The 944,749-nt window shown below is 44.1% G+C and overlaps 7 protein-coding genes, 5 long non-coding RNA genes and 1 other non-coding gene across 49 annotated transcripts in view; 6 read left to right on the top strand and 7 right to left on the bottom strand.

The window, feature by feature from the left end:
* Positions 1–5,534: 5,534 nt before the first annotated feature.
* On the bottom strand, positions 5,535–29,632 carry FRRS1L (ferric chelate reductase 1 like). The gene is made up of 5 exons (XM_027035528.2): positions 29,345–29,632; positions 19,033–19,117; positions 16,828–16,966; positions 14,258–14,504; positions 5,535–10,807 (listed from the first exon to the last, which is right to left on the bottom strand). Exons 1-5 carry the CDS (start codon positions 29,580–29,582, stop codon positions 10,635–10,637), a joined length of 882 nt encoding a protein of 293 aa, XP_026891329.2. The 5' UTR covers positions 29,583–29,632; the 3' UTR covers positions 5,535–10,634.
* Positions 29,633–36,846: 7,214 nt separating this feature from the next.
* EPB41L4B (erythrocyte membrane protein band 4.1 like 4B) lies at positions 36,847–164,744 on the bottom strand. 15 transcript variants are annotated; one of them, XM_027034788.2, is made up of 26 exons: positions 164,269–164,744; positions 126,376–126,480; positions 115,003–115,045; positions 114,079–114,157; positions 112,099–112,143; positions 110,228–110,280; positions 105,471–105,591; positions 104,305–104,392; positions 104,049–104,137; positions 103,688–103,757; positions 103,421–103,590; positions 101,529–101,638; positions 98,796–98,826; positions 95,410–95,443; positions 91,606–91,670; positions 69,275–69,489; positions 67,100–67,218; positions 60,651–60,806; positions 59,770–59,840; positions 57,035–57,133; positions 51,754–51,940; positions 49,460–49,537; positions 43,120–43,236; positions 40,427–40,495; positions 37,992–38,137; positions 36,847–37,052 (listed from the first exon to the last, which is right to left on the bottom strand). In XM_027034788.2, exons 1-26 carry the CDS (start codon positions 164,575–164,577, stop codon positions 36,983–36,985), a joined length of 2,739 nt encoding a protein of 912 aa, XP_026890589.1. In that variant the 5' UTR covers positions 164,578–164,744; the 3' UTR covers positions 36,847–36,982. The 15 variants fall into 15 exon arrangements, with proteins under 15 accessions (XP_026890589.1, XP_053060802.1, XP_053060801.1 ...); XM_053204827.1 differs by having other exon boundaries at positions 51,754–51,931; XM_053204826.1 differs by having other exon boundaries at positions 59,770–59,837.
* A 37,609-nt stretch (positions 164,745–202,353) lies between these two features.
* Positions 202,354–350,645, bottom strand: PTPN3 (protein tyrosine phosphatase non-receptor type 3). Of its 8 annotated transcripts, none has more exons than XM_027034793.2 (26): positions 350,428–350,645; positions 282,424–282,578; positions 277,192–277,299; positions 277,072–277,114; positions 274,429–274,507; positions 269,798–269,842; positions 266,103–266,155; positions 259,562–259,682; positions 258,343–258,430; positions 254,290–254,378; positions 253,114–253,177; positions 251,421–251,593; positions 247,661–247,795; positions 244,672–244,848; positions 235,402–235,588; positions 235,169–235,246; positions 234,033–234,089; positions 232,621–232,777; positions 229,570–229,730; positions 217,244–217,334; positions 216,894–216,955; positions 214,868–215,014; positions 209,576–209,704; positions 208,537–208,682; positions 207,886–208,021; positions 202,354–206,203 (listed from the first exon to the last, which is right to left on the bottom strand). In XM_027034793.2, exons 1-26 carry the CDS (start codon positions 350,474–350,476, stop codon positions 206,126–206,128), a joined length of 2,808 nt encoding a protein of 935 aa, XP_026890594.1. In that variant the 5' UTR covers positions 350,477–350,645; the 3' UTR covers positions 202,354–206,125. The 8 variants fall into 8 exon arrangements, with proteins under 8 accessions (XP_026890594.1, XP_026890595.1, XP_053060794.1 ...); XM_027034794.2 differs by lacking the exon at positions 350,428–350,645 and adding an exon at positions 314,935–315,091; XM_053204819.1 differs by lacking the exons at positions 277,072–277,114; positions 277,192–277,299; positions 282,424–282,578; positions 350,428–350,645 and adding an exon at positions 276,948–276,972.
* Positions 314,813–339,660, top strand: LOC106976737 (uncharacterized). Of its 2 annotated transcripts, XR_008291043.1 has the most exons (5): positions 314,813–315,401; positions 316,175–316,252; positions 321,582–321,665; positions 334,639–335,073; positions 338,261–339,660. It is a non-coding gene; the product is annotated as an uncharacterized LOC106976737 (long non-coding RNA). The 2 variants fall into 2 exon arrangements; XR_001430522.3 differs by lacking the exons at positions 334,639–335,073; positions 338,261–339,660 and adding an exon at positions 330,347–334,632 and having other exon boundaries at positions 314,868–315,401.
* Positions 350,646–370,096: 19,451 nt separating the features above from the next.
* On the top strand, positions 370,097–875,051 carry PALM2AKAP2 (PALM2 and AKAP2 fusion). Of its 13 annotated transcripts, XM_053204813.1 has the most exons (14): positions 370,097–370,630; positions 393,267–393,430; positions 547,630–547,675; positions 614,343–614,423; positions 626,890–627,020; positions 666,218–666,332; positions 667,186–667,207; positions 672,782–672,883; positions 683,118–683,813; positions 744,966–745,051; positions 839,884–842,287; positions 860,050–860,228; positions 865,362–865,400; positions 871,062–875,051. In XM_053204813.1, exons 3-14 carry the CDS (start codon positions 547,631–547,633, stop codon positions 871,158–871,160), a joined length of 3,999 nt encoding a protein of 1,332 aa, XP_053060788.1. In that variant the 5' UTR covers positions 370,097–370,630; positions 393,267–393,430; position 547,630; the 3' UTR covers positions 871,161–875,051. The 13 variants fall into 13 exon arrangements, with proteins under 13 accessions (XP_053060788.1, XP_026890601.2, XP_053060790.1 ...); XM_027034800.2 differs by lacking the exons at positions 370,097–370,630; positions 393,267–393,430 and adding an exon at positions 431,790–431,984; XM_053204814.1 differs by lacking the exons at positions 370,097–370,630; positions 393,267–393,430 and adding an exon at positions 547,134–547,152.
* On the bottom strand, positions 431,944–456,086 carry LOC113592837 (uncharacterized). Its single transcript, XR_003412793.2, has 3 exons — positions 455,731–456,086; positions 450,260–450,404; positions 431,944–433,452 (listed from the first exon to the last, which is right to left on the bottom strand). It is a non-coding gene; the product is annotated as an uncharacterized LOC113592837 (long non-coding RNA).
* Positions 448,321–456,089, top strand: LOC128312139 (uncharacterized). The gene is made up of 2 exons (XR_008291045.1): positions 448,321–450,548; positions 454,802–456,089. It is a non-coding gene; the product is annotated as an uncharacterized LOC128312139 (long non-coding RNA).
* On the bottom strand, positions 498,539–501,386 carry LOC128312138 (uncharacterized). Its single transcript, XR_008291044.1, has 3 exons — positions 501,259–501,386; positions 499,825–499,898; positions 498,539–498,846 (listed from the first exon to the last, which is right to left on the bottom strand). It is a non-coding gene; the product is annotated as an uncharacterized LOC128312138 (long non-coding RNA).
* LOC113592918 (U6 spliceosomal RNA) lies at positions 632,060–632,162 on the top strand. Its single transcript, XR_003412921.1, has one exon. It is a non-coding gene; the product is annotated as a U6 spliceosomal RNA (small nuclear RNA).
* Positions 875,052–883,195: 8,144 nt separating the features above from the next.
* Positions 883,196–892,168, top strand: LOC113592839 (uncharacterized). Of its 3 annotated transcripts, XR_008291041.1 has the most exons (3): positions 883,196–883,997; positions 885,186–886,234; positions 891,542–892,163. XR_008291041.1 is itself a non-coding variant. In XM_053204823.1 (2 exons), the coding sequence occupies exons 1-2, from the start codon at positions 883,776–883,778 to the stop codon at positions 885,637–885,639; spliced, it is 609 nt and encodes a 202-aa protein (XP_053060798.1). In that variant the 5' UTR covers positions 883,196–883,775; the 3' UTR covers positions 885,640–887,151. The 3 variants fall into 3 exon arrangements, 1 of the variants encoding a protein (XP_053060798.1); XR_003412796.2 differs by lacking the exon at positions 885,186–886,234 and having other exon boundaries at positions 891,542–892,168; XM_053204823.1 differs by lacking the exon at positions 891,542–892,163 and having other exon boundaries at positions 885,253–887,151.
* Positions 892,169–892,176: 8 nt separating this feature from the next.
* On the bottom strand, positions 892,177–897,346 carry CD4H9orf152 (chromosome D4 C9orf152 homolog). Its single transcript, XM_015068633.3, has 2 exons — positions 896,275–897,346; positions 892,177–894,046 (listed from the first exon to the last, which is right to left on the bottom strand). The coding sequence occupies exons 1-2, from the start codon at positions 896,465–896,467 to the stop codon at positions 893,520–893,522; spliced, it is 720 nt and encodes a 239-aa protein (XP_014924119.2). The 5' UTR covers positions 896,468–897,346; the 3' UTR covers positions 892,177–893,519.
* Positions 897,347–944,326: 46,980 nt separating this feature from the next.
* TXN (thioredoxin) overlaps positions 944,327–944,749 on the bottom strand; it is a 13,785-nt gene continuing 13,362 nt past the window's right edge. Inside the window, exon 5 of the mRNA XM_027034809.2 lies at positions 944,327–944,542. Coding sequence (XP_026890610.1) covers positions 944,480–944,542 — 63 coding nt within the window. The 3' untranslated portion in view covers positions 944,327–944,479. The remainder of the gene's footprint in view (positions 944,543–944,749) is intronic.
* The window catches only part of LOC128312137 (uncharacterized), a 10,737-nt gene continuing 10,525 nt past the window's right edge, over positions 944,538–944,749 (top strand). The window contains exon 1 of the long non-coding RNA XR_008291042.1: positions 944,538–944,749. This exon is cut by the window's right edge and continues 5,840 nt beyond it. This is a non-coding gene — a long non-coding RNA (uncharacterized LOC128312137).

Raw genomic sequence — 944,749 nt, 5'->3', positions numbered from 1 at the left:
AATCATGGCCACATTTGCTTTCAGTGCCTGTTTTACACTGACCCCAAGCTCTTATTTATATTGCAATAAAGCCTTAGCCTCCCTCCCAAAAAGTCCTCGGTAATGAGTAGGGAATCCCAAAGAGGGTACCTTACAAATGGCCAGAGCCATGAGTCCACCACCAACCACCCTATATCCACCCTGCTGCCCACACGCGCTGCCTGACTCCAGTTCCTATCATAGAATTGCCAGTGCCTATGTCACTATTCCCAGATCCTGGATACTCCCAAACTTCTAATCCTCAGAGTGCCAAAGAGCTGGGTTCCACTCAGAGATGGGGAGGAAGTCCTTCTCCCTGACTTGCCCACCCTGTGCCCTTTTGTGACCCAAACCCTAAACCAGGCAACTTGTACTCAGTGTATTGTATCTCTTTCCATGAAGAGTTCCTTCCATGTCTGGCCTTCTGTCCTCTAGCCACAGGGGCTCAGAACCTACCCAAAAAAGTAGGTGAGGTAACAAAGACCAAGTATCCTCTGTCCTCCTCCAACCAAAGACTCAGCTCTCTTCCTCTTGTTAGGAAAAAAAAAAAAAAAATTTCCATTTTACCAAAGTAAGGTTGCCTAAACTGTTTGGGGCCCCAGCTCAGCAAATCAAAAATCAAAAATCCCCTGTCATGGTGTTCTGCTTCCAAGTCACAGCAAAAGGCAAAATGCTGACTATTTCAAAACTGTTCTAATAGCCAAAGTAATAGAACTGACAAGTGTCCAATAGAATTTCTAGTCAAGAATGGAATTCTGACAGAAATGATGGCCGCAGCACTGGAAACGAACTAGACTAACATTTATATGGTCTAATGTAAGTCTGGGTTCCCACAGAATTTTGCTTACCATGCTATGGCTGTACTTACCACACTATGGTCAAAGTTAAGCGGTTTACATGGGTTTGCTTCATCTCTGTGCCCCCAGCACCAGACACAGCGTATGACATTCATAGTACAAAGCAGAAGCTCAGGGTTTGCTGAGCAAGTGCATGAGCAGTAGCCTTTCAAAAAGCCTGTTTGTGCTTCCTCCAGGAAATGCTACTGAAACGCTGAGAAAGTTTCTGGTAGGCATTCTTGTGGTTGAGAGCAGAGACAAATTAAAATACTGAGGTGTAGGACCCACAAACTAAATTTGAGAAGGGTACGCACAGTCCACCCAATCCTCTAGCTCATAGGATGTATGCTTTTAGGCCTCTCCTCCAAATCACAAGGCCACTTGAGTTTTCTTTGTTGGCCCCATTCCAACCGCCTCAGGCAAGAACAGCCTCCATGGTCATCTAGGATACAGCGGAGGTAAAATGGACTCGGGAGTGGATCAAGCTGCCTTTGGCCTTCCTGTTGCAGAACCCATCAATTCCCTGATCATTTAAACCAGTTTTAGTCAGGTTTTACATTTCTTGCAACAGAAAGCTTTCTGGCAGAGAAAATAATACCTATATCATTGGCTGTTGTGGGGATTTGCAAAATAAGAGTGTGTCTAAAGCAGCAGCATAGTGCTTGGGATATGGTGAGAATCTGACAGTGGTCCTCAGGGTGACAAAGCGGCTCTCTTGAAGCCAAAGAGGTAGCTCTTAAACAACAGTTAATGTCCACAGACTCCCATCCCCCCCCCCCCCCCCCCCCCCCGCCCCTTCCCCAAGGTATGGAGATAAAAGCCCCAGAGATAAAGCAAACACAGGCGGGAGAGGATTCTCCAGAGCATTGTATCTTGGAGTTCTCCAAGTGTCTCTACAAACATTTGCTGAATTGTGCTGAGCCCTTGTTGTGCACAAAATCCAGTGCCTACAATGGAGTGTGTATGAACAAACAAAGGAAACAAAAGAGACAAACCAATAGACTCTTTAACTGTAGAGAACAGATGGTTACCAAAGGGGGGGGAGGGAGAGGGGAACTAGGTGAAGGGGATTAAGAGTACACTTATCTTAATGAACACCCAGTAATATAGAGAATTGTTGAATCACTATATGGTACACCTGAAACTAATTTAACACTGTGTTAACTCTACTGGAATTAAAAAATAAGCAAAACAAAAAACCATGCAGTGTGTAAGTCACGTATCAAGTGGTATGTATGCACGGTGGAGGAGGAGAGATCATGTGAAAAAGTAATCAAACAGACATGCATTCAAATTCCAAATAGGAATTACCACTTTCCTTTGCTAAGTCCAAGGCAGACATTGCTAATCAGCCACTGATCTCTTTCTCCCTGAGCCTAACATAGCCTCAAGATCCTTGGGGCACCCAGGCAACTCAGTCGGTTGAGTGTCTGACTTCGGCTCAGGTCGTGATCTCGCAGTTTGCAAGTTCGAGCCCCACACCGGGCTCTGTTGTCAGCACACAGCCCACCTTGGATCCTCTGTCTCCCTCTCTCTGTCTTGTGCTCTCTCTCAAAAAATAAGTAAACTTTACAAATAAATATATTTGAAAACTCCTCAGCAGAACATTGTAGGGAACCACTATCAACTAAACAAAGTAGGCACAAAAGATGAAATTTACTTGCCTTCCCTACCATGGATGTCTGATACTAGATAAAACTGGCAGGCTAAAAAGGTAGATAACTGTTTTAGGAAGCTTAGGAAGGGGGTGCCTGAGTGGTTCGGTCGGTTAAGTGTCCGACTCTGGCTCAGGTCATGATCTCACCAGTTTGTGAGTTTGAGCCCCGCACAGGGCTCTTGGCTGTCAGCACGGAGTCTGCTTCAGATCCTCTGTCCCCCTCTCTCTCTACCCCTCCCCTGTTTGCCTGTGCACTCTCTCTCAAACATAAAATAAACATTGTTTAGGAAGTTAATCAGTGCATATGTGAGAAATTACTAAGAGATTAAAAAAAATCTCAGTGGCTGAAGAACAAATATTGCCAACAAGTCCGATACCATCCCTAACTACACCCCCCCCTTCCCAATCTGGAACACATGACCCCACTTACTGCATGGGTCCTGCCAGTTCCCTGAGTAAAGTGTAGCCTTTCCTGCCTCTAGGCTCCCATCCTTCAGGTCTGTGCCTTCCAGCTTCAGCCAATCTTCCATGCCACGTCAACAAAGATAATCTTACTAGTTAATGAAAGGATTAGTGAAGAGATTATCAAATTGATTCAGCGAACTCAACTGAGGCCCATGTACCCAGGAGAGAACCAGGTGATTAAGAAGCTTGGGCAGTTCTTTTGGGAAACACCCTCCCACCCCAACACACACACCCCCTCTAAAAAAATTTTTAAGTCTGCAACCAAGATAGCGTACTCTTCTAGGGTGGGAGGAAGGTGGGTTGGGAAGATGGGTGAATTTCGTGATTAACAATTCTGTGCTGAAAGCCAGAGTGCCTATCCTGAAAGTGGTTGGTCTTAGGTGTCCTCAGTTGTGGCTCTGTGTCTTTACGGGTCAGACTTACATTTTTTCTGGAATGGTCGAGTTTGAGAATCACAGATCAGGATTTGGAATGCTTAGCCTGCCCCTTCCTTGGCTCTACTCCTAACAATACACTCAAACGAAGGCGGAGGCCACCCAGGGTATAAACGCCCACCCTTCTGGGTAAATCAGAGTAAGAATGAAAACCAGAAGATGCTGGATGCATTTCAAATTGGCCAAACTAATCCTTCTTTATTTATAAGTAAACTATTGGCATTTGAGAATCAAGTGTCACTTGTTTGTATGTTCTTGGCAACACATGGTGATGTCACTGAAGCCTCTGGGCGGTCTCTCTCTGCCCTCCTGCTCCACTCAATTCTCTACATTGAAGCCAGAGTGACCTTTCTCAAATACAATCTGATCCCTTCAAAGCCTCCTTAACCCTGGGAAGAGTCCAGCCTCTTTACTATGCCTCCCAAGGTCCTCTGTGATGGGGCCACACTCACCTTTACTCCCCACTCCCTGCCTCGTCCTTTATCCCTCAGCACTGTGGTGGAATGCATAATGGCCACGTCCTAACCCCTACAACCTGTTAGGTGTGCTGCCTTCCATGGTAAGAGGAACTTTGCACATGTGATTAAAGATTTTGAGAAGGGAGATTATCCTGGGTTATACGGGTAGAGTCTAAGTGTAATCTCAAATATCTTTATCAGAGTGAGGGAGAGAGAGGAGGCTACCTAAGAGGAGAAGCAATCTGACCTAGGATGCAGAGAAATTGGAGTGCTGGGGCCACAGGCCAAGGAATGCCCACAGCTACCAGAAGCTGGAAGAGGCAAGGAAGGATCCTCTCCCCTGGATTTCCCAGAAGAAATCAGCCCTGCCATCATCTTGATTTTAGCTCCATAAGATTCAGTTCAGACTTCTGGCCTCCGGACTTGCAAGAGAACACATTTCAGTCATTTTAAGACTAAATATATGGTAATTTGTTACAGAAGCAATGGGAAACTCATACAAACCTTGTCCAATGGCAGTGGTTCCCGAACACATCCTGCTGGTCTTTCTTCTGGAGTTGCTCTCCTTTTTCCTGGGGGTCTCTCCCATACCTTTTGTCTGCTTTATTCCTACCCCTTCCTTAAGATTCAGCTTTAGGCCCAGTGCCTACTCTCCTGGTTGCCCCAGGCTGGGTGAGGGTCTCTACTCCAGGTTTGCACCACACCTGAGTACATCCTTCCCACCTCAGTCACCAATAGGTATTATCATGGTATTTATGTGTCTGTCTCCCCACTAAGCTGTGCACCTCTTTAGGGGCAGAAATCAAAAGCTGTTCTTCCTGCAGTCCCCTCTGTTTCATGTCTAGCACAGGACCTGGCACATAAGAATCCCCAATAAGTGTTGAAGGAACGAATGAACAAGTGGTCAAAGCTTCTTGACCTCCCAGATTCAGGTGACTTTGACACCCACTCCACTTCTGCTGTCTGTTCTTGCAGCTTATCCCCTGGCCCTTGCCCCTGGCACTGAGCCCTAAGGAAATCCCAAGTCAAACATCAGCCAGGAGCAGGTCTGACAGATGAACTACCCACTGAGTATCCTGCAAAATAAATACCACAGGGAACACTTAGAATACCAAGAAATAACGAAATACTGTACTGTATTTGTTTTCTTGGGGGGTGAAGATCAGCCTATAGTGCAGAATGTGGTAATGCCTAATTCTTTCTTAAAGTGACATTCCTTGAGCTTCTCAATCGAGCCCCCATAGCACTGACCACTCAGCTACTACTTTCTGCAATTCCCATACCTCCATAATGATTCAGGAGACTCTACTACTAAACTCTAACTATTCCTAACATATAATACGATTTAGCTCCCAGTAACCCCGTAACTGAAATTCTGAGAGCTAGTTTTGTGCTACAACGGATGAATACTGTATACCTGAAATGGGGTCATAGGTCTCCATTTACTATTTGATAAAGGTATTAAGCTGAAGCTATGAACACAATTTTGTTCTGCACACTGTTTCTCTAGAAGGGCTTTTACCTGACTACTGCCACATGACTTTACTCTTTGTCAGACAAGACAGGCTGCCAATCTTCTCCAAGGTCTACGAACTCAGGAAGACTTTACTAATGGGAAGCATGTAAAACAAACCACAGAAAACCAAAACAGACCACAGCAAAGCAATACGGAATTACAAACTAACTTTAATTACATCAACAGGAAGAATTTCAAACCATGTTGAGAATTTATAGTTTAAAGTTTAAATCTGGCTAATGTATCCTAACTGTGACATAATTCTCAAAGGTGAAAGTATTTGAGATGGAAAATGGACAGAATAATCATTTAGGTAGCATCTAGGAATATTGCTACAATTACTTTACATAAATAGAAATCCATGTCTTTATTAGTAAGGTTTCACGTCTTGGAGTAAAAATTCACATAGGACAGGCTTACAAATATACATAAATCTCAAAATCAATAACAATTGAACATTAGGTACACAATTATTATAAAACAAATATAACCCATCGGTGTCTATTTAAAGGCATAGTTTTTTACAAAATAGTATTTGTAGACAGTCTCAAAAAAGTATATGAATACTCCTGGAGCCAGACTATTCCAGCATGTCAGCATGTCTGTGGCAATAAGGCAAGTGGGGAAGCTGCACTCACTCTTCCAGATGGCAGGACATCGTATGTGATGAAAAGGTAACTACTCCAGTGACCCGGGTGAATGCCACAACACCCGCCACACCCCATGACCCTAGGGAATTGCTTACCCTCCAGAAGAACGGACCTTAACAGCTATTTGCCTAATGGCAAATATCCTGGGGGGGGGGGGGTGGGGGGGGGGAACTGAAAACAATCCAGCATCAGTGTATTTTACGTGAAAAATCTCAAAGAGCCTGAGGAATCACTTCAATTTTCAGTCTCCAGACATACTTAAAATCACATTAGCATAGCCTCTACTTTGTGACAAGGAACTTCTACTCAAGTCGTTTGTTAAGTATAAAAACAAAGAAGTCCAACTTGAAACTAAATACCTGAATAGGGAATCTAAATACAAGTCAGGTACAGGCTGTATCAACATGCCATGTACTCTGTTAACATTAGCTTTAGTTTCTTAACTAAACGTATAGAAAAGTCAAACTCAACAATGATACGTTATATATTTTTAACAATTCATAGAATGTTGAGTGGTGGAGGCAAGGCTTAAAAAAAGGAATCCTTTCTACAAACTAAATTCCTATAAACTAAAGGGTAGTTTTGCCTGCAATCTGCACAATGTTTTTTATCTCTTGGGTTTTACAGTGTTCAAGAGATCAGAAATAGGAACAATCCTGACAAAGACCTTCACATGGGTATGGCATGTAAATATAGAGATTTATGTATATCTTATCATGTATGTACAAATATATATACAAACACACTGAGATTAATCCAGCTGTTCACTAAACATAACCAATTCTGTTTAGAGAACAAGGATATACACTTATATACAATTATATACAACAAAGTATACACATCTCAGCATCTGGCCTAGTGCAGGGGCTCCTGAACATTTTTCCATTAGGATACACAAAGGAGAGGCTATAGTCATGTGTGTAAAACTCTCCCCTGGGTGTAACAGATTTAGATAACCCTTGAAAAGAAATCTACAGGGAAATAAATTATTCTTAAACACTGTAATCCCCACCATGAAGAGCAATTCGACAGTCAAAGTCATTCATGATTTCCACAGCTCAGAGTATTTAAAACTGCTGCTCACTCGGTTCTGAATTTACTGCAACAGAGCTGAGGAGCGGAAACGGAGACTGCAAAGCCTAAAATCTTTACCATCTGGCCCTTTACAGAAAAAGTATGCAGACCCCAGGCTGGAGCCAAGAAGGACACACAACCTCAGGGGTAACATCTTGGAAACACAAAATCCAGAATATAGGTGGTAAACTTAATTACAGAAGTTGTAGGAAAAACTATCTGGGATGAAAAATCTATCCTGAGTGGTCCCAACTTTCCGATTTCCTTAACAACAAAAGCCAGCTTAAGATCATTAAATATGGCTCCTGCATTTTGTTTTTGAAATCATGGTTATAAATTCAGCTTTGAGACTACAGTGGCACAATAAAAGGGCACTGGGTTCCAAACAAGAAGACCTGAGGTTTTAGGTAAATCACTTCTAAAAATTAACTAAGACAAATACATTCTTCCAGTATTGTCCAATCTATACATTAAAAAAAAAAACTATTAAAAGCACTAAAATGACTGATAAAACAAAGACTAAATGTTTTTAAGAAGGAAGTTGAAATAAACCGTACCCCTTTCCCCAAATAGAACTATAAAAGTCCTCCTGTTTATTGTGAATCAGTAAAGAGAGGAAAAAGCACCTACCTAATTTGAGTGTGGAGAGTGGGTTCCATTTAATAAATGTGTAGGATAATGTGGGGTAATCCACATTAAGTGCTTAGAACAGCACTAAATACATTTAGCTGTTATTATTCTCTTCAGGAATTTTATAAAAAAAACTGGTTAGGCATCTCCCCTGTGACAAGTAGTATGCTGGAAAATGGGAATATAGAGATAAAATAGAAATTTATTTTTGTAACAGGTAAGAATAAATGAAATTGAAGTCTACAGAATTTTAATTTCAGTGTGCCTATAATGATTCTGTGAAATGACAGTGCAATGCCGTTCCGCATCCCTGGTCTGTGAATTCTTATTTGTGAACAACCATTATTGTTAAAAATATCCACTAAGTTTCACTGTAGGATAAAATAGCATGGCTAGTAACCATCTTCCTATTTGTGTTTCAGAAGTTCAGTGTTCACTAAAGAAATGGTTTATGGTTTGATCACAAGTGGGAGCATACAAAAATGTTGGCTGGCCAGTTTGGCACTATATACGAAATATAAGCCTCTGAACCAACCAAACTTGGCACAGAAGTACAGTCATTTACTTATTCTGTTGAACAATGTTTGCTGAATGCCTACTGTGTAGCAGTGCCTGTTACAATGATGAGGAACAAGAAGTGGTCCCTGCATCAGGGAGCTAGCAAGGGAGGGTGAGCAAGAGTTTGAAGTGCAATGAGTAATACGATGGGGAAGCCCAGTGTGCTGTGGGAGCACACAGCGGGGACCAAAACCTATCTAGTCCAGGGGAGTGGAGGAAGAACAATTGAAGCCGTGACCTGAAACATAAGTAGGAGTTCAGCAAGCACAGAAGTGTAAGATGTCTGGGCACAGGCAACACCATGAGAGGTGAGTGAGAGCAAAAGATGATTTTGGAGGTAATCAAAATGGTTTGCAAAAAAAAAAAAAAAAGAAAAAGAAAAAAATGGTTTGCATTGTACCCTGGTGGCAGTAAGAAGTCAGAGAACGTTCTAAGCACAAATATGCAAAACTGGTCATCAAAGTAAAATAATTTGTGGAAAAATTAGCTTGACTTGAAATGTAAGCAGAAGGAAAATCCGTTAATTTATTCATTCCCTGCCTGCTACAGAGGCTAGCCTGTCTCTCTTTAGTCTCAATCTATTTATAGCTGAAATACTATATACATGAGCATGAAGTATAAAAATATTTGCCTTCTTATATACAAGGTGGGTGCCTGCCTACTCCGTATCCTTACTACTAAACAACAGCTACAACTTAAAAGGTGTGCACAGGCCATCCTCAGCTGGAAGCAAGCAGAGGGCTTAGTTCTGTCCGAGGCAATCACAGTGAGGTGGAGCCACAGACTTGAACGAGATGACCTGAGTTTGAAGCCTACACCCAACTCTTTCGCTCACTAAATGTCATTTAATCTCTCTACATCTGCAAGAGGATTATTTCTCTTACATTCCTCGGATGCACCTGGTAAACCATGTCACAGAATCTCGATGTTTTCCTTTTTTTTTGTACAGTTCCAGAATTCGAAAGCTCTCTCCCCAGGTGGACTTTCACCCTGATGTGAATTCCAAGGATGGCATTAGAAATCACAGTCTCCAGTCTTGTTTAATCACAAAATCCACAAAGTTGGAGCCAGCTCTAAAGCAACAAGGGGCGGGGATGCAAACCAGAGGACTCCAAAATTCTACAATGCAAATCCATCAGCAATTAACTATATCCATAGACTCTTTTCCTCTGAATGGGCTGTTAGCAGAGACGTTTGGAACAAAGGAACATTTGGGTTCCTCTGAAAAAACAGAATGCATTAAGTCTAGGAATTATTATAAATTATGCTGACTGCTGGTCCAATTTACAAGTCTGAATACTTTGAATGGATAACTCCAGATGAATTCACTTTAGGGGTTATTTCCCATTTTCTAAAGAAAAATGTCATCTTAAAAAGTTTCTACTCCAAATCTCCACAATCTTCAAAAATGTGGATTTATTTTCAAAAGGCCTTACATTTTTATTAAGATGCTTTGCCTATTATAATACATATTTAATCATACACCCAGTGGATGTCAACTCTTGACAATACAATTAGCTGTAACCACGGATGAATACCTTAATTTATAAAATACAGTGATAGAAGAGTCCAAATTCTAATCACTAAGAATGCCCATATTTTTTTTTATCATTAATATAGTTGTACATCTTCAGGTACACTCACAGTTCCTTTTCTAACCTTTCCAAACAGCAATAAAAATATTTTCTTGTAACTACTCCCTGATTGAGAAGAAATTGCAAGTAAATACGAACCATTTTCTTATCATTGTAACCTTTCCCTTTCTCCCCATCAGCTGTATAAATATCCAAACACATTTATGGAAATTTGAAACTTCTTCTGCCCAAAAGGCTGGTCGTGAACCAGGACCATCCAGTGAAGTTCTCTTTAGTAATGCTTCAGGTAACTCTATTGAGCTGTAGTCGGAAGAGTAAAGGTTGTTTAGAGACCCTGTGCCTAGCTCTTTCTTTACCTTGTTATGTGTTATCTGACCAAGTAGCCAAGGCCACATGGCATGGGTGTCACCAAAAAGGCAGCTTTCTTCAACTTCAAATATCATTCAATACGCTGGCACTAATAAGTTTCATCAAGCCAACTCAGAGATGGTATGAAAGCTGAAATAAGAAAACACATTTGAAAGTGCTTAGAAAAATTTTAAGTAACTACTTTCCAAAAGTATGGGATCAATATTAAACAATCTTCTTTGATTAGAAAAGAAGCTTGCTCTTTCCTCCAAAAAGCTGAAATCATAGAAGTCTTTTTTTAAATAATAAAAACTAAAATTATACTGCATACTCTTTAGAAATATATTATACTAAGACTTTCTAATCCATTTAATATGTTGGCTTTGCAGCTGTGGTTAAGGAGTTCCCATCAACAGGTAGAAGGTCAGGGCAACAATGAGAAGCAAACAAAATGGAGAAGAGAAGGTTTGATAGGCAGCCGATGGCATAAAAATGTCTTCATACTTGTAAATACTGACAACACGCTCTGAAGTCGGTGGTGAGTCTATATCATGTCGGGTGATAGAGCCTTTAGGAAAGAAAGCAAAAGGAAGGGGGTAGTCAAAAAAAGCGCACAGATTTAAAATGATGTATGCAAACAACAGAAAAACTAGACAAGTCTTTCGCATTGAATACATAAGCGGGGATTATAAAGATCTGGAATCAGGTATTAGAATTAACATCAGAATTCTCCATAATGTTTGTACATACACAGAAATAGAAAGAACATAAAAAGTAGCTAAATTTACCCCAAAAGGCTGGCTTTCATGAATCCACACCCCCCTACCAGAACAATACCATTGATCTATTGCACCCCACTTTGTTGCTTCTTAGCACTGTATGAATGCCTACTTACAAGGTGTCTGATGAGTTTTATCTTACTAATACCAAATGAAAAACCGTATTTTGATTTTAAGCAGCAAGAGCTACTATTTGTTCCCTCAAACAGATCTTTTATATAATGGATCATCAACAACTCCTGATCATGTCATACTTGCTTACAGATGGAAGTCTCTTACATTGTCTGTGGTACAGGAAGTGGTGGCCTGCCCGGGCCAGACCAGAGAGTGTGCGGTGTGCTATGTGTGCATCTGTATGTCTGACAAGCAAAGTGAGGTGGAATAGCAGAGAAAGTAGGAGGATTCAGATACCAAACAAGTGTTTGGACTGGAGACTTTTTTTTTTTAATCTGGTGAGACATGTAAAGAGAGGAAGGCTGTGTGTATGGGATGCTTAATAAGCTGAAATTGATTCAAAGTGCCTGACCTCCTGAATAAGTTACATGGACCTCGGGTTAAGGAGACTACAGGCATGTGAGTTCAATACAAAGGTCTCCTTAGAAATAGGGCTCAGAGGGGCACCTGGGTGGTTCAGTCGGTTAAGTGTCCAACTTCAGCTCAGGTCACGATCTCACGGTCCGTCAGTTTGAGCCCCGCGTCGGGCTGTGGGCTGATGGCTTAGATCCTGGAGCCTGCTTCCGATTCTGTGCCTCCCTCTCTCTCTGCCCCTCCCCCATTCATGCTCTGTCTCTCTCTGTCTCAAAAATAAATAAAAACACTAAAAAAAAAAAGAAATAGGGCTCAGAGTGTTTTTTATTTTTTATTTTTTTTAACGTTTATTTATTTTTGAGACAGAGAGAGACAGAGCATGAATGGGGGAGGGTCAGAGAGAGAGGGAGACACAGAATCGGAAACAGGCTCCAGGCTCTGAGCGGTCAGCACAGAGCCCGACGCGGGGCTCAAACTCACGGACCACGAGATCATGACCTGAGCTGAAGTTGGAGGCTTAACCGACTGAGCCACCCAGGCGCCCCAGAGTGAGTGTTTTTCAAAGTCCCATCTGGCAGGGAAGCCCAACAAATTTGACACATTAATTGCCTGCTCCAGGGTCCGTGCTGACTCCTGTCAACACAAATTCAAACTCCTCAGATTGGCATGGAGATTTTTCATTTTTTCTTAATAAAAAAAATTTTTTAATGTTTATTTTTGAGAGAGTGTGGGTGGGGGAGGGGACAGGGAGAGAGGTAGACAGAGAACCCAAAGCTGGCTCCTCGCTGTCAGCACAAAGCCCGATGTGGGGCTCGAACCTACTCACCATAAGATCACGACCTGAGCTGGAATTGGACACTTAACTGACAGAGCCACCCAGGCACCCTGGGAAATTTTTCTTTCAGCAGATCCCATCACCTCTCCCACCTAACCTACCTCCCTCATTGGTCACATATGATGGGCTCCAAGGTTTAACCATGCACCTCCACATCAGGCTTCCCTTGAGGGAAACCTAATCCTATATCCCCTTCAAGCCTTAGCTTAAAGTGTATCCCCTCTGAGAGACTTTAAGAGAGTGTATAAGATATGATCAATAGAGAGTAATTTAATCCACAGAAGGTGCTCCAGAAACAGGAAAAGCACAAGCCCATATATGGGGTAGGAATATGTCTGTTCTGTTTGAGGACAGAGACAAGAACAATTGTCCTGAGAGGGCTAATCAGGCAACGTGGGATCAGACTTGAGGAGGGCTTAGAATGTTAGGCTATTATTCCATTTACGCCAGATGATGACTTTCCAAAGTACAGCACTTTCCAACTTGTAAAGGAGTTTCAAATACTTGTTTTCACTTAATGCTTACAATGATCCTATGAGGTTGGTATTATCATCATCCCCATTTAGATACAAAGAAATTGGAGTTCAGAATTTAGATAAAGGCTGAGTACAGCTACCAAGAGGGAGAATTCACACTCAAATCTAAAGTTTTAGTTTTCAAATGCTATCATTTTAAATGAGTTCATTTCTCCAGGCTAAGATATAATTTATTTCCGTGAGTACTGTAAGTTCTCAAAGATATAACTGCAGACCCATTGTTGGTATCCTGGGAAATAAGCAAACGGGGAAGGTGTCACAAATCTGCAGGCATCCAAATGATTTCCCAATTAGAAACAGGCAAAAAAAAGGTATAAACTCTCCAGACTAATCAATGGAAACAACTCGAAGAAGAAGATTAGGCAACAGAGAGTTGACGAGCACACAGTACAGAAAGATGCAATTAATTGCTAGGAGCCAGAATGAGTTCTCCTACAAGCACCATGAACAACTAACTCACTTTTGTTTTTTAGGCCGTTAGGCTTGATCAGCCAGGAGGAAGGCTGAAGACACCATGCGACGTGATTTTGGCAGCCTCCGAAAGGTCTCATGATATCCTTGGGTCTTTGTGGGGGATCTGTTGAAGAGCCTTGCCACCCAGAGTGAGGTCATCAATGGACCAGCATCCACTGAGAAGTTTGTTAGAAACACAAAATCTTGGGTCCCACCCCAGACCTACTGAAACTGCATTTTAATGATAGAGCCAGGCAATTCCTGTACATATTAAAATCTGAGGAGCAATGGGCTAAATTGTAGGATAATTTGGTGGGTTTGTGACCACCAGAACAGTCATAAAGTGAACACTAATGAGACGCTTGGTGTCAATCTCTAGGAAAGTCTCAAGATGTCCTTTCCTGTTCAGTATTTTTTACATTTAGAACATAGGAGCTAAGAGTACTCACTGACTTTGGAGTCAGACAGACCTAGGACTGAATTTTAGTTCCTCCATTAATTAGTTGTATAGCCTTGAGCAAGTTCCTTAATCTCTCCAAAATGAGGATGATAATATCTATACCTTTCAAGGATGTGGTGAGGAGTAAATGAGAATGTTGTGAGAATTTAATACAGCACATACCCCCACATATAGCAGATATATGATCTGTTCCATTAAGCACACAGCTCATCATAAATTACCTTGTACTGTGCTAGCTACGTATGTGTATTAGTTGTCCATTTGTATGTCTGTGTATTTAAGTCCATTACAACTTCCTGAAGGCAGGATCATATCTCCTTTTTCTGTTGTATCATCCAAAGGGCTTATCACTCTCTTGCCCAAAAAATAATGAACACAAGCAAAGCAGTGTCTGGTGTTTAAACAGGATGCCGAAGTGTGAGCTTACCCTGAATGGCTGGACCCCAAGCAAACAGATAATACCAACTCAAATGCAGATCGACAATTGTTTCATCTCTGGGGACGTTCACAGGGCGTTTAAATCTGCAGGTGACCCGATTGTTTTCAAAGACTCCTTCTTCATCTCTGGCAGGGTTTCTCTGAATCTCTTTTGCCCACTGGCCTACATTATAGAAGTGCTGTATGCGGACCCTGCCATTGTCATCATGGACACAGGCCATGACGTCATCACCACCCTAACATGAAAAACAATGGGGGAAGAAGTCAAAGGTGTGTCTTTCACAAACTTTTCTGCTAGAAGGAAATTTCACTCAGATATATCCATTTCATTACCTCTGTAATTTGAAATCCCGCCCAAAGAAACCTATTTTTTTTATTAAAAAAGCTTTAACCAAGTGAGTGAAGTTAGCATTACAATAACTGACATCAAATGCCTCCTTATGTGATGTTCAAAGAATACATCTCCAGCTATTTAGTATTCCTGCTGACAACACAAAAGTAACCTAATCATGAGGAAACAATCAAACAAATCCAAACTGAGACTTCTACAAAAAATGATTACAAAAACTATTACAAAAATACTTATAATCTTCACAAGGACCGATGTCATGAAAGACGAAAAAAAGAAAAAAAAAGGCTACGAATTGATTTCAAAATAAAGAAATGCATGACAACTAATAGTGTTCATAGACAGAATCCTAAGTCATAAAATAAAACTTTCTATAAAGGATAGTATTGTGACAATGGACAACACTGGAAAATGGGCTGTATATTTGATAATACTATCATATTAGTGTTTAACTTCCTGAATTTAATAAATAGATTTAATCTCCAAAGTTTCCAGAAAATAATAAAAATAATAGCAAGTACCAGCAGCAACAGCAGGGCAGTGAGATAAAGCACGTGTGGAAAAGTGACATCATTTGTAAAAAAAAAAAAAAAGAAAGAAAGAAAGAAAAAAGTTTTGGAAGTAGACAGTGGTGATGGGTGATGGTTGTATACTGTGAATATAATTGATGCCACTGAAGTGTACATTTTACAATGTCTAAAAATGGCAGACTTTATGTTATGTACATTTCACCACAATAAAAAAGTTATTGGGTGAATCTGGGTGAAGCAAATGTGTTGCACTATCCTTACAGATTGTCTGTACATTTAAAGTTTTAAAAAACAGGTCCAAAAAATGTGGCTCAGTCAGTAGAGCATGAGACTATTGATCTCAGTGTTGTGAGTCTGAGCCCCATATAGGATGTAGAAATTACTTAAAAATAAAATCTTTAGCGGCACCTGGGTGGCTCAGTTGGTTGAGCATCCGACTCTTAATTTTGGCTCAGGTCGTGATCCCAGGGTTGTGGGACTGAGCCCCATGTTGGTCTCTGCGTTGACCATGCAGCCTGCTTAGGATTCTCTCTTTCTCTTGTTCTGTCCCTCCCCCGGTCTCTCCCTTTCTCCCTCTCTTAAACAAACATTAAAACACACACACACACACACGCGCACACACGCAAACACCAAATCTGAGCACTTCTCACCACTCCCACTGCTCTAACCCTGTCTGAGCTGGCCTTCTCTCATTGCAGGAGCCTCACAACAGGTCAGGTGAAGAGAATAAGGCGGCTCCTATTGATAGAAAAGCAGCATGTGCAGAGGTACAGAGGCCCAAGAAAGTCTGGCTGTTGGAAAGCACCCTGGCACAGTGAAATGGCAAATGACAGTGCTACAGAGGAAGGAGGGGAAAAACACAGCAGAGGCACAGAGAGAAGCACAGGTAAGAGACAGACAGCTGCCTAGGATCCTGATGCCCTGCCTGTTCCTGGTCCTGGCTTCTGGTCTTTCTCAGGTCCAGATGTGTTCTTGCCCATGTGTACTATGGAGGAATGAATTGTTAGACTCAATTATTCAATCCCCAGTACTAGTATTACATACCCACACTTTCAAGGGGCCTCTTGGTAAGAGAAGTGAACTCCCCTGTCCCTTCATTCTGGGCTTCACAGTGTGACTTACTCTGGGCATTGAAATGTTAGCAGATGTGATGTAAGCAGAGGTTGGAAATAAGTTTGGATGGATCATGCCTTTCTGCCTCTGCCAAGAAAACAACATGCCTTGGTAGCTGCTGGCTCCAGAATGATTAGAGAAAACCTGAATCCAACCCATGGACAGGAGCCAAGCCCAGCTGAGCCCTAGCCAAATCACACACATGATTATAAACGGTGTAGTTTTGGAGACGCTTCTTGCAATATTATTGCCGTAACAACTAATAAATGTGGGTACCACAAGATACCCTGTATTCTCATAACCAACCCTTTCTTTTGTTTGAGCCAGCTTGAAATTTTTTTTAACTTTCAATCAGAGAGCCATAACTAATACAGTCATTATTATGCTTTGATCGATTTATTTGCTTTGCTTTGAAAAAGGAAATCAAATGCTAGAAATTCACTTCTCACATTTAACAATGGCATGGGAACCTAGAGAAACAAAACCATGCCCATTCTCTAAAATCTAAAGTAGCACAGCAAACTGAAGGAAAAAAAAAATCACCTTTTATCATGATTTGCGTCTTACCATTTTCTTGTCTGAAGAGAATCCAACTGCTACCCAACCATCTGTGTCAGCGCTCAGTTCAAATTCCACATCAGCCCCTATCATCCGGTAGCTAAGGAAGTAGTCACAAGTCTCTGCATTACAGCCCGGTTTGCCATATCTATAGGACATATCAAAACATATCACTACTTCTTCAGCTACTTATTCATAAATACATTAAGAAGTCATCAATGTATCGGGCACACCTCAGCAAGATTAGCAGATAAATTAGATCTTTGCTACCAGGGATCTCAAAACCAGTTTCACTCAGGAGAGAACACAGAGAGGATCTAACTGCTCCTTTTTATCCACATACATCTTGAGGGACCAGAGATGGGAAGGGGCTTCCACAGTGAGTCAGTAGGGCCTCCACTCCCAGCCAGTATTCTCGACATTATATTAGAGCTTCTCAGAGACTAGTTATTACTGAATTATTTCTGAATCCCTTCCAGAGGAAAAAAAATCTGAGTTAATAAACTGTCTTTGTTAATTAAATGTATACCAGTTCTTCTTTACTTACAAACTCTCATACAACTAAACTAACAAAAATTTACAAATGAAATATAAGTTAAACTACAGAACCAGGAACATTCAAATTCCCAGCATCCGTGTGATAGATAATGCAGTGTTACTGAAGGTGGATTTTGCTTACCTGCATAGGGGTATATTTGACTATACTGTGCAGGGTCTCTTGGTTGAACACGCTCTTACCACTACCACTAAACACAATTCCACTAAACACAATTCCACATTCCTCCACTTTTATCCGTTTGAACTGCTGCAAAACCCTTATACGTACAATACACCAAATGGATACCTCATCTGGTATTCACTGAGCACAAATGCATCAATATTTATAAAATCTGCGCTCTGTCAGGCTACCTGATGCTAACACAATTACAAATTTAGACACCAGAGTATAGGGCAGTATAAACTGGTTATCCAGATAGTCAGATTATGCAGACATTAATCTTTTTAAGGAGCACTATTGAAATGGAAACGCAAATTTAAACTTTCTTACAGAAGACGTGTGGACCCTTTAAGAATCTGAAAGCCCTAGTTGAGGAACATCATTTTTACACCATTTTCACAATAGCAGAAAACTAGCAACGGGTGAGACCACAGAAGCTCAGGTGGGAGGCATGTGAAGAAACAGGGCACAAGACTGTCAAGTGCTGACTGAGGAGGCAGGGAACACGCCACAAGGCTGGCAGGTACCCTGAGTAGGTGGGAAGAGATGTAAGTTTCAAGACAACATGGAATGGGCTGAAAATGCTGAACGGGGGTAAGGAAAGCTAAAGGAGAAATGAATGTGCCAGAAAACAAGTCACCCTGAAGCCAGCAGGTACTGAAATTCCTTCCCTCCTCAAAAATGTCACCCATCACTAGGCTTAATATTGCTGGCCATGTTCCTCAATAATAGTATTATTTGGATTCTTAAAAATTCCTTAGAAATACCTTTGTATTCCAAAGAAAACTCAAAACCCCTTTATTCAATTTTTTCTCCTTGAGCACTGAAGAAAAGAAAAGAAAAAAAAAATTCAGAACTTCCAGTGCAGTGGCCATCACAACCTTTACTCAAGGACAATTTATCCTAGGAAATAACAAATTCAAAGAGGAGGAGGCTTTTCCAACAACGTGGAGCTGTCTGGATGGGAGGTTCACTGTCTGTATTGGTGTTTGCCAGCTCCCATCATGTCTTGATAGAACACTACTAATAATCACAGAGGGACTCACTAAACCTAAGATAACCAGCTATAATAATCAGTGTTTAATGACTCTTTAGTATCATCCAGATATTCCTAAGTCATGAGTCTTTACTTGAAAAGGAATTGGAGGTCTTAGATGTCTATCATTGTCTGTTCCGCTCACAGACTAATAAGACATAGCCTGTGCCATGATTCTTTTTCATATAGCCAGCTGGTTAGGAGTCGATACCTGGGCCAATGGCAGTATGGTCATAAGTGAAAAGCCAGGTCAGAGCATTCCAGTGCCAAGTAGCATTCTAGAGTTTACGGCGTCTAAGACCGAAAACTGGGGTGCCCACCAGAAACAGGCCACATCCCTGCTGAAGCTGTGAGGGGGTGCAGGCCCTGATTAGAATAAACTGTATGCAATTTAAATACTACCTTGAGAAGTAAATCAGTGTCTTAGCCTTAAAGATATCCAACTCGCAGATCTACCAACCTAAAGCATCCCTTAGTTTTTCCACAGTCATCCACTTTGATTTTGGCAAATGGATCCACGGGAGGAGCAGTAGGGAAAGGGTAACCTAGACGGTGAGAATAAACAATGGTTAGAAAATCCAGTGACAGCTTTTCCAAGGAGACGTTTTTCTTTTTAATATATTGACTATTTTCTATCGCACGTGTCTAGAAAGGCTTCAGGTCTCAGAAAAAGGCTTTGTTTAGGCCTAATCACCCTCTTCATGATGGTAGGGTGCACAGTACACATCTTTGAGACAGTCCTGCATGTTAACTGAGAATATGTGGCCTTTCCCTCATTTTACAGGCAAGGAACCTGAGTCAGGGGGTGGCATAATTCCATATAACCACTGGCTCATCACAGTCTCTGGGAGTGTGAAAATCAGTTTTCACGCAGCACATGTGCTCGAAGAGAAAAAAAAAATCAACAATGAAATATATATTTGATGGTACAGGTTTTCCTTTCCATTAATATATATACACAATAGTAGGATTTTCCCCTTTCTCTGAACTTCCATTTCTCATTAAGCTGTATAGGACATTTTCATATCTCACTAAATTCTTCAAACAACATCATTTCTAACAGCTGAGTATCTTTCTTGCAAGATGATTTAACATCATAATGCATTCAACCACACACTGAAGGGCAGCCCTACATTACGCTTCCAGTCTGTGACAGCAAGATTTTTCTCCTCGGCTGTTAACTCCAGGCACACAGGAACCATGTGTGATTCATCTTGTGTTCTCTGTCCAGCATAGTGCTTGGCATTGGATGGTGACCACATGATTGTCAAATGAATAAATAAAATCACCCACAGACATTAAGAAATGTAAATAAATATAAACTTGAGGCTTTGTTTACTTTGTTCCATCAGGTTATGCCTTATTAAAAAAGCCACCAGGACGCCTGGGTGGCTCAGTTGGTTAAGCATACGACTTTGGCACAGGTCATGATCTCATGGTTTGCGAGTTCAAGCCCCCTGTCGGGCTCTGTGCTGACAGCTCAGAGCCTGGATCCTGCTTCAGATTCTGTGTCTCCCTCTCTCTCTGCCCCTTGCCTGCTCACACTGTCTCTCTCTCTCTCTCTCTCAAAAATAAACATTAAAAAATAAATAAATAAAAATAAAATTAAAAAGCCACCAGGCCACACTTTCTTGGCACACATCTGTACACCATGGACAGTTCATTTCTACTACCCTAGATCTTGACCACATGCTAAAATACAGCTCTAGCTTTTTGCCATCTTTAAGCATTTGAGCCAAATGCAGCAGTTTTTCCACTTTTATGCTTATTTTATGCTCAGTCCTAAATCTATTTTGGTACTATAGACTGAGACCTGCCTCAGATGGTATTTTTTTTTTCTCTTAACATTTTATTGAGCAACCGCTTAATGCTACAAATTATGTTAAGCATCTGCATATATGTTCTTCTTATTTCTCACTACAATGCTGAGGTTATTTTTTTCTCAGAATACAACACAATGACTACTTACATTTTAAAAATTCTATAGGTAACCGGGACGCCTGGGTGCTCAGTCAGTTAAGCAACTGACTCTTGATTTTGGTTCAGGTCACGATCTCACGTTTGTGAGACAGCACTCTCTGCTGGGCATGGAAGCTGCTAAGGATTCTCTTTCTCCCTCTCTTTCTGCCCCTTCCCTGCTTGCACACACGCTCTCCTTCTCTCTCAAAAAAAGTTACTAATAAAAAATAAAAATTCTATAAGTAACTGAAAAAGACAATCTCTTATAATGCTGCTTCTCAGTTTCTCCATATTTTTTTCCTACTCCTAGCATCTAGAATAATACACTGGCATTATTTCCAGCTCAATAAATGCCAATTATTATTACTATTGGATTATTAAGTTTTGTAAAATACACAGAACCAATACTATTGGGTAAGATCATCTCTAGAAGAATGGGTTTCTTAGTTCTAAATAAGAGCAAGTTTTGAAACAAAACTCACTTATAAATGTACCAAACTACTTTATCACTGTTGGCAAAATGGCTTCTCAGGGCTTTTCTAGCACTAATTTCCTATTATCTTATATGCTTCTAAAACTTGAAATGAGAACTTCTTTTGTCAAATGCATTTGGGCACATTTTTCTCTTGTTTTGTAAGATGTTGTATAATAATTTGTTTTTTGCCCCTGGTCCCTGGGAAGAGAGGGCTCTAAATCTTTGGGATTCCCTAGCAGGACTGTCTTTGCTATTCATGAGCCCCTTGGGATCACATGATTGGGGTTGGTTACCAGAGGGACCAATCAGGTGATTCGAGGTTTGGGGCTGTAAGACAGCCCCATCCCCAGGGAGGGGTGGGAGGTTGGAGACTGTGTTCAATTATGTAGCCAGTGACTAAATAAATCATGCCTATGTAATAAGACCCCAGTAGAAACCATGGACACTGAAACTCAGTGCCACTTCCTGGTGGGTGAACAAACTAATATTCAGGAGAGTGACAAGGCCTGATTTCATAAGAGGGCACAGAAACTGCATTTGGGAGACTCCCAGACTTCACCAGCTGTTCCTGAACTGTACCCTTCAGTGTAAGTATAGCACTTTCCTGAACTCTGTGAAACATTCCAGTGAGTTACAGAACCTGAGGGGGTTTGTGGGTAGCCAGCTGATCTAACGTGAGAGCAGTCTTGTTATGGAGCACCCCATTTAAACTGTGTACTCACGCTGGGTTATCTGCACCAGAAATTAATTTCACTAGATTAGTTGGGGTTGGCAGAGCAATATTAAGCACAGCAATATTACAATTTTTTCCTTGAATTTAAATAATCTATTTGGCATAAAATAAGTTTGGACTGTGTGCCAGTATTTAAGCTTTGGTCTCTGAGCTACAACCCAGCCTTCTATAGCCAACTCTATGATGGGCTGAGTACTCTGCAAACCACATTTCTCCTTTGCCAGCTGGCTAGACTCTGTCAAAAGGAAACACTGGAGGGAGGCTGGGAGGTAGGAGGAAGGAAAGAAGACCATTCCTTCCAGTTGACTTGTTGTCCACTACACAAGTCCTCAGTGATTTCTACTTCGTCATTGTGGTGACAGATGGTTTCACCTTTTCCAGCTTCTTTCTAGATTCCCACAACCAGCCCCATCATGCCTTCAAAGGAACCATCAGCAGCTGTGCAGAGAGCCCCATTCTCAGAGGCTGGGCTGCATTTCTGGGGGTGGTCTCTTGTCTGAGCTTCTAGGTTCTTACAGTCTCAAGCCTTTCTCTTTGCCCCCACCCCTCCCACCACCCCAGGCCCAGGGCTGGTGGCTGCTTCCTGCAGTTACTGTCTCTGTGCTCCTTTTTGTTTCTCCAGTCCCCCAATACCTACTTAGATAATTCCCAGGCTGGGCATCCTGTTAAAAAAAAAAAAAGGCTTAAATATGGTTTCTGTCTTTCTTTCTGATTGGATCCTGATAGAGACTAAATGGATTAATCCTTGAATACCAACTCAATGTACCTTATTAGCTGTTATCATCTTGATAACTAGCTAGATAATAGTGTTGTTCAATAGGACATTTTACATGCACTGTACAATTTTACTGGAAAATCATTTTGATTGTAGAATTTTAAGCACATAAGTACACCAAATTAAACTGGTGGTATTTCTTTGTTTATGGAACATTCTTATCAGTCTATGCAAAGCCCATCTTAATATTTTCCCTAATCCATTCCTAACACCATTTTCCTCCCCATCTTAGACACTTAGTGTAGTGTATTTCATGTATATCCTTCAGCAAAGGCTGGAGGTTTTCACAAAATGAGAACTCTGACATACATATCTTTAAAAAGCATTATTTTACTTGATAAATTGAAAGCACACATTAGTAATAATGGGTACCCGCCAACATGGAGTTGGGGGGTAAGCTTCTCATCTCTTCATAGGGGATGGGCATGCCTGCCCAGGGTAAGGTCCTGCCTTGTTGCAAAAATTCTTTCATATTCCCAACGACACCATCCTGAAAGTCTTGCATGATTACATTATAAATTAATCTCTAAAGTGCCTTCAGCTGAACCTGGATCTAAAGTTGAGGTCCCAGGGCCAATTTTTCACTATGCCAACAGCGCTGTCCTGCCATGCTGTCCACAGCTGCACTGCACTGACCATTCCATGGCCATGCACAAGGTCTGGAAGCCCCCAAGCAGAGCAGACTATCAAGGGCCCACCCAACCTACCAACCACTGTCCACATGTTTATTTTTACATTATGTGTGCTCTGGAAAAATAGATAGCTTGTGTATGCTTTTAACCCGCATAAATGACACTGTGTTAAATCTCATTCTGTTTATTATTTCCCTTTGGAAGTCCATCCCTATATGTCAATGTGAGACTTGTTATCACTCCTGACTGAGTAGCATTCCATGATGTACATATAATGGCATTTTCTGAAATAACCTCCGAAGTTTAGACACTGAAATTGCCTTCAGTGTTTGCTTTGTCAAATAATGAAGGAGACAAACTTTCTTACGTTGTGTTTCTTGTAGACATACGCAAGAGGTTTTTGTTTTGTTTTAATAAACCATGGAGAGCAATGATTGGGTCCCACTTGTAATTCCACAAAGCTCAATGAGATGAGTATTCGGACGGGGAGCACCAGTTTACAATCCCATCCATAATGCACAAGGTCCCTGTTTCCTCACACCTTTGCCTGTACCTGATGCCATCCAACATTCTCAGGATTTTAATCTGTATTTTCCTAAGTACTAATGGGGTTAAATGTTTCCTCATATCTGTATCAGCTACTTGGGTTTCCTCCTCTATGATGTGTATATGTGAAAATATCTTTGCCTTTTTTTTTTTAACCTTGGTTTTCAGTCTTTCTTGTGGACTTTGTGTGTATTCCAGATTACAAGTTTGCTGTTTTCACATGCATTTCTTTCCTTCTCGTCTGTCACCAATCTTACTTTTTTTCTCTGACAGTCTTCCTTGGGCCAAAATCTTTAAATTTGATGTAGTTGAGGAAATAATTTTTCTTCTTTTGATTTGTGCTTTTAGAGTCTTGTCTAAGACATTAGCCTCCATTCTAAGGATAGGAAGAGATTTATTTCCCTACACAGGACCAGGGCATTCTTTGTTAGGCAAAATTTGACATTATACAGATTTTTGTTGCTATTTTAAATAATATCTTGTTTTCTTTGACACTGTCTAGCTTATTGTTGCTAAAGAAGAGAGCCTTTGGTTTACATAGGCTGATCTTGTTTATGGTGACCTCATTGCATTCTCTTGATTTATAGATGTTTGTCCTTTCTGATTTTCTATGTAAATACTCATATCAAGAGAGAGAAAACATATATTCACACAAAAACCTGTACACAGATGTTCATGGCAGCATGATTCATAATAGCCAAAAATGGGAAATAACCCAGATATGTATCAACTGATGAATATTTGTGGTTTCCATTCTTGTCTAATTCACAGACACTGTCTGTTTCTTTTCTGCAATCCCTTGAGCCTGTTTTGCCATACTCCACTGGGTGGTTAATGGCTTCTGGTTTGCTATTTATTGCTTCTAATTGACTGCTTGGCTCACAGCCTCAGGTATTAATTTAGTACTTGATTCCTTGAAGTTTTAACCAGAAGCTGTCTGTTCAAGTCTGAGAACTACTGCACCAGCCTCTTTCTCTTTCTGAACTGCCTGAATCATCATTTCTGCTTACCAGAGTCATAATGAAGTACAAACGTCAAGGGACTTTATATAATGTAAAATATGTAAAGCTCCACACACATGAGAACACCCATTTAGCAAAGCCTTCATCGTGGCACTCCACCATGCAGGAACCTTCAGTTCCCAACTATTCCATCGATCCCGAGCCCCTTTCCTCAGGTTTGCCCACAAAAATACTTCATTCAGCCTGTCCCACTCTATTTCATAGTGCAGGTCAAAAGGGACCCTCTGCTTCACCAACAGGCTGTGGACACCCTGCACCACCTTATCCATAAAGTCAATCAAGAAACCTACCTAGTTCTCTGCTACTTTCTAGCTGTGTGAGTTAACTAACATATTTAAATTTTCTGTGGGTCGCTTTCCTTAACTCTGAAGTGAGGCTAATAGTAGCGTCTAAGTCAGAGGGTTGCTGTAAGATTTAAAGTTAACATGGAGGGTCACCTGGGTGGCTCAGTCGGTTCAGCGTCCGACTTCAGCTCAGGTCATGATCTCACGGTTCATGAGTTCAAGCCCTGCATCGGGCTCTGTGCTGACGGCTCAGAGCCTGGAGCCTGCTTCCGATTCTGTGTCTCCCTCTCTCTGTCCCTCTCCCCCTCACGCTCTGTCTCTTTCTCTCAAAAATAAATAAACGTTAAAAAAATTTTTTTTAAGTTAATATGGACAAGGGACTTAAGGCAATACCTGGCACACAGTAAGCACTTATTAAAAGTTAGCTCCAATTAGTGTTATTACCAGACTACATTAATGGAGGATATGTAGTTAGATCAGATGTAGATTATTCACCTTTGAAGAACTTCCAGATTGGTAGGGTGATGAGCAAAGGATCCACACACAATACATGGTACAGGTAGGAAGAATATAGGCAGATGAAGGAATTTGTGCCCTTTTCCCCGATCTCTGTCCTCTCTACTGTCTTACTAGCTCTTACCAAGTAGGAAAAACTGTGGTCAGAACTCAATGGTCAGAAGCTCATTGATTGGGCCACATTTTACAAGTGGTCACATCACTATGCCTTAAAGATAAGCAACCATGCATATGTTTCCTCTTTTCCTTCCAAGGCAGGGAATGGCCCCAAGGGCAAGCCAGCTACCACTATTCATATGGCTGGCAGTAAGACTTCAGGACCTGCAGATCTTTCTGGCAACGAGACAAGAGCAGGAGGCTTTACTTGGGACTTAACGCTAAGCTAACAACACCCAACTAAGTTTTTTCAGAGAACACTCAGAATAGGATTTTTGTCCATAATCATGAGGTGACCTGTTTTACATTCTGTTGTTCTGCACATATAGATTCTGCCTTAAGAACCTCAAGAGGAAAGGGTATGAGTGGTAGAATTCAAGCACCAAGGCCCTATCGAAACTCCTGATCACAGAGAATAAAAAGGGTCAATGGTAGGGTTAGATTCTATGATACGAGAGAATATCCTCACTCGGTGGCAGAGGGTGGGAGAAGGAGAAAATCATGGAAGGCTCCCTGAAAGAGGTGGCAGTGGAGGAGTTAGGAATGTAAGGATTAGTTGTATAGGCTAAGACCATGGGAATCCCTACGAATTCTGAGAACTAGCATAATAAAACCAAAACAAATTAAATTTAAAAAATGAACAGTTAGGAGGCAATTAAAGATCCCAAATCAGCCAGTTTTCAGCCTTTGGCTTTGGGGGTCTTGGACTATCTGGACACTGGAGAAATGGTTTCTAGACAAGGTTTCAGTGACTCCTCCATCCCCATTATTCTAATTGTCTTTTTCTGATTTCACACTACCAGGTCATGTTTTCATTGAAAACTCAGTTAGTTGGCTACTTTGAACCAGAGAAGAGAGTACCCTGCAGAGAGGAAACAGGAAGCCCTATCACTAGATTTGTACTGATAGGAAGAGTAGTTTAAAGGCACTATTTCTAGCTCTTCACTTGTCACTTCCTTCAAAATCAATCAGCAACCCCCCAGCCCCCCACTTCCTTCTCCACTGAATTCATCCCAGGAAAATTCACCTCTCATTTCCTGAATCCATCAACTATTTTGCACCTTCATGCTATGGGGCCCCACGACAGCATGGGACACTGCTTCCTGACATCTTCTTTCCCTTCGCTTTCTGGGTTAGGACATCCACCTGGGACATTTCCTGCTTCTGCTTCTCCCTCTCAGGCAGTCCCCAAAGGCAATGTCGCTGGTTATTTCGAGGGATCTTGAGAAAGCCTGTATTCAGGACCCATAGGGCTAAAACCGAGGCCCAGAGATTTCTGGTGGAGGTGCTGCCCCTGAGAGGCTCAGCCCACAAATGTCCCCACTAGCACCCACCAGATGGCTGTAGGACTGCATCTGAAGATGCGCGAGACTACTGGAGCGAGAAGAAGACAGTGAAAGCCCAGGGTGAGCAAAGGGGAGGAGTAAGAGATGGCTGTAAAATGAAACTGGGCCAAACAGAAAACTCCAGATAAAGGAGTTGAAGCTTCATCTAATGAGCAGGTTGGAACCGTCACGGGTTTCTGGGGGTTAGAGCCAAGCTTCAGGCTGTATGTGCAGAATGGGTGACAAAGGGAAGCAGACAAAGTGGGGATGTCTACACACATCGCATGCCCTGCTGCCCCTGCGGGGTCACCTCACCTAAAAGCCCTTCCTTTTCTGTCTCACCAAAGTCTTTCGTGCTTCCTAGCTCAACTCTAGAAAATCTTCCTTGTGGCCTTAGCTGCCTGATGTCCATGTTCATAAACCGTCTGGACTCTTCAGTTTCATTCCCTCTGCATATACAAACTGACATACAGCGTCTGCCCCTGCTCTCCTCCGTTTGTGCCCAGTGAGAATATGAGCTCTCGTGTGCCATGTGTGAGTCACCTGGCAGTGTGCTGGGCTGACTACCAACAGAATAAATATGTATTAGATGCTTTCAGAAACAGATGGGCTTTGAAATGTTTATTCTTTTCCAGAGTGATAGATGCTGCTTCCGCCTGCCATCCTCCCACTGCCCCTCTCTCTCCTTCCCTGCCCCCCTCCCTCGGCCATACGGCTGCCCAGGTAGAAGACTACATTTCCCAGCCTCTCTTGCAGCTAGGTCATGTAATTACGTTCTTGCCGAAGGACCGTGAGCAGCAGTCATCTGTGCAAGCAGCCTGAAAGGTAACTGCTTGTCCCGAACCTCCTCTCTTTCTCCTTTCCTCAAGCTTGAACGAGGACATGCAAGAAACCCAACGTCCACCACACCGATGAGGACAAAGCTTTGCTGGAAGGTGGAACAAGATGGAAGGGGCGTAGGTTGCTGAATGTCCTTATGGAACAGAGCTGTCCCACCTGCCCAGACCAGTCAGACTCATGTGAGGAAAAAACCAAAGTATCTTACTTTAAGCCACTATATGTAGGTGTCTCTGTTTTAGCACCTGAACCTCTACCCAACTATTTCCCCAAATCCATTCTTTCCATTTTGATACAATAATTCCACTTTTTTAACTGGGCATCTTACTTCTCAGCTAAAAGGCCACCTTTCCCAGCCTCCTTTGAATTTGCATGTGACCACATGACTAAACTGTGGCCAATGAAGGTAATCAGTGACCTTCTTCCCACTTCTTCCCACTGCCTAGAAAGTGAATGTAATGGCTGGAGATCAAGCAGCCATTTGGGACCATGAAGTTACATGCTAAGAATCGTGAAGAAACAGAAGACCAGGATCCAGTGTCTGTGATGAGCACAGAGCTTCCGATATCAGCCCAGACCGCCTACTTCTAGATTTCTTCACATGACAGAGAAACTTCTATCTTATTGAAGCTATTAGTGAGTGCTTGTTGTATGCAGCTGAACCGAATCCTACACAGCAAACATACCCAGCATCATATCAGTTGCAGGGACATTTCAACCCCAATTTTATTCTTGCATATCCCTCTTAGCAGAAGAAAAGGAAAATCACTACTTTCTAAATTGCAGCAGTTAAGAGGCCAGTTTCTATTTCTTCTGCACAGAATCAGCTTGGCTTTTGTTTTCACTGAAGCAACACCACAGGGAGGTCTCTGGCTGACAAACCCCCTAGTCTCTGGGCCCAGCAGCCCCCAACAATGGTGGCTCACACTAGGGGACCCTAAGGTGTGTGGTAACAGAAAATAACTGGGACGAAAGTGGGGAAGGAGCTATGCCCCAGCTCTGATGGCAGGGCAGTGAGCAGGAACAGAACGCCGGTAGGTTGGGGCCCTAGTCACCGCAAATTTAGGTCAATACAAATAGGGAGAAAATAAGGCATCACTTTAAACTGTGATTTCTGCTCCCCACCAGCTTCCCTGCTCTCACACACCCCAGGCCAGATGGCGGCCTCCTCCCCTACCACCCGTTACCCCAACCTCGGACAGAGAAAGTGGAGGCCACCCGTTGAGAACTGGGGAGCCTAGGCTCAGCCCCACCGGTCCGCAGCCTCGCAGACCTCTGCTGACCACCTCCCTCTCCTGGCCTGTAAAGCAGGAGGCGGGTGGAAGGGGCTGACGGCTCTTCGTGTGCCTCCTGCAGGCCGGCGGGGGTCTGAGTAGTGCACTCCCCACCCCGGTCCCCGCGGTCCCAGAGCTGCCTCCATTCGCATCCTTACCAAATCGCCCCTCCGGTCCCGTTCCTGCCGCCCCCTCGGCCCCCACCCCCACCCCGCGTCTCCCAGCCGCAGCCCCTCACCCTCCTCGGACAGGTAGCGCAGGTCGTAGAACTCCCCGGCGAAGGTGCCGTAGGAGGAGTCGTGGCGCGGCACCGCCTCGTCTGCACCGGCGTCCCCCCGTGCTCGGCCCCGGGGTCCCCGGCCCCCAGGGCCCGCGCCGTCGTCCGCGGGGCTGGCGGCGCAGGTGGCGGGCCCGGCCAGCAGCAGCAAGACCAGCGGCACCCAGGCCCCCGGGCGCTGCCGGGGCGGCTGTGCCATCGCTGCGCACGGATCCCGAAGCCAGGCCGCTCCGGCCGCAGCGGGGGCGCCGCGGGCGCCGGGCCGGGACTGCGCAGCCGCTGCCGCCGCCAGCAGGCGCCCGCCCCCGCCCGCATCCCGCGCAGCAGCGCGGCCACGCTCCCCAGGCTCCTCGCGCCCGGCTCCTCGCTCTGCGCATCCTCCAGCGGGCGCGAAGCCTTGGTCCTGCCTCCTAGCATCTCCTCCCGGCTCGGACCGTCTCCTAGCAGCTTGTCTTCCTCCGCCCTTTATGCCAGTCTCCCCATCTCCCCTTCCTCCCTCCACGAATCCCCAAACCCCGCCACACACACAGATTTGGCCCTTCTAGACCCTTGCTTCTGTGCGGTCCGCGGGTTTGCAGCATGGGCATCCCAGAAAGCTCGCTAGCATCACCAATCCCAAGCCTCACCGCAGAATCATGAGTCAGGATGTGCGTTTTACCAAGATCCCCAGAGAGCTCAGTGCACATCCAAATTTTAGAAGTGCTCCCCGGAGAGTGTACCTTGGACATACCTTGCCAGAATTCCTGCCCTCCCCCATCATCTTGTTCCAGCACTTTTTGTTTTATATGAAGCACTTACTATGCCCATTATTTCTTGGGATCATATCAGAAGGAAGTTAAAACAGCAGGATCCCCACTATCTAGATAGGTAAACTAAGATACTTAGAGCCAGAGCTGAAACCAGAGCCCAGCTTTCGGGCCGAATTCACGGCTTATTCTCCAGAATTTTGAATGTGTCGACAGTGGAGACGACTGGTGCCCTCGCATAACCTAACCCCTTCAAAAGGAGGCAACTGTCAGAGTGGCTAAAATTAACTCAGGGAACAACAGATGTTGGTGAGGATGTGGAGAAACGGGAACCCTCTTGCACTGTTGGTGGGAATGCAAGCTGGTGCAGCTGCTCAGGAAAACCGTGTGGAGGTCTTTCAGAAAATTAAAAATAGAATTACCCTATGACCCAGCAATAGCACAACTAGGAATTTATCCAAAGGATATAGGAGTGCTGGTACATAGGGGCGCATGTACCCCAATTTTATAGCAGTGCTATTAGCAATAGCCAAATTATGGGAAAAGCCCAAATGTCCATCAACTGACGAATAGATAAAGAAGATGTGGTTTATATACACAATGGAATACTATTTGGCAATGAAAAAGAGCGAAATCTTGCCATTTGCAACAACATGGATGGAACTGGAGGGTATTATGCTAAGTGAAATAAGTCACAGAAAGACAGATATCATATGTTTTCACTCATATGTGGAATTTGAGAAGCTTAACAGAAGACCATGGAGGAAGGGAAGGAAAATAAAATAGTTACAAACTGAGAGGGAGTTAAACCGTAAGAGACTCTTAAATACAGAGAACAAACTGAGAGTTGATGGGCGGGGAGAGTGATGGGCATTGAGGAGGGCACTTGTTGGGATGAGCACTGGGTGTTGTATGTAAGTGATGAATCATGGGAATCTACTCCCAACGCCAAGAGCACACTGTAACTCTATATGTTAGCTAACTTGACAATAAATTATATTTAAAAAACAAAACAGGCAACTGGTTTAGCCTCAGCAGGCAGCGCAGATCCTGGCAGGACTCCACCATGTGTGACGACCATACTAAATTCTCTACTTTCTCAAATCCATTCCTGCAGCTTGCAATTCCCTTTGCTTGTATACTTAGCCATTTACCCACAACTCGCACTTACAACATGCCAGATCCTAGAATTTTGTGTGTGTTTTATTTTAAGTAATCGCTATACCCCACATGAAGCTCAAACGCACTACACTCAGGTCAAGAGTCATATGCTCCATCAACTGAGCCAGCCAGATACAACTAGGTCCTGGAGATCTTTTGATGGTTTTGAAGTGATAACTGCTCAACTGTTTTTGGTTAGAAAACATGGATACAATTCCTTTCATGCTGGTATTGCAGAGCCAGCATTTTTAGCCTGCTTTTTCTATTTCTTTTTATTTCATTGCATACACAAAGAAAATAATTATGGTGGCAGAAAAGCACAGAGGTTCCAAATGCAGGCCCAGAAGTCAGACTGTTGTGCAATAGTATATCAGTAAACTCCGTGAAGGCAAGGAAGCTTAGGTAAGATGACAGAGGTAATGCTCAGTAGGGTTTGGTGCTAGAGATAACATGAATGTATATGCAGAAGATTATGAAATACAAATATTCAAAAGAAACTAGTGATCTCAACCTTTTTTGGCCCAGGGTAGATGGGAGATGGGGCTCACAAAAGTACTGTGTGAACCAGAGGGCAGGTGTTTGCTATTGTGTAGCAGCTGGCACGGATGGTGAGTTGTCCAACTGAAATTTAACACGTTTAGCCTGACAAGTGAATCAGGTGTAATTCATGAAAAGCTTGGGCTTTGTTAGGTCTCCCAATACACCAGTTGTTACAAGAAATAGATCAGATTTATTGCTCTGAAAAAAGATGAGGGGTGCCTGAGTGGCTCAGTTAAGTTGGTTAAGCGTCTGACTCTTGGTTTCCGCTCAGGTCATGCTCTCACGGTTCGTGGGTGCGAGCCCCACTAATAGCACAGAGCCTGCTTGGGATTCTCTCTCTCCCTGTCTCTCTACACCTCCCCTGCCTGGCCCCCCGCCTCAAAATAAATAAACATTAAATAAATAAATAAATAAATAAATAAATAAATAAATAAATAAATAAATAAATAAATAAATAAATTTAAAAGATAAGATGGGAGCATCTGGGTGGCTCAGTCCGTTAAGCGTCCGACTTGGGCTCAGGTCATGATCTCACAGCTCATGAGTTCGAGTCCCGTGTTGGGCCCTGTGCTGACCACTCAGCCTGGAGCCTGCTTCGGATTCTGTGTCTCCCTCTCTTTCTGCCCCTCCCCCACCAAAAAATAAACAAACATTTCTGGTTTTGGAATCCAAGCTGTTATCTTTCACTTTCGTTTTTATTCCCTTCATTTTAATAACTACAATTAACAGTGAGGGTGCCAGATAGAAAGCAAATGAAAACCAGGTCATTCTTTCAGTAAATTGGTCTGATAAAACCATGTGGGCTTTTTGTTGTTGCTGTTGATGGGGGTGGTGGTGTTGGAGGTGGGTTTGCAACCATAGCTTAAAATGAGGCTTGCAGGTAATCTGGATCAAGGGACCTGGAGTCCACGGACTCAACAGGGGCCACAGATAGGTTCCAGGGGTGGTGTAAGGACCTTATGATAGTGCTGGAGCATGTGATGCATGGATTTGTTTTTTTCCTAGGGAGAATACTCCTAGGTATCACTGGTCACTCAAAGTCTGCATGCGTCACCAGCACCTTGGAACCTACTCCAGCCCTCAATTCCCTACTGACTTGGCTGCTTCTTTTCATGGAGTTCTCCCCCAATCACTTAAATTACCTTTGGGATTTTCTTTTTATAAGATTTGAGCCCTGGTGGGAGACCTGTTCCCCTCTTTGTTACATCCCAGGTTTTCCAGAGACCTTCTGCTCCCCGGTGATGTGAATTCGCTGAGCAGCCAAGAAATACTGTGGTTTTCTCAATAGTGTACATTTTCTGGGGGAGGCACGTTTCCTGAACATTTTGAGACTACTGGCTAACCAAGAGCCAGAAATTCAAATAAGAACTTACAGATGCACCTGAGTTTAATTTCATTTTCATTTTTAAAAGACAGATAGCACTTTTATTTTCTCTTCTCATCAAAACCATTTCTCTAAAACAACTTTTTTCTTTATAAAAACTCCCTCTCTGCATTACAGTGTCTGACCAGTAACAGATATGCCCATTCTTCTGACCGCCTAGTATATGTGATTTTTTTTCCCCACTTTTGGTTGTTTATGAAATACAAGTTATGATCTTGGTAGTTCCTCCAAAAGTGAAACACAGAATTGTCATATGACCCAGCTGTATTCCAATCTCAGTTATATACCCAGGAGAATGAAAACATATGTTCATACAGAACTTGCATATGAATGTTAACATTATTCATAATAGCCAAAAAGGAAAAGCAACTCAAATGTCTATCAACTGATGAATAGATAAATAAAATGTGGTACAGCCATACAATGGTATATTATTCACCCATAAAAAGGAATGAAGATTGATACATGCTACCACACGGATGAACCTTGAGAACATCGTGTTAGGTGAGAGAAGCCAGGCACGAAGGACCACATATTGTAGGATTGTATTTATATGAGATGTTCAGAATAGGCAAATCCATAGGCAGAAATCCAGAGACAGAGAGTAAATTAGTGGTTGCTAAGGAGATAGGGAGGTGGGGGGAATTGGTGGTCACTGTAGATAGGCGGTTTCTTTTTGTAACGATGGAGATGTTCTGGAATTAGTGGTGATGTTTGCACAACATTGGGAACATACAAAAAAAAATTTCAAGTTTCAAAAAAACTGAAAAAAATTTGGGGTGCATTCAGATGGAATCTTCTGAATGCTTTAGGACCTAGTTTCTCAATATTCTATGCCGTCTGCAATCCACAAACTCTGTGAACTGCAGGATTCCCAGGCCTCTTGTATTACCCCCACCCATGCCCACCAGGAGTCTGTGGCCCACAGTTTGGAGCCCGTATTCTGACATGATTCTGTCAGTAAGCTGAGCCCCACCCCCGGACATAAGGTATGTGTTGTGTGACCGTATGGTGCTGTCGTTTGTTTTAAGTATATAAAAAAGGTGAAGCAATTATAGCAATTCATTTTTGTCCCTAGGAATTCACCCAACACGATGTCATCTCCTCAGGTCACCATGCCAGGCACCTGCCATTACATTTAAGTAGGCAAATAACCAGGACAACTGCTGAAACAGTGGAATCTTCTTGATTTTACTGGTTAGAGCTGAGCTGCCAAAGGTACTGGGTTTTCATATACAGTAACAGCCAACTTGTTGCGATCAGACTTCCAGTGACATCGACTTCTGAAGCATCTGTGAACCCAGGGGGATGTGGGGAGAAAAGCAGGAGACTCAGAGCCTCCTGAAAACAGCGTCCAAAAAAGCCCATGCATCCCTCCTCAGTAGCAAAGCACACCTGACACATAGGTCATACTTGGTCTCCTGGCTTCCCCAAGAACACTTCCATTCTGCCCTGGAGGTTTCCATCAGAGAGCAGGAAGTGAAGAGCAGAAGACTCAGAAAGCAGGTTAGAAGAGGAGGAGGGTGCTGGATTGGCAAGAGGTTATAACCCTAGAAACAGATAGCTTCCCAGTCTTGTACAGGAACACATTTGTATCATGTGCACAAGATAAAGAACAGGTAAAGCTGTTTCAAAGTATAGCCAGGGGTCATGCAGTATGGGAGTAAAAAGTCCCAAACACCACAAATGCCCCAGATGGCTTCACCAATAGAGCAGAAAGCAGTAAAATTCATCAGTGAAAACAGCACAATAATCCGTGAAAGGCAAAGCCAAGCCCTATGTATTTTGATAGCTCCTGATGACATCACTGCACCACACCAAGGTACAAAAGGGGCTGATTTTTACAACGATGACCATGACTCATCAAGAAAAGGTTAAATACTCTCCAGTATACTCTGTTTACTAAGGCAGGGAAGTACGTAATGCATTTTAGAAAGATTTCCCTCAAAAAAAAAAATATTAAAATTTTAAGGTTCAGCACTTAAAGGGTTAATCCTCTGTTATCTGAATATTTGCTTACATACCTCATTTTACAACAATGCTAGTAAATGAGGCATTACTTTTTTTTTATAATCATTAGTATCAAATTATTGGCACCAGTTTTAAGGATAGGGACAGGAGAGCAAACTATACAACATAAAAATACAGTTCTGATACAAATATATGAGATCAACTCCACTTAACAAGTGGTCATAAGAAATGGATGGACATTCTACACACAAGGAAATACAGCTAGTAAATCATCACGTGGAAAAGTGCTCAGCCTTGCTAGCAATTAATGAAATAAAACAACCTTTCAAGAACAACTATACACATCTATTAAACAAGCAAAAATAAATTAAAATGGCAAAACCCAATACTGGCAGAACTACTGGTAAGTAGAAATGCTTATACATTGCTGGTGGCATTATAAATCGTAGACGGATTCAAGCATTCAGAGGGAATAGGGGAGTTGAACTAATGACCTTTAAGGTCCTTCCAACCCAGAGATTGGATCTTTCTAGAAAGCAATCTGGCAATATGAAACAAGAGCTATAAAGTATTTCATGCTCTTTGACCTTGTAAGCCCTCTTTGGAGATATTCCCAAGGGAAGAATCCAAAGTAAGGAGCATCTTTTACAAAGGCATTCATAGCAGCAGTATTTATAAGAGTGAAAAATTGGATAGAACTCAAATATCTGATAATGGGGATAAGTGAGGTTAACCATGTTATGTGGATATAGAGACATTTAAATTGGTGAGAGCAGGATCTGTGTTAAAAAGGGAAGATATGTGTTAGGTGGGGAAATACAACCAAAGAGTATATACACACTGATCACAACGATGAAAAAACGTGTGCATATTCATTGGGAGCTTGGGCAACAATTTAGAGGGCTAGTTTGTGGTTAGGGGGTGCCTTTATTCCTGCAAAGTTGTTCAAGTGCATAATAAAAATTTAAAAACACATTTCTTGAAACTATATAAAAAGACAGCAAAGTGTCATCTGGTCAAGGTTCTATCAACAGGACAAGAGTTGATCAACTTTAGAAATAATTTTCCTTTATGGAACACCCAAATGGATCTTGGTATTGAATCACCTTATCTTTGTAAAGGATTTTTAGACAATTTAAGCTATAATTTCCTACTTTGGGCTTAGTGAAAAGTTCTGTTTATCCCAAATAATATCGTATCCAACAAACCCACAATTTAAATTATATTTCAGATTTCGCTGACAGTGCTTCAGTCCTGGTGGTCACAACTTTTTTTTTTTTTTTTTAGTTCATCGATTCATGTCTGAATAAAAATGAGTGTTAAGGACTTCATAGTATCTGTATAATTACCAGTGTAAATGAAAAACCAGCAGTAAAGAATTATTCTCTCATTAAAAATGACTCTTTAACAAACAGTCAAAGCTTGGTCCAAGTTTCAATCATACAAAATCATGGTTGGGACTGATAGCAAAGGATTCCATGCCATATTAACCCCCTGTGGTTATCAATATATACACACAGGTAGTACTAAAAAGGAATCCCATTTTCCCCATCTTTCTTCTCCTAGGCTTACCAAATCCCGTCCCAACTATACTGAGTAGCAGAAAAACTCTAATACTCAGAAGACAGAAAATAACTTCTCCAATAAAGTCAAGCCGGAAGTTGGCTTCAACCAGCCATGGAGACCTGGTGAACAGAGCACACATCTGTGTGTTGTGCTGGAGTGAGCACACAAAGCCCGAAGAAAGAAAACGGACAGAAGGCACCATGCCATCCTCCAGGCAACAAGGGGAGAATTTCACAGTTCGGTCATCAATAGTCTTTTCATCATTTTCTCTCTTTCCAGTTCCTGCCGGAGCGTCTCTGCACTGAAGAAGAGCAGGTGACAAAATCATGAGATTACGCTAAAAAATGACAAAAACGGGTTCAGCTGAAATGCATCTCCCCCATCTTCTTTCCTGACCTTGGTTCTCGACTCTCAGGCCCCTTAAGGACCCCTGACAGCTGCTAGGGTTACAATGACCTGAAATTGTCTGGCTGCCTCCTGGTTTCCCCCACCAGACTGAGAGTTCTTCAGGACACTGCTCACCAGCAGACTGACCATACATGTCATTTATCTCTGAATCCCCAGAGCCTAGCCCCAAAGCCCAGCTCGAGGACTTCGTACATAGCAGTCTCTCAGGAAAGGTCTTCTGAATGAATGGGAAGATGTCCAGGGTCCTGTCATTCATTCTTCTCTGGCTGCACTACCCCCTCACTCTTCCTTAACCGTTCTGGGCATATTCCATTTTAGAAGCCTTAGCATTGGCTGTTCTCTGTGATGACTATTACTCTTTCCCCAAATATCTGAAGACTGCTCCCTTCCCACCTTCAGGTCTCTGCTTAAAAACCACCTCAATGAGGCCATCCCAGAATGCCCCATTGCCCTTGTTGGTTTCATTTTCCTCCCTAGCTTGTTGTCTCTCTCTCTCTCTCTCTCTCTCTCTCTCTCTCTCTCTCTTTCTCACATGAGCGCATGCACACACACACACACACACACACACACATTTATTTAACCTCTGTCTCACCTCCCCCAACACTAATTTTTGAACTCCATAAAGGTGGGACTTTTATCTGTTTTGCTCACTATACATCCCTAGGGTCTAGAATACTATCTAGCCTTTGTAGACGGTTCAATAAATACTCACAGAATAAATGAATGAAAGAATAAATAAGAGGCTTGTTGATGTCAAAAACACAATGAAACTGGAGCCTGTGCCTGCTCTCCCTGTCACCAGGGACTTGCCGGTTACTTGCCGGTGACTCACCTGGCTGCCAGAGAAACAGGCTTCCGCGTGGTATAGATGGTCTGCACGGTGGAGACGGTCTCTGTCAAAGGCCTCAGGGTCACTGATGGAATCAGTGGGGAAGACTGGCCAGGACAGCACTGTAACTTACTGTCTCTAAAGTCTGCCTGTTAAGGAAACAGAAAAGAGGAAATCAATCTCAACTTGGGTTCCATTTTTATACTGTCAGCTACTCCCTAAGTCTTACCACACAGTTGCTGATATATTTTTTAATAATAGCTAAAATCAATTACCACTTATTTAATGATTTTATTTTGGGCCAGTCATTTTACATATATGACCTCTTGGCAACTCTTAAAGCAGAGGTCAATTTCATCACATTAGACTCCATCAATTGTAAGAACTCCCATTTTTGCACGTGCCACAGAGGACGAAAAATATGGCCAAACTTACCACGCCCACTAATGTAATGAATTTTCTGACTTCAGAGATTTAAAAGGTGAAAAAACGCATACCTTAAAACTGATTTTATGGACAAGAAAAGTAAGTCTCAGAGATTTTCCCAAGGTCACACAGTAAGCGTTAAGAACCAGGATTAGCTGGCTGCATAATTGGTGTTTTTCACCACTATAGCAGTGCTTCCCAAAGTATGGTTCCCCAGACTAGCCGCACCAGTATTATCTTGAAACTTGGTAAAATTGCTGTCCTCGAGCCACTCTTAAAAGTCCCGGTGTGATTTCTGGCATTGGCTTCCTGCTGCATCTTGGCCCCTGGCTTTTCAGGAAGGGCTTCCCTGGGTGTCTCACAGCACTGCCAAGGCTGGGCAGGAGGCCAGAGGGCCCCGCACGGGGCCAGCTGAGGGGAGTGGAGGCGGAGCTTCCGGCTGGGGAGCGGTGCCCAGTGAAACTGCAGGGGCCGGATGAACGTAGGGGTAGTAGCATTTAACAGCCTGGCCCAGCCCGTGTCTCAGGCCCTCTGGTTCTTACAAGGCAGGTGCTGGAAGCTGTTCATGATTTTAGAAATGCATTATTCTAGGAACCTGTTTTTGCCTCTGCCTGGACTGCTGGACGCCTTCTTACCTCTGTTCAACTTCTGAAAGCTACACCAGCCACTTCCTCCCTCTCCATGTGGCTAAAGCCACCTCTGGTTGTGACCATCACCTAGCTCACGAGACTGCACTTTTGGCTACCCCTAGGCCACCCCACAGATCCTCCGGGCTGGCCAGAAAGCCTCTGGAAGGAGCCTTAGGGATCACTCAGTTCTAGGAATTACAAACGCTGATCCCTGGAAGGAGGAGACGGTGAGGGGAAACAGGAGGTGATCTTAGACTCCCCACTTCTGCTCCATGCAGCCACTTGTTACAGAGTGAGTTCTGCAGAAGCTTTCATTTAAAGAAAAGACTTGCAGCTGAAAAGAACCCTGAAACTCATCAAACTCATTCACTTCGCCAGTGAGGAAACTACAACGCTTAAATGCTTCAGAGTATTTCGACAACTTTCAGAGCTTAAAGAAGCTGATGATGCAAAGGGCAGTGGGGGGCCTGAAGCCAGTTGTCAAGGATGACCTGCTCTCATTAACGATACCCCTGCCTCTCCACCCTTGGGAAACAACCTGTGGGACATTCTGTGGCTGGGAACGTTCTGCCAGGTTCTTGATCGCTTTTGATCCTTCCTGAAGCAGACACAAGGAGGATGTTCGTATTACTATTTCTGCTCAGAATAAGAGGAGATTGGTGCTGAGAGTGGCGAAGTGACTTACCTAAGATCACACCATTATCAAGATGTAGATCCAACCCGGAAGAATGGGAAACAGGAACTCAAACAAATCCATGTACACACATGTTCACAGCGGCACTGTTCACAACAGCCACACACCCATCAGTGAATGAAGGAAGCAACACACTGGGGTATATACACAGAATGGAACATTACTCTGCCATAAAAAGAAATGAAGTGCTGATACACCCTACAATGTGCATGAGCCTCAAAAACACGATGCTCAGTGAAAGAAGCACAAAAGGCCACATATTACATGATTCCATTTATGTGAAATATCCACCCTAGGGAAATGCATAGAGACAGAAGGCAGATTGGTGATGGCCAGGGGCTGTGGGGGGTGGGGGGAAACGGGAGTGATCGTGTCACGGGAATGAGGTTTCCTCCGGGGGTGATAAAAATGTTTTGGAACTAGAAGTCGTAGTTGCGTGACCCTAAATGTACTCGATGTACTACATGTCACTTTGGAATGGTCAGTTTTACTTATGTGATGCTCATAAGCAAGCATCGAATAACTTAAGACAATGAAAAGATGTAGACCCCAAATCCCACTCCTTCCCAACCTGACAGAGTTCATAGGATTAGATGAAGCTGTCGACATCATTGTCTGGCATTCCACAGAAAAGCATGCCACGCGGGAAAACATTTTAAAACACACACCTGTTTTCTGAATCTACTTACGGCGAACTGTGGCCCTGTAATGAAAGCATCAGGAAACGGGGTCACTGGATCAGCCGGGAACGTTTTTATCTTCAAAAAAGAGAAAGACAAGAGGGTTACTTACCGATTAGCAAAGAGAGTTCTGAAATCTTTGGGGGTGCACTTTTAACACCAAACTGAAGGATTCAGGGGGAACATACGCAGAGCCCGCACGGCTTGTCTAAGGAAACACACAGGAGGTCCCGGAGGCCTTTTGGCCAGTGGTTGTATCTGTACTGGGCCATTGCACTGTTGGGGCCGGGACCCAGCAGGGATGCCCTCTCATGTTTGTAGGACTCCCCACGCTTACCTTGCCCTGGAACTCCTTTCCCTGGAGGCTGTGTGGGCCTCCCAGGCATGCTGAGCCCTATGTATGGCCTGATCCATAAAAGGCCATGACCAGGGTCTATAATGAGGCAGGCAGAGCTGCCTGGTTGCTGATTGTCCCCCCCCGCCGCCCCCCAGCTGTGGGCCATGGACTAGGAGCTGCTACAGGCCACATCCTGGGACACAGTCTATGAGAGCAGACAGGGTACCAGGAGGCTCGCACTAATTAGGCCAGAAGGTATTCCCTGTAGTTGTTGGACTCCCTATAAGTTTTGGCCACAGAGGAAAACTGTGGAGAAACCCCTGGAAGAATGTGCGAATCCTGCCACCGTGGCCTTTGGGGATTAAAAGGCACTGTGCTCAGAAGTGCCCAGTGCGGGGGGAAGGCTGCAGCACAGAGCTGGTCTGAGACAGAGTGGAGGCACCAGCCTGAACAGGCGGCAGTGCGTGGCCAAAAAGAGCCTTTGCTCCCATTCCTTCCCCTTTGGTCATTTTGTCTTTGACCTCCTGGGGGCCCTGGGGGATGTGGAGTGTGCTTATTTCTTTCTACTGGCCTAGAGGACTGCCAGCAGGCCCAGGGGCCTGACGACTCTGGTATTGGCTCTGCCTGCAGCCCCCAGGGCACAGAAACTGCCTGCCTCCCTGCTGGTGAATGCTCACTGTGCCACCTGCCACCAGAGAGCTGCAGTCAGGACACCGAGGCCACCACTACCCCTGGGCAGGTGCTTTTACGTCTCTCCCAGGAGCTGGTCCGTGGACCCTGGCGTAGCTACCTGATGGCCTTGAGTCACTCTGACGGGGGTTAAAGTAGGGCTGAGCAAGAGCACATCAGAACACGCTCAGATCTGTGGAGGGGTTCTGAATGAGTGGAGTACTTCTCAACCAATCTGCGAATGACCATGTCTCTGCTGTGTGCACGGAGATGTCCAGTCCACGCCGGCTCCCCTTCCCTAAACTCTCTCTGGCCTCTTTAAACATCTCAAAATTCCCAGGATGGGTCCCAAGCTGCCTTAAGACTCAGGAGTCAGAGAGTCTGAGCGGCTCAGTTGGTTAATCAGGAGTCAGAGAGCCTGAGCGGCTCAGTTGGTTAAGCGTCTGACTGGACTTCAGCTCAGGTCATGATCTCGCGGTTTGTGAGTTCGAGCCCCCACATTGGGTTCTGCGCTGACAGCACGGAGCCTGCTTGGGATTCTCTCTCTCTCCCTCTCTCTCTGCCCCTCCCCTGCTCGTGTTCTCTCTCAAGAATAAATACATAAACATTAAAAAAAAAAAAAAAGAAAAGAAAAGACTTAGGTGTCGATTCAAATTGTCAGTAGCGGCTGCCAGCAGCATGGCGAGAGGATCCAGGGGAAGCCCCATGGTGCATTCTCCTCCCAGGCCTAATGGTGCAGCATGTGTTCTGAGACCACTAGCAAAGTGAAAAGCTGCATACAGATAAGACTCTCAGACCATCATGAAGTAAAACGGAGAAGAGGCATATTACTGCTATTAAAGAAACGTGAACATTGGCAGCTTTAGAGAATTATCTTACATCTTCTCTAAGAAAAAAAAAATCTATCCCAACAGTTACACTCTGTGTTGCTCAGCTGTGGCAAAGTATATTCCCTCTTCTGGTGGTGCTGTCTCTTGGTAGAATCACTTTAGAAAGGGAGCAAAGCCAAGGTCACAGTATTGAACCCAGCAGGGTCCAGCCTGATGCAACAGCTTTTTGCGTTCCCTCGAACAGCAACAAACTGGAAACAAAGCACAGTCCTGCAGTAAGAATGTATTAGGTGAATGGTAGGCCAGTCCCTGGATGGAATATACACAGTCATATACAATGTGGCAACAAGAACAAGGAGAAACAATCCAACATTAATAGAAAAGGGAAAAACAGGAGATGATATGGATACTATGACTTAACATTCTAAAATTGTGGATGGACATGAATAAATACTAGAAGGACACATGTAAGAATGAAAAAAAATGTGCTAGGTTGGGGATATGGGTGTTTCCTTTCAGGTTGGTATGTGACATCCTGTTATCTTGAAAAATAGCAGGAAAAGACAAGTTTAAAAAAAAGTTTTTATTTTCAATAGAAATGCAACTAAGGTTTTTCTCATCTAGGCTGATCAAAGCTTTATGAAAATGAACTCTTCCTGGTTCTTGAGACCTAGAGACACAGGGCAGGCCAGCAGCCACGTGTCCTAATTTGGTCAAACTATGTATCCATCCTGGAGTCAGAGCACCTGTCAGCTGGGCCCTTCCGGAAGGTCTAGTGCTCATGCAGTCCCGTGGGGTGGCCGCCTGGTGGCTCCTGCCCGCCTCACCTCTCCTGGCCAGGCCCCTCTCCCTGGCAGGGTACCTACCAGCCTCGTTTTGATTGGAGGGTGCATGCAAACTCCAGTGGTCTCTTCCTTCATGGGGGGAGAGAGTGGAGGAGAACAGCGAGAGTGGGCACAGTGGGGGGCGCTGGCGGGCTCTGCCTGCTCGCGAGGAGGGGAAAGAAGGGGAGGAGGAGGTGGTGAGAGAAGGGGAGGAGGCAGAGAAGATAAGGGAGGGGAAGGAGAGAAAGACAGCACAGTGCAAGAAGGATCTGTCAACTCCAGACTGCTCTGGAGCCAGCCTCGCCCGAGCCTGCTTCTAGCCCCTGGCCAGCTGGCTTTTAGGCCCCCCTCCTCCCTCGTCTCCCCACCTTCTCTCCTCCTCCCTGGCTCTCATCTGTTTTCTCCACTATCCAAGCAGAACAACCCATCAAAACCCCATTCCCGGGGTTGGCAGGCAGGGGCCATCTCCTGTGCCAACTGCGCGGGTCTGGCAGTGGCTCCCTGCAGCACTGGCCAGGCCAAGCCAGAAAGAGAGCCGCGATGAATTTGTGATGCTGGCCGTGCAAGCAGTATGAGGAATGGCCACACACTTGAGCGTGCTGGCCTTCCATGCCTGGTGGCCTCCTGCACCCTGCTAAGTAAGGGCCCACCTTATGGTGTGATTAGCAGGTGTCCAACAGAGTGTTTCTGGGAAAGACATACATCAGCAAGGAGGAACATGGACTTTGGGATTTACTCTGTCATGGCTTTTTGTTATCTATGTTCAGAAAACATAATGGCCCTGGCCACCCCCACTCCCACACCCATGGCCCAGGCCATGACACCTTGTATCACCACCGAGGCACCTTGTCGCTGTAGCCAAGATACCAAGCATCGTGAGAAAATGCCACATCGCTTGGGGTACTGGGTTCCCCACCCCAGCCCTAAGTAGTGCCATGCACCAGCAGAGGTCCAACAGCTTGTACCGGTGAGGATGAGGACGGTGAAGAGACGATGTTCTGATGCTAGGAGAGGGGGCCGCTGACCGGGTTAGTGTGTGTTGCAGGGAGGGACCATTTAATCCAGAGCATAAATACACACGCCTTTTAGTTCAAGAGAGCTTCCTTAAATAGTTGTAAATCCTGCCATAACCAACGAAGTACAGTCTCTGATAAGTTTCACTGAAACACGGTCAAGAAAATTGCAGGCACCTTTTTCTGTCTCCAAATCGATCTGATTCCGACCTCTTTACATTTGCCCGGTCCTGGGCAATTTCCAAAGGGGCCTTTACAACCATTACCTCGCAACAGCCTTGTTTACTATTCAAATTTGGAGATGCAGAAAAATTGCACCTGCAAAGTCTGAAGCCATGCTTCTAGACCCTCTTGTTGATTGTTTCCGTATCCATTCTTCAGAAACAAGTGAGTCCATAGTAGCCATTTACAGTCAAGTTTCAGCAGCCTGCTGAGAATCCCTCCACTGCTCTCTCCTGTCCTCAGCATGAACCCTCCCCTCCACAAGATGGCATTTGAGACTTGAGTGGGGTGGGCTCCAGCCCATCCCCCAGCCTCAGTACTCAACACTGTCCCAAGCAGAACCAACTTCCAGGGACCCCAGGCCACAGGGCTTTTGCCTCTGCAGATAAGCAGGCACTCAGGTGTGCTTTTTGAAGAAAATAAAAGCTGGCATAAATGATCAACAAACATGGATATGTTGCCAAATGCCAAAATGTGTACCAGCCACTAGTGTCTCAGCTGAAGGTGGTGATGAATGACAAGGCTTTGCCTGACATTGGACTTTTATAGTAAAGGAATGTTGAGCCATCCCACAAACATTTCTGACCTTTCTACGTAAGCATCTGTTAGTAAATGAGCAGGAAATAAGAGAACATGTGTAATAGGATACTATTTTGAAATAACATTTTATTTTTTTTTTCCTCCCAGCATTTCCTCTCCTCCTTGGGTTTCTTCCACATTCAAGCAGCTAGGTTCTTCTAAGCTACTTGGCTTTTGAGTCTTAAAATCTGACTCTTTGGGGAACAGAAAGATTTTTGGCATAGACAAATGAAGATGAAAATGTGGAAGGCTTCTTCATCATCCAGATAAGAAAAGAGGTTGCCAGTTTGAGGACTGGAGAGAAAAGTCAGAGGCAAAGTGACGAGCGGTAGACATTAGGAAGTCTGACCAGAGAGGCCTGAGCTCCACAGGTGGAGGCCAGGGAACAGGGATTAAAGAGCAGAGGGGGACAAGTGTTCCTCTGCCCAGGTAGAGCTGGGGCAGAATGGCTGTGTGGTATGTCCAACAGGTAGAGATTCTCATGCCAGCAGGACCACGACTCCCACCCACCAAAAGGGGCATGAGGGAAGCAGGGAGTGCCCCAGATGTATCAGCAAACAGATGACATCACAACCTAAATAGACTTCCCTCCGTCTCCCTGTGCCCTGGAGAAGACAGATGAATCCCCAGGAACATGGAACAGGCACCCTGATTTGACTTCAGATCAAGCTTCAGCCCTCCTGATAGAACGAGGTTCAAAATACAAATGAGGCTGTTCAGACTGATGGAAAGTTAGTTCTTCTGACACCCAACACAGGCCTTTTTTTTTTTTTTTTTTTGGTCCTACAGAACGTTCCTTTGACCAGGCCAGTCTCCTGCCTGGCACATGAACTCTTGACTAATATTCTCTGGCCCAGAACAGACCTGGGTTGTGACTGTCGCTGCTTTGCAGCTGGGTGAGTGGTTCATGAAGTACAGGGATCGGGGAGGGACAAGCCCCAAAGAGAAAGCATTGGGAACACAGAAGGCATAGATGCTCATGGTGTGTGTCACCAGAGGAAAGAAGCCAGCATGCTAGACCTGGGGTGGGGGACACGATTGATATGTAAATGCCCCGTCCTTCCACTCTGCTAACACCTGTACCCTGTGGATGTGCCCACACTCACCTCCCAAAGGAGGGTACCAAATGGACAGGGGTGTTGCCTTCACTCGCTTGCCTTCGTCCCTCCCCCACCCCTCTTGCCCCACCCACCTCTTCTGTCCCAGGCAGAAACCCCAACCTGACTGCCAGATCTGGGATGCAGATTCCGGCAATGGGCAGGCAACAGCTGCACAGGTTGTAGGGCTGATGTTGCTAAACTGAACTACATAATAAAAGAGTGGGCACTGGAGCAGAAAAGATATGGGAAAAGAGTGTTGCAGGAGTGATGCTGGAAAGAATGTGGTTTTTTTTTTTTTTTTTTGGAGAGTATGGGGATGAAAATCCTTGGAGTCGCACAGGGTGCAAGAGAATTAAGAAGGAAGCAAGTTGTGATTCGAGAAGTGTTACCAGGGAGGTGATAATTTAATCTTGGATCTTGAGAGATGCCAGTTAAAGACTGAAACTTGTTATTATTCTCAGCTGTTTGGACTATGCTTCTTTGGAAATCACGCCACACAGAGACTGGATCATCAGGGTTGGAGCCATAAGGGTTAAACTAGCGCTGATAACGTCTAGGTGGGACCACGCTGGATGAAGGCAAGAGACTCTGGTCCCAGCTCTCTCTCTCTCTTGTTCTTCTAGCTCCGGCCCACGGAACCAGGGTAGTAATGTAACTTTAGGAGTCTCATCTGGCCCCAGACCCTAAATCCAGGCTCTCCTCCACTATCCTCTGGGGCAGATACACCTCCACAAGGACAGAAGGGACTACTGCTTCTATTTCTATGATCCTGGGAGGAGCAGAGGGAGGAGGTGGAGGGGAAAGGTCCACACAGGAGGAGCAGGCTGTCAGAGTCCCCCTTCCTCTCTAGGACGCTTCGGCACTGGTGGAGACTCTGAAGTGAAGTAAAATCAAAGCCAGTAGTGCCAAGGAAAGCCCCAAATGAAGCAGGCTCTTGACATCAAAATACCAGCCCTCCGCACCCCTTCTGTGGGAATGTGCCCTGTGGACATGCACGCACACCTCAAGTCCACACAAGCAACACAAAGGACACTTCATCCTGGGAACGCATATCCACTGCAAACTTTAGCTGTGACGCGGGCAGCCGTGTCTCAGTGCAGCGAAAGGACGTCAGCTGCCCCGTGCCAGGGCAGTGCAGCACCCCACACTCTGTTTCGGAGCTCAGAGCAGCCCAGAGATGGAAGCAAGGTGTGCTCAGAGAAGGACTGAGCTCCCTTTTGCCAGAAGGGTACAAGCAGAGGTTGGACACTCACTTGGTAGGCATTAGCGCCTCAGATCAGAGGAACTCTGGGTCCCTGGCAGATGCTGCTTCTTTTCTAATCTCAGACCATTATGGTCAAAGAAAGGATACAGATGAGGCAAGCAGATCTACCAGCTGGATCTGCAACAGAGTGGTTTTTAAGGGAATCTCATCACTCCTGTCCGAGCCACAATATGTTTTTTTGTAACATACCTCAACTTCTTAGATATGCCAGAATGTTTAATAAATACTCAGTATTTGCTTATGCTGTACCCTCCGCATAGATTGTTTTGCTCCATTACTTCCATCTGGCAAACTCCTACTCATACTTCAAAACCCTAGCACTATGAAGCCTTCTTTTTCTCAGTGGCCCCAGACAGGGTTAGGCACTGGGTTTCACAGCAGTAGCCGTTTCTATAGACTCTCTTATGACATTAATTGCAGCATGCTCCAGCAGTCTGGAAGTTGCTTAAGAGGTTAACTCACAGAGAGATCTTCCCCCACTGTCCTCTACTCCTGCCTGGCATGTTTTCTTCAATGTGGGTCTAGGAACTCAGCTTTCTCCCCATTCTGCCTTCATAGGCCCTCAGGTCGTGCCCCAGGGGTTGTCGGGTCCTTCCGGGGTTTGCTGCCCTCCAGCTGAGGGTTTGCAGTCTCAGTCTGAGGAGCGCTTTAGACACAGCCCTTCTTCCAGGCATTGTTCTTTTCCAAAGTGGCAAGTCCCTGAAATCCAGATGCCAGACTTAGCCCAATCTGATGATGCACAGGGCACCAGAGAAGGAGCTGGAACAGCTGGGCTCAAGCTCGGTCCCTGTGTGATTACCCTACTCTGGGACTCAATTTCCCCATCTGTGCAAAGGGAGGACAAGGTGAGGGAAGGCCCTGCTTCTGGGTTACCCTATCATGACAATCTGTTTAACAAGAAGGCCATCAGTAAGTCAGCTGCGTTTTCTCCAACATGGGAAGGAAGGAACTCTGAAGGTTCCCAGACCCCAGGGTGTCTTGCCCACTGTCGGTTCTCGGCTGTTTATCCAAACATGCTGACTCGAAGCTCTCAGACTGTACCAACTCTCCAGATGACAAGGACAACTGTTTAAATCACAAATGATTTCCTTGTGCCAGCTGAGGCAGATACGGCGATCATTCCTCAGGCCTGGGCAGCATTTTGCCTCATTTGCCTCCTCTTGAAAGCCTTCTGGAAAGCCTTCCTCTCCACCATATTCTCCTCCAGTGAGCCAGTCCTGAATGACTCTCACTTCTGGCTTCTCCCCCTGGCATGTCCTACGTGGCTCTCCTGTTGATCCTGGCCCTTTATCAACCCGACTCCCCTCCAGCCTCTAGCTGCCCTGTCCACTCCCAGAGCCTCACACAAGCCAGGTGTGCAGTGAGCTTTCAGGAGGTATTTTGACTCACGTTCCACACGTGTGGACCACAATTTATGCTCAAGTACACTTGAGTATCAGGCTGAGCCCAGCCGAGGGTACCTCCACGTTTGCCTGTGTCATCTAACACTACTAACAACATGTCACACACATTTATGGTGCTGTTACAGTCATCAAGGGCTCTCTCTCACGTGATCATTAGAACATTCTTAGGCAGACACGAGAAACAATGGCATCCTCTATCCCATGACGAGGCTCCTAAGGAAGGGAACAGAGACCGGAGCCAGATCAGGCCTGCATGACTCCCAGTCCAGTGCTCTCTCCCCCGACAGGGTTTCTCACCTGCAGGAGTTCCATGAGGACCATCCCTAAGGGGAGACATGTATGCAGGGGATAGAGGACGGCAGGGAGGCACGAGGGGCTTGGAAAGCTGAGAGGAGGCCTGGAGCCCGTGCTTCAGACTGGAGCACGTTGTTAGAAGCGGCAGTGAAAGATACCCCTTGGTGGGCATGCAGGGAGCAGCCCCGGAAAAGCCAAGAAGCCAAGACCCAAGCACCGAGGAGCCCTACATGCTATGGGAGCAGCAGACAGGCCGGGCGGGACCCCTGTGGCCTCCCTCAGGAGAAAGGGAGCGCCACCTCCCTGGAGGGCTCTGGGAGGTAGAGGGAACCATGCGCCCGAACCCTGAACCCCTGAACGAAGGCTGATCCCCGAGGCTCCGGGCTGTGAGCAGGACAAGAGGAAGAGCCTTCCCAGTGGCAATGCCCACCTCCGTGCATTCGCCCTACTATCAAGATGTTTCTAAAGCCTGGGGCTTTTCTGGTTTTAGCACACTGGGAGGTTTACCAGAGGAGTAGCTTCTGTGAAGTCCATCAGGAGATCGCCTGGCTCCAACGTAAAGGCACCTCCTCGGTCAGAGGGACTCTAGGAAGGCGCACAAAACATCGCTGGTTAGTGCCGGCTCCAGACGGACAAGGGAATTTCACCAGAAAACACAGTTTCCTCTCCCTCCTCTCCCTCCCTCCCATCACGGAGCCCATGACTCTGCCAGTCCTCTATACCATTCCCTTGCCCAGCAGCGTGCAAGTGGGAGAGACCAAACCCCACATGTTTTCTGAAACCTTAATGGGCAGAAACAGTATGTAGCTAGAGAACTGCCTTCTTTTAAAAGGTGCCAACAACCTCTCTTTAAGTGCTTTTGGTGCTCTTTGACTGGTCTTTTGGAGGGGGAGATGCTTCAAACAGTCCTTTGAGTATAGAGAGAGCAAAGACCCATCCTGGATCAAGAGGGCCAAGGCCTCAAGGAGCTAAACTCATGGGCGCAGGGGGTACATGGTTGGCTCAGTCAGTAGAGCATGGGACTCCTGAACTCAGGGTTGCAGGGTTGTGAGCTCAAGCCCCATGTGTGGCACAGGGTTCGCTTTAAAAAAGAATTTAAATGGGGCACCTGGGTGGCTCAGTCCATTGGGCATCCCACTTCGGCTCAGGTCATGATCTCGTGGTTCATGGATTGAAGCCCTGCATGGGGATCTGTGCTGAGGGCTCAGAGCCTGCTTCGGATTCTGTGTCTCCCTCTCTCTCTGCTCTTCCCCTGCTCACACAGGGTGTGTGTGTGTGTGTGTGTGTTTCTCTGTCTCTCTCCCAAAAAATGAACAAACGTTAAAAAAATAAAAGAAAAAAGAAGTTAAAGAAAACCCTCATCTGCGTAATAATTAGGAAGATCTTTATGGTGGGAGGGAGGTATTCTCCGAAAACCATGTTCAGTTTTTGGGAAAACATTTTTTTCCTCCTGTCCTAGGGTCTCAGCAGCATGGGAGGCCTGGAGGCCCTTTGTGGGAAAAAAAAAAAATAAACCCCATCAACTTGGCACAAGCAGGGCCCTAAGGAGAGAGATGGCCAGGAGAGGGAGCCCTGTGGCCTCTGGTACGATGCCACCCACATCCCCACTGAATTCTCCTTTGTTTCATAAATATTTTCGCTTGGTTTTAACCATGGTGAAGAATCTGTGATAGGAACCTGTGTCTACACTTGGGACAAAGCAATATCAGGGATTCTGCACAAGACAGGGGAACCCAGGAGCTGATCTGCAGGAAAGCAGGGAGCCTCACTCGGGCCAGCCGCTGGCTGCGGAGTCCCTGGCCTGAGCAGCCTGTCCTATTGAGGACCACAAAGTATCCCAAAGACCCTGGGAAGGGAGCTGAGAAATGACTGGCCCTGGTCAAGGAGGATGTGGCCTGGCCCACTGTTACTTAGAGGCTATCAGGAATCGTGACCTGTTTGCCCAGATGTCACCTCCACTGGACTGGACACTGGTCCATAAGCTGGGCAGGGAAGCAGATCTTATTCTCATTTTTAGGAGGAGGAAGCTGAGGCTTGGAGAAACAAGGGCTGTGGAGTGACAGCTCATTGCAAGCAGCCAGAAGGCATGAGAACAGAGCAGCTGGAAGCACAGTCTGGGGTCTGGTCTTGCCTTCAGGGCCCCCACCCCACGCACCCACCATTACTCGGTGGGGTCCACAGACCAAGCAGCCTTTGACTTGGCATCTACTTGTAGAGCAATAGGCTTGAATGTATTTGGACCACTTGCCATAGAGTGACCGCAGCAAGGGGCACTCAGAGCAAACCAAGAGAAATGTCTTGAGCAAGGCCTTGTCACAGCCCATTCACGTTTCTGGCAACTTCCCGAAATTTCAAACTGACGAAGAAAATAATATTTCCCATTTTTAAACTATTTGTATCGGCCATCTGATATAAGGAATGAGATGGGGACGCTCCTATGTTTTCACTCCTCCAGATTTTCCATTATGGGGCAAAAAACATTTCTTGTTTTCTACCTCTATGGTGCAGTAATGGATTATATAGGGATGATATTCTAAAATCAAAATCACCCTCAAAAATCTCTCCCATTTCTCTTAAAGTACAATGTACAAGGTCTTTCTTACGCCATTTGTGTCTCATAAACTGTTAGGTCATCTTTTGGGGACAGTTCTGTAAAAACCCTGCCCCGGTGGTTGCTACCCTTGTTTTACGAGCACACAGTTGATTGTGCCAAGTTTAAATGCTCGAGGGATGCCCTGCACTACATTTATACTGAATTCCTAGCAAATGCAGCTACTCCTCTCGGGGCTTTCCCCCCATACCTTGGCCCCTGGGGACAGCGGGCCCTTGCCTTCTGAATTCTGAGGCGAGCTGACTTTGTGGCCCTTGGGGGACACCAGTGGCGCTGAGACTTGCGTGGTGGCCGTGGTGGTGTGTGTGGTTGCGGCTGTGGACGCTCCTACTGCCTCGGCCAGGTCGGGAGGGAGGTCATCTTCATCACTGCGGTTACTAAAAGCACATGAAGCTCTGCTCATTACAACAATAAACAGGCTGTGGGGAGTGCAGGGAGGGCCGGGAGGGGGCGGGGGAGCTCCCCAAACAGATGTCTGCCAGATGTCCAGCTTACAGGATCCGATACAGTGACATTTTCGCCAAAGCCAATTTGGGCTGGATTTTCTGTCATTTGCCAAGAGGTTCGAATTGTTTTCTTTATTATGGAGAGACATATATGATACTTATCATTTTATCCATTGGTAAGCATATGATTGATTCAGTGACATTCAAAACATCCACAATGTTGTGTACCCATCACCACTGTCTACACCCAAAACTTTCTCATCACCCTTGACAGCAACTCTGTATCCATTGAACAATAATGCCCTATGCCCTCTCCCTGCAGCCCCCAGGTAACAGCTGTTCTGCTTTCCGGCTGGATGAATTTGACTATTCTAGTTCCTCATACGAGTGGAATCATGCAATATATGTCCTTCTGTATCTGGTTTATTTCACTTACCATAATGTTTTCAAGGTCCATCCACGCTGTAGCCTATGTCAACATTTCATTTCTTTTTATGTCTGAATAATATTCCATTGCAGTGACAGGTTGTATTTTGTTTATCCATTCACCTGCTGAGGTACTAACATCTGTTTGAAACCCTGCTCTCAATTCTTTGGGATTGGAATCCCACTTGAGGTCATACTGCCGGGTCATATGGTAGTCCTATGCTTAATTTTTTGAGGAGCCACCAAGCCAAGGGAGTGGCCTCCTTTAGGAGGGTAAATACAAGCCATTAAAGAACCCACTGCTGTGGGGTGCCTGGGTAGCTCAGTCAGTTAAGCATCCGACTTCGGCTCAAGCCATGATCTCATGGTTTGTGGGTTTAAGCCCCGCGTTGGGTTCTGTGCTGACAGCTCAGAACCTGGGGCCTGCTTTGAATTCTGTGTCTCCCTCTCTCTCTGCCCCTCCCCTCCTCAAGCTCTGTCTCTCTCTCTCTCTCTCTCTCTCTCTCCCCAAAATAAATAAACATTAAAAATAAATACATACATAAAATGTTTAAAAGAGAACCCACTGCCATGAGTGAAAAGGATAATGGCCCCTTTTGTGGCCTAACAGCAACCATTCCTTTGGGGTCATAAAGTAGTTACAGGGGAGGAGTTGGGCACATTTATTTGGGGGCCCAGCAGCTCTGGTCTTAGAAGCTCTCTGATGGAATGGGATGATCCAGGCAGAAAAGTACACTAGACAGGAAGTCACCATGAGGGAGGACAAGTCTGGGTTGGCATTCTGGGTTTGTCTCCAGGGTGTGGATTTGTGGGGAAGGTTGGATCTCCCACAAGGTATGGCAAGGCAGGAAGCCCTTTTAATCTGGTCATACTGGCACAGGACAGAGCAGCACCATCAATCGCCCCCTCTCAGTATAGACAGTATTTTCTCAAACTTCTAGAAATTAAGACAAGCCCTCTCTCCCCTAATGCCAACCACGTTGCTGCCTGTGCAGAAAAGAGCTAATTCTGCAGGCCTGGGGTGCTCCAGCTCTGCATATTCCAAAGGAACCTCTGGCCACTGGGAGCTCCTGGGAGAACCTCTGGGCCCTTGGAATATCCTGCCTGATAAGGGTGTCACTGCATACCTGAAACCTTGGGCCATGCCACGTAGTCTATGCTATCATCACACTTGAGGGGAGTCTCGGGGACCCTGACACACTTTCCCTAAGGGGCTTCCGTGTGGAATTTCTAGAACTACACTGGCACAGTGGTTATGTTTTAGAAATGATGGCTGAGCAAGGGTGTAGCTAAAAGGCCCATGGCCAGTGGGCACCAGTGTGGCCTGAGCAGGGTGCCTGACGGGGGCCTCACCATGGCAATGACCTCCTGGGAAATGTGGCCATGGTATACAATTGCTGTGGATAGGACTCACTGAGGGAGGGGTCCTGGGGGGTTTCAGATCATTCTGCGTATGTAGAAGCCTCAAGAGGAGGATTTAGAGTTTATTATTAATAAGGGAACAGGTGAGGTTGGAATAAGTAAGTAGGAACATTAATAGGATGCCACATGTTTGGATCCATGCTGATGAAGTAAGTCAGATCAGTAACACATGCATTATTAGCCCATTTGAATTTCACAACAGCCCTGCATTATGGTCTCCACTCTTCAGAGAAGTAGATGATATCCAGTGGCTGACTGTAACATGACTTCCTCAAGGTCTCATAGCAGTTAAGTGGAAAAGTGGGGCTAAAATTATTTTCTGCCATTAAAAAACAAAAACAAAAACAAAAAAACAAAGCTCATCTTTCACAATAGGAAGTCAACCGACGCCGCCTAAAATTGAAAAAGACTCCAAATTCTTGATGGTTTTTATAACCTTTGTCCTAATTTAGATCTTGTAGCAAAGAGACATCTACCTAACTTCATCACATCTTTCAATTCAACCTCCGTTTCTAAGGTAAATTCATGTTAAATTCATGAAATATCATTTAATCGGTACAATTTTATGTGTAGTTAGAGTCTTTTCTTTGGAACTATTTCTTTCCATTTTAACCACACGTGGGAAATGTCTAAAATAATAGTCATCAAATATGAACATCAGTCATTTCTGGTGGCATGATGCTAGGGGATCGGTTACCTTTTCTCTTTAGGCTTGGAATATTATGCTCTTCAGAGTATTTTTAGGCTTTTACACTCTGTTTAAATGTATAATAAAGTTATATTTCTTGAAAAACATAAAGCAGTTCATCATTTTCTAAATATACTGGCTGGTATCCATAGAAAGATGACGTTTTTCCTGCCTCAAACTCTACAGAGTTCTGCTTTTCTCTTTTCTCTGCACATAACAGCCACACTTTTCCTCCCTCTGTCATTATTTCCAGGAAAGAACACGGCTGGGGGTTTTGTTTACATCCTTCAAAGCAGCAATTTGAAAAGTTGTTCAGAGCACTTGAACATTGTGATGCTCTTGTGGGAAAGCCTAAAATCCAAACACACATCCTGCTGTCCTAGAACTAGATATACTATGACAGCTAAAAGGGCTGTGTATGTGTGTGTGTGTGCATTTCAATAATAGTGAGGTAGAAATATTTTTTAAACTGAAAATCTGAGTTTTTCCCATCTGTATTCCTTGACATTGTGCTTATTTACTTTGTCAATATCTGTGATGAGAAGAGATGAGCAAATAAGTGGTGACCAGTGTCAACGATTTAAGAACCATTAATGGGGCACAAGCTTAAATCCCATCCATTAATTTTGCTGCTATTACTAATGGGGAAAATCCTGCTAGTCTTTGATTTTTGAAACAGAACACTTTGTGGGGGGTGGGGGTGGCTTAAGAAATATACATGTGAAGTTAGAGGTTTACTTAAACAAGCCAATGTAGTGAGTTAAATTTTCTTCCCTTCCAGGCCATGTATTAGTCATTGTTTCCAACATGGTTACATGTCCCAAATAGGTGATAATAACCTTTGGAGTTTCAAAATGTAAAAGGAAAGGTTAATCCCGACAGCTTTATCCTCAGGGGAGCAGATTTTTTTCATGGCTTGATTTGTCCCCCAGAAACCGTTAGGACTGTTAATTATTTGAATTACCCATTTTGGCTTTCCCAGGAAATACAGCCGCTGTAACTGTCCAGAGTTCTATTAAGGCTAATGAGGTGGGAGGTGGCTGCCTCTTTTCCTTTTCACAAGGTGCAGGTGGCAGGCCTGAGACGGCCGTTTGAGCATTGCATCTGGAGTTACCCTTACTGGCCTACACTTTGCACTCAGGGTACCCTCTAAACTTGACTTTTTCTCAGAGGCTTTCAGGTCCTTGAAAAGAAAGGAAAGGGAACCAATTCATCCCATGGCCAGGTCCTTTGCTATGGGCTTTACCCACATTATCTCAGGTTAACCCTCAAAAAATTCCTCAGGGGTAGGTATCACCTCACCCATCTTACAGAAAAAGAGAGGCTGAAATAGTAATTTCCCCCCAGAGTTTATAGAGGTAACCTAGCCAGGGCTCTAACAGAAAGAAGCCTTTCTGACTCCAGGCCCACATGCTTTCAATGGCACCCAAAGATCCTCTTGCAGTCCTCTGACCAATTAAACACCCAGGAATAGTGCCACGGTCAAGGTCAAGAAATGGGAACCACCACTGTGATTAGCACTGCTGCTATTACTAAACTACTACTCCTCTTATTACAGCCCTTACCTGTCTCCTTTGGATTGTAATTATTGGCAATCAGTTTCTCCCTCCAATAAATTGTGACTCCTGAGATGGGAACTGGCAAAGTCATTTTGCTCTGCCTAGAACAACTTTGTGCACATGGTAGCCAAGAAATTTTCATTAAGAGAAACAAAACTGGACAGGCCCCGGTGGTTCTGGATTATTCTGGGCATGACTCCCCTCCTAGGTCTCATACAGCTCAATGATTAGCTTTGGCTCTGTTGACAAACCAGGCTACCATCTCACGATTATGCTGTAGAGGCAGCTTTTGATATGGCTCCCGATGATTCCTCCTCCTGGTATTCATGCCCGTGTGTAATCCCTGACCCTGGAGAGTGGGCTAGCTCTGGCGACCTGCTTCTGATGAACAGAATACGGCAAAAGAGACGGGATGTCATTTGTGATTAGGTTACAAAAGGCTGTGAGAGTTCTTGCCTTGTGAGAGTTCTCTCTGGCTCTTCTTGTGTGCTTTCTCCAGTGGAGAAAGCGAGGGAGGCCTACATGACTAGGAACTGAGGGCAACCTCCAGACAATGGCCAGCCAGAACCAAATCCTGCCCCAAACTGCAGGAATGAGCCTGCAGGAGACCACAGCCCTTGCCAACCCTTGAATGCAGCTTTGTAAGAGACCCTGACGCAGAAGACGCAACTAAGCCATGCCTGTACTTCCAACCCACATAAACTGTAGTATTTTGGAGTAATTTGTTACATAACAATCAATAACACATATGCCAACCGTGTAAGGTCTTCAACGAGAAAAGTCTAGTCCCATTATGACTTAAATTGGAATCAAACTGTATTTTTAGGACGGCTCTTGGGAGAGGGTGTGAGAGGCTAAAAAGCATTTATAACTGAACACTTAGCATCAATTTTGTGGTTATAATTGAAAGACTTGCAGTACAAAACTCACAAACTGTATTGTCTTGTTAACTTCCTCACTCGGGGAGGCTTGATTTCCGGCTTTTCCACAGCTGGTTGGGTAGTTTCCACACGTATAGGAATAGGACTTCTAGAGGCATACCAAAAAACAGAATATTACCAACAGAAAAGTTTTATGGTCTTGTTTTGGCGGTAGGGACTGCTTTCTCAGTTAATTTATACCCTTAATAACATTGATAACCAATGTACCCTTTTTTCCTCCTTTCCACTCTATTAAATATATTTACTAAATACATTAATCATATTTATTTTTAATATTAATATTAATCAATTAATATAAAATTTTAATATTTGTTTATATTTATTAAATATATTTATTAAGTACAACTTTAAAAAATCATAGAAAGTCCAAAAATAAAAACTAAAATCATAGGGAAGAAAATATAGCAGGTAGGAATTGAATATAATTGGGGTTCCATGTAAAGCTTCCCTACCCAAAACATCTACCTCCAGGGTTTGCTTCATTACCAGATTTTGCCTATAAAATGAGCAAAGAGAAACCTGTGGATAGCCCGTTTTCACTTCCAAGTAATCTGGAAGCTGTGTTATTTTAAATATAGCATGGAATATATTTTTTAAAAGATAAACAGAGTATTTAATATGAAAAATGCATAATCAAAAGGCCTTTAAGTCTTGTTCTAAAACATTTTAATATCGTGTATAGGTGAACATGTTAGAAACTGTTTCACTTCTATATTTCCTCAAGAAAATATGCCAGATAACCAGTGGGCCCTACTCAAAACAGTGATTTTAAGGAAAACCTTTCATACATTGTTGTAGTAGTTATGACTAATTTCATTTTACAAAACCAGAAATTATCTTCTGGGACTAAAGGATATCAAAACAAATTGAGGTCCTCAGCAAGGAACTTCTGGCAAGGCAATGAACAATTCTGCATCCCCATTTTCTCCTCTAGTGTCTAATATGGTAATAGGCACATGGCCAGGGTCTAGTCAATGTTTACTGAATAAACATGTGAATGAGCAAAATGAATTGGAGTCTGCGTAGTCCAGGTTCATGATTTCCTCAAGCTGGGACCCTAGAGTCACCTGAACATAGTCCCTGGAAGAGCTTATATTCAACCAGGAGAGCACGAAACTTCACTTGGGTAGAGTGACTGGCATCTGGAAAGCTCCATGGAGGAATTTCACTTAACCAGACGGAGGGAAGACTTCCAAGGTGGAAAACAGAGTGGAGGGCTATGGGATGCAAGGCGCTGGTGCTGCTGATGGGTGAGGTCCCAAGGGAGGAGCAGGGGATTTCCCCTCCATCGGGGGAAGAAACGGGGCGGAAACCTTGTGAAGGGCCTCAGGCTCCAGGGTTTACAATGAAAGCCAAGGCGTCACTAGAGGTTTTAGGCAAGGGAATGGCTTAGTCAGAGTTGCATTTTAGTTTTTTTTGTTTTTTTTTTTTTTTTTTTTTTTTCTCCCCCACCCCCAGATTTGCATTTTAGAAAGGCCTTTAGAACAAGGAGGAGGATACTGGTGAAAACAGGCTGCCGGGAGCACTTTCGAAGACTGGGGATAGGTATCCAGGCAGAGGGATAGTGAGGACTTGAGGTAGACCAGGATTAGGGTCATGAAGGGGAGAGGATAGATGTAGGGGAAAATGTGAACACTGAATTAGCAGGACTTGGTGACCAATTATATGAAGGGATGAAGGAAGAGAAAGGCAAGGACTCCTAGGCCTCAGATCTGGATAACAGGTAGATAATAATGCCATTAACCAAGACTGAAAAACAGGTGAAGGGTTAGTGGGATAGGGTGGGAGGAGATGAATAAGATTTTGAAAAGTTCAGGAGGCAGCCGGGTATATGCCCTGGGGTATGCCTGAGTTATACCAAAACTATGGATTAGGAATCAAAGGTGACATAGAAAAGTATTAGTTTTATTTTTAACATCGAGAATTGTCCACAGCAGTGGTTCCTGGGGTAATTGCTGAAATTCCGGTTCCTGTCCACCCCACCCCAAAGGATCTGAAAGGTCTGGAGTAGGACCCAAGAGTCTGCATTTTTAGCAAGAGACTGATGCAGTGACCCTTGGACGCACTTTAGGAAACGCACCCTAGGGAGACCTCCCCAGTATTAGCAGACCACCAAGCTGGCAATGGAGTTGCCATGATCTCCAAGTAAGGTTGTTCCTTACTTGGGCTGAGAGGGGAAAGTGTGTCTGCTCTCTGTGAGATCAGAAGAGGAAGGTTTTCCTCTGGGGTTAAAGTGGTGGCAGCCTGGAAGCTTTAAAGAACATGTGTGGTTCTAGCACCACAGAGTAGCTCAGTATGAAGAGCATATCAATGGCCAAGGGAAGAGTGATAAGCTGAGCTGGGACAGAGGACAGAAGCCAGGTCCTAAAGGGTCTCCTGTGCTCTGTTGAGAAGTCTGGACTCCACCTTGAGAGCAATGCAGAGCCTTTAAATGACATCAAGCAGGGGAATGACAGGGTCTTATCTATATACTTGAAAAGCAACTCAAAGTGATTTCTTTGTTAGCACAGCAGGTAGAAATAATAAAACTGAGAATAAGAAGCATTTCTGAGACTTAAGCCAGTCTTTGTTTTAAACCAGTCTTTTTCTCTCTCTTTGTGCTCGCATTTTTTCCAGTTTTTTTTTCCCCTCTGATTTTATCAGCAAATGCCCTTGTGAGTAATGTCTCAAGGATAACATTGATGATACAGAGTAGTTTCCCCATTCAAACAGGAAGCAACAGACCTTACTTTAGCATCCTGCAGACTGGATTTCTTATTGATATTTACAAACGTCGATTCCTCTTTTCCAACCTGCTAAAGGAAACAGGCAGGTTAGTCAAAACTGAGTATCTTAGTGAGCAAAGTGCTTTCAAGTCTCCAACGTTTGAAGGATTACAGAGATGTGAAGGCAACTCAAAGCACCAAGTGCTCAGTCAATAAGAAATTTTCTCTGGTGTTTATATAAGTTAACAAAAAAAAAAATGTTTTCGTGAGTCATCCCCCATCATTGGGATTAACACTTAATCATTCAAATGCAATCAATGCTTGCATTCATACTTTTATTGAGCCCCTGCTATGTGCCACCTCACGCTTGAATGAGAAAGGGATGGTGTGGGAAAAGTCAAACCCACACTTTAATCCCCCACCTCACATTTTAGATCAGGAATAATAATCAGCTCTATGCTCACATATCACAGCTTACAAAGGAATTCAGAATCTGTCTTTTCATATCAGTGTAATAAGCCTGGGAGGAATTATGTCATATGATTTTGAAAGAAGCCTGTTCTTCCTGCCTCTGGTGAGTCCCGCAAAGAATGGTGGGGGAGGAAAGGACGCCCACTCAGCCAGTGAGGCCAGCAGACTGGATGCTGGAGGTCACTGCCGCAGCCTGTGGCCTTCATACCCATCACAACCTACAGAGCCGGCCCCTTCGCTTACACAGTTAACAGGTGTATGCCAGTTAATAACTCTTGGTATTCAAACTGTTCACACAAAAGGTGTGGTTCCTGTCTCCTGACTGGACCCTGACTGACAGTATCTCAGGCCTAGAGTGCCTCTTTCTTCTATATGGCGGGAAGAAAATCCTGTGACACGAAATCAAAGGAATGCATGTGCTTCGGGTACCTGAGCACTCACTCGGGATGCGTTCTCCAGCTGGGCTTTCAAAATGTTACACTTCACGTGATCAGCTACAGGGGAAGGCAAAAGTGGGGTCTGAAGAGTCTTCTCAGAAACCTTTTTTTCTTCAGCCTGTGACAAACCCAGAACACACGCCACAGACTATATAAGCAAAGAGGAAAGACAACACTTACATCAACCTTTCCGTTCAACCGTAACTGCAAATAGCACAGTCTTAAACACATGCCCAAGTATGTCACCAACTCCTTATATCTGTGCCACTGCTCGTACTGTTTGCAAAGGATTCACAAGCACATCGTCCCCCTCTCTGGTGAAGTGGGGAGAGGAGGTACTAGGGAACTTATGAGGACGGGGTGAAGGTTAAAGAGTAGAGGCTCTTCCAGAGTTATGCAGTGAGAGCCTGGGGCAGCTCCAGGACTCCAACTTCGAGTTTCCCACAGCCTAGTGCAGTGCTGTTTCCCCCATAACTGCCACCTCTTACATAGAAAGATTCAATTCCGTGACTTGTTGGAGAAAGAGTGCAAAATAGTCACCAGTATTTTTACAATAAATCTGGCTGAAAATTGCGTAGCTCAAGAAACCTGTGTCTGGGCTACCTCACTGTAGAGCGTAATTTGGTACCAACTTCACTATTTTTCCCATTTCCTAGGTACTAACTAAACATGTGCCTATAATTTATTTTATTTTTAAGGATTTTATTTTATTTTAAAGTTTTTTAGAGAGAAAGAGAGAGAGGACAAGCGGGGGAGAGGGGCAGAGGGAGAGAGAGCAAGAGAATCTTACGGAAGCTCCACGCTCGGCGCAGAGCCCGACATGGACCTCCATCCCACAACCCTGGAAACGTGACCTGAGCCGAAATTAAGAGTCGGGAGCTCAAGTGACTGAGCCCCCCCAGGCACCCCTTAAAGATTTTATTTTTAAGTAATCTTTACACCCAATGTGGGGCTCGAACCCACAACCCCAAGCCCAAGAGTCACATACTCTACTAACTGAGCCAGCCAGGCACCCCAACAGGTACCTATAGTTTATATGATCCAATTACGGTGGATTACCCCGGCACTACCTATTTTAAGTACATAAACAATAATATCTTTGAAATCACAGGCTTGGTGACTATTATGTTTATTATAATAGACATTATTGGGGCGCCTGGGTGGCGCAGTCGGTTAAGCGTCCGACTTCAGCCAGGTCACGATCTCGCGGTCCGTGAGTTCGAGCCCCGCGTCGGGCTCTGGGCTGATGGCTCAGAGCCTGGAGCCTGTTTCCGATTCTGTGTCTCCCTCTCTCTCTGCCCCTTGCCCGTTCATGCTCTGTCTCTCTCTGTCCCAAAAATAAATAAACGTTGAAAAAAAAATTTATTATAATAGACATTATGATAATTACATAACTATTAAAAAAAATACTCATTTAGGTGTACAACCTGAAATCACACTGGAATTAATGTCTTAATGTTAACCATGCTTATTGCGGTCACTGCATATTCCAGTGCTAACATGGTGCTTGGCACACGGCAGGTGTTCAATAGATACCTACTAAGGAAGATTATAATGATATAGAGTTATTATTAAAAGAGATGTGCTTACTAAGAAAGCTATAAGACCATATGATTGCTGAAAGTCAATTAAGTGATATCAGGACTTCATGTGGCATGTTAGCAAGAACAAAATGTTGCAAAGGCCTCAAGTTCTGCAAGTTCCAAAAGTAATCTCATTTACTAATTTGAAAGTCTGATTGAGCACCTTGGTACACATAGCAGGAGTGTTATGAAAGCCCCAGAGGAAGTATAGGGCAACTGGCTGGTTGACATCATTTAATAAAGAAAAGAGAGCTCTTCAAACGCATAGAGGAGCATTTGGTAGAACACGTAGAATGAAGCAATTTCACGTAACAGCAAGATAAGCAGAGACAGAAGACCTGGATTTTAATCTCTGCTCTTTCCCTTTCTGGCACCATAGAAAGAAGATGATGCTGATAATGATCACGATTATGATCATGATGATAAAAAGAAAAATAATGCCAGTAGCTCATGTTTACTGAGAGCTTATTGTAGGCCAGGCACTCACTAAGCACATTTCATTGGGTCATCTCACTTGACCATCCCATTTGAAGGTAGACAGGATCATTATCCTCATTTTATAGATGAGAAAAACAAAGCAGGGAGATGGTAAGTCACTTGCCCAAGTCACACAGAAAGGATGCAAAAGAGCCACGATTCACACTCAGGATCAGGTGACTGCAAAGCTACAGTTCTTGACCACTCGGCAACACTGGATCCCCTTAACCTCCCTGGGTCTCAGTTTCTTTCTTCATAAGATTATTGTGATGAGAAAATGAGAAAAAAAAATAGATTTGAATGGCACTTTCACGTTAGATTCTTTGGCTAGAAAATACAACCACACAAGAGCATCAGATATGAGGACACTAATAATCCTAAGCCATCAAGTTGGGTATGAAGAGAACAGACTCTTTTGAGTGGAGTCATTATCCCCAAAGACTTAGCATTCCCCAAAAGGCAAATAAGTAACTTATTTATTCTGAAAGATGAGCTTGACAGGATTGCTCTAGGATAACTTATCTTGTGCTTATAAATCCTGCCACATGAAGATAATTGTTTAACACCAGCACCTGTGTTTTCACTGGTGTGTGAAGAGTTAACTTTTTAATTAGATGTAATTTTTGGGAATGAGATGCTGGAATACAAGAATTAAATTGGTTCTAAAGCCCACTTGAGGTTTTTGACAATTGCTTAAGGGGGTAGAGTTATACTGGCAGTAATGACCGAAGATGTATTTTAAAACAATGAATGCTGCTAAAATAAAAAAGAATGGGAATTCAGCATTGATTTTTCCTTTGAATTTAGTCATATTAAACTCCTTTTTTGGATGTAAAACCCAAGCTGGCTCATTACTGTTCTATCTGGCAAAGCAGGAGCTACTGGCCAGCTCTACAAATTGACCCAGGTGAAAACCAATATAAATTTTGGAAAAGTTGACTATCATTCTACGAATACGTTTGCATCAAAGATATCTCTATGAGATAAACATCTGGGCTATGAGTCCATAATTCCAGCCTGAAGGATGATTCCAAGAATGTTGTGCTTCCTCTCTTCTGCATGACCATGTGTCGTGTTTTGCATTCAGTTTGAATTGTGAAAAGATGCTTTACCATTCAATATTGAAATACAGATTTTAAAACATACAAATAAATGACAATTGGGCTTTGATATGATTATAGTTGGAAACAGTCCATCTGTTTGGAGAAGTCGTTTGGGGATAAAGAAATGATCAGATGCATTTTATAATTGTTTATAAAATTGTTTACACATCTGAAATCTGGTGAGATCTAAATTCCTGTGATAATTTTGGGTACCACTTTGGAACTGGGCGATGAAAATGTCTTCTCAACACTAAATCAAGAACAGGAACTTATCCAAATCTTAGAAAAATCAGAGGATTCTTAATCCTTGAAAGCCACTGAAGCCACTGGTCACCAATTGTGGTATCAGGGAGAGTTGTGAGGTCTGTTGCATGGAATGTTTGATTAATAATAAAGAGTCACAGTGTGAAGTAACATACTTTGCCTATATGTTAAGACAAACTCAAGGTTATCTGACATCACTTTATCCCACTTGCTTACTAATGTATTTCCTCAAGTGGAAGTAGAAAAAGGGGGCTCCAGGGGCACCTGGGTGGCTCAGTTGGTTAAGCGTCCGACTTCGGCTCAGGTCATGATCTCACAGTCTGTGAGTTCGAGCCCCGTGTCGGGCTTGGTGCCTACAGTTCAGAGCCTGGAGCCTGTTTCGGGTTCTGTGTCTCCCTCACTCTCTGCCCTTCCCCCACACACTCTCTGTCTCTCTCTCTCAAAAATAAACATTAAAAAAAAAACTTGACACAAATGCTTAGAGCAGCATTGCTCATAGTAGCAAAAAATAAAAAGAGAAAAGGAAAAAAGGGGCTCCAGGGAAATGCGCAGTAACTCACAGTTGTCTCAGCTACACTTTAACCCAGAGCAAGCCACTATTGTTGATGGCCCACCAATACTCATGGCAACCACAAATTACGTAGAGCTTGGGAGCGGTCTGCTGCTATCTGCTGTATTTCCTCGCAAAATATTTTTGGGTTCTGTCACACTCTAGGTAAGCCTCTGTTAAAACCATTTATTGTGTGGACTGCAGGAAAAAAAGTTTGAAAACGAAGAGACTAAGAGAAAGAAGACCAATCCGGGGGCCACATGATATATTAGCGCATGATATTATTGAGCACAGTAGAGGCTGCTCAGTAAGGATTCGTTGATTGAGTGAATGTAAGTGCCACCCTGAAGGAGGGATTCTTTCCAGCTGGCCATCAGGGAGGGTGGTATAGAAGAAAAAGTGGGTGAGTGGGCCCTTGGCGTTGTCAAAGGGACTTTAGGCTGCCATTTGGGGGAAGTAGGCATGTAGGGAAATGAGTGTCTTCTAAGAAATCTTGGAAGTCTAGTACAGGCTAGAGGGTTGGCTGTGGTGGAGGAAGAGCCCTTGAAGGAGGTGTAACCTTCCCATGCTCACCAGAGCAGGTAAGGAGGGAGAGCTTCCCAGGCCAGATCTTCCAAATTCTTCTTATTCCCTCTAATAAAGGGGCAGAGCTGGGGCACCTGGGTGGCTCAGCTGGTTAAGCTTCAGACTCCTGATTTCAGCTCAGGTCATGATCTCATGGTTCATGGGCTCAAGCCCCACGCTGGGCTCTGTGCTGACAGTGTGGAGACTGCTTGGGATTCTCTCTCTCTTTCTCTCTCTCTCTGCCCCTCTCCACTTGTGTGTGCTCTCTCGCTCTCTCACTCTCTCTCTCTCTCTCTATTTTAAGATAAATACATTTTAAAAAAGAAAGGAAGGGAACTTCCTCAACTTGGTAAAGAACAGCTACAATAACATACAGCTAACATCATTACTTAATGGTGAGCTTTCACCATTTTAAGATAAAATTTGGCTTTCATAAGGCTGTTCATTTGGATATATGAACAGGCCTAGCCAAGGGCGCCTGGTGGCTCAGTTAAGCATCAGACTCTTGATTTCGGCTCAAGTCATGATCTCACAGTTCATGGGTTCGAGCCCCATGTTGGGCTCCGTGCTGACAGCATGGAGCCTGCTTGGGATTTCTCTCTCCCTCTCTCTACCCCTCCTCTGCTCTCTCTCACCCTCTCTGTCTCTCTTAAAATTAAAAAAAAAAAAAAAAATAAACATTAAAAAAAAAAAGTAGGTCTAGCCAAAAGAGAGTTTTGCTTTCACCCTGTTCCTCTCTTCCTCCTTCCTTAAATCCCTCCCTTCTTTCCATCAGCAAACAGTTACTGAGCATCCACTACGTGCCAGGCACTGTCAGAGTAAGAGATAGAGAGTGCTATGGAGTGAACTGTGACACCCCCCCCCCCATTCATAGGTTGAAGCCCTACCCCACAATATGATGGGATTTGGAGATGGGGCCTTTGGGAAGTAAACAGATTTAGAGGAGGTCATGAGATGGGGCCCTCATGATAGGATTAGTGGCTTTATAAGAAGCAGAAGAGAGAGGGGCACCTGGCTAGCTCAGTCAGTAGAGTGTGCAACTCTTGATCTCATGGTTGTGGGTTGGGGCCCCACGTTGGGTCTAGAGATTACGTAAAAATAAAATATTAAAAGAAAGGAAAAGAAAAGAAAAGAGAAAAGAAAAGAAAAGAAAAGAAAAGAAAAGAAAAGAAAAGAAAAGAAAAGAAAAGAAAAAAAGTCGCCTGGGTGGCTCAGTTGGTTGAGTGTCCAACTCTTGATTTCAGTTCAGGTCATTATCCCAGGGTTGTGGGATCGAGCCCTGTGTTGGGCTCAGTCCTAAGCATGGAGTCTGCTTAAGATTCTCTCTCTCCTTCTGCCCCTCTCCCCTGCTTACACACATTCTCTCTCTAAAATTAAAAATTTAAAAAAAAAAAAAAAAGAGGAGGAAAGAAAGAGTGAGCTCTCTTTGCAGGTAAGGATACAGTTACAAGGCAACCATTTGCAAGTCAGGAAGAGAGTCCTTCCTAGTGAATCAAACTGACTGACACCTTGATCTTTGCCCTACCAGCCTCCAGAAGAATGAGAAATATCTGTTGTTTAAGCCACCCTATCTATGGTAATTTGTTATAGCAGCCTGAGCAGAGCAATATAGAGAGGTAAAAATGGAAGGTGGTAAATGTGGGTGCCTCCTCATTGGGCTTTAGTTCTAGAAGGAGGGAGAGATCACTAACAGATCCGTCCAGCCCATTAGCCTCAGCACTGAGCACAATTCCTCGTGCTGTAATTCACCCAAAGAGACTGAACAGAAATGTCAGGAAATATTAGATAGAAATCCCTCCAAGACAAAGGCACATAAACTAGGAGCTGGGCCAGGGTAATAATCAGATGTTTGACGTGAGCCCCAGTTCCATGGTCATCACCCACCCCTGGTCCTTTTCACCTTATTTATGTTGATGTGCAGAGCAGGCCAGGGTCCCGCCGCCTTTACAGTTTCCAATTCTAGCTTCTTTAGATGGGCAGCAGCTTCGCTGAACAGGGCAGGTCCTCCTGGACTCAGTTCTACAAGTGGCCAGGGGAATGAATAAAGAGAGGTTGAAATATATATGTGATAGAGATATGTGTGATAAAACATGCTCACCAGAGCCTGATCCCCAGTACCCTTTCTATCTGCCTTCTCCCCCAGCTCTGAGAACACCTAAAATCAAAGGTTCAAAGCCTAACTCTGTCAATATGAGCTGGGTGGCCTTGGGCAAGTCACTTTACCACTGTGAGCCCCTGAGCCATTTTAAAATGAAAATAAAATTACCCTGCAGAGTTGCTGTGAATATTAAGTGAGGTCATTTGTGTACAAATGCTTTATTAATGGAAAAACACTATGCAAATTAGAAAGATGAGCGTTGAGGCTCACAGGCATATGAATGTTCCTTGAAAACCATGTTACGTTTCTAAAACCAAATTCATGGATTTTGATTTCTGTACTATTTTGGACTAGTTTGCCACTGCTCCTTCCACTGGCTACTATTTATCCATTAATACAGTGAAATATACATTAATTATTAAACATTCATTACATACGAAAACTTGTACCAAGTATTATTTGCAATTGGGATCTGGGCAGCTGGAATAAAAAGATAAATGAGGCACATTTCTAGTTTAGTGAGGAAGACAGAGACATGTGCAGATAATCCACATAAGAGTGATAAAGTTATCTAATTGCTACAGCGGCAGAAGGGAAGGCACTCCAAAGCTAGGAATCAGAAAGGCGTGTTAAAGAAGGTTCCACTGACAACATTTGAGCTTGTTCCGGAAGAAATGTGTAGGAGGTCACTAAGGTGGAGAAAAGCATTCCAGGCACAGGGAGTAGCAGGTGCAAAAGGACAGAGCTGGGAGCACAGCACAGTATTTGGTGAGAGGAGAGGAGTTTTGTGTGGCTGGGGTGTAGTGAGGAGTCGGGGAAGGCTGGGGTCCTTGGCAGGGGCTGGGCTGGGAAGGTCTGTGTATGGCCACATGGCCTTTGTCTCAGGACAGTGACACGCCATTGAAAGGTCTTTGGTCAGAGCTGTCTGTGATGAGAGCTCTCAGGTCGGCAGCTACAAGATGGAGGTTGCATTGGAGGAGGTACCCCTTAGGGGGGCTGTTATGGTCATCTGGCTACAAAAAGATGAGGCATGGCCTAGAAAGGCAATGTGGATAGTGATGAGGGGATCAAGTTCTGATTCCTCAACCCCAAGTGAATGATGAACTTCCATTTCCGGCTCAGCCAACCTAGAATTATCCCCTGTGGTCTACAGGTGAAGGCCCCTTAGCTCATCCGTTTCACCAGCTCACAGACTCATGAAATGTCAGAGCTGGAAGATTCCTTGGTCATAAACTAGACATCCTCTATCCCATTTCATAGATGAGAAAACTGAGGGTCCAAGAGGCAACTTGGTTCAATAGTGAAAACCAGAATTGAAGCCTCTTGTCTCTACCTCAGTGCTTTTGCCCATCGTGTGTGATAAAGAACCAGCTCTTCCCCCCTCAGTCTGTTGCAGAACAGTTCTTTGGTAAAGGATAATAAAAGGGATTTTCTAGAAAACCAAAATAACAGATGTATGAAATCCAAGCCCACTGTTATTAGTTGTAACAGATACAAAATGACCCTAGCCTATTGCTAAAAATGCTGTGAACTGCTTACTCTCCATCTCCCAACTTCTCTCACTGGGACCCGAAACACTGGGCCTCCCTGACATCACTTTGCTCTTGGAAGGTGAAGTCAGAAATGGGACAGAAGGGGTTTTCCTGTAATTAGGAAAGTACAGATTCTAGCCACCTGGCTTCTGTCCTCTTTCTATTACTTGAGCCTGTGGAAATAGAAACAGCTAAGGAAGGAGGTGGAGAGAGCATCGCCACATTGGATTAAATCAGAGTTTACTGGTAACCCGTAATCCTTCAGCTGCTCCTGCTTAAATGCACAAGGCTCTTGCCTGCTCTTGCCCAGACCCGGCGACCCAGAACTGATGTTACTGTCTTTTCATGCTGCGCTGAAAGGGCCTGTCTTGAGGATCCAGGAAAGCCGCCCGTGCCCTGCAGCATCCCTCCCCTCACCCTGCCCTCTGCACTCCTACTCACTTACTTGTAAGGGATTTACTGCTGGAGTTTGGGGATCTCAGAGGCCCCTCCTTGTTCTCCAGAGTCAGCGAGAGGCCATAGTTTGGGTGGTGCTGGTGCTGGTGGTGGTGGTGGTGGTGCCTTCCTGAAGCTTTGGTAGTGAAAGGCGTGCCCCCGTTCTCCTCGATGCCAAAAGGCAGCCGGTCCGCGCTGCTGAGCCCTGGGGAAGGGAGCGGGTAGCTGTGGAAGGTGTCAGAGTCAGGATTTAGAAGAGTAAAGTGGCTTGATGTTCCCGTGTGTACTTTAAAAGATGTTCTCTGGCCATTAAAAGCCAAGAGAAATAGGTTCAGCAAACAGACCCACATGGTTACTGTAAAACAGGACACGATGGCAACAGTGCGTTCAAAGAAAAAGCAGAAAGTGGAAATTTGTGTATATCAGAGATCTTAAACCTTAACAAATTCTTAATTTGAAGTTATATAGCTTCTGTTTAAAAAAAAAAAAAGACATTCCTTAAATAGAAGGAGGAAATAAAAAGCAATAGCAACACATAATTTTGTAGCCATCCCCTGACAAGATCATGACACAAACAGAAGTCTTGGAGTCACTTCCTCTTCCTCTTGATCACCCCACCATGCAGAAACACCTGCTGGGGCAATGCCATGACATCTTTCATTCTAACTGCTCTCTCCTTTTTTACCAAAATTGCCCTATTGATAGGGAAGCCTATGTCATCTCCCATTGAGACTCCCGGAACAGATTTCTTTTCTTTTTTTTTTTAATTTTTAATGTTTATTTATTTTTGAGAGAGACGGAGACAGAATGCAAGTGGGTTAGGGGCAGAGAGAGAGGGAGACACAGAATCCGAAGCAGGCTCCAGGCTCCGAGCCGTCAGCCCAGAGCCCGACGCGGGGCTCTAACTCACAAGCTGTGAGATCATGACCTGAGCCGAAGTCGGGCACTCAACCGACTGAGCCACCCAGGTGCCCCTTGAAACAGATTTCTAACTGTTCTCCCTGCATCTACTCTCTCCTTCAGCCCACTGCCTACAGAGCTGGAGCCAGGGTGCTGTTCTTGTCCACACTGGCTGCCTCCTGGAGACTTTGCTCAGGACAGTCTTACATGGTGCATGCGTGTGTAAGGACATGAATAAGGTGTGACTGGCTTCTGGGGGTCACAGCCCAGCCTCATTTCTCCAACGTGAAACATAACCAAAGGTATCCAGCTTCTCTGCACAGCCAGTAATGGGGGCAACAAAAAGTAGAAATGCCTAGGTTCTAGTCTTAGTTCTGCCCTAACCTTGTGCAGGAACCCTGGACAGTTGCCCTGGGCTTGTTTTCTCCTCTGTGACATGAGGTGGGTCAGCTGATTCTGGCTGCATTTCCAGGTCTGAAAATCATCCTTTCTTCCAGCTATCTATGTCGTACTTGCTGTGTCCTAGGTGCTGTGCTAGCTATTTTACATAAAATATCCATTTCATAGATGTAGAGACCTTTGCCTGGTACACAGTAGGTGTTCCATACTTTTTTGATGAAAGGAGAGAAGGGAGGAAGGGAGGGAAGAAAGGAAGGAAGAAAGGAAGGAGGATTAATGAAGCTGTGGGTCTGGGATTTGACAACAGCTGTGTGGACTCCAAAGCCTGTTGGCATTATTTTCCTGTCTCTCACGTATGTTGAAAATAATGTCTGTCCTAAGGAGGCACAGAGACTGGGAGCTCAGAACACAAAAAACTCCCTTTAGCCTAGGAGGATGGAGGGCTTCCCAATTTAGGGCTCATCTTGGATTACCCTGAATAGGAGAATGAACACCCAAGGGGAAAGATGTCCTATAGCAGAGATCTGCTGTACATTCAGGGCTGGAGGTGGAGTTGGAAAGCTTTGAGTAAGACCTTCTGAGGAATGGCAAATAGACACCATCTCCTGTGCCAGCTCTAAGTGATTCTCACCCTCTGCTTGGAATGCAAGATCAAGAAGGAGTCTGAGGTTGTGCCCAGCTCAGGAGGAAAGAGTGCTGTGATTGATTAGTGATGTCTGCCATGGACTTAGAATAGAGCATTGGTATCATGTACTTGTCTTTCCAAGGTAAAAGTGTGTGATTTTTTATTTCAAGGAAACCCAGAGTGAAAAGTTAAACAGGAAAATAAATATATATGCAGGGAATGATAAATTGCATTTAATAACATGTCAAATAAAATATGCATGTGTGATTTTCCTTTCACAGCTACTTACGGAGAAGACTGAGCAAGACAAATGGGAAGAGAAATAGATGAGGGTCAGAGAAGCTGCCTGAATCTTGTCAGGGCAAGGGTCTCCAGAAGAGCAAAGGTTTCTAAGCAGGACCAGAATGACCTGGGAGCTCTCTCAGCTCATACACATGAGGGACCACCATCCTGGAGATGCTAATTCACGGAGTTTTATAGACTTGTGTGTCTGTTAAGGAAACCGCTGCTCATGGTCTCATGGATTGTTCCCTGCAGAACTCTAGGGGGTGCCCTACACATTGACTACGATGTAAATGGCGTCCACTAGAGTTTTGCCTCTGCCCTGTTCACAGGGACCTCAGAGAAGGTCAGGCCCACCCAGAGGGTCCAGCAGGACTCAGCAGCCCCAGAACTGTGGGTCCCACTGGTTAAAGTTCAGGAAATGAGACCAGCTCTGTGCTCATTGTCAACAGAGAGTGAAGCTCATGAGGCTTCTGGCGTTCTGGAAAGAAGGTCTCAAGTCCTGGTTTTGAGAGGGTGATGGAGGAGGGGTATATAGGCTTCAGTCTCCGTTTCCACGAGCTGAGAGTTGAGAAGAAATCTGGTGTGGAAGAACAGGGCTGCCTGTGTGTCCAGCACTGTCCTAGGTACTTCAGCGTTTAACTTTTGGAGTTATCCCGCAAGGAAGCTGCTGATGCCTTGTGTTACACTGGGGCTTAGGGGAGGTGAGCAACGTGCCCTGTTAGTAAAGGTGAGTGAGAAGTCGAATCAGATCTAATTTCTTCTCTTCCTTTCTTTCAGAGGAAGCCCCCATTCCCATTCTACTTCCAACTCCAGAGAAGCCAATGCTCTATTGCGGGGGGTGGGGGCGGTGTCATACAGGACTTTCTTGACTCTATTAGGGGTGCCCATAGCTCTGCAGGCCCAGGAGGGTGGGATGCTCTTACAGCCCTGCCTGATCCCACAAGAGCCTCTTCCCTCCTTGGCCCTGGGATCCCAGCATGCTCAATCAAAACGTGTCGCATACTGGATAATGGGGTAATTATTTGAAATGTTACAATTAAAATACTATAGTTATATTTAGTTATAATTAAAGCATTATAATAATTAGTATATTAGTATTACTATACCATTACATACTAAATATTATAATTAGTATAATAATGGTATTATTCACAATAATCCTCCAGAATCCATGCCAGAACTGTGAGGAGGGCAGGGCAGAAATTGGGGAAGGTCTTGAGCTGGAAAACAGAACCCACAAGGCTTTCTCTCAAAGAGGCCAGAATGATCAGGTGCTCTCAGAAGCCAACCGCACCTCACACTCTACAGCTCAGCCAAGTTCTGGGTGACATGGGCTCCTGGAGGCAGCCCTGGGCATCTAATCCTAGATAAGAAACCACAGAATTATAGAAATGGAGACCCTCCGTTTGGTGGTTTTAAACCCTAGATGTGAATATTAAAATCACCAGGGGAACCCCCATACGCCACTGGTGGGAATACAAAATGGTCCAGCTGCTTTCGGGAAACACCTGGCAGTTCTCAAAGAAGTTAAACACACAGTGACCATATGACCCAGCAATCCCACTCCCAGGTATATACCCAAGAGGAATGAACACATATCCATGCAAAAACCTGTCCATGGATATTCGTAGCAGCATTAAACATGACGGCCAAAAGGCAGAAACAACCCAAATGTCCATCAACTGACGAATGGATAAATAAAATGTAGTATAGTCACACAATGAAATATTATTTGGCCATAAAATGGAATGAAATATTGATCCATGCTATGACATAACAGAACCCTGAAAACATTATGCTGAGTGAAAGAAGCCAGACACAAAAGGCCAGGTGTCGTGTTATTCCATTTACACGAAGTGTTCAGAATAGGCAAAGCCATAGAGACAGAAAGTAGATTAGTGGTTACCTAGGACTGGGGAGGATTGTGTGTGGGGGGGAACAGGGAGTAACTGCTAATGATACAGGGTCTCTTTAGGGGAGGTGAAAATGTTCTAAAATTAGATCGTAGTGATGGTTGTACAACTTAGCGAAAATGCTAAAAACCACTGAGCGGTATAATTTAAACTGGTGAATTGTATGATTATTAATTTAGATCTTTATAAAATTGATTTTTAAAAATTGCCAGGGAAGATTTTGAAAAATATCAGGGTCTAGCCCCTACCCCAGACCAATTACGTCATCATCTATCTCTAAATCCGAATGTGCAGCCAGGACCGAGAACCACTGTCCTGGTCCAACGTCTTCATTTTGCATATGGGGCATCGGGGTTCACTGGGGGAACGAGGTGACCGGGTCACACCGTGGGTAAGTAGCTGAGCCTGGGACACAATCCAGGACTACTGCCTCTCTGCTTGCTGCCCATCTGCTACATCTTCCCATCTGTCTTGGCTTCTATTTAAGGCAGCAAATGCACTCATCGGGAAAATCCTAAGACCTCCTTAGAACCTCACTGCCTGAGACAACCTTATGTATACATCTTGCCTTCCCAACGACACAGTAAGGTCTGGAGGAACAGAGACTGTCATGTCACATGTCTTCATATCCTCCACTGTGCTAAGCACACAGCAGGCGTTCAATGAATACTGGTTAGATAAAAATTAAGTATCCACGCATTCGATAACTATTTGAGTGCTAAGTCTTGTGCCTAGCACTGTGGTAGACATGGGGGGTTGTCCTTGCCCTCAAGGAGCTCGCTGCTGAGTAACAAGTCCAAGGCAGTATGACAGGTGCTTTGATAAGTGTTAGGTGAGGAGGGCCACCTGAGGTAGCCTAGGGAAGAGCCAATAGGGAGGAAGAGTTTATGTGCATATTGTAAGGAAAAGTTCTCACTTTTTTTCTGAAGCGAACAACCAGTTGTCCCAACATCACCAAAGGCATAATTCATCCTTGTCCCACTAACTTGAAATGCCACCTTCTGCATGTGGCAGTCACTTTCCTGAGTGCTCTCAGATCCCCACTCTGCTCTGCCCTCACCCACCTGCTCTGTTTCCAAGGAAATACACTTCTCAGGCTCCCTGCCCTCTGGCTTTTAGGTAGGCTTGGCCAGTGGTAGGCACGAGTGAAAGAGACTGGGAAAAGAAGACAAGTCAAGGTATTTCTTCCCCATCTCTTCCTGCCTCAGGTGATGTTTCCAGCAGTAGCTGCAGGGTCCCTGTGGCCCCAGCTCCTGGGCTCTGGAACACTGCCACCTCCCTTTGTCCCTGTGTCCCTCCAGCTCTAGTTCTAGTGTTACTAATTTCTGGGTTGCCTTGCTGTCCAAGTTAGCTTCCTCATTCTTCATCCCTTGTGGAACCAATTCCCTGTAAGAAATGCCTAGAGGGGCTTCAGTTTTCCTGATTGCCCATGACTGATACACAACATCCACCACAGGTTCTAGGTAGTTTTCCTGTCAACATCTTTGCCATAGACATCTCTGCCCCAAGCATTTTCTCACTCCAAACATTTTCACTGCATATCTAATTGGCTGTGAGAGAATTCTGCTGTAAAATATAAAATAGCTGGCTGACAGTTTGGTTTCATTTCTCCATTGGCAAAGTTTCCATTTTTATATCATATAAATCTTAGCTAGCCCTCATAATGGTCTACACGGTGATGCATAGATGTGGTGGTCTTAAATTAGTGGATGATAACTATGTATATCAACTTGATAGAAAATATGGTGATAAAACTGACTGGAAGTGTGAAATAAGAGAGTGCAAAGCCAGACTGCCCACTATACTATTCTAGAAAATAATACATCAGTTACAATGTTAACAAAGGTCAGTCACAAATGCATTACAGCCTTAGCATTTCTTCCACTTTTCCCATAGACCTTTGGAACAGCTAGCAACAGATATGTGACCATATGCCAAGAACAAACAACACTGTAGAAGGCTTCTAGAAAACAACACTAAGCCCAGCTGTAAAAATGCATCCTAGCACTTGGATGGTTACCTCGGTTAATGAAGGAAGAAATTTTAGTGACAAAGGTAAAAGTGTAATGCCAAATGAGACAGATCAACAAGCCAAAAAAATACATATATATATATAATACTATAAACAGAAGACTTTAAAGACAAGCGCTGAGGTCCAACCTACAAAATGAAATCACTTGTTTTTGCAGTATTGTCATGAATCTACACTATACATTTTTGATGTATTCAAATATTTTGTATTTTGCAATAAAGTCTTTCCAGTTTTGTTACTCATTTTCATGTCTCATTGTACCTTTTTTTAATGGATGTGGCCCTCTTTTATTTTTCATGATTTTATCTTTCAAGGCAAAACTGCCTTACAGCCAAGTAGTTATGCAGAGAAAATGTTTGCAGCAAAAATGCTCGTGGCAGAGATGCTTATGGTGAAAATACACATATTTGTGTCTGTTTTTGGATTTTTCCTATTCTTACCAATCTATTTATCTATTGCTAAACTAGCACCAGATTGTCTTAATGACTTTTGTTTTAACATATGTTTTTAAAGATCTGATGCGATAAATCCTGCTCCCTTTCCCCCATCATTTTTCTTCTTTTCTTTTTTCTTGACTATTACTATGCACTTACTCTTCCAGATTACTTCACAACTCAAGCTACTACCAAAACAATCCCATTGGAATTCTGATTCGGAGCATTAAATATTACAGATTAATTTGAGAGAAGGTATTCATAAGAAATATGATATTTTTCACCATTTATTCAGATCTTTTAAAATGTCCTTCAGTCAGAATTTTTGAACTCTTCCCTGAAGGAAAGCAACATATATTATTAATTGAATCCCTAGGTATATTCCAGTTTTGTCACAATTGAAAATGAGATTTCATTTATTATTACATTTCCTCTAATTTTATTCTACTAGATACACACAATTACTGACTTTAGGATATTTGGGATATTTCTGCCTCTGGCTACTTTGCTAAACTCTCTTATTAAATGTAATTCATTTGTATTTTAAGAAGATAATTTTGTTTCTTCCTTTCTGGCATTTATTGCCTATTTTGTTTTCTTGGCTTATTGCATTGGTAAGGCCTACAGCATCATACTGAATATCAGCAGTCACCCTTATTTCTGAAGTGTGTAAATTATCTAGTGTTTCAACATTAAAGTTTGGTTTCTGATACATTCTACTTAACCAGGTTCAAGATAGTCCTTTTTCTTAGCTTACTAAGAATCTTGAAAGATTAGCATCGCTTATGCGGAGTGAATCCATGCTATATTCCTAAGTGAACATGACTCCCTTCCCTAAGTGCTTCAAGAAGAATTCATTCTTTTTCTATATCACCATCAAGCAAGCCTGTCAGTCTGGTTTTCATAATTCATTTTTCAGGAAACTCTATGACATTTCCCTGTCTATTCTGGCATTTCCCCAAGACTCCATAGTTTTTCAAAGCACAGCGATGCTGACTCAGCAATGACATATTAATTTTCTCCTTATTCTTCATGGCCATTTTTCTCAGCCTGAAGGCCTGAACTAATTGCAAAACGGCAAAGTATTTCCTGACTACTCTCTCATCTTGTACTTCAATTTCCTTCACCTTGTTCTTTTCACCCTTGAGAGTTAGCATATTGACTGGTTTCCTTGTTGAAAAGAAAAATTCTGTCCTATGAATCCCATACAACATCCTCAAGAATGGCTATCATAGATTACTTCAAAATAAAATCTTAAGACAACAAGACTAGCTGTCATTAAGTCGTTCATCTTTTTGCTACAACTAAACCATGTATCTGTAAAACTTTAAAAGTCCTTTAAGGGGCTCCTGGGTGGCTCAGTTGGTTAAGCATCAGACTTTTGCTAGGGTCACAATCTCACAGTTCATGGGATCGAGCCTTGCATCAGTGTACTGTCAGTGTGGAGCCTGCTTGGGATTCTCTCTCTCCCTCTCTCTCTCAAAATAAACAAACATATATATAAAAAAAAGGTCTATACCTCTTTGGTTTTTATATGTTGTACCTTCCTTCTCTTTAAATACTGTTTTTTTTATTTAATTTTTTTAACATTTATTCATTTTTGAAAGACAGAGACAGAGCATGAGTGGGGGTGGGACAGAGAGAGAGGGAGAGACAGAATCCAAAGCAGGCTCCAGGCTCCGAGCTGTCAGCACAGAGCCTGATGCGGGACTTGAACCCACTGACCGTGAGATCATGACCTGAGCCTAAGTCAAACCCTCAACCCACTGAGCCACCCAGGTGCCCCTTCAAATACTATTTAAAATTTTGGCCCCTAAAAGCCTTTCTCTTTCAGATGATCTATGATACATAGTCCATATGAAAAATATTCCCTTTTTGGCCTATCTTCTCTTTGATGTGAAGGATTAAACCCTGAGTTCTACTCATTTCACATGAACAATTTCAAGACGTAAGAGTCATTTTTTCCCAAGGATCTTGCCACTCATACATTTCCAACCTAGTTAGTCTTCCTTGCTGTCCACAATTAATAACAGTAACACTGCCAGTGTTTCTTCTACCTTCCAAGCAACAAAGTAATCAGGCAGGAAAGCCAAGAAATCAACAGATGTTCTGCTTTTAATGAAATGCCAATGTCTCGATGGCCAAGAAATCCCCCATAGATATTGTGCCAGCTTGAAGTCTCTCCTAGGAAAACACAATGAGTATCCTCTATCCAAAGTCCTCTGGCATCGTGTCTAGATTGCTCACTGCACTTATTGTGTGCTGCCTGGACCGAATAACCCTTTTATCTGTTCATGGAACCTGTCTTAACTCCACAGCAGGATTCCTGGAGGCAGGAACAGCTTCTAGGTAGCCCACACAGCACACAGCCTCTCTAAACACCTTCTAGAGGAGCCTGGTGGGGGCAACCCGGCTCCTGTGTCCCTTTTAGCCAAAGTGGGGACAATTTCACATTCCTAGTCAGAGCTAAAGCATCAGGGAGATACTGACAAATATCTCAATAGAGCTGCCCAACTGCTGGACCTTGGATGGGCTGCTGCTCAAGCAGCCTGGTCTGCTTACCCCAGTGTGCTATACAAATATGTCACTTTCTATGTGTGACAATGACAAGGAGAAGCTTCTGCCCGCCCATGTCCTGTCCATTAGGCTGAACTGTGGCTCTCCACTTGGGGCTCTTAGCAGAATCTCAGCTACCATGTTTTTACAGCAGATGGTGTCAGCCAGAATCATACTTCCTGGCTGAACACGAGTGCACGAATCATGCTCTCTAAATACTCACAGAGGAAAAAACTAAAAAGCTAACATTTTTGGTTGCCCAGCACTGTGCCATCTATCACCTTATTTGATCCTCTAACCACCATTTGAAGAAGGGACAATTATTATTTCCTTATTTTACAGGTAAGGAAATGGGAACAGAGAGACTAATTCACTTTCTCCAAGTCACACAGTCAGTACATGGCAAAGCTGGGATTTGAACCCAGGCAACCTGACTCCAGAGCCCAGGGCTCTCTGAAGGGCTAAGAGACTTCCTTGCCTGGGATGAAAGGAGCATTACAATGACATTAAAAGAATACTGGGGGGGGGGGGGGGGAGGGGGGTGCGGGGCGCCTGGGTGGCTCAGTCAGTTTAGCGTCTGACTCTTGGTTTCAGCTCAGGTCATGATCTCACAGTTTCGTGAGTTCAAGCCCCAGATCAGGCTCCGTGCTGACAGTGTGGGGCCTACTTGGGATTCTCTGTCTCCCTCTCTCTCTGTCCCGCCCCCACTCACACTGTCTCCATCTCTCTCAAAATAAGTAAACTTAGAAAAAAACACAACTCTGGTGGGCACTTAGCTTTGGTTTTGCTACTGCTTAGCTATGTGACCTCAGGTAACTCATTCACTTATCTGGGCCCCAGATACTGCAGTTTTGGACAAACATCTAGTAAGTATTTATATGCCAGGAACTACAGCTCAGTGAAATAATTTGATTTGTGCCATGTCCGACTGAGAGATGAGAGAAGGTGCATTTGCTCATCATGGTTTCCAGGATACCTGTCACTCATTTCAATTTTAATTTAGTAGAGGCTGAGCAGAATAGGTCATTAGACTAACATACTGCTACAAGTTCTTATTAAATTCAGTGCAAGCATACTATTTGTAAGCAGAGAATATGTTTGAAAAACTGTAGCTTTTTAAAAATGGGTTTGAGGAGAAATTTTCTATCAATAATCTTAGGAACGTGACACGTTTTGAGGGTTAGGTCTGTTAATTAGGGTTGATTTCTTACAGTAACTTAGTGGTTTCATTTTTTTTTTTTAAAGTGACTAGAGGGGCACCTGGGTGGCTCAAGTTGGTTAAGAATCTGACTTCAGGGGGCACCTGGGTGGCTCGGTCAGTTGAGCATCCGACTTCGGCTCAGGTCACAATCTTACGGTTCATAGGTTTGAGCCCTGCATCGGGCGCTGTGCTAACAGCTCTGAGCCTGGAGCCTGCTTCAGATGCTGTGTCTCCCTCTCTTTCTCTCTGTTCCTCTCCTGTTCCTGCTCTGTCTCTCAAAATAAATAAAAATGTTAAATTAAAAAAAAAAAAAGAATCTGACTTCACCTCAGGTCATGATCTTGCAGTTTGTGAGTTCAAGTCTCACACAGGGCTCTGTGCTGACAGCTCAGAGCCTGGAGCCTGGTTCAGATTCTGTGTCTCCTTCTCTCTTCCCCTCCCCTGCTTGTGCTCTCTCTCTCTCTCTCGAAAATAAATAAACATTTTTAAAAAAGTGACGAGAAAGAAAAGATGAAATGACCTCATTATCCCCTTGTCTGAAAAGGTCAAAATAATATTTTTTTTGGCATGGTTTAGATTCCTTTCTATAGACTACTAACTGGCAGATGGAAATTTTTTTCAAATTTGTATTTCTTTCAAGACACCTTCCAAGCGATCAGCCTGGAGCTAATTCTAGTGTTAGCACAGGTAATGGTTGAATCCATAAAGCATGGAAGCTGTTTTGATTAGTTTATTAACTGGCTGTAGCCAAAGGCTGTGTGTCTTCTTCAACATCAATTCCCGGTGCCTATTTTAGTACTTGGCATAGGATAGAAACACAGTCAATATTTGTCGAATAAATGTTGTCGTGCATTAAATTTTAATTTTCCTTTGGTAATTTATCATGTGTCTATTCATAAAAGCTTCACTTTGGTCACGAGTTCCCAGTTGTTCCTAACATTAAACGGCCTCTGTAAAACTGTAAAATCTTCTGTACCCGAAGCAGTCAGGAGAGCCTTTTTGGGCTCGGGGGCAGCTGGGTCTCTGTCCTGTGTGAGACAGGGTAGGATAGGTGCCCCCCTTTGAGTCTGGAATTATCCTTTGATGAAACTGCTCATCAGATGGTTTCAGTGAATGGCTGGAAGAGGGTCAGCAGGCCTCGACGGTTTTCTGCCAGAAAATCGTTTTAACCTAATGTTACTCTTAATAAGTTTATAACCTCTCTCTGATTGATTGAGGCACGATGCGGTGGGGAAGAGCTTTAGAACTTTGTGGGGAGATCCTAGGATTTTAGCAATTCCGGATCAATTTCAGGATCTGAGCCCAGAGAATAAATATTCCATGAGTTCATTTTTGCACAGAGGCTCATGACTAAGAGTTTATTCAATCTCTTTCCTGCCTTAAAAAAAAAAAAATACTGACACAAATATAGTTGTTTTCCTTTACAACATTCACTTGTAATAAATTTAACAGTGCTTTCCCTTCTTGGTTTCTCATGGATTTTTTTGGCCTCTCATTTCTGCATTCCAGTGCCCACTTTCTGCTTTAAAATGAAGATTTTTTTCCCCCAGGTGGGTAACAGCGTGAACAGACTCACCCCCAGCCACTGCTTCAAATGCATCCCCAAACAGCATCACACAGGAGCCCTCAAGGAGCGGCACGACGAAACGACTGTTGCCATGAAAGTGCAGCTACTACTTGTGAAGAATAACGTCTCGAGGAGCCAGTCTTTACACTTCGCAAGAGCCATGGCAGACTTGGGCGTGCGCTGACAAGAGTTATTTTTCCACTCTGCAGACACCAGCCGACTCACCGGAATGAATGAAATGAAACTATCATCCATTCCAGAATGAAGTTCAGGTTAGATGAATAAAAGGCACGCTCTGTTAAGGGCAGGTTTTAGACCTTTTAATTGCATAAGACACCAGCGTGAACAGGCGCTGGAGCTGAACGCTGGGCGTGTGTGTCTGAGGTGCTACCGATGAGGATTCATCTATTTTGGCTTTTGTTAGTGTCTTAAAATCTCTTCAAATGAGCCTTTCTCTGTTCCTCAGTTCTTGTAGGTTTTCCAGAAGCTTCTAGCATAAACATCCTGAGTTAGCCTCTGAAGCTATACACTGGGCCCAATTTTAAGGGCTTGTTTAATTGCCTTGACTATAGATAGAGCATCTATTATTCAGCCACGGAATGAAGCCCGTGGAGCCGTTAGCATAGCAACACCTCTTGCTTTTGAGGTTTCAGCTGCAGAAAGTGATGTTGAAGCCATTCACAATTCAGTAGGGGATGATTAGGTAGGTTCTGCGGGTTTCTTACGACATGAGCCTACGGGGATGTTCCTCTAATTATTCTAACCCTATTTAGTGGATTGCCCAGACTACGGCAGTTTTGGTGTTTTAAATTCTGCAGCCTTTCCTCCAATAAAACCACTGGCATATCTTGGGATAAAGTGGGATTTTATATCTGATAAGTCAGAACTTTAATTGTAACTAAAAGTAAATCCCTCCTTCCCTGGCCAATGCACCAGGGAAATTCACGATGTTGGAGTGGGTATTTAAGCAGTTGGAGTAGAAAGTTCTCAACAAATTCCCAAACAGGAAAGGAAATATGGATGTTAGAAATCAAGTCTTTCACCCTGGCTGTTTTTACGCTGTCCGTATTCCTTTTTCTGATCTCCAGGGCATCATATCATATTGATTGTTACCTAAGCTTTTGGAAATCTGCTTTCAAAAAATGCCTGGTAAATATCAACTCTTTCTATCCTTTTCTCCACTATTAAAAAGGCTATGATGATATGATTAATTTTACTTCATCAGTCTGATCTTTATTAAAGAGCACGACAAAAGAGCAGAGGTTCCAGATGGTTCAGAGAAAATAAGTAACAAATGGGGATGTTCAGAAAGATGGAAAGGTATGCAACCTTGCTTACAGAGAAATACAGTTAAGATGGAAATTCTGATTTTTACCCATCAGACTAACAAAGGTTGAAAAGAATTAGCTAAGGCTAGGAGCTCCTCTTGTAGCTTCCTCTTTGTAGAATCACAGAGGCCCTTCAAATTGCTGGTGGGGTGGGGTGAGGGAGCAGGGAGAGGAGGCGTAATTAGGTAGAATATCTTTAGGGTGAAATTTAGTTAGGCAATGTCCAAATTAAACACGCACATCTCTTTTTACCCAGCACCCCTACTTTCAGGGAGCTTACCTACAGACAGATTTGCTCAAGTACATAAACGAATATATAAGCACAGCGGAAAAACTGTAATTTTAGAGATTCGAGGCAGCCTAAATGACCATCAATACTGATTGGTTAAGTACATGTGCTTGTTTATACGCGGAATAGCTCTAGATTAAGAGGAAGAAACGCTAACGTTTGCCTCTGGGAAAAACTAGGAAACTAGGGAATCGGAAGGTGGAAAGGAAAAGTAACTTTTAGATATTTTTGTCTGAATTTTTGCCAATGCATTACCTCCTAAAATAAGTGAAAAAGCACAGTGGTTCTCTTGATTACTGACTTTCTACTTAGTCACCTAATTGTTAAAAGCCTCCTCTGCTTTGTGTAAAATGAAATACTAAGCTAGACAAGTTGGGGACCGAGCGGATGCTGTTTTAATTCTCCCAACTTTTGGCTCCCAATTGTACCAGCAGAATGGATCCTCAGTGGTCTCCCCAACTCCTTCCTCTGCCAGTTCTGCCGCGTGCAGATGGGAAAGCATTGTCCACATTCTGCCTGGCCAGTTATTTCCTAGTATTCTCAGCCAGAAATATCACTTTTCTTTTTATTTCCTCTCAAAAGATCACCACGGTGTTTCTGCTCTTAGCTTGTTAGAGTTTCAGAGACGTGTCTTTATGTATTGTGTTAACCCTCTTCCTTCTGATCTTTCTCTTGGAACCAAGCACCCCTTTCCATTGCTAAACTTAGACCATACGTCTCAAGCCATCAACCTTTAACACAGGCCGTTCCTTGAGCAAGACTTTGAATTTCCTCCACCTGTTTCTCACCACATGGACCGCTAAGGCCTTAAACCTCAAAAGCCACCAAAACTGGCCACCAGCTAGCATCAAACATTGTGCAGAGCACCTTACATACACCTACTGTCATTTACTTCCGTTTGGGGATGAGGAGAATGAGGCACAGAGAAGAAACCGGACAAAGGTCACATGGCTGGTGAGTGGCAACGTTGGGATTCAAACCTTGTGGGGCTCCAGAGCATTCACATTTCACCTCGTCAGAAAACCGTGGGGCACATGTCCCAACAAAGTCACCTCTCCACACTGGACCTGCAGTCTGTCTCTCAGCAGCGTGCAGCATCCTGCCAATTTGCTTCTGCAAACTTCTGTCTCTTCCCCACGCTGGGTTCTGAGCCTGGCATGGGTCCCTACGCTGGTGTGTCCATGCCATCTTCAGCTCCAGTGGATGCAATTCTCTAGCCCCTTGCTTCCAGAGTGAGGAGCGCAGGACGACGTCGGATTAGGTTTGACAGACTTGGGAGAGGGAGGTTATGATGAAAGGAAGGCCATAGAAAGAAACACTAGAATTTTCACATTCTTCTGCTTCACTGTGAACCTACTAAATAAGTGAAAGCATAGCTAGCTACTTATTATGATGTATTCATTTACTTTTTGATTCATGCCTACTTTAAAGAAAACAGTTGGCCTTTCTAATGAGAGTTAAAGTTGAACCAAAAAAAAAACAAAAAAAAAGAAGGCGGCAAACCAGATAGGAAGCTGTGCTTTTCCAAAGTGAGGTCCTGTACTTGCCTGTCTCAGACTCTTCTGGTGACTTAAAATGAAGGTTCCTTAGGTCTTACCACCAATCACTTAAGTAGAGCCTAGAAATCTCCTAAGTTTCTTTATTTTGAGAGAGAGAGAGAGAGAGAGAGAGAGAGAGAGAGAGCAAGCAGGGGAGGGGCAGACAGAGAGGGAGAGAGAGAGAATTCCAAGCAGTCCACAATGTCAGCACAGAGCCAGACAGAGGGCTCGAACCCACAAACCATGAGATCATGACCTGAGCCGATAGCAAGAGTTGGATGCTTAACTGACTGAGCCACCCAGGCACCTCTCCATTTTTAATAAGCTGTCCAAGTAATTCTTTGGTTCCCTAATTTGGGGAAGTTTGCCAATTTGCAGAATTATTTAAGATTTCCTTTGCTGAGTCTCTGCTGAATGTCAACTTCACATTAGTTTCACCTTTTAGATGCCTCATGGGCCTTCTTAAAAATGTGCTACTTTTCATGTGCACAGGGACTCTTTCCTGAACAGTAGTTTGAGGTTTCTCTCTCCCTGCCCCCTTATGCCTTGCCTTGGCACTTGTCAGTTGCCTCCTGGAGGGAAATGGCAAAGGCAAATCATCCTAAGCCTATTTAAGGTATTTACCTGGTACTTATGGAAGATTTGGTCAGTCAGGGAATTGACTTAGAGCCAAGTTTGGGAAATATTGACTCAAAGGATCAATATGGCTGCTCAGGGAGTTCTTTGATGAGCTCAGATCTTAAAGGACTAGTTAAAACTTGGAAAGTCAAGGGCAACGAAAAGGATCTATTATTGTGTTCAGACCAGGACCCAGGAGGCTGGAGTCACTGACCTGGAAGGATGGTACCATATTAACAGGCACGGGGCAGGGCGGGGGGGGGGGGGGGGTGGTGGTGCAGGGGGGAAGCATTCCTGCACTGTCCTTATTCCTTCATCTTTGCTGTTAAGGGGAACCATTTTCAGTGGAAATGGTAGACCAAGAAATGAAACAGGCGAGAGAGTTTTGAAGGCCAAGATAATTACCTGTCATGATTTCAAGCCTTTCAGTCCATATGAATTGTATCAATCTGACAACAATGCCAATTCACTGTTAAGATATTCTGAGGGATCACAGAAAAATAGGAAATGATACAAGACCAGTAAGTCCTCAGTTTCAAAAATACAAAAAGCTAATTCCACTGGTTATAGAATCCTGAGGTTGGTTGTGCAGGCAGGTAATACTCCAGAAGAAATGACGAGTTTGTGAGCTCCAGGAAAGGAAGCAGTGAATCATGTCAAATAAGGAGTGTTTTGTAAGAAGAAAGTAATGTTCAATCTCTGCTCCTTAGCAAAGGGGGCTGTTGAATGAATGCAGGTTCTAGACTGCTAGAGGGGGGATGGTAAAGTGTTAGGGGTTACTAGACCCCTGGGAGAGGAGCGGGGAGAGGAGTAACAGGGTTATTAGCTAATGAGAGATGGTGATGGACGAGGTTACTTACTGGACCACAGGTGTGCAGCATATGGACAATCACTTGATGCTGGTGGTGGTAAGTGGCTCCTAGTTAGTAACCGGATTCCAGAGTAGTGAGCTCGTCAACATAATCTAGTAATAGTCTCATGGAGATGTAGATCGACAGGGTCCCAAATCGCGAGATGATTATTGGCGGGAAGCATTAGAGCACAGGGACCAAGAACATGGGCTGGAGTCAGAACTGCACATGCATGACAATGTGCAAGCTGCTTGGTTAAACCCTAAGCCTGAGCTCCCCCATGTGAGAAAGGAGGGCAAGATCCACCTCACAGAGTGGCCAGGAAGGTCAAGTGAAGCAACACATGGAGCACAGGAAGCACGCATCTGGTGTCCCTGTATATTACTGTGGATCCATGTCAACCTACCGGGGTTTCCAGGATCTTGTGGCTGGACTGTCCTCTGCCCTGTAGCAGCAAGGCTATCATCATACCAATGCTTCAAATGAGAACACCGCAGACACACTGGGTAACGTTCAGATGATGAAGCTGAAGCCAGAACACAGGTGACGGTCAATGTCCTACTCAAAATGTGACGCCCTCGACTGGGTACAGTTGTTCAGATACTTTTGGGACCAGCTCAGAGATGATGTGCTGCCTGTTATCTGGCTAGACACTTCTGTTAGAATGAAGGTGGAATAATTCATTTGTTGAACAGACATTCACGAGCACCTGCTATATACCAGGCACTGGGGAGCAAAGGCAAATATGATACAAAGCTCATACTTAAGCGTACAGGCTCCAGGATAAGATGAACCAAAGAGGCAGTTTTAACATAAAGCAGTGAATGCAATGTTGCCATAGGAGGGCGGAGGGAAAGTTACAGAGCAGAGCACAGAAACCAACCCAATTTGCAGAGGTGGGGTGGTCAGACTCCCTGGGAGAAGACGCACCTGAGTGGAGGTTTAAGGGGTGAGTGGCAGTTGGGCAAAGGGGATGTTCTTCTTGGCAGAAGAAACAGGATTTGCAAAGCACAGGTCGGGGCAACAGCAGGATATGGTGAATGCCAGGAACCACAAGCAGCGTGGTGGTGCAGACGTTTAAACAGGAGGGTGAGAAATGGGGCAAAATAGGCTTGAGTAATAGGATGGAAGCAGATAGCAAAGGAATTCCATAAAGAAGGCCTTGGACTTCACCCTCTGGGTGGTGGTGAACCCTGGCAGATGTGGAGCGTTGGAATGATACAACCAGAGTGTTTCCTTAGAAAGATTCCTCTAGAGACTGTGAGCAGGAGGAGCCTGTCAGGAGCCTGGAATCAGGGAGACCAGGAAGAGCATCTCTCAAGGTAAAGGTTGGCAAGGAAACTGAGTAGACCCAGGGACTGCCTGGGTGCAGGTGGCAAAAGGGAAAAGAGCTACGGATGGTGTAGCGGGTAGAAGAGAGAAAATCGGGCAGACGTCTTTTTTTTCTCCAGCAAAAGATGATGAATTTGATTTCTGACATGAGTTTGAGCTGTATATATGGGGTACACAGGTTGAAATGTCAGTCTAAAATCTTGTAGGAGTAGTCTGGGTAAGAGACCAGGGTTCCAGGGCCAACAGCCATAAAGCTGTGCCAGCATGAAAAGTCCCAGGCAGACTGTGATGGAGATAAAAGAGGTGGGCAGAGGAAGGACCCCTGGAAAACACCGATATTTAAGAGGACGACAGAGGAAGAGGCTGTTACAAAGACAGAAGCAAAAGTCAAAGAGCTGGAGAAGCAGATGTTGAAAAAGCCAAGGGAACAGAACTTCGAGAAGCTGTGAGTGAGTGACCATCACCATCACATGCAGTAGAGGAAGGTCCACAGAGTTGCGGGATGAAAAGCGTGCACCTCATTTAACAATTAGGAGGTCGTAAGTATGTATCCTGGTTAGACTTCGTGGTTGCAGACAACTGAATCCACTCAAGTTATTTTAAGCAGAAAGGTATTTATTAGAGGGGATCTGTATACACTGTCTCCAGGAGGCCACAGACACAGGTTTGGATGTCTTTCCACCGGAAACAGTGAGTCGCCAGGACAAACACCCATCCTCATCACAGGACCGTTATGGGGGAAACCCACTCTGCCACCGCTTCACTCAGTCCAGAGCCTGTGACCAGTTACTAGAACCTTCACCACAGATGAACCAGATGAAGAAATGCTTCAGCCACTGTGCCTACCAGAGCTGCTCTTCCCAAGGGCAGCTTCATCCTCGGACGAACTTCCTCCATGTCACCTAACGGAATGCTCACCTCCAGACTTCGGAGAGCTCACCATCCCACTACCTACGTCATCCACAAACGATACTTCTGCGCAATGTAAAATGAAGATGGAGTCCAAAAAAGCAAGAATAATCTTTATTCCTTGGAAACACATTTGTAAAAATGGATCACTAAGATTAAAAGATTCAGAACACATTTATTTGTATGCGGCACAAACACTGAGGATCAAAACATCTGCTACAACAGAATACACCTGTAAACAGATTATCTTAGGAAGAGTTTGTCGGTGAAGGACTCCGCCGTGCAAGGCCTGCAGCGGAGCCCCTCCTGCTGGACAGATTTTTGTGGTAACCAAAAATAGATCAGATTTTAGCAATAAAGTGTCTTAAGAGATGTCAACACATTTTTTTAAAAAAGGCTTACAGTGGGCCAAATTACAATTACATATACTTAAATGGCGTAAGAATCGTTTTTCACAAAAAGACTAATGAAAAATTATCTCAGGTTTACCAAGGAAAAAAAAAAGTTTGATTTGTGGCTTCAAATGGGGGGGGGGTGGGGAAATAAATATTTTGGTACAAGTTCTACCCTAAAAGACAGCCCATTGATAGCTGGTACTACAAAATGTACAACACCCATCCCATCCTATTCTACAGAATGCTTTGGCACAGCTTCATTAAAATCTTACACACTTTAATTTGAGCCATAAATGTTATCTTGGATTTCATGTTGCTTTTTAAAAGAGTTAAGTCCAGGGTAAAAACCAAGCCTCAAATTCTATAAATTCTGACAGTGTGTGTTCACAATTGAGTCTTCTGAAATCATGCAAGTTAGCAGCACCGATCAACAATTGAAAAAAAAATTATTCTTGTACTTGAGCAACAAATTCTATCAAAAAGGGATGCTATGCAATTTATGATTAGTAAAACTGCTAAGATTCAATGTGCCTGAACTGCTTTAAGATCAGAAATTCAAAGCCTCCCCGCATTTATGTAACAAGTTATATACGTTCTTGCGCTTCCGAAAGCGGTAGCCCTCTGTTAGAGAAGGGAAATTTGCAGTTTTCCTACGAGAAATTTAGTTTTAATGTTACATCCTCTGACTAAAAATATTAACTTTTAATACGATCACAGAATTTTAGAGCTGGAAGGAGCCTGGCAATCACTTAGTCCTACCCACTCTTTCCAGATGGGGGAAAAGGAGGCCAGCAAAGGAGAAAGGCTTGTCCACAATCTCACAACGGCCAGGACTGGGCCCCAGTGGTCTCAACCCCACCCCAGGGCTGTATGGTACTCTACAAAGAGCTCTCTTCCTAAGTTCTTCTGGTTTTATTTGGTCCCATTCATTAAATAACAGAGAAATACCAAATACACAGCAATATGATAAACATAGACTTTTACTCCAATTTTTAAATCAGAATATTAAAACGATTCCTGAGCCTTTCACTACCTTCATTTTATTGAGAACGCAGTCAACAGTAAATTGTGACTACTGATTGTGGAGATTTCCAAATATGTACACGGACTCCAGAAACACCTTTCAGAACTATTCCTTAAGGACACTTTTGAGGACGCGTCTGTGTGATGGCAAGACATGTTTCATGGAATGTAATGAAACCATGCTGGTGAACAGAGGTGAGATGTGTCAGTCTTTCAAAGTGCAGTCATGAGTTTGTCTCGGTACATCATACTTTGCACTCCTCCTAAGTTCTTCTGGTTCTGGTCGTGGACATAATCGAAACGGCCACCACTTCCACTGGCCGACGTTTCCCAGTGTGGCCTGTCATCCTGAAAGCATGGCCTGTTTTGTCGGCAGAGTGAATGGTTAGCGGGAGGGATGGAAGAAAATTCAGAAATGTGAGTGAAACAACACAAGCACGAGGCAAGCGGGCGGGAAAAACCATGAACCGTGTGAATGGGGATGGCTTCCAAGCTGAAATGAGTGGATTTGCTCAGGTGTGTTTAAAATTCAGATGCGGGTGATCTACCAACTTCCAAGTGGAGAAAAGCTCGGTCGCGGCCACACCACATTTCTCAAAGGGCACCTTGAGGACCCCTCAGTCTGGGGGAAGTCAGGTGAAAAAGGTTCCTTTCCCAGGCACTTCTCGGGGCTGTGACCATGCTACGGTGCCCTGTGAGTGCCTCAGGCAGCGTTTACCAGAGCCTAGGACCAATGAACTCTGTATCTCAGGCAGTGCTTCTCCAACTCTGGAGAGCCTGGTAAAACACGGACTGCGGGGCCCCACCCCCAGAGATCCTGACCCAGTAGGGCCCGGGTCGGGCAAAGAATGCATCAGCAAGCTCCCAGGTGAGGCGCACTGTTCCAGCCTTCCTCGGAATCCCCACTGCTAAGTGCTGGGCAAGGTCATGCCTCAGAAGGAAAACTAATGTGACAAAACAGGCCAAAAGAAGTGTAAAATTCTGTAAAAACAAGGTTAATAAAAATAGCACTTCTAGAAATCTCTTCTGTTTCTTCTGTCTGGAAAATAAACTGCCTTCGCAATACACAGAAACATTTAGAATTATTACTCCACTAGGCTGACTAGCTTTAAAAAGCTACCCAAATATCAAGTGTTTACGATCAAACAGCACTGCTCTCCTCCAAGGTCCCCCCAACAAAAGTGGCAAGAATTCTCAAGAACTAATTGCTCTCATTTGCCTTACTCCAAATGGATTTATTTCCATCATTCCATTCTCCGTACTTTCTCAAGCAGCAAGGCTAGCAACCTTACCAAGAAATAACTTTATGCAAAGTGAATTCACCAACAGAAAGAGCTTCACACATAAACACCAATTAAGACTGATCTAAAATTCAAATCTTAAAAGGAACGTTTGCCTTTACAAAGCTAGCGTTAAAACACTCTCAAGCCTAACTAGAAACCCAGCAAGGCAGGTGCCAGTTTACTTGGAAAGGACTGTGGTAGGGTTAGGGCAGAGGTGAGTAAAACAGAGCCCTCAGGCTAAATCCCACTCACCATCTGCTTTGGTAAATAAGTTTATTGGAATGCAGCCCTGCCCATTCACTTCTGTCTGAGGCTGCTTTGAAGCTACAAGAGCAGAGCTGAGTAGTTGCGATGGAGAGCACAAAGCTGAAAATATTGATTATGTGGCTCTTAACAGAGAAAGTTTACTGACCCCTAGGTTCAGAAAAAAGATCCACAATCACAAAAAGCAAACCCCCACTCCATCCCTGAAAAAAGTCCTTTCAAAAAACCCACAACAAAAATCCCCAAGCTCAAAGCATATTTTTAGTAACCGAATTCTTGGGACAGGAAAATGTTACTTAGAAATTTTAAGCAACATTTCTAACACAAAACCAAACCAAAAATATCTAAGGTTAGAACGACTAAAAAAAACAAAAAATAAAACCCAATTCATTTTCATTTCATAAAGCAGAACTCTGGTAAATCCAGACTCATCACTGGCTTCTTTTGCTCTGCAAATTATTCATCTCTGCCATGACACAGCAGCTCTTAACCGTTGTTTCCGATGCAGACTTTCGATTCACAACGAGGCAGAATTTGAGCCTTTCCGGAGAAAGGGAGAACTTTCAAGTAAGTACAGCTCCGTGAGCTCAAGCACTTACCTTACATTTGGAGAGTGAGGGTGCCACCGAGGCTGGCTGGGGTGGATATTGGGATGGTATTGAGGCTAGAAATGAAATACCAAACTTGATTATTCAATGACCTTTTGATTTCAATGGTCTTCATTTAGTTTCTCTTTTACTGGCATCCAGCTGAGGGGCCCAGGGCTGTGACTGGAAAGGCTATAACCAAACCCTGGATGGGCGGTGGCTTCCCAGGACGATCACGTTTCCCCTATGACAAAGGCAGGGGGGCTGGAAGGCTGCCCTCGGAAGAAAGGGGAAAGCATCTGTCTGGGAAGGGTCCCCCAGAGCGCCCAGGACAGGCAGTATTCATCTCTCCCAAGGGAACAGACGGAGGACACCCAAGATATGGGGTGAATGGTAGGCAATTTCTTTCTTCAGAAACAATTTTTGTCATTGCTGAAGAGGACGACAACCATGTGTAACAGAGACATCTGCAAACACAAGACAACTGGACGGGGACATTAAGTCAGCAGGATTGTGGGCGAACACCTTCTCCCTTGTTTAAGCAATAAGAATAATTTTCTAAAATGTGATCCAAAACCTAGTACCAAACCTCGCCGCCCACCTGGCCGTCACCAAAAACAAACAAAACCCCAAACCATTCAGAGCACTGATTATTCTGATACAACAGAAGGAAAGAAGGAAGGAATTTGTCCATTCAAAAAAATGGATCCAGACTGATGACTCACAGAACGAGCAGGAGTGAAGACAAGGCAGGCCTGGCTGGGTGACGGGACTGTCCACCGCCTCTGGCCTGTAGAGGGTGGTGGCTCCAGGCAAGGCCAGAAGCCACAGGGCTTCTCGAGGCTAAACTTTCTGTGGAGCACATGAAACCCTCCTGACGTTTAAGTCACTACCGTCTTGCCACCATTATTCTTTTAATTATTTCTTCCCCTTCTGCTCCTTCCCCTGCTGTTTTGGTTAATAAGCAGAGGCCTGTTCTGTATTATGGAAAATTCTCAGTAATTCTGTTCATTCAGTTTTCAGGAAACTGAGATGCCCTCCCTGCCTATTCTGTATTCTAGTGAGCTCTCTCCTTCAGATCTGCCTGTCAGCAAGCTAAGTGTGCAGCCCCCTGCACAGGCTACAGGGAAAGGGAATCTGGAGAAAAGATCTCAGGAGCAGACGCTGAAAGCTGACCTCTCTTAGGGAGACAAACACCTAGAGTTTAGAAGATGTGCCCATAGCTGAAATGCTTCCAGTGTTTTGGTCACACAGCCAGGCCCCAAATGAGGCTCCACTGGCTGCATCTTCAACAAAAGGGAATAATGTAGAATAGAAATGGACCTTCTGTTCCACTCCCTGTCTTCAAACACAAGCAAATCAGATTCATTAGGGAGAGGTGGGTACCTCATCCATAAAGACCTGGAAGGATATTCCCAAACCTTCCTTGATCTCCTTCGGTAATTTATTCACACTCTAAAGCTGTCAAGCAGCATTTTTAAATGTTAACCCAGTTGGTCATTGGGGCAGTTTTTTCCCCCGGGGATAATTGGAAATATATATGTGCATTTTTGCTTGCCACAATGACTGCAAAATTACCTTTTAACTACTGGGCAGAGAAGAGGAAAGCTAAGCATCTGTAACTCTTGGGACAGTCCCAACAATGAAGAACTGTTCCTCCCCAAACGCCAAGAGATGTCCTTATCAAAACCACAGAAATCTATCCTTTGCAGTTGGCTAGTCTCACTGAGCTCACAATAAGACAGATGTTCCATACTCCCATTCTCCCGAAAACCCTTCTCAGCACTCAAGCCTTTATCAATCAGGCCACTTCTCAGGACGTTCTCTTCCCGCTCAATTCATTCCCAAACCTTGACAGAGCAACACGTGACCTCCAAGATGGCTAAGGTGGGGGGGACCAGTGATTGCCAAAGATGTTACAAGAACAGTTTTCGTGCATGTGAGTTCCGTGAACAACTTCCTCCGTATTCACTCTGAGCAGGGAATAATGGGCTTTGTTTTCATTTTTTTTCTTGCCTTCAAGCAGGGACCGCCTGTCCACAACTCTTCCCTTCCCCCACAGCTAGCCAGTCACACCCGAAAATCTCTCAAACCAAAAAGCTGATCTGTGACTGAGAAGATTCAAGAACCTAAAAAAGACAAGATCGGGAAACCTAGCTTTTCCCCTACCAGGTTCAAAGCACTTTTTACATGTTATTCCCCCCAAACTCGGAAGTCGTGTCCAGAATCTGCACATTGGGAATACGATTTCATGTATGGAAGATGCTATGGCAAAATTCTTCTGAAACATAATTTGGAGACCTCGTAAAAGTCACGTACATTAGGATCCCACCCCCATCGAAAAATTAGTATCTACAGTAACAAAAGATCAGGAAAGACACTAAACCAGAACAAACGCTCCCAGGTGACCTCATGGAGAGCTTCTTGTGACATCCGAAACCAGACTGTGATGGAGGAAACCTGAGCGTAATGTCCTTGGACAGAACCCGCCCAGGAAAAGAGAAATGGCCCCAAGTGAGGAGGCCATCAGACACGACTGCTGCCTCTAGGCACAAACCTACTAAGTGAGGGACACGCTGTCAGCACAGCTCATCAGAACCCCCTTAGCAGCTCTGAAGCTCTCTGATGCCCAGAACTATCTATCCCTAGAGCATCTGATTGTTCAGCCCAGGGTGAGGCCCAAGCACCGGCCATGTTTTTAAAGCCTGCCAGATGGTTTTAACATGCAGTGGGGTTGAAGACCACTGGTGTTGGTGATTTCCAGTTATGAGGATCAGAGAAGGCTCTGTGGAGGAGGTGGCTTCTGAGGGGACTCTGGAGGGGATTTTAATGCACAGACAAGTGAGGGGATTTCAGGCAGACAAGCATGGAAACGGGAACAGTGGGAAGAAATTCTGGGGGCACCGATTATGTGATTCTTTGAGAGTTGAACATATGATGTGTGATAAGGAGCAGAGAGGAGGAAGGCAATAAATGTAGAAAAGCAAGTTGGAGCCAGGTTGTAGAAGGCTGTGAATGGCCAGCAAGAGCCACCCCCAGGTAACTGTGAGTGGGTAGGCATACAGGCGGTGAGGGCCCTGGTTGGCCACCCTGTAAAAGAGCATATCACGAGCCACAGAAACCTATCTGTGCTCCTTCTGCAGGAAACAGGCCTGGCACAATGCTTTACAAAGTAGGTTCTGGAAACCAATGCTCCACTGATAACAGATACACTATCAAAAACAGGCGGGTAGGTGAGAAGCTAGCTTTTTTTGATTGGGGGAGGGGGTGTTGAATATCAAATGATTTGGGGAGACAATGGATTAAAAAAAATAAAACGTTATCTTTTTTGCAGGATTTCTCAGTACTTTTGAAACCCCAGCGGAGACTGTAAGATCCAAGAAGGGGAATGAAGGACACATCTCCCAAACGTGTGACTGAGACATCCTTTCCTGGAGGCACATCTCAAGGGACTCATGTTCCCTAGGCCTAGAACATGCTGACAAAACACAGCCTCACTTGAGCGCTCCTAAGAGGTTGTGTTTGACCACCCAGAAACTTAAACATATGTCTCTGTGGTTTGCCAGTTGATAAGGTTAAGAAAAAAATAGGCAGCTGAAATGACCAAGAGGGGCCAGGAGTCACAGAGGAAGGTTCTCCTCTCACTGTTTTCTCAAAAAAAAAAAAACAAAAACACCAAGCCCCCCCACCCCACAACCAACAAAAAGCATGTTTTTATTTCTTCAAAATCTGACTATAAGCATAATAACTACTTGATGTAGAAAATTTTGAAATTTTAAGAAGTATTCAAGAAAATCTTTAAAAGCAGTATCTCACCTGGTAATTATGGACTTCAGGATTTGTTTTAGAGCTATAGAAAAGAAGGGAAAAATTGTAATGTAACAGGTTGTAAAGCGGCACTGTTAGTGATTTTTTAACGATCATAAATCTTAAACACCACCTACACTGTTAGGAACTTTCACGAACACCGCTTCTTTTTGGTTATTAGCTGTTTACATGAACATATAACCAAGGAAACCAAACACCAACTTCCACTCGTCACTTTCGAGCTCACAAACTGAAACACAAAGGTAATATTCCAGAATCCTGCTTGCCACGCTTTGGTGACAAAAAGGAGGTCCTTTCAGTTGGGACACACCAAGTACTTTTAGCTCCCATTCCAGGTCTGTGCTGGCACTGCTGGGTGGCACCAGACGGCTCCAGTGACGCCCAGAGCTTTTTCCAACTGAAGGGAGAGCTGAACATCTACCGGCCGTTTCTGAACATCTACCGCTATGGGTCCCACTGCTACGAACAATGCCACGAACCGGCCACCACCGTGGAACGCTCATTCCATATAAGGCTCTGTACTGGGAGCTCCACATCTGTTACTATTTAATCCGCACCACAAGGCTATGAGGTCAATAACTGGTACCACCTCGTTTTACAGATAAAGGAAAGGTTGCCTAACAGAGAAGTTGGGAAACCTGCTCAGGGTCAGTCAGCGACACAGTCAGTGGCAGAGCTGGGACTGGAGTGGGTATCTGCTCCATCTCAGAGCCCACCTTCTTTCCACAGAGTCCAGCTGGCTCCCTGACGGTCCGAGCAAAGGTACCACGCTCCTCATGCACAATCCTATTTTGGTGGACTCACAAGTAAAACTACTCTGGTTAAAAAACTATACGTACTCACATATATGGGCAGAGAATCCCAGGCTGGCTTTGCACTTAAAACACATGTGTTTCCTACGTAAGGCTGGCATCTGCCAGGAGAAACACAAACAAACACGGCACCATTGTTGGGCTACGTGGCTAGGGTGGTGCTCGAAATCAAGGTTTATTGCTTCAACGAGAGAAACATTTTACTGTTACGAGTCTTGCTTGGGGTCTAAATGGCTCTGTCTTCCAGAAAGGCCAGTGCACCGAGCCAGGCTCTGGGCCAGATTCACCTCCAGCTGGATTTTATCTGGAAGGTTAAGTGTTCTGCAAGGTGCAATTTTTCTGGTATCACCTTTGCAGCCCAGAGCGCAATGTCATCCCTGGCTCCCACAGCAATCCTACTCACCCCGGGATCCCACAGGCTGCGAAGAGCAATTGAACAGCTGCGAACAGTGGTTATTAGCTCATTTGTTCCTAAAGGGTATATTTACTGGGTTTTTTTTGTTCCTGGTGGACACTTTTTTTAAGTTTGTTTTGGTTCCCAATATATATAATAATCTCCACTAGATGCTCAATATATATATAATCTCCACTAGATGCTAAAAGGAAAATATAATTTTATTAGGGAAAAACAAACAAAACAATCGCTTCCTTAGCAAAGGAAAGAAATGTTGTAACTCACAGGCCCCTGAGAATTAAAAGCAAGATACACTGACAGGTGGAGAAAGGTGCAAATGCTTTTAGCATACTACCCGCAGCGGGGATCCTAGAGAAGGGCGAGCCCACAGGCCTACAATGAACCCATGTGGGAGCCCCTCCCTCGGGGGGCCAGGGTATGCTCCATGGCAGTTCAACAGGACTCTGCAGCCCTTCTTCAGGTGCTGAGAACTGAACCCAGACACAAGAGTCGGCCGCCTGCCTCCTTACAGAATGGCACTGCAGGCAGAGCCTGGAACCAGAGACACAGGGCTGAGCTCCAGCTGTGTGATACAAGGGGCTGGTTATGTTCCCTAGCGTGCTTCGGGGCCCTTGCGGGTGTCTTGTGGCTGTCTGGGGGACAGGGGTCAGATGTCAGAGGAACAGGCAGGCACCAGCCCTTTCCTCCCTGCCTGGCTCCACCCAGGACAGCTCCACTTTTGTCTGTTCTCTATATTGGACTTCCAGGTCAGGTTTCTTCCGGGGGGCGAAAATCAGAGACTAAAAAAGTTTGGGCAAACACTGATCTAGCCCAAACTCCTTGTTTTCAGTGAGAAAAAGGAAGCCCAGCAGGAAGACCTAAGGCCCCAGCGCTGGGTTACAGCAAGGCTGGGATGAGGCGGGAGGCCTTCTGGTCCCTTGGCCTGCACCCTCATCACCAACCAAGGCCTCCGGCTTATCCGCTCCTCCACATGCCGGGCTCTGCCCGAGTACAGGTGCAGGGCACATGGCACAGTCAACTTGTGTTCATCTCTAAGACCTCCCCAGCAGTCTGAGACCCGTGTGCCTGGGAAGACCAAGGGGCTGACTAAACTGGGCTGCCAGTGCCTGGAGCTTGGACACCAGGGCGGAAGGAATGACAGCCTGTAATTCTCCAGCATGAGAGAGCAGCTGTCCACCTAGGGCAAAACTCACATAAGCAGTTGTTTCAGAGAGAGAAAAAGAGGCAAGTGCAAGATGGGATGGTGGTTCCCACACACTAGAATCACCTGGGACTTAAAAAAAAAAAAAAAAAAAAAAAGGCAAAAAACCCTAGGTGCGTGAGTCCCCTGCCCAGAGACTGATTCAATGAGCCTGGAGTATGGCTGGGCTGAGGGGGACGTTTCAAGGCTCACCAGGAGATTCCATGTACAGGAAAGATCAAGAACACCTGTGCTGGGGGAGGGGCTGGCAAATCACACCCATGGGCCAAATGTAGCCCACCTGCATTTATGAGTAAAGTTTTACTGGAACGCAGCAGCCTTGGCCTTTCATTTACGGACTGTCTATGGCTGCTTTTGTGCGCCAACCACAGAGCTGAGCAGTCATGAAAGAGACAGCATCGCCTACAAAGTCCAAAGTATTTACTACCTGGCACTTCACAGGAAAAGTTTGTTCACTTCTGTGCTGGAGTTTCAGTCTTGTGACATGTTCTTTTTTCTGCACGAAATTCAATAAACGTGTTTCGTAAAGGTTTTCTACACTGTATGACTGTAAAATCTGCACATCACTGAGCGAATCCAGCATTTGCTCTCACGGAGCTTTTGCTCAAGAGCATGGCCTTTCTTTCCCATCACTGCCTGCAATGCCATCAGCACAGTGCGCTGCACACATTCCTCTCACCTTCATCACCCACTGTTGTAATAAACAAAGCACAAACCTACACAAACAGAGCAGCTGTGTTTTAAAAAAGAAAAAAAAAACAGTCTTGGAACATTCCATTGTGCACTTATTGAGAACCAGGAGGATGGTATAGTCAGGCAGCAGAAAAAGCAGGGGAAAATCATCAGGTGACTCACTCTGTGGTTTAATTGTATTAAAGAAAAAGTCAACATTGCAAATAAAGACGATAATTAGAAGAGCTGTACCCCAGAGTCTGGGGGCACTTACCAGAACTGAGCCGCTATCACTGGGTTGCTTGCTTTAAAGGAAAAACAGAAAGGTATGCCATCTTAGAGAGCTGTATCACTTTTTTTTAACCACGTGATGACAATGACTAGGGTGGAGATTTCTGTGGTTGCAGCGGGGTCCCAACCCCAGGAGGCAGAACTTCCACATTACCTCCTTCTTTCTGGAGGAAAAGTCTCTTTTCCACTGTGCCAAGCCCTCCAATTCACTCAGCGAATGCCGAGCATGTTCCCAGAGCCAGGTGCTCTCAGATACAGAAATGAGAGGCAATTCTGGCTCTCAAGGGGTTCACAGTCTTGACACAGAGACAAGAGAGGTGTGTGAAATCAAAGACCGCAGAAGGGGATGATAGAGGCTGAAATATAAGCCTGACAGTACTAGGAAGCTCAGGGCAGACTTTTGTAGCTGGGGCAGGATGTGAATCTGTGGAAGGGACCATGGACAGAGCTAAAGCTTGTTTATCTAGACTCCCATTTCATTTAGGTGGCTCAGTCGGTTGAGCATCTGACTTCCGCTCAGGTCATGATCTCGCGGTTCCTGGGTTTGAGCCCAGCGTTGGGCTCTGTGCTGACAGCTCAGAGCCTGCAGCCTGCTTCGGATTCTGTGTCTCCCTCTCTCTCTGCCCCTCCCTCCCTCACACGCTCTCTCTCTCAAAAATAAACAAACATTTAAAAAAATTTAAAAAGATGTAGCACAGAAAATCATTAAAAGCTTCACAGAGATGCCAGAACTCTGGCTGGGAAAAAATGCCAGTAACACAAAAGAAAAAAAGAGGATGGAGACTGGGAAAGAAAGTAGAGGAGAATCAGGGAACCTGTGGTCTAGAAGAGGTCCAAAGCCACCCATGGGTCAAGACATAGGACACACCCTCCCCTCTGCAGTGGCCACACCAAGGGGCCTTTCCCTTTGTGCCTGCACAGGCCTCCAGGGACTGGGAGCCCAGTACAGTCTTGAGATGGCTCTATCTTTGACAGCACTATTAGGAACTTCTTCCTTACTTGGAGTGTTTCTGGATAACACTGATCCTATGGACTGCAGGCAGAAAGAAGGCTTGACAGGGGAGCAAGGCCTTCCCTCTCTCCCCCACTGCATCACTTGTCGCTCCCAGTTCCTGCAGTCAATCACCTTCATCCACCATCACCCTTCTCTGGGCACACCCCCAATCCTCTCACCCTCTGGTCTTTCTTGAAGGTGAGGCCATATTTCCTGGGCACTGGCCATTTTTTTCTCTATTAAAGCAGCCAAGAATGACTTTAGAGAGCTTCTGGCTGCTGTGCTATTAAACCATTGGTTCAAAAACGGGGGTACCTGGGTGGCTCGGTTGGTTTAGTTTCCAACTTTGGCTCAAGTCATGATCTCACTGTTTGTATGTTCGAAACCTGATGTCAGGCTCTGTACTGACAGCTCGGAGCCTGGATGGAGCCTGCTTCAGATTCTGTGTCTCCCTCTCTCTCTCTGCCCCTCCCCAGCTTGTGCTCTGTCTCTTTCTCTCGCTCTCTCAAAAATAAACAAACATTACAAGTTTGGTTTAGGGGGACGCCTGGGTGGCTCAGTTGGTTGAGCGTCCAACTTCAGCTCAGGTTATGATCTCTCAGTCTGAGAGTTCGAGCCCTGCATCGAGCTCTGTGCTGACAGCTCAGAGTCTGGAGCCTGCTTTGGATTCTGTGTCTCCCTCTCTTTCTGCCCCACCCCCCGCTTGTGCTCTTTCTCTGTCTCTCAAAAATAAACGTTAAAAAAAAATGTTTTTAATTTGGTTTAGGGAATAGCTACTACACTCAAAAAAAGAAGAGTCAGGCACTTAACCAAATGAGCCACCCAGGTGCCCCACAAGGTTAAAGATTCTAGAAGGGAGTGAAGTATAGGTACAGTTCTGACAAAGGCCCACTAAGTCCTGAGTGATACAAGAAAAACCTATGAGTAAGTGATATGTAGGAGGGGGCCCCAGGGGTTGAGAGTTCAGAGGCCATGCCATGAAAAAGCCCACAATTCAGTGCTAAACTAGGTGTCCCGAAGGGAGAAACAATCAAGTGTAGGCAGAGAAGAGCTAGGAGGTAGGATGTGGAGGCCAAGTTTAAACAAGCCCAGCTTGCTCATTTGCCAACTGGTCCTGTATTGGGTACCAGCCTTCAGAAAGGCATGAAGCCATAGTAGTAAATGACAGACTAAGGCTCAGGGAGTTCTGAAAAGGGGGGAGGGGAAGGCATCCTAAGTCCAGGCTAAATTCAAGGGCAGGACGTGCATGGACTGACTGCAGGTACGGAGTCCAGGACTTAAAATTTCTGGATCTGCTCTTAGTGGCCAGAATTCTGGTTAGCATGAGACTGGTGTCCCATTTGAAACTGTAAGATAGAGGAGAGAAGAACTGTTTTTCCCTCTAAGACACAGCATCATTCATCTGGGCAAAAAAACATGGTAACCTATGATATTCCTGAGGTCCCAGGAACAACGGAAGTGAAGAGGCACAAGAAAAGAAGGATGAAAAAGAGGGAGAAGATGAACACGTCCAATGGTCAAAACTAAAGACAGCGGACGGCAAAGGTGGCCTGGTTCCCATTAAGAGAATCCCTCCCACTGGGGTTTTGTTAAAAGCTTCAGAATGACAAGAGTAGAAGAGTAGAATGTTCCTTTAAGAACTGCTTTAGCAAGCTAAGTTCCTTGGGGCTTAACCAACTACATCCTAACATAAAATGCCAAGCAGAATGAAAAGCACACCACCTTTGAACGTCGAATGTCTCCGGGATGGATAGCGTTTACTAGGCTTCCGCTCAAAGGTGCTGGTTCTCCGTAACCTGGCCCCATGTGTGGCTTGATACTCTGTCCGCCCACTGGAAAGTAAATATTTTATTGCATGTTACCAGTGTCAGAATATCAGCACATTATACATATTTGGAAGCGCACTTCTGTTTTCAAAAGCTCCAATGTAAATTTCAACTTATCGTGAACTCGTTTGGTAAAGACACACACCAAATTTAGCCTTCCATTTAGCAATAAAATCACCTCTGCCAAATCCAAGCTGTATGACAGGGGCAGATATTTCCACCAAGAGACAAAGTCCGCAATTTAGGTACCAGTCACTTGGCTGCACAAACCAGGCAGGTCCAAGTACTTGCCACATCTGACTGAGAGCACAATGATTCACAAATCAAATAACCTTTCATAACACACATTACGTAGACATTTAAGTCTTTTAAAATGCTGTTATTGGTGACCACTTAACTAAACCCTGGCTTTCCTTACTATGCCAGGGGAATCATTACTTCTTTCACCAAGGCTTTCTGGGTTTCAAGCAACGTAGCTTCCGGGAAGTATGCTGTTTTTATTTGATTGATCACTGCTTCATTCCGGCCCTACTCTCGGTTGATGATTTATCACATGGAAGGGGACACTTGCCACCTGCTCTAAGTGCCTCCAAGGGGCAACCTTGTCTCCAAACTCCCCTTCCTTCTTCTGGAGGGTGCCTGGTCTGGACCAAATCCTGGGGGAGTTTCCTCCAAGGATGGAAAAGTCTGCCTTGGCAACCACCCCAACAGCCATTTCCTTGCACGGTAGATAAATCTGAAAAGAACACATCTTTTGGCATATGAAAGGGCATTCAAGGACATGCCATGTGTGGGCAGAGGTTATGAAACCATGTGAAATCTTAGAGCTTATAACAGTGATTCTCAGATCTGTAAACAGGCCTCAGAAATCAACCCTGGGAGGGCACTTAAAATGCACATTCCCAGGCCTTATTCATGAATGCACATGGGTGCACCCATTGATTCTGATTACAAGGGTCTCAGATGAGGTCATAAATCCCCGTTTTTAATAAAACCCCAAGGAGGTTTCACGTATCTTGAAAGACATGGCCTTACAATCGTTAAGTAAAAATATGTGAACAATTAAATTCTCCATGTTTTCAAGGTCTCTGCAGATTCCAATATCTACCGAGCCTATCCGGGATCCCCTGCACACACATGGGGGGACATCTGCTCTCATTCTTAATCATCGACACATTTCTTGATGCCGGCACACGAAAGGCAAGAGAGGAGGGGTTGGAACAGAAGCCCCAGACCGTCTGGGGTTGACTCGCAGCTCTGCCACTTACTGTGACGCTGGGCAGATTGTGTAACCCCTCAGCCCTGGCTTCCTCATCTGTACGGTGGAGATAGTCAGAGGACCTAGCTCATTAAGTCTGCAGGGAGGATTATACATGGGTTCATGAAAAGCTCTAGCACAGCTTGTGTTCTACGTCTGCCCCACCCACTACGGCAGCCACCCACCTCACGTGCACTGAGCACTTGATGTGTGGTGAGTGAGACAGAGGAACCACATTTTAAAATTTACTTAATATTAATTAATCTCAATGGCCACATTATCTACTGTTTGAGATGGCACAGGTCCAGCTACATGTCAGCTATTAACAATTTTGTTATTAGCCCCATTTTATCAATGAGGGCACGGAGGCTAAAACAGCTCCGGGGACTCAACCAAAGGTCAGATCTTACAAAAGAAGCACGAACAGGACACCCGACTCAAGCCTCCGGACACACAGATCCATTCACAAAAAGCATCACTGCTGCCCTCCTTCGAAACACGGCATCCACGTTGTAAAAACCAGTGCCCACCTGAATCTGAAGCGAGACCCCAGCCGGATGAAGTCTGATCTGTTCGATTTGCTATTTCCCGGCGTCCGCAGGCGGAAGAAGGCGTGATGCTCGACCGCACATTTCCAGAGGTGCTTACAGGTCCTGGCGCTGTCCAGCCGGAAGACAAATGTGTGCTCTTGCTCCCGTCCCTTTGAGGTGAAGCACAAGGTTCGCGTCTCAGTGGGGGCCAGGAACATCAGTGAAGGATTATTTGCAGCAAGGAGGATAGCCAGGAGCGAGGCTTACCTGATCATCATCCTCCACTACCACCAATGTCAATTTGCTCTTTTTAAAATCCATCTTGGTAATTTTTGGCCTGGTCAGAGAGAAAACATTTTAAAAGTACAATCCGCAGGAAAGCTATCTACACAAACAGCAGTTTTCCTTTCTACTTTTTAAGCTTAGATTTGCTACAGAAATCATTCATTCATTCAAGCGTGATTATCCAGAAGTCAGTGCTACTGCCAAACACCCGCAAGTACGGGAGCATGGTGTGTTTTTAAAGCAAATCTCGGGGTTGCAAATATCCCTCAATAATCATCCATCACATAGAATTCCACCACAAAATAGGAAAAGACATTTTTAATATTAGACAAAACTAAATTACCAAAAGAATAAGCCTATTTTGTTAGCTCCTTCAAAGATTAATATGCCTGTCGGGGTCAGTCCAAGAGAATATTCACAGCCATCTCTTCCCTACAAATAAACGAAGTGACAATCGGTAGAGGGTTCTAACAGGTCGTCACAGAGCAGAATGCAAAACAGTTTCCTCACCACGTTACTTTGTTTGCACATAGTTTACGCATGGCTCAGTCACAGCGAAACCCAAGAAACCCCGTTACTTAAACGCACATGGTTCTTACCCTGACAACGTGCATGTCTACCCCATACATTTCCAGCCACTTCGCTTTATTCAGATAGGACAGTTCCGCCTGGGCAGGGCTCTTTCCCCTTAGAAAAACCAATGGAAATACATGTAAACTGCAGCTCGTACACCCACAGAATTCTGAAGGGCACAGCCACATTCAGGGATCCTCTGTAGCAATTAAAAGAATGAGGGACACCAATTTATGTGAAAAGGAAAAGACCTCCATGGACAGACTGTTCATTGAATAGAAAGAGGACAGCAGTGCTTACAACGTGGACACTTACAGAAACCATTTTTGTGCATGGACGCGGGTATGTGCTGTATATGCAAAGCAGGAAAGCTGGAAAGATGCACCAATGACTGCCAACAACGATGGCCCGCAGCGAGGACAGTGGGTGTGTGTGCACAGGGTGTGGGCCCTGTGACTCTACACCCACATATTCCTCTACTGTTTGGATGTGGCACAAGACTGGGCTAACATCACTTTCCAGTTTCAAAAAAGTCATTATGTCCCTCAGAAGGGCCAAGGGACAAGAGGAAACCACGCTAAGTTTCTGCGTCCAAGACGGACTTGGATCGGGCAGAGTTTGGGAAGGTGGGCTGGGAGGGAGGAAAGGCAGCACTGGTAATCGAGGCAGAAACCTGTCAGCCTAGGGTGACCCTGGGGAGGAGGAGGGAAGAGCCAGCATATAACGGACAAGGCTCGATTTAGCTCTGGTGACCACATGTCCGGGAACAGAACCTCTACAACACATGGTCTCAAATACGAGTGTCCCTGTAAGGGACAACAGGGCATATTTCCAAAGGGTCCACTCTAGAAGATTCAGGCACAGGGAATGTACCAAGGTGGAGCCTCCTCACTCTCTCCAGGAGGCCAGGAGAGCAGCGGTGTCCTTGACAGTAATGAGCAAATCAGGACCAGGCTCTGCCATTCAGAGGGAAACGGGACTAGGCTTTGGTCCTTACTGTACATCTTGGGAAAGACAGACGTCGTGTGGGCCTTTGGAAAACCAGGACTGAGGCACAGGCGAGAGGTGAAGAGTTGGAGCTACAGTTTTACGGTCTTCGACAGAGCGATTCTACTGGCACATCTGAGTCCGAGAGACGCTGACACATCACAAAATAAATATATCAGAACGCTAGACGGTAGCATCAAGGTACCTGCACTCTTTCCATCTCTGGAAGATATCAAATTCCATCGCTTCTGTCTGATTTGGAATGAACCGAAACTCAGACACAAGCTCTGGCGTGTGTTCTGGAAGCTCACACTCCCCCAGCTCCGCTGCGAGTTTCATAAAAGGGAGGAAAACAGGAGACATTGAATGCTTTCAGTTATTGCTGCAACCAGGTCCAAAGGCAGTTGGCACGATTACAGAGCACAGGTACCCCCACATGCAGAACTCCCTGCTTTCAGGAGGGCTCAACTCCCACCTGGTGCCCCCATGTGTACGTTCAGAACCCCCAAGAATCATCCCAATGCCCTCCCTATCGGGCAAAACACCATTATCTTAGTTATTACCGTCTTTCTCTCCACTATTCCCCCATACCCAAGGAGGCCCAGATTATATTTCCCCCACGAAGTGGTCGAGCCCAGATCTACAATAAAAGGCAATTGCAGGGAAGGAGGACCTGCCCAGAAACATCTAACAGGGCTCTCGCTACGGGTGGGTCGGAGCAGCACTCCGAGTCTGCAGTGCTAGAGAGGACCAATCAAGAATTCAGTGCATGTAGAATCTAGGGGAAAATATGCCAGGAGGGAGAGGGAAGGAGGGAGGGGGGAGGGAGGGAGGGAAGGAAGGAGGGGGTGGGGGAGGGGGGGGACAAGGCTGCAGGAGCAGCTGCGGCAACTCAGCCAGAACAGGGAGGAAGACGAAGACGGCTGTGCAGAGAGGAGCAGCCACGTGGGCAGTCTCCGCAAAAAGGCCCCAAGTGTCCCACACGCTAGTTGCTCTCTGGCCGAGGACCCCACAGAATGAAGGGCCCAGGACAGAGGGGGCCCTGTGCCTCCAAGGCACAGATGAGAAAATCCACTCTCCCCACCCGGGACCCCCACCCCTGCAGCTCCAGGGAACAGACCCCAGAACAGAAAGGAACCCTCCAGAGGTTTCTCTAATACCCTGCCACACAAAGCCTGGTCCAGCATCAGCACCATCTGGGAGCCTGCTCGTAACGCAGACTTTGAGGCTCCACTGCAGACCTCCTGAAGCAAAACCTGCCTTCTCACCAGATGCCCAGCTGACTGGCGCACAGGCTGCTTTGAAAAGCACGGATCTACAACACTGGTTTTCCAACTTATGTTGGAAATGTAAGGCTCGCTAAAACACACACTGTGGCACCCCACCCTCCAAGATTCTGATCCCACAGGTCTGGAATAAGGCCTGAGAATCTGCATTTCTAACAAGCTCCCAGATGCTGCTGCTATAGCTGACCCAGGAACACACTTTGAGAAACACTGCTTAACACAAGAAATCCTACAACTGATTGGCCAGCGTGTGTTGCTAATAGCAACTCACTAAGTACCCAGCAGTCTTTTCTAATCCCAGAGCCCAGCTTCCAGGAGCGACTCCAAGTAGCTTGCAGAAGCGGATGCAACTTTTCTGTCCATACAGACAAAGCAACTACCCAACTCAGCGGGGGGTGGGAGGGCTGTAAGAGGCAATGCCTGACACAGGGTGGGGACCTGCTGAGTGCTTCCTCACCTGACCCAAGCCCTCCATTTGCAGCTCTCAAGTGGACGGCCCCCCGAAGACCACCAGGGTGGCCTGGGTCAGGGCGTGCAGCTACTTAGTACCTTGGGCAAAGTCACAGATGAAGATTCTGCCTAGAAATATTCACCCAGAGAAGGTAAAAGGGCTAGGCTCCCAAGGCCGCCACTGGCCAATAACAAAGAGCTCACCCTGAAACCAGAGACCTGGCGAGGCTAGAGGGGCAGTCTGGGGAGAGATCTCCTTCACATGAACCACCCTTCTGCTGCACCCGTGGGCCAAAGTGAGGCAACAAATCCCTGGGGTGAGCAGTGTGTCTGGCGAGACCACTAACATCATCAAGCACAGGAAGGAGAAGCCAGACAGTGATAAGGTTTCCCCGAGACCGGGAAAGGGGGCCAGTATCCTCCTCACTGTTCCTGGATTACAACAGGCCCAAGCGATGCCTGTACATAGATTCTGAGATAGCACGCCTGCCTTCCAAGAGGCAGAACGACACTTCTCTGCCTGAGTTCTGGCCGTGGAGGGTGCAGAGGGTGGCGGTCACAGCTCAGACACAGGAGGGCCGGAATCCGCACTCTGCTGTACACTGTCTGTGCGACCTGGGCAAGTCACTTAACCACTCTCCGTCTCTGATGCCCCATCGGTAAAATGAGAGCTGCTGCAAGGACGAAAGAAGATTGTGTCCCGTTCTCCTCACTCTCATTCTTTTTGCCTGGATTCACCTTCAAATCTATCATAAAACTAGTCCCCAAAAGGGCACCGCCTTCACTCGGGGCCGCAACTCTGGAACTCTGGAGGGGCACCATTAATTTAAGGACGATCACAGCAAGAACATGTCTTCAAGGCTCAAGCAAGGGAGGAAACACACCCTCCATTTTACTGAAACCTGAGATGCTCCAGTGATCTCGATGTTCTGACGAAGCTGGCTCCACTGTGATTCAACTAGAAAGTAGGCTGTGGCACTTTCCGATGGGATGTGGGGAGAAGGGGCCACGGAGGGACAATGTAACAAGAACTTCCCCACTTGTTCCCCACTTCAGACTTTTCATTTGTACTTGAGATAATGACTGCATCTTAAATTACACGATGTTGTAGTTCCAACTCAAAGGGGTAATTTCCCCAAGAAAGGCTCACAGATAGCTGATCTCATTCACATCTGCCTTGGCCCTGGAGCAAGGCAAATGGTTCTACCAGAGCTGGACTTTGTGAGTGTGGTGATGCCTTCATCACACGGCGGGAAGTGGAGCAGGGGATGGGAGTGGGGAAAGATGGTGATATATGTGCCTTATGCTCTAGTCGTTCAGGACCAGTGATCGATGGCCCCAGGTCTGACAGGGATGTGACTTCATCCCATTTAACCACAACCTGATGTCTACTGCTGGGCCACCAAGCCAAAGGGTATAACCTCCTGGAGCCTCAGAAACTCTAGAGCGGATGCTGCTTGGCCAGCTGGTGAGATCTGTACCTGGCCAAAATGGAGAGCAGACTTCCACGTTCCCCAAGCCATTACAGATCCCTATAGCACTTACCACAAGGACTGTTGAATCAGGAAAGTGTAGATGTGAAGCACTTAGCATTGTATTTGGCACAGGTATTTAGAGATGACAAGACTGTCACCTCTACCACCTATGGTTTCAGACCTCATGGGCAGGCTCCCCCTTCAACCAAAGTCTTTGAAGGGCCTCTCCAACTCTAATGGATTCATTCTATACTTACTGAGCACCTACTATATGCAAGCCCCCATTAAAGAATAAGAATTAAAAAGTGACTAAGGAACAGAAGTGTCTTGCTGTCATCAAAAACCATCTTCATGACAAAATACAAGAACTAAAAATACGAAGTAGAAAATCATATTAAAAATTGTACATGACTGATCAGAATTACATTTTAAAAACTGCATCCAACTCATAGAAACCCTGATTGCGGATGGCAGGATGATGGGTTCCTTCCTTCCTTCTACTTGACTTGACTATTGTGCTGCTCTCCTGATACTCTATAATAAATGTGTGCTGATTTCAGAATTTGAAGACTTAGATCAACTTTTAAAAATTGGGAAATACAAAAGTTGGAAGCCAAATCTTGTGGTGTTCAAAATTAATTAGTAATTATGAATGAATACATCATAATTCATTATCCCAGAGAAACTGATGAACACACTGGTAAAATGAATCCACAACATATGCCTATGTGATGTACTGATAACATTCCTTATGTGCAGCTACACGTTAGTGTCTTCTTAATTAATGCTGAAGACTTCAGCAAGTGTTTCTTATGCATTTTAAACTCAAATCCACCAGTGCATAATATGGAACAGTCAACACTGACAATCATGTAGGCAAACCTCCTACCATCTAACTCCTACCTATAAGCAGATGACTCCTTGTCAATGCTCGTGGCCTGACCTCTCTGACGGAGCCAGATCTGCACGCTCAAGAAGCTACCAGAGGTCCCACTGGCACCTCTCAGCCAAGAGGTCCTACGTAGATGATCTCCTCCCTTGCAGCCAATTCTTCTAACCATTTGTGGCTCCTGTCACTCACTCTTGGGAGCTATCTATGACTCTTGCCTGACTCCTCTCTCAACACCGATGTGTAATGACCAGGTCCTTCTCTTGTACCACTAATGTTGTTCTTTTGGGGTGTGTGTGTGTGTGTACCCCCTGCCCTAGAGAGTTTCCTTTTATTACTGCAACACCTTCTTACTGCACCCCCAGCCCCGGTCCTGGTCCAGTCCTACCTCCCCATCACACCCAGTGGGGCCTTTCTAAATGCACACCTGACCAGGTCTGCCTCCCTCTTGAGAGCCTTCAAAGTCCTACTGCTGACAGCATGGTCATGCTCTTTAAATAGGGTTCAAGGTTGTCCACTTATCCAGGTTCTTGAACTTCCACCCTCCAACACCATTTGACTACCAGTACCCCTCTGCACTTCTCTACCTTTTGTCTTGATTCCTTCATTTGTTTTCATCCACTCCTCCCCCGAAGGGCCTTAGTCTTCCAAGCCTCCTGCAAGTCTTCCTGAGGGAACTGCACTGTACCCTGGATGTGGTTTTGCCACATCCTCATGGAACCCGAAGCTACTTGGGGACGGAGGCCATACTGTATTTATTTATACCCCCAAAGTAGGGTACTGTGCCTGGTACACAGGATAATCAATTGCTAAAACGAGAGCATAACATTAAAATGCTAATTACCACTAAAGAATAATGTACCTTGTAGACAGAGAGCAGCTAATTCCACAGCCGTTTCATATGGGCATTTCAGTCTTGAAAAAAAGAGAGGAAATGAATTCCATATATGAACTTTTAATACTCATAAGCATACAAAATATCATTAGAGTCATTTTTCAAAAGGTAGTGCTATTTAGATAATGATTTTTCTCGGTGGTTTCTATTTCTGCTGTCCACATTAAAGAATGCAAACAAGCTGATTTCCACTCCCTATTTCCCAAAGTCAATTCTCACCATAGAGCAAAACGATACAATCTAAGTATAGTTTCTATCAACTCTGTGGGCAATTTTACTGAATTTGGCAAGAATGGGGAAGTTTGGGAAATAGAATGAAAAGCCTTCCCTCTGCCTTAGGATTTTGAAACTTACTTGATAGAGTACATGCGCCTTTTCAAGCTGTCTGAACTCTTTCTTGAAACCAGGTCATAATGTTAAAAATAAACAGACAGACACAATATCTAATACTGCCAGGACAGCTGGATACACTCAAGCGTTCTAATAAGTATAACTGAGGCGTAGCCACAGAGGCATATCACCACGCCTCCAATCACTGATCTCATTCATACTTGATATTACAAATTCAGTTAGAAAAATAATAATGACATACATTGGTACAGCACTTCATAGTTTTTAAAGCCTTTTCAAATATACTATCAAATTTGGTCAATGCATGGACTTTATGAACCGCTAAGGTAAGTGCTCCCCCATCCCCCATTTCTGAGACGAGGAACTCAGTGACCAAGTGTCTTGCTCAAGGTCACCCAGCTGGGAGCAGGCAGTGCTGGACCAGCAGGCCATTACGCCTGGAAGTACCGTCAATCTGGCCGAAGTGCGTGTAAACTGCAAAGTACTGTATAAATGTAAGACGTCGCCATTAATATTTTTCCAAACTGAAGACAATTACGGGAATTAAGAGGCCTTTAGTACGAGGAGCACAGTATGCAGAGAGAAAGATAAAAATACACACACACTCATAATACACACACTGAGATTTGTATTGCATGGCTGAATAAGGCAAATGTATACACTGTACAATCTACTTGTGCTGTCATATAGATTCCACTAAGGTTTTGAAAGCCTACGTGCGATTCAGAGTTTGCAAATTCGGAAATCACTTTTCAAATTTCTTTCAGGTTGTATTCAAAATCAAAATGTGTTCTCATCAACGTCAGGTATCGCTTTTTAGACTTGGCAGAGTCTTCATTTTTCACGTAATAGAAAATAGTCGATACGTATGCTGAGAAATGACACAACTGTGAAGGCTATGACCACTGAAATTTTGTTATCTTTAAAATAAATACTGCACGCGAGACCAACCACGTCAATGCCAATGCTTCTTGGGCTCAACAATCACTGTCGCCAGAGGTCTGGTATTGAAAAACCATTTTTAAGAAGGGGAAAAGGAAATGAGATGAGATGTCTAAACCTCCTATCAGAATCAAAACGTAACCTCTTTACATTGCTTAAATGCAGATGGTGATGAATGAGACTTCTGACTCTCCAAATACTTGTAAGTGTATACATACTAATAACGTATCTTGCTTGCAAATACGACAAAAGCCATTATGAATGGGGCAGTGATGTGATCAGGGAGAGAAGTATTCCCAAATGCACATCACTTAAGATATTAAATGCTCTTGGAAATGCTTCAAGCCATATAGTAATCATTTAAAATAAGATGATGATGACAGCGATACAAGGATTAGACTCACTTTACAATGCCTGGTGTACTTTTTTTGAATTTTGAAAAGGGAACAAGGGTAAAAGAGTTAAAACAACAACAACAACAACAGTGATTTAGAAATACACTATGATCTATCCCGGGTTAAGAGTTAGAACAAAAATATACTTACTTTCCTGAAAGAATGTCATGCCTGAGTTGTAAAACAAACAGGTACCTGACAAACATACAGAAAAGTCAACAGAGGCATACTCTTTTCCAACCGCTTCCAATCCCCAACTTCCCATCACAAATCCCGCCCCGCACACAGCCCAGAATTCTGCATTGTAACAAGGAGTCCGAATCAAATGAGGACGTTGGTGGAAGCATCTCCTCCTGAGTCTCCAGGAAGACATCCCAGAACCTAGCTAGGCAGGTGAGTGCATGTACAGGGTTCGCAAGATACTTGGGGGATGGAACATGAAACACACTCTACAGTCCAATGATGGCCTCGGCAGCACCCTTGGAGCTTGAGAAGAGAGCTCAAACGCAGGCATGCAATGTGTCCAATCAGACAGACAGGGAGGAGCCACTGGACTTGGCCCTCAGCCAGTCCCACCAGCAGATTCCGGGAAGAGTGCAGCTGCTGGTATCAGAAAGTTTACAGCTGACCGTAGTTAGCAACTGCTTGAGGCTTTTTTCTGCTGCAGGTTAACTGCAGACTCTGTCTTTTAAAAAAAAACAAGCGTACATGCACTCATGCGTGCACACACACACGCATGCAAAACAAAAATCCTGGAACTGGGCTGCAGCGTGTTATGGGGTAATGAGAAATGGGGAGAGGAGGTAGCAAATAACACAAGTGGAGTTCACCTAAGTAAAAAAAAAAAATTAAGTGTTTTTGCTTAACTGTTTTTTTTTCTTTTTTACCAGGAGGACGTGGGCAACAGAGCCACTTATAGTGCTTTGTAAAAGCCAAAGCTACCCACGCTCTGCTCCATACCTATGGAATCAGTCTTACATGCAAGAGTGGTCCCCAGGAATGTGATTTGCTCAAAAGCTTCCTAGGTGTTTCTGATTCACACAACCCTGGTTAAGAATCAATAGCTTGGATGATGGCTAGAAGGAGCACGTTTCATAAAGGACTCTGAAGAGGAACTCTAGAATAATCTACTTGAACTTTGAAAACAATGCAGATAGTCACTCTCTGTTGGAATGGATACAGGAGAATGTGAGTGACCCAGAGATCAAAGGATCCGGGAGCTGAAGGTTCTAGTATATACTAGACTGTTCCTGCTTCTGACAGCTGCTTAACCACCACTGAACTGAGTACTCGCATCAAGGAGAGAACACACGGTGCTGAATACCGCGCAGAATACAGCCAGAACTTGCAATTCCTATAGGAAAACCTAACCGTGGAAGCCCAGTAGGCCTGTCCAGGGCAGGGAATGGTGATAAGCAGTCTTTAAAGTGTTAGTCAGGTGGTCATCTCCAGGTGAGTGGCCACCACCAGGGGCTGACATGTCGTCACTACTGCCGGTCACACAAATGACAAGGGGGTTCTGGGGACATTCAAAGCAGCCGAAGGTTGGGTAGAGGATCTTGCTGACAGAGGAGTGGCTGGAGAGAAATGCCATACTTAAAATGTTTTTAAAGCCTCTTTTGCTTCAACACTGTTTCTGAAGTTGGAGGGGCAGACACTCGTGGGCACACCTTAAAAGAAAGTCAACGGGGCTGAAAGATGACATGAAGGGATTCCAACAACTTTGATATTGTAGCAATCAAGGGAACATTGCGCAGCCCCTTAAAAAAAATAAGATGGCGTTTTGGGACTGAGAAATGCTCTTCTAATACCTGCCTTCCCTTTTTGTACCTGAGACAAAAATAAAGTGCCTTGGAACGAGTAACCAGTTTATCCCACAGCCCCACAAAACAGAAATGTGATCGGAAAATAAATCTTTTAATTTTGATTCACTGGGAAAAAGGTCAAACTAAGCCAAGGGTAGATTTTCAACAGAATACAGGGATAAGCACAAGGGAAATACGAATAGCTCTTGCTCAGCATATAAAGTCAGCAGAGAGAAGAGCAGGCAGACCCCAAATTTAGAGGACCCATAAGTTATAAGGTAAGTACTACAGTGGAGAGGGGGTCATGTTCTGCATCTGGTCCTACCTTGTAAACTCTTCACGAAGGTTGTTCGGTTCCGAAGAATAATATTTAACTCGAAAGTGCAAAGCATAAGCAGGTCCAACTAAACATAGGGAGATGGAACATTGAAGATGTTTTTCCCCAGTTTTGAAGATCACAGAATGGACAAAAGGAAACACATGTTACATCTAGTAATACATTCACTGCTACCGGGAGGGCACAAAGGGACATACACAGCTAGAGAGTTCTTTTCAATCCTTTCATTTGGAAGACTAAAATGTACTTTTGCATTGACAAAGACGGCTTAGCTAGTAACTTATTCTGGAATAAAACCCTAACCATGTAGATGAATTACTAAGAGCTGACATTTTACTTTCACCCAATTGCCAAGATATTCCAAACAGATACTAACTTTTTACAAAATACTAAGTGGGCTAAAGGAAAGTGACATATAAACAGCAAGGGTTCCGTAATCCAAAAATACAGTAAGAACACTTTAAAGTATTACACTTTTTAAAAATTACCCATGCATAAATAACACTGAAGAAATGCGGTTACTGCACCCGTAAAACCAGAGAGCTGGACCAGACTGTCAAAAACTCCTGCTTTCCCATTCTCTGAGTCTACTTTTACAACTCATTAGAAAATGAATATAATAGGCGTAAAGTCATGCTTGTGAAGAGCATATTAATCAGTTCTCATTGGCAGGGGTGCCTGATTTCAAATGAGAGCATAGTCTGTTTTTAATATCTACCGAAAACTCTTATCCAAATTTTAAACTCTAACATTTGGCCAGCCTTAAGAAATGAAAAATCATTCATTTAAAACTGAATCTATTTTAAAACGCTCCCAAGTTCTGATGAAAACATAATACCTCAAAACACTGGCAAAGGAGTTTTACTCTCTGATAAAAGAAATAAGTGAGTAGGCTAAGTTCTGCTTACTTACTTTTCATCTGCTTTTTTATGGGTTTGGAATGGTCCAGCCAGTGCTGAAAGAAAGAAAAAGTTTCTTTAGGAATAGTTCATCAGCAAGACCATATAGAGCCCACATTTACCCTCCTCTATAAACCTTAGTAATTCTCCCCATAAAACCAGGCAATGGACCAGATCAGGGTTCTGAGGTTGGGGATCTGCAAACTGCTTGGGATGGTATTTAAAAAAAAAAATCTGTGCTTATGCACATTAAGTACATTTTTTTCTTGGGAAAGTTAGCTTTTCAAAGAGGTGTCTCTTTTTCAAAGAGCTGTAACTAACTGATCTTTGAAGGCTCTTCTAGTCTGAAGAGCTGAATTTCTCAAATCACGCTCAAACTTCGGCAACTATCCCAAGTCACCATCAGTATAGTAAAGACCACGAGCCACACTGCCAGGAATCTCTGATCATGCATGGGTCTTGTAGCTTTGTCGTTTTCAATGCTAAAATTGTAAAGCCAAAATTCACGACCCCCAAGGAAGATGGGAAGGCAGGCAGGGATTTGCCAGAGATAACTGTGCTCTGGTCAATGAGGACATTCCAACTTCCTCTCATTTTCATCAGAAAAACACTTGGGTCCTATCTACCACCCCCAGGAAATTGCAAAACCATTTCTCTCATACGCAAGTTTCTCTATAATGTCTCTGTTGTTGATACTACAGTTCTGACGAGACTCAGCAGCTTGACTTCCATGGAAAACAGCATTTAGGACCATTATGCTTCTGGCCTCTGCCCTTGGAGGGCAGGGATGGTGCACTTCAATCACTTCCGTTTCCCATGCCAGGCTCCGAGCATGGAACCCAGCAGTCCCATATTAGATTCTTAAGAAATAAATACATGCTTGATGTAACTTTTTTTAAGTACGTGCCACGCCTAGCTCAGAGCCCAACACAAGGCTTGAACTCATGTCCTGGAGATCAAGATTTGAGCTGAGAACAAGGGTCAGACTTGTAACCAACTAACTAACCAGGGGCCCCTCGGTATAATTTTTTTTAATTTTTTTAATGTTTTTTTAATTTTTGAGAGAGAGAGAGGAAGAGACAGAGAGAGAGAGAGAGAGAGAGAGAGAGAAAACGTGAGTGGGGGAGGGGCAGATAGGGAGACACAGAATCTGAAGCAGTCCCCAGGCTCTGAGCTGTCAGCACAGAACCCAACATGGGGCTTGAACCAACAAACTGTGAGATCATGACCTAAACCGAGGTCGATGCGTAACAGACTAAGCCACCTAGGCATCCCTAAGGTTTATTTATTTTTGAGGGTGGGGGGAGGGGCAAAGAGAGAGAGGAGCTCAGAGGATCCAAAGCAGGCTCTGTGCTGACAGCAGCGAGCCCAATGCGGGGCTTGAACCCATGAACTAGGAGATCATGACCTGGGCCGAAGTCGGATGCTTAACCGCCTGACCACCTAGGTGTTCCTCAACATAATTTTTTTAAAAGAAGGCAAAGAGGAATTTTTCCCACCACTTCACGTCAACCCAATACACACTGAAACCTCACCATTATGGTAACATTTGGAATGACACAGCCAGAGTGGGTTTCTCATTAGCTGCTCAGAATCAGGGGCCCTTCTGCTGACTGCCAATATACTTTCAGAAGCAACTTCAACTCTGCACATTCTAATAATGAGAAAGGGTGGGGCTAAATTAGTACAGTGCACTCTACCCCTCACCAAAGAGCCCATTATGACTGTGTAGGAGGAGGGGAATAAGGAAACACAAAAGCAAATAACAGGTAAATTATAACACAATAAGCTGTGAGCAGTGCAGTGGGAGAACATGGGCTTTTGTCATTTCCACCCTCCGGCTAAGCAACCACCTAAGAAAGGAAGATCAGCACAGCAGGATGCAGATCTCAAAGGCACTCGTACAAGGTGCTTTATCTCACTGTTTACAGCTTTGAATTGGAAATGACCTAAATGTCCATCAACAAAGAAGGATTAAAAAAATGGCTCATCCACATGATGAAATACTATTCAGCCTTTAAAACTGATGGAGGCCTATTTACTGATGTGGCAAGAGACCCACAGCTCAACATTTGAAGAAAAAGAAGCCAAACAAACCAGGATCCTGTTTATATAAAATTATTATTTTCTATTATGGTATGTCCAGAAGGATTTATAGACATTATTTTTTGGATGTGGGGCTGTAAATGCCGTTTACTTTTTTCACTTTTCTGCACAATTTTTTACTTTTAATGACAATATTATTTTCATGGGGGTGGGTCATGTGGTCACTTCCATTAATTAATTCATTGCTTGCCCATCAGGCAGTTTGGGATGATCGGTTTGCCCTAGCAGAATTCCATATCACTGCTGCCCTCAGTCAAGCAGAAAACCTCGGACCTCAGCCCCTGGGAGGATTACAGATACAGACGTGATAAAAGTATATTTACTTTCCTGCCAGTAAGTATCACACTAATGGCTATGACTAAACTCTTTCTTCCCCTCACTATTACCCTGCAAAGAAAGTTCTCTGCAACCAGCCTTCTAATCTCATTAGCCTCAGAGGCTCACAGCTTAAAGGGGCTTGTCCCACTTCTTTCCCTCATGCCCCCTTGTATCTGGAATAGAACACGTCAAGCCCACTGTTTCCCTCCCTCCGCTGTCAAACTATGATCTTGATCTGAGTCCGACTATGTTGTTTCCTTGGCGGTGGTTTTCAACCCTGGTTGCGCACTGCGGTCACGACGCAGGTCCCACCCAAGAGCCATTAAAGAGAATCTCAGAGCATTAGTGTTTGTTAAAGGCTCCCAGCGTGCCCATGAAATATTCAGTGCCGAAGTTTTCCCCTTACCCAGCAATATGTCCCTACTGATCTCGGGGATCGTGACACACCCATGACCCCTTCTGAAAATCACCGTCAGGGCTTTGTAAAATCTCAAGCAATTTACTGGCCAGTGGTCTATGGTTGGTGTTAACCGACAGTTCATGGCTAGTGTTCCTGCTGGACAGCAGACTGCTTTTCCCTCTGGCCATGCTGCTGAAGGAGCTCCCTTATCCATGCAGGCTGGCCCCCGTCCTTCCTGCACAGCCACGGGGCCCTGCCAGGATGGACGCTTGTGAAAAGTCTGGGGCTCACGCATCTGGGAAAGTAATCAGAAACAGTTTCCTTTTAAAAGCTCCTTGCCCTACAAGGTTCAGATCAGGTTGCTTGCCTGCATCGGAGGTGATAAGAAACCCAGCCAGAATCCTAAAACAAGACATGATAAAACCTATCTGGTATCCAGGCAGTTCAAAATGACCTTTCTTTCCTAGCTGCAGGAGGGGACCAGACTCTGATTACTCCTATTTTATCCCACAAGACTACCTCGTGATGAATACCCAGGCACTATGGCCCCAAATAGCATTTAGTAAATCATATCCTACCCTTGGCTTGGAGGCCTAAATTCAACATCAGCGAGACCTGTCTTAGATGTTCACCTGCATCCTGACCAAATATAGCCACACCGCCTGTCGGCAAAGGCCAAGGCAAATGGCTCCAGACCTCTTAACATACCATTAAACCAGTCACTGGAGACAGGCAGGTGCATTTCTAAGTTCAGAGGGCATGATATTTAACTCAAACATTCTAACAGGTGTTAGAAAGGTGGTTTCTGATCTGAATTTCTCATCCAAGTCCATCTGGCAAAACCCTTTCCATAAATCAAGATGGGAGATGATTTGGCAAAGCCCATCTGTTCTGACAGTATATCAGTTCTGGAACTCTGACATGTAAAAGGCTGGTTGTAGCACTGAGTTGTCTACAATCTATACAGAAGCACTTGAACCACAATGGCCAAGAGAAGCTCAGGGGTTGAAAAGGGCCTAAAACCTGCCTCAATGACCCCTGAGCCCTCACCATCGAGTCTGAATGGTCAGAACTCATAGCTGGCATCCTAGTACCTGTAGATTTCTCAGCTTACAAAGAGTGTCTAGTTTGCATTTAAATTAGAGCTGGAAGGAATTTGAAGAGATAATCATATCCAAAGGATGAGAAGAGAAAGAAGGGAAAGGACACTTTTGGAGCTTACTGTGTGTGCTATGATTTATAATAAGAAATATATATTTGGTCTTAGTTTCTGGCACAGAGCTCCTAAAACCCTTGGAATTTTCTAAGCCATAAGAGCAAGAAAGGTGTTCTGACATTCATAACAAACTCCTTCCTACCATACCAGAGTTTATGTCAATGAGGTGACTTATTTTTTAAATTTTTTAACATTATTTATTTTTGAGAGAGAGAGAGAGAGAGAGAGAGAGAGAGAGAGAGAGTGAGTGGGGGAGAGGCAGAGCAAGAGGGAGACACAGAATCTAATGCAGGCTCCAGGCTCTGAGCTGTCAGCACAGAGCCCGACATGGGACTCGAACTCACGAACTCAGATCATGACCTGTGCAGAAGCCGGATGCTCAACCCACTGAGCCACCCAGGCACCCCAATGAAGTGACTTTTGAAGAGCACCTAAGGATGGGGGCTGGTTGTCAGGGGAACCACCCACATGATTGGAGGGTTGAGACTTACAGTCTCACCGTGCTGACCTCTGGGGAGGGGGCAGGGGCCTGGAGGTTGAATCAATCACCAATGGCCAATATTTAATCAATCGTGCCCTTGTAATAAAGCCTCCATGAAAACTCAACTTGGAGAGCTTCCAGGCTGGTACACACAGAGAGACCTGGAGAGGGACAGATGCCCAGGGAAGGCGCGGAAGCTTTGCACAGCCCTCCTCACCCTATACTTGCTCTATTCATCTCTTCTGTCTGGCTGTTCCTGAGTTACCTCTTTTATAACAGACTGGTGATCTAGTCAGTAAAATGCTTCTGAGTTCTGCCATCTGTCCTAGAAAATTAACTGAACCAAGTGGGGTCATGGGGACCTCCCATCGACACTGCAAAAGCACAGGTTACAATCTGGACATGTGATTGGCATCTGAATTATGGGGTGGGAAACAGTGTTGGAGGACTGAGCCCTCAGCCTGTGGGATCTGAGGCTATCTGCAGGTAGAGAGCGTCAGAATTAATTGCTCGGTGGTGTTGGAAGAAACACACGTTGGACTGTGTCATGTCCATCACTCGCTCAGGCCTCAGAGCCGATGAAGGTGACTGTGCACAGGGCAAGGTGTCCGGGATCACGGTGTAGGTGAGGCAGAGGCAGGATCAGAAATCAGGCTGTGGCAGCATCCATGGTTCTGGGTCCATACCACACACCAGCTTGAAGTGCCTCCTCCGCCTAAGGAGGGATCTCCCCTTCTCATCCAGGATGGAGCCCTGTAACCTCGCTTACACCAGCTACTTGAGGTTTCCTTGGGAATTAATCTAAATCAACTGCAGAGACCCCTTTATCAATAGCTTTCCATTCAGCATCAATATGCATGTGGGCAGGAAAACCCTCCCCCTGCCAGCTTTCAGAGACAGGCTGCGGAGAGACCTGTGGCATTTCTTGAGGTGTTCCACACTTTCTTGTACTAAAATAGGAGGAGGCAGAAGATCAGAGCTTGAGTGCCAGCTCTGCCAGTCACCTGGTGTGTGGCCATAAGCAAGACCCCTGAGACTGTTTCCTCATCTGTGCACTGAGCTGTCCCCTTGACACACTGAAGGATCCACTGAGTGGCTGTGGAACCATTGAAATGGAAGGGTTTCCTGTCTCTTATAGTAACATACCCCACTATTAGTGTTTCCTGAGAGTACTTCCCTCCAGGTACATCTGAAACGGTAGGAAAGCTCAGTGGCGTCCCCACAGAAGGCACATGTGACGCCAGAGTGAAGCCGCAACAGTCCCATTAGCACCCAATGATCCTCTCGGCAGCCACCATATCCGTGTCAACCTCACCTTGCAGCCCTGGGCCTCTTATTACCCATCCACACGATTCTAGGCTGCAAAGACCAGAGGAAAAACATCTCACAAGTCTGGAGACAAAGGCCAAAAATCACCTTTTTGGGATTCCTTGCTGCAAAGCTTACCACCATAAAATGCTCCCTTTTCATGTTGGGAGGGGCTCTGGAAGGGACTTGAACTGGCCGCATCCCCCAGAACACCACCCCTATGGCCACACACCTGCCCCCAGGGTCGGGAGGGAGGCTCCTGATTGGTGGGGCTGGTATGACCCCTGCCCCAGATCCCTGCCATACCTCTCCCCTCTGACTCCTCATTGGGCTCCTCACTGATACTCAGGCACTCCCTCTCCAGGCTCCCAGAGTGAGGACAGACCCCAATGTATTCCATGGGACCAACAAGATGGTCCGTCTCCCTCAGGAGAATGCAGCAGGCAGGGACAGTGTCCTGCCTACTTCTGCACCACAGGGACTACCGATGAATAAGCTCCAAGGCAAAGTCAGCTGAATAGCTACTGACTAAATGGGTTCCTCCGGCGGGCACATGCACGTGGATGTGTGTGTGGATGAGATGCTACCTCGTGTAAAGGAACCAGCGTAGCCTGGTGGAAAGTGCTGGCCTGTGGAATGAGACCAGGTTCTGAATCCTGGCTCTGTCCCTCACTTTAACCTTTACAAGGTTTCTAATGAACCTCAGCTTCATCATCTGTAAAATGGGTCTGCTTTATGGCTAGTTTCACAGATGATGAATGTTAAATAAGAGTTATGTAAAGTTTTTAGGTGGATGCCTGAGCAGGAACTCAGTAAACAGCAGCAATGTGACCAGTCTGGTCCGTAAGAAAGCTGGGTGGGTGTAAGCCAGAGCCTCCTCTCTCAGAAGAAAGCTTTCATATGTAAAAATAGAACCCCTGCCCCTGCTTTGAGCTGTGCAAAAGTGAGATCTACAGAACAAGCTCCTGGGTGGCCTTCCTGCCTTGATATGGAAAAGGGAAACAGGAGGCCCCAGCCCCAACTGCTAAAAATAGACGAGCCGATAGACTCTGACCTTGCTTCAGGGCTGGGCAGCGCACTATGGTAACCAGGCTTGGCTCTTCGCAGGGAGCTGGGGACATAAGCTGGGTCTGCAGAGAGCTGTGCCAGGAGCCCCACCACTGCCAGCCTTCTGATTTGCATGCAGGGGCAGGGTGGGGATGTCATTTCTTGCAGGAGACGCACACGGCAATAAACCAATGGCCAAGGGGACTGTTCGCATCCCAGCCTCCATCTTGTACACCTGCCACCAACTGCTTCATCCCAGGCACCCAGAAAATTGACTCAGGGAACATCCCCAAAGGGATCACCTAAACTGCTAAATTTTCTCCCACAGGCAAGGCAGCCTTGCAGGTTCCCGCTAGCCTAAGTGCATCACCTCTGGGAGCTGTGATGACTTCTGGTCTCCCCTCAGCATGCTCAGGTAGGAAGAGGAGACCCACACTGGGGTTAGATTACAAGACTCCTTCTCCTCCATTAACTCGCTGAGCCTCTCAACCTCCCAGATGTCACCACCTCCACTCTACAGTTAGGAAAACAGGCTTGCAAGTACAGTGCATTGAATACAGCACTTACCCCTCAAGTTGTAAAACCTGACTTTGAGTCTGAGGGGTACCACTCACTGAGTGCTTTCATTTCACCATCCACAAGACAGAAACGTTTGAAAAATAATTTCTAAGGTAACTTCTGGGGCTGAAGACTGATGTTAAAAAAAAATTTTTTTTTTAATGTTTATTTGGTTTTGAGCAAACAGAGACAGAGCATGAGCGGGGGATGGGAGGAGAGAGAGAGGGAGACACAGAATCCAAAGCAGGCTCCAGGCTCTGAGCTGCCACCACAGAGCCTGACATGGGGCACGAACTCACGAATGGTGAGATCATGACCTGAGCCAAAGCCAGACGCTCAACCAACTGAGCCACCCAAGCGCCCCTGAAGACTGAGGTTTTAGGTTGCATGCCTTGTCAACAAAAGTCCCCAAGAAGCAGCAGTCTTAAGTCTCAGGATCTAATCAGAAAGGTCTATTTATAAGCACAGATAAAGAACCCACAGCCAGATGAGCAAACTGCCACAGAAGGCAAAGAAGCTCAAAGGTTTCCAGAGAGGAGGAGAAATGGTGCAAGTTCAGGACATGCTGCATGAAGGAAGGGCTGCCATCTGAGACAGTCCTGAAGGACAGCCAGAAGTTTAAATGGGGTGAGGAAGGGCATGCTGGGAGGGGAACCCATAAGCAAAAGCATGCACAGAAGTGCAGGCATCTCCAGAGCCCGGTCTGTGAGGAGCCCAGCCTAGAAACTGGACTAATGGGAAGGCTCCTGGGAGCAACTGCTGCACAGCCTCGGATCCTCCAGGTCAGGTAGATGAGGACCCTGCACCTGCTTTGTGGGGGAAGAACAGCACGTCACGTTCAGGGCTAGGAGCTGGAAAGATGGCAGGGCCTGTAGAGGCTGAGCATCCAGGTGTCTGGCCTTGGAAGGGCGCCTGGACCCCGCTGAGGCTGTGCCAGGACACCGGCAGATGGGAACGCCTGGCAGCCCGGCGCGCAGGGGTACATAACCAGGTCCTTCCTAATGGAGTCACATCCTTGGCTTTCTGGGAATCCAAGTGGCTGGAGAGGGGTCACCTGGGGATGAGGACATGGCAGCAGGGAAACAGGCACGTGGCTCTAATGGCAGAAATGATGGTATCTTTTCCCTTCTGACAGGAGAAGAATGTGGGGCAGACGTGCCTGCCTTCCCTTTAGAACATTAGACCTGAAAGAGCTCTTGGAAACTGGCCCAAGAACCCCATTTTACAGATGAGAAAACATTTTACAGGTAAGGACAAGGGAGAAAAGGGGGCTTACTGAAAGCCCCCAAATAAGTCAGGGGCAGAGCCAGGAACAAGGTCCAGGTCAGACTCATAATCCAGGGCTGTAGACATTTTGAAGCCAAAAATACCATATGTGTTAAGGCACACAGAAGGCAGAATGGAGAAGCATTTCTGGGAAGAGAAGGGCCGATGAGTGTCAGATGATTGGGACAACTGGAGGACACTGGAAACAGACAAACTAAATCTGGCACTCAGGAAGCAACCGGAAATGGAACAGTGATGCAAGTATAGGGAGGGAGTAAATGCTAGAGAAACAGAATGTTTTCGTCAAACCAAACAGTGAAAAAAGGATGGACAGAGAGAAAGAAAAACTCTGAGGTTCAGGGGAAGAAAATTCAAGGCGTTTTAGCTAAATGACCTCAGTCTTCTCAGCAGGAGGTGAGGCCAAATGCAGGCCCCAAGTCTCTGTGGGGAGACTGGACTAGAGGGCTGTGGTCAAGATTCACAAGGGGAACCGAGTCCACGGCTCCAAGAGAAGCTCAGGGGCTTGGACTTTGCTGCATCTGTGATCTGTGACCCGAGCCCGTGACAATGCCCGCCAGCCTGGAAGACGCAGCAGAGGAAACAGATGGACCTGCGTGTTGAGGGGAGACCAGGGGACAGTCATGGGGGAGAGAGCATCAAAGGGCAAGTGAGGACACAGGCGAGATGGCTGAGGCTTCACCAGGCCTCGAGAGGGGAGAACGAGGCAGGAGGGGATCCTTAAGGGACAAGGCCAGACACAGAGGGACCAGAAAGATGGAATTAAGGGAAGTGATCATGGAATGGGAGCAACAGAATTCCAGCTCTTGGAGTGATCAGGTGGTGACAGGACCCAAGTGAATCTGCGTGAGGTCTACCCAAGTGAATTTGCAATGCAAGGAAACAGCGTCCAGGACATTTACAAAGGAAGGCAACTTGAATTGCCAGGTTGCCCAAGGAAAGAGAAAAGCTGAGATACCAGGGCGAGGTCAGAAGGCAGGGCACCGGGTGGCTCAACCTCAAAGACAGCAGGACTGGACAGGGAGGAGAGAGAAAAGCTGGTCCACCCCTTGTCCAGGGTCCTGGCGGGTGGAATCTCTGGCTGGGAAATGGAGAAGGAATTGGGTCTACTAACTCCAGGCGGCAGCTGGAGTGTTCATGGCAACAGTCAAGGAGGTGAGGGGATGGGCTATCAGTAATCAGGCAGTACTGAAGGGCGGAGGGGCATCCGCCCAGGAAGACACCGCAGCTGGGATATAACTGCATCATCTTGGACTCGGCAGCCTCATACACACATTCTCAGGTGCACCCAATCCCTAGGCACTGATTCTGAGCATCTTAGCCTCAATTGTCACATATGGCCCCCAAGGAGTATCTTAACAGGTGTCTTTAGGTAGAAAAGGTTAGCCATGTACACTCAAACATCTCCTGTCAGGGAACTCACCCTTTTATATGCTGTCTAAAACAGCACCGTCTCTTATTCGGTCTATCCGCTTACTCTATTTTCTTTTTCTTAACACTCATTACCATCTGTCATCTATGTGTTCATACTTTATCTACAGTGCTTAAAACAGGGCCCAGTGCATAACTGATGCCTGATGAATATATATGTTTTTTACTCAATTATAATTAATATCCAGTGATATAATAGTTTTGGGAACACAATGATTCAACAATTCTGTACTTTTTTTTAATGTTTCTTTGAGAGTGAGACAGCGAGAGCTGAGAAGGGAAAGAGAGAGGGAGAGAGGGAGAGAGAGAATCCCAAGCAGACTCCACACTGTCAGCGCAGAGCCCGATGCAGGGTTCGAACTCACAAACTGTGAGATCATGGCCTGCGCCGAGATCAAGGGTTGGACACTTAACCAACTGAGCCACCCAGGTGCCCCAACAACTCTATACATTTCTCAGTGCTCATCGAGATACCTGTGCTCTCAATCCCCTTCATTTCACCCGCCCCCCCACCCACCTCAATAAATATTTTTAGATTACCGAATAATTTATCTTTGAAACCCAAAGCCAGATTTTGTTGGGGAAGGAGACTGAAGTCATTCCTGCTTTTGAAAAGAGTGGTTCTGAGCTACATCAGATTCACTCCCTCTAGCACCCCCACTGTGGACAGGTCTGTCTCAGGCAAAGCAAGGGAAGTCTTTGCTGACCTAATACAACCTCCTGGAGCCTGCAAGATGGTTGTCTAGCAGTGCCAAGATCTGCTCCGACCGGCCCCCTGCACCCACTAAGCCTGGCTGGGATTCAGTGTGTTCACAGCACCCGCTCCCTCCACCCAGCAAGAGTCCACAAGAAGATGCTGCTGCAGTCTCTCTGCCAGTTAAAAATGAAAGCATCATTAAAAGAATTTCTAGAATGGTATTTCTTCTGCTTTCTACCTACTTGAGAAATGTGCCCATATTGCATCCCTAGGCTTGGAAATGTTTCCCGAATGCATTCCCCTGCACAACAGGGACGGTTCTTTCTCTTCCTCTCCCGGTTATTGGCCCCCTCAAGGGGGGGCTGGAGGGGGGGCATATGGATGAATTTCACACGGGTGCCATCACCACCACCCCAACAATCGTGACTGCAACAACACTGCAGCCTAACTCCTATTTTTCTCTACCAACCTCTAGCAACTGTGAATCTGCAATGAGCATGAAAACCAGCGTGTCCCGAAACAAATCAAAGAAATACATACCGCAACCTGGGAAGAGTCGAGGAACTGGAGGCCAAAGTAATCTGTTTCCACGAGGTCCAAGTGGTACACGATCTGATCAAACAAATCCTGGCCTTTGGCATGTTTCTGGAAGGCAATTGGGTAGATGAAGATTTAGGATGTGACAGCCGGATAAGAACAAAATGTTTTAGAAAAAAACCAAAATCACTTTTCTCTCTATGCTGCATACATGTATATGTCACAGTATATAAATTTTTAAAAATTTAATTATTTTCATTGCAATGGAAACCCATTACTAAATCTCATTACTCATAATGGAAACAAAACAAAATACCAACTAACAACTTTGTAGGATGAATAGGGAACCAAAGCCTTATTATGAAAACTGGTAAGTGAAGGGAAAAAAGTCAAGCATTGATCTGGCCTTTAGCTACAGCCCTCGGTAACCAAAGAGTAGATGATGGGATATACAAACATTAACTCAAAATATCAGATCAAAGACCTAAATGCAAGAGCTAAAACTATAAAACTCTCAAAACAGAGGCACAAATCTTCATGACCTTGGATTAGGCAATGATTTCATAGATATGACACCACAAGCACAAGCAATAAAAATAAATAATATAATAAAATAAAATAAACCAGAGGTGCCTAGCTGGCTCAGTCAGTAGACCATGTGAATCTTGATCTCGGGGTTGTGTGTTTGAGCCCCATGTTGGGCATGGAATCTACTTAAATTAAAAAACAAAACAAAGGAAACAAACACAAAAAACCCACAATAAACCAGGCAGGCATCATCAGCAGAACGTAAAACTTTTGGGGCACCCAGGTGGCTCAGTCAGTTGAGTGTCCAACTTCAGCTCAGATTATGATCTCACAGTTTATGAGTTCGAGCCCCACACTGGGCTCGTTTCTGTCAGCACAGAACAGGATTCGGAGCCTCTGTCTTCCCCGCCTCCTCCACTTGCACTCTCTCTCTCAAAAATAAACATTTTTTTTTTTTAATGTAAAACTTTTGTGCTTCAAAGGACCAAGACATCAATAAAGCACAAAGACAACCCAAAGTGGGAGAAAATTTTTACAAATCACATATCTGGTAAGAGACTTCTATCTAGAATATATAAAGAACTATTACATCTCAATAATAAAAAATATATTCAATTAAAAATGAACACGGGATATATAACGGGATATATACACAGTTCTCCAAAGACTTACAAAAATACCTGATAAGCACATGAAAAGATGCTCAATATCATTAGTCATTAGGGAAATGTAAATCAAAAGCACAATCCAGCACCATTTCATACCCACTAGGATGGCTGTAATAAAAAAGACAGATAATAACAAATCTTGGAGAAAGTGGAACCCTCATATACTGCTGACGGGAATGCAAAACTGTATAGCCATTTTGGGAAACAGTCTGGCATGTTCTCAAATAGTTAAACACAGAGCCACCATCTGACCCACCAATTCCACCCCTAAGTATATATATCCCAGAGAAATGAAAACATTGCATTCATACGGAAATCTGTACCAAAATGTTCATAGCAGCATTAACCATAATAGCCCCAAAGTGGAAGCAACCCAAGTGTCTTTCAACTAACGCACAGATAAACATAATGTGGAAGAATCGTATCCACACAATGGAGTATTATTTGACCATGAAAAGGAGTAAAGCCCGGATACATACTACAACATGGGTGGACTTTGAAAACATTATAGTAAGTGAAAGAAGCCAGTTACAAAGGACCACATATTACACGAAATGTCCAGAACAGGGAAAGGTGGAGACTGAAATCAGATTAGTGGTTTGCTTAGGGCTGCAGTATTTGTGGTGTGACAGCCAAGGTGAGCACGGTTTTTGGGGGGTAAATGAAATGTTCTAAAATGGATCACGGTGACAGACGCACAACTCTATGAATATACTAAGAGCCACTGAATTGTACCCTTGGGGTAAGTGAATTATATGGCACGTGCATCTTAATAAAGGTATTAAAAATAGCAAATGGGCAGAATTTCTCTTTTTAGTAGTATACCAACAACAAAATGAAGAAGGGGTAACAGACTTGCAATATCACAATTTTTCAACTTCTAGAATGGTAGGCACTAGCATTGGGCACCGGGGCTACCAACATCACAGGAGGAGACGACCAGCCACTGTGTACCCCCCGATGAAGAACACCCCACCACCCAAGACATAATTTTGCTCCCCAGGCTTCTCTCTCTGCAGGGAAAAACTATCAAGACTGGGACTAATACAACCACTAGATCCAACTGCCAACTTGGAGGAAATGCGGAGGAATGTTCTCAACTACATGGGACTGCAATCATCAAGATCCAGCCAGTGGGAAATTCTGGAAACTCCTCAGGACAAACAACACAGTTTCTTCAACAAACAGAATACAGGGAAGTGGAGAGATCGAGGGGCACCTGGAGATGAAAAAAAGATTTAAAAGACCCTTTTACAAAAAGGCAAAACTAAAAGCATGCAGTGTGTACGATACATATTTGGGGGATAAAACATGAAAAGAGGGTGGGTGGGGCACCTGAGTGGCTCAGGTGGTTAAGCGTCCGACTTCACTCAGGTCATGATCTCAGGGCTCGTGGGTTCAAGCCCCGTGTTGGGCTCTGTGCTGACGGCTTGGAGCCTGGAGCCTGCTTCGGATTCTGTGTCTCCCTCGCTCTCTGCCCCTCCCTGGCTCACGCTCTGTCTCTCTCTCTCAAAAATGAATAAACATTAAAAAAGAAATTAAGAAAAAACATGAAAAGAGGGTAAAGAAGTGGTTACGATAAGCAATAAAGTCAGGGTAATTGCTGGTCTCGGGGTGTAGAGAATTTGTGCGTGGGAGAGGGCACACCACGGACTTCCAGCGGGCTGGCAAGGTCCCAGCTCTTGACTTGGGGGGTGGTCCAGGGGTGTCTGCCTTCCCATAATTCATTAGACTACACCTCTGTTTCACTGATTTGCCTGTGTCTGTGCTATAGGAAACAGCGGTAACAGAAAGTAAAAACAAAAACTCAAAACTACAGCACTGGCTTCCAACCGTCAGACTCTTCGCTTCCTGGAAATACTCCTTGAAGGCAACGACCCAAGAGCAGCAGAAGGCTCCATGTGCAGAGATGTTCTCTATAGCATTATTTAACTGGAGAAATAAAGCTGGGTGTGGGGAGGCAAAAACAAGAAATAACCCAAACTCCAGCCACAGGGCTGGACACATCCATGGAGCCGAACCTAACAACACTCCAGAATACTGCTGGGCTTTCAGGACAGACAATTATAAACATGAGACAGAAATAAGGAAAATTCTTACATCAACATTAACTAAACAGACCACAAAGGAATAAGAAGCTGTGATTCTACGTTAAAAATATGTACGTGCTGTATGGCCTGCTTGATAAAAAAAGGCTTGCAGAAACTTATAGAATAGCTGTGCTAGGCTGGATGGACAAACGGATGATTTTCTTCCCAAGTATTCTTTAACACTGATCTTTTGGCAGTCGTTAGACAACAAATACAACTTTTTTTTCTGCAAAAAAAAAAAAAAAAAATCACCATTCTGGCACTTTTCCTCTGGACGTATTCTTTCCTATTACTATCCAGCACTACTGGACTATGCAACGCCTATTATTACGGAGCCAATCCCTCATTAGTGGGTTTCCTAGTGGGACAGAACTAGTTAGTGTAGAGCTTTAGCAGCAGGATGTGGCAGACAGAATTGGGCTGGCAGGAAGCGAGAGCTCTATGCGCTAGTCCTAGATGCACTAGCTGTGACCTTAAGCAATTCATAATTTCCCAAAATCCATAGGACCATCCTGGACCGCTCCTGCAGCTACAAATCAGTCATGGTACCCTGAATGGACAGGGTCACCCAAACTCAGCTGACCCCAAATCCCACCTGCTTCCCACCTGGCTCTCTCTATTTTGGTTCAACGGCTTACCATCCAGGTATGTCATTTTAATACTCACAGAGTATGAACTGAAAAAACACAGTTCCACACACATAAAATAAGGGCGTTAGTCCAAGTTTCTCTCTAAGTCATTCCAAGTCTTACTTTCCTGATGTCTTTCTAAAACAGCTCTTAATTTAGAAGGAGCTCAAGGCGAGGGGCATCTGGGTGGCTCAGTTGGTTAAGCATCTGACTCGTGATTTCTACTCAGGTCATGATCTCACAGTTCGTGAGTTCGCACCCCGAGTGGGCCTCCATGCTGAGAGTGTGGAGGCTTCTTGGGATTCTCTCTCTCTCCCTCTCTCTCTGCCTCTCCCGGGCTCACGCTTCCCCCCCCTCTCAAAAATAAATAAATAAACTTAAAACAACAACAACAGCTAGAAGGAGTTCAAGGTGGAGGTTGGAAAAAAGAACCTTTCTAGGGCCAGCCAGTCCCTTCTGCCATGTCAGACTGGCTCCTGTATCAGCCAACCCTCCCTCACCTGGACTTGGAGGTAGGTGGCAGACACAGCAGCGTCTGGCGGATAGGAAATACCATGTTTACTCACCTGTAAACACCTTCCCCCACTCACCTCCCCAACCCCTTATGCTCTTTAGTCCCTAGTGGCCCTTTCCAGCTCTAAGAAGAATCTGGTGAAATTATGAGGGCTGGAATAGAGGGGTCCTCCAACCAGAGGTCCCAGTGAGTGAAAGGTCAGACAAAGACAGAGAGTCTAGGCCACAGCACCCGAACCCACCACCTCTTGCTCCTCCCAGCCCGGGGACACAAAGCGTCCACTCACAGCTGAGAAGACTCCAGGTAACTCACCTGTCCTGCCAGCCAGGACAATGCACCTTGGGCAGCCCCCAGAAGCCCATGAACTGTCATCTCAGGCTTAGCCCAAACAGCCTTTCTTTCCTCAGCCTCTTCAGCCCTAGCTCACCGCCCCCCCCCCCCAACCCAGGGCAGTAAGTGCCCCCTCCTCTGTTCCCGCAAGCAAGCACGTGCCTTTATTACACACACACACACTTATCACCCTGCACCGAGGCTGCCTTTATTCCTGTCTTACTCCTACATCAGGCTGTGGGCAGGGACCAGCTGTGTTCATCTGAGTACCACCTCTCCTTCTCACCATCCCCCAAGCACATCCCTGGCCGGCACAGAGCAGGTGCTCCGTAAACATCTGTTTGCTGCATAGCTGGCTGGCTGGCTCGGCCGGCTGGGGGATGCGTGGGGTTCCGGAGCCAAGAAACACATCTTCTGGATGGACCGTGCTAAAACACGAACAACAGACAGATACTTCACGAGCAGCAGGCCTAAATAGAACACACTCATTAAAATCTTTTCAAATTAAGTATTCCATGAACAAGGGCCTAGGGAGCCGTGCTGCACTTCCAAGGCCATTTACCCAAACACGATTTTGTGGCTATTATGTGAAGTGCTGTCTAGTGGTTACAACAGGAGATCCATTAATGTGACGAGACAGGAAGCTGCTCTTGGTTGCCTCCGAACTAGGTCTCCCCCTCTGTGATGAATCCATTCATTCATTCAACAAATATTTACCAACTGCTCATCAAGTGCCAGCCACTATTCTAGGTGCTGGGGTACACCAGGGTCACAAAGTCTGGAAGCAAATAGCTACAGAAAGTACTCAGCGAGTAAGCCATTCTTGGGGAGCAAAGTCATCCAAATCAGCTTGATGCCTCCTCTCTCCCAGCCTTCTTAAGCAGAATACACTGAGTGTAAAACCTTACTCAGTCCAGATCACTATTCTGGAATTTGGCGACGCTCCTACTTCAAGACACGTATGGCAGGCTGTCCCCAAACACAGGTAGAAGCTCTACCCCTGAGTTCTTGCCACCAGGTCATGTAGCCCTCTCTCCACCCATCTCAACACATCACTTCTCACCAGGACCAGCAACCAGTGGTTTTGAGTCAGTATGTCTCTCTCTGGAGCAGCAACTTCTGATCAGACAGGAGCTAAAAATAACCAAGCTCATTAACATCATGTGTAAAGTAAGAGTACACAGTTCTCAGCTAAACACTGGGTCAGGCAGGCAGCCAGCAGGGAAAGGTATGAACATCATGAGATCTTTGCTGGCCAGTCAGAGGTTCTTATTTTGTTTATTTACTGGTTGCCAGCTGTACTCCTGATAAGGAAGACTCCTGGACAGCTGATGTCTTAACTGTCTCCCCAAATAAATTAACCATCCTGACCCTCTTAGATAAGATGCAACCGACAATATCTTACTGCAACCTGACCCAAGTGCAATGTAACAGGTCGACTGTGGCCCTGAAAGAACAAAGATAGAAGACAATCCAACTGGGGGTGGCTGAGAGGCTCCGTCAGTTAAGTGTCTGACTTCAGCTCAGATCATGATCTCATGGCTCGTGAGTTCGAGCCCCACATCGGGCTCTGTGCACACAGCTCAGAGCCTGCAGCCTGCTTCGGATTCTGTGTCTCCCTCTCTCTCTGCCCCTTTCACACACTCTCTCTCTATTAAAAAAAAATAAAAAATAAAAATAAAAAAAGGCAACCCATCCAAATCTCATTAGTCTCAACAGCATAAGAAGATGCCAGGTGTCCCAGGTAGGTTAAAAGGAGGAGATGAGCTGCGTGCCCGTCAAGTGTATACACGTTGGCTGTGAACTAAAATGGAAAAGCAGGACACCTGGGCAGTGTAAGGATTTTAGGAGCCTTCTCTTTGCTGGCACATGAGGCTCCCCTCTGTCCACCTGCTCCACCTCTGTTAGACAGCAGGCCCCTCTGCATCCGTCTTCAGAAGGGCTCTGTCTTTCCTCTCCATCACGGCTCAGGCTACACCGCCTGGTATCTGGACCACAGCAAGCGCCCCTGTGAAAGCCCATCTTTCTCGTGTTTGCCAGAATGCATTGCACACAACACAGCCCTCATCTCAGTCGCTATTCTGTACAAAAACATGTGCCAGAGGATGAAATGCAGGCTCTTCGGCCTGGTGTCAGAGACTCTGCACAATCAATACTGCCCAACACCACCCGTCTTATCTCCCTGGGCCCCACATGCCTCCTGGGCTCCAATCAAACATATTCTCCTAACACAACGCCCACCCGACGTATGCAGCAGGCCTCACCCCTATGGCTTTTCCCAGGTGCCCTCCTCCTACATCCCTGCTTCTATCCCTACTGGCAGCAAGCCTATCCCCACAGCTATGCTGAAGTCACAATGGTCATTACTAAGCTTCTTGTTGGCGACACCCCATCCAGTTCATTTTGCTTCTCCATCACCGGACATTCTGAAGCTCAAGAAACAAATGCTGATGCAGATGGATTAAGGAGAATCCTTAGTTCCCACAACAGTCTTCAAATGACCGACTTTTCGGAAGCCTGATCTTCCTGGTCCATTTCCGCTGGCAATTCTCTCCAGCCGGCTGGGATGTGGGTCTGCAGAGCCCTGGTACTACCATCTCTCCTTCCAGACACCCTGTCTGCTCTAATGCGCTGGTGTTTTGGAAACCATACCACACTGTGCTATGCCTTACGTAAACAAAATACTATCAAGGTCTGCATTTTTATATATGGGCTAAAAAATAAACCAAAATGATTGTGGTGATAGTTTCTTTTTTTTTTTTTAATTTTTTTTAATGTTTATTTATTTCTGAGACAGAGAGAGACAGAGCATGAGTAGGGGAGGGGCAGAAAGAGAGGGAGACACAGAATCAGAAGCAGGCTCCAGGCTCTGAGCTGTCAGCACAGAGCCCGACGTGGGGCTCGAACTCACAGACTGCGAGATCATGACCCAGGCTGAAGTCGGACGCGTAACCGACTGAGCCACTCAGGCGCCCCAGATAGTTTCTAAACCTGAGTGCAAACTTTTACATTCATTCATATAAATGTCATCTTATTTAAACTGGCCCATGACATATCCCGTCAAGAACATTAGAAGTCCTGGGCTATTATCCCATGCATCAGTTCCCGATATCAGTTTTACAACATGTGGGAAGTGCAATGCAGGCAGAGGGTGAGGGGTGCACGTGGCCAGTGGGGGTGGTGTCTTTCATTAGTTGTATGTTATGAAAGGTTCCCCTCTGATGGTGGCCTCAACCCAGTTATGAACATACAGTGTGACCATGCCCTCAGACTCTTAGAGACAAACATGTTGGATTAGAACCCAGCTCTATCTCTTTTCTAGCAATATGACCATGACCTTAGCAACCGCACTGAGTCTCAGTTTCATCTGAAAAATAGGGTACTCTTACCTGCACTGTCAACCTTGCTAAGTCATTGTATTAATAAAAAAGCAAGAGAGGCACCTGGCTGGCTCAGTTTGTAGACTGTGCATCTCTTGATCTTCAACATGGGTTGAAGCTCCATGTTGGGTGTGGAGCTTAAACAAACAAACAAACAAAATAAAGTGAAATAAAAAAATAAGAGAGCAAGAAAACAAATGGTATCCTCTACACACAAAGGAATTATTATTTTCACCCAAACCTCCTTCCTCTCACTTGTCCACAGGAATGACACAATGTGTTTTTTGCCAAATAACAAAAATCAAAGTTCAGGGAGTCCATGATCTATAGCAGTTTAGTAATCCCCTTTAAAGAAAAGCTGAGACAGGGACACCTGGGTGGTTCAGTCGGTTAAGCGTCTGACTTCGGCTCAGGTCATGATCTCACGGCTCGTGAGTTCGAGCCCCGCGTCATGCTCTGTGCTGACAGCTCAGAGCCTGGAGCCCATTTCATGTTCTAGGTCTCCCTCTCTCTCTGCCCCTCCCCTGCTGATGCTGTCTCTCTCTGTCTCTCAAAAATAAATAAACATTAAAAAAAATTTTTTTTTTTTTTTTTTTTTTAAAGAAAAGCTGAGACAAGAGGCGCCTGGGTAGTTCAGTCCACTGAGCATCCATCCCTTGATTTTGGCTCAGGTCATGATTCCAGGGCCCTGGGATCAAGCCCAGCATCGGGCTTGCGGTGGCAGTGCAAGAATCTGCTTGGGATTCTGTCTGTCTGTCTCTCCCCCACTCCCCCACCGCTTGTGCTCTCATAATAAATAAGTAAACTTTAAAAAAAAAAAAAAGGAAAGAAAGAAAAGCTGAGACTAGTCTGGTTTGGAGGATTTCTGTAAACCCATGTCAGTCCCTAGAAATCAATTCCTTCCTTTCCAAGTTCTTAAATACCCCAAGTCTGAGTAGCTCTCAGAACTCCACCTGGTCTCCACAGTGCTTCCTGGCCAGCAGTTCCCAGAAGGCACCTGCCTCAAGGTCTGTTTCAACTGTTTCCAGGAAGTACTAATTTCATGGTTAGTTACCAGCTCTGGTCCCCCTTCCTCACAACTTGATAACTCACTAATTTTCTATATTCTTAGTGAGAAACTAGCTCTCTATTTTACACACTTACACACACACAGCCCAGGAGTCTCTATCCCCGTTGCCAACACCGCTAAGCCATTAAGAACAAATAGAAATTGGTTTACTCCAGGATATCTGAAATTACTATGAGAATTTACCAAATAAATATCTGAAATTTTCACTGGTGAGTGAGAAATACCATCTCAGCCATCAGCAGGATTTGGGGACTGATGACAGTATCCATAATCTGGAGGATTTAAGGCCAGGCTGTCCAGCTTATAAATTCTACCTCCCAGTTGAAGAGCATTTCAATGTTTACCAAGGTTCCATGACCCCATTTTGCACAGAAAGAAACTGAGCCTCAGAGAAATTATGTGACCAAGTTCACACTGCTCCCAAGTGGCTGAACTAGAATCAGGATCCAGCCTTCCTGATTCTTAGGATAGAGTTCTTTCTACCTTACTCTGTTACTTCTCTACCCATTGGTCCCTGTGGGTCCAAACACATGGAACATGTCTGGCAAATAAGAAATATTTCTTAAACCCAATTCACCACACAGACACGGAGAGCCTACTTCATGCATGGCCTGGGCTAGACTGGGGTTCAAAGCCAATGCAAACAGACCTCATGGTAGGGAGGTGATTCCTAATTTGTTTGGAGGGCAGGCAAGTTGTGGCAGGATGCAAAGTACATTATTTGCTCACAAACTAACACAGAAGCCAAGACGTTCTATGGAGGGGGACATCAACAGTCTGGGCAGCTCCTGGAAATTCAATTCTGGTAAAACAGAGCACAATGATATTAATTTCCCGACTCGCCTGGCTAACAATCTCTTGGAAATCAGAGGAAGCAACAAAACCAACCGCCGTTAATTTTGATCAACAAGGAAGGAAGAACAGTCTTAGAAGAAAGTGCCCTCTTGGTTTGTGAGGCACTGAACCAAGGCACTACTGATCAGCTGCATCGAGAACCAGGGTTCTCCTTCAACCTTGCGCAAGGGGCTCTCGGTGTGCAGCCTGAGGACTGGGCAGGCAGATTACCGGTCTTACCATCTCACCACAGAACACAGCCACAGCCACACTGACTGCATGTAATGGACAGACCAATTTAAAACAGACTGTGGGGGCACCTGGGTTGAGCCTCTGACTCGTGATTTCGGCTCAGGTCATGATCCCAGGGCTGTGGGATCGAGCCCCATATCAGGCTCAGTGCTGAGCATGGAGCCTGCTTTGGATTCTCTCTCTCTCTCTCTCTCTCTCTCTCTCTCTCTCTCTCTCTCTGTCTCTCTCTCTCCCCCCCACACACTCTCACACTCTTTAAAATTAAAAACAAAAATGCACAAACTGTGTGTTGCATTATTGATTTAACTATTGATCAGCCTCTGCTTCTGGTTGAGAACCATCTTCGGGCCAAGCAGCAGAGTTTCAAAGCATTCATTTGTTCCTTTAAAACCACCTCTCTCACACGGCTGCCATGAAAATGACCCCACGGGCCACGATCCAATGAACCTTCTTTCAATCAGTGTAGAAGAACTAACACCTAGTGACATCAATTTTTCTCCCTATGGCTCCTTCCAAGCATTGCCTAACACATGGGATTCAACAGTTAGTTTAAGGGATGGTTTCCCATTTATTCCTTAAGATGCTGAATGAAGTCAAAACACCTAAAGCTACTTGATCCTGACTGCTGAAAACTGGTTTCGACCAACACTTCAAATGCTATGTTTCCAACTCTCAGTAAGAAACATCAGAGACAGCACATGTTGAATACTCGTTGATTTTCAGTGATATTGCTACCCAGCAAATTGTAGTATGCTATTCCTGCTGGCAGGGACACTAACAGAGCATCAGACAACCTCCCTCACACAAAGATCCACTGGAAAAATTGCTCTTAAAAGTTTTATGGGTGCCTGGGTGGCTCAGTCGGTTAAGTGTCCAACTTCGGCTCAGGTCATGATCTTACCGTTCATGGGTTCGAGCCCCATATTGGGCTCTGTGCTGACAGCTCAGAGCCTGAAGCCTGCTTCAGATTCTATGTCTTCCTCTCTCTCTGCCCCTCCCCCACTGGTGCTCTGCCTTGTCTCTCAAAAATTAATAATAAACATTAAAAAAAAAAGTTTTTAGGTTGGGAGGGCCTCTCCATGTCACCTTCATTATTAGGCCAGGTGAGTCATATACCCTATTATGGTGCTCTCTGCCCAACTTGAGTCCACTCTAATCCTGAGTGAATGGGAACAGGGGACAGGAGACTGACTTGGATGACCTGAATGGGCGGGTACCTTCCACTCCAGTGGTCTCTCTCTTCCATCAAAAGACAAGCAAATACACAGGAGACCCAAAAGGTCTCAGGTGCCAAGTACCTATGGTGTTAGTTTTAGTGGGGTTTTTAGTTTGTTTGGGGTTTGTTTTTGTTTTTGTTTGTTTGTTTGTTTGTTTGGTTTTTAACTGTGGTGCTTACAAAAATGGTGGCAAGGTCTTTGTCCTCTTTCTTCAGTCTGGAAGAACCTGGCACTGCTTCAGCCAACAGAATATGGTGTTAATAACATTTTGTGATTTCCAAGGTGAGGTGACCATTGCCTTGGGATGCTTCTCTATGGGTACAGTAAAAAGTCCAACTACCCTGAGACTGCCAGACTGAGGAAGCAGCAGGCAGATGTTCTAGTCAACTGTCCCAGCTGAGCCCAGCCAAAGTGCCAGACATGTAAGCACAGTCGTCTTGGACCCGCCACACCAGCCCATCTTCCAACAGAGTACTCCTGGTGACCCTGGTTGATACCATGAGCAGCAGAATAATCTCCCAGGTAAGCCCCCCTCAAATTCTTGACCAAGAGAATCCTGCTCGTCATTGTTAGCCACTAAGCATAAGTGGAAGAGTCTGTTATGCAACAATAGTTAACCGGAGTGAAAATCATACACATATACAGATACAGCAGGTGTTCATGGCATATGTATGTGCATATAAAAGCTTTTTGCAACTTTAAAAAATGTTTCTTAGGAAATCTCCACATTGTGATGCTAACTTAAGGTATCACCTGCTTAGAGATAAGGAAGTAGTATAATAAATATATTCATTCTAAAAAAAAAGAATAAACAAATCAAAAAACTATTCTTTGCACTCACTCTGCTTGGCAGAAAGATTAAAACTGGGCGTTGGAATACCTAAGGCTGCCTTACTCTACACTGACCAACTACATATTAAGAACTCAATAAATTGCACCAAAAAGAAGGGAGAGGACTGTTATGGATTAGAAGAGACTTAAGAGACATTATTTACTAAATGCAGGAATCGCCATTAAACAATCACCATTCAGTTTGCGGAGTATGATAATGGTATCATGGATACACACATACACACGCACATGTGTGTATTTTACATAAGAGATATACTCACTTAAGTAGAACAGGCTATATGTTCAGTTGTCTGGGAGTTGCTCTAAAATACTCCAGAAAAAGAATAATAAATGGGTGTTGTGTACAGGAGTTTTCATCATACTGTTCTACTTCACGTATTCAAAAATTCCCATAAAAACTTGAAGCTCACAAACTGCAAAGGAGTGAGGAGATGGAGGGTGTCAACACAGCCTGGCCTGAGCCCTGCCTTTGAGAATCCAAGTCTACATGCTCAGGGTGAAGACAGTGTGGGATGCAAAAGAGAAAAACTGCTCCAAGACGATAGCAACTAATTTTCTCCTATGACAGTAAAACAAAATATAGTATACAGGTTTCTGTCAGGATCCAACTCCGTACCTATCTATGGACCTTAAGTCCCATTTCATCCCTGCCCCCAGTCCTCAGTGCAGCTTTTAAAGGGGGTGCTCTGGGGAGCCTGGGTGGCTCAGTGGGTTAAGCTTCTGACTTTGGCTCAGGTCATGATCTTTTGGTTTGTGAATTCGAGCCCCGTGTCGGGCTCTGTGCTGACAGCTCAGAGCTTCGAGCCTCCTACAGGTTCTGTGTCTCCCTCTCTCTCTGCCCCCCCCACCTGCTCTCTCAAAATTAAATAAACATTAAACAATTTTTTTAAAAAGGGGGGATGCACTACTATAAGCTGGGTGTAGCTTCACAGACACAAATAACATCGTTTCATAGAAAGTAAGTATGTGTGACAACAAAAGCTAAATCATTTATGCTTTGGACACCACAGTTAACATTCTACCTTATGTAACTTTGTGGAATCAATGATTTTATCCCTTAGAACGTTTCTGAGGGATACAGGATTGATTTCTAACCTTGAACTAAAAAAAATGCCATCATCTGTGACCAAGCAGAGTAAAAGTATTTGATATAGAACAGACTACTCTCCCTGGTGGGCATCTGTAGATAGCCATAGTGAGCAGGTCTTGGTAAGGAGCCCTACTCAACATCCAAGTTACCAAGCAAGAACGTAGGAATGTTCTAGAAATCAGTGCATTCAAGTCCCTCATTTTACAGGTGGGAAAAATGAGGCAAGAGGCAGGTCATGTTGCCAGGCAGCCAATGCAAAGCCAGGAATAGAATGTGAACCTTCTGACCCTGGGACCGATACAATTGTCTTGGGACAACCTTGACATGACTGCATTATGGATGTCTATCTGAACAGGAAAGGAACAACAGGCAAGCCTAGCATTTCTGAAAGGTTAAGAACCAAATACGCAATACCGAAAAACCAGAAATCTCAGTGTTAAAAACTCCTCGACTATAAAAAGTGCTTGGTTTGGGGAAATATTTTTGGCTTTTTTAAATGGTGGTTCAGGAAAAAATAAAAAGACCCACAGGAGAAAGGAAAAAGAAAATGAAACAAATTTGTGCCTGACTAAACAGTAACATACAATTAAAATGATGGATGCCTTTGTGCCAGAGGTTGAGTTTGAAACAAGCTGCTGGAAGAAGGGCAGCCCTGAAAATAAATTGCCAAATTACTTTTTGCAGCCAGATTGCAGATTCCCCCGCCATGCAATTCTGAAAGCAAATAACTCCACATAAATAAATATGCAACAAATTCCCAGGGAAACCAGCCAAGAAACATGAAGAGAACTACCTTTGGGTGGACAACTGCCCCCATCCATCCTGTGATTTATGACCGCAACTCAATTTACAAAATAAATCGACACATGAAGCCGCCCTGAACTCCCTAGTCCCCTGGTGATCATTTCCCTCTTCTCTGTGGAGCCCTTCACGGCTCTGAACGCAAACTTCCAGATGTCACAACACACCCCGTGATGCAGTGGCTGAAGGCACAGGCTCTGGGGTCAGCACGGGGGTCTGTCCCAGCTCAGGCTGAGTATGGTGTCAGGGAATTTCTTACCTGGTAAGGATGTTTAAGGATGAAATGAAATGGGGCTCCTGGGTGGCTCGGCTGGTTAAGCTTCTGACTCCAGCTCAGGTCATGAATTCGAGGTTTGTGAGTTTGAGCCCCACACTGGGCTCTCCCCTGTCAGCATGGAGCCTGCTTCGGATCCTCTGTCTCCCTCTCTCTCTGTCCCTCGCCTACTCGTTCTCTCTCTTTCTCTCAAAAATAAATAAACATCAAAAAAAAATGAATGAAATGAAATGAAGATTAACAGGGCTTGCCCCACGGTTAGCCGATGATATGTGGAGTGTGTCACGGGCTGAACTGTGTCCTCTCAAATGTCATAAACCCCCAATCCTGCAGAATGTGGTCGTATTGGAAGAGAGAGTCATCAAACAGGTAATTAAGTTCAAATGAGTTCATTAGGGTGGACCCTGCTCTTATCTGACTGGTATCTGACCAGTATCCTCATAAAGAGAGAGATGAGGGCCCCTGGGGGCTCAGTCAATAGAGCATCCCCTGGCTCTTGGTTTCGGCTCAGATTATGATCTCACGGTTTGTGCGTTCAGGCCCCGCATTGGGCTCTGTGCTGATAGCACAGAGCCTGCTTGGGATTCTCAGTCTCCCTCTCTCTCTCTGCCCCTTCCCCACTCATGCTGTGTCTGTCTCTATCAAAATAAATAAATGAATAAAACTTTAAAAAGAGAGAGAGAGAGAGATGAGGTCGCACACAGAGACATCAGGGATGCCCGCGCACACAGGGAAAAGACCACACGAAGACGGGGAGAAGAAAGGCAGCAAGAGGACGGCCGTCTATAAGCCCAGATCTCAGACTTCCAGAACCGGAGAAAATAAATGCGTCTGTTTAAGCCACTCAGTCTGTGGCACTTTGTTATGGCAGCCTGAGCAATCTAATACAGGGAGGCAACCGGTTTCCAGTCAGAATCAGGTTTGAATCTGGGCTCCACCATTCAACTACCGGCATGACCCCAACTAAGCCTTTTGGAGTCTGTTTCCTGTCTGTCAAACGGAGATGCCACAGCCCCGAGTGACGTGAGGAGAAGATGAAAACACACAGCCGGCCTCAGGCAGAGCCAGGGCTATGCCCAGGACCTCAGCCTCTAAGCCCTGGGACTCAGAGCCATGGCACGGTCTTGGAGCCCAACTTCCTTGGGCCCCACACCCATAGCTGGTATTCTGTAAGTATGGACGATGAGCCCAACTAGCAAATTTGCCTACATTTTGAAACTTTAAGTGATCCCGCCAACTGCTAAGGCCTAGAACTTTGGGGCTCTTTACTTGGCCCTGTGTAAATGTACAATTTTCAAAAAAGTTAATGAGTGGAAAAGCACATAAGACTTTCAACCTTGTCTATGGTAAGCTTGGCAGTTAGAGACATAAAACTGTAACTGAGGCACCACATCCATTCATGTGATGGAGGAGTATACAAATAAAGTTGCCTTTTTATAGTTGGCCTTCGATTTTTCTTCTCAATCTCTCTCTCTTTTTTTTTTTTTTTTTTTTGGTGACTCAGTAGTCTTAAAAAAAAAATCTCCTGCAAGAAGAAGAAGGCAGAGAATGACACATTCAAATGGAGGAAAGGAGGGTGTGATGCTTACAGCCTGCAGCTTTGGATTTGTAAGGATGGCATTAACAAGATTATTTCCCTGAGGTATGTGGTTTGTGGTTAGTATGAACTCTCATAAGAATCTCGACTGTAAATTCGCCACCCAAAAAGTTAACCTTTCATATCCATTAACTAAGAAAAATTTTTTTCCAATCCTTTATGTATTTTTAAAAGCAACAACAGAATACCCAGCCAGGTACAGGCATTAACTAGTATCACTGTGGAATGTTAATTTAAAATAGAGTATGCAAATAGGAAATTATTTACAGAACTTAACACCTAGGTACAAATATAGTAACTTCTTTAACTGCTATGGATTGGTCATAAGCTAACCCCAATTTTGCCCAGTTCAAGCAGAACTAATTCACCTGGAATGTCTTAACACACGAGATCCTAGTGCCTCAGGACTTCAAATCTACGTTGGAAGGTATTCCCATGAGACTGCCATTAAGCCAGGCATTGACACCCCGACCCACCACAACCCTCGGACCTTCTGAGAGACCAACAGAACGTTAAACCAGGAGGGAAATCTGCATGGGGTTACTTATGCAGGTACCACCCACACACAAGGCACTCTGAAGGATTCCTGCTGGAGGTGCACAGAATGAGGAACGGGAACAGAGCACAGATGTGGACATCCACAAGAGTGAGGTGGGCCATGAGCAATAGGGTGTGGATGGGGCAGTGACACACAGACCTAGCCAACTGCCACTCTATGCAAATTCAGATCTTCCCATATTTATTTTTATAAAAGCCTACAGATTTGAATTTTTAAATGTGAAATGTGGTGATTTTTAAAAGCCTTACATAGACACCTAGTTTACTTCTTTTTTTTGAGGGAGAGAGACAGAGACAGAACCCACGTGAGAGGAAGAGAGAATCTCAAGCAGGCTCTGTGCCCATGGCGAAGCCCGATACAGGGCTCGATCCCACGACCCTGGGATCATGACCTGAGACAAAATCAAGACTCAGACATCCAACCAACTGAGCCACCCAGGTGCCTCTGGTCTACTTTTTAATTGAAGGGTGACATACATAGACAAAAGTGCACAGGTCAAACGTGTACAACTCAAGGAATTATCAGAAGTGAATGTACCTGTGCAACCACCATCCAGGTCAACAAACTGAATATTACCAGACTCTGAGAAGGCCCCATGTGCCTCTTTCCGAGTTCTACCCCTTCCTTCCATTCCACAGGTGGCACAGGTTTGTTTTGCCTGTTCTGAAGTTCATAGTAGTTGAATCACACAGCATGTACTGGTTTACAGCTGCAGAGGAGTGTGGAGATGGTAACCCTCCAATTCACAGACCTTGTATCTCTGAACAAAGACACACAGGTGGCACTTTACGACCCTAAGCGGAAGAGAAAGGAGACTGAAGTGGATTTACAGCAGAGAATGACTTGGAATCATGGAACCCTCAAGGAGTCAGAGTCTGAGATAAGAAGGAGCCAGGCATGGGTGGAGTGGGATGGTCAAAGTCCCATAGGAGGGGAGGTTGTTCCTGGATCAAAGGGACGGCAAAAAGACAGGGACAAAAAAATAGGGGTGGTGGCAGGTGCCAGTGGGAGAAAGCCAGAGTTCAAGATTCATGGCCACCAGCAAGGCAGAAAGTAAGCAAACTGGGAGAGGCCACAGCCAGTGCCGGCTGGGACCAGTGCCAGTGCCCAGAGATCCTGCATTTTCCCTAGGAGACCAGACTTCTCTGGAAAGAGAATTCACTGGATTCCTGAAAGGAGGAATCAACAATTTTAATCTACTCTTTCTTAAAAACAAACAAAAAAACACTTAAAAAAAACCCTGTAAAAAAAGGTGGGGGGGAGGGGGGGACAGAGCATGGAGCCTGCTTCAGATTCTGTGTCTCCCTCGCTCTTTGCCCCTCCCCCATTTGCACTCTGTCTCTCAAAAATAAAAATCAACATTTTTCTAAAAAAAAATAAAATAATAGGGGCGTCTGGGTGGCTCAGTTGGTTGGACGGCCGACTTCGGCTCAGGTCATGATCTTGAGGTCTGTGAGTTCAAGACCCGCATCGGGTTCCATGCTGACAGCTTGGAGCCTGGAGCCTGCTTCAGATTCTGTGTCTCCCTCTCTCTCTGCCCCTTCCCCATTTGCACTCTGTCTCTGTCTTTCAAAAATGAATAAATGTTAAAAAACATTTTTTAATAAAATAAATGTTTTATTACAGACCATTTCAAACAGACACAAAACAGAACAGTGTAGTAAACACCTGTCACTTAGCTTTAAAATTATCAACATTCTGTATCCTTTTTATTCGTTCCTCCCCCCGCCCTCCATTAATTTTTTACGCGCCCTCCGTTAATTTTTTACACATCGTTTGTGGGGATCATGGTAAAAAATTTACTGACACTGAAATGCACAAATCTGCGCTGTTTCATTCTGACAGGTGGAAACGTGTGCAACACACCCCCTGGTACCATCAGCATATTCCCGTCTCCCAATAAAGTGCCCAGGTGCCCCTTCCCCGTCGATCCCAGTGGCCCTCTCCAGCACAAACCCTCCCCCCCGCCCCCGGAAGCCCCAGCTATTCCTATTTGTTTTCTCCACAGACTAGTTTTGCCAGTTCTAGAACTGCATATACATGGAATCATATGCAGGGGGTATTTTTCTGTGGAAGGTTTGCTTCACCCCACGTGATGCATGGGAATACGAAAAGAGCAGTTTTAAAATTCAGTTTGGGCCAAACCATACAGACACATCCTCATCACCTTCTCACACCATCTTATGTGGATAGCTAGAAGATAAACAACTGAGACTAAAAATAACCAATGCTGGGATTCGGAGCCATGAATTTCAATGGATTACTCAAGTCCTGCTTTCTTCCTTGGGTCTCATGTTCTAGATACCAGTTGCTGCATATTTTAGCAGTGACTCTCTCAGAGCTCTGACCGACAAGAGCTGACTTGCAATATACTCCATGAAGCAAGGTGTTTATCGCTATTTTTTTTCCTGTCTCCTGCCCTGGTTCTTCCTCCTTAAGCAAGAAAACAGGAGTAAAGCATGGAAAAACTGTGGAGTTTTCTGTGAACACAAAAGACACATCTTCTCACTAAACTGGCAGCTGCTTAAGGGAAAAGATGCATCTTTGACTCAGTCTTCTATCCACCCAGCCCCCTGCCTTGGCTCTGTGTATACAGCAGGCACTCAACAAATGCCTATCTCTTCATTATTTGTTCTTCTTGAAAATGTCAACCCTGCCCAGATTTGGAAGGTGAAAGAGCAGAATGGCCAAGGCCAAGAATTTATGGTGCTTTCCTTTTCCCATTTGTAAAAATACTGGCAGGAGAACAGGCACCTATGCTCAGAGACTCTGTGTGAGCTGAGAAATTCACGTAATACAATCGGCCCAGTGCCTGGTAGAGGACAAGTATCTGCAGATATACAGACATCAGCTCCTGTTCTCTGTCCCGGCCTCCCAGCTGGCCCTGTCAGACATGAATTGCATTCAAACCCTTTCCAGACTCTTCCCAAGGTGTCTGATCTGGCCCCTCACACTGGCCTCATCTAAAACACAATCAGTAGTGGGGGTGCCTGGGTGGCTCAGTTGGTTGAGTGTCCAACTTTGGCTCAGGTCATGATCTCACGGTTTGTGAGTTCGAGCCCCGTGTTAGGCTCTGGGCTGACAGCTCAGAGCCTGGAGCCTGCTTTGGATTCTGTGTCTCTCTCTCTCTGCCCCTCCCATGCTCATGCTCTGTTTCTCAATAATAAACGTTAAAACAAAAATTAAAAACACAATCAGCAGTGAATCCAGGTTTTGCGGCACCTGAAAACTTATACCATTTGGGGGCACCTGGGTGGCTCTGTCGGTTGAGCATCTGACTTCAGCTCAGGTCATGGTCTCATGTTCGTGAGTTCGAGCCCCACATCGGGCTCGCTGCTGTCAGCACAGAGCCCGCTTTGGATCCTCTGTCCCCCTGTCTCTCTGCCCCTCCACCGCTCTCACTTGCTCTCTCTCTCTCAAAACTTACACCATTTGGAGGTACTTTTTTTTAAGAAAGAAAACACAAAAAAATCTTACATTTGCAAACTATACAAAAAACCAAAGACCAAACCAACACAGTACTAGGACCCTCTCTATTGCTGCTCTGCCCCCAGGATTCTCAACCTCACCAACCTGCCACGCACAGAACACGGGGGCCCTATCTCAGCTTCTCCGTCAATACTACTCCTCAACCCAGCCACCAAACCCACTGGATTCCAGGTCCTCAAACTCCACGGCACATGCCTCTCCTGCCCATGCCTAGCATCACCCGAAGTTAGACACACAGTGCAGGTAACAGCCTCTTAGCCTCACCGTCCACCTTTCATCACCCCCACAGAGCCAAACTCCGCAAGTCCAATGGGGTCAGTCTCCCTTCCCATCCCCCCTGCTTCTGTGCTTCAGACACATCCTCCTCCTGCCCTCCTTGGTGAGGCGGCCTTTCACGCTGCTCTTCCACCTGGACTGCCAATCCTCCACCATTCAATGTCAAAATCGACCCAACAGTCCCCTCCCCGGAAGCGCCCCCCCCCAAAGAAAATCCACCTCTACACAACTTCCCCTGTCCAGCTACGATCGTGCCTGGTCTTTCTGCCTGGTACTATGGTTATCTGGGAAGCATAAGGAGGCAGCACAGAGCTCCAAAGAGTCAAAAGAACAAACATTCCTTTCTGGGTTTGGCTACCCCCTCAGCCAAATGGGAATGAGAACATACATGAAGATCCAACATTCTAAGCAGGGCTCAGAATCTGTGGGCAACCTCGGCCCTATCATGAGCCTTAAGTTCCCTTCTCAGGGAACCTAATGTGCCTTCTCGGGGCCACTGTGGATCCTTCTATACCAAAGCGCAGCTGCTCTCGTGGCTGCAATGATAAAATTTCTCCCTCCCATGACAAGGACCATATCTCTCCACAGCTTTCTTCACATATAAGAGGTAATACAGCGTAAAGATTAAGAACCTGTTTGGGGCGCCTGGGTGGCTCAGCTGGTTGAGCGTCCGACTTTAGGTCAGGTTGTGATCTCATAGTGTGTGGGTTCGAGCCCCGCATCGGGCTCTGTGCTGACAGCTCAGAGCCTGGAGCCTGCTTCAGATTCTGTGTGTGTCTCTCTCTGCCTCTCCCCTGCTCGTGCTCTCCCTCTCTCTCAAAAATATACTAATCAATCCTAAGACATTTGAGAGAAATCTATAACAAAACTGACCCACTCTGATTAAATCAGGAACTTGAACTGCAGAATCCATCCTGGTTCTTCTGCTCTGCGGTTTCCTGAGGGGTACCTCTCAACATTTCTGCTCCTGGAGCTGTAGCATATGTTGTTCTGATGTTGTAGATTAATTCTCTCTTCAAGTTGCCCTTCAATTTCCACTTCACATGTTAAATTTATACTTCTAATCTCTAAAGGTCAAGGTCAACAGCAGTCAGAGCAGACACCAGTGGGACAATGAAGAGGCCAAGAGCACTTATGTGCTGTGTGGGCTCTAGTATGTTGCTTGACTTCTCTGTGCCTTAATCTCCTCAAATGTATCATGAGGATGCTAACAGAGGATATCTAACTAATACGGTTGTGAGCAGTCAATGAGTCAAGCCATGTAAAGTGCTTATGTTAAAGTTAATGGTCAATATACTCTGGAAACACTATGCTAAGTGAAAGAAACCAGACACAAAGAGGAATTTGGTACGATTCTGTTTATACGAAATATCCACAGTTGGCAAATCCACAGAGACAGAAAATAGATTCGTGGTCGCCAGGGGCTGGGAGGAGGGGAGAATGGAGAATGGCTGTTTAATGGGTATATCGTTTCCTTCTGAGATCGTGGCAATGGTCTGGAGCTAGGTAGTGATGATGGTGATGTAGCACTGTGAGTGCACCAAATGTCACTAATGATAACTTTTTTTTAAGAGACAGAGAGGCAGAGACAGAGAGAGAGAGAGAGAATCCCATGAAGGGCAGAGAGAAAGAAAGAGAAAGAAGCGGGGCTCACCTGATGCGGGGCTCGAGCCCACAAGCCATGAGATCATGACCTGAGCCAAAGTCAGATGCTTAACCAAATGAGCCATCAGAAGCCCCTAATGATAAATTTTTTATGTGTGTTTTACCAAAAGAAAATCATTTGCAAAAAAGAAAAAAAAAGTCAATAGTGTTTCCTATTAGTCAAATTACTACGTAGACAACTCCTATGACAGGAAATGTACCGGTTCCCATGCAAGGCAGAAGTGCCCCACAGGGTCTTGACAGGAAGAGGAATTGCTCTGTAGGAGCAGGATGGGTGCTGGGGACAAGCCTCATGCATGTGGTAGCATCTGAGATGTGCCCTGCAAGATGGTTAGACCCTTCTGAGGTAAGAACCGGCCAGTAAGAAGGGGAAGAACACAGCAAAAGTACGCAGGTGAGACGGAAAGTGTGGGGGCTGCCAGAGACGCCGCAAGATGGGAGCCCTGGGGAAGACCCGTGTGGAATATGGAGAGCCTGGAAAGGATTTTAGGTCTGGTTCTGACATCTACTAGCTGTGGGATGGGCAAAAATCTCCCTGCTGAGCTTTCTATAAAACCGGAATGCCCAGAACTCTCTCAAAAAGGTGCTATGAGAATTAAATATTTCACCATGGAAGGTGAAAGCTCGATCCAAACCTAGAACACTACACAAATGGAAGGGGTGTGACGCTGCGGAACGCTGGTTCTCAAACTTGGCTGCACAATGGAATCACCTTGGGAGTCTTCAAACATCGTGATCACCGGGTCCCTGGAGGTAGCAGCCTGGAGTGTGCCCGGGCGAGGCCAGGGAGTGAAGACAGCAGCGATGTGCGGAAGGCTGGAACGCGGTACCAAGCGGACCCCCAGGACCCAGATGACATACAAGCCTGACACCACGGGGCGTCCTTAAACCGTGACTGTTCGCGCGCTGACCCTAGGTGACCACAGCAAGGTTCAAGTCATTCACTTTCCTTTTTAAGAGGGACACGAGATGTGCAATGCAATGCAAGAATAATTCCATACCCGACCCCAACTAAGCTCTTTGTGAGCAGGCCCCACCTTTTTAACCACTTCAGAGTTCCCACGCCGGGCCTCAAGCGTAGTGGATGAGGTCTATTTTTTTGTAGCTGTTGTTAACCAGTGAAATAGCTGAAATAAAACAGGCCTTGTCAGGAAACAAACTGTAGCTCTCTGGACAACTCATCTATGTGAAGAGCTCCTTCCCCGAAGTGAGTTAATAAGATGAATGGCACGTTCCAGTAATTCAAGTACACACGATTCTGTTTCTTTCAGAAGACGGCACGTAATTTTTGCATTTTTTTTCTTCAGGGGTCTCAGAGGAACTATCCACCACGGCTTTTAGAACAAAGCTAAATACTTTTGGACTTCAAAGCAAAATAAACCCTCTATAGAATACTGACACATCCTGAATAAATACTTCCGACCTTGGACTCCCCGCTCTCCCATTAAAATATCCCACCATCCGGACGGACCTCCTGGTTTCAGCATTCATCCTCGAGAATCCCATGGGTTGTGCCGCTGCCAGCTCGTATGCATGGACCGGGGCCAGTTCCGGGTGAGTCTGAGCCCCTCCCTGGACTCCGACCGGCCACTCTCAGGGCCATCCATGCAGCACTCGTGCCACTCGATACAGGCTGCAACCGACCGAGTACACGGCTCAGACCTCGAGTCTCTGGCCCCGGCAAACAGGAGCAATAAAAGGAGTCCGGTAAGCAAGATGCCGTGTGACGGGCTGTCAGAGTGCACCGCGGGTTAATAACTAACCTTCATAAGCCTTTTACAGTTTACCTGGTCTTCCCTGGATGAAGCCCGTGTCCATTTCTAGGCCAGGCGACAGGGCAGGCAATGCTTCTTCTGGGCCAGGGGGAGAATCACAGCCGGCTTTCAGAAGAGGTAGGGGAGTCTGAGAGGCAAAGAGCTTGCTGACCGTCAGCTGACTACAGACATCGGGAGCAGCCAGGAGGGCTGTGTGCAGGAAACCGCTCTTCTTACACGCTAATTACTGCTCATTTGCCACAGGTGAGCAGCAGCGAGGGTTCCAAGGCAGACAGGAAAGACCTGCCATCCCAGAATGAGGCTCTGGACCATGTGATCTCCCAGGGCTCCTTTCGGGGCACAACCCAGTGGGTCCCACTGCCCTGCCATCTGCCCCATCTCCCTTCTCTCTGAAGAGTTCATTGATTCTGTTCCCTAAAATGTCTGCTGGCACCTGCAGCCGGGACAGATGGAAAGGGCTCACCGGGGGCCTCCCAGAAAACGTAAAGGAACCCAAACAGGAGTGCACTAGAGAAAAAACGAGTCCAAGGTCAAGGAGGCATTCAAAACTTCAGTCAAGGGGCGCCTGGGTGGCGCAGTCGGTTAAGCGTCCGACTTCAGCCAGGTCACGATCTCGCAGTCCGTGAGTTCGAGCCCCGCGTCGGGCTCTGGGCTGATGGCTCAGAGCCTGGAGCCTGTTTCCGATTCTGTGTCTCCCTCTCTCTCTGCCCCTCCCCCGTTCATGCTCTGTCTCTCTCTGTCCCAAATAAATAAATAAACGTTGAAAAAAAAAAAAAACAAACCTTCAGTCAAGGAGCTGATGAAGAAACAGGAATTAGACACAGGAGAAAAAGAAAAGACAGGCACTCTTTCATCAAATCTACTGAAAACTCCACAGATAAAAACTTTGGACCTTTTCAAAGAAGCAATATCCAGTGAAAAACAGAGGATGCTTGGATGCACTGGCAGGGCCTGAGCAAGGAGCAGGAATCTTGGATGTAGTACTTCAAGCCTCCGTGCCTTTGCATATGCTGATCTGGCCACCAGGAAGGCTGTTCTCCCATTTTCAGTTCAGAGCCCAACTTTCTCTCTGAAATTCTCTGGCTGCCCATTTTGCCCACTCAGTCCCACCATTAGACCTTTCTTTGAGCTTGAAGTTCTCTATGGCACTCTTCACACCAGGTGTAATAACTTGTCTCCACACAACCTTCTTGAGGGCAAAAAACCTGTCTTATTGTTCTCTGTATGCCCTGAGTCAGACGCTTTAAACAATGCCAGCTCTCTATACCAAGTGCATCTCAGGGTAACTAAATGTTGAGGATGCCATCGATAAAATCCAGAAAGTGGGAAACTATTATAGGACAAATCAACAAATTAGTGTTAAAAAAAAAAAAAAGGTGGGGGGAGGGGAAAACTCTAGATTAAGTGCTTTAAATTGTTGGGTGGGGAAAATGGAGATGTTGGTCAAAGGGTACAAACTTTCAGTTATAAGATGAACAAGTTCTGGGGGTCTAATATACAGCAATGGGACTACAGTTAATTAAAATGTTGAAACTGAAATTTGCTAAGACAGTGGATCTCGGGGTGCCTGGGTGGCTCAGTCGGTTAACTGTCAGATTTTGGCTCTGGTCATGATCTCACAGTTTGTGGGTTCGAGCCTGGCATCGGGCTCTGCATTGACAGTGAGGAACCTTCTTGGGATTCTCTCTCTCCCACTCTCTCTACCCCTCCCCAACTCATGCTTCCTCTCTCTCCCTCTCTCTCTCTCTCTCTGTCTCTCAGAAAAAAAAAAAAAAAGACAGTGGATCTTAGAAATTTACTAGGATACACACAAAAACTGTAACTGGTGAGGCAGTGGATAGGTATGTTCATTAGTTGGTGCACAATAACTGTTTTTGCAATTTATACCTATATCAAATCACCAAGCTTCATATCTCAAATGTATATGATTTTTATTTGTCAATTATACCTCAGTAAGCTAGGGAAAAATATTTAAAAAAATTTTTAAAAAGACCTTTACATAGAATATCAACCAAATGCAATGAAAGGGCCTTTCTGACAACCAAACAGGAAGATTTGAACACTGACTAAATATCTGATACCAAAAAACTGTTATGGGTTTTTGTTTTTTTTTTTACTAGTATAGTGGATATATTTATAAAAACAGCCCTTATGTTTTTTGCAATGTGTACTGAAATACAACTTTGAAATTACAGGTTTGGAATTGGCTTTAAAATAATCAGGAAGGGACGGCAGTGAGGATACAGATGGAACAAGAGTGGTCAGACATGGGAGATGAAACTCGATAATGGGTACTTGGGGTTCATTACATTCATTATGTGGTGGGTACATGGGGTTCTCTCTACTTTTGAATGTGCTTAGAAATTTCAATAATAAAAATTGAGGAAAAAAAAAGTAGGCAGAATTGAAGTGAAATCCATTTAGATCCTACAATTGCTCGCCAACAGCCACCAGCAGCAAGTACTTCAGTTCACGCACAGCAAAACTGAAGTCAAAACACGAATCCCCACGTAGTGAGGAAAGGCCTGCATGGGGACTCGGACACAGGTGTTCTCGCTTGTTCCACGGACGTTACCTGAGAACAAGGGGCCTGGGAGACAATCTCAGAAAGACGAGCTGGGAAAACCCTGAACACAGTAAGAAAAATAGGACAACTGAAAACCAGGCAAAAATCACAGAACAAAGCATTCCAGGAGGAAATATGGTTATGGTAAAATAAAACAAAAAAAGCTGCATGATGCCAAGTGTGGAAGAGTGGATTCACAGATGCTTTTGCATATGGCTGGGACTCTGGGAAAACTATTTTGCAGGATCTTGAAAGGCCGTGCCCACGGCCCTCTTGGCCACCGCGTGCCCAGGAGAGACGTTTGCTTGCATATATGCACCAGGAGACCAATTCCAGGAGGTTCAAAGCAGCATTTTTTCCTAACAGCCCCAAACTGGAAACATTCCAAATGTCCACCAGCAAAGGATAAATTTCAGTAGATTCGTGCAATGGAATACTACCAAGCAGTAACAACTACAGTTAGCTCATCGATATGGACGAATCTCATGAGCACAACATACTGAAAAAATCCACTTATAGAAAGTTCACAGACATACAAAACTAACAATATATCATTTAAAGAAACATACACATGCAGTAAACCTAGAATATAGAAAAGGAAAGGATGAGAGACGAATTTCAGGAGAGCAGTAGGGCAGGGAGTGTGGCTGGGAGGAGGTGGGGGGGCTTTCACAGCATTGGTGATGTCTTTGTTTTTAAGCTGGGGGTGGTGGGTACATGGATGTTCACTGTATTATTTTTCTTTAAACTACTCATGTACACTCTTTTGTATTTATATTTTCATCACTAAAAAATTTAAAGACGGAGGACCTGACAACACCAAAAAATTCGGACAAAAACGTAAGGGGGAAACTATCAGATAACCAGAGAGGATACCAGCATTGTGCAGAAGAGTCAATAAAACCACGAGGGGAAGGCTGGGGACATCCAAGTCTCTGATGGCAGAGCCACTAATGAACAGGCAGGATGGAGTTAGGAAGGCCCGGACCTGCACAAAACTCCATCACCTGGATGAATGGATAAACAAAATGTGCTTATACACGCCCTGGAATACTACTCAGTCTTAAAAAGGAGTAACATTCTGACACGTGCTGCATGGACAGACCTCAAAGCCATCACTACATGAAAGGAGTCAGACACAAACGGATAAATATACCATTCCACTTACATAAGTTATCTGGAGTAGTCAAATTCACAGAGACAGAAAGTAGAAGGGTGGTTGCCAGGGGCTGGGGGGAGGGGCCTGGAGAATTCTTGTTTAATGGGTACAGAGTTGCAGTTTGGAAAGACGACAACAATCCGGAGACAGATGGTGGTGAGGGTTGCACAACAATGTGAATGTGCTTCACACCACTGAACTGTGTATCTAAAAGCGGTTACTTACATTCTGCCACACACACACACACACACACACACACACACACACACACACAAATCTATAGTTCAAAGTGGTTGCAGCCTAGCAAGCAAGCAGGTAGAAGCATTGTGACCCTCAGCCTGCCCGAACAGAGGTCAGATACAGTAAGGACGACAACATTCACAAGAAAAGAAACAGGCATAGGGGAGACAGGACGGGGCCGAGGGATGCCAGCTCCGCAGCCACCTGCTGAACCAGGCAGTCCACATCCTCCCAGCTGGGCTGGCTACATGGACAATCCTACTTTTGGGACCACGCTCAGTGCTGGGAAACCGGGAAGCTCCGGATGATCCCAGAAGTAGCACAGGACCCTTGGGATACCATCTTCTAGTTCTGTACTCCAACAAGGAAGTGCTGGGCACTCAGTCAGCTAGGACTTTAGGGAAAAGAGCCTGAGAATGATAGAACCCAAGTGCCAAAGAGGCTGAAAGGCAAAGAAGTACAGGAATGACCAAGGGGCGGAGGGGCGGGGGAGGGGGGCGGTTATGGCATGAAATTCTGAAGGGTCAAATCGAAAAGGAGTTCCAAGGAGCACACATTTCAAACAGGGAGGTTGAGTGTGCATAGCATGGACTGGGGGAAGAGCACTGGAAAAGGAGTCAGGAAACCCAGATTCAATTCTGGCTCTACCACACTTATTACCTGAGTGGCCCAAGGCCACATGCGCCCTGAGATCATGTGTGAACGGGATAATGATACCTTCCCACATGGTGGCTATTAAGGGAAGTGACACCGATTCTGCAAGCCTAGGGGGCACGGTTGCCTAACAGAGAAGATACCAGGTGCTCTGCCTATCAGCCGCCAGTCCCAAGACAGGTAGAGACAGGTGTTACTCACGTCAAGCACATGCACACACACATACAGAGATTGAGGGGCATATTTAATCTCGAGTAATCACAAAAGAGGGCACCCAATTAGTGAGGGGTTTGTCAGGAAGGCTTGGATGGGAGAAAATAAAACTGATACCATGTTTATACACATGTATAGGAAAGCTCAAAGACTGAAGGGAAGCAGTTGCTATGCAGCAGGCTGGGAATGGGAAAATGCAAAATGCTGTTCTGTGTGCTAAGTTTAATGTTGTTCGATTAAGCACTTCTTAATAATGTAAGCCTACTTCTGACCTCAGTGTTGAAAACTTATGGCCATCAAACCAGAATGCACTCTGAGTGAAATTGTGTTCGATGAGTATGACCAAAGATATAAATCTGATCTCTGGAAATCCCAACTGGCCTGCAAAGAAAGGACACCCTTCTGAGGCTCAGAGGTCCTCATCCACCTCAGGACCCCTGGGACAGGCTCAGAATCCACCCACCATCCACCCCACCAATGCCCGGTCCTGCTGTGAGAGGGCCATTCCAGACCACAAATGTCCTATGGCCAGACAGTCTGAGCTTAAAGCTGGAGTCTACCTTTATTAGCTACGTGACATGGGCAAGTTTTTTAACCTGTCTTCCGAGCCCCGATTTCTCCCCTCTACACATCAGGGATAACAGCAATAACACCATCAAAGTTTTTACAAAAATTCAACAAGCCAATCCCTTACGCACTTAGCACAGCACCAGGCATACAGAAAATGCTCAGTTAAGCCTCAGCTCTTATTAGCTCAAGATACACATCTGCACTTTAAAGGTTCCTCACTTGTTCTCTGAAGATTCAGGGACACAGCCAGAGCTCATAATCCTCTCCTACTTGAGTGCAGAGTCCAGGAAATGGGGTTTTCTGGCTCCTAACCTCCATGCAATTTGCACCTGCTGGGTCCTCTGCCCCGACACCTTCTGACCAAATCTACAGCTGAATTCCTGTGCATCATTTGGGACGACGTGATGCCACTTTGGGCGTCAAACCATCTCCAACTCCACCCCACAGTTCAGCTGCTCACCCCTGCGCTGACACTGTTTCCCCTTCGAGATTCGAACTACCTCATCCCTCCTGGATCCCTCCCCAATGCTTAATGCACTGTAAGTGCTCAGTAAGTCCTTGCTGACTAAAGAAAATACACTACAGGTAAACAAAAACATGTTTTGGAAAAAATTAAAAATAAACAAGACATTCAAATCAAGTGGGACTAGTGAGATAAATCCAGGTCTAGAGAGAAGCCAAAGAGGCTGCAGAAGGGGCCCTGGGGGGGCAGAGAGGGTGCATCTGCGATGCTGCAAGGCTCCCACCCATCTCTGCCAGACCGGCTCTGGCTGGTAGCAGAGCATGCACAGCCCTGGCAGGGGAGAGAACCATGATTACCCCAAAGCAGGTGTTCAGAACCCAAGCCCTCAGGCTCGACAGAATTCTATGGCCACATCAGCAGGCCCTTTAACCTTCCAGAAAGCAGAGATGATGGTGAGGAGAGGCTCCAAGGATGGGGAACTAGCTTCTCACTCAGGCAGGAGCAGTGATGGAGGCTCCCACTTTCACTCAGATCCCAGGGAATGCAAGGCGGAGGGGGGGGGGTGAGGGCCTCCACCCCAAAGAGACACAAACTCAGGGTCTGTGATCCCTATTCAACTATGCTGAAGGGATGGAGAGACATTCATCAACCCATACATGTTTATCATTTTGAGTACATCTTTATATCTAAATACAAAAAGAAAAAACTACAGATGAATACACACAATTTTTTTTTTTTTTTTTTAGAGAGAGCGTATGCACAAGCTGGAGAGAGGGGCAGGGGAAGACAGAGGATCCCAAGCAGGCTCTGCACTTAGCACAGAACCAGATATGGGGCTCGATTCCACCACGCCAGCTGGGATCATGACCTGAGCCGAAATCAAGATTCGGATGCTTAACCAACTGAGCCACCCAGGCACCCCATACACCCCAATTTTAACTGTGGTTATCTCTGATGAAATTTTAGATGTTTTCACTTCACTGGCTTCTCTACATTTTCTAATCTTTCTGCTTTAAGCATGTTCTGATGTGAAATGAAAGTGGGGGACAAAGGCACACACCCACCTGAAAAAAAAAACCCAGCAAGATGAATCGGCAGCTGACCCTGCCCACAGGCAGTTGCCATGGGCCAGAGGAGGAAACCGGAGTGCCCACAGGCCCAGGTTCCTGCAGAGGGAAACCTCCAGGCAGAGCGGAGAAGGCTGGGCACAGGGACTCAGGCAGTAGAGAAGGATGAACATGTGTTTTGAGGACAAATTGTGGGTGAAGGATTTCTGTGGTTACTGAGTGGCTTTTTTTCCTAAGTCCCTATGCAAAAATTTAAGGGAAAGTACCCCCCCACACATACACTGACCTTTTGCTATTTCAAAATTAAACAGACCTGTGCCTTCATCTACAGCAGTGCACTAGGGATGGAATTCAATGAGATTATGCACGTGAAAGTGCTTAGCAAGTTAATATTTGTTCGGTCCTGGACCAGTGTAGGGTCATGTTACTGGCATGGGAAAGGCTAACAGACACCTCCTTCCCCCAATTAACACTGACGATCCAGCAAGTGCGAAACCACAGTTTGATTGAGGTCATGCTTGTATCCCATTTGGGAAGGAAAGGATGTTTACCATTCACCTCTCTTCCTCCCTGCACCAGCCCCGCCCCCCCCACCGCCGCCACCAACTATCCCTCCTTTAAAAGAAAGGTATTTTTATTTTATTTTTTTTAAATTTTTTTTAACGTTTATTTATTTTTGAGACAGGGAGAGACACAGCATGAACAGGGGAGGGTCAGAGAGAGGGAGACAGAATCTGAAGCAGGCTCCAGGCTCTGAGCTGTCAGCACAGAGCCCGATGCGGGGCTAGAACTCATGGACTGCGAGAGCGTGACCTGAGCCGAAGTCGGCCGCTTAACCGACTGAGCCACCCAGGTACCCCAAAACAAAGGTATTTTTAAAAATACACAAATACATGACCCAGGTAGGGGTCCAAGGTTCCTCATGGTCTCAATCCCGGGCTGGGATGGGGTGGAGGTGCGGTTAGCACTGAAAGACCACCCTGAGCCAATACTTTCCCTCCAGGGCAGGAAAAGGCAGGCCCCCCAGAGGCCCAGGATGAGGCAAGGTGTCCAGGGAAGCCAGAACCTCAAGAGAGGGTGGAAATGAGGAGCTGCCTGCCCCTATCTCTTGGGGTATCCCATATGGCCTCCCCCATTTCTTCCCACAACTGAGGTGAAGACCTCCCTGCCTCCAAGCTAGACCCCGCTAGGCCTCCACCTCCCCATCCCCACACCCTCAACGGACTCCCCCGGCCAACAGCTGTGGCACTCTGCCCACTTCTCTAGGCCAGGCCCTCGACACCCCTCACCTGCCCCAGCCTCCACTCTGTGTGGCAAGAGTGGGCTCCCTAAAGCTCAGGAGCGATACTGTCAACCCCCAGCTCAGAGATGGTCATTGCCCTCTCCCTGCCTACAGCAGTTTTTAATGCACAGCGTGGCCACCCTCAGCTCTCAGTCCTACACCCAGAGTTTTTCAAAGGATACAAAGGGACCATGTTCATCAGAATCACCCAGGGTACTTGTTAGAAGTCCAATTTCCTGAACCTCTCAATCTGAAATTCTGGGCTTGGGGGCGCCTGGGCGGCTCAGTCGGTGAAGCATCCAACTCTTGACTTTGGCTCAGGTCACGATCTCATGGTTCGTGAGTTGGAGCACAGAACCTGCTTGGAATTGTGTCTCCCTCGCTCTCTGCACCACTCCCGCCCCTCACTGTGCACGCAGCAAGCGTGCACTCTCTCTCTCTCTCTCAAAAACAAAATAAACATAAAAAAAAAAAGTCTGGGGGTGGACCCTGGGATATTAACTGAAGGAAAAGAAAGTCTCAGATGCACTCTGGAGTACACAGAAGTCAGAGAACCATTTTGCTGGAGTTTCTCATTGTTCAGGAAAATATGTCCTACTTCCAACTGCCAGAAACATATCTCATCCCCCCTCCGTGGTCCTGTGTCAGGACTAGGGGTCAGTCTTCCTTCTTACCACTGATCCTATACTCACCTCAAACTCACCCGTTCCAACTCTTCCCTGAATGACTAATGGGAAGTCACTCTATCCACAGGCCTCAGTTTCCCATATACACAAAGGGCGGAATATGTGCTGTCTAGGGTTCCTTTCAACTCCAAAATAAGGTATATGCTCTTTGTGTTCCATCACATACATTCAGCTGGATCAGAGATTCCACTTCCAGAATTCTAAGAACTTGCAATTGGGTGTCAGGGGAGGCATTCTCTTCTCAGCTAAAGTGAAACTTTCAGGGGTGCCTGGGTGGCTCAGTGGCTTAAGCGTCCAACTTCAGTTCAGGTCATGAGCTCATAGGTTGTGAGTCTGAGCTCCGTATCAGACTCTCTGATGTCAGCACAGAGCCCACTTCTGATCCTCCGTTTCCTCTCTCTCTCGGCCCCTCCCCTGCTCACGTTCTCTCTCCCTCCCTCTCTCAAAAATAAACATTTTTAAAAAAATTAAAAAATAAAAACTGAGGGGCGCCTGGGTGGCTCAGTCGGTTGAGCGTCCGACTTCGGCTCGGGTCACGATCTCGCGGTCCGTGAGTTCGAGCCCCGCTTCGGGCTCTGGGCTGATGGCTCGGAGCCTGGAGCCTGCTTCCGATTCTGTGTCTCCCTCTCTCTCTGCCCCTCCCCCGTTCATGCTCTGTCTCTGTCTCAAAAATAAATAAAACGTTAAAAAAAAAATTAAAACTGAAAGTTTCAAAAAGCATCTCTCATACTACATATAACTTCTGATTTCCAGTAAAAAAGATGTTTAGGGGCGCCTGCGTGGCTCAGTGGGTTAAGTGTCCGACTCTTGGTTTCAGCTCATGTCACAATCTGACAGTTCATCACATCAAGCCCCACATCAGGCTCCCACATTGACAGCATAGAGCCTGCTTGGGATTCTCTGTCTTCTCTCACCTCTCTCTCTCTCTCTCTCTCTCTCACTCAAAAATAAACATTAAAAAAAAAAAAAAGATGTTTAGGCTTCCTACCACAGCTCTTTTTGGTTTGTTTTTAGCATCTGTTACTAGACCTGCTTCCCAACTGGTTCCACAGGTCAAAGAGGCAGTATGAGAAGTGTGTAAGATTACAACCTCTGAGCAACCCTTCAGTACCCTGCTGTGTACTGAAGCCTTTATATCACCCTTGTGGCGTTATGCTCCCAACGTCCCCATTTGAAAGACCAAGAAGTCGATGCTCCCAGAATTCGAGCTGCCCAGGGCTACACAGCCAGCCTGAAAGGCTCCAGCACGGATCTTCCAAGTCTGAAGTTCTCCCCACTAGCACTGAACCACAATGAGCCAACGCTGAGTCCCAGATTCGGTGAAAGCAAACGTGCCAATGGCACCACCACTGGCCAAGAAGCCGTGCCCTCCGAGGCATGGCGGGAGCACTAACCAGTCAGTCACACACACCTCCCGACAGCTTTCCACACAGAGCTGCCGGGAGACTGTGCACGCAGGGGAGGGGGAGACGGGGCTGAGCAACAGCCTCACGAGCAAAAGCGATGCCAGGGATTTAGTCAACAGAGAGCTAATATGAGTCAACAGCGGGTGCCGCTGCCAAGCACACTAATGGGATCTTCAGCTGCATTAATAGAAGGCAAGTGTCTAGGGTAGGACTGAGGGAGTCCTGCCCTGCTCAGACCAGACCACACCTGAGGGCTGGGCAGGGCAGGGCTGGTCTAAGGAGAGGGAGGCAGCACCTTCCAAGGACAGGTTTTCTGAAGAGGGGTGGCTCATGGCACCACTCTGGCTTGTAGGGTGAGCCAGGGACTCCCCTGGAAGCTGGGTTTGTCAAGCCCATTTTACTTTAAGTTTATTTATTTATTTTGAGAGAGAGAGTAAGCACAAGCATGGGAAAAGAAGGGACTGAGAGAGAGAGAGAGAGAGAGAGAGAGAGAGAATCCCAAGTAGGCTCTGTGCTGTCAGTGCAGGAGCCCGATGTGGGGCTTGGTCTCACAAACTGTTGAGATTGCGACCTGAGCTGAGATCAAGAGTCAAAGGCTTTAACCGACTGAGCCACCCAGGCGTCCCAGCAAGTTACAGATGGATTTTTTTTTTTTTTAAGATCCTTTTGTTCACATTTTACCAAAGACTGAGAAACCACAGCAAAGGTTAAAAACGGGGCGGCATGCTAGGGGATGCAGCCTACCACCGGACAAGGAGACTACAGACCCCGTCTGAGGATGGCTGAAGACAATTACAGTTGCTTCTTCCTTTACTAAATATAACCACTGGCCACGAGTTAGCCAAGGAGTAGACCTGACACAATAGGTATTCTAAAAAATGCACAGGGGACACTGGATTTGAGATCCTATGACCCCAAGAGTCAAAATCTCCAGGAAGCCCTCTTAACCTGCCCATTCCCCCAGGACGCTGTCAGGGTGAGCCTGTCACATCACTTAGCATCACTTAGAATAAAAAGGCATGTTTTTACCTATTTATTAAAGGCATGTGTTTCCCAAGAGCCTCCAGGCCACCTCTCCTTCACCTGTGTCCACAGCACAATGCTTGGCACACTGAACATGCTCAAGAAAAGGTGCCCTGGCATGGTCACACTGAAAGTGCTGTTGTGTTCAAGTCAATTTCAGAACCTAAAGTGTCCAAATTAGGGCCAATAAAATGGCTATGACAACACATAACCACTGTTAGTATGCTGAGCAAAGGAATTCTTGAAGCTAACACCACCAGAGGGTTTTAATTACAAAGGGCCATAGTTAGCCCAGCAAGTGCACTGAGTGCCTGGGGAAGTGACAGGAGACAGAAAATCCAGCTTAGGGGTATGGCGGCCAAAGGTAAATCCTATCTGTGTGACAGGCAGCAATGCAACACCAGAGCCCAGGAAGCAGTAAAAATCCAGGAAAGCAGAAGAGGAAAATAATGATAAGCAGGGCTAAATGCCAAACAGGATAGCATAAAAAGTGAGCCCAGTGAAATGGGTCTTAGGAAGGAGCATGCGTGCTACAAATTCATCTACAAACTCACTGGGTTCTGGCCACCGGGTGCTAACCTCGTACTCAGAGAATTAATTACAGGAACTCACACTCTGATCTGAGAAGACGAGCACAGGAGACTGTGTGATGCAGTTCTGATATCTAATAAATCTTTAAATCGATGAGCCGTGCTCACTGGTAATTTTTCTTCATCATTCCTCCGGGAGGGCTCACATGACAAAAGCCCGCATTTTGTCTTTGGATGGGGTGTGTCCATATAAATAAAATTTCGGGTTCAGGACATCACATCCTAAAGCATGGAGAAATCCGCCATCATAAGAAAACCTGGGGAAATCTTTTGTCCAGCAACCTTTTGTAAAGTGGAGAAACCTTTCAATGTAAGCATCCCCCTCCCCCACGCGGAGCTGGGCTTGCTGGTCCAATCCCAACCAGATCATTGGTGTACCTGTCTGGGTCTATCCACCACACATGCACCTGACTCAGTTTGCATTTTTCATCTGAGAAACACCACTTAACGCCTGTCGCACAAACCTGACAGAAGCAATACATTTTATAAAATGAACCATCCCTGGGGAACCGACAAGAAAATCCTCAAGGAGCACGGTCAAAGTTCCCATGGAGAGCTTTCCTCTCCCTGATCCGAGATGCAAAATACGCCACATCCTCTCCTCACAGAAGCTGCCCACCTCTCCACTCCTCCAAGCTCTTCAGGCCTCCTCTCCCAGCTCAATACAAGCTGGAAAGCCTCAATCCTGGGGAGGAGTAACATTTTCATGCTATTTTAAAGACAACAGCTCTAAGCACAGGAACGCTGGCTCCTTTTCCATGAATAAAAAGGCCCCAAAAGGGTATTATCATAACAAAATGATATTCTATGGAGAGCACTAGGAACCACAAAAATAAAATTGCCATAAATTGAAACTGTCTCAAAATTAAACCTAAGGCAGCATTAAACTCCAAGGCCGAGCAGGTTCTGATTTTCCCATCTAAAACCCTTACAGGTCCCTAGTTCTCTCCCGAAATCTAAAGAATTTCCCCCACCAGGTAAGGCCTAAGTGTTTCCTTTGCAAGTCTGGGTATGTTATTTTTTCCGCATGAAACCCTCGGAATAACCTGTAACATTCACCTAAAAGCTCAATCAGCGCTGTGTCCTCAGTCACACCCAAAGATTCCCAAAGGCACCGTCTGACGCAGCGCCAGGTGCCCAGTAGGCGCCCCATTAATGTGCGGATTTGATTTGATCACATCTGGCCCCTTCGGGCTAGAAAGCCGGACGCCCTGGCGGGGACAGCAGCGCCAACCTAGCTATCTGCTGCAGGGGGGCGGGGTGCAACCACCTGTGGGCGGGTGGCCCGGGACCCGGCGCCGCCGCCCGGGGGTGCCTTGGCCGCCCCACGCACGTTGCCCGGGGCGCAAAGTCCGGCGCGCCAGGCCCCGTGGGGGCCCCAAGGCCAACTCCCGGCGCCCCAGCAAAGGGCTCTGCAGGTGCAAAGTTGGCCAGGTCCAAGAGAGTCGATTTTAGAGTTAGCTCCCAAGTCGCCCACCTGCCTCCCCCCCCCCCCCCCCGCGACACTAAGGGCTGTAGGGACTCTTTGGGATGGGGCGGGGGCGGGCATCGAGAAAGGGAGAGAAATGGTCCCTACATTGCCTCCCAAACTTGGGGCACCTGCTGGGCAGCTGGGGACGAGGCTTCTCCTTCCTGCCGTCTCCACAAGGCCTGATGGCGACTTTGTGGGGGCAAGCAGGCCACCTCGAGGCAGCCCCGCATTGCTTTGAGATTTTTCTAAGCAATAACCCAGCACCAAGAAGGCCCCCGCTGGAACCCAGGGGGCGGAAGGGGAACGCCGGTCACCCGCGCCAGGGGGCGGGGACTCGGGAAGAGGGGACTGGGTGAGCTGGGGAGGGAGTGAGGCCCAAAGGACTAGGTGGGAACCGGAGACGGCGCAATCCAGCAGCGCAGTGTCCCAACGAGGGGGCACAAGCCACGGATGGGGTTCCAGAAGAGACCGGGACGGGGTGGCCCGAGAGGGAAGCAGGGGTAGGAAGTGATCGCAGGAGAAGGGGGAAGGGATCCTTGGATCTCCCAGAGGGGAGCAGCGGGGGAGGGGAGCTGCCCCAAGGGGTGTCAGTACCCCGGGTCGGCCCCGTCACTCACCGGCAGGTCCACGCTCACTTCAGTCCCGTCGAGCAGGAAGACACGGCAGTACAGGGTGGCCTTGGCAGCGCCGGCGGCGGAGATGTGCACCGCCGCACCGCCGGTGAGCAGGGGCCCGCCGCCGGCCGGGAACACGCTGCCCCCCGGAGCCGCGGGCAGCGTCGAGGAGGCGGCGGCGGCGGCGGCCGGGCCCCCCCGGGGTCCCCCGTCGCGCTCGTCCCCCAGCCCGGCGGCCCCGCGCCCCGCCGCGCCCCGCGCGTAGCGCTGCATGGAGCGGCGGCCAAAGGTCCGGCGCAGGAACCGCAGCATCCTGGCTGGGGGCGCCCCCTGCCTCCGCCCCCTGCGCCGCCGCCGCTGCGCCGCCGCCCGGGAGCGCCCCGCGACGCCGTCAGTGCCCGCGGCCGCCCGCGCCGCCTCCCAACGCCTGCAGCCCGGGGCTCGCTCCCGCCGAGGCCGAGGCCGCGCTCCGGCTGCCTGCGGGGCGCGCCGGCCCGGCCAGCGCCGGCCGCGAGTGGCCGCGGGCGGGAGGGCGCGCTCGGGGCGGCCCCGGGGCCGTCCCGCCGCCGCTGCCGCCGCGCGCTCTCCCGGGCCGGCGGCCCGAGCTTGCCGCTGAGGGGCCGCTCCCGACGGCCGGCCGCGGGCGGCCCGGGAGCTGCGGGGGGCGCGGGGCGCGGGCTGCGGGCTGCTCCCGCGCCGCACGCCGGCCGAGGGCCAGCCGAGCAGGGCGCCTGCGTGCTCCCGGCGCGCTCGCTCCCACTCGCCGCGCCGCGCCCGGGGCCCGAGGAGGCCCCGCCGAGCGCCGGCTCCCGAGGCGCCTTTTCCTGCGCCCGCAGCCCCCGCCTCCCACCTGGGAGGTTGCACCTCCAGCCGCCGCCACCGCCGCCGGGACTGCAGCACGCCCTCCTCCCTCGGGGCTGCGCCGGGTAATTGCAAACCGGGGCTGTGCTGCCCCCTGCCGGCCCGAGCGCCCCCTGCTGCTGTAGGTGTGCTCACGTGTGTACACGTAGGTGAGCACACACGTGTTTCCGGCGTCCCGAGCCCGGAGCCCTGGAGCCGCCAGAGTCTCCCCCAGCCTAGCAAGGAAAACGGGGCTCATGCCCTACAGGAGCCTTGTTCTGGAGGCCAGAGAAAGACAGAGAGAGAGAGAGAGAGAATAGCGTTCAGTGAAGGCCCTAGTGGGCCCTCAGTTGCCCCTTCTGGAAAAGGAGAGGGGAGCACTAGATGATCTACAATGTCCCTAGTAAGTTAAGTTCTGTCCGTTTAAAATCTCAGAGCTGGAAGGGCCCTTGTAGCCATTCCAGTCCAATGGACTCGATCCAAATAAGGAAATTGAGGCCGGACAAGGAGGAAGCGTACTTTTCCAACCTATGCCTCAGAAAAAACACCTTTCCTCAAGAAGCTTGTGTGCAGTATTGAGGCAGAGGCCCGCGTAAATAAACAACCATAACTGAAAAGGCTGGTAAAGGTCCGAGGCAGAGACCAGTGTTTATAAACCGTACCCCTCCGGTATACACATTCAAGGCCTGCTTCCGGGAGAAGTGGGTCGTCCCGTGTTGCTGAAAGGAATATTGAGGAAGAGGAGGTTGAAAGGAGGGCAGGCCTCTCCAGAACAGGAACACTGCTGTTTTTTGTGCCTGGCACTGTGCTAAGTAAGCCCTTTCCATTCATCATCTCACTTAATCCTCAGAATAACTTGGTTCTATAGCCGGTGTTATCCCCCTTGTACAGACTTGAAGTTTAGGGCGCTTAAGAGACCCGCTCCAGATTTCACCGTTAATAGGGGCTCGTTCACAGAGCTTCAAGGCTGTTGCTCCTAACCACTGCCAGGCTGAGGCACCTGGCATGATAAACAGTGGAGGTTTCTGAGAGGCATGGAAGGTGGCAGTGGTCGCAGCAAAAGGGACAGAGAAAAAGGGAGGGACAGATTCAGGAGGCATTCCAAAATAGGCATTTTTTGAGGATCAGGCACAGTCTTAGGTGATTTCATGGATGATATTTTCATTAATCCTCACTCCAACCCTTCCAGGTAGTTCTGTTTATCCCCATTGACTTACGTGGAATTTGGGGCTTAGAGGAGTAATATCCTTGCCTGAGGTCTCCGAGCTCCTGCATGGCAGCCGTAAGCACGTTCACTTGTTGTATAGTGTTCTCTGTGTGACTCTCCAGGGCTCTACTATGTGACATTGTATTGTGAAGGGGAATCTGCAGTCAGCCTTCGGATACCCATTCTGCTTGCCCTAATACAAGACCAGCAGCAAGTTGGTGTTCAGAGGTAGCCCAATCTACTTGCTGGTTCCTAAGGACAGCTCATTTCCTACTGGATAGCACAAAAGTAATGTGGTCGACTGAATAATGTCCTCCCAGAGATGTCCACATCACAATCCCCTTTGCAGAGATGACTAAATTAAGGAGTTTGAGGTGGAGAGATTATCCTGGATGATCCAGTTGGGTCCAGTATAATCCCAATGGTCCTTATAAGAAGGAGGCAGGAGGGTCAGAGTCAGAGACAGTGAGGTGCCATTGGCAGCAGAAGCCAGAGTGATGGGTCCAGGAGCCAAGGCATACAACTGCCAGAATCTGGAGAAGTTAAGGAACAGATGATCTCTCCTAGATATTCCAGAAGGAATGCAGCCTTTGATTTTAGCTTGTAAAATCCATCTCAGACTCTCAGCTTCTAAATTGTACAATAATACATTTGTGTTGTTTTAAGCCACTGAGTTCGTGGTAATTTATTTCAGCAGCAATAGGAAATGAATACAAGTGCAGTATCGTTATATTAGTTTGGTGCATTACGGTTTTCTTTTTTCTTTTTTAATGTTTATTTGTCTTTCAGAGGGGGAGGGAGGGGCAGAGAGCGAGGGAGACACAGGATCCGAAGCAGGCTCCAGGCTCTGAGCCCAACGCGGGGCTCGAACCCACGAGCCATGAGATCAGGACCTGAGCCAAAGTCTGGTGCTTAACTGACTGAGCCACCCAGGTGCCCCACATTATGGTTTTCAAAACCAGCCCTCCACCGTGAGCCTCATTCAGCTGGTGATTTATTCACTGTCATTGTCTCCCACTAGACGCCAACTTCTGTGAGGACAGGGCTTTTTCTTATTCATCGTTGTATCGTCATCTAGTACCTAGATTGCTGTCTGGTGAGTAGTAGATGTTCAAGAGAACCACTTCCTGAATGAATGCAGGATCTTATTTCATTGTCATGTGGCCCTATGGGTGTACCTACCTATGGTAGGTATGGCTGTTGCCTTTTAGGGATGGGGAAGATGGACATCAGAGCGCAGCCTAAGCCCACACTCCTGTCCCCTGACTGTAGATTCCCTATGCTACCGACAGCACCGCATCATCTAGAATCCCAGGGGGACTCCATGTGGCTTTAGGTTCACCTCCACTTCCTCTGCATCAGGCACCGTACCCTACTTGATCTCACGCAGTCCTCATCACTAGAGTAATTTAAGCACTATTTTCTCTACCACGCAGAGCAGAAACAGAAGCTCCCGCCTTCCTTTGATTAAATTTCATGTCACTCAGGTTTCAACCTCAGAATTTCAACATTTGATGAGCCAGCTTGCATTTTGTCCGTTCACAGTGCTATTATTTCAATGATTGCTCTGTCTTAATCTTTGCCTTTTGGACCTAAAAGTCTCTATCCCTGTTAACTGAGGTCTATAAAATTCAAAAATTTTAATTGCCGTTTCTCAGACTGCCTCTGGCTCAATGTGAACGGGCCAGAACTGCACAGGTATCCTGTCTGTCAATACATCACTCTTTCATGAGACTTTCAGCCCTCAAACCGTTATTCAGAAGCCCCAGTATGTTCCCCTGCATTTCTGTCTAGAACCATCTTGAGCTGAAGTTCCCAAGAAACTGCGCTAAATCCCAGGTCCTTTTCTCGGTCATTAGTAGTAGCTTGACTTCCTGAGTTTCACGGGCCGAGTTTAGAACTTCATCTCTAGAATCACCCTCTTGCCTTGTCCTGGTTAAAGCTCAGCTCCCACTTTTTCACCCACTTCCTCAGGTTCATGAGAGCTTCCCATCGGGCTTGTCATCACTGCTCCAAGAGCTTCGTATCATCAGCAAACCTTGGAGAGTTTCTTATGCACTCCCTTCCTCTGGAGTAGTTTTACATGTTAATTAAACAGCCCTTAGCCCTGTCTCTAAGGAACTCCTTTCAGAAATGCGCCATTTATCCCTATCCTTTGTTTCCTGGCTCATTTCCTAGACTCAATAAAATTGTGCCCTCATTCCATCAGACTCATTTTTTCATAGAACAAGATTGCACTTTAGTATATGTTCCTATTTACTCCCTTGTAAAGTTTTCTTTCCATAGACGTTTACTGAGACCTTACTAGGTACCACAAAGCCTTCCCTACCCTTTTTAGTATTTAATTAATGGCTGCCTAATCTTTCTGGTATTGTTTCACAATAATAGCTATCATTAATTAAAGACTGTGTAGTGGGAAGCTGTGGTTTCTGCTAGCCTATATTTCGGGTTACAAAGTTTGGGTTACTTTGCAAACTCCTTCACCTGCACTGAGAGGCCTAATGATCTAGGCGAAGCTGACCCCATCCCCTGCCTCAGGTTTGGCACACGATCAGTCCTGGCTAATCAGACCATTGCATTTCCACAGACCTGTTACTGGCTCAAGAATGGGTAGTAACCCACGTTGGGCCAATGGAGGTCAGCCCGGGACCTCTTGTTGAAATTACCGGGAACCAGCAGTGTTAAGTCTACGTTGCTGTGTGGGCCCATATTGACGCCACATGCAGAAAGCCTGAGATGATAACAACACAAAGAGAAGCGGGCCAAGAGACGGAGAGACATCAATTTCATATGACAATTCAATTTTTGCCTGCCTGGATCCAGCTGTGCCTGAAGCTACCCCCTGGAATTTACAATTTAAGGAATGAATCAGATTAGAATGATGATTTTTCCAGGTCCCAGATCTTTCCTCTCCTTCATTTGCTCTATTTTCCAAACACAAAGCATAAGCATTGTTTTAAGTAGACACTTACTTTGTTCATTCTTAACCGACTGAGCTACCCAGGTGCCCCACTCTGTTCATTCTTTAAAGGACTTGTCTTCAAGCAAACCATTAGCAAAGCAATACTCATCACTGAATGGTCCAGAAATAAATGGAGAGTTAACAAACCATCATCCAAATTTTTAGATACAGAAGTGGCAGTGACAAAAGGACTTCTGAGTGACTACAACTGATTCCCAAATTTGTATTTTTAGCCAACCCTTCCCCCTGCTCCAGATCGTATTTCTGACTTCTTCCTCAGCATCTCATTCCTAGATCTCCATTTCAAACATCTACTATCCAGCCCTCTGTCTAGACTCAAAAGATCAACATCTGGAGAAAATTGGGTGTCCCCCCCACTCCCCTGATGCCAGCCCTAGCATGGGTTTCCTATCTGAGGACCCATTTTGTCCCTAGCGGGTGTGCATCCTGCTTTAGGAAAACACCTGTGGCTCTGGTGTGATAGTCCTAACATTCACACTGGAGAGGCACTCAAAGAGTAGAAAGGGGGCATTTTCCTAGTGCCTACTCACCCTGCCACCTCCCTGCCTACATCTCCAACGTTACCCCTCATATTGGACATTCCTGATGAGCTTGCCTTTCTCTTACTCTCTTAGCCAGCTGCTTACCTTTTCTTCTTTTCTATCCGGTGCTCTAAAATCAGTGTCGTCCTATAGAACTTCTACAACGAACATTCTGTAACTGTGCTGTCTAATATGACAGCCACTAGGCACATGTGACTATTGAGCACTTGCAAGATAGTGTAACTAAGGAACCAAACATTTAATGTTGTTGCACTTAAATTTAAATTTAAATAGCTATGAATGATTCATGGTGGCCATATCAGACAATGCGGGACTAGACATCAATCACCCCTACACCATCACTTACAGCTGGGTTCATCTGCCTAGTCCCTGCTCCAGTCTTGCTGGGAGAGTCTAATTCCAAGTAGTGACCCCTTTTGCTCTGTCCAAGACTACTGGCATCAACCTTCCCATGCCCAGCCGAGTCATAAGATGACAGCTCTGGTCCTCTTTGCCATCAAGTAAAAAGCCCATCTTCTGTCAAGTTGGTCAAAACCAAGGCAAATTGCTCTTTTGTGGCAAGGCCCTTGGCAGCTGGGCTGGTGGCTGAGGAGAATCTGCTTTTGAAATCCTGCTACAGCTCAGAGCACACCGGGGAAGCCGTATTCCAATAAGCGAGGCTTCCATGACTCACTGGGGTTAATTAACCCTGTGCAACCGAGGTACAGGAGCCACAGACACAAAAGGAACCCTCCCCATCACCTCCTTTTCTGTTGCAGACTTCAAGTCCTAGTTCAAGCCACGGAAAGATAATTTGAAGAAAGAGAAGGTAGTAGGTAGGGTCAGATGCATGGCAGTGAAGGTTTAAGGGGAGTGAGGTCCGTGACGGGCCTCTGAAGTAGGCTAGTGGAGAAGAGCTGTGGCCCACATGGTGGGAGCAGCCAGTGGATTACACAATTGAAGAGAAAATGAGAGCAGGGTAATGGAGTTGGTAGAGCCAGACCACTCGCTTTGAAAGCTTAGCATCAAAGGAAAGCGGTGAAGTATCAAAGAAACAACACGGGAGTTCTGTTGGACTCTAGTCCAAGACTCACTTTTCTCATCTGTAAAACGGGCAAGTACTGCCGATACTTCCAACCTCAAAGTTTTATTATGATACTAATGCTATGGCAAAGCAGTCGATGCAAGGAAAAAAAAAACTTTATAAACTGCAAAACTCCTGTAAACAAATAAGACTGGGAGGAAGAGGGAACAGGGCAGTAACTAGAAGCGGGCAGGAGGACCAAGCAAAAGTTTTGAGACTATGGTTCTTATTTTAATATTGGGGAGGCCAATACATATTAGGAGAAAACAAGGACAAAGCCTACCGAGGAGGAGAGACTAAGGGGAAGTGGGAATATCAGAGAACAAACACATAGAGAGGGTTTGGGGGAGAAGAGTAAATGGCATTTTGTGAAACTGAGCAGAGAGCTGGGTGGAGCTGAGAATTCTCAGAGGCACCCCGCTTTTCGTTCCCAAGGGAATCCTAAAAAGGATAATATTTCTCTGTGTTGCTCAGAGGTTTATGGTTTATTAAGTGCTGTCACAGACATGACCGCATTTAATTATTCTGCATGACAACTCTGGCTGTGAGGTGTTCTTATCCCCAGTTTACAGCTGAGGAACCTGGGGCACGGACAAGTTGTGGGACCTGCCTGAGGCCACATAGCTGGTAAGCAGCAGCTCGCTGGCATTGGAACCCCCGGATCCCACAGCTATCTGGCTGGGACTCCTTCCCTCCCTCCTGGCCCTCTCCAAACTGCAACCCAGCCCTTCCCCGAAGCCACACCAACTCCCGCCCTCACTGACTCACTGGGAGGGGGCCCTGTTCTTCTGTACTCCCTAGAGCCAGTTTCTGACCTCCAAGACTCCACCCTCTTTTTTATCCCTTCATCCCCTCCCCTCCCCGCCTCCCCCAACCCTCCCCACCGGCTCCCCCCCCACCCCCTCACCCCCCCCACCCCGCCATTTTCTCCCTTTCGATTCAGCTGTGAGAAATAAAGGCAGGGGTGTTGATGATACTAAGATGGAAGTCACTGCAGGCCTGTCCTGCCCTGCCACTCCCCCGAGCCTGGGAGATTCCCAGGGGAAACAGACAGGCAGCAAGGGCACTGGCCACGGATACAAGCTGTGCTTTGTTTTGGTTTTGCTGGGCCAGCCCAGCACCCCGGGTCCTCTTCTAAAGCTGAGTTGGAGCCCAGCTTTCCAGCCTCAAGGCCTAAGAGGGTCTCTTTCTCTCTGCCTCTCTAAGTCTCTGTTTCTCTGTCTCTCCCTAAACCCTCCTTTGTTTGGGGGATATTTCCTCCTAGCCACTAACTGACTCCAGATGCAAAGGCAGTGCACTAGGTGTGGGCGTAAGGAAGAGAGGAGCACATTCTTGTGTGTCATTTTTTTTATGCTCAGTGACCCCTGCACACAAGCAAACTTGACCTAACCGTTGCCCTGGAATCTGACCAATCAGATTAGTATTCCATCTACTTACGGCATAGAGCAGAGAAGGGTCAAGGAGACTTTCCTGGTGTGGGCAGCTGAGCCGGGCCTTTCTCTGCCAACCTCACTTTTCCACAGTCACTACCTGATCCCCTGGACCGCTATGTCTCTCCCTCTCCGATCCAAACTTTACCCCGCTCCCAAGACACCCACCTTTCGGAAAAGGAAATAGGCCAAGTCGTTCCCCTATTTATGATCTCTCAGCAAGGCTGATGACAAGGGACACTGGTAAAAATGACAGTCCTAGGAGTGTGAAAGGGGGCCTGGGGCCATCTATGTTTCCTATCTGGACAAATTCACGTGCAAATGGTTAGCCAGCCTATATCAATTTCCTGGGGAGACTGAATGCATTTTAAACCAGACTCACCCTCCCTTTCAGAGGCCTTATCTTTCAGTGGCTCTGCATTACCTACAGGTAATGCAAAGCCTACAAGGCTTTCTTTAGTCTGGCCCTGCCTGCTACTTCAGCCCCGCTGTCACTGCACCCCACCCGCCATTCTGAATTCTAAACTATTGCCATTTGTCAGACACCCTAAAGCACCTTTCAAGCCTTTATATGCAAATCCATCCCTCTCAAATACGTTCTCCCTTCTCACCGGCAAACTCTTATTCGCCCTTCAGAACCCAGATGGGCCCTCTTGGTAAGGTCTTTTTGACCCTCTGTTGATACACCTGGTTGTTTCCCTCTCTGTCATCTTACAGCACCATATGCACATGCATCACCCTCTGCCACATAAAAGGGGCTGCCTCTCTGTGCTAAGACAACATCAGTCCTCAGCAGTTACAGATGATGGCAGCGCGGGCCAGCGTGCAGAAAGAACGAATTGAGAGATTACCAAGAGGCGAGGGATGGGCTGTGGGGGTGAGGGAGGCAGGTGTCAGGCAGCTCCTAGGTTTGGGGCTGGTGAGTCCTCTTCCCTCCCGGATTAAGATCTCTCTCTCTCTCTCTCTCTCTCTCTCTCTCTCTCACACACACACACACACACACACACACACAATGGCTGGCACACACAAATATTCAGTAACTGACCATGGTCACAAAGTAGTCCAATCCAGAAGCGTGGTTCAGAGGTGGCATTTGAATCTTTGTTGTGTGACTTTGGGCACAGAATTCAAGCCCTCACCCCTTAGTTTCTCATCTGTTAACAGGGCATTAATAATAGTATCGACCTCACAGGTCTGGTGTGAAGAATAAAGGACATGAAGTATGTCTGGTAAGGACCCAATAAATGTGACTTGTTATTGTTAGCATTTCTGTTCATGTAATTATCGATAATTTTATATCCATTAAAAAAAAACAGAAACCTTCTGGGTCAGAGCCTGGCTGGCCTGGCAGGCGGCCCAAGGGAGGAGAGGGGCCCCAAGTCTCGGGCATGGGCGTGGAAATGAAGTCTGTGGCTCAGGGCCTTTGGCCTGGGGGTTGGCAGGGACTGTGCATGGACTAGGAAAGAAGAGAAAAGAGAGAGAGGAAGAGAGGGAATTTAAGAAGAAATAGAGGCAGAAAAAGAGAGGGTGGCGGGGGAGAGAGAGAAAGCCACCACGGTGGCCAGGGAACCAGCTCCCAGGGAACAGAAACCCTGCAAACCGGTCTGGGCAGTCCCCGAGCCAGGCCCGGTCAGCTGGTGTGGCCACATCCAGAGGGAGCAGACTGACTTCGGCAGGGCTGCCCTTGGGCAATGCCTGAGGCCTACTCGCCCCGCCTGGGAGGCATGTCTGGGGCTCTCCCGGCCTGGCCCATGACAGCCTTTCCAGGTCTGGGAGAGAAGCACTGCTTTAAAGAAAACTGGGGCACACACTCTACTACAAAAAAGCCATACCACTTGAAGTCTGACAGAGCTAGATTTCAGACTCTGGTGCCAAGACCATTCAAGTAGGAAAGACAGTGTTTTCAATAACGGTGCTGGGAAAAATGGATATCTACGTGCAAAAGAATGAAGTGGGACCCTAATGTACACCATATACAAAAATTAACTCAAAATGGACCAAAGGCCTCAACCTAAAACCCGAATTATAAAACCCTGATAAAGCTACGTTTCAAGCCTTTATATGCAAATCTACTTCCTCAAACATATTCTCCCACCTTCCCGCTGGTGAACTCTTATTCACCCTTCAGAACCCCAGATCACATTCCCTGGTAAAACCTTTCTGACCCTCTAGAGATAGACTGGTTGTTTCCCTCTCTGTCATCTTACAGCACCATATTCATTGTGAAGACATTACTCTCTGGCAATATCTAATAGAGGGAGTTAGTTCAATAATAGCATGAATTTAATAATAAGTTTTCAAAAGTTCGATAGTTTAATAATAACCTCATCATGAAGTAAACAGCATTCTGTAGGTAAAGCAAAAGTATAACATAATTTTTTTTAAACATTTATTTATTTTTGAGAGAGAGAGGCAGACAGAGCATGAGCGGGAGAGGGGCAGAGAGAACAGGTGACACAGAATCTGAAGCGGGCTCCAGGCTCTGAGCTGTCAGCACAGAGCCCGACACGGGGCTCAAATTCACGAGCCACAAGATCATGACCTGAGCTGAAGTTGGCCGCTTAATTAACCGACTGAACCACCCAAGCACCCCCATAAACACATTTTAAAACAAAATATAGGGGTGCCTGGGTGACTCGGTCGGTTAAGCATCTGACCTCAGTTCAGGTCGTGATCTCATGGCTCTCAAGTTCGAGCCCCACATGTGGCTATCTGCTGTCAGCACAGTACCCGCTTCATATGCTCTGTCTCCTCTCTCTCTGCCCCTCTCCCATTCACACACCCTCTATTTCTCTCAATAATAATAAAATAAAACATTAATATTATAAAATAAAATAGAAAACATAACATGACGGTGCAATCAACAAACAAGATAGTCTATCAATATAAACATATCCTAAAATTTTAAGCAAATTTAGAATGGTCTGTATGATTTGACATTCTTGCTGAGGGAAGCATCCCAGGTGATGGTAAGGGCTGGAGGTGACGAACAATTGGCAAGATAAACATTTTTTTCTAAACAGAAACAGGATCCTTTTCTACATGCCATGTTGTCACTTTCCTTTTTGCACCACAAATTATCTTTCCAAAATTCGCACTGACTTTTCAAATATATTATTTAAAATATTTCTTAAGATATGTCTGTGTTTCATCACTGTATTGGTGGCTGCAGTGGAGAGACTGAGGGAAGCCATGGTTTTGCCCCTGCTTCAGTCAACATACCGACCTTAGTGTGGGCATGATCTCTAGGCCAGGCAAAGCTTCTCAAAGCACCTCCTCCAGGACTCCATTCTTTCAGCATGCCTCAGCACACAAGGATTCAATGGCAGGCAAGATAGATGTGGAAAAGGTGCCTTGTACATTCTTCTCTTGGAAGTTCACCGAGCATTTGTTAAAGGAGTGTTCTGTTAAAGAAGGTTCTGAGAAGTCCTGCAGTTAAGAAATTGGTTTAACTTTGGGGCACCTGGGTGGCTCAGCCGGTTAAGCATCCTACTCTTGATTTCAGCTCAGGTCATGATCTCACTGACTGTGAGGTCAAGCCTCGAGTCGGGGCCCCTCACTGACGGTGTGGAGCCTGCTTGGGATTCACTGTCTCCCTCTCTCTCTGCCCCCGACCCACTTGCTCTCTCTCAAATAAAGATAAACTTAAACAAAGAAGAAAGAAAGAAAGAAAGAAAGAAAGAAAGAAAGAAAGAAAGAAAGAGGCTTAACTGTGTTTAATCTGGTTGTCTTGTCTTTATAGAGACATGGTTACTGGACAAGTATGTGTGTCACCTACTGTGTGCAAAAGACCACTGGAAAACACGATAGAGGCTTCACTACAATGGAAAAAGACTACTTTTCTAATGGTGCTTGAGGATGCTGTCACTGGAAATGTTTAAGTTGGTTTGTGCTTTTGAAAATAGAGAGAGAAAGGTTTAATTGTAGGAGAAGGGGCGTCTAGATGACATTACTTTTGGAAACTCAGGGAGAAAACAGTAAATGCACCAATGGGAAACATTATCTTAATGATTATCTTAACTGTAATCAAAGGCAATGCAAATTAAAGCAAATTTCAGGTACTTTCAGACATTTCCTAAAGAAATATAGGGAATTGGGAGGGAAATGTAAAATAATGCAAGGCTGGCAAGGTTGTGGTGAAATCAATGAAGCTGTGAAGTTACACAACCCATTGGGAAGATAATCTGTAGGGAGAACCACAAAGATAAGTATCTCTTTGACTATAAACCCTATTACTAGCAATCTATCCCAAGGAAATGTTAAATTGAAAGCCTTACACTGAATTACTACCAACAATAGCAAAATACTGACTGTGTCTTATGCGAAAGTTCCAAATGGGAGGTGCGAGGTTAGGTAGACGTGTCCTATTGGAGGTGACTAAGCACCTATGGAATTAAAACAAACTGGATATCAGCATGTTTGAATCTCTTGAGGAATTTTGAAAACACAGTTTCCAAGGCTCTATCCCACTTGTGCAAAATCAGTCTCTGGCTGAGAGCTCCCTCCCTGAGTCACTATATTTGGCTCCTCTCACACCCCCAACCCCCACCTGCCATTTCTTTCTTTCTTTCTTTCTTTCTTTCTTTCTTTCTTTCTTTCTTTCTTCTTTCTTTCTTTCTTTCTTTCTTTCTTTCGTTTATTTTATTTATTTTTGAAAGAGAGAGTGCCAGCCGGGGAGGGACAGAGAGAGAGGGGGACAGATGATCCGAAGCAGGCTCTGTGCTGACAGCAGCAGGCCTGATGCGGGTCTCGAACTCACGAACTGTGAGATCATGAGCTGAGCTGCAAGTCGTTTGCTCAACCGACTGAGCCACCCAGGCGCTCCCGCCACCTGCCATTTCTGCCATTACTGTCCGATTCTCTCTGCTTCCAGTTTAGATTACAGAGAGAGGGAATCTGCGTGGAGGACATTCTTTTGCGCCAGGTCATAGGTCACTGGTCAGCCTATGAAGTTGGCTGCTCTGGGGGTCAATGCCCAGCCCTGATCCAACCAACTGTAGGTGGTTGACCAGAATAGTACAAAACACAGGCCCCTATGCCTACCTGCCTCTCTCTTCTTCTCAGAAGGGCCTATGTATGGGACGGTTTGCCTGGGTTGCAAAGGCAATCATTAAAACATCTGTGGCTCTTTGGGGCGGGGGAGGGGGAAGCTGATTATGTAATTCCAAATTTCCAGTTGATAAGAAATCAGGCTGAATCTTTTGGATTGGGTCACGGCAGAACATTTCAGCAAGTGAGACTGCTTTTCTGGGCCAAGTGCTCTGACAGAGAGAAATAAATATGCGATAGCCATTTAATAAACAACCACTGAGATAATTAGCAAACATAACCTCCAGTAGCATGGACACTTTTGCCTCCTGTAAATTTAGAAAGGTTGCTTTCACTCATGTCAGGGTTTGAGAGTAGCACTCTCCCAAATTATTTTAGCAAATTAGCAGTTTGGAGTATCACGCTCAGTTTCAGCGGTCCTTGCCAACCTCATCGCGCTCAGAGAAAGCCATACTCAGTCTTTTCAAAGAAGATAGTGTAATGTTGCTTCTTCCTGAAGTTTGGCCAGAGGGGCAGGGTTAACCGAGGAGAGGCCTCGGCAGTGGGGCTGCTGGGGACTGATGAACAAGGAGAAGCTGAATGTCGAGGGAAGCAAGAGAAAGGGGGAGACCAGGAGGAATTGAAGCTGCCCTCTCTCCCTTAGCATCTCGAGGTCAGAGAACTTCATGCTGCGTGAACATGAGAGCCACTAGCCAGTTATGGCTATTTCGATTTAAGAGAATTTCAATGAAACGAAAGGAAAACTTCAGTTCCTCAGTGGTACTGGTGACACCCGAGTGCTCAATAGCCGTGTGGGTCCTGCGGCTGCAGGGTTAGTGCAGATGTGGACCATTTCCATTACTGCAGAAAGGTCTGTTGGACAGAGCTGTAGAGTAAGCACATTCTCTTCCTGCTCCCCCATTGCCAAATGTTGGTCACGCTATGCCCACCGTGTGGGTACAGATGTCACAAAGCCAGTTTGGAAATCTCCTAATGGTTTAGCATTTGTGCTTGGAAATCGAAAGAAGCAAAACCAGGGGCGCCTGGGGGGCTCAGTCGGTTAGGAGTCCGATTTCGGATCAGGTCATGATCTCACAGTTTGTGAGTTTGAGCCCCGCATGGGGCTCTGTGTCGACAACTCAGAGCTTGGAGCTCTGCTCCTGCCCTGCTCTCTCTCTCTCTCTCAAAAATAAACATTAAAAAAAAATTAAAGAGCCAAAACCATTTGATAAAGGTCCTCTGAGGAGGATTGCTCAGCTCTGTGAAGTCACCACTCACAGGTTTCTTGGATGGAGAGCTCCTGAGGTCTTCTCTCACTTTGCCGAGAGGGGTGGTCAATTGGTACCTCTGTTTCCTTCTCTCCTAGCAACTAGCAACATGCCCATAGTTGTCATTTCAATGACATGGTGATTTGTTTTTGTGTCCCTACAGGGGAGATGAGCCTTAAATGGGAGAGATCAGGGTCGCTTGGGTGGCTCAGGTGGTTGAGCGTCTGACTCTTGATTTAGGTTCAGGTCGTGATCTCACAGGTTCGTGGGTTCGAGCCCCGCATCAGGCTCTGCACTGACAGTGCAGAGCATGCTTGGGATTCTGTCTCTCTCCCTCTCTCTCTGCTCCTCTCTTGCTCATTCTCTCTCACTCTCTCTCTTTAAATACATTTGTTAAAAAGGTGGGGGGATAAGTCTGGGGTTCAAGTGTTCTTAAGGTATGGGAAAAATGTGGAAGGTTGTAGCTTACAAATAAACCAAACCAGAGTTCCCACTCCCAGTGCCAGTTGGCCCTGGGAGGTCTTATGGGGGGATCATGTTAACCCCCTTCCCGTGAGTGGCCATGCCCATCAGGAGAAGCTGCACCCACTCAGCAGAGCTGAGCCCCCCACCCTGGAAGGTTATGAGGCACATGCCACGGAGATGCCTAAGGCCTCACTTCAGCCCCATCTTCCCTTAATTTGGTCCCAGTTCTGCAGATACAGCCCCAGTGGTTCCCCTGCAGCGGTATGGGGCCTGGGCCATTGGTCGGCTGGAAACCGCAGGCTCCTTCCGCTTACCAGCCCCAAATGGAACCGCCCCCTCCTCGGCATCCCCAGCCTGTCACTCCCAGCCCGCGAGAACCTCAGAATGTGCAGGGCAGAGGCCGTCTGATTTGTCTGGAGCAATCCAGCCAGCCCTGTTGCAAAACACACTGATGATATCGACCCAGGTTTCTCATTTGAAAGGTTTGACTTTTTTCCAACAGAAGCCTTAATAGATTAATTAGATCTTTGCCTCTCAGGGATTTGGCAAATAAACAATGATGCATTTATACCAATAATAGGTATAAAGAGCTAGTGTTTTATCATCAAAATTGGCCAGCGTGGATTTAATATGAGGGGCAGCCGGGAGTTAAAGTATACACGGGGTGGTGGTGGGGGCAGGATAGGCATGGAGGTGAATTGACTGCATTCCTAACCTCCCAGCGCTTCAGATAAAATGTAGCAGAGTACAAATTTAAAGGCTTTTCATACTTTGCCTCCAAGTGAGCCCATATTTCTTGATCTTAAGGAAGCATGATGTACCCCGGATGGCCAAATAGATCTCGCTTCTGAGAGGTACACCCCTCTCTTGCATTGAATACATTGAAAATAGTTGCAAAATTACTTTGTTTTTGACATCTTAAGTCTCCAGGAATGTTTTTTCATAGTGCTTTTTCAGATGTATGTTTCCTAGAACTAAGTGGGGCACCAAAATTATCAGATGAATTTTCCTATGATTGAAAAATAAATGTTCTTTGCTTCTTAATAAATTTGTATTTCTGGTTATTTAAAAGGTAGGTAGGTAGGTAGATAGATAGATAATAGATTCAAAATTCAACCAGCAAGATATATGGGTTAAACATTCCTTAACATGTGGAAACCAGTATGGAAAATCTCCTAAAGTTTATAGGAAATGAGAGTTTTCTAATGAGAAGGAAATCGTATTATAGTCTTAAGTGCATTTTCCTCTGTGATCCATGAAGCAACAGAAGAACACTTGGAGGCCGTTTCAATGTGGCCCGATTACCTTCCCATCCTCCTGTTTCCACCCTACTCCCCAGCACTCATCTACTGTCTCGTTCACTGTCCTTTGACACGTTACCTCTTCTATGCCTCCAGCTCTGTGCCTATGGTGTCCAGCCCTATTTTCTGACGGCTTAGCATACTCTCAACTTGCTGTTTGCAATGGAGACAGTAAGTGGGTACTTTCAAAATACGAAGTAGATCCACTGCAGCAAATATGAGATGCTTAGCAGAGTGAACCTGTTCTGCTTGTTCCAACTTACCCAGGAAGTCTGGCTTCTCTGAGTCCTCCATGGGCCAGCTGCCCTCCCCCTTCTCCCCCCTCGCTGGCCCTTGAGGAAGCACTGCTAGGTTTCCAGGCACCTTTCCTGAGCTCAGGCCACTGCACCTCTGCAGACAGCTCTCTGAGTGCCCGAACTGGCTGCTTTACCCTCCCTGCTTCCCACCCCAGAAATCTCTCACCATGGGTCTTGCCAGATCCCTGGACACACACAGAAGGCCTGGGTTCCTGGAGCCCTGCCTGCCCCAAGGCTGCCTCGCCCCAGAGCCACTTCAGAAGGGGGCCACAGACTTCCTGGTTGGCATAAGAGCCATTTTTTTGGCCACAGTTAAGTGAGAGATCTAGGCTTAATTCCAAATTTTGATCAGCCTCTCAGTGGAAAGGCCTGAAGGCACATTAGTTAGTCCAGCATGAGCTGCATTCTAACCAGAAAGGAGGAAGCTGGTGGCCTACCTGGAGGAGGATTCTTTTCTGCAACTTCATGTTTTGAGTGACAGTGATGAGCAGGAAGGAAAAGCGTATAATCCTTACTGAGCACCTGCTCTGTACCCATACGATTTTTTTTTTTTTTTTTTTTTTTTGCATTGAATCCTAATAACCACCTAAATGATAGTATTGTTTTCCCCAGGCCCAGGGTAAGAAGAGCACAAATGGAGGTCCACTTACCATATACCCTACGATTCAATGTTTTAAAGTTAAAAATCAAGCTAAGAAGTTGTTAAAGTAAGTGCTCATCTCCTAAATTGACAAATATTTTCATAATGATCTGGGAGGCCAAGTTCCAATTTAGAATGCATTGGCTCATCAGAGTTCTGAGCTGAAGTGTGATCCGGGGAACTGCCTCTTCTCTTCTCAACCTTGACTCTGTCCTAAGCCAGCAGGAGGACACAGCTGTGTGGAAACCTGAGGTCTCTGTTCAGTCCACCTTCACCCCCATCTCTTGCTCCCCAACAGCTGACCTTGGCTTCCATCAGGCCTCAGGCAGCATAGTACATCCTCATGAGTATAGATCTGGGGAGCAGCCCATATAGACCCTAGAAGAAGGTACAGGCCCATTTGAACAGAGGATTTTAGGGACCTGGCCCCTGCAATGTGGCCTAGATGGGGAGCTGGAGTTCTAAGGGGCAGGCCCCTTTGGCTCCATTAACCCCTCACCCAGCAGGGAAGAGTATAGGCAAAGGAACACCGGGACAGGACCCTATAGACTGGAGGGACCAGAGCAGGGGCCCCTCTTGCCGGAGCCTAAAGATTTTTCTGGCTTTATTATCTCCTGCACAAATGAACAAGTCAGCTAAGGCTGGCCAGGAGGGGCCAATCCCCAGAAGGATGAGCCTAGGTGGAAGAGGCAAATTCCTTAATTCCAAGGGGAACAAAAGATCACATGCTAATTCACGGGCCATGCAGGGTTGACAAAGCAGCACTCTGTACTCTCGGATCACCCACTGTGTCCATAGAGGAGGAACGGAACCCTGAAGGGTTAAACACTTCATGGCTGTCCCACAGGGAGTGAGTGACAGGCTGGCTGTGAAACCACACTGGTCTGACCCCAGGAGCCCCGCTCTTGCCGTGCCCTGCACTGCAAAGAGCTGGGTGGCTGGGCTTGAAGAGAGAAGAGAATGCAGAAAATACAGGGCTGCTTTTGAGGCTGTGTGTGGGAAGTGATGAATCTGGGCTTCCCTGCCTGCAAGGCAAAGCAAAGTCCAGCCCCAGGGGCACCTGAGTGTTGGTATGCCACCCAGAGAGCTCCTGATCTTGCCTCTCAGGCATCCTACTGCACCTAAAATCCACAATCTTCCCCCTGGGTGCATATCTGATGTTGTCCCAGCTTCTAAAGCTGCTATCTTTAAGGTTTTGCTTGGATGAACTGTGACCTTTTCTCGCATTCTTCTCTAAGCCATCTGCCTGCTCAGTGAAAAATGATGGCCTTGGCCGTGCCAGCCAGCAGAGCCTTTCTCAGACAGGGGTAGCTCACAGAGCACAGTGACACAAGGTAGTTTATCCTCGTTAAATTTAACTATTAAAATTATAGCTTGTTTATAGGTCTCTAATTGGCTTTGTCAGTGAAGGCCAGAGTGCATTATAAAGCACGATTTAAAGAAATAAAACACCTAAGTACAGACTGGAACAATGCATTAAAGCCGAGGCTTTCTTTCATCACCCTTTAAGGGCCAGTGGTTCTCAACCTGGGCTACACACTGGAATCACCTTAGGAGCTCTGAGCACCACTGATGGATGGGTCCCACCTATAGGCATTTTGATGTGATTGTTCTGGGAGTGGGAATTTCAAAACCTTCTTTTAATTAATACTTTTTCCCAGGTGATTTTATGCAGTTAAGATTGAGAACCACAGATTTTATTTTTTTTTTTTTTTAAGGGAAATTCTTACCTGAGCCCTACTGTGTTGCGTTTAGCATTTAAAAGTACAGTTCCTTGAGCCTGGCTAGATCCACCTTTCCCAAATCTTCCTGTTTATGTCCGGCTACTCTAAACATCCATGCCTTCCTACCTACCCACCCGTGAGTACTCTAACACATGGTCAAAACTTCTTACGCTTATCGCTTTAAGGAAAGAAGGCCTTAGTTTATCTCTTGCACAAGTGAGAAAGTCAAATCTGGTGACCCAGGAGGGGCCAATCATTGGGAAGGTGGAACAGGGGAGAGAAGAGGCAAAGTCCTTGGTCCCAGGGCAACAGACTTAAGGGGCATAAGGTCAACACAGAGGTATTCCACATTCCCAAGGCACTTTCTTTCTTTTCTCGGCTGCATTTGCCCAGCCACTGTTGCTGCATCGGTGCTGGCAGGCTCTCCTTGCGTCAGCTCTAGTGTTGTAAGAATCATCTAGAAAAGGGGGGACGAGCTGCAGAGGAGGATCTAAAGCCTGGGGAGCTCAGGTCCCTGCTTCCACCCCCTCCAAGTTGGTTCAGGAGTCCTAGTCACATGGTTTGCCACCCACTTTTTGGCCGGTGACCCTGAGCGTTGGGTAAGCAGGTTACCCACGATAGTCTCTCAAGTGCAGCCACTACCACTGCAGGGAACTAGTACAGCGAGTTCCACAGGGTCTGGCCTGGGGCTCTGGGAGCTCATGGGGACTGTGGCTCCCTGCCGCTGGGGTGGGGCCTGCTCTCAGAACCCCCTGCGTGGCTTTTCTTCACAGACCGAGTGTGGCCTTTGCGGTCACCCAATGGGCATCTACAGATCTAACTAAGGATTCATGACCACACTTGTCATCGGCCAGAATCACCAACGGAGCTCTGCTCCTGCCCCAAGATGGGACGAGGCCTGGGGAGAAAATGCCCACATTGTTTCATCGTGAGATCAGTCATAGCTTTGCCAGTGGTGAGGGGGAACCCTCAGATGCCTTTAATATTTCTGCCAGTCTTGGCAAGTTATTTTCATTCTTCACCAGGGCACAGAAAACTGTTGTTTCTGAGAACTCTCAAGCTCCCTCTAGTGTATACAATACATTGGGCATTACCTGAGTGTAAAAACTTTGAAGGACAGAAGCTAAATAGGGAAGTGGAGAAAAAATCATGTTACGTTATGGGCTACAACTTTGAAATATGATGCTTAAGAAAGACTTGAATGACACAGGGAAATGGTCATGATACAGAGGTCATGATACATCGCCCCAAAGAGTCATTCACTTCCCTCCTCTGATCTCCTGCTGGGGATCCCCGCTAGACAGAACCTTCTGGAGGCCAGGGCATGGGGAGGGGTGGGGTGCTATCCTGCAGTGCATCCTGGTTGGCATTATGAAGCTCAGGACAGAAGGGGAAAGAGTGATTATATATACATTATATACACATCGAGATTATATATACATTGAGATGGAAATACTAAAAAACATGTAAGATGGGGGGGATGTTTAGGGGGAACACAGAGGAATTCTAGGAACGTGAAAAATACTCTGTATGATATTATATTTATGGGTATAGGTCATTATACATTTGTCCAAATCCACAGAATGTCCAACACTAAGAGTGAACCCTCATGTCAACTCTGAATTTAGGTGATTATGATTGTCAGTGTGGGTTCATTAAATGTTAACAAATGTACCTGTCGGGTGGGGAACGTTGACAATGGGGGAGGCTGTGCATATGGTGGGGGGTGGGGTGCAGATAGGGAGTACATGGGAGATCTTTGTACCTTTCTCACAATTTTGTTGTGAACCTAAAACTGCTCTAAAAAAAAAGAGTGTCTTGGGGTACCTGACTGGTTCAGTCAGTAGAGCATGTGACTCTCGGTCTCAGGGTTGTGAGTTCAAGCCCTATGTTGGGTATAGAGATTACTTAAAAATAAAATCATTGAGAAAAAAAAATCTTTAAAAGAAAGTTCTGGAGGCACCTGGGTGGTGGCTCAGCCGGTTAAGTGTCTGACTCTTGGTTTTGGCTCAGGTCATGATCTCACGGTTCACTGGATGGAACCCCAAGCTGGGCTCTGCACTGCCCTGGCAGCATGGAGTCTGCTTGGGATTCTCTCTCCCTCTCTCTCTGCCCCTGCCCCGTTTGCAAACAAATCTCAAACAAATAAATGAAGAAACTTAAGAAAGTGATTTGTCTTTAAAAAAAGAAAGTTCTGGAAATAGATTGCAGTGATGATTACACAGCACTGTGAATGTATTTAGTGCCACTGAAATGTATACTTAAAAGTGGTTAAAATGTAAACTTTATGTTGTTTATATTTTACCATGCTCACAAAAAACAACAAAATAGCCTATGTAATGTGTGCTCAGAAAAATCTTGGACAGAAATACTCCAAAATGTTAGATATCTTCAGGAATGAGATTACCGATTACCTTTCTTTTCTTCTTCAGTCTATATCTGAAAGGCCCACACTGGGCATGTGAAAAATGTAACCAGGATATACAATCTATAATCTGGAAGAAGAAGTTATTCTATCAGTCAGAGTCTCAATAAGAAACAGATGACACACTCAAATCGGAATAGTTTGAGGAAGGTTCACTGACAAAAGGATTAACTACAAAGGTCTGAGGGTGTGAGAGACCCCAAGGGATGCTGTAGGAGCTGAGGTATAGAAACAGCAGAGCTGGTACCATCCTTAGGCTGAAGAGAAGAGGCAAGGAAGGAGTTAGCAGACCCGAGAAGGGGCAGGAGTTCTGCAAAGCAGGCCACGTTGAGAGGAGCAGTGACCTTCAGTTGGGGCAACATCGCCCCAAAGAGTCATTCACTTCCCTCCTCTGATCTCCTGCTGGGGATCCCTACTAGACAGAACCTTCTGGAGGCCAGGGCACGGGGTGTTTTTTTGGGGGGGGGGACTATCCTACAGTGCATCCTGGTTGGCATTATGAAGCTCAGGGCAGAAGGGGAGAGAGAGACCTGGAAGGGCACGTAGAAGATAGCCAGCCGTAGCGTATTTAACAGGAAGGTTGAAATTTTGGAAAAGACAGATGCTCCTCTGTCCCCTAGGAGGCTCCTAACTCGTGTTGTTTTCAGAGTTTCATGACCAGAGCAACAGAGACAGTCAATGTTTAAAGAAGTCTTTCTCCTCTGCTGCGCATAAATTCTTGGGCCCTTTCCCAGAAATGACTTTCCAGAATAATTGTCCTAGAAAGCTGCACATAGACTGCCTGTCTGCTGAATTGCCACACATTGGAGTTAATTCACAGTTGCCATCACCTTCCCGCAATGATGACGGCTAGCCACAAAAAGGCCTTGGCTTGGAGTTAGAAGATTCTAGGCTCAATTACCAGCTCTAGAAGTTTCTCTTTGATTACCAGTAAGTGTTCTCTTGAGGTGTTAAAACATCAAGTGGAGTGATTCATTCCCTCGTAATTTACCCAACACATATTTAACACACTTGTCCTGGGCCCTTCAGGGGCTGGTGCTGGCATTATACAATGAACACCTGCTACTGACCTCAAATGGATCATATTCCAATGAAAGAGATCAGTACCATACAGCTATAATTGAATGGATGTAATGGTGTAATTAATGGTAGCTGTTGCATCAAACTCCCCAAGAATAGTGGCTTATCATGAAAAAAAAGCGTGGTGTTTTTGTGTGTGTTTTTTTTTCTCATGCAAAGTCCAATGCAGGTTAGGAAGCCCTCTTCCTCTCTCTAGATAACACATTGGACACATTGCTGTCACAGTCGGGTAAAGAGAGATGGAGAGGTACTCTGGCTCTTAACCTCCTTGGCCCAGAAGTAACACACATCACTCCTGTTCATAGTTCATTGATTAGAACTGGGTCACATGATCACCCCAAAGCTAACACTGCAGAAACTGGGAGATTCAGGGGAGCTCACAGATACCTGGTGAATGCTAACAGCCTCTGCCCCCGTAGGTAATGCTATGATACCAATGAGAAAGGAATCATGTATTATGACTTTTTGCATTCAAGTGACAGAAACCAGCTAGAATTAGCATAACAAAAAAGGAAGTTTATTACAAGAATTTTAAGGATATCAGGGTGTCTTTAAGAATCAAATGGCAGAAATGCAACTGACCATCAGGCAGGGATTAGAATCGGGACATGCAGAGCCATTCAACAATCTCTTTTGACTTCGACTTGGTACCACTTGTAAAGAGAAAAGGAAGTGGCTGGCTTTTAGTTTCATGGACAGTCCATTATGTACGATTTGCAGGAGTTCAGGGATTCCTGATGACGGATATTTAATCCACCTTAGGGACAGAAAGAGGGAGAAAAGACATTCCAAAGGAGATGATGTCTGTCCAGTTTTTTTGTTTTTTGTCTTTTTCATATATATTTTTATTGTAGTAAAATTGTCCTGAGTTTTTTTTTAAGTTTATTCATTTTGAGAGAGAGAGAGAGACAGTGAGGAGGAGAAGAGAGAGAAAAGGAAAGAGAGAGAGAGAATCCCAAGCAGGTTCCGTGCCGATAGTGCCTGATATGGGGCTTGAACTGTGAGATCATGACCTGAGCCAAAGACAGATGCTTAACCAACGAAGCCACCAGGTGCCCCAACCGTCCTGAATTTTGAAGGCTAAGAAGGAGTTTATTGGGTGAGGACAAAGAGCAAAGTCTTTCCAGGCAGCAGATGCAAAGAAATGGCTGCACAAAAGAGCTTGGAAGATTTTGGGAAATAAACGTATTCTTTATGGCTAGAGTTCAGGGTGAAGTGACAGACACTGTAAGTTGACTACCCAATATATGGCCACCCTTCTTCCTTGCTAATAGATCTTTGATTTTAGATCTTGAGGCTTCTGCAGTACCATTTCCAAGGTGATCATGGCAAGGAGACCTAAACCAATTATGACAATTTTGTTCCTTACTTCTCAGATTCCCCTGAAGCAAGTTATAGCCATGTGCCTTTTCCCCTGGCCACTGAGAACTAAGCAGAAATCAACTAAAGGGTGCTTCCGGAAAAATCTCTTGCTGTTATGATAAAAGAAGAGAGATGCATCAGATATAACTCCTTGCCTTTTTTCCCTTTTTCCTTTTTTATGTGATGATGTGATGCCTGGAATTGTGGCAGCCATGATGAGCCATGAGGCAAGAAACATGAGGATGAAGACATCATGCCAAAAATAGCACAGAGAAAAGAGAAGGAGTCAGTGTCTATGATAGCGTCACTGAGCAGCCAAACAATTGCCATAAATTTTTCACCTCTAGACTTCTGGTTATGTGAGAAAAATAGACCTCCATTTGTTTAAGCTCTATGTATGAGGTACTTATGTACCACATCACATCTCTAAACCTCTGATTCCAGTCATACATATATTTTGCAAATATTTTCTCCCAGTCTGTGGCTTGTCTTTGGTTTTCTTAACAATATCCTCCAAAGAGCAAAGGTTTAAACTCTGATGAAGTCCATTTTATTAATGTTTTTAAAGTTTGTGGTTTTTGGTGTTCTTTGCCTAATCCAAGGTCACAAGGGCTTTTCTCCTTTTTTTTCCTACACAATTTATACTTTTATCTTTATACTTAGGCCTATGAATGCTTTTGAGTCAATTTTTTAATGTGGTTTGATATACGAGTCAAAGTTAATTTTTCTTCCATATAGATATCCAGTTGTTCCAGTACCATTTGTTGAAAAGTCTTTCCTTTCCACATTTAAAATACCTTGGCATCTTTGTCAAATTAATTGACCATGTTAGAATGGGGCTATTTCTAAAATCTCTATTTTGTTCTGTTGATTTTTGTGTCTACCTTTATGCTAGGATCTCACTGACTTGGTTATAGTGCGTTATAGCGTATGTAAATGGAGTTGATTTTTAACTTTTCTTTTTTTAATTTATTTTTTATTTTTTAGAGAGGGAGGGAGGGAGAGAGAGAGAGAGAGAGAGAGAGAGAGAGAGAGAGAGAACAAGCAGGGGAGGGGTAGAGGGAGAAGGAGAGAGAGAATCTTAATCAGGCTCTACTCCCAGCTTGGAGCCCGACTCAGGGCCCAGTCATGACCTGAGCTGAAGTCAAGAGTCAGACGTTCAACTGACTGAACCACCCAGGTGCCCCTAAATTTAATTTTCTAAATTGTTCATATCGGTATAGAGAAATGCAATTCATTTTTGTATGTTGGCTTTGAATCCTTCAACCTTGATGGATTCACTTATTGTTCTATAGCTTTTTCTTTCTCTTTTTTTTTCTTTTTGTATATTCCTAAGGATGTTCTGTGCACACAATCATGATGTCTGCAAACAGTTCTTCCTGTATGTAACCTGTTGTTATCCTTCTGCCACTGTCAGATTTATTCCTTCTCTTTGGCTTTAAGTGGTTGACTATACTGCATCTCAGCATAGCCTTTTTCGTGCTTCTCCTGCTTGATATTCACTGAGCATCTTGAATCTTGAAGTTTATATTTTTAATCAAATTTGGAGAAATTTCATCCATTATTTTTTCCAATTTTTTTTTTCTATTCCATTCTTCTTCTCTCCGGTTCCTCTGGAACTCCAATTATACCTATGTCAGACCACTTGATAGTATCTAACAGGCCCTGAATCTCTTTAAAAAGCAACAACAGCTTTTTTCCCTCTGTGTTCTTCATATAATTTTTATTGCTCTATGTTCAAGTTCACTTAATTTTCTCTCTGTTATTTTCATTTGGCTCTTAAATCCATCCATTAAATTTTTTAAAAATTAAAATGCTGTTTTTAATTTCTACAGTTTCCATTTATTAAAAAAATCATTTTGTTTTCTCTTTCCCTGTTGAGATATTCTACATTTTCATTCATCGAAAGTATATTTTGTTTTATTTCATGGTGAATAGTTATAACAGCCATTGAAAACTCCTTGTCTTCTACTTTTAATCCAAGAGGCATCATGTGTGCCCCTCAGGGAGGCCCTGGGAAGAATGAGGCCCAATAGCCCCAGTAGTGACTAACAAAACATACTCTTTGTCTTCTCTTCTTTCCCTCTTTCACTTTCTCTTGTACCTCACACTACTGGGGTCGACTCCCAAATAAGCCATCTGCACTCAAGTTCCTGTTTCAGTCTCCATTTCTGGAAGGGTCCCAGGTTAATGCTCAGTTGTCAATCACACTTCTCCTTTAGCTGGGATCAATACTATCTGATATGGATTCATGTTGGGAGAAGATAAAGTAGAAGAACTAGGCTGGGGTCCTGTTTTATTTATTTTTTTATTTTATTAGAAAATATTTTTTATGTTTACTTATTCATTTTGAGAGAGAGAAAAAGCATGAGTGGGGGAGGGGCAGAGAGAGAGGAGAGAGAGAGAGCAAGAGAGAGAATCCCAAGCAGGCTCTGCACTGTCAGCGAGGAGCCCAACGTGGGGCTTGAACTCATGAACCGTGAGATCATGACCTGAGCCGAAGTCGGACGCTTAACCGACTGAGCCACCCAGGTGCCCCTGGGCTCCTGTTTAAAGGCCTTCAGTGTCATCTAAGAAGTTTGGATTCCATTTTGTACAGAAGAAAGAACTGAAAGATACCTGCTATGAAATGGACATGATCGAACTGTTTATGGTCTTTCATTGTCCCAAGATCTGAAGATTCTCTGACTTGGTATCTCTGAATTTCAGTTTCTCTAATTAATAAATGGGGAAGAATAGCATTTCCCTGTCTATTTCGCACAGTTGTTACAAAGACCAAATTAGATAATGCACATTCCACAGGAGCTAAATAAAAGTAGGGTGTTACTACTATTACTGCAATCTGCTGTTGTATGTTAGTGTGGGAACTAAACATTCTAGTACGTAAAAAAAAAAACACTTATTTGCTTAATAGAATTTCCAACTGTGGCAAAAGTATATTTGCATCATGCGGTTTCATGGACCATGGAATCCAAGTGCAGTTTTGGGTTGTATCTACAAGATAAAAGAATAATAAACTCTAACATATTTTTAAGGAATTGTGGAATCTAAACTAAGAAGGGGCTTCAACAGATAGAGGTGGGCCTTCGAAGACTGGCATGGAAACTCTGTGATATCTCAGACTTTTTCTATCTTTCTGCTCTGCCAGCGTTAGAGTGTGGTTTCTATCTTCCAAGTCCTAAGATAGTTGCTGCACCTTCAGACCGCATGTCAACTTTTCGTCAGGAGGAAGAGAGTGGGAAGGGAAAAGGGTGAGTCTTCCAGTTGAGTCAATGCGTCTGCTCCAAAAACTTTCTGGAAGTCTCAGCTAATGATTTCTATTTGTGTCTCACTGGCCACCCTTTAAAAAACATAAGGAATGCTGGGAAATGTAGCCTTTTGGCAGATAACAAGTTGTCCTCAAATAAAATCAGGGCTCCATCATTAAGAAAAAAGAAGATAATGGGTACTGGGTAGGCAATTAGCTGTCTTGGCCATAAGCGGTGTCTTGGAAAGAGCCCTGGATCCAATCCTGTATTCAAATTCTATTTTTGTCCTCATTTGTTGGCTGACTGAGGAGGTTACTTTCTGAGCTTCAGTTTCTGCTTCTGCAAAATGGTGCTAACAATATGTACTTTACAAAGGTTTGCACTTTACAGAATCATTTTGAGAATTTTATGAGATAATCCATGTAAATGTGCCTAGCACAAGGCCCGGCACGGGATAGGTGCTCAATGTATTGGTTGAATCTGTGCCAGGTGCTAGGCTAGAAGTGAAAAACAAAACAGGACGTAATCTCTGCCTTCAAGGAACTGTGTGTGTGTGTGTGTGTGTGTGTGTGTGTGTGGTATCATACTGCTCCCCCCCAGCTCCCTTCTTCGGTGCCCTTGCACCTGTATCCCAGATGCTGGGAAGAGTGGCTGCTGACTGCGTCCAGCCATGCACTTGAATGGACTCTGCCTTCAGCTGCAGGGACCTGCCTGCCTCCGGGTTACACACTCTCCTAGGGGTGGTCCGTGGCCAAGGCAAGGCTAATGCACGGATAAAGAAGCCCAGCCCCTTTGCCTCAATTTGGGGACAGCTCCAAAGGACCATCATGGCTCCAGAACTCCCTGAAGGATCAGCTGAGGCTCAGCTGCATTTCACCTTTTTTTTCTCAGTCCAGTTCTTCTTCCCTCACCTTCTCACCAGTGTATCTCTCGAAGCATTCCCCAACACCTCTCCTGCATGCAGTTCCCGTCAGAGCCCGTTTCCAAGAAACCCGATCTGTGACACAGGACAAGGTACCCACAAGAGACTTCTCAGGTGTCTTCGGTTACAGGGGCTGGGACTCGAGCTAGAGTGTCATCAGGCCAGCTGCTCTCGTCTTATTACTCCTCTGCATCTTCTCTGCACAATGGCATCCCGACAAGCCAGGCTGTCCATGACCTCTGGTAGTCCTGATGCCATCTCAAAACTTCTTTTCAACCTAATCTCCCACTGCTGACTCCCTCATTCTCTGGGCATTTCTGTACAAGTCCCTGCAAGAAAGCATCTGATAGGCTCAGCTCATCTTTTCAAGTCAAGCCACACCGTAAGCTGTGGGCAAACCTGCAGATTGGCTGATTTTGGGGTACTGGACTTACCTCAGGCCCAATCAGCTGTGGTTGTGGGGAGTAGGGGATACGGAAGGGCTCGTGGCCCACGGGCTTCCCCTTCAGCAGGGCTAGTGGGGGAAGGTAGGTGTTTAAGAAAGGGGTCCAGCACGTGAAAAGATGCTCAACGTCACTCATCATCAGGGAAATACAAATCAAAGCCACACTGAGATACCACCTCCCACAGGTCAGAGTGGCTAAAGTGAATAAATCAGGAAACTATAGATGCTGGAGAGGATGTGGAGAAATGGGAACCCTCTTGCACTGTTGGTGGGAATGCAAACTGTGCAGCTGCTCTGGAAAACAGTGTGGAGGTTCCTCAAAACATTAAAAATAGATCTACCCTATGACCCAGCAATAGCACTGCTAGGAATTTACCCGAGGGATACAGGAATGCTGATGCATAGGGGCACTTGTACCCCAATGTTTATAGCAGAAAATTTCAACAGTAGCCACATTATGGAAAGAGCCTAAATGGATGAATGGATAAAGAAGACTTGGTTTATACAATAGAATACTACTTGCAATGAGAAAGAATGAAATCTTGTCATTTGCAGGAACGTGGATGGAACTGGAAGGTATTATTCTAAGTGAAATAAGTCGGCCAGAGAAAGACAGATATCACAGGTTTTCACTCATGTGTGGATCTTGAGAAACTTAACAGGAAACCATGGCGGAGGAAGGGGGAAAAAGTTACAAACAGAGAGGGAGGGAGGCAAACCATAAGAAGCTCTTGAATACTGAGAACAAACTGAGGGTTGATTGTGGGGGGGGGGAGAGGGGAAAGTGGGTGATGGGCATTGAGGGGGGCACTTGTTGGGATGAGCACTGGGTGTTGTATGGAAACCAATTTGACAATAAATTATGTTTAAAAAATTAAAAAAAGGGGTCCAGTATGTTATAGAGGGTGCTTTCAGAGTGAACGAGGAGGCTGAAAACCCAGGAAAAGGTTACTGAAACACCGTGCAAGGCTGTTGCTACCCTTGTGTTCTTGGCTAAGGAGAAAGCCGGCTTAACTTGGAACGGAGGGTTCAGGGTGGCAGAGGGAAGAGTGGGTATGTGGGGAACAAAGCCTCGTGGGTTGGCATTGCCCTTTTCAAGGGAAGTTGAACTCCAGATGAGGGACCATGGGGAAGAAAACAGTGGAAGGACCCTAGGGCCAACTGCGGGAGAGAGATGGGAGGCAGCAAGCAGTCAGATGTCACGGGGACAGATTTGGTTACCTGTTGTTCTCTACAGTACATGCTGTGCGCCCCAGGGAGACCTCAGCTTGCCCGTGGAGCAGGTGATCCCAGACCACGTGCCTGCCATGTGGAGTGTTCTCTTCTACCTCCCATGCTCATAACAGCAGCCCCTGCTCTTAAAAGTCCCCGCAGCAGAGTTTCCTCCTGCAGCTTGCTTTGTCTGAGGAAGGCATGATACATCCTCCCCTCCGAGGATGCCCGCAGCTCGTTTTTACATTGCTTTGGCCTCTCACAAACTATGAGACAGGGCAAAAGGCATTATCTGCTCTTTATGGCACAATCACATGCGACAGCCACTAGCCACATATGGGTTTTCACATTTATTTTTTTTTCTTTTTAATTTTTTAAGTTTATTTATTTATTTTGAGAGAGAGCGTGAGCAAGAGACAGAGCAAGTGGAGGAGGGGCAGAGAGAGAGAGGGGGAGAGAGAATCCCAAGCAGGCTCCGTCCTCAGTGTGGAGCGTGATGTGGGGCTCAAATGCACAAACGCTGAGATCATGACTTGAGCCGAAATCAAGAGTCTTGACTGACCCTTAACAGACTGAGCCACCAGGCGTCCCTGGGTATTAACATTTAATTACATTTAATTACACTTGAATAAAAAGGTCTCTCCCTCAGAAGCACTCACATGTCAAGTGTTCAGTAGCCCCATGTGTCTAGTGGCTACCATATTGGATAGTGGAGACACAGAACATTTCCATCATCCTTTGTTGGATGTTGCTCTATTGGACAGTGCTGCCTCAGGACATGAACTTCAAGTGTGAATCTGTCTGGTTCTTTGTGGCAGCCCCAGTCCCAGCCCCAGCCCAGCAACAGTGACAAGGACATAGAATGTGATCAATAAACCATTGTAGGATGAATTGATCGACAAATCCCCCATTTACAAGGAGGAAAAGGAGATTTAGAGAGATGCTATTCCACGGGTGGTCTAGCAAATATGTGACAGAGCTGGGACTCCAACCCAGTCCTCTACCTCCAGGCACAGGCCTGTTCGTTCCTCCCTGCAGCTGCCTTATTTGTCTCCCAGCTCTGTCAGGAGAAAATGATCCTCTGTTGTCACCTCAGGAACCTCCCGCTAGCTGACTGGAAGACCACTTTTTAAAATGGCTTATAGAGACACCCGGGTGGCTCAGTTGGTTGCGAGTCCCACTTTGGCTCAGGTCATGATCTCACAGTGGAGGTCAGATGCTTGACCGACTGAGCCACCCAAGTACCAACCTCCCCTTAAAAAAATTTTTTTTTCATGTTTACTTATTTTGAGAGAGAGAGAGAGCACAAGTAGGGGAGGAGTAGAGAGAGAGGGAGAGAGAGAATCCCAAGCAGGCTCTGTGGTGTCAGCGTAGAGCCCAACACAGGACTCAATCTTGAGAACTATGAAATCACGACCTGGGCTGAGATCAAGAACCAGCCGGTTAACTGACTGAGCAACCCGGGTGCCCCTGTGGTTTTCTTTTTAACAGTACAGAGGCATTTGAGGTTTTCCACAGGGTTGTGTTATTGCTATGTCACTCACAGCTTTTGAGAACTGATTTTCCAAAAAGTTTGTTGGGCCAGGCGCTCACTGCTTTTTTCTCCCCAGCCTCATCTTGAAGCTCCTGGGCCTATTTCTCTCTTCCGATATCAGTATAGTCCTGGATTCATGGATATTTTCCCTGTCCATAAAGTCTGCCCCAACCATTACATGGTGGAGCTCAAGGCACAGATAGGATATCAAAGTGGGTGTCTGACACTGGAGATTTCATACCTGCCTGCAAGGGGAGTCCAGTCTCAGGCTCTGTGCTTACGGGGAGATGAAAATGAGTTGCCTGCCTGAAAAAAGCCAAGAGTCACAGAGGCTGCCTTGCTATGGAAGCAGGACTGGAAAAAATCCACCTCATGCGCTGGCTCATGGGAACATGAGGTTCCTCTCACTTCTAGGGTCTGGGGACTCCAAGTGGAGAGATGAATACAAAAACTTGTCCAGAACTGGAGGGGGACCTGAAGGCCCATGAAACCATGGGATAGGGAAACTTCTGGAATCAGGGGTGCTCACAAGAACCCCAATAAAGATGGGCTTGGAACACATTTATCCAACTGAGGAAATTAGCCACACGCAGTCAGCAGTTGCAACAAATAGAAGGCTTTGCAACCCAAGAACTAAAGATAATAAAGCAACCTGAAAGAAACCCCTAAAATAAGCAGGTTTACAATTTTTTGAAGTGGTAAAGGAACAGATCCTTTGAGCCTTAAAGTCGGAACAAAACAGTATGAGAAAATTATAGGCAGGTTTGAAAAGGGTCTATATAGAAATTCTAGGAAAGACCCAATTATTGAAATACAGGGAGCCCATGAGTTCAGAGATGTGAGGGAAGAACGAGAATGGCCTTTGAAGGGATGTTTCTGTTCATAACAATTATTAACCTTTCCTATGAGCCAGGCATTATTTCAGGGATTTCAAATGTATTAATTCATTTGATCTGCACAGTCTTATGAAGTGGGTGATACAGTTCCATAGCGGGGAAACAGGGAGTAGTCCAATGGCCCTGTGATCCAGCCATCCCCAGGACAGTTAGGGAATAATAATCGTATGTGATGTATTGTATGTATACAATAAAGCACTTTACATGGATTATCTCATTTAATCCTCATTTAATAATTTCATTAATCCTTCTAACAATCCCTCAAGGCAGGTGTTACGGTCAGTGCCATCTTGTGACAGAGAAGACTGAGTTTACAGCCATTAAAAAAATTCCCTAATGTTTACACAGTCACCAAGCCCTGTAGCTGGGATTTAAAATGAGACCAGTTGAATCCACAGTCCAAGCCCTGAACAACCATGCAAAGGAAGCAGTAGCTGTTTGTTTGGGCTTTAATTTTGTGCATTTCTTACTACTGAATAGGCAATACAGTTGCTGATCCAATACTAATTACGGTGGAATTAAAAAAATTAAAAAAAAAAAGGCTACCAAAGGGTCCAGAGTAAAACATCTTTGTTTTCTAGAAGTCAGTGTTCCAAGTTTCCTGTGTGAACTTCCAGTTATTTTATGCCTATAGAAGCAAGTGTTGGGACACCCGTGTCCCACTCTTGATTTCGGCTCAGCTCATGATCTCATGGTTCATGAGACGGAGCCCTGAATCTGGCTCTGTGCTGATGGCACCGAGCCTGCTTGGGATTCTCTCTCTCCTTCTCTCTCTGCCCCTCGTCTGCTTGTGCACACTCTCTCAAAATAAATAAACATTCTTTTTAAAAGCAAGCATCTACAGGTGTAGTTATATACAAGTCTATCTATCTAGAGATGGCTTTTCCTTCCTCCTTTTTTTACACAGTCAGAAGTTTCCTCTATACCTTGTTCTTATCTTGCTATTTTCATTTAACACTCTATCTTGGAAGCATTCTATATTAGCATAGAATAATAATAATAAAATAATAATATAGAATATTTACTATTACTAGTAATGTAAAAGTATGGAATTACAACAATAAAGGGCTTCCTCATTCTTATTTGTGACTGCTGAATATTCCATTGTAAGTCTATATTATTTTTTTTTAAGTTTATTTACTTTGAGAGTGAGAGCTAGAGAGAGAAAGCAAGTGACAGAGGCAGAGAGAGAGAGAATCCCAAGCAGGTTCTGGCATGGTCAGCACAAAGCCCGATGCGGGGCTTGAACTCATGAACCATGAGATCATGACTTGAGCCAAAGTCAGACACTTTACTGACTGAGCCACCCAGGTGCCCAGTAATGCTTATTTATTATAAACAATTGGAAGAGGGGAAAATTTAACAAAAAGTCCCCTCCTGCTAATCCCACAATTTTCGTCTAATCACTACTAAAATGTTGACTTTCTTTCCAGGCTTTTCTCAGTTCAAATATTTTCCCTAAAATTGTCATTAAATATGCTTAAAAACATGACTTTTCGTTTTGCCAAGTTAAGCTACAAATGGCATCTCTTATCTGAAAATTTTGTCGTATTTGTTACAAATATTTTTATCAGTTTATTGATTGCCTTTTTCTTGTGTTTATGGTGTCCTGATTTTTTTTTTAATTTATTTATTTGTTTTGAGAGAATGAGAGAGAGAGAGAGAGAGAGAGACAGCACGTACACAAGCAGGAGAGGAGCAGAGAGAGAAGGAGAGAGAGAATTTCAAGTAGGCTCCACACTGTGGAGTGCAAAACCTGACGTGGGTCTTGAACCCACAAACTGTGAGCTCGTGACCTGAGCCAAAATCAAAAGCTGGACACCTAATCGACTGAGCCACCCAGATGCCCCCATGGGATCCTGAATTTTTATGTAGTCAGATCTAGAAATCTCTTTCATCTCTCCCTGTCCCCAGCTCCCTTAAAAACTTCTTGCCATGGGGATGAGGGTGTAGGGGTGTTAAGAAACACGAAAAAGGCCGAGTGTTGGGGAGAGCAGGATCCCACCTGAGATCAGCAACGTAAGGGAAAGAGGACTGGCGGGTATTCATTCAACAGGCATTTATGACACCTACTTATCACTGTGTGCTGGGAGGGTCTCCAGCAGGGAGGTAAGGCAAGCATAACCAGGGACTAACCCACCAGCGAGGGGTGTATTCCCAGCCATCAGAGGGCCACACTAAAGGTACCCCACATTCATTAGTTGCCTCTCCCCGTCCTCCTTCCTCCCAGCCCCCGGCTGGGATTTACTTCGGAGCTCCTTTCTGTCTTTGTGAATTCTCCTTTTCTGGACGACTCCGGTAAACAGAATCATACGTTATGTGACTTTTCGCGTCTGGCTTCACTCACTTAGCATGTTTTCAAAGTTCTCCCACAGTGGAGCGTGTATCAGCACTTCATTCCTATTCGTGCCCAGATAATATTCCGCCGTGTGGACAGACCACGTTCTGTTTCTCCACTCGTCGGCTCACCAACATTTGGCTGGTTTCCACGCTCTGTCCATTGTGAAGAATCCTGCTACGAACATCTATTTCAGTCTTGATGGTATGAAGGAAAGACAGGAGAGCTTTACCTGGGATGAGGGAGGCAGAAAGATGATGATAAAGCTTTTGTGGGAGAGGGCTTGCCTGAGGCCAGTTTACTTAAGGAGCGTAAGACACGGAGGAGGTTGGGGGCAGGGCTGGTCCGCAGGGAAGGGGGCGGCTCTCGGGCCTCCTGGGCTCCTGTGCTTCTGGACAGTGCCTACAAAAGGCAAACAGAATCCCTACAAGCTCTGCCTTATTGAGGACAACCCAGATTTGCGATAAGAAATGAGAGACCGCCGCATGATTCTGACTTGAACATTTATCTTAGAATGTTTCTAAGCATTTCTCAGTTGTTTCTGTTTCAATTTTCTGAGTTTTTATGGTTGGTTTATAAATAGCACGTCTTCTGTTTAGAAACTTGACTTACAGGCCTTGATTACTATCAGGACTGTTCTCACTTACACACCTCTGGCCTTTGCCAGGTAGGTCTCTCACCACAATCGAAGCCGTGCGCCTGGGCTCTGTGAAATCTGAGAGCCAAGTTCCTTGCTGGAGCCCAGAGACCTAGGTCACAGTGACCTCACACTCTGGACAGAGTCCTCTCCTGGGCAATGCCCCTTCATGCCACATAGTTCTGTTGTACTTTTCCTTGCTGTATGGCGAATATTTGTAAGTATTTTACCTAAATTTTCTTCTCCCTTCTCTTTTTTTTCCTTTACTTGTTTATACTGCATTTTGTGATTGCAGCCTGACAAGTCTATGACAAGTGCATATTCACCCCAGATAGGCTATTTTAATAACTGGGTTTCATTACAGAGAGGATTTGAATGGATTAACAATTAAATAAGAGTAGCACAAAAGAAAAGGCATCTCCTGTGGCTGATTGGGGTGCTCGGAACCCAGCAGTGCCTACATCATTTTTAAGAATAAACTTGCGCATTTATTTAAAAAAATTTTTTTTAATGTTTATTATTTTTGAGAGAGAGAGAGAGAGAGAGAGAGAGAGAGAGACCAAGCAGGGAAGGGGCAGAGAGAGAGGGAGGCACAGAATCGGAAGCAGGCTCCAGTCTCTGAGCTGTCAGCACAGAGCCCGACACGGGGCTCAAACTCACAGACCGCGAGATCATGACCTGAGCCATAGTCGGCCGCCCAACCGACTGAGCCACCCAGGCGTCCCTAAAAAAATTTTAGGGGTAATTTGGGTAATTTGGGGGTGGGGAATGAGTAGGGTTCTGGGGTTTCTAGAAAAGAGGTTAAATTTGTGTTACCAGTCTACTGTTATTCAAATAATTTGTATATGTAACAGATAGGTGCTGACCTTGTCAGCAAGTGAGTGCTGTACTTCCCGATGGTGGATCGGTCTTGCTTAAATGACATCATTGCATTTGTTCCTGTGTGCTGGGTCTTGAGCAGGGTAACTCCTCATAAATCAGTCCTTCAGTGGCTCTAGAGTCAAGGAATTGCAGGGGAGGCTGCTAATTGTGCCCTAACAATCCTCAATAATACCACTCTGAATTTTGGCTGGGTAGGGTGCCAGCCAGAAGAAAGACTACATTTCCTAACCTCACTTGCAGCTAGGTGTACCCATATAATTAAGTTCTGGCCAACCGTTTTTAAGTCAGAGTAGTCTATGCAACTTTTATGAATTATCCTCAAGGGCAAAAGGCATTTTTCCCCACCATCTTCCTCTTTCTTTCCAGCTGAAATGTGGATGCGATGGCTGTAGCTGGAGCAGCCATCTTGGACCGTGAGGTGGAAGGTATACGTTGACGCTAGTGGAGCAACCAGATTGGAAGGGCACAGATCACGATAACCATGCAGCCACACCATGAGTTCTGGACTCCTGTGTTTACCTGGAAGCGAAACAAACTTCCATCTTTCCCCAGCCAACTTTCCTTTGGTTTTTGGATTCAGAATTTGATCCTTAAAAGTGGGATGCTGCAAATAACATCCAAAGTGTGGCACTGGCTTAGTGGAATTGGCAGGCCAGCAGAGGGCAAGGACAGATAATTGCCTTTTAGATAGTGACTAACGTGTCACTTTGATGAGTGTCGTCTGCAGTACTTTGGAGGAGGGACCACGTGCTGACCAAGGCCACAATGGAGAAAATGGCGGGAGGGGACCAAAAGGGTGACTGTTGCTCCTTGTTGCTTTTCACAAAGGCCCATAGAAGTGAGATGCACTGGGGCTGGAGCCAGGGCACCGTAGCAGAGATGGAAGGGAGCCTTGCTTTGCTAAGGAAGGCAGTCTGTAGCCTGAGCTCAAAATTGATTAAGGTCTTGGAGTAGAGAAAATGCTAACTGCTTCTGTTCTTCAAACTGCAGCTATTCAGTGGCCTTAGGCGATAAGGCTGGGGGCAGCAAGCCATCTTCAAGACTTCTTTGCCAGAAAATGTGCACGAGGCAGCTCCAAAGGTCAGATGAACCGTCTCGTCTTCCCATCCAAGCTTCCCTTTCTGGTGGCTTCAAGGTAGCCACCTTTAAGTTAAGAGGCATGAGCAAAACACAGAACATCATTCTAGACCAGACCTTCAGCTGTGGGTACTTGCTAGAATTCTACTGGCAAAGAAACCACAAGCCTGGGGACCTCCCTCAAAACTGCCCCAGGAGTAAGCAGGCTACAAAAGCAGTGCTGTCCTCAAGAAGGCTGCCCGTGTAGTCCCACCTTGGATGTGGCCATGGAGGTCCACAGACAAGGAAGTCAGGCAGCTATCCAAGGGACTTACTGGCCTGCCAGAAGCATCTTCACTTCTCTGTGTTTCCTATTCTTCCCTCTTATGAATGAGTTTTCAAAGGCTGTTTTCCTGTTTCTACTTTACTGTTGACAGGGGGCGTTGGGAGATCACTTGTCTTGAGTTTACGGGTGATTAGACAGGAAGCCACCCAGAGATGATGGGGAAGCCCACAGATCACCCAAAGGTGATCTTAGGTTGAACTTCATGCCACAAGTGGCTGGGGCTTGGGTTGTCTACCTTGGAGAGAGGAGGAACGGGCTCTATGTGAGGGGTAAGAAAGGTGAGCAAAGGGTTGAGCGATGGCAGGGATCATTAATTATCCCACAAACCCATTCTTTCCTTCTCAGAAACAGAACTCCTGAATTTTTAGGCACATGGTTTCTTGGAATAAAAACCTTTCCTAGACTCCCTTGCAGTAGGTGTAGCCCTGCCCCTAAGTTCTGTTCAATGGGATGCACAACAACCAGATGGCACACCCTGAGGGAAGGGGTTTTGCTTTCTCCTTTCCCTCTCCTCTATCCTGTTGGCTGGAGCCATCTTCATGGACCTCAGCGTTAAAGCTGCATACTGGGGTTGGCAGAGAACCAAGCTGGAAGGAACCTGGGTTCTGGGGATCACGGAGCCACCCTGGCAGCCCTGGGTGATAGAAAGTACTGAAACTTCTTTGCGTAAGCTGCTGTTGTCATGACAGCCGAACCCAATTCAAATTTAGAATCAGCCACACAAGGTCAAGACAGAAGCAGGTACTCTGCACGGCCCTGCTCCTGACCAGAGGGAAGGTAGGGATGGGCAGAGAGCACGCTCCTCCAAGAGAGTTAATATTTACTAAAAAGCAAACAAACAAACAGAACGCAAGCATAATAAAACCCTTTCAGAAATCAAGACGATGATTAGAATAAAAAAAATCTCGACACACAGTGTTGCATAGCTTGAATGTTTTTATATTGATCAAACTTTTTCAGTAGCGTTGCTGACAGGTCAGAATGAAAAACATCCCGAATTTACAGAAAAAAAAAAAATTGCTCATTAAGATACTTTTCAAAACTACATAACACCGATCTTTTCATTGCTGCAAACAGAATGTGGGTTACAAAGATGGCGGACAGTCAGCCATCAGACTCCTCAGAGGCAGGCTGAGGTCAGTCTTTGCCATCTTTACGATTCTGATCTCAGCGCAGAAGGGCAAGAACTGGACAGTGGCAATCCTTGTCTTGGCATTCAACCCCGCCAAGGTTAGGGACAATCTCTTGGGGACAAGTCATGGAAATGTGACACATTTCTCTCCAGGAGTTATATGGCTTTGATTTAGGGCTAATTTCCATTCTCTGCAATACAGACTCCCAGAATGGTAAACGTTGAAAGAACCAAAGAACTCATTTAGTGCAGCCCAAATTCCTCTTTTTTACACATAAGGAAATTGAGGCCCGAGTCACCCAAGTCACCCAAGTCTAGGTCTAGATGCGAATGAGCCTTCCCTATTGAGGCCACCTCTTTGTTGCCTCTGAAGGATGAAAAGGGCTGTTGATTTCACTCAAATGATAATTTCTTTTTCTTTCTTTCTTTCTTTCTTTCTTTCTTTCTTTCTTTCTTTCTTTCGCACTCAAATGGTAATTTCTGAGGAACAACAACAACAAAAATATCAGGTAGCAACACAAAAGAAACAGCATCTACACTAATCTAAATAAAAGTATTTTTAGTGTTAACTATCTGGAATTAAAATTAAAAACTTAATCAAAAACATTTTTAAATATAAATTACTGTGGTAGGAATTATGGACCAGCACATGTTGGTGATATAACACCCCCCATCCTGACCTCCCCTAGCCAAATCAAGTTCAATCTCCCCCCCCCCCCCCCCCCGCCCCACTCCCGCCGGAAGTCAAAACACCAAGTGTAGGTGCTATAGAGTGACACGGGAGGGATGTCCCATCCTAAGTCAGCACATGAGTGGATCTGATCAGATCTTCCAGAGAACAAAACACAAATGTAAAATGTCCTCTCTGTTCACATCCAGCCAAATTTCCTAGGCAAAATATTTCCCATGATTTTGATGCTTCCCACTTAGGACCAAAAAAGGCTTCAGTGTAATTGTTTAAATATGTAAAGTATTGCAGCAGGAATGCTGAGGTACAGAATTTAATTGGTTGTATCTATAGTACTTTTTACTCGTATATTTTGCCCCTTTAGATAATTCTCTTGTCCTGTTCTTCCCCAGTATTTCATAAATTCTGTTCCGAGTAACATCTGCTGGGTCTGAACTTCTGGCCTGCACGGTGGCAGAAAAAGACTAGTTGCAACCTCTGGTAAACTTTTTTGAAATTTATGTACAGTAATGACAGCCTTCCTGCAACTATATTAAATAATTTGCTTAAAAGAAGTAAAACACAACTCTCCAAACACATTTAGACTCCTCAAGCTTCTTGCACACAGGGGGATGATGCATTTGTATCAAATGGCAATGATTTGCTAAACATCCTGATGGCATTTAAATTTAGCTCAGCTTTCCACCTTCCTCTCTTTTTTGGGACTTAACTGGTAGAATTTTTTCTGAGTCCAGATTGAAAGAAGGCACTGGTATGAGGATATTCCTTTGTGCTTTTGTTCTCAGCCCAAGAAACGTTCTCTTAGAAAAATCCATACAATTCCACTTCTATTTCATGGGTTTTTCGGGCTAATCACTGGTAAGTTAACTCTTCCAAGTAATGCATCTGCAGCAGTGTCAGATGGATTCCAGCTGATGAAAACTCACGCTGATAGCGTTTTATTCAATCCTCATATTCAACCCATAGCCTCAGCATTATTTCTCCTATTTTACAGGACGCTGTAATTACAGGAAATAGAGGAAAGGGAGGTAGCACTCGTAAGTGAGCAGGCCAAGAGCTAGTTGTTGATGAGTGGGACCGGGAACCAAATCTCCAACTGCATAATTCCAACCTCTCCTGATTCATTCTGCTGGCTTAGCATGAATCTGACAAGGATCGGGCTTAGGTGGTCTCCTGTTTCACAGTAGCGGGTGATGGCACCGTGTGACGCCTCCCTCCCACCCCTGCCGTTCGGCAGTAAAATATTGGTGGGGGAAAGAGGGAAGTATGCAATTAAATATGCTAAGTCTGGAGATAAAGAACCTTTAGAAACCCGGCTCCCATCATATGGGTCTTTATCCCTCTCGCATCCAGGAAACTACTCAATTGGTCCAGAGTTTGTTAAACATCAAAATGGCTTCACTTCTGTGCACTATGATATGAAAGCATCCTTTTTCTGTAAATCCCATTAAGAAACTGGCTTAGCTTCCTTGTCCTTCAGGGTACATAAAAACTGCTATTTAAAAATACCACATTAAAATTTTTACGTAATTTATTTTCCTTAAATAATAATTTGCTACAATCCTGTCACAAATTTTTTAAAAATTTAACACAGTATGAACAAAGGCAGAATTCTTTAGGACAATCAAAATCAGGGTGAACTTAGAATAAATTAACATCAAATTGTGTTTATATTCAGATAGCCTGATCCTCTCCTTTGAAATGAAATGGAGACCATTGTAACTGAGGGTGAATGCACACATTTGTTCTTCTATACAGAGACTCATTCTTTATATAAACTCAACTGTAATTTGAATCAAGTTAGGAGTCCTGAGAAACACTTACCATGGGCGCGCACACACACACATCCACACACATCCACGGACAACCCTCTAGAAGCTGGGTTTCCCATGGTTCCATGACTAGATCTTTCCTCAGCAGGGCCAACGATTCTGAACATTTAGATGATATCCCATCTCCCCTCAGGAAAATCGTAATGTTTCAAGTGTAACATAGCTTGAAGTAGCAGCAATCCATGTAGTAGATTCAGTAGTCGATAATTCCAGTCTCGGGTTCTGCATGTACAGCAAGAGGCAAGCAGAGGCGAAGAGCACTTCCTCCTAAAACTAACGCACGGACGACAGGATGCAGCGGGAGTCCTCATGCTCAGAGTCTCCACTGAAAACTCAACCGAAGCTGCATGACTAATCCGGTCCAGGCACCGCGTGAGCACCTGAATAGGGTCAGTAATGCAGGGAGGAAGCGGGGCATCTTAGACAGGATTCTCAGAAACATGAATATGGGACGTGGCAGGGAGATGGGACAGAGGAAGGGAGGCCAGAAAAGGTACTGCCCGCTCCTTCAGCCTGAAATCCCACCACCCTGCCATTTAGTACATTCATCAGGGTTTCCTTAGCAGGGGGCAGGTGAATGCTAACGGTTCCAGCTCCGTCTAGAAGGACAGAAAGCTCAGCCCTTAGAGTCCGATAAACATATACACACAAAACATCCAAGCAACTCTAAATAGCCACACCATCTTGTTTCTGGGCGGTCAAGAGCATTGCTGGCGTCCCCTCTCAATTGCCCAAGGATGGTTTACAGGAACACAGTGATGTCTAGGGAGGAAGGCAATAGGACAGGCCCCAAACTGAGATCCGCATTTGCTTACTTCTCTCTGAGGAATAACGGGCCTAACTGACGCTGCAACCGCATGCATATCTACACGGTTCCTATGTACACGATACCTCTTCTATAGAACTTTAAAGTGCCTGGGTTCAAATGTGCTCATTCCTTCCCCACAGCCTACAAATTCCTCTTGCTGCTTCCAAAGAGAAGGTCTGTCCTTAAGGAGGATGCCCCTGGGAAAGAGGAATGAACATTTCACAGTTGTCTTAACTGGGATCCAGCATTTGGACTAAGCCTTCTTCATAAACACGAAGAATCGCTTCACATACAAACTTGTACTGGCTCTGGAAGAGAAAAGAAAGGTGTCAGTCCAGCCACGGTTCCATAAACTCTGCCTCCTACCACATCTCTGCGTACTCTTTTACGTTGCTCATAAATACTCTCTGACCTCCAGCTCCGGGCCAGGCCAGACCCTGTGCTACGTGCCAGGGAAACACCGTGAAGGCACACCCGTGAAGCCATGATTCCTACGTGAGGGCTGGGGGCTGCTCCCAGAGAGCGGTGGGGAGAGTGTCATGGAAACCACAGCAGAGGGAGGGGCCGGTGGTCTGGAGGAGCCAGGGAAGGGGTGAAGTCACTGCGGGGTGGCCATTCTACAGTACACTCAAGTGTGGAGACTCTGATGGCCCATTCTGAGTGGCACTGTCGGGCTCGGAGCCCCTGCCTGGAACACCTGGGCACGGACGGAGAGGCTGCACTGGTGGCTGGGACCTGGTTGTGCAGGGTAAGGTAAAGGAGTCTGGATTTTGTCTTAAAAAAAAAAAGGAGAGCCACTAAAGCTGCTCTGTGGGATACAGTCCTTTATATTAAGAAACGCCCGAGAAACTCATTTAGTGAAGTGTGCAGGGTGAAAGAAAGCATTGAGACTGTGCTTCTTCACCAGCTAGGCAAATCTACCAAGAAGATGCACTGTCAAAATTTTTAACCGGCAATGAGGTCTTCCATACCACGCAGCGGGGCAAAGAATAATATTCTTAATAACCCGGTTTTCTCCCTCTTAATTGTATTTCCTGAGTCTAATATAAAACAAGAGGTCCCGATCATTAGAGAAATCTCATAAACTCTGTCCCTGAGCCTTTGGGGACACGGAGCTGGCTGCATGGTAGACTTCCCACTCTTTTCTTTGCTTACGCCGCCTCATACATCTGGGGGGGTTTTGCCTTAGAGGCCACTCCTCCAGAAAGCCTTCCTTGACTTTTCAAAGTCAGCTTTGATGGTCTTCCAGCGAGTTCTTACCCTTGGACTTCCCCCATTACTGCTGAGATTTATAACTAATTCAGTCTTCCTACTACATACAAGTTTGGGTCTCTTCGGTGTGTGCAATTATCTAAATGAATGTGGGATGGTCCCCATTTTGCAGATGGGGAAATGGAGGCTTGGAGAGAAGCTAAGTGATTATCTAAGGTCACCCAATATGTGGAGGGGCCTGAATCATGCTCATTTTTCTACATCACCCGCCCGGCCCCTCTTGTGGTTCTAGGGAAAAACCACAGGATTCCTCTTGAGGACACTTGCAGTGCCACTTACCCAGACGTGGCAGACATGGGAGATAGCCCAAGAGGAGAGAGTAGGGCCATGTGAAACGTCCACTGAGCCAAAAGGCTCACCTGTACACGGACAGGTGGAGTAAAACCCTCAGGTGACTCTGTTTGCTTCTGAGGGACAAATGATGGGCCAGCGGCTTGACCATGTAGAATGCAACCTGGGCTGCTCCCTGGCCACGTGCCTGGCTGGAAACACAGCACAGACGCAGTGAAAGGGATGGACAGTGAGAGACAGAGGTCAGATGGGGTGGGCTTTGGAGTCGCTCAGCCCCTGACAAGTTTTGTGACCTTGGGCAAGCACTGCAGTGCCCTTGAGCCTTGGTCTCTTAACCTGCAAAGCCCTTCACACAGGCCTGGCCCAGGGCAAGTGCTCAGAAAGCGTGGGCCATCATTATGACTTTTATCAATGGATTTCTACTCACTGATGTCTGCACCATCATGGCACGCTGGTCTCGCATTTTCCGGACGATGTCCAGTGGGTAAACGGGCAGGTTTCTCTCAGTTAGGCACATGGCTGTTTCCATGGTGACCAACACGCCAGTACGACCTATGCCAGCACTGGGGGGACAGAAGCAGAGACCTGGGATTTGCTCAGGCAGTATTTCTGCACGGCCCAGCTTAATGCCTAGCCAGTTCCCACGTTTACTCAGACAGAGCTCTCCTCCCCTGACCTTCGGGAATACAAAACACACATTCAGGCTGTGCTCTCCAACAGGCTGAAAAGGCCTCTCCTCATATATTCTGAGGCCGGGGCTTAAACACCGATGAAAAGAAACCCACCTTTAAGGGCTGCACCCTCCTCTTGTTCACATCTATTGTGAAGGTCAGCAACTCAAGGACACAGGGAGAGCGGAGGGGGGGAGTGGGCTTCTTCAGTTCTACAATCAGAGGTTTATGCTTTCATAAAATTCCCAATCTTTTGAAACAGCAAAGAAGAAATGAGCAAAGCCTTCTCGTAAAAGCATAGAGTCTCATGGGATTTAGGGTGATCTCTGCCAAGTTTCCTCAGGTCTTTCCCTACGGAATATGTGTATTTAAAAACCAAACCAAAGTAAACCTGGAAGCCACAGTACCTGCAGTGAACTAACACCGGTTCACCATCCACTCTCAGGGACCTCACGTAGTTTACAAATTCCAGAAAGTCCGAGGAGTCATCAGGAACGCCGTGGTCAGGCCACGCGACATACTGGAGATGTGTCACAGTGTGCTCTTCCCCGGTCTGTGGAAGATGCAGGGTGGCCTCAGTGAGCCAAGCCAGCAAGTGGGCAGCTTGAGTCTGGCCCCAGCCTCAGCTCAGCGGTCCTGTCTCCTGATGCCCTTTCGCCCGCTGCGCGCAGCCCTGCGGTGGCCCCTGGAAACTCCTGCTCCCCCCTCCAGGACACAGCTCGGGCCACCCTGTCAGGACTGCTTCCTTCTGTCCACTGAGATTTCTTCCCACTCGCTCCTATGGTACTTGCCATCAGGGCCACACTCACTGGCTTTTTCTTTTTTCAAGAGGGTAAAATACATGTAACACGAAGTTTACCATTTTAACCATTAAGTGTATATAGTTCAGTGGCATTAAGTACATTCCCAGGGTTGTGCAACGATCACTGCTATTACCCAGATTTTTTCATCTTCCCAAGTGGAAACTCTGTACCCATGAAGCACTAACTCTTCATTCCCTCCGCCCCCAGCCAATCACCCCACCTCTTTCTGTCTGATTGTGACTAGCCCAGGGACTCTATACAGCCACATAATACTTTCCTCTTGTGACTGGCTTACTTGACCTAGTATAAGGTCTTTCAAGGTTCAGCACTGCTATAACATGCATCAGAATTTCCCTCCTTTTAAAAGCTGAATAGCGCTCCACTCTGTAAATATACCACATCTTGTCTATCCATTTATCCGTCCCGGGGCACTTGGGCGTTCTCACTGCTGTCTAGTGTGAACAGTGGTGCTGTGAACAAGGGCGCTGGTTCTTTCACAAGCGTTTACCCAAATGCTCACCGGGAGTGAACGGAGAACAGAGCTGGAAGCACTGCCCTGTGCAGGCCCCCAGCGGATCTGGTCTAGCACCTGCCTTGAAGCTGCACCCTCCCCCGGACCACTCACTGAAGGGACACCGCTCACCTCGGTGTTGGTGACCAGCATTTCTCGGAACACATAAGCGATGGTGCAGTCCTCTGACTGACAGCGGATGTGAAAGTTGCCGTGTTCCATGACGTCGGGAGGATCAGGCCAGTACTGGTGACATTTGGTCTGCAAGAAAACCCCTGGGTGTGAGCTAACCTCCGCTGTGGGGGTGGTGCACATGAGCCGTTACCTGGATGGACAGGTGGGCATCTGACCGGAGCCCTCTCACTCACACCAGGTACTCTGAGAGCTGCAAAGCCAATGTGCTCTGGGTCTGTTCCCTGTTCCCAGAGGAGCGTCCCCTCCTCTCCTGGAGAATAGGGTGGAGGTCAGCCTGCAAGGGCCGAGGCCACAGCTCTCAAGCCAGCCTGGAGCTGGAGCCTGGAGGAGGAGTACAGAGCTCACCCTCTTCGTCACCAGGGTCCACTTGCTGGAAGAACAGGAGAGGCCTCAGACACAGTGCCTTGACCTAGGAGCGGCCTCTCCCTCTCATCCTTTCCCATTCCCCATCAAGCCCACTCCAGGCGCTCAGGCCCCTTCTCTGCTCTTCACACCACTCCCCTTCCACCTCACCCTCCTTTCACCATCCCTCACCTACCCACATGAGTAGAAGGAAGGCCTCATGGCACAGAGGTTAAGAGCACACAGGTGGAAGTCAGAACTCCACTGGACTCATTTTATCTTCTGTTAGCCACATGACTTTGAACCTGCTACCCAACCTCTCGGATTTGCAGTCTTTGCCTGACAGACAGGGACAGCACCTGCCTCCCAGACGGTGACAGAGGTCGGAGGGAATGGTGGGCAGTGCCAGGCTCACCATGGGGGCTCAGGTTACCATTGTGGTTATGGGGGCCCCACATCAACATGAAGAAGGGTGATCAGAGATTCCACAAAAATCCCAGGGAAAGAAGTTCCCAAACCGAGATGAACATCCCTTTACATTTGAGCAGTGTCCCCTAAGCCCTCAGATGACTCATGGAGCTGACATGACACACTCCTGGATGGCAGATGAGGAACCCTGGCCCCCGTGGGGTAAGCGACCTGCCCAAGGTCTCAGGGCTGCTGCAGCTTCCCTACAGGCTCAACGTCTCCCTTTTAATCCTCCCTTCCAAACCCTGAAGCCGTCTTAGCTCTTGCCTCTGGCTTCAAAGCAAAATTCAGGGCCATGCTATCCATCCCATCATAGTTCCATCAAATTCTGACTCACTCAATTTTTTTTTTTCCTCCAAGCCTAGAGTTGCAACATCTTACATAAAAATTATATTTGTGTACAGCTAAAAGGGGCTATAAACCAACAGATGCACGTAATTTGTCTGGAACAGCTTTTCTATTCTTATTTTCAAACGTCACATGGAGTATTTGAAATTAAAGTATGCTGTTGGGAAGCTGGAGTTAAGAATTTACTTGTAAACCTTAAATGTGGGTATTTTGGCTAGTGGCCATTTCCCAACTTCCATAGACATGAAGGGGCCCCTGTCCCCAGAAGCCGAGGCAGAGTCGATACCCACTGGCCTATACCTGCCTCATCCTCACCAGGTGTTGGGGAACATCATCAAAAAGACGTGACCACACTGGCCGGTGAGCTGGACCTGGGCACTCAGAGGCTCCACACGCCCTCCCCTGTCCTTGGAATGTGGGGTCTGCTTGCCTTTCCTGCTCCCAGGGGCTGCTCCAAGGACACAGCCTTACGATAGTAACATGGGGTTGAAAACACCTACATTGTATACATAACTGAGCCCACTTAGGGTCTCTTTATAAACTTTTTTTTAAGTTTATTTATTTTGAGAGAGACAGAGAGAACGAGTGGGGGGAGGGACAGAGAGAGAGGGAGGGAGAATCCCACGCAGGCTCTGTACTGTCAGCACAGAGCCCGATGTGGGCTTGAACCCACTAACTATGAGATCATGGCCTGAGCCGAAACCAAGAATTGGACGCTTAATTGACTGAGCCACCCAGGTGCCCCTCTTTATAAACTGTTAAGATTTAGTGGAAAGGTGCAGGGAACCATTTGTTTTGTGGTTATGACAAGCCTCGTAAGTTCCCTTTGCTTATTTTAAATGCCACCTATGGGGCACCTGGGTGGCTCAGTTGGTTGAGCATCCGACTTCGGCTCAGGTCATGATCTCATGGTCTGTGAGTTCGAGCCCCGCATCGGGCTCTGTGCTGTCAGTTCAGAGCCTGGAGCCTGCTTCAGATTCTGTGTCTCCCTCTCTCTCTGCCCCTCCCCTGCTCATGCTCTGTCTCTCTCTCTGTCAAAAATAAATAAACATTAAAAAAATTAAAATAAAATAAAATGCCACCTAATCTCAGTTGGTTAAGCGTCCGACTCTTGGTTTCAGCTCAGGTCATGATCTCATGGTTCATGAGTTTGAGCCTGCTTGGGATTCTCTCTTCCCCTCTCTTTCTGCCCCTCCCCTGCTATGTTCTCTCTCTCAAAATCAATAAACTTAACAACAACAACAACAACAAAAAGCCACCCCGAACTGCCACCTACCAACCTAGAGTAGCCTGTGTCTTCCTTTAGTCTCTCCCGGTCCCCTGCATATGGGGGCCGGCTTCATATTATACCTGGGTAGCCTGCCTGGGCAGGCTGCAGACCCACACAGGGTGTCAATTTCTGCTACAGACTCTCAAGCATCCTACTCACAGGACAACGGATGGGAAATGTCTCTGAAGTGATCAGCCCATATAAGGCAGAGCTACAAACACCTGTTTCCAGAGATTCCCAGCGAATTCACCAGAACTGGACATTCTACTTCTTGATCAAATTTGGATTTTAGGTCTATTTGGATCTCAAAGCACTAAGGGTGTAGTAGAAAGAGCAAGGGGTCTGTGGAAACCCTGAGTTTCAATCCTGGTTAATAATGCGCTCCACTAACCAAGTGTGTGATCCTGGGCAAGTTACTAGACTTCCTTCAGTCTCTGTTTCCACATTGATGCTGGCTATGGGGGGGAGGATGCTAACGCCTACTATCTACTGAACAGTGTGTGCCTAGTTCTCAATGGTACTTTTTATGGACATTAGCTTGACCTCAAAAAACCCTATGAGGTAGATACTATTAGTGTCTCTGTTTCGCATACGAGTAAACTGAGGCTTTGGGGGTGAATCAACTGGTATGAGATCATCCATATCAGAAGTGGCACATACACAGGGAGAAGCTGTGGGTGGTGGTGAGGACCAGATAAGGATCCTCAAGATAAAGGGCTCAGGTCAGCTGAGAGTTTGTAACAGGAGAGGGAGGAAACATGTAGCCTGGATTTCAGAAGAACAGGTTTCTAACAATTGATAAACAAGAGGGGTAAGTCCCCAGGGCCAGAGATAGTGAAGGGACTGCTGACTCAGGACAAGGGGCCTGCTGGGCTGGGCTTAGTCAGGAAGACAGGCTGGGAAACAGAGAAGCCCCCTGGGCCACAGGGAGACCTCAGAGGAGCTCAGGTGCAGAGTAGATGAATAAGAGGGGGGTGGGTGGAACGCAATCAGGACAGAGCAGGAGGGGCAGGACCTGTAAGAACAGCCAGAGGAAGTAAGGCCTATCGGAAGGAAGAAAGGGCCCTTCTTTCCGAGCTGGAACAAATAGGACAAGGGAAGAAGGGGCTCCTGTCCAGAGCAGATCATCTGTCGCTAACCATGCCTGTTGCGGCTCACTAATGACCTCAGAGCGGGAAAGGGCAGAGTCAACTTTACAGCAGAAAGAGAAGCCCAATCCAGGTGAGGAGACCACGCCCCATGGCCCTGAAAGACCTTACGACCCAGCAGAATGGCACCTCCACGAATATTTTGAGAGAACCTGGAGCATTCAAGCACCCAGAAGTCACAGAATAGGCAGACAAACATAGCTCAGTTTTCAAATGGGGGGACTGGCAGATTGTGGAGACGGGGAGGCAATAAAGTTGACATTAGTCATCTACAAAATAGCAGAAATGGCCCAGAACAGGGCCTACAGTGTGGAGTGTGGTGGTGGAATCAGAGGATTAAATAACAGAACTGCATGGCGGTAAAGCAAACTTTGCCACGGATGGTCTCAACTTGGGTTGAGGATGGCTTCAACATCACTCCCCTAATACTTTAACTCTCTTTTTATGAGAGAGAGAGAAAGAGTGTGTGTGTGCACATATTTGCAAGTGCCAGCTTTGGGTTCTGAGCCTAGAAGGCAAGAGTATTTACTTAGAACTTAATAACACAAGTCTGACATTATTTTTAGATCCCTAAAGAGCCAAGTGCATAGAGGAGAGGGGTAACTTATTCTGTGTCTTCCAGGTGGGAGAAACAGGTGGGGTGGAGGTTCAAGGCCATGTGGATTTCAGCTAGTTGTAAGGAGTAATTTTTTAAAAATCAGGGCTGAACACTAACAAGATGGACCTTGGAGGTGCTTTTGCAGAAGTGGGGAGCCCTCTGCCTGGGAGACACACACACAAGTCCTTTGCAATCCCTGGGGCTGTCTCTGCAGAATTAGTAGGAATTCTTATTTTGCTGTTTCAGGTTGAGTGTAGACTGTTCTCAAACATACTATTCATTCCAATCCTGTGTATTCTGATTTTCGGTGTGGATCAATTTGGTATTCTGAACCATGTACCAAGGAGAGAGGCCTGGGAGGAAGCAGCACACAGATCATTCAAAGCAGGTGGCTCAAAGTTAATTTATATCTGATTTTGGAATGGGTTTCTGAATAAATGTTTCATAATGAAGATATCTCAATGTATGCACAAGTTAGAGAATGTATAATACAGGTACCCCTTGCACAGTGACTACTGTTATATAACCAGTGATCTGTTCCTATGGAAAATGCATGCCCTGCTAAAGCACAGTGTGGTGCCCATCACTCTCCTAATCAAGCCCTTCTTTCTTCTTTTTGCATCGGCTTTTGCTGCAACGCAAACAGAGGCTGACAGAAGTTGTAATGCCTCCCACTTGTTATGGCCACTGTGAGCCTAGCACCCACACTGCTCTTTGCAGGACCAGCCCTTGTCCTGGGTGGGTGAGGCTGCAGTCAACACACGGGTTCTGGGGCAGGGGAGGTGAGGCAAAGGAGACTGCCTTCTGGCTAATTATAATGGATCTGAGCCAGGAGTGGGAGGGGCTGTGTGAGCTCAGAGAAAGGCCAGGGAATGGACAGGAGTGCTGAGCTCCCCGACACTGGAGGTGACTATCAGTAAGTCTCTAAAGGAGATTTATGGGTCATGTAGGGGCTGGACCAAGTGATATTTAAGACCCTTTCCAGGTCTGAGACTCATGTTGCATAGAGCACGGCGTGACACGCCCACGTTTGAATCAGAAATCAAGCCACTTACCCGCCCTCGCTCTGTGAGAGTCGTCAACATGACAATGAGTGATAACTTCTGATCCCAGACGACTTGCCAAAATTGTGCACAGGTATGTGGCAGGGGCCCCTGAGCGGCGATGTACTTGTTCACAAGGTTAGCAGCAGGAATTTCCATCTGGCAAGAGATTGTTAAGACATTAGAATCTGTCACTGCCACAAGGTGGCCACGGAACTGGATCTTACACTCTTCTAGTTGGTAACGGACATCACACCAGAATATTCTGTCAATGTACAGCCAATAAGAAAAATCAAAGAAAAAGCCATTTTTAAAAATCCTTGAAAGATACTTGACAATAATACTAGCATTAACTACTTAAGATAAAGCTATGTGACACTCAGTAGGCAATAATCAGAAATGTACCTACAAGATAGCAGAAGAGTTTGGATGATCTTTACTGCTATATCGAAATTGGCCATCTGCATTTTCAGCCATTCATACCAGTCTTCATGCCCAAATCTTTCCCCACACAGGGCTTTCTATCAAAATCTACTTGCTTTTCTTTGAAGCATAGACCATACAGCCTTATACCACCACTATGCTGCACTTTGCTTTCTGTAGGGTTCCAATGCCCGTGTCATCGAGTTGATCAATCCTTCCCCCCACCCAGCTTTATTGAAGTGTAACTGACAAATAAAAATTGCATATTATTTAAGGTATACAACATGATGGTTTGATGTATGCATATATTGTGAAATGATCACCACAATCAAGTTAATGATCACATCCATCACCTCACACAGTTATTTGAGTTGATTAATGTTAAACATCAAAATGTTTTCAACTGTCCTCAGTATCCCTCCTCCCATCCTGCTCTGCTTTTACTTCTTCCCTCTGAACAGAGTCATTTCTATGAAAAAAGTCAGAACCTGCTGAACTTTCAAGTGACACTGTGATTCATTCATTCTTAGGTGGGGTACACAGAGGCACTCAATTCATGGTTTGGTTGATGTTTGGGTTAATGGCTTCTTCAACCCTGGTCTCAGTTCCCCAATTTCCCTGTAAAGACACCAGATTACGTGATCCTGCTGACCTCACCAAATCTGATGCTCTGCTTTCAAGGCGTCAGGAATGTTGAAGTGAGGGTCAATGAATTCCACAGGTGTTTTGGGATAAATGGAATCACTGATAACACCCATCTTTATTAGGGTAGTTCTTGATATTTTGCTATAACGTGAGAACTTGAGAAATCATCTGTTCATGTAGGTCAAGGGTTGGCAAACTTTGGCCTGAGGGCCAAATCTGACTGTCACTTTGCAAGCTAAGAGTGTTTTAAAAATATTTTTACGTGGTTGCATTTTAAATGGTTATATAACTACTTAAGTAATAGCCTCCATTTTCCCTCAGCTTGCAAAGACTGAAATATTATCTGGTCCTCTACAGAAAAAGTGTGCTGACCCCTGGTTTAAATGAAGAAAATGAGGTTCAGAGAGGCCAAGTAAGTTGCCCAAGATTCATTTTCAGGGTCGAATGAATGCTTTTCCCACAACATGTGAAATTTTTTATGTTTTCTTTTTGGGTTACACGCACAAGTGGTTTTTTTCTCCCTTATTTTTAGGTGGGATGTACAGTAATAACATGGCGGGGGGTAGGGAAACACAGAAAGTTACAAGCGCACCACCGGCAAACAAAAAAGCCCCCAAAACCAAAAAAAAAAACCCCACAAAAAAACCTCAAACAACAACAACAACAAAAAACCCCACAAAAATGTCAGCAGTTCAAGACAGAAGGCATGTGGACGATGGGAGTCAGAGACACAGAATCTGAGTTTTGGTCTCACCTCTGTTAGCTTTGTGACTTTTCAAATTATTTAATCTCTCTGAACCTTAGTTTTGTCCTCTGTAAAAAGACTATTCTGCCTTCCCTCAATGGCTGCTGGGGTGCTGAAATGAGGGGGTGAACAGGAGAGCACTTGGTCAACTGCAAAGCACCACCCATACCATTCATGCTTGTTACAGTGATCAGTGGGCTCTTATTATCCAGATTCTTGACTTACGTTCACATAACTCGCATTAATATAATCTTCATTTCCCTGCAATAATACCCGGGTGGTGTCATCTGTGGGGGAGAAACAAATTTACCAATTATCCTGAGCATTATTTTTATCGGACCAAGGAAACAAGAGTTCAGTCCCCAACCCCATCCACAGCTTTGCCTCATTAGCATAAACACTATTCCCCAACTGTTCAGAGTCGAAATGGCGGCAGTAAAAATGGTGGTGTTTACAGACACACTGAAAATCGTTCCAGAATACCAGACAATCTGTGTTAAAAAGGGAAACATTATCTCAGCGTGTTGGGGGTGGGGGGTGGGGGAGAGAAGGAAGCATTCACACCGGGTACTCACAAGGCAGCACATCTTTATATCGGTTTTTGTCCAAATTTTGAGGCAGCTTTGCAAACGTGATGGCCAGACCGGGCTTCTTTCTGTAGAGTTGCTACATAACAAATACAGAAGTGGGGGAGAAAAAAACAAACAAAAAAACCAACCTTGCAGAAAACAGCTATGGAGGGAGCATGGAAACATACTTTTAACAATAAAGTCTACCACTTGTGGCACTAAATCTTAACATTTAAAAGTGATTAGGTGCTATGTTTTAAAAGAAAACTCTTCCCAATAAGAAATTCTACAATCCCATGAGAAACTGACTAAACTCACTAATTTTTTTTTTTAACATGAGGATCTTTGGGGGGAAAAAAAAGTCACAGGAAGGGGTCTGAGTCATAGATAATGGATCATGGTAAGTAAAATCTTGTCTTTTTGACAGTTATTTGACAAATGATAAAAGCAAGTCGAGAAAGAAAAGAATTCTGACTCAAAGTTCAATGGAAACCATTTATATTAGTCTAAAAACATTGCTCTCCAGTTCAATGGAGTGAACCGGGTTCTTAGCTGAAGAACAAGAGCATTTCATTCATCTTCTCAGAAGTATGTTTGCACAGTAAAAACATTTCTTCCAATACGTAGTAAACTTCATTTAAGAGGTATCTTTGCTGTACAATATAATAACTAGCAAAAAATCCAATTAAGCCATCTTTGCACACCTATAAGCCCCTATTACATGTTTGTGCAGTGCCTGATGTGATTCTGACAACAGTTGTGTGAGAGGTACTAAGAGGACCCTTCTTTTGCAAGCAAGGAGGAGAGATTAAATACCTTGGCTCACAATCACCAACGGGAGGCTGAATTCAGATCTGACTCAATGCTAGAGTTTTCTCTTCCTTTGAGAACACTCCACTGAGGTATGACTGTCATGTAAAAAGTGGTACATATTTAATGTACACAACTTGATGAGTCCGGGGATAAGTATACACCGGGGAAACCCCACGAAGACCACAGGCACATCCATTCCTTCCCAGTTTCCTCCTGTCCTAGAGTTTTTTCATACAACTGTTTCTCACACTTTGAGCTAGAGAGTGAAATACTAGTCACTGTGGTTTTATGAAAGTTTACAAACAATACAACTTTTTCTCAATGTTGGAAGCAACCTTTTCTTCCCTTAGAATATCTGGGAAATTCAGACTAGTATAAAGAAAAAAAATTATCAGTAATTTCACAAACCCAAGGGAACCCTTTTCACATTTTTTTCTCCAGTTTTCTATGTATACAAATAAACATAAGTACACATATAAACAGAGAAGACACAGATGTACATTTTTAAAAACAAAAAATAAGACTGAATTACAAATTAGCATTTCCTATATTATGTTCTATGGAACCCCAGTGTTTTGAAAGATACTAATAGGTATTCCTTAGACTGTTTCAAGGTCAGGGGCACGTGGGTGCCTCAGTCACTTAAGCATCTGACTTCAGCTCAAGTCATGATCTCATAGTTCGCGAGTTCAAGCCCCGTGTCAGGCTCTGAGCTCAGAGCCTGGAGCCTACTTCGGATTCTGTGTCTCCCTCTCTCTCTGCCCTTCCCCTCGTGCTCTCTCTCTCTCTCTCCCTCTCAAAAATAAGTAAACATTAAAAAGTTTCAAGGTCAGAGAAATTTGGAAAATATAAGCCATCGTATGTTCTATGAATCTCCAAGAAGCTCAACCCTGCAGTACTTAAGCTTATTTAATTCTGATTAGCTAAGCATTTCTCAAGCTAATTTGGCCATGGAGGACCTCACATCCCATAAGAAGTATTCTGGGAAATACTACCATAATTTTGAAGCCTGAAGCCTGTTTTTTCCTACTTATCATAGAGTGTCTAGGTCCTTGTGCCATTAAATATTCTAAATATTCTTTACATAAAATGATTTTTACTGGATCATAGTTTCTCATAACTTAACTTTTACTCTACTTTTGATTAGGGGGTTTTCAATGTTTTTACTCATAAACTTTTAGAAGAATTAGTATATCAAAACATATTTTTATGGATTTTGATACATACAATCAAGTTGCCCTACAGGTGTGTATGAGAATTGCTAATCCACTAAATTGCGGCCAAATCATCAACTAAAAGGTGTTTGCAATTTGAATAAGAAGGCTGGACAGTAGTTTCCCCCCAATATTTTTGCAACTTGTATTTTTTGTTGTGTAAATTGGCCTCTGTGAATCTGTTTTCCTCTTATTGGTTCTTTTTTTTTTTTTTTTTTAAGTCTATTTATTTATTTTGGGGGAGAGAGAGAGAGAGTGCAAGTGGGAGAGGGGTGGAGAGAGAAAGACTGAGACATCAGCCCAGACTTTGATATGGGGCTCGAACCTATGAACTGTGAAATCATGACCTGAGCCAAAGTTGGATGTTTAACTGATAGGGCTAACCAGGCACCCCTCTTTTTTTCTTTTTAATTAAATAAACAAACTGCATAGCAATCATTAGGAGAAAATTAGCATCAAGATTTTTGGCAACAACAATTGTGTCATGTCTTATATGTTTACCAAATGTTTAGAATTTGCAATCTCTCCTCCAGCTCAGCTACTGATCTTCACAATTTCAGTTTGTAACAAAAAGACCCTGAATTTTTTTTTTTTTTTTTTTTTTTGAGAGAGCCTGAGAGTTCACCCATGGGCTTGAGCGAAGGAGGGGCAGAAGAACAGAAGGGGTGAGGGAGAAGGAGAGGAAGAGAAAGAGAGAATATCTTAAGCAGGCTCCACGCAGTACTTGATCTCAGGACTGTGGCATCATGACCTGTGCCAAAGTCAAGAGTCAGCCACTCAGCCCACTGAGCCACCCAGGTGCCCTACCAGTGAACAACTTCTTAAAGGTCTGACAGCTTTAATGGACAGAGAGCATTTTAGAAATAAATTCAGGATTTACTGGAAGGTTTGGTTTGATACTGTAAGGAAAATATCTGAGTCAAATTTCCCCAAATGACATTTTGGTTCTGACTAACTGCATAGAGGTAAAATCCAATTAAGTGAATATAATCAGTAAAGCTAAGCCGGAGGTTCAAGAATTTTTTTTTTTTTCCCAAATAAAAGCATAAATGTAATCAACTTGAGATGCTCTAACAGAAAAGCACAGATCCAGCAAAAGGCTTTAATTACAATAAGTATATAAATGTATCTCAGCAGTAATGATCTGTTGATAAGATTGTCAAGGTACTAAAATAAAAAATAAAATAGCAGTGTTTAAACATTTTTAAATGTGCACTCCCCAGGCTTTATCTGACAGAAATGCATAAAGATACATATCAAAGAAATTTATCTACAGCAAAGCATTTTTTTTTTATTAGAAAACTGGAAACAGTCTGAACATTTACCAACACGGAGAGGTATTGACTTAAATTATGGTACAGTCATACCACAAAATTATGTGCAATAAAAAGATTAAACTACAGGTTTGGGAAGATATTCATTCATCTGTTCTGAAGAATGCAAGTTATAAGGGCACCTGGCTAGCTTAGTTAGTAGAGCAAGAGACTCTTGGTCTCAGGGTTGTGAGTTCAACCCCCATGTTGGGTGTAGAGAGCACTTTAAAATAAAATCTTGGGGCACCTAGGTGGCTCAGTCAGTTAAGTGTCCAGCTTTCACTCAGGTCATGATCTCGTGGTTCTTGAGTTTGAGCCCCACGTTGGGCTCTGTGCTGACAATTCACAGCCTGGAGCCTGTGTCAGATCCCGTGTCTTCCTCTCTCTCTGCCCCTTCCCCATTCGCATGCTCTCTCTCTCAAAAATAAACATTAAGAAAAATCTGTTTAAATCTTAAAAAAAAGTAATGCAAGTTACAGAATACAGTGGTGATCCCTTTTATATACAACAGCACACACACATGTGTATAATGTATATGTGTGTGCACTTGTGTATATAACATATCTCGGCATGAGCACTGGAACAAGTATGGAAGGACAGGCATCAGATTGTTATTTGTAAATAGTAACAAAGAGGAAGAAGCTAAAGAATATGGGAGTCAGGAGATAATTCTACTTTGGCTATTTCTAAATTACTTGAATTATTACAATGCAAATTATTTCTTAAATTCAAATGACTGAGAAAAAAACCAGAAGAAATGTACACATAAAATTAAATTCTACACAAAAAGCTGGGTGAACAGGGATATGATTTTTGGGGCCATTAGAAAGTACAACACACTCATATTCATGTCTGCCTTGCAAGGTGAGCACTGAGCCCTAATTCTGCTAAACTGCTTCAGTTCTAGTTTCTGAAGGTGTTAAGAGTTGGGTTTTTGGTTTCCTTTACTTTATTGACTTTTTCTCCAGATCTTGTGAGCTACTCAGCAGGCTATGAGAACACTACTTGGAGAAGGGTGGTTCAGAGTAGAAAGTGAGATGCTGGAAACCCATGTAGATCTTTCTGGAAGGCTCATGGATGGAGGGAAAGGAATTAAAGACCATCAGCCGTAATTAAGACAAGGCTCTTTCAAGAACTACTCATTGTAAAAATATGCTTGGCTTTGGTTATTCCCAGGCTAAAGGTGTGTGAGGTGGGCAAGAGCTCCCAGTTACAGACCCTGGCAATTCTGCCCTAGAATGAGAGGGGCGGGGAGGCTGGAGAAAGAGTCCCAGGGACAGATGGTTAGAAGATCACTTAGTTTTATTAAAAACTATTGATTTTTAAGTCCTAAAGTGCTTTGGTCTCATCAGAGTGTAGTTCTAAAAAGCTGTGAAACTTAGGGCTAAAAATTATAAAAAATCAGCTGAGAAAGAGTTGTTCTGGAACAACCGTATTTAAATTAGTGCCTACATCACTGGCTCTAGCTTCCAAAGACAGAAAGTGGCACAGCAGAGGCTGGACCTCTCTAGTGCCGTACCGCTGGGGTGGGTAAGATGACACAGTTTTCTCATTTAAACATTTCTTCTTCGAAAAAGTCTTCTAATATTAGAAAGAGGGTATCAGGAGAGGACTCTGATCTCTTCAGACTTCTGGCCCAACCACAGATGTGAAATCTGGTCACAATCCTCAGATGAAGTGTTTGGACACTTAATGGGCTCCGACCCTGGTGGATGCTGGCAAGGCCCCACACAGGGGAAGCAAGCATTCTATCACCCAGAGAAAGGGAGAATTCCTGGAGGCTGAGAACCCAAGGGAGGCAGAAGAAAAAGGAAAAGACAGGGAAAAAAAAAAGGAGGGGGAGCTGAAGGGGCAATAGGTAAGGAGATATCAAACAGTAGAAAGACTCCCTTTCAGGGAGCCTGGGTGGCTCAGTGAATTAAGCATTTGACTTGGGTTCAGGTCATGATCTCACAGTTTGTGAGTCTGACCCCTGCATCAGACTCTGCTGTCAGCATGGAGCCCGCTTCGGATCCTCTGTCCCCCCTCTTCCTTTCCCCCTCCCCCACGTGCACTCGCTGTATCTCTCTCACAATAAATACACTTTAAAAAAACAAGAAAGGGGCGCCTGGGTGGCTCAGTCAGTTGGGCGTCCGACTTCGGGTCAGGTTGTGATCTCACAGCTCGTGGGTTTGAGCCCTGCGTCTGGCTCCGTGCTGACAGCTCAGAGCCTGGAGTCTGCTTTGGATTCTGTGTGTGTCTCTATCTCTGTCCCTCCCCAACTTGCATTTTGTCTCTCTCTCTCTCTCAAAAATAAATAAACATTAAAACAAAATTAAAAAAAAAAAAAAAGACTCCCTTTCATGGCTTCAGCAATGACCGGGATCTACTGGAAGGCAAGGACTTTCCAAACAGCTGCTTACAGCCTACTTCCTGCATCAAGCACCCAACTGTGGTCTTCATGAAGGCAGGCGTCTTGTTTGCTGAGTTCATCACCATAAACCCTAGGCCAGCACCGCACCTGGCACAAAGTGCGTGTTCAATCACCATTTGTAGAGTGAAGGAACAACGGATCTGCAGCTTTGAACAAAGGGTGCAAGCCACCGAGGAAAGCCTGACAAGGGGTGTCAGGGAGCCATACAATTAAGATAAGAGCAACTCATTTTCCACGAGGGCCTTGAGAGGCTGTTTCCCCAGTAGCACTTTGTAGACCTAATTTACTACTCAGGGGCAGTCCGTCTACACCGGGGACTTTCCCTTTCCCTTGTACCTGACCCAGTCAGAGGGCAAGGGATGCTGGAGGGGACCTGGAACCTCCTTCTACATTCCTATGAGGGTTTGCTGAAATAAACTAACACGACTGCTAGTGATTTGACAACCTTCAATAGTGCCACTTTATTTTTTTTAACTTTATTTAATTAGAGAGAGAGACAACACACGTGGGTGAGCAAGTGTGGGAGGGGCAGAGAGAGAGGCGGGGACAGAGGATCCAAAGTGGTCTCTGGGCCGAGAGATAGCAGAGAGCCCAATGTGGGGCTCAAACTCACTATGAGATCATGACCTGATCATAACCAACTAGGCCACCCAGGTGCCCCAATAGTGCTACTTAAAAAAAATTTTTTTTAGTATTTATTTTTGAGACAGAGAGATAGAGTACGAGTGGGGGAGGGGACAGAGAGAGACAGAGACAGAGACAGAGACAGAGAGAGAGAGAGAGAGAGAGAGAGAGAGAGAGAGAGAGAGAAAGACACAGAATCCTTATCAGGCTCCAAGCTCTGAGCTGTCAGCACAGAGCCCAAGGTGGGGCTCAAACTCACGAACTGTGAAATCATGACCTGAGCCAAAGTCAGACGCTTAACCGACTGAGCCACACAGGTGTCCCTTAGCAAAAAAATTTTTTTAATGTTTATTTTTGAGAGAGAGAGAGAGAGAGAGAGAGACAGCGTGAGTGGGGGAGGGGCAGAGAGAGAGGGAGACACAGAATCTGAGCTGTCAGCAAAGAGCCCAACGTAGGGCTTGAACTCACAAACCGTGAGATCATGACCTGAGCAGATAGTCGGACGCCCTACTGACTGAGCCACCCAGGCGCCCCCCAATAGTGCTACTTTAAATACACAGTCCCAGATGCAGATCCCACCCTTTGGGATCAGGTATTCTTTCATACATAAATACATGATAATAAACTGGGGTGCCCCTTCCTTTAAATGGGCATCTGGCATTTGAAATGTGAAGCCCTCACACCTGCTCCTGCTATTTCACACATCACAGAATACTTTCCTTAAAGAAAAAAAAAAAAAAAAACTATCCGGAAAAATTCTTACATGCTTTTTTCTAAGGTATGAATTCTAATCTTGAAGGTATAATTGCCTTCACTAATTTCTACGTGTGTCAATTTAAACCTCTCATTAAGTCTTCAGCTACCTTGGTCCTTCCAAATCAACTTTTATAGTAATCACAGGAGCCAGTGAGTCACTTGTTTTGACACCACTGGATGTTTCCTCTAAGGGCGATGTAGGAGGGAGTTCAGGAAAAAAGGGTTAGGAGAGAGAAGAAGACGGGTTCCGGCTTTGGTAAAGGAGGAAAGCGAGGTGGGGTGGGTGGGGTATCTGAGCCGGACATGGTCTCTGGTGGAGTGTTGTAGATGCTGCCCTTACCAGCGTGGAGAGGGCCGGAGGACAGATGTTCATTTCCAATCAACCCCACCCCAAAAGCCTCTGAATAAGTCTTAACTGGACAAGGAGGCAGGGAAGTTGCAGGTCACCTGGTCACTGGATGAGGATGGGCACAACTGTCCTTAGCTGGGAAGCTGGTTCTCAAAGGACACCCCTTCCCTTGCTTACACAGAAAGGCCAACTCAGGGAAAGCATGAAATGAGCCACAAATTTTATTCAGGAAGGAATGAACCTGGGGCAGACTTAATGAGTTCCTTAATGAAAGACATCCTGGAGGTGGTGAAAGACTGGGGGCCTTGCGAACCCCAAATCTTCTCCTTTACATGAGACAGAGTGACACCCTACCTTGGCTGAACCAGGTAGAGTATTCAGGCAGTTTGATGCCAATCGGTCACACAGAGTAGCTCAGGCGGTGTAGCTCCCAGAGGGAAGGGCTCAGACTGGGGGCTGGGTGAGCAGCTGGCTGGCACCCGGCAGTGGTGAGTTCTGACACTAACTAGGCTTTAACACAGATTCTAATCTGACCTCTATCCAACAACCAGCTATTTGACACAAGGCAAGTCCCCAACCCCCAAGTCTCATTTTCTCCGTCTACAAAGGCGTGATCCTAAAGTTGTGAGAATCAACAGAGACAACATATGTGAAATACACTTGGCAGATTCCAAAGTGCTACAGAAATGCTAATTATCATTAAGCGTGATTTTATTACAGCTGGGACCACATGCTCTCTGGAACACATTAGCAATTGTTTACCAAAAGCCATGGGAGGGATGGGGAATCCCCTAATGAAAAAATTCTTCAAAACGAGCTTTGCTGAAAACCAGCTAGCCATCACAGGAGGGGTTCCATCTATGGTCCAGCTCCCCCAGGGCAGGCCCTTGGCAACATGGACTGGGGGGCATGGGCACCTGCTAGGGACCAGCCTCTTCTTTCTGCTTCCGTCCAGAGCACAGCCCCCATTAGACATGCTGATGGTACCGAAGGAACAGGTGGAAAAACCAGAACAGACAAGACTCTGGAGTTAGACACCCCAGCCTTCCAAGCCCAGCCGACACCACCACTTCCTGTACGGAGACTGAGTATGTTTTTTTAGAAATAATAATAGTTGTTACTTTTTATTGCATCCTTAGCATGTGCTAAACAACGCAATGAGCATTTATCTCATCGAACCCTTACAACCAACCCATGAGCTACCCAATTTAGAGCTGGGGAAGTAGAGGGCACAGAGAGGTGAAGGGACGTACCACCTGAGGTCACAAAGGAAGTGAGTGACAGACCCAGGATTTAAAGTCTGCCTCTGTGTGGCTAGATTGCTTCTCAGATCTCTCCTAGCTCTGATGCCGTACTATACGGAAAACAAGCCCCACACATAGACAGCATTTTTTCCAAATGCTGTACAGCTGTTCAGAGAACAAGCTCCTGAGTGAGCCTGTTGGATTCCAATCAGGCTGAACCATTTACTGTGCACTAAGCTCTCTGAGATCTGATCCTTCATCTACACAGTGGGGATAACAGTTCTGTGAGGTGGGGCACATAAAGCATGTGCCACATACTAAGTGCTCAATTAAAGGTTTCCCTTTGTAGTGGTTTCCTGTCTGATCTGGCTTCCTTGAGCATCCCTCCACTCTAGCAGCTGTGGGAGACATCTCCTCCCCACCCCACCCCCCCCCCATAACCTGGACTGTTACATTACTTTCCACACTCTAGGGCTCCTTGGGGGGCAGTGTGGGGAGACTGAAGAGGCAGGGCTCCATGTACCCCACCAGCTCCATCACAGAGCAGCTCTGGTGTTCTCTCCTCTGCAAAAGATATTAGTTACAAAGATGGTTTCCTTACTCAATTTCTAGAAAATATATAAATGAAGTGTGTAGATACTAAACTTTAACCCTAAGATTTCTGTGTTCTCCATTCCTCATGCTACAGTCCAACTCTACACCCTATATACCCACTTCGGGTGGGTAACAGTGGTACAGGGGTTCTGGTACAATCTCTTCTCTGTCGTCCCTTAGGTCACCTTGTGCACTAAATCCTCCTGCGGATCTTGTGCAGAGCAGCAGCACCTAGTAGGGCTGACCCAGCAGCTGTGGGCGGGGCCCCACTTAACATGTTCCTCAGGCCACATGCAGGTGGTGAGGGTATCACCCTTGGAGAGACACTCCTCAGAATGACAGGATAGTGGGTACTTCTCACTCAAGTATTTATAAACTTCTTAGTGAAGTTCAGTGAACAGCATGTAAGGAAGATCTTCTGTGGGATTCCCATATGAATAATGAAAGTGGAGGCAGCTGAGTGGAGGGGGTTTTCTGGAGCACGGTTTCAGAACCACAGTCAAGCTCTTGTTCCCTCTTTGGGAGCCCACAGTGCCTCCTTGTGGACAATCTGATCAGGAACAAATGGTGCGCACTGGAAGGACTTCCATCGCCTGGAGACTCTCCCAGGACTCTGTTGCATTGCTCAACTCGGGGAGGCCTGTTTCCCTGTGCTACCTGACACCTTAGGAACTTAGTCTGCACTCAGGCTGTGACCTTCTTGGAACGACCTTCCCTCCACACTTAATCCCACCCATTCTCTATCAATATATCTCACCCCAGAGGACCTCCCGGAACCCCCTTACCTCTAGTTCCTACAGAGCATACATCCTACATAAGGAAAGCTTGTCCTACCTTGGTCTTTAGTGGTTTCTGGGACTCATGATACATCCCCCAAATATTAGACTGTAAGCTCCTTGGGACCAGAAACCCTCCCTTCCCCTCATTGTGCTCCTGATCTAGTGGTTTCGGCACATGGTAAATACCTAATATACGCTTGCTGAAATGAACGAAATACCTAATATACACTTGCTGAATGAATCAATGCCTCCACGGTGCCCCCCCTCCAATCCCCAATACAAATAAAACCCATATTCTGTAACTGGCTTTTACCTTCTCCTTGTTTCAATTATTTTGGAGAGGGTTTTAAAATGTTGAGTTTCACAGTGTTTAAAATGTATATTTCAATTTTGAACTTAAGCCAATAGAGCCTCTTGCAGGACACTGGAAAAAAGGGCTATTTCTCTTTGTAGATACTCAGTATATATCTATCACTTCTACCCAAGTAATTAGATTATTCCTACTCTCTTACCCAGCTTTCATTTCCACACAATAGGGAGCTATATTTTGTTTTCCAGGGTGGGGTCAATTATCATCACCTTTCACTTGTGGGTTTTTATTTTCTACTGTTGTTCAGATACACACTGCTCTAATAATCTATTTTATTTACATTCTATTCCTTATACCATCATAAACTTTTCTTTTGCTTAAGTCTCTTCACTTTGCATTCTTTCCTGTTTCGTGTTCACATTACTCAAGCTTTCCTGAGTCAATATGCGATCACATGCATTTGACAAACAAACTTCTTAGTTTTGCTTCTGTGACTTTTCCCTTGCTATGGCTGACTTGTGCTTTTGAATCTGATCTGGGACTCTTTCCTGATTTGTGAATCCAGACTGTGTATGTTGTCGTTAATCATGACCTATTTTCTTTTCTTTTTTTTAAGATTTTAATTTTAAAGTTTATTTATTTTGAGAGGGAAGAGTGGGGGAGGGGCAGAGAGCGAGAGGGAGACAGAGAATTCCAAGTGGGCTCCGCACTGTCAGAGGGGAGCCCACTCAGGGCTTGATCTCATGAACCATGAGATCATGACCTGAGCCAAAATCAAGAGTCAGACGCTTAACCGACTGAGCCACCCAGGCACTTCTTAAAGATTTTAATTTTTCTAATATTTATTTATTTTTGAGAGAGAGAGAGAGAGAGAGAGAGAGAGAGAGAGAGAGAGAGAGTTTGTGTGTATGTGTGAGCGGGGAAGGGGCAGAGAGAGAGGAAGGCACAAAATCTGAAGCAGGCTCCACGCTCTGAGCTGTCTGCATAGAGCCTGACGTGGGGCTTGAACCCAAGAACCATGAGATCATGACCTGAGCCAAAGTTGGATACTCAACTCACTGAGTCACCCAGGCACCCCTTAAAGATTTTATTTTTAAATAATATCCACACCTGACATGGGACTTGAACTCACAACCCCAAGATCAAGAGTTGTATGCTCTACTGACTGAGCTGGCCAGGCACCCCTTATTTTCTCATAACGGTCTACTTTAGGCTTCTTTGTGCTCTTCTGTTTTATTGCATGAACTCCTCTTCTTCTACTTCTAACAAATGTGGAAGATAAACACATTCCATTTTCACTCTGTTAGTGATCAATACAATGGACTTAAAAGCCAAATCTCCTTTGTTTCTGCCCTGTTCTGTGGGGGCCCTGCATGTGTCTTTGTCAATGGTCTCAATTCTGTGATTCGAGGCCCCTCCTGGGGAAGGACGACAGGGTCTGACTCTGTTCCTACTCCTGTTCACACAGGTCCAGAGGACTTGGGCAGGCCAGCCACTCTGCCTTCCTGGGATGACACGACCTGCTCCGAACTACGGAGGGGGGTCTGCTGGGGTCAGGGATGGCCTTCTCCACCACCCCTCCGGGGCTCACTCACGCTGCCTCTCCAGCACCTTCTCCTGCTGTGTGTTTCAAGCTTTTGTGTTGGCAGCTAAATACGCTCAGAGTCCCTCCTCCTCGATTCCTGACATGATTCTCCATGACTACCGAGTGTTACTAGATAAGAGGGTGAGGTAGAGTTCAGCAATAGCTGTGGTCCTATCCCCTGCCTTCCAGGCCTGCTCTGCCACCCTACCCTCGGAGCTCCGCCTGTGTTCCCACCATGAGCTCAGGCCACCTGGTGACTCAGATGACTCAGCAGCCACTGAGCAGCCCATCCAGGCACTGAGGCCCGGGCCCAGGCCTCAGCCCTCATGGTCTCTTACCTCAAACTGGATCAGCACTGTCCCGCTTTCAAGGCCCTTCTTTAGCTGTTCCATGGATCCCTCCAAGGTGTCCCCACCCTCTGGACAAGTGGGGAAAATGGCCTCTGGGAAAAGCTGGTTCAGTTCATCTTCAGATCTGATGTCAGCGAATGAGTGGACAGCTGTAATGGACAAGAAAGAGGGTATCTGGCAGGGGCAGAACACTCTCGCTGATCCGTTTCCTCAAAAAAAATTATACTTATGACACCTGAATGCAGATAGTTTAAAACAGCTAATTAAGTGATTAAGCACATGGTAATCATTTTCACCAACGACACCACTTCTTGAGTGATTCAATAAGTGCTAATTATACAAAATGACATACTAATCTTTCTGGCTAGTTTTAAATGATGGCGTTTTGTACTCAGAGCCTTTTGACAAAGGTAGGAGAAAGGGAAAGAATGTTCTCTCTGACCTGGTTATTCTTCCCCCAATCTCTTCTCTCCCCCACTTCTTTCTCAGGTCCCTTTCATTTACTCCCTTAAAACATGCATTTTTCCTGGATACACTATGACAGCACTGTCCCACGGAGTCCGGCAACCTCTACCTCAAGGACATTTTTAGGTAGGAGGCTCCTAAATACATTTATTACTAAATGTATCTAGTCCTAACACCTCCCACGGGTTTGGTCCTCCCTCTTCAGTACAAATTCTCCCTTCACATCAGACTTGTATGGGTAAAGACAAACCAAGTCCCCTCCCAACCCTACCCCCCACACTAACTTCCTGTCCACTCTCACATGCCTCCTTCTGTCCGTCGTCACTTTCTTCTCTGATCTCCCAAAATGGAAACTTTGGGATCATCTCTGAATTTTCCCTTTCCACCCAAGGAAGTCACTCCCTTACTCAAAAGCCTTCAGTGGCTCCCCACTGCCTTCAGGACAATAAGAAAGGAGAAGGAAAACAACATCTGCATTTGCCCACATAGTCGAACCGAATGCTGAACCGGCTGCCACAGTCCCCATTTTACAGATGAGGAAATCGACCATCAGGCTAAAGAAGTTGTCCAAAGTGTCCAAAGTGTCAGACTCTTCAGGGCAGGCGGAGGCGGGAGGACACAAAGGAATCCAGTCAGTCCACATCTCTCTGATCCGAAAGACCACATTCTTTTCACAGACCAGGGAAGCGTAGCTCTTCTGCTGTTTTGTGAGGATGTGATTTGTTTGATCTACTCCCTGTGCTGTTTATTTTTCATTCATCAATTCATTTTTACTTCTATGTTTACTTTTATTTGAGAGAGAGCAAGAAAGAGACAGGGAGAGAGAGAGAGACAGACCACGAGCAGGGGAGGGGCAGAGAGAGAGAGGGAGAGACAGAGAATTCCAAGCAGGCTCTGCACGGTCAGCGTGGAGCCTGATGTGGGGCTTGAACTCACGAACCTCGAGATCATGGCCTGAGCTGAAATCAAGAGTGCCAACAGTGGCACTGCCCTTTTATCTCTAAGAGTCTACAAACATCCATCTTCTGCCTCTCAAACCAGTGCCAGCTTCTCAAACCGGGCTGGTGGAGGATTCCCCTCCCCGGCTGGCCAGAGTACTGAAGTGCTGCCCCCTGTGGTGGCCAGCATGCCCCGGGGCACCGTGTGAGAAGGCCTACCCCCAATCACTGGATACCTTGGTTTCCCGCTATGCAGCCTTCACAGTCATGGGCCGAGGGGCAACTTAACCTCTCCGGAAGAGGTTTCCTCATTCCCTCACTTGGAGATGTCATACAGACCCTACAAAAGTGTTATGTAAAGCAGTTTACACAGTGCAAGGCCCTTTGCTGGTGTGGCACAGACATCAGCTACTATCACTCCTGAACACCTGCTGCGGCTAGGCGTGGCATCGGGATTCAGTGGGGATGGGCCAGTTGTGGGGGGGGGCGGTGGGGAGGGATCTGGAGTGATCCGGTAAGGCCTCCCAGAGGAGGAGGGATGAGAGCTGGCAGGGCACAGCTCTGGGCTTGGAGATGTAAGGGAACAGAGGGAAAGCAGGTATGCGGGGGTCTAGGGCTGTGCCTACACCTGTGCTGCCGGAACATAGATGTGCGGCCGGGGCTTTGAGTCACACATTCCATTCACCTTCAGTATTTTAGAACTGGGCAGAAGGATTCAAGGACTCGGCTTAGTGTTTAACAACAACAACAACATCAACAACAACAACAACAGTAATGGTATTCAACAGAGGCCATCCTTCAAGCGCCTACCAGGCATCAGGAAGCATCCTATTGCTTTCCAAGGATAAGCATTTCATCTTCAAAAGAACCCCGTGATGGAGTGATTTATTATCACCCTTATTTTACATCAGAGGGAACGGAGGCACAGACTGGGTAAGAAGGTCCCTCAACCCAGGAGAGGTGGAGGTAGGATCACTCTGAGACAGCCAGGCTCCTGCCTGACTCTACTTTACTGACTTAAACAGAACCTGACCCTTTGCTCCCTGACCCCAAATGCAAACATCTGGCGGGCGGGGGGGGGGGGGGGGGGGGGAGGGGAGGGCGCAGGCAGCAAAGAGAGGTGCAGGATGTGGGGGAGCCAGCCTGGAAGAAATCAGGGCTCAGGTCCTGCACCGAGGGGGTGGGTAGGTCCCACCTACCTCCAGAGGACTGGCCAGGAGGGGCTGGGCCCCGCGTAGGCAGAGCTTCACATTTCTCAAGTGAGAAGTCCCACATCCTGGTTCTTGATTTTCCCATGTTGGCTACAAGGCTCAACATTTTCTTTTTTTTAAAAAAAAATTTTTTTTAACGTTTATTTTTGAGACAGAGAGAGACAGAGCATGAACAGGGGAGGGTCAGAGAGACAGAGGGAGACACAGAATCTGAAACAGGCTCCAGGATCTGAGCTGTCAGCACAGAGCCCGACGCGGGGCTTGAACTCACGAACCGCGAGATCATGACCTGAGCCAAAGTTGGACGCTTAACTGACTGAGCCACCCAGGCGCCCTAGGCTCAACATTTTCAAAACCACAAAATGGGTTGGAGAGGGCCCTGCTTTGCGAAGGCCCCGCGGTTCCTCTCCTGTGGTGGCAGTTACCTTTCCTCCTGATCACCAGGGCCAGCTCCCGTGTGTGGGACTCCCGGCTGGCTTTGATGAACATCACCACTTGGTCATGGGTGTGTTCTGAGATGTCCCGGCCATTGATTAACACAATTTGATCCCCTTCGTTCAGCTTAGGAATGCAGGTGTCCGCCTGTGTGGAGAGGAAAAGCGAGTTTCTTCAGTTATCATAACACAATCCTCAAGGGTAGAACGCGGATGCTCTCGGAGCCCAAACACTTAAGACCACGTTCAAGTTCTTTTCTCCCTCGGGGACGACTGCTACTATGTTTATATCCACTACTAGGCTGACATGGTCGCTGGTTGTGGGATTCGAAAAAGATGCTGGTCACAACGTAAGCTATTGCAGCATTTTCAGAATAAGGCTACGGCAATTACTGAAGCCCTTTCTCTCTGGTAGCCAACCTTCACTTAAGTACTGTAACGTACTGTGAGGCTCCTGATCTTTTGTTTTCTTGATGTGCTGTTAGAAAATGATCTGTCAGTTGAAAGTATTGGTCTATCTTGCATCGGAGAAACAATGTAACACCAAAGGCAGAAACTAGCACGCAGAGAAGCAGCACACTGACTAGTATAGGAATGGAGACCCTCTAAATTCAAAGAGGCCGTAACAGTAAGAAAAAGTAAACTACAGGCTTAAGGACCACTTAAGAGTAAAACTTCCAAACCGGTACTTTCTTAGGAGACACAGCGACTCTTTGGTGCACCCTGTTCTAGAAAAAAAGCAAATGCTCTCCCGAGGAAGCCGAGACAGAAGGCAGAGGGCAGAGTGGTGGTGGTGGGATGGTGGGTCCATGTGCCCAGAGTGAGCAGAACAGCAAACTCTGTGCCTCAGTTTCCTTTTCTTGAGAGTACTGCTACATTTTAACGAGCACACCGATCACCCAGAGACCTCGGTAAAAATGCAGATTCTGGTTTAGGAGGTCTGGGGTAGGGCCTGAGATCCTGCATTTCTTTTTTTTTTTTTTACGTTTATTTATTTTTGAGACCGAGAGAGACAGAGCATGAACGGGGGAGAGGCAGAGAGAGAGAAGGAGACACAGAATCGGAAGCAAGCTCCAGGCTCTGAGCCATCAGCCCAGAGCCCAACGTGGGGCTCGAACTCACGGACCGTGAGATCGTGACCTGAGCTGAAGTCGGACGCTTAGCCGACTGAGCCACCCAGGCGCCCCAGATCCTGCATTTCTAATGAGCTCCCAGGTAATGCTGGTGCTACACTGACCAGCAAAGTTCTGGGAAAAAAAACATGGATTCCATTCTTTCTTTCCATCTCTATGCATGCATTTACACACACTCTTTGTTGCTGGCAAAGAAGCAGGACACAGAAACAGAAATGTTAGATTCAACGGAAAAAAACATGTAGGAAATAATGAAATGTGTTAACTTACAGGTGACTCTGGGTTTATCCTTGATACCACAAGAGGCATCTTTTGATCCACTCCTCCCTATAAACGTGTTAAATTAAAAACAACAACAACAACAACACTTGAATAGCTCATAGCAACAAAGACTTGCAGACACAAGAGGGGCTCATACTTCACTTTAACCTATTCTAATCCCAGGGCTTGGCAGTCTTTCAGCACACAAGGTTCCTGACCCCTCGGGGTCTAGTGGGGTAACCAGAAGCCTGCTCAGAAGCCTCTCACTGCCATCACGAACTAAAGGTGCGCTCAGGTGTGCTTCCTTTTACAAAATGCAAACGTCCCCAGAGGGCTCTGCACGCACAGCCTTGAAGTGCTGTTGGAAAGGGAGCTTTCCGTGTAGCAGAGAAAAGCTGTAGAGACAGTCACAGGCTGTGAGGGCAGGGCCTCAGCAGGGTGCTGGGGTACAGGAAGGGGAGTGCCTGGTGGCAGCTGGGGCTTGGGCAGCAGGGACCACCTGCCCTCATTCTGCTCTAGAGCAGGGGTTAGTCAGCTTTGCCAAGGGCCAGAGGGGACATATTTTAGGTCTGGGAGAGAGGCCTCTGTCGCAAGTGTTCAGCTCTGCCCGAGTGCCAAAGTAGCTGTAAACCGTTCGTAAATGAATGGGTATGTCCGTGTTCCAATGATACTTTATTTGCAAAAACAGATGGGATGTGGCTCGTGGGCCACAGTTTGCAGACCCGGCCTAAAAGCAGGCAGAGATGGGGAAAGGCCCTGTAAATGTCCCTCCAACTTGAACTGTTATTCTCTCTCACTGGCTTTAGTGATGCTGACAGGCTCCCCGAAAAACCCCTCTTCTGGAGGCAGGTCTGCTTGCTGACTGTGTGTCATCTCCGAGCTTCGGTATACGCATTTATAAGATGGGTTCAAAAATACCAATTTCCTCGATTATAAGAACACTATAAGGTGATATAAAGAAGTGCACAGCAAACACCAAGAACACAGTAGGTCCTTGGTGTCAGGCAGCTCTGGGGCCATATTAGAAAACTCCCCAGTTTCCTTAGATTAGACTGAGGCACGCAGCACACCCCTGGGGGAAGTTTAAAAGCCACCTAAAGACTGCTCCAGAGCATACAACTTCCTTATAAAGACACACAACATACCTTAAGATTAAATCCAAATTTTCCATCTTCGTCTGGCGTGATGCGGATCAAAACTAAGTAGCCATCACCATTATCATTCTGGAAAACGTTGCAAAAATGATCAACTATGTTACTTCTCTCTCCAGCTGGTGGTGAGGAGATATCTTCTTTTAGTTCTAACTACTTAAACTGCCCGTGACGTGCCTTACGGCACAGGGAATCCTGGTTGGGTCACAGGACCCAAGCTCACCCACCTTGTCACAGTAGTACTGGCTGGAGTCCTCGGTGGAGCCCCCTTTGGTCACCCTGTGGAAGGCCTCTATGAACTGCTGATCGACGCCATCTGTTGAGCAGGAGCCTGGAGCGTTTGAAGATGGAGATACAGAACTGGATGACTTCTGGGTCAGGCAGCTTTGTGCTGGATTGTTCTCGGATAGACTCCTTCATCATGGGGAAGGAGGAGATATCTTAATAACTGGATTAACATTGTAGCAGAGCAAGCATTACTGGCTGTGGGGGCCTGGCATCCCAGGGCTGTCATGAGTTCCTGCATGCTCAGAAGAGCTCCAGAGGTCAACCCCAGGGCTCTGGCCCACCTGGGGTCCACTGGCTGCCCTTGCCCTCATCTGGCCTAAATATCATCACCTTTAGTTTTGGGGATAAGGGGCAGGAGGGGAGGGAGGATCCAGGAGCTGCTGAAAACTCAGCTCCCTTCCCAGCTGCGTTAGAAGGTGACAGGGAAACACGCCTGGCTACCCTGGTGGTTTAATTACCGGAGCTAACTCAGACGCATGTCTCCATTCCTTCTGAAAGCTTTCTCCTTACATCTCATTCCTGCTGTTAGCTCTGCTTCAGTAGGACTCTTGGCTACCCCCCAAAAATGGGACTAACACTGCACATTCAAGACCATTTATATTAATCCTAGTTTGCATTATTTGCCTGTGACCTCCATTAATTGTCTCCAATGATATTATCCTCCTTTTTTTTTTCTCCAATCAACGTCCTCCCTCATCTTAGAGCTACACGGCCCAATATGGTAGCCACTAGTCACCTGCAGCTATTCAAATTTCAATGAAGATCTGGAAGTTCCTTGGTTGTATCAGTCACATCTCAAAAATGCTCAAGAGCCACATGTGGCTGGTGGCTCCCGTTTTGGACAACACAGTTACAGAACATTTCTATCATCACAGGAAGATCTGGAAGTGATGTCTTAGAGAATTATAGACTGCTAGAATCAAACAGACCTCTGCAGTCCTCTGGTCCAACTCCCATTTCACGGATGAAGAAACTGGTCTAGACAGCTGACTGACTTGCCCACGGACACACAGCTTTCCCCTCACTTAACATACAGAAGCTGGTGGACCTGGGTGCCCGAGCATCTCTTTCTTCTCCAGGCCATGCCACGTCTGCTCTTAAGACTCCTTCCTCCCCACCCTCACCTCTCTAAGCTCACAGGGCCACAGGGAGAAACCATCTCAGCCATCACCATGTAGGACACTTGACTTCTCTGCATCACGCATACCCACACCATCCCCCTGCAGAGCCACATGCCTAGCGAGTGATGCCTTAAAATGCCTACAGAACGTAGGGTTTTCCTTACCTTCTACAGACTCTGCCACATTCTAACCTCATACAGATTTAAGTCATGAGAGAGGTGAGGAGACAAGGCATTGAGTGACACATAGTACACAAAAGACAGTTCCTGCTGTCTCTCACTAAAATTTTCTCTTAAACCCTTATCTGTGGATTTTTCATTTAATCAGGGCTCCTCTGTTCCCTAGCAAGTTCAAATGATCTTACTTTAAATTTAAAATCTGTGTCATAGTCACACAATACTTCACCATCTCAACTTATGTGAATATAAAAATTCAGTGACAGAAATAACAGCTATATGCAAGCGAAGAGTTTGGCCTTACGGCTTTCGAGTTGCTGGGTGAGGGAAGGGTGCTATGGATGGCAAGGCATCTCAGACATAGGATATTTTGGAAGTGAAGCTGTATACCAGTGGTAGATTTTCAGACTGAAATGAAAGAGACTTTAATTAAAACTTAAAAAAAAAAAAAAAGTTCCCCCCAAGTAGGGTAACTCAGCCAGTTTAACATTTACAAGAGCACCCCCTAGTGGCAAGAAGCGCAGCTGCTTGGCAGCTGCTAGACAAAAATCGAGCCAAACCCGGTTTAGGAAACACTATTTCCAGTTCTAGGGGTGGAGCTGAACCCTTAATATGAAGTTGCAAATAGCATACACTCTTCAAATGTTTGGAAGGCTCTAGAGGGTGACAGTGACAGAAAGGGTGAAGGGCATATAAACAAAAAACCAGAAGAGCCAGGTGACAGAGCAGAAGAGAACAGACTAATTTCAGTAAAATTCTAATTTTATATTCATTATATTTAATTTCTACATTTTGAATGTGTGGCTTGCATCATATAAAGTTTTAAAGTATTTTTCTTTTTCAGTATAAAATGTAACCGTCTACCTAACACAGCCCACAGTGCTAAAAATAATATATTCAAAGTCATTATGTGCCCAATCCTATTTTCTAAGTAGGGATGGAGGTTACTTTTAGAGAGCAATTTATTAAACATATGACAATTTTTTTTTGGCTGATCAACTATGTACAGACGTTCCCTGTAGGCTGCTGTAATGTTCTGCTCAGCGTGGAGGATGGACAGACAGATGGTGAGGAGGACATCAAACGAGAAGTAATGAGAAGGTGGCAGCTGGATACAGCACACGGAAGCCACGAGCGAAGATGCCAAACCAAGCGGGCTTTCTCCCTCCTTGGGGCAGGATGTGAGGTGCTACTGAGGGAGAGCCCAGTGGATGAGGAGGGATGAGGGGAGCTGCAGGGGGTGGGGGCGGGAAGGACCTGGGTTCCAGGGAAAGGAGTGAAGAAAGGGGTAGGATGAGCCAAAGCAAGAAGACAGTGTGGGCTGACGAGGCCACTAACTGGGGAGGGAGGGAACAGAAGAGGTCTGTCCCTGAGGCAGGAAGGGGGCACTTGTCAGAGGAAGGGGGGACACAGAGGAGACTGCCACTGTTGTCTGGAAGCCAGAGCAGCCTGGGAGGGACGGACCACCTTCGGCTCCCTGGGGAGAGAGGGGACAGGGACAGACTGGCTGACAGGCAGACCAAAGGGTATTCACCCTCAGGAACCAGAAGCTTCAAAACTGTAAATGCCAACGACAGGTATCAGAAACAAAAGCCATGCCAGAATTCATTTGTGAGAAGAGAAGAGATATTAAAAAAATTAAAACTGCCCACGAAAGACTCCCGTGTGACGCTTGTATACCGCTCTTCCCTAAACCCTACAAAAGGACAAGGACGTCCACCCTAAGCCTGTTAAGGCAAGCAAAGCAGTGTTCCATGGAGGGTTTCCCAGCTCTAACTGAGCTACCAGTGAGGTGGTGTCTCTACGGGGGTGGGACAGAACAGGGGCCATTTGGTGTCGTGTTTCTCTCTGGAGTCTAGGAGCTTCTTGAGGTTGGGAGAGACCTTCATCCTCTTTCTCTTCTGCTCCTAGTGCACGTAACACTCGGCCGGGCATGCGAGTGCTCAGGTAAGAACGCTGAGTGAACAAAGAAGAAAACCACCTTACTCAAGTACCCGGGACTGACTGAATTACTCTAGAAGAGCACAGATTTCATCCAGTCACCTGGGAGCAGAGGTGAAGAGATGGGCTACACAGTTCTCAGCTTCTGCGAGCTCAGAGCTGCTGAGAATATCACATTCACAGGAGTCCCTGAGGATCTTGTTAAAATGCAGACTCTGATTCACCAGGCCTGGGGTGGGCCTGAGGTCCGCATTTCCGGGAAGCTCTCAGGAGATGCTGATGTTCCTGAGCTGTGGCCAAAAGGGGAGTTATGAAGGGCTAGAAGAATGCAATGTGTCCTTTGAATAAAATTCCTGGAGAAACTGTCCACATGGATTTTATCTTTACATCAGATTCACCGAATAACAAATGGAGTCCTCTTTTCAAGTGTGGGTTTTTACGATATAGAGACGTTCTTCACACGATACTCTTATCTCTGTAATAAAAGCCAAGGGCCCAAGATCAAAACTAAACAAGAAATTGCTGAAGTGGCTCAGGGACTCTGGTACAGACGTGTTCCCTTCTGGGCTCTGCATTTCTTCACTAATGAAATCATGGGTCATGCGTCTGTCCCCCACCTCAGGCTGCCCCCTCAGATACTAAGACATCTCAAAGGCCAGAAAGCACTTGTTAAAATTCAGCTAATTCATGCTTGAGTTCTCTGATGAGAGTTTCCTGCCAGAGGCCCTGGCCCTGCAGTAGCCCCAACCACACGGCTGTGCTCACGGATGACAGTTAACCCAAACTCGGCCAAGTCAATCCGTTTGATTTCTTCGTTGACACAGACGCCATGTGATGCTGTTCAGAGGATATGGGCACCTCACGTGGAGGTGGCAGAGGGGGCATCCCGCTGTGACAACGTTGGGGCTTGCATGTAACCGTCTGTCCAACCTCGCGAACAGTCACGGAATAGGTACTAAGTCTCAAGCACTGTGCCAGATCTGCGGGGGAAGGAGAGGTCAGCAGGGCACTATCCCTCTACCCTCAAAGAGCTCACTGTCTAGTCAAGGAGAAGACATAAAAATAATCAAGTAATATCATTGTGTTGCAATGGCGACGCTCAGGCGTCTGGGGTATGGTGGGAGGCCAGAAGAGCCTTCACAGAGGAGAGGGAACTGTGCCTGGAGTTCGAAAGATGAATTAGGAAGGGTAGTCAGGAGGGGAAGCAGAAGGGGGTCTAGGCCAAACACTACTAACGACAAAAGAGACAGGACAGCAGCACATGCAGAGGCATGAGATTCTGAAAAAGCACAGGGGAGTGACGTGCTGGGGCACAGATTTCATAAAAATAAGGCTCTCAGCCTTGTGAAAGATGGTTTGGAAGGAGGAGAGACCAAAGCCAGGAGGACACTTAGGGCGGTTTCGCAACAGTCTCTGTGACAGACGACGGTGGCTGACACAGGCAGTGCAGTGGGATGGCGGAGGGATCCGATTCAAGAGATGTTCGGGAGGAAGACCAACAAGGTGAGAGCCTAGCTGAGGAAGGTGGAAGAGAAGGAGTCCGGATGGTGGAAGTTTCTAATGGGTGCAAACAGGGTGCAAATGTGGCCGCTTTCACCAAGACACAGGAGGAGCCACAGGTTGGACAGGGAGACGATGAGTGGAGATTGGGGTCCCTTGGGGCTTCAAGTATCAGTCATACGTCTACATGCATGTGGACAGACGCCCGGTGAAGGACAGGCAACGTGCAGAGAAAACAGACACAAAACTGCTGATGCAGTCCTGTCGCTGGCTGGCCTCCTCTGACAGAGACCCTCAGACGTACACAGATCTGTGTGCCACTGGCCAGTGTAGGACTGATGTGCTCAGGGAACAGTGACTAGCAGGCCGAGGGGTGGAGAGTGGCTGACAGAACTGGAGTCGTTTCGTGTAAAGGAGAGTAGATGGGGTTATCGGGTAGAATCAGAAATGGAGCTCCAGGCAGGGATCTGTGGACGGCCCTGCTCATGCTGGGTCAGCATCAAGGACACTTCCCACACAGTCTGGACAACTGGGCTGTCCAACACCAGAACAGGCTGCCACACTGCAGGAGGGCTCCCCATCCCCAACGGGGCGACTGGGTGCCAGGGCGGACGGCATTCTGCACTGCCGATGTGGTTGCAGAGAGGCATTTCTGAAGTCCCACTCAGGGCACAGAAGTTGTCGTTGTCTTTGTGGTTTTAAATGCTTATTGATTTTTTTAATGTTTGTTTGTTTATTTATTTTTTGAGAGAGAGACAGAGTGTGAGCAGAGAAGGGGGGAAGAGAGAGGGAAACAGAATCTGATGCAGGCTCCAGGCTCTGAGCTGTTGGCACAGAGCCCGATGTAGGGCTCGAACTCACTGACCATGAGATTATGACCTGAGCCGAAGTTGGACACTCAAATGACTGAGCCACCCAGGTGCCTCAAATGTTTATTTTTTTTTGGGGGGGGAAGTACAGAGATAGAGGGGGACAGATTATCTGAAGCAGACTCCTCACTGTCTGCACAGAGCCCAATGTGGGACTCGAACTCGTGAACCCTGAGACCATGACCTGGGCCGAAGTGGTATGCTCAACCAACTGAGCCCCCCAGGCACCCCCGAAAGTTGTTTTTTTTTAAATTTTTAAATGCTTTTTATTTATCTTTTGGGGGGAGGGGCAGAGAGAGAGGGACACAGGATCTGAAACACGCTCCAGGCTCTGAGCTGTCGGCACAGAGCCCGACGCGGGGCTCAGACTCATGAACCTTGAGATCATGACCTGAGCCAAAGGTGGGCGCTTCACTGACTGGGCCACCCAAGCGCCCCTGCAGAAGTTGTTTTTAATCTCTGCTTTGCAAAGTCACTTTTCCTTTAGGGAGATTCCCCTCCCACGTTTTCTGGGTGTTAGGGAATGGTAAGTTGTTTTTTTGTTTTTTGTTTTTGCCATGAAGGAAACTTCCTTTGCTGCAGATTTCGGCCTTCACTCTGAAGCAAGCAAAGGGACACGGAATGGCCGAGAGAAACCTGGGAGTTAACAAAAGACTACAGCCGACTCGGGCACAAAGCAAACTGCCAAGGATTCATAACTATAATCATCAACTTTGCTGTGCTGCTATAAATACGGAACAACCCGGAGAGTGACTCACCCGCTAAGATAACGTGTGGAGAGCCTGAGCCGCGCCACCCTGGGTTTAGAGCCAAAGTCTATCTGCTCTTTTTCTTCCCTTCTCTTTCTTCTTCTTGTTTACATGGGTACAGAATGTTACGCTTACTTCTCCTTTCCATAAGGAACCCTCCGTACTTACCGCCTGTGATGTTATTCATCCGATTTCTCTGACGGAACACTCCTTTTTGCCTCTTAACACAAACGGGCTGTATAAAACATGCCACACGTTTCCTCGAAACCTTGCAGAAACTCAACTACAACAGGTTCCCCCCCCCCAACCAAGTACAGACCAACTTTTCCTGCTTGCCTTGGGCAGTGGGGGGACCCCAGACTCCTGGGGAGGGTGCAGCTGGCTCTGCCAGCAGGAAGTGGTCCGGTAGGGGCTGCCATTTTTCAACTGCTTACCCCACTCACAACGCCCGGCTGCTAACCTGACTCTGGGAGACGTCTGTTGGCTCAAAGCCGCGACAAGGAAGGCTGCCTTGGAGTCGCTATCCACTACGTTCAACATTCAGCTGCAGCGAAAAAGTGCCCCAGGATGACCCACCTTACAAGGTCTCATGCAAGAGTTTCAGAATTGATGTGCAGTCTTTAGGGGTGTGCAGGGCCCAAAATTACTTGAGTCAAACGGGACTCAAGGAAGTGAATTTTGAATCTAACTTAAAAAAACATAAATTTAAATGGCCCTACGTGGACTGTGGCTCCCGTGTTGGACTGTGAGGGTCTAGCTGCTGCATGATTCCATGATGTGGTGGCAGACCACAGGAGGAAAGCCTGACATGGGACCTCAGACCGTTCCCCAAACTCTTTCCTTTTACAAAAGTGGCAGAAGATGCAAGGAGGAAGGCTGACTGTGTGCTATCTGCCCAACTGGACTGGAGGCCCCTTAACGCAAAGACTTGTCTACTTCCCCTTGATGTCCCCTCAATGAGCAGCAAAAGGCACAGAAGTTACGCTGCTGCACTCAGCCATGCACGTAACCCTTTAAAATACCCACACCCCACCAGACACAATCTGTCTCCTTCTAGCCCGCACTGGTAAGTACTGTCAATAGCACTGTCTGTGATGATGGAAATGCTCTATCTGCGCTGTCCAGCATGGCAGTCATTACCTACATGGGGCTCTTCAGCACTTGAAATGAGGCTTGGATGACTGAAGAGGGCATTTAAATGTTAAGTAATTTGAATCTGAATAGGCACACGTGACTAGAGGCTACTGCACTGGCCAGGGGAAGTCGAGATACTGCCCAACGCCATGATGGGACTACATACCACAAGAGGAAGGGCTGACATGGGGAGTGTGACTGAGCTTTCCGGAGCCCTCGGTGCATTTCCTAAACGCTCTTTCACCTTCCCCAAAGCCACAGAAGCCCATCGCAGAATCAAACTGGCTCAATTCATGCACGCCTGCATTCCTGCCTTGTATATCTAGGTTTGCAAAACCATGGGGTCCCACGAAGGAACTCACACCCTTCCACACTGTCACTTCAAAGGAGCTGCAAGTTGGGGCAAGAGATACTGATCATTTCTGCAAAAGCATCATCCAAGCCCAGGTCACAAGGAAATAGCGACCGGAGGATTATTTAACCAGAGGTGTTAAGAACACAGATAAGCTGGCAACCATGTCTGCTGCGGTCAGAGACAACAGAGAGGTGACAACCTCACACATAAATGGGAAGTGAGATTTGCAATTCACCTGCCGATGTCTAGAATACAATCAGGATGCGTTTAATGCTTTAAGCCTAGCAGCTAGAGTGGTAAAAATTTACAGATTAACTGAAGTGGCTTCTTGCTAATCCTGGGCTGTTCAGGGAGGCATTATGTTTCTATAGTTCGGGTACAGTATGGGACTTAACAGAATGAGCACCCAGTGCCTGTGGGTGACTTCCTAATGGTTGCCCCAGTTCTCTCATAGTTCAGCTTAAAATGTCACTTTTTGATCATGTCTACTTTAAAAAATTTGAGGTAGCTAACTCTAAAATGTATAGATATGGGAGAACTGTGAATTCATTGGGAGAAAAAAGTAAGACCCATGAATAAGGCAAGGAGGAAAAGAAACGGGCTGTGTCGGAAACCTGGGCTAAGGGAAGCCAGTGCAATTGAACCTAACATGGAGTTCTGAGTTCCCTGGTAAGCAAGACGAAAAGAGAACTAGTGAATTAGATATACCTTATTGAATAATAAAAGAACTCAAGCCAGTACTTTCAGAGAGACATTTTTCCCTGGCCTTGAGATGTGAAGGGAGTTTGTCACATTTATAAAAAGGAAGATGGGGGCATAAAAGGAACTTAATGCAAACTGTTGACAAAAAGTTAACAAAGTTTCAGAGATGTTCTATACGTGTTTTTGCTTTATACTCGCAATTCATCTAAAGCAAACCTTGAGGGCATACTGTGGGTCTGAGAAGGCTTTCTGTGGACAGGTAGAAGTAAGCGTATTTCCAGTGATCTAGGAGTCCTGTAGTGGTAAAACTTTGGCAATCTAGAGAAATACTCCAGCAGTTAACGCATCTATACCCCTGGAATGTGAACTCATTTAACCTGGGCTTTGCTCATGAACTAGAGACTATTCAAGGGAGCAACACATATGTGGAGAGTAGGTCTCTGTCACAGACAAAAATGAGTGCAAGCTCTGGACCTCAGGCACACAGCTTGTCGTCCTGTGGTGGAACGGACAGTCTGACTTATGCCGTCATCCTGGCAGAGAGCACCGTAGGGTGTTGGCTGCAGGCTCTAGCCCTTGACCTAAATGGCCATCTGGGCTTGAGCAAATTCCTCAACAGCCAAAACAAGCAGATACAAAGAAGAGAACAACACATTTCTTACTCTCGGTGAGGGCTCCGGTTCTGAGAAACCTCGGAATCGCTGTCTTTCGGGGACAGGGAGGCCTTGTACGTGTAAAACACATCTTCAGTTTCGGTAATGTACGTCATCTCGTTCGCAAGGTTATCTGCGGAAGAGTGCCGTGGCTTCCGGATTTCGTGCCGGAGCCGAGGACTTCGCCTGCGTGGGAGAGAGGTCGAGCGTGAAGGTCCCGAAAGCAAATTGCACTTAAAAACTTCGTTAGACATCGGCGATCTGGCTTTGTGCCCTGACCTTTCCAAGGATGCCTTGGCTAACGCTATTGGAAATTAAGAACCAGTTAACCCATTACTACACCAGAATCCACCAAGGGCCATGTGGGTCCTCAAGACTCTCAGCCCCGTGGTATAGCCCCCAAGACGGTAGCGTTGACTGTATACGTAGGCAGATGAGAGCAGTTTATGCCCTTCGGGAAGTGGTGAGTGTTGACTTAGGGAGCTATTCTTCCAGTAGGACTCAAGCTCTCAACGCACAGATAACACACCATACTGACTACTGATCAATTCTTCAGAGTCATTTGAGCACCAGTATAAATAAAGGGTTTAGAAGCCAAAGTACAGTTTTTGGCAAAACTGAAACCGTATTTCAACTACATCCCTTCATGTGAATTTCACTTGATCCAAGAAGCAGTGTTTGCTTTTAAAAATATATCCTGTATGCCCTGTTAGGTGGGCATAGCAGCAGTAGCTAGCTATGTGGCTGCAGGCAAGTCACAACACCTCTCTGGGCCTCAGCTGTACCTACCTGCTCCTGAGAATGAACCAAATGAAGCAATGATCTCCGGACGCCTGGGGAAGCACCTGGGCATCGGCTCCTGCAGTGGGTGATCCCAGGCTGCTGAGCCTTCTAAGTTTTATTTTCTCTCAGTTTTTCCACCTTCTTCTTTGTGAGCCATTTCTCTTTGAGACTGTCAGGGCCTCCTTCACTATTCCCATTCCCCCTGGGCTCTGCTAATCAATAATACTGTGTCCAGAATAGGGTAGAAAGGCTCGTGACTCCTCAGGAGGGGACCTATAAATAGCAGTAAGAGCTCCAGGCCACGGGTGTGGCAACATCAAACCCCGCTGTTCTCCTGGATGCTGTCCTGGGCCTCTGCTCTGGGGCCCTGGCATCAGTGCCTAAGAGGCTTGCAGACAAAGCTGCTACTTTACAGCATAAACCTACCACTTTAGGATGAAGTGCCTAAATCGTGGGAAACCAAGAAACGAATCTACTCAGTCATACTGTGATTTCTAACACTAAATACCATCAGTATCTCTGGCTAGAGCACTGGGCCCCCGGGGGAGGGTCCTCACCCAGCCACCCTGCACAGCACCTCCGTTTTGTGTGGGTTAGAATCTCCCCTAGTCCTAGAAGATCCGTCCTTGGTAACTTATAGGCCCACCTTGTCTTTTGTGAAATGAACAGAAAGCCATACTCTTAATTCCAGCGTGGAGCTGGGGCAGTGCCTCTGGCTGGGTTTCCCTCTCCCTGATGATACCTGGTCATTTTGGAGGCATTCACAAAAATGGGCTGATGTCTCTCAGGAACATTATAATAAAATAATGATACTAATTCCATCTCATTTCTTTTAATTGCTTACAAAGCACCCGCACACTGTTACATCATTTGTGGTGATTTTTACAACCTTTTTACACATGGGGAGACTGAGACCAGAGAGGTAAAGAAACTTGATAATTTAACAGAAGAGCCAAAATCTGAATCTGGGTGATACAGTTATATAATCAGTGCCCTTCCCACTTGGCCAAATTGCCACTTCCTTCCTTTCAAGCCATCATATTAAAAAGTCGGTGGGCTACTTCCCCAAGCGCATTAGCTGCTGTTTTTCAGAATCCTGCATCCTACATTGCATACCTTTACTAGGCTTTCCCAAAGTTTATTTTGTGCGATGCCAACGGAAAACAGATTAGATAAAGCTCAGCATGCTTCCTTATCACAGGACTTCCCAGAACATCAGTATGCCAGCGTGTACTGTACTCCCCAAAGGGGCATTTCAGGAGGCTGTAGTTCTCAAATTCAGACCAAATAAAAAAATTTTTTTAAATTTTTATTCATTTAATAAATGTTTATCCATTTATTAAATGAATAAATGGGGGAAGGGCAGAGAGACAGGGAGACACAGCGTCCAAAGCAGGCCCCAGGCTCTGAGCTGTCAGCACAGAGCCTGATGCAGGGGCTCGAACCCATGAAAGGTGAGATAATGATCTGAGTTAAAGTTGGAGACTCAACTGGCTGAGCCACCCAGGCACCCCCAGACCAAATAAGATTAAAAAAAATTTTTTTGGGGGGGCGCCTGAGTGGCTCGGTCGGTTAAGCGTCCGACTTCGGCTCAGGTCATTATCTTCATGGTCCGTGAGTTTGAGCCCCGCGTCGGGCTCTGTGCTGACAGCTCAGAGCCTGGAGCCTGCTTCAGATTCTGTGTCTCCCTCTCTCTCTGCCCCTCCTCTCTTCATGCTCTGTCTCTCTCTGTCTGAAAAACAAATAAACGTTAAAAAAAAAAATTAAAAAAAAATTTTTTTTAATGTTTATTTATTTTTGAGAGACAGAGACTGGAAGGGGAGGGGCAGGGAGAGAGAGGGAGACACAGAATCCGAAGCAGGCTCCAGGCTCTGAGCTGTCAGCACAGAGCCCGACACAGAGCCCGATGTGGGGCTCAAACTCAGGAGCTGTGAGATCATGATCTGAGCTGAAGTCAGACGCCTAACTGACTGAGCCACCCAGGTGCCCCCCCCACCCCAAATAAGTTTTTAAAAGAGAACATGCCAGAATTATACACTAAGGAAAATGTTTAGTAAGGCTTGCGTATTTCACAACAACAGTAAACTGTTAATTTTGCACCAAGCAAGCACACAAACATAAACTCTGATTGCAGGATGCCTATATTGGGAAACTGTATGAAGTTGAATTTTTAAGAGAGAGAAAGTGGGTAGTACAAAAAAAACCCAGCACGTACCAGTTAGGAGTGATAGGAGGGGACCGAGAAGGCAGGCTCTTGGTTTCTAAGTGCTCCACTGATAACGATCTCCGCATGGCTGGGTTCCACACCATCCCTCCAATCACCTTTTTGCAATACTGGTTATTTACAGACCTGAAAAACCAGAAGCAAGGTTCACTTTCCACACAGACGCGTTCAACAAGAAATCATGGCATAAATGAAGCAAACAGTCTAACCATGCTCCCCCTCCCTGGTGGGCGGCTGGTGAGCACTGGGATGACAACAGCCAAGGTTACAAGGGGTCAGAGGTACGCAGGTCAAACGCGGTTCCGTTCTGTCCTGGCTCTTCCTGGTTATCTCTTCTCTTCTGGTGAAACTATTTTCTTGAGCTTTACTACTGCAAGCAACAAAGCTGGTCCCAAAATATAACCAAATCATGCCACTATGGAACTATCAGGATAACACAGAAATGCAGTTCAAGTTAAAGGAAATCTCACTTTATTCACAATGGCATGAATACAAACATCAATCATCCTTCCAGGAAGGTTTCTTCGTCATGCAAGCTGGCAGAAGCCATTAGCTGTAAATCACAGATAACTCTTTGAGAGAAGGCCTGAGAAAATGCTTTCACAGCGGCAGGTTCTAAGAACATGCCATGCTACGTTCTAAGAAAGGGCCTCCCCAAAGCTAACTTTTGTGTTTACTTATACCTAGAGAATTTAAATCTTAGCTACCTAGACCCCTCAGAGAATGAATTATTTGAAAGGATGGGGTTTGAAGTCAGCTAGGAAACTCAGTTCTGCTATTCCTAACTTTCAGTGGTGTTTTAATGCCTTATTAAAACATTCCAGGGGCACCTGCATGGCTCAGTTGGTTAAGCATCCAACTCTTCATTCTGGCTCAGGTCATGAACTCATGGTCATGGGATCTCATGGATCTCATGGGATCAAGCCCCGTGTCAAGCTCTGTGTTGGGTGTAGAGCCTGCTTAAGATTCTTTCCCCCCACCCCTCCCTCCACCCCCCCTCTGCCCCTCTCCCACTCATGTTCCTTTTCTCAAAAAAAAAAAAAAAAACACCAAAAAAAAAAATTGCACACATTTCCTTGCAGCCTAAAACTCACAAGCCAAACAAACAAACAATAATAACAAAAAACAGGCAGGACAAAAAACCCAAAAGAACACGAAACATGCCCTAGAATGCCAATGTACTAATTTACAGTAAGAAATACTGGTGTTACCCCGATCAAAACACTCACAGCAACATCACTGGGAGAATCTATATCAGAGAGCAAATTAGCACTGATTGAGAATGCTGCCTCAGAACAAGAGGACAAGCTAGAAGATTCAAAGGTTTGATGTTGTAGTTCCCCAAAGTATGTGTCACAGGTTATTAATAGATACCCTTTGGGGAAAAAAATGTTCCATTGTCCCTTAAGCTTGCAAAATACTGAACAAGTTTCTTCTATGTGGAACTTCTATCAGGGAGCCCAACACGCAAGTATGTAGATGTATCCCTAGGGTTGGGCAAATCATGTAACTTTATGCCTCAGTTTCCTCATTTATAAAATGGAGATGGTGAGGGCTGAAATCTGCAGTGCACTGAAGCTGGTCTTAGCAGCAATGAACTGATGACCTGTGCCATGAACCACCAATATCCCAAATGACCCCCAGTGGCAGATTAAAAATGGCTATAGCTCTTCTTTGACTCGTCTCTTGAATATGGGCTGGCCTGTGACTGCTTTGACCAAGAGTAGCAGTGCAGTTCTGGACCTGGCCTTTAAGATGGCTGGCTGCTTCTGCCTTAGGTGGCCGGAGCCCTGAACTTCTGCATGAGACATCTACTACCCTGCTGGAGAGCACACATGACGAGGCCCAGAGGACACAGAACGAAGTGAAGGGTCCAGCTGAGTCCAGCCTTCCCATCATGCCATCAAGCATGGGAGCAAAGTCATCCTGGATCCATAGCCCAGCCCAGCCACCAGTTGCCTGTCACTGAGAAATCCCAGTCTACTACACGGTCTTTCCTAAATTCTTTATCCACAAAATCTTGACAGATGACAGAAAGATTGTGGTTTTCTGTTTGTTTTGTTTTTAAGTAGGCTCCACACCAGCATGGAGCCCAACGTGGGGCTTGAACTCATGACCCTGAGATCATAACCTGAGCTGAGATCAAGAGTTGGACACTGGACTGAGCCATCCAAGCGCCCCAAGCTTGTTTCAAGGGACCAAAATAGGGGTAGGTTATTCTGCCACAATGGGTAACCAGAACCTGCCCCACCTCACCCCCAACTCCATGTTGGCTACATTTTTCAGAAACAAAGACATCTGAATTGAAGTGACAGTGGTAGAATTTGAACTCAGTTTTCTTAGCAATGGTCCATGCTTTCAACTGCTCACTATCTAATCCTATCATCTGGGTCAAAGGATTAGGTTCATCTAATGTAAAAACTATATTCCAGTAAGTTATGTCTGTGGCATCTTCAGTAATAGCTACTGAATGTATAAAATACTAGAAACAATATTATAGGAGCTGCAAACTTTGAAAATATATTTGCTCTGGGTTTATCAGAAGCTGAGAGAGAGCACTTAGCATCACAGATACTACCACTGCTACTAACATTAATTCGCTACTTAATTGAATCTATAAAAAGCTACCTAATGATTATCAACATAATTGGAAAGTCACTGGAATTGTGTGATACAGTCCCACATACCAGATAATGGCTCAGACAGGGGCATTATTTCATTAGTAATAGCCACTTCAACAACAATGCAAAATTATGAGAGCAGTTTTTCAAACCAATAGTTTACAATAACTTGATAAATGATTTCTGCTGTATCTGGTCCTGAGAAGGCAGTCTTAGAATAAATACACAATATAAACTGCATGATTAGTTTAGGGAATACATTGTAATCTAAAGTTACAATTTTATAAGAGTAATTTCTTCCACTGTACTACTCATTAAACATTTTTAATATGATTTTTTAATATGATTCCTGTAGATACTAATTATACTTAAATATAATTAAGTATGCGCATGGTACCAAGTAAACACTCAACTGGCAGTTCTCATTATTACTGTTATTTTGTGGTTGTTACTAGGTAGCATATCCCAAAGTCACTTGACTCTGGGAAGCTTTCTTTTTTTAAAAATTTTTTTTAATGTTTATTTATTTTTGAGAGAGACAGAGCGTGAGTGGGGGAGGGGAAGAGAGAGATGGAGACAGAATCGGAAGCAGGCTCTAGGCTCCGAGCTGTCAGCACAGAGCCAGACATGGGGCCTGAACTCATGGACCGTGGGATCACGACTTGAGCCGAAGTCAGATGCTTAACCAACTGAGCCACCCAGGCACGCCCCTGGGAAGCATTATTTCTGTTCACTCGTTATTAGGGATGTCCGCATTAGCGGTCATCAGGGAAGATGTAACAGATGGTGGGAGGGGTTGTCTTGGTACCATGACGACCCTCAGAGTCATTGCCACCTGCTTCTCTTAGTATGACACGGTACAGGAGCAGCTGCATTTCTGGCTGCTTGGGTGTTCCAGGGGCAGCAAAGTTGAGGAGACAGAAAGGAAGCAGAGGAATAGAAGTATCTGAGTTTGCATGGAAAGAGACACTGCTGCCCCTGGGGAGACTCTGAACTGCGCAGCTCCAGCTCTGCGCCTGGGGTCCCTGGATGATGGCGTCCCTTCCCCCGAGGATGTCCTCTACTCAGCAGTGGCCAGGACACATTCACGTCTCACTCTAGTGTGGATACTGTCCCTCAAGAATACTCACTTTTTGGGGTTCCTAGAGCCCATAGTCCAGTACTGAGACAGAACATTCTTTTCCTGAGGTAGTAGCTTCTTAGCCTGAAAGAATGTATGGTGTTCCACACAGGATTTCCACAAGTTTTTGCAAGATCGGTAATTTAACATGTTGAAGGCCACGATATGTTCCCTGGATTCAGTCTGGGAGGAAAAAGCACAGTAGAGATTTCATCCACACAGATGAAAGGGCAAAGGTGCATAGATGTTCTATGTCCGCATCAGTGGTCATCAGGGAAGATGTAACAGAATGTGGAAAACCAGCTTCAAAATGCCTTAGGTCAGACACCAGTGTCATAGAACTATTCAGGAGCAGGATCAGTTAAGCATCTTATTCCTGTGGAAAAGATGACCTGGCTCTCCCCTTTATCATCACTTGTGATTCTCCATGAACACTCTGATTTGGAATGTGCTTACATTCCTAGGTTGGATATATTTGGACCAATCAGATAAAGGCTGTGTGATACATTTCTTTTAAAACTTAGCTCTGGGAAAATCTCTCCTGAAGAATGTCTTCCACTTACCTGAAACTTGAGATTTTATAAGCCTTTGGATTTCTTTATTTGCTTTCCCCTGAGCATGGAGTTAATTTAATCATTTCCTTGACCCTCATCCTACCTGAGTTTAAGTTTTCTGTTTTCATGTTATATTACCATGTTGTGCATTTTGGGGCCACCTTCAATCTTGCAATGGTGGGGAAGGTCAGGAGACCCAGATTCTAGTCCTAGTTTGCTCTGAGCTCTGGTCTCCTCATTTCCAAGTGATCACTGCTATGTGGAGCCATTTTAAGTACATATTATCTTTGAAACCCTGGGAAATGAACATAGTGACAATAAGTGAAAAATACATGGGGCACCTGGGTGGTTCACTCAAATTTGAGTATCCAACTTTGGCTCAGGTCATGATCTCACAGTCTATGAGTTCGAGCCCCGCATCAGGCTCTGTGCTGACAGCTCAGAGCCTGGAGCCTGCTTCAGATTCTGTGTCTCCCTCTCTCTCCCTGCCCCTCCCCTGCTTGCACTCTGTCTGTCTGTCTGTCTCTCTCTCTTAAAAATAAACATTAAAAAAATAAAAAAAATACAGGACATAACAGGATAGAGCATGGTATCTCTGATTCAAATTCCAGCACCTCCACTTGGTAGCACTTTCGAGCCTTCTTCTCCATACTGATAACGAGAGTCATCTGGAGAGTGGTGGTCCCTCTTAGGAGACACATGCAAAGGTTACTGTGCATGTTTAAATACATCAAGGGGAGGAACTGATCTCGCTGATATGTATTGCTACGCTGCATGGGCTCATGCCAGGTGCTCTGACCAATGCTTTTATTTAATCTTCTTGATTCCCGGAGAGGTGGGTACTACTACATTTCTGGAAACAAGCTAACTTGGGCTAGGGGAGGTTATGTAACCAGCCCAGCTGGTAAGTAGAAGAGTGAGGATCCAAACTCATCGTTACTAACTCCAAAGCAAGTTACGTCTGCTATCAGATAAACACAGTGAATTCTACAGGCAACTCTGGACTCCAACTTCCATTTTCTCCCCCCCGCATGCCATGCTCTTTCTCCCCCCAGTCACACGGACGGCCAGCTGCCTTCACCTGCTGAAGAACTAAGAGCTGAAGTGGCTAAAAACACAAGAAACAAAGCAAGTGTAGACATAACTCACCTGTTTTTGTCGTTGATGTATGAAGAACTTTTTCCTTTTGAAAGAAATCTTTAGAATGTTCACCCTGCAAAAAAATGAAACATATAAAATGCACATAGGGATCAGCTGGCTGGCAGCTGATGCCTCACAACGTGTATCCTCTACTCCATGACCATGAGGAGCACGGGCTCTCCGCTTCCTAGAGTTTACCCCGCGGTAGGAATGACAACAGGCCTGTAGCCTTAGCTGCATACCAAGGAGCTCACTGAAGCTGAGTATCACATAAGGACTACTGAATCACGATGTAGCTTTTAAATAATGAGAACCATGGGCAATGTGCGCTGTTTGTGGTCATTTGCTTTTGTGACAGTGTAGCTCTGCTTGAGCTGGTGTGTGCCTGGGGAGACCAGCTGAGGGCAGTGTGGAGCAGCAGAGGGAGGACAGACAGCAAGCAACCAGACAGACTTGGGCCCACATCTCCACTCTGGTAGTTACTGGCCATGTGTCAAGTTTGCATAAGAACACGATTATAGCCCCCATGTGCAGCATTTTTATATACCGGTTCCCTACTAAAAGCTTTACATTAGTCCTTCAACTAAGCCTTGCAATAGTCCTGCAACATATTATTATTCCCAGTTCTCAGATGATGAAACTGAGGCTCAGACACCTCCCCTAAGTGCTCAAGATCATTCAATAAGGGATGCACAGATCTGAGCCTCTGCTAACAAGTCCTGCATGACGTAGTTGGAAGGCACTGCCTTTTTCAGAGTGGTCTTGTGAGGATTAAGTCTGTTTGGTCCCCTGAGTTTGTAGACCAGAACAGAATACTTAGTAAAAGTCCAACTAATAACTAAGGAACCACAGTGACAATACAGTTCCTGCCCAAAGGAAGTTCTCTGAGTTCTGGCCAATGTACCGCCCAGGACTCTGTAACTCCAAAACCTGCCTTGAGCCACTTCATCCCTGTTTCCACAGAGTATCCCAAACCACAGGGTGACCGGAGGAAGGGGCTGCCAGTGGAAACCAAACTCCTTTTCCCAAGTACCGAATCTGGATGAACCTCAGAGGTCAGAGGTAAAAACCTGGTCTCCACCCCTCCTTTAGAAATATCAGTTTAAAATTAGAGATAACATTTCTTTTGTTCAGCATATTTTTAAAGCATGATTCAGAAAATAATTAGAAGTGGTTTGCACTTACCAAGGATAGAAACTTGTGCAAATGTATTTTCGGTACACGGCAATGCCCGCAGAAGCAATCCCAATCATTAGATCTAAATTGTGCAGATCCTGTAAAAAGGAAGAACCGAGATTCACAGTGTGTTACAGTCATGCTTATGCCCTCTGGTAACTCAAGCACCCATGCTGTTATAAATAGCAGTATGTATAAGCTCCAAAGGAAGAATGTTATGGAAAACAGGCAACCGATACTTAAGATCCAAATGCTTAGTACCAGACTCTTCTAAAATGCACACGCGCTGCCTGAGAGCAATATCTGGGTCCCTCTGGGTTAGAGAGTTACCAGCAAGGCCTACTCATCATTCCACGGAATCTTGAAACGAATATCCAATTGTACATTTCCTACAATTAGTATTAGATATCATGTGAACATCAGAAAGACCTCACCCTCTGCACAGCTTTATACCAATCTCAACTTTCATCACTGAAAAGGCTTTAGCTACTGTCATGAAGTGTAGAACTGCTGACTTTAAATCCAATTGAGAAAGAAATACAGCCTACAAATCCAATACACTCAACATTTATTAAGAGCCTGTGCGCTAGGCATTGCCGTAGACAATGAAAACATGGGGAGGGGCAGAGACAGGGAGACAGAGGATCCAAAGGGGGCTCTGTGCTGAGAGCAACAAGCCCAACGTGGGGCTCGAACTCACAAACTGTAAGATCATGATCTGAGCCAACGTCGGATGTTCAACTGATTGAGCCACCCAGGTTCCCTGAGTAAAATAAAATTTTAAAATAAAACATTTCCTTCCCTTGAGTCACTTATGCCCCAATTTACCCTATCATATACTCCAAATTATATTCAATAGGAGCGGGGGCAGAGTCTGACTTAGTTACGACTGAGTGTGAAGTTTAGGTTTGTCACCTATTAGCTGTGTTATTTTAGGCTACTGAGTCTTAATTTTTCCTTTTGTATAATAAGGATTATCAAACCCACCTCTCCAAAGGCTAAAATTAGAGAACATGTGGCAAGTATAATTATATTTTCATTTCCTTTTGCCTTTCAAGATGTGGTGGGACAAATCATTTGTGGACAGTGATATGAACAAGGGGAATTAGAGAAATTGGCCAAACAAAACACTGCTGACTGATACAGTCGAAAGTCCAGAGTATTCACTCCTGGGTACCCAGCTGGGATCACATGCAACTCAACCCAGGATAGTAACTATCCACTAAATTCCCACGCCTGTCCCCACACTTCCCAGCTACACTTGTACTGGAGAAGGCAGGGTCACGTGACTAGTCATGGTCAATGTTCTAGGAGCAGTGATGGATCTCTTCTGGGCTGAATCATTTCAGAGCTGCTGTGAAGCCAACCCTCCAACTTCCTCTTCCCTTGCCACACACACGAGGCCATGTTAGGTGAAGCCTCAAGATGGAGGCAGCCTGGCTGCCAAGTCACTGCACCTGGAGGGTTGCTGGGACCCATCGGAGCCTTTGAACTACCAGGAAGTGAGCTCTGTGGCGTCAGGTCGTTGGTGTGTAGGGGGTTCTGCCTGACACAAGATAGTCAAAGGTAACCCAGCTCCCTCTGATACCCTGGGAGGTGTGAGCCAGGCAGGTAATCATCTGGCTCGAGGTCACTCATGGGACACAGGGGGTAGGGAGAGTGCAGGTCAACTCAGATACAGATAAAGTCCACTTCACTGCTGAAGAAAGTTCTCCACAACATTCCACGGCAAGTGAGTATTTGCAACGGAATAAAAATTAACCATCAAGTCCCAAAGTTGATATTTTATAAGACCCCATATCTTCTTCCTCCTTTATTACTGAGGCTGTAACTTGCCTATCACACGGTTATGGGATTGGAATGGCACAAAAGAAATGAAAGTGTTTCTATGAATCGCAAAACTCTCAGATGTAGAGTCTGATTATTTACTCAACTTCCCTGAGCCTACATTTTCTCACTGTAAAATGGGATGATTCGAATACTGATTTCTCAAGGTTGCTATAATCTTTAAATGAGACATTGTGGTCTCATGAAAGCATCTGGAACAATGTCTAGTACCTACTAGGTATTCAATATTTGCTTTCTTTTGTATATGATGTGGACCAATTACTGGCAGAAAATAGAAAGGTCAGAGGCCAACTAGACAGTGCTGGGGTCATGTACTAAAGCTGTTACTTCTGTGCTGTGTGACCTTCCAAAAGTCCCTGAGTATCAGTTTCTCCATCTGTAAAATGGGGGTAATGATAATACCTCACAGCATTACTGGGGGAAATAAGCAAGCCACTGTATCCGGCAGATAGAAATTACTCAGTAGATGATGGATATTAGTCAATTTTATTTAAAACTTTTTTTTTAACGCTTATTTATTTTTTTGAGACAAAGAGAGACAGAGCATGAATGGGGGAGGGTCAGAGAGGGAGGGAGACACAGAATCCGAAACGGGCTCCGAGCTGTCGGCACAGAGCCTGACGCGGGGCTCGAACTCGCAGACTGTGAGATCGTGACCTGAGCCGAAGTCGACGCTTAACCGACTAAGCCACCCAGGCGCCCCTACTCAATTTTATTTAAAAAGTCACAACAAGAGGCTCCTGGGTGGCTCAGTCAGTTAAGCGTCTGACTCTTGATTTTGGCTCAGGTCATGATCTCACGGTTTACGAGTTAGAGCCCCAAACTGGGCTCTGTGCTGACAGTGAGGGCCCTGCTTGGGATTCTCTGTCTCCCTCTCTCTCTGCTCTTCCCCCACTCTCTCTCTCAAAAATAAACATTAAAAAAAATTAAAAGTCACAATCAATTAAAATATTTATTGGTTTTCATGACTGTACCATTATAATTAAAAAAAATTTTTTTAATGTTTATTTTTGAGAGAGAGAGAGACAGAGCATGAGCAGGGAAGGGGCAGAAAGACGAGGGGACAGAGGATCGAAAGTAGGCTCTGCACCGACACCAGTGAGCCTGATGTGGGGCTCGAACTCACGAACTGTGAGATCATGACCTGAGCCAAAGTCAAACGCTTAACCGACTGAGCCACCCAATATTGGTGCCCCAATAACATTACAATTTTTAAAAGCATCCAACTGTTAATATTGGCTCAGGTTACAATCTCAGTCATGGCATTGAGCCCCATGTAGGGCTCTGTGCTGAGGGTGGAGCCTGCTTGGGATTCTCTCTCTACCTACCCCCTCCCCAATGTGTGCACACGTGCCCTCTCTCTCTCAAAATAAATAAATAAACTTTAGAAGAAAAAGCTGTCATATTTGGGTAATTTGAACAGCAATGAGATGAAATAGTAAACACCTTGGCTCATTAAAGTATCACTTGGAAAATGGACACATTTTTTGCTTCTTTAATCATCATATGAAATCATCTTTACAAACTACTTGTTTCTGGGGCACCTGGGTGGCTCGGTCATTTAAGTGTCCGACTTTGGCTCAGGTCATGATCTCACAGTTCGTGGCATCGAGCCCTGCGTCAGGCTCCGTGCTGACAGCTCAGGGCCTCGAGCCTACGTTGATTCCGAGTCTCCCTCTCTCTGACCCTCCCCCTCTCATGCTCTGTCTCTCTCTCTCTCTCTCTCCACGTCTCTCTCAAAAATAAACATTAAAAATTTTTAAAAACTACTTGTTTCTGGGGTGCCTGGGTGGCTCTGTCAGTTAAGCATCCGACTTCAGCTCAGGTCATATTCTCACAGCTTGTGAGTTCAAGCCCTGTGTCAGGCTCTGTGCTAACCACTCTGAGCCTGGAGCCTGCTTCAGGTTCTGTCTGTCTCTCTCTGCCCCTCCCCCATTCGTGCACCCTCTTTCAAAAAGTGAATAAACATTTTTTAAAAAATAAAAATAAAATAAAAATAAAAACTACTTGTTTCTAATCCCCATGACCACCCCGCCCCCCGACCCCATGGATGCATGAAACATGAAAAAACAACTGGATAACCAACTTTATAAACTTTCTGAATATTGTTACACAAAGCTCTTTTTTTATTATACTGGAAAAGACATAGTCTCAAAGAAGTTTTCAAACCTTCGGACATTAATTTCTGAACCCGGAAATGCTGAGGGTACCTACCCTACCGCTGTGTAGCTCCACTCCATAGAAGTCGAGGGTCCGTGCTATGTTGATAAAGCAAGATTCAGCTTCTGACTGCTTTAGTCCACTACAGAAGACAAGAGACAACGCAGAGCTCTTGAATCAACAGAGTACACAACTCCAATTTTTAACATAAAAATCCCCTCCAAATTGGTAACATTTCTGTAAGGTTATTAAATGCCTTATGTTATTAATCTTCAACAATCTCACCCTAAATTCTACTAAACCAGGTCTTTTCTCTTGCCCACCGAATAGGACTTCATCGTCTGCTCAAGTCCTTTACTGAATAATACTTCCCATTATTAGGCTCTCAATACTCAGATACGGAAGGAAGTCACCTTTTGGAATTCCCACCCTCTTTGTTCCAAGTTGCTTACTTGATAGGTGCTCTTCAGGTCTTTCCACCTTTATCTATTCTGCTGGCAGCCTCAAACTCCCAAACGTCACTGTGCTATTTTAGGATGCTGGCTTCTGCCTGGGAAACAATTCTGGGAGGGAGGATTGGCCGTGCCTTTTAGAAGGGACGCCAATTGCTTGGCCTTTGTTTTTGCAGCCTTCCCAACAATGTCAGGTCCCTTGAGACCTGGCCTTCCTGGTCAGGATGGCCCTGATCTGACCTGGACTATAGAGTTGCCTCTCTGTAGCTTTGAATAAAATAAGGCAAAGGACAAGGAGCCCAGAATCGGGCATATCTGCTGGAATGGAAGCTGGGCCTGCGGCAGCTACGGAAGAGTGGGCCTCCCTTCTGGAATGAAGGCGGTTTCACGACCCGAAGCCAGGGAGGATGTGGGATTCACAGGGCCTCCTGGCATTCGTCCACCTGCCTGTCTATTCAATGATGTTTGATGGAGCCACCCATTTTATCAAATGTGGTCAACTGTTAAAAGTTGCCTGGTAGGTCAATTTGTGGGGCATATTTAAAAAGGGCATTTCCACTAGGAATTAACAGATTTCAATGACACCCTAAAAAAGAATGCTGTAAATCCCCTTAAACTCTTACCGGATTTTGCACTTTACAGAAATGCTAGTTATGCCAAATATATCTGCCATCGTAACATCTCAAAGGTTCACAAACCTCCGACAGCTTAAAAGAGGATTCATGAACAAAAAGAAGAGAACACATCAGACACAAGGGAACATAAGGTCTGAAATGTGCGACCTGGGTTCCCAAAGTAGGCCACCCCACCCCTCTTCTCACCTGTGCTGTTCGTGGAGCGATTCCACCTTCGTTAAAAAGTCATCGTTCTGATCTGGTATAAACTGACTATCAGAAAGATAGCCTGGATGATGAATGGAAGAATCATAGTCTCCAAAATGCGCTATCGAGACAGAATGAGGAGGAAATCGCCTTTTCAATATGGTCTGCATTCACAAGCATCTATAGCATCACAAGAAAAGCATTGGAAGTATTCTTCCAAGAGGTTCTACCACTGCATGAACTTGAGCTTCTCCTTAGCTCCAGATTCTACATTTCTATCTGAACCCTATGTGGTACCACCACACATGCGTCAGCTGAATGTTCTCTCCCCGCGGCCAGACATTTGGACAGTCTAACCTAGGCCCTATTCTAAACCCATGCTCTGTGGTGAGCCCTGCAGTTTGCACCGTACCCCTGGATAAAGAGAAGTAAGAGAAGCCACTCAAAAATGCCATGCCCTGTATGCCACGTCCTGTGCAGAAGACGGACTCTCTAGTAGCCCAAGGTGATCACAACACTGGACCATCCTGCTCTAAAAAATGCGTGTGGGCAGAAGGCAGGTTATGCTGACTTGACCACGGTCTGCACCTTGACCAGGTCCCCGGAATTTGGAAAAGTGGTGGAAGAAATGGAACCAGGATGTGTTCGGAGGCACAGTGGGGGGTGGCATGAGGGCTGGGAGTGGGTGGGGCTGACGGGCCCTGGCAAGGTGAGGGCAGAATTCTGGGGCAGAAGGCACATTCTTGGGGGAGTCAGGGAAACACTGGAGACCTGCAATTGCAGAGGGTGTAGGAAGAGGGCCTTACAGAGGGGTTCCCAGATCCATCCCTGGTCTAAGCGGCGCCTCTCCCTCAAGATCCTTGACTGCCATTCTACAAACGTGACTCACTGACATCTACTGTGTAATAGATATTCCTGAGAGTTGTACATGGCTGCCCTGGGGATTCAAACCATTTGGGTGTCTGGACTGTTGAGGAGACTGGGAAAAAGACCCTGGGTGGGGCACCTAAGGATCTTGCCTGTGGGACACAGGGACACCTGCCTCCCTTCACGAAGATTCAGTTTTTCCATCTTTATAAAAACAGCAGAAAAACAAGTTCTAGTTCTGATGGGCAATTACTCTAGTATTTCATTTTCTCTTTTTTTTTATTGAAAAAAAATTTTGTGTTTATTTATTTTTGAAACAGAGACAGAGTGTGAGCAGGGGAGGGGTAGAGAGAAAGAGGGAAACCCAGAATCTGAAGCAGGCTCCAGGCTTTGAGTGGTTAGCACAGCACCCGACGCGGGGCCCAAACCCACAAACTGTTGAGATCATGACCTGAGCCGAAGTCCGGCGCTGAACCCCTTAACCGACTGAGCCACCCAGGCGTTCTAGTAGTATTTCATTTTGTTAATGGGACACTTTCATCTTTTTCTTAAAAATATTAACCTTGATCTTTCCAAAGGTTTCAATGAATTCTTCTCACAGTTGGCTTCAACGCTAGGCGGCTTCGGAGGGCTAGCGTTGCACAGCGCCCACTCAACACAGAGTTCTAAATCAAACAGCTCCTTCTGTGACACGAGGATGGGGACCAGGAGAAGCTGCTGTGATGCTTCATGGCCAATCTCAGAAGGAAAGGAGATGAGCTGGGGAGCTGCTTAGGGGAATTCATCACAAAGAGGAGAGGCTAGATGCAAGCACATATTTCTTTATGTCCGTTTGGCCCTGCTCACCCTCAACTGCCACCACACCCAAGAGCTGCTCTTTGAGATCCACACCATAATGAAGGGATCTCTTTCCTCCTTACAATCTTCTCTGAGGGCTGGGAGTGAGGCAGACTCATCCCTGGGGCCTAGCACCTATGCATGGCACCCAGTAGGTGCTCAGGGACGCAGTGCTCAGAACTAACTGAAACAAAGGCTACTACAAAGTTCAGTTTTGGAAGGGGAAGAGGGCCTAAAAAGCCAAGTGATCTATGCACACAGACTTGGTCAAGGGTAGACCATAGGCTGTTAAGGCCAGCCAAATGCAGCTAAGCTATGGACTGCAATGTCAAGGCTGGATTATGTAAGCACAAGTGTGGTGTATAGGTGAGTTGGTACATTGTGAAGTATAGAACCGTGTGTTCATAGGAAATAATTTAGATGCCCTGACACAGAGCCCCCAATGAGGACAGCATGAGAAAGTCTTAAAATTATCTTGTATAAATTCGTTTTAAAAGGGAAGAAACTAAAAAAAGAAAGAAAAAAAAAAAAGAGAGAAGAAACTATGATCCAGAGATAAGGGACTTCCCATATCACAGAAGCCACTTCCAGCAGTTAAGACCAGAACCCAGGTGATCCATGCCCCCCAGCTTATGCTCCTACCATTCCCACCAGCCTGCCTGCCAGGTCCAAGCTGCTGCTCGCCATTTGCTGAGGACAGGGGTTATGTCCCCAGAGGGCAGTCAAATGCTGCAAAGGGATTTTCCTAAGCCTCAAGGCAGAGTCCGATTAAATTTTACTCTATTGGTTTCATTTGCTCATGGTGAGCCTCTTGGACCTTGACTTGGTCATCTGTTTTAGCTGATAAATCCCAACCCCTGGGCCCTTCTGCAAACATGAACAGCAAGGTCATCTTTAGTCAAGTCACTGACAAATGTCTGAACTTAACAAAAGGCCTAGAGGGAATCTCCCTGTAGGGTGGTTTTCCCTTGGAATCTTAGTTGGCTACTCCGTGCAAAGTTTTGTGCTCACCACTAGAGGGAAACAAAGTTAAATAGTCATCTGCAAACACTTGGCCAAGCACAGAGAGGTTCCCCTGTTGATTTCAAAGCGCTCATGACAACCCAGCGACAGACCTTGCTTTTGTCCCTATGAAACAGTTAAGGGAAGGGCGACTCAAGGAAGGGACCTGCCCACACTGCTCAGCTGGTAACTTGGAGCCTAGACTTTGACCAGTCCATAACCTTCATCTACTTACTATACCACACACCCTAACCTCCAGAGCAATACACTTTCCTATTCGTGGGGAAGCAACACATGCACAAGCTAATTATAGCAGGAAGATAAGGAAATGAGTGTTTATGTGGGAAGTACATTGTCTTAAGTTCCATGCATTCTTCTGGCTAAAATTTTATATTGTGCAGGAAACAGAGAGTATATTCCAGACACTCAAATGTGCGGCATTTCCAGCTGTCAAACTATTCTGTTGGGAAAGTCCTTTATGTAATATAAACAAGCCCCTTACATGTTATTCATCCAACACCAGCTTAATCTTGGAGGCTCTTCTCAGGGGTCATCACTAAGAAGCTTTTCTGGACTCGCTTCCTTCTCCCCCATGCAAGAATGGAGTGCATCCTCTGTGCTCACCCTCACTGTCACCATCAGCCAGCCCACCTGTGCCTCCCCAGCAGGCAGGGGACTCCAGAGAGAGGCCATGCTCTGTCTGTGCACCCTAAGACTGGTACAGAACCTGCACATGACAGAGGTCAAGGGACATTATGGAATGAATACGTATTTCTAAGAACTTTATTCTTTGAGCCTCCTAAATACTTGAGGCCACCAGCAACCTATAAAATCTTTTCAGGTATTGGGGGCGCCTGGGTGGCTCGGTCAGTTAAGCGTCCGACTTTGGCTCAGGTCATGATCTCACAGTCTTCACAGTCCATCTTGAGTTCAAGCCCTGCATCGGGCTCTGTGCTGATAGCTGGGAGCCTGGAGCCTGCTTCAGATTCTGTGTCTCCTTCTCTTTCTGCCCCTCCCCCACTCATGCTGTGTGTGTGTGTATGTGTGTGTGTCTCTCTCTCTCTCAAAAATAAACATTAAAAGAAATATTTTCCAGTATTTACCTACATTACTTTTTATCTAGTAAGAAAATGTGATTTTGGTTTGCTTGTCACTAGTGGGGCTTATCTTCATATGACACACCCCTGCCAGGACAATTTAGTGAAATGTAGTAGATAAAAATTAGACATCCAGCAGTACCCTATCCAAGAATTAACCTTAGAGAAATGCATGCACAGAAGTATCAGGAAGAACATATATGTACTTCCTGAGAGTGAAGGAATAAAGAGCTTATACTTAAAACTGCTTGTCTGACAACGCATGATTTCATTAAGCATGAGAGTCATGGTAATATTTCCATGGAAACTAGTTTCTGCTTTCTCGATGCTAATAACTTCCTTTAGCCCAGTTCTATCACTTGTTTGCAGAGGGGAGAACCTGACTTAGAATAGGATTTTCGTATTTGGTTCTTAAATTTTGCTCTAAATAGAGTTTATTGTTTACAAAAGGCAGTTCTTCAGAAAGTTTTCTTCTGGGCAGACATGAAAACAGAGCGCAAGTGAGCACTTGCCACGCGGCGGGCGCTATCCTGAGAGCTTTCCGTATAATAACTCATTCCATCCTCACTACAACCCTAGGAAGTAAACACAGTTATCACCACTTCACAGATGAAGACACGAAGGCCTGGAGAGGCTCAGGGTCATGATGTATTAGTGGAAGAGCCCAAGCCCAGGCAACATGGCTCCAGGAACGTGCTCATTGACTCAGTTACGAGCAAGGGTCCGGCTGTAAAGTTTCTAGTTATACATTTCCTTACATGTATGATTTGACTCAAACAGTCAATTTTGAGTTATAATCACCACCATCACCTCTGTTTTACAGAAAAAAAACCCCGGGAATTCAGGGAGGTAATACCACATTAGTGGCAAGTGGAGAAGCCAGGATCTAAATTTAGTTTGACTATGTCCTTCCTAGTGTTCCTGCCCCTCAAAGCTCCAGCTGCGAACACCAAACTCACTCCGGGATGTAGCAAAGCTGGTCTCTTCAGCTGATCAGCCTGGCAGAGATGGAGTCCATGAGGTCTAGAGACCAGTAAGGACACAGGCTGACTGGTGGCCATGCCATTTCCCATCTGGATACAACACGGCCGGGTCTGTTCCAGCTGTGTTGTAGGGAGAGGGGAAATTTCAAATCTACCCAGGCCTGTCACTGTGCAGCCTCTTCTTGGTTTCCCATTGGAGAAGGAGATGCCGGCTATCTGGGGAGACTGAGACTGGATCTGACCTTACTAGTGAGTAGGGTCATTGTTAAAGGTCTGTCTTCCACTTCCTGGTATCCCGCAGGTGGGCAGATAAGCTGTGGGCTCAGCCACCTTGCTCTCCCCCTCTCCTATTTCTGTTCCTTGCAGCCAGGGGAGTGGACAGACTTAAGGCCACCTCAGGAGTCCCTGTCAGCCTTCTCTTGCTATTTTGCCTCTGAGACCAAAGTAGAGCGAGTAGTTCAGCCAGCACCTGCTCAGAGACCTGACCATCTTGCTCTCTTAACTCCCTACCGTACAGTCAGCTTAAGAGGGTTATAGGCCAAGATGCTGTGGGGCTTATAGAAAGGTAGAGGAGCCTTCTTACATACCATGCACCTCTGTCTGACCTCTACATTAGCGTACTGCTCTGGCACCACACGGCTAACTATGAAGTGATACCTCGCCTTCCATCTGGCTAGGCCCCCTTTTCACCATGCATACCCCGTGTCTACCACAGGGCCTGATGTGGAATATATGCGCAACAAAGTTTCACTGAATAAATGAATTCTTAAACAGGCCTTGACAGAAAATTCCATATGGACTTTCTATCCAATGTGGCAGCCACTAGCAACATGTGGTTACTGAACACTTGAAATTGAGATGTGCTTAAAGTATAAAATCTGGACTGGTTTTTGAAGACTCCATATTAAAAAAATGTAAAATATCTTGTTAATTTTTTTCATTGATTATATATTAAAATGATAGTATTTGGGATATGCTGGATTAATTAAAATATTAAAACTATACTCATCTGTTTCATTTTCCTTTTTTAATAATGGGTACTAGAAAAGTGAAAATTACATATGTGGCTCACATTATATTTCTATTGGACACTGCTGCTATAGGGCAATAAAAAACCCATTAGCTCTACTGAAACTCTAAAAATATGGGGCGCCTGGGTGGCTCAGTCGGTTGAGCATCCGACTTCGGCTCAGGTCATGATCTCGTAGTCTGTGAATTCAGGGCCTGCGTTGGGTTCTGTGCTTCGGATTCTGTGTCTCCCTCTCTCTCTGCCCCTCCCCTGCTCATGCTCTGTCTCTGTCAAGAATGAATAGACATTAAAAAAAAAAATTAAAAATAAGTTCCTTAGATCCCAAGCAAGTAGCAGGAGTGGTCTCCAGGAAATTTCTTAACCGTGGGATTTGGTTTCCATGTCTATAAGCGGTGACTGGTAGAAATATTTGCCCCACTGGGGTTTGTTATGAGACACAATATGTGAGGGTCTGGTTGATACAATGTGTGATAGGTGACTTCTGTTGTATGGGCTCATCTACTCTTTCCCCCTTCACCACTCTCCTTGACCAACATCCCTGTGTGGGTGGACAGTGTCAGTCAGGATGACAGTGGGACTCTCCAGACAACCAGAGAGAAGCTTGCCCAACAGGATTCCTGGGAAGAGGGTAAGAGACCTGGTCAAACAGGAAAGGGCAGTGACTTTCTTAAGACATCAGTCAGAACAGTCTTGTCCAGCTGTGAAATGCTCCCTCGGTGACTTACATTGCACTGCATAGGATGCTAGAACCACCGCTGAGTTAAGAGGGCAGGTTAACCTGTCAGGAGAAAAACACATTAGTGAGGTCACGAGGGCCAACAACAGCCTGAAACGTCCATCATGGGTAACACCTATCTTCTTTCTTGCATTAACCATTACAAAACATCTTGAATCACAACAAAGACAATTTTAGGATGCAACTCAAATAGTAAAGATAAATGTAACACTAAAGATTTAAAATTAAAGGAGAACTTTGTTGTGTTTAAAATAATACACAGTAATACAAATACCATGAAGCTAAAGGCCTAATGGTGGCCAAGGTTCTGGCTGATCAAGAAAGATCAGGCTCATATTACGAAGAGGAAAAGTGAGAAAATCATACTCTTAGATCATTGGGCAGCCTTCATATCTTTCTAGTAAAGACGTGAGACTTTCTGTAGGGCTTTCTAACTAAATCTGACTTCTGTTGACTCCATGATTCTTGATTACCCGCTCTCTAGAAAGGTGACATCCTCTTACGTGGGAAAAATAGAAAAGGATCTTAAAATTTTAAAACTCCTGTGAGTTCTAAATTACTTAACAGTTAGTTAAGATTCCTAAATCTATTTACCCTCCTGAAGCTTCCGATCTATACGGAATGTTCTGTCCACCTCCCAGTTTGCCTGCCACTCGCTAGAAACCCATGGACTGGCTGCTAGACTTGGTCTCCCTTCCTCTCAGGCTCACTACCCTCCAAACACCCCATTTCTGTCAATAACATCATCTCTGGCTTAGTCATCCTTTGAATCCTCTGGTTGCTCCCTTTTCTCCGTTCAACCATGAACTATACCATCTGCCTAGGAGCTCGGCCAGCAGACCTGGGCCAGGGATCTCTGCCAGGTGGAGAAATGCACTGAGGAGGGGCTGAGTAGAAGCAGCAGAAATGAAGGCTTACAGGGTGGGGAGGTACAGATTTTAAGAGCATTCTTCCCGCAGCCCCAGGGGAAGTGGAGAAAAAGTACTGTTTCCATGGCAGCTCATGAGATTCCCAAGATGTGAGTCACCCCCGTCTCTCTGACTAATCAGGTTGACAGCCCAGGGTTCCCCTTCCCATCTGCTGTGCTATGTGCTAGTCCTGAAGCTGCACAAGAAGGTAGCCTTCCCAACTGGAGGGGTCCCCAACTTTCCTCAAGTTACCACGTGTTCCCTGCTAGAACTTCTAAGTAATCTCTCCAAGTATGGAGATACGCCCAGGCATATTCACCATCTGTTTGTTCATCTGGAGACCCAGATAGCCCGTGGGGAGCACAAACACCAGTCACTCGCTCTCCTACCAAGATGGGCTTCAATGAAACCTAAGTCAGTGTCCCTGCTAGCGGCAGAGCAGGGTGAATGGGACGTGGGGTACAACTGAAGAGACGGGCTAAGGAGGTTCAATTTAGATGGAAGGAACAATCCTATGAATAAGTCAGAAAAGAACATTTCCAAAGAACAGTATAAATACAAACTAAAGAATACCAAAAGCCTTCAAGGTCACTCAAGGTGGCCACTAACATGCGACGTGCCCTTAGACAGACTCCTTTCTTTCCCTCCAGGTTTTAGGGTCTCTATCTGATGGACAAGGTCATTTATCTCAGCTGGAAAGAGAGAATGTCTTGGGAACTGCCAACCACACAGTTCAAACAAATCAGGGCACCCAGGAGTCAGGGCTAATTAGATCCATCAAGTCCGTCACAAGATCCATGGCTACAAATGGCCACGCCCACCCTGACACACCCAGGAAGTGTTTGGTAGCAGGAGGCCCTCTCCTCAGAGAGGTGGTAGAGGCCACCAAGAGGCCTGACAAGGAATGCCAGGGATTGAAGACAATGTGGCCCCCAACAGGTTTCACACAAAACTAACGAGGGGTATTGTGTTTGGAGAAGAAAAAATGAAGACTGCCAATTTTACTATGTGGAGGGCTCATCTGAGAGCTCCTGAGGGGGCAGGGCCTTGCCTTATTTGACCAGCACAGTAGAGAGCCCATCACACAACAGGTGGTTGGTGAAATAGTTGTGGAGAAAAGAAATGAGTGCACAGAAGAGAGAGACAAGTTGTTACTGCTGTAGAGGGCGGCCAGGACCCAAGAGAGGAGTGGGTGATTTCAACCTGGAGTCATCCTGACATGGAAGAAGGCTGTCCCATGAAAGGGGAAGCTCATTTCTGGGGGTGCTTAAGCAGAGGCCCCAAGGACTGCAGTTGTGCTAGGGAAGGGATTCTTCCCTCCTCTGAGTGGGAGAATGAGCTAAATTACAAAAAATTTTCTAATTGTAGGAGCTCTGGAGAGTCATCAGGTTCTGGCAATCCAGAATTCAACATGTATCTTGTTTCTAAATGTTCCTCCCCCAACCCCACCCCCCAGATCTTCAGGGCCATGCCTGAAAATCTCCCTTCCATCTAGATGAAGCCCCCCAGCCTCTTCCAGCCTTCTCTTACGTGTCCCGGCACTATCTTTGTCGATGCTGCTCTGGCCACAGACCTCCTGCTTAAAAACCTCCAACAGCTCTTTGCCTGCTGGACACAAGATGCCTGTCTAGGTTTGACAAGAAGGACCTCCTTTCTCTACTCTCCTGTAAGTCCCCAACATGTGGCTTTCTTTTTTTTTTTTTTTTTTTTCATTTTTTTGATGTTTTATTTATTTTTGAGAGAGACAGAGAATGAGAATGAGAATGGGCGGGGGAGGAGCGGAGAGAGAAGGAGACAGAATCCAAAGCAGGCTGCAGGCTCTGAGCTGTCTGCACAGAGCCTGACACAGGGCTCAAACCCAAGAACTGTAAGATCATGACCTGAGCTGAGGTCGGATGCCCAAGAAACTGAGCCACCCAGGCGCCCCGCCCCCTCCTCTCCCCAAATGTGGTTTTCAGCTGGGACAATGGGCTTGTGGCAGGGCAAAGACTCCCAGCCCGTACTGCTCCCCGTTAAACCTCATGGCTACTGTGGTCTCCAGAGCCCATACTGGTCCTAATCGCCTCCTGGGCTCCTGCCTCACTGCCCCTAACCACACAGTGGGCTCCCTCCAGGGGCTTCTGATGACCTCAGTTGAACTGGCAGGGGGAAAGACAGAATGAGGAGGATGGGAATAAGCTGTGACTCTTTCCACCAGTTCATCGGCTACAGTTTCTCCCTTAAGTCAAGGAAAAGTCAGCATTCGGAGAAGGCAGCTAGGGACCACTGGCTTGGCCTTTCTTTCCCCTTCTTGGACCATTTCACACACTTCTGGCCACGGAGATGGTCCTGACACACAAGACGTGCTGAATCATAGCCAGATGCTCACGCCTTCGAGCACAAAGTCTCCCAGTGAGAAAATGAGTCATGATAGGTACTAAGGAGCTTGCAAGTAGACCTAAATGAGGCCTGATCTGCCTTCCTCAATGAAGCCCATCTCACATTCTGGGTCTCTCCCTCCCTTTAAAATTTCTCAGGTCTTTACCAGAAAGATAACTGTACCTTTTCTAATAAAATCGACACATGAAATGATGTTTATCCATCCTCCACTTCTCCAAATCGAGACCGGGTTAAAACCAGACGTCCAGGCCATAAAGTCATGCCGGATGCTGCTGTCAACATCCATCCTTTGTCTACATTTAATACTGTTACCAGAAATGCACGCTCATTAGACTGAAACCAGGAATTTTAGTGTCTGGCAACTGACAGGAAAAGAAGAATGTGAAATTCTCATTACCTTCCTTCACAAATATCCATCTTCAGTTGTAAGAAATACAAATGCCTACGAAACAATTTTTTTATTATTAATTCAGAACACTCAAACTGAAGCAAGCGCACACACAAAAAAGGCGACAAGTCAAGGACAAGATCTGTACATTCGGAAAACAAAATACATAAAAACGCATTTAAAAAAAAAAAATTTTTTTTTTTAAGCAGGTTTCATGCCCGGTACAGGGCTTGTACTCATGACTCTGAGATCAAGATCGGAGTTGAGATCAAGTGTCAGATGCTTAACTGAGCCACCCAGGTGCCCCAAAACACGGTTCTGTCTGAAGTATCGGGGGCTAGGTTGTCCACCGCAAAGCTGCCCCTTCAGGAACAACGGCTCCTCTGGCTGTCTGACTTCCAGCCAGCCTCATGCCAGCACATGCTGTCCCAGGGATGGCTGAGCAGGGATGGAAAGGCTGGAGGCAGTCATCAGCCAGGACTGTTGCCAGCAGACACCCCCACCCCCGTAAACTCGGGGCATCCGAGAGCACCAGGACCCACGAGCATTCTGCACAGGCAGCCCCCATGCACTGGGGAACCGCGTTTCACAACACACCCACGTTCCCTCTGCATGAAGCGGCAGAGAGGAGGTGGGTCTGTGAGGACACCTCCTTGGCTGGGGTGCAAACACCCAGCTGAGTTTTTTCCTGTGTCCCGGGAACCGTGGGTGCTCGAGCAAAAGCATAAGCATCAATCAGCTACCCGCTGCCAGGACCTCCGAGCTGAATTCGGCACTGGTCTGTGAGCCACCAGGAACGGCACTTCAGAACCCAACACGTGACTTGTGGGCAGAGCTCGGTTACCCAGGACAGGCCCCTCACCCTGCAAGTCTGCCCACCATCCAGGGAGTGGGGAGCAGACACCAGTGAGAGCGCTGCTCGGGCCACGAAGGGATACGGAAAACTTTATATTTAGGGATGCGGCATACATGTGACACTCGGCTGCTAGCTCCCACTCTTTTTTAAAGCCCGGGTTCAAATGGGATAGACATTCCAGTGTCTGGCTAAGAGGACAAAAGGGAAACTTCTTGAAATATAATACAGATACAGCAGAAGTGTCCCGGGGCAGGGGAGTGATGATTTGGGCAATTTAAAACACATCGGGTCTCATGATGCCTTCAAATTTATATGTTCAAAAGGTCAAGGCGCTGGTGTTCTGGGACATGAATATGTCATGTGGCATTACACCCCCCTCTCTGCACAGTTCTGGGCCGGATGCAGGGAACTTCATAATGGCTTGCCTTATTTCAGCCTCGTACAGCTCAGAAGGAGGCACTGCCACCTCCTATTTTTGAGGAAACAGACATTCAGATAGGTTATGTGGGGTCAGTTAGATCTGATTTTAATCTGGACCGTCATACTATGAAAAACCTGAGTATGCTACAAATTTCTTATGCATCTAGTGACTACAGGCTTAGGGTCAGTTTCCTAGCTCTGATATATATTATTATGTTGCCTATAGTTATCAACTACCCTTCCTGTGTTGAAGACCAGCACTGAGAAACGGGGTAGCATACGTGTGCTGATTCATGCTTATTTTGTATTGGAGACCATCTTTTTCACCTACGAGAACATCATCAGTCCTTTCTAGTTTGTTCCTATGTTTATCTAAGCTGACATTCAACCAGAATTAAGTGTTCTCTCCTACAGTGCTACTGAGAGAAAGCAGAGAAGGGAGAGAATGCTGGATAATCCTGTGGTAAATCTGGCCCTCCAGGGGCAAGCCCAGCTGATCGGTGATTCTTCCTAGGGAGGGAAATGAACATGAACCTGGAGATCACCATTCATCAAGTGCTACGTTATCACATAGTCGGCAAAGTGTCTGAGTCAATTTCATGACATTGTACAAAGAGGCTGTAATAGTGGAAGGAGGACCAAAGTTTGGGGGGTCTCCTGGGAATCCTGAAGGAGCCTCATTTCAAAGCTACCAGTAAATGAAATTCTGTGTAGGGTGACCTAAATTTATCAGGAACAGCAGCTGTGGAGGCTCACGATCAAGGAGATGTTTAACAAGTAGAATAAAAGAAAACCACACAGTTGGCACGCCTGACTTCAGAAATGTAAAGGTCACTCCTAGAGTGACCATGACCTCAACTTCACAAAAAGGGCAACAGATGCCTCCCAGCCCAGAATTTTAGGAAAAAAACCCCCCAGAAAACAACAAATACCACTTTCTCCGATGCTTGAAGGCTATATGTCTTTAAGAAGGATTTATTTTTGGATAGGCTACAGAGCTGAGGCTTAGTAGAATACTGTGTGTCAGGAATATAGGCGAAACTCTAAGTTAAAAAAAAGACATGTGAATTAATGGTGGACGTCTGGCTCAGCATAAGGAAAAGATCTGGCAGTCCTGGCTGCCCACCAGCTCTATAGGCGCCATGTGGGTGGCTGCTACCGTGGCTCCTGTTACATTGAAATCTGGTGCCCCAAATCCCAGGAGGTGACAGCTACACTCCATTCCACACTGGGGATACCACTCATCTTCAGATGGGAGGTGGGGTGCATACAGTCAGGTGTCGGTCCTAAAGCAGTGAACTGTATGAGGGACACAAACAAATCAAATTGTATCCTGGGCTCAGGTAAGAATGAAAATTAGTCTATTACTCATTTTGTGCCAAAATCTGCCTCTCTGGATGCTCTGCCCGCTGGCCATTATGCTACCACCAAGCATGTCTAATTCCCCTCATCCCTTACAGATCTCAAGGCAACCTGTCTCTCCCCAAGTCCTCCTTCCATCCCGTCAAATGTCAGGTTCAGCAGGAAGATTCTGTTGGCACCCAGAGGGAGTGGCCTCTCTCCTGTGGGGTATGGAAGTAGACGCCCAATCCCCAAGAGGGGCACTGGAGAAAGAGACTCTTGGGTTAGGCCAGCCCTAGTCATCCCTTCACTCAAGGTCTTTGGAGAACGCTACCATGCCCGCGGCCACCACACCCCCGTAGCTCTAGCATCACATGGGGGCAGGTAGGACAATGAGTGACAATTACTAGGTTAGGTAGTGCAGTTCTCACTTGGGTTTAGAGGCTATCAGTTGGTCATAAATTTAACAGGTCACAATGGGCATTTTAAAAAGAAGGAAATAGAGAATAGAAAACTATCTGCACTTGGTATTGTTTTATTAAACACTTGCTTCGGTAATATATATCTGTACTGCATTGCGAAGCAAAATACATTTTTGCTGTGTGGTTGTGATTTAAAAACCAACTGGTTAAAAAACCACACACATGTATGCATATACATATATAATCCATCGTAACATTTTTAAAGCATCCTTTGAACAGAACTTGATATTTAGTAACGGTCGGCGAGGGGGGGGGGGACCTTGGTAGGGTCATTTCAAACTCATTTTCCTGTAGATTATGTCACCCCTCTGTGTCCGCCAGCTCATGAACCGATCTGCTACACCCCCCTTAGTCCACCAGCATTAGGAGCCATTATGGGGAAAACTCAGAGCACCATGTGAACTTCCCATGGTTATCCAATGACCAGTGCTGGGCATCTCTTACTCTGGCGTAAAATTTAATTTAACAGTAAACATAGTCAAATCTCCAATGGCTGCTACCTAGAGGGAAGAGGTGCACAAAGAAAGCAAAACAGAATAACAGACTAATATTTACCCTTTAAACACATTAAAAGTTAAAATGTCATCATGTGGTTACCTTCAAAAGCAAAACAAAACAAAACAAAACATAGTACTCAATGCCTGAGTTGATGTCACCTTGTTGGTGTTGGTCTCATGGGAACAATGAACACAGAATAGGAGTCAATATTCCTAATATCCACTTTTATTTTATTTTTTCTGGTAGAGGAAACACTCTGGAAATTTCCCTCCCTATGAAAAATAAACAGATCGATAATAAAAGGGCTCAACGTTGCCATGGGGGAGGGGAAGTAGAGGCAGGGTCACTGTTCAAACAGCAACAACCTTCCTGTGTCCACCCCCTCCATTCCAAACACTGTTCCCCACCCAGAAACCCCACGTGCCAGTACAAAACAAGAGCCAGGCCCTACGCCAAGCCCTGAGGGGTAAACAATCCTATCTGGGCTCTCTTTCCCTTATCTGGTTCACATTTTGCCTGTGCACCCTGATTCACTCAGGAGAGAAGCTGGTCCAGCTTGCATAGCTTTCTGTCTCTTACCAACTAGGGATGTGGCAGAGAATGCTTAGTTTAGACACCTCTTTATCCTAAAGGGCCTCGGTTCTAGTCTAGCAGAGACCCGGGGCTATTTGATCTGGGGATGACCGTTTCACACAATGGTCTTCCAAACCCTGCCTGTGTTAGAGAACGGATGACTTTGCTTGCTTTGGGCACTTCACTCTCAACAGGCAGGAGAGGCTGGGGCAGCGGGGGAGGCGGGAGGAGGTGGAAGGGAGTGTATTGGGAATTGCACCAAGTAAGGACGTAAGTAGGTCCAAGACAGAGAACTAATCAGCTGATGAAAAGTTCAGTATGTACCCCTCCGATTTTTACCTGGATGGGAACCACTGGTGTGGTTCTACCCAAATGAAGTGTATGGCCACAGTGATAAAATAACGCGTACATTCTTAGTGGTTACTCATTTTTATACACTAAAAAGGAAACTTAAAAAAAAAAGTGATTACCTGGTTTGTTCTTGCTGCAGTGTGTTGGGATCAGGTATAAAAAATCTTACTCGAAAATGCAGAGTACAGGGGAAACCTCCTACAACATTTTTCAAAAACAAATTTAAGTTTTCCCTTTAAAAAAGTCAATGCAGGTAAGCTGCTACTCTCCCATTAAGTGATGCATTTTTTTTTTCACTAGACCACTGCTTTTTTCCATCGATACAAGGACTAATTTCGAACAAGGAGTGCACAGGTTAAGTGACTATTTAGAAATCTCCAAGTCTGCAAAAAGTAGAATAATCTGCAATATGAGCACAGAATGAGGTATTACCACCTAATACAGGTTTAACTTAGAGCTGTGTTCAAACAATGCACTCCATTATCTAGATCAGGAATTTTAAAAATTCCTGACATCAACAGATTATACAAGATTCACAAAGAAATAACCTCACATATATAGCGACTTTATACTTTTCCCAAACATTTTCAGGTATATTCTTGAATTGAAACACCGCCTTAACTCTGAGTAGGCTCGGCTGGTGTTGATGGCACTGTTTTTGCAGACGGGCCAACAGGCACAGAGACTTGCCTTGGGTCACACAGCTGATGACAGTACCAGAACGGTAGCACTGAGGTTTTTGATTCTGCTATGCCACCTCTCAGTCACGTTTATATTGGACAACAGTTCATGCTTTTTAACGCAAAGTAAATTCCCAAAGTGACGAACATACTAGCAAACATTATTATGCAATTAATTACCATACTCAAATACGGCTTTATGCAACAATACCAAGAATCGATTTGCTTGCAGAGATAAAATTAGCCCATTTCTTTTGCTAGATATGGCAACGGGAGAAGAGGAGATTGTGTTGCTAAGCTCCATGCTCTCCTTCAGGTCGGCTGCACCCCTCTCCGTTACTCAGTAAATGTTCGCTGGCCCTATCTATGTGCTCGGCACTTTCCTGCTTCAGAAACTCAAGCCTTCTCTACCCTGCTCCTCTTACAGACTTGTCGACCTCAGTTCATCCGGGGTTCTACCTCCCGTCTCTTTAGTGCTTTCTGTCAGTCTCTCTCCTGTGTCAAAGACTCAAGCAGTGTGTGTGCACCTACGAATGTACCTTTGCATGTGTGCCCAGGGACCAGCGGGTGACGCTGTAACTTGGTACAGGCTGACCACCTGCACATCAGGGGGACAGCTAAGTGTTCCCATGCCTTGGGACATCCTCTCAGCTCCTTCCCACCAGACCTTGTCAATGTGTGTCTCAGGATGCCTTTGTGCACCCAGAGTGTCCTATCACGTGCTCAGAACTGTCCTAGAACCCTCACTCTCCTGGTGTCCATATCCCCATGCTTGGCTGTGAGCTCCTTGAGGGCAGGTCCAAATCTGATTTGGACCGGATTCTCAGAGCTTAGCCCAGTGCCTTGCCAAAATCTGAGCTCAGGATACACTTCCCGAATGAATGAGTTAGTGAGGGAATGAACGACGAGGGAATGTATTCATGCCTGTGTGGACTCACTGCTCTGAGACTTCAAATGGGGGCAGGCATGTATCTGCACAACGGCTCTGTGGCTCCCTGTGGGCAGTTCTGAATGCTGAGGGAGGTCAGGACTTGGAGGCCCACGCTCCAGGGGACAGCAGCAGTGGGATCCTGGCCACGGTTCCTTGTCTCTACTCCTTCCCGTGTGGGTGCTTGGGCGAGTGGGGGGAGGTGGCATACGTGTGTGCACACTTATGTGTAAAAATCCACCTGCCGTTCACCCCTCAGCCATTCACTGGCCACCTCCTGGGGAGGGGGTGCATTGTGAGGAATGCAGAGAAGGTATGGCAGGGACCCTGACCTGAAGGAGCTGGCAGTTTCCAAGGAAGATTAAGGCAGGCGACTGGGAGATGAAGGACAGTGCTCCGAGGAGCAAAGCAGATAATGACACATGAAGGGAGGGTGGGGGGGGGAGGCGTCATGGCTTCTAGTAGAAGTAGGGATAGAGTCTGAGTGGCTTTGAAGAACAGCAAGATTTGGATATAGAGAAGAGGGAAAAGCAATCCCAACAGAGGGAACAGACTGAGGGAAGGTACAGAGGAATGTGTGCAGCCTGGGAGGTCAGCCAGGTTTGTCTGGGGCATAAAGTGCATAAAGGGGAACAGAGAGTGCGATGCTAGAAACCAGGCTGAGGACGGATCCGGGCAGAGGGTGGGGTGGGGCATGGTGTGAAACCCCGTCTAAATGGGAGTTAATGTACAACACTGGGCTTAGGAGCAGTACGTTATATGTTATATTGACTACCTGTCTCAGACTCCAGTAGGAGGGGTGTGTATGTGTGTGTGTGTGCGTGCATGTGCTTGCATGCACACGTGCCTTTCCCACCCTGGCTCTCACACTGGGCTAAGAAAAGCCATCTCCCTTCCCTTGTAAGAAGAAAGTAGGTTCCTGGGCTCTTGGCTGCCTTCTTTCACCTTTCCTGCTCACTGCTGGTGAGGACTGATCTGAAAGCATCTCTGCTCACTCAGAAGTCAAACAGGGAGAAGACAGTTTACTCACATCACCTGGACCACCTGGAAGCCGGGTCCCAGATGTTAACAGGCACACGGATAATTGGAAGAGAGAAACGGGCCGTGATACACGAATACCCAGTGTTCAACTGAAATGAGAAGGTCAGCCTCACCTTTTAACTGCTTCCTGATGGGCTTGCTTGATTCCAGCCATCTCTGTTGGGTAAGAAAACATAAGATATAAAACCAAACCATACAGAAATCCAGCGACGTCTTAAAGGGATGATACTTACAAGAGAGTCTACTGAATCATTGCCATGCTGCAAACCAAAATATTCCTTTTCGGTCACACCCAAGTGGTTGTATGCCATATCCAGAAGAACTTGACCGGTATCTTGTTTCTAAGAAAAAAAAAAAAAAACAAAAGGTCTAGTGGGCATATTTTTAAAATGAATGAAAAACCAATGGTTAAATATCTTTATTGTAGGCAAAAAGGAGTTAAAATATTTAGAGATTTTATGCACACTCGTATCTTGTAGTAAGAAATGCTTTAATAAATGTCACGTTAAGAAGTCACATGGTACGCATGGGAAGTAGGGCTCGAAGAAAAACCACATAAATATGATTTAAGACAGTAAATTGTCTGAGACTTCTTCCTTCCCCTTAGCAGAGATTCCCAAGTGATGTGTGAATTGGGAAACACAGATATCACGATGAGAGTAAACTCTCCATGACCTACCCATGGATTATCCACGGCAAAACGCTAATCCCACATCAGTTTTGTTGACCCCTCGGGAGCCACGGAAGCGTGTACAGGGAAGAAAACTACTAACAGCATGAGGAAGGTGGCTAAGAATAAGCAAATGCCATCCTAAACGCCCTCAAAGTGACTTGGCGTGTGTCACCCTGGGGGATCATCTGCCACTCTGCTCTCTGCCATCTGAAGTGAGAAGTCAGTGGGGACATTCAACTGCACTTTGCATCTATGGCAGGACTCAGCCACTGTCACCACTTGGTGTTTATGAAGCAGGCACAGTGCTGAGCATGGGGACCTAGCCAGTTAGTGTCCCAGAGAGGCCAGGCATAGAAGCAGTGACCGTAACATGGCGAGCCAAATGCTGTCGAGTGCCGTGACACCCTCAGGGCACAGAAAACACACAGAGGACGATACGAATGGTTAATTCAACCTGGGGCCAAGTGGAAGCTACTCCTGACCTGGGTCTGGGAGGGTGACAGGGCTGAGTACATTAAAAAAATTTTTTTTATTAACTTTTTTAATGTTTTATTTATTTGGGGGGGGGAGGGGCAGAGAGAGGGGGATGGAGGACCTGAAGCGGGCTCTGCGCTGACAGCAGTGAGCCTGATGTGGGGCTTGAACTCATGAACCGTGAGATTATGACCTGAGCCGAAGTTGGACGCTCAACAGACTGAGCCACCCAGGCGTCCTAAAGAGAAGGCATCTTAAACAGTGTGCCTGGCACAAAGGCACGGGGGTGGGAGACAGCATGGTGCCTCTGGGAAATCGCAAATTCTCCTTCAACAGGCAGACTTCTCAGGAATCCTTTGAACCAAACCATTCGACTTAAGGACACTGAGACTCAGAAATAGACTATAAAGAACAAGCAAAAAGACAGCTCCTTTTTTGAGTGCTAGAGAGAAGATCATGCACCTGGAAATTGACCACAGTGACCAGGAAGAGGAGAATTAGGTAGTCATCAGGCCCCCTCCTGCAGCCTCCTCTTTGGTGTGGTCTTATATTGTTTGGCCATAGTGTGGGAACATGAGACACACCCATTTCCTGCACACATTCCCCCCTTCCTGCCTGAGGGCCCTGCACCTGCTGCCTCTTTTACCCGGGACCGCTTCCATCACAAGGGAATCCTGACAGTGTGGAAAAGATGGCCCACCCAGTCCACATATTCCAAAATATGAGATACTGTCCCCCTCAATTAGGAGATACTCTCCTGGTGCATCAAAGACCTTGGTTTCCCTTAATTAAAAAAATTTTTTTTTAAATCTTTATTTGTTTTAGAGAGACAGAGCGCGAGCAGGGGAAGAACAGAGAGAGAGGGAGACACAGAATCTGAAGTAGGCTCCAGGCTCTGAGCTGTCAGCACAGAGCCTGACATAGGGCTCCAACTCACAAACCGTGAGATCATGACCTGAGCCGAAGTCGGACGCTTAACCGACTGAGCCACCCAGGCGCCCCGCCTTGTTAAAATTTTTATATAATTTTATATTATACTTAATAGATAAGTAACTATCAAATATCCACAATGAGCCAGATATGACATGACATGCACTGTTTATATATGATCTCGAATCTTTGTGGCTGTTCACAAAGTCATCACCAGCATCCCCTTTGCCGTGAGCAAACAGAGGTGCTGGGAGGCTCCAGGCTGTCAGCTGATGGACGGTCTGCCTGCCTGAGTATGGTGTGCTGGCTGCCAAAGGCTACATGTCCCCACAATGTTGCATCTCCCGTCTAGAGTGCAAAACTCACCCATTCTGGTATATTTTTCCCAACTTTCCCAGTTCCCAAAAGGAACTGAAACATAATAAAGGGCACATTTATAAAGAACAAGACTCCCAGCCCAGTCCCCTACTCCATCAGAGGCCATCTTTGCTATGCCAGGTCACTGTCCGTGACCAGCTTGCTCCCTGGGATGGGCTAAGAACAAGTGATGTATAGGCCAGCTTCCTGATGATGCCTGCTCCTGCCCATAAGGGGGTCTGGGCTCAAGAGTTGGTGCCAACGCTCCCTACAAGTAGAAGATCTAAAGTGACAGGGATTCTAAGCTGCCACCAGGCCCTCAGACTCAAGTTCAATGTGAGTCAGCTTTGACCGGACTGCTGGAAGCTTGAGGAAGCAACAATGGCAGCAGCATGATAAGGACAATGGTGTTCGTGTTCATAAGAACATGTTCTAGGATCATCGCTCTGGGCAGGCGCTTTCCTTATCCCTGTTTACAGGGCTCCTCACTCCCCCTTTAAAAAGTTCTGGCCTGGGATTCTCAGACACTGGCTCTTGCTCTCCTTCTCCCTCCTGGGACAGTCTGTCCCTGTCTCCTGTAGTGCCTATTTCTTGTCTCTCAAACCTTTCAACACGGACCCTTGTTCGTACCTTCTGTGTCCTTACTTCCCAGCTGACCTCACCCCGTTTTGTAGCCCCACATCTGCATCCCAGCCTTAATGCTTCCCTTAACCTTCTCACTTGTATATCTGACACCATCTCGATGTAGACGAGTACCAGGCACCTCAAACTCAACACGTCCTTGACAGAACTGGTTATCTCCACCCCCAAGCCTACCCTTCTTACAGCCTTTCCCATCTCTATCGACCCCAACTCCATCTTGCTAGTTTCCCAGGCCGACAACCCTGAGAGTCACCTTGAGGGCCTCTTTCCCATCCCAAATTCCATCTATTAGCAAATCCCACTGGCTCTGCCTTGAAAATAGTTTCACACTTGGTTTATTCTTAGCCACCTCCATACTACCAGCCTGTCCAACTCTCCTCCTCCTCCTCTCCCCTGGACTGTTATAATATCCTCTTAGTCCTTGCCTCCCCCCCTCCCCCCCCCCCCCCCCACCCAACAGTCTACTATTGACAGGGCATCCAGAGTCACACTTGAGTCACATCATGTAAGGTCTCTGCCCAGACCTACCAATGGTTTCTGCCTCCCTCAGAATAAAACCAGCACCCTCAGGATGACCTATAAGGCTCTACGCAGCACCCACCCCCCCCCAACCCAACACCTATCACCTCTGACCTCTCTTGCTACTCTCTCCCTTGTTCATTCCACTCCAGACACACTAGCTTCCATACTGCTCTGCAACTACACTGAGTGGGATCCTGCCTCAGGACCTTTGCACTGCTACTTCTTTTACCTCGAATGTGCATTCCCTCCAGAGAACAACATAGTTCTTTCCTTCATTTCTTTTAGATGAGGTCTTCTCTGGTCACTTCTATAGAATGATAACCCCAGAACTGCCCTGCTCTGGCACTACCTTCCTCATCCCGCTTTATTTTTCTTCTAAATACATACCACCTGACACAGTATACATTTATTTATGGTCCATTTCTTCACACTAGACGTAAGCTTTAAAAGGCCACATACTTGGCTGTTCTGTTCACTGCTGTATTCTTTATAACCAGCATGAAGCCTGACACATAGTAGGTGCCCAGTAAACATTTGATGAATAAACACTCACGTTCTTGTCAGAAAGAAGATAAACAGCAAAGGAATAGCTCCCAAACCAACAACAAAGGAGCCAGGCATGTACTGTCAATTTAGAGCATCTGGAAGAGGCATACGTGACCCTTTTAGAGAAACTGCCATGCTGTGACTTCCTGCAAACTGCCCTCCCCTCTTGTCTGCTCAGCCATCAAGGTCCATAGTGACCTGGGGTCAGCGGGAGGCAAACTTAGGGGTGGGGTGGAAGACCCAGGGGCCAGTTTTTGTTACCCTTTCAATTTCTGTGGCCTTCTATTACCCCTGGTTGTTCTCTTGTACCCAATCTTCCCTTTCCAACCCCTCTCCTTACACACTGGACTTTCCAGGTTGGGGCAGATGCTGGCAGCCAGTCCAGGACTGGGGTTGACCCCCTTAGGACCAGCCAGAGTATGGGAGAGACAGGCAGAGGTCATGGGCCTAAACGGTGACTGGGGGAGGGTGGGACGACAGCATGACTGCTACAGTTCAAGGATCTCACTGGTGGCCTGATACTGGAGGCCTCGTTTCCAGTCCTGCGTCTGTCATGAGCTTGAGGTGGGAGAAGCCAGGCTCTCCCTGAGCCCTGCCATTTATGAGGCACACATCTTACTACCGTCCAGATTGGACCCATGAACTCATACCATAATAAGCACCTGCTATGTGCCTGGTCCTGGACCGGGCCCAGGGGAGATGACACCATGCCTGTCCCCAGGAGCTCACAATTTAAAGAACATACAGCCTAGTAATTATAACGACTATTAACAAAATGTGACATGGGCTCTAATAAAGCAGACAGGGCACCATTATGGGAGAATGAGCTCAAGAAGCTGATGAAGATGGCACAGAACAGGTAACATTGAAGTGTCACTCAGTTCGTGTCACCAAGAAGTGGGGGCAAGGCACTCCAGGTGAACAAGAATGTGAGCAAAGTTTTTAGGGTTATTTCCAGGCCAATCTCAACATACAAGATCTGAGACCTCAAGCTTTCATTTAAAAACAGTTTTGAGGGGCGTCTGGGTGGCTCAGTCGGTTGAGCGTCCGACTTCGGCTCAGGTCATGATCTCGCCATCCGTGAGTTCGAGCCCCGTGTCGGGCTCTGTGCTGACAGCTCAGAGCCTGGAGCCTGTTTCAGATTCTGTGTCTCCCTCTCTCTGACCCTCCCCCATTCATGCTCTGTCTCTCTCTGTCTCAAAAATAAACGTTAAAAAAAATTTTTTTTAAATAAAAAATTTTGATATCTTGGCTTATAAAATGAAGAAACATTATGACTTAACAGCATTAATTCAGAAAAGATTAAATTTGGAGACCTTACATTGACTTTAAAAGTCTGTACCAAGCCATCTAAAAAGCGGATGCTGCAGACGACTTCAGATCGAGTTTTCTCTTTGGGTAATTCTGAGGTGCGTATGTTATTAATTCTTCCACCCAATGCACGTAACCGGGAGGTCATAACTGTCGTTGAATAACCTGTAACAAAAAGTACACTTGTTAGCTCTCTGACATGAAAATTACCTGCTACGTGTGGATGCACCTCACAGTCCACCTATCCCGTGTCTGCTTTGATCCTCATAAAACTGAAGACCTCAGACAAATGAGAACCAGATAACAGTGTTTCCATTCGACTTCTAAGCGGCTCTAAGCAAAATGTATTGCTCCGTTATAACATGTTAACAGAATTATATGGCTTATTTGTGTGTTTTATCTCCCTGGTCTAAACCTAATTTATATTTCCCAGGCTTTTAATTTTTTATGTTTAACTTTTTGTATATATTTGTGAACTCTACTATTTTTTTAAGGAACTAAATGTCATGTAAAAATGATTTAAAATATTAAGATACTTATTGGTCAATTAAACTACATTAAGTAACTTACAGTCATTAAAAGACACCATTTAGGGGCACCTGGGTGGCTCAGTTGGTTGGGTGTCCGACTTTGGCTCAGGTCATGATCTCAGGGCTCGTGAATTCAAGCCCCACGTCGGGCTCTGTGCTGACAGCTCAGAGCCTGGAGCCTGCTTTGGATTCTGTGTCTCCCTCTCTCTCTCTGCCCCCTCCCCCGCTCATGCTATTTCTCTCCCTCAAAAATAAATAAACATTTTTTTAGAGCTCTTGTAAATCAGTAAGAGAAAAAAACAAGCAATCTGGCAGGAAATGGGAACCACGTTCATTATCAAAGAAATGCGAATTAAAACCACAAAGTAATGGTACCACATACCCACCAGAATGGCTACAATGAAATCTAACAAAACCAAGTGCTAGCCAGGGTATGTGGCAACTGGAACTTTCAGGCACTGCTGGTAAGAATGAAAATTAGCGCAACTCTTTTGGAAAACGGTTTGGCAGAAGCTACTAGCACTGAACATATGCATATTCTGTGACATAATTCCACTCCTAGGCATATTCCCAACAGAAAAATGTAGATTTACCCACTAAAAGACATGCATGAGAATTTTTATAATAGCCCCAAACTGGAAAAGACTCAAATGCCCATCAACAGAGGGAAATTGTGGTATAGTCATACCATGCTTAACTGTACAGCAAAGGAAATAAGTGAACCACTGTGATGTGAAACACAAGTGAATTCCTCCGTTATGTTGAGCAAAAGCAGCCAGATACAACAGATTACCAACAACATGAATCCATTTGCATAAAGTTCAGAAACAGGCAAAACTGATCAACGCTAACAGAGCACAGAAGCGTAGTCACCCCTGTGGGAAGTGACCAGTGTCCAGAAGTGGACAGGAGACTTCTGGGATGCTTATAATAGTCTGTTGATCTGGGTACTGACCCTGGTGTGCACGCTTTGTGAGGCTTCATCAAGCTCTACACTTATTTGTGTACTTGTCTGTATGCTGCAATATCAAGTTCACTTAAAATAATACAGGGAGGAAGAGGGAGTTAGTTTAAAATCTGACTCTCTATTCAGGGAACGACAAGGAAAGAGGTCTTTCTAGTGAATGCAACTGTAGGGCAGTAGACTAAAAAAAGACTGAGGAAGTGTGCAGTGAGCACACGGTCACATCACGCAGGCAGGAAAGACAAGGGTCTAGGCCAGCTCCTCAGCTTAGGGAATGGCAGAGGTGTAAATCTGACAAGGTTGGAGGGAAGAACAGATAAAGGTGAAGGACTTAAGGGCAATTTAATGTTCTTTTTTGTTAATTCTCTGCAAACTTTCCAAGATGAGCTGGGCCTTTGCATGAGCTATTCCCTCTGCCTAGAAAGTTCTTTCTGTTCCTCTTCAGTCCTCAGTGCCCAGCACAAGCATCACTTCCTCAGCAAAGCCTTCCCTGGTGTCCATAACTACTATTTGTGTTAGAGGCTCTCCTGTGTGGTGCTCAGGACAATGCCACAGTTACAGCTGGTGACGTATTTAACACTGGCCTCTGCCACCAGAAGCTAAGCTTCACAAGGGTAGGGACCAGGTCTGGTTTTACTCACCGCATCTCCCAACACCTACCCAGCTCTGGGAGGCAGCCAAGAAATAGCTGAACAACAACTCAATGAGTAAAAGGAAAAATGAAATGAAAAATGAAGCCAAGACTAGCACCTGGAAAAACAGTGCTATCTGATAAGACAAACTTGGGTTGTGGGAGCAGGAAGGAGGATGGAACGAAGGTGGGGACATCCCCTAAACCAGGGTTCCCCACACTGTAAGCTGCACACAACAAGGGCAACCTAGAATGCAAGGAGGGCTGAGGGGGGCCCGGGAGTCTGCAATTCTCAGTCTCCCAGGTGACAGAGCCGCTGATCCGGGGTTCACACTGTGAGGAACAAGTCACGGATAACTGGAAAAGCAGCACTAAATGTCAGGCAGGGTCAGAAAGCAAGACTGGGGAATCAGCAGCAAGGAAGGGATGAGCACAAAGCAGACCGGCGCCTGAGAATCAAGCCTCAGGGGACCACTGGAGGCACAGCTTAGCGGCAGGAAGCAGAAACACAAAGTAGGTGAAGGCTCCAGGAGAGAAGGGTGCACTTGGTCCCTCTTCCTACAGCGGGAGCTCCAGACAAACCTCCATTCTTCTGTAGATAGGGACAGGCAATCTCAAATATTAATAAAACAAATTCCGGGGACCGGCAGTGGGAGAAAAAGTACTGTCACTTATAAAATTCCACCCACCCCACCACCTCCACCTTGCCCTTTCCAACAAAAATGTCATCAGAAGCAGGGATGCATTTTCTGAGTAATACCAAGAGTTATCAAAAGACAACAAACGTGTTCCATAATACTTTAACCACTTTGAATTTAAAATGTCAAATTTATTGTTTAGTCCTCGTCTAAGAATTTCAGGTGGGCTAGAATTTTTTTTTTTTTTTTTTTTTAAGATACAATAGAATCATTACAAGCATGATTCTAGTGGGAGGTGCACATCAGTATTACCTGGGGAGCTTTAAACAAAAAAACCAGGCCTGTCCTGGCCACACCCACAGACGGTGATTCAGCAACCTGGGGTGTGACAGAGTGACTTTCCCTTTGGGAAGCCCTCACAGGAAGGAGGCAGTCAATGGCCAGAGGAGAGAGTTTGCAGGGAACCTCAGGATGTGCTCCAGATGGTGTCAAACTTAAGAATACAGGTTCCTTGGAATCTGAGCCATTCACTGAGGGCGTCACACGGGAAACAGTGGGGTAGTTCCTCAGGGCAGCTAACACTAAGAGCTCATCACACCATGACTCTGGATGGAAAAAACCAAAAGTGATTTCACACAAGAGCCTCCAAATGAAAGTCAGATGGACAGACGTGCTAAGAGCAGGCACTAATTTTCAAACTGCTCCCGGCCCTCGCAGCTCCGTGCAGCTGGCACAAGGGTGGGTACCGGTGGGACTTATTAACTTGACCATGGTTAACAACGTTCCCCAGCATAGTCATGTAGCCAGCGACCCAGAAGAGATACTTCTTTCCTCTGCACATTGATCTCTGCTATATAAAAGGCCTTGAAACCTAACAATGTCACGAACAGGAATTTCATGAAAGTCGCAGATATATTCTCCCCACAATTGTTCCTAAAGCGTACCTTGAGAAGAGCAAGCCTCATGTTGAATAACCACATAATCGAGCCAGGCAGGGTTTTCAGAGTGTCTTGAAATTCTCTTAAACAATCCGGTCAAGACAATGGATGCTGACTGACTGCCCAGTTTCCGGAACCACAGCAATTGGGGAACCCGGGGTTTCTACGGCTTCCTTTATAAGCCTCTTCATTCTAAACAAAGCCACAACCTCACCAGGAACACACTGGCCTCCCTAACCACAAGTGGCTACAGCTGCAGCTGATGTATTCTATAATATGGAAGCCTTATTTGCTCTATTTTCAAAATCAAAACCAATCAGTTGTGGCTTCAGTATCTGTTCTGCACAACAGAGGTTCCACTGTGACTATAGATTTTATCAGACTGTACCTGCAAGACATACAGGAAGACTCAACATCTCCCTTAGTGTACAGCGGGGGCCCAGTGCACACCATGAGTGTGAGTTAACACCTGGAGGGACATAGACTAGGTACTCAATAAAAGGCATTGTATTAACACTGCTAAACTTCTTTTGTTTAATGTATTTTTTAAATATTTATTTTTGAGAGAGAGAGTGTGTGTGTGTGAGCAGGGGAGGGGAAGAGAGAGAGAGGGAGACACAAAATCCAAAGCAGGCTCCAGGCTCTGAGCTGTCAGTGGGGCTCCAACTCACGACCCTCGACATCATGACCTGGGCCAGAGTTGGACGCTTAACTGAGTCACCCAGATGCCCAACAATACTGTGCTTCTAATGCCATCAGGTGCTGCCTAGAATCTGGATTTTGTAGCCAACCCTGATTTCAAATGCCTTCTATAAATGTTCTGTTTCTTAAAATTTTATTTCAACAGAGACAGCCTGTGAGGTTAAGAGATAGATAGGTGACATACCTTTGAGCTGCTCTATAAACACAGGTCCCAGAATCAGGGGGCATATTGCGTGGGATGCGGCAATTTGTGGCATGTGGGACACCAGAGCCCTTGTGGGTGGGGTTGGGTGACAAGTCTTCAACCACTATCCTTTCTGGGCTCCCTGTCTGCCCTGGAGCTGGGGACAGGGAAGAGGTGATGCTTTATTTCCTAAGGGTCTACATGCTGACCCAGGGAACTCTGTTCTTTTACAAGCACATGAACCACAGACAGAAGGGAGAGGACTATACTTTTCTCCATTAGAGAAAGTCAGAAAGAACTCCATTTTGGTCATTTTATTTTTTTACGTTTATTTATTTTGAGAGAGAGAGCAAGACAGGGGCAGAGAGAGAGGGAGAGAGAGAGAGAATCCCAACTAGGCTCCACACTGTCAGCACACAGCCTGACACGGGGTTCGAGCCCATGAACCGTGAGCTCATGACCTGAGCCGAAATCAAGAGTCCCACCTTTAAATGACTGAGCCACCCAGGTACCCCCATTTTAGTCATTTTAAAAGAAAATGTTGAGGTTATTTCATACCCTTGTTTCCCAAAATGAGAACTTAGACCTCTAACTCAAGAGTGCAAGTTTCAGTTAAAAGAAAAAAAAGCAGTTCTGATTTATTAACACCTAATTTGTGAGTAAACACTACAAATGAACCACAGGTGGCTCAATAAAGGAATCAGCCTGGCTAATCATCACGCCGACCTAGGCCAATGCTACCACCTAGTGGCCATCAGAGGAAAACACGGCACCTCCTACCCTATGACTTTCTACTTCCTGGAGAGAAACAGGCACAGCCTTGCTCCCTTTTCTTACCACAGTTCAACTCAAAAAATCTCTCACAGTACAGAAGGCCTTCTTTGTAGCCCAATTCCCTCCTTTTCCCTAATTCTTCTTCCCCAGTGAAGTCAGGAGAGGTTTTTGTGGGGGTGGGAGGTAGGGGTGGGGAGGATATTGATGAGCCCCAACAGATGCCTCATCGGCTAGAGAGGGACGTCTCTAACATGGAAAATAAACACTCATGTAAAATCAGCCATGCTAGAGAGATGACTCATCAAATACCAATATTGCTTTCTCCACCTTTCCATTGTAAATACACGGCACTCGGGCTTCATTACGGGTTAACCAAGTCTTCAGGGGGCAAATGCCCATCACACATGACTTTATTGCATATGGACAGGAAAACACAAACACAGGATAGCTTCTGGCTCTAGGCTGTTTTATGGCCAGGTTTACGTGTTCCTTAAACTTCTCTGAAGTGGGGTATTCCCTTCTAAAGATTTATAAACATCTGGATGGGGATTTATTTATTAAGCTCTAGATTAAGATCGGATCAAACTGTAAGAATGTATGCTTAGTAATTAAGCTGCGAACAAAAAAACAATGATTAAAATGAGACTTTTAAACCAAAGACTTAAATAAAACTTTAATGTGCTTGATTTAATCATCTAGGGAGCTTGTTAAAATAGATTCCTGGCACCACCTACAGAATCTATGGTTTAGTAGGGACGGAAGAAACTGCATTTTAAAAGTTAATTTTTTCCAACTTATAGAAAAGTTGCAAGAAAAACAGAACTCCCATATACCCCCATTGGCCAGGATTTAATTAACTTTCTGTCATATATGCTTTCTCTCCTACACACCCCCACACCTTATGCTTTTTACTGAACACTTGGAAGGTGTAGATATTATGCCCCTTTACCTCTGAATATTTAGCATGTCTCTCAATGACAAGGACATTTCAAGCCACAGTACAATTATTGTACTGGGCAATTTAACACTGATAAAAGCACTTATATAATATACAGCCCATATTAAAGTTTTGCACACTGTTCCAATGATGTCCTTTATTTCTTTCCTCCTGATCCAGGATCCAAACCAGGACCTTGCCATTGCTTTAATTGTCAGACTGAAGTTGCATGTTTAATAAGCATCCCCAGGGGACTCAGACACAGCAGGTCTGAGCACCATGCAGTGGAAAATACTCAACCAGATGATCCCAGGGTTCGTTTCGGTTTTGACTGTATGTGACTACAGCCAAGGGCTTGGTTAGGTCAGCACTCTACATCAGTTTTCCTACATTACAAATCACTTTGCAGAGCTAAAAGGAGTTTCTCTGTAGCTTAGCAGCTGTCCCCTTACTTAGTCTGGGGAAGCACTTCCTAAGACATTGTTAAAGTAGCACAGACTTTCCAGTCTATATGTCAGTGCTGGGATTAGCACTGTTGTCATAACAGAGGAAGAAAGCAACACAAAAATAATGTTAGTTCAAAAAGGGTTCTATCACTTGATATTATGTAACCAGATGTCTTGGCTTGTTCACCCAAATTAGTTCACATCTTTCACAGACAGTGATTCCTAATGATTCGTAATATCCAAGTTATAAAAAAGACAGCAGGGTCTTCTGTAATGTACTTTTGCAGAAATGAGGGGCAGTCAACTACAATCGTGGTAAGGAAGGAAACAGACAAAAGGAAGAGAGACATGTACATTTTGTGATTAGGCTTTTCAAAAGTTATTAATGAAACTCAGCCCAACCAGATAGTGATTTTAGTTCTCATTTGTAAGATATTCACATATTTAAAAAAAACACTTCTTAAAAATTTTTTTTTAGTGTTTATTATTTTTGAGAGAGAGAGAGAGAGAGACAGAGTGCAAGCAAGGGAGGGGCAGAGAGAGAGAGAGGGAGACACAGAATCTGAAGCAGGCTCCAGGCTCTGAGCTGCCAGCACAGAGACGGATGTGGGGCTTGAACCCACAGACTGTTGAGATCACGACCTGAGCCGAAGTCGGATGCTTAACCACCCAGGAGCCCCCCCAAAAACACTACTGTATGTACTATTTTACTTTATTAATTCTAAATTATGTGCATCTGATAAAATTGCAATGGGGCACTTGGGTGGTTCAGGTGGTTAAGTGTCCGACTCTTAGTTTTGGCCCAGGTCATGGGTTCATCTCATGGTTCATGAGTTTGAGCCCCTGCATCAGGCTCTGCACTGTCAGCAAGGAGCCTGCTTGGGATTCTCCCTCTCCCTCTCTCTCCCTCTCTCTCTCTCTCTCTCTCTCTCCCTCTCCCTCCCTCCCTCCCTCCCCCTCTCTCTCTGCCCTTCCCCCACTCACTCTGTCTCTCTCTCTCAAAAAAAAATTACCATACAACTGATACATGAAACTGAATTTTCCTCATGACTATTTTCCGTACATTTATCAATACCGCTTTCTGGCAATTACTCCTCCCCCCCTTCGTACTTGCCTTTTTAATATCCAAAGTACTACACTGCCTAAATACAAAGATAAATATATGGGCTTCTTTTAAAAACTAGTTTATAATGTAAACAATCACTATACACATTTCTAAATTAGAAAGAAATCTATTAAGGATGGCATTTTTATATTGCTAATTCAGTGTTACAGCCAATGCCCTGATTTTTCAGCACAGAGGCTCAGGACAAATTAATTTTTAAACAGCATTTTTAAAGCTTAACGGCTGTCAATGAAAATAATAATTGCAGCTGACAATGGAAGTATTAGTACACAAGACTGGTTTTTAATTTGGGCATGCAGATATAAAAGTATTTAATATCTTATTTAGAAGAAAAGATGCTTCTGTGAGCACATTTATGAAAGTTTCTAACTCTCGCATTTCACATTATTTGCCACCACATGGGAGAAAAGGCTCATACAAGTCCCTTCAATAGCACAGCTCACTACTCAAATTATCCTGCAATTATTAATCTGAACACTCCAGACGTACAGTCTTGGGATCAAATCATTTGTTCCAAAGCTCCTGTAATTTGTTCAGGGAGTGGATCACCAACTAGGGCCCCCAGGAAGCAGGGTGGGGTAATTTGTAGGATTCGTTCTCAGACAGAGACCCGTAATTAGCGCCCTCCTTCTCCTACAACTTCAAAATGCCAAATAGTTTTCTTATTATGGAGTCAGGGTTTATTTATAGGCTCAACACCATGACACTGGCAAAACTAACAAAATAAGAAAGTTACACTTGATACTGGGAGATAACAAGAAGTAGATTCAGGCTATCTGAAGGGCAAGATGAAGAACTCTGTGGGGGCTGTGGACGGTTTCGGGAAAGAGGTAATGTTGCTATAAAGAGAAGCCAACCTCTTAACGTTCCATGAGCGAAGTTTTCAGGGTGGCGATGAGAAGCTAAGGAACTGAACGCACCAGCTGCCCCTAAGCGATGAGAACACTCACGTTACACTCATTACCCTTGTTGGGTCTATTACATGAAGTCACTGCCCAAACCCCACCTTTTTCTTGAAGCCTCACAAATCGTAAGTGCACAGCTCTCAAGAGAAGCCTGGCAGGAGCCCCCTCGTGCCCCCATCCAAACAGGACTTCCCCCAGAGGGGACTACTCTTCTAACTTTTAACACCAACTTCATGAGATTTTTTTTTTAAAGTCAACTCTACTCCCAACATGGGGTTCAAACTTACAACCCTAAGATCAAGATCTATGAGCTCTATTGACCGAGCCAGACAGGTTCCCCTCTTCCTGTGATTTTTTAAATTTATTTTTGAGAGAGAGAGAGAGGGAGTGTGAGCAGGGGGAGTGGCAGAGACAGACAGGGAGACACCAAATCTGAAGCAGGCCCCAGGTTCTGAGCTGTTGGCACAGAGCCTGATGTGGGGCTCGAACTCATGGACCATGAGATCATGACCTGAGCTGAAGTCAGACGCTTACCCGACTGAGCCACCCAGGCACCCCATCATGAGATTTTTTTTAAGTGAGTTTTTTTTTTTTTTAATGTTTAGGAAAGGTTATCACAGTGCAGTGCTAAACTGCACCCCTGCCCCAAATTTCCCAGGACTCTGCTCTCCCAGGGCTGTGAGTAGCACACATGTGGATGCTTCTGGTATCTGTGCAGTACGGGCTGCAGAGAAATGAGAAGCATGGGATGTGGTCTCCCCCCAGGTGAGGCTCTGAACAGTGTCTAGTGAACCTCTCCCATTAAGATGCCACCTCAGTGGACCCAGAACCTTCAGAGGTCAGCAAGCCTGCCTCCTGGGAAGGAACTCCAGGCCTTGGAATGATGGAACCAAACCATGCGGAGGAAAAGGACTCCAGGACTTCCTACAGACAAGCTGTCCCTATATCCTCCCTACAACTGGCCAAAGTCCCACACTGGACTAGGACTACATTGCACAGACCCTTAATCGTGCTTATAATTACTCTTAACCTTTAGTACTACTTTGGCAAAGGAGTTCTGGACCATTTACTCAATACTCATTTACTGGGCACCTGCTCTATGTCAGGCCGGATGCATATAAGTACCTGGCGTTTCAAGATCTAAGGGAGATGAACACCCAGGGTGCCAGAGAAACAGGAGGAGGGGTCCCGACCTGACTGGGGTGGGCAGTGGGACCAGGTCACAAAGGTGTCACAGGGGAACCTTGCAGGATAAAAGGAAGTCAACTAGGTAGAAGGGGCTTCCAACATGGCAGTGCATATACAAAAGTCAGGAGGGGAAACACATTTTAGGAAATGCAAGGAGAGAGATTTGGCAGGAGTGTCTCAAGCATAACTGGTATCCTAGAGATATCTCAGGGAGAAGATTTGGTGCTTCAAAAATCCAAGCAGCTGTCACACATGATATGGCGTGAGGCTGTAGGAAGGTCAGCAGCAATGGAATCAATCGCATGTGGGTTGGAACTCCAGCTTAACCACTTAGTTGCTGCGTGAACTTAGCAATCACTCACCTTTTTCCTTACCTACAAAAGGGGGATTTTCTATGCCTTTCAAGGTTTTAAGCACCGAGTATGTCTGAAACTAACTGGCACCTAGCAGGGTCCAATCAATGGTACTTATGACTACTGTCTTTAGGCTGGTCTGTTTAGACCCCAAGGGTTCAAATGGGTGAAGGACAAAAGAAACAGATTTCTCTTTAACAGAGGGAAGAGCTTTTGAATAGTCAAGGCTGCACAAATATGAGAGGGACTGTGTCAGGAGAGAGGGAGTTCCCTGTCACTAGAGGTGATCAAGCAGAGAAGGCGGATAAGACCTTTGGTGAGAAGGTCACAGAGGGCAGACCAGCCCTGGAGGAGGTGGGATGGGTGTACCCTGAGCACCCATGACCACCAAGACTCTATTATGACTTGTTTCAATAGTGCCAAGCTTAAGTCTCTGTACATGTAAGTCCACTCAAAGCAAGCACTGTTCAAAATGAGATTCCTTATACACAGACTTCTCACGGGAAAGAATTCTTTTCTTTTTTTTTTTTTTAAATTTTTTTTAACATTTATTTATTATTGAGAGAGAGAGAAGAGAGAGAGAGAGAGAGAGAGAGAGAGAGAGAGAGAGAGAGACAGAGCGTGAGCAAGGGAGGGGCAGAGAGAGGGGGAGACACAGAACCTGCAGCAGGCTCCAGGCTCTGAGCCGTCAGCACAGAGCCTGACACGGGGCTTGAACCCACAAATTGAGAGATCATGACCTGAGCCGAAGTCAGTCGCCCAACCAACTGAGCCACCCAGGCGCCCCTCACGGGAAAGAATTCTAAACGGGTACTTCAGTCTTGAAAAAAACTAGAATGACCCCATCACTGAAACAGGGGATAAAAGAATACGAATGGACCAAAAGCAATACATAAAAGCTCAAAGAAAGTATAGATAGTAGAGTATGTTTTATATTGAGCTATTTCCACCTAAAATTAAGCTACCAGTCTCTTTCCATTCTCCCTCTGGATAGTTCCATGAGGCCCCAAACAGACTGGAAAACAGGATGGAATAAATCTACTCTACAGGGCCATGAATCAAGTTGCATAAACTTTACAAAAATACTGTGCTAATATTTGCCCTCGGGGCACAGACACGCCCATTTGGGTGTAAGTCCATGGTATTTCTATGTTGGGTTCCAGCCCCCACCCCTTTACAGCCAAAAGCAGCAGAAGCCTTCAGAAAAGAAAACAGCTAAAGTCACTTTGAAAGGTTTGAGATGTGCTAATCGCAACTCATCCCAGCCAAGAAGCTGGGATCTCACAACAGGACCATCCTGCCAGCTTTGTTCCTGCCAAGGAGTCTGAAGCCAGTGGCAGCCTGGCCAGAGAAACCCAATCCTCACCACCAGCAGCCCTCGCCATGATTTTATCTCAAGGAAACACAGAAAAATATCCTCCAACCCTGAAACCTTGACCCCCCGCTGAAAGCATCACCCTATTTGTCACCAATCAGCCAAGGAACCTGGGAAGCCACTGCTCTATTTTTTTCTTTACTTTTCACTGGTTTTCTTTCATCGATTTCCTAGTATAGAGACTTTGGAAGGCTCCTTCCAGCTTTAAAATCCCCTTCCCGGGGCACCTGGGTGGCTCAGTTGGTTGAGCGTCCTACTTTGGCTCAGGTCATGATCTCACAGTTTGTGGGTTCGAGCCCTGCATCAGGCTCTGTGTTGACTGCTTGCTCAGATCCTGGAGCCTGCTTCAGATTCTGTGTCTCCTTCTCTTTCTGCCCCTCCCCCACTCACACTCTGTCTCACCCTGTTTCTCAAAAATAAATAAATGTAAAAAAAAAAAAAAAAATTTAAAACCCCCTGCCTGTAAGGTTTTAACCTGAGGGGCCATCTCCGGATATATTAGGTATGGCAACCCAGCCTCTCTAGAAAACAAGATAAAATGTATTCTCATGTACGCTAGTCAGACTTCCAGGACTTTCTGACTTGGTGAGGTGGAGTCAGAAGATTTATGAGAGGGAACTGCTCCGACTCTAAAAAGACTTAGAAAGGCATGCCAAAATGCTAGTCAGCAAATAATGTATCTTGTTGCTGCCATTGTTACATTTGCTTGTAGTGAGGTCTTCCACATGCTAGGAGCCGGGAATACAGAAATACAATCCATTCTCTGCTTTTAAGGAGTGCAGGGAACTGCCTGGGGGCTCCTGGTGGCTGGGCCCATTGGAAGCCTGAAGGAACGTCAGGTCTGAGTTCCAGTCTCTGCCCTACCACTCCCAACACCACAGGACATTGGTCAAATGAACTCTGTAAATCTGGTTTCTGCACACGTAAATACTTCTGAGGAGCAGGGCCCTCCTGCCCGGCTCACAGCAAACACTCACCAGCAGCTGTTAGGAGCTCTGATGCGCCCATTCTCCCACCTTACTCCTAGTCCCTGGGCCACTGCCTCCCCCGGGCTTCCTGTCCTGGGGAACAGCCAAGGGTCCTCAGGGGCTTCAGAGGTTTCTAAATACTCTTGCACCCATTGCTTCTGACTCCATTCACTCTGACTGAGGCTGGCAGGCAGCATTCCTGTTCCAATTTACAGGCTGGTAGATTAGACTCCAAGAGCCATGCTGGAGTCACACAGTTGGCCTCCAAATGGGGCGATGACCCCCAGCTCACTGCGGGGCATCACATACCTCCTGCCCGCTGAGTCCACTGGCCCACATGACTGGGAAGGAAGATGAATTACAGGTGATTCACTGGAGGGAAAAAGGCCCCACTTAATCACTACTGTCTCTGTAATTTCCTGACTAAAGGTATGTTCTTACCTTTTGAGATAATCTTTGTAAACACTCCCCACAGCTCACATGTTGGTAGATTTCCTCTCAAGGAGGAAATGGTCCAGAAAACCTACCCCCCCCACCCCCCGCCACCCCCACACCATTTAATTCTGCAATATCAGAAACCTGAGTAATGACTTGGGTATTTATTACCGTATTCCCTCCGTTCTAAGATGACACAATTGAATTAACAGGTGTTTTGAAAAAAACGTAAAGAAAAATTTAAAGTGCCCTCGGACGGCCCAGGTCGTGCCGATTAGAGGAAAGTTAAAATGTGGCACACATCTCTCAGAGTTGAGGACGCGTAGTAAATGACTTCCTCTCGTTTTTGGCAAAAGGTGTGGGCTGGAGTGCATGCGCATGACATCTGAAGGCACCTCCAGGTCTACAGGCAGTCACCCCGGGTTAATTATTAGCAGTGGGAGAACAGGAGTACGTCACCTCATTTCTTGAGGCCAGGCCCTCAGTTTGGCCTGGGGCTTCTCTGACCCTGTGACCACTGGCTCTCCTTCCAGGGGGATCCTGAGAGTGGCACACCAGCCCCAGAGCTGGCCAGTCCCCCCCTCCACTGCACCTGCCTTCAGGAATCCCAGGAGTTGGAGGACTCATGATGGAGGCCCAGGTTCACTGCAGCCCTCAGAAGGCTGGGCTTCTCTAGTTGAGCTCAACTAGACCTTTTGTCCCTCACCCTGGTGGGGCGGGGGCGGGGTGGGACTCTAAGCCAAGGATCTCTGGGACACCCATGGGGTGGGGCACCTGAGGTGTGGCAGGGGATAGCCACGCGGCATCTAAACCTTGTTGTTCTTGCAGTGAGCTGTGGGAGGTACACGGGCAGTGCAGAATCTAACTCCACGGCTGCGAGAGACACATTGGCTCCAATCACCCGAAGGGAGCTAGCCCTGGAGGGGAAGGAGAGGGCAGGAAGGCAGAGGAGCAGCCACGCAGGGTGCGCTCTGATCCACGCACATCAGATACAACGTGCCGACCGGCAGTGTCGTCTTGATTGGGAGCATTTATTTTTTTTCCAAGTTGTACTCATTCCTCCTATCCCACCGTGAGACATTTGTCCACGTAGCTCAAACAATTCACCGGCAGTTTTTGTTGTTATAGTTTACAATATTTCACCTGGTGAAATCATAACCGTGTGGCCGGGTGTCCGGATGATTTCTAGTGAGTAGGGGCTCCAACTTCCGAAAGAACCCATTGTGAACGTGAAAAGGGAAGAAGGAGCAAGGGACCAAGGGCTTTCACAAACGTCAGGGAAATGGGGGCCCAGGGGAGCCTTGCTTTAGAGCCAAAGCACCAGAGGTGTGTGGCCACAAGGGGCCCGGAAGTGGCTAGGACCCCCCACCCCACGCCTCCTGGAGGAAAATGGCCAAACAGATGAGCAGGTAATTGATGAGAATTGGGGCAAAATCACCAGATTTTCTCTTTTCGGTCCTTTCTACCAGACAATCTTGTTTTTATTTTTATTTAAAAAATATATTTTTTTAAACGTTTATTTATTTTTGAGACAGAGAGAGACAGAGCATGAATGGGGGAGGGGCAGAGAGAGAGGGAGACACAGAATCGGAAGCAGGCTCCAGGCTCTGAGCTGTCAGCACAGAGCCCAACCCCGGGCTCGAACTCACGGACCGCGAGATCGTGACCTGAGCCAAAGTCGGCCGCTTAACCGACTGAGCCACCCAGGCGCCCCTACCAGACAATCTTTTTATACTTGGGAACGATAGAATTAAAGGAGACGGGATGCATCTCCTATGACCTGCACTCCACACCTGTCACCTCATTTGACTTTGACATCAAAAGAGATCGAGGCTAAAGGGGGCAAGGATGGTGCCTGAGTGACCCGGGGAGAAGGGAAATCAAACCCAGTGGCTCCTGGCAGTCATGCTCTTCCCAAATCTCACACTGTTTCTCTAGGTCTTTCTTGTGGTAAAACAAATAGAACATAAAACTTGCCATTTTAACCATTTTAAAGCATACAGTTCAGTGGCGTTAGATTCACAATGTTGTGCAACCATCACCCCTCTTTCCAAAACTTTTTTGTCACTCCAAACAGAAACTCTGTACCCATTAAGCAATAACTCGTTATTCCTTTCCTCCCCCCAATCTTTGGCAACCTCGACTTTGTCTCTGTGAATTCACCTATCCTAGGTATTTCATATAAGTGGAATCAGACAACATTTGTCCTTTTGTGTCTGGCTTATTCACTTAGCATAACGGCTTCAAGGGTCATCCATATTGTACTGTGTCAGAATGCCATTCTTTTTTTATTATTAAAAAATTTTTTTAAGGTTTATTCATTTTTTCAGAGACAGAGAGAGACAGAGTGTGAGTAGGGAAGGGGCAGAGAGAGAGAGGGAGACGCAGAATCGGAAGCAGGCTGCAGGCTCTGAGCTGTCAGCACAGAGCCCGACGCGGGGCTCGAACTCATGAACCACGAGACCATGACCTAAGCTGAAGCCGGACTCTTAACCCACTGAGTCACCCAGGGGCCCCAGAATGCCATTCCTTTTTAAGGCTGAATAACATGCCGTTGCACAGAGACACCACATTTTGTCCATCTATTTGTCTGTTGGATGCTTGGGCTGTTTCCCATTTGGCTATTGTGAATAGTGCCACAATTAACATCTCTGTACTAGCATTTGTTTGAGCCTGTTTTCAATTCTTTTGGGTATATACCTAGGAGTGGAATTGCTGGGACATGGCAATTCTATGTTTAGCTTTTTGAGAATACGAGACTTTTCTACGGAGGCTGCACCATTTTACATTACCATCGACAATGGAAGGGGTTCCAATTTCTCTACAACTGCACCCATACTTTTTATCCTTTTTTGATTATAGCCATCTCAGCAGGTGTGAAGTGACAGCTCACTGCGGTTTTGATTCGCAATTCCCTGATGACTAACGATGTCGAGCATCTTTTCATGTGCTTATTAGCCGCTTGTAGATCTTCAGAGACATGTCTATTCAAGTCCTCTGCCCATATTTTTAATTGGGTTATCTTAATTTGGGTTGTTGAGTTATAGTTCTTCTTCCTGAATAAACCCTTACCAGATACAGGATTTGCAAGTATTTTCTCCTAATCTGTAGGTTGTCTTTCTCTTTCTTGATAATGTCCTTTGATGTACAAAAGTTATTAATTAATTTTGAGAGAGAGAGAGAGAGAGAACAAGCGGGGGAGGGCGGCGAGAGAGAGGCACGGAGCCCCATGAGGGGTTTGAACTCACAAACAGGGAGATAATGACCTGAGCTGAAACCAAGAGACGCTTAACCAACTGAGCCACCCAGGTGCCCCCAAAATTTTTAATTTTGATGAAGTACAATTTATTTACTTTTCTTTTGCTCGTGCTTTCTTATCATAACCAAGAACCCATTGGTAAACCCAAGGTCATGAAGATTTACTCTTCCTTCCACCCACCCACACCCACCCACCCCCCCCCCCCCGTGAATTTTATGACTTTGGCTCTTATATTTAGGTCACTGATCCATTTTGAGTTAATTTTTGTATATGGTGTGAGTCAGGGGTTGCCCTGGCCTTTTTTTTTTTTTTCTTAATTTATTTTGAAAGAGAGTGACAGAGTGGGAGTGAGAGAGAGAGAGAGAGAGGTTCCATGCAAGCACAGGAGAGGAACGGGGGAGGGGGGGGGCGGAGAGAGAGAATCCCAAGCAGGCTCCATGCTGCACAGAGCGTGACCTGGGGCTCGATACCACAAACTGTGAGATTGTGACCCCGAGCTAAAATCAAGAGCCGGATGCTTAACCAACTGGGCCACCCAGGCATCCCTGCCCTGGCTTTTCTGACCAGAGTCCCTCCCCACCATGATCCTCTGGCAGAGCTAGCTGCACTGGTGCACTAGACCATGAACTTCATGAAGCAGAACTAGGTCTCCTAAAAATCACCACTGTGGTGCAGGCAGCCTCGTGCCTGGTACTCACTGGGTGCTCGAAAACTGCATGATGGACAGATGGATGATTGAATGGGTAAGGTATGGGGGGCCGGCTCCACCCCACCTGCTTACCACTGCTGCAAGCACCCACAGCTGGCTGAGCAACTTGCTTGTAACAAATACATGACAGGCCAAACTTATTAAGAGCTAGCTATCTATCAACAATTTCACTTACACACTCCAATCAGTTAACTGAAAATGACCCAAGATCTAACTAGTGCGCTTAACTGAGTCCCAGTCCCGGAAAGTTCATCATTTCCTCGCCAATCTCCTAGCTCAAGTCCCTCATTACACACACGAGAAGACCCAAGAGCCACCCAAGGCCGTGACTTCCCAAAGCCTGGGTTTCAACTCCCAGAGTTTTCCCCCACCGAACACAGGCCTCAGTGATCACCCACTGTAGATAAGCAACAAAAAGGTAGGAGGGGAGTCTGAATTGCTTCAAATGGCAGCAACGGCCCCTGTGAACGGGGCCTCCCAAGGAAAAAATAAACCCTGAGGCCCAGATGTCCTGATGCTCTGAGGACCATCTCCTGCCCTCCTCGCACAGCACCTCACTGCTCTCACTCCGCCCCCCTGCCCGTTCCCAGGTTATGTCAAGCCCGTTCCCGCTGCTGAGGGTTTGCTCCCTCAGACATCCTCCACCCAGCTCTCCCCACGCGTCTGCTCAAACGGTACCTATCAGCAAAGTCTTCCTGTCACTCTTTATCTCCCTTACTCTGTATTTCTCCCTACCATTTATTACCGTCGGACTTAATACATATTAGTTGTCTCTTCCCAATTCCCACATCCCTGACTCCTAGTGGAACGGTAGTTCCTTAAAAGGCAGGGACGTTTGGGGCGCCTGGGTGGCGCAGTCGGTTAAGCGTCCGACTTCAGCCAGGTCACGATCTCCCGGTGCGTGAGTTCGAGCCCCGCGTCAGGCTCTGGGCTGATGGCTCAGAGCCTGGAGCCTGTTTCCGATTCTGTGTCTCCCTCTCTCTCTACCCCTCCCCCATTCATGCTCTGTCTCTCTCTGTCCCAAAAATAAATAAACGTTGAAAAAAAAAATTAAAAAAAAAAAAAGGCAGGGACGTTTACACCGGAATAGTGCCTCCCCACGTGAGGTACTCAATAGATATCTGTGGAATGCACGAGGAGAGGGGAAGATGCGGAACACCATTCTCAGCGTTTACCACACCGCCAAACAGTACAGAGGGAAAGCGCAAACTCACGGTTAGCATGACTGGACCCTGCAGCCACAGAGGCCCGCAAGTTTACTTCTGGACCCACGGGCTGTCCCTGCTTACTGGGGCAGGCAGGGCTGGGACGCTGTGTGATCAAACACTCCCACACATCCCAGTCAAGCCAGAGATGCTGGCAGCTGTTCCTCTGCTGACCTGGCCACGGAAAATGGAGTCTTTCCCCACAGGCGCTTAATAAATGCTTGTGAACTGCACGCAGGAACGAATGAACAAACAACTAATGTAAACAGGGCTTACACCTGCACTTTCAGAAGGCTGTGTCAGCGATAAGAACAGATCATCCCAACAATGCTGGGAGGCGGTCTAATTCCTTTTCTAGGAACCCACTGTCAAGATGCAACTAGGCACAAAACAAAGTCATTTGCAGAGATTGTCCTCCAAGCAATACTTCACACTGAGAATTGCAACCAAAAAAACCTAATTTCCGACCGTAGAGGGCCCGGTTAAATAAATCCCTAAATCAGAATAGTAAGTAAAAAAGGCTGGTTATGAAACTGTATCTACAGTGAACACAACTATTTAAGGTAATTAATTATAAAGGAACTCAAGACCACAAATACAATTGGTAGTTTCTTCCTATCCTTTCAACCTTTCTGTATTTCCTAAAATATAATGAGCAATAATGAATTTGAAGAAAATCAAACTGATAAAACTTAAAAAAAAAGTGCTGTCACCTCATATTTTATTGGCCCCCAGGGTGTGTAACTACTTAAACCTCTGGCCACCTCCTCTCCAGTTTCCGCGTTCACCTCATCCTGCTTCTTCCTCTTCCTCTGGCCACAACCCCACTGCGGCGGGGGGGGGGGGGGGGGGGGGGGCACCAAGCCCTTGGGCCTTGGGAGCCACACCTGCAACCACTGCCCCCCATCCTGCTCCAGGGCTGAGCTGCCCCACCCAACATCCTCCAGGCCCACAGGCCCCAGGCTCGCTCCTTCACTTCCCATCTCTGCGGCTCTGAGCAAGTTACTGAACCTCTCTCACGGAGATGCCATTTCCAAATCAGGGAGCTGAGGCTGACCTCAACTCATGGGAGCCTCTGAAGGCCCAGGGAGCTAATGGACCCCCACCTTACAGGGCACAGGGAGCCAGCGTGCTAACGGGCTGTGTGCTGTGGCCCTGCCTTGTGTTGAGTCTCAATCTGTTGGCTCTACTCAGGCTCATGAAGCTGCAATTCTTTATCCTCTACCTGCCTAAGTCTGGGCACCTGTGCTCTCCTGAAGGAAAAACAAGCAGGTGTGCTCTTGGCTCTCAGATCAACACAATGGTTGCTTGGCTGAAATTCCTATCCCCTGGTCGAATCTTCCGCTCCTTTGGAGACACACAGTCCAACTCTCCCTGAGAGCTGGTGCCCAAATCCCCAGCAGCTGCCCTCCGGAGGCCACACGCTGTCTTCAAAAGACATTCCCGGCATTTTACTTAAGATCCTGATGCCTCCTTAAACCATCTTCCCTCCTCCACACCAACAATCTCCCACCACCCCAGCTCAGTGCTTGCTTCTCCTGCTCTTTCAGTCACAGGGATTTACATGTTTTTGTTTTTCCTTCGTGAACATTCTGCATTCATCCCTAATGCCCGAGGCATCTCATGAGCCCCACCTGCGGCCAGGCTCTAAGGCCGGTGCTGCGGCTCAGGTGAGTAAGAGGCTGTCTCAGGTTCGTGCTCTCTGGAACTCATCAGCTGCTCAGAGAGAGAAATGCATGAATAATCAAATAATCGCCTTTCAGTGTGGTTCATGCTAGAAGACAGCTGTGTGCTGCTGGGTGGGGCCTTGTCTAGGCTGTCACCACAGCTCAGCCTGGGACGAAAAATGCTTCTAAGGGGATTCTTGCGGCAAAGCCAGACCTTGAAGGATGAAGTATCAAACAACAAAATCAAATCACTCAATACTTATCTCAAAGCCCTCAGGGTCCCCTACTGCCCCTCCTCCATCATCACCCTCATCTGACTCCAATCTGGCTGCCATGCTGCAGACACCTGGGTGCACCTGCCACTCCGAGGTATCCCCCACGGAGCTGGGTAGAAAAGGGTGCCACTGTGCTTCTTTTGCTTTTTCTGTACGCTCTTCTCCACGAGCATCTTCCCTACCGTGGTCATGCTCCGCACCAATGCCTCAAGGCGTGGCTTCTAGACGAGAGGCATCAGCATCACCTGGGTGCTTGTTAGAAATGCAGAATCTCTCAGGCCCTGCGCCTCAGACCTCTGGGGTCCGCATCTTCTCGTATGCACGTTAAAGTCTGAGGGACACTGCTCCCCACTCTAATCCAGCTTCCCCCAGGTCTTCAGCTTCCCCCTTTTCACTGTTGCCAGCTGCCATCTTTGGGTGCCTTCAACATGCCCAGCCTCCAGAGCGTCCGCCTCCTCGCCTCCACGGACCTTCACATCCACCCCAGCGTGGCACTGCCTCAGCCTGACCCTGCCCATCACAGCTCCCTCCAGCTGAGACCTCTGGCTCCACCTGTGGACAAATGTCACCATGGTCCTTCTGTCAAGCTTACTGAGAGGGACAGATGGCAGGCAGCAACTGACAACCAGCAGCATCTAAGTAATTAAGTGCTGCTGGGAGAAGCACTTGTCATCACGGAATCTTCCCTAGACCTTGTGAGTCGGAGATATTTGTCATTCCCCGTGCAGAGATAAGAAAATTGAGACATCAGGAGCTCAAGTAGGGTCACACAGTTAGTGGGAGTGGGGCGCAGAGGCGACCCCAAGCTTACTACCTGTACTGAGAGATAACGAGTCTCGCAGAGAAAACTGGGGAAGGGGGCTTGCAGCCAAGGCAGCCCATCTGCACTGGGCTGGGACCTAAAAAGGAGGGGAAAGTAGGAGAATAAGTGGGAGAGGAAGGCACAGGCTGGGTCACATAACTCTTCACTGACAGACTACAGAGCTTAGAGTTACCAGGGGACAGGAAGGTAACATTTTGGAGCAGGCTGGTCAAAAATGGCCATGTCGTTCCCTGACTTCTGTCTCACAGACCCCCACAAACCTGATTCTTTGCCTCGTGAGACTTGCTTCCCCGACCCTTCGGGTGTGGTGAACAGTCAGACTCTCCCCGGTACTCGGTCTGTACCTCCCTGCCTGCTTGCCCTCAGCCCTCCTCTGGAGTTGAAAGCACCTTCCCCAGAAGGGCTTGGAGGCAGGGGCTCCCCTTCCAACCCAGGTGTGCACATAGCACATCAAACCATCAGCTTCTACGATCAGCAACTCTTAGAGGAAGACCTGAGACTCCTCCCCTCTGCCAACATTCTGAGGGTGCAGCTGAATAAGAGACAGTCTCTGCCTTTGCAGAAGCTCGTAAGCGGGAGCCTTGACCCTGAGCATGTACCTCTTTAAGGGGAAAACATTTTTGTGACGCCTGCACATTCACACACCTGGACCTATTTGGTAATTCCTAAAAACTGAAGCCTTTCTTAGTCTTTGAAAATGTCTTTAAGTGGCAAGTAATCACAGCAACAGTGAATCAGTCATTATGACTGAAAAAAGATTAACTAATTAAAAAAAAACCATTAAAACCGTAACACAATGTTTAAAAATTCTTGCATTATAGGTTGAAAATATGTTGGTAGAACTTTATTTATGAAACACAGATCTATTCCAGAGTCTTCTCCACGTACGGCCTGTGGGTCAGTCTCAACACGACCCGGGAGCTTGTAACAAATGGAGACTGTAGGGTTCACCTTGGGCATCCTAGAAGCAGAATCTACATCTTAACACTAAAGCTTGGGAAGCCCTGGCTTAGAGCATATGGTGTGCGGGGCTGGGGCTTGGACACAGGGGAAAGCAAGGCCAGACGGAACCCACGCAGAATGGGGTGACCTTAAGTGCTTTCGCAGATTTTCTGGCAGCAGTATGAAGGAGGTAGAAGTGTGAGGGGCCTACCAGGGAGAGGGGGAGGAAGCAAAAGTAGAGGCAAAGGGGAGAAGCACAGGGACTAACCGAGTTTTAGCAGGGGTGGAGAGGGAGGGCAGGTTGGAGGAGGTACTTCTGAGGTGTGACGGGCAGAATCTGTCCAGTGCAGGTGTTGCGGGATAAAGGATGACTCTGGGGTTTTTAAGCTGGAAGATGAATCACTTACAGCGAGGGCATTTTTAAGGAAGAAGGTGCAGAGGAGGGGCCTGGGGACACTCAAAGAAGAGGTGTTCAGATGTGATCTACGTAGGAACAAAACCGCCCCGACCAGGACTGGAGACACAGGCCCGTGAGCTCCTGATGATGGGATCAGGTGAGTCTACCCAGGAAAGCCTGTAGAACGATTAAGAACAGAGGATCAAGGAAACAGAGGATGAGCCACCGAACGGAAAGGGGGGTGGGAGCACATCACAGAAGCCCAGGTAACAAGGAGGGGCAATGAGCCAGCTGCACGGAGACCCAGGGGGCTGAGACATGAGAACTAGCCCCTGGTCTTCATAGCAGAGCATCATGGTGAGGGGATGCTGGAGTACATAAAGCTGAGACTGCTATCCAAAGCTTAACCCGCCTCAGGGTGCAAGGCCCAATCAATCAAAATTATGTCTTTTTCATAGCAGCATTATCTGCAATGGTCAAAAGGTGGAAGCAATTAACTGTCCGCTGACAGATGAATGACCAAATGTGGTATATGCATTCAACAGAATATTATTCATCCCTAAAGAGGAAAAAATTCTAACACATGCTACAACACAGATGAACCTTGGGGACATTATGCTAAGGGAGAGAAACCAGTCACAAGATGACAGATACTATAGGATGCCACGCATGTTGGGGAACTAGTCATCTAATACCCAGAGACAGAAAGTAGAAGGGTGGTTGCTGGGGGCTGAGGAGTTAGCATTTAATGGCTATGGGGTTTCAGCTTTGCAAGATGATGACGTCTGTGGTGTGCAGGGGTCGTGGTAGCCCAGCAGTGTGACTCCACCTAATGCCAATGAGCCGTAGACTTCTGTGCATTTTACCGCAATTTAGAACAATTATGTCTTTCATCATCAGCATGGAAGGTCAGAACTCCCAGAACGGAAGAGTATGTCTGTGTTGAGAAGTGAGGGCAAATCTTTTTCAGCTGCCACAGACGACTCCTCCAGCAGGCCTGGCAGCGGAAGAGAAGAGAGTAACTGAGTGCTGACCTAAAGGTGAGGCAGGGCTCCGGGAAGGCTTTCTTCCCCCGGAGGGTGGGACGACAGCCTTCAGCTGGAAGTGGAGGCAAGCCTGAGCCAAAGCAAAGGACACTCATTTTCTCAGACTGAGGACAGGAAGAGAGGAGCCAGAAAGGTGAAGGAGAGGGTGGTAAAGGTGAGGGGGTTCCCACCAGATGGAACTTGAGCATCTCAGGACCACAGGCCTGAGGTCAAGACTCACACCCTCTGGAGAGGCAAGGTGAGGACGACAGGTAGGAGACCTGGAGGGAGTGGGATGGTGAGGGCGGCTGGTGTGGGAGTAACATGGGAGAAGGACTGGAGGGCAGGGGCGGTAGGGGAGGGTAGGGGGAGACAAGCGGGCTGCAGAGCCCAGAGCACGTGTCTGAAACTATCATTAGGTCCGAGGTAGTGGTCCCCAAAGGAGGGTTCCTGGTCTCTGGAGCAGCAGCAGCACCTGGGAGCTTGTTAGAAATGCAAGTTTGCAGGCTGTACCTGAGTCTGATTCAGACTCACTGAACCAGAAGCTCTGGGAGTGTGGCCTAGCAGCCCAGGTCTTAACAGGTGACTCTGATGTGATAAAATGTGAGAAACACTATACTATAAAAATTCAGTGGAAGATGCATGTCGCTTTTGATATGCAAGTGAAAAAAAAATCAGCCTAGCAACTTCCACATAAAAGAGCCAGAAATGCATAACTGCTTCATGCCAATGCAACTTATTTCTATAGTTAACAAAACTTCTGTTAACAAAACCATAGAAATATGCAGTCCATCTCATAAACATCCTTAGATGAGATCTAGAAAACACACCTAAGATCTGGGGTTGGAAATGTTGGTACCAGTCCTGCTCTCCGACTACCTGTGTGCCATGTAGCATGCCGTATCCCTTTCAGGGCCTGTTTTCCCATCCATAAAAAGAGGGAGCTAGAAACAGTTCTTTCGTGGTCTCTTCCGGATCTGACATTGTGTGATTCTGTCCTATAAACAGTGACCTCCGACTAAGTGCTTTTACATAGCTCTTGCCTCGTCAGAGAAAGAATGGCTTTAACAGGTAAAGCATCATATCACAGTTAACCAGAAAACCTTTCCAAAATTCAGTTAAGTGCTAATATCTTGCATTCTAAGAACTAGAACACTCCCTCACTGGCTTTGCCATTAAAGCCACCAATGCCTAGTCATAAAAATACCGTACTGCACTGGCCTGTGTTCATGAAGTCCACGTGACTGGGATGCCCCAGAAAATATCCCCAATACTTCACATTTTTATCTTACAAGACTTTTTAATCCAGGAAGGCAGGGTTTGTATTTTTTGCTCGGCAGAAAATGAGTTAAAGAACTGTACTATACAGATCCCAGGGCCTGCCCCCTCTGACCCAAGTATCTAGGGACACAGTATTACATGTCTAGGCTTCCTGATAAATGGCCCCGTATTGACCTTGTTACCGGAATCCCTAGACACTGGTTTCCTGCCTGGTTTCTCTGCATCCAAGTCCCTGTCTACACCTACTGGTCATCTAATGCTCATCCTCCCGTGCCTGGGTCCCCAGTGCCACCTGCTTCCCTGCCTCTGCCAAAGGCCATAACTTGGTTCTGATCTCAGGACTGGGTCTGGGAGAGGGATGTGGGTGTTTGTGCAGGAAGGACGGTGGAAGTGTGGGTGCCAGGGGGAAAAAAGATAAGGTCTAGGGAGATTCTGGTCTCCTGCCCCACCTCACTTACACACCCTGGCTCTTAAATTCCATTAGAATTTATCAGTGTGAAACACAGCTGGTTTGTTTGTCCTCCTTGTGCATCTATCACAGACTCCATCCCTGGGTATGTAAATGACATTCCAGGCTCTCCATAGTCCCCATGGCAGGAAGGTGCAGAAGAGGGGAGGGCCAAAACAAAACAGGAGCAGGAGCAAAGTTGGGGAGGGGCAAAGGAGGTATGACCACCACAGGCACTGGAGCCAGGAACATGGGCTAGGCAGGCAATGTCAAGGAGATTAGTTATGTCTTTATGCAGGCAGAGGATTCCTAGTGCTAGACGGTTTTCCAGGCTGATCTTCAACCTCAAAGTCACACTTGGGTAGGGTGACCACACCCCCTGATTTGCCTAGGGCAGTCCCAGTTGAAGCTAGTTCATGAGATGCAATTATTAATAGCCTCACTCTTATTCTCAAAATGTTCTGGTTTAGATGATGAATTCTCATTGTTTTACTCGTGGGCCCCTAAGCCTGCAAAGCTAGAGTCGCAGACACAGAAGGCTGCTGAGCACTAGGAGACACCTCCGGGCTGAGTCTCACCCCTCCTTAAATGCTCCGTTCTTCTCTCCAGCACCCCGATGTCTGCTTGTACATCTTCGGGGATAGCAGGCTCGCTAAACCCTAATGAAGCCTCTCTTTTTGGGGGAAAGCTGTGTTATAAAAATAGCAAGATTCAAGCCTGTAGAATCCTCTTTCTGTCTTATGTGCTCCTCTTTCAATAAATATTTAGTGAGTGCATTTGATGTTCCAGGGCTACTGGGGACACAAGGGTGAGTTAAAATAGACCCAAACTGAAGGGCATTCTATAAAATAATGGGCCTGTACTTTCCAAAAATGTCAAGGTCATAAAGGGCAAAGAAAGGCTGAGTAACCGTCCCAGTTTAAAGGAGATTAAAAAGGATGACCTTGTGAAATGCATGCTCTGGGGGTTTCTTTGCTACAAAAGACACTATCAAGACAAGTGGCAAAAACCTGAGTAAGATCTATAGATTACAGTATTGTTTCAATAATGATTTCTCGATTCTAGAAATTGTGCTATAGTTATATAGAAGAATGCTATTGTTTTTAGGAAATACACTGAAGTATTTTGGGGGAAAGGAAGACTCTATAAATGACCCTCAAGTGATTGAAGAAAAAAATATATATACATAGAGAACAGAATAAAATAATTGTGATAAAATGGTAACATTCGGGGAATCTGGGTGAAGGGTATAGGAGAGTTCTTTGTTCTATTCTGAGAATTTTGCTTTATGTCTGAATGAGGTCAAAATAAAAAGTTAAAAGAAAAAAACAAGTCTAAGAGACAGTTTTTTTTTTTTCTTTTTTTTGAAAAGAAAGCAATGGACCCTGACCTCAGTCAGGTCACCATGTGGCTGGGGAGACAGGTACTAATACAAATAATTACACTAATTAACTGCAAGATTGCAACTGTGTAAAAGGAGAGAGATCCGGGGGCATGAGCCGTTTAACAGCAGGCAGTTTTACCCAAATCAGATGCAATCATGGGCTAACACCCAAGGCAGGAGTGAACTGGGGGGGAGGAGCACGGTTCCGGGCTCTCACAGACCCTGCGGCGGGTGAGGCAAGAGGGACCATTACCACCAGGGCCTGAGGGAGACACCAACATTAATCTCATCTTTTATTCCTTTTTAAAAAATATTTATTTATTTGAGAGAGAGAGAGAGAGAGGGGAGAAAGAGGAGAGAGAGAGGGGAGAGAGACAGAATCCCAAGCAGGTTCTGCACTGTCAGCATGGAGCTCGACGCAGGGCTGGAACCCACGATCCATGCAATCATAACCCGAGCTGAAATCAAGAATCGGATGCTTAACCGACTGAGCCACCCAGGGGCCCCTCGTCTTTTATTGTAAGAGGGAAGTGTTTTTGAAAGGCCCGGGTGACTGCAGCCTCCAGGTGGGGCATTGCAGATTTTTCCCTGTCCCCTGACACTTCAATTTTCTTTTTTTTTTTTTAATTTTTTTTTTTAACATTTATTTATTTTTGAGAGACAGAGAGAGACAGAGCACAAGCAGGGGAGGAGCAGAGAGAGAGGGAGACACAGAACCCAAAGCAGGCTCCAGGCTCCAAGCTGCCGGCACAGAGCCTGACACGGGCTCAAACTCACAAACTGCGGGATCATGACCTGAGCCGAAGTTGGCCACTCAACCAACTGAGCCACGCAGGCACCCCTGACACTTCAATCTTCTACAGCAACCATATATGTATTGATAACCAGACCAGGGGAGGGTGCTGGCGGGAGCAAGGCGGGCTCAGACTGTCACGTCCTCTCTGCAGGCCTGCCAGTGGTTAGGGTGAAGGGATGGTTGATGGAGATGGTCGCTGCTTCTCTCACAAGCACCCCAGGGCCTACACTGAGGCTGACTCACCGCAAGGTGGGGGGTGTCAGGTCTTCATACCCTACTCCCAAAGTCAGCCCAGTGCCTCTCATCCTACAGCATCCAGCTGGCCATGGCCCCTTTCTGGTCCTCGATCCTGCCCCTTGGAATGTCCCTTGAGCTCTGAGAGCTAGGAGCTGTAGCCCTGCCCTAGGGGTTGGCCATTTCTCACCCACAGTGACTCTTGGCACTGAATACCCCAACAAAGCATTTGTCTGGAGGGTCAGGGGCCGCCCACAGAGGGAAGGGACCCTGTTCTGTGTGCCAAATTCTGCCCTAGTGGGTTTTCATTTATTAGCTCCTTTAAAACAGTCCATTTAAAGGAAATGTTCCATTATCATCCACATTTTATAATTAACTGATTTGTCTAGGGACAGACTTGGGTTCACATCTTGGCTATCCTACTTAGGAGCAATGTATCCTTCGGGTGATCACTGCATGTCTCTGAGCCTCAGTTTTTTTCACCCTACTAGTAAGGGGCTGGTAGGAATTAACATGATTCTGGGGCTAGGAGGTACTATTTATTCCCTTTTGAGGCACCAAGAGGCTCAGTACAGAAAATCCACTCCAAACTACACATTGCTTAAACATTTACTAAAAGCTTCTGTATCCTGACAATAAATCATGGGACCTGAATTTTCCAGGACTATCCCAATTTCAAATCCTCTGTCCTAACTTTCCAAATAAAGCATCAAATGTCTCAAAAATTCCACTCTCTCAGTATCCAAACAACACCTCCTAGGCCTCCGCTTACACAAAGAAGCAGCACATTCTTTTTCAGACTACAGATCCTAGCCTTTGGTTCAGAAAATGTAGTCAGCAGAGCCCTGCTGGCCCTCTGATGGAAACAGGGTCATGGCAGCCAGTACTCCATCACGACCCAGACTTGGTTGTTTCCCGGCACATTGGTGTGAACTACAGCCAGAAGAAGCCGAACCATGATGAGGGCATCACCCACAGAGGGCCACAGACTGGTTAGATGAGCTCTCCCCCCACCTCCCTACCAAGATGCTGGTACCCAGGTGGGTACGAAGCACAGCCAGAGGGTTGCTCCAAGGTTTAAATGAATATTTAGAAACCACTCAGAACAGTGCCTGGCATCTGGTAAGTGCCATAACAGTGTTTAATAACTAAACGCAAAGGCATACCTGGCAGAAGGCGCTCATGCCTCCAAGACAACCCACAAGCATCACTGCTATGTGGGGAGAACAAGAGGGGACACTTACCCCTGTGTTGAGTGAGGCTGGGCCTCCTCACAGACGTGGGGGAGCACCCTGACTACAGGAGGTAGGTCCTGTATTAGCCAAGGTCAGGAGGCTAGACCTGGGGAAGAGTCACCACTCCTGAAATACACAAGGTCTCTTTGTGCCTCTGAGCCTTTGCATCTGCTGTTCTGTCTGCCCCCCAAATACCATCTTTTTCTACCCTCAAGGCTGAATTCAAATGCCAACTACTCCTTATGGTGTTCCTTGATGCCCATCAGAATGAATGGCTGTTTCCACTGGTCTCCCTTGCATCTGGCTTTATCATCTTTTAAAGCAATTGTGAAACAGATGGGTAAGATACAGAGTATCTGTGCACAGGTGCGTGCACACACACACACACACACACACACACACACACATCATTGTCTTCCCAAATCCACCATACATCCTTCCAAGATAAGGGTTCAGCTTTCATCTCTGTAACCCTAGGGCCTGACACACAGCTCAGTAAGTGTCTAAATTTTCTGTGAAATCTGTGCTCTCAGCTGGTCTTCACCTGCAGGCAGAGAGTGGTTTCAGGTGCACACATAACCAGAAGCTATGTAGACCCAAGATCTGTGGGCCTTGGAACCCATGACCAGATCAGATTTTAGCCAGGGACCTACCAAAGCATTTGCTTTCATCCTCTTCAGGTGGATGAAAGGAGACACCTGTGATACCAGGGTAGTGTAGACACTGACCGGGTCCTGGCCTGTCTGTAATAGAACTAGTAAGAGGAGCCCAAGCTTGGGAAGCAACACCAGCAGGCTGCCCTGCCTCCACCAGTCTGTCAAGGCCAGGGCAAGTGCAGAGTGCCTTAGGCATTCCAGCCCCTGCAACACACCTGGGAAAAGAAGAGAGATTGGCCCCGCTTTCCAGGAACCACTACTATCTGGTGGTAGGAAGTAGAGCTCTGGGGTTAGGGTCAAAGTCGCAGATCCCCTCCCCACCTACCACAAACCCTGAGGGGAGGGAGGGGGCCAAGTCTTATAGTTCCTTCCAAAACCCAAAGCTGAGCCCTGTGGGGATGGGGGGTGGGGTATGTGCATTCTGGAAAATGGAATACCTGATGTGCCTGGACCCATGGTTCAGAAGGTCACCCTTCGTCCCTCTTGCTCCTGGCCCCAGACTACCTTTGCTAGCTCAGTTTCCTCAACTGCCAAGCGTGGAACAGAACAACACTAAAATTAAACAATGTATGTGAAACCTCCCAGTTCACAGTCAATAATCAAGGGGTTGGTCCCAATCCCAAGACCAATTACCAGCTGGGAACCTCAACTTCTTTCGGGGGTAGGATTGGTCTCTGACCAGGTTCCTGACACTTGAATGAGGTTTAAAAGCTACCAGAATTCTTCTCTATGAAAAATGTGAAAGGTGGGCTCTGAAACAGGAGTGATCAAGCAGTGATGTATCCAAATTTGACTCTGTGAACTTAGGTTCTTGTTCGTTTCCCAACTGTCCCTGAAGACCTGCTTTCTCCCCGAAGGGAAGTTCCCCCAGGCATCCTGGGTTTGCTGGGGTCGACAGGCTTGCTCAGCATCCCCACCCAGCACTGCATCAGATATACAGAAGTGGCTTAATAAATGCTTGCTGAACGGAATGCCACTCCACTCGGAAATGCCTTCGGTAACTTGACCTTTTCACATTCCTTTGCTAATGTCTAATTTACATATAAGAGTCCGCTTTAGGAGATGGCAAATCACCAGACACAACTTGGGATCAATAGGGTATTAGGCACGTTTTATTCTAAGCCAATTCTCTGCAAATTGGTATTCCATTAACTGTACGTGGGATTTATGGGAACTCACTATGAACCAGAATATTTAACTAGAACGGCCTACTCTCTGTCAGATAATAGCTTACCATTGTTAATTTTCAACTAGTCAATCTCGGAAAGGTTTCCAGCTTCCAATCTACGTGTTGATTTAATCATCAATAAAGTCATCTATTTGAAAGTCTCCGTACAATAAAGGACAGCCTGGTGCAGAAGAAAAAGATCTGCCTTTGGAAGCAGAAGACCTGATATGCCACCCAGGCCACATACTGTGTCATCATCGGCTGCTCAATTTCCTTATTTGCAAAATGGGACTAACACTAGCCTCATGAGAGAGTTGTAAAAATTGAGTCCATGCGTGTGGATGCACTCTGTACAGTTCTAGGAGACTATACAAAGGTTAAGATGAAATTCTTGAACAACTCAAGGAGGCTAATGATAGAGCGCAGGGTGGTTCTGAAGGGGGAGAGGCGATATTTTGGTCCCCAGGGACACTTGGTCATGGCTGGAGACATTTCTGGTTGGCACAATTGAGGGAGAAGGATTGCTACTGGAATCTACTGGGTAAGGCCAGGGATGCTACTACACATGCTGCAATGCACTGGGCAGGCCCCACCACAAACAAATTATCCAACCTCAAATGTTAACAGTGGTGAGGTTAAGAAACCTTGAGCTAAATAAATAATCGGGAAAGTTGGGTATGGAGCTTTTCAGAACAGAAATCCTCCTGAGCAGCCTGTACTTCTTCGTATCTATCATCCCTTTAAACATTTGAAGATCCATCTTGCAACACAGCTCTTTTGTAAGTAAAGCTCAACTGCCAACTTCTGGAGTTTCTGAATGTATAAAACTGCTTTTAAACACGATGCTCTCCGATTACAATGCAGCTAAATTGTTTCTCCAAAGCCCTTGACTTCTGCAGTTCTCCAAGGCACAAAGACAGGGGTCTGTCACTCTGCCACTAGGCCCTGAAGATGCTCTCATAATTCTAATTTCCTGGTGAAATGGGAGCCACGAGGGTCTCTAAACGAATTAAATTCACATCACGCCAACTGCTCCCTTGCTTTGTGCCGGGCACGGTGCCAAACACCTCCACATAATTTATCCCACTTAATCCACCCAACAACCAGCTGTTTGCAGGGGAGGAAATTGAGGATCAGAGAGGTTAAACAACTTGCCCAAGGTCACCAGCTGGCCAGGGTGAGCCCCACATGAACGGAGGTCTCCAGTTTCCAAGTCACAAGCTCTTTCCACCAGCTCGGAAAACCCAGGTGTCAAGTTGTCTCAACTTCCCATGAATTTTTAAGGCACCCGCAACTTCTCAGTAAGTTTAGGTTGCTGAAAATGGGAATTTCCGGGGGGCTGGGCGTTCTCACATACACTCCCCCACTGCAGCTGTCTCACCGCAGGTACCTGATAAATGATTCCATATCGCCCGCGAACGGGGAGGATTTATTGGCGCTGGAGTTCGTGCCAGGCCCAGGAAATGCCATTTTGAAAGCCGAGAGGCGGATTCGCCCTGAGAGCCGAGAAGATCTGGCCGCCGCGCTTGGCTGGCCCCACGCGCGGGCTGTGCGCCCCCCGGGCGCCCGGGACTGGGGTCGCCGCGGCGCTGGGCCCTCCGAGGTCGCCAGCCGCGTCCACCCCTGCCCAGGTCGGAGCGCACGCCCACGCCCCGCTGCCGCAGCCGCCGCGTCCCGGCCGCCCGCCCGGGACCGAGCCCCACCCCGCCCCGCTCGCTCCTTCCCGCCGCGGCGCCGCCAGGTGAGCGCGGCCCGGGCGCCCCCTCCCTGCCCCGACGTAGCGCGGAGACCCCGGGGCCGCAGCGTCCACCAGCCCGCCCGCGCGCTCGGGGACGGGTGGGGGCGGGGCGGCGCCGAGCCAGCCCCCAGTCCCCGGGAGCCCCGCGCCCTGCCCCGGCCCGCTGGGGTCGTGCCCGCCCGTACCTGCAGCATCCGGGGGCGCGGGGCGCCCAGGTAGGTCGCGCTTGCGGGCGGCGCGGAAGCTCGCTCGCGGCGCGACCTGGCCGCCGTCTGAGCATGCCCAGTGCCGCCCGCGGGCGGCTCCCGCCGGCCGGGCTGGCCGCGACGGGCCCGCGCGCCGGGCGGGGGGCGGGCGCCCGGGCCGCCCTGCGGGGCGCCCCTGCTCCGCCCCGGGCTGGCGCGCTCGGACGCGCCGCCCAGGGCCACCGGGGCTCTCCTGCGGAGCTCTGGGCGGCCCTCAGCCCCCTGGCGCACGCACGCAGGCATTCGTCCCCTAACCATTTATTGGGTACCTACTGTGTGCCGAGCCCTCAGTGATTTTCTGCCTAGGAATGTCAAACACGGCGTTCAACAAATCTTTGAAATGAGGAACAGTCTTGCCCAGCTGAGGTCCTGCTGACTTCAAGTTCAGTGTTCATCTCGTTCCACTAGTAAGCTTCCCGGCTTAAACTTTATTACCAAAATTTATTGTTCTTTCCATATACCCCGCCCCACCCCCAAATCTGTGCTCTTGCTTTCCTCTTCCACCTTATCTGACACGGGCCTACCTGCAGTCTCATGAGCACCTTTCTGTCCACCAAACTCTCAGAACTTGGGCAGCCTCCAGACATTTGCACATGCCGTCCCACCTCCCCTCTGTGTGCATGGGACTTCCTTACCCAGTTTTTCACGTGGCTGGCACCTTCTCATTGTATCTATGTTCTCCCTCTCTGAGAGGCCTTGCCTGATCACCTTACTAAATTAACACCTTGTTCCTGGACACCCTCCATGCCCTCATTTTATTTCTTTCACGTTTATCACTATCCATTAATTAATTCAACAAATAATTATTGATCACCTACTTAGGTTCTTCATGCGTGGTGTTGAACAAATGGGCAAAAATCCTGTCCCCTGGCGGAGTTTGGGGAAAGAGAGGCAGGCAACAGACAATAAACATGCAAATAAGCCATGTGGTATATTAGAAGGTTATAAGTCCTATAAGGGAAAGAGAACAGGGTAAGGAAAGGAAGGTATAGGGAGTGCAGTTTTCAATGAGGTGGTCTGATCAGCCCGTGAGAGGTGACATTGAGAAGGTGACCGCCAGCCCCGCAGAGGGAACAGCCAGTAAAGACACTAAAGAGCAGCACAAGGAAGACAGTAGAACAAGATGAGGTCGGCAACTGACTTTTCCTCTCATTTGCTTACTTATTGTGTATTCACCTAGGGAATTTCAGCTCTGGAGCTGTATAGCCCTGTCTTCTCTGCCGTGTCCCAGCTCGGGTACAGCAGCACGTGGCTCACGGTAAGTGCTCAGAAACGACTTGTTGAATGAATATGTGAATGGAGGGATGGACTGATGTCTGGAACCGTCCGGACCAGACTAAGGTCGGCCCAGGGCTAGTCAGTGGCCGCCGGCAGCGCCTGGTACCTCATTTTGGTCCTTGTCCCCGAGTTGCATGTCCCTGGGTATCGCCACAGCAGCGGGCGCCGCCTGAGCGTCGCGTCGGGGGGGAATTCCGACCGAGTCAAGGAGCATCAGGAACCGGACCCGCCCCACGCCCCGCCCCGCCCTTTGGTCGCTAGCAAAACCTGGAACCGCGGCGCCAGCCCAGCCCCACTGAGGCGCTTGCGTAGCTCACTGGGCATGCTCCGAGCTGGGCTGAGCGCCAGTGCCCCAGAGGAGTCTCCCAGTGGGGTCCGCAACGCGCCAGCGGAGCCCTGCCTGACGCTCAGCCCTACTTTGTTCTCCAAGCTTTCTTGAGGGTCTGGGGCATTTTTTTTTTTTTTTTCCAAAGCTCAAAGGGAAAGCTGGGAATTTAGAATCGGCCAAAGGCGTTCTCAGGCCCCTTCGCTGTGTGATCTGGGGCAAGCATCTTACTCTCTCTGTGCTTCCAGTAACACAAATATCCGTCAGTCTGATCTGGGCAGAATTTGGGGATTGAATGAAACAAAAAACGTGAACACGTTTAATCCACTTTAAAGATCCATTTCGTGAGGGCCCGCCTCAGCTATCTGCCATCTGCATACCAGTTTGCCAAGTGCTAACATAAGGAAACGGAGGTTAAGGGGCATGTGGATTCTTGGAGTTGTCTCAATTTGCCTTTTATGAGAAACTAGGCTGAAACTACCTTTTCTTTCCCCACATTCAACGGTCACTAGTTTAAACAGTGTTCTTAAATTCGAGCTAAAATTCATCTATACACCTAAGGAAAAAAGACCTAAATCTTTTCAAAATCATGCCTTTCAATCACCATAACAGAAATAGGAACAAAAGAATATTCCCCAAACCGGAAGCAAATGAATGTCCACAAATAGTGGAATGATCAATTAGGTTATGGTGTGTTTTTTGAAATAATAACTAGTTTATACTAAGCTAGACCAAATTGCAACTGGGGAAACCATAGCACAGTACAATGTTAAGCGGAAAAAAAGCTGAAAACACAAATATATTGCATAAAGAATATGTCTACACAGTCACCCAGACTAGAAGGAAATATGGAAAAATGTCAATGGTTTAATTTTGGGGGTTGTGGGTTGGTATCTCTTTGTAAATTTATCTATTATTGTCACAATGCTGTGTTTGCAATACTAAACATTAGAGGACCAAATTAAAAATTCGCAAAGTTTTGTGTAAGTCTAATAATAATAATAATAATAATAATAACAACAACAACAACTGTTATCAAGTGTGCTTGATATTTTAAATATACTCTGTCTTTAATCCTTACAGTAACTTTGCAGAATGGGTGTATCTAGCTCAGTTTTACAGAAGAGGAAACAACCTAGGAGCCATTTACAACTAGTAAGAGACAGGGTCAGGACTGAACACAGTTGGTCTGACCTCAAAGCCAGGGTGTTAGGTTTTATAATACTGCCTCTCTGTGTAGTAGCTTACCATGTATTGGTCGTAAAAGAAGCTATATATCATTTCATCTTGCGCCTTTTTTTGCCTTATTTTCTCTACCCTTTGATGTGTTTGTAGGCTACAGATTGCCTTTAAATGTTCTGGTCTCCTGTTACTATTTTATTTTTTAAAATGTTTCTTTTTGAAAGAGAGAGGGGCACCTGGGTGGCTCAGTCGGTTGAGCGTCTGACTTTGGCTCAGGTCATGATCTCGCGGTTCATGAGTTTGAGCCCTGCGTCGGGCTCTGAGCTGTCAGCACAGAGCCTGGAGCTTGCTTTGGATTCTGTGTCTCCTTCTCTCTCTGTCCCTCCCCCGCTTGCACTCTGTCTCTCTGTCTCTCTGTCTCTCTCTCAAAAATAAATAAACATTGGACAAAATTAAAAGAAAAAAAGAGAGAGTCCATGCAAGTACATGTGAGTGGAGGAGGGGCAGAGAAAGAGGGAGATAGAGAATCCCAAGCAGGCTTCATGCTGTTACCACAGAGCCCAACACAGGGCTTGAACCCACAGAACTATGAGATCATGACCTGAGCCAAAATCAAGAGTCTGACACTTGACTAACTGAGCTACTCAGGCACCCTACTATTTTATTGTTGGATCAAATTGTTAAAGTCCATCCTTTTCAGCCATTGCACCTGGAGTGACATGATGTTATTATCAACAGTGACAGTTGATCTTATATCATAAGGTCCCAAACTGTATAGAAAGGAAGCTTTTGGATGGAGACATAATCATCTTAGTCTATGTGGTTGAACCTAGCCAAATCAAGAGCAAATAGAGGCCTCATTGGGAGTAGGGCTATCCCAAATCTCAACAAGGCCAGTCCAGACAGGACCCACATAGATTATTCTTCCTGGGTAATCATTTTGGAGTCAGAGTCACAACATAGTGGAACCACATGGTCCACAGACTCTTAGAACTTTGCTGTGATGAAAAGATACAGAGCCGATAGTGCTGATGATGTTTGCCAAGCGAAGGCCAGGGCCCTAAGAGCAGACCTCCTACTGCTGATAAGCAAAAAAAAAAAAAAATCTTTTAGTAATGCCCTGGCCCAGCAGTCACTAAACAAGAAACACGAGAAGCCAAAAAAGGTCATTTCCTTGGACAGGAAGGTATGCCACAAACCCATTATGTATCACTGGTAATGGACCAGATTGGTACAAGAGGAATATGAGATTTGCAACTGGACACAATTATTAGCATATTCCCAGAAGCTGCCATTTGGACAGAAAATCTGGTGCCAAACAGTGCACATAGGCAATTGGCTGGGGGCATTTATAGGAAAAGTTTCCTGGAAGAATCACGGAGGATTGTCATTCACTTCAAGACTCAGGAAGTCTGGGCACCACGTGGACTGTTTCAATGATTTACAGAGCAGGACTCCCAGCTGAGATGCTAATGCTCATCAATTATTTGTGCTGTTAATGCAAACTTATGAAGGACCTAAGCATCAGCAAATACATGGGCAAGCGGTGCTGTTATAATGACAAATGAAAAGAATACGATGTAAAATTATATGCGTAGTATGGTTTCCACTGTGCAGAGAGGGAGACACAGAATTACTAAGTTAAACCATACAAAACTGCCATTTCATAGGTCAATAATGGTTGAATGTTGGCAACTTTCTGTATTTCAGCTTAATACATACACACAGAAAAAAACTAGAAAGAACTGAACCCAAATATGAAGGGCGACTCTGTCTAAGCATTGCTTTTGCAGGCAGAGAAACAAGATACAGAAGGTATCTTTTGTAAATCAGGAGAATCTTGTCTTTGGGCATCTATTTCTTTGTTATGTCTTTATAGTTTCCTAAAGCTTATTTTATCTTTCATTATCAGGAAAAATGAAACAAACATTAAAAGTTGACAAGCCAAACAAAATGATGTAAAGAGAGGGAAACAGCTACTCTGGAATTGAATAAAAACGTGAAAGGTTTCTTTCACAGAGGGTGAAGCCCACCCTGCCCTCTCCAGCAGTGGCAGATGATGACAGAATGTCTGTTCCTGGCCCAAGAGGGAGGGAGAGGAAGAAGTGATCAGTGGTCAAGTTAGGAGGCTTGGAGACGTGGTAGTCTGACTTGGGACCCAGCTCATCCCCTCAGCCTGTGTTCTTGGGACTTCTGGACTTCACAGATCTCACTTTGAGAAACACAAATTGTCAGCCTAAAGTTTTATCCATTGAAAAATGCCTTTTCCTTGCAAATTATCACTGCCAAAGGAGCTTTGTCTGTTAAACGGATGAACAAACTTAGCATGGGTACAAGAGCAGTGCTGTGGATTCGTTCATTCATTCATCACATATTTATTAAGCACTTTCTGTATGCCAGGCACTGCTCTAAGTTCTGGGGAGACATAAATGAACAAAAGAAACAATAATCTCTGCTCTCCTGGGCATGCCTTCTACCAGGGCAAGCCAGACAATGAGCAGCAAGCATGATAAACAAGTGAATTATATTGTATGTTAAGAGACCAGGGGTAAGGCTGATAGGGAGGGTGCTAGAGAGGGAGGTGGGGAGTTGCAATTTTAAATAGGATTGAGAAATTTAGACACTTAAGCAATTTAGTCTCTGAAGAAGATGAGGGAGTGACTCATGTAGATATCTGGGGGAAGAATCTGGGTAGAGGGAACAGCCAGTACAAAGGCCCTTAAGGAAGCATATCCAGAATCAGAAGGCTGGTGAGAAAAGGGCCAAAGCTGCAGATCTGATGCCAAAGAGTTACCAGGGGCAAGAACTTGAGGGCCCTCCCCTGTGAGCTGCAGGAAGAACTCAGCCTCTCTGTGTGAGCTAGAGAGAAGCCAAGCCAATGTCATGGTTGCCAAATGTGCTTCTCAACACAATCAGATGTTGAATGCTGTCCCTGTAGATGGTTACTAGATGATGGTAAACATAGATTTGAATAAGGGAACTGAAATCACGTAGCAGGCCTCTGTTGTAAGAGAGTCAGCCGTATGATCTGGAGTATGCATGTATTTTTAATATTATCACATAAGTGCGAAGATAACATAGACAATTATTCAGATGGTTCTCAGACCTTCAAGAACACTTGAGTGAACCCTTAGGAATACACAGACCTGAATTAGAAAACACCGTAGATATGCCAGAGGACCAGAAGGACTATAATAGGCCCACAGACCACCACATGGATTTGCTGCTACACAAGAAATGGAAAAGTAAGTCTAGGGACTTTGAGATCCTGCTCCGGAAACTCAGCAGAAGGAGGTGGCTTCAGAAACAAAGAGAAATGATGAGAAATGCAGGCAATGAGAGTTGGTATCCTGAACTGTCGCTGCTGGTACTTAAGGAATGGGCAGTGTCTTCTTACAAACCAGGGAGAATGGGTGTTGTCAAGTCTCTCAGCCACACCTTCAAGGTTCATGTGTCCAACAACAATAGGAGACAGAGAAAAATACCCAGGCAATGTAGACTAGTCATACAGAGGTCATGGCTTTGAAAAATCAGCAATGATAACAGAAACACTCAAGGATTACCCTAAGAGAAGATTCTAGGGAGAAGAGTCAGGGAAAATACTGAAAGCAGCATTTAAAAAATTTTGATCCAGGAACCATATATCAAGATCATCTTGAGAAAAGGAGTCTTCATGTAAAAGCAGACTTCGGGTCTCTGCTCAGACCTTCTGATTCTGCTTGTGGACCCCCAAGAACCTGCATTTTATAATTAACCATAAGAATCTTCTGTACACTGAAGTTTTATAACTTCTGTCCTGCAGCCTCCGAAGTACGTACACTAAGAACCCCGTGTGAGTGATAAACTAAGAGGATGGAAAATTTTACCAAGAGATAATCATGGTCTTGTAAGTATCGCGGATGCTTGGATGGATAGGACAAAGGACCAGAGCGTCAGCTTCTTAAACATTTAAAGGGGTAGAAGAGGAGGGGACAGGGAGGTAGAGAGGGCATCCCCTGTAGGCAAATGGGGACCCCCTAGTAGAGAGCTATCAGGCTTTCTACTTTCTGCTCTTGACCTTGGATCTCAGACTCCATCCACCTGACTGTGCTCTCCTGAGGCCAGGAGGAAGCTAACAGTGTGACTGGAGAGGAGGTGTTAGTGGTGGCAGTCACAGTGGTGGTGATGTTTGCCAAGAGGGGTGGACGTTAAAATAAACACATTGGAGTGTGTAGAGCACACACAAAACTGAAACTGAGAAGGTCATTACCTCCTGAAGAGGAATTGGGCAAGTGGGGGCAGGGGAGGTATGCGTGCTTACCTTTTGCCATAAACCCTTTTGTACATTCTGAATCATGTACCAGGTGATGGATATAACCTATTTATTTAAAAAAAAATTTTTTTTTATTTTAAGTTCATTTATTTTTGAGACAGAGAGAGACAGAGCGTGAACGAGGGAGGGTCAGAGAGAGAGGGAGACACAGAATCGGAAGCAGGCTCCAGGCTCTGAGCCATCAGCCCAGAGCCCGACGCGGGGCTCAAACTGACGGACCGCGAGATCGTGGCCTGAGCCAAAGACGGACACTCAACTGACTGAGCCACCCAGGCGCCCCAGGATATAACCTATTTAAAATCCACTTTTTTCCTCTGGAAAAAAAAAATAATGACGTATGCATAATATTTAAAAAAATTATTTTGTTTTACATTTTGGCTCCCCCTAAATTTTACTAACCAAGTACAAAGCCCAGGTTACTTGACAAGTAGAGGCCGTAACTATGACCAGGGCACAACACAGTATAGCTTGCTCAAAGGAAAAAGCCATAGGTCAAGGGCTGTTACTCCTGCTGGAAATGCATGTGGCTAAGGAATTAAATAGAAAAAGAGCTTTGGATGAGGATAAAGGAGTAAGAAAAATCACTTCAGTGATCTCGAGATCAAGAATGATGCTTTCCTGACATAGCTGGTCAGAAAATGGCTGGGGAAGTCAGATGGAAAAGTTCAGCTACCCAGGCCTTGACTGGAAGTCGCAACTGTGAAAAGATGATCGTCTGAGATCTGTTCTAGCTTGGCTGACCATCCTATCCCAAGACGCTGGAAACCTGATCTGGGCCCAAAAGAAAACTGTGCCTCCAATCCCTGGTGACATTTCAAGAACAGGGGGCACTGTTCAGCCTGCCCAGTGCTCTGGTGACCTTCTAGTATTGCATGGATGACATACCACAGGATTTCCTCAACTGCGCCCTGGCGTCCTGCTAGGATGTTGCTCTCATTTTTTCCACGGTACACACAGTCACTGCGTTGAAGTCCAAACAGACTATCCAGTGACGCCTCTATAAACATGAGTCACATGTGAAGTTTAAGGAATCCCTGTTTGGGCAGGGACGTCAGAGTTCCTATGGCATGCCATCTTCACATACAGGGTACAGGTAGATGAGAGTCGTATGATTTTCTGCCAAGATGCCTGACTTCACGCGGTAGCCACCGAGGCCTCTACCCAGATACTGCTCTCCTTCATCCCAAACCCCCTGTTTCAGTGTGAAGTTCTCCAGCTATCCTATCAGTAAACATTACCCTCTGTCCATTTCTTTGTCTTCTTGGGCTTCTTTCATTTTGGTCTTGGATGCCACCACCTTGCCCAGCCTCAGTCACCCCAACCTAACCACCAACACCAATCTCTTTCTTGCTTCCCCTTGAGGAATGAAGGCGACCCATGTCAACCTAAAACAAATCATTTGACCATCGCTGACTACTCAGATCCTCCCCATCCTTTAAGGTCCATCTAATAAGCTATGTCTTCCTAGATTACCCCAACTGGTTATGAGCAGTCTGATCCCTGTACCCCTGGGTATTTGGTCTGTTTTTTATGCTTCTCATCTCATGCTGACTCCCATTCAGTTGTTAATGTACATGCCCCTTTTGGAAGGCTCTTAAAAAATCCCAAGTGGGGTTTTTGAGGGAAAGAGAGAGCTCAAGCCAGGGATGGGCAGAGAAAGAGAGAGACACAGAATCCAAAGCAGGCTCTAGGCTCTGAGCTGTCAGCACAGAGCCCGACATGGGACTCAAACACATGAATAGTGAGATCATGACCTGAGCTGAAGTTGGACACTTAACCAACTGAGCCACCCAGGCGCCCCAATTATTTCTGAGCAGGGTATGCAAGAGGCTGTGAGCTTCTTCTGAAAAATTGCCCACCTTTCTGCAGTTAGCAAGAAGTTATGTTGTATCTAAAGTCCTTCTTGAGTTCTTTCTGGAATTCTGCTTGCAAGCTTAATAATTAATTGACCAATAGACAGAAAAGAGCTACAGATACCTAGGAAGTATAAGGAGATATAGGACATAAGTTAAGGGAGAAATATGAGCAGTGGTGTCCTAAATAAGATATAATTAATCTATGATTAGATATAACTATGCACTTTCAATTTCTGTGTGAAACAATTAAAGGAATTAGGACATTGCCCCTGCCTTTCCACACTTGGGAGTCACCTCGTTGTGCTGGCAGAAGGTCTACAGGTCTAGGACACACCCCTTTGTTGTCTACCTGTATTGCTGAGTGAGCTAATTCCAAACCAGCTCTGGGGCCCGTGACCTTCATCTTTAGGCAGTAGGACCAGGAACAACAGGGTGGATAAAATCCATCACAGAAATTACCAGGGAATAGACGGCCGCTAAAACCTTGGTGTCTGTGGTTTCAATTTCATTGCAGTCTAGAATTGTGTATAGTCTTAACCATGGGAAGCTTCCCTAATTTTGTCAGTACCCATGACAATATTTTATTTGTATACTGTAGGGTCAATGCATTGAGAGGAGTCTTCATTTCTCTCTCAATCTTATACTATCAGAGTAACCAGCTTTCTTCGATTGCATAGGCAGACTCAGAAGCCCCTCCTTCTGCATTTAGATTCCACTAGATTTATGCTTAACACATTATATACAACTGAGCAAGCCAGCTGCCCCAAGTGTGAACTCACATCATTTCTTTTTATGCTGGGAGCCTAGATAGAATCTGGCACCTAATAAGAGTGTGATGAGTGAGAAAATTACTTGATATTAGATTGCCTTATTGATATGTTTGAGTCAGGCCAAGTCCCTTGACTTACTAAGGCCAGCATATTATTTTCCATTACACTTGGATCATTGGCCTAAAAAATGTACACAATGCTAATACATATTTCAAATGCCAATTCACATGAGAGAACAATTTCCCAACAGTGCTATTTAGTTTTTTCTCAAGTTCCCTGGGTTGAGGTCAGTCTTTGTAGTTAATGTTGGGTTCCTGACCCAAACACAGACTGTGCCAGTTATGAAAAAAAAAAATCAACTTTCCATGGTTTGAATACAGAGGTGACCGTGGGAACGTGTACAGCTCTGTCTCTGGTTCTGGTGAAGTCATTCAAAAACCAGTGCAGCCTGGCTATCCTGTGCACCCGCACGGAAATGAGGATAGACAAGGTCCAGCAAGAGGAAACGCACCCATTCTGCAAAGCCAGCCTTGGCATGTAGAGTGGAGGAAAGGATCCATCCCATTCATGAGGAAAGAGAGCTCTCTTGCTATTTATTAAGAAACACTGAAGTAGGGGTGCCTGGGTGGGGTGGTTCAGTCAGTTGAGTGTCTGACTTCGGCTCAGGTCATCATCTCTTGGCTCATGGGTTCCAGCCCTGTGTCAGGCTCTCTGCTGTCAGGTCTCCTCAGATCCTGTCTCCCTTTCTCTCTGCCCCTCCCCGGCACTTTTGGCTCTCTCTCTCTCTCTCAAAAATATTAAATAAACATTAAAAAAAGAAACACTGAAGTAATCTTGACAACTGTGCTGTATAAGGAAAAAATATGGACCCAATAGATTCAAAGGAAAAATCCAAATGCAGATAAAGACTTATGAGCAGAAATGGATTATTTTAGCACTGTTGATAATTGCTGAAAATATGAAAAGAGGGAATGAATATATAACCATATGTCCCACTGATTATCATATAAATCTTAAAATTATTTTACAAAGAGTTTGTAATGACCTGGGCAAATGCTAGTGGTATAGTTTAGATAAGGACAAAAACTATATTCATAGCATCACTTTGTAAAGAAAAACACATTTATGGGGTGCCTAGGTGGCTTGGTTAGTTGAGTATCCGACTTTGGCTCAGGTCATGATCTCACAGTTCGTGAGTTTGAGCCCTGTTTCGGGCTCTGTGGTGACAGCTTAGAGCCTGGAGCCTGCTTTGGATTCTGGACTCCCTCTCTCTCTGCCCCTCCCCCACTCATGCTCTGTCTCTCTCTCTCTCTCTCTCTCTCAAAAATAAATAAAACATTAAAAAATTAGAAAAACACATTTATGAACATAAAAAATCCTGAAAGTACAGTAGGATGTGAAGAGTATTTCTAGATAATGATATGACTGGTGTCTTAGTTTATTCAGGCTGCTATAACAAAATACCATAGACTGGGTGGCCTATAAACAACAAACATTTATTTCTTACTGTTCTGGAGGCTGGGAATTCCAAGATCAAGGCGTTGGTAGGTTGAATGTCAGGTGAGGATGTGCTTCCAAGGTTTATAGACAGCTCTCTTCTCACTGTGTTCTCACATGGAATGGGGTGAGGGAACTCTTTGGGGTCTCTTTTATAAGGGCACTGATCCCATTCATGAGGGCTCCACACTCATAAGCTAATCATGTCCCAAAGGCCCCACCTCCAAATACCATCCCATTGGGGATTAGGTTTCAACATACACATTTTGGGGGGACACATCCAGTTAATAGCAACTGGTGATTTCATATTTTTTTGATATTCTACAACATACGTATAGCACTTCAAAAATAAAAAGGAAATATTTTTAAAAACCTGTGTAACCAATAGCAAACACAAAACTTTTGCTCCCGGAGAATTGTATGGGAGGATATTTTTATATCAGAGTGACTGTAGCACTGACCACAGGAATCTCATGACTCTTCTGTGGGAGGTTTAACTATGGTAACTACGATACCCATGGTCTCCTCATCTCCTTTACACCAGCCCTGCTGGCAGTCCTTCTGAGTCCTAGAATCCCCATTAGTTGGGAAGCCCATGAGCCATGGAAGTGTTTAGCAAGATCAATTGGATTTCCTCATGTAGGAATTTAAACTGGAGAACACAGTGGAAAAAGTGTGAAAACACACACAGAGAGCCCAAGATCAAGGGACAGTCAGAGTAACTGTGGTTGAATGTTACACTAATGATGTGATTTCCTGGGGTCCACACCCCTGTGTAGTCCCCTCCCACACTGAGGCTCAGCCAAAGTGACTTGATTTGGCCAACAGGACATCAGTGGACATGACACAATGGATATTTAATAGGCACTCGCACATGAGGACTGGCCCTCTTGGAACCCTGAGACCGCCATGCTGTAAAGAAGCCCGCGATGAAGGACTCCATGGAGAGAGGCATAGCCATGCCAGGTTTTTCTCAGCTGAACCCAGAGAAGACCAGTAAAAGAACTACTCAGCCAACACACTGAATCATGAGATAAAAAAAAAAAAAAAATCGTCAGGGCACCTGGGTGGCTCAGTCGGTTAAGTGTCCGACTTCGGCTCAGGTCATGATCTCGCAGTTCGTGAGTTAGAGCCCCGCGTGGGGCTCTGTGCTGACAGCTCAGAGCCTGCTTTAGATTCTGTGTTTCCCTCTCCCACTCATACTCTGTCTCTCTCTCTCTCTCTTTCTCCCTCTCTCAAAAATAAATAAAACATTAAAAAAAATTGCCATTTTCAGCCACTGCCTTCCAAGTGGTTTGTGACCAGCAAGGGGTAACTGGGACAGCCACAGCAGGGAGTCCTGTTACTGAGGCCTCCACCTTGCATCTTTCCATTCCAAGCTCCTTTTTTTCCTGGCTTGCCTGGACCCAGTGGAGTGTCTGTTCTGGGGTTCTTTGAGATTACCATCTTCTATATTTATCTTTATAGTCTTTCAGCAAGCCTGTGTTATTTTAAGGCAGGTGTTATTGTCAGACCCCAGCATTCAATGAGCTGAGCCAAAATGTGAGTATCTTTAAGGAGAGGGATACTGTGGGTCTTGTTTACCATTACCCGCCCCCCCCCCCCCCACATAGAATGGTGTCTATCACATAGCAAGACTTTAAAAGATATTTGTAAGTAAATGAACAAGCAGATCTTGAGGGCTTGTTTAAAATGCAGATTCTAGGGGCGCCTGGGTGGCTCAGTCGGTTAAGTGTCCGACTTTGGCTCAGGTCAAGATCTCTCGGTCTGTGAGTTCGAGCCCCGTGTCGGGCTCTGTGCTGCCAGCTCAGAGCCTGGAGCCTGTTTCAGATTCTGTCTCCCTCTCTCTGACCCTCCCCCATTCATGCTCTGTCTCTCTCTGTCTCAAAAATAAATAAACGTTAAAAAAAAAATTTTAAATGTAGATTCTAGGGCCCCCCCCCCCACCTCTGGAGACTCTGATTTGGTGGGTCTGGGTTGGATCCAGGAAACTACATTGTTATTAAGCCATGTGAGTGAAGCCAAGGCAGGTGGCCTATGGACACATTTTCACCTTTCGGGCCTCAAGTTATTCTTGCAACTGAAAGAAGCCAATTTATCAATTTTCCAACTGTCTCTGCGTCAGAATCACCTGGGTTGCTTATTCGTCATGTTAGCTCCTAGCCTTCCCTCCTGACCTACCAAATCTGAAAATCACTGAAAGTGGAAACTTATAATGTGTATTATCAAGAAACTCCTGGGAGAATCTGATGCACCTGATCTGCAAGTTTAAGGGCATTTGCAACCGCTGACCTAGCAAACACAATTCTCTGAAAGTCATTTGGCCATCAAACATACTTTTCTCATTCCCAAGAACAGAGAACACACCCCTCCTCTGTTAGACAGTCTCACACTAATCTTTAGGGCTTAAAAAAAAAAAAAAAAAGGTTTTCATGATTACTGTGAGAGGTATTTCTTAGGAACTCTTTCTAAGTTTAAATGCCTCATCTGTCAGTCAGACTTTGGTAACACCTGCCTCTCATGTGCTGTGAGGACTACAATGAGGAAAGGTGCATGACAGCACTTTGAAACTGAACACACGAGGCACATGATTTGTAAGCCTTGGATCATAAACATGTCATGCCAAGGATTAAAATATTTATATCTGTTTTTAGACAAACAATCATTCATTATGAGTTACCTTGCTCTTCTAAGGACGGGATCCCGATGTAAAATGTTTCAGGGACAGGAAACCATGGCTACATTTCTGATTCCTTCACACGGTGTTTAAAGCTGTGTAATCTGAGCCCTGCATCACCTTGGTCTCTCCTGATCCCTCTCCTCCACACCCTCCTGCCCCGTGCGTGCCAGCCCTTCCAAATGCTGCATGCTGGCTCACCTTTGTCACAAACCCCGCTCCAACTGGGCACTGTCTCTGGAATGTCCTTTATTATTGTCCATCCCCATCCATCGGGACCTTTCCTGAACCTTTGGTGTCTGTTACTATCTTCCACCCTTTAGGCAGAATTGACCAGCTTCTATCTGGAATCCCCACTGAACATTTGTCCAAGATCCTGTATCACTTGGTTACACTTCACCTTCTTCCTCCACCTTGAAGGCAGGAACTTTTCCTTATTCGTCCCTGTGTTTCTGGCCCTGAGTACAGTGCCTGGTACAGAGAAGGGACTGATAAATGATAGCATGAAAGTCAGGGGCTGTCTTTGGTGGGGCCTTAACTTCTAGGGAAAGAGAAAAGTGCTCCCACCTGGCAGTGGCCCCTTGTTTCTCTCTGACTCTGATTTCCTGCTGCTGTCCCTCTTCCCTCCATGAAGCGACTTACGAAAACCAGACAACTTGCGACAAGCTGCTTGCCTGAGCTTTAGCTGGTGGGGGTATCCAGTAGGTTTAGAAGAGTTCGCCCAAGTGGGTATTATATCTACACGTAATATTTGATACAAATGAGAAATCAACGTATTAATGAGAAATCTCTTGTGAAGGCCAGTTCTGAATTGTTGGTGCCTACTAGCTATCTCCAGCTGGATGTCCCAGAAGCACTTCAAACCCAAGGACTCCCAAACTAATGAATCAGCTGCAGCCCACATACTTGTTCCTTGTCCATTGACTGTCTGCCTAGTCGCCTGGTTGCCAAGCTCCAAGCCCCCCATCTCTCTTGCCATCTAAGAGAATGACCTCTTCTCTCTGTTCCAGCCCCACAGTATTTCTCACATCCTTCCCAAGCTCTGTTTTCTGCTTTAGGACCTCCTTATCTCTCACCAGTGCTCTTGCAAATAAGCTCCCAATTGGTCTCCCAGCCTCCTCTCACTTTTTTGTTGGAATATGGATAATAAGTTGACCTTGCTAAATATAGATTTGGTTTTTTTTAATTAAAAAAATCTCTATTTATTTTTTTAGAGAGAGAGAGAGAGAGATACAGAGTGTGAGCAGGGAAGGGGCAGAGAGAAAGGGAGACACAGAATCCAAAGCAGGCCCCAGGCTCTGAGCTGTCAGCACAGAGCCCAATGCGGGATTTGAACTCTGGACCATGAGATCATGACCTAAGCTGAAGTTGAATGCCTAACCGACTGAGCCACCCAGGTGACCCAATAAAGTGTAGATTTGAACAAATTCTTCCTCTGCTTGAATGTTTCTCCAGGGCCTACCTACTGAAAAAGTCTGCATGGTATTTGATGGTAACAAATCTATCTGATTGGATGGCATCTCCTGGGAAGTGAGAACATAAGAAGGAGGCACCAAGAGGCATTCATTTGTTCACCAGATATTGATTAACACCAGCTAAATGCCCTGCTCTGTTCTAGGTTCTGGGGATAGAGTGAAGTCTTTTGATTTTATGGAGCTTATACGTGAAGAGACAAAAAAATGGAGTCACTTTAAGATGACCTCTGATCTGAAAAACAAGGACTGTGGTAGACTGTGTAGATTGCATTGGCTTCAATTCTTCCCTCCTCTCTGCATCCATGCTCTTTGCCATGTAACCTTGAAGTTCCTTACATTAGAAGTAGATGGACTTCTCCCTGCTGGACTTTGGGCTTGGCCATGTGACTTGCTTTAGCCAATGGGATGTTAGCAGATGTTATGCAATTAGAGGCTTGAAATATGTTTGCGTGGTTAAGCTTGTCCTTCTTGTACTTCTGCTTCTGCCATAAAAAGGCTGCCTCGGGTGGACTGCTGGTCCCAGAAGAATGAGCAAAATGGGAAGTAGAACCAAACTGAAGGAAAGGTTTTTGTCTTAAGATGCTGGGTTTTAGAGGTAGTTTGTTATATAGCATTTTGGAGCAACAGCTCATTGATTCTATCCTCCATGAGACCTTCTTGAAACCCCTGCTTTGGAAGTGCTATTCCCGAGGAACTGGCTGCTACTATAGAGGCCCTCATACTTCCTTAGTTCTGTACAAGAAACCTTTCCATGTAAGAAATATTTTAACCTAGTCATTTACATCAGCACCTAAGAAACCCGAGTATGTCTTTTCCTTGCAACCTGAATGAGCCTAAGACACGATCTCCCCTCCTATCACAGGTCCTAGAGGGAAGAGATTACTCTTGTTTGCAAAACTGGCACAGAACCTGGTGTACTGACTGCATGCTGTACTCCACTACTTGTGGAACCAGATAAGACTCTGGCCAAAATTAGTGAATTTGATGAAGCAGTCTTCCCTAGATCCTCTCTTAGAAGATCTTTTTCTATGCAAGAGACTATTGTTAATTCACTTTATCTACCCCCACACCCTCCCATCCGCCCCCTCCCCCCCACTATTGGTGAAAGGAAGGTACTCTGTCAGGCACTGAGATATACAGGCAAATTAGGCATGGCTGATCTTATGTTTGTAGAGATTACAGATTAATAGAAGAGATAGGCTGTTCCAAGATGGCGAGATAAAATCTATCTGGGAAATGAGGACAAGATACTGACGGAGTGGAGACTAATCCAGCTTGGCGGCTCAGAGAAGACTTCAAGGATAAGATGATACTTGAGTTTTGATTGGCAAGGAGGGATTGACTAGATAGAAAAGGGGGAGAATGTTCTGGGAAGAAGGTGAACAAGTGCATGAACTTAAAATCTATGATGAGTGTGTAAGGGTGTGTGGGGTGAAGAGGGCATGAGAAGTGGTGTGAAATGAGGTAGAAACTCAAGCTTGGCCAGGTGTGAAGAGGATTGTGTGCTACAGTGAGGAGTCTGGACTAGGTCCTGAGGACACCAGGAAGCACTGAAGATTTTAAGCAGGGGAGTGAAATGTTCAGATTTTGCATACTTAAAAGATCTTTCTGGCATTAATGGCTTGGGAAGGAGCAAGGACACTTGTTAGGTCATTGCAGTAATTGGGGGGGGGGGCAATTTAGATGACCTGAAGTGTTGCTAGAAACCTAGAGAAGTGAGGGAATAGGAGAGTTAGGAACTTTGAGTGGATAGACCAGGTGCCTGGTGTCTGGTCCCTGGTCCCTGGAGGGAGGATTGTTGAGACAGCTCCCAAGTTTCTGCTTAAACACAGGTTGGATGATGATATCACTCATGGAGATTGGTGGGGTGAGGGGGTCTAGGGAAGACTGCCTCGTTAAATTCACTTGGAAGGGAGAGAGGAGGATAGAAGATGAGTTCCCTTAGGGTCATGTGGATGTGGGTGGGTCTGGGGAGCCTCTAAGTGCATGTCTCATAGGCAGCTGAACACCCACACTCAGAAGAAATAAGTATTTGAGTGTCACACGTGTGTGATGGTGGTTGAAACCATGGGTTTGGTTTGTTATATTGCCTGCCCAGAACTGGTGCTTGCAGAGGCACTGAAGAGTCATCTGCACGTGGTAGAAATGACTTTTAAAGCCCTAGAAGAATCTCTACGTGGTATTTAAGAGGTTTTACTAGGATATTCACGTGGGGACCATCCTTTTTCACCTTTGTGCTGCCAGAACTCTCCAGAGGGCCCACATGCTTAGTAATGTTGGATGAATGGATGAGTGAAGTCCCCTGGTCCATTGGAAGTTGTAGATGGAGAACCAGCATCACCAGACCCATACCCCTGATTCTGTAGGTTCAAGTTGGGAATTAATGACGTTCAGAATTCTCACAATTCCAAACCTTCCAGAGATTCTCAGGTGATTTCTACAATCACCTTGAGGAATTTTCTCATAAAACAGATCCTCAGGCCCCATGTAAAGATATTTTGATTTAGTAGGTCTGAGCTGGAGCCTGGGAATCTGCTTTCAAAACAAGCTCCTGAAGGGTCTCTGATGCGGATGCAATGTGGGCCACATTTGGGGAAAAGCCACTTGTGCTGTATATTCCCCGTATCTCCATCCAGACCTGCTCTTTGTTTTTACTTACTCTAGTCTGTGCCCGATAAGGCTGCCTTCTGTAGCCCGCACCAGCCAGGCTCCTTTGGTCTCTGGCTTCCACTGGGTTCAGTCAATGGAAAGGAAGCAAGAGCAGGAGATGGGTGGGAGAAACGAGGGTGGGCACTTATTTACCAGGCCCCCTTCCCAGCCGTGGTTTGGCAGTGGCTACATCCACAGTTCCTGATGGGTAGCCCTCTCTGCTGGCTAAAGCTTTCCCCAAGTCCTGTATCAGCTCCTTTCCTTTACCCCTGCAGGCCTGGGGTAGTAACGGCCATCCATCACAGCTAGTCTCTGGGTGCTTTGCTATCTTTATTTCCCCTAACTCTATCCAGATGTCTAAATAATTTGTTGATTACATGCTCTCCAATTACCGCCTTGAGTGTGCCCTCTGCTTCCTGCCAAGACAGGAAAACAAAAACATTGACTGGAAAGGGTCAGGAATTCTGGTCCCAGTTCAGTTCAGTTTAATTCAATTCAGCAAACATTTACTGAGCGAGGTCCTCTGAGCCAGGCTCTGTGCCAGAAGCTGGGGATACAGAAAGTGACTTAGACACTGTACCAGCCTGTAGAGGGTTCACAGCCTAACGGGAGGCAGAGCCCCAGAATACAGGGTGATGGTGTGGTAGCTCAGGGTAACATTGGAAGTGCAGGGGAGACATCTATGCTAGGACGGGCAGGCAACAAAGGCTTCCCAGAAAAAGGGGACATGTAGAATTCGGGTGGGCAGGAAAAGAATGAGAGAGGACACTTCAGGCAGAGACAGAATCATGACATGAATGGCTGCCTGGAGGGAGCTTTGTGCCCACTCTGCTGGAAGCTGTGCAAGAGGGTTGCCTCAGAGGCTTGAGATGTGGGATGCTCCCCTTGGAACAGGTGCTAGTTAGGGTACCCCTGCCTCCAGGTGTTCTCTGTGGACTGGGGACCTCCTATTCTTTCCCAACTGCCATGAGTTGGGCTCCTCTCCTTTTTTTTTTTTTTAAACAATTTAACTTTTTTTAATTTTTATTTTTGAGACAGGGAGAGACAGAGCATGAACAGGGGAGGGTCAGAGAGAGGGAGACACAGAATCTGAAACAGGCTCCAGGCTCTGAGCTGTCAGCACAGAGCCTGACGCGGGGCTCGAACTCACAGACCACAAGATCATGACCTGAGTCGAAGTCAGCCGCTCAACCGACTGAGCCACCCAGGCGCCCCATGGGCTCCTCTCCTTCTTAAGCAGGTTACCTCACAGCCTACCCTCAGAGGGTTGTCTAGGAGAAAAGAGGGAGATTGCACGGAGTAAGGGGTGGGGGGTCAATGAGGTTAAGTCAAAAGAAAAACTCTGGCTGTTATATACAACAGACCTCCCATTTGGGACTCCTGATTCCACAAACTATCTCCATTGACTTTAAAGGAAGGTGAGTCTGGCAAACTCTTATTCAGCCTTCAAAAGCCAACCGAGATTTACTTTCTGCAGGAAGACGTCCTGGAACTCCCTAACCAATGCTTCTTCTTTGTCTTCATCCTAGTCTGGTAATTTGCATGATCACCAGTCTGTCTAGCCCACTTGAGTACTAGATCCTCAGGCCTGTGGCTTTGACCTATTTGTCTCTTTCTCTCCAGGACTCAGCACTGGGCCTAGAGCATAATAGAGCACGAGAAAATATTTGCTGAACAGAAGCAACAGGAATTCTTGCTGCATTAGCAGAAGTAGTAATGATAATGGTGATATTATCAGCCCTATTTGAGGAATGAAGAACCTGTGGCCCAGGGCAGTGAAGGGGCTTGCTCATCATGTTGGCACGGCCCATAAATGACAGGACAGAACTGGGACTTGAACCCGAATAAGCCTGTTGATTCCATGGGCTAGAGTATACATGGCCAGGCTCTTCACCTGCACAGGCACAGCGTGTGGTGGCTGACCAATGCTACTCAAGCAGCAGATTGAAAATAAGAGCCATGTTGATGGAGTGATTGCTCCTGACCAGGAATTGTCAGAACACCTCATTTCTGTCAACTCACTTAACCCTGACAACTCACTTAACCCGGCTTCTGGAGGTATGTGTGTGATCGTTGCCTGATTAGAAAGATTAGGATCCAGAGAGGCGGTTAAGCAATGCATCCAGCTCATACGGGGAAGAGGCAGAACTTGCATTCAAACTCAGACTTATTCCAGAGCCTGTGCTCTGAACCACTGCACTTTCCCCAGGGAAAGCAACACCAACTGCAGATTTAGGAAGAAAGGGAAAGCACTTGTATATACTGTATTTGTAAGAGGTTTATAAACAGAATTATGCTTCTACATTACAGCAAAAAAAAAAAAAAAAAAAAGGAAAAGGAAAAAGGAAAAAGAAAAAGAAAAAGAATACTGTTTCTAGAAGCATCCTAAATTATACAAATTGAGAGTTTTAGAAAATTTAGAGCATTGCAGAGTAAATTGCGTGGGCCTGGTGGAATGTGCTTGTTCTGCTACTGAGCAGCTGTGTTATCCTGGGCACATCTCTTCCCCTCTCTGGGTTTCATCTATTTCCTCATCTGCCTTAAGCCTTCCTGAAAAGGCTTTCCTTTCAAATTGCCAAGTACTGGGCAGTTTGCATCAAGTGCAGTCTTTTTGCGCCCTCTCCTGTCCAATTGCAATACTGCTGGTGGTGTGGTTTGAAAGGAGAGGCAGCCCCAATCTAAACAAGGGGTGAGCAGCCAAGGGCACTAAAAGTCCATAACAGGAAGCAAGGGCCAGCCCTGTTCCATCCCTTCAAAGACTTAGAAGTCCTGCCCATGCAATTTCAATTGTTTCCCGAAGCCTCCGTACCCACACACGGTGCCACCTGTATTATTACCTGCCTCACGTTGTGTGGTAGTTGTTTGTTGACATGTTGATCTTTTTTTTTAATTTTTAAAATGTTTTATTTATTTTTGAGAGAGAAACAGAGTGCAAGCAGGGGAGGGGCAGAAAGAGAAGGAGACACAGAGTCTGAAGCAGGCTCCAGGCTCTGAGCTGTCAGCACAGAGCCTGATGCAGGGCTCATGAACAGTGAGATTGTGACCTGAGCAGAAGTTGGATGCCCAACCTACTGAGCCACCCAGGTGCCTGACATGTTGGTATTTTTAAGCACAATGCCTGGTGTTACTCGCTTTTATATTCTCTTCCTGCCCCTTTGGGAAAGCATGTGGCACAAAGGCCCTCAGCTCAGTCATACTGAAGGGAAGACAAATGGAGAGAAGAATGAATGAACTGACAAGAGGCAGCCCCCTGCAGAAAGGTTGAGCATGAGTGGGGGAAGTTCTGAGTTTGGAACCAGTGAACCCCAGGACTTTGCCACGCCTTCCTCTCTGCCTGGAACACAATCACTTCCCTTGTGCAGCTTCTTCTGGATCATACCTCTGTCCTTCCAGTAATGATTTCCTTTGGGAACTCTCCTGATTCTCAGTGATCTGCGTGAGATCTGCTTTCTATTTGTTCCCACGGCATCCCGAGCTTTTCCTACCAAAACACCTACCAAACCATTTCCAACTCTAATTTGCTTGTTTTCCCCACTGGACTTGTGCTCCCATGAAAGCAGGGACTGTATCTTGTTCATCCTTACATCGCTAGTATTTAAAAACGTGCCTGTCTGTGCTCATCCTTGGAGCTTAAATATTGTTTTTTGAGTAAATACTACGTGAAAATAACATGAATGGGCTGAAGAAATCTAAGAAAGAAATGGAAATCCTAGAAGGGACTCAGCGAGTGTCTAATCTCATCCTTCTATTGTACAGATGGGGAAATGGAGGCTCGGAGAGGTCCTACAGGCTGTCAGAGGCAGAGCTGGAGTTACAGCGTTCTGATTTGGATTGTCTGGGCTTTCTTTGCTGTCTGGTTTATCTAAGGAATAAAGGAGGCTAAGTTCTTAGGACCGGCAGTGTTAACATCACCTGGGATTTGTTGGGCTCTCAGGCCCTGCCCAAAATGCACTGAGTCAGAATCTTCACTGTAACAAGATCTCAGGTGTTTTGTAGACACGTGAAGTCTGAGAAGTGCCGATTTCAGTGAGCAAGGGGACAGCTAGCCTGGCCTAAACGTCATCCCAGTTTGTGCAGGAAAGCCAGCTTGTGAAATGGAAAAGAAAACCTATCCAGGGGCGCTTGGGTGGCTCATTCTCTTAAGCGTTGGAATCTTGGTTTCTGCTCAGGTCATGATCTCGTGTTTCGTGGGTCCAAGCCCCCCATTGGGCTCCATGCTGTCAGCGTGGAGCCTGCTTGAGCTTCTCTCTCTCCCCTCTCTCTGCCCCTCCCCAGCACATGGGCATGTGCTCTCTTTCTCTCTCTCTCTTAAAATAAATTTTAAAATTAAAAAAAAAAAGACAACCTAGCCAAAATATTGTGGCATTCAGTGTATGCAGTAGATGAACGACCTAAGTGCACGTACCCTCACCTTCCAAAGTTCCAGACAGTTTGGAAGTCCAGGACTGGCCTGTTGGAGGACAATGGTTCAAGGTCAGGTGAGGTGACTAAAGGGAAACTCCCAGAAGTGCAGCTGACTAACAAGCCTCTGCTGCAGATTTCCAGCTTTTGTAGTTCTTGAATTAAAAAAAAAAAAATTCCAAATGCATATTCATTTACACAAAGAATTCTAACCATGCTGCGTGAAGTGGTGGTGAAAGTCCTCACACCCTGCCAGTGACACTGTCGACTGGTGCAGCCTGTTTGGTAAACACTGCAACCATATGTAGCAACAACTATAATATAGTTTATCCCTTTGGACCAAGTAATGCCATTCACAGGAAGTAATCCTGGGAGATAGTTCAACAGAAGTGAAAAGCTATATGCATGAAGATTTTACTACAGCTGAAAGTGGAAAGTATGAAATGAGAAGGGGATAGTTGAGCAAATTATGATATGGTATCTTCCCCAAAACAATTTAAAATTCATTATAGTATAATTAATGTCCCACCTCATCGGCTTGGGGTACACTGCTAATTAAGAGCATGGTCTCTGGGTTTTCGGTTCTGACTCTACCCCTTCCTGTATGACCTTGGGCAAGCTTACGTAATGCTCTATGCCTCAGTTTCCTCAACTGTAAAACGGGGATAATAACAGTACTTTCTTCATGGGATTGTTGTGAGGAGTAAATGATTAATTAAGTTAATTAAAATGCCTGGAATAGTCTTCTCTGTAGATTTATATTATTATTAGTTTTAACAAATTAAATGGCCTGGTGCTCCCACCCCACCCACCTGACATGAGAATGCTTTTCTTCCCTTCTCAGGGCCTGCTCTCCTTTGATAAGTCCGAGACTCCCAGGGATGTTTCCTCCATCCTCCTTGGAGTCAGTCTGGTTTTCCAGCCTCAAGGAGAGAAAACAAGAGAATTTGCTCAAATGGCTTGTACATTCCATTCTTTATGGCTCTTGTTGATGTCTGATGCTGCCATTGAGACAAGTGATCCAGGGGCCCTCTTGAATTCTCCCTGTCCTAGAATTATGCTCAACCATGGTAACTCAATCCTATGTAGGCCTGGGATCCCAGCTCTTTATACACGTACACACACACACACACACACACACACACACACACACAGCCACTGCCACAACTCATTCTCCATGGTGCCTGAGTCATTGTTGCTGAGGGTGAATGAGATCCCTTCCTTTATCTCCCAAGCCCTTGGTCTATTCACATTTATCTCCCTAGAATATCATTCCACTCAGTGGGTAACTTCAGTTGTTCCAATGGTAATAACAGCTGCCATTAATTGAAAGCCAAGTGTTCTGCTATTGTATCTTCACAAACATCAATCCTCAGAATGAACCTATGAGGCAGGTACTGTTATTCTTACTTCCCAGCTGGAGTCTATGAGGTTCAAGTATGTTAAGGGGTTTGCTGGAGATCCACAGCTTGCAAGTAAAACAATCTTAGATTTTAACCCAGTTTTGTCTAACTCCAAAACCCACACTCAGAACCGCTACCCTACACGGCCTCTCTAGGAAGGGATATAAACAAGAAGTTCATAATAAATGGTAAATAAAGAAGTAAAATCGTAATGAATAGAATTGTGCAAAAATGTCTGCATGTCAAGAGTATTTGCTGTGCAAGACAGGGCTGTGTATGTTTTTTCTCCTCTTAGATAATTTCCTCTAGTGACAGTTATACGGTTTTTACAGTTAAAAGAAGCTGTCCTCCACCTGCAAAGATGACTGCCTTCAGCCTCATAGTTCTTAGCCTTGGTTGCACATGAGAATCCCCTCGAGGGTCTATTTGAAAAGATACACAGTGTCTGGAGTCCATTGCAGATGAAGCATGTCAGGCTCTCTGGGGGCTGAGTCCAGGCGGCAGTATTCTAAGAGCTGATTTTAGTGTGCAAGCAGGATTCAGGAACAACTTTATGGAGAAGCTTCACCTCCCACTGTTCTTCTTCTGGAGAATCTAGCTTCCTTGTGTCCTGTAACTCCATGCTACTGGACGCAAGCTTTTCTTTCTTTGCCCAGGAAGGGGCTAGTAATATGACTTATTTCCCAATCTTCTGTTCAGAGAGGCACTGAGAAGACTTTTTGGCTGATAGAAATATTCTACATCTTGATTGTGGTTATATGACTGTATACATTTGCCAAAACTCACTGAAAAAAGGTGAATTTTATTTTATGTAAACTATACTTTATTAAGCCATTAAAATTTTTTTAATGCGTATTTATTTTTGAGAGAGAGAGAGACATAGTGTGAGTGGGGGAGGGGCAGAAAGAGAGAGAGACACAGAATCCGAAGCAGGCTCCAGGCTCCTAGCTGTCGTCAGCACAGAGCCCGATGTGGGGCTTGAACCCATGAACCATGAGATCATGACCTGAGCCGAAGTCGGATGGTAAACCAATTGAGCCACCCAGGTGCCCCTTTATTAAGCCATTTTTTAAAAAGTATCAATTTTGGAAAGAAAGAAATAAAACATTCACAGATTGTATGTTTAAATATAAGGAAATCTAATATAATCTATAAGGATTAAATAAGTAAATTGGCAAGGGAGCTGAATACAAGGACAATTACAAAACACATTGGTACTTCTATTTACTAGCAACACAACTAGGAAATAAAAAGTTTTAAAAATAATTTATAATAACAGAACACAAATGAATGAATCTAATGAAAGATTTTGAATACCAGTACACTGCCGACCGTAAAACATTCCTGAGAGAAATTAAAGAAGAATGAAATAAATTGAGGGATAAACCATGTTCATGAATTGGAAGACACAATATGGACAAGATATTAATTTCCCTTAAATGGACCTACAGACTTAATGCAAACTCAATAAAATGTCAGGAAATTTTTTTAAAGTGGCTATTAGCAAGTTTGTTGTAGAATTTATATGGAAGGACCTAGAACAGCCAAGGCAATATTGAAGAATAACAAAGCCGAGGACTCCACTACCAGCTGTAAGATTGTTATAAAGCTACGGAAATTAAGACAGTGTGATACATAGATAAACAAATAGGCCAATGAAATAAAACAGAGTCCACTAACACTCCCATCCATACATGGTCACTTGATTTATGACAGATGTTTTACAGGAAGCCAATGGAGAAAGCATCAACTTTTCAGTAAAGAGAAAAAGAAGAAACTGGATTCTTCACACCATACACAAACATTAATGATGGACCACAGATATAAATATGAAAGATAATAAAACTTCTAAAAGGAAGCATTGCAAAATATCTTAATGGTCTTGGGGTATGCAAAGATTATTAAAATAGGATACAGAAAGTATAAACCATAAGAGAAAAGCTTGATAAATTGGATGTTATTATTATGAATGACTTCTGTTCATCAAAAGCACCATTAACAGAGAAGGCAAACCACAGACTAGTAGAGAATATTAGCAATACACATATATCTGACAAAAGACTCATACCCAGCATATATAAAGAGCTTTTACAAATCAATAAGAAAAAGCCATACAATCTAATTTTAAAAATAGACTGCAATGATTGTTGCCCAAAAGAGGATATCTGAATATCAATTGCTTATGAATAGATGCTCAATATCATTATTCATTTGGCTAATGCAAATTAAAACTTCATGATCCTCTGAAGGGGTATATAGGAACTCTGTAACTATAACTGCTCAGGAAAAAGTCTATTAATCAAAAAAATTATTAACAAGGAAAAACAATAACAGCAAACTCATAGAAAAGAAGATCAGACCTGTTACCAGAGGTGGAGGGTGGGGGGAGGGAGAACTGGAAGAAGGGGGTCAAAAGATACAAATTTCGGTAGTAAAATAAATAAATACTAGGGATGCAGTAGACAACATGAGGACTGTAGCAGATTCTGCTGTAGGATGTATAGGAAAGATGTTAAGAGAGTAGATCCTAAGTGTTCTCGTCACAAGGAGAAACATTTTCTGTCCTTTTTTCTTTCCTTCCTTTTTTTCAAAAATTGAATCTGTCAATTATTTCTCAGTAAAACTGGGAAAGAGCCCCCCACGTGATGGTCTATCCTCCCCCCATCACTTGATGTAATTAAAAGTATTAACCTAGCATTAACAAGGATATAGAGCAACTGGAATTCTCGTTGTTATAAGCATTTTGGAAAGCTGACAGTATTTACTAACGTTGAATGTAAGTAGATCTTATACCCAAACATGCCACTTTGTGAATACCAAAGACCAGCACATTCCTATGTTCATCAAAGGACATGTATGTGAAGATTCTTCGCAGTTGAACTGAAAACAACTCAAATATCCAGTAACTGTAGAATAAAAAATAACTTGTGATGTATTTATGCAATGGAAAACTATCTATGAAAAAGAACAAACTACTGCCACACACAGTAAGGAGGATGAATCTCATAGACATAAAGTCGAATTAAAGAAGCCGGATGCAATTGAGGACATGGACGTGATCTCTGATTCCATTTGTATGAGGTTCAAAAGAAGGCAAAACAAATCTGTGGTGATGAAGGGCAGAATGGTGATTGTCTCTGGCAACAGGGAGTCTTCTGGAAGGCTGGATGTTTATTTTCACTATATATACATATATATGTATATATATATGTATATATGTATTTATATATATAAATATATATGTATTTATATATATAAACATATATATATAAATACATATATATATATACATATATGTGTATGTGTATAACAGACTCTTCTTCCCTTCCTTCTTTATCTTCTCCCTTCATCCTTGTGTGTCTCTAGAATCTGACAGTTTATTAATTTTACATATTTTAGTGTCTGTTTGATTAATTCTACTTCCTTGTGTATTAATACTCTTCCTTGACATTGTTGCTCTTCTCCCAGTGTTGGCTTTCCTCAAATGTTCTTGGCTGCCTACTCTTCTTTGACGTTGGAAGTCCCTGGTAGGCTAATGGTTCAAGTTGCTTCCCATCACTGTGGGGGGGATGGATTATGTGCTCATGGTTGTCCTCCAGCGTGGAGGTTCTTGGACCCACCCCTTGAGTTTTCTATGAATTTGGGGCTTCAGAATCTGCACTCAGTGCTTCCACCTGGGAGAGATGCTGCTGTCTGTCACTCATTACAGTGAAGGAGGAGGAAGTGCTGACAGGTCTAACTGCTTCTCAAAGTGGTTCTCAAATCTCCGTCTCTAAACCAGCAGTATTAGCATCACCTGGGAACTTACTGGAATTGCAAATTGTCAGGTCTCACCCCAGACAAACTCTGGGGACGAGGTGCAGCAATCTATACTTGGACCCATGCTCCTGGTGACAGTGATGCCCCGTTGAGTTTGAGGACTGCTGTCTTGCAGAGAACCTCAGTTCATTTCCTGGACGATCCCTCTCTTCCTTCACCTTCACTGTTTCCACTGCAGGATGCTTGCAAGCATTTCAAGCTAAGATTTCTTCCTTCCTCTTTCTCAGTCCAATCCCAACTACTTTCTCTCATTCAGAAATTCCTGATAGTTTCTGGTGGGTTGTAGCCCCCATTCTTGATTTCCTGTGTTCTAATAGATTTTTATTTTTAATCGTGGTAAAATTTATATGACATAAAAGTTACTATCTTAACTATTTTTTTTTAGTTTTTTAAACGTTTGTGTATTTTTTAGAGAGAGTGTGAGTGGGGGAGGGGCAGAGAGAGAGGGAGACACAGAATCCCAAGCAGGCACCAGGCTCCGAGCTGTCAACACAGAGCCCGATGTGGGGTTCGAACCCACAAACCTTGAGGTCGTGACCTGAGCCAAAGTTGGGTGCTCAACCGGCTTGAGTTACCCAGGGTCTCTGCTATCTTAACTATTTTTTTTTCAAAATGTTTATTTTTGAGAGAGAGAGAGAGAGAGAGACAAATTGCGAATGGGGGAGGGGCAGAGAGAGAGGGAGACACAGAATCTGACGCAGGCTCCAGGCTCTGAGCTGTCAGCACAGAGCCTGACCCACCGCTTGAACTCACTGACTGTAGATCATTACCTGAGCCTAAGTCAGATGCTTAACCGACTGAGCCACCCAGGTGCCCCTATCTTAACTATTTTTAAGTGTAGAGTTGAGTAGTGTTGAGTACATTCACATTGTTGGGCAACCCTCACCACCATCCATCCCTAGAATTTTTTGTCTTGCAAAACTGAAACTTAACACCCTTTAAACAACAACTCCCCTTCTAATGAATTCTTTAAACATTTTTTCCCCCTGTCATTGAATAGAATTTTGGGTGGAATTTGAGTCAGTAGATGCATGTCCCTTGAATGGCATCTTTTGTGTGTGTGTGTGTGTGTGTGTGTGTGTGTGTGTGTGTGTGTGTGTGGTTAAATATACATTACATAAAACTTACTATTTTAACCATTTTTAGGTGTATAGTTCAGTGGCATGAAACAGATTATGTTGTGCAACCATCACCACCATCCATCTCTAGAACTTTTTCTTCTTCCTAAACTGAAAGCTCGTACCCATTGAACACTAACTCCTGGGGTGCCTGGGTGGCTCAGTTGGTTAAGCTTTGGACTCTTGATCTCAGCTCAGTTCTTGATCTCACAGTTTGTGAGTTTGAGCCCCATGTTAAGCTCTGTGCTGACAGTGTGGAGCCTGTTTGGGATTCTCTCTTTCTCTCTCTCTCTCTCTCTCTCTGCCCCTTCCCACTCACATAGCACATGCACTCGCTCTCTCAAAATAAATAAATAAACTTAAAAAAATACACTAAAAAAAAACTTAAAAAAAAAAACTCCCATTCCTTCCTCTCTACCAGCCCCTGGCAACCACCCTTATACTTTCTGTCTCTCTGAATTTTACTACCCTAACCACCTCATAGAAGTGTAATTATACAGTATTTGTCCCTTTTGTAATCATTTTTTAAATGTTTATTTATTTTTGAAAGAGAGAGACAAAACGTGAGTGTGGGAGGGGCAGAGAGAGAGGGAGACACAGAATCTGAAGCAGGCTCCAGGCTCTAAGCTGTCAGCACAGAGCCTGATGCAGGGCTCAAACCCATGAACTGTGAGATCCTGACCTGAGTCGAAGTCGGTTGTTTAACAGACTGAGAAACCCAGGTGCCCCTGTATTTGTCTTTTTGGTGATTGGTTTATTTCACTTAGCATAATGTCTTCAAGTTTTATGTTGGAATTTCCTTTCAAATTTATGTTGGAATAGATTGAATAATACTCTGTTGTATGTATATACCACATTTTGTTTTTCCATTCATCCATCAAGGATGCCTGGGTTTCTTCCACTTTTTGTCTATTGTAAATAATCCTGCTGTGAACATGGGTGCACAAATATCTCTTCATGTCCCTGCTTTTAATTCTTTCGGGTATATAGCCAGATGTGGAATAGCTGGATCATGTAGTAATTCTATTTTTGATTTTCTGAGCGACCACCATACTGTTTTCCACAGCAGCTGTACCAGTTTACATTACAACTATGCACAAGGGTTCAAATTCCTCCACATCCTTGCCAACACTTGTTATTTTCTTAGTTGTGTTTTGTTTTGTTTTTGATAATAGCCATCCTAACAGATATGAAGTGGTATCCCATCAAAGTTCTGATTTTCATTTCCCTAATGATTAGTGATGTCGAGCCTTTTTTTCATGTGCTTATTAGTCATTTGTATATCTTCCTGGGAGAAATGTCTATTCTAGGACTTTACCTGAATCTGGTTGTTTGCGTTTTTGTTGTTCTTGATATATTCTGGATATCAGTGCCCTAGCAGATGTAATTTACAAATATTTCCTCTCATTCTATCAGCTACCTTATCGCTCTGTTGATAGTGTCCTTTGATGCATAAAAGTTTTTCATTTTGATGAAGTCCAGTTTGCCTGTTTATTCTTTTGTTGCTTGTGACTTTGGTGTCTTATCCAAGCAAATCAGTGCCAATTCCAATGACGTTGAGGCATTGTGTTTTCCTCTCTGAATGCCATCTGGATCCAACCTCTAATAGCAATTTCCAGTTGTCTGCTAGTTGAACATAAATATCGAACTTTTTCCTACCTCTACTCTGCCTCTGCCATTAGTATGGATATTTTTAAAAAATATTTATTTATTTTGAGAGAGAGAGAGAGAGAGCACAAAGAGAGGAGGGGCAGAGAGAGAGGGAGAGAGAGAATCCCAAGCAGCTTCTGCATTGTCAGCACAGAGCCCAATGTGGGGCTCAACCCCATGACCCATGAGATCACGAACTGAGCTGAAATCAAGAACTAGATGCTTAACCACCTGAGCCATCCAGGCTCCCTTAGCCATCCAGCTATCCAGCAATTTCTCTATCAGTTCAAAGTGTAGATACAGCTTCTCTCTGATGAAAGGCTTAGGCAGGCTGGAGTAAGGTCAGAAATCGGAATGACCTTGATCTTAACCCTGGTCACACTGAAAGGGGCCTGAGAATAGTAGAATGGGCAGAGCTTTGGGAATAAAGGGAACCTTGCTCAAAATCTGGGGTTACAGCCTGCCTCTGCCCCACACCTAGTGGGGTGACCCTGAGCAAGTTCCACCAATTTGAGTTTCAGTTTTTATCTTTTATCTTTAAAATGGGGATAGTATTACCTACCCTGAGGTGTACTTGTGAGAATGACAGATAATATAAATGTCTCGCTCTTAGAAGCTGGGAACTCTGATGACTGATTCCTTGGTTGTCACCCGGTTCACCCCCCTCTACTTGGCCTCTAGCCTGTGAGCATCTCCGGAGGCCAACCTAACACATCTTCCTCTCCAGATCCCAACACCTGATCCCAAGCCTGGTCATTTTAAGGACCTCAGTAGGCATTTGCTCAGTGAATGATTTAGAAGATGAAAAAACATTTCCTTGCAACCTGCCTGAAAGTCACATCATGGTCATGGCAAGCAGGTGTGAAGTCTGAGTCTGAGGGATCACGTTGAATGCATTGCACCTTGCACCCTGCTGACTTCCTGCATTTTTCCTCTTTGAGTACATTACTTTCCACATTCTGGATGCTGCATGATGCCCACCTCTTCCTCTCTCTTCTTTCCTGCTGCTGTTTTTTTTTTTTCCAAGTGGAAATGATCCAGCACCAAAGATAGAATTTTGGAAGAGGTTTTGGTGGACGTGAAAGCCAGTCCCAAATGTTCTGATTTCAGCACTGCAAGTCTGGGGTCTGGGAAACTCTCGATCCTAGGGCTTCCTGAGAACAGTTGGTCACTCTAAACAGACAAGGGGAAGCTGACTGGTGGATACACCGACTACAAGATTGAGATCTTTTGAATTCCCTCTAAAGTTTGGTTAGATAGGTTCTGTAGGGTTCTCACAGGTGACATTGAACTTAGTACTTAGATGAGCATGGTGTAGATAAGATTTTCATTCTGTTTTCATTCAAAGTTTTATTCTCTGTACAAAGCAATCCCACTGGCCACTTAAATTATAGCATGTAATATTTCTTAGCACAGTCAAGTGGCTGAAATTGAGACTGGGCCAAAAAATGTATTAATTTTGGATCCTACCTCCTTTTCTAAACCTATTTTCAGACTGCAATTTGCTCTCATCAAAACGAACCATTCTTTGGTGAGGTATTTGCTCAAAGACAGGTCTTTATGAGTAATCTTTAGAGAAAGAGGAAGCAGGTTAATTTTACGCTAAAATCTGTTGGATGCCAAAGGCGGTAGGATATGCAAAAATAGGAGCTTAAGGTGTTTAAAAAAAGACCCACAACTTTTCTTCCCGGTTACTATTTCTGAGTTCAAATTTAGTGGAAGATCATTGCAATCACTTAGCTGGAACATGATCAGGCAGGGAGTTTACATCCTGGTACATTCATTATGATCTCTCACTGGGCCAGTGGCCTCCACATGCTGTTTCCTGGGGTCCAGACCCTCCCTTCTGGTATTAGCCACCCACTCAAAATGTCCAGCTTATTTGTTTTGAATTTTTTAAGTTATTATTATTATTTTTTTTTTGAGAGAGAGATGGGGAGAAAGAGAGAGCAAGAGAGCTTGGGAGGGGCAGAAAGAGAGGGAGGGAGAGAATCCCAAGCAGGCTTCATGCTATCAGCGCACAGCCTGGTGTGGGGCTCACAGCTACCAACCGTGAGATCATGACCTTAGCCGACACTTAATTGACAGAGCCACCCGGGTGCCCCCAAATGGACCCGGGTATCCATTTCACTGGCTATTCCACTTCTCCCAGGGTGAATTCCAAAGGCATCCCAGGCTTGCCAGAGACTATCCTCAATGGGTCCTATCAGCTTGCTTCCTGGCTCCCTCCCGGCTTCTTCAGAGCCCTCCCCTTATTCACATAATATAAACTTAAATTGAACAATTTTAAACTGAACAATTCATTAGCACTAGTACATTTACAATGTTGTGCAACCATCCCTACTGTCTAGTTTTGGAACATTTTCATCACCTTAAGCAGGTTGCTCTCCATTGTCCTCCCCCCCCCCCCCCCACAGTCCCTAGCCACCATCGTTCTGCTTTCTGCCTCCATAGATGGGTCTACTTTGAATATTTCATATAAATGGAATCATACAATATGTGACCTTTGTGTCTAGCTTCTTTTCTGTAATACAGTATTTTTTAAGTATTTATTTTGAGAGAGAGAGAGAGAGAGAGAACATAAGTGTGTGAGGGTGGAGGGGCAGAGATCGAGAGGGAGAGAGAGAATCCCAAGCAGGCTCTGCTTGATCCCTTGAACAGTGACATCATGACCTGAGCTGAAATCAAGAGCTTAACTGACTGAGCCACCTAGGTGCGCCTGTAAGAGGTTCATCTCTGTGGTGGCAGCATTAGAAATCCATGCCTTTTTAGTGGCTGAATAATATTCCATTGAATGAATATACCACATTCTGTTTATTCATTCATCTGTTGATGGACATTTGGACTGTTCCCATCTTTTGGCTCTTGTAAATAGTGCACCCATATACGTGTATTTGTCTGAGGGCCCGTTTTCAATTCTTCTGGGCGTATCCCTGAAAGTGGAATTGCTGGGCCGTATAATAATAATTCTGCATTTAATGTTTTGAGAAACTGCCAGACTGTTTTCCTCTTCTCTCTCGTGTTTCAATGCTACAATATATTCAAGAGAATTTCTGTCATAGTATCATTAGAAGACGCCTTTAATTGTAACAGGCTGTATACGTATCTGAGGGTAGAGATGATGTCTTATTCTTCTGTGACTCGCAGGTGGGCTGGTATAGGGCTTCCCAGAGAAGGTGCTTAATAAAATGTTTGTGGAATTGGATTGACTACAGAGGGATGAGACACAGTTTTATCCTTGAGGAAAAGGTGGTGTAGGTGGGGAAGCTTTGAATACAAGTAATGAGCTAAGTGGAGGTGGAAGGTGGGTGAGGCACAGAGGAGCTTACCAGCTCATTTGGACAAAGGGAGAGAAACACCAGCGTCATAGAACTAGTAATCCGTATGCCTGGCTTCTGTGGCTGCTTTGCCTTTATCTAACTCATTACGCTTCTCTGGGAAGTTAAATTCCCCTATCAAATGAAAAGATTGCATATTTTAGTGATATTCAATTTTTTGGTTTCCTTTAAAGCAGTGGAAACTTTGTTTTTCCTATGAACTCACAGGGGAAAGCCCCGTGGGGCCGGGGTATGCAGCTTGGGGTATGTGTTTGAGGACAGAGAGCTGAGGCGGAGGCCAGAATGCAGGGCACCCTTTATCCCTGCAGCCCCGAGGATCTTGGCAGAACCCCAGGATTCCAAGATTCCAGCACATTCTGAGCCTCCCTCAGTGGCTGTGAGAGACCTCTGTTCTGCAAAGATTAAGAAAGCATGAGTGCACGAAGTACATATTATTTTGTAAAAAATATTTTTTTCAAGCCATAAAGGAGAGCTTAAAGGTTGAGGTAACCACAGAAGCAAGAAAAGAACAAAAGTTCTTTCTTTATGAAAAATTATAGTGAGTAGTATACTTGGTTAAAAAGGGAGTGCCCAATCTCCTTCTCACCTCCTCATCCTTAAAAAGAAAAGATATTGTGGGTTGACTTCATGACAGAATTGTCAAATGTTTTTGCTTTCCTAACCAAACGGATTCCTGCACCATGAGAGCATTTCCTCTGAAAACGTCCCGTTCTGAACCCATGCCGAACATGTCAATGGGCAGGCTTAGTCTTGTTCTTACTCTCTGGGTTTCCTTTTCTTTCTGTCTCTCTCTTTCCCCGGGAAGTGTTTTGAAAGTGTAACATTTACACTGTACCCTCATGTTGTCTTTTCTCTCTAGTTCTTTGCTTTTGACTTAGCCTGCAAAATTGGGGGTTAGCCGAGTCCCCCAGCCATTTCCTGACACGCCTGTTGCGTTGACAGGCCGTAACCTGTCCCTCAGCAATGGTCACTGCTGACGCTTGCCTTGCTTTGGTCTTACCGAGTTCTTTCTTTCTGTGAAGCTCATTTGTAGGCCACGCTTCTGCAAATATACTGCCTGAACCTCAAAATCTCTTCTCTTTGTTCAGGTTGAGGCACAGAAGTTATTCAGGCACTGAGGATGAAGATGGTTTACACAGATGTCTGAATTTGCCGGAAAACATGTTGTTCTTAAGGTGAACATTAAGTGAACATTCCTACTTGCTGTCATAGAAACATAGTTTAAGCAGTGTGACCACAAACATTATTCACATTCTACTATTAACCCTCTCGTTCATATATGTGTGTGTGTTTGTATGTTTGTATATATATATATATATATATGTATATATACACACACACATATATATGTGTATATATATACATACACACACATATATATGTGTATATATATACACACACACACATATATATATATATATATATATATATATATATATATATATTTGGTGGGGAAGGGAGGCTCTTCTTGAAATTCTAGAACTTTTCAAACTGTGTTTCTAAACAATGAGCACCCCTTTGGTGGCATAGTGCTATTATAAAAATAGCAAGGATATTCAGCTTTATTATCCCTCCGATTTTTCCTGCTTAACCTTTGCTTTCATTTCAAAATGGGCATGAATATACACACTGCAATATTTCCACCATCCCTTTAAGTGCTTTGTTAATTTTAAGGGAACTTACGGTTTTCCGGAGTCTGTCCGCCTGACAATAATCCCTCTTGCTCCACCATGATGCCGCCCGACTGATGGAGAATTGAATGCTATAATCCTTTAAAGAGCACTTCAAAAGTGATTTTGGAAAAGCTGAAGTCTGTCTTGTAAACCCCAGAACTTGTCTCCGAAATCTCGCCTCGATCGGCTTCCAAAGTATAATGCAGCATGATTATTTTCCTCTGGGGAAAACCTGTGAAACAGGTCTCCAAGCTCCTTTGGATGTGTCAGAGTTTTAATTGATTCTTTACCATGTCGGTCCACCCCATAATAGCAGTGCTACGCACAGGACGTGTTTTACGGGAATAGTCACCCCGAGCTTAATTTGTTGTTGCACGGCAGGCAGACTATTTCACAATGAAAATAAATCTGTTTTGTGCCCTGAGAATTTCTTTCTGGTGAACTGTACTCTCTTATATAGAGAGCAGAATCCTTTATAGCATCCAGTTAGCTCTGCTGCGGCCACAGGGAAGACATAGTCACTGTTCCTTATCAGTTCTAGAAAAGCATTTTGGTTGAGAAGATGGTTACCCCAGAGCTCTGATCCTTGCGTTCATTTACTTTCTTCTTGCTTCTGGAATCACAAGACAGAGGCGATCCACAGGCCCTTATTATAATCTGTGTAAAGCAACCTCCTATACATTATCTCATTTTGTTCTCATGGTCACATTATAAGGAAGGCAGGGCAGGCATCATTATGCCCATTTTACGGAAATGAGTCCTAAAGGAACTTGCGACCTACTCAGGGAGCCACAGATAATAAGCACCGGGCAAGAACTAGAAAGCAGATACTCTTTTTAGTAATTACTCTTTTCCCTGGAGGACAGCCAACACTGTTCTACCAGGAACTGGCTGCAGCAGAATTTCTTTCCCCAGTACAATTTGTTTATTCATTCAGTCAACAAACATTCGCAGTGAGTATGAATTTGGGAGCTCAAAATTCAAGTCTGCTGAACAAAGGTAGCTTTCTTCTTTTATGACTGCAATTAAATTTTCTCCTGGGTCCTCATTCGTTCCGGTGGTAGAAACGATTGAATTCTAGGCTTTCTCAACTGGCTCAGGGAACTCCTGTCCCTTTTTTTCCATGATTGTATATATAAGTTCAAGCCACTGAAAGTTGTGTGTGTGTGTGTGTGAGAGAGAGAGAGAGAGAGAGAGAGAGAAAGAGAGAGGACACGTATGGCCTTCATGGGTCTTTCCATCCTGACTGCTATTGAAACGTGTAGCCCATCTGGTTTTCAGACATTTGGAAAGTGCTGGCATTCGTTGTCATGTGGTGTTTATGTCTGTTTAAACTCGATCTTGAGGCATCTGTAGAACCGTTGGCTGTCTCTCTTCCAGCTAGCTTCTGTGTCCTCCTTGTAAGTGCGGGAGGTGTTTTGTGGCTCTCCTGAGCTACTGGGAGGCTCTGGGGGGACGCCATAGGGCTATCTGAAGCCCGCTTGGCCTAGCCTTGTCATATGTCATTTTTATTCTGAAGCTGCTTCCTCCTATCCTACTGTGCATGGGGGTGGGGAGAGGAGACTGTCTCCCCATCTCCTCAGGTACCACCTAGTGTGAGGCACAGGTCCCTTTGCTTCTAGGATGCACCGAACCAACCTGGGCTGTATGTGATATCCCTAAGCACAAGCATACCCCTCATCCCTGGTCTTAGCGTGTGGGGAAGGAGGGCAGTGCACTGTGCTGGCTGACTGGAAGCATGTGTAAGGTGCCACCTGTATGTTTCTCAAAGACATAAGCAAACACTCTACAATTCTACAATTTCCTTGCTATCCAAGCTGTTTGGTGCTCACAACTTTGGACAACTGATCTGCACTAAGATCCAAGTGGAAAACCAAAGGAAACATAATGATAAAACAATTACAATTTTGTATCTGTGATCTCATTGGCCTTCTCCACCTCAGCGAAAGCTAGTAGGGTTGTCTCCATGTGGCCCCTATAAAACCCGGGTGACTCCGTAGCCTCTTCTAGGCACCGTTGCATGCTAAGAAACACCCATCTGGCATCCTGAAATAATCTGAATTTTTACCTCTGCTTCTCAAAGAAGCCCTGAAAGAGAGTAAGTTCATTACATAAAGCAATTTCCCTCCTTCTTCCGTCTTCTCCTTTATCATTTTCTCTCCCCCTTCCTTCCTATTTATCCTATTATCTATCGATCGATCGATCGATCGATCTATCTATCCATCTATCATCCATCAATCTATTCATCCGTCCACCCATTTATCTATCTATTAATCATCTAGATAGATAGGATCTATCTATTAATCATCTATATCTATCTAGCAGGAGCCATAGTGGGAAGACCATGGGATTTGCAGTTAGATCAGGTGAGTTCAGGTGACTCCACCACTTATGAGTGTGTGGCCATGGTCATAACCTCCCTAATTCCAGCTTCTTCATTGGTATAGTGGGGATAATAATAGTATATGCCTCATGGAGCTGCTATGAGGCTTAAGTGAGATAATGCTAGTAAAGCACTTTGCACAGTGTCTGGTACATAGTAGGGTCTTAATAAATGGCAGCTATAGTGGGTATGATGATGGTCATAATTACTGTTGTTCTATAGGTAACAAGGCAAAGTCATCACACTTGTGAGTCAGGTGTGCTGAAGGCTTTGGGGAGATGTTGTCAGCTGCTCAGCCATAGTGCACACTCTAAGCCACATCGAAAGCTGCTTTTTATCCTGGAACATGCATTGAATCAGTGAGATGGATTTGAGTTTGCGGGATCAGGAAATGTGACCGGGAAACGGAGAATGTTGTAGATAACACACTCACATCTCGCTTAACGTTAGTAGGCAAAGGAAATGAAGAATCCTACATTTTCTAAGATGGTATTTTTCAAAGTTGGAACAGAATCATCTAGTACACTTGTGAAGATGCAGATGCTTGGGCCCCATCCCTGATCTAAGAAATTTGAACTGTGAGCAGGGCCTGGGAAACTGCATTTAGCTGGCTCCCCGGGCAATTCTTCCGTTCACCAAAATTTGTGAAACACTTCTCTAGAAAGAAAAGGAAGAAGGTGGGTGTGGGGATGGGAGGGGGAAACAAAAGGAGAGCAGGAGGCAAAACAGGAGAAGAAAGAGAGGAGAGGGGCTACTATTGTGACTTAGAGTATTAATAGCTTCCCTTTGTAAATCTTCACTGGCCCGCCATTACCCACCATGATAAAATAAAACCTGGATTTCGCTTCTTACAGATCCTTCAAAAAGTCCATTTAGTCAACCAAAAGTCTTTGAGCCTGGCTGTGGACAAGAACCCTGGAGAGAAACAGAGGACAGAGACACATCCAATGGTGGAGAAAGACATGTACACACACATCCCGTAATTCAGTATAAAGGCGCTGTGACAGAGATATGCATCAAGCATAAATGGAAGGCTGACGTAGGGACACTAAACCCAGATCGGGGAGATCAAGAAATGACTTTTGGGAAGAGAGGTCCCTGGACTGAGTCTTGTAGAGGGTAATCATTCATTACAAAGAGGGGAAAAGAATTAGTAGGGAAAGTGGGAGCCAAAGACTCGCCCAGACAACCGGCAGGGTGTGTCCAGATGTGCTGGCTCAGGGTTGCCAGAGGAGGCAGTGCAAGGTGGGAAGCTATTCTGTTAGAACAGCGGTCAGGAGCCACTGTTCCCATGTACCAGCCACATCGCGAAAGGTCCTGTGGGTTGTGTCAAGGAGCTTGATCAGTGAGGAACTAACTACCCAAGAGTGGAAGCAAAAGATGAATTGGCAAGATTCTCATTTGCGTTTTGTAATGTGATTTTTTTCCCCCAGAATGGATAGTTTTATTGATTTTTCTGATTTATACATATGACGCATGCCAGCTGTGAAAATAAAGATAATTCAGAAGGACATAAGGAAGAAAGTAAAACTCACTTGGAATTCCAACACCCAGAGAAACTCTGCAATTAACATATGTGCTTATCCTTCTAGACTTTCCTCTAGGTGTGTGTACCTCCACCAACACACATACACACAACATATTTTTATTTTTATTTTACTTATTTGTTTGTTTATGAGAGAGAGAGCAGAGATAGAGGGAAAGAGTGAAAATCCCAAGCAAGCTCTGCACCAACAGCACAGAGCCCGATGCAGGGCTCAAACTCACAAACTGTGAGATCATGACCTGAGCTGAAATCAAGAGTTGGGCGCTTAACCGACTGAGCCATCTAGGTGCCACTCAACATATTTTTAAATGAGATCATTTCACACACATTGTGAAATACTGCCTTTTAATCCTTTTATCTTGACAATATTGAGTTGACATCTTTCTCTGTCTATAAATACTAATATATACCTTAATCATAATTTCTAATAGCTCCATTACTCACTTCTGACCTCTTTTTCCCACTCTCTCCATGTTTCATGGTCCTCTTCCCACTTGGCCTCGCTCTAAGTATCAATTCGGGGTCTCAGCACTCAATTCCATCAGGCGGCTGGAGATGCTCCATTGTGTGACCTTGATTCTGGTAGGGCTTCTGTGATGGTTAATTTTATGTGTCACATAATTTATTTGCTTGGGCCATGGGGTGCCAAGATATTTGGTTAAACATTATCCTTCGTGTGTCTGTGAGGATGTTTTGGAATGAGATTAACATTTGAATCAGTAGACTGTGTGAAACAAATTGCCTTCCCCAAAATGGTGGGTCTCAGCTGATCTATTGAAGGTCTGAAATAGAACAAAAGGAGGAGGAAGGGAGATTTTGCTCTGTCTGCCTGACTGTCTTCAAGCTGGGACATCAGTTTTCTCTTGCCTTTGGGCTGTAACTCACATTGGAATTTATACTGTTGGTTCTCCAGTTTCTTAGGCCTTCAGACTTGGGCTAGAACTGTGCCATTGGCTCTCTCCTTGGTCTCTAGCTTGTCAACTGCAGATCTTGGGATTTTTCAACCTCTATGATAAATCTCTTATAATAAGTTCATATACGTATGTATATATGCTTTTAAGTATTTATATGTTGTTTTTTAAAAAATTATTTTTAATGTTTGTTTATTTTTAAGAGAGACAGAGCACGAGTGGGGGAAGGGCAGAGAGAGAGAGGGAGACACAATATCCAAAGCAGGCTCCAGGCTCTGAGCTGTCAGCACAGAGCCTGACATTGGGCTCGAACTCACAGACTGTGAGATCATGACCTGAGCCAAAGTTGGACGCTTAACCAACTGAGTCACACAGGCGCCCCTATATGTTCTCTTTCTCTGGAGAACTCTGCATAATGCAACTTCCTGCCTTGTTCCTCTGTGTCTTCCTGGCCCACCATCTCCTCTATCCCCAAATCCCTTGCTTTGTCCCCTCGGTCATAGCAACATGGATCTTAGTAATGTTCTTCCCGTCCTAACGCTCACCTGCTTAATGTTTCTGTGGCTCCCCATGGCCTTCAGGATGAAGTCCCAGTTTTCCTAGGCTGGACCAGGAAGCTTTCTGGTCCACTGTTCCAGTCTCATCCCCCGCCCTTCTCATCATCCATCACCTGCAGCCACTCCTCCTTAGACCTGCCTGTGTTTCCTGCTTCTTGTTTCCCTGCTGTTGCTCACACTGTTCCTGCTGCCTGGAATGCCCTCACCCTTGAAATGTATCTGGTTCACCTGGCTGACTCCAATTCATCCTTTAGAACTCCACTCAGTCATCACATCCTCCAGAATTGTCTGACATTAACTTAGCCTGGATTAGCTATCCACTTCTCTTGTTGTTCCGAGAATACTCTGTGTTTCCTTCTGTTGTTTCTTTTGTCAGGTTGTGTTAGCAGGATCTCATGTGTCGGTCTTCCTCATTGGATTATAAGCTCCTTCACTCATGTGACTTTGTATTTCTCGACCCTTAAATGTCATTGACACTGAATATATGTTTGCTGAATGAACAAACCCACATTTTTGTAGAGGGGGCTCTTCAAGAGCCATCCCACTCTTCCCATACCACCTACCCTGGTGGCTCAGATCTCTGCCCTGTGGGTCTATGCCGATTGCTGCTTTCTGCTGCCTAGATGGGCACCTGGACCTTGTACTTAGTTTGGACCTTGGCTTGTGACGCTTACTTCTGCCTCTGCCTTCCCTCTCTTACTGATCTTCTGGTCTGGACTCCTATGTCTACCCTTGCCAATGAGCCAATAATGCCCCATCATCTGGGTCTGTTTGAACTCCAAGGCCCAGCCCTCTCCATCCAGTCCATCTTATCACCTTAACAAAACAAACAAACAAAAAAAACAAATAAAAAAAACCCCAAAACAAAAAAACCACCTCAGCCATTTCCATATTCCCTGTTTAACTTCATAGACATTGAACATTATCATTAATGTTATTCGACTCTAATAACACCTTGACAGAAAATGTCCTTCAGGGCAGAACAACAAATCTGTGCATTCGTGTGGGTATGTGAAGTTTACAAGGTGCATTCACCCGATTGGATTCATTCAATCCTCCTAACAACCTTGCACAGTGGGTTATTATCCCCATTTTACAGATGGGGAGACTGAGGCTCAATGTATGTAAGTGAGCTGCTTGAGGGCTCACAACCAGGAAGTAACAGAGCATGAACTTTGGTTGAGATCATTGGATTCCAAAGCTTTGAACTCTTTGGAGTTCACCATGGTATTAAAACATTAGATATATCTGATTGTAAGCTTAAAAATATGCCCTCTCCAAATCTATCCTCTATACTACTATTAACATAACTTTTTAAAAACTTAGATTTAGATCAGATTTCTTCCCTGATTATAATTATATAGTGGACGCTGGTCCCTCATCTAGTTGCACGGGGTTCTGTTGGATCTCTGACCTCAGTCTTACCCCACATTGTAGCAATCTCCACCAGGTACCTTGTTCTAAAGGCCGGTGGTGTTCCAGCCTTGGTGCTCTTTGACTTAATCTTCCACTTCCACTGCATCTCCGCTTTGCCTGGCCAGTACTTCCTTCCTATCTAGCTCAGGTGTCACTTCTGCTCTGGACCCATGTTTAACACACCCCATCCTCACTCTCCCTATTACCTGCTTCGGAGAGCCATTGAGTGAGTCACGCATTTTTGTCCCAGCACCTCTAACCATTTGTGGTTTTGTTTTGATTATCTGTCTGCCTCTCCCTGAAGACCTCTATATTCCTTCTGGTTAAAAATGAGGCCCAGGTCCTCCTGTGTTTATAGACACAGCCCTTAGCACAAGCCTGGTGCAGAGTAAAAGTGGGAAGTGGGAAGGCAAAGGCGGGAACATTAGGATGTGTCCTGCTGTGGTCTGTGCAAATCCTGGCAGGGATTTGGGGAAGGAAGCCTTCAGTCCATCAGTCGTGCTGCTGCCTGAGGCATCTTCCACAAAATTGACCACATCAGATCCAGGATACGATCTCGTGGTTTCCTGTAAGCTGACCTCCCAAGCATGGTATGCAAGGCATTCTGTATCTGTCCCGGTCCACCTCCCTGGCTATCCCAACCTGCCCCTCTCCCACACTTCAGCCACACCCAGCTCCTTGACCTTTCTAAACTCACTCAGGCGCTCAGGTGGGTTGAGTTGCCCTTCCTCTTGGCATGCAGTGCCTGGCACCTGCAAGGCACCTTCCTCCCCTCCCTGCAGGAACACCCCCAAACACCCCCCTGGTCCATCATTGCTTCCTTTGTGATTGCTCAAAGACTTCCTCAGATGTCTTACACTGTCTTTTTCTGTTTCTTTTCCTCATCATTGCCATCTGCCTATTTAGAACAGCAACCCTCATTTCTCTGTAGCCACTTACCCGGCTTTATTTTTCTTCATAGCTCTTAACACGACCCGACATTTTCTGAGGTATTCATTTTTTGCATGTTATTGTGTGTCTCCTCCCACTAGAAAGCAATGCATCCAAATTCCCAGTAGATATTTATCTTAGGGATTAAAGAACAGCAACAACAAAATGGCAGTTTCTTGGAATTCTTGGGGATTCTTCAACTCATGTTATTCTTTTTGAAAATCTGAAAAGTAATTTTTCATAACCTTATTTGTTTTAAAATGATGAGTGACCATAATAGTAAACAAGGAATCATTTTTCTGTGATAGGGTTATACCCAAAATTTCAGAGATTTTCTGTTTAAAAAACCTGACATACTAAAAAATACAAAGCTTGTTAATTATAAATCAATGTGTTGTGATAAGATTATATATTTCAGTAACATACAAAAATGATTTTCATCTGATATTTTATTTTTTATTAAAAAAATTTTTTTTAACGTGTATTTTTGAGACAGGGAGAGACAGATCATGAACAGGGGAGGGTCAGAGAGAGGGAGACACAGAATCTGAAACAGGCTCCAGGCTCTGTGCTGTCAGCACAGAGCCTGACGCAGGGCTCGAACTCACGGACCGCGAGATCACGACTTGAGCCGAAGTCGGCTGCTTAACCGACTGAGCCACCCAAGGGCCCCTGTTCTGTTTCTTTAAAGAACAAAGATCGGGGCGCCTCAGTGGCTCAGTCAGTTAAGCGTCTGACTTCAGGCTCAAGTCATGATCTCACAGCTCATGAGTTTGAGCCCCGCGTCGGGCTCTGTGCTGACAGCTCAGAGCCTGGAGCCTACTTCTGCTTCTGTGTCTCCCTCTCTTTCTGCCCCTAATCCACTCGCATTCTGTCTCTGTCTCTCTCAAAAATAAACATTAAAAAAATTAAAAATAAAATAAAAGGTTAAAGGAGAACATTAACACAAATTACTTTTTTATTCATCCTATGATGCATATTCCAGAGGTAAAATATTTTTTCGTGTTTCATTGATTTGGTTAAGAGTGAATCCAGAAGTATCTTCAAGTTGGGTACATATTGTTTCATACAAGCTCATTGTCTTTTTTTTTTTTTTCCGACGTTTATTTATTTTTGGGACAGAGAGAGACAAAGCATGAACGGGGGAGGGGCAGAGAGAGAGGGAGACACAGAATCGGAAACAGGCTCCAGGCTCTGAGCTGTCAGCACAGAGCCCGACGCGGGGCTCGAACTCACAGACCGTGAGATCATGACCTGGCTGAAGTCGGACGCTTAACCAACTGCGCCACCCAGGCGCCCCACAAGCTCATTTTCTTAATAAGCTTTGTCTGTCTACTTCTTTCACCTCAAATATCACCTCCTCAGAGAAGGCTGTGTCGACTGCATGGTTCAAAATAGCAGTGCCTCACTACTGGCTTTGCCTTGCTCCCCCTTCTTCCCTGCCAACGAGAGACAGCTAAGTGCTAAGAGAAGAGAAGCAACAATCTTTCAAGTTTTAACCGGGCAGGCCCTCAGAATTCTACAAATTCCGTATGAGTCAACCCTGTGAGAGGGCTGCTGACCCTTCTGCAAGTAGCCAGAGCAATAGTAATAAATAGTAACAGTCATAGCAAAAATAAAAGCTATTTTTTAAAGGATATTTGGTTTGGTTCTGTGTGGGTTTTATTTTTTTTAAGTTTATTTATTTATTTTGAGAGAGAGAGAGAGAGAGAGAGAGAGAGAGAGAATCCCAAGCAGGCTCTGCTGTCAGCGAGCCCGCCTGACGCGGAGCTTGATCTCATGAATCCCGAGATCGTGACCTGAGCTGTAATCAAGAGTAGGAAGCTTAACTGACTGAGCTACCCAGGTGCCTCCTGTGTGGGGTTTTTTTTTTAATTTACTTTTATTTTTTACTTTTTTAATTTAAATAATTAACAGACAGTGTTGTCTTCGTTTCAGGTGTACAATAATCGTGCTTCAACAATTCTCTGTATTACTCAGGGCTCATCCTGATAACCGTGCTCTTAATCCCCTTCACCTATCTCACCCATCCCCCCACTCCCCTCCCCTCTGGTGACCATCAGTTTGTTCTCTATAGTTAAGAATCTGTCTCCTGGTTTGTCTCTTTTTTTTTTCTTTGTTAATTTGTTTTGTTTCTTAAATTTCACATATGAGTTAAATCATATGATATTTGTCTTTCTCTGATTGACTTGTTTCGCTTAGCTTTGTACTCTCTGGATCCTTCCATGTCGTTGCATGTGGCAAAATTTCATTCTTTTTTATGGCTGAATAATATTCCATTATATATATATACCACATCTTCATTATCCATTCATCTATCGGTGGACACGGGGCTGCTTCCATAATTTGGCTATTGTAAATAATGCTGCAATAAACAGAGGGGTGCGTATATCCTTTCTAGTTAGTGTTTTTGTTTTCTTCAGGTAAATACCCAGAAGTAGAATTACTGGATTATATGGTAGTTCTATTTTAAATTTTTTTAGGAACTTCATACTGTTTTCCACAGTGGCTGCACCAGTTTGCATTCCCACCAACAGTGCACAAGGGTTCCTTTTTCTCCACATCTTTGCCAATGCTTGTTTCTTGTGTCTTTTAGTCATTCTGATAGGTGTGCGGTGGTATCTTAGGGTGATTTTGATTTGCATTTCTCTGATGATGAGTGATGTTGAGTGTCTTTTCATGAGTCTGTTGGCCATCTGTATGTCTTCTTTGGAGAAATGTCCGTTTACATCTTCTGTCCATTTTTAATTGGATTATTTGTGTGTGTGTGTGTGTGTGTGTGTGTTGAGTTGTATAAATTCTTTATATATTTTGGATATTAATTCCTTATTGGATGTATCTTTTGCAAATATATTCTCTCAGTGGGTTGTCTTTTAGTTTTGTTGGTTTTTTCCTTTGCTGTACAGGGCTTTTCATTTTGATGTAGTACTAATTGTTTATGTTTTGCTTTTGTTTCCCTTGCCTCAGGAGACATATCTAGAAAAATATGGCTATGGCCAATGTCATAGAAATTGCTGCCTGTGCTCTCTTCGAAGACTTTTATGGTTTCACGTCTCACATTTAGGTCTTTCATCGATCTTGAGTTTATTTTTGTGTAGCCTATAAGAAAGTGGTCCAGTTTCATTTTTTTGCATGCAGCTGTCTAGTTTTCCCAACACCACTTGTTGAAGAGATTTTTTTCCTATTGCATTTTCTTGCAAAAGCTTTTTTTTTTTTTTTTCGCTCTTATTATGGACCAGGCACTTGGGCGGTTGAGCGTCTGACATCGGCTCAGGACATGATTTCATAGTCCATGAGTTTGAGCCCCATGTCGGGCTCCATGCTGACAGCTCAGAGCCTGGAGCCTGTTTTGGATTCTGGGTCTCCCTCCTCTCTGCCCCTCCCCCGCTTGAGCTCTGTCTCTCTCTCTCAAAAATAAATAAAACATTGAAAAAATGTTTTAGCTTACTAACTCTATGGGAGTAGGTAGAATTATTGTCTCCCATCTTATCAATAAGTTTACAGAGGTTAAATACCTTGCCCAAGGCCATGCAGCTAGGAAGTGGGAGAGCCAGGATTTGAATCCAGAATGCTTGATTCTGCATTGCATACTTTCCACTATGACATCTTACTGCCTCCGAAACAATTTCATTCTATGCATACTATACGGTGCATACCATGGTGTATGTTTCTAGGAGGAAGGTAGGTATGGACTCACCGCCCCCACCCCATGCTAACTACGTGGCACAGAAGAGGGCTGTGTCTGGTTTTCGGACCTTCTGACTTGAGTCTTCTAAGACAGGGTCCAGAAATAAACCATGAAGGTGGGACAGTCAGGGACCGGGGAACAAGCCCCAAGTGAAAAATGTTATGCACCTGGGGTACTTCCTGTTGGCTGTTCTTGCTGAATTGCTTCTCTTACAGAGCAGAACCAGGATGTGGCCCAATGGACAAGCCAGACTTAAAACCAATAGCTGCAGGGGCGCCTGGGTGGCTCAGTCCGTTGAGCCTCCAACCTCAGCTCAGGTCATGATCTCAGGGTTTGTGAGTTTAAGCTCCACATCGGCCTCACTGCTGACAGCGCAGAGCCTGCTTTGGATCCTCTGTGCCCCTCTCTCTCTGCCCCTCTCCTGCTCATTCTCTCTCTCTCTCTCTCTCTCTCAAAAATAAATAAACCTTTAAAAAAAAAACATAAAAAACTCCAATAGCTGCAGCCATACCTGGTGGATGTGCAAAAATGAACAGAGGCTCCACAAACCTGAAAAACAGCCTCCTGAACAATGAGCTGCCTGAGCTGCTTGCCAATATCCACCAACCACGACGAGGCACTTTTCTGTCCCTTATTAACATAATGGACCTCAGTAGAACCTGAGTGGGAACTGTCCGTGGGAACTTTCTCTACATAAGCGGGGCCTCCCGGTTGTTAGGGAGGCCAACCTAACCACTCACTCTCTGTTGGTGCTGTGTCTCCCTTCAGTAGGTGCTGTTGACCCAATAAAGCCCTGCCTGTGCCTTTGACCTATGGGTCAGCCTCATTTCTATCCTTGTCAGGTCCAAGAACCCGGCTATGGTAACAAAAGGAGAGGCTGAGAGCCTGTTGATACTTGCTGGGGGTCGGGGTGGGGAGGGTGGGGTGGATGAGAAAGGATGTGATTGCTTCCCAGCTTTGTTCAGGTCTCTGCTCAGACGAGAGCCCTTCCCGGATCACCCTGTTTTAAACAGCAGTCCAGTTGCTCTGGTCCTTGTTTGAGTTTTGATCTTAGCACTTATTGCCACCTGACATTTTCTGATACACTGATTTCTCGCCATAAGCCACTGTTTCCCCCGTAGAGAATAAAAACTCCATGAGCTCAAGGGTATTGTCCAGCACTATCTCTCCAGGGATGAGAAGAGTGCCTAGCAGAGTACAGTTTCAATATATTTGTTGAGTGAATAAATAAATCTGAGTCCCCCATATTCTCATGTGTTGATATCTTATTCTAGTCCTTGCTTATGAACAGATCCAATTTGTATATACTCACAGCAATACCATGGAGTGAATTTTACATCCAAAATTTTCCATTGGTATTGGGCCATGCCTATTTCTGTTTTGCTGTATTTAAACCTTACCGTCCTCTTTCCTTTCCCATCTCCACTCTCCCAAAGGCAATTCCTATTAAAAGTCTACCCCCCCTCCCCCCCCCGCCAGGGGCACCTGGGTGGCTCGGTTAAGTATCCAACTTTGGCTCGGGTCATGATCTCATGGTTTGTGAGTTTAAGCCCACATGGGGCTCTCTGCTGTCAGCACAGAGCCTGCTTCAGATCCTCTGTACCCCCCTCTCTCTCCCCTCCCTGGCTTGCACTCTCTGTGTCTCTTAAAAATAAATAAACAGTAAAAAAAAAGGTCTATTCCTCCACATCTTTCTCCTTGGTTAAATAATCATGTACACATACCAAATATGTACATGTTGGTTTTTTCATTGTTTTACAAAATGGATATTTTGTATATCTCTTGCATCTACCTTTGTCACTTAACTATATAATGGAAATTCTTCCAGGTTAAGATATAGAATAACCATTTAAAAAAAACGGTAATATTTCATGGTATAACTGTTTCAGCACTTTATACTGTATTTCTTACTGATGGGCATTTTGATTGTTTTCCATTTGTTACCATTTCTATCAATCCCACAATTTGTATTCTTACATGTGTATTCTTTCAACTTGGAGCTTCGTTTCTATTTGTTACATTACGTAAGTGGGATTTCTAGAGTATGAAGGTGTGGGGTCAGAGTAGATTTGCTAGATTACTTCCCTAAAGAGCTATCGCAATTCACATTCTATCAGCAAAGCCCAAGAATGCTCTTTTCTCTCTCCAACCCTTTGTGGGGACATAAACCTTCTCTGGACTTCTCAGCATTCCTGTAAAAAGCTCTAGCTTCCTGAGACAGAGGAATGTGTGCGGTATAAAGGCAGGGAATGTTTGACGTCACTTCTCGTAGGCACATTTTGCTTTTCACACACTGTGAGAATTACATCTGTAGCCTTTTGTTAATTTCTCTAGTTTAAAGGGGTAATAAAACTTCTCTTATCTCCCCAAGAGAGACAAATGATTATAGCCTGGACTAGATTTCTGTTAAGCTTCCAAAGTGTCAGGAATACTGGACTGCTCTCTCCCAGGTATTTACATTTCAAAAGGAATGAAGCCCAGACCTTGGTGACATCTTTTGGTTGTAAAAGCTTGAGACACTGGGTTTAGCTGGCCCTTGGAGAGATGTTTTTATGTTCCAAAGGTTAGAGCGAGAATCTAGGACCCTTCCCATCCCTTTCCAAAAAGCAAAGGGTTTTTTTTTTCTCCCACCTTTGTAGAGAGGAGGGGATGGTTGCCTCTCTCCTATGTGCAAATAGAGGAAATCCTTTTTCCCATCCCTTGTCTATGGAGTGAAACCTGCCACTCATGAGAGAATTGCTGTGGCTGTCATAGCATCACCGATGGGTCTAGTGTCAGGGACTGATCCTGCAGTTTACTCTGACCATTCTTCTGCTTGCATCAGTAAAGAATGCTTTCCCCCATCCAAGTGCCTTGTGTTTCTATGGTATTCATACATATAAAGTGCAAAAACTATGCAAGTGGGATAACATTCCAGACCCGTTGCAGTTCTTGACAAAACATCTTGCCAGCACTGGGAATGATCATTATTTTTAATTTTTTGCCAATCTAATGGGTGAGAATTGGCTTCTCATACTTACTTGCATTTTATTTCACCAGCAGTCAGTGAAATTGGACACATTCCATTTTAGATACTTCACTTATCTTGTGGGTGCATCTCTGTATGAGTGTGAGCATTGCCTTTTCATAAATTCTGCCCATTTTTCAAGGTTTTCATTGAGAATTTTCTTATCAGCTTGTGTGGGCTGTTTTTATGGCAGCAGAACAGACGGACGGTGGCTCACGAGCAAATGTTTTGCAAATACTTTTACTTACAGTCAACCTTTCTTCATGGCATTGTCCTCATCCTACTTATCTTCCTTCAAGCCTTTGTCTGCTTTCTATGTGTTATCAGATAGGAAAAGGGTCCTTACTGCCTGCTATTTGCACGTCTAAAGGGTAACCCAAGTCCAGCCTCCTAGATGCGAGAGGGACCAGAGTCACATGGACAGAAGCCCTACCTGAGGGGCTGACGATAGGGAAGGTGTTCCCATTGGAAATGTCCTGTCATACTACGTCTGATATGGAGAAGCAAACCCAGAGGAAGGGACATAGTCAGTTTCTCTGCTGGAGACAATACCCAAGGAAAAGAGACAATCATCGTCGGGGTCACAGCAGCTTGGGGCTTGGAATGTACATACAATACAATACTGGCTTAGGCCACCAAGAACTGGCTTAGGAAGAGCTTTGACATCTTGACTTCTACTTCGTCATGGGGCAACTGGCATGGGTCAGAGGTCATGATGGTGACCTCTCCTCACCCCCCCGGAGTATGGCGTTGGGGGGTGGAGGTCACAGAAAAATAAGCTAAGCAGGACCTGTAGCCAGCAGGAAAAGACTACTGTCAGGAGGCTATGTTTGGACCAGAGATGGACAGTTTGCAACATGGAGCTGGCTGCTGAGGCTGAGATAGGGAAAGCAGGGGGTAGCCTCCATGCTGGGTCCTGAGAGTGGGGGATTCACAGGAAAGGAACTGGATATCCTGGGGGAGTGTGGCTCTGATGGTATAGGAGGCCCAGCCTAGATGCTGCTGGGGGTGAGGAAGGGGGACAACAGGCCGTGTGCTCAGAACATTCCTTCAGCAAAGTTTATTTGTAGAAAGAAACCACATGGTAGCTGACCAGAGAATGAGGTTGCTTTTCCAGATGTAAGCTCCAAGTGTAGAGAAGCCAAGAGGAATCCAGAGCTTAAGGAAAACCCTAAACCCCCAGAAGCCAGCAAAGGCCTTGTTTCCAAGGACAGTTGGCTATCACATAACAGGCTTGGGGGCTGAGAGCACACTCTGATTCCGGTGAAATATCAGTGATGTCCAGGCTGCCCCTTTGCCTAGGGCCACAGCTGGGGACCTCGTTCACTGCAGGTTTCCTGCTGGGCAGCCAGTGTGTGTACGGGGAGGCCGGGACATGCATTCTTAGTGCTCAAATCTCATTCTTGTGACTCTGTGATGAGCCTTCATGCTGCACTCCTGGAGACTGAAGAGAGATGGCAGAAAGCAAAGAAACACAGGTTGGGGTCATGCTTCCCTAAAGAAGCATTTGGGGCTACTTTAGTGAATGGACTGGGTAGCGGTGAGGAAAGTGAGGCAAGGCAGTGACTTTGCATCACGCCTGGGTGTCTAAGTGACAGGCATCACATTGCAGGCCGTCCCGGAGGACTTGCACAAGGATGGAGATGTTCCATATTTGCACTCTCTGACATGGTAACCACTAGCCGCATGTGGCTATTGGGCACTTGGAATGTGACTGTTATCACCGAGGAAGTGGATTTTTTTTTTTAATTTTTTTTAATGTTTATTTATTTTTGAGACAGAGAGAGACAGAGAGAGACAGAGCATGAACGGGGGAGGGTCAGAGAGAGAGGGAGACACAGAATTGGAAGCAGGCTCCAGGCTCCGAGCCATCAGCCCAGAGCCCGACGCGGGGCTTGAACTCACGGACTGCGAGATCGTGACCTGAGCTGAACTCGGATGCTTAACCGACTGAGCCACCCAGGCGCCCCTTTTCTTTTTTCTTTCTTTTTTTTAAATTTTAAAACGTTTTTTTTTTAATGTTTATTTTTAACAGAGACAGAGAGAGACAGAGAATGCATTAGTGGAGGAGGGGCAGAGAGAGAGAGGGAGACACAGAATCCGAAACAGGCTCCAGGCTCTGAGCTGTCAGCACAGAGCCCAACGCAGGGCACGAACTCACAGACCGCAGGATCATGACCTGAGCTGAAGCCGGACGCTTAACCGACTGAGCCACCCAGGTGCCCCTAGTGGATTTTTAATTTTACTCGATTTTAATTTTAATTTATTATTTTATTTATTTAATTTTTTAATTTTATTATTATTATTATTTTTTTCGAGAGAGTGAGCACAAGAGTGGTAGAGGGAGAGAGAAGGAGAGAATCCCAAGCAGGCTCCACACTGGCATGATCTGATTACTGTGACATCATGACCTGAGCCAAAATCAAGAGTCAGATGCTTAATCTACTGAGCCACCCAGGTGCCCCTCCATTAATTTAAATTTAAATGTAAATAGCTACTGTAAAGGCTAGTGTATTCCACATTGGGTAGCCCTGTACTCAACAGAGGTGTCTGGAGTTTGGGCTTCAGAGTAAGGCAGACAATCTTGCCTCCCTCAATTCCTCATTTCCAGTGAACCTAAAGGAAGCTTCCAGCTGTTTTATCAAGGAAAGGGGCAGGGTGGGGACACGATTTTACAGATCAGTGTTTTACATCATGCAAATCAACTGCAACCCATTGTCTGCAGGTGACCTTTGCTGTGTCTCTAAGGAGCTTTGTTAGATTGTGTTAGGCCTAGGTGACAAGGTGACACAATGATGGCACTTGTCTCCTGTGATATTGTGAGGTATCATAAATATATATTTGAACTTCATTCTCATTTCTTGCACAGAGCTCCTAAAACTCTAGGAATTTCCTAGGTGCTGAGAGCCAGTGATATGTCTTTTGTTATGTTAATGAGGTGACCTTTGGAAAACATCTAAGGACAGGGGCTGGTTGGCAGCAGAACCAAGAACCATCCTTGTGATCCCATGGTTGGAACTTTCAGTCCCACCCTCTGACCTCAGGGAGGGGAGAGGGACTGGAGGTTGGAGCAGTTGTCAGTGGCCCATGATTTAGTCAGTCTTAAATGAAACCTTTGTCAAAACCCAAAAAGATGGGGTTTGGAGAACTTCCAGCATGGCAAACGGGTGGAAGTTTGGGTGCCTGGAGAGGTCATGGAAGCCCCAAGCCCTTTCTTCACGCCTTGCCCTCTACACCTCATCCGTCTGGCTGTTCTTGAGTTGTATACTTTTGTAATAAACTGGTGATCTAGTAAGTAAAATGAGTTGTGTGAGTTGCTCTAGCAAATTAATCGAACCTGAGGAGGGGGTTGCTGGAACCTCCGATCCATACCCAGTGGGTGAGAAGCTCAGGCATCTGAAGGGGGGGCGGTCTTGTAGGACTGCATCCTTTGTCTGTGGGATCTGATGGTATCTCCAGGTAGATGGTCTCAGAACTGAATTGAACTGACACCTAGTTGCTTCCAGCCTTTCTGTCTCTTCTGTCCAGCAACTCCTTCGAGTTTGGTCGTCCTCAGAAATCACTGCCCTGGCGTCACAGCCCTGTTTCCTGCTGCCTCCTCTCATTCATTCCAGACGCACTCTGCCTGGATGCTCAGGCTCCCACGGGGTCCTTGGCTACAGTGCATGCCTCCAGCCTCTCCCTTTGGTTCTCATCCAGCATAAGCTTTCATCCATTTTCTGCCAGGAACATCCTTCTTATCGGGATCCTTTCCCTTTGCTTACAGCTCTCTGCTTCTGAAGCCTTTTCCACTGCCCTAGCTCACATCACCTCTCCTGTGGACTTCCTCAACACCTAGATTTTGAGCCTACGCCATTTAGGAGGACTAGGATATCTGGTTCTTAATAGGAAAGCACATCATTAGTCTTGCTGTAATAAAATCCTGCTTCTCCACTACCCACTCCCTGCTCCCTTTGGAGGGACACTGGGAACTTGCAGATTGAGAGCCAGCTCTCCTCAGGAAAGAGCTTAAGACTTTTCTCCCACGGACGCTACAGGTACCCCAGAGAAGCCCCCAAGGTTTACAGCAGGGAGCAGGGGAATCAGAGCATAGTCAGGAAAGTTGAGACAAGTGACCCTGGGAGCCCTGCTCTGCCCCACCAGACCCTCAATGTGGCTCTCCAGGGCACTGAACCCAGGTGGTTCCATCTGGGTCAAAGCCCAGCCAATTGCCACACCTAGCAAACAGAATCATTACCATCATGCATCAGGATACCAAAGATACGGATGAAAAATGGCACTGTATTTCATCTGAATGACTAGTTTCCTTTTCTCTCTGGCAGTAACTACCAGGTTAAATTGCTGCTTGAGACCCTTCTTGGACCTGAAGGGTAGGGCCACATTGTCAACACAGAGGACACTTATCTGTGTATCAATAGGAAATCATGTGTCTTGATCACCAAATAACCGTCTGTACACCACAGGGGCTAAGAGAAAAGGTTCTCCACTGCTTTAGAACCAGTGATGACAGAATGGTGACAGGAATAATAATTAGAACAGACCTGGGTTCAAATACCTCCTCTATTATTTACTAGTTGGGCAAGTCACTCAAAGTCTCAGAGCCTCAGTTTCCTTTCTGTGTAGTGATAATAATGGTAACTACCTCATACAATGTTGTAGGGATTACGTGAAATTGTGTGTCTCATACTTAGCACACTTTTTTGGACATAGCAGTGCTCAGTAAGGCTTGGCCATTGTTGATGTTATTTGAAGATTGATATTATTTGAAGAATAGAATCAATCATAAGATAAATCTATAGTATCAGAATACAGACATTTATATACAGACATGAAATGTGTTTGTTTGGATAGAAAGCTGTGAAGCTTGGACTTTCTTGTGACCACAGAAGGGAAGTGAGCCAAGGACACTTGTGGAATATGACCTGGGGTCTTGGCTAAGGACACATGGTGTGAGTCTCTTTTCTGGCTTCCTAAGTTTTGAGTTACCTCTTTATGCTAATAACATTGTGATGTGCAAAACCCCTAGAGATGAAGTAATCAGCAATAGTAATCTGTGGCTTATGAGCGCCACCTAGAGGAAGGAGGTGAATGGCATTTGAAGAGGTTGGAAGGGGCCAGTTACTGAAGTTACACGAAGAGTGTGAGGTTCAGATAAAGAGGTGCCTTGGGCTGGAGTTTGAAAGCGCCTTGCAAGTGTATCTGCCTGTTATTTCTCTTCCAGGCACAGCCAAGACCTGTGAGAATAAACTTCATCCCCTCATCTGTCCTGCCTGCCCAGGCCATGGTGGGAGAACGCTCTGGACGGGGAGACAGGGGCAGTCGCGGCTCTAGTGACTTCTGTGCGTGCGCTTAGGTTGCCAGAGGCTGTGGCAATCTGTTGCATTGCCCGCCCTTTGCTACTTCTAAAGAGGGCAGAACCTGTCTGCGTAGGTGGGATTGGATGTCAACAATGTTACTACTGTGTCAGTTGGTGTTCTTGCCACCACCACCTTCGCCCTTAGTTATAAAGCTGGTGAAGAGTATTGGTTGCACCAGAAAACTACCATTGAGCACTCAGTTTCTTCTACTTAGACGAAGAAGAACAGAAAAAAGGAGGAAGAAAAGATACTGAGCAATAAGTAACCAAAACAACATTGCAGTTCATTTAATTCAGGAGCAGAGGCCAGAGAAGGCAATGAAATATGTCCGGGACAACGATCTGCCCCGCAAGATACAGCACATTCCCTCCTACCCCCAAGATGATTTCTGATGGTCTGCGATGTAGACAGCCTGCAGGTACAGTGCACACACGGTCTTGTGTTATCCTTGGGACAATCCCATGATGCAGGGGTCGTTATACCCATTTTACAGTTAAGACGAAGGAGGCTCAAAGTCCTTAAGGGTTTGTCGGGTTTGATCCAGCTAGTAAATGGGAGACTGGAATTTGAACTGAGATCTGTTTGGATCTAAAGTTCTCTAATTCAAAATTTGGATGTCACCCCCTAAGTCATTACTTTCCTTCTCAGAATATGGGGGAGTGCCCTGATTTTTTTTTTTACACATTTTTCATCTCTGAACCCAGAGATAAATAAAAACTTTATTTTATTACTTTTTTAAAGTTTTATTTATTTATTTTTGAGAGAGAGATAGCAAGCAAGGGAAGGGCAGAGAAAGAAGGAGACAGAGAATTCCAGGCAGACTCCACGCTGGGCGTCTGATGGCTGGTCTTGAACTCACAAACTGAAATCAAGAGTTGGACGCTTAACTGACTGGGCCATCTAGGTGCCTCCCTCCCTCTCTCTCTCTCTCTCTCTGTCTCTGTCTCTCTGTCTAAGTAGGCTACACACCTAATGTGGAGCTTGAATTCATAACTCTAGGATCCAGAGTCACACACTGTGCAGACTGAGCCAGCCAGACACCCCCCAAGTACAAAATTGTAAGTCAAATCCCCCATTTGAGACCTTCACATTTTCACTGAGCTGGCACATCAGCAGCACTGTCTGTATGTACTGTGCTGAGATGCCTGTTGGGATTTAAACTGTCACCAGAACCCCAGCAGACAGGCTTCTCTGACCTCACCAGTGATGCCAGAGATTCCGTGGTCCAGCTCAAACTCATCCCTACCATCTGCAAGACCAATGAAAACCGCCCCCCCCCATGGATGTGCTTTTGTAAAAAAAAAAAAAAAAAAAAGAAATCAGTTTTATTGAGGTATGCTTTATATATGAAGCTGTACCCATTTTAGGTGTATATTTGGTGACTTTTGACATATTTATACCCTTGTGTAATCAGTATCACAGTCAAGATTTACACATTTCCATCATCCTACACTGCCCTTCCTAGTCAATTTTCCATCCATCCCTGGTCCTGGGCTTCCAGTGACTCCCTTTCTGCCATGAGAGATTTGCCTTTTTTATAGTTTCATACAAATATACTCTTTTATGTTAGGCTCCTGTCACTCAGCATAAGAATGTGGAGATTCATCCATGCTTTTGCATGTATCATAAGTCATTTTTATTATTGCTGAGTAGTTTTCCACCGTATGGATACTTGTGCGTCCATTCTGCTGTGAATACGCGTTTGGATTGTTGCCAGTTTTGGATCAGTACCACGAAAGCTGCTGTGAACATTTGCATGCTAGCGTTTGTGTAGACATATGTTTTAACTTCCCCTAGGGTACTTCCTTATGAGTAGAATTGCAGAATCTGTGGTATGCGTGTCCTTAACTTTATAAAACTGTTTCATCAAATGCTTTTCCTGCATCTACTGAGCAAATTGTATGGGTTTTCCCCTTTGATCTGCTAACACTTGGTTTTCCTTTTAATATGTTTCCTGTTTTTCTTTGCTAAAATTTTACTATGGATTTTTGTGTTTGTATTACGAAGGATATCGGTCTCAGTTTGTCGTTTCTTGCAAAGTGTTTGCCTGGTTTAGGGCACAAGGTAATGCTGGTCTCATAAAGTGAGTTGGGAAGTGCTCTGTTTTCCTTGATTCCCTGGAAGAGTTTTTGTAGAATTGATGTTATCTCTTCCTTAAATGCTTGATGGAATTTATCAGTGAAGATACCTGGGTCTGAAGGTTTCTTTGTCAGAAGTTTTTAATTACAAGTTTATTTTCTTTAACAGATATTGGGATACTCAGATTTCCTAATTTTTTCTCCAGTGAGTTTTGTTAATTTGTATCTTTCAAGATATTTGTCTACTTCATCTAAGTCATTGAATTTATGGGCAAAAGTCTTTTGTAGTATTTTCTTATTGCCGCTTTAATGACTATGAACAGTGTCCCTCTTTCACTTCTTTTCTTAAAATTGAGATTTAACTGACATTATATTAGTTTCAGGTGTACAACATAATGATTTGATATTTGTGTATATTGTGAAATAATCACCACCGTGAGTCTGGTTACCATCTGTCATAATACATAGTTACAGTTTTGTTTTTTTTTCTTGTGATGAGGACTTTCAAGATCTACTCAGCAACTCTCGAATGTGCAATATGGTATTAAGTATAGTCACCATGCTGTACATCATTACACCCCCCTCTTTCATTTATGATATTGGTAATTGTGTTTTCTCTCCTTTGAACTTGGCAGTTTGGCTAAGGATTTGTCAGTTTCATTGATTTTCTTCATGGAATTTGCTTTTAGTTTAATTGATTTTTTTTTTTTTTTTGTTTCACCATATTCTATTTCATTGATTTCTGCTCTTATTTAAAAAAATTTTTTTTCTTAATGTTTATTTATTATTGAGAGACAGAGAGAGACAGAGCATGAGCATGGGAGGGGCAGAGAGAGGAGGAGACACAAAATCTAAAACAGTCTCCAGGCTCTGAGCTGTCAGCACGGAGCCCGACGCAGGGCTCGAACTCACAAACCGCGAGATCATGACCTGAGCCCGAAGTCGGAAGCTCAATCGACTGAGCCACCCAGGCGCCCCTGCTGTTATTTTTATTATTTCCTTACTTCTACCTATTTTTCTTTTCATTTGCTTTCCCTTTTTTTTTGGAGAAAGAAATTTTTAATATTCCAGTGGGGGAGGGGCAGAGAGAGAGGGAAACACAGAATCTAAAGCAGGCTCCAGGCTCAGAGCTGTCAGCAGTGTGAGCCTGACATGGGGCTAGAACTCGTGAACTGAGAGATTGTGATCTGAGCTGAAGTCAGGTGCTTAACCATGCGCCCTTTTTCTTTCCTTTTTCTATGTTAAGATGGAAGTTTAGATCGTTAATTTTAGACATTTATTGTTCTCATTTTGTTGTTAACTTTTCAAATTTACAGAAATGTATATTTTGGAAAAAGCAAGAATTTCCAATAATTCAGTCCCCTGGAGGTAATTGCCTTTTAACCAACACTGTGCCCACCGAAGACTAACCAAAGGATTTGACATGTGACACTTTACACACCTTTGAATGTATGTCCTTTTCCTCATGGCATCCCTTCAGACTGGAATGCTCTGCCCAACGTTCTCCACCTGGTAAATTTCTGCCTACTAAGATCCATTCAGATGCAACCTCCTCCTTCAACCTTCCTTCTGTTCTTCGAATCAGAGTTAGTTGTTCTCATCTTTGTGTACCATTGCATTTTATACATGATTCTACTATAACGTTCATTGGATGGGAAGGGCAAAATTTAATATGATGCATCTTTTTTAGTGTGTGTTTATTTTTGAGAGAGAGAGAGAGAGAAACAGAGTGGGAGCAGGGGAGGGGCAGAGAGAGAGAGAAAGAGACAGAGAATCTGAAGCAGGCTCCAGGCTCTGAGCTGTCAGCACAGAACCACCCCCCCCACCCCGCCCGGCGCTTAACTGACTAAGCCATCCAGGTGCCCCTTAATATGATGTATCTGTTTCCAAAGTCCATACTCTTGTGTGCTGTGCTTCTTCCTTGGAACTTTTCTATTGGAATTTAGAGCAGTGATCTATGATTCTTGATTTGCCATACTTTTTTTTTTTTTAATTTGAGATATAATTTGCAAACCATAAAATTTACTTTAAGGTACACAATTCTAATCGTTACAAGTTTTTAATCACAAATTTCTTTATGGAAAAATATATTTATCTTGCTATTTCCAGTTCCTGTACAGTATTTAACATTTGACAGTAAGATACTCAATGAATGTTTCCTGAATAAAAAAAATAATCGTTTACTATATGCTCTAAGCCAGTACTTCTCAAACTTAATGTGTGTAAAAATCATCCGGGGAGAATGTTAATACGGAAATTCTAAACGGGGGGTGGAATTTGGAATCCAATATCTACATTAACAGCAAACTCTCAATTGATACCCATGCTGCTGATCTGAGGACCCTTTGAATTGCCAGGCTCAAAGCTACCTACTTTCTAGAATAAAGGTAGTTCCCCTAAACTCTCACAAGGGGGCGCAATGGGCAAATATTTCTACTGCTATTTATAACAATCTATTAAACGAATTCATGCGACATGCTTTCAGCAGCTGTTTTGCTAATTATTATTTATTTCATGGAACAAGTACAGTGCATATCTGAGTATACTAAAAATAGATTTTTCCTTCAAGCCATATCGTTTAAAGAATTTGCCAAGATTGCGCTCATGGAACTTGGAACCATTCAATATGTCTGTTATTGGAAGTGTCCTATAAAATAGTACTAAAAAAATTATGAGATATGAAAGATCTGAAAGATGTGAAAATAATAATTGTAATAATACAAGTAATAATAATAGTAGCAGTCATTTATTACACGGTGTCGTATGGTACTATCTTATGTAGTTTCGTTTAATCCTTACAGCCAGCCCATGAAATAGGTAATAATGCCATCATTTTACAGGAAGGGAAACTGATGCTTAGAGAAATTAAATAAAATGCCCAAGTTCTGGTGGTCATATTGGAAGGGCAGAACTTGAATACACTCCCTCTTTTTCCAAAGTCCATGGTCTTGTGTGCTGTGCTGCTTCCAGGGAATTTTCTATTGGGATTTAGAGCAGTGATCCATGATCCCTGATTTGCCCTCCTCTTTTTAAAAATTGAGTTTTGATTCATATGCCATAAAACACACCCTTCTAAAACGCACAGTTTACTGGGTTTTAGTATAAGCACAAGGTGTACAACCATTGTCACTAATTCCAGATTTTTTTGTTACCCCAAAGAGAAATCCATACTCATTAGCTGTCACTCCTCACTTCCCCCTGCCCTCCAGCCCCTGAAAGCCATGAATTTACTTTCCATCCCTATGGATTTGCCTATTCTAGGCATTTCATATAAATGCATAACATTACGTGGCCTTTGTGTCAGGCTTCTTTCACTGAGCATCATGTTTTCAAGATTCATCCATGTTGCAGCATATATCAGTTCTTCATTCCTTTTTATGTCTGAACAATATTCTGTTGTATGGATATGCCACATTTTGTCTATCCATTCATCAGTCAATGGACATTTGGGTTATTTCCAAATTTTAGCAGTTATGAATAATGCTGCTGTGAACATTTATGTGTAAGTTTTTTGTGTGAACATATGTTTTCAGTTCTCTTGGGTATGCATATAGCTAGGAGTGGAATTGCTGGGTCATATGTGAACTCTCTGTTGAGCTTTTTGACTAACTGCCAGACTGTTTTCCACAATAATGGCACCCTCTTACATTCCCACCTACATTTTTCTCCATATACTTGCCATAGCTTGTTATTGATTTACTGCATTCTTGCAATCCTAAATTAATTGAAGGGGAAATCACCAGATTCTCAAACATGATTCCAAATAAGATGTCCTTTAATTTTCGAAAGAAATGAGCGGGCTTCTGTATGCTGCTGTGAAAAGGACACCAGACTGGGCTTTTCTGTCATTACCTATCATTCTCTATTATTAACTGTGTGACCCTGTGGTATGATCCAGTCCTTCAGATTCTCAGCTGGAGATTTGAGATAATAAGTCCTGACGTGGACCCTCTCCTATCCTCCCCAGTCAGTCAATCAGTCAGTCAATCCTGACTCACTTCCCTGGTGGTCCTGGCATGAAGCTAAAACCAAATAGCTATGTCATGAGGAAGAACTTTCACAGATGAAACAGTTGCCACTGAGTTAATGAAGCTGAAGGACAAGCACCCTCTCTTACATGGGCCCTGGCTTCTGTCCACTCTGTAACCCTTCTCCTGTAGTGGAGTGGCACTGGAGTGGCCAAGGGCATGTTGAGTCAGAGCTAAAGTTTAGTTGAGCTGCGTTCTAAATGACTTGTTTCTAATGAGATGAGTTCCAGATATCAAGAAGGTCATGGCAGTATCTTCACTTATTCAACTACAAACTGTACTGTATCCAGTACCTGTACTAAATGCTGGGGTGCAAGCCACCAACTTCAACACGACCCTATTGGAAGACAATATTAAGTCGTGGAAGACACTACATCTTTAGTTATTTGTCTATTCTACAAACAAGTTTAATTGGAATCTAAAAACAGCAAGGGATGAAAGCCCGGTTCATTAGGGACCCACTAACTGTAAAGGGCAGATAAAAACCTTTTAATTTTGTATAAGGTCATTAGAAATTTTAAAACATCCCTGACAGAGCTGACTTAAAATATGTAAAGACACAGAAGAACCAACATAACTAATAAGCCTGAAGAAATAGATACATACCACATTTCGTCTCCAACACATAGAATATGTATATGTTGATCATACATTGTATGTTTATTAAAATTGGCCATGTTCTAGGCCATAGAAAAAGGTCTAATTTATTCCAAAGAGTCAATATCATGCAAACTATGTTCTGTGATCATGTAACAAAATTAAAAATTGCTAATAATAAAAGTTAAACATTTTCCATTTCCTGGAAACCAACAAACAATAAACAACCAAAACCAAAGAGAGGCCCCCAAATCTTTGGGTTAAAGGGATCAATATATGTCAAAATTCATGAGGCACAGCCAAAGCAGCATTTAGAGGGAAACTTATAGTTTTAAATACACATATCAGGAAACGGGAACATTTGAAGGCAAATAAACAAAGCACTGGGTTACAATAGTTTGAAGAAGATAATAGAGTGAACTCTACGAGTGGGGGATATAGAAATTATAGTGTAATTCACACTGTGACTTATTCATGCACAGGATGGCAAGGGAACCCACCGGAGAGGCAGCTAACCTGGAGAGATGACTATTTGAGTTTGATGGATTATGAGGAATTAGATAAGGAAGTTGTGGGAAAACAGAGAGCACGTGCACTGAGGTGAGGAGGTGAGTTGCTTGTGCCCAGCTGCAGTGAGGGGCTCCTGTGAAGAAGTGGCCAGAGAGAAGTCGGGGTCATGTCAGACCATGAAAACTTTGTTATGAAATCAATAGGGAGGCCTAACACATTTTTTTTTTTTGAATGAGAGGATGATGATGATCAGTATAGGGAAGAGGCTAAGGGTATGAGCGCCATAGTATATAGACTTACAGAATCACTATATTGTATGCCTGAAACTAATATAACAGTGTGTCAAGTAGGCTTCAATTAAAAAAATAAAAAATAAGGGTGTCTGGGTGGCTCAGTTGGTTATCCAACTCTTGATTTCAGCTCAGATCATGATCTCACAGTTCTTGGGTTCAAGCCCAGAATGGGGTTCCTCTGCACTGACAGTGTGGAGCCTGCTTGGGATTCTCTCTCTCTGCCTCTCCCCCGCTCATGCTCTCTGTTTCTCTCAAAATAAATAAATAAACAAAAAAAAAAAAAAGAAAAAAAAAGGAGTATGAGCTCTAGAGTCAGCTGGTGCTGAGTTTGAATCTCACGCATTCAAACTGTGGGATTCAAGCTGTGTGTTCATGAACAAACCACTTACCCTCTGTAAGCCTTAATTTCCTCATCTTAAGTGGATAGGAATAGTAGTTACCTGATAAGTGTTTTGGGTATATAGAACACTTAGTGCAGTACCTGGCAGAGAGTTAGGGTTTATTTGCTGTGTTAGTACAATTGTTCATAGCATACCTATTACTATCCAAAGTGTCTGTTTGGCTGATAAATTATGTGGTCACAAATAGTTGGCAATCGTGGGTCAACTCTATGTGTGTGTGACTGTTTTAGAAAGATCATCCAGGATACACATTGGACACACATCCTGGATACACATAGTGGAAAGACACTAGTCTAGAGACAGAGAGGTCAGCTAGGAGGGGCTTGAATGAAGCAGGTGAGAACTGACTGGAGAGTTCAGAACACAGGTATATTTTTTCTTTTTAAAGGAAAGCAGGATTTATACAGCTGGTGACTCGTGATGCTCGTAGGCTTGTACTAATGTTTCTGAGTTAGATAACTTAGCGGATGGTGGTAGGGGATTCACCAAGGCGGGTTCTGCAGAAGGAGCACAAATTCGGGATGAAGGCCCACGGGTTGGTGAATTTGGGGTATGTTGACTTCGAGATGCCTGAGGACTGCAATGCGGAGGAATTCATTAGAGTCAGAAAACAGAATCAGAAGTTCAGAGAGAGGCCAGGTCTGGAGATGGAGATATGGGTCTTATCTGTATGTGAGAGCAAACGAGATCACTCAGGGAGAGAAATGAAAAGTGAGAAGAGATGAGGCCTGGAGGCCAAGCCCACGGCACACTGCCAGTTCTGAGGTGTCCACGAAGGATGTTGTTGCCTGGGAGCTGGGGAAAGCCAGGAGAAATGAGGGTCACAGGAGCCGAGGAGGACAGAGTCTCAAGAATCGGGAAGTCGCCAGTGATGTCAGTGCTGTGGAAAGGTCAGGTACAATGAGGGCAGGGACGTGCCACTCGGTTCAGCCATGTGAAGGCCACGGCGTCTATGGGAAGAAAGGTTCTGTGGGGTGGCTGGCTGGAAGCGAATTGCGGAAAGCGTGGTTTGAGTGGCAGTCCAAGGAGGCATGAAGTCAGGCTGTATTTATAAAATTTCTCAGAATCGTAGATTCAAGTCAAATCCATAATTCTGGTAATTAAAATAACATGTCAGAAAGTTCTGAGAGAATTCTCATGCCTGATGAATGAGCATCAATGGCTGTTATTTATTGTGCACTCTATGCCCACACACTGCCCACATTGTCTTGTGTGACACAGTGAAGGTGTGAGGAAGGTGCCCCTTGGACAAATGCAGAAAGTCATGTGCAGGGGCCCCAAGTGACCTGCTCAACATCACACGACTGCTGCGTGATAGAGTTGCAAGTTGCACTCATCTCTGAACCACCCCAGAGGCCATGTTCATCCCTCTGAACCTCAACTCCAACTCAGAAGTGGAGGAGGGGCAGAGAGAGAGGGAGGGAGAGAGAGGATACCAAGCAGCCCCACACTGTTAGCGCGGAGCCTGACGTGGGGCTGGATTCCATGAACCGCAAGATCATGACCTGAGCCAAAGTCAAGAGTTGGATGCCCAACCGACTGAGCCACCAAGTCGCCCCCATCCCCACATTTTTAATTGTCTGAAAACAATTAATAACTACTTACATAGTAATCGCCTTTTCAAGCTAAAAATGCTGAAATTTCACATTATTGCCAAAAAAGGCAATCACTTGTTTTGTCACAGTATAACCTGGGGACAACAGTGACGTTAAAGACATTAAAAAAATTCATTGTTCTGTCTTGTGCTGAGAGCAAACAGTGGACAACGACCAGTCTTTCCAACCTGAGTCCTGCTTTAGGGGAACAAGGAAACTTTGTGTATCTTTCAGTCCCGGAAAAGGAGGGTCCTTGTCCCCGAGTAAAATAGCAAGTTTCATCTTAGCCTTCAAGAATGATGTCTTTTCATGTCTTCATGGGGTACCTGAAGCCTTGCCAAACTCTGGGGTGAGAAACCAAACCTGACTCACCCTGGCCAGTCTGCTCGAGTCCCAGCCAAATAGGAGGCTCCTTCATCGGGATGATAACACCCTTGTCCTTGGGCCTCCTTTCGTGTATTATTCTTTACATCACATGCATGTTATATACAGCTTTTCATGTATCCCAAGATACAATTCAAAATGCACTGCTTAAAATGTAAACAAAATAAGACTAATCTTCCCAGAAGAAAAAGAAAAACTTTCAAATAGAGGGATGGATAAATAAAACAGAGGAATGGATAAAATAATACACTTTGTGGAATTCCGTACCGTTAAGACTTGACTAGATCTCTTTGAATCAATTTGGGCGAAGCTCAAAAATACACTATTGCCCGAAAACAGCACACCGCAAAATGACATGCGGAGCATGATATTTATCCAAATGTAAAAATAACAACAGCAGCAAAAACCCGTATAGATTTTCCATGGTTATGGTCCATACAGTAAAAGTGTGTATTAAGGGTACATACCAGTCCTATAACCGGCTATTTCAGTGTCTGGGAGGTGGTGGTTGTGCTGGAGGAGTTGGGGTTGGTGGCCAATGAGGCAGAGACTCCTGCTTGATCCATAGCAGCTGTTCAAAAGTATGGTCTGGGGATCCCTAAAAGTTCCCATGATTCTTCCAGGGGGTCCTCAGAATCAAGACTATTTTCATAACAACATTACGATGTTCTTTGCCTTTTTCACGGTATCAACATTTGCGCTGATGGCGTTAACCAGTGGTGCATAAAGCTGCTGGACTGTCAGTGTCATTGCGCCCTGCCCTGCCCGCTCATTTGAAGTGGAAAAATAAATGCCAGTTTCACTTAGGAGTGACTTAAGGAAATGATAAAAGTGATTAATTTTATTAGATCTTGGCCCTTACGTACACATATTTAAAATATATCCTGAGTAGGGGGCGCCTGGCTGGCTCAGTCGGTGGAACACGTGACTCTTGATCTCAGGGTTATGCGTTTGAGCCCCACATTGGGTATCGAGGTTACTTAAAAATAAGAAACATCTTTGCAGCGCCTGGGTGGCTCAGCCAGTTGAGTGTCGGACTTGATATCGGCTCAGGTCATGATCTCACAGTTTGTGAGATCCAGCCCACGTCTGGCTGTGTGCTGATAGTGTGGAGCCTGCTTGGGATTCTCTCTCCCTCTCTCTCTGCCCCTCCCCCACTTGTGCATGCTCTCTCTTTCCCTCGAAATAAATAAACCTAAAAAAAATTGAAAAACATCTTAAAAAAATACATATCCTAAGGAATGAAGTGTGTATAAAGTACTTTGCTACATTCTGAGATGCCATGGTTGTCTTTTTTAAAAGCACTTGTGTGTTAAGATCTCATTTAATCCCCCCCACACCCCTTTTTATGGAAAAGAAAGATTAGTAGACAAGCCGGGGTTATTCAGACTAGGGTGTCTGGGGAATATTTTCCTGGAAATGAATAAAATGAGCCTGTCTCTTTACGGAGGACAACTGACAGTATTTGTTAGCAGTGATAAAAATACACATTTTCAGCCAAAAATTTGAATTTTGGAAAACTTGTTTCTGGCCGCTGTGAGCTTGACAGCTTCTCAGTCCTTCAAGAATTTTCCGATGAGATTTGTGGTAATATTAACAAATGAGATTTTTTGATATTGTATAATGAAAAGAGCCAACATTTGGAAAATCTGCATAAGCTAGTGAACCAATATTTTCCAAAAGACTGCTGTGTTTCATTACCAAATCATTTAATTCTCTGCTTTTCTGCATCTTCAACTTGAAAAAAATATTTATTTGCTGCAAGGCGCTTATCTTGTAAGAAAGCTAGATCATTAGAGATAAAGTTATTTCGGGTCAGGGCAACAATTCCCAGCATGTGTAGCTCTGTAGAACTTTTACTTGCCTTTTGCTCCCAAATCTTATAGTGCATCTGCCTTTCCCCCCACTTCCCTTTTTTCCCCATTTCCTGCTTCCTGCCTGTGCCCCAACCAAAATGACAGGTGCATCTGAGGGTTGTTATTGTTGCTTGTGCGTGTGCACTCATACATGCACACGTGTGTGTGGGGGGGATGTAGCAGTTGGGAGGTAAAAAAAATAATGGTGTTTTGTCTTTCCCCCATTTGTTGGCATTAATACAACTCCTCTCCTCTGTTCTATTAAGAGAGAAACTTGGAGGGGCGCCGGGGTGGCTCGGTTGGTTAAACGTCCGACTTCAGCTCAGGTCATGATCTCGCGGTCCGTGAGTTCGAGCCCTGCATTGGGCTCTGTGCTGACTGCTCAGAGCCTGGAGCCTGTTTTGGATTCTGTGTCTCCCTCTCTCTCTGACCCTCCCCCATTCATGCTCTGTCTCTCTCTGTCTCAAAAATAAATAAACGTTAAAAAAAAAAAAAGAGAGAGAACCTTGGAGGTCAGAGAAGAAATGTGATCATGGAGCCTTTCCCCAAATGTCTTAGGCAGAGGTATTTGGGATATCATAGAGACCTTTTAGAATAAGGAAGAAAAGAGGCAGCTATACCTCTAGAAATACAAAGCCGAGGTTGTTATTTTTCAAGGAGTGGGCTGGTGTCAAAGTCGCAGGAGAACACACATTCTTCCCATAGCTTGACTGGGAGACCTTGGAAGGGCAATAAATTCTTGTGGTTCCAAGTCATGTTCACCTTCTAGGAATTTAGGGAGAAAAACTGGTCACAGCATGGTAGGTGGGAAGAATTTGAACTGAAGCTGAAGCACCCACTATTTCTTGCCTCCTCCTGAGTCAGAATTAACGTTCACCTCCCCTCCTTCCCACAAGGGGAGTCAGCAGAAATGTGAGCTTGAGTTCATCACCGTGAGCCTGTCATGGGTGGTGTTTAGGCCCAGGCAAGACAAAAATCAACACCCCTGGTCCAGGACCCATGTCTGACGCAGCATCCTCAGCAACTTCTCAGAGACCTGTTGAGTTGCCCTTGTGGGTGTTAATAACCGCAACACGTAATAGCTATTGAACACTCACTGTGCACCTGGAATGCTTATTTTATTAATCTCACAATAATCCTGTAAGGTTGTCATCCTGTGGCAGGGACTGGCTGGCTTCTCCTTGTGGGCACACAGCTAACCTCTATTTCCCAGACTCATTTGCAGTTAAGGATGGTGATATGACTGAGTTTTGAGTGTTGGTCAAAGGCTTGTTAGTGAAGGTGTTATTTGTTACTTCTAGGCCTGGCCTACACACTCCTCCCTCAACTCTGACCCTCCGTGTTCTTTTCTCCTTCTCTGTCTTGTGAAGGCAAGCATGGAACTATACGCTAGAAGGAGTCTGACTTTTAAAAAAATTTCTTAAATGTTTATTTATTTTTGAGAGAGAGACAGAGCATGAGCAGGGGAGGGGCCGAGAGAGAGGGAGACACAGAATCCGAAGCAGGCTCCAGGCTCTGAGCTGTCAGCACAGAGCCCGACGCGGGGCTCAAACTCACAAACCGTGAGACCATGACCTGGGCCAAAGTCAGATGCTTAACCCACTGAGCCACCCAGGCGCCCCAGAGGAGTCTGACTTTTGAATCACATCCTGGAGGACAACCACCACTCCGTGCTACCCATTTTGAACTTCAAACAAGCAACAAATACATGTTTACTATGTGAAGCCAGTGAGAGTTTTGGTACTTATTATAGCAACTTTTGGTACTCACATTAATACTCACCCCCATTTTAGAGGTGAAAAAACTGAGCCTCAGAACATTTTATTTGTCCAAGGTCTTGCAAGCAATGCGAAATCTACATAAGCTTGAATTGTGTGTGTTTTCTTGGGAATGAAGTGGCAAGAATGTCAGGTAGTGGTGGGAAGTTGTGTGTGTGTGTGTGTGTGTGTGTGTGTGTGTGTGTGTGTAGTATAGTTCTACCAGTGTGCGTGGGCTCTGGGGTCCCCAAAGTCCCTCTCAATCTCTAGCAGGAGTGAGAAACGTGAGTTTCAGAGACCACACTGTGCCCTAGGCAAGGGGTTCAGGCTGCACCAGGTACTTCTGCTTCTGGGCATGGCTGAGCGAGAAGCGGTGACCCCAAAAGCAACTGAAACTTCATCCCCCATGTGGCTGCTGCTGTGTGGCTGACTGACAGGATCCCAGCCCTTATCTGAGATGTAGGGGGCCTGGTCAAGAACCACCCCGACCTGCAGGAGAATGTAACACTGTTAAGATGTCTGCCTTTCCCAGGAGTATCAGTTTCAGGAGGCTGGCAGGATGTGGAAGGAAACAATCTCGGCACTTACCTGGCCCTGCCCTCACCCTGCTGTGTGGAATTTCCACCGGAGCAGGCAGAAAACCAGCACCCCACTGCCTTCCCGCCCCACCGTCCACGTTTTAGCCAAGTTACCAAGGCTGTCCTGCCTTTTTTCTCATAACTGTGTCAGCATGCAACCGTGAGTTTGTGAGGAGAGAAGTAACTTGAGGGGGTCACATAGCTTGCTAGTGGCATATTTGAGCTGCTACCGTATGCTCAGCGTTGTCTCATTGTTGCAGGATCGTGTTCCCAAGGAGACACTGAGACTCTGAGGCCTTCCTGAGAAAAATTTATTGGATAGTCCCTTGGGAACATACCCGTAAGGGAGCGAAAGAGGCATGGCTGGGCAGAAGGAGAAGTTGAACGGTGATTTAGTTGCAATGGAGACCCCAGCTGATCCCACAGGGAGCGCTGAAACTGAGGGGGCCCTCCAGAGATGTTCCACATTGAGGCAAGAGGGCTGAGGCTTTGTATCCCCACGTGGCCTGGGAGTTGTAAGCCGGCTGCTCCTGGTGGGGGTGTGGGTAGGGGTAGGTCATATCCGGGGGGTGAGGCAGCTCCCTTTGGCATGGGGCTGGCTCCAGGGAGGGGCTGTACTGTGAACTGGGGGAACAGGTGCCCCATTCCTAGATCATGGAGGGGATCTGGACGGAAGACTGCAGCATTTGCTACACTCATTTATACACACAGAAATTCTGAGATTGTGGATGGTGGAAATTAGAGCTTAGGGAAATTATGTCACTTGGGGTCACATAGCCACTAAGTGAACTAGAGAAATGTACGTCTCTAGTCTCAGCCTTTTATCTCCAAGTCTCAAAGTGGTTGGGAACCACAACAGAGAGGGCAGACAAGGTTGATCTTGAGACTGATGGTCTTCCCAGTTTAGGGAAGTGGCCCGAGTGAATGCCTGGCCAGGGCTGAGTTGACCCCTGGAGTGTATGCTGGAAAAGGAGAGAAAAATTAGTGGGGCCAAGGGCAGGCAACGAAGGACTTGGTAGTGAGGGCAAAGGATGGGACAGGAAAGCTTGGTGCTGATTTCGAGAGAGCCTGGTCTCCCAGGAGGAGCTGAGGAAGCCCTGTGACCACTGAGAAATTCAGTTCTCTGTGGTCAGGGTCTTGGGAGCAACCGTGGGTGAGGTGGAGAGGAGGGGCCATCCTAAAAGTTCCCAAAGAACACTTCCTTCCCCCCAGTAGACCCTCCCTCCACTGCCCTCATGGATATAAATGCCTTAAATGATGGATGACATATAAGCAGGTGGCCCTAGCACCTAGGAGGCATATATACTGCCAGGAAAAAAAAATGTGAAAGAATTAGAAATGGGCAAAAAAGATGACTGGGTGTCTTGTCTGGCACCCTTTCTGGTTATCTGCATCTTTCATTGCTTTGAAGCTTTTTTGTCCCTTTGTAGAAAAGTGATAGTAATGCAAATGATCCTTGCCCATAGAGATGCAAATGAAGTTTGTCCAGTGGAGATGCAGTTGGTTATTGCACTGTGGATGTTGGCTACATTTGCATTTATTTGTAAATTCATCTGAGCATTCCAACTGCCTTGCTGTGTGTGCTCTTTGAATGCTCTTGATCTGGTTGTTAACACCTTACGGTTCTCGCTCGTATTAGTGATGAAATAAATTTTTGACACGTGCTCATTAAAACAACAAAACAAAAAAGGGAAAACCCTTCCAGCTCCCCTTCCTCTGAGTTGCCCTAAAACTGGGGAAAGTTAAGCTACACCCTACAGAGACCTCTGGAGACTACTGGATGGGGGCGGTGCTGAGGGGGTGGTGGGAACTCAGCACCCTCATGTCAATTAGAGAAGGTGTGTGTGTGTCTCCGTTTGTCTTGTTTCCCACAGAGGGCATCCTCATGAGATTTTATTGGAACCAAAGTGGCATGGGTTGAATGGTGTCCGTCTAAAAGATGTTGAAGTCCTAATGCCCAGTACCTGTTGAATGTACCTTTGTTGGAAATAGGGTCTTTGAAGATGTTCAAGTTAGGATGAGTCATTAGGGTGGGCTTTAATCCAATATGATTGTACCCTTGTAAAAGGGACATTTGAACACAGAGATAGACACACATATAGGGAGAATGCCATATGAAACAGGCAGAGATTGGGCTGATGGCATCTACGAGCTGAGGAATGTCAGAGATTGCCAGCAAACTACCATGAGCTAGATGAGAGGCATGGAGAAGATTCTCCCTCACAGCCCTTAGAAAGAACCAAGTACCAACACCTTGACCTTGGACTTCCAAGCCTTCGGAACAGTGAGGCAATACATTTCTGTTGTTTAAACCACCCAATTGTTGTACTTTGTTATGGCAACTCTGGGAAACTAACACACAAGTCTTCTATCGCTACATGCGGTGTGAACCACCAGATTTTGGCTTGCTACCCCGTCTTCGCCGTGAGAAGTGGAATTAGGACTGTAGAGTGTTATAGGATCACAAGTACCTTAAATACAGCCACCGTTCAAGTGGGGAGGCACTTCATCTTTTTGGTTGTAAAATTCTTCAGGAAAATATGAAATCTAAAATAGCACGCTCAGCTGCAGTTTGACATTGTGTAATTACAGCCCTCCTGTTTGTTGTAGGCAAAAGAAGAGACCCTCCCTGTGTCTTAACAAAAGGAACAGATTGTTGCCTGAATGGCACCCTCTTGCTGTGTCCTCAATTTCCCAATCAGAACTGTCAGATGTTGCACTTAATTAAGCTGTCTTCCCAGCCTCCTGGCATCCGACAGGTTCCCATAGTAATTACTGAGGTTTCCAAGTAGGGCTGGCTTTCCTGTGTTTCTGCACACTCTCATGGCAGGCAGGGGTGGCTTGGGCTTGAAGTGGGAACGTCCCATGCGGCTTGCAAGGGGTGTCTGGCTGTTCTCTAGGAGCTGGGGGCTGTGGGAGGAGGGTAAGTGGGTAGTGAACCTGGGGAATCAGTCTCGTGGTTTTCTTAGGCTGAAGAGCTGCCAGCTGGTCAGTTCTCCTCTCTGCTTAATAATCCATGTGATGCCTATCAGAAGCCCATGCGTTGCCCGCATTCCCTAGATTGATTAAACATTTCGCTCTGATGGAGATCTGATCACTTGTTTTCCTGCAAGAGCTCAAGTCAGTGCCCAAAGCTGGATGATGGGGAGGACAGAGGTAAGGCAGGAAAAGGGAATTATGATTCTGTTTTGCATCTTCCTTGCTTGCTGCAGAAACCTTGGCTGAAGGGGCTTCAGCTTCCCTAGGATGATCATACCTCATTCCCTAGGCCCCTCTCTTTTTTCCTCCCATAGTCTCCTTAGGCTTAGAGTTCCCATTTCATTTTGAGGACCTAGCACACCCTGCCCACAGGGCAAAAAACCACCCAGACCCCGCTTGTGTCCTATAAGTCCTGACACTCTGGCCTTCCGCTGGAGCTTGATGGGGCCTCCTCTGGGTGTCCCAGGGTATGTCTCCTGTGATTTCTTTGAACTGTCAGTTCTTTTGTCACTTCTAATCTTCTGTCCATGCACTTCTCTCTTGCCTACAGAGGACTCTCTGATGCCTTTGCCCTTGAGACTTCATAAAGTGGCTCTTCACCCCTGCTGTGGCTGTGAGCGCCCACAGAGTGATGCTGGTGTCCATGGCGAGGCCCCAGGGGTGCGTCTGGTGCCATCACTGCACCGCCTGATGTTGTCACTTCTGGCAAAGATTAGCGAGGAGGATTTCTCCCCACTGTGTACCGTACTTTGTCTTTTGTCTAAGTTTTAGTTCGTGTTAACACTACAAAGAAAATATGTGCCGGGCTTGCTCAGCCCCGAGCTCACCCCGAGGCCAGTGCCAGTGCCAGCACACTGGGGACAGGCCGGGAACACATTCATGTTGGGGCCTGGAGCCTTGGCTGTGGAGTCCTGTGACCACAGGGATAAATGGGCTGAGAGGACAGAGAGTGATGGTTTCATTGTAGACCTATCTCCATCAGGTGTCTGCACTTCTCATCACAAAAGAGATGATATAGGAGGTTTTGGCTTTTCCTAGCACAAAGCGCAAAGTATTCCCCAAGTCCTTCTGACATGCAGACTTGGTAGCTGCTTAGTAAATGTGTATCCAAACACCTGCAGGGCCAAATATTTCCAGTCACTTGTGTTCTCTGAGCCAAACCTTTCACTGTCTTTCTCCTGCTGAGAAGATGCTTCCAGAACAGACAAGCCTATCTATCTCTAAGTGAATGTAGCAGAAGCAGTAGGTTAGATTGGCAAAGCCAAAATCGCAGTTAAAAAATCCACCCAACAGGAACTCATGCATTGTTTTGGGAGCTAGAGTGCTACTCTGAATGATATTTTCTCCTGTGTTAAAAACGATTTTTGACCCTCGACTTAGCCAGTCCTTATGTTTCGGTTGTAAGTAAAGGTTATCTAAGAATGTGGAAGTTGCCCAGATCTGAAGATTTCTCAGTCTCTGAGGAAATCCAGCCTGCATGAAATATGGGACTTGGTGTTCATTCACTTGGCCTTGCCCTTGGAACTGTCAATGAGACCTCACTCAAAGGGGATACTCAGAGTTTCTTATAATGGCATCGATAATGCATAGCAGTCAAGGTCCTATCAGGAGACAGAAACCACATCTCATTTTTATCTTTATCTTTATCTTTATCTTTATCTTTATCTTTATCTTTATTTTATTTTACTTCTATTCTATTCTATTCTATTCTATTCTATTCTTTCTTTTAAATACCATGGGTGATGCTCATGGTCCAGGGCCTAGTCCTGGTGGGTGGAGTGTGGAGTTTTCCGGGAAGGGAAGCTGGACATGGCTGGAGGCCTCAGGGCGTGCTTGTGGCGTTGGGTGTGTGTGGGAGTAAGTCTGAGTCTAGATAGAGGGGCAGGATGAGAGTGCCCTGGGATGTGGAACAGACAGGCATCATGGTGCTGATGTCTCCTTCCCTTTCTCCAGGTTAGTGTGTGGCATTTTCTGGCCTCCATCTGACGCCCCAGGTAACCCTTTACAACTCAGGGCATGGTGTATGGGGTCCATTCTGTCTTCTCTTTTTGCAAGAAGGTGAGGCTTTGCCCCTTGTCCCCGAGCCTCCCGACCACTAGAGGCCAGGTCAAGTTACCTTTCTGTGAACCACTTGGCTTTAGGGTTGGCCCCTGGGTCAAGCCGAGTGCTGGATATCTCTCCTTCATTGCATCAGTGAATTTTCTTTCTTGCTTTCTAATTCATATATGTTTTGAAAAAAGTTCTCATTTTGAGAGACTTGTGCATTTTATCTTGGGTATCTACATGCTTGTAGCTGAGATGAGAGATGCTTCTACAACAGGTCAGTGTTTTATGGTGACCCAGAGTGTCCAGAAGAGTTCTGCCAGCAGCTGGAGAGACGGAGAATGGGAGACGTATGCAAAGGGAATGTTAGGGTATTTAGATGGGGACTAAGAGTGTGGTCTTCGGCCTGCCACTGATAATGATTTGAATTGTTTTTAATTACCTTTGTTTATCAAACTATAGTTTATTTGATTACAACTTCATGCACCAAACGGAGTCTCACCGAGCTCTAGTTATATTTGAGATAGGACTTTAGGTCTCTAATGATGGCGATTGTGAGTTCATTTATCTCAATATTTGCCGCATGGTAGATCCTCAATACGTATTTGCAGAAGAAATGCATGCATGCGTGAATGAAAGAGTGTCAGTTTGCTAGGACAAAAATCTTACAATTGGGGTCTCCCATCCTTTTTTTCTTGTAATGTTTTATTTATTTTTGAGACAGAGAGAGACAGAGCATGAATGGGGGAGGGTCAGAGAGAGAGGGAGACACAGAATCCGAAGCAGGCTCCAGGCTCTGAGTTGTCAGCACAGAGCCCAACGCGGGGCTCGAACCCACGGACCGCGAGATCATGACCTGAGCCGAAGTCGGATGCTCAACCGACTGAGCCACCCAGGCGCCCCTGGGGTCTCCTATCCTTAGTAATTTGACAACTCTGATGACTTGAGGAGGTGCTGTGACATTGACCAGCAGCCCCAAATTAAGTTAATGATAAACAAAGGCAATTCTTGACAGAGGGGGACACCTGCAAACTGAGAACAGTAAAACTAGAAAGCAGGAGATTGAAAAAACGTTTCTCCAAGAAAGTGACACATTGAAGGCAACTTAAAAAAAAGAAAGGCATTGATGACCTTATGGTAGAAATTGCTTTATTGTCCCTCTGAAGAAAAATCAATGAGAATTTTAGAGTGAAAAGAGAGGAATCATGAGTTTCTCAGCCTACATTGTCTGCCAGGTGTAATGACAGCTTTGCCTCAGGGGAGGCTTTCACAGTGACAGGAAAAAGGTGGCTTCACTGGGTAAGTGGCAGGCCAGCTGGGGACTAGTCCTGATGGACTGAATGGCAGGTTTTCAGAACAGGAAGCTGACTCAGAAAAAATGTATGCTTAGATGTTGTGGGGAAAGGAAAGTGAACCCAGTAAAAGAGATCTTTGATTCAAGAAAGGAGGAAGAACCTGATAATCACATTAAGTTGATGAGAACAAGTAGCAGGGAGACAGGTGTGAGAAGAGAAACTAAATCAAGGGTAGTTATCAGTGAAATGGGATCAGAGAGGACGCCCTGGACAATGGACCACACTTGGGAAGAGAGTGGGGACAGGAAGCTTGGGAGGAAGGGTTCCCATTAGGGAAAAAAGGAGAAAGTGACATGGTCATAGGTTAGCCCCAGGCTGCTGACAAAGAAGGGAGAATGATTCCAATCTGTTGTTCCATTCTCTCCCTCAAGGATATGGTCTTCAAACTGGAAAGGGTAGAACAAAGTGTGTGAAAAGGGAACTGCAAATAAATATGGTTTAGGAAATAGTGAGAGCTAGGCCCAGATAAGCATATTCTGGAGATTAAAGGACTAGAACCGTATGAAGTTGTTGTCAACAGTCTATGAGAGATCATACTGAAAATTGGTGCTGTCCAGTAGATTGGAGGGGAGTTGTCTTAGTCCGTATGGACTGCTGTAACAAAATACCATAGACTAGGTGGTTTATAAACAGAAAACATGGAGGCTGGGAATCCAAGATTAAGGTGCAGACAGAATTTGGTGTCTGGTGAGGAACTGCTTCCTACTTCATATGTGGCTGTCTTCTCCCTATGTCCTCACGTAGCAGAAGGGGCAAGGGAACTCTCTGGGGTCTCCTCTATAAGGGCACTATTCCCATTTATGAGGACCCCACCCTCGTGAAACAGTCACCTCCCGAAGACCCTCCACACCAAATACCCTCACACTGGGGATTAGGTTTTAACATAGAATTTTGGGGGGACCCAAACATTCAGTTATAGTGTGAGTTAATGTAATTTTCAGCAAAGCCACCACTGGCTCATATGAAGCCTTTGTGTGACATAGCAAAAGTAACCTCTTTCTTTCTTTAAAAAAAAAATGTGTATTCATTTATTTCAGAGAGAGAGAGAGAGAGAGAGAGAGAGAGCGCGCTCAGCGTGGAACCTGACACAGGGGCTTGATTTCACGACTGTGAGGTCATGACCTGAGCCAGAATCAAGAGTTAGATGCTTAACCAACTGAGCCATCCAGATGCCCCCAAAAGGCACCTCTTTCTCAACATACTTGCTTCCATCTTTTGAAAAATTATCATAATGTGATTTTTAGAGAATAGGATGCTTCATGGCCTTCTACCATGTGAGAAATAATCCCACTGACCCAATCAAAAGAGGGACATGGAGACTCAGCACAGTGAAGCAAGGCTTTAATTAACGTTCTTGCAAGAGCAGGTGTTTGAGGGACAAGCACAGTTGGGGCACTTACAGCAGGCAATTTATCTGCTAGTGTGAAGTCCCTCCCCTGACTCCTCATTGGCTGAGCACTACAGAGGTTACAGCCTTACCGAGAAGTCACTTATGCCCATATGGGGCAAAAAGTAGTCTGATTGGAACAAATGTGCATTCCCTGAGGTGATACAGAGACTTCAGTTCTTTGGTGCATGCTCATTGCAAAGCCCATGAAAAATAAGCCCCTGAAATGGAGAGGAGAAAAAGAACCAGGAAGTGAAGTGTCTAAGGGTTTGGGACTCCATTGTTGGAGGGGGTTTGCACATATCCCCAACAGGCTGTAAACCTATTCAAATCTACAATATCTACAGGGATGTGGTCTTTCTATATATATGTCACTCTTAAGTAATATATTGCCTGCACACTTTGCATATAATCTCTGATTTTCAGGACAGGAAAAGGGTGGATTACAGAATTATAGAACAGGAATATGATGTGATCCTTGGAAAAACTGAAGAACATTCAACTATCCTACTTGGGAACAGTTAGAAAATAATGTGGTGGTCAATAGAACTCATCAGGAATTTAGATTAATGGAGAAAAGTTAACTTGGAGAGAGGTGTCTAGGGCAGGCGACAGTGCTGTGCCCTCAGTTCTGCCTTATTTAGCAATTTCTAGATGGCACATGCCTCATATTTTCAGATGTGATGTTAAAAGGAGTTAGAAATATAGAAATGTGCTGGGTAGTAGAATTGGGGTGTACAAAATGTTGACAGAGCAATATGATAGACTAATCTGTTAAAATATATTTAATTGGGAGAACTTGTAGATGTCAACCCTTCCGTGTGAAAACAATGTCACAAGTATAGGATGGAGGAAAGATGTGGTTTAAGAGAAGCATGTGTGAAAGAGAATTTCTGTTGCCAGGAATCTCAACATAAGTAACTGGTGAAAAGTGATCCCTCTAAGAGTTTTAGGGGTATGAAGCCACATCAGGGGAAGTAGAATTATTAGAATGGCAGAGATTAGGGTCCTTTCCTGCTCGATAAAATCTCAGACCATGATTTTACATGTCGTTCTGTGTTCTACGCATGAAGATAGATATAACTAAACTGCAATGAATTCAAGTGTTTGTCTAGGAAAGGGAGAAAATTTGAAATTTTCAATTTCAAAACCCTGACTGGGTTTGACCAAGTAGTATCCCCCTTACCTAGGGTTTTGCTTTCCATTGTTTCAGTTACCGTGTCAACGGCCTTGGGGAAGCGGATGCTCCTCCTTCTGTTGAATCTTCAGAGCGTCAATAGCAACGTTGTGTCACGTGATGTCACAATGCTTGCATCATCCACCTCGTTTGTCTCATCATGGGGGCATCTTGTCATCTCATATCATCTAAGAAGAAGGGTGAGTACAGCACAATATATCTTGAGAGAGACGTATTCACATAACTTCTATTACAGTGTATTGTTACATTTGTTCTATTTTATTATTAGTTATTGTTGTGCCTAATTTATGCACTCAGCTTCATCACAGATATGGAACTATAGGAAGAAACATTAGTGTGTGTAGGGTGGAGTACCATCTGTGGTTTCAGGCCTCCACTGGGGGTCTTGGAACGTATCCTCCTCAGGTAAAAGGGGATGATTGTATGTTGTTTGCGTAGTAGTCTAAGGAATTGGACACATTAGCTTGTGTGACAGGAAAAATTATAAAAGAAAAAAATTACTTGTAATTCATAGTTTTCCCATTGAATGGTTGTGGTTGAACACTGCTTTGTTTGCTGAAATCAAAGCCGTCCTGGGATATTAACTTTCAGCATTCTGGGATTCTAGGAGAAACTGATTACAGGGCAGCCAGGAGGAAGGTTGGAAGAAGGCGTGTGTTGCATGGGGATTAGTGGGGTGGGAGATCCTCCCTCCACCATATCAACGAAATCTGGGAGAGTTTATATTGCTTATTCTGGATTCTGAAGAATATTTGGTGCTGCAGGCTGAGAAGAAATGTTGAGTTGAGTCCTGCTTCAAGGTGGGCTAGGTCACCTTGGAAAAGAATTCTTTGTAGGGAAAGTAATGGTTACAAAAGGCCATACATTGGAAAAATTAGTAGCAGTTGCTTCCTGAAATCTTTTTTGATCTGTAACAATCCCCCTCCCCCTCTCAGCACCTCTGCCATGCTATTCATCTGTGGAAGAAATATGGTCATTTCTCCTGCAGAAATTCCTACATTTCAGATTTGATTAGTTGCTTCTTGTGTGTTGGTATCCTAATGAGTTGAAATCCTAGCAACCTCCAAAAGTGATCAATGTGTATTTTATTACCATTATTTTAATGACCATGTAACCTGGGCAGCACCCTCAGATGGTTTTCTTGTTTCCTTAATGCTTGGCAGACATTCCCTGGAGAGACTCAGTCTTTACTCACCAGGTTTCCACTGTTTATTCCTCCATAAAGCAGTTACAGGTGGGACCGCTAATGGTGGTAGCTATCTATCAGAGTCGCTAAGTGGACTGGCCTTGGGCTCTTGTAGATCTAGGTCCAACTCCTGACTCCATCACTTAGTGGGAGTGTGACTGTGTGACCTTAGTCACATCACCAGACTTCTCCGAGCCTCAGTTTCTCTTCCGTAAAAACATGAGAAAATAATGTTCACTTCAAGTCTTGTGTTAAATGAGATAATGTGTGTGAGGCACTTATCACAGGGCCTGGCAAGTCGTTTGGGTTGGAAAAATGGGAACCGTTATTATGAGAAGCCTCTTAAAACAGACTTTCACCTCATCGATCCATCCAGACACACAGGAGTCCCTGCCAAATGTCAGTCCTTCCGCCCTGCCTGTCCCACGGTGGTTTGGCTTGCTCAGTCCTGCATCAGAATTCACTTGTAGCTTTATTCGTCAGCAGATCAGGCAGCTGGGTCCTTTACACCTGTCCTGAAGAGAACCCCCCTCCCTTACTGTGCTCATCAATAGTATTTCTTCATATTGAAGTTATTTGTTATACACTTACCTTTCTTTAAATGTGTACGTTGTGGTGGACTTTATGCATGAAAATAAAAAATTATTTCTCGCAGTCATGGAACATTTGCCTTTCCTGACTCCCTCTCCATCCTTTATACTGCTCCGTGTTGGGAGGCTGACCCTACATCCGCCTCCTCTGTGACTACCTTGGAGGGCTTTCTTGCCCTCTGGCTTCTGGTTGGGTTTGACTAATGAGAGGCACAGGCTGGGGACCTGATTTTATTCCTCTCACTCCCTCCCTGCTGGGTCACTGTGGCTTGGCCGTGTCTCCCTAATGCAGGCTACAGCTCCTGTCTAGTGGCTCTCTCCATACGCTGTCTCTAGTTTCTGGTGTGTATTCACTCTCCATCAGGCCTGGGGAGGGTTAAAGTGTGTCTAAGTGTGTGAGCACATAGAAGACTAGAAGTTCCTGTAAGTTCTTTATAGGATTGTAGTTGATTTTGACTTAATTTATGATTTTATGTTCCCAAATTAAAAACATAAAAACAGGTGGAGTTTGCAAGAATAAAAGGAACACATTTCATTATTTTTGTGTCATTTAAATGCGTTTTCTACTTGATATCATGAATGTCTATTACAACAATACCAAAAGAGTTACTTTGGGCAGGTGATCTTTTCTATTTGTACATTGATATGATGTCTGTAATTTGCTTTAAATGACTTCAGCATGGGTGTGTGTGTGTGTGTGTGTGTGTGTGTGTGTGAGAGAGAGAGAGAGAGAGACAGAGACAGAGACAGAGAGAGAGAAAAAATCTGAACTACTTTCTAAGGTCCTCATCAGTGATCCATTCTCCAGGGGTGATCAACTGCATTTCATTTTCAAGTCCATACCCCACAGGCACCTGCTATGGCACTTAAGTTGTCTATATCTCAATCACCACCAGAGACTTTATTAATTAACATAATGAATGTCAAAAATGGGTTTTCATGGATGAACTTTATGTCTTGTTAATCTGCATAACAGATGTTAGAAATAAGCTTTTCTTAGTAAAATTCAATGTTCTCCAGGGGCACCTGGGTGACTCAGTCAATTAAGCGTCTGACTTCGGCTCGGGTCATGATCTTGTGGTTTGTGAGTTTCTGCCCCATGTTGGGCTCTGTGTTCACGGCTCAGAGCCTGGAGCCTACTTCAGATTCTGTGTGTGTCTCTCTCTGCCCATCTCCCACTCATGCTCTGTCTCTCAAAAATAAATAAACACTAAAAATTTTTTAAAAAAATGAATATTTTCCAGATATGGCGATTGGCTGTAATATTTTAGAGATAATTGCTACCTTAGCAAGTCTGATAGCCTGTTCTTTTGGGGATGGCCCTTGAGGTTTGGTCCCTAAGTGGTCCTGTGTTGAACCAGAGTGGGATGATTTTGATTGCTTTCTGTGGACAATAGGATGGCAGAATCCTGCCTCTGGAATATTGTGGTATCTGCTTCTGGTTAATGTTCCTTGCAAGGTGGGGTCAGAGTACCTATAAACCGAAAGGGGTTGTATGATGTTTTATGCCTACTTACTAATAAAGGTTTGTTTAATCAATATCTGTACATGGGGCAGAATTTAGTCTGAGACTTGCTTTCATAAAAACCTGGGTGAGTAGCTGATTCCTACTCCCTGAACTTTTTGGTTTGGACAAGACAATGAACTAGAGAGTCTTGGATGACCAATGCTGCTTAAGTTCATTTACAACATAGAGCATTTGGATTCTTAACACACAGATATTCTCTACCAAGGTATTTGAAAACTATAATTGCCAAAGAACTACTTGAGGATTGAATCAGGATGGAAAGTACTCTTTGACCAGTTGAAAATAAAATAACTAAAGGGTATGCAACAGAATGAGATATTCACTAAAAGCCAGAAAATTTGTTTATTATTGTCCACCGCACCCTATGCCTTTGTAGAGTTCCCAACACACACCTGCTCCTAAGTCTAGGGTGTTGCAGATAGGGAAGAGATCAGAACCCCAGTTAGGCAGGAGCTTCCCAGAAGGTGGTCGTGACTGGAGGAGAATGGTGGACCCTCCCAGGTCAGAAGAGGAGGAGAGTGGTTATGAAAGTAATCTCAGGACTGAAAGGTAAATAGGGTTCCCTTCCAAATATCCTTGGGTATCTCCAAGAAACAGCACATAGACATAAATCGCCCAAGGCCTCAATACCTCCTCAGGTTAAGAAATAAAGCATCAGTAATTGTGGGCATGTCAAATGTGAAATCCTAAGCTCATTTGCTTAGAATTTCTGAGTCGTCTTCAGTGTCTATCCTTGTAAAAGGCATCAATTATGAAGTCACATAGAAGCAATATCTTTATTACAATTTTTAAAACTTAAACTCTTGAGGCAGCTGAATAATATTGCCTATATAACTAAATGAGGTTAATTCATTCAGCATTTGATGATATATCTTATGGGCTAGCTTAATCTGATAAACCTTTTAGATGCAGTTTTGTTTTAAGAGGCATCAGGCGACCAGCTTAGGAATAAGCAGAACTTTACTTTTTCTCTAAACCTTTCCATTGACTTGTCTTTCTCTGACCTGGATGAAACTTTGGGCAGTTCCCACAGCTTTTCCAATAACTTTCAGGTGTTGGACATTGTCTAATTTTCCAGGCATCAGTTAAGTCCAGTCCTGTTGAATAGCAAACTTCAATCTTTCATCTAATTTAAAGCCTCTCCTCCTCCACAGTGTGGATCCCTGTCAGGCAGGAGGCTAGCAGTGGGGAGAAAGTGGGTGTGGTTGGATTCTTCACTGTCCTTCACTCTTATGCTATTTGTCCTCTGTTCTGTTGCTCTGGCTTCTCCAGGGTTCGGGCCAGAAAGAGAGAGAGAAGAGGCAGAAAATGCTTACTTTGACTGCTGTAGTTTATTTTATTTTATTTTTTTATTAAAAAAATTTTTTTAATGTTTATTTATTTTTAACAGACAGAGAGAGACAGAGCATGAGTGGGGGAGGGGCAGAGAGAGAGACACAGAATCCGAAGCAGATTCCAGGCTCTGAGCCGTCAGCACAGAGCCCGATGCAGGGCTTGAACTCAGTGACCGCGAGATCATGACCCGAGCCGAGGTCGGACGCTCAACTGACTGAGTCACCCAGGCTCCCCTTGACTGCTGTAGTTGTAATTCACATTGGTGCCCTTGGGTGGGGCCAGTGGATAACTGCCCACCTCTACACAGGTGTTCTCTTGGGTTCCTCAGAGATCTCCTTCCTGGAGCCCACCTGTTTCATTTCCTTGATATGGCACTTTCCTTGGAAAGTTCCTGACTCTCAGTGGCTCGCTCTACACCCTTTCTGGTGGGGTTGTCCCTCCAGATGACTTATCCCTTGTCCTGCCAGATGACTGAGGCTTCTTCCCTTCTGAGGGATCCATATCTAATATGTGGGAAACATATGTGCATCTCTGGCCCCTCCACACTTTTCAAGTGCAAGCCAATTTCAGTGCAGCCTTCTTTATCCCCAGTGGTTCCTCCAGCCAGCCTTTCACATGTTGACAATTTCAGGTATGGGACAGCTCCAAACTCTAGGACTTCAGACTGTAGCTCTAGTCTCATCACTAGGGTATTTGTATCAAGCTCTCAGAAACCTGAAAGTAGCTTCAGGTTGGTAGCCTTATGTGGCTTAAAGTGAAAACCACTTCCCCCTTCCTTCCTACTCCCTATTTGGAAGGGAGGAGAAATGCCACAGCACAACAAGCCTTTTTCTAAAAACAAAAACAAAAGCAAAAAACCCAAAACACAACTGCCCCTTCCTGACTTCTGTGACAAATCTGCAAGCCTGTCCCAATGTGAAGAGTGAAGGACTGAAAACCCCCTCATGTTTCCTAGCACATCCTACGAGAGTGATCTTGTCCTGACACCCTCTAACTTAAACTGTGCTTGCCCAGAGGCTGTTCTGTTCAACAGGAAACATTCCAGAGGAATCAGGATAATTAAGACTCTACCGCAGTAGAAGTGGGCGGGTAATGCCTGCTCTCAAAATCTATGGGGCCAACATCATCACATTCCCTGTGTGCGGCTGTGAAGAATTTCGAAACGTAAACACATCAAATGCTCAGGGCTACTTACCTTTTGGGAAGTCTTTAGACACCTTCCTTTTGCATTGACTGCTAAATGGTTTCTGTCAATATCCTGGGCAAAGTTGGAGCTCCACCAGCCATCTCAGACTCTCCCTCTCTTTGAGACCCAAATCAGGCCAGAATAGGCAGTTCACTGAAAAGTCTTTATGGGACTATGATCTGCTTCCATGGCTTTCATTGAAGGCCTGTGTAATGAACAACTGTATATAATTTCTTTTTAGCTATACTAGAAATATCAGGAGAAAAGCAAGTTTAATGGAGACATAACGAACTACCTTTAATCTTCCTGTAAAATATCAAGGTTGTGAGATAAAGCTGGACATTCCGGGGGGGAAAAAAAGGCAGAGTCCAGAAACATCAACATTGCCTTACAATGCCTGTGACAAGAGACTACATCACAGGGAGACAGTGCAGGTGACTGCTGTGTCACATTTGGGGACAAATCCTATTGTAAATAGATAGAACAAACTTTGTAAAAGTTGTAATAATAGCCTCTGGGCCAGAATGGAAGAAGAAACAATTGGGAATATTGAGTTTAAATGGCAAGAACAAGAAGAACAAGGTTAGCAACTGTAGAAAGTAGCCTTTGACCAAACATCTTCCTCCTCCAGCCTCCCTCTCAATCCTTGCAGCCTAGAGCAAGGTTTCTTACCCTTTAGTCATTATGACCCATCAAGGAGCTTCTTCAGATGTTTTTTCCCCTAATTTCCTCCTCCCATGAAAATTTAATATCACATATCTGTTCATGTTACTGTATATAGGCCTGTGTTTTATACATGAAAAGGGTAAGACTTTTTTTTTTACCTATATTACCTATATTAATATCCTAGGAGTGCCATAACAAAATAGCATATACTTGGTGACTTAAAACAACACAAAGTTATTCTCTTATGGATCTGGAGACTAGAAGTCCAAAATCAAACTGTTGATAGGGCTGTGTTCCTCAGAAACATTCTAGAGTACGCTTCCCTGCTGCTTCTAGCTCTGGTGGCCTCAACCATTCCTTGGCTTGTGACTGCATCACTCCAGTGACTGTCTTCACATGGCCTTCTTCTCTCTGGGTTTCTGTTCTTTCTGGCCTCTTATAAGGACAGTCTCATTGGACAGTGATCCCATCCGGCATGATCTCATGCCTTATGTTAATTATATCCAGCATGATCTCATGCCTTACCTTCATTATATCTGCAAAGACTCTATGTCCAGACGTGGACATATTCTGAAGTTCCAGGTGGGCATGAATTTTGGGGACACTATTCAACCTAGTACAGATCCCAAGAACCAGTTTTTGCCCCTGTGGGGATGATATCATCCTTACTGAGAACACAGAGCCTAGAGAATAAATGAACCTAAATCCAGCTTACGCAGAGAAGTGAGTATCAACTCTCTGAAGAGCTTCTCTAACAAATCCTCGACTGGAGACTTTTGTAGCTTTCCACTGAGAGACATGCTCCCCAGGGGGACATCGCTCTCAGCCCGTCTGCCTTCCTGTACCCCTCATCCAGCCGTCAAAAGAATTCCTTAATCTCTTTCATCCTCAGCTGAATCCTAGGTAAAGTGGAGAGAATAAGAGTATCTACTTCCAGAGTTAATTTTGGAATTGATTGAGGTCATGCGTGAAGAGGAGTTAGCTCAGTGTCCACGATAGAAAACATGCTCAATAAATTATGAGTAGTTGTTTTTACTATTACTCTTTCCCCCTCATTATGTCTTTCCTGAGAGATGGTGCTCTCTGTTTTTCCCCAGATCAGGTTCATGATCTGATTCCTCTCTCTGGCAATGAGTTTTGAGGCTTCCCTTTTGACTCTCTCTCCCACGATCCCCATTTAATGACAGCTGATCTGACCTTTACAAGCTTCAGCTTTACTTCCCATCAGGAAATTATGAAAATGCCTGCCCTTGGCCCAGAGAGCTTGCCTTGATATAAGCAGGGAGCCCTGTGGAAGGGAGGGCCAGCCCATCAAGGAGGGGAGCCAACCCTGTCATGAGAAAACTGGGTGCATTATTCTTTTACATTCCCTTGAGAGGCCTCTGTTTGACTCCTCTTTTGGAAGGTGAATTTTCTCTTTTCTGAGAAAATATTTTACTATGTCATATGCTTATACATAATCTGCTTTCAGCACAAATTATCTTAACATATTCTTAATGTTGGGCTTTTTATCTTTGTCTTTATCCTGTGGATAAAACTCCATGGCAGAAATGAAGGTGGAATAGATAGGTGCCCTTAACTCCATCAGCCTCAGATGGACTTCTGTCAAGTGGTCCCTCTCACATGACAGGAAACTCTGTCTTGTGGTTTTGATTTTATCTCTGATAAGCAAGTTGAGATTTGTCTTCATGATTCCATCTTGTTCTCTTAAGTTGCACCAAAAGCTCTTGGTCATATGGTATTGTGTTTAGTATCATTTATCATTATTTGTTCTACATACGCTTTGGCCGAGCTGAGCATTAGTGGGGACTTGAAGGCTGCTTGGGGACCGCCATTTAAGGGACATGCTGATTATTCTTTCCTCCAGAGAATCTTACATATACCTTTGAGTCACATTGGATCAAAGAGACACAGGAAGGTGGATTGCACTGTCCTGGTGGGTATGCACTTTGCTTTACTGAAATGCTTCTTGATTTGATGTCTTCAACCTATATTAGTGTCCTGAGGGACTGAGCTCCTAGGAAGCTACTTATTCTGTCTGTGGAAAAGCAATGCTGAGGATGTCATCCTTTCCTTCCACTGTGTCCTCTTGGGAAAATTCTTATCTTCGCTACCAAAAAGATCAGTACTTCTCTTGAATATTGTGTCTGTTTTTGCCTCATGGATGTTGGAACTGTATGTATGATGATGTTTCTTGTCTTGTGTTGAAGGCAAGGCTTGGAACCAGCTGGTGGTTCCCTATAGCCAGGGTGAGGGCCCCTCCTCTTCCAAGCTCATTCTTGTCTCTTTCCGTGTATTGTTCTTACTTCTACACCATTTAAATTTTGTGCTGTTTTGTTGTGTTTTAGTCATCCTTGTAAGCTCCCTTATATCCTTTCCTGGAATAAAGTAGGAAACACGTTTTTAAGCAAATATATATTTATCTGGAGAGGAATTAGACTAATTCTGTATGATCTAAATGGGCAAAATGAGGATTCTTACCTCCCTTCCTCCCACCCTCCCTCCATCCATCCTTCTTTCCTTCTTTCTCTTCCTCCCTCCCTCCCTTCCTTTCTTCCTTCTTCTCTTCCTTCCTTCCCTTCCTCCCACCCTTCCTCCCTTCCCTCTCTCCCACCCTGCCTACCTACCTTCCTTCCTTCCTTCCTCCCACCCTCCCTACATCCACCCTTCCTTTCTTCTCTCCCTCCCTCCCTCCCTTCCTTCCTTCCTCCCTTCCTCCTTTCCTCCCTCCCTCACTTCCTCCCTTCCTTCTTCCCTTCCTCCCTCCTTCTTCTTTTTCTCCCTTCCCTTCCTCCCACCCTTCCTTCTTTCTTTCCTTCCTCGCTTCCTTCCAACATATGTCAACTGTCAGGAAATAAACCAGGAGACTTAATGAGATAGAGGAGGTAGCTTTAAGCTACCTAAGGAAGAATTTTGTAATGCTCAGACCTGCCCAAGAATAAGCAATTACCACTTGTACCAGAACTTCATAATTTACACAGCACTTCTGCACACATATGATTTTGTTTTACCTTCATGTCAATGATCACTCGCAGCTATTATTTATTATTTTCATTGACCAAGAATCTGAGCTTTAACAAGAATCTTTGCCAAGACAACTCAGCTGCTAAATGTGAGAGGCAGGGATTACCTTCGGGTGAGTTTGCCCTTTCCATGACCTGATATGCCCCATCACCTCTCCCTTGCGTACTCCCTGTGTGGTGGGCATACCCCATCAGTCTGAATGTGCTACATTTCACCCTGACATCCTTTTTGCCCAAAGTGTAAATAACATTTCGCGTAGTGCTGTTTCTATTTTTACTCTCTGTGATTTAAAAGACAACAGAAATATGTGAAATATGTTTCTGCTTTCATGCTTCAGAAGCTTTGCTTCGGGAGACAGTCTTTCAAGCAGGGGCCATGTGAACGCTGGCTAGAAAACAGGTGGGTCAGTGTGCCCATCACTCAACACTCCATCAGATTCAGCACATAGTTTTTGAGTCACTGCACACTACCACCTCCACGTGGGAGGTGAGCTCTAGCTTGTATGTGTATATTGTGTGTTATCTTAGGGAGAGCGGAGACACATGTTCCGGAACAAAGTAAGTGCTTGTCACAGCATGCCCCACCAACAACTATTAAGACACTTCTTTCTCCAAAACCACTATAAACTTGGAGAGCATTAGTGTGTGTGTGTGTGTGTACGTGAAGACTCTTCACCATGTCCTTATTTAGCTTGAAAAAGAAAAATTTCTAAGATACTAATTTGTTTAAAGAAGGAATATTGGGTCATCCCTTGTCATCCTTCCTTCAACTCATTTTATCTTGCTGAAATTCCTCAAATCTTACGGCTTAGGGATGGTCCTCTTTGTTAGCTCCTAGAGAGATGTGATTTCCCCCTATTTTTAATGGTTCTTTGGTCATTTCAGTGGGGCCCTTGAATGTAAGCCCATGTGTGCAATGTAGCAAGCACGGTATGTCAGGTTGTGCTGTGGTAACAATATACCTCAATAAAACAGAAATTTATTGCTTGCCTGGGTTTATTGTGGGTCAGCTGAAGGCTCTGTTCCTCATCATCTTTACTCTGGAGCCCAGGCTGATGGAACTGCCACTACTTAAGTGGTGCTGGTTGCTTATAGCAGAGGGAAGAAGTGTCATAACTTATGCACTGGATCCTAAAACTTCAGCCTTTCAAAGCAAGTCACTTGGCCACACCTTACTTCAAGGGGCACAGAAGTGCAAACCCGCCATGTGCCTATGTAGAGAACCCAAAATAGTTTTTTTTTTCCATGCAAAGCCTAAAATATTCATTGTCTGGCTCCTTATAGGAAAAAGTGTCCTGATACCTGATCTAGAGACTAAAATATGCATCTTTGACTTACTGTCTCACTTAAATTGCCATTTTCCAAACAACGCAAAATCTAACAAGAGTTTAAATCCATTTCCTGCTCCTGCTCTTTGGGCCATTTTTGTCACATATTCACTTCTTTTTTTCTTTTTTTTTTTTTGGAACAGAATTTAGGGATTTACATGTAACACCCAGTGCTCCTCCCAACCAGTGCCATCCTTATGCCCCTCACCCCTTCAACCCTTCTCCCCACCCGACACCCCACCAGCAACCCTCAGTTTGTTCTCTGTATTTAGGAGTCTCTCATGGTTTATCTCTCTCTCTGTTTTTATATTATTTTTGCTTCCCTTCCTTTACATTCATCTGTTTTGTATCTTAAATTCCACATACGAGCAAGATCATATGATATTTGTATAATACACATCATATGATGTGTATAATATGATAATGTGATCATATGATAAGTGTATAATACACTCTAGTTCCATCCACGTTGTTGCAAATGGCAAGATTTCATTCTTTTCGTCACTGAGTAATATTCCATTGAATATATATACCACATCTTCTTTATCCACTCATCAGTTGATGGACATTTGGGCCCTTTCCATACTTTGAGAACCCAAAATAGTTGGTGCAGTGAGTTAGATCGCTGTGCTATACTTTAATCTTATCTGGAAACATCACCATTTATATTTTAGGCAAAACCAGGTAAAACTTTATTAAGGTTTTGAACCTTGTACTTTTGGTCACTTACCCTTCTTCTGGGTCCAGTTCCTTTATCTTAACATTGTAGTCATAGCCCCTGATCTGGCTACCTTTGTAGGATTATTGGTGAGTTTATCAGTGAGATACTATGTATGAAAATATTCTGAAATATAAAAAAAGCTTTATAGATAAAGATTTTTCCTATTATTACCATATGCCTCTTTTGGGTAGTATAATAATTATTAAAAAAATTTTTTTTAACATTTATTCATTTTTGAAAGGCAGGGAGAGACAGACCATGAATGGGGGAGGGGCAGAGAGAGGGAGACACAGAAACAGAAGCAGGCTCCAGGCTCTGAGCTATCAGCACAGAGCCCGATGTGCTGAAGTCGGCCACTTAACCGACTGAGCCACCCAGGTGCCCCAATAATTATTTTTTTAATGTTTATTTATTTTGAGAGAGGGGGAAAGAGCCTGTGCATGAGTGGAGGAGGGCAGAGAGGGAGAGGGAGAATCCCAAGCAGGCTCCACACTATCAACACAGAGCCCAACCTGGGGCTCGATCCCATGACTGTGAAATCATGACCTGAACCAAAATCAAGAGTCAGATGCTTAACCAATTGAGCCGCCCAAGTGCCCCTAAAATACAAATTCTAACTCATATCATTTAGGTTAAGAGGAAACACCTATTTTGAAGATAGGTACTCTTTTCTGCAAATGATTCTATCAATTCTACCCAAATGTCAAGAACCATTCAAGAGTAATGCATGACAACAAGAGTAATACAAAATTAATGCACAACACACTGGAGAAGAGGCCATGGCCAAGGTAGCACCTGGCAGGACCTCCCAATAGTTACTTCCATGGGAATCTGAACTCATGGGTCACTTGGTCTTTAGACACTTGTGGGAATGTTTTTAATTAGACAAAGACGGATTGTTTCTGCCCTTGCTGGCTCTTTGAAAGTTGACAGGTAGAAGGACTGATCACTAGAAAAGAGTACACAGAACTCTGACACCATAGATTGTGAATGAATAAGATTTCCTGGGGAGTCTGAGGAATTCATTCCACATCATTCCCATTTTTCACAGCAGTTCATGATGATCCTCCTTTGGGCTTCCTAGAGGGGAGCATTGACCATGTGTGCTCTTCTCAGGTTAGCAAGACAGTTTCCATTTATCCCACATTTCACAGGATACCATGGAAGGTATGACCTTTAGGTCTCCAAGACCCTACACTGGGCATATATCTCCAAGTAGGTAGCACATGTGTATGTAAAATCTGGTCCTTTGTGCTTGGCTTTTTCATTCACTAAACACTAATTAAACAACTATAAGGTGTCAGGCACTGGGTTAGTGACCAGCTGGTTTGGATGCAAGATTAAAAAGACCCAGTCTGCCTTTGGGCAGTTCACTATCAAGTGAAGGAGATAATTATACAAGTGATGGTTACTTACAACTTGTTAGAGATGTCCAGGAAGTGAATACGAACATCTTGACTGCTTAGAACAGGGGAACATAACTGTCTGTAGAGGTCAGGGGAAGTTCCCAAGGGAAGATAGAATGCAACTCAAGTCTTAAATGGCTGTCAACACAGAAGAATAGAAATGGGGACAGAGGGATGGTGTATGTAAAGACCTAGAGGCTGAGAAGACTTCATGCTGTGAAATTTGTGTAACTGGAGGTCATGATGCCCTGCAGAGCTAAGAAGGCATGCAGGACCAACTCTGTTCTGGGAGAACTGTCCCTCTCAGAACAAATTACCATCATCCCAGGGGGTGAACCAAAGTGTACTATATATACATTATACTCTGGGTTGGTGCCCAGAGAGCCCTTCTCAGGTTTCCCCCACTTCCTGCTTCTCAGCCCCTCTGCCTTCTCTCTGGCCTCCCACTGTATCTCCCAGGGTTTTGGTTCCATCCAACTGCTACCCTGTTTGGCCAAACCTGGGGCACTGTGTGTTCTTTTCGGTCTGAAACTGCTGCATCTTGGGTTATCTAACAGCGGATCTAACATCTGTTATCTAACAGCGAATCTTTGCATTCCTCAGAACGGGGCACTTACCAGACAAACCCACCTCTCTCTTGCCAATACCTGTTACCCAAAAGGCTTAATTTTGATGCATGATTGTGTTAAAAGGCTTTTTTCCTATAAGGGAAGGGATAGGAAGGAACAAAGAAAATGAACAGCACAGACACCCGTGTCTGTTCACTTCACATTCTGAGGAGGAGATGAAAAATCTCAGGGAGCAGCTGTGTTTCTGCATTTGCATTGTTTGCTGCCTTCCCTGCCATCCTCCTGTTTTCATGGTAAAATAATAATAATAATAATAATAATAATAATAATAATAAGCCCTGCCCCTGTGAGAGGGTAATACAAATTCAAGAGCTTACTTAGCCATTAACCAGCTCACCCTCAACAACCACCTGATGGACTCCATTAGTTTTTTTTCCAGGTTGTATAAGCCAATGGCCATGAACTCTTAACTTGAGGTAGGCAGAATACACCGAAGAAAAAACCAGTAAGGATGTTTGGGTGAGGTATTTGGTCTTAAAAAAAATGTAGTTGTTCTTAGTAATGTAGACAAAGGCTACAGAGTTATTACCTTGGCAAGGGTTCTATTCTTTTGCTTAGTTCCAGTTCTAAGTAACAGCCTATATAGACTGGAATGATCCTAAATCATTCTCTATATTTCCAGCGAGGTCCCAGCTGGTCATTTTCTGTCATTGTGCCTACTGAAAATGAAAAAAAAAAAATTGCAGCTGACCCATAACACAAAGACTACTGTATTCTTAGAGATTTGTTGTCTTGATTTTAAAATCCCAGAAGCTAGCACTGCATTTCAAAATGGCACATTGCTTGACATGGGGTTTAAATTCATCTTGGATCCAATGCCTCACCTCCACCCCAGTTTCTTATTGATATGTCCTCAAAGCATTCTTAAGAGCAGAATGCTCTTCTCCCATTTCCCCCCACAAACCATTACATTCTCTTTCAGTTTGTCACTTTCTATGATAGTCAAATTATGTAGTGACCATAATTGAATAATATCTGTTTTCAAAATTCTCCCAACTATGGCAGCACTTATGGCAGGTATTGTCAATATTTTGCTGCCACTAGGTTCCTAATTCCACCACTATGCTGGGCAGATAGCAGGTGTTCAATGAATATTGAGCGAATCTTATGTAATATCCCTGCTTAAACATTTTCAAGTATTTCTGTAGCATTTTGATTTCCTCCTGACTTATGTATTTAATGAAGAATCATTCCATGTAGTTTGGGGCTGAGGTATTCAAAGAATATCCTTGGGTCTGTGACCCAAGGCTTTCTTTATTACCCCTAAATACTTATAGTATCTACTAAGATCAGAAAGGCTACCCCACTTTTTTCCCTCATGGCTCTTGGGTTCTTATTTGGTTTCCTTGCCTTCTGACTTCCCTTTACCTTAATCACTCATTACCATCATATCCTAAGTTCAGGACCAGCCACATAATTTGAAGGTCACAGGCAAAATGGAAATGCATGGGCATGTATTCAAAATTACTCAAGCTTTCAACACAACAGCAGTGCCTTACACAAAGCTTGGGCCCCTTCTATTCTTGGGGCCCTATATGACTGTGTAGTTTGCATAGCCATGAAGCTGATCCTGCCTGAATTCAATTCTTTTAAAGTACAGTTCTGGTCATGGTAAGTCCTTGCTCAAAAACTTTCAACAGCTTCACATTATTTAGAGTTGTAATTTTAAGGACCTCATAGTCTAACTTGCAGTTGGTGACAGAGGTGAAGATAATCTTGTGGATCCCTGAAATTTGTAATAGGGGTGTACAGATTTCACAAAGAGAAGCCTGGGTTACCCAGGCCTTATACTCCATTGACAGCTGAGTCTAGCAAGGCCTGAGGAGTAAAAAGAGAAGAAAGAATTTTGTTGTCTCTTGACAAGTTTTTCAGGGAAGAGCTCCATACAGGTGTGACCTGGAAAGACAGCAAAGAAAGGCATTGATGCCTTTAGTCATTGCACGTTATGAAATCTTTGGAAATAAAGAGAACACTTTGATATGCCAACCACAAATATGGTTACCATCTAATTGAATCCATTCATCACTATACTAAAAAAAAGCTGATGCAATTGAGAAGTTAAAATGAATACATCCTCTCACAAAAACAGCCGTGTGTGTGTGTGTGTGTGTGTGTGTGTGTGTGTGTGTATGTGCGTGCGTGCATGTGTATGTGTGTTGATGTAGATATCATTAAAAAAAAATTCTGGCTTCGAGAAAATGAAGGCTTAATTCATATGGCAGCCTCATTGCAGAGAGATGATGGTTCCAGCACATGGAATTACTTATAACTAAAGCCTCTGACTGAAAATGAGGATGTGGCACTCAATTTATCATCCTCTTTTCTGAGATTTAAAGGGCTCTTTAGAAAATAAACCAATGCCAGTTCCTATTTTAACAAATCAGTAAGTATCTTTATGGGCTTAATCTTCTCCCATTTGGCACATCTTGGAGTCCTCCTGTGGTTGCAAAGTTGTCATATATGTGCTGGATACAGCCAGCTTGGAAGAGTATGTCTTATTTCACAGACTCTAGAAAAGGCAGGGGCAGCAGTTGTTCAGAACTGTGAGACCCAGGCATTCTTCCTTCAATATCGCAGCTCAGAACAGGGTTGCGTTAGTTATCTATTGCTGTGTAACAAGTTACTGCAAGTGTAGTGACCTAAAATGATACACATTTATTAACTCACAGTTTCTGTGGGTAAAGAATCTGGGTTTAGCTGATTCCTCTGTTTTAGGGTTCCTCACAAGGGTGCAATCAAGTTGCCAGCTGGGGCTGTGGTCTCGTGAAAGCTTACATGGGGAAGGAGACACTTCTAATTTCATTCAGTTTGTTGGCAAAGTTCAGTTCTTGAAGGACTGTTTGACAGAATGCCTCATATTCCTCATAGCTGCTGGCTGGAGGGTCCCCTGGGTTTTTTTGCCGTGTGGACCTCTCCAACATGGCCACTTATTTCATCAAAGTTTACAAGTTGAAAAAGCAACAAGAATCTATGAGCAAGACAGATATTATAATAATCATATAGGCGACATCCCATCACCTCCACTGTACTCTATTGGCCATCCCATTCTCAAGAGAGAGAGGGGATTACAGAGGAGGTGTGAATAGCCTGAGGTGGAGATCATTGGAAACCATCTTGGAATCAGCCCACCACAAGGATGTGGCCCCTGATCGAAGGAATCACAGTATTATCTTCTTATAAGGAATGTGCTGCATGTTCCAGATTTTAAAAGTTTTTGTAGATAGATCCAGCAGGGAAATTATATACTTGTAGAAACTCTCATGTCCCAGTGGCAGAATTAACGTTTATATTTCAGCTAATTTTCTCAACTTTCCCATAGAACATTGTTTTCCATTCTCTCGAAAGAATCTGTTTTATTTCATACCCTCTTTTATCATAATCTCATAGAGGAAATGTATGGTCAAATTAGAATCTGGAAAGAGCTCAGATTCCTTGAGGTTAGGCAGAATAGCCTAGAATTAGCCAATGGACAGTATTGTCTCTGCAGGGCAGCCTTCTGGCCTTGGCTTTTCTCAGTTTTACTGTTTCTCTTTCACATTTGTGAGGTTCTGAATCAGACTCCCACACATTTCCAGAGCTCTTTCCTAGTGGAATCGTCATGACAGAGCATTTCCATGTTTATCCTCTGGAGTCTTAAAACTGATTGAATCTGTTCCCACCAGTTTTCCTTGTAGACATTACTGAAAGTTGCAGATGACGTTCTGCAACTTATATTTATAATTCTGAAATTTATATTTGTCATTTTCATGGCAAATATAAAGCACCTATATGTCTTTTTCAAGTGGCCATTAATCTCAGCAATTAGAAAATTGTTGTGGCTGCTCTTTTTGGTGACCAAAATGTACTAAACTAATTAATCCAATCACTCATTCCACAGTAGCATCTACTCATTCAAGAAGGGTCATGGCTGCTGGTGTTGAGAGTGACAAGTGTCCTTATTGGCCCTTGCTCTCCCCACTCTTCACTGCATTTCTTCTTAACTATATACTTCTTAGCATGTACTGCTCTGGTCTTTCTAGAGATAGAAAGTATTTTATCTCTAGTGCCTCCTAGGGTCTTAGCTGACTCAGAACTAATATTTCTTAATGCGCCTGGGTGGCTCAGTCCATTGAGCATCCAACTCTTGATTTTGGCTGGGGTCATGATCTCATGGTTATGGGATTAAGCCCTGCATCAGGCTCCCTGCTGAATGTGGAGCCTGCTTGAGATTCTCTCTCTCTCTCTCTCTCTCTCTCTCTCTCTCTCTCTCTCTCTCCCTTTCTCTCTGCCCCTCTCCTCCCTTATACACACTGTCTCTCAAAAAAACCCTAATATTTCTATTTTTAAAGTTTATTTATTCTGAGAGAAAGAGAGAGAGAGAGAGAGAAACACAAGCAGGGGGAGGCAGAGAGAGAGGGAGGCAGAGAATCCCAAGCAGGCTCTGAGTTTTCAGTGCAGAGCCTGACATGGGTTTGATCTCATGAATCATGAGATCATGACCTGAGCTGAAATCAAGAGTTGGATGCTCAACTGACTGAACCATCCAGGTGCCCTGAGAACTAATATTTCTTGTGTCTGAACATAGAGCCAAGGGCAGTTCTTAGGCTGAGTCAAATCCTCAGCTTCTTCATGTTCTTCTGGGGACCCAGGTGCTATCTAGACCTGCCTGCACTGGGTCATGCCCAAGAGTATGTAAGGTTCCTCCTTTCATGACCTACTTATGGGTAGCAGATAGAGAGGGGGAGGAGATAGGAGAAATAGCAGGAATCTGAAGCCTAGAGAAGGTGGTTAGAATCTATTTAAAAGATAAGAAGGTGAATTTCTGAGCCTGTGAGAAGGCCTAAAAGTAGCTCTCAAACAGGTTAGTGTACATTAGAATCACCTGGGGAAAGTTTTCTTGATGCAAATAATTTGTCTCCTTCCACAGATATTTTGTTTGAGGTTGGGAGGTCTAAATATGGCCTAGGAATCTTCATTTGCACTTAGCATTCCTCACAATTATGATGCTGAAGGTCTACAAAACACAATTTAGAAGCAGTAGGACCTTTGCAAAATAGATCACATATAAAACTGTAAGAAAAAAAATCCAAGGAATGAATTTACTATCTGTTTTCTCCTCCATTGATTTCAGATATATAATCACAAACACAATGCAATCTACTTATTATATTTGACCAGAGGGGGAATGATTGCAATGCTTATTAGCTGAGGGAAGCCTAAAAGCTGAAATTAAACCAACTGGCTGCTTAATGTGATCCTTTACCTCCTCCATCTAAGGGGCATTCATTCATTTCCTCTTTTCTTTCATTCAAGAACATACCACCTATGCTTTATGAATGAAAGTCAGCAGCCTTTCACAGTTAGGCAAATAATGCCAGCTTTGGAAAACCAAACAATGTCTCCTTTATATCTGTGTCTCTAAATCACACCCTGAGTACCCACTGCTGGTGTTCTCTCTTGTGCTCAAAGTTTTGGAATTACAAACACTCAAAGGGAGAAGTCTATATGATGTGCTGAAAAAAGAGAGCAATGTACAAGATGATGAATGCTATAACATAACATAACATAACATAACATAACATAACATAACATAACATAACATCACATCTATCTGTATATATTTGCAATTTTTTTATGATGAAAAATTTTGATTTTTATGAAATATTGTCATGAAATATTTTTAGGCAGACTCCATCCTACTAATATTGTTTCTTTCTGTCTTTGCGGGACTGAAAATTAGATTGGTGTGGGAAATTGTTAACTTTTACTTTTTATATCTTTGTAGTATTCTTCTTGTTAACAGTGAATCTAAATATATTCTGTATCAAAAAAAAATAGAACATTACAGTGTGTATTAGGTGCAGGGAAATTCTGGCTTTTGGGTCCCAGGTCCTGGGCGTGTTAAAATTAGAGGAAGAACAACACAAGTATTAAGGTCGATGTACTTCCTGTCAGATGCCTCCGCTCAGTGTCTTGTTAGATCAGATTTACCAGAGTTGCGATGACCAATCATCTGCTTTCTTCTTTCCTCAGTATGTGTGTGCTACAAAGGGTATCACTGTCACCAAGAGGCCCTGTAGGGTGCTCTGCCAACCACAAAGCACCCCCAGAATGAATGACAGGATTTCTGGTAACAGTTCAAGTGTACCCTGGTCTTGGAATTACGATTTTTGCTTGCTACTGAAAGTGACCAACTGTTTATTCCTTAAGAGCAACTGGCAAAAGTCCTGGGGCCTGCCCAAGTTTTGAGGCGGGGGTGGGGTACCATTTGTTTACTCACTGAATGAATTTTTCAGGTGGGTGGAAGGCCAACAAGAAAAAGTTGCATACTGCTCCTGTTCTGCTAGTGATGCTCAGTCAACAGCTGGTTATTTTAGCTATTACAATTGTAAACCAGTAAAATTCAATTTATATAGGCTTTAATAAATTCTTGAAAACAGAAAAGGACAACTATTTTATGATTCGACTTATACGAAGTACTTAGAGCAGTCAATTCATAGAGACAGAAAGTAGAACGTGGTTGCCAAGGGCTGGGGGAGGAGAGACTGGAGAGTTAGTATTTCATGGGTACGCAGTTTTGTGGGGAAGATGGAAAGGTTCTGGAGACGGATGCTTGCACGGTAATGTGAATGTACTTAATGCCACAGAACTATATACTTAAAATGGTTAAAGTGGTATATTTTGTGTTATGTATATTTTACCACAGTATGAGAATCATTGAAAACACTTGATGGGAAATGCAGAATGCGTCCAGAAACCTCTTCAAGGTGTAGCATTCCTGGATATTTTTACCCTTGCAGCGCGGACTTAATTATGGTAGTCCAGGGGGAAAATACTGGAGGGGGGGTCCAACTGTCCCACTGTGCCTGAGACCGAGGGGTTTCTTTGGAGATGGGACTTTCGGTGCCCCAAACCGGAAAGCCTCAGGAAAGCAGGAACAAGTTGGTCACCTTAACAGTAACTGGCAAAGGCACATCTTGAAGAAAGATAAGAGGATGATGGCAACACCGCTAACCGTGGAGAACAAGGTGAGGTAGTGGGTGGGAAGTCTGTGGAAAAGCAGCCCATCAAGGCTTCCTACACCTACAGCAATGGAGATGCATTTTTGATTTCTGCAATTTCATTTGAAATCTGGATTGCCTTGACTACTCCTAAGTTACCTTTTTGATGATCAGTGAGTAATTCAAATAAGGAAATGGTGCAGACTCAGCCTAAGTTGAACTGGACATGTGGACAGAGGGTCCACTGAAGGATGTGATGCAGGATGTAGAGACTGCCTGTTCTGTAACAGTCCAAGTTAAACTCCTCAGGTCTTCTGGAGAATAAACAAACAGCTGAAATGGCTTCCTTTGATGAGCCATTTGGCCGCACGGGGGCGGGGGGAGACTCCCCTGCCTGGCCTTTTTGCTGGCTGCCGGCTGATCAGCATTGCACTCTAAGTATGAAAATCAAAGTCTGTGTTCCCAAATGACTTTTTTTTTTTTTTTGCCTTCCCTGCTTCTCTTTCTCATATTTAAGTCCTGTTTGATTGTTTGTTTGTTTTTAGAGGAAATCAGCCTATTATTATTTCCCTTTGTGTAAAAATAAATAACATGTTAATAATTGTACTGTATGTCTTTGACCATTATTTTGGAGGCTCCACTGTGATACGGCATACCACAGAAACCTGTAGATGAAAGTGCACCTGGTCTGTATCTTGTCTGTACCTGGACCCCCTTGGGTCACCTTGGCTCATTGTCTTGGCTCCTATAATAAGTCCCGTGTGGCAGTTGTGTTCTCTGGCTCTCACATGCTAAATCTGATTCTTGGTCACATCTGTTTCTGCTTCTGGTTCTTGCTCTGCATGAACAGGGTCGGTGGCCCCTACTTTGGTGGCAGCCATGGTGCCGTCTGGGTTTTAATTTTATGGCCTGACCATTAAGTAATTTCTGTCAAGGGGTAGCTGATAGGGAATCTGCAATCTGGTTTCTAGGACCTTTGTAGGTTGTTTGCCTGAGGATTCCGATTGTGACTGGCACTAGAGAATGCAAGGTTGAAGAGTTTTGGGTATTTTTCTTTCTGTTTATGTAGTTTGGTTTGTATCAATTGGGCTCTTTTGACTCCAAAGATCAGAGCCCTTTTCTCTTTCTTTTCTTTCTTTCTTTCTTTCCTTCTTCCTTTCACTTTTATTTTTTATTTTTAATTTACATCCAAGTTAGTTAGCATATAGTGCAATAATGATTTCAGGAGTAGAATCCAGTGCTTCATCCCCTACGTATAACACCCACTACTCATCCCAACAAGTGTCTTTCTTAATGCTCCTTGCCCATTTAGCCCACCCCCCACCCTCAACTCCTCCAGCAACCCTCAGTTTGTTCTCTATATTTAAGAGTTTCTTATGTTTTGTCCCCCTCCCTGTTTTTATATTATTTTTGCTTCCCTTCCCTATGTTCATCTGTTTTGTATCTTAAATTTCACATATGAATGAAGTCATATGATATTTGTCTTTCTCTGACTAATTTCATTTAGCATGATACCCTCCAATTCCATCCATGTAGTTGCAAATGGCACGATTTCATTCTTTTTGATTGCCAAGTAATACTCCATTGTATATATATACCACATCTTCTTTATCTAGTCATCTGTTGATGGACATTTACAGAGCCCTTTTCCTTCTTTCAAAACTCTGGTCATTTTTCATGTGCGTTAATTCTGGACCCAATCGTGCCAAAATCTGTAAAGTTAAAATTGCTGCACCGAAATTAAAAGGAAGCTGAATCCCTAGCATTCAGTGGTCAGATTTCATTTCTTTTAATGAATGAATAATTCCAGAATTACTTTCTTCAGGGCTTATAAAATAAGGCCAAAGAAAGATTGTCACTATTGTGGAAAAAAAGGCACTAGATAAAAAGAGGCTATTTTGGTACATGTAGAAGGAAAATCACAAAATTACACACATTTATCAACACTGATTGTTCCCAGAAGAAACAAATGGTCATCAATGATGTGTCTTTATTCTTTAATTGATCATATTATAAATATGAATTAATTTCTTAAAAACATTTTTAGTGTTTGTTTTTGAGAGAGAGAGACAGAGCACGAGCAAGGGAGGGGCAGAGAGAGAGGGAGACACAGAATCTGAAGCAGGCTCCGGGCCCTGAGCTGTCAGCACGGAGTCTGATGTGGGGCTCGAACCCATGAACAGGGAGATCGTGGCCTGAGCCGAAGTCAGACACTTAACCGACTGAGCCACCCAGGTGCCCCAATATGAATTAATTTCTGAGCAAATAAATAGATGTATTCTGTCTACCTATGGAGAGAGTCAGTAAGTTGGTAATAAGGGCTCCTAAAATCTATTGGGGCAAGTACCTTTTCCACCTAGCTTTTATAATTTCCAAACATTAAGTGCTTATATAAATGTAAAGTAAGAGAAATTAAAATTTATAAGTATGATTTAAATGAGTTGAATGTAATAAGTTTTTCTTGCTAAAGCTGTAGCTCAGAGAAAAGTTTAGCTGTAAGTTTCATTAAGAGCCTTGGTTACTAGGTTTGAAAATCAAATGGGAAAATTTAGTGTTTTTAATAATTTTTAAAAAATGTTTATTTTTGAGAGAGAGAGAGGGTTTGAGGTGGGGGAGGGACAGAGAGAGGGAGACAGAGGATCTGAAGTGGACTTCATGCTGACAGCTGAGAGCCTGATGTGGGGCTTGAACTCATGAACGAGGAGGTCATGATCTGGACCGAAGTCGGATGCTTAACTGACTGAGCCACCCAGGCTCCCCTTGGTATTGCTTTTTTCTTTTAAGTTTTATTTATTTATTTTGAGGGGGGGGTGGGGAGGAGAGAGAGAGAGAGAGAGAGAGAGAGAGAGAGAATCCCAAGCAGGCTCCGCCCTGTCAGTGCAGAGCCCGACCTGGGGCTCGAGCTCACAAACCTCAAGATCATGACCTGAGCCATCAGCCCAGAGCCTGACGCGGGGCTCGAACTCACGCACCGCGAGATCGTGACCTGGCTGAAGTCGGACGCTTAACCGACTCCGCCACCCAGGCGCCCCTCTTTTAATATTTATAATCAAACTGCCTCTGAAAATGTGACTTAATAAATTTGTTTACAAACAACATTATCTCTTCCCTCTATGCCAGTCTTGGACATTTTTTTTCATGAAAAGCCTAATTAATTCAAATTTCCTAAATTCTTTCTATTGTTGTAGCTGGTTAGGTAAATATCCCTTTATTTAAGATGATAAAATTACAGAAGCATGTATTCAACTAAATTAAATTTTAAAAGGTAATTTCTTTATAGAAAGAGATATCATGTTACTAGTAGACAAAAGTAGATAGTTCTTGCTTTCCTGCTTCAGGTTTTCTGTATCTGGAGAAAAAAGTTGGTTGCTTTGCTTAAAGGTAGCCATTAAATAGAAAAAGCTGACATTATATGGTATAACATATTAAAAAATAAATATGTAGATACAAGATAATGGATGTTTCACCTGTTTATCAAGGGAATTGTTATAGTTTATCAAGATGGAAAACTTTATTTATTGTGCATGTTTATATTTTATATGTAGTCATACATTTTACAGATGAAACAATCAGAGATGCACAGAGAATCTGGAAATACTACAAAGACCTTTTATTTCCTAAGCCATTTGAGAGTAATTTGCCAGCCCAGTGCCCTATCACTCTGTCTGATATGTACAATATTTTCTATGAACAAAGCCATTTTCCCATAAAACCACAATACATCCATTGGAATTGGGGGATTAACCTCAATATATTATTACTGTACAATCCTCAGACCACATTCAGACTTTCTAAAAATATCCTTTGTAGGAAAAGGACCTAGTTCATGACTTGCATTCAGCTGTCATGTCTCTGTATTGTCTCCTCTAGTCTGGAGCACTCCCTCAGTCTTTCCTTAACTTTCATGACCTTGACACCTTTGAAGATGATAGGTCAGTTATTTTGTAGAGTGTCCCTCAATTTGAATTTATCTGACGTGTCCTCTAACTAACTAACTGTGACTAACACAGGTGAAACATCTTTGGCAAGAATGTCACAGAAGAGATGCTTGTTCTTCTCAAGCATCCTGTCAGGTGGTACAGGGGGTCACTTTGGCCCATTACTGGTGATGTTCACTTTGATCACTTGGTTAAGGTGGTGTCTTCCAGGCTTTTCCACTGCAAAATTCTCTTCTCAAGAGTTCATTTGTCATTCAACTAAGCTGCCTTCTTTCTCTCTTTTTCCCTCCCTCTGTCCCTCTGTCCCTTCCTTCTGTTACTGTTGACTCATGGATTTCTATTTTATTTGATGGGTTATAGTCTGTTTCCATCATTATTTCTATTGCCCCTCCTTGGTCCACTGATTTGAGACCAAATCAGTGCAAGTTGGTTCCTGTTTCTTTCTGATGTGTTCTTCATCCTTCAAGTACTTCTTTGCTTTCTGGCATGAGTTGTTTCAGGCTCATCTTGTACTTTTTTAGTCCCAGTTCTGAAATGGGTAATTTCTCCAAGGGGCTTTGGTGCCTTTAGTGGAGAATATTATCCAGAAACCCAGATCTGGGAACAAGGTGTCCTCACCTCACTTTTATTGGGGTGCCCTTTTTCCCAGGCCCTCTCTTTGTGGATGGAACTACAGAGAATATATGTTTGCATGTGTACATTCCATAGACACATTATGCATGTACACATTTGTATCTATATTTCTGTATCTACCGATCTGTGTATTAAAAACAATGAGTTAATGCCAATACCTCTAATTCTAGTTCAACACTACAGGATTCGTTCTGATTTTTGCTCTTTGTGTATTTATTGCTCCTTTCTCAGACACTGAGAAACCTGGCTCCCAGTACCCATATGCATTTTATTTTTATTATTATTATTATTTGCTCTTCCTGACAACTCTCCAATCTGTGGGACCATCCTTACTTTGACTTGACTGTTATTCAACCCTGATGGTAATTCTAATATGGTATTGTTGGATGATATCTCATATATTAAAAATAACCAAGATATCCCTTGTTCCGATATACCATATAGTATAACATACATGTTATACTATATAGTAAAACATACGTATACTATATAGTTTAACATATATATGATTTTTATATGATACACACACACACACACACACACCTATGGCTTATTCTCTTCAGAAAGTCACCTTGCTGGAGGTTCAAGAGTTAACATCTCTACCGACAGTGGATATGTCTTCAGGGTTGGTTGTGATTTGGCATGGTATAAAAATAAAAGTAAAAAAGTTAATGACTTCTTTTTTTTTAAAGTTTATTTATTTTTGAGAGAGACAGAGAGAGTGAGGGGGGAGGGGCAGAAAGAGAAGGAGAGAGAGAATCCTAAGCAGGTTCTGCGCTTTCAGCTTGGAGCCTGATATGGGACTTGAACTCAAGAGCTGTGAGATCATGACATGACCTGAAATCAAGAATTGAACACTTAACCGACTGAGTCACCCAGGTGCCCCAAAAAGGTAATGACTTCTTAGAGGCACTTCAGGAGTTGAAGAAAATCTCAGTTATTAAATTAAAGCCAAACAAAATGTCCCAAATGATCAATAAGCCAACAAATAACCATTGTGCATATGGGTTCCAGGATTCTGTGAAGGTAGAATGAATGGGCTATGATGTGTTAAAATCAAAATGGTCTAGACTTTCAGAAGAGCTTACTCTTTATATTTACCTCTAATAATAACACCACACTCCACACCCAAAACTCCTCTGTGCTCTTACTGCATGGAATGGCTGCAGGAGGACCCAGGGGATTTGCTTGACTCTTTATGTAGCAAACTACTTTCTTGTACTCTGGCCCAGTCGTTGGTGAGATTGCACATTTTTCTTGGGTTTCTTGGTATTCTCACCTTGCCCTTCCTCACATTTGCTAGTTCTGACCTCAGATTGTCTCTGAGTCTGGTGTCCTCCCCTCACCTCTGTAGACTTGGCAGTCTGCACTTGCTTTGGTTATTGACCTGGCTCCTACAGTGCCAGTCGGGGCAAAGGCCTCTTTGATTTTTACAAGGAAATTGAAAGGCACACTTCATAGAGGCCAAACATGTTCTAGAATATTTTTGCCTTGTAGCAAAGAAAGTCAAAGCCCAGAGCTATTCTAAAAAACCTTGGCTGGTAGCATTTTATTTGGATGAGAGAATCCTACAATTTGTACAATGTTATATTTGGTCTGGTCAATCTGCAACTTTATCCTTAAAGTTTAATATGCATTTTAAAAATTGGTATTATTTCAAAGACTAACTGGTACCCTAATATGTTTCTCAAAACCAGTCACAGTGTCTAGTCTGAAATTCAGAGGTTCACCTGAGGATGAAGGGAGCTTGAAAATAGTTTTGGTCCTTAAGTGCCCTCCATGAAAATATGAATCTCCACTGGAGGATTGCAAGGCTGAGGGCCTGGGGTTCTTGAGATCAGTTTCATTCTTTACAGCCAGCCTCTCCTGGCCTTACTATTTTTGTTTAAACTTCTCAAACACTTCCTAATGTTTTGGTTTTGAAGTGTTGTGCAAATGATGCTTATGAATACGGAAAAATAAAAGGGAAGAAGTTATTTGTATTGTTGGAGACAAACACAGCTCAAGTTCATCTTTGTAAGCTGCTAAAGAGCTCAAGTTAAAAAGGGGCACCTGGGTGACTCACTTGGTTGAGTGTCCGACTTTTGATTTCAGCTCAGGTCATGGTCCCAGGGTCATGGGATCAAGCCCTGTATCCGGTTTCAAAGTGGAGCCTGCTTGGGATTCTCTCTCTCTCCCTCTGCTCCTTTCCCACACTCATACTTCCTGTCTCTTAAAAAACAAACAAACAAACAAACAAACACAAACAAACAAACAAACAAAAACCCAACTCAAACTAAAGAGCTTGCCCAGGTGAAGAGTTATCTGTAGTGTTAAAATGAACCATTGGTCAAGGCAGGGGGTCCAGAGGGTGGCAGAGTAAGTTTGGAAGGCTTCTAGGACAGCTCGGGTGGCAGAAAGGCCATGCTCTGCAGAGGGTCTGATAGTGGGACAACTGTGCTTTGGGTCACCATCTTGTACATGACACCTGTGGTCAACATCTCTGTTGACTGGATGTTGAGCATAGTCATCTCCAGTAGGAGAAGCTTCAGGGACTACTGCACCTCTGTGTTCTGTACCCCTGCTCCCCTCCTGTCACTCATCTGCTTACAGGCCCATTGAATGGTTTGTTCTGACTTGTCCTGAAACACATAACTTCCCTAAGAAAACTCGTATGTGCCCTGACCTCTCTCTATACCTAACAACCAACATTCTTTTAAAAAGTCCGGAGCACTCCCCACCCCCACTCCATCACTAAATAGCCATGCAGTAAATTGTGTGACTCTGTAAGGAAACTCTGAGACATCCGTGTAGTTGGCGAAATTCAAACCCATCACTGCTGATCCCTTAAAACAGAGTTTGTAAAGGGCCAACATGGTCCTCAATCCACAGGGTTTAGAAATTTTTGGTAGTTACTCACCATTTTCTTGGGGGAGATTTTGTACAAATAAGTTTGTTTTTCCTTCAGAAAATTCAGAAGCTCTGGACGTACCAGACCTATATTTCTACATGGGGGTAGTTGGCTGGGGCTGAGTAGAGGTTATTACCTCTAGATGGTATATAGATTTGTCAGAGTCCCCACAGTTCTCTATTATCTTTCTACCCAGCCCACTTTATCATGTAAAATACCTGCCTCGTCTCTGTATGCTGAGTTTGCAAAGCTCACCTAAAGCTATGCTTAGCTAACGTCTTCGTTAGGTGGGAATAAGTTCAGAGACAATGGTACAGAGAGGATAGGAAAGCAGTAGGGAGATAGACTTGTCTCTACAGACAAAATTACCCTCTTTCAAAGTGTTGAACCAGACACTCACAACCTTAGCCTGATCCTGACTTGGACCTTCTCACTGATTCAGATTTCCTGTCCAGGTCTGCATTTGTGTCAGCCTCATTGGGTATGCATTGGAGATGTGGGAGAGAACATTCACTCTCCCTCCCTGGAAAGAGACCAGGGTATACTTACATTTTCTGTAAGCACTCTGAGCATTCCAAGACCAAGAATATTAGCTCTGGGAGGCAAGGAGAGAACCTGCTTTTGCCTCATACCTTCTTTCAGCTTCTGTTCCCTAAACCTACACCCCCTGTGAAAGAGAACCAAGAACAGTATGGAGATGTCACTGTACTATCTCATTCCCAAGATTTGGACCTCAGCCCACGGGAACCACCCCCCCCCAACCCCCGCTATTTTCATGTTCAGTAAGTTTGTAGGAGTAGAAGGAAGAAAAGTGGATATGGAAAAACATGGATTCTAGAAATCTGAGAAAGTAAAATAAGACTCATCTTTCCTTTAAAAATAGGTCATGTTCATATTTGGCATTTCAGTGTGAAATCTGATGGGTGTAGTTGGCTTGAGCAGAATGGAAGTTAAGTTGCTGGGTTGAGAAGGTCAAGAAACTATGAAGAAAAGGTTTGCATAAGACATTCATACAAGCATTTAAGCCAGTGATATGATGATGGTATCTGGCCGACAGACGAATTCTGGGGGTGTCAATGAATGTGAGTAACTGACAAAGGTAATGGGAAGGAATGGTTGGTATGGTTTACTTAGTTCAAAGGAAGAGATTTAAAACTTTTATCTGAGAATGGAGGTTTAATGGGGAGAAGTGGCAACTGGTAGCTAAGAGAAAGCCTGGCCTCATTTACTGATCTTTTTAATGATGGAAAGTTTGCTGCCTGGAAATTTCTTATTGGGAGACACTTACCTAGTTCTTCAGATTGACACATAACCAAATAATACAACATTTGAATCATTGGTTACTTCACTTATTTTCCCTGAGCCCTCTGATACTATAGTTTTGTAGCTCTCTGAAACAGTATGTTGTAGAAAAATTAATTCTATTTTCCTCAAATGTTGCTCCTCCTCTCCTGATTTCTCTGCACAGCCCTACTGTGGGCAGCTTAGTGTGTTTCATAGGCCATACGACAAAATACAGGGTGGTCTCGGTGCAGAGGGAAATGAAAATGATGATTAGCTGCTTGTGTGCTGAGGTCAGAATTCTCTGGCGGTCCCTGCAGGCTCCTCTTGAAAGCTCTGGCTCAGTTAGTCTTATCACCTTCCGTGAGTCATTTGCACTGTGAGAATCAGGTATGATGCCTTTCTCTTACCCACACATTTCTGAGCCCTGACATATTTCTTGACCCTCTTTCCTTTCCATGTCAACTCTGATCGCCCTAATTTAAGTACTTATTGTCTCGTCTAAACGATTGCAGCAGATTTTAAACTAGCTTTCTATCCTCTGGCCTTGTCCACCCTAAAATCCATCTGCCATGCTGTCACGGAATGCTAGTACCTTGCCAACATGACACGGAAGCAAAGCCATCAGGCATAAGGTTGAGGTATCATGATGCCCAACTTCCAGGTAACACTTTCCTCCACATCACAATATATCATCTGCATATCTCAGAGGGGAGGAATCCTAAACTATTTGCAATGTGGTAAGCACCAAGTTTGATTGTAGATGAAATCAGCTGCATCAATCATGAAACATGATTCTCTTTGTTCTGTATGCATCCCCAAAATTTTAAGGAAATAGTTATAAATTAAGAGAGACCATGAATGTCTCTAACCTTGATGTTCTGCTGTGATTTGGAAGTAAGGAAGGGTATTTGTCAGTGTCATCCTGTCTCTTAGTTCAGCTTCTGAAGTCAGTACCCTCTAGTGACCTTCTTTAGTCTCCCCTTTACCCACTTCCTTCAGGACCACTGCATTGCTTAACAACCGTGGGCACCATTACGCTGGATTGTATGTAAATAGTGCCTCTGGAGTTGAGGTATACTCTACTGTGGTCCTTCTCTTTGCTTCACACTCCAGCAAATGCCAGAAATATGTAGACCTCACCCTGCTGAGTCTTGTTTCTTTGTATTTTATTTTTCTGGTTTCTCCTGGAAAGTCTTTTCACTTTTTTCCTCCTTGAAAACACAGAGACACACACAGACATGTACACACACATATACATACACTGCTGGTTAAATGTTATTCATCCTTAAAGACATAGCTTAGGCATCAAACTCCTCCAGCAAGCTTCTCCTATTTCCCTACTCATCTTCACGTTTGTGAGCCCACTCATGACGTTATGTATCAATTTTGATTAGATACACATCTTTCTTCCACTAAACTGTAAGATCCCTAGGAGCAGACACCATGTCTCAAGCACCATTGTGGTCCCAGTTCCTACCACAGTAACCGATGCCATCTTTCCTTTAACCACTTGCTAACACCCCTCTATGCACCCCTCTCAGATGTCCTATCCCAAGGTTGACCCGGTCCCAGGATGATGAGAATGGGACTATATACTTCCTTCACTGGAAACCCTGCCCTACCTACTGGGGCATGATTTTTTTTCCTACCCCTGAGTGGCATTAAACACAATACTGGGTCCCACACATAGTCCCAAGGTCTAGGTTTATTATTAATTCCAAATGCCAATACCAATTGAGTATTAATACTAATAACAATAGGTGAAACGTTGACAATCTAGACCAAGTTGTACTGTCTCAGAATTATCTAGTTCCTTTTCAGAATTTTCTGCAGCACCAAAAAGAAGCAGATCTGCACACTTTCTTGCCTATCTTTGTGTGTGTGTGTATGTGTGTGTGTGTGTGTGTGTGTGTGTGTTTAGGTCATGTTCCTGATCCCTGAGAGAGCAACATATGCACATGAACAAACAATATTATACAGGGCAGTCAATGTATACTTAGAGGAGTGTTTGTTATTAATGCTTATTTGTTTTTGAGAGAGAGAGAGAGAGAGAGCGAGCGAGCACATGTGTGGGGGAGGGTCAGAGAGAGAGGGAGACCCAGAATCGGAAGCAGGCTCATGATCTGGGCCGAAGTCGGTTGCTTAACTGACTGAGCCACCCAGGCACCCCAGAAAAAGGAACATTTCTATGAGAAAGACTTGAATTTGATAAAAGGTACATCCAAGAAAGTACAATTCCTTGGGGTCTCTCATAAGATGATCTTTTTCATGATTTTGTTCAACAGTTATTTATGCAGAGCCTAGTATGTGCTAGGCATTGTTCTAGGGGACATACAAGTGAACGAAATCGAAAAAGAAATCTCTGTCCCATAGGGCTTACTTTCTAATAGGTACTTAATTGCATTTGCATAAGTACAATGTTACATTACTTCTTCCTAGAGCAGAAGAATATTCTAGCTCAAGAATAAAACCAAGTTTCCAATTCTCATAAGGGAAAAATGTTTTTCAGCTCTCTAATGATCCTCCTCAAAACAGGTTCCAAAAAAATCTTGAGGCTCATCTTAGGTAGTAGGTACTTTTAATATTGACATTTAATATTTATGTCAGGAGATGAAAGTATTTAATGAATACATATAAAGAGCCAACCTTAACCAAATAGCTTTTCCAGCTTCATTCAGTACCATGAATGATACAGCTGATAAGATTATACTAAATTAAGTACTAATGGCCTTATATCAAACATCACCAAGGTCTTCTGGCTCCCAGCTTAACCAATATGCAGTGTAGCTGGGTGACATTGAACTGGTTTCTCTCCAATGTGTGGTAAAGGGGCAGCTTTTCCTTGGCAAAGTCCCCTTGATGAGTCCATGGTGTCACTGGCGTTATCTCTGAGAGGTCATTGTTCATCTTCCATCATAGGTCAGACTTGGCAGTGGTGAAATAAATGTTCTTGCTACATCTGTACATACATAATCATGGGCTGTTCTGAACACATACGTCATTTTGTGGGTGGGTGAGAGGATTCTAAAAACAAAAAACAAATAGGCCTTTTCAGCTTTTGGAACTAAAAGAACACAATAAATGTGTTTCAACAAGGAGGATGATCCCAGGTCAGTTGTAGAAGTTTGTGTTGGCTAATGGACTAGGTAACCCCAGAATCCTTCCCATTGCCAGTAGACTGTGATTCCAAGAATCATCCATGAGTCAGAAGTCAATGCTATTAGTGTCTTGTGGGAGCATACTCATACGTATATAGAGAAGTCAATAGAAAGACTCTGAAGAAGAGAGAGAAACTATGCCTGTGTTTAACCAAAGAAAAGAACTTCTTGCATTTTGCCAATATCCTTCCTGGCACAATCTAGGGGCTAATTTTATGCAGCGTCAGAATTACAAGAAGCCATTTGAGGTGACATATTTTTAGAGAGGACTTATTAATGGTGGAATAAGAGTGAGACATGAAGTCCAATAGTGCCTCCATATTAACTCCAGCTCCATAAGTCAAGTGGGAAATCTATAGATTAATGAAACTCAGTAAATTGTTTAATTATACTCCCGCCAACCCCCGCTCCCCCATGCACAGCTCTAGATGAACAAATACCCAGTTTCTGTTAGAGATATTTCTTTCCCACATATCTCTCATAGTAACATTATTTACATGGAAGTAAAAAGGTAAAGTGGTATGTTATAAAATGTAAAAACTACATAAAGCTGCACAGGACATATTACTCCTAGGAGTAGAGTTGGAACCCAGTAATGCCAGGTAAGTGAGAAAACCGTCTGTTTTTATATTTTAATGATCAATCTAATGATTTGCTTTGGGTTTGTTAATGTCTTTGAACGGTGCCTTGAGCTTAACAAGGTGACTGTGTCTGCTTTTATTCCCTTCCTCTCCAGTTAGACACTTAGAATTATATTAGATAGTAATATCTCCATTAACCAAATGTTGTTGAGAAATGGGACTGAACATGAACACCAATACACTTTCCAAACAACTGCGTTTTAGCCTAGCTGAGGTAGAAACAATGACAACCTAACGTAAGTGGGAACATTTGAAAACCTGTTTAGCCTTAAACACAGGTGCCGAGCATGATTATCCTGTGATGTTCTCAGGAGCTACTTTGATGTATAGGACCGTTCGTTCTTAGGCTGAATGATTCCTCGGTGTTTTGTTTTGTTTTACTGGGCCCATTTTCATAGTTTTCTTCCTCACTTTTTAGCTGTTACTGCCCAAGGTCACACTTTTCCAGATTCTCTCCAACCTCTTCTAGTTGTCTGTTTCTAATATTAGTGAACCAGACACCATTTAACCAAACATACTAAGATTTACATCCAAAGTAGTCACGTTCAGAGTTTTGTTTGGTCTGAATCAGAGAACACCGAGGTAACACAGTGAAAGGCACGGGCCTATTCTCTATACGTCATACACCACTCCAGACCGGATTCTGTGTGTGGTCTGAGGCAGGTCCCCAAAGCCCATCCATGGTCCTTAGTTTAAACAGTTCTAAAGCTTATGCATTATGCCTATATAGAAATTATGTCACATTTTCTCTCAAAGCTAGCTTATTCTCCTTTTAGACCAGGAGGTTGAAGACTTTGGTTTTGTTTATAAACTTGACTCTTGTTGACATATAGCCTGAGTAAGTATTTAACTACTCTAAGCTTCAGTTTCTTCATCTACAAAATGACAGTAATAATAACTGTCCTAGAAGACAATTGCAGGATAAAAATAAAACAACGTACATGCAAGCAAGGTGCAAACTCCAGACAAGTACAACTTAGCCGGAAGTCCATGGACAATGGGTGGGCTTCAGAGGATCTGTGCTCCTACTGATATTATAAGAACAATGTGGGTTTTTGCCCCTGTATGTTTTTCTTGGCATAAGTGTCCATAGTTTTCATCTATGGAGTTTATGACCCTAAGGAGATTAAGAATAATTGCTTATAGCCTGCACTTTATGATATCACTTTTATTTCCTGGTTCTAGACTAAATTTCAGGTGGGTACAGTTGTTTAACGTATTGACTTCCAACACAGAGAAGTGTTAATGTGTATTTGGAGTACTAATAGTATCTACTGAGCTCAACTTAAATGAATAAACTATTAGAGAATATGTATCGATAAATACACATAGCCATATCCTGCTACTTAGTATGCTACTTTACTATGTTATATTATCGATATATCTATATCATTTCAATGAATAATTAGTATATCATCTAGTCTAACATTCTTATTTCATCAAAGAGAATAAACAAGCTGATCTTCATAGTGTCTATATCTGTATCGGTTTCACTTCTTCAAAGGGATGCTGTGAAGATAAAGATATAGCTGTTACAATGTTGGAGATTTCAGAGGAAAGTTACAATGTAATAATAATGATATGGTGGCAATAATAGTTATGAAATAGCTTGTTATAACTACTGTTAATTGAGTATCTGCTAAGTACCAGGCACTGTGTTAGGCATTTTGTACAAAATGTATCTAATTTTCAAATCAACCTTTAAAGATAGACATTATTGTCCTCATTTTTAGATGAAGAAACCTATGAATTAGGTTAAGAAATATGTCCCAATCACAAAGCTAATAAATGACCAACCTGGAATTTTAACCCAAATCTGTTTGGCTCTAAAGTCTGTTATTTTTTTCCTATAGTTAAATGTAGCAGATGATATATTTGTGATTTGTGACTCTTAATAAGGTATAAGCCAGCCCTACAAGATAAGAGTTAATTCTTATTTTTCTACTGAATTTGAATATTATAATAGTCAATGTACTAACTTCAAAAAACTTAGGACGCACCTGCAATGCAATCTAACCTTTATCTTAAAGGTAAGAGATGCCCATTGAAAGGTATTAGGCAAGGAGATGATATAATTAGATCTTGTGTCTTTGGAAGACACAGTACAGTTGAATGAGTTGGAACTCATTCAGATGTGACTAGAGGCAAGGAGGCCAGAAGGGAGGCTGTTTTAGCAGCAGCAGTAAGGATGGGCAGAAGTGAGTGGGCTCTGTGACTCTCTAGGAGGTAGCCTAGATAAGTCTTGATGACTAGATGTGGGAGGTCAGGATGGTGAGGAATCAAACAAGGTGCCCAGATTTCTGTGTGGACATCTCCTTCCCTGTTTTTAGGACAGGCAGACAGGTTATCAGGAGGAGATTTACAGGTGAAAATGCTAAGTGCTTTTTGGACATATTGGGTTTGTGGTGTTTGTGAAGATGTTAAGATGGCCTTTGGATATTCTGTTTTGAAGTTTAGAAGAGTGATGGATGGGCTGGAGATTCAGTTTCAGAAGTAAGCACCATAAAAATGGCTAAGGAAAGCCTTGGAAGTAGATAAAATTGCTCAGGGAGGGTATGTATGGTCAGAAGGGAAGAGAGTTTAGACCAGACCCTGAAGAAAAGTAACATTTAAAAGACAAGTACGAGAGAAAGGGTAGCTAGAGCTGTGGCAGTGTAGCATCATAGATTGGACACTATTTCAAGATGGAAGAAGTGACTCTAGGCATTTACCCAAAAGAAGTGAAAACATATGTTCATACAAAGCCCTGTACTTCAATGTTTATAGAAGTTTATTAGTAATTGCCACAAACAGGAAGCAATCTAAATATCCATCAACGGGTGAATGAATAAATAAATTGTACATCTGTACAATGTACTCAACGATGAAAAGGAACTGCCTCTACACACAGCATTGGTGACTCTCAGAAGAATTTGCTAAGTGAAAGAAGCCAAGTACAAAAGTCTACAGACTGTTTATATGACAGTCTGGAAAGCAAAACCATGGAGACAGAAATCAGGTCAGTGGTTGCCAGGAGCTGGAGGTGGGAGAAGGGGATTGACCATCGAGGGACTCAGAGGAACTGTTTGGGGGTGATGGTAATGTTGCTTATCTTGATTATGGTGGAGGTCACCTGAGCATATGAGGTACCCAAACTGCTAGACATGTACCTAAAAAGGATGAGTTCTACATTATATAAATCATGTGTCAATAAAACCAACGTAAAGCAAAACACAAATACAAAAGGGAGTTGTCAAAATGTCAGACGCTGCTCACAAATCCTACAAGAAGAGGCCTGAGACATGCCCGTTGTGTTCGGCATCGGTGACTTTATGGGGGGCAGTGTCAGTGGCACGGGGGAGGCAGAGCTAGATTGTTAAGGGTTGAGGAGTAAGAAAAGACTGATGCCCCCAATACCCATTTTCTTCTTCTTTTGTGGGAATGGAGCCCTGAATTTAGACTCATGACTATGCAGAATGAAGACTGTTTTGCCCAGTCTCCCTGGAAACTGAATGTGGCCATGTGACTGAATGCTGGCCAAAGAGATGTAAGTGAAAACGTCCTGAGGCAGCTTCTGGGAGCCTTCCAGAAGAGGTAGCTGGCATGCTTCCATTGCCCTTTCTTCTTTGCTCCTTCTACCTTTGTGCTGGTTGAAATGCAGACATGATGGCTGGCATTGGAGCAGCCAACTTGGACCATGAAATGACTTCAGAAAGGGAGACCACAAATGACGAGAACATTTTGGAGAAGCCTGGGTCTCTTAGCTCTTTGAGAGATGCTAACCTGGTCCAGGACTACTCATCTCTGTACTTTTAAGATACGTCAAACGAATCTCTTTCCTGGTTGAGCTTAATCCTATAAGCTACCGGGAACAAATCTGAGGATGGAGAGGTGGTGAGTGCAGGCAATGCTTTCAAGAAGCTTGGCTATGAAGGGGACCAGTAAAAGGTGGGTGGGATGGTACCTGGAGAGGGACATAGGTTGAGGGAGGGTTTTGTGATCTTCAAATTCATACTCGATTCTCTGTGAATGGAAACCTGTAAATGACCCAGAATCTCTTTCCACCAAAAGCCCTGTGAATTGTCACTGGGTTTGACTTTGTGGCTCACTTTCCAGAAGGAAAGGAGAAGCAATGCATTCCCCTCTGAACATTTTGTACCCGTCTCCTTCCAGCCCCTTGCTTGTGTAGAGCTTATAACATCTAAGGGTTATAGATGGGGCTGCATTTTGGAGCCCCCTCCCCTTTTGGGCCAGTCTCTTCAGGGCTCCTTTCCTGAGGCCTTAACTTAGCGGGTCTACTTCTCTCTTACTCTCCATTGGAGTGTGTGTGTGTGTGTGTGTGTGTATTACAAAACTGCATTATTAAGGTATAATTCATATGCCATAAAATTCAGCCAGAATGTACAATTCAGTGCTTTTTAGTATACTCACAAATTTGTGCAATCATCATCATAACTTAATTTTAAAACATTCGTCTTGATGTCTTATTACTTATTTTTATAGCAATATTTTCGATCTCTGTTGATGTTGACTTCTCTCTCTCTGTGCTTTGTCTTTCTGCTTTACCGGGGGAGCTCCACTAGGGCAGGGACTGTGATGACTATGGATAGGGCTGCATCCTCAGCACCTGGCAGACACGGACTGGCAGAGAGACCGGGCAGAACTACACAATGAAAGCCTAAAGCTTGTCCCATCCATTCTTTATTGCAGCAGGTGCAGGGCACCTGAGTGGGAGCCAGGTCCCCACCTGGGAAACCATTAAGAGTAGGCAATTCTCTGAGGGGTTACAGGGAGGGCATATATGCCCGGGGGAGGCTTATAACTCTGGGGTGGGGCTGTGGTGATTTGGGAAACCACTGTTCAATGTATCTATTGTTTTCAAAGAAGGCGCTAAGGAAAGTGACACTGGACAATATCTTTCTAGTGGGCAGGAATACGCAGAATATGGAGGGGTAAGAAGGGCGTGGGGTCGCCAAAGGGTTCAAACACCGCATTGAGGCGCCGCAACGCAGCTGGAGTTTTCCTTGGGAAACTCAGACGTTTGCCCGCTGGGCTGGCACAATGGCGTTTCCGAACCCATGCCCGACCCACTGGGGGCAGTACTTGTTATTTGCTAGACGCTTCTTTCTTTTGCAACTTCAAATCTGCAAGAGCTGCAACCTTGCCGATGACTCAATCGTTTCCTCGAACCCTCTGGGCTGTGTCACCGCCGCAGCCGCCCCTCTGCCCTCCCACTCGTCCCCGGCGTCTCCGTGCAGCGCCGCCCGTCCCAGGGGAACCGCGGGCGCACCTGGCGCCTCGGGCGCCCCAGCACTGCGCGCTGGTGGCCACACCGCCCGGCGCGCAGCTGCCAGAGCGCTCCCTCCCGAAACATTTAAGTGGAGTGGCTTGTCTAGCGCCCAGCGAACAACATTATCCAATTGCTTCCCGTTTTATTCGCAGGCTGGGAGCTGAGAGAGCCGGAGCGTTCACTTTCAACCCTCAAGGGGGGGAGGGGGTGCGGGCGGGGAGGGGAGAAGCTTGCGGCTCCACCTCGCGCGCGGCGCGGCCAGAGCGCCCGGCTCCGGCAGAGGCGAGCAGCGCCGGTGAGCCCCGCAGCAGCGCGCCCGGCCGCCCAGAGCCCCGCGATGGAGTGAGTATCCCCGCGCGCGGCTCGCTGCCCTCCTCTCGGCATGTTGCCATGGCGACCGCGGCAGCAGGCAGATGCGGGCTCGGGTCCCAGTCCCGGATGGGTGTTTAATTTCAGCCCAGTGTGTACGCCTGGTGTTTCTATAGCAGCAGTGGCAGGGGCTGGAGCCAAGGGGCAGGAGCCCCGGGATGAGTGGTTTTGTGCGGCTGCCTCTTGGCCAGCAGGGCCTCCGGAGGGGACGCTGCTGCTAAGGAGGGAAGCACGTCCTAGGGTTCCCCATCCCTGCCCCAAGCTTCCGATTCTCAGGGAGTTGGCTGAGAATAGCCATTACTTCCGATTCCTAACCATGTCAGCATTATTGGACTGCAGTTAAAAAAGGGGGGGGGGTGTCACTGCGGATCGGAAGCAAATGTGGTTCGGTGTGAATTGTGTAATGGAAGGATGATGAGTTAGTGGGTAATATGAGACAGAGCTGCAATGCCCTGGCTACTAGAAACCAGCAGACGACCCAAAATTATTGATTTGTTCCTGGGGTAATTGAGAAATGAGACAGAAAGGTAGGAGCAGCAGCCGGGGGGTTGACTTACAACGTTTGGCACCGTGGGCACATAATGGGAGGGTTGGGGAAGAGAGGGCAGGGAGGCAGGAGGGGCGTTAACCAGAAAAGACACAATAAAGGGCTTCGGTCTTGGGTTCGAACTGGGGTTTCTCTCCCCTCAGCCTTTGCATCCCGGCGTTGCCTTTTGGTCACTCTCTCAGGCTCCTGCCGCAGCAGGGCCACTTTGACGGGCGACAGGCTCCAAGAAAGGGTGAATTCTGGAGCCAGCTATTAGATACTGCTCACTTGGTCAGCTTCTCCGCCTCCTGTTCTCTTCCCACGGATACTTCCTGACATTGGGGCTGTATGAAATCATATTTCAGCCTAGAGATAACGACCAGTTTTCAGGTATTGGGATCTTCATGCCAAACCCAATAAACCGTAGATGCAGCTGTCATCCCTCTGCATATCTGATTGTGTAAATGTAATTTAATCCTCACCAACAAGGCTGCTAAAGCAGAAGTCAGAGGTGGTGCAGCATTTTAGGAGTGAGGAGTTGTAGTTTTCAGCCCCTGACTTGGCTGGCACTAGTGTTACTGATTTTCTGTACCAGTAATTTAATATCTCCGAGCCTCAGTTTCCCTATGTGTACCGTGGAGACAAAGATGTTCCTGACTTAATTCTAAGCATTGTTGAGAGGATCAGATAATATTTCTGTATCTTCTAGAGGACTCTGTAGATTGTAAGGTATATATGAATTTAAGGAGTTAATGATCAAGTCTCTGGAATCGGTTTTCTGGGCTTGAGTCCTTGTGCATTTTGCTGAATGACGTCAGTCTCTCTGGGCCTCGTTTCTGGAAACAGGAATGATAACTATTTCATGAGATTTTTCTGAAGATCAAACAAATTGGTACATATTGATGGTCTTCGAACCTGGAACAAAGAAAGCTCAATAAATATCATCTATTATCTATAAATATTATCTATTATCTAGTATTATTATTGTGGTCTCCAGGAGTCCTCGTTGACATTTTGTGGGGTCTCAGGTTGGTGCCAGGGTGTTTTATTTTCCCCCAGACAATTTATAAAGAAACTTAATGCCCCAAGGGCAACTGAGAGTAACACAATTCTCAAGATACCATTGTAGATGTTCAGAAGCAACCAGGAGACATAGCAGGCTTGAGTACACAGGGTAGAAGCTGGACGACTTGGCTTCTGGCATGTTCTGTTCTTATTGCCCAATGCCATTTTTTTTTTTGGACATGGAAACTGCCCTTTATAAGAGGATGAATGTAGGTCTAGTGGTCCCACGGTGGAAGGTTAAAGGGTACCCTGGCTGTTTGCCAGGACAGTAATTCTCATCTTTACCATCTCACATGAATACTCTAATGTATAACATACCTTCCAGACTTACAACTTGAGCATTCAGTAACTGAGGAACGGCACACAGGATTTGTAAGCTTCCTTCCCCAGACCTTTCCCTCATCTTCTCTCCATCCTCCAGCTAAGTTTTTGTTCCAGGTGTGCCTACCTCCCGCGTGGAATTCCTGGTGAACACAGGCTTTCCGTATCATGCTCTTCCCTGTCCTTCTGCAGGGTTCAGATTGGTGTCCCAGCCAGCCCCCTTCTCTCCTGATCAGCCTGGCCCTGGCTTTCCTGTCCCCCTGTGACATTTCAAGGTCCTCCTCACCTTCCAGTTAACCTCCTGCCTTTCCAGCTGTCTAATCTGTTCACTCTCCCACTTCCATTGCTTTATTAATATAATTCACTTTTTAACTCTTTTTTTCTTCTTTCAGAATACTACCTTTTCCTGTCTTGGGTGTAACCAAATTTCTCAAATCCTGTTCTTCCCCTCTATCTAAACCCTCTCAAAAATCTCATCTAAGATATAACTCCATTCTCCTTCCTTATCATTTTCAACTTATGTTTATGGAAAAGAATTGAAAGGGGGGGATAAAATTCTCTTCCTTCTTTAATTTTTTCAACTAGCTAACAAATACTTGTTGAGATTAGCACTGGTCAACAGAGCAGGCATGATTGTCATCTGAAGTTCATAGTTTAATGAAAAGATAGATGTTAAAGCGGTAAATGAATATACAAATACAAATGAATCATTTGTATGAATGAATGAATATACAAATGAATATACAAATACAAAGTGCAATAAATGCCATGAGGGAAATGATGCAGAGGAAATAACAGGAAGGGAATATAGGTTAGATTAGGAGGTCAACAAAGCCCCTCTGAGGAGATGATATCTAATGTGAGATCTGAAGGATGAGTAGGAGTTGGCTTGGTGAGGAGTAGAGGGAGGAAGCACTCTGGGCTGAGAAAATGGCACATGCTAAGGCCCTGGGGCAGCAGAGATCCTTGGCAGGTTAGAAGAACTGAAAGAAGGGGAGTATGGCTGGGGTTTTGGCAGTGAGGAAAAGATGGTTTAGAGATGCTGCTAAGTGCAACGGGGTGCCACAAGGAGCTTTACGAATGGGTGTGATGGTAATTATTTGTGTTTTGTATCTTCAAAGCTTCAAAGTACAAAAAGCTAAAATTGCCTTTCCTTCTGAAGGTATGTAAAATGGATGACATAGAAAATGTGTCATAGGCAAGCATCAGAATACTGCAAACGTTTGCAACAGGAGAAGGGGGATTATCAGTTTTAAAAACCAGCCAGCTTGTGGTGTGCCAGTACCTGATAGTTTTGAATAAGCCGAGGTCACCAATTTTATTATTATTTTTAATTTTTAATTTTTTAATGTTTATTCATTTTTGAGAGAGACAGACATGAGCTGGGGAGGGTCAGAGAGAGAGGAAGACACAGAATCCGAAGCAGGCTCCAGGCTCTGAGCTGTCAGCACAGAGCCCAACGCGGGGCTTGAACTCATGTGAAGTCATGACCTGAGCCAAAGTCGGACGCTTAATCAGCTGACCACCCAGGCGCCCCTCGAGGTCACTAATTTTAAATGAAATGGAGTGAAAATAAGAATACGATCATTTATTCACGAGCCTTACTGGTTTTCAAAAAACAAGAGCATCTTAGTTGAAATAGGAGAAAACATGCGTAACAAGCAAAGACGGTCCTGACTGTACTTGGCTGCCCTCCTTGTTGGGTTGAGTGTGAGAACAATGTGTATGTGGGAACAAACTTCAGCATATGCGGTTACTAATTTGGTACCACACCTATAGGTTTTGCTGGACGCTTCTCTAGAACACAGTCTCCAAAACAGTATGAGAGCTGAAAGGCACAGAGGACATAGCACGGGAACTCTTTCAATTGCCGCCATCTCTGCCAGCACTGGGGCTCTGACTTGATGGGACTCAGAAAAATGACATTTCCCATTGCCTGTCAGGGGCCTGCTTTCACAGACACTTAGCCACAGGACAAGTTTCAAGCATCCAGAAGAGATCCCGAAGCATCTAAGCTAAAGTTTGCTTTTTCACAGAAACAAATCTAGGCTCATGAGGGGATAAGCGTGGAAGGGGTACTGAGTCACAGCTGACTTCTGGTTCTTAGCATATGCCTTCATTCATGCGTTCACCCTTATGCAGCAAACATATTGAATATTTTATATGTGCCAAGCACTGCGATAGGTCCTGGGGATAAATGGTGACCTGATCCTGTCTTCAAGGAACTTTCTGTTTAGTCTCAATGTGACTATGGGTGCCATATGACCTTGAACCATTTTCCTTGGCTATGTCTGTCCTGTTACACAAAGTGTGCCATTTTATGTGTTCGGCATGTTGTAGGCATTGAGTAACTATGTTTGAGAATGTGTAAGGCCTTTAAAAATTAATTTTTGTGACGAAAGTAATGTATGCTTTTTACAACAATTCAAGTGGCTTGGGGTTCAGTTTATGAAATAAACCTATCCCTTTCACTACTCTTTCCCCCAAGTCTTAGTCCCTAGAGCATTACCATGAACAGTTTGGAGGTATCCTTCCTATTTTCCATGCAACAAAACAGAGTTGGGAACACATACTTATAGAAGTTTAAATACTTCCTTTTAAATAAATTAAGTCCTACCACACTTGTTATTCTGTAGCTTGCTTTTTCCTCTTCATATATTGTGCATACTTTTATATATCGATATATACACACCTATCACATAGGCTTTTATTAGCTGCTTAGCAGTTACTTTTGGAATATAGTTCATCAGTCCCTTTGATGAAGATTTAGGTTTGTTGCCATTTTTTTTTGCTATTATATGCAATGTTGCAATGAACATCTTTGTACATCCTGCAAGTGAATCCATATACTACTTTCCAGAAATGGAATCGCTTAATAAGTGAGTATGCATTTTATGATTTTTTCTATATATTGTCAGAGCACATTGCCACAAGGAATATTTGAGTCCCTGTTTCCTCAATCCTTGACAACCTTAGCTACGTTATAGATTTATATCTGAGTAATACACTTATACTTGGTGCCTCTAACTTTATGTGACCACTCTATCAGTGGTCAGTCTGTGCTTTTGCCCTTCCTGGACTGAGGGCCTCTGGGCTACTGGTCATTTTTTTCAGACAGCAATAGGGAGTCATAAAATACAAACAGCAAGCTTAAATCCAGAAGAGAATGAAAATTATTTGCAAAGGCAAAACTTAAAATACCTAATTAACTTTAAAAAGCGATCAAGGAGGTTTTTGTAGAGTTTGTCCAATTTTGACTTTATTGACTGATTCCTTACAACTGAGGAAACGAGACTCTACCACTCAGCCCTCCTTTTACCATTTGTTGCAGTTATACTGTTAGTTTTACATTTTCAAAGTTTTAACATTTGCAGTTTTGAATTGTCAACATAATCCTCCCAGTTCATTCAGTCAACTGAATGCACTTGATTGCACTAGGTACTGTTCCTTTAAACATTTTTTTAATGATTATTTATTTTTGAGAGAGAGGGAGAGACAGAGTGCAAGTGGGGGAGGGCAGAGAGAGAGGGAGGCACAGAATCTGAAGCAGGCTCCAGGCTCTGAGCTGTCAGCACAGAGCCCGACATGGGGCTTGAACTCACGGACCGCGAGATCATGACCTGAGCCGAAGTCGGCCGCTCAACCAACTGAGCCACCCAGGCGCCCCAAGGGAAGGTTATTTTTGATAGAGTAGTCAGGAGACAGGTTTCTGAGCGGGAGAGTTTGAACAGAGACTTGAACAAAGTGAGGAGATGAGTCATGCAGAAGGAAGAGCAGTTGCAAAGGTCCTGAGGCAGCACCATGCTTTGTGGGCTCAGTGTTAGTCTGCGATCTGGATAAAGTCAAGATCCCCACCAGCCCCTTCCTCATAGGCATCCTCTTTCCTGAGCATTTTGTGTTGACTTAGTGTTTAATAGTAAGGTGCTGTTTTCAAACAGGGCCCAAGGGTGTTATATTCTGAATGCCTTTCTGTTGCTTCTATGAACAAACAAATTGGATGTTTGTAAAATTATAGATTCATGTATTTTCCTCCCTCATAATTCTATAAGGCATTGTTCCATTGTGTTCTGGCATGGACTGTTGCTCTGGAAAAGTGTGAGGCTAGCCTGATTATTTCCTCTTTGTACCTGGCTTACCTCCTCTCTCCCCTCCCACTCTGGCAATTTTTTTTTTTTTTTTTTGCATTGGTGCTGATAGAATTATATTTGAACATGAAACTTTAATAACTTTGCTGTGATATTTCTTACTGCAAGTCACTGTGTCAGTTTCTCCTGGAAAATATGTACATCCCTTGGATCTGAAGACTTATATTTTCCTTTATTTTTTGTAAAGACATTTTCTTTATGGCTTTCAATTAAACAGCCTCCTTGTCCTCTTTATCTACTATAGGTGCATCTATTAGTTAGTACCCTCCGTAACTATCTTCAATTGCTTACATTTTTTCCTGTAAGTTTTCATTACAGTTTAAAGTCTATCCTCTAGGCAACTGACTTTTGTTTTTAGCAATATTTGTTTAGTTCTTACTTATTTTATGTAGATTTCATTTCTGTAATGGTTTTATTGTCATCTTCTATTTGTTTTCTGACTCCTCCAGCTCATTTGGCACATTTTTATTTCACTTTATTTTTTTAAGTTTTTTTCTTAAAAAAATTTTTAATGTCTATTTATTTTTGAGAGAGAGAGAGAGAGAGAGACAGAGCGTGAGCTGAGAAGGGGCAGAGAGAGAGGGAGACACAGAATCTGAAGAAGGGTCCAGGCTCTGAGCTGTCAGCACAGAGCCTGATGTGGGGCTTGAACCCACAGACCCTGAGATCATGACCTGAGCTGACATCCAGTGCTTAACCAACTGAGCCACTCAGGCGCCACTCATTTTGCACATTTTTTCTTTTTTTTAAATTTATTTTTATTTTTATTTATTTTTTATTTTATTTTTTATTTTTTAAAATTTACATCCAAATTAGTTAGCATATAGTGAAACAATTTCAGGAGTAGATTCCTTAATGCCCCTTACCCATTTAGCCCACCCCCCCTCCCACAACCCCTCCAGCCCCCCTCAGTTTGTTCTCCATATTTATGAGTCTCATTTTGCACATTTTTTAAAAGAGTTGTTTTTCTTTAATTTCTTTGAGTGCATGGAGGATTGATCTGAAAATTTTATTTATTTCTTGTGTTATTTTTCTGAATACGCTTACCTGCCTTTTGCTTGTAAATCTTTCCTCTCTTTTTAAAAAATAATAATCAAACATAAAGGGTCTATGCATGTTGACAGCATTTATTACTCATTTCTGAATGGAGGTAATTTATCCAAACCTTCTATTTGCCCAAGAATAAGTGGGAGACAGTGTTTGGGGAAGACAGTGACTTTAGATGAGATATTTTGTCCCATAAATGTTTCTTAAAACTGTACCGTGTCTTTTGCTCTAGAAGTGCCTTGTAGTATGTAAGCAGGTCACTAAGATAGATCACACACTGTGTGTGTGTGTGTGTGTGTGTGTGTGTGTGTGTGTATGTGTGCACATGTGTATGTTGAAGTGGGGGGAGCAGACGGATATTTGGTGCTTATTTGTCACTATGTGGTTGACTCTGTTGAGCATCTGCGAACAGAGGGGAAAGGTCAAGTCATCTACAAAGGTAATTGTTAACTTTCCTTCTTGTTTCACTACATCTCTTACCTCCAGACTATGGCTAGACTGTGGTAGACTATGACAACCCTCTATGTGTCCAGACTAGTCCTCTATATTAAGTTTTTAATTTTTCAAAAAGTTTATTTTGAGAGACAGAGTGAGCGGGAGAGGGGCAGAGAGAGAGAGAGGAAGAGAGAGAATCCCAATCTCTTATCAGCACAGAGCCGGACTTGGGGCTCGAACCCATGAACTGTGAGATCATGACCTGAGCTGAAATCAAGAGTTGGACGCTCAGTTGATTGAGCCACCCAGGCGCCCCTCTATATTAAGTTTTTAAATGTCAGACTTTCACTGATAATAGATAGTTCACACAGTAGTACCTCCATCAGTGACACTTCCTTTTTGCACTGTCTGATATGGACCCAGCCCCTCCACACAGCTGTTTCCCATGTCTCTTGTGACTTGGTGGTACCACTCGTCACCATTCCAATGTTGGGCCTCTGTGGGTTCTCTCTTTACTTAGCAATTTTTGAAAGCCAATTGACATCTCTAGAGGTATAGATTCACCTTTTTGCGCTGTCCACTGCTTTAATAAAATTTTTACTCTTTTTGGCAGATAATTCTTATAGTCTGTGGTTTGGGAATCTTAATTCTGCTACTTTCATAGTCAGTAAATTCCCCCCCCCCCCGGTTTTTCATTCTTTTCATTCATTTTTGGCAGGTTTCAGGGAGATATAGAGAAAACCTGCCTTTACCATGTCTCCGAGTGAAAGAATCGGTGAATCTTACATTCCCATGAAAATACGAGGAACTAGCAAATGTCATTGTTCCTGGAAAATTTATTATTATAGATCTTTTTTTTTCCCAATCGATTGTTAGCAACGTATATGGCAGAATAAGTTTGCAAATGATGTTATAAATACTTCAGAGCAGAAGAATTTTGGAGGAGGTGTGCATAGTGGGTATTCTCTGTCTCACCCTTCAAATCCATTCTGTACCTTCCTCCCCTGCTTAACGTCCTTTGAGGCTGACCTGTGTGGACTACAGCAGTGAGGCTTTCTCGCCCTTTGGGTTGGGTCAGTGCAAAGCACCAGCAGAAGAGCCCAGGGCAGAAGAAGAGTGACATCAGTGGACTTACTCTATGGTCTCCCTTCCTACAGGGCAGGGAGTTGGCATTGTCTGCTTTCCTCATCTGAAGGCCACAGCTCCTGCCTGCAGCCCACACCTACACTCTACTTCTAGTTCCCTCCTGGTTCTGGTGACCTCTCCCTCCCCTTGCCCCTTCAGGAGTAGGTGAGGCTATGACTGGTCTCCCCACTTGGTTAGCCCCTGGTGTTTCGCCATCCCTGTTGGTTTCCCATAACTCTGCCCATGCCTTTGTAAAGCAGTCCCTTTATTAAGCTCCTCTAATTCTCCAGTGTAAGCATGCCATCTACTTCCGGCTGGGATCCCAACTCACAGAGTGTGCAAAGGATAAAAGTGTTTGAAGTTTAAGAAAAAATACACTTCAGGTTTCCAGGATGGAACTTGGCAACTTTGTGTCTGTTTACACATTCTGGTCATTGAAGCTCAAGGCTCCAAAATTAGAAGAAGCTGTTTGATAATTGTTATGAGTTTATTCAAGAAGGAGAATCTCCATTGCCACAGGCTACCGAAGTGTCAGTCTGCTTCCCATTGAAAATGTCATCTTTCTTGTAACTTAGAATAAAAATTGCCCAAATTTGACTCCTCAGAGGGAGCACCAATCTCAGTGATGAGGTGGCTCGATTAGAATTTTATTTAAGGAAATGAAATTTTATTTCTTCTCCTAATAGGAAGGAACTGTACTAGCAAAAATTCTGTTTTTGTGAATAGAACTTCATTGTATTTGACCTACTGTTTAAATATAAGTGGTGATTTAACTTATCAATAGCATCTAAAAGAATCCTTCCTAAATTGCTGTCAAATCAATAAAATCTATCCCATCATGTTTAATCTTTTTCACAGATAGCACAAAAGCATAAAATATGGTCTAATCAAAAGGTGTGTTACAAGTTCTGAATAGATGGGCTTTAAAGATATTTTACTCCATTTTATATAGTATTTTATACCTAATGAGTTATTTAGACTGCTTGTCCTACTTTAAGTGCTTCCATATCTCTGTCAGTTATGTTCATTTATTCATTCACTTCACTCATAATTATTAAGTACCCACTATGTGCACTGGTACACTGTTCTAGGTACCTGTGATACAAAAAGGAATACGACAGTCCCTGCCTTCATGGAGTCCATAGTCTAATGAGGAACAAACATAATTGGCCAAGTTATTATATAATAAAGTGTGCTATGCTGGCGGAAGTTTTGACGGGATACTGTCTGAAGCACATAGCAAGTGACAGGAGCCTAAATGAATCTAAGAGCTCAGGCATTCTATATGAGGTTAAAATTCAAGCCTAATTCTTAGCCCCTGAAATTAATTTAGCACATAAGCACTTTGTTTTTAATGTCTGGACTAGTCATCTTACAACTTTTTAAAAAATGTTTTATTTATTTTTTGAGAGAGAGAGAGAGAGAGCACAAGCAGGGGAGGGGCACAGAGAGATGGGTACAGAGGATCTGAAACAGGCTCTGTGCTGATCGGCTGACAACAGTGCACCTGATGTGGGGCTTGAGCTCATGAACTGAACCATGAGATCTTGATTTTGACTGGAGCAGAAGTCAAGACGCTCAACCGACCGAGCCACCCAGGCGCCCCCATCTTAACAACTTCTTAAGTCACTTTCTAAAACACTTGCCAAGCCAACTCCAATGTTAAAACTAGTTTGAATAATTGACAGTCATGTTTTTGTTTGCAATGATGAACCTATGGCTAATGCTACCTCCACGACCATGCATGTTACCATCAGTATCGTGGTGATTGGCTGCCCCCTTGAGGAATCAGAGACTCAGTTTTCCAGATGACTTTGCAAAGTGGGATCACTAATAAGGTCAGACAAAACAAAGGAAAAAAGCAAACAGAACAAACAAACACAAACACTTAAGATTTACAGGTCACTGCTAGGCTTTTTTTCGACACAGTATTTGATTTGTTTTAGCCATCTTTGTTGAAATACTATCAAAGCCCTCTAACTTTTGAAAGGCATTAAGATCTGCCAGACTGTACAGATTAGCCATTTAGAGAAACAGTAAAGCTGATCTAGAAACAATCAGGAGTTCTCCATCCTTCCAATGCTTTCCTTAACTTCTTATCTTCCAAGAGGGAAGTGCCCAGCATTTAAAGTTAATGACACCAGCAACAAGGTCTCATTTCCTCAGAGATTCACGCTGTGAAGTGCATAGCTATCACCTGGAAATAGTGTTAAAACGCAGATCCTGATTCTGTAAATGTGGGGTGGGATTGGAGAGTCTGTGTTCCCAGCAAGCTTCCCGGGAGAGGATGCTGCTGCTGGTGGTCTACAGACCCCACTTTGAGTAACAGCTTCACAGTGCAAAGACACAGTGTAGGGCTGAACATAATGCCAGAAGTGAGGGCCTCATTCTTTTACACGTCCTCCTTCAAAACAGAACTGGAGCTCAGCAAACTGTGTGTGAAACAGGCCAATCTACAGAGCAAAACCAGACTTTTCATTTTAGTTGGCATAACTTGGCAGTTCCATGTGAATAGATAAAGTCTTTATATTTTTGGAAAATCAGAACAGGATCAGAGGTTGTCAAAAAGTGTTTATAAGGCAGATAAATGTAGTCTTATCTTTTAAAATATGAATTTGAAAATTTTTGTGGTCATACATAATTTAAAATCCAAAAATATTTTTCTTTAGCCAGTTCCTTAATATTTAAAAAAATAGCTAGTGAATCTAATTATCTGTGGTCTCAAGAGTCTGCAAATCAGTAATATCTTGATATAAATGTCAAGGAATGATTCTATAAATCTGATACTCATGTGAGTTTGAACATGATATGTTAGGACCAAATAGCTTGTAGTATTACATTTTTTTCTTTGTCTGTTTGTTTGTTTCTTTCTTTCCCTTTCTTTCTTTTCCTTCCTTCCTTCCTTCCTTCCTTCCTTCCTTCCTTCCTTCCTTCCTTCTTCCTCCTTTCTCTCTTCCTTCCTTCCTTCTTCCTTCTTTTTTTTCTTTTCTTTTCTTTTCTTTTCTTTTCTTTTCTTTTCTTTTCTTTTCTTTTCTCTTTTCCTTTCTCTTCTCTTCTCTTCTCTTCTCTTCTCTTCTCTTCTCTTCTCTTCTCTTCTCTTTCAGTAGGCTCCACACTAGGCATGGAGTCCAATGTGGGACTTGAACTCACAACCCTGAGATCAACACCTGAGCTGAAATCAAGAGTTGGATGCTTAACTGACTGATCCACCCAGGTGCCCCAGTATTATGTTGTGTGAATGAGATTGACAAACTTAAGCATCTTTACTCTTGGAAGCCAGGGAAGAGTGACCTACTTCATAAAGGATAATTCAAACATATTATTAAGTTGTGTTTTCATTTATGTGAGGTGTAAAATAGCTCCCAAACTCCTTGTTATGGGAGCTAAGTATTATAAAGACAATACATATTTGAGAACTAAACTGTACAGAACAAGGTTCTGTTGTGGATTCTTGGTTGCTTAATAAAATGATGGCTCTTTAAATTTAGTTACATTTTCAGGAATTAAAGCACAGTTATTGAGGGCTCTCAGTATGTCTGTCCTCCCCCCGCCCCCCCACCCCAGCCTGTGTCAGCCACACAATGTACCTTCCTGTTAGTTCCACTCTCCAGGTCTTGCAATTAGAAACATTTCATTATATCATGGTGGTGTGCATATGACTTTAGTGCAAGAAGAGTAGGAATGTCATGTCCTGGAGAAACAAATATGAGGAGTGTGTGTGTGTGTGTGTGTGTGTGTGTGTGTGTGTGTGTGTGAGTGTGTGTATGAAACTCTATTTTTCAAGACCTCCTTCTAAAATGCCACTCTTCTTATATATCTGTGTCTTATTTTGGTACTTTCAGCTTTCCTCCCCTTCATCCTTACCTTGGGAATTTTAAAAGGATTCCTAAGACCAAAATCCCCAGGTTGATAGAAAAGCTTTGGCCCTTGTCACCCACTCCCCAGATTTGCCTGCGTCAGGAGATTGGTCATTCTTGGGGTGTAGGCTGGCATCTTGCACTCTATAGCCACAGAAACCAGGGCTGACTGCTGGTGCAGACCCTAGGCTCTGATGGTAGTGGAGGAGTGGGGAGGGTGGGGGAAGAAGGGTGGGAGAGGGCGGGAAGGGACTTAGGCAGCTGTGAACACAAACCAAGGGGGCAAAAGCTGGTGAAATCTGCATGGGATCCTTGGTGGCTATCAGTTTCTTCAGTAGAGAAAGCTGCAGAGCGGGTCGCTGGGAATGTGATCATCCCACGGCGTGGTTGATATTGGTAGCTCCTGTTTTTTTCCCTTGTTCCTAGCTGTCTCTATACCTCTCAGCTTTGCCTGTTTCTAGATGAGGTGAAACCCAAGCGGATCCTGCATGTAGTGTCCCAAAAGGCTGGGGAAGTTAGTTGTTCAGTTTGCTCTTTCTCAGCGAAGGGCACTCTTTCTAGCTGGAGAGTTCCCTCTTGGCAATGAGCAGTGCCATCCTGGGGGACAGGATGCTCCAGGTAAAATGAAGCTGTTCTTCCTTCCCTGTTTGTGTGGTTATTTTTGTTTTACTATGTTACTGAGGTTTCTTAAGTAGACTTCTGATCTCTCTCAGAGCTATTTTTGTTCATGGATAGCTGTCTCCAGCTTTGGTTTTCTTTTTCAGCATCATCATCATGGATAGCTGTCTAATAATTGATGATCTTTGTTGGGGGACAGAGGCTGGGGTCTCCTATACCGCCACCTTTGCAACATCACCCTGGAAGCTAATAGGGACTGTGTTCCACATCCAGTATGCATGCCCGTCTGTCATCATGTCTAACCACATCCTTACATGTTTACTTTCTAGGTGGTACTAAGATGCAGGTTCCATGTGTGCACTGACAGCTGGGAGCCTATCTTGATACTCTCAAAGCTTTAGTCACTGCTGTTTTGATTCATAGAACAAGAGATATGTAGGGTGGAAAAGCACAAACCAGAGATCAGAGGTAATATTATGGCCTAAAGTCTGCCTAGTACTGGAGTGGAGGCTTAGGCTTGCAGCTGATGAAGAAAACTCACCTACATGTGGGTGATGAGCTTATAAATAGGTCTACATTTGGGGAGGGTAAAAGATTTGGTCTTTCCACCATTAAGACAATTACAGGATTTTAATAGATGATCTTTATCAAACTCAGAATGTTCCTTTCTTCTCCTGGTGTGCTGACAGTGTTTTTGTTTTGTTTTTTATTTTTTTATTTTTTATTTTTTTATTTTTTAAATTTTTTTTCAATATATGAACTTTATTGTCAAATTGGTTTCCATACAACACCCAGTGCTCATCCCAAAAGGTGCCCTCCTCAATACCCATCACCCACCCTCCCCTCCCTCCCACCCCCCATCAACCTTGTTTTGTTTTTTAAATGAACAGCTGTTACATTTGTCAGATACTTTTTTCCTAGGTCTAATGAGTAATCATGTGGATTCCCTTTGCTAATATTTTGTGGAGGATTTTGCATCTATGTTCATGAAATGTATTGCCTGTAATTTTCTTTCTTGTGGTGCCCTTGTCAGGTTTTGGTATCAGTGTTATGCTGACATCATAAAACTAGTAGGGAAGAGTGTTTTCTTCCCATATTTTCTGGATGAGTACAGATAGAAGTAGTATTATTTCTTCCTTAAATATTTGGTAGAACTTACCAGTGAAACTTACTAGGCTGATTTTTTTCTTCATTGGAAGGTGTTTGATTACAAATTCCATTTCTTTAATGGATATAAGAACACAGATTTAAAATTTTGTGTGTGTGTGTTATTTTCAGTAAGTTGTACTTCCAAGGAGTTTGTTCATGTCAACTAAGTTGTTATATACGTTGATACGTTGATAAAATCTTTCATAGTATTCTCTTATTATCTTTTTAATATGCCCAGGAATCTATAGTGATGTCCCTGATATCATTCCTGATATTTGTTATTCCTGTTTTCTCTCCTTTTTCTTCATGAGTTTTAATAGAGATGTGGCAATTTTGCTCATCTTTTCAAAATATCAACTTTTGGTTTAATGCATTCTCTATAGTTTACTTTCCATTTCATTGATTTCCATTCCTTTCCTTTTTTATTTCTTGTATTCTATGGACTTGGCGTTTATTTTGTTATTTTTCTAGCATCTTCAAAGGAAAACTTAGGTGATTAAAAAGATCTCCTTTTCTAATATGAATATTTCAAGTTATAAATTTCCATCTAAGTACTTTAGCTGCTTGTAACATATTTTGATTTCTTGTATTTTCTTTAAACATTTTTTTTATTTTAAGGAATCTCTATGCCTGACGTGGGGCTTAAATTCATGACCCCCCAGATCAAGAGTTGTATGCTCCACTGACTGAGCCAGCCAGGTGCCTGTTGCATTTTCATTAACATTTAGTTTGAAATTATTTTCTTATTTCTCTATAATTTCTTTTTTGACTCACAAGCTAACATCTAGTATCATTTTCCTTCAGCTTGTAGAAATTCTTTCCACTTGTTTTTATGTAACATGTTTATGATGGGGACAAATTATCCTGGTTTTTATCTGAGACATTCTTCAGTTTTGAAGAATATTTTTCCTGAATATAGAATTCTAGGCTGACAGGTTTTTTTTTTTCCTTTTAGTACTTTAAAGACGTCATTCTGTTGTCTTTCACCTTCAATATTTCTAAGTAAGTCATAATTTTTATTGTTGCTCCCCTATATGTAATATGCCTTTTTCCTTTGGTTGCTTTTAGGATTTTCTCATTTTCTTTGGTCTCCAGCAGTTTGACTGATAATGTCCCGAGATGTAGTTGTCTTGTAATATTTCCTGCTTGGGGTTCTTCAGGATTCTCAGCATATATTTTTTCAAATGCTTTTCCCATTCCATTCTCTATCCTTTCCTTTTGAAACTCCAGTTCTTTACATAGTAGAGTGTTTGGTACTATCCCACAAGTCATTGAGGCTTTGCTCATGTTTTTGCTTTTTAAATTTAAATACATTTTTTATTGTAAAATAGTTTTAGATTTATAGAAATGTTGCAAAGACAGTTCAGAGTTCATATACGCTCCTTACCTTGTTTCTTATGTTGTTTACCTGTTACATTACTAGTGTTCATTTGTCACAACTAAGAAACCAATACTGGTATATTATCTAAACCCCACACATGATAAAGATTTCAGTAGTTGTTCCCTGATGTCCTTTTTTCTGTGCCAGGATCTCATCTAGAATACCACAGTACAGTCATGCTTCCTTAGCTTCCCCTGATCTGTCACAGTTTCTTGGACTTTTTAAAATTAACTTGACAGTTTTGAGGAGTGCTGGTCAATTTTATAGAGTTTCCCTCAATTTGGGTTTGTCTGATGCCTTTCTCATAGTAGAGCAGGGTTATGGTTATTTGGAGGGAGACCACAAAGATGGGGTGCCAGTCTCATCACATCATTACAGGGGTGCACATATTCAACATGACTTATCACTGATGCTGTTAACTTGATCACCTGACCAAGGTCGTGTTTGCCAAGTTTCTTCTTTGTAACGTTACTTTTCCCCCTTTTTCAGGGATGAGGAGTTAAACTTCACCTCCTTGAGAGGGGACTATCAGGGTAATTTATTTGGAATTACTCTGTATGGGCACTTATTTTTTCTCAACCATTTATTTATTTAGTAATTCGTATATATACGTATATGTATCCACAGGGATTCATGGGCATTTATTTTATACTTAGGTTATTATTTTCCAGTACTACATTATTTATTTTGTTCAAAAGTTTATATGCATAGTCCTACAGGGTTTTTGGATCTCAACATATAAACATTTTTCACCCCATTCTTTATCCTCTCCTTGTGGGATCCCAATTATTCATATATTAGAGTACTTGATATTGTCCCATATGTCACTGAGGCATACTCATTTCTTTCTAAATCTTTTTATTTTTATCATGCTTTTATTTTAATTTCTCTTGACCCATCTTTACAGTCAATGGTTTTTTGCTTCTGCATTGTGGAGTCTGCTGTTAATCTTATCCAGCAAATTTTTTATTTCAGATATTTTAGTGTTCAGTTCCAGGATTTCTTTTTGATTCTTTCTTAGCTCTATGAATTTTCTTATCTTTTCACCTGTTATATCCATATTTTCCTGTAGGTTTTTTGGACATACCACAGTTATTTTAAAGTCTTTATGTGCTAATTCCAATATCTGAGTCTTCTGTGGGTCTGTTTCAGTGAACTGTTTTTCTCTTCTGACTATGGGTCACATTTTTTGTCTTCATCTGTCTAGGAATTTTAAATTATATAATGTGCATTAAAGATAATATATTGTAGAGATTCTGGATTCAGTTATACTCTTATAAATAATGTTTTACTACCAGGTAATTAAATTACTGGTGTACTCCCTTAACTTCGTGGGGTCTTGTTTTCTTTAATTTATTTTTTATTTTTAAAAAATGTTTATTTTGAATGAGTGAGAGTGAGAGAGAGAGAGAGAGAGAGAGAGAGAGGGACAGAGCAGGGGAGAGGCAGAGAGAAGGAGAGAGAGAATCCCAAGCAGGCTCTGCCCTATCAGCACAGAGCCCAGTGTGGGGCTCGATTTGACGAACCATGAGATCATGACCTGAACAGAAATTAAAAGTTAGATGCTCAACTGACTGAGCCACCCAGGTGCCTCTGATTTTATGTTTTAATAGAGAGTCTTAGTCCAGTGTTCTCTTTAGGCTTAGGGTGCCCTTATTTCTAACATGTGGCCCTCCTGGGGTTTTAGTAGGAAGTTTAAGGTATTTAACAAATTTCTTTATATAGACAATTGGTGAGAACATATTTCAGTAGATTGAAGGGATATCTTATGGGAAAATCTTTCCATATAGACAACCTCCTTCTCCCTGTAGGCTTTGGGCCTGACTTGCTTCTTTGTTTTAATCATATATTTTAAAGAATTACTTATGAAAATATGTATAAAGGAAAATTTTCCTGAATTCCTAGAGGAATCCCTGCATCTTAAAGATCAACTATATTTTACCCAAAAAAGAAGAATTAACATGTTTAAATTTAGTGGATGAATGTAAGCCCAAAGTGCTTTTAAGTCCTTTATATTTTATTTGTAATCTTTCTAAACATCTCAGGCTTATTGTATGTAAAAGACACCAAGAGAAAAAAAAGACACTCAGATACTTCAACTTTCTTTTGAAAAATGTGTGTCTATCTTTGTAATAGTCATCATCAAATTAATTACCAATTTTGGTGACTATGTATTGGTAGGCTCAAGGCTCATCTAATTATCTAATCATGGCAAAAGCTTGAAATAAGTGAAGAGTTCCCATACTTTGCTTGGCCATTATTGACTTATGTGTTTGCCATTGTTTTTTAATCTCTCCTTTTTACTACATATCTCATCATTTTGTTAGCTGAATTCCATCTATAATTAGAGTCATGGAGTTGTTTACTGTTAACATCTCAGTCATCCCAAGGATAGTTCAACTTTCACATTCCAATCATTGTTCTAATTCTAAAATATAAGAACAAAGGTTTTCACACCTCTTTGATGGGAATATTTTGCCATCACTTTGCTTAGTCAGTGCTTCTTCCTTTTCAGTCTTATCTGGACACAAGTTGATAGTTTGCATGCCTCTTCTCCAGTTGTACTTTTCCATTCTTACCTGTGTCTTGTCTCCCTAAGGTGATGTTCTTCATGTTTACCATGCTTATAGAAATTTTTGGAATGATGATGAAGGACTCCCACATCAAGTCAGCTTGTAAGGCAGTTTGCCATGCAAAATTTCTTACTAAAATATCCAGAAGATACTAAAAAGACAAAAAAAATGTTCAATCCTCCAAATTGAGGCAAATGATCTAGTGTCATGCTCTGGAAGGAATTTCCACTAATTATAGAGTCAACAGAATTGGGAAGAGGACAGAAGTCAGTGTCCTATCCATGCTTTGCCTCAGGTAAGGGAGTAGCCTCACATCCCCAAAAGAAGGTTGAGAGAGCACACCCACCACCATCTTGGGTGATCAACTGTACTAGTCAGAAAATCAGGCAGCTTTACCTCTATTTATTTCAAGACATATATTCTGTGAACAGTGTGCCAAGAAAACAAAGAAGGAGGGGTACCTGGGGGCTCAGTCAGTTAAGCACTGGGCTCTTGCTTTTGGCTCAGGTCATGCTCTCACAGTTGTGAGATTAGGCTCTGTGCTGGGTGTAGAGTATGCTTAAGATTCTCTCTCTCTCTCTCTCTCTCTCTCTCTCTCTCTCTCTCTCTCTCATTCTGTCCTTCCGCTTTTCCTCTGCTTGTGTGCTCTCTCTAAAAATAAATAAATAAACTTAAAAAAAAAAGAAAACAGAGGAGGTAACTGAGAGAAATTATTGTTTGTCCACTGTAATTTTGGAATGTAGCTAATGAGAAAACTACTTCAGGATGAGGAAATGATAATTGGATGGATGTCCGTATCTTCATTAAGGTAAGAAATACAGGAGGGAAGAACAGATTTAGATGAAAGATGATGAGTTTAGTTGTGTGCATGCTGAGTTTGAGACTCCTGTGGTGTTTTATTGTAGTCATTAAGATTTGAGGCACTTTTAGATTTTGTTTATAATCATTAAGACTTTTCAAATAGATTCAAGGGAATAACTGGTAGGAACTTGGCCATGCAATCAGGGTTTAAATCAGAAGTGATATGGATTTGGACAACACATAGTTGAAGTCAGGGATATGGATGAGAGAAGAGACAAGGGCCCTGGATAAATTCTGAAGGGGCACCAACATTTTAAGTATAGGCAAAGGCAAAGGAATGAGCAAAGTTAGGGAGATACAGAAGCAGAGATGGAAAGATGTCAAAGAGAGGGTGGTGTCTCAGAATCTAAGGGATCAAAGTGCTTCAAGAAAGAGAAAATGGTTCACAATGTCAAGTGCTTCAGTATTATTAAGTAAGTAAGTAAGTAAGTCAGATGAATGTATGTATCAAGTAAAATTAAGTAAGATAAATGCTGAGAAGTGATGCTAGAATTGGGTACCAGTTATCCATTGGTTATCATTGACAAAGATGTTTCACAGGAGTGATGGGGTAGAAGTGAGATTCCCATGTGTTGAGTGAATGACAGGGCAAGTGAGGGCCACAGAAGTTTTATAGAGGGATGCCTGGCTGGCTCAGTCAGAAGAATGTGCTACTCTCAATATCTGGGTCATGAGTTTGAGCCCCATGTTGGATGTGGAGATTGCTTGAATAAATAAAACTTAAAAAAAAGTCTTGCAGAAATTTGAATTGGAAAGTAATGACATTGGGCAATAGCTAGAAGGTTATGTAGGATCAAGGGAAGATTCTTTTGTACATAAGAAAGACTTGAATACATTTATATTCTTAAGGAAAGGAAGCAACTGAGATAGATTTGGGAGAGAATGATGAGCTAGTTCCTAGTGGATGAAGGAACAAGTAAATTTATTGGCCAACCACCTACTCTATGCTTCACAGGACCCAACTTAGAGGTTTCTGGATCCTGTAGTTCTTAAGTGAAATTATGTTGCTGCAGAGTTCATAGAGATCTTTGCTACTTTCTGAAGCCCTCTAACTATAGCAAGTAATTATGAACACTAATAACATTAACAGAAAAACCTAGTAGAAAAACTGTTTCATCCTAAAAAGGCTTTGAGATGGCTTATTTTAATAAATATTATTTCCTTATTGTTTGTTATTTTAATAATACAATTGGATAAAAAGAAATGGGTGATAAAATCGAGACAGAAGGTAGATGAATTTTGGGACTACAGAATAAAGCTGGGCAAGATTAGTCCACAGCAAATGTATGTCACATTGCTCTGTTCAGTTGCGAGAGGCGGGCTGCAAATTTGGCTGTATGCTTGTTGGTGCCCAAAACGAAGAGGGAACAGCAATTGGTTACAAGATTCAAAACACCCAAATGAAAGAAACACATATTTTTTAAGAAGAAAGCAGTGTTTCCTAGCTCTGAGGCTTGAGAGAGATTTCTCTCATGGATGCTGTCTGTTGCCATGATGAATACACAAGAAGATTTTGTAGGGATTTCTTTGCAATGCCAGTGAGTGGAAGTGGAGGACAAAACGATTGTGTGCATCACTTTTATACAATACAGCATTAGCAAGAGGCATTTAATAGGCACTAAACATTTAAAAGATTCTGACTACTTTCTTAGCTCCTGTTCCTTACATTTCAGTAGTTCCTCAAATAACATCTGCCCAGCGTTGCACCCTTAATTTTCATTCCCCTAAAAACCTCTGAAATGAACGGGGCCTACATTTCATTTCAGAGTGATGAAAAATTATCTGTTTCAGTGACCTTTTCCATTGTTTACCATGCTTTGCACTCAATCTAAGAGAAGCAAAGCACTTGGTACTGGAAGCTGACAACACTGGGTTTCATTTATAATCATTAAGATTTTCAAATAGACGCCATATCTCAGGGCACATACTTATCTAGGAGAGATCATCTATGGGCCTTGCTGGTGTCCAGCAGTGACAAGGTATAGACAGAGGAAATTAAAGTTCTAGGAAGAGGAAATCATTGTTGGCCCAAATGTTATAGTGGCTTTTTGTTCTGGCTAGAGGCAAGCCAAAATTTAATTACTGCCGATGGTTTGGTTTGATAAGTGTAACAGATGCTAAGTCATAGGTGGCTGGGAATCAATACTTTTTTTTTTCAATGAGTAATAACATGTTTGCTTTGAAATATTTTATCTAAGTGTAAGATTCAATGTGTACAGCTTTCTGAAGTGAGAGCTCTGAGAAATGCAATATGGCAAAGGCAGATTTGAGTTTCGGGTTTAGAACTGCCCTGGGAACTCTGATTACAGAAGTCCCTCTTCACTTCTGGAGCATCAGTTTAGAAATCTCCATGCACCAAAAAGCTCTCCAAGTGCTGGGTCTGTGTTACTGAAAGAGGGCGTTCTGTGCCTGAAACCACATCAGCTCTCTCTGGTGCTTCTCTCTGTGAGTATTCCAGATTACATATCGCCAAACTGTGTCTGTGAAGGGCTTGCTGTGAAAAGCACTAGCTTAAGTGAAACCACTTTCATTTTCCAGAAAAGTGCCAGAGTAGAGGGAGACTGCTGTTCCAGGAAAGAGAAGGGCAAAGTACTACATTAAGAGACTAATGGTATGGGGATGGGAACGGAGTATAGAACAAGAAGCTACATGAAGAGGTTGGGTCAGGTTCCTTAACCAGCCAGATTACCTGCTCTCTTCTGTTTCATGGATATAGACCTTGTCCTTCACCAGGCAGAAGTTAATTACCACTTACCTCTTGGGAAAGGAACCCATGTTCCCTGTCACTGAGTTTGGCTTTTGGAAACTCTGACTTATTGTATGATCTTTGAAAAGCAATTGAACTTCTGGGCTTCAGGTGCCACTTGGGTATGATCCAAACTAATTATATTTGGACATTTTCATACCCCACTGAGAGATGTGGAGAAACCCCAAAGCACAGAACTCTAAAATTCAAACGTTATCTGGCTTAGCCTGGTCTCCAGGTGTGTGAGTTCAGAGGTGAGTGTTCTCCATCACAACTGGACCTATGTTAAAAAAAAATGTACCCCCCAAAGGGTAAAGAAACTCCTTTGGTTGATTGTTAGAGTGTTTCTTTGGTCTTAGGCAATGAGATGCACTTTGTTGTAAGAATATCGTTACTGGAAGTGGCAATACTATATTATGGATACAATCTTAGTGTCATTAGGTTTGAGAGGATGCTTCATTTACTATCTGTGTGACTTGGTAAAGTCACCTTGGTCATTCTGAATCATTCCTCTGTAAGATGGAATAATAATCCTATCTCTCTAGATTCATGCAAGAAGAGAGTTTTTTTTTCTTCTAATTCTTACATGCTATTGTTATATTTCATGTTTGCTCTCGGAACTAACTAGTTTTCATTGATGACTCACATTTGCCTTATGGTCCATCAAGATTCCCAGGTGCTTCTGGCTACACCTGGTCCTGTGAGTCTCTTTCCTCCTGTCTGGGATGTGTATGGTTTGATTTTCATCCAAACGGAAGATTATGTTTAAACTCCCTTCTCTGTTGTTTTTTTTTTTTTTTTTGAGTTTAAACTATTATTTTATTGTCATTAGCAAAGGTAGAGATCACATCGGTAAAATTACTCCCTTCTCTATTAATGAAGTCCAGACACACACGCACAGAGGCTCAGACTCATTGCGGATATGTCCACTTTCTCTCCAGGGTGATCCAAGCAGGACAGCCGCACGGGAGAACACAGACGTGTGCTGCCTCACCTGCTGCCAACACATGGCTAGAAACACTGTCCCACAGCAAGTGGATGGATCAGTGAAACTAAGTCTCAAAGCTCAGCCCTTGGCTTTGGACATTGTCTCAGAGGAGGAACTCAGGGAATAGATCATGAGTCCTTAAACTTTCTTGTGTGCTATGGATCTCTTTGGCAGTTTGGTGAAGCCTCTGGATTCCCTAAAAGATCCTATGAAGTATATTGAAATACAGTCATTAAAATATTTTGAAAAACAGGGGCGCCTGGGTGACTCAGTCGGTTAAGCGTCCGACTTCGGCTCAGGTCATGGTCTCACGGTTCGTGAGTTCAAGCCCCACGTCGGGCTCTGTGCTGACAGCTCAGAGCTTGGAGCCTGCTTCACATTCTGTGTCTCCCTCTCTCTCTGCCCCTTCCCTGTTCATGCTCTGTCTCTCTCTGTCTCAAAAATAAATAAACATTAAAAAAATAAAAAAAATATTTTGAAAAACAAATCTGTGGTATATAAGACACGTACTTTTTATTCATGCATTAGATACTAAGCCTAAGAGCAAATCAAAGAAATAATTTGTTATGATTCAAGTTATGATGAATGTAATAGTAGTTTCAACATATCTATAACAACTGGAATATAACGTGAAAATACCTGTGATTTCTATTGGTGACAAAGTCACATAAACTGCTAATCCGACTGTGGTTTGTCACCTACATTCATAATTGAAAGAAATACTAAATTTCAGTTAGAGAAATTTAGTGAAAATACATATATAATTTTTTTTCCTGTGCAAGTTTATGGATCCCCTGAGTTCTATCCCAGGTGAAGGACCCTAGGTTTAAACAATAATGAAAACAGAAGAAAAGATAAGTATAAGAAGAATGGAAAGCTTACCTTTTCAGTGTAGTTACATGAATGTTCGTTACATTTCAAACCACTAACAGTAAATGTTGTAGTTTGGTGGTTAGCACTTCTTTTTGTATACCGTCTTCTCCCAACAAATGTTTGTTAAAGAACTAACAAAAACAGTGCATTTGTCAGGGGCGCCTGGGTGGTGCAGTCGGTTAAGCGTCCGACTTCAGCCAGGTCACGATCTCGTGGTCCGTGAGTTCGAGCCCCGCGTCAGGCTCTGGGCTGATGGCTCGGAGCCTGGAGCCTGTTTCTGATTCTGTGTCTCCCTCTCTCTCTGCCCCTCCCCCGTTCATGCTCTGTCTCTCTCTGTCCCAAAAATAAATAAAAACGTTGAAAAAAAAAAACAGTGCATTTGTCTATCTACTTGTCTTTATATAGATAATATAAATATATTTTTATATATTCATAAATATATAAATAAATATATTATTTAATTAATTATTAATAAATTATTAAAATTAAGAAATAAATTAATTAATAAATTATTTAATTAATTATTAAATAAATATAATATATAAACATAATATATATTATATATATATTAGAGATTTTTTTAAGAGAGAGAAAGAGAGTACATGAGCAGGGGAGGGGGGCAGAGTGAGAGAGAGAGAATCTTAATCTTGAGCACGGAGCCCAACATGGGGCTCGATCCCACAACATTGGGATCATGACCTGAGCTGAAATCAAGAGTCAGATGCTCAACTGACTGAGACACTCAGGCACCCCTACTTGTCTTTTTTCTCCAGTGGAATATGAACACTTTGAGTTTGTTGAATGGAAAAAACTGATATGATGTAATATGATATGCTATGATATATGATATGATATAACATAATACAATATGTTATGTCAGATTAAGTAAGAACACCTTTAAAATACTCTGTATGTAGCTTTGTGATATCCCATCAGATAGGAAAGAGATAACTCTTACTAATTTCTGGCAGAATTCGATTCAACATCCCCCATTTATTGCGTGTGTATGACCTGTCAGAAACATAATGTCAGTTAATACAACAAGCTTGCAGGTACACATCACCCACGTTCAGCAGTGTAATTCAAAGATCGTTGAGAGTCCGTGTGTAGTAAACCATGGCGGGCACTGCACTAAGAGTGATGGTAGCATGGGGATGTAGAGATGGTTCCTGCCTACAGAGAGCTTACAGTCCAGAAGAAGGGTGGAAGGATATGTATAAGCCTAATCATGAGGCAAGGTAAACCAAAGCAGACTGAGGGACCACCCTGGCAAGAAGCACTGGGGTAGGATGGGCTTTTTTTCTGGGAATGGTGGACTTTTCAGAGGAACTGAAGTTTGAGGAGAGAAGGAAAGGAAGCAGCAGAAGTAAAGGCTGGAAAGGTAGGCTGAGATTTAAATTTCAGGGCTGGGTGTGTCGACTGACTGTAGAGTGCAGAAATACCACGGCTGCCCTCAAATTACACGTCAATTCTCTGTCTTATTCCATGCCACTGGACACTTATCATAATGATTTTGTAAGAACCTCTCAGAATGCACAACGAACCTCGAGGTTTTCAGATTACGTTTGACTAACAGTCCCCTCTTCATCCGCAGTAGAAGCATTGCTCAAAGAATTCAGGTGACTCTGGCTTTTTGACAGGAACAGAGCATCTACATGCCATCTGTTACCAACCTAACAATGCTAATCTGAGGCACTGCTCTGCTATCAGACTCTGGTTAAGTGTCGTTGTAGCGGTTCATAGTAGTTTTCCCAAATCAAAAATTTCAGAGGATTAATAACACATAGTAATTTGATCTGATTTTATTTTCTTGGACTAGGCAAGGCAATTAGGGAGCCATCACCCATGCCATGCCTCTGTTTATCCTAATGAGAAGCACCCTGATTTATAATAAAAGCTGGCAGTTTAATGTAGCTCAAAACATAATTTGTAAACTCTAATGACCAGAATGTTAGCTATCAGAATGCTACAAATGGAACCATTTCTCAGAATATGCGCCGTTTTGATGTTTCTGGATCACGTTGCTTTGCTCACTGCAGGAAAAATATTGCTTTGTACACAGTTCACTAGATAATCAAACGGTTGCATCTTCTACTGAAAATATGTTTCTCATATAATCATCTGTTTAAGTACATCTTTGGCCTTTGAATGTGCAGAATCATGGAATAATTGAATAGAAGAGGTTTAAAACGCTGTAGTCCAATTACCTTATTTTGTAAATACAGACTTCTAGGCCCAGAGAAAGAGGAAAGACTTGCCTAAGATCATTTGACTGCCTAGTAGTAGACCTCGGGTAGGATCCAGCCAATACATTTGCCCCCGCCTTGAGGCTGCTCCCCTGTGTGGGTAGTTTTTAGGGCACTTGATCCTTAATTTGTTTGGCGTGCTTTGTGCTGCATGAGAACAAGTTTTCTCTGCCAGTTTTCTGAGGCCTCTTGACCGAGCACCGTTGTGCATTTTACACTGAATGGATGAATGTTGTCATTGGTGAAGCATCCTCCTTTCTTCTCTGCTTCTTGACTTTATTTATGAACTTTCGTCCTGCAGTAGTTTGAATGATGGCCCTCCAAAATATTCACCCATGTTCTAACCCCCAGAACCTATGTTTGTGACCTTGTTTGGAAAAAAAAAAGTCTTTGCAGATGTAATTAAGTTAAGGATATCAAGATGGAATCATCCTGAACTTAAGGTGGGCCCCAAGTGCAATGTCAGGTGTCCTTCTCAGAGAAGGGCAGAGGGAGATTTGAGCCACAGAGACACAGGGGAGAAAGCCTTCCAATCTCAGGCTACACTGCACCCTGCCATGGGGACAGAGCCCGTCCCCAGAGTTGCTAAGCAAACCCATATGCTCCCTATAGACTGGCCCACTTCTAAGAGAAAGAGGCAGCGTTTTGCATGTCACATTCCTGCCACCACGTTCACTACTCAACTGAGTGACTCCCATGGGGAGAGTGAGTAAGAGGTGAAATGAGGCCAGGGGTGTCGTGGAAATAGAGCTTCTTTTACATGGGCACGAGCATCAGGAATGGGGAGCGGCTTTCTGTTTTCTTAACCTGCTAAGTCTGTGCTCAGCCATGGAGTGGCCTTCCCCCTGAGGGAGTGGCATCCATGAGTCCTCACAAGGCTCCCATTCTCATCCTTATGGGACTGCCCTCCCTACCTACCAGCCTCTGCTCACCAGCATGTGATTCTGCTTTGGCTTATGTCCAGGATTATATCTTCAACGTAGTTCATAATCTAGAAATATGTACTGTAAAAATATATAGTATTTGGCAAAAGTTCTTGAAAGAAAACAGCTGTAGATAAACTGTATCTTGATTAATTATGAAGTTAGGAGAATAAATCTTTTTCTTTTCCGGAAGCTCGTCTGAAATTCTCTCTCTCGCATATTCCTCCAAAAGCCTATCTGATCTCTGTTCTAAATTTATGTCTCTCAATCTCAAAGAATCCAGTTGACTTTAAAGCTCTTCATAATTTTGAGATGGTCTTCTATTTTCTTACTGCATGATCAGGAAGAATATATCACCGTTCACAATTTGTAACAGATACGCAATTAAATTGTTCTCACATATGCATTCAGAGTTTTTTCCCCCACACCAAATTCAAAGATAAAATTAACAGAGTACATAGAGACCCTGGATACAATGTTCTAAATGATTAAATACATATTTGCTCAGTAACTATAATTTACAAATGTGTAAATTACAAAGATCTTCCTTCTCTTCCTTCCAGTGCACCCAACACACATAGGAACTGGTTACAAAGTTACAATCATGCCCTGTACAATTGTGAGATAAAACAAGGTAGTTGTATGTGTTGTATGTTCCCAATAGCAGTTCTGCCTGTCTGTGATAGTTCTCCTGACTTCGGCATGGGTGCACTGGCCACTTCTAAGAATCAAGAATGAATGTGCATGTTTCAAAACAAAAGCTGTAAAAATGGCTTTTGAGTACCTTCAGGAGGGGCCTGGAAAGTCTTGAAAGTGGAAGGGGGGAATTTAAGGGATAGTGGAAGAATTTGCTATTGGCCTAAAATTGGAGGAGGTTAAAATATGACCACAATATAAAATATACAAATGTTCTCCCAAGCACTCAGATCTCTCAGATGCACGAATGCTGCCTTACTTTGAATTTACACACACACACACGGCTTCATATATTTCACAGCTAACTCTAATCTGTCAGACTGAAAGCTGAGATAGTGAGGGAAAATGAGATTGGACAATGGAGTAGAAATTCCTCCCCATCTTTCCTTGATTTTCTCTCCTCTGAATAATTTATATTTTATGTAAATTTTATATATATAAATAGTTTATATATTTACTATATAGCTTCATGGATCCTGGGAGATGGAAGTAACCTCACTTACAAAGGATCTAGTCTAATATCCCACCAAAGTTTGGAATTTTCTTCCTATCATTCCAAATTCTGGTCTGCCTACTTCTACTTGAAGAGGCCTAGGGATGCCTCTGAAAGTAAGAGGGACTCATATTCTTTGCAGATAGTGCTAGCCATTAGAAAACTCTTGTATCTGAGTTGACCTTTGTCTCCCTGTAATATCCATCCTTTGATTTTCATTCAGTGTTTTGGAACTAAAGTGAATAAATTTAGTCCCTTGCCTCCCTCCCATGGCACTCTTTCAGATGTTGGAAGAAACATCTCAGACGCAATCGACCTTTTTTTCTAATTTATATCCAGGTATTGCCCATCTAAAGAAATGACATTTTCAGAAGAATTAATATCTCAACAATATTGAATCTTCCAGTCCTTAAAGATGGTATATCTCTCCATTTATCTTGATAGTCTTTCATTTTTCTTGGCAATACTTCATAATTTTCTCATGTTTTGCATATACTTGTTAAATTTATCTCTATGTCATAGGGCTTTAAGATTGAGATTATAATTCACATAAAATGTGTCCCCTTAAGCTGTATAATTTGATGGCTTTTCACATATTCACTAAGTTGTGCAAAACTACCACTTTATAGTTTTTAAATGGCATTTTAAATTTCAATTCCCAATCGTTTATACGTAGTATATATAGTTCCTACTATGTAGATATACAATTGATTTTTGATTTTTGACTTTGTGTCTTGAGACCTCGCTAAACTCATTTTAATTGTAATTTTTTTAAATGTTTACTTATTTTTGAGAGAGAGATAGAGAGTGTGAGCAGGGGAGGGGGAGAGAGAGAGAGGAAGACACAGAATCCGAAGCAAGCTCCAGGCTCTGGGCTGTCAGCACAGAGCTCGAGGCAGGGCTCGAACCCATGAACCGTGAGATCATGACCTGAGCTCAAGTCGGAGGCTTAACTGACTGAGCCACCCAGGCAACCCTAGTTCAATTGTTTTTTTAATCCTATAGGATTTTCTACATATACAATCATGGCTGGCTGGCTGGCTGGCTGGCTGGCTTGCTTTCTTTATCTATCTATCTATCTATCTATCTATCTATCTATCTATCTATCTATTAATTTACATCCAAGTTAGTTAGCATATAGTACAATAATAATTTCAGGAGTAGATTCCAGTGATTCATCCTCTACATAAAACCTCAGGTGCTCATCCCGACAAGTGTTCTTAATGCCCGTTGCCCATTTGGCTCATAGCCCCACCCACAGCCCCTCCAGCAACCCTCAGTTTCTTCTCTGTATTTAAGAGTCTCTTATGTTTTGCACCCTCTCTGTTTTTATTATTTTTGCTTCCTTCCCTTATGTTCATCTGTTGTGTATCTTAAATTCCTCATAATAGTGAAGTCATATGATATTTGTCTTTCTCTGACTGACTAATTCCACTTAGTCAATACCTTCTAGTTCCATCCACGTAGTTGCAAATGGCAAGATTTCATTCTTTTTGATTGCCGAGTAATACTCCATTGTATATATATACCACATCTTCTTTATCCATTCATCCGTTGATGGACATCTGGGCTCTTTCCATACTTTGGCTATTGTCAATAATGCTGCTATCAACATTGGGGTGCATGTGTAATCATGGCATCTTTTAGAAGGCAGTTTTAATTCTTCTTTTCTTATTTCTATTCTTTACTTTTTTACTTTGCATTATTACTAAACTTCCAATAAACTGGTGAATAGCAGTGATGAGAGCAAATATCCTTGCCTTGTTCCTCATTTTAGAAGGAAGCATTCTTCATCATTAGGTTTGATACAGCTATAGATTTTTCATAGATGCCCTTTATTAAATTGTAGACTTCCTTGAACATTCAGTTTACTGAGAGTTATCTAATGCATCTAATAGGATTATCATATGGTTTTCTGTTTAGACTATGTTTTATGATTAACTACATTGATTTATTTTAAAATGTTGAGCTTTATCTTTCTGGGATGACTCTATTTGGTCATGGTGTATTATCCTTTTTTCTGTATTAGTTAATTTAATTTGGTAAACATTTTTAAAGGCATTTCACATCCATATGCACAAGGGATGTTGGTCTGTGTTTCTTTTTTAAAAGAGAAAGACATTGTTTTTTAAAACAATGTCTTAGCATCATTTTGTTAACAGTAATGTCAGCCTCATAAAATGAGCTTGAGAGGTTCCCTGTTTTTCTGTTTTCTGGAAAATTTGTATATAATTGGCCTTGTATTACCTTAAATGTTTAGTGGAATTTACCCAGAGAAGCCAGTGGGGCCTATTATTTTCTTTGTGGGAATGTTTCCACTTATTAACCTAAATTATTTACTAGCTATAGGGCTTTGCAGGTTAGTTATTTTTTTTCCTTGGGTGAGCTTTGATGTTTTATGTCTTTCAGATAATTTGTTCATTTCATCTGATTTGTCAAATTTATTGCCATAAACTTTTCTTAATATATCCTATTCTGTTTATAAGGCCTGAAAAATTTCCTTGTTTATTACTAATATTGGTGATTTGTGTCTATATTTTGCGATCTAGCAATTTAATAACATTTATAAATTTAACAAAATTTATCAATTTTACTATTTCAAAGACTGTTATTGATCTACTTTATTGTTTTCCTAGTTTTTATTTCACTGATTTCTGACCTTTATTATTTCCTTTCTTCTACTTACTTTAGGTTCCATTAGTTTTTTTCTAGTCTTTAAGGTAGAAGTTTAACATTGATTTTAAACTTATCCTCTCTAATATTTTGTTCTATAAATTCCTTGTAGCCATTACTTTAGCTACCTCCTGCTAATTTTGATATGTTATGTTTTCATTTTCATTCAATTTTAAATATTTTCTAATTTGTGATTACTTTTTGGACTCATGGGTTATTTAGAAATGTGTTGCTCAATTTCCAAGTACTTGGGAACTTCTTGAGACATTCTTCTAATACTGATTTCTAATTTAATTCCATTATGGTCAAATTTCAGTCCTTAAATTTACATGGACCAGAATGTGGTGTTTTGGTGAATGTTTCATGTGATTTTGAAAAGAATATGTATCTTAATCCATTCAGGCTGTTATCACAAAACACCACAGACTGGGTGGCTTATGAATAAGAGAAATTTATTTCTCATAGTTCTGGGGGCTGGAAGTCCAAGATCAGGGTCTTGTTCGGTGAGACCTGTCGAGTTCGGTGAGAGCTGTCTTCCAGGTTGCAGACTTCTAGCTTCTTGCTGTGTCCTCACATGTTAGAAGGGGCAGGGGAGCTCTCAGACCTCTTTTAAGAGGTCATTAATATCATTCATAAGGGCTCTGCCCTCTTGACCTAATCACCTCCCAAAGGTTAGGTTTTCAACATATGAATTTGGGAGGGGACACATTTATTTTATAGCAGTCACTATTAGGTAGTGTGTTCTATCAATATTATTTAGGTCAAGGTGATAGTACATTCGGGTATTCTATATTTTTATTGATTCCCTTTAGTTATTCTATCAACTATTGAAAGGGAAACATTGAAATCACCAATTTCAATGTTTGTCTCAATTTCAATTTGTCTCTCTCTTTTTTTTATTCCTCGAAGTTTTGGGTTCATGCATTTTGAAGCTCTATTATTTGGTGTAAACACATTTGGTATTACTAAGTTTTGTGTTGAATTTGCCTCCTTTATCCTTGTGAAATGTCCCTTTTTTTCTCCCTGATTATAGTCCTTGTTGTGAAGTCTACTTTGTTTGATACTAATATAGCCATTCCTGCTTTCTTTATATTGTTTTCAGATTACATCTTTTCCATTATTTTTCTCTTAACCTGTGTCTGTAAACTAGTATTTTTTCCCTTGAATAGGCAGCATAACATTGGTCATTAACCTTTTTTTTCCCTTAATTATGAGACAGACTCTGCCTTTTAATTGGAGTATTTAGATTATTAGTGTTTAATGTAATTATCAATATAATTTAGTGTCAGTCTACTGTCTTGATACTTGTTTTTTATTTGATCCATATGTTTTCCTTCATTTTTCCTGTTTTCCTGCTTTCTTTTGGATTAACTACTACTTTTAGAATTCTATTTTTTCTTCTGTATTGGCTATACATTTTGCTTTAGTGTGTGTGTGTGGTTGGTGGTTACTCTAGTGTTTGCAACATATATTTTTAACTTATCACATTCTACTTTCAAATGTTATAACACTCTGCAAATTACATAACACTTTTGGACACTATACTACCATTTTTACTTCCTAATCCTTGCACTATTGTCATTCATTTTACTTCTGTATGTGGAATGAATCTGTAATACATTGTTATTATTTTTCTAAATAGGCAATTATTTAAAAAATTTTTTTAAACATTTATTAATTTTTGAGGCAGAGAGAGACAGAGCATGAGCAGGGGAAGGGCAGAGAAAGAGGGAGACACAGAATCTGAAGCAGGTTTCAGGCTCTGAGCTGTCAGCACAGAGCCTGACTCAGGGCTTGAACTCACAAACCATGAGATCATGACCTAAGGTGAAGTCATACACTTAACTGATGGAGCCACTCAGGTACCCCTAAATAGGCAATTTTTTAAAAGAGATTATTAAAATGAGAAAATATTTATGTTTGTCCGTATTTCCCATTTTTGGCATTCTTCATTTCTGTGTACGAATCCAAATATCTTTCTAATATATATTCCTTCCACCCTAAGAACTTCCTTTTTAGCATTTCTTGTAGTGTAGGTCTGCTGGGAATGAATTCTCTTGGCTTTTGTCTGAAAGCATTTCACTTTCATATTTGAAAGATTTTCAACATTAAAGAATTCTAGATTGAATTTTTTAGTACTTTATTATTATTATTATTATTTTTAATGTTTATTTATTTATTATGAGATAGTGTGGGCTCCCATGCACATGAGAGAGAGCAGGAAAGGGGCAGAGAGAAGGAGAGAGAGAGAATCCCAAGCAGGCTCTGGGCTGTTGCCAGGGCCCGAGGTGGGGCTCAATCCCATGAACTGTGAAATCGTGACCTGAACCGAAATCAAGAATCAAGACTTGGATGCTTAACTGATTGAGCCACCCACGTGCCCCTCTTTTAGTACTTTAAAGATTGATGTCATTGTCTTCTTCCATCATAGTTTCTGATGAAATGTCAGTCATATCTTTGACATACATATTACTAAATCTCTATATAATATATCTTCTTTCTATGGCTACTTTTAAGATTTTCTCTTGATTACTGGTTTTTAGCAACTTAATTATGATATACTGTGGTCTGGTTTTCTTTATCTTTTTTCTGCTTGGGGTTCATTGAGCTTTGCAACTCTGCAGGATTGAAGTTTTCATCAAGTTTGATAAAAGTTTGGCCTTTATTCCTCAAATAAAGTTTCTTCCTGTGTTTCCTCTCCTCTGCTTTTGGGATTCCAATTACATAGTATTATCTCACATATCACTGAGGCTCTGTTCATTTTTTCCCCAGTCTTTTTCTTTCTGAGCTTTAGTTTGGATAGTTTTTATTACTATACCTTCAAGTTCACTATTTTTTTTTCTAGAGTATCTAATCTACTCTTCAACCAATCCAGTTAATTTTTTCATTTTAAATATTATATGTTTTATCTCTAGAAATTCCATTTGGGTCTTTTGTATATTATCCATTCTCTCTCCAGCATAGTCAAGTTATCCTCTACCTTCTTGAAAGTATAGAGCATATTTATAATAGTATTTTAACTTGGTCTACTGATTGCATTATCTATGACATTTCTAGTTTGGGTCTTATTGGTTGATATTTTTCCTGGTTGTGGGTTTATATTCCTATATTTTTGCATACCCAGTAATTTTTTATTGGATACCAGACATTGCATATTTTTTATTGTGGGTTCCAGGATTTTGTTATATTCCTTTAAATAGTGTTGACAGTGAAATGATATGGAATCAGTTGGTATTTTATTCCAAGCCTTGGATGGAGCCTTGATTTTAAGATTTTTTTAGGGTATGTCTAGAACAACATTTTGTATAGGGCCAATTTGGTCTCAAAGTGAGGCAAACTTTTCTGAATATCTTGCCCAGTAGCCCTTGTATGTAAGGCTGTTCTACTCTCTCAAATGGGAATAGACTATTCAACAATCTCATGTAATTTCCAGGAATTATTCTTCATATTCCTTTCTGGTGATTCTTTTCCTCATTTTGGGTAATTTTCTCTTTAGAATGCCATAAAGTATTCAGCCACGGAGTCAAGGTGACCCCTATGCAGATCCCTGGTGCTCACTATTTATGCAGCTCCCTTTTTCTGGTACTCTATTCAACCAATTATACCTATTTTGTTCTTCTGGGCCCCTGAACTCAGTGAGGCCTCCAATGTCTGGGTTATGTCTTAACCTTATTTGTTATCCTTCTTTAAGAGAGCATAGTCCTGCTTATTGTCTAATATGTGGAAACCATTGTTTGATATGTATTGTCTGATTTCCTAGTTGTTTAAGGTAGAAGGGCAAGTCTGGTCTCTATCAGTCCATCTTGGATAGAAGCAAAATTTACTCTTCAATTTTTAAACTTGAATGTTTGGCACCTGGGTGTCTCAGTGGGTTAAGCATCCGACTCTTGATTTGAACTCAGGTCATGATCTCACGGTTGGTGGGATAGAGCCCCCGCATTGGGCTCTGCACTGACAGTGAGAAGCCTGCTTGGGATTCTCTCTTTCCCTCTCTTCCTGATCCTCCCCCCCGTTAATAAATAAACTTAAAAAATAGACTAATGTTTTATCATTACAGAAAACTTTCTCCCTATTTCTTATCCTAATTCAGTTTTGGCTGCTGTCTACTTCGTCCTACAAGGACGTGCTGTTTTGGGGGTAAAAAACCCCATTTTATCAATCTCAAATTCACAAGCTCCATTTTAGTCACACATAAGTGTCCCCAAAGCAATTTTTAATTCTTAAGATGAGAAATATAACTATAACATCTCAATGATGATTAGACATTTTTCCTGAATATTTTCTTTTTCTTGGCACCATTTTTATCCATGGGCAAGTAGATTGGACTTCTTCCAGCTCCTTGTATCACTCCAGTTTTCTTTCCTCCACTAACTCCAGCTGCAGTGGCCTTTCTGTCATTCAGACTCACCAACCTTTTTCATGAGTTAGGAACTTTGCACATGCTGTTTCCCCTACCTGGATGCTCTGTCCTGAGATATTTGATACCTTCATAATATTTAAGCTTCAAGACAAATATCACTTATTCCAAGAGTCTTCCTTTACCTTATTATCTAAAGTATCTCATTTCCCTCTCCATTCCACTTTTTGTCACAACTTCCTTTATTGTTTGCATGACATTTACCTGTATAGGATATTTTGTTGTAGATTTATTTGTTTACCTTGCTTATTTTCTAGTCCCTCACTCTTCCCAGCCACCCCACACCTGGAATGTGTGTTCTGTGAGAGCAGGAGTTAGACTGTCTTGTTCAGTCCAGTATTCCTGGCTCCGGACACATGGCAGGCACTCAGTTATTAGTTGAATGAATGAGTAAACGAACAAATACATGAATTCTTATAACTTTCTTCAAATCCTCAAGAGAATTTATATATTAGAAGTTTTACACAGGCTAGAGAGCATGGTGCTTGGATAAATACTTTAAAACATTTTCTTTTTGAATGAAATCTTGCATTTGCAACTACGTGGTTGGAACTAGAGGGTATTATGTTAAGCAAAATTAGTCAGTCAGAGAAAGACAAATATCATATGACTTCACTCATATGAGGACTTTAAGACACAGAACGGATGAACATAAGGGAAGGGAGGCAAAAATAATATAAAAACAGGGAGGAGGACAAAACAGAAGAGACTCTTAAATATGGAGTACAAACAGAGGGTTACTGGAGGGGTTGTGGGAGGGGGGATGGGCTAAATGGGTAAGGGGCACTAAGGAATCTACTCCTGAAATCATTGTTGCACTATATGCTAACTAACTTGGATGTAAATTAAAACAATAAAATTAAAAAACAATTCTTTTTGGTTAGAATAAAGAATGTAAAAACTTGTCATGTACATATTGTCCTGAAAAAAACCAGCCTCAAAGAAAAATAATTTTTATGTGTCATACACAATGTATTTTTAAATTACTTTTAAATGATGTTCTTATGTGTCATACACAATTACTTCTTAAATTCAGAATTCAGGAAAATGCCAGTCTACTTTATTTATAGAAATTTACTTATAGAATTAAAGAGGAGAAACACAGACAACAACCAGATAGAAAACAAACTGGAAAAAGATCCCATCTGCAACAGCACCATGAAAAATAAAAATCTAGTAATAAACTTAACAAAAATGTTTAAGATATATATGAAGAAATCTTCAAAACGTGATTAAGAGATGCAGAAGTTCAAGTTAATAAATGCCTGCTCTTGGAGAAGAATTCTCAATGTTATTAGATGCCCACTCTCCCTAAATTAATCTATAAATTTGAAGTAATGCCAAAAGAATCACTAAAGATTTCTTAAGTGTATAAGGAAAACTAAATCTGCCAGAGTAGAGAGGAAGATTCTGAAAACTGGATACCAGTAACCAGCAGCTCTTTCTCTACATATTAAAATATATTATAAAGCTACCTTAGTTAAAAATGTATAGTGCCAGTGGGGCACCTGGGTGGCTCAGCTGGTTGGGTATCTGACTTCCGCTCAGGTCATGATCTCGTGGTTGGTGAGTTCAAGCCTGGCATCAGGCTCTGTGCTGACAGCTCACAGCCTGGAGCCTACTTCAGATTCTGTGTCTCCCTCTTCCTCTACCCCTCCCCTGCTTGCACAGGGGAGGGGTCTCTATCTCTATCTCTATCTCTATCTCTATCTCTATCTCTCTATCTCTCTCAAAAATAAATAAACATTAAAAAAATGTATAGTGCCTAGAATATCCATTTTCCTCGGCCAGAACTAGCCATGTAGGTGTTGGCTGTCAATAGCTTACGGCTGCACCCTTCTCCAGAGACTTATCCTCAATTGAAAAGGATCCTTCTCACTTGGAAATGGCTGGAAGTTTACCCCTGGATGTATCCAAAACCAATGTCTAGAAAAAAGCTCAACACCCTTTCCTGGTGGTCATGCATGCTCCAGAGCTCTTCCTGGGATCAGGCTGAGGTTAGATGTGACTAAAGCCACATCTTTCCTTAGCTTCCTCCCCAGCCCTATCTTTTCTTCCTGGCTTTTGTATAGGTTTCTTTTGAAATCACTTCTCAAAAATCACTGTGCAAGAAGATCCATCTTGGGCTCTGCTTCTGGAGAATCTGATCTAAGAGATCTATTAACAGGGGACTGATTAAGTAAATCATAGTATTCCATATAATGGAGTACTACCTAGATATTAAAAAAGGGGAGGCAACAGGGGCGCCTGGGTAGCTCAGTCAGTTGAGTGTCCGACTTTGGCTCAGGTCATGATTTTGCAGTTCGTGAGTTTGAGCCCCACGTTGGGTTCTGCGCTGATAGCTCAGAGTCTGGAGCCTGCTTGAATTCTGTGTCTCCCTCTCTCTCTCCCCTTCCCTCACTCATACTCTGTGCCTCTCTCTCTCTCTAAAAAAAAAATGAACAAAACATTAAAAAACTTTTTAAAAAAGGGGAGGTGACAGCTTTCTTTCTACATACTGATATGTAATGATCTCCAAAGCAGAATGCAAAAGCAAGTTGCAAATAAATATGTAAAATATAGTATTATTTATATTAGAATAGGCAATTTACAAATATGCTTGAATATGCATAGAATATCCTTGTAAGTATAGCCAAGAAATGATAAAAGTGTTTGCTTGATGCCAAGGAGAGCCTTGGGAGGGATGGAATGAGAGGGAAAAAGAGTGCACTTGGTACTACACCCTCTTTTCTACTTTGTAAATATCATGCCACATAAATAAATGACCTATTAAGTTATATAATGTCAACAATGTTAAAGCAAAAACCATTAGTACTGTAAAAAAAACCTTAGGGTAATGTTAGTTAGTTATCTGAAGTCTTTTCCCTTGCCCTCAGGAATAGATCACATTAAAAAAATAAGCAAGTCAGTACTCTAAATGGAAACATATGTTTTTGAAGTCCTTGGAGAGCGCTTAAAAAATCATCTAATTATCTGTAACTTAAGGATTCTTTCTGTAATTTTCTTAATTTACATAGTAAACACTTTCCTTGTAGGTAATGCCATGGCAACTTCCAACTGGCCCTTTCCAAATTATCACAAAGTGAACTTGAACTTAATTACCATTCATTTTGCTGCATTAATTATGATAGATTTCCTGCCTCCTTTATGCTTGTAGCCACACAGACATCACACCATTATTAGTTATACTTGGCCTTTGGTTACAAATTAGATACACATATCTGCTGTGAATTGTCCATTATGTTAAAGATCAAACATACTGGACTTTGGGCTTAAACACAGGAAGTAATGTCAATACCAGTTCTGAAATTTGAGACTGCACATCATCTCTGCCTCATAAAACAGAGGTCATGACTATATTCATAACATTTCTACAAGTGAAATGTGATAGAAGATATCTCGTACCTCTCTCCCTGTCCATCCCTGAGACCAAGGTGTGTAACAACCAAAAACCTCGTCTTCATTCTTCAACTGCATGGGTGCTGTTTTTGGAGGCAGGCAAAGTAATCTTCCAAAGTGTTTCCCCTACCAACTCCCCTCCCTACCTCTCACCCCTGTCACATTTGTGTAACCCCTCAGAGATGGCACAGGAGACACAGGGCAGGAAGGCTGGTGTGAATGCATCTTGTGGGGTGACCATTTGCTCTTCCATTCACTTAATAAACATTTAATGAATACTTATTAAATTCATTAATTTAATAAGTGCTAGGCTCTGTGCTAAAGGTCTGGGCACACAGTGGTAAATATGGTACCTAGCCTCATGGAGTTTAGATTTACTTTGAAGCAAGACAGTAAGCAAATGAGAGTAAGACAGTAAACAAAAGTCATCTTAGTGTACACAAAGGAAAGGGAGAAACTGTGTGTGTGTGTGTGTGTGTGTGTGTAAATTTTAATACCCTATGTATATATTATCTATCTATTTATCTTTTTGTGTGTGTGTATTTATATGACTACCGTAAAACTTTACAGTTCTGTGCACTAGAAACAGCACAAGCAAAATTGAAAGGTTAAAGATGACAGCTTGATTGTGGCATATAGGACAGAAAAAAGAGTGGGTTGCTCTTTACAATCAATAACAGATTGATTGCCCAATAGAAAAATGGGCAAAAGACATGAACAGACAATTCACAAGAAATGATCCCATTAAATCAACAGGATGTCATTTTCACCCATTAAACTAGCAAAATGTTTTAGCTGTAGGACCTCATGAGGTAAGAATATGGTTGGAAAGACTCTCACACATAGCTGTTAGTGGTGCAAATTGCTACCTCCTTTTGGGTACCTCTCTGCTGGACAACTAGTCTGTATAAATCAAAAGCCTGGAACCCATTTATGCCACTTGACTCTGTAACATCACTTTTCAAAATTTTATCTTGAGAGAAAAGTCAGAGATGTAAATAAAGATTTTTATACAAGGATGTTTATTGTAGCATTGTTTGTAATCATGAAAAATTATAAATAATCTATCCCAAAATTAGATGTTTAAATTTATTAAAGAAATTATAGGGTGGAATATTATTTCACCACTAAAATTTATATTTTCACGGAATAAAATATGAGAAAATACTTCAGATCTATTACTAAGTGAAGAAAGCAGGAAAGCACAGTAAGAACTTAAGTGGGTTAATAATATACACATAGAAAGGAATAAGTTGTTTCTAGGTAATGGAATAAGGAGTGATTTTTATTTCTATTTAAAATTTTCTTTTATTATCTAATTTCAACTGTGAACATGGATTAGTTTTATAATATATTAAAAGATTATATCAAATGGGAAGGAAGAGATATGAATATCACCCAACTCGTTCTGCACCCAACCCAGATATTTATAGCCAAATGAGATTTATTTTTATTTTTTATTTTTTTAAATTTATTTTTGAGACAGACAGAGACAGAGTATGAGCAGGGGAGGGGCAGAGAGAGAGGAGACACAGAATCCAAAGCAGGCTCCAGGCTCTGAGCTGTCAGCACAGAGCCCGACGTGGGGCTCGAACCCATGGACCGTGAGATCATGACCTGAGCTGAAGTCGGACGCTTAACCGACTGAGCCACCCGGGCGCCCCTAGCCAAATGAGATTTAAATGACTGTTCAAACCCTTTAACGATTCCTGATGCCCTTTGACATACAACTGTCTTACACACTCTCAGAATTCCTCTAGGATGTAACTTCATGTTCACAATTATGCCTCCAGTGTCTCATTAGAAAGTCTGAACTATTTCTCATAACTTACTCTATAAGTTCTCATCCTCCTCAAATATGTATTTGAACACTTTTCCTGGATGTGTCTATAACACCTAGAGTTCTTTAGAGGTGAAGAGGAAAGGAAATCCAAGAAAGCAGATGTATTATTTCCCTATTCCTTTTTTGTTCCCCATCCCCTCTTATGTTTCCAAACTGTGCAATTTAACACCAAATAAAATGATCCTTTCACTGGAAAGTCAAAACATGAACATGGCTGGCAAAAATGTATTAGGTCAATAATACGACTGGAATTGTAACAAGGACGCAGTATGGGGTATCACATATGGCAGCCATGGAAATTCAGGTTGAAATGCAACTTTTTATAGCTGGGATAGAGGGAATGCTTAAAAGAAGACTTTACATTAAGTATTAAGTTTTATGAGATTCTATAAGATTGGAATATAAAAGTTATATTTGGAGACAACAGAACTGCCTACAACATTTTATGGCTATAAAATAAATTCTTAGGCATACTAATGGCACTTTAAAAATCATTTCTTAAGAACATTCTTCATTTGGTTGAAATTAGAAATTTACATGTACATATATTTATAACTTTTAGTTCCCTTTTGCAGTGTTACAGGTATTCAGGTCAATATGCCCAGAAAAATATCACAAAAATGTTTTTCAGACTTCATCTGGCAGGAGTAGTTTCAGTTTGGGGTGTGTTTGTGTTGTGACTAAAGGGAGGAATTTTATTAGTCAAGTTTTCAATATATAAGATTATAGAATATTCTCATTAATTGAAAAAAATTGTATTGCTTACCCAATGTATTTTGGCAATGTGTTTTTCTCATAATTCTGTTATGCCCTGAAAACGTCTTCAAAATGGTATCTTGTGGGGCAGTTAAGCATCTGACTTTGGCTCAGGTCATGATCTCATGGTTCCATGAATTTGAGCAATGTGTCAGGCTCTGTGCTGACAGCTCAGAGCCTGGAGCCTGCTTCATATTCTGTGTCTCCCTCTCTCCCCCCTCTCCCCCTCTCAAAAATAAATAAAAGTATTAAAAAAAACCAAAGTGGTATCTGGTAATGGCAAAATTTTTGGAAAAGTTCACAGGTATGCCCTTTTTTCAAAATAGATCCTTGTTCTGTATCAAAAAAGTAGAAATAGGACAATTCCTCTTTTGGTTTATTATTAATTAAGAATCCTTGGGAATAATTTGCTTATTTACTCAAAGAAGAACTAAAACATTATCTAAAAAAAAAAAAAAAGAAGAAGGAGGAGGGGAGCCTGGGTGGCTCAGTTGGTTAAGTCTCTGACTTCAGCTCAGGTCATGATCTCACAGGTTGTAAGTTCAAGCCCTGCGTCTGTGCTGACAGCTCAGAGCCTGGAGCCTGCTTCAGATTCTGTGTCTCCCTCTCTCTCTGCCCACGTTCTCTCTCTCTCTCTCTCTCTCTCTCTCTCTCTCTCTCTCTCAAAAATAAACATTAAAAAAATTTTTTTAAAAAGAGGATAGTGTTTGTTTGAAAGACTGCAGTGTGGTTGTGTTTCATGGAACAGAAACCTTAGATATAAAAATTTAATATTCATACATGATTGAGAGTGACAGGCAGTAGAGATCTTTCCTAGCAGTTGAAGAGGTGAAAATATTCTTTACTTGGGTGATAGCTTGAACATCTATGGAGGATGCTAATTTTACTACACAACCCTTGCATACCAGACCAATCATATTCTTTTATTTCCTAAAATTTTATTCATTTGCTCTGAGTCTCTACACCCATGTCTGGGGGCAAATCAATCTCAGTGTGTTTTGTGGGTACTCTTCACTCCCCCTGACTGAGGGTCATACAAAAATTCAAGGGTCTTATGTAGTCCAGACCACTGGGGAAGGAACTGCTTGTCTTTAGTTCAGACTGGTCACTTCTGAAAAGCTTCTTGGGCTGCCCTTGTGTCTTGGGGAGCCTCTCAGTCTCGGAATAGTGGTAAGGGGCCATCTCTGAGAGAATAGATAGATGATTTCCTGGCACTCAGAGACTGAGATGGAGCACAGGGCAGAAGAAGCAAGTGCCCAGGGGCTGAAAGGAAGAATAGATGTCCTCACCGGAGAAGAGTCTTAGGGAAAGAATTACCATTTGGATAAGAAGGCTGGTGCTCAGATGTGGCAGGTTCTAGACCATGACCGTGAAGCCCTCAGATCCATACTTCTTCCAAGTTTCCCCACTTTTTAGCCCATAAAGCAACAGCTAAGCCAGCTTCTGGCTCAGAATGTCATCCCTGTGCGTGGTGTGGAAATGATTGAAATCAGATGACCCATGACTGTGAATTCACTCATATAAATGTGTAAATTATTGACCCATTCCAATTGAATGGAGAAAGGTAGCAAAATGGTAATTCAATGCAGGAAGAAAAAATTTCAGAGAGAAGATACTGCAGAATTGGGATTCTAATGGAAAACATCTCTGGTCTCAGAGAACGTAAAAGCATGGGGATCCAGTGGTCACTGTTTCAGAGCTGCCCTTTCGCTCACTCAGGACCTTCATCTGTGGGTCTCCTTTTACACTTGTAACAATCTCCAAACCCACCCCTGACACATTCTACAGTCCCCATTTGTGCCCCCCTGCCCCCAGAGGATCTAAGACAACATATAACCATGAAGACCTGGTTCCCCATGAGCTGCCATTCACATCAGCTTGCCTCTTACCAGTGCTTGACAAGTCTTCTCTTCATTTTTCCTTGGCACATCTCCAAAAAGGCTCTTTTAAACTATTCCTCCATCCTTAGCTCCCCAGTTGTACCTGCTGAGAGTCAAATAGTACAGTGAGTGTGTGACTATGTGGCTGTGGACACCAACCGCTCTGCACTCACCAGCTGGAAGACCTTCATCAAATTTCTTAACTGTGCCTAGAAAATGAAGACAATAGTAAATAGAGCTTAACCTCTGAGCATTTGTGATTCTGAAAAGATAATACCTGGAAAGCACTAAGTGCCCAAGGACCGAGTTCTGTGAATGTCATCTGTGATTATGGGTAATCTGTCCTCAAATGAGTGAGCAACCTTTTTCTTCCATTACTTGGAAAATAAAGCATACTCTGCATATTCTCCTTCAGCTATTTGATCTTATTTTCTGTGTATTACTCTGTATTTCCACACAATCATCTTTTCCCAAAATGTACCTGCAGACCTGCATTCTTGGATGCCATTGTTTAGGGCCCAGGTTCCTCACTCCCACAATTACCCCTACCTTCTCTGTGATCTCCTTTCGTCTGAAATGCTGCCTTCCCTTGGATTACCTTGTACCATCCACTAGAGTGTTGGTGATCTTCTCTTCTTTTTTAAAAGAAGATTTTTTAAAAAGAAGATTCATTTCTCATTATTATTATTATTATTATTATTATTATTATTATTTTGAGAGAGAGAGCATGTGTGAGTGGCAGAGAGGAACAGAGGTGGGAAGAGAGAGAGAGAGAGAGAGAGAGAGAGAGAGAGAGAGAGAGAGAATCCTAAGCAGGCTGCAGGGCTTGATCTGACCATCCTGGGATCATGACCTGAACTGATATCGAGAGTTGGATGCTCAACCCACTGAACCACCCAGGCACCCCTTCTTCCTGTGTTATATTTCATGGTTCAGTTCTTAAGATTTTCATTTTCACTTTTTAAAACTTTTTTTTTAATGTTTATTTTTGAGAGACAGAGAGAGAGAGACAGAGCACAAGCAGGGGAGGGACAGAGAGGGAGACACAGAATCCAAAGCAGGTTCCAGGCTCTGAGGTGCGATCCCAGAGCCTGACACAGGGCTCAAACTCATGAACTGGGAGACCATGACCCAAGCTGAAGTTGGATGCTTTACCAACTGAGCCACCCAGGCACCCCATTCACTCTGAGAGCTTCCACAGGATGTGGAGTGACAAATCACTGCTAAATGTCCCACATTCTGAGAAGAACCAACAACAGTTGGAGGCAGATACTTCCCCATGACTTGCTGTGGGGAGGCATAACTGCCCAGTGAACTAAGGTGATACTTGTCCTTTTCTGAATATAGCATAGTGGTCAAGAGCACTAAGAGATTTTTGGAACTAGACTACCTAGATTTGAACCCTGGTTCTGCCACTGACAAACTTTATATGCCTTTTGTTGAGTTATTTAACCTCTCTGTGCTTCTGGTTTTTTATCTGTAAAATAGGGATAATAATAGTACCTACTCCTACTCCATGGGTCCATTAATTGAGTCCATTAAGAACAGTGGCAGTATATTTACAATTCCCTATTCTTTCTGCCTCATTCTCAGTGGGGGAGGAGTGGAGGAATGAAGGACTAAACCATGTTTCTTTTCTGCACTTCAAAGCTCTCCAGAGAGGGGTCAAACCTGTGCTGGAGGCAAGGGAAGGGAGGAGAGGAGATTTAAATCACATTTGAGAATGAAACATTTGACTAGATTGAGCTCTCAATAACTTTTCAGAAAATGTCTGGAAAGCTGTGGAATCTGTCCAAGAAACAATTAATAATCAGGAAAAGTTTTATTGCAATTTTGGAGAAACATGACACTGATTTCATTTTTTTACTCCTCTTTATTCTTCAGTGATGATGACGATGGTGGCTAACAGCATCAGGATGGGTTTTCTTGGATATCTATGGCAAACTATCAAGCTTGAAAATACTTGATGCCCACTAGGATAGCTAGAATCAGAAATATAGACCATAACAAATATTGGCAGGGATGTGAAGAATCTGGAATGCTTATGCTTGTGGGAATGTAAAATGGTGCAGCCACTTGGGAAAACAGCCTGGCAGTTACACATGGAGTTACCATCTGACCCAGCAATTCTATTCCCAGCTATCTACCCAAGAGAAATGCAAACATATGTCCCCACAGAAACGTGTCCACTTAGCTATTCACAATTGCCAAGATGCAGAAATAACCCAAATGTCCATTAACTGATGAATGGATAAACAAAATATGATATCCATATAACAGAATATTATCCAGTCATAAGAATGATGTACTGATACATGTTATCATATGACGAACCTCAAAGATGTGATGCTAAGTGAAAGGAGCAAGTCATATAAGCCTATATATAATATGGTCCAACTTATATAAAATATCCAGAATATGTCAAACTGGAGAGACAGAAAGCAGTGGTTTCCTAGAGCTAATAGTAGGGTGGAGTGGAGAGTGACTGCTAATGAGTATGACGTTTCCTTTTGGAGTGGCAAAAATATTCTAAATTTAGATTATGGTGATGGTTGCACAACTCTGTATAGATGATACAAACCATTGGATTGTACGCTTTAAGTGGGCAAACTTTATGACATGTGAATTATATCTTAATAAAGCTTTACAAAGATCAGTTTATTTTTCCTGGCTGCTGAAAACAGAACCACACTTGCCTTTGCCTTGGTCTTCATACTCTAGGTTAAGCAACCTTTACCCTCTCTCTCCACATAGCCTCACTTGCCAGTCAGTGATACTAACAGACATTTGCCATTTTTCTGGTGTCCCGTTATTTGAATCCATTTCCAACTTTGGGGAAAACTTGGCAGGTGCTTTTGCCACGTCTCATTATAGAAATGGAAAACAACAAATAGTTGCTTGCTAAAGGTCAGAGCCACCCAACGTAGGCTTGGCCAACCTGCCCTGACTTAGAGTTAGATATTAGGAATAGATTCAAAGAAGCAGGGAGAGTAGAGAGTCCATTCTCATGGGGGTGAGAGCAGTGATAACAACCTAACATCCCTTTCCAGGGATGGTATCTGTGTCCAGTGCCAGCCAGTGGGGGCAATGCAAGCTATGGCCGCCATGCTTAGCAACAGGGGTGATCCCACTGAATGGATTTTTGGCTTGAGTTTGGTTGGGATTGAATGTTGCTTTCTCTTCTGGTCCTGCCTGTTTTCCAAGTCTGGTTCCTCCAGTCTTCCTAGCAATCGTGTGAACGGATTAATATCCTTCCGATCAATTCTTTTTCTTCCATGATCAGTTTCTCTGGTTGCAACTAAGAACACTGTTTGAATCTGTTATGGTCAGCAAGGCAGGATCATTTTCATCCCAGAGGGTCTCCAGGATTCATGCTTCTATTTATTCAGTGATTACTTTGTGTTGTCCATTATCTCATTTATTCCTCATAATAACTTCGTGGTATAGATACGATTAGCCTCCCTTGTACAAATGAGGAAACAAACTCATTGGAATGAATAACTTGTGGATGCAAATCCAGGCCAAGCCCAGTGACTTTCCCTTTACATCTTTGTGGCCCATTCTTCATTTTCACTGTTGCCACATCTTGTCTGCCATCTATTGAACAAAAGGCTCCACTACTCTTCCACCTTCTTTAAATTGTTATGGGCATCACTGCTAGATTTCTTTATGAAAGTATTGTTAATTCCTCTGTACAAGAGTCTATACCTACTCCCTATTGTCTGGATGCCCAGACCTCAGAAAGGCATTTATTGCTGAGATCTGACACCTCCTTCCTCTCTGGTTGTATCTCTCAGCAATTCTAAACAAGCCCATCACATGCCACAAGGGAAGGCCCTATTTTTCCTTAGTTTGGCTCAACTTACTGCAGACAGTAGGCCCTCAATAAATCTCCTTAATCTGGAGACAGACTAAAGACAAAATATTGAGTTTACTCCTCCGTCATAAGCCCCAAATTCCAAGGCAATGATGATTTGGAGAACAATAAAATAAGCATCACGTATCATATGACAAAATTTATTGGAATGTGAAATAGTTGGCAGGAAATCATGTCAGAGTGGAAAATGATCGCTAAATATAAACACTGTAAAGACATGTGTACCATCAAGACTTTATTATTAGGTTCTCAGAGATTTTTATTTAGCAGCTCAAGAACTTGTAAGGCTATACAATTCCTGGAATGGAATTTAGGTTTGCTTTCTGAAATCAATCCAGTCAAGCCTTTTCACACACGAACATTCTTAGAAAGTCTTTGAACGTCTATTCTTACTCATTTATCCTGGTGGCAAGAAGTCCAAAAATAAAATCATCATGAGGTTCTGGCTGCTTCCTGCTTTAGTTGCACTGGAAATCTTCCAAGGAAAGCTCACGCACCACGTGAGTTCTCCTTTGCCTCTCCCATAGCCAGCATTGAGTAGTTGAAGCCTAGACTCAGGGCAAGGTCTGGGGTGGTATTTGGGGTTCTGCACCAAGTGCAATGTATTTGTGTATGTGTGTGGTGCGAGGGTTCCTCCACACCAGTAAGCAATTCTTGGACACCTCATTGAGGTGTCACCAGTGTCATTGTCACCAATGAGGTATCCAAGAATTCAACTCATTCTAATACAGTCTACCCTGAGACAGTGTCTGGTTCCACAGGTTAAGGGCTCAGTCCTACAAGTCTGCCCCCTCCTCCCGACACTAGCCACAAGCCCACATTATCACCTGGGCTTCTGCCCGACCAGCTATAGATTGGAGATTCTAAGAACCCTTGTTTGTACTTTAGATTCTAGATGTAAGTCCAGGTTGTTATCTGTACTTAAAAAAATTTTTTTTATTTATTTGTTTTGAGAGAAAGCGAGCAGGGGACGGGCAGAGAGAGAAGGAGAGAGAGGATTCCAAGCAGGCTCTGCACTGTCAGCAGGGCTCCAACTCACAAACTGTGAGATCATGACCTGAGCCGAAACCAAGGGTCAGATGCTCAACCAACTGAGTTGCTCAGGTGCCCCTCTTACCTGTACTCCTGATTGACTGGCTATAAATCAGAGGTTCACAAGAGCCCCTCCCTGGGTTTGATTAACTTGCTAAAGCAGCTCACGGTTCTCAGAAACATTTTAGTTACTAGATGACTTGTTTATTACATAAGGATTTAATTTAGGAATAGCCAGAAGAATAGAAACTTCCTTGCCCTCTACAGGTGCACCACCCTCCCCAAATCTCTGTGTTCCCCAAATCAGACACTCTCTGAACCCTATCCTTTTGGGTTTTTATGGAGGCTTCATTACATGGGCATGGTTGATTAAATCATTGGCTTTTGCAGTTGAACTCAATGTCCTGCCCCTCTCCCCAGGTTGGGTGGGACTGAAAGTTCCAATCTTTTAATCCCTTGGTTGGTTCTCCGACAAACAGCCCTCATTAGGTTACCTAAGGGCTTTCCAAATGCTACCTCATTCACATAACAAAGACACATTTATTGTGTATCTTAGGAAATTCCAAAGGTTTTAGGAGCTCTGTACCAGAAATGGGAACAAAAACTAAATATATATTTCTTATTATACATTACAATATCACAGATGCTATGAACCAAAGAGGCTAGCAACAGAATGCAAAGGAGCGCATCTCACCTGCCAAGGATGGACCTGGAAAGCAAGGGCAATAGGAGAATGCTGGTCAGGAGGAAAGGGCCATTCCTAGTGGACATTGAGCCTGGCTCCAGTCTTACACTACTCCTCTCCCTCTGTCCGATGAGGCTACTGGGGCTCCAAACAGATCTTGACCTAAGATGGATTGAAGGGTCTACAGCACACATTCTGGGGTGCTACAGTGTCACCTTTTTATTGTTGTGTCTGTCCCCAACTTTGGGCCCTGAATGTAATACTCTGTGAAAGTATCTGGCCAGATTTCCTTGTAAGGCCCAGCCTAGCATCTGGAGGACTGATGGCTGCCCCTTGTCTCCTCCTGCCTCCTATTTGCCCCTCCCAAGATGGCTATCACTCCATTCTTGCTGCTAGGAGCTTTTGGCCTACTGAGTAGTTCTCCTAGATGCCACTTGCTCACCGGCATCGCTGCCTGTTGCTAAGACCGTAGCTTTCCATCTGTGCCATCCTTCACAGCCTCTCGCCAGGTAGGACCTGTGCCCTCAGCCTGTGTTCCTGTGAGACCCTGTAGGCAGACCTAATTCCAGACCTGACCACATGCTGACTTTATCAGGCTCTCTTCGTCAGAGAGGTAGCATGAGCCGAGTAGGCTGTCAGGGGCCTAGCCATGGATTAGAGACTGATAACCTTACAGAGGAAGAATGGGTTAAAATCCTAGACTGATGGACAGCAGGAATCAGGGAACACAATGAGGGGACCAGGGTGTCCGTTTGCCCACAGATGTCTTTGTGCTAAATAGAAAAACACACCACCTGTAGATGGAACTGTTAGAAAAAGTTGCTCTTTTTCCAGGTGGTTACAACCTGAAGTAGGTTGATGTGGCTCCCAAAAAGATGCACCCAAGTCCTAACCCCTGATACCTGTGAATGCAACCTTAATTGGATTGAGGGTTAACCAGGAATTAACTTAATTCCAATGACACATGTCCTTATAAGAAGAGGAGAAATACAGGGGTGACCCAAGGAGAAGGCCATATGATGATGAAGTCAGAGATTGGAGCTATGTAGCTACAAGCCTAGGGATGCCAAAGATTGCTGGCAGCCTCTAGAAGCCAGGAGAGAGGCATGAAGGGATTCTCCCCTAGAGCCTCCAGAAGGAACCAACCTTGCCGATACCCTGATTTCAGACTTCTGGGCTCCAGAACAACGAGAAAATAAATTTCTGTCATGTTCAGTCTCTTGGTTTGCAGTCGTTTGTTTCAGCAGCCCTAGAAAACGAGTGCACAACTTCAGGTAGGGGACACAGCTTTCTGGGAAGAAAGCAGGCTGGCTTTGAGCCCCTTCCTGCCCCTCAGCCTGATTTCTCTGAGCATGGCACAAGCACGAACTATGCAGCCATTTGCCAAAGCTCGGATGAAGACTGAGGAACCAGAGCCCGAATCCACAAAAAGAATTCAAGGGAGTTAGCACATGGCAGTGATAAAAGAATGAGTTCTGGAAGCAGCTAGAAGCCTGGGATTCTAACAGTGTCACAAGTTAGTATGACTTTGAGCTTCATCTTCTTACCTGCAAATGGGGATGGGGAGGGAAACAGCATTTCCTGGTCCCTTGCTGGGAATCATTATTCTTCTGGTTTCACTGAATGGCTGTTGGGATTGGATGACAAAGTGCAGTACTTGGTGTCCCGTCTTTTCTCAATATTTATTTCCTTTCCTCTTCCCACCTTGGGTGACTGGTGTTAGCACTGCAGGGAAAAAAGGCTGCTTGGATCTGTGTTCCAAATTTGCTTCAGCTCAGGAAGGTTTGGGGCCTCTTGAGATGGCAGCCAGTGACATCTGCCCTTGGCTCCTTGGGCCTGTTGGAGAGGAGAGGGAGGGGAGCAACCAAGAACCACAGTTTCCCCGACGTGGCCACAATTTGAAATCTACTCTTCACCTTCATCGTGTGTGTAACACCATGTACATGCAAAAGTGATTGAAGACAAGCTCCTCGAGGAACACAATCACTTTATTTATTTGCTTATTTATTTATATTTTTATTTATTTATTTATTTATTCAAATAATTATTTTAATTTTCTTTATTTTTAAAATATGAAATGTATTGTCAAATTGGTTTCCATACAACACCCAGTGCTCATCCCAACAGGTGCCCTCCTCAATACCCATCACCCACCTTCCCCTCCCTCCCACCCCCCATCAACCCTCAGTTTGTTCTCAGTTTTTAAGAGTCTCTTATGCTTTGGCTCTCCCTCTCTAACCTCTTTTTTTTTTTTTTTCTTCCCCTCCCCCATAGACTTCTGTTAAGTTTCTCAGGATCCACTTTAATGGCCTTTTTGATCTCGATCAAGTATTCAAGTGAGGAATGGGTTCTTTATTCCAGCGTGCCCACAATCGGATGTTGCCTTTGTCAAGCAAATGAATGACTTCATTTTCATTTAAAAAAGAAAACAAAGAACGATGGTCAATGTTAGCCTTGGGTTAGAGGAGAATAGATTGACACTTTTCTATCAAGGGGAGTCTGCCTGGCTATTCTGAGGCATAGGGACATTCCATATCTTCTAAATCTGAACAGAAGAGTTTGTTGCAATACAATTTTAATATGCACTACTAAGAGGATTTCGATGGTTTATAAGGCCGCTGAGAATCATGTGTGAGCAAGAGGCACTGAAAAGTCTAATCAGGGTCCTTAGTGAGATGGCATTAGGTTACCCAGTGGCTGGGGTCTTGCTCTTCAGAGCAGGAGATTCCAACATCATGGCTTTTCTTATCTTTAGGTCAATATTTATTAATAAAGACATTGCAAATGAGTGGGATTTACTGAGCTGTCCCTGTGGTATGTGCCTGTCCTTGCGTGTGTGAGCAATTCACATAGAAAGCGGTCTCTGGAGGGCTCAGTTCTGCCCTCTGAACTGACAGAGGCATATACGTTGGAACTATGGACTTGTGCGTCTAACGAAGCAGGGGTAATATAGCACTTTCTATGTTTTTATGCCCCCTCTCAGCATTCCCAGGGACTCTTAGGCAGAAATTCATTGCTTGCAGGGTAGTTAAATAAAGATGCTAAAGGATTAGGTAAAACATTATCCATGTGTTGCCCCACAGTCGGTGCCAATATCTACCAACAGAAGAGAAGATTAATCTCAGAGCCTTTTGCTAAACAGCAAACTGATGCCCAGGTCACGTCTCAGCATACTCCATGCAAGGGGGCTGTTTTATCTCCATCCAAGGTGGTATTGATAGACTTGTGGAATACATTTTCCTGGGCTCCAGAAGCTTATCAGCCTTCCAGTGACATGGGTTGTTTTTTTTTTTTTTTTTTTTTTTTCAAATAATTCAGCTAGTCAGGTCCATCTGGAAACAGTTGTTTTGATGCTTTATGTCTTTCATGTGACCCCTAATAAAGGCTACAGAAAGAACATGGCTTACAGAAAGATTGAGGTGTCCCAAAGTAGTATTTAATGCCCTGCTGACATTCAAACAAATCAGCACCTTCTTTGGAAGTTTATGTTAGCACAAGGAGCCACAGAGGCTTGGAGTTATGGAATGTTTGCCCCAGAGGGTCTTAAAGCTCCTGAGCCAACCTTCAATTCGGGGAGACATATCCTTGTGGCTTTCCCTCTAGGTGGTCTCTAGCTGTGGTCTCTGCACACGCAGGGAGTGGGATGCTTACCGCTTCCCAAGGCACCCTGTTTCTTCTGCTAGGCCATAATAGCACAAGGAAAGTTCCTCTGTTGAGCTGGAATGTGCTTATGTAACATTTGGTCCTATTTCTGCTTTCTAAAGCAACAAAGAGTAAATCTCTTTCTCCATAATGGACTGTGTGGTCTAGACAAATGGACAGAGATATTGGATTTGACCCTGCTTTATTGCTTAACTAGCTGGGCAGTTTAGAATCCCTCAGAACCTTGGCTTCCTGGTATCTTCAGTGAAGATCGGAATCCCAGTCACATGGGCTAATATATTTTAACCCCCCACCACAGTGCCTAGCGTATCATGGATGCTTATTGAATGTTCCTTTGACTGTCTACTTCTCACCTCTTCAAACACTTGAAGGCTGCACATCTGTTTCCCTTTGGTTTTGTCTTTTCACAGCCACTAAACTGCAGATCAAAGGGGATGGAGTTAAAAGTGGGGGCTGAGGAGGGGAAGTGGGGGTGGGAAATATTTAAATCAATGTTTCCTGAAGTGTTGGCATTGACAGGTGGTGAGAAGGATTCTTTTCAGATAGCGCATGGATAATCATTCTACAATTTAAATTTAAATCTGCCTAAGTGATATATTTTCATAGTTTCCTTCTATTATGGCAGGCGATACTATTTTCCTTTGTATGATATTGATATAAAGTTTGCTTTAAACATTAAGTGTATTTAAGAATAAAGGTGAATCAAGTACAAAAAAGCTCTGATTATCTTTAAAATCAAATGAATTTCCAAATAAATAAAAATCTAGTTCAGAATTTCATTAGCTAGCCATTCAGAAAAGGCTACATACTGTGTGATTCTAACTTTCTGATATGCTGGAAAAGGCAAAGCTGTGGAGACAATAAAAAGATGGAGCACAGGGGATTTGTAGCGTACTGAAACTACTCTGTGTGATGCTACAATGACAGATGTAGGTCATTGTACGTTTGTCAAAACCCATGGAATGTACGAGACAATGAATCCTAACCTAAGCTATGGACTTCCGTTAATAATAATGTATCAATACTGTAATAAGTGTACTACATACACTAATGCCAGATGGCAATAATAGAGGAAGGTGGGGGATGAGTACGAGTGAGGGAGTGTATGGAAACTTTATTTTCTGCTCAGGTTTTTTCTGAAAGCATAAAACTGCTAAAAAAAAACAAGTCTACTAATTAAAAAAACACATCTCATTACCTAGGCAAATTACCAGTCTGTTTTTTCACTACCATAGCTCCATTTGCCTCGGGATATTTCATGTCAAAAGCCAAATTAGTCACATTTCCCCCCAAAATGGTACAGCTACCTAGTTACCACCAACTGCCAGTCTCTGAGGTCCTTGGGCTCATTTCAAGTGGATACTGTGCTCCTATTACTCCTTAATTTACATTGAATTTATTACTAAATCTTGCCTATGAATTCCCCCCACCCTCTCCTCTTACTCTGCCTGGAATCTCAGACCTATTTGATTTATACAACTATTGCCATGGACTAGAAACTCTCATTACTCCAAGCCTGGGCTACTCTTGAGAGCTTCTTGGGTGGTCTTTTTATCTTTAATTTCTCCCCCATTCTCAGACCATTCACTAACATCTGTTAACATACTGTGCTAATGTCAATTTCATCCTATTTCCTCCTCTGCTTGAGAATTTATAAGTCTCTATTCCCAACCATCCAAATGGATAGAATGATCAAAAATACGGATATTGCATGTGCCCACCAGGTCAGGACAGGGAGCTGGGTGAAGATCAGCCACTAGCTGATCCAACAGAGACAGTTAATTAACAAGGACAATTATGAATATTTATTGAGCACCTGTAGTGGATGATGGCGTGTGTGCCCAGGCGGAGGCTCTCATTCCCCTACCCAGTGCTGGGAGTGTTGGTGGCTGGCTGCTCTGAAATGAGTCCCTCTCTAGGAATTGCTCTCACCTGAATATAGCCACCTCCTAGGGGCAACCCATACCCAATGTCTGGCAGATGAAAGGGTAACACCCTACCTCTTTGCCTTGATGCAGGGCATTTCAAAAGGGCCATTGGAGTTCTAGAGCTCCCTATTGATTGGCTGCATGTGTGGTAACTGCATTGACCTAACACAACCCTACGAAGGTAGGCTCTTCTCCACTTCCTCACCACTCTTGCTCTCCTGTGCTCCATCCAGCAAACATCCTGCACTCAAACCTTCATCTTGGCGTCTGCTTCGTGGGGATCTGCATCCATGACAACATCCAAGGTCAATTGGGCTCTAAGTCTGTGCTGTTCCATTGATGTACACTTAAAAAAAAGGATAAAAAGTAACTGACATTTTTTTAAATACCTTCTGGGTTTCAGGTGCTATATAGGATATTTTATTTATGGGACTTCTGATCTTTACATCAACCTTGTGACATAGGCCTGCTTTCCCGATGAGACTACTAAGAATGGAAGGATTTGGAACTGTGCAGATGTGGTCCAGTCAAAAAGGTCTTTGGACTTATGAAACTCTGGTGAGTGGTAGCAAGGAGACAGCATGACAGCTTAGCACACAAGTGACTTGGCGCTGAATTATCATTTACTTCTCCCTGCCCAGGGCCAAGTTTGGTGCCTGGAAATGGAGGCTAAGTGAGACTGGGTGGTTTTCCCATAAAACCAGCTCAAAGTTACTCCACTCCCAGGCCCATAGCACACACCCCCCACCCCCAACCTCTATTTGTACACATGAGCCCTCCATTTCCAGCCAGGTACTCTGCTTTCTATACCTTTTACTAAATGTAACCAGCCCAACACCTGCCTTTTGTCCATGCCTTGTGTTTTCTTCAGAAATACCCATTCATCAGCCCATGCCCATTAGATCCATTTCAGTTTGGTTAAAAATGTATCTCCTTCAGAAAGCCTTTCCTTTTTTTTTTTATGATTGCTTCTTTTTTATTTTTTAATGTTTATTTATTTTTGAGAGAGATACAGAGTGCAAGTGGGGGAGGGGCAGAGAGAGAGAGAGAGAGACACAGAATCCAAAGCAGGCTCCAGGCTCTGAGCTGTCAGCACAGAACCCAATGTGGGGCTCGAACTCATGAACCATGAGATCATGACCTGAGCTGAAGTTGGATGCTTACCTGACTGAGCCACCCAAGCACCCACCAGAAAGCCTTTCCTAATGCTACCTCAGATAAAGAATTCACCTCTCCAAGGAACTTAAACCCTCAGTGTGGTTACAGCTGTTCTAGTCATATCTTAAGTCAGACCGTTAGTCAAAGGGTTCAGAAATCTTCTTTGAATGAGGTTGAAGATTGAGTTGGGCTCTAATCTCACTTCCGTTCTGAGAAAAGGCACAAGAGGCAAAATGTAACACTAAATTTGTCATGCTAAAATTCAGAGTTTTGGGATACTGGTTAAGAGAAGGCAGTTCCGGTTTCCTACAAATTCCCCTAAATCTGGACTCTGGGACCTAATACAGGTCTGGTTATCTCAGGAAATAGGAGCAGAGAAGAGCCCAGGTGCCGTTTGAGTTCTAGTAGGTCCAAAAGAGAGCAAGAGGCCAGACCAGTTCAATCTCACCAGTCAGGCAGAGAAGCCAGTGCAACAAGGAGGGGGATGGGATTTGAAATATTCCTTCAAAGCTATGTGTTCATGAAGAGGCTAGAGGAAGACTCCTCTCTCCTGTGGGCATATGAGGAATGGGACACTATGCCCTCCCATCCCCTCCCAAGCACTTAGGGCTTCTGATGAGATGGTAAGCTTCTGGAGGACAACATACCTCTTCTTTCACTTTTCTGTGCCATTTCCCAGAAGATTAGAAGTGTCTCAAGCTGGATATTACTGTGTCACTTGTCTGCCAATGCTCCTTAGAATAATAGACCCCACAATGCCTATTTTAACCAGCTTTGTTAAGCAGATGTACTCTTCTCTATTTATTGCCATGTCTGTGGTGCCCATGTGATTTCTATGTGTTTTTCGGATGCCATTGGGCCTGGACTTTTCTGCCAGGTTGACTGGAATGCCTAGAACATTTTATCATCTGCAGCTGGGAAATCACTGAAGTGTCTGAGTATTTTCCTATGTGAGCAATTGTTATGTCAGCCAAGGCACAAGTAAGATTTTAAATAAGCCCAAACTGTTCCATGATGTAATTTAGGAGCGAGAATTGTGTCAAGATGGAAAAGTAAAGGTTTTTATTGTGATTACCCTGCTTGTCAGAGTTCTCTCCCCTCATCACTTCTGAGAAAGTCTTTATATGTCTTCTTATGTTTATGATATTATCAAGGGTCAAAAACATGTGAAGCAGAAACTTGTGGTTTCTGTTAGCCATTTGGGGCCCACTGTACATATAAATTCTGTGTCAAGACCCAGTGAGGATAGTTTGGTTATCTCTTGTCTGAATCCCACTCATTAGGCTGGCATAAGGAATGCCAGGTAAATTATAAGGTGCCTGGTTGCATTTGAATTACAGATGAACAACAAATAGCTTTTTAGTATAACTGTGTCCCAATTTTTCCATGGGACATACTTACACTAAAAATCATGTTATTCATCTGAAATTCAAATATAAATGGGAATTCTGCATTTTTACTTGCTAAATTTGGCAACTATAGGCTGACAGGAACCTGGAGAAACCCCTTCCTCCCTCCAAGGAGAAAATTAGGTCATGAATAAAGCCTTTAGTCAGGGCAAGGGAGAAGGAGCATGTTTTTAGCATGACCAAGAAGGTCAAAATAATTCACATTGCCCCATTAAAATCTGTTCTGCCTTTGAAAAACAGAAACGATTTGGGTATATAGGCATAACCAATGGCCTGGGAATGAGACAGATGGCCTCATATGTGTACACTAGAATATCAGTCAGCCAATGTAGACATTGGTTTGGCCATTGGTTGTGCTGGCATCATAGCCACATGCTGGGAAAGGGAAGAAGGATGAGGTTATGGGGAGTCAGCATGGTAGAGTTGGCTTGGTTGAAGGACTGGATGTCTGGTTGTCTAATATCTGGTTGTCTAATATCTGGTATCTGGTTGTCTAATATCTGGTTGTCTAATATCTAATATCTGTCTAATATCTGTCTAATATCTGTCTAATATCTAATATCTGGTTGTCTAATATCTGGTTGTCTAATACCTGGTATTACAGGGCACTTGGCCTTGGTTTAGGCTGGTAATAAAATCCAATGAGATCCAAAGTGGCAGTCCAATCATAAGGGAAGGTCCTGATTCCTGAAGAGAGATGGTTGGTGAGACTTTGGGTAATAGTTAGGACCCTGTGGCAGTATTCTGGACAGACACTCAGATTAACGGAGCAGAATAGAGAACCCAGAAATGGACCCACAAATGTATGGCCAACTAATCTTTGACAAAGCAGGAAAGAATATCCAAAGGAATAAAGACAGTCTCTTCAGCAAGTGGTGGTGGGAAAACTGGACAGTGACATGCAGAAGAATGAACCTGGACCACTTTCTTACACCATACACAAAAATAAACTCAAAATGGATGAAAGACCTAAATGTAAGACATGAAGCCATCAAAATCCTCCAGGAGAAAGCAGGCAAAAACCTCTTTGATATTGTCTGCAGCAATTTCTTACTCAACACATCTCTGGAGGCAAGGGAAACAAAAGCAAAAATGAACTACTGGGACCTCATCAAAATAAAAAGCTTTTGCACAGTGAAGGAAACACTCAGCAAAACTAAAAGGCAACTGACAGAATGGGAGAAGATATTTGCAAATGACATATCAGATAAAGGGTTAGTATCCAAAATCTATAAAGAACTTATCAAACTCAATACCCAAAAAACAAATAATCCAATGAAGAAATGGGCAAAAGACATGAATAGACACTTCTCCAAGGAAGACATCCAGATGGCCAACCGACACATGAAAAAATGCTCAACATTACTCATTATCAGGGAAATACAAATCAAAAGCACAATGAGATACCTTACACCTGTCAGAATGGCTAACATTAACAACTTAGGCAACAACAGATGTTGGCGAGGATGTGGAGAAAGAGGATCTCTTTTGCATTGTTGGTGGCAATGCAAGCTGGTGCAGCCACTCTGGAAAACAGTATGGAGGTTCCTCAAAAAACTAAATATAGAACTACCCTACAACCCAGAATTGCACTACTAGGCATTTATCCACAGGATACAGGTGTGCTGTTTTGAAGGGACACATGCACCCCAATGTTTATAGCAGCACTATCAACAATAGTCAAAGGATGGAAAGAGCCCAAATGTCCCTCAATGGATGAATGGATAAAGAAACTGTCATATATATATATATATATATATATATATATATATACACACACACACACACACACACACACACACACACACACACACACAATGGAGTATTACTCGGCAATCAAAAAGAATGAAATCTTGCCATTTGCAACTATGTGGATGGAACTGGAGGGTATTATGCTAAGTGAAATTAGTCAGAGAAAGACAAAAATCATATGACTTCACTCATGTGAGGACTTAAGAGACAAAAACAGATGAACATAAGGGAAGGGAAACAAAAATAATATAAAAACAGGGAGGGGGACAAAACAGAGGAGACTCATAAATATGGAGAACAAACTGAGGTTTACTGGAGGGGTTGTGGGAGGGGGGATGGGCTAAATGGGTAAGGGGCATTAAGGAATCTACTCCTGAAATCGTTGTTTCACTATATGCTAACTAATTTGGATGTAAATTTTTAAAAATTAAAAAAAAAAATAGTTAAGACATTTGACCCAGTGGGGATCTGGGTCAAGCATGGCATGTGATGGTGGTGGCTAAGGAAGGGGATGTTAATGACGACAACAGCTTGAGGCTTTGGACTCTTGGGCTTCTCCCAATACTGGAAAGACCGTTACAGGGTAGCCTGTTTGATTCTGGGTCTATCTCAGGAGTGAGGGTGAGGCAGCTTATGTCCTGCCTGCTTGGTCAGGCTGGCCAGGGTCCAGGCGGTGCTAGGCCCATGAGACCAACAGAAGAGCCAAGATCTGAATAGCTCAGGAGAGACTAAGGTAACAGCCATAGAATTACCTCATTTGTGTCAGGAATGTGTGTGGGGTAGAGAACAGCCATGTTCCAGACACCATTTGAAGAAACAGCAAAAACAGTTGGGGATGCACAACTGACTGAAACAGAAAAGTACAGGCCAAAAAGGCAGGTGAGTCATCATATAAAGATAGCAGGAGAAGCCATAAAGGTCTTCATCCTTTGAAAAACAGAAACAATTATAAAAAGGTGGGAATAAGCTTTTGTAGGTTGTGTGTGATCTCTGGCTAGGCTCCCACACTCAGCAGGAACCTGTCCTAAAAAGGTTTTCACTGGGGGCAGCTTGCAGGTTGAACAGCCTGAGCCCTCAGGAGAGAAGCACAAGTTTCCATTAGGTCTGATGTCTCGATTGATTAATTGCATTGAATGCCTTGTATGAAGTCATAGAAATAAATTCAGGTGGACTGGGGGCACCGAAGCTAACAACAAAAGAGAGTTTGAGGGAAGTGAATGAGAGATTAAATGAGAAAGTAAGGAGATAAAAGGAAAGACATGGAAAGAGAGAAAGAGGCCACCCAGACATGTAGGTACTGTGGACCCTTAGATCCCCTGCTTTGTGCACTTTAAGCAAATAACCTAAACACTATTCTCTGCTAGACATTACTACCTCATCTTCTAAGTTTATTTCCTTGTTTTGAGAGAGAGAGAGAGAGAGAGAGATTGAGAGAGAGAGCATGCACGAGTGGAGATGGGCGTGGAGGGGGGTCGTGGGGAGAGAGAATCCCAAGCAGTCTCCCCACTCTCAGCATGGAGCCTGGTGTGGGGCTCAAACTCACAAACCATGAGATCATGACCTGAGCTGAAATTGAGAGTTGGATACTTAACCAACTGAGCCACCCAGATGCCCCTAGACATTATTACCTTATTTTAAAATTTAAGTTATTTTTAATTTTTTAAAGTTTTTTTTTTTTTAATTTGAGTATAGTTGACACTCAATATTACATTAGTTTCGGGTATACCACATAGTGATTTGACAAGTTTATACACTGTGCTATGGTCACCACAAGCAAAGCTACCATCTGTCCCATTACATCACTATTATAATATCATTGACTGTATTTTTTATGCTCTGCCTTTTTTTTTCCCCTGTGACTTACTCATGCTGTAATGGGAAGCCTATATCTCCTATTCCCCTCTACCCATTTTGCCCAAATCTCCAGCCTCCTTCCCTCTGGCAACCATTAGTTTGTTCTCTGTACTTACAGATCTGATTCTGCTTTTTGTTTTGGTACAAAAATGCTTGCAATGCTGTTACCAGCTTCTATGAGGCATTCCTTACTCATGTTGTTTTCTATTGAGTTGATTTATATTAAACTGTTGAAAAGTTCACTGTCTGGATGTGGATGCTCTTGGCCCCGAGTACTTCTTAGTGTAACTTCTAAATGTACTTCTAAGTGCCCAAGTTTTTAGCAACTGAGGAATATTCTCCTAGGGTCCATGTTTTCCTTTTCCCAGAAGCCTGAACTTTCCTACCCAAGGCTTTGGTATCAATGTGTGGTCCCTGTTAAAATGGTGTTTCCTCTCACTTACTTGATTTTTGTGTTTACCACATCTCTATATACATCCTTAAATGTAAAATAAACTATTTTAAGATGATTTTTTTTTTGCACTTCTAGAGATGAAACAGGCAGAAATGCATAGTTCTATTAAGGAAAAAATGTATGAACTGGGGTAAAATAAAAAAGCATTCATTTTCCGAATTCAAGGCCAAACTCTGGAGTTTAATCATCTCATAAAAATAAACCATTTGAAAATTACTTGATTCATCACCGATTCAGTCTGGAAATTAGATATCAAGGAACAAAGACAATAAAATTCTGTTAGCATGAAAAGTCCGAAGCATGTTTTATATAAGTGTGAAGTATTTAGGATAAGATAGTCACTGTGTGTTCACTCTAAAGAAAAGTTTAGTTTTTGGACAAGTCTCCAGTGGGTCAGCAAGGTGTAATGTTGGGAGCACACAGGACCAGGAATCTTCTGGATTCTCGGTATAATCCAAGACAAGTAATTTAACATCAGATCTTGATGTCTTTGCCTATATATGAGAGATAGTTAATGCTGTGGTCTGAATGTGTCTGCCCCTAATTCATAAGTTAAAACCTAACCTTAAGGTGATAGTATTAGAAGTCAGGACCTTTGGGAGGCCATTAAGTTATGCAAGCAAAGCCCCGATGAATGGGATTATAAAAGCGGCCAGAGAAAGCTTCTTCATCCCTTCAGCCTTGTGAAGTTACAGGGGGAAGACAACCATCTTGAGAAAGTGGGACCTCACCAGACACCAAAACTGCTGGCACCTTGATTTTGGACATCTCAGCCTCCAGAACTGTGGGCAATAAACTTCTGCTGTTGATAAGCTACCCATTCTATGGCTTTTTTTTTTTTTTTTTTTTTTTTAGAGCAGCCCAATCAGACTAAGAGAGGTAATTAAGGTCTTTTCTAAATTCTAGACTCCACAACAAAATCCATCAAATTCCCTTAATGCAAAAGTATTTGCATATTATCTGATGATTCACTTGGCATTTAGGATCTTGCTGTGGATGAGAGCCCAATGTGAGTATTAGCTATGGTATTGATGAAATGTGTGAGAATTAATGAGATTTTGAGGACTGAAGGCAAGATCAATGTTTTTGAACCCTCTTAATGATGTGGCATATATAGAAAACAGGTTAACAGCTGAGGATGCTTAAGCCTGAGGAACCTGGCTTATATTGTGGTTAGCTTCCCTAGGTTCTTCCCAGATGCTCCACATGCTGAAAAGATTGTAATCTTCGGCATCAACCTATAACCTAGTTGTGGCATACCTTCGCACATTGGTCAGGGAGCTCTGGACTAGAACTTAGAACCAGAACTACTGTAGAATGCAGAATGATGGTTTACACAATAAGCATGATACTACTAAAACTAATACTCTTTCTTTTTATTCTTTAATTCTTCAGGGAAAATTCCAGAATGAATGAGAATGAACAGATTTGAAAGGGGCAAGATAATAAATTTAGTTGGGGACATACTGATTTCAGGGCATCTCTGAGATATCTGAGTGCAGTTGTTGACATGCTAGGTAGATACCCACATCTGGAAGTTGATGGAAATCTGGGCTGGAGAATGTTCTGGAAGTCATGCATGTATCGATGAGATTTGAAACCATGGGTGAGATTTCTCTGAGAGACTGAGCAGAAGCCAAGGGATAGGTTCAAGAGAACACTAATATTTTAGGGGTTGTTAAAGAGAAGGAGCCAGCAAAGGGTATAGGGCTCATTTGGAGCCATTTACAAAGTGATTTAGTGTTATTTCATAAGTGAAAAACAAGATACATTGATATCCATGTGTAGATATGATTTAAGTTATATAATGTCATACATAAATATAGGCAAGGGCACATGTGTACAGTGGACTTGTTCATTCCATTCATTCATTCACAGTAAGTGCATTCTTTCTTTCAACCAATGTTTACTGAGTACCTACTATGTGCCTGAAATTATTCTAACCATTCAGGGTACAACAGTGAGCAAAATAGTTCAAGTCCCTTTCCTGGGGGAGTTTTATTGTGGCAAACACACACCATACACACACACACACACACACACACACACACACACACGCACACATACACACCACCCCACACCACCCCACTACCACACTAAATACTTCAGAGCCTACTTCCCAAGAGGTAGAGCAGAATGTAGACAGGCCTGTGTTTTTACTGGGCCAAGATCCTTTATCCTTCTAAAGGATTGCCTGTCATCACCACCCACATATTGCTTTGGCCCTATTGTTATGTTTGTCTTTTTTTTTTTTTTTTTCACTTAAAAGGTTAACTGGATAGTTGAATTACAGGATTCTAGCCAAAGTATGCTTCCCTTAAAGGAGTTCCCAGCTAATCAGTAAGCTGAGCTGGTTTGGCATCTGTCTTACATTACCAAGGAGCTGGGCATCTGCAGGCTGAGCTCATACTGGGGAGGCATCAGCAGGACCTTGATCTGCCTTCACGCTGTCACTGCCGAATTACAGGAGAGCAACACAGGGCATGGTTCAAATCTGAGATGGCAGGTTCTGAGGACAAAGCCTGCAGGGATCATTTTTTATTGGAAACTCTTTCATTTTAATCCTATATTCTAACTCTGGGTCTTCCAGCTCCAAAAAGTGAAGGCAAATCTATGTTTTTTCACTTTATTGTTTTTCCCAGATTATGATTATTATCATTGTTGTTGTTGTTGTTAAATTTTTCTCAGATAATTAAGAGGTCAGAGATTTTCTCCATTTTGGGGACAGTATGTTCTGGGCCCCATTAGCTGATAAACCAACTCTACCTCTAGAATTTTCTATTTCTCTTAATGGCACCATCCAATGATGTTTCTAATCTCTCTGTTTTTTTAAGGCAATTTTGCATCCAGAGGCACCTGGGTGGTTCAGTTGGTTAAGTGTCCAACTTCAGGTCATGACCTCAAGGTTCATGAGTTTGAGTCCCACATTGGGCTCACTGCTGTTAACGCAGAGCACACTTCAGATCATCTGCCTTTCTCTATTTCTGCCCCTCCCCTGCTTGCTCTCTCTCTCTTCTTCTCTCTCTCTCTCTCTCCTCTCTCTGAAAACAAAAAAGTAATTTTTCATCCAGGAAGCTTTTCTTCCCCTGTATTTTTTCTCCATTGTCTGGTTGAGACATATTTGAAAGCCTGTATGGTATTGGAGATGGGAAGGGGATAATTTTTATGGGTGAGAAAATACTCTATTATGCCTAAAGTGTTGGCTGTCCAAGTCATTTTTATTAATGAACTTATCGTATCTAATTACTTATATATGAAGTCATACTTATATATGAAGTCAGTTTCTTAAAATACTATCGGTATAAGCATTCTTTGGTCAATAACTTTCAATGTATCCCTATCATGGTTGGAATCCAAATGCATAAGCCTACTCTTTGAACCACTAATTAACACTTTTAGGAATTTATCTTACAAGTACAGTCACACAAATGCAAAATGACCTATTTGCAAAATTACTTATTATGGCATTACATGTAGTAACAAATGATAGGAAGTGACTTAAATATCATTTAATCAGGGATACATTAAATAAATTATGATTCATACATACAATGGATTACCATTCAGGTAGAAAAAAAGAAAATTCTTCATACACAGATAGTAACGATCTCTGAATTATATTGTAAAATGATAAAAGCTAACATTAAAAAGAAGAATACACATGCATACATATACACATGCACATATTTTCTTCCATATCTGGGAAGCACACTTAAGAAACATCAATTGCATCTGGAGCGGGGACTGGGTGACAGGAGATAGTCATACTGCCAGGCGTAAATTCCAATTCCACCCCACCCACATCTTCTGGGATCTCAGTGCAAAGCAATGTGCCTCCTACCATGGGCTCTCTCTCAATTTAGCCTTTCCTCAGTTTTTGGATTCCCTGAGTCATGGTGACATTTGTAATGACAATATCCTTTCTACCTCTCTCTCCCTCAAGTCATCAGGTTCTGACTTAAAGGACACAAATGAGGTATATAGCAAAACTTGTGTTGTAGGGGCTCACCCCACCAATCTAAATACCTGTCCACTGCAGCTCTGGGAGTGAACTCACCTGTCCCCAGAAACAAATGCCAGCACCGGAACCCCCATGACCAGAGGCCAATGCCACCTTTCTCTTTTCACTCTGGGATGCTATGCATGTGGAGGGCTGTTTCTCCTGCAAGGTGGAGCTCCTTAGTCCCCAGAAAGGAATCCCTGTCTTCTCTAATTAGATCTCTGCAGCTTCCAGGCAAGATGTTGCTCAGCAGGTCTGAAGGTGTATTTGTGGTTCGACGTCCTTTTGAAACCTGCCTTGATCCATAAATGAGTTCCCTTTCCAGCTAACGCCATATCCTCTGACTATGAGATATTGGTTAGTGCGTGTTCAGTCTTCCTTGTGCACTAATTTCATAAGGTCTGGGTCCCAGAGGCCTTTCCTAGTGCAGAAATTTTGTGCTCTTCACATATGATTTTGCCAGGAAAATGGCAAAACTCTATCTGCATATTCTCTTTGTCCACCAAAAACAATACGAGATACAATGTGATACTGGAATGATAATAATAGTATAGTGATAGCTAACAAATATTTGACTACTCACTCTGTGCCATGCACTAGGCCAAGCACTCAACTTGCATTAATCCTTATAACCTTCACAGTAGCTGTATGTAGTAGCTACTATCAGCATCCATATTTTAGAGATAGAGCAATTGAGACCAACACAGGTCAAGTCTCTTGCCCAAGGTCGCACAACTGCTAAGTGAAGAAGCTGAAATTTGAACCCGCGTAATCTGTTCCGAGCCCTTAAACACTTCGCACTCTGTACCAAGTGTAGCTTGCAAGCTGTTGTAATACATCCATCTTCATGGAATGGCTTTTTGGCCTCCATCAAAGATTTCTCTCTTTAGGGCCACACTCTCTTTCAACTTAACGTCCTAGATTTCACATAGCTAGCAAGGGAAAGGATAAGGGTTTGAAATCAGGCAGTCTGGGTCCCAAGTCCAGCCACCTGATCATTATGCTAGACTGCCTCTCTGGAGTGAGACTGGTATGGTGGACAATTTGTTACTAGTAAGAATCTTGCCCCATACCCTAATGTTGAGCTTAAGTCAACTATGCTGTTCATGGAACGTAACATATTTCCTGCTGAGAACTTTGGTGTCAGAAAGGCTTGCTTTAACTCCTCCTGCAAAAGCCCACACCTGACAGAGACCCATACAGACCACACCAGTCCTCACAAGGAAGAGTAGCGGCAATAGCAAGCACTGTGATTCTCCCACAGAGGTTTGTTGATGCCTCTTTTCCTATGGTTTCATCCCCACAAAACATGGCCTGGTCAGTGACCTCATACTGGACCCATCCATAACACCCCTTTTCTTAAGGTGTGTGTAGGGGCATCTTATCCTTGACCCTAGACCCTTTTGTGGAGGGGAAGAGAAGGAGTGGGGTGAAAGAGATAACAGAAATTTCAAGCTCTTTCAATGCTCACCTACAGGTCCACTTCCTGCAACCATGCCTACCCACTCAGCCTTAGTGATCTCCTCTCCTGAATTCCTGTGAATCTAATTGTGATTGCCCATAGCGCTGTCTAGAGCCAACCTGTGTGGCCACTTTCTGTGACACATGGGGGATCTTGCTGTGCCCCCAAGCAACTCCATACATTTATGCCTTCAACAATATTTATTGAACATCACCTTGCTACCATGTCACCAGGTAGCAAAAAGAGGATCAAGACCCATTCCTGCTCTGAGGAACTCATGGACCAATAGAACAACAATTACATTTCAGTGAAGAAGTCATAACTGAGGTCAGTGGGCCACGGAAAGGACTCTTAATAGGGGATCACGGAAAGCTGCCGAGAGTAGACTGAACTTGACATGAGTCATGAGGATATAAAAGGAGCTTTTTGGGTGACAAATGGAAAAAGGGCAAGGGAAAGAGGTATTCAACAGGAAGGCATGTAGAAGAATTGCAGCTAATTCAGTACAGCTGAAGTGCACGGCACCTGTAAAGAAGCAGAGGAGATAGGGTGGGTCCAGAGGCATGAGCTAAAACAAAGTTCAATTTGGGTTTCTTAATGGCAGGGATTCTTGTCTGTTTATTAATGTGCCTTTGGTGCTCCATAGCACCTGGCATAGCAGAAGTGCTCAACACGTATTTGTTGTATATTAAAAAAAAAAAAAAAGAATGTATGTCAGATCCAGAAATGCAAACTTTGTCCTGAAAGATAGAAAGATTTTGGGCTTATGAGTGACATGATTAGACGTTTATTTTGAATAAACAAATAAAAGGGCTCAAAACAAACATACAAACACCATCCATTTACACATCTATGGATGGATAAAATAATAAACATTTTATCTGTGGATAAAATAATAGCAATACAAATCTAAAATGCTAAGTAAAGTAAGAATGTGCAAGACATTCGGTAAGAAAACTGTAAAGCTTAATAGAAAAGTAAAAAGAAGACTTGACTAAATAAAGAGAAACACCATGTTCCTGGGCAAGAAGACTCATCTTGTAAAGATGTCATGCTTCCCTAAAACAATATATAAATTTAATAAAGTTTCAGTTAAAAATCCTAGTGGGATTTTGTGGTACTTGACAAATAGCTCTTAAAATTCGTTTGTATGTATAAATGAATGAGGACAGCCAAGAAAAATGTGAAAAACCAAGAAAAATGAGAAAGGAGCTTGCTTCACCAGATCAAAAGGCACCATATAAATCCATGGTAATTAAAACACTATGGCACTAGAGCAAGAACACACAGAAGAATGGAACAGATAGACTGTCCAGTGCCAGGCTCATGTGCGTACGTGTAGTTAGCATCTAGCGAGAGCTAACGTTTATTGAGTACTTACTACGTGGTTGGCACTGTTCTAAGCATTTTGTATTACTCATTGAATTTTCACAGAACTCTGTGAAGGAGGTCCTATTGTTATCCCCAGGTTAGAAATAACAAAGCACAAGGAGATTATGCTACCTGCAAGCTAGTGAGTGGTATCCAGGCTTTCAAACTCAAAAGCCTTCATTTGCAGTCACAATGAAATGATCTTTCTGCAGGTGAAAAGCCACAGGAATTAAAAAAAAAAAGAGATCAACAAATTTGACTATATACCCATTTAAATTAATAAATGGAAAAAAATAATGTTAAGAGGAAAATGAAAACTAGGATAATATTTGCAAAACATATGATAGCAAAGGGTTGCTATCCTTAATATATAATGATATATATTAGGACACATAATATATAATCCTACTATATTGACTATTATAATTACTATATTACTATATAATATATACAAATCAATAAAGTATGAATATCTAAATAGAAAAAGTAAGGAATCCATACTAACAGACCAGTTGAGAGAAGAAGAAATACAAATGGCCAATAAACATATAAGATGCTAAGTTTCAATAACAAAGAAATAAAAATTAAAATGAGATATCACTTTTTTCCCTATCAGAATAGCAAAGAGTACAAGGATTTATAAATGCCTAAGGTTCCTTAGAACATGTTAGTGGGAACAGTGTTAATTCCAAACCGTATTGCCTTGGAGCCTGAGGTAAAAGATAATCAGTAGCACTGATTCTGCCTTTAGGTAAAACTCTCTTATTTTGTTCATCATGACTTCTGGGCATTCATTTTGATTTTTAAAATATTACGTTAAAATATTATTTGTCTTGATTACTGGGTTTTTTTTAAATACCTCCTTAAATTTTGAGCCCAAGGTGAAGTATCTTACTCATCTCGTCCCAGTCCCAATCCTGAGTGGAAAAATAGACCATTACTACCTTTGTGAATTGCTTACAAGTATAAATCAACCTATTAGATGTGGTTAGCCACTAAATATAGCAATTCTTTCTCCAGGAATTTTACCTAAGCATATGACTAGGAAAGTACACAGCAATATATGTACAGGGATGCTTCTTACAGCACAATTCAGAAGAAAACAATTGTAAATAATCTAACAGATCATCAGTAGGGGGTTGGTTAAATAAAGCATGGTTTATCTGTGCACTGGGCTACTGTGCAGCCACTAAAAATGATGCCATAGAGGTGTGCATAAAGGAAAAGATCCATATTGTATTAAGGCTTAATAATGTATGTGTCTACAATAATCCCAATTATACAACACACATACTCACAACTCCAAAAAAGTCTCAAAAAGTAATGTCTTTATTGGAGTCATATGAAAATTAGCCAAAGGAAATATTTATACCTCACAAAATCTCACTTATTATAGCAGCTACTCTAAAACTCTTGACTGTCTCTCAATTCTTTTTGCCAGCTCACCTCCCCATAATTCTCTGACATATTCTATTTTCCCTGCGGTAGTAGATAGTACCTTAATTATGCCAGCAGTTAATCTACTGCATTCCCCAGACCCCCAGCTCTTCAATTCTGTAGCTCTACCTGTCATCCAGGGGCCTGGTACCCGCAGCACATTAGCCTTCTTCCTGAGAAGGCAGGTGTAATAGATGTTTGTTTTTGTTTGGGGAACTCCCCCAGCTTATGAGTTTGCTCCCCTCTATAGAAGCCAGATTCTTGCTATTCTAGCCTGTCTTGCAGCCAGAGCACAGACATGTGACCTGGCTGAATCACAGTGAGCTGTCCTTGCCTACAGTAGCCAATCTGGTGATGGTAGCAGCAGACCCATCCAGTGTCTGTAAGTGGCCATGGCAGGGGTCCATGTGGTGGCATCCAGTGCCCGGCATCTGTGGAGTCAGCGGGGCAGGCTGCTTTAGTGAGTCCAGCAGTGGGACTGTGGTGTCTCCTCCAGACCAGCTCTGTAGTGTGACTATGCCTTGGCTCTGGCCGTAGAGTCTCCAAGCCTGGTTTTCTGGCCTTCCAGGGACTCTGTCAATGACCTAATATCCTTTAATAAATCCCTTTTCTGCTTAAATTAGCATTATTTGCAACTAAGAATCCTGATTCATACATATTTATTTTTGGTGCTGCCATATAGACATGCTATGGAGGGGTTTGATTTCAACATTCATTATTCCACACCTTAGGTACCCCCCCACCCCCCCACCCCCCCACCAAGAACAAGCTTATAGGTTAAGTCAAGTGAGGTTTTGGGCAGCTTTATTCCTCTAGAGCTGTCTAGTCCAATGTGGTAGCTACCAGGCATATGTGGCTAGTTAAATTTAATTAAAAGTAAATAAAATAAAAAATTCCACTCCTCAGTAACACTAGCCATGTCCCAAGTGTTTGATAGCCACGTGTGGCTTTTAGGTACTGTACTGAGCAGTGAGATTTAGAGCCTTTCCATCATCACAGACAGTTTCTTATTGGACAACACAATCTAGAAGTTTCTTGAGATTTCACCCGCCCACCTCACTGAACCATTGCAGAGAGTAAAAGACCACTTTGGAGTATATTCATCGCAGCCTAGACATTTTATGTTAACAGATGAGTAATCTTGCTAACCAGACAGGGTATGTTTTATTTGCAATGTTTAAGTCGTTCTTGCTTGCTTGCTCTGTGCCTTCCAACCCCCCTTTTTCCTCTCCCTTTCTTTGCCAGACCCATGCTGGTGAACATGTTTAAGTTATTTGGGCATATGCCGTAAGTCTCCTATGAAAGTATTTGCCCTGTCAACTTCACAGGGTTGCTATGAGCATAAGAATATAATTCAGTAGGAGATTTCATGTTTATGACTGATCTGGAATGAGCCCTGAGATGAGATGATCCTACAGTTTTAATCATTTGACTCTGAGCAAATCACTCAACTTTTCCCAGATTCCAGTTTCCTCACCAGTCAACTGAAGAAGTTGATTGAGATCATTTTTAAGGTTTCTTCCATTACCAACATTCAAAAATTCTATGATCCCGTATGTAATCCCAGAGACTTTATTTATTGTCTCTTCAAGGGAGCCGAGAACAGAGTTCTGGGGCTGGTGGACAGTGGTCAGGGAGGTAGAGCTGATAATCTAGAATGAGTCTTTGTTCAAGATTTGATGTGTAATAGCCATTTTTCTGGTGGCAAGGCTTGGGGTGCAAAAGGAAGAATAACAAAGCAACAGGCTTGAACCACAACCTCTTTTTCAAATGGTTGTACTTGTACTGCTCTGTAGTTAATGTCTAAGCCTTCAGAAGCAACTTGCAAATAAGTGAAGTTTGAAATCTACACTTTTCCTTTCAGTGGCCCAGCTTTATGGTTGTCAACTCATTCCTTGATGTGGGAACACGGTCTACCCCAAAGCACTATGTATTCTTTTAAAAAAAATTCAAGCACATATTTCAAAGTTACCCCTTTAGGTCAGCCACCTGGTCCATCCCAGCCAAAGACTACGTGAGCCCCTGTAAAGGGTTTTCTATCCAGGAATTCAAATGTGCACAGAGATCAACCTGTCTCTGTTGAGTCTCTTGCTCCCACAGCCTTTATTACCGGATTAAAATGTTAGGCCAAAGCTTCTTGAGAAGCAAGGGTATTATTCTAAGTGAGAGAGTATTAAGCTCTTGTGGATTTGGTAGTTTATAATATCTTTAGAACTCTCTAACAGGAAAAATGGATGTTCTTCATTGTTAATAGGGAACTGTGTTTTGATAACAACATTCATTGTCATACCATTCATTAAGCAATTTCTTTGTGTGAAATACTTTATTGACATCCCCATTTTACAAATATGGACACAGGCACAGAGAGGTTTAGTGACTTGTCTTGCCTTATAGTTCATCATTCATCAATCGCTTTCAGAGGATTTGAAACTTACAGCTGTCACAACCATCTTGCTACCACATGCAGATGGAAAATGATCACAGCCTACAGAAAGAAGAGGTGGAAGAAGCTGAGAACAGTCTTGTCCCAAAGGCAGCAATTGAGCCCTAAAGTCACTTGTGCCCAAGGCAAGTCTACCTCTATGCTTTGAAGTGTTGAGGGGTCAAAGTTTTCGGGGTCAGTTTTTCTTTCGCTTGTACCTTCAAAAACCCTACTTGATAGAGACTTGTTTTAATTAGTGTTACCAATGCAAAGATATATAATCTTATCCAAGGGATAAGTTTTAACTCAAGAATATACAGAAAAATAATTCAACGATCTTTTCCTGGTAAGGTGAAGACCTCTAAGAGCTGGCTGAATGTAGTGACTCGCGTGTTAGGCCCATCCCCCTTTCCTCATTCTGGAACCTAAGCCCTAGACTGTAGTGGAGAAATAATTTAATGTGGCATTTTGCTGAAATATCCTGTAGATATTTTAGGTATTTGCACAGGGAATTTTTTGACCTTTGAATAATATATGTGCCCAGAAAGGTCTTGGGATATTTTAACATGTTGAACTGAGGTAGGCCTAAAGGGGTTTATTTTGGTCTCTGTTGGCTGCTTCTTTTTTTTTTTTTTTTAAATCCTGTTGGAATTTTTTAGTTTCTATGAGGACGCTTTCAAGATTTTTTTTTTTTACTGCAATATATTTCATGCTATTGGATTGTCCTTGTATCAAAGGACAGGCATCCAGTTGATAAACGTTCCAGAAGGAGGCTCCATTAATGCTCTATGCACATTACTGCTGACCTGAGGTGGCCACCTGGACCCCCAGCAGGTACCTCCAACTTAATGTGTCCCAGAGTAGGTGCTGGGTACTTCGAATGGACACATACCTTTCTGACATTTCAAACTGGGGCTTAATTCTTTGAAAATGTTAAGTACAGGTGATCACCAGCATGAACAGGCCAGTATAGCTACAGGCGTCAGGAAGACTGGATCTCCTCCACAGCTGGTTTTTGATTGAGGAGATGAATATGATCAAATCTACTGCGTCAGCCCTTTACCAGAGGAGACAGAAAGTGATTCTGTTCTTAGGGCCATAGGATAGACCTCAGCTTAAACTAGGGTCAGTTAAAAGTGCCTGCATTTTGGCTATTCTGCCAAAAACATGAGGAGACAGTTTCACTCAGAATGCAAGGTAGTCCTCTGGGGCTAGAGCTTGGGCATCTTTGGAGGACCTGTTAACCTTTCTGTGCAATTGAGGTACCAGAAAATACACTTCTGCACCTAAGCACCTTTTGTTTCCTAAAAAGGGGAAATTTATGGTGGAAGTTTGTGGGGAAGAATGCTATGATTTTGTCTTAAGGTTATATTAAGCCTGATTTTCTTCCAAACTAATGAAAATGCATGAATTCCCCCTGTCTTGCTCACTGCTGAGTTCTTAGAGTCTATCAGTGTTTGCATACAGCAGGCATCCAAAAATTAGCTCTTGAATGAAGAAATACACTAAAGTGGTGAACAAATGCCTTGAAGAGGCAAAAGCCACCTTGCTGAGGAGATTTTGGAGCTGAGTAGCAAAGAATGACTGGGGGGTCTTAGCTAAAGAAGGGAGAAGGGATGGGGGAAAGGAATTACAATCAAAGGGAACAGCCTGCACAAAGGATTGGAGGTATAGATGTCAAGCACCTAATAATTCGTAGCAGGAATCCATGAGTAAAATCTTGCATAAGGTAATAAATGACAGACTTTCATAAAGTGCAAAGAAAATCCCAATTCATAAATGTCCTGCTGTGGACATTGGCCAGAAGTTGGACTTGAGATACAACATACGCATTATATTAGGCCAATTACCTTTGTGAGGTGATGAACCATTTCTAGAAGTTGGCAGGTTCCTCCCTGCTGGTTTTATAAGGCTATTGCATAATGTCGACCTATTCTAGAATGTTGCCTGGGGCTGCATCACCAGGAGTACTTGTGAATCAAAGACTGGTCAGGAAAATACACTAACCTTCTGTGTTTGATAAAGTGGGAAATTCTTCTACAGTTGGTCTTTGGCAAACTGCCATGTTTTTGTCAATAGCGTACTCCTGAGAGTACGAATTTGGCTTAAGAAATCTAAGACAATTTTTAGTAATTATATCTTTATTTTTTATTTTTTTAAACAATGATAATTTTTCTTTTCTTTAAAAAATTTTTAAAATGTTTAGTTTTGAGAGAGAGAGAGAAAGAGACAGAATGTGAGTGGGGAGCGGCAAAGACAGAGGGAGGCACAGATTCTGAGGCAGGCTCCAGGCTCTAAGCTGTCAGTGTCGGGGCTCAAACTCAGGAATGGTGAGATCATGACCTGAGCTAAAGTCAGATGCTTAACTGACTGAGCCACCCAGGCATCCCAGAAATCATTATATCTTTAAACACAATCATTGCCTTTTCAGAGAGTTTGTAGATACATACAGAGTCCTTTAGGAACAATAATCACCCTTTTCTATCCTCATTGGATGCTTCACAAAAGAAAATGGGGGACTCATTCATTTCCAAAGATCAGGCCACTGGGCTCACTAGATTATACACCCTACCTATGTAAGGGTGGGGAGGTCGGTGATCTTTCTAACCAACCACATACCTTAAATAGTAATCATTTACCCAGGGGGAGGAAGAAGTGTAACATTCTGGATGCAAACCATCTGGTACAGATTTAGATCGCTATCCCGAGATGCTTGCCTATGATTTCCTATTAGGGACCATCGAATGCTAACCAACCTTTCTGGAATGTGGATTTTCATTAGGTACTGCAGATGATAACCAACCACACCCAGAGTGTATATTAAAGTTAACTTATATATACATATACATACAGACATACACTGTCTATGCTGAATTATTTTAAAGTAATTATAGAGGAATTGGTGTATTAATTCCTGATTTTTTCCCCCTAATGGTCTCATCTGTGCCTCTACTGCTAATGAATAATGGAGTTAATAAGGATGCGTCAATGAACCAGCTTATATTGGACGTTTCCTCTCATTTCTGTGTCAAATAATGTTCTTAAACATCTTGGAGTAGCTTAGTTTTTAGCAAATCTAACCTTTATCCTTTCCTTCCCGTTTTCTGCCTCTCTTAAAAATAAAGAAAAAAAGGGATTCATGGCCCTAATACAAGTACTTTTTTGTATTCAGTAGAAAGAATAGTGGACTGAATTTTTAAATTAAAGTGAAATTATAAATTAGGAAATTCTTACCTTTGCATTATTGGACTGCCTAATTATCCTTTATCATGGTGGACCTCAGGTGCAAGTTATGTTACATTTATTACTAATGGTAACTACATATTGGAGATTGTGAAAAATTGTTATGATACAAGGTTTAATCATGTTGTATTCTTACATGTATTCCAAAGAGAGTTAAAGTTGGAGTTAACACTTGGGGTCAGCACGTATGCACATTCACAGGTGTAATGTGCATCAGGAGAGAAGACAAAGATCTCTGTCTTGTTTTGGCCTGAGGTGTCAAGGTATAAGATGACCTTAGGTTTGATTCTTGTTCCAGCCTTAGGGCTGGATGGGGACTGAGGATGGTGCTGCAAATGATATCCTGGGCAGATGTCCAGCCAGGTCTATGATTTGGGAAGCCCAGTACCTTAGTGCCTTCAGCAAGAGCCATTTGGCACAAAGGACAATTAGACAGGAAAACTCCTATAAGACTAGACTTCCTCAAAGCGAGTTCAAGGTACCTGCTTCATTGTGTGTGAGGTTGGACATGATGCAAAGACCAACATACAGATCAATGGCAGTGAAAGACTTTACACGTAAGGGCAGTGAGCCTTCCATATGTTCCCTGCTCTGTGTTTTCCCCAAAGCTCTTGGGTATATTGCTTCAGAAGACTGGGAGGGTAGGATAGTGTGATGGAAACAACACCAGCTTTGGAATCAAGCTAGGAAGCTCAGCTTGCACAGCTCAGCCCCACAATATCCTCACCAGGTCCTCACATGATCAACGTATATAGTAACAACTTTCTTCTTTTAAAATATTCTTTAATGTTTATTTATTTTTGAGAGAGACAGAGACAGAATGTGAACGGGTTGGGGCAGAGAAAGAGGGAGGCACAGAATCCAAAGCAGGCTTCAGACTCCGAGCTGTCAGCACAGAGCCCAACGCGGGGCTCGAACTCACGAGCTGTGAGATCATGACCTGAGCTGAAGTTGGATGCTCAACCAACCGAGCCACCCAGGAGCCCCTATAATAACAGCTTTCTGACAAGGTTTGTGTGTTGATTAATGAGATACCCCTTAGGAAAAAAAATAGATTTTATTTATAATTGATTGCTATCATCTAAGAGGGGGTGGTAGATGATAGTGGTTAGAAAACATTTGTTTGCTTATTAGATTCATGGATGGCAGGATTGGAAGTTTGGAAGAGTTAGGATGGAGCTAAATGCTTTCACTAATTCCTTCAACACATGGTCATTGGGGATGTGAATGAACAGGACAGATAAAGACCCTGATTGTATGGAGTTTACCTTTTAGTTTGAGGGAGGTGGATAATAAGCAAACAATATAATAATGTTTGCAACGATGAGTGTGCTAGGAAGACTAATAAAGCCTGGGAAGGCATTCAAGAATGCCAGGAGCAGAAAGGGTAACAGGGCTGGTGGGGGGAGGTGTCCATCTAGACAGGATGCTCAGAGAAGGCTTCTCTCTGGGTCAATGGAATAAGCCATGCAAAACTCAGGGTTGAAGAGTGTTCTGGGCAGAGGTTGCTGAAGTGCAGGGACCCTCCTTCTCTCATGAGCCAGGTGTGTTTGCTGAATTTTCTAGGGAGATCAACTGACCAGGAGTGAGTAGAGTGAGGGATGCATGGTAGGAGCAGAGGGCTGGGAGGTAGGGCAGGGCCCAGATTATGTGGGGAGGCTTGGACAAGGGGTTTGGATTTTATCCTAGGTAGGGTGGGAACCTCTTGAAGCGTTTTTAAAAGAACACTCTGGTTGATGCTATGTTTAGAAAGGGGGGAGGGATTTAGAAGGCAGGGAGTCTGAGGGAGCTGAGAGCCAGGAGTAGAGTGATTTAGGTGCATTCTGGAAAAGGTTGAGGGGAAACATACCCCCTGGTCTGTTTTCCCATTGGCTTGGCTAGAGAGGACCTTGGGGAGAAGAGAAATGGCCAAGGAACCTTTTGCTAGGTTATTCAGAGTGTGGTGTATGATGGAAGCTCTTACTTCCTCTCTCCTAGAGAAGTGTCAGGAAATTCTGCCCTGGTCAGCAATGCTTTAGGGTGAGTAGATCCTGCATGGTGAGTGTGAAGTACGTGTTTGACTTGATGGTAAAACAGGGTGAGAAGAGAGGCTGTGACACATGTGTCACACGCTAGCATGTACAAAGCAGAAACTCATTAAGTGTGCCTTTCTTTACCATGGGGGAAGAGAAGGAGAAAAAATAGTTTCAAACAGAGAGGGAGGCAACCATAAAAGACTCTTAAATGCAGAGAACAAACTGAGGGTTGATGGGGAGTGGGAGAGAGGGAAAATGGGTGATGGGCATTGAGGAGGGCACTTGTTGGGATGAGCACTGGGTGTTGTATGTAAGCGACGAATCATGGGAATCTACTCCTGAAGTCAAGAGCACACTGTATGTTAGCTAACTTGACACTAAATTATATTTTAAAAAAATAATACAAAGAACTTTCTGGAATTTAAGAAAAAAAAGTGTGCCTTTCTTTCCTCATCCCTCATCCTTCGTCCTTGCTTTGCTTTCAGTTATTGTCTAAGGTCGTTTACTCATTTGTGGAATGACATTGAACCAGCCTGAGTCCCTTTCAAGGTTGACAGTTTATAGCCCTGTGATTCTTTCATTTCCCAGAGAAGAAAACTAACTATATGTAAATTTGTTCTTAATTTTAATCATAGCATTTAACACAATCATTTGGGGATCAATCTGGAAATCATCAGGGGATTCTTTTTCCTTTTTACTGCTCCCACAGATAGTGATTGTGAAACCGCATGGAGGAAAGATTTTTGCTTTTGATGCTGCAGGGAATGGAAAGTTGCTGCCATCTGCCATGTAGTCAGAATCATAATTTCTTTTGCACCACAAAAAAGAAGGCTTGTAGGAGAGTAGAAGATGGTTCTGGGTAGCCCCGATGTATACATCCAATGGTGAGTGCACCATTGCATAGGGGAGACACAGCCATGTTTGAGTAGTTCGATTAAAGAACAGCTAAAACAGATTCTAGATGATTTAACCTTGACTTAATGAAAGCCCAAGGGAGAGACCATAATTACAACTTTCTTCTCTTTTTCTTGGCAGAGTCTAGAGTCCATTTTGTTTTCATTTTACTTATGGTATCCCTTCTACTCAATTATCTCCTTTTTAGATAGTGGCCTTAAATGTTTTAAGAATCTTACAGTTCTTTATCCTTTCAGTTGTATCCTGGGGAATCAGTCTAGACTACCACAAGCAATCTATCATAACTGGCATCTTGCAGCTAGTAAAAGGAGAATAAATTGCAAATTGAATATTTAACCTAACAGGACTGTGCTAATAGATGGCCATTAGGCACATGTGTCTATTTAAATTTAAATTAATTACAATTAAATAATATTAAAATTTAGTTATTCAGGCACACTAGACACATTTCAAGTGCTCAGTAGCCACATGTGGCTAGTGTCTACCATGTTGATAGCATAGATTTACAGTATTTCCCTCATTGCAGGCAATTCTGCTAGACAGCCTGGTCTAGGAATTTTAATGGCTTGGAATCAAGAGAAGAGTTCTTTGGAGTGTATAAAGAGGCAAGAGGTTCTTGTCAAACAGTTTCCATGACATTTTAATTTTATACCCTTTAGCCACTGACATCTTTAGTAATGGATATGGGTGCTGGAACCAACTAATTACCCCAGAGGAAGAAAAGTGAGGCTAAGTTTCCTACAATTTCCAATGTGTTAGTGTTCCCAAGAGCTTAGGTTATTTTGCAAAGTGGCCAAGAGTACTTTCAGCAGATGGAAAGAGGACCCATCTACTGTAATCACAAGGCCCTACTGCAATGAACTCAACCATTCCCATCCCTGGAGAAATAGATGGAAACCTTCTTGACAAACATATATATATATATATATATATATATATATATATATATATATATATATATATATTGCTCTATTGATGTAGGGACCAAAACAGCTTTTCAAGTATGAGACTCTGGTGAGCCAAGCTATTTTTCAAAGAATATAGAGAAATAATAGCAATTTTCTTTTTTCAAATACTACCTTGATCAAGATGAGGTAAATGAGAACTTAACCTTGTTCTGAAAGCATAGTTGAAAGAGTATGTTCTTGCCAGCCCTCTGTGCTCTTCTCTTGACTCTGGCAAGACTTGCCCTCAGATTCTGGCTATTGCCTTGGCCACTAGATCCACAGGCCTTTCCCTGGAGTTCCTGTGTGGTTCATGCTGATCCTGCTCTCTGGGAGCTCAGACTCAAGTATAGCTTGGGCTCACCATCATTTATGATCTCTGCAAGGAAGGAAACATCGTGCATATGTGCCCATTTGCATACTTAGCGTGGTGTCTGAGGATTGTTGGAAGCTGTTATTCTAAAGGCTTCCTTCATCTACTCAGTTTCAATTAAAGTCAGCTTCATGGGACATAATCCCAGCTCAAATCATGTCCTGCAGGGAGCCATGAGGCCTGAGTCCAAGGATTTCCATTTTTAATGCTGTAGAATTGGGCACAGAAAGGCCCAGTGAAATGCCTGTAGTTGCACAGCAAGTCAAGTATGGAATAAGCAAATGATATTTTGAACTGAAATTCCTGTTGCATGATTAAGAACTTTGTTCCCTTCACTCTGCTCTGCCCTTTATGAAGATGCTTTCTGTGTCCAGGGGAAAGGGGAAGATGGTGTCGATGCTGATTTTCACTTAATAGATTTTCTTTGGAATGTTTATTCGTTTTATCTGAAGCACCAGTGGCAAGTTGGCCTTCATGAACCTTGTCATGCTGACGGTAGGAAGAAGAGAAGCAGGAGGAAGACTCATTCTTTCCCTGCCCTTCAGGATGGTAACTTGGGCTTGCCTTCTGTTTGTGTGCAATAGGCTTCAGAAGACAGGCCATCATCTCTCTGGCTGTCAGATGTTAAGGAATGGGGCCAAATGTGAAGAAGAAAGCCAAGTAGGCGTTTCTCCCACGGTGGTTATCTTTAGTCTATGGTGAGGTCATTTCCCACTGCGAGAAAGTGGCCTACTCGAGGGCCATGAGCCAAATTCACATGATTCCTGGAATCTGGCAAATCACCAATCATCCCAGCATCTAGGATCAGACTTCTTCAAGGTATAAGCAGGGTTAAAATCCCTGTGTTTTTGTCTTGCCTTTATTTATCTATATGGAAAATGAGTCCCAGTGGTCTGGTCCTTTGAGGGGGCAGATGCTTGTAAACACATATACATTCGTGAATGCATGTATAAATACACTCTGCAAAAGGAATCTCTTTTTTTTCTATAGTGACTGTAAACATGAGAGCAATCGATCTTTTAAATTTAAATTGAATGAGTTGATAATGTATCGGAAGACATGTTCAAACAATAGTCCAGATGTTCTAAGACTTTTATAACAGTCACCACAGCCAAACAGTAGTCCAAGCAAAATGAGTTACCTTTTCTTCAATTTTAGTGGAAGGCAGTGACACACACCCACATTCACTTCATAACTGAAAAGATTTGACTGCCTTTTTCTGAAGGCTGGAGGAAGCATCTTTCTCCTTGACCACATCTAAAATATTGGTATGAAAATGCAGCCCATGTGCAGCTGAAAGACAAGAGTTAAGTAGCCTTAAAGACTTGAAGAGCTGCCCAGTTTAGCCATATCTTTTGCATATCAAGCCTAGCTATTCTAATCTTTAATATCATTGTGGGAGAACTAGAAAGCATTTGAAAATTGATTAGGAAGACAACATAGCCAAAGACTCTTTTAATCTCCTGGGAGACATCGTTTGGGAAGGTCTTTGCCCAGAAACATTCTTTCCCATCCTAAATCCTAAGAGAAACAAGAGGAAGGTTAGGGATCACTGTTCTGGACAGAAGGCATCAAAGGGGTCCTGGGAACCACCCGATCAGAATGGCTTACAGAGATGTGGTGGCAAAGACCTAAGAACTGGTGGTCAGTATGACCAACATACAGGACCAACATCCAGGGTAGCCTGAGTGGTCATCACAACTAGAAAGGAGTGATCAGTGTATCCATTTGTCCTGTGACAGCACAGCTTCAACTCACTGACTCTATGACCATGTGGTTGAGAGTGAGGTCTGGCTTGATTCTGCCAAGAAGTGTCCCTTCCTCTGCCAAGCATGCATCTGAAAAGAGGCAGAGGTGAATGAAATGTGAGAGACAGCAGCAGCAGCAGTCACTGTAAACTGAAACGAAGCTTGCCCGGAATCCTGCCATAGACAAAAAGAAGTAAGCCAGGTACATAAGAATGAAATGTTGAAGGAAAACAGGACCAGGACTAAAAATGGGCTCTGCTAATTTTAGCTACGTGCATTTACTGACCTCATAGTAAGAGTAATTGATGATCCAACGAGAATAATAGCTAGTTAAGTGTAATAACTAGTTAACACACACTATAATTAGTGAATTTTGGCTCGACATTATTTAGCAAAACTATAAGCAGTTTACCCATAGGGTAAAAACCCATAGGGTTCCAAAGTGTGTGCTTTCAATGAACCAAATTAAAGATCTCCATTCAAACATTATTGCTAATCTGAAAGTGGATAGTCTCCATCCAGTTTTAAGGTTTTATTCCATGTTTTCTCAAAACCTTTACAAGTTTTAGGTGTTGGAACCAAAAAAGTCTGAGAGTGGGGAGAGGGACCCCAGCTTGCCTAACATGGCATTGGTGCCTCAGTATGGAAAATCTTGATTGTGTCTTCCAGATGGCAAGAAGCACAATCACTATATAGTTGGCCTTGAAACCAAGAGTGTTCCTGACACCAGTATTGCCAAAAACAAATTTATTAAGCACCAACTATATGCAATAGACTGCATTAGTCATGCATTTCTTTACATTATAATCTTGTATTTTTCTCACAGCCTACCTGGGAGGTAGAATCACTATTTGCGTTTTAAAGATAAGGATACAGTGGGGTAAGTTGTCAAGTGGGATCTTCCTCCCATTTTCTTACAATTGCCCCAGAGCCTATTGCTGAGAATTTATAGTTTGGAGAAACAGCAGCTGCCACTGAGGACTTGCTGATGTATGCACCATTTTTGAAGAAAGATCAGAAATAAAAGACATATGGCTAGGAAAAGAGGAATTAAACTGTCTTTCTTCACAGAATAATGGTTGTTTTTAAAGAAAATTAAGAAATCTACAAAAAAGTAACACAGCAAATTTAACAATGTCTCAGGGTAAAAGGTCAACATACGAGCATCCACTGTATTTCTATTATGCTATCATTGAACAATTGGAAAGCAGCATTTAGAAATGTTCCACTTATAAAAACAGAATTCCTGGAAAGCAATCTGACTGATTGATCAGCGATCTGACTGATTTACCTTTAAGGGAGTCAGCTATGCAGGCAAATCAACAGAGAACAGTTGCTAGGAAAAGAAAAGTGTTCTACATTTTACCTCCAAAGAGGGCCATTCAAACAAACCTTTACATGGGCCCAGAGTGATTGACTTTCCCAAAGCCACACAACTGATAAGTCTGTGAACTGGGATATAGATTTTGGCCTCACCAACTCAAAAATTTCTTGTTCTTTTTCCCCACAATATCCCTGTTCTCTCCATGTGTACTAGGAATGGTGGGAGACATGATATTCTCTCTATTCCGAGTGCCCAACGGTTCAAACATTCTTCCTGAACTCCTGGCACTTCCATTTGGTGTTAGGTTGGCTTTCAGAGGGCCATATTGTGATATTATCTCATATTCACACAATGTGTTTTACTAAGCTTTCCCATATATTTGACTCTCACAGTAACTTGTAGGTAAGGAAAGTCTGAGATGATCTGAGTTTTATAGATGGTACATAGATAGGCTCAGAGGGCTTTTGTCTCCACCAACGTCATGTTGCTTATAGGCAACAGAGCTAGAAATGGAACAAAAATCTGCTTTGAAAACATTGATTCACAAAGAGCACCAGCCTTGGCTGAAATAGACAGATTTCATTAATTCAAATAGATCATTGACATAGACATGTCTGAGCATTGGAATATATTTAAGGAAATGCAAGTTGTTACATCTGTTTACCTATATCGATGCTCCAATAAAGGTAGAGAAAGGAGGTAGGTCTTGTGTTTTAAAGAATGTCATCAGTTGTATAAAGAAATAGCGAAACTCACTTGCAATAAACCTATTTAGAAAAATGTAGATGTCACAACTGAAGGTTTTACTCATAAAAAGTTGAACTCTTCCTTGTTTATGGGTATAGAGATCACAAAAATATCAGAGTTGGAAAGTGATTCTGGAGTCCTTCTGGTTGGACCCCGTCTTTCCTAATTGAGGGAGACGAAACTCCAAGATTTTAGCTGATTGCTTATGGTCACACCACTAATTTGTGACAGAATTGGTCCTAGAATCCAGAGCCAGACTACAGTCCAGTCCTGTGTGGGAACACACCTCAAGTGTGGGAATAGTTACCTCTGTTTTTAGCTTGTATTAAATGGTTTTAATAATAGCTTTCAGGTCTCTAGTCTTGAATGGTTGTGATTTTGAAATGCAAATGACCGCAGCTCAGAAGATCCATGTCTGACCCCGGGAGGAATGTGGTCATTCCCAGGGGCTTGTCTATCCCTGGAGCTTCCCACCCCAAACATCAAGGACGGTCTCAGGCATTACTTTGCTCCACTAATTCTCATCTTAAAGGACTTGTCAAGGCCCTTGAAAATATCGTGGAGTTCTTTGAAGTAGGTTGTTTATTCTTCCTGAAACACATCTGCTGTTCATCTTGTTTGTGTGTTAAAATGCAAATATTTTGGCTGGCAATTGGAAAGAGAAGTGTAATCAAAAACAAGTATACCAATCTGATATTTTTCATTAGATATACCATCACCTTCTGTTCATTCATTCATTCATTCATTCACTCACTACTTAATGGGGTGTTTACTGCATGCCAGAAACTGTTCTGGCTGCCTGGGAAATAGCAGTGAGCAAAATAACGTCCTTGCTATCACAAAACTTTTATTCCAGGGGAAAGAGGCAATAAGCAAAGCTATAATTAATTTTTCATATGTCAGTTGTTGGTGATTTCTATGATACAGAGGCAGGGTAAGGGGGTGTGGGGAATGTGGTGTGAGTGGTGGTGGTAATGACTGCAGTTTTCTATAGGATGGTTTAGTGAGGCTTCTCTGCTAAGGTGGCATCTGTGCAGAGACCTGATGGAGGTAGAGAAATAAGCCATGTTGCTACCTGGGAGAAAAACTTTCCAGACAGAATCAAAAGGAAGGCCTGGTCTCTACATCAGGGGGCAACTTGGTACATTTAAGCAACAATAACAAAAAAGCCTGCCTGGCTGGAGTGGAGTGAATCAGGTGGTGAGTGATGGGTGTTGAGATCAGGGAGTTAGCAGGGCCAGGTCATATAGGACCTCATGAGACAATTTAAGGGATTTTTTTCCTTTTTTTAAAAAAGTTTAAGAAGTGAAGATATCAATTTTATATAACAAAATGTCCAGGTCTCAAGTACATGTGTGGAAGGTTTTTGGCAATTATACGTACCCTGTAATCACCACTTAAAACTGGATATAGAACATCTCTGTCACCTCAGAAAGTTGCTCATGACACTTTCCAGTCAACTCTTCCCACCCTGCGCCCCCCAGCCCAGAGGCAACCAGAAGGTTCTGGTGTGTTTTCCTTAATAGGACGTTTTGGAGTTTCCCTCAGGCAGTTGGCTATATAAGTAGTTCATTGCCAAGTAGTATTCCATTGTATACATACATCACGATTTATCCATTGTCCTGTTGATGGGCATTTAGGATGTTTCTTGTTTTTGTTTGTTTTGAGTAAAATTGCTAGGAGTGGGCTTTTTTTTTTTTTTTAAGTACCTTCTAACCATTTTTACCCATTTCCCCTATCCTCTACTCCCAACTCTGGCAACCATCAATGTGTTCTTTATTTCTGAGTTTGGCCGTGAATACACTTGAACAAGTCTTTTGTGAATATATGTTTTCATGTCTCTTAGGTACTTATGCAGGTGTGGAACTGCTTGGTCATAGGGTGAGATGTGTTTAACTTTATATGACACTGTCAGTTTTCCCCAGGGACAGTTTCATTTCACACTCCTAACAATGTCTAAGAATCCTAATTGTACTACATGCTCATCAACATTTGGTATTGTGTAGCACGTTTGTTTTGTTCTACTCCTTATTGTGTTAAAATTTGCATGTATCCGCTAACTACTGATATTGAGCACCATTATCATTATTGATGACAGATCTATCTATTATTTTTTTCTGATTTTTTAAAACACAATTTATTGTCAAATTGGCTTCCATACAACACCCAGTGCTCATCCCAACAAGTGCCCTCCTCAATGCCCATCCACCCTCAGTTTGTTGTCTGTATTTAAGAGTCTCTTATGATTTGCCTCCCTCCCTCTCTGTAACTATTTTTCCCCTTTCCCTTCCCCCATGGTCTTCTGTTAAGTTTCTCAAGATCCACATGTGAGTGAAAACATATGATATCTATTACTCATACAAGTCTGAAGCTGGCCTATTTATTTTATTAATGGTGGCTTTTCATGGGAAGAGATTTTTAATTAGACGGTATCTGATGTGTCAGTTTTTTCTTTTGTGGTTAGTACTTTTTGTGTCCTGTATTAGAGATATCTTTTCTCCTCCAAAATCGCGGAAGTATTTTCTTCTGGGAGTGTTGTGATTTGCTTCTAAGATCTGCCTTGAATTAATGTTTGTGTATACAGTAAGTAAAATGAGGATGCGGATATCCAGTTTCCAGCATTATTTGTTCAATTGTCTCGGCAGAGGGAATTTGTTTTCATTCCAAGTGAGAAGAAAGCTGCTGGAGAGTTTGAACACTCTCTGAAGCCAATTAGCACTTTCTACCTAGCAGAGTAGTTGTTTATGTGTGTAGCTTAAAACACATGCACACATGCTTTGAGAACAGGCACTGTATCTTGCTTGAATTTTCATCTCCAACCTCAGCAGCTAGTATATTGCTTCATACATCATAGGTGCTCAGTGAATCAATCAATGAATTCCAACAAATGGCAAAATTACCTTTTTTTTTCCTTTAGCACATGGGCGTACTCATTTGTTTGTGCTCTATAACTATGGCCATTTCTATTTGGTTTGTTAGTCTCCGATTTACGGGGCATTTCTAGTGTGTATGCAGGATTATGTATTTCTTTGACCCATACCACATAAGCATATACTGGCCCCTTACATGGTTAACTTAGCTTCTATTTTTGTTCTTGTTTTTACTTGTCACATTTGGGTAGAGAAGATTAAAAGGCATATGTGGACAGCGGAGACATGGCATCTGGATCACACTCTTGTTGCAACTCTCCCTACTCACTCCTAAAATGCCCAGAAAGACTCAGAAACAAGAAAGATGGTTCACCACAGCCCTGAACAGTATGATTGTCAAATAGCCTACTGCCAAAATCTAGGAGGAGTCTCCCTGAGGGAAGGGCAGAGGCAGAGGGAGTGGAGAAAGGCTTTTTATGCCTTCCTAGAATCTTTGATTTGAAGAAACCATTGGTCTATTCCAGCCAGAAAACTGAGTATCCTTTTTCTTACTTTTGAGGGGCTGCTTCCTTTTAAGGCAGCCACAAAACCGTTTCCCATTCACCCTTCTTTATGCACCCAGCCTCAACAACAACCCAAAACCAACAGATGGAAAAAAGAAAAAGACCTTCCCGCCATCCCCCTGCAAAACATGTGTAATGTGTCGTTGCATCCTGGGAAGTATAGTTCTATTAGTTCAACACTCAGATGGGTCCAAGAAGTAAGATATAGGGCAGAAGCACTCTGTATGCCAGAGTTGTAGTTTCTCATGTATACAGAGCCAACGCCTCAAAGAACCAGACAATGGGGGGTTGGAGGAGATGCTGGAAGTTGGCGGAGAGCAGAGCTGCATTGGACTCTGGCCTTTGGTAGAAGCTGCACATCCACCTGTCCTCCAGCTGTAGGAATGAGATCATCGTAGGGATGGAGGTGGGCACTGACAATGCCAACTTCATGCCATGGATCACTGTGGACACTAAGTCTGAAGAGAGCTCACCTTATTTAAATAATCATACTGAAAGCACACAATAATACAAAAGACTACTTTGAACCACTGGAAAAAATTCTGTAGACCCCAGAAAAAGGAACATGAATCTTAAAGCAGAGAATGAGACCTCTGAAAATTGTCTGTTGTAGGAACCAGAAGAAAATTTCAAAAAATGTATAGGATTCAAAATATCTTTTTGAGATTTAAGCCTTTCTTAAGGCAGGAAAGACTGTCTACCTTGTATTACGGTTGTTATGATGTGCATTTCTTAATATATATTCTTGCATGCTCTGAGAGTAGGGGGACATAACTTGCTTCAGAACCCAGCATGGGGCTCGGGACGTTATAGATTCTGAATGAATGAATTCCAAAAAGTGGCAAAATGTGCTTTTTGTTTCTTGTTTGGTGTATGGATGTAATCATCTGTCTATGTTCTATATGGCCATTAAAAAATAGAAATAGAAAATCCCAAGGTCATAGGGATGGGGTGGAATGAAATGAAAATGAAAACGAAAAATGAGAAATATATGACTGAAAGCTAAAATCTTTTTAAGGAATGTTTATTTATTTATTTTGAGAGAGAGAGAACGTGAACAGCGGCAGGTGGGGGTGGGGTGGGATGGGGAGTGCAGAGAGAGAGGGAGAGAAAGAATCCCAAGCAGGCTTCGTGCTGTCAGCACAGAGCCTGATGCGCGGGGCTCGATCCCACAAACTGTGAGATCATGACCTGAGCCAAAATCAAGGGTCGGAGGCTCAACCAACTGGCCACCCAGGTGCCCCATGAGAGCTAAAATCTTAAGAGCAGAATGAAAATCCTTATTAGAGGCAGCAAATAACTGAACTGAGCCAGTGGAGGACTGAACCCATTACAGAGAAAATAAATTAGAAATCTCCCTCAGAAATGCAGAGGAAAAGGAAAAAGGTAGGCCACTGGCAGGAAAGATGTTGTTAGATAGGGAGGGCAGGGAAAGGAATCCCAACCTAAAAATAATAGACATTTTTGAGTTAGTAAGAATAACTGGAATAGGAATAATTATAAAGGATTTGAAAAAGCAATTGTCTGTGCTGAAACTAAGAATATGGTCATCACACTCCAGTGAAAATGAATGACCGTATTTCTGGATCACAAGGATAAAGAAAAATACCTTGCAAGTTTCTGCTGACACTGTCTAGCTTCATGGCCTGGGACAATTTTTCTGAGCCTCAGTTTCTTCATCTTTAAAGGAGAAGATTGGCAGAGAGTCACTAGGTTCCTGCTATACTCGATTATCTTATGATTTCCTAAATATTTTGAGAGTCAGAGTGTCTAAAACAGTGATTGACAATTTTAACATCGCATTTGAGGAAAGTCAAGCAATTGATTTCAGTGCTTGTGAGTGCTCCCGCCCTCCACCAACAAGGTGTTACTTCTCTTAACATCATTTGCTCCAATATGTTAACTGGGATTCTGGGAATATTTTTATTTACTTTTTTAATGTTTATTTTTGAGAGAGAGAGAGAGAGAGAGAGAGAGAGAGAATGAGCGGGGGAGGGGTAGAGAGAGAGGGAGACACAGAATCCGAAGCAGGCTCCACACCCTCTGTCAGCATAGAGCCCTACGTGGGGCTTGAACTCACAAATAGTGAGATCACAACCTCAGCCAAAGTCGGACACTTAACCGACTGAGACACCCAGGTGCCCCATGGGATTCTGGGAATATTATAAGCAGCTCGGATGTTCTCATTGGAAGATCAGGACCTCACAGTCTCCAGCTACGTTCACTTCTTGCTCTAGTCCTCCCCTCCAGGAGACTCACAGGCTAAAGCACTTTCTCCCTAAGCTCCCTGTAAGGCCTGTGTGCTCTCACTCCCTATCATTTTGGGATCCCAAATGGAGCCCCTCCTCTCAGCCTAGATACCAAGTAACTTTTCTGACAGCTTATTCGGCATTTAAATCAAATCTCATCGGTGGATGCAGGTTTCCTTTTTGATCATATTCAGATCCCCGACTATTAGCTCTTAGGAGCTACCTTTCATCAAATGGCAGGACGGCAGACCCAAATCGTGTAGACCACCACTCTCACCATTGAAAAATGGAGCTCACTGTTCAAAGTTCTCACTTCCTCTGTGACTTGACTTGGCTGGAGTGAACACTACCTCACTTCCTTCCCTCCTGATCTCTGGAACCAACTCTAGTGGACGTGTGTGCACGTGTATACACGTGCGTGTGTGTGTCTGCAGACACGCACATACTCAGCCCAGAGAATGGACGTGAACTACACTCACATTCTCCCCTGTCCTGCTAAATCCGCTCCAGGTTATCCAAAACGTTACTCAGCTGCCATATTTTTAGCAACAATAAAAATGAGCAGAAATCATCGATTCTATGAACAATAAACACATGTAGAAAAAAGTGGCAGATAGTAAAGGCCGCTGGGAAGGGTTTCAAAGGCGTCTTTTCTACACACGAGCCTGCAGATGTGCAGCTGCCAGAACACCCCGGCTTCTGCATTTGATTTACACAATAGTCTGGGTTGCCCCAGTTGTGACCACGCAGCTTGGCTCTGAGCTTTATACATCCAGACCTGAGAATCCAGTTTATTTGTGTTATGACTCCATCCAAAACGTTCAGGGAAGCCAACTCCCCTCACCCCATTAAAGGTATACTACGTCATTTTACTAGCCTGTGGAGCTTGGCATTCGGAGGTAACAATATGTGCTTTGTTCCCGCACAAGTTTGCCACGAAGTGTGCCGCGGTCTTTGCCAGGGGTGTGCTGCTCCTTCCCAGGAGGGTTCACAGCCCCTGAACACTTCAGAACTTCTTAACAGCCTGCTCGAGCCTTGCCTTTTATGGTGTTTTCCTTCTGCACCAGGGAATGACAACCACTTCGAGTGTCAGCCACCGAGAAACAGATGACAGCAAAAAATCCACTCTGCTCTTCGCTCCAGGATGTCCTATCTGCCTTGAACTACTGGTCTTTGAACCCACTTTCTGATAATGAATTTGGGAATGCCAGGGGGTCTGGGGGGAAATAGGAGTCCCTTAGAACAGCTAGCCAGATGATTCTATTTTAGAAAGCACAGAAGAATGTCTCGTCCCCACCCTGGTAAGTTAGTTAATAGGTACAGGGCACAAGAAGCCCCCAAACAAATGGAAGAAATGGAACAAAACGTAAGCTACAAAGTAGGTGTTTGATCACATATGCTAATATTTAGTAACTCAGAAATAGGCTTACTTATTAATTTTTATTCATTATTAATTGATAGTTATCAGAACCATATCACAGGGCCCTTGTACTCATAGACTCATCTAGTGTGCTAGCCCAGTAAAAAGAAGCACCGGCAATATTCGCTGGAGGTTGAAGGGAGGATGGTGGAGATCTGGTGCAGGCACTGTTGTGTTTTGGATCTAGTATCTCATTTAATCATCACAACAACCCTATGAGGCAGTGTTGCTATTTTCCTCATTTTGCAGATGAGGAAACCAGGGCACAGACAGGTTAAGAAACTTGCCCAAAGTCAAAATTTAGTTGGATTGGAGCATATTTACAAAGTGGGGGAAAATCACCCCAGAGACATAAGCTACCACCATATTGTGGAGGGCTTTGAATGCTGATGTGGATACACCATAATAATAATTATTATTATTACTACTACTACCACAAGCCAATATTCTCATGGTTTTTTGGTGTTTATGGCATCTGGACTAAATATGTAATAGTCTAGGTCTAGCAGGTCCCTAAAAAGGGCACCAGCTGACAAATTCACCAGCCTCAGTTCTTTTTGCCCTTGTCTTACAAGTGGTTCATGTTAAGCCACCACACTAATTTTCAGTTAGTCTCTGGTTTTGGATCTTTCATTAAAAATGCCTTGGGTACAGAGCCTACTTTATATATATGTCTATATATGCACACACTTAATATATATACATACATAGATATACACACAAATACATACGTGTGTGTGTGTGTGTGTGTGTGTGTGTGTGTGTGTATGCTTGTATAATTGCACTAAATGTTGCCTATCTGGTAGGTGTCAACAAATAGTGAATCAGGAAGTAAGATTCTTCCCATTTCTAAAATGTTAAGGACTCCATAATTTTAAAGACCATGAAATGGATCCAGCAGAAGTTGTTCTTCTGACCAATTTCATTAAAATATTTACCAGCTCAAACTGCTTTTTATGCTGTTTGGAAGGCCATCTTCTTAATTACGTAATTTATTCTAGGGCACTTATTTGGCTAATCACTTGGAATGGAGTAGGTTTTTTCACTGTAAAGGAATGACCAAGCACATGAAGGAGAAAGAATATGAACCATGGCAAATGTGCCCAGCCTCTGTACTCCTTCCCCTTGGACTTGGTGAGTTGGGCTGCCCCTCTGCCCCAGGGGCATGTCACCTGCCCAGGTCCTTATTCCCAGGAGGGCATTAGAATCTGTAGGTAACCGTGTACTATTGGCAGAGGAGTAAGATAAATTGGAGTAAGGGAGTCTACAAAGTGGCAATCCCAGTTTACCTTTGGTCTTTTCTAGACCTTAATCAAATAATGCGTGGTCTTTAGTCCATTGTATTAGAAACAGAGTCATGATATTTCATAAGTTAGATGATTGATTTCATCTACCATCACATGTCATGTTCTGTCATGACTACAGTTACACGTTTATGCTCTGGACTTGGGAGTTACAGTTTGATGTTGGGGCGGGATGGGTTTGCTCTTAGGGTTCCCATGACCACTGGGACACCTGCTTTAAGTCTGAGGTGGGAGGAGCAGCTCTTGTATTTCCGTCTCCATCCCCCTGGGCTGCCCATTAGCCTTTGCAGGAGCCGGCCTGACAGGTTGAGGGGTGCCCTTCAGAGGTGCCCAGGCCTCTCACAGTGTGTAAGCAGGGAACTTCCCCCATTTCTCCAACAGACTGTTGAAATTGGTCATGTGCCCTGCCATATTAGAACCGCTTCCTGGGCTTGGACAGATCCCTAGGGCTGAAAAACAATCACTGAACTAGGAATCAAGAGATCTGGTTCTTATCCAGACTGCCAATAACCTACTCTAGGACAAGTCTTTTTCTTTTCTGGGACTGGTTTCCTCACCTGAAAATTATGAGCTTTATGATTTGTAAGGTCAGCTATATGTGAATTCTCTAGTAAGTACAAACGTATTTTCATAAGTTGGGGGAAAAAAAAACCCAGAATGTTTTCTAAGAACTGGGAGTTCTAAGAACCTGCAATTTCGTAAAAATATTTTCACTACAAAAATTAAAATATTAGGCAATCTTATAGAAGGATTCAGGACCATTTTGTTGTTGTCTAGAATTATACCTGTGATCTCAAGCCTCTCCATTTGACAGACATTTTCTGAGCACTAATTTCATACAAGGCAGCAGGGCTGAGCACTGCAATTAGGACTCAGTAATTCAGAGACAAATAAGTCCTGCTCCTGCTCCCAAGTTTCTCATAGTAATCTGTTTCCTTCTTTGGATGTTCAGGACCCTTGGCTAATGTCAAAGAGATTTATGTTGGAGACCACGAGCTTCAGTTCCTAGCTGTCCTCTGGCATTCAGAGCCTAAAAGCTCCAGGATGGTAGATATCATTAACATGGCTTTATTGCTCCTACGAGTGATGAAAATTGTGCCCTTTAACCTACATGAGTGCAGTAACAATGATTTCACTATGGTCAATATTGCCAGACCTCATGATTTATCAAGAAGAATCCAGAAATCAAGACTGTAGGTAATTACACCTTAGAGGGCTATATTTAAGAACAGGCAGACAGGGAGCCAAAGGAGGTGCATGAAATAAGAAATGCCAAGGAAAGGTCTCTCACTTAAGACAAAGACTATTGATGAAGATGTTCCCTGACACTGGCATGTTTGGTTCTTCATTAAAGAAGAGAGAAAAAGAGAATGTACAAGATGTAACGTTCATAAAATTCTGCAAAAGTAGTATAAAGAAAATAGAAGAAAGAGGGGGAGGAGGAAGGAGGGGGAGAGGGGGAGGAGAAGGAGAAGGAAAAGAAGGAGAAGAATGAAGAAAGAGAGAGAGGAAGAGAGAGAAAGAAAAAGAAGAAAGAAAGAAAGAAAGACAGACAGACAGAAAGAAAGAAAGAAAGAAGTTCTGTTATCATATGAAAAAGAGAAATCATGAGATAATAAGGAAGGTACCTAAATTAGAATGGCCAAAGGTCTGGCCGATTGGTGGAGACAAAACTTTTTTTCCTCATCCTGAGAGCTGCCATAGGGTGTGTGTGTGTGTGTGTGTGTGTGTGTGTGTGTGTGTGTGTGTGTTTATAGGACCTGGGCCAGTTAAACAGGCGTGGTTGGGACTGGGACAAACTGGAATGTATTTCTAAAGGTGATTAACAAATGGGTTCTATTCTGATCTAGCCATTTGTGGCCGTGCAGAACAATTTTAAATGTTGGGCAACCAATTTAAGACATTCTTTTTTTAAGATCTAGTGTGGCCCAAACAAAACATGCCTGGATCACTAATTTGCAGGCTCTTTTCTAGAGCATCTTTCATAACTTTATATATTACATGCACGATCTGAAGCAGCAAGTGCAGTTCAAGACAAGTTTCTTTCCCAATGCAGAAACTTCCAACAGAAACCAGAGCAGGGAGAGGCACCGGCACCCCCACCGCACCCCTACCCTGGCTTCCTGTGCAAACTGTACAATCTACTTAACGTTCTATGTTCATGTGAGTCTTTCAGAATATACTTTCCTCCAGCCAGGTGATCCTGGATTTGCACAGGCAATTCTGTTTCATTTGCTTTCAAATGTTCTCTACTCAGAAAAGGTCTCAACTGAGTAGGAACTACAGTTGAGTTGGGCATAGGTGAGGATATCTTCAATTCTGAATCTTCCCTAAATATCCATGGTAAAAAAAAAAAAAGTTTAGTAATAAATTATTCAAATGCGCACTCATTCTTGAAACATTTTAAGGATGTTTACATTGAAACCAGATGCCTCCCCCACAGACAGCCCCCATTTCTGTTGATTTTACAGCTCTACTGCTCACTTCAGTCTTCTCAGTAGGGTCTTTGTTTCACTCACGAGGAGAAAGAATGTTCCTTTTGTTTGCTTTTCTTGCCATCACTGTGGCCAGACTCTGGAGGGAACTCCCACCATGCTGTGATTTGGCTAGCATCCCTTTCATTTCACTCCTGAAAGTCACATGCACACGGTGGTAAATGGGTTCTGATACACCACGTTGCTTGGGCTTTTCCTACAGCCCCTCTCCTCTGTGTGGTTGGAATTCTGCAGGAGTTTGAGCTGCAAAATAAGAAGTTGAGTCAGTTTGGGAAACGCATCACATAGAGCAAGATGAAGGTAGGATTTCTAGGGAATTTCTGGCCCTTCAAAAACGTCATCTGAACCTAAAGCTTTTATTTCTAATCTGAGCTGAATCCATAGGCAAGCAAAGACTTAGCTGGAAGAGTCATATTTGTTAAAATGCCTGAGCTCTTGCCATGTGGGAGGATGGGGAGCATAGCTATTTCCAGGGGTGTGCTTGTTCTTTCTCGATGGGTTGGCAGTTGAACGTATAGCAAGAACCCAAAGGGAGAAATGTCTCAGAGTAAGTAAATGTCAAAAAGATAACTGAACACGTTTCCACACATTTTTATTTGGCCTAGTTCATCCATTCATTTATTCGTTTGTTAAAGAAATATTTATTTACACCTGTTACGTATTGCTGGGCTCTATGCCGAGGACTATGAGATAGCAGTGCATATCTTCTGGTAGAGGTGAAGAAGAATCCAGAAAATTATTAATGTGGCAAAAAATATGGAGGGAAACACACGGGATCATGGGAGACCAGAGAAAAGCATTCAGTGTGGACTAGGTAGAATAAAGGTAGAGTGAAAGAAGTCTTCTGGAAGGAGGTCACATTCAAGGTGACTATGAGTAGGGGTTAGCTAGACCAGGGTGTCTCAGACTTCCATGTGCATAGTAATTATCTGGGGATCTTATAATATTGGGGATTCTGATTCCAGATATCTGGGGCAGAGCCTGAGATTCTGGATTTTTAAGGAACTCCCTTCCCTGACAACTTGATCTGAAAATAGCACCCAGCCCCCACCTCCACCCCTCCCCTGTCCCCTTATCCTACTTATTTTTTTATAAAGTCCTTATGAATATCTGATATTAAACATTCATTTATTTATATGTTATATATGGGGAGACCCCACTTAAAAAAGGGAAGGACTTGTCTGTGGTCATAAAACATAACGGCTGAATGAGGAGTACATCTCTCTTTTCCCCCTTGGTTTATCTGTTTTGATTTTTATTAATTTTAAAATTGTATTTATTTTTGAGTAGGTAGTATGTTCACGTGGGCTAAAATTCAAAAGACACAAAGATTGCGTACCACCAAAGCCTTCTGCCCCTCCACTCCTCTGAGGTTCCCAATAGACAAATCTGTTACCAGCTACCTGCATATCTTTCCAGAGATGGTCCACGTATATATAAGCAAATACACACATACATTCTCCAACACCACTCTCACCCCTTCCTTAACCTAAATGTTAACATATGGTTCCACTCTTCTGCATTTTGATTTTTTTTTTGTTTCTAATATGATTAGATGATTGGTCCTTATCAGTATATGAAGAGCTTTCATATTCTCTCTTACAGTGAAAGGTATTCTATTGTATGATATACAAAAACTCAGCCCTACTGAGGGGCATTTATTTGCTATTCTGCAGTGAGTAACATGTCATTTTTGCACACAGGTGATCAATAGGATAAAATTCGTAGAAGTGGGATTGCTGGGTCAAAGTCACTGTGCATTTGTAGTTTTAATAGACATTGCCAAATGGTTCTCCGTAAAGCTTGACCCAGCAGCAGCGGATTTTCCTACACCTGCATTAACACTGTGTTAACAAACTCAGAAACCTTTGCTAGGTTTATGAGTATGAAACAGTTCAGTTTTAATTTGCCTTTCTCTTAGTATGAGTGAGTTTAAGCATCTTGTTATATGTTCCAAGGCACTATTTATATTTTCTGGTCTATGAACTGTCCATTTCCTTTTTTTTTTTTAATTTGTTTGTTTTTGTACTGGATGGTTGACCTTATGTCTCACTGATTCATAGAAACATATATTGAGAAGTTACCATTTCACTAGTCACATTGAGATTGAACATCTTTTCATACATTTAAATGTCCCTGTATTTTCTCTCTTGAACTGTCTTTATATAGTTTCCCTCCCTTTTTCTTTTGGATTATTGATCTTGATTTGTAGAGCCACTTATGAATTATAGAATCAGGCTTTGGGACCCCATTCCAACCTCTTACACGTGGCCATGCTGTCTCCTCTAATGACATTGTACTTTTCTTAATTTCCTAGAATGGAAGAACATTTTATAAGTGGACATGTAAAAACCAATGTCCTAAATACCACAAACTCAGAAAACGTAGCCTCAAAACCGATTGTTTTTTTAAGGGGCAGGATAATGTGAGTCACTTAATTGCTGGCAGACACATCACACATGAACTTTTAGAATAGAAAATGAAGCAAACCTATAACAAATTTTGCAAGCAACTTATAAACAGAGGCTATGGTCTAAGATATTGATCATAGTTGGTAGAGAAGAAAAAAACTCCAGTGATTAACTGCAATCTTCAAACTCAGTTTAAATGCAACCATGATGTCTTGGTATCCCTGGATGGATGTTTCTCCTGTCTCTGAATTCCCAGAGAACTGTGTACCTCTCTTAGGATGACTATCAATGTGTGTTTTTGTTATAGTTAGTTTCATGCAAGTGTATTCCCAAGAGCATCACTAATTTCCTGTATTGCTTATAGATTTTTTTTTTTTCCTGAAGGAAGCCTTGAAGGCCCTAAGCCACAGTCTTCTTTTTTAAAGTCAGGTTTATGGAGGTATAATTTACATAGAGTAAAATTCACTCTTTGCGAGTATACAGTTTAGTGAGTGATGACAAATGTATACAGGTGTATAATCATCTCCAAAATCAAGGTACGGAACATTTCCATCACCACAAAGTGTTCCCTGGGGCCCCTTCACCATCAGTCTGTCTCTCCATTTTCAGCCCCTATCAATCACTGATCTGATGTTTGTCCCTATAGTTCTGTCCTTGCCAGAATGTCATATAAAAGGAATCATATACTCTGCAGCTTTTTGTGTTTGGCTCTTTTTTACGCTAAGCCACAGTCCTTTGCAATGAAACCCAGGGGAAACAATTTCCCCATTGCTTTGTGGAATTTAGGCTAAGTAGGCTTGCTCACCAAAATTATGTGAGTGGTTAGACAGTGGTCACAAGGAAGGAGTGAAAAGGAAGGGGGAGAGAGGCAGAGCAGAAACTGATACAGAGACAGAAAAAAAGTTTAATATTTGTTATAATGTTCTTTATTGCTTACTTTACTGTTGCTTTGTATGGAGCACTGCCACAGTGCCCAGTGTTTTGTGTAATCTGCATGAGAACCTTACAAATTGTTATTATTCCCATTCTGCAGATGAGGACACTGAAGTTCAAGTTGTTTATGTGGTTTATCCCCAAATAGAACCCTAGTGAATGAAATACTGGGATTGAACTGAACTCTGATTTGAAAGACTTTGTTTTATTCACTTCTCCAGGCTCCCTCCCCCCCAACATTCTAGGAAGGGAGAGGTAAAAAGAAGATCTGTAAGCTCTGGTTGGAGGAGTTTTCTTTCACTTACCAGAAATTCGCTCACTATAAGCCCAGAAACTAGCACAGTCCCTATTATATAGTAGGTGCTCATTAAATACTGTTAAATGAACCAGTAAAAGAGGAATCTTACCTTTCTGATCCTTCTAATGCGAACATACTGAATTTTTTTCCCCAGGGGCTCACTGGTAGTTTTTCAAGTGTCAAATTTTTCTTATTTTTTAAAGTTTGCTTTTCTACTCCAAGTAAAGTGCAAATTGTCACTCAATCTCTGATTTTGTGTCAGGGTACGTTATCTCAACATGTGCATTGAAGGAGTGTGAGCAAGTTTTAACTATCTCCTTTTGGATTGTCTATTGTTTGAATGAAGGTTTGTGTTCATTAAAGACCACTCCAGAGGCAATATTCAGTTAATCGTGACTTACTGTGTTCTATTTCTAGACTGTAAGGAGCAAAAGTCAGTATTAAGTAAAATGAACTTAATATGAATACCTAGAAACAATTTTAGTAGATATTTGATGTCTTAGATATATTTGAATACACAATAGGATATATATAAAATAGAATTGGAATTAAAGGAAAATCTAATCTTATGGTACTTTAAGTTGCTGGCAAACCAATAGGGTACATGGCAAATTTCTTCCCAAATAAGACTATTGCTTTTCTAAAAACAATCTGAATGCTTGAAAGCAGATGAATATGTCAGGAATGTTGACAATATCACTTTGTGGAATGTTGTGAAATGATGTCTGAGGACAAAGATGAACAATGTAAAACATGGCATTCTATCCTATAAACGCATGCACTTTCCAAAGAGGTTTCCAAAGTATTTCAGGGATGTTTTCAATCCTTTGAATTTCTCATTATCCCTTTATGTAATTCTGTCTCCCAAATAGTTTCTCTTTGGGCCACGAACCTTGTCAGTGGAAGTAAGTATAGTGACACCTGGGTTATTGGTCTAAGTAACCACTTTTTATTTAAAACATTTGCCCATTCGATATCCTGGACCTTCCAATGAACTTTTGTCTCAGAGTATAGTAAAAGCCTATTTTAATAGCAGACCTGTAGAATGATACTAATACCCACCTTTAAATTAATTGGTCAATTATGCCCACTGGCAGATTTTCTACCAATCTGCAGAGGGAATTGTAAGGGCTGGCAATTTCTTGAAATAGCAATGTACACTTCTGTATATGGCAATAGCACAGCAGACCCTGTGCTTTATCATTGCAACCCAAACTAATGGAACACACTGTAGACCAAACAAACAAAAAACAAACAAACAAAAAAACCCAAAAAAACCAAACAAAAAACCCATAAAAAACTCAAAAAAGAACCCCACTAAGTTATTACAAAGAAGCAAAAAGTACTTTTGAGCATTTTTTTTTTTTTTGTCATTTGCCTTCAGCACAGCCGTCAGTAAAGGAAGGGAAATTTAACAAAGGGAAATAGGAAAACAACACAGAGAAAGTGAACTTTTGCTTTAGAAGACAAGGTAAGGCTGGTTTTCCTACCAGCCCTTCACATGGATGCTGCCTCTTCTCATTCTTCAGGGGGATGGGGACAGGGGAGGAAAGGGACAGGGATGCTGAGAGCAGAAACTAGAATAAACATTAGGATTGTAGGGTCAGGAGAAGTTAAGTGCCAGGGGAGAGCTCAAAGCTGTCAGAACATGCAGCCAGAGCCAGAAGAGAGAAGGAGGCATCGAGACCACTGTCCAGGAAGTCAAGGAGTGGGGCCACTTCGAGGACATATTTGGGAAGAGCCCTGGAGGACTCCTTGAGAAGCAGATGCAAAGAACAGGACCAGAGAGGTGGACAGATTAGCACATCCTGGGAGGCGGCGTGGCATGGAAAACAGAAGCTGATGGAAACTCAGAGGTTGGAGGCACCACAGCACCTGAAATCTGGAGGGCTCAATTCCTCCTGCCCACCCTCCAGATACCCAGTTAACTGCCATGTAATGTTAATTGTAATTCTCCCCACCTCCTCAAGTCTGCTTCTTCCTCTCCATCTCTCCCACATTAGACCAGGCAACTGAGACTGCAGGCTCTCCTCCCAGACGGCCTGTGTGTAGAGCCCTTCTCTGCCACCTACTGGTTTTGTAACCCTGGGAAAAGTACTTAGCTTCTGTATGCCTCAGTTTCCCCATCTGATAGATGGGAATGCTAATACTAGTACCTACCTTACGGAACTGTCGGGAGTGCGAAATGAACTAATGCCTGTGAACCATTCACATGGTACCTGGCATAGAGGAAGGACTCAGTGTTAGTTGCTGTGTTAGTTTCCTAGGATGAGCAAGTTACTCCAAACTGGGGGGCTTAAAATAGTAACAATAACAATGTATCCTCTCTTGTTCTTGGTTCTTGAGATCAGACGTCTGAAATCAAGGTCTCCACTGGGTTGCTTCCTTCTGGAGGCTCTGAAGGAGAATCTGTTCCATGCCTCTCTCCTGTGTTCTTGTGGCTGCCTGAATCCATGGTGTTCTTTGGTCTGTGGCTGCCTAACTCCAGTCTCTGCCTCTGCCTTCACATGGCCTTCCCTGCTCTGGGTCTGTGTGTCCCAAATCCCCCTTTCCTTTCTCTTATAAAGATACCAGTTATTGGGGTTAAGGCCCACCCGAAATGCCAGGATGACCTCATTGGAAGAGCCTTAATTACATCTGCAAAGACTCTGTTTCCACAGAAGGTCATGTTAACAGGCACGGTGGGTTAGGACCTGGACTATTCAACTCACTACCATTATCACAATTATTTTCAATTCAGGAGCTTCCCATCTCTCTTAAAGACTCTGAAAATAGTCTCCCTGCATACAGTCTTCACATGACAATCCTTTCTCAATACATAGCCCCACTGATCTTTCCAGAGTAACTTCCCTGTTTATACCCTTCAGTGGCTCCCCACCACCTGCGGGAGAATATGTGACATGCTGAGCGAAGCCGTGGCCGGGTGCCTGCCTCATCTCAGCAGGGCCATCTCCCACGTCCCTCCACCTTGCACATACCTCTCCAGAATAGGACTGCACTATTTCCTGCCTCCTGGCCTTGCCCAGCCTCTTTCCTCTCCTTATGTACCATTTCCCCTCCTTATTGAGGCTTTATGCAAACTTTGTAGTGCAGTTCTTACTTAATCTCCTCTGAGAAGCCTTCATGGGAACCACCAGCTCCTCCCTCCTGCCTGGGCATTCTCCCCAGACCCCAGGAATTGGCTTTTTCCTCTTTACCTCCAGTGCATCTTTGATTTCTCCATCACCAAACTTTATTCATTGTTCTGTAAAGGCCCATTAATGTTTTTGTTGCTTTGTGAGGGTTGCACCCTACTCAACTCTACATCCCAATGCCAGTGTGGTTGGTAATTGAAGGCATTGAGTAGTAGATGGATGGATGGTTGGATGGATGGATGGTTGGATAGATGGATGGATGGGTGGATTGATGGATGTGTGGGTGGATGGATGGATGGATGAATGGTTGGATGGATGAATAATAACTGGGAAAAGGAAAACTGAGTCATGGATCATGTGGAACCCCAGGGAAAAACCTGAACTAAAACTGGGGCCTTCTGCAATGAGAAGATCTGACCAGTTAGTTGTTAGAAGAAGGAATGTGGCTACTTAGGACTTACATCTGTGTAGTGGAAATTATGAACAACTATGTATATAAACAGTCCTGTACATGATGCTCAAGGTAACTGCTGAACAAACTCATAGCTCCCCAGGGTACCCTGATTCTTCTCCATTTCCAAAGTCCTAAATTAACAAACCACTTTGGGACTGGATAAAACATGGTTCTCACATATTACACTTTAGTATGAAAAAGATTCACTGGTGTATAAATTTAAAATCAAGCTTCCTAGACCCCATCCTCAGAGATTCTGATAAAGTCAGCCTGGGACAGGCTCAATGATTTGTAAAGAGGTTAATAGTGCAAATCCTGTCTCTACCCAATCCACTCTGTGTGACCTTAGATTGTGTCTTAAGTCTTCATCTCTGAAGTGGAGAAAATAATAGTTCCCCTTCATAGGACTTTGGTGAGTGAAGATAGCAATAAGAAGAGTCTGACATTGGGAGGTGCTCACAAAAGGTCCCTGCAATCATTGCTGTCATTATCCATATCCATATCCATATCCATACCACCACCGTTACCACAATCATCTTCTTCATCAAGGATTCTAGATCAGTGGTTCTTAATCCTAGCTGCATAAATTTTCCTAGCTGGGAAATTCGAAAACAGATCCTAATAGACTTCTGGAGTGGATCTCAGGGAGCGGCATTATTTTAAAGCATCCCGAGTCTCCACTGCGTTGTCACAGTTAGGACCCAGCAGGCCCTAGACCGGCACTTCTCAAACTTGAACGTGCACATGAATCACCAAGAGATCTTACAAAAATGCAGATCCTGACTCAGTAGGTTTCAGGCTAGCTGAGCATCTGCATTTCCACCGTGATGCTGGTGTTGCTGTGCACAGACCCCTCTGTGCGTGCAGCCCCTGAGCCCAAGCAGACGTGGTGGGCGCACGGCTTGTTCAGGGGTTCGATGTCAATACGGGGACCAATTGTGATGGATCCATGTGGCTCCTGGTTACACCCGGGCCTGTCACGTGCCTAGTGCCACACTCTGTCTGGAAGCTCCCCCAGTTTGTCACTAACACTGCCAAACCCTGGGAGGAGACACAGGCAGGCTCGCTCTGACTTCTCTGATAAGATATGTCAAATGAACATTCATTATTGTCCCAGGAGCCCTTTCAGAAGGCATTTAAGGAAATGCCACACACTTAGCACTCTTCAGATTTCAGAGCTCAGGGTCATCGTTTTACCCATAAAAGGGCCATTTGTGTGTGTGTCTAAACTGCTAAGCCAATTGCTCTGCTGAGTGGGAATAGTATTGTCGCCTCTGTTTTTGGCACTAATGACTTGTGTGTTTTCTAGACATCATTAAATACCAAAGTCCCTGGCCCTCAATTTGGCCCACGTATAGTGACTCCGAGGTCTCCAGTCACACTGGGCAGGGGAGGGAGTGGAAGGTTACAATCAGAGCCAGCTAACAGAGGATGTTAATTCTCCAAGACTGTGTTGGCATCTTGCAAACTCATTGTGATTTCCTCAAAGCAGCCCCATCCAAGGTTTAAGTTGTCGGTGAGGCCCTCGCTGCTGAGTATATGGCTGGACTCACAGCATCCTGAAATCACCCCAGAAATGAAGCCAAGAGCAGCTTCTCTTATCTTGCGTGAACTTTTGGCTGCATGTTCATTAGGCAAAATTATGAGTCATTTAAATACCTGATTACAAAGACTCTTACTGTTTACGTGGCAAACCAATCCTTTGGATTTTCATTTCATATTTTATGATTCATAAGATCTAGAGTCAATACTAATTATATCTTTTAGAAGGCATGCATTATTTATCATCCTCATTGCCAGAATAATAAAGGCCAAGACAGACCTTTCCACGTAGCCCATAAGGTAGATATTATTAGCCTCAGGTTACTTAGAATGAACTTGAGGCACAGGGAAGGTAAGCACCTTGCCCAGGGTCCCCCATCTAATAAATACAGAGCTGGTATGTGAGCCGAGCACCCTATCCTGGCAACGCTCTCAACCGCGGCACCAGACCCCTCTCATAGGAATGTTGCTGTTCGGCGTTTACGAGAGTGCTCGGTACCTGCCAGGCACCGAGCCCAGGACTCCACATGGATTGTCTCCTTTCACCCTCGAGATACCTGTATGGGTTAGGCACTATTAATTTCATTTTCCAATGGAGGAATCTGACCTTGGAGAAATGATGTAACTGGGTTTGAGCCAAGGGCTCATGTCCCCCCTCCTCAGTCCCTGCCGCTCCTTCTCCAACCTGGAGTGAAGGCTTTCCGAATCTGTCCATGTGACAGTTCCCTCAGTGCCCACTCCTGTCCACTCTGCCAAAGTCCCTTTGCCACGTAAGGTAACATGGATCAGCACGTGGATCAGCATGTGATTCCAGGATCAGCCCGTGGATCAGCATGTCAACGTCTTTGGAGGCCATCATTCTGTCTACCACTACCACCTTCCATGTCAACCCTCTCTCATGTCAACCCCATGCGATCCTTCAGCTGGTCTCCTGCTTGAATCTTCTCTCTCTCCTGCCTCCTCCAAGGCAGCGGGAGTGATCTGTTAGTTTTTTTTTTTAATGTTTATTTATTTATTTAGAAAGAGAGAGAGAGTGCAAACAGGGGAGGCAAAGAGAGAGAGACAATTCCAAGCAGGATCTGAGCTGTTAACACAGAGCCCAATGTGGGGCTTGATCTCACGAACTCATGACATCATGACCTGAGCCAAAATGAAGAGTCAGGTGCTTAACCAACTGAGCCACCCAGGCATCCCCAGAGTGATCTTTTAAAAGATTAATATGTTCCTTCACACTTTGTCCATACCTTCCCGAGGCCGTGCTCTGACCAGGCCACTCTCTGGCCTCCTTTCCCACAACTATCACTTGACTCCCTTTGCCCCTGCCACACCGGTCTCCTTGCTGCCTCCCCAAGATGCTGAGCACAGCCATGTCACATCACAGAGGCTTTCCGTTGCCTGCTCCCTCTGCCTGGGACACTGTTCCCTTGATATTTACATGGTTCTGTCACTCACTCCATTCAGGTTTCTCTGATAGAGTGTCACTTATTCATCCCCACACCACTCTCTCCTCTTAGTGTGGTTAGTTTTCCTCAGAACATTTCTGAAGTTATATTGTAGATTTCCCTGCTTTTCATGTCTCTCTCCCTTCCCTGGAATGTAAGTCTTGTTCTCTGCTGATCCCCAGGACCTGGGACAACGCTTGGTGAGAAGTGTGTGCCCAATACTTGTACCAGGAAGGATGGAAAGGAGGGAGGGAGGGAGGAAGGAAGGCAGGCAGGCAGATCAACAGGCATACAGACATACAGACAGACAAAGGGATGGGAAAAAAGAAAGGCATGGTGGAAGAAACTGACTTAGTTGATTCCCCTTTTTATGGTTGTATCTGAGGTCTTATCCCTTCAGAAGGATGATGATCCAAGTACCTCAAAATGAAAGAAATCACTTTTACTCTTTTAATTGCATATTATTTATAATGCAGTTAACCACCGCCCCCCCCCCCCCACATTGAAATAGCCCCACTCAGGTACAAGCTTCCACCAGCACAAGCCTGTTACTTGATATTATTACATCTGCCACCTAGAAGCTGTGTGGAAGCTCTCTGTGTCTCAGTGTCCTTGTCTGTAAAATGGGTATAATAATGCAGCCCGTATAGGGCTATTAGGAGGATTACATAATTAATGCTTGCAAATCACTTAGAAGGGATCCAGGGACAGAATAAGCATCATGTACATGTTTATAAATTTAATAAACCAAAATTTTACCCTTAAATTCAAGCTATTCTCTCTAACGCTCCATTCAAACCTTTATTTAATTTAGAAAGACATTTGGAAACGTTCAGCTTTTTACTTAAATCAGTCTGTTTCTGCTTTCTTACAAATGAGGAAAGCCCTAGTTCATATTTCTGTTAAAGTAAATGGCAAAGTGTATCTTTGCCCGTTTTGTTTTTTTTTTTTTCTGACAATGGTCATATTCTTACCAAATGTCTCTTCTACGGACTAGGGCTGTTAACGATGTTTTCTAAAATAATGGGATTATCAAGTTTAGGATTTCACTTGCTCAGACTGTTTTACTTCAATCCTTAAGACTGCCCTGAAGTCATCCTAAAAGACACTGTCATTTGCCCGGCTTTCCAGGGTGCTGGGGTTTGAAATCTGACACTTCGTTTGGTGCTTGCCTCGCCACCTTGGAAAGGCTGCTTCCCCCTTATTAAGGAAAAGGCTGCTCCATTTGTTTTGGCTCCAACCAACCTAACAGTGTCTTTAATTCAGCGACGGGCTGTTTTCCTTGGAAGTTGGAGAGTCCAGTGGTTTTGGGTCAAGCTCGAATTCTTGCTGGTAGTTCCAAACTGGAAGTCAAATGACTTCCCTCAGCAGTGGTGGAGGCAAGAAAGTGGGGCCAGCCTTGGAAAGTAGATTTTGAGTATTGTAGGCTATTCATAATGGTGCCTGATGAAGTACAGTCTAATGCTGTTCGAGGGTGATATGGACAAATCATTTCATTATTCTGATCAAATGCATGGTCCTGATACCTGTGTTTGTTTTGATAGAAAGCAGTTTCAAGCTAATCCTAGGAGTCAAGAATAGATTGAAAGATTACCTACTGTATACAGATGCAGGACAGATCTTTTCAGGGGAGATCAAGTGAAGGCCATGCTAGAAGGACTAAAGGCTGGATAGACATTGGTCAGAGGAAGTTTCAGGTTGGGAGAGAGAGAAAGAAAGAGATAGAGAGAGAGAGAGAGATAGCTCATACCCAGGGAGGGGGTTCATTGGCCCAGTGCCTTTTCTCTGCCAAGAGCTGTGATTTGGAACAAAGGAAGGCAGCTCTCAGAGCCAATAGCAAGCAGCTTGGGCAGCTGTTGTCTAGGTCAGGGGCACAATGAGGCTACGCATGAGTTCTCCAGACTTCCCTCACTCTTGCATTAATAACCAAGGTGAGCTCCCTGGATCTTGGAGATAAATCTTTTCTCTTGTCTCTCTCAATTGTTCTGATATTCTAGGTTCCAGAGCAGAGAATTTTTTTTTTTTTTTAAACCAGAGGTCCATGGATCATCTCAGGGTATCCATGGAAGAATTCAAAAGGTTCCTGAAAGCTCAGAAATTGCCCACAAAATGTTGTATGCATATGCATTTCCCTGGGAAACATCCTCTACTTCCTACCAGATTCTCAAAAGGATTCTGTGATTTGCCCTCCCGAAAAGCTTGGGATCACTGTTCAAGATGGTAACATATATCACTTTAGAACACTTTGCACTTTTGTCTCTTTCAATCATGATATGTGCAGACTTTGGCAAAGCCAAAGTGTTATGAAAAAGTTTGCACAGCATCAAAAGACCTTGGATAGCAAACTCTAGTGGTAAGGGTAGTCGAGAGCCTTCACGAGCAGCTCTAGTCTGAAGGGCCATATGGGCAGACGTAGTGTCTTAGTCAGCTGTGAGCTGCTATAACAAATGACCATAAGGTGCTTAAACAACAAACAACGTTTCCTTACAGTTCTCGAGGCTGAAGTCCAAGATTAGGGTGCAGATAGACTGCGTTCCTAGTGAGGAACCTCTTCCTGGTTTGCAGATGGCTGTCTTCTTGCTGTGTCCTTATATGGTGGAGAAGGAGAGGAAAGCAAACTCTCTAATGCTTCCTGTTCTAAGGGCACTAATCCCATCACAAGGGCTCCACTCTCATGACCCAATTACTTCTCAAAAGCCCTGTCTCCATCACATTGGAGATTAGGGTATCAATATATGTATTTTGGGGGACACAAGCGTGCAGTCCATAGTACCTGGGGCTGGCCCAAACAAGCAACTCAGGAGCCTTCACTCGAACACAGGCACATCCAGGCAAAACATATCCAGACTGATACAGGTATCAATGAATAAATAGGATTATGCTCATAATAATAAAACTATTCACTGACCACCTACAATATGTCGGGAGCTTTGGATACCTTACCTCATTTGATGGTCACAATAATCTCATGAAATGGATACTATTATCTTTCCCATTCTACAGATAAAATAACTCAAGCTCAAAGAAGTCAAATAAATTTCTCAAGGTCATTATGTAGTAGAACTGGTATTTAAGGCCAGGGTTGTCCAACCCATGCTTCCTCCCAACTTAAGTAGCTTTGTGACATGCCAACAACCATCATGGCAGCCTGAGGGATGCTGATTAATTTAAGGTCTCCTTCAGGGCTCTGATTTTATGATTTTTAAAGTTAACTGAAAGAATCACAAATCAAGCAATCAATTTGTAAGTCACACACTATGTTAGGAATTAGGAGGGATAACCAATTTTCTTCCCAAAGGGACTGCCAGGCATACCCTGAGGGGCTGGGATTTCTGGAACTCTGTGGAGTTAACAAGAGGAGACTTGGAAAGTTAGAAAAGCGAGGGGGAGGCTACATTCCAGACATAGCATATGGTATGAGAAAGCACCAAATTTGGAGTGGGACAAACAGATGAAGAAGGTGTCAAGTTCTCTGGGGAGGAGTAGAGAGTAGGAGAGGCTATACACAGGGTAAAGCTTTGACAAGATGCTGGGGTGACTTAGCTGAGCCTCAAATAAAGGAGAACTATCCCAGAAGCCGAGGGGCCTCCCCTCCCCCATCCTAACAAAGGGAAATTTCCACAAGACAAGGGGGGACCGAGTCCCAGATGGAAGCTGACTGCCTGTTCTGTAGGGAAGTCTTCGCTTCTAGCAGAGAACTCTCCAGTCGTAGGAAAACCTATCTGAGTGGCAAGGACTTGTCCATTTGCAAACCATGGCCCACTGAGGGCTTGACTCGGAGACGAGTGCACAGTAAGGAGTTAGAGGAGGAGAGTGGTAATTGAGTGGGAAGAAGAGAAATCACAAAGGACTGAGAGAGGGCGGTGGCTGAGTCCCAGCACAGGCAAAACCATCTTGTATCCGTTATGGGTGCATAACACTTAATGCAACTCAGATTATGAATGCAACAACCTCCTTCTCCCCCACCCCCTATCCTAAGAATGTTGCCCCAGGAGGGAACACGTCTGGAATGGCACCACCACGGAAGGCAAGCTCAACTTTGCGTCAGAAGCAGCCCTGCCAGCCTCCCCGCTACTTTTCCCATGGGGACAGACACTGCATTCTTTGGGGGAGGCCTGGAGAGCTGCTGAGTGTCCACTACCTGAAGGGCTGGGCCAGGCGTGGGAGCTCATGAGAGTCGGGAACCGCTTTCTCCTACACACAAGATCTAACGTCTTGTTGGGAGCTCACATGCTTCTCAGAAATGGAGGGCACATCTGCTCTAATGAAAACATGTCCCTTTGTGAAGTCGCAAGGACTCCATCCTCGGAGCCTCCAGAGGGGCGATCTTCCCTGTGCTGGAGCTCCCCCAGTGCTCCTGGCTCCCAGTCAAGCATCCGCCTCTGTGTCGGCTCTTTTTCCACCTCCACCTCCCCAAGTATGCCTTCCCCTCTAGTGGGTTAAATTTAGCTCTGAATGAATGCAGAAAGGAGAACACATTCATGTAAACACAGATCAAGTAGCTTTCAAATATAGGCTCGACACATACAATTGGCACAAAAGATCCAAGCTTTTCTGTTTCCTTCTCTCCTCTTTCTCTCTGCTTTTCCTGTCTTATCATCAGACCCCTACACACTTTTCTGCATTTAGTGAAGCTAGTTAAATATATAGCTTGGAATGCGGGGCTGTTTGTCTTTGGACCAGAGAAAGGAGAATCACTTGAGTGATTGAGGAACATCAGGAGTCAATGAGAGTCCTAGGTGGTGGTGATCATTTTCATTTATTGATTTGATGGTCTTAGAAGCCCATCAGAAACTTGGAAGCCTCTTTTGTCTCATGTATTAACAGGGTTTTTTCTCCCATGGACCAAGCCTGTGGCTGCTACAATGTTGCACAGATCTGCAAATATTTCCCCGCTGACCAGTCATTATGTCCCTAAGTCCCTAACTTTGAGGTCACCCCTTTCCCTGTAGTCCTTCACACTCACAGAGCATTTATAGTTCTCAGAATACTTTCTCATTCATGAGTTCCTTTCATCTTTATAAGAACCTTGTGAGGTAGTTAGCTGTCCCTCTTCCCAGTTTACAAATAGAAAGCCTCAGTGCAGAGAAGTTAAGTGACTTGTTTGAGGTCACACAGTGAGTGGCAGAATTAGGATTAGGACCTAAGATCGACACTTTTTCTTATGCTCTTTCCACTCTACCTTGAGCTGCTTTGGGGAAAGGCACTTTGTCTAGGGAGCCCCATCTGGGAGAGTTGGATTTCGTAAACATTTGCTACCGTATGGAGGGTGAGTAATCATGTGAGATTGAGACCCCAGACCTTCCAAAGGGCATCATGCGGGCTTAGCATCTAAACGTGGTAGGGGCTGAAGCTAAGCTTTCCCAATATGATTACTCATTCTCCAACCAGGAGAGCACACAGGACTGAACTGATAGGCCATTGTTGCTTCCCAGCCAGCACCACAGGACGCCTCTCTCCTGTCAGTAGTGCTGACTTCCAGAATGTGTACAGCATTATCGAGTCATGGCTAACAATGAAAGTGTCGACGGCCACACTGCAACAAGGGATTCCAAGCTGACAGGGCACATCGTGATCATTGTACTAAGGCAAACTAGACTGGCCCATAAGCTCTCTGAGAAGCCAATGACCCAATTGTGTCTGCTGGCATTACATAACCAGACTGGCCTTCCCAAAGACTTTTTCCCTTTGTAGCTAATTTGTACCCAAACCTAGAATCAACTCCACCGAAGAGCACCTTTAATACCTACGTATGTAGCTCTCTTCCCAAACATCCCCAAATCAAGCTTGTTTTCCATCTTTTCCTAGGACTTCATCCATCTCTTCTTAAGCATTTCCTTCTCATTCCTTCTTATTTATAATTATTAAATTGACTCAGTCCAAAAGATATGACTGTAAGTGTCTATGAATCGTTAAAAAAAGAGCCTGGTAATGACGTTTCTAGACAATAAATGACAGAGCAGAATCCCCCTCTATGAGAAAATACAAGTACCAACTAATGTGAGGAATTTTAAGAATAATAATAATTCACCCCCTTTCTTAAAAAAAATGCCTACATAAAAGGATGGATAAAACCAAGTCACTCACTTGGTCCCGTCTATGACATTATTAATGAGGCAACATCGGGTTGAGTAATTAGGACCTACTGGTTCTGGAGCAGCTGCTGTGGTCACTCTTTTCAGTATTTTATGCTGATGCCCTGATTTCTCACAACACCCCTATGAGGTTAAAGTTATCATCCCACATTAAAGAGAAGGAAAGGGCACCTAAAAGAATTCAAAGGGTGTAGTCGATGAATCTCTGGGCCGGGATTCACACTTGTCCATAGAGTTCATGCCTTTTTTCTGCGTAACACCCACCTACTACTTCCTAATCCCACTTTTCAAAACTGTTATCAGTAACAGGATTATTATGAGCCAACATGTAAGTATCAAGCAAGACAAATGTAGAATGATCCTTAACTACCCTGCTCTAATTCCCATATACCTTCCTTATACCACTTCATTTCCTCTCGTGAAATGATGCTGACCCACAGCATCAGTCAGCTGACATGTCCAGAGTGAACCAAGACAAAAGGAAGCCATCAAACTAAAATACTAACGTTCACTTCTAGATAGATTTCCAACTGCTCATTCTGAATCTACCATGTACAGAGCCTAGTCAATATACATCTTAAGTGACATCCAGCCTAATCTTGGTTGGTTCTGTTTTCTAACTTCTCTTTCTTGCCCCATGGAAACTCTCTAGATGAATCTATCATTCAAATCACATAGAGAAACACAGCACATACTTGAAATCCCATCAACTTTCCTAAATTGTTCACAACCAAAGGAGCCAAAAGCCTCCAACCACCGTTCCCCTCCTTTTGATTCTGTGCAGAGCTACTACATATGTTTTGAATGACTACATATTCTACAAGACCCTAAAAGGCAAAAGAGAGCTCATACAAATACAAACACTGTGGAGGACCCGGGCATTCCTTTTAAAATTACTTTTGTCAAGAGAAAGCTTCAGGTTACTCTGAAATTTCACGCTCCTAGCTTCCACTTAACAAGACTTTAACTTTTACTCACTCAACGGGTCTTGGCAAGTCATTTCCCTCTCAGTTTACAGGGCTCCTGTTTTCCCCCCAGGGGAGTAGGCTATGTTCATCTGTGGTTCCCAAAGGACTCATGCTCTAAAATAGACTGAAACTTTTATTAATAAAACATCTATTTTGCAAATCTAGCATTCCGTATTCTCTCCATGTAATGCTTTGGAATGCGGCATCTATCAGAAAAACCGTTAAACAATATGGGTAGTGCTTACACAACACAATTTAATATCCCAGCATGAACTAGTGATTCGTTACACACATTCTGCACCATTGTAATAGATCTTTTCAGATTGTAAATGTGTGGAAGACAACAAGTCACCAATATTAGCACTGGACTATGAATTCTTTGTGATATCAAGCCATAGCCTAATGTTTAGTACAGAATAGCTACACAATAAAAGTTTATGAAAGAAGTGGCATAATTTGGGTTAGAAATGTCTGTGTTTGTAATGGATTCAATGATTTTTCAAATTCTAAAATGTAGAGATTTGAAGACAGCCGTGCTGTGAGAGGAGAAGATGTTTTCCCTCTGCTCTGTGGCCAAGCATCAGCCATTCATTTCACAAGCCTTCCTGTTTCACTTAGGATTCTTAGTGACAAGCAATAGAAACTGATTCCAGTTGATAGGAGCACAGAAGGCAGGAACTGAAAGTGTATTCACAGAATAGCCGAGAAGGCTAGAGAAGGGGGCTTGGACAATGGGCAGGACCAAAGGTGAGCTACCAGCCTGAAAGAATTCTGGGATGCTGTGTCTTCAAGATCCTTGGCAGATGCTCATGCCTGACTGAGCCCAGATTGCATGCCATATTGTCGCTTCTGTGGGATCTGGGGAAGCAAGTGTCTGGTATTTCCCAGGTTCTATGATGAGAGGTGGCTCTCAACTCTCACTGTGGCTTGTAATATGGGAATTCCCCAAAGAGGAAAGGGGTTTGCAAATTGGGCATCCAAACAACATCAGTCAGCTACACCTCCACCTGGACAAAACCCCAGGGTTCAGCATTCTGAATCTCATCTCTCCTTTGACTTTTTGCCATACCTGCCTTGACAATCTTCAACGCTGAGTGAACACACAACCAGTGTGTATCATGGGTTTTAGGTAGTTAGAAACCACTGAGGAGGTATACACAATTGGTCATGAATCTTTTGTCTATTTCTAGTAAACTCAGTATAGTGGTTCTAAACCCATCCCTAACCCCTACCTCACCCCATAGGAATTTATTTCTGTATATGTTCAGGGAAATGTGCTCCAGGAAATTTTGATGCAAACTTCTGGTTCGGAACCATGTCTTAATATTTCCCATTTTCCACAGCTTCTTTACAAATCATTTCTGTTCTCTTGAAGTCCCCCACCCCACCTCCACCCCAATGATCCTTCCATTAGGTGGGAAAATGAGGCCACGTGTCACACACTCACTCAACTTTTCTCTCCTTCATCTTAAAGTTTCTTCTTGTTTCTACCCATTCCATCCTCCTGCCCTGCTTAATTACTCCTTCCTTCCAAGGCTACCAGTGCTCATGGTCTAATCTGAGACTTAATACTTATTTTCCCTTCTGATTGTGTCTTTGGCCTCACTTTCCTGATGCCATAATTCCCTTCATTCCAGAAACATTTCAAGTCTTATCTGACCTAATGACCCTTTAACTTGACCCTGCTTCACATAGACCACCTTCCTGTTCCTCCAATCACCTTCATCTTTCATATCCAAAGATCTGAAAGGAGTGGTTCATACTCATAGATGCTTTCCCTTTACTTTTCATTCATTCTCAACTCCCTATAATCACTTCCGGGCTGACTTTCCACACACACACATTACTGTCCCAATGTCACCTATGGCTTCCTGACTGCCCAGGCCAATAGCCTCTTCTTAGTCTGCATCCTTCTTGACCTCTCAGAAGCATCTGACCCTTTTGAAAATCCCTTTTCTCCTGTTGTGGCTTTTGATACAAACACCCCTCCTGATTTTTCCTTCTGCTTCTCAGATGATATTTCTCAGACTCCTTTACTGGGCTTTCTTTCCTCCTCCTTCCCCTCCTCCTCCTCCTCCTCCTCCTTCTGCTTCTGAGAGAGAGAGAGAGAAGGAGAGAGCATGAGCAGGGGAGAGGGGTGGGAGGTAGGGAGGGAGGGAGGGAGAGAGAGAGAGAGAGAGAGAGAGAGAGAGAGAGAATCTTAAGCAGGGTCGACACTTGGCATGGAGCCTGACATAGGCCTCCATCCCACGGCCCTGGGATCATCACCTGAGCCAAAATCAAGAGTCGGATGCTCAACCACCCAGGTGCCACTCTTCTCTTCTTGTTCTGTTTTCTCACTCTGGCCATTCTCATTTCTTTAGCTATAACCTCAAAATAGATGACACCCAAATTTATATCCCCAATCCTGATTCTTCTCACCTGTGATTCAGAGTTTTCCAACTGGTCATTTCCAACGGGTGACCAGGCTCTTCTCCCATCCCATCTCCCTTCTTTACTCCTTTAAAAAAATTTTTTTTGTGGTAAAATATACATGACATGAAATTTACCATTTAAACAAATTTTAAATGTACAGTCCAGTTCTTATTCATTACTTGCTTATTATAGGGGTCTGCTCCCCCCCCCCCCCCAACCGTATCACTTGCTGAACCTGTGCTGAGTGCTAAAGAGCATGGGCTCTGGAGAGTCTGATCTGAGTTTAAATCTCAGCTTTATGGCTCTGGCTGAGTCTCTCAACCTCATGGGCCTCACTTTTCTCATCTTGTTACTCTCCACTATTGTTGGGTACACAGTCACTCTGCTGAAGCAATAACAGCTTGGTTTATTTGTGAGCAAACACCCTGGAAAGAACTTGTCCTGTGGGAGCTGGTGCTGGAAGTGAGGAGAAAATGAAGTATTTGAAGAAAGGGATAGATCTCAGCCAGAAAGTAGGAGTTCTGGATATATATTGGAGTGAGAATGTGGAATCTGGCATTGGCTTCGATTTATGACACAGACACAGCTCCACCCACACCCGTTATGAAAAGGAAGAGAAAACAATCAATCAGTAAAACTGTTTTGGGGACTAACTTCAGTCTTCGGGCAGAGGAATAATTGCTCATCAAGTGACAGGTAAAACCTCTGTGAAAGTTGAAAAGGCAATTTAGTTGAATTGCAAGAATTTGCCCAGGAAAGAGGTGATTTGGGCAAATTTGATGTGCATACCTTTTAAAATGCCTTTCAAGTCCTGTGTTTATAGAATCATCAAGGGTCTATAGAGGTCACATTGCCTTTTTTTTTTTTCTTCAGTGTTTATGATTTCATTTAATACAGGAAAGCTTACTTACGAATGTTCGGAATTTTAGCAGGTCCCTCCTGAATATTAAGAAGTATTTCTTTTGTTTTTAGCATTTATTTCCTTTTGGACTGGGTCTGATCCATCTTTCACATTCAGCCCAGGGCCTGTCGCAAAAGATGCACTTTAGTACTATTTAAAGAATAGGTGAAGCATTTCAGTGACCAGATCCCACTTGCCCTTTCCAAGACGGCATACGGAAGAAAAGACTCAACGTTGCAGCCCAGAATGTCACAGGATAATGATCAGGACAGATTGCCCTTTATAAAGCACCTTTATATAGTTTATCTCATTAATCACTGAGGACACCCCATTTTTCAGATGAGGAAACTGAGGTTCAGAGCGGTTAAGTGAGCTGCCCACGGTTTCACAGCTAAGTTGTGAAGCCCCGCCTGGGGGAGCTCCGAAGGCTACAAACTCTCTGCTGTCTTCCTAAGTCGCATTTGGCCTCACAGAGGGGTGGCCTGTTTTGAGCTATACCCTGCCCTCCGTCCACTTGACGTGCGAGGACCTCGCCATCTAAGGCATGTGGGCGAGGCAGCCCTTCCCTACTGGAAACGTCCTCACGTGAAGCCCAAGTATCTGGCATGCGCTAGAAGGCGGCCAGAATACTCGGTGGCCACAGCCCGCACGTCACAGTTCGCGATCCGGGCCCCGCTTTCTGCCTCAGGCCCCTCTGTTGGCTGGCACTGGCGCCACCTCGCCCTGCCCGGACTCAGCGCGCGTCCACCCCGGAGCCGGCCGTGCGCCCTAGCCTCTCGCCGTGCGCCCTCGCCCCAGGTGCCCACCCGCAAGCGCGCTCCCCGTCCGCGCCTTGGGGACCCCACCTCCCCCGCCGCGACAGCCCGCCGTCTCCTGCCTGCCTAGAGCCAAGGGGGGCGGCGGCCGCAGGTCCCCCACACCCCAGGGGCGGAGCGAGGCGCCGAGACGTCAGGGCGGAGGACCAGCGCGGGGCGGGCGCGCCCTCCCGGCGGCTGCCAGTGGCCCACGTCCCCGACTGGCGCGGCCGCCGGCGGCCGGGAGCTGTGCAGTTAGCGGCGGCGCTGGGGCGCAGCCAGGCGGGCGGGGGCCGGAGGCTGAGCCGGCGAGCCAGCCGCGCGCACAGCTCTGCCCGCCACCCCAAGAGCGGATCCCCGGCCGCCCCTCGGCTCTCCCCGGGCTTCTAGCGCAGCCCCTCGGGGTGCCCATCCATTTCCTCAGGTCACTACAGCGTGTGTTTTGTTTTTCTTTCTCCCCTCCCTGTGTGCCCTTCTCCAGGATGGCAGAGGCGGAATTGCACAAGGAAAGGCTGCAAGCCATAGCAGTAAGTCCACTTTCATTTTATTTTCTTGCTCTATTGTCTGGGATGGAAGGGGACCCCGAGTGTTTTGGGGCCATCGACGTTCCAGCACAGTAGCCGCAGGGCATGTGTTTGGGGGATAAAAGTCTGTCAAGGCTCAGCTACGTTGCCGTTTCTTTTATTACGTCTGTAGACAGAAACCCCCAGGGCGCGCTTTGGGCTGGGGATTTGAATGTGGAAGATTGGCTTAGAAATAAAATGCTTGCTACTGGGCTTTGGGAAAAGACCGAACAGACGCATGGGGGTGGGCTTGGGGGGAAGGGGCGATTCCTGGAATATTATCACCCAGTGATCCGTACTACTCTGACTGCATACCCTGGAGAACCAAGAGAACGGCGACCTGAACGGTGGCTGCCACCCTTCTTGTGGAAGCTGTTTGGTCTCCTAAGTGGGAAACCAGCAGTTAGCTCCACTGCCAGCCACGCGGTAGAAACCTCCTCCTGCAACCGGGGCGTTAATTTCCCCTGTGCTGTTTGATATTGACAAGGACGCTGGCACAAGCCTCCATCCTGGCGGGATCTGGGGACTTCTGCTGACGACTGGGTCCTGGGCATAATGTTCCAAGAGAGCATCCTTCTTAAGGGGGTGGATAATCTGAAACCTGTTTTTAGCATACAAAGGCACAACCAGTTTTGGCAAAGTTTACATGCACTTTCAGAAAAGTGTACCCTCGTGCATCTTGAGTACAAAAGAGAACTTTCTGGGACTGTGTAGATTTGAGCAATCTTGCCACAGTGTTGCCAATGATCCACAGATGTGGTATTTTCACTGGAGCCACCACAGCTGGATTATATATTTCCTTTGCAGATGAGGGAATGATTACTGCTGCTATATGAAATAATAACAATTAAAAGAGAAGGTCTGTTAACATACTGGCATAAAAGAGTCTCCAGACGTTCTTCTACCTAAGTACCTTTTTTTTTTTTTTTTTTTTTTTTTTTTGGTCCAGGAGTTCTCTGGAAACACATATAAATTTGTTGGAGAAACGATGTGTAATGTTTTGGAAGCAAAGTATATTAAAGTGTTTTCGAAATCCTTTGGACAGGTTCTTCATAGGGAAAATGCATACAGGCCCTTCTCTTTAAAAGAAGCATTTGATATGATTTCCGTAGCACTGAGAACCTCTTTATCAACGACTTCAAATCTGAAATGTCTTGGAGATTTTACCACTGAAGTGAGAGGGACATTTGTTGGCAATGTTGAAATGCTATGGTTTTTTTGCCTGTTGGGCAATCTTTGAACATGGTCTTCAGAACTCAGGAAAGTTGTTTTTTTTTTTTCCTTTCCCTTTCCCTCTGTGCATGTGTATCTTGATGGTTAATGAAGTTGTTTATGGTTTCTAAACCTAGTGGCAAGGCAGTGTGGCCATCGTGTCACGAACTTGGTAAGAATGGAGATATTCAGTTATTGGTGCCAAGTAGCTGGTGGGTGTTTTATATAAACTGAATAATAGGCTGCTTTAACCGCCCATGAAGTGACTGCTCCAGAGAACGTTCAGTTGCTCCCATAGGCTGTGGGAAGGTTTCCAACAGTTGTCACATTTTCTGCTTTTGCCTGACCAGCTTTACTGGATGCCTGAGGAACAGCTGAGCTCTATGAGAGGTCTTGCTCTCTGAACAGGGAGCCAGTAGCAGCTTACACTGGGGTCACCCCTTTCCAAATGGGGTTGGGTGATCCCAGCAGGGGCCAAGTGGATTTTCAAGAAAGATCCAACCAGTAGTTTGGAATTCTCTTGACTATATGATTAGTATACACACAAATACTTGTGCATATTCAGTTGTGGAATTGAGTTTGTCCTGTACTTAGGAGGATGTTGATGACTCTCATGAACATATCAGCCTCAATTAATGTATGCGTTGTTATTGGTTCAGATACTCTCAGTGAATGACTGTGTGTGTGTGTGTGTGTGTGTGTGTGTACGAGAGAGAGAGAGAGAGAGAGAGAGAGAGAGAGAGAGAGAGAGAGAGAAAAGGGAGGGGTCAGTGGGTCTTGAGACCATATCAATAAATCATTCTATGCTACACTTTGGCCTAGTGCACACTCTCCAAATTCGGCAAACCGTGCCTCTCTCTGTCACCTTCCTAGAGTTCTCAGGGAACCTTTGGGAGCTCACAAGCCTGCCTCCGGAGCCTAGCGCTCCTGAAGTATGTCTGGAGATGTGAAAGAGGAAGAGAATAAGTCCCTCTCTCTTCACCAATTTGGGCTACTCTCCAAGAGGCAGAGCAGACAGATGAGGATTCTAGTCTGTAGGGTCTTGGGCTGTTGTTAGCCTGGACCACTGTTCCTTTATCTGTTAAATGAGCTCATGAGTTCTACTCATGGGCTGGTTGTAAGGTTTAGATATGATGCAGTTGAAGTACCAGACATGTGGTTGTCATTAGATGATGTCGAGGCAGAGTCCCCACTTCCTATCTGCAGTGCTACCCTGTTCTGTGAGGGTTAGAGACAATACCTCTGAAGCAGGAAGAGTCTGAGCAGCCTTTAAAACTTTGCCCTTTAATTCTGAATAAAGGCCAGGGCTGTGTCCAGCGTCAGTTCCTCTAGCTGCTTCAGACACAGGCCCAGAGCTGCCACTCGAGGATTCATCCATCCATTGATTAGCAGGTGCCCACAGAGCGCCTCCTCTGGGAAGGTACTATCAATACCAAAAAGTCAGTGTCCCCAAGTCTCAGCCATCAGATGGAAGATATTACTTTTTACACACTTACATCCTGAAAGAACGTCCTGTGACCCATTTGTCGCATGGTAGTCTGGGATTTTGTTTTTTTAACCCACTAGAGAATAAAGTACTCAGAGACTATGGTACTATAATTGATTTTTTCCAGTTGAATCCAGAGCCTAATCAATGAGAAAAGATGAATCTCATCCTACTTCCTGACAGAAGAAGAACAAGTCCATCTTTGACAACTGTCTCTACTCCCAGGCACTCCTTCCATCTGTAGGGACACTCCCAAAGCTATAATAGTAGGAGACAGCAAACTGCCTCTGTAGCAGAATTAATGTGAATAATAATTCTAGGGAATTACAGTACAATTGCCATTTGTTGAACATTATTCAACAAGGTACTGTGTGATCTGCTTTTTTGTTGTTGTTGTTAAACCTTAAGTTGTTAATAGTCTGGGGGCGCCTGGGTGGCCCAGTTAGTTAAGCGTCCAACTTTGGCTCAGGTCATGATCTCACGGTTGATGGGTTCGAGCCCCCACGTCACTCGGTGTTGACAGCTCAGAGCCTGGAGCCTGCTTCAGATTCTGTGTCTCCCTCTCTCTCTGCCCCTCCCTGCTCGGTCTCTGTCTCTCTCTGTCTCTCAAAAATGAATAAACGTTAAAAAAGATGAAAAAAATCTAACGGAGAAACACACATAAACAGTTACTATGTAGTGCCAAGAGCACTTACGCAAATGAGCACTCCTGTGGAGCAGGTGACCTAACCTCAAGGAGCTGTGGAACATTCTCCAGACGGGAGACCTTGGAGCAAGTCCTGAAGACTGGGCAAGATAAAATATAATCGCCTCCTGGTTAGCAGAAGATATTTATTTATTTATTTGTTTATTGTTTGTTTATTATGTATTTGGAACCGTTAATAAGAGAAAGGGAAAGCCAAAGGCATGTAGGAGTTAAGTCGGTAGCTGAAGGCGCAAACTCGGCAATAAGACTAAAGTGCATTTTAACACACCTTATGTCATTTAATGCGAGTAAACTGATGAGGTAGGAACTACTGTATTTACCCAGATTTTATAGGTAAAGAGCCCAACATTAACAGATAGTGTCAAAGCCAGGATTTGAACCCACACTTCAGGGCACTGGAGCCCCTGTATTGCTGCCTGGATGACTGCCCTAAATTGCTACCCCTAAGACGGTGGCCCATCTTCTGCTTTTCCTACGAGCACACTGTGCAGGTGGCTCCAACAACCTCAGGGTGAGCCAGCGAGGGAGAAGCAGACTGATCCAGTAGCACTGGGAAAGGCCCAGGCAAACCAGGAGGCCCACATCCTTTTGAGCGTCTTCCAAGCTGGGTTTCAGTGCATGGAGAGATCTGATGTGAGTTCTGACGGAATGAGTAACGCTCCCTTGGGGAAGAAGCTACTGTGTCTCAATGGAAATCAACTTTGAGAGAGGATGTTATGTCTGTGCATCCGGGAGGAAGACGGCCTTCCCTGGACCTGTGGGAAGATAACTAAATGTTTCAGAGGTCGTCTTGGGCCAAAGCCCCCGGAGCCATATGGACAAGGCCTGGGGCCTGTACCAGGGACCAACACGAGCATGTCCCCTTGTGCTAAAAATATGAAAGTCCCATCCAACCTACACAGGCTTTTTAGAGAATTTTGTCATTTAATAAGAACCCACTCTGTGGAATAATAAAAATGGTCTTTTGCATTTGTACACCAGTATGTGATTTATAAAAACTGGCACGCGTTACCTCAATTCTGAGCTGTGTGGGGCAGGTCTCGTTACCTCCACTTTACAAGTGACTCTACAGAGGTATCCAAGCCCACACAGTGAGATGTGGAAGAGACGTGTTGAGGCCAGTCCCTCCTGAATCCTGATCCCTTGTGTTAGTGGCACATCTCGCTTTGGAGGGGTGCCCTGATGGGGTCGGGGGAAGCTGCCACAAGGATCCTTTGAGCTAGAGTCCCACAGTCAGGAGGAGAGGGATGAACTTGAGGACATGTGGGCCTGGATGTGCCTCTGTGGAATCTGCCCTTTTGGGGATCTCACTTTGGGCTCCTCTGCCTCTTGAGACTTTCACGCAGAGAGCACAGTTAGTGGGCCTGTGGCTCCCACCTGCTCCCATTCTCTGTCCGGAGAAGGCCTGGATGTTGGTGGGTGGCTTAGCCTGGCTGTGCCCTGCACTTGCAGAGAAACACTTTTGGCATTTCCTTGGGTTCGTGTCTCCATGCCTCTTCCTGCCGTGGAACGATAAGGGTTAGAGTGTGGAACTAGGGGCAGAGGGGGCCAATCAGCCTGCTTTTGATCCAGGCCACTTAGGTTGGTCTGCATAGCCTGGGAAGAAGTCCTTCCTGCAGTTTACATGTGATCCCCGCCCAGTCCAGCTTCCCAAGCCAGGGACCCCTCAGAGGGTTTAGACACTCAAACCCCAAACCCTATAGTAAAACAATGGATTCTTGTGGGGACCATCCCTGTATATGTCCCTTGTGAATCTGTGTCACTGGCAGGTGACAGCAAAGGAATGAAGAAACAAAGATCCTGACCACTCGTTTGTTTCTTCCTCCATCTCAGAAACAAGGGTGATACCGTGCTTCTAAAATTTCAAGTTCAGGCCTAAACGATGGTTTGCTCTGGATACTGGTGCTGAGGAAGTGTTCACCCCAGCTGAATCTGCGGGGCCACCCAGGAGATAGGTGCCGCTTTGGGCTTGTTTAGGGTCATTGCCAGGTCTGAGGGTGCCAAGGCAAGGCTTACACAAACATGCGCCAGGGTCATACACCTCTCTGGCCACTTATTTGGACCTCTGAGTATTTCAGGCTTTAGCCTCTTGGGACAAAGAGCAGCTACTCTGGCAAGGGCCCCGAGAAATACAGCAGCCTTCGTTAAAAAGTCATCGTTAAAAAAGCCAAGCAGGTGGACTTGTGGAGTATGATTTGTCAATGTTTAGGGGAAACCAGGGCTCAGTATTGGTGCTTGTGCATTTCTTTGGGGCTGCCCAACACTTTTGGGACCCCTGCTGTTGGTCCTTTGAACTACCCTCATTTCATCACTGATCCCCTTTGGGAGTATTCAACTCGCTTGACAATAATCACTATTGGTGTGACATCGGTCATCATGTGGTGTGACATTGACTGAGACAGCATATTGGCACTGATGCATGGAGACACTGGACAGTGGCCTCCTGGACTAGCAGTGACTCGCATGGTCTGGTGAGTTATGAGCAGGGATTCTGGTATCCTAAAGCCTTGACTCAAGTCCTGGCTTTTCTGTTAACATCTCTATGTCCTCACCTCACCGTCTCTTGGTTTCCTCATCTGCAAGATGTGGATAATCATAATACCTACCTCATGGAATTGTCATGAAGGTTATTTGAGAAATTTCATGGGAAATGCCCAGAGCAAGGATATAGAAAGCACCCAAAGTTCTCTGTTTGTATGTGAATCAACAAATCAGAACTCGTGGATCCTTAAACAGAAAATGGACACAAAGAGTGAAAGATGAATTCTACTAACTTCAACATTTTAGCCAAACTGGGAAATTTCAGATGACTATGGTAGCTACTGAGCATTTCCAGTGCGGGAGGATACTACTAATAATGAAAAGCGTTGTGTATAGTGGATAGGAGTTGCAAATTTCAAAGCTCCAAGGGCTAACAGGTAACGTAAAGGAGTGACACAGACTGAGTGGGCAGTCGTGAGGACCTGGAAAGCAGATGCCTCTTCGCAGTTAGGACACGGTAAATTTATACCATGTGGGAACATGGAATTTATGTTGTCACATCAACCCATTTTCACCAGAAGCAGGAAATGTGCTTTTTGAAAATGTGAGATCTCCCTTTAAAAGAGAACTAGTTTCAACACTTTTAAAAAATGTGTGGACAAAACAAAATTCCTTTGAGTCCACAGGTCGACCTTGTGTGACCTCCAGCTGTAGGTAGAACTTTGAACTTAACAATGTGCTTTTCTTATGCATGGACTTATTTGGATTTCATAAGGATATTGTGGAAGTAATATTATCAGCATCCCCCTCGGTGTTTTTCACCAGGGCTTTGTGAGTTTGGTGTCCAAATGTTTGGATTGTTGGAAAAATAGTGCATATTTACCATCTCTTCTGATATTAAGTGAGCTCTTGTAATCATTGACATTATGGTAACCCAGAATATTCACATCTTGGTGAGTGGCTGCTCTTTCAAAATTAACAGAAAAATTGTAGACAATCAGTACCTTGATGTGGGAAATTCCTGTTAGAGAAGAATCTTTAAGAATACAATATTCGAATCTGACGCCCTCACATATATCACCCAGGGTGTTTAGGTGATTTCAATTTATTATCAGCCTCAAGTAATAGACAATATAGGGAGACCCAGCTGGACTTAGACCTTCGTAATAGCGGCAACTGGCATTGGACATAGACATTTTAACAGATATGGTGTAGAACAGTGATTCTCAAACTTTAATGCATTAGGATTATCCAAGAGCTCCTTAAAACACAGGTTGCTGGATCCCACTCCCAGGGTGTTTGATTGAGCAGGTCTAGGGCAGGGCCTGCTAATTTGCCTTTCTAACAAGTCCCCAAGCGATGCTTTCTCAGCTGCAGCTGCTCTTCTGGGGAGTACAAGTGGAGAATCTCCGGTGAAGGGCTAGATTAATGGTAAAGGAAGATCGTGGCCTGGGTCTTGATCAGTGCCACATTCCCACTGGGACATGTCCGGGAGTTTGTGAGGTGTGGATATCTACAAGAGGCGAAATAGAATAAAAGACCAAATGGGAGCCTACAGAAAGCTCAGTTTGAAAGTGATGTAGTATCTTTGCACACCAAGTGGCTGATCAGGAGGAGGTCTTTGTTTGGGTAGTTGTTTTAATTGATTTAAAGAGAGTGAAGTTTCTATGGGTCACTTGAAGACACCTGTTTGAAGGGTATGCTTCGGATTAGCTGGTTAAAAGCATGGGCTACAAAATTCACGCAGAGGGCCACGCAGTCGGGCAGATACCTGGCCGTCCAGTGGGAGGCCTTTGAGAGGGGCACGGTACCTATTACGGCGCTGTGGGTGTACCCCTAATAGAGGTCCCCTAGCAGATCAGGTGATACGGTTGGGTAGCAGCCTCTCTGGCCCTCACACCCACTTCATCATGCAGCTGCTTCTCACGTGGGCAACTCTAATAGGCTGCCAAGATGAGCCGCAACTGAGACTCATTTAGTCGATGATGGCTATTGTTTCTCCCAAGCCAGTCTGTGCGTACACAGGGCTGGCTTGTCACTGGCCTATCAAAGAGGAGTTTATTCTCACCAAGAGGTCCCACGAGCTTCCCTCACCCTTACTTGTAGCGTCCATTGTTCGGCCCAACCCTTCACGTGCAGAAGGATTCAGCCTCAGCCAGACTCTTGCCTGTCTCAAAACACAACGCACAGCGTCCACGCCGTCCAGGACGCAGCCCAGGAGAACATGGACAGATTGTGGCTGATGGCCGCCCAGCGCGGGATACTTTGCAGAGGAGAGTTCGCACATGAGCGCTGTGGGTTTGGGAGAACATGCACAGCTGAGACCTATTTCTGACAGGAAATGCCAGCAGAAGCAGAGGATTTTGTGGGGTGGTGTGTGTTGGAGGTACATATGCCCTTGGTTAATTCTCATGTCAGTCTTTTCCATTAGTTTCATGTTGAACAAAATCTTCAAAAGGAGATTATTACATACGCGAGAGACAGACAGACAAAGACAACCCGTAGCCTGTTTACATAACACTTGAACGCATAGAAAAAATGCTTGGTGGTGATCTCTGACTCTAGTATCAATGCTTCTATTGCGTCACACGAGCTTAGCCAGAAGATGGGGATAGGGCACCTGGTACCTTTCCCTTGCACAAGATGGAAAGGAAAAGAAAAGCCACATGTGCCCCCAAGATAAAAGCCCTGGTTGTAGGTGAAAAAGACTGTGGGCCAGAGCTCAGAACACATCTTCCTTCCCCACCCACCCCTGCCCTGCAGCCTGTCTCATTACCCTGTGGGCTTCTAGGCTCATGACAGTCTGTGCACTACCAAATGTCCTTGGGGCGTTTGTAAAACCTGCCCTTACCGTTTTGCTGAATTATCCTGGTTTACTGACTATTCTAGGTGGGTGGGATTCCACCCCCTTCTTCAAAATCATAACCAGTCATCTGAGTATTCGCTTTATTTTTAAATTCAGAGCTGAAACTTAAAACTTTGAGGGTTAGAAAAAAAATGTTATTCTTAAGAGAAAAACATATGCTTGAAAATTTAACCCCTTTGGTGGTAAGCAGGGGGATCTTCTTTCTCTGAGTTTGAGCAAAAACGGCAACAACTTTGAGGCCGGTAACTACCACACAGGGCCTCAGGATCCTGGCGGCTCTGGTAGTATGTGTGTCCCATATGTGACATGATAGAGAGGCTGTGATCTGTGAGAGGTGCCTCTTGGCTGAGAAGTATAGAGCCCTCTGTGGGGCTCCTGGTTGGTCCAAACACTGAGTTTCTATGGTCTGACTTGTCAGCTTGGGTTGATAATACCTGCTGCCTCTAATGGGGTGGGGAGTGGTTCAAAAATTTCCTTGTTCCATGGGGACTCTGAGGCATGTAAGATTTGAAAAGTGAAAAGGAATAGAGCGGTTCCTCAAGAAATTAGGAATAGAACTACCACGTGGTCCAGCAATCCCACTTTTGGGTACATGTCCAGAGGAAGTAAAATCACTACCTCCAGGAGATATCTGTACCCTTACGTCCATTGCAGCATTATTCACTGTGGCCCATATATGGAAATGACCTAAGTGTCCATTGACAGGTGAATGGATAAAGTAAAGGTGGTTTATATAATAATGGCATTTTTATTCAGCCTTTAAAAAGAAGGAAATCCTGCCATTTGTGATAACACGGATGGACCTTGAAGACATTATGCTAAGTGAAATAAGCCAGATGCAGAGAGGCAGGTACTGTATGATCTCATTTATATATGAAATAGAGAAAAAAGTCAAACTTATAGTAATGCAGAGTGGAATGGCTCTTACTAGGGACTGGGAGGTGGGAGCAAAGGGGGATATTGATCAAAGGATACAACTTTAAGTTAGAAGATGAGTAAGTTCAGAAGACCTAATGTATAGCATAGTGACTGCAGTTAATAATCATTTGTTACATACTTGAAGTGTGCAGAGTAGATCTCATGTGTTATCACACACACACACACACACACACACACACACGACAGCTATGTGAGACGATGGATGTATTAATTACCTTGATTGTGGTAATTGTTTCACAATGACTATATATATATATATATATATATATATATATATATATCAAAACATCACGTTGTACACCATAAATATATACAATTCTTATCAATCACACTTCAATAAAGCTGGAAAAAAACAATCAGTTAAAAAAAAATCTGAAAAGCTTGAAGTTAAATAGTGACCTTGAAAGGAAATACTGCTTATCCAGGCAAACAAAAACACACTGTGGGATGGTGACAAGCCTATCCTCTGAGGTCCCCATTTCTCTTTACCAGGTGCTAAACAGGCAGCCTTGTGCATGAACAGTAAAGTCCGGGCATATGTGTTCAATATGTAGCGCTGTTCATCAAATAAAACTCGCAGTAGAAGCTGAAGGATATTTAACGGTGGGATAAGTCTGGTGGGGGTGGGTCAGAAGGCAGAGCCTGGAGGCTCGCTGTGGGATATACTGTCTAGTGCCACCAACTACTGGAAAGAAGACACTGGTAGCCTGATCACCCCCATCCTTATTCACGCCGGAGTGAGAATAATGGATGCCCCATCAGTATTGGATCTGATAGGGGAGAATGAAGAGAAAGTACTCACTCTGACACCACAGAGGAGGCAAAAGGGAAAGTAATTTCAATTGCTCAGTTACTCCCCCCTCCCCCACTGCCACCATCATCTCTGTCTGGACATGTCAGCTGCTACTGCCTCTGGATGATTCCAGCTCTCCACCCGTCCTAAGCCTGGGTCCACAGAGGAAAGCTGGGAGCAGACTGGCTTAGCAGTGGACAGGCAGGCATGGAACATCTTCTCTACAGGGAGCCAGGGCACCCTGGGGCTCTGAAAACAAGTAAAATGTGGCAACTTCATCCTGTAGCTTTTTTAAGGGGGAGGGAAGAAGGGTCTCCCAACTCCAGAGGGCTTCCCATTGCCAGACACCCTGCCAAATGCCTGGCATTAAAAACCCAGATGTGTACGGGTGCCAGGTTGACACGGTGGCTGAGCTCTTGGGATTGTGGTCACCCAGAGAGGGCCGGCTTCTCCGGGGCAGGCAGCATTCAACTCTAGTTGATTGGTACTTTGTGAGGATACACGCCCAGGATCTTCTGCTTTTTCAAGAGGACCTGGAAATCCAGCTTTTGAAGGGAGTCTGTTGATGTTTAAATGTTCATAACGATTTAAACACTGTATCGGCCAAACCAAACATAAAGAGATTTTAGCACCGTGTGGGCTGGATTCATTTCCCATCCCACCTCCCTCCCTGCCAGCCCCCACCCTGGGCCACCAGTTTTCCACGTCTGCCTTTCACAGCATGTTTTATTTAATTGCTAGGATTTTGAGGAGGTGACCGGGTGGGGTTACAGCTTGAAGCTAAGTGAGATGTAGATAGGTTTAGGCATGTTGAGCAAATTGGTGGGTGGGCCTGTCAGAAACCCTCCGAGGGGCCCTGTGGGACGGGGACCCTGTAAGAAAGCCATGGTGTTGGGCTAGAGTCAGAACTGCTCCGCCAATCAGTTCCTTATGCAGCTTGCTGGATGAACTCGTGAGTTTTCTGTGAGACATAGCAACGGAAAGCCCACTTTAAAGAAGAAAATTAACAGAGCAAACGTGACCTTTTTGATGCATACTTCTCTAAATTGTAACTCACGTGTAGATTTGCGTAACCACCAACACCCTCCGCATACAGACAGTTCTGTCAGCCTCCCGTCCTCTCTCAGGAACTACCGGTGTTGGGCGCCCGGTTGGCCTAGTTGCTGAGGTGTCCGAATCCGGCTCAGGTCACGATCTCGCGGTTCGTGTGAGCAGTTCTCTTTGCACCCAACTTTACCGGAACAAGAAATCCACCCAGTCTTTGGTGCGTGACTCTTTCATAACAAGTACCCCTCCCAGACCTATAACAAATTCTTATTTTCCCCCAATAATTACCTGCTTTTCCAGGCTGGCCCTCTCACTACCCCCTCCCAGGGTTATCACATTTAGCAACTAAAAACACAGGATGCCTGGTTATTGCACGGGACACACTTTCATACTAGACAATGATTTGTTTATTGGAAATTCAGATTTAACTGGGCACCCCGTATTTCATCTGACAAGCCCATCACCTTCACATACCTGTTGCCTTCACCACTGATTCAGAACCCGCTTTTGCTAGGGCTGTGTTTGACGCTTCCATCGTGAGTGTGAAGATACTCATTGGTTTTATTGACTGTTTTTGTAAGTTTATTAATTTGGGAGAGAGAGAGGGCAAGCAAGCATGGGGGAGAGGCAGAAAGAGAGGGAGAGAGAGAGGGTCCCAAGCAAGCTCTGCATTATCAGCGCTGAGCCCAATGTGGGGCCCGAACTCATGAACCACGAGATCATGACCTGAGCCAAAATCAAGAGTTGGACGCTTCACCAACTGAGCCATCCAGGCACCCCAATACCCATCGATTTTAAATAGTAATATATTTGTAGGGAGATAGGATGCATATTAGAAGGGTAAGAGTGCCTCATCAATACATTAATGCGTTTTCAAGAAAGCCACTGGACATATCTTTTCTGGAGAATATGAAATGGCCTAATGTGTGTTGGAAGGAGGAAAACAGCTGAATTTCAGAAATTGCTACATTTCCCAGCCCCCGCATCTGCCCCCTTCCCTTCCGACCTTTGAATAATATAAATCTGCAATAAGACTAAACAGGGAGATGGCTCACACTGAGTGAGTTTAAAAATACCACTGGAATGCTAGCCTTCAACAAGCCGTATATCTTATCCTGCATTGAGCAAGATGGGGCCTCATGGCATGTTGGCGAATGAGTCGCGCTGCGGCCACAACCAGATGATTCCCAGCCTGGATGTTTTGGTCGAGAGGGCTGTGATGGTTGATTTTATTTGTCTTGTTTGTTTGTTTTTTCATTTATCCATTTTACTAGTGTGATTTCAGAATCACAGTGAGATAAGAAGGAAAATCAATTTGATATGGCAGCTTCAGAATTAGGAACAAATGAAAATTCTTATTTTCAGTTTAGGCCAAGGGTCAGCAAGCAATACCCGCCCCCCCCCCCCCCCCCTCCCCGCCACGGGTCAAATCTGGCCTGCAGTCTGTTTTCATAAGGCCTGTGAGCAGTATGTCGTTACATTTATAAATGGTTGGGAAAACAATTTTTTCGAGGAACATTTCATGACATGTGACAATTACGTGAAGTTGAGATTTCAATGTCCACGCATGAAGTTTTATTAGAACAGGGCCATTCTCGTTCATTTATGTGTTGTCTAGGGCTGGCTTCATGTTGTAACAGCACAGCTGAATAGTTCTGACAGAGACCATGTGGCCTGCAAAGCCTGAAGTATTTATTCTCTGACCCCTTATAGAAAAATTTTGCTGTCTCCTGCTCCAGGTGGCATGTCCTCTGTGGTTGTATCTGCCATTAGGGCTCCAGGTGTCTTTTACCTTAGAGAAGTAACTGGTGTCTTTTTGCTGGCAGTCCAGAACAGTAAAGCATCTCAGTCACGCTTGTAATGTTGTCTGGGCTACCACGATGGAAGGCTTGTATTCGCCGAAGTGCTCACATGTGAGTTTTGCTCCTGTAGAATTTTCTTCTTATATCCTTGCCAGCTAAGCCAACTGCATGCTGCTTCCCTTTGGAAGCCAGAAAACCTGATGTCTTAGAGGTGATGGCTTGGCCCATCTAAAAATAAGTCATTACATGTAAAACCATTTTTGTCCCCCTAGTGACAGGGACTGAGAGGGTGGAGGGAAAACACTGGTGATTCTCCAGATCATTTTTCTTTCTCCCTAGAAATTGCCAGAACCCTCATTCTGCTCTCTCTGAGGATTTTTTTTTAATGTTTATTTATTTATTTGAGAGAGGGAGAGCGAGAGAGCACGCACAAGCATACAAGCGGGGGAGGGGCAGAGAGAAGGAGGCACAGAACCTGAAGCAGCTCCAGGCTCTGAGCTGTCCGCACAGAGCCGGATGTGGGACTCCAACCCATGAACTGCAAGACCTGAGCCGAAGTCAGATTCTTAACAGACTGCGCCACCCAGGTGCTCCTCTCTCTCTGAGGATTTTAAAGAGAATGTGTCAGAATGAGAGTCAGAGAACAGACGTACCACATTCCCTGGGTCCAAGCAGGAAGCCAGTGAGCAGTGGCTTCTGACCAGCTGCCCTGTCATGTGTTAGCACTTTATGGTGGGTTAGTTACCTCCTGGAACCCATAGGATCACTGCCTTCAATGTAAATGAAGTGACCATCTGTTGATGATGATAGCCTGTGGTAGCAGAATCCATGTAGGGCTCTCTGAAACATCAACGGTTTCCTTTCCGCTTCCTTCTCTTTCTTGTCCAGAAGGGCCGGCCATCCCACGAAAGCTGGTGGGTACGCCCCAGCCCTGCACTCTCCTGTGGCCCTGTGAAACCTGGCAGGGGTGCATTCCACACATGGGATGCTCCGTGATCACCTGGCTCTGGTGGCCAGGGTGGCTTCCTTTCCTAGTTCCCCAGAACTGTAACAATTGGAGAGACAGTTCTTAGCAACCCCAGGGCAGATAGTTCTTAACAGATAAGCAGATTGAAACACACCCCTAGTCTTTTGGCGGAAAAGGTCCATTTATTGGTGTGGAGCTTCAGCCTGAGGGGCAGACTTCAGGTTTGCCACATTTATAGAAGCTACAGAAGTACTCTCAGAGAAAGTAGGCTGGGGGATGCCATCTTTGTGCTCTCCCTTGGCCTCACTACAGCTTTACCGGTACTTCTCAGAAAGGAGCTTATCCACTCATCTGAAGCCCTAATTTTTGCAATTGTCACCCAGAGGACACCTCCAGGTCACCTGGTCTGGAGGCCAGCAGGGTTTACAGTTGGGGTCCCATGAGGCTGTATATATTTGCATACTTTAAAAGCTGCTGCCTGGGGCGCCTGGGTGGCTCAGTCGGCTAAGCGTCCAACTGTCCAACTTCGGCGCAGGTCATGATCTCACGGTCCGTGAGTTCGAGCCCCGCGTTGGCCTTGTGCTGACAGCTCAGAGCCTGGAGCCTGCTTCACATTCTGTGTCTCCCTCTCTCTCTGACCCTCCCCCGTTCATGCTCTGTCTCTCTCTGTCTCAAAAATAAACATTAAAAAAAAAAATTAAAAAAAAAAAGCTGCTGCCTAAGGATTTGGCTTCCAATCAGCCTGAAGCTAGGTGCTGATTGTGATCCCTCCCTTTGGAACACTGACAGTTCTTGACATACCATTAATGACTAGGACCTATCAAGAACAAGTCAGGCTTCTTAGACAATCACAATCCAACGATGTATTATTACAAGGATCGTACACCATCATTTTAAGTGGGATTTATTCTAGTGATACCAGGATGGTTCAACATTCATAAATCAATCAACTTGATACACCACATTAATAAAATGAAGGATAAAAATTATATGATCATGTCATTAGATGTTAAAAAATCATTTGACAAAATTCAACATCCATTTATGATAAAAAATTCTCAACAAAGTGGGTGTAAGAGAAAATGTACCTCAATGTAATAAAAGACCATATGTGACAAGCCCACAGCTAACATCCTACTCAATGATGAAAAGCTGAAAGCGATTCCTCTAAGATCAGAAACAAGACAAGGATGCCCACTCTTGCCATTTTTATTCAACATAGTATTGGAAGTTTTACCCAGAGAAATTAGGCAGGAAAAAAAAAATAAATAAAAGGCATCCAAATTGGAAAGGAAGAAGTAAAGCAGCCACTATTTGTGGATGACATGATTTTATATATAGAAAACCTAAAGACTTAAAAAAAAACTGTTAGAACTAATAAAAGAATTCAGTAATGTGACAGGGTACAAAATCTATGTATAAAACTCTATTGGATTTCTACACACTAACAATGAACTATCAGAAAGAGAAATTTAGAAAACAATCCCATTTACAGCTGCATCAAAAAGAATAAAATACCCATAAATAAATTTAATCAAGGAAGTACAAGACCTTTATAATGAAAGCTATAATACATTGATCAAAGAATTTGAAGAAGTCATAAATAAATAGAAAGAAATTTCATGCAGAAGAGTTAGTACTGTTAAAATGTCCATATCACACAAAGCAATCTATAGATCCAGTGCAATCCCTATCAAAATCCCAATGGCAATTTTTTAAGGAAATAGAACAAATAATCCTAAAATTTGTATGGAACCACAAAAGACCCGGAATAGCCACAGCAATCTTGAGAAAAAATAAGGCCGGAGGCATCATACACCCTAATTTCAAACTATATTACAAGACTATTGTACATGTAGGAACATTGATGTAGAAACAGACATGTAGATCAATGGAGCACAATAGAGAGCCAAGAAATAAACCCATGCTTGTATGGTCAATTAATTTATGACAAAGGAGGCAAAAATGTACAATAGAGAAAGGACAGTCTCTTTAATACATGGTGTTGGGAAGCTGGACAGCCACATTCGAAAGACTGAAAATAGTTCACTCTCTTACAACACACACAAAAATTAACTCAAAATAAGGACTTGAATATAAGACCTGAAACCGTAAAACTCCTTGAAGAAAACATAGGTGGTAAATTCTTTGATACTGGTCTTGGTGATGATTTTTTGTATCTGATTCCCGAAGCAAAGGGAACAAAAAGCAAAATAAACAAGTGGGACTACATTAAACTAAGAGGCTTACGTACAGTAAAGAAACTATCAACAATGTGTAAAGACAACCTACTGAATGGGAGAAAATATCCAAATCATGTATCCAATAAAAGGTTACTATTCAAAATATATAAAGAACTCATACAACTCGACAGCACAAAAACCCGCAAACAATCTGATTAAAAAATAGGCAGAGGATCTCAATAGACATTTTTCCAGAGAAAACCTACAGATGGTCAGGCACGTGAAAAGGTCATTAACATTAACATCAACATCATGAATCATCAGGTTAATGCTAATTAAAACCACAATGATATATCACCTCATACCCATTAGAGTGGCTGTTATCAAAAAGCAAGAAGTAACAAGGTTGGTGATGACGTGGAGAAAAGGGAACCCTCATACACTGTTGATGGGAACGCAAACTGGTGCAGCCACTGTGGAAAACAGTTTGGAGGTTCCTCAAAAAATTAAAGATAGAACCCCACCATATGACTCAGAAATTCTACTTTGGGGATTTATCTGAAGAAAACAAAGACACTAATTCAAAAAGATATATGCCCCTCCATGATCATTGCAACACTATTTACAACAGCCAAGATATGGAAACAACCTAAGTGTCCATTGATGGATGAATCAATAAAGATGTGTATATACACAATGGAATACTACTCAGCCATAAAAAGAATGATATCTTGCCTTTTGTGACAACATGGATGGGCCTTGAGAGTGTAATGCTAAGTGAAATAAGAGAAAGAGAAATACCATATAATCTCACTTGTATGTAAAATCTAAAATAAAATTTAAAAAGCCAAAACAATGAACAAACAGAACAAAACACAGAATGGTGGTTGGTGGGGGGAGGTGGTCAGGGAGTGGCTGGAAGGGGTGAGGGGGGGTCAAGAGATACAAACTTCTAGTTATAAAACAAATAAGTCATGGGGATGTAATGTGCAGCATGGTAACTACAGTCAGTAATGTGATGCATATTTGAAAGTTGCCAAGAAAGTAGATCTTAAAAGTTCTCATCACAAGAAAAAAAATTTTTTTGTAACTTTGTACAGTGATGGATGGTAACTAGATTTAGTGTGGTGATCATTTCACAGTGTATACAATTACCAAACCATTGCACTGTGCACCTGAAACAAATATGAAATTGTATGTCAGTTATATCTGAATTAAAGAGAAAGGGCCAGCTACAATTTTGAGGCTTGTCTGCCTGGAAATTTCCAAAGGGACTTTGTGCCTTAGTAAATATTTTCAAATTGCCCAAGGTTTTGTAAGATAACAGAGCCATAATTGTGAAATTAGGTTAAAAAACAACAACAACAAATAGTATAGTGCTTTGGCTGGCCACATGAACATGCTGGAGCCAGCAGCGGTGTGGGTGCTCATGGTTGTCCACTCTGTGGATGGATGGCTTTTGCCCTTGTGGTCATATAAACTCCTGACCCTGAAATTCTCTGTCTGGGCTACTTATGAGAAGCTGCTTGGAGAATAGAATGCCAATTGTATAGTGCAGGGTTTCTCAACTATGGCACTATTGACATTTTGGACCAGATAATTCTTTGCAGTATGGGGCTGTCCCATATGTTGTAAGACACGTAGTGGCATCCCTTGTCTCTATCCAATAGATGCCAGTAGCACCCCCCTGTGCCCTATCATGGCAATCAAAAATGTCTCCAGACTTTGCCAAGTGTTCCCTGGGAGACAAAATAAACTCTTCGAGAGCCACTGATACAGTATAATGTAAGGGTTACCTGACCAAATACATTTCTTTTGTCATTAGAGATTCATTGCTTTAAGCCTTTGCTTTCTTTCGTCCTTAGGGATTCATTCTTTAAGCCTTGAAGCCTTTTTTATTTTCCAGAATCTCCCAAGAAAACACAAGTTTCTTGAAAAGGGTAAAGCCTCAAGCCTGGAATGGCAGGTGGTTTTCATCTCTTATGTCAACTCTGACCAATGGGTAGTAGCCATCCATAGTACTATCTTGGGAAGATTTCTGAGGCCGCATTGGAGTTTGGGGGAAAGGACACCATGATGGATGAGAGTTGTCTTTCACGTGTAAGAGGTGAGGGATACGTGTGTAAGGAGTTTTGTTACTTCACATCTGTGCAGAGATTCATTCATCAGGCCTTTGTCTGGGATTGTAGCTACTCCCGGAGCACCATTGACACATGGTCACTGTGGCTTCGTGTATTTGTCAGGGCAGGTGCCAGAAAGGTGTCTGAAGACGTGTCTTGTCTACACCCTGCAGAGCTGTCGTAGGCGCCAGTAGAGCTGCTGAAGTTGGTTTGATGGGAATAAGCCACAGGAAGCACAACGAGAGAGGCCAACAGGAGAACTTCCCATCCCTCTCGCCCACTTGGTTATAAGCTTCTGGAGGGCAAGAGCCGTGCCGTTTGCATCATGACCTACCTGCTGCCTTCTGTGGTACCTTTTGCATTCTGTCAAAACCTGCTTAGTGACACTAAGCAGGGTTCCTAACCTCTTCTGTATCTTGCACCCTTCGCAGTCTCGTGGACTCAGAATAATGCTTAAATGCACAAAAGAAAACACATAGGATTAACAAGGTAACCTCTTGTGCTGAAAGACAGAAAAATATTAGAAAATTGCAGTAGGAAACGGATGTGCTACTTTATGATTGTATTAAATAAAATCCAGTGGCAGCTTGAATACATAGTCCAATCTCAAATCATTGACGAGCCATAAGTGATATTTTGAGTTATCCCAAACAGCTATAATGTGAGGGACAAAACTGTGATTTCTTTTTTTTTTAAGTTTATTTATTTATTTTTAGAGAGGGCAAGAGAGTGGGGGAGGAGCAGAGAGAGAGGGAGAGAGAGAATCCCAAGCAGGCCCTGCATTGTCAGCACAGAGCCCCATGCAGGCCTCGAGCTCAAGAACTGTGAGATCATGACCTGAGCCAAAATCAAGAGTCAGACATTTAACCCACTGAGCCACCCAGATGCCTCAACTGTGATTTCTACCTATGACAAAGTCATTAGTATGACATTCCTGAGGCCTGTGCTTGTGTTCATAACTAAAGATGATGCTAAATTTTAGCTAGAGGATAGTGAAAATAACCTTTCACCGGACGCCCTGGTTTCTGACTTATCCCTAGATTCCCTAAATTCTTTCCTAATTGGGCCCCTGCATTAAAGGCTGCCTCCATTCTCTTGCCTGGTACTTGTCCTGCCAACTTCCTGGGGGCTCTTGCCTTGCAAATTTCTTCCATTTCCATCTTCCACACTCCTTTCCACCTAAACTCTCCCAGCTGGGTTATTTTTTGGTTCCTGTCTAAGTTCTCCCTGAGCTTAGCAAGAGAAGAGAAGCTTTCAGCCCCAGCTCGGGGGTTCCCTGAGCTCAAGACGAGAGAGAAAAGTGGGCACATCATAGATGCCCAGTGAATGCTTGTTGAACTGAAGAGGTCGCTTTGCAACTTTGCCTGCTGCTGTTGGATGATTGGACTGTGTTTGAGATCCGTCTACTCTTGATGCCTCCCTTCTGCATGGGGAGCAGCCAGTATTTCCAGTTAGAGCATGACCTTTCGGTCTGGTTTGCCCAGTTGCTGGAGATTGACAGAGTAAGATTGTGAAGTTTTCCTCTTCAGGAAGAGACGGGGCTGGGCACCCATTGTGACTTCAAAAGCCACAGTGAGCAGTGGGAAGGGTAGGACCTTGGACCAGCAATGAGCCCACCACCTGCGCCTGCATGAGCAGCTCTGCAGAAGCCACTCCCTTTCCCATCTCACACCTTGCTCTGGACCAGTAGGGCAAGGGGGTGTGCACTCAAACCAGGCAGCCTGGGGATTGATGATTGCTCCACGAGAATTTCATAAGAAAAACAAACAAAAACGGGCCATCTCTAATTTAGTTCCCTCTCATATCAAGGGCACAAAGTTCCAAAATGTGCACCTGTGGTTTTCGCCCAGTGAATACATCTACCCAATTTGGACTACTATGGCTTCCCTGGTTTTTTTTGCGCCTGGATTGTCATAAAGGATCTGTAGTGGTTTCTAGAGCTGTCTTAGGAGAGTGCCACAGACTGGGCAGAAATGTAGTGTCTCAGAGTTCTGGAGGCCGAAAGCCTGAGATGAAGGTGTCACCAGGATTGGTGTCTTCTGCAGGCTGAGAGGGAAGGGTCTTCTCTAGGCTTCTGTCCTTGACTTGTAGATAGGCATCTCCTCTGTGTTTCTTCACATCGTCTTCCATGTGCATTTGGCTCTATGGCCAGATTTTCTCTTTTTATAAGGATACCACTCATACTGGATTAGGGCCCACCCTAATGACATAATGTTAAGTTGATTAGGTCTGTAAAGATGCTATCTCCAAATGAAGTCCTATTCTCAGGTAGTAAGGATTAGGAATTCAATATGCCTTCTTTGGGAGGACACATTTCAACCTGTAACAGGGTCTGCGTGTGGTATTAGATGGCACCTGCCTGTCACAGTGATGGCTGTTTGCATCCTACTCTGCTTCTGGCTCTTGCAGTAGAAAATGTATCCAAAGGAAATGGCCCAGGAACCCATAAGTAATGGTTCCCATTTGCCATTAATACCTCAAATTTCTACCCTTTTTTCACACTCATGACTTCCTTTTAGCATCCACAACCTTCAGACCTTCTGTCTCCAGTCAAAGCCTTATACCTGGAAAGGCCCAGAACAGCATTTCACACTAAGGTGTAAGGAAGAAAGCTTAAACATTCTGTCCCTGTGAAAGCCAGTTAAAAACAGGGCAAGGCTATAAAGTATGTCACAGGGGCTCAGAATGTCAACTCAGCCACCATCAGTGCTGTGTATGTTTTGTTCGGGACCCTGGGTTGTCCCTCTACGTCACCATAAGTAATGAAGAGAACATTCCTGGTGGGTTCACGGCTATTTAGAGTTTACAGAATTGTCTCACTTCTTTTATCTTGTTGGGGCCTCAATGAACAGGACAAGTATTATTTTCTGCATTTTATTTCAGAGGAAACAGCTCAGCTAAGCAAATGGTCCATGTGCCTTTGGGGCAACATCATCTACATCTCTATGCCAGCTCTCTTTCCACTTCCCCCAGCATACCCATTCTGTCATCTTCCATTTCCCCTCGGAGTTCCCACAATGTGGTTCATGAAGCCTGAGTCTCTGTTTCACTGATCCCCTTGCTCTGCTCCAGGAGCCAATCCTGGTCCCTCATGCTGTCCTCGAGTGGGCAAAAAGTAGCCTGCCCCTGGTCAGGGTGGCCAAGGTGAGAGTCCCAGGTTTTAAGGCCAAAGGGGTAGCACGGGCAGAGGCACCAGGCCTGTGATGGTGCAGAGCAGCATCAGGAAACCACATGGAGTTGGGTATTATGGAGCATCCCAAGAAATGAGGCTAGGACAGGAGGTGCTGGGTGACAGAAGGCCAGGTGTGCGAGGCAGGGGGCCAGGACTTGCCCCGTGGGTGTTGGGAGCCACTGAAGACCCATGGTTTATCAGAGAATATTCTGGTGGCAGAGTGGAGGCAATATGAAGCAGGGAGCCACTATAGGTCCCACAGCCCCCGCCCAGGGCCCCATCACTGCCAAAGCTGGTACATTCCTGAAGGTTTCTGAGGTGGCCTCTCTGGTCCTTCCGTGCAGAGGTCCTCTTTTGCTTTTATAATTGCTTAAATCACTGTCTTTATACTGAAATCCAGAAGCAGCAGCTTAACCAGCTTCAGCTGAATGCCTTAGAACCCATGGAAGCCAATTTGGAGGCTGAATGTTGGAGGTTATTTCTGGACATTGTGACGTCCTGCTCAACTTTCAGAGAAGCCTGGGAATAAAGGGGTGACTCAGCCTGTGAGCCTATTTTTAGGGGAAGCTGAGGATTCAGCGTGGAGCCACTCAAAGTCCCCATTGCCGGCCCGTGCAGGGTGTGCTATTGGTGAAGAGATTGCTGGGCAGATCTCTGGCCAGATTGCTGTATTTATCATCAACTGAATGTTACCCAGCATTCCCACACACCAGCAGGAGGTTTATTGATTTGAGAGGAGGGTGTGAATCCAACATAAACAAACCTTTAAATCAGAGGAACATATTTCAGGGCATTTACATGTGAGAGCTGACTTTAGAGCTAAAGAACTAATACCATAAGAGCTCCTGTTTATTGGGTTTTTCATAGGTTTACACACTATGGTAAGTGTTCTGCGAAAGTGTAACAGGAACATCGATTCACTGTGAGAGGTATGGTATTGTTAGCACCATTTTACTAGTGGGGAAATGTTAACTTCAGGAGGCTAAATACTAGCCTGGGCTGGGTAGCTGAGTCCAGATTTGACCTGAGATCTGGCTCCAAAGTCCATGCAAATGACCACTCCAGGTTTGGCAAATAAGTGGCCCCATGCTGCCATTTGCTGACTGTTTGGTCCTGGGAATCACTAATTTATCATGGAATTATTTCCTGCTCAGCTCAGATTTGCCCTCACGATTCTTCTTTTTAAAAAAAAATGTTTAATGTTTATTTATTATTGAGAGACAGAGACAGAGCGTGAGCAGGGGAGGGGTAGAGGGAGAGGGAGACACAGAATCTGAAACAGGCTCCAGGGTCTGAGCTGTCAGCACAGAGCCTGAGGCGGGGCTCGAACTCATGAACCATGGGATCATGACCTGAGCTGAAGTCGGACGCTTAACCGACTGAGCCACCCAGGTGCCCCCCTCAGGATCCTTCTTAACACAGTGCTCTAGATAGTCACTGTGACCAAGTGAGCAGCATTAGTACTTGAGATGAAGCCCATCTGTCATCTTATTTTTCTCATTTTGTTTGCTCAAAATAGAATCTTTAAGTCTGGAGACTTTTTTGTTGTTGATTTCTACTTATAATCTTTTGTTTCCTAAATATTTGTAAGAGAGCATTTAACACGATTTCCTTTTACAGTCCGTGGAGTCTGTTCTTTAATAGGGGATCCTACTGCCTTGGAGGGAAGATGATGTTTTAGGGCCCAAAGCCTTGGTATGGACAGTTAGCTTATGTATTGGTGTCTGTGGTGATGAGTGGAAGGTGAGAGTGAACTTCAGAAACTTGGGCCATTTATAGCAATAAATCTTTCAAGTAGCCCAGCCTGATTAATTACAGTAGGATGGTGAAGGGGGTGGGGGATGTGGTGTGAAGGCTAAGAAAGCAAGATAACGGGGCAGACTCTGGGGGAACGCGCTCTGCTTCAGTTGCTGTGAAAAATGTCAACTCAGCGGGCAAGCTTGTTGTCCTAAAAGTATAACAACAGCTGGGGCTGGAAGTCCCAACAGGGAGAAAGGAGCTCCTTAAAGGCAAGCTCAGACAAGAGAAGGGGTAAGGGAATCTCCAGGTTGGGGGCCAAGGAAGAACCGAAGAGCCATGCAGCAGGATGAGATAGCATCCATGTAGGAGGAAGTCTATGGTCAAGATATAAAACTGGAACATTAAGAAATAATGATAGAGGGACACCTGGGTGGCTCAGTTGGTTAAGCATCCGACTTCGGCTCAGGTCATGATCTCGCAGTGAGTTCGAGCCCCACGTCGTTGGGCTCTGTGCTGACAGCTTGGAGCCTGGAGCCTGCTTCAGATTCTCTGTCTCCCTCTCTCTCTGCCCCTCCCCCACTCATGCTCTGTCTCTCTCTCTCTCTCTCAAAAATAAATAAACATTTAAAAAAAGAAATAACAATAGAAATATTTTGTTTAGGCTATTTATACATGGAGGCTAGCATGATCTCTTTCTGGCATGATTTCTTTAAGATTACAGATAATTGAGCTAAAACATAGTTGAACAGTTGAAATGGATGGAAGGTAGTACATATGGATAACCAACACAGGGTACGCTAAAAAAAAAAAAAAGAAAAAAGAAAGGAAAACTATTTTGCTGTGCTTAAAAAAAAGAAACAATTGTCCCAACAAACTCAAGTCAAGAAGCAATGGAAGCCTGTTAGCAAGAGGCAGGCTCTCAGTCTTAGGCCTGGGCTGTAGAATCAGGCCCCCTGGCCCTGGGAATAGGATGGGAAGAGTATGACAAGACTCACTCTGAAATCAGATCAGGGCAGAGCTGGAATCAACACACTATTGCCCGGACTGGGTACCCCTTGGTGAACAGCAGCCCTCTCCTTGCTCATTATGTCTCATCGAGCCTTATTTTTGGGTGTGGGTATAATGCAAGCTCAGAGGTCCTTTGGATCATTTGAATCCAAACCAGAAAAAGGACTACTTTGCAGATGGTTTTACCTTACCTCTGAAAGTGCTGGTGATTTGCCCAGCAGGGATCAGAGACCTGATGGCTTCCCAAAGCTCTGATATTAGACACATCCCATCCAGTTTCTCCTGTTTTCTCATCTGCTCAATAATAACTTGATGGTGGTGCTAAAGGAACTATGGTGTGTCTGTGGGCTGCATAGGAAGGCTGCAGAGGCTCAGGCCCAGTCCCCCATCCCTCACCCTGCTTCTCCCTCCAATAGACATGGTAGGAAAAGGAGATGGAGAATGGAGATGGCAGCTTGGCATTCTTAGGGTCTGCATTTCATGGGTATGTGCTCCTTGGGAGATAAGGAAATAAATGAGGTTAATGGATATCCAAATGATGTCAATGGCCGTAAGTATATTCCTTGGAAGTTGAAGCTGGGTGGCTGTGTCCCAGAACAGACCCCTAGAGTCCAAAGAAAATCAAAGGCTGTCACATAATGTAACTGGCCACCCCTGAAGCCCCACCTTTTCCCAGGCAGCTTCAGAGAAATAATACCCAGCCCGAATCTGACGGCTGAATTGGATGGCTGGGTTGTGGTAACACTGTTGCCAAAACCACTTGGATTGTTTCCCCAGGGGGCTTAAGGAAGCAGCCAAGTTTCCCGCTTCCCCCTGAGTTAAGCAGAAATCCTCACCTGCCTGGATGTTGTTATGTCTGTGTCACCTCATCACTGCAGAAAATACATTTCAACCTCCTGTGGCTTATTTCATGAAACGGAGCACGGCATCGAGGAAATAAGATAGCCAGCATGGCATCGCAGCAGGTCAGAAATAGTATCATCTACATATTTTGATTATATTTTACAATTCAGTTTACACACAATTGGAGCTCAGTTAATTAACTCCAAGCCATAATATCAGTCTGAGTTTGAATGGATCTGCATTTCAATAGCCTCTTCCTCCAAAATAATATTTACATGCCCAATAGCAGCCTATCATTATAATGCCAAAATCATGGAACTTGGTTGTCCTCCCCTCATTTTTCAACAATTGTTATTATTTATGCAGTAGTAGTGAAATCAAGCGGTTATCATTGGACTTTTTTGTAGATGAGGTTAATTTGTCAATTTCCTGCCAGTCTTCCATGACGTCTAGTTCACATTTTTCTGGTTAGTGGACAAATCGGAATGCTAATGATGGCAGAGCAGAGAGGGCTGGCCAAGTTTACTTCTGTGGATTTTACCCAACTCATGATTGGGTGATTTTTTTTTTCCTTTAGATTTTCCAGGACAGAGGATTTAAAAAATTTTTTAATATTTTTTTTCATTCAAAAGCAAAATGTGAAATGGACAAAAAACTGAAAAGGGTGAAATAATCTAAAAGTGTTCACTGTGGGGCCTGACAATAAATATTTTAATATTTTAAAAGAAAAAATGTGCATAATCTCAACACCAAACAAATTTGGGGGATTTTCTTTGCATAGATTGTATGTATATGGTTGTAATTATACTCCATATAAATGTGACTTGGAGCTGTTCCATTTAACGTTTTCATGAACATTTTCTCATGCTGTCGTAAACTCTTCATAAGTACAATTTTAATTGGTTATGTGTTCGTTGGGAGTACATTTGGCTGTGAGTACCAGAAATCCCAAGAAATGATAATTTGAGGGTTTTTTTAGTTTTGTGGAAGACGAAATGGGGACAGCCACGGAGGCTCCTGGGATGGTACGAGGAGCTCTTGATGCACCACCATTTTTAGGGAAGGCTGCCAATATCCAGGCATGGGGCCTTCCCAGAAGAAGCTGGAAGTTAGACCTCCTGCAGACTGAGTCACATGATTGCCCTAGCTCAAAAAAAAGTCTGGGAAGGTAAATTGATGACTTTCCAGCTTCTGCAGTGGAAGAATGTGGATTTCTTAGAACAAAGTGGCCAGAATTAGAATTACCATGTCACAGGGCAGTTGATTTTTGCGTTTTCAGAATTTCATTTGGATTGCTTGCCTGGTAAGTGGAAGGATTTAAAACCCTGTGCTCCATTTACAACCATCTAATTTGGTCCTGGAAGCACAAATGTTCAACCAGCCATGAAAGTGGCATCAAAGCTCACACCAGTGGATATTAGTTTCAGGGAGGCAGCTATTAATGCAGATAAGGAAAAATTCCTCAACGTTTAAGAGCTGGCCCAGCTTAGAACTAATTACTGCATGGGACGGTGAGCAATCTGTTCCAAGATGCAGAAACAGAACAGATACTTGGTATGGAGGTGGGTGAAGTGTACCAGGTCTCCTCTAACATCTGCATATCTCCATGCTTTTAAATTTACGGGATGTTTGGTAAAATACTTCCCCAAGCATCTAGGGTATTTGCTGTGTGGAGAGCCTGGCTCCAATGTTGCTTCAGATCAAATAATAGTTACCTGAAATTATAGGATTCACCTATAATGGTTTCACCTATAGGATTTACCTATAAAGGATTCACCTATAATGGGAAAGCTCTGCCTTGGGTTTGGAGCCAACCATTCTGTGCTCCATAAACCAGCCCTATTCAAAGTTAGACACTTTTTCCCTCATCGCCTGTTAACATGGCTCTATTGTTTTCCTTGGTGCCATGGATTTCCCCTTTTGTGCCATCACAAGTTACATGTTCCTCATGTGGACTCTATCTCTAACATTACTCAATTATAAAAACAAGGAGAAATAGAAAAACCACTGTTCCTATGATTTATTTGCAAAACTAGTTCCACTAAAATAGAAAGTTTTACTAATTAAACTCATTTTACATGAACAACTTAAAGCTCTGAAATTAAGCATAATCAATAAACAAATGAGTTTCAATTTTTGTAACTCAGCAAATATCTTTTGAACATCTTCTATTGAAGAGCAAATATCTATTTGAACATCTATTTGTGGATGCTGAGGATATCATAGTAAATACAACACAGTTTCTGCCCACATGGAGCTTGCATTCTGGGGTGGGGGGTGATGGGATGATTTGCAAATAGATGAGTGAATGTGTGTGTGTGTGTGTGTGTGTGTGTAGTAATACTTTACAAATAGACAAGTGAATATATACTATGTCAGTTGGCAGTATGGGGGCTAAGGAATGCTGGGGAGGGGATGCCTTCATAGGATGGGCAGGGAAAGCCTTACTAATAGGGTATCTGCATGACTCAGTCGGTTGAGCGAGAAGCTCTTGAATTCAGCTCAGGTCATGATCCAAGGGTCATGGGCTAAAGCCCTGTGTTGGGCTCCATGCTGAGCATGGAGCCTGCTTAAGATTCTCTTTCTCTCTTCCTCTGCCCCACTTCCCACACATGCTCTCTCTCTCTCTCTTTCTCTCTCTCTCCCCCTCTCTCTAAAGAAAAAAGAGATGATTTTTGAGCCGTGACATCAAACAAAGGCACGAGCTATGTAGATAGCTGGGAAGAACACACTCTTGCAACAAGACACATCAATGGCATTAGCCCTGATTTGAGAATGTACTTGTTGTGTTCAAGAAGCAACAGGAAAGCCAATGTGACAAGAGTACAGTGGTAGTAGATGTGACCAAAGAGGTGGTGGCCAGGTCTAGATTACAAAGCTATTTAGATACCAGGATGAAGACTTTGACTTTAAGTGAGATGAGAATTCATTGGAAGATTTGGAGCACAATGTGACCTGTTTTTTTTTTTAAAGGATTACTCTAGCTGCTATGATGAAACAACTTAGGAACAGGGCAAGTGTGGAAGCAGGGAGACTGGTTGGGAGGATATTATGGTAATTCAGAAGACAGATGAAACCCATCTTGGACCGAGATGGTAGCAGTGGAGGTGGTAAATGATGGGTATATTTAGATGGTACAGCTTAAGGAGTTTTCTCATTGAGTGGAAGCAGAATGTGAGAGGAAGAAAGAAGTCAAGGATGCTCCAAGAGTTTCTTTTTAAAGTTTATTTTTTTTGAGAGAGAGAGGTGGGGGGAGTGAGTGCACACAAGTGGGGGAGGGGCGGGGGGAGTGAGAACACACAAGTGGGGGAGGGGCAGAGAGAGAGGGAGACACAAAATCTAAAGCAGTTTCCAGCGTCCAAGCTGTCATCACAGAGCCTGACGTGGGGCTCGAACCCATGAACCATGAGATCATTACCTGAGCTGAAGTCGGGTGCTTAACTGACTGAGCCACCCAGGAGCCCCAAAGATGCTCCAAGAGTTTTGGTTTATGCAACTAGTAAGATGGAGTTTCACTTTAGTGAGATGGCGACAACTACGTAAAGGCCTGTTTTGGAGGGAAAATAGGAGTTTAATCTTGGAAATGTTAAATTAGAGATGTCTACTTGATACCCGAGTGGAAATATTGAGTGGGTAGTCAGATGAATGATTCTGAAATTCAAAAGAGAGGTCTGGACTGGTGATGCAAAGGTGGGAATTATCAACATCTGCATGGCATTTCAAGCCAGGAGGTTGGATGAGATCATCAAGAGAGTAAAAGCACATAGAGGAGAGGCCCAAAGATGGAGCCTGGGCGGTTGCCAGCAATGTTGAGGAGCCAGCAAATGAAACTAGGAAAGGGTGGTGGGTGAATTAGGAAGAGAATGAAGAGAAATGGTGACCTGGAATTTAAGAAACTACTTCTAGAAAGAAGTGATCATCTTTGTCAAATGTTGCTGATATGCCAAGAAATTTGAAGCCTGCAGATTAACCATTAGATTTAGCAGTAGAGAGGTCACTGGTGCCCTGGACTGGAGCTGTTTTGGTGGAGAGGTGGAAGTGACCACTGCATGGGGTGGATTTCAGTGAGAGTAAGACAAGAGGAAACAGCAAGAGTGTTGACTGTTTTAAGGAATTTTGCTGTAAAGGGAAAAAGAGAAAGGGAGGCTTAGATGAAGGAGAGCATGAGCTCAAAGGAAGCTGCTTTTAGAGATATCTAGTGGTAACAGAGCGTGTGTGAGGGCTGCTGAGAATGATCCAGAGACTGGGAAAAGTTGATAAGGCAGGAGAGAAAAGAGACATCTGGAAGGACATCCTTGAGTTGGGGAGTGAGGATGCCATCCAGGGCACAAGTGGAGGATTGTCTGTCCTCATCTGAGAGTGACGGCATAGCCTGCAGGACTGACCCATGGATAGGTGGGAGTCTGTGATGGTAGGTGTGGATAAGCCCTTCTGACTGCTTCTGTTTTCTCAGTGAAATCAGAAGCAAGGTCATCTGTCTGCAATGAGGAAAGGGGAAGAGGTGTTGGAAGTTTGAGGAGATAAAAGGTAATATAATCCCCTGGGACAGTTCAAGCGCAATTAGTCTAAGGAAATGCAATTTGATTTCTAGATACCTCCAAGGCCCTTCTGCCATTTGAGGTCACAAAATAAATGCAAAACCAGATAACACGGTCCTGTATTTCTCTCCAGCATTTTCAACAGAATATGTGCGGGTACAAATACACAAAGTGCTGAGTTTCATCCGAGTCAGTCTTTCAGAAAAATGTGATTATGTTTACTGATAGTGCTATCTAAAAGCTGGCCCAAGAGGGAAGGGAAAGCATGAGGTGGGTGAGAGGCACTGGAAGGATGATAGGATCAAAAAAGTAGAAAAAGAGTACTGTATTATGTTTTGAAACACTGCATTCTTTTTTATAAATCCATTGTATTTCCAATGCATGATGGAAATTAAAAAAAAAGATGCAATCTAGTGCCCCAATGGCCAAGGGAGCAGCAGGCTTGGCTGCAATAATAGAACCGGTGATCAGTGGAGCATCTGGTAAGAGGGACAGAGGCTGCTAATAAGGAGAGGGCAGCTGGCCTTCTAGAACCGGGATCTGTCCAGTCCAGGAAAAGCAAACTGGAAAGAATGGAGGACATTGAGCCATGGGGAAACACCATTCTGAGAAAGGAGCAGGGGAGTAGTGCTGTGTTCTAGACAGAAGTGCAGAGGAAGGATGGCATGGAATCCTGATGGTTCCTCCCGAGTGGTCAGGTCTGGATATGGGGGCCAGAGTTGTCTGTGGAATCTAAGAGACAGCAGAGGCAGCCCAGGAGAAAGGGGCTCTCAGCTTCAGACACTCTCCCCGTCATGGTCTGCACTGGCTCAGGCCTTGGGTAGGATGGAGCCCAAGAGTGGGGGCACTGATGGATCCAGCTATGGAATCTGGGAAAGGCAGGGGCAGAGGAAGCCAGGAAGGGTTGACGAGAAACAGCTGCTCTCTTTCCCCAGCACAGATGGAAGGCCTAAATACCAGCACACCATTCATATCATCCATGGCCAAGTCCACATTTATTTCATCATTGCCCCATTGTCCATATTTAACACAAATCGAGACACTGTAAAGGGGAACCACAGGTCCTTCTCTTGGCCTCACTGACGTTATTCTTGCCTGGGGCAGATGTGTGTGGTGGGTTAGTGTCATGAGATGGTGACTCTGCAGGGTTTGAGTCCTCATTCAAATCCAGCAGCGTCACAGCCTTGTCACAAGAGATTCCTGTGTTTGAGTCTCCTCATCCTTGATAGGGAAATGGCATTACCTGTTGTCTCAGTAGCCCGAGATAAGAGATACGAAAGTGCTTGCAAAAGTGCGGTGTGAGGCACAGCTGGGAAGTTCCATGGTAGGTTGGGATACAGAGGCCCAGGCCTTGCAAAATGAAGTGAGGTCAGCACAGACTAAGCAGACCAAATCAAATCTTTGATGGTTGAGTGATTTTTTTAAAATGATTGCAGGTCTGCACAATTTAACAGGACTGCCCATAGTGGCTGAAAACATTTTTCAGAGCGGATCAGATAAAGCCAAGTTAGAAATTGGTCGTCGCTGTAAATCAAGTGGTAGACTATCAATGACCCAGATTTCCCCAGAAGTTTTCCCACAGGAAGTGAAAGAAAAACCACTGTATGGCTGCCAAGCCTTGATTTGTTGAGAGCAAAGAGATCGGCACAGCATTAAAAGATTGCTGGTCTCTCAGTTTGCTCTCGTGAATTGGGGTCCACTTAATTCAGAATCCAGTGAGATGTGTAAATCACACCTGTAGAATAAATGGTCAGATTCCAACCCCAGTTGCCAGCAATCTATAACAGCCTCTGGCTGCATTGTTCTTCTGTTAGCTTAGCTAACGGAATGCTTGGGTCATTGCTGAAGCCACTGCTTTTCAGTGCCTCACACTGTGAGGTCAGGATTTTTCCCTTTTTCTGCCTTCCCTTAAGGAAGGTAGGGGTGGGAAATGGTATAAAAAGAGGGGTTGTTATAGGCCCTGAACTGGGAGGCCCAGAGAGCTGGTCATGAGACAGGGACCTGGATGGCTGCTCTCATTTGCACTGTAGGATACGCAGCCATTCAGAGTGACCCAGGGCTGTGGTAGTTAGTTCAGGGCATCCTGGACTTGCCAAGAGGCCCATAAGTCATGGGAAGAACTTGGAGCCAAACTCTTCCCATCTGTCCTATGTTAGCCCTACAAAGCAGTGTAACATACCACACCCTGTATCCCAGTTGATAAAAGTCAGTCATACTCACTACAAGATGGTTCATGAGATGGGGATCCTCCTTGATGATTCCCCACCTGCTCTTGTATCAACCTTATTACTCCCACATTCTGAACTCTTGGCAATGAAGCCTATTTTGACCCCCTTTGGCCCTTTGGATTCGTGTGTCTACTATGATTGGGCTGGCTCCCTCTCTGGCTCTCATAACCTGAGGTGGGGGAGGAGTTTAGAGTGTCCTTGGTGACAACACAGAGCTCCCAGGTCCACATCAGGACACAGCGTGTGAGCATAGTTCACATAAAAATCAGCACACGGTGCATGCTTGTACTGCCACCTAAAATCTGTACAGATCCATTGTATGGCTATGCTGTATGCACATGAAGTGTAAACACATATGTATTTAAATGTATTCTTGACATACAAGTGTCAATGATGGACTTTTCAAGTGAAGAAAAATCTAAAAACATTGAAGTACAGACCTAGAAACCCTATGTGAGTGATTGTGGGAGGATTCTAAGGCTCTGGACGCCATATCTCAAGAACTTCATAGCAGCCAGATGTAAAGATGCAATATTTGGCTCTAGGAAGAAATGAGCTGTCCCTGGAAGAATTCATTCATTCTCATCATTTACTCATCTGCAGAGTATGGATTGGTGGCCCACTGGGTGCTAGGGATTCAAGGACAGCCTGTGGAATAGATGGACTGTGCATGTTCAAAAAGAGAGGAGCATGTGCTCTTATCCATGGTCACAAATTAGTAAGTGGCAGGGCTAGATTAGAACACGTGTCTATCTGACATTAAGACTCTTCTATCAACCATTAAACTGCATAACTTCACAAGCATTTCCCCATAACTAGATGGAAAGGTATGACTGAGGATTGGTAAGAGACAATGATAGAAAGGTGGATCAAGTTTTTGCTAGGTAAAGGGTTTGGATTTTATCCTGTGGGCAAGGAAAGCTCTCAGGGAGTGATATAATTGGGTATGCACTTTTGAAAGAGTATTCCACTGAAGTACACAGAGTAATTTGAATTGGGAGACTGGGGGGGGGGGTGGGGCGGACAGAAAGACCACTGAGAGGTGGTTTCAGTGATCCAGTGATGAACTAGTGAGAGCCTGAAGTAGGAGAGTAGCCGTGAAGATGGTGAAGAAGGCTTCACCTGGGGTTGAATTGCCATACCTTGGAATGATTGAATAAGCTGGGAGAGGTATGGAGAGATACAGGTGCTAGACAGCTGTCTGGCAAAGGTAAGTGGATGGGTTGTTGGTGCTACTCATCAGGGTAGGGAGCACAGGGAGGGGAAGATATTTGGAGGAATAGTGATGAGTTTAGTTTGAACGTGTTAAGATCATGATACCTTTGGGACATACATGTGAGATGCCTAGGAGAACATTCCGGTGTAGAACTCAGGAAGGAGATCTCCTGCAGGGACTTTGAAGACTTGCATGTAATGGTAACTGCAGCTGCGGGAGTGATTGAAGTTATCCAGGCAGAGAATGTAGGATGTGAAGTCAACCTGATGACTCACATTTAAGGGATAAGGGTGGCCAGGGAATCAGGGTAGGCAGGAGGGTGGTGAGCAGGATGAAAGAAGGACTTTGCAAGAAGGAGGGAGTGATGCATAAGGTTGAAGGCTGATAGGTGGTAACACAATTTCTGGAAGTAACGTGATTGAACAGACCCACTGGAAGGGCACTGGTGGTCCTGACAGAAGGGAAAGGCTGGTCAGAGTGGTAGGATTTGGAGCTGAGCCAAGAGGAAGTGAATGAAAGGAATACTGAATGAAGCCTTTCTCTGCCAGAGTGGTGGGGTTGTAGAAAAAAAAAAGGAAAGGGGTGAGAGTTTGGCTAGGAAGGGTGTCAGGGTTAGATGGATTGTTTTTTGTGTTTTTTTTAAAAGGACAGGAAGTCAAAATTTGGAGATGAAAGAGCAAGTTGACAATAGAGAAAGAGGTAAATGCTGCAGGTGAGTGAAAGGAAAACTGATGGCACAGGATCTCTGAGAGTCATGAAATGATGGAATTCAAGGCACTGGTGATTAGCTTTTTATGTATAAACAGGAAAAAAAAACCCAAAACCAACAACCCACATTGAGTTCTTATACAAGCTAAACATAGGCTTGTTCCAGGGAGGAAGTATCTGCCACTGACGCTAGAGAATTGACAAAGAGCAGGTACAAAGATTGCTGGACAGTGTTGAGAGCCCACCTGAGGCTGAAGACCACAGCTGGGTGGTAGCATTCTCCTGCATGCTGTTCTGATCTTCTCCAGCACGCCGTGGCACCCTACATGGGTGTTTCATCTTGGGAAATCAGTCACCCCTGACTTGGAATTCTTCTGGGTGGATATAGATCGAGGTTATTGGAGAGGCAATTGTCAATGGACTGTGGGAATAACGGTTGGATGACTCATGCACACAGACACTGAGGTCACCCAGCACAACAGTGGGATTTGATATGGATACTGGGATCCAAGGAATGAAGTCATCAGTAGAGATGAAGAGGGTGACCAGAAGAACACTTGGTGACAGAGATGATAGGATGATAGGGTGGAACAAGGGAACAAGTGAGACTTTTTCCAGGAGGGCAGAGGAGTCACGGTCTAGAGGCAACATTAAGAAGTAAAAAAAAAATTGCCAAACCCACCTCCTGATCCTGGTACAGTCTGGTTGAAAGGAAGCCCTATTTTTAAAACTATTTTGTTCTGTTCACTGAATCTGAAGCTGAACGGATGGCTACCAGTTTGCCTGGAGGTGGTACCAAACCTTAAAAAAAAAAGAAAGAAAAGAAAGAAAGAAGGCTGTAGGAAGTAGCCCATTCTCAGCTTTATTCACCCAGATTTATTCACCTCTACTGAATTTTCCAAATCAGTAAGTCCATATTTTAAGGAATAAGTCTTAGGCATAAAAAATGGTAGGAGTCAAATGACATGCACCATAACACTTCTTTTAATCAATCAAACTATTCTCATAAATCTCTGGTTAAAATTTAGACTGCAGCGGACACTCAAAACATGAAAACATTCCAGTTGGCACTTTTGTGGCTGTTTGACTGACACTTGGGCACAGTTGCTGGCCTTTTGGTCTGATCTGAGGCCAATTTTGATCTAGGAATAGCCCATGTGCACCCAAGGTGTCTTGTTATTTTTACCACACCTTGGCATCTGAACCTGCCTGTTATGCTAAGAATGATCAGACGGGAAAAATGTAAATACCTCTGAATCACAGAGGTGGCAAATTTAATCTAAAAAATTATCTCAGGCCTTGATATTTAAAGGGTTCATAGCCTTGGTACTCAGATTTTTTTTTTTTAATCTGAAAAACAAAAGCAAAAAACAAACACTGGGGTGCAAGTAGATGGTATAGGCTTGTGTACATTTGCAGTAGAAATGAGATCCTCTGGTGAGCTGTGCAGTGCATAAGGGTTGAAAAATGGAATCCAAAAAGTTGGCCGCCTCAGCCCACAGGGGTGCTCAGAACTCCTTACCATCATAGTGGTGACCACTGAAAGTTTTGTGACTTGACTTACAGTGAGGAAGGTAGCACAGCTGTAAACCAGCTGTATTTCATTTATGCTTGGAAACAGGGCCTTTTTGTCTGTTCCAAATGTTCTTGGCCCCCTCCCTCAATTTCATGGAGTTTGGTTGTTAGTGGATAAGTAGTTGTTGAAATATAGGTTCACTCTTGCTGAGCCTGCCACTCACCAGGACTTCTGGGGACCTTTGGGTATTGAATTTAAGACAGTGAATCTTGTTTATGATATGTGGCAAGGTAGAGAAGTCATTCAGTGGATTGACCGCATGTTCATCGTGGCTCCATTCATAGAAATGCATGGATTCCTGAAGTTAAGGGCTCACTTCCCAGTTGTCTGGGAACATAAAAGGATGTAGCGCCGCCTAGTGGAGGCGATTTGTTGGCATGTGTTCTGCCTCGCCTGTTTGTTTTGTTTTTTTTTTTGAATGAAGCAAGATGTTTTAACAAATGAGCTAGAGAATGCATTTATGAAATGTGGGTAGCAGTAGGACAAAAAGGTACAAATAAGCCCTTCCAAAGTTTTAATTTACTATGCAGTCTTTTAATGGTGAACACAATGATTTTGAACCATGGCATCTTATAACTACAGGGGCTTTGGGGTTAATAGTATGGAAAGGTTAAGGATTAAAGGTAAAGGCTAAGGTTGTGGTTACTTCTGAGTGAAGGGAGCGGGGTTGAAATTGGGATGGGACACATGGAGAGGCTTCTGGAAGTGGCTGACAAGTTCCATTTATTTTAACTGGGTGGTAGTCATAAGGGTGTTTGCCTCATAAGAACTCATTTAGCTAAACATTGATTTTATGGTGTTTTCTGTGCCTGTATTTAATTTTTTTTTAAAAAGGTAAAGAATATGGAAAGTTTTGACCAACACACTACCACCTAAATTTATAACCCTTTTAAGAGAAACCTAAAAAATCCTTTGGGCTGTATGGTTTTGACGCTTTATTTCATCATACTTTCAAAATAAGTCTTAGGTACTGATGAATACCTGCCTTGACAGGCTTGGTGGCATCATTCAAACTTAATAAGTTGTTTCCCTCCTTAGGTGTATGATGCTTTTGAGCACACTGTGTATTTTTGTCCTGTTGTGTATTTCAATATGAGCTTTCATATTCTGCATGACACAAATTTTCCCCTCCTCAGCTGCTCAGAGAAGTCCAAATTCAGTTATGCCCTTAGAACATCGGATTGCCATGGAAATGGCCATTTAGGTTCTAAGTTCATTTTTGTAACCAGTCAGAGAGAGAGAAACTAAGAATTACTTAGGAAAGCACCCCACCCATTAGAAAAATCCTTTGCAGAGTCCCAAATTCAGAGAAATTGCATTTTGTTTTAGAAGTGAGACATGAGCACGCCAGTGAGAGTGGCTAAAATGAACAAATCAGAGACTATAGATGCTGGAGAGGATGTGAAGAAACAGGAACCCTCTTGCACTCTTGGTGGGAATGCAAACTGGTGCAGCCGCTCTGGAAAACGGTGTGGAGGTTCCTCAAAAAATTAAAAATAGATCTACCGTATGACCCAGCAATATCACTGCTAGGAATTTACCCAAGGGATACAGGAGTGCTGATGCATAGGGGCACTTGTACCCCAATGTTTATAGCAGCACTTTCAACAATAGCCAAACTATGGAAAGAGCCTACATGTCCATCAACTGATGAATGGATAAAGAAATTGTAGTTTATATACACAATGGAATACTACTTGGCAATGAGAAAGAGTGAAATATGGCCTTTTGTAGCAACATGGATGGAACTGGAGAGTGTTACGCTAAGTGAAATAAGTCATACAGAAAAAGACAGATACCATATGTTTTCACTCTTATGTGAATCCTGAGAAACTTAACAGAAGACCATGGGGGAGGGGAAGGAAAAAAAAGTTGGAGAGGGAGGGAGCCAAACCATAAGAGACTCTTAAAAACTGAGAACAAACTAAGGGTTGATTGGGGGGTGGGAGGGAGGGGAAAGTGGGTGATGGCATTGAGGAGGGCATCTGTTGGGATGAGCACTGGGTGTTGTATGGAAACCAATTTGACAATAAATTTCATATTTAAAAAAAAGAAAAAAAAGAAGTGAGACATGAGCAGGTGCACTAGTAATGCTGAAATATTTGACTGCTTTCCCTGACAGAGCATTTTACAGGGGAAATTATTTCCAAGTGATATAAGTGATGGCAAATCAACACGGGATTGTTATGTTAAATCCAACATAGTTTAATTCTGAGTTATTCAGTCGTAACTAGATTTCTTCAGGACACTATGTGTTTAAAAATTTACCTTAAAGAAAATCTCAAAAGAAGCTTTCCTAGAACCCAAATGAGGGAGGAGAAAAAAGCAATGAAGTTGAAAGGCCCGAATTGATTCCAGAAGCACTTGCCAAGTTTCCATAATGTCTCATCAGATGTTTGTGGGGGAGGGACGCTTGGGAAAAGCAAGGACTCTTTTCTAGGTTCTCAGGGTAGGAAGTGAGATTTTGATCTGGTCCGTCTGGTCTTGTATCCCCATTCATGTCTTTTCCCTTATCCTGGACAGATCTGGCCCCCTCAATAGATAGGCTATCATGAGAACACACATTCCAGGGACATCTCTTCTACCACATCACAGAACTCCACCAACCTCCTACTGGTTTGGATATACACACACATGCTCAAGTGAAGACTGAATTTATACATGTGTGTATTATGTACTTTAGGCTGGTGGTTTTGTGTGTGTTCCTTTTTTCATTCTTTTTTTAGTGTTGATTTGTTTTTGAGACAGAGAGAGACAGAATATGAGTGGGGGAGGGGCAGAGAGAGAGGGAGATACAGAATCCAAAGCAGGCTGCAGGCTCTGAGCTGTCAGCACAGAGCTCAACGTGGGGCTCGAACTCACAGACCATGAGATCATGACCTGAGCTGCAGTCAGATGCTTAATGGACTGAGCCACCCGGGTACTCTCCTTTTTTCATTCTGGATAGCACTGCATACATAGAGATTAGCCACTGAGTTGGATACACTGTCCTAATTCATTTGGCATTGTGAGGCCACTAACTGTCAAAAAACAAGCTTTTAAAAAACAGTACAATTGAAACGAGAGCATCTACCCAAATAAACATGAATTAGAAAGTTTTTTTAGCATTGTTTGTAATAATAAAAGACTGGGAACAATTCAATAGGACAAAAGGAAAATGGTTAAATATATGTTCACAGTATGGAACATTATGCAGTAGCTTAAATAGTAAAGTCGATCTGTGTGTACTGACATGAGAGAAAGTCCGTATACATGCACACACCTTCCGTAAATACATAAAGAAGGGGCTAGGAATTTCAGAGAGGGTGGAGAAAAGGGACTCTGGTCTTTCCTGTATTGTTAGGATTTTTAAATATCAAAATTGTGTTCATGTATTACTAGTGTTCATTAAAAATTTAGCCAAACTTAAACATCTTTGGAATTGACTTTTTAAAAGTTATCTTACACCACCTGGGGATAAACATATCAATGTAGTTGACGTTGTGAGGGTAACCTGAATTCTCATTGTACCTTTTAATCTAAAGACTTTTTCAAAGAGAGACTTAGGGTGTGTGTGTGTGTTGGTATGTGTGTCTGGGGTGCCCTAGAGGTGGATGCCGGTGCCTCAGTCTGACATGTTAGTTGTCAGCTTAGGGCTCAGTCTTATCCCCTCCTGCCCAGTGTTAGCTCAAGCCCCCTGGGTATGGAGGGGAAATGATTACAGGCCAACCCATCTCATGTTTTCTGGGACCTTAAAAGCAGATGCTGTCTTACTCCAACATTTTTTTTTTCAAGATACCATCAGCCCCAGAGAGTCACTGGGAGGCACTCACCAAAGATGCTGGTGATGCTAGCTGTTCTTCTGTCATTTGAACTCTGGCTTGTGGGTAGATCTTACACCCAAGACATTGGAAATCTCAAAAGTCTCCTTCAGCTGTTGTCTTTGGGGAAAAGGAGTGGCTAGAGAAAGTGAATCCAGCCTTTTTCACGACATATACCAGTGGCTTTGTAGACCTGGATTTCATTGCTGAAATATTCTGTTCAGGGGCCGCCATGGAAGCTGCCTGCACATTTCAATTAGAGCAGCATGCTGGAACTCATTTATTTGTTTGCTGCTTTGAGCTTGTCCAGGCTGGGCTCCCAAGGACCTCAGGAACCCTAGATATAACATAGCATCCTGATTTTAGCCTAAGAAGTCAGTCTATGTCCATCTCCTCAACTTTCAAATTGTTTTTAAAGTACTCTCCTGTCGCCATACCAGGCATGACTGACCACTTCCAACTCCTGTCGCTGCCAGTGGAGGTGGCCACCATGTGAGCTGCCAGGTGGAACCAGGCACAACCCAAAGCAGGGCCACTAGACCTCTCGGTCTGTAGACTGGGTGCTGAATAATATTCCTTCAATGGCTGAATGAACGGACATTCATATAATCTAGGGAAGTGAAAGGGCCCCTCTCCCCCACCAAACACTCTTAGTAACTGTGCTCCTAGGACCAACCTCATTTGGGATTAGCTTGGAGGTTGTTGTGTACCCGTCCATTCAACAAATGTTGATTAAGCCCATACTCAGTGCCAGATACTCTGCTAAGTGGTGGGGATATAGTAGTGGAAAAGGCCATCTTGGACTTCATAATTGAACAGAAACGTTATTCTGGGATAGACATAGGGTGTTGTATAACCCCACCGAAATGGTCCTGTTGCTTCTCCTGTGCTCACCGATTAGCAAAGGACTGTTGGGGCCTGCCCAAGACCTCCAGCCCTGCTTTATCTTCTTCTCCTCCCTGGATATGACTCCTCCTGAGAGGGAGCCCATTCTTCTAGGTACCTTTGTAAACCGATCTTTTCGTGTCAAAAAATAAAATGCCTCGGATTCCATTGCTTATGATAGGCATTTGGGACCAAAGGCATTTTATTTTTTTTTTAATGAAAAAATAGTTTTTCATAAGTTAATGTTTTTTCTTCTGGACCTGGGTGCCCTTTTCTTATTCATCCCCTGCCCATGCAGCTAATCAGATTTGAAGGGTAAAATAACACCAGACTCATCACTGAGCATTTCAAGAAAAATGTATTTGTTAGAAGCCTGGGGTTCTAAGAAATAGAGACCAGATTGAGCTAGCTCAAGGAAAAAGAGGTGGGAATTGTTATCATAAGGATGCAGGGGTGTCTCACAGAATCAGAAACAGAGATGTGACTGGGCCTGTGGAGAGCATTAAAGCTGGAAAGCAGAAAGACACTGATGTCCTTTCTCTGTCTTCTCTCTGCCCATCTTCTTCATCCATCCATCTCCTCTTCCCTTTTCTCTTTCCTCTCCCCTTTTTTTCTCTGCCTCCCCCCAATATCTCTTTCTCCACCTAGCTTCCTCTGTTCTTCTGATGCATATGGTCAATCAAATATGGCAGCCTCACAGTTTCTAAGTTTACGTGTCACGAGCCCAGCCACATCACAGAGACTCCCTTCATATCAGGTGTGGCCAGGAGCCAGAGGCATGTTGTTCCAAAATGCTCCTGTAAGTCACTCGTCTGGATGTGAGTTAGCTTCTAGACAAGGCGCACAGATATGCCCGATGGTATCTAGTATACCTGAGTCTACACACACAGAAACACTTCTAGACCATATGCCAAAATTCCTTTCATGATTGTTATACATTTAATAAGAGATAGTCAGATGGGTCCTGCTTTGAACCCATGTGAGAGGATATGATTCTGACTTGAGCTGCAGAATTCCCAAGGTTCTTGTGATGTTCTGGGAACAGCCCTAGGTTCCAGTCACGAGCCAGAACACTTGGGTTCCGGTCACGGATCCACCATGAGATAACTCAAGGATCTTGGACAAGTCCTTGTCCTGGCTGAACCTTCAGAGAAGTAGAATGAGCCTTTAATGATATGCTGAGCATTGAACAGATTTTTTTAAAAAATCCCTGAAGTTCGGAGATTTGGGGCGGGATTTGAACTGGACCACTTTTATTTAAACACAGAACGCCAGGATTTGTGTTTTCCTTGGCATCTACATTTGTTTGTTTCTTGATTTGTTTTGTTGTGGCAACCTAACAGGCTATCTCCTAATTAATAAGGAGATACACTGCATACATTCCCATTTTCCAAATGTGACAGACCAAAATGCTTTCTATTCCTATTGTGTGAGTTTATATGCCAGGTATGGAGTAGCCATGTGTATCTCTTCAGGACCCATCCATGCATGAAACTCCTTGAATCAGCACAGTATTGTACAACCTAGTTTTGTTTTGCTCATCAAATGTCAGTCAATGATTTATTGACAACCCAAACAAGTGGCCCGTCCGTGTGAGTTCATGATGATTTGTGATTGATAGCACACTCTCCTGCCTAGTTGCTACCTCATTTCCAGTGGGCTCTATGATAGAAACGTGATAGAGGTATAAATAAGTCTGTTGGGGTGCAGCTGTACCATGAGCCAGAGATTTTTATTTGATGTTTACCATTATTTCACAAAAAGGGAATTCATTTCATAAAGAAAGTGAGCTCACACAGAGAAATTGCACTTTGGGTTTCTTCAGAGATGGCAAGTGTTGTGACATTGAGTTCATAGGTTCATGTTTTCTGATCCCATGGAAAGAATAATATCAGTTACGTGAATGTAATAATGGAAGGGGGTAGAGTGAGTCTTCAGAAACAGATTTAAAATGGGGCACCTGGGTGGCTCAGTCAGTTAAGCATCTGACTTTGGTTCAGGTCATAATATCACAGTTCATGAGTTAGAGGCCTTCGTGGGGTGAGCTCCAGCCCCGCTTTGGGTGAGCCCCACTTCTCTCTCTCTCCCTCTCTCTCTGCCCCTTAGGGGATTCTCTCTGCCCCATGCTCACTTGTACTCTCTCTTTCAAAGAAAGAAAGAGAGAGAGAGAGAGAGAGAGAGAAAGAAAGTGAGCTAAAATAAGTTCAATTTATTGTTATTAGAAAATGGAGCTTGAAAGAGTCCTCCTGAAAGGTGGTGATGCAGCATGTGGTGTACAGGTTTTTCTGTGAATAGATCCTTTGATTCCAGTTTATCAGATGAGGTGGAAGAAATATGATTTGTTTTATAATGCTTTAGTTATTGACTTCGTAGGAGTTTGCTTTCTGCTTCAGCTCTGTTCAGAGCCACTAAATAGCATACAGAGGAAATACTGCTTACTTATTTAAATACTTTTTTTTTTTTAAGAAAGTGAAAATTCCCTATGGTTACACTTAGTTATTTATGTAGGCTCTGTTCTCTCCCTGGATGCCCACCTCACTTCTCCATTGGTCTGGGGAGCACATAGCCTGTTGCATCACTCTCTCCTATGAAGCCCTACGGCCATCCTCTCCCAAGGAGCCAGCCCTTGCATTGCACCAGGTGTGTCTTGTTATATCCATAGCACTTAGTGCATCTATTGTCTCTTCACCTGCTTTCCTCTATTAGATTGTGAGCACCTCGAGAGCTAGGAGAGTGACCTATTTATCTTGGTTTCCCCAGTACCCTGGAGCAAAGAGCACAGCATGTTGTAGGTTCTTGTGGCAAATGCAATTCAAGTCATCTTGGGGCTGCCCTGCTCCCTCTGGAGAGAGGATAAAAACTCAGGTTTCTAAGTTCTCTGCCTGCCACAAAATTCCGGGCTGAAAAATATGGAGTGTCCCTTCCTGCGCACGAAAAAAGTCTTCCATTTCACAGTTTCAGGACTGAGATAACCAGTTTTGCTTGATAATCCTGTCCACTAATTAAAATCAATCCATTAGTCAATTATTAATTTTAAGAAAAGAGCCAATACAAAATAAACCTTGATTTATAGTTCAATCATGTAAAAAGTTGATGAGTTAAATTAGGCAAACAAAAAACTGGAAGAAAGACAACATTGGAAGGAGAAATAATGGGGCGCCTGGGTGGCTCAGTCGGTTAAGCATCCAACTTCAGCTCAGGTCACGATCTCTCGGTCTGTGAGTTCGAGCCCCACGTCGGGCTCTGGGCTGATGGCTCAGAGCCTGGAGCCTGCTTCCGATTCTGTGTCTCCCTCTCTCTCTGTCCCTCCCCCATTCATGCTCTGTCTCTCTCTGTCTCAAAAATAAATAAACGTTAAAAAAAAATTAAAAAAAAAAAAAAAGAAAGGAGAAATAATGACCTATTTGCACTGTGTGAGTGATTCTTCATGAGCATATGTTCCGGTGGGGATGGAGTGGGAGACTGATGAATTTACTGAAATCTCTGCTGGCGTCTGGTTATGATTTTAGTGTTTAAAGGTTCAGTTGTTTTTCATGCCTCATGGCCCCTAAGCACAAGCCAGATTTCTTTATCTGGTGGTCAAAGAAGCCAGGCTCTAGGTCACAGAAGGAGAAAGAAAGAGGTGACCGCATCGGACTCCATGGGAGACTCTGTGTTGGTGGCTTTATGGACATTTTAAGGGATTCAACGGGCAATTTTGGTGGTAGATGATTTTCATCTTATACACTGACTAGAAACTGAGTGTGACTTTCTTGGAGACACAAAATTTGTTGTGCAGATAGACTTCAGCGTTGGCAGGCTTAGTGAACATGTCCTGTATTACACTGGGGCTGAAGGGAGGGCAGGGGAGGGCCTGGTCAGCTCACCAACCCCAGAGGTGGTGCTGATGTTTGATCAACAAAACACATCTAAGCCTAGGATTCTGACCTTGGTCCAGCTGCCAGCTGGGATTGAGTAAAGGCTTTTCAAGCCTGCCTTCCCTACTTCAGTTAATGGGGGTGGGGGGCGGGGAAAGAGAGAACTGTTAAGGAAAAGGAAAGAACAGCATCAGCCAAGCAGTGGTTGCATTCACTGGAGGGAATAGAGTGTGTTTATTTAATTTTAACTGAAAACCCCCAGCCAACAGTTTTAAAGCTGGCTTGGAATAACAGAATGGCCTTGGGGGAGAGGGAGAGTGAAAGGGATGCTTGGCTTTTAGTGTCTGCTCTACGTTGTGTGCTGTGTTTAATACTTGTGATGGTCTTCAGTGGAAGGAACAATTCTCTCCATTTTACCCATGATGCGCCTGAAGCTCATGGTCTGTGGAAGGAAGGTCACACGGTCAGCACTGACAGAGTCTAGACCAGAACCCAGGACCGCTTCTCTTCAGAGTCTATAGCTTTCACACTGCAGACTCTTAAAATGGGCAAAGGTTGAGGGGCGCGTGGGTGGCTCAGTCGGTTAAGCGTCCAACGCTTGATCTCATGGTTTGCGTGTTCGAGCCCTGTGTTGGGCTTCACACTGATAGTGCAGAGCCTGCTTAGGATTCTCTCTCTCTCCCTCTCTCTCTCTCAAAGTAAATAAATAAACTTAAAAAAAATTAGCAAAGGTTGAAGGCCAGATGGAGACCCGGCATGCTACCTCAGAGGTAGTCTGAATGTCAGGTTCGGGGGTTATGTGTCAGGAGAATGGGCAGATTATGACTCTTTGGGTCCCCAGAGCCTTGGAGGACAAAACCTGCTGTTGGAATCAGGAGCTGTTCAGTTGGAGGTGAGGTGTTCAGTAGGGGGTTCCCAGGCCATCTTTTCCTTCTCGTGGACAGCTGTAACTGCCCCCTCATGCAGAGGAGTGCTTGAGCCCGTGTGCACATGTGTATGTACACACATACGAGGCATTGTGTTTTCTCCCTTGTAAGGGCTCCTCTCTCTGCCCCCTCCCACCCATAGCAATGTGTGCCTCTCTGTGGCTGAACTTTGCCTTGTATTAGGGCACTGACATGTAGGCACTCTTCACCCAGGCCCCAGAGAGTGTCCCTCTTTCATCTTGAAGCCCCTGTGGTTCCTAGCACAAGGGTGATGAAGCTGCCTGTTGGTGTGGGGTGATTTTTGGCAAGTAGCACAGGTGACCACCTAACACCCTCGTGCTACCATCTGACCCATTGTGTGGACGCATGTGAAGTGAAACTGGACAACTTTTAAAAATCACAATAAGAGGGGCACCTGGGTGGCTCAGTCGGTTGAGTGTCCCACCTCAGCTCAGGTCACGATCTCACGGTTCGTGAGTTCGAGCCCCAACAATGGGCTCGCTGCTGTCAAGCCTGTCGGTGCAGAGCCCCTGCTTTGGATCCTCTGTCCCCCTCTCTTTTCCCCTCCCCTGCTTGCGCTCTCCCAAAAATAAGTAAATTTTTTTTTTAATCACAATAAGAACATTCCTAGCACAGTCAGAAACTTCTGGGAGTTGTTTACAGACCTTTAGACAATGGTCTCCTTTCTGGACTTACCCCAAAGTGACAGACGTGGTTAAAGGTACAGAGTAAAATCTAAAATTATGCAAGCCCTCTTAGTTGTTTATAACCGATACACCCAGCATTTCTTGATGATCATTGGAAAATATTGAGGTTTGCAGTGCTTAAAATAATCAGTGCATCCCTCTAATGAGCCACCTGTCTAAGTCAGCATAGAACTCTGTCTTTTTTGATTGCGGAACTAGTATTTTTTCATCTTGCTAGAGAAAATGATCTAAAAACTCCTTGTTTTGGGTGACTTGAACTGTCAATTAAATTTTAAAAGCCAATTATTTTCAAGCAGTAGAGCCTTACAGATTCTAAAGTCGCACACTGGAAGCTAACCAAGCATCCAAAGTGTAAAGATTTCCTTTTGGGGGGAACACTCACGGATTCTTCCTGTTTCATTCCAATTCCAGTGCCCCAGTCCCACCCACAGACGAGGACACGAGGGAAAGCTCACTAATTGGTTGAACAGGTGTAAAGGATTTAGTGCATGAAGAAGCAAGACCCTGGCTTTTCATGGGGACAAGCACAGAGCATGCCTGTGTGGGGCAGTTTTGGCTACACTGAAGTTTCTGGAAGGGCTCCGGGCTTGAGGTTTGGCGAGTCTCGCTGGCTGAGTTCAAATCCCACACAGTTCAGTCACTAGCTAGTATGTAAACATGGCCAATTACTTAATGTTTCAAAGCCTTGGTTTTACTCTCTGTGAAATAGTATTATGGTAGCCATACTTACTAACTTTTTTATTTTTTTAGAGTTTATTTATTTTTGAGAGAAGAGGGGCGGGTGGGAGGAGAGAGAAGGAGACACAGAATCACAGTGCCCGGCTCACACCTGATGCTCATCTGATGTCAGTTATTAGCTCTTGGAGCTTTGTTACTTCAGTCTCAGGGGCTGCATTAATCCTCCTTTCCTGCCAAACAGTAATCTGAACCCATTTTGCCATTTTCAAAAGAAATGTTATTTTTAAGTTAAGAAAAATGAACCTAGAAATCCAATTTCTGATTTAGCTTTCATACCTTAACAGAGTAACCCGGATACCTTAAAAGAGTTTCATGAAAGGGGTGCCTGGGTGGCTCAAGTCAGTTAAGTGACCGACTCTTGATTTCAGCTCAGGTCATTATCTCACAGTTCATGAGTTCAAGCCCCACATCGGGCTCTGTGCTGATGGTACAGAGCCTGCTTGGGAATCTCTCTCTGCCCCTTCAGAGCTCTCTCTCTCTCTCTTACACACTCAAAATAAATAAATAAACTTTAAAAAAGAAAGAGTTTCATGAAACACAGATTTCTCATCTAGAAAATTCATCATCAGAATGCCAGCAAACCATTTCCTAGTCACAGATCATCTGACACAGTTTCATTGTGGTTCTCAAATGGTTAGAATTCGTTTAAAATGCATATATCTGAGGGGTGCCTGGGTGGCTCAGTTGGGTAAGCCTCTGACTCTTGATTTCCACTCAGGTCATGATCTCGTGGTTCATGAGTTCAAGGTCACCGACAGCACGGAGTCTGCTTGGGATTCTCTCTCTCCCTCTCTCTCTGCCCCTCGCCTGCTCACACACACAGACACACACACACACTCTCTCTCTCTCTCTTTCTCCCTCTCTGTCTCTCTCTCTCTCAAAATAAACTTAAAAAAGAAAGTTACGCGTATAAAAAAAGAAATTTATGAAAAAAATAAATCAAATGCATGTATTTGAGCCCCATCACTAGACAGGCTGATGGGGCCTGGGAATATGCACTTAACAAGTGCCAGGCCAACTCCGATGAGGCGGTTAGCAGACAACACTTTGAGATACACTACCCTAGGCCTTCAGGTGCCTCTCACCCCTATAGCACCTGTCTCCACAGGGCAAGTGCCCTTTGGTCTTCCTCATGATGGAGGAAGACCAACCACACCATCAAAGACAAGCTGCCTCATCTTTTAAAATCGCCTTCCCGGCCTGTATTGAGCACCTATATGTGGTAGGCACCACAGCGATCCTGGAGTTTACAAAGATGAATTTAGCATGGCATGCGCTGACATGGAGGTCACTGTCCAGCTGAGGACACCCTCAGAAAAGGGCTTCCACGTATAATAAAGGTGCTCACAAAAGATCGTGAGATCAGAGCTGGCCTGGACCACCCTGGCAACCTAAGGTCTGCTCACAGGTCCCAGTTTCTGGTCTGTGGGCTCACCTAGTTCGAGGACTGCTTGAGCATCAAGGGATGTTCCAAGAATGATTTATGCGGGGAATTATTGGTATATATGGCAGGAAAATTATTCATTGTGTGGGACTGCCCAACATATCAGAGGATATTTAGTGCCTGTACCCTACTTCTCTTTGAAGTAAAGATTTATATCTACTTTTGTTAATAGTTCCAGTAGTTGTTCATCGATATTGCTTATTTCATCTACAAATTATCCATTTTAAATGCCCATTTAAAATGCCTATTTTATAATGTGCCTATTCTTTAAAAAAATTTTTTTTATGTTTATATTTATTTCTGAAACAGAGACAGAGCATGAGTGGGGGAGGGGCAGAGAGAGAGGGAGACACAGAATCAGAAGCAGGCTCCAGTCTCTGAGCTGTCAGCACAGAGCCCAACGTGGGGCTCGAACTCACGAACCGCAAGATCATGACCTGAGCCGAAGTCGGTTGCTCAACTGACTGAGCCACCCAGGTGCCCCCTTTTTTTTTTTATTTTTAAAAATATAATGTGCCTATTCTATAACATACACATTAGTCCAGTGGTACACATATATTAAATCTATTATTTGTGTATATACAGATTACATACTAAAAATACTTCATAGATAAAGGTGTGTGAAAAAAAAATTAAAGACCACTGTGTATAATAATATATGTTCAGGACCTGGCACACAGGACACATTCAGTAAATGTTAATTTCCATTCTCTGTCCCCCTGGACTGTAATACTGAAGGGGGCTTTGCTGATGGAAGGAAAGGTCGGCGTGACTTCTGGAACAAGGTGCATCTAAAGCTACCAGCTGTGCTCCCTAAGGCCTGGCCCCATCGCAGCTGCTTGTGCTGAACCAGGACAAGGCCAGCTGGTTGCCTATTAGTGCCCCTCTTCTGTCACCACTGTATAGATGTCCCAGCTCTGGCATTGAACCAGACTGAATACAGATTCAGATCTGTATTTCTTGGCCCCAGCAACCACACCCAATCTTTTGGTTGGTCATACACAAAAACTACACTTTTTTTTTTTTTTTCAAATTTTGGAGTCCACTCTTCAAACTAGCTCTGGACCATTCATTTATTGGTAAATCTGAATTTGGGGTGCAATTGCTCTTCCCGTTAATAAGGGCAGACTGCAGTAGCTCACACTTGCCGAGTGGGGAGTATGCTTAGCTGGAGCTAGCACTAAGCTAACTAGAGCTAAGCACTCTTCCAGAATGATTTAATTTTCACAGTCATCCCATGATTAGGCTTTGCTACTAACTCCATTTTATGCGTTAGCAAGTTGAGACTCAGAGAGGTTCAGTAATTTTACTAAAGGAAAGTACACTGAAAGTGGAAATGAGGGTCTCAGTGTCTCAATGGCCTGAGAGTCATTTTCTCTGTTTCCAAAGCCCATTTTGTTAGGACTGGAGGAGACGTTAGCATCCTACATCTTCAAATAGAAATGGCCTACATACATTGTGGTATCCTGCATCAGATTCTGAAGAGGATATATATATATATATATATATCTCCACACATCGCTGCCGAAGCGAGCACCGTGTTAACTTGGTTTTGACAACCGCACTGTGTTATGCAAGATGCTGACATTATGGGAAGCTGGGTAGGTAAAGGCTGTATGTTAACTTTCAGCAGTATCTCTGCAACATTTTTATAAATCTAAAATTACCCCCAAACTGAAAGTGTATTTAAAAACGGAAACACCAAGCTCCTGTGTGTATGTTTCTGGACATGCATGCTTGCACATGTGCACAGGGATGGTTGTGCGCATGCTAGGCTTTTGAAACCCACCCTGCACGCTGCTGCGCACCATCCTCTCCCTGCATGCCAGGAGATTCAAGCGGTAGGGCTTCCCCACCCGCCCGGGAGTTACAAGGGCGCCAGCTGGAGGGAAGCCTGCAAAACTCACACATGATATGCCCTGTTGCTGCCCTGTCACACCTCACCTTGCTGCAGAAATCCTACATCATGGGTGGCAGTCTTGTCCCCCAGTATAATTGTCAGGAAGGGGTGTGACTGTGCTGGTAGGATATTGTGAAGTCAGTCATAAAGATGGAGGCTAGGGGATCAGAATGACCAATTTATATCTTTTTAAAAAAATGTTTATTTATTTAGAGAGAGAGAGAGAGAGAGCAGGGGCAGAGAGAAAGGGAGAGAATCCCAAGATGAGGGGCTTGATCTCATGAACCATGAGATCATGACCTGAGCCAAAATAAAGAGAGATGCTTCACCGACTGAGCCACCCAGGGACGCCCGACCAATTTATATCTTAAATGCTCTTCTCAGGTAGGACCGTTTGCAGTGGCCTTCTTTTGACAAGTGCATTTGAGGATTCCTCTGTTTTATCTTTTCATCCAACTCCCGACAGGAAGCGAAGGGCCCCTGGCAGTTCTGATCTAAAAGGCAAACCAACTGAGCTGCTGGCCACAGACTTTTGCTTTGTTTCTTAGCATGTGTTGTGTTGATGCTCCGAGAATATTTTGATTGTCGTTCAGCTAATGGCTGTCTCCCGGGCAGCAGTGTAGGGCTGGAATGAAGACAGTTTGCAATTTAGGCGAGAGCAATCGCTTCCCCAGATGGCTGTGAGGCAGCCATAAAAAGTGCTTGATTTGCTAAAAATTGCTCGATTGACCAGATTCAGGGATTTTCAGGGTTTCTGGGTTAGACTGTGTTCATTTGGTACTGCTGCTCAGTGCAATTGCTAGAGGCCCCCCCATGAGCCGAGGAAATGGGTATTCAGGCTTTCCTGGGTGACTCTTACCATGCAGCCCCGGGGGGAGGAAGAAACCCCACTCCTCTGAACGCTTTCCATGAGGCAGAAATACTGTGTGCTGAGAGCCCAGTAGGCTCAGCGTCCTTGCTGGAAATGGAGCTTGCCGGGTGTTTGTGCGCTCACTTGCTTGCTCATTTATTCATCACCTGCCGTGTGCCACACACCATTCTAGGCATTGAGAATATAGTGCAGGACAATCAGAAGGACCAGCCCGGCTTGGGTGGATCAGGATGGTGACTTTGGAGTTGAGATCTGAAAAATGAGGAGGTCCTTGATTGGACAGTGGGACCACTGCCCGCTCCCCCCAACCCAGCTCTCTGAGGTCCTGCACAGAAATTGGCAGGCTAGGGCAGCAGAGGAAGTCTTCAGGGTGGGAGGACCATGTCCCCAGGCTCAGGCAGCGGCCCAGAAAATCAAGGCACCCAGATTGAGGCCTGCAGGAATAGGGACCTGCCTCTAGAGGCAGCAAAGGGGCAGATTGGTGTCAAGGCTACTACACAGATCATTCTAAAAAGCCCCCGCCTCCTACCCCTGGGGGTGGACAGCCACCTTGTCCAGAGTTCAGAATCATATGGCAAGTCTTTGGCCATTGTGGTTCTTTCTTGCCCGAATCGCACACTCCCCCCCACCCCGCCCCAACCAGTCCTGGCCAAGCTTTGTGGTGTAGGATGCTGGGGTTAGAAGGGAGGAGGCCAGGCTCCTGGGTGGCTCAGTCACTGAAGCATCTAACTCTTGATTTTGGCCCAGGTCATCATCTCATGATTCAGGAGATTGAGCCCCACCCACATCAGGCTCCACTCTGGCAGCACAGAGCCTGCTTGGGATTCTCTCTCTTCTTCTCTCTCTGCCCTCCCCCACTCTCTCTCATTCAATCGATCAGTCAACATTAAAAGAAGGAGGAGGAGGAGGAGGAGGAGGAGGAGGAGGAGGAGGAGAAGTCCCAACTACCCATATTTTTCCGAAGCCTTGGCTTTGGGGAAAACACAGGGAGGGCTCCAAACAGACAGACGTCAGAATGGTGCCATCCTTCCTCCCTCCCTCTATGCCCTGGGCACTCTGCCCATTGAGCCTCAGTTCCCTCCTCTGCAGAATAGGGACAATGCAGTCTTCTTGGTATCGTGAGGTTTAAAATAACATCTGATAGTTGCAGGTGCATGGAGCACTCTGTGCGAATCCCCTCCCTTCATCCTCCCTGGCTCCCTCCTTTCCTCTGGAAGTAAGGAGTACACCAATTCAAGACTCGTGAGACGTGATGCTTTTCCTTTGCCTATGACTGATCAACGTGTGCCCAGCCAGCAGCACCGCCGCTTTCAACACATACCCACAGCTTATTGCCCAGGCTGCAGTCTCCTAGTGCTTGTGTCAGTAGCAGAGCTCAGGGGTGGTAGTCAGTTCCTGACGTGGTGTGGCCGAGGTCTGCAAACTACAGCCTTTGGGCCAAATGGAGCACACCCATGTCCATTTGTTTATGTATTGTCTGTAGCTGCTTTTGTGCTACAAAGGCAGAGCTGAGGAGTTGTGGCAGAGACTGGAAAGCCAAAGGTATTTACTATGTGGCTTTTTACAGAGCAAGTTGGCCAACCCTTGCATTATATGATAGAGGTTATAGGACAGGACACAGCATGGACTCCTTATAAAGAGAGGGTGAGTGATATAGGAGAGAGAGAGCAAGAGAGAGAGATCGCTCAGATTTCACAAAGTCTTTTACTTCCTGAAAATGCAATGCTCAATATCTGGGTGGTAATTATGGCACTATCAGCCCCAAGCTTGAAGGCAGGAATCTTCTAAAGATCAAATGCACGGCCTGGAGCCCCAAGATCCCAGTGTGGGGTTGCTTAATAACTTTGGGAGGCAGACATCTCAAAATGAGCCTAAACGTAAGGCATCTAGCTGGGGATTTGCAGAGAGATACATTCTCTGTCAAGAAATTACTATGTGATGTCACTTAATCTTGTTTGTTTCTTGGATAGCCCCTCCCTTTTTTTTTTTTTTTTTTGTAAGTTAGTTGGCTTTCACATGTCAAAAAAGCATATAATAGTAGGGGCGCCATTTACCAAGTTTGTGATTTCCCATTCTTGTACTATTGTTATTCCTTTTATTTTTTTAATTTTTTTTTAACGTTTATTTATTTTTGAGACAGGGAGAGACAGAGCATGAACAGGGGAGGGTCAGAGAGAGGCAGACACAGAATCTGAAGCAGGCTTCAGGCTCTGAGCTGTCCGCATAGAGCCCGACGCGGAGCTAGAACTCCCGGACCGCGAGATCATGGCCTGAGCCGAAGTCGGCCGCTTAACCAACTGAGCCACCCAGGTGCCCCATTATTCTTTTAATTAGTTAGACCTTTATCAAATATCAGCCTGGGTTCTTCAGTCTTCCCCCTGATCAGGAATGTGCCTGAACTAAATGCTAAAATCATGGAAAGTGCTAGAACAAAGGAGAAGTGCTCATTATGTATAGGGTACCCCCAGGGAGGCTGAGCCAGCTCAGAGAGACCCATGGATCTCATGGGCCCTCAAATAGTATGGATTCCCTCTCCTGGTCTCAGGTTGTCATCAGCCCCTCAAGGAGACCAAATAGAGAATCCCATGAGGCTTTGGCGGTACACATGGGATCCACTGCTTGCTACTCAAAGCTGCGGAGGACCTACCCAGGTCACCTTTATTGCCTTTTCTCAGCACTCACCAGATGTTATTGGTGGAGGCTGCATAGAAGGAATCCATTCTCAGGGATGATCTTTTTCCTAACTCTGGTCTTCCTCAACTTTGAAATTTAGTGTAGCATTGAGGCATTTAAATAAATTTTCAAAGCATAAAACTTGTTTACTTTTGATCAAAGCCAGATTCAATTTGACCTGCGTTTGAGGTGTTTTCTGTGGCTCTATATTCAACCCCTTGACCTCATCTGACTTGGTTTATCATCCACGTTCTGGGGTAGGAAATAGTAATTGAAACCAATTCGAGAAGTCTCACATGAGGGGAAGAGAACTCAGACAGCAGCTGGTAAGGATGATAAATACTACAAAGAAGCAGTTTTGACTCTTGAGAGACACAGGCTCAGTACAAGCTCTGCAGCCCTTATGTCAAAACCCCCATCGACCTGTGGCTGAAACCCAGATTTTGACGAGCAAAAAACGTAAGGACTTAACTGCAAAAATAGGTGAGAGGCTGACCTAGTGCTGAGTCCTCTAACAAAATTTAACCAAACAGCTTATTTGGAACCAATGAAGAGAAAGCTCAAACCAGCTTGAGCAGAAGGAACTGCTTATCAGCCCGAACCATGGGATTGCCACATGCTCAGCAGTGACTTTTTCCACCTCAGCTAACATTAAAACTACCTTCACTGCCTCCAGTGTCAGGACCAATAAGACAAAACTCACGGGAGGTGGGGCCTGGGCTTGGTACTTTTTAATGTTCTTCAGGTAATCTTAATGGTCATCTAGGGTTGCACACTGTGGGCAGAATTAAGGGCAAGATGTGGAGGCATCCATCTGGCTTATGCATGTTCAGAACTGGATGAGACTGGAAGCCAGATGTTAGAATGAGGTCAGGGCACTACTTACATGGTATTAATAGCCAGAAATCTTGAGTCTTGCCCCAAACTATGTCCATAACTCTGGAGGGTTCCCCAGGGAGAGATACGCCTAGGGGATAATGGCAAAGGAGAGCAAAGTACCATTTTATTCTGTGGCAGACTTAGTATAGATCCCCACCCACCTGCCTGTCCTCTGTGCCTCTCCCATGGCCAATCTGGTTAAAGCCAGTGTGGCCAGAGTGGGAAGTGAGGAGAAAGAGAGACAAGATGAGGTGCAGGAGAGCAGGAGAGAGGCAGGCAACACATCATGGATGGGCTTGCTTTGATTTTATTCCAAGTGAAAAGGGAAGTGAGTCATTGGATGGTTTATAAGATGCCATCTTATTTAATCATTTGCTGTTTGATTCTTTTGGTGTTGCATATAGCTCTAGGTTGAAGATACTTTACAAAAATCTTTGAGCATATCAAAGATAATTTTCTCTGCATAAATTCTTTATGATAAAGTCAATTGATACTTTTGAAATGGCCTTCCAGAAAGACCATTCTTATTTATAATTCTGACAGAGATTAAAGAGAGGGTCTTTTTCCTCACACCCTCTCCAACACAGAACATGTATATTTTAAAATATATTGTGGGTGTGTAGGAAGAAGGAGAGTACATTTCATAGTGGAAAATGGTATCTCAGTGCCTAATTTGCATTTCTCTGGTTACCAATAATGTTGAACGTTTCTCCTATATTTTGTTCTTTTTCCTGTATTTCAGTGTTCATTATCTTTATTTACAAATCATATAGTTTTGATTTGTATAGACTTTTATTTACTAAAGGTCTTAGCCCTTTGATGTATATATTGCAAATATTTTGTCCCAGATTGGCACTTGCCTTTGAGTTGTACGTTAGTTGGTACTATAAAAACCACGTTTTTAAGTTTTATGTAATTAAGTTACATAATGAGTTTTCATACTTTGTGGTTTCTTTCTATGCTTTATGTTTTTTAAAGTCCTTTCCCCTCCTAAAATCAGATAATCACTGTATTTTCTCATGTTTTCATTTTTTACATTGCCTGAGTCCATCTAGAAATTACTTTGGTGGATGGCAAATTTTGTACTTTTGAATCTTGGAGGACAGCAACCACAGTGGAAGAAATAATCCCTCTTCCATGATAGACAAGTGATCACAGCTTAGCCACAGGATAATTCTGACATTAGCAGTGCAAGGAAAGGTGTACAAATCTGATTCCTCCTAGAAAACCAATGGAGTCATGATAGACTTCTGTTTGTAAAGTAGAAAATCATCACTTTTTTAAACCTGAAAAATGTCTTTTTAAACCTGAAAACACAGAATAATAATCTGTGCTAAAGATAGATCACACAACTGTGTTTTAAGAACAGTTTGTGGTTTATTAACAAAGTGGTAGATATTTCCTTTCATTTAAACTCCCCCTAGATCACTAAGGATGAGGCTAATAAAGGAGAAAACTGTCAAAACCCTTATTAGTTGCCTGAGTCTTATTTTCAACTCAGATTTATATCATTTACAACATAGAGAAAATTTTGGGGAAGGCAGGCTGGTCCTATTAAAGTGTTAAATGCTCAAACCCTTTGACTTAGCAGTGCTACCCCTGCAAATTTACCCTATGGATATAGCCACAAAAATACATTTAAGATGTATGTAGAAAAGATTCACTACAGTTCTGTTTACAACAGCAAATAAAATGCTGGGAACCCCCTACATAATCTAGCAGCAGCTGGCCAGTAAAATAGAGTACATCTGAGCAGCAGTTATGAAGAATGACCCGATGTGCTGCTTTAGAAAAATCCCGAAGATACATCACTAAGAAAAAAGAAAGCTAAAAAGCAGACCGTGTATGTTATAATTCCTTTTATGTAAAGATTAAAAGATCTCTATGGGTAATAGGCTGGTATACGTGTGTGTGTGTGTGTGTGTGTGTGTGTGTGTGTGTGTGTGTGTTTCCCTAGTAGGATACATAGAAAACGTAAGGAATTAAATTGATGGGGTGCACTTCTCTGTGCATTGTTTGAATGTTTTCCCCATGTACATTTATTAGTTTGTTTTAGATTACATTTTTAAATGCTATATTTATCTGGGCTATATATAGTTCCTTCTTTGTACCTCCCTGATAGATACAGGAAGATATAGATCTGGGAAGATGGTCACCAGATATTGACATCTAAAGAAACAATAAAAGGGCGCCTGGGTGGCTCAGTCGGTTAAGCGTCTGATTCTTGATTTCAGCTCAGGTCATGATCTCACGGTTCGTGAGTTTGAGCCCCACATCGGGCTCTGCATTGATAGCGTGGAGCCTGCTTGGGATTCTCTCTCTCCTTCTCTCTCTGTATCTCCCCTGCTCGTGCTATCTCTCTCTCTCTCTCAAAATAAGTAGAAATTTAAAAAAAAGAAACAAACAAAAACGTGATTGGCAAGAGTCAGAAAACGTGCGCGCGTCTCTGTTTGGAATGGCGCTCCTTTCTTGGAGTCTGCATTCCTTTGTTGTCAGAATGTCCCACATCTTGGTCACATTCTATTTTTGTGCACACTATCTTGTCTTGTATTTCCAACAGCCACAGGTCTGTTCAGTTGCATCCCAGCCCCGCTGCTGTTCCAGGGGCTGCTGCTCTGAGACCTGCAAGCGGCCAGTGGGAAAACTGCTTCTTGTGAGGTCCGTTCAGTGTCCACTCTTGCTTCCTGACGAGGGACATTTCCTGCAGGCCTTGCACTTCTTCCCAAGATAGGACTGTCAATTTTGCGGATGCCTCTGCCCCTTCCCCTTCCTGACATCTAATCTTAGAAAGATGTATTCTAGAACCTAGAAGGCCCGGACTCAGAGAGCTTCTCCACTCATGAGCCCGATGTGGTAAATTGAGAACTTTCCCAGCTGCCACCTCATTTTGCAACTGTCCCTCTCCGATGAAAAGTTCGGATGGGAGAGACATAGACATATTTTGCATTTGCTCTCCTTATGAAATCATTCAATCCCCTGGAAATGTCTCCTGCAGGAATTAAAGTAAATGGATATTCTGGTTCACCAGAAATTGCTGAAGATTCTAATCCAGCCTCAGCCTACTTCTGTTTGGAATTGGGAAATGCTCACAGATTTTGTAAAAGCCTTCCGGTTTGGGGGTGGGGAGGTGGGGTGGAAAGATTTGGCATCAGGATGGTTTGCATTCTCAACATCTCCTTTGTTCTGGAAGTTTTGGGCACATGCACGTGTAAGTGGTGACAGCGTGTTCCATGTGTCTTGTGTGGAGCTCTCTCAGAGTTAAGCAAATGTTTGTCGCCAAAACACATCTCTGTTCACGATAAAGTGCTCAGGAGTCAGACTGTCTGGGGTTCAACCCCTGCTTGGCCACTTCCTGGACATGACCTTGGACATGTTTATTCACTTATGCTCAGTTTTGATGATTATCCATAAAATGGAGGATAGTAAAGGTACCTACTTGAAAGTGCTCTGAGGATGAAATGAAAAACTGGAGGGGTCCTTAGGATAGTGCCTGGTACATAGCAAGTAGTCCAAACGTAGTTACCATTATTATTCTTGCTGCTGTTGTCATTATTGTTTTTATCACCACCAACATCGTTATTCTTAGAGATGAATGTTGGTTCCATGAGTAGATTGCAAGTGCCTAGGCAAAAGCCCAAGCCAAAAACTTCATACCACATACAAAGGAAGCACCTTTATCTATGGAGCTCCTGCATCAAGAGATGGGCTTCGTTCCATTTTTTTTTATTGTACTTTACAAACACCTTAAGACAGTTATGTTTCCTTGATTCATTCTGGGTTTGAATTCCATTTGACACTTTGTAGGCGTGTGACCTCCTCTCTTTATCTCCCTGTACCTCTGTTTTCTCCTCTGTACAATGCAGATGATGATCGTACCTAATGCAGTGGGTGGTTATGAAGGTTAAAAGTGTTAACATGTATCAATCAGAACAGTGCCAGGCACATAGTAAGCACTGCTTAAATGCTTGGTAGTAAGACTTTATAGATGAGGAAGGACACGTGACCATCCGGAAGTGAAGCCATCGTTCTCCTTAGAGATGAGGGAAGCTTACAACAAAGCTGGTCCAACTTGCTCATTTCACATGTGGGAAATTGGAAGCCTAGGAACAATAGACTCCTCTAAGTCACCCAGGGTTAGGGGTCGAACCTGTACCTGAAGCTGAGTGTCTCGACTCCTAGTTCAGTGCTCACATGGCTTCACGGTGGAAATAACACCGTACTTTGAGAGTGAGGATATGGAAATTACATTCTGTGGATGAATTTAATTATGTTTTTTCTGGCATTTGGGACTTTCTCAGAGTTCTCTACTATTACATCTGTATAGAAAGTGCTCAATTCTTTTCTTCACAGTGGACTTATTGTATGAGCTTACTCATTAGAGCTGTGTCAGACCACCCTTCTTTTTGGTTTCCAGAAAGGACACTAAAGGGAGGCATACCTAGCAAAGAATTTGATGTTATTACCATTGAAGCAAAAATATAGCTATATGGTTAAATAATTATTTAAAGAGTAACACTGGGGGCAGACCTTAAAAATAGACTTAAGATAAAATCCATATGGGCTCTAAACTATCTACAAAAGACTTTAAACTAAAACTTTCCTGTGTTGTACATTGGTCTTGGCAGTAATAAGCTAGCTGTGTTAACTGTTCAGTGTAATTAATAACAGTTTTGCATCTAAACTCTATTTAATGTTTCTTAAGAGTTGAGGTGTTAAAGTATCCTTTCAAAAACCCATAGTGAAGTTTGAACTAATCAATGCTTCTTTCCTACTTAAAATTCTTTCTCTTTATAATTTCTGTAAAAAGCAGAAGGAAACAGGCAATTCCCTGTGTTACCAATAGATGGCAAGTTCAAGGCCAAATAATCAGTGGAATAAAAGATAATTACATAAATGGAAATGCTGGTCCAAATTAAGCAATGGGAATGAAATGGAGTTGTAGAATTCTCTGTTTGACGTGTTGATGTTGTGGGATGAATGGGTGCACGACTGAGCAAAATGGTGTGATTATAGGAAATGCAGTTTACTTGTCCTTTTGACCAAGACTTTGAGCTGACTCTGGATTCTGCTCCTTAGTTTTGTGGGATCAGAACATCGCAAAGCAACTTGGCTTTCACTCGTCTACCTAAATCCGAGTGCCATGTTATTCATTTTACAGCTGATGGACATTGCAGGGAGCTTAATAAATATTAGCCCTCCATTCACCTAACTACTTGGGAAGCCTGACTATATAATCAGAATCATGATTAGTGACCTTCAAGTCAGAGCCAGAAGAGACCGTTTTGATATCTGGTGGCATTGGGATCAGATACCTGATCTCTAGTAGGGATGTGTCCACTAAGCAAACTCAGCATTCAAGTTAGCTGGACAGGCAGTTGGACAAAGCTGAGCAGGTACCTCCTTGATCATTTTATATGTAATCACTGGGGTTCTCAGTTTTCAGACCGACCTGCTTCTCCTTCCTCAGATATATAAATAGCATTGGTTCTGCAGCAGCATTAAACAGGTAATTATAATTCAGCCACGACTGAGATGACAGTCTGATTCCTTAATAGAAAAAGCTCATAGGGCCCCCATTTGCAAGTTGATTTTCCATAATTTAATTCTCACAATTACTTTACTACTCGGTGTAACCCATATAAAAACTGGCACCCTGGTGATTCTGTTTCAGCAGGAAAGCACATTCAAAGAAGCACAGTCTGGAAGGAAAAGTCCAGTATCCTTACCAGAATCTTTGGGAGTGCATCCAAAAGGATCATTTTATAAGCCACAATAAAATATATCAGGATTCTCTCTTCCTGATCTTCTGATCTTAACATCTCAGCCCCCTTTCTTTTTAAATGGATGAACTTCAAGCTCTTTGAGTTCCTTTTTCTTCACTCCTTCTCTCCTTTTCTCAATCTTGTGATTTCCCCCCATCAGCCATATCCCCTGTTCCCTTTCCAAGTGCAAGCTACTTAAAACAGTCTTGGTCTGCAGTTCAGCACTCTGTCCTCTCTCTGATTCTGCACTGCAAAGCCTATGAACCAGCTGGGCCAAAGTCACTGAAAAGCCTATGTGGGCTCAGAGGAGGAGCGCACAGTTCCCTTTAGCTCATGATGGTAGACGTCAAAGCAACATTCTCTACCTAGCAATAGCTGGAGGAAAGATTGCCACATTTAAATTTTAATATATTTTCTTTTTTTCCCCTTTCCAGAATCTTTTTCTAAATTCTGGCATATCTTGAAGGCAATAGTGCTCTGTGTAAGTAGGTCTTCTGGTTCCGTCCTGCACATGCTCCCTGGGGCTCTAAGTATCAGCCCAAGTCAAAGTGGGCCTCAGCAAAGGAAAGAAAACTCTGTATCTGTTTCTTACTGCCTTTCCTGCCCAGCCTCTTCCCCTCTCTCACTGTTTCTCACAGACTCCTCTGGGACTCCTTCCCCAGCCATCAGCTTTCATCTCCCAATGCCTGGCTTGCAGTACAGGCAGAGGAGAGAAGAGGGAGTCTGCCTCTAGGTGCACAAGGGTGGACATAGGCTTCCTGATGACATCTCATGCTTTTTAGCCACACCTTTGAACAGAATGTGCTCCATTCCATGGGTGCTCCTTACTGTACTAAGAGTCTGCAGTTTCATAATGTTGCAATGCTTCCAGAAAATACTTGCCAAGAAAATATATAATTTACAGAAAGACAATGAAAGGGATTTGCGAGGCCTCCCAGATAGTAGAGGGATCTGGAAACCTTCCTAATGGTTTGAGATCACTTCATTCCAGATGTCTCTTGAGGCACATTCCCCCTGAATGGTTTGCTACTGGCAGCTCATTATGCTTTCCCTGGAATTTCCCCTTACTCTAGCTTTTCTCCCCAGAATGGGCTTTCCATGGTTCTTGCCCAGAGTTAGCTTTTTCAACTCCTTTTTTATATGCATGGCAATAATGGTCTATTCCATATGGGCTAATGTCTCCAACAGAAAGATGCTCCTGGTTCTGTTGATTGATTGCTAATGTGTTTTCAGTGGACATTGAAGGGAGCTTAATAAGTATTAGCTCTGCCATTACTGCCATTGAAGTCATGAGTGCAAATTCATAATGCATTTGAGTGAGGGATTTATACAAACCGAACATGATCAGAGGGGAGCAAGTATCTCATTCCATGCCTTCATCATGTGGTGCTCTAGGCTTTGGAGATGCCTCAGCCAAGACTTTTGTCCTCAAAGAGCACATAGTTTGGTAAAGAGCAAAGATGTGTAGAAGGTTAAATGTTTAAGTGCTAAAGCACTCAAGGACCCACGGCAAATAAAGGGAGCAGAGAAGGAGGGAGTGATGAATTCTACTTGGAGGGAGCAGAAAAGGCTTCTGTATTTGTCACTACTCTCTGAGTCGCGAGTGACAGAAGCACAACTCAAACTAGCTTAAGCAACATGGAGAAAATTAGTGCACATAATTTCGCAAGCCCAGAGGTGGTTCTCGCTTTGTGCAAACTAGACCTGGGACCCAAAGAGTGTCATTAGGATCCTTCTTTCTCTGTCTTTCAACTCTGCTTCTCTCTGCATGTTTGACCTTTCTCCAGCATGGATGCATTTCTTCCATGTGGCTTGGGAAAATTGCCACTCAGATGTACATCATCCAGCTTGACCTTAGTGGAAAAAGAGCTTTTCTCTCCCAGTATTCATGTGTCTCTCCCTAAAAGTATTTCTTATTGGTCTTACTTGGGTCATTTAGCAGCCCTTGGACCACTCGCTGTTGCAATGAGATAAGGTAGTATGATTAGCCATACCCACCAGCTCCGTTTACAGTGAGGGTGGGTGGCTTCTCCAAAGGAAAGACTAGGCAGATGGTCACTCTATCTTCATTGATATTTAAGCAGTACTGTCAAAGAGAAATATGTATATAGATAGATAGATAGATAGATAGATAGATATAGATATACATATACATATAGGTATAGGTATAGATATAGGTATAGATATAGATAGCCAAATGAAGCAGTGAGGGAAAACTTACTATTTGCACTGCAGGCAATGGGAGGCATTCTGGGATTTTTAAGCAAGGGATGGAGATAGACTTCGATTTGAGAGTATCACTCCGGAAGCAATGCAGAAGGGGACTTGCTCAGAGCCACGACTCAGGGTCAAGGAAGCTAGTGAGCACACCCCTGCAGCAATCCATGGAAATTTGGTGTTAACAGTTAAGTGCTATAGAATGCTAAATATACTAATGTAGAATATTCTACATGTGCAGGTGGGGAGATAAAGGAAGTAATAAGGTAGTAATAAAGGTTGTAGTAGGGAAGCAAAAAGATACGGAAAATGGTAAGCAGAATCAACAGGACTTGGTCGCTCAAAAAAGTGAAGTGTCTAGGATAGCTGCAGTTTCTGCCTTGAGTAACGTCATTTGCTGAGATGGAGAATACAGAAAGAACAGATGTGAGCCTAGGGGAGGAGGGATTGCCGAGATGATGCCGGTAAGCGCTAAGTTTGAGGGACTGGATATGAACAATTCGCAGTTGGATATGGGAATTTGGAGCTCCGAAGAGAGATCTAGGCTGAAATGGGCAAGTTATCAACACACAGGTTGTATCGTTGATGAGACTAAAGGGAATCATGTAGTCTAAATGTCTGGAATGAGAAGAGGGCCCAAGAGTTAGTGGTTTTGCTTTGATAAAGGAAGAAGTCTAGAAAGCAGCAGGCTAGCAGGCAAGGAGCACAGCTCAGACCTCAGCAGTCCAAGCAGGCAGCGAGTGCCTAGGACCCAATGGTGCCCTACCCGAACTTGCCAGACTTTGGCTCATAACTAATTCTATACAGAGGCTGGCTGCACATCTTACCTCTTTTGTTGGGTTAAGAGTGACTTTAGGACCTAACCCCATCACCGTGGAGGGGGATTCGACTAATCAAAGAATCCTGTTACAGCCATGGATGTACAAAGTGTCCTTGTGATGAGGCCAAGCCCGAGTCTTCAGCAGACAGAACACAGATATGAACATGCTGATGCTGGTGCCTGGTTGCATATATTAACAACGGTTTGCTTTTGAGCTTCAACCCAGTAAAGGGTTTCCTCAAGGAATATATGAATATGGCACAAATGGGAAAGTGTTGCTTTCCCACTGTTGCCAGTTCCCACACCAGCTTGCTTTGGTCCACATGGCTGAAAGCTAAGACACCGCCTTGCCTGCCCCCCAAGATCCTATTAGTTCTGAGTCTCATCAGTTTTGGTTCCTGTATTTGTCCTTTTCTTTTCATTCAGATTGGAGCAGCTTTAAGCTAGGGTGGGCTTAAGTTTACCCATCCCCACCCATACACCCCACTGCAGGGTGAATGTACCATCCTCCTAAGACATTTGGTGATTTTTTTTCATCCAGAGGTTAGCAAACTATGACTGCAGATTCAATCTGGCCTCCCACCTCTGTTTGTAAATGAAGGTTTATTAGAACACAGCCACGGTCATTTATTTATATATTGGCTTATGTCATTTTTGCACTGCAATGGTAGCTTTGAGTAGTTGCAACAGAGATTGTATGTTCCACAAAACCTAAAATATTTGCTGTCTGGACCTTTATAGAAAAAGTATCCCGACCCCTGTTAATCCATCCTATACACTGGTGCCAGATTAGTGTTCCTAAAATGCCTTTCACCATGTCACTTTCTTGCTTAGAACCCTATAATATTATATTGTCTGTGGAATGAAATCCAAACTTCTTGGCCTGACATTCAAGGCCCTCAATGGTCTAGTCCTAGCCAATCTTTTGAATCATTAATCTCTATTCCAAAGAACAAGCTCTACACTTCAATTAGATTTGCCTCTTCATTGTCCCTGGAATATGCAGTATATTTCTACCCTTATTCACACAATTCTCTTTGCCTGGAATGTGCTGCCCATTTGTATCTACCTAATTCCCCCCCCCCCATTCTAAATGAACTAACTGAAAACCTGCATCTTTCATGATCATATCTGTTCACAGGGACCACCGATGAGCCTACTGCTTGAACATGTAGAGGTTCACTGCCTGTACCCTCTGGTGATATTTTCTCTATTCAAGGCATAGTTCACTAATCCAATGGTGGGAAACTCTGGAGTGAGGATTTTCTATGTGAACAAAGGCACAGAGGTGGGAAAGCCTAGGTTTGCAAATGACCAGATGTGTAATTAGAACCCTGACTTAGTCCAGTCAAGTTTCTATAACAACATACCATAGACTGGGTGCCTTATATACATTAGGAATTTGTTTCTCATAGCTCTGGAGGCTGGGAAGTCCAAGATCAAGGCACTGGAAAATTCAGTGTCTGGTGGGGGCCTGCTTCCTGGTTCATAGACCATCATCTTTTCACTGTGTCCTCACATGGTACAAGGGGCAAAAGAGCTCTCGGGTTTTTCATGTAAGGGCACTAATCCCATTCGTGAGGGCTCCACTCTCATGACCTAGTTGCCTCCAAAAAGTCCCTACCTCCTAACACCATTACTTTGAAGATTAGGTTCCAACATATGAATTTTGGGGGAGGGCGCAAATGTCCAGTCTCTAATGAATACATAGCACTCAGTTCCCATTTATGGAAGTATTGTGTCATCAGCGTCTTGTGTCCATGATGCACTATCTCTTGGTGCTGGACTTAAATTTGGGCAACTATGTATCTTGATCGCCAGTGGGAATGAATGATAAAGCGCAGTAAACCTGCCCCAGAGGAATCCTAGGATATAGAGATAGTGACTGGTTCGGAAAGTCCTTGTTTTATCACGTGGTACCTCTGAGATACTGGATAAGTGTGCTCTTCTCATTAGGCCTCACTTTCCCCATCTACGGTCACATATTATACATACTTACACACACTCTGGAATGAAGCAGCATCAATAACACAGCACTGATTAGAGTTCTTGGTAAATGGTGAGTTCCTAAAATATCCTCAGGCCTCACTTTGGCAGGAGGGTTATGTCCCTGACTTGGATATCATGTCTCCCAGTGGCTTGAGATGATAAACTAACATTTCTTAAGAGTCTGTGCATTGCACAGAAGAATTTGGTTATAACACTAATTATTGCTATGTTGACTTGAATAGCTGTGGTGCAGGCACATCCCCAGAAACATAGCAACTACGGAAAATAAAGGCTTCCGTTAACACAGAGCCCAGCAGCCAGCCTTCCACATTATTGTCCTCTCCAGGAATTGGCTGTCGTATTGTAGAATGCCACTATGTCTGTCTAGCACGTTTCCCCCTGCATATGAGAGTAAAGGGAAATAAGCCAGTGCAGTAAATGTCTCAGCAAACCTTCCCAGTGTGCACTTTGGAAACAAAATGTGGAACAAGTAAGCTATCATTAAAGGCAGGCCTTTTTATTCTTAAATTAGTCACATTTATATGATGTTTATTGTCTGCATTTGAGAAGTAGGGAGAAGAAAAGTATTATGTGTGCATTCCAGTGGGAAGGTTATGCTCCGAATACAGGAGAATTACATCCCTTTAAAACCAGCCTCTAGGCATTACCTACATGTATACATGTGGCAACAATTATAATAATAAATAGCATTTATTGAGCATTTACTATGTGCCAGGCTATTGTTCCAAGTCCTTTACATGTATCGTCTCATTTCATCCCTGCCACAAGCATAAGGTTTAGGACAAATTATGATCTCCTCTGTATGTGAGAGAAGGCTCGGACCCAGGGAAGTAAATAAAAGAACTTGCCAGAGGTCACACAGGTAGCAGATGGCAGAGCTGGGAGTCCGATCCAGGCAGACCAACTTCAGATTTCATATTTACTGTAACCTCAGTGAGCCCCACCCACATGCAATGCTCCCCCCAAGACTAGTTTAAGCAAAGACTCCCCATCAATTTGCATTGTTTGTGATGTCCAATGGGATGATTTGTCCTAGGAAATTGGAAATTATGTTGGATTATTTGTGTATATGATTTCCATAGAAGGAAGCTAACCCTACAGTTCCCCACTGTTACATGCTATCATATTTGCAGTTTATAACATCCTCTGTCTTTTCGGTTGAGACATTTTTATTCTTTGTCTCCAAATTAACACTGCATAGAACATGACTCTGTGAGTGTGTGTGTATGTGTGAGTGTGTAGAAACCGCCTTTTCTTCTGGATTAAATTGCTGCAGCCTGGCTGACTGAGGAGACTCTCCCACTCGCCGAGCCCACAGCAGACATGTTAGGAGAAAGCTGCTGGAGGCGGAGGGCAGGTGACACCGTGCGTGTGCCCAGCATCTCTGGAAGTGTCTATACAGATGTGTGCTGCTGCTGCTGCTGCTGCTGCTGCTGCTGCTTCCGGCCTTAAAATTCCTGGAGCCAACACCCACCTACTCTTATAGCCTCTCTCTCTCTTTTATTTTCAAGGAAAAAAGAAAGAGGCAGACTGAAATAGAAGGCAAGCGACAAGAGCTTGACGAGCAGATACTTCTGCTGCAGCATTCCAAGGTAAGAGGCTGATCCCACGAACCTGTTCCATTATTAGACATGCAGATCACACTCCAGAGAGCCGGGCAGAGGCTGCCCTGGCGTGAAGGCTTTGCCGCTGACTGCACGAGCTTTTTTTCATTCAGTCAGGAAACCATCTCTTGGCTTTTCTTGTGAATTTCTCAAACCCAGGGCATTGTTACAGCATTCCAGTGTCTGTGAGCCTGATGAGATTATAGTGTGCATGTGGACGGGTTTGGGGGCTGGTGTGTGCATGTGAAATGCGCTGGTTATATATAGAAATTGGATGAGAATTTCCACATGGTGGGTGAGGCAGTGTTCCGGGGCTGCGTCTCAGTGCATTAGGTCCTCTGTGTGTGTGTGTGTGTGTGTGTGTGTGTGTGTGTGTATTCAGAGGTTCCCGAGGATACGTTGAACATCATGTTCTTGGACACATTAAACATATTAATATTTTCTTTCTTGATACGGAGAGAAGGGAGAGGAAAGCGCTGCGATCTGATAAAAGAGCAACACTGTGTGTTTCGGATGATTCATTCATTTTATTTCTACTTTAACAATTTTGGAAGTGTTCTCTTAGAATGGGCAGTGGGTCAAAAGATGGCATTGCAATGATTTGACTTGGTTGGGTCTCCATTGCACCGGAGAAGAGAGAGGCGGGGGTTATTTATTTATTTTTCTTTAAAATGTAATGCACTTAAGCATCATAATTGAGTACAGTGTACGAGAAAGCTCTGTCACTGACACAAGAACTCCACGGGCTGTGGAATGCTGCTTTCTGCAGGCTTGCAGAATATTGTGAACACATTCCAGGGGCCAGCTGGAAGTTTCTGCATGCCTTCTCCTGCTCTGGGCTTTTTTTAGGGAAGCCTTCTCCTGCTCACTCGAGTTGCCGTGACATTCATGTGCAGATATGCATTGCTCAGGGGGCTGGTTGGGAAGGTTGGGGCTGACTCTTCAGGGTGATGCCAGGTATAGCTAATTTTGATTCTTTTAAACACGATGGGTCCTTGTGGTTGTATTTTCCATTCTTCTCTAGATTAGGGTTGTGCTAAATGAATCCTCGAGATGAGAATTATCAGCAAGCTGATTTCAAATAGCAGCATGACCTAAATCTGTTTAGCATATTTATCAGTTTACTATCAACTTTAACCAGAGAGATGTGTTTAAAAGGAAGAAAAGCAGCATGATGCTGAGAATATTGCCCACTTCTCTTTACTCATTGTGTAAATCTGTTTATGGACCTTTCTTTGTAGAAGCTTACAATATATCCCACATGCTGTTCCTCTTTCCTTACACCATCCCTGAGGAAGCATTGAGGGCTGAAGTTAGTATTTTCTTCTTACAGAGAGGGGGACTTAAAAGCACTTAATAGAACCGAGTGGATTTTTCAAGGTCAGTCTGGACAGAGCTGGGACTCTGGCTCACAGTGCAGTCGACTCACTCTTTACAAGAGACCAAAATGTACCAGAAGCTCAGTGAATTCTTGGTTAAAGGTAGATTTTTCATGTCTTTGACCAGACAGCCCCTCTCCTCTTTAAGCTCAGTGTGGTTCTTTGCTTTTGCATTCCTTGAATCAAAAGTCAGGCAATAAATATATCAAATCAGGTGTTTTGGGTTTTTTTTTTTATCCCACTTCTTATCAGATACTTCTTACAAGATGTCAAGGACTCATTCATTGCTGATTTCCGCACAGTATCCATCCATCCATCCATCCATCCATCCATCCATCCATCCATCTTTTCATCCTTCCATCCTTCCATCTATCCAACAACAGAAATAACAGTAAAAAGGACTTAGTATTGCATGTGGAATCAGTGAGATTCCTTCAGAGACTTGGAAACAAGGGGATCAGATATTTCTTTACAGTCATGTTGGTAAAGTTCTCACATAGTTGATGAAATTGGCTATCTAAGGGAACACCCAGCACTTTTACCTAGGTGATCTTCCTGTAACCTGGGGAGAAATGACTGAAAGTGATGGCAATTTAGTAAGTGGAGACCAATGCATTGTCATTTTCTCCCTGGGGAAAGGCCATGTAAACAGTGGGGGTGGATAACTAGCCTTGAACAATGGAAAAAAAAAAAAAGACTCACGGGTCCCAAAGGTGGTTTAAGAAAGACTCCAGCTCTGGCAGGTACCAAGTATCTCTGCTCTGGTGAGGCGGGGTCTGCAGTAAGGCCAGAAGAATCATCAAGCCTCACCTTGGCTCAGGTGAAACCTCCCTCATGACTCTGCCTCTCTTTGCTCTGAGCCCATCATCCCAAAATAACTGAGTTATTTTGGTGGTGCCTGACTGAGAGATATGATCACTGCAGGCACCAGAAAGGAATATGTTCTACTTTAAATCATTTAGCTGTTGACGGAACCTGATAGTGTGAGTCATCTTCCCTGTGATCATTCAGTTTTGAGCTTGGCAGCCTCACTCCTTGATGGTAGTAGGTTCATTGGGGTTATAGTTCCTCTGTGAGCCTCTTGGTAGAGACTCGGCCAGCTTTCTCCTGGCGGCACAGCAGCCTTGTCATACCTTTGTCTATCCTTGATAATAGTCATGATTTTTCTGAGTCCCTAGTACTTCAGACTAGTACTGGTACTTTACATACATCCCCTCAATAATGGCCACAAAGTGTTACTTTCCCTGTCTTACAGGGGAGGAAACAAACTTGCGAGGTCAAGTAATTTGCCCAAGAACATAGAGACTATAAGTGAGGGAACCCCAGTTGAACCCTAGGGTATGACTTTCTCCAAAACCAAGCCTTCTCTAGGACACTGTTTCCTTCAAGTGAAATGTTCCATTTTGAATAATTTGTCTAGAGAGATGCCAATTATTGTCTCTTTATTACAAATATATTTTCATGGACTCCAGAAAATTGAGAGCATATGGAGACATTATTGGTTATTAGTAGTTCCTTGAAGTACAAAATATTAAGAAATGTGTCAATAATTAATTATTTCACTAATGTATAAAATCTAAGATCCTCCCTAAGGAAAATAATATATGTGCTTGGTACAAAGTTAAATGGAAAAGCATTAGAATCAGATTTCATATTTATGAAGACATAATTCTCATTATCAAATAGTCTATGGATACTTATTCTCATGCAATGAGGTATGAATTATTTAGATAGATTTATCGGTCTCTTGTCAAGGCAAATAAATAGAATGCAAGACAATAGTTTTGATGCTTATTTGGCTAATATTCTTGGTAATTGCAATATTTAGGGCTATGAAGTGAGTAATGCCACAAAATGGCATATTGTTACTTTATATATGGACAATAAATAAATTCTACAATGCAATGAAAGACCAAAGTGTGGAATGTTGAAATATCCACTACACCCGAGTGATTAAAAAACCTCCAGATCCTTTGAAGTCCTCACCAAAGGAACCTCAGATTTCTTTTTAGAGGATCTTAGCTATATTTGGTATCTAATATTTGTGAAGTAAGAATTTCCAAGAAGTGCTCACATATGGTACCAGTAAGCAATTTTAGTAGCTGAATTATTTTTGCTGATTATAAGAGAAAAGGAATGGACGATCATTGCAAAGGCAAAATTTTAAAGCACAGGAAAATATAAAGAAAAAACATAACAACTATGTACTTGTCAACCAGATGTAACTCACACAGAGGTATATCCTTCTATGCTTTTTCTCCGATATATTTTTGTAGAGTAAGGTATGTGACCCTTGATAACAGGCCTCATGAGCATGTGAGTAAAATAAAATGGTATTAACATTCAGGTCCAAAATACATTAACCTTGACCTCTTTTTTGATTTTGGTAGATGGGCTGTTTTAAATCCTCATAAAAACTTTGTCATTTTTATGAAATCACATCTTAAATTCTTTTGCTTTGTCATATCTGACTTTTATATTGTCCTTGCAAAGAACATCTCCATCTCAAACACTTGCCTGTGATGTTTCTTATCCTTCCAATAGTTTTCACCCATCTAGAATTTTTTTTTCCATAGGAAATAAGATAGGAATAACTTTACTTTTTACTGATGGTGAGCCTCAACATGATTTATTGATTAATTCATCCTTGTTCTCACTGACTTAAATGTCTTCTTTATCATAGACATATTTCTCTCTTATGTTCAAGTCTACCCTTTGCGGATTCTTTTAATTCCATGAATCTGCCACCCCTGTGCCAATACCATCTTCATTTAACCCCCCTAGCTTTTTAATATATAATATGTATTAATAATATGTCATAAGGCAAGAGCCATCATTATTCTTCCTTTGAAGAATTGTCTTGGCTTTTTATTCCATGGAAACAATTATTTATTCTATTGTTTTTATTGTGTGACTTGCGATAATGTGAGTTTAAAAAATAAATCAACTATTATATTATACCAGACAGACTAAATTTAATATTCCCTTTTGTCTCTTGGTCGAATTACCAGAGATTTGTCTATTTTATTGGTCAGTCCAAGGCCCCAGCAAGAGTAGGCACACAGTATGTATTGCCACATGAATCCCTTTGGAACTGTCACATTTATAAAGGTTTGTATGACAGAGTCAGCACTGTCAGAATCAAATTGCTAATATCATATCTTCAATATATAAGCTGCCTTTGAATTATTTATTTATGAGCAGAGAACCCTGACCAGAGGTTTTTTTTTCTAATCCAAGCTATGAAAATTGTCATTATATTTTAAAAACTACAGCCTTTTCTTTCAAGAAGATTGAATGAAAAAAAAATCAAAGACTAAATTGTGACCCTGCGAGATATTTATTGTAAACCCACCAAGGTCATTTGCTGCATAGCCTGAAGGTACCAGGAGCCTTGCTGCAAAGATGTTATAGTGTCTCTCGCTATTGTGAACCTTTAGCACTAATTTTAGACTTTTCTTGGTTATTAGTGTGTATGACAGGCCAGTTTAAATTTTAAAATCTTGACTAGGCAGGCAGGGCACACAGTGTAAAGGAACTCTACATCGCATCCTTTTTCCCAGCATGTCCCCATCTCCACTGGCCCTACGAACAGATTGAGTACAAGTTAGAACTGGGTTTCCTCTAGGAAGTCTTGGGTTGGCTTCTGTGTGGACTGAATCATGTAACAAAAGCTCAATACCAAGCCAAGATCTTCCCAGGAGTCAATGGGGAAGAAGGGAAGTGTCCCAGGGAAGGAGAAGGAGAACAGAGAGGGGACACAGATGATCAAAAACACAACACAGCTATCACCCCATGTTGTGTTTAAGCCATTTTCTATTAGGTGGGATTTCACCAGATTCCCAACAGCATCTGCCAACACAGCCAGTGTCAGTGTGACCCAGATGACAGGTGAATGTGAGATTTGAAATAAAAAGTAAACTCATAAAAGTGTAAAAAGAAATCACAGGTAAATATTTTCAAAGCCCTAGAATGAGGAAGCCTTATCTAATTATAAGCCAGAATTATAAAGTAAAAATATGGGTAGATATGACTTTATAAAAATTACAGTTAGAGGGCCACCTGGGTGGCTCAGTCGGTTAAGTGTCTGACTTCAGCTCAGGTCATGATCTCACAGTTTGTGGGTCGAGCCCTGTGTTGGGCTCCGTGCTGACAGCTCATTGCCTGGAGCATGCTTCAGATTCTATATCTCCCTCTCTCTCTGCCCTTCCTCTGTTCGTGCTTTGTCTCAATCTGTCTCTCTCTCTCTCTCTCAAAAATAAATAAACATTAAAAAAATTAAAAATAAATAAATAAACATTTAAAAAAATAGGGTGCCTGGGTGGCTTAGTCACTTAAGTCACTGACTTCAGCTCAGGTAATGATCTTGTGGTCCGTGGGTTCAAGCCCCATGTTGGGCTCTGTGCTGACAGCTCAGAGCCTGGAGCCTGCTTCTGATTCTGGGTCTCCCTCTCTATGCTCCTCCCCTGCTTGTGCTGTCTCTCTCAAAAATAAAAAAAAAATTTTTTTTAAATAATTAAAAATAAATAAATAAATAAACACACAAACACTTAAAAAATTTACAGTTAGGAAAAAAATTGGAGACTGATTAGTCTCAATTCATCTCCCACTGCCCATCTGGCCCCCCCACCACCACCCAGTGATCACCCAGACATTCCTCAATGCTTTCCTGTATCACCTTGAAAAATTGTGTCATCTCAGGTATCTTATCTGTAGATTTAAAAAGTTTGATTAATCATGTTGTATCCTTTAAATATTTCCAACTTCATTTGTCAATTGTACCTCAGTAAAGCTGGGGAAAAGGTTTGATTAAATGATCTCTAAGGTCTTCTTTAGCCTTAATAGTCTAAGATTTTATATTTGCTAAAATACAGTGCTTGTGCATGGTTTTTTAATAATTCATTCACTCAACAAGTATTTATCATCCTCAACTATAGCCTTGTGCATCAGCCACTGTGGATGAATAGAAGATACAGCACCTAATTGTGGGAAGTCAGCGGTGAGTGGGAGAGGAGCCCACTGTCAGAGACCCTGGAGAGGGATCGTCTGAGTAAGGGGGAGGTCAGCGGTGCCTGAAGGTTTTGTAAATCCTATGTGAGAAAAAGAGAGTCCTTGGGCATCTTAGACAGAGTGCACCATTTGGCTTCAAGTCTCAGAGCCGTGTCTTACTAAATGTGTGCCCAGGAGTTAGTTACTTAATGTTAGCACCTACCTCATGGGGTTTTTGTGAGAGTTTAATGAATTTATAGGTGAAGTGTTTAAAACAGCAAGAGTTCTATAAGGATTATCATCATCATCGTCACTCAGTACCATTGCTTCAAATATCACATATGAACCAATGACTCCCAAATTGATGTCTCCAGTCCCGATGGCCCCTGAACTCCAGGCTCTTGTATTCAGCTGTTTTCCTGACATGTCCACTTAGATGGGTGTTGCTTCCATTTTAAGCTTCTCAAGCATCATATGCCCTAAATGGAAGTTTTGGTTTTCTGCTCCTCTCACACTTGTTCTTCCTCTAATCTCTCCAAATCTCCAGATGATGATACCATCATCCACCCTTTTGCTCAAACCAAATATCTATGTCACCTTTAATCCCACCCTTTCCCTCAACCCCCATGTCCAATCTGTCAGCAAGTCATGTTGACTCTACCTCTGAGATACACCTCATGCCTTCCATAGCTTCTGCTCATCCTCTGTTTGAAGCTAACATGCTCTATTACCTGATGATATAATAGAATCCAATCACTTATACTTTGTAATCCTGTCCCTCTGAATCTGTTTTCTTCCTACAGTACTTAGGACAAATGCCAAATTCCTTAGCAAATCTGCAGTTCTCTACCTAATCTGGCCCCTTCCTTCCTTTCCATCTTCAACTTGTTCTACCTTCCCTTCCCCACCCCCTACTCACTATGGTCCAGCCACTTGGGCGATCTTTCTGGTCCACAAACATGCTAAACTCTGTCCCATATCTGGGCTGTTATATTTGTCAGTCTCTCCACCTGAAATGCCCTTCCTTGGATCTCAGATCTCAGCTCAAATGTGCAAGTACTCACAGAGACTTCTCCCACCTAAAGTGTCTTCCATCGGTCCCTGTTTCTCACATTGTCCTACCTACTTCCTGCAATGCTGGTATCACAGTCTGAAATGGTCTTGCACCCTTGTTTATTGGGACAAAGGCTCAGCGATCTTGGGGACCTGCCTGTCTTCCAGGCAGTGTCTTCAGGAGCCGGCAGAGTGCCTGGCATGTAGGGAATGGATGAGGACACCACTGCTCCTGAGATGGGGATGCAGGAGGAGAGACAGCCTGTGGGAGGATGAAGAGCTCCTCTTCGGATCAGTGTTTGGCTAGCCAGTGGCGAAGCTTATGCATTCTCCAGACATCTGGATAGTCACAGGTTCTAGTGAAGGGTGACTCAAACCAAGGTCCTTGGACCAGCAGCGTCAATGACAGCATCACGTGGGAGCCTGTTAAAATTCAAATTCCCAGACCCTATCTTGAACTTTGAGAATCAACATCGCCGGGAGTGGGGTTCTGTGCAAGCTCTCCTGGTGAGCCCTACGCATACTGCAGCATGCGAGGCTCTGTTCTCCTTTTGTTTTCTGAAGCTGGACACACGTGTGGAGGAAGAGCCAGATGAACCTCAGCGTCTCCTCCATCCTTCCCTCCAAGGAGCCCCTGTCAAGACTCTGTTTGCCCACTGCCAGCTCTCTGCCTGCCCTTTCCTTGTCTTGACTTTTCATCATTGCATCCACTTGACAAATGTGAAGTTTTGACAGTTCTTACCACCTGTAAACTATGGTATCTGTTTTTGGTATATGCTCTTTGAACATAAGAAAGAAAAGTTTTTATTTTTAGTATTTTATTTTAGACAGTCACTTAATTCTGAAACACTCAGGCAGCCAGTAAAGGCCAGAACACTACAGGGAAACCAGTGCTTCCAATGGGCGTGTGTGATCAGAATGGACAAGTACATTGTGTCCCAAGGCTATAACACAGCCAACCCTCAGAGACAACAGGAGGGGATCTGGTGTAGGTTAAGGGAATCTTTGGTGGTACATGTATTTGAATTGGTGGTTTTCCAGCATTACCACTTTGGGTCCAAGTGAAAAAAATCAACTCTGCTTTTTTGTTTGTTTGTTTGTTTGTTTCTGTAACATCAAAACACTTTTGTGAAACAGACTTCTCTGAGACCCACTGTCCTGTTGTTATTGTCTCTCTTCTTGGCTCCAGCTTTTGGGGATGTTTTGGTGACCTCACTGGCTTATCCAAAGAAGAGACAGATCCGAGGGCGTATGTGCTTTCGGTGTTCATGGTCACCAGGCTGCTCTTTCCAGAGGTGCTGACAGATGGCTAAGGCTAAATCAGCCAGAAATGAGGAGTTAGACACTTTCTTGGTGGCAGGAGGCACAGTGTGCAGAAGAGCAGAGAGAACATTCCCAGGAGCAGCCAGTGCATGTTCCAAGAAGCCCTAGCTGTGTAACATCCCTGCTAGGGTAGAGAAAGCTGGGTCTGTCCATGGTTGCCTTTCCAGAAGGGTCCACACTCTAAGACCAAGGTTGCCAGTAGATCTCTCTCCCAAAATCCTAATAGGGATTTTACCCTCTATAAGTTGAACTAGGTGAGTGTCAAACATTTTCAGCTGAGGGAGCCCAGTGAAAGTGTGATAGCCCCCTCCCAAGGAATTAGCGTGATAGAAAAATCAAGATTTTTCCACCTCACCCCTTTACTCATTCATTCCCTGGAGCTAGGCTAGGGGCAGCAATGAGATGCAAGAGAGAATGAAGAATTGTCCCAGGCTTTGAGGAGCTGGGAGTCCATAGGAGGAAAGATATAAAAAGAAAGAATTTGAGAACAGTATGAAAGTGCACAAGAGTATGCTGTCTGCTAGAGGAGGCAGAGAAGAGAGCCATGGATCCTACCAGCGGTAGTGGAGGAAGGTTCCTCAGGTAGCATTTTACCTGCTCTTTCTCAGATGAGGGGAGGAGAGGCCAGGGGAACAGGATGAACAGCAATAATAAACATTTCTCTAGTACTAAGTGTGGGTTCAGCACTTTTAGCATATGAATGCATTTAATCCCCGTGACAAGCCTGAGATGGGCTCTGTCATCACATCCATCTTACAGGTGAGGAAACTGAGGTTCGATGAGGGTGAGGAGACTATCTAAGGTCACACAGCTAGTAAGTGGCAGACTGGTTCCAGAATTCAGGCTGTTAACCACTGTTCAGCCCAGCCTCTCACCATAAGTGAGCATGATATCTGGGGAATTTTGAGTAGAGAACAATGCTTTTGAGTTTTTTTTTTCCCTATAACCCACTTAGGAAGAGAAACCAGTTTAACCCACTCATCCCCACTTTCCAGTGGAAGAAGCATCTCTGTGATAAAGCTTCAGAGAATGTAGTAGTTGCTAGGGCTGCTGTGACAAACAGCACAGACTGGGTGGCTTAAGCCACAGAAATTATTTTCTCACAATTCTGGAAGTTGCAAATCCAACCAAGATCAACGTGTCAGTAGGGCTTGCTTCTTCACATGCTCTCTGCTTGGCTTGTAGATGGCTGTCTTCCTCAGGTGTCTTTACATGGTCTTCTTTCTGTGCATGTCCTCTTTTTATAAGGACACCAGTCATATGGGATTAGAGCCCATTCCAATAACCTCATTTAACCTTAAAGACCCTATTTCCAAACACGGTTATGTTATGAGGTCGTAGGGGTTAGGACTTCAACATAGGAATTGGTGGGGAAAGGGGGCCATAATTCAGCCCAGAAGAAAGAGCAACCAATGTCAACAAATGATACTGTGAGTTTTTTAATGTTTATTTATTTTGAGAGAGAGAGCGAGCTAGTGAGTGCACGAGTTGGGTGGGGGAAGAGAGGGGGAGAGAGAGAGGGAGAGGGAGAATCTTAAGGAGGCTCCATGCAGTGAGAGCAGAGCCCAACACAGGGCTCCATCTCATAAACTGTGAGATCATGACCTGAGCTGAAGTCAAGAGTCTGACGCTTAATCGACTGAGCCACCCAGCACCCTGGTACTGTGAACTTTTACACATGATTTTATGTTAATAAACAATGCTCTATAAATTTTTAAAGTACTTTTTTAACACAGTCCTTGGTGGTAGTTGTAAATAAATTTGCAGGCACCAGGTTACCAATGATGTTTAGCTGTTTAAGTCTGTTGGGATGAGGGTGGTTCCTGTCTACAATCACTTTAGCATATAATCATGAATCACTTGCATATGAACAGACCCATGCCTTTAATGAATGGAAAGCAATAGGTCAATTGCTATAAATATGCTTCTTTATGCACTGTAAGAGTAATCAAACAGGCCTGCACCAACAAAGATTTATAAATAAAAAGCAAGAATCATTCAGTGAACACCATGGCTGCTTGGACACCGTACTGATGTGTTGCTAAAAAAAAAGTCCCTTCAGAAGTGTTGGAATTCTAAACATTGCAACTTGCTCCTATACATCCAGCAGGGTCTTCACAGCCCTGTGTGGCTGCTGGATTTCTCAATAGAATGGTGAACCAGAACCGTTAATGAATTCTAACTTACTATTACTAAATGTTGGCAATTTTTAGTAACTCATTTTATAGCTTTATAATAAGTGATTTTATTGCTTAATCTGAAGAAAAATGAGAGCCTCCGGAATTGTCTGTCTTTTGCTAAGAGCTGTAGAAAGCAAACTGAAGTATGAATTCTGTGTCCACAATATTAGAAATATTCCACTCTTTCATTTCCGTAAATCCTATTTAATTGGCTCCAAGCTCTGCATAGCCTGGCTCTTAGCCATCAAAAGGGTTCCCTTTGTTTTACCTTGCTCAGCCTGCCTGACAAGGTCAAACCAGATTCTGATGGAAGTGATGCCTGAAGCCGGGGAACCCAGTGCTTATTCTATGCATAATCTATGTTGAGTGGCTTCAAAGCCATTATAGGACCCGGGGAAAAACTGGTCACATGCCCTGCTTCTGGCAGACTTGGGGGTGCACCCTTTCAGGCCTCCATTCCCAGGACTGCTGACCTGCCCAGGGGATGCTTGGCCATGATGCCTGGGGTTCAGCCTCTGCACACATCCAATAGCCACCATCTGCCTTCTCGGGACCATGTAATAGAAACCCAAATCAAAAATCTTCTCCCACGCCTTCCTTGCCTTGCTCTTCGTTTCAGGGAGTTTCCGCATGCCTTTCTTTTGAGCTGTTTCATTTCTCTTCTCAAAGCAGTAATTGCTCCCTCCCGAACTGTTGACCCGAGACTCAAAGCCTTTTTCTTTCACTCCACAATATATTAGTACACTGGTACAAGTGGGGTGCATTATTTTAATACCATTTGGAGACCACTGCTGAGTATGGTTGGGAATAATTAAAAAGCTTATTTCTTTTTTAAGTGTTTATTCATTTGGGGGAGGGAGAGGGGAGAGGGATAGAGAGAAAGAGAGGGAGAGAGAGAATCCCAAGCAGGCTCCCAGCTGTCAGTGCAAAGTGGGATCATGCCCTGAGCGGAAATCAAGAGTTAGATGCTCAACCGACAGAGCCACCCAAGAGCCCCCATTAAAGAGCTTCTAAGAAGAGCCATAACATAGATTAACCTTTTTGAAAAAACACCCTAAGATGGACTTGATATTGGGTGATCTTAAGAAATTATATAATGGAATTGTAGTTGCACAGAAAAATGTCCTTATGTTTTAGAGATTAATACTGAAATACTTATGGGTGCAATGTCATGATGTTTGTTATTTCCTTTAAAATGCTTTGGTGATAAATATGGGAAAATACGGCAAACTGTCTCATTGTAAAGCTAGATGAGGTACAGTGGCATTCATTATTCAGTTTCCTCTGTTAGAAAAACATGTTTTCAAAAACTTTTTATAGTAGAAAATGTAGAAATAAATCCCTCTGGTGGCTCTCTAGGGGTTGGGCCCCAGGGGAGGGAAGTAGGGAGCCAAATTAGTGAGGAGGCAAAGGCAGCAATTCAGGTGAACACAGATGAGGGGCGGAGCTAAGACCGAGGCACCGCCCACACTGAGAAGGCTGTGGACTGAAAGGTATCATCTAGTTTGTTCTCTTCCCTCACTCCCACAGTCCAAAGTGCTTCGGGAAAAATGGCTGCTGCAGGGTATCCCCGCTGGAACTGCCGAAGAGGAGGAAGCCAGGAGGCGGCAGTCTGAAGAGGATGAATTCAGAGTAAAACAACTGGAAGATAACATTCAGAGGTAGGTGGTTCCCAGCCCAGGACACCTCTCCACCCCCACTCCCTACACTGTGGTGTTACAGTGCAGTAACCACTACCCTCCTCTAGGGGGCCTTTCTCAGTGCCTGCCCCCTTTCCCAGAGCTTCGGAATTCCATTCCTAAACAGAATACATTTGTATCCTTTAAACTTTTCCAGATAACCCTGAGTTATTACTCTGGGTACTAATTATTGCATTGGGCTGTCATTCGGTACAGTGTTGTTTTCCTGGACCAGGGAGGGGTTGGAAGCAGGCTGCCCCTTCAATAACTGCTCCCCTTTTGAGTTCTTCCATCAGCTTTTGTCCTTTTCCTCCTATGAATCAGGCTGTTAGCTGTTATTGCTGCTGGAGAGGGTCTGTTTTCACATTTGCTACACTTGATCAATCTGAAGTGGGGAAACTATAGCAAGGGGGTTGGGAATGGAAAGGACAGAGTATAGAAGAGCTGAATGAGGGCACCCCTGTGCTCTAAAAATTCACTTTGTGTTGCCTGCTTGCTCTGCTCAGAGGGTGAGTTGGGTTCCTTTATGGTTGTCAACCAGGTTCTGAACATTTCCATCTGGGAGATAAGTGACCCTCCTGTGGCCAGTGGTTGGACCAAGAACATAGGTTTGCACTTGAAAACTGTAGTCACACCAGGTCCCAGGACACCTAGCCAGAGATATGAGACGGGGGTGGAAGGTGGTGATCAGAGATGCCTTGGAACCGAATCTCCCCCTCCATCCCATCACCACCAAACCCTGCCTCAAATATCAACTTCAAGAGCTTCATCTGTTTCTCCTGAGGTGCAAGCTCTCTTAGAACACAAAGGGTAAGAGCTACCTGGCTACCGGCCTTTATACCGAGGAGTGAATGAGGTCTGTGAGAGTACCTGGGGACTCCAGTAATGTCGCCGGGGAAAACGGACCGGCCGTAAGCCCTGAAGTCCTAGGTCCGTACTTTGCTTGGACCCTAATGTCCCTCAAAGAGGTCTGAGAGCAGCTTAACTAAATTTTGCTTGTGGGGAAACTAGCTAAGAAGAAGCTGTATGTGATGTGCGTGTGTGCATATACATAGACACACATATGTGGGTGGGTGAATATGTGTATATACACAAACAGTTTTTTTAGAATACACAGAGTAAAGGCTAAACTATTACCAGCCATTTTAGTTAGATAGATCGATATATGTCGTTAGAAGAAGAAAATTTTAGTCCTGGAAATATGGCATCAAGTTTGTGAGGACAAGTACCTCCAGAATGTACGAAAGGTCTTCTTGTTGGAAGCCCGGAAGGTGGACAGGGGAGGGCCAGGATGGAGTCACTCAGAATCCCAAGGCTCAGGGGTTTCTCTCCTCAGAAGTGGCTCAGCTGGCTGTGTCTTACACAACATGAGGAAGCCAAGGATTATTGAAACTATTGACAATATAATAGGTTGGGGAGGAAAAGGCTACTCGGAGAAATGGTGTAGGAAGTCTCAAAGTGGAGAGTCTACAGTGCTGTCAGCCAGAGGGACGGTGGATACAATGTAGGAGCATCTCTTTGCCGTCGCCCTGGTTATAAGTTCCATCATTTTCCTGCCCCTTTCTTACTGGTTTTACGTCACCACAACAGATAGGTCTGGTGCAAAGCAGACACTCCACAGCTATTCGGTGAATGAAGGTTTGGGACTGGGTACCCCACATATTGGGCAGAGAAAGCCTGGGAGATTACTCTCCAGCCTAACTTGGCAAAATCCTAGGAGCCAAGTGGCTTGGACACAGTCTGTTCACTACCTCGGCTATGAAGGGATCCAGTATACACACCGATGGGCAGAAAATTTTGTTTAAAATCATTTTTTTCAGAAGCCGTGTATCTTTTCTCAGAGTCTGACAGGGTCACTTCATCTTGTAGGTGTTACAGATGCAAGGTGAAAAGGATTTGGAAAATAGGACAAAATTAGTTATATGACCTTTTCTATTTTTCTTAAACGGCATTAGAAAATGTGGTCCTCCCACCAAATTGGCAGTTTCTCTTTGGCTTGCATACGTATTAGATCACTGTTTTGGCCTCATAAGTGGTAACTCTTACCTGTGGGTTGAGCCACCATGTGGAGGGAGAGTCTCAAATCGAGACTGAGTTTTGGCTGAATTGACCATCGGAGTGAAGTGTTAGAGTTAGGGGCTAGTATATTGTTTAGGTGGGCATCACCATATTCAGAAAAATAAGGAAAATCTCTTTTTTTATCTTTTGAGTCAATAGAATAAAGAGCTCACTCAACATATGCAGGCCGTCTCTTGGAGCTCCTTGAGGAGATAGATACCCAATCCGGAAGGAAAGAAATCATAGAAGCCTAAAAGGATGGAGGTGGGGTGCTTAGGCCTTGATTTGGCAGGTTATTTCCTTCTGCCACTTTCATGGCTCTGCTGGGCATTGCATTTGCTGGGGAGTGAGCTGCATTCCCTGGAACTGCTTTTCTGTAGGAGCAGGCCAGCCGATGGGCATCATTTCCTCCTCAGGGCCCCTGGAAGAAAGAGTGTCTTCCTACCCTGGAAGTCAGTTTCTGCTTCCCCTCACATGCCTTGCAACTTCTCTACTGGAATGGTTAGCGTCTTTAAGTTCTCGTCTCAAGGGAAGAAGGGAGCTGTCCTGCCTCTTCCCTTAAAGGACCCTCAGCCCCTTAAGCCACTTTCCTTAGTAAGGCCTGGCTTAGTTGTCTCTCACAGTCCTAGCCATTTGAACAGCCCTGAAGGCTCATTGGAAGCACAAGCATCCTGCAGCTCTTACAGCCTAAGCGGACGGGGTATCCTGGCTCTGCTTGTTTTGGCTGAGCTTAGCCAAGTGACTCCAAGACATAGGTGGACGAGTCTATGCTTGTCCCCCCTGCACTAATGAGCTAACCATGACTGCTTCCTTTTATGGCAATGGCAGAGGAGCAAGAGGGCAGAGCAGAAACAGAACTGCCCATAAGCCATTAGCCAAAGCAAGTCATGGCCACCCCAAAACCCAGGGGAGGGGATGGTCAACCTTCAGTGGGAGGAACTTCAGAGTTGTGTGGCAAAGGGCACAGATATAGGGGAGGGTGAAAACGGGGGGCTAATAGTTCACTCTAACAGCAGTGTGATTGTTCAATTGAAAACTGCAGGCATTAGAGAAAGTCCAGAAAGGTGAACAAGATGAGCTAAAACTACTTGAGAATTCACAGGGACAGGGAGAAGAGAATGAGAGAAAATAGGAGTGGCTTTGAGATCAAATTTAGAATCTGATCTTTATAGAATAGGAATCCTGGAAATTGGCTACAGATCAAATGTAGCAGAACCACTAAATAGAGGGATTGTAAAAGAAACTTTCTCTGTTTGAGACAGATTATCACTCTTTAGGTCTTTAGATCTGGGTCTGCTTATCTAAGTCACTCCCGAACACTAAGTTAGATTCTCCTAAAGATATATGCAAACTGTCTTCAAATGACAAAGTATATTAGTACAGTTGTGCCCTGAAGGTATTTCAGTCCCTGCTGGTGAACCAGGAGTCATTTGAAGAACCTGAAGGAACAATAGAGAATAGTAATCAAAGAGCAGGGAGAATGCCTACAAGGAAAGATGAATGGAAATTTGTGTCATCCAGTTTGGAAAAAGAAAAGGTAATGGCAACCTAATTCAGAACTTCAATGTGTGTAGGATTTAGGCCATGTCTTAGTTCTGTATGTATGGGCCATTCTGAATTTGATAAAGACTTCAAATAAAGCATGAGAATTTGCACTTAAACCTGTCTCTTTCCTTAGATATCTTCAAGAAGAACATCACCATCTTTCCATTTGAGTCTAAAATTCTTTATAGTGCCAGTAATCATACAGCAAGCTCCAGGTTTACAGACATGTTTTTTCACCAAAGTGTTATTTGTAAATTGGTGGTTGTTTGGAGCTAAGAATGTTATCTGTCTTCCAAGACTGTAATATGTGGTGCTTAGATTTTGAGGGCAGCCCATAAGGATAAGGAGGGAGGGAGAGATGAAGGAAGGAAGGAAGAAACGGTGGGAAGAAAGAAGGAAGGAAGGGAGGGAGGAAGGAAGGAAGGGAGGGAGGAAGGAACTAGACTCTTAAATCCTGGGTATTAGAATCACCTGGGAAGCTTTTTAAAAAAATACAGATTCCCAGGCCTTATTCCAGGAAATTTGGATTCAGTGACCCAGCTGAGGAGCCCTGTTTTTTAAAGAGTGCTCCAGATAATCTGTGCAAATCACAGTTCAAGAAAGGTTGCTGTAGGGGCACCTGGGTGGCTCAGTTGGTTGAGCGTCGGGCTTCAGCTCGGGTCCTGATTTCACAGTTCGTGAGTTCAAGCCCCACATGGGGCTTGCTGCTATCAGTGCAGAGCCCACTTCAGATCCTATATCCCCATCCCTCTGCCCCTCCCCTGCTTACACTCCCTCAAAAATAAATTAAAAAAAAAAAAAAGGAAAGAAAAGTTGCTGTAAATGGAAAAAAGAACAGACCATAAATAAAATTGAATTAATTAAGAGCACTAAAGCACTACAGTGATTACATGAAGGCAGTGGGAAAGGAAGAAGAGAGCTTGTCACTACAATGGATAAACAGACGGCCATTCTTTTGTACAACTTTTCCCTGGCCAGTGTCAGGACAGCTCAGTCTATCACTTGCTAGAAACCAGAGGTAAAATAGGCTAAATATGGTCAGAATTGTTGACAGCCAAATCTTTACAAAGATTTCTTTTTTTTTTTTTAATTTTTTATTTCAAATGACACATCTTTTGTATGCTTTATTTCCTATTGGGGTGCCATATTGAGAAAGCCCAAAGGATTGTTTCTGGCTTGGGCTCATTGTAAACCATTTTCTTTGCTGTCACTATATGTGATGGGTCCCTGGGGCCACACATGGGCCTCACATTGATACTCTTGGAGACTTCTGACAGTTAGATCCATATGACACTTGCCTACTTCACATCTGCTCCAGTCAACAAGTCCTGTTACTTGCCCTGTGATCTTCCCACTGAAGATGCTTTTTCTAATTTCATCAGGTTTTATTCACATGTTTGAAATGTAGTGTTCCAGTTGTCTCTTAGCAGCACATATACTAAAATTGTAATGATACAGAGAAGATTAGCATAGCCCCTGCGTGAGGATGATATGCAAATTCATGACGCTTTGAAAGTTAAGTGTTCTTAACTTTCTTTGATGAGTGAAAAATACGGGGAAATTTGTTCCCCCCACCTTGGAATTACCCCAGTGAGGATGAGGGACTTCAGGGACTAGTAAATGAAAATGGAACGAGCTCTTTTAAAGCTAGGGTATTAATGCTAGCTCTACTGTTAACTTGCTGTGTGAATCTGGGTAAGACTCACACTCTCTCTGGTCTCAGTTTCCTCATCTTTTCAGTGAAGGGTCTTTCAGGATCTTCTAGCTCTGGTATTCTGAGAGTCTTTCATTTGGGAAGTTGGCTAGAGATCCCACTTCCTATGCAGAGAAATGCTGCTGTTGTAGAAGGAAGCGGTTTAGGAGACAGGCCAGAATTGGGGAAGGAGGTTAACTTCTCAGGACACAAAGCCCCATGTGTGAATCAGTGACTCATCACAGATGACTAATTCATCTTATCAGCTGTCAGTTCTAAAATATGTCCCATCAAATATTGATTGAATAAACTTTTGAAGTCCCAGTTGCTAACCTAGATGGGGCATTGCAACTTTTAAAAAGAAAGTTCAAGACGCCTATGAACTGGCCCATTTCTGCTTCTGAATTAACATTCTTGGAGTGCTTCTGTTGGTCTCTGATGAATACCAGAATTCGCTTAATTTTCCCCATTCTTAAGAGGTTCAATGCAGAAGACTAGAGACATTAGGCATAAGCATGTGTGTGTTGTATGGTGGGATTTTGGCAACCAACAAGAAGACAGCCATCCACAAATAAATGTTCTAGAAAAGGCAACCACAGAAATGTTCATTGGAATCACAAAGGACACTTGCTTGGGATTCAATCTGTTCTTCATCCTGTCTATTTTTGACTCCATGATGCACTGCTCTCCAGCAGCAGAGCCTGGAGCCCTTAAATGGGCAATTCCACATCTGTGCATCCCAGCCTGTGGCCCCGCCCCACATCCACATCTGGCACTCAGCCCTGGTCTCCTTCCCATTCTCTTTGTTTCACCATAGTAAAATCATAGGTGCTGTAAACCCCACAGTGATGTAGTGGGGTCACTTTACCATCTATTGTTCCTTGGTCTCTTACTCTCTTCTGGGTCCCTAGCATTTTGGTTTCCACTGAATTCATCAATTTTCTTGTTTTTATCCTCATAACACTGCCACAAAGTAGTGGTAATGATGCCCATAATACAGTTGGGGGAACTGAGGCTTAGGAGGTAAAGTAACTTGTTGCCTCCAATGACCCCAAGTGACCCAAGTGAAGAAGTAAGGGGTGCCTGGCTGGCTCAGCAGGTATAGCATGTGACTCTTGATCTTGAGTCCATGAGTTCAAGCCACACACTGGGTGTAGAGATTACTTTTAAAAAAACTAAGTGAATAAGTATTTCAACTGGCTCTAATGCCACCGCACTTTCTCAAACATCTGAACAAAAGTTTAGTTTAAGTTCAAAATTTAGAGACGTGATATTCAGTGAAATCACACTGAAGTTCACCTCAGGATGCAGTTGGGGGGGGGGGGTCTTCCCTCCTCAGCCCCCACCAGCATCTCCTCAGGAAGCAGAATAGCAAGTGTGCCATTGTGAGTGGTCCTGGTGGCTCGGAAGCCTGCCCCCCTCAGGTTCTGTCTGGAAGTACAGGTTCCACTTTAGGCTCGGTTCCTTTTTCTCTTTCTGAAGCCCTTTGCTCTTGAGTGCTCTTTCTTGACTGTATACAGCCCGAGTCTCTGCTGCAAACAGTATGTTGTTATATAAAAGGCTCCCAGCGCACTGATTAGGAACCTGGACCTTAGGGTCTGACTGACTGGATTTGAGCCCCAGTTCTGCATTTGCAAGTTGTTTGATCTTAGACACAATGCTGCTGTCTGGACTTGAGTTTTCTCACCGGTACCCTGGGGATAGCAATGCCCATCTTGAAGGGTTGTTGTAATGTGTGCAGATCATATGCTCTTGTGAAGTGGCAACTACAGTTGGTTGTCAGTAACTAAGAGAGGTGCTTTTGTTGTTGTTTTCTCCTCCATCCTTCTGGAACAGGGTTTCTTAATAGCAGAACTACTGATGTTTGGGCTGGAGAGTTATTATTGTCGGGGAGGCTGTCCTGTGTATTGCAGGATCTTTAGCAGAATCCCTGGCCTCTGCCCAGGAGATGCCAGTGGCATCCTCCCACCCCCAATTTGACAATCAAAAATGTCTCCAAACATTGCTGAGTGTGTCCCCTGGGCCCAGCCGAGAACCACTCCTCCAAAGGCTGAAATTACAGGTGTTGATACTAAGATTATCCCCCCATCAAGTTGCTTCAGAACACAGAACCCTGAAAAGATTTATGTGGCAAAAAAGACAAGAGGTAATACATGCTGGCATGGATGTGGAGAAAAGGGAACTCTCGTGCATTGTTGGTGGGAATGCAAATGGGTGTAGCCACTGCAGAAAATAGTGTGGAGGTTACTCAGAAAATTAAAAATAGAACTACCCTATGATCCAGTGATTCCACTTCTGGGAATCTATCCAAAGGAAATGAAAACACTAACTCAAAAAGATAGCTGCACCCTCATGTTCATAGCAGCATTATTTACAATAGCCAAGACATGGAAACAACCTAAGAGTCCATTCGTGGATGAATGGATAAAGACGATGTGATATACATATATGGAAGATTAGCCCACAATGGAATATTACTCAGCCATAAAAAACGAAGAAATCCTACCATTTGTGACAACATAGATAGACTTTGAAGACATTATGCTAAGAGAAATATGTCAGAGAAAGACAAATATTGTATGATGTCATTTATGTGTGGAATCTTCAAACAAAGAACAGACAAAACAGAAAAGCCCAAAACGTATTGGAAAAGAGATTAGAGTTGTATTTACCAGAGGCAGAGGGTGGGAAGGAAGGGGAAATTGGAGGAAGGTGGTCCAAAGGTACCAACTTGCAGTTATAAGATAAATAAGTCCCAGGATGTAATGTAATGCACGATGACTGTAGCTGCCTCTGCTGTAGGATATATAGGGAAGTTTGTTAAGAGATCCTAAGAGTTCTCATCACAAGGAGGAATAGTTTTCCTTTTCTCTCCTTTCTTTTGATTGTATGAGATGATGGATGTTAGTTGAACCTATTGTGATATTCATTTCACAATATGTAAATCAAACCATCATGCTGTATGTCATAAACTTACACAACGACATATGTCAATTATCTCTCAGTAAAACTGGGGGAAAAAGATTTATGAAGATAGCATTAATGATTTTCAGTGCAGAATGACAGATGTTTCAGTTGCTTATACGATAAGGCTTCTCTCAAGCAGTGAACCATGAAAGTCAGTTCTGAGTTAAAAAGAAATGATTGCCTTTTTGTGTGTGTGTGTGTCCAATGCTGCACTGATTTTGCAAAGGCAATGATTTTATGACAGCTCATAAAACCATAGAATCTTAGAGTATACATAACTGAAGAGGAATCTGGATCAACCCCTGTCTGATACTTGAGTTTGCAATGAACCCAGTGAGTGGGAGTCAGCACATAGTCTCTCTCAAAGGCTAAAAGTGACAGGGAACTCACATCCTTGCGAGGTAATACCCAAGTCCACATTGGAACAGCTCTCACTATTACACAGGATCCTTCTTTGGGATGAAAGTTACGTTCCCTGCAATTTCCATTGGTTCTCTGGTCCCTGCCCTCTGGGGCCACATAGAAAAGTCCCTCTTCACAGACTCTGAGGTGTGAATGCTTATGGTTTGTGGTTAGCTCTGGAAGCTGGGACAGGTCGGGGGGAAACACTTCCCTGTTGTGCTCAGCATGTCAACACTGCCCACGTGTCTCGTAGAGGCCATAGTGGAAGAGCGTACTTCAAGAGCCTACTGTGAGATCCCAGGCATCTTGCCTTACTTGGGTTTTGTAGGCTCCATTATGATCGCCTCGTTACTGGTCAGATAAATTGTGTTTAAAGGGTCCATAATAATGAAGATAGCAGGAGAATTTTGTCCATGCACTGAGACCACGTAAGAGCCACATTTGGGGAATGCTTGTATTCCCCTTAAAACAATTGCTATAGTTGAAGAAATTGTGCATAGCCAACTTTTCTGATGGCTGGTCCCAGACTTTCTGGTCTCCCCTGATCTATCCTCTACAGAAAGTTCCCCCTCTGAAAATCACATTTTTCTGCCCCCTAGCCAGCAATATGGTCCCTTGTGACCTCTCTATATTCTTGATGAAACTAAAATATCAGGTGTCCTGTTGATATTTCCTTCCTTGCTTTTCCCTAATTGTGCGTTGTGAAGGCAGTGCATGGTCTCTCAGATCCTTTTCAGCGAGGACAGCCTACGATCTTACGACATGGAGTCCTGACGGTGGAGTCTGGTAGCCGTGGTCCCGTGGCCACGGGGATGCAGGCGGGCTCTGACCTGGGCAGGGAGCAGACACGTGTAGGCAGGCTGGCTTGACGCTCCATCATCGGGGCCTAGAGCCAGGTCTGTGTCCTAGCCACAGCCCCACCTTGTATCCCCTTCTTCTCTGAGGCCCCAGAGAAGAGTTCAATGGGACCTGAGGCTGCTTGAGACTTGTCACTGCAAGTCCTGCCTCCACTGGCCTTTCCAGTTTCTCCTTCCCCTCACCTCCAAGCTCGAGACCTCCACTGAGCAAGTGGGAGACGAGGTGGGCAGGTCCATTGCCATTCTAGGACCCCAGTTCCCTAGCACACTCGTGCCAGGAAGCTAGAGGAAATGATCCCCTTCTTCCTCCCACCCTAAAATCAACTTCTGCCCGTCAGGGATTCTTCGACTCTCTTACCCAAGGTGTACACGTCAGCAGTGGGAATTTCAGGCCGGCTGAGACGGAAGAGGTACACAGTCATAGGTGAGTTAGTCTGGGACCCGTTTATTAGGAGGGATTTGCCTACATCCTCGTGCCTGTCCCTTTCCTGAGAAACTGTTTTTAGCACACTTGGAACACATGTGCAGTTACATTTGCAACATGAATGAGTCAGGTTTATTGTGCACACGGATTCTTTCTTCTTTATTGAAGCATAGTTGAAGGCTCCTGTGGAGCCTCAGCTGGGAAGATGCAAATGGCTGGTTACTCAAGGGGCTGCGCTCTGTCATCACCTAGAGATTTCTTCACTCGCATGTCTAGGGCCTGAGCTGGAGTGACTCAAAGGCTGGGACTAATGTGCAAGGCCCCTCCACGTGGCCTGTCCACAGACTTGGCCTTCTCAGCACAAGGCAGCTGGGTTCTGACCGGGAGCTCCCCAAGGGAGAGTGTCCGGAGGGCAGGCATTACAAGGGACTCAGCTGGAAGCGGCAAGACTTCTTCTGTCCTGGCCACTCGGAAGCGTCATAGCATCACCTGTGCTGTATTTTGTTGGTTTCACCTCAGCTATGAAAGCCAGCTCACTCATAGAGAGGGGAATTAGACTCTTATCTCTTCATGGCAGTGGGTCACCACTTGGAAACACCACTGGGTGAACTCCAACCTGCTTTGCTCCCTCATCCTTTCGCAGAAGCAAGCTGTACGAGTATGTGCAGTGGCCCTGCCCTCTTCTTGGTCTCCACACACCTCTTTCTTGTTGGTCATCCAGGTATTCCCAGTCTCACCCATTCGTACATAATCTCAGGAAAAGCCGGACGAGATGTGAAGCTTTTAGAGGCAGCTGGGGAATCCAAAATTATACATGGGAACCATCAGTTACAAAATTGTAGGAAAGGTCTGGTCATGGATGTTCAAAAAGGGTCTATAGGAGCATGTAAGGGGAGGGGTACTGCACACTCAGATTAAGGAGTGCAGGTAAGACTCCCTGGAGAAGGTAATGTTTGAGGAGAAATTTTATGTGGCTGTTAGACCAGTGTTTTTCTCTTTTTTCATTCCATTCCACTCCATCCCATCCCATCCCATTCCATTTTGTTGATTCGTAGCTAGGATGTAAATTCTGTGAGAGCAGAGGCTTTATTGGTTACCCCAATATTAGTTTTTTGAGGCTTCTGTAACAAATTACCACAAACCTAGTGGCTTAGGATACCAGAAATATATTTGCTCACAGCTCTAAAGGCCAGAAGTCCAAAATCAAGGTGTCTGCAGAGCTGTGCTCCCTCCAGAAGCTCTAGAGGAGGTCCTACCTTGCTCTTTCAGCTTCTGGTGGCTCCAGAGATGCCTTGGCTTGTATCTGTGTCCCTTTGGTCCCTGCCTCTGTCTTCATATGGCCTCTCTTCTCCCTGTATTTTCTTCTCTTCTATTTCTTATAAGGACACTTGTCATTGGACTTATGGTCCATCCAGATAATCTCAGGTGAACTCATCTCAAAACCCTTAAATTCATTGCATCTACAGTGACCATTCTTTTCAAATAAGGTTACATTTGCAGGTTCCAGGGCTTAAGGTGTGGACATATCTTTCTGGAGTCACCATTTAACACACCAAATCCACTGTATGTATCCCAAGTGCCTAGAATACTACCTGTTGCCTAGTAAGTTGCTTAAATATTTTTCAGCTTAATAGATCTGCCTCGGCCTTAGATCATCCGTAGGATTGTCATGAGATTCAAAGCCAACATGTCCATCTAGAGATGGTACAAAGCTGTGGTTATGGACTTGAGCATCAGCATTACACTTGCTGGGTTCAAGTCCAGAGGCTCCACTTGCCTCCTGTGAAATCTTAGGCAAGTTCTTCTAGCTTCTCTCTACTTCAATTTCCTCTTCTATGAAAAGGAGCTAATAATAATGAGATGAGCTTTCTTGGGTAGTGGTGGTAATTAAGTTAATATATGCAGAGTGCTTAGAAGGATCTAGGACTTGGTACCCAATAGATTCTAGCTTTTATTACAAAAATAAAATAATGATGTGACAGTGTGCAATATGTTAATAATCCCAATTGTTTGATTTTACCTGATCCCCTCTCCACTTTCAGAAACAGCAGAGAGGGATGCCACCCCCCTAAGCTTAGCACGTTGTTTCAGACATACGAGTCCAGTGGTGACTTGGAAACACCAGACCTCGCTGCTGACAGGTCCAGGGCAGTGGAGGGAAGTGGGGCTGAGAGCACAGCCCTGAAAGTGGAGTGGCTGCTCCCTGACAAGTGTGAGAAGTGGCTTCTGTCCCCAGGGCAGCTGCTGGTCTCTCAGGTTCCATCCTGCTCTGTGATCAGCTCATGTGTACCACCCTGAGGCCCTCAGCAGGAATTTTAGGGCTGCTCAGTCTGCCCAGGACCTGTCAGCTAAAGCAGAGGATAAAAAAGAACAACACCAAGGGCAGAAGAAGTAGGACAATGTGATAGATGGATTTGAGAAGAATCCAGATCAGTTGTGGGGCAGACCTGGTTGAATAGGGTGAGAGGCTGGAGTTATCTCAGCAGGTTATTATTATTTTTTTTAAAGGTAATTTGTGCTTTCCAGTTGCTTATTAAAAAAAAAATCATGTAGGTTATCTGAGTGACACCCTGCTCAGGTCCTTAGGAGACCTGCTTTGTTAGAGAAAAGTGGCTAAACCCGATGCTGTTCAAAGTATAGTCCATGGACTGCTTCTGGTCAGGCAACTGTTTATTACCAGTCTTTGACAAGATAAGGACAGAAATTGCTGGTAAGGTGTTTGGACACTTTCATAGCAATTTGACATTGCCATGGCAACCAGGAAGGTGATGAGTGGACCTGTCTCACCAAACAGACCAGTTTGGGTGTTGTCACACTCCCTTGGTGAGTTGCATGTGTTGTGAGCCAGCTGCTAGCACCGGTATGTGATGGGTGGAGGTAAAACCCTAGTCCCTGACCACAGAGAGTCTGAGAAAGCTCCACTAGGACCCAGATGGCAGAGGGATGAAGATGTGGCCCAAATCACATTTTTTTTTTTTTTGCCTACACGTTTAAATATGGCCATTGCCATCTTTGTGTATCATTTATCTTTAGATTCAGAAAAGAACTTGGAAAGTCCTTAGAATAGCTCCCTCCCCACACTTTTCAGCTTAAAGGTGAAGAACAGGACAGACCACGGGACTCTCAGAATGACCCAGTCAGTCAGTGATCTTCCTGGAACTAAACCCAGGTCCCCAGTGCTCTTTCAAAACTGCTGTTCTTTTCCAGTAGCTAATGCAAAAGCAAATTTCATTCCATAACAAGGAATCACAAGTTCCAAATTAATACCCCAGAATGATAGGGTTTTCTTGGGTGCAGCTGGTTTATGGACACAACACAGGTCTTCCATACGGGGTAATCTGCTGGTGACGTGGTCTTCTCTGTTAAAACAAAGAACAGGAATCTAAGACACTGACATTTTGCTACTAGCCCCACAGATGTCTCAGTTTGTGTTCTTGGGAAAATCAGTTAATATTCCGTCTGAATCTGCAAATAGGAGCAACAATAAAATTTTCTCACCTTGGGAACATCTAAGAATTTTTGTCAGGCTATAAAAAGAGGCCCAGAGAAATGATTTGGTCTGGGAAAGCAGAAGTAAAACTTGGCTCTCCATTCTGTAAGACTCTCCATGGCTTAAACAAATCATGTGGATCTGGGGGAGACCCTTGGCAATTGGCTTGTTCAGCCCTCTGCCTTCAGGTAGGACTATATTTACACCATTTCTGAGTGATGCACTTTTCACCTGTTTTTCAGGAAGGGAAGGGAGATTCTACAACTGAGTGGCTTTTCCTTTGGCGAGCACTGTCATGGCCATGATGGTATTAATAGAGTCAGGGAGGAAGTATGGCTTCCTCAAGGCACAGTCCCTACTGGTTGAGAGTCAGAAGGGACATTTTCATATGTCAAGGATGGTGGCACATAGGTTCTCAGCATGTCCTTTATCTAGTGCAGCCAGATGCAGCTCTGATAAAGAACATGATTAAGATGTCCTCAGGCTTTTCTTCAGATGGTGTAATCACACCAGCTTTCAAATGTCCTGGCTGGAATTTGCCCCAGCCAACTTTTGCTTCACTTAGTAATTAGCCTCGAGTTCTTCTTGCCACTCCTTAGATGTGAATCCCATACCAATAACCAAAGTGGATTTTCCACAAGGTTTAAATATTCACCACTCAACCTTTTAGCACAGAGAACTGAGGCCAACCTGGCATCCTCCACAGGAGACAGAGCGGTGTGGCGACAACAGCAGACGTTCTCACTGGATTTGAATCTTCACTTCCCCACCTTTGATGGTCTCAGACTAGTTACTTAATATTTTTTATCTCAGTTTCCTCATCTGTAAAGTGGAGATATTCATATGTATACTTTGAGAATTTTGAGGATCAAATGAGTTAGCACATTTGAAAGGCTCAAAATAGAATCTAGCCACAGTGGTAGCTGACATTATCTGTCATGAACCAAAGCCTGTGTTTGCTTCAAACAAATGGAATGATTCTCAAACCGAGTTTTTTCACTGCCCATTTATTGGGGGTTGGGGGGAGGACTTAATTTGATTCCCAATTATGTTCCAAATCATACCCGTTTTGTTCAACATAAAAAGTAAGTATAAGTGCACAGTTGTGGTTTCTTCTTTTGGAAGGAGAATGGGAATGATTCCAAATTTCCATTTTAGAGGTGACCTTTGTGCCACAGCCTGCTCACCTCTCACCAAAATTCCACTGTATTTGCTGCCAGCTCATTCAGGAAGATGGGGGCGTGTGGAGGGGCCCACTTACTGTTTAGGTGAGATGTTCTTTAATCACTGGCGTATGGGAATTTGCTTTAAAATAAATTATAGGTGATCACATTCACAAACCAAAAAGATTTGTGATTTGATCAGGTAAAATATAATTTACTTACCTGTCTTATGAAATCTATTTGTCTCTGATCTCTCAAGAGAATTAATATGGACACATTGAAAAAAGAATTTAAACTAAAAGTCCACATAGGCAGTGGTGCCCTACTTCCTCTGCAACAATTATACCCTCCACACCTGCCCCAGGTCTTTGCAATATCAAGGTTAAGCTCCCGATATTCCAAGTAAAAGTACAACTTCACCCGTCCACACAAAGGCGCATACACACTCCTCTTCTTCAAGTTTTCTTTCCATACCATTTTAAAGATGAGGAAACACCTCTCAAAAGTCCTCTCTTTCTCAGCTACTTGAAGACACATTTTACAGAGTGCTAAATTCATGGTTCTGCTTTTATGTATGTTAGAAATATATTTTGCCTGGACTAGTTTATGTTCACATTCATAGAAGCCGTTTAGTGTTTCCTTTATTAGGATGTACTCGACATTGCTTGTCGAATTATTGCACCTTTTAAAAGTCATTCGAGAGAATAAATTTTAGGAGTCTTGGTAAGAACAAGACAATACTGTGTTAAAGCACCTAGGAGTGTGTAGCTTACTTTGGAACAGCCGTTTGTTTTTGTTTTTTTTTTTTAATTTTTTTTAAAGTTTATTTATTTTGAGAGAGACAGAGTGCAAGCAGGGGAGGGGCAGAGAGAGAGGGAGAATCTCAAGCAGGCTCTGCACTGTTAGCATACGAACTCATGAACCATGAGGTCATGACCTGTGCCAAAATCAAGAGTTGGACGCTTAACTGACTGAGCCACCCAGGTGCCCCGAAGCAGCCATTTGTTATAAAATATTCTTCTCCTCTTGTCTGAGGGAATAAGTTCCCTCACACAAACTCCATTGACTCTGCACCTCCCCTGCCTTCACTGACTATCCTGTCTCTCTTCCCCTTCAGCCACATACTTCTTGGAGCAGCCATGCATGCTCAGCTTCTGCACCTCCTCACCTCCCACTCACTGTCCTACTACATGTACTCTGACCCTGCACTTGCCAAATCACCAGGACCATCTAGTGGCCAAGTGTGATGAAGACTTTAATCCTCACCTCAGTTGACTGTTGAGCATCAGGTGAGACTTCTGAGTGCCCCTATTTCTTAAAACACCCTCCCTCTTTGGTTTACTTGCCATGATAATATCCTTGATTTTCTACTTCCTCTTTCTCTGTTGGTTCTCAAAATGTTGGAAATGTTGGTTCCTTGAGGTTCTTGTCTCTTTTGTTTTAAGTTTACTTATTTATTTTGAGAGAGAGTGCAATCATGCATGAGAGGGGCAGAGGGAGAGAGAGAAATAATCCCAAGCAGGCTCCATGCTGTCAGCACAGAGCAGGACGAGGGGCTCAATCCCATGCACTGCGAGATTGTGACTTGAGCCAAAATCAAGAGTTGGATGCTTAACCAACTGAGTCACCCAGGCGCCCCTTTCAGGTCTTGTCTTGATGTTCTTCTTTCCCACATTCTCTCTGAGTGATAGCATCTTCTGAAATACGTTCGTTCATCCCACTTTTGTTTTTCTCCTGAGCTATCCATACAGCCATCCATCTCCTGGCCATATCCATTTGGATTTCTTCCAACACCTAAAATTCAACAAGTCAGAAATCGAACTGTTTACTTTCTCTAATTTGTTCCCTCTCTTTGGTTCTTAATTTCATTGAAAACCACCACCGTGCACCCAGTTATCCAAGTCTAAAAGCAGGGGCAGCATCCTTAATTCCTCTCTGCTTCTTAATTCCATATCTGTTCAGTAATTTTATATCACAAACATTTCTCTTTAAGTTTATTTATTTATTTTGAGAGAGAGAGCGAGCACACATGTGCATGGTCAGTTGAGGGTCGGGGGCGGGGGGGGGGGGGAGAATCCCACACTATCAGGCCAAGGCCTACATTGGGCTCAAACTCACGAACAGTGAGATCATGACTTGAGCCGAAATCAAGAGTCAGACACTTAACCGACTGAGCCCCCCAGGCACCTGTATATTACAAATATTTTTAGAATCCTTCCACTCTTTTCTGTGCCCACCACTGTGAGGACTAGTCCAGGCCACCATTATCTTTCATGTGGATTGCTGCAAAACCCTCTCATCCAGTCTCTCTTCCTCTGGCATTGTGTCCTTTTAACCCAAACGCTACCCAGCCACCAGAAGTATTTTGCAGAAGTTATATCTCATGGTGTCACTCTCCAGTTTAAAAACCTTCACTCATTCCCCTTGGACTGTAAGATAAAGTCCAAACTCCTTAATATGATTTAGAGGACCACTTATAATATGGCCTCTGCCCACTTCTCCAGCCTTATCTCTCATAATTGCCTCCACTTCCTTCCATTGCTGACTGCCCCAGTACTCTCTGCAGTTCTTTTGAGGTACCAAGCTCTCTCTGGGTCAAGTTCTTTGTACATGCTGCCCCTTCTGCCAGGGACACTCTTTAACTCTTCTTGACTTGGCTAGCTCCTATGGATTCTTCAGGCCTCAGTTAAGACACCGCTTTCCCTGAGCTTGGACACTGGTTCAGTGTCCCCCAGGGACACTTTTAGCCCATAACTTACTGGTAGCAGAGCACACATGAAGTTGTGGGGTTTTTTGCTCTATTCTCCTCCAGCTTCAGCTTCCTGGAGGCAAAGAGAATGTAGTGTTCACTTTTGTATTCACAGACCCCGGCACGCTGCTGGGACAAAAGGGCTTTCGCTCATGTTTACTGGACGGATGGAGAAAGGAAAGAAGGTAGCAGAGCGACATGCCCACAGTTGTTCTGAGTATCAGTGCTAGTAATACCTCTCTCTGCACACGCGTTTCCAACTGCAGGTTGCGCCTTTGTCTCTTTTACTTTGATTGACATGTAATCGTGACATAAACTAAAGGAAGCAGACTATTTTCTTGACAAGGCTTCCATTTACCTAGAAGGATGAACAAGTACTGCTGTGAACAAACATCCACGCTCACAACTGATTGCTCTGTAGTGGTTGACATGATATTCATTTGGAGCGAGATTATTAAATAGATATTCACTGAGCATCGTACATAGCAGTGGCAAAGTGTTGGAGTTATAGAAAAGAGAACAGAGTCTTCTCCCCTGCCTTTATGAATCTAACGGTCTAGGTGCCTGACGGATGGCGTATGCATGTGACAGGTGCTGGGTACATCATACCTGTTCTCAAGATGGTAGATGTTCAGAGAAAGGAATGTTCATTTGAGGGTTTTAGGGTTTGGGCTTTTACCCCAGTGGGGTTTGGCTGGTATTAATCTTTCTAAGACTCATTCATTCATTCATTCATTCAATAAACCTTTTTTTTAATGTTTATTTTTTGAGAGAGAAAGAGAGACAGAGGGCGAGTGAGGGAGGGGCAAAGAGAGAGATAGAGAGAGAGAGGAAGAGAGAGATGCAGAATCCAAAGCAGGCTCCAGGCTCTGAGCTGTTGAGTCCCGATGCGGGACTCAACTCACAAACTGTGAGATCAAGAACTGAGCTGAAGTCAGACGCTTAACCAACTGAGCCACCCAGACGCCCCTCATTCAGTAAACTTTTATCGAATGTTTATGATGGAGGCTGAGCTAAGTTAGACAAGTGAAGATAGACACAACTGCTACCTTCAAGAGATTAATAATCCACTTGGTTATAATGGAAGACAACTCTTCAAAGTCTTTTAACTTTGAGTATTCAGAGATCTCCTGAAGCTTCTGGACTTAAGTTTCTTATTGGTCCTGAGTCCCATCATTTGATGTTAGAAGGTCCCCTTCCAAGAAATATTTATCACCCAGAGAGAGTTAACTTTGACTCTAGACAGTACATTATGTCCTAACCCAGAACTTTTAATACCTGAATGTTGTAAAGCAGTCATGATTTCACTTCTAAAAAAATAAAAGATACTAAATCAAATTTAATATGCCTCAATTAAGTGGAAGGAAATTCCAGGTTCATAGGAAACAAGCTATAAAGGCTGTGTAGGCATGTGAGCTGAATGGCTGCCATTGACATGGAGCAAATGCTCGTGGAAATCATTAGATATAATCAGACTGGAAAACGGGGGCCCTTCCTAACCTCAGTGAGGCCTTAGCCCTTTTCAGCCTCATGTCGGGTCCCAGCTCTAGAGCTGGGCTTGAGCTACGGAATGATGCAATCATCAGAGACTGTGGCCACAGGCCTGCTGGAATGGAGCTTAACTGGCAAGATCAGCTGGTTGTCATGGACGCTCCATTTCAACCAAGCCCATTTGGCTCCTCACAGCCCAGCCACCTGTTGAAAACAGCTGAAAGGGGCCTGGTTCCATTTGGAGGTTGTCACTATCTCTGGTATGTTGTCCAAAGAGAAGGGCGTGTGGAAACAGGAAGGACAGTAAACAGTTGCTTCTCTCACAGAGTCACTCTCTTTGTCAGGAGCAGCGGTCCAGGCATGGCCTGCCCTGGGTGGTCTTTCTGCATAGGATCTGCCATCTCTTTGAAGACAGGATAGTCACAGGCCTAACTATAGAAACAGCTCTACAGAAAAGACCTGAATAGCAGGTTGGAACCAGATCACAAAGGGCTTTCAATGCTAAGCTGAGAGATTTAGAATTTATTCTAGAGGCTGTGGAGCATGATTGAAAGTTTCAGAGTAGAGGAATTGTAATAAACCCAGCAGTGAGACTAGGATGCTGGCTCAGTGCTTCAGTTAGAGAAAGAGAGGGGTAGATGAGTCAAGGGTAGACTGGAACCAACTGGGCAGATGGCCAGGTTAGGTTGAATTGAGCAGGATAGAAGAAGACTGTCCACCAACAGAGGATGGGCTGGGACACAGGTACAAATAAAACAGTTCAGTCAATAATCCCACGATCCTCACTCACACCTGGACCAGATAAGGCATTGCAGAAGGCCAGGGCTCTGGAGAGTTCTCAGGGAGAGGCATTGCTGCACCATGAAGGAAAACTTCCAACCTTGGGACCAGTTCTAGACCTACTCAGTTGTGTGTTTTTTTCTCTTTTTCTTTTTTAGTCTCAGCAATACCTTGGGCCTAAATAGAGTTCTACCATGAATTAGGAGTTCCTCTTTCTCCCGGGTTCCAAAGGGCTGAGCAGGGGTTTATTACCGATGCAGTGAAAGGAGTGTTCTTCAGCATCAACTAACCTTGGTCTGAATCTCAGCTCTGCACCTCATTAATTGTATGGGACCTTGGGCGAGCTACTTAACTCATCTGTAAAGTAGGAATCAATAACAGGTATCTTGTTTGGCTGTTGTGAGGCTTAACTTAGTTAAGTATGTAAAGTATCTAATCAACGCTCATCACATGATGGGTTCCCAGCTCCTGTTGGTACCCTTTTGTCTCTCTCTTCTTACAGCACAGAGTTTGTCCTCTGTGGATCCTGTCTCTTTTGAACTAGAGGCAGGGTCTTGATGGGAGGGATGTCATCAGAACTGTAGCATCTTTCATTATGAAGTCAGTGCAGCCATACCTCATTTTACCTGGCACTGGCTGCTGGAAAGACTGTGCAATATACCATAATTTTAATGCAGTAAAGCAACTGGCTACCCTAGGTATAGTCCTGCTTCTAGTCCTTTGAGAAGTGAGATATAGCACCATTCAATTCTTAATATACATTGATTCTGCCGAGTTTAATTCATCTATGGGTAGAGTGCATCTATAAGCTGTTTTAGCTACTCAGCCACTCCTCCGCTCTCAGTCAGAGTATATCCCCTGACCTCATATCAGAGCCTGATTTTCTCTCCCTGGGCCCTGGCTGGACTTGGAAATTCAAGATGCCTATGGCCAGTTAGCTCTGGGTGGAACTGCCTGTCCAAAAGGGAGCATAGCTGTACTCTTACCCTGGCCCAATGAAAGGAGAACATGGGGGAATAAGTGTGCACACAAGGCCCCACTCAACTCCACAGACAGCCAGGGTCTACTCTTTGCAGGTCCTTCTGTTGGGTATTGGGGTTCCTGAGATGACAAAGGTCGAGCGTCTGTACTGGAACCTCACAGACTTCATGAGCCCTTTCTTGTGCTTGACCTCATGGGCTGGATGTCCTTCTTGGCCCTGGTCACTGGGTTTCCAGATATAAGAGTGAAAAAGCTGCTCCTGAGGGAAGTGTTGTGCTCCCTAAGGGAAGGTCCAGGACACGCAGGTCTGGAGAAGTGTGTGAAGACAGCCTCAGAGACGGAGCATGCCCTATAGGGCCTCACTGCTGCTTTGCAGAAGCGGGAAGAGCCATGGGCCTTGGGATCCATGTTTGCACAAATGACTGGCCTTAAGTGGAGGGAAGAACACGTGTGTTGGGAGGGGTTGATATATGAGATTTTTATTCCACACAGTACAAATCTGCAGAATGATGGCAATTTCCTCCTAGAGGCTTTACCTAAATTCCCAAACATACTACCTTGGTTTGTGGAAGATGACTTTACTTGCCACTAGATGGCCCCCCATGTACACATAGAAACACACATAGAGACTTTGAAGTAGATTTTCTGTATTTTTTCAACATGTACACACACACACACACAATTTTAACTTTCACTATCTTTGAAGCCAATAACTGATTCATTAATTTTGCTTTTAGCATTCAGATGATAGAACTTACATTCTCTGGAAAGTTGGTTTAACCTAAGAACCTGTGGGTATTCTTAAATCCTCTGGGCCACAAACTATGTGATTAAGAAGTTGGATTTGAATCTGTTCTATTAAATAGTATGTTTTGGTTTGTCCTGTAAGGTAATATATTTAGGGTTTAACAGAATAGTCTTTAAGTTCAATTTTTAATTTTTTAATTTTTTTTATTTTAAAGAGAGAGAGCACATACTCATGTGGGGCAGAGAGAGAGAGAGAGAGAGAGAGAGAGAGAGAGAGAGAGGGAGAGAGAATCCCAAGCAGACTCCAGTCTCAGCTCAGAGACTGATGCAGGGCTTAATCTTACAGCCTTGGGATCATGACCTGAGCAGAAATCAAAGTTGGATGCTCAACCGACTCAGCCACCCAGACGCCTCTAGCTCTATTTTTTAAAAAGCACTGGAAGAGAAAGCAAAAACAAACATTAAATAATGCTTCCTCTCTGGCAGGAAGTGTTCTGAGATATTTTAAATATTAACTTTATCTTCATAGCTTTGAAATAACTCTTCTGTATACATCATTATAAACATCTTATAGATGAGGGAACTGAGACTCAGAAAAGTAGGGAGTTTACCCAGGATTCCAAGCAGTCATTGGCAGGCTAACTGAACTCCTGATCCTGACTTGTTTGCTCTACATCCTGCTGCCCCATACTGGCTAAAACAGTCATGAGGGGCTTAGTAGCAATCTGATTGTGATACATGCAAGATATCAGAATTCTGGTTTCCCTTTTTTCCTTCCTCTCAATTTTCTTATCTATTATGCAGGGATAAAACAATCTCTAATTGCTGAGAATGGACTTTGCGTATTACACAAATGTCTGCTACAGTTATTATTGGGATACTTCGAGTTTTGTGGGAATGTGTAACTCTCCTGTGTGCCCAGGAGGTGTGTGGTCCTTCACTCATTCACACAAGAAACATTTACTTTGAGATCTGCCACACCGGGGTGTCTGTGCTCTTTCAGCTACAAATCTGGTCCACCCTGAGCTGTTACGGTTGAGGGTCGCAATGACGTTTCCTGGTGTTTTCAGCAGGTAATTCTCCTTTAGCCTCCAGATCCAGAAATAATAGACAATGGTAGGAAAACTTCAGGGGTAGGACTGCAGCTGAATAGGAAGATGATGGCCAGTGCCCTTTCTGCCTTAGCCAAACCACCAGAAAGAGGCAGGTGTTTTGGTTTTTTTTTTAAATCGTCATTTTGGAACACAATGTACTATTTCTATATTCAAGAGTTTCCATTTCAAATGGCCAGTTGGATCATCTCTTTGACAGAGGGCTTCAATTAAAAGCACAAGTCTCTGGATAAGTTTTGAAGGACATTTGTCTTCTTGGAACCTGATGCAAGCTGCTTTCATGTTGCTTCTAAGAACTTCTCCAGTTTGGTATAAGTAATGCTGTCCAACCCAGACTTTGATTCCTACATGTGAATCATTTTGTATCTGGACATTCTCATTGGCAGGCTGTTGGTATAAGGAAACTTCTGTTTTCCTTCTGGATGTGAAAATCCAAAATTAGTCATCACTCATTCAACAGAACTGATAAGTCTAGAGGGATAAAGTTCATCAGAGAGAATATTTGTAGCTTTATTTTTAGTTCCTCAAGTTTTTATCTCAAAACCCCATAATAACTGTGGTATGCCTGACTTTCTTTACCTTCTGTAGGATCTCCTTGGGAGATTGACCCACACAGTAACCTTGAGCCAGGTTTGTCGGGGTGGGGAGGCTCATCCACCAACACCATTCCATCCCTACCTGTCCAGTCTGTGGGCCACCAGGGGGCATGCGTGAGCCAGAGATGGGCGGTGTCGCTGTTTCTGCCTCCAAACCATCTGTGCCATTTGTAAGAGGTCCCCATAGGGTCTTCTTGCTGGCATTTTGACAGAATGACTCTATTATATCTGTAAGATAGAAAAATGGCAGGGGACGTGCCAAAGAGACTCCTGTGAACATGCCAAGGGAAAGCAGCAGTGCAGAGCCACTTTGTACCTGCAATCCATGAGGGATGCTCAAGGAGGACAGTGTGCAGTGTTGACTCAGCCTTTTGGCTGTAATGGAGAAGGGAAGGCTCAGCATATGCCCAGACGTGAGATGACCCATTAGTATGTTACTCCACGCCCTTTCCTGCTGCAGCCATGTGGGAGCAGTGATGCAGCGAATCGGGCCAAGAGCTTGTTTTCTTGTAGGAACTCATGGGTTTCAGACAATTTCAATCTTTGGAACTTCTTAAATTAGGGCGTCCAAGTTCAATTTCATTTCCTAGACAACACATAGGCCATCAGAGGGAACAGAAATGGCTGGCTTCGGCTGTATTTCCTCCCTCTCCAAAGAAGATACCTTTCATACCTGTAACAGTTGGGCAGTCTCAAGGAAGTGGCCAAGAGAGAGGTGGGCAGGAGGGTAAAGCCCAGAGTCTTGCTAAACTACACAGACTCTAGGCACTGGGCTACCACAGCCTACCTTGGCATGTAGTTTCACAATTTAATGCGCTCACTTGTTTCAGCCCAGCCTGTGAGGCCACACCAATGCCAAAATGTTTGACTTAGAATGACCTTGATGTCACTGGAATATAAAAATCAATAAATGGAGCCCTTTTTTGCTTTTCACAGTAGGCCTCCTCACCCCTTGCCTGGACAACTCCTAATTGACCTTTATGCTTCATTCTGCACCTGTCCTACATATCCACATCCATTCTCATACAGCTGCCACAGTGATCTTTCTAGAACATAGCTGATCCAGGCACTCCCATGAAACGGACAAATAGACAAATGGACAAGTAGCTTAAACCGTCTCCTCTTGCCTTCAGGGTCAAATCTAAACCCCAGAGGTAGCATTCAAGTGCCATCTCATCCTGGACCCGACCCTCTCTGTCACCTTCTTCCCTTCATGAGCACACTTGGAATAGTCCAGTCTGATAGAGGTCCTCATTCACTTGCTTGAACCCTACGGGCACATTGAACTTCTTTGTCATGCCATTGCTTTGGCCTGAAATGCCTTATAAACACTTCTCTGCCTTGATACTTTTTCTCATCCCACTGAAACGGGATGAGGTCCCATTGGAATGGTCCCAATGAAATGTTCCAAGCCCCTGAAATCCTGCCCTCTCCACTCTTTAAGCAGTCAGGCTCTCTTCTCTGATTGTCTTGTGGACTTTGCAGTTTGGGCTCTGCCCAGCACTTTTTTGAAATTGTTCACACTTGCCTCCCCCTCAGAAAATGAGTTTTTTCTTTTTTCTTTTTTTTAAGTTTATTTATTTATTTTGAGAGAGACAGAGACAGTGCAATTGGGAGAGGGGCAGAGAGAGAGAATCCCAAGCAGGCTCCATGATGTCAATGCAGAGTTCAACGTGGGGTTTGAACTCATGAAACCGTAAGATAATGACCTGAGCTGAAACCAAGAGTCAGACACTTAACTAACTGAGCTACCCAGGTGACCCAAGGATGAGTTTTTTTAAATGTAGAGACTAGGCAACTGTCACTGTATCTAGCCCAACACATGCTTGATAAACACTGAATGAATGATCCAGAATATTTCATACCTCCCTCCTGAGGCCAGAGAGACCCAAAAACTGTGGTTTCTGTTCTAGCCAGCAACCACCCCTGTTTTCATTTCAGACCCTTTTCTCCTGGCCAGGTGCCTGATCTTAGAGTCTCACACACCTCAACCCATAGCAATGACTGCAGCCCTAGGCTCCTGAGAGGAAGGGGCAGGGCTCAGTGACTGTGTCTCTGAGAACATGCTAGAGAACAATAGCAGGAAGCGTGCAAGGGGGAAACAATCAGCCGGCTCAGCCCATGTGGAGGAGCTTCCTGATTGGCTTGATTTGCTCAGAGCAGGAACTCTTAGAATAACTTTGGAATTATCCCAGTGGGATGACAAATTTCTCCACCAAGGAGGAGCTGTCACCTGGTAATATGAAGCATGGAAAACATGGTTACCAAAAAAACAAGAAAACATAAGAGGAAGATCCCTTTGGGAAGACAGTTTGGATTTGCCAAGTCTCCCAGCCCCTGCCTCAGTTCCCCAGGCCAAATTCCTTCTGAGGGTCCACTTCAGGCACAGTTCAACTGTCACCTGTCCCTTCCAGGTGGATAGCATTCTACCTTCTAGGGCCCAAAGGCCAGAGGTGTTTTCTGTCCTTTGGTGGCCAGTCAGGCAGCTCATGGAAATTCAGACGGTAGGTGGCCATAGGCAGGAATGCCCCCTTTCAGAACCATGTTCCTGTGGTAGACATTGGTTGAGTGCTGGCTGTGTACAATGCACTCTTGTATGCACTGTGGGGGCCATAGTTATACACCAGATGCTCTTTCTGCTCTCACAGAGACATGGTTTCCAAACCATATTCTGTTCTGTAGAAAGGCCCAGCCAAGACAAGGATAGGGTAGGAGAAGCAGGAGGAGCTCCCAGTGTATTCATGCCTCAACCAGAGCATATCTATTTGATCAATATATTGGAAAAGAAAATTCTATGCCAGAAAGAGGAAATACTGAAAACCTGTGGAATAGGAATAGTTTCATTTGCTCTTGGAAGGAAGCAGCACAGGGCAGTCTAATATCCCAGCCTGCGGCAACAGGCGGACGTAGGTTTGGGTCCCAGCTCTGCCCCTTACTGGTGATGGGCCATAAGTTACTGCACCTCTCTGAACCTCCGGTTCGTCATCAGTAAGGTATGGATTGTAATAGCTGCTATGAAGATTGCAGAAAATTGAATAATGCTTCCAAACAACTTAACATGTTGTCTGGCTCATGGTAAATGCTCCACAAATGTTAGCTATTTTTACCACTACTACTGTTGCACGTTAAATATTTTTCTTCTGATGAGTGACTCATTAAAATGCTACCTTGAGTATCTTGAAAGCTCCACCGATCTTCCAAGAGTAACCTTCAATACAGACAAGAGGCAAAAATGTGTTGGTTATTCCCAGTTTGGGCATTTATAAAGTCTGTGGCTGAAGCCATGTGCATACACATGTGCACGCGCGCGCGCGCGCACACACACACACACACACACACACACACACACTCGGAGGCTAATGGAGAACTCTGACTCAGCAGGAAAGCTACCACAGTGCTGGATTTAGGCACAAACAATGAGTAAACAGGGATTTGGATGAGAGGAATGTGCCACATAAACAATTTTCACAATCAGATATGAACGCCCAGATGCTTCCTGCATGAAGGGCAAGCCCAAAGAGAATCACAGGGGGAAGCAAAGTAAGTGCTGAGACTCTCCATCATTCCAGCCCAGTTTCTGCAGAGCTGCGTGTCCTCTACCGGTGGTTTTGTATAGGTGAGCCCCAGAGGAAGTAAGAACAGTGTATTACATGTGTACACATGTACACACACAAACACACACTTGGGGTCAGGTGAAATTATACATTTGAGATATTTGGAGAAATGAATGAAAAGTCTAGAAAGCACAGTGGTTACCTTCTATATTTTCTTATCTCAGAGAAAGCTAATAAGACAAGTTGCTTTTCAATCAGTTCTTTTTTCTGGAGTTGCCGCTAATTTAAATTTGCTTTTTCAAGACTCACGTTTGGCTGAAGGCCTTGAGCCAAAAGGTCTGTCTTGAAGCTGCTTCCAGTTGAGAAGCAACTCACACATTCACTGAAACACATATTTCCTAAGCCAGCATTTCTTGAGAACTTTCTCTGAGCCAGGTTCCTTGCTAGGTATAAACTAGCTAGATGCTAGAAGCCACATTCAAAGAAAGATAAAGAAGAGATGGTTATTATCTTCAAGAGCTTTGCAAAAGGGAGTTGGGAAGGGAGCCTCAAATCCATAAACAAGTGATTAATACACAATCGGATAAAATTGGTGATAGAAATATGTTCACAGGATAAGGTAGCAAGGAGGAAAGGCATCGTCATGGTAAAGGCATCAGGGAAGACCTTCAGAAGAGATGATACCTGAGCAGATTCTTAATGAGCAGTAATTACCCAGGAGAATGGGAAGGGAGAGAATAAGGGCAATTCAAGCAGAGACAGTGATATGAGCAAAAGCGTTGAGGCAAGAAAGAGCGCCCTGTGTGCAGGGATCTTTAAGAAAGTCATTGTTCCTGGAGATGAATGGGAGGCTGGGTGTATGTAGACTAAGGAACTTCTAGCAGAGAGCCTGTGAGGGTTTTCTATCAGGGGAACGCAACTGTGGTGTGTCCATGCCCATTCCAGATTTGAGGGTAATAAGGCTGGATAGAAGAAAAGGGATTGGATAGAAGGTTGCTGTAGGCATTTAGGAGAAAGAAGGAGAGCACTCTTAACTGGGCTGAAGAGGAAGAGATATGAAAGATATTTGTGGGGCAAGTTGGCAGGATTTAGGTGGCTAATATACATGTGTGGTGGTTACCAGAGAGGGACAAGTCACAGGGCAAGGTAACATCCAGGTTTCCATCTTAAGTAGAATGGATTGATGGTGGTACCAGGATCTGAGGTAAAGAATGCCGGAGGGAGGAACAGCTTTTTGGAGAAAGATGAGTTTGGTCATGCATATGTTGGCTTTGAGGTACCTGTGGACTATCCACATGGAGACACGGGAAGTGCAATTGTATGCAGTGGCTGGAATCTAGGAGAAAGGCTAAAGGTATAGGTTAGGTAGATGTCAGCATGTTGTGGGAATTATACCACGAGACTGGACATGATTAGCCAAGGATAAAACGTCTAGCGAGGACAGTGAGCCAAATGAACTTTTAATGAAGGAGTAGAAGAGGCGCCCATATTGGGAATTTGGTGTCATGGCCTCTGAAGGAGATGAAGAGTGGTCCACAGTATTTTAACAAATGGAGAAAGTCAGTAGATTCACCTTGAAGAATATTTCTTAGACTCAGCAGTCAGGAGGTCATGGACTTGAACAAGACCAGATACAACAAAGTGGTGGGGGCAGAAAGTAGAGTGGAGCCTGTCGGAGGGAGATTGGGACACAAGACTGTTGAAGCCACCAGAGGGGAGTGCTGCTGGGGGAATCTGGGAGAGAGATTCAGCAGTAACTCAAATGGGCTGTGGGGTCATAAGAAGTTCACCTGTTTTTAATGTGAGAGAATTTATTTTTGTTTATGGACGAAAGCAAAAGAGGTATCTGGGGAGAGGTTGAAGCTACAAGAGGAGGGGATAATTGAAGGAGTGCCTTCCCAGAGGAATCTGCAAGGTCAGGTGCACAGGTGGAGGCACTGGGCTTGAGGAGGAGAGTCTCTGAGTCAGAGTCGGGAGGTACAAAGGCTGGATGAGACTTTTTTCTCTTCTACAAAAAGAGACGCTTCTTGGGGGAGAAAAGGGTTTAAGCCATTGAGAAATGTGTTGCTTTGAAAGGAGATTCATCTCACTGTCGTGTAATCAAAACTCTTTATTTCTGATGAAGCAGGCTCAAACAAGAATTATACCCAAGAAATCAATGCTCAGCACAAGCTTGGAAATGATTTCCTGTAGCAGAAATCAACTTGCAGAGATCCCGGTGGTGTGAGCCATTTGATTCCGGATGGAATAAATACACGAGACAAGGAGTGATAGACTGATCTTGTGGGCTAAGGAAAACTTATGGAGAGAGAAATTTGAATTCATATTTACTTGGTATTAAATTTGGTTGCACCAACATCAGTGACAAAGTGTGTTACTATGTCCCAGCTGTATACTTAGATCAAGACATAAATAAATCCAATATTAATTTTTTTCTCAATGGATATACAAATTAGTATATTAGTTTGAAGGAGGAAGTAGCAAAACCAAGCCAAGATGTAAAAAATTAGATTGAATAGCATCAAGTTAGTTTTGCTATAGAATCTTTTAAAATGTTTATTTATCCTTGAGAGAGAGACACACACAGAGAGCGCGAGCGGGGAAGGGGCAGAGAGAAAGAGGGAGACACAGAATCCAGAGCAGGCTCCAGGCTCCGAATTGTCAGCACAGAGCCTGACGCGTGGCTCAAACCCACAAACCATGAGATCATGACCTGAGTCAAAGTCGGACACTTAACCGATTGAGCCTCCCAGGTGCCCCTCACTATAGAATCTTTTAAAAGTGTGTTTTTGCTTTGCCTTGCTTTTCATTCATTCAACACATATGTACAGGGAACAAAATAACATATCGTCTTATCTCCCAATAAGCCTATGCTCAGAAGAGGGCTGGTACAGCTAGGGTTGGGGAGGGTAAATACATTTTTAACAATCATATCAAATACCTAACAGGGCTAGAAATGCTCTGGGGATTTGGAAGGAGGGGACACATCAGGTGGAAATGATTTAAGGAAAACATGACTAAAAAGACAGAATTTGGTTTGGGCTTTGATTTTTAGGTGTGTTAGATGGGGATGAGAGTGGGGACTCATTCCTGGCTCTTTCCCAGGGCAGCATACTCTGTTCTGGCTGGAACACAGGGAACGGCATAAGGCTGGGAAGGGGCGTGAGAGTGAACTTCCAGCTTAAGAAGTTGAGATTCGGGAAGGAGGTGATGGAGAGCCACCAGAAGCTTTTCAACAAGGGAAAAGATATGAGCTGTACTTTAGGAATTCCTGAAGGGACATTCTCTTCTCTGCCATATTTCTGCCTCAGTGATGACATGGGGGAAAAATGAAATGGGCTTGAGTTTCCACTGACACTTTGCACTCAAGGAAGGTCCTATTCTATTATGAGGAGAAGTGGAAATCCTCTGTTTATTTAAGGGCTGTTAACCTTTTTTTCACAGTAAAATACCAAACAATCTGTGGTGATTCCAGATACTCTCATCTAAGTAAAAGGAAGCCGTTTCCTTGCAAATTGAGTCACAAATGAAAAATATTTGGAGAGTGCCATAGAAACTAATGCACTGTCTTCCCAAAATATGCGAAGTGAATTTTGTAGCATCTATTTGTGTGAAAACAAACAATATTCTTCCCAATGTTCTCTACCTAGACTATAGAAACAGAGAAATTGAGATGAGAGTGAGTGACACAGAGAGAGAGAGAGAGAGAGAGAGAGAGAGAGAGAGAGAGAGAGAGAAAGGCTAAATATTCAAAGAATGGAGGAGGGGTAATGGATGTTGTTCCCAAAAGGAAAGTGGCGGGGGATCAGGGCAGGCACAATTAACAGCTGCCAGGCCCCGTAGCCTCTCACCATGCGCACTTCTGAACGGCGTACAATGTGTCTTCTGCTTCCGTCCTTGTCACTGCAACTTTAGTGTCACTGGTGATCTCCATATTGTTAAGTCTTATGTGTCAGGTGGTTAGCTCAGCCGCAGAGGCGTTTCGAGTGCACAGACAGCACAACTTGCCCCTTTCTCCTGTTAATCCAGCTGGCGAAGGCACTGGGAGTCAGACTGACATAAACATCCCAGCACACCAAAGAGATGCTAAGACGTGGGTGGTTATCACTGAGCAAAACTCAGGGAACTTCCCTTTGGAGACTTTGGATGGGGAGGGGATTTGAGGTCGGGGGTCTGTGACTCACAGCTTCAGCCAAGCCCCATTGACAAGAGTTGATTCGTCATCGTGAATTCCAAACTTGGCGATTGCTCATTTTCTTTTCCTTCTGCTGCTGAGTCATTAATGAGGCTCTGGGCTGTGATTAGCTATGGCGCCACATCCTCAGCATACTCCTAAGAGCATCCATTCAAATTCAGCCGTATGTGCTAAATGTCTTGTATTAATCAGGATTAAATGTGGATGCAGGCGAAGAGACCCAGGAGAACGGTGGCTTGAACAAGATGTTTATTTCTCCCTCCAGTAAAAATCCACAGGTAGGCAGTCCAGAACAGTCTAGTGGCCCTCTCTGAATTCCTTGGGGACCCAGGGCTTCTTTCATTCTTTCAGTTTATCCCTCTCCTATCCTCATCCTCAGGTTCAAGTGAGAGTTCCACCTCAGCACATGTGCATTTCAAAATTTTTTTTAAGTTTATTCATTTCTGAGAGAGAGAGAGAGAGAGAGTGAGTGAGCATGAGCAGGAGAGGGGCAGAGAAAGAAAGAGAGAGGGAGACACAGAATCAGAAGCAGGCTCCAGGCTCTGAGCTGTCAGCACAGAGCCCAATGGCAGGGCTTTACCTCACAAACCACAAGATCATGACCTGAGCCGAAGTTGGACGCTTAACCAACTGAGCCACCCAGGCGCCCAGCACATATGCATTTCAGACAGAAGGATGAAAGAAGGGCCAAAGAAAAAAGGGCTAAAGACGGTTCTAGAAGCTGCCCTACAGGGCTTTCACTTACATCCCTTTGGCCAGAATATGCTGTATATGGCTATAAAACAGGCTGAGAAATGTGGTCATTTTTCTGTGTGGCCATAGTCCTAGCTAAACGTCAGGGATTGTAAGAAAGGAGGGTGGAAGTTGGTGAACAACTAACAGTTCTGGTTGTGTGTGTGTGTGTGTGTGTGCGCGCACGCGTGTGTGTGTTGGATACACAAAGATGTGGGCAGCTCTCCTCTCCTCTGAGTACAAATATTCTTCCTGAGGTTCTTGTTTTGGCAAGTTGGCCAGACAGGCACCCCACTTGACTGCTCAGCTGTGAACTTGCAGTTCAGGAGAAGAGAACAGGTCTAAATTCAGCAGCTCGGCCATCTGCCAGAGTCTCCTGTTATTCTGGGAGAATTTACTGAGACTCAAACACATGGCAACCGAGCTGCTGTGGTTGGCCTTTCACGTTTCTTGTATGTAACCCTATCTCGGGTTCTTCAATGGAGAGGAAAATTGTAAAGACTCACGCCATTGTCAGGAACAGACTGATCTGGCTCAGAGCTTGTTCAGGAATACACTTGTGAACATTTCTTTACTGCATCTCTTGCCTCAGCTGACTCAGTGCTGAGTTCCTCCATGGGGAAGCCCAGAAGTCCCCCTGCCTCTTCCTACCTTACCTTTCTACTCCTCCCATCACTCCCCTCCTCACTCCTAGGTCCCAGTTCATATCACCAATGTCCCCCATTGGGTGGCAAGTTCCATTTGCCTGGGTTTTCCCATTTCCCAGAATGGGGCCCCTACAAGTCATGGGGATTGCTAAACTTGACCTCTGCACTTCCAAAGGATAGAGCTCAGGCAGTGAAAGCCACAGGGAAATTAACTTCACTTCAATCTGAGCAATCTGATCTGAAGGTCAGCACTATTCTAAGAGGGCATGGGCTGCCTTTAGAGGTGGTGAGCTCCCCGTGTGGGGAGGATTTCAAGCAGAGGTAGGATGACCATTGAGTGGAACACAGCTCAGGGGCTTCATGTTTCTGAAAAGTAATTAGATTAAATAGCCTCTACTCCTAGCCTGATCTTCTTTGGTTCTATGAGCATGAAAAATACATTATGTTGCATTATGCACTCAGGAAATGAGGGAAAAAGACTAAGTTGTCATAGGGAGGTAGTTGAAAGAAGTGACAGAGAGTACTGGTCCTCCAGCCACACCAGCAAGGTCCAAATCCTGGCCCCACATTATCTTTGCAACCCCAGGCAAGTTAGTGACCTTTCTGTACCTTATTTCCTTAATCTGTGGAATGGAGTTCAAAACTTTCTACTTCAGAGGCTCTTGTGAAGCGTAAATATCGTAATGCTTGTAAAACACTTAGAAACAGTGCCTGGCACACAGTAAGCACTCAAAAATCCTAATCATTACCTGTTGTTGTTGCTTACAAGCCATATATACATCACAAAAACAATATTAGAATTTTTAGTATTACAATTATTATCCACGTCACCACTGATGGGGAGAGAAAAACAAAACACACCTGTGTTTACAGGCAAAGTCCTCTCTAAGCAGTAAGACTACTGGAAACCTGGTTTGTATTAGTCTGTACTCTTTTGGATTCACCTGACAGACACCCACACAAAGGAAACATTCATTGGCTTCCGTAAGTAAGAAGGTTAAAAGTGTAGCAGAGGATCTCGGGAAACAGGAGCCAGAGGGTCCCTCTCAGTCAGCCTCTTCTTTGTTTGAGCCTTGTTTCTTCCTACTGTGGAGGAGGGAAGGTAGGTTCTCAGCAGAGCCCTTAAGGCCAGGTAGCTGTTTCCAGGCCAGACAAGGCAGAGCAGGATGCAAGCAGAGAGCCATGGGGATGAGGATGGGAAGCTGAGGGCCTCTCTGAGGCCATCGTGCTGAGCCGTTTCAACTAGAGGGTAGATCTTGCCGTGCCTGAAAAGGCCATACAAAGCCCATGCCCCTGGGTAAGAGCAGGGACATATGATAATCTGGGCTGTGGCCTGTGCGGTCTCCTCCTTCTGGCGCATTTTCTTCTCTTATCCACCTGGTGAATGCATCCTTCAAGGCCCAGCTAACATATCACCTCCTCAGTCAAGTTTTCCTTACCACCTTATGTAGCAGTTGGAAATTGCATTCAGCTGTGACCTCAACAGGGCCTTAAACTTGTAGAAATCTGTTGCCGATAGTCCAGATGCTTTGTGAGCTGTAACTTACGTGTTTACTTGGCTGTTTTCATCACTCGACCAGGAGCTCTGATGAGCAGACACTGTGCCTGATGCAGCTCTGTCCCTGACGCTCAGCGCAGTGCCTGATGGAATGAAGGTGTTTGCAGAAAGTTGGATGGATGAATGCATAAATGGATTTTGAGAGGAGAGTGATCGATGCACTTCACAGAGCCATAGGTCTTTCGTATTTTCCCGTGAGGGAGGTCTGTTGAGGTTAGGTAGATTTTAGAAGACCAGTTGGCCATGATTGCACCTTTATCTCCAGTAAATTAAACCCGCACATCTGCAGCGTGTCTGTTACCTCTGCTTACCACCTATTACAGTTTGCTTTTTGCTCAGAAGAAAACGAGCAAACCAGTCAGAGGCGGTTACATGCACCTGTCTCAGCCTCAGGAGCCTCGATTAACCTTGCGTATAAATTACACTTCCTGCCCATTCTTTATTTTTAGTTCAGCAGTATCTACTTGGCTCCTCCAGGAAAGCCTGCATTAGATTTAAGTCACGAAACTACAAAACAGTAGCATCTCTAGCCTGGCTGAGATGACTCTTATGAACCCCATGAGGCTCTGTTCCCTGGGACGCTCTTGGCTCCGGGACTCAGGTTTTCCACAGAATGATAGTGGCCTGGGCTGTTTGGCGCCCTCAAGACTGGGCCCAAGCCCACTTGTGCATTTGTAGAGGAATCTGCTCCTTGGATCTGACTTGCCTAGACTGTCGATTCCCCTCATTCGTCCCCTTTGGGTGAAACTCATTTGTTGCTATTGCAGAAGTTTAGTTTCATTGCTTTCTCTCTCTCTCTCTCTCTCTCTCTCTCTCTCTCTCTCTCTCTCTCTCCCTCCCTCCCTCCCTCCCTCCCTCCCCCTTCTCAGTTACACAGTATCATGACCCAAATCTTTAGTGCTTGAGCTATATAGCTGAGAGCTCTGAAACCCATAGGGCCAGGGGCAGGCTGGGGAGACAGTCGGGCCAGCCAGTGGGCATCAGGCCACAGAGAGGCTGCTTCACTGGGAGAGGTGAGCTACTTTAGAGTTGGCCTTTCTTCCCCCCTTTTTCAGTCAGCCATTCTTAACACGATTTTATTTATTTTAGAATCCCTTGCAGTGCCTAGTTCTGAGTCCAACCACACAAGTTCAGTAAATGTGGGTCGAGTTGAATGTAAATCGATGTTGGCGTGGGTCCATTTAACCCTTCACGGACACATGAGAAGCTGGCTCCTTTCCCATGCCACAGCCTGTGAAATGCTGCCTTCTCAGCACTCGGTCAAAGGAGGACTTTTTCAAAAGCCATTTGTTGGTTTTATTCTGGTTAGACAAGGAATACGTGAGTTTTTTTTTTAAAAAGGGAAAATATTGAAAATTATAAAGAACAAAATTAAAATGACCCAATATCCTATTACCCAGAGGCAACTATTACTGATATTTTCTTATTATCTTTTTAAAATTTTATTAACTTTATTTATTTTTGAGGTGGGGAGGAGCAGAGAGAGAAGGAGAGAGAGAGAGAGAGAGAGAGAGAGAGAGAGAGAGAGAGAGAGAGAGATTGAGAATCCCAAGCAGGCTCTGCACTGTCAGCACAGAGTCTAATGCGGTGCTTGAACTCATGAACCATGAGATCATGATCTGAGCCGAGACCAAGAGTCAGATGCTTAACCGACTGAGCCACCCAGTGCCCTGATATTTTCTTCTTTTCTCCATCTTAATCCTCATGAGAGTGTGCCCTGTATCCCTCCAGATTTCTCTGAGGATTAGGAGAAGTGGGGCAGGGGTAGTTTATATTCTTTCTAATATTATATACACATACACACATTACAAATGTATATATATTATTATATGTTTTATTAGGGTATACATCCACATGTATATATCATATAATACATATATATATATATATATATATATACACACACACACACACATATATATAATATGTACCCATATAATATATAAATATTTGAGCTGTATCACTTAGCTCTTGTCACAATAGTACTATATGACTACTGTCAAGCTCGGTGGTTTAAGATGAATGCCATTTATTATTGCTCATACTTCAGTGACTGTACTGGGTATTTGCTGATCTAGGCTGGGCCCAGTTAAGCAGCTCTAATTTCAGGTATAGATCCAACTAGGCATGGCTTCTGACTCTGGATTGGGCTCCACTCTACTCCTGTTATGTTTTTTCTGGGGCGAAGGCTGAAAGGACAGCCATTGGCCAGACACACTCTTCTCTTGGCGCTGGTAAGGCACACAGGGACAAACCCAACTGGGCAAGCACATTCCGAGCCTCTCCTGTGTTGTGTCTGCAATATCCCATTGGCTAAAGCAGATGACATGGCTAAGCCAATAGTCAAGGGACAGGAAGGTACAAACCACCCACCATGAGACCAAAGCAAACCAAGTGGCCAAGACCAAGATCAGTACGTCAGGGATGTATCTACTTTCCATGGAGGTGAAGAGGGGAGGGAGGGAATATGGTTGAGAATAATAGACTCTACCCACATCCTACATATCTTCCGAGGAACTCTGTCCCTTGAGATTCAATCTGCTCAGAACCCACCTGGCAAGTACTATCATCAGTCTTCCCAGGAAACTTCTAGCCCAGAGCTTCTCTACCCATTGAACTAATTCAGTTTCTGGATCATTTGCCCCATGTATGTTGCTCCTATTCCCTTTCCTTGATCCTCTCCCCCCCCCCCCCCCGCCCCACACACACAATAATTTACACAGAGGTGGGTGAAAGATTTTACTGCTGATATGGAACAGCAAAAAAGAGTTGTATATCTTTTGGTTTATATATCTATGTCACTTGGCTCCCTCTCCTGTAGACTCCTGTAGACTCAAATCAAGGCTTGCTGAAGAATTCACCCTGGTCTCAGATATCCTGAAGGTCTCAGGGTGCCTGGATGGCTCAGTTGGTTAAGTGTCCAACTTTGGCCTAGGTCACAATCTCACCGTTCCTGAGTTCAAGTTCTGCATCAGGCTTTGTGCTGACAGCTCAGAGCCTTGAGCCTGTTTCAGAGTCTGTGTCTCCCTCTCTCTCTTTGCCCCTCCCTACTCATGCTCTGTCTCTATGTCTCAAAAATAAACATTAAGGAAAAAGAAAAGAAATCCTGAAGGTCTCATGTGGCTGAGTCGTGTCTTTTGGCAGTTGGTTTAGTTTCTTTTTCTTTCACATATATATATTGAACACCTGTGCCCTCCACTCCATGATGAATTTATAATCTAGTGGGGGAAATTAATGATTGAGGGTTGCTAAACCTCAGCACTATTGAATTTGGGGCCAGATAATTCCTTGCTGTGCGGGCTGTCCAGGGTGTTGCAGGGTGTTTAGCAGCATCCCTGACCGCCACCCACCAGGTACCAGGAGTACCACTTCCACTCTCCTTGAGTTATGGGCAACCGAAATATCTCCAGACATTGCCACATATCCCCTGGGGGGCAAATCACCTCTGTTGAGAACCACTGCTCTAACATTTAACCTTTGATAAATAAGAAGAATGACCAAAATAATGTGCTAATAAATGTTCAGAGGAGGACACGGGGCGCCTGGGTGGCTCAGTAGGTTGGGCGACTGACTTCGGCTCAGGTCATGATCTCACGGTCCGTGAGTTCGAGCCCCGCATCGGGCTCTGTGCTGACAGCTCAGAGCCTGGAGCCTGTTTCAGATTCTGTGTCTCCCTCTCTCTCTGACCCTCCCCCGTTCATGCTCTGTCCCTCTCTGTCTCAAAAATAAATAAATGTAAAAAAAAAAAATGTTCAGAGGAGGACAGTGTTTTTCCTGGTAGTGAATCTGTGAAAGCCTCGTGGGGTGAGTGGTGTCTCAGCTGAGGCAAGAATGGTTAGGGTTTTGAGATGAGTTTCTTGGAGGAGGGGAAAACACAGGGCACAAATGGGAAAATAAGGAGTTGCTCTCATTGTCAAGAGTGGATGCCATGTAGGTACTAGGAGGCTAGCTACTATAGGGCCATCTAAGTCATTATAAGGACCTCCACTCTTACTGTGAGTGAAATGACAAGTACATCTGTGTTCATTTGGAGGCACTATGATTGTACACAGAGTTTGTCTGCATGACCCAGAGTAATTGCTGCAAAGTCTCATCCATCCAGAGGTCATTTTTCTGATGCCCAGGAAGGAAATCTCTGAGAGGCACAGTGCACCCCTAAATAAATCCATGCCTGTGGCTTGGTGTCCTTACCCCTCTCAAGATCTCACTCTGAACTCTTTCTAGTTGAACAAACTTGGTTAGCTAGTTCTCAACAGCAGATTAGAAGATGGAAGAAGGGAAGGGGCAGATAAAGGCAGACACAGACACTGCAGCAAAGCTTCTAGCACAACAGAGAGGAAAGAACCCAAAAGCAGAATTGAATGAGCAAACAAATACATTCAGACCAAATAATTCTTTAGGCAGGGGAACATCCATCCCTTCATAACCCTAAGGATATTGCTGCATAACAGCGCCACCCTAGATGCCTACATACACAATATCTAGTGAGGCAGGAAATAAGGTGACACACCGTAGAACCCATGTGGTAAGAGTTCAGCACCATGGTCAGGAGTAGTGTCTGGCCTTCTGGCTTGAATCCTTGGTTCAAGGCTCTGCAGCAATAAACTAGTTCCTTAACCTTGCCAGGCCTTAATGGTTTCATCTGTAAAATGGGGATTCCTGATTCAAAAGGTCATTGGGAAGGTTAAATAAATTAAACTACGTGAATTCTTAGCTTGGTTCTTGGCAGAGATTTGGTGCTCAGTATAAGTTAACAGTTAATACTATCATTTCATTGAAAGAATAAGGTACTGAGACATCTCCCAGATCATGGCTGTTCTGGAATATTCCTAGAGTCTCCTGGCAGTGACAAAATTTCCCTTTCCGAAAATAGGATGGCTGTGAAAGTTGCGAAAGTTCCAGAAGAGAAGGGCAGCTGTATCAGTTCCCCCTCCCTTTTCCCTTCTTTTGGGCAGTAGAGGATGCGCCAGTAAGAGAGATGACGGACAGCAGGCTCCCAAGGGTATTGGCCACCAGCCATTTTATAGCAGCATATTTTCCTTGAATGAGACTAGTTCTTCACACTTCCAGAGAACTGATAGAAGAACACTTATTCTGAGCTAGCTAGGGGAAGGTGAAGCTATTTTCCTTCAGCCATTATGTCCTATGCTATGTAGAAATATCTACTCCCAAATTAAGAATGCGCACATCAATAGGGTTAGAGGGGAGACACCAAAGCACATTTTAAAGTGGTGGTGGTGAACCAGTGGCAGTAGCTCAGGGTGGTTTTCCTGTGGTCAATGTGTGCTGAGTGGCAAAGCTGAAAACACAGGATGCCCTGTGATGTGAAATCTGGCACCTCAGACGGCCAGGAAGTCACCCCACAGGAAGGAGCTGCTCTCTGTCCCCAGGATGGCAGGACAGTAAAGTAACCTGTTCTCTGTTTGTGTGTTTTCCAGGCTGGAGCAGGAAATACAAGCACTAGAAAGTGAAGAGTCCCAGATATCTGCCAAAGAGCAAATCATCTTAGAGAAACTGAAGGAGACGGAAAAATCCTTCAAGGACTTTCAGAAGGTACAGAAAACAAGTGGGATATCTCTGAATTTTATCCACAGGGAAGTAAGCACTAGTGAGTTAGTCCCTGGAGACAGGGCCAGTTAATATCGATGAGAAGTCTGAGCCACACATCCTGTGAAATGAGGTGCGGATTGTGTGAGGACCAGTGTCGTCCCTGACACTGAGAGCAGCCTGTCTTCAGGTGTGGGACCACCTGGTCTGCGGGGAAGCACAGAAGAGAGTCATTAAATTAACCCCGTCTACCTATTGTCCAAACCCTTCATGCGCCTCATGCCTAAAAAGTCATCTCCCCTTGGACGTTAGAATTCTAAAGCGAATTCTTCTTAAGCAGACTAGCCCTGCTCCTTACAGCTTTAATTTAAGTCTTTCCTTTATAAAAAAGCCAGAGGCAAAACCGTATCAAATGGATATGAATTGCAAATACACAGAGTGTAAATACTCTGAAAACAGATTCCATGTAGCGCAGAGGAGAGAACTCATAAAGCCAAGAGTTTCTGAATGTCTCAGAACCTTCCTTCCATTTTATAACCCAGGTACCCAGACCGAAGAAACAATCTAATCACATTAATTTTAAGATGGGGTTTTCTGATGTCACTTCTCCAACATGGCTAAGGGTATTCGCTGGATAATCAACATGAATCCCTACTGGGAGAAATTCAGTATAAAGTGGGAATGATAAAACTTTTCGTTAAATTTCAGGATCCCAAACATATTTCCCAGAAGAAAAGAAAGCATTGGGTTTACCCACCACAGTCAAATTCTGGACCTGGGGGAGAAAGACGGGTTAGGTGGATGAGGGATTGTCTCCCCACATGTGTGGTGATGCTCTGCCCCGTTTTTGTTTCCACAGAGCTTCTCCAATGCGGATGGAGGTAAGTGTAAGTGCTCTCTGCCCCCACTCTGTAGAAGTATTTTATCCCACTCAGCTTAGTGGGTTTCATGGACACGGGCTCACTGGGAGATGCGATGTGTTGGCGTGTAAAGACACCAGAGGGAAGGAACAGCACTCTGTACAGGACACTGAGCAGGTGCACATCCTGAGACTCGCCTGCCTCTCTTCTTCAAGGACTGTTTCTCGACTCAGTGTTTCTAGTTTTATACAGTTCGCCTGGCTCTTTCTCTTTCCCATTTGGTCCTCAAGGTTCACTGCTTAGACCTTTCTGAAAAGGTGCTCAGCAAAGAGTGCTAATATTGGGACCAGGTCCCAGGCAGGGAAGATCCCATTTGTGGCTAGGTCTCCAGGTCACAACACACATCAGAAGGCCATCATCTGGTGTTTAGGAAACCTTTCTAAGACCTGTGGTTTTGCTTTGAATCGGAAAACTTGGCATTCCTCCAGGCTTTCAGGGCAACAAGGCTGGGCAGAACATCCCTCCCTTTGTGGCCTAAGCTGGCCTTGAGCACATGAAGGGTGGGAGCAGGGCCCTGGCTTCCTGACCCCATCCTGGCAGGAGCAGGCCTTCCTTCTGTCCTCCTTTCCCGTCCTTGCCCCTGCCCTCCGCTGTCCTTACCTGTGGCCTTGGGGATGAACGTGAGGTTGTATGCTTGACCTTGTGTGAAGGTTGAATGTTGTTGCTTCATTCTTCACCTTGCTCCCCTAACTTTAGCTACAAGCTCATGAAAACCACTCCATTACCACTTTCACTATGGCCCTCAGCTAGACCTGCTTTTAAAAGGCCAGGACTCGTCAGAAGAATTGGATGCCATCTGCTCACCTGGTTCTGATAAAGCCCACCTCTAAACTATGAAGATGATCAGGAGCCAGAATAAGAGTTAGCATCAGTGTTTTCCCCATGTCATTTGCAAATATAAGGGAAAATATTTTTAAAATGCAGATATGGGTAATGTATTTTTCTAGATTAGCAAAGATATTTACACTAAGGATAGTTCTGACGTTAGCCAAAAAAAAAAGGTATTATGTTATTTTATTTGATTCAGGGAGGGTGGTGGTTTCTAGCAAATAAAAGGCAGGAAATCTGGATGTTTGGCCCCTGGATGATCTTTGGGAAGGTAGGAAATTAAACCTCATGTTCCTGGGTCAAACCAGCAGGGACTCCAGGAGGAAGACCTCTGACATTCTAGAGCCTTCTCTAGGGTGTAGCCAAATTGGAGTTCTTGTTCTATGCTTTGGGGATAGAGCATGGACTGAAGAGGTGACCATGTGTCTCTGGGCGAATTGAGGGTGGCTTCATGGGAAGCATAGTGAGCTTCCCTAGTGCTAGGAGAGACCTGAGGCAGCATGCATAATCAGAATAATGCAGTAAATGTCAGGCTGGAATGGGGCTGTGGGGCATTGACCCACAGACGCCTACATACTGGAAGGTACACATTGACCTTTCATGCTTTTACTTCTTTTTTTTTTTTCTCTTCCTTCTCAAACTGGGACCTTTCCTAGACTTATCTCTGTAATTAGGGAAGGGAAAGAGCCTGAATGTCTTGTCTCTGGGAAGGCTGTGTGGCGCATGGAGACCCTCATAGCCTATGACTTGATAACAAGCAAAACTGAAGCCATGTTATAAGCCCTTGCCACTCTGTCTTTCATTTTCACCCTGAGTTTCTTTCATTTCCTCCTCCATTACTTCCCACTATTTGCATCCATTCCCCTAAGTGGTTCATGGAGGTGGAGGAAACTTGATCATGACTAAAAAGAGCCTCTAGAGAAAATTGCCATTATTACTCTGCCCTCACTTTTTGGCAGGGGTACCTCAGGCTCAAGGATGCAAAAATCTTAGGGATCCTAAGAAATGGCCAGGAAAAGGTTTCTGTGGTCTTAACCTGTCATTCTGGATTATGATTCCTGCCATCTCTGGTTATAACTAAGTCTGGGGGGACCTTTCCGTTGTACCACATCTACTGGCAAAGAAGGAAGTTTGAAGGAGGGAACACATCCTTCCAAGAATGCGGTCAATGTTTAACTCACACTGTGGGCTGAGAGTAAAAACTGAAGCATGTCCAGTTGAGGGACTCTGGAGTGTCTGATTATTTTATCATTCTTTGGTTTCAAAGGCCCTTTGATTTCAAAATTGCCAAGACCACTCTTAGAATTAACCACCTGTCACTACTAAGAACTAACACAAAATTATTAAGAATAATAATGCCTTAAGAAAAACACCCTACTTCTGAAATGCCGATTATGGAATCCAAGGCCAACTAGGATTATATAACTGTACAACATGCTGCAGATAATCAGCAAAAGCATTCCTAGTTTAATGAGGTGCCAAGGAGATGGCTGCTGGTGTGTGCCTGTGTCATGATCCCCCTCAGGTCACCTGAGCATGTCACCCTAAGCATGTCAGAGGAAATAAGGGTACAGAACTGGTGGATCACCAATGGCTTCGGATTGTGTGGTAGTCCTAGCAATCTAGAGACATGTAGTCCAATCTTGAGTAGAATTCCCTGGCCACATACGTTCTGACCCCCACCTTACTTCCTCCCCACCCCGTATGCACACTTAGTATATAGCAGAGTCTTCATCAGTTGGGTGGGTTTGTTGTTACCGCCTTAAATAGGCATAATGTCTTCTATAACTATAATTTGGGTATAGTACGTATCATGTGCTAGCCATTATTTACCCACTGAGGAGCTGGGCCAGAACTGGCAAAGGAAAATGTGTATCCTGGGCCTATTTCCGCCCTTGCTGTATGATACTGATCTTCTTAGGTTTTCATCTTGTCCAAGTCTGTGGTGGCCGGAAGCCATCCCCCTATCAACACCTTTATACCAATTGCTGGGAAATCTCAGTGTGTCCTCAGGTGCCCATAAATCATGTTTTCAGGAGAGTGTTCATCAGTTTTCTCTAGCTTTGGCTATTCATATTCTTCATAGCTAGAGTAATATTTCAGTAGTGCCAGAACTAATAAGAAGCACTGATCTTACATTTCTACTGTGGTAATGGCCATTCTTTACCTTCTCGGATGATGGACCACATTGACCTTGGCAGGAAGAGGGCAGTTTACAGATTGAGGCTATGTGAAAAAATTCTTCCCATGGAGGCTTTGGAGGCCCTGTTAATTATTCCTTGTGTTGGTCTATCAGCCACCTCCTGGATACATAGCTTCAGGTTTATGACTTAATGATGTATTGAGCAGGCTGCCCTGTTCTCCTTCTCATGCCCCACTCCTCTTCACTCCCTCATCTCAGCAGGAGTGTGTGGCCCCAGCCCTCCAAGAGCTGTAGTTCTCAAGCTTGTAGCCAGGGAACAATGGGCAAAGGTGACTCCACCCCCACTCACTTCGGGGCTAGGAGCTGCCTCCAGTGGAGGCTAAGACACAAGCCCTGGAATCCTGTGCTCTTTCTGATACAGGTGCCCTACCTGCAAGTGCCTTTAGTTTCTGGATGCTAAAACTTTCAGTATCAGAGGTGCCCCAGAAACTCTGTATTTAGCATAGAATGTATAGACACACACGTGACCAGTATGTGGGTCCTCACCTGGTCTTAATGGCTTGACCCTTCATCTCATTTGACTACAGAAAGTCAGATTTACTGAGATCTCAATCCACAGATTTCTGGAAATCCTCAAGGAAAACTCACAAACTCTGCAAATCTTCTCTGGTCATCTCTTGTCCTCTAAACTGCCCCTTTAGCCACACACTGCTGTTCTAATCTTTCCCTGGGCTACTGTCAGAAGTCTACCCCTATACCCTCAAGATCAGCTTATCTGAAGCCTCTGCTCTCTTCTGGTCCTGCCTCATGCTGGTTTGGGGCCCAGACTCTTCCCACAACTCCCCAGGATGAGAGTAACCTAAGTTCAGGAATAATAGAGAACCATGTGCAACCTCAGACATGTGGCCACGCTCAGAACCTTTGACTCAAACCAGGCCCATCTTCAGGGGATGCCCGCAGGCTGCCTCATGGCTGTCTCCCAGTCCCCTCCATCACCCCAAAGGCCTAGTTTCCTTCTTTGCAGCAGAGGACCCTCAACCATGTGTGCCCAACCTAGGGCCCACTCTCCAGCACACATAAGGCCACGGAGGGATAGTCACTTGAACCTCACCACGATGAAAGGCTTGCCCATCTACTCCTGATGTCCTATTCCTTCTCCCCAAATGGTTGATATGGAAAAACCCATTCCCTCAGTGAAACTCCACCCCACCTCTACCCACAGAGTGTGTTCCTCAAAATATAATGGTCCAATATCAGCACATTCTGGATTGTTGATACTCACATGCGAGTCAGCAAATGGTCTAGCTGGTGCAGAACTGAACTAATCCTAATCCTCATCCTAATCTAGTGTCTGTCCATGGTTCTCTCCAGCATGCAATTTAAAAAGGAAAAATGAAAACTGGCAGAACAAAGGCAATATCAATGGGGATACAGAGGATGGGACGGATGTAAGAGATGTGAAGGAGGTAGAGGCTAGGGGGCTGACTGGGCACTGAGAGGGAGCATTCAGGGCACTGCCCAGGATCCTGGGTGAATTGTGGTGCCAGTAAGCTGAGACACAGAGTACAGGGAAAGCAGCAGATGAGCACAGATGGGAGTTCTGTTTGGGACATGTTGAGTCTGAGGTGATTAGGAGAGATTCAGTGAAGATGTGCAGTAAGCAGCCAGAGGGACCCCTGAGGAGCAATTGGCATTCCAGGATTCTGGGACATGGTCCTGACACAAGGAAGGAATCACATCATATAGAGCCCAGTGCTCTAGAATGTTTCTGCCTTCCCTTTCCCACTTCTCTCTGGGAGATACACAAATTCTTCTCCTTCACCCCCAGTGGTTTCCTGCTTTCCTCTGATTTGACACATCTGCTAAGGTTCATACTCCGCAGAGTCTCACCTCCCAAAATGGCCTTATCCAGCTATTTTCCCAACTGGAGCTGGTCTCCCTGCTTTTCTTGGCCATGTTTCCTACAACTGGGCTAATGGTGAACTCACTGGCTGTTGTTATTTGGAATCTCAGGGTTTCCTGGCTGAAACAATAACCTGAAGTATTGAAATTGTAGGATAAATTCTAGAGTTTTGGGGTTTTGTTTGTTTGTTTGTTTTTTATGTCTGTAAAATAGGTCTTCTGAATGATTCAGGCACCAGAAACTACATTTGCAGTTTAGGGATTGAGCCCCAAGTCTATTTTTCAGTACTGTTTAAGGCATATTTCTAGTTTGATGTCTCATGTTTGGTCAATTCTATCAAGTCGATAATGGCTCTCACTAGCCAAACCCCTTTTCCCTCCTGAACTCATTGTACTCTTAGAATCTAGAGCTTTCTGATGAATCTTTTAATACATAGAGCAGTCCTGGGGCTTGAGCTCTCTGGCCAGGATCCCTCCTACCTCAGCTACTCTGCTGAATACCAGTCACTGAGCAAATGCTTGTCTTTGTTTACCCTGATCCTCTCGTTCAGTGGCCGCCTCCGCGGTCCATTATGTAGGGCAGACAAGCTGCTGTCTCGGCAGTGAACCCACTGGGCCTCCCGACACTGTGCCTAATTGCATTCCCTGTTCTCTGCTACCAGATGCAGTAAATTACATTTCCTCCCAGCTCCCCGACCTGCCAATCCTCTGTTCACGAACAGCAGAACCATCACCTGGGCAGGACGGGACTAGCAGAGCAGCTGGTAAGTCCTGGGGAGCTATTTGGTTTTGATGCCAGGACTGGACATGGGGCTTGGCATTTCTCTGAGCTTTAATAATAAGGGTTGTCCAGATATCCTCCCATAGGGGACCTTGTCCTCAGCCCAGCCTCAGACATAGAGTTTACAGTGGCCACAAAGTGCAGGAACTAGGCCCTAATACGTAATTAAGGACTGAATAGGAGGGAATATTGAGAAAATAATAGAGCATTTTCCCCCTAACTTTAGTGTGGTCTGTCTCTCATGGTCTTTGTATCTCTCCTTATTCTCAAAGTTGATCTGGACTCTGCCTGCAGGGGGTTTTATTTTCCATATCAGAAACATACAAGATCAAAGGAGCTATGGTGGAAACTGGGTGGAAATTATCTTCAAAGTATATGAGTATGTTGCCAAATCCTTTGGGAATAGAGCTGCTTGCATATTATAAACATATACTTCCAAGTCCCCCATTTCTGCAATGATTTCTTAGCTACTGTGGTATACTTAGGGGAAAAGTAGCAATTTAAAGAACGTATGTTTCTTGCTAATGTTTTTCACAATGGTGAATTTAAAAAAATAATACATTTATGAGTACAAAGTATATAGAGAGCTATGTTTTGCCTTATCCAATGTGAATGTGCCTCAGAAATCAGAACTGATGGACATGAAAAATAAATCTATACCAATCTTTTCACTCTACACAGAAATGCAATGAGGGCCAGCGGGCTAAATGAAAAAATGGCCAAGGTCAGTGACAATGTGGATGAGTTCAAATATGAATGTGAAATTATGCTTTACATAATCTAGGTGAATTAATTTCTAAAATAAATCTTATAATGATACTTTCCATGAAACAAAATAATCATGGACTTCTAAGCCAGAGAAATCTTTTATATGGGCCAATCTGAATATTTTGTGAAGCAAATATTCCCTCCTTATTTTAATGTAAAAATAAAATAAAAGGGCAAGTAAGTGTTGACGCAGTTGTGCACTGATTAAATATCTGTGGGATGTCTCCATAAACATCTTAGCATATCAGTTTTACATACTGACTTACGGAGTTGTAGAGTTGGGTGGGACCTTAAATGGTGTGTGGTCAAACCCTGGCCAGGTCCACATGTCCCTGGACTGATAAACTGGATCTTGCGCCTACAGGCATGCTGTAAAGGAATCACTGGCAGTAGTTTAAGCCATAGACTCTCAAATGCTCCAAGGAGCACTTATGAGATCAGATAAGGTAATACTGTTCAACAGTCACATACCTTCTGCTTGTTATTGGAGCCTTGGTTGTTGATAGTTCCCAATAAGTGTGGGTAAACAGCTTCCCAGCCCCTTTCCACAACATGTTCCCGGACCTCACAGGACAGGTGATATGATCCAACTAATGGATCAGCTCAGGGAGAGGGTAGAGACAGTGTGTGAGAACTAATTTTTAAGGGGGATAAGAGTAGCACTGATAGTCAAACAGTGTAATATGCAAGAGTAAAATGTTAATGTGATTGTAGTGCTGGGTCTGTGGGGCTACGTGTACTATCACAACCTAACTTCCTTCATAGTTGAAGATGCTGCAGAAATATAGTGATCCAATGGCAAATGCACTTCCCAAAAAAAGTATTATGTGATGAGAATCTTCAAAAACAAGTTTATGTGTACTTTTGTTTATTACTGAAGAACAAATTTGCATAGATATATCTAACTGTGGAAATATATACGAGCAGAATTGTGGCTGGAATCGCATTTGATGTGGTTAATTCCTTTGTCTAGACTGCTTTTGGAATGGAGTGTCTAGATTCATGATCATTTATGGCCAATAGTGACGATACAGAGCATGGATAGCATACCAAATAATGGCACTCACCACTAGAATTCTTTTTCCTAGATATGATCCATCTTGCTTTATGAACATCCTTTTGGAAACTTTGCATAATCTTGGGGCCATTTTAATATATGTCACTTGTCATTACTCAATATTCTGGTCGTTTGGAGTTTGGGAAGTTCAGGATTGTGTATAAATGGGGATTTATTTAGCATCATTGCTTTTAGAATTAGGTGGCGTCTATTCCAGTCAAACATGGAAGCCAGGGTATAGCCGCCCTCCAAAGAGGGTCCTCAGACACAGTCACACACCTCTGTTATTGGAGCTTAGTGTCCCTCCAGGCAGCTCATTCTAATTGGTTCTGACCCTGGGGAAGTCCTTCCTCTGATGGAGCTATCATTCGTCTGCCTCCATCTCCCCCCGTTGGTCCTTATCCTGCCACCTGGAGCCACTCAGAACAAACCCAAGTTGATTTCCCTTTAACTATTTGAAAATGACTGTCATTTTCTGGTCTTTCCCAGATCCCCACTCTACATGCCCTTGACACCCTCCGCCATCCTTGTCCCTCCCCTCTGAACACTCCTCACTTTGTCTCTAATCTTCCTGAGCTGCAGTGCTCAGAGCTGCTCCATGCACTCTTGGCTGGGCTGATCTCCCCCCAGCCCAGAACGTGAAGCCACAGACCATATGACTCACTTCGCTGGTGCCATAGCCTTTCAGGTTCAGGTTCTAAAGTAAAGCCTCAGAGTCGTTTGACATGTGCCACTGCTCATCCTCATTCCCTTTATCCTGTGTAGTCGTAGTTCCAGAATCATTGCCGTTGAAACACGTAGTCTGTTTCCCTAATTGTGCACATATGGCTTCACCTGCTCAGAGAACCTACAAAGTTCTTTATTTCATTATCTCAAAAGGCAAAAGTAAGGATGAGCTATCTGCCCTTTGTAGATTTGATGTGATTGTTAAATTTCTTCATGTTAGATTGCCCCATGTAAGTGTCAGGAGCCCCTTGGGGGGTCACTGAGGAGCCTTCTTGAAAAGTAGAGGAGGGAATGGTGTAAGGGGATTTGAGAGTCAGGGCTCAGGTGTTCTCTCCCATTTCAGACACAGCAGCTCCTCTGTCCTTGGGTTTATATTGTATTTCTATATTAGATTTCCATCTGAATAAAGGGTTTAACAGTTTTAAAAATAGATCTTCTCTGTTGTTGGGGTCTTCACAGCTATTGATTTTAGCACCTCACAACCTTGCTTTTCTTCTGTATTTGGTATCATCTCAGATCTGAAAAGTAAGCTTCCATTATTTTTCATCATCGCGTTGATGAAAACATTGCACAATTGGATCCAAAGTCAGAGGCCTGTGACATACTGTTGGGGTCTCCTGGCCCTTGAGAACCCTAAGTAGACATGTATGGGGCATGATCATTTAATGAGTAACAAGTTCTGGCAATTGTCTTGACACCCAAAGGCACATATTTCTGTCTTTTTCACAGGAATATAAGGGACTTGATGATGATCCAGATGTGCTGTGTCTCTGGCTTTGCCTAAATTGTCTATAAAGAACTGGAACAAAAAGAAAATGAGATTAATCTGTATACCTTCTGCCTGATGAATCCTCCCTGGTTCTTGGTGGTCTCTGCTCTTTGAAAATGAACTTCAGAATTTAGCCAGCCATGATCTCAAGCTACTGCTACATAGTTTATGTAATTCCTTCCTTCTATTTTTTAAAATCAGAACTTTGGATGTCTGCCTCCACACCTTTCCCAGTGTATAAGATTCTTTTTTTTTTTTAAGTTTATTTAATTTTTAGAGAGCGACAGAGAGAGCAAGCGGGGATGGGGGGGGGGGGCAGGCAGGAGCAGAGAGACAGAGGGAGAGAGAGAATCCCAAGCAGGCTCTGTACTGTCAGCACGGAGCCTAATGTGGGACTTGAATTTACAAACCATGAGATCATGACCTGAGCCTAAACCAAGAGTCGGATGTTTAACCCACTGAGCCACCCAGGCGCACCCCCCGCCCCTGCCCCCGCCCCAGTGTGTAAGATTCTTAAGACACATTTATCGATAAGGGAACTGATCCCTGGGTCTGAAGCACTGAACGCATTTATATCCCTAGGTGCTTTATTTTTTTCCAATCTTCTCCACTCATCTGGGTTTCATTTCTCTCTTAGTGGTATTCTTTCTGGCACTTTTTGGACTGAAAACCGTCCTTCTTGACCAAGAAGATAGGAGCAAAATCAGATATAGGAAATTGGCTTTTGCTCTTGTTATCCATGATATCACAACTTTGCTGACTTACTTTTGTTGATACTAAGGTATCCTGGGAAAACAATTATTCCAAGAAATTTTTGATTACTGGTTTTTGAAGTTAGAGATTGCCTAAGTGTTGGGATGAGAGGGAAAATCCACTCTGAATCAGTTTCCTCACTTTCACTGTTATTTTGCCATTATGATAGCCAGTTTTGTATTTCCATCCTCAAGAGAAGGTACGAGCATATATGTATATGCGTACTCATAGGCCAGCAGGAAAAGATTGCATGTATGTGCTTCACTCAATAAGCCAAGCATGTGCACCGTTTCTCTTCTACATTCCCAGTGCGATGTCAGCTACTGGATGTTCACTTCTGGGTAACAGTCATGATCTGGCTGTCTGTTGCCCTCCTAACATACTTTATACATCATTGGGTCACAAGGCACACAGGCTGTTTACAGCGCCACAGGATATCAAAGCTGGATATCCTTCATTGTACAAATGGGAAAAGTGAGGTCCAAAGACAGGGTGTCACCTCAATAGGAATTCAGACCAAGTGTCTTCCTCCCTTTCCCCAATACCTCCCATCTTACTGACTAATGACAGTAGGCGGTGTCATTTTATACTTTACATGTGGACCTTCGGCCTTCTACCTCCTCCCACTGATCACAGTGGGTCAAACAAGTGAGCTGGGAGAACCCTGATGAGTCAAGGGATGTGACATGATTGAGTTTTCCGTCCTCATGGAACACACTATCTTGTTTGGTATGCTCTTGGCTTGTTTCTGAAATGGAGTCATGTGATTGGTCAGCCACACGTCACTTGTGTTGGGTGTTCTTGTTTCCTTTTCCCTAGGCTCCTTATAGTCTTTAGAGCTGCCTTCTCTTTACCAAAGCTAATGGTAACTAGGAACAAAAGAGTACATAGAGCCATGGGAATAAGTTTGAACTGGAATCAAGCATTCTCTGCTTCCCAGACCCATGTCTTTGGGCTCCGCGGCATGCCAGACCAGAACAGCTTCACAGCCCACCCTCACCCTGGTTTTTTGGCAGGTATCTTTCCCAGGGGCCTCCCTTCTAGTCCACACCTGGCTGTTTTCAGCACCTGGAGTCTAGTATTATCAACCCCCGTTAGACCACCTCTGCCTCTTCAAGATTCTCCTTATTGACCAGAGGGCCATGGGGGAGCAAGAACCTAGTAAAGCCAACATCAAAGTGCCATTCCATCATTCACTTGTATCCCTTTGCAGAAAGTCACTGCTTTGGTTCTTATTCTTCACTGACAAAATGAGTATCTACTCACTCCCCTGTCTAGGTTCTTGGAAAGAATCGCACAAATGCTTTAAACCCTCCAACCTTATTGTCATCAGTATGTCATGTTGGGAAATCAGCAATTAAATCTATCATTTTGTAAAAACATACTTCCAGATTTCAGTCCTCCTATCACTGGAACTACCATCAGACTGTCTCCTTTCTTTTTTCTCTCCAGAACCCTCCTCCAGGAAATTTCAGAGAGCTTTTCTTCACATACTTTCTTGTATGTCCATGGGGCTCTCTCAAAATCTCTTTCAGGGGCTTCCCAGAAAGCCTCCGCCCCTCAGCAGCACCCCTTCCTTTTTTTTTTTTTTTCAATAAGCTGAGCACTGGGCCCTCGTCACTACACAGATTGTCCTGTTACCCCTGTGGCATGGGGGAAGCTTGAGGGAAGAGGAGGGAAGAGTAGGGAAGAGCAGGGGGTATTTTTTGTGGTTAGACATGAGAGCATGACGTAATTGAGAGACCTCTGGTAAACACGACTCGGCAGTAACAAGCGGGAGAGTTGTTTAAATTGTGTGCATGGCATCGAAAATAAAATGGTCAAATTTAACATGTAAGTCTCATTTTCCTACTGGTTCATATCCACCCTGGTTCACATTTGAAATATTATTAGCTGAGAACTAGAGCAAAATAACAATGCTTGCTCATCAACAGCACGTTTAAGATAAACGTTCATGCCTCCTGTGTGGTTTTCTGAATGTCTGATAATATTCTCATATGGGTATCCATGAAGTCAAAGCCTTTGTGTGAAGCAAGAGCTTCTCAAAGTGCTCACCTAAGTATCCCATCCTAAGAGGAGAGAGATGGAATCAAAGCATGTGAGGCTGGACCCTGACAAAACCTGCTAAAAATCTGTTTCTTTTGAAGCCTTGTTTTATCTGAGGGAGGAAATATGGATGGATATTGTATTTTATGGCATAACATACTTAGGTTTATTTTATGAGCAAAATGTCTTCAGATGTTCTACCCCCATATTCTAGAGATATTGCAAGAACAGTGTACAACATGAAAATGTAGATATGAATATGTAACCCTAATGAAACCATGCCACACGTGGTTCAGTCCCAGGGCCACAACACATTTAACAAAATACAGTTTAAAATCACACACAAGAACAAGAACAAGAACAAGCACAAGACAAAACTAGAACAAAACTAAAGAGAAATTCTGTTCTTTACCTGTTTTTCCTGAAGGATGTGAAAAGGAATCCAATTCATATCCCCACTGGAAGCATTTCTTACGTTTCCTTTTCTTTCCTCTGTACATCCCCTCCACTGCCACAAAAATGTTCCCTCTCCATCCATATTGCACACAGCTTTTATGAGCTCTCCTTCTGAATTCCTTCTTTCTCAACTCTATTGTGTGTGTGTCTACTTAGCTGTTCGAGCACAGAACTTCTCCTCATCGTCTTTTCTGTCCAGTCTTTGAATCCAGGAACAGGCAAAGACAAAATGAGGGTTGGGGGTTAAGATGACGGAGAGAGGAAGATTGGACCAACAATGACAGCATTCTCATTGGTGGGCAAAAGAAGAAAGACATCTCTAAAGATTCCCATGTTAATAATTTGTATCCAATCACATGTGGATATGAAAATGTTTTGTTCCATATTCTGTACTGATTACAGATCAAGGTGTCATTTTGTTCACATATTACTGGATGGATAATTAGATATTGTACCTATAACTGGCAATCATTAGTACCATCCTTATTTACAAATATGTCCCGTGAGTGTTTTAATAGTAATAGGACATAATAACCCAAAATGGTGCTTTTTAAATTATAAGTGTAATATTTAAAGAAGAGGCTTTGGAGTCCGTGCAGAATTTTAAATGCCTATTCTGTTTCTCTGGTGACACGCTTTGTGGAAAATCAGGAAATAACTGAGACAAATATTTCTCTTGACATCACCATCATTGTGTGAGCCCATGTGCTTCTGAAATGACAAAGATCGGTTGGCCTCTCACTGTGTCACTGAAGGAAACTCAAGATCTTTGTGCTGAATAAGTGAAACTTTCAAAATGGACATGATGAAAATCAAGCATTGGATCTGACTTCACAATCTTTTTAGTTAAGTGTGAACTGTGAACAGACTGTATCTTATTACCCAAGCAGATGGAACAGTATCGTTGCTATTTTCTTAACCAGTTCAAACATTAATTACTGTGTGTACCTTTTCATGGGTGTCGTGTTATACAAAGTATTTGTGACTAGATTAAGGCAACCAAAGTAGACTTTTCAATTAGTAGTGTTTGTTTCACAGGTGTGTATATCGGGTACCTTCTATACAAAAGACTTCAAGGTAGGTGCTGGTGGGGAGGGGGGAATCATAGAAAGACGTCAGGCAAAACACTAGCCTTTAGTGATCCTAAAACTCTATGGAGCTAATAAAACATTCCCACAAATAATTATACTACTGAGTGGAAAGTGTGAAGCACCTTCAGAGAGGTTTAGAAATGTTCAGAGACTCTTAAGAAGAGCGAGAGGGGGCAGTGGCTGACTCAGTTGCAAGAGTGTGAGACTCTTGATCTGGGGATTGTGAGTTCGTACCCCATGTTGGGGGTAGAGATTACTGAAAAAAACTAAGTTAAAAAAAGAGAAAGGGATGCCTTAGAGATGGAAGAGTCAAAGAAACCTTCTGGAAGAGGAGGCAGCTGACTGGGCATTGATGGATGGGTCGTATTTGGATGTATAGAAACTTAAAAGAAGGACGTTTCAAAAGAAGGGAATCTTAAAAGCAGGAAGAGTTGAGGTGTGGGATGGTAACACCAGTTACTAGATTATGCTAGAGGAAAAGGGAGCCATTGAACATGCAGTTGAAAAGATCATTTGGATCTTCTTAACATAGTTGGGGAGCTTATAGTTATTCTGAAAGAGGTAAGGACTCATAAGCAGAGATGCCACATGGGAAAGGCAGGCTGGGCAGGGAGACAGCAGGCAGGGAAGGATATTAAATTCTGGGAATAGTGAGTTTGCTGTGGCCGGGGTGTACATGGAATGAGAGGGGCTGTGAGGCAAGCCTTGAAAGGAAGTTGCAGACAAATTCCAAGGGGAATTATATGCCAAGCTAAGGCATTTGGCATTTATCCTATAAAGACACAAGGAACCAACACAGGGTTTGTGGAGAGGGTGCTATGGGCAGAATGGAGTATAGGCTAGCAGGGTTGGCAGATTTTTTCTATAAATGGCCTGATTATAAATATTTTAGGTGTTGTGGAGCACATATTCTTTTTTTTCCCTTTTTTTCCTTTTCTCTTTCTTAAATTCTTTTTTTCTTTACATTCTTTTCTTTCTTTACTTTCTTTCTTTTTTACTTTCCTTCCTTCCTTCCTTCCTTCCTTCCTTCCTTCCTTCCTTCCTTCCTTCCTTCCTTCCTTCCTTTCTTTTCTTTTAATAATATTTTAAAAATATAAAACCATTCTTTGCTCCTCTGGACATACAGAAACAAACCTTGGGCCCCTTCTGCCCCCTGCTATGAGAAGTGACAGGTGAACTTGGGCACAGCTGTCATGCAGAGAGCAGAAGGGGGCCTGATCTGAGGCAGTGGTAATAGAGGCAGTGGTGAGGAGGTACAAGGGGAGAAGTATGAAATGCAATTAATTTCTCACAACAATTGTTTGGCTATGGAAGAAATTAGGAAGAAAAGGACAAATCAGGTGTGATTCTGAGGCTTCTCACTTGAGATACTGTATGGTGCTGGTGTTATGTAAAACCAAGGCTATGGAGGAGTTTTCAGAGAAGGTGGATTCAGTTTTGAAGCTGTGGAGGCTGATGTATCCATGGGTCATCCAGGGAAAGGGTGCCTGGGGACAGTTGGCCTTATGGGACCAATGGTCAGTTCCCTGGCATCCAGAATGTGTGCCTCTGGCCACAGAATGTGTGCCTCTGTGTAACAGATTTGAAAATATGGAGTGTCACACAAGACTAGAACAGGGAAGAGCATGTCCTTAGGAGCCCCAGATAGGCAGCAGGATTTCGGATGAGCTGGAGAGGGGCTAGTCTGATTGGGAAGAGCGGGTAGCATGCCCTTCCAGTAATCTAGGGGAGCAGAAGTGGTGTCTCAGATTGAGTAGTGGCAGTAAAAGAGAAAGAAGTTGATGGATGGGGCAGAATCACGAGGACCTGGCTTGTGTGCTGTGCACACGGCAGAAGAAGGGGCCTTCTGTAGTCATTGTCCCCAAGTTCCAGTGTCACAGGATGACACTACCTCTGTCTTGTTCTTTTTCTGGTTCTTGTTTCAGAAACCTAGCTAAGCGATTGAAGTACTCAGAGCATGGAATCTGACTGCTTTTGTCACTTCAGTTCCCGCACACGCCCTGTTTTACCGAACAGTGGAGGATAGCCAGGTCCCACCTGCAAAATCCTTTGCATATTCTTATTCTCCATTAACACTAAGAGGAAATGCAGGAAAAAAAACAACAGTAGAGTGCTTGGGGAAAGAATTGGAAAAAGATTCAAGGTTTTGGAATTATGGTATTTCATAACCAGGGCCTATAAAATTGCCTATAAGATAAGGGTAAGGTCTCAATCAAGGTAAACTTGCATGTCACCAGCCTCCCTGTAATTCATTACGTTGGATCCAAACAGTCGCTTGTGGTCTTATTTTAGTAGGTCTTCCTTAAAAGTATAAGTGCCACTGAGATATAGTAACTCTGTACACCTGGCTTCCCAGTGTATTAAGCTTCTGTGTTCAAATACATATATAACCACCTCTGTCCACAATGTGCACTCAACTCTAACACTCAAGATGCTTGGCAGTTAGACTAGAAAGGGCACAAAACCTTTTTTTTTTGTCTGTTTGGCAATTAACCATTCACTGGCTTTTTTTGTTGTAACATGCACTTCCTTTCTCTTGTTTTCATTCAAGCTGTGTACGCCATGGAAATTAATGTGGAGAAAGACAAACAAACAGGAGAGACCAAGATTCTCTCTACATCCACCATTGGCCCAGAGGGGGTCCATCAGAGAGGAGTCAAAGTCTATGATGACGGTACCAAAGTAGTGTATGAGGTGCACTCAGGAGGCACTGTAGTAGAAAATGGAGTGCACAGATTAAGCTCAAAGGATGTAGAAGAGCTTATTCAGAAGGCGGGACAATCAAGCTTCAGAGGAGGGCACGTGTCAGAAAGAACTGTGATTGCGGACGGGAGCCTCAGCCACCCTAAGGAACACATGCTCTGCAAAGAAGCCAAGTTAGAAATGGTACATAAGTCTAGGAAAGATCATTCTTCCGGGACCCCAGGGCAGCAGGCCCCAGCTCCCAGCATGGAAGGGCCAGAGGCAAACTTGGATCAGCCAGTCACCATGATTTTCATGGGCTACCAAAATATTGAGGATGAAGAGGAGACTAAGAAGGTGCTAGGCTATGATGAAACCATCAAGGCTGAATTGGTCCTCATTGATGAAGACGATGAGAAGTCATTGAGGGAGAAGACCGTGACGGACGTGTCCACTATCGATGGGAATGCGGCAGAGCTTGTGTCCGGGAGGCCAATCTCAGATACCACAGAGCCCTCATCCCCAGAAGGGAAGGAAGAGAGCCTGGCCACAGAGCCAGCCCCAGGTACCCAAAAGAAAAAGCGCTGTCAATGCTGTGTTGTCATGTGACCACTTCTTTCTTCCCTTTTCTTCTGGGCAGCCTCTGTGCTCTCCACCACTTACGTAGACCTCACTGTACCACTAACTGCAATACTGTGAACTGGAAGCAAACACCTGCCTTGCCTTGCAGTTGGATTGCTTTGATCTTTCTTATTTTTCCCCTCTCATTTTTCTCCAGTTTCCTCACCTGAGAGACAGCGTGCATGTGTTTGCTTCATTGTTTCCAAGAACTTGCTTTTCCTCTAAACCTTTCCTTGTGTCTTCGAGAGTGAATCGATTTCTTACTGCTCGATTGGAATGGACTCTTCACATCAGCCAGTTATCTAGTAGCCTTAATTCACTTGACTGGAATTGAACCCAGTGGTACCGGGGGTTTCATTTTGTAGCGTGTTCCTATAATGTAGTCACACGTCACCACGTCGCTGACTTCTCCCTTGCCTCCCTTGCTGTGGATCTTTGCTTTTATATCTCGTGTGGCAAAATGCTGTTGGCTCTAGCTGGTAGCTAGTGTGGCCAAAAGTGGACCTTACTTAGTCTGTTCAATCTAGGGTGATGCTTTTTGCTGCCTTACATAAGCTTCCAGATTACAGTATTGTGCATCTATGGCTTTCCTTCTATTAAAACTGAAATGAAGTTGATGGCAAAGAAAAGAACCCAGTGCTTTGTCACGGCTGAAATGTAGGGACTGATTCCGTAACTGCCCATCGGCAGCTGCCTCTTTCTGCGGCTTAACTGATGGACCCTTTATATATGAAGCACCGTTTTTAATTTTCTAAGGACATGAAACAGACATTGTTTTGAGCATTAGTAGTGATCTCTAAACTTAGGCATATCCATGAGCCTTGCTTCTATTGTCTCAAAAAAAAAGTCAATTTTTATATTGTTTTCTTTTTCACGGATATTTTCTGATCATGTTAATGTATTTTCGACGAAGGGATCATTTTGAGGAGTATCTCTGCAGTGACCCTATTTCTAAACCAGTCTTTCTGACCTACAGTGGTCACTGCCATGTTTCCACTTCATTGTGGACGGACGGTGCTGGAACTGAATTTACCTGTTCATCTCACCCACCCGCTTGATTACAGAGCCTTACTTCTGGACTCTTTTCTTTCTGTCCCCATGAGAAAGAGAATGTTTCCCGTGACGTCACCGTGGAGGTCTAGCCAGCCCTCAAAACAAACTTGAGAATGTAAAAAAATGTTTAACAAAGACCTGTCTTCTCCACGTTAAGCACCTAAACTCATTCTGCAAGTACCAATTGAGTGGCACATAGCTGAGCTGCCTATTAAGGCATGTTTCTTAAACTTTTGGGGATTTCGGAACATCAAAGATGAGGGTTTTTTTTTTTGTTTCTTTTTTTCTAGAACACAATGAACAGTTCTTTAAATAAATTCTTAGCATTCTCCCAAAGCAAACAACCACATGGGTTAGTAAAACCAAAGGGAAGCAATTTAGTAAAATAATAATACAGTAATAAAACAAAGATGTAAAATTTTAAATGATTTTAATAACAGAGATATCGCAACTTGAAGATATTTGCCCAAGTGTTCATGGCATTGTTGTGAATCGTTCACAAAATTTATCTATGTTCCGTAGAACATAGTTTTTAAAAACATACAGTAAGTCATACGACATCAAGGCTAACTTCTGTGGAAAGTCGATGAGAAAAAAATAAGGTCATCTTGAGAGAATTTCTTAATAGAACCAGCTAAATTTGTTCTAAATAGCTTTCTCAGTGCTAACTCTATTATTATTTTAAATTTCTGGGCTTAACATTCTATTTATTCCAATGGACAGGGGAAAAAATGACACTTTAGTTAAAAGTTAATTTTTATCAAATAGTTATATTTTAATTAGCACAAAGTGAGTCACTTTATCACCACTATGTAAACAAGCAAACAAAAGAGTTCAAGAAGGGACAACTGAAGGAGCTAAATTCTGCTTTCTAAGATGATTCCATCAGTGGCTTGCTTTGGAATAGTTGAGGGGGTTCCCTCTAAATAATCTCAGGTTCACTGAAGCAGCTGCAGTGGTATAAAGCTGCTGTCTTACCTAGGAATACATCTGGTTTTACTGCCTAGAAATCTCCCCACTCAGCTTCACGCTCCTCAGTCAGTGGTCACGTACACGTTATTTAGATGTTAAAGAACATGACCTGCCAGATAAACCTATTGACATAGAAAAAGAAAACAGTCTGAATGTTTGGACAATCTATTATTTTAATAATTTATTTAATAAAGAAACAACCTAAAAGTTGACCATAGCTTATCTTTTTTTACTCACTTAGGGATTAAAACTATTCTATAGAAGTTTTTAAAAGCACAGTTAGTGAGTACAATGGTAGAATTTAGAACCCGTGAGCTTGCTGTTTGAGAAACAGTCCTTCTTCGAGGACAGAGAATTCCCAGAAATGACCTACCCGTCCTTCCATAGTGAGCTAGTTCCTGGTGAAGAAAATGATCTGCCCCTCTCACCACAACCCTACACATGAGATCTAAAAGACCAATGATAATCTGCACTTTCATTCATCAATTATTATTATAGGGATTAGCAAATTATATGAATTAGACGTCTGTCTATACTTTTACTATTAAAGCCTATCATTTAATCGTTTAAAGTAAGACATGTCACTTTTATTAAAATGATATGTGGCCATAGTAAATGGTTTGTTTGAATATGGCATATGTTTGCATATTTTGTATCATTTTCCTATAAAAACGGAGGACTCAGGCTCAGCCAGTGCTTTTATGGGATGAGACCTATAATCTCACCTACAATAACAAGTAACTACCCTTCATAATGAAAATATCCTCAGTGTTGTGATTGAGAACATTTTTGTCTTCCTTGCTATCATTCTCTGTAAAAACTTTATTATGTATGGCATCACACCCTCCAAAAATATGTAAGTGTTGACTTACATAGCAAGACTAATTAGAGAATCAGTAATGAAGCTGCCAAACTATGATCTTTTTGAGCTAATGGTTAGTTGGATTTTCTTCTAAAATTTTATAATCGGTTCCCCTTGAAATGGAAAGAGGAGAAAGTGGGGAAGGAGGGGTATTTCATTTGTTATAAATAGATTTTCAATGCATTGAATTCAAGATCTTTTAATGGTTAAAATGGTAAAGTTTAACCTTACATATCCCAAAAAATCTTGATGACTTATATATCCTTGACTCCGTTTTCTTTGATGTACAATAGGACAAACTAAGGGGAATTTTTTTTTTTTACCTTGTACCTCTTTTACCCATAATTCTATTAATTCTTTCCGTAAACAAAATTAATTGCCTCTAACAGTGATTGGCCAGTGTCCAGTGATATAACTTGGTACTGGGAGGAGAAAGGATGAGGGGATTCCTGTCTGGCCAAATCCAAAGCATGGTTTCCTTAAGCCTTCTGAGCAACCTAAAAATATTCAAAGCCTTTCAGGAAACTCAAACAAATTCTAGAGTTCATTTGATTTGACTCCTTTTTGAGCTGTTACTACACAGGTATCTGCTTTAAATTCCCACCAACTCCATTTTACTTCCTGGTGGTAAAGGTATTTTTCCTACATACAAGTAGAATGTCTTACTGTTAGGGTCAAGTTTTCATAAAAGGGGAAAACACAGAGATGCAATATCATCTCCGGAGCAAAATGTGGAGGCCAAGCATGAAAACAGTTTATTTCTCTTTGCTTCTTGCAGAATTTCATTTCAAGGGAGCATGCAACACCTTTGAAATGACCATTCATTTAATGCTGGTAACTAATGCTTAGCAAAAGAGGAGGAAGGGAATATGGTGACAGAGGCAAGATTGAACCACTAAACAAGTTCCTCCTTTTTAAAGGCATTAACCCTGTCAATTTAAAACACAGATAAACGGGGACAAAATTCTCACGGGGGACTTTCTGTTGTTCAGCCATCTCTCTTGTCACTGAGGTTTAACTCACCGAAGGGCCCATTCCTGGTGGGAATAGTCTCATCTCCCAAAATGTGATTTGTTTACAACAAAAACCATTCCAAGGCAAGCAGTTTTAAGTTCTATTTTTGCAACACGCACATCCAGTTATTCAAACCACAAGTAAGTTTTGAAACGCTGTGAATATGCAACCTTTTAGCAGCTCCTCAATTTACTATGTGTCAAGGCGTACGGAATTCCACTAATTAGGATAGAACCCGAGAGTTTCCTTTGTCCTATTGGATAGTACAACCCGGCAGGTAACACAGCTATGGTATCTATCACAAGCAGCTCCAGGAAATGAGCCAGATGAGATCTTTGATCCTTGCTGCCAACTTACTCATCGTATAGCCTTCTTCTGGTCTTACCAGGAAAACTTGCCTACATTTTCTAGGGAAAAAGAAGTCAGTCTCATTTGAGGAGCACAGTGTGGTTATGTGTCTGTCTTTTCATAGCTTCAGCAAACTCCATGATAAAATTCCCATTTTAACAAAACCCAAAATACTTATTATTTGAATGTAGAAAAAAATTAAGACAAAGATTACATCCTGAAAGTTTCAAAGGGCAATTTCCCTGGGGATCCTTAGACCACCTTGCCCACCCCCCTTAATTTTTATATGACTTAACTAGGCCTCTGCTTCTCCTCCCTGCTCCATCAGAACCATAGCACAAACCCCTGCTTTCAACTGGAAAATAGAAGATGTGATTTGGGGGACCTTAAACGTTCTGCATCAAAGATCTGGACAGCCTTAACTTTTGTAAAAATAAAAAACAAAAAACAATTTTTCAGTGCTCTCTTTTACTAAGCAGGAAACCAAAATGTTTCCTGAAAATTAATGACTTTTTTATATTTTGTGACTGTTTTCAAAGTTTCTACAAGTTGGGGGGTGAGTGGTCATCTTCTCCCCATAATGCCTCTTCCTAGTCAACTGGGGCTCTTCTTCGCAAGTCACTGCATTTTTATCAAAAGAAACGCATATTTCATGAACCGTCAAATTCTCCCTAGACTTCAGGCAGTCCTTCTGGAGTAAAAGAACAGAAATACAGAAAGAAAAGAATTACAGGGTGGCTTTCTTTTTATTTTCCTATGGTTAATGTACTGTATGGTATGTATGTTTACAGAATGTATCTGCCTTGTGAACAAAACAAATGACAAAAACAGAGTTCTGATGTGCCATTTGAAAGTTTGCCTTAGCATTGCTGTTCATGTTCTTCTTTTCTGTCCTTTAAAACAAACAAACAAACAAACAAAAAATGCAGGTTGTATTCCAAAGCTGTATTAACACAACATTCTCTTCCCCGCCCCTGCCCAGCCCTCTTTAGGGCTGTAAATTTCATCACAGGAGCCTTGAGGCAGAACCTTGCAGGTCAGGCGCAGGGAGAATCAAGTGGACATAGCTTGGACATTGTCTATGCCCGTCTGTCAGCCAAGCGTGTCCCTGTGTTCTCACCTGAGTCTGATTATCACACCCTGACATTCCTGGGCAGGCCACATGGAGCATGTGACCTTCCGCAGTCCTTCCCACAGTGAAAGGGTGAACTTGTGGGCCTCCTCTCTGGGTCTGGGAGCATATTTTTAAGCACAAGTGGCATAGCTTGAAAAGGCAAGAGACATGGACTCAACTGGTGTGACTGAGCCATAACTGAATGGTGTGGCCATTTGTTATGGTCTAAGATGATTACCCTCTGGGTGGGAGTAAGGAGTGGCTATAGAAATTGAATATTTTACATTTGTGTATTTTTTTAAGGAAAGCTATTTTTATAATGAAATCTATATGCATTATGAAGCTTGAGTTTGAAAACACCCTTGATTGAATTATTTCTCCATTCCACAAAGGTAACTTTCTAGTGAGTTCTATAGCATGAACCCAGACCTTGGGGGTCGTGATCAGAGGTCCCGTGACCTGCCCTTTTGCCCCCACTGCGTGAAATCCAGTGTTTCCAAACAGATCTAGGTTGTAAGATCAAGCTTTCTATACCTATCATCAGATAAACCATCTTATATGGCCAGATAGCTCTCTGGGCTATGCCTTTAATAACATATAATGATCTTTTGGAAGGGGATAGCCATTTTATTTTATTTTATTTTATTTTATTTTATTTTATTTTATTTTACTTTGTTTTATTTTATTTATTTATTTATTTTTAAATATGAAATTTATTGTCAAGTTGGTTTCCATACAACACCCAGTGCTCATCCCAATAGGTGCCCTCCTCAATACCCATCACCCAACCTCCCCTCCCTCCCACCCCCCATCAACCCTCAGTTTGTTCTCAGTTTTATTTTAAATGTAAGCTCACGACAGCAATGATCAAAGTTCAACTGCTTCACATATTTAAGGACTAATTACTACATTCGAGGGGAAGGGACCACTCACTATGGTACATTTGAATGAGATGGGTAGTCAGAAGCCTTTGGCCATCTACAGTTTATACATAAGCGTATAAAATGTATAAACCAAACAGTATCAAATTAGGAGTTATTATTGTCCTTGTAAGTATCAGTGGGGCCACACCATACTTTCCAAGTTAAGTAGAGACAAAAAAGAATTGTCTTTATCCACTAATGAGATTCTGAATTTTTAAAGTTGTTGGGTTTCCGCACCCCCGCCACCGCCCAGTTTTCCCCCAAGCTCCCAAGTTCCCATTACAATCAAACTCAGTTTTGTAAAGACCTTCATCCACACCTGTTCCTCTGTCTGAGAGACAGAGCAGTTTAAGTCTCAGAGTCTGCTCGCCACCCCTGTTAGACTCTCTTCCCAGGCAGCGTCCTTGCCCCAAAAGGGGCCTTTTTTCTATGGCCTTAAAAGACCAAATCCTTTTCCAACAAGGCAAGGTCACAAACACTGAAGAAAAATAACCCCTCTGGTTCCCATGCAAATCAATTCCTTTATCCCTAGAATCCCTCCAACTGGCCCAATTCAAACTCCGCGTCATGGAGACAGCTGCAAAAATGAAAGAGCTATACAACTGCCCGAAGGTGTGAAGGGAGAGCCGATATGCTCTCATCTCTTATCACCCAGGAGCCTCACAGTGTTGAGATGGGGTGGCAGGGAGATCTCCAGCTCCTTGGTTTTGCAACTAGTGTTTACATGTAGGGAGGCCACTAGGCAAGGCCTGATCTGAACTGTTCTGTGTGCAGCTCCAACCCCAATTCTGTGATAATCCTATTCCGGCAAGCAGAAGGAGTTCTAATCTTTGCAGGGTTCTGGAACACTCTTTCTTCCTCTCAAGCTCCTGACTTAGCAGAGTTAAAATCATACAGGGGTTCCAGAAAATGTTGTGTCTGATGCAGCTTTTCAGTGAATGTAGGTTGTTGATGGAATTTTCAGCTTTAGTAGCTCACTCGGGGCGAGTGATCTCTCTGTAAATATTTCCATTTTTGTGGTTGGTTGGGGGGTGGGGTGGGAGCCTGTCGTGCTGACTCTGAATTAGACTTGCTGGGCTAGCTGCTGTACTTTGTAACCTGAAGTGTACTTTGACTGTTCTATTTCCTTCAGATGAAAAACAACACAAAAACTGACTTCAGAAATAACACTGCCAGCGACAGCCAATGCTGTACTTGTAGCTTCTCTCTGTTTCTCTGTACAGTATTAATAGACAATAAACTGCCTTTTCACTGCATCTACCTCTGTGTGTCTGTGCCCCGATTCTTTCCCCTTCTCACCTGCCACGAGTGGATTTCAGGCCAGACCGCGTTGGGAGCGCCTTCGACCGCTCACAAAAACTAAACACTAATCCAGTGCCTTTCAAACTTGAGCGCGCTTCAGAATCACGTGGGGGTGCCAGCTAAGAATGTGGAAGCTCAGACACACCTCTGGAACTCAGATCCAGGTTCCTGGGTGGGGCCTGCTAACCTGCATTTTTAATCATGTCTCCAGGTGATTCTGATACATGTGGTCCCTGGCCCATCCGTGGGTTTGGGTGTCCCTCTGGGGGAATCCCTGTGGCCTGCCTGTTCCAGCTGGTTTCCACACTAACTAATCCACTTTCCCAACACTTCCTCTCTCGCACCTGCTCTTGCACATCTGTCCACACCTGTCGTCCTTATTCTCATTCTTGCATGCCCCTAGAAGTGGCATTGACTATGATCCTGTGGGTCGAACTTGGTCAGCCCCTTTAGGCAGTAAGCAGTCATCCACTGCAGTCCTAGAAACAGGAACATCTGAAGACTCACGGGGACTTTGTTACTGTTCTTTACCACTGTATCCTCTTTATCTAGAGTAGGCTCATCAAACTTTTTTCTGCGAATGGCCAGATAGTAGTATTTTGGCTCGTGGGCCAGATGATTTCTGTCACAACTATGCAGCTTTGCCAGAACTCAGCCATGCAATTCACATACATGAATGAGTGTGACTGTGTTCCAATAAACCTTATTTACAAAACCAGACAGTAGACTGGATTTGGCCCTCTGGCTTGTAGTTTCCTAATCCCTGGCCTCACGTGGGGCCTGGCACATAGTAGGCACTCAATAAAAAGTTTAAAAGTTGTTGTATGAAAGGATGAACAAAGGGCAGATGTGATACCATCTGTAGAACTGTCAGAGAAATTTGTTTTCTTTGAGGATATGGGTAAAAGAAATCAGTGGGGCGTTCTCATCTGTTGGGTTCCGTGGTGGATTTTGTTTTTTTATGTCTTTATGTATGAAAGTTAACTGGAAAGATGACAGTATGAATGGTGTCTTGTAGACAGCTCAAACCACTAAGCTGAAACTCACAAGAGTTTAAACCCCTAGATCAAAAAGTGCAAGGACATCTTGTCCTTGTCAGAACTGCTGGCGATATCGGAACCGGGTGGCCCCTAGGCATCTAAGCATTTGACCCAAATGTCTGTGGAACTACATTTTGTCTGATCCATCCTTCACAGTGAGCGGCAGGGCTTTCCTTATATCATTCTCTCTGTTGATTGAAATACTATCCAGTGTGTGGACATGGGGGCCAGAAGCACAGTGGCACATGACATACCCCATCACCTCGGGCATACTAACAGTGATACATCAGGAGCATGTGAAAAGCTGTGTGTTTACACCCACCGCCATTGTTGTTGTGGAGTTAAAGGAAATTATATTTTTGCAAATCAGTTTGTGAACGGGAAGTGGATACCAAATGGTAGTTTACATGTGACGAGAAAGTGTCTGTCCCTCTACCGAAGGGTTTACCTTTCCCAAATGTAAAGATTATAGGCCATTCAGGTGTGTTCTAAAACCAGCATAAAAATGGAAGCTGCTTTTCCCTCCCCTAGGTTTGTGACTGCTTTTGTATTGCATTGAACCATATGAAATTTTGGAGAGCGATAGTGTTGAATGTCAACAGTTTCATATAGTTCAAAACGAGTAATTCTATTCTAGGGATCATTTTCCATCATAGAGGGCAAAAGATGACCAGATGAACTCCAAATATAGCAGGACAAACTTAGATACAAAAATAAGAACTTTGAAAGGGAACACAGTTCAGTACCACCAACGCAGAACTAGGCATTTCCCTAGGGTGTGTAGGATTTCCTATAATCTTAACATCAACCCTGTGAGGGAGACAATGCTATTGTTTTCCTTTATACATGAGGAAACTGAGTTACTAAAAGAGTAAGCACCTCACCCAATATGGCAGAGCTATAAGTGGGGGTGGGGTGGCCGTGGGGGGACAGGTTTCAAGCCCAGCCATAACTTCCTTCCACACAGAAGGCTGTGTGTCATGAACGTGGTGTGAGGTTGCAGCTGAGGCTGGACACAGATCTGGATAACAGAGCCATCTATGCAAAAACAGACAACAACAACAACCCCCCCACCCCCCACAAAATGGCACCAGTTCTTATTTTGAACCTTTATGTACTCAAGCAAACGCTCTGTAATATTAGCGCCCTCTGGAGGACAGGAGGTGTCTCTGCAGACTTCCATCCCAAAAGAGAAGCAGAGGGTAAAATCACCCCCTGTTCTCTTTTCATTACTGCTTGATAGTTTTTCCTTCCCCATGTAGAAAAAGAATTAACAAAATTGCCCAAACAACTCTGTAAACTCTAGGAGTGGCATGTCCATCTCTGAATGAGCTAGGGTGATTTTGTTGTTGTTGTTGTTGACAGTAGTATTGCTATTGTCACAACAGCTAAGAGGAACAGTGCTGGCAATGAGGCCCTGCCTTTTGACCTAGGCTGTGTCACCCTTCTGCAGCACCACTGCCTCCCCAGCAGCCCCACTCCTCTTCTGCTTGTCTCATACACTGTCAAATCCTCCACTTCATGGACAACGCACAAAAGGAGTTAAATGCTCCTTTCAGAGTTCAGGCTACCAGATCTCAAAGAGATCGTCAAGTACCGAATCACAAGATGGCTACCCACAGGCTGAATCTAGCCTACCTTGTAAATTTTGCCTGCATAGTGCTTTCAGATAGTTTTTAATTCATTGCTAAAAATAATAAGAGAATTCTCACTTTAAAAATATGGATTTCCAGTTTCTCTAGATATTTTAGAGGCTCTGTCTTTTTTTTGAATGTCTCAAAGCTATTATTTATTCTGTACAAGTTTCCACTGTACATTAGATGTTCTCCTCTTGCTTACACAGTAAACAAGTATACATCAGCCATTTGGCTCAGACTCACAAGTCTTCCCTGGAGAAAGGTGTCAGGCCATTTACATTCTGGGTGTCTTTCTCTGATGCCTCCTCCTGGGGGCACTGGAAGGCACCAGGCTCCAACCTGTGTGGGTGTGCAAAGAGCTTCACACACAGAACCCCATGTGTTGGGGTGAACAGCTTTACTCTCCCGGAGAGCACAAAGTTGTATCCAACTACATAGAGTAAACTCAAACCTGTAGGAAAGAATCACACAACTGAGGCAAGATGTCCCAGAATACCCAAGCTCCAGCTCCCAGGCTAGGACTGAAGACCGATGCCAAGAGGAGCCGAGGGTGGCATGGGCATCCCTGAGAAACTTGGTCCAGAGGGCTTAAGTCCAGGAGACTCTGAGAAGGTTGGGGGTAGGGAGTGGCAGGGAGATCCGGAAGAAAAAGCATGTTAAGAGGGAATAAATTAGGGGCACCTGGGTGACTCAGTCAGTTACGCATCTGACTCTTGACTTCAGCTCAGGTCATGATCTCATAGTTTGTGATCTCACAGTTTATGAGGTTGAGCCCCGCATTCAGCTCTGTGCTGACAGTGCAGAGCCTGCTTGGGATTCTCTCTCTCCCATTCTCTTTGCCCCACTCCTATGTGTGTGGGCTCTTTCTCTCTCTCTCTCTCTCTCAATAAACAAATCAACTTAAAAAGTTTTAAGGGAATAAATTAAAGGTGTGAGAGGCACCAGGGATAAGGGGCTTGTGCTATCCTTCAATTGTTTTTCTAGCTAACCATTGCCTGGAGCTGATAGCAGCTGTCTCCTTTAGAGGAGCCACACTTTCCCTCACCATCACCACCACCACATCCTATGATCTTACTCTCGGCCAGCTTCCTTTGTTCATGTCACCTGCCTTCCCCTTCTGACATCTGAGTGCATTACCCCTAATCTACCATAATCCACCCATTTTATGGCTGGGTCAGATGAGTCCCAGGTGGAGATGAGACTTACCCATAGCAAGACAATAGCTGAGACAGAGCTAGAGATTAAGTCTCCTGAACTCTTTTGGGAGCATGAGGCTTCATACTATGTTTGGATTTGGATCTGATAGAAGCATTTAAAATTTTGAACAGGCTACGGCCAGAAAACCAGTCTCAGAATCTGGTGCTTTTGCTTTTTTATGGGAAAACCCACCTACTTGTATGGTGATGGATTATCACAAAGCTGGTGAGCTCATTTACAACTCAAGAGAAAAAAATTCCTTTCCCTACAATGTATAGTGCATGTAAAGTATACATATGTATGTAAAGTATACATATAGAGTGTGTGTGTGTATATATGTATTATACTATATAGGTATATAAAGTGTATATATATATGTACACTATATAGGTATATAAATTGTAAATCATATATATATGCTACTCTGTCTACCTTTGGTTAAATGAAAATGAAATGTTTTAAGAGCTTTGTGGTATCGTATGCTTTTTGGTAAAAAGGTTCATTCCTGGAAAGATAAACAAAAACCTTGTGGTCGACAGTTGAATACTTCTGGGGGCTTCATAGCTCTTTTTAGAGAAAATATGAGGTAGATCCCCCATGTACTTAAATTTAAATGTGGTCTTGTCTCCTCTCCTAATTCTTCGTCTTTTGTTGTGTTCCTGAGGCTATATTGTCACAGAATAGAAATGTTCTCTAAGGTTTACTCCCTTATCTTATTAAGAAAAGCAATCAGCCAGAAGTTTGACAATTCAGAGAGCAAATGAAACGGGACTCTTTCCTCCCATGGCTTGTCCTCAAACACCAGTGTGATCTAGTGTTTTCTTGTAACTTTTAACTACAGGCTAATGAGACTTAAGATGCTAATTGTATTTTCCCCACTTTCTTTCCATTTCTAAGTCATGAGAATTAAAAATATGAGCAGTGGACCTAGGTAAGTGTTCTTTTCAGGTAAGGGTTCTTAGGTCAGCCCAAGGGCAACTTGAAGGCACGATTAAAGTCTGGGGTCCGTGTGAATCATCCTGTCCACACTATTAGTTTATGCAGCCTCAAATTCCATTTTGTAAAGAGAGGTTTCAAACCAGAGTTCACAAACGGGTTCAGTCATTTCTTCTGTCCCTGAATTCCAACCAAACCCTAAGTATACTCAGAGACTCAGTGTGAGATTCTGTCATATACCTTAACTTGGTTTCTCCTAAACTTTGACTTTTGGGCACCAGTTTAATTATTTCTATCCTGTGTGAATATCACCTGTGGACCATTATGCAGTTTTTTAGCCACTTCTTTGACTTAAATTTACTTAAAAGATAGTTTTGTAGCCCTACCTATGTGTCATAAAAAAGGTAACTCTCAAGGGGCACCTGGCTGGCTCAATCAGAAGAGCATGGGACTCTTGATCTTGGGGTTGTGAGTTCAAGCCCCACGTTGGGTGTAGAAATTACTTACATAAATAAACAAACAAACAAGTAAATAAACTTTGAAAAAAAGTAACTGTCAAAATAAAGGCAAATCAACATCATTAATTCCCAGCTGCATACTGTTGCCTAATTGTACAGTTACCTGTGACCAGCTCTCATTGTCAAAGGAGGGAATAGCCAGGTTGGAGAACTCTCAAAAATACATCTCCAGCCCTTTCATATTACCAGGTAGAATGAAAGAGAATCAAATGATAATAACTCTCTCTCTCTATGTGGTTCAGTGCTATTTAGTACCATGTTCATTTATCCCTGAAATGGTGGAAACACTGTCTTCCCACATTGGATTCTCTTAAAAATCCCAGTCCCTCACTCTGAAAATTAGAATGAGAAATACAAAGTGACTCGCCAAAGCAACAGGAAGGAAAAGCAGAGACACGGAGCTGGTATTCAAGCCCGGGGCGGGGGGGGGGGGGGGGGGGTGGCGGTTGGGAGGGGACTTCAAACTCTCTGTCACACCAGGTGTCAGTCACACTGCGCCTTGCATAAGGAATGAATTGAATACATCCACGACAAACTTAAAGTCTCCATAAAGCTCTCCATCATTTAAACAAAAGTAACATCCGTTCCATCTGGAGCTGTCCCCGGCGTAAGCAGTTTTTCACTGATGGAGACCAGATCTGATTGGGATCCCTAAGTTAGGGATTTAGTCCATGCAAGCTGTAAAACTCTCAGTACTAGAGATTAAGCAGACCTTAATGGAAGAAGAACCACTCAGGGACATCTCAACTTCTCCTTTTCTCTTCTCTTCCCTTTTCTTCTCTCTTCACTCTTTTCTTCTTTTCCTCCCTCTTCTCTTCTTTTCTATTGTGTGAGCCTATAGTCCATGTGAGATGCAGTCAGTCCCACCTGTAGGGTGAGTTGGACTTCTCAAAGAGCCGTGAGTTCTCCCATGGAGCGCCATGCTGTAGTTCTCTGGTTCTCCTTTCCTGCTTGCTTAGAATCTGGGACATTTCCTTAAAAATAGAATTATACTAGTGCCCCACCTCAGAGATCCTGATTTAATTGGTGTAGGTGAGGCCTGGGGCATTCATTAAATGGCTGCAAGTGATTCCAGTGGGCGACTGGGTTGGAAACAATGGCACAGGGGAGCCCGGGGTGGGCAAGGGTGGTCCAGAAGAGAGATAGATCCAGGCTGGAATCCTGGGTCTGTCATTGGCCAGCTGGCTAATCTGGGCAATTGATTTCAATTCACCACACCTCAGTTTCCTCTTCTGTAAAATGAGAATACTACTTTGTAAACTTTCTATTAGAAATATCCTAAAGACTTTTCTTTCTGCTTCGCCTTTCTCCTATCTTTCCCCTTCCAAAAGGAAAGTGTTTGAGGCAGTTTATAGAAAAAGGCACAGCAGATATGAGTATAGAGGGAAATCAGGTCAAGAGAAAAATAAGACAAAACTAGAGGACTCAATCTAGCATAGATTTCTGAGTGTGTGTTTCTCTCTCTTTTGTTTGAGCAATTCAGTTTGTAAAATGTGGGACGTGATACTTTTTTATTAAATAAACCACTGAATTCTAAGTTCTTGTGTCTGTTTTGAAAACAAAGAAAACATCAAATTATAGAATCAGCATTTTTGAGTGTGAAGGGGTCCATGGCCTGGACTTTGTCCTAGATCTGCCATTGATTGTGTGACTTTTTACTCTCTTGGCGCAAACCTTCTCGTCTATAAAATGAGTAATTTTACTAGATCATTCTTAAGGTAGTTCTGTGTGACATTCTAGGTGGATATTAATATCAAGAGTCTTTCTCTATAATTAAGAAAGAAGGAAAGATGGAAGGGAAGGAGGGAGGGAGGGAGGAAGGAAGGCAAAAGAAAAAGGAAAAGGAAAAAAAAGTACATTAAGCTGAGAGAGGGGTTTCCTAAAAGGTCCAGAAATCTCTAGCCTTTCAAAGCCAGCACATAGGTAATCTGCTGTGGCTCTGGCCTGACTCTGAGGAGCCCTTGGGCAAATCCCTTATCACTACCTTCCTTCTGGGTCTTACCAACCCAGGGTTTTTCCGAGCCCAATGGAAAACTGGTGCCCATTTTCCTGTGTATAAAATTTAGTGGGGCAACACCTGATTTACCAAAACACCTGGTCCTCCGTGGTTGAAAATAGGAGTTTGGATTCCCTTTTTAAAATATAAACCAGGATGTCTGGGTGGATCAGTTGTTTTAAGCATCTGATTTCGGCTCAGGTTGTGATCTCATAGTCCGTGAGTTTGAGCCCTGCATGGGGCTCTGTGCTGACAGCTCAGAGCCTGGAGCCTGCCTCAGATTCTGTGTCTCCCTCTCTCTCTCTGCTCCTCCCCCACTCGTGCTTTCTCTCTCTCTCAAAAATAAATAAACATTTAAATAAATAAATAAATAAATAAATAAATAAATAAATAAAATCTAAACCAACTGGCCTTTTAGGAGCTAAAGCCTAACATCTTTGTGCTCCACTCTCTCCTGAACCTGAGAATCTTGGAGAGTGGGTAAATACCCGCCTAGAGGCTCATGGGAGGTGAGTGCAGCAGGCACACACCAGTACTCATTTATTCTAAATGTTTCTCCAAAATAACTTTAAATATTTGAGCCGCATAATGACAGTGCTTCTCTCCCCTGGACAATGGATGTTCTGGGTAAGACACAGGCCCCATCTCATGTGTCCCATAGCTTAATGTCCAGTGCACCTGGATCTGAAATCAAAACTTCAGTTCTGCTCCTTTGTAGCTCTGTGTCTTTGGGCCACTTAGTCTGTATGCTCTGCAGTACACCACAGAGAGTTTACGAAGCGTTAAGTGTGTTTGTATTGATGCAAAGAGCTTTAGAAGCAGTAGATAAAAAGCCAGTCACAGAAGTTCCCAGTTGGATGGGGTTAGTTGGCCGAAATTCAGCTGGGGCTAGTTTGGTTTCAGGTCCTTTCATCTCTCAGGAGAAAATTCCCCTTGCTGAATGTTGGGAGGAGAAGTGGGAATTCTCAGGTCATTTCCCGAGGCCATGGCAGGGTGCCAAACCCTTCGCTGCAAAGTGCAGAAGAGTCCATCAACTCATCGCCATGGCACTGCCCAATTTCATAAAGACAGGGAATTGCTGCTTTATTCATTCCTTCCAGAACTGAGATCAGACTCTTCTCTCTGACAGTCAGAATTTGCTAAAATGTAATACCTTCTCCTCTATCTCCCCTTTTCTCCACATGAGTTCCCACAGGTTCCTAATGTAAACTTTCCTTTTCAATGAAGGAGCCCAGCCCCGCCCCTCACTGGCCACATACACCCTATGCTGTCCTGTACACATCTAACATAGCCCCTTTCCTGTCTACATTTTGTGAAGTTGTCATCGCCAGGCTTGGCCAAGCTCAAGTGCCTTCAGCTCCATTATTCACAGCCTCTGTCCTCTGTCCTCCTGGTCCCCTCATTCGTGGCTGAGACTTTATGTGGGCTCTCTGTGTTCCTATGATGAAAGACTCATTTTCTAGTTCCAGAAATGGGTCAAAAGCAGCATCTTTTCTCTCTAAATTAGTTGACTTCACCCAGAGACACAGACTTACAGACTATGGGTCAAAAACCATAATGAAGATTTAATGCCACCTTTTGGCTCCCAAGACTCAGTGGGAAGAGTGGGACAAGAGTCCTTGTCCACCCCCCCCCCACCTTAAAAAGGAATTATGGTTTTAGTTTCTCCCTCCATGTCAGAAAAGAAGGGATTGGTGTAGTGCTAACAGCCATGACTCTTCCCTTATCAGGCCAGAGGAGAGACTGAATTCTGCCATCAGGTTCCAGGAAAGTTTAACAGCAGAGCACAGACAAAATCATTTTTTCTGTGCCTCATAGGACAAGGGTATGGGTGGGTGGGTGCTTACTACTTTTTGGAAGTGAGTAAGCAAGCAGACAACAGACTGAGGGTGACCAGCTATTTAAGGATTAGACTGCTGAAGTATACCAGTTCTGGCTGGTAGGGAATGGGACTGGAGTTTCCTAGCAAGGCCACCATGTATGATTGTTCAGGTTGCACACTACGGAATCCTAGAGGCATGTACATGCCGAGGCAGTTTGTAAGTTCTTTGGAACATGTAGCTAAAAATCAACCAGAAACTTGCATTAGAAACATAGCAGTACACCTATATTAAACTTGCCATAGTATGTCAGTTTGCAAGAGCCAGTTTTAACTCTAATGACGATTGACTTTAACTCCTCAGAACCAGTAACCAAGGCATACTCCCAAGGATCAGACCTATTCTTCCTTGATTGTCTCCAGTCTAGTGTTTAGCTGGGATCATGCACCGGAATGAAAAGGGACAGTTGCTCTTCTCTCTAAGGCAGAGCAGTATTGCCCAGGCATGCGAGGCTCCCCAGTGGCTGTTAGTAAGGTTTCTCTGACCCGGGTGACTGTATGTCTTGGTTTGCCCATGTTTTCCCAGCCTAACTCCCAAAAGTGTTCCAGTTTGGATGATATAGGGCATGGTCACACTACTTTCAGCATACAGATGGTCGTCTCTACTTTGTCAGCCATCCCCACACATGAGAACAGCCTTTCCTTTTAATGATCCTTTGCAGATCCCCATGACACAGAGCAGGGCTCAGGGCACAGCAAGGGCTCTTTACCCAAGCTGACCATTATGAAGGATCAGACAGAGTGCCATGGGACAGTCAGCTGTCACATGAAATCATTTCTTTTTTCTTTGCCATTTATGATTGGTTTCATATTCCTATGGACATGTGATGAAGAGGAAGAGTTAAGGAAAGGAAGTAGAACACTATCAAACTCAGTACTTACTATCCAGATAGAAACTCAGCAGAGGACATGGCTCTTGGCCTGTGTCATTTGCCTGCTCTCCACAGTTGTTGACAGAGGAGATTCATTGATGTGGGTACTCAGTAGTTATAATTGCCACCAATACATCGGAGGGAGGGTGGAGGGTGACAGAGTCCTTTACAAATTCACATTCATCCAACAACAACCAAGAAATACCCACAACACTGTACATGTGCTGCCCAAGGCCTGAACTCGTGTGCACAATGGCTCAGAGTTCTGACTCTTGAGTCTAATGGCTACTTTGTGCCTCAGTTTCTTCATGTATGAAGTGGTGATGAGGGCTAACTCTCTTGGAAAGTGTTTTGGACACTGCCAGGTGAATATGGACAGAATTAAAGTATTAGTTATTAGTAGGAGTAGTAACAGCAGCTTTGAGAGCCACAGAACAAGCTCTAAGGACGGTATGAAGCTGGAGTCAATAGCTATCATTCTTGGACCAAATCTGGCTGTCTGCCTGTTTTTGTAAATAAAGTTTTATTGGGACACAGTTGTGTCTGCTTATTTACATATAGTCTACAGATGCTCTGTTGAGTAGTCAGGAAAGAAACAACATGGCACATGAAGCCTCAAATATGTATTGTCTGATACTTTACAAAAAAAGTTTGCTAGCATAAGCCAGAAACACAAATTCACTTTCCCATTATACTAGAATTTACTGAGTAATGATGAAATGCCCCGACCTATACCAGATGTATTAACAAATATTATCTTATTTAATGTTCACAAGAAGTAGCTCCTCAAGGTCAATGGAAATATCATCCCATTTTACCTTTGAGGTTCAGAGCCCTTATGACTTGTGTAAAATTGTAGAGACAATATTAATAACTCTGGTCTCCTGACCCTAGGTCCAAAATTTCAGGAGTGATGAGAGCAGGCATCTTGAAGAAGGTGGGTTTGCACTTGCTCTTGAAGCATGAGTGTGGTTGTCAGAAGCAAGGATGAGACCTGGGGCGAGGGCATTCCAGACAGAAGGAGCTCATTGATCAAAGGGCCTGAATTGGGAAACTCAGGCTGTGTCTGCTCATCTGATTTATAGAACAGGAGGAAACTGAAGGCAGTGAGGTCATGAAGTACAAGAAGTGGCTTGAGGCCAGGATGTACAGGGTGTTCCTTAAGGAAGAAGTTGCAAACTGAAAGTTCAAGGACAGGCTGATGAATGTACTCTGGCATTTACTGTATTGACTCACATGGGGAATTTGGTTTGGTTTGGTTTTAATTTGGATTTATAAAATATTCCAGAATTTTATCTTCTCTTGAAAAAGCAAAATAGTTAGTCACATTTGGACCCACATTTCCAGGAAGCAGACACTAGCTGCCATTGAGTTCAGCTGCTTCCTTTAGATGGGATGGGACACCTACTTTCCCATGGGCCTCATCAGTATCATCTTTAGACCCAAGCAAGAGGAGCCCCTCTCCTGGGCCCTGGGCTTTAGTAAGGACTTGCTCACACCCTTTTCCATAGGATGAGGAGTCTTTGGGCCAAGGGGACTTGACCTCTCAGAGCCTGCACACCTCTCCTGCTCCAAATGTGCTTCAGATGCCAGGACCCAGAATTGTCTGCCTGAATGGCCCAAGCTCACTTCGAGGGATTATATGGGTGTCTTCCTAGGTCTGTCTTTCCAAGAGTGGGACACACTGAAGGATGTACCAAGGGGAAACAGATTATGATGGGGGTAGGGGACGTGCCGATGGAGCTCTGAAGTGCAGGCTAGAGTGTCCACTATGGGCTGCAAGGCCCCTGGAGATGCAGGAGAGAGCTGGAAGCAAGAAGAGAAGGAATGTGGGTAACAGGCCAGAGGACCTTGCTCTGTACCAGCATTTCGCAACCTGGGACTCCTAGGAATGCAGGAATACAATTTGAACTTGGCCTTCTTCTGAGTCAGTATGAAGTAGATTTGCCAAATCAGGAGGAGATAATATAGTTTATTTAATAATTTAGAGCTTGATTTCCAACTTTGAAATATTGAGACCTATACGTGGCTTCCATTTGTGCACTTGCTCTAAGCCTCAAACCCCATCTCAAATCCTGCTCCTTGACTACTGGTAGTTTGAAGTATGAACTGGCTCCAGTCCCCATCAGTTCCTGTTACTTTACACTGGGGCTGTGTCCCTCATCGACATAAACTGTCTGGTCCTTAAAGGCATAGGAGTGTGGCCCTTGCTGTGAGCAATTAGTATAGAAGATTGAAGGCTTTTAATAATGGCACAGTGTGCCAGAGGGACTTCTGTAGACAGAGAATGACACAGGAGGGCCAGTTGAAGGGGTGGGAGTGCCCACAGGTCTAAACAAGTAGGAATAAGAAAGGAAAGGACAGATACAAGGGTAAATTTTTTTTTCTTGCACAATGATCTTTAGGTTAAGGTGGCCAACTTATCCTGGTTTGCTTGGGACTTTCTTGGTTTTATTTCTGAAAGCTCACATCCCAGGAAACCCCTCAGTCCTGCTGACACTGGGAAGGTTGGCCCCTCATCTACCATGCACACATCAGGCCCCATCATATTAAGGTCTTACTGTACGTCAGCTGGATCAGAACCAGGGACACTGGACCTGAGTACAACTTTGCTTCTGGAAGGAAACTGTCCAACTAGTTCCATTTCTCAACCCTAAATCAAAAACTCCTTCAGACTAGGGAAAATAACTAAGACCACAGAGGTTTCCCCCAGGTGCTACAGGCTCAGTTCTCTTGACAAGGGTGTGTTCAGGACCTAATTGGCTTATCAAAAGGGTTAGATTCCAGATTCATGCTGGAAGAGAAGGTGTTTCCACATTTGCTGGACACATGATGTCATTTTCCCACCTGTTTCTGGCCTTTGTCATTACCCTCAGAATTAACAGAGATCACACATAGCACCTTGAATTATGGAATCCTTGTTAAATTAGATTCTCATCTGTTCTAGAACCAGCATTTATTGGTAAAATTAGAATCCTCAGGAAAACAATATATAAGTCCCACACATGTGGCCTTGGACAAGTGACTTAACTTCTCTAAACCTTAATTTTCTTCATCTTTCAAGTAGAACCAACAACCCCTACCACAGATTTTCTTTGAGAATAGATTTTTTTTTGAGAAAAGATTCTTATCTATTTTTTTTTCAACATTTATTTATTTATTTTTGGGACAGAGAGAGACAGAGCATGAATGGGGGAGGGGCAGAGAGAGAGGGAGACGCAGAATCAGAAACAGGCTCCAGGCTCCGAGCCATCAGCCCAGAGCCCGACGCAGGGCTCGAACTCACGGACCGCGAGATCGTGACCTGGCTGAAGTCAGACGCTTAACCGACTGCGCCACCCAGGCACCCCGATTCTTATCTATTTTTAAATGTATATCCACTTGGGGCACCTTGGGGCAGTTGGTTGAGCATCTGACCCTTGTTTGCAGCTGAGGTCATGATCTCCTGGTTTCTGAGTTTGGGCCCCGTGCTGGGGTCTATGCTGACAGCATGAAGCCTGCTTGGGATTCCCTCTTTCCCTCTCTCAATGCCCCTCTGCTTTTGCTCTCTCTCTCTCTCAAAATTAAATAAACATTAAAAAAATAAATAATTTTTATTTTAAATAATGCAGTGCCTTCACTAAGAGTGGGGCCTGCTTAGGATTCTCTCTCTCCCCGTGCCCCTCTCCTCCACTTGCATGCTCTCTCCCTCTATAATAATAATAATTTAAAAAAGAAGTATTAAAATGTTTGAGTGAGAGAGAGAGTGTGAGTGGGGAAGGACGAAGAGAAAAAGAGAGAGAATCCCAAGCAGATTCTGTGCTGTCAGCACAGAGCCCAACACAGGGCTCAATCTCATGAACCATGAGACCATGACCTGAGCCGAAATCAAGAGCCAGATGCTCAACCAACTGAGCCACTCAGGCACCCTGAGAATATTTTTTTAAATGCTTCATGCCTAAAATAATTGGAAGCAGGGAATTGATCAATACATCAGTGTTCTCTGTAGCATTATTCCCAATAACCAGATGTATCCATCAACAGATGAATGGATAAACAAAATGTGGTCTATCTATATAATGGAGTGTTATTCAGCCTCAAAAGGGAATGAAATTCTGATACATGCTACAACATAGATGGACTTTGAAAAATTAGGCTCAGTTATACAAGGCAGACAGAGAAGGACAAAAATTGTATGATTCACTAGATGAGGCACTGAGAGTAGTTAAATTCATAGAGACAGAAAGTGGAATAGAGGTTACCAGGGGCTGAGGGCAAGGGGGGAATAGGGAGCGAGTGTTTAATGGGGTTTCAGTTTGGGATGATAAAAAAGTTCTGGAAGTGGAGAGTGGTGATGGTTGTACACCATTGCAAATGTGCTTAATATCCCTAAAACTGTACACTTAAAATAGTTAAAATAGTAATTTTTATGTTACATATATAGTAGCCCAATAAAAAGTAAATGCCTCCTGTAGTACCTGGCCATTGAAGAAGAAGAAAAAAGAGCTACAAGAATTAAGATGCTACTAAGTGTTCGGGATGGGAGTCCATACTTTGAACTACTGGTAGCCAAGGAGCAGGATTTGAGATGGGGTTTGGTAGGAGGAGGAGACCAGGCTAGGAAGGAGGCAAATCCTTCCTAGGAGCAGGAAGGAGCAGAAGGAGCAGGAAGTGCCTCAGCAAACAGGAAGTGCCTAAGCAAACCGGAAGTATGCAGTGATGGAGACTGCCCGGTGATGTGTGCTCTGTTCTGTTTCCTGTTGAAGACTGGAGGCAAGACCAGGTTGCTAGAGACCTGGAGTCCAGGTCAACCAGGCCGGACACCAGGCAGAGCAAAGGCGCCGAGGATGTTTGGGCAGGGAAGACGGAGGGCATGCTGTTTGCAGGCAGATTCACATGGGTGCTGCATCAGACAGATGGGCTGGTGCGCCAGAGAGGTGCAAGTCAGTTAAGTGCTGCCTTGGGGCCCTGGGATGGTGGCGGGCCATGGGGCAGAGAGGAAGGGAGGGACTGGAGGCCGATTTCAAGGGAGACTTGATAAACACGATTCAGGGGGAAGGGGAAGAGGTGGCAGAGTATTAAGCGGCCAGAACAAGAATAGTTTAGCCCCAGAGCCAGGCCTCCTGCGTTCAGATACCAGCTCTGTTTCTTAGGAGTTGTATGACCTTGAGTAGATTGCTTAATCTTTCTGTCCTTGTCTCTAACGCAGGGGCGAAGGCTATAGTGGTGGCTCTCTCACAAGGCTGTCATGAAGTGAAGTGAGGTGGCATTGGTCAAGTAACTAAAACAGGGTCTGCTACAGAATATATACTTGCTGTGATTATCTATTACATCTGGGTGGTAAAGGTATGTTGGGGTCTGTTACATTATTTTTTGTATTTGGATCTTTTTAGGCATCGCATTAAAATAGCGTGCTTTACAAAAGATACTGTGAGCCATGCTTCTTAAAGCTCATGTTTGACACATTTGGTGTCTTGTGAAAGTGCAGGTTTGCGTTAAGCGGGTCTGAGGTGGGGCCCAGGACTCTGCATTTCTAACAAGCTCTTGGGCGGTCCAATGCTGCTGGTCTGCTGGCTGCTCTGTGAGTAGCAAGGCTGTAGAGGAACGAAGGCCCACCAATGTTTCTAGAAGAGGGGACTGTCCTGGTTATCTTTTGCTGCATTACAGATCCCCTAAACCTAGTAGCTTAAACCAAAAACGTTTATCATCGTCATTGTTATATTATCATCTCTCGCAGTTCGGGTGTGCAGTTCTTGCTCAAGATCTCTCATGGGGTGGTCGTCAGAGGGTGGCTGGGGCTGGGGTTGCCTCAAAGACTTCCTCACTCCCGTGTCTGGAAGGCACTGCTGCTGTCTGCTGGGACCTCAGCTGAGGCTGTCAGCCAGGACACCTACCCATGGCCTCTCCATGAGGCAAGGGACTCTTCACAGCCCAACAGCTGGGTTCCAAGAACAAGTGTCCCCAGATAGAGATCCAGGCAGAAGCTGTGTCCCACTTTGTAGCCTCACCGCCAGAGTCACACAACATCCCTTCTGTCACATCCTGCGTTAGAAGCGAGTCGAGATTGAATGCATAGCGTTGTGATTATACTTAACAATACTGCAATAAATACTTGAAAGTTGTTAAGAAGACTAGATCTTAAATGTCCTCACCACAAACAAAGAAATGAAAAGGAAGACGTGACCAGTAGGTACCTATGAATGAAAAGAAACGGTGTCGCTGGCGGCTGCACGAGCCTTAGATTTCCAACACCCGTGTTGCCATCCCAACTCTGTCACTTCCGGGCCAAGGAATGCCCGTGCGTATCATTTGACTTTGAACCTCAGCTTCCACATCTTGTCAAACTGTTTTCTTCTTTGGAGATCTGAAACTTTGACGAGGCCACGTACTTGAACGAGCCCAGCAAAGTGCCCGCTGCTCAGTAATTGTCGTTTGTTGCTGAATAAGAGCTACGGAGAAGAGGTTGGCATATTTTCACGTCGGATAGAGGAGTGTGTAGGTCATCACTGATAGCTAACCTGATGCAGGAGACCGGGAACTATTTTGAGTGATTAGGCCAAGTAACTATGTATCCGTACATTAAAGTGTGATAGATAACAAGGATTAAAAAACAAAAAAACAAAAAGGAGTGCTTCACTAAGGCCAGGCAATGTGCAAGGGGAGGGCAGTTAGACTCCGTCTTCAAGGGAGAAGGGTCAAAAAGTTTGCGGACATGTCTTAAATCGACCAGGGGCTTGCTTCAGGACGTCTAGCAAGAACAGAAAGCTGAGAACAAGTGCACCAGGGATAGCTGACTTGGTTGTGTTCAGATTTGTGGCCTTGAGGTTGCGGTGGGCCAAGTGGGGTTCTTTCTCCAGCAGGCAGGAGGGCGTATGAGTAGCTGGGAGTCTATTTCCACCACTAGACTGACTTCATGAAAGCAGGGACTGGGCCCTTTTCTCTCCAGTAGTCCCAGCACGATAGTCCCACACAGTGCTCAGTGCTCAAAAAGGACCCTGTAAATAGTTGTTGGATAAATGAAGGGGTGAGTGAGTGAATGGGGGAGGGGCTAGGGTGGAGGCTCAGAAATTCTGGAAACCACTCCCAGCATTGGCCTCTCTGGCATCGCTCCCATAGAAAGGGACTCCTTTGTTCTCTCTGAGGCCATGGGGGGCCCAGAGGTCTGATCTGAGCAGCAGCTTCGGGCTTCCCCCCCACCCCCCACCCCCTGCACAACCATGGGCTGGAAAACCTCTCTCTTGACTTCCACTAAATGGAAACTGAAACTGGAATTTCAGGAGAAAATAAAAATCAACAGTGGCTCTTTTGATTATGATGCTATCTCATTTCTAAGCAGCTCACCCTATTTCCTGTTTATTGCCTCCACCAAGAGCAAAAGTGACTAAATCTCTGAGCGGAAGGCTTTCTCTGGGGACCTCGAGCCAGATCAGGAACAGGAAGCCGCCAGGACTCTTCTGGCCGGCCTGGCAGTTTTGATCATGCCTCGGGTTGGGGTGGGAAGTGTGGGTTTCTGAACGAGCCTCCGGTCTGTGGCCGGCCTTCATCTCCCATGCATGCCAGCTCCCAGTGCCCAAGTCCTGGGGACCTCCTGTGAAGGCAGAGAGAGGGACCTGGGGAGGGAGGCCCCCGAGGAGAGCAGAGTGACATTCAGGGATTCCCGGGCAGCTGTGTGTCACTTTGGGAACGCCCGGCAGGAAAGGCAGTCCGTGGCAGGCCTTTGGTCTTCGTGCAAATAATCTGAGAATCTCCTCCAGTAATAGAACAGGGTCCCCAGATTTTGGGGGAGTGACCCTAGACTCAAGTCCTGTCCTGGCTACAAAACTGTGGAGCTTGCCACAGACAGGGGGACATATGGGGAGTTAGGGGCTAAGAGAAAACACGATCGGAAAGCAAATGAACAGCTGCAGGGTTGCAAACTGCAAGGCCCTCTGATCCACAGTTCTTCCCTGCCCCTCCCCCTCACACACATGTAACACATGCACACCACATGCATGTACACACACAGCACATGGAGACACTTGCCCACACATGCACACGCGTGTACATGCTGCACACGTACATGACACATGCATATACATGGGCACATGCCACACATTTACGCCCACTACGTACACCACACATGTATGCATACATGTATAGCATGGGTGAACACAAACAGGCACAAACACACATACACACACATACACGTGCATGTACACAGCATGCAACACACACACATCCCTCCCAGAAAGGATCTGTGAAGATGGGACATTTCAGCTGACACCTGAAAAATCAGAGCAGGTGCCAAGAGCATCCAGGCACAGGGCGATTGCAAAGGCTCCGCAGCTCCCCAGCTGTCGTCAAAGAGGACAGTGTGTGGGGCTCCCTCCACATGCCTGGGGCTTTCTCCAGGGCTTTCTCACCTCCAGGACTGTTCTCTCTGAAAAGTCCCTCCCACTCTGTCCTAACCTTCCAGCGCCTTTCTCATTCACTGTAACTCCACTCACTCCTTTCACTGTAAATTCACTCACAGAGTTAGCGGGTATAAATATTGACCCACGAACCCACGTGCAAGAAGCAACTCTTTATTGTCTTTAAATCAGATTCTACTGGATGCCGAGCTCCAGGGCTGCTGCCTGGCTGGCAATTCAGTCTCAGTCTTTCCTGGGACCCCCTGCGATGCAGGCTTGTGCAGAGATGCCATGCTCACCTACGGGCGGGCCCACCATCACCGCCCCCAGTGATTTGTCCTGGGACTCCTGTGTTCCAGCCCTCACAGCCCCTTCAGGAAGTCTGTATGGCTCCTGAGCCGTGCTGGGGGATGAGCACCTTGGCAGAGGCTGGCAGCCGGCTTCCCTACACAAACCACATTATTGCCCCGGACAGCTCTCCTCCACCCTCAGCCCAGAGGCAGCCTCTGCAGCTCCCCTCCGTAGCCCCTGCTCTCTGCCCACCCGTCCTCCAGGAGGCCCAGCTTGATTTCCTTAATGAACTTTGGCTTTTGCAAAAAACCTGAAAGCCCACTGACCGAAAGCAGCTTCTGGCACAATCCCTCCTCCACCCAAGCAAGAGAGCACAAAACCCACCCACCTGCTAGAAATGGAAAGGAGGGTGACACATAGGAAGCACCCACACAGATGTTTCCTGGACCTTGCCGTTAGGGTCTCTCTGTTCTCAGGGATGCAATCCACCCAGCCCCTGAACTTGAACTCCCCAAGAACAATGCTTCTCTAACTATCTGTGGTGAAGAATCAGATTTTATTTTCTTCTTTTTAAGTTTTCCAATTCATCCCAGAATGATAATTTTGTAAAGTACAATGAAAGAAATTTTTTAGAGAAACAAACAAAAGCCCCACAGAATGCAGGTACCGTTTTGTTTTTATTATTATTATTAGGTTCAATAAATTGCTATATAAGTTTCTAAGTATTTAAATCCATTTGTAGACTCACCTCATCACTGCCAGGTATGGGCCTCACACTTTGAGGAACGCTGCTTTTAGAGCACTCAGGAAGACAGTGTCTCCTCACCTCTAAAAAGGAAGAGCTTACGGGTGCCTGGGTGGTGCAGTCGGTTAAGCGTCTGACCCCTTGATCTCTGCTCAGGCCGTGATCCCGCGGTTTGTGAGTTCCAACCCTGCATTTGGCTGTGTGATGCCACAGAGCCTGCTTGGGATTCTGTCTCTCCTTCTCTCTGCCCCTCCCCTGCTTGTGCTCTTTCTCTCAAAATAAATAAATAAACTTAAAAGAAATTTAAATGGGGAGATTAGTGAAGTATAGACTCTTCAAGAGGTTGAGGTAGAAGGCAGAAGCAGGGACAGCCTTGCCCAGTGAGCTGAGAAACGAAAATTCAGCCTCCTTTACAACTCCTTACACTGCAGAGAGAGGCAGGACGGGCCGGGGCTGGAGCCCGCCTCTGGAGCACACTGCCTGGCAGTGCTTGCTGGCCCTGCCACTCACTGCCTTGACTCAGGATGAGTTAACAACTCTGAGCTTACCTACCTGCACGATTAAGATAGTAGCATTATCTCATAGGGTTGTTGTCAAGACCAGATGCATTAGTAAGTGGATGATCACACAGAGTGGTGCTTGCTATTATTAAAAAGTTTTCTTAGAATGAAAGCTTCAGGAGGGCAGGGATTTTTATTCCCTGATGTTTCCCAAATAACTGGAATCATGCCTGGCACACAGTAGGTGCCCAATAAGTATCTGTTCAGTGAATGAGTCAATCTTGTAACCCAGGCTGAGCTTCAGACAGCCATGTTTATCCTATTCTTTGTTCTGTTGGAGAAGGGGAGGTCTTTTTGCCCTCTGTGCTGATACCCTACTTGATGTCCGGTGTGTGTTTTCTAAGCCTCAGGCCACTGGAGGCTTTTGTCTCCAAAGCTCCATACGTTCAAGAAAGACTTGGATTGCCTCTCAGGTCTGAGCCCTTCCCGGGCAAGGTGTGTTTAGGGCTGGAGTCAAGATCTGTTTTCACAGAGTGTAATAGATCTTCTTAGGCTGGGATTTAGAATCATCAAAATCTGGTTCCAACCTGTGTTTCTAGGCATTCTGACCCGCCTCGTGGTACACTGCTCCGGTAGGGATCCCGTGCCCTGCTCTGGGCATGCTCTTCCTCCAAGAGGTCCTTCTCGGCTCCCCCAGGGTGAGAGATGACTCATTCTTCCAAGCCAGGTGTTAATGCCACCTGCTCCCTGGAGCTGGCCCCAGTGTTCAACCAGAGTTCATCTCTCTCCCCCACATGTACTCATCGCCCCTTCTACTCTCCCTCTTTAGAGAGCTCTGTCATCTAATTAATTATTTGCACATTTGTCTCTTTACTAAGGAGGAACTCCTTAAGGACCAGGGACCATGTCTTGAAACCCTCTGAAGAGCATTGGTTGTTAACTCAGAGACTGGCTTATAAATAAAAGTTCACAGCGTCCACGTTTTTGGTGGGTTCCTACATGCAGGTGTAAGGTCAACAGGCTTCTCTTCAGCCACATATAGGCATCAATCAGAAGGAAACAAAAGCCCCATGCCAACTGCCCCCAAACCATTTTTCTCCTTAGTCTGGGGTATTTTCTGGACAGTCTGATGGCATAGGCTGAACAGTGGCTCCAGTCTGAAGGGCTGTGCTGGTTAGGGTGAGTATTCCTCAGTCTGAAGCCAGAGGCAGAAGGGACCATGGTTTGCGGGTGAACTTAAGAGACAGAGGGCTTAGGGCTCTGAAGTGAGGCATCTGACTTCCAATCCAGGCCCTGCTGCTGACTGGCTGGATGCCCTTGGCCACGTTTTTTTTTTTTTTTTTTTTCTGAAAGCTTCCGTTTCCTCATCTGTATAATGTGGATAATGTTAGAACCCCACTGGCGGTCTATAGGGAGTACCACAAAGATGCTAATCTTTGCAGGTTCTGGCATGGTGTGGTGGGGAGAGGAAGCTCGCAACCTTACATCACTCCAGGCCCCATGTGCCCGTACTGTGTCACTGTATTTCACAGCACAATCATGAGGGTTCAACAAGATAACATGTATAGGGGGCTTAGCACACTGCTCTCCAATGATAGCTGGATAAGCATAAGCAAAAAGACTCAGTAAATACAAAATACTATTAGTTAGAATGACTAATCCATGAAGAAACTATGGATGAAGTTTCTAGGCTAGGCACTGCTCTACTGTCAGCCTTGCATCCCATTAAAAAAAAATCCACTTCATTTTTTAATTTTTTTTTCAACGTTTATTTATTTTTGGGACAGAGAGAGACAGAGCATGAACGGGGGAGGGGCAGAGAGAGAGGGAGACACAGAATCGGAAACAGGCTTCAGGCTCTGAGCCATCAGCCCAGAGCCCAACGTGGGGCTCGAACTCACAGACCGCGAGATCGTGACCTGGCTGAAGTCGGACGCTTAACCAACTGCGCCACCCAGGCGCCCCTCCACTTCATTTTTATGCCACAAAATGCCACCTTGAATTTAGTTATTCTAGTGATTAAATGTCACAACCAAACAAACCAAAAGCATTCCATAGAGATCTACTAACCCCCTACTATGGGACAGGCAGTGTGTATCAGTCAGCTTTCTCTCTAAATTAGGCTGCTTAACAAGCAGCCCCAGCAAAGGTTTCCTTCTCACTCATTTTTTTTTAAATTTTTTTTCAACGTTTATTTATTTTTTTGGGGACAGAGAGAGACAGAGCATGAACGAGGGAGGGGCAGAGAGAGAGGGAGACACAGAATCGGAAACAGGCTCCAGGCTCTGAGCCATCAGCCCAGAGCCTGACGCGGGGCTCGAACTCACGGACCGCGAGATCGTGACCTGGCTGAAGTTGGATGCTTAACTGACTGCGCCACCCAGGCGCCCCCTTCTCACTCATATTTGATATTAGATGCAGTGTGGTGGCCACTCTGCTTTCAGTGTGTTCATTCCAGGACCCAGGGAGAAGGAGCAGCCTCTCTGTGGGACGTACCATTCTCATGGCATTTTCCTGCCACAGGGAAAGCACCTAGAATCATTAATGGCTCTAGAAGTTCATGTTCGGATGTGGCACATGTAGTTTGTATTCCATTAACCAAAGCGAATCATATGGCCAAGCCTCGTGTCAGTGGGGTCGGGAAGCAAACCCATGGGGCAGCCGTGCAAGTCTCTTGGCAGTGGGTGGGGATGTATAATCCTCTTATAGGGATGGCAGAAAATAATTGGCAATAATAATATAGTCTGCCACATGTTTTCATGAGTGCTATCTAATTTTAGTCTCTTGATAACCCTATGAAGTAGGTGTTATTATCCCCATTTTATGGAGTACAAAATTAAGGGTTGGTGCTATATCCTGCTGTATCCAGGATGTAGCCAGTAATTAACAAGGTTGCCTGACTTGAAGCTGGTTCCAGTGGTGTGTGGCCAGCCCTGGCCCAGGCAGCCGCTTCTTGAAGATTCATTTTCATACGGGTGTTGTCTTTCAGGAAACATTTACTAAGTACCTGCCATGTGCCTGGCACTGTGCTAGCACTGGGAACAGGGTGATGTGCAAGACAGGCACTGGCCCTACCCTCATGGAGCCTAGAGTCCAGTGGGGGAGGAAGGCAAACAAGAAGCTTGTACGCATGAGTGGTGCTTCCCCAGGGAGATCAGGTGCAGTGGGAGCCATGATGGGAGCACCTCTTGATGACGGTTTGCAAGCTGAGAGCTGCAGACAAGGCATGTGGCTCCCATCTACCTGGCAGCGTGAGTGCCAAGAGCAGTTTGGGGTTCAGAAGTCTAACGGGCACTCACAGGAGCTCAGTGCAGATGGGCACGTGCCCACCTGGTTGCTCGTGAGCCTTGCTGAGGCAGCGGTTGTATGGCAGGGTCCTATGATCATGTCTGATCCACAGTCCTTATCAGCCTCTCCTGGGGCTTCATCCACAGTGGACACAGGGAACAGCCTCACATGCCACAGAGAACAAAGGTCCGGAGACTTCAGTTTAACCCTGAGAGAGAAAGGGAAACCTAGGTTTGATCTGACTTTGAGTCAGCACAGCGACACGTGTTGCTGACTTGCCAGAGCGCCCCACTCTCACTTCCCCGAATGGTTTCCATTTTAAAGCCATGGTAATTAAAAAGAAGAAGGAAAGAAATCCCCTTCCATGGTTTGCAAAATGTACTGTAAGAGTAAGAAAACCCTTTTTCTTATCACAGCTGCCCGTGTCTTAGAGCAGGGGACCCAGCATGTGGCTTGTCTCTGCAAGCACAACTGATTATGTCATGAGCAATTGCCCCTCAAACAAAGATGGCATGTATGCTGCAAAACAGGCCGCCTTGTAATGAGGCAGAACCCCAGCAAAAAGCTGGCACAGCCGCGGACTGTCCCTCTGGGGATGAGGAAGCCATCTGAAATGTGAGCACATCTGTTCTGCAGCAGAACATTCTGGCTGCACATCACCTCTCCAGGGAAATGTTTTGGAAAGAGGGGACTCTATTCTTTGGGGTTTTTTATATTTATTTATCTATTTTGAGAGAGGGGGAGAGACAGAGAGTGTGTGAACATGAGCCGGGGAAGGGCAGGGAGAGAGGGAGAGAGAGAATCCAAGTCCAACTGGGGACTCGATCTCACGAACCATGAGATTATGACCTGAGCCGAAATCAAGAGTCAGATGCTTAACCAACTGAGCCACCCAGGCACCACTGAGGGGACTCTATTTTCAGTTCAGTTATGGACACACACATCCTTGAAAATTTCAGAAATACCACAAAGCTAAACATATCTATACATATGTATGTATGTATGTATGTATGAATCTATCTATCTATCTATCTATCTATCTATCTATGAATATGTACACGCTTCTTTGATTTTATCTGAAAATTGCAGGTGGACACATCAATGTGCTTTGAATTTATACTGCCTTTAAAAATTCAGTCTTAGAGTTTAGAAAGGAGCCTGTTCTGAGCTGACAGACTCAGCCCCAGGCCATGGTCAGGACCTCTTTGCTGAGTGTGAGACCCCTAGGGGAGCAAGGAAGAACTCTCCATTGCTGGGGAACCATGGGGCCTGGGTTTGCAGGGTCAGCCAGAGGGGGAAGAGAAGATTAAGCAATCATGTCCCATGCCCCATGCCTCAGTAATCAAGACAAGTAATACTTAAATGCAATATTTTAAACAATCAAATTAGCAAACTATGGCCATGAGCCAACTGCCTATGTGTATAAAGTATTATTGAAACCCCTTTTTAATCGGAATGATTCTGTGTCTTATTGAAACTAAGTTCATTGCACCCCTAAGTTTTATGCCCAAGGCAAGCTCGAACTCACCTCCCTGCAGACCTAACCCTGCCCCAAATCCATTCACTCATTCCCTCGTCTGTCCTATCCCTACAGAGTGGTAGGCTCCAGGAGTTAGAACTAACAGTTATTGAGCATTTGTTATGTGCCAGCCCCTTATGTAGGCCTTTACACTTATTGGCTCATTTAATCCCCCCCAAAATCCCATAGGTAAGTACAGTTATTCATCCCATTTTACAGATGAGGAAACTGAAGCATTGAAAGGTGACGAAGCTGTCCCAAGATCAAACAGCTAGGAAGAGGCAGGGCCGGGGTTTATATCCAGGCAGTCTGAGGGCTTAGAATGGTGGATGGTTAGCAGGAGGAAGGATGGCTCAGCTCTGGGAAGCCATCATAGAGGACATAAGGTGTTGAAGGATAAGTAGAAGTTTGCTAGACAGAAAAAATAATGACAGGCTGCAGTGAGTGTTTTAGAGGAGCAAGTCCCTCAGGAGAGGTCCTTCCTGGCTTCTCCAGGCCCAGGTCCTCCTATGGCATCAGAACAAGAGCAAAATAACCAGCATTTATTGAGGGCTTACCCTGTATGCTGGGTATTCAACTAAATACTTTATCTGTAATATTTCATTAAATCCTCAAATCAACAATGAATGGCTACTCTTAATTCTGTTTTACAGAGGAAGAGTCTAAGGCTCAAAGAGGTTAAGTAACTTGCTCACGGTTGCACAGATAGTAAGTGGCTGAGCCGGCATGCAGACCCAGTGGGCACTGTTCATGTTGCGGTCCGGACAAAAACCCAAGAACCTTGCACCAGAGCTGCAAACTGAGCCAAAACACTGCGCCAGATGTTCTCAAACTCCATCATGCATCAGTATCCCCTGGAGGGTTTATTAAAACAGATTGCTGGATCCCACCCCTAGAGATTCTGATTCAGGAGATCTGGAGCTGAGTTAAGAATCTGCATTTCGAACAAATTCCCGGGTGATGCTGATGCTGCTGGTCCAAGAACCAGACTCTGAGAACCTGTATTGACTCTATCCGATACAGCAACAGCACGGCGCTGCTATCCTTAGCTGCACCAGGAAACACGAGCACAGGAGTGATGGAAAGAAAATGCTTCCTACTTAGTATATAGATCAGAATCAACCCACTGCTGAGTTTTCGACCTTCCTGTTTATTCCAGTGGCTTTCTTTTCTCTGATACTTGCATTGAGCTTCTTGATTATCCAGGCTTTTAATATTGCTTTCTGCTCATGTGGACTTCAGTGATTTCCCCACATACTGGTGCTTCTGCAGAATTAGGCAACCTCATGTCCCACCACGTCTGTTCCAAGCCTGATGTGCTTCCTGGATTGACGTGGACTCTAAGCATCTAGAGTGTGAGGGAGGAGGAGCACGATGGTCATGTGTTTCCTGGTGGTTCTTGAGGCTCCACAAGAATTTAATTATACCAACTAGTAATTCATTCCGTGTATTCGTCAGGAGTCTTGAGATTACCAAGATTTGAACTGGACTGGGAAAATAGGGCACTTACTGACTCACAGAGCCTGGTCACAGGAAGGGCAGGGTGACAGCTGGGATGCAAGTGTGACTGACCAGGGCTTCAAATGCCACTGGCCTCTGCTCTTCAACCCCTGCCTCTGCCTCTTTCTGAGTGTCAGCATCATCCTTTTGGGCAGGCTTTCTCCTCACAGCTAGAGACATGCCTGCCATTGACTGTCAAGCCCTCCATTTTCAGCCCCACCTTGAAATAGCAGCAAGGAGACAGGGTTCCTGGATCCTGGGAAGAGCTCTGAGTGGCCCAGCGTGGGTTGTTGTCCACCCCTGGACCAGAGCCCTTGGCCATTTTGGATGTCTACTCATGTCCAATCTGGGATAAGGTCAGACAGGTTTTTAAAGGATGTGAGATCTCCCTCCAACCACAATGTTGGAATGAATGAAGGAGCATTTTCCAGGAAATTCTGGAGGAGATGCTGGGCAGGAAGAGAAAACCCACAGGTGAGTGGGTAAGGGAATGGAAGGATGCATGTCTTCTCAGAATCAGGACTGAGCTGGCAGCTGTGGTAGATGAAGAGAGGTAAACACAGAAAGCCCGGTCTCCCGGGGCTAAGCAGGCCAAGACATGCAGAGATGTCTGCGAAGGTAGGTAGGAATGTCTGTGGTCACAGCAGGAGGTAGAGCAGAAGTATCACAAAGGCTTTGAGAAAACCCGGGTTCTTCTTGCCGGGCTCACTTACATACGCACCAGCCAACTTGGGAGCACCCACCAGGTGTTAGAAAACCTGCCTGCACTCAACGAACTTGGTGAAGTGACATGCCTTTGGGTGGCATTCAGCCTTGTCCCCAGTTAGCCAGGCACTCACAAAGCTGTTTGTACAGCTCCTTGGGAAGGATCATGTGCATCATGGCTGGTGCTGTCCCCACCCTGCTCACATGGCCACATACCTGTACCAACTCAGGCTCTCCTAGCCCTTCCAGAGTAATTTCATGGAGGATTATTAGTCTGTCCTGTGCCTTCTGTTTGCTTACTCTGAGCAGAAACCCTTTTCCCATCCATTTATCTCATGACCATTGGCTTCCTTGACATTCTCCCTGGGACTCCTTTCTATCCCAAGATGTGACTTCTAGAGCTTTTTAAAGAAATGGAATAATCATCACAAATCCTCCTGAGCCATTTGGACATTATTGCAAATCCTTCTGAGCCACTGTGGACACACTTTTCTCCATTTCTCTAGTTGAGTGGTGAGCTGATGTGTGGTGGCACTGAGGACAGGAGGCCCATGTCATCCCATTGATTCCCTTTTTGTCTTTTCCACATGGCTCTCCCTGCTCCAGGTCTCCCATTTTAAGTCCACCAGGAGGGCAGAGGAGGAATTTGAGGGACAGGATGGCTTCAGGAACTCTGTGCAGCAGTATGGGATCTTTGTCACCCATCTGTCCCGTTCCACTGGCAATGACAATGGGAATGCCAGTACACACCAACGTTTACAGTTCACCAGGTTTAAAGTTGTCTGCCATCACCTCTGTACTTTCCATATTGACATTACCTTTCTCTCTGCCTGCCTTTCCAAGAGCTTCTTTTTGGCTCCTGTCTTTATTACCCTTATTCCTCATACTTGGCCACAACAGGTGTCCAGTAGATGAACTATCCCCACAAATGGAACTAACGAGGGAACCAGCTCAACTCTTCATGTAAAACAAAGGGGTGGAGTCAGAGCAGTATCCATCCTGCCAGTTGCCCACCATGCTGCTGGGTTTAGGGAAAGGTAATTCAGAACACCTCCTCCGTCCCCTTCCAATTCAGAATGCATTAAAAAACAAGACACGATGACTTTTTTGTGTAAAGCTGATTAGAAAATGTGGTTTAGATCTGTGTGCTGAATACATCCCTCACCTGCATTAAACCCTCCTACCCAGTCTCAGACAGATCTGGGTGACCACAGGCCTCCCCCAAGAGCAGGCTGCAAAAGACAAACAAGTGTCCTTGGAATGCTCCTGAAAGAGTGGAAAGGCCATACCACACAGGCTCAGTTCCCTGTCACACCTTCTCTTGAGTGGAGGCCTGCTCTGTGCAATCTGACCCTCACCTGTGCTCCATGCCCGTAGAGGCCTCTCCACCCTTACTCTTCTTGGCTCTGAGGTGCTGGGGCTCTGGAAACAATGGATACTCCCCTGGTATGGAGGAAAGAACCAGGCTTTGGGCCACGAGCCCACCCCTTCCTCGTGTCCTTGGACAAAGTCGTTCAGTCCCCGTGAGCCTCCCTTTCCTCAGTTATAAAATGAGGTGTCATCAACCTTGTCTGTCCCTGCGCTAAGATGACCTCAGTTACTAAACTACTCGAATTCTTATGTGAGGAAAATTCTTTCTCAAGGTGATTTGGGGATCAAGCAGGAGGATTTATACAATTTTTTAAGGGTTCTGCATGTTCCTTGTGAACACGGAGGCTCGGAGAGGTAAACACCTTGCCCAAGGCCTCTGCCCCTGATCCCATCTACCCTAGACCATCCCCTGCCATCTTGAGCTGCTTTCTTGCCACATCTCTGCTCTCTCGAGCCTTCGGGCTCATCCCGGCGGCTTGGAGGCAGGTTAAGCTGTGGCTAATAATGTCCACCTGCATCCTGAATACACCAGTGAACATTCAATAAGTGCTTGTCGGCTGCCGCTTTAAATTCTATGAAGTCCATGAAAGTCTGGAAGGGGAGCCAGAAAATCTGAGTTTGGGTAGCGGTCTGGCCATTTGCTGTGAGGCCCTGTACAAGTCTGAGTTGCTCCCTTGACCCTCACCAGCCCCGGAGCTATCTTAAGGATGTTCAGAGCAGGAAAATGCCTCTGAGCAGGTTATGAAGTCATTAACACCTACATATACCTGAGCAAACTTCTCCCTAATGCCTCCCTGAGACAAGGGCGGTGATCAGAGAGGGAATTATTTCATTTGGTTTGGTTCTTAACCAGGAAGAGCCAGCCAGCTGTCAGCCCACTGAGGGTTTCCAAGCTACATCAAAACCAGACTCCCTTAGTCCTGAAGAGGGGATGGCAAGACAGGAAGATGGGCACCAGAAGTGTCCTCATCTACTTAGAAAATTTTCCCTCAGCACCTCCAGGCATGCATGAATGGGTGAGAAAATGGTCCTCTTGACAAGCCGAACAGGCTTTTGTGGGCTCGCCTAAAAACCGAAATTTATTCCTTCAACAAAATGTGCTTGTGGTTTCCAACACCTGGCTAACGAGTTGGTTTTTGTTAATATGTAATAGCGGATAGAAACTGTTTCCCTCTCTCCGTCTCTTCCACCCACTCTTCCCTTTTTCTTTTCCCATGCCATATGTCCTCTCTCTGTTCTGTCCATTCACATTCTTTTTTTTTTTTAATTTTTTTAATGTTTATTTTTGAGACAGAGAGAGACAGAGCTTGAATGGGGGAGGGTCAGAGAGAGGGAGACACAGAATCTGAAACAGGCTCCAGGCTCTGAGCTGTCAGCACAGAGCCTGACGCAGGGCTCAAACTCACCGACCTCGAGATCATGACCCGAGCTGCTTAACCGGGTCGGCCGCTTAACCGACTGAGCCAACCAGGCGCCCCTGTCCATTCACATTCTCTCTCCTTTTCTCTCTCTCCTCTCCCCCTTCCTGTTCCATCTACCTGTTCTCATGTTCTTACCCCAGTATCCCACAGCCATCGAGGATGACTTTGCAGAAATAGAAATGAATGTAGGAAAATATAAATAAAACATAAAAGTCTCAAACGATATAGAACCTGACTTAGAATCTGCTTCCAGGGCTGCGTGGTGAGAATTTTAAGCTCAGCGGTAGATATTCACAGTTGTACTGCCTTGCATCAGTGAGGCCCTTTGAGCTTAATTCCTGGGCGGGGAAAAGTCAGTTCAGTCTAAGAGCGTGTTAGAATAGGCATGTAAACATGGCTGCTAGAATGGCGGAGGCCAGTGTGAGGCAGGAATGGCCATTTTGACTCTGGGAACAGATTCCTGCGCCTGCATTTAGTGGCCCTCAAAGTGACCTGTATGTAAAACAACATCCAAAGTAGTTTTAAATCTAAGAAGATCAGGTTTTGGACATTTGAATGATTTATCACCACAGACTGTGATGTGGGAAGAACACTGCTGAGTTTATTCTTGTTTGATGAATTGTTTTTTTACTATGTGAAATATTCACATGATTCAAAATGAAAATGTTATAAAAAGGCACACATTGAGATATCTTATTTGGAAAGCACGTCCACTGATGCCCCTTCTGCCATCCCCCAAAAAGATAACCACTTTGCGTTGATTTTTTTTACCAATGTATGCAAATATAATCAAAATCAAAAATATGTTCTTGTTCTCTTCCGTTCTAATACAAAAGGTGTAATACTACCTGCAGAATTTTGCAGTTTCACTATTGTTTTTATTTTATTTAATGACATATTCTGTAGAGTTTTCCATGTCAGTACATATGAACATATTTACACACACACACACACACACATACACACACACAGAGCTGCATAATATTCCATTGTGTGCATGTACTTCATTCCCTCTTGCAAACTCTGCCCATTTTATTGATCTTCCGGTGACTCTCAGCTGTGCCCTAGAGCGTAGGGACCAATCAGAAGGCTGTGGTGCGGCAGTCAGAGCCTGGAGACCCCGAGACACCTCTATTGCTAGGAGACGTGGCGTTCTGTCTGAGGCCAGTCTCTCTGGACATCACTGTCCACCAGGGGATATTCCGGTTTAAAACTGTGAGTCAGGGTACCTGGTAGCATCAAGGAGATCATTTACACAGAAAACAAGTATTGAGATATGAATTTATTGCATGCATCACTGTAAGTAATGTCCTTTTCTTCAACATCAAGAAGTGAAATATCACTTAAGAAATAATCCTAGAAAGAAAGAGAGAGAGAGAGGAAGAAAGAAAGAAGAAAGAATCCTGATGAGGGGCACCTGGGTGGCTCAGTCGGTTAAACATCCGATTTTATTTTGGCTCAGGTCATGATCTCACGGTTCAGGAGTTCAAGCCCCATTTGGGCTCTGCACTAACAGTGTGGAGCCTGCTTGGGATTTTGTCTTCTTCTCTCTGCCCCTCCCCCACTCGCTCTTTGTATCTTCCACAAAAATAAAGAAAATTTTTTAAAAAAGCAAAAACCTTTTTTTAAAAAAGAAATAATCCTGATGAGATACTACAAATTCACCACAGGTGTCTATGACTTCATCTCCCCTTTTGGTCATGACCATTTTTTGGAGCTAACTTCTCCATTGACTTTGAGATCCTTAATCATCTCTATTTTTAACGATTAGAACGGCTAAAATAAACTAGTATAGTGAAATATATCTCTAGTCTCTTAAACGGATCTTTAAGTAACAAATATATTTCGCAAAATCTCCTTGCGTGTGTAATTATTGCAAATCAAACGGCTATTTCCATAGAGAACTGACCTTTTAAAGACAATACAAGGCGGCTCCTTTTAGAACTAAAGAATTTATGCTTTGCAACTTTAGATATTTAGTATATTAACTTTTTAGAACGCAGGGCACATCTGTAGACTGTTCCTACCCTAAACATTTGCTATCTATCACAAGACAAATTCCCTATGTGTAATATGCTTAATTGTCCTTTAAAACCCTGAAGTTTTGTTTTGTTTTGTTTTTACTCTACTATGCACCTTTTAGTAACCTGACATCTCTTTCACCTCATTAAACTGGCTTCAGTTGGTAAAACTTCATCAAATTCAGAAGAAATTTGACCCCCACCAAAATCCAGATCTGAAAACAGTTAACCTTAAGCTGTGGGGGGGGAAAAAAAAAAAAAAAAAAAGGAAGAAGAAACGATAAAAGAAAGCTAATAAAGCCTTGATTTAATGCGTTATTTGAGTCAATGTTTGAGGAATTGAATGACAGAAAGCTGTGTGAAAACATAGGGGAGAAAGGGAATTTGGTTAAATATAATGAAATGTGTTTTCTTGAATTATTCTGATGCAGTTCATAGTGAACCTCCCAATATTACAGTAATTTTCTTGGCCTTGATTTTTGATCTATCTTAATTTACCCGTCAATACTATGAATAACAGAATGCACTCTCATTGGTGGCTCTTAAAAGAGGAATTCCGAAAATAAAAGGTCATAATTGCCTACTACAAAAATATTCCTAGAGCCTTTCCATCAGATGTGAATTTGATAGGGCTCCTTTATGTCTGGACTTCCCCTGCTCAACATTTTCTCTGATGTTCAGGCACATGTAGACAATTTTTCTGTGTGACAGCCCCTCTGACTTAGATTTTCTATTTCCCTTGTGTTTATGCCAATTAAGCCAAGCCCCAGGCTGTGATTATGACATATTTTCGGAAATTCATTGTGTAATAGATGTTGACAGTTTCCTGCACTGTTTTCCCTTGGTCTTCTTTCCTCATTTCTCTAGAATCCTACCCTTTCTCTTCTTTGAAGTCTGTGTGTGTGACATTCTTTGAAAAGAGGTTTCATACATTTGGGTTATTGTAATGGGTAATTACATCAAAGGAGAAAGCTCCAAATCACTGACATGGAATGACAAGTTCTAGAAGCATTTCCTAAAACACACGTCATCCCTTTCCAATAGATATTTCTCTGCCATTTATTTTGTGCAAAAGTTCATATTTGGGGTCTGATGCTGTTTCCTTTCTCATGAACTTTAAAATAAATGTTTTGACTTGAGTAATAATTTATAGAAACAGAATCTAATATACATTCAATGATAGGCTATCACTATGAAGCTGGATTTGCTTACGGTCTTTGGTAGAAGCCGTGTGAATATTTACATTGTTAGGATTGTATGCCTACCCTTTTATAGCCTGCTTTTCTTTTTCATAATGTGATTTTCATATACACATGTCTCTGAATTTTTTAGCTTGGGATAAAAAATTTTAATCTTTTGGCCATTACTTTGATATATTTTCTCCAAAGTGAATTATTATGTCAAAGAATACAAACAATCTTACAGTTTCCTGGAGTGCTTTTGCTACAGGTAATAGAAAATTGTATCTCAACTGGCATAAACAATAAAGAAGTGATATAATCACCCACAGTAAGAACTCCTACAGTGGGGCTGCTCTGGAGTTGTTTAAAAAATTTTTTTAATGTTTATTTATTTTTGAGGCGGGGGGAGGGGAGAGAGACAGAGAGAGACAGAGAGAGACACAGAATCCAAAGCAGGCTCCAGGCTCTGAGTGGTCAGCATAGAGCCTGACACAGGGCTCGAACCCATGACCGTGAGATTGTGATCTGAGCCAAAGTTGGACGGTTAACCAACTGAGCCACCCAGGCGCCGCCTCGCCACCTTAAAATTTTTTTTTTAACTTTTATTTATTTCTGGCAGTGGAGTTGTTTAGTTTCATAACATGGGAGCATCCTCCAGGGCCCAGCTTGCTCCCATCCTTCTGTTCTGCCATCCTGAAGGGGTCATCTGTGTCACTGAGCAGCTGTTCTCATGGTCACAAAATGGCTGCCACATTCCAGGCATCACCAGCCCCCATAGATATGGCAATGTTCAGTGGATGATGAGAGGAATATTTCTTCATACATGTATTTTTTTTTTTAACGTTTATTTATTTTTGAGACAGAGAGAGACAGAGCATGAACGGGGGAGGGTCAGAGAGAGGGAGACACAGAATCTGAAACAGGCTCCAGGCTCTGAGCTGTCTGCACAGAGCCCAACGTGGGGCTAGAACTTGGGAACGGTGAGATCGTGACCTGAGCCGAAGTTGGATGCTCAACCTACTGAGCCACCCAGGTGCCCCTGGCCAGTGCCTTTCCTACACTAGTCACTGGCAAGTAGCATAGGATTTCTATGGTTGATTTAGTGAAACACAGGGCCACATGAAGGAGAGCAGCTTAACTGGACCGGACGAGTTCTGTTCTACAGAGGAAGAATAATTTCTGCTACACTTCCCTTCCATGTATCATTATCGCAAGAGACAAAATCACTCTATAGTACCAGTCTGTAACGTCTAAGTGTGCTTGTTCCCCTGACAAAGTGGAGTCTTTCTCATTTTTACTTATCATCATAAATTTCAAAGTTAGTTATACATAATGAAGGTATTATTTTAATGTGTGTTTCTTTAATGATAGCCAAGGTATATGCAGTCCGTTTAGGATGATTAGTCTATTTGCAGTTTCTTTAGTGTTTCACATCCACTAAATTTAAAACCCCCTATGTATCCCTACACAATTTTTGAGTCAGAGGCCATATCTACTAAGTAATCCTATATTGCAAAATCTTCCTTAGAAGAGGTCAACGTGTATAGATAGGAAAAAGCAAGCAAGGAAACAAAAAGGTTAAGGAGTGTGTTGGGAGATATTCACTGCCAAGGCATTCCAGGTACTTTCAGATTGAAGGGCGAATTGAGCCTGGAGCAAGAAGGACACCCTTTTGGCAAATGGCGAGTGGCCGTCTCCTGATGGCCCCTCCCTGCTTCCAAGCATCAGGTCTGCCATCCTATCATCCTGCCCCACTGCACCTGGAAAGGCAGGCAGCTGGGTCCTTCCACCTGGAGCTTGTCATAAATCTTCTCCAACCCTGGAGGATGCTCCAGCCAGCTTCTCACTGTCCTCTCTGGTTGCCTCACTGCTACTCAGAAGACCTTCTCCTTTGTAGTCAAGCTGGTAGGTGACTACTGTTTCACTGTTACTCCCTTATTATTGTGTACATCCTCGGTTCCATTTGCCTTGAACACTCACATTCTTCAGAGTGGAAGACCCTAGCTAAAACACCAACAGCAAACAGCTTCTTCTCTAGTATTTGCCACTCCAAATAAGTTATTTTAAATACATTTTTCTGGTTAGAGACCCTTAGCAAGGGTGCTTACTTCTATCGGGGTGAACAAGAGTAAGGAGACACAGGGCTCTGTCGTGCCCCACTCTTAGCTCCCTGTGTGGACGTCCACCCAGAGAAATTCTGCAAACTGCCTCTATTGGCATTCAAACCTGGTCCGTCCTTTCATGTCCCATCCAAGTTGCAAGTTGCTGGAGGTGGCTACCTCCTTCCCCGCGGGCTGTGTGGTAACATAGATCATAATTCAGTCTTTCTCCAAAGATCCCCATCCTAATCTAAATGCTAAGCTGCCACGTCCGTTAGGAATTGTCTCTCAAAAACATCTGTGGAAGGGGGAAAATACACTTTTTCCCTCTAAATTCTTCTTATTCCAGGATGGAAAGAATTTAGAGGAAAAACAAACCCTTGTGTTCATTGCTGTTTAACCCGTTGTCTCCTTATGGTTTGGCTAATACAAGTCATCGTGAAGAAGCAGCGGGCTGCCCTTCAGCATGTGGGCACAGGTGGGTGGTGCAGTGCAAGCACATATTTCCATAGGGTGTCGTCGAAGCACTTTCCATAAGTGACCTTGAACTGACCCCAGCTGATGCGCCCCAGGGTATAATCCAGAACCAGCCCTTCAGAGTCTTAGTCCAAGCTGCAAGAGCTACTTTTAAAATGGCTCGAAAGTTTAACTCTCCATCAAAGCCAAAGTGGAGAGCCCTGGCTAACTAGGACAAAGACAGCTTCTCTTTACCCCAGTAGGCATCAGACCAAAGCTACAAGTCATTTGAATGTGGGAGTATAAATCGGAGTCAGTGACATTGCCAGAAACTGGCACATTTGTCAGAACACCTTGCCTTTTGTTCGTTGTGAGATCAGCCTGTGCCCAGAATCCTGTAAGTGTGTGGTAATATTTTTACTCTTGGAGAAAAAAAAAATAAGACGATGTTGAAAGGCTTTCTCTTTGTTTTCCAAATTTCCCATCAGCACTGAGTGATTTGTTTTCCACGAATGTAGGACTTCATCTTTGGTTCATGGGGACTTCCTCTAAGTTAAGGCCCAGGGATATGGGCTCCCTGAGAGAGATTCCCCCTTCCCTCTGGTTCTGCCTATTGGGGATGAGGAGGCCTGGAAGCATGGTTTGGGGTGGGACCAAGTCTGAGAGAGAAACACTCCTGTGTCCCCAGTTGGGAAGGGAGCCAGGATATTTTTTAAATGCTGCCTTTTGACAACCTTCTCTCCGTGTTTCATGGTTTTGCTTCTTCCTTCAACAGCTTTTCATCTTGTCTTAACCATCACCATATTTCTTTCTTTAAGGAAATATTCTTAAGACTATAATGAAAAAGTGTGTCACTTCTGGAGGATTCTCAGAGATAGCAAGTGCCACCCTGAATACCGGCCTGCAGTCCATCCCAAAGCCTTGTTAGCTCACATCTTGAAGAAGAAGGTACTGAGGATGCTTTGAAAATGTAGCTGCAGTGGCCACTGAGGAAGTAGGAAAAGGCTCCATGACTTCCCATAACCAGGCTTTGGGGGCACCAGGATGTGAGTGGTCTAGGAGCATCGACAAAGAGACATCCCACTGGGATAGAGTCACAGCCTGGAATACTTAAAGACTGCTTCACAGACGTTGCAATAAACACGTGTTTGACTCCAGAAGGCTGAGCTAGGACCAGTAGTTTTGCAGAGTTAAGTTTTAGCTCGTATCAGGGAGTACGTTCTGACACGGAACTTGCTAAAAATGGAATGGGCTGTGTATTTGTCTCCCAGGGCTACAGCAACAAAGTACCACAAACTGGGTGGCTTAAAACAACCTTTTTTTTCCCCCCTGGGTTGATATGTATTCTTCAGTAGTCCCAAATCAAGGTGTTGTCAGGGCTATGGTCTCACTGAAGTCTCTAGGGGCAGATCCTTCCTGGTGTCTCCCAGCTTCTGGTAACATACCTCTCATCTCTGTCTCTGTCTTCATGTGACCTTCTCTTTCTTGCAAGGACACCAGCCATACTGGATTTGGCCTGCCCTCATACTTGGTTACATCTGCAAAGACCCTATTTTGTGTATAGGGTCATATTCTGAGGAGCCGGCGGTTAGGACTTCAACATATCTTTTTTGGGAACACAATTCAACCCATAACAAGCTGCCTCTATGGGAGTGATTTCCTTATCCCCTGAAGTGTGTAAATAGAATCAGAGTGAGTTGTTTATCAAGATTCTTAAAGGGATGTAAGCATCAAGTAGAGAATAGGACCAGATGTCTTCTAGGATCTCTTCTAACGATGGCATTTGCTCATTTTTTGGGGGGGGTAGGGGGGTCCTGTTGTAAAGGGCTCTACAGAATTCTGGGACCACACTTGGTCCAGTCTTGGTGAAATGTCATATGCACAGAAACACAGTCCAGCTTCTAAAAATCACTAAAAGGAATTCCCATCTTTGCTTTTAATTCTTGACGAACCTCAAGAGAGCTTCCTTCTCTGTCTCCTGCAGCTGCTTCTCTTGGAGTCCCTCTGTTTTAGTCAGTACTCTTTGGAATGATAGAATTCTAACTCAAAGTAGTGTTCAAAAAAGATCCTATTTTTTTCACAAAGTTGTGAAGTTCAGGAGTTTTTATTTTGCCTTGGATTCCATGTCTCAGCTTTGTCTTCCTCTCTGCTTGCTTTGTTCTCAGGAAAGCTTTTCCCATATGGTGGCCACCAGTGCCCCCCAGGCTTAAATCTTAGCATTTTAGCAAACTCACTGGGAAGGTTCTCCTTTTCCAGCATTCTAAGTCCCAGGGCTGGCTCTCAGTGGGCCAAGTTTGTCACTTTGCATTTGTCGTATACTTATCCTAAACTCATCATCGGGACTCTACTTACCTTTTGAGGAAGGAAGGTGAAGAATGGAGATAGCCCTATCTAAATCACACAGACTAGGAATGGAGGACAGCATTCCCAAAGGGAAATTGAGGTGCTATTAGCATAATAAATGGGAATCGGTGTTTGGAAAGGACATAGCAATAACTGTGTATTATGATTCTTTGATTCCTTGCTTCAAACCACTGGTGGTGTTTGTTAGATTGATTGATACAGATAGGTAGATAGGTGGATGGATGGATGGATGGATGGATGGATGGATGGATAGATTGATATGGATACGTAGGTAGGTGGATAGGTGAATGGTTAGAGAGGGTAGATAGACTTCTATTTCTTTCTGTCCATCCATCCATCCATCCATCCACTTATCTATCTAAAATCTAGGCAGCTGAATGTATTCTTTTGATTTTCTCTTGCATTTTCCTCTTGCCTTTCCAGCTTGTCTCTTTCTGCTTATTTCCCAAAGCCTGAATTGTAAATGCCTACCTACTGGGCTGGCAAATATTGATCTCTCCTTTAAGGGCAAGGAGGAAGAAAAATGGGGCCAGCCAAAACCAGATTCCTTTGGCAGCTGAGGGGAGGGAGGAAGGGAGGAATTCACATTAATAATTTTTTCCCCATCATCTATCAAATCGCCAGAGTGTTCTTATGTCATTTTGAGTTGTGGGTGCTTTAAAAATTTGCATCTGTGTCCAGGAAAGAAGTAGATAAATTTGCACATGATGGTAAAAGAAGACTTTGGGATATAAATACTCTGATGTGGAGTTATGGATGCATCCCAAAAGTCTAGTCAAACAGTGTTTGTATTTTAGCTTCCAGGATGCTGTAGTAGGTCAAGCCAAACTCCCAACTGGGTTTTTAAACTTGAGAAACATCAGGCTTGTTTGTTTCCAATCACACAAGCACTCTTGAATTGAAAACAACAATGGGTCATCAAACAATATAAAAATTAATTGAAATCACCTATCCTTCTGCTGTCAACACATTCAGCCCTGTGACAGTTCACACTCAAACTCTTTATATAAACCAACCCCACCTCCCACACACATACAAGCAAACTGCTAAGAACATTTAAAATCCCAGTCAAGGACCATGGCCCTATCTCTAGAATCCATCCAGACCACCTCCTGTTTCTTTTCCTGCAACACTTGTCTTGCTCTTTCTCACTCTCTGTCTCTGAGAGGAGGTTCTGATCCCAAACCCTGCTATGGATGAGGTTCTTGGGATTGCCCACATCCATCAGTCAGGGGATGTGTCCTGTTTTACGGCCTGACCCTGTGGTACCCAGGCAGATTCATTTGCTAGTGCTACTTAAATAACAGGCATTTATTTTCTCATAGTTCTAGAGGCCAGAAGTCCAAGATCAAGGTGTCAGCAGGTTTGGTTAGTTCTGAGACCTCTCTCCTTGGCTTGCAGATGGCTACCTTCTTTCTGGTCTTCCCTCTATGTGCAGTGCCCTTGGTGTCTTTCTGTGGGTCTAAATACCCTATGCTTGTTAGGACACCAGTCAGACTGGATTAGGGTTCACTGTCAAGACCTCATTTTAACTTAATCACTTCTTGAAAGACTCTGTCTCCAAATACAATCACATTCTGAGGATAGAAGGATTAGACCTTCAATGCAATGAATTTTGGGGGGCACACAATTCAGCTCGTAACACCAGACAAGCTGACTTCCCACTGCAGATCCCCAAATCTGCTAAAAGTTAGGAGTCAGACATTCCCATGTGGCTAAAGCAATTTCTACTTAAGACTAATTAGGAACTATGATCATTTGGGGGCAAAGAAGGGACCAAATCATCACCACTATTTCTGGAAAAAGTTGTTAGCCGAACAATCCAATAGAGGGGCTAATTATGATCCCAGCCCCCAAAAGATTCTAGTAGCTTCTATTTAGATCTGGATATATGTTAGCTCTCCTGGCAACATTTTTCTTAACCACAATTTCCATTGCTGCATATTCTTAGTAGTCTAAAAGTGAAGACACTATGGTATCAAATGATACAGATAGTGATAGTGACTAACTTTTATCGAATACTTGCTATGTTCCTGGCACTGAGCTGTGGAGTTACATGTATTATCTCATTTAATCCACAGCAAATTCCCAAGTGGTTTCCATTACAGTCCTCATTTTACAGGTAAGGAAAACTAAGGCTTTGAGTGGCAAAGTAACTTGCCCTGGTCCCGTGGTTCTCCTGCTGGTACTCACAATGCACTATACTAACCAGCTGTGGCCAAGTCAGTTTTTTAAACTGATGGTTTAATTTTGATCTACTAAAGTCTTCAAAAAAGAATTTGTGAGGCTTCTACTAAGGGACATTGCGGGAATTAAATGACATTGGGATTGTAAACCCAGATGCCATCAGGGGCCAGACCCTTAACATTAGTGAGTGACATCAACCCACAAGTAAAACAAGAATGTGGTGGAGACTGAGGCCTGTCAAAGAAGATATATCTCTTGTAAAAAGGTAATAGTGGTCACTCAGCTCTTGGTAATTGCTGCCATATAAAGCTGTAGACATTGGGCTTGGTTTTGCCAGTCTTCTAACTTTTTTCAAGAAAAACAAGATGTTTAGGGGCATCTGGCTGGCTTGGTCGGTGGAACATGCAACTCTTGATCTTGGAGTTATAAGTTCGAGCCCCACTCTGGGTATAGACATTATTTAAAAATAAAATCTTAAAAAAAATAAAAGAAAAACTAGATGTTTGGATGTTCTTGTAAATTCTCATGAATTTAAATATTGACAACTAAGTCATTTAAAACAACAGTGCCTTGCAGATGAAACAAAGCATGCCTACCAGTCTGAAGGGTCACCATTCCTACCTTATGGGCTGATGAGTGCCAAAAGAACCATTCTGAACTTTCCAGGGGGCTCTTTTACAAAAATTCTCTCCTGTACACTTCTACTAGATCCAAGTGGGTTTTTTGAATGGGTAGGTGAATTCCCACAGGTCACCTGACACCACCACAACCCCCCAAGGGGAGGAGAGGAAGCTCTGCTGGCAGGACACCCAGAACTCAGGGAGGAAATAGAACATCCTGGCCACCTGCCAGGGAAGGCCCCTGTTCAGTGAGGGAAGGAGCAGTGTTGGCAATCAGATGGTCCAAAGAGAAAACCTCCTCCACCCAGATGGCCAGCAACCTGAGCACCCAGACTGTGTCTTCCCATTTATGTCTTCCTAGCCCAAGCGCAGTGCCTGGAAAACAGCAGAGATGCAAAGAATGAGGTTGGAGTGGGAAGTAATGTGACTGTTACATTTCTGAAAAATAACAATGGTGATGATATGGAAGACATATCTGTTTTGGGGGAACTCAGGGGCCTGAACTGGGGCACGTACAGTGGGGCTGGAGGGGCAGAATCAGGCAGAAATCAGGCATAGCAGAGGCCGGCTTCTTCATACCTCCAAGGGCCATGCTCCACCACACCTTCAATCCAATGATACTCTTTTCACAGACAAGAGAGAGAAAGTCACAGCACACAGGCTGAGGGGTTGACCCTACAAAGAGCCCAAGGACCTTGAATATGCCCTTGTCATCACTTACTGTTTCAGTTATTAATATGCATCTCCTCTGAATGAAAGCTAAATCCAAGATGGTGGTTTGGGTTTTTATTTAATTTTATATCACATTGTTTTGAGGTTAAATATAAAATATCTTTCCAGACTAGTAAAATCAGGCTGGAAAAGCTAATATTTAGGATGTTATGGAGACTATGACAGAATCTTTTATTGAACTTGGGGAGAAGCCCCTCTGAATGGTAATATCTTCAGGTTATTTTGAGAGTAAACCAGGTTTTAAGCTATTAGTTCTCTAACCTTTGAGTAGGTCCCCTGAGTTTGCTGCAAGTAGCATGTTTGCCTAAAAAGTATTTAATTTCTGAGGACCAGTTCTGGCCAGCCAAAACAAACCATTTTCAAAATTGGTTTGGGCCTCAGAGTCTCACAAAACTCATTTTAAGCACTTCACCATGATCCTTTTTTGCTCTCATTTTCATCCAGTTGGAGTCTGCTATCCCCTTCACATACAGAAGGATGCTTAAAATGAACCTTTGAGAGTAGAGCAGGAGATGAAACACCCAGTTTACCAACTCTTGGATGCTGTGACAGAAAAAGGCTCTTTTCTCCTTAAAGGGAGGTCCAAGACCCCTCAATGTATGGTGGTGGCTGAAAAGCTGTTGCAGCTTCATGCCCAGAAATGCACATGTGTACATGAATACATGGGTTTGTGCAAGGATTTTGCATGAGTGCATATGTGGGTCTGCATGTGTTTGCACACATGTGCATACATAGAGCATATGCATGTGTGTGCATACCTTCTTGGTCTCAAGAGGGGTGTTCCTTCTTGTCCTTCTCACCAAGGGCACCTTGATTAGCACAGGTGATTAGCAACTGACTATTGGAGCATGAGCACTGAACTTAGAAAGCATTCTCCTAATCCCAGGACTGCTTCTTACTTTGTGTCCTTAGGCAAATTATTTTACCTCTCCAAGACTCCTTCTTGCTATCTGGAAAATGAGGATAAAAATAGTGCCTACTTCATTTGGAGCTTTTGACTGTTAGTGAGATAATATATGTTAAATATAGCACAATGAAGAGCACATAATAAGCACTCAAGAGCTGGTAACTGCTATTATTGTTGTTGTTAGTCCTTCTTACCCCATGCTTGTAGGGAGAGAGTCAGGTGGAATCAGCAAACTGTTTTCTAGCTTAGGGTACTCAACGTTTCCACTTCTTCTCCTATGCATGATTTCTTCCTTGACCACCCAAAGTTTTTCCCCTGGGGTTTTTTTGTGGGGTGTCAAAACCCAAAGTAATGCTCAGAGGCACCAGGTGCTTTCATTGTCTCAATCTTTTCCCATTTCTCAAAAGTTCTGCTGCTCAGGTCACTCTCTGCAGAACCTGATTGTATGGGATTCCATAGGACCGTGTCTTTGAGCTGTTCCTGCATAAAGGAGAACTACCCATGCTAGCTGCCTCAGAGAGGCATTGTAAACCCTTAGTAACTGTTTGCTGAATTGCACTGGATTGGGTTTGGTGCCAGCCATGGCTGTATATTTTACGTAGTGCCCTACCATAAAACCTTTATTTGATGTGTGCATTGTGAGCTCAGAGGCCAGCTTGAACTGGAACCTCAGGAAGGACAATTTCCCCTCTGTGAATCTTGATTTTTTTTTCAATATGTTCTCAAGATTCCAGTTCTTCTATCTCTGAAAACAAAAGAAATAATATTTGCGGGGGGGGGGGCGTGGTAAGAAGGTGTACTGATTAAGAAAGTAGCCTCTGAGGTCAACTTGGATTAAGTATTTCTTGGATTATGTATTGTTTCCATCAATTAGTAGTTCAGTTTTAAGTCTTCTAAGCCTGTTTTCTCATCTGTAAAGTGGGGATAGTATTGTACTTGCCTCATGTACCTGTATGGTATGAGGATTGAATGCGATGATACACAGAAAGACATAGTTTTCAACCCACAGTATGTCCCCAGGACAGTATAGCTGTCATGGCTGGTTTTACTGTGTTCATGTTGGCAGGACAGCAATGGGGTCAAGAAGCCATGGGGGGCACTCTTGGCAAGACTCTGAGGCTTTCCTTTGTTCATCTTTGAGCAACCTGAACATCTACCCCTGAGGCACCCAAAGTGGCTTCCTTTACCCAGGAACGTACAGGCGGGGAAAGGGGTTCACTGACCTCTTCACGAGTTTGAGGAAAATAACTCGTCATCTGAGAGGTGAACCTTTTCTTTCCCAATGGGATCTTCTCAGGGAAAGGAACCAAGAGGGTAAAGTGCCCTTGCTGTCATTGCTTCTGGAGGTCCTAGGGCCTGGCCCTTCTATTTGTCCCATGGAAGAGAAATCTGGGGCTCAGGCTCAAGGATGAGCTTCTACCTGGAGCTGGCTGGGCTGGGCTGGGCTGGGGCCACATCCTGCTTTGCTCCTCCAGCCCCCAGCAAGACTTTCCCTCCAGAGGAAGAGGGCCTCATTAGCTTATCCTTGGGTGGGGTTTCCCAAAGCCAAGTGTTTAAAGGCAAATCATTGTTCTAAAGTTCCGCTAAGTTTTAATGACCACCCTTCTGAGAACTCCTCCAAGAACTAAGTGAGATTTTTAAAACCCAAGGATATCCAAAGGCAATTAAAAGAAATATCTGAGTGAGTCTCAATTTGAGACACTCTCGGTACAGTCTTGGGTGAAGAAAAGGTAGATGGGACCCAGGCCCTAGCCCCATTCTTTTCATTGTGAACTGGCAAAATGCTTTCATAGTGGCCTGATCTTATGCCTGTAAGATGAGGTTGACACAGTCTGGTCCCCAGAAAGAACCCTGGTCTAGGAAATCAGGCAATTTTGTCTCTTCCATTCTTAGCTCATCAGACCCTATCCCACTCTTTTCTATCTGAGGTCTCGGTTCTCTCTGTGAAACACACAAGGCTGGGAATTAGACTTCCTCGCAGTTCCGGGGCTGTGTGTGGGTTAGTGGGCTGATGAGGGCTGAGGCAGAGGTGTGTGATGAGGAGGAGAATAGCCAGAGTGTATAGGAAGGTTGGCCACATCAGATCAGGCCTCACCAAAGTCCCCACAAACAAAATAGACACTCTCCTAGCAGTCATCAGGGACTCTACTATGTCCTCTGTTCTCTCCTTAAGCCAGGCAACATAGGTCATCATCTGGGGTCTATTTTACCTAATCTGTCTGTGGCTCAGCTCTTCTTAAGACAGCCCATTCCGGGGCACCTGGGTGGCTCAGTCGGTTGAGTGTCCGACTTCGGCTCAGGTCATGATCTTACAGTTCGTGAGTTTGAGCCCTGCGTCAGGCTCTGTGCTGACAGCTCAGAGCCTGGAGCCTGCTTCAGATTCTATGTCTCCCTCTCTCTGCCCCTTCCTTGCTCATGCTTTGTCCCTCTCTGTCTCTCGAAAATGAATGAACATTAAAAAAAAATATATTTAAGACAGCCCATTCCAGCCATCCAATCAGCATGACCGTGGGTGGTGGTAAGGAAGGTTCCCAGGAAAAGGTCAGTTAGGGGCTGAGGAGCACCCACAAGTGGCATTGTGGAAGAGCTTTCTACCCTTTCTATCCTGATGGTCAATCCTAGGCCCCTTCCAACTCCAGTTCAATTTGGGAAACATTTAATGAGCCCTCACCTACATGCCAGCCCTCACTGTGCTGAGGGTGAGGTGGGCCTGGGTGGGGCTTGTGAATGGACAGCTCCGTCTTCAAAGTGCTCAGAGTCCTTAGGGTGCCTAGCTGTCTCAGTCAGTAGAGAATGTGACTCTTGACCTCTGGGTTGTAAGTTCGAGCCCCACCTTGGGGGTAGAGATTCTCAAAATGCTCACAGTCTCACCATCCAGATGTTTTATTTCCAGTGACTACACCTCCACATGCTCCCTATCTCTGGGTTTGCCAGCAAGTGACTAGGTCCACCAGGTCTTGCTTGGCTTGCGAGGAAGGGACCAATTCAACCTGTTTGTTTCTTTAGCATCTAGAATGAATTATCGCAGCAATGGTGCTGTTTCCCATGCCCTCCACACCCTTTCCCTCAGCGCCCCCCTGTCCTCCTTTGAGCACTCTCTGCTCTCCCCTATACCCCACTCTGAAGCTCTGATCCCTCCAGCCTGGTGGCCCAAAACCCACACTTCTCACTTCACAGACCCCAGCAGAGGCTAACTGGGTATGAGGCCCAGTCCCTGCCCACAAGTGTTTACAAGCTGGTTGATAAGGGCTCTCTCAGACATCATTGATGAGCCGGTCGATACTGTTAGGAAGACACACTTAAGGGCTTTCCCTACCCAGGCCCCAGTGAGTGCCCCTGATCAGGCCTGTGAGTTCATGGTAGAGGGAGGAGGTGGTAATAATCACTTTGGATACCTCATCAAGGAGCTGGCACTAGAAGTCAAGGCTGAGTCCTGACATCAGCTGTGTATTTAATTTACATGAATTCAAGTGTATATTTCTATCTAAAATAGTGAGAGAAAAATAGACATTTAAAAAGTGTCAGGGATTCTGCCTGCTATTCCAGTCTATGTTCCAGTCCATCAGACCCCATGGGTTGCTTGTGGGACAGCCATCAACTTGTCCCCTTCTTTCTTGCTGGCCAAGATCCTGTTTTGTTCCTTTGTTCATCCTCCAAATGGCTGTGTACTCAGAGAAGGCTGACCCAGGGGAGGCCTGACCCAGGGTAAATCTTGATTAATTAGCTCCAGGCCAATTTTGATGATTCCATTTACTTTTTCCACAATTGGTTTAGAAATAGACTAATGCTACATTTTTGACCAGTGAGACTTTGGGTGTGTGGGGAGGGTGCTTTTATGGAAGTATATTTACTCCTCCCTTTTCCTGCCTCTGGATGTTTTCATGACACATGGAACTGCTGTGTCCATCTTGGGACCATGGAAAAAAGTCAAGAGAATTGCAGAGAGGTCACACTGGGGCCATGAGACCATGAGGCCATGGAGCCATTTAATCCACCAACCACCTCTGGTGCCACACTACCTTGAGACTTCTTTATCCATGAGTCACTCAATCCTCTATTCTTGAAGCATGTATTAAATAGGCTTTTTGTTTACCTGTAGCCAAAAACAACCCCAGTGTGAGGATGACAAGGCAGTTGTTAATCTGCTGTCCCACAGATAGTTTCTCCTTCTATCCATCAGGCTGTGCATCTCCAAACCCTGAGAAACTCTACAGTTTCCAGATCTGTATTTTTTTGTACAACATGATCCTTAGCACAAGTCAATGGCATCATCTGGTACTTAACAAAGGAAATGGACTGTTCCAACGCTGGCACAAAAAGTGGCTCTGTTGGGTTTTCTGAAGTATGGTGCTATTTTGGACAGTATGGGAGATTTAAGGAATTTTCAAGAGCAGTTTTGACTGTGAAAGATGAGGTCTTTTGTCTTCAGAACATGAATCCTTCAATGAGATGCAACTAACCTGTGAAATAAGCACTGGGCGTAATGGAAACAGGGTGGCTCCGAAAAAGTAGAAAGTATGATCATTATAGCCTAGTGGTGGAGACAAAATTTAAATGGCAGAATTGATTTAGAGAATGGAACACATATTTATCTAAAGAACTATGATGGGAACTGGAAGTTGATGGTGAAGGCAAGTCTGGAAGGGCTCCTTCCTCTCCTAAGGCCGGGCTAGGTTATGCTACTGTAATAAACGGCCCCCAATCCCATGGCTTAAAACAGTATAAGTTTAGTTCTCATTCATCCTACGTGGCCGCTGTGGATTGGCTGTGTCTCTGCTTTGCGTTATCCTCACTCTGGGACTTGGGCTAACAGAATTGCACTACCTCGAACATTACCATTCACCATGCTGGAGGAGAGTCCTGCAACAGCGATTACACACCTCAGCCTAGAAGTGGGAGATGTGCTGCTGCCCACCACACTCATCAGCTGGAACTAGTCACATGACCACCAGCTCTGAGGAGGCCAGGAAGTGAAGTTCTGTTACGTGTCCACAAGAGGAAAGAACTGGAAATATTTGGTGAGCAGCACCGATGACCCACTTTGTCCAAGATCTATCTAAAATCTATGTGGATAGATGAGCTGGAGCAAAGTTCCATTCTCGTGCATGTTTGGGTCCATATTGACTTGTCTTTCTTTCTTACCCTGCTTTCACCTAGCAACACACAGTGGTTCCAGGGGGTCTAGGTATGGCCAGCGCCTTCCCATACAGTGCTACCCTCTCCCTCTTGGTCTCTTATTTTTATTTTTACTTTTATTTATTTTTTAGTACTAACCAGAATCAGAAATAAGGAAGTCACTCAGGGTTCTCACCTGTGCCATTGGCTGCTTCCCCAACAAGCCTTCTTAGCTGCTTGTCCTCTTCTTTGTTTCGTCTAGTCTTATCTCCTTTTGTTCAAACACAAAAGCCATGTTGTCTACAGGTTACTATACTCAAGCCCTCATGGCTACCCTGCTACCAGCCCAAATCTCTCAGCTTGCAGATCCTCATGTGTGGCCTTGGCTTCTCCATCCAGACCCTGAGCTCAGCCTCCTTCCTTCTGCTTGCGCTGCCCTGTCAACTGCACATGTGCTGTTCCCAACAGAAATCAAAGAGGGGCTGTGCAGTTAGTGGAGTGCATCCTATGAATTGAGATCAGAGATGTGGGCTTTAGGAAACTGGATGCTTGGGCTAATGGATTTCTTCATATGACTGTGCAGCTAGGTGAGAAGATGTGTAAAAAGCAACAACTAGTTGTCTGAATTTTACTTATTCCTGAAAGATCTTTATAAAACTGTCCCTGGGACACCTGGGTATCTCAGATGTTTAAGCATTGAACTCTCGATTTAAGCTCGGGTCATGATCCCAGCATCATGGGATTGAACCCCATGTCAGTCTCTGTGCTGAGCATGGAGCCTGCTTAAGATTATCTCTCTCTCTTCCTCTGCCCTTCTTCTCTGCTTGCTCTCTCTCTCTCTCTCTCTCTCTCTCTCTCTCTCTCTCAAATATTTAAAAAAAAGAAAGTAGACTGTATAGAAATGTAATATGTAAAATAGTATATATGTGTGCGTATATATATTTATTAATTATCGAAATTCTTAGGTCAAATTCTTTGTAGAGGTTCTTCTGAAATCAGAGGTGATTGTGCCTACAAAACTGACTAATAATAGAAATACATCAGTCTGGAATGTCTTGTCTGTTGCAGTTATACATCTGACCTTTTAAATGTTTGTGCTATTGTTATAAACATTGGCCTTAGTTGAGTGGAAATTCGTCTCAGGAACTTGGGCAGGAAAGCATATGTTGACAGTCATTGATAAAATCGTAGAGTGGAAGGATCTCAAACAAGCATTCTAGGCTATCCCCCTGCCTATTTGTGGTGCAACGCATTTACACGTTGGTGGTATGGAAATCACCACTGTGGAAATAGAAGTGGCATTTTCACATGTATAAGCATCCTCCTGTAAAGAAGTGTTGGTCACTTTGCTTCTCCAAGTCCTCAGGTAGAGAAGGTCTGCTGCCCTTTGGTGTTCAAATAAAATTTGAACTCTGTCTTGTATATGCAGGTCTAATACCCTGTCCCAGATTCTTATCATCATATCCTCCTCAGATTTCACTTTTGCAGGGAGCTCCCAGGTGCACATGGCCACTCTCTTCCCTCCACCCTGAAGTCCTCATTCTATTTCCACCAAACAGCACCAACACAAGACAATTGTGTAGAACAGCTCTCCACTCAAGGTATGAGACTGAGGGGACTTATGTCATGCCACAGCATGATAAGTAATTTAAAATTGATGTTTAAACATCATGGTTCCCCAACGTCCTTTTTATCACCCTTGGAAATTTCTTACTGTCGATTCTTGTCCCAGCTTCTTTCAAGTTCTCTCCTTCTTCTAAATGGATATCTTCCTTTTACTCCTACTTCCATGATGTGGGATCCATCATACCCAAATGATCCATAAAATTTCTTTTTCTCCAAGACTCAGTTTTCTCCCTGGAAGGAATTTTGCCCCTAGCTTTTAAATTAACATTTTCCTCTTTTCACAACTTATTGTTAGGATTAATAACACTTTTAATTAAAATGTTAGGTCTATTTTCTCTTACTCTTGCCATGAAATGATAGGTTATCTAATTTTAACTGTTTTCTTGGAGTGTTTGGCTGGCTTAGTTGGTAGAGCATGTGACTCTTAATCTCAGGTAGCAAGTTCAAGCCCCACGTTGGGTGTAGAGCTTACTTTAGGGAGAAAAATGGATGTTTTCTTTATTGGAGGCTAAAATTTTGAGAATACATATATATTTAAGTTTCATGTCTCTTTCCTATGGCCATATATCCTTTAATAAAAATTGTTTTGCCTACAAAAGGATTATAGCAGAGAAAAGATTCTTCCCAACATGGGAAAGATATGGGAATTGGAGGTGCCTGGCTGGCTCAGGTAGTAAAGCATACAACTCTTGATCTCAGGGTTGTGAGTTCAAGCCTCACATTGGATATACAGCTTTCTCTCTCTCTCTCTCTCTCTCTCTCTCTCTCTCTCTCGATACAGAAATACAGAAATCAATACTTGTAAATGAAATTTCTATACAACAAAGGAATTACTTTTGCATAAAGATGAAAGTGCTCTAGACAAAATGAATTTCATTTATAACTTTGGTTATATATTATATCTATTAGCTACTATTACAATAATGCTGCTTGACAAATCAGCCTCAAACTCAATAGCTTTTATTGTCATGCATGTGTAGCTGGGCTAGGTGTTGGCTGATTAAGACTTGGCTTAGCTTAGCTCCAAGTGTAGATAGGGTCCAATTCTGCTCCTCATGACTCTCAGTCCCTTGCAGGTCAACTGGGGCATGTCTTTCTCTTGCTATAGCAGAAATGCAAGAGGGAAAGCATCACCATCAAGCGTATTTTAAACCTTTGCTTTCATTATGTGCACTAGCATCCCACTGGCCAGAGTAAACATCAGTGGGACAGGGAAGAAAATTTCTCCCACAGTGGGAAAGGAGGGGAATGAATATTTGCTGAAATGATAATTCAAAATATTCTGTGAAGTAAATATCATATAATTGTCCATCATGCCCAACATCTGTGTCTCTCTGCCAGCCAGATCCAACAGGTGCCAACAGTGGCTTAAACCAAGAGGGGCTATTAGTCTGTTGAATGCAAGGGGTGTCAGGGAAATAATCCACTCATGTGGGAGCAAAGATTGCTCTCCCAAAAACATGCATTTAAGAAAAAGCTAGCAACCTCTTTGTAGCAGTTTCTCTAGAGGAAACTGTAGGGCAGCTCACCAAACTGACCCAGTTTCTACATCCTAGTCAGAAACTATTTGCACCTTGCAATAAATTGAGTGCATGGATCTTGAGTAATCCATTGTGCATATGTCCTGTAAAATGAGGCTCTCAAGGATCCAGAATATAAAATAATGCAATTGATGCTAATATATTAAAATTTAATTAATCACATATTAGTTTCTTAAAAGTGTCATGAAAAAATCATTCCTGTTCCCATTTGTCCAATTGGTTGGTCTTTACAAAAATGCTGAAAGTATAACAGTCTTTCTTGTACATGTCTTTGGTTTCTTGATTGAGCACAGAAGCTGGCAAAGTATATCTTCTTAAAGAATTATTATATTGGGTGCCTGGGTGGCTCAGTCAGTTGAGTGTCCGACACTGGCTTAGGTCATGATCTTGCAGTTCATGAGTTCGAGCACCGCATCAGGTTCTCTGCTGTCAGTGCAGAGCCCACTTCAGATCCTCTGTCTCCCTTCCATTCTCTCCCAGGGAGAGCTATGCCCCTCCCTCACTTGCACTCCTCTTTCTCTCTCTCTCTTAAAAATAAATATTTAAAAAAATTTATTAAAAAATTATATCATTTTTATTGCATTAATATAAATTGACACAAAAATCATTATAATACTATACATAAAAATATATGGACTCCTATAATGAATATTTTATGTAACCCCACCTTGCTTAAGAAATCATTCCCCACAACCACACAATTTGTTTGATAATAACACTATTGAGAAAATTATGGTGATGGCACAATTATTACATTATACATTGTTGGTGGTATCGTAAAATTGACATCACTGTTTTACAAGGCAATATGGGAACATGTGCCATTAGCCTTAACAGTATGCATACATTTTGCATAGGAGTCCTTTTGAAGGATATTATTCATAAGAAGAAAAGCATTTAGACAAAGTATTCATTTTAGCATTATCTATACTGATGAAAAATTAGAAATGACCTAAATATACAACATTTTAGAAATAGCTATGGAATTAATGGTATACCAACTCAGTGGGTAATTATAGAACCGGTTAAACTGGAAATTTGAATATTGCCTAGCAAAATGTTTTTTTATTGTGCTAAAATGTATATAACACATTGTAACCATTTCTAAGTATATGGTTCTGTGCGTTAAATACATTCACAAAGTGGTACAACCATCATCACTATCCATCTGGTAAAATACATCTTATGGGCCAAATCTGGCCCAGTGCCTGTTTTTGTAAATAAAGTTTTATTGGAACTCAGCCATGCCCATTTGTTTATATGTTGGCTGTTGACTGATGTCAGTTGGCTGTTTATGTGTTGTCCATTTTGCTCTGTAGTGGCAGCTTGAGAAGTTGCAACAGAAATGGCAAGACCACAAAGCCTAAAATGTTTACTATGTGGCACAAAAAATGTTTGCCAGTCCTGATTTAACATAATGCTAGATAATTGAAATTTTGGAATTTGGGCTATTCACACAGGTTTGGAATGAATATTGTCCTTGAGTTACCCTTAGGCAAAATTACTTCTTAAGGAAATCGACAACGTAAGCAAATATTACGCAGCCAATTTTAACCTGTTTAAGAAAACAATCTTTTTAATACTTTAGGCTGTGAGCATTCATATCCCAGCAGGCAGTTATTATACCAATTATAAAATTTGTATCTACTCGTTAAAGTAGACCCTTAAAAACTTTACTAAGCATTACTTTTTAGCTTTTAGGAAGATGACTCTTGGAGTGCCTGGGTGGCTCAGTCTATTAAGTGACCGACTCTTGATCTAGGCTCAGGTCATGATCTCACGGTTGATGGGATTGAGGCCTATGTCAAGCTCTGTGCTGACAGCATAGAGCCTGTTTGGGATTCTCTCCCTCTTTCTTTTTGTGCCTCCCCAACCCCCAAAATAAATAAATCAACTTAAAAATAATAAAAAATGAAAGACTTTTAAAAAAAGATAACTTTATCTGCAATAAATCTGTTTTTAAAAATATACTTGTCATTACTTCAAACTTTTCCCTAATATAGACCATTCCACCTGATTCACACACATAATTGCATCTGAATTGGTGTAGTTAGGCTATATTGCATTCATGGGTATTTCTAAATACCAACCCCTGATCTCCTTTTTGAAGTGAAGAGAGCAAAACCTTGTATCTTGTCATGTGTCTACGCTTGGAGATCATCTGGAAGCTTAAGGAAAAAGGAACACTAACATTTATCAAGACTTGGGGAGAAAACATATAGATTTTAAAAGAGGGGAGGTGGATGGGGGATGGGCTAAATGGGTGATGGGTGTTAAGGAGGGTGTTTGTTGGGATGAGCACTGGGTGTTATATGTAAGTGATGAATCACTGGGTTCTACTCCTGAAAACCAATAATACACTGTATGTGAACTTACTTGAATTTAAATTAAAAAATAAAATAAAAGTGAGTATAAACTTTCGGTCATCTCCAGTATGTGTATGGAATCTAGGGCAGTGAATAATCCGGAGTCAGTTCTATTGGGTGTTGAATTAGATTCAGATGTGTGTGTTTCTGTGTCCTGGGATTCACGTTAAGCCCCCAGTAAGACCTCAGTATGAGGTCTGGATTCTGGAAGAGTTCATTCCAACTTCTTCTCACTCTGGACTGAGGGTAGAACTGTCTATAAGATACAGAATTTGAACAGTGGACTCCAAAGTTGGAGATCAGATAAACAGAAAGGAGCTACTGATTGGCCCCTTTGGGAAGTACACTTTCCCAGTAACTGCCCAGCAGGTTAACTGTGTGGTGCGACATCAGTTTCCTTTATAACACACACAGGATAGGAATGTGCAAAATGTCAGTTAGGTGTCTATCCATGCCAGCTGAATGCGCGTGACTCAAATGGCATTTGTTTTGTTTTGTTTTGTTTTCAGGGGTCGGGTGGGAAAGTGTGCTGCTAAAGGGAGACGAGGCAGCCTCAGATGCCACAGAAACATCCAGTGCAGACATGACTATCAAGGTAAGAGATGCTTTCTCTAGTTGGGTTCTCAAAGGGCATCTCCAGAGGAAAATGAGCCTATGGAAGACTTCTAGGGGCAAAATGAGCACTGCCTCTCAATGCTGCTGGGGTTGTCTCTCTATTCACTGGAGCCTCAGTGAGTCAGCCAGACATAAGATTTTCTGAAATTTGGCATCTGGATTAGGAAGCCACCTGAAAGCTAGAATCCAACACGTGAATTCCAGTAGGCTTGTTTCAGGGTCTCTACTGAATATGTACATGTAGGTTGTCTACAAGTGGTAACCCCATGGGCACAGTGGAACAAATCTGAACATTCAGAGCTGAGAACCCGGGCCCCACTGTGCATGGTGAAGAAAGGTCAGAGAGGCATAAAGTAGCTTTGATCTTGAGTCAAGATTTCCAGTGATGTCAGCGGGAAGGCAGCACATGGCCCACTCCAGCTGGAACACTAATGGCCAAAAGTTTACAAAATGAGTCATCTGGCAATCAACCTAATTATCACTGTTCAAATTAAATGCATAAATTTATAATCATTGCCTAGATTGAAGAATCCATAGCAAAGTGTATCAGACTCAACCACTTGCCCTCTATTACTAGATTAGACACAAAAGAATGGTTCCTCCTTCTTAAAATTCTGTTTATATTTCAGTTAACAGAGGCTGGGAGTAGGAGGCTTTCTAACATTTTTGCTTGAATGACTAGAATTTAAGTATATGCCACATGTGAATTTTTCTTTGAAAAACAAAAAGTACTATCTACCCCCCCCCCACCTTTTTAAAGTAAGCTCTAAGCCCAATATGGGGCTTGAACTCACAACCCCCCAAGATTGAATGTCACCTCCTCCATGAACTGAGCCAGCCAGGTACCCCAAGTGGTGTCCCTTTTTATATTGAGATATCCCTAGAGATATTTCACTCCTGGATTTATCAGTAGAGATTGTGCAAAAGAACATACAGGATGAATTTATTCAAGCTTTCCTTTGTAATGTGAAGGCTGGACTTAAATTATCTGTGTTAAAAATGTTAGAGAAAGCAAACAAAAATGCCACAGTGAAATTAAATGAAAGATGGGGTAATCACCTGCTTGGTCAAAAGAGTCAACTAATCTAAACAATTTAACTATCCAGTACTGAAAGTTCATTTTCTTATAATTATGTTATTATGTTTAGCAGAATTAGCAAGACAATAATATAGATTCGATGGTGTATTTGCGTTTCACTGGCTGTTATTGCAAAGACAGAAGTTTGTATCTATGACTGCATCAGACAGAGAGGGATGGGTGGATGAGCTTGATGGATTTTTATTTGCTATTTTGGAATCAGTCATCATTTTAAGAATTCATTTCTGAAATGTGTTACTAGTGTAGCTGCAGATGTAGTGCAGACATTTAAATGATCAGAGAGACTAGAGTTTGTGTTATAAAAGCAAATGGCATGTTCTGATAGAAGCAAGTCTTGTCCAAGTCCCATTTGTTTAGTTAATTTATTTATGTTGAGAGAGACAGAGGGTGGGAGCAGGGGAGGGGCAGAGAGGGAGAGAGAGAATCCCAAGCAGGCTCTGTTCTGTCAGCACAGAGCCTGATGCAGGGCTCAATCTCACAAACCACAAGATCATGACTTGAGCTGAAACCAAGAGTCAGGCACTTAACCGACTGAGCCACCCAGGTGCCCCCAGGTCTCATTTTCTAAGGTTGCTACTTAATCAGTCCACTGATCCTTGCAACCAGGATCTTGACTGAAGTTGTATTTGGGTCTGGCCAGTTGAGATGTCATTCTTGATTTCTCCTCTTCTTTAATAAATAGCTGGGAATGTTTAATAAGAACAGAGGATTTTTAGTTCTCAAGAACTGAGCCCACCCTGAAGAATGGATACCATACACTTTAAAAAGTTAAGCAAAATAGAAATATATATAAATACACCAATAAATTTCTACAAATATTATTAAGTTCCTCTATTAATGTCAGTCTATTCTCCCTAAAGAATTTGTGAAACTTGTGGTGGATATAACTTAGGGAAATACTTCTGTTTAGATCTTCTGCTTTGAGTTTCCAAATTATGCAGCAATCATCAATTTTTTCCTTTAGTTATTACTGTGGTTCCTACCCTACACTGCTTTATGTATCCATCCTGTCTTTGTACCCATCCAAAGTACTATTTTTTTCCTGTGTCTGTGAGTGCCTGATGTTCATTAATTAACTACAGACTCCTCATCATATATCTATATGTGTACCACTATTACTGTTTCTAATAACTACTTTACATATCCTTGCAATATCATCTATCCCTGTCTTCTGCCCTGGGAAAACAAACTATTCTGTTAAAACTCTGACTACAATAAAACTTGATTCATTGACACTTGCCAAGGGGAATATCAGGAGAAATCACTGTAATAGTTTGGTTTCCTCCATATTGCTCTTTTTATAATAGATGTACCTATCTTCATGCTTAGAAATTTTCTTTCTTAAAATGGTACAAAATTGTTTGCAATGTCATAATTGTCTGAATGTGATTTTGTCTACTACAGGTAACGTTTTAATACTATATCTTAGTTTGAAATGACAAAGTCGTGCTACTAAAAATGGATATGACTCAGAAGAGTGAATTCATTCGTAAATAAACTTCTGTCATTCTGAGGAACATTGAGCTAGGAGCATTTATATTAAAAACACCCTCTAAATACACTGATGTGAGTAGGAACATCATATGGGCCTGCTCAACAATTTTAAATCACTCGGCTTAGTAGGTTGAATTGTGAACCCATTCTTCCCCCCAAAAAGGGATGTCCAAGACCTAAACCCTGGTACTTGTAAATATGACCTTATTTGGAAAATGAGTCTTTGCAATTCAATTAAGAATCTCTAGATGAGGTCATCCTGGATTAAACCAGTAGATCCTAAGTCCAATGATATGTGTCCTTATAAGAAACAGAAAGAGAGGAAACACACCTGGAGAAGAAGGCCATGTGAACAGACAGAGGCAGAGATTGGAGTATGGGAAGGCCCAAACCAAAGAACACATGGAGCCACCAGACAAGCTGGAAGAGGCAGGGAAAGATGCTCCCCTAGAACCTTCAGAAGGAGCACAGCTCTGCCAATACCTTGATTTTAAAGTTCTGGCCTCCAAAATTGTGACAGAATAAATTTCCGTTGTTTTAAGCCACCAATTTTGTGGTAACTTATTATGGCAGCCCTTGGAAACAGATGTTCTCAGATCTACCTAGAATTGTACCTACTTTTCTTCAGTGCCAATGCCATAGATGCCAAAACCCAATATTAGACACACCCATTACTATTTTCTTATTATACCATGTTCACGTTTTTTTTTTTTAATTCAAGTGTAAGTTAACACAATGTTACATTAGTTTCAGGGACACAACATAGTGATTTGACAAGTCTAAATGTTATGTTATCCTCACAAGTCTAGCTACCATCTGTCATCATACAACACTATGACAATACCACTGACTATATTCCTTATGCTGTTTTTACTTTTGTTTTTTTACACTGCTGCAGGTGATTCTTACGGTCATGCAAGTTGTAGAAAATACTGATCCATGCTTTTTTTTTTTCAATCAATGTCTAGGCAAGCAGCAAAACAGAATAAGATATAATATAGGAGCTATCCTAAAGTATAACTATCTTTGTGTTCTTGTGAACAGGCACAGGCTGAAATAGGTTAGTGGTTCTCTTGAAACAAGAACAGGTAAAAACAACTTTTAAAAAGTGAACATAGTTGGGATGCCTGGCTGGCTCAGTCAGTGGAACATGTGACTCCTGATTTTGGGGTCATGAGTTCAGGCCCAACACTGAATATAGAGATTACTTAAATAAATAAACTAAAAAAAAAGTGATCATAATATATCCAAGTGTCCATCAACAGATGAATGGATAAGTTCATTATAAATTATCCCTGTGACTTATTCATTCCATAACTGGAAGGCTATATTTCCTAGTCCCCTTCACCCATTTTGCCCATCCCCCACATCTGCTCCCCTCTGGCAACCATCATTTTGTTCTCTGTATCTGTGGGTCTATTTCTGCTTTTTGTTTGTTTTTTCATTTGTTTTGTTTTTTAGATTCTACACGTAAGTGAAATCATATGGGGTTTGTCTTTCTCTGTTCGACTTATTTCACTTAGCATAGTACCCTCTAGGTCCATCCATGTTGTCACAAATGGCAAGATCCCATCCTTTTTTATGGCTAAGTAATATTCCTGTGTGTGGTGTGTGTGTGTGTGTGTGTGTGTGCGCGCGCGCGCGCGCGCATGTGTGTGATCTATCCATGGACACTTACCATTGTTAACTAGAAGAAAAGGGAACTCATATTCCAGGATAGCTTCTATATTATATCCTATTCTGTTTTTTCCTTGCCTAGACATTGATTTTTTTAAAAGGTATGGATCAGTATTTTCTAAAACTTGCATGACTGTGAGAATCTCCTGCAGCAGTGTAGAAAACAATAGTAAAAATACAGCTTCCCAGGTTTCTCCTTTCAAAATTCACATTCAGGAGGTCTGAGTTTGAGAATTAGCGTTTTTAATGAGCACCCCAGGTGACTTTTGTGGTCAGTTTGGGAAAACATTGTCTCAGCATTCAACCGAGGCAGTGTCAGGTGTGGCCACATGAGCCCTATCAATGCTCCTGGCTCTCCAGTTCCCAACGAGCCTGAGAAAGGACTTTCCTGTTCCAAACCCTTTGATTCCATTCCTTTTGAACACTGACCAAGGCTTAGACATCTCCTCCTGGCATTGAACATTTCCTTACTCTAACTGTAATTTCATTTCTAGCCTTGTCTTCCACTGTGTCTCTGTACCCAAACTTGCCATCTCCACCTGCACTATTTGTAGCCAAAGTGATCTTTTCTAAAGACCAACCTGATAACATCCCTCTGCTCAAGCCTGCTGGCCTTTCCATTGCCCTGAGCACCTTAACCAAACTCTGGCAGGTGCTCTGCTTTTTAGAACCCCATTCTTTTATTGACTGCTCCCTTGGTTTTCCTCCTCTCTCTCCCTCTCCCTCCCAGTTAACTTCTCTTTATATTCCAGTCTTTGGCCCAAATATTATTTCCTTGAACAGCACTTTCTGACAAGTCTTGTTTGTTACATGCTTTCACTGAACCTAGTACTCCTCCCTAGCCAGTCTCACATAAATAACCACAGAGGTCAATGCAGAATATCTGGTCTCCCCTGCTGGAATGTAATTGCCATAGGGCATGTGTCCCCAGCACCTGGCTGAGTGTCTAGCACATCATGTGCAACTGTTAGTATTTGCTGAATGAATAAATTTATGAATGAACAAATGAAGACCAATCTTTATCTAGACTGATTAGGCTGGACTGTTGGCCTTCCCCAAACTTGGTCCCGATGTGCTCACCTCAGGGTCTTTCTCTTGAGGCTCCCTTCCTGCTTTCCCCTCATATGCCACTTTCCTCAGTGTTTTTGTTTGTTTTGCATGTGTTAGAGTCTCTAAATTACAATTCAATTCATTTTTTACCATTCCATTTTAAAAATTTTTGAAAAAATATTCACCTGTTTTGAGAAAGAGAGAGCCTGAGCAGGAGAGGGGCAGACAAGAGAAGGAGAGAGAGAATCCCAAGTAGACTCTGCACTGTCAGCACAAAGCCTGACACAGGGCTCAGTTTCATGAACCATGAGATCATGACCTGAGCCGAAACCAAGAGTCAGATGCTTAACCTACTGAGCCACCCAGGCACCCCATGCCGTTCCTTTATTTTTAAAACACAACTTAATTGAGGTGTATAATTTATATACCATAAAGTTCACACATTTAAGTCTATAATTTAACAACTTTTAAATTTACCAACCATCACTGTAATCCAAATTCATAAGATTTCATCACTTCCATAAGATCCCTCATGCCCAGTGATGGATAATCTCCTTTCCCATCACAATCCCAAGCAAACACATATTTTCTGTCTCTATAGGTTTGCCTGTTCTGGACATTTCATATAAATGGAATCATATAACATGTAGTCTTTTGTGTCTGTTTTTTTCACTTAGCCTGATGTTTGTAAGATTCATCCATGTTGTGTCCTCAACCAATATCTCATTTCCTTCAGTGCTGAATGGTATTTCATTTAATGGGTATTCCAGTGTTTTGCTTTGATTCTTGATCCTTTCACAAGTTGGTAGACTTTTCAGTTGTTTCCACTTTTTGCCTATTATGAATAGTGCTTCTGTGGATGTGCAAGTCTTTGTTTGCATGGACCTATGTTTTCATGTGTCATGGCTATGGACCCAGGAGTGAACTGTGGGCCATATGGTAAATGTATTTTTAACTTTGTGGAGAACTGTTAGATTGTTTTCCAAAGTGGTTGCACCATTTTACACTCCCACCATCAACAGATAGGAGGTTTGCTTTTTCCGTATCCTAGTCAACACTTGCTATTGTCTGTGCTTTTATTGTAACCATCCTAGTGGGTGTTGAGTGGTATTGGTTGGCATTTCCCTGATGGGTAATGATGCTCAGTACATTTTCATGTGTTTATTGGCCATTTGTATGCAGTGAATTTTTTAATGGCTTGATTGCCTTTATTTGCTGAGGGGTGGGCTCTGTTGACAAACTGTCCACCACACACAGCACCCTCTCTCAAGCGCTCAGTCCATGTTTTCTGAGTGAGGTATCCTCTTCCTGACTCGGGGGTGGTGGAGGGGGCTCAACTTACTTTTCCTCTTTAGTATCACTTCCACCGGCCCACCACTGCCCTGGGTGGGGGTGCGGGTTCATCTGTCTCTTTTCTTTCCATTTCTTTCTCTCCCACTTTCTGTCTGGTTATTTTTCCTTTACCTCTCCCCTTTAAAAATGTTTTTAATCACCTTTATTGGTGTATCAGTTTTTTTTTTATTGTGGTAAGGCATACACAACAAAATTTACCCCTTTAGCCATTTTTAAGTGTGCAGTTCTGTAGCATCATGCCCTGCATGTTCTTCTGTGACCATAGCCACCCTCTGTCTCCAGAACCTTTTCATTCGTTTCATTATTCATCTCCAATTAAACCTCTGTATCTATTAAAGACTTACTTCCCATTCCCTCCTCCCTCCAGCTCTTGGCAACCTCCTCAGTGTTACCTTTTACATATGATAATATCTAGGTGTCTTCTCAAAGGGAGTTTAAATGCATCCTGTTAATCTTAAAAAAACCCCATAAAATGCCTAAACCCCAACCTCGCATTTTAATATCTGGTGGGCAAGGCAAGTTAGAAAGGGAATTGCTTTACATATGTTTAAGAGTAGTGTTGCAAATAAAGGACTAGGAAGGTACTTAATGCTAGATTTTAAATGAATTTGCTGGTCCCAGGGCTTCCTTTCTTCTGGGGAGTAAACTGCCCAGCGCCAATGCCCGCCCTGGAAGTGTCTTGGCTTTATTCAGCTGGGTGCATATTCTTAGGAGCCAGAAGTTGCACCCGCTGGGCTATGCATTGTTTTCTTGAATTTTGTTGATTTGATCACTATTCAAAACTACATCAGTCATGTTGAAACTCTATCAATCTATGTTAAAGAAATATCTTCTGAGTAGAAACAATGTGATTTGTCTGCCATTTTAATCAAATATGTACACCAACTAAATCCCAAATGCCATCTGTACCTTGCCCTCTTGTTCTATACCAAGATGCTGAAAACTTAAGTATTGCAAAAAAGAACACAGAAAATCCTAGCACACCAGAATTTTCCTTCAGAAATAAGCCTTGTACTTACTTACATTATTAAAAGATAAACTGAGACATATTAGAATTTTTAAGAGTTTATTTGAGCAAAAATCAGTTTGAATTGGGCAGTGCTGAATCAGAAGTGGTTTGCAAGGCTCCAAAGATGGGAACTCAGGGAGAGATTTTTATAGAGAACAGGCAGAAACAAAGAAAGGGAATTATTGATTGCCTATAGCTTAAAGCCTAGTTGGCTCTTGTGATTGGTTGTCCTTAACGTTTTGATTTTATAACCTTGAGGTATTTACAGGCTTAGATTTTGGTTTGCTTACATAGGCGGCGATAGCAATGAAGCTATATCGGTCTAATGGCTTCTTTGTTTAATTAATTTAACAACATATACAATATTTCTTGCTTAGGCAAGAAACAAGATGGGTACCATTTAGGCGGGTTGGGATTCTGGCTGTAAAACTACTTTGAAAGGGGCATGTTTCCTAATCAAGGACATGAGAAAGCAACGTTAAAAACAAGGATGTTGCTTTTCTATATGTAAAACTTACCGCTGGGAGAGAGATTGTTCTGGAAGCCAGATGTTCTCCAGTTACAAAAGGGGGAAAGCATTTAGAATCTTCCGGTGATGAATAGAGGCCACAGGTTGCAGCTTTCTTTGGACTTGGCTTTTAAAAAGCCATTCTGCTGAGGGTCTGTTGTTGGCCAGCTGTGTCGAGGCAGTTGCCCTTTGTATTTGATGATGACGACACTGAGGATTATTTTGTGTGGGGGTTCGGGACAGAAAGACATGTTTGGGACCAGAAGTCATTTCTATGTTGTGTACATACAAAAGGACTGCTCTAAACCTGCTTCCCTGCCAAAGGAAGTATTTTCTTGTAGATTTTTTTTAATCCTTTGAAACTGTCTAGAGTGGTGGGTCTCAGAAGGGGGTGAGAGTCATACCAAGACCATACAGCTACGTTTTCACAATACTCCCTCTGAGAATTACTGTCTTGAATTTTTTTTTGAAATACGCATGTGGCATTATTACCAGGTAATAAATGTGAAAGGCTGTGCTGTAAACTGTAATAGGCTGCATCAGTATTGGTAATTATTATTCCTAAGTATTACTCCCTATTTGTCAAATAAAATGAAAGTCAAATAAATGAAGTCATAGCCATTGACAGCTCTCCATTGTCTACGTATAGATAAGGATTATTCCTGGCAAAGGACAGATCTCAGGTACTTCTTTGTCATTTTATCTTTCATCATGTTCTCTTGCCAACACCAATAGCTAATATTGACTGAGCATTTGCTATGCACTCAGTTCTGTGCTAGGCCCTTCCATATACCATCTTCTATAATCTCCAAACTGACCCTGAGAGGGAGGGAGGGACTCTTATTAATCCCATTTTACAGATGTGGCCACTGTGACACAGTCAAGTGAAGCAACTTATCAAAGATCTCAAAGTGAGCATTTGAACCTGGTAGAAAGACAATGTTTAACCTCTCTATTTGAGTATTAATAAATGCAAGTTAGCTTTACTATTAGCTAAATCAGAGGAGCTCTAAGGATGGGGCAGAAGTAGCTTTGCCAGATAAAACATGAGATACTCAATTAAATTGAATTTTAGATTAGTGATGAATATATTTTTAGCATCAGTGTGTCCCAAATATTACATGGGACATACCAAGAAATGGTTTATTGGTTACCTAAAATTTAAATTTAACCGGGTGTCCTATATTTTAATTTGCTAAGTTTGGCAGCCCTAATCAGAAGGGGTGTTGCAAAGGAGATGAAGATAATTGCTTAATACATTTGATTATTATGATTTGGAATTATTTGTGGTTTTGGATTTTTTTTTATTATGACTTTATTCAATCAGGAATAACAATAGGTTATATTAGGCTTTAAATCAGACAGATACACCATTTCAGTTCACAAAATACACTGATAGCCTATCAACAGACTTCTCCTGACTTCTTTTTTTTTCTGGAAATAAAGGCTTCCAAACCTGGTCCATGTCAAGATCTGTACCTCATTGGTTTTCTCTATGAAGTGAAACTATAGGAAATTCTGTCCCCATTTTATTTGTTTCTCTTGAATGAAGCTTTTTTCCCCTTAATCTGGGCATGTTATGATTTTTCTGAAGCCCATTCTAGAATTTTAATTTTAGCTGGGCTATTGGTGTTGGCCTGATTTCATTTTCTGCAGATAACTTCATCATCCCAGTTTTTAAAATGTCTTGCACTTATACTTGGTAAAATTCCCCTCTCTCTAAGTGGTCACCTCCTAAAATAGATGACAGTGGCCTGGATATTCCAAGTCTAAGTTCTGATACATTCACAAATATTTCCTGAATACACCAGTGCATTTCCTCTCATGTACATTTCTAGCATTCCAGCAGTGGGAGCAACTAATGATGATAAAGCTCTAGAAATAGTCTCTGTTCGTGTAGGTCAGAGCCCATTTGCAGATAAGCCTGTCGTCTTATGAGTGGTTCATTGGCAAGTACAGGAGTCTGTGACTTCCCAGAGAACTAAGTTAAGCAAACCAAATGTGAAAGCCATTGGCAGAAGCCATGGGTCTAAGCTGCCAGTCTGGTTCCCACTTAAGCAGGGGTTTGCCTAGATCTAGTTCATTCAACAAATTATGAATGTCTGGGAGGGTTTAGAATGGTCACAGGTTATTCCTGAAAAAAAATTATTTGTAGACTTTGTCCTTCCAAAACAAGTTGGGCATTACAGAGGCCTCATAAATCTTGAGTGTAATTCTCAGGAATACCTGTTGGGTGCATAGGCAGAAACATCTTGCTTCATTATACAAGTATTTAAGACTGTGTTAAGTGAGCACCTAGTGTTCCTCTCAGTAAATGATCAAATGCCTTCCTCTTCCATCTCTTTCTTCTACCCATCCCCCAATGGCCTCCCTCCTTGCTTTTTTTCTGTTGGGGTAAAAAGTTGTAGTTAGCACGGTGAAAATCATGACATATGTGTAGGTTGTGTGTAAAGAGAGAAAACATGCTCAGACTAGGTGATTGACTAGCTAGGAAAGACTGCAAAACAGGAATAGGCTTACACACCAAGAGCGAGGTTGTTTCGATGTAACTTGAGCCTATTGTTATTGCTTCCTCAGAAATGAGCCCGTGGAGATATGACATTTATTTTAGCTCAGCACTCTTATGTCTATTTCTGAAAAAGAAAAGATCCCAGCTGCTGCAGTCCCCACTTCCTTTCCCAAAGGGAACTGGGCTAGTGGGTAGGGTACTGAATCCGCCATCACGCTCTCCATATGCTCTTAGACTGGTGAGTTTTCATCTGTAACATGATGAATTTCTAGTCTAGTTCCATTTACAAAAAAAAAAAAAAAAAAATTAATGAGAATAATATTTAGTATATCGATAGTGATATTCATTAAATAATATTTATTTATTCTAACTTATTGAGAACTTTCCATGTGTCTGTCAGGCATTGCCCTGGATGCTTAGGGTATTATATTATTGGATTCTTATGCAACCCTATGAGATAGATACTATGAGTAATTTACAGAAGAAGAAAAGGTACAGAGAGACTAAGTAACTTGTCCAAGGACACAGCTAAGGAGTCTCAGAGCCCTGATCTAACCAGGCTGCCTTTGCTCCTAATGACTGTGTCATATGGCTTTGCCTGGTAGAACAAAATGACAGTGCTTATATGCAAATATATAAAGTAGGTCTCACAGTCCCTGATCAATAAGGGAGCTTTTATGTAGTTTTGTTTGCATTTGTTCTTCAATACAAAGCTGGAGTTTACCTGGTGGGATAAGATTCGATTTGCATCCCCAAGATTTGGTTGTTTTTCAGACTTGCCCTTGGGCCCTCATCCTGACAACATTCTGATTACATTTTCGTTATTCTACTGCTGTGATTCATGAATATGATAAAACAGAACTGCGTCTTCAGTAAATAAGGAAAGCTGGGCCCATGGTGAATAAATATACCTTTCAATGAATCTGGAGAAATTCAGCATACAGATATCCTGCAATATTTATTAGGAGACCCCTGTACCCACCAGGCCTGAGCTTAGGGCAGTTTCTTAATTCAGTTGTTCCTAAGATACCTGCATTTTTATAGCATTTATTAACTTTTAAGTAAAAAAAATCAGTTTATTGAATGTTGTGTTGCATGTTTTTTTTTTTCTATGAGACGTACCATATATTTAAACAGATTCAGATTTTAAGGGTGATTTTTCAAATTAATGTCACTAAATCCTTTGGGAATTTTGAAAATAAAAGCTTATTTAAGGTTGAGAAATAGACAAACATTTATCCAGTAAGAGTCACTATTTTTATTATTCTTAATGTGTTTTAAATATGTTGGTTCTTGCAAAGAAAATATGAACAAAACCCAAATATGAAAAAAATTTCCAAGTTTATATTAAGTTTATCCCATGAGTGACATAGGAAAATCCCTCTTAAGAGAAATGGCATTGCAAAAAGAGGCAGAGAATCTTCTTTTTCAAATAAAAAAAATGCATCCTGTTTCTAAGCATTTTTCATCATATTTGACAGTTTATTAAAATGAACCTTTTTCTTCCATGTGGACTTCATCAAACTTTTCTTATCCTGTAATAGTCTTGACCCACCTTCCTGTTTTTTTCTCCTCTCACCCTTTCTCCTTTCCTCCCTCTCTCCTTCCTTCCTCCTTCTCTCCTTTCCTCTCTCCCTTCCTTCTTTGCTTCTTTCTTCCCTTCCTGATTTGTCCCCCACTGCTTTCCCAGCATTCACCAAGGGCTAGGCACTATGTTACTCTACCTGCATTGTTTCATTTAACACTTACAGCTACACTGTGAGGTATGTACCCTCCTTGTCCCATTGGTACGACAGATGAAGAAATCGATGCTCTGAGAACGTAACAATTTCCCAAGGTCATAAAAGCTGTAAGAGTGGAGTTAGGATTCAGTCTGAAGTCTGTAATATTCCAGAGCCCACAATTTATTGCTTTCCATACAATGAGGACGAATTTCTTTTAAAATTGGGAAAATGTCTTAATTAAAATGTAACAACAGGAAAATAGTTATGATCCCCTAGGAGAAGGAATGAGTCAAGAACTGATCTGATCTAAGACCACTCTGGCTTTTGGGACTGAACATAGGGAAATTACAGAGCAACAGACTGGCACAGAAAAATTATAACCAGTAGCTAACATTTACTGAGAATCGAAAAGGTAGGTTCTATGGACTTTGTTAGCATTACCTCATCCAGTGCGCACCACAGGCTCATGATATAGATACTATGTAATCGTCCCTATTTTAAAGATTGGGAAACTGAGGCACAGGTGGGTAAGGTAACCTGTGGAAGGTCCCGCCTGGAACCCACCTCCTCTCTGTGGTCCACAAGTGCTCTTCTTTTCTTGGGGAAATGTTGAACCTGTTAATGTCACAAGCACCCTTTCACTTGGAGTTCAGATCCAGAGCAAAGACCATACAGTATGTTTTCCTTGTGGAGGGACTCCGTAACTTTCAAGCCACACGTTTTTTGTGCCAGTGACATGTCTGAGAAGAGCTGGGTTTGTCATTAACGAGTTCAAGAGAGAAGAATGGCACAGAAAATAGGAGAGGAAAAGGAAAGGCCAACCAAATTCACCCATGGTAAATTTTAGAAATGTAAGGGTCGTGAGGTCCTTTCATACAAAGTACCAAATTCTCCTTGGCATTTGCCTTACAGGAAAGTCTAGTTTATTTGGTGTTTTAAAAGTGCATATATTTTTTTTAACCTAAAAGCTTAAGAACTATTTTATTCAATGTGTTTCAAAAGGCTATTTTTGTGAGTTGGTGCTTTGCTTTTAAAAAGACATTTCCAGGGGTGCCTGGGTGGCTCAGTTGGTTAAGCATCCACCTCTTGATTTTGGCTCAGGTCATGATCTCATTCATGGTTCGTGGGTTTGAGTCCCACGTTGGGCTTTGTGCTGACAGTGCGGAGCCTGCTTGGGATTCGCTGTCTCTCTCTCTTTCTCTCTCAGTCTCTCTCTCTCTTTCTGCCCCTCCCCCACCTCTCAAAATAAATAAACTTGTGAAGACATTTCCTAGAAACCTACTCAAATGGGGACTAGTTGAAAAGAGCATTTTATTATAATGATTTATTATCAGAGTGTTGGTGGACAGAGTGACAGCTGCTGAAATCTTCAAGTGGTGAGGGAGGGTGACTTACTGAGAAAGGAGGACAGTAGTCTGGAAGAAACAGCAAGAACACTCATCGCCCCCTCCAGAGAGAGAGCAAGCATATGACTGTTCACTGCCACCTCCCCAACACATGTCAGGGTATGTCATACATGACAGGATCTTAATAAATATCTGTGAAATGGATAGATGATTGAATGAGAAGGAGTTTTAATTTTGTCAAGAGGAGCCATTTGAAATTGGTTTAGGAGGTGAACTCGGGTGCCCTGTGAAAGATGGACAAGATGGGGGAGAGGCCAAAGGCAGAGATGCCTGTCAAGAGGCCGGTGACGGTCCAGGTCAGAAAGGAGGAAGGACTGGACTATGCAGAAACAGTGGGGACAGTAAGAGAAACCACAGTGGCTGGACCTCAGTGAAGAAAAAGGCAGAGGTGACCATGGGGACCACAAGACCCTAAGTCAGGAAATGCAGGGAAGATGAGTGGTGGGGAGGCATGTACAGAGTTTGGCTGGAATATGTGGGTTGGATGGATACGCACGGGAAGATGCTGGGCCTCAGGCAGGATTCTAGGGTGCACTCAGTAGAATGTCTCTACCCAGGGGAATGTCAAGATAATGGGAATGGGGGGAAGAAGATTGTGGTTGGGGAAGAGCAGCCTTTGGGGCAGGCTGAGGAAGAGGCCTTGGAAGGGGAGGAGTTGGACAGGCCAGGACTGGTGAGAAGGACTTTGTAGGTGAAGAGAGGAGTGTGAGGGAGAATGGCTTCCAGAGCTGGTGGATCCAGGGCAGATTGAGTGATCCCAAGGCACACAAAACAAGAGCGGTAAATGATGCCAAGGCTGGAAGAAGAGGGGGGCGGGGGGCAGACGGTGGGGACACTGACTCTGCGCATTTCAGCATGGCAGGGTCCCTGCCCCGGGATAAGATGATGCCTACTCCTGTGGGAACCGGGCCCTCTGGATACAGTGCCCAGAAGGCATCCCTTTCCGAGAGTGGGCACGAAGCACAGCACACCTGAGTGTCAGTGGGGAGCCCTCATCCCCAGCCCCCTCCGTCGGGTTCAGGTCCATGGCAGCGTCCTCTGCCTGTCAACTATCACAGAATATTGAGAATGGGTTGGAGGCTTTAAGAGAACCCAAAGCAAAACCCCCCTGACAGCACAGCCCACCCTGGGTGCCCGGGCTGCCAATACTACGCTACCCCTGCTTCTGCATCTTGTCTGGCCTTACTGCCAGACCCCCCAGAGATGGGCCACAGATCTGAGCCTGGCCTTAATACCCGGGCTTCCCCTCACCGTCCCGTGTAATTCTTGTTGTTTGGTGTTCTCTTTCAAAGTAAGAAAAATGCCAAAGGAAGCAAGCTTACAGCAAAGAACTTCTCACCGGGCTGGGAGTGAGGAGGCCTGCATCTGAGTCCTGACTTTAACCCAGTCTTGCTGGGCGGTTCTACTCAAATGCTGTAGGATCCATCTAGGATTCATTTGCTTCGCTACTGACAACCGACCCTGAGTTCTGACCTTGCCACCGGCTCTGAGCTTACAGCTTTACGTGAATGATCCCATTACACTCACAGCAACCATATATGGTAGAAATTCTGATGTGCCTTTTTTACAGGTGAGGATTCAGAGAGACGGCTTTCCCAAGTTCACACAGCTAATAAGGGACAGATCAGGATTCGATCCCAGGCCTCTTGCTCCAGAGACTCTATATTTCATGGACACTTGGTTATACCATAAAATGAGGAACATGGCTTGGGTGACAAGTAGTTTTTTTTCTCCCTAGGTCTTATTCTCTTGTCTCTGGCATCTCGACATGCCTTCCCCCATCCCAATTGAGTGCAAAAAGAAAAAAAAATGCTTAAAATAAAAAACGGGAGCAGCAGCAGCAGCAGCTGTCTGTCTAAACACGCTGTCCTCATCTCTGTGCCTGCCTATCTTATCTCGACCAGTCTATAAATTACTTAGCAGTCCGGCACCTAGGCTCCTCAGTGCCTGAGCCCTTCATGGGAGACACAAACTGTTTCAGATACCTGGCAGCTTTACCCATTTCTGTTATCTGTCAGACTTCTTAAGGTATTTGAGTTTGCAGTGCCTGCTCCTAAAATTAACCAGGCACTGGTCTAAAAAGAAAAGGAACCAGGGAGGGAAAGAGGGAGGAAGGACGGAAAGTAAGGAGGAGAGGAGAAGAAGAGGATGCCTTGGAGAAAGCGTTGACCTGAGGAGGTACAGAGTCTGCACGGATCATGTGGCTCTGGTTGACTTTATCATAAGCTATGGTGGCTTCTCGGATGATTTTCTATTGGCCATGGTCCCATCCCAACAGAGGCTTTAAATATACTGTAGAAGCAGCGATTAGCATTCTCCATATTTAAATGATCGTAACACTTTATAATCTTGGTGGCTACTTAGGGAAGTAATTAATTTACTCCATGCATGTAAACTTAAAGTGTCGTCACAATATAGCTCATCATCCTACTCAACACTAGGATAAGTAAAGTAATGTGAACACAGTGTTGTAGAAGGAAAAAGCCTGCTTTCTCCCTGGGTAGGTCTCCGTATCAAAACATTTGATGAGTAAGTCAGAAACTACTGTGAAAAGTACCTCTGCGACCATCCGAGTTATTGACGATGTCAAGATTTAGTCTTTCTCCACCCCTGATATTACTGAAAGTCTTTATGGTTCTTTCCATAAATGAACAAACAGCCTGTACTCCCAAGTTCTGAGGGAAACTTGGGAGTTACTGGGAAAATATTACAGTCCCATTTTTTAAGAACTAAAAAAAACAATTCTCCATCTTCACCTAAAATCGAAAAGGGGTTAAACACCACCAGAAAGAAAGGTGGTTTTGCATTTAAAACCCAGATCGTTCATGAGAAGCAAATCCACTGAGTTTACTCAGCAAGGACTATCCTGGCCATGGCAGGCACTGTTTCCCAGCACCCCGTGAACATGCTTTGTACAGTCCAAGTATATTGGCTATATTTTATGTTTTCAATGTCATGCTTTAAAAAGTACCTCATTTTAGGCTTTGTCTCCATTAGGGAATGAACTCTGGAATTTTTAGTACTTTTTTTTTTAAGTAATCTCTGCACCTAACGTGGGGCTCAAACTCACCACCTCAAGACCACGGATGCTCTGCCAACTGAGCCAGCCAGGTGCCTCTAGTAGATTTTTCATATATTTATTTTTTTCATATTTATTGGGGGGGGGCAAGGGGCAGTGAGAGAGGGAGAGAGAGAGAATCCCAAGCAGGCTCCACACTGTCAGGGCAGAGCCTGATGTGGGGCTCGATCCCACGAACTGTGAGATCATGACCTGAGCCGAAATCAAGGGTCAGACACTCAACCCACTGAGCCTCCTGGGCTCTCCCAGCAGATCTTTAAAATGCTTCAGTCGTTAAATGAGATAAAATCCTTAGCCAAGAAACAAAGAACTTGTGCATCATAGGGCTTTGTTGCTCCTAATTACCAAGTAATACGTGAGTATGTTCTTGTTGTTAGCGCATGAGTTCTGAGGCCTCTGGAGCTAAGGATGTGGGCTACAATCATCTCATGTAGCCATGGGTGACTTCTTCCCTTACTGGGGTACTCTGTCCTCTGTGCCCTCTTCCTTCCCCACCCTGCCCTTCCCCTCTGCAAATAGCATTTTTCCTCCACCCTTCCCAACACAGGGCTTCCCCATGTTGCTGCTTTTCATTGAAGATTTTAGTTTGGAATACTGTATGACTCTCTGTTTATTATGCTACCGTTTAAAGCTTTATTACAATGGGCAGTCTGGATGATGCGATGTCACTTTGCCAAGGTAGAGAAGGCACAGGCCAGCTACAATGTGGGACAAAATAAAGACAATTAGATGGACAAAAGTTGTTTGGGTTTTGGAATGTTTCATTTGGAGTGTTTTTAAAGGTCTTTGAAAAAAGAGTCTCAAACGGCAGGGGTGAATGTCATGAGGTCACCCTTTCCTTGTGTTAGAAGGTGTGGCAAAGGAGAGGCCAAGTGTGAGGATGCAGGGAAAGGAAATAAATGTGGAACAGGCAGGAAAGGAACGTACTGGGGCACAGGAAGCCACAGACCCTGGAGAGGAAAGGAAGGAAAGGCAGGCATCACAAATGAGGCCAAGAATGGGAGGAAACACAGTCCTAGAGCCAAATATTCTCATATGACAGTGTCCCTATTTCTGTGTCCATGATCTCCCCTTCTGCCTCAGGACTGTGTCCACCCCAAGTGCTCCCTAAACCAGGCTGGGCAACAGAATCATGTGGAAAGCTTAAACAGATACAGATTCCTGGGGCTCAGATCTAGGGGGAAAAAAATCTGTTGTTTTCTTTTTTTCTGGCTACTCTCGATGTGAGCTAGCTTGACAAACACTGATTTGCAGGCTTTCGATCTGACTGCCACTTAGCAACCAGGTCTGACCTTAGAGAAGAGTTGGCTTTGAGAAGGGTGTTTTTAATTTGATAAAACATAACTGCAAGTCCAAACAAACAGTCCATTGACTGACCTGTGTCAGTCTTATATGTGGTATACCCCAAACGTTGACAGTTGAAACACTCCATGATGGGTCATCCCTTTTATGAAAACGCCACGTTATCTGGAGATGCCCGTTTTGCCTTTCAGTAAGAATCAGGGATCAGTGGGGAACCGTGTTAAGTGGCAAATCCACAGACGTACAGAACATCCACATGAATAAGGTAAAACCACTATTTGATTTAGAAAGCAAGCAAATGATCCGTATGGCTCCTAGGACTTAGTTGGCTGTCCCAAGTCCTGCAGCCAGCAGGGATAAATTTTTCCTTTTATATCTAAAGTAAATTATTTGAACCCCTACTGACAGAGTAGAAGATGTCCAGTGCCCACCCCACTATTTTTATGGGCTTTTAACTCAAGGGGTTAACTCAAGTGGGGTGGGGTGAGTTCTCCTACTCACTTGTTCTGATTTCTTATTTAGTTTGACTTCTTCATCTCACATTATCTTGCCTGATATCCACCCTGTACCAAGCCTTATACAAGCCCTTTGCCTTTGGTTCTCCAAACGCTGTTTCAAGAGGTTACCAGAAGTACTTACATCACAACAGAGCACAGCAAACAACTTTAAAAGTGTATATTAAATAAATACTCTTTTGCTTTTGGCCTTTTCGGTGATCAGGAATTTCTCATTCTCTGACTTCTCCCCACCCCCAATCTCCATAGATTCCCAAAGTGAATTGCACTTGAACAGTGTATAAATATTTTTTATCTCAAGAGATATCACCAAATTGTCTTCTGAATTTAGCAATGTATTAATATCAATGTATATTCCCATCCACAGAGTACAATCACTTAATTTTCATCATTCCCTCACCAACAAGAAATAAAATTTGTATTTCATGTATTTACCAATATCATAGGCAAAATATATTGTCCCAATATTTTCACTTACATTTCTTTAATTATGAAGTTTGAGCATTATTTATCTATAAACGACTGTTTTCTTTTTCCTATTAGGTATTTGGCGATTTTCTTCAATTTTCTTATTGATTTGTAAGAACTCTTCACATAGTAGAGATAGTAATTCATCGTTATGTATGTTGCAAATATTTTCCCCAGTTTGTTTCTTCTCATACATTTTCAGTGGTGCATCTGGTCCCATGATGCCCTTGGGATTGGGATTGTTCCTAACTTTCCAGTGACCTCACCTGTTGCTTGTGGGGAAAGCCCCACAGATCTAAGACTATTGGTTTCATGGAGGCCAGACTTTTTGGTGTTGGTCTTTTTCCTTAATCCCCTCCTCCTCTTCCTCCTCCTCACCCCTTATTCCTCTTCCTCTTCCTTCTTCCTAGTAAATCTTTATTTTCAGTGGGACACATTTAACATATGAAGATTACACCCAGCTGATGTTTTTTGATGTTGCTCCTTGCTAGAAGGAGGAAGTGGCAAGTTCTCTTTTATGATGGGCCTCCCTTGACCCCCCCCCTTTTGGTTTGCAAATGATCTCTCTGAGGGACTCACTGAGTCTTTTTTTCAGTTTCTACTTTTCTCTAAATTTAGGGACATGTGGCTACTGAAAGACCAGTATTTGCAGGACTTAGTTTATTGTGCTTAGTCTGGGAAGAGAAAGAGAAGAGCTTTGTCAGTCTGTATCTAGGCTGACCTCTTTCCCAAAAAGCCTTTACTTTTGGTGTTTCTTCAGCAGGTACATTGTATTTCTTGGGTCCCTTGGGGCACAGTTTATGTCACTCCAGCAACATAGCAGATGCAAAATGGGCAGATATGTACATTAGGCCATAGTGAAAGAAGTCCTGAGTTCTTTCCCGGCTAAGCAAAATTTCCATAGGTTTTGTGTCCTAGATGCTGTAGGGCCTTTGGGAGTATTAAACATTCACACATCTCAACTATGTTTTTTTTCCCCCCACAAAATTAGTAGCCCTTTCTTTGCTTCAAATGGGCTTTGTAGTGCATCTAGGAGACTAAATGTGCTTCTTTCATAAAATATTCTCAGCTCCAATAACCATTATCATGTTAAGAGACAAATGATGTGATGTACCCATAAGAATGTGCTGGGTGATAAAGCCAGCTTTCCCCATCTCCAGCATTTCTCATATTCTCATGTTCTTAAGATCACGTGGAAGCTGTTAGAACACTTTTCCTAGCCCTGCCCCCATGGATTCTGACTTTGTAGGTAAAGGTGGGGCCGAGAAATCTGCATTTTTAGTGAGCGCAGAGGTGGTTCTGATGTCTGTGGTCCTTGGTATTGGCTTTGAGTCCAAGGCCAGATGTCTCAATCTCAGCACCATTGACATTTGGAACATGGTACTCCTTTGTTGCTGGGGTGCTGGTTAGCAACATCTGGGACCTTATCCCTTAGATGTCAGTAGCACCCTCCCCCCATTATAACAATCAGGAATGCCTCCAGACATTGCCAACATGTCCCCTGGGGAGTCAAATCACCCTCAACTGAGAACCACTGACTGGGGGGGAAATAAATGAGAAAATGCTAATTAAAAACAGTTTTTACTTTCATACATAGATGGTCATACCCTCGCATTGATTTCATTGAACATATTAAACGAATATTTCTGAGCACCTGATATGCACTAAGCATTTTATATTAAAAATGTTTAATATAATCATGGTTACTTCTTTAACATAAGATGGAAGAAAAGGAAATGTTCTTGTAAGTTAATATCTGTTGAATATGCATTTTTCCTAAATTAATATTCCCAATAGTTTTCTGTAGGATATATCAGAGCTTTAAAATTAATATTAAAAAATTAATATTAATTAACCAATATGAAAAGTAATATTAAATTAAAATGAATATTAAAATTCGCATTGCTTTAGGGAGGATGTAATTCAGCTGGTGTGAATTGCTGTACTCTCTAGTGATGAAACAAATTTGATTTATAAACTTTACATTTATTTTAATTTAGAAACATAGGAAGAAAGTCATGATGCACCTGCCATAATACTGTTTCTAAAACCTCACCTCTGCTGTAATTTTAGAATCTCTCCTTGGAGAGTCTGTGGTCTACATAAATAAATAACTGTACCCAAACATGCTCATTTCAATGTGAGTTTTTCACATGTTACTAAAATGTTAAAAATAGACCATGATGTAGGGCACTCAGATATTTAACTCCTTACGTCAGTGACAGGAGGAGCTACAAGGAAGGAAAGAGGGAAAGAAAGAAGGTAGGAAGGGAGGGGGAAGGGAGGGACAGAAGGAGGAAAGAAGAAAGGAAGGAAGGAAAGAAGGAAGAAAGGGAAGGAACAGGAATTGATTGAGGATAATGCTCTATAATCTCTGACCACCGGTCAGTAAATTCTATTGAAATTCAAGAGTAGAGACCTACAAGGAGGCTGGTGAAACCATTCCTAAAAGGCAAGAAAAAGAAGCCTATTGACATTCAGGAACCCTGAAGAGATCAGCTGACTTCTCCATTGTAGACTTTATCCCCCTCCTCCCAGAAAGGTGTGAATACAGCTCAAGACAGGAAAGGAGTCTTTTTTGCAGAGGGTGCTGTTGTTAATGTGTCAACAGTGTGGACAGGCTTTCTGGGCAGTTCCCAATGATATCATTTCTTTGTACTGGAGATCAAGGACCTTTGTGGATTAGGAAAGAAGAACCAGACCCCGGCAGCTGTCTTTCCTGCTGTGTTTGGCAGGCAGCACTGAGTCTCAGAAGAGGACCCCAGGACCTTGGCCAGGGGTTCAGAAAGAAGCAGGCCCATCTAGAAATGGAAACTCCAAGGAGAGTAAGGCGCTCTGACTTACAAAGCTGGAGAGAGAATAAATAGGAAAATGAAAACCCCCCATAATTCCTAGTGGAAGGCTGAATTCAAGAAACCTAGCTTTACATTATTTTCCTCTGCAGAGAGCGTGCAGAGTAAGATAACTGCTTGCTTTTTAAAAATGCTGTTTTCTGTGTAGGGTGTTTCAGCGTGTGTCCTCTCAGGATTTCCAGACAGTCCCTAAAGGGTCATTAACATTATTTAAATATTCATGCTGGGGGAGGGGACCACAGACTGAAATTTCAGACCGCTCCAGAGTGAGGGACGGTTGGCTACCATCCTGATGCGGCCCCACCTTGTGTATCAGCTGCCTCCTTCCCCACCGATGGCTTTGTTAACACACGCGCTTTGACACCAGGCCACCGGCTGCACAACGAGGAGGGCAGCGCGACGGCTCTGGAGAGCCGGTGAGCCGGAAGCATCCCCGTCCACACCTTGGCCTCTAGGCCACAACGGGGAGAGCCCCAAAACACAAAGACGCACTTCCTAACCGCTGCCGGCCGTTGTACTTACCCGGGGACAGTCGCGCGGTGTCGAAATGAAGGATTGCTCCCACCTCGGGCAGGAGCTCAGCAGCCCCTGGCGTTGCGAGCGCGCACATACACCCACACGCTTCCACCTACTTACATACACGTACGTGTACCCCAACACACACCCGCCTGTGCACACGCCGACACGCCCACCCGTGCACTGACAACAGGTCCACATCCCCAGACACGGAGCCCTCTCCCCAGTTAGGAAATACTGGGCTTCACTTGCCTCTATCCATCCATCTCTCCATCCCTCCACCCCTCCAATGTACCCATTCATTCATTTCGTGGTTTCTCGGTTTGTGCTTTGGATTCCACCGAAGCCAGAGACGCGTGGGTGGATGGGGAGGGCACATGGAAGCGGAGGGGCGGCCCGCGGTCGCCGGGCGCCGAGAGGGGCGGGGAAGGGGCGGGCTCCGGCAGCCCACGGGCGGCGCTGCTGGCCCTCCGGCGCGCCCAGCGGCCGCTGCGCCCGGCAGACGCGCTCGCCCCGGCCCCGGGGCTGCCGCACGCCTTCCCTGAAGCTTCTCAGACGCCCCGCGCCGGAGCAGAGCTCGAGGACTGCGCCCCCCAGGATCCCGCGCCCAGAGGTGGGTGGCCCAGGTTGGGGGCGCGGCGGCCTCCGTCTCCGCGTCCCCGGGACGCCCTCCTAGTGTTGCGGCCTCAGGCGTCGTCCCCGGGGCGCCCTCCGAGTGTTGGGGCTCCAGGCGTGGGGAAAGGGTGGCCCGGGAGGGGCTGCAGATTTGGGGTGTCCTCCGAAGGATCGCGGACTTTAAAGGGCTTTTATGGCCTTGCCTAGCGGAGCGTGTGCGCGGAGGTGGCCTGGCTGGAAAGGGCTGTGGCCATGTGGCTTTGAATTCCTAGGTTTGGGGGAGGGCCGAGCCTTTGGCTGCTTTATTCAATACTTAGTTATATATGCTTTAGAAAAATAAACTTAGGACCCTTTCTTCTGCCCTCCAACACACACACACACACACACACACACACACACACACACACACACACAGGCGGGCTGTACAGGAAAAGCGGGGAATATCTAACGGCCGTGGCCACCCCTCCAGATCCGGAGCAGCAGAGGATGGAACCACTGGTTCCAGCTCCCGAGTAAGACGCGGGTCCTTAGATGGCAGCGCTGGGGCGTTGGGGGAGCGCAGGCCGGGGAGGGCCGGGTCCCCGGCCAGCCCGAGCCTCGCGGACTGGGTCTGGGAGCTGCACACTCCGGAGACCATGCAGCCTTTCTGTGCAGGGACGCCCGGAGTACGCGCTGAGCCTGGAAGTTTGGCCTGTGGCTGAGACCCCAGCTGTTAGGACCCGGTGTTTTGTCCTGGATAAAGCGGAGGGTACCTCTCTTTGGGCCCTTCGTGGAGACAGTTTGGGGAGTGGAAGGGGCTGGTCGCGGTGGTGCTCGCTGGGCAAACTGTGCCTGTAATCTGGGTGGAGGCAGCGTGAGCTCAGGGATGGGAGCGAGGAGATCCTGGCGGCCCTGAGAAATTCTGGAGAAGCGTACTGGAGGACGAGGGACTGAATCGAAGTCCGTGAGAGCTGGGAGCCCGGGACCTGGCGGAGGAAGGCGAGCGGGCCTGGGAGCGGCGGCGCGGGTGGCCGTGAGCACTGCCGGCTAAGGGGCGGCTGTGCGCAGTGGGGAGCCAGGCAGGGAGCAGAACAGGCAGCAGGTTCCTGAGCTCCCGGCCCTCATGGCAGACCCTCGCCAGCCTTGGGGACCTTTCCCTAATCCGCAAAAAGGGGGCGTCGCGAAGGGCGATGACTCATTTTGAGAGGCCGTGGGTTGTCTCTCCAGACCCGTTCAAGCCAGTTGCGTGGGGCAGTATTGATTTGGCTATGATAGGCTGTGTGGTCAGACTTTGACAAATCTTTACCCTTCTCTGTAGCAGCTTTAAGTGCAGAGCCATTAATGTAGGCAAGCCTCTTTCCCCTGCCCCCCCCCCCCCAAATGTATTTCTCTTTGAAAAGAGATCTCACACATACACACACTTACCTATACATCTCTACATGGTGCATCTCTGAATCTGCTAACAAGTTCACAGGGGAAGCAGCCTTCCGTCTTCACATGTTGCCAGACATCTGGAGGCCACCAGGCACCACTGTGATCCCAGGACGTTGGTTTTTCTTGGTTTTGTTCTAATTCAAGAGAGTTTCGCTTAAGCATCACACTTTTCTTCCTGGAAATGGTCCTAATTTCATTAAATATTGTCTCTTTCCTCCCACCTGGCACCATCCCCAAGCCTGATCAATAAAATTTCAGAGTAAGGAGTTTACTTTGTCTGTTTAAACGTAAAGCCCTTTAAGAATTAAAACTTGCCCTAACACATCTTCTAAACGGCTGTCCACTGCCAGCTTTCTCCTGCCCAGTTTTGACACTGGCTCTTTGCTCAGAGGGCGCTTTCTCCTTTGAGTGGGCACAACATGGGTCAGGTAGGTCCTGCAATTATTTTGGGCTACACCAATACCATTAGTCAGGAGCCAAGAAAAATGACAGTAACCCTCCTCGGGTCTCCCAACATCTTCCCTAGTGGACTGCAAGTTAGGTGTTGAGATGTTTCTCTGGCACCAAAGTTCACTTCAGTTTCTTTCGGGGATGCTGAGGTGCCAGTGGGAGCGGGTGACTGGGTTCTGAGATGGGACAGACATTTTGAAATACCCATTATCTCATAGTTCTGGCATGACGGTTGGCAAGGCTTCCTGCCTGCACAGTTCAGGGTAGTGTAGTCAGATTATTTCACTTCCATAAGTGGCTCGTTCTCACTCAGGAACCTCAGGATTTCAGGCTCATGAGATGAAGCAGGTTGTCTTAACTTCTTATCAAGTAAGGGGGGGGGTAGTATGAGCCATTGGTTGTTTTACGACTAAAACTTATCAATATTTTAGTATAGCACTATTAAATATTACTTTTAAAAATGTGATCACCCTAGATTTTCTAGTTAATTATTAGAATTATTGTCTAGATACCCTCTTTATAGATTTGGTGGACTCCTAAAACATCCATGTCTCAGATTTCTATCACGGATGCTATTACAAGTCTCTGGGTGTTTTTTTTTTAATGGTTTTTATTTTATTTTATTTTTGAGAGAGAAAGAGTACCAGCAGAGGAGGGGCAGAGAAAGGAGACAGAATCAGAAAGTAAGCTGCAGGCTCTGAGCTGTCAGCACAGAGCCCAGCACCGGGCTCAAATTCATGAACTGCGAGATCATGACCTGAGCCGAAGTTGGCTCTCAACCAACTGAGCCACCCAGGCACCCCTACAAGTCTCTATTTATTAAGATAATGAGAAATGTTTCAAATAAAAATGAAATTGGGTTTGCATGGAAGTTGTGTTGAGGAGTTTTAATAATTGAAACAGGTGAAACAGGGGCATGTTGAAATTTACTTCTAAAGACCAAAAGGGTGATGTTTAGTTCTATTCTTTAATTTTATACATTTCTTGAAGCTGGTAGAATTGATGATCAATCTTGACTTAGCCTCTAAAATGGCTGTTCTTTGATCTTGAGAAATGATCTTGAGTCATCATTTGCTTAGATGATTGATCAGGGATTCTGTACTACCTATTGGAAATTTGAACAAATTAATTAATGTACTTATCAATAATTTTAGTAAATTTTGCTGAAAAACGAAACAACTTTAAGTTCAACAATTTTAGTAAGTTTTGCTGGAAAACATCATCATTTTCTTTATACTGTGTAAACTCTACACCCATGGATAGATTTTCTATGAAGCTAAAAAAGCTTAAGTTGGGGGTCTCCTCACTGGCACCCACCTTACCCATTAGCACGTTGAGTGGCTTGGGCATGAGGGTGGCAGTGCCTCCATGATCCATGATGAGATCCATGCTCTTTGTAAGGTAATCCCCTTCTAAGAACATATAAGTCCACTGTTACTTAAAAAAAAAAAAAAAAAAAAAAAAAAGGAGGCGTACCTGGGTGACCCCATCGGTTGAGCTCCAACTTCAGCTCAGGTCATGATTTCGCCGTCTGTGAGTTGGAGCCCCACATGGGACTCTCGGCCATCAGTGCAGAGCCTACTTCGGATCCTCTGTCCCCTCTCTCTCTGCCCCTACCCCGCTTGAGTTCTCCCTCAAAAAAATTAATTAAAAATTGGAAAAAAAAAAAAAGACCACCATTCAAGTTTTGGACCTTTGCCCTTCGAACATGTTTGTCAAGAATGTATTATTACAGGAGAGTCAACATCATCTCTATTTCAATATGAAATCCACTATTTTGCTCAAAGAGAAAATTATAGAGTTTGGGTATGTGATTGTCACTAGCACTTGATTAACTAGAATACTTAAGAAATGAATTACATTAAGTAATATAAGTTTAAACCTGAGTTTTAAAGATGCATTTCACCTGTTGGTGATACAAGTGTGTATCTAAGGGGTAAAATGAAGGGCTACCTTGCTTGGCTTTGCCTTGGTGAGTTTACTGTGGTGACTATATTGTTGTCTGTCCATTGACAATTTAGGACTTTGTAGTCTCTGCGCGATGTCAACACAGATAAAAATTAAGATGTGTAGGAGCGCACAAGTGTAATTGTGGAATCCACTCCAGGACGGCCTCTGGAGACCGGCTTTTGAGAAAACAGATCCCAGTACAAATATCATTTCTGTTCTTTGCCCCACTCTCTGGAAGGTTGAGAAATGAATTAATCATGACTTTTCCATCTCCTACCGTACAGCAAGATGCACTTTCTCCAGGGTTCGGCCCAGGGTTCTCTTTACCTGTTGAAGTGAATTCTGAGATTGGGGAGGTGCAAGAGAGGACAGACAGCATGGGGGAAGGGCCTGAGGGCATCCTTGGGCCCCTCTACCTCTTTCCCCTTTGGTATCTGTCTCTGAAATCCAGGCACACCAGTTCTCCCAGGCCTTGGGGGGTACAGTCAAGTGGAAGCAAGGGATGGGTAACTGACATTGCTCCCCTCTTGGTTGGGGTCTCAGGGTGACCAAATGTGCCATGCAGCCGGAGAAGGTGGCCTGTGGAGGCGGAATGCTGCTCATTTTCCCCAGGGCTGGGAGGTGAGATGAAGGAGCTTCTCTCAAGTGGGTTTGAGGAGTTGGGTGTTTTTGTTTCATCCTTTAAGTCTTGGAGATACGTGTCCTGGTTGAGGGGGTCATGGGGTGAATACCAGGGAAGTGGGGGGAGCTGCAGGACACTGTGAAGAATGTTGTTGTCCTTTGACCTTTTGCTTCCTTAGGGGTGGGCAGGACTTTTCTGGTGGGTTTTGCTGCTTGACTGGAGCAGCCTGAGTGAGCAGAGGTCTGCAGATAGTGTGACGCCCAAGTTATCCAGAACCATGGCGGGGCCAAAACACAGTAACGCCTGGGCCAAGTTCTCTGTAAGATCTTGGGCACGCCACTTAAATGGAATCTCAGTTCCCTCACCTACAAAAATGGGAATACCAAAACCTGCCTATTTGAAAACTTGTGTTCAATGAGATATATGGAAGCACCTTGCATGTATTGTATTTCTTAAGTTAAACTCTCTTTTCATCTTTTTTTCTTAAGATGTATTTATTTATTTAAGTAATCTCTACACCCTGGGCACCTGGGTGGCTCAGTCGGTTAAGCATCCGACTTCAGCTCAGGTCATGATCTCAGGGTTCGTGAGTTCGAGCCCCGCGTCGGGTTCTCTGCTGACAGCTCAGAGCCTGGAGCCTGTTTCGGATTCTGTGTCTCCTTCCCTCTCTGACCCTCCCTTGCTCATTCTCTGTCTCTCTCTCTCTCTCTCAAAAATGAACATTTTTGTATGTTTATGTCTTTGTTATATTTTATGTTTATAAACATAAAAATAAACATAAACATTAAAAAAAATTTTTTTAAGTAATCTCTACACCCAACATGGAGCTTGAACTCACAACCCTGAGATCAAGAATCTCATGCTCTGCTGACTGAGTCAGCCAGGTACCCTAAAATCTCTTTTCATGTTTATGGTAGATGCAAATAAATGGTTTTTAAAGTTAATTTTTAAAATTGCAGCAATTTGTGGCAGGTCAATTGTTCATCCTTCACACTGATCAGATGGAAAAGGGTTGAGCACAGAGATTCTGCAAACCTAACGTCACCTTCACTGGCCAGCCTCCTTTTGACTTGGGGGAGTCTGGCTGACATCCTTCTTCTCCCATTGCCCCCACAGCACTCGCACTATCACGGCTTCTTCCATTTTTCTTTACTTGCTTCCTCTTTATGCTTTGAGTGAGTCAGAAATTGTTCCTCATCGGACAAACGGACCCAAATTTTCAGGACCCTAATCCTGGGCTTTAAGCTCACTCAGTGACCCGTAGTGTGATGGATGTCAGTGGGACCTCCCTTCCGAAACTCGTGCAAGATTCTTTGCCGGCTCTAATGAGTTTACTCTGTCACTAAGATGGGAACAGAGATTAATATATTAAGTAAAGATGTGCAGCCAGGATTAAAATGAAAACGGTTTTCAGAAGAGCCTGAGAAGCCTCGTTAATCCAATCCTTCTATGTTTTACCATTTAATTTCACAGATTTGCCATAGATTTTGCAGGTTGGATGAATTATTAAGTAGCACATTACTTTGAATAAATTCTTAAGTGTTACAAATCATTCTTTTATACACACCAGCCTCTAGCCTCGGCCCAAAGCTCTCCACCGAATCAGTCCTCTGTGCCAGCGAGGACTGGGGTCTGGACTAGCTAGAGCCTGTACCTTTAAGGAAGTGAGGCGGTTAGAAAAAGTAGCTGGGGATTCACAAGCAATATGATTTAAAAAGCGGAACATTGTAGCTCCTGACCCTGTTTGCAATGCCTCCGTGAAGTTTTCTTTTTAGTCATTGTCTGAGGGAGGGAAATCCCCCTCTTAAAATGTCCCACAAAAGGGGGACCATCCAACTCATGTCCACTGACCCACTGGTGTATCTAGTCCTACACTGAAGACCCAATTTACTGGGAATCTGCCCTGTTCACTTGGGCAGCATATCTGGACGTGCAGTCTAGTCATACTAGTGTCTATGTAGGGATTCCTGGGCTCTGGCACAGACAGGATCACCCACTTAAGAGGGGCCTGGATACAGCCTTTTGTTTATTTTTTTCTGGATGCTGCCTTTTAAACCAACTCTTCTGGGATGCCAAATAAAGCCTGAGAATTGATTGCATTGGGACACAAGCCTGCAGAGGATACAGACACCTCCCCAGCACCCCACAAGAGTAGTAACTTAGGAGAGAGGGGAATGTGCCCTGGCCCAGGTCCCCAGTGAAGTTCTTTTTTTTTTTTTTTTTTAATATTTTTTAATGTTTATCTTTGAGAGACAGACAGACAGAGCATGAGTGGGGGAGGGGCAGAGAGAGAGAGAGAGAGAGAGAGAGAGAGAGAGAGAGAATCCGAAGCAGGTTCCAGGTTCTGAGCTGTCAGCACAGAGCCCAGCACCGGGTTCGAACTCATGAACCGCGAGATCATGACCTGAGCCGAAGTCAGATGCTTAACCAACTGAGCCACCCAGGCGCACCCCCAGTGAAATTCTTAAATAAGCAGATACACTGACCTGCCTGCCTCAGGTCTTGACTGATTTCACTGCTCCAACCCAGAGGCGATCCTAGAACTGCTTCAAAAAGGTCTGTGGCTTCTGCTTGAGCTTTCTGCCCTGTAGGGCCCCTAAACCCCTGATCTCCTTTATAGGATGGACGAGAAATCGAGTCCATATATAAAGATTAAAAAAATGCCAGTCCAGAAGCATTAACCTCTCTTTGAACTACAAAAGGTTGTATGTTATTGCTTCGCACATGCGCTAGTGAGGAGGCCTTGAGGAGGGTTATTACTGTGCAGGGCAAGGATAAACTGTGATGTTGGAGCAGTTTTTCCTGGGTTGTCAGAAGAGGCCAACCCTCTGGAGGTTTCTGCCTGGTGCTTAGCGTGCCCTGGGGTTTGTCAAGTTTCGAAGAGACATTTCCCACGCCTTCCAGGTTTATAGTCTTTTGTCAGAGGGGTGTGGGGTGGGGAGCTACCACTGACATCACACCGAGCACTGTGAAGAGAAGGGTTCCCTAGGTGGCCATCCTGTCTGTAGGCCATGATCTTCACAGCGTGTCTATAGTGAACCGTGAGGCTAGGACGGAGCCACTGTCCTGTAGCAGAAACCAGCCCTGCAGATCCAGGGAAAGCCCAGCCCTGGGCAGGGGAGAGGAAGGGACACTGACCTGCCTTTCCTTCCACCCAGTTAACTGCCTCAAATGCAGATCTCTGGGGGCCTACCCAAGCCCCACACCTGGGTGAAGTGTGTGTAGAAGGTTCTAGAAAGGCCAAACCACACTTTCCTGTAGGCGGTTAACTGACTGCTTTCAGTCCCTCTCCCTGACCGGATTGGCTTACATTATCATGACATCATTTGCTCAGCAGAAACACTTTGGAGCGGTGCCTGATGTAAGTTTTGTGATACACCCTACAAACAGAGAAAGAAACCCATTGTTGAGCCCTCTTTACGAAAGGGGCCGGGGGAGTGATTTTCCCAAAGGAATAAATCTTAATTTTCTAGAAAATTCAAGTACTTCGCAACTCTGAATTCAAAAGCTCTCTCTGTATGTGTATTAAAATCAAGGTCCATGTGCCATGTGCTGTGTGATTCCAAGGCTGTATTTAGCCTGGCAAATTAGTATTTTGCATTCGAACATTTTATCTTTGCAAAGGATAGCAGGCATTCTCCTCTGACACAATCCCAGATGAACAGAATCCATTCATTTGGGGAGGAAAGCCATCAAAGCGTATAGGCAACTTAGATCATATCCAAGGTGCTTGTCATTATCCCTGTTTGGGGATGATTTTTCCTTTAGAAAAAAGTTCAAATCAGTGTTAAAATGCAGCACAGAGATGGGCCCCAAGTGTGGGAGGCATTGCTTTTGCATGAAATCACAATGTGTACATTGTTTTAAAATATTCTTTTCATCATATGCTTCATTACCAAAACAATTCACAGCCTCCCAAGGATGACAGATGTTATAGTATAACCAGCATGGAGGGTATAAAATAGAAGAATGAAAAGGGAAGAAGCCCCTCCCTCTGGGAGCATCAATGAGAATGGGATTTAGTTTTCTAGGGATGTCCCTGTAATCCCCAGGGACACCTCGATCTTGAGGTTTCTAGGCTGGGGGTGCTGGGAGGAGCTGAGAGGGAAGGGGAAGGGAATTAACATTTTTTGAGTGTCAGATGCTAAACTGGTTGCTTTATCTCCACCATCTTACTTGTTCCTTACAATCGCCACCATTTTTCAAGCGAGGATACTGATACACTTGGCAGTTATGGAACCAGCCAAGGGCCCCACAGCTGCGTGATGTCCTCCTGTTTCTCCCACTCAGCTCCCTCCTGTTACTAAACCAGTGCTCTGGGGGCCTTGCTGTTCGAAGTGTGGTCTGGGGACCTGTGGCATTGCCATTACTCAGGAGCTTGTTGAAACAAGAGAATCCTGAGCCCCGTCCCAGACCTACTGAATCAGATTCTGCATTTTAACAAAATCCCCGAGAATCTGTATGCACGTTATAGTGTGAGAAGCTCTCTTACCCCATTTGGCGGAGGAAGGTTTGGCAGTCAACCCTATGCAAAGTAGCCAAGCTTCCAGACTGGAATCAGCAGATTCAACCTGAGAGTTTGGTCCGCGAGAGGGGAGGATGCTCCTAGAATCTAGTGGGATAAACACCCTACAATGCACAGGACAGCTGCCCACCATGAAGAATTACCCTCCCCAGAATATCCAGAGTGCTGATGTTGAGGTACCCCGGATCTCGTTGTCTGCCTAGAATTCACACCCTGTAGATGTGTTTCCGTAGCTTCAGATGCACGTAGCTCTTTAGCAAGCATATCTTAAATGAGAGGATACAAATTGCAGTGTGCTATGCAGATGTGATTCTTTATATTGGGACTTGAAAAGTGACAAAGAGTTTAGATTGCAACATGAAAAGATTTCCATTAGAGTTTTGAGAGCATCTGGCTAAGGTACCCAGGAAGCAGTGGAAATACATCCGAGAGCCCTGTACTGATTGCCCCCCACTGGGTCCCTGGCCCCCCACCCCCTTGCCATCTTGCCTGGCAACAGTGCCTTTTGTGTTTTAGTTTCACTTGCCCAGGCCTCTGCCCTATTTTTCAGCTCCCAAGCAAACTGTGTTGGGTCAGCTATGCCACCTGGAGGCTGGGGGAGGAAAGGGGAAAAATGAAGGACTCCCTCCCTAGGCCTTTCCTCTCTGCCTCCTGGGATCTGTGGCTCTGCCGCTTTTCTGGCTCAGCTCCTTTGGCTCCACCACGCTGCAGGCACTTCCGCTGCTAAATATCTATCCTCTGCCCCTTCTCCCTTCTCTCTCCCTTTAGATTCTGGCCCAGAACCTCTGGAACTCTCTCCCCTCCAGCCACTCTGTCTCCCTCCTGCCTTTACTCTCTGTCTTCCTTCCTTCTGTAAGCTGAAAATCCACCAGAATCACAACTGGGAAGTGAAACCAGCACGCCCAATGTATATTACGGGGGAAGAAAGTTTTGAAGTGAAATTATATCCAGGAAAGAATCCCGGTCATTCATCCTCAGTTTGAAGAGGATTGCTCTTGAGAGGATTGCTACAAACGTCTCCACCTACTTTCTTGTTTTGTTCTGATTCAACTTACTTTTTCTTGAGCTCTAGAATTTGAAGACAGAGTTCTTTGTAGGTTCTATTGTGTTTTCCAGCTTTCTTTCGTTGTTGGTATTATAAAATTCATTTTCCAGTACTTTTTTTTCTTAGCTTATTTATTTTGAGAGAGAGGGAGTGAGCAGGGGAGGGGCAGAGAGAGAGGGGGAGAGACGGGATCCCAAGCAGGCTCCCCGCTGACAGCGCAGAGCCCCACGTGGGGCTCAAACTCACGAACCTTGAGATCATGAACTGAGCCTAAACCAAGAATCAGATGCTTAACTGACTGAACCACCCAGGCACATTATCCACGAAGTAGATTGTTCTAGATAAGCTTCAGAACCAAACTGGATTTATAATGAAGGCATTCCAAGGAAAAGAAAACCTCTTTGCGACTTCCGGGTACCCTCTTTTCACAACCTTTATTATTCCTTGCAAACAAAAGGTGGGGCCATAAAAGTGGAGGAGGCTGTGGGGAGTGGCTGGTGGACTAGGCAGAACATCCAGCCCCAGCACTGAGATCCAGAGGCCAGGGCAGAAGCCAGAGTGCTGGGCCTCTGGCCAGCGCGGAGTGTATCTTCCCAGGGCTGTGTTTTTCCAGCAGACCAGCTGATCTGCTCCAGAGGGCTTTAAACTGGAAGGTGGGGGTTCCAGGAAATAGTGGGAGTCAGAACATGAGAGCAGTTCCTATGGAGGATTATTAGTTTTGTCACAAAAAGGGGGGATTTGACACCTGGTAATTGATTCCTAGTCATTGTTTTGAGAAAATCATTGGGAAATTGTAAGAGGACTAATTTTTGTCTTTAACATCACTCTTAAAGGTATATAAATGAGAGGAAGAAAACCTTAGAGGCCTCTGTCCCCTGAGGCACCACTTTGCCCTCCAACTTACACCCTCTAGATGTTCTCACCCTCATCACATCTCCCCAACTCCTCAAGGGTCCTCTTGGGCTTGATCATGTGTGCCATCTCTCGCAAGTTCCACTGAACTCTTTCTGCCACAAACGATACCTTTCAAAATTGGCCTGGAAAAATGCTAGCAAAAATCATCACACAGTTGACTACTGCAAATACTCGGGCAAATACAAAGTAACAATTGCTGGGGCTTTATGAAGAATGGATCCAAACCAAGGACAGACTTTCTACGATCGGAGGAACACATAATACAGTATATGTACAGTTGAATAAAACCTTGAACCTTTAACACGGGTCTGTTTTCACCCGCAAATTATGATCAAGCTTCTTTTTGAAGAGCATAACTTTGAAAGAGTTCAAATTTTTGTTTTTCTTCAGTGAGTTGGGTCTCCTGTAAGAGCAGATACTCTGAGCGCAAAGTAGATTTCAGTTGCTTCTGATAATGAATATTTGTTGAAAGTCGGGCCCTCTTTCAAGTGCCACGTATGTGTTGTCATCTTTGACCATCATAACATCCTGTTGGGGAAGGCACCGTTATTATTTTGCTTTGTTACGGATGAAGAAACGGAGACACAGAACAAGAGCGCATCACTGGTGGCAAAGCTAGATTTGAATCCCTATCGTCTGGCGTTTATAGACAGTCTCTTAATCATTACCCTCTTTATTCTGCCCTCTTAGTGCTTAATACAAGCTCAGCCAGCTCTCTCCTTTTACTGAGGTTAAAGTTCTGAATCTCAGTCTATAAATAAAGGCTTGCCAAAAAAAAAAAAAAAACCCAGCATTTTAAAATTTACATAAATTAACTTAATTTTGTCTCCAAGTCCTCAACCTGTCCAGCTAACAGAAAATATAACCTCAGTTACTTGGGGGACATGCCCACCTTGTGATTGTATCCAAGGTTTAAGGCTTTAGAAGGTGCTAGGTTGTGGGAAGGAGGCCATCTCAATGCCTGCCCACACTGGTTTCAGCTGTGATTTCCAGGGACGTGTCTACATTGCTTTCGACTGTTTCTGTTTCTGTCCACATGGCCAAGTCTGAGGCTCTCTGCTAGTCTGGGCAGGTGCGGAGGGCCCACAGGAATCCTTGACCAGTCTGTGTACCTGGAGCCCGGAGTCTGCTCTCTGAAACCTTGCCAGTTCCCCTAAGAAATTCCAGGGAGCCGAGGAAAACACCCAGAGGTGGAGGGAGAAAGGACCCTTCCCTTCCCAAAATGCCTTGCATAATCTTGTTGATGGCTTACTTTTTACAAAAGCCAGGAAGAACTTTGACTCCTTCACATCGGATCCCCAAAGCAAGCATTTACGTGAAAAGTCTGGCTGCCTGCCTAAGGACGGGAGGAAGTAAAAAGAGAAGACATTTATTAAGGTCTCAAAAATGTTCGTGGAGTAGAATGGTGGTTGCCAGGCGCTGGCGGGAAGGAAGAATGAGGAGTTAGTGTTTAATAGGTAGAGTTTCAGTTTTGCAAGAGGAGGAGGGTTCTGTGGATGGATGGCGGAGATGGCTGCACAAGAAAGTGATGTGAAGTAGTTAAGATGGTACATTTTATGTTATATATATTTTACCACAATCATCAATGCAGACATTTTATTTCCTTTGTATAAACTTCGGCTCGTTAGATAATTGCAAAAAGAACTCTAGAGAATAAACCGATGGTCACCAGAGTGGAGGTGGGTGGGGGGATGGGTGAAATAGGCGATGGGGATTAAGGAGAGCACTTGGGATGAGCATTGGGTGATGTATGGAAGTGTTGAATCACTCTATTGTACACCTGAAACTAATACTAAAAAAAAATATTCAATGTTTATTTTTGTGTGTGTGAGAGAGAGAGCATGAGCAGGAGAGGGCCAGAGAGAGAGAGGGAGACACAGAATCCGAAGCAGGCTCCAGGCTCTGAGCTGTCAGCACGGAGCCCGACGAAGGGCTCGAACCCACCAACTGTGAGATCATGACCTGAGCTGAAGTTGGACACTGAACCAACTTAGCCACCCAGGCACCCCTGAAACTAATATTAACACTGGATGTTAACATACTGGAATTAAATAAAAGCCCAATTAAAAAATAGTAAAAAGATAAATCCAAATGACAGAAATAAAAAATGGATTTGTCACCCTTCATAAAAAGTTCATGAGAAACTATTTTTGAATGCCAAAGGAGAAAAGTAAAGTTGAATCGTCCAGCAGTGGATGTGTTCACTTTCCTTGGGGGAAGTTCTGGGTCTTGTCTGACCTCTGAGACCAGCCTAGGTCTTGAACACAGAGGCCCTAAACACCCAATAGTGAACTGGCTCAGAGAGTGTTTATGAGTCTAAGTGGTCCATTCCCTCAAAAAGCACCCAGTGAGACAAGCCTGGGTGGTGAACTGCGATTTGAAGAGAAGGACATGAGCCGAGCTGTGTCCAGACGGCTCTCTGTCCCTGGGATGAGGGCAGCTCCTTAAGTGCCACACCTCTGTCATCATAGGAATCCCGAGGTGTCAGGTGTCTCAGTATTGTTTCCTTTGCAAAGTAAGTCTGGCTTGTCATATTTCCAAGGTGGAAACTACCTCTCCCCCTTTTTATTTTTACCACAGTGGCTCCATGACAAGGGAGATGACAGATGCCCAGACTTGCCTCTAGCATTCAGAGCTCCAGATATCTGGGCCCAACAGAGGCCCAGCCTCTGAGACAGGAAGAGGTGCCTAGCAAGGTCTCAGAGACACTCCTTCTTAGAGTGATGGTTGTCAGAAAGGCGCCATGTTCTGGGCGCCTGGGTGGCTCAGTCGGTTAAGCGTTCGGCTCAGGTCATGATCTCCCAGTTTGTGGGTTCAAGCCCTGCATTGGGCTCTGTGCTGACAGCTCAGAGCCTGGAGCCTGCTTCGAATTCTGTGTTTCCGCCTCTCTCTGCCCCTCCCCTACTCACCCTCTGTCTTTCTCTGTCTCTCAAAAATGAATAAACGTTAACAAAAATTAAAAAAAGGAAAGAAAGAAAGGGCATGTTCTGAGAGTGACCTGTGGTTGCAAGGCTGTGGAAAACAGTGGTGGCAGCCCTGAACGGCTCACCCTTGTCAGTGGACTTCAGGGCCACGCCAGCGGGATGACTTCCTGGTGGAGGGACAGCTCCCTGACGCAGAGACGGCAGCTGACTTCCAGCCCCAACAAACATGTCGAGGCAGTTCTGTGCTGGACGCTCCTTCTTTTTGCCCCGGTTTGTTTGTTTTTAATGTTAACTGTGGTAAAATGCATATAACATAAAACTTATCCTCTTAACCATTTTTTAAATGTGCAATTTAGTGGCAATGAGTACATTCACATTGTGGTGATATCACCACCCACGGAACATTTTCGTCTTGCAAAATTGAAACTCTTTACTCATTAAACACTAACTCTCCATTTTTTCTCCCTTTCCAGCACTTGGCAACCACTGTTCAACATTTTGGCTCTATTAGTTTGACTATTCTAGATACCGCATGTAAGTGGAATCGTTCGGTATTTGTCTTTTTTTTGACTGGCTGTTTCACTTAGTATCATGTCTTCAAGGTTCATCCATTATTGTAACATGTCTCAGAACTTCTTTCCTTTTTGTTTTAAGTTTGTTTATTTATTTATTTTGAGAGAGAGAGAGCAGGGGAGGGGCAGAGAGAGAGAGGCAGAGAGAGAATCCCAGGCTGACGGCGCAGATCCTGACGTGTGGGTTGAAACCCACAAACCGTGAGATCATGACTTGAGCTGAAACCAAGAGTCGGATGCTTAACCAACTGAGCCACCCAGGTGCCCCAGAACTTTTTTCCTTTATTAATATTCATAAGTGATACTCCTTTGCATGTATCTGCCACATTTTGTTTATCCATTTACCCCTCGGTGGAAACCGAGATGCTTCCATGTTTTGTCTCACCATTGTTTTTGAGAGATATGACCCATCTGTGAGGTCCTGGGATCAAAGAAATTCCCCAATCCCTACATTGAGGGGGTTCACTATCTCTAGCAAGTGTCAAAGCACAGACAGGAAAGAGTAAATCACAGTGCAAAAAGTGTAGAATATGAGATATCTGTTCAAGATGTGTCACAAGAACATGGGTGTGGATTTGCAAAACTGATGGGTGGGAGAGAGTATACTTTATAGCACGGATTCCAGAGGAGGTAGGTAGCCCAAGCTCAAATCCTGGCTTTTTCACTTGTTATCCGTGTTGCCTTGGATGAGTTTTTGGACTTTTGTAAGCAGCAGTTTCCTCATATGTAAAATGGGGATAAGAGTACTTTCTTCTTAGAGTTCTTGAGGGGATTGAATAAGAAAATGTAGGTAGGGAGCTTAACGGAGAGCCCGGAACATGGTTAGCATTGTAGTTTTAGCTATACAGTGACGGATTTTGGAGACCCTCATCATCAAATAGAGAAAAAGCTCTTCATTTGTTTTTATCAGAGAGTTGATCGTAAAAGTCAATATGGCCTGGCTTTCTTATCAGCGGGAAGATATAGAATGAGGAAGGAGAATGACTGTTAGTAGATAACCTTCATCTAACTGACAAGAGAATTCTCTTTCTCAGATTAGAGAGAGTAGGAAGCCAGGTTCCAGTGGTAACTGTAGGTCTCCACGACATTGCCCATGTAGATAGTGCTATCATGGCGGTTCTGTCAAAGATTTCATAGGTTACTTTAATCTGAAGTATTGAAACACCCTCATTTTTCTAGTAATAACTGAGAAAACTTTTTAAAATTAAAATAAAACTAAATAGTTTTGCTGAATGAAGTGTTTTTCTATTAGAGAGTGCCCTTTAAGTGTTCTCAAATGTAGATCTAACACGTATCATCTGGATGGTGCATTACTTACTCTATTCCTGTTTGTCTGCTTGGTATTTCCTACCCAGGAGTTCATTCACTTCAAGGCAATTGAATCCATTATTAGCCGGGAGAAAAAACATCTCAGTCTCTCTGGCCCCAACAATGGATTTTTTTAAATGCATTGTACACAGCCCTCTGAAGGGGAAAAAAAAGACATTTGAGGGGGGTGGGTGTGAACATAGGGATTTCCTCCTCCACCCTAACTGTTGCTAAACTGTAAGTCAATATTGTGAGAGAGAAAAAAATATCAAGGTCTCAACTTTCCTTGGCATATTGTTTTGTATTGTTGCTTACTAGTAATAATGAAGACTCTACCTCCCCAAGCCGCCACCTACCCCCTTCCCCCACTCCTCCCCAACAGTCCTGGTTAAAGCTGAGTGGTTTGCACTTGACTGCAGACCTGGAAGGTTTGCTTAGCTTAACTCAAGGTGCCTAGGCTTCCTGGATGCCTCCTGGAGGCCGTCTTCCTGTTAGCTCTTCTTGTCAGGGATTTCTTGTATGCTGGATCTGCCGGGGTGGACGAAGAAAGATATCCTGGGCTGCCTTTGAATGTATTTTGATATTTGTCCTCAGAAATGAAAACAAAACTTGGAGATTTATTTTCTCTATTCAAATTTGGATGCTTTTCTTTTTGCCAAAATCTCTTGAGAGTGACAAGCCAGCCGTGGTTGAAATACTTCTCTGGCTGTTAGCAGGGAGGATTTAGCAAGTGAGCATTTCCCTAGGTTGGGTTGAGATTTGTATTTGTTTACATCCCAAACTTTTTTTTTTTTTTTTTTTTTTTTTTGGTAAGGCCATAATTTTGAGTATCAGCAGAACTTGGGGCAGATAGAATTTCATGGAATGTATAATCCTTTTGGGTTGTACATTTTACTCAAATAAGCTTTCGTGATGGGTTGGTTAAATAGGACAAAGTCTCCAGAGATTTGACTTGGCTTATTTTGCTCTTTTGTTCTTTTCCTTTTTCCTTGATTAGATTTCTGTCCTACCCCTGTTAAGGGGTCAGCTGAACTGCATGAAAATAAGGGAGATGGGTAGTGGTGCACTTACTAAGAGGTATTATAGCGGGCTTGGTAGCGTATCAGGCTCCAGTGAGGACAAGATTGGAGCTCTCTTACAAGAGAGCAGCTAGCTCTCACTTCTGGGTAAGCAAGGTACCTGAAATAATTAGCCCATGGTTGGCAGAGTATAGGACTGCCGACCAAGGAGGGATCCTACACTGCGGAAGTGACAACATTGTATAAGAAGGAAGCTGACGTTTTTCAATGTCAGCCGGACTTGATTTGAAAAATGTTTTCTTGGCTAAAGCCGTAGAGTAACCCACAGACTCATCGAAATCAAAGTTTACAGTCTTTAGAGGACTAGGTTGTAGGGAAAGAGCCCTGCCAAGGTGGGCAACTCACAATAACTTGATCAAGCTAGTCTGCCTCCCAAAGCCGTAGCTTTGTAAGCTGCAAAATGAGTTTAATAATACCTATGCTTAGCTGTTGCTATCAAGGATTATGTGCAGTAACAAATCCAAAGTGCTGGCAGATTTTCTTTCTCTCTTTTTTAAGTTTTTCTTTTCATACTTTCAATTATGTAGTTTTAAATAAATGTAAATTCCCCTCCCCCAAGCATTCCAGGTCAAATGAGTTGACATGTAAAGTGTTTTGAAAGCTACAGATATTATTTGTGACTGCCTCTTAGTTGACGTTAAAACATTTGTTTGTCCCAGGAACAGAAGAGAAATATGCTTTGATCATGAGACAGGTGCATTTTTAGTATGTGGCTTATTAACGTCGTTAATTTAAACCCTTCCATATTCTTTTGGTGCAGAACCTTGTGTTTTCAACTATGCTCTTGGGTTGTAAGTTACCAGATGATCTTCTGGGCCCCTGTCAGCTCCAAAATGAAATGATGCATGCATTTACTTATTGACTTAACTCTAAAGCCTTGAGATGATGGCGGAGGGGGGCACTGAGGAAATGACAACTTCCAAACAGTCCATTAACCTCACTGACGCTGTGTCCCTGGAGGGGACAAATGAGGCCAAGGTAGAGCTGCAATGAAGTGACCCCCAGCTGTCCACTCACACTGCCCGGCTTCCGCCTGGTCCGATTTATCAAGAGTGATGTGAACATGAGTCAGAGATGGTTTTATAAGAATTTTTATTTTGGTTGAATCATCATCTGTTGGCTGTTTCCATTTTTTAAATATCATTTGATTAGCTCAAAGATGCCCAACATTTATGGTCCTGACTCACTGAAGGAGGTAACTCACTAATTACCAGTGAGACCCTGGGGAGGAAGTGGGTTGGCAGGCTTTCCCACCTGATGACCAACCTGGCAAATTCCAGAGAAGGAAGCGTGTGATCACAACTCCAGGCAAAGCGATAGAAAACCTTGCACACAAACCTATTGTGGAGCCACTTTAACCTACTTGAACACATTAATCTTCCTCTGGGAGGAGGCTCAGCTGACGTCACCCACTCATTTTGCACACGAAGAAACTGAGCCTCAGAGAAGCTAAGTGAATATCACACATTTGGATCTGGCAAAATTCCAGATGGAGACAGGCTACCAAAATTAGAGGAGAAGGGAGGGTCTAGAAGGATTTTCTCCTTCTAGTTTAAACTTTTCTGTGTTGGTTGGATAGTTTTCAAAGAACAATGATAATTTTTGAAGTAATCATTTTTTTAAGAAACTAAAAATTCCATTTATTATATTTGTAATTATTATTCAAACTTAAGAAAATGAAAAAGGACCTCATCAACCCTTTAGTCCAAACCTCTCATTTTTACAGATCAGAAGACTGAGATAAGTGTAGTAGAGCAATTTGGTCAACGTGATAAGCTGGCTAGTGGTGTAAGATATGTTTCAAAACTTAATAGACTAAATGTGATGACTTAAGCTCTGTATTTCCTTAAGTACATGTTCAGCTACCTGAACTAACCCAGAAGACTCCAGGCTGTGCTGTGGAGAGGAAAGCTCCTGACCATTGGCTCTGGGGTCTGTGAGACCCGGGGTTGTAACATGGCACCTGTTGGTACCTCGGGACACATTACTTTTCCTCTTTACATCTATTTCTCCATCTGTAACTGGGAATAATAATACCCGTCTGGCAAGGTTAGACATTAGAGATAATGAATTAGGTATAATCCACCTGAAATGGCCACTTTTATACATTAAAATCAAATACTGGGAATTTCATATGGCTTAACCTAAAATTTAGAGTCTGATAGCCACTAAGTAAATAAACTACTCTACCTGTAATAGGGGATAAAAATATAATTCTTACAGATATTATAGTTAGATCCCAAATAACTCTTTTCTTTTCTCAAGGAAATGAGGAACACACTTATGGCTTTACACTGTCTTAAATATTACAGCTGCTCTCTGACCTTGAAAACATTCTACTTCCTTGAGCTTCACCTCCCCTTATGGTCCTTCAGGATGTGTTCCACCCTTTGATGGTGACAGTTCATGGTTAGGTTCACTTTCTCCCTTTCTGTTACTACTCAGTTGGACACACATGGGTCCTCTGTAGCCCTATTTTCTTTCACTGAAGATCCATTATCTTTTAGGTTAGAAACTCTTCTGTGTAATAACTGCCCTGCCTCACCGATGCATAGAAAATGGGTATATTTTCAAGATTTGTGGCACTGTCATAGTTTCTTGCTGGTAAGTTTTGGTTAAAAGTATATCTCTACGGTTTGCTTGAAATACCTGTGTTCTGGAGCTCACAGTGCTATTAACTAAATGCTTGCTTAACCTTAGGCTTCCTATGAGTCATTTATAAATATACAAGATCTATAAGATTGTAAGTAGAAAATTTGGTTATTTGCAATTTTTTCACCATTATAGATAATGCAGACGGTGAACAAATGGTAGGGAAACAGCCAAGGGTGAGTTATCATTAGTTCATATTTTTAATTCATTTTATTGGATTTTTCTAGCCTTTCTTATCAAAAATTGTCTCTGAACCAACATAACACTACACGCAGAGAAATATGTTGCTTAAGCCGGTCGGTAAAATGTACAAACTTAACCACATTTCATTAAAAGCAAACTGTTGACATGAGCAGATGGGGTTGGGATTGGGTGGGGGGAGAAAGAATTGGGAGACAAAATGAGAAAATCCTAAATCTTCATCATTTTCTATAGGATTGAGTTCAATTTTCTACCCCCCCAAAGCAATAGGCTAATCCTTTCTGTTTGATCTTTTCAATGATTAAGAAAAAGAAAGCTGACATTTATATAAAACTTAACTCATTCAACATTGCCTTATGCCTGGTAGTAATATATGTCTGTCTGCATACATTTCCAAGATTTATCTTGTTTCATTAAAACTGCAGATAGGTGTCATCTGTTTTATTTGTCTGCATAGTTTTAGTACTAGGCATCTTAGTAGACTTGCGATCTAGAAGAAAACGGGAAATAGAAGCAATAGGAAAATGGGAAGAATAAATTCCACTGCCTCCATGAGGTGCAGAAGTGACTGCATACTATAGTCAGTAAAACTATAATGTGAAAGGGTCAGCTACTATGCCTTTAGATACCCTTTTAAGAAACCAGATCTAAGTAAGTTTAAAACATTGCTTTAAGGACACCTAGATGGCTCAGTCAGTTAAGCATCCAACTCTTGGTTTGGGCTCAGGCCATGATCTCATGGTTCATGGGTTCCAGTCCCACATCAGGCTCTGTGCTGACAGTGTGGAGTCGGCTCGGGATTCTCTCTCTCCCTCTCTCTCTCCTCCTCCCCAGCTCATGCACTTGTGCTCTCTCTCAAAATAAATAAATAATTTTTTAAAAAAATTGGGCGGGGGGGGCACCTGGGTGGCTCAGTGGGTTGAGCGTCTGACTTCGCTCAGGTCATTATCTCACACTCCATGAGTTCGAGCCCCACGTAGGGCTCAGTGCTGACAGCTCAGAGTCTGGAGCCTGCTTCCGATTCTGTGCCTCCCTCTTTCTCTTCCCCTACACCACTCATACTCTGTCTCTGTGTCTAAAAATAAACATTAAAAACATTAAAAAAAAATTTTTTAAACAACTTTTACCATTTAGTTAGATTTCCCAGGTGACCTCAGGAGGATAGCAATGGAGGTGGTTGCAGTTGCCCAGGGCCCTTATGGCCATGGCACCGGGGACAAGGAAGAGGCATGTTTATTCTTCCCTAACCTCTCACGTGACCTCTCCCTTGGCTCCCTTCCCGCCCTTCCTCCCTTTGTCTTCCTCTCCTCTGCGAGGGCAGGATTCCACAGCTGCCTTCAAGATCTGAGACTTACCTTATGTTCTGGGAATGTACCAAGTGAATTCTTGCTTCTTGAAAACAGTAACTCATCAACCAGGGTGGCACCTCACAGAGACAGGGAGGGTGTCCAGCTGTGGCCCTGGGGGCTGGCGCTGAAGCAGGCTTCATTGCAGCACAGAGCTCCCTGCAGTGCGTGAAGGATGGAGGAGCGTGGAGCACACGCCAGGGGGGCAGAAGTAACCCGCCAAATACCCTGCAGCCATGCTGCCCACCGGGGCTCCGGAGGGTGGACTCACTCTGGCCCAGCTCCATGGCTCACCTGGCAGATGGCCAAGCAGAACAGGACCATCAGTGGTCTATCAGAGGTCTTGAAAAACTGCCACTGCTAAGCTTGTGTCTTTCTAGAATCGTGCAGAGGATAGAATTTGCCTGCGCTGTCATTGGTGGAAAAGGAGGTAAAACCAAACATAGACTTCGAGAAATGACTTGTCCTGCATCCTCCTGTGTCTGGGAATGGCCCTGAGGGTTTGAAGAAAGGGAGGAGGATGAGGATGGAAAAGACATAGGTTTGAGAGAGATTGGAAGTTTGGACACAGTCATCGATGGGTGCAGGAGTAATGTCTGATTTGGGGGAGCGGGGTTTATATGGTATAAACCCTCTAGAGGTCTATGAACTCCCAAGAGGCATAATCCATCCATTGTAGCCAGTCTGCCTAGATAACCCACCTTGGGGAGAAGCCAGCTCATAGACTAATGCATTGATTCTCCTCCCTGTGCCCAGCCCTCACCTCTCAGGCCATTCAGGTCACTTCCCCTGTGTCCCGAGTTCTGCCCCAGGTCCACCTTGATCTGACATCCCAAATGACCCTTCTTCCCTGGCTCACCTAGCTGGCTTTCCCCTCTCCTTTCTTGTTTAACTTTGCACGTCAACCCCATTTTCAGTCTCTAAAGAGAACATTTTATTAGACAATGGAAATCTGAGGCAATGAGAAAAAGTAGAAATGCCTCACTGTTTATTTTTAGAGCCTTGACCCAGGCCTAGGAATTCACACAACAAACCCAAACGGTTAAGTATTGCCTTAGGAAAGGTTTCTGCATTGTGCTTGCCAGGTACAAGGAAGGAAAGTTGCAGTTGATTCTGCTGGCTCTTGTAATAACCTCATCGTCAATTCTAGAGCACAGAATGAGTCGCTATTGCAGAGGCCTGAAGCCTGTATCATCAAGTCCATCTTAATGCCAGATTCTGTGTTCTGAGCAAGAGTGCGTCATCGCTGGTCTTGTGTTTTCCAGATAAACACAAAGCTTCTGGGAGAAAATGCTTGAGTGAAAAGACTACAGGTTGCTCTTTCATGGGAGTTCCTGGAAACCCTCTAAACCAGGACACTTGAAGTGAGCCTCCTGACCTGGGCTGAGAATTGCCCTGGCTGACACAGCTTTTATTGGGTGTTCTACAAGGACCCACTTTGTGCATGACCCACAGACTCAGCCATGGGTAGACTAGCTCGTCGTTTTATCTCAGTTAACAGACTTTTGTTAAAAGAGCAAACAAAGTGCAGATGAGTCAAGCTTGTATGTTCAATGCCAGCTCCAAGGATATAACTAGAAGGCAAATAATGTAAAATTTTCACTGTTTCCCTAGGGATTACATGTTGCACACTCAAATGTCATCACGTCTGTGACTTGTGCAGATAAAAGTAGATTTGCTCTTGAAACTACAGTGTCTATATTAAGGGCAATTCCTCCCCCCCACCCAAAGTCTTTTCTCTGTGCAGGTTGTGAGACATCTTTTTAGGGGTACTATAGTTCCTAAATATAACTATAGCAAATATGTTTTGAAGATGTGTTAGTTTTTCTCCTCGAGGCTGAATTGATTGCTACTTCAATTTGGGATAATGCTTTTAACTGATATATTGTCCCATCAGGATATTTATATAGTTTAGTATATCTCTCCACAAAATACATATTTATTGCAGAGGGAACATAGTAACTTTACAGTGGAGGAACATGGCAGATACCACTCTAATCAAATATTCAAAGTTAACATCATCAGTAATGGGACAAATTGACACTGGGCACCATTTGATAGGATGAACGAGAGAAAAACCCAGCGTCACTTCTGTGATCTCCCTCCAAAAATGCACAACTTGGATCTAACCATAGGAAATATCAGACAACCCCAAATTGAAAAACAGCCGACAACATAATCTTTAAAAGTGTCAAGGTCATGGAAAACTAACAAAGTGCCCCAAACTGAAAAAAGACTAAAGAGACACGAGCACTAAATGCTACATGAAACCCTAGATTGAACGATTTTGTTGGTGAGAATGTCACTGGGATAACTGTTGACATTTGAATGGAGTCTGTAGTTTAGATGGTAGGACTCTATCATTGTTAGTTGCACGACTTTGAGACTCTACTGTGGTTAGGCAGAAAAACAGCCTTATTTTTAGGAAATGTACACTGAAGTATTAGGAATGGGGCATTGTATCTGTAACTGACTCCAATGATTTAGAAAAAAATTATACATACACACCATGTAGTATTTTAATTTTTAAGAGTGGAAATAGGTAAAAGACATTATTATGAGAGATGCCTTAGAAGCATTAGAGCATTTTTTTTAATGTTCTTTAAAACAGGCCCAATTGTTTACTGTGGTCAGTTGGACAATCTTGAGAAAATTCTAGTTGAAGCATGGAGTGCCGACTTTTTCACCCAGCCATCCTATAATCTGCCCCTGCTCTTCTGAGGTTTGAAGGGAAAGTAATTTCAAATATGTTGTGAAATTTAGCAGTGTGATATTACTGCTGCAAACAGGATTTAATCTGTTTACAGCTTAGAAGCCTTATTTTCAAGTTCCTCTGATACGGAGTATTAAGCTAGTACAATAGAAGTTTTTGAAGACTGTTTTTTATTTTTTATTTTTTTTCAATATATGAAGCTTATTGTCAAATTGGTTTCCATACAACACCCAGTGCTCATCCCAAAAGGTGCCCTCCTCAATACCCATCACCCAGCCTCCCCTCCCTCCCACCCCCATCAACCCTCAGTTTGTTCTAAAAGATAAAAAATAAAAAATAGAAAAAAATTTTAAAAAGTGTAAAAAAAAAAAGAGTGGCCTTGATTACAGCAAACAAACAAACAAACAAACAAACAAGTTTTTGAAGACTGAATTGCATGTTTATGTGATTCATAAAAGTGTGTAGCTTTCCTATAATATTTAATTTTTTCCTGGTTATAAAATGGTATATACTTGCTATAAAACTATAGATACATAAGAAGCATCAAAATAATACAAAGAAAATAAAGTTCAAATGGAATCTCACCACTCAAAAATGACATGCCACTGGTAACGTTCAGACTTTTTTCTTTCTAATATACTTTTTAAAAACTCCATTTTTTTTTAAACAAATTTCTGTTGTTTAATGTTTATTTTTGAGACAGAGAGAGACAGAGCATGAACGGGGGAGGGTCAGAGAGAGAGGGAGACACAGCATCTGAAGCAGGCTCCAGGCTCTGAGCTGTCAGCACAGAGCCCGACGCGGGGCTCGAACTCACCGACCGCGAGATCATGACCTGAGCCGAAGTCGGCCGCTTAACCGACTGAGCCACCCAGGCGCCCCAAAAACTCCATTTTTAAAAAATATTTATTTATTTATTTGGGGTGGGGGGGGCAGAGAGAAAGGAGAGAGAATCCCAAGCAGGCTGCACGCTGTCAGCGCAGACCCTGACATGGGGTTCTGTCTCACAAAGCACGAGATCATGACCTGAGCCAAAATCAAGAGTTGGACGCTTGACTGAGCCACCCACGTGCCTCTAAACGGCCCCATTCTTGAGAAATCAAGCTGAATATATCATTTTGCATCCTAATGTTTTTACTCATTCTAGCAAAGCATTTTTGCCAGGTCACAAAATTTCAGTACTTTTTAGCTCTTCATTTTAACGTACGTTTAAACTTAGAAAAGAATTGCAGGAATAGTACAACAATTTTTGTGTTCCCTTAGCCAGTTGTTAGCATTTTCCATGGTTGCTTTCCCTCTTCATATTCATCTATATTGGTGAATTTATAAATATATGTATATTATACAAATTCCATATTATACATAATTCTTAATACAATTTTTTCCTGAACCATTTAAAAACAAGTCGCAGATATTATGGCCCTTCAGATTATTTTGTATAGTCATGAGAAAAATTTTTAATTCAGGAAATTTGACATATGGTCTAATGTCAACTAATGTCTACTATAATGTCTAGTATAAACTGCATTTTCAGATTTTGCCAATTTTCTTCAAAATGCCCTTTCTCACAGTTTTTTTTTTTTAAACCCCAAACTAGGATCCAATCCAGGATCATTTAGATTTTGTGTCTCCTTAGTCTCCTTTAATATGGAAAAGTTCCTCTGCCCTTTCCTGACATTGACATTTGTGAGGAGTACAGGCAGTGTCCCTCCATGGAGATTAGTCTGTTTCCTACACATGGTTATTAATAGCTACAAAAGATTCTACTGAAATTTAGAAAATTAGATAATGGTTTGTGTTGGGCGGTTGGTAGCTTCCAGATGTTTGCCTTTATAAATAAGAATATTGCAGTGAACACCCTTATTTATATTTTTGTAAGCATTCCTGATCTAACAGAATCCTGAAAATGAAAATAATAGGGAAATTGGCATGGGTATGAAGACTCCTGAGACATATTTCCAAATTGCTTTACAGAAGGGTATAAAACTGGCAACAATAAAAATCACACAAGCTGCCAAATTAAGCTCCATTTTTGAAATCCAGGAATAGAAAATGAAGAGCTATGGAATATATTGTGTTGTTACTAATTGTTAAGTTTTCTCTAATAGTTTTCTTAGATGTGCCTTGTTAAGCAGAGATGCAGGGTCTCAACTTAGGCATACATGGTATTTAGAAGCATATGGGAGGGGCACCTGGGTGGCTCAGGCAGTTAAGCATCTGACTTGGGCTCAGGTCATGATCTCACGGCTTGTGAGTCCAAGCACCTCACCAGGCTCTGTGCTGACAGCTCAGAGCCTGGAGCCTGCTTCAGATTCTGTGTCTCCCTCTCTTTCTCTGCCCCTCCCCTGCTCATGCTCTGTCTCTGTCTCTGAAAAATAAATGAACATTGAAAAAAATTTTTTAAAAAGCACACGGGACATGAGATAGTCCCGCTGAGTCATGTAGGCAAGGCAATTCTAGTGGGTTACCTATTAATTTGAACTTGACCCTGGAACCCATCAAGGTAAGATTATGGACTGTACCATTGTTTGGGGGCTTTCTTTCACCTCCCGCATAGATAAAGCTTTAATGTTTATCTTATGGGCAATGCTTACCCTCTAGTAGATGAGTAAAGTTCTCACATAGACTGTACCACCCCAGTACTAGACTCATATATGGCACTTGTCTCAGAAACAATTCCAGTAAGCCTTTGGTTAACAAAGTGGATAGATTTGGTACGTACCACATCATGGGTCATAGTTCAGGGAATCGGTGCCCTTAGTATTTAATAGCATAAGCTCTGTAGTCTGACACTCTTGGATTAAAGTCTCAGCTTCACTGCTTACTTGATCTGTGACAATGGGCAAATCCCTTAACCTTTCTGAACCTTGGTTCCTTTATCTGTAAAAGGAGAATGATAATGGTACCTATCCAATAGGGTGGCTGTAAGGACTAGATGAGATAGTACAGAGAAAGCTCTTAGCACAAATTCGGTGTTAGGTTTCATAATTGTAACAGTCCATTCACTCCAAGGCTGTGCTTAGCCGTGGCCAAAATCACACTCACATCTTGTGAGGTAGGCAAGCTGGGTGTTAGTTCTTCATTTGACAGATGAGAAAGCCCACACTCAGGTTCGTGAGCTGCCCAGTTGTTATAGCCAGCACACAGCAAGGCGGGACATTTCATCTCAGTTCTCTGACTCATAGGTCATGGCTCTTTTCTTGTGATCTACTGCCTGTTTCATAACTCTGTACCCGGAAATCCAAAGCTATTTGGGCAAATGTTGGATAAACCCCAGGATTCTCTTCCAGATATGTCTTGATACAGACCAGGCATCAGCAAACGTTTCTTGTAAAGAGAAAACAGTTAATATTTTAGGCTTTTCAGGCATATCACATCTGTTGCAATTACTCAACTCTACTGTCGGAATGGGAAAATAGCCAGTATGTTAAACCAGTGGACATGGCTGTGTTCCAATGAAACCATATTTATGAGAACCAGTGGCCACCAGATTTGGCTCATGTATAGTCTGTCTTTATTAACTCATGATTTAGGCAATCAGTGCATTTCTGCTAGGGGGACATGCATTTCATTATATTGGCCACGCAGGGACCTTCTTTTGAGTTTTTAGACATAGTGAAGAATGCTGTAGTAGCTTAGACCTGGCACATAGTAGGTCTTTGGTCACCACTTGCTAAATATGTGAGAGCTTCTTCTATCCTTCTGTGTTTTCCTAGAAGTTATATATATATATATATATATATATATATATATATATATATATATAACTTTTATATATATAAATAACTTTCATATATATATAAATAACATATATATATTATATATATAATATATATATATATAAAACATATATATAAAAGCAGGGGAGAGGGGTGAGGAAGAGAGAGAGAATCCCAAGTAGGTTCCACATTCAGCACAGAGCCTGACACAGGGCTCAATCCCATGACCCTGGGATTATGGGATTATGGGATTATGACCTGAGCCGAAATCAAGATTTGGATGGTCAACTGACTGAGCCACCCAGGTGCCCCTATATATTCCTATATTTAAAAAAAATGATCATGGTTTATTATTCATTAGCACCTATGAATTTTTAATATTGTTTTGTTTTTGTTCCATGTTATTCTGAAATGATATTTCAAAGAATTGGGAATGGAGCTTTTATTCCCAAATGTAGATTTAAAAAATATTTTCAGATATTCTTAGTGTTTATCATACATCAGTTTATTATTTTATTTTTATTCTCTTGCACTGAGGGTAATTTTCAATAACAACTCTCTTTGGGGGGTTAGACAGTTTTTGTTTTAATTAGAAAGATATCTCCCTTGCTCTCTTATGCTACTGTTGACTTAAATAATTAAGAAAATAATGGCTGAGTACACATTTGTTCTTTCAAAAGTAAACAACTACCCTTTGTAATCTAGAAAAGAACCAGCCTGTGGATACCCATGGCATGTTTGCTCCAAGAATATTTCTCGTGATGCGGGAAATGGCATTGGTGTCCTCCTGACCCTCAGGCCAAAATACGTGATGTATCATGTACATGACTAGCTGTGCTTTGTCCATGAGGGTGTCCAATAATAGCAAACCCATATGACAACTAATCTTAGGAAACTGTGTCGTTAATTTGAAATATTGCCCTGGGTAGTTCAACCTTGGCTAAATAAAGATGTTTTCTCTTAAAGTCAGTACTTTGTTGCCCTCAGCAGTTGTTCTATATTAGCCTGCCAAGAAACATTATCCCCCATTTATAGAATTTGATGGAGTGTCTCAGAATCTCCTGGCAATGGTCAACATTTCATCTGAAAGGAAGCAAATATACCTCTCTGGTGGATAGCGAGGAGGGAGGACGTGCAGCTTATTTTCATCTTCAAACTGAGATGTTAGGTTAATTTTTAGTCTCCCTGGACTTTTCCACATGGAATAGTATGGAAAGGACTGGGGAAAAAAATCACTGTAATTCAGCCAAGAACGGAGCAACACCATCATCTCTAGAGAATGCACAGCATTGCAGTCTATCTCTCTCTGTACTTATTGCTTACTAGGAGAGGGTATAGACTTTGAAGTTTGTGGTTCCCTGTCTCAGAGTATCTTTGTTCTCTCTGTCTGTGTCAAGTTTTGTGAACATGCATTTGACAGCTACTACGTGCAAGGCAGCGTGCTAGGTAGCCCTGGGGGTATAAACGTGTAACCCATCACCACCATTATCCTGCTGGAAATTTGAAGGCTGCATCCTAGAAGGGAGACCAGTGATAGCCATGGAAATTGATAGACAAGGTCTCCAGTGTCTTCTGTTTTTCTAAGAGAAAAAAAAAACTGTGAGGAGAAACAAAACCATACATTCTATCAGTTTTCATCTCTGCGCTTGATGCCATTAGGAGAAGATTCAAAAGAGGTTGCCAGTAAGGTAGGTAATTTTAGAGCATCGAAACCATAGAGAAATGATGCCAGACAGGCTGAGAGGTGGGAAGCACAATGTAGAACGTCTGCATGGCACCCACTGTGGTTATGATTAGATATGGGGAGCCCTAGTCATTCCTAGTGATATCCCTAGGGATTGTTTTGATCCCTCTGTCTATAAAAGCAGGGCCCACTCGTCATTCAGAATGAGCCAGATAAGCCAAATATTCTAAGTGTTTTGAGCTTCTCAAGAAGCCAAGGAACAGAAGTTCAAGAATCTGTGCTTTGTGTGATAATATTTTATATCTTTCCAGAGATTGAATGAAAAATGCCTAATTAAAGTGAATGCAACGAATAGAAAGAGGTATTGCTTGACCCCGGTACCATGCAGTTACTACTCTGGGAAGACTATGCATGCACCTTTTAACAAATGAGAGAAGGTGATTCTTCTGATACTCTATTTGTTTAGTTTTCTAAAACCTTCTTCTAGAAAAAAGTACAGTTTGGAAAATCAATCAAGGTAGTTCAAATGGAAGGTTTTCCTCTTGATGCAAAGTGATGAAGCCGAAGGTCGTTTTCTTAGGGGGAAAAATATCACAACTCACGCCAGAGCATTTCATTGAGAGTTCTTGTTGCTTGCGTTTTGAAAGTCACATTGTCAAAAAGAGAAATTTTGGAAGGGCAGGGAGGGGTGGGCCAAGAGCTGTGGCTCGCATGTTGTCTATAATCATGATTTCTTTTTTTTTAAGAGCCTGTTTTTCTCGGCGGATTATGTTCTGAAAATAGAGCACAAACATGTATTCTCAGGCTTGGCAGGGGCCAGCATTTTGTTTACTGCTTGGGCTAATGTTTTGTGAACAGGAACCTTTTCCCAGACAATCCCAGGACTGAAAGGCCTCGTAAAAAGAGGTCAGCTGGTCCAGGCTCCAGCACCCTTTTCCCAAGTGGTCTTCCTGCCAACCGCTAGGGCCTCATTTTCCAGTGGCAGCCCAGGCTATGTCTGGGTGGTGTCCAAGCAACAGAAAAGCCTCCCTTCTCCTGCACTGGAATCTTTCACACTGACTTCCCTTCTTGCTCTTCGTTCCTTCTGGGGTTTTCACGGGATCTGTGCAATTCCTCTTTCCTCTGATAGCCCTTCAACTATGAGAGATCCGAAGGAATGTCTTCCTGCTCCCACCTTACCCCCAAGCCACCCAGCCTTCTTCACCCGGTTATAGTTCCTCCATGTATTTCATGTGATAATTAAAGCCCTTCACCACTAACCGAACCCCCCCCTTTTTTTTAAGTTTAAAAAAATTTTAATTCTTTGTGAGAGAGAGAGCGTGCATGAGTGGGGGGAGAGAGGGGCAGAGGGAGAGAGAAAATCCTAAGCAGGCTCCACACTCAGCACAGAGCCCAACTCAGGGCCCAATCCCACGACCCTGGGATCATCATCTGACCCCAAATCAAGAGCCGGATGCTCAACCGACTGAGCCACCCGGGCGCCCCATCCATTTTACTTTTAAAAACTATGAACATGCTATGTATATATTAAAATAATGAACATATAAAATAATTCAAATAGGAAAACAACCTATATGCAGCTATGTGGACAATATAAAGGATCTTTAATCTTTTTAAGAGAGGTGTTTGTTGTGATTATTGAGGGAGATAACGTTTGTGAGAGTGCCTAGCACACAGTAGGTGCCAAATAAATGTTTGCTGGATTGGAATCTAAAGCAAGCGTGTTTGACCAGACTACGACTGTTCCTTGAGAAGCTGCAGAGAACTACTTGGCAGTCTTTCCTGACCTTCCATGATAGCGTTTCTTGCTGTGGCTGATTATCACTGTTGTCCCGAGGGCATTGGGCTCATGACCCCACGGGTGTGTGTGCCTGCGTGTGTGCAGGATGGGGTCGGTGCTGGAGGGACTGGAAGACAGTCCTAGGGAGAGCACAGCGAGCAGAGGGGAGAGAGGGCTTTGGTGAGGCTGATGGAGGAGGCAGGGGAGAAAGGGAAATTAGACTCCTTACAGAGAGCACCTGTATGCTTTTCAAAGCACTGCCTCCCTTCCTTTCACTTGTTGAAACTGGGCATGAAGTCAAGATTAGATGTGTCTGATACAACTTTGAAAAGGAGGATGAAAATCTCTAGAGATAGTATGAAGCATGTAAAAACCCATGGATGGAGAAAAGACTTCTCTTGAAGCAGACGGCACAGATACAGCATGTCCTGACTCAGAGAGAAATACCTGTCGACTCCAGTGCCCAGCGCGGAGGTCACAGGAGGTCACAGGACTGCCCCTCAGCCTTAGAAGGAGGGAGCCAGTCAAGAACATAATTTCCCTGCCTTTTCCCCAGAAATCTTAAAAACAGGACAATGTCTTTTAAAATCCTTCTTAATACGGTTCTTAGTAAAAGTAGGATTGTGACTTTTGTGTCATAAGAGGCTAGAATTCTATTCTTGTTTTATAAATGGGAGCATCTGTGCCTTGACTTCACTTCGTATCACTTTTCGCGAAATGCTGTCCCCTTTTCGCACCTCTCTCTTTGCTAAACAGGTTTTCTTCCTCTCTTTGTAAAGGTGCCTTTGTTTAAACCAATGGAGTTACTTGCCTTTACTGTAAACACAGTGTCCAGTGACTCTCTTTATTGTGGAGAGCCAGCAGCTTCACAGGAGGAAAAAAGTCTTGAAGGTCACTTTCTGATGTTCGCATTATAAAATAAGTCGTCATGACTTTAAAAAAAAAACAAAAATGAACCACCCACTGCCTCGGGGCTTATTAGCCCATTACAACGGAGTTCGGCTAACAGCTAGCGTTTGTTGAATCATAATTGATCTGATAGAATGTAATCTGATAATTAGTAGCCTTGTAAAAATAAATACACTCGACTCCTGTTTCATTTGCCCTTGAGGGCTCTACCGTGGTGGTTCCAAACTGTACCTTTGAATTGGAGAAGTTGGGGCAGGTTCACATTGCAGGCTGCGTGCTTCCTGGGGCAGCGTCCACCAGGTACGTGCACACACAGGATGCCAGCCCGGCCCCACTTTCACCTGAAATGCTGTGACCTGGCAGAGGGCTGTGTCCTTGCATCGGATTTTCAGCCGAGGAAAAGGGAAACCCGGTTGAAGCTGTAGGAACAGCTGGTTCTCAAGATCAGGTTGTAACTGAGGGACACTTAGGTCATGATTGCCACCTGGATGCTGTTCTCTTTCTTCACGGTAGGTCTCCGGGTTACTTACTTCTATTGTGGAGTTCTGCTGTGCGCCGCTGAGGGAGCTTGCACCCTCAATGGGTCAGACTCCGGAGAGCACATTTCCCATTATTCTTCAGGGAAATTACCTCTCTGGACTCTGGGCACTGGAGTTGCCCAGAGAAAGCGCATCCCTGACATTTCCGGCACTGGAAGTTCCAAATAGCTAATGGTCTGCTTCTGTGGCCAAGTTCTCGTTAAGAAAACTAAGGCAGAATAGTGCTAAGGCTGTAAAAATGCTGTTCTTTTTAAATTTTTTTTTTAACGTTTATTTATTTTTGAGAGACAGAGTGCAAGCGGGGGAGGGGCAGAGAGAAAGGGAGACAGAATCTGAAGCAGGCTCCAGGCTCCGAGCTGTCAGCACAGAGCCCGATGGGGGGGCTCCAACTCACGAACTTTGAGGTCATGAACTGAGCCCCAGCCGGATGCTTAACCGACTGAGCCACCCAGGCGCCCTTAAAAATGCTATTCCTCAAGTTCCAATTTTGTTGTAAATTATTTCTTTCCCCAGTAATTACTGTAATATCTTGGGGCCTTCAATTTATATAGCATTTTTCTTCTCAGGGAGGCAAAGCATAAGTAGAAATGTTCTCTGGGATTTTTACCTGATGATTTAACACTACAATTATTTCTAAACCAGTTAGTAATGATATTAGATGCCTTGCTAGGAAACCAGGCCCACAGCTCAAAGCTCTGGAATACGCGAAAGGTATACATGCTATGCCTTAAAATCTGGTCAGAGTATTTGCCACTGACCTTGAACATGTCGGCAAGGTAAGTAGGCCTGGGGGTAAAGCTAAAGAATATCCTTCTTAGTGTTTGAAACTCTTATGTGAACTTCCTTTCAGACCCACTTGTGGCCAGGTGTTCTGTACCCTGCAGGGGTTTGGGGACAGTTTTTGTATTTCTGTGCTTCCCTAGCCCAAGTCAAGGAGTATGGGGAGATACGTGCAGCCCTGCCTATATCAGGGTTAGGGTTAGGGTTAGGGTTAGGGTTCTTCACAGTAGGTCTCCGGGTTACTTAGTGGTAGCGAAGTAGAGAAAGGAAGCATGAAGCCGCACACTTGAACTTTTGCAAGTCACAACGATCAGGTTTTGTCCAAGGTCAATAAGGCTGTTAAGAAAAATCCTCATCATTCAAGAGAGATGACTTCGTTTTCAGGACTCTTTCAGACTTGCATGTGCTGATTTATAAAGAAATGTGTGAGATCTTGGCTGCTTTCTTGATCCCAGATGGTTTTGTGTGGTTGAGATATATATGTAGATTTTAATCATTGTTTAAGACTTACTCTTTACCTTTTTGCTGTACGGTATCCCATGGGGTTTGCATCCATGTGTGCAGTTACAGATTTGTTGCCACAGTCAGGATACAGAATAGTTCAGTTATCCCACAAACCTGTTTTGTTTTCATTTCTTTTTTTTTTTTTTTAGTTTTATTTATTTATTTTGTGAGGGGGGAGGGGCAGAGAGAGGGAGAGAGAGAATCCCAAGCAGGCTCCATGCTATCAGCGCAAAGGCCTAGGTAGGGCTCGAACTCACAAACCGGGAGATCATGACCTGAGCTTAAATCAAGAGTCGGACACTCAGCCAACTGAGCCACACAGGTGCCCCGTTTGGAATTTCTGTTGCCATTTTTGGGTGGCCAGTTTACTCTCACTTCTGAAGGGGAAGCCAGACTATTTTGTAACAGATAACACAGCAGCGTCTGACACCTTCCACCCAGAAGGTTGAGTGAGACGTTAGAAGCAACGTCTGATTTGCTGCTTCCTTTCACAAAGAGTCAGAAATGGCAAAATTGCACGATCTGATTAGTTGTTTCTCCATATTATGACAGTGAGTTAGAGTGGCATAATGTGTTGTACAATATATTAGAAAATAGCTGAAGAAATTTGTAATAAATACTGCAATTAGTAAAAGTAATATACTGACAATGAGAAAATGTTAGTTTGGGGAGGAGTTTAGGTGTATATTTTTATGTAAATTTAGCTTTGAGGTTTTAAGGAAATTGAAATGCTGTTAGAAGCAATGACTGCATAACTCAAACTAGCTTATGAAGGGGAATTTAGTGGCTCAGATCACAGAAAGGTAACAAGGGTAGGCTTCAGGCAGCAGCAGAATCCAGGGGTTCAAATGCCATCAATGTCCCTTTCCCTGGTTCAGCCGTGTTTTCCTCTGTGTTGGCTCCATTCTTGGCAGGCTCTTCTTATGATATCAGTATGACAGACTGACAGCAGCTCCAGGCTTTTATCCCATTTTCTTAATTCCTTACATTCCCAACTAAAGCCTTGCAATGGAATCTCATTGGCTCTGCTCGGTTCTCTTGCCCTTTGTAGCCCTGAGGGACGGGAGGGGGTGAGGTGCAGTGCTCTGATTGGCCGGCCTTGGGTCACATGCTCGACAGGGGGCGTGGGCTTCCTTAGACGTTAGGGCAGGAGGATGTAGTGGTAGAAGGGATAGTTCTTTTTTATTTTTTATTTAAAATTTTTAAAGTTTATTTTGAGAGAGAGACCAAGACAGGGGCAGAGAGAGAGGGAAAGAGAGGATCCCAAGCAGGCTCCAAGCTATCAGCGTGGAGCCCGATGTGGGCGGAGGAGTGGGAGGCTCGAACTCACAAATCCTGAGATCATGACCTGAGCTGAAACCAAGTCTGATGCTTAACTGAGCCACCCAGGCACCCCTGTAAGGGATAGTTCTTTAAGAAAATGTAGGGACAGGTATGTCAGATAGACCAAGACAAAGTCAGAGGACCAAGTCCTCTACAGAGACTTTCAGGCCACCTAGTCAATTGTGTGTGTGTGTGTGTGTGTGTGTGTGTATATATATATATATATCATCTTTATAAACATTTACTCTAGGTTGATCTTCCAAACTGGCAAAAGTTTTAAGGATTGATTAATTTTTTTGTTTTTGAGTGAGGACTTGTAAGATGATAAGCTTTCACTGGATGTGAGATGTAATAATTTTGGAAAAGAATACTGGAAATTGCATAACTATGGGACCGCGCTAAGTTAGATTGATGGGACATGAGGAAAACTTGTCCTATGCCTATCAATGAGTAGGAAACCTAGCATCTGAGGGAAAAGTCAGGGGGAAAAAAGGTTGGCAATTGGCTGAAAACTGAACACAAATTAGCATTGCTGAAAGAGCAGAAATAGTAGAGACAGTGTATTGGATAGAAATGTGATTAGGGACATTTGATGAGAATTCGTGAAGGTTAAAGACAGGCGTAGTTTGCCTAATCATATGAAGTGTGACTGCTTCCAGCATAAAGTCCAGATTCCAAAACAAGGCATTTGTGACCTAGCCCAGCCTAACACTCCAGCCTTGCTTCCCCACATCACTCCCTTGCACTTTGTCTATTAACACCTCATCCCTGAATGGTGGGCACCAGCATAGTTTAGATGCTTGATAAATATTTGTTGAAGACATTTAACCCTTATGCTTTCATTGAGGGTCTTGGAGAAAATCACTACAAAGACCCCTTCCAAATCTGTGCATTTTCTGTAAAATAATAGTGACTTTGAAGGCTCATCCAGAACTATCCCTGTCTTCTTTCAAATAGATGTGCATTGGGGGCCATTTTCATGGTTAATGTTAATGACCTAGATTATAAAGCCAATGCTCAGCCCCTGTAGCAAGAGAAATAAAATCTACATGAAACTTTTTTTAGGATTCATAGACATAAAGCTTTTGGAGAATTATAGCGGGATACATTGTTACTTCTGCAGATGAGATCATTTTATGAATTCTTGGCACGATAGCTCTCATATGGTTTGGGTCCTGGGGCATCAGATAATCCTGGTGGGGGGGGGGTGGTGCATTGTAAACTGATAGAAGCATTAACTTTACACCATTCTACTGCAGAAGTGGTCAGTTTGGCAGACATGAAATCACCCCTCTGAGCTGGAATGTATTGGGTGCTGGAGACACAAAGGTGGCTAAGACAGGATTTCAGCCTGTTTGTTTTCTTAATTGTGATAAAATATATACATAGGATAAAATTTTCCCATTTCAACAGTTTTTAAGTGCAAAATTCAGTAGTGTTAAGTACATCCACACAACCATCACCACTGTCTACTTCCAGAACTTTTTCATCATCCCAAATAGAGTCATGTAATATTTGGCCTGTCTGGCTTCTTTCGTGTAGCATATTGTTTTAGAAATTTCTCTATATTATAGCATGTATCAGAATTTCATTTCTTTTCATGAATGAATAATATTCCTGTGTGCGTGCGTGTGTGTGTGTGTGTGTGTGTGTGTATGTGTGTGTGTGTGTACCACATTCTGTCTATCCGTTCATCCATTGATGGACTCTTGGGTTTTAGCTGTTGTGAATAGTGCTGCTATGAACATTAATGTACATGGACCTGTTTGGGTCCTTGCTTTCAATTCTTTTCAGTATGTTCCTAGGCTACTGTCCCGTCCAATTTTACATCTTGCCTGGTGAACTGGGTGGCCTGGTCACATCCTTCAGCTGCTTCTGGCAAAGATTTATGCTGTTGTTTCCCTTCATGCTTCTCTCTGTCATATATACGTGGGGACTGGTGACATTTCATGGGAAAGAAAAGTCAGGAAGTAACAATTCTGAGACCAGAAATAATGAACCTTGAGTATTCTGCCTGCTGGGCTTCTTCCTTCCTGTGTCAAGCATCAGTGAAAGGCAGTGGCTCCCTCTTACCCTGGGTCAAAGGGCTTCTAGGAATCCTCAGAAAATCCTCTCCTCATGGAGATCTCTCTGAAAACTATGTAAATGGGTGACACCATGTAAATGAGTCATCCTGAATATAGCAGGGTGAAAACCTATTTAGTTATTAAATCCTGCAGACCAAGAGCACACTGGCAGTCTTACTTTGCAAGATCTTGCTAGCTGTGAGTTCTGTGGGGGAGATTGCAGGGGGAGGTCTGCTTTTAACTCCAGCTGCTTATGTTTGGGTTGGTGGCTTGCCTTAGAAAGGAGCCAGCCCTCCCTTTAGCCACCCCAGGCTTCCGCCTGAGTTTCCTTTTTACCCCAGATTTCATGTGGACCCTGAGCTATGAAAGCAGATCACATATGGCCTGCTTGTCAAGCATGAGAATAGCCTTTTTGTTCTTGGGGAACTGCACAAAGCAAGTGGGAGAGGGGGAAGAAACCTTTTTTTAGCATGAAAATACATTACTGTAATTCTTACATTACCCCTCCTCACTTTACTTTTTTCTCAGCTGAATCACAACATTTGGCCCTAACAGTAAAACAGTGATGGCTGTTAAGAGTCTTGAGCTCCTGGATTAGGATCGCCTGGGCAGGCCACTTGTCCTCTGTTGGGGGTGAGGCTGGGCAGGGGGTTGAAGTAGCACATCTGTACCCCTTCCCCTCACCTCCCACCGCCACCCACTTAAATGTATAACACTGTCAGCCAAACCCCTAAGTCAGGGAGCCTGTGACATCTGAGAGCACATGTTTGAATCTAATTTCCAATAAGAGTAGAGTAGGCTGGTCAGTTTCGTGCTACTTCTGTGTATGGAGGGTGATGTGTTTCTTCTGGCCTTATCTGAACAGATTCATTCTTGCTGCTCCCAAAACAAAACTGCAAGATTCATGCCAGTTTCAGGTCCAAGGGCCCCTAGCACTGGTTGGGGATGGCTGATTGGATCTCATTAATACCTCCCCTGCCCCCACTCCCAGGTACCTGGCTCTTCCTTTTGGCTAGCCTAAATGGAGGCTTTCAGGTGGTTGATGTATAATGCTCTTTCCTAACTGACTAGCCAGTCATTTATTGAGATTCTGCTATGGGTCAGGTGCCGGGGACCCCAAAATTGAATCAGATGCATCCCTGCATCAAGGGGTGTACAGCTAGTGATCTTTCTGCTACTTCCTGGGAAAGAGACATTGCGGTCCAGGACAGCAAAATTGTCATAAACGTGAAAAGGAAGTCTGTTGCTATTTTATTTTTTATTCATAGCATGAATGATGGAATAAATAAGGAAGGTCACTATGTCAGGATCTTAATAGAATCACAGAATTTTCAAACTGATTGAGAATGCTGGCTCTGTATCTGGACCGCCTGGGTCCAAATCTCAATTGACTTTTCTGTAAAACAGTCCTCATTTCATACATTCGTAAGGGGGATTATGTGAATTAATTCGCAAAAAAAGTATTGAGAATACAGCCTGGCACTGAAAGCCAGGTTCCCTTTCAAATACCGGTTCATTCATTTTTCAAAAACCGAGTACTGGATATGGTTGCATAAGTCTGTAAATATTCTACAAACCACTGAATTATACACTTTAAAAGAGTGAATTTTCTGGTGTGTGAATTATATCTCGATGTAGCTGTTATAAAAAGAAAATTAGCTGGGTACCTATTATGTGTCAGGCACTGCCTTTTTAAAACTGACAGATAAGTGACTTGCTCAAGGTGAATGACTACAGAAATGGTTCTAGAGCTCAAGTCCCCTGGGATACAAGTGAAGCTCTTTGCAAACTGTCAGAATAAAACGAAGATTGGAATTCTGATTGGAAGCTGAGGCCAGTTTCTTAGGCAGACATTAAGAAAGAATAGTGGTCTGACCCAAGAACCTTAGCTTTCTGCCTTTACAAACTGTTTTCAGCACTGCTTGCCTGCTACACACTTCTGTGTTTTCCAAGGCTTCAGACAAATATATTATAAATACATAAATACGCTGTGGAAAATATGACAACACTCCCCATCCCAGCTCTAGGTGTAGAATAGATATTTTTTAGTGAGGTTTTTCAGTGGAGCGGTTGCTTTCAATCCCCCAGCGTTGACATTTAGGAATTAGAACTTCCTAGAAAAAAAGAAAGGAAGGAAGAAATGGAGGAAGGAAGGAAGGAAGGAAGGAAGGAAGGAAGGAAGGAAGGAAGGAAGAGGGAGGGAAGGAAGGAGAGAGGGAGGAGGAAGGAGGAAGAAAGGAAGGGAGGGAGGGAGGGAAGAAGAAGGGAAGGGAAAGGAAAGGAGGAAGAAAGGAAGAAAAAAGAAGTATAGTTTCCTATTGCAAGACAGGGATAATATTTAAAAATCCCCCCACGCACCACCACTACCAAAAACTAATAATACAAATTTTGTCCTCATGGTGAAGAAAATCACTCTTGAGATTTCCTAGCAAAGTCTAAAGATCTAGAATAGCTAAGAAGACAGACGTGTTTTAAAAATAAAATGACATTGTTTCTCCCCACTGGATCCATTTATATAGTCTGAGAACCCATTTTACATCCAGAGTTGCCTGCAGCCTTGGGCTCCCATTAGCCACGTGCTTTTTCTCTGCCATATGCTTTGTTCTGGGGTTTCTTCCTTCTCCTGACATCTGGTATTCAGGATAAGGGAAAACGACTTCCCCTGAACTGGTGAAATTGCTATCAGGAAAAAATGGGTCATGTTTCCAGGCATCTAGGAATGAGATGTTTTTCTTAGTGTCCTGAGCAACTATCTCGTGGAAAGAAACATAAGAAGGTACAAGCTTTCAGCTCATCCATTTCCCCAAGATGAACTTGAAGTACGTTTTGCTTCGGTGGCCCAGACAGCACTGGCTTTTCCGAGCAGATGGCATTACCTCACCGACACGTAATGAATAGGTTTGCCCCCGGGGGGTGGGGGGTTTGGGGGGGGTGGAATTGTCGCAGAGTCTATTATGAAATCTCATTTGCTTTGCATGAATCAGTTCAGGAGCCCCGAGGAAACCAAATATGAAAAATGGTAAAATAGGACTGTAACTTACAGCTCCCCACGTAAATCCCATTTCCCCTCAAACTGCTCTGACTTGGCAGGTGATAATCATAGTAATTTTGCACTTTTGTGGTGGGGGGAGGGTTCTTAATTGAATTCCATTTCTTGTGAGCGGGCACAAAACCAGTTGTCTACACCTTTTGCCACTCCCCCTCCCTCCTCTCTTTTTGTCTAGGACTGTAGCATCTGGGGCATATAATTTAGCTCTGAAAGCAAATAGCCAGAGGAAAGTGGGGAGGGGGAAGGAATGGTAAGAAGAGGATCATTTGAATTACACACACAAAACCGCCTACTCTACTCTTATTGGAAATTAGATTCAAACATGTGCTCTCAGATGTCACAGGCTCCCTGACTTAGGGGTTTGGCTGACAGTGTTATACATTTAAGTGGGTGGCGGTTTTTTTTTACTTGAGCATTTTATCAAGAAAGGTGCTAAGAACTGGTTAATAGAGTCCCTTCATCAAACAATCTTCGGCCTTTTATAAATCTGACTTATTGAGGGTTAGACGTTTGACCTCAACCCAAGCTGAGGTTTGAAAGAGCAGGCTGGGTAGCATTGGGCCCACAGAGAGAGGGAGAGTTCCCTGCTGTCATTCTGGGACAGGGAGACCTTGGCGGAGGGGATGATGCAGCAGGCCCCTGCCCATCTGGGAGGAAGCTCATCATTGTCCACTTATTCCAGTGTTTGTCCACGGACCTAGTGTCCTCTCAGTCATGTAGGAGAAGCTGAGACAGTTTATCGTTAAGACCCTGCAGAGTCATTTAATAAAAAATGGGTTCAGGTTTTGGTTCAAGTAATGAGGTGATTTCCCCCAAAGACCCCTGTTTACATGGGCTGGGGTGGGGACCCTGAGAAAGGACATCAGAATGGATGGCTTAATTTTTCACTCTTCTACTGTGTCCCAGATATGAGGCTCCTGGTGCTAGAGAAAGGCAGAAGACTGTGTCATTGGGCTCCCGATATTCAGACACCCCACTTTGCTCCCTGGCCCCTTGAAGGCCAGCAAGGCACTCTTGCAAAAAGGGGAATTGCTTTTAGGATTTGTGTCAAGGAACCTTTTCAGAAATCCTTCTGAATATCTATAAGAATCCCTGCGATGGTCTCCTGCTGCACAAAAACATGCAAGGCTGCCCCAGCCCCTCCTCAGCCTAGGAAGAAGTGAAGAAGAAGACCAGCTAACTTAAAGATGGTCTGTCCGGGCTGGTCCTCTGGTCTGAGGACTTACTGGGAGCCTGAGGGCCTCTAAGTGAGCCAACGGTGGCTTCTGAGAGGTGAGAGCCTGGAGGATGTCCCCAGAAGCAAAGTCATGATGCCACCTCATGTCCACATGATGTTCCATCAGACTTTTCTCAGAAATCTAGATTAGGAGAAATGTGAATAGGGATCATGGAGAATATTTCCCCTGAGTTGAAGCTCTTGACCCTAACAAACCTCCATCGTGCAGCTGAGGTCCATAATGTGACTATGTGGCTTTCTAGGGGATACTGGCCCCTCCTGAGCTCAATGAAATTAGGGATCAAACCTTGTCAGAACAGAAATCTTGGTGTTTTTGTTTTTTTAAGTTTATTTATTTATTTTGAGAGAGAGAGTGCACACACATGTGTTGGGGTGGGGGAGAGAGGGTGGGGGGGAGAGAGAGAATCCCAAGCAGACTCCTCGCTGTCAGCGCAGAGCCTGACGCGGGGCTCAAACCCATGAACCGTGAGATCATGACCTGAGCCGAGATCGAGAGTTGGACGCTTAGCCAAGTGAGCTACCCAGGTGCTCTCAGAACAAAAATCTTAGAAACAAAAAACAAGGTACGCAGGATGCAGGGGTGACCTTGGGAGTTTGGGCAGCGGGTTCAGGGTCCGGCCCGTTCCATTCCCTGAGTGCGCTGAGGGCCAAGGCTGTGCGTTCGGAAGTTGGGTCTTCTCCTCTCACCGTGTCTGGAGCATGTGCTGGGAGCTAATCCTCTCTCTGCTTGTGCCCGAAAGACAAACAGAGGGTAGGAAGATGGAGCAGTACCTCTCAAGGGCCGGACCGGGAGGAGGCGGAGGGAGGCGGCCTCACACTGTCCCGCGGGCACTTTGGGATGGGAACCGCTGCTGCCTTTCTCCGCCTGAAATCCCGGGGCGGCTTGTGGCCGTGGCTCCGCTCAGCTCCGCTCAGCTCCCCAGAGGGAGACGCACAGCTGACTTCTGGGCCTGCCTGAAATCGTCTGCAGGGGCGTGCATGCTTTTAGTATGAGGATAAAGCGGTGTCGGCCGAGGTTAATCTGGGAAATCCTCTGTAGGAGATGGTTTCCTTTTCATGGTTCCCTTTCCTTTCGGATGCAACATACGACCCTCTTGCCAGGCAGACCTGCAGATCGCTGACGCCCAGGGATCGGGGGGGGGGGGGGGGGGGGGGGAGGGGGAGGGGGAGGGTCTTCTCCACCCTCCTCTTACCACCGCTGCCCTCCTGCCACTGCGTGTCCCTGCGTGCTGGGCTCCTGCGGGGCACGTTACACACGTGGCCTCCTGTGGCACAGCGATACTCCAAGGACTGTACGCCCATCCCAGTTTCAGATAAGGACACTGAGGCTGAGAGAGATCCAGCAGCTCGTCCCATAAGCAAACCGGTGGGAGAACCGGGATCCAAGACCAGTTCTGTTTGATGCTGGATTCAACACTCTTCCTACCTCTGCGGTGCGTTTGGCTTCACATCAGCACTAAAAATGGCCCAACTGCTAATCAAACACCATCCAAAAGCAGACTATTCTCACTAGCAGGAGAACGCCCAAAGGAAATCAGGCTTACCTCTGTATTCTAGACAGGATTTACTGAGCCGCTGGAAAGGCACAATATGTTTGGAAATACAGGGGGTTATTACTGTGTATGAGAGTGTAAGTTTTATCAAGCAGTGAATATATTTTCCAGCCACTGTTACTGGCATCCCATATTTTTTGTTTGTGTTATCTCCAGGGCTGCATTTAGAAAGATTAACATAAGAACAAAAGACGAGCAAGAGTCAATAAACTATCTCAGGCTTGGCTTCAGATTCACTGCTTATGGAATTGAGATTCCCCAAGTCCTTGGACCACTGCCTCTAGGGGGCCCGGGGCAGCATGGGCACTGCCAGGATTTCACTCCCTGACCCGACTCCGGGTGTTGTGAAGGGATAGCTGGAACAGCAGGTCACTGTCAGGACAGAAAACCCAAGCCAGCTAAGCAAATGGTAGGTCATTCCCTGCCCCTGCCCTCCACACTTTAATGCTTTCATTGGTCCATTGGTCTCAAATGGTCTCAAAATTAAGACCCAAATCCTGCACTGTCCCGTCCCATCCACCTCTCCAGACAGCTTTTCCTTCATGAGCACCTCATCCCATTCCAGTGCAGGGGAGAGGAAAACAAGCTTTTCCTCTATCCATGTTAGGTTTCTTGTCTAGGGTCTATCAGTTAGACTGACAAGAGAGAGTAACGAGAGGACCACAAACAGGAGTTTATTAATGCATGTGTTGTATGTACCACGTGCACACCAATGTGAGTACTCGGAGATGATGAGTAGCTCAAAGGGGTGGTCAGAACTGGAGCTTTTATAGCATCTTAGCAAAGAATGATAATTTTAGAGAGGTAACAAGATAAAGGAAAAGGACTTTGGGTTTCTAGAGTGGCACATTGTGGGAAGGCAAACGTATGGGGAAATGAATGGGAGAGAAGCAAGTTGTGTCAGGTACATTCTTCTGGTGCCAACTCTGGCTGATGAGGGTCTAGAGGTGTCTCTAGTGATTAACTTCTGTGCTTCCTGGTGGAGAGAGGAAAGGGGATACCTTTAAAAATTCATGCCCTGCTTTTAGGCAAATAGGGGGAGAGCAGAGAGATTTTCTTTTTTCTTTCTTTCTTTTTTTTTTTTTTTGTTTATTTATTTTTGAGAGAGAGAGGGAGAGGGGCAGAGAGAGAGGGAGACATAGAATCCACAGCAGGCTCCAGGCTTTGAGCTGTCAGCACAAGCCTGATGTGGGACTCGAACCCATGAACCATGAGATCATGACCTGAGCCAAAGTCAGACGCTGAACCAACTGAACCACCCAGGCGCCCCGAGATTTTCTTTTCTTTTTAAGATTTTATTTTTAAGTAATCTCTGTACCTACCAAGAGGCTTGAACTCACAACCCTGAGATCAGGGGTCACATGCGGCACCACCTGAGCCAGCCAGGGACCCTACAGAGAGCTTTTCTTGTACCTGCTACATCTTGATTGCATTCACCTTGGCATAATTCTATGCCAAGTGGCATCCTTTGGGGTGGCATATTATGGTCCTCTTCACCAGCCACCAATGCCATCTGCCATTTTTGTCCTTATTTCTCTCACTCCTAACTCAGGGCCTTTCCCAGCAGCCTGGAACAGACTTCTGTCCCCTTCATGGCCTAGTGAACTCCTTCTCTTTCAGATAACAGCTCATTTGTCACTTCTTCCCAGAAGCCTCCCCTGACCCCCCTGACTAGCTCACATTCCCCTGTTAGCAGCTGTCCAAGTACTTTCTTTTCAAACACTTCTCGCAGATGCAACTTTACTTGTATGTATTTGAAATTGGAAAGTGTCTTGTTTTCCCACTACAATAAATTTCCAGAGGGCAGCTCCATGCCTGGTTCTCCCCATCGTGCCTGATACACAGCAGGTATTCACTTGCAAGAGTGAATGAATGCATGCATGCACGCATGCGTGAATGAATGAATGAATGAATGAATGAATGAATGAATGAATGAAGTGAAGCCCAGCGAGGCATTCAGATCTGCTCACAGCAACTGTAGAGTCTGTGCTAAGTCACAGCAAGGGAAATACTAAGCAGGTGAACAGCTCACATTTCTTAGCTGTGGTGTTAAATTTAAATGGAGAACTTGTTGCTTCTCATTGTGAGTTTCCAGACTTCTAGATTATTCCTGGTTTAAATAGCCAATGGAGGGCTCCTGGAGGGGAGAACGAGGGAATTCCAAAGGTTCAGCTTTTGATAAAGCTTTGGCCTTTCACTTCATGTGGTTCTGCTAAGAAATTAGAAACTGGAGTATGGCTGCTGTTAGCATCTTCTTTGCAATTTTTCTTTTGGTTGATTTTTTTCTACTTTTTCTTGAAAGTGTATCTAGAGGGGAAATGGCCCTTATGAATCCGTGTGGCATATATAGTTGTCCTCACGGGTTTATTTGTTTTTTGAGATTTGCTCTGCTTTCAGTAGAGGCCAGCACCAGGCTTAGGTAGAGCTGGGCCCATGTTTTCCAGAGCTCCTTCGCGTAGAGACAAATGACTTGCCCTATTGCCAAAAGACCCATTTTTAAAGTTTTTATTACTTTCTTGCTAAGATTTCTCTTGGCCTCACGAAGGTGGATCCATCGGCTTCCCTCTCCTTTCTGGTCTATGTTGTGATCCCTTGAACATCTAAAGGGGCGCCAGTCACATCTTATAGGAACTGTTCAGGAGTCTACTATCCCAGAACAGTGGGGCCTATTGAGTTTCCCCCAGGAAACTCCCATATTATTTTTTGTTTGTCATTTGGACACTCAGTTCCATTCTCGCCTCTTTGTCTTTAATCTCAATGCAGCTGAGGACATTTTAGGAGTTTTGCTTTTTTTTTTTTTTTAAAGGGCAAGGTGTCATATCTTGAGTTCATTTCAGCCTCAGACTGGATTCTGTCCAGACTTTTGTTTGGGTTTCAGATGTTTAGCCCCAAACAAATTGAGATGTAAGTTGAAACAATTCCAGATTTGGTAATGTTTGAGATTCCTCCCAGAGCACAAACCGTCCCTTACTTGAAGCTACCCTAAGTACAGTTCTTGAATCTTGAATCTCTGCATTCCTTGTAAACACTCATGGTAAAAAAGTTAACGATTAATCTGCTTGTGCTCCAGTGACTGAGAAAATAAGCATCACCACTTCTGAGGCCTCTTCTTATCAAGGTCTGAGGGTGAAGGATGGTCTTCATAGCTAATGTAGAGCCTCGGTTTATCAGATCCAATGGCCTGGAAACTCCTTAGATGTGGATATTTGGGATGAGCAGAATGGACCCAGCCTAGGAATTCCAAGAAGGCACAATTAAGATAGAGAGCTGCCAAAGCTCACAGATGTGGAATGAAACCAATTTCTAAACCTGATTCTTCTGCTCAGTTGTAATGTGCTTAAAACCTGGACTCACTTGAGATTTTTAGAGCTGGTTAGAATCTTTCAAACGTGGAATTATTTATGCTTTGTGCATTGATTTGTGAAACATAATGATGGTGATTCCAAGTCATCTCACAAGGCTGTGTTGAAATCTTCAGAGTTGATTCCACCTTCCTTGTCCTGCAAAAATGCAAAATGGTAGCTGGTGTGTTACCTTGTCTGGAGACTATTTTGGCCCTTTCTCTCTAGAACTCAATCCCCAAATTGAGATATGAGTTGACAGACTGATAAACTTGCTCAGGTTAGTAATATTATCTTGTGGACTATACTGTGTCATCCTACACAGCACCCATATTTTATAGGAAGAGAGATAAAGATGGCAGAGAGGGGCGCCTGGGTGGCGCAGTCGGTTAAGCGTCCTACTTCAGCCAGGTCACGATCTCGTGGTCCGTGAGTTCTAGCCCCGCGTTGGGCTCTGGGCTGATGGCTCAGAGCCTGGAGCCTGTTTCCGATTCTGTGTCTCCCTCTCTCTCTGCCCCTCCCCCGTTCATGCTCTGTCTCTCTCTGTCCCAAAAATAAATAAAACGTTGAAAAAAAAAATTAAAAAAAAAAAAGATGGCAGAGAATCAAGGCTAGAACCTCTTCTTGACTGTCAATTGAGGCAGGACTCTGTATGCCTTTTAATGGTTAGTCTTCTGAAGAGTTAGCTTGTTCAAAAGCTTCAGTATGCATGTCTCCAGTGTTATCTTTTGAGACTGGGTTGTAGTAAAGCCTCTGGATTAATGATACCAGAAAAGGGAGAACAGAAGGAATTTGTCACGTAAATGATTGCATTGTAGTTCCCATGCATTAACAATAGTCTATGCTGGGGCTTCCATGGGAGCCCCTAAGTGTGAATGTCATTGCTGCTTGAAATTTGCTTGCTTTGTAGATCCTACTTGGGAACCGATTTTCAGTGCGCTTGATGGAAGCCACTTTTTTCCTACAGTTTTGGGGAGGTTGAGTAAACTATATCCCTATCTTGGGGCTTGAACTCGTGACCCCAAGATCAAGAGTCCCATGCTCTACCAACTGAGCCAGCCAGGTGCCCTAGGTGGTGGTAGTTGTTTTGAAGGTCTCTGGTTATGTCTCCGTGTGTATGCACATACTGTATATATGTCATTAAAGAAATAATTAGGAGTTAATTTTTAATAATGTCCATCTGGTCACTACAGACTAGTATATTTTCAGGTCCCTGATATTTGACCCTGTTCATCATACCCCGCTGTTCATTGGTGCTGATCAGCAGAGCTAATGAAATACCTAAGAACTGCTGGGTTTCACTGCTCCTCACTGGACTTGGTCACACTTCTTTTTGCATGTGGGTGGACATAAAATTTATCAGCAGGCAAATCCATGAGGAACTAACTTTATTACAAGTATCCTTTTCGACTTGCGCGCTACCTCAGCTAGTTGGTTAATTTCGCACAATAGTCTATGTGGTTTTCATTCCAAAACTCTTTGTGTAACTTGGTAAGCAGCCTCTACTTGAAAGAGCAAATCAGTCCAGGTTGTTATATATGTATTGTACCCTCTCTAGTGTAATGCTCTTATTTTCCCCTTAAGATTCTTTCTGTTAGAGCCAAACTCCCTACTCTTGCTTTTCACAATATAAATACACAAATTATTATGTGTCACCAGCATCCGTAGGGAGTTTGGAAAATATCAAGTGGCTATATCTGCATAACTTTGCAAAGGAGAGCCCTTCTTTGCCAAACATGGTTTCATTTTCTCGAAGAGGAAAACCTGGGGTCCATCAGGTTCTATTTTTTGTGAGGTGGAGACCCAGGTGGAACCACACGTGATCTTAGCAGGGTCATAACTCCAGTGCCTAGACGATGAGATCTTGTGACTAACATATGGGTTGACCACAAAGGAGACCAGAAGTCCAGAGCACTGGGTGCACAGCTGCTTGGCAGGAAGAAGATTCTTCACACCCTAGAAATGAGGAACTGGCCTAACAGCAGAAAGCCCATGCTTCTAACCACCTCAGGACTCCTCTTGGCATTATTGCTGGGGGCAGGGGTGAGGCTGCAGCCTTCTTTAGGTGGGGAGAAGAGAAGGCCTTGGTGGGTGTGCACTGGAGCAGTGTCACTGACAGGTGATGAGTGCCCAGTGCTTTTCTGTCCCCAAATGGCTCCATGATTCCAGGTGCACCAGGGACCCCCGTGCTTTTCCCGGGTGCACAACAAAATCGGAAACCACGGAAGTGAGAGAATACCAGCCAGGAGTGGATCAGAGAGGGTCGGTAGACAAAGGCTTGTGTTGCTTTGTGTGTGCTTGTAGACATCCATCAACAGTTGAGAAATTGGATTGCCGTTCGGTTCTCAAACAAATGGCTTGTTTATGAAACTGAAAACTGCTATCTCCTGTAGGAAATATTCAATCCTGCAGTTGGCCCCTAGGGTTAAAGAGTCTCCTCCCTCCAGTCTGCTTTGCTCTCCTGTCCCAAACAATGCTTTGATGTGCAAATCTCTCCTAATGGAAGATAAGTCATCAATTAACCCAACCAGAAGGTTAAGCTGGAAACAGACTTTTCAAGGAAGGGATTATCTGAGTTAACCACTGATTGACATTACCTATCTGGGATATATTCTTATGGAAAGACTTAAATCTCCACCTAGGCAGAGGGTAAGGGGGGTGCAGAAGTATTCCAGTTATTTGGTTTGTTTTGAAAGTCACTTTAGAAATTGGATCTAGGTCACTTGAGCCTGGGGTGGAGATGACCATAGTTTCCTTTCCAAACAAGTTACCATTTTAATTCCTTCAAGAATTGGTCCTAATACTATTAAATTGCTAGGGTTTTCTTGTTGTTTTTACAAAAAGTAAACAGAACCATCTATCTTTATATAATAGCATTAACAATATTGTGAATTTAAGCACAATTCAGATGAAACAGATCTGTAATTTGTGTGCTTGAGATTTGCAGGTCAAAATAAGCTTTGTTCGTTTTGACTTTCAATCACTTTAAATTATTGACGAACCAGTGCTAATTTACATAAAGCTTTTCAGGAAAACGTAAATTTCATAAATGAAGCTATTTCACTGTTCCTTTTTTAGGTTTGCCTTTTGTTTTCTAGTATGTTTAGGAAACCAAAAACAGGGGCTATTAAAATATTTACTGCAAAAATTCAGGGAGTAAAAGAGGGTAGTTATTCCACCACCCTAATACAATCAATAATTTATTTTCTTCTAGTCTTTTTCCCCTATGTTTGCTACAAAATGTAATCCATCTACCTAGATTCTGTTTCCTATTTCATTAACCTCATTGTTTCAGAAATTATGCCCATGTTCCTTAATGGACACAGAATTTCTATTTGGGGTGAAGAAAAATTTTATTTTATTTATTTATTTTAAATGTTTATTTATTTTTGAGAGAGAGAGACAGAGCGTGAGCAGGGAGGGGCAGAGAGAGAGAGGGAAACACAGAATCTAAAGCAGGCTCCAGGCTCTGAGCTGTCAGCACAGAGCCTGATGTGGGGCTCCAACTCACGAACCATGAGATCATGAGCTGAGCCTGAAGTCGGTTGCTTAACCGACTGAGCCACCCAAGTGCCCCAAGGGTGAGGAAAAATTTTAGAAATAGTGGTAATGATTGCACTACATTGTGAATGTACTTAACTCCGCCACACTGTATACTTAAGATGATTTTTAAAAAATGCAACTTTTATGTTATATATATATTTTTTCCCACTGGTAAAAAACAAAGTTCAACTGAGTAAACTTGAATAGTGGCCTTATTAAACAAGTTCTGAAATGGGCAGCATCCCATCTAGCAAGAAGAGGGAAATCCAAAAAGTTGTATAAAATGGAAGGTTTTGGGGGCCCCTGGGTAGCTCAGTCGGTTGGGCATCCGACTTCGGCTCAGGTCATGATCTCACAGCTCGTGAGTTCGAGACCCACGTCGGGCTCTGTGCTGACAGCTCGGAGCCTGGAGCCTGCTTCAGATTCTGTGTCTTCCTCTCTGCCTGCCCCAACCCTGCTCATGCTCTGTCTCTGTCTCTCAAAAATAAATAAATATTAAAAACAATTAAAAATAAGATAAAATAAAATGGAAGGTTTTTATAGGAAGGAGGATGGGCAAAAAAGTTTTTAGCAAAAGAAAAGAAAGGATTATTCCAGGCAAGGTCACTTTCCCCTTAGAAGGGCTGGGGATCATATTAGGTAGATTACTTCATCTTCTTTTGGGGGATGGAGAGAGCCCATGTGACATATGATCTCATCGGTGCTTATCAGAAATTTCTGGATTAGCAGGTTAAGATTTCAGGGGGAGATTGAAGCTGCAGTTATGTTAGGTATTAAACCCTGGTTTGGTGACTTGGCCTGGTCCAAGTGGTGCCATGTGGGGGCCTCTGGTTTTCTTTTTAACACCACATTGAAAAAAAGTATATAAAAACTATGCCTCCACATTGTTTTCTCTTTTTTCTTTTTTGAGAAGTAGAGCACTGACAGATTTCAGAGTTTATAATGTTAGGAGAAAATTTTAGTGTGGAGTGCATTTTCCACAAGATTCAAAATCCAAAACTTTTTAATACTGGATTTGGGCTTTGTAATAAGCCTATGGTTTAAGAGGAAAAATTTTAGCAGTGGAGTGGCATGTTATTAAACCTTCAGAAACCTTGGAGATGTCATATTTCAGGCAGAGGTAATTAAAGCCCCTCTAGGAATACAACAGACCCCTAGTGACGTCCTCGACCCCTGGGAAGAAGGGCAGCCATGATGGATGATTGCCCTTGACTGGTAATGACTGATGAATAACTTTTCCAACTAAACTTCCAGTTCACCAACACGAGTGAGGCCAAACCCTGCCCTCAGGGAGCTCCAACAGTAACTGGGTAAGTCCTCTAGAAGGTTGTCAAGGTGTGACGGAGCAATTCATTCTGCTGGGGTATTTTTGTACAAGGAGACTTCACAGGGCAGCCAGTTTGACCTGATGCCTTGCAGAAAAGCTGAGTGAGAGAGAGGGTACCAATGAGGAAAGTAGATCAGATTTGGAAAGGGTGGTGGGCCCTTAATTCCAGACTCTGGAGTTTCTTTTTTTTTCAGTTTATTTATTTATTTTGAGAGAAAGCCAGCGTGCAAGCGGGGAAGGGGCAGAGAGAGAGGGAGAGAATCCCAAGCAGGCAGAGCCCAGCATGGAGCTCAGTCTTCCAGATGGTGAGATCATTACTTGAGCCGAGCTGAGATCAAGAGTCAGGTGCTTAACTGACTGAGCCACCCAGGTGCCCCCAGGAGTGTCTTTTAAAATATTAGTCCACGGGCACCTGGGTGGCTCATTTGGTTGTGTCCAACTCTTGATTTCAGCTCAGGTCATGATCTGTTTGGGAGATCGAGCCCTCCATTGGACTCTGCGCTGACAGCACAGAGCCTGCTTGGGATTCTCTCTCTCCCTCTTTCTCTGCCTATCCCCTGCTTGCGCAAGCTCTTTCTCTCAAAATAAGTAAATAAACATTTAACAAAAATAGAGAATAAGAAGTCCAGGTGACATCGAGGGCCTCATGAAGCACCATTGCTTGCTTCTTTCGGTTCCTTGTACTGCACCCTAGTCAGAGCTTAGGGAGTTACAGACCCTCAGGAAATGTCTGTGCTGCACTATGGTGGGGGGAACAAGACCCAGAGCAAACCCTCTCTCTCTCTCTCTCTCTCTCTCTCTCTCTCTCTCTCTCTCTCTCTCTCTCCTCTCTCTGTCTCTGATCTCAAGCATGATCTCAAGCATCCACTGGGGTGGCTGGGGTTCAGATCACAGACTGGGTGCATCTTCCTGGACCATACACCTGATTTCCTTTGCTCCTGGGACATCTGGTCCCAGATGTGGTAGACGGGGTGCATTTATGTTCCTACATTCTTAAATATTGCAAAGATGGGTCTAGGCTTGCAGAAACAAAGGCAAGCTAGGTATATGACTCTAATTGGGATGAAGGTCTTAAACACCTCAGATTCTCTCAGGTTATTATTTAGCATTCATATCCCCACTTTGAAATTAACTGGCCCAATATATTGTTAAATATGAATTAGTGGAATCAAGATGTGATTTTAAAGAATGTTTTTCATAACAAGTTCAACCATGTTACTTAAAAGAAAATGTGCCAACTTACACATTTTGGCATTGCACAGTGACATTGAGGGAGGCTGACTTAGCAGGGAACTGACAAACCCTTGTTAGCACTGCTGTCTTTATGGGAACAGTCTTGCCTCCCCCCCTTCCCATTCCCCTAATTGCCAAACACCTTGCCAAAATGAGATATACCTGAGTTTTAACCATCTGGGCCAATTCTGAGTTTCAGCGTGTAATCACCGATACAGGGAGCATGGCTTGGGGTTTATTTCTTCACTTTGCATTAGAGGTGCTCAGAAAAACTAAGGGGAAAAAAATGGGAGATTCAGCATTTTAGAATACAACAAAGCAACATCTTGGCTCAAGCCAACCTTTTGGTTCCATCATCTCACAGCTTGAGATGTTTGTTGATTGTGTTCCTGAGCCATTGAAGCCCCCACCTGCAGGCCCAACCCCTGTTGTTTCCTGTTCTTGGATCTCCACCTTCTGCCCTCTCGTTTGGGGAGGGGTCCACATCCGGAATGGACTGGCTTCTCTGGGCTCCCTGCTATTGTGGTCCGGACCGTGTACAAGCCAAACAGACATTCTTGGGAGTGGCCAGACATTATCTAGAGAATTCCAACCATTCAGCTGAAGAGAAAGTCACTCGCCTAGAGCATTTGGAGGAGAACTCCAGGCATCTCAAGTAGGGGCAGATGGCAGACACAGCCTTCTAAGACTACCATCTGAGATACAGCTAAGGCCTCAAAGTGAATTTTATATTCAGAGACCCATGGCACAGCATGTGTCTTGGGAAAGCAAAACGGGTGTCAGCATTTGCTTCCTTGTTGTGGACTTTGAAGAGCTGGGCAAGCCAGGGCTTAGGTCTCAACTCTGTCACTTACTGGCTTTGTGTCTGTGGGTAAAATACTTAAAGTTGGGGCTTGCTGTCTTCACCTGCGACATAGACATTGTGCCCTACTTCAAGGTATTCGTGTGTGGATTTGTTGAGATAACGTATGGAAATGGCCTGGCAAGTTGCCTACACGTTGTCACGTTCAATTAATAATTGTGACCATTGTCATTCCTATCATTCATATTTCCTGTAAAGGAAAGTGGCACACAGCTAAGCCAGAAAGCACACGGAAGAAGAGTTCTAGGATCCGTTTGGTGTCTGTGGTAGACACGCTCAGAGCTAATCGTCCTTGTTTGATAAGCCTCTAGTCTAGGTTGTTCCAACTTCTAATGCCTAATCTACAGGAGGCAAGGTTACAGTTAACTGCCCCGAGAGACAGGCAGCCTCAGGCCAATCCCAGCTTCACTGTTTACTGCTCAGTGTCTTGAGGCAAGTCACTTAAAACTCTGGATCTGTTTCCTTGGCTGTGTGATTAGAGAGGTCAAGAGTCCTGGCCTCACAGGCTGGTTTTGAGGAATAAACATCACTGTGCATTAAAATCATTTAATGGCAATGGCTTGCATGTCATAATGCTCATTATAAGTTTATGACCACTTGCTCATCAACTCAACCAATACCTTCAAGATCTGTGGGCCCCTGTGTTCCTACTCTAGTTTCACAAGGTGCATACCCATTGCCGGCTCCAAGACTGAAGCTTCAGTCCTTGCAAGCTGGCTTCTGTGGACCATCGTACCCACGCACCCTTCTGTTCCAGATAGGCAGTTGGTAAGCCTGCACCATTACTGCCTGAGTTATGCCCTTACACCACAGGTATCCCTTTGCTCTTCCTGTTTGGTCCACAAATTTTAAAAAGTTCAGATGCCCTGGGGCCACTCACCTCTGACAAGGCTTGAAAAATTCTTTCGTTGGCCTGCCGCCAACATAGAAAGCCAGCGTAAACTGCCTTGTGTTGATGGCTTACCTCGTCCCTGTCATGAGGCCAGCTGCTTTCACATGCTGTGTCTTTTGTAATCTTCATAACAGCCTTAGAAGGTGGGTGTGTTGGTTTCTTGTTGCTGCTGTAACAGATTACACAAAATTAGTGGATTAAAACAATAGATACGTATTCTCTCACAGTTCAGGAGGCTGGAAGTCTGAAATGAGTGATAGGAGGGTTATTTCTCTTTGGAAGCTATGAGGGAGAATGTGTTTCATCCCTCTCTCCTAGCTTCTGGTGGTTGACAGCAATCCTTGGCACTCCTTGGCTTGTGGATGAATCACTACAGTTTCCACCCCTGTCTTCAGATGGGGTTTTTCTTCTTGGTTTATACTTTGTGTGTTTTTTCTTCTTATAAGGATGCCAGTCATTGGGTTGAGGGCCCACTCTACTCCCCTATGACAGCATCTTCACTAACTACATCTGCAAAGACCCTATTTCCAAATAAGGTCACATTCTGAGGTCCCAAATAGACTTGGATTTTGGAGGGGACACGATTCAGCCCACTACAGTAATTATACCCATTTAACAGATGAGGAACCCTAGCTTCAGAGAGGAGCACATTCTTTGTATAAGCATCATGCAATCCGTTTGTGACACCAGATGATTCAAACCCTGACCTTCTTTTCCCTAATATTCATGTTCTTCCCGTTGAATCACCTGACCACACATAAATAAATAGAGAATAAAAAAAGGGTCCAGAAATCATGGCAGCAAAATGTTTAGCAACAGTCAGCTACCAGATCAAAGGGGGCCTCTAGGGGGTGAACAGGATGAAGCAGAGTCTGTGCAAGCAAATGGCATCCCGCTTTCTTGTTGCTGGTTCTCAGACTTTATCCTGTTTCCATAATCAGCATAACTTGTTGGCTCTCAACCATGGGCGCTCTGCTCCTGGGATTCCATGGCTGGGCAGAGAGATTCCTCATAAATGAGACATGAGGTAGTTGTCGGGTTCCATTGACATTGAGCAAAGGGCAAGAGCGCGTTTCTTAGTGTGAAGCCAAGTGCTCTCCCACAGCTCTCTTGCACCCCATCTTACGGCTCATTTATGCTTATCTGCCTCCCCTAGGGGTATAGAGAATTTCCACGCTTTCCTTCTCCTGCAGAGGTTCCTTCCTGGCATTCAGAGCCACAAAGGCAGTGGACGGAAGCAGGTGACTGGCCCTCAGCTGCCTCCAGAGCTCAGCTGCCCAAACTTTTCCCAGAGTGTGGTCCAGCAGGGCTGGCCCAGTGCAGGATTGGGAGAGCACAGTGCTGGGGGCGCAAGGGGAATGTGCTCACCCCTGGTTAAAACACATGACGGAACCAGGGTTAGGTCCTCAATGTTAGGGGCAAGCTTCCCTTGGTTTCAATCACAAATGCAATTCTGGTACCAGGCTCAGAATCCTGTGTAGTCAAGGGTATCGTTTTGCTGCATGAGGTGGGAGTCAGAAAATTTGGACGGGCCTGGCTGAAGCCTTCCTTGCCTCTTGGCTGCCCTTTGCACCTTCCTCTTCTTCAGCAGACCAGTGTCCCCAGCACCTATCCTGATCCAGAATTGCCACTTAGTCCTGGCAGAGCAGGATTCTGAGACTGACCATCTGGACTTTCCTGGAGTTCTGTCTTCCTTCCAGAGAGCCCTGGAGTTAGTTGGAGCAGAGGTCTATTTACTACACAGTCTGCCTTCACATATGGCTTTGTGCTTCTGAAGAAACCTAAGAAAAGTGAGTGGCAGTTCATAGTGACACATAGTGACCCACCTGTTTTGTGGGCGGGGGGGGGGGGGAGGGGGGTGTGTCTAAACCTTCCAGAACCTTCCAGCAGTTCCCTTGCAATCCATTGGTAGCTGATTCAGTAGGACCAAACCTTTTTCCTGTTGGTAACTGGTGAATCCGTTTGTTGAGTTTTCTTGCAGCTCGCCAGTTATTTCATTTTAAAAGTACCTCTTGATTGTTGTGTTTTCCTTCTGTCTCCAGAATTGTAAGCGTAGGCTTGGGGAGATGAAGGCATACTCTGCAATACCTCCTGCCTTTGAGTGGGGAAGAGCTTGGTGGGTGTGTCTACTATGGAACTCGACTCCTTGCTGCCTGAGGGCTGGGAACTGGGGGCACAGATGGGAAGGGATCCCAAGGCAGAATTGGCACTTGGGTCCACGGCCAAGGGTTCAGGATTGCCCCAGTGCAGTTACCATCCGTCTCTAAGCTGCTCAGCATTTACTTCATACATTAATAACAGACGAGGTGGTTTTGCTTACAGCATACTAGGTTTGGCAAACCCACAGTATTTTTTTCCAAATACTATTTTTAAAACATTACTCAAAGCTTTACAGTACTTTACTAGAATAACAAATTGATTTAAAGTCACTGTGTGTGTGTGTGTGTGTGTGTGTGTGTTTGTGTTTGTGTCTACCTGTCTGTCTGTCTTGTAGGTGGATGAGAAGGTTTACTAGACGGACTCATCTGCACATTTAAGTTGAACGTAGAAAAAAAAAAAGACTGTTGTTTAGAATAATACATAAAGTCAGCCTCCAATTTGTGTTTTCTCCTTGACTGCTCAGGCCTTTGAAAATTTTTCACAGGTGTTTTCCTATGACATACCTTGACTGTGACATAGTTTATGAAATTCTATGACATTTGGCTTCCCAAGAGGAATTGGTTACTTACATAGTGGTTCACAACTTTTCTGGGAAGAGGAAGCTCGTGGAAGGAAAATATTCATACATGACAGTGGAGTCAATTACTTATCTTTGATGAAAAAGGAAGATTATATTGTCCTAAGTTGCAATAGTGAGAGCCTGCTGCTAAAAGTATAATGTTACCACAGCAAGAAAGCACAGCTTCCTTGAGGGCAGGCTACATGTGGATACACATTCATCATCATGACTGAGTGAAGGCTTTAGTATTCATTGTGCAGAGAGAAAATGGAGATTAAGAGGCACTGCAATACCTAACAAGTAGCCAAGCCTTGGTCTATTTTAAGTCTAAATGTATTTAAAATTTTTTTAATGTTTATTTATTTTTTGAGGGGGGGAGGGGCAGAGAGAGAGGGAGACACAGGATGCAAAGCAGGCTCCAGGCTCCGAGCCTTCAGCACAGAGCCCAACATGGGGCTCGAACCCATGAACCGTGAGATCATGACCTGAGCTGAAGTCGGACAGTTAACCAACTGAGCTACCCAGGTGTCCCTAAGTCTAAATGTATTTACAGTTCAAATATGTAACATACATACATACCACATCTTTATCCATTCATCCGTCAATGGACATCTGGGCTCCCTCCATAGTTGGGCTGTTGTTGCTGCTATTAACATTGGGGTGCATGTACCCCTTTCAATCTGTATTTTTTTTAATCTTTTGGTAAATACCTAATAATACAATTGCTGGATTACCTGAAGGTTCTTATTGTTACAAGATGGCAGTGCATTTCTTCTAAAGCTTTGCCCTCCACGATACGCTATGATGTCACCAACATTCCTGCAGAAAATAAGAGTGATAGTGTCTGAGACAGGAAGCAGAGGGACCCTTCGAGTCTAAGATCCTTGGTGGAGGGAGTTCCTAAAGACTCAGGGCAGAAATGTAGTGAATGTCAGGCATTGTGGCACTGCACTGGTCTGCTAGGTTTTTTCAGCCCCTTTCCCTTAGAGGGTCGTTACTCATCTTCACATTCTGGAAGGAAGCCAGATTCTGGTTCTGGAAGGAAGCGTAACACAGACCATAAGGGTTCTGGATTTTCCTCCCTCCTAAAGCCAACCTTTTGAGCAGTACTGGAGGCAGTCAGAGGGTACACTGAGTGATTGGGGTAAGGGCTTGAAAGTTGTTGAACTATTTCTCTCTCTGTAGAATAATGTTTTTTTTTTTGTGGGAATAAATAAGATCATGCTACATGACATAGCTTGGTAGTCCATACATCCACGTGTGGGTTCTTGCCAGCTCCCTGCTTTGTGGCTTTTAGTGCCCTGAGCACCAGGGAGGTACAGCTGACTGAATTTCCTAAAGTCTTTCTAAGCAAAGTTGCTATGCTGTTCCCTTCTCATCAATTTTCCCTCAATAAATTAAGGACTGGGCGAGTCTTAGTTTCCCACACTTTACCCCAGTTAGAGATCCCTTTGGGTAAACAGGCTATTTTTAATTATGAATATTCCCGTCACGTTCACATCTAAATGTAACTTGCTTTAAATACTGGCCTCCTTGCTGCTGTGTGGAGTCATGTGGAGGTGGGACTTGAGGTGGACCTACCTGAACGGTAGGGGAGAAGGCAGCCATGACCACTTAGAAGGGACATTTAGAGGTGCTGAGACACTGGCTTCCTTTGGTGTGTGCCTTGCGTTGGACCTTGGAGCAGTTTGAAAAGCTGCAAACCCCCAGCTCCCCTCTGTTCTGGGAAGCATGTGGAGGGAGCTTTCCCAGCCCCGACCTCTCCCCTCCTCCCTGGTTTGTAATTCCATGCAGCAGGCTGGGTCTCACCATTTTTGAAGCCAGCCTCTCTCCACAATGCCTACTTCCATCTAGTTCCTCCCGATCTCAGCAGATCTGCTTTGGAACATTCTGTCACACGAAGGTATATACATGGGCTGGCCACACTTAGCAGAATAAACTCCTTCGGTGAAAGAGTTATAGTTCTGACAAGGGGAACGTCTAAGGCAGCCGAGTTCCAGCTGGGAATCCTTGAAATCTCTCTTGGCACACGTTTCAAGCAGTTTCAAAGCCTGAGGCTGCTGCTGCTGCTGCTCCCATTTGCTGGCTTGCTTCCTCTCGGCTCTGCCCTCACGGTTACCAGCCTCAGAACAGCCCAGCGCCTCACTTTTGCCCAGGGTTCATGCCGACATCACAGAACCACAAGGATTAGGAGCAGAAAGGAAGTGAATTTTGAGGGTTCGCCTGGTTTGGGTGTCTCATTTCTCAGCCCAGAAAACTGAGACCCAGAAAAGAAACCCGGCCTTGCAAAAGTCATGTAGCAGCAGGTGCATGGTTTCAAAGACCACCGGTTTCTGCCTCCCGTTTGCTGTCACACTTCCCGGGTTCCCCCCTGAACTGCCCACTGTGCCTCCCAGGGCAGAGCTCTGCTCTCCGGGTGGGATTCATGACTTCCAGCCAGAGCTCTGTTCTTGACCAGCTGTGTGACCCTAGGGAGGGCTTGGCTGCATGGGCTGGGGCGTGCCCCTCTTTGGACTGGATGAGAAGCCTCACCTTGCCGTTGGTGGTGAGAAGATATGACTGGCACCCAGTAGGGGTGCAACAGATATTTGCTGAATGATGGCTTAGCAGCATCGATCTCCTACAGACACCAGGCCCTGGGCCCTCACAAACTGCACTCTGTTCCCCAGCCAACCAGGACCAAGTTTCAAAATGGCTTCGTTCCCCCCAGAGCCAGACACCCTCGGAGACTGAAAATTTTTCCCTCTGCCTCGGAGTATAAAGCGCTTTTCTGGAGCACCCAACTGTGGCTTTGCCACACAGTCTTCCTAAACTCCATCCGATTTTTGCAACCAGACGGAGGGGTGTGTGTGCGCGTAAGTGTACATATGCGTGTGCACAAGTGTGAGTGACTGCGTGTGCATTCATGTGTGCACGTGTGTGACTGAATGTGTGCATGTGTATTCACTTCCTGGAGCTGCCATCACAAAGGACCACAAACTGTGTGGCTTAAGCAACAGGAATTTACTGTCTCGTAGTCCTGGACACAGGAAGTGCGAAAGGTGGCAGCGTGGTTCCTTTTGAGGACTGTAGGGAAGGGTTATTCCAAGCCCCTCTCCTTGGCTTATGGGTGGCTGCCTTGTCTCTTGTATCTTCACGTGGTCTCTCTTCTAGGTATGTCTCTGTCTAAGTCTCTTTTTATAAGGGTACTAGTATATTAGATTAGGGCCCACCCTAATGATCATGTGACTTGATTACTTCTGTAAGGCCCTGTCTCCAAAGAAGGTCACATTTTGAGGTACTGTGTGTTAGGACTTATATCTAGAAAGTTGGGTTCCAACCCATAACAGTGAGTGAGTGTGTGTGTGTGTGTGTGTGTGTGTGTGTGTAGTGAAACATAGCATCTAAGACTCCAGTCAGAAGCATGCCTGCTATTTATGGGGCACCTAGCTGGCCCAGTTGGTAGAGCATGTGACTCTTGATCTCAGGGTTGTAAGTTCAAGCCCTGTGTTGGGTATAGAGATTACTCAAAATCTTAAAAAAAAAAAAAAAAAAGAGAGAGAGAGAGAGAGAAGCATGGCTACAAATTAGATAATAGTACTTTATTATTATTTTTTCTTTTTTATTTTATTTTATTTTTTAAAGTTTATCTATTTATTTGTTTTTAATAATCTCTACACCCAAGGTGGGGCTCAAACTCACAACCTCAAGCTCAAGAGTCACATGCTCCACCGACAGAGCCAGCCAGGTACCCCTAGATCATAGTACTTTAAGAGCACATATCATTCTCTCTTTTGTGAACAGGGAAGATTTAAAACAACTATTTTTTATAAACCTCCTCATGGAAGCAGAGGGGGCAGATGTGATTATGTCGAAGGTCCTAGGTACCACTCTTGCCTCATGGCTTGAAACCGTGTCTTCGTGGAAGGCCCTCGTTTGCTTTGTCACTCTCTAGCAGAGCAATGCCACCCTTGGTGTGTAATTTCCCCACCTCATTTTTACTTTAGACTGTCAAGTAGCGTCTTGAAATACCTCTGACTGTACCAAAGAACATTCCAATTATTCCAAAGGGTACATAAATTCAGAGTTTCCACACTATTCCCTGATGACTTGGTATCACCGAGTTAGCCCTTGAGAAACTCCTGGATATTTCTAAATAAGTTTCTGCATATTATAGGTGTTGTTTAGATGTTGTAAATACTTGTATAGTATATACATTTAGCTTTTTTTCCAAAAGACTCTGCCTGAGCTCCATCCACTCTGATTATTCTTTCCTTGACTTATATTCTCGAGAAGGTCCAGGGAGGTCTGCTTTGCTGGCCAACCCGCAGACCACTGGGGAGTCCGGCCACCAACTCGGGGCTGCCCGCCTGATTTACCAGGAGAAATGGCTCCCAAACTGCTCCTGAACTTGCTGGCTGTGCAGGACCATGCTTGGCATTTGCTGTCCTCTCCCTGTAAATATCCATTCTCTCTGTCTTCTCCAAAATGAATCCTTCACAGCCGCGCAGGGACCTGCATTCTGATGCATTCTGACTGACTTTCTCAGCCAGCCCCTGAGTTATGCCAATTGTTCTTCTAGGTCAACCTAAGTTTGGGGACCAGGTGGATAGAACCTGGGGGCAGTGTTGGGGGCTAGTCTGAATACCTGGGCAGGGGGACTTACATCATCACTCATTAGCTTTAGTGGGTAATGCTGGGAGTCTGATTCTGTGGTACAGAGCGGGGGGTGTTGGTGACACTTGTGTCCACCCGAGGTACGTAGGGGTCTGGTTTTTTGGCTGTCCTTGTTTGGTGGCAGAAGATACTGGTTACCTCTGAGAAAACGGAGCCACTTCCCCCAGACACATCTTGAAGTAACAACACTCATCCCAGACTTCAAATTCCTCTGTCCTACTTCAGCGTGAGAGACCGTGTAACCCTTTAAAATCTATCTTCCAAAGACCATTGAAGGACATAAAAAGTACTTGTGAGATAAACTTCTGACGTTAAAAAGTGTTGGCCCCAAAATTGCATGTAGTGTCTGGTCTCCACTATATTAAATACATATTTCTAAAAAGAAGACTAACTGGGACACAATAAAATATTAACTGTTTTCCTCTGAGTGGAAGGAAGATGAATAATTTGTATTTTCCAAATTTTCTACAGTGAGCGTTTGTTACTTTATAGACACACAGGCACATATATCTACTCTAAATCTATTCACAGTATTATGTATATTATATATGTATTGTATTTATAGTATATATAATTTTACTGGATCTTCGGGATCTTTCAGATTTTTTGCTACCTCAGCATCGCCAGGATATTAATTCCCTGCTTGCCCGAGGCCGGTCTCTGACTTTCTAAGAAGACAGTGGTAACTGGTTCGGATGGACAGGGTGGACTCCTGGGGCCCTCTGAGCACCTGGGGAGAAGGCTGGGGTTGCCTCTGGCCGGTGCCTGCCCTCCAGGCTCGGCCTCTAGGGAGGGGCCAAGGTTCTCTGAAGGAGGTTAAAGCCCTTCTTTGTGTGAATGGCCTTTTAGGGAGCAGAGGGAGGGGCGGCTGTGACATCACAGGCTTCAGTCAGGAGGCTCGGAAGGAATTTGTCCTGCTTGAGCCAGTGTGCAGGAATCCGTCTGGAAAAAGAAGCAGTTCCGACTGGGGACGTTTGAGACACGCACTGTGGGCAGGGTAAGCCGAGTCTGCTGACCTATCTTACTGTCCTTTTCTTTTCTAATCTGGAAGGAACGGGTTCCTTCCCGGGGCCCGTCCTGGTGGAGGGGGACTCAGAGTCGGGACTGTAGGGCTGTGCTGCAGAGTCCTTTCCCTCTAAGAGGCAGAGCGGGCAGCTGAGCTCCGACTGGCGACTTGCTTCTCTTGGAAATCTCGTCAACCCCCCCAGCTTGCAAGTTAAATGGCAGAGAGGAAGCGCGGCACCACGCGTCCAGTGCGTGCAAAGATGCACACATGTGGCACACGAGGCCGGGACGATGGTGCGTGAGGGTGTCTGCGAAAGAGAACCTGTGTGTCTGTCCTTGTCCGGAACAGAAACAAGCGACCCAGTGACTCTGGTGACTGGTTTTCTAGTTAACGCCTTGTATTTATTTGGCCTGTAACGAGGCCGAGCTGTGGGACCCGCCACGTTCACGGAGTGACTCGGGGCTTTCTGGGGAATGTGTGTGCCTGTGTCCTGTAGGAGCCCAGGGAGTGGGAAGAGAACCTCACCAGCTCCGTTCATGTGCACAGTGTCATCTGTGGACAAAGGGTTAAGCTCAGAGGCTTCTGGCACAGTTTCCTCTTTTCTCTTGGCTCTCTGCCTCAACATAGTGGATTGGTGCTGGGTCCACAGTGGTGCTCAGCTTTTGCTCTCTGCCATTAGTGGTTGGCCAGGCAAGAACCCAAGATCCTGAACTATTTTAAAACCAAGAGGGACACAGCTGAGTTATAAAGAACTAAAGCCGGACTTGCTTTTGCTTTCGGCAGAATTAGTTACCCTAGAAATTTCTGGCTGCAGGAGCCAGAGTTCCCTCTGAGGCCTTGATGTTGGTTTATTCTGGAGGTGGGGACTGCCCTGTAAAATCGTCTCATGGAGAAAAGGGCCTCTGGGGAGAAGAGCATCTGAGGACTCCTTGACAGAGCTCGGAGTTTGTTGCATTGAGGAGGAAGTGAAGCTTGACCTTCTTGGAGCAGAAACGAAGCATCTTTCCGCAGTTGGGGCAACCCTAAAGCCTCCCAGCCGTTCCCAGTCACTCCTGTGGGGAGTGGATCTCCAGGCAGCTGAAAGAAACAAACCTTTCACCAGTTGCTATAGAAAAGGAAACAGCTTCCTTCCTCCCTCCAACCCCCCTGGCTCCCCACCCCCATCTTCAGTTGCTTTCACAGAAAGCCCAAGCTGTAAATGTGTTAATCAAACGACACCTTGACATATTCCAGATGTGCAGCCTGACATCTGAGCCGGTGACTTTGGAGCTGGGTTAAGGGGATACTATTAATAGGGCAGGCTGTGGTCTTGGGGAGACTCCATGATGTTATAAATTGACCACTTTCCTTCAACAGAAGTGTGAGCCAAGACGTAGTTTGTTTCCAGTGAAGGAAGGTTCTAGAAGTATTTTCATCCCATCTTCAAGCCCGTATCTATACTCTAAGGCTGTATCTGTACTCTAAGCCAGAGAGATAGCAGGATGGTGATGCCATAGAAGCTCTCAGCAAGAAAGGCTGGGCTTGTAAGAGCAGGAACATCTTTTTAGAACTGTCCCAGTCATATTTAGCTGTAATGCTTCACGGCAGGAGGTCCAAGAGCCATTGTTAGTGTTAGCTCCCTGATCAGGGGTCAGAGCGTTTAACCCTGAGTCCGCCTGGTCTGACTTTAGCCTGCAACTGCCCAGGAGTGTTCAGGGTCTTTAAGTCTGGCATGTTTCCATCAACCAGGAAGGGGTCCTTCTCGGGGAGTGATGAGGCTTCTGGCTTCCCACCGTCAACCCAGGCCCCTGGTCCTCTAGGCCGGAAGAAGCGCTGCGAGGGGGCAGAAGAGGAAAGGCCTTTGGACTGGAATATGGCCCAGGCTATCACCTCTCCCCTCCTCTTCCTGGCCGAAGCCTGAAGCCAAACCAAGGAAGGAAGCAAGACATTCTCAGACATTCCCATTCTCTGCTCCCTCACAGGGCTGGGCGGAAGGGGACTACTCAGAGGCCCCCCGCACTTTCTCCGGCCTGCCCCCAGCTTGCCATCTTCAGCAGGGAGGGTCTGAGGAGCTGCAGGCCAGCTGCTGAGGAATTTGGGCACTCCCGGTTTTCTTCATAAACTCTTTCTAGCCAGCCCGGTGTGTGCTGTTGTACAGGGCTGGGATTTTCTTCCGACTTAGCACTTTCTTTGCCTCGTACTTTTTTCTCTCTTTGGAGATTTCCTTGGAAATCTCTGCCTCCAAGGCTGTACGCTCCTTGCTGCAGAGTAGGGACCACCTCAGAGCTCAGGGGACCCCACCCCACCAGGGCCCCGCCCAAAGCTTACCACTCAGCAGGTTCCCAGGGCATGCTTATCCTCATAGGAATGCACTTTGACCTCTTCAGCCTCTGGGCTCCCCTCCCACACTCCTGAAGTTCCCTCAGCTTAGGGAGTCCCTCTGCCCCAGATCTCCAGACCTTAGCTCCAGTCTGGTCCCTCCAACTCTGATAAAGTTCAGGAGAGTAATGTGGACATCTTTGCAGCCTCCATGAGCCGGGTTGCATCCCTTCCTTCCGTTTATCTTTGTGATAGAAATAACAGCCAGGAAGTTGAATCCTGTAAGAAGCATTTTAGATGGTTCCGCCACATGGACCACAGAACCAGTTCTCTGCTGTGAGAGCAATTGCGCCCTGTGTACTCAAAACTCGACTTAGGAAAAGAGAGAAAGGGTAAGAAGGGAAAACGGAGATGCTCTCTGGTTTCACAGCTATGCGGAAGTTTTATTTTATAGCCACGCCTCTGTTCCCTGGCCAAGAATGAGTTTGTATTTTTGGTGGAACTTAAAAATAACTGGATTAAAGGATCAGGTCACCTATTACCTGGGGAAAAGTCTTTCTAATTTAAATAGCATGGCCTTAGTAGGAAGTAATCTGGGTTATTCAGAGTAGGAAGCTGGTTGTGCAGCCTGCCGCTGATGTTTGAGTGATTTGGGTCACACCAGGCATTTAGGCTAGGAGCCTGGGAGGTCACAGCTGGTAACAGGCTGGGTCAAGAGGTAACAGCCTGAGGGTGGTGGGGAGGTGGGTGGGGAAGCTGTGAATACATTTGAGTAGAAGTTACAGCTTCCTGCTTGTCCTTGTAGCAAAGGACACCTTTTTGGTAACCCCCTGGTCCCAGCCATATCTGCTAAGGAAAATGTACCTCCTTCAAGTTCTTTCAGCTCACGATACGCCCAGCAGCAGACGCAAGGAAGAGAGAGCACACTGGCGTCCATCACCCCAGCTGGGCAGCTGTCAGGACCCTGATGTGTTTTCTGGGCAAATTACACAGTCTTCTAGAATCTCGCCTGTGCTGTTGACTCTGTGGTGTTGGGAAGGAGTCACAGCCTTTATGCATGGTGTCTATTGCAATGTCTGGGATGTGGGGTATTAATATTTTGCCCCTGGGTTGTCGTGGAGGAAGCAGAGGACTCTCCTCAGAGGCCGGCTGGAAAGGTAAAATTCCCAGACCGTGCAGGAAGTCAGCACCCTCATTTCTAACTAGGGGGCCTACAGGGAGAGCAAAAGAAAGGAAGCTGAAACTAAGTCTCCAGGAAGTCTGTCTCAGTTCCTTTCTGAATAAATGGTGGGGAGGGGTCTCTGACTTCTGAAGCCAAATTGTGTGTCTCCCATCACTTCTAGAGATACAGGTGTGCAAACAGTCAACCAGAAAGCCAAGTGAATACTCTTTAAATCTATCCACCCTTCTTAACATAGCCCTAATCATTTTGAAAGTCTGCTGTCACTGAGAACACTTTTTGGAGTATTAGGAGAGAATTTGGAAGAACTGGCCTTCAAATCCTGTCTTTGCCACTTCCTAGCCAGGTGATCTTGGGAAAAATCTTTCAATTTCTCTAAACCTCATATGCTAAAGTTTTAAAACTAAAGTTTTGCATACAAAAGGGCCTTGTTGCAAGTATCAGCCCAAATCGTGTATGTTTGTGTACTATGAACAGAGTGTGTCCGCGGTAAAATGGAGATGTGACGGGGCACCTGGGTGGCTCAGTCGGTTGAGCATCCGACTCCTGATCTCAGCTCAGGTCATGATCTCACAGTTTGTGGGTTCGGACTTCTCACTGGGCTTCATGCTGAAGCCTGCTTGGGATTCTCTCTCTCTCCCTCTCTCTCTCTCTCTCTCTCTCTCTGCCCCTCCCCCATTCTCTCTGTCTCTCCAAATAAATAAACTTTAAAAAAATGGGGATGTGACACTCACGGTGTGCCCACCAAACAGGCTCATTGTGCTGCCTCATTCACTTGTACATCTGTGCAGCTAGTAGTGTATAGGCAATGGTCCAGGTTCTGTTCAGGCCAATGTGTGACCCCTCCTCTGCTTCCCATGTGACTGGAAAAGATTAGGGAGGTTAGAGATGCCTTAGGTCTGACTTCTAGCCTTGCCTCGGCCTTTCCCCTGTAATTGCCTCATGTGGATTTCTTCTCAAAATGAAAACTTCCCCATCACGCCCTGCTCCTCCCCACAAAAAGTCAACCAGCTCCCAGAGAGAATTTAATAATGGTCATTTACACTTCCGTGTAAAATTGCTTAATAATAAGGAACATTTGCATTAAACACTTCGCGGTATACATAGTACTTTTAAACACATTATCTACTCTAATTCCCGAAACAGATTTGAGAGATCTTGTTACAAGTCCTGCTTACAAAGGAGTTACAGTCTGCCAAGGAGAGTCCCATGATTGTCTTGCATAGGGTCTGGCAGAACTTTCATAGGCGATCCTTGGCACCACCCATATTGTAAACTAACCCATACTAATTTGTTTTGCATAACTATTAAACACGTTTTGGTAAATAGCGGCAGCTTGAGACACAACCTGGCTACCGGGTTATAATAAAAGCACGTCTTGCACTGAGTTCTGGCACCCATACAGACGTTTATTAAGCAACCATTTGTAAAAGTAGGCATAAAACCTACTGTCTGTAACCTCAAAGAAATCCCAGCTCCTGAAGATTCTAGATGCTCCAGCCCCACCTTGCATGAAGACAGGTTTTACAAGGTAGGATTCCCTTACCCTATAGGGGTTAATAAACCATTAAAGTCCTCTGAACCTAAAGGCAGAGAAAGAGCCATTTAGCTTTTAGGCTCAAAGCACCATCCCTAAGGGTGTACGAGCCCCCTTCCCCTGCCCTGCTCACTCTGTCTGTAAATCTATCTCAGGAAAGGACAGAGAACATCTCTAATCCGCAAATTTGAACACCACCAACTTCACCAGATTTCCAGTTTTTATCATGCTAATTGACAAGCCACTAATTTCACTGATGAAAACCCATTTCTCACCTTAATGATGCCAGTTGGCAATGCCTCAGGGGGCCATGGGAGTTAAAGAGAGCCAAACTACCCAGGAAGGAAGCCATCTGTGGAGCCTGGAATTTCTGATTAGATCCTGGTTGACCACTCCTAGAGTGTATATTCCCAGTTAGGTTGGCTCTCTGCTTCTGAATGTAATTAAACTAATTTCAAACACACACATACAGCTGTATTATATTGTCTCTGCCCACATCTTCTAAAGTAGATAGTAGACGTCCTGACCAGCTATTAGCTATTTGGGGAAGCCAGTAGGCTGGTAGGTATTATGTGTCATGCTCTACAAGGCCTCCACCTGGAGGGTTAGCAGGGGCAGTCCAAAGAGGGTGCCCCTTAGCACCCTTTGACAATCCAGTTTGCTCGGTTTTGTTTTTGTTTTTGTTCTGTTTTGCACTGGGGCACAGTTGATTTCAGAAGGACTTCCCAGTCCCCTTGATGAATGTGTACTTTATCTGAATCCGGAATCAGGTTCACCTTATCTGAAGCATAGGGAAAAGTCTAGTCTTTTTAATCTTCGAAGGGAGCACTGAGCATTTGTTGGTTTGAGCAAGACATCATTTAATGACACCAAGCCCAGATTCCTGCCACTTCTGTTTACCTGGTGTAGTTTACAGGTGGCTTTGATTGTATCAGGCCATCTTGCGTGAAGGTAAATTCCTCCAGTTGAGAATAGAACTCAGGAATTTGCTCCTTTGTTATAACTGTTGCCTAACTTTCCAAAAACTCAGGATCTCTGAGGCATGGTTGTGAATCAGTAAGTCAGGGTTATCTCTTTAATTACTTCTACCTTGATTAGGGTGTAGAGCTGCTACTCTCTGAAGTACATGGAACAGAGTGTCAAGAAAAATGTTCTGAATTTATGGAAAGAAGCGGGAGGAGCCCCCTTGTAACGGGAAGGAGAGAGAGCCGCTTTCCTGTTTACACCCTCCAGTGCCTAGATTTTTTACACAAGTGTATTGGAACGGAATCATGTCTCAGTACATTGGGACTCCAAACTCTGACTTTTAATCAGTAATCAGCATTTGCAAAATCTTAGTTTGACCCATCATAGAAGATATTCAAGGAATGAGACTCATCATTTCTGACGAAAAGCTAATGGTAGTCTTTTTGACATTGCGAAAATGGATTGTCAGAAGCTGTGCTCAGACTTTTAAAGTTTTGAATTGGAACACTTGCTACTTCAGAAAGTATGCCTTGAAAAGGGTTGGTATACTTTTTAAGTTCTGAGACAGAAAAAAATGCGGGCAGAGCATCTCCTAGCTCATTGTCCGGCGCTTGAATGGACGTACCCAGGAGAAAGAGACAGCGTGCTCTTAGGCAATGCTGTGGAGGGGGTTCAGGACCTTCTATCCCTGTGATTAGCAACAGGAGAGAACTATAGGCAAGTTTTTCACTCCTCCTGCCAAGACGAAATAAACTCCAAAAGAGACTTAGGGCTTCCTAGGAAGTCCAATTTTTGTTAAGAAAAAAAGTGTCTCCTGGAGCTTATTGTTGCTGCTAATCTCATTATGACCCCACAAAATAAGCTTCCTCCATGTTTAATGAATGGATTAATGACCAAATGAGCTATAGAATGAATTATTTGCCTTTTAAATTCCTTTAATGCTATGCCACCCTCTTTCCTCTTATGCCAACTACTCTAAAATTCTTTATGTTCAATAGGGCAGTGATTTTCAACCATTTTTCAGTTCCAGCAACTTCCTACCATTTTCCTATCTTCCCTCCTCCGCCCCCAGAAGCCAAATAGGATACAGGAAAAGCTCTCCTTATTCCCATAAAGACTGTTAGCAGTAAATCATTGACTAAATGAAGCTAGGGTGGGAGACTCACAGCTAATCTGTCTCTCACTGTAGCAGTGCCTTGTGTCTCTTTTTGTTGGTCTCTTTATTCCAGTAATAGCTTTCCATGGAGTGGGCTAATTTTGACGTAGGTTTATTTGAAATTGAATGGCAGCCAGTAAGTGGCAGGCATTCAAATTTTCTTTAATTCTTAGGGTGCCTGGGTGGCTGAGTCGGTTAAGCATACCCCTCTTGATTTCAGCTCAGGTCATGGTCTCCTGGTCATGAGATCAAGCCCCGAGTCAGGCTTGGTGCAGAGCACAGAGCCTGCTTGGGACTCTCTTTCCCTGCCCCTCCCCCCACATTCATTCTTCCTTTCTCTCTCTCAATAAATAAATAAAACTTAATATTTTTTCTGTAATTCTTAACGACATAGATATTACTGGCGATTGCCTTGCCAAAAGAAAGTCTAGTTAATGTTTTTAAAAGGCAGTAAAAATGTCTTTGACATGACTCTTGATGTCACTCTAAAGATAAAAGAACCATTAGCTAATGGTAAAAAAATAAAATAAAATAAAGATATTAGCATTATAAATATTAATGGTATTAAAGGACCAGATTTGGACAAAGACCAGAACTAGACTGGAAGTTCATCCAAGACCAGAAGGTATTGACAAAAGAATCATTGTTACCTATTCCTAAAGAAGGAACATATATTACTTGATTGATTTAAGTCTAAAGGAGAATGTAAAAAATGAAGAGTGAAAGAAACCACCTGTTCATGGGTGACCTTCCAGCTCATGGATGACCTTCTAGGTCATGGATGACCATGAGAGTTTTCAGCATTCTGACAGAAGTGCAGAGCATGTAGGGTAAACTCCCATGCTGTTTAAGTCTCATGAACAAATCCATAATTATGAACCTTCCTTGGAAGTGTTTTGAAATGAATCTCCTGAGAATCATCCTGAGGTGGTGTTTTAATATTATGTTCTAAGAGTTTAAAATTGTTCACAACCGATGCAAATGAAAATGGTACCATCTTGCAGTTTTTGCATTGTACTATGTCAGTAATACGAGGCATGCTCTAGACTCAAGAGAGGAAGACAAGCCTGACCAAGGTGTCAGTGAAATTCTTGAGGAACACTCAAATTAAGCTTACAATTTACCACTGAATTTTCTGAGATAAACCAGAATCCTTGGGTATGAAAAAAAAAATCCTCCTAGAATTTGAAAATTAATTTTACTAATGCCAAAAAAGAAATCACATGGGATTGGTGAAAATATAGGATTTATTTCGAAACATTAAAAAGATGCGGTTTTTCTTATTGAACAAGAAGATTGGAGCTATCACATATAGTGCATTTTAGGAGCTGGAGAATTACTGCTGGCTACTAACTTTTCAAAGCAACCCTCACTCCTTAACTAAGGAGTCTTGTTTTGATATAGTCCCAGAGAACAGAGCTATACAGTCAGTGGCTTTGGTTACGGTGTTTATAATGTACATGATCGATTAAGAGCCATTGCCCTGGGGCCCTGTAGCTGTTAAGGAGCCATTGAAGGAACCTATGTTTTCCAGTATTTTCTCTTGGAAAAATTTTCCAGGAAGTTTCTTGTCTCCAGAAATGTTGCATTACATATGGCAGAGGATTTCAATAAAAATCGCTGATGCCAAAGGACCTTCTTGCTCTACTTGGGGACACACAAATAGCCCTATTACACTTCTGCAGTTGTTTGCTATTAAGATGTTTTATTAAATTCTGGTACAATTCCTGTATAATCTTTTCTACTTTAGAAGATATTTGAGCAATGTCTTCAAATGATCTGAATCTTAATTTACTTTTAAATTTAAGAACGGGACTGGCATTTATTGAACGTTCTCTGGACCCCCAGTAAACAAAGCAGAATCTGTAACATTGAGAGGTTTATGAATGAATTACCACAGCGAAATGAATATGCGAAGAATTATTAGAAGCGAAATCTCTGTTCCAAAGAACTTGTCATTGCTTCAGTTTTTCTTCCAGTGAGTTACCAGTTAATTTCTCAGGGTTCGCCTCCATAAGAGATTTAATAGCTAACCCTGACCTTTGTTGTCTGTTTATTTCAGAAGCCTCCCCAGCTTTCTGAGGATGATGTCCGGCTAAAAAACGAGAGAGACAATTGCAGCGTCAGCCCCCTGGAGCCTGCAACCAGCTCCCTTCCCCCAGATCACAAAAACATGGAAATTGAAGTCTCTGTTGCAGAATGTAAAAGTGTTCCTGGAATCACCTCTACCCCGCCTTCCATGGACCACCCCTCCCCTTTCTACTCACCCCCCCACAATGGCCTCCTCGCTGATCACCATGAATCTCTGGATAATGATGTGGCCAGAGAGATCCGCTATCTAGACGAGGTGCTGGAGGCCAGCTGCTGCGATTCTGCTGTGGACGGAACTTACAACGGCACGTCGTCCCCAGAGCCTGGAGCAGTCGTCGTGGCGAGCAGTCGAAGCCCACCTGCCCACACAGCCATCCAGCCAGAACTCACGGAGAGGGCAGTGGGCAGACAGGCCCCTCCTCACATCGAGTTCAGCACAAGCAACTCTGACGCCATGGCAGAGGGTGGAAAAGCCAACGGCCACTCGCCTGACCAGCCCCAAGATCTGCGGGGGGACGGCCTCCAGGCACCCGCGAGCCCCAGCTCCTCCACCAGCTCGCGGTGCTCGGGCCGTGACGGGGAGCTCACGCTCACCACACTGAAGAAGGAGGCCAAGTTTGAGCTGCGTGCCTTCCATGAGGACAAGAAGCCCTCCAAGCTCTTTGAGGACGACGAGAATGAGAAGGAGCAATTCTGTGTCAGAAAAGTGAGGCCTTCGGAAGAGATGCTGGAGCTGGAAAAGGAAAGGAGAGAACTCATCCGGAGCCAGGCCGTGAAAAAGAATCCTGGCATCGCGGCAAAATGGTGGAATCCTCCCCAGGAAAAAACCATCGAGGAGCAGCTGGACGAGGAACATCTGGAGTCGCACAAAAAGTACAAGGAGCGCAAGGAGAGGAGGGCGCAGCAGGAACAGCTGCTCATGCAACAGCAGCAGCCGCCCCCAGCCCAGCTCTGCGCGGCCCCTGCGGCCTCCCGTGACCAGGCCAGCGCGGCAGAAAACGTAAAGGAGGACATCGTCACCGAGCAGATAGACTTCTCTGCTGCTCGCAAACAGTTCCAGCTCATGGAGAGTTCCAGGCAAACAGTGGCCAAGGGCCAGAGTACACCTAGGCTCTTCTCTATCAAGCCCTTTTATAGGCCTCTGGGGTCAATCAACTCAGACAAGCCACTGACCATCTCGAGACCAGCTTCCGTCGGGGGCCTTCCAGAAGACAGTGGTGCATCAGCAGCCAAGGGGCAGCAGAAAGCCAGCTGTGCCCTGGAGAGTCAGCCTGCGGGGGGAAGCCAGGGCAGCACAGCTCCTCAGGGGAGAGAAGGGCCCTACAGTGAGCCTTCCAAACGTGGGCCCTTATCCAAACTGTGGGCAGAGGATGGGGAGTTTACCAGTGCCCGGGCCGTCCTCACTGTGGTCAAGGATGACGACCCTGGGATCTTGGATCAGTTTTCAAGGTCAGTCAATGTCTCTTTGACCCAAGAGGAGCTTGACTCTGGTTTGGATGAATTGTCAGTGAGGTCCCAGGATACCACTGTCCTGGAGACCCTGTCCAACGATTTTAGCATGGACAACATCAGTGACAGCGGGGCCTCCAATGAGACAACCAATGCCCTCCAGGAGAATTCACTGGCTGATTTTTCTCTGCCCCAGACTCCACAAACTGACAACCCTTCAGAGGGCCGAGGAGAAGGCGTCTCCAAGTCCTTTAGCGATCACGGTTTCTATTCCCCTTCATCCACACTGGGAGACTCTCCATCGGTTGATGACCCCTTGGAGTATCAGGCTGGTCTCCTGGTGCAGAATGCCATTCAACAAGCCATAGCCGAGCAAGTGGATAGAGCTGTGTCCGAAACCAGCAAGGGTGGGACAGAACAGCAGGGACCTGGAACAACTCTAGAGGAAGCTGGCACTGGGGCTCCCAGTTCAGAGAAGCCTCAGAGCATGTTTGAGCCGCCTCAGGTGTCTTCTCCTGTTCAAGAGAAGAGGGAGGTATTACCAAAGATTCTGCCTGCTGAAGACCAGGCACTCAGGGAAAGGGGGCCCTCCCAGCCACTGCCAGCCGTACAGCCCAGTGGCCCAATAAACATGGAGGAGACCAGACCGGAAGGGAGCTATTTCAGCAAGTACTCAGAGGCAGCTGAGCTGAGGAGCACAGCCTCGCTCCTGGCCACTCAAGAGTCCGATGTGATGGTTGGGCCCTTCAAGCTGAGGTCAAGGAAGCAGCGGACTTTGTCCATGATCGAAGAAGAGATCCGAGCAGCTCAAGAAAGGGAAGAGGAACTGAAGAGGCAGAGGCAAGTCTTGCAGAATACCCAGAGCCCCAGGGCAAAGAACGCCCAATCGCTGCCCTCCCGAACGTCATGCTACAAAACCGCTCCAGGTAAGTGAAGTGCGCACCAGAGACAGACGCCGTGGGAATCGGTTGATTCCAGCTTATGTGTTTCTTTGTGAAGCCTCCTCTGGGTGTGGCTAGAATTAGTGTCGGGGGCACTGACACACGGGTTTTTGTATCCAGGGACATGCAACTGGAGTCAGAAGAACCCTGGGCCTGGACGGTGTGCCATTTCCCAGAGGATGCAATGGCTCCTTTCCCATCGTTCTGTTCTGGGTTTGGTTTAGTAGAGAATTGTTCTCTTTTGTTTGAAAGGGCTGCCTCTGGCTGAGGGAGGGGCAGTGTGTCAGAGTGAGCCCATGTGTGGACTGTGTTGGAGTCAGTAGCTTGACCCTTAGCATCTGCAGTTAAATCAAACCCATCTGATTTGGAGGACGTGCTCTACTAACGCCATCTGAGTGCCAGGTTCTTTCCTAGCAATGGCAGTCATGACCCAGGGTTGCGGATCGACCATAGATGTTTTTGTCCCTCTTCTGTATGATTGGATTGGTCTTCCTTTTAGTCATCATGGTGCCATTTCTTTGGAATCAGGGGTGGTCTCATTCATTCTTATCCTATGACACATTTGGAGAAATTGACTCTTTGTAAAGGCAGGTCTTTAGTCCCCTCCCATTGCCTGGGCAGTCCCTTTGTATACTTTGTGTAAATGGCTGGTGTTAAGTATGGTGATAATGTTGCTACCATTATGGACAACAGTGTGACCAGTAGTTTTTGTTTCCCATTTGGATATGATGGCAATCAGAGATCTGCACGTCCTGCTGCAGCGAAGTGCTACTCAAAACGTGATCTGGGCTAGTCCACGGACTGTTCGTTACCGGTCCATGCCGAGAATAAGTACAGACATTGAGAGCAAGCTTTTGAAAATTCTTGTCGTAATTTGGTATTGTCCTCAAATCCAAGTGTGGAGTTTTGTGCTTTTTTTAGAGTATTGGTTCATAATGGACTGAGGGGTAACTTCTTTCACTGGAGACTATCTAAAAAGCATTACCCTAACATATAATTGTTGGCGTTTGACTTGGTTTATCCAGATCTTATTCCCATCTTGACACTTGGCTTCCGTCAAATCTACAGTGACTCAAGGTAACCCTTTTGATTATTAATTTTTAAATTTTGAAACAGTCTCAACCTTAAGTTCCCAAGTACAGTACAAATATCTCTTATTATGAACCATTTGAGAATAAATTGCCAACATGATCTCCGTCATCCCCAATTTTATAGAATATGCCTCATTTTGGATTTGTCTGTGCTTTCACATGAGTACATGTAGGTTATGCATCTTTGGTAGGACTACCACAAAAATGATGTTATTTCTTCTCACTGTGTCCAATCAGGGACAGATGTTGACTTTTTTTTTCATATAATATCAACTTGGATCACTTGATTGAGGGAGTGTCTTATAAGGTTCTAGAGTAAAATTACTTTGTCCTTTGTAATTAATAAATATTCTGGGGCCTCTGGGTGACTCAGTCAGTTAAGTGTTCGACTTCAGCTCAGGTCATGATCTCATGGTTCATGAGTTCAAGCCCCGTGTCGGGCTCTGTGCTGACGGCTCGGAGCCTGGAGCCTGCTTCAGATTCTGTGTCTCCTTCTCTCTCTGCCCCTCCCCTGCTTGTCCTCTGTCTCTCTTTCAATAAACAAACAAACAAACAAACATGGGACGCCTGAGTGGCTCAGTCGGTTAAGTGTCTGACTTTGGCTCAGGTCGTGATGTCATGGTTTGTGGGTTCAAGCCCTGCATTGGGCTCTGTGCTGACAGCTCAGATCCCGGAGCCTGCTTTGGATTCTGTGTCTCCCTCTCTCTCTGCCCCTCCCTGCTTTGTGCTTTCTCTCTCTCTCTCTCTCTCTCTCTCTCTCTCTCTCTCAAGAATAAATAAACATTAAGATTTTTTAAAATAATAAATAAATATTAATAAATATTCTGTACAGTTAGTTTGGTACTATGTAATCTTTATCCTACTTCTCATCAAACTTTAAATCTATTCATGTATCTATTTATGTAAGTGTGGTCTTGTGGGTTCCTATTATATTCAGTGGGTTATAATCCATTTCTGTTAGGTTTATTCTTAATTTGTGTAGATATAGCTTATGGAACCCTTTCAAGTTAACATGGTCTCATTATCCTATGGACATGTCCTCACTTTCTGACACCACAATATGTTCCAGTGTCATCTGATACTTTCCTAACCCTGAAATGAGCCATTTCTTCAAATAGCACTAATTCCTGTTAGTGGAGAATGGAATTTAGAAATCAAAATCTGGGTGATTGGTGTGCTCATTGTTATTAGATTGTTTGTCCCTGTTCCCAGGCACTCTCAAAGAACAGAATTAGAGAATATATACACATTCTGTCTGTCTGTCTGCCTGTCTGTCTATCCACCTACCTACCTACCTATCTATCTTGAAAACCATGAGCTCACCCTGATACCTTTAACTCTAATCTAATACCACAGGGCTCATATTCTCCCCATATTTGTAACCTCCTTGTTGACAAGATACCTGGTTCAAATACCCTTGATGTATTTATTGTTTGAGCAATCCTCTCCTTGCCTTGTGTAACCAGTCTCCTATTTTCCTTACCCAACTTGGGTTCCAATACCCTGTGCTAGGTCACCTCTGTCCCCCACCCACCTGCTGTGGCTCCAGCACAGCACTCTGGGCCACTGTGGTATCCTACCCTAAACTGCAGATACCATCTTGTAGAGCTCCTCCCCAGTGGCTTTTGGACTAAATTGTTCATGAAGGAAAGAAAGAGAGGAGAAAGAGGAAAAGCCTGGTGACTTTCTTGATATGGTTTTTAATTCCTACAGGTCACAGGGCAGTGGCCAGCTAAGTGAGGCAAAGAAAACTTGCAAGGGAGGATTTTGTGTGTGTGTGTGCTTAATAGTGACCAGTTGGCTTTTCCCAAAGATCCTTAGTTGTCAAGTTCATTTCAAATTCTTGTGGGCTAGCTTGGCACAGAGATGCCAATGGGCATTCTGCATGGTATCCTAGAAAAAGGTTTTATACCACTTGAATTCAGCCCAATCTGAGGAGCCTACTTCATGTGTAAGTGACTGTAAAGGGCCTGCACAAGAGCCCAAAGTCTGGCAGAGGAAGGTTCTTCAGGCATCTCATCAACTTCTGCTCACATAGGAGGTAGATACCATGGCTCTCCTGTCAGTTATAGCTGGCTCTACCTACCTAACCCTCCCTTTATGTTATTTATTATAGAACCTTCCTGCAAGTGCATGTGCTCAGTGGGTATTTTCATTTTTCTTCACTCCACTTTTTTTGTTTTGTTTTGTTTTTAAGTAGGCTCCACGCCCAGTGTGGAGCCCAATGCAGGGCTTCAACTCATGACCCTGAGATCAAGACCTGAGCTGAGATCAAGAGTCAGATGCTTAACTGACTGAGGCACCCAGATGCCCTTTACTCCTCTTCTTAATTGAGCCTCCCACCATATTGTTCCCTTCCTTTATTTCTCCCATGTGAACAAGATTAAAAACATTTCAACACTTTCCTCTGTTCCCTGACCTGCTGCAGTCTTTTGATCTTCCCCACCAGGCTTAAAATAAGACAGGGTTCTAATGTTTTCCCTCAGCATCCCAGCAGCCCAGGACTACTTTTCCCAGCACTTCCCTCCAATGTCCTCCCCTACATCCCATTCCATAGGGTTGATTCTGCCACTTTGGTAAGATGGTAATCCATCCATGCAAGTCTGCATACTGCAGCTGTCTAATTATTGTACTGAACACAGTCGTGAAAATGATGCGTGTGCACCTCATTCCTTCATGTTTATCTCTAGAACATTTAAAGTAGGTGGCAGGGCTTCCCAGAATTATGACATGGATTGAAAGGAACCGAATGAAAAATGTGATTTTCTTTCTCTCCATGCCTGGTAATGTTTGGAGTGTTGCTTGGCTAGTCAGCCTCTAAGTTCGTAATCAAGGAGGAGGCTGACACATCACTCTGAGCAGCCAAACTGGACGATTCATGGCCAGGGTTAGAACCGTTGGCTCCAACTTTGGTTTGGCGAATGGAGATGTTGCTAAGTTCCTATTGTGCTACTCCACATGTCCCACCAGTAGAGGTGACTCAGCTGGTCTGTTGCATGACTCAGCGTGATGATTTGATATCAGGTGATGAAAAATATAATTTTTAACTTCTCCTCCGGTGGAAATCATGTTGATGACATGCTGGATTCCTAAAACCTAAGGCAAGGAGAATCCACTGAGAGCGAAGATGTAATAGGGAAAGAGAAATCTACTAATTCTCTCCAACCATTCCCCAGGTGTTGCAAAGATAAACTTGTTTTTGCTTTTAGTTTCCCTGCCTTTCAAAGATGGAGAAAGATATTTTTAAAATGATACTGTCATTTTCAAAAAACAGTTGTTAGGAAAAATATTTTGGAAATTGTATCTTGTTGGCTCTTAGGAGATTTTAAAGGAAGAAGTTCCACTTAAATAGGATCTGTGTGACTTTTGCTCATACAGAGGTGAGCAAGGCAGATGCAGTTCCTGCCCTTAGGGAACTTACAGCTCAGTAAGAGAAACTTACTTCAGACGAACATGGCAATTTCATGGCAGAGAAGCATGAAAATCTGTAAGAGCACAGATCAAGGAAGATCAACTCACTGGGGGTATAAGGGAAGTCTTCCTTTCTTAGGAAACTACTATCCAAGCTTTGAACTGAAGGAGTAAAGTTGGGTTCAGGGGGTAGGGGCAATTGTTCCAGTGAGAAGGAAGGGCACCAAGGAAGGCCCAAAAGGAAAAGAAACTTGGTATGTTTGAGGTACTTAAATAAGATTAGGGTGGATTAAAGGAAGAGATTTAAAACAAAATGAAAGAGTTGGTTTGAAGCCAGACAACAAAGAGCTGCCTTCATCCATGAATTGATGGAAGAAAAGTCTTCCCACTTTAATGAGTCCATTCCACCAGCTTCTGTTGAGCTCTTCCTCAGCATAAGAACTTCTGAAGGCATGTTGCCATGCATGTTGACAAAGGCTGTGTGTCGTGTGGGAGGCCATATTCCCAAGAGTGAACACACGTGTGCCTTCTGTTGATGGCGTAGAGAAGAAAGGAAGCATTCCAGCAGGTGCACTAGCCTAACACACCCCTGAGGATCAAGTTTGGGAGGAAAACCCAAACATTTTATTGACGTTAAAATCCGGATCTTTCCAAATGTCTTTTCATATTAAGGCTGTCAACAGTTCTCACTTTAGTGCCTGGTGTCTATTATTGGATATCCTGGTTTCACGTCCAAATTCTAGGCATGACGGAGAAACCCAGTTAGTTAGGTGATGATTACTTTGGTTTTTCAAAATAGTATCCATTTTCATGCCAGATGTTGAACTGATCTACCAAGTCAGATAAGTTGCCCAGTGGGACATTATGGGGAGTGGTAAAGGAGAAGGTGTGGATATTGAGTTCCATAACTTGGAGCGTCTGCTCATGTTTTTAATATGTGGAAAGATGTGATAGTTACATATCTTATAAAGATAAAATTTCCAACGAGTTTCAGCTTCAATTGTCAGTTTGAATTAAGGTTGCACAGGAGGTGATCGTTACATTATTATAAAGATTATTGGCTGGGTCTTTTTTTCTCTCTCCTCTATTATCTTCAAATATCATGAAAAAAAAGTCCTAGACAGAAAAAAAAAAATGATGTCAGCATAATATTCATGAAAGAGAGCTTGGTGGCTTATTCCATGCTAAAGTAGTCTTCACTGGGGATGCCCTCTTTGCTCCATAGTAGAAGACCATGTGTTGGCAACTGGTAGAAAAATTCTGTCACAGGCCCAGGTGACAGAGGGCTCTCCTTCAGGAGTATACAGTGTTTCCCTTTCGCACAGGCAGGCACAGGTTATATAACCTGTAGGGATCCAGCTGGCTGTGTGACAGTACTAAAGCTTAACGTGGAGCACCTTGCAGAGCATTATCTCTACTACCATATTTCCTGAACATTCTCTGGTGACAGAAGCCTAATCATGGTAGCTACAAGTTACCTTAAAGCTGTGTACCATACTAGTGACTTCACACACATTTTCTCCTTTTTCCTTTTCTCATTTATTCCTCCCACCAGTCTTCTGAGATGTAACACAAATTATCCAAACCCTTGAGGCCAGATCTATTCAGAATTTTTCTGACTTAAGAAAAGCCATAATGTGTATATACTATTATTTATAAAAGCATTGCAATGCATATGCTATTACGTAACCACCACGCCCCGCCCCGCCCCAGACAGGGTCCCGAGCTACCCCCATCACCGCATTAGACTTCTGCTTATAAAACTGAAGAGGAGTTAGTTTCATCAAGTGGGATCATTACATCAAGAAGGACTTCATGCCTGGTCTCGTGAGGTTTGCTGCCAAGTAAGTTATGACAAAGCTGGTTTTTTAGAGCTTGTTTGGATTTGCAAATTGGACATAAGAGGTCATGGGCCTATACTATTATTCCCCTTTCAAAGAATTAATACCAGAGTCCAGAGAGATTAAGTAACCTGCCGAGGTCACTCAGCCAGGTAGTGGCAGAACCAGGTTCAAACCCTGGCTCATCTGATTCCGAAGTCCTTTATTCTTTCTATAACCTTTCTTAGCCACCCCTGAACCTGCCCCTCTGCCCTGGAGGTCTACAAGGTATGTAGTAACATCTCCCCTCTCCAGCCTACAGTGATTGAGCTCAGTCTCCCCCCGACCCTCTCCCAGTCTCTGGTCTGACCCCTGCATTGTCTTGGGTCCTTCCTACCCCCTGCTCTTTGGACCCACTCTAGCTCTGAAATGCCCTGCTCATCACGGTCTGGGCGAATGAGTTTGCTCCAAGAGGCCACGAGACAGTGCTACCCTAGTGACCCAGAATGGGTCCTTTGTGCTTTCAGAACTTAACCCCAGTGCTCCAAATTGCAATAGGCAAAACTGCTGGTGCTGTCCAAAAGAGCTGAGCAGATGGCGGAGGGGACCAGCATGGTCCGGGTGAGCTATCTAGCCTGATGGCTCCTGTGAGTTCTTTCTGGAAGTTGGTTTACCAGAAAGAAGCTCATTCATTCCAGACACAGGTCTATTCCCTGAAATCTTTGGACGAATTGGGTACTTAAATGAAGACTCAATCTCTTGGTTTGAGAACATGCAGGAATAAGTGTTCACTCCATTAGCTGAACATGTTTGGTGGGTTGGGGCCAAACCAAATACATTAGTTTACTGGTGGTCATTGAACACCGAGACTGCTTTCTGCTGTTCTCTTTGCTCATGATTGATCCTTCTACCTGGGACCAGAAATTCCTTGTGTTTTATTTGTCTTCAAATTGATTTATTTATTTACCCAGCAGATATGCTCATTTTTAAAAAAACACATGCCATTTGGGAAGGAATTGTCAAGAAAAGTTTAGACCGAAGAAGTGTTTGGCAAAGGGTGAATGTATGTGGTGAAATCAGGACTTCTCAAATCCCAGAATTCAAACTTCTCTTTGGGCATTGCCCCCCAAGGTTTGGAAGGGGCAACTGCTGAGGCTAAGCCTATCAGCCCCGCTCCCAAGAAGGTAGGGACTCCAGTCTTTCTCCCATGAAGAACCCGCGGCTCTGGCTTCTGGGAAGTAGAACTTGAGAAAAGGCACTACATCTCTACCGGTTTAATTCCCCACTCTAAGCAAGTTCTGCCACCACTGCTCATTGTGCTGGGTCTTCTGATGAATGCACAGTGTCACGGCTGGCCCCCAGTGGTGCTCATGCCTTGTTGGGGACACCACATGGCATCCATGTCGCCTACCCTTTACCCCTGTGTGTGGCTACTCCGTGCTCCAAGTTAGGAGAGCGGCTTCCAAAAAAATCAGACTCCACCATGTGCTAAAAAAGATGTAATCTTGAGCTAAGAAAGAAAAGATGAATCAAAGGACCTAATTCTTGTAAAAATCCCTGCTCTACCCCTCGTAAGAAATGTGAGCTAATCAAAGCCAGGGGTGGGAGCAGGATGTCCCCTGTGACTGCAGGAGTCCAGTCAGGATATGACTGTGTCTCTTAACCAGCCATGCTGCTATTCCCTCAGGAGACTGGCATTTCACATCCATCTGATCTTTGTGAATAAGCTACTACTTACGGGGTGGAGAGCTAGGGGCAGTGGGTGGGGAGTGTACCAAAGAGTGCATATTAGATTTCATGTAATGGTATTTTATTTCTCATGACGTTCAATGTAACCGTCAAAGGTTTCCCAAAACCTGTGTGCATCCAGCCTCACAGGTCTTCCCAGTCTGTCTGTATTTCTCAAATAGAAATTCATACCTTATGTAAAAAAAACTGGTCAAGGAAACTTAGGTGCCTAAATGTCACAGTCACTTCTCTGGATTTATATTTGAAGTTCAGATCCCGACTCCCCTGCTTGCTAACTGTGTGACTGGCTTACTTCACCTGTGTAAGCCTCAGTCTCGTCACCAGTAAGACGGGAATAAGATCATACCGACCTCAGTGCCCGGTACCCAAGAAGAGTTACTCTTTTGTTGTTACTACAGTTACTGTTATGTCTTAAGACAAGAGCTAGAAAACCTTACAGAAATATGTAGGAGTTGTTCTTCTACAGCTGCTGAAATAAATGTCAAAACCTGCATTATAAAATCGCTTTCTGTTCCTAGTTGGTGTATTTTCGTATTTACTTCATTAAAATTTAAAATCTCACTTACAAAACCTGAGTTCAGGAATTCGTTTTCAATAGTCAGCTGTGATTTCGAAAAACAAAGTGTACTGGGGCACAGTGAAATTGCGAGTCCATAAAAATGTTTCCTTTCTCTTTCCCTTTGGGGGGGGGGGGGTAGAAATCATCACACAGTCAGACCCACCATGTTGGTAGAAATGCGTTTAACAAAAAGAGCTTGGTGGGGGAACTACTATTTGCCGTGATTTTCATTCTTTCTGTTTTAATTTTCTTTTTCTTTTTTGGTCTTGAAACTGTGCTTCACCTAGAGAAGCAGAGCTTTTCCTTCTAGAGGTTTTACCTTCCAGTCCTGTTCATTGAGGATGACCCAATATCAGCAGCTCATCCAACACCCCAATCTTTAAGGAATGATATTTGGAAATTTCTCAGACTTGTTTCACCGGGCCAGGGGTATTTCTCATGTCCAAGCTAGGCTTACGATCTGAAGATTCATGTCATTGCATTTTCAAAACCCTGCAACCTTCAGGAAAAGAGGTAAAAGGACCAGGGACCAGCTTTTGGTGTGTGGGTCACAGCTGGAACCCCACAATCACCTGCTCCCCGGATCTGACAGGAAGGATATTCCCTTTTACTGGCAGGAAATGAAGTTGAAAATACAAGTCTGAGCTCATTTCTTTCTGGCGACTTGTGAGTCGTCTTAGATGTTTGCAATCTTATCGCCATGCTGTGTGAAGAAAGGAGGTCATTGAAGGAGGCCTGGCCAAGGCATGGCATCTGGTGGGCGTCTTTGTTCGGTTCAGTTTGGTTTTTAAGTAAGAGTGGGTGATGGCTTTTTCTTTTCTTTTGAGAAATGTAGAAACAAAGGATCTTTGATTTAAGAACTCAGACACCATATATGTGGAGTGTAATGGTCACCAAAATCACAGTGTTTGGCCAAAATAATTTTCTAAACTTTTGGAAGCCACATCCTTGGCTTGTTAGAAGTTAGCCTTGTTCCTACGGAAGAAGGGTCCGGCTGTCTGGGGTGGTAACGGCTGTGCTTCCAGCCTGTGCCACCTTCGCTCGGGTTCCTTGTCAGGGAGCATCCGTGGTTCTTCTCTCTGCCGCCCCCTCCCCTGGGCAGCACAGCCTGTCACAGATGCCCAGGGGAAATCCTTCTTGTCTGGAAAATTCAGAAGTGTAGCCAAGGCCTGGCTTTCTCTCTGTGGACCAGAACGGGGTTTAATTATTTATGATTAAATAAGAAGGAAACACAAATTTGTGTTTTCTAGTTTTCCATTCATGATGGGGGGGGGGGAGCTGACAGCATTTACTAATTTGGAGTGAAATTTAGCTGCCCGCCTCTGCTCCTTAGTCCACCTTGCAGACCCACGGCCTGGAATGCCACTGTCACAGACATGAGCAGGGCTCACCAGAGGCCCAGGTTGGGGGCAGGTGTCAGCTCCTCTGGGTGTGTGCTGTCTGGCGAGATACAAAGGCTTGGGGATTGCCTAGTCCATGAAGCAGCTTTATCTACTTTTCTCGGCATGGCTAATAATGTTTAAAAGAATTTTTTTCTGGTTTGTTTTATATTTTTTAATTAATTCATGCTTATTCTAGAAAAAAATTGGAAAACAAGGAATAAAGATAAAAATAAAAGTAATTCCTAATCCTAACTGCTACCTGCCTAGGTTTCTCTATGCACATACGTGCATAGAAGATAATATTGGGCTTATATTTGTATTCGTTTCCTATCACTGCTGTAACAAATCGCCACAAATAAAGGGGCTTAAAACAACACAAATTTATTATCTTACAGCTCTAGAGGTCAGAAGTTTGTAGTGTGTCAGCTATGGATTGAATTGTGTCCCCTCTAAATTCATATGCTGGCAACGTGGATGGAATTAGAATGTATTATGCTAAGTGAAATACAGTCAGAGAAAGACAGATATCATATGATTTCACTCATATATGGAATTTAGAAACAAAACACATGAACATGGGGAACGGAAGGAAAAAATAAGACAAATATGAAGGCAAACCATAAGAGACTCTTAAATACAGAGAACAAACTGAGGGTTGCTGGAAGGGAGGTAGGCAGGGGATGGGCTAACTAGGTGATAGTACTAAGCAGGGCACTTGTTGGGATGAGCACTGGGTGTTATATGTAAGTGATGAATCACTAGATTCTGCTCCTGAAACTATTATCACACTATATGTTAACTAACTTGGATTTAAATAAAATTTAAAATAGAAATAGAAAAAAATTAAGTTAAAAGAAATTCATATGTTGAGCCCTAACCCCCAACGGACATGGGCACTTTGTGAGAGGTAATTAGGGTTAGGTGAGGTCATAAGGGTGGGGCCCTTGTGATAGAATTTGTGCCCTTCTAAGAAAAGACACCAGAGATCTAGATCTCTCCCTGTCTCTGACATGTGAGGACCCAGTGAGAGGTGGCCACCTGCAAAATAGGGAGACAGTTCTCACCACAACCCAACCATGCTGGCACCCAGAGCTCAGACTTCCAGCCTCCAGAACTGTGAGAAAATACATTTCTGTTGGGTAAGCCACCCAATGCATGGCATTTTGTTATGGCTGCTCAAGCAGACTAAGATAGTGTCTGCCTGGGCCAAAATCAAGGTGTCAGTAGGGCTGTGTTCTTTCCGGAGACTCTAGGGCTCCGTCCCTTTCCCTAGAGGCTGCCTGCGTTTCTTGGCTCACGGCCCCTTCCGCTTCCCTCTTCACTGCTGGCAGGGTGGCACCTTCAAGTCTCCGTTTCCCTGACCCACCTGGACCTACATGGTTACACCAAGCCCAACTGGATAATTCACGATAGTCTTCCCCACTCAAAGCTTTTAACTGCATCATGTCTGCAATGTCCTTTTGCCATGAAAGCAGCGTCTTTGCAGGTTTTAGGGATTAGGATGTTAAGCATCCTAACGGAGGCTATTCTTCTTCCTGCCACAGGACTGTTCATCTTATATGGACTGAGGTTTTACCAGATGTCATGCATGCACTTGTGTTTTCTTTCACACAGCTAATAACTGGTGAACCAGGATTTGAACCCCAGCAGTCTGGCTGCAGAATCTGTATTCTTAAACCCCTGCAATCTCTCTCTTTTTTTTTTTTCTTAAAACATTTTGAGTATTTTCCCATGACCTTAATTATTCCTTTAAGTTGGAGAGACTGAAACATGATTTGTCATAACTAAATAATACTCCATTATCTGAATGAGCCAAAACTAATTTAACCATTTCCTATAGTCAGATATCTTGGTTTTTCCCACATGTATAGTTCTTTAAAAAAGAATACAATGGTAGAAATTCTTACATGTAAGCTTTGTGCCTATACTTAATTATTAACTGAACTTGTGGGAGCTGCTTCAGTTAACTAATATACGCTAGAGAACAGCATTTCACCAATTGTTTTCCTTGAGACATCAATAGGGATTCTATGAAATGAGGTTCTCTGGTTAAATAAATTTGAGAAATGTTTCATACCTACCCTTGAATAAGTGATTCACAATCACAATAGCACTAAAACCTTAGAGAAGTCCTCTGGTAAAGAAATCCATCTCATTTTTAAAGCTTTCTTTAACCTAGTGTTTATCAATGACTTTGTTAGCAGCAAATACTGTCTCACAAAGCAAAGCCAATAAGGCACACTTTTAGAAACAGCTTTGGAATCATCCCCCACCCCCAAGTGAAGTTGCTTACCTTCAAGCACCTTTAAGAGCTTGTCAAGTCTAAAATTACTCTAGATGAGTATTTACCCAATGAATGTGAAAACCTAGTTCAAAAAGATATATGCACCCCTATGTTTATTGCACCGTTATGTACAATAGCCAAATTATGGAAGCAATCCGAGTGTCCATCGACAGATGAATGGATACAGAAGATGTGGCATGCATATATGGATATATGTATTGTATATAAAATATATATTATATATATACACAATGGAATATTACTCAGCCACAAAAAAGAATGAAATCTTGCCATTTGCACCAACATGGATGGATCTAGATGGTATAATGCGAAGTGAAATAAGTCCGAGAAAGACAAATACCACATGATCTCATTCATATGTGGAATTTAACAAAAAAATACAAATTAAAAAACAGACTTTTAAATATAGAGAAAAACTTGGGGTGCCTGGGTGGCTCAGTCGGTTAAGCGTCCAACTTTGGCTCAGGTCACGATTTCACGGTTCGTGGGTTTGAGCCCCACATCGGGCTCTGTGCTGACAGCTCAGAGCCTGTAGCCTGCTTTGGATTCTGTGTCTCCGTCTCTCTCCACCCGTTACCCACTCATACTCTCTGTCTCTGTCTCTCTCAAAAATGAATAAACATTTTTTAAAAATTTAAGTATAGGGACCAAACTAATAATTACCAGAAGAGAAGTGGGTGAGGGATGAGTGAAACAGGTGAAGGGGATTAAGAGCACACTTGTCATGATGAGCACTGAGTAGTATATGGAATTATTGAATCACTGTATTGTATGCCTGGAACTAATATAACACTGTACGTTAACTACACTGGAATTTTTAAAAATAAATTTAAAAAATAGTAACTAAAAATAAATAAAGTTACTCTAGATGAAATAATTTGAACAAAATCCTGTTTACGAAGGAAACCTCCACTGAGAATCCCTGCCTAGTTTTACATCAAATGTCATAGAACTTGTATGCTCGCTGCTCTGTAAATATCAGGTACCAGCCTTTGCCCAAGACGGACACAGATGTGCCCTGAGGTCTGCATGACACTTTCTGTTAATGTTGTTTCACAGGGACAGTGACTGGTATCCTTCAAGAGAGCTATTTTGTAGAGTATGCAGTCCAGATGAGGAGCTAGACAGCAGGATATTTGTCATTGAAAACAGAGGCCCCTTTTAGCTGTCATTAGCTCTATTCAATCATTCACTGAATGGATAGACATACGAGAGCAAGCTTTGGCGGAGTAAGCCGGGATGGAACCCGGAGGTGCTGGGAAGTGCTGTGTGAGATGCGCACCAGTGAGCACCAAAGATAACCATCACTGTTCTGGAATTGTGATGGGGTACGTCCTCTGGGCCAAAGAATTTCAAGGGGCCTTACAGGGCCATGGGCAAGGGTGACATAGACTTCCCAGGCCTGTGGCAGAGACCATTTTGTATCACATTCATGTAATGATCCCAAGACCCAAATGATGGTATTGTCTGCAATGTCCACTACTGGGGGAAGAGTATTAGAAATCTCTTCACCATCCTCATTGAGAAGACTCTTGGCTGCAAACTTGGGCCTTCTGAAGAAGATGTTGAGTATGGAGCAGATCCATTTCTCCCTATTTGGCAATCTGTGTGATTCCAGGGGTTCTGTGCATGGTTTGAACCATACTGGGGGTGGGAGGGTTGGAAATCACAGTGCCCAGCAGAGAAGCCCAGCAAAGCTGATTTCCCCTAAGACCAACTAAACGGATTCCAGAAGTCCAGAGGTTCCTACCTGTTACACATGTGACCTCTAGTGGCCATAACCGGTAAAACTTGCTCCAAAGATGGGTGGTTTTGTGGGAATACTCACAGGAAAGTATCTTTTAATGTGCAATACTTGATTACTTTCTATATTAACCCTTCGCCCTCTTCACGATTCTCTTTCAGCATACATACCACCATATAAGTTAGCCATAATCAACACGATTTGGTTTCCAGACAAGACCCAATTCTGATTGTTACTTTAGCTAACGTAACTTGGGCTGGCATTAACATCTGAGTCTTTGTGGTCTAAACCACTCACAGCTGTCATGGCATCGACCCTGACTACATCCCAGGGTTCTGTAAGGATCAAATGACATGAAGCCTATCTAAATAAATAAAATTCCATATAAATGTGCTTGCTATTACTGCAAAGCCATTGAGTCTGTGATTCTGTAGACCACAGTTGTTTCCTTTCTTGGAATTGGTGAAGACATTTAAACTCTACCGTCAAATCCTTTGTTGGGAATTTTGTCCCAATCCACAATCATGTAACAAGCGGCTGCTATGTAGATGTCATAATGTACTTACTGGTTCATTCAACAAACATGAGGTCCTACCTTATGCCAAATACCCCAGTGGGTACTGGGGTCCAGCAATGACCGGGAAAGACAAAGTCCTGTTCTAACAGAGTTTACACTGAGCTGAGTTAAAGGATTCATAATGGCTGAAATTGCCCCTATCCTTGGTTGAAATATAGTTTAACTGAGAAGAGAAGCTGAAAAACCCAGGTATGATACAAGCTGATATGTGAAAAGGCTTTCATAGAAGTATAAACAAAGTGCCTTGAGGCAGGGATCCCACTGTGGCCGTGTGAAAGAGTGAAGTTAGAGCAGTGAATATGGACTCTGCCTTCTGGAAGATTAATGCTGGAGGGGTGATTTCTGGGAAATTATTTGGAGACACATGAGGTCACCTGGAAAATGATCAACCTGGCAATTTGGTGTCTGTTTCTGGTCCTGGAAGAGTTGCCAAAAGTGTATGCAGAACATGCCCTTGAAATTGCTCGTTCTTACTTGGTAGACATATTGTTCTTTGAGATTCCAAATAAGAAGTAACCAGATACACTGGTTGCTCCCTATTTTAAATATTAACTTTATACACTATAAATATTAACTTAGTCCTTATACCAACTGCATGAGGTAGGTACCTCTAGCATCATACCCATATGCTGGTAGAGACCCTGAGGTAGAGAAACAGTAAGTAACCTGCCCAAGGTTATTTGGCTGCAAACAGTGGTGGATTCACCCCCAAGCAGCTGGTTCCAGAGCTGCATGCTCACCACTGTGCTGTATCATTTCTCAAGACTTCATCTCAAAGTCCATGGGAACTTTGAGAGACACACACAAAACATTCAGGGTAATAACTGCCTGAGGTCTAGGATTGTTTCAAAATATTTCAGTATGAAAGAAAGGAAGGAGGGATGGATGGAGAAGCCATGGGGCTAATTATTTGGGGTGCCTGGGTGGCTTGGTCAGTTAAGTATCCAACTCTTGATTTCAGCTCAGGCATGATCTCACAGTTCATGAGTTCAAGCTCCATGCTATCAGCACAGAGCCTGCTTGGGATTCTCTCTCTCCCTCTCTCTCACCCCCTCTCCCATTTGAAAAAAAAATCTTGCTATGATTTAATATAGTTGATAGATCTCTAATGATAGGCATCATTATAGCATTGCCTGTTTCTATAATAACAAATATAATCCATTGCTAGTGAATTTGAGGCTTTTGAAATATTTATTGTCTTACTGTCAATATCAAAAGACTTTTTATTAATGATCTGGGTAATTTAGGTCAAGGTAATGAGTTTCACTAAGTTATTGATGCCGATGGAGTGCCCTGTGTATTGAAAACTACTTGGCACCTAATTTGCCAAACATCATGGCCATATGCCTTCTGTTTTAACCAATAAGGATTGATTTTCCTGCCAAAAGTATTTGATAGAATAGCAAAATGTCTGAGTGAGAAGGAACCTCAAAGACATCTTCTTCCAAAATTCTCATTTTATAGCTGGGAAAGTTGAAGCTTGGAGAACTTACATGATCAGCCCAAGATAAGAGTGGGAACATTAAATGTCTGCGTACAGTGAACACATAGCTAGTTAATGGCAGTGCAAGCATTAAAACCTGGGTTTCTTGAACTCTGGGGGGTGGGGAGGGTGTCCAGCTCCCATCAAGACGAGCCGTGCCCAGAAAAGGTCTGTGGCAGCCCACATGGAGACATGGTCTCCAGGCTTCACCTGTGACTGCAGCTCTGGCAGGCAGTTGCCAAGTTAGAAGTCTGGGGAGGAAGGTGAAGAAAGACGAGCCACCTTCTGCTTGGGAATGGAAGGGGTCAAATGGATCTTCATCCTCCCCTGGTGGTTTCCAAACTTTTAGATCCAAACTTTTAGGTTTTGTGTGTTTCCTCCACATCCCCTGTTCACACGCACCAGCTGTGTCTCCCACAAGGGGCATGGAAAAATCATGGCTGTTGCACCTGAAGATGCTTCTCAGTGGTGTAGTTGGGGCTCTGTGGCAATGAAATCCCCCTGTGATGGGCCAGAAGCGAGGGCCAGCCATTTCCCAAGAGGGAAGGATGCAGACAGTCTTAATAAAAGTATCTGGAGTCACCACCACCACACCATCCCAGTTGACCTGATCTCCTTATCCTGAGGAGTCTTATAGGGCACTTCAAAAGGTAAAATCTCACCTTTCCCATGTCTGGTGCACACCTTTCTACAACACTGAACCTGCCTTTGTCGGTGGCATTCCTTCCTTAAGGTCTAGAGGTCTCAAACCACATGCTTTCCAGGACCCCAGCAGGTAAGGTAAAGAATGAAGTTGGCCAGGGGTACCTGGGTGGCTCAGTTGGTTAAGTGTCCAACTCTCAGTTTCGGCTCAGGTCATGATTTCCCAGCTTCGTGGGTTCAAGCCCCATGTCGGGCTCTGCACTGATAGTGTAGAGCCTGCTTGAGAATCTCTCTCTGTCTCTCTGTCTCTCTCTCTGTCTCTCTACCCCTCCCCTGCTCATGCTGTCTCTGTCTCTCTCAAAATAAATAAATACAACTTAAAAAATTTTTTTTAAAAATGAAGCTGCCCAATGTGAGACCGGGGTGACCTGGAAAGAACAAGCCTAGTTCTCACTCAAAGGTTTTACAGCACTGTTTTGTCCATGCAGAAAGGCTCAGCAGGTCAGCTGCCCCATCGGCAGCTTCTGGTGCAGGAAAGAACCTGGTGAGGTTCTTTGCCTCATCTGGTACCATCGCCAGCACCCTGGGACCTCAGCACGGCGTCCCTTTGGAAGAGCCTGTTTTCCTCAACTGCAAAAAGTGGGTTTCTGAGGCTTGAAGGCACTGCCCTCTCTGACGGTCGGATTCAGGAATCCGTGATGGAGCACATGTCCCCAAAACAACTGGAGCCAGTGTCTGACACATATTTGCAAAGTGCCTGTGGGCCTCCTTGGTCTGACTGACTTTCAGCACTGGCGTCCTCGAGGCCTTTGTTGGATGGGCTTGTGACATTATCTTTATTAGCTTTCAGTCCCTGTGCTCAGGTGACCACCACTGTTCCGGGACCACTCTGTCAGAGGTTGCTTTTTGCCAGTGTTCTCTTCTTTCTAGAAGCCGTCATGAGCAGACGAGCTTAGAAAGGGTGTTCTCTTCGTGTTGTTTCAGGGAAAATAGAGAAAGTCAAACCTCCTCCATCCCCCTCACCTGAAGGCCCCAGCTCGCAGCCTGACTTAGCCCCCGAAGAGGCTGCCGGATCCCAGCGGCCCAAGAATCTGATGCAGACCCTCATGGAAGACTATGAGACACACAAATCTAAAAGGCGTGAGAGAATGGATGATAGTAGTGTAAGTTTTTCCTCCTTTCCTCCTTCACTCGTCTGAGGGCGAACGGCAGCGTGGCGTTCGGTGTTCCAGGTCAGGCACGGGCGTGTGTGCACTGGTCTGGCCAGTATCCTGGTTCCAAAGCCATGTGTGGTTTAACGTGGCTGGAGTCGGGTTTGGGTTTTTTGCCTTGTTTCTCAAAAAATGTTGATCATGCAAGGGGAACCGGAGCTGGAGCTCACGGGCACGCTGGTGGACGGGATGCTTGGTGCGTAGGGAAACAAACAAACAAACAAACAAACACTAAGGACAACGCGGGGGGAAGGACACGAGCATCCTGAAATCATCCCCAGGCACCAGGGAGCTGATTGCTGCCATCGCTGGCCTGCCCCGTAGAGATTTTATCTGCCTGGAGAACTGGGGCTGTGCCCTTCCTTCCGTGTCTGCTCCGAGCGATCCCCATAAACGTTACACTGCGTTGGAAAGGCTGACTGTGTTTTGGGCTATTACCAAGCCTGTGCGTACAGTTTGGTGGGAAAGAGATATTTTAAATGACAGTTAGAAACCACACGGCTACCCTGCTATCCTCAACCCTCAAGACGGTTGCACGTGACACTCACACGAACCCTGAAGGAAATCATCTGCTCCGTGGTTTCTTTCTCCAGTAAGAGATGTGAGGGCGGCTGCTCCCCACAGCCCCCCCCCCACCCCCAGCCAGGAGCCCCGGGACCAGCCTCAGGGGCCCATGCCCCCCTCCTGGGAGTCTGGTGGCCTTAGTCTCTCCACATTCCCATCCCCACCCAGTTTCACTTAGGTCGTAAGTAGCTTGACTCAGTTGAATGCACTACCCAGTTTACCTGGACAGTCCTGGTTTGTGCCTGTGGTCCTGGTGTAATTTTTAACAGCATCCCCTTTCACCTTGAAAAGTGCCCCAGTTTGGATGATAAATGATTGGGTCACCCTAACCTCGAATGCTACAGACTCGTAGCAGGATTTCCATGCTGACCTACTGCCTTTCATATCCTGGTTGACTAACTTAAAAGATTTCTGAAGTTGAAGCCAGATACTGAATGATGCTTTTAAGATATTTAGTGGCAAAGAAAGCAAACACATGTAGAGCAGCCTGATGGCTCACTGCGTCCCCAGGCTCTCCCTTGGGTTTGTACCTAAGCTGCCTGGAATACTGATTCAGGTACTCTTGTTAGGCTGGAGCATTTGGGAGCCATTCCTCATTTGCACAGGGATGGAGCCTGGCCCTCAGTGGGTGCTACAGACACTTTTGTTGCTTGGGCTCCTTCCCCAAGCCCATAGGGCTTCAGCCCATCAAATCGCCTTAACCAGTCCTTCTTTGCAGCCCTACTTAAAATATGGAGTTTACCTTCAGGTATTTTCTGCAGCCTGTGCTTTTGACGCTTAGTGCTGTAAGTGGCTTCTTTTCTCCCAGTGAGTCCACACCATACGTCAGCAGCTCTGGCAGAAGTTAGCTGAGTGGACCCCTTGCATTCTGGCATGGACGGGGAAGAACAAATGGAAACACTTTGCATGTGACCCATGCAAGTGTTTTCTGAGCACATTCTGCATATCTCTTGTGTGCGCCTTCTGTGTTGGAGGGCAGATATTAGAGGAAAATACTACCCAAAGAAGTGAAGAGCCCACTCCTACTCATTCCACAGGCAGAGGCTGGCAGCAGCCTTCATGCAAACTCAGGAGGCAACCAGATTGGCTTTCCCCTTTGCATTGAGGAAGCTACTTGGAATCAACATTTTAATATACTGATTACCCTTCGCTTACGCAATAAAGTGGCAGCCTCCTGTCTCTATTTTTCTCAAGTAAATAAACACTTCAAATAAGGAAGAAACCTACTAACTGATCAGGCTGTTAACATCCTCAGCTCTTGAAGTCAAAGCCAAGTGTCTTGCACCGTTCTTGATATTACAAGAGAACCAAGTCCGTTGTTGTAGAAAATTCTTAGGAACAGAACAAAACCTATCCAATGCACTATATCCTCTTTTAAGAGACCTGAAACTTCAAGAACATATTCAGATTGCTTCTAAAGCAAATAGATGATCATCAGCCAAACTTCATTTTAGAGCCACGTCTGACCTCCCCTCATAGCCCTTTTAATTCAGGGGACCTTTTCTACTGTATCTACTCAAGTCACTGGAGAATGTGTTGAAGCTTACCTGCAGGAATGAACAAACCATTTGTTTTCCTAGCCGATCTCTGGCCCCTTCTTTAATTGTCTCTTCTACTGGAAGGCTAATAACAGAGAGCAAATGGATTGCGTGATGTATGACTGTGTAACTGGCTTCCCTGTCCCAGAAACTGGTAGTTCTGTTTTCCTGGTTCCATTCACCCACATTATTCTGAGGGGGAAACATGGCTTCTTAGATTGTCCACCCTCTAGGAGCCTCACCCAGCTCACCTGAGTCCAGTGTCACCTGACACATCCATCTGCCAGGATTCCTTCCAGTAAGTCACTTGGCAACACTATGAGTCCCTCACACATGATCAGGACCAAACCATGTGTTTGCCCATATGAGGCAGTGAGTTCTTTCTGGTTGGCATGAAAACAATTTGACTCGCTTGCTAAGGAGAAGGAAGACCTAAAAACCAAATGGGGCAATCGTGATGTAAGTATAGTGATACGTTAGACACAATGCTATTTATTGAGCGTGAAGGACAGAAGAAAGAGAAGACAGGGAAGCCAAGGGAAGCCATGCCTGTAGTTTCATGAGTAGTTTTTGCCAACCCCTGAGAAAAACATCATGGCCATCAAAACAGATTCAGTCCCCCCACCCTGGGAGCAGCAGTGGTTGCTGGAGTCCTGTCCCCAGGTCATTGCCAGCTGAAGTTTTCCCACTTTATAAAAAATCGTATGCAGGCCAGGAAGGAAACCTCTGGCTCGTGGACCCCCTGCCATGGGGATGGTGTGAGGGAAGGAAGCTGTAACATCCAGTAGCCTTTTTCATGTCCCTGAGCTGTCCCCCTCTTCTGCTGGAAACAAGGTGACGGTCAAAGAACGATAGAAGATGGGAAGTTAAATCATGACTCTTGGAATATCTACCCACACGTCACTGCATCGGGAATATTAAGTCATCTGTGGATGTTCTGCTCATTTCGCAGTTGGTGAAAAAGTCGATAACAAAGGAATGGGAGAAAGCCCCTTTTCTTGAAAAGTTCTCCCCAAATGGCCATCACTAACTCAGACCTTGAGCAGGTGCCCACCCGCCAGTGTCCTTGTTCTGTGTGGCGTGGTCACTAATGAATGTCTCTGTGCTGAAGGCTTCAGCCAGCCCCACTGACAAATGGACCCCTCACCTAATTTGGGGGTAAGGAGGTTGCTACCCCACCCCTACCCCCTAACCCTGGCTGTTTACCAGCCTTTACAGGGCCTTTGTAAGAATGTTTAGAATGGCGCCATTTTTCATCTGCCAAGATGCACCTGCCATGCTGTGAGGGGAGTGGGGGTACTGAACTTCAACCCCGCCCCCCACCCCCCACCCCCTCCGCCTGGTGCTTTTGTGCAGTGTGCGCACTGCACACCCAGATGCAGCAGTCCTGTTCTTACTGTGGGTTTCTCTTATCTGGAAATGTGCCCTTATCTGGGCCTGATGCCATCTCTGGTCAGTCATGTAACACATGATGGACTGATGAATCATAGTTTCCTAGAGGGTTCCTTGATGCCTTGCAAAGGAAAGATATGTAGGCAAAACTGTTTTTCTGGCCAGCTATTCTCCCAACCTGACCTGAGCTGAGCCTCAGAAAACCATGGGTTCTTGAGTCAGTGATGCTCTTGAACAGGTTGGTAGGTTTGCTTTCTCTTTCTCAATGAATGCTGGTCTGCATCCCAATCACAGTCTCCTGGGGCATTCAGCCCCAGCCCCACTTCTAGCATAGGATCTACTCTTGGTCGGTTTTCTACTGTCTCTCTTACACCAAAAATAGATACTGAGAAGTATTTCAGCCATCCCTGCCTGTCTTGAAATAAGAAAAGACCTCACTTATTCTCCTGGGGTAAGTCAAAGCTGGGGGCTAAGCAGTTACTGCTTTCCTGAGAATTCCTCGCACACGTTTCCCACCGACCCAAGACACCCCATGGCCCACTCTCATTGAGTGGATGAGGGAAGCGCACTCAGGGCCCCACACCCCAGGCTCCACAGGAAGCCCAGCTTACAGTCAACAGTGTTTCGTGCTGCCCAGATTTCTCCTAGCTGCTCACGAAAGAGGAGGTACGAAAAGAGGAGGAAAGCTCCAAGCTCATCAGCCCCCAGTCATCAGCCCAATCAGTACAGACGTGTAATTTTCAAGCAGTTAGTGATCACAGACATATGATCCCACCTAGCCATCCTATGGTTGCCAACGCCAAAGCCCAGGAAATGCCTCCAGTGTCCTAAGCTGTGTAAATGTGAGGTCATCACCTCAATTCCAGCAGAGGCTGGCCAAAGCTGGTTCTTCTATGTGATCTCCCATAGCTGGCCCATTTTTTTTCTGAGCTTTTCTTGTGGAGGCTTTTAGTCTCCTATGGGTACTAAAGGGTCACCTCAGTTGCTACATGATCACCCCACTCTCAGGAACTTATCCAGACCCCCAGGATAGTGATGAGGGGGGCTGTGGGCCTTCCCCAGGCAGTGCCGTTCACAACTCAGCTACAGAGATTCTGCCTCTACGAACCTTGGATCCAAATCAACTCCTGCCTGTGGTTAGTGTCTTTTTTGTGGGGGACAACGGGCTACAGGACCGCTGTGGGGCTCAAAGGAACTATGGGAAGAGAAAAGGCTATTTGGCTACGGATTCCAGCAAATCCAAAACGGACATCAAAGACCTTGTTGGTGGGCCACTGGTTGCATATTGGGGCGGGGAAGAATCTTGTTAATTCAAAGCACAGAAAACAGAAGCGACAAATCTTGAATTAACAAAGTATGGCTTATCTGATATTTTTATTAATGCATAACAGGGTATCTCCTCGCTCCAAAAGATACAGATTTTTCAATAAACTAATATCAGATGAAGCGAGTCTGGCGTGGGTGTATAATGGCCTCCCGGTGTCACTTCCCCGCTCGTCTGCCCCCAGCGTGGTGCCGATTCCCGGCTGGGGGGTGTTGTGTGAGCGTGTCTCTGCTGTGTACTAACCCTGCTCTTTTCCCTCTCTGCCAGTACACCTCTAAGTTACTGTCTTGCAAGGTGACTTCCGAGGTACTTTTCCACTTGTTTGTCTTGGTGTTCCTGCATGCCTGACCCAAGTGCATGCTCTTGTGGTTGGCCGTTTCCTGACATGTTAAAGGAGAAGGGCAAGAAAGCAGCTCGTCTCCATATTTCTTTCTTCCAGCCTTTGCGGAACTGGGGACTGCCTGGAAATGTTGGGGTGTATGCAACAGTGCTACCCGCTGCTGTGGTTTGCTGTGCTGTGAGGGGGGGGCTGGAGAAGACCTCGCCATGCTCACGGATCTGGAGGGTGTTTGCACTTGAGGGCACAGACGTTAGTTTCTCCAGGCACTGATAGCAAATATACTCGGGTCTGGTTAGAAAACAAGGCCGCTCAAGCGGACCGAGCTGTTGATTCTGACCAGTCCTTTGGTTGCCATAGCACAAATCCAGAGCGTTCGGCTCCATAGCCTCAGGACAAGTTACTCCAACACCGAACCATCCCAGTGCCCACTTCCCTCCCTGCCCGGATCTTGAAACCTGTTTTTGTTTGTTTTAGAAGCTCCTGTCAGTATTGAATTTCCCCGAACCTCCTCCTTTCTGTACAGTTTCCTTTTACACAGAGTTCACAAATACCTGTGCTGTGAAAAGTCACAGTGTTTCCTTTTCCTCTATTTTTAAATATTTTTCCTTTTTTTTATGGGAAAACACTGTGTTTTCCTATTTGTTTTCTTTAGCATTTTACTATTTTTAAAAGAATTATTTTAAATCTACAGCACTGTGGGGAGACTCATTCACTCATTGGCTCGATTAACAATCTAGTGAGGACCTAGCAGGCACCAGGCACTTTTCTAGGTTCCAAAAACAGAACAGTCGACAAAACCAAGTCCCTGATGTCACAGAGTTGGCATTCAAGTGTTCCATTAAGAACAGATAATAAAACGATAAAGTCCACCTTTCCAGCTTTGGCCATTCTTATCATTTCGTAGTATTTGCTTAATATTTTAAAAATAAACTAATATGGCAAATACCATTCAGGCCCTCTTGTTACTTCTCCCAGTCCCCACTTCTCTCTCTCCTGAGGGGTAACTCCTCTTCAGTTGGGGTTCATCATTTCTAAAATGCATGTTTTTACATTTATATTTCATATGTTTCTATACATGAATAACATCCTATGGTTTTGCATGCCTTAAAACTTTCTAAAAATGACATACTGTAGCATCCTCCACTCCTTACTTTATTCTGTCTACATTGGTTTTTTAATAGGTTTATTTATTTATTTTGAGAGAGAGTGAGAGAGAGAGACAGAGCATGAGTGGAGAGGGACAGAGAGAGAGAGAGAGAGAGAGAGAGAGAGAGAGAATCCCAAGCAGGCTCCATGCTGTCAGCACAGAGCCTGATGCGGGGCTCAGTCTCATGAACTGTGAGAATCATGACCTGAGCCAAAATCAAGAGTCACATGCTTAGCTGACTGAGCGACCCAGGCGCCCCTGTCTACCTTGTTTTTAGATGTGTCCACGTTGTTACTTGGGGCTCTACTTCATTCATTATAACTTCTGTATAGGATCCCTTTGAATGACTGTAGCACTATTTTTTCATCCTCCTATTTCCTATGGAAATGTTGGTTGGTTCTCTCTCTCTCTTGATTGGTTCACTTTTTTTCTTTTTTTTTTTTTTTGCCATTACAAACAATGCTTCAGTGAATGTTATTGTACATGTCGCTTTGCATAACCTACAGAAGAGTTTCTATCTATACGTCTAGGAGCGGAAGAACTAGTTATATAAGGACAACACATCCTCACACTCATTACATATTGCAAATTATTCTTCAGAATAGCTGTGCTAACTTATAGCACAATATATTTTTAAAACCTCTCTATTTTGCAAAATCTTTAGAACCAGAGATGGGAGCTGATGATGATCAGTAATTTTCTTTCATAAGATATAAAATGAATATTGAGAATATCATTCCCTGTACCCTCCTCAGTGACTAATTGTGCTTCTCATCTTGGCAATGGCAGTGGAAGAATTCGGCCCTAGGCCCCTATCCCCTCTGAGTTAGCACCATTAAGAATAACAAAAATCCAATCGAATATATTCAAGGAAGGTAAAACTGGTGCCAGTCTATCTTCAGCTAAAGAGAAATTTAGGAAGACAAAATGTTCACGTAAATAGGGTGGTTGACATTACTTAACCCCTCTGCCTTTTGTTACATCCCCCCAAATACAATTGTCTCTGTTGATGTCTAGGCAAAGTTCAGCAATTTTCTGGAATCCCCGCAAGCACTAGAGAGGGAAAATTCATATTTAGAGGGTTGTTCAAAGACATCTGATTTTTTTCCCTCCCACCAGGTCTAAATCTGAATTTGCAAAATCAATAAAGCCTTAAATCAGGTTTTTCTATTATTATTTTTAAACTTTTTTTTTCCCCTCTCCATTCCTACAGAGTATGACTGCTCTTTCTGTTGCTTCTTCCAACAAACTGTTTTACTGTTTTGAAAAGAATTATTTCAAGTCTACAGAACTGTAGGGAGAGTCACTCACTCATTCACTCAGTTAACAATCTACTGAGGACCTACTACGCACATAGGCACTGAGCTGCGGGGCAGCGTGGTGGCCTAGGGCATCAGCTCCACACCCAGGATTCTGGGTGCCCAACTGAGCTTCTCCTCCACCTTAACATTGGTCAACTTAACCTCCCTTTGCTTCAGTTTCTTCCTATGTGAAGTGCAATTAACAATAGTAATACTAGTAATAGTGTGAATCCCGTAGGACAGTCAAGATCAAAACAGTAAGTGGTGCACAAGGACATGTGATGTGTTACTAGAGCCCTGAGGCAAGTGCTTTTTTTTTTCTGCCCAGAAAAGAAAGGAATGGGCTTTAGGAAATAAAGTTCATATGCAGTAACTCAAGTGTCAGAGCTCTAGATTTGCTCTAGAGAAACACGCACGCGCGCACACGCACACACACACTACAGTACTGTACTCTGAATAAATTATGGAACAAATGCTCATTTAGATGAGCTATGGCCTAACCCTAAAGGGCTTGGCCTTTGAACCTTCAAAAGGCCATCGTAGAGTGGCCCCTGAGCCAGTCCTGGATCAGAAACCTTGTGCACCTGAAGACAATTTGATCGCAAGGTTGCTGGCTGTTTTTATCATGACCCATTTATTTTCCTGTCTTTGCCATTATGAGAGGCTCTAGACGTCCTCAGAAATTCAGTATCGTGTTAAGCAGCATACAAATTAGGGGAATGAATTAAGAAAAGAGCCTTCGTTATTGGCGTAAGTGAATTCTTTGGGCTGCAGCAAGCAGATATTCAAATCCAAGCTGTGCTGAATATTTCCATAATTATAAAGATTTCCCTGCCCATAATGCTTTCTGGTGGCTAAGCTCCATGAGGGCAGAGGCCATTCTATCCTCAACATAAAGCACTGCACCTGACACTTGGTAGGAAGCCAGTAAGTATCTGTAAGATGGATGGAGAGACAGATTGTAACATGGGTTCCTGAAGAACAAAGGAGACTGAATTTATTTAAGATGATTGAGAATTAAAATAGAGCATAAATAACAAGACAAGGGACCATTCTTTTCAGAGCCATGATTGATTTTTAGCTTTTCTGGAAGCTTTTCAGTTTCTATCTACAACTGGCCAAGTGAACAGATGAGCATCTTACACAATGTAGAGTTCCTTATAAAATGATAAAATTTTATAAAATTTAAATTATAAATTATAATTATAAATTATAAAAATTATAAAAATGCCTCATGTTGGAACACCACTTCATAGCTTACAAAGCCCCTTCACATAATGACAGAACTAATGATTGTTTGAAAACTATGCACCAGGATCTACGCTAAGTGCTGTGCATACATTGCCCCATTTAGTCCTCAGGCCAACTCTGAACTGTAATTTTTATAATTCCCATTTCACACATCAGAGAACTGAGGCACAAGGTAAGTGACTTTTCTAAGGTCACTAGGGTTTAAATGTAGACTTGCTTGGACTCCAGAGTCAGCACTGCCTCTGGAGAAAGCCTGGGAAAGACGGCAGGTGCTGTTTCTATCTTGCAGATAAAGAGATGCCATGAACGACACCAACGTGTTCCAGACAGGACTGGAAAGAAAGGACTTCCAGTCCAGTGCTGTTTCTCAGTACCATGTTACCACGCACTGACCTTCTAGAAGAATCCTCTATTTACCTACACCAGATTTGGAAGCATTCTTTGCTCCTCCTACTGGTTTCTTATTCTTAGATATGGAATAAGTGACCATGGTATGCTTACACAAGACACTTTGTGACATGGCTTATGTGCTTAACAATGACCATTCACTTAGGAGACATAGCTAGTGCATCCTACATGTTAAGTCCAGCTGTCCCTGCTGGGGGCACTGGGGACAGCTTCCCTGAGGAAAGCACACTGAAGCTCTGGGAAGTGCATCCATTTGTCAGATGTGCAAAGAAGCAGGTTGAGATGGACCCCCAGACCGTCACTCTACCCAGGATTTGCTTGTGCCTCGGTTCCCACCACTGCCTGTCACCTGCATCTCCTTGCTTCTCCAGAGTTGCCAGCAACTCTGTCCCTTGCCAAAATGATTATTCTTAGAATAAGCAAAGCCTTCATTGCATTTTGGATCATCAACCAGTGTTGGCTCTGCTAGACTTTTCTTTAATATCAGAAACTGCATGTCCTAAGCGAATGCCACAGTAATTTAATTGGTTGGCATGCATGGGCTCCCTTGTGGGGCAGTGCCATGAAACTGAGCCATTTCTCATATGTTGGCAACCTGAATGTCATCCATCTTGATCAGACTAAAGCTGGAGCAGCCTGGCTGAAGTTTTCCCTCAGGAGTCCATGGACTATTCTAGTGAACTGAAGGGAGGGAGGCCTTACCCTGATGGTGGTGAGCCTATCTGTCCTTGATGTTGTCACCTCGCATTTTATTTATTAGCATCTGTGGCCCTGACATTGCGTTGGCATGCTCGGATTGCTTTTTATTGGCCTGGGAAACTATTTTTCTTTCCACTTAGTTTCTCTTGGCAGTTTGGTTATACCAAAGTAGACTTTTATGATATAAATGTGATCATAGCTTATGTAAATCCACAGAGCTTGAGAGATTGAATCCACACTGGTCCAGTTGTTTGGAATTATTTTCCAGTTTACTTGTTCACAAAGAGACTAAGACGGTCTATAGCTGTGCTGTCCAATATGGTAGTCACAGGGTCCCTGAGAATATTAAAATTAAAATTAATTAAACTTGAATGTTTAGTTTCTCAGCCACACTAGCCTTATTCCTTGTGCCCCATAGCCATGTAGCTTAGCGGCTACCATATTGATAACACAGATAGTAATGTCTGTCAGACAGCACTGATGGGATAACATGTAGAGATCTGTGTTATCAACACACTTAGTGCAGAGTCAAGTGTAGTTCAAAAAGAGGTGCAGAACATTTCAGGGTAATTAAATCTTTCTATATTGAAAACTATGGGTCAAAGAGCAAATGAAATCTGGCTTGGAAATGAGTGCGTATCCAGAACCAACCAGCCTGCTTTACTGACCATGTCTCTCCTACCTCCCAGCAGTATCAGACCGTCTTACGTTCCCTTTATTATATGCTATTGAGAAGGAAGGAGGAAAGACATGGAGAAGTTGATTTGTGTACATAGTGAACATCCATGAACTCTGGTTAATTTTTTTCCCTCTCTCTTCAGGTCCTTGAGGCCACACGGGTTAATCGAAGAAAGAGCGCACTGGCCTTGCGCTGGGAGGCAGGGATCTATGCCAACCAGGAGGAAGAGGACGATGAGTAACAAACTTCCTTCCACCCAGGAAGCTTCTTTGGTGCTTGGGTTACCAAGAAACCAAGCAATCAACACATTGAAGCATTTTAATGGAATATTTATTAAAGTGCAAACAAACTCCACAATCCTTATGTAGACCAGAAGCTGCAGTGACCAACGATGAAAAATAAAGTAAAAAGAAGCCTACCCATCAAACTCTATAAACACCCAGGAGTCAAAAGACAAAGGATTTTTTGAGACTCAAAAGAATCACCTGGATTTGGACCAATCCACAATTGATCCAAAAGGACAAAGCAGTAACAAGCAAATCAACATGGTTGCTCCAGGCGGAATTGAGACCAGCCTCGCTGGGTGATGACAAACATTGGTGACAGGGCCATTTAGAGCTGCACAGCCCACGCCGGTGCAATCTACAGGGTGTTGGAGACTCCCGGCACCGGTTCCCTACCGTCGCTCACAGCATCAGAGGTGTGGGAATAACTCCGTTTACTCCAGCAGCCGTAAAATGAAATGCAAGTTTCTCTATATCTGCCAGGAGAGGCAATTAGGATTCCATTTCTCTTACATCTAATTGTTTTTAATTGGAAGCAATTAATGATCGCAATATATAAAATCCACCTTCTTAAGACAATGTTTCTTCATGTTGCAAACACAATCTATTCTACATGAGGGGGTTGAGAAAGAGGGAGAAAGCCAAACCAAATGGATTATTTTAGCTTTAGGATCTCGTCTGCTTGTAGTATTGACTAATTTGCCGTTTATGAGAACACATTTTCACAATTATGTTTCTTCATATGAAAACTATATTTAGTGGGCAACAACTATTTTTATGATGGGATGGGGGGAGTATATCCATGTATAAAATCTGTACACATCCAACAGCTTGGCTCAAGATGGTGGGGGTATTTTTAGAGTGGCAATAATTGAAAAAAGGGCAAACTCTGCCTTCGAGAGGCAGATGACAGGAAATAAAAAGGTGTTTATAACTATATTTTATATTATAAAGTGGACCTTAGTAGGAAGAATGACAGATTATTTTGGATCAATCAGAAAGGAATCATTAAAGAAAGGACATGAAGGTAGACAGAGAAACAGGGAGGGAGAACGTGGGAAATTAAGGAAGTAACAGATATTATTTTTGCTGAGCAACCAGCATTTTTCAGAATGATAAAGAGAAAAATATAGAATAGAAATCTAAGTGCAGGCTTGGAATCAGCTACAAATCCTAAAGATGGTGTGTGTGTGTGCGTGCGTGTGTGTGCGTGTTTGTGTGCATGCGTGTGCGTATGCGTGTGCGCGCCCGTGCGTGCTCATGCACGTCCCTTTGTGTGTTTGGGTAAAGTGTGTGTGCAAGGATTAAAATTCCAGAATGCTCATGGGACAAGGGTGTACAGTTATTTCCTCCAAAGCTGTTTGCCAGCGTCAGGAGTGAGAATTTCTTTTTTATGAAAAGGGATATAGAGGCACCGACCTGATGCAGTATTTGTAATATTAAATTGACCTAACATGGTATTTGCATGAGTCACAATTGCAAAGTTTTGAGCAGTTTTGTAATTTGACATTTAGAGAAGTTACCGTATTTATTCTCATGCTTTGTATTCATAGCTTAGTATACTGTAAAGGATGCCAGCTCTATCTCACTGTCATTTAAAGCAATATCAAATGGGTATTCAATAATTGGGTGCCCTGAATTTCTGGATGAGAAAAGTTTTTAATTCTGGCCATGAGAAAAAAAACTGACCAGCCTTTCTTTTTTCTATTTGTTTTAAAACTATGGTTTTTAAAAGAGCAATAATGAAGCCAGACCTCACTAAAATTCCTTTTTGTTTTTATACTGTTATGTCATAAGCTCTAATATGTTATTCTGACAAATAACAACTCCACAACAGTGTGTACGTAGATGTTAGGCACATTACCTTTGCTTCTTTTAATAGTGTAGTGTTGACTTTAGGGGGAAAGTTTATTCACAGGCAAGCGGTAGGCATAAAGTAGAAAGGCAACCATCTGATAACTTACAAGGATCCTTTAAAACTGCCAAAGGAACCTGCAATTTGAAGCCAAATTCTAGAGATCGGTGGCTGGCACCATCTTTATGTGGTTTATTCTCCTGAATATCGTGAAGGAATATTCAACAAAATGTGCTAGCCACTGGGGACACAAAACAAGATCCCTGCTGCAAGGAATTCATTTTCAAGTGGGGGAGGCTGGCATGGAGACAGACATTCCCAGGAAAATGAGGTCTGTGTTAGACTAGAAGTCCTGACGGGTGAAATGGGAGCCCCCAGGAAGGCTGCCTTGCCTGAGGATTTTCAGCGTTCCCATGGCAGGCATGTGACTAAAAGATGGGACAAGAGCTTCCTGTGGCTCAGGGGCACAGTGGCAGCTAGGATGGCTGGAGAGCAGATGGTTTTATGAGATGCACAAAAAAAGAAACATGCTTCGTGTTTTCTGGACTAACTCTGAATCTGGTAGAGAACACAGACTTGATATAGACTAACACTGTCTTTCCCAAGAGGAAACAGCCCTCAGGACCCACCTGACATTGTTGTGTTTTGAAGGAAGCCGGGTCCCCACCCATCTTAAACCTACATTTGAGAAGAGAATTTGCAGCTGAATGGGAAGCTTAGGAGGCCACCCAATTCGTGGAATCTTTTGGAGGCAGACAAATTGGGCTTTGACTACAGTTGACTGAACCAGAAGCATTGCCTAGAGTTCTAGCAGGGATCCTTTGGTCCTCGCTCCACGTGTAGATAAGGCAACAAATGCAGAGTTTCCGTGAGCCTCCCACAGTCACAGCGCTGCTTAACTGTGGCCCCTACATCTGCAACATTCGCTTGTACCCTCTGCTGCCTTCTGAGGACTGCTGTCGATTTCCTTGGTCCACTCACTTAGAATCCTATTAAAATGTAAATTGCAGTTCCCTTGGAAGAGCCAGGTTTTCCCTGTGCTCTTGAGTTTTTTACCCGTTCAGAAAACATCGGGCTTTGTCCACAGCACCGTGCCAGGCCCTGGGATCCCAAAGGAACCCCTTTAACCTTCTGAACATGCAACAGACCCCTGGAGGAGAGTCATTACTGCCTAATCCACCAAGAGGAAGAGGCCTGTCAAAGAAATTGGCCTCTGATGCTCGTCCCTGCCCCCAAATAGCACGCAAGCTTGTTAATCTCAACTAGAACAAATGTTTAGATTCTGTAGATGTTAAAAGCTTTCCTGAAAGCGTTCCCTTCCACAGTGTTTATAGATGTTCACTTTCCTCGGGAGCTGATTAACTACTGACATGCCTTGGCTCTCTCATCCAGAAATTATGGAAACAGGGTCTGTCAGTGGTAGGAGGCTGGGCTGTAGTCTACTCGGGTGACACAATGCAATTTCCTTGCCTCTTTACACCTCTGCATGCTGCCCACCTTAGACAATGACGTATAAGCAGTATATAGATCAGTGTCCACATACATACACAACACAACACAACACAACACAACACACACATATAAGGTGTAACAAGAAACACTAAGACAGTGTTGACTCTTGTCTCTGAAGACAAACATTTTTCCAACTCAAGAATGGATGTAATTAAACTATGTATTGAAAAAAAAAATAGCCTAAGTGTTTAGAGATGGTGAATATATCCAGTTTTAGTGACAGAACCAATTTCCTGAATTTTAAGCATTCAGTGAGTGAACTGCCAGCTTTGATTTTGTGTTGCCCTTTACCCAAATGACTTTTTTTTTTTTTTTTTGGAGGAGGGGTGGGGGGGAAACAGCAGCAATACTGTGTTTGAAAATTATACTCTGTATCTGGCTCTCCTGTGTATGTTAACCACTTAAATGTTATTATCCTGCTTCAGTTTTATAGTGATTGTGAGGCATTCGATGCAAGTATACAATTATTTTCTCATTAAAACCCGGTGTGTGCTGTGTTTTTTTATAAACCATGGCTACTTGTTTGACTGGGGGTGGAGGGAGGTCGGAAGACGGACCGCCAAACGGTGACACGCAGGCGCCCTTGGCCTTGACTTCTGTGTGTCGGCATCTGCCTCTTGCATACTTGAACCACAAAGGCTATACCAGCTGGTGGGGCAGTGGTCCCCAGCCTGTGACAGGCTGTCCCAATGCCCCTTTTTGCCATGCTGTCTCCAACTGCCCTGGCTAGAGCCTAGAAACCTCTGACGGGACCCCGGAAATGATTCGGGTGCCTCTGGATGAGGTAGGTGTACTCCAAGGTCAGAGATGGCTGGGCAAACAGTAGGACAAATGGTTAAAACTCAAGCTTTGCATGTGGCTCCTGGGTTCTAATTCTTACTATCACATTCTCAGCACCTGTATTCAGCTCCCCTCTGAAGAATGGAGAATTTCAGACTTTAAAGAGCGTATGAAGACCACAGATTAATGAGGAAGCTTCTTCCCCAAATTTCCTCGTGCCCTCCCGTCTACTCCCTCATGGCCACTTCAGGGTCCAGCTGCCCTGTTCACCCTCTGACCCCTCACACTTACCTGTAGCGCAGACCTTCTGTCTCCGGCTCTTTCCCACCACCGCCACTCTCCTTGGGGTCTCTTCCTCCATCTCTCCCATCTATGGGACTCCTTCCAACATTCTGGGGCAGCGCGTTGTGATCAGCTAGGGATTCCGCGTCCTGGTCATTTTTGCACCCATCACTACTATCATCTGGGGGTGCTGGGCCGTGCCAGGGAAGTCACGTGCACAGGGCTGGGTACTCGGAACGGGTTGCAGAGTCTGGAATGTCAGGGTGGAAGGGATCTTCAGGGATTCTCACGGAGGAAGCTCTTAGGGCAAAACTAATGCGAGGCATTACTACTAATGGGTAAAGGGCGGATATGCAGGCTTTTTGCTGTGACCCAGACCTATGGTCACTACTCCGGGTTCATCCCTCCCTGTATATATTGGTGTCAGACAACCGTTGTGGGACACCTGAGGCCATGAAGTCACTTTGGAGCATTGCTCATTTTAATTATGGGATTCCTATGCCATAAGAGCGTGGTGACTATGTATCTCCCTGCACAGAACCTACACAAAATTCAGAATGGGGCTGCTGGGAGCACAGAAAACAAGTGGGGAATCGAAAGGGAGACTTTCAAAGGCTTTAAAGATGATACCAAGGCAAAGAACGGGGCCTCAGGAAATAGTTGCAGATGGCATACCTGCAATTTCTTTTTTTTTTTTAAGTTTTCTATTTTTTTATTTTAGAGAGAGAAAGAACATGAGCAGGGGAGAGGGGCTCCTAAGAGGCTCCATGCTCAGGGCTGACGCAGGGCTCAATCCCATAACCCTGGGATCATGACCTGAGCTGAAATCAAGAGTCGGATGTTCAACCGCCCGAGCACCCAGGCGCGCCCCCACACTGGCAATTTCTAAATGTCGCCCAAGCATTCAGATGTTTTCTTTCCGTGAAAGAAGAATGTTTGCATAATAAAAAAAAATTTTTTTGTTTGTTTTAATTCTACCATGACCTAGTCATCTCAGTGTCAGTTAACCTTGACGGGAGAATTATCCAGATGCTTTGTTGTCAGTTCACAGGTGGTGGGCTCCAAACAATTGGAATGGACATGCTGGCACCTGGCAAGGTAAAGTCACAAACCTCTCCTTTGCTTGGTTTTTCTCTGCCCACCCACTGAGGCCACATTCTGTCTCTGCAGGGGTCTTCAGCTGTTCATCCTGATGTGCCTCCGGGGAGCACTGGCTCTCCTGCCCCAGCAATAGTCTGTGTCACCTGGAGGCCTCATTAAACACAGATTCAGCCTTCTGATTCAGTACGTCTAGGGTATGCAGCCCAAGAATTTTCTAACTAGTTCCCTGGAGATGCTGCTGGTGGTGATGGTCCAGGAACCTCACTTTGAGAATCACTGATCTGGAGTAAGTAATGAACGAGGTCTGGGCATTCCACTTACATTTGAAAATGGGGGAATTGGTGCATGATTTATAAGCTGCAGATACAGTCACACATCGTTCTGGGTTGTTTTGAATATTTGTTGGGGGCTTTTGTGCATTTGTCCAGCATATCAACTCAATGCTTTGTGGGTCTTGGTGAGGCAGAGCTTTGATTCCATTCAGACTGTCGAGAAAAGACAACCTCCCCACCCCCGGCAAAGAGGCTGAGCAAATTAAGAAGAAAGTGGAAAGAGAAGATAATACCTATCATCTATCTATCTATCTATCTACCTATCCAGACTTTGATTCCAGGGTAAGATCAAGGGATTCGTTTGATCTTTGGAAGAAGTTTTTATTGTCTGGGGCGATAGCAACATCAGGACTCCATAAGTGTTGTTTTGCTTTGTTTCGTTTTGTTTTACTAACATGGTCGCTCGGTTTGAGATAAGATGCAAAATAAAAGGCCATTCTCATTTGGTCTAGAGCAGCACTTAATTCGGACTCCATCTGAATCACCCGGAAAAAGCTTTAAAGTTTGGATTCATTAATGGCTGGAGCCCAGACATTAATACAAATTAAAAGCATCTCAGGAAAGACTCACATGCACCAGGCTTGTGCCTCACTGTCCAGTTCTGTGGCCCCTAACCCTGGCTGCACCGCACATAGGATCATCAGGTGTTTTTTAGAGAGACTGGCCCTTGGGCTTCACCCCAAGATCTTCTGATTCATTTCGTCTTAATTGGACATGGCTAGGAACGTGGGCATGTTTTAGTAGCTGCCAAGGTTGAGAAGCTATCATGCAGCCAAGGTTGAGAATCGCTCGTCTAGTGGAGAAATGTGTTTGCCTCACAATCTGACCCTCTACAGAAAGTTCTTGGGGCAACATCAAAATAAAGTGAATAAAAGGCCTTGAGGAGCGGAACTGGCCCCCTCTCACGGGTCCCAGGAGACAGAGGGCAGTGTTGGTGACTGAGGGAGGGACTCTGCAAAGGGGCTTTGTTACTCCTTCTCTGATACTCACGCTCTGCTCCCTCCACCCCCCCAGCTGACAGCAGGCCCAGTGGTTAACACTTGGGTAAACTGAAGAATGAAAAAGCTACAAGGGAGGCATGTTCTAGCCTCTAATAGCTGCACACTGAGAAAAAAGCCCAAACGGACAAAGACCAAAAATGTCACCGGACTATTTCTGGGAGATGAAGCCAAGGTCATTCTTTCCGTTTTCTTCATAAGCGTTTGCAGATTTCTGTGGTATAAATATTCCTGCAATGGCTGACTTCGAGATGCCAACAGTTTAACAATTGGTTCCCAGGATCCCTGAAATTTCACAACTGGCGGAGAAAAAAACTACTGTGATTAGAAAGCGCAGGCTATCCTAGAGGTCTGGAGCTAGAGCTCTCACTAACAGAGCTTTCATTGGCCTGAAGTGGCTCTTCTGAACCAGTCCCAGCAGGTAGCAATCAGGGACTCGGGATTCTGACCATCTCGTGTGATGAGCGTGATGAGTCCCAGGTGGCAAAAACAGCCAGCCTAGGTCATGTGCACACTCCCGTTGCTGGGGTCTGTGGTGGAGGAGAGGAGAGGAAGGAATGCCGGGAAGACCACGTATGTGAACCCAAAGAGCCCGCGCTGCAGACGATGTCCCTGCTCATATGGGTATTTCCATTGTCACTGTCAGTGTCCCTCTGACAAACCTTTGGGATCAGACAGGGACCTCAGATTTGAGGCTCACCACTTCTTCAGTGGAACCTTTGACCATTTACTTACTCTAGATTGGATTTCTGACTTCTGGAATTGCTGTGGGGAATGAATATAAATGGTTGGTACAGATGTGCTCAGAGTTTACTTCCTTGAAAGCCCTGCATTCAGTCAGCAAATGCTTACTGAGTGCCTACTATGTGCCCACCTCTGTGCATATGAGGACAAATGAAAATGAGGCTCGTTCAGATGGTTTTGACTGGAATTGGAGGGGCTGTTAGCATTGGGAATGTGGGGACAGAGCTGCTTCAAAGTCAGGCAATGTTTCCACAGCTGCCTGTTAAATAGGGCCATCCTGTGATAACCTGCACTGTCTTAGCATGCTTTTAATTATTCCTCGTGGCATAGGACCCATATTCTTCTGGGCAAGAGAGAGAAAGAGATCCAAGTGAAAAGATGTCTCGTAGAAGCCAGAAATGTCCCAGAATTCATCAATGGAGGATCGAAAGGTGCTAGGAACTTGCAAGGGGACATTTAGGAAGGAACTCCCTTAGATGAACAAGAGGGCTGCGTGATCACCACCCTGGATCATCGGAAGGGTGGAGTTTCTCCCTGTGGTCAGTGTTCCCCCTTGACGGCAAGTATGTAGTATGGCCACTAGGTGGCAGTGCTCTCCAAGGTGAAAGCGGCTTTCCCAGCCAAGAGCCTCTCCGGGGGGCCCTGGACATTTCCCACTCTTAACACAAGACAGGGCTCCATGGAGATCTTACATGTAGCCACACCGAAAACACCAAAGTGGAAACCACCACATGTGCAATCCTACATGGAGGTCAAATGCGGCCCTTTACTTACCCTTGCGTTTCAGTGGAAAATTGGCCGTTGCCACCAGGTGGCAGCAGACATCTATTTGCGAGCTTCCACCAGCAATGGCTCTGCTTCCCAAGGGCCAGCTCTGTACCAGGCACTGTGCTGAGCGCTCTAGGGAGATTATTTCACTCAGTTCTTAACAACACTCCTTTGAACTACATACTAGTAGTATCTTCATTTTACAAAGGAGGAAACCCCCACTCGGGGAGTTTGAATAAGTTGGTGTGCCCATGACATGACCAGGGGTGGAAGGAGGATGCAAATCCGGGCAGCTTACCTCCCCAACTTTCCTTCTCATCGACTTGATTCAATAGCAAAACTTCCATCTTGGTCCTGGGCCAGTTCTGCTTTCTCTCAGCCCGGGAGAACATGCCTTCAGGACAGGACAGCTGCTGACAGCTGGAAACTGGGTGTGGACACCGAAGTGGGGTTGTGGGTGGGGCATCGATAGTCCGTTCAAAGCTGCCAATGTCACTAAGAGCCAACACAGGCTAAAATTCTGGTTCCTTCCAGCTGGGCATGTGGTCTGCCCTCTACATTTTCACAAATGCTACTGAGTCATGCAAATGTCTTGGTGGCCCTAGAAATTATCTCCGGCTCTCTAGCCCAGGCACATTTTCGTCGGCTCCTACTGTTCCCATGTACACACACACACACACATTTTACAGAATCATCCAGCTCTAGATGTCCACTTCTGTACTGAGTAGGGTAAAGCTAGACTGCCAACAAAGAGACCCAATAATTAACTCAGTGTCTGAAGGAAGACATTTTATTTCTGTCTCACATTACAGTCCAAGGGGAGCATTCAAGCTCTGAGGGCAGATTTAAGTTAGCGTCTTTGTCCTCCATCCCCTCCAGGACCTGTTGTCAAGGGCATGGTTCGGCTTTAGGAAATGGTAAGATGCAGTGAAACCATTTACCAAAAACATGGGTGTGCCCATTCCCTGGACCCTCAGTGGCCGTGGCTTCCCTGCATTAAGACAGTAGACTGGCTTTTATTTTATTTACTTATTTTTTTAAATATGAAATTTATTGTCAAATTGGTTTCCATACAACACCCAGTGCTCATCCCAACAGGTGCCCTCCTTAGTGCCCATCACCCACTTTCCCCTCTCCCCCTCCCCCCATCAGCTCTTGGTTTATTCTGTTAAGAGTCTCTTATGGTTTACCTCCCTCCAACTTCCCCCCCCTTCCCCTCCCCCCATTGTCTTCTGTTAAGTTTAGTGGAAACATATGGTATCTGTCTTTCTCTGTATGACTTATTTCACTTAGCATAACACTCTCCAGTTCCATCCACGTTGCTACAAAAGGCCATATTTCATTCTTTCTCATTGCCAAGTAATATTCCATTGTGTATATAAAGCACAATTTCTTTATCCATTCATCAGTTGATGGACATTTAGGCTCTTTCCATAATTTGGCTATTGTTGAAAGTGCTGCTATAAACATTGGGGTACAAGTGTCCCTATGCATCAGCACTCCTGTATCCCTTGGGTAAATTCCTAGCAGTGCTATTGCTGGGTCATAGGGTAGATACTATTTTTAATTTTTTGAGGAACCTCCCCACTGTTTTCCAGAGCTAGACTGGCTTTTAGAGATTAGGAAACTATTTCTAGAATTTCTATTGCTACCACAGAAGCTGGCAAGGGAACAATCCAAAGGAAGCCTGAGGGAATAAGCTGTTAAAAACGTGATCTAAGTCTCACATCCTCTCTTGGTACATAGTCCCCATCAAGTTTATCCTTTCCCGGGGTTATAATGGCACAACCTATGGGAAGAGAAATAGTTACAAGGACAGGTGAGAGGAACACAGAGCTAGAAAGTCCCCTGCACTCATCAGGATATCCCATGCCTTTTAACACAAGGGATACCGCATGCCTCCTTGTGCGTCACAGATACCACTCAAACACCCACGTCCCACAAATCCCATGTATCCCGGAAGCAGTGTTGGCATGCTTAATGGGGACTCGTGCGAAAGTTTCGCCTGGGCTGGGGAGCCTCAGGGACAATCACCGATAAAAATAAGCTGACTGTGCTCGGCTGCCCCTCAGTCATGCCACCTGTGTCTCACCCAGTGCGGTGGAGCAGGACTTTATGAAACGTGTCTGGGTCATGCAGCTGCTTGCACTTGAGCTACCTTCTCTGTGTTGCAAGCCATGCAGATTGACCCTGAGAGGATGCTGGTGGCTGCTGAATACGTTTGCCGTATTTTTCGGTCCAAGTTAACGTCAGCTGGTCAGAAACAACCTCCCGCTTGCCTCCAGAGCTGCTGGAGCATGGCAGTGACACTTTGCTAACGCTATAGAATGTATTAACGAAAGATAAATGATGTTCTATAACCACGGGCTCATGAGTTGTTTGCGGGAGGGTTGTATCAATCTGCCAGCAAAGCTTAGTGGTGATAATGATATGCATCTGGTTTTGGTGGAGCCTGTGGGGTTTTGACCATTGAAGGCTGGCCGTGTAGCTTCAATATGCCTGGAGGACCAGCTCCCTACAAGAGACTCCCACCACAGGGAGACTTTGGGTTCCTACTGCTCAGGGTCTTTGCATGTACACCACTGAGGCTATGGGACCTGTGTGACTCAGCAATGGGAGGACAAAGAAGACTGTTCCCGAGAGTGCCAGACCCCTTCTGATATGTCTCTCTCCTGAATTACACCCATTGCCTGTTACAAGGCTGAGCGTAGCACGTTTGAATCCCGTGAGCCCTGTCAGCAGCAGAGCATTTAAGGTAATTAATGTGCAATTAACACACATTATCTTTTCGATGCACCTTCATAGTCTGTTCTTAATGTCACCTAAACCATCTGCTTGCTAAGTGCACTTGGTCCTTGGCAATCAGTCTGGTGACCCGGAAAGGTAAAGAAAGCCTAGTTACAAGGGGAATAATGAGGGCTCTAGGCTGTAACTCTCTGGCCTCCATAAACATGACCAAAGAGAACTCAGGTGATTTGCTCGAACAGCATGTAAGGTGGAGGAGGGGCACAGAGCCTCTCCCACAGGGAGTCTGTCACCTGCAGGGAGGGCAGCGGGAGCACCACAGAGGAGCTTTCCCAGGAGGAAGGCAGCTGGGAACAGAGACGAGCACCAGGACGGAGCCCTGTGGACGAGACAGAGGGATGTACTCAGAGATGTGAAGAGGGAGCCACAGGGTTTGCTGGGTAAGCATACATAACTTTTAAAAATCCTAATGTATTGAGGTGAAATTCACATAACTTAATCATGTTTAAAGTGAACAAGTCAGTACATTGGTACATTCACAATGTTGTGAACTGTCTAGTTCCAAACCACGTTCGTCATCCCCAACAGACACCCCACAATCAAGCAGCCGTTCCTCGTTACCCCTCCCCCACCCTTGGCACCCACGAATTGCCTTTTGTCTCTATGGATTTGCCTGTTCCGGAAACTTCATATAGATGGAATCACACAATAAATGATCTTTCGCATCTGGCTTCTTTCACTTCGCATAATGGTTTCAAGGCTCATCCAATTTACAGCATGTGTCAGATCTTTCCTTTTTAAGGTTAAGTAGTATTTCCATTGTGTGGATACACTACATTCTTTTTTTCCTTTTTTTTTTTTTTTTTTTTGAGAGAGAGAGAGAGAGAATCTTAGATTCCACACTCAGCGTGAAGCCCAACACGGGGTTCGATCCCACAGCCCTGGGATCATGACCTGAGCTGAAATCAAGAGTTGGTGCCTCAACCGACTGAGCCACCCAGGTGCCCTGGATAGACTACATCTATCTATCCATCCACACATTGATAACCACTTGAGCTGTTTCCACCTTTTGGCTAGTGTGAGTAACGCTGCCGTGAACACGCACATATACTTTCAGTTCTTTGGGGGCACATACCTACGAGTGGGATTGTGGAATCATTTGGTAATGCTGTTTAACTCCACACATAACTTTCCATTGCACCTGTCAGGAGTTGGGGATTAGCAGAGGGTTACTGGAGAGAAAGTTCAGTGAGCTCAGAGTCCCATCCACACAGAGGGGGCTGGGGTGGCTGCCTGGCCTCTAGCCGAGAGAGAAGGTATTAAGGAGCCATCAAGAAGCTTGTTATATGCTCTCTGGGGATTGGGAAGGAGGTCGCTGCTGGCTTCGTAACAACATAGCCAAGAGAGCTGGCTGTGCACATTAGGCCTCCTCTCTAGAATTTGCGGGCACAAAGCATGGTGTGGGTGTCCACCGGAGCAGAGATGGGCCTCTCGTTCAAGAGGAGTGAGGTGTCCTTAGGTCCTGCACACCAGGCTGCCCAGAGAAGGGCAGGAACAACAGCAGAAGGAAGCTGGGCTTCACTCCTGCGCACAGAAGAGCTGCAGATGAGTTACGGGCAGCCAGCTGGAGCAGGGGTACATCCTCTTGAGTCAAAGGAAGATCCCAGGGATGAGACGGTGGGTCTCAAAAACCAGGACAGAGCAAGTGTTGGCTTTAATTCTTTCCCTGCCCTTTCATGGTGGTATTAATCAAGTAAGGTCTTACCTCACCTCCCTCCCTCCCAGCCACTGCCGACTCCCAGCCCTGGAGAGGACAGGAACCTCTCTACGTTGTTTAGGATGAGAACTAGAAGGTCTGGGTAGGTGAGCACTAACCAGGCTTCCCACCCTTCCACTGCAGACCTCTAACCCCGAGCTGTGCGGAAGAAGTTTTACCTTTCAATGAAATCAGAGATCTTTTACTTGTTAAAAATGACACTGATAGGATGCATTAAGTTCTGTACTGAAACTGTGTTTTGCGACTTTGTGGCCAGAGCACTTCCCAATTCTGTGAGTGGTCAGAAAAGTGACTGGCCCAGCCATGAATTCCATCCATGACCATGGATTTTGTTTTTAATAAAACAAAATAACATAATAAAATGCAGTATAGACCAGAGCTGTTAGGGAAGATTTACTGTTGGCATTTTAATTCTTTGGGCTTCTGGTCATTGCTAACCATAATATAAGTTCGCTGGGGTAGAATTGGGATGGGGGCGCCTGGGTGGCTCAGTCAGTTAAGCATCTGACTTCGGCTCAGGTCCGATCTCGCAGTCTGTGAGTTCAAGCCCCGTGTCGGACTCTGTGCTATCGACAGAGCCTGCTTCAGATCCTCTGTCCTCCTGGCTCTCTGCCCTTCCCCTGCTCATGGTCCCTCACTCTCTCGCTCTCACTCTCAAAAATAAACATTAAAAAAAAAATTGGGATGGCCAAAGTTCTTGAGATTCACTGAATAGAATGTTGCTTAAAAAGTGAATTTCTGGGGCGCCTGGGTGGCTCAGTCAGTTAAGCCTCTGACTTCGGCTCAGGTCATGATCTCGTGGTTCACGAGTTCGAGCCCCACATCAGGCTCTGTGCTGACAGCTCAGAGCCTGGGGCCCGCTTCAGATTCTGTGTCTCCCTCTCTTTCTTCCCCTCCCCTACTCATGCTCTGTTTCTCTCTCTCTCTCTCAAAAATAAATAAACCTAAAGAAAAAAAAATCTTTTAAGTGAATTTCTTACTTAGCCTTCCCCTTCCTCCGACTCGACTTCTTAGTGTATTACCACTTGTGGTTTATGATTTGGGTTTAGGATTATCTGCCATATGTGTTATGCCTGTTCTATGTGCAGAAGCTTTGCTTACGTCCTGAAGAACAGAGCATGTGACATTCCTGTGCATCCACCTCTCTTGTCGCAGCCCAGAGTCTGGTACGCGGGAACAGCTCAGTACCCGGAAGAGATTTGTTCTCTCTCTACAACTAGACAGTTCACTTGCCAGTCACAACCCGGGAGCCTGAGCTTAGCAAGCAAGCACACTGGGCTTCTTCTCTCCACGCCACGGGCGAGCAAGGGGCTTATTGGAACAAAGGGCCGGGGGCTCTGTGCCCTTCCTACAGGGCTTGCAGGGGTGACTTTTCTTCCCTGTCACCTCCTTTCTCTCTCCAGCAGAGGCTACCAGGACTGCCCTTCTTTAGACCAGAATAGGAAACTGGGGCCGAAAGTCAGTAAGCGAACTTGTCACAGTGGTCTCTCCAAAGCCAGGAAGCAATGCTCCTCGTTTCTGTGCAAGTGCTCGGAACACTAAAGGGATCTTTTTTTGCTTAAAGAAATCTATAAGAGGAAATCCACCAAATGTGACCCGTGCGTACCGATCACACGCGAAGGCAGGGAACAGCCTGTATCGTGACACGTGAGCCTGCCTCAGAGTCACCGGAAGGACGTTCTAAACCACCCTCCTGGGCCTCGCCCCCAGAGTTTCTGAGTCAGCAGGTCTGGACGGAGCAGATAATTCTCATTTCTGACCTGTGCCCAGCGAAGCAATTGCTGCTGGTCTGCAGAACCACGGAGCTAGGTGATCGGCTGGGGTACCACTGGTGACCCCAATCGCTACAAAGTCAATCACTCTGTTATTTCTAAAGTGTCTCTATAACCCTCGGAAAATAACTCTTTGCCCACCCTCCTCGTCCGCTGGATAAATACCACAGAGACTGTGTTTGGGAGCTTCTTACCCAGACTACTCTGGGCCCTTGCCCTGAAGTGTTGCTCACTGAAATCATCGAGTTCACCGTCATCTGTGTATGGCTTCCAGTTCATCTCAACAAGAATCCTGAAATTACAGAACCCTCCAGCAAGAAGTGACCCATGTGCCTGGGCTTCCACGGGGGATGAAGGGCACACAGGTGGGCCCTAGAAGAAGTCCAAGGCTTTGTCTCCACCTAAATCTACCCCAGAAGGAATACAGTTGGCCTGCATGTTGGCAGGAGGATCAATGACCCTTCTGGTTGACTCTCTTTTTTAGAGAGCCCCAGACCTGGGGGTGGGATTTTCCCATCCCCAAAGCTGGTGTGATAAAATGTGCATGGGCTGTCTCCCCCGCAGGGTGGGTCCCGATCCCTGCTCCCTCTCTTTAGAAAGTCAAGCAGAAGAAGCATAGGACCCAAAGGAGAAGGGACATGAAGAAGAGAGGGAAGCCTCTGTCCCTTGAGTAATTTTGTTTGAGCCTCCAGCTTGCAATCCACGTGGTCCTAAGGTAATGGGTCTGGATGCTGAAAACGTTAGAATGTCTGAGGGGAGCTACGAAAAATTGCCCCTGCTCAAACCCAGGTGGCCTAGACAGGCATCTGTAAACAAACAAACAAAAAAAAGAGGGTGGTGAGAATTTAACAAAGAGAAATGAAAGCAAATGCCACCAAAGGACACGTCCAAAGAGCAATACTAGCTTTATTCATGATGGCAAAAAATGAAAATAGGACATTGGGAAACTGTGGCCGGTTACTGGGAAGAGGCTGAAGGGAACTCTCTAGAATGTTGGCAATTTTTATCTTGATCTATGCTGTGTGTGTGTGGCTGTATCTATGAAAATAAGTGTATATATATATATATATATATATATATATACATACACACACACACACACACACACACATAAATAAGTCTTTAAGATATACACTGAAGAGGGGTGCCTGAGTGGCTCAGTTGGTTAAGCATCCAACTTTTAATCTCAGCTCAAGTCTTGATCTCAGGGTCATGAGTTCAGGCCCCGCACTGGGTTCCGTACTGCACATGAAGCCTACTTAAAAAAATACACACACACACACACACAGTTGCCACACCTGACCTGTTTTATGCCTTGATCAAAAAGAAAAATATAGAATATCAGTGCTCTGGCTCTAGTCCAGAGATTGTAATTTAGTTAGATATTGTCCAAGTTCCATGATGATTCTCTTGTGCAGTCAGGGTTGGGAAGCACTGTCTTAGGCCAATGTCTATGGACAGGGCCGACCCAGCTGCGCGCCTAAGGCTCAAGGGGCAACGGGGGGCCCACAGCTCATGTTTGGGCCACATCACCAGTGTCTGGCCACAGTGAGCGCTTGTTCTGAGTCTCCTTTGCACACACACACACACACACACACACACACCCTTTGGAGACTGGAGGTGGTCCGTGGCTGGTCAGGGGTCTTCCCATTGATTTTGTCAGCACGTGGTAGAGCTCAGCAGAGAGGAGCTTGGGTTTTGGGAGACGATTGCCCCTAGTCCTCAGGTTGTGAATGTAGCCACATGTGCCGTGGGCAGAACCTTAAAAGGAAAGCGAGTGTCTGGCGTTGGGGGAGAATCTGGCAAGTGGAATCTGAGACTGGCAGGGGGTGGAGACCCATGGCTGGGGCAGGAGTCTGGACAAGCTGTCTCCAGTCCCTCCCACCGGGAGAGCTCTGCGTTTCTTGTGAGCAGAGCTGCTCCTGCATCGGGACAGTATTTGCTGACCTAGATCTCCTACTGATCCTGAAGGCCAGATCAGGCTTTCCTTAATAACACGTGGGGAGTGTGGGTTGGCAGAGGACGAGGTGTTTACCACCACCGTTCCCCTCCTTCTTCCATTTCTTGGCCAAGGCTGAGAGGCTGGCATGCTGCCAAGCCTTGGTTGTGATCCTGAGCTTGGGGAATTCGGGGGTGGATAAGAACAGCCAGGCTGGGGAAGGGTTAGGTATATCTGGATGAGAAGTCCTGGTTTAGAGCTAATACGGTTCGTATTACTACAGTGCTTCTTTATCAGGAATGGTGTTGATCATAGAAGTTTTTCAAAATATGCACAGCCTGATTCCAGGCTCATTGGTTCTGTTTTTTAGAGTAACCAAGCGCTGTATTATTTGGAAGAGCTCTAGGTGGTGAACATCCCTGATTAAATAAGACCCCTGGCTTAGTGCTTTGTTTTAATTTGCTTTTATTTTCAGCGTCTTCAGTATGAGTTATTGTCAGATCTAGTTGGTGGTAATGTCTTCCAATTGTATATTTTTGTACTAGACTGCTGCCTTCTGGGTTTTTTTTTCTTTTTCTTTTTGGAGAACAGAAAAGACTTTTATAATTAAAGTAGCTGGAAAAATAAAAACAAAGCACAGCAAAACAAAATAAACCAAAAAGAAAACAACAACAACAAAAACCTCAGCCGGGTGGTAGATTCATCAATGAACAGACAACAGGAAGGGAGATAAAAGGGTTCGTAATTGTGGTTGTATTGTCTTTCTGGGTGGCAGTGAAGGGGGAAAACTTCATGGAACTGCCACAAGCCCAGAGCCAAGAAATAAAATGAAAATGAAAAGTTGAGTCACTTGAATACTGTTTCCAGGAAGCGAATCGTTCATTAGCTGTGGACGAAACATAATTGCAGCAGGAATTAAAAAAAAAAAAAAAAAAAAAACTTCAGGAATTTATGTGCAGACAGAAAATGTTGACGGTGGGTCAGGTGGGTCTTTCTAAACAGCAAGGAAGTGACCTAAAGGAATATTAGTGCAAAGTAGGGATACCCAGTGCATCAGCGGCTGGGGAAGGGGTAGCTTTTAAGAAGCAGGATTTAGAAAGTCATAGGGTTCTCTCTGGCCTCCAGACAGGAGCACCAATCTCACCACCAGTAGTTTCAAGACAAAAATGTTTCAAGAGGATTTCCTAGCTATGATGATGTAGAAATAAACGAAGGGAAGGGATCAGACAGGAGCAGTTTCACATAGTGTTAAAAGATAAACTGAGGCATGGTAAACACTCAAAGAGTTTATTTGAGCAAAAATCTATTCTGCTCAAGCAGCCCCCAATTGAAAGTGGTGAGGGGTGCTCCACCAGCAGAAGCTCAGGGAGAGATTTGGATACAGCAGCCAGGGAAGCAGAGTAAGGAATGATTGATTGGCTATAGCCCAACGCCTAGTTGGCTGTTTGCAACTGGTTGTCCTTAGGCTTCAATTTTGTAACCTAGAGGCGTTACAGGCTTGGAGTTGGTTTGCTTAAGTTAGACCACCTTCTCTAGCAGAGGTGATGGCAACAAATAGGTGCAGAAATGGCTCCTGTCCGTGTGCACAGGCCCCAGCTGGGCCAGCAGAGAGTAGATGAGACCCAGGCGCCCAGTCAAGAGAGGTAGACCTCTGATGCATAGCGGGTGGGAGGGCTGGAGCTAGGGGATGGAGCTCCTTGTCTGCACGAGCCTGTGGGGGCCACCACCTGTCCACACGAAGCCCACAGACCATGAGCTAGGTCAGTGTAGACAACCAAGGGAAGAGAGACTCAAAAGACACCACAACCTATCACATAAAGAGCCATCTGTGCTCTCTCTCTCTGCGTTCCACCCTGGTGCCAAAAGACTGTACCCTCGGAATGGGGGAGGGCTGTGTGACAAGGGGACCATGCTCCTCCTCCCCCACCCCCCACCCTGATCCGCTGGCCTTAAAGGTATTTGCTTCCAGGCTGTGCTGGGGTGGGGAGGGAGGTCTGTGGGATCTGACTTGAGCCAGAGGCAAGAACTGGGATGGAAAGTTAGAGAATCCTGGCTGAGGTGGCATGCAGGGAGGCTGCCCCTAGAGAGGATGTGGGGATGTGCCCCTAGTGGGGATGGCAGGATTGCCAGCTAATGCCAAGGCCTCTTCCTTTCCCTGCTCTTGCCCACAGGCACTATTGTGGCCTCATGTTGTAACTGGGACTCATGTGGCTCAAAGAGTTCGGGAACTCAGCCAAGGTCATATCTCCTAATGGCAGTGCTGAGACTGGAGCCCGAGGACTGAAGGCCATCACCAGCAGCCACGTGGTGGCAGGCTGGGCTGGGCTGGGGAGGGGAGGGGTCCTCACTGTGGTGGGAAGGCTGGGAAGCCTGATGCAGGGCCATCTGTTGTGAGCTGGGTGGTCCCTAGTTCATGAGAGCCTTCCTCTGCTAGCACTGCAGAGAGTGGGGGAAGAGGTTAGCTCCAGTCCTGCCCAGCACGGGAGAGAGAAAATCGGTTGTGGCTGGTATGATGGCCCAGACTAGCCGAGCAGGTGTGCCAGCCCATGGGCTGGTGGAATTGTGAGTGTGACCGAGCAACAGAGGGATGGTTCTGGTCTAAAGCTCTTTGGCAGAAGAGGCCTTGTGGGAAGAGGAAGGATCCCAAACCAGCCCTGCCCTTTCCCTCTCTTCCTTCAAGCTCTTCCAGGGGAACACTAGATCCTCAGCCGCACCCCCAGCACGAGAACAACTCGGGCCCAGGGAAGGCCAGGCCTCGGGGACAAGGGTGCTCTGTCCGATTAGCCTTGGCGGTGGGCAGTCGGCTCAGACCTGAACTTGTGGACACTGACCTGGCCTGTTCTTGGCTGAAAAGGTTTCCCACTCAGGCATCGCCTCTTGGACTCTGGCCTTCCGAACCCATGCTCAAGGAAAAGCAACTCCAGACTGAGGAATGTGGATCTAGAAAATGGGGATTTGTGGAAGGTTTGCAGTCAGGAGGGTGACCTGTGCCACGTCCAGCCTCTGAAGGTCTGTGACTCCCCACCACCCTGGCTCTCCTTCTGTCCCCAGTCAGGATCCTGCTCTGCGGTGTCCTTCAACTGTCCCCTCCTCCCTCTGCCCCACCTCTTCTAAGGAAGGATTGGAAAAATCCTTAGAGATTTTTCAACCAAGTAAACTGTGCATTTTCAGGACTTAATTCTGGACCCTGTCTTCTCTCGACACTCTGCATAGGTGAGCTCACCTTTGCTCATTTTTTCAGTGCCTCCACATACTAATGCCCCTTAAATTCATGTCCAGTCCAGAACTTTGGTCTCAATTATCCACCGGCCTATTTGATATCTTCATTTGTATGCCTCACGAACATCCCCAACTCAGGACCCCTTGTTGTAATCTTCCTTCAGTAAATCCTAATGACTTTATCTCCAAAATATACGTCAGATGTATCTACTTCTTCCGCGTCTCTTCAGCTCCCACTCTTGCTTGAGCTGATAGCATCTCTCCCACCGAACTTGTCCTGGCCGTTTCCGGCCATTGCCTTTTAATGTGACCCTCAACTCATTCTCCGTAGAACAACCCAAGTAATCTGGTTAAACTGCAGATTAAATCATTTTAGTCTCATACGTACATCTCTTAATGACTACTTATTGTATGCAGAATGAAATCTAATAATGTGCTATAATTGGCCCCTATCTACCTGTGTTGGCCATTAGTGCTGTTCATCCATGCTTTCCATTTCTTCTCCTCCTTCCAGGCACCTGGGTTGACTGCATACCCTTGAAGTGAAGATAGGACTATGACACTTGCTTTGGACAATGAAACGTAAGCAAAAGTGACTTGAAAGCCAGTACCTGACTGTGTACCTGGCTTTCTTCTCCTGCTACAGTGATGAGGGAACCCAGTATTGATATTGTAGGTGCCATGATGCTGAAGCAGCCTGAACTCTCGGCCATATATGCACGAGAGCTGCCCTGGGAAGTTTGCCCAAATCCACATGGACTTTTCATGAGTGAAAAAAAAAATTCTGTTGTAAGATTTGAAGGTTTGTTTCCGCAGCAAAACATAGCCTGTCTGACTGATACATTGTAGAAAGAGGGGTTACTTATGGGAATCCTCATTCATTCATTCATTTATAGAAAGCCACAAGCAGGGGAGAGGCAGAGGGAAAGGCGGGGGGAGAGAGAGACGCTTAAGCAAGTTCCACTCCCAGCATGGAGCCCCACACAGGGCTCAATCTCATAAGCAGTGAGATCATGACCTGAGCCCAAATCAAGAATTGGACGCTTAATTGAATGAGCCACCCAGGAGCCCCTGGGAATCCTCTTTACAACAAAAGTGAAGGACAAAGTTTTTTCAGAAAATGCCCTTATTTTTCATTAGACTAAAAAAAATTTAACTGTGGCTCTTAAGAATTATTCACAAAAAAATGCAACAACCTCCCAAACTGCAGTGAATTTCTGGGTGATCCAATGAGCAGGCACATATGTATCTCTGACAGATAATGACACAGCTAGTTAACAACTCTGGATGAAGATGGACAAGACAGGATTGCCATTGGGGAAAAAGAGGAAAATACAAATGAAACTTTACAGAGCGATTATCTGATATGAGGGAAAGGCACCTTCGGTGTGTTTAAATATCATTCCTAAAGTTAAACATTAACCAAGAAAGACTGACTTTCTTCTCATCACTCAAGTAACACCTGGTTCATTTTTTCTTGAGTTTAAAATACCCCAGGAAGGATCTGAGTTCTTTAAATTCGGCTGAAGAGGAAGGAGTTTGTGGGGAATACATATTTTCCAAGTAGGAGCATTTCTTTGTCTCCTGCTCAGGCTCCAACTACCATATATTTTCAATCACTGGCAGTGTTTAATAAGAACTTAATTAGGAGACGGGGGGGGGGGGAGGGAGGATGAGAAGACAGACAAATGGGAAGAAAGGAAGGAAGGGAGGAAGGATAGAAGGAAGGAAGAGAGGAAAAGAAAGGTAAGGAAAGGGAGGGAGGGAGGGAAGAATAGAGGGAGAGAGGCAAGGAAATAAACCAATGGTTGGTCTGGAATGTGCAGTCTCAGTGCGAGGTGAGAGATGGCCTAAACACCCTTAACACACAAAACAGTAGGTTTGTTTGTTTGTTTGTTTGTTTAACCCACAGTGACCATACTTTGGGAGTCTTAGCTGAAATAGTGTGGTCACTCCCAGTGAATGTAGTGACTTCTAAGTGAGCTGGCCTCCAGGCACAGTAACCAGAAAAAGGCAATTCTCAGTGCTCATCTTCTCCAGATCATGTGAGAAATCATCAGAAGATACTGAAAACAAGACTGCCCACGCCCGTTGACTCCAGGGCACTGCTAAGGCATTCCATTGGCTAGGGCGCCTGTGTTATGTTTGCAAATTCCCTTTTCTAGGGACAGGGGAGGAGACTTACTGGGCCTCCCCAAAGAATGGGCATCTAGGGCTCCATAGCAAGGTCTTTGTATATAAGCAGAATAAGGCCACATCGCATCGATTAGACAACCCTCTTTCATCCTGGACTGTGTGCAATCTGGTCTAGGCAATCTCTTCTTTTTTGAAGGGCAAGACTGTGTGTCCACCATGAAGTTCAGAATCCTTGCAACTGAGTTAGTCTAGCTCTTGTGCATAGCTAGAGGCCCTAGCTGTGGCTCTGCCTCCCGTGTTCTTTGATGAGGTCATCGATAGTTTCAAAGTTGAGACATTTGGCTGAGTAGAAAGCCTCAGGCTGGGCCATATAAGCCGAGGTTCCTGGCAGCTTGAGAGATCCTGGGAGTTTTCCTCTGGGGAAATGGATAGTGAGCTGGTTTTTCAGACCTGTGTGGGTTCTTTATAGAAGGAGGGCACTGAATGCTGATATTTAAGCCAGATCCCACTGCCTTTGTTTGGACATTGTCCTCCTGACATTCATGCCGGGCTGTTTCTAGAATGCTGGTCCCTTGCTGAGTCATCTGATTGTTTTCAAACGAGCCCGGGTCTCCTTCCTGAGGGAGCCTTTGCTCGGACCCCACGAGCTTGCCCTTGTGTTTCACTTGAAGACCGGTTTCCTGATGGAAGGTCTGGACCCAGCGGTGCATCTCTAGGTGCTTGTGCCATGGAGATTCGGGGACCTGAAGACAGCCTCTGTCAGCCTCCTCCAGCATCACCTCTGCTTCAGGATCTGCCTCTTCCAGGGACAGGGAACACCTTCTCTCTTTGTTAATCCAAACAGCACTGACCATGGACTCTGCAGGAGCAGACGCGTACCCTCCTGACAAAGCAAGGCACAAGCAGGGTCACCACCAGAATGTACATGGGCAGCTCTCCTTTGAGGAGTCTCAGAGCTTTCAAGCTGAAGGAATATGATCCCAAAACGTCAAGGAAGCCAGGCGGCCGGTACATTGCATACATGGGACACACACATACGTGGGTCCCACGTGACCCCACTTACGTATGTTCACACATGTGCATTCCCTCCCATGCCCACACATTCACACCCACACAAGCTCTCTAACACACACTCTAGCACAATTATCCATTCATTCCACAAATATTTATCGCGCACTCGTTATATGCCAGGGACTATTTATCCTAGGTTCTGAGAATACGGCAGTAAACATTGAGACAAAATCCACATCTTCATGGATGGGTTCTAGTGGGGTAGATAGAATGTGTTATATATTCTATACAGATATCATATTATATAATTTAATAATTTATACGGAAAATATTCTATAGTCATTCTAGCAAGCGACTATATTATAATAAAATCGCAGGTGGTAACCAATGCTATGAAGAAAAACCTCAAGCAGAACTGAGTTTAATTACAGACTCCAGGACTTAACTGTGATGAGCTGGGGAACTAGCATGTCAAGCTGACAGAATGGTAGGTACAGGTTCACACGCACCGGCCAGGGGAAAAGGTTACTCTTACAGGGTTTTCTGTTCTGGGATTCAAATAACATGTTTCCCACCCAAGGTAGAGGATGCTCCTTTTGGACGACTGGCCCTTCCCCTTCTCCCCTCCCACAGACACAGTTCTGAGAACACATCAGCAGCTCCCACTGCTTCCCTGAACTGGCTGCAGGGGTGAGGATCCAGACTGATGTCCCTCTTCTTTCTTGGGGATGTATTTTTACCACCTTGTGGCACGTGATAGTTTATTGTCAACCCTTGGTGGCAGAGAAGGTGGTGGGGATGACTGGAAGGCACGTTCCCAGGACAGCAGGTCTGTGACCAGCCCGGGGTTCCCTCTGAATTGTCCGTGAAGCTCTCTTGAGTATTCAGGCATGTGTCGCAGCACGAGGCCCCGTACAGGACAAAGTGAGTGTTCGGGCACGTGTTCTGCAGGGGCGGGGAGCTGGTGTCGGAGGTCTCAAGGCAGCAGGAAGCCCTGAGCTCCAGTTCTGGGAATCTAAGAAAACAGGACTGGTGTGGCCATCTCTGCCAACAGTGGTGAGACTGGACATCTGTTCCCATTTGAGGGCCGCACGGTTTTTCTCAGCACGAAAACCTTCACAAATAGTCAAAATGTTATGTACCTATTTGAGAACAGAGGAGGAGGGGACGTGACGGGAGAAGCCAGGAACTAGTGTCCTCTCCGCTATGTTAAGGTGAACAGGCAGGTCTTGGTGGCGGAGAGGAGCCTCCTTAGCTGTCCATCACAGCCTGTGGTCCACAGAGACCGAGGAAAAGGACTAAAGTGGGAGGTACACCTGGACCCTGACCCCAAAACAGATCCCACAGAGCGGCTGACCTGGCCTGGGAATCAGGAGTCTTTCCTGACAAAGCAGTGCCTGGCCAGCCCATCTGTGGTTAAGCTACCCGGTCCTAAGTGATCACATGACGCTAGGGGAGAAGGGCACTGAGTTAAGGGAAGGGAAGGGCTGGGATTGAGCCTTGTGCCGCAAACTTTCTCCAGGAATAAAATCTGAGTTCCCAGAGGGAAGAGACTTTTCCCCTTGAGGCTTCTGTATCTCCTGCTTCCTTGGCTGCCGTTTGAGACTATGATGAGCAAGCTCCATGAGCCAGGGTGCCTCCTGAGTCCCTAAGCCCTGTGCTGCCTCTGGCCCACGCCCGGCCTCCTGGGAATGCCACGTCTGCTCTCTCCAGAGCCAGTTTCTCTGGTTTGCAGGACGTGAGACCCAGCCAGGAAGAGCTACCGTCTCCCCACTGGCCCAGCAGGGGCACCAACCGCTGCCCTCCCCCCACCCGTCCACCAGGCAGAACAGTCCTACAAGGTGAGAACATAAGAGCAGAGGCCGGGTACAGCGGGCAGCCGGCCAGATGCCTGGCTGAGGCCGCTGGGTCAGTTGGCAGGGGAACTGAGCCAAGCAGAGCCGCCCTGAACCGGCCTCCCGGCTCTGGCTCTGCCTCTGCTGGCATCCCTGCTCTTCCCCACCAGGATGGCTCCCGTAGCCCCCGCCTCCCCTGCCTGCAGCCCAGCCACCCATCAGGCCCACTCCCTCCACGTTTGCCCCAGCACCTGCCCAGCCCTACCTTTCGGGAGCACCACCAGGTGGGCCTGGGCCCTCTGCTGCCGACGCAAGCCTTCGTACTGGGCTCTCAGGAGCTGGATGCTGAGCCGGGGCCCTTTCCCCGGGGCCTGAGTCCCCGAGCCCTCAGCCATGAAGCAAGACCCCAGCCACCACAAATGGGGCAGGGCAGGGCATGGGCAGGGCAACCCCTTCATCCAGATCCGGGAGAAAAGCAAACAGTGGTGGGTGGGGCGTGGGAGGGGAGAGAAGGGGAGGCGGAGGGTGGGAGGGTAGTGAGGAGAGCAGGTGGAAAGGTAAGGGAGGAGGGGAAGATGAGAGGGAGGGAAAGGTAAGGGAAATGAGGGACAGTGGAGGGGAAGGTAGGGCCAAGTGGAAGGTGGGGAAGGAGTAAAGCTCAGGCAAGGGGAAAAGCGGGGTGAGAGGGATGTGGGGGAGGGGAAGGCGGGAGAGGGGAAGGTAAGAGGAAAAGGAAGAGTCAGGGGGGAGAGGAAGATTGGGGAGGAAGTCAAAAGGGATCCCCAAGAGGGAAGGAAGGAACAGAGGAGGAAGGTGGTAAGACAGGAGGCTAAGGGGAGGAGGGAGGAGCCAGGGAGCGAGAACAAGGCAAGCACAGCTGCTCAGAAGCCTTCTGGGCGCCCAAGGAGGCCTCGTACTCCAGGTCCTTCTCTGCTCAATCCCGATGTTTAGAGTTCAATTCCTGGAGTTCCTGCGAAGTCTCGGGTTTCCTGGCGGGGCTGGAGCTGCTGCAGGGCAAAGCCGGGCGCCTCGTCAGCTCCCACCTCTTGGACTGAAACCTGGAGGCTCACGGGCAAACCTGTCCGTTTGGTTTGCAGCTGGAAAAAAGAATGCCTTCTGAGGACTCACAAAGCTGGTGCCTCGGGGAGGTGCATGCTGCAGCCATGCCCTAGGGAACCCCAGTAGGAAGGGAGCCCCAAGTCTCCACTCACCCACCGCGCACATCCCAGAAGAAAGCCCAACCCCAAAGTCCGCCTTGGGGACAGGGCGCAGGGGAGCCCCAGCTCTCTGACATTCCAACCGGCCTCTTTGGTCTAAGCATTCTCCAACCTAGCGGTGAGCTGGTGTTTATCTTACCCACAGCGAGAGGTACGCCCTCACCCCTGCTTGCCAGCCGCACCCTCTCTATATCCCCTTTGAATCCTAGACTCTCTGCCCCTACATCAGGGGGTCTGTCCTTGCATCCTTTGGTCAAGTAAGTCGCTTTCTATCTGGTCCTAACATGAGGCTTCCGGAGAACCCAATTTCCCAGCACACCTACGGGAGGCAATAGAAAGAAGGTCACAGCTGAACTCTAGGAGTCATTCTGGAGGTGAACTGGATGGGATCCAGGGGGTGTGATATGGAGGGTAAGTCTTCACTGGGCAGGGTGTTCATTTTCTAGGGCTGCTGTGACAAAGTGCCACAAATTGGTGAGCTTAAACAGCAGAAATGTATCGTCTTATAATTCTGGAGGCCAGAAGTGCCAGCAAGCCTGGATTTTTTTTCTGGGGACTATGAGGGAATCAGTTTTAGGCTTCTCACCTGGCTTCGGTGGCTTTGCTGGCAGTCTGTGGTGTTCCTTGGCACGTAAAAGCATCCCTTGACCTCTGCCTTTATATTCACATAGTGATCTCCCGTTGTGCATATCTCCGTGTCCAAATTTCCCCTTTTTATAAGGACACCAGTCATGTTAGACTAGGGTCCACTCTAATGGTCTCATCTTTTAAAATATTTATTTATTTATTTTGAGAGAGAGCGAGAGAGAAACCCAAGCAGGCTCTATGCTCACAGAGTTGGGCTCAATCTCACAAACCGTGAGATCATGACCTGAGACGAAACCGAGAGTTGGACGCTTAACCGACTGGGTCACCCAGGTGCTCCTCTCATGGCCTCCTCTTCATTCAACTAGTTATATCTGCAATGACCCCATTTCCAAATAAAGTCACGTTCTTAGGTCCTGGGGTTAGAACTTCAACTTATGAATTTGGAGGGACACGATTTAACCCGTATAAGGGAGGTGAATGGTACTTTCAGTCACAGAGATAGGCACAGGAGAGGAGCAGACCAGCAGGTGGGAAAGGAGAAAGAAGGGTTTTGTGTTAGACGTTGTGATAGAGGTGCCTGTGGTCTTTGGATCATCAGGAGGCAGTCTGCATCGTGGTAGAGAGAGGCCAATGTCCTCCTTTGTGAAAATGAGACAGTTCGTTATTGGAAAAGCCTAATAGTGCTGCTATGAATATTCATGGACGGTTTTTCCTTGAGGACTCGTCTCCAATACTTTTGGTTACTCTTCGTAGAAGCAGAATTGCTGAGTCATATGGTTGTTGCATGTTGTTTTTATTGCAAAACTTCCTTGGCCGGAAGTGTATTGCATTTTGATGATATTAAACAATTTTTTGCATCGTATGCTTCGGCTCCTCTGTTGCCATGCCAAGAACTCTGCCCTAGAGCAAGCTGGCCTTTGCAAGTTAGTTAGCGTGTTTGTTAGCGTGTTTGGTTTTTTGGAAAGGGGATCACCGTTTATAATTTCTCATCACGTAATGACAAAATAATACCCTGTCTAGAAACAAGATTTTGAGAGGCAAGGACACTTTCTGACCTTCTTTTCCCAACACTATTATGTCCAATGAGTTAAAAGTCCAGGGGCACCGGGATAGCTCCGTCGGTTAAGCGTCCGACTCTGGCTCAGGTCATGATCTCACCCTTCGCGGGTTTGAGCCCCGCATCGGGCTCCCTGCTCTTGGCACGGAGGCTACTTTGGGTCCTTGGTCTCCCTCTTTCTCTGCCCTTCTCCCGCTTGCACTCACTCTTTCTCTCAAAACTAATAAACATTAAAAAATATATGTTAAAAGTTCAGTATGCAAATGTGCAAAAGTTTTCCCAGATTTGATTTGCTGTGGCCCATATCAGAATCCTTACCTGTGCAATTGCAACTCTATGGAACAATAATATACAATATCAGTGAGTGAATTGTAGAGGCAGCGTGGTGACGACATACCTGGCTTCTACTGCCAGAATATCTGGGTTTTCATCCTGGCCGTGCCACTTACTAGTTGTCAAATCCTGTTTCTTAATCCCCCCCATGCCTTGGTTTCTCCATCTGTAAAATGGGCTAATAATAGTTACAGTTTACCCATCTGTAAAATGGAGCTAATAATAGCATCTTTGTAAGGATATAGTCTTAAATTTTTTTTAATGTTTATTTATTTTTGAGAGAGAGACAGAGAGAGAGAGACAGAGTGTGAGCGGGGGAGGGGCAGAGAGCGAGAGGGAGACACAGAATCTGAAGCAGGCTCCAGGCTCTGAGCTGTCAGCACAGAGCCCGATGCAGGCCTGGAACTCATGAACCGAGAGAGCATGACCTGAGCTGACGTGGGACGCTTAACTGACTGAGCCACTCAGGCGCCCCTGGATATAAAGTCTTTAGAACAGTGCCTGGCATGAGGTCAGCACTGTAAGAGTTTGTTGAAGGCAAATTCACAAGTTGGTCCAGATAATTACAGTACCTTTAATCAAAATAATAAGTTAATATTACAAGTTCTTCTGAAGGAGCTTACTGATTTTAGTTTTGACAATGCCTATCACTCTCTATTAAAGAATGTTTCCCGCCCCCCTGCCCCCAAATAAAGTATATAAAAGCTATTGAAGGACCACTATGGGGTGACTACTTAATAATTCATTTTAAATACCTAAAAAGAGATATTATGACATTTAAAAGCAATTTTACTAATGACAAAGCACAATGTAACTATAAGAATAACAGCCTCGGGGCACCTGGGTGGCTCAGTCCATTAGGCGTCCGACCTCGGTTCAGGTCATGATCTCACAGTCCGTGGGTTTGAGCCCCGCGTCAGGCTCTGTGCTAATAGCTCAGAGCCTGGAGCCTGCTTCGGATTCTGTGTCTCCCTCTCTCTCTGCCCCTCCCCTGCTCATGGTCTGTCTCTCTCTGTCTCAAAAATAAATAGAAACATTTAAAAAATTAAAAAAAAAAAAAGAAAGCCTCCACCATTTAGTTATGAAATCATGATTCAATTCATTCAATGTTTATTCATTCAACAGTACTTATGCAGTTACTACAGTGTTCCAGACTCACGAAGCCATATCAAAAAATAAATTAAACAGACATGATCCTCATGGAACTTCCAGTCCAGTTCTGGGTAAGAATTGTATAATTACAAGTTCTGATAAGCACTAGGTGAAAATACAATACATAATTTAAATGAAATGATGCATATATAGCATTTGGTAGAGTTTCTGGCTGTAATATATGTTACTTATGATTATGTACTGTTCCAATAATTATAATGTATTGACCTGTAAAAAAAAAATCCATCATCTTACCTTGAAGCTTCCTGCCCTCTAGTGGGGACTTTGAGTCAAAGTCACAAAACAACTGGGCAAGGTCGAGGGGGGTTTGGTGTTTCAGCTACTATTTAATGAGCTACTATTTAATTCAGCTACTATTTAATGAGCCCTTGCTGGTTGCAAGGTATTAGGCCGTGCAAGACACTTGCCTGCTATAAAACCAAATAAAAATAGTTACTTATAAAATAAATAACACATAAATAGTTACTTATCAAGCTACCTAGCTTTGGAGAAACTTTCTTCTGTTCACATGCCTGGCAGGTCTGTTTGCAGAGATGTGTTTATATGGGCACAGGGGGTGGGGGACGTCGAGTTTCCCTGCTCTGAGTTCTCTGCCTGATCTCAACACAGGTATGGCCTGGACCCTCTGCACTGCTACCTATCAAGTCTGGACCTGTTAACAAAGATTCGGGGAAGAATAGCGACCCTAATTTCATAGACTTTCTGTCTGGACTTACCCACAACTATCCGGATATAAATGTTGCCCTGTCCTGTTACCCACGCTATGAGCCTCTGCTTAGACTGTGTTGTCCGAGTTCCACGCCTCTGCTCTGCTGTTCGCAGACTACACTGCAGGTCCCTCTATAGCATGTGAATTTATGCACAGATCTAGATGTGCGCACCAAACACCAAGGAAATTCACCGAAAGTCCTACGGTTCTCTGCTTCTGTTTTTACCAAAGATTTCAACTACGTCTATGGCTTTTGGACAATGACTTTCGGATCCCAGCAGGTTTTACTGATGACACCTGGGCTTGATAGAAATCACGTGAACTGGTCAGGTGAGTGTTGCTCAATTTGGCCTAACCTCACTATCCGTTTCGACATTTCATTTGACTTTTTGTGATGTTTTATGTATTACTTTTTTTTTTAATTTTTTTTTCAACGTTTATTTATTTTTGGGACAGAGAGAGACAGAGCATGAAAGGGGGAGGGGCAGAGAGAGAGGGAGACACAGAATCGGAAACAGGCTCCAGGCTCTGAGCCATCAGCCCAGAGCCCGACGCGGGGCTCGCACTCACGCACCGCGAGATCGTGACCTGGCTGAAGTCGGACGCTTCACCGACTGCGCCACCCAGGCGCCCCTTATGTATTTCATTTTATTTGATTTATTTCTGATATTTATTTTTAATGGGCTATTTTTGTGTTTGGGTATATTTGGAGATGCGCTAAGCCCCAGAGACCCGGAGTCAGGTTAAACATTTGCCGGAAGTTCTCTTTCCATGCATCCTGGGCTGCTCAGTTCTTTCTCCTCAGGAGTTCTGGGTGGAGGCAGGCCTGGGTGCCTCCCCACTTCCTCAATAGTGAATCACTAAAGAATAAGCCTTTTATTAGTCTCTAGCTTCTGTGCCCCCAAATTTAGCCCAGTCCTCCTGGGAGAGTGGACATTCCTTGGATAGTCAAATGAAAATGAAAGCAGCAATGAAAAGATGATTGCAAATATAAACAACGTGGGCCTCTAGGCAATTTGTGAACATGGAGGACAGATAACCAAGCATTTGAAAGTCCTGACTTCTCCATGCCTGCAGTCTGCAGATGCAAAGAGGCACAGAGTCAGAGATGGAGAAAGATTTTGGTCCATCCAGAAACTGCAACTTGTGCTTTGCTTGAAGGCAAAGTATATACCATCTGAAGACGCTCTCAGATTGCTTATTGACAAGAATTACATGCCCCCAAAGTTGAATTCACTTAGGGACCCAAGTAGAGAGTGAATCTAAATTAAAGAAATTTCAAGCCACACATAAACCTATTGAAAGCAGAAAAACCCCTTGAAACGAAACAGCTTGATATGTTTGTGACAAAGGTGGCCTTGCAGAGCGGTGGGGAAGGCAGTAAACAGTGCTCGACAAACAGTGTCCAGGCGGATGGATGTCCCTGTGGGAAAAGATTGATCTCGGCCTCTGCCTCACATCATGCACAAAGCATCAGACACAATTCTAACTGAATTGTAGGTCCACATTTAAAAAGGCAGTAGGTCTTCTAGAAGAAATAGTAGAGTAAGTTTTATTTACTTGGGGAAGGCAACGATTACAAGACAGAAAAACCACTAATAATGGGGCATATTGTTGATAAAATGGACTGCATTAAAATGAGGAAATTCTTGTTTCTTACTGAAGATATTATTAAGAGTAAAAATGAAGGACACGGGGGTGCTTGGGTGGCTCAGTCAGTTAGGCGTCCGACTTGGGCTCAGGTCATGATCTCACAGTCCGTGGGTTCGAGCCCCACGTCAGGCTCTGTGCTAATAGCTCCGGAGCCTGGAGCCTGCTTCAGATTCTGTGTCTCCCTCTCTTGCCCCTCCCCTGCTTGTGCTCTCTCTCTCATAAATAAATAAACATTAAAAAAATTTTAATACAGGACACAGAGTGGATATAGAAATACCAGTCAATAGACTCATATCTAGAATATATAAAGAACAACAAGCTACTATGAAAAAGATAGACGCCAATACAGAAGTAGTCAAAAGACAGCTACTTCAAACAAGGCCAAGAAGCATATAGATACTCACACTTGACATCACTGAAGTCAATAGCTGTGCTTTTTATAATAGATATAAAATGAATGAAATATTCACATCAACTTTCTTGGTTTCTTGTGGTAGTTGACATCTGTCCCTGCCATAATCAAATTGAACTGAATATAAATTTCTTCTTCGAACATATTATGATCATTTCTTCTATCTACAAATTCTATCTAAAATTTTTCTTCCTGGAGAACGAATAATCATCCCTCATTGTTTTTCAAAATCATTTATACTAAATTCCACCGTTTTCTGTAGATACTGCCCACGGTTTTCTGTAGTCCGCTAAGCAAAGATTGCCCCAACAGGACACAAAATGCTTGGCATAATGCCGATGTGCTGTTTCTTAAATGGAGTTTGAGCCAGCACTCTATGTCAGCATTGGCTTGTCTGTTCACTGTCATCAATTGTTCACACCTCCCCTCCCCCGGCCCCCACTTCTGGCAGTTGTGTGTATGCTTCTTTTCATGCGCAAGCGACACTTCATACCGCTTTCGTGGAGAATCTAGTTTACAGTCGTAAATACCAACGTTGGCCAAAGATAATCCCCGACGTTAGTTGTAAGCCATGGAATGGAAGTAGTAACATACTTTTCCTTGAACTGGGAATGTGAAAGCCAGTTTCTACAGCTTCTTTCTGTGTTTTAAAATGTAGGTTTTAGGGGCACCTGGGTGGCTTAGTCGGTTAAGCCTCCAGCTTGGGCTCGGGTCATGATCTCGCAGTTCACAAGTTCAAGCCCCATATCAGGCCCTGTGCTGACAGCTCAGAGCCTGGAGCCTGCTTCATGTTCTGTGTCTCCCTTTCTCTCCGCCCCTCCCTTGCTCGTGGTCTGTCTCTCTCTCTCTCTCAAAAATAGCGATTAAAAAAAAATTTGTTTAATGTAGGTTTTATTATTGAGATATGATGAGGCCAACAGATCAGGAGATATCTGCCATTGGAAAGATAATTGTTACTCAAGGTTCTCAGGAGGAGCCGGCCTACTGTTCCCTGCAGGGGCCATGTGGGGAAGCACCAGGGTCAGGCAGGAGGCGGAAAGGATGGGGGGAAAAGGTGGGCAGGTGCCTAATTGTGGTTTCCACAGGAAGGAACGGGGGGAGCAGGGTAAACAGGCTTAGAGTTGGCTGGTTCAAACACTTGCCGAGGCCCCAGGGGCACAGGAACTGTCTCTAGCAGCCTGGTACCTGGCATCACGACCTAGTGATGGCAGGCCTTGGGCTTGGATTTTCAGAATCTGAGCTCTGGGCTCAGCTCACCTGGGTAGTGAGGGCCCCTCATTCCAACTTTTAGAAATACACGTCTGTTCGGTTTTCAGCCAGGAGCAGCAAAATGCTGTTCTGGTGGAAGACAGTTGGAGAAATCAGAGGCAAACCTTAGTCTTCCATTCTTGTGACACATGGTGGGAATTCACACTGTGGATTTTTTAAATTTTTAAAAATTTTAATTCCAGTGCGGTTAACATACAGTGTTATATTAGCTTTATATATACAATATAGTGATCCAATAATTCCATGTATAACCCAGTGCCCATCATGATAAGTGGCCTTCTTTTTTTTTTTAACTTTTTTTATTTTATTTTTGAGACAGAGAGAGACAGAGCATGAATGGGGGAGGGGCAGAGAGAGGGAGACACAGAATCGGAAGCAGGCTCCAGGCTCTGAGCCATCAGCCCAGAGCCCGATGCAGGGCTCGAACTCACGGACCGCGAGATCGTGACCTGAGCTGAAGTCGGATGCTCAACCGACTGAGCCACCCAGGCGCCCCATAAGTGGCCTTCTTAATCCCCATCGCCTATTTCTCCCATCCCCCACCCACCTCACCTCTGCTAACCATAAGTTTGCTCTCTATAGTTAAGAGTGTGTTTCTTGGTTTCTGTGTCTCGCTCTTGCCTTTGCTCATTTGTTTTGTTTCTTAAATTCTACATGTGGTATTTGTCTTTCTCTGATTTATTTCGCTTAGCATTATACTCTGTAGCTCCATCCATGTTGTTGCAATGGCAAGATTTCATTCTTTTTTTAATGGCTGAATGATACTTCCAGTGTGTGTGTGTGTGTGTGTGTGTGTGTGTGTGTGTGCGCGCGCGCGCGCGCGCGCGCACGCGCGCGCGCGCGCCACCTCTTTATCCATTCATTTATTGATGGACACACTATGGATTTTTAACATGATTTTTGTTTTGTTTTGTTTTTGGCTCTGGGGTGATGAGAACAGGTGGATTGTGGCTCTGAGTGCCAGAGCCTGATAGAGAGACAGTGAGGTATACAGGATCTAGATTGGTTGGTTTGCATATGAAAGTCACATTCACAGGCAGTCCTTTACTGGAGCTAGGAATTGGTTAGCCCCGGGCCAGGCAGTCCCATTAAGGTCAGTAAGGTCCCAGATGTTGAAACAGCAGAATAAAAAGACATGCTTAAATCACTGTGTTTGAAAGACTTGTTAAACGAAATACTATGTTTTCTACCATGTTTATCCAGTGGAAATCATCACCATTAATTTGAGGCACATTTAGTTTTGCTAGAAATAATCTCAAGCTACGAAAAGGGTTCGAGTCACTTTCCAGTACCATTATCCAACAGGGTAACACTCCAGAAGTTGTCCTTTTTTATCAATTTGCTGGTTTTGTGGGTATAATTTTAACTTACAAGATACAACCCAGAGTTACACTTTGTTGCTTCTAAATTAGGCATTTGACATGAAGAATTCTCTTTTCCATCTCAGTGTTTTAATTAGTAGCTAAAGAATCATTTACCAAATAATATGTAGTTTCAAGGATTAAATCAGACGTGAAGTTCAAGATGTGGATTTGAGCAGAAATTTTTCTTATTAATTTTCGTGAGTAATTGAATACTCATTAATAAATAACATAGTGCCTTATTTCTGAATTTTACATGAGTTATGCTCAATAAAGTCAGTTAATTTTTATTGCTGCTACTTTTAAAAAATTATAGCAAGCTTTTTTGAAAATTTTCTATTTTTCCCTTTTAATTGTTTTTCTCCTGTTATTATTTCTATTACGATCTTGACTTATACTCATTTTGGTGACCTAAAGGTTTAAAAAATAATACATAGTTGTTTTCAAATACTCAAATTTTTAACATATTTTAATCTAAACATGTAAGTCAAAAGTTGGAAAATAAAAAAACTTAGAACAGTCTCAGGTCTTCAAAAATTACTTTCTCTAAATATTCAAAATTGCCTCAATAATTAAAGGACAAAAATATAAAGAAATTACTCCCAAAACCAACATTTTTAATTTGTGAAAAACTGCGTTAAATACCTTTTTATAAACAATAAAGCCACACTCTAGTACTCAGTGCCCTCCTCCTTGCCAATATAAAGAAATACAATTAGCGTCACATTTTCAGGTTACATCCCCGGCCTGCATGTTTACATACAAATTCAAAAGCAATATGAATTCTGTAATATTGCAAAATGTTCCTGGGTTGCCCAGCGCAACTGTTGCAAACTGCAGTATTTTGTGAGAACCTCGGGAAGGGGGACTTGAAACAGAAAGAAAAGCAATCAGAGGTGTCTCTGGCGGGACCGCTGAATGATACTTTGTATCGCAAGAATCAACCGCTTCCAAGCTGAGAAGAATGGACCCTGGAGAATTGATGTTCTTTTCTCTTACCCATTTCTTCTTCCACTCCCTGCACGCGACAGTTTCACCCGTCTCCCACAACCCCCCAAAATGTCTCTGCTGAACCAGTTACAGATTGCTGAGTCACAAACTCAAAACCGAGGCTTACGGGGACAGCAGCGTGTTAATTCTCTGAAGGTGGCCACATAGGCTTTTTCAGCCAGCCTCATTCAAATGCATGCCCGTTGGTGAATGTCCGTGTGCACAGATTTCCTTGGGGCATTTAACACTCCAGAGAAATCTTACAGTGTTTTCATCTATTAACCCCTGTAGGTAATAGAATCCTGTAGATTCTGCCTCCAAATTCTCACTTCCCAGACTTCAGTGTTCTCAGAATCACCTAGAGAGAGCTTATTTAAAATGCAGATTCCTGAGTCCCACCCCAGAAATTCTACTTTATATAGAATCTGCATTTGTTAGAAGTCTCCAGACCACACTCTAAGGGATACTGATCTACAGGTCTACACCAGCACCCCCTCTTTAACTCTGCAGTAACAATTCACATCACCCACACCTGTTTCTCCCTGCATAGACTCCTCAATGATACTCCTGATCCAGGACACGTGAATGTAGTGCTTCCTGTTACTAGCTGCACATTACAATCACCTGGAGAACTTTAGAACTATCTCCTGATGCCTGTGCCTCGCTCATAGCAATTAGACCCTCTGGGACTGGGGCCCCCGCTACCAGAATAGTTTAGAGCAAACCCAGTAGATAAAACTGTGCAGCCAGAGTGGAGAATCGTTCTGATCACTCACTGCCTCCCTGGGTCTTTCTTACCCTGCCTTTCGTATTCTAAGGTTCCTTGTTCCTAGAGCAAAGCTTCCCAGCCCGTATCCCAGAGAAAGCAAATCAGTTACAGGTGTGGCACAAAACAGTGACCTGTCCATAACCAGGCTGCTCCTGGGCCCGCAGGCTCCTACAGCTCCTTGGAGGAGAGCTTGAGCGGAGTTTCGTTTGCTTTTTGCTCCAGGATCCTGTGCTCTCTGCTGCCCACTGTAGATGAGGTCCCCATCGAGATACAGAAGGAGAACACGGCCCGGGTGCCTTGGAGGCCCAACCCCAAGATAATGGCTGGTTGGGGAAGAAGGAGTCATACGAGCCAGGGTGAGTGGAAGGCCAAGCTGCAAACAGCAGCCACCCGCCCCCCCTCCCCCCATCCCTGTCTTCACCTGTACTTGATTCTTTCACCTGAGTGTCACTGATATGCCCTGTCTGTAGTTAGGGGGTGACCAGTAGTCACATGTCCTACTGTCCAGTAATGCACATGTATTCTGAAAATTGCATTGTCACTTTGAAAGATTTGATTTAAAAAACATGAGGGGCGCCTGAGTGGCTCAGTTGGTTAAGCATCCGACTCTTGATTTCGGCCGAGGTCATGACCCAAGTGTTGTAGGGTCAAGCCCTGCGTTAGGCTCTGTGCTGAGTGTGGAGCCTGCTTAAGATTCTCTCCCTCTCCCCCTCCCCCCCTCTCTCCCCATGCATGCTCTCTCTTTAAAATAACAAACATGAAACTGGGTTTAAAATCTATCAGCATTATCATTGTAAGTGTTAAAACTGTACCCGGCCATGAAAGAAAAGGAGGAACTGTTGTCTCTTGTAAGCATCATTTCAGTTGCTGGTTGGTAAGTTGTTTAAAATTTTTTTTAATGTTTATTTATTTTTGACAGAGAGAGAGAGAGAGAGAGACAGAGACAGAGCATGAGCAGGGGAGGGACAGAGAGAGAGGGAGACACAGAATCTGAAGCAGGCTCCAGTCTCCGAGCTGTCAGCACAGAGCCTGACTCGGGGCTCGAACTCACATGCCATGAGATCATGACCTGAGCTGAATGAAGCTGGACGCTGAACCGACTGAGCCACCCAGGCGCCCCTGGTTGGTAAGTTGTTTAAAGTTTTTATCACCTACTCATGTGATCAAGGTTTGCTGTTTTGTTTTTTTTTTTTAACTGATGGTTACTAGCTATAATAGGAGAAAACTTATAAAAGCTTGACTAGGAATTGTATGTAGCATACACACCCTGTCAAAACAAAAATGTTCCCAAGTGTTTAAAAGCCGTCATTTGCCTGACTTTGAGGTTTCAACAATATCAAAATTATGAACTTCTGTTTACTCAAACACTGCACAAAGGTAGCTTTGTGGTCCATTCGCTGAATAATATAGAAAGATTTTCTGGAAAATGTTTCTTGAGAGAGCCTGCTCCTTTGAAGTGAAACTAAGGGCCACTAAGCCTGATCCACGTAGATGGCTGTTGCATAGCCGACGATCATTCCGGAAGCATCCCGTTTCTGAGTGCGAGGCAAAGACTGGCAGTGGCTTCCGGGCACAGTGAGCTCAGTAGCGTTGCGTTTGGCCCCGGAGGTCAGGAATGATGGTGGTCATGGGAGATAGAGGTATGAGGGATGTGGGACATTCTCAATTCTGGAAATGAGATTAAAAAAAAAAAAAAACGTTAAATGATATGCTATTTAAAAAATCCAAAAAGTGGGTGAAAAGGTGAGTCACAGGCTAAAAAATATTTGCGACATAAAATCAATAAAAGGCTAGCGTCCAGAATGAACAAAGTATGTTGAAAAATCAATAAGGATTAACCATCAATAGAAAAATAGAGGAAAAGACTTGAACAGGTGCTTCATGAGAGAAGATCTGAGTAGCCAGTAAGCATGGTGAAAATGCTTCATTAATCACAGAAATGCACAATAATGTCAAAATGATTACACATCCACTAAATTGGATTTAATTTGAATTTAAAGGTCTTGGGAATACTACGGTGATGAGTACGTGAAGTTAAGGACTCGGTAAAATTGGCCTCTGATAAGCTTAAGCAAATTCAAACTCGACTCCATGTGTGATCCAGGCATCAGCAGCACTGGCCCAGAGAGCTTGCCCAGTTGCAAGCAACCGCCCAGTTGCAGACCTCCCAAATCAGAACTGGCATCTTAGCAAGATCTGCAGGTGATTTCATGTATGCGTTCATGTTTAAGATGCCTTGTTCTATAAATCGCTGAGTCACAAACTCAAAACCGAGGCCCTAAAGAGGCTTGTCCATGACAGCATTGTCTGTAAACAAAGACTGAGACTAATCCTAGTCCGTTAACAGTGGAATGGGCAAAGAAAGTACAGTGTAGCCTTATAATGATTATATAGTCAGAACAAATGAGTTCCAACTATGTATATTAACATGAATGACATTCACACACATGAAAGTAAGCGTAAGAAGCAGATTGCAGAACAGTGAATGATTCCACTTATCTTTGCACATGTGCTTTGTACATTCTCTGCATTTCACAATTAAATCTTTTTGGATATTAAAGTTTATTTATTTTGAAGGGTACCTGGGTGGCTCAGTAGGCTCAGGTCATGATCTCACAGTTTGTGGGTTCGGGCCCCGCATCGGGCTCTGTGCTGGCAGCTCAGAGCCTGGAGCCTGCTTCAGATTCTGTGTCTCCCTCTCTCTCCCTGTCCCTCCCCCACTTATGCTCTGTCTCTCTCTGTCTTTCAAAAATAAACAAACGTTAAAAAAATTAACATTTATTTACTTTGAGAGAGGGGATGGGAGGGTCAGAGAGAGAGGGAGTGCAGAGTCCAACACAGGGCTCGAACCCACAAACTGTGAGATCATGACCTGATCCTAAATCAAGAGTCAGATGCTCAACCAACTGAACCAGCCAGGTGCCCCACAATTAAATCCTTTACGTAAAGTTATGTTCATGGAAACAAGCTTGAAGTTTTGCTTTAAAAAATTAGAAAGCATGTTTTTGGGGGGAAGCTGTATAGAAATTCTGTATTACCCTTCCTAACTGCTTTTGTATAACATGACTTAAAATAAGCACTTCGCTAAGGCACATATAGATGTCCCCAGATCCTGTCTACTTTAACCCAGTAAGCTGCTCAAATATTTTCTCTGTGTACCTCGACCTAACATAGAGTGTTGTGAAGCAAGGACCTGGAGACCATGTCGTCGCAAAGGCTGTCAAGGTCCCCAGCCTTCCCGTGGAGCTTTATCTCTCCCAGTTGCTCTGCTCCAAATTCTAGCTATTAGATCCTTGCCTTTCCCAAGGACACTGCCATGCCAACTAAGACCATGCTGCTTCTAGAATGCCCTGGATGTTCTTCTTTCTTTCCTCTAGGCGTTGATAAAACATCACCGCTATAAGAACTTCTGATTTCCTAGACAGAATAATTATTCTCTTTCACAGCCCTTAGTGGCCCATTCAAGTCATATGTTTAGTTGTTTTGACCTGTTTTTCCTCTGCTAGGTTATGAACAACTCTAGAGCTGTGTGCTATATTATATATTATAGTATATGCATATAACAGAATATTTGCCTTTTCATGACCTCATTCTATATCCTGTGGCTTTGTAAATCCTGTATTTATCTTTATTATGACATGAATTTGGTAACAAGTGAAAAGTGCTCACCATTATTATTCCTAGATTCATTAATAATCCACTCTGGGAACAACAGAATCTTATATGACATTATACTCTTACTGAAACTTTTATAAAATAGTTTCTAGTCTAATATTAAAGAGGTTAGCTTTACATATAGGTTGGTTAACTCTAACACATAATACATAGCTAACAATATATTCTTCAAGCTGTGAAGCATCTGTATACTGGGTCTGTAACAAAGCAACCAAGCTTAGCTTAAAGTTATGTTTGAAAGTGGGCAAGAAAAGTCTATAGAGCTGTATGAATGGGAAGAAGAAATACCATGATGTTAATGTCTATCTCCTAAAATTCTTCTGAAGTGTGGGGGAGGAAACAATGATCTCCTGTAACAATTTGGACCTTTGTCCATCTCCTTCTAAGATGATGAGAATGAATTTGTCATGCCTCAAACCCCTGTTGACATAATCACTGCCAAAAGTCCAAGCTCCAACCAGTCTCCCATTTTTCCCTGGCCATATTGCCAACCCCTAAACTTTGGCTGCACATCTGATAATCTGGTATCTGGGCAACACCTAAGTCTGGTTAAATCCTGGATTGGGGATGGAACTCTAGCATTACTTTTTTTTTAGAGCTCTTTTTTTAGTCTTGCTATTTTTAAACTGAAATCTAGTTGACACACAATGTTACGTTAGTTTCAGGTATACAACATGGTGATGTAACAAGTCCATATGTTATGCTCTGCTCACCACAAATGTAGCTGCCATCTGTCACCAGGCAATGCTATTATAACACATTGACAGTATCCCCTATGCTGTACCTTTAATCCCCATGACTTATTTATCCCATAATGGAAGACTGTACCTTACTTTCAACCCTTTTGTGCATCCCTTCACCACCCTCCTCTCTAGTAACCATCAGTTCTCTGTATTTATGCATCTGTTTCTGCTTTGTTTGCTCATTTTTTTTTCCCCGAGTCCACACATAAGTGAAATCCTGTAGCATTTGTCTGACTTATTTCACTTAGCATAATACCTTCCAGGTTCATGTCGAGACCTCATTCTTTTTTTTTATGGCTGAGTAATAATCCATTGTATACACCACATCTTGATTCATCTATTGATGGACACTGGGTTGCTTCCATATCTTGGCTATTATAAACAATGTTACAATAGACATAGGGTGCATGTATCTTTTCAAATTAATGTCTTTTGTTTTTTGTTTTTGTTTTTATTTTTGGTAAATACCCCATGGTGCAACTACTGGATCATAAGGTCTTTCTTTCTTTCTCTCTCTCTTTCTTTCTTTCTTTCTTTGAGTGGGGCATTTCTAATTTTTTGAGGAACTGCCCTACTGTTTTCCACAGTGGCTGCACCAATTTACGTTCCACCAAACGTGCATGAGGGTCCCTTTTCTCTACATCCTCACCAACGTTTGTCTTTCTTGTCTTCTTGATACTAGCCATTCTGAGAGGTGTAAGATGATGCTATGGTTTTGATTTGAATTTCCCAGATGATTAATGATACTGTATACCTTGGCCATCTGTATGTCTTTGGGGGAAAATGCCTATTCACATGATCTGCTTATTTAATCAGATTATTTGTTTGTTTGTTTGTTTTTTTTTTTTTTGGTGTTAGGTAAATTCTTTATATATTTTGGATATCATTCCCGTTTTGAATATATCATTTACAAATATCTACTCCCATTCAGTATGTTGCCTTTTCATTTTGTTGACGATTTCCTTTGATGTGCAAAAGCGTTTTAGTTTGATGTAGTTCTAATAGTTTATTTTCATTTTTGTTTCCCTTGCCTGAGGAGACCCATCTAGAAAAACGGTGGGGAGCCTGGGTGGCTCAGTCGGTTGAGTGTCCACCTTTGGCTCAGGTCATGATCTCACGATCTGTGAGTTTGAGCCCTGTGTGAGGCTCTGTGCTGACAGCTCAGAGCCTGGGGCCTGCTTCGGATTCTGTGTCTCCCTCTCTCTCTGCCCCTACCCCACTTGTGCTCTGTCTCTCTGTGTCTCTCAAAAATAAATAAATGTAAAAAAATTTTTTTAAATATTTATTTTTGAGAGGGCACAAGTGGAGGAGGGGCAAACAGAGGGGGACAGAGGATCTGACGTGAGCTCCATGCTGACAGCAGGGAGCCTGATGCGGGGATTGAGCTCACGAACTGCAAGATCATGACCTGAACTGAAATCGAACGCTCAACTGACTGAGCCACTCAGGTGCCCTTGATCATAGGATTTTTATCCTTCATTTTGTTGATGTTGTGTACCACATTAATTTGTGGGTATTGAGCCATCCTTGAATCTCTGGAATAAATCCCACTTAATAATGGTGAACTATTCTTTTAATGTATTGTTGAAATAGCTTGCTAACATTTTGTTGAAGATTTTTTGCATCCATGTTCATCAGGGATATTGGCCTATAGTTTCCTTTTTTTTTGTAGGGTCTTTGGTTTTGTTATCAGGGTAATGCTGGCATCGTAGAATGTATCTGAGCGTTTTCTTTCATCTTCTGGTGTTTTTTTTCTTTTTTTTTTTTTGAATAGTCTGGGAAGAATAAGTATTAACCCTTCTGTAAATGTTCAGTAGAATTCACCAGTGAATCCATTTGGCCCTAGACTTTAATCAGTTGAGAGTTTTTTGATTACCAATTTAATTTTGTTACTAGCAATTGGTCTATTCAGATTTTCTATTTCTTCCTGATTCAGTTTGGAAAGATTATGTTTTGAAGAATTTATCCCTTTTTTCTGGGTTGTCTAATTTGTTGGCATATACTTGTTCATGCTCTGTTATAAACCTTTTGTGTTTCTATGGTGTCAGTTGTTGCTCCTCTTTCATTTCTGGTATCATTTTAGGTTCTTTCTCTCTTGATGAGTCTGGCTAAAGGCTTGTCAATTTTCTTTACCTTTTCAAAGACCAAGCTCTTAGTTTTGTTTACCTTTTTAGTTTCTCTCTTCTTTTTTGGAGGGGCGTCTCTATGTCATCTATTTTTGCTCGATCTCTATATCCTTCTACTAACTTTGGGCTTCATTCTCGTTCTTCCACCTGTCAGGTTAGATCGCTTGAAGATTTTTCTTATTTCTGAGATAGCCTGTATCAGCGTAAATTTCACTCTTAAGAACATGCCTTCAAAGATTTTTGGACTGTTTTTTCATTTTCATCTGCCTCAAGATATGTTGTTGTTGTTGTTGTTGTTGTTGATCTCCTCTTTGATTTCTCCATTGCCCCACTGATTGTTTAGTAGCATTTTGTTTAGCCTCCACATGTTTGTGTTTTTTCCATTTCTTTTTCTTGTAACTGATTTCTAGTTTCACACCATTGTGGTCAGAAAAGATGCTTGATGATATTTCAATCTTGGTAAACTTATTGAGACTTGTTTTGTAGTCTAATGTGAGCTATCCTAGAGAGTGTTCCATGTGCCCTTGAAAAATATGATTCTATTGTTGTGGGGCAAAATGTCTTGTATATATCTGTTAAGTCCATCTGGTCTAATATGTCATTCAAACATGGTTTCCCTATTTTTTTTCCCTTGCCTGGATGACCTATCTATTTGATATAAGGGGGATGTTAAAGTCTGCAACTATTGTATTACTGTCAGTTTCTCCCTTTGTCTGCTAATATTTGCTTTATGTATTTAGATGTTCCAATGTTGAGTGCCTAGATACTTACAAATGTTACCTTCTTGTTTGATTGATCCTTTTATCGTTATGTAATGCCCTTCTTTGTTTCTTGTTACAGTTTCTATTTTAAAGTCTATTTTGTCTGGTATAATGCTCCCCCAGATTTTTTTTCCTTTCATTTGCATGGAACATCTTTTTCCTTTCCTTCCTTTCAGTCTGTATGTGTCTTTAGTTCTGAAATGAGTCTTTTGTAGGCAGCTTATACAGGTGTCTTTTTTTTAATCCATCCTATCACTCTGTCTTTCAATTAAAGCATTTAGACCATTTACAATTAAAGTAACCGTTGACAGGTATATTCTTCATTTTGTTCATTGTTTTATGGTTGTTTCTATAGTTCTTCTCTGTTCCTTCTTGCTCTCTTTCCTTGTGATTGATGACTCTCTTTAGTGGTAGGTGTGGCTTTCTTTTTCTTTATTTTTTGTGAATCCTATGTCTTTGGTTTGCAGTTACCACGAGGTTCACCTATAACATCCTATGTAATTGGCAGTCTATGTTAGGTTGATGGTCACTGAAATTCAAATACATTCTAAAAGAACTTCATTTTTACTCCCCTCTCTCCCATGTTTTATAATATGTTGCTATAGTTTATATCTTTTTGTGAGTGCCCTGAACTTTTTAAAGAAGAATTGATTTTATTTTTAAAAATTCCACTATAGTTAACATACAATGTTAGATTAATTTCAGATGTACAGTATAGTGATTCAAAACTTCTGTGTTCAGTGCCCATCATGATAGATGTACTCTTAATCCCCTTCACCCATTATCCACCCCCGCCAAAACCTCCCTCTTGTGACCATCTGTTTGTTCTCCAGTTAAGAGTCTTTTTTTTATTTGAACAAAGAAATTATTTGTTTATTAAATTCCACATGAGTGAAATCATATGGTATTTGTCTTTCTCTGAGTTATTACACTTAGCATTATACTCTCTAGATCCATCCATGTTATTGCAAATGGTAAGATTTCATTCTTTTTTATGTATAAGTAATATTTCATTGTGTGTATGTGTGTATATATATACACATAAATATACCACATATATATATGCCATATATATATATATATACACACATGCCATATTTATGTGTGTGTGTGTGTGTGTGTGTGTTTATACACACCTTTATCCATTTATCAGTAGACACTTGAGTTTATATTTTGGCTATTGTAAATAATACTGCTATAAACATAGGGGTGCACATATCTTTTTCAAACTAGTGTTTTTGTGTTCTTTGGGTAAATACCCAATAGTGTGATTGCTGGATCATGGACTAGTTCTATTTAAAAATTTTTGAGGAACCTCCATACTGTTTTCCAGAGTGGATGCATCAGTTTTCATTCCCATCAACTGTGCACAAGGGTTCCTTTTTCTTCGCATCCTCACCAATGTTTGTTGTTTCTTGTATTTTTGATTTTTAGCCATTGTGACAGGTGTGAGAGAGTATCCCATTGTAGTTTTGATTTACATTTCCCCAATGATGAGTGATGTTGAACATCCTTTCACGTGCTGGCCCATCTGTATGTCCTCTTTGGAGAAATGTCTGTTCATGTCTGCTGTCCACTTTTAAATTGGATTATTTTGGTATTCAGTTGTATCAGTTCTTTGTATATTTTGGGTACTAGCTCTTTATTGGATATATCATCTGTAAATATCGTCTCCCATTCACTAAGTTATCTTCTTGTTGTTTCCTTTGCTGTGCAGATACTTTCTATTTTGATATAATCCCAGTCACTTATTTTTGCTTTTTGTTTCCGTTGCCTCAGGAGGCCTACCTGGAAAAATGTTAGAGCTGATATCAGAGAAATTACTGCCTGTGCTCTCTTCTAGGAGTTTTATGCTTTCAGGTCTCACATTTAGGTCTTTAATCCATTCTGAGTTTGTTTTTGTGTATGATACAAGAAAGTCATCTGATCTCATTCTTTTGCATGTAGCCATTCTTTTGCATTTTCCCAACACAATTCGTTGAAGAAATGGCCTTTTCCCCATTGCATATTCTTGCCTCCTTTGTCAAAGATTGACTGTATAATCATAGGCTTGTTACTGGACTCTATTCTGTTACATTGACATATGTGTCTATTTTGTTCCACTACCATATTGTTTGGGTTACTATAGCATTGTACTATATCTTAAAATCTAGGATTGTAATACTTCCAGTTTGTTCTTTTCAAAGATTGCTTTGGCTATTTGGGGTCTTTTTGTGGTTCCATACAAATTTTAGGATTATGCCAGTTCTGTGAAAAATGCTATTGGTATTTTGGTAGGGATTACGTTAAATCTATAGATTGCTTTCAGTAGGGTGGACATTTTAACAATATTCTTCCAATTCATGAGCATGGAATGTCTTTCCATTTGTTTTTATCGTCTTCAGTTTCTTCAATGTTTTGTAATGTTCAGACTACAGATCTATCACCTCCTTGGTTAAGTTAATTCCTAGGGTTTTTTATTCTTTTTAGTGCAATTATAAATGGGATTGTTTTCTTTCTCCTACTTCATTATTAGTGTATACAAATGCAATGGATTTCTGTATGTTGTTTTTTTGTTTTTTGTATCCTGTGACCTTACTGAATTCATTTATCAGTTTTGATAGGTTTTGGTAGAGTCTTCAGGGTTTTTTATATGTCGTATCATGTCATCTGCAAATAGTGAAGGTTTTACTTCTTCCTTACCAATTTGGATGTCTTTTATTTCTTGTCTGATTGCTGTGGCTAGGACTTCTGGTACTATGGTGAATAGAAGTGGTGAAAATTGACATCTTTGTCTTGTTCCTGACCTAGGGGAAAGCTCTCAGTTTTTCACCCTTGAGTATGATGTTAGCTGTGGGTTTTCATATAGGGATGTTATTATGTTGAAGAATGTTCCCTCTAAACCTACTTTGTTGAGAGTTTTTATCATGAATGGATATTGTGCTTTGTCAATGCTTTTTCTGCATCTATTAATCATGATTTTTATCCTTTCTCTTGTTGATGTGATGTATCACATTGATTAATTTGCTAATATTGAACCACCCTTGCATCCCAGGAATAAATTTCACCTGATCATGTTGAGTGATTTTTTTCAAATGTATTATTGGATTGTGTTTGCTAATATTTTGTTGAGGATTTTTGCTTCTATGTTAATCAGAGATTGGCTACAGTTCTTTTTTGTAGTGTCTATATCTATATATTTTGGTGTCAGGGTAATAGTGGCCACATAGAATAAATTTGGAAATTTTCCTTCTTTTTCTATTTATTTTATTATTATTTTTTTTTTTGGAACAGTTTGAGAATAGGTATTAATGCTTATTTGAACGTAGAATTCACCTGTGAAGCTGTCTGGTCCTGGACTTTTGTTTGTTGGAAGTTTTTTGATGACTGACTCAATTTCATTGATGGTAATTGATCTGTTCAGATTTTCTATTTCTTCTTGATTCAATTTTGGGAGGTTATATGTTGCTAGGAATTTATCTACTTCTCCTATGTTGTCCAATGTTGCCATATAATATTTCACAATATCCTCTCATCATCCTTTGTATTCTGTGGTGTTGATAGTGTGTTATCATTGCTGATTTTGTCTGAGTTCTTTTTTATGAGTCTGGCTAAAGGTTTATCAATTTCATTGAACTTTTCAAAGAACCAACCCCTGGTTTCCTTGATCTATTTTTTTATGTTATTTATTTCTGTTCTGATCTTTATTATTTCCTTTCTTTTGTCCATTTTGGGTTTTTTAATTCTTCTTTTTCTAGCTCCTTTTAGATATAATGTTAGGTTGTTTGAGATTTTTCTTGCTTCTTGATATAGGCTTGTATTGCTATAAACTACTCTCTTAGAACTTTTTGCTGCATCCCAAAGCTTTTTGGACCATTGTGTTTTTATTTTCTTTGCCCCATGTATTTATTTCCTCTTTCATTTCTTGGTTGGTCCATTAATTGTTTAGTAGCATGCTATTTAACATCCATGTATTTGTGCTCTTTCCAGATTTTTTTCTTCTGACTTATTTGTTTCATAGCATTGTGGTTGGACTTTGATCTTGTAAAATTTGTTGAGACTTCTTTGGTGGCCTAATACGTGTTCTTTTCTGGAGAATATCCCATGTGCACTTGAAAAGAATGTGTATTCTGCTGTTTTGGGATGGAATGTTCTGAATATCTGTTAGATCCATCTGGTCCCATGTATCCTTCAGAGCCACTGTTTCTTTTTCTGCGTGGTTAACCTATCCATTGATGCAAGTGGGTTGTTAAAGTCGCCTATTACTGTATTACTGTTGGTTACTTCCTTTATGTTTACTGTTAGCTGCTTTATATATTTGAGTGCTTCCATGTTAGATGCATAAATATTTATAGTTGTTCTGTCTTCTTGTTGGATCATTCCCTTTGTGATTATAGTGTCCTTCTCCATTTTAAAATCTGTTTTGTCCAATTATACGTATTGCTACCCTGGGTTTCTTTTTACTTCCATTTTCATAAGTGTTTTTCCATCCCTTCACTTTCACTCTGCATGTGTCTTTAGGTGCCCTGTAGGCAGCCTATAGATGGGTTTTCTTTTTTTATCCATTCCGTCACCCCATCTCTTTTGATTGCAGCATTTACATTCAAAGTAATTTACATTTACATTAAAAGTAATTATTGATAAGTATATACTTATTACCATTTTGTTACTTTATGATTTTTGTAGTTCTTCTCTGTTTCTTTCTTGCTCTCTTTCATGGTTTGCTGGCTTTCTTTAGTGATATGCTTGGATTCCTTTCTCTGTTTTTTGTCTATTACTTGTTTTTGATTTGTGGTCACCAGTAGGTTTGTATACAACATCTTATGCATATAGCAGTCTGTATTAAGTTGATGGTCACTTAGGTTTGAACCCATTTCTTATTCCTCCTCCTCCTCCCCCCCACGTTCTTAGATATATGGTGTCATATTTTACACCCCTTTCTTTTGTGAATCCCTTGACTGATTTTTGTAGGTATGATTATTTTTACTGTTTCTGTGCTTCTTACTTTTCTTACTCCTACTTCTCTCTTCCACTCAAAGCATTCCCTTCAACATTTCTCGTAGGGCTGGTTTAGTGGTCATGCATTACTTAAAGAGTTTCCCAAACAAGTTCATCTCTCCTTCTATTCTGAATGATAGCCTTGCTGGATAGGGTATTTTGCCTGCAGGGTTTTTCTTCAGCACTTTGAAAATATCATGCCCCACTCCCTTCTGGCCTGCAAAGTTTCTGCTGAAGAATCAGCTGATATCCTTATAGGGTTTCCCTTGTACATAACTAGTTGCTTATAGATCTTTTAAAACCTTCTAAGGTACTGCCAGGATTAGGAGCCATGCCCTTAATCTGACCAAATCTTGTCCTACCCTTGCTCCCTCCCTCTCAATCCCTTTCAAAGTACCTTCTGTGGTCTAGATCAGAAGCCCTCTCTGTATCCTCAACTATCCTTCTTTAACTGAAATTTTGTAAGCGTTCTTCCTCCCTAACTTTTATATTCCACATACCAGAGTCAGGAGGTGATTGGATTTTGTGCTTGCCCTCCAGTGTCCTTTATAAACTGCTTGATGCAAAATCTCCCACTCCTTTGAAACTCATTCGTATCATTACACCAACTTCTTATTACCTTCTTTATTGCTGCCCTCTCTTGTCTCCCAACTCCCTCATCCAGTGAAGATGGTTTACCTCCTACTCTTCTTATCCCTGTTCTCATTTTCTTTCTCAGTGACCTATTTAATCCCTTTGTCTCAGATCCTTGACCTGAAGAGCTGCAACCATCTTCTTCTATCCTACCTCTGTATCCTCTCATGTTCACTTAGTCCTTGTTTTCCCTGGAATCTGCATTACTGCGAAAATCCTGCCCTACCAACCATCTCCCATGTGTCCATTTACTTGCTCAGTCATTCCCACTGCCACCTTTCGACCTTGTCAAGACCTCTGATCCCCAGAATCCATCACTTTTTCCATCTCCACCAGGTTCTTCCTGGCTTTGCTTGTCCCTCATCCAGCCATAATTATTTCCTTTTTTGTAAAAACACTGCATCAATGTAGTCAGTCCTCTGAAAATGCTGTTTACTCATTTACTTCCTCCCTCTATTGGACTCACCTCCTAAGACCCTATCCTGCTTGCTCTCCAGTCGCCTGCCCTGCAGGAGGTGAACATGGCTGGAAAACTATAGAACAGGGTTTTGAAGTCCTAACAAGCTTCTCATGGGCACTCAACCCTGCCCAGAAGTCATGCTGTTCTTTCCCATCTTGAAGATGACTGTTTCATACTTTGTCCTTTAAAGTTGCCTGCTTGTTCCCCTCCTACTTTCATCTTGGAAGGGCTATCTGATAGTTTTGATTTTCTATCTTCCTATCCCTAAACCCATAATCCTGTCTACATTTGCATGCGTCTTTGCTCATGGATTTACTTCTGAGTGCACTATTCTGTTCCATTGGTCTATGTGTCTGTTTTTCAATGTCAATACCATACTGTTTTGTTTACTATAAGTTTGTCATACAGTTGGAAATCAGGAAGTGTGATGCCTCCAGCTTTGGTGTTCTTTCTCAGGATTGCTTTGGCTATTTTGTGGGTCCATAAAAATTTTAAGATTGTTCTATTTCTGTGAAAAAGGACTCTGGAATTTTGATGAGGATTGCATTGAATCTGTAGGTTGCTTTGGGTGGTATAGATATTTTAACAATATTTTTCCAATTCATGGGCACAGAGTTATCTTTCCACTTATTTATGTCCTCTTGAGTTTTTTTCATCAAAGTCTTATAGTTGTCAGCATGTGTGTCTTTAACTTCCTTGGTTACATTTATTCCTTAGTACTTTGTTCTTTTTGATACAGTTGTAAATGGGACTGTTTTTTGTTGTTGTTGTTTTTTAATTTCTCTTTCTGATAGTTCATTACTGTATAGAAACAAAGATATCTATATATCATTTTTTATATCCTGTAACTTTACCGAATTGTTCTAACAGTTATTTTTTTGGTGGCATCTTTAAGGTTTTCTATATATAATGTCATGTCATCTGTAAGTAGTGATAGAAAGGAAGAAGTTTACTTCCTTTCAAATGTGGGCACCTTTTATTTCTATTTCTTACCGAATTGCTTTGACTCAGACATTCAGTACCATGTTGAATAGAAGTGGTGACGGTGGGCAATCTTTGTCTTATTCCTGATCTTAAACTAAAAGCTTTGAGCGTTTCATCATTGCATATAATGTTAGCCACAGGCTTGTCATATATGGCCTTTACTATGTTGCGGTGTATTCCTTCTATACCCACTCTGAGAGTTTTTATCATAAATATGTATTTTGTAAAATGCTTTCTGGCATCTATTGATATATAAAATTTTTCTCCTTCATTTTGTTAATGTAGTATATCATGTTGATTGACTTTTCTGGATGCTGAACCATCCTTGCATCCCTGGAATAAATTCTACCTGGTCATGCTATATGATCCTTTTATTGTGTTGTTGAATTCATTTTGGTGATACTTTAAGGATTTCGGCAACTATATTCGTGAGGGATGTTGGCCTGTAATTTCTTTTGTTCTTGTCTTGGTTTTGGCATCAAGGTAATGCTGGCCTCATAAAATGAGTTTGGAAGTGTTTCTTCATCTTCTATGTTTTTGGAAGAGTTTTAGAAGATTAGTATTCTTCAAATGTTTGATAAAATTCACGGGTGAAATCATCTAGTCATGTAGTTTTTTGTTGTTGCTGTTGTCATTGGGAGATTTTTGATTACTCCTTACTAGCAATAAGTCTGTCCAGATTTTCTGTTTCTTCATGACTCAGTCTTGCAAGGTTATATGTTTATAGGAACTTAACCATTTCTTCTACATTGTCTAACATGTTGGCATATAATTATTCAGAGTAGCCACTTAGGATCTTTTGTATTTCTGTGGTATCAGTTGTAACGTCTTTCATTTCTTTTTGTGAGTCCTCTCTCTCTCTCTCTCTTTTTTTTCCTTGAGTTCATCTAAAGGTTTGTCAATTTCCAAAGAACTAGTTCTTAGTTTCATCAATCTTTCCTATTGTCTTTGTAGTCTTCATTTCATTTGTTTATGCTCTGATATTTGTTATTCCTTCTAACTTTAGGCTTCATTTTTCCTCCTTTCATCAAAGCATTTGTTTATTGAAGTATAGATGACACACAGTTACATTAATTTCAAATGTACAACATAGTGGTTCAACAACTCTATATGTTATGCTGAGCTCACCACAAGTGTAGCTACCATTTGTCACCATACAATGTTGTTATAATACCATTGACCATATTCCCTATGTGTATGTTTTATTCCCATGATTTATTCATTTCATAACAGGAAGACTGTATTTCCCATTCCCTCTACCCATTTGGTGCATCCCCTCAACTCTCTCCCTTCTGGCAACCACCGGTTGTCTCTCGTTATGGATCTGTTTCTGCTTTTTTTTTTTTTTTTTAAAGATTTCACATATAAGTGAAATCATACAGTATTTGTCTTTCTCAGACATATTTCACTTAGCATATAATACCCTCTAGGCTCATCCATGTTGCAAATGGCAAGATCTCCTTTTTTTATGGCTGGGTAATATTCTATTGTGTGATTTATATATACACACACACACACACACACACATATATATATGAAATTAAATATATTTATGTATTATATAAATAAAACATAAATATATACAATTATATATATCATATATTATATATATAATTGTATATATATTTATGTATTATATAAATAAAATATAAATACATATACGATTATATACATCATATATCATATATATCATATATATAATTGTATATATATTTATATTTTATTTATATCTGATATATATATTTATTTATAGCGGATATATATATATATGATATATATATCATATATATATATATCCTTTATCCATTTATCTATTGATGGACATTTGGGTTGTTTCCACATCTTGGCTAATGTAAATCTTTTTTAAAAATTTATTTTGAGAGAGCATGAGTGGGGCATAGGGGCAGAGACAGAAGGAGAGAGAGAGAATCCCAAGCAGGCTCTACACCATCAGCACAGAGCCTGATGCGGGACTTGAACTAAAGAACTGTGAGATCATGACTGGAGCCAAAGTCAGACACTTAACCGACTGAGCCACCCAGGCACCCCGGCTATTGTCAATCTTCAATAAACCTTACAGGTGCATATATCTTTTCAAATTATTGTGTTTTTTTGGAGGGGGGGCAAATATTCAGTAGTAGATTTACTGGATTGTATGCTATTTCTATTTTTAATCCTTTGAGGAACTTCCATACTGTTTTCCATAGTGGCTATACCAGTTTACATTCCTACCAACAGTGCATTAGGGTTCATTTTTCTCCATCTCCTCACCATCATTTGTTATTTCTTGTCTTTTTGATTCTAGTCATTCTGACAGGTGTGAGGTGATATCTCGTTGTGGCTTTGGCTTGTATTTCCCTGATGATGAGTGGTGTTGAGCATCTTTTCAGGTATCTGTTGGCATCTGTATATTGCCAAACGTCCTTCCAAAGACATCTATTCAGATTCTCTGCCCATTTTTTAATCATATATTTGGTGTTGTATAAATTCTTTATATTTTAGATATTAAACCCTTATCAGATACATCATTTGCAAATGCCTTCTTCCATTTAGTAGGTTGCCTTTCCATTTTGTTGGTTACCTTTGCTGTATAATCCCAAATTTGGTGTAATCCTAATAGCTTATTTTTGCTTTTGTTTCCTTTGCTTGAGGAAACCTATCTAGAAAAAATGTTGTGCTGCTATGGCCAATGTAAAAAAATTTACTGCCTGTGTTCTGGTTTTATGCTTTCAGCTCTCACATTTAGGTTTTTAATCCATTTTGAGTTTATTTTCTTGTACAGTGCAAAAAGTGATTTAGTTTTGCTCTTTTGCATGTAGCTGTCCAGTTTTCCCAGCACTATTTTTTGAAGAGACTGTCTTTTCTTCATTGTATATTTATGTCCCCTTTGTCATAGATTAACTGACCATGTAAGTGTGGGTTTATTTCTGGGCTCTGTATTCTGTTCCACTGATCTAAGAGTCTATTTTTGTGCTCGTTCCATACTCTTTTATTATAGGTCTGTAGTATGTGTTGAAATCTCTGATGGTGGTACCATCAGCTTTCTTGTTTTTAAGATTGCTTTGACTATACAGAGTCTTTTGTGGTTCCATCCAAATTTTAGGATTAATTTGTTCTGGTTCTGTGAAAAATGCTACTGGTGTTTTGATAGGGATTGCATTGGATCTAGATTGATTTTGGGTAGTATGGACATTTCAAACAATACTAATGCTTCCAATATAAGAGCATAGAATATTTTCCCATTTGGGGGCGCCTGGGTGGCTCAGTGGGTTGAGCGTCCGACTTCAGCCCAGGTCATGATCGCGCGGTCTGTGAGTTCGAGCCCCACATCGGGCTCGGTGCTGGCAGCTCGGAGCCTGGAGCCTGTTTCAGATTCTGTGTCTCCCTCTCTCTGACCCTCCCCCGTTCATGCTCTGTCTCTCTCTGTCTCAAAAAGAAACATTAAAAAAATTAAAAAAAATATTTTTCCATTTGTACAGTCTTCAGTTTCTTTAATAATTGTTTTATTGTTGTCAGAATACAGGTTTTAAGTTCATTCCTAGGCATTGGGTTTCATTTGTCCTTTTTCCAGTTCCTTGAGCTGTGAAGTTAACTTGAGATTTGTTTGCTTGTTTCTTGAGGTGTCAGCATTTTAGCACTGTGAACTTTCCTCTTAGAACTGCTTTCGCTTCATCCCGTAAATTTTGGTTTGTAGTCCATTTTCATTTGTCCCAACGTGCTTTCTCTTCTGACTTCATTGACCCATTGGTTGTTCAGTAGCATGCTGTCTAATCTCCACATATTTGTGAATTTTCTTATTTTCTCCTGTAATTGATTTTTGGTTTCATACCAGTGTGGTTGGAAGAGGACGCTTAATATGATTTCAGTCTTCTCAAATTTAAGACTTATTTTGCAGCCTAACATGATTGATCCTGGAAAATGTTCCATGTGCACTTGAACATTTATTCTGTTGCTTTTGAGTGAAATGTGCTATATAACATGTTATGTTTCATCTGGTCTAACGTGTTCTTTGAGGCCAGTGTTTTGTTTTGTTTTGTTTTGTTTTGTTTTGTTTTTAGTCTGGATGATTTATCCACTGATGTAAGTGAAGTGGGTTATTGAATTCTCCTACTATTTTATTACTCTTTCTTTCTCTCATTAGGTCTATTAAAACATGCTTTACATATTTAGGTGCTCCGTGCACTCATCTTTAATCCACTGGTTATGGTGGAAGAAATGACTTTCCTCCTATCTAAGACTAGTTTCTTCTGTTGTGATCCAAATCCCATTTTTTCTTGACCACACAATGGATTTTCTTTTTCAGGTATCCTTTTTCCTACAAAATCAATCTCTACCTCTGTAGCATTTCCATTTGCATGCAAGTAAACCTGCTGTCCTAAACACAAAATGTTTATTAACCCTACCTCTCAGCTCTACTTTAGGACAAAATTCTCAGGAGTTCTACACATGCTGCTTCCCCTTCTTTATATTCTATTCACTTAATTTTTTAAAATAATGCATAAAACATTCTTGTTATGATATATTCAAACATTTATAGGTAAAACTAAAAATGATCAATCCCTACCTCCCCTCCTTCTCCAGAAGTCACTACTGTGAGTAGTTAGAAATATTTCCTTGGAGATCTTTCCCTGTTAATTTACATGCAGATTTACCTACAGAGAGTAGCTAGCATGTTATGTTTTATATAGATGGAATCCTTCTGTTCTGTGTTTAATATTGTTCTACAACTTGTTTTCTTTCTTTTTTTTTTTTTTTACACAGCAAGATTTTCCTATTTCAGTGTTAATAGCTCCTTACTGTATATTAATTTGAAAGGATTTATCATGTTGAATTTAACCATTCCACTATTGATACAGATCCAATTTTGAGCTGCTATAAATAATGCTGTAACAATCATCCTCAGACATTCTTCTTTACACTGAAAAGCATGATTTCTGGGTTGTTTCTGATCACTCCTCAATTCTCACCAATATGGCTTCCATCCCTATCTTTCCATAGGATTTATTTTGTCACAATCACCACTCCCATTTTGTTTTCCTGTGCTATTCTTAGTCTGTCAGCATTTCTTAGTCATGTCAGCTATCAAATGCTTTCTTTTAGAACTGTTCTCCTCTTTGCTTTTGGGATAAAACCCTCTTAATGTTTTGGTTTTTTTCTCCTTCTCTGGCCTCCTTTAAGTCTCCCTTGTTGGCTCCTGCTCTATTTGGTCTCTAAATATTCGGAGTTCTTCAGGCTGTCTTGAGCCCTCTTTATTCTGGATTGTCTTCCTGGGTTATCTCCTATATTCCTGTTTTTAAGAACCATCTAGACACACAGGTCATTGAAACATAACCATGTCTTTCAAATTCCTATGCCAGTCAAGACCTGTCCTTTTGAGTTCTAGACTAGTACCCAACAGCCTGTAGGACCTCTTCATTTGCATGCACACTGGTGAAGTATCTTTAACATGTCTAGAGAGAACCTGAACTACCTCTGCCAACCCTCCTGTGTTACATGGTACCCTAACTTTTGGTTGATCAAACCAAAAGTTTGAGGATTTACTCTGAAATCCTACTCCCACAAGTCCTTGGATTCTCTCTCCTAAATGTTATTGAATCTATACACACTTTGTCCCATCCCTATGACCTCCTCACCACCCTCCAATCACCATCATTATCTCTAGCTTATGTAAATGTAAAAACTGGTTTTCCAACTCTTTTTTTTTTACATTTATTTATTTTTGAGACAGTGAGGCAAAGTGAGAGTGGGGGAGGGGCAGAGAGAGAGGGAGACACAGAATCCAAAGCAGGCTCCAGGCTCTGAGCTGTCAGCACAGAGCCTGACGTGGGGCTTGACCCCATGAACTGTGAGATCATGACCTGAGCTGAAGTCCGATGCTTAACCGACTGAGCCACCCAGGCGCCCCTGGTTTTCCAATTCTTAAGTCTCCTTCTGCAACCCACTTTTCTATACAGTTGCCAAAACAAGGTTCAATCAGAGCACATTATCTCTGGCTTACCCTACAATGGCTTCCCTTTGCACCTATAGGGGAGGCCTCAGATGATGGGGTCCTGCCACTCTATCCAGCTTTATTTCATGCTTCTGATAGTTGAAGAGCACCAAGCTCTTTGGCTCCGGGACTTTGTGCCATTCTTTCTACTGTAAAATGGGTTCCTTGGCTCTATGCATGTTGGAGTCCTTTTTACTCATCCGGTCTCAGCTTAGTCCCTTCAACCATTCCATCCAAAGCAGGTCCCCCTATTCTCAAATACTGTGTCCATTTGTTTTGGACTCCTAGGATATAGTAAGCTACTATTCGCTAGTTTACATGTCTTTCTAGAATATAACCTCTATGGGAAGGGTGTCTTAATCACAGCTGTAGTGCTACCTACCACATAATAGATACTCACTTACTTTGAGAGCTCATCATCTAAATTCAGAATCCTAATTTTTTAAATTTTATTTATTTTTATATTTTTAAATATAATTTATTGTCAGATTGGTTTCCATACAACACCCAGTGCTCATCCCAACGAGTGTCCTCCTCAATGCCCATCACCCACTTTCCCCTCTCCCCCACACCCCCATCAACCCTCAGTTTGTTCTCTGTATTCAAGAGTCTCTTACGGTTTGCCTCCCTCCCTCTCTGTTTGTAACCTTTTTTTTCTCCTTTCCCCTCCCCCCATGGTCTTCTATTAAGTTTCTCAAGATCCACATATGAGTGAAAACATATGGCATCTGTCTTTCTCAGACTGACTTATTTCACTCAGCATAATACCTCCCAGTTCCATCCACATTGCTGCAAATGGCATGATTTCATTCTTTCTCATTGCCAAGTAGTATTCCATTCTATATATAAACCACATCTTCTTTACCCATTCATCAGTTGATGGACATGTAGGCTATTTCCATAATTTGGCTATTGTTGAAAGTGCTGCTATGAACGTTGGGGTACATGTGCCCCTATGCATCAGCACTCCTGTATCCCTTGGGTAAATTCCTAGCAGTGCTATTGCTGGGTCATAGGGTAGCTCTACTTTTAATTTTTTGAGGAAACTCCACACTGTTTTCCAGAGCAGCTGCACCAGTTTGCATTCCCACCAACAGTGCAAGAGGGTTACCGTTTCTCCACATCATCACCAGCATCTATAGTCTCCTGATTTGTTCATTTTAGCCACTCTGACCGGTGTGAGGTGGTATCTCAGTTTTGATTTGTATTTCCCTGATGATGAGTGACGTTGAGCACCATTTTGTGTGTCTGCTGGCCATCTGATGTCTTCTTTGGAAAAGTGTCTGTTCATGTCTTCTGCCCATTTCTTCACTGGATTATTTGTTTTTTGGTGTGTAGTTTGGTGAGTTTTGTATAGATTTTAGATACTAGCCCTTTATCCAATATGTCATTTGCAGATATCTTTTCCCATTCTGTCAGTTGCCTTTTAGTTTTGTTGATTGTTTCCTTTGCAGTGCAGAGGATTTTTATCTTGATGAGGTCCCAGTAGTTCATTTTTGCTCTTAATTCCCTTGCCTTTGGAGATGTGTCGAGTAAGAAATTGCTGCAGCTGAGGTTAAAGAGGTTTTTTCCTGCTTTCTCCTCTAGGATTTTGATGGTCTCCTGTCTCACATTCAGGTCTTTCATCCATTTTGAGTTTATTTTTGTGAATGGTGTAAGAAAGTGGTCTAGTTTCATTCTTCTGCATGTCACTGTCCAGCTCTCCCAGCACCATTTGTTAAAGAGACTGTCTTTTTTCCATTGGATATTCTTTCCTGCTTTGTCAAAGATTAGTTGGCTGTACATTTGTGGGTCCAATTCTGGGTTCTCTATTCTATTCCATTGGTCTCTGTGTCTGTTTTTTTTGTTTTTTGTTTTTTGTTTTTTGTTTTTTAACCAATACCATACAGTCTTAATGATTACAGCTTTGTAGTAGAGGCTAAAGTCTGGGATTGTGATGCCTCCTACTTTGGTTTTCTTCTTCAAAATTACTTTGGCTAATTGGGGTCTTTTGTGGTTCCATGCAAATTTTAGGATTGTTCTAGCTTTGAGAAGAATGCTGGTGCAATTTTGATTGGGATTGCATTGAATGTGTAGATTGCTTTGGGTAGTATTGACATTTTAACAATATTTATTCTTCCAGTCCTTGAGCAGGGAATGTTTTTCCATTTCTTTGTGTCTTCTTCAATTTCCTTCATAAGCTTTCTATAGTTTTCAGCATACAGATCTTTTCTGTCTTTGGTTAGGTTTATTCCTAGGTATTCAATGGTTCTTGGTGCAATTGTGAATGGGATCCATTTCTTTATTTCTCTTTCTGTTGCTTCATTATTGGTGTATAAAAATGCAACCTATTTTGGTACCTGAGATTGATTTTGTACCCTGAGATTTTGCTGAATTCATGTATCAGTTCTAGCAGACTTTTGGTGGAGTCTGTTGGGTTTTCCACGTAGACTATCATGTCATCTGAAAAAAGTGAAAGTTTGACTTCTTTTTGCCAATTTTGATATCTTTTATTTCATTTTGTTGTCTGATTGCTGATGCTAGGACTTCCACACTATGTTACACAACAGTGATGAGAGTGGACATCCTTGTTGTGTTCCTGATCTCGGGGAAAGCTCTCCGTCTTTCCCCATTGAGGATGATATTAGCTGTGAGTTTTTCATAAATGGCTTTTTTGATGTTGAAGTGTGTTTCTTCTATCCCAACTTTCTTGAGGATTTTTATTAAGAAAGGATGCTGTATTTTGTCAAATGCTTTTGCTGCATCTGTTGACAGGATCATATGGTTCTTATCCTTTCTTTTATTAATGTGATGTATCACATTGATTGATTTGCAAATATTGAAACAGCCCTGCATCCCAGGAATGAATCCCACTTGATCATGGTGAAGAATTTTTAAATGCTATTAAATTAGATTTGCTAGTATCTTGCTGAGAATTTCTGCATCCACATTCATCAGGGATATTGGCCTGTAGTTCTCTTTTTTTGCTGGGTCTCTGTCTGGTTTGGGAATCAAAGTCATGCTGGATTCATAGAATGAGTCCAGAAGTTTTTCTTCCATTTCTATTTTTTGGAACAGCTTGAGAAGGATACGTATTAACTCTGCTTTAAATTTCTGGTAGAATTCCCCAGGGAAGCCATCTGGTCCAGGCCTCTTATTTGTTGGGAGATTTTGATAACTGATTCAGTTTCTTCACTAGTTATGGGTCTGTTCAAATTTTCTATTTGTTCCCATTTGAGTTTTGGAAGTATGTGGGTGCTTAGGAATTTGTCCATTTCTTCCAGGTTGTCCAGTTTGCTGGCATATAATTTTTCATAGTATTCCCTGATAATTGCTTGTATCTCTGAGGAATTGGTTGTAACAATTCCATTTTCATTCATAATTTTATCTATTTGGGTCCTCTCTCTTTTCTTTTTGAGAAGCCTGGCTAGAGGTTTATCAATTTTGTTTATTTTTTCAAAGAACCATCTCTTAGTTTCATTGGTATGTTCTGTTTTTTGGATTCTATATTGTTTATTTCTGCTCTGATCTTTATTATTTCTCTTCTTCTTCTGGGTTTGGGGTATCTTTGCTGTTCTGCTTCTAGTTCCTTTAGGTGTGCTGTTAGATTTTGTATTGGGGATTTTTCTTGTTTCTTGAGATAGGCCTGGATTGCAATGTATTTTCCTCTTAGGACTGCCTTTGTTGCATCCCAAAGTGTTCAGATTGTTGTGTTTTCATTTTCATTTGTTTCCATATATTTTTAAATTTCTTCTCTAATTGCCTGGTTGACCCATTCATTCTTTAGTAGGATGTTGTTTAACCTCCATGCTTTTGGAGGTTTTCCATACTTTTTCCTGTGGTTGATTTCAAGTTTCATAGCATTGTGATCTGAAAGTGTGCATGGTATGATCTCAATTCTTTTTATATTTATTGAGGGCTGTTTTGTGACCTAGTATGTGATCTATCTTGGAGAATGTGCCATGGGCACTTGAGAAGAAAGTATATTCTGCTGCTTCAGGATGTAGAGTTCTAAATATATCTGTTAAGTCCATCTGGTCCAGTGTATCATTCAGGGCCATTGTTTCTTCACTGATTTTCTGTCTAGATGATCCATCCATTGTTGTAAGTGGAGTATTAAATTACCTGCAATTACCACATTCTTAGCAATAAGATTGCTTATGTTTGTGATTAATTGTTTTATATATTTGGGTGCTTCTGAATTTGATGCATAGACATTTATAATTGTTAGCTCTTCCTGATGGATAGACCCTGTAATTATGATATAATGCCATTCTTCATCTCTTGTTACAGCCTTTAATTCAAAGTCTAGTTTGTCTGAAATAAGTATGGCTACTCCAGCTTTCTTTTGACTTCCAGTAGCATGATAGATAATTCTCCATCCCCTCACTTTCAATCTGAAGGTGTCCTCAGGTCTAATATGGGTCTCTTATAGACAGCACATAGATGGATCTTGTTTGTTTTTTTTTATCCATTCTGATACACTATGTCTTTTGATTGGAGCATTTAGTCCATTTACATTTCGTGTTATTGAAAGATATGGGTTTAGAGTCATTGTGAATTCTGTAGGTTTCATGGTTGTAGTGATGTCTCTGGTACTTTGTGGTCCTTGCAACATTTCACTCACAGTGTCCCCCTTAGGATCTCTTGTAGGGCTGGTTTAGTGGTTATGAATTCCTTCAGTTTTTGTTTGGGAAAACCTTTATCTCTCCCTTTTATTCTGAATGACAAGCTTGCTGGATAAGGGATTCTTGGCTGCATATTTTTCCTGTTCATCACATTGAAGATTTCCTACCACTTCTTTCTGGCCTGCCAAGTTTCAGTAGATAGGTCTGCTACTACCCTTATGTATCTACCTTTATATGTTAAAGCCCATTTATCCCTAGCTGCTTTCAGGATTCTCTCTTTATCCTTGTATTTTGCCAGTTTCACTATGGTATGTCATGCAGGAAATCGATTCAAGTTACGTCTGAAGGGAGTTCTCTGTGCCTCTTGGATTTCAATCTGTTTCCTTACCCAGACTGGGGACGTTCTCAGCTATGATTTGTTCAAGTACACACGCAGCCCCTTTGTCTCTCTCTTCTTCTTCTGGAATTCCTATGATATGGATATTGTTCTGTTTGATTGAATCACTTAGTTCTCTAATTGTCCCCTCGTGATCCTGGATTTTTTTCTCTTTTTCTCAGCTTCCTCTTTTTCCATAATTTTATCTTCTAATTCACCTAGCATCCCCTCTGCCTCTTCAACTCACTCTGTGGCCACCTCCATTTTATTTTGCACCTCATTTGTAGCATTTTTTAATTCATCATGACTATGTTTTAGTTTCTTGATCTCTACAGCAATAGATTCTCTGCTGTCTTCTATGCCTTTTTTAAGCCCAGTGATTAATCTTATGACTATTATTCTAAATTCTTGTTCAGTTATATTGCTTATATCTGTTTTGATCAATTCTTTAGCTGTCACCTCTTCCTGGAATTTCTTTTGAGGAGAATTCTTCCATTCCATCATTTTGGCTAGTTTTCTATCCCTCATGAGTTTTAAAATCTTGTTATGTGCTCTGTACCTGTGAGCACGGCTATATTAAAGGGGGTGGGGTCATACACTATTCAAGGCCTGGCCCTTCAGGAGGTGTTTTTTGGATAGTGTTACTTGCTCTCTGTTGTTGTGACTTTGGTTATTTTATTTCTCTACTCCTAATGATGTTTTGGACCCTCCACCAGGTGTGCTTTGATTTGTTCCTTGAAGTAGCCCAGGAAAGGAAAACAAATATACAAACAGGAAACAAAAACACACAAACACAGAGACAAAAAAACAAACAAAATCCAAAAGGAAAAAACCAGAAACACCAGCTATGAGTAAAGAAGAGGGTGGAGATGGTGATGAAAGAGCACATACAAAGAGAAAAATGACAGGGGTGGGGAAAAAGAAAAAATGAACATTGACCAGGCAGAGAGACTAAAGGGCTTAATCCAGAGAGAGAGAAAGGGAAATAAAGAAGGGGGGGGGGGGAGGGGGAGAAACAAAGATAAAGTTACCCAGACAGAGAAGCTATACAGCTTGATTATTCCAGAGAGAGAGAGAAAGGAAAATAAATGAAGGAGGTGTAGAACATGTATCAAGGGAATGGATTAAATATGTCTGCTTAAACAAACCAACAACCAGAGTAACCAGCCTAGAGGAGGGAAGAGATAAGAAGGAGAAAAGAAGGAAGAATATATCTAAATAACAAGAATCGTCCTAGAATTAATCCAGCCAATGCAGCAGAGCTGACCTGGAGGAGGGGTCCGTCTAGTTCCACAGTCTATCCTGCTCCAGTAGATAAGCAGTTAGGCGGAGTGGAGGGGTGTGGTTTGGTGTAGGCAGTCCCGCCTCCACTGTGGGCCCTGCTGACCAATCCCTGAGGCCCCGCCTTGATGATGGTGGGGAGAAAAATGGTGAACCCCCAGTTTCTTCTCCATGGACCTGGTGGACTGCATTGGAGTTGGCCTCACTGTGCGGCAGAAGCAGTCAGGGCGGTCTTTCTCTGCGGACTCCCTTGCCCGGTGCCTGGCTGGGATTTAAACTCCCGCTCTGTGACTCCAGCACTGGGGAAGCGCCTCTCTATGCTGGTGATATGTGGTCCCAGCTGCTTTTGTCCTGTGCCGCAGCACTGCAGGGAGGGGACCGCTTTCTCCTCGTGCAGACTAGCCACCAAGCCTGGGGGTGGCGGACGCAGCCAGCCTTTGTCCTGTCCCACAGCACTCCAGGGAGGGGATCATTTTCTCCCGCTCTGACTGCGCCCCTGACCTACCACGGAACCCCAGGGTGGATCCCCTCCTCACTAGATGTGCAAACAGGGCAGCCGGCCCCAGTCTGAAGACAGGCCCGCAATTAGAGATGGGATCCCTCTCCATCCCAGTCCGAGGTTTTTTCTCTTGTCCAGATACAGTCCTATGCTTCCACAGCCCCTCTTTCTTTCCTTTGTCTCTCCCCGAAGGGGATCCCTCCCTTCCGTGCCTGTGCGGCCCATTTTATCTCCCCCAGTTCACAGTCGCCCACCTATAGCCCGTGAAGGTTGTCCTGTTGTCTCCCTTTTAGACTCCGTCTCTTTCCCTCCCAGACTCTCCAGGGTTCAAAGTCCTAGGCTTCAGCCAGTCTTTGTTTGAGAGACACAGGAAGTACGGATTCCTCTACTTCTCCACCATGTTGGCCACCCTTCCGCATCCTAATTTTAGATGAGGAAAGAAACCCAGATAAGGGCTCATTGTTTTACTAGTTATTCAGCCTTTTGACTGGGAGGCATTTTAGTGGTTCCAGACTCCCTTGGCTCAAATCTCCGATCTTCTACCGTTTAGTATGACACTGGAAAAACTAACCTCTTTGCCTGTCTCCTCCCTGGGAAAATGGGGGGGGGGGGGGGAAATGGGGATTACAGTACCTGTCTCCTAGGATTGTTGTAAAAATTAACATAAGGATGGCACAGGGCATATGGTTAATTCTGATTTTCATTATACAAATTTAAAAACTGTCTTAATCCTCTATTTGTTGTGTCTAGAACATAAACACTGGGGTTTTTTCCCCCATTTTTAAAAAAACTCTTTTTAAACTGAAATCTAGTTGACACACAACGTGACATTAATTTCAAATGTACAACATGGTGATTTGACAAATTTATACATAGTATGCTCACCTGTAAATGTACCTACGGTCACTATGCAAACCATTACAATACCCCTGATTATCTTCCCTATGCTGTACCTCTTATCCTTGTAGCTTATTCCGTAACTGGAAACTTCTCTCACTTCCCTTCACTTCACCCATTTTGCCCATCCACCACCCCACCCCCCCTCCTCTGGCAACCATCAGTTCTCTGCATTTATAGGTCTGATTGTTTATTCAGTTTGGGTTTTTAGATTCCACATATAAGTGAAATCATGTCATTGTCTGTCTTACTCCATTTTGCCTAATACTCTAGCTCCATTCATGTTGTTTTTTGTTTTTTTTTTCTTTTGATTGTGAAACATATTTTGATTTCAGAGATGTCAAGTTATGAAAACACTTAGAATTAAAGACATGTAGTTTCATCAGTTTTAGGGGGAAGCTATGCCAAAATATTATACAAAGAGATAAATGCACTCCCTTACTAATAAAAAACAAACAAACAAGCAACCCATAACCCATGTCAGAATGTATCTCAGAAAATAATTAGTTTTTTCTGATTAAATTTTCAGAATATTTATATGTAAGCATAAAATATGGATAATGTATTTCAACAGAAAATCAAGATATTTCAAATAAAACTGGTATTAGTTTTATATGATAATTTTAAAAGAATAATTATTTAAATTTTTAAATCTTTATTTTTATTTTTATTTTTTTTCAATATATGAAATTTATTGTCATATTGGTTTCCATACAACACCCAGTGCTCATATCCCCAAAAGTGCCCTCCTCAATGGTTCTTTTATAATGGGCTTGTGTTTTTTTGTTGATATTTTAATATGATTTTTGTTTCAGTGGTATATTGTTTGTATTTATCTGAATGTAATTATAGTTTATTATTTATGTGGGTAATGTTTTTTGTTTGGGTGTTTTTTGTCTGACAGATTTTATTTTATGTAGTGGATTGACTTATTGTTTATTTGGGCAACCGAAATGATATTTATCAATATGAAACATAAGAAACCCCACCCCCCCCCACCCCGCCCTCCCTCCCACCCCCATCAACCCTCAGTTGGTCTCAGTTTTTAACAGTCTCATGCTTTGGCTCTCTCCCACTCTAACCTCTTTTTTTTTTTCCTTCCCCTCCCCATGGGTTTCTGTTACGTTTCTCAAGATCTACATAAGAGTAAAACCATATGGTATCTCTCTTTCTCTGTATGGCTTATTTCACTTAGCATCACACTCTCCAGTTCCATCCACGTTGTTACAAAAGGCCATATTTCATTCTTTCTCATTGCCACGTAGTATTCCATTGTGTATATAAACCACAATTTCTTTATCCATTCATCAGTTGATGGACATTTAGGCTCTTTCCACAATTTGGCTATTGTTGAGAGTGCTGCTATAAACATTGGGGTACAAGTGCCCCTATGCATCAGTACTCCTGTATCCCTTGGGTAAATTCCTAGCAGTGCTATTGCTGGGTCATAGGGTAGGTCTATTTTTAATTTTCTGAGGAACCTCCACACTGCTTTCCAGAGCAGCTGCACCAATTTGCATTCCCACCAACAGTGCAAGAGGGTTCCCGTTTCTCCACATGCTCTCCAGCATCTATAGTCTCCTGATTTGTTCATTTTGGCCACTCTGACTGGCGTGAGGTGATATCTGAGTGTGGTTTTGATTTGTATTTCCCTGATAAGGAGCGACGCTGAACATCTTTTCATGTGCCTGTTGGCCATCCGGATGTCTTCTTTAGAGAAGTGTCTATTCATGTTTTCTGCCCATTTCTTCACTGGGTTATTTGTTTTTCGGGTGTGGAGTTTGGTGAGCTCTTTATAGATTTTGGATACTAGCCCTTTGTCCGATAGGTCATTTGCAAATATCTTTTCCCCTTCCGTTGGTTGCCTTTTAGTTTTGTTGGTTGTTTCCTTTGCTGTGCAGAAGCTTTTTATCTTCATAAGGTCCCAGTAATTCATTTTTGCTTTTAATTCCCTTGCCTTTGGCAATGTGTCGAGTAAGAGATTGCTACGGCTGAGGTCAGAGAGGTCTTTTCCTGCTTTCTCCTCTAGGGTTTTGATGGTTTCCTGTCTCACATTCAGGTCCTTTATCCATTTTGAGTTTATTTTTGTGAATAGTGTGAGAAAGTGGTCTAGTTTCAACCTTCTGCATGTTGCTGTCCACTTCTCCCAGCACCATTTGTTAAAGAGACTGTCTTTTTTCCATTGGATGTTCTTTCCTGCTTTGTCAAAGATGAGTTGGCCATACGTTTGTGGGTCTACTTCTGGGGTTTCTATTCTATTCCATTGGTCTATGTGTCTGTTTTTGTGCCAATACCATGCTGTCTTGATGATGACAGCTTTGTAGTAGAGGCTAAAGTCTGGGATTGTGATGCTTCCTGCTTTGGTCTTCTTCTTCAAAATTACTTTGGCTATTCGGGGCCTTTTTTGGTTCCATATGAATTTTAGGATTGCTTGTTCTAGTTTCGAGAAGAATGCTGGTGCAATTTTGATTGGGATTGCATTGAATGTGTAGATAGCTTTGGGTAGTATTGACATTTTGACAATATTTATTCTTCCAATCCATGAGCAGGGAATGTCTTTCCATTTCTTTATATCTTCTTCAACTACCTTCATAAGCTTTCTATAGTTTTCAGGATACAGATCTTTTACATCTTTGGTTAGATTTATTCCCAGGTATTTTATGCTTCTTGGTGCAATTGTGAATGGGATCAGTTTCTTTATTTGTCTTTCTTTTGCTTCATTGTTAGCGTATAAGAATGCAACTGATTTCTGTACATTGATTTTGTATCCTGCAACTTTGCTGAATTCATGTATCAGTTCTAGCAGACTTTTGGTGGAGTCTATCGGATTTTCCATGTATAATATCATGTCATCTGCAAAAAGCGAAAGCTTGACTTCATCTTTGCCAATTTTGATGCCTTTGATTTCCTTTTGTCTGATTGCTGATGGTAGAACTTCCAGCACTATGTTAAACAACAGCGGTGAGAGTGGGCATCCTGTCGTGTTCCTGATCTCAGGGAAAAAGCTCTCAGTTTTTCCCCATTGAGGATGATGTTAGCTGTGGGCTTTTCATAAATGGCTTTTATGATATTTAAGTATGTTCCTTCTATCCCGACTTTCTCAAGGGTTTTTATTAAGAAAGCGTGCTGGATTTTGTCAAAGGCCTTTTCTGCATTGATTGACAGGATCATATGGTTCTCTTTTTTTTTATTAATATGATGTATCACGTTGATTGATTTGCAGATGTTGAACCAGCCCTGCATCCCAGGAATGAATCCCACTTGATCGTGGTGAATAATTCTTTTTTTTTAATTTTTTTTAACGTTTTTTATTTATTTTTGGGACAGAGAGAGACAGAGCGTGAATGGGGGAGGGGCAGAGAGAGAGGGAGACACAGAATCGGAAACAGGCTCCAGGCTCCAGGCTCCGAGCCATCAGCCCAGAGCCTGACGCGGGGCTCGAACTCACGGACCGCGAGATCGTGACCTGGCTGAAGTCGGATGCTTAACCGACTGCGCCACCCAGGCGCCCCGAATAATTCTTTTTATATGCTGTTGAATTCTATTTGCTAGTATCTTATTGAGAATTTTTGCATCCATATTCATCAGGGATACTGGCCTGTAGTTCTCTTTTTTTACTGGGTCTCTGTCTGGTTTAGGAATCAAAGTAATACTGGCTTCATAGAATGAGTCTGGAAGTTTTCCTTCCCTTTCTATTTCTTGGAATAGCTTGAGAAGGATAGGTATTATCTCTGCTTTAAACGTCTGGTAGAACTCCCCTGGGAAGCCATCTGGTCCTGGACTCTTATTTGTTGGGAGATTTTTGATAACCGATTCAATTTCTTCGCTGGTTATGGGTCTGTTCAAGCTTTCTCTTTCCTCCTGATTGAGTTTTGGAAGAGTGTGGGTGTTTAGGAATTTGTCCATTTCTTCCAGGTTGTCCAATTTGTTGGCATATAATTTTTCATAGTATTCCCTGATAATTGCTTGTATCTCTGAGAGATTGGTTGTCATAATCCCATTTTCATTCATGATTTTATCTATTTGGGTCATCTCCCTTTTCTTTTTGAGAAGCCTGGCTAGAGGTTTGTCAATTTTGTTTATTTTTTCAAAAAACCAACTCTTGATTTCGTTGATCTGCTCTACCGTTTTTTTTTAGATTCTATATTGTTTATTTCTGCTCTGATCTTTATTATTTCTCTCCTTCTGCTGGGTTTAGGCTGCCTTTGCTGTTCTGCTTCTAGTTCCTTTAGGTGTGCTGTTAGATTATGTATTTGGGATTTTTCTTGTTTCTTGAGATAGGCCTGGATTGCGATGTATTTTCCTCTCAGGACTGCCTTCGCTGCATCCCAAAGTTTGGATTGTTGTATTTTCATTTTCATTTGTTTCCATGTATTTTTTAATTTCTTCTCTAATTGCCTGGTTGACCCACTCATTCGTTAGTAGGGTGTTCTTTAACCTCCATGCTTTTGGAGGTTTTCCAGACTTTCTCCTGTGGTTGATTTCAAGCTTCATAGCATTGTGGTCTGAAAGTATGCATGGTATAATTTCAATTCTTGTAAACTTATGAAGGGCTGTTTTGTGACCCAGTATATGATCTAACTTGGAGAATGTTCCATGTGCACTCGAGAAGAAAGTATATTCTGTTGCTTTGGGATGCAGAGTTCTAAATATATCTGTCAAGTCCATCTGATCCAATGTATCATTCAGGGCCCTTGTTTCTTTATTGACCATGTGTCTAGATGATCTATCCATTTCTGTAAGTGGAGTGTTAAAGTCCCCTGCAATTACCACATTCTTATCAATAAGGTTGCTTATGTTTATGAGTAATTGTTTTATATATTTGGGGGCTCCGGTATTTGGCGCATAGACATTTATAATTGTTAGCTCTTCCTGGTGGATAGACCCTGTAACTATTATATAATGTCCTTCTTCATCTCTTGTTACAGCCTTTAATTTAAAGTCTAGTTTGTCTGATATAAGTATGGCTACTCCAGCTTTCTTTTGGCTTCCAGTAGCATGATAAATAGTTCTCCATCCCCTCACTCTCAATCTAAAGGTGTCCTCAGATCTAAAATGAGTCTCTTGTAGACAGCAAATAGATGGGTCTTGTTTTTTTATCCATTCTGATACCCTATGTCTTTTGGTTGGCGCATTTAATCCATTTACATTCAGTGTTATTATAGAAAGATATGGGTTTAGAGTCATTGTGATGTCTGCAGGTTTCATGCTTGTAGTGATGTCTCTGGTACTTTGTCTCACAGGGTCCCCCTTAGGATCTCTTGTAGGGCTGATTTAGTGGTGACAAATTCCTTCAGTTTTTGTTTGTTTGGGAGGACCTTTATCTCTCCTTCTATTCTAAATGACAGACTTGCTGGATAACGGATTCTTGGCTGCATATTTTTTCTGTTTAGCACACTGAAAATCTCGTGCCAATCCTTTCTGGCCTGCCAAGTTTCAAAAGAGAGATCAGTCACGAGTCTTATAGGTCTCCTTTTATATGTGAGGGCACGTTTATCCCTTGCTGCTTTCAGAATTCTCTCTTTATCCTTGTATTTTGCCAGTTTCACTATGATATGTTGTGCAGAAGATCGATTCAAGTTACGTCTGAAGGGAGTTCTCTGTGCCTCTTGGATTTCAATGCCTTTTTCCTTCCCCAATTCAGGGAAGTTCTCAGCTATTATTTCTTCAAGTACCCCTTCAGCACCTTTCCCTCTCTCTTCCTCCTCTGGGATACCAATTATGGTATATTATTTCTTTTTAGTGTATCACTTAGTTCTCTAATTTTCCCCTCATACTCCTGGATTTTTTTATCTCTCTTTTTCTCAGCTTCCTCTTTTTCCATAACTTTATCTTCTAGTTCACCTATTCTCTCCTCTGCCTCTTCAATCCGAGCCGTCGTGGTTTCTATTTTGTTTTGCATTTCGTTTAAAGCGTTTTTCAGCTCCTCCTGACTGTTCCTTAGTCCCTTGATCTCTGTAGCAAGAGATTCTTTGCTGTCCTCTATACTGTTTTCAAGCCCAGCGATTAATTTTATGACTATTACTCTAAATTCACTTTCTGTGATATTATTTAAATCCTTTTTGATCAGTTCATTAGCTGTTGTTATTTCCTGGAGATTCTTTTGAGGGGAATTCTTCCGTTTGGTCATTTTGGATAGTCCCTGGCGTGGTGAGGACCTGCAGGGCACTTCCCCTGTGCTGTGGTGTATAACTGGAGTTGGTGGGCGGGGCCGTAGTCAGACCTGATGTCTGCCCCCAGCCCACCACTGGGGCCACAGTCAGACTGGTGTGTGCCTTCTCTTCCCCTCTCCTAGGGGCGGGATTCACTGTGGGGTGGCGTGGCCCGTCTGGGCTACTTGCACACTGCCAGGCTTGTGATGCTGGGGATCTGGCGTATTAGCTGGGGTGGGTAGGCAAGGTGCACGGGGGCAGGAGGGGCAGGCTTAGCTCGCTTCTCCTTAGGTGATCCACTTCAGGAGGGGCCCTGTGGCAGCGGGAGGGAGTCAGATCCGCTGCCGGAGGTTTGGCTCCGCAGAAGCACAGAGTTGGGTGTTTGCACGCAGCGAGCAAGTTCCCTGGCAGGAACTGGTTCCCTTTGGGATTTTGGCTGGGGGATGGGCGGGGGAGATGGCGCTGGCGAGCGCCTTTGTTCCCCACCAAACTGAGCTCTGTCGTCCGGGGGCTCAGCAGCTCTCCCTCCCTTTGTCCTCCAGCCTTCCCGCTTTCCGAGCAGAGCTGTTAACTTATGACCTCCCAGAGGCTAAGTCGCGCTTGCTGTCGGAACACAGTCTGTCAGGCCCCTCCGCTTTTGCCAGCCAGACTCGGGGGCTCTGCTTGGCCGGCGAGCCGCCCCTCCGCCCCGGCTCCCTCCTGCCAGTCCGTGGAGCGCACACCGCCTCGCCACCCTTCCTACCCTCTTCCGTGGGCCTCTCGTCTGCGCTTGGCTCCAGAGACTCCGTTCTGCTAATCCTCTGGTGGTTTTCTGGGTTATTTGGGCAGGTGTAGGTGGAATCTAAGTGATCAGCAGGACGCGCGGTGAGCCCAGCGTCCTCCTATGCCGCCATGTTCCCAGTCAGCTCTCTAGCTCCATTCATGTTGTAAATGGCAAGAACTCATTCTTTATAATATTCCATATAGGTGTATATATGTGTGCATGTACATATGGTGTTTATGTGTGTGTGTGCTTATTATCTTTATCCAGTCATCTATCACTGAATATTTGGGTTGTTTCCCTGTCTTGGCTATTATAAATAATGCTGCAGTAAACCTACCAGTGTTTTTATATTTTTAGTGTTTTCCTTTTTTTTTTTACCCCCAGTAGAACTACTGGATTGTACACTACTTTAAATTTTTTGAGGAAACTCCAGTTTTCCATGGTAGCTGCACCAATTTACATTCCCACCCACAGTGCACAGGGCCCCTTTTTCTCCACATCCTTGTCAACACATGTTACTATCTTTTTGATTCTGGCCATTCTGATCCATGTGAAGTGATATCTCATTGTGGTTTTGATTTGCTTTTCCCTGATGAATGATGTTGAGCATCTTCTTGTGTGTCTGTGGGCCATCTGTATGCCTTCTTTGGAAAAGTGTCTCTTCAGATTCTCTGCCCATTTTTAAAATCAGATTATTACTTTGGTGTTGAGTTGTAGTTCTTTATATATCAACCCCCTATCGGGTAGGTCATTTGCAGTTACCTTCCCCCATTCAGGTTATTGCCTTTTGTTGATGGTTTCCTTTTCTGTGCAAAAGCTTTTTGGTTTGGGGTAGTCCCAAGTTCATTTTTGCTTTTTTTCCTGCCTGAGGAGATGCATTAGAAAAATGTGGCTAGGGCTGATGTCAGAGTACTAGGGCATTTTATACTTTCGAGTTTCTCACAGTCGGGTCTTTAGTCCACTTAGGTTTGTGTATGGTGTAAGAAAGTGGTCCAGTTTCATCTCTGGCATGTAGCTGCCCAATTTTCCCACTACCATCAATCGGAGACCATCTTCTCTCCATTGTATACTATTGTGTCTTTTGTCACAGGCTGACCACTAGGCTCTCTATTCTGTAGCACTCATCTATGAAACCCTTAATGTTCTTGCCTTTTATTAAAGACTAATGACTTCAACACTCTTTACCACTTAGGTAAGTATGTCTATCAGGCCTATAAAACCAGTCTCTTAAGATACTTTGAGGGAATCAAAGTTCCCATGGAAATGTTTGCAGAACTCCCTTGTGAGGCAACCACGAAGTTCTGCTAACTGATAGAATATGACTCAGTTACCACTAGCAAAACAGCAGCTCACTGTAACTTTTGAGACAGGAATCTCAAAACCAGAGAAATTCCTTCCTGGATGGACCTCAATTTTGGTCACGAGGATCAGTCAGAGGGGACTTGCCTGCTAGAAAAGAGAATACGATTTTCTCTGTTCATAGGAGTCAAACAATTTTAACATAGTACTCTATTACCTGCATTGCCCCCAACAAGATTTTTAACCTTAATCAATAGCCTAGGGCATCTTGGGTGACTCAGTTAAGTGTGCAACTCTTGATTTTGGCTCAGGTCATGATCTCACTGTTCCCAGGTTTGAGCCCCATGTCGGGCTCTGTGCCGACAGTGAGGAGCCTGCTTAGGATTCGGTCTCCCTCTCTTTCTGCCCCTCGCCTGTGCTCACTTGCTCTCAAAATAAACTTCAGGTGCCTCTTCTGCTGTCCCTTAAAAAACAAAAAACAAAATCAATGGCCACCGAGGTCACTAAGAAGTTATCACCTAATGGCCACATTTCACCTATTTGAAAGCTATTCAAAGACACCAGTTTTAAAAAGGGTAGAATTAATATTTTATTGTCACTTATAATCAGATGGCAGTTGGATATATAGTCTTCACACTTGATCTTTCCTTTTTTGTAAATAAAAAAAATTACAAGTTTTCAAGAGCCAATGGCTGGTTATGTTTTCAGAAAACATAATTAGATTAATTCATTGATGGTAGCTTCAAGTTTTTCCTTATTAGCTCCAGAAAATTCACCCACCTGTTAAGAGAATATTGAATTGCAGTTAGATGTAGCACCATAACCTTGTTTTGTGACTAAGCTATCACAGAATGGGGAAAGGAGGGGGAGAGCAGAGGGAGCGAGAGTATCATCTTACTTGAAAGACTGGTCGTTATCCAGAGATACATACATTTTAAGTTAAGAAACAAACACAAACTAAGAGGGGGGAATAAAAGCCCTGAAGGC

The sequence above is a fragment of the Acinonyx jubatus genome, chromosome D4 (assembly GCF_027475565.1).
Source record: "Acinonyx jubatus isolate Ajub_Pintada_27869175 chromosome D4, VMU_Ajub_asm_v1.0, whole genome shotgun sequence".
Taxonomy (NCBI): domain Eukaryota; kingdom Metazoa; phylum Chordata; class Mammalia; order Carnivora; family Felidae; genus Acinonyx; species Acinonyx jubatus.
Note: the sequence above shows the minus strand (reverse complement) of the source record. Positions and strands in the feature narration are given on the sequence as shown.

Bases quoted from the DNA above. Each gene is read 5' to 3' on its own strand.
- PTPN3 (XM_027034793.2), bottom strand. From the start codon at position 350,476: ATGGTGGAGCAAGAGGGATTATTGTCAGGCGGACAGACTCCGGAAAAC. The intron at 266,156-269,797 runs GTAATGAGAATT...TTCTCCTGACAG, and splicing joins ATGGATATTTGTGAAGGAAG to GTTAACCTGCCCTCTTAACT. The intron at 254,379-258,342 runs GTAGGTACCCTC...TCCTTTTTACAG, and splicing joins TGGAGCTACACAGCGGTAGG to GATCTGCACAATTTAGATCT.
- PALM2AKAP2 (XM_027034800.2), top strand. The intron at 627,021-666,217 runs GTAGGTGGTTCC...TGTGTTTTCCAG, and splicing joins CTGGAAGATAACATTCAGAG to GCTGGAGCAGGAAATACAAG. The intron at 666,333-667,185 runs GTACAGAAAACA...TTGTTTCCACAG, and splicing joins CCTTCAAGGACTTTCAGAAG to AGCTTCTCCAATGCGGATGG.
- LOC113592839 (XM_053204823.1), top strand. From the start codon at position 883,776: ATGGTGTGGGTGTCCACCGGAGCAGAGATGGGCCTCTCGTTCAAGAGG. The intron at 883,998-885,252 runs GTGGGTCTCAAA...CTCTTGTCGCAG, and splicing joins AAGATCCCAGGGATGAGACG to CCCAGAGTCTGGTACGCGGG.
- FRRS1L (XM_027035528.2), bottom strand. From the start codon at position 29,582: ATGGCACAGCCGCCCCGGCAGCGCCCGGGGGCCTGGGTGCCGCTGGTC. The intron at 16,967-19,032 runs GTTGGTAGATCT...TATGTCCTATAG, and splicing joins AAAACTAAGGGATGCTTTAG to ATATGGCAAACCGGGCTGTA. The intron at 14,505-16,827 runs GTAAGACGCAAA...TTTTCATGTTAG, and splicing joins TCTCTTCAGACAAGAAAATG to GGTGGTGATGACGTCATGGC.
- EPB41L4B (XM_027034788.2), bottom strand. From the start codon at position 164,577: ATGCTGCGGTTCCTGCGCCGGACCTTTGGCCGCCGCTCCATGCAGCGC. The intron at 40,496-43,119 runs GTAGGTACCCTG...TCTTTTTTGAAG, and splicing joins CTCCAATCAAAACGAGGCTG to ATAAAAACGTTCCCGGCTGA. The intron at 38,138-40,426 runs GTAAGTAGATTC...TTTCCTTAACAG, and splicing joins TTACAGGGCCACAGTTCGCC to GCAGACTTTAGAGACAGTAA.
- CD4H9orf152 (XM_015068633.3), bottom strand. From the start codon at position 896,467: ATGAAGGGGTTGCCCTGCCCATGCCCTGCCCTGCCCCATTTGTGGTGG. The intron at 894,047-896,274 runs GTAGGGCTGGGC...TTGCTTTGTCAG, and splicing joins CCTGGTGGTGCTCCCGAAAG to GAGGGTACGCGTCTGCTCCT.